General features: G+C 39.8%; 7 protein-coding genes, 4 long non-coding RNA genes and 2 pseudogenes across 30 annotated transcripts; 5 read left to right on the forward strand and 8 right to left on the reverse strand.

Moving 5' to 3' along the window:
* Positions 1-72,460: 72,460 nt before the first annotated feature.
* LOC116586888 lies at positions 72,461-76,170 on the reverse strand. Its single transcript, XR_004284186.1, has 2 exons — positions 75,361-76,170; positions 72,461-75,226 (listed from the first exon to the last, which is right to left on the reverse strand). It is a non-coding gene; the product is annotated as an uncharacterized LOC116586888 (long non-coding RNA).
* Positions 76,171-80,864: 4,694 nt separating this feature from the next.
* SNX18 (sorting nexin 18) lies at positions 80,865-110,317 on the reverse strand. 4 transcript variants are annotated; one of them, XM_032337408.1, is made up of 3 exons: positions 108,469-110,317; positions 88,422-88,470; positions 83,391-83,521 (listed from the first exon to the last, which is right to left on the reverse strand). In XM_032337408.1, the coding sequence occupies exons 1-3, from the start codon at positions 110,087-110,089 to the stop codon at positions 83,494-83,496; spliced, it is 1,698 nt and encodes a 565-aa protein (XP_032193299.1). In that variant the 5' UTR covers positions 110,090-110,317; the 3' UTR covers positions 83,391-83,493. The 4 variants fall into 4 exon arrangements, with proteins under 4 accessions (XP_032193298.1, XP_032193299.1, XP_032193301.1 ...); XM_032337407.1 differs by lacking the exon at positions 88,422-88,470 and having other exon boundaries at positions 80,865-83,521; positions 108,469-110,315; XM_032337410.1 differs by lacking the exons at positions 83,391-83,521; positions 88,422-88,470 and adding an exon at positions 89,212-91,079 and having other exon boundaries at positions 108,469-110,316.
* A 70-nt stretch (positions 110,318-110,387) lies between these two features.
* LOC116586893 lies at positions 110,388-242,014 on the forward strand. 10 transcript variants are annotated; one of them, XR_004284195.1, is made up of 10 exons: positions 110,388-110,768; positions 124,728-124,853; positions 224,568-224,702; positions 229,397-229,604; positions 230,436-230,490; positions 230,889-230,960; positions 232,040-232,292; positions 234,696-235,082; positions 237,404-237,555; positions 241,863-242,014. It is a non-coding gene; the product is annotated as an uncharacterized LOC116586893 (long non-coding RNA). The 10 variants fall into 10 exon arrangements; XR_004284188.1 differs by lacking the exon at positions 230,889-230,960 and adding an exon at positions 240,846-240,938 and having other exon boundaries at positions 110,390-110,768; XR_004284194.1 differs by lacking the exon at positions 230,889-230,960 and having other exon boundaries at positions 110,390-110,768; positions 232,023-232,292.
* Positions 148,161-150,586, reverse strand: HSPB3 (heat shock protein family B (small) member 3). The gene has a single exon (XM_032337411.1). It carries the CDS (start codon positions 150,260-150,262, stop codon positions 149,810-149,812), a length of 453 nt encoding a protein of 150 aa, XP_032193302.1. The 5' UTR covers positions 150,263-150,586; the 3' UTR covers positions 148,161-149,809.
* On the reverse strand, positions 217,470-218,069 carry LOC116586892 (CDGSH iron-sulfur domain-containing protein 1). The gene has a single exon (XM_032337413.1). The coding sequence runs from the start codon at positions 217,996-217,998 to the stop codon at positions 217,678-217,680; it is 321 nt and encodes a 106-aa protein (XP_032193304.1). The 5' UTR covers positions 217,999-218,069; the 3' UTR covers positions 217,470-217,677.
* Positions 242,015-242,093: 79 nt separating the features above from the next.
* LOC116586894 lies at positions 242,094-257,692 on the reverse strand. The gene is made up of 3 exons (XR_004284197.1): positions 257,296-257,692; positions 243,801-243,959; positions 242,094-242,136 (listed from the first exon to the last, which is right to left on the reverse strand). It is a non-coding gene; the product is annotated as an uncharacterized LOC116586894 (long non-coding RNA).
* A 1,311-nt stretch (positions 257,693-259,003) lies between these two features.
* On the forward strand, positions 259,004-654,823 carry ARL15 (ADP ribosylation factor like GTPase 15). Of its 3 annotated transcripts, XM_032337414.1 has the most exons (6): positions 259,004-259,159; positions 288,374-288,430; positions 398,255-398,399; positions 413,702-413,761; positions 456,314-456,522; positions 651,916-654,823. In XM_032337414.1, exons 1-6 carry the CDS (start codon positions 259,112-259,114, stop codon positions 652,066-652,068), a joined length of 672 nt encoding a protein of 223 aa, XP_032193305.1. In that variant the 5' UTR covers positions 259,004-259,111; the 3' UTR covers positions 652,069-654,823. The 3 variants fall into 3 exon arrangements, with proteins under 3 accessions (XP_032193305.1, XP_032193308.1, XP_032193306.1); XM_032337417.1 differs by lacking the exon at positions 288,374-288,430; XM_032337415.1 differs by lacking the exons at positions 259,004-259,159; positions 288,374-288,430 and adding an exon at positions 373,399-373,554.
* LOC116585713 (calcium uniporter regulatory subunit MCUb, mitochondrial-like) lies at positions 551,196-551,891 on the reverse strand. The gene has a single exon (XM_032334989.1). It carries the CDS (start codon positions 551,889-551,891, stop codon positions 551,226-551,228), a length of 666 nt encoding a protein of 221 aa, XP_032190880.1. The 3' UTR covers positions 551,196-551,225.
* Positions 576,785-576,988, forward strand: LOC116587299 (annotated as a pseudogene).
* Positions 654,824-668,308: 13,485 nt separating the features above from the next.
* LOC116586896 lies at positions 668,309-736,567 on the forward strand. The gene is made up of 7 exons (XR_004284198.1): positions 668,309-668,501; positions 670,393-670,450; positions 682,223-682,330; positions 683,976-684,070; positions 691,924-691,999; positions 708,787-708,857; positions 736,520-736,567. It is a non-coding gene; the product is annotated as an uncharacterized LOC116586896 (long non-coding RNA).
* A 42,703-nt stretch (positions 736,568-779,270) lies between these two features.
* Positions 779,271-891,852, reverse strand: NDUFS4 (NADH:ubiquinone oxidoreductase subunit S4). 3 transcript variants are annotated; one of them, XM_032337419.1, is made up of 6 exons: positions 891,714-891,851; positions 849,748-849,826; positions 817,323-817,495; positions 804,531-804,604; positions 783,648-783,751; positions 779,271-779,401 (listed from the first exon to the last, which is right to left on the reverse strand). In XM_032337419.1, the coding sequence occupies exons 1-5, from the start codon at positions 891,809-891,811 to the stop codon at positions 783,648-783,650; spliced, it is 528 nt and encodes a 175-aa protein (XP_032193310.1). In that variant the 5' UTR covers positions 891,812-891,851; the 3' UTR covers positions 779,271-779,401. The 3 variants fall into 3 exon arrangements, with proteins under 3 accessions (XP_032193310.1, XP_032193309.1, XP_032193311.1); XM_032337418.1 differs by lacking the exon at positions 779,271-779,401 and having other exon boundaries at positions 783,528-783,751; XM_032337420.1 differs by lacking the exons at positions 779,271-779,401; positions 783,648-783,751 and adding an exon at positions 793,470-793,576 and having other exon boundaries at positions 891,714-891,852.
* A 54,186-nt stretch (positions 891,853-946,038) lies between these two features.
* LOC116586899 lies at positions 946,039-946,407 on the forward strand (annotated as a pseudogene).
* Positions 946,408-954,173: 7,766 nt separating this feature from the next.
* FST (follistatin) lies at positions 954,174-959,740 on the reverse strand. Of its 4 annotated transcripts, none has more exons than XM_032337422.1 (6): positions 959,232-959,740; positions 957,154-957,345; positions 956,493-956,711; positions 955,937-956,161; positions 955,054-955,281; positions 954,174-954,329 (listed from the first exon to the last, which is right to left on the reverse strand). In XM_032337422.1, the coding sequence occupies exons 1-6, from the start codon at positions 959,314-959,316 to the stop codon at positions 954,247-954,249; spliced, it is 1,032 nt and encodes a 343-aa protein (XP_032193313.1). In that variant the 5' UTR covers positions 959,317-959,740; the 3' UTR covers positions 954,174-954,246. The 4 variants fall into 4 exon arrangements, with proteins under 4 accessions (XP_032193313.1, XP_032193312.1, XP_032193314.1 ...); XM_032337421.1 differs by having other exon boundaries at positions 955,054-955,284; positions 959,232-959,737; XM_032337423.1 differs by lacking the exon at positions 959,232-959,740 and adding an exon at positions 957,625-957,984 and having other exon boundaries at positions 955,054-955,284.
* Positions 959,741-1,153,433: the final 193,693 nt, after the last annotated feature.

The raw sequence follows: 1,153,433 nt of genomic DNA on the forward strand, positions 1-1,153,433 counted from the left end.
CCTGGGATCAAGTTCCCCATTGGGCTCCCTGCTCAGCAGGGAGTCTGCTTCTCCCTCTGCCTCTGCCCATCTCCCTGCTCATGTCTTCTCTCAATCTCTCTCTTTCTCTCTCTCAAATAAATTTTTAAAAATAAATAAATGTGGGAGCCTGGGTGGCTTGGTGGGTTAAAGCCTCTGCCTTCAGCATAGGTCATGATCCCAGGGTCATGGGATCAAGCCCCGCATCGGGGTCTCTGCTCAGAGGGGAGCCTGCTTCCCCCTCTCTCTCTGCCTGCCTCTCTGCCTACTTGTGATCTCTGTCAAATAAATAAATAAAATCTCAAAAATAAATAAATAAAATAAAATAATAAGTGGAAGACAGCTGCTCACATAAGTGACTGTTCTTACCAACAGGTGTGCAGGATCCAGAAAAGAGTCTTCATGAAAATGAAACTTGGTAAAAACAATATAAGTCTTGTTGAAACACTCTTCCTTCGTTGAAACTTCAAGCCATTAGAAAGAGCAAGAAATGATTAATTTCTTTACCTTTTAAATGAAAACCAGAAATAATCCAGTAACAGGCAACTGTCATCTTTCATTAACACATGGGAATGTTTGCTGACTTACAAACACAGCATAGTGCCTTCATTAATTAAAAGTCATTTTGCAGAGTTGATCGGGATGTCTGTGAAAAGTTGGAGTCATTTCAACTATTTATTATGTTTCCATTAGCTTTATTTTCAAGGAATTTACTAGCCCTGTGATAAGCTTCAAATGCCTGGCATTTTGCCTGAGAAAATATTTGCTATTTAGTGTATTAACAATGAGGACTTTTCCTGTCTGCCCATTACCACATTTTCTAAAATCTAGGAAAATAATTGCTTAGTTTTCATTCTGATCTAAACACTTCTTAATGGCTTCTAATAAATCTAGAGATGCAATCTAAAAGGTTACCAGCTTTATGCCTGAAAAGGTAAGCAAGTGAAATCTGATGTTGGAGATTGAGAGATAAATTCAGCAATTTTTATGCTATTTTGCATACTAATGGGGAATGTATTACTTTCTGTTGCTGCACAAAAGTGTATTCCAGAACTTAGTGGCTTAAAAATGGCATTAAATATTTCTCTCGCAAGGTTTCTAGGCTCAGGAATTCAAGCGTGCCTTCCAAGGTAGTTCTGGCTCCAAGTTTTCTCTGAGGTTGTAGTCAAGGTATTGGTCAGGGTCATTGTCATCCGAATATTTGACAGGAACTGGAACATTGCCTTGCAAGAGGGCTTACTCATATGGCTGGTAAATTGATCTGGCTGTGGGCAGAAGGCCCTGGTCCTTGCCACGTGGACCTCCTCATATTGCTACTTAAGGGTCTTCATTACACTATAGACTGATGCCTGCAGAATGAGTAATTCAAGGGAGAGCAAAGGTAGAAGCTGCCATTTTTTGATGGCCACCCCTTAGGTGCCATGCTCTGTCATTTCTACAATATCCTAGTGATCACAGGGGTCAGCCCTATTTGCAGTGGGAGGGTAAGAACATGCGGAGGCAAAAAATCATCCAGAGACTCTAACCACCTTGGAGGCTTCCTAATCTGAGTATCAATAGGAAAGGAAAATTCTACATAAAAGAAGACAGAAAGTACTTTCCAAAATGAACATACTTAAGAAAACTCCAGAAAAATTAATTATAGAATCACAGACTTCTAGAATCAGAAAGAAACTCAGATATCATGTGGTCTAACTTGGTCATCGAGACTGAGACCCAGAAGGCTGAGATGATAGTTTTCTAACCTAACTTAGCAAATCAGGGACTGAAATAGGATTAGATCCAAGCCTCTTTACTCCTAGTTAGGGCTTATGGTGAGTAAACCTGGCCGGGGAACCAACACCCACCCCAGCCGCTCTGCCTATTGTGTATTCCTTCTGCGGAAGCTGGAACACCTAAACATTGTGATGCCCCAACTCTCTTGCATCTGGGGTTCTGGACGTGACTCAGGTTCACGCAGTCAGAGCACTGACCTGAGATCCGGAAATCAGAAGGGAGGCAGAGAATGGGCTGCTGCAACTTAGTTTGCTCCTGCTAGCCAGAGTGCTGGCAGAGGACTGGGCTGTTCTGTGGCAGAGGCAGCCGAGGTCCCCGGTGATCTGCTCACCAGTAGGTGAGCACCAAGGGGCCCAGCTCCGAGGTGTTAGTTGGCAACTAGAAGACATGATGTTGCTTTAAGGTTAAGAGTTGCAACAGTGGCTTCCTGATCTCTAAAAAGGAAGGAAGCAAATCTATTCCCAGAGCAAACAAGGTCAGTGGTGATGACCACAATCAGGAAGGTGGGACATTGAGTGGTCAGCAGCTCCGCTGGAGGACTGCTTCCCTGGGTGGTTCTCTGGGGGATTCTTGGATTCCAAGCCCGGAGCCATTATTCCAATCCTTCCAACAATTTTCTAAGTACCTAATTCCCTGGGTTAAATCCAGTTCTCATAGAACAGAGAGGTGCCTGTTATCTGTACCTAAATTCTATTTCAGAGCATGTTCATACATAAGAATGAGAAAAGCAACCTGACCTATGGAGACTGGCCTGACGCTCACAGTGAGCTCACAGTGAGCTGGATCTCACAGTGGTTGGGAAATAGCCTGGCATGTACCTGCTGTGGGATTCTCCCGTTGAACACAGTTTCTCAGAACATCAGCTTCAGACAAGTTTACTCTGTTGATTGCGGCAGGTCAGGACATAAATACGAGCATTCTGTATCACATCTGAACACAAAACTATGAACGCTGTCCAAGTCACAAAAATAACAAAACACCCCCCTATTCTTGCTTGTCAGAGAGACGGCTGTCTCTTTACTGATGATAACCTTTACCTTCCCTCTTTCTGGATCAGATTTATTCAAATGCTCAATCATAGACTTGCCCCTTTCCGGACAGCATCCAATCCAACACAAGCTCTATTTCCTTTAGCCCCCCGCCCCCCACTCACCTAACACAAGCCCAAATCCTGTAAGTTCTTTCCCACTCCTTGCTGGTGTGTGGTTTGTTTCCCTGCGAGAAGTCATAAGCCCGACAGAGATGTTCCTGCTGATCCTTAGCTGAAAGGCATTATATAATGCCTTTAATAAGGACGTATATAATTTGGTTTGAAAGCCTCATACTGTGCCAGCGGTGTGGACTACTTATACCATTTCTTTCCTGTGAATAAGTGAACTATTTGGTCTAGCATTAATCTTCCTTTTTTGCCTTTTTCTCACCTGTGCTTCTTATAAAAGCCAAATAATGCCACAGTCGTAGTTTCATGTCACCAAAAGTACAGCAATTGTACGCATCAAATGATAAAAAGAAAATCATAAAAGGAAGGATAAGCAGGAAACAAAGAAAGGGACTGAAATTTAGACAAAGCAATTATACAGGAACTAGATAATAAGACAATTCTTGAATACCCACAATACACCAGGCACTATGCTGGTCATTTACATATGTTGCTGACATCATCACAATTCTACTGCAAAGTAGGAATTTTAATTCCCATTCTACAAATGAGAAAGACTGAGACTCAGGACCCTAATGACCTCCTTGGCAAGCAGTGATGAAGGCATCCAAACTCAATTTGCTAAAGATCATATGTTTCATAACAGAAATGGAGACAGGATGGACATTTCTGACCAAACACAAAACAACATTTTTTCCCCAAGTATTAGGTCTTTGATTTGGTGTTGTCAGAATAAAGAAGCAGCTGAAAGAAAGGAAGAAAGAAAGAATAAGAAAGTAGCTATGCAGCAAATACTTAATGGGTCCCTACTATGAGGAAATGTTTTAAGAATGTTTTAAGAAAGTTATGTGTCACAAATGCTTGTGGCAAACGTGTTGATGGCAGAGATGTTGCGGCTAAAGTACCTAGCACCATTGCCAGACCGAAAGCATTTTTCTGAGCTCCCTCGACTTCTATTAATGGCAGTGACGCCACCCTGGCCCTGGGCCAGCCACCCAGTGCACTTAGATGTGTTCGGCAGGCCGGCTGGAGGCAGGCTTTGCAGCAGAAACGTGGCACGGCGCTGATTTCAGCTAAGCACCTCCAGAGGGAAATGACTTCCTGGGATACCAGCCGAGAGCAAATGGCCTGCGTCCAGGTGGCCTCCTCGTGAGTAGGGGCGAACTCACCCAGTACCAGCCAGCACCACCTCCCAGGCTCCCACCAGGACTGCAAGCCCCAGAACCCCCCACCCCACTCCATGCTGTGATCAGCCAAAGGGAAAATAAACCCAAACAGTCTGGGAGCCTTTCATTCTGTTTCGTGGATTAATGTGCTGGATTCACAAATGTATTTTTAAACATATATGGCCTTGTTGTGAGTTCTCTGCTTCGTCATTGCTCCAGATGACATTCAGGGGGGTGTCCTAGTCTGAACTCGGCAGTAGCAATTCCATAGGAATCCAGCAAGTGCCCGAAGGGCTCCTAAGGGTAGCAAAGGAGTGCTCCTACCTCCGTGGGTGTGTGTGCTGGGACATCCCTTTCCCAAGGGAGAATAGGAGAGAGGAAGGGAGGAAGGGAAGGGAGGCTGGAAGGGCGTAAAGTAAACATTAGATCAGAGGCGGGCTTCTTAGACCTGAAAAATGCACTGATAATGGGGAAAAGGGAGCATCACATCTCTAAGTCCACAAAGATTTTTAAATGCAGAATAAAATAGACCTCAAGTAGGCTCCATGGAACAGAGAAAGGACATTAGAGAAAAATTAAGGAAATTTCAATAAAATATGGATTTTAGGTAATAATAATGTATTAATATTGATCCATTAATTGTCATACATGTAACCTACTCATGTAAAATTTTAATAACAGAGAAATTTGAATATTGGGAATACAAAAACTCTCTGTACTATCTTTCTGATCATCTTTACATTTCAGATTGTTCCAAAAGTTTATTCAAAAAATAGATTTTATACATATTATTATATTACATATATTTCATACTGTACTGTAGTATTTCGTGTGTGTGTGTATCCATATCTATATATATATATATCCAATACATTTTCTTCAAAATAAGAGACAGTGGGGCTATTAATGGGGATATAGAGGAAATAAGATTAGTTATGACTTCATAATTGATGGAATTATGTTGGTCGTAGACCCCACAGATGGATACGTTTTATTATCTCTTCTACTTTCTTACATGTTTGCATTTCTCCATAGTAAAAAGTTCAAAAACATATATCACCCTTAAACTGAGACATGAGAAGAAGAAAATATCTCTTTGTCTATCTACAGTGAAGATGGTGCTTGCAGGAGACCTATCTTTATCAGCCATCAGGAAAAAGAGCTCTAGTCTAATGCATATTTTGCAGCCCAAAAAGTAGCAGGTTTTATTGGTGCTAAAAAGGGTAGGCTTCCCACTGTGTTGGGCAAGTGGATGGTCTTGACATGTGTCAAGGCGTGTACTTCAGTGGCTTCCCTTCCAGTACTGTTAGGCTGATCCAGCACCCCCATCCGCCCTCATGATCAATGGCAGACACTGGCTTCTCCCGATGCGGTCAGAGCCTTCAGAAGCTTAGAGGGAATATTTTTCTGTGTGTGACGTGAACGTGGGCAGCTCAAGTTCTGGGGGTGATCTGACTGAAGGCTTCTAAGTCATCTGTAACACAAAGAGAAGGAATCCTCGTTGCGGCTGCTGCTGGAACCGGGCCATGAGCAGAGGGTAGCCATTAGTAAGAGAGCACGTAGCAATCCACTTCTGAGAGCAACCATGAAGTTCCTCTTCCTCCAGCATCTCTCTTAAGCAGAAAGTACCAGCATCAGTCCAGGCTCCCAAGCGAGAGGCCTGGGAGCCATGCATCTCTGTCACCTCCAACTTCACAGTCTTCTCGAATCCAATCAGCCTCCATGTTCAGCAGATTTTACCACCGTCTTTTCCCTCGGATCTCTTCTCACCTCTCCATCCCTGTTGCCCACTGCAAGTTCAGACTCTCATTCTCCATCACCTGGACTATTTCGATCTTCTCCTCCTTAGCCTCCCCCTGCTCCCCCTGTTTTCAACCCCTACAAACCACTCCGATGCTGCCACAAAGATGAGTAGTATGATTATCTCGCTCATGTTCTGGGAACCCACTCCATAGTGCCATGCCTCACAAACGTCGATGAAGAATTTGCTTCTTAGTTTGGAACACAGGGACATCTATAGTCAGGCCTCTGCCCACCTCTCCTTCTTTTTATGCCCCATCCCTCCAAGTTTAATCGTTTCTAGTTCTCAGATTGTGCCAGGCAATATCCTGTCTCTTTACCTTTGCTCCAAGGTCTCTTCCACCCAGCGGGTCTCTCAGTGAACGCCTTCATGTTTTTCAAGACCAAACTCAAGCCTCACACCTTGAAGAAAACCATCCTGCTCAGGACTTGCCACACAGGTGAGTGTTTAGGTAAGTGCTGTCCACACTCCACTCACCGAATCCCGAGCTCTGGTGAAGGAAAGACAGCAGCCCAAAGGACAAGGCTCTAATTTACAAAAGGTCACCGCACGGGTTCAGTGTCACCCTTCTGCCCAAGTGGAATCTGTCATGACCTCTTTGGTATTCCCACCACACCCCATACCCATCGGCCACTTACTGAACCTGGAGTTTAGTGGAGGCAGATGAGACCAAGAGTTGAATGCATAGGCACTGGGGACAATGCCATCTCTTTTCCACCTTGTAACTGTGGCACCTAGCACACAGCCCGGCACACAGTGGGCCCTTAGCACATGAGTGTTGAGTAAGCGAAGCCATAAATGATCCACAGTTCAGAGCACTATAAGATACTTTGAGTGTATTTATATCCAAGGCATCGTTTGCCAACAAGCCATGTGTTGAAACATCAGAATTTCACATCTGACCAAGCCCGATCTGGTTCAGCAGAGCCACGTTGGTAAATCTGCTCATAACAGATGATGTCAAGATCCTCGTTAGAGGCATCCTCAGGAAAAGGCAGAGGCCACGGCTTCAAATTGCCAGACCCCGCTCACTTGCACAAAAGCAGCATAGTGCCGGGAGGGCTCGCAACAGGAGGCCTGTTGAAAACAAGTTGTGGTTTCGTCCTGTGTTTGGATTTCTGTGCAGGGAAGGGCACTTCCTCTTGCATTCGTGAGAGCCAAATCACACATTCGGGTGGAGAGGACTGTGGCTGGAAAGCTCCTGTTGGACACATGAAGAGGTGTCAGCAGCCTAGAACTGGCTGAACACAGAGCCTGGAGCATGAACTTGTGTGGCAGGCGACCAGGGATTGGGGACCGCTCCTGCCACATCATTTTCTGCTGGGGTTGCAATATGAGGGAGGCCTTGTTGATTTCTGTATAGTTTGTTATGCTTGGCAATACCCTCTAGTTAGCAGTGTTTGGCTACTTGCTAAGTTGGGAGTTCTTCAGAAGAGAGAATATAAAAAGATTCCCAGCCTCTCCTTGACTTCCTCTCTGCAGTTAATGTAGAGCAGTGAGAAGCAGCGAGCTGTAGACCCAGGCACCGTCTAGAAAAGTAGACAGACCACGAGTTTGAGGCAAGCTGGGCCCTTGTGTGTTTCACTTCCATGATGGTATTCACCAACGGGGCTATTTTGGTCAATTTTAAGGAAGAAGAAAATGAGACCCTAGAAGACCATGTAAGAAAAGCATCTGGGGGCTGGGGGCTGGGGACGGGGGGCTGAAAGCCATAGCTCTTAAAGAGAGAAATAAAAACTTGGGTTTTGTTAGAAACAATGTTCCTATTCCCAGGACTTTCAAAGCCATAAAAATTAGGAGGGAAAAAAAAATCTTTCTGGGTTTTTTGCAGGCACAGGGCATTTATTCTCTCTCCCACTTCTTAATTTGGCATTTTCTTTCTTCAAGTACCAAATCCAGTAAACGTCCTTTAAATGGAAAGAAAAAATTATTAATGAATGCCAGAAAAACAGTTTCCCAGCCAGTCAGCCAAACCACAAATACCCAAAAATGTGATTTCATTTTTAATAATATAATGAACTGAAGAATATCAAATAGAACTATAAAGAGAAAGAGAAAAATGTATTCTAAGCATCTGTCAAAAGGATTTCCAACTTCAGATTAAAGAAGACAGATCAAGAGAAACACCTCACCAATGCCAGAATTCAAAACCCAGTGTTAATAAAATTGAGAAGGTATTAGTGATTAACGAACTCTAACCCCCCTTATAGTCCCATGAAATCCTCTCCCTATTCAGTACCTGCATTGCCCTCTTCTGTAAGTGAGCCAAGGAACACACATTATAAACCAAGAGACTGAAAATGGCATAGGGTGGAAACATTAATGCCAGAACCTATGTTTTCTAAGTACCAGCTCTTCCTCTGGGGGGGAGGGGTGACGCCATAGGTTGACTTAAGCTCAAAAAGATTAACTTTTGCATCCCTGAAGCTGGGGAAAGATGCAAGATAATTTGTAACTACACAGGTAACATCTCTTCAGAAGTTTTCTCTCACTTGCTCTATAGCCCAGGAGGGAAGGCTCAGACTCCTCTTCTGCTTTCCCCAAACACCTGGGCATACCTCTTGCTGCATTTAAACAAGTTATTGTAATGTAATGTCTATGGGCTCCCTGGTTAGACCATGAACTTGATACTTTGGTATCTTTACACCTGTTACCAAGTACAGTGGCTGCAACATGAGTTGACTAATTTACAGGAAAGCATTCTTTCTTTGTTTCTGAAGAAGTCAAGGCCTTGTTGTTCTACCCTATGGCTATGTGATTCTTATCATTCTTTTAATACCAACAAATAGGATGTATGATTCTTCAGGATATATCAGTTGACAATTTTATAAACAGAGAAACAGGTACAGATACTAACTACATCTAGACCAGTGTTCCAACTTTTTTGTACAGGAAAAGCACATGGGATCTTGTTAAAATGCAGATGCTGACTGAGTTGACTTAGGGAGGAACTGGAGATTCTGCCTTTCTAATAAGCTCCTGAGTGATGTCAACACTCTTGGTCCACAAAGTAACAGTGACTTGGAATGAGGTGGGGTTCAATGTTCTCTCCTGACAGTTAAGTTCAGAGACGAACCATTTAGGGCTGTTTTGGAGGTCCTTCCATGTCATCAGGGGCCCAGATTTCTTCTAGCCTACTGCTTTCCTATCCTAGGTACGTTTTACAACCTCAAGGTCTCCTCTTGCCCCAAAATGGCAGCTACCGATACTACAGTCAGGAGAAAGAGGAAGCACCAAGGACAAATGGGTACATGACTGGGTCAACCCCATCAGTAGAAGATTTCGGGAAGAAACCCACTCAACAACTTTCACTGTGTGGGAAAAATTCACTTCTCTTCCTTGTGTTTCTCCTTTTCTCATACACAGCTACCACACTCACAACACTTCTGACACAGGATGTGAGAGGTTTCTCAGCACAGCAAGCAACTCTTGAAGACACTGGCTGGGTGTCCTACAACTCAATTCAATTCTTCTGCTGTATACCAGGAGATAGCTTCAGATTCCACAGGTTAAGGGCTTGGTCCCACAGGACTATGCACCCCACAACTTCAGATCCCAATTCCAAGTTCAGGCTGTCACCTGTGCTTCAGACTATCTTTAAACCAGAGGTTCCCACAACCCCCTCCTCGGGTATGAATAATTTGCTAGAGTGACTCAGAGAACAAGTTTTCTTACTAGATTACTGGCTTATTACAAAGGATGTTTATCAGAAACAGCCAGATAGAAGACATGCACAGGACGAGATATGGACAATAGGGCTTGGAGCTTCCACACCTTCTCTGAGCGTGCCATTCTGCTAGACCCTCCACATGTTCACCAACCCAGAAATCCTCCAAATACCATCCTTTTGGGCTTTTATAGAGATTTCATCACATAGGCATGACTGATTAAATCATTGTCCATTTTTGGTCAGCTCAACCTCGTAGCCCTTCTCCCCTCCCCAGAAGCCAGAATGTGGGACTGAAAGTTCCAACCCTCTAATCTCCTGCAAACAGCCCCACCCGTAGATACAGTCTTAAATTCACTGGCTAGCATAATCTCAGATGTGGTTGAAAGGGGTTTATTATGAAAATAAAGACAGTTTTATTGCTCTCATTACTTAGAAAATTTTAAGGGTTTTAGGAACCAGAAATGAAGATAAAAACCAAGAATATATTTCTTATTATAAATCACAACATCACATTCATTCATATCTCATTGGCCAAAACTTAGTCACCTATCTAAAGGTGACTTGAAAGGAGGGCTTGAAAATGTGGTTTTCCAGTTGGGTACACTGCTGATAACATTGAATCCAGGTTCTCTTAGGAAGAAGGAGAAAGTGGATGTCAGGTAGTTTCCAGCTGTCTCTACTATGATACAAATGAGATTATCATGGATCCCCTGTTAGTCACCTATGTCTTAAACCTCTGAACCACGCCCAATTCCTGAAGTGATCATGTTGTTACTCTATTCAAAAACACAAAAGAGGGAGCTATCTTTGGGGTTTCTAGAGTCTTATAATCAACCTGGCTTTACTTCTTAACTGAAGTCATTATCACGCATGGTTCCAAAACTTGAAGAAAGTTGGGGGAAACCAGCTTAAAATACCCCTGCTACTTCCTCTTTGGAATAATATTACTATTTAATGCTTAGTTTGATTCAGGCTTTATCTGCAACGATGGATTCTTAGATGACAGGGAAACACTGTTATTGTGACATTAGCGGAGATTCTGGCTCAAGGATGCTGGCAGGTCCTCCATCTTATTGTCCCTGTGGTTATGGCTTATAAATAAGGGAGTGAGTCCAAATGGGATGTGCTGTTTTTGCTACTCAGTGTCAATTCTGTTTATTCCTTGAGTACCAAGGGAGTCACCCAAGGTGAAGAAACAGTCCCAGTCCATTGATTTCCGCCTGAACAATCACGTTCTTTTCCTGCCTCTTTGCCCCAAATTTCCAGGGAGCAGGCAGAGGCCAAGAAGCAATATACATTCCTGAAAGGGAGGCTTCTTGAGTGATTAAAATGATAGCACCTGCCAGAGGCTGATGCAGGTGGGGTATCTGCCCTCTGCCCCAAGTCATGACGTGAAAGAGAGTGGAAAGTTCAACTCAGAAACAGGCAAGAGAGAGGTTGTCATTTGTTTTCCTTTCCTTCTCCTATCTCAAGGAGTTTCTCTCTCCAAAATTGTAACTTGGAATAATAAAAACATTTGGAGATGGTAAATAACTATAATGTGTTCAACTATTACTACTAGGACTTCATTCCTTGAAAATAATTTATGTATATTAACCAAAAATATCTTTTTAAAAATAATCATAATATGATCTATCTGCATTAGTTCAACCACCAGATATTGTGATCAATAGTAATAACACATTATTATATATAATAATATATCAGATATAACAGTAATTCTGAGCCAAAGTAAATAGTCTGCCATCCACACCTGTACAAGGACCCACCTGCACACGCTGGTCTGATGTTGCTGAAGAGCAAGATGGTGTTGAACCCCTAGATGAAGTCTTATGACAAGAGGCAGAGTAGTGGCTCCACACTGGGCTCCTGAAGCTGCTTTTTATTCCTCCCTGATTTTTTTTTTTAATCAACCTGACTTTAATGGACAGATTTCCAGGTTTTAATTATTCATCCCACTCCACACCATCTTGGAGAACTGTGGGAGAACTTTCTTTTTGGTTGCCACTACAAGTTCTTTTCTGTCATTATGACAGTCAAGAAGAAGCCAGGAGACTCTTATGAATCCCTTTTTAAGTTCATCCAGACAACCTGCTCAGAGCTTGTTTTGTTTTGCTTTTTTTTTTTTTTTAACCCTGTCATGATTGTTCAGGGCAACCCAGGACCTCCTAGAGGGCCAGTCCCAAGAGAGGAGACCCTATTTCTGCTGACGGCATTGATCTTTCTTGGACTTCTCTGAGTTCGGGCTTCTCTGAACTTGGTTCATCTTGCCAGGGGACAACATGTTAGGTACCATATTGAACTATGCCTGAAAACTGAGGCCCTTCAATCATTCTATTCCCAGTTCCATTCATTTCTTCTTCTTCTTTTTTTTTTAAAGATTTATTTATTTATAAGAAGCAGTAGTGTGCAATAAAGTTGTTAGCATATGCAATTAAGAGGATATAAGGAGGTTGTAGTTTCTAAAGAAGTACTACCATATTTTTAAGTTAATAGCTTAAACTTTCCCAAATGGGTTTAAAGTTGGATTAACACCTTGATGTTATGATGTTAGAGTTTTAATTTAGTTTGAAGTGTTCGGTGAGTGCTCACTTTACTTTCTTTAGCTACTCTCTCCTTGCCAAACTCAACACACTAACCTTTGTTGTGTGAGGGGTTGGTAGGATGGGAAGAGTCAGGGAGATAAGCTAAAATTGTTTCTTTTATCAGATAATTGTACTCTGTATAATCTCTCAGTTTCCTGTGAAGTTTATTTTTATGCAGGGCAGCAGGGGAGACAAGGGGAATCACGAGTACAAATGCAGGAAAAATTTATTTTGCCCCCCTTGTTCTTCCACAGGTAGTAAAGACAGCCTTGCCATTTCTACTATTATACATCCAGATGGGAAATAACCTCTTCCCCTTAGAATGAAACGTTTTTTCAACAATTAGAGATGAAAGTGAGCTTTATTGCAAAAAGTAAAGTCATAAAACCTGATCATTGGAGAGTTGTACTCTCGATTTTTGACTCTATATTAATGATATTAAGTTCAGATAGGAAGCTTTGTTCCAGAATTGCCAGATAATTACTGATGGGGTATAACCACTTCCCATATTTTTTTCTTTACCTTCCCTTGGTTTCTGTGTATCTTTCTTAACCTCAAGCATTTCTTTCTTCTCTTTTTGACTTGTAATATAAGCTAATTCAACAGCAACAATAAATAATATGGAATACTTGTCCTTGTTCTGAAGCCCGAAAGGCATTTAGGTAGGAATAGGATGAAAGGGGGATGAAAGAGGACCAACTAACTGCAGTAGGTGCATAAAGGAGAGGTGAAGAGATGGTAAACTAAGGCTGAGGAAATTTCTGTGATACTTTCTGCACCTCTCTAACATCTTTTGTGTTCCTGTCCTTATGAATTGTGCTATTAGGAAGAAGACACAAGTTACTCTAGAGTGTATTAAAAGTAGTAGGTAGATAGAACCAATATATTTTTCAACTAGTATGTGTATACACTTAGTATATATAATTAAAAATTGGTATAAGGTAGTCATTAAAAATATCTGAATATTTATCTGAATAATTATGTTAGAAGTATACAATCATTGTTTCTTTAATGAGGATGGGTATTCTGCCCCTTGTTTTGCTTTGAAATTATGGAGGAAAATATTGTTTTTAAAAATGTATATTGTGGGGCACCTGGGTGGCTCAGCTGGCTAAGCGCCTGCCTTCGGCTCAAGTCATGATCCCAGGTCCTTGGTTGGAGTCAGGATTCCGGTTCCTTGCTCAGCAGGGAGCCTGCTCTTCCTCTCCCTCTACCTGCTGTTCCTCCTGCTTGTGCTCTCTCTCTCTTTATCAAATAAATAAAATAATTTTTAATAAATAAAATATTTTTTTAAATGTATATTGCCATAATTTGGGGGTAAACAGCAATCTGGGGGGAAAAAGCATCATATTATTATATCAGAGAAAGATTTATTTATTTATTTTAGGAAGACAGATAGACAGAGAATGCATGCATGGGGAGGGGCAGGCAGAGAGAGAGAGAGGGAGACAGAATACAAGAGCAGGCTCCCCACTGAGCACGCAGCCTAACATGGGGCTTGATCCTAGGACCCTGAGATTATGACCCAAACTGAAATCAAGAGTCAGATTCTCAATCAACTGAAACACCCAGGCACCCCTTCATTCACCTTTAAGAGAACCATTTGGAACACCTAAAGGACTCTGCCCAAGGAGCACTGTCTCCGTTAGCTACAGAAAGTGATGACTTCCTCAGTCCTTACTAAAAGCTTGGCCCACAACCCACCCTTACTCATTGCCCAACTCAATTTTGCCCTCACATAACCTCATTAGTCAGCCCCAGCACTCAGTTCCAAGAGGCCCCTCCAGAAAGCCTGAAGACCACTTCTCCCTAGGGGGTGACTAAGCAGAGCTTAATCAGACCCAAATGAGCTTTATTTCTTGGGGAGAATGTCCCCACAGTTTCCAGGACAGACTTGAGACCACAGGGCCCAAGTTTAAATCTTGGGTGTACAGCTTACTTGGGGTAAGTTACTAAAAATATCTCTGATCCTCATTATTCTTACCTTCAAAATAAAGATTAAAAATATTCTTTATTTCCTAGGGTTGTTAAAAGAGCTATGGTGTGTTATATATTTAGACCATATCTGCCACATAATAAGCTATCAATAAATATTAGATACTGCTATTTTTGGCAAGCGCTGGACTGACATTGTATTTGCCAAATTCATTCATTCATCTGCTTATTTAAAATGTATTTATTGGGGTACCTGGATGGTTCAGTCCATTAAGTGGTCAACTTTTGATTTTGGCTCAGGTCATGATTTTGGGGTCCTAGGTTCCTCAATCCTGGGATTGAGTCCTGCATTGGGCTCTCTGCTCAGCAGGGAACGTGCTTCTCTCTCTCCCCCTGCCCCTCCCCCCACTTGTGTGCTCGCTCTCTCTCTCTCTCAAGTAAATAAATAAATCTTTTTTTTTTTTAAAGATTTTATTTATTTATTTGATAGAGATCACAAGTAGATGGAAAGGCAGGCAGAGAGAGAGAGAGAGAGAGAGAGATGGAAGCAGGCTCCCTGCTGAGCAGAGAGCCCGATGCGGGACTCGATCCCAGGACCCTGAGATCATGACCTGAGCCGAAGGCAGCGGCTTAACCCACTGAGCCACCCAGGCGCCCCAATAAATCTTTTTTAAATGTATTTATTGATTACCTATGATATGCCAGCTACTATCATTGGCCACAAATTAAGGACAGCCATTTTACATAAATTATAAATACCTATACGTATTCTAATATATTGGTTTTTAGAAGGTATTTTAACATGATCATCTCCAAAACCCTGGAGTTTTAAAATGTTTACCTCCTCTTATTCTTGGTTTTAAACTTTTATTTTCCTGTTAAAGAAAGCTTCCAGTGGCCAACCCACAATGACCTCGCTGAGCAAATTTCCACTGTCAGTCTCAGGGTAGAAATTCATGGCAGGTCTTTTAAATTTTCATTTCTAATTAGGTTTTCCAACATGTGGACATGATGTTTCTCCACATTTCTATTCCTTTCTATTGAAATAATACTATCTAAAGTGAGACTATAAAGTAAATAAAAGGTAAAAGATATTTAAAAGAGAGACATTATGTCTGAACAGAATTACTGCTCTGCTAGCTGGTCCCCACTTGAGGCCTTCAAAGGACTCACAGCTTTAAGTCAAGCCCTTGAGGGATATGACCTTGCTTCAAATCCCAGCTTCTACCATTCCTCCTGGGTGACCTTTGGCAAGTTGTTGACTCTCTCTATGCTTCTGTTTTTCTTACCTAGAAAGGTGAGGGGAAAACGAAAACAAAACAAAAAACCCCTACTCTATAAAATTATTATGGGGCTAAATGAAGTGATCCATCTAATCAGTGAGCACATAATAAATACCAGCTGTCAATGTCAGTCACTGATCAATTGTTTTTTTCCATGAGCCAGACTTTTAGACACAGATGCTCTCCTAAAAGGAAAATTATTTGCCAAACTTTTAAGATTTTCATGTACTACTCTTCAGCTGTCCCACGTTTCATTAAATATGAGGTAAAATTACACCCATTCATCCATGAAAAAACTGAGGATTGGGGAGTGGTTCTCTAAGTTTATAAAATTCAGGCCAGAAAACGAACACCATGTGACTCCATTCCGAAGATGCTTTTTTTTTTTTTTTTAAACCTTCCTGTACCAGTGGGCCAAGGTGGGGTGGGGGTGGTGGTGGCGGGGGAAATGACCAAGTTATTGCAAAAACCATAAACTCTTCAGGAAGCATCATTGGCTCTTCCTGAAAATGCACCCTGGCAGGATATTTTTAGGTCATTGAAGTCAACATTTTATCTATCCAACAGCCATTCTTTAAGAAAGCTTCATGTCCAGTTGGAATACCAGTAGGTAATGAACTCCAAAAAATTATAAAAAGAGCCCCTGTCTAGCTGACAAATGAGCAATCCCACTAAGTGTAAGAATAATAAAGCCATTTTTGTACAAAGGTTTTGAAATAGGGATAAATGTGCTCTGTCTCTCTAATCTATCGGTTCAAAATCTGAAGTCTTGCAGACACTGGAGAGCAGTCCAAGGTTTCCAGAGAGGTGAAGCTGAAAGCAGCAGACCAGTCAGAACAGGTCTGTCTGAACTCTGACTGGGGCTGACTCTGCCAGGGAGCTGTAGAAACAAAGATGTTAGGAAGGTTGTGTGGAACACGGAGACTGTCTAGAGGGCTCTGTACTTTAGTGGGCCATAGTCAAGGGAGGGTGCTTCCAAGAAGCTGTTTTGACACAACTTCACATTTTCATTTTAAGAGAGAGCATGTGGGTGTGGGCACGAGTGGAGGGCATGAGCGGAGGGAGGAGAGGGAGAAAGAGAATCTTAAGCTCCATGCCCAATGCGGGGCTTGATCTCATGACTCTGAGATCATGACCCAAGCCAAGATCAAGAGTCCCACGCTTAGGCAATCTTTTAAAAAAAGATTACCAGGGTGCCTGGGTGGCTCACTTGGTTGAGTGACTGCCTTCAGCTCAGGTCATGATCCCAGAGTCCCAGGATCGAGTCCCACATCAGGCTCCCAACTCCATGGGGAATCTGCTTCTCTCTCTGACCCTCCCCCTTCTCATGTTCTATCTCTCATTCTTTCTCTCAAATAAATAAATAAAATCTTTTTTAAAAGAAGTTATAAAATTTTTAAAAAAGATTACCAGGTAATGTTACCTGCCTTATCCCTACCCTCATTCCACCCCATGTATTTCTTCATCTACCACTTTTGTCGAAACCTGTTGCCTAGTATGTGCTATTTGTATTATATTTTCCATCTACCCTTTCTGCACTCCCCTTCCCTAAACATAACCCACCTCACCTCACTCTGCTGCATTCCTCTTTGTTAATAGGAACCAGCAAAATCTATATTACCGGGAAATTTCTTTCAATAAAATCCACTTTTCTGACCCCAAGGACATTTGATTAAAATGAGTTCTAATATTAATACCTGTTCTAAATGGGTAAAAGATTACTAGATAATATTTCATTCATGATTCTTTCATAAGAATATTATGAGGTTCCTCACAGATATTTAAAGGTTGTTCTGTCTTTGTATTCAGTTTCCAGGTTCAAGAATCTCAAAACCCTTCTCTCAGTTCTCTCACATTCCGGAATTTCTGTGGTCTGTCTTCTCTATCCATGGCCTGCTCATACTCTTGGTCTTTTCCCGTGGACAAATGAAATTCATTTGTCAAACACCTGGAGCCAGCTGTTTCACGATAAATCCCATTTGCATCTACCAATGACTAGCTTTGATCAAGTTGTATATTTGAACACACCTTTCATTAATCTATCTTAAATTTCATATTTAAGGTAAAAATAATACATTTGGTGACAGCCTCACTATTCAATTTGAGGACAGGTATGTGGATGGCATAGCCGTTAAGAACACAGGCTGTTAGGTTCTGAACCCTAGCCCCATCCACGTGCATCGTACAGTAATACTGGGTAAATTGTTTAACCTCTCTTTGCCTTAATATGTTGTGAGGATCAAGTGAGTTAATATATGTAAATATATTATATATTATATATGTAAATACATTATCTATGCTTATTACATGTGCCAAGTATTCTTTCAAATTATATATATGCATATTATATATATGTATACATACGTATACGTGTGTGTGTGTGTGTGCGCTTTTATTTTTACCAATTTTAAATTGGGTACATTGTTTAAGTAGATGTTTCACTTTATAATAATAAGTCATTGTGTTCTTTTCTTTTCTTTCTTTTTGATGTAACCCTAGCAGTTGGGATTGTGGTGGGGAAGGGAAACCAATTTGGGACAAGAAGCAGAGTAGGACTGGGCAAAGCCCTCGGGCTTGCATATGGCTCTCAACATCACTCTCCAGGTTGGTTTCCCCTTCGGTGCTTGTCACGGGGACTGGCTACTTAATTTGTAGGGCCCAGTGCAAAATGAAAATATGGGGCCCAATACCTAAAAATTACGAATTTCAAGATGATTATAGCAGAGCATTAAACCAAGGGCAAGTCCCTTCTGAGCATGGGGCTCTGGTCTTCCTCCCAGAATCAGCCTCATCTGCCATAGATCAGTTCCCTGGGAAGCCGACCCCAAAAGCCAGAGATATGCATGTAGAGGGCTTATCTCGGAGTGCTCTTAAATACACTTCTATAAGGGGATCAGGGGAGCAGGACAGGGCAAGGGAAGAAGCTGAACTGCCCTGCAGTTGGGGCCGAGATTGGATTCCCTGGAGCTGAGATTGCCCCTAGAGAGGCAAAGGGCCTGGACCTTATGCCCCCATTCACTGAACAGCCAACACTCCTTGGACACAGACTGCCCCAGACAAGGGCCATGGCCTTGGGCAATGTGCTCTCCCAGAGAAACTCCACCAAGTGCTTCAGCCATGACCAATTCCCGAAGCAGGGGACCGGAGGGACCCTCCTGAGAGGAGATCTGGATGGAGCACCACTTCGTGTGCCGCCCCCAGTGATGGATGGAGAATATTTTCCGTTCCTGAAATAGATGTTGCAGTTGATGACCTTCTGGGACCAGTGCGACAAGGTCACTTCAATAAAATAAAAGAAGGCAAACAGCAAGATAAAAGAATGGCAGGAAAAGCTCCGGGAATGTGTGCCAGTCCTCCACGCCAGGGGCAGAAGATCGGAAGCCCTCATTGTACAGGGAGCCTTGGAAGCTGAAGCAGGTGCTTTAGAAACTTGGCTTTGACGTTGTTTTTATTATCTGTATTTATTTTCTTATATTTTCCCTTCTCACAGTGAAGAGATGCTGGCATTTTAGAAGAAAAGGGAAAACAAGGGGCCAGTTTTTGTCCTTGTCTGGCTCAGAAGATGGGGGACAGTATGTCCTACAGGCTGAGCGAGGCGACTACAGACAGACTGGAAATGGGAGAGCCCCGGGACCAGGTGGACATTCAGATAGGAGCAGCAATCCCTGGTGTTCAGGTCCCAGAAGACTCCTCTAGTCACACCGTGAAGGCTTCTGTGTCTTCTTTAAAGACCTGAAGGATCTGTTTTAAATATCAGTGCCAAGATTTCTGAGATTATATATATGAGATTTTTATACATCATGAGGGTTATATTAATTATATTAATATATTCTATTTTATATGACATATATTATATATAATGAATATACACTAATAATTAAGGCTTCTGATTATTATGCCCTTAAGAATATTCTCCACCAAATGGGCCAGATCAACACAAGTATTTTTTGAGACTCTCAAAACATAAAATATATTTATGACTCCCAATAAGGAAAAAAAAAAAGATGTTCTGGACACAATGTCAGAATTTAATGACTATGGAATTACTCTCTGGCTGCTTTAAAATTGTAAAATTTTAAGTTCAATAGCTTATGGTTCTATATGTAGCAAAAAGTTAAAGTTTTAAAGTAAATTCAATTAATAAATTTCTAGTACACTGAAACAAATATACTGATAAGCATGAATTATTGTAAAAATATTTTGTAAATATGATGTCAGTAATTTTTAACATTCTAAATGGAGTATGTTTATAAAACAGGTTAAAGTGTATTATAGATCTTTCAGATTTGTAGTGCTTTGTATTTTAATCTGGGGTTTGGTTCCTTCATTTCAATCACAATGTTTGCAGGTTTTATAATGTTTGAGGGAAGGAGGTGCTTGGAAATGGTTTTATCCTCTAGAACGATGGACTAAATTGTTTCCAGTTTCTAGTATCTTAAGCAAACCCCAAAGGGAAACAAATACCTCCATTAGGAGCAGCCCTGAGGCACTGCTTCCCCTTCCCCTTCCCCTTCTCAGTCCTACGGCAAGGCCAACCTCTCAGAAGTCCTAATTTGCAGGAATAAGTCAGATCATGGATTTCTTCTTCCACAAACCACTGTCTCCTCCCAGCAGAAACTTGATTTAATGACATCAAGAAGTTCAATGTCAAATATGTTGCAATAGAGATATCCTGATTGGAGGAGGTATATACATATGTACTTGGAGGTAGTCCTGCAAATGGACCCTTATGCCCATTTCACCTCCCACCCACCCTCCATTGGCTTCTGAGGACCTCCAAAGAACCCATCATGCCGTCGAGAATTGAAAACCATGCTTCCAAATTCTGTCTGCTTTGCACAGGACTACTGTCAGGTTCAACACAAGATTCTAGACACGAAAGTGAAGAAAAAAGGATTCCAATTACCTACAGATGCTTCTCTTATTCATACTACTTTTTACATTTCAGACAAGTAAACCAACAATAAAATGAGTATCTCCCAATAGGACAAATAGCAGCGTGAAGGCGAAGTGTAAGCCTTCTCTCTCTCTGCACCTTTTACAAGGTGGACTCTCAGTGAGTATTTGATAACTCCGAAAGAATGGAGCCTACTATCCCAGCATGCATGTAAATTTGTGTTCAAGACCTCTAGAAGCACTCAGTAATTAACCTGGAAGATCCTCCAAAGGATTATTTGTAAAATGTAAAATGCATAATGACAACCGACATTTACTGAGTGTTTCTGCCAGTGCTTTTACATGCTTATATCTCTGAGGACTGTACTATTATTGTACTCCCTTTCAGATGGGGGAACTGAGGCGTAGAGATGTTAAGCAACTTGCCTGAAGTTATGCAGCTACTAAGTGTCAGAGCTTGGTTTTGAACAAGGAGGCCTCACTCTAGTCCAAACTGTCAGTCACTAAACCTCAGAAGAATAAAAGCAGATACTGGTCACCGGTCGCTGGAACTCACTGGCCTTGCACGGGGTCCTGTGTTCAACCCAGACCAAACCAGGTGAACTCTTGGCCCCAGTTCTATTCAGCCAGCTAACTCTGCCCTGTTGAAAATACAGAAACAAAGGCTTAGATGTAGAAACTGACTTGCCCAAATCAGGTGAGTAGTTCACATCACAGATACCGAACCATTTGGTATGTGAATTATCAGGCCATGCCTTTAGGCTCTAAGTATGTTCTGGGGAGTGAGTGAACGTCTTATATTCCATTAACTCTTCTGCAAAGCCAGCATGTCTGCTTGATATACAAAACACAAGTTTCTCAGTCCTTCCATTTGCAACTGGAAGCAGGATTCTACTGATCCAGGGTAAAGGACTCATAGGGGCGTGCCTATTAAACTTCCAAATTCCCAGATTCAATCTTCAGACTCAGGTTCACCAGGCCTGAGGGTTTTGCCCTTGTAGCTAGCAAAACAAGTGACTCCAGTGTCAGAAAGACGTTGTCCTGTATTTGGAAGGAAAACGTCTTATTTGCTTGAGGCTTGGCTAGATAGAAAGAACTTATGTATTTTGTTTTTAAGGAAACCACGACACTGGGACACCTGGGTGGCTCAGTCAGTTAAGCATCTGCCTTTGACTCTGGTCGTGACCTCAGGGTCCTGGAATTGAGTCCTACATTGGGCTCCTTTTTTGGTGGGGAGACTGCTATCCCTCTGCCTACCGCTTCCCCTGCTTGTGCATGCTCTCTCTCGCAATCTCTGACAAATAAATAAGATCTTTTTTAAAAATAAAAAAATAAAGAGACCTTGACAAATTCCCTCAAACTCACCACCCCCACCCCTATCCCATGTCTGCGGGGTGCGGGGATGAAAAGCAGGTCCCTCTGGTAGTCAGAGCACACAGCTTCTCTGTGTGGCTCAGTTTCCTTCTCCCCAGTTTGGCTGGGCTCCTAGGAAAGAAAGGCCACATACAGCTTCCTGCACCCAGCCGTCATTCAACCTGTGTGTCTGCCAGGAAGGGGTGTGGTTTGACTGCATTCAGGCCACCAAGATGCACAGACAGGCGGGGACTCAGTTTGCAAGGCTCACTTTCCATCCCCCGCTGGTGCCAACAGCTCACTAGAGTCATAGCCCTCCAGGTTCCTTCAGAGGAAGCCGGTTATCTGCTAGACTTCCTTTCTTCCAGGACTCTCTTTTGGCGTCTCTGCCAAGGACATGGTTTGGCTGGATCCACTACCCTGGCCTCGGCACATCTCTGGGAAACTGAGCTAAGAGAAACATGGCCCGGGAGGCAGATGGGGAACTGGAGCTTTTGTCTGCTTGAAACCAGCGCCTTACAACAGAAATGTGCACCACCAGGGGCCAAGTGCTCATTGGATCAGTGACCAGCATCTTCCTGACACTGCTGTGAGCCCCTGCACCTTTTCTGAGACTGGACTGCTGGCCAGGGCAAAAACAAGGCGAACCTTCTTGGAACCCCCGATTAACTCTTCTCTATGCAATGGGGAGTGGAGGTGGGGTGGAGGGTGGTTCTTAACCTCTGTTAAAGATGGTCAGTGACAGGGCAATCTGCATTGACCCTGTTGGGTTTGCAGTGGGAACTCACAGATCACAGCATTCAGTGATAATGAATGGCTACGGTGAATGTGGCTATTCCTCCCAATACTTGCACAGCATAATCAACCATGTGTCCTTGGCCAATGTCCCATATACTCAGGAATGCCCAGGGCATCATTATAAGTCCAGTTCAAATTCCTCTTAACTCAGATTCCTCTCTTAGTCCTAGAAGGCCCTTCAGTTAAAGGTGATGATTTCATGGCTTGTTCAGATGTTTTATTTGTGGTGACATCTCCCCAGTCTCTTCTAGAGGGGATAAGAGGTGTCTTTTTCATCCTGACATTCACCGTGGCAGCCAGAATGGAGACTTACATCCAGTAGGCATGTAATAAAATGGAAGTTATATTAATAACAGCCTGTGGAGAAGAATAAATTCAGTCATGTGAACTATAATATTCATCATTTATTTACAGCCAGAGAGAGAAGAGAAGAAGGAATTGGCCAGATTGTTTTATTTGGAGCCCTTCTGAGCACATACTAAGGGAAACATCCAATGAACCAATAGCCTGGTTTAACGGTATGAACTTTGACTCTGTGATAACCATTCGTCCTTAAAACCATCCTGGATTTGTTTTCCTACAACAGAGCAGGATACTGAGCACAGCTCTGTGAAGCGTTCCTTCAGGGAGATTTCTTAGCACTAAATAAAAGAGTGACTTCTCAATGTTGCAAAAGAGGCCCGGCTGTTGGTTTTGGCTGTGGATAAGCGCTGAGCTGGCTCCACTCAGAGATGGCAGGATGAGATAAACATGGCTGTATGATGTCACTGAAATAGTCTTATTTTCATCAGAAGCTAAATTCAAATATCCTCAGGGAAATGGATTATTTTGTTTAGCTTTGAATTACTACAGCTTTCTAAAATTCATTTTGCCTCTGGAAGTGATGGAATTTTCCAATGGACTCCAAGTTCCATGGAGAGACACTTAGAAAACCGTGCTCCTCTGGGTACCTGGAAAAAGCACTCAGCAGTGACTGGACAGCAGTAGATTTGCAATCTGAGACCTGCTTTTTGCACCAGATGTTGACTGGCATGTCTTTAGAAAGCCTTGAGGTCCTAGGTTCAAGGATGGTGAATCAGAGCTTGTACTTGGCTCTCACTAGAGTCACTGGATCCAGACCAGAGAATCAGTACTCCTACTGACAAAGAGATGGTGGATCAGTATATAAAATGAGAAGAGGCTCCACAAAGAGCAGCGAGGGTGCAGAGCCCCCAAAGTATCTCCCTTTCCACCCACTAACCCCCAACACACACACACACACACACACACACACACACACACACACACAGAGTTCTACTATATATCTCTCCAAAACCCAAATTCATCTTGTGTAAGCAATCTGGGAACTTCCAACTTTAAAGAGAAAGTTGATCCAGACACCAGCTTGGGTCATTCCACCCATGTTCACAGAACAGGGACTGGGGTGGGAAGGGGGTTCTCCAAGCATAGCAGAATTGGGACAGATTTGTCACATCATTCATCTGCGGAGGTGAAACCTAATGCAATCACCAAACACTGCCTGGGTGTCATATAGAAAATGGGCCAACTGGCTAGGATCTGAAACCAACCCTCTGATTCAACTCCTGCTCTTGCCACTCCTCTGATTCTGCTTCCTTGTGTTTCAGTTTCTTCCTCTATAAAATATAATTATAAATCCTAACCCCCTGAGACTCTCTATAGGATTAAATGAAATGTTCCTTGTAAAGTGTTTACCATGGAAAGAGCTTAATCAATGTCAGCTAATAATTATTTGCTAATTGGCCTACCAGGAAATTCTCATTTTCCACCATAATGCAAGGATGGATTGATCTCTCAGCTGACAGCGATTCTGCCTACCTGTGCTCCTTGTTTCTAGGACTCTCTTTTAGGAATTCGAGCTAGTCATTTAGTTCTAATATCTAAAGGGGATTAGATGTTCATAAACTCATCCAAGAGAGCCAAGTCTTACATGACTCAGATCGCAGCTTTGTACAAACTGCTGTTAGTCACTGTGGAAAGTATACAATTAGCAGTTAATCAATGTTTTTTTTTTAAGATTTTATTTATTTGACACAGAGAGAGATCACAAGTTGGCAGAGAGGCAGGCAGAGAGAGAGGGGGAAGCAGGCTCCCCGCAGAGCAGAGAGCCCGATGTGGGGCTCGATCCCAGGACTCTGAGATCATGACCTGAGCCAAAGGCAGAGGCTCAACCCACTGAGCCACCCAGACGCCCCTAATCAATGTTTTAATCAAATGATTCCCTGGTTTCAGCAAGAAGGAGGTTCATCTAAGGGTAAATGTAGCACAGTGGCACAGTGGTTATAATAATCACAACATAATTGGCCTGATGAATGTGAAAGCTTCTAACACAGTGACAGGAAACCAAATGTCCTTCAGACTTATTAAACTGCATGTGATCATTTCAAATTCATTTTAAACATCTTTACACTTATACTCCACACAGACAGTCTGAGTCAGTGGAAAAGTGGAAACTGAGATTTGAATTTGATTAAAGTTGATGTAAAGCTTGCACTTTGCTGGACAGCATTTGCACTTGTTACATAAGTAAATGGTCATTTTTCTCTGTCTCTCTTAGAAAGACAACTGCACAACAGGGAGAAGAACATGGATTTCCATCCACAAATAGGTGTGGTTATACCTGATATATAGGGACACTGAGGTTCAGAGATATCAAGGGACTTTTTCAAGAGTCAGGATGCAAGTCTCTGAAAAGATCTTTAAGTGAGAGAGTAGTAATGAAAGATAGTCTAAAGAAAGGCAGGCAGGGACAAGAGGCCACTGCCCTAAAAGGAAACCACCCTTAAAAGGATCTTACATCACCCTGGAAGAAGTCCCTCACCCTTTCCCATGTGAACAGCTACCTGACTGTTTCATGAGTGAGTAGACAACCTGATCAGGTGACAGACACATGGAGGGTTAATCAGATTAAAACAGCCCAAACCAAAAAACCCACAAAATCCCCTAGATTTCAACCCCAAATTGGCAACCCTGTTGTGTCCCCTCCCTCTTCGGGAGCTTTGTACTATTATACAATAAACTTTGCTTTACTATTGCTCAATAAACCTTGCTTTGCCACTCACCACTCTTCATCTGGTCTACTTCTTCATTCTTTGAAGCTGCATGGCCAAGAACCATGGGCAACAAAGAAAAAGAAATCCTGCAACAGTGTTTTTCAAAGGTCTTTGTCAGCAGCAAAATATGAAAGCATATTTTTATGAACCATAGGCATTTACTAAGCAGCTCCCCTGACCCAGCAGCCATGTTAGGGTATTTCCTTAACATGGAAAAACCAGAGGGTTTTTCCAAGGAAGAGACACACGATCTTACTCACAAAGCTAGGTAGCTAGAGATTCATCAGAAAAAAAGGGCTTGTGGGGGGAAAGAAGGTCAGGGCAAAGGCTGGGGGACAGCATGATCAGACTTAGGTTTTCACATTCTTGGGGGCAGTTGTTGGGAGAAGGGATTGGAAGCAGGGATTTTCTCCACTCCAACAGGCCAGGCTATAGGTGGTGACCACTGGACTGAGGCAGTGAAGTCATGAAGGCAAAGAGACGAAGGTGACAGAAGAGTTGTTAAAGAGGTAGAGTTAACTGAATTTGGTCATTCTTCAAGAGTGGAGGAGAGAGAAATACAGAGGTCAAGGCTGGCTTCCAGGTTTCCAACTTGAGTACCAGGGGAACCCTGGTATCATTCTGGGAAGGGAAACCCAAAAGGGAAGATAATAATATAGTGGGTTTGATGACGTCCTCTCAGCTACTTTTTTAGGATCTGAGTCATTACAGATGACTTCACCTTTTGATTCAGGGAAGTTTTCTTTTATTCACCTTCCCGGTGTCTCAGCTAACAATTAACTACAAGAGGGGAAACAAAACATCCCAGCTCTGTTTTCCAAATGATTACCCTGCAGTAAAACATAAAGGCAATGTGGACTTCAAGTGAAAGACACCGTGCTCTAAGCACGGTGCCCATGCAATTTGTCTTTGGGTTTGTGTCAGGGCCTAATAAGCACCTGTTATATTTTTATAGCTGGGTAGTAGGACTTAATAGGACCTTGCTGAAGTGATAATTATACTGCCTGTGAGCCCAGACTGTAGCTGTAGATAATGGAAGCCTGAAGTAAGGCATGGGCTCCAGGAGCTCAAGGACATCTGCATGTAGGATGAAAGGTCTCTTTCGAACAACCTGTGGGCATTTTAGGTATGGGTTCTCATGGTGTCTCCATTCCTCTAGAAGGGATGCTCCTGCAGGAATGTATCACCACAAAGAGCATGGTCAGGCCAACAGTCAGTATCTTTGGTGAACACACCTTTTAGTCAAGCACAGAGCTTGAGAAGGAGAGCTTGGGCTGGATTCTAGGCCACACTGATCCCCTCACATGCTCTCTCCTGCTTCATATAAATACAGCCACTATGTGAATCAGCCCCAGGACCTTGGACAATAACTCTTAGCCCCCTCATAGCCGCCAACCCTCAGAAGGGCCCAGTCATGAGAACTTACTATAAGAAATCAGAAAATCTCTTATAACAAAGCACAGTGGAAAGTGTGTTGAATACTCACTATGAGCTAGGCACTTGAAGAAACAAAAAAACAACTCTCCATTAATACCAATACTAGATAGGACCCAAAACACATCCCCAGAAAGGGATGGAAGCAGGGGAGCCAAATACCACATGATCATGCAAAAACTAAATTTCTTAATAGCAGGAAGAATATGGTTAGACTTTTATTCCTGGTTTTCATTTCGATCTTAATGTCACAGATTAAAATACAAGTTGCCCTGTTTTTCAGCTATAGGAAAGAGCCATTAATATTTAAAATCAGAATGTGAATGTGTGTCAAGAAATATGCTATGGAATCAGATTTCATCACGAGATCCTAAATTGTTTATTCCCTTTGCTTAGCACCCCAGATCACCCTCGGTTGAAAGTCCTACTATGAGAACAGAACAGAGGATATGAGTATATGTCCGAGGAATCCATTTTTGAATGGGGATTGAAATACACTAAGAACCCATTCTCTGTTGGGTCACTTTACAGGACCCACTTTCACTTTTAGGAGCCAACATCGGAGACAAGATGGAGATAGACTCTCCTTTAAGACAACATTTTCTGACATATTCAAGCTTGAGCCTTCCTGTATTATTATTTATCCAGAAACAAGCAAATGCAGTCCCACACTGTGATTTGCTAAGTGACCACAGATGGCACAAAGCAGGATTTCTCAACCTCAACACTATGGAGATTTGGGCTGGATAATTCTTTCTGGAGGCCTTGGGGAGGAGGTGGTCTACACTGTAGAAAGTTTAACAGTACACCTGACCTCTACCCATTATGGGTAGTAGCATATCTCCTCTCTCTGTTATCACAACCAGAAATGTTCTCTAGGTATTGCCAAATCACCCCTGGGTGAGAAACACTGATTTGGAGTAGAACTACATTTCGAATCCAAGTTCAGCCAGATACAAGGAGTCAGCTGAGCATTGGAAGGGCAATGGGGAACTACTGCCTACTGTTGTAATGACAAGGACTTAGCACAAGTGAGGTGAAACTCTCTCATTGACTCAGACCCAATAAATTTAAGATGTTGAGTAAATAGTTTACTACAAAGGTGAGAAGTGATTTGTTCTATCATCATTGCTCAACCCTAAGATCTTGCTGATTCTTTTTTTACCACTCAGAAAACTTTTTAAATAATTAGAGTATTATTATTATTATTATTATTATACTATACCTGTACATCAGTAGTATTTCAGTAGCAAGTGACAGAAACTCAATTCAAGGTGGCTTAAACAAAGAGAAGAGAGTGAGAGAGCAGCTTTTTATTGGGTCATGAGACAGAAAATCCAGAGGTAGAATTGGCTCTAGTTACCCCAAGATCAAGGTATTCAAACAGTGACACCAGGAATACTTCACTTCTACTTTTTGGCCATATTTTCCTCTATGCTGGCCTTGTTTTCAAGATGCTTTCCTGCGATGGTAACAGAGATGGCCACTGAGATTCCAGTATGACATCTTAGAAACTCCAGTGGGAAGAAAGAAGATCTCTTTTCCAAGTATTTCAGCCAAAGTTCATTGACCTGACTTGGATTAAATGCCTACCATCTGATCATGCAAAAAGTAAGTTTTTATAGCCAATCATTGTGGCCAAAGAAATAGAACGCTCTAAATGACTTCCTAGGTTTGTCAGCACATTCTGTAATAGGGAGCCTCTAAGATGGTCTTCATCGGTTCCTGCCTCCTGGTTTTCATCCCTTTGTGTATTCTGTTTATTTTTATTTATTTATTTAAATTGAATTAATTAACATATACTATATTATTAGTTTCAGAGGTAGAGTTCACTGATTCATCAGCATATAACACCCAGTGTTCATCACATCATGAGCCCTCCTTAATGCCCATCACCCAAGTACCCCATCCCCCTATCCTCATCTCCTCCAGCAACTCTCAGTTTAGTTCCCTATGATTAAGAGTCTCTTACAGTTTGTCTCCCTCTCTCATTTCATCTTGTTTTATTTTTATGTGTTTTCTCTTCTGAAGTGTAGGGCTGGACTCATTTCTAATGAACAGAATACAACCAAAAGTGATGGAATATCACTTCTCAGATTGTGTTACAAAAACACTGTGACTTCTGTCTTGCTCACCCTTCCATATTGCAAATTGTCCTGTGAAGAGGTCTATATGACAAGAAAGTAATGGTTCTATCCAAGAGCCTGCAAGGACTAAAGGCCTGCCAGTAGCCATGTGAATAAGCTCAAAAGCAGATCTCTCTGAGTCAAGCCTTGAGGTTGATTCCAGCCCTGGCTGACACCTTGACTGCAATATTATAAGAAATCTTGGACAAAGGCACAGAAAAGCTGCACCTAGATTCCTGATGCAAAGAGGCCACGAGATAGTATTTGTTTTTTTAAGCCAGTACATTTTGGGGCTGTTTGTTATACAGCAATAGATAACTAATACAATATACCATCACCACCCCCCCCACACACACCCATACACATCCCCAGGGATATAAGACGGGACTGCTTTACCAAATACCATGGCCTGAGATTGGGGGAGGCATAGCCCAAAGGCATTCTGGTGTTCAAAAACACATATTTCTTATAACATCCAATTCAGGTTGTTTCAGACTAAACAAACATATATATTTCCAAAAACAAAAGGAATACACTCTCTGATGCTCTCCCCATAGGGAGAAAAGCTATAGACTTTCATATGACTGCATCAGGAATGGACTTATACTGACCTGACTCACAAGAGACTTTGCAAAGCCACATATCCTGAGGGTGACAGCAGAGAGCATTGTGTTGACACCAATTTTTTTTCTCCATTCACCCCTAGAGACGGAAACTGCTGGACACCAAGTCTGAGTGGAACTTTTTTGTTCCTATAGTCTGCCCACTCTGGATTTTTAGTTTCCACTATTACATAAGCCCTGACGTATTCCTCATTGACAGGGACAGTTTATTTTCTCTTCCTATTAAACAGGAAATTGAACAGCCTTAGAAGAAGCTGAAATATCAATGAATTTTGGAAATGCTATTATGAATTTGTAGTTCAATTTTGAAATAGTGGCATTGATGTCTTGACTGAAATTTTTCTTCCAAACTGTACCTGGAGCACTAAGATAAGGTAGTTGGAGGCTCTGAATTCCTTTAGATGCTCTAGAACATGAGATATGTAGGAGGGATTTCCCCCTTGTTTTCTCATTTCTATGTCCTTGCTTACCTGGTCTGGATCATGGTAAATACCTTGGGAAAAATAAAGCCTCCATCAAGCATTTGATCGCCAGAAAGAGCAGAAGGTAAGTACTAAAGAGACTGTGACTTGCTGACATTAACCCACTGGAGACCAATTCTGTCCATATTGCTCATGATGACGAGTCACAAAGTGAAGAGAATTTAAGAAATGATTCAAGTACCAGGTATTTGAGTACCAGAATTCACCAGGAGTACTCATGAGTACTATTATTTAGGGCAAATTCCCACCATATTATTTTATGTAGCTTCTTCACAGTGTGGTAATTGATACTCTAAAGCATACAGTTGATTGATTTATTTCCAGGGTAGTTAGATCCAGTAAAATGCTACACGTGACACTGATAAATTTACTCAGTGTGTATTTTTAGATTAATAGTAGTTCAGTGGGTTATCAGATATCCATGATCCTTCCATAAACACTGAGAGCTTTCCTTTACATTTCTCTATAATGAACTGAGCAGGGGAGCCTGGGTGGCTCAGTCAGTTAAGCATCTGCCTTCAGCTCAGGTCATGATCCCAGGGTCCTTGGATCAAGCCCCACATCAAGTTCCTTGCTGAGCAGAGAGCCCACTTCTCCCCTGCCTGCCATTCCCACTGATTGTGCTTGCTCCCTCCCTCTCTCTCCCTCTCTCTCTCTGTCAAATAAATAAAAATCTTAAAATATATATATATATATATATATATGGAGAGAGAGAGAATTGAGCACACTTTTAAAGATCTGCTCACTCAAAAAAAAAAAAAGTTCCTATTGTGTTTCTCTGACCTAAAGTTAGTGTAAGTTTCAGATGCTGAAGGAGTAGGAAAAAGAAGGACATGTCTTCAAATAAGATCTTTGAAAACCCAAAGATTCCACCCAAGAACCAGGTTGGAAGGACCCTTATTTGTCTTTCATTGTATAGTTCTCCAAAACAAAGGGAAAAAAATGAAGTGGCACTTTAAGAGTTTATTTGTTTTTAAAGTTTCACTTTTTAAATCTGCATTGATCCACATTTCCTGAGACCATCAGAATTTCACTGATGGCAACCAGACAGTATTTCTCCAGCTCCAACTCACTCACACATTTTTGGGGGGTCCAGCTCCTTTAAAATCCTCCTGATTGAGGAAGCTCCCAGTTGTATTCAGTGACTGTGAGAATGGAGAGGAGTTGGCTATGAACAGAGAGCTCCATTCCTTCCTACAAGTTCCTAAACTGCATGTAGAACCTGTTAGCTCCTTCCTTCCTGGTTTGGAGACTACTGCCTTTGGGAGCCGGATCTAGGGTGGTCCCACCTCTCCTGTTTCAGAGACACTCTGGCCCTGTGTCCTGTGCTCTGCCAGTGCCCTCACTGAAGTACAGCAGTGCTGGGCTACATTGCATTCTGTTTTCAAGCTCCTACACAGATAAGTAGAGGCTCCTGGATCTTCTAACTTTATTACTTCCTCTCCCTGGGACTCTGGCACGTGTTCTGGGGGATTCAGAAAAAGAGCAAATCGCAAAAGTTCTAAACTGAGCTCTATCCTGATGCCAGCCTCTCCTCCTTGAGCCAAGTTTCTATAAAGGACTGTCTCTGCCCTCAAGGGAGAGTCTTGCCATCCAGACTGCCTGAAAACCTTGGATATGTATTTTAGTCCCTCAAGCTTAGATATTCCCCAGTTCTTTTTTTTTTTTTTTTTTTTTTAGATTTTATTTATTTATTTGACACACACAGAGAGAAAGAGAGAACACAAGCAGTGGGAGCAGCAGTCAGAGGGGTAGAGGAGGAAGCAGGCTCCCTGCTGAGCAGGGGACCCCCCCCCTCCACGATGAGGGGTGGTTCCATCCCAGGATCCTGGGATCATGACCCGAGTGGGGCCAAAGGCAGATGGTTAACCAACTGAGCCACCTAGGCCCCCCTGATACTCCCCAGTTCTTCCATCAGGAGATAATCACTGTAGATGTGAGTCAAGTGAGACTCAGTGCATGTGGGAAACATAATTCAGTGTGTTTGGGGAGATCCAAGGCAATTTTCTTGTGTTTATGGGAACTATTGTTCTTAACGAGAGAAAACTCAAGGAACAATTAGCATCAACAGCGGAATATCAACAAACTAATTAAAGAATTTCATACATATTTTTCTCTGCTTCAAACATGACCTAACTTTAAAATATTGTAGTTTGCATGAAGAACCAGACTCTGAAATTAAACTACCACTTAGAAGCTATGTTAAATTCACCGTGTCACTTAATCTCTCGGAGTCTGTTTCCTCATTTGTAAATTGGGAATAACATCACCATTATCCCACTGAAATGTTTTTAGCATTAAATAAGCTAAGCTAATGAATGTAAGCAGAGCACAGTGCCCAGCACTGAGTAAGCACCCAGCCAAGTATTTTGTCCATAATATGTATCGCTGTGTGTGTGTACATCAATATTTCTTTACACTATAATACAGATGTTCAAAAGCATTTTCAAATCCCCTCTAGACCATGGTCAAAGTATTTATGAAAAGGCTAGTTGCTATTTTAGAAAACTGGCCTCAAATCTTGATTAAGAGTGACATTTCTAATTTTTTCCTGTTACTATGTAAATAGCATCGAAGTCTCACAAATAAATAGCATCATTTTGTATAAACAGTTTCCTAGCTTTCTCTGCAGTGGAGGGCAGCTTCTCACAAATTCTTTTGAGAATGCTCTGGCTTGTCCCAGAATCAACCCATGCTGAGTTTACTATTCAGACCAGATTATTACCAGGCAGTTGGAGCAGTCAAATTCCCACAGCCAATTTTCTATAAAAATCCCAAGTAATTGAAATGGGAGGAAGGTACCCAGTAAAAGTCAGGGTGAATAATTTAGCACAGTAGCTGTCTGCAGCCTCTGAAGCAACATATTCAAGGCATTTTATTAGAGAGCTGATGAAGCCACTGTTGTCTCCAGAGCATCCTGGCTGCCACCCACCCACTTCATCAAGAACAAGGAGAGTAGCAAAATGAGCAGCCAGGAAACGTAGGATTAACCCTTCTCTGATACCTGAGTGATTTTGTGAATGCCAAATATGAACAGTGACATTGCACATGACCTCTTTCTAACGGTCAGTATTAACGACTAGCCACAGGGTCACTAAACAAAGGTGCTGTGTCCCCTCTCAGCTCTATAGATCCCTTCAAAGGGGAGACCCATCTGCTAGGAAGAGGGATAAGCTGGTTGCTATTTTAGAAAACTGGCCTCAAATCTCTACCGAATGACATTTCTGATTCTTTAGTGCCCCTATGTAAGTAGAACAAAATTCTCACAAATAAAAGCTCTCTATCCATAAGCAGGACTAGTCTGGAGTTAGGGACACAAATGGCAGAAACCCAGCTCAGCTTAGATTGAGTCAAAAGGAAATTGTTGACTAATGCTGCTGATAAGAATGCAAAGTCACTCACAGGATTGAATGAAGCTCTAGATTAGAATGGAGTTCACTGGATATAACACCTGGAAATCAGTGACCCAGGTCAGAATCTCTGTGTCTCAAGGGCCTTACAGTCAGAGTGGTAGAATTGGCCACCCAATACCAGAAAAGTGTGTATGAAAGAGTAATGTGATGGGCAATCAAATCAAAATGAGAGGTTCTGGAAGTTCTGTGAGCTATTCCAATTACCTACAAGTTCATAGCAATCATTTAAAGAGTTCAATGATACAAGCCTTATGTCCAACCGTTTCAGGTTAAATTGTGCCATTTTAGGTTGAATTGTGTCTCCCAGTCCTCTACCAGATTCATATATTGAAGCTTTAATTCCCTATACTCTTCTCAATTCTTAGTTGAGACCCCTGTAATAAAAGATGGATTAACAAAAGAAAAAACAAAGAAGTTTATTAACACATATATGTCATGTATACATGCGGGATACCCCATGAAAAATTAGTAACTCTCCAAGGTGGCTTAGAACTCCAGCTTAAATTCCATCTTTAGCTAAAGACAAAAGAAAGAAAGGTGTGGGAGAAAGTCAGGTATGGGGAGGTTATCAGGAAAGGTAAGGTAAACCTTTGTTTACACCAAATTAAGGTTTGTTACACCAAATTAAGTAGGTACCTTCTCCATCAATAAGATTCTCTTGTGATGTACAGTCCTCCTACTTTTCCTGGTACAAAGAGAGAGACATATTTACAAATGGAAATTTCTTTTATAAGTACAAATATCCCTAACAAAGGGATAATTTCTACTCTGTTTTCAGGACTTCTACTATATATGCTGTTTCTCAAAACATTCAGCTCAAGGGGCACTTGGGTGGTTCAGTTGACTTGTAGTCAGGCATTTGACTTTGGCTCAGGTCATGATCTTACAGTCTTGAGATCGAGACCCATGTCAGGCTCTGTGCTCAATACAGAATCTGCTTAAAATTCTCTCCCTTTCTGTCTGCACTTCCCCCCAACACTCCTATGCTCACTCACTCTCTCCCTCTCGGGGGAAAAAAAAAGTTAAAAAAAACGACCAGCTCAAAATCATCCTTATGCCAAAGAGGCAATTTTGGGTACTCTATTACCCTTCAATATTTATTCCTCTGGCTCTTTTCCTGTGAGGTCATCTCTGGCTGACCATGTCCTTCAACCAAAGATTACATCTTTTCTTAAGATAGTCCCATCCCACATGATTCTCTCCTTCTTGCAAAGTCTCACACCTAGAGATAGTCACAGCTCTGCTGATACCAGCCCTGGGCCACTGCAATAACTCTTCTGCTTCTTCTATGCCCACACTTCTGCAAATAGTCACTCCGTAAATAAACCCTTTGCAAATCATCCCAATTTGAGTATGACATCTGCTTCCCCAACTGATAGAGCTCTTTATAAAACGAGGTGGGAAAAACTGAAGGACAAAGCCTCCTTCTCTCCTCCACCTGGAAAAAGGACAATGGATAGTGTCCAAAGTGCATCAGTCTCTAATACACAAAGTCCATGTCAGATGAGAGTTTTTTTAACATGCCATCTGTCATCAGAAATCCCTTGCCTAAATATTTATTTTCTTTGGGGACCTTCTTTTATCTTTGCTTTCTAATTATACCTTAGAATCTTTGTGGCCACAGTATTGGGATCAGCTTATTGATTAACCTCTTCGTGTCTGATAATTTTGGCTGTTCAATATTTTCACCTGTGCCATGGTCAGCAATGTGCCATGGTTTTGGTTTCTTCAGAGTTCAACATCTGAAAAGTGAAAAAAGCTCTATTTCATAGTGTGGATTTTATCTCCTGGAGAATCAATACAAAGTAGAAACCTTTGGTGTTTCCTTCCCTTTTTCTATTGACCTCAACCTCTTCCCTCATTTCACCAGTTTTGAATTTAATCATTCTCTATTCCAAAGGCAAACAGCCCATCTATATGTCTACTATTTACCAGACACTGCACACTATTTTCATTCTCAAAGTAATCTTCTGAGGCAGGTCTAAGCATCTCCTTTGTATAACCAAGAAGACAGGCTCAGGAAGGTGATCTGTCCAACAGGACACAACCAGTAAGTGAAGGATGGAAAGGCACCAGGTCTAAGGGCCCCAAAGAGTGTGATCCATGCCACCTGGGATTCTGCTGCTGCCTGCTCACTTCTCCCACTAAGTACCTTCACCTACATCTAGAACACTCAACAGGGAATGCTGTTCCCACCATGATCCTCCTGACTTAGACCTCATCTCCCACATTGCCTGACTGCCTAATGGGGTACATATGGCTATTGACACATTAATAAACAGAGATATGAATAAATGCTTTCCAGAATTTTATGCAGAGATATAATCGTCTCGTTTATGGGGTGTTTCTGTCTTCTAAGCTAGAACTTCTGTTTCTTGAGGGTTGAAACCACATTTCCTTTTTCTTTGGCATTCCCCCACTCCATCCTCCCTACAGTCTATTTCCGTTCTCTGCACATGGGACAGTCTCAACAGATGCCACTGACTAACTAGGAGAATTTTTAAAAACTAGAAATTTGGAAAACTTTTGCTTGTGAAGGGGAAGTACACCATTCCCACTCTGCTTTTTAAAGAAAAAATTATTCTAGAGAATAATACAAAGTATATTTTCCCTTCTTATGTCCTAAGGAACCAAATAGGAGATGTAAAAAGTACTAGCAAATAGGTTTATTTCCATTCAGTGCTCTGTTGCATTCTGTGGTGCCTTTACGAATTTTAAAGGGAAGGAACTCTTTAGGTCAGGAATTCATCTCATGCAATGCTCCAGCCTAGAGCCTCCAGGAAGGAGAGACATGTGGCCTCTTGGTGAAGTAACAGAGTCAGAGCCCTGCTCGTGTATTTTGCCTTAGCACTTTCTACCAATGTGGCTGCGTGGAGTTGTTTGTTTGGCGTTGTTTAAATCTCAAAATTAAGAGAGTTCTTCATATCTAGGGATGTGGGGGACAAGGCAATTGATTTAAGTCCAAGACTCAAAGATAAAACCAGCTTAACGTGACTTAAGGGACCCAGGAGAGACTTCCTAGCCCCCATACACTTCCCACTGTCTTGCTCCAGAACAGAAAAAGAAACCTCACATTTACCCCCATCTTCACTTAGGCAGTGAAAGCCTGGCTAAAATACGGATGCATTATCTAGAAAGATCCAATACTATTTTGCCTTTATTCTAAGATGCACATTTTACCCACATTCTAATGTTTCTGAATCAGGATGCATTTTTACAATCAATGTAACTTTTTAATGTACTACTGCTTCTTTATTTCCCTGAACAACTGTTAAGTTCATTTGTATTAAATAGATAGGAACCCCCAGGAAACTTTGTAAACATCTAGATGCCTAGCTCCCTAAGAGTAGGTGCCAATTCAGGAATTCTGGAACATGGTGGGGAATTTGCATTTGCAGCAAGCACCTGGGGTGATTCTGAGCAGGTAGTTCTGTTTTAAGAGGCCCCAAATCAGTATTTTCCTGGGTTCTGGTCTGGACACCTCCTGGGTTCAGGGAATAGGGTCTTTATAGATCTTACTACTAGGAGTTTGTGAGGGCTATCTTATGGAGGCTGCTCAGGTCCCCAGTCACTGGGTCTGCATTTCAGAACCAGACACTGGAGAGGGACACAATCTTGGGTCCTGCATTTTCAGAATTCAATTATGCTGTGCTATTTTTCTCTGAAATGCTGATACTTTGACATTTAAACTCCGTGTTTCAAAATCCTTTCACTTTTAGCTATTTCATAGATACTAATGTAAATGGACTAAGTTTCAACCCTCCCCAAATTCACACCCTAGTAAGTAGATCTTGCAAATTGACCTGAGCCAGATTACTCAATGCTAAAATGGGAGCCACTGAGGAATTGTTAAATCGGGAGTGTTAACTACTGTCTTCTACAAACGTGTTACCCGGTTGTGCTAAAAGCAAGCCACCAACCAAATTCTGCTACACCTACAGACAATCATTAACTAAATATTTATGAGTAAGCAGAAGGAAAAAAAAAAAAACAGTTCATACAAATTTGCACTCAAGTTTCTTGCAAGAAATTGCCAGGATTCCAGAGGCAAGATTCTGTTCCCAGTATAGTTAGCATGAGGCAACCAGAATGTTGAACCAGACCTGAGCAGCCTCCATAAGATAGCCCTCACAAACTCCTAGTAGTATATCCTCATAAATAGGATATAAATATATATATATATATAAATATTTATATATATATATAATATATAATATATATATAATATATATATTTATATCCTATTCATGAAGGAGCAGAGGGTTTCTAAATTATTTAACTAACCCACTTATTTCAATAGCTCTATATTTAACCAAGAGATCCCATTTCTAATTTTCACCATGTTGCATATCAAAGTCCTTTTGGATGCCTCCTTTTTCCTTACCTGCTCCAACTCCCAAGTATATAACCAGTCACCCCTCACAACCCTGGTGTAGCAACTCTTTCTGCGCACAGGTTTTGTTCCCGTGTTTTAATAAAATCACCTTTTTGCCCCAAGGATATCTCCACAATTTTTTCTTGGCTGTCAGCTCCAGACCCCACCAACGTTCCAAAACTACATCACAGAGATCCAACAAGGATCAGGCTTTTTTGTAAACCTTTCTAACTGGACATCCTAAACATCAATTCTACCCACACAGTTCTCCCCATAAAAACCAAACCAGAAAGATCATGGTCCCTAGAGTCATCTACTAGTTGGGTGACTTGAACAAGTTTCTTCATCTCTGATCCTCAGTGTTGTCATCTATGAAATGGGGTAATTATACCTTCTCTTTAGGACTGCTGCAAAAATCAAGACTGTCTGGAACAGAAGCGAAGTTCAACTAATTTTACTTTTAGTATTTGTGTCTTTTAAATCTATGTTGTCTATGGATTCTAAGGAAGAATAAAATCTATATTGTACAAGCAGTGCTTTATCTCACTATCCCTAGAGACTACCAGTCACTGACCTTGGCCTTAAATCTTACTCTAAACCTTTTTTTTTTTTTAATTTAAATTCAATTAATTAACATATATATACTATTGGTTTCAGAGGTAGAGGTCAGTGATTCATTGGTCTTATATAATACCCACTGTTCATTACACCACATGCCCTCCTTAATGTCAATCAGCTAGGTATCCCATAGCCTCATTCTTTTCCCATCCAGCAACCTTCCATGTGTTTCCTATGGTTAGGAATCTCTCATTGTTTCTCTCCCTCTCTGATTTCATCTTATTTTATTTTTTCCTTTCTTCCCCTATGATCCTCTGCTTTGTTTCTTAAATTCCACATATGAGAGAGATCATACGATAATTGTCTTTCTCTGATTGACTTATTTCACTTGGCATAATACCTTCCAGTTCCATCCATGTCATTGCAAATGGCAAGATTTCATTTTTTTAATGGCTGAGTAGTATTCCATTGGGTCTATATACCACATCTTCTTTATCCATTCCTCTGTCAATGGACATCTGGGCTCTAAATCTTTTAAAATCCAGAAGTTAAGCCATGAGGCTTCTGACTGTATGAAAACCCCGCAGCCTCTCTTATCTGGCTTCTGCTCATAATGATGTGGGAAACAAAGCCGGAAGGAAATATAAATTAAAATTAAATGTCCTAATAACCTGCTGCCCCTGGACAAATACTTGAGGCAGGCAGAGTATAACTTTCTTCCAGGAAGTTCCCAACTGTCTTTTTTTTTTTTCCCTTAAGATTTTATTTATTTATTTGACAGACAGAGATCACAAGTAGGCAGAGAGACAGGCAGAGAGAGAGGAGGAAGCAAGCTCCCTGCTGAGCAGAGAACCCCCTTGCGGGGCTCGATCCCAGGACCCCGGAAGCATGACCCAAGCTGAAGGCAGAGGCTATAACCCACTGAGCCACCCAGGTGCCCCAGTTCCCAACTGTCTTAATGCTAGTGGACTGCTAGAGGGAAAAACAGCCTTGGCTTGATTATAGCAAGGCCTCTGTATCCTGTAAGTCTTCTTTAGCACACGAAAATCCTTCGGAACTTCCCTTATCTTTACTCCCCTTCCCCAACCCCTCAGTATATAATCAATTGTTCCTCACAGTCCCAGGGCACTAGGCAGCAGCAGCTCTTCCTGCCTGTGGATCCTGTCCCCGTACTTGAATAAAACTACCTTTTTGTGCCAAAGATGTCTCAAAAATTCTTTCTTGGCCATCAGTTCCGGACCCCAACAATGCCACTCCAGAAAACACATCAATATCACGGTGAGGCCCTCTTTTTGTTTCCAGAAAGCCATCCTTTGCTATTTCTAGCCCCAGACTCAACAAGATAATCACAGATTCCATCTCTAAAACTCCTTCCTTTTTGTTTTGTGTCTGTCTGTGTACACATCCCAGCACTAAGTTCTGAGCATCGTGATGGCCAGTGGACTGGCAGGCCTGCTTTGCAGTACCTTAGTCACAAGGTTTAACTGAACACCCTCGGCAACTTTTCTTGTAGAAGTACCTCCTTTTTAAGGAAACTTCATTAGCCCTAATGGAATTTTCAGTGAAGACCCCTCCCAGAAAGTTCCCACCCCCACCCCCCATTCCACCCCCACCTATATTCTCCTCTCTCTTCCTGTAGGAGGAAACTTTTTTTAAGGAAACTTCATTAGTTTTTTTAAGGAAACTTCATTAGTCCTAACAGGATTTTCAGTGAAGACCCGCCCCAGAAAGGGCCCCGCCCCATATTCTCCTCTCACATAGCCCATCCCCTTAAAAAAACCAAACATGGGTTCTCAACAAGAGGGCTTTGCCCTTCTCTTACTGATCTGATTCTGGATATGGGTTTTATTTTATTTTGTTTGTTTGTTTATCTATGTAAGGGAAAGAGGATACCAGTCGGAAGGAGGGGAAAAGGAGAGAAGCAGACTCCCCACTGAGCAGGGAGCCCAAGGCCCGGCTTGATCCCAAGACCCCAGGATCATGACCTGAGCAGAAGGCAGACGCTCAACCATCACCCAGGAGCCCCGGAACATGGATTTTAAGCAAATGGTGAGACAGCAGAAGGCAAGCTGAGGTCAAAGCACGAGCTGGCATCCTGTAAAGCAAACCCTGCCCCCCACTCCCAGGTGGGATACTTGTAACATTCCCAGGCACTCTTGGCTGCCCTAAAACTAAGGCAAAGGATAACCGAATGGTCAGCTGATGGAGATCACAGTCCTGTAGGACATGAGTCTCTAAGCATACCAATCAATTCTTAATGATTTACAAGGGGAAAAAAGCATTCTTACCAATACCCTAACTTCCAGAGACCATAACTCAATTTCCTGGAGACCTAACATCACCCTCCTTTCCCTGAATGGTGTGGCAAACCAAGGCAGAAGTGGAAGTAAACAAAATTAAATTTCTTCATGATCTGCAGCCCATTGACAAGGTCCCGAAATGGAAAGAGTATAATATTCCTTCAGGAAGCTCCCATCTTAATGTAAATGCCCTACTAGAAGGAAAAACAACCTTAATTCAGCAACAGCCAGGCCTCCAGTATCCTGTAAATCTTCTTTCGCATATCAAAGTCCTTTTGGACATCTCCTTTCATCCTTACCTCCCCAACTCCCAAGTATATCATCAGCTACTTCTCACAATCCCAGAGCAGCAGCTCTTTTTGCCCAGGGGTCCTGTTGCTGTGCTTTCATAAAATCACCTTTTTGCACCAAAGACATCTCAAGAATTCTCTTAGCCAATCTTACCAAAATTTCAACACTACATCACAACCACTTTCCTGTTTTCCTTAAAGAGATTAGCATTTCATTCCAAGGCAGCAAGCTGCAATTTGAATCATTTAAATGATTTAAATTTTGAATCATTTAAATCATTTAAATTTCCTTAGGTGGAATGTTGCTGCTCCCCAGCTGGCCCAGTTGGCCCAAGCCCACCCAATTCTGGCACAGCCTCTGCATCGCACAGTTACCTGCCTGCCCTAGAAGACATCTGGGTAACCCCATCCCAGGCTCTCTCCTCGTTACAGCCATTGCCACCTAATAGGCAGTGAATCCCATTAGCCAGTTACTTGGCAAGGCCAGGAATATTCAAACCATGATGGAAATTTTGTTATGGGATTAGATAATGAGGGCAGGGGTTGGGGGGAGCAAATTTTTCTGATTACAGGCCTGGATTAGAAGCACTGGAGTAGGGGAACCAGTGGCTGCAGAGCCCACACGATGCCCCAGCAGAAAGAGTGTCGCTCATTGAACAAAAGGACTGCAGATTGCTTCCCATCACCTTCCCTAGTTGATGCTCTCACTCTGGTGAGACCTAGAACAAAGACAGCCTTTGCACATGGCTTCAGGGACGGTGGAGAAGAGGCACTGTGGTTGCAAGGCTCTGCACAGAGGCAGGCTTCACCATTTCTTGAGGCCATTGTTTTGTATCTTGGTATTCATGATAAGTGTACACCCCAGTGCATTTGCCAGTAAGGTTCATTTAAAATCCTTACTCCCAAGAGGAAAAATTGGAAAAAAATCCCTTCACCAATTACTCTTCTACCGAGATCATAACCTGAATGGTCCTTATGAGAAATGGCTCATTAGTGACTAATAATAATCTCAATACCGAGTAATGACTAACATAAATGCAAGCAGAATTCTTGTCTAAAGTGGCTTCTGGTGATAAATATCTCTCCCCATCAAAGCACAGATTCCACATTTCATGACGGGTTGCTCCAGAGACCCTGCCTCACTTATAACACTACACAGCCAGGCTACTTGAATTTGGTACTTTTGCAGGGTGGGGATAGATGCAACAGATTTGAGGCGCTTTCCATATTTCATGAAAACTAACAGCATCAAAGAAATTATGTGATATTGCCCCACACCTACCAGAACAACCAAAATAAAAAATACTGATAATATCAAATGCTGGCGAGGATGTGGAGAAACTGGTATACATGAAGTTCCTAGCAGCATTATTTGTAAGAGTTAAAACTGTAAAAAACAAAAGATGTCCCTCAGTAGATAGATAGTTAAACAAATGATGGTACGTCCATACCATGGAATATTAGTCAGTCATAGAAAGGAACTATTAAGGGTGCCTGGATGGCTCAGTGGGTTGAGCCTCTGCCGTCAGCTCAGGTCATGATCTCAGGGTCCTGGGATCGAGTCCCACATCAGGCTCTCTTCTCAGCAGGGAGCCTTCTACCTTTTCTCTCTCTCTGCCTGCCTCTCTGCCTACTTGTGATCTCTCTCTCTTTGTCAAATAAATAAATAAAATCTTTTTTTAAAAAATTTAAAAAAGAAAGGAACTATTGACAAATGCAACAACCCAGATGAATATGTAAAAATTATTCTGTGGTAGCCATCCTGTAGAAAGAGGGTGAACTCCCACCAAAAATATGTTTCAGATAGTAATACTAATGACACTGCATATATATCAGGAAGGTATGAAAATGATTTTTACTCACATAATATAGTTTTCAGAGTAGGCCCAAAAATGGCTTAAGGGAGCCAGGAAAGAGACTGGCTTGGTTTTCATTGTGATTAGGGGCTAGGGGACATAGCAAGGGTTCACGTGGTTTGAATCTCTCCAGCAGTGCCAAAGTAAGGACTCAAGCTTTCTTATCAGCTTGACCAGATGTGGGACAGGGGGGAAGAGGGAGGCTGAAAAGCTATAGCAGACATCAAAAATGGAGTCAGCAAATCTCAAAAGGATATATGCTGTCTAGTTCCATTTATATACTATTTAAAATCACATAATTTTAGAAATGTAAGGCAGATATGTTAGTGGTTGCCAAGAGGTAGGGATGGAGATGGGGATGAGGAGGCAGGATGGTTATAAATGGGCAACATAGAGGATCCTTGTAGTGTTGGAACATTCATATCCTGAACTATGCTGGTGAATCCATGGATTTACACAGGTATTAAAACTATGTAGTACTTACACACTTACACTTGAGTATATGTACAAATAAAACTGAGGAAATCTGAAAAACATACATGGATTACATCAGTGTCAATATTCTGGTTGTGAGGGGCACCTGGGTGGCTTAGTTGGTTAAGCGTCTGCCTTTGGCTCGAGTCATGATTGCAGGGTTCTGGGATAGAGCCCCATATCAGGCACCCTGCTCAGCAGGGAGCCTATTTATCCCCCTCCCTTGCTGTTCTTCCTGCTTGTGTTCTCTTGCTCATGCTCTCTCTCTCACTCTCAAATAAATAAAATCTTTAAAAAAATATCCTGGTTGTGATGCTATATTACAGTCTTGCAAAATGTTACCATTATGGGGAACTGGACCATGGGTACATACAATCTCTCTGTATTAATTCTTAAAACTTACGTAATCTACAATTATCTCCACAGAAACTTCAATTTTAAAAAACACTTAAATCAGAGATGAGGAGTCTATGTGGCTTATAGGACATTCTGGATGGGAGAAAGAACAAGACTGAGTGAATGCCTCTGGAAGGAGCCAACTGACCCATTATTCTACCAGATCCCTAGAAAGTCAATTTCTTTTCTTTTCTTTTCTTTTCTTTTTTTAAGATTTTGTTTATTTATTTGACAGACAGAGATCACAAGTAGGCAGAGAGGCAGGCAGAGAGAGAGGAAGGGAAGCAGGTTCCCCGCTGAGCAGAGAGTCCGATACGGGGCTCCATTCCAGGCTCCTGAGATCATGACCTGAGCCAAAGGCAGAGGCTTTAACCCACTGAGCCACCCAGGCACCCCTAGAAAGTCATTTTCAACAACATAATAGCCAACCATGGGTCAGACATCATAACTATCATTAGGACCCAAAGCTGGGTAAACTTCTAGGTGGACTAAGTTGGAAGGACAGAGAAAGGCAAGACGAAATTGATAGGAGTCCTTTTAATAATCTGAAGACCAATATTTGCAATATATAGACGAACAGCAGAAAAAGACTCATGTGGGAATTACCTGATAACTATCTATGTAAAGATATCAGCTATAATACAATCATTCTCAATATTTTTCAATGAAATATTCTCTACCCACAGAGGGAAAATGTGTGTGTGTGTGTGTGTGTGTGTGTGTGTGTGTGTGTGTGTATGTGAATGAAAGTGTGGTGTGCATCCCAAGGCAGGCATTCAAAATCTGAAATACCTGTAAAATTTATATAAATGTCACATTACATTCCATAATACATTTATTTTTATTGTGACCTGAGAGTACTTTCAATTTTAAATTTTTAGTTAAAATCACGTGAAAGTGGTTGGCTGGTTAGCTCAGTTGGTTAGAGCATGGTGCTAATAAAATCACGTGAAAAAATTTAGTTTGAGCAAAATTGATCTCCAGGACAATGAACTCTCTGTGGCCCATACACACATCCATCCCTGGCATATAGCACTCTACTGTGAGAAGCATAGCTCTACATTTTTCTAAGACCTTCAAATTGAATCTTTCTTTTAAAAAATGGCTAAGCTCCAACTTTGACTCTTTGCTCATACTACTCCTTCCATCTGGAACACTTTCCTGAGGCTTTCTCCCCATGAATCTCTCTCTGCCTATGGCTCAAGTCCCCATAAAATGCTCCATCCGTGAATCTCTCTCAAACTTTCTGTCAGAATGGATCTCCCACTTCTCTGTATTCCTAAACCTACCTCTGTTTTAGTCACTGTGCTCCCACTTAGCTGTGTGAGCAACTCTAAAATGGAGTGTGTGTCTGTATCTAATAACTTAGAAACATGTGGTAGATCCCCTGTTTAGGTCTGTCTATACTTCTTCCCATAGGTGATCTCAGTCATGCTCACCATTTTAAATGTAGTCCAAATGCTGAGGACTTTCTAAGTTATAGCTCCAACCCTTCCCTTCCTGGAGCTCTAGACTTGCATATCCAACTGCTCACTCAACACACCCACTTACTTGCCTACAAGACATCTCAAACTTGATTCTTCACCCTACCTCAAACTTGCTCTTCCTCAAGACTTCCTATCTCACTCAAAGTGAGTAAGGAAAGGGTTAAGGGTTAAGGTACAGGCAGGAGAGACAGGAGGCCCTGACTGGGCTCTGAGTCTACTCCTGCAGGTGGAGACAGACTGAAGAAGAGATAAAGTAACAAACCAGACCACCTCGCCTTGAATGTTAAGGAGGTTTTTTTGTTTTGGGGGGTTTGTTTGTTTGTTTGTTTGGCAGCTATGTTGCAGTCACAGATCTTCTTTGACCAGATCTCAAAGAAGTAGGCCATTAAGGATGTTATCAATAGTCCCTGCTCAAACCAAGATGGCACCCGAATTTCAAAGCCACAAGCTTCCTGGTCAGTTCTCAATAAAAGATTGCCAGTAAAAGCCCATAGTGGCAACCCATTTGGGACCCCTCTCACTCTAGAGAGCTTTTTTCTTTCCTTTCTGTTCTCATCTTCACTTAACAAACTTTTTCTTCACTTCACTCTTTTGTGTCCACAAGATTCATTCTTCAACTCCATGAGACAAGAACCCTGCAATCCTGGGGCCATGATTCACCCAATTGCCTCAGTCAGAAATACTAAGAAGCCACCCTAGATTCTCTTTCCTCTCATGATATCCCCATATTCAATTCATCAGTAAGTCTTGTCAGTTCTGCCTCCTAACCCCTCCCAACTCACTCCGGACTCAGCCACCATTACTGCACATACCCACTATGGAAATTACCTCTTATATGTGCAATATCCACACATCGGCCCTGAATCAAATAATTTGATCTTGTGAATCAAATCAATGCTATTCCCTACTTAAAACCCTCCAACAAACACCTATTACAGTAGAATAAAGCCCAGACTCTTTACCCTGACTTCAAAAAGTCCCCTCTTGACCACACCCGCTTACACTTTTCCCATCCTTCTAGCCTTCTTTCTGTTCTTCAAATGCTCTAAGCTTATTTCTACCTTCTGGTCTTTGGTCTAACAGTTTGTTTTTCTAGGTATGCTTTCCATTGCTTACTTCTTAGTCCTGGTGTTCTGATCTCAGCTGAGATGTCCCCTCCTCAGAGTCTATCTCAGGCCATGCCATCCAAAGTCAACACCTAGTCATGCTCTTGGCCTCTTTCAGTTATCTGCATGGCATTTTTTTGTTGTTGTTTCTTTGTTTGTTTGTTCATTGTGGTAAATACACATAACATAAAATTGATGATTTGCACCATTTTTTAGTATCCAATTCAGCAGAATTGAGCCATGGTGTGCAGTGTTGCACAATTGTCACCACTACCCACAACTAGGACTTTTTCATCTTCCCAAACTGAAACTCTGTCCCCATTAAATAGCAATTCCCAATTACCCAACCACCCCCCCCACATCTAGTCCCTGATAACCTCTATTATACACTCTGGTTCTAGAAATGTACCTGTTCTAGGTACCTCACGGAAGTGGAATTATAAGATCATTGGTCCTTTTGTGACTGGCTTTTTTCACTTAACATAATGCTTTCAAGGTTCATTCATGTTGCAGCAGGTGTCAGGACTTCATTATTTCTTAAGACTGAACATTGTACGTAGACACCACATTTTGTTTATCTATTCAGGCATCTTAAGACACCTGTGTTGTTTCCACTATTGGCTCTTGTGAATAACGCTGCTACGCACATGGGGGCACAGATATCTGTTCGAACTTCTGTTTTCAATTCTTAGGGGTATACACCTAGAAGTGGCATTGGGTGGGTCGTATGGTAATTCGATGTTTAACTTTTTGACAAACCACCATCCAATCAGTACGGCATATTTAAAAATGTTTGTTCACTGGTTCCACTGGAATGAAACCTTCACAAGAGCAGGGTCTGCAACCTTCTTTCCCATCCCTGCATCCCCTGCACCTAGAACAATTTCTGGCACATAATGAACACTCAAAAGTGTTTGTCAGGTGAATGAATGAAATAGGTCATCAGTAATTGTTAGTACTCTTTCCTCTTTACATTCTGTTGTCCTTGCACAGATCACAGATTCCTGGAGGCCAGGGCAAGGTCTCATACACTTGTGTAACCCCAGCACTTAGCACACTGAAGGCACTCAATAAACCCTTGTTGAGTTGAAATAAATCCTCTTTCTTTGTGTTTAGCTTGGTTTTCTCAGTTGGGCTCTCTAGATTACATCTGATGACTTTGGAGTAGTAAAAATGGAAATTTATTCTCTGGGTTTTTAGTAAGCAAAGAAAAATGCCCAATGAGGTTCACATGACATGGGCCTCCTAGGCATCTCTGATTCTTTTTCTCTTATGCTATTCCCTTTCATTTCTGGATTCTAGTATCTGCCAGAGGCAGGACTGAGGGAATCACAAACAGCTGAAAAATCATTTACATTCTATCATCTGTCTCTGGGAATTGAGACATGCTGGCAAGTTTGACCAAAACAAAACAAAACTAAAAAACAAAACAAAACAAAACAAAAAAAGCAAGCAAACAGAAAAAACAAACAAACAAATCAAACCCTAAAATCTGAATCTTAGATTCAGATAAAACACAAGTTCTGATGTCCCAAGACTTCTTTAAAATTTTAAGTAATGTTCTTTGGATTAGAAATTTGAATGATTTTCAAATAGCGCTGAGCCTGGTAATTCTGATTCTACCTGTCATATACAGGTAAATAATATATTTTACTACTCTGTAGTTTATATAATAAATGACACACATGAAATATTGCAATTTATATACATTGCATATAATAATGGGTTGCTAAAGATGGAGATAACAAAACCCAAGTAAGAAACACCCAACCGATCATTTCCGTGAATTTTCTCCCCCAAGCCTGCCCGTTAACTTTGCTGTGAAGACCACTCTTCATTTCAGCCAGCAGTGTTTGAGGCAATGTAGAATGAAAAAGAAATCTCCCAGAATTGCAACATTAGCAGGCTGCCAAGGCCCAGCAGACCCTGACCATTTTCCCAGGGTCCCCTCCTCCCATCCCAGCTCTCTCCTGCCCTCTGTTTCTGGGGCTACCGGTCTTTACACAGGCCGTGCATCCAGAGTGTCTGCTGACTACCTGGTTCCCAGAAAGGAAACCTCAGGTCTTCCACCTTGGATTATGGAGTTTCTTTTTTTTTTTTTTTTTTAAGATTTATTTATTTATTTGACAGACAGAAATCACAAGGAGGCAGAGAGGCAGGCAGAGAGAGAGGGGGAAGCAGGCTCCCCGCAGAGCAGAGAGCCTGATGCGGGGCTTGATCCCAGGACCCTGGGATCATGACCTGAGCCAAAGGCAGAGGCTTTAACCCACTGAACCACCCAGGTGCCCCAGATTATGGAGTTTCCATCATCCCTCCAATCCTGCCTCTCCCACCCCTGAAAATCCCGTAAGTCTTTACCACTGCTGGGACTCTGCCCTGGGCGTCGCCGTTCTGGTAGGGCCATCATTCTTGGAGGAACTGTGCTCACTTGAAGAGCACCATCTGACCCTTGGGGGTGAGGAGGATATGTGAGATTATTGTCTATCGAACGGAAGCCCTGGTTTCGGGAAGTTGGCAAACAGGGCAAGAGAGAGAAGAGGGACCTGTGTCAAACCCTGGATGGGCCTTCATGCCACACCCTGAAGCTGTCTCCAATTCTCTGCTTTCCAATGTGCTCTTTTTTCTTTAAAAAATAGTTTGTAATTTTGTTTTCCCCAATCATGTGTCATTCTTGTTACGTCATGGACTGGAAGAGATTAGGGAAAAGAGAAAAGTTGACCGTGTTTCAACTGAGAGATCAGTCAGAAGGAAGTGAGCAGAGTGAGAGAAAGGTCAAGAGCAGCCAAAGGCAGATGGGAAACTCCGGCTGGAGGGTAACCCCAGGTGAAACTTCATTTGCCATCTCTTATCCCCTGTCAATCCTAAGTGGCCCCTGCCCCTCGGGTTGCTACTGCCGGTTACCAAGTATCCAGGAACAAAGCTAGCTGATGCAAACTGGGACAGAACTGGGGTTCAGAGCTCTCATCAGACCAGGCTGCCCCCTGCCCCCAGGCCCCATGTAGACTTATTTTGGACTGATGGTTAGTGTGGAGGTCAAGAAAAACAAGGCTGTACCCACCTCGAGTCTAGCCCTGACAGAAGTAAAGCCATCGTGACAAAGCAAAAGCTGGCACCTTGCACCCCCTCTCCACTCACTCCCCTCCCCTTGGTAGTATGTGTGAACAAATAGTTAACTTGCAGAAATCACAATCCTGCAAGACAGGAGTCTCCCTCAGTTTACAAATGTCCCAGTGCTAAATCTCACTAACAAGGACGCTTGATAGGAGGAATGTGACATCCCACCAGGAAACTCCCAATTGTCTTCATGTTAGTGCCTCATTAGAGGGAAAAATGGCCTTGGCTTGGTCATAAACCAGGCCTCCAATAGCCTGACAGTCTTCTTTACCCTGATAGCCCTTCTGAATAAACCCTTTGTCCTCACCCACCGCTGAGTCCACCCCTACTCTGCCTTTAAAAACTCTTGACTGTAATCTGGTTCGGGTTCCAAGTCCCTACTCCACTGTGTCGGGTATACTTTGGCCCAAGCTTAAGCCTGTCAAATAAACCCTCGTGTGATTGCATCAGTGTTGGCTCCTTGGTGGTCTCTCAGATGCGAAAACTCAAGCATAACAGTTAGGACAGAAAGGCCTTCCAGGTTATCCCAAAGAAAGGGGTAAAACGAAGATTGTCCTCGTGCTTTCTCGCTGCTGGAGCCTAGCAAATATTCAGGCCCAGAGGAGAAATGCAAAGGGCCTCAGGGTGTCTGGCACACCCTGGATACTCAATTCTTATGCCTTCAAGAAATGGATGGATAGATAGATAGATAGATAGCAGGAATTTTCCATAGTTCATCCTATTTGACAGTACTCATGTAAATCTAATCTTCTAATCTAGGGCCCTTTCTGGTCACCAGTCCAAGCTACTCACTCATACCCAAGTACACGCTGCCCTGGGAGCCCTTGGGAGCCACAGGGGGAAAGGAGGGGAAAGGAGCACAGCCATTCCATTCCTGCCACAAGCTCCAACCCCTGATGGTTGCAGTCCCACAAAAATCTGTACAGAGAATAAAGAAGACGTTATCAATCCCATTGACTGATATGAAAACCGAGACATCAAAAGTAGATTGGGACTTGCTAAGGCCACAGAATAGGCAGCTGGGGGTTCTCTGGAAGGTCTTAGTTACCCAGTTGCCTGACCCCTACACCAGAACATTCTGCCACAGCCAACCTTCACTGTCATGGGACCAGGGCTAGCAGTGAACAAATATGAACTTCACTTCTTCATTTATCAGTCATCCAGGTGCCACTGTATCTCACTGGTGAGTTGGAGAAGAGCTCTCTCCTGCTAACTGCCCCAAAGTGGACAAACAACAGCCCAATTAGCCAAATAGCCCAGCCCCAAACAAAGTCCCAATATTGGAGGCTTTTCAGCCTCTCTGAGAGCCTTCTTCCTCCACCAGGAATGTTCTCTTTACTCCTAAAGTCTTTTTGGTAGAGAGAGTGGTGACATGGCATGAAGGAATCCATATGAAGCCTTTCTTTTTTACTTTTTTCCATATCATGCCCTCCCCACCCCAACTAAGGTGAGAGGATACAGACTGACATTTGACACTGAGTAGGCATTTCTGGGTGTCCAGGCTGATGCTGGAAATGGTCCACAGGGAAAGAATAAGATGATGACCTTTCCTAATCTGGACACGTAGGCCCTCAAGTGGCATATTCTGAGGGCGTGGGTGGAATTACCCTACTTACATGTCCAGTGGATGAAGCAGGACATATGGTTCTACGTAACTTACTTTATTCCTCAAAAAACTTCTAGTAGGTGGTACTATTTTTGTTACCATTTTATATATAAGGAAACTACAGTTTCATAAAGTAACTTGTCCACCACCACATAGCCAACAGGTGGGAAAATTTAGAGCCACGCCCAGTTTCACACACTGTCTCTAACCAGTTGGTCTCACTGCTACTTGTGGCTGTCAACAATGAGAGACTGACATCATCACAAGCCACCTTGTCCATATGTCCAGCCCTGGACCATGCTGAGCCTGAACTCCTCCTGCAGTAAAGGGCAGACTCGGAACCAGATCTGGCTCCTGAAATGAGCCCCACTTAGATGCCCAATGTTCCATTCCTGATTAGATACCTACAGTGTTCTCGGGAATATGCTGCATTATTAGGAGATAACAAGAAGCCTAACGGGAGCCAAACTTTCTAAAATACCTTGCCATCTGGTTGGGAAAATGAGAACAACACATATAATAGCACATATACTACAACACAGTTAACAGTGAAATGAATTGTATGGTACCGACTAATTTTTATAGCAGTTCAGAAAAGAAAAAGGAGAATTTGGGCTGTTCTGACTCAGGAAAGGCTTTAGAAAGAAGAAACTTGAACCAAACATGCCAGAATGGGTGGGATTTATTTAGGGGAAGAGACTCGGACACCCTTACCAACCCTCTCCCCCCACAACCAAATACCAAATTTGGGTTATTTTTTTATTTTTTTTTAAAGATTTTATTTATTTATTTGACAGACAGAGATCACAAGCAGGCAGAGAGAAGGAAGCAGGCTCCCCGCTGAGCAGAAAGCCCGAGGCGGGGCTTGATCCCAGGACCCTGAGATCATGAACTGAGCCGAAGGCAGCAGCTTAACCCACTGAGCCACCCAGGCGCCCCCGGTTATTTCTTTTAAAGCCGGTGATAGTGAGTTAGTATTTTGCTTTTCTTTTTTTTTTTTTTTTTCCCCAAATTCCAAGTAGATTCTACATTTAGAACAAAATGATATAAACACAAAATTTAAAAAACATGTTGCTATTAAAAGTATCTAGCTTCTGGTCAATGCTCCTGGGATGTCTTGTGATTTCCTAGGACTGACTCTTCTGACCTGGTCACAAATAATTTCAATGTAGGACAAAGGCATCTGCCACCATCTGAGAGATTTTGAGAGCTATAATCAAAGTTATAGGATGAGGAAGTCTACTTCCAAGGACCTATTCTCTTTCCTAATTGTTAGCAGGATAACCAGACCCTTTAAAGGAAAGCAGAGCTTTCCCCGTGAGCTGAGATTTACTACAGAGCTCTCCACTGTCGATTTCCCTGTGCAGGGTAGAGACAAACTCTCAAATGCAGCCTGAACATGTAGGCTTTCTTGGCTCTCAGATCCTTAACGATGCTCTGCAAAGGGCTAAAAATGCCATCTCCTTGGCAGGAGCCCTGGTGTCAGCTGTGGCAGGTGCAATGATTGTGGCCATGTCTCTGAATTTGTCCTCTCACACAGCATGCTTTGCATCTTTAGATCTGAATGGGCATAGACAATTAGATGTTTTGCTACATTACAACAGTAAAGGAAGACAGACGGAGTTAAATAAAACCACCACCACCACCCCACATGGAGAACTTTGACAGGGAAGATGGTTTGGGGGAGGGTCCATCTGGATCAGAGATCCCCAAAATGGTCAGCTGCCAATGAACCTTGCTGATTGTTGATTGATGGTAAGCAAGAAGCTCCGCCCTGCACCCCAATCCCCAGAACAAGGCAAGGAAGAGGGAGCCCTGGGAACAGGGGTAGGGGGTAAACCCACAGGACAGAGGAGAGAGCCCAGGCAGAAGCTGGATGAGACACTGTCCTCATTCCCTCCCACGTGAAGCTGGGCATGGCCCTATTCTGTACCTCTCCCTTTCAGTGTTGCGTTGTTCTGGAATTTATAACCCCAGACTGTAACCAGCAATCCCAGCTAAATTCCCATAGCACTGGTTACTTTCCTAGAGAATTGCTCCTAACTGGTCCTTGTCTCCTACCTCTAGAGTCTCCCTCATTCTGATCTTTCCCACACAGTGGAACCAGATTAGTCTTCCCAAATATATCTTGGCCTGCAACGCTGTTTATTCAGAGTTTGCTCACATTACGCCTCAACACAGAGAAGACAGAAAAGAGAACAGAGGTGGACCCTTGGCTGTGGGATTCAAAGGTCCTCCACAACCTGCTGGAACAAACTGATATCATCTCCCACAACCCTCTTTAAGTGGCCTCTGCCCCCTTGGGGCTCAGGATCAGCTCTTCCAATGGGCCTTTCTCCGGTCCCTCCACTTTTCTAGCTCCCCAATACTTGCTTGACATCTTTTAGGGTCCCGCCTCCTGCATTAAGCCTCCAGAATGGCCCTTTCCTGGGGAACCCTTGGTTCCCACCTCACACCTCTTAGACCGACAGGGCTTACTTTTGAGCAAAGTTTTCTCCAAAGCAAAGGGGAAAAGTCCTGAGCTATGTCCTACTGTGAGAATTTCCCCAAGAAACACATCCTGCTTTTACCAGGCGGAATGCCTCTTCTGTGATTTACTTATGTTCAGAGACCGCGCTTCATTCTTCTCAATGTTGCAGAGACAGATTGGTACTTAGGATGAGCTCAATCGATACTTCGAGGAAAAAAATTTAAAAGTGGCCATTTTTTTTCTTTCTGCACCTGCAGTTTGTAGACAAACCAACACTTGCAAGGGGCCTTAGAGATAAAACTTAAATTAGCTTGCAATCTTAGTACACTTTCAAATATCTATTCCCAGTCTTTAGCCAAATAGAAAGGATGTGTTTGACCTAGCTAGTGAATGAATTAAATAAGTAAGGGCTAGAAGTGCTTGGCTCTTAAGAGCTTTAAAATCGTGAAGAGGAGCCGTAAATTATAAGAGTAAGCACCTAACAAAAAAATGAGAGAGAGTGCAATCCCCCTGGGAAGCCAATTAGCCCATCTCTTTCTTAATCCATAAAATCCAAACTTTTTTTTCTTTAAGTACCATCAAAACAAACCTTTCAAGACCTGCCGAATGTGGCAACTCTTCAAAAGTGTATGTAAAACACAGATGTAAATCTAGGTCTTATGAGGGGAAATGACAGAGGCATAGTATTTGTTAAGGCTGCACTTTGCAAAGCTGGTCTGTAAATGCATTTTATTTTATTGACCAGCTTTATAATCCCCACCAGGCAAATGTCTCCCTTGGAACAACGTGTGTGTGTGTGTGTGTGTGTGTGTGTGTGTGTGTTCTGGCTAGTGTTACCTGAGCCAGGCTGTATGAACTCATTAAATGATTAAATGTCTACATGAGGAAAACAAATGCATTACTGACAGATGACTATTGGGTCCAGCTGGCAAATGCAAAAAACATCTTGTTCCTAAGGAAAATATATTTCTTTTATTCAACTCCTATATTTAGAAATGACTATCCATTTTTCAAGGGGAAAAAAAAAATCCTTGAAAGGGAGGAAAATGCATGCTGCAATATTCCTAAGTCCAGCCGCACCTTCCCCAGGACCTTGCCTTACAAGTCCTCCTGGAACCATGGTAAGATTTTCCCCCCTCTTTGATTAATTTTCCTTTCTAATCAACAGGGGAAGTAGGAGGCTATATGCAGACAACAGGAAAGTAACTGGAACCAGGTCACCTATTGTCTCCCTCACTGTCTCTGTCCCTGGAACACTGGGGCTTCTCACTGCTGCTGTACATCTGAATCATTCTGGGTTCTCCAGAGATCAAGCCAAAAATGGCGACTCACAACGGCAGCTTCAGCTCCTCGGTGGACATAGCCTTTAGCTAACTGACCATGGCTTCCTATCCCCAAGTACACAGCTGGAAAATCGGAAGGACTACGCAAGGACTGGCCAGCTGCTACATTTGGAGGTAGGGAGCAGTTCCCTGGGCCTCTGCTGCAAGTTCCAGTGGGGCAGAGAAGAAATGATTGACATCTCCAGCACAGAAGCCGGTGAACACTCAGATCCTATCTCGTCTCTGGTTATATAAAGGGAGAAGGTCTTGTTTGGAGAAGGGCTTAATTCTCCTGTCTTCTCGGCCAGTAACTCCCCTGCCATTTGGGAAGCAGAGATGTTTGTAAATGTATCACATTACAATTGACATGTTTGTTTCAACAGTAAATTAAGTCATCAGACTTGATTAATGGGCCTAGGGCGAAGACTTGCGAGTCCTCGAGCTCACCTGACATCTAGGAATAGCGCATTGATTTGCCCAGAATTTTCCACAGCTACAGAGCAATCCCCTTCCTGAAGAGCTGTGCTTATAGATGGGAGGGAGGTGCGGCCCAGCCAGCCTGGGAGAAAACGGCATTTTTGTGTAATGATGAGCAACCTAACTTGCAAGTCTATGGCGTTCTTCTTGCTTTGTGTCAGCCTGGGATCTGACCTAGTTTACTTCTTCCCACTGTGGGCTCTAGAAATCTGTGAGTTCCAACAGCCACACATGGTGTTGTAGCCACTTGCTCAGGTCCTGCTCTTGTTACAGCTCAGAACGGGATGGAAGGGTACGACTGCCAGCTCCTCCCCGGGCCTTTCCAGAGCTTCAGCCACTTTGGTTTAATTTTCCCACGACTTAAGGACATCCCAGCCTTCGGCTCTGACTGGAGCCCCCTCCATCCCTACATTTGCATTAGTCACTTGCCTCCCTTCCTCCTGAGTTACTTCGTTTGATTTGACGTCCCGGAAAGAACAGCAGAGGCTTTGGTGATGCGCACTCTGCCAGAAACCAGCTGTGTGACCGTGGACAAGTTGCTTAATCTCTCTGGGCTTCAGCTTTGTCCTCAACAAAAAATGAGTCCTACCAAAAGCAAAAGTCCTAGTCCTAGGACTCTGCTCTGTTCCCATGAGTTGGCTTCAATGTGCACTTTCCAGAACACATCACCTCTGATGTTTTCTCCTGCCAGTTGCTGGAGCAGGTGGGCAGAGGGGGAGGTGCTTGTGTGTGTGTGTGGGTGGTGGTGATATTTTGATATGCATTCAAGAAACATCTGTCTTCCTCATACTAATCCTGTGACACAGGAAATGCTTTCTGAGAGGATAAATGACTGGCCAAGATGTCATGGGTAGGAACTGATGGCGTTAGAGGGCTGGGGTTCACACCAAGCTCAGAATCCAGCCCTCACGTAGAACCACACAGCTAGGTGCTCCACACCAGATAAAGCTGCCGTGGCCCTGTTGGGAGGAAGGAGAATGATCCGCACATCGTTCAGCCACTCTAATGAAGTGGATGGGGATGGAAGGAGACAAGCATCATCAATAGGAAGATTCAGAACCAAACTATTGCCTTTTGGGCAAAAGCTATTGATCTCCCCAGATGGCTGAGGTCTGCTGTGCCCAAACCCAACCATCCAGTTCAGATCAGGATTCAGAGGCTGAAAAACTCCCCAAGGGCTTCATTCCCACTGACGACCTTGCTGACATGGCTCCAAACCACTACATCTGAAGGGAACCGAGCCTCATGGAGCCCCGCCGCCTGCAGCTCACTCACAGTCCTTAAGGGCCTCATCACTACAGTCACATAACCCATCACCCAAAACTTAGTGCCATAGAACAACCACTCATTATGGTCAAGGATTCCGTGGGTCAGGGATATACAAGAGGATGGGGACGCAGCTTATCTCTGATGCGCCTTGTCTAGAGCCTCAACTGGCAGACTCAAAGGCTGGGGGCTGGAATCATCTGAAGGCTCACCCACTGAGATGCCCAGCACCAGGACTAAAAAGACTCCAACAGCTGAGTTCTTTGAGCATCTCTCTCTCTCCCTCCAGGATGGTGGCTTTAGTGTGGCTGGACTGCCCACAGAGCACGTCAGTTCCCAGCAGAGCCAGGCCAGGTGGCAGCTCTAGCACCATCAAGAACCAGCTCCAGAAGTCACACAGCATCCTTTCTACCACATTCTATTCATTGACCAGTCACAAGGTTGAAGGGGTGCGGCGGGGGAGCAGAGGAGCCGAAAGGACTGCAACCATTTATGAAAACTGTTATCTGCTGGCCTGGCCCCACTCTCTGGAAGAGTAACCCCTGGTCATATGGGTCTTGCCTAAAGTCTAGAAGATTCATTTGAGACCAGATGGGTCTTGGGAATGAAGTGAATGCGACAGTTTTTGACTCTGCATCTGGCTGGATGTCTCTAGGCGGTCTCAGTGATTCTAGCCCTTTGTGCATGCACACTCTGACACCTTAGCCCAAATCATTTCAAATCCTACTGATTCTTCTTCCCTGACATCTCTCACATAGCTTTCCTGTCCATTTCCATTCCTCCCACCCTAATCCCAGTCTTTAAGTCACTTGTGATGTGTTGCCAGTGGCAAAGACTGATAATTATCCCTACTATCCCCTTTTTCTTCTCTCCTTTTTAACAAATCTCTCACTTTTAGCTGGACATTGGACCCCAAATAAAGATTACATTTCCGAGCCTCCCTTGCCAGCAGCAGGGGTTCTGGGACTAGGCTCTAGCTAATGACATCTATTGTGGCTTTAAATTATGATCCCAGAATTCTTTGGTGGTCCTCCCTTTAGGGGGTGGGGTCTATGTCCCATCCCTCACATATAGACTCTGTGATTACTTGGCCAAATGCGATTCTGCACCCATCGCTGCATCTAAGTCTTAAGAAATAAGCAGCTTCTACTTCTGCTCTTGGGATACTCCTGTCTGAAGCCAGCCGCCGTGCTGCGAGGAAGCCAAGCAATCTCACTGGGTGGCCACACGTCGATGTTTCCAACCACAGCCTCATGAGGATCCGGGCAACAGCCAGCATTTGCCGTCAGGCGTGCAGGTAATCAAGCCTGAGGATGGGTTCCAGATCGTACTTACTGAGTGCTCTGCCACCTTCGGGCCGCCCAAGAGGTTGCTATCAGGAGCAGAGACAAGCTGTCCCACAGCATCCTGCCTCTGTTGCAGATTCATGAGGAAAGGGAAGGATCACTCTTGTTTTGGGCCACTATGTTGGGGTGGTTTGCTATGTAGACCTTGATCACTGGAATAACATTATGTAGCTATGGGCCTCTCTTCCTGCACTGGACTCCTGGCCTCTGAGCTGCTTCTTGGCTCTTGGGGAAGGAACAAAAACCTAATTAAATAAAGCTGCTATTTTATCTGCCGTTCATAGTGGATATTGGTCCTACCTGACATGCGATGGGGTCTCCTACCTGCTACTGTGTATGTACTCAGTTCCAATCTTGCCGCCGCACTACTCTAACATTTGGCTTTGCATAACCTCCCTAGTGCTCCGTAGTGTGGCCCATTTCTAAAGGAATTTAGTCCACACTCCTTAGCCTGGCACACCAAGGCCATTGTTCTTTTAGATCCAGTGACCTCTTTATCTTTCTCTCCTGCTGCTTCTTTTATTCATATTTTTCAGGCCATGGTATTTGTACCTCTGGGGATATGGGCAGTGTGCCAGGGGCTACTCAAAGCCCCAGGATAATGTACAGCGTCCTGCCTATAGTTAATAACACTGTCCTGCGTATTTGGAAGTTGCTAAGAGAATAGATCGAAAAAGTTTGCATCACAACAAAAAATAATTTTGTAACTTAACTGTGTATGGTGACAGATCTAACTAGACTTGCTATGGTGATCATTTAAAAATATAGGCAAATATCGAATCAGTATGTTGTACAGTTGAAACTATTAGAATGTTATATAATTACACCTCGAGTTTAAAAAAAAAAAAAGCCCCTGGTTAAGAAAACAGCTTCTTCCCAGCGTAAATTTTACAATGTGGAAGAAAAAGGTCTTTCTCACTCTTTTCTTGATAACAATTTCAATATTTTTATAAATTAATACAACTATCCACATACTATTAATATAACCATCCATATTATCCATATAAATTAATGTAACTATCCATATATAAATTAATATAACTAGCCATAATTTTATAACTTAATATAACTATCCATTAATATAAATTCCATATACTGTGTGTGTGTGTGTGTGTGTGTGTGTGTGTGTGTTTCAGATAAAATCTAAAGTCTTTCTTGCTGATGGAAAGCCAGTTTGAGCTATACTCTATGCCCCACATCAGTATACCTCTACTAATAAAGGTACTTTGGTATTAAATTTGAGAAGCATGCTTTCATCACTTAGAAATTCATTCAACCATGTGGTGATTAAGACTGAAGACTAGCTTAGGCAGCAGTAACTGAGGAGTTGGCAGTTAACTGCCGTTGATTCGGGGGCTCAACCACATTGGAGCCAGAGACTATGGGACCCCTTCACCCTTTTCTTCATACTTGTCTACAGATCATTTCCTAGGCCTTTCCTCCCCACTGTCACAAAATGGTTGCTGTAGCTCCAGACATCAAATCCATGTTCAAGGCAGTTAAAAGACAGAACAGTATAGAGTGTTGCTAACCTCATATTCCTTTTTTATTACGCCAAAGAAAAGCCTTCTTCAAACCCCTATGAGTCCTCTACTTAATTCTCATTGGCTAGAACAATTACATGGTCACTTTTAGGTGAAAAGGAGGGTGGCAACATGAACCAATCAACAGCCTAGGGCTGGGTAGCTGGAATCACTCCCATCAATTACGTTCCTCCCCCAAATTAGCGTTCTAGCAGCAAAGAAGAAAGGGCACTTAGGGTGCCTGGGTAGCTTGGTTGGTTAAGCATCCGACTCTTGATTTTGGTTCGGGTCATAATCTCAGTGTCGTGAGACAGAGTCCCTCATTGGGCTCTGCACTGGGTGTAGAACCTGCTTAAGATTCTCTCTCTCCCTCTCCCTGTGCCCCTTCCCGGCCCCAACTCCCACTCCCACATGTGAGTGAGCTCTCTCATGAGCTCTTTCTCTCTCAAAAATAAGAAGAAGAAGAAGAAGGAGGAGGAGGAGGAGGAGGAGGAAGAAAGGGGACAAGATCTGGGGGCAATACTTAGTGACCACAACCATACCCTTCTCTCTAGCCAAATTAGTTTTCTGGTTGATCCTAGAGCCTGATATATCATAGGGACCAAAGAATCATCCCACTACCATTTGGGGGGAACAGCAATAGCGAGCATGCAGCACACACGTCTCCCCTCTCCCAAAGACACACTGAGTCTGCCTAGCCTGGTGGAGCCCAGCACAGTCCTGAGCCAAAGGAGAAGCGTGGCCCATGCAGATGCAGAACGGGTCCAGGTAGCAGGTACATTTCCACTCATCCCCAAGAGAAGAGGAAGCGTCCATCAGTGTGGTCTCCGAGGACACCCACTCCCAAATACTCAGAAAAAGTTAAGATTTCAAGACAACCCAATCCCTTCGTCCTCAATGAACCCCTTGCTCATGCAGCACAACTGTCTTTGGATTTCTGGGCTGAAGTAAGAACTCAGGACTCCAGCTGCGTGGCTATTGTCCAGTCTGTTGTGCCCAGAGCGGCTGAAGATCCCTTGGAAACGGCAAACGCACTGCCAGGCGTCTTAGAATGAAGACAGGCTTTATTTTATTTTATTTTATTTCCATAGGCCCTTTTTGAGACAACTCCTGGTCTGCAGAAGAAAGAAACCACGAGACTGGAAGGGCTTGCTGTCTCACCACTTCCAGAGCTGGCTGCTAGGCCTTGTTGCTCTGACTTGGCCCTATGAGGGAAAGGGAGGAGGCTCGTGGTTTCTTTCCAGGTTTACCCCATGCCTTCCCTCTGGGTCCAGGAAGTCACAAATGGGGCCAAGAAACGGATAGTTGAACTTGAGAAGGAAAACACAGGAGGCCTCATCCAATCCAGAAGTCATAAAGGAACAGCAGGAAAGGTCTGCAAGGCACAGGGTAGGTTTCCGTAGCCGTCTGCCAGGCTAACATTTCTGAATCATTTCTTAACACTTGGCAAAGAGGTTTTGATGCTTAAAACTCCTTTTTTGGCCAGGGACCTGGAAGTATCACATCTGTACACAACAGTGGGTTTTAACGTTTTTGTACTATAACCCTTTCAGTTTAAAATATTTAATGCTTTCTGGGAATGTTCTCTTAGGTTGAAGTATTTTCCTTCTTCCTCAGGTCACCTGACAAAGCAGGTTTCTAGAAGTGACAGGATTTTCCTAAAATCCTTAATATTTGGAATCCTTTAATATAATGCTTGTAGGTGATCAGACTTCCTGGTTTCTGTTACTCTCTTAGTGGTGGTAATAAGTTCATTGATATTTTTTGAATGCTAACTCTGTGCTAACTGTGCTGGCCCTAGTGGGAAAAGAAAGGAAGGCTATGAGTCATCCACTTAATTGCATAGAATATAATTTCATGCTAATTATTGAGCTAAATTCCTTAGATCTATTTAAGATTGATCAAATAAATGATGATTAAGCATTGAATGGTTACTTTGTACAACTATGAAATGACAATGCAATCTCTACGGATATGGGCAACTGTGTTCATTTCCTGAGACTGCTGTGACAAAGGACAAAGAACAAAGCACTGTGGTGGCTTAAAACAGACATTTGTTTTCACACAGTTATGGAGGATGGAAGTTCAAAATCGAGGTGTCAGAGAGAAAAATGAAATTCAAAAAGAAATATGCATCCCTATGTTTATGGCAGTATTATTTATAATAGCCAAAATATGGAAGCAATCCAAGTGTCCCTCTATGGATGAATAGATAAAGAAGATGTGGTATATGTATGCATAATGGAATATTACTCAGCCATAAAAAGGAGTGAGGTCTTGCCATTTGTGACAACATAGATGGCTATAGATGGTATTATGCTAAGGGAAATAAGTCAGACAGAGAAAAGTAAATACCATATGTCTAAACCTATGTGTGGAATATAAAAAGCAAAAATAGCAAAAGAAAGCAGAAACAGACTCATGTATACAGAGAACAAACTGATGGTTGCCAGAGGGAAGGAGGATAAGGGACATGGGCAAAATGGGGGAAGGAGAGTGGGAGGTACAAGTTTCCAGTTATGGAATGTATAAGCCATGGGGATGAAAGCCACAGCATAGAGAATATAATCAATGACATTGTAATAGCATTATCTGGTGACAGATGGGAGCTACACTTGTGGTAAGCACAGCAGAACATATAGAATTGTCAAATCATTGTGTTGTACATCTGAAACAAGTAACATGGTATGTCAACTGTACTCCAATTAAAATAAATACACAAATACAAATTCAAGGTGGCAGCAGGGTCATGTTCTTTCTGAAGGTTCTAGGGGATGTTTCTGGCTCTTCCCAGCTTCTGGTGGTTGCTGGTAATCCTTGATATTCCTTGGGTTATAGAAATCACTCCAATCTTTGCCTCTCTCTTCATATGGACTTCTCCATGTGCCTGTATCCAAACCTCTCCCTTTTTATAAGGATACCATTCTTTGGTTTGGGCCTACCCTCATCTAGTATGATCTTATCATAACTCCATTGTATCTACAAAAACTCTATTTTCAAATAAGGTTACATTCATAGGTAGTAAGAGTTAGGACTTAAACATACCTTTTGGGGGAACATAGTTCAAGCCAGTATACTACGTTATGTAAAAACAACAAAAGATTTTCAGAATGTTAAAACAGAGCTGCAAGTTCTTTGACACTCCTCCCACAGAGTGGAGTCTTTGTCCCCTCCCCTGGAATCTCCATGGACTTGTGACTTCTTTGACTGTACAGTATGGCAGAAATTACATTAAATAACTTCTGAGACTAGACCACAAAAGGCCACACAACTTCTACCCTGTTCACTCTTAGAACCTCAAGGCACCATATAAGAAGTCTGACTACCCTGAGGCCACCATGTTGTAAGGAAGCACAAGTCATGTGGAAAAGCTACATACAGTCAACAACCCCAGCTGGGCTCAGAATTCCAATTCCAGGTGCTAGCTCTATGAAAGAAGAAAGAAGTTTCCAGATGTTTCCAGACCCCAGATATTCCAGGTATCCCCAGCCATTTGAATTTTCCCAGCTGAGGTCCCAGAGTTCATGGATTAGAGACAGGCCACCCCTGCCATCTCCTGTTCAAACTCCTCACCCAGAGAATTCATGAGCCATAGCAAGGTGGTTGCTATTTTATAGCTCTGAGTTTTAGGTTGTCTTGTGTGGCAATAGGTCATGAACAAACATCATAATAGTACAGTCACATTTTTTAAAGAAAGTCTGACTGTATGTGCATGCACAGGAAAAACCTAGGAGCTTGACCCCAAACTGTTAACAGAGATTATTTTTGGGTGGGGGGGGTGGTTACACTCTCCTTTATCCTTTTCTATATTTTTAAAAATTCTTTAAAATGAGTTCATATTTCTTAATCAGGAAAAAAGAAATGATTTTCATTTATGATAAAAGATATCACTGAAATATGATGGTTGTGTTTTCAGGCATAAGCAATGAAAGACTCTTAGCAAAGGTTGAGGCGTCTCTGTGTGGTAACCATAATCAACACACTAATTTTTTTTTAAAGATTTTATTTACTTATTTGACAGAGAGAGAGAAATCACAAGTAGGCAGAGAGAGTGGGGGAAGCAGGCTCCCTGCTGAGCAGAGAGCCCAATGCGGGGCTTGATCCCAGGACCCTGAGACCATGACCTGAGCCGAAGGCAGAGGCTTAACCCACTGAGCCACTCAGGTACCCCGATATACCAATTATTTTGCAATCAAAGCTTGTTTTAGTGATGTGACTACAAATCCCAAGGCTGAGTCTAGTCTCTTCAGGGCTGGGTCATAAGTAAGTAGCCATGACTAAAAAGAAGTTTCAAGCCCTTCTCCATCACTGTCCTTCTTCAGGTGGCCAGGACTAGAGCTCATAAGACCACCCCATTCTGTGGGAATGGGGGAGGGCAGTGGTTGTGCAGCAGTGGGGGAGGAGAGCAGGTGCAAAGACAAGAGAAGTGGGAGTGAACCCTGAGGGCCTAAAAGATGGAGACAGGGTGTTGGGGCTTCCCTCCCCTGGCAATGGAAGGGGACAGTTTACCCACCTGCACTGGCTTGGCATAGGGGTGCCCCACACAACCACGGAACTGGGCCTGTGTGCTGTTGATATCATGTCTGTCCCTGCTAACAACGTTTCTACCGTAAAGTGTGTCACTGGAGCACATCATTTTCCTTCAGAGACGTAGTATTCAGAGGTTAAGAGCACATCCTGCCAAGAGCACAAACACAAATCTTGGCATGACAAATGAGATCTTGGCCCTCTTGAGTGGCCACACTTTAAAAACCAAGAGAAAGCTGGGAGATGCAAAAGGCCACAGTTGAAAAGAACAGTTCTTGTGACTTCCACCAAAAAATGTCAGAATGGAGCCAAGGGTGAGTTAAGTATTATATGCATGGTTTCTAAGGAAACTTTAAAAGCAAATAGTGCATCGGGGAGGAAAGGCACTCATTACACAGAGAAGTTCCCAATCCTGGGACCAGCCTTCCCTTCTAATTTCCACAGAATACACTGTGTCAAGGACCCCTGGCACAAAGGCACCCAGTGGCCTCCACACAGGTGGAAGGAGTTTCAAGAGACCAGACAAAAGTAGGTGCTAAGATGCTTTAAGTTCTGCTGGACCAACGTGAGATACCTTCTGTGTATCTTCCAAGGTACCATCACTCTACTAACAGCCAATAGCCTTTTCTGCTAGATTTGTGACCCTCTGTGTGCCCGCATACCCATCAGCAGGTACTCGGGTAGAGTTAGCTACTTATGTGGCTCTGGTTTCTAGAGAGGAAGACGTGCAGTGGAAAGCAGGGCAAATACTTCCAGCTTCTTCCTTTTCTTCTTCCCATTGCATTGCCCTGACAAAATGAAATATCTTCAGTAGCCAGGCAAGGCAGCTTGGGTCTGGGGAAACGCCAGACAATTTATACGATATTCTCTGCCTGTTTTAAGACCCCTGTGGCTGGTCTTCAGTGTTTATACATCTCTGATAGCGTCACACTCCGCCCTCACTAACATTTTCTGGGCCAGGAGAATCTCCCTCTAACTCGTTCCAGTGACCTTTGTCCTCACAGTTCCTGAGAACCACAGCTTACCCCATCCCACCCCATCTTAGTGTATATATGAGTGTATTCACCCTCTCTAATATTCTTGTGAAATTTCAGAGCTTATTTTATATTTACTGAATGTTTATTCCTATGTGCTCATTTCTTGCTACTAGCTCGATTGATTGTTGGTTTTTTTTTCCCTATTTTTTAATAGATTATTATTTGAATGCTTGGTTGAATTTCGTTGATAATAGATTTTTTTTTTTTTCTCCCCTAAAATTATTACCTTCCAGAATGCGGTTGGGGAATGCTACCATAGAGTGTCAGTCAGAAAGCGGTTATTATATGGGGTGACAGGATAATTCTTTATGAAAATATGGATTCATAGTAGTGAAATCTGCTTTGTTCTGCATTTTGATACATTACACTGTAAGTTTCTCTCAGCTAGAAAGAGCTCCTGTTTCCTTATTACAGGACATACCATCCGTTTTCATAGTACCAACACAACATTCAGCTCTAGTGATGGAGTTATAGAGGCCTGTCCCAACACTGAACTTGTTTCAACACACCTTTTCCCATTGCAATTTTGCATCTACAAAAAGTAGAATCCTAATGCACTCATGGTTTGGGTTTTTTTTATTGTTGTTGATTTTGTTTTGTTTTGTTTTGTTTTGTTTTGTTTTGTTTTGTTGGTAAGGGAAAGAGAATGTAAGTTGTGCATGCACAGGCTGGGGGAAGGACAGAGGGAGAAAGAGAATCCTAAGCAGGCTCCACAGGCAGTGCAGAGCCCAACGCAGGGCTCAATCTCACCACCCTGAGATCATGACCTGAGTCAAAATCAAAAGTCAAATGCTTAACCAACTGAGCCACCCAGATACTCCTGCGCGCACACTTTTAAGTAAAAGATGAGAAGGTTTCTATGTGGCTCATCGCTCACTAAGATAAGTTGTAATTAATTGTGGCTAATTTAGAACATACAGAATTTCTAGATCAGAGATAATAACGTTATTTACCCATATGAATCCTATTTCAAAAACCTATGGGAGATCAGAAGAATGGGCACAATGTATTACAATTTGTGTAAAAAGGAGCAACATATCCTTACAAATGTTTATCTATGTATAGAATATCTCTACAATGATATATAAAAGTCTGGCATCAGTGGTAGCCTGTGGGGGAGATAGGAGGATACAGGCAAGCAGGAGACTTGCTTTCCACCATGGACTCTCTTGTGCTCTCTGAATTTTCTATCACACATGGGTATTGTACTCATTAATATAAGCTTCTACACCAAGAAGATACTGAGAAACTATTATTTTATGCTAGCATGACATGGTGAGAATGAGATGGAAATTTTTTAAATTAGCAAATGGGATATAAGTTGGTATAATTACATTTGACACAACTGAAGCCTTAAAAATTTCCTTTATCTGTGTTTCTGATTCTTCTTGCAGGATAGATTCCTAGAATCAGAATTACTGCATGTGGTAGGCAGAATAATGGCTTCCACAAATGGTCCCACATGTCCTAATTCCTGGGACCTGTGAATATGTTATGTTACACACAGGGCAGGAGGGAATCAGGTTGCAGAGGGAATTGAAGTTGTGAATCAGATAATTTTGAGAGGGAGAGGTTATCCGGGATTATCCAGGTAGCCTCAGCGTAATCACTAGGATCCTTATTAAATGAAGGAGGGGGACAGTAGAGTCAGAGTTAGTGTAATGCCCTAGAAGAAGGAGTCAGTCAGCCATTGCTGGCTTTCAGGATGGGAGGGGCCATGAATCAGGGAATGTGGGCAGCTTCAGGAAGTTGGAACAGGCAAGGAAAGGAAGGAATCTTTCCCTGGAGACTCCAGCCCTGGCAACACCTTGATTTTAGCCCAGTGAGCTTATTTTGGACTTCTGGCCTCCAAAGCAGCAAGGTGAGTTTGTGTTGCTCGTGGTTTCAGCCACCAAGTCTGTACTAATCTGTTAAGAAAGCAGTATAAAACTACTACATTGTGTCAAAGAAATATTCATTTATGAGAGTAAAAAAATCTGGAGAGAATCTAAATGTCCACTAACAAAGGAATAGAAAGTCAATGATGCTACATTTATATGAAGGGATCTTACGCTATTGGCAAGCATTTGATTTTGAAAGTTCTAAAATGTTTATGAGAAAATATTAAATTGAAAAAAAGCCATTAGTAAATCTGTATCAGATTCCAGTTATAGAAATCATACGCTCCTTGGGGCACCTGGGTGGCTCAGTGGGTTAAGCCGCTGCCTTCAGCTCAGGTCATGATCTCAGGGTCCTGGGATCGAGTCCCGCATCGGGCTCTCCGCTCGGTGGGGAGCCTGCTTCCCTCCCTCTCTCTCTGCCTGCCTCTCTGCCTACTTGTGATCTTTCTCTGTCAAATAAATAAATAAAATCTTTAAAAAAAAAAAAAAAAGAAATCATACGCTCCTATATACATCACATCAGTCCAGATTCAGCCAGAGAAAAGAGAAATTACTCAAGTAACTTCAAATAGAGACATATAAAAAAATCAGACCTATACAAAATCACAGGGAAACTGTGGAAGAGGGACTCAAGAGGCCTCTTGAGAGGTCGGCCAGCCCGCCAAGATCATAGCCACCTCCACCCAGATCACAAGGGGAATGTCAGATGAAACGCTGCCAGAGGCTGTGCCTCCCAAGGCAGTGGAGAGATGATCCTTTTTCTTCCCCTCCTTTCCCCATAACCACTACATTCTACTCCTTGTAGAATGTACTGGTGTGTACATTCTAGAATATTCCGGTGTGTACACTAGTGTGTACTGGTATAAAGAATGTTTAAATCTAACCCCACATTTTCCTACCTCCATAGTTCTAAACAAGAAGCAAACACTAAAGAAGCTATTGCTGTGAAGAATGTAGGCTCTGGAGTTTGAAGACCCAGATTTAAATCCCGCTCCACTATTTCCGTCTTTTCCTACACGACCCTCCCTCTTGGTGCCTGAGCACCTTTGTGGGTAAAGGGAGTAGTTCCAGTGTCTTCCCCACAGAGCTGCTGCAGGGCCGACACACTTAGTAAAGTAAACCTGTTCAAAATATAGTAGCCATTGTTTTTCTAGTATTTTCCTATACTTCTCAGGTATTATTTATCATGTATTGATTTTATCATCAGAGAAACAAAAACCTCATTTTAGAAAAATCCAAGCTGGATGTTAAGCTTCCAAAAATAACCCCAGTTTGAAGAAAAATCTATAACTTTTAAAACTTCTTGCCTTGCATCAGGTTCTGTCCGCTGTATATCTGCTTCCTGTTGATAAAGACACAAGTTCTATTTAAAAGTCAAGAGTCAGGAGACTGAGTATTTTCATTCTCAAGGCCATTAATTCTGCACAGCAAATGTCACTCTCCATCTTTTGCATCAAACGCACCCTGTTTTGACATCTGACAATGAATGGATACATCTGGGGGGACAAAGGGGAAAAGATGAGAGAATAAAAAGGGGTAAAGGAGACAGTTGTTTTTCAGTGAAGGCTGATTTGCTAGTTTGACTGTTAATTATACAGCATCTAAATGTGGACATTTATAACTGATTAAATGTAAACTCAGACGTCTCCCCTTTGGTAGTGGCTACTCAGTTTCCAGGCTGGTCCCAGATTCGGGCACCACTGTCTCTCCTTAGGGAACAGGGACCCTGAGGACATGAGCCTGACAGTTGACATTTTCACACGCATGATTTGTCACTGGACGCCATGGCCTCCCTTTGGGTTAGTCATCTCCAGATTCTCTTGCCAAAAGGAGACTCTTAAATCTGGGGCTCTCATCACTGACCTGTGCAGCAGAGGACATCTTCTAAGGGCCACGCGGGTGACTGACTTTATAACAACATCCACCCTTTTTAATTACTTTTGAAACCTCCCTGCTAGGATGAGTCAGGTTTTACTCCTTGCAAATTCTTCAGAAGGTTTGGGAGTTGGAAAGATATTCACCAGAGCACGGATAGTAAGTAAGCCATGACCATCACTGAATTTCAGCATGGCCCATTCTATGGCTTGCTCCTTTTCTACATTAAACAACCTCACGGTCTCCAGAGACCAAAAAGCATCCAAGTACGTGAACTTTAAAGGACTTAAGGATATAAACCCTCATAGGAAGTGATTTTACTTTTATTTCCAAATTCCATTACACACAAGTAAAGGAAGTAAAGCTATTAATTTGGTCAGCATTACAGATAAAGATCAAGCAGGAAATGACTTTTCATGTGACATCATCGAGGGCCTGTGTCAGAGCGGGGACGGGCGGGGCATGTCCTTTGTCCCTTACAGATCTTTCCCAGCCGTCTCTGAATGAAAGAATGGTACAGGCAGGAGCAAATTTAATTCTGTTACCTCAACATGGACTGTGTGACCATGATGCAGACATTAATAATGAAAGAAACAAAGAATGAGAAAAGAGGGAAGTGGGGGCAGGGGGGAGGAAGTTAAAGCTCTAATTATTTAGTAAGATAAACCTTAGCTGGAGAAGCCAGTGCATGTTTCTAGGAATTTTATATCCTCATTGAGGAATTGTGTCCTTGTGTCATTTGTAATAAGAGCATTTCTACTTTAAAGAATATTTAGGATGGTACTCAGTGGAAATCACATTCATCTCACACATCGTCAGGCCTGAGGATGCAGAAGAAAGACAAACTGGGCTCAAATTCCAGTGTGTGTGACTCTGGGCAAGTTACTTAGTTTCTTCACCTGCAACATAGTATCAGTTACGGCTACCACCCAGGGTGGTTGTGAGGATTAAATGAAATGATGCTTGGAAATGCCCAGCACAGTTGGCACCCGATGAAAGTTTGCGGTAACTTCCTCTCCAATGACTGCTTCGTAGATAGCTGATTGGTTTTTGTTTTTTCGTTTTGTTTTGCTTTTAGATTTTTCTTTAAATTGTGGTAAAACATAAATGACATAAAATTTGCCATCTCATTCCTTTTTAAGTACAGTTTAGTAGTATTAACTCCATTCCCACTGTTATGCAACCAAACTCCAGACCTCTTCTCCTCTTGCAAGACTGAAATGCTCTCCCCATCCAACGGCTCCCGTCTCGCCCTCTCCACAGCCCCTAGCAGCCACCATTCAATTTTCTCTTTGTGAATCTGACCACGCCAGGCCCCTCATTGGAGTGACATTTGCCTTTTTGTAACTGGCTTACTTCAGAAAATCAGTTTTTTAGATCACTTCCTGTGACTTGACAGATTTTTACTCAGACAAGTTTTGGCAATTGTATATGGCAATATTGTACGATTCCCAACTATTTAGGAAAAAGCGTGAAGTTGTCAAAAATAAAGGGGATCCATTCTGAATTAGAGCATGTGAGTTGTATGGATGGACTTTACACAAGCAGAGTCAATTTTCAAATCACCTGCCTTCACTTGTGACTTACGCCTTTTACTGCTTGTAAATTCCTAGAGGTCAGGTGGTCACTGGCATGCATTAAGGATATGATAGATACTAATGGACTAATTAATAAATTAGTAAATCTATGAACTGCGAACAAGAAAATATTCATCATAGGGTATTTCCCTTAGTATTGATTCTGTGCCACATCTTTACTCATCGACTAACGGCACTTAGAGAAGGCGAAGAAGATCATCTTTTGAATCATGGATACTTCTGTGTCGCATCAGCTTTTTAATGTCAGCACATGTCAGATTTGTTTAGTTTTCAAATTCTGTAGTACTAATGGATTTCTAACGGCAGGATTTGCAATGATTTTAAAAAGACTAAAATATTCAGAGTTGGTCAGGGTGAGAAGAAATAGGGGCTTGAGTACAAGCGCTAGTAGAAATCGAAACCTTTAAGAGGGCAGTTAAAATTGTTTGTGCATTCTCCCCCTCCCCACAACTCTGCAAGTTTATTTCTCATTCATTTATTCCACAGAGATGATCATACTAATGTTCAAAGGTAAAGACCGTGACAAATTGAATAATGGTCCCCTAGTAATGTCTGCATCCAAATCCCCAGAACCTGAGAAGGTGTAGGTCATGTTCATGACAGGGAGTAATAAAGATTGCAGTTAGAATGAAGGCTGCTCATCAGCGGACCTGATATAAGATGCCGCTGGATTATACCAGGTAGGCCCGACATAACCCTGAGGGTCAATTAAATGTGGATGAGGAAGGCAGAAGAGGCAGCAGAAAAGTGATTCGATGTTAGTGTGAAAAGACGCAACCAACATTTGTGGTTTTTAAGGTGGAAGAGAGCCAGAAGCCAAGGGATGGAGTAGCCTTTAGAACTAAAAAGGCAAGAGAAAGGATTCTCACCAAGACCCTCCAGAGCCAAATATAACCCCGCCAACACCTTGATTTTAGCTCAATGAGATCTGTTTTGGATTTCTGACCTCCAGAACTGGAAGGTTATAAATTTGTGTTGTTATAAACCACCAGGTTCTCGATCTTTTGTTACAGCAACAGTAGGAAACTAATACAATGAGCACAGAGGTTCAGAGCAGCACCATTTGTGACAAAATCTGAAAGCAATCTAAACCCCATCAATAAAAGCCTGATAAAACATCGTGTCATTACCATGGATGCGGACAATTTTAGACTTTCACCAAAGAGAGAGCTGCTGGAGGTAACCTTGCCAATCGATTTAAAATGAAAGAGAGGGAAAATATAGCAAAGAAATTCCAGTTTCTAAATTGTCCTGCTTGTAAATGCATCGCAAATAGAACACAGCACGGAGACAGTAGTACCTTTGGGTCACCCAGTCTTCTTTCTTTCTTAAAATAAATCTATAAATATGCCAAGTCCTGTGCTAATCAGGGGAAGGTAGAGAGAAAAGAAGCTGACTGAGTAGGGAAGGAGAAGCAGGCACGAGAATTCTATCAAATGCAGGAAAGGCCAAGACAGAGGAAAGCACGGGCACATCAGGAGCACAGGGAGGGGTCCCTCACTAAGTCAGGATAGGAAGGCAAGACAGGGAGAGCTGCCAGGAGGAGGAAATGCCTGAACCCAGTCCCAAAGGAGGAGTGGGATTCAGCCAGACAAAGAAGACTTGGAAGGCCTTACTGGCAGAGGAAAAAGCTTACAAAAGGCTAGCTGGCATGACTTCCAGGGCAGAGTGTGGGTGGGGTGGCACAGGAGAAAATCAGTCAACTTAAAAATGCTACACAAAGACGTTTGCAGAATTAGCTGTTTTATATTCTCAGAACCTATTTCTACACATTCATAGTAGAATCATGAAACCTTCCTTGCAGGAGAGAATGAAGGGATCTGACTCTCCTTGGCCAGAAAAGGAAGACCTGGTTCCTCGGAGCCCCTGTCCATGCTCATTCCTCCAGGCCCTGTCTGCTCCCCAACGGGGCCCCTCTGCCCCAGGCGAGCTGGAACCACTTCTGGTTCTCTCCAACCCTAATGCATTAAAGAATGAAAAACATTTCGTGGTACATTTTAACCATTTATATTTAACAGATCACTGCTCTGAACACATACAAAATACAATGAAACAAAATTGTGTTTTTCCAATGGATTCCAGACTAAAATTATATTAATTCATCGTTCATTGCAGGCCCTGTGTTCTGGTAAAGGAACAGACATTTGAATTTATATAATGAACGTTTTCTTCTTTCAGACTCTCCATAAAACCTTACTTAGACAAGAAAGAAGCTTTGAGAGAAAACCTTTGAGCGCCTTGGAGAATGAACAGCCTGCCGGTGCTAGGCCCTGTTTATACTGCCTTTAAGAAAGAGAGCAAAGTTGTGCTTCAGAATCATTGGGTGGGGAAGGCGGGGGAGGCTTTTAGAACATACTGAAGCCTGTGCCCCGCTCTCTACATTCAGAAACAGCTGGTTTAGAGTGTGGTACAGGCATCTTCATAGTTTTGAAAGTTCCTTATGCTAATGTAAAGCCAGGGCTGAGAAATACCATACCGGCAAGTAGGAGAAACTGGAATCCTCTAAAATTTTATTAACTCATTTGCAGATATTTGTTAAAAGACAAACAATGGTAAAGACGAACAATGGTGGTTTAAAAAAAAAAAAAAGGCCAACAAATGGGAGCAAAAGGAAGATCACTAAAAAGTCTCACTGGGGACAGACTGCAGGGTACGGGACAGGTACCCTCACCCTGGCTGGCCAGCAGGCAGAACACAGGGCACAATGAGGGCCCAACCGCCAACAGCAATAGACCAGAGAGATATTTGCACATTAAGGGAGGGGGAAGGAATCCAAAAGAATTGTGAATGGTCTGTTAAAGTTTGCCCACTCAGTTGCAAATGTCATGGGGCCGCAGCCTGAACAGGCAGTTAGGAGGTCCCCTGGGTGGATGGAGAGACACCTGCTGGGCCCTCAACCCCTATGTTGGAGACCCCAGCATTGGTCAGAGGGGGCCACCATGGCAACCAGGCAGACAGAACCACACTCAGAGAAATAAAAGATTCTCAGGCCCTAACCAGGAAGGTCAATCTCCTGCTGAAATATGGATATGTGTCCCCAGAAACTTGGGAGTCGATTTTCTGTATCAGACGTCTCTAGTCAGGCTACTATACCTCGGGGGGGGGGGGGGGGCAGTGATGAGGTGGCCCCTAAGAACTTAAAAGTATTCTCTTAGAGCTGAGTTATGAAATCAATATTTAATAGATCAGAAGAGTCACTCTAAAGAGAACAAATGGCTCTTTAATCAGAGCAAGATAGATCATTTAACTAAAAAGTAAGAAATTATCCATCAAAAGGGCAATCCTCAGCCACAGAAGCAAAGGAAACAAAGAAAGACACTGTTCTTGGGCTCACTAAGCTCCACACTGGGGACACGGTGCCCTGGTCAAGGAACTCAACCCGACTATCCTCAGCCTCCACTGCTTCCACCTTAGTGTGGGCCCCCATCATACCTGGATTATCAGAAGGTCTCCTAACTGGGCTCCCTGTTTCTGCCTTTGCTACCCCTATAGATTAGCCAATGTGACCCTATCACAACAGGAGGTAAATCATGCTTTTTTTTTTTCCTGCCCCAACCCTCCAGGGATCCCCCTCTCCGAGAAAAAGCCAAAGTCCTCACAACAGCCTATATTTGGCCTTCTGTGACCTGGATCCCCCCACCTCTGGGAATCATCTCTTCCTGCTCAGCCCTGTACCACCACCACCTCTACCTTCTACCCCCTACACCCTATTCCCACTCCCATCCCATCCTACCTCCCTGATGGTCTTTTAACCAGGTAAGCCCTCCTGCCACAGGGCCTTTGCACTTGCTATTAGTGTTCTAGAATGTTCTTCCCCTGGGTATTCACATGGCTCCACGCTTGAGTCCTTCGGGTCTTTACTTCAGGTTGGAGGCCTGTCCTGGACACTTTACTTAAAATAACAAATTCTCCCACCCCTCACAACTCATACCCCCCCTTCCCCACTTTATTTTTCCCCTTATCCCTTATCACCACCTATATATTTCACTAATTTGAATATATTATATCTCCTCCCATTGGAATATAAGTTCATAAGGGCAGGGATGTGGGCTGGTTTTGCTCAATGTTGTATTCCTAGTGCCTAGACCAATGCCTGGAAATTAGGAATTTAATGACTATTTGTTGACAAATGAAAAAATCAATCGATCCAAGTGTCTAGGGCGTCTCTGCTGTGCTGGTAGCTTCACCCGGCTTTTGAAGCTAAATGACTCAAATGTGAGTTGATTTGGGGTAACTACCATTTCCATAGCAATGTTTCCACGATGACTTGGTCTCCCATTAGGTAAAGCAGGAGAAAATCCGCTGGTCAGAAGACATGTAGCCTGGTCCCACCCAAAGTTTCTGTAATGAGGAGTAACAGAAGCAGCATGGCAATTTATCACTTGTTCGTCTCACTTAGGTCTTCAGACGGCAAACAGCTCGATGGCAGTGAGTTCCTGGTCTTAACTGTGGGAGGCCTGGCCACCTGCTCAGAGCCCAGCCTTCCTCCTAACTCCCGGAGTTTGGAGCTTAGCCTGGCTTCTCTTCCAAACCCTGCAGGTTGTGTTTAGGGAGAGCAGACAGCAATCACCTGGCACACGGGAATCTGACAGTCCAAGCAGAAGCTGTTCCCCAGTGGCTGGGTAGGGCGTGAGGTGCTGTCATAGGTCGCATCACTGAGGCACAGATTTGAATCCAGCAGGCTCGCAGCGGAACTGCGGCTGTCGCTGGGCAGGGCTGCTGTCTCCTCCCGGGGCTGCCGCCTCTTCCATCCCCTGCAAGCACAACAGAGGTCCGTATGTGGAAAACTGCCCACCCCAGCGCCCCGACCTCTGGTGCTGACAGCACGGGCATGGAGGGCTAGCCATTCTGGGTTTCTTTCAGAGGAAGTTCAGGGTTATTCAATTACCTGGTGAGTCACAAAGATCTGCTTTCCAAACCACAGTTTTCCTGTCATCACCGCTGGTGCCTAGCATCCCCCGAGGAGGAGTAAGTCAGGGACAGGGCTGGTCCTCAAGGAGACTACCACCACCTCCTCACGGACTCCAGCACTTCGCCCTGCATTCTCAAGTGGGTTGTGGGATAACATGCTGTGGAGTCAGGGGACCTGGGTTCAAATCCCAGTGCTGCCTCTTTCTGGCTGAGAGACCCTTAAAGAATATTTGTTTGTAAAATGGTTTTGCAGGAGAGTTCTGTAGATCAAATCATGGAGGTGACGTCAGGTGTCTGTATCCATCCGATCTAGAGCATGAGGATCACTCAACGTCTAAGTGGTAGGAGTGAGAAGCAGACGTCAGTCCAGGATCTGTGGGTGTTTGGCTGCTAAATGCCATCCCCAAAGTCAGAGGGGTGTAGGCAAAGGCTGAGGCCCTGAGACTGGAGCACTGGGGAAGGCTTCACAGGACAGGGAAGAGGATGAGGGGTTACCACAGAGAACAACAGACTACGGTTCAGTCATCTCTCCCTTCACAGCCCACTTCACACGTTCATCTGAACAGCACATGTCCTCATGCCGAGGTGTTTCAACAAGAAGTAACACAGTGAAGACTGACTTGGTCATTCTTGTGAGTCCATGGTCCGTACAAGATCATTCCTTCTACGCGTGTCCAGTTTGCTTCCAGGTCTTAGGGGGGCTGGCACAGAGCTAGAGTCCACCTTCCTTCTTACAATCTTTTTTTTTTTTTCCCCCGGTACTTCCTTTATCAGTTTTAAAATTTGTCTTTAGTTATCTTTACTTTTTATTTTTTAAATGAAAAATACATTCAAGTTCAAAAGATACAAAAGGTATACAATAAAAATCTTCTGCCCACCCCTGTCCCCCAGCCACCCAGTTCCCAGACCCCAAAGCAAACAATGTTACCTTGCAACCAACTATTTCCATCTACTTACAGAAATAACCTACGGATATATAAGGAAATGTATTTATTTTCTTTTAAAGTATAGCATATAAAATAGTTCTGCCCTTTTCCCCCACCTTGGTAAAATTCCATATTGCTATATAAAGAGTCTTCTTGTCTTCTTCTTCTTCTTCTTCCTTTTTAAATGACTGACACCTATAGTTTTAAACCCTTCAGATAACTGCAATTTATCAGAAATTACCTGTCAGCATGAGTACCTAAAAGGTCAAATTTTCTTTCCAGGGATTCCAGAATAGGAGCCATTAAAAGCAACATTTTTCAAGAAAGCCCTTTTTCTGGGATTACAGGTCCCACCTGCCCTGTCAGTACTTCAGTTCAGATAAAGAACACAGCTCAGGGACTTGATGGTATCCCCACCTGCAGCCTTGTACCAACTCTGTGGCTGGCACCTGCTACTCCAATTGGCTCACATGGGAGTTCACAACTGGGCCAGGTGATAAAAAAAAAAAAAAATGATCAAAACTAGATCAATACCAACAGATACAATGAACACCATCAGTTTAAAGCTGACCCTAATTTGCTAAATCCTTACCTGTTTTCAATCCTTTTTTCAAGATTTTTCTCAAGGGAACCACTCTGAATCAAAACTGAAAACCACATTTTCTAAAACTGCTAGGTTAAACAAAAGCAGAATCAAGTTGTCTAACCAAATGCCAAAATTCGATTTCAGGGCACAGTTACTCTAAAAGCCACTCAGAGGCCTTACGTTTAACTTCCCAGAGTGAATGCGTTGACATGATTTAGATTAAGTATCTGCAATTGGTATGAAGTGAGGGCTAAGATACTAAATACTGAGCATACTGCCCCTCTTAGTCCTAGGCTTCAGGTACCTATGTTTAAGGTGTGAAAGCAGAGACGTCAATACAATCATCATTAATCTGGTGAACAGAAACGGAATTCTGAGCTGTCTTCTGCAGATATTTTTGGTACGAGCTGCCAGGATCACTTTCTAAATACACTGGTATTTAGGTCTTTAAGACCAAATGGGGAGCCTTATTGGAAAGGGGTTCTCTCTGAAAAGGTGAGCTCCTCCCAAGCCCACCAGGAGGAATTTGATCAGTCTGGGAAGTGATGAACAAGGCTTCCAGGGTACTGAGGACACTACGCAGGGTTCTGGGAGCAAGAACCTGGAGAGGGGTCTGGACCTGGGGGCCAGGCTGGATTGGGGGAGCACTACCCACAGTAGGTAGAAGGTGGAAGAGCCATGCCAAAGCAGGATGTCCTGCCTGACTGGACCCTAAGTGTGGGTTCTTTAATTTTCCACAGCACAGCTGATAAGAAGTTCTTATGGCTTAAATCTTTCATCTTACTGCTTGTCACATCATCACAGAGGATATTTATTGTTCTTGCTCCTGCCATGCTTTGGGCTTAGGGTTTTTGTCATTCAGTTCTCATAGGATTTCTGTGAAGGGGGTAACTAGATTCCACTGCAGACAGAAAACTGTCTCAGAGAGATTAAATGACTAGCTCAAGGTCACACAGTGTTTGGGAAAGTGGCTATCATTTATTAAATACCTATTTCTGTTCTTTTTTTTTTTTTATATCGCTTCCCATGTTATCTATAAAGGGAGTACTGCAAAATGACTGATGATTTTACTTACTGGTTAATCTAACACTCTCAAAAATTCAATAAAATCTAAGTAGGCCTGTCCTGCCATTGAGGAAATGGAGGCTCAGAGGCGGGTTGGTGAATTGTCCGAGGTCATTCAGGAGAGAAGCCAGGCTGTGACCCCTAGCTCCAGCGCACTGCCTTTCTCACTGTAATGCTGGGTCAGCTTCCCCACTGTGCTTGCAGACAAGTCCAACAACTCAGCAGTTATTAAGCCCTGAGAGCCATTTCCTGGAGCGCCTGAAAATTTAAATCACTACCAAAACAAGGTCTGGTGCATCTGGCCCCTTTCAAATTAGAAAGCACTTCCAGATAGGCTGATGCGACTCACAGCAACAGAATACCCCATGTTTCTAAGCCCCTTTGAAGGTAGCTTCGTAGGGACGTCTGGCCTTGTCTTAGGCAGACTTCTGGTACAAGTTCACCCAAGGAAGTAAAACTGTTCTTCAAATTAGACAGGCCCCTGGAGCAGTACTGGAGCTCCATCTCTGCCACAGGAATGATGGGATTGGGACATCCTGGGAACAGGGCCAAGTGGGAGGAACCAATGATCCCTAGAAAGGCTTTAGCCATGACCCAATCCAATTAACTGGGCCCTCGCCCAGAGGCCTCGGATGAATGCAGATGCTCAGGTTTCTCCAGGTTCCTGCTCCTAGCTACCTAGCACAGCATCCTTCTGTATTCTGCTCCCAAGTCTACTTCACTTCCCAGAGCTTACTACAGGAGGAATTTTGTTGCTTCTACATGCGACCAAGTGGAACTTCCCATGTCACAGGCTAACCCTGACCACCTGGAATTTAACATTCGACTTGACGTTGGTCCCTGTAGTTCTGCCAGGGCCATTCTGACAGCAACTGAAACCCGTGTATATTTGCATGGAGGCGGGAGTTGGAGAGAAGGGGAAACCACTGGGTTTTGGCTCTTTTCCTCTCTCCCTCATATCACTATGGAAATGTTACACTTTTCCTGCTTCCCCCATTGAGACAGCAGCGCAGCCCATAAATAGCCAGGCACATGGTGACAGGACAGTAGGTTCTCACCTTTCCCAACAGAAATGAATGCAGAGAGGGGACTTTCAGAGATTCCCTTTGCACCAGCTTCATGCCCAGTGCACAAAGCAGAATGGAATACCTATCGTTCTAGCAGTGGGCACCTGGGAAAAGTGGTGGGGTTTTTGAGAAGCAGGGAAACGGCATCCAATGTAGTCTGGTTTAAATTAGCACAGATCTGAGCCAAATCCCCATTTGACTCTCAGCTCTATCACTCAGTTTGTATATCTTGGGCAAAAGATACTAGATATCTCCGATCCTTTTAATTCACCTATAAAAAGGAGATAAAGTCTCCAGATTTATTGAGGACAAGCACATGAAGTCCATTTTAAGACCTTCCAACCATTTTCTTTCCTCCCTCACATACCCTTTAAAAGAACCTCTCCATCTCATGCCTACCCCATCCCCAATCCACAGCTGATCTGTCCAACTTGGGTCAGGTGTCCCCCACTGGCCTAAGGAACCCTGTGAACTAATAAAAGATGTCTGGGCCATTTTAGACATACTGGAAGGTGCTGAGAAAACTGAGCCACTGGACGTAAAAAATAAATAAATAAAAATTTTTTAAAAAGGGAAAAAAGAATGAAACAGATTCATAAAGAAAAGAAGCTGACCTAGATTAGAAAGCCTCACATAGAAGGCAAGCTTGGTTCCAGATGGGACTTTGGCCTCATGTGGGATTCACCAGGTCCCTGTACCCATCCATGATCCTTTATATGGCAAATGAGGATGGTTTGAGCTGTCTGATTTCTGGCAACCAACAGCGACAGACCCTAAGAGAGATGGTGTGAAGTACTTTACTCAAGTACCTATTATGTGTCAGGTGCTAGACTCACAGTAGCTATTATTTCAGAACATCTCACTCACAATTTACTGCTATACACCTAATAGTTATGGAAGATACTAACATAAGCAGATACTCAGTGGGACTACCTGAATGCTTAGTCAGACTAGATCGTTTCATGAACGATGTCTATGGCAACTGCAGAAGGAAGATTAGGACAGTGAACACACTCTTCTATTTTTTTTTTTTATATAAGTCTTTCACATTAAATAAATGCCTCCTTGACTACTAAAGAAAAAAATAATTATCATATCCCACTGAAGCTGAGAAATAAAGCAACCTCTGTTTATTTTTTTAAAAGATAAACATGACTGATCTGCACTAATTATAACATTTGAATAAAACAATGTTCAACATTCTTAGTCTATAAATAACTAATACCCTATTTTGCTTATTCTGCAAATGAGAAAACTGGATAATTCTTATTGATTTAAAGGTATCAGACACGGTATTTGATTCTGAGGAAATGAAGACCTAAATAGGAAAAAAAAAAAAAAAAAACCGCCTATAGCAATGAAATTGGTAAAGAATGACATTTAAAGGTCGGTACATAAATTTTACATGCTTGACTTGACAGACTGGAACATTTTTCAAGTCCTTAATTATGAGAACAGCAGCAAAACGTAAGACAATTAAAACCTGGCATTTGAGGATCTGCTGTGTTGTTACGAACACATACATGACAATGATTATCAGTGAAGCCCAGGAAACTATTTCCCACTACTACTCTATGCATGCCAACGTGCACGGACTTTGCTGCACTTCCAAATGTGTTCCCTTGTTCTGGGTTTAAACTGTACCTTTAGATACAACAGCCTGAGAATCACAGGGCTATAGAGCATGGCTGCAGACCCGGTCTCACTGCGGGACAATTACAACACATCAATAAGCCCGTTTGTAATGAAAATAGCAAAACCAGGCTCAAGTGGGCGCCCTCATGTTATAAATACATCATGTATCAAGATTATAAATTACAGAAATAAAGACAAATAATGGCATGAAGGGCATGATAGTTTATTTTTAAAAAACTGTACCACACTGATCATGATGACCAGCATACACATTATGATGGCTTTTCTCTTGGGTATTAACATCGCAGTATTTTTGTATACTGAAATGTTTCAATAGGACCAAGAACGTTAGAGAAATAAAGATCTTAGATGAAAATGAACACTAATAATTCTGGTGTCCGACCCCCAAAGAATTCATTTAAACCCCTTACGAATCAGTGGCATTATAATGTTATGTAGTTATGAAGAACAAAATTTCTCTTCTAAGTAGGCAGCATGAACTTATTCCTCCTTGTACTTTAGTTTTTATAATTTAAGCATGTCCACCCTGGCTAAAGCACAATCATAAAGACACCTCAGATAATTTCCATGCTACCAATGCACAACTTTAGTGATTTAGGAAAAAAAAAAAAAATCAAACCACCATCAAAATAAAGAGGCAAATAAAACTGATTTTCAAATCATTTGAAAAGCATAGTGCTTATCTGTCCAATACAGACTCAAACTTAAATCAAATGCTACAATTATAATCTCCAAACTTCTGCAGTAAAGTTAAAATATATATATGGGTTTTGTTTATAGAAGTGTATTTTGCAATCAACAAGAGGAAGTTACTTTTGAGAGAACGATATATTTGGTTACAATTCCATGTATCTGGAGTAAAGACGAAGCCACATGATGTTAAATCTGGCTCTAAGTTACCTAAAGTATAAAATTTTGATCAAAATTATGACACTCTGATCTTAAAAATTCAACCCATATGAGATGATTTTTTTAGAGTAAATATGCTATTGAGTAATTATTTCAGTAATCCTTTCTTTTTTGTCTGTAAATTGACCCTTTCTCTTTTAATCAATGTGACTCACCAAAATTTCAAACTGACCTCTTTACTTCTGTGTTACCATTTCAATACCCAGGGACTTCTGAGGCAGCATAAGTCTGACTTCATAAAAACAGTAGATACTTTAACCTTTCAGTGACAATTTATAAATCTGTAAACTCAAAAATCACATTATTTATAGCTCAGCAACTATAAAAACATTGAGAGATTTTTTGGCATCTGAAGCCAGAATCTCTTTGTGCTTTTTAAATTAAGCTGCTTTTGAATCTTTTTGGTATTTATCAGCCATTCATATTTCCCTTATAATAATAAAATAATATATTTAAAACAATTTTAAGGTTAAATGTCCTGGGGGCTTATCAATAGTTTAAAAAAAATTATTATTTTTTTTTCCTTCAGCATTTGGAATAGTAGAAATTATTTCTGGTCCCTCTTTAGATCAACCAACACTACTCTCAATCACGTATAACACTGAATTTTACAGACATCCCTGAAAAGTTTTTGATTAAGTAAACGAGTGAATCACAGTGGAGTCTCAATCAGTTAACAGTGTAGATCCATTAAAAAAAAAACACAACTGAATATTAAAATCTTCAAGCTAGAAGGAAAGAAAGAAAGAAAGAAAGAGAGAAGAAAACCCTCCGAAGAATTAAAACCGAGTATGTGTCATCACTGATTCTGTGCTTGTGTCCCCAACTGATCAGACTCCTCCTCCTCTGTGTTCTAAGACATGTTCGTGTCATTCTCCACGCCAAGTTTCCAGGACACTTGCGTGAAGAGGCTATGCTACCACAGCGTCTAAGGGAACAGGGTGGCACCATTTCTCCTCTAACAGACTTTGTGTCCAAAGATGAGCATCGGGCCTCCCTCCACAGTGCTCACCAGCATGTACCAGGAGACAAAACTGGCCGTGCAGGTGGAGGACAGCTGATCCGCCCACCCCGCCCAGCGCCAATATGAGGTTACCAACAGGTCTGTCGTTATGTGCACTGGCCTTTCACTCTTTCGATCAGAAAAGTTGTGGTTACTTTAAAAAAAAAGGGGGGGGGAGGGAGTGGAGAAATGAAAAACCAAGAGTTTAAAGGCACAAAGTCGCATAGCTGCTCTAGTTGGAGTTTGTAAACAGAGAATAGGTTGAATTTAGGTAATCCCAATCTATGAGAGTAAAAAGGCATCCACAGCAGGCTTCCATCCAGCCAGCTGCTTTGAGACCCTTCATGGGTTTTGAGGTCTACAAAGTATGCACTAAAATACCCATACTTCAAAAAGCAATAAGGCAAATAGTATAATCATTATTCCAAAAGTTACAATGGTAGTGTAGGCATACATAGTATAATTTAGTTACAATGTGTGGTACTGTTTCTATTATATACCCATATTAACTGCTTCTTTCCTACATAATTACATATTCAGCCGCGCTTCACCAGACACAAAACCATCCTTGTACCACCACTGACAGTTGGCAATAGCTCTTTGATGGCAGTTTTTATTCTGCTGTAGAAATATCCTTGAACTGAAAAAAGTCCACAACCCAATGTCCAGTCATTAAACACTATCATATTTGTGAAGAGCTTCTTCCAACTTCTGTGTCACTTTTTGGAAAAATATTATTTGCTGTTGTAAGAAATGCTGCATCTGTGATTTAAAGTCTCTTACTCGGATTTGATGGAAGTGGTGAATTTCAGCCAAAGTGGCAAAGGAAATAGTGTTACAGCGATCTTGAATGCCATCGGCCTTCTGCAGCTCCATCTTCCCTTCTTCCACGTGTCGCCTACTCTCCTTTACTTTGGTAAGAGCTCCTGTAGTTAAAAAAAAATTAATTAAGTACATATACGTATGTATCCCAATGGCACAGCTACACAGCAAACAGCCTCTCGAGCATTATAAATACTTGCCCACGCTATTTAAGGCCCTCTGGAACTTAAAGGGATAACCATTATTAAAAAACTAAGGAATCTGATAGGGTTTCTGAAAACCCCTCCACTGCTGTGATTTCACTACTCTAAACCAGCACTTGCCAAGTAAGTGACCAAGTATCTACAGTGTATTTCATCTGCTCCGAGTAGAGAGACTATATGGAACAGATCATAAACTGCAGCAAGGGGCTGTCTCTAAACATACAAAGCAAGAAACTGGATTTTTACTTAAGAGAAAGGGTGTGACACCATGACACACACCTGTAACAAGAAAGTTATCTATAAACACATTACCCCAGAGAAGGTAAAAATCTACTTCCTAAGAGAGTCTCCCGGAAGAATTCTTAAAGAAGATTCTAGAATTAGACTCTGATAACATGTTAGTGCCAGCTTTGTGTTTTAGTAATCAGGCCATGTCAGGGAGGGGCCTTAGAAATGACGGCAGTCTGCAATGGGAAGCCACCCTCAGTGGAGTTGGCCAATGAAGGGGCAATTCCATGTTCCACCAGGAGACCCACCCCGGAGCACTGAGGCCCTTGTGAAGGAAGAATTTACCACCTTTCCTTGAGGGGTTTAAGGATCAAGGAGCTTTGAGTTTGCTTTAGTGATAACCTGGGAATAAAGCCAGCGGGGCGATAGCCTCTTGTCAAGTAATGTCACCAGAGGGTATGTGCAAGCACGGTCACTCTGGCAGGTGCCACATGAGGGCGGATTGCCCCCAAAAGCATCATTACATGAAGACACAGAGAGCTAAAGATGTTTAGGTGTAGGAAACAAAGGATCTTCACAGGTTCTTGGAAATGAACAATGATGAAGCTCAAATCACTTGAACATGGCCAGCTCAAGAATTCCAATCTTCCAACTCCATCCAGCACTTACTCTAATAACCCATGACCAAAGGGGAGAGAGAAATGTCCCAGACACCTGGCTGGGCAGTCTTCAACATGGTGAGACCAAGGGGGGCAAAAGAGGGGAAGCTGTTTAGGAGGAGGTGCGAAAGCAGAGGAATTCTGGTTCAGAAATGTTCAGTTTTAGCCAATGGTGAAATACACAAGGGGAAAAACCCTATTCTAAATTTCTTCACATCTCCTAAATAATACAGTTAGACCTAGCATTACATAAAACCCTCAGGGGGTAAACAGTGTGCTTGTTTTTGGGAGGCGTTTTTGGCATAGCTCAAAAACCTGAGAAATTAAAGGTGTTATACATACATTTACAGGTATGTATGTACATTTTCATTTCTTTGTTCTAAATGAGGTCTTAAAGTGAGAAGCAGTAGAGACTTCCACCTTACCCCACAGCAGAGATGCGGGGTCTCCTCTGTAGAGAGAAATCATTTGCATTAACATGGCTTCAAGAAGACCCCTGAGCAATCCCGTCAGGACGCCATCCCTCTGGAAGTGGACACTTGACACCCATCTGCCACTGTCGGCAGGACTAGCGAAGTCACAAAATCTGCCTGCTTGTCATTTATACTAAAGAGAAAGAACTCTCCTCCCGAAAACAGAAAGAAATTTTTATAGCATATTTATCTTTCTTATACTTGTTTAAGCTTACAATTTATATACAAAAATTAAAGTCAAAAGGACCAGGAAAGCATATGAGACAGAAATAAAGGAAAATTTTTTCAAAAAGATGACTGAGAATATGCAATTATGAAATACATGTTTAAATTGGCAAAAAGAAAGACAGAATGAGAGGAAACGGGAAGTTAAGAGACTCAGATGATTTGACTATTTTATCGTGATTCCACTCCCAGGTGACAGAGCGCACCGGGACAACAGTGAGGACACGCAGTGTCCCACCCTGCACATCCATGATGTGTCTCTGCGGCATGCTGCATGGATTATTCGTTCCAGCTTCTACAGCCTGGAGAATAGAGTCCTACAGACAGGGCTTCTGAGGCCTGACCGGGAGCTTGGTGAACGTCAACAAAGTTGCAGCTCGTCCAACTCTAAATGAGATCACCAAATTCTTAGAAGCGACCCGCTAGTATATGGAATTACAGATATGCTGCTTTAAAAACCAACCTAACATTGATTAAGTCTCAAGTTCTCACATTTTATCACACAGGCATACATTTTTAAAACTCTTGGACACAACGGCAAGCATTAAATCTCTCTGAGGCCTAAGGACCTTTGGCATTTAATACCTGTTAAGTTTTTTAAGTGTACATCCCAAAGGAGTCAACGGGCATTTAAGACTCATTTTTCCCCCAAGTATGAATTTACAAGTAACACAAATGTTGCTACCTTCAAAGTCCCCAAAAGGCTCAGCTCTGTGGCAAGGATCTGAATTCGTTCAACAAACATTTATGGAAGACCTGATGTGTATAGAGCATAGTGCTACAAGGAGATTCAAATATTTCAGCATTCAAGACCTCACTCCCCACCCACCCCCAACCCCGTTCCTTCTTAAGGAAGCCACTTGGCAAAGCACACAGAGGACAGGCACACAATCAGGACATGAAGTGAAACAGAACCAGAAAGGACATAATTCTGCATGGAAGTTAAATGGATCTTTCTCCAAGATAGTAAGTAAAACTGTATCACAAGAGAAAATGCTCAGAGGACCTACTACATGCCAGACACTGGGCTAAGGACAAGGTTGGGAGTGGGAAGTGAGCAGGGAACAGGCATATATAAAAAGTAAATAGTAGCTTCCAAAAATAGGAATAATATATGCTAGACACTATGCTAAAATGTGTATGGAACCACAAAAGACCCTGAATAGCCAAAGCAATCTTGAAAAAGAAGAACAAAGCTAGAAGTATCACAATTCCAGATTTCAAGATATACTACTACAAAGCTGTATTAATCAAAAACAGTATGGTACTGACACAAAAATAGACACATAGGTCAGTGGAACAGAATAGAGTCTAGATATAAACTCAAATTTTTATGGTCCATTATTACAAAGGAGGCAAGAATTTATAATGGGAAGAAAACAACAAACAGTGCTGGGAAAACGGGACAGCTATATGCAAAACGATGAAATTGGACCATTTTCATATACCATGAACAAAAATAAACCCCAAATGGATTAAAGATCTAAATGTGAGAAGTGAAACCATAAAATTCCTAGAAGAGAACACAGGCAGTAATTTCTTTGACATCAGTGGTAGACACTATTTCTAGACATGTCTTCTCTGGCAAGGGAAACAAAAGCAAAATTAAACTATTGGCACTACAGCATAACAATAAGTTTTTGCACAGCAAAGGAAACTATCAACAAAAAGCCTACCTACCGAATCAGATATTTGCAAATGATACTTCTGATAAGGGGTTTTTAATACCTAAAATATATAAAGGACTTCTACAGCACCAAAAAAAAAAAAAAAAAAATCCAATTTAAAAATGAGCAGAGGACCTGGAATGACATTTTCCCAAAGACAATATACAGAAGGCCAACAGAGACATGAAAAGATGCTCAGCATCACACATCATAAGAGGAAATGTAAATTAAAACTGAACTGAAATGAAATATCATTTTATATCTGTCAGAATGACTAAAATAAAAAAACCACAAGAAATATCAAGTATTGGCGAGGATGTGGAGAAAAGGGAATTCTCACACACTGTTTGTTAGGAATGCGAACTGGTGTAGCTACTGTATAAAACAGTATGGAGATTCCTAAAAAAATTAAAAATAGAATTACCAAGGATCCGGTAATTCCACTGTTGGGTATTTGCCCAAAGAAAATGAAAACACTAATCTGAAAAGATATACGCACCCTTATGTTTATTGCAGCATTACTTACAATAGCCAAGATGTGGAAGCAACCTGAAAGTCCTTGACAGAATGGATTAAAAAGATGTGTGTACACACACACACACACTTAGCCATAAAAATTAAATCCTGCCGTTTGCAACAACATGGATGGAGCAAGAAGGTATAATGCTAAGTAAAATAAGTGAGCCAGAGAGGCACAAATACCATATGCTCTCACTCATATGTGGAATTTAAGAAACAAAGGGAGAAAAGAAACAAACAAAACAGACTCTTAAATACAGAGAACAAACTGGTGGTTGCCAATTTGTTGGGGAGGTGGATGGGGTATGGGTAAAACAGAGCAGTAAATAATGTACAGTATTGTTGAATCATTATACTGTACAGCTGACACTACTGTAACACTGTATGTTAATTATACGTGTGTGTGTGTGTGTGTGTAGGCACTTTTCATATGCTATCACTATCACTAACCCTACTGCAATTTTACAACAGATATTATTTTTACAAGAAAAGTGGGAAAGCTACTAAACCTCTTTGAGTATCAAATTGGCCAGGTAACCAGATCAGATGTGGAGATGGAATGTGAATGCATTACTGACTTCAAAGCAAACACTATTTGGAAATATTTAGAAAAGAAACTGAAGCCTGACTGGGCAAAAAAAGCCAGGCGGGCCTAGGTGAGCAGGGTGCTGAGGGATAAAAGCTGGGCAGCTGAGAATCAGCTATGTCTTCCCCACGGGCCTCCCCACGTGCCCCATACTTGTGGCTGAGGCTCCGGTAGCAGCCTTCTCACCTTCCTCATCAAGACCCTGGCTTCTATTTTGATATGCAACTCAGAAGGCCTTGGAGGAACTATATAGTTTTTGAAAATTTCCCTCTAGAATCTTATTAATCTCACTGAATTCACTAACTGTGCCTTCTGTAAAGCAATTTAATATTTATAAGATGTCTGATTTTCTTGTCTTTGTAACAACACGTAGGTGCCACAGAACAAAACACTGAACAAGCAGCACGTACTTCACAATTTTGAAAAATATGAGCCCAAACGTACATGGAAGGGAAGGGGTGTCTTTCTCTGACTTGTCCTCTCTGCTTAGATCCTATTGAAAGATTATATAAGTTAAGAACTACAACCAAAAATAGTAACACACAATCACTTTAGGGATACAGAGGCTGATAGAGTTGGACATCCCAGCAAAAAAATTACTTTATTTGCAAACAAGGAAGGACAGAACAAACCATTAAGGAGAGTAAGGACCCAAAGGCCAATTCCACTTGAAATTTTGGTTTAACACACTTATTGCAATTCAAATCCATTAGCATAATATATCAGGATTACGGCAGCAGAGATGTAAGAGATTTTTATTTTTTTTAAAGAGACAGAGTTCCTGTTTTGGGGGCTCAAATTATTTTTTAGGGTGACTTCCCTGCCGGAAACAATTAAAGACCTATACAAAACAGCATACGAATGTACCGAACAGCATGCTTCAAAGGTACAAACTCTGGTAGAATAGTGAGTGCCATGTATAAGGAGTTGTGAGATTATACCATGAATTAAGAGCAAATTTTGAAACAAATTCCTTTTTAACTGAAATGTAGCTGAACTGATTTACTCCAGATCTGCTTTCAGAAAAAAGATGATTAACAACAAAACAAGCTGATGGCGAAATACTTTTCAAAAAAAATTATCAGGAGGGGGCACCTGGGTAGCTCAGTGTGTTAAGCCTCTGCCTTCGGCTCAGGTCATGATCCCAGGGTCCTGGGTTAGAGCGCTGCATTGGGTTTTCTGCTCAGCAGGGAGCCTGCTACCCCCCCCCCCCCGCCCCCCGCCTGCCTCTCTGCCAGCCTGTGATTGCTCTCTCTCAGTCAAATAAATAAAATCTTTAAAAAAAAAATCATTAAGAGTTCCTCAATATATCCTGAATTGAAGTGACAGTGGCCCGGGTCCCTCTAGGAGCACACAGTTGCTGGTTGTTAAAGTTCAGGATGACATCAACATCCTAAGCCAATTAAAAAATACATGTTATCTTTTGTAAAATATTTTGCAAAGTTTTTTAAAAAATATATTATTTCCTTTAAGAAAAAGGCCATTCTGGTTTTAAATATTCATCTCACAACCCTCCAGCTAGTTTTTCTGTTTACCTTTTAACACCTGGGAAGAGTTTAATGTGATTTAACACATGGGAAGAGTTTAGTGTGATTTCTTTCTTTCGAGAAAGATAAAGTCCAATTATTCAGTAGGCTACTTATAGAAGGTAACTAACTGACTGGTTTACTGCCTGGGAGGAAACGGAAAAGAAGTGACAGCTTTGAACAGCTCAAGCTGTCCATCTGAACAAATCGCAAGGGTGCTTCAGCTCTTGGGGTGTGACAGACAGAACTACTTTCTGGGGTTCTCCAGAAGCTTCTCTCTACCCTCCTTCCGCCCACTGTGCTTCTAAACCCTGCATCCTGTCAAGATGAGCATGGAAACAGGTTTCTCCCATAGAAATGGTATTATCATCCCTGGTGGGATGTAAATGACATAGTATTATTAGAACTAGAATTTGGGTTTTGTCATAGGCGGCTGTGTTCCCACAACAGTTCATGTGGCAATTCTCAAAGTGGGAATTATCTGCATGTGTTTCTACATGTCACACATTTTTGTATTTAAGAAAGGCAGAGATAGACAGATTTTCAATCAGGTTTAGCCTCTAAGGAGTGAGAGACTGGAGAGAAAAAATTACCGGGACAGAGTTCGATCAGTACACACTTGCTACTTTTAGGATGGCTTTAAAAATTAATGTGTAGCTGCCTGAGAAACAAGAGCAGAGGTCTGGAACCAGCCGCAGAGCTGGAACAAGGCATTACAGCATCATCTAAGCATTCTCTCAGCTGCACTGTTTCTTACCAAACCCAACAGGAGTGTAAATAAAAGTCAAAAACGTTGCCCAAAATCTGAAGAACAAAGGGAACACACATTTTTATCATGGAATAAATACAAAAACAGGCGAAAGTTTTCTAAACCCATACTTTCTAAGTGGCTGATTTAAGAGGACTCTGCCTCCTGCCGGCCCCCTCCCCTCATAAACACCGTCCTGCCACATGGCCTTCAAAACAGAAAAAGGAAATGAAAGAACACAGCAGAGAAATGACTCCCGAAAGTCAAAGGTCCAAAGTGGTCACTGCTGGATTAAAGAGCCCCCGCAATACCCACGGGTAGGACAAGTTTTAAAACAAAAGAAAATTAGGTGTGATGAGAGAGAAAAACATTTTAGAATGGGACTAATAAGTACAACTATGAAAGTGTTTCTTGGACTAATGGGCAGACATTGGGTAGTGTGCATCTGGAATAATACATGAGCTAAGATTTCATTATGAAAAGAAAACGTTGGCAAGGATTTAACTCTGAGATTAAATAAGAAGGGGCTGACAACAGTGCAGCACAATACATTCTTCTTCATAAAATAAATAGCCAAACATTTCTGGTTTAGAGAAAGAGAAACCTGTAAGAAGGTAATAACATGAAACAGTGCAGCCTCCCCGAGTTATACAACTGAAAATACATTCTTCTATTTGAAGTACAGGAAAAAGTAGGATTGACAGGGAGGCAATATATTTCAACCATTCCCCATGACTGTGCTCCCCAATGGGCAACAGGAGCCCAGCCCGGGACCCTGGGCCCCAGGCTGAGTCCAGCACACTTCAGTCGCTTTTCTACCTCAGGGATCTGCAGAAGGAGGCAGAAAGGAACAAAAAGGCTTATGGGTTAAGAATGAACTTTCGGTTGGGCACTCAATTTATTAAATAAGCTGGGTGAATTATTAGAGTCATTGCACAAAACAAAGTTCACTGAGGAACTAATAACCCTAAGACTTTATTCCAAAAGGAGGAGCAGGAACCCAAGGACTTTCTTCTCCTCTCTCTAGCCCTGAGAAGACACCCACTGGAGAAATCAGTGGGGCTGACTCTGAGCTGACAAGGGGAGAGCTGGTCCCCAGAGTTTCCATGTGTGTTGCTATTGTCTTAAGAGCCGAAAGGGCCTTACAAGAGTTTCTCTCATTCTTACAAATAAGAGGCAAAGCGCCTCGTCCAGAGTACCACAGCTTGTGCTGCACTGGCGGTACAATGTTGAGCGTGGCTGCCATTCGAAGTACCACAGCAACTTCGAGACAAAGCCACCTGCCAGCCAGTCCTGCCACTTTCCATTTAACACTCCCTGAAGGGCCTCTGCTCCACTCTGTTGAAGAGGGTCCCTTCCTTTCCACAGTGGGAGCCATAACATGAAAACTAAACCAGTATTTTCACTTTGCGTTAGGAACTGTTATTAACAATCTCCTGGACAGCTTCGGCCTTGTTCAAGTTGACTCTGCACATGCAAAATTCCTTCCTAACAGGTTCATTTTTATACTTACTGACACTGTCCAGGTGCAACGAAAGATAACTCTGCCTAACTGCCTCATCACTACCCCAAGCTCCACAGAACTCACGTCTTAAATCCAACCCCCCCTCCATTTTCTTTGGATCTTTCCAATGGCAGGCATCTCACAGTTTTAAAGCAGGTTCAGGGTGCAAAGAGCCAAGCACGAAATAACTACGTACTGGTTCATATCCACATATGCTCAGTCTGAGGGATTAATTATGCACGCTTCCAAAGAATACAAAATAATTACAACTAAGGAATTTAATTGCATGACAGGGTTCATTCCTATTACAACTTTAAAGGACTCAAATTCATTTTATAGAATAATTATGATCCAGGAAGCCAGCACCATTTTCAAAAGCATCTTATCTTTTACATAGCATTAAATTACCTCCATCATTAAAAACTGTTTAAATTTAAATTTTAAACTGTTTGAACTGTTTAAGAAGCATTTCAGCATCATTTTAGTGTTTGTGAAAGGAGAGGAGCAAAGGTCTGGGATCATGTATCAGTTAGTATGTTTCAAGAGCCCACGCCCACTGAACTCGGCGCACGAGCAAACACAGTCAGTCACACTAAACTGTATCATCTCCTTCTGATTTGCAGACAGAATCACTTTCCTGGACACTTCTGACCCAGCAAAATGGGACAGGGTAATAAAACCGCTCAAATGCTGTGCTGCTTCAGGCATTTTAGCCAGGGAGAGCCTTCAACTCAGTTGAAGTTGTGTGGCCTCCTTTCAGCTTCCTGCTCTATGTCCCTCTCTTCAACCCCGCTCCCCGTGCACCGCCACCCCCCCCCCCCCCCCCCCCCCCCCCGCCGCGGTCCCGCGGGGCTGGGGCTTGCTGGCTGCTCCAACTGCTCCCACCTCCAGCCATGGCCAGTGTCAGCACCTGAACTTTGCCTTCCTTCCTTCCTTCAACCAAATCTCTTATGCTCAGTAGGTTTTGTCCGTCCTAGACCAATTATACAAAAGGCCTAGTCACTAAGCAACAGGGATCCAAAGGCTACATTTTCTCCCTTTTAAAAAAAAAAAAAAAAGAAGGAAAAAAAACCCAGCACTTTATTTAATTTTGAAATCATGAATGTGGCAAAAACATTAACTAGAATTTCTGTCTTCCTAGGGCCTTGTCTTTGAAAACCTGAAGCCATGGTGTAAGGGACAGAACAAGAGGTGGGCTGAAAGGCAAGAGAGCTGGGTAGAAGTTGCCCAAGAATGGACTAGGCCTGTTTTTCTTCATTTCCTCCTACACAGAAAACGTTGAAAGAAAATGCTAATTTGGTCAATGTGACCAATTTGCTCCTATCCCCTCATCACTGGTCCCCACACCCTCTGGCCCTGCTAAAGCCCCATTAACCTCTGCCCCTCCCCTTTCCTTCCTCCCTTTCGATCTCCACCCACCCACTGGTTGATTACTCTTTCCCCTCTCTGCTCCAATATTTACTTTTCTATATTTTTTGAGTAAAACATCTCAAAAAAACAAAGGCCAACATCCATTTCATAGAGACCAGCAGAATGGCTGTCCATCCAGGCAAAACAGTCATACATGAATCACACATACTGTGTAAGCCAGTGCTCTGCACTTTCGTGTCTTATTTCCTTCTCTTTAACCTCAAAAGGAAAGCAAATACCACTCCCATTTTCAGAGGCAGAAAGTAAAGTTGAGGGACGGTAAATCACTTTACTGAAGACGTCCTGTGGCATGGGAATGAGGTCTACCTAGCTTCCAACTCAGGTAGTTGGCTCCCTTGTCCTTGGCCCAGCTGAAGCTGCCCCATCCATCACGTCCACGCCCCTCAGAGGAGCCCCAAGGCTACATACCCATGACAGGCTCCTCCGAAGCCTCCGAAGCCTCATCTCAGGTATAAGCAACCCAAGATCCACCTCCCTCCAGGCTCTCAAATCTCTGTTCCTGCATCAAGTCACACCCCGAGGGCTCCAGTTTGGACCACATTAATAAACTCTGGGGGTGCCAATAGGAATACTGAACTCAAGTCAGTGAAAGCAATTTTTTGAAGGGCCTAAAGGTCACTAAAGTCAAGTATTATCAAAATTCAAAGGTAAAATTAATGTAAAATTTACTTTCAATTCATACATAAACAGGAAAGAGAACTTTTAAGTAATTTTAAAAAGGAGGGAGGAGGGTCAGATACAAGGATAATAAACTGGAAAAAGAAAAAAAAAAATACTGGTTGCTGGATGATATAAAAGTTAATCATTTAAAGAACTCGGGCCTTGGGGCGCCTGGGTGGCTCAGTGGGTTAAGCCTTTGACTTCAGCTCAGGTCATCATCTCAGGGTCCTAGAATGGAGCCCAGCACTGGGCTCTCTGCTCGGTAGGGAGCCTGCCTCCCTCCTCTCTCTGCCTGTCCTCTGCCTACTTGTGATCTCTCTCTCTCGCTCAAATAAATTTAAAAAACTTAAAAAAAAAAAAAGAATTCAGGCCTTTAAGCTTGGTTGGGTCCTGAAGACAGACTAAGTGGTAGTATGCTCCTGGTAAAAGCCTCCTTCCGTCCTGAGGAAGCTGCCCTTTCAGCTCCAGTCAGCAAACACCAGACGTCTAAGGGCAAGAATGACAGTATAAACGAAAGCCACTCACTTGAGTGTATCACATGGTGTACCGTTTGATTACTTCTACTCACCATGCACATGCATGCCCACACCACACCTTATTCCAAAAATGAAGAGGGAAACTGCATGATTCTATCTCTTGTGGCTTATTTGGTAGAACAGGCTGTTCTTTGCAAGGAAATTTTATATAAAGTTTCTTGTGCTTTGGCTTATACTGAATATTAAATATGTATTAAAGTTACTAGGGTGATACAGTCAAGAGGACTCTGTAAACACAGTATGTTTTTACTTCAGAAGAGCCTGGATACAAAGGTGAAAATGTTTATTTGCCTATGGCCATGCAAATATAAAGACTTTAAAATTTGAGAACAGGAAAAGAAAAGGATGTATCATTTCTTTTCTTAAAGATTTTATACCCATAGAATCCTAATAAAATGAGGTAGAAAGGATATCCTTGAAAATCATATACAAAAAATACTTTTTAAACTTTAAAACAACCAAATTTGTAAAATGAAGTCCACATAATGGTTTAGATTCAAAGAACACACTTGATGTGGCTCATGATCCCTAATTTCCTAATTCTTCTTAATTTCTCCATTCTTCTGTTAGCTGACAGACGTGAGTGGATACTGGTCCCAGTCGAGCAGAGTTAGGGATGTTGGCCAGCTGCCCGCACTTTGGGTTCAGATGACCTCTGACATACAACAATACCTATCTGAACCAAAGAGAAGAGTGAACTTTGGAAACTGCCTTTAAGTTTCTTTTTTTTCTAGGAAGATAAAGGAAGACCCGTGCTAAAACATCTAACAGAAGCAGCTGAACAGACAGGCCGCTCTACCCAGGGCAGGAGATGGAGGTGGCCCCAGCTCCACTGGGAAAGCAGGTAGCCATAAGCCGCCACCCCACCCCACCCCCACCCCGAGGCCAGGTCCTGGATGGTACGAGTGCTTTTGAGAGCGCCACATTCAACACTGTTCCTAGGAGAGTATTTTCAAAAACTAGATCTCTTGTTTTCAAGTATTTTTCCCAAACAAGGTCTAGTTTTTAACTTGAGAATTGTAACTGTAAAGCTGGGTATTATAAACTACCACTTAAGGTGTGGGGGGAGCCCCACAGCATTTGTCATCATCCTTGTGCCACCAGCTGTGGCCACTATGACTGTGTGAAAGGTGAAATGAGACAGGGTCACTTCTGTCAAGGGGTTTTAAGCTACAAAGGAGCTGGGCGATCTGTAAGTCCTCAAGTCCTCACTGTATGGGGCCAAGAACTTGCGAACTGGACCAGTGTCCCAAAGATTCAGCCCAAACACCTGCAGCTTGCCACAATGAGACTTTGCTGGGTGACAGTCTTAGAAACCAATTATATTCAGCCCAGCCTTTAGTTTTCTGCCACCAACACCAATTGAAATTCCTTGTATGCAACGTATATAAGCATTTCCTTTTGATTTAAAAACCCTTTATTCGGGGGCCTGGGTAGCTCAGTGGGTTAAGCCGCTGCCTTCAGCTCAGGTCATGATCTCAGGGTCCTAGGATCGAGTCCCACATTGGGCTCTCTACTCAGCAGGGGGCCTGCTTCCCTTCTCCTCTCTCTGCCTGCCCCTCTGCCTACTTGTGATCTCTGTCAAATAAATAAATGAAATCTTAAAAAAAAACCTTTATTTTGTTCCCTTGGAGGCACTATTTGGGCTTCTGCCCAAATCTGTGTTCATGGAACTGTACTCCTGAGACCCCAAATAAATGCTTTTGATTTCAGCTCAGCCTCTTTCTTCAGTTGACAACTAGTACTCCACAGCACTTTACTATCACTAAGCTCTAGGGACAATTCCGAAATCAGCTGCTTCAAAAATAAGAACACCTCTGACCCTGGGGTTTTCCTGCTTCTTCACGCAGGTAGGGACCAGGTTTCCAGGGGTGATGAGTCTTCACTCCAGCTGCATCTGGGCTTCCTTGAACTAGACCATAAATAACCATCTAATGACAAAACACTCAGAAATGTATCAGTTTTTAAAAAGACCTGAAACACATGTCATAAAACAAAAAAACTTACAAGAGGACCCATGCTGACACCCACTTTTATTTAAAGTTTTCTCACTGCGGACAGTAAGTAGCTTTCGTGATTTTCACAAATGTCAATATAACTAGATACAATAAAGGCCCCGAAAATCGGATTTCTAAGACTCTCTTCAGCCTTGTTCCTTATCTTTCCTTGTAATTCTGCTCCTCTTCTTAACCTGCCTATTTCTCTTCCTGGCATCACTACTTTCTGTCACCAAATTTAATACCTGGAAGGGAACTCTAGACTCCTCAGGAGAGCCACTCCTCACCAAGTCTGGCCACTCAACTTGGCGGGTATCTCAAGTTTACCTGCTTACTTTCCAAAGCAACCCTTCTGCCTGGATGACCTGGTCTACTCCAGCGGCCCTCTCATCTCTGCACTCAGCCAACAGGAAGAAGCTTCCAGAAGCCCTAGCCCTGAGGCCAGGCTGCACATAGGTGAGGGACACCTCCAAGAGCCCACAGTTAAGTTTCTATGGCTCACCTCCCATCTGCAAAATGGGGATAATGAGAATATTTACCTCAAACTCTCCTATGAGGCTGAAATGGATATGATTAATATAAACAGGGAACATCATGCCTGGCACATGCTAAGCTCTCAAAATACGTATTTTTATCATGATTCAGATGTCACTCTTCAGTTTCACACCTTTAATGGCTGTTGCTGTCCATAGAATAAAAAATTTCCTGGCAGGCATGCTGATTGTAACATAAAGAATACCGGGTTTAAATCAAGGCAAGAAATGAACTCAAATTCTAGCTCTTATTAGCCATGCAATCCTGAAATGCACTTAACTTCCGGGAGCCTCAGTTTTCAAGGTATCACATGGGGAGAATACCCCTTTGGGAAAGTTAATAGCTGTACTGGGCTGAATAGTATCCCCCCCATTCACATCCACCTACAGCCTGTGACTATGACCTTAGCTGGAACTAGTCTTTGCACATATAATTGGTTTAGGTGAGGTCATACACAGGCCAAGAACAGCAAGGATGGCGGGCAACCCCCAGAGGTTGGAAGAGGCACGGGAGGATGTCTCTAGAAGCTTTATATGGAGTGTGGCTGTGCTAACACCTTCATTTCGAACTTCTAGCTTCCAGAACAGTAAGAGAATAAATTTGTTTTTTAAGCCATCCAGCTTGTGGCAATTTGTTATAGCAGCCCCAGGAACCCAATACAATAGCTAATACTTCATGTTTCCAAGTATTCAGCATGCAAAATGATGACTCCATATTATACATGAGGAAACTGGTTACACAGTGAAACTGGTGGGAACTCCATGCCCCGTGGGTGTAGGGGGTACATCTTCATGCCTGCTCCTAAATGGAATCAGACACAGTGTATGCAGCTGCCCACAACACTGCTACTCACAGTAAGGACTCCAAAGTGGTTGCAGTGGCTATTGCTACTCATACTCTGGCTCCCAAAACTGCCTGACCTCCAAGTCAAGGGTAAACAAACACCTTCCTTAGGGGTAAGATAGTAAATACTTGAAGTTTTGCACATCGAGGCAAAATTGAGGTTTTTATACCCAGTGAAAATGGAATAATTCAGAAAGGTAAAAGCAGGTCTTAGTTCAAGTGCTGTCAACAGGCACACGGGTGGGTTTAGCCTGCAGACCCCGGCTCGATCTCCCAGTATCTCTGTTGGGAGCTCCAGTCTCTCGTCTGTTGGTCACCTTATTCTCCTCCCTGTCCCTTACCTCACTCCTGTAGGCAAATACCCCTTCCATCTCCCCTCCCCAACCCCATAGACACAGCCTCAGTTTAGGATTTCATGTCTTGCCTGAATCACTGCAAGAGCCTCCGATCTCACCTCACCCTGAGCCTCCCTTTACACCCGTCACCAGCACCTGTCCATCTCAAGTGCAGGCCCGAGTGTGTCAGTACCCTGTCTGATCTTCCATGCTGCTACCCCCCATCCCCTCCAGCAGCTGCTGCAAACCCAGGGCCACAACAAAATCCCATGGGATCTCATCCAAGATCACCAATGTACAGGCCACATGCCCTTAACATTCTGATTAGAGGGTGGGGCCCAATTTACAGCTGTACCCACTCGAGAGCTGAATCTGAGAGGCAGCCAGGATTTCATCCCTGATTTTTATACATGATCCATTCTGCCTGCTAGGCAAACTTCCAAATTTTTTTTTTTTTTTTTCAAAAATGCTCTCAGAGTAAGACTGGGAGAAGCCACCCCTGAACTCTCTCCTCTCCCCATAGCTGATGACCCCCACCAAGGCACACGCCCATAACTGCATGTGTCATACTGTATGGTGACAGCTACTCACCTGTCAGCCGGGCTCGGTGACCTGAGCACTGTAGGAATGTATCAGCTAATACATGCTCATTCTAAAGCATTTCCAAGATCAAGAATGCACTTTCTATTTTCCTCTGAGAAGTCAAACTATGACCATCTTTCAAAGGCAAAAAAACAAATGCTACCCACCCAAGCCCCTAACACAGTTGACAATGACTCTTTATCCTCTGGATGCCCATGCACTCTTACCACAGGCACTAAATTAACTCGACCTCTTATCTCCCAATTCTCTGTATAGACATCCTACTTCCGTTATAGAACTGACCCTTCCATGAGAGCAGGCACCCACTGCTCAACACCTAAGCTCAGGGCTTTGTGTATCCAAGTCATTCAAGAAGGTGAAACGTACTTTCTCTACATCTTGTGCTTGGAATTAAGCAAAAGGGACTCCAATAATGAAAGCTTACCAAAGAGGAAAACAGTTTATATATGTAAGTTTAAGCATCAAGAACCAATATAAAGTGAAATCATGAGGCATGTAAAATTATTTTTTCTGGCATATAAAATAAAGCATTTTTAAACTTTCTCCCTTCTCCCCAATAAGTTTTGGAAATTTACTTCAAAGATATGTAAGTTTAAGACTTTTAAATCACTTTCACATTAATTATTGACTTCACCTATAAAATATATCCAGATCCTATCTTTGTTTCCTACATTAGTTTATAAACTCCAGTATCCATCATCACATGAATAGAAAAACACATTCTCTAATAGAAGACATCTATTTCAAAATCAAAAAGTACTTATTGAGTGGCTGCTTTTCTCATTTAACAAGCATGCCTTAAGCATTGACTATGCACACACAAAATAGTGGAGCTACATACCAGAGGAACATAAAAACATGACCCCACACACTACCCACTAACCGAACGATGTATACTGTTTGGCGCACCAGTGAGCATTGTACCAGCCATGACTACTTGGAAAGGACTGGGCTCCACGGAGAAAATTCTGAGAAGGAAACTTGATCTAAGGCTTAACTGTCTGTGTATGTTTTGGGTGGGGGAGGGGGCTGTCAACAGAAGGTAGGAGCCCATCAATCTAAAAGGATGAAACTCAAGCCCTGATTCCCATCCCTACCTCTCTTCCACTCACAGCCCTCCTCATTTCAGTGGATGGAAACTCCATTCATACTGTTGGTCAAGCCAAAAACTGCAGAGTTTAAAACAACAACAACAATAACAACAAAACTGCAAAGTTCCCCTTGATGACTTGTCTTTCTCTCACATACCCCATCGTATCCCTTAGGAAAACCTGATGATTCCACCTTTAAAATATATGCAGACTGGGATCCCTCCTCGCCATCTCCCTTGTCTCCACTCTAGTCTGCTTCTACTCTCTCACCTGGATTATTAGGGTAGTTTCCTACTGGCTCTCTGCTGCTACCTTTGACACCCTACCTCCTCTCCATTCTATTATCAACACAGCAACTGTATTAAGTTTGCTAAAAGGTCCAGTGGATATCATTCCTTGGCTCAAAAGCCCGTCATGGCTCCCATCTCTCTAGTGCTCTCTGTCCTGGCAATGACCTACAAAGACCTACTAATTGGACCTTCCAAGACCTTATCTCCTACCCAGATCCTCTTAGCTCCAATCACCTGGCGTTCTACTATCTAGCAGAACACACCCACCTTAGTGCCTCTGCTCTAGCTGTATTCTCTGCCTGAAAGACTCTCCCCCGAGACATCTGCTTGGCTAACTCCCTCACCCCTTCCATGTTTCCACTTAAATCTCACCTTATTAATGAGACCTATGTTGATCATCCTTTTTCATACTTCATTCTGCCTCCCCATGCCCTCTTGCCCTGCTTCACATTCACGCTTTCCCCTACCACATACGTGATAATGTACTCACTATGTTTGTTTTTCCTTGTGTCTCCGCCCTGCTCACACGTAAGCTCCACAAGGGCGGTGATCTTTGTTTTGTCCAACGATGCAACCCATGCAACCGGAGCATCTTTAATAGTGCCCAATTTGAATAAAATCAGATTTATCTCTCAGAGGATCCTCTGAAAAAATCTAATGATCTTGGCTCTCCTCCCTAACTGCTGTCTCCCTATCTGCCAAATAATACAAAGAATTTCTTCATCAGCAAGTCCAATTACAGTGAGAGATTTAAAAAAATTGCAAGAAAAGGACAAGTGAAGTAACACTTGTTCATAGTAATGTTTAATCAAGCTACAAATACAAGATTAACAATATAAGACTGTTTCTATTTTTGGAGAGGAGATAGTATTTAGAATTCGAAGTGAAGTATATTTTGTAGAAGGGAAAGCCCATCCCAATTTCTCTCTCTGGTGGCGCTACTAATGATAGCTCTCCTTTGGGTCAGAGAGAGATGTCCAGCTGTCCACCACACCTCAGCTTCCGAACACCTGGGCTCTGACCAGCAGGAAGGTGGCCAGATAGTCACCACTTTTACACTCATAGCTCCTGGTGGAGTAAGACCTCAATGCATGTTTGTTGATCTGAAACAGAAGTTCACGAATGTTCTTTCACATCAACTTGTCAGTTGCCGATATCAACTGATAAAGGATGTTCATGCTCCCATATTACAAAAATCGCATAAATAGAATGCTATTTAAACCAGCATGAACCAACGTCTAAATGTTCATTGTATACTGTCCTAAGTATTTTATTTTCAATGTATGGATGTTGCTATTTTTTTTTTTAAGTCAATCAACAAATGATACTTAAGAGATCATGAATCTCATATTTACAGACAAGGGAACTGAAGCTCAGAAATGTCAAAGTGATTTGTGCAACGATACGGGTAATTTAGAGGAAGGGAACAGCTAGCGAACAGGAGACAATTTACACAATCCCTTAACGTGGAGAACACACAGTGACTCTAAATAACTCTGGCATTTCTACCTGTTATCATCCTTCTGGTGTGCAGTACATGCCAGCCATGTTAGAATACAATATTTAACCACTATACCAATGACTTACTGGGTTTTGATACTTTTACCTGCAGTTCTGGTGGTAACAGGCTACCAGGATGGAAGATAAAATTACTGGAATTGTCTTTTAAAGAAGAGTTCTTCCGATTTTAAAAATATCTTTCTACTTTTCAAAACCAAGCATTTAGTGAGTAACTACTGAGAACCAGGACATTTAATCCTCAGTGTGACCTTATGAGGAAGCATGCCCACTGAACCAACAAGAAAACGGAGACTTACCGAAGTTAAAGTAACTTGTCCAAAGCTCCTCTCACAACCACACAGTGGTCACCAGATTCCACAGCGACCCACAGGGAGGAGACTCTGAACATGAGGCTCTTGGCTTAACAGAATCACCTTTGTTTGTGGAGCTAAGCTTCCCTGTCAGAGTCAGGCCAGCACCATCTCCTCTGTGTAGCCTTGGAAGGGCTCTCAGCAAGCTGGCACATGGCTTCTCTGCCACCAGTCAGACTCAGTGAGGATCACAGTCCTGCCTATCCCCCCCTCCACATGTGAATCTAGCTTGTGCTCTGTAAGTGAAAGGTGACAGATGGGACAGGTCCTCTGAGTACAGTCTCTCCAAACAAGATCTAAGCACTACTGTGCCATGATTTGAGATAATCATTTAGTTTGTGGTATCACAGTCCCATAAATAGATGGTGAATTAAATCAAACTTCATATTAAACTCTGATTTTAAAATACTCTGAAACAATAAAGCAATAAATTTTTAGTCAGCCTGAAGAAAAAGAATTTAAAGGAATTGTCATGTTTATCAGGGAACTGACACCTTCTCACAGAACTTCTTCATTCTTTGGGTGCTGCCTTCCTGTTTGAAAATCTCAAGATGGGGGCGCCTGGGTGGCTCAGTGGGTTAAAGCCTCTGCCTTCAGCTCAGGTCATGATCCCAGGGTCCTGGGATGGAGCCCCGCATTGGGCTCTCTGCTCAGCAGGGAACCCCCTCGCACCCCTCTCTGCCTGTCTCTCTGCCTACTTGTGATCTCTGTCTGTCAAATAAATAAATAAAATCTTTAAAAAAAGAAAATCTTAAGATGACCAGAAAGGAACCTGTGGGACGACATTTCCCAACAAAGGGGAGCTTTAACTGAGCTGAAGAGTTACCTGATGAACATGAGTGGGAGCACAGGTACCTGCCTCTTTTCGATTCTGCTGTGATCAGCCTAAGAGGCTAAGATTCCTCAGTGTGATTTCAAGAAGAATTCATGGCTTAAAAAAGAAGTCTGAGAAACCAATTACGATGATTATGAGCAGTATCCCCACCTAGCTTCATGACCAAGACTGTCTGTGGCGGGTCACACTGTCGTTTTAACCAAAGAACTCAGTCATCTCTTTCAAAAGCCCCAAAGGTAACCTCATTTTCTTCTTTTTTTTTTTTTTTAAAGATTTTATTTATTTGACAGACAGAGATCACAAGTAGGCAGAGAGGAGGAAGCAGGCTCCCCGCAGAGCAGAGAGCTCGATGTGGGGCTCGATCCCAGGACCTAAGATCATGACCTGAGCCGAAGGCAGCGGCTTAACCCACTGAGCCACCCAGGCGCCCCACCTCATTTTCATTAAGAAAATACAGATAGGGACAAAGGTTACAGCTAGAACTGAAATCTCCTTTAAAAATAGCTGGAGGGGGTGCCTGGGTGGCTCAGTGGGTTAAGCCGCTGCCTTCGGCTCAGGTCATGATCTCAGGGTCCTGGGATCGGTCCTGCATCGGGCTCTCTGCTCAGCAAGGAGCCTGCTTCCCTCTCTCTCTCTCTGCCTGCCTCTCTGTCTACTTGTGATCTCTCTCTGTGAAATAAATCTTAAAAAAAAAAAAAAATAGCTGGAGGTTGGGATGCCTAGGTGGCTCAGTCAGTTAAGCTGCTGCATTCGGCTCAGGTCATGATCCCACAGTGCTGGGATCCAGCCCCACATCGGGCTGCTTGCTCGGCGGGGAGTCTGCTTCTCCCTCTGCCCCTCCCCCTACTTGTGCTCTCCCTCATGCGTGTGCTCACATTCTCTCTCTGACAAATGGATAAATAAAATCTTTTTTAAAAAAAACAGATGGAGCTAGAAGTACACGAGAGGAGAAATGGGTTCAATTAAGACAGAGCTAAAACAAAACAAAAAAATGAATGACCTCAATTGCTAGCCCAGAAGTTTCAAAATAAGGAGGAGTTTGTAAACAGCCCGCTTATTAGACCTTTTCTCTGTATTCCTGGCACCACCCTCTCGGGTCTATTTTTAGTCACAGAAGAATGGGGAGCAGACAGGGAAGGGCTAACTGTGGCCCAGCCTTACCTTGGGTGCCCTGCCAGGACTCTAGCTATCTTTAATTAATGTCTGAGGGACATAAGACGGACCCTACACGTGGTGAAAGAAGCACAATGGTGAAACTCTACCCCAAAGAACGGACAGGCCCACAACTGGTGTACCATGCCTGACGTCCCCGGGCTGTGTTTTGTTGAAAAGAAGGCTCCATCTGGAACATTTAGAGAGGGCAATGTGGAAACCCTGCATATTTAATTTAGGAGTACAGAAAACAGGACTGCCTGTTTGTTTACCTAGTTTTGCCAGCCTGTTTCACAGACTCACACTACATTTTATCAACAAATCACTTTCACATGACCTATACATTTTCTCAGGAATAAAGAAGTTTCCTTTTAAGGTACTCCCTTCTGCTATCTAGTCCACATTCCTAAATAAAGATAAAACTAACATTTCTCATCACCCCACATTTAAAGTCTTTCCCTTTCACGATATTCCCCAGGAGAAAAGCCTAAAGCTTTTAAACCACAATGACTCACTGCCATCCAGATTAAGCTTTATTAAATATTAGAGATTAATCTTATCTTTGGAACAGAACTGAATAGCCTAAGAAACTGATAGTGAAATCAATTCTATATACTGCCCCAAACTGGCCAACATCAGCATTCTAAAGGCATACTACAGGCAGGGATGATAAACAGGAGGAGATAAAATGCTACCATTTCAAAAAAAAAGAAAATCAGACCACAGGGTTACAAAGCTTGGCAGTGACAGACATGTGACTAGTCAGGAATCAATGAACTGTCTGTGAACAAAGAATTTAAGGGACTCCTGTTAAGACAGAGGAAAGTATGAATAAAATTCAAACAGCTTCTGAATTCCCATCTACTATACTTCAGACTATAGCAAACTGCCTTCTTCCTACACTCAATTCCATTAACCAAAATAGGTCTGTTTATCTAAGACTCCATGAGGTGATGAAAAAATAAAAATTCTAGCATTCTCTTTCAGCTAAAGAAACCATATGGCTTTCTTTGCTTCTGCAGAATGTACTTACACTAAAGCCATTATTAAGTTTAAGCAATGGTTTTAGTACTGAGTATAGTCAGAAAAAAGCCAGTCGACCACGTTTAAGGGTACATGTGTTCTGGAGCTGGTTCCTCACCAGACTCAGACGACCTTTCTGAAAGCAGCTGTATTTTCTGAATAAATGATGAAGGCAGGATGCAGAGCAGATGAACACCCTCGCACTGCAGAAATATTACTCCCTGAGTACTCACTCATTCTACATTCTGTAGAGAGGGGTCTGGCAGGGCCTGCTTCCCCTCCCAGTTTTTATTACTTGAGCCCATGTAGAAAGGAAGCGATGCCATGAGATGACCAAGTGAAAAGAAAACTCTCTGGAGAGTATGTGTAAAGATTGTCAACTGTTGGAGAAATCTGACAGGACTGACAGTTGAACTACAGCAGAACCTTCTGCAGTGATGAAATGGACTCTTCTGCATCTGTTGTCCAACGTGGTAGCCACTAGCTACAAAGCACATGAAATATAGCTAATGTGATTGAGGAACTGAATTACATTATTTTATTTTAATTAACTTACATTCAAGTGGTCAGATGTGGCTCACAGATCCAGCATCGAAGAGCACAGGTTTAGAACACTGGAAAAGCTGACCACAGCAATCTCCCAGATCAGAAAAAAGCTCAGAGGAGACTAATGTTCCTATCCTTTCCCCCAGGAATTAAAGGGAAAAAAACTTAATGAGCTCCCCTTCTTAACTGTGTTAGTCATTAAAAAGCACTATCTAATCATTTCTGTCTCATCTGAATGTGGACCTAACATATGGTAGAACACATAAAATGCAGAAGTACTGAAACTGCTTTTTCTCTTCCTGTAAACAATGAGAACTTAAGAGCTGAAATAATTATTTTGAATTTTTACATTTCTCCCTAAGTTGAAATATAAACTTTGAACCAAATACTTACACAAAAGATAGCTTAAGATTCTTATAGATTTTTTATCATTTTTTTCATTTTGCTTTCCTCTCAAAAGTCATGGTAAAAATCTTTCATATGATTACACTTTGAGACCTTAGAGGAAAAAAACAACCTGTCAACAAAATCCCCAAGTGCTCAGACAAAAAAAGATTCATTCCAATAGCAACTGTGTAGTTAAGTCGGGGTGGGAGGGGGAAGCTGCTCTTTACAACCACAAGTTCTGAATACTCAGAACATGTTCAAAAAGCTTTAGCTTAACTTATGAGATCTGTTCCATCTGTAGTCCTAAAAATCGCCAACACTAGCATCCTTGATAATAACTGGTTGCAGGCAAATCCTTTCAGTCTTATGCACTGCACACTATAGCTTTAAAATGGCAAGTACATTCTAAACACATGTCATCTAGGGACACACACTCCCTGTACATTATACACTAAGGCTACAGCAGAAAAAACCATACTTAACATCAACTGATTTTCTTTTTGAACTTCCTAAAGATTTTGTTTAGTGCCCCTGAATCTGTTTAAACAACATAAAATGATACAGGCTTTAATGAAGTTTTTCAAATCCCAAGAACTAGAAAACGATTTTAGTTCTAGGATTTAAAAAATAGTAATAATAAGCAAACTACACAGTTTATAAACTATAAAATCTACTGCTTTAACTCAAAATCGACCTTAGAACAAACACCATACCTTTTCTAATCCATAGTTCCAAAAGCAGGACACTTGACAAGACTGTGTGTGGTCTAAGTGACAGTGAAGTCAGTGAATGAACAGAAGCAGCTCAGTAGCAGCCAGTCACCTGAGTCAGCCTGCAGATGTCTGTACCTGTCTCCACCCTTTCAACTATTTACCAACTATTTGCATAAACTCACAAAATATGTAAAAAGGCAGCATGGGCCCAGGTTGATACACACAATGGTATTTAAATATAAGGTCTTATATTAAAGGCTCAAAGAGTCAGTCCCACCCACCGGCACCAGCCAAAAAAGTCAAGGAGTCACAGCAATTTACACACAAAAAGGCATGAGGGATGCAGCTGCAGGTTCAGTACCCTTGCTCAAACATCGAATTCCATCTCAGGCTGCATTTACAAAATGTAAATTGCCAAGAAAGTTACTACTTTCTACCAAAATTAGTACCTCAGATGCTTCAGGATGCTGCATTGTAGCAGGGCCAACAACACACTCAAGGCTTTGGAAGGACACCCCCCCCCGCCCTCCCCCCCACACTTGGTAATACCAGTCCAACACCTGGAAGTGGGAGGAGACCAGCAGAGAGAAAGGAAGCAAAACTGCCGTCTCCAAAAGTGGAAAGGGCTAACGTGTGGATGAGGAATAGACTTACTTTGTGTGGTTCCAGCGAAGAGAAAGACAAGGAAGAGAGGCAAATTTTAGTTCAGTGCAAGGAAGAATGTATCAAAGATCAGGGTTGTTCATAATTGGACTAGCCCACCTAGAAAGGCAGTGAGCACCTCCTTACTGAAAGCCAAACTCTGGATCACAAACCTCTCTGTGATCCAAAGAGGTTTCCACCATCACCGGAAGTTAGACTAAGTAACTCCCTCCCTCCTCCCACACCCACACTCAACAGGACATTCACAGGCAAGACCACCTCCCTAACTCCAACTCCTCCCACTTCTCTCACTCCACGCTTTACTGCTCTAATTCATTTTCTAAGAGGGGGAAAAAAAATCTCCAAATTTTAGTGCTTTAACAAAAGTTAGAGACACTAACAACTACTAATGAAACAAGCTCTGACAGTTGGGCAGCTCACTCACTGGAATACAGAAGCACCGCCCTCAGACATGATATTCACATTCTGTGCATTCTTTGTAGTTTCCCACATCATTTTCCTAAATAATATTCTTTAAATTTAGTTAACAGACTCTAAACTCAAAATGACTGAACTTAAAGGGATTAATTTTCTTCAAACTTCCTGTAGTGAGAGTGAGCCACTCACCTAATTCTACAAAGGCTGCAAGCAAGAAGCCTACACAGGACATTTTTAAACTGCCCCGGCTAGAACCTCAGACAAGAGATTCTAATTTCTTCATCAAGCCAGGGACTGAGAGGTGTGGAAGGCAGAAATAGGACTTACCCTACCTTGCAGATAACCGACCTTTATTTGCAGATATCCCGCCTTCCCCATTATTTCCGAGCTTCCTGAAGCCCTTCACTAAGTCACCCCACAGTGTTCAAATGGATGCCTAACAGGGTTTGGGTCCTCTTCTAATTCTACCCTAGGCACAAGATTACAGATCCCAGAAGCTCATTACCCAACTATTCAAACTCTAAAATGATAGCACCGTCCTAAGAAGTACTCTCAGAACTTTCTCTGAAGAGTAACCCACTCCCTGTCTGGAAATACTTTAAGGAGGCAGCTACCTGCCCACCATCCATCATACACTCCGAAAAAGAGGCCAGCTGTCCACATCCCTATTTGATTCCCAACCTGCAGGACAACAGTCTGAAACAGATTAGGGTATCTCTGTCCAAATCATCCCTTTCAGCCTCAACAACATATTCCAGACCATCTGCTCTAATGGCCAGGCTTTACCTTTCTGAACGTGAATGATGTCGGGGAAGTTGGCCAGGTGTCCCTGATACAGCGCTAACAGGTCCATGACCGGGTCCAGGTCCTGCCTGGGCTGCTCGGCAAAGAGCTCGCCGATGGCGTCGTAGGCATCTCCGGTGAAGGCGATGGCCTGGTTCAGGCCGGCGGAGAAGGCCTGCTGGTCCAGCTCGAAGGCCTGGCTGAGGCCACGGAAGGACTGGCCCACCTTCTGATACTCCTTCTTGAAGCCTGTCACCTGCTTGCGCGCAAACTCGTTGGCCGTGTGGTTGAGCTGCAGCGCGCTGTCGTCCATCTTCTTGGTGAAGCACTTGAAGCCGTCAATCTTGCTCTCCACCTCCTGCAGGTCGAGGGCGGCGGCGGGGGGCGTGCTCAGAGTCAGGAAGAAGTTGGCGCCCACCATCTCGTCTTTCTCGGCCTTCCGCTTGCCCTGTTTCCAGGCCTTCTCGTCCGTGCTGCTGGGACAGGTCAGAAAGTGTTGGAAAACGTCGCACTGCGCCAGCACGGGGTGGCTGGCCATGTGGTTCATCCACCAGATCAGGCCCTTCCTGCGCTTGGAGATGAAGTCCTCCTCAAAGCGGCCGGTGGCCTGCTTCTCGGGCAGGTGCGGCACCGAGATGACGGGGAACTTCTCGGCCAGGCGCGCGTACAGCCAGTCGAAGTGCTTGTAGCGCCGGTGTACCGGCACCTGCGTGTGCGTGGGGACCAGTTTGTAGGAAATGTAGCTCTTCATGCCCTTGAACTTGGTCTGTTTGGTGGGATCGTCGATGGTGCACTGGAAGGGGTAAGGGTTCTCCTGCCATTCGGGACCGTAGGGCCCCAGCACCACACACAGCTTGTCCCCATCCTTCACGAAGCCAGACGCTTCGCCCAGCACGAAGGCCTCGCCGCCTGACTTGACGAAGGTGGAGAAGCGGTTGAGGTTGCGGCTTACAGTGGCCGAGCTCTTGGCCCCCGATGGATGGTGCTGCGGGGGCGCCGAGCCGCCGCGGGACCCCAGCGACAGGTCGGAGCGCGTGGACAGACGGTAGCGGCTGGCCGCGCCGCCCGCGGACGATGAGCCGTCGAGGTCCGGGTACGCGCTGCTGCCCAGCGCGCCCGGCTCGTCGGCCACCGTGGAGCTGTCGTCCCACTCGTCGTCCCAGTCATCGTCGCTGCCCTGGCTGGCCTGGTAGCCACCGCCGTAGAGCTGTTGAGGCGACGGCTGCAGGGCGCCCCCGCCGTACGGATAGCCCGCGGCGGGCGGCTGGAAGGTGCTCGGCGGCGGCGCCTGCTGCGGTTGCAGCAGCGGCTGGAAGGCGTCGGGCGGCGGCTTGAAGGAGGCGGGTGGCGCGGCGGGCAGGGGATCGAAGCCGCCAGGCGGGACGTTGGCGTAGCGAGCCGGGGCTCCCGGGCCGCCGTCGCCCGCCGGGCCGGGTTCCGGGGCGCGGATCACCTGCACGTACGAGGCCGGGAAGAGGCCACGGTCGCCGCGGCTGTTGACCCCCTCGAGCCAGCCCTCGATGTCCTGTTCGCTGCACAGGCTCAGCACCTCGTGCTCCCGCAGCGAGATCTCACCCGGGTTCTCCGACCTAAAGTCGTACAGCGCCCGGGCGCGCAGCGCCATGGTCCCGGGGCCCCGGCGGGCGGCCCCCGACTCCCTACGCCGCGAGCCCGGGGCCCGCCCGAGGGGTCCGCGGTGTCGCCCACGTCCCGGCGCGCGGAACGGAGCCCAAAAGACAGCGCGCAGCCCCGCGCCCCGGCCCGCCGGTCGCGCCCTCCGCGCAGCTCAGCTCGCAGCGCCGACTGCCTCGCTGGGCCGCCGCCGCCGCCGCCGCCGGCTGGGGGCGGGGCTCGCGGCCTCCCACGTACCCAGCTGCGCTAATCCACGGCCGAGAGCCGCGCGCCAGGCGAGAGCAAGCGATGGCCGAGCCGCCGCATCCGTCCGCAGGGCCCACTCCGCGGCCGCCACTGCCCCCTCCAGGCCGGCGCCGCGCCGTCAGGCGCCCGGTGAAGGTTTCCACTCAGAAACCTTGTGTGGGAAATTGTTTGGGCTCTTAGATGAAAAAAACGTGTCCTAGAAAGTAAATTAATAGTCGCATTCCTGACAGACGTTCCTACTCTGAGCGCTCAGTGAGTGCTTCTAGAATAATTTAGCCACACATCTCACCAAGGATTTTCAGCGGCGATTAGCGACCGCACCAAGAAGAAAAACAAGATGCCTGTGCCCGGCGCTGTCCGCGCCTTTCCATCTTCCTCCCGCTGGAACCTTCTGGCAAGAAGGGGAGGAGGAGGACTCGAGCAAAGTAAGGAAGGTGTTGTGCTTGACAAATTAAGAGGCTAAGGGTGGTAGAGAGGGTGGGAGGAGGTGTCGGTGTCGGTGTCGGTGTCGGAGAGCTTACGGTAATGTAAGTGGGCACGGAGGGCTGGCATTTTGAGTGTGTCCCTTCTCCTCCCCGAGACCAGGTAGCGCAGGGGACGAGAGAGAGCTTTCAGTTCCGAGTCAGGCTGTTGGGTCCGAGTCTGCCTTCTGACACCACCTGGGTTATGACCTTGAGCAAGTCACCTGTACCTCCCTCCTGGGGTGGTTGTGGGATTCGATAATCATGTAGTGCCTAATTTACAGATGAGGAAAATGAAAGGGAGAGGTTAATACGCGACAGATACTCTACAATGGGGAGTACAGTTCAGGTGTTTGCTGCCACTCGTGCTCACGTTACTGTTATTTGGGAAGGCAAAAACCCTGTCCTCCTTCGTAAGCAGAATAGGGATCCTAATATCACAGTCCCAGAGCATATGCACCGGAAGGGACCCCCGTGTTCACACCTGACTTCTAATCTGAGATCAGTGACCATCTCTCTCCATTCATCTTTGTCTCACTCAATTTATATTATCTTTAAGATAAGTAGATTTTTAAAAATCACTTCCTGAATTATTAATCAACTCCAATTTCCAAAGTCGCCTTGTTTCACATCTTCTTTTCTTTCTCTGTGTAATTTGCCCGAAGCGTTTTCTTCTCATAATTATTAAGTCTAACCTAATTATTCCTTTGAAGACACCTCTAATTGGGATTCACAATTCATATGCCATTAATTTCAGCCTGTCCTATGACCCTTTTCAAGCACATCTGGGAAACAGGCCAGAACAGTTTACAATTATTCTAAGGAAGGGCTGTGGTATTCTAAGCGTCTTGCACAAAACCACCAACCTAGTATACCAGAATTACTCCTACAGTATTTATCCCTAATACAAAAACCTTAATTCAACTCTGTAAGCAAATTCTGAATTGCAGCATTTTTAGCTGAAAATTCTGGGTTATGATCCTTCTTAACAGTAAGCAACAGAGGTCACTGAATTTCAATGTCAACAGCTTATGTGGTCGGAAACATAAAGTCAACATTTATGAAACACTGGAAATATAATTGATTTTATTTATTGTTTTAAATATATATATATTATTTATTAATTATGAGAAGCTAATCTAGAATATTTAGGATAAATGCTTTGAATTTCACCCTTACTATTCATCTGGTAGCTACTTTTTTAGATTAAAGAGTTAATTAAGTAACAAGAAACGTGCAATGCTTCAGGTTTTGAAACAGAGAGACTGAAAATCTATTTCAGGTATGAAAATTCTAGGAATTTGAGGTGATATCTTTTACAGACAGGTTGGGCTGCTCCTTAGAAACAGTGGTTGAGGAGTTACTGGATGTCAGAGGTTGTTTGCAGTACTAATGCCCATGCAAGTGTTCAGTTTGTAGGAGTCTGATGGGAGGCCAGTCATCAGGTTTGGTGAAGGACAGGGACAGGCTGTCTATGGTGCCTGGCTGTGTGGCCCCTGAGTGGCTGGAAATGCCCCTTAGGGTCTTAAATGTTTTAAAAAATGTGCTCAAGTATTAGAAATTTGTAACTGTTCGCTCAGGGACATAGAGAGTAACACGTTTTTAAAAGATTTCTCTAGTGGGGCGCCTGGGTGGCTTAGTTGTAAAGCGGCTGCCTTCAACTCAGGTCATGATACCAGAGTCATGGGATGGAGCCCCGCGTTGGGCTCCCCGCTCAGCAGGAAGCCTGCTTCTCCCTCTCCCTATCCCACTCCCCCTACTTGTGTTTCCTCTCTCACTGTCAAATAAATAAAATCTCAAAAAAAAAAATAAAATTTCAAGATTTCTCTTGAAAACAGAGCATATTATTCATAAGTTACATAATCGTTATAACCATCAACTATTTATATTTCATTACATCTACATAAAAACACGTCATTAGGGGACACTAAATGGCTCTACACACCCATATTTTCACACTTCTTCCTTTGGCCTGAGCGGCCTTATGTGGCCTGGCCCCTGCCTCTCTTTCCATTCCTTTCTTCCACTAGAGTGAAACCACAGTGGTTTCTTTGCTATTTCTGGAACAAGCCAAGCACATTTGTGCCTTGGATTTTTTTAATAGACTTTATTTTTTTAGAGAAGTTTTAGGTTCATGGCAAAATTGAGCAGAAGGTACAAGAGATTTTCCATATACCCATTTCATGCATGTGCATAGTCTCCTCCCCACCATCAGCATTTCCAGTCAGAGTGATGCATTGGTTACTGTTACTTAACCTGCACTAGCACATAGTTATTGCTCAAAATCCGTAATTGATATAAGGATTCTTAGTGTTGTACCTTCTATAGATTTGGACAAATGAATAATGACATGTATCTGCATCTATCATTGTAATATCATACAGATTAGTTTCACTACCCTAAAAATCATCTGTTTTCTGCCTATTCATCTCTTCTTCCCTCCTAACCCCTGGAAAACACTGATCTTTTCTAATGTCTCCATAGTTTTGCCTCTTCCAGAGTGTCATACAGTTGGAATCGTACAGTATGTAGCCTTTAACCTTCCTCCATGTCTCTTTATAGCTTGATAACTCATTTCTTCTCAGCCATAACAATATTCTGTTGTCTGTATGTGTCACAATTTATTACTTACCTACCTGAATGATATCTCAGTTGCTTCTAGATTTTGGCAACTATGAATAAAGCTGCTATAAACATCTCTCTGCACGTTTTTGTCTGGATGTAAGTTTTAAACTCCTTTGGGTAAATGCCAAGGAGTAGGATTACTGGATTATATGGTGAGGGTATATTTAGTTTTGTAAGAAACTGCCAACTTCCAAAACGATTCTACCACTTTACATTACCACCAGCATGAATGAGAATTCCTGTTACTCCACATCCTTGTTAGCATTTGGTATTGTCAGTGTTCTGGGTTTTGGCCATTCTGCTAAGTGTGTAGTGGTATCTTATTGTTTTAATCTGCATTTCCCTGATGACATATGATGTAGAGCATTTTTTCATGTGCTGATTTGCTATCGATATATCTTCTGCAGAGAGGTAGTCTGTTAAGATCTTTGGCCTATAAGGATTATTACCTTATTGTTGAGTGTTTAAGAATTTTTCTGTATATTGGAAATAAATCTTTTATCACATGTATCTTTTGCAAATATTTCTCTCAGTCTGTGACTTGTCTTCTCATACTCTTGGCATTGTCTTTCACAAAGCAGAAGTTTTTAATTTTAATGAAGTCCAGCTTATCAATTATTTCTTTCATGGATCCTGCCTTTGGAGTTATGTCTAAAAAGTCATTGCCATGCCCAAAGTCATCTGGATTTTCTCTTATGTTATCTTCTATGAGTTTTATAATCTGCATTCCATATTGAGGTCTCTGATCCATTTTAATTTATTTTTGTGGGAGGTGTAAGGTCTGTGTCTAGGTTTATTTCTTTTTCCATGCAGATGTCCAGCTGCTCTGGCACCAGTTGTCAAAAAGACTATCTGTGCCTCTTTGTGTTGTCTTTGCTCCTTTGCCAAAGATCAGTTGACTATATTTATATAAAACTGTTTCTGAGCTCTCTATTCTGTCCCATTGATCTGTCTGTCTATTCTTTCACCAATACCACACTGTCTGCTTACTGCAGCCCTAGCGGAAGACTTAAAGTAGTGTCAGTCCTCTTTGTTCTTCTACTTTAGTATTGTCTTGGCGATTCAGTCTTCTGCCTCTCCATGTAGACTTTATAAAGAGTGTTGATCTAGAAGATAAAGCTGGGATTTTTTAAAGTTTTTAAAAATATTTTAGTTATTTGTCAGAGAGAGAGAGAGAGAACACAGTGAGATTGGCAGGCAGAGGGAGAAGCAGGCTTCCTGCTGAGCAAGGCGCCCATTGCAGGACTCAATCCCAGGACCCTGGGGTCACGACCTGAGCCAAAGGCAATTGCTTAACCAGCTGAGCCACCCAGGCATCTCAATGCTGAGATTTTGATTAGGATTACATGGAATCTACAGATCAAGTTGGAAAGAGCTGACATCTTGAGTATTCCTATCCAAGAACATGGAATATCCTTTTACTTAGTTACTTAATTTCTTTCAACAGAGTTTTATTTCTCCTCATAGAGATCTTGTACATATGTTGTCAGATTTATACCTAAGTATTTCATTTCCAGAGGGTGCTAAGGTACATGGAATCGTGTTTTCAATTTCAATTCCACTTGTTCATTGTTAGTATGTGTAGGAAAACAATTGGATTTTGCATAGTAACTGTGCATCCTGCTATCTTGCTATAATCACTTTTGAGCTCTAGGGGTAGGGAGAAGGGTTTAATTGATTCTCTTGGGTTTTTTACATAGACAATCATGTCATCTGCAAACAAAGACGGTTTTATTTCCTCCTAATCTGTATACCTTTTATTTCATGGTCTTCTTCATTGCATTAGCTAGGACTTCCATTATGATGTTGAAAAACATTGGTGAGGAAGACTTCTTTGCCTTATTCCTGATCTTAGTGAGAATGCTTCAGGCTTTTTACCACTAAGTGCAAAGTTAGGCATAAGGTCTTTTTGTAGATATTCTTTATCAAGTTGAGGAAGTTCCCGTCTATTCTTAGTTTACTGAAAGTTTTTATCATGAATGGGTCTTGGGTTTTATCAAATGATTTTTCTGCTTCTATTGAAATGATCATATGATTTTTCTTCTTTGACTTATTGATATGATAGGTTATATTAATTGATTTTCAAATGTTGACCCAGCCTGGCATACCTACATGATCTCACTAGGCCACAGTATATAATTTGTTTTATGTGCTGTTGGATTTGATTTGATAATATTTTGTTGTATTTATGCTCATGAGAGATATTCATCTTTAGTTTTCTTGTGACATCTGTTTGGTTTGGGTATTAGAGTGATGCTGGCCTCATAGAATGAGTTAGGAAGTATTTTCTCTGCATCTATCTTCTGAAAGAGATTGTAGGGAATTTATATAATTTCTTCCTTAAATGTTTGGTGGAATTCACCAGTGAACCTGTAAAGGCCTATTCAGCCAGAGCGGCCCCACCCTGGTCGAACTGCCATTTTGTTGTAAAACTTAAATTGATCTTGCCCCCCACCCCAGGGGAACTTACTTAAAAACAAGTCCGGGAAACCAGTCCCACGTAACAAAGTCCAAGTACAAGGGCGGGTCAGACCAGGTGGAGGTATTCAATCAGTGGGGGCGCACACTGTCTCCTAGCTACCAAGGAGTATGCGCCCTGCCCTTTGGGAGCCTTTTGGCACCAATCCTAACCAAGGTGTGATAGACTGGTTCAAATGTCTACTAGGGTAAGTAATTCAGTTGGTCACCTAGCATCACTGTGGAGTTTCCTGTGTGTGTTACAATCTCATTGACCACCTGTGTGTGGCCAGGCCCAACCACATGGCCTTTGCTCTATAAAAGTTAGTCTGTGAGGCAGGGAGGGGTCACCCTCTCTGTAGGGGTGGCCCCGACCAGTGCGTTTGACGGTCAGTCTGATTCCTGATGCGTGGCGCCAAATAAGACTTTGCTTGACCTTCACTTTGTATCAGTCTCACTCCTTTAATCACGGACCCATTATTGGGGTACCCAATTTTGGGGGACCCAGCAAACCCACCTGGGCCCAGTACTGTTTGTTTTGGAAGGTTTTTCATTATATTGGGCCTATGCAGTTGTCTATTTCTTCTTATGTGAATTTTGGCATATTGTGTCTTTTAAAGAATTCGTCCATTGCGAGTAGGTTATCACATTTGTAGGCACAGAGTCGTTCGTAGTATTCATTACTCTTTTAATGTCCTTGAGACCTGTAGTTCTATTTCCTCTTTAATTTCTGATAGTAGTAATTTGCGTTCTGTTTCTTAGCCTGGCTAGAGGCTTATTGATCTTTTCAAAGAAACAGCTTTCGATTTCATTGGTTCTGTTGATTTTCTGTTTTCAATTTCATTGATTTGTGCTCTATTTTTTTATTATTTCTTTTCTTCTGTTTACTTTTTATTTAATTTGCTCTTCTGTTTTAGTTTCTGAAGGTGGAAGCTTTGATAATTGAGTTTAGATTTTTCTGCTTTTCTAATATATGCACTCACAGCTATACATTTCCCTTTGACCGTTCTCACTGCATCCTACCTCTCACATTTTGTTACATTGTCTTTCCACTTTCATGTAGTCAAAAATATTTAATTTCTCTTGAGATTGCTTCTTTGATCCATGTGTTATTTAGAAGTATGTTGTTTAATCTCCATGTATTTGGGTATTTTCTAGCTATTTTTCTGTTACTGATTTTTAGTTTAGTTTCACTGTAGTTTGAGAGGAGACATTATATGATATCTATTCTTTTAAATCTGTTAAGGGGTGTTTTATGGCCCAAAGTATGGTCAATTTTGGTGAATGTTCTATATGAGTTTGAGAAAAATCTTTATTCTGCTGTTGTTGGATGAAGTTAGTCTATACCTTTCTATTAAATAAACCTAATTGAGGGTGTTGTTGAGTTCAGCTCTATTCTTACTGATTTTCTGCTTGCTGGATCTGTCCATTTCTTTTCTTTCTTTTTCTTTCCTTTTTTTTTTTCTTTTTTGAGATTTTATTTATTTGAGAGAGAGGGAGAGAGTGAGTGAGCACAAGTAAGAGGAGAGGCAGAGGGAGAAGCCAACTCCTCACTGAGCAGGGAGCCCCATGCGAGGCTCAATCCTGGGACTCCAGGATCATGACATAAACAGAAGGCAGACATTCAACCAAGTGAGCCACCCAGGAGCCCTTGGATTGTCCATTTCTTATAGAGAGGTGTTGAAATTTCCAACTATAATAGTAGATTCATCTATTTCTCTTTGAAGTCTTGTCAGTTTTTGCCTCATGTATTTTGCCACTGTGTTGTTTGTGCATACATGTTACAAATAATGTCTTCTTGGGGGAATTGACCTCTTTATCATTGTGTAATGTCCTTCTCTATCCCTGATAACTTTCCTTATTTTGATATCTGCTCTGTCCAAAATTATTATAGCTACTCCTGCTTTCTTCTGATTAGTGTTAACATGATATATGTTTCTTCATCCATTTACTTTTAATCTGTATGTCTTTATATTTCAAGTGGATTTTTTATAGACAACATATAATTGGATCTTGATTTTCAATCCATTCCAACAATCTTTGTCTTAAAACTGGTACATTTAGACCATTGACATTCAAAGTGATTATTGATTGAATTGGGTTAATATCTACCATATTTGTTACTGCTTTCAAGTTGTTGCCCTTGTTCTTTGTTTCCATTTTTGTCTTCTACTCTTTTCCTGCCATTTGTGGCTTTAAGTGAACATTTAATGATTCCATTTTTTTCTCTTTCCTTACATATCAATTATACTTCTTTTTTAGTAGCTCCCCTAGAGTTTGCAGTATGCATTTACAACTAATCCAAACCTGCTTTCAAATAACACTATAGGGGAGGTGAACCATGAGAGACTATGGACTCTGAAAAACAATCTGAGGGGTTTGAAGTGGCGGGGGGTGGGAGGTTGGGGGAACCAGGTGGTGGGTATTAGAGAGGGCACGGATTGCATGGAGCACTGGGGGTGGTGCAAAAACAATGAATTCTGTTATGCTGAAAATAAATTAAAAAAAAAAACACTATACTATTTCATGGGTAGTGTGAATAGCAATATAACAACAAAATAATACTAATTCCCTCCTGTTCCTTGTTTTACTGATATCATCCATTTCACATATCTATAAGCACACATAAATGTGTATGTAGTCAAAGTATTGCTATTATTTTTTTGAACAGTTATCTATTAGATCAAGTAAGAAAAAGGAGAGATTTTATTCTACCTTTCCTTCTTCCTTCTCCAATATTCTTTTTTTCTTTATGTAGATTGGAGTTTCTAATCTATACCATATTCCTTCTCCCTGAAGAACTTCTAACATTTCTTGCAAAGCAGGTCTACTACCAATAAATTCTTCCCATTTTTGTTTGTCTGAGAAGTCTTAATTTCTCAGGCTTTGGAATTCCAACATCCCTGACATATAAGAACCTGGTTGTGATACTTGCTCTCTCCCTCTCTATTTAAACTGTGGGGTGTTTTGTTTTGTTTTGTGGGTTTTTGTTTGTTTGTTTTGCCTTTTAGTATGCCTTGTAATATTTTCTTCACAGCCAGGCATGTTGTACTAGGTAAAAGGAACTTTTGTAAATAGGCCTTTTGTTATGTGTGGTAAGGTACAGTGGGGAAGAGAAGTATTTTATGATGATGATTAGGCTCCAGTCTTATAGTGAGCCTCTGCCTCAGGACTGTGAACTTCACATGTTTTTTCCCTGCCCATAAGTAGCACAGAATGGCTACAGTGAGCTAGAATTGGGTATTCCCTTTCCTCCATGTCAGTTGGGCCCCAATAAAACTCCAGCACGCTAGGCTCGGGTTAAATAGTTTCTCCTGAGGTCAGACCTTGTTAAAAGAACAGAATGTTCTAGCATATTTAAAAATGGTTTCTTTTCTCCTTCCCCTGCCAGAAGCACTAGAAGATTTTTCTCCAGTATTCACTGTGAAGACCTGGTAGAGATCCAGGGGTGAAACTCACAAAAGTGTAGGGATGCTCTAATTACTGGGTTTCCCAAAAGTTTTTAACTCTGAGTTGTCCACACTGATCCTCCAGCAACTCACCAATTGCAGTTCAGGTTTTCCTACCATAGCACTATTTCCTACAGAGATTTGTGCTCTGATAAATTGGGATTCTCTGTATTCATCTGTCATTCTCTCCATTATGGATATAGTGGTTTGCCCTGTGACTTCACATCTCTTATGGATCTAAGAAGATTTTATTTTTTCAGTTTACTTAGCTTTTTACTTCTCCTTAGAATGGAGTAGCAACTTACAAGCTCCTTACATGTCAGACCAGAAACCACAACTTGCCTCAGGTTTTGTCTTTGCTGGTTTTTTGCTTGTTTGTTTTGTTTTGTTTTGTTTCTATCTGGAATCTTCTTCCCCCTGAGATCCACCATGCTGTATCTCCACTTCATTCACAATCACCGTGACTCCTCTATCCCTCTTTTCTTCCTCTGCCTTAGAGAACCCCGAAGTAAGATGGAGAGGGCCTGGGTCCTGGGGTCACCAGCCCTCATCAGACTTTATGAAAAGAGAAACCTTTGTTGGTTAAGCCACTGAGATTGCATGATTTGTTTATTGATGCAGCTGGCCTTAATTATCGTAAGTAATACTCTCTCCCTCCTTTGCACCACCCCTCACCATCATTCCAGTGCTGCTTTTTGTAGCACTGATTACCTACCATAAACACATGTATGTATTAATTGTCTCCTTTGTATATATTAATTTGTCTCCTTTCCAGAGCAGGAAGTTTGTTCCGGACACTGAGGATACAGAAATGAACAAAACAGTCGTGGTAGGCAACTAACAAATATTTGTTCAGTGAATTTCCTCCCTGGAGTCAGCTCTTCTCAGCAGCTCTTCATGTGTCTGGGTCTTTTTGCCTCTGCCCCTCTGTTTCCAGCTATAACAAAATGCTTCTAAGGGCAATTAAATGACACATCTCTTCAAATCAACATCCTTAAAGCTAACTCAACAACCCAGAACAGTACTCCAGATTTCCTGAGATTGCTGGAAATTCACCACTGGTTGATTTATATTTGTATTTGGCTGTTTGTATAGTATTATAAATTACACTATATTTATATTTACTTGAAAGCTCTTTGTAAAATATACCAAACATTACACAAATATATACATGGGATTTCATAAGAACTTTCACTTCTTAAAATCTTCTTTCCCGCTGTGCTTTCACCACAGCTCTTCCAGGGCCAGAGCAGATATTATCTCAACTGTCGCAAGGCAGGAAACCCTACCTCAGAGGGGTCTCTCATGACATCACATGGCTGAGGAGTAGGCCAGGGGCTACTTAGCTGTCCTGAGAACTTTCATTTTCTGAATCATAGATCTGCCCTATTCTGGCTCCATAAAACTGCTGTTATTGAAGAGTAATGACCACTTGCTGGAACCTTTGTACCTTAGAATTAATAGAAGGCCTGGATTCAAAGAAAGTGCTAGGTCTGGAAGGAAAGCTACTTACTGTACCTCTTTGTCTACTTGGTTTCACCAGGAGTGTAAGCTACATGAGGACAAGGATTATATCTGCTTCGTTCACTGCTGTATGCTCTGCATATTAGGTCAAATGAATATTTTTCAAATGAATGAATAAATGAATGAACAAATGAAGCTTTTTGAACCTGTTTCTCAGTCTGAAAAATGGGAATAAAAAACTCACTTCAGGGGGGTCATAGCAGGACTTAATGATGTAATAAGTTCAAATAGTGTTCATAAGTTCACATAACACTCAGAATGTAAAATTAATTTTAGTGTAATTTAAAATATAGTTGAATTATTAATTAAAATTAATTTCTCAAATTGTATAATTTGGTCATGAGGTGAGTGGAGAGCTCATTGACTTGGATGTATTTTCATATTTGGATTTTACGATGTGCATTTCTGCAGTATTATGTATAGCTGAGAATGTACCACAAGTCTTTAAAAAATTATCCACTGCTGTTAAAGAAATCCCTCATTTTTCAAAACTGGACCTCTTTCACACATAACTCATTCCTACTCCAAAATCAAACCAAGGACCTGATCCAATATTCATTACCTGATAGCCCCTTTTATAAATTTTTCTCTTTCCTCAAATATGTGTTTCCTTAATTAACTCAGCTAGTAGCTGATGAGTGTGTTCTTATAGATACTTTTCTGTCCTCCTTTGGAATAGTGACCTGTTTTTCTTCCCATCATCAGTATATACACAATGTCATAGTTTATAAATCAGCTTTCCTTAATGTTTTATACCAGAAGTCACAAATTGCCAAGCCATGGCCTGAATCTGGCTGAGTTGTTTAGTTTGACAGGCATTTAAAATGTAGGGGACTTCTCATTCATTAAAAAATAGGGACTTTTTACTTCTTTTGGAAAAAAAAAAAAAGTCAGAAGACCTGGCTACACTGGGCCAGCACCTCTGCATAGCAATTATTAGCTTGTCCCCTTTACAGAGGGCTGTTACTGCTAATTTATCACAGTCCCCACTAATCTTTGGTGTCTTATAACCAAGACTACCTTCCATTTCAGGCCCTGTAGACCTAGACAGTTTGTCCCTCACACAGCTTTCAGGAAGAGAACAATCACCCGATCACCCTATGGCATCAGCACGGATAATTCAAATCTCTTTCTGCCACAGCTCTCTTCTGAGATCCACACTCATTTCTACATATATTCTGGACATTCTCCACAGAATATCTGTCAGTCTGTCCTTCCTTCTTTGCTTGCTTCCTTCTGTCAAGAAAATAGGCACCAGAATGTAAAGAAGATACCTGCTTTATCCCTTATGTAGCTGGTGGGTGCAATTGGCATGCATGGGAACCATATGGCATGTGCTGTGGTTAAGGTGTATGCAGGAAGCTATGGAACTTAACAGACCAGGAAGGAAGTTGGGGAGTAGTCAGGGAAGGCTTTTGGAAGCAAATCGAAGCTAATTTGATTAACTCGGGCAAAAATGGGATGGGAGAACGGTAGAGGATGACATTTTTTCCAAGAGCATTGATAGAAGCCAGAGACATTAAAGGCCCATTCTTCCTCCTTTGTTTATTGTACCAATGTTTGAGTGTCTACTCTGTGCAGGCTATTCATAGAACTAGTGGTAACCAAGACTGAAATAGTCCCATGGAAATTAGAATCGAGAGGGGTCTGGGAAACCAAGTAGATGGTCATTCCCTGAGATGAGGCATACTAATGTCTAAGACAAGGAAATGATTGGAAGAGAAATAATATGTATATAATAGAACATTTGTCACACTAAGAACTTAACATAGCTTTGTAGAAGAGTATTGCTATCTACAAATTAGAGTTTGTAAGGGTAACACTATGAGCTAATCTAGCAATCTAACCTACATGGGCTAGGTACAGAGCAGAACTATTATTTAAACATGAGAGGTGGATGCTTCAATATGAGATATAAATAACATTTTAAGTAAAAGTCATCAATTCAAATGACTGCCTGGTACAGGCAAGTCACATGACCAGGCCTGGTGGAGGGGTCCAAACAGTTAGGGAGTTGGGGCTTGCAATAAACTGAGGAAAGAGTATCTCATCTAAAGAGAACAGAGATTCATTCCCTGCCCCTTGGTGACAGGCCAGATATGGGCTGTACGTTGCCGTATGACTTGATTTTGCCCATTTCCAATCAAGGTAGTAGAACTGATTTTCTCCAGAGCAGCTATGAACAGTGCCTCCTTTAGAGAAAATCTCTGCTCCTTTTAAGATGACAAATGTCGGGCGCCTGGGTGGCTCAGTGGGTTAAGCCGCTGCTTTCGGCTCAGGTCATGATCTCAGGGTCTTGGGACCGAGTCCCGCATCGGGCTCTCTGCTCAGCAGGGAGCCTGCTTCCCTCTCTCTCTCTCTGCCTGCCTCTCCGACTACTTGTGATTTCTCTCTGTCAAATAAATAAATAAATAAATCTTTAAAAAAAAAAAAAGATGACAAATGTCATTCAAATGTCTCCTGTCACAACAGGAAAAGGCAGCTGCTTAGGATTAAACATTTTCTCTGTCCCATCTATGCATATTGGCCCAACTGATAGAACTTGTTTATAAAAATCAGAGGAGGAGTGAGGAGTAGTGGAATGGATCAGATGACTTTTCTTTTCTTTTTTTTTTTTTAAAGATTTTATTTATTTGACAGAGAGAGATATCACAAGTAGGCAGAGAGGCAGGCAGAGAGAGAGGGAGAAGCAGGCTCCCCGCTGAGCAGAGAGCCCAATGTGGGGCTAAATCCCAGTACCCTGAGATCATGACCTGAGCCGAAGGCAGAGGCTTAACCCACTGAGCCACCCAGGCGCCCCCAGATGACTTTTCAATGGCAGAAATAGCACTGACATCAACAAATTTGCTTCAAGATCTACAGCACCACTAAATGCCATCATCACAGTTTTCTTTTTCTTTTTTTTAAGATTTTATTTATTTATTTATTTGATGAGGGGAGAGAGAGAGAGCACAAGTAGCGGAGCAGCAGGCGGAGAGAGAGGTAGAATAAGGCTTCCCCCTGAGCAGGGAGCCCAATGTGGAGCTCCATCCCAGGATGCTGGGATCATGACCCAAGCCAAAGGTAGATGCTTAACTGACTGAGCAACCCTCATGACCTGTCTAGGTATATTTCTGAGTCAGTTTAGAAAACTGTGATGAGGAACACTTAGGTGGCTCCGCTGGTTATGCGTCTGCCTTCGGCTCAAGTCCTGTTCCCGGGGTCCTGGGATTGAGCCCCACATTGGGCTCCCTGCTCAGTGGGAAGCCTGCTTCTCTCTCTCCCTGTGCCCCTCTCCCTGCTTGTGCACACTCACTCTCTCTTTCTCTCACTGTCTCTCTCTCTGTGTCAAATAAATAAATAAATAAATCTTTAAAAGAAAAAAAGAAATATACCTAGAGAAGAATTTGAAAAGGAAAAAGTATATATTGGATTCATTTAATCTAGGATATTACACACATACATATGCATATATCAGAGACACTGCTTTTATATTGGATAAATTTTTTAAAATTAAGGCTCAGGTAAATAAAACATGTTCAGTGAACATGGACAATTTTCTTTTTAGCAAACCTTATGAATGAATTCCTTGGGAAAGAATCCTTTTAACATATGAAACAGACATGTAGAGGTTTCTTATAAATTTACATTCCTATATAAATTCATACAAATTCTATAAATTTATGTTTCTATATTAAATATCTGGAGATGAGTCTGATGGCTAAATCAGGCATGTAGAAAAATTATAAACCTGACATATTTTTTTTGAACAGCATTGTTTTCCTGGGAAGTACATAAGAGGCTTAAGCTTTATGCCTTGATGCAAAGAGGCAGGGTGGGTTAGGAGCTGGCAGAAGACCTCACACTGTGTCATTTCTGTGTCTATAAGGGAAGAGCGTTTGCACCACCGGGTTGATTACCAAAGCTGAACTCTCAGGAGGAAGAGATTTTGCCCCATTGAGATAATCGGGCTCTTCTCAACCCCAGCAGACTCCCAGGGGACCCAGCTTCCACAGTAAGTCAAACTACTACTAAAGGAAACGGAATGCATGTTCCTATCTAACTAAAGTGGGATTTTTTCCTTCCAGAGGAATCGTAAGAAAGCTGTTAGCATTGCCCTTTTGGGCTGCTGATTGGAATCAGGTCTTCCATAAATTGTAAGCCAACTTGATCAGCTTATTGAAGCGTGGTCTTCTGTATCTGCAGTTGTATAAGTGTGAATACTTGGAGAAACTGCTTGTGGGTTAGAGTCGTGAGAAGGGTCATGTGGGGACAACATTTGTCCTCCATTCAACTTTCAATTGTATCTAATGAGAACCTACGATAAGAAAGGAAAAGAATCTCCAACTTTGGCTCTGATTGGTCCATAAGTACTTTTCTGGTCTTCACAGAAGGGCAAAGTTATGGGGGGAGAAGGAACTTGCAATAATAGCCACCTTACAAGTTAGATGACTTGACTCAAAATTTTCAGGATATTTCTGTGGATTTTTTTCCCTCTGTTCAGAGTCATAAGAACTGGCCATGCTTAGTTCATCAACAATTTAACAAATATCTCTTAAGCACCTAAGTGTGCCAGTACTGGAAATAAAAATATTAATAAATCATAGAAGTCTGTGGGGATGGGAACAGGAAGTTAAGGCAAAGAGAAATAGACACAAATGAATCACTTGATCCTTTCAATACAGTGTGTTAATCAAGTATGTTATATAGACAAATATATATGTATGTGTTATAGGTCAGTATATATGTATATATGTATGTATATGCATATAGATACATATCTCATATGTATATATAAAATACCAGGGACTAATTTTATGTAAATTACTGTGTTAATTATACTACAAACATTATCACACTTAATATTCACTCAAAAGTGTTGTTTTGAGGATTGTCATTCCCAGATTATAAAGGAGGAGAATGTAGACTCAGAATATAAAACTTTCCTAAGGTCAAAAAGCTGATAAGTCCAGTTATCGGATTAAATCCAGGTGGGCCTGGTGCCAAGCCTCTGTTCTCAGGCACCTCACTGGACTCCCTCTCATGGGAAAGACACATAGAAGAATAGGGGTAATACCTGAGACCTTATGTTTTATTTTGTTTTAGGTATCTGTCTTTTGTGCAGATATTAAATTCACATGACTAAAAACTCAACAACACTAAAGCGTGCAGTGGGAGGTTTAGCTCCCATACTGACCACTCTCTACTTCCAATCTTTGCCATCCTTGTCCAAAAGCAAAAACTTCTGTACTTCCTTGTTGTTACTCAAGAGTTCCCTTAAACAAACATGTTTATTCCTCCCCCTCCACTACACAGAGAGGTACACAATACACACTGTTCTGCAACTTGTTTTTTAAATTTAATGGTGTATCTTAGAAATACTTCCACGTCAGAATATAGTGTCCTCTTTCTTTCTTACAGCAACACAACATTGTATTATATGGATGTAACATAATTTATTTAAATGTTCCATTCCCCATTTGATGGACATTTCTGGGTAATCTCTTGACCATGCTACCTTATAGAATTCTCTTACTGCTGGTAGTAGTTTTTCTGATGTTTTGCGGGAGGGGAGGGTTCTTGGATCACAATATCTTTTCTAAATATTATACTTCTACTTTCCTTTTCTTGTATCATGTCATTGGCTATTATAAGACCCGAGGTTTTAAAGGAAAAGGGCTTAGTCAAAAAGAAGACTGGTATTTGAGGCAGGGAAAACATCAAAAACACAAAGATGTGAAACATCATGGCGTTTACTGAGAAATACAGAAAATCTGGAATATTAAGATGTAAAATAATATGAGGTAAAGTGTAAAGGGAGAGAAGGGGAACATATGCTGTAAGGAAATGGGGCTGTATGAAGATGGGAGGTGTTTGCAGTGAGTGACATGACAGGATCAAGCAATACTAAGACAGATCCATTGAAGGTGGCAAGCCTTAGGAACTCTTGAATGATTTCAGGTGAAACGTGTTCAAGGTAAACAATGTCGGCAGGGAGAGAAAAGGATAATAACAACACTCAGCAGGTAAAACTGGGGAACCTTCATGCACAGGCATGAAGACAGAGTCTCTGGAAGGACAGACGATGTCAGTAAGCAAGATAAAGTGTGCAGGTGGAGGAATAAGTTTTAGAAGGAAGAGGAGAAATTTGGCTTTCAAAATGATAATCTTAAGATACACTTCACTAAACAAAGTGTCTTGTGGTACCCCAGCTTTACTACCTGACTGGCCAGATGGGTGTGTTGATCTCTTATTTGACAAATCATAGAGCTTTTATGTAAATTCAGCTTTCTTAATGCCAAAATCAGCAATCATTCCACTGTGCATGCTGTTTTAGAAATAAGTAGAGCATGTGAAAACATAATTGAAAGCAAGCACAGATGATTAAAATGAGAAGAAAAACTTCAAGAGAAAAGAGTAGATGTAGTGTGCTACGTAGACGGACTGGGACCACACAGCAGAATCCCAACAGCTGGGGCTTTGGCCCAGTCTAAGTGACCCAAATTTAGAGACTGCAATAGAAAATAATAGTTTTTTTAGATTATGCATATTGTAACTAATCCCCCTACATCATCTCTGTTGGAAAGGTCGTCTGCCATGAGCTCTGAACATCCCTACACATGCTTGCTTGGTCTATCAAGAAACCAAGGCCCTGGCCACACTTTACCTAGCCTCAGAGTGTGTTTGCAAAAATGAACCTTGAGGACTGAGATAATGTCTCCCTCTGGGACAAAGCAAAGGCTGTCCACTGCGGGCTATAAAACATTGTGTTCCCCAAACTCAGAGTCCTCTGCAATAGTGCAACTCACTGCATGTTCAGGTGGCCACCTGGGCCCCTCCGGGTTGTTCTTGTGAGATTCGGGAGGGGTAGGGGCAAGAGGAACCAAGCAAATGTTCTGGTGGTGATGCTGCTTGCTGTGCTATGCGTATTAAGGTCCTTTCTCTCTGAAGTATGAGTAGATAGCTTCTGCCAGCATTTACAAAACAGTAATGGGCTAATGTATTAACTTAGAAATAAGGTAAAGTCATATCCTAGACCGGGACCATCCCTGCCCCTGACAGTTTTGAGTCATGGTACTCAGTTTGCCCTTATTAGCTCCTGGGAGCCCCCTTAGCCGCCAAGAGATAGATATGTAAGAAAAAACAAGGTGAGGGCACCCACTTCGCCCAGGCCCCTTTGTGCTTGAGCAGGCCCCCTGTTAAATCTCCTCCCTTCATGCTCATTGTTTCTTCATGATATGAGCGGATGTCATAGCTTTTGGCACTGTCACTATGAATTTTGTTTCTTATAAACAGAGTGAGTGCGGGCAGAATTGTTCAGGGTCTTTCTAAAAGCTTAGCACTGAAAATCCACTCAACCACTTCTATACTTCTGTCTCCAGTTTACTGATTGTGCTCCCCACCCTGACCTTTTGCTGTGCCACTGGCATCAATCAACATGCCAGAATCATCATTGCTGATAGGATCAGAGAGAGAAGAGATCTGAGAGAGGAAATGCAGAACCAACTTAGGAATGTAAAGTAATCCATTAATTGCTTTCTCATTATTTATATGACACTTTCCCCATGGTAAATAATCCTTTGCTTTGGCCTGAGACCCAAAAGGCCTCCCACAGCCACAGAACAAAGGGTAAATCAGAAATAAACCAGCTTGTGCAAGGCTTGGCTTATCATCATCTGGTGGTTCACAAAACCTTAAAGCTTGAACTTGAGTTAAGCTGATCCCAGATTGCCAGCAACCCCTCAGAAGCAAACATTTTTGAGGATGATTTCAGAACTCTCTGCTTCAAAATACTTCTATAAACTATGTTCAAGTACAAGACCAACGTTCAATGATAGCCAGAACTATGAGGAGACAAGACCATGAATAAGATCCAACAGAAAGGATAAACAACAAATCTACAAGGAATCTAGGTATGGGAACCATTAGACACAGACTGTACAACCATGATTTCCATTTCCTCACAGACCCTTCCATGCGTGGCTGCTATAATCTTGAATGGCACACACACTCTCACCTAACCAGTTGCTTGTCCTCCTCTCTGGTCATTCCCATCTTCTCCTAAAATTCCCCTCTTCCATTTTACTCTTTCAGAACCTTCTCAGTCTCTCTTCCCTCAGACATCTCTTCTGTTTTCCAAGGTGCTCAGATTTCTCTGTAATAGTTAAATATTCTGGCTCAGCAGACACCCTGCCTGAATTCAAATCCTGGCTCTACAGTTTCCCCAGGGCAAGTTGCTTAACCTCTAAGCCTCCATTTCCACATCTGTCACATGTACCTATCTTAGAGGGTTGTTATTAGGGTGAAATTAATTAATACAGGCAAAGTGTTTATAATGGGGCATCACATTAGACAGTGCTCAGTAACTACTAGCTATGAAACCCCTAAACCACTAAGCTTTAGTGTGCTAGGGTTATAGTCAGGGCACATAGCTCCCTCTGCCTGGAGGTTCTGATCTGAGTTTCACTTTATTCTTGGGCCACTGTCATGACAATCTTCCTGTCAACACTGGCCCCAGGGACCTACTACCACTCCAGAGCTATGGCACAAGCTTGGACAAAAATCCACCACCCAACCCCATCACTCCCCTTCTTAACACCAGCGCCACACGTAGGGGCTCTGAATGCCTTTTTTAATTTACCAAAATAGTGAAAGAGAACAAAAGAGGTAGTATCTGAAACGTAAACCCTTTAGCTTATACAGTACAGATCTCTGTTCTTACCACAACTCATAAGCCTGGGTGCCATTCTGCCACCTGTCTCAGGACAGAGCAGCTCCCTCCCAGCTTCTAAAGGCAGGGGATGGGAGGTTCTCAAGGATTTTTGTCCCTTACCCTTCACTCAGCCCCAGGAGCCTCTCAGCATGCAGGAGAAACTGCGTGATCTAGCGTGAGATCCTCCATTGGACACCTTGATTCTTCTGTAACTGAGGCTGAAGAATGAGTCTAATTGGATTCTGGTAGGAGAAGGCAGGTGACAGGACTGTGGAGACTGTCCAGATGAACAGTGAATTCACCTAGGGGGTCCTTAGCTCCTCTGGACAAGGAGAAGACCATCCCCACATCAGACCAAATGTTACAAGAGCACCATGCACGTCTGGGATCTGTTTATCCTCAGGTGCCCTCTTGCCAGTTTGCCTGCTTTGCTCTGTATCCTGGGCCTGACCTCTGCTGGCTTTATTTCCCTGGCTCGTCTGTCAACTAATATCCAGCTGGGCTTGGTCACTGAAGGGCCTGGAGGGAGACTGGTGAGTGGGAAGGAGAGAAAAACCAGAGTGTCCCCCTATCCCTATTCAGCTGCTGCCCCTCACCTTGCAGCTTTCCCCCAGCAGGCCCACCATTACCAAGTTCTACAGGTAAAATCCGCCTCTGACTTCTGGCAACACTGCCTCTTCCTTTTGACTCTCTAGACTTGGAGTAGAAATGGCTTCCAAACCTCTGGGTTGCCTCACTGTCCCCTGTCCTTCTCTTTTCCATTACCTGCATTACAAATCCCCTATCTCAAGGAGTCATCATGGTTTTGCTTTCCTGGGGCAGGGGTGACTGGCCTGATACAAATATCTGCTCAATAACTTAACTATGCCCTTTGCACGGGAAAGAGCATACACATATGATAGCGTGGGCTGACATTAACCAGACATTCTTCTCTTTACCTGATACGAGTGCTGTAATGGAAAAGGCCAACTTTCATTTCCTTGTTTCCAAGCTCATTGTTAAATTTCCTGGCTTTGTACCAATTCTCATCTTCAACAACCTCTTTGAACCAGCTGACCAGAAATTCTTCAGTCATGCAGGGGATCAGTTACCATCCACAGCTCCGGGTTGCCCATATTCCTTCTTCCATTGATATGTCTCTTCTATCTCCTTTGGTATTTTTTTGTGGGGTAGCTTCACTTCTCACAGTTTCAGCTCCTAGGTATGTATAAAATCTCAGATTCATACTTCCAGCCATGCTTGTCCTCTAGGCAGGGCCTTTGGAAAGGATGAGAACATGTGTCACCTTGCCCTGTCCATCTGTGGTCCTCCCAAGGCATAGAGGATCAAGTTCTCTTTTTGTTCTCCCATCTCTTCATGTTTACACAGTGTCCATTCCCCCAAATTGAAACCCTTGAAATCTTTGGACTTCATACCTTGAGCAATACAAAACTGTCCTTGAGCAGGATCTTGATAGGATTAATCTTGCATTTTATTTTTTATTTCCACCTCCAAACTCCTGTGCTTGACTTTCCAGCCCTCCCTCAACCTCCTTCCCCCCCCACCCCCTGCCCCATTGAACCAGGCCCACTTACCTTTCAGCTCAAGTTACAGCCTTCGTAGTCCAAACCTTCACTGTAGTCAGGCTAGTCTCCTCACTGAGTTCCTTCACAAGGAAGGCCCACTGCAACCCCCTCTCTTAGACTGAGAAATCACAAAGTAGAGTGATGTGAGAGAATAAAGTCCAGGGTTCAAACTCCAGTTCTATCTCTTACAAACCTTGGACAGATTGCCCCTGTCTATGCTTTGGTATCCTCAGCTGGGGGAAATAGTGACATCTCTATCATAGGGTTATTGTAAGGAGTAAGTGTCTTAATATGTATAAAGTAGTTGAAACATTCCTTGCAGTTAGGTCACATGTGATTGGAAAACCAGGCAGCAAGGAACTGTGTCACTATTTCTTAACCATAGCTTGGCTCTGTCACCCTGTAGTCATCAGGCAGAGATATGCTTTTCTAATTTTAACCAGTATTTTATGTTTTATGCCAATTGCACAGAAGTACAAACTGCTATAAGTCTTAGAAAAAAAATTTCTCTGCTAAGGATTGCTTTTCCTCCTTCCCCCTCATCCAAATTCAATCCCTTTCTTTAAGAGCTAGCCAAAGTCCCACTTCTGTGAAACTCTTTCCTATCGCTTCAGCCTACTCCAAACTTTCATTTCTGGAAATATTTTTATGGTAGGTTCACACCATACAAATAAGCATTGAATTGTTTCTGTGAGTCTGTATGTTCCGTTGGTGTCTCCAGGGGGTTCCGTCTGTCGATGAAGAGCTCTCCACTCTCAAAATGGGTTCTTAAGAAATGAAGAACTACACACAGAATGGGTGGCAGGTAGAGCCCAAATTATCCTCTCTACTGTTGACTGGGCTGAATTGTAGGATATACTACTAAGCAAGAGTCAAATGGGCTTCTAACTGCGTGGGAAAATGTGTCTCTTCCTCATGTGGTTGCCCCCAAGTCACTCTATTCCAGGGAAATCATTCCACTTCTCCCAGGGAGAACAAGAATGTGAGTGCCAGGGCTATGTTTAAGGAAAAGTCCTCCTCCTACAAACCAAGAAGTGGGATGAAACATCCCCTACCACTTATTCCACAAGATCTTCTCATGCAAATTATAAACTCTTTGAGGGCAAGATCTGTATCTTAAGACCTTCATGCATTCTCTATGAAACTGAAAAGGACGGCACATAAAAGTTATTCACTAATAGTAAGTTCAGGCTGTGTTCTGATCACCTTCCATGTATGAGCTTAACCAGTCTTCACAACAACCTTATGAAGCAGCTGGTATTAACACTGGTGTTTCATAGATGAGCAAACTGAGGCATAGAGTCCACATGAGCAATGCATGGGAAAGCTGGATTTAGATCAACTGGACTTCAGAATTCATACTTTTATTTGTTTTTTAAAGACTTAATTTATTTATTTGAGAGAGAGAGAGGGAGAAATTGAGAGACAGAACCCCAGAAGAGGGGGAAAGGCAGAGGGAGAGGGAGAAACTGACTCCCCACTGAGGAGGGAGCCCAAAGTGGGGCTTGATCTCAGGACCCTGGGATCATGACCTGACCCCAAGGCAGATGCTTAACTGACTGAGCCACCCAGGTGCCCCAGAATTCGTGCTTTTAGTCACCATCTGATACTGCCGTGATTGAATTTCAAGAGCAACAGTGTTGGTAGAAATGGAGATTGTGAGAGACCAAAGCTGGATAGGAACAGCGCTGATCATGTCAAGTTAAGAGAAGTTCATTGACTAACATCTAATACTTAGAATCACTGGAGAAGCCTCTATAGCACATTCGCTTTTTTCTAAATTATCAGAAATCCTGTGAAATAAATTATGTACTACTATATGAACTTGGAAAGAACTCTGTTAATACATCCCACTGAACTACTTGAATAATTTCTTTGTGTAATATCTAATCATGAGCACAAAAATGAATCAAAAGTTCTCACACTCAATTGAAAAAGATAATTGTTTCTGTCTCAATAATTTTGTTGCTCAAATAATTAGAATACAATTTGTATTATAATAGACAAGAAAGTTTTTCTTTATTGTTGTACAGAAAGATGTGAAAGTTAAGGCCCTGTCCAGCTGTTAATTATGTTTCATCTTACAGCTTTACATTTTATTTCTGTGATGGATTTCAGTCTGAATCCTAAAAAGTCAAAAATAACTGTCCTTCCTGTGTTTTGCCTGTCTACCACTAGAGGACACTATCTAGTCTTGTATGCCTTAGAGTTCTGCTTTGTTTCCCATGTTGATCTGGGAGAGAGGAGGCATGAAAGGAATAGAATGAACAATGTGTTGCAGGTTTATTATCCTGAAGTCATGGAAAGTAGAAATGAATTTCAAAGCAAACCTGCTGAAACACTTCATCTGATGGTGACCAGTGTTAATTCAGTGCTGACTACTGGACACAGAATTACCTTCATTTCACAGGTGAGGGAATTGAAGCTCAGGAAAGTCATATACTACCCCGCCCCTCGCAGTCACACAATTGTACAACAGGACTTAATTCAAGCTAGGAATCCACACCAGGATTGAATAAAAAAAGAAAATTTCCATAATGCCACTCACTGATTTTCTGACGCGAGAGGAGGCCCAGGGGAGTTTATTCTTCCTAATAGAGCATCTGGCGGTTGAGTTTGATGATGGGAGGTTACAAGGAATTTAAGATAAATACCAGCAACAACTCCAGATGTCATTTATAGCTAAATAGAGTCCAACAAAACAGCCATCTAGATAGCTTTGCTTTAAATTCCACTTAATCTAATTTGCCCCCACCCTGTTGGCTTAAATGTAGTGTGATAATTTAAGGGGCCAGGTATAACAAGGCAGTTTGTTTCATAAAGGAACTGTGTTTATGCCTTGGTGAAACTGCTGGGTGACTATCAGCAACTACTCTTTTTGGGGGGATCATGATATAAGTGTATATGCCTGGGAAAGGGGCCATTTTTACATGGAACATTGATGGACCTTGATAGTGTTATTTCTGGCATGAAATTGTGCTGTAATTCATTTTTCCACATACGTAACTGTATTTGGCAGTGATGTGCATTAAATTTATCCCATATACTAAATAATGACTGTTGAAATTGATCGGGCATGCACTTTATGCCATCAGAGTTAGTAAATATCAGTCCCGTACTGGCCTGAATCTAAACACGTTCACTAAAATCATAATGAGCTTAGGTTTATTCATTATAATGCCCATACATTTCCTGGTCTCGGTGCTGTTTAATAAGCTGCTTATATTATTTTCATATGAGGAAATGGAAAATGAAATTTTGGTCCCAATTGCACCAATTATATATATATATAAAGGGCATCTAGATTCATCTGTATGAAACACATCCCCAAGATGAAACCACTTAAATCTTCATCTCCAAGGAAGGAATAAAGAGCACATAATATCCAAAAGTGAGATTCAGGACCAAGACATGTTTATTCTATAACCTTAGCCCACCAAGACATTTCTATATTCAGTCTGTGAAATGTAAAGTCATAGAGCTAAAAAAAAAAAAGAAAGAAAGAAAGAAAGAAAGACGGGTGCCTGGGTGGCTCAGTGGGTTAAGCCGCTGCCTTCGGCTCAGGTCATGATCTCGGGGTCCTGGGATCGAGTCCTGCATCGGGCTCTCTGCTCAGCAGGGAGCCTGCTTCCTCCTCTCTTTCTCTCTGCCTGCCTCTCTGCCTACTTGTGATCTCTCTCTGTCAAATAAATAAATAAAATCTTTAAAAAAAAAAAGAAAAGAAAAGAAAAAAGAAAGAAAGAAAAGAAAAGAAAAAAAATCTGGAAAAAATAACACAAGGAAATTTGGAAACTTTATATATTTCACAAATATTCCAACACTCATTTCTAACTCATGAGTTAGACATCAGGGAACTTTCAATCTAGAAATGTCTTAGACCAGTATCAGATTTTTAATTCCCCTTTTGCTCTGGAATCTTGGAGCAGCTGTCTTCCCCAAATGAGCCTACTAATGTAGATTTATTTTTTGTTTTTATGGGTTGTTGTGGGTTTTTTTTTAACATTTATTTATTTATCTGAGAGAGAGAGCCAGTACGAGCAGGAGGGGCAAAGGGAGAGAATCTCCAACAGACTCCTCATTCAGTGCTGGAGCCATATGTGGGGCTTCATCTCAGAACCCTGAGATCAGGGGTGCCTGGGTGGCTCAGTGGGTTAGGTCTCTGTCTTCAGCTCGGGTCATGATGTCAGGGTCTTGGGATTGGGCCTCACATCAGGCTCTCTGCTCAGCAGGGAGCCTGCTTCCCCCTCTCTCTCTGCCTGCCTCTCTATGCCTACTTGTGATCTCTCTCTCTTTCAAATAAATAAATAAAATCTTAAAAACAAAAACAAAACAAAACCAACCTGAGATCATGACCTGGGCAGAAATCAAGAGTCGGACACTTAACCAACTAAGCCACCCAAGTGCCCCGAAGATTTGTTTTTTAAATTACTCCTTATTCCAATGATAAATAAGCTAGTTAATTCCATTAACTGAAAGCTTCCGAAAGACAGCTACAGCATGTGAGGATATTTACATGTCTCTAAGAGCACAGCCTGTGTGTAGAGCAGATCTATCACAGTATATTGGTGGAGGAAGTCGACCCAGGCATGTGCAGGAGACAGACCCAAATACAGTCTGTTTTGTTTCCTGGCTTTCCAAGGTCTCAGGCCTCTCTCTGGGGCCTGTAATGTATTCTTCCTTATTCATGGCAACAGCAGTTGTGCTTGACAGAAGCAAGATCCAAGTCACAGCAGATCAGGTGACTCAAAGTGTCAGTATGTGTGTCAGAATTTCCCATGATGTTGCGGGCAAGCTGTCCCTGGAGCCGTGGTTATCTGAGGCCCTGGAGGATCTACTTTGTTGTTGGCAGGAGGCTTCAGTGTCTCACAACCGGGCTGTTCCATAAAGTTGCTCATGACATGGCAATAAGTTCTGTGTCAAAACACCCTTTTCCGGGGCACCTAGGTTGTTCAGTGGGTTAAGCCTCTGCCCTTGGCTCAGGTCATGATCTCAGGGTCCTGGGATCGAGCCCCACATCAGGCTCTCTGCTCAGCAGGAGCCTGCTTCCCCCTCTCTCTCTGCCTGCCTCTCTGTCTACTTGTGATCTCTCTCTCTGTCAAATAAATAATAAAATCTTAAAAAATAATACCCTTTTCCATAGAAAGTGGACTCCCTTAATGTTTTAGCCCAATGTTATAACCTTTCAGTCACAGTTATTAGAATAGTTATTGACAGTCACTAAAACACTGACTTCCTATCATTACGATTCAGTGATTCTATTTCAAACCTCCGTTTTAATATCCAGTTAATGGCTCTCTTCTCTCCCACCTCCAGTCCCAACCCCTGCAACAGCATGGGGATGTGGTAGTGTGGCCTGGTTCACCCACACCTACCCGTGTCTTTCCATCATATATGTTGCTGGTGATGGCTGGGGAGGAAGGATAAAGAAAGGAGAACTACCCTCGTGGGACACAGTGCATTGTGCTCAGTGTGGACAGATGGAGACCTACAATGTCATCTGACAAGTAATTTGTTCCCAAGCAGCAATTCAGGGTGCTAGGGGGTCCTTATGAGACAGCTTCATTCTGAATTTCAGGCCCAGCTCCAGCCTGGTGTCCTAATCCTCTGATATGTATTCCTATGTCCTATTCCTCTTCACCCAGTGCTGTGCTTTCCCAGATAAAACCAAAGTTCTAAATGTGATCCATTCACCACAACCAAACTCCTAGGTCTTCAGGTTTATGTAGGCTCCATCTTCCAAATCTCTCAGACTTTAAGTAGGCGTAGTCTTGCCCTTGCTGCACCCGGTAGTCTCCCTCTGTGCCATCTCTTCCAACGTACTTTTCCTCTACCCTGGCACTGGGGCTGGACAGCGAGCTTAGCATCTCATAACTGTCCCGATAGGGACTAGCAGACCCACAAACCTGTGGGTACCCACAAACCTGTGGGCAGTCCTCTTGATAGCTCCCTATGTTGACACTGAGGAAGAGAGGCAACCCAGCCCCACCCCTACCCTTCTTGGGGGGATAAATAGTTCTACATGAGTAGTGTACTTCTACAAAAGGCAACAGCCTTCTTCCTCTCAACCTCATCTTCTGTTAGTGAAGTGGTGAAGTGGTGGTGCTGGTTCTGCTTCCTGGTTTCTCTTAGCAGGCCCTGTTGAAGGATGGAGGCCCCAACAGCCACCATCCTAGGAATTTGGAATGTGGGGTTTTTAGCCCCTATGATCTCCAGTTCTGAGCTTTAGGTTGGTGTTAGTCACCAATACTCAGCAGCTGTCACCCATGTTTAACATTAACCATCTTTCCCCAACCGCACTCTGATCCTTCGCTGCCCATCTGGGTGGTGATGCCTCTCTGGAGTGTGATCAACTTTCCTGGGATGAGGGACCCGATTCGGTATAAAACTATGATACTCCTTGGCAAAACAGAAAGTTTGGTCACCCTACCTCCCAATTTCCATGATTCCAAGCCGAACCTGTAAGAAATTCAGTTCCTTCCCTATCTTCATTTCTTCTGCCCTGTTCGCTAATTATGTTGTTCTACATCTAACAGCCCTTGTATCTGTGCCCCCTTTTCTGATTCGGCAACTATCTCAACTTCTGCTAGTCATTCTGAACCTTGGTTTCTCATTGGAAGCACCAAGACAATTTAGAAACTTCTGATACCTGGATTCCATCTTCAGAGATGATTTAAACGGTCTGGGTTTGGCCATGAAAAATTACAAGGTGATTAGCCTGTGCATTATCCCACCTGAACTACTACTGCGGACCTCAGTGACCTTCTCAGCTCCACAGTGTCCTCCTCTCATCCGTCCTTGACACTACAGCCAGAGTTATCTTGCAAAAATACAAAGCAGTTCATGTCATGGCCCTGGTTAAAACTCCCCTGTGGGGATTGGGTCTGCACTGCCTTCTGGTAAAGCTCAAACTCCTTCGTTTCATCCACCATGATCTATGGCAACACCACCCTTTGCTCATTTAAAAACTGCTTACTGAGCACCTACTTTAAGATATCTGGGAACCACCACAGAGAGAATAGAGATAGAACTAGGACAAGCATGGTGTATGCCACGCTGGTGAGCAGTGAGGAAGGAATGAAGAATACAACTTAATAAAAACTTATCTTTCTATACATAGTTATTTCTTTTCTTTTAGAACGTCTGTCCTGGAAGGAGCAATGTACCTCTTTCCCTGGCGTTATATTTAAAACATAGCACTGGAATAACGTTTGAAGAAAATAATAGCAGGAATAGAGCAGTTAAAAATAATTATTTGCATGAAAGTAGTTCTCCCTTGTCCCTCAAAGAGGGTGTTATCATCCACTGGAAAATTACCAGGTCAGCCTATATTTAGTCTAGCTCCTTGGGATATCTATAATTTTGTTAAGTTAACAAACATTAATGAAGTGTCTAAATGATAGAGTTCCATTTAAAATTCTACACAGTGCTGTCCTGTTTTCAGTGTCTTATTTTCGTGTGCCGTTTTGGCTCAAGCACTGTGGGGTGGTCAGCATCCTGGGTTCCAGAGCACTAAAGGCTGAGAGGCACCAAGCATAGGTTGAGAACCATTTCCAAATTTGCCCCATCATAAACATGTCAGGGGACAACAACCAATTACAGATTCAAGTTTTCCCCCAGCCTCCACCTGATTCAGAATCTGTATCAGAGGAACATGGAAATCTAAATATTTAAATAAAAGTCCCAGGTGATTCTTAAAAACAGACAAATTTAAAAAATAAGGGACTAGGCTCTGGATCCCTTTTCCTTCATTATCGATGTGACCCCCGTGGCTTTTAGTCAACCAGAATTGGGGTACAGTCAGAGGTCACTGAGGAGCCCTGACCTGGGTCTCTGCAATGCCGATGAATAAGGACAAAAGAAATCTATGTCAATAGATGGGATTGACAAGTAAGAGAGATAAAGAAATATGCTCAGTCTACCATCTTACTAGAAATGTTCCAGATGGGAATATTGTGTCCAAAAGCTTGTGTGCCTTAAATGACTTTTTATTCATTGTACTAAAAAGATTATTCTACAATTCCTTTCTTATCGTGAAAAAGCTTTTTATTTTGCTATAGGTGCCCTTTTTGAACAACATAGGCTCTTGCATACTAATTCACAGAGCAATGTGAAGTTTTCTAAGACTTGGCTTCAGTGAAGAAAAAAAATACTTGTAGAATTTTAGAAATAACCAAGTAGACCTTAGAATTGGAAAGTGATATTGATTCACTGATGAAGCTTTTTATTTTTTTAATTGTACGTTTTAGTTTCTTTATAAAAGGTAATGTCAGGATGTGTTTAATTAACGTATGTAGAAAACGTGTCCATGGGAATGTTCTCAAAGACACTTGTAATACATAAAATAATGGCTCTTATTTACTGATACAAGGCATTGTGTAAGTACCTGACATTTTATAGGGTGACCAACCATCCCCGTCTGCTCAGAACATCCCAATCTTAACATTCAGAGTTCTTTATCTGAAGGACTCCTCTGCCCTGGGCAAACCAGGTGTTGGTCACCTACATTTTCATCTCACTTGCTCTTCAAAACAACCCTATGTGATAGAGACTATAATTATCCCCATTTTACAAATGGGGAAACCGAGGTATAAGGGTGTTATGCAAACTGACCCTAATCACCAGACTAGAAAGTTGCAGAGTTGGTACTCAAACCACTGTTTTGCTCCATTTGTAGCAAAGTCTCTCAAAGTTTACTTTGCTAATTACTCTGTGTTTTGCCAGGAAACTACAACCCTTAGAGGTTCAGTTATTTCTTCCTTGTCCAGGAAATAAAGTTTATTTATGGACTTAGCAACAAAGTAGCCTATTTAGAATTTCCTGGCAAATTAAAAATCAGTTTCACAAGAAATTAATTGTATCACGTTCAACAGCAGCAGAGAATTAAAGCCACATCGAGTTCTCTAACACTATGAATGTTGCCTGGAAAACTGGGTTTGGGGAGACAAAACAAGAGCACGGGGAAATTCCACCCTCTGGAAGGGCAGTGTTTCAGGAGAATGGTATGTGCCTGACAGCTGCTTTGAGGAGCACAGCAACCCCAGGGTAGCATTTCACAGAGGAAAGTGATGGTGGCTGTCATCTAGTCAAGTCCACCGGGGAGGGGAAGAAAGGTGATATGCTTTCAGGCCTGCCATTCAGCCAAGACAGCTAGCTCATTTGGTTTTCCTCACTAATAAACTCTCTGAGCTTACGTGAACTTCTGGGCTGCAACTACAGTTCAAATTGAAAAATAATTTGCATTGCACTGAAATTTAGATTTTTGGAAAGTCATTTGTGCTTATTGCATTGTATAGAATCATAACGTCTTGAGACTGTTGATCCTGAAGTTTCTGATTTCTTTGGAATAACTAGAGATGGGATATGTTCATCAAATGAGTAAAACACTTGCTTTCTGCCAGTATCATAAGATCCTTTGTAGGTGCAGCTAGGACTTTATTTCCAGACACTATGATGATCGTTTACTAAATGTTACATTTATAGAATTTTTATTCTATTTCTTTCCTAATTATGAAATAATTTGTCTTCTGTATGTCCTCAGTGAAATATAAAGACTCTAAAATTCCAATTATATAGTCACTTCTGATATTTTTGATTACCCTTTCATTCTCCCTTCTTTGCATATAATAAATTATGGCATATCCACATTATGGAGTGCAACACTGCCATTAAAATCATGTCCTAAACAATACATGTTTACACGGAAATATGCCCACTGAAATTAAAAGTGGGAAATCTGTACAACTTTTGTAACTTGCCTTCCCTCCTTAATTTTACTAAGCATTTTTCCACTCCATTTAATATTTTTCTAGAAGATGGTATTTACTGGTAGTATAGGATTTTATAATACGGATAGACTTAATTTGCTTAACAAATGTCTTATATTTTCAATACTTCAAATTAAAGAATGCCTCACAAATTTTTGTGCAAAGTTTTTATTGTCTCATTAGAGTAGATTCTTTAATTCTTGCTCTTCCTCTTCAAAAATTACATCAAGAGGCTTAAAAACTACCAACAGAAAGATTGTGCTAAATTTATGCTACAGACCAGCACCCATTAGTTTAGTTTAGTTTAGTTTTGTTTTTTCCGTACTCAACAACACAGAAAATCATGCTTTTTGGTCTCAAACACAAACCAGACAAAATCCAAAAAGTTGCAATTTTTTTTTAATTCATAAAAGTTTCCTTTTGTTTTCCTGAGTTTTTTTGTTGTTGTTGTTGTTGTCTTCTTCTTTGTTTGTTTAAAAAGGGTCTTTCTCATGCCAAAAGAAGAATACATTTGTGGATACATCATTCAGAGTCCCAGAGGGAAACAAAAGGCATGCTTAGCTTGGATTTTTTAAAGATTTTTAAAAATGTATAATAAAGTATAAATAAAACAAATAAAATGATATACAGAGATGTGGGCAGAGCTGAGGAAATAACAAAAGTGCTGAGGCATTATGGTATTATGATTATTATGATTTCTGATAAGAAATACATATTTGATCCTCATCCCAGTTTCTGGCACAGATCTCCAAAGACCCTTGGAGTTTTCAAAATGTCAGCTGCTTCAGAGGTGCCTTTGTTATGTTAATGTGACTTTTGGAAAGCCCCTAAGTAACCTAAGGATGGGGGCTTGTTGCCAGGAGAGCCAACCGTCTGATTAGAGGTTTGGAACTTTCAGTCCCACCCAGGAACCTTTAAAGAGGGGAGAGCGGCTGGAGATTGAGTTCAGTCACCCATGCCCAGTGATTTAATGAAGCATGCCTCTGTAATGAAGCCTCATAAAAACCGAAAAGGATGTGGTTCAGAGAGTGTCTGGGTTGGTGAACACCTGGAGTCTTGGGGAGAGTGGTGCACCTGGAGAGGTCAAGGAAGCCCCACACCCTTTCCCCATATCTTGCCCTATGCATCTCTTCCATCTGGCTCTTCTGAGTTCTATCCTTTCATAATAAACTGCTCATCAAGTACATAGAATAGTTTCTCCAAGTTCTATGAGCCCCTGTAGCCAATGAACTGAACCCACAGAGGGGATCTTTGGAACCTCCAACCTGTAGCCCATTGGTCAGAAGTACAGGTGACAACCTGGGTTTCTGAAGTGGGAGGAGGGCAGTCTTGTAGGACTGAACCCTTGACCTTTGGGATCTGATGTTCTCTCTGGGTAGAGGGTGTTAGAATTGAGTTGAATTGTAGGACACTCAGTTGGTATCAGAGTTGCGTGGTGGTACTAGAAAAAATACCCTACACATTAAAATTGATGCAAATTGTAGGCACCCAGAGACCAGGAACAGTGGGAAGCCATTACCTCGCTGAGCCTGAAGGAATAAGGAAAGGGGAAATAGAACTACTTTCCCAGTGCGGGAGAGCCAGGGGGAGGGTTTGCCTCACCACCGCTGTATGTCAGAGCAGCCCCTGCCAGCACCTAGAACCAAACAAAGCCGCACGAGTCAGAGAAAACTACCCCCATACCTTTTTCATTCTATAAGCTGCTCTCCTGCCGGTGCCTACCATTGGATGAATCCAACCGGAAACCAGAGAGCAGGGCTGAGGTGAAATAATCGTTCATCCACAATTTTATAGTCTCCTAAATATTATCCAAGAAGGAAGCAGTGTAAAAACTGAGAATTTTCCACTTACAGACCCTTACAAAAATAATAAGGTGCCTTAGTAAGAGACAGAAACCCAGAAGGAAAACTGTGGAAAATAAGAAAAAAGAGGAGCACACAAATGCATAAAAAAAATTTTAGTTGTGAGATTTTAGCAATCAATAATTAAAGGTAAAACTAAAATTAACAATGGCAGCAAGATGGGGAGGAGGATTCAATGGGTAGTAAAGACACAAACGTTCTCCAAATGCGCAGGAGAATAGAAATGTTAAAGAATTTTAAGTGTCCACTTTTTTATTCTTTTATTAGTTTCCTTCAAACATGTATATTAACCTACACATTTTCTAACAATGTTTAAATTTTAACACATTAAAGATCAAGAGAAAAAACCAAGGAGGTAAGCTTAGAAAACTTGATCGTCCAAAGACAGAAAAGGGAAAAAAGCAAAGGGAAACCATGATAAATAAAGACACATAGTAAGAAACATATCCAAATATTTCATGCAATAAGTAATGGGGTTAAATTTATCTATTAAAAGTCAGATTATCAGAGTGTATTTTTTAAATCAAGCTACATGCAACTGCTTCTAAGAAACAAACTTAAGACAAAGCTATACTGAATATATAAGAAAAAAATGTGTCAAAGCATAAAACAAAAAACTGATATTATCGGACAAAATAACAATGCAAGAAGCATTACATGGAGATAGAGTCTACATAATAATACATAATAATATAAGACATAATTCAACTGAAATAAATTATAAATGTATAATCACATAACAACATAACCTGGAAATCTAAAAGGAAAAATATGGAAGAGAATTTTTTTTTTTAATTTTCAATTGTCCTTTCATACTGAAATTTGTTTTGTTTTTTTTTTTAAAGATTTTATTTATTTATTTGACAGAGAGATCGCAAGTAGGCAGAGAGGCAGGCAAAGAGAAAGGGGGAAGCAGGCTCCCTTCTGAGCAGGGAGCCGGATGCAGGGCTCGATCCCAGGACCCTGGGATCGCGACCTAAGCCAAAGACAGAGACTTTAACCCACTGAGCCACCCGGATACCCCAATACTGAAAGGTTTTTAAATGCCAATTTGAATATTTTTAGTTGCCATAAACAAAAAAACGGAAAAATATTTGAACTGACAAAATAACAAAATTAATTATATATATGCATATATATATATATATACATATACTGCAAAAGAAAGTGTACATGTAAATTATTTTCACATATACATGGAATATTTTATAAAAATAACTATATAGGGGTGCCTGGGTGGCTCAGTGGGTTAAGCCGCTGCCTTCGGTTCAGGTCATGATCTCAGGGTCCTGGGATCAAGCCCCACATCGGGCTCTCTGCTCAGCGGGTAGCCTGCTTCCCTTCCTCTCTCTCTGCCCGCCTCTCTGCCTACTTGTGATCTCTCACTGTCAAATAAATAAATAAAATATTTTAAAAAAAATAACTATATAACAGGTCATGAAGAAAATCTCAACAAATTACAAAGAATGGGATCATATAGCCCATTTTATTGTACTACGATAGATTTTCATTTTATTTGTCCCTGAAGTTAGTTAAGACATTAAGATACAGTATTTTATATTACATATATACATGCATGCTCTTGTGTGTTAAACAATGCTGAGGAAATGTAGAAGAAAACATTTACTTAGAATCATTTATTTTTCAGATTAAAAATACTGTCTCATATCTTGAGGAGGACATCTAATCAACTCAATTGTTAAGACAGAGAGTCATTTTTAAAATATAATATGTAAGTTTAATTAGCATACCAAACCAACATTTTTATTCTTTCCAACTAATTATTTGAGAATCTCTGAAGAGAGCAGTGGTGGCTAGTGAAAAAGAGATTTGTTAAGCTTGAGGAAATGATATGAGGTGTTTTTTTTCCCCCTGAGGTTGTATGCCATTTGTGTTTTTTAAAATCTTTTTTATATGTGCTAAGGACCACTGACAGCAATTTTCAGACAATCACAAGTGGGTGAGAAGTAAGGCAAGACCACATTCAGGATCCCAGTGCGGTTTGGACTGAAGGAGGTCAGTGGAACTAAAGTCTTCAACTGGAAAGACATTCAAGTTTGAAGCCGATGGCCAAGTAATAATACTTGAGGCACCTTTGTTGCAGAAAGGTGGTTTTATTAAAGCACGGGGACAGTACCCATAGGCAGAAAGAGCTATACTAGAGTTGTGAGGAGTGGCCCGTTACATACTTTCAAGCTGGGGGGGGTTAGGGATAATATAAATCTCAAGGGAATTTTGGAAGCAAGGTTTCCAGGACCTTGAGGGGGCTAGCTATTTTTGGGAAAAGTTCATTTATTACTGTCTAATAAAACCTTAGTCATGAAGCCCTTCAGATGTATATCGGTAGGTCATATGCTTGGGGAATGATTGCCGATGTGTATCTTGGGGAGTAGAGATAAAGGAAGTTTCCAAAGGAATTTTTATATGTCAAAGTAGACTTTGGGATTCTGGAGGGTCAGGCTAAGATTGCCTTTTGCCCTTAGCAAAGTATTAACATTGAGGCAGCTGAGTTCCTAGAGGAATGTCACTCTGCCTGTTTCAAGGACTTGTCAATGGGCTGTAAGTAGTAAGGAAATTTAATAATTTTTCTTCTGCCTTTGTTTCCCACATCATAATGACTTCTGGGCTTCCAGGATAAAAATTAGGCAACTTAAAACAAAAACAGGGACGCCTGGGTGGCTCAGCTGGTTAAACGTCAGCCTTAGCTCAGGTCATGATCCCAGGGTCCAGGGATCGAGTCCCACATCAGACTCCCTGCTCAGCCGAGAGTCTGCTTCTCCCTCTGCCTGCTGCTCTCTTTGCTTGTGCTCTCTTTCTCTCTGACAAATGAGTAAATAAAATACTTAAACAAAAACAAAAAGAAATCTTTGATCCACAATCTACAGGAAAAGAAAAATCCTGGAGAAGTTTAAGAGAACTGACTTTGCACTTAAGCCAATAAAAAATTAGATAAAAATATAAGATGATATTAGAATCCATAAAATTTGAAGGCAGTATGGAATACATATGCAGTAGATGCTGCAGGGCTATGTGATTTGCCCGGCTCCCCCCTCCCACAGCTCTGGATTTGGGCTTGTGGTGGATACAAACCCTGTGTGCCTTTCCATCTGCCTTCTTCTTCCTGAGGGTCTCCCCTGCCTTGCAGCCCAGGCTGCTGCCACCAGAGCTGCTGCCACCAGAGCTGCTGCCAAGTCTCCTAAGGTGGCTGGAAGCCACGTTGAAACCCTGAGCCTGTGTTTCTCACTCTGAGTGACCCCTAGCCATGCTGAGTCTCCTTTTGCTGTCAGCATGGATGAAACGTCACACTGTGGGGTATGACATCTGGTTTTCTGAGCAGCCATGAAGGGTTTGGGTGATACACCCCAGAAGTGCAGGACAGTCTGTTCCCTGTGAGCTAAACCTTGACTAAGGGGAAACAGGAAATAGTAGGGACCATGCAAGCAAGTTCCCTCTTTTTTTTTTTTTTCTTCCCTGTGGATTGCTTTAAGATTTTATTTCTTCCCAAAGATCTTCTGGAGAAGTTCCAGGTGCTAAGCCAACATCCTTGCCAAGAGCCTGCTTGAGTCTCTTCATAGCTCATCGTCCCGTGGTGGTCAGCATAGTAACACATCACCTCACTTTGCTTCCTGTTTTTTTCTCGCCTCTTTCCCCCTATTTCCTCACTTTTACCGTTCTGGGCTTGCACTTCCCAAATAAAATATCAGCACTTCAATCCATGTTTCAGGCTGTATTTTAAGTTTGTCCAAAAGAGCTGTAACAACAGTACTCACTTCACAGAAGTGCTGGATATTTTCCCCTCAGTCCACAGGAGTCACTCTCCACTTTTTTTCCACCCTGCGCCCTGCTCTGGGAGGCTGTGGAACCAAATCAACAGGGTGTCCACGCCCTCCAGCTACCACTTACTTCCCACCAGTGGGGCATCCTGGTAGGAGATTAGAAGGATAAATATTTATTTTCCTGACACCAGGGAGAGGTTATCTGGGGCTGTTTGTATCATCAAAAGAAAGTCACAGCTGGTGGTCTCCTCCATCTGACAATCTTGATTCCTGAGACCCTCTTCCTCCTCTCATCTCTTTGGACCCAGGGAACAGAACAGCTGCACACTGCTACGCTCAGGTTATACACTGTCCCCTACAGCTCTTCTTCACCCCGCCCACTCCTGTGAAATCGATCTCTTTACAAATAAATTATTCAAATTTGAATTATTCTAATTTTGACATTGCTGTTTCCTATTGGGACCAGTACTGAAAAGGAATGGTTAAATTATAATATGTTTTATATGGGTTGGAATAGTGCATAGCCATTACAAATCAACTTCTGTTTGGTATAAAAGCAAGAGATGCAGTTTAAACACATACACATACACACACACACACACACTTAAGAAGATAAGCAGTCAGAGTTCTGGAGGAAAACAGAATTCCATCACCTGAAAGGGGATCTAAGGAAGGGACCATTGAGGGGAAAGCAGACCAAGTAAGAGGAATCGATAGAGGATGATGAAGACCGGGGACAAGAAAGGGCAGAAAACACAATCGTGCCAACTGCTGATGGGGCAAAAGGAAGAACCAGCATTAGGATACCCAAGCCCAGTCCAAGCGGGAGTCCTGGAGAAATAGTCACTTCTCCAGAGGTGTAGTCAAGGAGAGACACAGGCCTGCCAGTACCTCATCCCAGCAGGTTGACAGAAGGAAATGCCCTGAACTTTGTCCTCTCCTGCCCACGAATCCTCTCTCCAGTCTCTGGCCTCCGGTCAGCACTTCCATTGTCTGAAGCCAGCTGCTGGAAACTAGAGTGATGGCAGCTCGTGGGGGTCAGCCTGCTTGGGCTCAGAATGGGACTGGCAAGGACGAGGGATGGGTTTGGGTTGGCACCACGTGAGGCTGGCAACAGACAGTAACCAGAATGATTGGGGCATCAAACTCCATGCAAATATAATCCTAACTTTGTGAAAAGTGATATATGTATTTATGCATAGGGGAAGACGGAACTAGAGATTTGAAGTAGCAACCTCATAGTAATAAGAGAATTTTTAAAAATTTGTTATAGCGTTTTATATATTTTCCAAATCAAAATGGTTATGTAATACTTTTAAATATACCTTAAGAAAAAATAATGCTAATTGGATGAGGTGGTTATTTTAGTGTTCTTTTTTAAAGGAGAAGTTTCTATTGGTTGCTCCTCATGGTAAGAATTTTACTTCTTGGGGCACCTGGTTGGCTTAGTCAGTTGAGCCTGTGCAGTTGAGCATCTCCCTTCTGCTCTGGTCATGATCTCAGGGTCCTGGGATCAGCCCCATGTCAGGCTCCTGGCTCAATGGGGAGTCTGCTGTCCCTCTGCCTCCCCACCCACTTCATGCGTGCTGCACTCTCTCTCTCGTTCTCTCTCTCTCAAATAGATAAATAAAATCTTTAAAAATAATAATAATAATTTTATTTCCTGAATTTTCCCAGAAGTAGGATCTTCTCTAGAGTAGGGATAAGGCCAAATGAGAGGGATGTTTTTATTGATTGGTTTACTCTCAAAGCACTACTTTGTTTCCCTACCAACCTGCCAATCATTGAGAGAGAATAATCTAAAGTGGGACAAATGGCATCCCAGGTCTAATTGTATTAGATGGAGTCCCAATAATTATGATCATCTTTGTAATGTAGCAAAGCTGGTCTGTGATATTTACTTTGTCAAACAAAATTTCTTATGCTGCACAAACCTCAGTGCATAAGCATTAACATTCAGCTTCAAAATCTTTCCAATTTAATTATATTGTAAACATCTCTCCAATTATGTTTGCTTTCAAAACACTTTTTAGAACTGTTTGGTGACTTTTTCTCTTCCTTCGTGTCTCTTACATTGTCACTCAAACAACAAAGCGCTGTGGAGTAGGACAGGGGTGTCGTCAGTGGCCTGCGTCCATCCTGGCTCTTTGCACACCCAGCCCCTTCTATTCCCAGCACTGTGCATAGGCTCGCTGGCCGCACACATGGGGTACAGGGTAAAAGTGGCCATTTCCTCCTGAGAAATATTTAGCATGTACAGAATGAGATAGCAAATCTTTGGAATGTCACAGACCAGCTGTTGATGGCAATATTCCTAAAGCAAATCCTTAACCTCCATCAGTGTCTCAGCACTTCTCAGCCCCTGTGCAAGCTCTGGCCTGGGAAACTCTACTACCTGCCAGGCTATTTAAAGCTAAGGATTATGCAGAGACAGCAGATGCAGTATATTTTGCCGTCTTCTAAAATCTAAAATTCTAAGTAGCATCAAAGATTGTAGAGTAAAACTCTTTGAATTCAGTAATTATACTTTCTAACGTGGTTTCCTAAACTTAATACAAACTTATAAGAATATGAGTCAACATATAAGTTTGTAACATTGCATAAATATCCACAGAACATATGTTGTTGTTAAAAATACATCAATCCAGCATTCAGTTTGACTTTTTAAAAATGAGGTACATATTTAGAACTTTTTCTTTTTAAATAAAATTTACATCTGAAAATTCCAGCATTACATTTAAGGCAGTAACAGCTGTAATGAATCATAAATACATTTCAGGCCCAATTCCTAAGTGCTATATTTCAACTTTCAGACTCTATATTTACAGATTCCACTTCAATTAAAATTCATTGAAAAGCTTGTCAAAAAAAAGAAGAAAGAAAAGCTTGTCAAGTGAAGGGAATCACAACTTTTTTTTAGCAATATAAATTTCCATAAAATGGATAAGAAATTTATATGGCTCTTTTGCCATCAAGTATTACAAATGCAGTTTCTGGGACATTTCTTGGAGTAATGAAGAAATAATTCTGAATCTTCACTAGAATCCACATTGTCTCTTAAACTGTCAATGTTTCAGGTGATAGATTAGCATCCCTTTGATCTATAGAAACATTTAACAATTTTCCTCTCTGAGTAAGAATAACAAACACAACCTCAACATACCAGGAACTATGTTTCTATTTTCAATCTTATAAAAATCATTTCAAATATGGTTGATACAAACAACCCCTTGGTACCATTGGCTGAACTATAATGTTCCTCCTGCCGTATGAACAGGAACTGATAAGATTTCACTGAGTCCCAGCTGGCTCCTTTACTTCCACCACCAGAATTCCATCGTGACAGAGGACGGCCGACAAATCTTTGGTTTCGATGCCATCTGGCAGTTTATACTGTCGGGTGAAACTTCTTGAGATAAAACCATGCTCATCCATTCTGGTTCCGTGCTGAGCCTTGATCAGCAGCCAGCCTTCGAAGGTCTGAATGATGATATCTTCGGGGAGGAACTGGACCACGTCCAGCAGGATCTGGAAGCGGGATTTGCCTTCTTGGGCCGGCATCTTGGCCTCTGAGTCCACCGGAGGAAGCTGGGCCTCCCTGGCTTTTCTCAGGTCCACAGTAGTTGGCCCCGGCAGTGCATACAAAGCGTGGTCCAGCCTGCAGTCTTCCAAGCCTCGAGCTTCAAACTCCTCCTGGTAGCGCACTGGCGTCTCAATGAGGTGCCTCAGGATGATTTTTGCCATGGTTGGAGGCAAAACCGGTATTGAACAGCTTCCCTTCAGTCTGTGTTCGGTCAGAGGCGAGCCCTTCCAGTTGCCTACTGACTAGGTTACCAGTTGTAACCCTGCGCAGACGCAACTACTTCATTAGGCCTGAATCATACCACCACACACCCACTCTTGTCTTTTCACACACGCTGACAATGAACAGCTATTTATAGGGCATGGTTCGAAGTTGCATTTAGCACACAGCCCGCTCAAGCTGCCCAGGCAAGGATAGTCCTTACATTCTCAGTTATCCTTGGCAAGTGTGTCTGCTTTGCTTGCCTCAAGAGAAAAAGAGACTCAGAATCAGAAACCGCATTTAAAAAAAAAATCTCTGAGTGTGTGTCTGTCCTTGAGCTATAGTGATCTAAGGGACTGTGGCTTCTTAGAACAGTCCAAAGATGTGCACTCATCTTATAATATGAGCTAAGACTGCATTTGTCCTTGTCCCCAAGTGCAAAGCTGGGAGGGATGAATGTAGCTATAATTGACTAGGAGTTAAGACACACACACAGATACTCAAATCTCCGACATGTGACCAACTCTCACCCCTCTGTTCTATGCATTTTCTTTTCTTTCATCTTTTCATCATTTGTCCTTAAGGGACATCTGAGCCAAGTCTTCTGGGCTTATTATATCTGATTTATCAAAAATGAGATCACATGACTAAGTTAGATAATGATGTCAAACCTCAGATGGGAGTGGGCAGGGGCATAGAGTGGAGAACTTAGCAATGGAAATAGAGCCACAGGGAGAGTAAAATGTTAAAGCATTGAACTATTTGATAGTAAAGCCCAGAAAACTAAGGATTAATCTAGTTGTAGCTCTGCTATTAAAAGGCAAATAAATGACATGCAGTTTCTTAATTATCATACCCTTTATATTCAACTTACATTAAGAAACAAATGAGGCAACTCTATCCATTGTTGAAGGATTTCCAAAACATGCTTAATAAAAAGAAAAATCCAGAACAGCATATAATATGCTACTATTTATGCTTTTTAAGTAAGTAGGTATTTGCTTATATAAATAGAACCTCTCTGGAAGATACGTGGCTGAACACCCCGGAACACCGGCTGCCTCCTGTGATGATATCAGTACTTGGGAGGCAGGGGCTGGAGGGACACTGACTTTTTACCGTAAAACAGGTTTGTGCTTTTTATTCCTACAGCGTGTGTAAGGTACAAATGCACAAGAAGTTTTAAAATGTAAAAGACTTCCACTCCACGGAGATTTGTATTTTCTAGAATGGGTGGAGTCAGGAATACCTTTCTTTAAAATCATATATCCATTTTCTTAGAATGATAGAAAAATGTCTAAAAAAGTAAGTGTCAGAAAACAGAAGGGAACGACATCCCTTGGGTCCTTTTTATTACTCTAAAAACCTCTACAGACATTTTGGTATGTACTTAAAGAACATGCTTTAATAATGCTGTTTACACTCAGCTTTTTTGACCTGCACTTTACAAGTTGGTGGCCCTAGAGAGGAACATGTACTCTTTTTTTTTTTTTTTCTTAAAGACTTTTTTATTTATTTGAGGGAGAGAGAGAGAGAGAGAAAGCGAACAAGCAGGGGGAGGGGCAGAAGGGGGAGACTTGCTGCTGAACAGGGAGCCTGTGGTGCTCCCTCCCGGGACCCCTGGATCATGACCTGAGCTGAAGACAGACAGACACTCAACCAACTGAGCCACTCAGACACTGGAACATGTACTCTTTTAGATATTTTAATGTCCTCTGACTCATAAAATATTGAGAGCTGTTTTCATCAGTGCTATTCTGAGGGGTAAGTCAAGAATAGAGCACACTGCCTGTGGCAGGAAATAGGTAAGATATTAAGGATTTGGCTTTAAAATACTTGAAACAGCCAAGGCAAAACTGAGCAGGTACAGAGGTTTTTCATATAACCCCCACCCCATATAGGCATAGCATCCCCCATTGCCAGTACCCCCACCGAAGTGTTACATTTGTTGCAATTAATGACTCTACATTGACATGATGACCCACAGTGTCCATTAGGGTTTGGTGGTGTGCATTGTGTGGATTTGGAAAAATGTATAAGGGCATGTACTCACTATTGTAGTATCATACAGAGTAGCTTCACCACCATAATAATCTTCTGTGCTCTACCTGTTCATCCCTCCCTCCTCTGACCATGCTCTAAAAATTGCTATAAGAAATGAAGCCCAGGGTGCATGGGTGGCTCAGTGGAATAAGCCTCTGCTTGATCTCAGGGTCCTGGGTTCAAGTCCCACATCAGGCTCTCTGCTTATCAGGGAGCCTGCTTCCTCCTCTCTCTCTCTCTTTCTTTGCCTGTCTCTCTGCCTACTTGTGATCTCTCTCTGTCAAATAAATAAATAAAATCTTTTTAATTTTTTTTAATTAAAAAAGAAAAGAAAGCCTATTTAAAGAACTTAAACTGAAAACCTAAAAACTAAAACTGCTCTAAAAAATAAACTTAGGGGGTGCCTGGGTGCCTCAGTGGATTGAGCCGCTGCCTTCGGCTCAGGTCATGATCTCAAGGTCCTGGGATCGAGTCCCACATCGGCCTCTCTGCTCAGCAGGGAGCCTGCTTCCCTCTCTCTCTCTCTTTCTCTGCCTGCCTCTCTACCTACTTGTGATCTCTCTGTCAGATAAATAAATAAAATCTTTAAAAAAATAAATAAATAAAACTTTTAAAAAACCTGCAAAGATACTATTCGGGTGGGCAGAGAAAAATGTATCTAGTAATCTTACAGTTTATCGCCTCCAGGAACCTTGAAAATAGGCAAGGAGGACCAGGTGTGAGAGGTGTTTCCACGTGGGATTGTGTGTATGACTTGCTGTGGTTAGAATCGAACATCAGCATTTCTGATGCAACACCCAAGACCTCTCTCGTTTTCCCAAAACTGCTCTTTGATCCTGCCCACCCCTGAACTGCCCTCCATCTCATCAACTACCTCGACCCTTTCTCCCTTTGGAGAATCTGCCAGGCTTCCAAACTGGTCTTTCTGCCCCACTTCTTGCCTTACTGTCCTTCCTCCCTGGGTTGTTTATGTTTTTGTTTTCCCTATAAACCCAGTATAATACTTCAAATGCATTTTCTCTTCCTTGTGATTTTCCTAATAACATTTTCTTTTCTTTTCTCTCTAGTTTACCTTATTATAAGAATACAGTATACTACATATAACATGTAAAATGTGTGTTCATCACTGTTCATGTTATGGGTAAAACTTCCAGTCAATAGAGGGCTATTCATAGTTAAGTTTTAGGAGAGTCAAAAGTTATACTTGGATGTTTGACCATGTAGGGTGTGGGTACCCCTAAGCTGCCACGGTCAAAGGTCAACAGTACTCAGTCCCTGCTGGCCTCTTCCCCACCTCTTCTCTTGATCCTATGATCCAGCCACACTGTCTGCCCTTGAAGACAAGCGTATTTCTTCCTTGTTCCCATTGTACTAGAGACCCTCTTGTTTTGAAAGTTCCACTCTCAGAATGTCTCAAGGTTGCCCTTTTTGTACCATTCAGGCTTCAGATCAAATGTCATCTCTTCAGGCAGGCCTTTCCTGACCATCCAGCGAAGTCGCCCACCTGTCACTCCATTACAGTACTCTCTTTTCTCTTCTTCACCATGACCAGTATGGAAAGCCATCTTACTCATGACTTTACATTCCATTTGGGCAAGGCAGACAATGGCAGTCTGAGGTCAGAAACTTAGGCCTCGCTGTTGCGTCCCTGCACCCAAGACAGTACCTGGAAAGTGATAGGTAAAAAGACGTCACACTGCTATAGATTTTGTACTTCTTATTTCACTTGGTCCTTGATGCCATTTGGCCATCCTTCCGTGTACTTCGATCAGCTTCTGCAGTTTCTCCAAAGGGGATGCTATAGATGTCTTCCACTCCTCTGGCCTTCCCTTGTGGCCTGATCTCACTCTCCCAATGAACTGACTTCCCTGAGGCCTTGTACATTCACACCCAGACATTGCAGAGGAAAAGAAGCTTCCTCTACCCTTTTATCCCTGGCCTGTGATTCCCTTGTCCCCTCCCTCCTCCTCTGGACTTTCATCCAGCCACTTACCCCTTCCTGGGTATTCTCCAGTCTTTCAGTATCCACACTCCATCAGCCTAAGGTCAAGTATGTCCCATCTTCTTAGAACAAGACTTCCTAGATCTGCTGTCACCTTCAAGCTAGTGACTCTCATCCCCTTCCAGCCCCACTCCTTGGATCTGTAGCCCAGATTCGGTGGTCACTCTCCACCCTGCTGCAGAATAACTTTTGCCCTACTGCCAACTCCACCTGGGTTAGGTCGAAGTCAGCCTCATTGTTAAGTCTATACTTCATCTTCCTGCACCTTCAGCATTTGACCTAAGCTTCTCATCAGGAAAGAACGTGAACTGTTTTATTCCTAGCTCCCTTGAGAGGGCTAGCAGAGTTTTATTTTATTCCATGAATTCTCAGTGGGGACGATCACCCACAAGGGGACAAAAATTGGTCCTTATAGAGAAAAAAATGCATGTAATTTAAGATTATGTAAAATCTTAACTATCAGATAATGGTTTGTGGCCCTCCAAAGGGCCACAGTATACAAACAGACATGTATACACTCACAACACAAACAGACATGTCGTGTATCTGTGGTATTAAAATTTCACAGGGGACAGGGAGGAGCATTAGGTAAAAAAGGTCTCAAAAGACTTCTTGGAGTGAGCAGCACAGTGCAATAATAAAACAAGTGGGAAGAACTGCTCTAGTTGGCCTCATGACTTGCTCTCCTGGACCCTCATGGACAGGGGCTTATTTGGGGATTTCAGTAACAATTAGCCTTGGAGTCTGAGAAGCTTCCCTAGGAGGAGTGATCTCTCAGGGATGAGATGGGCCACAGAGTGGGGCAGATGAAGCTTTAGGCAGGGAAGGTAAGGAGGCGAGGGACTTGGAGTGTTCCCTGTCCTGGAATGGCATGTTGCAGGGCCTGGAGCCAAAACTGTGTGATTGCAGGACGCAGAGGACTTGGTGTGGCTGCTGTGTAGATTACAAAGTACGAAGTGGGGACATGAGGCTGAGAGGTGAGCAGGAGCCTGCTTGTGGAGAGCCTCGTGTGTCATTTTTGTTGGGACAACAGAACATTGTCAAAGCTGTCTCAATTTTTACCGGTTGCTCTAGGAATGAACCAGAATCCTATTTTAAAGTTAATACTATTTTTTTATCTCTTCAAAATCAAGATTTTTGCTGAAGATTTTTGTTCTATGTTTCCAAATTAAAGTGTAGGTTCTATTCTGGAATATTGGAGTTACCTTTATGAAGACCCAAGTCAGTGCCTTTTTTACTTTTTACTTTTCTGTTAAGACCCACAAAAAGAAATTTGGTTAGTCTCCCCATAGAGTGTGCAAACCTATGCACATTCTAGGCACGAAACACTTAGCTTTACTACATGTGATCCACTCTGATGGTCTCTAGTCAATTCCACTGAGCTTAACAGTGAGCCTTGCAACTCACTAAGTTTATTTCACAACCCCCAAATCAGTCACAACCCACAGTCTGGAAAACAGTTAACGTTTTACGTTATTAAGCAAGGTCATGTACCATCTTTGTGGGGTGAATTACTTTTCTGCAGAGAGATTGTAATGGTCCAAACTGGTTTCCCTTCTGTGCCGGTGGTAAGACATTGAGTAATGCAGGAAGTGAGAAGTGCAACAAGACCAAACAGCACAGCTTCGGTCAAACATGATGAGGTTAAGGTAGACAAGAATGGAGCATAGATTTAGCAGCAAGGGTGTCTTTGATTTAACTAAGGGGAGAATCAGAGGCAAGGCAGGGGCAGAAGTTAAACTGCAGCTGGTTGAGGAGTGAATATCACATACAGACTACAATTTTGAGGAGCCAGGTGGGTGGGGATGGAAAGAATTCCCTAGAGCCTGACATAAGGTCTGAAAGGTTTGTTTGGTTTTAATTAGATGCTTTTAAGAAAATTGACTGTTAGTCTGATGGAAAGGAGAGAACTGGTTAGCAAGTGTTTCTGAGGGGGGCACAGCTGATAGTGCTGAGAACTGGATGGCCCATATCCTGTTTTAAACATTTTTTTTTTTCAATCAAGAAATGGGCAGAGGGCATGAACTGACATTTCTGCAAAGAAGACATCCAGATGGCCAACAGACACATGAAAAAGTGCTCCACACCACTCAGCATCAGGGAAATACAAATCAAAACCACAATGAAATACCACCTCACCCCAGTCAGAATGGCTAAAATTAACAAGTCAGGAAATGACAGATGCTGGCGAGGATGCGGAGAAAGGGGAACCCTCCTACACTGTTGGTGGGAATGCAAGCTGGTGCAACCACTCTGGAAAACAGCATGGAGGTTCCTCAAAGTGTTGAAAATAGAGCTACACTATGACCCAGCAATTGCACTACTGGGTATTTACTCTAAAGATACAAACGTAGTGATCCAAAGGGGCACATGCACCCGAATGTTTATAACAGCAATGTCCACAATAGCCAAACTATGGGAAAAGCCTAGATATCCATCAACAGATGAATAGATAGAGAAGATGTGAGGGGGGTGTGTGTGTGTGTGTGTGTGAATAATGGAATACTATGCAGCCATCAAAAGAAATGAAATCTGGCCATTTGCTTGTAATAATGTGGATCGAACTAGAGGGTATCATGCTGAGCGAAATAAGTCAATCAGAGAAAGACAATTTTCATATGATCTCCCTGATATAAGGAATTTGAGAGGCAACATGGGGGGTGGTTAGAGGGTAGGAAAGAGAAAATGAAACAAGATGGGATTGGGAGGGAGACAAACCATAAGAGACTTTTAATCTCACAAAACAAACTGAGGGTTGCTGGGGGGAGGGGGGTTGGGAGAAGTGGGATGGGGTTATGGACATTGGGGAGGGTGTGTGCTATGGGGAGTGCTGTGAAGTGTGTAAGCCTGACGATTCACAGACCTGTACCCCTGGGGCTAATAATACATTATATGTTAATAAAAATATTAAAAAATAAATAAAACATTTTAAAATTTTATTTATTTATTTGAGAGAGAGAATGAGTGAGAGAGCACAGAAGCAGAGTCCCCATTGAGCGGGTCACTCGATGTGGGGCTTGGTCCCAGGACCCTGGGATCATGACTCAACCGAATGAGCCACCCAGGCATCCCTAAACATTTCTTTTAAAGAATTTTCCTTCTGTCATCCTGAAGACATAAATTACGTCTTGTTCCACATTACAGCCTAGAGTCTACTAGGCTTTGGGGGAATTAAGAAAGGGACTATACGCATGCTTTGCGTAAACAAGAGTCAAGGGCCTCTGCTACCCAGAGAGACATTCGTAAAATGACAACAGACTGTAGCAGCATCTAGAAGGAGGTACAGTGACAGCCAAGTTGCAATATGCATCCTTGCCCACAGGGACCCCAAGATATTTAAAGGGAGATTTGATTAAACCTTACTGCAATCCGTAGGGTAGAGTCAGCTCTGCAATGTTAGCCTTATGACTATTAAGAATTATACTAGATAGGAGCAGTAATAAGCACAAATACATTTGAACAGGGTTTGAGAGGCTGGAGAACAGTCTTCCTAAGACACTGATTGGATCACGGGGTCCTTCCTTTGATCAAGTACCCGGGTGGTTTTAGGCTCTCTCATATGAAAACTATTGCTGTTACATAAATGTAAATTTAGACAGAATTGTCTAATTCCACATTTATAGAATTTCCTCCATCAAATATTCCAAACTCTTAAGTCTGGGGTTCAAGACCTCCACCAATAGGGCAAAAATTTTAAAAAGAGAATGTTGCTCTGCAAGGTCCCTATCTTCCGACTAACTTCTCTGCTGTCCTCCAAACACTCCTTCTGCTTCATCTCTGGCCCCCACCCCATCCCATGCTATTTCTTTTAACTTAGACATTATAATAATATAATAATGGAATGCTGAATAATGACCCTCCAAAATATGCCCATGTCATACTCCCTGGAATCTGTAAATGTTCCCTTATTTGGTAAAGATGTTATAGATGTGATTAAGTTAAGGGTGTTGATATGAGGAGATTACCCTAGGGCCCAAATGCCACCACAGGTGCCTTTATAAGAGAGAGGCAGAGAGAGATTTCACACACACACACACACACGTGCGTGCGCCCATACACATGCAGGAAGGCGGAGCGCAGAGAAAATGGAGCAGAGAGACATTGCAGATGCTGGTCTTGTAGTGTTGGGGTCACTAGTCAAGGAATCCCAGCAGCCACTAGACACTGGAAGAAGTAAGGAATGGATTCTCCCCTGGAGCCTCCGGAGGGAGGCAGCTCTGCCATTGGACTACTGGCCTCCAGGACTGGGGGAAGATAAACACCTATTGGTAAACTAGGCAGTTTGTGGTAATTTGCTGCAGCAGTCACAGGAAACTATACAGATGCCCTCAACTTCATCTTACCGCTGATGCTCTGATGGTCTTTCTTTAAGGGTCAATACTCCTTCTCCCTAGAGAGTGCCCATGTATCTTCAGCTGAAAATGATTGTCCTGTACTTGCTGGGGATGAGGTTTACCTGGAACCTTAGTTCTAAACTCCTGGGTCTAATTTTACACATTATTAAGCTAGGTACTATGCTTAATAATAGGGATATAGAGCAGGTGTTCAAGAACTAGTGAAGGAGAAAAGCTTTGAAAGATTCTGCTCATTCAGTTGTGCTCTTGACCCTTCAGGTCCCCAAGCCTGAAGAGACCACCTATGTCTTCCAATGAGGATGTTGCCATCCTAGAATCAGGTTCATATGGCTCTGCTCAGGAATGGGCATGTTAGGGGCAGGAGTTCAGATCTAGAACGAACTCCCACTATGTTTACTCTGCCTTTGCCAAGTCCTTCTTGCTGGGTTCACCAAGGCGCCCACTCTCAGGTCCATCCCTGCTCCTGCTCCTGAACCCACTGTAACGAAGGCAGATGACGCATCAACAACCTCACCCCACTGCTACAGTGAAGCCAACTTCCCTAGACCCTGTGGCATAGCCACACAACTGGGTATCTCTCTGCCCTCTTGAATCTTTAGCTAGATTCCAAATCATAACCCTTCCTACTCTTAGAGTTAGCCCAATTTGTCAAGCAGAACATTGGCCAAGATGTTCTCCTCTCGTTGCTATCTTCCTGACAGCTTCCACAGTCCTTCTTAAGGCCTGCATCCTGTCCTGAATCTTAACCCATGGCTGGGGCCAAGGTACTCCTCTAGAGCCCATCTGTTCTTTCTGTGGGTCCAGATCCTAATTTCTATGTCCTCCACCTGCTAGCCAGGATCCTGCCAGACTGTCTGCCTTCTGAGTTAACACAACACCTGGGATCATGACCTGACATGGAATGAGGGTCTGTAACCATCGCTGAAGCAGCTACGCCCTTGGACTTAGTGGAACCTTCAGTGTAGCCAGTGAGAGCAGACAGATAGGCTACCCACCCCACCTCATGCTTCTTTTCCTGACATTGATTTTTTTTTGAGCACCAGTGGACCTTGATCTTGAAACAAGTATCTGTACTTGGACCCATCTCATCTCTTACAGATCTACTATTCATGGTGATTAAGAATATGGAACAAGGGTGTATCCTTTGGCATGTTACTTCTCCTGAGTATATTGCAATTTCTTCATCTTTACTATGGGTATAATAACAAAACATTCATTCCAGAGATGTTGGAAAGATTGGATTTGATTCTGGCCATAAAGCATTTTCCCCATAAGGCATTGTGCTAAGTGATCAATAAATAGAAATGATTTTAACTGCCTCTCTAGATCCGTAAGCCTGGACACTTGGAAAGTTATTTGTTGTCTATCAAAAACTTCAATCTTTTTTCTCTGCTAATCTTTAGAATCCTCATGAAATAACATACAAATCCAGTTTTCTAGAGTGATACAGCTTACTGATATCCAGATGGTATTTAAATAAAATATAAACTCTTGGATACAGAAGAATGCTTTTGAGTGTCACTGAGTGTTTGGTGCAAGATTTTACCTCCAAAATAAGACATATACCTTCAAAATGGCCCATATTAACATCCCCATTTAAAAAGATGGTTTCTAAGATACCAGAAGTTCCTTTCAGTTGCAAGGCAAAAAAAAAAGGGGGGGGGGTAGGCATGACATATTAAGTTTCATATCAAGTTTCAGACTTGAAATCAGCAGAGATCTTCTCAGGATCTGTACTGAGCTGTAAAACTAAATACAGATGTGATGTGACTTGGTGGTCTGAAACTGAAGCCAGGAGGGGTTTCATATTTTTATGTGATAACTGCCCTCTGGTGGGAGTGACTAGAATTACACTGATAAGAGATTAGTACTTGGGGCACCTGGGTGGCTCAGTGGGTTAAAGCCTCTGCCTTGGGCTCAGGTCATGATCCCAGGGTCCTGGAATCGAGCCCCACATCGGGCTCTCTGCTCAACGGGGAGCCTGCTTCCCCCTCTCTCTCTGCCTGCCTCTCCATCTACTTGTGATCTCTGTCAAATGAATAAAATCTTTATAAAAAAAAAAGAGAGAGAGAGATTAGTATCTGAAATTCTAAATGAGCAATTCTTATTCCTCTTGTTTTTTGACTTTATGTTCCAAATAAAAGTCCTCATACACTAAGCCCATTTCATAATTTGGTCAAAACTTTGCAGCTTTTAGGTCATTCTTATTGGGAGGGCAGTGCAGGATGAAGATTGGGAAATTTTTGAAGAATAAATGTTTAACCCTTGCTTTCCAGTTAAAAACTACCAAGTTCTGGGGTGCCTGGGTGGCTCAATTCGTTAAGCATTTGCTCAGGTCATGATCTGGTCCTGGGATCAAGCCCCGCCTTGGGATCTCTGCTCAGCAGGGAGCCTGCTTCCCCCTCTCTCTCTGCCTGCCTCTCTGCCTGCTTGTGATCTCTCTCTCTGTCAAATAAATAAATAAGGGGTGCCTGGGTGGCTCAGCATGTTGAGCCTCTGCCTTCCGCTCAGGTCATTATCCCAGGGTCCTGGGATCGAGCCCCACATCAGGTTCTCTGCTCTGCAGGGAGCCTGTTTCTCCCCCCCCCCCCCACCGCCTGCCTCTCTGCCTACTTGTGATCTCTGTCTGTCAAGTAAATAAATAAATAAACTTTTTAAAAAATTATTAAAAAAAAAATAAAATACATTTTTAAAAAAAAGAAAACTACCAAGTGTAAACTATGCTGGTTCTACATAAATATACCTAAAGAGGCATCATAGTAACGTGAGTAAAGGAAGGAACAGTTTTTAGAGACATAAAGACCTATATTGAATCCTCACTCTGCTCTTTATTTTCTGCTTGTTCCAGAGCAAGTCACAACCTTTCTTTTTTCTTTCTTTTTTTTTTAATTGTGTTATGTTAGTCACCATACAACACATTATTAGTTTATGATGTATTGTTCCAAGATTCATTGTGTACGTATAACACCCCATGCTCCATGCACTACGTGCCCTTCTTAATACCCTTCACCAACCTCACCCATCTTCCCACCCCCACTCCTCTAAAATCCTCAGTTGGTTCCTCAGAGTCCACAGTCTTCTATGGTTCATCTCTCCCTCTGATTCCCCCCCGCTTCACTTTGCCTTTCCTTCTCCTAATGTCCTCCATGTTATTCCTTATGTTCCACAAGTAAGTGAAACCATATGATAATTGATCTTCTCTGCTAAGTCATGACAATTTCTAAGATTTAATTTTTTCTTAGCCAGGAAAATGGGAAGAATACCTATACCTTTTAAGGTTATTTTGAGGATTAGAAGAGATACCATTTAGAATAGAACCCAGCACATAAGAAGTGTTTGCTAAATGTTAGATGTTATTACTGGTAACACACAGGAGGAATGAAGCTCTTTGAGGGGAAAGCTGACCCACTTCACTCAGTAGCAGCTATTTTGCAAAGAACAGCATGTAGCATTTCTTTAAACATTAATCAAGGTCTTGGCAAATATAAGATGTTACTGGGTAACTCTACAAGTCACTAATTCTGTACAGACAAGGTTCAAACCAAGCCAGACCCCAGGAGGAATGTACTAAAGCTTCCCTATCACACCAGGACTGTCTTTATCAACTATGATCAAATGATTTTTTCCCCTTTTCCACAATTTGCTTTTAAGCCCTTTGGTGGTATTAACATTACTTTTTAGTTGCTGAGCTACTAAGCTTGAGAAACTCGAGGCTGCTTTTTTAACCTGAGGGTAATTCCCAAGAAATATTTACTGTAGCTTGCTCACAAATGGTTCTTGGGGGTTTGTGAGTGATTTCTTCCACAACATAATTTAACTGAAAAGCCAGATAAGGATGCCAAGTTAAATAAAATGCAGGATTGGAGATAGGAAGGCGGAAAGTAGCATGAAGGACCAGCAGTCAGGGGCAGAGATAAAACCCAGGATCCTAACTAGCTTTGTAACCCCAGGCAGATCATTATAGCCTCCATGAACCTCATTTTCAGCTGGGGAAAAAAAAATGGACTGGACTGAATATATAAGGTCTCTTTTAAGTTTAAGAAAAAGGCGGGGAGAAGAAAGGAAAAAGCAAAGACTTAGGTATTGTACTGGTTATATACAGTCTGCCCGAATGCTTTCCAAAACATGATAATTTTCCTCCTTGTGCACACCCATTTCTCAACCCCAGCAACTCCTTTCCTGTCCATTTCACGGTACCATCTAGGGTTGCCTTATCTGCAGCACTGAAGGCTGGCAAAGGAGCAGGTGCCTCAAAAGCACGTGTCGTATCTGAGGCCCCTGCCATCAGATAGGAGTTGATAAATAGGTGTCTTTCCTCATAATATTGTGAAAGAGATTCCCATGTTTCTACACTATTCCCCTATACTCTTGGAAGACCTGCCTTGCATGTCCCCTTCTCTGAATGCCTAATCCAATGGCACTCATGACTGCACAACTACCATGTGGTCTTATCCCCAGTCCAGGTGACTGGACCCAGGGTGGACCATTGACCAGAGCTGAGCCAACTGTGTTCTCTTGGGGGTATGGAATTGAGATTCTGAGACATTAGGACCTTCTTGACCCTTGGACTGAAGTGTGCACAGAGTTGAAGTGGCCATTTCCTTCATGAGAGGGCCAAGGCAGAGAAGGTCCATCTGTGTGTCTGCCTCACTCTTTTTTCTCAGAAGGAAATAGCAGAAATGAGAATGTACACAGCCTCAGAGAATAGTTGCTTTGAGTTAGGAATGTTATAGAAACCAAAGCTATTTCCCAAGCTACTTTGTATACTGTGCTCTGTGAAACATTTGTATCATTTGGATAAAATTGTCTTTAGTTCTAGAGCTAGTATGAGTAGGTTTCTGTTAGCCTTTAAAAAGCAAATACTTACTGGCAAAAGAGCTTTGAGAAATTTATTCTGGGGCTCAAGACCCCAATGAGTCCATGACTTGAAGGACTAACCCTAATAGAGAGTACTTCAGACAAAATATAAGCTATTAGAGATGTATTTGGGGGCATAAGGATCTTCTTGGGGTCCCTGAAATTTGTAAGCAACTTCCTGGGCCATCTTCCTGGCCTTGGTGGGAATTCTAGAGGAACATTCTTGGCTAAGCTGTCTATGTCGTTTGCAAAGCAGAGAGTATAACGAAGATCTTAGATCTCGTAGATGGAAAAAATAATTCAAACTCAAGGTGATATGCATTAGCTTATTGATCACAGAAAGAATTAGAGAGACCACTAAGAAACTGAGTATGTGGATTGTGTCCACATGTGTGGAACCCCTGCTTAGTCCTTTAATGGTAATAACCACTGGGGATTAATAAAAATTTGTATTAGAAATTTACCACCTACAAGAACTTGTCAGTAATAATCAAAGGGCAGGACAAACCCCAGTGGTTTGTATTAGCATGCGAGAGATACATTCAGACAGGAGTCCTCACGGTGGACTCTGCTGATGATGCTTTTTTCTTAAGTCCCAAAGCAAAATGCACCATCTCATGGTAAATTCATGGGCTTCATAGACTGAAGGATACAAAATCAACAGACCTCTCTCCTTAAGAGCAGTGTCATGTCAGCACTTTAGCACAGGGTAAACTCTCAAGTGTTCATTTCTTCTACAAAACATTAACTACCGCGCTGCCACCGCGAAGCATTGCAACAATCTAGCCATCTCTTAAGCATCTCCTTGTGATAACATCTTGGTCTTGCAGCATGTGCTTTTATGAACTGCATTACATTCATTTCTCACAGCACTGTACAGTACTTCTCCAACTCCTGAAAGATGTAGACTTTTATATTCTACTACCTCAAGACTATACCCCCAAAACCTGTCTTTACACATCCATCACCTGAATCTCCTCCTTCCTACCCTTCCTGCAAACACACACATCCCACTTGACCTTTACCCACTGAACTGTTTCCCCAGATTTCAAAACACTGTTCCTAATTCAGGTCACTGCATTAGGTGTGTCAGCCAGGTTCCCAGCAGGAAATAGTTCATCTGCAAACTGAGTAATTTTAGGAGAGTTCAAAAAATGGACTACTACAGAGGTGGCAGAACTGGGGAGAAGCGCAAAGATCATGAGATGCCCCTAGGACGGGCAAGAGCAGGAAGTTATTATAAGCATTAGGTCTGGAGAAGCCAAGGAGAGGAGGTAGCTGCTGGAACCGAGAGTGAGAGCTTTTGACAGGTCCAGCAGACAGGAGGGAGGCCCTTACTACAGACACATGGGCAGACTACTGTGACCTGAGAGGGGAGGAGCTGGGAGAAGACCTACCTAACCTCACCCCCAAACCCACCACATTGCCTCGCATTGACCATGCCTCTCAGGAAGCCAGAGGCGAGGGGCCCATTGATGTAATCCATGTGGTCAGTGTCCCTGAGCACAGAGCAGGGGAGGGTGGCTCTGGAGGGCAATGAAGGAGAGCTAGCAGGTGTTCATGGTGATGAGGTTTCACCGTCTACCAAAATGCCCAGCAATAATAAGTCAACCACACACTCAAGTTGGGACCCATGTGTTCCCAGGAAGCCGACCCTGACGTGGCATCAGTGTGCAGGAGATACATTCAGGGTCAGCACCTGTGGTTCAAGACCTCTGAACATCAGCACCCACGGGAGAGAAAGGCCTGAAATCTGTCTTGTTCCTTTGTCACAGTGGCCCAAGGTCTCAAGCAGAGAAGCTTCAGCTTTGATTCCCAGTGGAGGAGTATATTTACCTTGGCCCTTTCTTATCAGTTTATGAATGTGTACATTCTCCATACTTGCCAGCGCAAGTGGACTAGAGTATGAATAGCATGTATGATATCAACCCCTGGAAGGCAAAAAATGATTCTTTTGGGGTGGGGGAGGGTGAAAAAGTCTTAGATATTACTATGGTATGTGGCCCTTCAAAGGGCCATATCACACAAACAGAGGTACAGTGTATCTGACATAGTAAAACTCCATGAAGTGGGGAATGTGAAGAACAGAATTAGGGGGAAATATAGCATAAAAGGCACACACCACCCCTGGAAAGTTCCAGTATAACTGCAAAGCCTCTGCAGTGACCCAGCAGACATAAGCAACATTTCCAACCCCAGCCTCCAGCATCATCTGCAGGACTTCTAGGGACCTAAGTAATAAAGCTTTCCTCTGTTTTACTCTCTTGAATAAGATCATATATCACCAAGCCAGAACCCACAACTCTGTGGCCAATGTGAAGAGGCTAAAACTGGCCAAACCTATCACATGATTCCATTAATTCATGAATTCTTGCTCTGTGACACAGACATCTGATACTTTCCATGACCCAAACTTGAAATAAGCCATTACTCAAAGAGCCCATCTTTTTTTTTTTTAAGATTTTATTTATTTATTTGACAGACAGAGATCACAAGTAGGCAGAGAGGCAGGCAGAGAGAGAGGAAAGGAAGCAGGCTCACTGCTGAGCAGAGAGCCCGATGGGGGACTTGATCCCAGGACACTGGTATCATGACCTGAGCCGAAGGCAGAGGCTTTAACCTCCTGAGCCACCCAGGCGCCCATCTTTAATGGAGTAACAGTATTAAGAGATCTGGGTCTGGGGCTACGGGTGCTCACCGTTTCCAGGCCATTTCTATAGTCTGTGCTGGAATGAATATACATAAACTAGTTTTAGAACATTTTCATCATCCTAAAAGAAAACCTTGTACCCATCAACAATCACTCCCCATCCCCCAACTATTACTCTAGATACATTTTTATTTCAGTTTTGCACTGTTTAGATTTGTTGAATGTGGCATGCAAGAACACAGCCTAGTTTTAGGAGGCGTTTCTTCCTGGGAAAACTCTGGAGTGCCATAAAAGAGATCACAACACTCTCATTCCTACCCAGGGTCATTTTCACTCTCTGCTCTACCCTACCTTCCAGAAGAAAGTTCTCTTTTGGAATAAGAGACAAGCAGGAGGTAAACCTAGCCCACCACCCCTGGGTTCCCTGCCACACCGGTGGGCCCTCAGGAGCCATTTAACACATGAAACCGTGCCCCTGGCCACAGCTCGTAGAACCAGAATTGGACATCCTACCCAGCTAGGCCAGAGCCCTTCCTTGATAATTCAGAGAATCTGAGGGAAGTAGATTTTCACAGAGAAGAGATAAGATAGAAGGGAAGGGGATTTTTGTCAGTTTTCTAGCACTCACACTGGATCCATTTGTGGTGGACAGAATTCTTAAATGGTTCCTAAAATTGCTGTCCCTGGTGTCTACCTGTTTAACCCCTTCCTCCTTGAGAAGGACTCATGAATATGAAATGTCTCTCCTGTGATTTTTTTGTTGCTGTTGTTGTTGTTATATAGCAAAAGGCATTGTACAGATGTAATTAAGGCCCTTAATCAGTTTATTTTGAGTTAAAATGGACATTATTTCTGGTGGGCCTGGCTTAATTGGGTGAAAAAGCCTTAAAAACAGCAGGGAAATGCTCCTGCTGGCTCACAGAAGACAGCAAACATCACACAGTGAACTTCCCATAGAGAGAGGTTGCCTCTAGGAGCTGAGACTTCAGTCCTACAACTATAAAGAACTGAATTCTGCCAATAAACAGCCACGTGGGGATGGAGGAAGGCCCTGAGCTTTGAGTGACAGCCCCAGCTGACTTATTGATTGTAGCCCATGAGCCCCAGCTCATCTGAAACCAGAATCTTGACCCACAGAAACTGTGAGAGTATTAACTTGTGTTGTTCAGGCCATCAAGGTTGTGGCAGTTCGTAACACAACAATAGATAACTAATACACCACTAGTATATTACTGGGTTTAAAAAAACAAAACAAAACATAGTTTGGCACTTTGAGAAATCATGACTTTCTACTTGAGTTAATTAACAATGGTTAATTTTATTTCAACCAGAGAGTCCTAATATCCATCCTTCTAGTTCCTTACTTAGGGTTCTCCAGAGAAACAGAACCACAGATTATCTACCTATGTACTATTTATAGTTTCTATGTTTATGATTGAAGCAATTAAGCAAAAAAGTCAAAGATAATTTTCTGTAAGATTATTATCTCAAAGTAACATATTTGAAGAGAAGTATGCTTTCTTCTAATGAGGTTACAAAAAGGAAAAAATAGGTTATTTTTCAAAAATATGCTTCATCATGCCTTTTGGCACCAACTGGATAAAGTAATGAACATGTTCCTCTATTTGGTGACCTCCAACTTTCAAATTTTAACCAGCTTTACAAGGACAATACCTTGTGGAGGAAATTCCCAGCCCCTCATCTTCTTAACCACAGCAGTGAGCCCCAGAGGCCATTTTGTAAAAGATGAGCCCGCCCTCCTAGGCCCAAACCCTCCCTTGGTAATTTGGGGGGCAGATACCTATAGGCCCTCCCACAAGTAAACTCTCTACTAAATGCTCACAACAAGGGAACTTTGATTTCTTGGTGACCATGGCAGCCATGGAAGTATACTGTTCACTTCTCAAGAAAGGCCTGGAATCAGGAAGGGCAAGAACAGTCCACTGACAGCCTCCAGTGGCTAACACCTGCAGAATCAAACTTTTGAGCCCAGGCCAGCCTGGTTCCAGGTCACCCCTACTTAATGACTGTGCACTAGAGGGCACTGACACCTGGACACTTCTGCCAACACAGAATACCTCTAACAGATAATCTTCCCTCTGGAGCTCCCCTCAGGTCTATATCGTGGTCTGAGGCTCTTCCTGCCTGATCCTGATTCCTCCCCACTCTCCTGTCAGGTCTGCATCCTGGTGTGAAAACTTCCCCAGCCCAGTCTACCTTCCTCTTCCTTTTCTCTTTCACAGGACTTAAATATCAACAAACCTCTTATGCTCCTAACTCCATCTCAAGGTCCCCATCGCAGAGGACCCAGCTAATTCAGTGGCCATAGTCTTAGGATTGAAGAGAAGAGGAAACCAATCTGTTTGTAAATAAAAAGAGAGGAAGCTGAGTACTGTTAGCTTCCCAATACCTGTTTCCACTTCCTTCCAGAGATCTGAATGCCTTTTTCATCCATGATTTCCATGGGACACTATTAATAAATTGAGTTAGGTTTTTACTTTTTTGTCATAAGGATAACTAACTGATGTGTTTTTTACATCCTTTTCAAAAAAGAAAGGAGAGGGATACCTGGGTAGCTCAGTTGGTTGGGCGTCTGCCTTCGGCTCAGGTCATGATCCCAGGGTCCTTGAGTCGAGTCCCGCATCCCACTCCTTGCTCAGGGGGGAGTCTGCTTCTCCCTCTGCCTGCCGGCTCCCTCTACTTGTGCTCCCTCTCTTTCTGACAAATAAATAAATAAAACTTTTTTTTTAAGGGGGGGAGAGTTAGGGTCACAAAACCACCACCCTAATTATACCCCTTACATAGCTTTATTAATATTCACCCCCAGCCCACCTACCATCCATATCATCAGTCTGAAACAGATGGAAAATCACCAAGAAAATTCCTCCAAAATAGAGTGGAAGAAGGGAGATGGGGAAGGAGATCATTAACACTAATTGTGATAATCATCTTATACTATGGAATAAAGGGGCATTTTCAGCTAACTTAATCAAAAAGAAAAAAACATAAATGTGTAACTGAAGCAATTAAAAATAAGCTATTTTAAGAAATGAATTTGCTGGTTCTGCAGGCAGCAGAGGGGATAAGATACAGAATGTATTTCTATGTTCAGTGACCTTTAATATTTAAATATATTTTAGCAGCATACATTAATTCAGTACCTACTATGTACCAGGTCTGGAAAAAGCATTGGTTACACAAAGATGAAAGACTGATCCCTTAAAAGCTCAGAAGCATGCAGGAGCAAATAAATGAAAAAGAAGTCTGGAGATAAACCCTCAGAAGGAAATTTCCTTTACTTAGGTTGTATTCTTATTAGTAAAGAAAGGCAGGGGCAAGAGAAGTTTTCCAAAGAAGTTACTGAAGCATTGGAGCAATAATAAAATACATCATTTTTTAAAATGGGAATTCTTTGAAAATCAGGCACATTTTGAAATGAGTAAGAGGAATAACATACCAAATGTAACTACAAAGATATACCAAGAGAAGAATGAAAGATCCCACACCAATGTCAACAGGAAATTGCCTTGAGCCTATGCTGTCTGAATTCCTCCTGAGAGGTTTACATGGGCTGCACCACTGGTGAGAAGTCCCCTAGAAACTAAGCCCTCCATGGACAATTTCATATCAGTTTTCTCCAATCTTACAGATGGAGACCACAGTCTAGCCACCATGGTCTACCTTCCTCAACTCTATTTAAATTCCATCTCAATTTCTTTGGACGGTAGTAGTCATTTACCAAGATGGCTCCCAAAAATCCTTGGTTCCACACAGTTGGTTGTATTCTGCCACATTAAATAGAGCTGACCTGTGCAACTAATAGGATATTGCAGAAATGACAATGTGTGATTTCTGAGGTTGGTTACAAGAGACATTGAGGCTTTCACCTTACTCTCTCTCTCTCTAATTATTCCCTGTGAGGGAATCAAGTCACCATCATCGCACACTGTGAGGAACTGAGGACTCTTTCCAACAACCAGCACCACGTGAAGGGACCATTTTGCAGAAGGATCCTCCCGCCCCACTGAAGTCTTTAGATGACTGAGCCCTGGCAACATTTGAACTGCAATCTCATGGGAGAACCTGAGAGAACCTGGGAGAACCTAGTCTGCTTCCTTCTGGGCGGTGTAGAGAAACCTGGAAACCTGGAAATGGGATTCTCTTAAAGCAGCGAATCTCACTTTGCTGCAGAGTGGCCTTGACTGAGGTAGTTAGGTTCTCTTCTTCCAGGTGGCTGGGATGAACTGCACTCGGCTCTGCCTGTCACTTCTCTTCAGTCATTTAAGAGTCCTTCTGTGACCCTCTTACACTGTCGATGGGCATGCAAGCTGATGAAGCCACTCTGGAAAACAGAATGGAGTTTCCTCCAAAAATTAAAAATCAAGCTCCCCTACAACCCAACAATTGCACTACTAGGTATTTATCCAAAGGATACAAATATAGTGATCCAAAGGGGCACCTGCACCCCAATGTTTATAGCAGCAATGTCTATAATAGCCAAACTATGGAAATAGCCCAGGTGTCCATCAACAGATAAATGGATAAAGAAGAGGTGGTATATGTATATACAATAGAATATTACTCAGCCATCAAAAAAGAATGAAATCTTGCCATTTGCAATGGCATTGATAGAACTAGAGGGTATTATGTTAAGCAAAATAAGTCAGTCAGGGAAAGACAAATACCATATGATTGCACTCATGTGTGGAATTTAAGAAACAAAACAGATGAACATAGGGGAGGGGCAGGAAAAATAAAATGAGAGGAAAACAGAGAGGGAGGCAAACCCTAAGAGACTCTTACCTGTAGGAAACAAATTGAGAATTGCTGGAGGGGAGGTGGGGGGATGGGGTAACTGCGTGCTGGGCATTAAGAAGGACACTAGAAGTAATGAGAACTGGGTGATATAGATAACTGATGAATCACTGAATTCTATCTCTGAAAACAATAAAGCAGCCTATGTTAATTAAATTGAATTTAAATTAAAAAAAATTTTAAAGTAAATGTACAGGAGGAGAAAAAGAGTCCCTCTGTGGACTTTCCATTTACCTACTGTGGCTTTCTAATCTTCTTGAGGCAAACATGGATAGAAAAATGCTTTGTGTGATCTCACAACTAAAAGAATAGACCTTTCCAGTATTGTATGAAGAATGACTTCTAAAAATATTTGTGTTACAATATACTCGGTGGATAGAAAGAAAGAAGGAGTAAGGATCATACAAAGCTAAACAACCCAGACTCCTGTAATTTTTAATTGCTATGAAACAAATTGTTCTAACACCTACAGGTCTAAAACCATAAACACTTACTGTCCTAGTTTCTGTGGGTCAAAAATTCAGTAGTGGCTTAGCTGAGTGTTTCCTCCCAAGGTGGCATGATGGAGGTTGCGGAGTGAATGGGATCACATTATTATTGTTCAAATAAATCCACCACCTCTCCTCTCACATCCTGTATGTCGTGAGAGGGAATTCTTTGTTCTGAGAGGGCCGGACAAAGCCTGCATCGTCTGCCCCTGACTACCTCTCCAAGACCATCTACTTAAAATGTACCAGATTTAGGCACCTGGGTGGTTCAGTGGGTTAAGCCTCTGCCTTCGGCTCAGGTCATGATCTCAGGGTCCTGGGATCGAGTCCCGCTTTGGGCTCTCTGTTCAGTGGGGAGCCTGCTTCTTCCCCTCTCTCTGCCTGCCTCTCTGCCTACTTGTGACCTCTCTCTTTCTCTCTCAAATAAATAAATAAAACCTTAGAAAAAAATTAAATTAAATTAAAAATAAAATGTACCAGATTCATATACTTTGCCTCAGCAACAATAACATCTAATGGCTTATAGCCCTCAGAATGCCCCCAGCACAGTTCTTAGGAATTGATAACATCTCATTTAATCCTCACTCAAATCCTATGAAGCTATATTACTATTATCCCAACTGGGGAGGATGAAGTTGGAGATTAGTTTTCAATATATGAGGGGTGTAAACATTCAGTCCATTGCACTAAGATCCTCATTTGAAAACTGCAGTAACCTCACGTAGTTTAATATAAGTAATATACCTCATTGGGCTTTATAGAAGCAGATGATGAGACAGATTCTGGGGTGCAAGATATTTGCTGGGGGTCAGTGCCTATGAAAAGTGATGAAGCAAGATTGGATGGAGGGAGAAGTCAAACAGCAAGGCAGAGCTGACAAAGCCTGGGCCAGTCTGCTCAGCAGCTCTCGCACAAGCATGTGTTGTCAGAGTTAGACAAGACAATGGTCCCTTATACACACTTTGCCCAGCCACCAGATGATTTGCTCACGGAAGGGCAAGGAGGCTTTTCTCAGCTGAGGTAGATTCTGAAGAAGCAGACAGGTGAAGACGGTCTGTTGTACTATTCCCCGTTCCTTGGCAGCAAGTCCTATCTTGAAGGGAGATCTGGGTGATGCTGTTCCATGTCCATCGTATATGACATTTTAAAAATTATGTTCTGGAGCACCAGCCTTCTGCAAGGTGTCCCGGCAGTATCCCAAAGTTATTTGTCCATGGTGTACCCATTCATCCTCCCCGACTGGGGAAGCCAGGCTACATTCATGAGCACATCAAAGTCCCTGAGAGGTAATCTTGCAGTAACCAAACCTGTTTGACATTGACTCATTGAGTCACTCGTTTAGCCATAGAATACTTTTGGGGAAACTAATGACAATTCTTGAAACACCAAAAGAAAAATGCTGTCGAGTACCATTTATCTCAGCTGTTTTTTTTTTTTAAAGAATTTATTTATTTATTTGACAGAGAGAGATCACAAGCAGAAAGAGAGAGAGAGGAGGAGGAAGCAGGCTCCCTGCTGAGCAGAAAGTCTGATGCGGGACTCGATCCCAGAACCCTGAGATCATGACCGGAGCCAAAGGCAGAGGCTTAACCCACTGAGCCACCCAGGTGTCCCTCAGCTGTTTTAGGTAGAAGATTCAATTCTTTTTGATAATGGAAATATGTCTCTGCTGGGGGAGAACATCAAAGGTTTGTTTATATATTCTCTCAACCTCTAAAGATAAGTATGGCTTGTATTTTTTTCCTTCCTCAATTGCTTTTAAGTAAAGTGGTAGTAAAATAAAACAAGTTGGTTAACAACCACTTTCTATAACTAATCATCATAATTACAGCTACTGCCTGAAACCTGGAGCTCATAAAAGAAAGGCCCCATGAAAATAAGTCGGATGCTCAGTAGAGCTTCTCCGCTGAGCCGCCTAAACCCACACAAATGAACCAGTTTCACACAGGATATTCATATGCACTCATGATACCCACCGATTTTGGCTTAAGGATTAGAGGGAAGCTAATCCCTAGAGACCATTTTTTCGGGCACGCTGGAAGTTGATTTCTTTTGTGCCTCTGATCTATATTTGGAGAGTAACTAAAAGCAGCAAAGAACAGAAGTCAACAGAAAGGGAAACAGATTTTGTAATTTTCATTTAGTGAAGTTGCTAAAGACATGTTAATTTTCTGATTGTCTCCCAAATGTTCCGGGCCTCCTACATTCAAACCTCATCCCTACGCTGTTGAGCTTCCCTTTCTTCCCACTTTGCTGGTTCTTTGCCTCCATCTTCTCCTACAGGATTTGAGTCTTGGGCAAACCCAGCACCCCTTGGACTCTCTCAAATACAGTCTTGGAGATACCGCATGGTGGTGGGCAGGTCTCCTGCTAGTGCTATCCTCCACTCTTCTTGTCAGTATTCATTGCTTCTGGCCACTTCAGGGAGGTTGCCCCCACTGCCAAATCATTCCTGGGTTCCCAAAGCTGCAAATTACTCCACATGCTGAAGGGGATGCATGGCTCCTGGTTCTTATTTCTCCCAAACACTGTAAAAAGCACAGCACAGAAATAGAAAAAATATTTCTCTGTCTGAGTCACACTTGGCCCTTCAGATCTGGAGATCCTGCTGCTGTGAACCCCAAGTCTCAAAATCCTTGCATCAGAATCTCCTTCTACTGTCACTTAACACCCCAAAACAGGAACCAGACCTAGTCCCCGATGGTGGGCTAGGAAAAAAGAAAGTAGGAATCTTTCCCCATTGCCCTTTTTCCCCAGAGAGAAACATCTTCCCTTTTTTCTTTCTCCATGCAAGTCACTCATAATTTGAGGCTACGGGACCAGCAGTAGCCCCAACAAACATAGTGGGGAGATTGTACCCCTGCTCAAATGGTTCAAAAAGAGTTTTTCCACCATAAGATCCAGCATCCCCTCTTTGGGTCTGTACCCAAAGGAAATGGAGTCAGTGTCTCGTCTGCATTCTCATGTTCATTGCAGCATTATTCACATTACCCAAGATCTGGAAACATCTAAGTCTCCACGGAGGGATGGATAAAGAAACTGTGGTATATACTTGTATATAAGTATTTTTCAGCCTTAGAAAAGCAGGAGATCATGCCATTTGAAACATGGATGAACCTGGAGGACATACGCTAAGTGAATTAAGCCAGACACAATAAGACAGAAACTTCATGACCTCACTTATATATAAAATCTAAAAAGATCAAGTATGTAGAAGCAGAGAGTAGAATGGTGCTTACCAGTGGCTGGGGAGTGGGGGCAATAGAACGATGTCAGTCAAAGGGCATGAAGTTGTAATGATGTAAGATGATAAGACTAGAAATCTGATGTACAGTATGATAACTGCAGCTATTAACATGGTATCGCACACTGGAAATGTGCTAGGAGAGTAGATTTCAGGTCCTCTCACCGCACACATGTAACTGAGAGGATATGTTAATCAGCTTGACTGTGTAATCATTTCACTGCATATGCATATGTTAAATCGTCATCTGTACACCTTAAATATATACAATTTTGTTTTTTGAGAAAGCAGACTTTCTTCTCAGTGGGAAGGAAAATTAAAATTTTTTTCTTTCCAAAGACTCGAGGGAGTCTTTCCATTATCAGTGGGAGAAAGGGGGATCTTCTGTGGGCTTGTCCACTCTGCAGATGCCGTTCTTCTGCATCTGTCGATGACGAACATTGGACACTTAGGGGTTGATGAGTTTACTGCGGAAGAGGTTACAAACTCATACGTGTGACAGTCATTCAGCATTTCCTGCTTATATCTTCCTTCCCATTATGTGAACCTTGAGAAGCAGCTGGTGGGGGGAAACAGGTTTAATTTCCAAAGTTTCTAAAGATTAACATGTTACATTTTTAAAACTGCACATTAGGAAAGGGTATGTGTTTATGCTTCTTAAAAAGAAGCATAGAGGGACACCTGGGTGGCTCAGTGGGTTAAAGCCTTCAGCTCAGATCATGATCCCAGGGTCCTGGGATCATGATCTGAGCTTCCTCCATCTCTCTCTGCCTGTCTCTCTGCCTACTTGTGATCGCTGTCTGTCAAATAAATAAATAAATAAAATCTTTAAAAGAAAGAAAGAAACAAACAAACATAGAACTAAAGTTGACGGTGCCCAGCCCAGAACTCAGCCAACAGCTCCCTCAAGTACTGAAGGCTCCTGCTGGTCTCCAGCGAGGGTGATCGCTGGGCAAGGGAGCTTCCATATGCAAGGCTGGCAGGAGGGGGAAAGGAATGAACCCCACCCAGGGATGCACCTTCAACCAAAGAGGGGCCAGAGCTTGTAAATACCCCAAACCCCTCACCTCCCTGTGGGGCAATTCTGAGTGGTATTCCCGGAAGTTGCTCAGAAACATTTACTCCAGCAGCCACAGTAGTAACCTTTTTAACGCAAACTTTAGTTTGTCCTTTTCTGTGTCACTTGCCCACTCCCTCATCATACTTCCTCTCACAGCAGGGAGCAAGATAGAAAGGCTTAGAAAGCACCGTCAAGAGAGGAAGGAGGTTGAATGCACTTTGGTTAGGCACGTTAGGAGCCTGGGTCTTCTGCTAGTCCTTATGATTGGCTCCAACTGGGGTAATGTCTGAGAATCATGGACAACTATTTCACATCACTGAAAGATATAGGAAAAACATGAAGTGTGCATTAAAAGGAGAGGGGAGCAAGCTTTTGCAAGCCTCTTGCAGAAGGCAGTGCAGGAGGGAGCATTAGAAAGGGGTCTGACAAACCAGTCATGAGGGAGGAAACTTGGAGGTGCCCCTTACAGGCACCCCAGGATCTCACTCTGCCTGAGAGAGCAGACTTCTCACTATGCAGTGGAACACGGAAAGGCGTCTTTGGAAGCAGAGGCCATTGTAAAGGGACCTAGGCGTCAATATTTTGCTACCAGAACTGGGAAGATGGGCCTAAGAACATCAACCCTAGCTGCTAGGTGAGTGGCTTTCAGGTTTTAAAGGCACCACAGCTGAGATGGGGCTCTTCTGGAAAGAACTCCAGCACTCCAGCCGGCAGTGTTGGAACCACACTTGCAAGGGAGTCAGAAGACACAGTAGAGAGCTTGCTCTGGGTGTGGGGGCCTAAAAATCTAGAAGGGGGCCAGAAAGTTCAGAAGAAGGGGAAAGCTCCAAGATCTGGTGCAGTCCCCCTGGCCATAGTTATATTTTAACTATCATTCATGGAGAGGAAGACTATTAAGTGGGGAAATGAGTGATCCTGCCCCCAGGATCTTCTTGGGAGTGAAGAATACCAGGTGAGGCCAATACACAGCCACCTGCTCAATGTTGAATAAGTTGTTTTTTCTTTCTCATGAACTGTGAGGGCCCTGAGTTTGCCAAATATCTTCGTCTAGCCCTTCCATTCTTTTCCTGGCCAGGGTACTGAATGGCAGGGATTACATCGACAGGCTTTCAGGATCTTTGGCTCCCACTTGGGTTTGGCCAGTGAGAGTCTCTGCCAAGATATCAGAGAGAAAGCAGAGAGGAAGGCTAGGGTATTTATTTCCCTGGCTCCCTCTCCGCAAGGTCCCCCCAAGCTGGCTCTGTACCTCATGGGAGATCACTACTTCTCTCAAGGGCACCTGCTGTACAGGTCTCCCTCCTTCCAAGTTTGACTCATCTCTCCCTTACTTGTTTTTTAAGGTAACAACTCTGGTGCCTCTCCCTGTGAACCTCTATATCCCGTCCACTCCTTTATATTTAGTCCTTTTGTAAATAAACCATGTTTAAATCATCCCAGTTGCTTCCCTTTAGAGCCCTAGCTCCTACGTAGCATGATGGTAGGGAGGGGGTGAACAGTGGTCGGAGCAGGGTAGAGAGAAGGGTCACCTTGTCAACACCAAAGCTCTTCACAGACCTTAGAAAGAGTAGATAGACAACTCCATGTCAGCCCCAAAGCAAGAACCTGGAACAAGGTCTAAAGCAGAATGTCTACACATGTCTACACAACTATGTTGAGGAGAGCCAAGAGTAACATGCAAACCTGAGGATAAACAGGTTGGGTCTGAAGATGAGAATGGAAGAATGAATCCAGCTATGTGGCCAGTGTCGGCTCCAAATATGCTGTTCATTTGAGACAGCAAACTCATCCCTTTCTTGCCAGACCTACCTCTTGCACACACATAGACACACACACACACACACACACACACACACACACACACACCAGAAGCTTCCCCAGGATCAGGAGCACCTATGAAGGTGGAAGGAAATGAAATGGAATGGAATGGAATGGGAATGGGAATGGAATGGAATGGAATGGAATGGAATGGAATTCCGTGCAGGAATGGAAGAGGCAACAGACGGGGGTCAGCTTCTCACTGGGGAAGATCTGAACTCTCCTCAGAAGCCAAACTCATTTTGTTGTTCTTAGAGTCTCTGAGAGCCTGCTAGCTGCCGACCATGTCTAGCCCAGGAGAAGCACCTTGCCCTGGTTATGGAGTATTCACCTATTTGTCCTCTGACAAGAGACCCAGGTGGAGGGCAGGAAATATCATAGGGAAAATAAGGACTGACTGGCAAGACAACATAGCAGGTGAGGAAAGGGAGGAGAGGCTGTGGAGCATCTCCCCAGGTGGATATTTTGCATGAGAGGCAGCAGGGAGGGACGTGCTGAGAGAGGAACCACGGGAGAGAGAGGTAGGATGGTGGTAGGCTCAATCCGGTAGCAGGCACCCAGCTCAGGCTCACAGAACAGCTCTGAACTCCTTAGAAGTGCTGCGGTTGGGCCCACTTCTGATGCATAAAGGACTGACAGGCATCATTTTCCACTTGGCATCTGGAAGCCCTTACAGGCCAAGACTCAGCACTCTAGGCAGGACAGAGGATCCAGGAGGTGACACATGACAAACAGGAGAAACTTGACCTACACAAGGGGCACAGCAGGCACAGGCTGACTGGAGCACAAATGAGACCCTGCCTGGGGTTCCCTAGAAAGGTATGATAGAGAAGATCTTCTGTAGGAGGATTAAAGTGTCTCCCTAAGTGAGCAGTAAGGATAAGGAGACAACAAATGTTGGGCTCAGATGCTGACAAAACCTGTTCCCATGGGATGACGCTACACAGAAGTGCCAAATGAGAAAGGTGTTCTCCCCTCCAATACATTGGCATGGAGAGAAAAGAACTAGAGAAAAGGCATAATGGAAGAGAAATACACAGTAATAACCGCAGTCTTTTCTAATGGTGTCTGACGTGAGTGGGGGCCTAGGGGAAAGCCCCTTTCATGGGCTGCCGAGAAGCCGTCAGACTTCCTCAGATTCTCATTAAGAAAAGCTCCTCAAGGGCTTCAGAGACGCCGGCTCCAGCTGCCAAGCGCCCAGCCTCCACTCACACTGAAGAGTAGAAAGTAAGTGACTCAGTTACCTGCTCTCTGGTTAATGCTATAAGCAGAAGTTCATTTTTCTAAAACTTTACAGAAGACTTCTATCAATACACAGCTAGTATAACTGACCTCCAAATCAGAAGTTTACCTGCCATTGTTTTGTTGTCTTGTCTTGTAGTTTCCTATTACGATGACACTTCTGCAGGAGCTCCGTGGGAGAATGAGGTCTTCTGAGTGGCTGAAAATAACACTGTGTTAGCTGTACATTTTGTTTATTGCTCTCTTCTTTCGTCTGTCCAACAACCCTATGGCCTAAGTACTATGACCAAGCCCATTTTCCAGATTTGAAAACTGAGGCACAGGGAATATAAATAGGTGGCTTTCGGTAGGGAGCTGGGATATAAGGAGCAGAGCCCTGAAGTCCAAGCTTTTAACCAATGGGCTGTACCCTGGAGGTGGCTGTTTGCTTCCCACACCCCATGCATCTCATATGAGGTCAGAAAGAGCTTTGATAATGAGGGGAAGGGAAGGGAGATGCCTGGCACTGGCACACACATTTCATGAAAACTGTTGGAAATAAAATAAGGGAGAATGTATTCTTAGGATGGATACACAAAGGGTGTCTTGGTGTCTCAGTCTGTTAAGTGGCTGCCTTTGGCTCAGGTCATGATCCTGGAGTCTTGGGATCAAGCCCCACATTGGGCTTCCTGCTCAGTGCGGAGTCTGCTTCTCCCTCTGCACTTCACCTCACTCATGCTCTCTCTCTCTCTCAATAAGTAAAATATTTAACAAAAAAATAATTAAAAGATGCATACACACGGGCGCCTGGGTGGCTCAGTGGGTTAAAGCCTCTGCCCTCGGCTCAGGTCATGATCCCAGGGCCTTGGGATCGAGCCCCACATCGGGCTCTCTGCTCAGCAGGAAGCCTGCTTTCCCCTCTCACTCTCTGCCTGCCTCTCTGCCTACTTGTGATCTCTGTCTGTCAAATAAATAAATAAAATCTTAAAAAAAAAAAAAGATGCACAAAACCTATTTACTCTAATAAGGGCTATTTTGAAATCTAGAAGAACCCTCATTATGACCTCTGCACTTGGAAGTCCAGAATAGCAACGGTGACTCTGGGGGAAGAAAAGCCCACTAGAGCAGATGCCATCTAGAACTTGTCATTTCTGCTCTCAATGTCATTTCATTCATTTTTTCTTGAACACAATATATTTACACCATTTAGTGCAGCACACAGTATGAACTAGTAAACAAGTCATTGAAATCAACAGTGATCAGGGTGCCTGGGTGGCTCAGTTGTTTAAGTGGCTGCCTTTGGCTCAGGTCATGATCCCAGGGCAGTGGGATAGAGTCCTGAGATGGAGCCCCACATGGAGCTCTCTGCTCAGTGGGGAGCCGCCTTCTCCCTCTCCACCACTTGTGCTCTCTTGCATTCTCTCTCTCTCTCTCAAATAATACATAAATAAAATCTTAAAAAAAAAAAAAAAGAAAAGAAATCAACAGTAATCAGTGAAATTCAGAGAAGGGGGGAAACACAAAAAAGGGTGTGAAAATAACTTACATCTGTGCTGTGGCCAGAAGAGTGCTGCGAGGTAAAGTGAGCAAAATCAAAGCTGTTTAAGCCAGGTTTTCTCCAGTTCTCCTTTTTTTTTTAATTTGAAAGAAAACAGCAAAAGGAGTAAGAAATTAATACTGGATATTTTGTGTAAATAAAAATCTAAATGTACCTCAACTCATTACTATTAGGGGTCAAACATGCCTTCAGGGCAACAATACTATTTTCTCAAAATTAGGGGCAAAATTGGAAATGTCTCTTTCTCTCGATTGTGGCAGAAGAGAAAAAGGATAGTGGCTTTCTGTCAAGAGCCCTGCATGCTTGTCCTGAAACCTAACTCGAACTTCTCTGTTTTCATTCTTTAGTCTCTTCGACTCCATCCCCTTCGCCAGCCTCTCTCTTTCCTTCTGCCTTTTGCACCCTTCCCCTACCACAAGGGAGAGGTGAATTGGTGAAAAATGAAAGATTGCATTCTTCTTTCCATCTCCTTCCTAGTCAAGAGTGAACCAAGAAATTGATTTATAAAGAATGAACCAGATCTGATTGAACGAAGCATCAGTTTATGACCTAAAAAATGAAAGAACTAGAGACCATATTAGTAGCATATTTAACCACAACACCCACTCCCCCAGGCTTCCTGGCCTGCCCAGACGTGATCTTCCTTGCTCAGTTGTAGGGCTAGACTCTGTAAGCCAGGTACCAGGACTGTTTTTCTGGGAGGCTCCCTTATCTCCTCAAAAATGTCTGGTCATATCTGATTAAATGAGCATCTTTCCCAAATATGACATTCTAGGCAAAGCTGTGCTTGCTCAATCAATTTTCCCAGTTATGACCTGGTTTAAAAAAAAAAAAAAACAAAAAACCAACAGATTCTTATTGAACTTCTGCAAATAACTATATTGTTGTGAAAAGCAGAAATACTCAATAATAGTTTCTGAATTCAGGAGACAGGAGGTGGGGAGGAAGTCAGTGAGAAAAATATATCCTTTAAAAATATTCTATTTCAGTTTGTAGAGTAAAGGCAACTAAGCTGTACTGGAGTACAGGTAAGCTGAAGAGGAAAAGACTTCCTTTTATATCCGGAAAATATAGCATTAAAACAGCATCAATAATATTCCAAATGCACAACTACAGTCATGCCTCATCAGTTCTTTCAGTTCCCTGTGATCAGTTCTTGCTCTGTCATATTTTGGGTTAGCAGCTTTATGAAGCCATCTGCTTCTCAACTACAGAATTCTGGAAATCCTGACTCAATCTTCAGGGACAGATTAAAATCTGTCCAAGCAATGCCATCAGAAGCCTGTACCCAAGAGGCCCTATTCCTTGAAGTGTCATTAGTCCAAAGCACCTGGAATAGTCCTTCTGTGGGGTTCTGAGGCAGTCCTTGTTTTTATTATTAAGCAAATATGAAATTGCAGAATATTTAATTTTATTGTTCATTCATCTCCTATAGTGAAAGAATCATGCTTTTCTTTTTTTGTTGTTAAAGATTTTATTTATTTATTTGACAGACAGATCACAAGTAGGCATAGAGGCAGGCAGAGAGACAGGAGGAAGCAGGCTCCCCGCTGAGCAGAGAGCCCCATGTGGGGCTCGATCCCAGGACCCTGAGATCATGACCTGAGCTGAAGGCAGAGGCTTTGACCCACTAGCCACCCAGGCACCCCAAGAATCATGCTTTTCTTTTTAACTGTAGGTTAAATCTGTTAAATTCGTATGGGTAAAATGTTATCAGTACAATACTTTAGAAGTTTTGTACTTTGTGGGCAGTCCCAAAAGGTAATGTCAGTATGCTAATTTTTCAATAATATGTGGAAGCACAGGGAAAGCACAGAAAAAATATGAAATCGTTCTGATGAGATTTTCTATATTTATCAGAATTTGTGGTGTTATACACCAAGAATATACCAAGGATACCAAGTAAAGTGAGTCAGTAAGTCTGGAGCAAGTCCTAAACACTACACTTTAATAAAACTTGAGACGTAAGTCTAACATACATCTCCAAGTAAAAACCACGGGCCAAGAAGTTGCTAGATTCTAATTTTAAAAAGTCAGGCCGTAGCCAAGTTTTAAATAAAAAATGAAATTATGACTGATAACCCTATCATGCTGTCGACTTACAACATCAGACAAAGAACCACTCTGAAGGTTTTTATTAACATGTTAGAAAATAATACGAAGTTAACCCACACATGCGTTAGAGAATCGCGCTGAGCCACCACTAGAGGGCACTATAAACAGATTACAGAAGAAACCCCCAGTTCCTGTGGTTCTGCGCAGAGCTGACTGCAGCATTTGTCTCACAGAATCTTAAACTGTTGGTAACAAGAGTGAGAAGGTGCATCTGAGACTTGGTGGATTGGTACCTTCATATCTCACTGCCATACGAGTTTCATGGATAGTACTTAGGGGATTCCTGTGTAGAGATGTCTAGAGTAGTCTTAGACGGTTCCTCTTGCCTACCGTCTCGTTTGAACTTTCACCTCAGGCTTTATTTACTTCAACAGTTTTTAAAATATTATACAACATCAAATTAAAGAACATACACATCTTTATACTTATCCCAAGTATAAAGTATTTTCACCTTTATCTCTTGGATCTTAGACTTTTAAAGTCTATCACACTATTTAACAGTGATCATATACCTTATCCCAAGGTTTAGTAAGGAGATAAAATACTTGCTTCAGATATTTTCAAGAAACCAAAAACAGTACAGATAGAGTTGAAGCCTTTTTGAACCCTGTCCCAGCTCCATTTGCTTCCCTCCCTGTGTTAAACAATTCCAGAAGAGACCACTATTCTGTCATCAATAGGGGCTGTTCCAACACATGCGCAATGCTTTTATCCCATATAAGGAAGCACCATTCATACTATAGCCTATTGCTGTGTTCCAGTGGGCGCTATTCCTTCCTTTCCCTAGCATTGTTTTCTTTATTCCTGCTGCTAGATTAAAAAAATATGTTTCTGGGGCGCCTGGGTGGCTCAGTGGGTTAAGGCTCTGCCTTCGGCTCGGGTCATGATCCCAGAGTCCTGGGATGGAGCCCCGAGTCGGGCTCTCTCCTCGAGTGGAGAGCCTGCTTCTCTCTCTCTCTCTTTCTCTGCCTGCTTCTCTGCCTACTTGTGATTTCTCTCTCTGTGTGTCAAATAAATAAAATCTTTTTAAAATTAAAAAAAATAATAATAATAAATATGTTTCTTCTTATTCTTTTAGAACTATATTTTCAAACCAGTGTACATATTACATTTAAGGACCTTAGAATCTTAAACCTAATCTTCCCAATTCCCATTCTTCACGTCATCTGTCGTATCGTTCTTTTTCACCATCATTGTCCATCACCCGTTAATATTTGATCTCACATTTCTGAGTGGTGGGAGGAAGCATCTGTGTGCATCAGCTCCGTTTATTATGCTGCTGGGAGTCTGCAAATAACCTTCTAATGGGTTTTCCTTCAAGTCCATCTAAACATTACTATCTGATTAATTTTCGCACAGCACAGCTTTCTTTCATTACACCTTGCTACACCCTGTGAACTCTGTATTACTTTCTAGCTCAAGTGTCTACTGATAATGTTTGAAAACATATAATATGTCACATCATATTTTTTCTGCCTTCTCTCACTTTTGCCAAACATTACATGCTTCCCTAATTTAGAGCATGACCCTTCTCCACAGACCAGCAATAACTTATGTGAGCATTTCTGTATCTATGCTTCTTATTATACGTGGAGGCAATGTTCCTCTTCTTTTTCTCTTCAAATCTTGCCCCTCCTCCTAAACCCACTTAGAGACCCATTTGTGAGAAGCCTTGTGCCAACTACTCCATTTTCACCTTTATCTCTTCCCTTTATCTCTTGGCTCTTAGACTTTTAAAGTCTATCACACTATTTAACAGTGATCATATATTCTTTTAAGCTCTCTGTATTCCTTATGGGACCATTCCCTCTCGATTAGAAAATAACATTGGTTGTGTATTGGCTCTTTCATTTAATTGACAGATGCAGTAGTATTTATTAATTTGAATTCCACTTCAAAACACTTTTAGCAATTAAATACACATTTGTCTACTGTGTGTAAGAGAATTTGCTGGACTGCTTTTATAAAAGATTTCTGACTAAATCAGTGCTTCGTCCCTTCCTTATTTCAGATCATCTTCACAGTCATTCAAATATTTAGTGAGAATGTATCGTAAGTCTCGATGCTACACATCAGGGGGAGATGCAGAGAAATACCTACTCACTAGAAATCATGCACAAAAGATGGTAGAGTCTGGACTGCCTGAGTTAAATATCTCAGTTGTACCACTTACTGACTATGTGACTTTTGAAATTACTCTTCATGCTTTAGGTTATCATGCAAATAAGAGCAAATGGCCATCTGAAGCCACATCACTAGACTAATGTAGACAGGAAAACAGTTAGGCATATGAGTCTCCAGTTACATATTCTAGGACAGCACACAACAATCTGACAGATCTGGACATTGGATTTCCGGAGAGGGGCTTTCTGCCCTTGGGTTGTGGAGCTTTCAAGCTAGATAATTAAGAAAGCACAAGCTCCTCTCTACTGTCCTTAGAGGCTGGACTGCAGGAGCAATATGGTGGGGTAGGTTTTGCCTCTAGCTCTATTTTTCTAGTCCAGCACTGGTAGTTGAAGGTAGAACCAGCCATTCTGTCTGCAAGATCACAGAACTAGGGTACATGCCAGTGGCAGGACCCATCACCTTAGCATTGATGGTTGGGAAAGCATTGGTACAGAGTGCCAGCCTTGTGTTTGGGGACGGCCCACAGTTTAAGACAGTAAGTCCTGGTCAGTTTCCAAGGAAATTTGCAGCAAGCCAGCTCCTTTCTTCCACGTCAGCCTATCAAGGATCAGTCTTAGACAAATTACTCTTATCTCTCACTTTCTTCATCTGTAACATTGGCATAATTAGCTACCCTCGTGGCCTTGGTGTGAGTTCAAATGGTTTACATATAGTATGCATAAAAGAGTAGCTTGTGCATGCTAAGAGCTCAATAAATATTAGCCCTAATTATGAGCGTATATAATTATAGCATATGTGCCTTTCAAGTGAAACCACGCTATACAAGTTTAGAGTGAGTCACTAACTAGAATTTCCAGAAACTATAATCTACATCAATCCATGGTTTGCCTCCTCTCAAATCTGCCTGTATAGAATCTCCCATCATGTTGTCAGCTTTCCTGTCTGGAGTTTATACTCTCTTTCTATCTGCTTGTTTTGATCCCTGGATCCCAAGGCCTGACCACATCTGGTGCTCACTTCTGCCTGTGAGCTAGCTGATCTGAGTGGCTTAGTACCACCTGGCTCCGTCTTACTTGTGGACATGCCAGACCTCCCAAAGACCTTCGTTCCTCCCTAGATTCCTTACTGCAATTTGTGTTACCCTTCACCCTGGACTGAGGTCTGCCATTTCTTCCTCCTCTAAAGCCTGTCCTTTTCTTTCCCTTCTCCCTCCGAAGACCATGTGTGACACTTCAGTGAGGCTTGTCTTAGTTTAGGCTGCTATAACAAAATACATAGACTTTTAAACACAAACACACATTTCTCACTGTTCTGGAGACTCGGAAGTCCAAGATCAAGATGCTGACTGATTACATGTCTGGTGAAGACCCTCTTCATGGTTTTCAGATGGCTATCTTCTTGCTGTTTCCTTATATAGCAAAGAGAGAGAGGTCATCTCTTGTGTTTCTTCCCATAAGGGCACTTGCCCCACCATGAGGCACTACCTTCATGACTTAATCACCTCCCAAAGGCCCAAACTTCATATTAGCATCACACTGGGGCCTGGGGTTTCAACATGTCACTTTGGGGAAGACACAACAAAGTCCATAGCAAGGATCTACCACTTGATATAACTTTTGTTCCTGCTTTTTCTAATGTCTCGGTCTTGCCATCTCTTGCAGCATTTCTTCGGTGAGGAATACAACTGAATTGTGACGTATTTTTAGGATATTATGAGACACACAGTAGTGCTCAAGAATGACTAAGACAAAGCCCTTACTATCAGAGGACTCACAACTTGCAAGAGAGACCAACTATAACAACATCATCAATTAATTTGTAATAGTATGTATAGGGTAGCCGGCAAATACAATTATCACTGAGAAAGGGATGTATGGGTCACAGTTGGATTTCTGTTATCCTTCGCGTGCCAGATCCTGGTTTTAAAAAAGGCGGGGAAAGGCTTTTTCTTCAGGAGTGACAAAATTGACACCTGAGTACACAAAGCAGGTAGCAATAAAGAAGAAAATCCTATAAGCTCATTTCCATATTTGCTTCAAGTATCTATTCTTCCTTTCTTTCCATCTGTCTATCTATCTATCTGTCATCTATCTACCTATCTATCCATCTGTTCATCCATCCGTCTACCTATCTAGCTGTTTAGCTGAACCATTTCATAATAAATAAGACTTCATGACATCTCATCCCTTAATACTTTAACATGCATGTCAAAAAAAGAAAAAAACCTAAGGACATTCTCTTATATAACCACAACACCATTATCAACACCACACCTAACAATTAACACAAATTCTCTAATCTACTCTACCAGCCAACTGTACTTTATTGCCCCTTTGCTCCCCACCTGCAGAGGTGTTTTCCACCTTCTCTTTTGGGCTCTGAGCCCAGAGAGAGACTGTCATAGCCAGGCTCCCAGCTGGGTTCAGCCAAGAACAAGCACCCACAAGTATTAGGGGCCAATAAGAAGCACCAAAAAGGGTTGATGGGTGAGGGCAGTGGGGACGCTTTTACTCTGCTCCTCCCTGCAAAGTTGCTGGTCTGGCCTTGGCTGCATCACATCAGGCTTCCCTATTAACCCCAGATACATCAGCATCCTTTGTAGGTTGGTTTGGTCCTGACCACATTTCTCAATAGTACCACCGTTAAATACCCATGATTAAGTTCTTTTGAGCTTGTCATCTGTTTCCTGTGAAGATCCTGCCTGTATTGAATGACCCATATTCAAATGTTCACCACTGGTCCAAAGTATTTTTAAAGCTTTTTTTTTTTTTAAAAAAAAACACAAAATCCAATCAAGGATTCCCACATTGGACTTGGTTCTTCCTCATTAGTCTCTCAATCCAGTAAGTTCTCCTTTATTTCTTGCCATTGACTTTTTTTGGAGACCAGTTGTCATAGAAGTCCCGCATTCTGAATGTGTCTAATTGTTTCCCTATGGTGTTATTTAATTTGTCTTTCTCTGCATTGTATTTCCTTTAACTTGAATCTAATCAAGACTTCAGATCCAAATTCCATCATAAACACCGTATAATTTATAAGGCATTATCATTATTAATCATGGGAAAATTGGATACTAAGTTTAATTACCAAGTGATGATAGTCATATTTCTCTATTTCAAAATGGTTTTTCCCCCCACATTTACTATTAGCAGGTAATCTGTGGGGGGTGATATTTTGGTACCGAGGGAATATGTAGGGCTCTGTCACCTGCTCTGCTAGCAGTTTTAGCATTCATTATTGATCCTTGTCTGGATTAATTACTTCATTATGTCTTGTAAACTCACTATTTTCTATTTCTATCATTACATTTACATTCATTGCTAATGTTCTTCTGTAAATAAAAGCTTTACTTTGATGACAAGGGCTATTTCTTTTTCCTGATGACAGTTGCTACAATAAAAGCAGAATATACTCGACATATCCCCCCCTTCAGTTCCTTACTCTGAAATCAAACGATCGATGTAATACCATTTCTATTATAAATTCTCCATATTGTGTTTCATTAATGAGGCCTCAGTATTCTGTATAATTAAGCTCGAACTGGCTATCAGGGACACTGAATGCTACACAACCTGCCTTCTTACCTTCAGTTACTGTTGCAGGGGTATCCTGGCTAGCCCTGATCACCCATACAGTTCTAGCCCTAAGAGGTGCAGACTTCAGGTAGCATGAACCAGAGGGAAAAAACCACTATCAGAAGCTGGCAATTACAACCCAATTAGATTGCACATCTCATAGGAGCACTCAAAATGCATTCAAAAGAATTATTATCACTTTTCTGTGTTAGCTATTAGTTTCACAAGTCTTTGATCAGAAGATCTTGAAGCTTTGCTCTATTGTTACATTGCTTTCTCTACACATATACTGAAATAAGCCATTTTGCTCCCCTAAGTGCGTCTGTCTGGAAGAAATAATGGATTTTTAAAAGCTAGGCGGTGAGACTTCTAGGTTCTGTTCAGATTTTTATAAGCAACCATTTGGGGGCTGGCCTTTTGTTATACTTAAATGCATCTCTGGTTGTCTCCTTCGCTCCCTCTGTGCTGTCACATGTATTTGCAGTGGATAATGGCAGCTGGTCACCAGGCTTCCTGTAGGGAATGCTCAGTGCTGTTCATCTGCATGCCCCTGGACTTTTCTGCACAGCCCCCACCTCTTAGTAACTGTTTCTCAATTACAGACGTGAGAGCAAATGGAGAAAAACAGCTTGGGGGGAAAAGTCTTCCATGGCCATCATCAGTTAATTGAGTCCCTCCCCATTAAGACTAAGAATAATCAAGTGAGATGTCTAGCATTCTAGCATTCCTGTTGTCATCACAAATAAAACCTCATTCAATGTTAATGAAATCTTCACAGTTATTGAGAAAACAGAATAATACATATTTGCCAAAAGCCTCTAAGCTACAGGAGGTACTAAAAAAAAAAAAAAAAAATGGCGGTATGGTTTGTCCAGTCACTGGCTTTTTTGCTCTCAGATTCCTTCTCCCTTTCCCATCTGCTCTGTGTCACACAGGTTGTTGTCCCCTGCAAACAAAAATTCCCAGTGTATTCATTTTCTATTGTTGGATAACAAAATTACCACAAATCTTATGGCTTAAAATAGCACCCAATTATTATCACATAGTTCTGTAATTCAGAAGTCTGGGTGAGTTCAGCTGGTTCTCTGCTCCGGATCTTATAAGGTCCCCCTCAAGGTGGCAGCTGGGCTCTTAATTTGCAGACCCTCAGAAGGATCCACTTCCTAACTCTTTCAGGTTGTTGGCAGACCTCCATTCTTCGCAGGTAGGTCCCTTTCCCTTGCTGGCTGCCAATGGGAGACTAAACCTTGCTCAGTCATTGACTGGGGGCTGCCCACGAATAGTACAATCTGGGCTCCGAGTTGAGGGGGACTGGGATGAAGCTAACTGCTCAAGGCCATTAGAGAATATTCCCCACAACTGGGAAGCACTTTCTTCCTTACAGGAAGAGCTAGCCAGGGGTTGGCAAACTGTGGCCCATGAGCCAGATCTGAACTGCAACCTGTTTTCGTAGAGTCCTACAAACTAAAAATGGTTTTTATAGTTTTCATGGTTACATTTCAAATGATTATATAAGTAACTTCATAACGTCTTGATTATTTTGTTGCCTAGCACACAAAGGCAAAAATATTTACTGTCTAGCCCTTTACAGACTGAATTAGTGGAATTTGAATTCTGTGCAGAGTATATTTGTTGTCTCTACAAGCCTCATAGGTCAAAAGAGAGGACTTGGGGAGGTGTCAGGGAGCAGGCAGCTCTGATACCTGGAAGAGGAGATAGAAAACACCCCTAGTAGAAAAGAACCAAATCTTGGAATCATGATAGCAGAGCCAGCTAAAAAGTGAGACTGTCATTTAAATCTCTCTGGAACAAAACATAATTTTTTAAGTCTTTGTTAATTTGTTATAACAAAAATGCTCTTGTTTTAATTTGCATATCATTTGGTTCCTAATAAAGTTGGAGTTGGATTTTTTTCATGTGCTAATTTGAAGAATTGCAAATGACTGCCACAAATAAAATGAACAGATTTTTCAACCAAGGACAAAAACAAAATATTCTTAAACTACAATAATCTATAAAATGGAAAATATATCAATGTCCCAACCAAAAACTGAGCAAATGTGTGTTAAGGTTTATTCTTTTAAATTCAAAAACAAAATAAAATTTGAAATGTAACTTCTGAGTCCAAAACTTTGTAATTGGACATTTTGAAATGGTTGGGGTAATTTCCTAATATTTACTATGAATCCACTTCTCTATTAATTTGGCTAAACCGAATTGTATTCCTAAGACTCATGTTATCAAAGAGCAGAAAAATTTTTTTCATAATGCAAATGGAGTCAAATGACCAAGTTTAAATTTGCAATAAGGCTATTTTCTCTTAAAGAAAATTTAAAAATTATAAAAAAAAAAAATTTTTTTCATAATGCAAATGGAGTCAAATGACCAAGTTTAAATTTGCAATAAGGCTATTTTCTCTTAAAGAAACTACAATACAAAGTTTTATCAATGTTAGTGCATAATTAGAAACCTTATGTCTGATTGCATTCAGGTCTTGTTCAATAGTAAAATTCTCTTTAATGACCAAATTGTGATCTTTAAGTACTATTTTCCACTAAAGGTTGTTCCTTTTGAGAAATAGTCGATTTCAGGTCCACATGAGGAAATTTACAAAATGAGTCAGACATGTTTTTGTGCCAGAAAGCAAGGAAACAATCAGACGCTAAAGAGGTCACGTCAACAGTACACAGTAACTAAGCTGAAAAGATGTCTGCTGGCAAAGTTGGGGCAATTTGAGCAAAAAAGGAATGACATCAGTGTTTAAAACATCAATATACAAAAATTCAGTAATTTATGATGACTCTCAGGGAAAAACTGTTCACCATCTGGACTCTGCTAGGGTACCGACTCGACACCGAAAACTGATACAAAAAAAGAACTAAGACTCCACCTCTCCCAAAGCATCCTATGTTTCAGCTTATCCGAGAGTTGAGGAGGCCAAGATTTTCATGAAAAGAACTCCAGCTAATTAATACAGAAGGAATAACAGACCTAGAAAATCCCCATTTTTTCAATCTCAGAGAAACCCTGGATCTAAGAAATGATCACTGGCTGATCAATCATTACATGCCAAGTTGCTGGAGACTTTACAACAGAGAGATCTAGATGATACCTCCTAATACATTGGTCTAGCTTAGCAGTACTGACTTAGGCCTCAGCATTGCACTTCAAGATACAAGGCAACGGGAGCAAAAAAGACCCATTTTTGAAATATTTTTACCAAATAAATGGAGCCCAAATCTAAAGCAGGCTTCATGATCTAACAACCAGTTTACAGGTAATAAAAATGGAGAATAGAGGAACTACCCAAATAGCATGAAAAAACAATCCACCAAATTCAAAATGTGGAATTCTCCATAATACAAAGGTGGGCACCTGGGTGGCTCAGTGGGTTAAGCCGCTGCTTTCGGCTCAGGTCATGATCTCAGGGTCCTGGGATCGAGTCCCGCATCGGGCTCTCTGCTCAGCAGGGAGCCTGCGTCCTCCTCTCTCTCTCTCTCTGCCTGCCTCTCTGCCTACTTGTGATCTCTCTCTGTCAAATAAATAAATAAAATCTTTAAAAAAAAAAAATACAAAGGACTGGTCTCTCGAACAAATGAATTGTATTTGAAGGGGGCAGGAGAGTAAGGAACAAAAGACATAGTAGATGTAACAAACAAATGCAATCAATGGGCCTTGTTTGGATGCTACTCTGAACAAACCAACTATAAAGAGCATTTGCGACCGTCAAAAACATTTAATATGGGCTGGGTATTAGGTGAAATGAAGAAATCACTGTTAATTTTGTTAAGTCTGATCATGATGTTGTGATTATGTGAAGAGAAAAAAAAACAGACCTTATCAGTTAGAAATGCTCCAACCTGTATAAACTTTCCGCAAGTCCAAAGGCCATCTCTCTAAAATAGGGGATAAATTGGCATGGGCTTTGAAATAGGATTTTCTGATCCAAAACAACACTTGTTTCCTTTGATGCAATGTCCCTTGAAGGGACCAGCAATTTGGGAGAGTGAGAAATGTGATTCAGAAGTTATGTTGCTGAATACATGATTTTTGCAGTCAGGGTAAGCTTTCTTACATTTAGGGAGAAGGTCTTAGAAATATATGAAGACTTTAGGAAAAAACCTGTGTGTCTACACATGAGGCCCTTCAATGAAGTAGTGGTTCTTGAAGCCACTAGACCAGCCATCTAAGTTTTTGCTTATAGAGAAGTCCCTGGTAGAGTCACAGGTGCAGCTGAAGAGGCCTCAGAGATGCAACCCTCTGTATTCAAACCCTGGATCGGATTTCCAGGGCTGATGCAGACATTCTCTACTGGCAGTGAATGCCCTGAGGTCAAGGCAGGAAGAAGCCTGAGCCACAGGATGAGAGGCTGTAAAAGGACCACTGTGACGCTAGTTGCAAACACCGAAGGGCATGCAGATGGGCTAGTATTTCTGTTTGTCTTGTTATTGGGGTTAGAGTTTCGGATAATTAAGTTTTCTAGCACCAACCCCATTTCTCCCATAAACCCTATTATTTTTCGTTCTCTATGTTGCAAGTGTTTTTTTAGGGATGCATATGACATGGTAGCAAAAATAACTGTATACTAGGGTTGAAACGTTGACCTCTTAGTAGAAACCTGATGTTGAACAAGCCACTGAGTTTCTCTGGACTGCTCGACGTTTTATTTCACAAATGGGAATGCCACCTGACTCTAGATTGTTGAGACTGTGCACCTAATGTCGTCTGGCACACGAGAGGCACTGAATAAACAGTGGCTACTATTGTCCAAGGGCCAGCTTCCATTGTCTACCCACCACCGTGCAGTCGGGCAGCTTCAGAAGTAACCAGGCCCATGGCAGAGATTCTGACAGGAGCTCTCAGCCGTTATCCCACAGGCTCCTCTCCAGCTGAGCCAAACCACAGAAACACAAGCAGTCTTTCATTGTTCCTTCCTCCGGTCTGCTGCTCAAACCCCAGATGGAGCCACACCCTGACCCACTGTCTTGAGGATTACCACCGAACTGAGCTAAGTTCAGGAACGTGGAATATCTGGTATGTTGAGAAGCAGTGCCGGGGCCCACCAGTGGCTTTTCCAGGCATCCCACCCCACCCCTGACATACCTCCTCAGAGGAACTCCAACTTCAGCGTCCAGGGGCCAGGGCCTCAGTATCCATCCCATCAACCCTGTGCCCTCCTCAGGGCTTTTGGTTGCAGAAGCTTGGTCGAGGGCAACCCCAAAGGGATTTGCACAGCAAATTCTTCTGGCGGAGGAAACAGGTATGCAGGGGACCTAGTCAGAAACTTTAAAAGTCCTTTCATCTCTACCCAATATGGCTTTTATATATATATGTAGTCAGACTTGAGGGGAGTTTAAAAACACAATTTATTTATTTTTTTTTTTAATTTTTATTTATTTGACAGAGAGAGAGATGGCAAGCAGGCAGAGAGGCAGGCAGAGAGAGAGGAGGAAGCAGGCTCCTCGCTGAGCAGAGAGCATGATGTGGGGGCTCGATCCCAGGACCCTGAGATCATGACCCGAGCCGAAGGCAGCGGCTTAACCCACTGAGCCACCCAGGCGCCCCTAAAAACACAATTTAAAAAAAACACAGTTGAGGGGCGCCTGGGTGGCTCAGTCGATTAAAGCCTTTGCCTTTGGCTCGGGTCATGATCTCAGGATCCTGGGATCGAGCCCCACATTGGACTCTCTGCTCATCGGGGAGCCTGCTTCCTCCTCTCTCTCTCTGCCTGCCTCTCTGCCTGCTTGTGATTTCTGTCAAATAAATAAATAAAAATCTTTTAAAAATAAAATAAAATAAAAACATAGTTGAACTGACAGTAGACCTGGATCTCCCCTCGTGGCAGCTCATGGCAGCTCTAAGACTTAAGAGCAAGCTGCTGGGAACAAGGGCCCAGGGCTTCCACTGTGGGACTTGTCAGTTTCACACCCTGTCTGTCCCCGCTGGATGCGTAAGAAATGAATTGCCCGTTTCATGATACCTCGCTTCCTGCTCAGCCCCCTCTGACCCAAGGCATCCCGCAGACTGCACCCTGTGCCCAGTCTCACCGAGGGTCCTTTTCAGGAGTGCAATCTAGTCTGGAAAAGATAGGAAAATAAGGGAAGAGTATAGGATGAAGAAAGTAGGAAAAAGAAAATAAAGGCAGGAATGAGTCTCAAATATTAAGAAATGGCAAAGGACTTATTTATGCCTGGGAGTGTCACATACTGACTTTATCATCATATATTGCCATATTTTAATTTTTTAAAAAAATCTAAAAAAACTCAGGAACAGATTGCAAGAGGATACGAGTAAGTAGGGGGAATGACTTGAAAGAGGTCAAAGGTACAAACTTCCCGTTATAAGTCCTGGAGATGTGAAGTCCAGCATGGGGACTATAGTCAACAGTGCTGTATTCTGTATTTGGAAGTTGCCAACAGGAGAGAATTTACAGGATTCTATCCTGAAAGGATTTATAGTTTTGCTGTTGAAGTCTGACCCTGAGGGGGCTCACACATGAACCCCATGTGAGGGAGAAAAGTTTTTGACCAACTAAGGAATCTTTAAAGTCATTTACATTGTTAATCAAACCTAAGTGAGGTTTTTCCTCACCTGTCCTTATTTTCCAAATACAGTTGGTCATCAGGCATTTAATGTTTATAAATGAATGACATTTAGTTCCGTGTATGTTGTCCATGTGAAAGTGGCCCGCACAGAGCTTTTCTTTCCAGACAGTGTAACACTCCCATGGAATGCGCTAACAGAACAGACAGATCTCCAATTGTTGCTCATAAAGTGCTTCCAGACTTGGATCCTCAGAGAGAGTGTCTTGTCTGCAAGGAGTCTATGAACAAGCTCTCACATGTTCCAGAAAGGAGGGCTTGAAAACATAGGAGCAGCCCGTTTTCCAAAAAGGGAGAAGAAAAGCAGATGTCCAGTTGATTGGATAAACTAGCTGTAGGTAGAAGAAGTATGCGAAATGTGTAGGAACTTGAAGGTGAACATCACTTGTGAGATGAAGGTGGATTTTGATCTCTACGTCTGGGCTCTGTGGAAGGAGAATGCAAATGTAAGAGCCGGACCATTGCATTCACCACCACTCTCTACGAGAGTAAGGACCAAAAGACGTTATCAAAATTCCCATAAGAACTTCAAAAAATAGGTAACACATAGACAAATAGAAGTTATGAGTGACACTGTCCTTTCCTGACTGTCTCTGGAGCCACTGTGTGTGTTTTAGAGATACCCCCATAAAAGCTAAGCCTTAAAAGAATAGAATTTCCACCAACTTACCACAGTCTTCTTTCAATAAACTAAAGGAAATGGAGTACGATTATTGCTTAGAGATTTGGATGAATTCCAAGTGTATTCAGATTCCTAAGATTAAAGCCAGCCCAATTTAAAAGTTCCATGAAAATTCAACTGGTATTGATCCTAAATTAAATCCAAGAAAATTCTCAGGTTGATTTCATCCATTTAGAATTGTCGGAGATAAAGGAAAAGTGTGACTATTAGGACTTCTGGCAGATTCAAGTTTTCGCTCCTATCAAAATGATTATACTGAAGGAAAAGAAGAACCTTCTTTGCTCCGTCATGCATTAAGGACTTGTTCTGAAAATATAAACTATCCACCCAAACTTAAAAACTGATCTTCTGTGAGAGCTTTATGGTATGTGATATAAGTATGATGAACGCATTGGAGGTGCATATTAGTTATCTTTTGTTGCATTTTAAATTACCCCCAAAGTTAGGAACTTAACATTTATTATCTTACACAGTTTCTAGTGTCAGGAATCCAGGAATGGCTAAGTTGGGTAGTTCTGACTCATGAGATTAGAGTCAAGCTGTCAGCTGGGGTTACAGTCTTCTGAAGGCTTGACTGGAGCTGCCTCTAAGCTTATTTGTGTGGTTGACGACAGGCTTCCATTTCTGTCCCTTGGGGTGTTAATTATATGGGGTAATGGTCACTACCCAGTGGTTGTCTTCCTCTAGAGTGAGTAATGAAAGGAGAGAGGGAGAGAGAGAGAAGCCACAGTGTCTTTTATAACCTAATCTTGGAGGTAGTGGTAGGTTGCAGGTGAATCCTGGCACAGTGTGGAAGGAGACTGCCGACGTCTAGCAGGATACCAGCAGGAGGCTGCCTTGGACACTGGCTACCACCATCTGCCCTCCAGGCCCCAGTGATTTCTCTCCCCCGCCACCACTTATAAAGTATACTCACCCCATCCCCAAACTTCTAAAGTCCTCATTCCATTACAGCATCAGCTCAAAATCCAGAATCTTGTCATCTAAGTCAGGTCTGGAGGAAGGCTCCTCTGGTAGAGTTCCTTTAGTATGGTCCCGCTTAATCTAAAAACCAGTAAATGAAAGAAAAAAGTTCGCTGGCCTCCGCGCAGCCAACATACAAGGGTAGGACAGATGTAGGGTAAACAACACAGGCATTTTATACTATTCCAAAGGGAGGAAGTGGGAGGCACACAGGCGTCATAGCTGCTCTGAAATCCAGCCAGGGAGATGTTGGAAGTTCCTTAGAAACTCAGTGCTGTGCCTACCCAGGAGTTATTCTCCAGGGTTCCTGTCTACACCTCCTTTCTCCCCCCCCCAAAAAAATTAGTACCTGTAAATGGGTGAATAATTTTCCAAACCTACAGTAAAATGTGTGTGGTGAGGGTTGTATGGGGGAGGTGGGTACAGAGGCCTCTTTTCATTTTATACTTTTTCTGTCCCTTTGAGTTCTAATTGGCAATGTTTCTGCTGGTATTATTCCTTTTAGAAATTTTGTGAATCTCTCACAAATTTTATCAGATCCATTCTATTAGACAAAAGTCACACCCACAAATCTCCTTGAGATAACCTCTTTTCCACTTAGGGATTCTGCTGAGGAGCAGTGCTATTCTGCTTCCCAGAAGCCCAGTTGTTTGCTTGAGAGGATCCACGAGCTACACCCTTAACAACATTAGAGGAACTTCATGTGACTGAACTGGTACTCCAGGGCACCACTTTTGATCTTCCTGGGATCCTAACAAAGGATTTTATAGTCACACCCTCAGCTTCATCTTTAGACCATGCTCAACCTTTGCTCTAAAGACATTTTCTTCATTTTAGCACTGTTTGTCATAGGTAGAGACTGACATTCTTACAACTACTAAGTCCTGGTTCCTTTTGCTAACATTTCTTCCTCAAGTGTATTGCTCTCTTCATGCATGTTGTTACAAAGAGCTGGAAGAAACCGGTGGCACCTTCAGCACTCTGGCCGGAAATCTCCTTGGCTAGATCATCCTCTTCTTTAGGTACATTTTCTATCTTCCACATTACTGAAGATAACAATGTTGCTAAACTCTCTGCCCCTGAGAAGGATTCTCAGACCTCCTTTAGCTTTTTCTTTTTCCTTTTTTTTTTTTTTAAGATTTATTTATTTATTTGATAGAGCAAGTTCAAGCACAGGGAAGGGCAGAGCGAGAGGGAGAGAGAATCCTAAAACTAAGCTCAGAGCCTGGAGCAGGACTCCATCCCAGGACCCTGAGATCAGGATCTGAGCTGAAACCAAGGGTTGGATGCTCAATCAACTATGCTACCCAGGCACCTCTGTCTTCCTTTTTCAATAAGAAGTTCTTCACTTTCTTTTAAACCCCAACCAGCAACCTGCTCAAAGTCCAAAATTCAACCAACAGTCTGTTGAAGAATATTTAGGCTTTCACTCAGGCACTCTAAAATCCTACCAGCTGACCTCCCCTGCCACTTTCCAGTTCCAAAGCCACTTTTTAATTTTAGGCATTTGTTTGGTAGCACCCCACTTCCAGGTACTACAATCTATCCTAGCTATCTATTGCTGTGTAACAAATTAAGCCCCAAATTTAGCAGCTTAAAGCAACAAATATGCACCATCTCATAATTTCTGAGGAGCAGGAATCCAGAAGCAGCTTAGTTGAGTTATTCTGGCTCAGAGTCTCTCATAAGGTTGTGGTCAAACTGTGGGGCAGGATGGCCATCTCCTGGAGGCTTGACTGGGGCAGATGGTCCCACTTAACAGTCTCCCTCATATGGGTGTTTATCATGTAGGTCTCTCAATCAAACTGCTAATTACATGACAGCTGGTAACACCCAGAGTAAATGATCTATGAGAGAGAGAGGAGAGAGAGAGAGAGATGGAAGTCACGGAGTCTCTTATAACCTAATCTTGGAAACGACATACCATCATATCCGATGTATGGTATTGGACACACCAGTTCTGAAACTGTGTGGGAGGGTGTGAATACTTGAAGTTTTGGATCACTGGGGGGATTTTAGAGGCTAACTATTACAGGATATAATTTGAAAAAAACATACCTTTATATACCCTTCCCAGAACCATTTGAAAAGTAGAAACTATGAAGAATTAAGCAGGATCAAAATATTAACTTTATTATTGATAGAAGCTAAATAGAGGAGGTGGCTTAACTATATGGCCATAGGAAGATTTAATATTTGACTTCAGAATTAGACCAACCCACCCAATCATGGAAAGAATAGGGCAATAGGGGACGCCTGGGTGGCTCAGTGGGTTAAGCCTCTGCCTTCGGCTCAGGTCATCATTCCAGGGTCCTTGGATCAAGCCCCACATCGGGCTCTCTGCTCAGCGGGGAGCCTGCTTCCCCCTCTCTCTCTCTGCCTCTGCCTCTCTGCCTGCTTGTGATCTCTGTCTGTCAAATAAATAAATAAAGTCTTTAAAAAAAAAAATGAATAGGACAATAGCTTACCTTCCCAGATTGGCCTACCACATAAACAGCAAAACAAAAGTACAGGGCGAAGTGCTATCAATGAAAGAGAAGAGTGGGACAGCAAGCTTCCTCTAACTGTAGTTCTTCCACACAGACAAGAGGATAAGAAACGGGGGCACCCACAATGGATTTCTCTGGGGAGCTCAGAGAGCAGTTCCCTTATGCAACACATCTACCAAAATCTGTGCTGCCTCTTCTTCGTCTGCACGAGAAGGTCTAACACAACTGTTCTCAAACTTGAGCAAGCAGATTGCTAGGCCCCACCCCTGGAGAATTTGCTTTTCTCTTGGTAAGTTCCTAGATAGTACAGAAAGCAGCTGACCTGAGAACACAGTTTGAGAACCACTGACCTAACACTGGCCCAGTACCAGTGATGCATAGGCGCTTCATACGTATCTCATTAAAAAAAAAATTTTTTTTTAAAGATTTTATTTATTTATTTGACAGACAGAGATCACAAGTAGGCAGAGAGGCAGGCATAGAGAGAGGAGGAAGCAGGCTCCCTGCTGAGCAGAGAGCCGGACGTGGGGCTCGATCCCAGGTCCCTGAGATCATGACCTGAGCCAAACGCAGAGGCCTTAACCCACTGAGCCACCCAGGCACCCCTAAAAAAATTTTTTTTAATGTAAAAAAAATTTTTTTTTTGAGTAAACTCTATCCCCAACATGGCTCATATCACAAGTCCAAAATCAAGAATCACGCGCTCTTCCAATTGAGCCAGCTAGGGGTCTCTTTGTGTCTCATTTTTCATTCACAGTTTTATTAGTCTTCTTAAGACTGTAAGCTAGATTTCATTAGTCCTTTCCCTCCGTTAGACAAAGAGACTAAGGCTCAGAAGTGAAGTTGTTTGGCCAGGTTTACATCATCCTAGTTAACCAAAGCCAACATTCAAACCCAGATTTGAGTCCAAACCCTGTGGTCTTTTCTTTACACGAGATTGCCATCACTTAATAAGGACTGAATATTGGTAAGACCCAAGGTGTAGCCTGAAACTAAATAGTAAGTTTCTGCAATTTCTTCCCACTAATTTCACCCCCATCTTCTTGACCTGTGGTCACAACCACGATTTTCTCCATTTTCACTTGTCAACATTAATTATACTCTACGTACCATACATTCAGCTTGGTCTCATGTGCACGTGTATGCATTTTAGAGTCAGGCTAATATGTTTACACTTAAGGAGAAAGAGTAAGATTATCAATTTACGATGTACTAGCATTCTAAAAATTCCATCAATGAAGTTAGATAACGTGCAGCTCACCAACTTTCCGGCTGCTTGTCCTCCAGGCCCACTCTTTACCCTCTCACTGTCCAGGAAGTAGATCTCCATGAGCTACAACAGGCTCCCTGGCCCTCAGGATTTCCATTGGGTTCATCCTCCCCAGAAGCAAGCAGAGGAGGAAGGCAATTTTCCCAGCTCCCTTCCTGTAGGGTCACCTAGGCTGACTACATTCTTTCACAAAAAGCCCTGGTCCTGCCAAGCAGCTGCCCTAAGGACATTTTTCTTAGAGCTTACAGGAGTTCTCCCCTTGCTTGTCCCTTCCGGACCTAGGGGCAGGAATAGCTCTCAGAGTCCTGCACTATCCATTTGGTTGGCTTTACCCTGTCCACATATGTGTAAACAATCCCTTAGAACCACCTCCTTGAAATTATCCTAACATGAGTGTACCACTTCCTGCTGGGACCCTGAGTACACACCTGTTTAGGCACAGTTTACAGGTTTGCTTTTCCAGAGCTGGCCCAGGTGACGTTGCTTGGGACTTGGGGCATCCTCCTAAAAGCCAGTAACCTTTTGGAATCTTTCTGCTGTCCAGATGGTCAGGCTCACCCCACTACTTTGGTTTAAAGGTGCAAAACACCTCCTTCTGGCCCTCATATGTCCTGCTCTGTAGGTATACCAAATGGCAAGAGGCAACTTGGAAGGATCTGCTGGCAAAATTCCTGTCACCAAAATTGTTGCTACACCTCAGAACTCCATTTTCGTCCCTTAGATGAGTCATTAATTCCAACAAAAGGTAAATTATCCGTGGAAGAAAGATAGAGGTAAAGTTGGCGAAGACATTTATGTTGCATTTCAGATGTTTTCTATTTTGGCAGCTAGTTGTAAAACCTGGTTTGAGAAAGGAGTAGACAAAATTCAACGAGGCCATAGATTCTAGAATAATGGTTCTCAAGGTGCGTGGGGAACAAAGTTTATATTGTCTCTTGGAAGGCATTTTGGAACATGAGGGGAGTCGTTTGTTATGGGTCATGGTCCAGAGATACTAACTTGCCTGTAGTGAAAAGGATGGTCTCACACAACAGAGAATAAACCCCAAGAACTTTAATGTGCTAAGAACATTCATGTTGCTAAAATAAACTATTTAAAAATGATCCAGGCAAAGGACTTGTGTTTTCTTTTATAAGCAGAAAGAAAGAAAGAAAGAAAGAAAGAAAGAAGAAGAAAGAGAGAGAGAAACAAATAGGAGAAAAGGAAGGAAGGAGGAAGGAAGGGATAGAAAATTTGTGTGTGGTTTTAATATTCATAAAATTTCCGAGAATGCAACTACCACATAAGTTAAGGAACTATTACATATTGTTTTGTTTGGATTTTACTAAGTTGGTCATAATATGAAAAAGTAACATAACTACCAATCTGCATTTGTACTTGTAGCATACAAGATGATTCTACAGAAATATTCTTACAGATGATTTCATTATGTCTCCTAGTGCAATTGAGCCTTACTGCACATACTGACATCAAGATAATCTCCCTACATGCGATTATAAAAATCAACATAAAATAATATACTAATGAAAATATAAAAGACAGATATAAAGAAAGTCATTATATATTTATATGTTATAAATGTTTATTTAGGAATAACCAAAGTATTTACAATAGAAATGGTTGTTGGGTCTGATAGATTTGAAACCACAGATCTAGAGTGAAGTGTTCCGATGGCTGAGATTATGGCCTTGGAGGATGTACACTGAAGGAAACCTCTCTTCAGGGTAACTTACCCTGAAAGAAGCTATGTGGAGTGAACTAGAAGGAATACTAGGCCTAATTCCTTACTGATAATACTATTAATTTTTTTTTAAAGATTTTATTTATTTGTCAGAGAGAGAGAGGGAGAGAGAGCCAGCACAGGCAGACAGAATGGCAGACAGAGGCAGAGGGAGAAGCAGGCTCCCTGCCGAGCAAGGAGCCCGATGTGGGACTCGATCCCAGGACGCTGGGATCATGACCTGAGCCGAAGGCAGCTGCTTAACCAACTGAGCCATTAATTTTTAACTACCAACTTGTTTCATCTCCCACTATCGTCATCTAGTAGATGCTCAGTGAAAATGTCAAAAAGAGGCACTCAACAAAAATCTCCTTTGATAAATTAAGGATACTACCATTTATTTCCTGAAACACTGGTCAAACAACAATTTGTAAAGTCCATGCAAAAAGATCCTGTAATACTTTTTATCGCATTTTCCAGTTTTGATGGGTATAGTTTCCTATATAAGGTCTACTCTAAATCTGTAGTGTGAGTAACCTAGTGAAGCGTTATCAGGCCAAAATGAGGGCCTCGAGGGCCCAAATAAATCAGAAGCTGTCTTATTTAATATGTACATTATATTTCACTTCTCAACAAGTTAGGCAACATCTTGGGCATTTTTTTATATACTGTGTGGGATGGTAGAGATTGATAAATCATCTGGAGACAGAACTCCCTTATTACGAAAGAAAACTCAATGAATGGTCTATCCCAATGCCCACTCCCTCCACCTGACATACTCCTATTCATGCTCTAAGTTTCAAGACCTTTCCCGACCTCCCAAGTCACGCATAGGCATCCTTCATCAGCTTCCACATTGTCACAGGTGTCACAATGAGAGCAACTGTTAGGTTACTTAATTGCTTTTCCCACTAGACTTCATGCTATGTGTGGGCAGGGATCAAAGCCTATCCATTACTGTCCCTCACGCCCCACACATAGTAGGTCATCAGTGCTTAGCCAGTCATTCAACAAGGTAATTAAGCACTTAACAAGCTGCCAAATGTCAGTGTTGGCTCTTATACCAGCCTACCAGGCAGCCAAGAGCAAGACGAACCTTCAGGTCTGGTTCCCATTGACCACCAACTGATGCAGCGTCTGTGCTTTCTACACCTGCTCCTCCAAGGCCCTAAGGCTCTTCTGTTTGGTCTCTCAACTTCACTTCCAATTAAGTTGTAACTCGGAGGTGTGGAAAGCTCCGCTCTTAGTCATTTGTTTGTTCAGTTTAGCACAGTGGTTCTCAGATTTCAGCATGTTGGGCCTGCCTTCAGAGTTTCTCATTCCGGAGGTCTAGATGGGGGTCAGTAATTTTCTTTGCTAACATGGCCACAGGTCTCACTGGTGCTGCAGATCTGAAGACCATCTTTTGAGGATCACTGGCTGAGCACGAAGTTCCAGCCACTGTTATCCCAGCAACAGAACTTAAAGATGTCTCCAATTTTGAATTTTTTAAAAAATGTGTCTATAGTTGCAAAAGAGTTATAGACATCAGGAAGTAAGTAGAGAGAATATGGAGTACAAACAGGCTCCTGAAAATATTCTAAAGTCCTTAAGATAAACCTGATTCTGACCTTTGGGGTAAGCCTGAGAAGAGGTGAAAGAGAATCAGAAGGCCACTTCCCATGGAGCAGCCAAGCTGAGACCTGGCAAGGCGGAGGATGATGATCCAGTAAAACTTTCTAGACCTGAGGCCCCCACCATCTCCCTGGACGTCTGCCCACACAACCACACCCACCTCTTAACCCTGCTTCAATTGAATGAGGAGTTCACAATTCTAACAGCCTTAGCAGAATCTGAAGATATTCCAGTGCATCTGTGCCTTAATCTGTTTGGGCTGTTATAACAAAGTACCATAGACCAGGTGGCTTATCAACAACAGAAATTTCTTTCTCACAGTTCTGGAGTCTGAGAAGTCCAAGATCAAGGTGCTGGCAGATTCGGGATCCAATGAGCCAGTGTCCTGATTCATAGATGGCCATCTTCTTTCTATAAACTCATATGATGGAAGGGACAACGATGCTCTCTGGAACTTCTTTCATAAAGACACTAATCCCATTCATGAGGGCTGAGCTCTTCTGAAGATCGCATCTCCTAATACCATCACACTGGGTGTTAGGATTTAGTACATGAAATTTGTGGGGCAGACAAACAGCATTCAGTCTATAGAAATCTATTTTTGAACACATGTGTTATTGCGCTGCCTGGGTGGCTCAGTCAGTTAAGAGCCTGCCTTCAGCTCAGGTCATGATCCCAAGGTCCTGGGATTGAACCCCACACTGGGTTCCTTGCTCAGCAGAGAGCCTGCTTCTCCCTCTCCCTCTGCCTGCTGCTCCCCCTCCTTGTGCTTGTGCTTGTACTCTCTCTCTGTCAAATAAGAGAATGAAATCTTTAAAAAAAATTTTTTAAACATATTATTTAGTTAGTAGTTAGCATTTATTACCTATTGCCTAGTAGGAAAAATGTTTCAGACAATATGTGGAGTTGAAATACAATGTTTTTTAGCTATCTTGCAATATGTGTACTTTTTCTTAAATAAGTGAACTCTTAAAAATTACTGACCAGGGGCATCTGGGTGGCTCAGTTGTTAAACATTGCCTTCAGCTCAGCTCATGATCTCCAGGTCCTGAGATCGAGCCCCATGATGAGCATCCTGCTCAGCAGTGAGCCAGCTTCTCTCTCTGTCTTTCCCTCTGCTCCTCCCTACCACTTGTTCTCTCTCTCTGTCTCAAATAAATAAATAAATAAATAAATAAATAAAATCTTTAAAAAACATTAGTGATCAGATATGTCTTCAACTCTTGCCATGTTTACCTAAGCAGTTACCTTTCCTTCCATCTCCCACATGCCATTTTCCTTTTATAGAGAAAGAAATTTTTTTTTTCCTCTAGGCTTTTAGGTTCAATCACTGAGGCCCTGCTAAGAAAATCGAGGAAAAACTGATTAACAAGAAAAAAGGCATATAAATTGTATTTTATGTCAATACTTTTATGTGGCATGGAGGGCTACACAGGAAAGAAGTGAAAAATCCCAAGTAGCAATTAGACCTGAGATTTTATATACCATTATAACAAAGAGCAATAAATCGTGGAGCTACAACAAGACCAAAAAAAAGGGGGTTGGACTTCTAGGAGCGATAAATTTAGGGAAGGTAAATATATGAGAGAAATGAGCAGAAGAGATAAGGATCATTTTAATAGGCTTGTTTATGCAGATTCAAGTTGGTGCTATCTTCAATGACAAGAATCATCTTCTTTTCGGGGTACAAGAGAAAGGAAGGGGACAGCTTTACAAAGGAAATTTATACCCTACTTTCAGACAGAAGTGAGAGGATAAAGAGCTTTTCCTATGTCTGCTGTTTTTCAGTTACTTACAGCTCAAAATAATCCTTATGGCAAAGTGGCATATTTTGTGGTAGTGTTCTAATTCCCTTCACTTTCTAGTCTGTAAGCTTACTGACAAAATGTAAGTATATAACAGGGTATTCAGCAATTAATGCTTCCACTCCACATCTGCCCATGTAGTCAAGGCCAGGTCAGGCATTTTCCCAGAAGGATTTCTGCACCCAAAGCATGTCTGGGGAAGAGCATAGAGAGCTACCCAAGTGGAGGGCACATTTTGCAACAGTCAGTGACAAAAGGCCAGTCAGGACAGTGAAGCCAGAGAAGGATCTCGAGGATAGATTACACCCCAAACCAGCTTCCTCTTTGTCACTAATGACAAGACCCAAATGGTAGCCAGAAATAGAAAAGATGTTGATCTTTATTAAAATTAAGTGTTATTACCTGTACACCTGTGTTTTAGACCCAGCTACACACGCACCACCCATCGAAGCTTAATAACCGTTAGTTATATTGTTGGCTATCTGAGAGTTCCTAAATTGGAGTCCAAGAGTTCTCAAGTTGTAACTTGGTGGTGGTTGTTGTTGTTCCTTATCACCAAAATCTTATCATTAAATATTCTTTGGGGGCGCCTGGGTGGCTTGGTAGGCTAAGCATCTGACTCTTGTTTTTGGCTCAGGGTCATGATCTCAGGTCTGGGATCAAGACCCATGTTGGGCTCCATGCTCAGTGGCAAGTCTGCTTGAGATTCTCTTTCTTCCGCTCCCTCTGCCTCTCCTGCTGCACACGTGCACGTGCACACACACACACACACACCGCTCCCCACCTCTTTCTCTGAAATAAATAAATAAATATTTTAGAAATAAATAAATAAATATTCTTTGGATGATCAGCAACCTACTGCTTTTTATTTCTTGCTGAGGCATTTGGAGATCCAAACTATATATAATGAATATCTGCAAATCCACCATTCTGCTTGATAAATACAACATTTTAGATATATTTAAAACTCTTTGTGTTTTTCTCCCAAATCTCATCCTTCTTCCATAAAGTAAATGAAACCATGAATGTTTTTACATATGTAGGACCACCAACCACATATATGTAGATACTTTTATGTAAAAACAATAAATTATTTTGTTTTAAGCTTTATATAAATAGCATATGGAGGGGCACCTGGGCGACTCAGTGGGTTAAGCCTCTGCCTTCAGCTCAGGTCATGATCTCAGGGTCCTGGGATCGAGCCCCGAATCGGGCTCTCTGCTCAGCGGGGGGCCTGCTTCCCTCTCTCTCTACCTGCCTCTCTGCCTACTTGAGATCTCTCTCTTTTTCTGTCAAATAAATAAATAAAATCTTTTAAATAGCATATGGAATATCCTTCTGCAACTAGTTTTCTCTCAGTCTTATTTGAGACTTTCCATACTGACACTCACAGTGCTAACTCACTCATTTGTAGACTTGTACACAACTTAACACTTTTCTGATTGATAGCAGTTTTGTTTAATTATTTGCTTTTATAAAGAATATTAAATGTCTATTTCTTTAATATCTCTTTTATTAATTAATTTCTTCAATATCATGTGCAAAAATTTCTCTAGAATACATGCTCCAAGTGATATTGCTGGGCTATAGGATATGCACGCCTTCTAACTTTCCTAGGTATTGTCAGGATGCTTTCCAAAATGGGTGTGCCCATTTGACTCTCATAGCGGTGTTTGATGGTTCCTGTTGTTCCACTTCCTCACCAACTCTTGACATTGTCATTCCTTATACATTTTGACAGTTTAATGGGTATATTATTTTAAAATTGGATTTACCTTGAGGCACCCAGCTGGCTCAGTTGGTAGAGCATGTGACTCTTGAACTCAGGGTCATGAGTTCAAGCCCCACATTGGGTGTGGAAACTGCTTAAAATTAAAAAAAGAAGAAAAAGAAGAAGAAGAAAGAAAGAAAGAAATGGATTTACCTAATTAGTGGACAGGCAATTTTATAGGAAAATATAATGCCTTTGTCTGTGAATAGCTTGTTTGGATTGTTTGCCCAATTTTCTTTTGGTCTTCTTGCTTTGTAAGAACCTTCAATGTATCAACTGTGTATTACAAGTTTATTTTCCTGGTCTGCATTTTCTTCTTTTAATTTTGTTTTTTGTTATCTTAATATGTAGAAGTTTTAAATTTTGTGCAGGGCTAATTTCAGTCTTTTCCATTGTCTTATCTTCGTGATTTAAGGAATGGAGAGTAATTTGCATCCTACAATTTTTCTAAAAGTTATACTTTCCACATTTAGATCTTTACTCTTCCTGGAATTGGCTATCCTATTAGAGTAAGGTAGGGATCCAGTTTTATTTTATTTTTATGTATACATAACATTTCCCTAGTGAGATTTACTAAACAGTCTTGTCCTCAATGATCTGTAGCCCTGTGTCTATCATACCAAATGTGTAGTGATATGTGAAGTCTGATGTCAGGCTCTGTTTTGTTCCATTGGTCCATGTCTATTCTCTTATTTTAAAATGATGGCAAACAAAGCAATCTGGTAAAGTCATCCTGTCTCTCTCCCTTCTCAGTGATCTCTAACATTTTGACTATATATAGTTCTTTACTCTTAAATGTAAATATAATATCAAGGTCCTCAAAAGCAAAAACAAAAACAAAACCCTAGTTATGAGTCAAACAGTCTTTTAAAACTGAGGTTTTTAAAAAACTGTATACTCATACCTATTTCACTCATCATTTGAGGCATTTATTAGCTAGAAGAATTGTGCATTTGTTTGAGGCCCTAGAAGTTCTGGGAACAACTGTCCTGACACTTTCTGGAACCATGTCTGTGGTAGCTTTGGAGAGAATGGCTTAGCCAAAAACTTTGTTTTTCTAATCTCAGGGAAGATACAAACTCAGCAGTTGCTGTATGGCGCTCCAAGTGATTTGCCCAAGGACCTCCCACTGAGATCTCCATGAACTTGCAGCTTGGATAACTTAGTGAGGTCACCCCCTGCTGTTTCACAGGCAGATGGCCAAACCCTGACACAAGGCTTCAGTCAGATCCCCAAACAAGTACATACACATAGCCTCCTGTCTATAGCCTGAACCCATGGTCTGTATCAATTAGGAAAACTCCAAAGAAAAGTGTATCAGGTCAGCCTGGCTTAACTGTTTTCAAATAATTAAGTTTTAGATAAGTTTTAGGATGAACAGCTTTTGCAAAAAGCTTATACCCATAGTTGACTTTCTACTGAGACACTAAAGTAACAAGTGCTCTATATGCCTAAAGAATTCTAAATTTAGTATAATTTGCAGCTAAATCTACAACTGGAAAAGAACTTAAAGATAACGTACTTCAGTGTGGGTTCCCAATCTTGACTATACTTTAAATTATCTGAATGACTTAAAAAAAACCTTAACGCCCAGGCCATATGCTAAATAGCACTGGGAAGAGAGACCAAACACTGGTATTTTTCAAAGCTGCTTAGGGGATTTCACTGTATAGCCAGTGTTGAGAACCAGTGGCTCAATTCAGGCCTTTAGCACATTAGTAAAATGAGACTGAGAAGCTAAATCACTTTTAATCAAGTTCTAAACTTGTACCATCCAATTGGTAGGCATGGCCACTTGTGACTTTTAAATGTTAAACTCATTAGAATTAAATAAAATTAAAAATTGAGTTCCTCAGTCACACTAGCCACTTTTCAGGAGCTCAGTATTCACATGTGGCTAGTAGCTACCATGTTGGGCAGCATGGAAAACAGACATATCTTCCGTCACAGAAAGTTCTTTTGGTCATTGCTGTAACAGAAATAATCCCACATGTATTTTTTTAAGTCTTTATTTGAAACATGGCAGAAGACCACCTGTACCTTCCTATGCACTGGGTTTGATATCTCTCTAGTAACATCAGAAGCATTGGTAACATCAGAAGCATTTTAAATTATTATCACAGGATGATCAATATAATAAAAGAATTTAAACAAGCACAACTCAACATTAGGGTGTTTATCTGTAAAGCACCAATACTACAATAAAAGCAACAGCCCCTTGGACAAGTAAAGTTGTGGCTCAAGTCCAAGAGGTACCCCCAATTCTGCTTCCACACAGCTCAATGGGTAATAATCCAGGAGGCCAGTTCTTTTCTTTGATTGGTAAAGAGGACACATGGAGGAAGTGGGAAGGGAGAACTCTACTTCCCCAGTGACTGGTCCATCAGGCTTAGAGCCAACTCATAAGTGTGTCTAGGCACAATCTTGGCCCACGGAGATCATAAAGGAAATTGATAGAGGACAATCTCCTCCTCCTTATGGATTGAAAACAAGACACAGTACAAGAACTAAGCTAAAGTAACCTTTATAATAGGATTCCTTACTACCACAGTCTTTTTGTTTTTAATTATAAGACGGATTTTATCATCTAAAACTTCTTCGCCTCTTAAAGTAAACATGCCATGGAACAGTTTTCATAAAGTGGCCTTGGTGCCTTTAAAGGGATTCAAATCAATTTGTGTTGGTTGTACTTTTGTCACTGCAAGCCTCTAGAAAAGTCTCAACATTTTATTAAGTTTGTTTTTTCAGTTGTGTTATGAAATTGAAACTTAATACCACTGTACCAGAATACATTGTTCCTTGTGTTGGGGCTTAAGTTTCGTGTTCCCAAGTGCATTATATCAAGCGGTGAGATAGCCATGCCTGGGTCTAAACAAGAGGAGGCCAGAAAATCAATAAGCCAACTTGGAGGACCGCAGCATGCGAGGTGCTGTCCTGGTGGTTTACATGGGTGACATCATTCAATTCTCACAATGAGGTGAGTGCTATTATTACCCTCATTTTACAGATGAAGAACCTGAGGGACAAGAAGTTAAGGAATTTGCCCACGGCCATCTAGCTGTAAGTGATAGAACAGAACTTCAACCCCTGCTGGTCCAGAGCCCAGCCTCTTAATTGCTCTTCTCTTTTCAACATGTACATACTTTCATACCAATGTCATATTTTTGGCCTGTCAAGGTCAAAATCACAGACATTGGATTGGACTGGTCCACTTGGGTGGGAAAAGGTTCCCCAGAGTGGCAAGGTGCGGGTGTGAACATGTACTCCCTTGATCCCAGGTTTGGGATTAGTCCCAAAGATTGTTTTCTTGGGGTGAGGGAAACCCATTATCTTCACTTTGACACCCATCTCCTCCACTCCCTGGCACTACACACCCCACTTTCTTTGCAAGGGTGACCGTAATAGCTGCAACAAAAACTACTACGAGGGACTGGGAAAGAGAAGGAAGGGGCCCACAGCAAACAGCAGAAATACAGATGCACCTCGAGAGGTTACACAATAGTCCCTAGTGTCTGGGCCCTGGATAGACATGGGGGAGTAAGGGAGTAAGGTTTCCTGGCTCAAGGCAGGGGGCCGAGATGGAGAGATATCAGCATTAATTAGGCCATTATATAAAACATCACCTTTCTTAAGGCCATATTCTCTCCTTTGGAACCTTTACAAATCTCAGCATGTTTCTACATTGCAGCCATGAGTATAAACAAGAAACACAGTCTAATCCCAGGGTGACTTGTTTCCCAGCCCACGTGACCCAAATTATTTTCCCACCCAGAGAGCAGCGAGATGTTCTTATAGGCAGCAGAGTGTTCTTTGGGTCTTTCATACCCATTGGGCTTCTGTGCTGAAGCACAGACTGATTCTGCAGTCCCACTTTGAGCCTTTCAGATTTGCCCCTCCCACCCACCCCCAGTGATTCCACTTATGTATTTGTTTGTTTATTCATATATAATGTTATTATTTGAAGCAGTTTTAGGTTCACAGCAAAATTGAGCAGAAAGTACAAAGAGTTCCCGTTTACCCTTGCTCTCCCGCCACAACATACAGCCATTATCAGTGTCCTCACCAGAGAGGTACACACGCTACGACTAACGAGCATTCACTGTCACCTCCTAACAACCCGAGCCCCATAGATTACATTAGGGTTGTCGTACATTAATTTATGAATTTTGACAAATGTATAATGGCATGTACCTGCCACTATCATATCATTCAGTTACTAACTTTTGAAGAATATGATGTATATAATTTGTTCCTGGGAGACTCAGAGATGGTCTCATTGTTTCTGGAAAGCCTATAGAGTAATTCTCTATTCTCACTGTGAATTCACTACCAAGGCTTTTGCATTTGGTCTGACAGTGAGTGACAGCCCAGGAGGCTGGGGCTCTGAGATACTCCTCAGGCAGCTAGTCCAGGAGCCAGAATCCTACAGTTGTCTTGGCAACAGCTGAAGTTTCCTGTCCTGGGCTGAAAAGCGTGTTGTCTCTTCATTTGTGAAAAGTCTATTTTACACCCTCAATCTGCCTGGGGCATAAATATGCCAGGAATGGAACCCTCAGGATTGGATTTCCTTTTTCTGATTTCAAAACAGAGGGGAAAATATCCACAGTAGGAAGTGAACAGGAGTACTGCAGCCATCTCTTACGGGGTATTGGGTTCAAATATTCCAACATAGCCAGAATCTAAGCTGGGCAAAGTGTTAAGCTTGCACATAATTTTATTTAGATGCAGAACTTTTACAGTCCATTACAGAGAGAAAGGAATGGCAATCCTTTTGCAAGGACCCTGCCATCACTTGTATTTTAAAAACCTAACACAGAGAATTTTGAGAGAGAAAAAAAGGTTTTAACATCCTTAAGTGACTACATATTTGATTATATCTAATATATCTGAACTACTATTTAAAGAGCTCAGAGCACTTTCCAAATGTGGGCTTGTTCTAGTCTAAAACACTTAGGAAGTCCATCAGCCTTGAATTAGACAATAGACATTCTCTCCATTTCTGGTTTCTTCTCTAATTGATGCTTCCGTTTGAGCTGAAAGAGTTGCAATTTCCTTGATTATCTCTCCTTCAAAATTCCCCAGACCGTTGCTTATCCCAAAGCCCAAATGTCTGCCTATCCCAGTTGTAGGTATGTAAATAACATTTAATCTTTCTTCCTTCCTTTGAAGAACGAATTATGGAGTCTCTAACAAACATCCGCTAGATTTTATTTTAGAACTAGAAGGATAACTGGATTTCCTGGAGCAACAAGATTCACGTATTTCTACTCTCCTATAACTTAAAATCACCAGGGGTGGCCACCCACCCAAGTGGTTATGTGCACCTGGGCAAGAACAGCTTGGGCAACAGCCAGATAAAAGAGAGTGTTTGGTACTAAGTAGATGCAGGAGGCTCCCCCAAGTCTAACATCGGAAGGTCAGACCTGCTCCTGCCAATTCTTCGGTATCAAAGAAAACAAAGCATAAAGACTAAAGAGCAGATTTTCTGCTTTGTCTGCCCTCCCCTAGCAGAGGATGTCAGGGCCCCAGCGCAGTGAGGAGTATCATCAGAAGTGCCCCATCAGCAGTGACAAAGGGCTGTGTTGGAACAGGCTGAGAACCCAGAGAGATTCTGCTCACTGGCCTTGCACCCGGGCCTGGTCCGAGATAAGGAAACTCATCACCTGTTATCTTTGGAGACTCCATACATAGCAGATGCTGGAGAAAGGATTCAGTGCCACAAAGGATCCTACAAAAACCAGAGACCACCTGGTTTTTGCCTTTAAGGAACTTCTGAAATGGTTGTGGCATATTTGTTTTCCAATAAACACACTGTGCTTGGAGGAGAGACAAGCTCTTCCGAGGGAGGTTTGACTAATTCTAGGGAGGGGGCAGGGCAGACTCAGGGAGGAAAGCCTCACAGAGACCCGAGGGAGCAGTAGAGATCGGGTCAGGTTGAAAACAAAGGCAGGAGAAGCATTCTACCGGGACAGGCCCGACAAAGTCACAGAGACCTTGGGACATTCCTTAGGGAATATCATCTATCAAGTGTTACTAGGGTAGGAATTTTGTTACTGATGGGGATACCTAGAGAGGTAGGATTCAGCTAAACTCTAAAGGCTTTGCTTACTCTAAAGCTAGGATGAAAACCTCAAATGCTTTTAGGAGATCGGGCAGAAAATTAAGTGGTGATACCGTATAACACATAGCGAACATGAGCACCGCTTAAGAGCAGTGAATTTAGATCTAAGAACACCAAATCCCTCAACCAAAATACCTTGGCGGACAGTATGGTCTGCCTCCTTGGCCATTCATATTGGGGTACAGGCCTCAGGACAAACGGAAATCCCATTCCTAGGATACAGATCAGTCAGCAAGAGATACCATCTCTAAGCTAACCAGAACCCATGTGAATCGTAGAAGTCGTTCAGGGAGCAGCAAGGCTGATGCTGAGACTGGGAGGCAGCTAGCTAACTGAGCGCGTGCACAGCTACTTTGAGATTTCATCAAGTGGCACTCCTGGCTAGCTCTGCTGGGGGAGTATGCAACTCTGGATCTCAGGGTCATGGGTTCAAGCCCCGCACTGGGTGTAAAGATTACTGAAATAAATAAATACTTTTTAAAAAGATTCCATAAAGCAAAAAACCCCTTGTTTATAATCATTACACACCCCTTATAATTCGTATGCTGAGGGCCAGTGTTCCCACCCCAGATACCCCTCAAAAGAAGAGATCACCTCCATCATTTTTATCAATAAACTTCCTATCCCCCCATGGTAGCTTTTCTCATTCATCTGTTTTCTTTACTTTTTCTTTTCTGTTTTCTTTATTAAGGCCAAAAGTACAAATGGAGAAGCTTCTATTTGAATTTTACTCTTTTTTCCTTAAACTATATGCTATAAAGTTTTCCTTAAAACTTTATATATGAATAAATAAGGCCTTAATATATATATGCATATGTGCATATATATATATGCATATAATGTATATATAAGAGATTTTTTCTGTCTACCTACAATGCCTGCCAGTGGTCGGGGAAAGTGCAGTCACTTCCCGACAGGCTGTCAGAGGCCCAGGACTCACACTCTGGTAAGACTTTAATCTTGATGAACAAGGGTTCTGTGGGCGTGTGTGTGTGTGTGTGTGTGTGTGTGAGCGAGCACGTGTCTTCGGAGGGCAGGCACTGTGCCGAGTCGTGTGTGTCCTCCTCTGTACTTACCACAGTACAGGCCCACACATCTGCCCAACTGTCCAGGCGACAGCGAGCCGGCTTGTTGAGTGGGTGCCCTGGGGGTTCATGACTTGATTATAAATTCCTTCCTGCCACCTAGGAGGAGGAAAAAGGGATGAGGAGCTTACTGCGAACACGACTAGTAACTGTGCTAGGTGTTTTATGTACTGCTTTATACCTATTCCTCACAGTCTTACAATATAGTTACTTGTTTTCCACTTGATGGAGGAAATTGAGGTTCACGTAGCTTCCCCAACATCACGAACTATTGTACCTTTGGTGGTCTGACACCAAAACCCAAAATCTGAACTCAGGAGGGGGCAAAAGTTCCCTATTGAGAAAGGAAAATATTGACTTGGCCCACCTGCTAGGTACTGTTCGGTGGAAATTCTCAGGTTGACTTTTTATTATCCTTTCCTTTCTTTTTTCCCTCTTCCGTCCTCACTCCTTCCCTCTCTCTCTCTCTCTCTCTTTCTGTCAAACCAGGCTTCTACAAGTTCAGAAGGTGAACAAGTCATGTTACACACCTCTGATAAAATCAGATTTCTGAACCTGCAAAATGAGGTGTGTTGGAAAGAAATATTCCCTTGGCCTGTGATGACCCAGCCAGGATACCTCCCTCCCGGGAGGCGCAGCCCCAAACATGTGGTCACCTTACCCGTAGAGCACATTCACAAACCCAAAACGAAGTTTCAGAAAAATCTCTTTGAAAGCTCTTCTCTGCGGATAGGAGCAGCTTTCAAAGTGCAGTCGCGAACCTGTTCCCCTCCAGCTGCTCAGCAAAGTTCGCAGCCGGTCGTCCTGCCAGGGTGCCTCTGTCGTCCAGGTCTCCCGGGAGTCCATTAGCGTGTCTTCCTTCTAACCCATAATCACATGTCAATACAGAAAGATTGTGCTCCGAATGAGCCTTACAAGTGTGGTAAGATTCTGAACAGCAGCAGGGCGCACTTTATTGGCAAGAAAATCCCAAGCTAATTAAGGAGAAATAAATGAAAGCGTCTCAATTAGCCAGAGAAGGGGATAAAATTATCAATAAGAGAAATTTGCTAACACGGATAAAGTTGAGCAACCGTCCTATAATAAAAAGAAGACTAAAGAAACAACTGGATAACAAATAGATTTATTTAATGCCTTCTCATGGTTTATGGGCTTCTGTTTCACAATACGTTTTAGATGAGGGATGCAGGAAGCAAGCAAGAAAGAACAAATCTGTGAGAAAGAGGATTTTAAATGAGTCCTCCCATCCCCCACTTTATTTATTTGGTTATTTATTTATTGAGCAATGCCTGACCTTTTATTTTTTTTATTTGTATTTTTTTTTTAAGAATTTATTTATTTGACAGAGAAAGATCACAAGTAGGCAGAGAGGCAGGCATAGAGAGAGGCGGAAGCAGCCTCTGCCGAGCAGAGAGCACGATGTGGGACTCGATCCCAGGACCCTGAGATCATGACCTGAGCCGAAGGCAGCGGCTTAACCCACTGAGCCACCCAGGCACCCAATGCCTGACCTTTTAGAGAGAGAAACTCAAAGTCTGCAGTAAAAAACCTGAGAGACAGAGATAGGGACAGAGACAGGGACAAGCTGTTGGGTCCATGGTCAAGGGAGCGAGACTGATACAAAGCGAAGGTCAAGCAAAGCTTTATTTCGCGACAAGCACGGAGAATCAAACTGACCGGCCAGGGCCGTCTCTTGCAAAGAGGCGACCCCTCCCAGCCTCACAGACTAACTTTTATAGAGTAAAAGCCATGTGGTTGAGTCTGGCCATACACAGGTGGCCAATTGAATTACAATTCACCCTATAGTAGTTATTTGAACTAGCCTATCAGTCTGGTCAGAATTGGAGCCTAAAAGGCAGGGCCCACATTCTTGGGTGGTTAGGGAGGTGCTTTCCTGATTGGATGTCTCCACCTGGCTTGGGTCATCCTTGTATTCTGGGCTCTGTACCTCCTCCTGACCTGACACTTCCTGATATATGGGCTCTGTTATCAGGGGCTGGTCAGTCATATTTTTCTGGTTTCCCAGACTTGTTTCTAAGTAAGTTTCTTGGGGGGGGGGAGGTCAATCTAAGTTTACTGCATAAACAACAAAATGGCTCACTCTGGCTAAGCAGGCCCTTATACAAGCAACCACACTAAAAGACATAATTGGAGAAGTCAGTGGGTCTGTAACTCAAAGTTCTATGACTTCCTCAAAACCAAGTGAGAATATGTCCATCAAGTGCATTCCTATCCAGGCATTAAGAATAATGTATGCTAGGGACAGTTGGGTGGCTCAGTTGGTTAGGCCGCTACCTTTGGCTCACGTCATGATCCCAGGGTCCTGGGATCAAGTCCCATATCCGGCTCCTTGCTCGGCGAGGAGCCTGCTTCTCTTTCCATCTCTGCCTGCCACTCTGCCTGCTTGTACGTGCGCTCTCTCTCTCTCTCTCTGACAAATAAATAAATAAATAAATAAATAAATAAATAAATAAAATCTTTAAAAAAAAAAGAAGAAGAAGAAGAATGTAGTCTACTTGACATGGAACGATTGCCATGATATTGAGTAGAAAGGTTGATGATGATTTTCTAAAGTTTTTATAAGTTTCAGTTTCTATTTAATTTCAGTTGGGTAATATACAGTGCTATATTAGTTTCAGGTGTACAATACAGTGATTTATCACTTTCATACATCACCCGGTGTTCATCACAAGTGCGCTCCCTAATCCCCATCGGCTCTTTCACCCATCCTCCATCCACCATCCCTCTGGTAACAGTTAGGAGTCTGTTTCTTCGTTTGCCTCTCTCTTTCTTTCCCTTTGCTCATTTGTTTTGTTTCTTAAATTCCACATATGAGTTAAATCATTTGGTATTTAACTTTCTCTGCTGCCTTTCACTTAGCCTAATATCCTCTAGGTCCACCCATGCTATTGCAAATGCAAGATTTGATTATTTTTTATTGCTTATATTCCATTGTAATATCTATCTATCTATTTATTTATCTATCTCACATCTTCTTTATCTTTTTTTTTTGACAATAATTTAATGGTAACTTTAATACAGAACTATATTCTAATATAATTACTTTAAACATAAAGAAACGGATCCTTACAAGACCAAAATAACCCACAAGCCATGAAGTTGGTTTTTACTTTTTCCTTTTTACGTTTTAACAAATGTGCACCACAATGGTTCAACAAGTAAGGCAAATGCCATGAATATGAAAGCTGCAGTTTCCAAGAGACCACATCTAGGACCCAGGGGAGGCGAATTAGACAGAAGTTGTAGTCATTCTAATTAAACAATCAGAAAACATCCTAAGTTTGTTTGCAGTGTCAAAACTGTCTATTTAAGTTTCCTTTCTCTTAATGATCAGAGGTCCCACGTTGTCGCCAGTCTCTTCATTGTGTTTTGTGTGAGATCCATCGCAGAATGGGAACTTTTTGGACCTCCAACAACGGCAATACACAGCTTTATCTCCCAAATCCTCCATATCATAAGCATGTACTATCTTGGGGTTGTCTTTCTGGATGTGAAGGTTTACCATAGATTTGTTGCGATGATCTTTAACATAAAATCTTTTGTAAGCTAGATAACCAACTGCAGCTGTCCCAGCAGCAATAGTAACTGCTGCGATCCATTCAACTCGTACGCTGGAAGTCAGACTCATGGCGCCGTCGCTTGCAAGGAGTGTGCACAGGACACTAGGCACAAAGAGGTTCTTGCGGAGGCCCGGAGTCAAGGTTCACATCTTCTTTATCTTATCAGGTGATGGGCACTAAGGCTCTTTGTATAGTTTGGCTATTGTAGCTATTGTAGATAATGTTGCTATAAACATTGAGGTGCCTGTATTCCTTTGAATTAGTATTTTTGTACGCTTTAGGTAAATACCCAATAGCATGATTGCTGGATTGTTGAGTAGTTCTATTTTCTGCTTTTTGAGGAAACTCCATAAAGGTATGTTATAAATTGATATCATTTTATATTAATATACTTTCATTGTGGTAAAATATTCATGGCATAAAATCTACCATTTTAGCCATTTTTTAAGTGTACAATCAATGACATTAAATAAATTCACATTTTTGTGCAACCATCACCAATATTCACCTCCAGAAATTTTACCTCATCCCAAACTCTGTACCCACTTAAACAATGACTCCCCTTCACCTCCTCCCTCAGTTTCTGGTAACCATTATTCCACTTCTGTCCCTAGGAAGTTGACTATTTTAGATACCTTGTAGAGGTAGAATCATACAGTATTTGTTTTTTTGCATTTGGATTATTTCATTTAGCATAATGTCTTCAAGTTTCATTTGTGTTATAGTGCAGATGGAGATCAGAATCTCTTTCTTTAAGTCTGAGTAATTCTCCATTGTATATGTAGTCCACATTTTGTTGATCCATTCTTCCATCATTGAACACTTGGGCTGTTTCCGCTTTTAGCTATTGTGAATAAGGCTGCTATGAACATGGATCTACAGATAACCATTTGAATCCCTGATTTTAATTCCTTTGGGTATATACCTAGAAGAGGAATTGTCGAATCATTTGGTAATTCTATTTAATTTTTTGAAGAAATGCCATAATGTTTTCCACACAAGCTTCTATTCACATTTTATAACTATTAATAAAATACAGAAAAAGAGAGACAAAGATTACATACCAAGATGTTAGCAGTAATTTCTGGGGTGTGAAATGCTGGGCTGATTTCCCCTAGGTATTAGTTACACATTGATAAATAACAAATTTCCCCTAAACTTAGCTCTAGAAACTATAAGCATTAATAATCTTTGGCAGTTTCTGAGGGCCGGGAATCTGGAGGCACTGAGCTGGTTGGAACTAACTCAGGATCTCCACAGAGGTTGTGGTAAACATGGCAGCAAGGGCCGCAGTCTCTGAAAACTGGATTGGGACTCGGGGGATCTCTTCCAAGTCTCAGTCCTATGACTGTTGGCAAGAGTCTTTAGTTTTTCACCACACAAGCTTCTCCATAGAGCTGACTATGACATGGCTTCTTTCAGAACCAGTGATGAGAGAGGGGGTATAAGGGAGATGCTAAGGCAGAAGCAGCAAAGTCTCTGCTAGTCTCTGCAGTTACGTGTCACTTTTGCACATTTTGTTGTACACACAAGACCCATTCTGGTATAAAGTGGTGAGGGACGATTCAAGGTATGAATATCTGGAAGCGGGGGCCATCTTGGAAGCTGGCTGCCATATCCTAATAATCTGTATTTTCTTCCTCTGCCCCAATGTTTTTGAGATTATAATTGACATATAGGGAATTTAAGGTATATGACGTGTTTATTTGATACATTAATATACCACAAAATGATTACCACCATTGCATTAGCTAACATTTTCATCATGTCCCATAATTACCATTTTTTATTGTGGTTAGAACTTTTAAGATCCTCTCTTAGCAACATTCAAGTGTACAATACAGTTATTAGCTAAAATCACCATGTTGGACATTAGATCCCCAGAATTTATTAATCTCATAACTGGAATTTTGTACCCTTTGACCACTATCTTCCCATGTCTGTCATCTTCCCAGCCCCTGGTAACCACAACTTTACTTTCTGTTCCTCTGAGTTGGCCTAAAATGTGTTTCCACATATAAGTGATATCATACAGTTTTTCTCTTTCTTACTTCACTTAACCTGATGGTCTCAAAGTTTATCCAAGTTGTCACAAATGGCAGAATTTCCTTCTTTCTCATGGCTAAATACTATCCCACTGTGGGCTTATATGTAACTAAAACATCCTTACCCATTTATCTGTTGTGGGCACTTACATTGTTTCCATTATCTTAGCTATCGTGAATAATGCTGCAATGAACATGGGAGCACACATACCTCTTCAAGATGATGATCTTCATCACCCAGAAATGGGATTGCTGGATTATAGGGTAGTTCTATTTTTAATACATTGAGGACCTTCTGTACTGTTTCCCATAGTGGCTGCACCAATTTCCATTCCTACCACCAGTGTGCCAGGGTTCCCTTTTCTCCACATCTTTGCCAACACTTTTATTTCTTGTCTTTTTTGATGACAGCCATTCTGACAGGTGTGAGGTGATACCTAGTTATGGTTTTGGTTTGCATTTCCCAGCTGATGAATGATGTCAAGAACCTTTTCATGTATTTTCAAATTTAATTAAAATGTGTATCTTTGGGACATAAAAGGCATACAGGTAGCCTGTAAAACATGTTGAAGCATTAAAAGACAAAAGGGCCTGTAAAAATATCAGGATTTATTCAACTACTGTCTGACTTCAGAAAGAACCAATTGGTTAGAAAATATTTTCATTGAGGGACATTTTACTACTGTCGCTCAGCTGGGTTATGGCCCCATCATCAGTAGTCAGCTTGAAACAGCAACTCCAGTGGTGGTGAGCACGTGGAATCCAGGAAGCTTCCGTGGGGGCTGGAGATGAACTTCCAAAGCATTTCTGGGTAGCCTGCTGCCATGGTTCCGTCTTTGGTTGACCCTTTGTTGAGGACTGAAATTGGACAGTTTTACTGAAGGAATAAAGCTAACGTCTTGTCTCTAAATTACACTTGCTTCCTGAAGAGACAGCATGTCGCCGTTTCATTGCTCACAGTTTAAAGGTATTTAAAGACTTCTTTCAAAGTTTTAAGTGACAAAACATGAGTTATAGAACACAGAGAAACAAAAATGTAAAGGGAAAGCATCAATCACCTGATTGAAAAATGTGAGATAGGATACAATCACCTGATTGTCTAGCAATCAACTGAGTGGTTGGGCTCTGGAGTTGGGTAAGCTTGGAGGCAAACCTTGGCTCTGACATTGAGTAGCTGTGCAATCTTAGGGGGAGTTACTGAGTCTGTAGGAGTCAGTTTCTTCATCTGAAAAATGGGTATATTCAGGGGCGCCTGGGTGGCTCAGTGGGTTAAACCTCTGCTTTTGGTGCAGGTCATGATCTCAGGGTCCTGGGATTGAGCCCCGCATCGGGCTCTCCACTCAGCAGGGAGCCTGCTTCCCCCTCTCTCTCTGCCTGCCTCTCTGCCTGCTTGTGATCTCTCTCTATCAAATAAATAAGTAAAAATCTTTAAAAAAAAATGGGTATATTCATAACATCCCCAAGTTGGGAAGCAAAATAAATGTCCTCAATCTGGTGCATGAATAGACAAAAGGGGCTGTATCTGTACAATGGAAAATTTATTTAGCAATAAACTGCCAACATAGGCTATGGCATGGATGAAACTCCAAAACATTTTGCTAAGTGAAAGAAGTCAGATACAAAAGGCCAAAGGACTACATGTTATATGACTCCATTCATATGAAATGTCCAAAAAAGGCAAATTTATAGAGATAGAAAGTAGATTAATAGTTGCCTGGGGCTGGAAGTGGGACTGAAGATTAAATATAAATGAGCAAGAGGACTCTTATTGTGGGAATAAAACTGTTCTAAAACTGGGTTATGGTGATGATTGCGCCACTCAGTAAGGTTCCTAGAAATCACTGAATTGTATACTCAAAATGGATAAATTCTATGATACGTAAAATATACTTCCATAAACTTCTGTTTTAAGGATGGGAATATCCCACTTGGAGTGGTCTGTGCTAAAAAATAAAAGCTTTAGTGGTAAAGGTTAGGAAAAAAGATAAAATCTCCTCTATATTTACTGTTTAAAAGAGGATATCCGTAGAACGCTCTATAAAAAGTTCAGGGTCTGGCACATGGGGATGCTTGAGCAATTGCCTGGAATTATACCTGCTAAATATCAGCGACTGTAAATAGTAACAGGAAATATGATGAAATACATTTTTCTATGGATGCATTTTTCATATAAGTCAGACAATCTTGTGTAAGTCCTATTTCTTATCTTTACTTATCATCTTTTCTACATTATTTAAGTCTTCTTAGTCATCCCATGATCACATGGAGTATACCGTGTGGCTAAACATAATTTAAACATTTGTTGATGGATATTAGTTTTTTTTTAACTTTGCTTTATAAACTAAATGAAGATCTTTTTCCTTAAGTCTTAAGGTATTCATAGAAAGAGTAAAAAAAGTTCAGTAAAATTTCAGGATACAAAATCAATGTACAGAAATCCGTTGCATTCCTATACACCAAGAATGAAGCAGCAGAAAGAGAAATTAAGACATCAGTCTCATTTACAATTGCACCAAAAACAGGATACCTGGGAAATAACCTAACCAAAGAAATGAAAGACCTGTACCCTGAAAACTATAGAACACTCATGAAAGAAATTGAAGATGACACAAAGAAATGTAAAGACATTCCATGCTCATGGATTGGAAGAACAAATATTGTTAAAATATCTATACCACCCAAAGCAATTTACATATTTAATGCAATCCCCATCAAAATACCAACAGTATTTCTCACAGAGTTAGAACAAACAATCCTAAAATTTGTATGGAACTGCAAAGACCCCCAGTAACCAATTCTATTATACTTCCATTCTTTTCTTTTGAAAAGAAAAAGCTAGAGGCATCACAATTCTGAACTTCAAGTTATATTATAAAGCTGTGGTTATCAGAATAGTATAGTATTGGCACAAAAATAGACACATAGATCATTGGAACAGACTAGAAAACCTGGAAATGAACCTCCAACCATATGCTCAATTAATTTATAACAAAGCAGGAAAAAATATCCAATGAAGAAAAGACAGTCTCTTCAACAAATGGTGTTGTAAAAACTGGACAGCAAAATTGCAGAAGAATGAAATTGGACCATGTTCTTACACCATATACAAACATAAATTAAAAATGGATGAAAGACCTAAATGTGAGATAGGATACCATCAAAATCCTAGAGGAGACCACAGGCAGTACCTCTTTGATGTCAGCCATAGTAACTTCTTTCTAGGTAATGTCTTTTGAGTCAAGGGAAACAAATGCAAAAACAGACTATTGCGACTTCATCCAAAGAAAAAGCTTCTGCAAAGGAAACAATAAACGAAATTCATGGAATAGTACTGAGCTATCAAAAAGGATAAATCTTGCCATTTTCAGTGACATGGTTGGAGCTAAAGGGTATTATGCTAAGTGAAATAAGTATAAGAATAAAACTAAGAGGAAGATAAATACTGTTTGATTTTAGTCAAATGTGGAATTTAAGAAACAAAACAAATTGAGCAAAGGGGAAAAAAAGGGTGAGAGAGCAAGGCAACCCAAGAAAGAGACTCTTAACCGTAGAGAACAAAGATGGTTACCAGAGGGAAGGTGGGTGGGGGATGGGTGAAATACATGATGGGGACTAAGGAGGGCACTTGCTGCCATGAGCACTGGGTGATGTATGAAAGTGAATCTTTATATCGTACACCTGAAACTAATATTATACTGTATGTTAACTAATTGGAATTTGAATAAAAGCTTTAAAAAAAAAAACACAAAAAGAACGATAGGATCTCAGCACACACCCATGGTTAGTGCTGCTGTTGCATGTCACCAAATCATTTCCTGGAAAGTTTTTGCCATTTATACAGCCACCAGCACCGTATGGAATCCCAGTTTCATCCTACAGGGACACTGAATACCACTTTCAAACCTGCTAATTTGATAGGTGAAAAATGATGTTTCTTTCAGTTGAAGTCTCTGTGGTTGGTTACTAGTGAGTCTTCACACATTCCGTGAGCTTATGAGGCATGTTTTATTTCCGTGAATTGTTGGCTCATGTTCTCTGTGCCTGTTCATCATTAAGGATTTCGTTCTTTCTGGTCGACTTATATGAATAGTCCATGGAGGACTTCAACTGTCCTTTGTTGTATTTTTTTTCCCAGATTGCTTAGTTCTGTTTAATTTTACTAATAATGAGTTGGAGTTTTAGACACTCATAAAGTAAAGTTTGTAAAGCAGATTTGTGGAAGATTCAGAGATAGACACATGGACAGCGTGGAGGGAAAGAGAGAACACCATGTTCTTACCTGCTTCATAATTCAGCCCAGGTGAATAAGTCCATATATGAACCCAAACACAACTGTCACCTTCTTAGTCACAACTTAGCTGTCATGCATGGTTCAACAACCACTTCCTATTCTAGCTATTAGTTCCAAGAGCCCTCTGGATCTCGGGACTGACTCAGGATTAAACTGAAGTCCAAGCATTGTGGTAACATTGTTCTCACATTAAATTTGTCCTTGAGCTGGGCTCCTAATACCAAAAGATTAAATCACGGTTCAGTAATATCTCTCTGATTAACAGCAGCTTGCTAAAAAAACTTTAATACTGTCACTCTAGATCAACTGAAGACTGGAAATGTCAGATGATCACTCAGGAATTTGTCACATGGCTATATTCCATCGGCGGAAACCCAGGCGGCTACCATCATTCATTATGACACATCCCTACTTGCTGCGCTGGTTGCTAGCAGAGGTAAGAATTCCCCCTCTAGACCTGTGTTCTCTAAAAACATCTTGAGAACCTTTTCCCAAAAATGATATGTTAACGTGGAAGGGAAATGGTCACTTTTTGGAACTGGTGTTAGTAAATAGTAAAGACAGTTGAGGGTACCTGTGTGGCTCAGTTGGTGAGATATGTAAAATCTGCCTTTATTCCTCTTTTCCCACATTCCTTTCTAGGAATTCCTTCCTACAATCCTAGGAACCCTAGGTCTTTGTATATCCTACTATGTGTCAGGCATCCTTTTTTTTTTTTTTTAAAGATTTTATTTATTCACTTGACAGAAAGAGAGAGTCAGTGAGAGAGGGAACATAAGCAGGAGGGAGTGTGAGAAGAAGAAAAAGGCTTCCCGCCTTGAGCAGGGAGCCTGATGCAGGGCTAGATCTTAGAACCCTGGGACATGACCTGAGCCAAAGGCAGACATTTAACAACTGAGCCACTCATGCACCCCTGTCAGGCACTCTTTAAAATTTTTTTTACAAAATAGGGGCACCTGGGTAGGTCAGTGGCCCAGGTCATCATCCCAGGGTCCTGGGATCAAGCCCCATATTAGGCTCCTTGCTCAGCGAGGAGCCTGCTTTTCCTTCTCCCTCTGCTGCTGCTGCTGCTGCTCAATCTCAAATAAATAAATGAAACCTTAAAAAAGGAGTAAAGATAGTTAAGAATTCCTTAAAAATGTAATTGTTAGGTTGGAAATAATGGAAAAATTGATCTTGAAGGTGGCACTAGTGGTGTAACTTTGGGAACGTTACTTTATTTTTGAATCTGTTTCCTCCTCTATAAAATAGAAATTAGATCTTTACCCCAGGACCATGCGATGGCTCTAAGGAATTGTAAGTCACCAAGCCCATCATAAATATTCAGGTATTCTTTGATTCTTAGACCAAGGAAATTAACTAGTAGGTCATGTGACTTAATTTCTTGAAGATTACGGTTAGGCAGGAGAATGAAAAAATACTACTCACTTTTTGTTGCTTAAAACACGGTGCTAGGTACTTTTATCTTATTAAACCTACACAACCTTGGCTGTTACTCCCATTTCAGTATGAGGAAACAGGCTTGAAGAAATCACCCTCCTTTTGACACAGTGTAAAAGTTAGATGCTTCCCTGTGACTCATTTCTGGTGTTCCTTCCATTTGATTAATGCCTAATTTATTGAACTTGTTATCCAACTGTATAGGTGACATATCCATTTTGATGACTAATTTTCAGCATCTCAGACAAGATGAAAAGCAAGTTTCTGACGTTGCTCCCAAAGCATACCTTTCCCAGTCTTCCCCCCTCAGTAAATGACAATTCCACTATCCCAGGTGCTAAAACCCAAAACCTCAGTTGTCCTCAACTCCCTCAAACCCCACTCTGACCTTTAACAAGTCCTGACAATTCCATCTTCAAAATCTATTCAGAATCTGGACAACCTTTTATATTATTTCCACTAACACTCTGGCCAAGACAACCAGTGACTCTCACTTGTATTATCAAATATCCTCCTCCTAAGTGGTTCGTTTCTGCCTTGTCCCTCTTCAGTCTATTTGCACAAAGCTGCCAGAATGATCCTGCTAAAATGGAGGTCTGATCAAGTCATCTCTGTTCAAAACCTTCCAAAGGGGATTCCACTGTGACTCAGAGTAAGAAACAAAGACCCGCGGTGGCTTAAAGGCTCCGTCCATACTACTGATCACACTTTCTGTCCCTCCCCATGTTGCTCACTCCACCGCAGCCACACCAGCCACCTCACGGTGCCCTCTGAGTGATTCTAACTGCAGACTCCACCCAGGCTCGCTCCCTCACTTCCTTCAGGCTTTTATCCAAAAGCTACTTTCTCCCTGAGGGCATCCGTCACCATCCTGTCTAAAACTTTCAGTCCCTAATCATTTGTGTTCTCATTTCTGCTTTCCTGTTTCTTTTACACTTCTCCCCTGTATACTACATACTGTGCTCATTTATCTTGTCTCCCCTCACTAGAATGTAACCTTCATGGGACAAGAATTTAGATCTGCTTTTTCTCTGCTGTATTCTCGGTGCCTAACACATGGTGAGCCCACCATGAATATTTGCTGAGAAAATGAGCTTCTAAATGTTACTTATCTTTGCTCCACCCATTATGTCCTCCCTGTAATACCAGAGCATCCTTTGCAAACACTTAAACTTTTCAAGTTACCACTTGTGCCTGTTATCAGGTAGAAAAGAACTTCCTTAAAGTTTTCCACACCCTTCTCCAGGCTTTCCAGTCTATCATCTGGACGAGTTCTGGGTCACATGACAATCTCTAGCACAATCACTGGCAAAGGGGATGGGACCACCATTGGCTGCCATGGTTTAAGCGTTACTTACTCTCTGTGACTGGGTGTACGGCTGCTGGAGTAAAGTGAGGCTCACCAGGGAGAAGGGAATGGATTTTATAGAGAGAAATAAGCATCTGCCCTATCCACTGAATCGCAATGTCACATCTTTGATCACAGTTGAGTTTCATCATCCTCATGAGGAAGGATAGTTGGGCATTCTGACCATTTTACAGAGGAGAAAACAAAGCCACAGAGAGATCCTCCAACATCATTCAGTAGATCAGAGGCTTGACCAGTGTCATCTACCCAAGTTCTGGGTTCTGGAGAAGCAGCCTGCTTTAGACAAAAAAAAAAAAAAAAATAGAGTAGAGCAGAAATCAGAAACTCAGGGACTCATTTTCACCCTGCACAAAAGAACTATACGACCTCAAATAGGTATTTTGATCCCTCAGGGCCTCAGTTTCTTCATCTGTAAAATGAAAATAAATTCCCTTTCTTGCTCAGAGCAGTGTTTGGGCTGATTAATCATTAAGACTCTCTTCTTATCTGTTGAATTCCAGCTCAGGCAGAGAAATAGGAGTGAATTGTTGGACTTTAAACCCTGTGCTGCCAGAAGAGAAGAATTAGCTTTCTTTATAATGATCTTTAAAAAAAAAAATCCCCTATTGTTCTGAAAATAAGAACAGAAGGATGATCCTTTTAAACCTCAGTCTGTTCCTGAGGATTTCCTTGCACGGCATCTCTAAACCCCTTTTGCTCCAACTTTGACCTTTAACAGGTATTCCTGGCAGGTCGTCTGTTCCTCATTCAGAACTCAAGTCCGCTGTAAATGCATAGCTGGAAGGTTCCATTGCAGAGCCTCTTCATGGAGCCAACTGCAGAAGCTTTTGTAGATTGAGAGCTATGAAACCCCAGTATCCTCCTGGCCAGAGTCCTAGTGCACACAGTTGCTAGGAGGCCTTCATTCCAAATTCTTCTGTTGGACTTCTCACTCCCCTGCATTGTTCCCAGTATGTCACCTGCCTATGAGATTCAAGGTTGTTGTTGTTGTGTTTGTTTTTTTTTTTCCTGAGGAGTGGCTTTATGAGGGCAATGGGAGGAAGATGGTTATTCAGTAATTTACTGAACCTTGCATGTTAAGCTTTATGACCATATGATGAATTTTCCAACCTTCTAACTTCAAAGACCTAGACTTTTCTCTTCTGCAGTGTCAAAATTAATATTTAATAACTCCTTACTTTCGGGTGGAAGTTTAAGGTGTTCCATGTATTCTCTCATGTGATTTTACAATTAAGAAAAATTAGGTAACTCTCACAAGATTAAGCTGGTCAAGAATGGAACTGAGCTCAGATCCTCGGATTACCAGACTGTCTTTTAAGCGTCATACATACCAAGTGTTATAATTTTGCTGCTTTCACTAATTGTGCTGCAGAGGTGAGCACTTAATTCTGGTACTTTCAAAATGTGATCTTTATTTATACCTTTAATCACCCACTATCAGGATCTGGGGTATGTCAGCTGCTTACACATCTTTTTTTTTTTTTTTTAAGATTTTATTTATTTATTTGACAGACAGATCACAAGTAGGCAGAGAGGCAGGCAGGAGGGCCCGATGTGGGGCTCGATCCCAGAACCCTGGGATCGTGACTGGAGCCGAAGGCAGAGGCTTTAACCCACTCAGTCACCCAGGGCCCCAGCTGCTTATACATCTTAAGCCAGGGGTTGGCAGACTTTTTCTGTAAAGGGCTAGATGGTAAACATTTTAGGTTTTGTGGACTGATATAAATTCTGTTGCAACAATTCAACTCTGCTATGGTAGTGAGAAAGCAGACATAGACAATAGATCAACAAATCAGCATGGCTTGTGTTTCAGGAAAACTTCACAAAACAGGCAGCAGGTTGCATTTGGTCCATGGGCCATTGTTCATTGACCTCTGACCCAGCTTGGTGCTATTAGGGACCATGTACTCTTACAAGGTGCTTTCAAGGGCATAGCGAAAATAGTTATGTCTGATTTCTTAGGTGGGAAGGTGAAGTTTGTTTTGCAAAATATTCATCCCGTTACTTCAGAGAAGTCCACACATTTACTTCACTATGTTATTCCATGATTTTTTTTTTAAGTTATCAAATGATCCCTTATTGAAATATTTTCCTTTGTAGTTTGTAACTAGCTGGGCATTGTACCACACCACTACTGATATCATCTATGATTTCACATTGCAGCTCACGGACTGGGCAGTCCCCGGAATGTCTTTAAGGGTTTCAGAGAGTTCTCTGGCTAAAGATCAGAGCCACATCTGTCAGACAATGTTGACAATCTCATCGACAGTGACATTTCCACTGCGCTTAATGTGTTTTTGCTCCTTTCTGTCTCTTGGCAGTTCCTTGAGGGCTTTGGTAATCAGGGCAGAGGCAGAAGGTTCCACTTCAGTCTGCGCCTGTGTGTTCTGAATGGTCAGTTTCACTGCAGTCCTCAGGCCCTTCAAATCACCAGCTGCCTTGTCGCTGTCATCACCAACCTTTTTTGGAGACAGATCCAGGGGGCCGATCTTCTGGACCAGGACAGACTTCCCTACCGGTGCACCTTAGGTACACAACTTGGATCTCACTGGGGTCGAGCTTAGGGGGCGTGGTGGAGGGGCCGGTGTCGGATAAACCCAGATTCAGGACAACCGAAGGCAGCTGCACTTTCACCTCCACCAAGCTGAAGGCCCCAAAGCCATATTTCACAAATTTGACTGAAACACCACAGACTTACAGAATGTTAGGGCACAGGGATATGTAAGATAATCCTGTCTAAACTCTTCATTGTACCAGTGGGGAAACAAAGGAAGTTTTTGAAGTTCCCATCTAAAAGAAGTGCGAGTATCTTCTTAGAAGACCAACAGTTGTGGAGTATAGAGCTTAATGTGTAGTTCCATTATTGACATTTCTTTTCCAGAGAGAAAACTACAGCATATAAAATGCATCCTGATACCTTTCTTTCTTATCTTAGTCATATTACAGAGTTTGTTGTCCTAAGACATTGTAAGAGCTTTTCAAAATATCAGGCAGAAATATATGTCTTATGTTCCTAGACTTAAGCAAATATCTTCAAACTGCGGCTCCTCTGTCCTTCATTTTTGGCCAGGACACTCAACAACCCCTGTTTTGAGGTAGCCCTCCCACCAGATGCCAGCGGGCGCGGTGTCCGGGTCACAGTCGAATGCAGATGGCACACTTACTTCAGGAGCACTCGAGGGAGTATTAGGGAATCACGAGGGCTAGGGCAGCCATCTGAGGGTAGGAGCAGCAAAGTTGTCACCACTCCTAGACCCACAAGGATGAGCAGAGTGAGCCAATGCTGGAACTTGCCATCATGACAAAAAGCAGTGGTACTCAGTCAGTACTCTAATTTCCGTATTGAACTCTTTTATTTAGAATGATGCCCTTTTCTGACTCAACCCTAAACAGACAGCCCCAGGCTACCTTGCAAGTAAGTAAATACTCTGATCCTGATCTACTCCCCCCTTCTAGTCTCTACCAGAAATCTCCATTCCAGACCTCTTAGTACAGAGCTGCAGGTCAGCCTCTAAGGCAAAGAGCTGGGTCTGTGGGAAGGGAGGGGACTGAAGGGCCAAAGGGGGCATCTCTGGCACAGGCCATCAAATAGCTACTGTTAGGGGCACCTGGGTGGCTCAGTGGGTTAGGCCTCTGCCTTCAGCTCAGGTCATGATCTCAGGGTCCTGGGATCGAGCCCCACATGGGGCTCTCTGCTCAGCGGGGAGCCTGCTTCCATTCCTCTCTCTCTGCCTGCCTCTCTGCCTACTTGTGATATCTCTCTCTCTCTCTCTGTCTGTCAAATAAATAAATAAAATATTTTTTAAAAAATAGCTGCTGTTAGACCATATTTCCAAGAAATCTCAAGAACTTCCTACAACTTTAGCTCTCAATATGCAGGAAAAGGTAAAGTTAATGACTTTCTGTGTACCCTTTCCTAATAAGAAAACAGTCAAAGTCTTTGAAATGAGTTTCTACAAGAAGGTAAAAAACTAAAATGCAACACATTTGCTGAATGGCTCCTTTGTTTTAATGGAACTGAGTGACATTTAAACACGTTTTATAAAAAAGACTCTCCATGGAATAATGGTCTCTACAAGCCACCTGTGCTTTGCCTTTATGGAGGAGAGTTAAAAAAAAGACTGATCCCGAATTTTAATAAAGAATTTTAAATTAGACACTAAAATAAAAGAAGAAAACCTTCACGCTTGTGTAGCTGCTTGCCTACAGGAGCAATTAAAGTAATGATTCATCCTGTGGAGAATTCTAAGAGAAATTGGTAATTCTTTATCTTTTTCTTTCTTTTTTTTTTTTTTTTTAGGATTTTATTCATTTATTTGACAGAGATCACAAGTAGGCAGAGAGGCAGGCAGAGAGAGAGGAGGAAGCAGGCTCCCTGCGTAGCAGAGAGCCCGATGCAGGGCTGGATCCCAGAAACCTGAGGTCATGACCTGAGCCGAAGGCAGAGGCTTCACCCACTGAGCCACCCACGTGCCCTATCTTTTCCTATTAGAAACTCTCTTAGGAACCAAGAGAACTCTCTAGAACAGCACTGTTCAATAGCAATATAGTGCGAGCCACAACACAAGACACCCACAACGTTTTCTAGAAAGCACATTTAAAAAATAAAAATAGATAAAATTAATAAATAATGATGTATTTTTATTTGACTCGGTATTTCAAAAACATTACCATTCCACATATAATCAATAATGAAAACCATTAATAGGCTATCTTGCATTCTACTTTTTATACTAAGTCTTTGAAAACTCTGAGGTTTATGTTACCTGCACAGCACACCTCAAGTCACATTCAGGTGCTCAGTGTGGTTAGTGGCAACTGTGACACGGCACAGCATAGAGTATGTCCCAAGGTTGGGTGAGAATTTGTCTCTCATACAAAGGAATGCAGCGTAATACAAAAGAACAGGGGTTACTCTCTGTCCGTGTTTTTCACCAGTGTTTCTAGTTCTCTTTTCCTTTCAGGTGCATATGAGGATTCTTCCCCAGCCCCTTGTGGTTGGGCAAGACCACATGACTTGCTTCAGCCAATGACTCGTGCACAGAAATGACCCATCACCTCCAGTGAGCTGCACTGAAGAGCTGGTGTGGGGGCTTCTCTTTTCTCTGCCCCTGCTGTGAGGATCGTGGACACTTGTGTTGGTGTGGAGGTGCCCGGACATGGAAGGTGCCTGAAGTGCTGAGCCAGCGCTTGGAGGACAGGAGCCGGATGTGATTGGTATGGTGACCTGTGTTCTACCGAGTCCCTGCATCTCTCAGTTGGCTTCTCAAAGTTCAGACAACAGCTCCTCCTTCTCATTCCTTCAGCCTCTCTGATATTGCTAGCGAGCCCTGATGTCATGCCTTTTCTGAGCCCTGCCCACAGCATTGTAAGCTATCCCTTTGTTCTCTCTTCACTTACCCCTTTGTGCCATCTGTTTTCTGTTGTAATTCTGATTGATACAGTTTGCTATCTTGCCCAAATAGTCAATGAGCCTAAAGACAGAATAAAATGAGTATACTGAAGAAATGATTCCTCGAATGAGTGTGAATCAAGTTTCAAAGCAACAACCTAAGGTAGTTCTCTTACCAGTCGCTCTTACAGGAAAGATTTTCTTTTTCTTCCTTAGGTAAAAAGATGTGCACTCATTGTTCTTAGTGATTTGTGTCTGTGTGTTGAAGAGATCTGTTCGCTTGAAACTGATCTTCATTCTATCTTTAAATATGTTCCAAGCATTTGCTTACAAATTTAGGTTTAGCAGAAGTAGCAGGAAATCAAAAAGAACTAAACTGTGGCTGAAGGCCACCCTCACATTTTGTACCTACCGGCTTGAGTTCCTGAGAAGTCCGAAGCTTATGAGTTACTGTCGTGTCACTTCTTCACTGCAGAAAGATCAGAAAGCTACAAATAAGCACAAAGAAGATAAAAATAATTCATCTCACAAAGATAATCACCACTAGTGTATGTTACCTCCAAATGTTTTTAGAAATTGTGTCTTATTATCAGAATACAATTTTTAAAAAGATTTTATTTATTTATCTGAGAGAGAGAGAGTGAGAAAGCATGGGAGGGAAGAAGGTCAAAGGGAGAAGCAGACTCCCCATGGAGCTGGGAGCCCGATGTGGGACTCGATCCCGGGACTCAAGGATCATGACCTGAGCCGAAGGCAGTTGTTTAACCAACTGAGCCACCCAGGCTCCCCAGGATACAATTTTGTTTTTTTTTTTAAAGATTTTATTTATTTATTTGACAGACAGAGATCACAATTAGGCAGAGAGGCAGGCAGAGAGAAAGAGAGAGAGAGAGGGAAGCAGGCTTCCTGCGGAGCAGGGAGCCCGATGCGGGGCTCGATCCCAGGACCCTGAGATCATGACCCGAGCCGAAGGCAGCAGCCCAAACCACTGAGCCACCCAGGTGCCCCAGGATACAATTTTTTAATTTGTGTTTTTGACTCAAATTTGGACTTAATTTCTTATCAGTAAGTATATTTTTATACCATTTCTCTTCATAGTAACTGCATTGTCATTATTATCCCTTCTTAATTATCAGCTCGTGCCAATTTTCCAATATTTAAATAACACTACGTATGCACTTCTTTGTATTTTTTTTTTTTTTTTTTACTTTTTTTTTTTTTTTTTTTTTTTTTGACAGAGAGAGATATCACAAGTAGGCGGAGAGTCAGGCAGAGAGAGAGAGAGAGAAGCAGGCTCCCGCTGAGCAAAGAGCCCGACGTGGGGCTCGATCCCAGGACACTGAGATCATGACCTGAGCCGAAGGCAGCGGCTTAATCCACTGAGCCACCCAGGCGCCCCTTCTTTGTATTTTTAAGTATTTACCAATTTCTATGCCAAATTCTCTGCAAATAAATTCTTGGAAATGGGAATGCACATTTAAGAAGGTATACATGATTTAAAAACTTCAGACAGATTTTCAATATGCCCTCCAGAAAATAATCGATCATTTTATACTTTTTTTTTTAAGATTTTATTTATTTATTTGACAGACAGAGATCACAAATAAGCAGAGAGGTAGGCAGAGAGAGGGGGGAAACAGGGTCCTTGCTGAGCAGGGAGCCCGATGGGGGGCTGGACCCCAAGACACCAAGACACCAGGTTCATGACCTGAGCCGAAGACAGAGGTTTTAACCCACTGAGCCACCCAGGCACCCCGATCATTTTATACTCTTGCTAGGAATGTAAGAGATTGCTCTATTCCCACACAGACACCTTGCTAATACTGAGTATTATCTTTGATTTTGTCTCTTAAATAAGAAATAAATAGTTATTTTCTTTAAGTTTGCATTTCTATAGTTACAGTGAAAGAAAATATTCTGGTATTTTGGACAATTCTGTTTCTTCACTTATGCTTTGCCAGTCTTTGCAGTTTTCCCATTTTACTATTAGTGAACATTTAGACTTGTAAAACTCTATAATGCTAACTTTTGAGTGTTTTTGTTACTCTTTTGTATTTTTGTTACTCTTTCCTTACCATAACTCCTACAACCCAATGGCATTGATATGTTTTCATTGTAAATGAGGAAATGAAAGCTTCAAAGAGTTAAGAAACTCAATCAGGATGACTGATTTTAGTTATTTTAGAAGATGCTGCTAGTGCTATCTCCCAATCCCCTTGTCCATCTAGTGCATCCAGCCATCATCTAGCCACCATGATGGTTGGTGGCTAACAACTCAGAGTTGCACCCTTCTCAGGAAAATAGTCCTCAGTTTGTCCCAAGTATTTGGATGGCCAACAAACAATGACTGACGGATGCAGTGAGGATACAGAGGCCCAGCCTGCTTGCTTCAAGGCCAGAAGACTTCGTAGTACCATGTTTGCTCTACATCTTCCAGTGAGGTCAGGCTGAGGTAAAGCTTCATTTGAACCCTTGTCTTTACTAGGTTATCCTGCTGTCTTAGCCTGTTTCCTGCCTTCTTTAGATTTCACTGAAGAGAACATCTTTGATAAGTCAATTGTATAGAAATCTTCATCTCAGTCATGGCTTCTAGGGAACCTGACCTAAGACAGCTGGTAAGTGGGCCGTTTCACATTCAAATCCAAGCAATCTGACTCCAGGATCTGTACATAAACTCACTAGAATAAAGCACACCTTGATCTCATCAGACACTGCCTGGGACCTAATGAAGATAGCAAACACTGTCTCCTAATTTGTCATTTGCTTTTCAATGTTAGGATGTTCACCACAGAGAAGTATTAAATGTATGCAGACAAGTCTATCAATCTTCTTTATTATGATGTCAATTTTTAATGGCATGCTTACAAATAATAAATTTTAAGCTATATATTATTCTAGATCTTTTCTGATTTTATTTATATTTCTTTTTTAAATCCAATGTTCAGTTAAATACTGATATCACAATCATCCTAGCACCATTAAAGATTCTATAATTAACTCACAGTCTGAAATGCTACATTAACCATATTTATTTATACATGTTCTCATGAGCTTTTTTGGGGGGAGGGGGCTTTTTATCCTTTTCTGTCAATTTCTATGTGAGAGTACCAGCTCCAAAATTTTTTTTTTAACTTTTTAAAAAATTTTATTTGTTTATTTGACAGAGAGGGGTCACAAGTAGGCAGAGAAGCAGGCGGGGGGCTGGGGAAGCAGGTTCCCTGCTGAGCAGATATCCTGATGCAGGACTCTATGACCTGAGCTGAAGGCAGAGGCTTAACCCACTGAGCCACCCATGCGCCCCCAAAATTTTAGTTTTTTAAATTGAAATTTTATGGGCTATTTTGCTCCATTTTACTTCAGAGAGCCTTTGAACTTAACCCCATTTAAAAATAATTACACATGTGTTGAGATGTACTATACATGTACTTTTTTTTGTATGTTATCTTTCAACAAGAACTTTACCAAAAAACTTTGGTGTTTTATTTGAAATTTCAGTGTTTGTAAAACGATTTGGGGAGAATTATCATCTTTTAATATCGAAGAATCTTTAAAAGCACATGCTCTTTCCCCTTTTATTCAAGTATTTTTATGATCCTTAGTAAAGCTTTATAGTTTTAAATCATGCTTGGTATACCTTAAATTTATTCTTAGATTTTATTATGCTTTATATGCTTGGATATTTTTTTTTAAATTTTATTTATTTATTTAACAGAGATCACAAGTAGGCAGAGAGGCAGGCAGAGAGAGAGAGGAGGAAGCAGGCTCCCTGCTAAGCAGAGAGCCCGATGTGGGGCTCGATCCCAGGACCCTGGGATCATGACCTGAGCTGAAGGCAGAGGCTTTAACCCACTGAGCCACCCAGGTGCTCCGGAAATACTGTTTTTTAATGACTATCACTAATGTATAAAAGAGATACTGATTATTTTATAAGTAAGTTCTTATCAGTACAAATAGTGTCAATGTAACTACTTGGATTGTCTTTCAAAGTATCACTGGTAAATAACTTTCCATCAATTTAACTTTAATTCTTCTTAGATATAGTCACCATATGTTCAGTTTATTAATAAGTGAATTTATGTTCTGTTGTTGGGGCAAGGCCAGTCATCTCTTCTAAGTAGAAGGCCAGGCTCTTCTGTTCTAATTATTGGGCATCTGCTATGACAGTTGGCCAAACAGTTAAGTTTTCGCATCACCCCTGGTTTCATCTGCATAGCTGTTCCCACTGTAGGGCAATATTCAGTATGCCTTACTGTTCTCAGGTTCTAGGGTTTTTTTATGAATCATAAAAGAAAACAAGAAAAAAGTATTGATTGTTTATGTGCCAAATACTTTGCATATATTATTTTAGTATTCATTATAATTTTCAATTCATTCATGCAACACTCTTTATTAAAACCGTACTGTGTGCCCAGCTTTCAACTTATAGTTCAGTGGTGCAGAAAGACAAGAAAGCAGTTGTAAAACGAGATGATAGTAGGAACACAGTGTTATAAGAGTTCCTAGCAAGAGTACCTAATCCAGATCTGAATTCTCAGGAAGTTTCAGGATGCAAGCTCAAATAGAGAGGTGGGGGAGAACTGGAGTCATGGTAAAGTTAGTAGAGGAAAGGGAACTTTTCTGCCTAGTAGAAAAGAATGTACCAAGCCCTGGTACTAATTTGCAAAAGTTAAAGATGGGTTGGAGCAAGGGAAGGAGAGTAATAAGATTTCAGGTTCTCTCAAATTTCCAAATTAATGCACAGATCTTAGAGTGCTGTTAAGAATTTGGCCGGTACAGGGGCACCTGGGTGGCTCCGACAGTGAAGTGTCTGCCTTTGGCTCAGGTCATGATCCTGGAGTCCCGGGATAGAGTCCGATTTCGGCTCCCTGCTCAGCGGGAAGTCTGCTTCTCCCTCTGCCCCCTCACCTCGCTCATGCTCTCTCTCTCTCTCTCTCAGATAAAAAACGAAATCTTTAAAAAAGAAAAAAGAATTTGGCTGGTACTATTTAGCAAGACAATTATCGAAGCAAGAGTGGTCACAGATCACTGGTTATGAGCAAAAAAATTGTTTTCTTAAAGCATACTCTGTTGTTCTCTATATACTTAGAGGTAAGCCAGCTTTAACTAGAAATTAGTTTTCCTAAAGATAGAACAAAATAAATAAATACATGGTGGATATATCGACTTCTACTGAAATCTTTTTTTTTTTTTTTTAAAGATTTTATTTTTAAGTAGTCTCTACACCCAACATGGGGCTCAGATTCACAACCCCAAGATCAAGAGTTTCATGCTCCACTGACTGAGCCAGCCAGGTGCTCCACTACTGAAATCTTTATAGGCTCATGGTCCTCAAGAGACAATAGTAATCAACTGCTTTGCTATTACATAACTAGGAATATAGGCATTCAGCTCAGGACCTCTGAATCATTACTGCTCCCCACCTCAGTTTTACTCAGCTAATTCTATATTTTAAGATTTGTTATTTTAACATTTCACCCTTGATTCCAATTATTGACATCTCCCCTTTCCCCTAAAAAGTCCCTGAAATAAACCATGGTATAAAAATGGAATCACCAAACCCAAAAAGGGAAAAGTGGGGCTGGGCTTTGGGAACCTACAGGAACCAGGGACTTGAATTCCATTAGGGCTGTCCTTCCCTTACTCCTCCTCTCAGGATAGACAACCAATTGATTTTTCATATGATCACGATATGACTACATTTTTCAAGCTTTATATCTTACATCTTTAGCCATGTGCAAGGCATTAACTTGATCCCTTGCCCCCAATTCCAAAACCCCTAGGGGAAAAGCCTTTTTAGATTAGATACCCATCTCTGGTCCAGTAAACTATAGTCAGGTCCTTTGATAAAATAGAGCTGCTCCTGTGGCAACCATATGTGAGAGGAGTACAGTTCTCTGAAAAGGAGCTTAGGAGCTGGACGACGCTACTTATGAAGGAGATGGGCAGATAGTGCTACCACATTGAATATGCACACTAAGCAGCTGCTTACAAAATGAGATTTTGCCACTTGATATCCTTAAAATGTCCCCGCCACCCAGTTTTCCAGAATATACCATTGTGCCAAGGCATTCTGAGAAAAAAAAAGCAAAATGACCTATAACTTGTCTGACTTCACACTCTACTCCCTCCCCTTATTCGCTGTACTGCAATCAAGGGACTTCTTTCTGTTCTTCAAATTCACTCTAGTAATTGCCACTTAGGACTTTTAGAGTTACCGTTTGCTCGGTCTAAAGCACCTTGCCTCCAGATCTCTGGCTGGCTGGCTCCATCAGGCTCAAATATCACTTTAGAGAGCCTTTCTATAATCCTCCAGTTTGAAGCAGTCCTGCATCATATTTATTGTTCTAATAGCATGTATCAATATCTGAAAATCTGGGGTTCATTTCCTTGTTTTCTCATTATCTGTAGGAAGCTGCAAGTAATAGAATATCCAGCTAAAAATTTGTTATCTTACTTAATGAAAGTGTTCAGAGGTACGAGTTTCGGGGCTGGTTGGGTAATTCAACAATGTCATCAAGAACCCGAAACTGGGGGGCGCCTGGGTGGCTCAGTGGGTTAAGCCGCTGCCTTCAGCTCAGGTCATGATCTCAGGGTCCTGGGATCAAGTCCCGCATCGGGCTCTCTGCTCAGCAGGGAGCCTGCTTCCCTCTCTCTCTCTCTCTGCCTGCCTCTCTGTCTACTTGTGATCTCTGTCTGTCAAATAAACAAATAAAATCTTTTAAAAAAAAAAAAAAAAAAAAAAAAGAACCCGAAACTGGGTCTTTGTGCTCTGCCACCTTCAAAGTGTGGTCCACATGGCCTCTCATGAAATCAAGACTGTTGCAGAAGCCTGTGCATATCCCAAAGCAGGACAGAAGGAATGGGAACTTCCTGCACAGCTAAGGGGGAGGAAACCTGGAAGCATACTTTCACTGAAGTTGCAATGGCCAGAATGTGGCTATGTGTCTAAAGCGTAGCCCCCCGAGAGACTGAGAAAGCATGCCTGGCTTTTTCAGCTCCTTTCATCATGGAGGTGAGCTCTGATAAGAAGGTAGGCAGGGAGAGCAGTGGCCAATGGGCAGGTCAAAAGTGAGGTCTGTGACTGGTCTGTCTCTGTCTTTACCTGAAGAATGGAAGTTTCACAAGGGAAGGTACCTGACTCTAAGCCATAGCAGTCTCTGAACTTGACCAGCTCTGTGAGCCTATAAATTCCCCTTGTTGTTTAAGCCCATTTGAGTTTTGTTCCATTATTTACAACCAAAAGCATCGTAGTGATAACTCAACACAGTCTGATACGCTAATGTAACCCGCCAGTCTTCGGGAAGCACTAACAGGCACAGACAGCACGCTGGAGGCTCGGTAGGTACAATGCTTAGGGCCTACAATATTTTTTCGTTTTTACTTTTTGAAAGATTATAGGGGAAAATAATAATGAATCCAGTCTGGATTGTATTTATTTTTCTTCCAAAGCAGTTGTACAATGTGATTTTTCATATTTTTTTAATGGAGTAAGGGGCCCATTAAAAGTAAAAGTGCCTATGGCTTTCCAAAGTCATGATTTGGGGTGTGCCTGGGTGGCTCACTCAAGTGTCTGGCTTGGTTTTGGCTCAGCTCATGATCTCGAGTTCCTGGGATGAAGCCCCGAGGCAGACTCCACACACAGCAGGGCGTCCGCTTCTTTCCCTTTCCCTTGGCTCTCGTGCTTGCTCTCTAAAATAAATAAGTAAATACATAAATAAATAAATAAACGCATGTATGTTAGTCAGTCATAATTTGGTCCTTCCTCCATAAACCCTGATTAAATTATAAGATTATCTTGGGAAGTCAGCATAGGACACTTAGGGTGTTTTGGTTGTTTTTTTGTTTTTTTTTAAGATTTCATTTATTTATTAGTCAGACAGAGAGAGAGAACAAGCAGGGGGAGTAGCAGGCAGAGAGAGAAGCAGGCTTCCTGCTAAGCAAGGAGCCAGATACCGGCCTCTATCCCAGGACTTTCAGATCATGACCTGAGCCAAAGGCAGACGCTTAACTGATTGAACCACCCAGGCTCCCCTTAGCACACTTTGGAATTGAGAATGATAGTAAGGGATTTTGATAATGGAGGAAAATTCAGGAAAATAGTCTTATGAGTCATAAACTTTTTTAGAAACGCAGTCCTAGCCAGGATGTTCTAACGGGAGGTCCCGAAAACCCAAGGGCAAGCAAGATGCTCCTGGGAACTGAGAGAGGAGGAAATAATAGGAATGTGGGAACGTGGGCTCACAGAAGGAAAGAAAGAGGAGGGAAGAAGCTGAGAATGGACAAAGGGCATAAATATAAAACATTTCTGTGTATCAGGAATGGCCTTGGTTACAAGCTCTACAGGGACATTTAGCTGAGGGTTATGACTGCTATTCTAGAATCCCAGTGTTTCCCCACTTCTGAAACAAGCTCTCAGCCTGTGCTTCAGACATCAGCCTGCCGTCAACATCTGGGTTAGATTGCATTATATGGTGAGTTACTATGTTCGGTCCTGTTCCTTATTACAATTTCAGGGTCCACATGTGGTAAAATTAAAGGGAAAGAAACCCCACCAGATTAGAGATTTCTAGCGTGCTTTTATTATTCCTGGGAGGGTCTGGCTATTCAAAATAAAGCAAAAGAAAAAGGTTTTAAGAATTCAGTCCCTTTAATTTTAAAATGAGTGCAGCAGCTGCAGGATTTTGCAGCGCCTAGCTCCCTCGGCGGTATCACCCTCCTCGGGCTTCTTATCATCCTTGATTCTGCAACTGGACAGTGAGAGGGTTTGAATAAATCATCTCTAGGGTCCCTTCCACCTCCAAAATTACACTAATTTTGCATATCATGCAGCAAGAGAATACTTTTGTAGAATCAAACCAAAACACAAAGAACTGCAGCTCTGGGGAAGGTTAGACCCACCTTCAGGCATGTCAGTTCTTCCCATGGTCCCACTGCAGGCAGCCTCTCTTTGGGACCAGCACAGCAAGTCCCGGTGCTCAGGGTCCAACAGCACCACTGCAGAAAGGCTGCATGTGGTGATCACGTGGTGTCCTTGCTTGGCTACTCTGCGTGCAAGCCAATGTGCAGCAAGGGACACTTACTGTCACTGCCCCCTTATGAAAACACCCCCCCCGCAAGACTACGGTCTCCCTCCCCATGCGTACAGACAAAACTTCCCTCCTTCCGTCATCTGTCCAAAAAGGATATGAGACTTGAGATCCTGTGCCCATTTTTTACTGTTTAAAAATCAATGACTCTTCTGCAAATGGATAGTGGTGATAGTTGCACAACATTGGGAATGTACTTAATGCCATTGAATAGAACACCGATAAATGAGACAGTGAGCAAAAAAAAAAAGAAAAAAAAATCAATGATTCAGAAATCAATGATTCATTCTACTCTTTTTACTTTCTCAGCACATTTACTATCAAGATCTGTATTGTATGTTTTTCCTAGAAGTCTGGCTGGCCATATCTCCTGAAAGTGTTCGAACTAGACGCTGTTAATCAAGAATGCTTACGACAACCAGCGCTCCCTGTGGGAGTGAGAGGATGGGAAGGGCTCTCCTCCGTGCAGGGATGGTGAGATGTTGATAGCTCATCTCCACATTCTAATTGTGATGCCATTTTTAGCATCTTTGTTCCCAGGCTCCTTTGTTTCGTCTTCAAGCAACTGCTCCTTGAACCTGATCTCAGCCTTCAAAAAAGAAACCAAACTTCAGTCTGCTATAATGATCATTTTTTGTTGTTAAATATAACATATGGAAAAGTGCATAAAACAGATGTGTAGGGTAATGACTAGTTACAAAATGAATACCAGTATTGAAAAAATAGAAAATTGCCATGCCCCAGAAGACCTTGTGAGTTGCTACACCTTCCTAACTTCCTTGTCCCCAGAGTAAAGACTTAATACCATAAAACCAAATTAAACCAAACCAAACAAAACCCAAAAACAAACCTGCTTTGTCCTTTTTAATTTTACACCTGTGAGTACTTCACCTAACTTAAATTTTCAACTTTATAAATGGAATCATGACGTTGGATTCAGCTTGTTCTTTAGCCCTGTCCTTTACCTTGTTCTTAACACATAGAACTGTTTTGTACATTCATACTCCGTCAGTGAGATCTTCGGAGAAAGGTGTGCCATATCAAGCATTGTGCAGCACTAAGAGATTAATTGCTTCCTAGTACTTCATTATTAAAAACTCTCTCTCCTTCTGTTACACTGATTTAGCAGAGCAGGAAATGAGATGTGCCTTTCCCCGGGGGGTGACATTCAGAATAGTTAATGAGTTAGCAGGGGCACCCATCAATCAGAACAGACAATATAGGGTGAGGCAAGGTGCAAGTGAAACTGACTGGTGTCTACTGCCTGAGTATCAACCTTGCCTGAGCCCTTACTGTTCCCTCAACTGGAATGTGCCTATCCTTCAGGGTCTATACCAGGATCCGAATCCCAGCTCAGTTTCAAACTTAACAGTATAAGGTAGACAAGTGACAAGTTCAATTTCCTTATCTATAAAAGGAGGAGACTGGGTTGGAATATTTCTTCCAGGTATGGAGTTCTATGACTGAAAGTGTCTCATTATCATGTTTGTTCCTATCACACTCGTCACTCTCTACATTCCTGCTGTGTTCAACGAGACACCACGCAAAGGTAAGCATCAGGATGCTGGAATCAGGCCCTATTTTAAGTCCTTTATATCTTATAGAGTCCTTGGAAGGTATAATTCATGGAATCTGAACGTTAAATGAACGTTTGATGGATTAAGTGCCACTTCTATGATGCCATCCCCAACTACTCTGATCTGCTCTATTTTTTCCTGAAATTTTCTATCAGTTACTTGACTTTTAATCTTAGGTTTCCTCTTAATTTTTCATTCTATGAAGTTAAACTTTCAAATGCATAATCCTCTTTCTATAAAGCAAGACACAGGAAACCCGCATCCTGTTCACAACAATATCAGAAACTAGACTTCAGAAGTGTCCTATGTTTATTGAATAAATGGTTGGCCCTCTGCCGTAGAACGACGACTCCTTCACCTACAAGGGCATTGAACACTGGCTTTGTCTTTCTGGGCTGCTGGAACAAAGTACCATGAGATCGGAGGTGGGGGGTGGGGGCTGTAAACAGCAAACATTTATTTCTCACCATTCTGAAGGCTGTGCCCTCATATGGCAGAAGGGACAAGGGACCCCTTTTATAAGGGCTCTAATCCCATTCATGAGGGTTCCATCCTCATGACCTAATCACCTCTCAAAGGCCTCACCTCCTAACACCATCATACCAGGGTTAGGATTTCAACATATAAATTCAGGAGGGACACAACCATCCAATCTTTAGCAAGCTCTTACGATGTGACTTACCATAAGGTAAAACCAACTGCTTTGGTTTTTCCATTTCAGGGCTTAGCGATGTGTCAGTCTGGGCAATGGAAGTATCATTGCATGATGTTTGATGTTCTTGAGGTGGGGCTGGGAGTTTCTTCTTCATTAGCAGAACTCAAAAAAATGCTAGTTCAAAGTTGAGAAAACATTGTCAGAGGTTCTGGGTTTAAAAAAAAAAAGAAGTTCTGGGTTTTCCTTGCTGTGGGAGTGGAGAAGGACTCTCACGGTACAGCCTCACACGGATTCTTAGTACTGCCCTGACCCGTGTCTCAGCACCTTCTGGGTGTCTGGGGGGTGACTAACAAAATCAATGAGCCGGGTGAGGCAGCTGCGTGCCTGCTCTGGCCAAGCACTGGGCTATTTATGCAAATTAAAAACAGAAGTCTATAAACTGACCCCAGCTGTACTACCTCTAATGACTGCAAGCTGGACTTGTAAGGATGTTGTTATTTTTAAAGTCATTTGTTTTTCCATGCCTGCATTTTGCTTTACCATAACACATATTCAACAAGAATTTTTCCATAAACTTTAAAGAGAGATATAATATACCCTTAGGCTAGTCTTTTCTGTAAAATTGTTGAGATAACTTCAATGTATGGGATTTTCCTCTAGCTCCTCGTCATGTCTGAAGTATTTTCATTCTTTGTGCTAAAAATGCTGGGGGTGATTGTGGTCTAGATATTTAATCACAGTGAATGGAATAAAGGATTCGCCCATCCCTGTTTCCTGGATTGAATTATTTAGGCTTAGTTTGGTTTGCTTTTAAAGTCACCTTTGGGGCTAAAACATGCAGAATGAGAGGGACAGGACTTAATATGGAAGCATCTGTTCCATGGCAGAACAAACTAAAAAGAATGCACCAGCCAAGGATCCTGGGGAGAATTCAGAACTTAGAGGGTGTAGGAGCCATGAATATGGAGAACTCTTTCCTCTCTCTCATTCTCTCTCTCTCTCTCTCTTTTTTTTTTTTTTTTAAGATTTTATTTATTTATTTGACAGAGAGAGAGAGATCACAAGTAGGCAGAGAGGCAGGCAGAGAGAGAGAGAGAAGCAGGCCCCCTGCTGAGCAGAGAGCCCGATGCGGGGCTCGATCCCAGGACACTGAGATCATGACCTGAGCTGAAGGCAGTGGCTTAATCCACTGAGCCACCCAGGCGCCCCTCTTTTTTTTTTTTTTTTTAAGATAAATAAGCCACCAGTTTGATACTGAGCAGCTGATTGTGGCCTAAACTATAGCCCTGACTGAAATTAGATCTCCCTGGAGAAGTTACAAAAGTAATATATATTCATTGCAGAAATTTGGAAGATAGCAAGAAGCTATTTTAAAAATTTATTTTAATTAGAAATCACACCCAGAGACAGCCATCATGTCTATGCCCTCTGTTTAGATTACTAGTCCTTTTTAATAACTTTTCTCAGAAAATTGTGCAGTGCAGACAGAGATTGACTTAGCAGGTCCAAAGAGAATAGAGATTGGATGGGAAGACTCTGCATCCAGGAAATGTGTACGGTGGCTCTGCCACTGTCCGTGGCCTCTCTGGGGCCAGCCCAGATAGCGATCTAAGAGCAGAGGCGTCCACATGCTCACCTGCCTCACTGCCTCCCACTCCAATCCTACCCCTCGCAAACCCAAGATCCTGCATTTTTGACCCCCTATGGCAGACAGATGATCAGCTGAGAAGCTCTGAAAAAACCCCAGCTCTGCTCCACACCCAGAGATCCTTCAACAGTGAGTCTAACCAAACTCAGTGTGAGTTTTTATGATGCTAGTAGTAGTTAACAATACTGTCTTGTATACTTGAAAGCTATGGGAGTAGAGCTTCCAAGCAGTCACCATTTGAAGCTCTTGCCCTGCCTTGTGTGAGCATCCATGAGCTGTGAGGCCTTCAGGTGGTTCTAAGGACTTATAGCTCTGTTGAATAGCACTCCATTGCACAGGAGATGCTCTTGCAACACTCAGAAGTCTTGACCCTCTTTGCCCATCCTCAGTGGCATTCAGAAACCATCGGAGAGAGCAGCTGGGTGGCTCAGTCCGTTAAGCAATTGCCTTCTGCTCAGAATTCCAGGATTGAGTTCCTCATCCCTGCTGAGCCAGGAGTCTGCTTTTCCCTCTGCCTCTCCTCCCTATGTGTTCTTTCTTACTCTCTCTCTCAAATAAGTAATAATAATATAAATAATAAAAACCTTTAGAAACCTTTAGATACATAGGGCAAGGTCAGCTCCTAAACTCCCTTTGTATTTTATAAGAATATGTCCTACTAAAAAAAAAAAAAAATATGTCCTACCATCATTTACCTAATACTGCCTTATGTTACCAATACAATAGTAGCCCATGGAGGCATCCTCAGAATTCTAGAGCCATTTTTGCCTTCCTTGTCCATTGCCTGAACATCTAATTACTTATCCACTTCTTGGTTTTGCCTTGGTAGTTGCCTTCCTCCTCTACTCATGCCTATCCCTAGTCCAGAACCTCACCTACTTATTCCTAGGTAGGCCTCGATACCTTTAAACCGAGCTATCTGATTCTAGACTTTCCCCCTACATTCTGTCCTGTTTCCTAAAAACCAATACTATTTCAACAACAATTCCTGAGGAAACTATAATAGGCCCTTCTCAGAGTTTGATTTCCTCGGCAATGGAATTTAAGCCTTATCAACCTGCCATATCTTATCTGGTCAGGATGTTCTCACAACCTTATTTTTGGGGTCAGGCTTATTCTTCCTTAAAGGCCATGCTCAGTCCTATCTTTCTCAGGCACTTAGGATGTCCCATACCCTCCTTTAAACCAAGTCCTCTATCTCAAAGCCTTCTTCCTATCACCCCACCTCTCCCCCGAAGTTTGGATTTTAGGACTTAATAGTGTTTCATTTTTATTGTGCAGTCTAGACCTTAACTGCCCTCCTGATGGGACCCAAGTAATCCTTAACAGTTCTAGGTATAAAAATTGCCTGAAGGGCTAACCGTGTGCCAGCTGCCATTCTCAGTGCTGTACAGCTTTGCATGTATTAGCTATTAATCCAAGCAATTTTACTGAGGTGGGTGCTATTATCAACATTCTACAGATAAGAAAATTAAGACATGGAGAAATTCAATAACTTGTCCAAAATCTGCCAGTTAAAGGTGGAATGTGAGTTTGAACTCACATGATATTTGTCTCCAGAATCTAAGACATTCTGCATCCCTTTAGAAACAGAGGACTTTTTGTGCGCCCACAGCAAGCCAGAGCATGAATCACATAGCACATCTTAATATTTAATTACTGTTTTCTCCTAATTAGTTGATGCTATGAATCAGATGCAAATTTATGCATCCAGTATTAAGCCACCCTATTTTAGGAGGTATGGGATTGAAACTGTTCACAGTTTCATAGAAAATATTATATCTGTGGGTCTTCCAAGTGAAATCTTTTCTGAGTAAAAAGTACATTCAAGTAGTATAAGCTCTTGCCTCCTGAAGAGATTACTCTAGATTTTGGTCATCTGATGGATTGTCTACATAGCATTTTTCTTTCCTTGGGACTGATTTAACTTGCTTAATTTTGGCTTGTCAAACACAATGAGCATGATGAATCCTTCTGAGTTACAGATTTATCAGAAACATCTGTTAATTTACTAAAAATGTACCATGGCCTGAATTGTCCCTTACCAAAGCAGGATCTAGTTCATCTGTAAACAGATTTCAGTTTCTTTCTCAAAGGTTACATCCGTGATCTCTGAAGGCTGGGACATCACTCAGTACCAATTTGCATGTTTAAACAAGTGGTTCTTGTCCTTCTTTGTTTTCTCAGTGCAAGGGATGTTTTAGTCCTTTGTAAAATTTAGCTTATCGCTTTTGATGTGATACAAAACAGTATTTCCTCCATCTGGGTCCCCATTCTGTTTTAGAATTTCAGACAATGACACAAAGTTTTGTTTACTGGCAGCCTATGGTGCATTCTACACAAAATAACAGGAAATTTTAGTAACTCAAGCAGAACTACCAAAGGAAAAGTAAGACTTCAGGAGATGACTACCACTCTCTCATTCCTATAAAATATAAATAAACATACCTTCAAATGACCAACTATCTCATCCTAGATTCAAAACAAAGGCCTTTGTCTGTAATAAGAATATTCCTCAATAGAAGCTTTCCTGTATAAAACTAGGCTGTTTTATACAACACATTGTTGTCCAGTGTATTTCATTGCTTCATTTACTTCTTAAATATTTTGAGAGTAGTTTATCAAATTTAGGATTGTGTTATGTCAAATCATTTTCACAAAATGACCTTTCATAACCTGAGAATTAAATACTTTGTTATTGCTTTGTGCTGTAAAATACCCTACAAACAATATCACTGATACCTGGGATTGACATTCCTCTATATGCTCAGTAACTGCAGTCTTTTCTTGAGAGATTTGAGGAAAGAAACAGAGACCCACTTTTTCTCCCACCAGTCAAAATAACCAATCATTCAATAACTTAATTATTTCTCAGAAGAATTTTGAGACTGAGAGAAACAATGCAATACTTAAATTCTTAATTTTGAATAAGAGTTTCATATGGTTTCACTATTATTATAATTTCCTTCTTTATCATAAATAGATGGTTGATTTGTTGAAGTCTTCCTCTGTGGGAAAATAAAATTGTTAATCATGCTATGACATGACTGAGTTATCTGAGCCTTCAGCCTTTTTTTTTTTTTAAGATTTTATTTATTTATTTGACAGACAGAGATCACAAGTAGGCAGAAAGAAGCAAGCTCGCTGTTGAGCAGAGATCCCAGGACCCTGGGATCATGACCTGAGCCGAATGCAGAGGCTTTAACCCACTGAGCCATCCAGGCACCCCATGCCTTCAGCCTTCTTGTCAAAGAGTTATCACATCTAGGATCTAATACTTTTTAAACGGGTATACAAACTGAATTCTCACTTAAAATTAGTGAATAAGATTCTGCACTATTATGGAGCAGGCAACATTTACTACTTTTCTTCCTTTCTTCCTAAATTTGTTGTAAAAATTTGGGACCAGTGAGCTTACTGATAGGAAACAAAGGGATATTTTTCCTTGATAAATCAAGTCAATCGTCTTGATACTTTGTATGTGTTGGGGAACATTTAATCTAGAGGTCTAGACATTATTAAAGTAATAATATGTTATATGGAGAACATTTATCCAAACAAGTGACCATGAGTTTAAAATCGAGAGTAGTTCTTCTAACACAGCTCTTTTCTATAATAACTTACCAGTTATTTGGACAGAATGTGAGCTGTACCTCACAACAGCTGTGTGCTCAGTAGCAACTGTTTCTGCTGCAAAGCGTAGTGACCCTGTCCTTCTGTGCGTGGTCATCTGTCACATAGAGACACAGTCTGTGTTCACTCCGTATCACTCAGGCTTTTGTTCACCGGAAGGGGTTGCAGATGTGGTTTTCACCAGCAGAAGTGGGCCAATGAGTCACACAGCCAAATGAAATGTGTCGGAGAAATTTAATGGTTAATCATTCAATTTAGTTGCAGCAGCGGAGTTTCCTGATACTCTTGACTGCTTTCACGTAGATGGCACAAATGTAGAGCTTAGTGGCTCACAAAGCCAGCCTACTTTTGCTGGACTTCCCAGCTTACGAATTCTTTTGATTCTATTTCTGAGCCACACTGGTGAAAGCCAAAGAACAATCGACATCTCATCTTTTCACTGCTCTTTGACTTAGCCTTTTGCTTAATTTCATTTCATCAACATTTAAAAAATGACACTGTAATTCCAAAGCTGGGTAATTTTCCTGAAATCTTAGGTAGGGTTGGTGGTGGAAGCAGAATTCTTCCACTTCTCCAAACTAAGTTCAAGGCATGGTCTTTGAAATACACAGCAACTCCCTAACAAAGCTTTCAGCACCCGAGAGCCCCCTGTATTGGCATTTCATCCTCATAACTTGTAGAGAGTTACCGATATTTTAGCTCCATTTTAAAAGTGGGGAAACTGAGTTCTAGAGGTTAAGTATCCTTCTCAAGGTTACGTAGCGAATAAAGCACCTGGGATTGAGACTTAGGTCTGTATGTTGCCAAAACTTGATCTTAAGTGTTCAGTTGACTGGATCAGAATTCTATAAAATACTGTCTCCCGGCATGCGATTGTGGTGTTATAAGTTAGCCATTGTCCTTTGGACCCCTTGACTTTAAAGCAAAAGGTTTAAAAAAATGGAATTACAACTGACATACACTATTATATTAGTGTCGGGTGTATAAAATGGTGATTCAGTTTTCTTACACATTGTGAAGTGATCACTAGGATAGGTCTAGCTACCATCTATGACCATAGAAAATAAGGATATTATTGATGTATTCCTTATGCCATACTTGTGACTTATTTATTCTATAACTGAAGTTTGTACCTCTTACTCTCCTATTCCTCCCACCCCTTCACCTCCCCTCCCTTCTGGCAACCATCAGTTTATTCTCTGACCAAAGGTTTTTTTTTTTTTTTTTTTTTAAGATTTTATTTATTTATTTGACAGAGAGAGATCACAAGTAGGCAGAGAGGCAGGCAGAGAGAGAGAGAGAGAGAGGAGGAAGCAGGCTCCCTGCTGAGCAGAGAGCCTGATGCGGGACTCGATCCCAGGACCCTGAGATCATGACCTGAGCCGAAGGCAGCGGCTTAACCCACTGAGCCACCCAGGCGCCCCTTTTTTTTTTTTTTAATGTTTATTGCAACTTTACTCAAAATAGTCAAAACCTGGAATGGAAACAAATGGCCACCAATAAATGCTGGGTATAATAATTGTGACGCATCTATACAATGGAATAGTACTTAGCAGTAAGAGAAACATTATGTATCTGTGCAATAACATTGGTATATCTCAAAAGTGATAAGATCTTAAAAGTAAAATGAGACAGACACAAAATAAGTCCCTATAGTGTGATTGATTCCATTTGTGGGGGAAGAATTTGTTTTAAAGGGATTATGACCAAAAGTTTTTAAATGTTTTGTCACTGTATAGGTTTGCTGTTTTTTTGTTGATATCCTTCATCAATCTAAATAAAGTTCTTTTTTATTCTTAGATTGCCCCCCTCTCCCATGAGTGTTGTTATGGGGTGCAAAGTTTATTCAAGCCCTAACTCCCGGTACTTCTGAAAGTGTATATGGAGGTGGGTCCTTTAAAGAGGTAATTATGTGAAAATGAGGCTGTTAGGGCAGGCCCCAGGCTAATCTGACTGGAGCCTTTTTAAGGAGAGGAGATGTGAAGAGATAGCAAGGTTGGGGGGTGCCCAGAGGAGAGACCACCTGAGGACAGAGAGAGAGGAAGCCATCTGCAAGCTAACAACACAGGTCTCAGAAGAAACAAACTCTGGAGTACTTTTAAGGTTGTATTTTTTTTTTTTTTTAAGATTTTATTTATTTATTTGAGAGAGAGACAGTGAGAGACAGCATGAGTGAGGAGAAGGTCAGAGAGAGAAGCAGACTCCCCATGGAGCTGGGAGCCTGATACGGGACTCCATCCCGCATCGACTCCAGGATCATGACCTGAGCCAAAGGCAGTCGTCCAACCAACTGAGCCACCCAGGTCCCTAAGGTTGTATTTTTTGTTGTTCCTTTAGGGGTCAATAAAATTTGATAGTGAATCTGTCCAGAGTGGTGCTTGTGTAGAAGGTTTTTATTTTTTTATTTTATTTATTTACTTGCCAGAGATCACAAGTAGAGAGAGGCAGGCAGAGAGAGGGTGAAGCCAGCTCCCCACTGAACAGAGAGCCCAATGTGGGGCTCCATCCGAGGACCCTGAGATCATAACCCAAGCTGAAGGCAGAGGCCCAACCCCCTGAGCTACTCAGGCGCCCCTGTAGGAAGGTTTTTAAATGGTTGTTTCTTTAATGCTAATGTGTCATTGTTCTGGACATTTGTGGTCTTTTTTTGGCCTGGAAATGCATAGTTTTGGTTTGTGGAATGTTTGCTAAAATTACTTGGTAACTTCTTCTCACCATGGCTGTCATTTCTCTTTGTCTTGAAACATCTAATTGGGTATTAGACTTCTGGACTGATACTCTAATGGTCTTTGCTCAACTGCTTCTTTATCTTTTGGGGTGTTTCCCTCAGCTTTAGTCCAGCTCTATTGAATTTACTCTTTGCCTTTATCTGGTGTCCCTGAGGTCAAGTCTTCTTTAGTTTAATCTCACGGTTGAATTTTCACTTTGGTCTTCTCTCGGGTAGTCCCTTCATGGAATGAGACATATCAGCAGGCTCAGGTGTGCATTTTTTTTTTTAAAGATTTTTATTTATTTATTTATTTATTTGACAGACAGAGATTACAAGCAGGCTCCCCACGGAGCAAAGAGCCCGATGTGGGGCTCGATCCCAGGACCCTGGGATCATGACCGGAGCGGAAGGCAGAGGCTTTAACCCACTGAGCCACCCAGGCGCCCCTCAGGTGTGCATTTTAAAGATTCCCAGCTATTTCGTGTTTTCAGTCTCCCCTAGCTCTGAGGACCAGGTGTGTCTTATTCCTGAGCTGATGGGAGCTCTGCGGTCGGAATTGGCTCACTTCTTGAAGGCTTTCCCAATTCCAGGACTTAGGCTTCAGCTTTCTTCCACTATGTTCACTGTCAATCCTTTACTCATTTTGTTTTCCAAGATGGGGAAACCATCTTAGAAAACAAAATGAGTAAAGGATTGACAGTGAACGTAGTGGCTAATGGTACCATATAGGACAGTGTAGATAGAGAACACTTTCATCTTACAGAAAACTTTATTGGACAGCACTGCTTAACACAATCCAGAGATGTCATCTATGACTACCTAGTCTATGGTATCATTCTTGTTACTGGATGGTACATCTCTTTAATTCTGTCTGGCATATATCACTAGTTGATACTTGTCCCTATCCCTAGAGATTAAGTTCCCTCTGAGTAGGGACCTTGTTTTCCTAGCATTCTTAACATACAGCAGGTGCTACATAGGTTAGTTAGAATAAATAACTGTCCAAAGTGCCTGTCCAAGGTGCCTACATGCTGGTCTTACTTAGTTTAAACTACATAGACTTAGATTCTCAGGTTGGGACAAGATCATTCTTGGTGGCACTATTGCCATGCTTTTCACTGACTTTATATTGTAGTTTCATATTCTTTCAGTTTCCCAACCCCTTGCAAGCTGTTTTGAGTCAAGTGCTAATTTTTTTTTTTAAGTGCTAATTTTTTTTAAAGATTTTATTTATTTGACAGAGAGAAAGAGACAGTGAGAGAGGGAACCTAAGCAGGGGGAGTGGGAGAGGGAGAAAGCCTGCTTCTCCCTGAGCAGGGAGCCCAATGTGGGGTTTGATACCAGGACCCTAGGATCATGACCTGAGCCAAAGGCAGACACTTAATGACTGAGCCACCCAGATGCCCCAAATGTTAATTTCTTTTTTTGTGTGTGCTAACTTTGAATTACGATATTTACATGTAAGCCTTCAAAGAGACCAAGTTGTAAATAAGCAAAGTGTCCAATTTTTAGTTAAATACCTACAAGAAAGCAACGTGTAAAAATTGCTCTAGTATATGGTGATCTCATAAAAACATGACAAGAAAGCAAACGTCTACTTCTTAAGACATGCTCAGATATGCAGGTGCCATAGTTATGTTAGTTTTCGGTACCAGAACAATTGAGCAGGTTACAGATACACAGAATGCAGCTGCAAGCTGACATGTCACTAACACACATGGTGGGTTAAGAGGCAATAATCCGCAGAGAAGATCCTGGGTGAATCTTAACTCTCAAATTATACTCCCCCCCCGCCCAACACACATTTTAAACATCTTGCTCACATACTACACTTTGGGCTCAAACACCCCTCTTCTCTCAAGTAGAGAATATCTTCTACCCAGCCATCAGTCAAAACTGATTTTTAATATGAATAAGCGACTGACCATATATAGTTCCTCTCAGTCTTCAAAGCACCTGTATTTTCAACATGGCCTTTCCCCTCCACTTCTTGAAATAAATCCCTGTAAAGTGCTTCTTGTTCCTGACAATTAAAAGTATATGGCTGATTCTGGTTTACCATCCTGATCTTTTTTTACAATCTGGTTATCAAGTAGGGCTTAGGTTCTTGGTTATTCAAAGACTTTGAAGGAACTTAATGTACTATTTCCTGTTGCATAGGATAAAGCAGTTCAGACCTTTCATCTCCAAGAAGGTTCAAAACCACCATGGATATAATACAGTTAAAATAAGTTCAGAAATTTATCCTTCTAGGTCCTAGAGTAGAAATGAGAATATAATAGAAAAAGCTTATGTTCAAGAATTTGGAGAGTGAAGGACTAATCAGACTGTGAAAAACAAATTTTTAAAAGAACTAGGTTAAATATTGAAAGAAATACCACCATATTTAAACAAACTGCTCTAGAACAATATTAATACTAAGAAAGTTTAGCTATGGACAATAAAGAGAAATGAGGAAGAGATTTGAAGAAAATCTTGTCATGAGCAAAAGAAAAGGAGAGAAAAAGTAGAGGGACAACAGGATTCAAAATTAAAGGTAGAAACCATCCAAAGGTACATCAATGGATGATGGATGAACAAAATGCAGTATGTCCGTACAATGGAACATTATCTGGCCATAGGAAAGAACGTACATCCTATGACATGGATGAAACTTAAATACTATGCAGAGTGGAAGTGTCAGTCCCCCAAAACCACATATCATAGGATTCCATTCATATGAAAGTCCAGAAAATAAATCTGTAGAGACAGAAAGTGGACTAGTGGTTTCCAAGCGCTGAGGGTATAGGTAAGGGGTGGAGGGTGATAGCTCAAAGGTTCAGGGTTTCTTTTAGAAGTGATTAAAAATATCCTAGGGGTGGCTGGGTGGTACAGTTAGTTAGGTGTCCAACTCTTGGTTTTTGGCTGAGATCACAATCTCAGGGTCCTGAGATCCCGCCTGGCATCAGTCTCCTTGCTGAGCACGGAGTCTGCTCCACGCTCTTCCAGCTTTCCAGCAGTTTTTCTTCCTTGGCTTTTGAGCTTGTTACTCCAGTCTCTGCATCTGTGGTCACATTGTTTTCTCTCCTATAGTCTAACCTCTGCATGCCTCCCCCTAATAAGGGCAGTTGTGATTGTATTTAGGGCCAGATAATCCAGGATAATCTCCCCATCTCAAAATTCTCAATTTATCACACTTACAAAGTCACTTTTGCCTTCCAAGGTACCATTCACAGGTTCTACAAATTAAGATTGGATATCTTTGGAGCCATTATCTAATCTAACACCTTGATCTTATGATATACAGGGAAAGCAAATACTTCCATGGAAATCCAAAGTGACAAGCTTGTAATTTACCCATGCCTAAGGAAGGAGATAAACTCCCAGTTCTAGAAAGAATTAAGATTTGGTGATGCAGCCCCAGGGTACTCTAATTGTATTCAAACAGTTTATAATTCTGTTTACTTCTCATCTGGCATTTGAGTTTTTCTTCCCCTATTCATACTTTTTAAAAAGTAACCTTGAGAATTCACATACAATTCACCCATTTAAAGTATACAGTTTTTGTGTATTTACAGATTTGTACAACTATCACCATTTTTAGGATTTTTAAAGATTTTATTTTATTTTTTATTTATTTATTTTTTTAAAGATTTTATTTATTTATTTGACAGAGAGAGAGATCACAAGTAGACAGAGAGGCAGGCAGAGAGAGAGAGGGAAGCAGGCTCCCCGCTGAGCAGAGAGCCCGATGCGGGACTCTATCCCAGGACCCCGAGATCACGACCTGAGCCGAAGGCAGTGGCTTAACCCACTGAGCCACCCAGGCGCCCCGATTTTTAAAAAGATTTTAAAAGAGAATGAACATGAGTGGGAGCACAGCTAAAGAACTCTCCCCTTGGGATCTCTAGAAGAAACCAGTCCTGCCAACTACTTGATCTGTTCTTTTTTTTTTTTTTTTTTTTTTTTTTTAAAGCCCCATAAGTCTCAGGACTTCTAGCCTACAGAAGTGTAAGAGAATAAGTTTATATCTTACATCACCAAGTGTGTGGTAATTTGTCATAGCGCCAATAGGAAACTAATCAGCAATGCACTACTAAGATTAAATGATCCTGGGGAGGTATCAAGGGGGATTGACAGCTTCTTAAAACGTGGTGCTGGGGTGGTGTTTGCTTGCCAGGTCTAGTTCTGTCTTCTATATTTACCCCTTGAAGTGGTGAGTCTTCATTTGAAATGTCTTGTCTTGTTTACATACTTCAAGACCCAGCAAATTCTTTTGGAAGAGGGAAGTTATCTGTTTAGAACAAGTCCATGTTCCCCAACTAGGAGTATGGATTTTTAGATATCAAACGGTCCTTAATAATCTAGTGATTAGTTCAACTCTATCTTATAGTTGAGTCAACAGAAGCCTGGAAGAAACAAGTAACCCAAACAAGCTCATCTAGCTAAGTAGTGGCAAATGTTCGTGATTGCCAGGCCACTAATCCTTAAAAATTAGACATGTGGGACTTTGATATCATCTTACTGGAGACAAAACAAGTTTAAGCTGACATGGAGATGTTTTAGACTTAAAAGTTTCTAGTTGCAAGAGTCCCATCTTTGAGCCCATTTACTCATTCCTAGAAACTGGATGAACCATGTTTAGAGTAATGACCTTCTGTTGAGGAGCATTTTAAGGTTATCTTTTAAAGGAAGGCAGAAGGCAGTTGCTCCTGAGCTGTTATCTTCCCCTGCATAGAAACCGATAGGTTTTTCAAAAGTCTGACTTGGCAGTAGTCAAGACCTCAATTTTCACTAAGACAATGGAACAGACTGTCTCTTTTGCTAACTCAGCCCTTTATCCTATTTGTAGTATGCTTATTCATGGAAAGAAAAAAAAAAAAAACAACAAACAAACAAATCCAAAAGGTTTCTGGTCTATTTGAATTATTTTTGCCAGCAAATGTGAGAGGATTGTGACTTCTGTCAATTTCAACCAATTGTGCTGTAGGTTTAGTGAAGCTCATCACTTTAGAATCCAGGTCAAAATCTCTTCTAGGGCACCTGGGTGGCTCAGTGGGTTAAAGCCTCTGCCTTCAGCTCAGGTCATGATCAGGTCCTGGGATCGAGCCCTACATCAGGCTCTCTGCTAGGCCGGGAGCCTGCTTCCCTGCCTCTCCCTGCCTTTCTCTCCCTACTTGTGATCTCTCTGTCAAATAAATAAATAAAATCTTAAAAAAAAAAAAAATCTCTTCTAAAACTATGTGTTTTTGGCATTCTGATAAATCAATCAAAATTGGATCTACTGGTTTAGTGCAATTGAGGCAAGCTAGCCCCTGAATAGGCAAAAGTCGTTGAAATTTCTGCAGAAGTTTAATTTATACAACTTTGTGTGTAAATCTAATCAACAAAGTCAAGTTCTATACTAAGTGTATATTTGTCCTTCAGTTCCTTTAAAAAAAAAAAAACCTCTGGCCACAGGAATTCTCAATATTTAGTTGAGGAAACAGGTTGGTTCAGAGAGAAGAGACCGAAAATGCCAAATCACATGGTCCACTCACCTGAAGGTCCCTGTAAGGGACTGCATTCCCCTTCCTGCACATTGATGGTGAATTCCATTGTTTGGCAGCTGCAGGTAAACTTACAGTAAGGAAATGCATTCTGGAGGACGCAAAAAGGGAAGGTGTCAAGTTAGGTGGAAAATAAAAATCCAACCCTTCAAACATTTATACAGTCGGGCAGGAAAATTCCAGCTGAAGTTTTACTATTAAAACGTTTTTGTAGGGAAGCCCTAATAATACAGGTAAGAACGATGTTTTCCGGTCTCAAACAGCGTGGGGGGCGGGGGTGGCAGTGGCTGCAGTACTTCAATCATGGGAGCCCAAGTTGGTATGTCCGGCATTGTGTGTTCTTCAGCCTGAATCTTTTTTTTTTTTTTTTTAAGATTTTTTATTTATTTATTTGACAGAGAGAGATGACAAGCAGGCAGAGAGGCAGGCAGAGAGAGAGGAGGAAGCAGGCTCCCTGCTGAGCAGAGAGCCCCATGTGGGGCTTGATCCCAGGACCCTGGGATCATGACCTGAGCCAAAGACAGCGGCTTAACCCACTGAGCCACCCAGGCGCCCCCTTACTTAGCTTCTTGACTGATTCAGACCCTCCCCCAGTTATTTACCAGGAAATGCACAAACCTCAAATGCACCTGCTTATACTCTTACCTCTTAACCAGGATAGCGGGTCACGATAGTACATGACATTGCCAGACAGCTGCTTGTTCTATCGCTCATTTTCTTTAAAGATTTTTTTTTTTTTTTTTTTTTGACAGAGATCACAAGTAGGCAGAGAGGTAGGCAGAGAGAGAGAGAGAGGGGGAAGCAGGTTCCCTGCTGAGCAGAGAACCCGATGTGGGGCTCGATCCCAGAACCTTGGGATCATGACCCGAGCCGAAGGCAGAGGCTTTAACCCACTGAGCCACCCAGACGCCCCAATCGCTCATTTTCTTTAGCGATGATGGACTTGTGCTCAGTGCAATTGGACGCCAAGCCTGTGAAGACCTGACCGCTACTTTTCCAGTGTTTGAGGTCTACCTTGTCCCTCGACTTTCTTTTTTTTCTCTCCTTTCACGTGGTGGACAGTGAAATCTGAGGGTAACCTGGTGTTCTAAGGGAGCCCCGTGGGTTACCCCTGGCTGTGTCCTAAGCTTCTGTGTACCCTGAGGGACCTCAGGCTGGAGCTGTCCTCTTCGAAGATTCACATCCTCAAGGTGGGAGGTTGGGGTTACCGCGTCACAGGCCCGCCTGTGGAGAGTACATTCCTTAGGCGCCCCCTCAGTGCTGCGTCGAGGCCGCGGAGCCCGCAGGAAATCACTCGGGAGAGCGGCGTTAGGTGTCGGTGGCCACCACGCCTCCCGCTTCAGGGCTCGCTTCCTACTGAGGGCGGGAGGGGACACTACGGCTCTCCGGCACTGGAGAACGGTTCTGCTCCGCTCCGCCCGAAGAGGCGGCTACGGGAGCACGCAGAACTCGGTCAGTTGCAGCACCGGCAGATTGTTCGCTCTTCCCCGCTCGCTCTTCCGCCTGCGCCGCCCCAGCCCCCGCCCTCCGCCCGGCTCACAGGAACCAGCGCCCTTGCCGCTCCCGCGCTTCTCGCCTGCCACCCGCAGTGGCCTGCCTTTTATAGGCACCGCAGCCAATGAGCGCTCTCCTTTCCTTCTGCCCGCCCGCCCGGCCAATCGCCGCGCCCCTTGTGTAATCTTCGGCTGTTCGGCTGCTCTCGGCTATTTTCGTTGTTGCTGGCTTTTTCAGGGGCTGCTCGCTCGCAGCCAGAGAAGCAGCTTTTTTTTCCGGGTTCGGAGCCGTTCCGGATGCTTTAGGCTGCCGGATGTCTGATCTCCGGATAACTGAGGCGTTTCTGTACATGGATTATCTGGTAGGTGAGGGACAGGGGTGGAGTGTCGTCTCTCGGAACCCGACGTGCCCGATGTCCCTCCGCCTGGAGGAACAGCCTTTTTGCTAGCTTTCTTTGGGATGGGATGCCTTTGGGGTTCTTTCTCCTGCAGCCTGCTCTGGAGCTGTGCTGGGACTCCGAGGGGCGGCCGGCGGGGCGGAGGGGGTGGTGGAGCTGACAGGTAAAGGTGCGGCCCCGGTCACCGCGCTGCGGGGAGGGGGCGTGCTGGGGGTGCCGGAGAGATGGGGCCGCGGCGGCGGGGCGTCCTCTGCCCGCGATCAGGTTCTTTGCTTCCCTCTGCGCTCACCGAAAAGGACTTTCTTTCCGGGGAGGCAGGAGTTTTGTGCTGTCTCTTTAGCAGAACTCCAGGTACTATTAAAGAGCCATAACCAGAATGGCTTACTAAGTGCCCGGCAGCCCCGGTCATTTGGTTGTTATTAGATCTCTAAAGCTATGACCTCGGTCGTGGCGAGGGTTTAAAAGCACATTACCGTAAAGTAGACGGGACTAAACTACATCGCAGCCTGCTCGGGACTGGGTAGGGCAGGCATTGTCCCACTGTACCTCTTGTGGGTGCATGTGGCTTTTACCCTGGATCCCAGCTGCTTTTTAGGCCGGGCTTGTGCTGAGAAGTTTAGGTGGGAAGTGTCAGCACAATGCTGGGGCTGAGCAGTATTTTAATAATGCACTCGTGTTTTTGTGGAATTATGCAAGCATCCTGTATTGTTCCAGAAATTCTCTTTCTCCGGAGCTGCATGTGTGTGTTCAAGGGGAACCTCACTGACATTGGCTGTGTTCGATCCTATACAATTACCAGGTTTACCTTGTTAGCTCAGACCGCAGTTACGTAGAGTTGCAGTAGCTGGCTAAAAACATTGACCCTTCTGTGATCTTGTTGGACACATGCAGTGGATTTTACTATGGATTGTCCTGGCAGAGATTTGCCGTTGCCTTCTAGGAATTAAACTTAATGCTCTTCTAAGAAAGACTGTGTGAAGCTTTCATGATCAAGAAATGCTGGATAAGGACGGGTTTTGTACTGTTTTCTTGTCTTTGGACTTAACTCTAGTTTATGTGAAGTAAATGTTTCCCCTAAAGCTTAATGGCTTGTTTTTGTCTTCTGGGGAAGGGTGGTGATTGAAGTTAACGCACGACCTTGTGAATGGAGCAGAGAGAAAAAAATTGAGTTCAAATTCTGTTTTGTTCATTTGTTGATGTCAGTTATCTTTGTGATAAAGGGACATTATCCACCTACACCTGGAGCCAGTTATAGAGGTTATCTGATTGTCCGTGTCCTTTAAAATTCAGAGTGCCCTGTAGGTTAAAAGTTGCCAAGTGTTTTAGATTTTCTAAATCAAGTAACTGATTATTTTGTAGCTTGCCAGGTAAAATACAATACTATGGTTTTGTTTTGTAGTCCACTCAAAGCCAAAGTTTGTTGAGAATAATTCCAAATAGGAAAGGGTGACATTACCTGTACTACTAAAAGCTAATTTTATATACTTAAGTAATTCCTATAAAGGAAGTCTGGTGGTTCTGATCATTGTATTTCTTTAGTGGATGAGTTTTAAGTTTACAAATAGCATCACAAAACCAAGGTGTCAAAACCACCAAACCACTTGGGGTTCGGGGATTGAAAATTGGTGATTACTCAGGTTAATTTCTAGGTGGATTATCTAAAGGTGGTGAATGATTTGTTAGTGGGGCTTCAGGGTACCTAAAAAGCAGATTAATTTGTTTGGCAGTTTATTAACAGGCTTGTGTTAAAATCAGTGGGCCCCAAATTTGACACAGCCTTTTGGTTTCACCTGCCACGCCCCCACACACCTTACTGCACTGGTACTAAAAAATATAATTTTGTGACTTCAAGCTTAAAAAATTACAACTGCAGTGAAGCTGTTAAATAAAAACTTAAAGGAAATAAGTCATTTTGTATGAGTGTGCCAAGCATCCCCTGTGAAAACATTTAAGACAGTCCTTAAACATGAAGTCCAATTTTTCAGTCCAGTTTCAGTTAAAAGATACAACTCTTCAGAGTCATGCTTTTGTATTTACTTCTCACCAACACAGAAAATGACGTGCCACACATTCCATTCTTCTTGCCTTTCAAATTGATTCATTTGCTTATATGTAATCTTTATATGGTGTCTATTAAAAAACAATTTCTAGAAAAAAATCAGTTCTGTTGACTGCATCTGGCATTTTATTTTTAAAATCAATTCTCAAGTTCTTTGACTTCCAGAAAAAAATGCTCCTTTCTTGACAAGATTGGCTCTTCAGGTTTTGCTGGGCTTGTGGAGTAGAGCTCCCTGTCCACTTGACAAGAATACTGGTGTATGCTAGCTTTTCTTTTTTAATCGGTGCTTGACTTTTCTTGTTGCTGCTGTTGGAAGCTGGAAGAGGGAGCTCTGTGTGTGTATTGTCCATTGTTCTTTGGATGGAATGTCATCACTTAACCTTTTTTACTTCGAGATTAGAAAGGAAGAGAAATGGGAGAAAGGTAGGTGCTATTTTAATAGCTTATAATAATAGTACTGTGGGTATTGAAGCAAGTGATGTAGCTGTCTGATCTTTGAGGTTGTTGATTTTCTTAAAAATAAATATTCTCAATTAGAGGTGACCAGTAAGGTAAGGGACAGGGATCATGCTGTAATATTCAAGATGGAGTTTTTTAATTCAGTTCAGGGATATAGTGGTAATTTGCTAATTCTAAATAAATATCACCCAGTGCCAGTATTTGTTGAATTGAATCACTGAGATGGAGGGACAGCCCTACTTTTCTCACCAGTTTCTAAACTGAGACAAGATAAAATCTGTTTGGATTAGGTGTTTTGTTCTGGGGAATGCAGAATGTATCCTTTACACTTCAAGATTATCAAGATACTTTGTTTGGCCTGGGTGACCATTTAAATATAAAAACCTCATGTTTTTGGTTAAGGAAATTGGCTTAGAAGGCCACACACCTTTTCTCCACCTTCACCTTGGACTTGAAAGGCCATGGTCATACCTGTCGGGTCTGTGGATAAAGATTTGGTATTGTTCCAACAGGCAGTACTGGCATCTTACTCTCTCTTGACAGGTAGAACCAGCCAGGGAGTAAGGTAGGAGAAAATCTAGTTGTAACGAAAGAGAAACATACCTACCAGGTTTTCCCGGTGGGTTGGACAAGATCAACTTCTAGATTCAGTTTCATATTTTCTTTCTGTCCTAGCTCTTGTTGACTGGTTAGAATTTTACCTTTTCCCCCCTTCTGCCATCAAAATAGTAAAATGCATTCTGCTTATGATAATTAAATGAGATCATGGAGGGAAAGAAAGGGATTTATAAGCAACACCTTTCTCCCCCCACCCCCCCATATAGAATGTTATTGTATTGTGATTACATCGCTTATTTTTAAGACCTTAATGATTTCTTACTGGTAAATGCTGGTTTTTTTTTTTATTTTTAATTTTTTTTTTTTAATAAACATATAATGTATTTTTATCCCCAGGGTACAGGTCTGTGAATCACCAGGTTTACGCATTTCACAGCATTCACCATATAGCACATACCCTCCCCACTGTCCATATTGGGCTAACTTTTAAACTAGTGCTAGTATATGGAAAGATTTGGAGTAGTAATCAGCAAGTAGGATGTCATAAGACCCTTGTTATTTTAATATTATTTCATCCATTCAGCAAATATTCATGGAACTCCCTGCTTTGTGCATGGCCCTGAAAGTCCTGGGAGAATGAGCTCCTAGCTGAGGTCCCCTTGGCGGTAGGATGGCCAGGCCTGTGGCTCTAGGAGAGTCCATGGCAGGACAGGATGTCAAAGGTGCATCAGAGAGAAGGTAGCTTCTGATGTGCTCCCTGGCTTACTGGTAGGTTTCTTGTTTTACATGTTTTTGTTTTATTGTGAACTAAAATGCAGAGTTAGAGTTGAAAATGTGGCAACTGAAAATGGTTGATGAGTCTTGGATGCTAATTGTCAACTTAGGATCATTGCATTTGTATACTGTGTTTAGAATTTAAGGCCAGCGTTTTAGATTTCCCATATAGATTGGTGAACCTGGCCTAGTTTCTTGGTCCAAGGCTGTACCTGCCATTATAAAGACTAGGGTGTCAGGGGAGAAGATTGGGTGAGAAAGTCAGCACAAGTACATCACCATCTACAGAATAAAAACCAACTGATCAAGATCAGAAACTCATGATCTGCTTGGAACAACAGAGCCTATAGGTCCTAGTAAGTTGTAAATGTGCCTATTTGAAAAGAGGAGTAAAGGCACATTTGGATTTTATTTGGTGCTTGGTTAAATTTGAAGTGTGTGTTTAACCCTGAACGAACATTATAAATTGTATGTTCTGACTGTGGTCAAATTGACTATAATATAGAGGCCAAACAAGTTTTATTCTTAACTGTATGTAAATATTCTTTGAATCATAAGATTAATGCAAGGATAGATCTACCATCTGGACTTGGAATGGCAAAAAAAATTGAAGAACATCTGTACCATTAAGCAGGACCTTCGACTTGGAGGCATTTGCTCTGTTTCTCCAGCTTCTGTTGCTGCAATTTCAGAAGTCTGGAAGTGGGAGTCCTAAGGAAAGTCCCACAGGAGGAATGATTCACGGTCTCTGGGAGCCTAAGCCATGTGCTTGCTGGCATGCTTGGGGTGGAGGGAGTTCACTTATAGAGCGCTTACTGTGTGCCAGATAACTTGTAAATGAATGCTTTCCCACGTAATGGCATTAAAACAGGGCTCAGAAAGGTGGTGTCCTTTCCCCAAGTTCACACAGCTAAGGAATAGAGCTGGGTTTGTAGACTTCTTTCAGCCTGGTGTTGAAGCTGTTGGGAGACCATTGAAATTTTTACAGTGTATTTCATGTAATTACTGTGCGGCTGCTTAAGTAAAGGGTAAAAGGAAAAAAACCAAACCAAACCAGGGGTCTAGAGGAGGCTGACCAGGGTTCCCTTGTTCTCAAGAACTTGGCTTTGCTAAGAGACTGTTAAGGAGAAGGCTGAATATGAACAACTGCGTTGTGTCCTGAGCTTCTTGTCTCACAATATACTGACTCTGGTCACTGAGGTGACTGACTGTCACCATCTAATGATTCATCAAGTGACCACAAATGGATTTCTCAGCCACTCTGTTAGCCCTCTTCTGTCACTGCAGGGGCACCCTCTTGCCTGTCACAAGTTACAGTTCTTTTCTGAAGAGGTCACTGAGACTGAGGACCTAGTTGTCCGACCTAGTTGTCCGTTTGTCTGAGGCTTGCTGTGCTCCCGCCACGTGCTGCCTGGGAAGTGAGACTGTCCCAGCAGACACGAGGCCCCTAGCAGTGTTGCTTATGGATTTCAGTTGGGCACACTCCCCTGATACTCACTATAAATAATTCGTTTTTGAGGTAGACTGGGAAGAAGGAAAGACTTTTAGGGAAGTTCTGGTAAGTGCATGGCAGAGAGCAAGGAAACAGCAGCTTCCTCTTGATAACTTCTCACAAATGGAATTACTTATTTTCAGGTCTACAGCCCCCTTTAGTTATGCTGTAGTTCCCCGCCCCCACCCCGTACCCCCGCCCCCGCATCTATCTGCCCTAATGCTTCCAGTGTTTGGGTGAGTCTAGAAAGCTGAGCTCTTGTTGACCTTCATTTCCAGTGTCTACAGAGTGAGTGAGTGAGCACATTTATTTCCAGCAGGGCTGCCTTCAGGGGCACGTGGCTGTGGGAGACCAGGCTTCGAAGGACCCTACATTTGGTTTAATTCTCTGGGCTCGACCATCCTCTGAATCTTTGATGCTTTGCAAAACATTTTCATTTTGCCCTGGGCCTCACAAATTATGTAGCCAGTTCTGACTTCTAGTGCTGACATCAAGACGTGTGGATAGCCCTTGAATGGCCCCAGGGTGATGGCTGTCCTTGGAGTCTGTTTCCTTCATCAGATCAGGGCAGGGTCCCTGACCACCTTGATCACCACCACCAGGATCAGAGGGGACTGTGCACCAAGTATGGTGCAAAGTGTCTTACTCCTGTCCTCCCATCGGTCCTGTTAACCAGAGACTACCGACTTACAATACGCGCGGCCTTAGAAAAGAGGGAACTTGAGGGTCAGTGAGATTGGAGTGTGGGGGCTAGAGGGTGAGCCCAGCTTGGTGAATTCCAAGCCCATTCCCGGAAAAGTGTGGTCCCGGCTACCTGGTGATAGCTGAGAGGACATGAGAGCGGCAGCAGGAATCACAGACCTGATACTGGGAACTGACAGGTCTCTTGTCCTGTGGCTTTTTGGGAGAAGCCCTGGCAGGAGTGTAGGGACACCCCAGTTCCTGCTGGGGGCAGTGGCGTGGCTTTGTGCCTTCAGGTGAGCCGCTGACTCAGGAATTCTGCTTTCATTTGTATAACTACCTTTCTCCACTCTTTTTTTGCATAAACATTGGTGCTCTGCTTTTTGGCTCACAGCCAAACACACCTACATGGTTTGGGGAGGACCCATTTGGAAAGTCAGATTTGCCGGCCAGTCTCATTTATCAGGTTCCTTTGTACCTAGATTTGCTGGGCATTGGTCTGACCTCTGGACTGCTGCTCAGGGTTGAGGTATTATCTCACGGAATTATGTCCCTGTCTCCTTGAGAGGGATTCTTGGGTGTTTCTGAGCTGGTAGCTGCTTCCCTGGCCTTACTCTTGGAGAAGTGGATGACCACCTAGAGTCCTCCCAGGGCCACTGATTGAGGCACCAAAGGACTGTACTGGTTCCTAATCATGGAGTCAGGAGCTACAACAAAATATAGCTCTTTCAAAGTTTTATTTTATTTATTTTATTTTATTTTTTTTAAGATTTTATTTATTTATTTATCAGAGAGAGAGAGAGAGGGAGAGCAAGCACAGGCAGACAGAGTGGCAGGCAGAGTCAGAGAGAGAAGCAGGCTCCCCGCCGAGCAAGGAGCCCGATGTGGGACTCGATCCCAGGACGCTGGGATCATGACCTGAGCCGAAGGCAGCTGCTTAACCAACTGAGCCACCCAGGCGTCCCACAAAGTTTTATTTTTAATATTCAGAAAAGTACAGAAAATAATAAAACCTACTTCTGTGTACCTGCCTACCTCTCTGATGAACAGTTGTTAACATCTTACCATTTTAGCTCAAAACTGCTTTAAAAAAAAAAAAACAAAAAAACCTTTAAGGCTAGAGCTAAAGCCTGCTGCTCCCCCTTTTCTGTACTGAAGTTAGTGGGTGTCATTCTCATGCATTGTTTTTGCATTTTTACATTTGCATGAATGTATAAAGAATATACTAACAATAGATTAAATATAATTTTACAGAAATTGTAACCTGCCACCCTTCTTGAAAATTTTTTGTTTTGAGATCAATAAATGTTACTCATATATATCCATAGATACTTGTTTTTTGTTTTTGGTTTGGATAATACCATTTATGCTTTTGTATGTAGATCTTATTTGCATTTTGTGAGCAGCTCAGAAGAGCATAGGTGTTGGTTTTGAGGCATGCTTTGTAGATGTTTACTTGTTAGTACTACACAGTGAGTCCTATAAATGAAATTTCATTTGCATTTCAGTATTAGGCTTCCTGTCTTACAGTTGATAACAATCATTTTGTAATCCTATTAACATCTCTGCATGTGTACACCTGTTCTTGCCAGTGAAAGACCAGATTATTTTGGTAACATATTATTAAAGTAAAAGAAATTTGGAAAGCACAGTGGGGGGAAATTGTAATCCAGTAACCCAGAAAGAACCAGTTAACATTTTCATCATAATGAAGATAGTTTCATAACCTGCTTTTTTACTTGTATGAATACTTAAAATTTAAGTTTCTCTTCATTAGTTTCCTGCATTATATACTGACAAACCATAATTTTTTTTTTTAACTAATCACCTTTCCATTGAATATTTTCTATTCCAATTTTGGCTGTTATAAATAACACTGAAATGAATATTCTGCATAAATTCTGGATATTTTATGCTAGTGTATTATAAGGAGTGGTAATTTTTTTTTTTAAAGATTTTATTTATTTATTTGATAGAGACACCGTGAGAGAGGGAACACAAGCAGGGGGAGTGGGAGAGGGAGAAGTAGGCTCCCCGTGGAGTAGAGAGCAGGATGCAGGGTTTGATCCCAGGACCCTGGGATCATGACCTCAGCTGAAGGCAGACACTTAAGAGACTCATTCACCCAGCCGCCGCAAGAGTGGTACTTAAATAAGTCTTGTGCCAAAAAGCAATTCCAGTGCCAAGTAACTTTAAAAATTGGATCAAAGTAAAACAAGTTTCTATATTGTACAGCCTTTAATATGCAGATTACATGGTGAATCTCTAAAAGAGGGATTATTGCATACAGTGTTTCTAATCATTTGGGGTGTTTCTGCTTATGATCAAATTCTAGAAGTAGAGTTGTAGGGTCCAAAGGTACCTGCATTTTAAAGCTTTTGATATTAAATTAAATAAATTAATATTAGTAATGCACTTAAACAGTGCTCCATAGAATCAACCAGTGTTTAAGTCAAAGTCACATAATAAAGTTTGTGCTGCTGCTGATTAACCCTTGAGAATTTGTTCTTTGATTCTGCAGGAGTGTTTAATATGGGATTCTGCTGTTCCGTTAGCCCTTTCACCAACCCTGAGTGGGGTTGGAGTATTTATTCCTGTCTTGTTGAGGAAACCGAGGGTTAGGCAGAGCGGAGTCCTCACAGCGGCCTTGGTTGTCATAAGGGTTGGTGACATGTCCATGATCTTAATCTGTACCTACTATTGCAGCAGAGAAGAAAAAGATCTTTGACATTCTATATTTGATTCCTGGGTATTCTGCCTATTACCTGTGTGATCTAAGGTGTTGTCCAAATATCTGTCCATAGCAAAATGGAAAAATCAGGAAAGTCTTGCAAAGTAATCATACATTTAGAGACTTAAAATATTGCAACTTTTTGTAGATGTTAGATTATATGGTCTACTCTGAAATGAGAGTGAATGATAGTGTCTCTGTCTCAGTGTTTTTATCTAGCAGAATAAAAACATGACATACCTGTATTAGTCCTCAAGTTCATTTGGATGAAGATATATATATATTTAGAATGCACTTACTTTTAAAATGTCAAATCCTGGGAACCTGGTCTAAGACAAATCACTCTGAATCACAATTTTCTCTTGTGCTAAACTGAGACAGCATCAGAGGTTGCTGTGATGATTAGCACTGATATAAACATAATAAACTGTACTTAAAAAATCACATTAGATTTTTCTGTACTGATTGGTATAAGTCCATATGACTCAATGTAATGGTATCAGTAGAAGTGTAGACAAAGTGAGTCTCTTATGTCCTTGATTTCCCCTGTCTCCTGCCCTGCGTCAGTGACATCCTAGGGATTTTTTTCCTCTTCAGAACTTAGCAGTGTACAATCTTTGTGGAGTTAACTAAACATCATGTAGGAACACATCCTTTCATGTACCTTTTAAGAGCTGGACATTAAAGTTGCCCTTGACCTTGGTTAAAACACGCTTTTTGGTCTGTTCTACAAAAAGAAAAGTCCCAAAAAGAATGTTAAAGTTGATTTTTTTAAACTATCATTTTTTATTCCCTCTTTCTTTCTCTTGTGATTCAGAGATTTTTTTGAACTCAACCATGACTAGTAAATAATATTTACAAAGCTTAAGGGCTCTTTTGAGGGTTAAATGAGATTATATTGTATTACATTAAATAAAGCTGATGTGCACCTATCTTTTTTAATTTTTCATTCACTCAATTTTAATTGTGCACTTGAAGTTGTACTTCAAATCTTAAAAGTAAAGCTAAGTTTATATGTACCTGTATCGTGTTATCACCCCCAAAATGGAGATATAAAACCTTTCCAACACTCCAGAAGGCTCTCTCTGTCCCTTCCCGGGTAGTACTGAACTAGATTAGGTTTGCCTGATTTTGAATGTCCCATAAATGGAATCACAGATAGGCTTAGGATTTCTTTCACTCAGCATGCTTGTGTAATTCATCCACACTGGATGAATCAATAATTTGTTCTTTTTTGTTGCATTGTAATTATGAATATATCATTACTAGTCCATCCATTCTGTTGTTGGGCATTTAGACTGTTTTCACTTTGAGGATATTTGGAATCTGCTACAAACTTTCTAGTGCATATTTTTTACTAACTAACTTCCGTTGGTTAGTAATTCCGTTGGAATTTCAGGCTCATTGGGTACATGTATGTTCAGGTTTACTAAATACTGGCAAACATTTTTCCCAAAGCAGCTGTACCAACCAATTGGACCTCTCCCAGTGTAAGAGTTACACTTATTTCATATCCTCACCAGTACTGCTTGTATTATCAGTCCTTCTCACTACCCATTCTGATGGGTGTGTACTCCAAAGAAATTGGAGTTGCCCAAAAGTTGCCCAAAGCTACTCTGTATGTTCAGGCATGAGAATAATATAATACCAGAGGATTATAAAACAGATTCTTAATCTTGAGAATTTACTGGCCATATTCTGAAATTCCTGTGCTATTCAGCTGTGTGGTTTACTCAGATTCGGACATGTCACAATGATACCATGGGAGTTAATTGACCTGATTTTTGTTCCTGTCTTTGCCACCAACCAGGTGTGGAGGTTGGGCAAGCCCGTCAGTCTCATTAACTTGTTTCTTCATCTGTAAAAAGATGGGATTAATTAGGTAATCTCAAGTGTTCATTTCATTTCAAAAAAATTTTAGTCCTTTTTGTATACTTTCGGGAAGAGTTAGCTGTCTTGCATTCTTCCAGTTTTATTTATTAAGTGATGGAGTTGCCTTGATATAATTTATCAGTCATTCACTGAAACAACTCTAATTTTTTGATCCTTTTAGGTTCTGATGTGGTCCTGGCTCTCCGGAGATACAAGTGCGTGAGCCATTGGCCTATTGTCAGGGAACTTACACTCTGAGAGATGAAAAATAGGCAGTTACATTTTGGAGTGGCTCATTCCATTTAGAGTGAAGTAAAAGTTACTGAGGGAGTGTCTGAGAGGAAACTTAACTTAGACTTGAGGGCCCAAGAGAGCTTCCAAGAGGAGTCCTTTTTAATCTGTAATGTTGGACTTGAGTTGGCCCAGTGACCGGCAGAGCCAGGCAGAAGGAACAGCTTGTGCAGAGCCTCAGGGGTAAGTGACCCCACACTTCAAGGACCTCCCAGGACTCGGTGTGCCTGGAGCAGAGTCAAGACAGTGGATGTGCCTGGAGCTGCACAGCCCAGCGAGGGTCACGTCATTGGAACCTCCAAGGTTTGCCTGGACTGCCTTGGGCTGATCCGGCTGCACTGTGAGGGATGGGGAAGGGAGGCCAGATGGGACCAAGAAGACAGGGAGTGGTTTTCCTGGTTCAGGAATGGAGTGATGGTATTCACCACCAGTCAGGAGTAGGACCGATCTGCAGAAGTAGATGCTTTAAAGAATTGCTTCAATTCCGCAATTGGATGTAGGAGGTGAGAACGATTTTAGGGAATCCTTAGATTTTTGGCTTGAGCGTTATTCTGGTTCTCTGTCGTGTTAATGAATCACCTTCAAAGAGTGGCCGTGCACAAGAACTCGTTGACTCATGAATCTGGAGGTAGATTAGGGCCAGCAAGGCTGGTCTTGCTCAGGATCCCTCAGGAACCTACAGTCAAATGGTGACTGGGCTCATCTCAAGTCTTCTTCATGCACTTGTCTTGCATTTGGAGTTGGGAACAGCCAAACAGCTGGGGGCTTGAAGAGTGTGGACTCCTGGGGGCATCTCTCTTCATGGTCTGTCTCCATGCTGAATCAGAGGGATTGTACTTCTCACGTCCAGGCGGAAGTCTCACTGTGAATGTGCCAAAGGAGACTGGTGGAAGCTGCCAGTCTTTTCTGACTGAGCCTCAGCAGCCTCGTCGTACCAAGTGGACTGTTATCTTGTTCATCAAGGCAGTCCCACGGGTGAGCTCAGGGTCCAGGGCAGGAGATGGACACCACCTCTTGGTAGGAGGAAGTCGAAGAATTTGTGGGCATCTTTTAAAACCACCGTAATTTTGGGGTGGCTAGTGGGGTCATGTACTGGGGTAGGTCACCCTTGAAGGAATGGCATGATAGAGAAAAATGAGGAATTTAATCTTGGTGTTGTTGAGTTTTTGCTGCTTGTGCAAAATCCGAGTTGAGGTTTCATGTAGGTTGGTGGAGCTCAGAGAGGATTCCTGGAGATGAAGTAAGAAACAGTAGGTGCCTTTGTTGTTCCTTGCCATAGACTATTATATTATCATGTGGGAGCCACAGTGTTAAGTGTTTCTCATGTATTGTTCATTACTGTTATCTTCGAGATTAGAAAACTATCGTCTAGAGAAATGGAGTGTCCTGGCTGTGGTGTGGGGGAGTTAGAACTTGAACTCCGGTTGGGCTAATGTCTCCACTCCCAGTCTTCACCACTTAGATGATACCTGAAGCCATGAATGAGCCTGCCATCTGGGAGGGTCATGCAGAATAGGAAGAGAAGAATCCCCAGGAAGCCCAGTCCCTCAGTTCATGCAGGCATATAGGAGGTTCATGCAGGCCTATAGTAGACAAGCAGTTTTTGTGGGATTGGAAAAAAGGAAAAGAGCCAAAACGGAGGCTGAGAGAGAAGTGAAAGATTGGGAAGAAAACCCCAGGGAGTGTGGAGTCAAGCAGGCTGAGAAGGGAGATCTTTCCAGAACGAGGAAGTGGCCGGTTGCCCAGAGATCATGAAAATAAAGACGGAAAAGTGGCCACTGGATTTGAGTCTGCATTGACCTGGGTGGGCCAGGGTGCGCTCAGGCCTGGTGGGAGGTGAGGTGTTGACGCTGCTGCAGTGACGTCTGTCAGGAAGTTGCTCCATGTCAGGGAATTGCTCCATGAAGGGGAAGAGGAAGGAGCCAGAGCTGGAGGGGCCGGGAACAGTGAGGGGCACCTTTCCTCTTTACATGGGGCCAAACTGAAGATGGATAAATGCTGATGAAGTAGACCGAGAGGTCCCTTGGCTGATGGTGACTGAAATGTGGTGGAGTATGGGCTTGGCTGAGTGGGCTTGAAGCTAAAGAGCGACGGCGAGTAATGACTGGGGAACCGGCAGCGTCGGTTGCTGTTTGGTGGGAAGTTCAGAAGCCATGACTGAACAATGGCCTGAATCTGGTGGGGTTGTGAATTATTTTTTTCTTCCAGACATTTAGGACAATGGCAAGACCATGGTTGAAGAGACAGACAGTGAGCTGACTTACTGGAAGGGCAAACAAGGTAAAGGATGCACAAGGGACTGGTGGTCTTGATGAGGCTGAGTGATAGGCATCCTCGGGAGTATTAAGAAAACTGGAGGGAAGGAGAGTTCAATGTGGTTAGACCAAAGGGTATTTGAACTTAAGATCGTAGAGGTAGAGCTGTTCTCTGAGGGGAAGCTCTAGTGTGGCCACGGTTGGCAATGGAAAAGATAGGAGGTTAGGAGAAGAAGAAATACAGCCAAGGCATTGGATGGAGCATGTTTATGGATGGCAAAGCTGCTGGGACCATGGCAGGACTCCACGAGAGAGGCTGAGCCAGGTTCAGATATATTCTCAGTGAATGAGGTGAAGGTCAGTCAGTGTCCTTGAGAAGGAGAGGTTGAGAGTGCTGGGTATTAGAACTCCTTGTCCTTTGTCCCCCCCCCCCCGCCCCCCGCTTAAGATTTATCATAGAGAAAAGGACCATGAGTGTGGGGGGTGCGGAGGGGCGGAGGGAGAGGGAAAGAAGCAGTCCCTCTGCTGAGTGTGGAGCCTCACACTGGGCCAGATCTCCAGACCCTGAGATCATGATCTGAGCCCAAACCAAGAGTCAGATGCTTGAGCTACCCAGGTGCCCCTCCTTTTCCTGAGTCTTGAGAGGAGTAGGAGTGGTCTGGAGAGCCTCAAAGATCTCAAGGGAATTGAGGCTGGCCACCACCCGTGGATGGGATACTTCGCAAAGCGCTTCTGGGTGTGGAGGAGTTTCATGGTTCACCTACCCTCCACCTGCCGGGGTAAGATGCCCTGCTTCACCTTCACTGTGTCTTTGGCAAGTGACTGCTCAGTGCTTTATTCCTCTGCTCAGTGGGGGAGAATTACTCTTAATCCCCCCTTGGGTTTGGTGAGGAGTCACTGACATAATACATGTACTCCAGAACAGTGCCAGATCCCCTCTCTGATGCTTCCTCTTGCTCATCGTTAGAGCAGAAAATACCTGCCAATATCAACAATGAAGGTATTTAAGTGAGGTATAACTGAGGTGTACAACACAATGATTCGATGTTTGTATAGATTGCAGAATGAACACCGCAATGAATTAATAACCTTCACCATTCATAGTTAGTTTTTTTTTCCTTGTAACTTTGTAGATCTACCATCAAATATGCAATACAGTATCTTTCACTAAAGTTACCATGCTGTACATTCCTCCCTAGGACTTTTTAAATTTTGTAACTAAAAGTTTATAGTTTTTGACTCATTTCACCCATTTTTGCCACTCTCCAAACTCTGCCTCAGGCAACTACCTTTCTGTTCTATCTGTGCACCGGTTTGTGCCTCGAGGTCCTGTCAGAGTTGTTTTTCTCTGACTTGCTTCACTTAGCAGAATGCTCTCAAGGTTGGCAGGCACTTTCTGAGGGCCCTGTGAAGTAGATAACTAGTATCAGCTCCATTTTTCAGATGTAAAAACTGAGATTTTGAAAAGTAATCAACTGGGCGCCTGGGTGGCTCAGTGGATTAAGCCGCTGCCTTCGGCTCAGGTCACGGCAGGGAGCCTGCTTTCCTCTCTCTCTCTCTGCCTGCCTCTCCATCTACTTGTGATTTCTCTCTGTCAAATAAATAAATAAAATCTTTAAAAAAAAAAAAAGAAAAGTAATCAACTTACTTGGGGACATACACCCTGCCAGAGGGCTCTCTGGAAAGGCTGGGGAGGGGGACTCTTGTGAGGTGGGCTTGTTGGAGAGGAAGCATCAAGGAGTGTGAGGTCAGGGTAACTGTAACGTGTAAGATGGAGTCAGGTGGGTGCTTCCAAAAGAATTTGATCTGGCAGGTCTTTGGTTAAGTGTTTGGGAGAAGGTTAAGTCCAAGTTAGTAGTGCTATGGGGCGGGGAGGGTCCTAGTTCAGATAAATAAACCCACAGCTCAGATCTTCACACCTTCTGCCTATACTTTTCTGCTAAGAGGAGTCAAGGGTGTCCTGGTCCCTAGAGAGGGAGGAGACTGGACTCTTGGGGGACTTGGTTGCCCTGGCACAAGCCACAGAGGGGCTCCCAGGGTTGGGGTCCCGGCTGGCACCAGACTCCAGGGCAGAGAACTGGTGGTTTGAAGTGCTGAGTCCAGAAACTGTTGAAGCTGGTGAAAGCTGGTCTTAGGCAGCTTGTGGGGCCAATTTTTCTGAAGGCAGAACTGCTTGGGGCCATTCTCCTAGGGCAGCCTGGGAGGTAGTCTGGCACGCCGTGTTCTGGAACCATTGTGTGATAATCTGGATGTGTTCGTAAAGCCCAAATAGCCTGTATGATCTGTCCCACCCCGACCCCCGACTTCTACCTATTTCAAATGATCAGAGCTAGAACTTGGTAAGTCCCCCTTTTCCCTCCTAGTCTCATTTAAGTCATCTTCGCCCAGGCTTTGACTACCAAAACTGAATTGAGGCTCCTTCCAGGGCTGCCCTTGGAGCTGCCTTAGAGCGCTGCAGGGATGCCTGGCCTAGGGGATCAGTGTGGCAGAAATCCAGCTCCTGCTTGCCTGGCTAAGGTATCCATTGTGCTTTGGCTCAGAGGTGCTAATGGGCCTGCCCCGCCCCACCTCAGGCCTTAGTTCCTGGATCTTTTGCCTGACCAAGCATGGTATGTCGCCTGGCAGGGCTGGGTTGTGGGCCTCATTGTTGCCAGAGCCTGGCATAGGAACACAGGATGGCTGCAAAGTCGGTAATTGGGCCAAGAGGCTGCACAAGAATGGTAAAGGACCTAGACCTTGGGGTCCATTCTACCTGCTTTGGCATTCTCTGGTTTTTACCTGCTGTGCCCCACATTCCTTGTATGCAAAATGGTCATGATAATAGTACTTTCATCAGAGTTAAAATGCAGAAAGCATTTAAAGGAGTTTAGTATCCTAAGCACATTTATTTATTTATTTATTTATTTATTTATTTATTTATTTTAAGACCAGAGAACTCTGTGTGTGTGGTTTTTTTTTTTTTTTTAAAGATTTTATTTATTTATTTGACAGACAGAGATCACAAGCAGGCAGAGGGGCAGGCAGAGAGAGAAAGAGGGAGAGCAGGCTCCCCGCTGAGCAGAGAGACAGATGTGGGGCTCGATCCCAGGACTCTGCGATCACCACCAGAGCCCAAGGCAGAGGCTTTGACCCACTGAGCTACCCAGGCACCCCTAGTATCCTAAGCACTTTTAAAGTGCTATTATTGAACTACTCTCCTGCGGTTATTGGACTGGGACTTTCTTTTATTGTGTTTTTGTTTTTTGTATGATTTTTTTTTTTTTAATTAAAGATTCTATTTAAAATTTGACAGTGCAAGCGGGGGAGAGGGAGAAGCAGACTCCCTGCTGATCAGGGAGCCCAAGGATCATGACCCAACGCTTAACTGACTGAGCCACCCAGGCACCCCTGGACTGGGACTTTCTGTATGAAATAAGGACTTAGGGTATGCTGGTCACTGAAAAAATTCTAGTCCAATTCCATTCATTTTCCCAGTGCCAGCTTTTCAAAAACCTTCCTACCTCCATCTGATAAATGCAGTGCAGAGTAATTGGCTTAGAGATACTGCAGCTGCTGAGTTAGTGCTCCAAGTGGCCGCTATTTCTGATTTCTGGGGGTGAAAGGTCCTGGCATGGCCCACGGTGGCCTGCACCTGTCTGTAGGCCAGCTCTGCTTGGAGCTGCAACCTGAGTTGTTTGGCCAAACCAGACTACTCCCTCTATCTATCTATCTATCTATCTATCTACCTATCTACTTATTTAAAAGATTTTATTTATTTATTTGACAGAGATCACAGGTAGGCGGGGACTCAGGCAGAGAGAGAGGAAGGGAAGCAGGCCCCCTGCTGAACAGAGAGCCAGATGCGGGGCTCGATCCCAGGACACTGGGATCATGACCTGAGCCGAAGGCAGAGGCTTTAACCCACTGAGCCACCCAGGCACCCCAAGACTACTCTCTTTAAACTCAGCAAGCCCCTTTTCTGAGGTCGTTCCCCAGACTTACTGTTCCAACAAAAGTCGTTTCTTCTTTTGAGACCTTGTCCCCCTCGTATGTGCTTGGTTGGCCAGCTCTCTTAGCCTCCTTCTTTAGAGATGTTTTCAGAGAGGCCCCAAGTTGGAGAAGACGGAGTACTGGGCTCATTTATTGGATACTGTTGCAGGTTTTTGTCATTTGTAATTTTTCTTGCCTGCAGCTAGTTCTTCGTTCAAGTCCCTGTGCGAGGTGTAGGAAGCCTCTTGGAACTGTTGAATTTCTGTTCTATTTTGTATAGATATTGTACATCCTACAGTTCACCAGTAAAATTTCTTAGTGTAACCTAAATCTCCCCATGACTTGTTGGGGTTTTCAGGTTGCATTTTTAAAAGACTGGGTCCTTTAGATAGGATTATTTGATCCTTCCTGGGTTTCCTTTGCATTGCCTGACTTTTTCAGGGCTCCTACAGCCCTGACCTTGGGCTGTGGGCAGGATTACTTCTTGAGCCTGAAGTGGAACCATTCTCTATTTCTGTGGACTCAGACTGCCATTTTTCTGTATCCTGAGTGTGTAGGCAATAGTGTCCTGTGTGAGTGATGCTTTAGTGTTCCCCAAATATATCTTGATTTGAGAACATCTAACTGCATTGGTTATCCTTGGAAGTACCCATAGATGAATATTTCATTATTCAAGAATATTTTCAATGAAATAGTAGTTCATATTAATTAATTAAATTAATTAAATTGCATTAATTAAATATTAATATTTCAGTGAAATCATCAATATTTCATTATCCAGTATTTCAATATTCCATTCCTTGTCTTCTCAGTCCTCATCGTTTTATCAGGAATTACATGTGCTCGGGAATTTAAATAGTTGCAGAAAACAGACTGAGTAACGTTTTTCTCTTTTGATTCCATGACAAGAATAGATCTTCAGTTGCTAATTTTAAAACTCTTGAAATCAGATTCTTTGTTACATAGGAGAACACAAGTATAATGAAGTGAGTTGCTTAAAAAGTCAAAATTATAGAGAGCTGTGTAGGAAGTGATGCATATTTTAATTCTTCATACAGAAATCTTGAAAACCAACATAAAAATGTATGATTAGGAAGAAATGATGGAGATGAAAAAAGATCTAACAAGCTCATTGAGGGCTTGATTCACTCCTCTTTTTTAAAGCAATTCTCTTCCATTTCCCGAATCCAGAGTGCTGAGTTCATATTGGAGGCAAAGATAATTTAGCCCAATTGCTTTATATTATTGCGGTGAGTGATATTAAAACCACAGCAACAAATGAATATTCTAAGAGTTGGTATGGGTAGCCTTTTCCTGGGTGTTCAAAATTAACGACTTCCATAAAACAGTGTTTTAATCTGTGTTTATTTGCTTGGAATGGAATACTGACTTCACATCCTGGATTTTAATTCAGATGTACAACCCTGTGCTCAAATAACAAGAAAAGGGATCTATTAGTTTTTAAAATATTCCATGAAGGATAAATGTCAAATTAGTTTGGGAGAAAAAAAGCCCTATACATCTTTCTTCCCTGCCTCTCCCTTCTTATCTAACATTCCTTACTCCAATACTTATTGAGAGCTTAATGTTTGGTAGGCCCTTGGGCACCATAGATAAGACAAGGGTAACCCTGTATCTACTGAACTAGCACCTGAAACAATGACTATAATACAGTTCTTTGCTTGGAGACTCCAGCTGGTGGGCTAGAACAGGTAGGCAAACTTTTTTTGTAAAGGGCCAGCTAGTAAAAATTTTAGGCTTTGTAGGCTATACAGTCTGTCTCTTAACTACACAGCCACAATGGCACTAAAGCAGCCCGACACAATACATAAATAGATGGATGTGGCTGTGGTCCAGTAAAATGCTATTTACGAAATCAGGCAGCGGGCCACATTTGGGCCATGGATGATGGTTTGCCTACCATTGGCTGTGAACAGGAAATGATAGCAGGGGCTGCTTCCAACCTGTTAAGGACATTTTAGAAGGGGTTCATGGATTGAGTGAGAAGGTAAAGTAGATGGCAAGATTTCTTTCAGTTTCTCCCCCTGCTTCTCAGTTGGCCCTAATGTGAGACCATCTCTCCGCTTACCATGAGTTTTTTAAAAATCACTGCGGTGTAGGGGCGGATTTCAAATGTTTCTTTTAATTTAAATAGTGAAATTCTTTCCAACCCATCTTATGCAGAACTCAGATATCTAAACAAATTCTATTTTAGTGTAGATGATTTTTACAAACTTACAATTCCTCTTTTGTTGTGATGTGTTCTAGATCAGTGAGGACAATGCAGCTGTTTTGATAAACACAAAACTGAATATAGATTTAGAGGATTTTTTTAAAAAGATTTTTATTTATTTATTTATTTATTTGACAGATAGAGATCACAAGTAGGCAGAGACGCAGGCAGAGAGAGAGAGAGAGAGAGAGAGAGAGAGGAGGAAGCAGGCTCCCTGCGGAGCAGAGAGCCCGATGTGGGGCTCGATTCCAGACCCTGGGACCATGACCTGAGCCGAAAGCAGAGGCTTTAACCCACTGAGCTGCCTAGGTGCCCCTAGATTTAGAGGATTTTAAACTTTAACCATTTAGATGAATGAGAACTGAGGGATTATCTTCCCGGTTCATTGGGTCGTGTCTTTTTTGTAACAGTAAGGGGAAAATAAGATCATAATGGAATCACAGTTGCAAAGTTTGCAGATTTTAAAGTAGCTTCATTTTAAACCATCCACCAGAAGGCAGAATACAGGTTTTATTCTGAGGCTTGACCCTCCCCCCCAACAAAAACTCCTTACTTTGGCTGCACACAGGGATGGGGGGGTGGGGGGTGCGTGGGCGGTCTCGGGTGTGTTAGAAGTTCACGTACAGTGCTTTGGAGTATGCTTTTCTTCATTTCTGTCTCTAATAAAAATTCAGTTCTCTTTATAAAAAACATTTCTTAAATATCCAGCTGTCTCTTTGGAACCCTGCCTGGGATGTAGTTAGAAAACCACTCGTTGAGAATCAGACCTAGGTGGAAATCGAAGTTCTGTCCCTTTGCTGCCATGTGCTGGTAACACCTTCTCAGCGTTTCATCTGACAGGCCAAGAAATGTCCCTGTGGCTCTAGTTGTGAGGACAGAGATGACCTTGCAAAACATCCAGCGCATAGTAGTCTCTTAATTTTAAGGAAGTCTCACTTTAAGATAATCAGGGTCATGGTTTTAAATTGTATATGGCTCCGTACCGTTTCAGTAATAGTGTTTCATTAGCTTTTATTAACCGTCTTTTTTTTTTCTTTATTAATCATCTTGAAGGAATCCTTGATTAAGAGCTCTGTCTGCCCTCAGGGACGCCTGTGTGGCTCAGTTGGTTAAGCGGCTGCCTTCGGCTCAGGTCATGATCCCAGCGTCCTGGGATCGAGTCCCACATCGGGCTCCTTGCTCAGCAGGGAGCCTGCTTCTCCCTCTGCCTCTGCCTGCCATTCTGTCTGCCTGTGCTCGCTCTCTCCCCCTCTCTCTCTGATAAATAAACAAAAAATCTTTAAAAAAAAAAAAAGAGCTCGGCCCTCAGAAATGATAATGACTCACCTAAAGGGAGTGGCTTGCAAGGGGCTGTAGGCCACCCTATTTGTGGGTTGTGAATCCGTTGTCTGGCCAGAGAGTGAGGAACGGGGTTTGGGGGAGACCCACCCTCCCAGAGGCAGAGGATAGGAGTTTAAGAGGCTTGCTTATTCACACAATCAGCAACAAGGACAAGGAGTATGCAGACCTCACTTACAAGGAATTTTTTTTTTTGTCCACTGCCCTGTATCTGCCTGATTCTTATTAGCAGTAGAAGCCATGCAGTAAGAAGGGCCGGATTGCACACCTTGGGGAAAAGGCGGGCGACAAGGATGTGAACTGCAAGGAGAGAGAGAGCCTGTGCTGCCCAGCAGTCAGACTTTAGGGACGGGGATAAAACCTACAAGACAAAAAGTAGTGTCCCTTGGGGAAAAAAGGGAACTATGTGGAGTTCCTGGGGACCACAGGTAGGTAGATTCTAGCCACCTGAGCGGGGCACAGGCAGCCCTGGGACTTCACAGAAGATCCCAAGTAGTTCCCCCAAGTGCCTTGATATTGGGGTCATTTGTCTTCAGCGAATGTGGAAAAGCGGTATTTCTGTTCATAGATGTCATGAATTTGGTGGGTATCTGTTACTGAAGAGTGGCCAAAGAAACTGGTCTTGAAGCCAGATTCCAGAGGGAAGCTGGACAGGATCCTCTGGGGCCAGGAGGTTATCCTAGGGATTTGAGTTTAAGATTATGCTTAAACTAATAAGTGGTTTTAAGCAGGAAGCAATGGGACATGATTTGCATGTTAAAATCTTGCTCTCTCCACAGCAGCATGGACACTGGATTATTCAGAGGTGAGGGGTGGTGGTGGCTGGGGGACCTGTCAGGGACACTGTCCAGCGGCAGATGGGGACTGCTTGGCCTGGGCTTCAGTGAGTTTGAGAGAATGCCTCTTCTTTGCCAAGCACCTGATGCTTTTGTACTTGGTCCAGTAAGGTTAGTAGTCATCTTTTCTAATGCTTGAGGACTGGTTTCTAAGGCTCAGAACATGTAAGTTTTCTGGGGTCATGCCCTGAATTATTTGAACACAGGTCGCTCTCAACTCAAAGGTCATACTTAGCTTTCTTCCCTTTCCACAATCAGAAAAACGAAGTCCAGACAGTCTAATTCATAAACCAATAAGCTTTTTGACTCTTCTTTTTTTTTTTTTTTTTTTGAAAGATTTTATTCATTTGTCAGAGAGTAAGAGCACACAAGCAGGGGCAGCAGAGGGAGAGGGAAAAGCAGACTCCTCGCTGAGCAGAGAGCCTGATGTGGGGGCTTAACCAGATGCTTAACCAACTGAGCCACCCTGGCGCCCTGATTTTTGACTCTTTAAAGGGCTTGATCCCACAACCCTAGGATCACAACCTGAGCTGAAACCAAGAGTCGGATGCTCAACCGACTGCACCACTCAGGCGCCCCCTAACTTACTTGGTTTTGCTGGCACAGCCACTAGAGTGTAGACTTCATGAGAGCAGGGGCTCTGTGCACTGCTTTAGTCTACTGCACAGAGGACACTGCTGGGCACAAAGTAGGTGCTTGGTACTAATGTGTATTTATTTAATGAGGAGGATTAATGCCATGAACACGGCCCTCAACCTGGTCATCTAAACTCCCAAGCCTTTCAAAAGGATGACCTTGTTACCACGCTGTAGCAGTGAAGCATCCCAGGGCCATCCCATGCCTGGGGATTGAAATATTAATACTGAGCTCTTCCTTTGTCATTGTGTCTGGGCCATTCTTTTCCTTACAGTTAATGAGAAAGACTTCTTTGCCACCTTAAACAAAATATGCACTGCAGGTCTCTTCAGTAATCCTCCGTGCTCTTAGAAGTCCATTCCACTCCTTAAAATCAGAATTTGGCAGAGTTCTGCCATGGACAAGGGGCTGGTGCCTATATTCAGTTTCTGGTGGCCATGCGCCTTTTCCCTAGGTACTGAGAGTAGAATACTTGTGTTGGGAGAAGTCTTTATGTCTAGATAGTCTAGAAAGTCATGGAGATTTGTCAGAAGTGTTGACTGTGGTTGGTAAGTGCTACTGCATTCAGGTTTTTAAAATAGGCTTTGGTAGTCCAAGTATCGGAACCATCAAATACTTGTGAACTTGCTATTCTCTTTGATTTCATTTGCATTCATTTGTTTTCAATGATTAATGACTTTGGACTCCCAAGTCGGAAAGATTTGGGTTCCCAAATCCTAATTCTGTCTTGTGCTGACTGTGGTTTCCCCACCTCTATATTGAAGAAGATAATAGTGTAAAGTGGAATGCATCACACTTCCATTTAACTGTCTTAAGGGACTATCCTTCTTGTTGAGATTACATGGTCTCTACAACTTAATCTGTTAGGGTTGGAATTGTTTGGGAAATAATGGCTTCAACAAGGTAGATACTTGTCTTTCTTCTCAGGTAATTCTGGAAGTTGTTAGGGCCGGGCCCTATGATGCTACTGCTCAGCATATGGACTTTAAACTCCTTGTTCAGAGTGCTGCCAGAGCACCTGCCATCACTTCTGCCTTCCAGGCTGCGGGGTGGAGACAGTGTGGAAGAGCGTACCTCCCTCTGTAAGACTTCAGACTTTCTGATAATCTCATTGACCAGAACTTGGTCACATTGCCATATATAGTTACAGAAGAAGCTGGAGGACATATAACTTTTTTACTTAGAAACCGACTTCTCTGTAGCTCTATTCAGTTATTCTTCACCTAGCTGTATCTCTCTGTATCTACTTTTTTTTTTATTAAGATTTTATTTATCTATTTAACAGAGAGAAAGATCACAAGTAGGCAGAGAGGCAGGTAGAGAGAAGTGGGAAAGCAGGCTCCCCGCTGAGCAGAGAGCCCGATGTGGGGCTCGACCCAGGACCCTCGGATCATGACCTGAGCCGAAGGCATAGGCTTAATCCACTGAGCCACCCAGGTGCCCCTATATCTACTTCTTGAGATAACTGAGTTGTTGTTCTCTGCTTTGTAGATCTCTTTTTTGTGTAGTTTCTTTTTAGTCCTACTTTTGGCTTCCTCCTAAATGTAGGCTGCTGTGATTCTTCATGGTCATGAAGTTACTTAATAGCTTAGCTTTTTGTATTCTCTCAGCTTCACTTCCCTCTGCTAACTGCTTCATCTTCTTGGTGTTTTTCCATTCATATTTTGGAGAGCAAGAATGATTGGTCTAGCCCAGCTCTCCCTGCTGGGCCACACCGTGGTTGTTGGCCAGCTTGAAGATGGACGGCCTTCTAGTTTAATCAGCTGTAGCAAGCTTGGGGGTGAGCCTTTTCTGTCTGCAGCAGTCTAGAGGCAGAGCGGGCTTTGTAGCTTAACAGGCTGCTTAATCCTTGATAAAATCCTGGACAAATGGAGCTTCCTTTAGTGCAGGCAGTTAGAGGTTAAGTCTTAAACGAACCATGTTTCGTCTATTAATATGCATCATAGATAGAATGTAGACAGTAAGGACCAATAACAGATTGAGAAGTGATTATTTAAAAATAGGATTTTTAAGGCCTGTACCAGTAGCCCTCTGATGCTTGCCCGTCCTGTGATGGTTCATGATTCTACTTGGGTCATGCTCAGCTGGAACTATCTTCTGTACTTCTTTTCACCTAGCTAACTCCTAATCTTTTAGAACTCTGTTAAGGAGGTTTCCCCCTCTAGAAAGTCTTCAGTGGGTTCAGCACTCCCACCATGTCTCCCTAAACCTCTTTGTACATACCTCTCATTATGTTGAACACATTTCTTTCTATTGTCGTTGTCTGTCACAAGTCTGTTAAATCACTCTCCTGCATTAGAAGACCACTGATGCCAGGGTTTGGTCTCCTTTATCTTTGTATATGTAATATTTGCCAAGCAATGCCTGTCACGTTAATGATGCTTAGCAAGGTTTTGTTTTGTTTTTTTAAACATAGAATGTATTATTTGTTTCAGAGGTACAGGTCTGTGAATCATCACTCTTATAATTCACAGTGCTCACCATAGCACATACCTCCCCAATGTCCATCACCCAGGCACCCCATCTCTCCCACTGCCCAACCCCCCAGCAACCCTCAGTTTGTTTCCTGAGATTAAGAGTCTGATGGTTTGTCTCCCTCCCTGGTCCCATCTTGTTTCATTTTTTTCCCTCCCTACCCCCCAGGACCCTCGCCAATTTCTCATATCAGAGAGATTGTATGATAATTGTCTTTCTCTGATGGACTTACTTCACTCAGCATAATAAGGGGTTTTTGTTTGTTTGTTTGGATTGAATTTATCTTCACTGCCTCATAAAAAGTGAAGGCATAAACTCCCCAAGGCAAATGGTATTAATTTTTAATCTGGTAAATAAGAGCGTTTCATTCCTTCTTGTACTATTTAAGTTAGAATTTTCAAAAAGAGAATTGTTCTTCAACATTGAGCCAAAATCATCTGTGTGGGTCTTACCTGTGACTTTCAGTGCTGTTTGCAGAAGATTGGCCAAAACGTTGCTGTGATGAAACCAATAAACTTTGGTAGGATGATTTATGCGTGTGTTGGATTATTTCTGCTACATGACTTCACCAGTCTCTGAGGTTATTTCTGCTAGATGGCTTTTCAGATCTTTGTGACTAAATTTCACAGAAAGCTCATGCATAGGGTGTGTGTGTGTGTGTCTGTGTCTCTGTTAACAGGTGAGGGCAAGGATTTCTTTTTAAATTACTAGGTGAACTCCTGTGTCCCATAGCCAGACAGCTAGTGATCCCTTGGGAGGTATAGGTGCTCTTGGGATGATGGCGGCACTTTGACGCCGGAAAACGTTGTAGAAAATGTCGAGAGGCCAATTTTGTTAGCTTTGCTTTAGGTGTAAATGTTTCTTTCTAGGTTTATGATCACCCTCTGATGAAGCTATAAAATAGATGCTGAGGAACAAAATCCTCTACGTTTTGTAAACAAATTGTATTTTATAAATAAACACTTAGGACTTTAAAAAAAAAGTTATTTCTTATTTGGGGAAAGTAACCTTTAGAGCATACTGAGGGAGTTGTTAAATAATTCACTGTTAATGTTTTCAGTGCCAACACTCACAGAAGAGAAATACTGGGTTCCGAAGTAAGTGGCATTCCCAGGGCTTTGTTTCTGTCAGTCTGGAGGAATGACTAAAGCATGGTGACTGGTGGCATGACCTTTACTGAGGGAGGATTCCACCCACCCAGCACTTTGAGGCTCACATGCACTGTGGAATGCACTAGAACGGGTCTTCTCTGTCCACAGTTCCCCAAATCTTGCATCTTTGCCTCTAGCGCATTTGTTTTGGGATGCTGTCAAGAGAACCTGCTAGAGCGTTGCTTTCTTTGGCAAGAGATGAGCCAGGTGTGGGCCTCCTTCGAAGGGCTTCTAACTGCTCTCCCTCCTCTCCTGTGGCCCCAGTTCGGATGTTACTCGTCGTACTCTACAGAATTGGCCTTGGCTAGATAAACCTCTTAATCTTCCCACACGCAGAATTACAGAGGAGAAAATAAGGAAACATGACCATCTTTACATCAGGATGGGTTGCATAACACATCAGGTTATTAAAATAGCTTTTAGAAGAAGAGAAATGGAGTGTTTTTACACCCTCTGGAACTGAAAATTTGTTATACCTTGAAATTCATTTTGGACTGTTGTAGTAAATAACATTTGCTGCCATTTGTTGAAGATTTTTTTTTTTTTCTCCTTTATTTTCATGCTCACCTTTGAATTTTCTTAGGGAAAACAACAGTAAACTGTAAGTAATCCTATTTCAACTTGAATATTTTTCTTCTGGATTACACATGTTGTTCTAGAGACATATCTTAACAGATCTTAATTTTGACAGCATCTGTCTTGCACTTTTGTCAGACCGCAAAGAGGAGATTGTTCTGAAGGCTATTGTGAAGAACATTCTTTAGTTCTTAGGCACGTCTGCATGTAGATTTATAGATGCTGATTTAGAGGCTACTGGGTCAGAGTTTATCTGGGGTAGAGCTTCATTCTTTAATTGGAAATAATTACTCATTTTTCATTCTCAGCTGTGTATTATGTCCCATGGGTTTACCATTAAAATGAGTTCTTGCAAATACAGCATCTGTACAGGGAGAGAATATGAGCTAATCCATTTTAAGTATCTACTGGTTCTTCTACCATGACCAGAGGAAGTTTATTATGCTTTCAGCCCTCTTTATCTGACTCCCTCTAATTAGAGGAGAGACGCCGCGTAGTGCAGAAGGCTGCTAGAGCTGGATGGTGGTCCTGCTGCTGGGCCAGCGGTGGGATGCCACGTGAAGGCACTGTGTATTGGTAAGGGGAGGAAGGAATGAATAATAAGGCTAGTTAGAAGAAAATGCAGTTAAGTTCAGGATTTTCAGGCTAATGGCTTTGGCAATCCCAAAACAGTACTTTTACGTTTTGGGAGTGTAAAAAAGAAGGATTGGAAAGTGGGTTTTTAAATAACTAAGCAGTGAACATCTCCCTTTTGAAAGGTAAAGCTCTCACAGAGTCCTTCTCTAATGACAAAGTTTAGGACTCCTTTATGGCCCCCGGGACATCTACTTACAAATAGTGCTCAGTAGCAGTTAGGATTAGGAGGCTGAGAGACACAAAACCGTTTTTAAACAAGTTCAGAGTTGGTCTCTGTTCCATGTACTGAGTGTGGAGGGGTTGGTGTGGCAGCTCCACTGTCACACGTGTCCCCAGGCTCACTCATGCTTGGGCTCCTCTTCATGGGCCTGTCTTTCTCAGGGTGCACTCCCGCTGAGGAAGCCTCTGGAGCTACAGCCAGTCTCACAGACTACAACAAGCTGTTTCTACAGAGTGGAGAAAGCTCGGAAAGACAGAAGAGCGAGAAGGGTCCCTCTTAGAGGCTGTACCCTATGTTCACCCTTCACTTAAATCTTGTTATGGAGAATTGAGTTACAGGACCATTCCTAGCTCAAGGGATGGATGGAAAATAGAATTTTTTATTCCAAGTGACCGAAAATAAGTTAGTCACTTGTCGCTTGGGGGCGGGGGGGAATAACCTTTTCAGCTTACTGAGGGTTGTTAAATCAATTTGTATAAAGAACAAATTGGTGTGACTTTCAAAGGTGGAAGGGAAGAATGAATGTGGGACCTAGGGGTAGTGAGTATTCTGTCTCCCAGCTGATGGGGGGAGCCTCTAGCCTTGCCCCAGGGTATTTTCAGTAAGGCTTTTCATTCAAAATAAAGAAACCTAGTAGTGTTGATGATAGCTTAATGAAACATTCCCCAGAGATTAAGTCATCAGTCACTTGTTCTGAACCAGTAGCACCAGTGAATGGAACCTTCTGAAAGTTTAGATTAAAAACTGCACCCAACAAATTATCTTCTGAGTTTGATTTTTTCCCCCCAGTGTTATTTTTTATTTGGATGTTCATGTATACAGCGCCTTTGGCTTTCAATCTTTTCCTTACCAGTATTCCAGAGTTCAGTTTCTTAGAGTCAGACTTTTTTGAAGAATCAATCTGGTAGGACTTCTTGACCTTCAGAAGGAATATATCTTTAAAAGCATTTTGGCTACCATGGGAATCAGGAATCCTGTAGCTCTGCTTCCTTGGCACAACGGATGACAACCGTGACTGAGATTTGTGGTATTGTAAATGTTTATGTAGAAGTTCTTTACTTTACAATAACCATGAAAACAGTGTCAAATTGTACAGAGTTATTTTGACTATCTACCAACTTAATGTGCAGACGTTTCTCCAGTTAAAATCATATTTGTGTTTGGTATGCATGGTTTTGCAAGTGGGCATGAGTTTTAGGAATCTGAACTTGATTTGGGAGAAGTGGTAAATTCTAAAGGGAATACTGCAGTGATACTCAGAGACTGAGAACCTCAGTCATCTCTAAATGCAGCCCTTTCAAAATGTTCAATATTTAACTAGGAGGTTTTCATTTCTACAAAGTTACTTTTCTTTTTTTAGGGAGGGGCAGAGGGAGGAGGGGGGAGACAATCTCAAGGATGCTCCACACCCAGTCCAGAGCCCATGTGGGGCCCAGTCTCACAGCCCTGAGAGCACGACCTGAGCCAAAATCAAGAGTTGGTTGCTGAAGTGTCTGAGCCATCCCGGTGCCCCTACGAAGTTAACTTTTCCATAAGGACTGTAGACATTTATGGCCAAAGAATTGAACTACATAAGTGCTTATAAAACTACTGCTAACAGAGAATTAAAAATTGGATATTGGAGCAGAATTGAAATGAAATCAAGCCATTACAACAAATCCCATTTCTTATATGATACTGAATTGAGTTGTTACTGCGATTGAAGGGCCTGCTTTCTAGTCCGTGATTAAAGCCCTGTGCCACACACTCTGTTATTGACAAGGTCTTACGTGAACTGGCCTAGAACAAAAAGGAGGGAAAAAATTCTGCCACTTGTTCACAAAGCAGATGTCGGAATACAGCAGATTTTCTTTAAAGAGGGAAGCAAGTCAAGGGGGGAGAAGTCCGTTCCGTGGGACAAACATTTAGTTGTAATTTCTTATTCTTAATCTCGTAGAGAATGTCTGAATGTATCCAGATCTCATTTGCCGTTTGTAGAATTGGCATTCACACGGTAAGCGCTGTGTATTTCTGCAGTACCAAATGTTGTGAAAGTATATATGAAGAACTGAGTGTTGGAGAGCACATGGAACCATGGGATTTGCCCTCCACTGCTGGTGGGCGTGTAGATTTCTACACCCACTTTGGAAAACAATAAAGTTGAATGCCAGCATATTCTGTGATACAAGCAAATCTACTCCTAGGTATATGCCTCAGAGGAAATTGTTCTGTAATTCTAAGACGACTTATGCAGTGACTGGCCCTAGAAATATTCATAAAAACACAGTGTTAGGAATGTCTATTAGTAATGGATTGGATTAATTGTGGAGTTTTAATTTCCTAGTATGCTGTACAGCCACAGAAATAGATGACTTAAGAAATGTACATGAACTCCAGCTGTACAATTGACAATACATTTTACTGTCATAATTTTGAATGAAAAAAAGACAAGTCACAGGAAAATACATGCAGTTTGATTTCATTTCTACAAAGTTCAGAAATAGCAAAACTGAGCAATACATTGTTGTAGGACTGCATATATAAAGACGCATTATAAAGACACGCAGAATTTTAGAGTTTACCTTTCAAGGCAGTGGTGGTTGTCAGCAGTGAGTGAATTTTGCTCCCAGAAGATACGTGGCAATGGCCTTTTGGTTGCCACAGCTGAGCTGGGGGTGGGTGGGTGGGTAAGGGGTTAGTGGTACTATTGGCAGCTAGCAGATGGAGGCCGGGGCTGTTGCTAAGCGTCCAACCACACACTGGTTAAGCAGGTAAGGATTATCTGGCTCAACATGCTGATAGTGTTGAGGTTGAGAAACTCTGCCCTAAGAGATTGGAAGGAAGGGGGAAAAAAAGTCTTAAATGCTTCACTAATAGTCTTCTTAACTTGAACGGCATATTTGTGGTGTTTGCTTTATAGTCATTCTTTGAACTACATAATTCCTTTATATACTTTATTGTACATAGGATGTATTTTGCAGCAGAAAAAGAAAATCCCAACCCACTGTAGCATTTTTTTTTCTCTCTCCCCACATCCGTCTGCTATCAGTTGACTCAAATGCCCTGAGCCAGTTTCTTAATTCAGAAACCTGGAGTGTTATCTCTGTGGAAGAGCATGAAAGAGGACTTTTCCAGTCTTAAGACTCAGCAACAAAAGTGTTGTCTTCTCCCTTTGAAGGCTTAGGTGGAGGGGTTTCTGCGACCGTGGACAGGAAATACAATGATACTTACTTCTGAAGACCAAATTATTTCCCAAGGAAGAATTTAAAAACTTGATGATTTTGTTTCCCATCGTGTACAAAAGAATCCTTCACAGGTGTGCACACAAGTTTAAGGAACTTATCAAATGGTTAAAGCAAGAATTCGAGGTAAATGATATGACCACAGGTTGTAGGGTTGAGGGCAGCGAGCCTAGCTTGCAATTGTCCTTTGATCCTCCCCTGTAACTCCTACACTGGCTGGGATGTGGGACGTGCTGAGTAGCTCTAGGTCCCCTTACTTCCATTAAAGGGAGCAGTTGTCAGCCATAAGTTGAATTTAAGAAGAATCAGATTTTTATTCTTTTTTTTTTTTTTTAAGATTTTATTTATTTATTTGACAGACAGAGATCACAGGCAGGCAGAGAGAGAGGAGGAAGCAGGCTCCCCGCTGAGCAGAGAGCCCTGATGCTGGGCTTGATCCCAGGGCCGAAGGCAGAGGCTTTAACCCACTGAGCCACCCAGGTGCCCCAGATTTTTATTATATTACTTGTTTTAGCTGCTTGTCTTGCTGAATATCTCTTCATGTGTTTCATGTGTTCATTCACGATGCTGGATTTCATACATAACCTTTACAGGCTCAAAACAAAATTGGGTGGCATTTGTTGGCAATTAGATACATAGGTTATTTGGGAATTAGACATGTTTATTTTATGTAAAGTTACTTTGTGAGCATGACTTTTTTTTTTTTTTTTTTTTTTTTTTTAATCTTTGGAGGAGCAGATGCTAAATTGGGTTTAGCTATGCAAGAGTAGACTCAGGGCAATGTCTGTGAAGGATAAGGGGGAGGGAACAGAAGAGAGAGAGCCTTAAGGCCATGCTGCTGGGTTGACTCCCTTGCATGGAGAATGGGAAGAAGGAAGGACGTTTAGACAGCAGGGAGCTCCGGAGGAAGTTTTGGGGCAGGTGGCGGCCTCCCTGAGTGAAACTGCTTGTTGGAGGAGCCCTGGGATGGGCAGGAAAGGTCTGACTCTGGGACCTCTGCATACCTAGGCATTGGCTGGCAGCGGCCTAGGAGAAGCAGAGCCTCCCATGGTGGACGTAGAGTTGTGGCAGCTGGAGACTCGGTCATCTGTGCCTCTCTGGACAAAATCTCTGAGCATGGCCACCCCAGGGAGTCCACACAATATGATATGGACAACTGGTACCTGTGAATCCTGGCACTGTTGATGGCAGGCATTGTTTAGTTCTTCTGGAATACCTAGTGCTTAGCCTGGGCCACAGACCTGGGCCTCTGCTTGTTAATGAAGAATCTGTGGCTGTGGACGAATTCTAAGGCTGATAAAAATTGTCCCTCGAAGGAGGGGGCTATGGACTGAGGTATTCCCCTCCCCCATTTCATATGTTAAAGCTCTCTAATCCTCAACTTGAGGGTATTTGGAGATGTGGCTTTTGGGAGATTATTAGGTTTAGATCAAGTCGTGAGGGTGAGGTCTTCATGATGGGATTAGCCCTTCCGAAAGACTGGAGAGTTTGCTCTTTTGGGGCTGTAAGGTGGCTTTCTAAGAGGCAGGAAGAGAGCTCTTGCTAGAACTGGACCATGCTGGCACCCTGATCTCAGACTTCTAGATGAATGAAGGCATAAAATTTAAGCCACCCAATCTATGGTATTTTGTTATGGCAGCCCAAGCAGACTGCAACAAAGAGGAGGAAAAATCTTGTGGATTGTAAATAATATAAACCTGAAATCTTGGCACCTGCTGGAAATAAAAAGTTCTAAAAAAAAAAAAAAAAGTATGGTTGAGTTTATGGGGTGAGAAATGGTCTTAGGTGACTTTTTATTTCTATGTGTTTCTAACATGGACAAATAGCAGCTGATTAAGCCCCTAAAAGAAAAAAAAAAAAAAAAAAGGGAAATAAAGGCCAGTTTTTTACATATTAAGAATCCGTAATGTGAAATGAGCAAGACCAAAATGGAATATATACAGGACTTACACACCGAACACTTCCAAGGTACAAATGTGTTGTATACAGTGAATGCATACTGAACCTTAAACATTAAAAACTTGAATAAAAATCATTCCTGAGACGACAAAGGCTATCCTGTGCATGCTATCCATTCTTCTCCAACATTTGGCATAGACAGAGCTTTCTATAGGAATTGAAAGGAAATGCTTTGAGTGCCCTAAGTCGGGAGACTGAAGAAAATAAATCTTGCAGGCAGGAGACTTAAGCCACAGGTGGAGAAACTGACACTTCCGCAGTGGTTCTAATGGCTACCGCGGCCTAGAACAAACTGCAATAGTGAAGCAGGAGAGCCTTTAAAACCAGAAGTTAAGCTCCTCGTCCTGTGCTGAGTAGCGCAGGAGATAATGTGTGTTCTCCGGAATGTGATGTCCTGATGTATTACAAAGAAGTAATTTAGTTTTTGAAACAAAAGGAGTCCTGTTACATGGATCTAAACTATTTTGGATATTAAACAACATTCACTGGGCTCTGGTCAGGAGGAAGGAGCGGAAGTAAGTTCAGTCCAGGAGTTTACATTACAATTGTGGGTCTATGATTTTATGAAATCCTGGCAAGGGAAACCCACCATACATGAGAATATGATTTTGAAATGAATCTTCTGTGGTCACTTGCAGATTAACTCTGGGTTAAAGGGCATGTTGGGGGCATAGTTTAGGACTTTCCTTTGGAATGTCAGTGTGCGTGCCCTCCCAGGAAACTGGATCCAGCTCTAGGGACTTCTGAGCTGGGAACAAGAACCATCACACCCACAGCACAGCAGCTGGTGGTGGCCAGAAGCAGTGTGGAGCTGTAGTCTGAGCATGGAGCCACCTTTCTGATGGATGGTGAACCCCTTGGATCAAAACTAAATGACGAGGCCTGAAGGGAATGAAGTCAGGGCAGTTATCAGTCCCCCAGGATAGTATTGATTAAAGCACATGACCCCACTGGCCTGTTGTTGCCTCTCTGGATCCAACACTTGCAGGAACTAATTCAGTCTAGTGATGAATGATATTTGATCTAAATACCAGTAACATAACATGCATGGTTAGAGCCTTTGCTTAGTAATAGAGCTGTGAAAACTCTAGATTTGTCTGACTTCACAGGAAGTGTAAAATGCTATTATTTTACCAGCAAGCATTCATCGTTTAGAACAATCAGTTTGTTTAAAAAAAAAAAAAAAAAAAGGGATCCACATTCATCCTGAGATCAGTTCATTCAGCAGTGGGTAATGGTTATCCTTACTGAGCTAGGACATTTGCTTGACCCTGCCAAACTGCTCCTATGCAACTTCTGTGACTTTTCCCCCCAGGAGGGGACAGGGAGAGCTACCTATGCTAGTACAATAAAATGGGAAAACACTTTTTAAAATCTTATTTAAATTCAAGTTAACATATAGTGTGTTACTAGTTTCAGGGGTAGAATTTAATGATCCATCAGTTGCATAGAACACCCAGTGCACATTCCATCAAGTGCCTTCTTTAATGCCCGTCACCCAATTAGCTCCTCCCCCCAACTCTCATTTATAAAACTGCTAATTTCCATCTGGCTTTTTAGGCCTGCATAAAGATTCCCCTAAACTTCGATTGAGTTCTTATAATGTACAGTGCCACATGTAAGGGCCCTGCATTTATATTCTATTGCTGCTGAGGCAGATGACTACAAATTTGGTGGCTTGAAAGAACATAAATTTTATTATTCTGGAGGTCGGAAGTCTGAAGTAGGTTTCACTGGGCTCAGAACACGATGTTGGCAGGGCCGGGTTCTTTCCTGAGAAGAGCACCTCATCCTTGGCTTTTTGGGCTCCTGGTGGCTGCCTGTATTCGGTAGCTCAGGGCCCCCTTCCAGTAATGACAGCACTCCCAACTCTGCTTCAGTTGTCACATACGCTTCTCCGTCACTCCTGACCCTCTAGTCTCCCTCTTTGTAAGGATCCTTAGGGATTCAGTTGGGTTCTTGTGGGTCATAATCCAGGCTAACCTTTGACTGAATCAGGAGTCACATCTGCAGAGGGCCCTTTTGCCACGGAACAGAACATGTGTGCAGGTTTTGGGGACTGTGATGTGCCTCTCCTGTGGGGGAGGGCAAGGAGTGTTCTGCCTCCCACAGGCACCAAAGGGAGAAGTACAGAGCATTCTGTACAACTGTTGCTCGTTCTTGGAGGGAAAGCAAGTCAACAACGGTAGGCAAGTCCTGATGCTGGCATTAGGAGGTCCCCATCATGTGTTAACACCAAGGTTAAATACTTGTGGGACGGACTGAAAGTCCTGTTTGTGGGCTCTTCAAATATTGGGGACAATATTTGCCCCCAAATATTTGTTCCTGAGCAACAAACTCAGGAACAGGTTGAATACGTGACCAGATGGAGAAGACTGGTGTTGGCACAACAGGTATGGTCTCCTGAAGACTGCAGCCTAAATACGCGTTGTAAACTGTGTGGGCTGCAGTGATACGTGCGATAATGATAAAGAAATGAAAAGCTCCACGACCAAATGAGGCACTCCTTCCCTGAAGACACTCTGTGTAATTGAACAGAAATGAATGAAGATACTGGCTTGGCTCTTTTAATAAAATAGTAACCGTGACTTAAACAGCAAATTTTTATTTCATGGAAAAATCTAGAGACTTGGACTCCTTCTGGCTTGTTCTTTCATTGCCCAGGTTCTGCTCAGGTGCTGGCTGTAGACAGCTCACTGCTCCTGCGTCTTTGTTAGACTGTGGGAAAGAGAAGCAGAGGACAAGCAGTTCCTTTTATGGGCATGACCTGGGAGCTGCACACATCACTTCCCCTCACCTCCTGAGTATTGGAACTTGAGTCACAGGTCTACATCACTACAAAGGAGGCTTGGCGATGGGGACTCAAGGATGGAAGACTCTGGGGATTCTGTTCTTGAAATGTAGAAAAGAATGGGCATTGGGGGACAATTTGCAGGCTCTTCGTGAGGAAATGAGATAAGGCAGACTGTTCGATGGCTGGAGTGTAGACCAGTGCGGTATACCTTCAGGAAAGTGTGTAGTACAGTCACTATTGCCTGTAACCATTATCTCTACATACATTGAATGAGCACATGGTGTGGCAGCGAGAGTGATCTTGTGTTTGTGATGAGTGTAGCTTCCGGTTGGATTGATCATTGATACTTTTTGGGCCAAGATTGAATCTCATGTTTTATTTATAAATATCAACATAGGTGTTTTTGTCCAGGCACATGCACACATATGGTTGGTGTTGTTCCCAGCAATTTTATTTCGAAGGGTGTAAGTGGGGGTTTATATGCTTTAAAACCTAGGAAATGAGGGTTTAGGATTGTTTTCTTCAATAGAGTAATATTCTCAAGTAAAGTAAGAATCTCTGGCTAATGTTGCTAACTTCCCAGGCAGGAGAATTTAAAGTGTTACTTAAAATGAACTTGTTGAGAGCCACAAATATCCATCTTAAAATCTGTTTATATAGAAAGAGTTACACCATGGAATGTGTGAGATGGACAGGACTGCCTTTAAAAAAAATTTTTTTTAAACATCTTTTGCAGTTGGAGCCCAGATAAGAGCAAGATAAAATCTGGTTTAGGTGTTCTAATTTGGGGAATGAAGAATGCATTTCCACCCCCCCTCAAGATAGAGACTGGTCTGCCGCAGACCTGAAAGACTGACCTGCCCCAGCCTGACTCGGTTGAAATAAGTGATCCTTCCCATTGAGTCCCACCTAGACTGAACGCATCTTTCCTCCCCTAAAACCACCGTAGATCTGTGCTTCCTTCCTCAGTGACCAGCACAACTGCCCATGCCGTTGCCTTTCCAGGGACTGTTCTGCATCAGGCCCACACCTCTGCGCTTCCTCCCGTCGTCTCAGATTCCGACCTCGTCTCTCTGCTGCTTGCTGTTCCCTGGCTTCTAGCCCCGCTGCTGGAAAACCCTAGCAGCCGCCCCCAAGCTGGGCTTCCCTTTCCAGTCTTGCCCCCTCTCAATCCATTTCTCCACTCTGCAGCAGCATAGTCTGTGAAATGCAGGTGTGCTTATGCTAGAAACTTCTCGGTAGTCTCCTGTTGTTCCTGAAGTGAAAGCCCAGAATCTTTTTTTTTTTTTTTTTTTTTTAAAGATTTTATTTATTTATTTGACAGACAGAGATCACAAGTAGACAGAGAGAGAGGAAGGGAAGCAGGCTTCCCGCTGAGCAGAGAGCCCGATGTGGGGCTTGATCCCAGGACCCTGGGATCATGACCTGAGCCGAAGGCAGAGGCATTAACCCACTGAGCCACCCAGGCGCCCCGAAAGCCCAGAATCTTTAACCTAGTTTCGAAGGGGCCTTGCAGGAGCTGGCTCTGCTGTCCCCGTGGGCTTCTCTCTGCCTCTCTTCTGCCTCCAGCATTCTGGATCCGGGGCATAGTCCTCTCCGCTCAGCTGCTGGTCTGTTCTTTTTAACTTCCAGCACTCTTCACACGCTCTCCTCTCATCCTAGAATGACCTGCTGTCTGTAAATTTGAGTCCCTATAGGACCTCAGCACCTGGATTCATAGCTCTTTCTAGGTCTTCCCTTTCTTTGTACTCCAGAGGCTTTCGCCAGCGAAGGTGCTTGTATCACACTGTCTTTGAATTGCTGCTACTTTTTCTCTAGCTGTAAGCTCAGCGAGGGCAGTGCCCATGTCCCAGTTTCTCTGTTCCCTGCCCCCCCGCGTCTGATGGCACTTTACCGTCCTTAGCACCACTGACTGACATTTACCGAACACTAAGTGTGTCAAGGCCCTAACTCCTTTGACTTCACAATCTGGTGAAGAAGGTACAGTTATCCGTATAGTTGCAGAAATTGGGGCACAGTGTGGTTAAAAGTTTTTTTCCATGTGGTGGAGACGGGATGTGGAGCTGGAGTTCAGTTGATTTATGTATGCTGAGTCCTAAACCCTGAGTCCTCACACTTTCCTATCTTCCAGATAGCAGATACTCTATGAGTTTGTTGAATTTAATCTAAGAAAGTCTGTCAGCATTTAAAAAAAAATTCAGTGACATTTTTTAAAAGACCAGTCTAGTTATTTTGCATAATGTCTTTTAGATCTGTAATTGTTTCTTCATGATTAGATTCACGTTAAACATTTCTGGTAGGACCTGAGGTGTGTGCTCTGTGTAGCTCATCAGGATACCTGATGCCCATTTTCTCCTTCTTGATGACTGATATTAAGTTCATGATTACCCCAAATTCAGACTGCATCCTGTTTAGAGCCTATAGTATCTTTTATACGCATAATGCATGATCTGTATCTTTGGATGATAATTTTGTAGCATATTTTGAGGTCAAGTAAAGGACTAAGTTCATAATGGCTTGCTCAAATTTTGGAAAAAATATCTAGATGGATCTTAGTATTTCCCCTTGCTTGGGTTTAATAATGCCTCATTATTACGGTGTTAATATACAATGCATTGTATCCCGGGTGGTTTTTTCCAGCTGAAGGAGTTAAGAGTTCAGCTTTCCTGTTTGTTCCATTTCACTGTCTATGGTCCTCTTCAGCTAGCTGCCTTTCAAGACTTGGTGTGAAGTAGTGGTTGTAACTGCAAGTATATTATCAGTGGCAGAGAGGCAATTCTAATTATATATTCTGTATTAACTAAATTTACATGTGAATTAGAACCATTCTCATCTCCTGTAGGTATCTTAACTTTTAAAAACAAAGAGGGGATGAGAAGTGGGCTAGTTACAGTATGAGGGTCATGTATTACAAAGGGCCTTTGTGACATTTCTTTCGGTAATTATCAACTCTAGCTGTATGGTTGGGTGGAGAGGCTCTTTTCTTGATAAGAGACTTTTAGAGTCACTGAACTTGGGAACTGAAAATGTTTTTCATTTTCCAAATTAAATGACATGGTGACCCTTAACAAAACTGTATCTACTTGATGGAAATTTCCACCCTCGGAGAGTGCATTTTTATGTTGTCTCTTTTCATGGGTGGTTGACTTCATTATCTTGAGCAAGGTTTAGTGGTTAGTCCTCAGGACGAGTACTTTTCTCTTGATAAGGGGAGTAACTCATTTTTGTCAATGATTAAAAATTACTTGAGAACGCGGTCACTATCCAGGATGTGCTTTACCCACATTCATAACTTGGGGACAAAATGGTGCTTTAGACTTCTTAAGCAGTGCCAATAGATGAATATCGTGCCTATAAAGGAGAACATAACTGGCAGCCCAGTGACTGGTCTTTGCTTTGTAGAACTCAAATTTACTTAAACACAGACTTAAATAATACAGAAAGTGAATCTGAACAAAAGGCTTTTCTCTACGGGTAGCATTCTGGAGAGTCCATCTGTGTCCTCTGTTGTTCCTTGGGGTTTAGCTAGGCTCTGGCATGCAGTAGGTGCTCAGTCACTGTTCCTGACCGGGTGGGTATGCAGTTGTTTGGGCTGGGGAAACGGAGTGCCTTGCCCAGACTCTAGCAGCCTCGGGCGGTTCTGCCAGGGGTGCCGGGCTCAGGTCTCACAGATCGTGCACTTGCACTTGGAAGGTCCGTGAAGGCAGGGAGTGCTGCTTGTTTTGCTCACTGCCGCGTCTGCAGGACCTGGATAAGTGTTTGGCACGCTGTAGGTGCTCCCTAAATATTTGTGGAATGAAGGAATAGAGCTCCAGTCGGTGTGTTGAAACTGGTATATATCTGTCCTTGGGATACAGAAGACTCTCCAAGAGTTCTTTGGGCCTGATATGACTAAGGAGATCAGTGTCCCATCTGTGGAGACTCATTTCACAGTTACCCAGCTTTTCCAGTTAGGAGGGAAAGTCACTGCTTTCACTTTTCAAGTTTATCACAGTGCATTAGCCTTGGGTAAAAAAAAAACCTCCAGGGCACAAAACGAAGGAAAAACTGAAAACTGTGTCAGTGTTGAGGAAGCGAACGACTCTAATGTGGCCAGATCAATTATTTTCAGTTCTTTGCTTTCAACAGAATGGAAGGCAAACTCAGATTGTCAACTTTATCATTAAAAATAGCATTGATAAGTCATGATGTGATTTGTCATATAATTAAAAGGAAGTTGAAAGAACTGAGCGATCCCACTATAGCAAAGATTCCTATTCCCACCTATTTATAAGAACAAGTTTCTCGGGGCTTATGTCTAAATAAGAAAGTATGAAAGTGCAGAAATAGAATTGATATTGAACCATATCTCATTCTAGTGATAAGAATCATCCATGCTGGGCGCCTGGGTGGCTCAGTGGGTTAAGCCGCTCCCTTTGGCTCAGGTCATGATCTCAGGGTCCTGGGATCGAGTCCCGCATCGGGCTCTCTGCTCAGCAGGGAGCCTGCTTCCTCCTCTCTCTCTGCCTGCCTCTCTGCCTACTTGTGTTCTCTGTCAAATAAATAAATAAAATCTTTAAAAAAAAAAAAAAAGAATCATCCATGCTCTGTAAAAAAATGAAATAAAATATAGCTTATCTATCTCGTTAAGAGATATATTTCCAGAAAGCTGTTTTCTATTACAGTGGGCTTACCAGCCTTTATTACATATTTGTTTTGACCAATTGTAGACTGGTTATAATTTTATGACTCAATTCATAAGAAAATTTTTCTAAAAAACATTTAAAACCTGTGGTAACAGGAAATTAACATATGAATTTATACACAATTCATTTGCAGAGAGGCAGAGTAGAGTAGAGGGTTTTTTTTTTTTTTAAAGATTTTATTTATTTAACAAAGAGATCACAAGTAGGCAGAGAGGCAGGCAGAGAGAGAAGAGGAAGCAGGCTCCCCACCAAGCAGAGAGCCCGATGTGGGGCTCGATCCCAGGACCCTGAGACTATGACCTAAGCCGAAGGCAGAGGTTCAACCCACTGAGCCACCCAGGCACCCCTAGAGTAGAGGTTTTCAAGCATAAAAACATATTAAGATTAAAATTCTGTTGAGAACATGGAAAAGATAGTAATTCAAGAAAACAATAAAAATGGTGTAAAGGTTAAAAAGGAGGTTGTTCTTTTGTTTTTGTTTTTTCCCCCAACTGATGCTTTTCATTCACATAAGGCATCAACCATTTTATTCATAAATGTGGATATTTACAAGTTAGAGTTTGAACATGACTTGCCAGTTAGTGGCCAGGAGAAATGCATGGATGGTGTGCCTTCACCTGTGATAGGAAACACCTGGAAGGAATAGTTGGGGAGCAAAGACGATCATGGCTTTAGGTGTGAGGTGGAGGTCCATGTGGAAATACACTCTTAGAGTCTAAAGACAATGTTAGTATTGCAGGTTTGTAAGGAAAGGGGCTCTGTTTGGTTCATTGCACTACCCCTGGTGCTCAGAACATTGCCTGACCCGGAGTAAGCATTCATTAATTTGTCGGATGGATGGATATAATTTTGGAAGTCTTCCAAATAGAAAGAATTGCTGTTTTACTCTTTGGCCCCATTGGTTCATTAGGCGCGTTCCTTCAGTTTCCTGTTTCCTTTCTCCATGGGGCCATAGGGTTATGGACCATGGGCTAGGAAGCATATGTCCATGCATTTGCTTTATATATATTCCATGACCAAAATGCTGCCTTTTCCCTTTTAATTCTATCTCTTACCGTTGTGATTCTTTTTTGCTGTTTATGTGGTGGAGGTAGAAAAATCTTCAAACAAAATCGCTTCATTGTATTTTAAATGTCTGTGTTGTTGTTGTTGTTGTTGTTTTAAATTTCACAGTGACCGTGATGGGTTAGCCAGGACATTTGACCTGCCATTCTTCAGCTTTATTTGGTACAGGTTCAAAATGCAAATGATGATAGTATGATGATGCAAATAACAACAGAAGTGCTCATTTTTTTTTGCAATTTTTTTTAAAATGCAAAATTCATTTCAGCCTATGATTAATGTTAAAAAACAAAGCAAAACAAAACAAAAAAAGGGCTTTGCTATTGACCCTGTAATCTCTGCTTTACTGTTTCCCCAACCATCAAGAGCAGTGACTGGAAAACTTGCTATATTGTTATCCTGCTTTCCCATTCCATCCACATGATTTCAACCTGGATGAGAAGATAAGCCAGAAGTTTTATTGCCCATTGGCCCCATTAATGCCCATTATGTTACCGAATGTTCTTTGTTGCCAGGACCTGGCAAAAGGAATTGAAGTGCCTGCCTGTTCATTTCACTGAATTTCATCATGTCATTTTCTGTCTAAACTTCTAATTTGAAGAGAACACAAACTGAATTTTTGTGTATGGGGGTTGGGGGGAGAATAAGCTAATGTAGGAATTTAGATAAAACTTTTAACAGATTTAGAAGTGAAAAAATGTTCATTTTCATGATCACATGAAGAGCTCACGAAGGGGCTGTCAGCTCTGCTTGGCAGAAAGAAAGGTCAGTATACCTTACCATTTGTTAGAGACAGGAAAAAAAGTTGTCTGCTGGGTTTAGTTTGTTCTTCCCATGACTGCCAACTAAAGATATAGGATATGACATAGGAATATAGTTATGAAGGGGGGAAAACAGATAATTGGAGTTTGGTCTTTTTTTTAGGGAAGAGGAATTTCTCAGCACGAGGTCCTCAGTTGTCTAAAAATTCCATGAAGGCAGGCAGATTTGTGGAATGCCAAGGAAGGTTCTGATTCAGGTCCTGCCATTTAGTCAAATGATTTGGGCAAGATATTTTATAATTTGGGCCTTTTTCTTGTCTGAAAATGAGTTTGAATGAAATTCTCACTGGATTCACCCCCAGTTCTGCTTCTGGTGAGTCTAGCTTTGGCTATAAAGCAGCATTTAAACTAGAGGCTTTAGGTGGTGGCTTGAATCTTAGGAAAAAAGTTGTTGAAGAGAAGCAGGAATATCCATTAGAATTTAGGACTTGGTGTGGGAGACGTTTTATGTATGTTGTATATTTATTTCATTACTTATTCTACTGACTTAAGTGATTTTGGGGGAGGCCTTGTATTGAAAACATGTATTACCCCAGATTAACATGAAACATTAAGAATTTATTAAACTATCTTCTGAGACACATGAATGTGAAACTCCATTTTGATAGGAACCTGATTTACTGGAGTCTGTTGGAGGTTTTGCTTGTTCATTCCTAGGTGGTAAGAGCAAAAGACATCCTCCAACCCCAGCTCCCTCCAGAAGAGATTGTGTGTGTGTGTGTGTGTGTGTGTGTGTGAGAGAGAGAGAGAGAGAGAGAGAGAGAGACAGAGATTCAGTTCTGTAGTCTGTATAACAGGTAGGTATAGAATAATTCACCTACCTGTCCTGAACCTCAGGTTTCTGCTCTATGCAAGAGAACTAGACTAGACTAGATAGCTTCTAAGGATATTTTCAGTGCATGTGCTGTATGATTAAGAAGGTAATAAAATTCAGGCTTCTGAAGCTCTCTGGCTTTATGGCCAATTTCAGTCCCAACATTTCTATAGTCAGCAAATGCCCAGTTCAGTTTGAAAAATACCTATTGAGTATCTGTGTCAAAGTGCTATGCTCTAGAGGTAAGAGAACATCCTGACCATGGAAGAATCTATTGATGATTCTAGAAGGCCTTTCTGAGTTGGTTTAATAAACTGGAGCATGGTAAGACGTTTTATCAAAGATCTACCTCGTTAAGTCATACGGTCCAAAATTGTGAAGCATAAATTCCAAGCATTAAAAACAAAATGAAGTCTGTTAATGGGTGTGGTTGGCAAGGAAGAAAGTGTTCCCTCCTGTAGGGTATCGTGGTCCAGGCAGTTTCCCACAAGGTGGATATGGCTGGCAGGGCTGTGCTGTTAATGACCCAGTTAGACTGGCTTGCTCCTGTCAAGTCTGTAAGGAAGTCATGTTGGAGTTACCTTCTGACTTGGGAGACACTGTTCCTCTGTAGACTCTTGCTCCTTGCAAATGAGAATAGGAATTGCTTCTTGTGGGCTGTCTCCCTCCAGGAGATGAGATCAGAAGCAGAGGAAGCTTGTTTCTGTGGCTCAACACTGCTAAGGCCTATCCAGAGTAACATGGGGCTTACTTGTTGACCAGGCTACATTCTAAATTCTGAGCTTGAGTAGCTTGGGGGCGGGGGTGGATGTGTCATGAGTTGATGACATAGATTGGGACTACAGTAAAAAGTCTTGATTCTATGACTTTGGGCACATTTCCTTCTCCCTCCTGATCCTGGGCATCATCTGTAGCAAAGGGTTTGGACTATGGTCTCAGAAAGTTTCTTCTAGCTCTGTGATTCAATGACCCCAAGTCTTCTAGCTCTGTGATTCAGTGACCCCAGTTTGACACCAACCTGAGTTTCATCCTGTTTAGATAATCCTTCCCTGTAAGACAGGAAAAGATAAGCTGTGCATTTTGTAAAGAATGTTCTCAAATAAGGGTTTGAAATCGGGAGGCTTTTTATTTCTAAAGTAGTATATCAGCTTAACCAGAGCCCTATGTTCTCTTGGTGTTAGTGTCTACTTCAGGCGGGCATTGCGGTCTTTGAGTTGGGTTAGTATGAGTGGGATCTCTAGGACTAGGACTTGTTGAGTTTTACTTAGTTTCTGGGGTACCAAAGGTCAGAGACCAGACTCAGAAGCAGCAGACAGCAGATCAGTGTCTCAAAAGATGTGTTTGCCCTGCAGAGTCCATGATGACCTCTGGAATCGTGACTTTCTCGTTCTGTAGCGCCTCCTTCTCCCACCTCCTCTTGGGTCAGGGGGCTCCAGGGGCTTCTGTGGGCCTGCTGTCCTGATGTTATTTAGCAGATCTGGCTTCACCAGACTCTTAGGGAGAACCTGGGCTTTCCCTCCCAAACCCCTCTCCTGATCTGGGCGGCTTCCATTGTCCCTGATCATCTTGAGCTGCCTTGGGAACTTTGGCTCAAGACAGAGTTTGGGTACCCTGGGAAGTATGTACGTTCTGGAGCTATTCTAGGGACAGTGTGGGAATTATTTCTGGATTTAGGTTCGGCTTATGATCCAGAACTGGCAAGAAGAGAAGATAGATGCTCTTAGTGTATAGCTCATCAAGGATTGGTAATTGTTTCTTTCTCAACACTGCAGTTTTCTTTTTAATTATAAACTGCTTCAGATCTTTTTTTTTCTTCTTCTTTTTAAATGGGGCTAATTGGAAATAGTACACGAATAAGTAAAGACCCACTATCCTTCTGTGAACCTCCATCTGTAGTAAGAGGGTGGGTTGATTTCTGATGTGCTTTAAGTACCAGCAGCCTGTGGTTCTGAAGGTCTAGCTGACTTAGCTGGTATCTACAAACAGTTCCCCTACCTCCACTTAAGTATGTTTTGCAAATACAAGGTGTTATTGTTATGGCAGCAAATAATGTAAGTCAGTACTCCTGTGTTTATATATATGGCTCTGAAAGGAAACCAACAAGAGAGAAGAAACCAGTAATTGTGGTTAGAAAACAAGTACCTATCCCGGTTTTCCTGGAGGTGCTTTCTTTGTGTGGGCTTACAAAGGAGTCAGGTTTTTCCCAACAGGAAACCAGTAGCCTTTTCTCTGACAAGCAACCAGAAACTTGGGTTATTTCTTACCAAAAAATATTTAATTTCAGAAATAATGCATGATGATAAAAATGCATCAGACAACTTAGGTGCTTCTTTATGTTGAAGTTGGTTCCATGTGTTTACAGGCCCTGACTCATAGCCCCTTAGACCCAAAACCTGCAAGCATGGTTTATTTTCCAGAAAGGAATCTCCAGCAGAGAGGGATTTGGCCCAGTTGATCTTTCCAGCAGCACAGGCCACAAGTGAGGTGTTCACCAGCCAATGGCAGAGTCCCTCTTGGGTGAAGTGTTGCTTCTGGATCAGTCTGCTGGGGTGGCATTGTCCTAGTGGAGGGTGTAGGCAGGATAGGTGGTAATTCATTTCTAATATAAACATATATGATTATTTCCTTAAAATAAGTTCCCAGGTGTGACATTGAGTATAAAGTATATCATTTTAAGTTGTGTGTTTTTTTTTTTTTCTCCCCAATATGTATTATTTGTCTCCTTCCTACTTTCTACTTCTGCTAGCTAGGTGTGAGAGTGACTACCCTCTTGTATACCTCATCTCAGCTCTGGATATAAAGCGAAACAAAACCTTTACCACTTAAGGTAGTATCAGTATCATGTTGATTTTATATAGTTTTCGAGTTAGTAGTGATTTTTATTTTGCCTCTTTTTACTAGTGATTTTTTTTTCATGTTTATAGAGTGATTTGTGTGTTTTAAATTCTTCCCCTCTGTTTCTGTTGCATTCTTTTTTAATGTCTGTGGAAAGATAAACTGAAGCATATTAAGATTTGAGTTTATTTGAGCAAAAATCAATTTGAATCAGGAAGCACCAAAGATGTTTAGGGAGAAGAAGAGGTAGCGAAGCAAGAAATTATTTGATAGGCTACAGCTTAAATAGTTGCATTATTTGGGAAAGCCTAGTTGGCGGTTTGGGATAGGTTGACCTTAGGTTTTTGATTTCTTAACCTAGAAGCATTTCAGGTTCAGGTTTTGGGCTGCTAAGGCATTAAAGCCACCTTTATCTAATGGCCTTGTTTAATAAGTTGAACACTTCCCTTCCCAGCCATTCTAAGATAGAGTAAGTACAAGAATAAGAAATGATTTGTATTAGTTTGGGAAATCATGTAAAGTAATTCTGTATGTGTCCATATCCATAACCAGCCTTTCCTGGGAACATAAATTCCTAGAAGTGAAGAATTCAGGTAGTGGAATCAAGGTTACAAGGTCATGGCCATTAACTGGCTCAAGGTCATATTTGCTTTTCTCTCCAGACAATGACTCTAAACTGACAGGATAGAAATATAGGTGGATCACAATAGGGCAGGGTGGGGGTGGGGGTGAGGATTTTTGAAAGGCCCACAAGGAGCTGGGAAGACTGGGAAGCAACTGAGCGTTGTCGGTGTCCAAAATAGAAGAGCACAGTGTGCTCTAATGCAAAGCAATCTGTACTGTTGTGATTTGCAAATGGTAACTTCCTATTACATTTTGTATCAACAGTTTCAAGCTGCCCCCTACCTCCGCGCCCCCCCCCCCCCCCCCGATCTTTTCCAGATAAGGAAAGCAAGGCCAGGAAGGCCAGTAACTGAAGGGCATAGAGGTTCCTATGTCTCGATCTTCAGGAAAAAACATTTTACTAAGTGCCTACTATAAGGGAGGGAGAAATTTCCTTGTTTCCTCCACCTGGAGTTCTTCTAGCTGGTTTAGGAATTAAAATGACATGAGACACATCAATAGGAGAAAAACAGAAACGCTTTATTTGTGTACTAAGGGCCATTAATGAAACAGATCCAAAGAAATGACCAAGGCAGGCAGTTTTATAAATTTTAGACAGAGACTAATTTGTGAGGAATTGACAGGATAAAGAGAACAAGTGTCGGGACCTTAACATCAGTAAAGCCTTCTGAGCAGGGTTTAGGCTGAGGTAATAGATTAGGAGAACAGTGTGTGTACACACAAGGTTTGTTTCTTTAGCTTTTTTCTTTGTTTTGTTTTTGTTTTTATAGCTTTCTTTACTAAAGTCCCTATCTCTGGTGATAAGGATGTCTTTTTTCTTTTCTGCACGGGGAGGGTGTTTTTCATCAGGGAGATTGGTTTCCTGCTCTCAGAGGGACAGAAGGAGGGTCTGACTGTCCTTGTATTGGTTTCCCAAGGAACTATGATTCAAAATAAAGATGCCATTGTAGTACATCTTGGGGTGGCTTGCCCTGGGCTCCTACACTATGTGCCAAACACCAGGCTGGGAACTGGAGGTCAGTAATATTTTGCAGGGATCTTTTATGTAAAAGTTATCATGAGGGCCTTTGTGATCTGGAACCATTGAACCCAAAGAAGCTATTTCTTTACTCCTGTTAAGTCCTTTTATGACTTAAGTATTTAGATTACCTAAAAAAAGTAAATACAGACCCCCAACTATTGTTCTAATTGGGCTTCAAATTCTAGTGGTAGTGGGTCTCCAGAAGTTACCACATTCTTTCTGGGACACCCCAAAATGTTGAAAGCCTAAGCTTCAGATAATTGTTAAATCAGATTCATTATATAATAGTGGCTTGCGTAGGCAAGCTATATTGCAAGTACCCAAGGTTAAATGTGAGCACATCTTGAAATTGAGAACTGTCTTGTTAACTACCCTGCCTTCCTTTGGCAAAGGCTCTTCGTTTTCTGGTTTTGGGTAGTAGAACAGCTTCTATTGAAGAAACAGCATATCAGTGCTCCATGAGAAAAGTTTGACAATCCCTAGTTTAATCCACAGGAGCCCTTTTTTTAAAAAAAAAAATAGAAACTTCATTTGTGATCATCCCAGTTTTTCTGACTGTATTTGTCACCCCAGCCTCCATCTCCCAACTTGTTGATCTTGAAAAATGGCTGAGATTTGGGAAATTCTTTTACCTTGGAAGACTGCGATAATTTCTGTGAGGGTTTAACCTTACACAGTTACTTATGTCATTTTAAATTAACCAAACCTCTCCCTCAGTTATACAGTTAACCATACATTTAAAAATTAACCTACTTCACTTTTCTCTATGGCTTGACAAGGCAGCCTTATTGAGTTGTATGATCTTATATTTTCATTCTGTGAAGCTTTAATCAGGTCTTCAACCTTCTAGCCACCCCCCCACCCCCGGCCCGTTGATGACATGTTGATTACTTAGGCATCGCTCTTAGTGGCCAGTAGGAGTGATGTGGTCCAGCTTCATGATCTGTCACGTCATCCTGATCCATTCTGATTGATCCTTCTCCCATGACACAGAGCCTCTCGGTGGCTAAGCTGCTGAAGGCTTGTCCTTAGTTACATGGATTTGTCTTTACTGAAGACTTAACTGAAACTGAAGTAGGTTCATGTATTAAAAATATAGGTGGGGCTTCTAGGCAGCAAACATATTTCCTCTAAGGAACAGCACAAGCATCTAGGAACCTGGACTTTAGAACTTCCTTGATACTCTTTTGCAACTGAAAGGATTTGAAGAAATGAAGTGTCTCTTTCGATTTTTGAGGGGGGAGGGTGATGGGGGGTTGTTTCTGTTTTTTGCCCAAACCGACCTACTGAGACAGTCTCTTCTGTAAAGATGCCTTTAACTGCTACATCACTACATCTTCTGCTTCGTGTATTGAAACCCTTTCACTGGCGTTTCAGAGCATCCTAGAGTTTCCAAACGCATTGTCACCTGCTTGGTTTTGTTTCTGAGCTCTTTTGACAGTTCAGAGAGTGGCTCTGGTTATTCCAAGGGCTATAGCTTCAGCACTGTGTCCTGCGTCTTGATACTAGTGTGGAATAACAGTTGCTTTGTTCAAATACAGAGAAATTCAGAGAATTAGAAGTTAATGGTTTTCGTTTATTCATTCAATAGTTGCATGGGCCGACTCCTTGCGTACATGAAATTATCAGGCTTTAGCATGCACTTAAATAAAACCATAAACAAGTTACCCTCTGCCTTGGCAGTTGTTGACATTGACTGGATATTGGAATTGGATGGGTAGTAGTTTCAAAAAAGGCTGGTGGGGAAAAAAAAAAAGCTGGTGGCTAGATTTATCCTCAGAGAATTCTGTTGTAATAGGTCTGCCGTGTGGGTTAGGCATTGGGGGTTTTAAAAATCTTCTCCCCTGTGATTCCAGTGTGCAGACAAGGTAGAGAACCATTGCTTTAAAATTGATTGCATTAATAACTGGGAAGAGTCTGGGTTTACTTTACGCTACAGGTGTTCTTAAATAGAAAAGCATGGTAAACTTGGAGGAACTTAAGATAAAAGATCTACTTGTTGGAGTCCTGTCCCTGCAGACTCTGAATCAGTAGGTCTAAGGTAGGAAAAGGAAAAGCTCCTAAGTAAGGGTGCAGATAGGATTCCATAGGAATTCTGACAGTAAAGTTGATCAGAGGTCTCGGTTCTGGTTTGCCACCCCTGAGAGCTATAGGGAAAATATCACATCAGACTTTTCAGTGCTAGCATTAGTATTCGTTTGTTTTTAAAAAGTCTGGCTTTCCTTAGTTTACATATATATATGGAAAAGCATCCTTAAGGAAGAATGAGATAATTAAATCAAAATACATGTCTTTCAGAAACCTATAGATGTTTATCTTCTTTGCTTCAGTTCAGAACATGCTTGAGTATTTTTGGCTACCTTAGAACTTTTGGTGTATGTGTTTTATCATAAAAAGTATGAGACACTAATTAAATCCTACATCATTGTTTGCTTTTCTCTTCTTGCCTAAATTGGGAGGGGGTTTTAAGTGAATCACTTCCTTAGGCCTCTGTACAAATTGGCAGTGTTAGTTTTTTTTTTAACTTTTGCAAACTGTGCTTAATTTGGGGGGAAAAAAGTGGTTTAATACAGCATTTGATTGAATATGTTTGAAGTTAGATTACTAAGTAGAGTAAAACTAATTTCGTCACTGTTGAGAGGTAGACCTTGTGTTGTATAATTTCAGAGTGAACGGTTTTAGTTGGACTAAAATAGTGGCCCTAGTGACCTTTTGTGGGCCCATTTGTAATTCTAGAGCTCTCCATAGCCAGTTTGTTCTGGGAGCAGATGCCAAAAAGGGAGGAACTTTAGGTCCACTCCATAGCCAACATGGTGCTCTCCCCAGTACCTCTGAACTCTACTTTATCTCCCGTGGTCCCTCTGTCACCCTAGCAAGCAATTCATCTGCAATCTCTTAGGGCTCTTCTCTACTACTTGTGTCCCTACATTTGCCCCCTTGACACTGTGTTTCTCTCCTCAAGACCCCCAGGGTTGCAGGCCCTTTTCTGGTTTAGTGACCCTCATGCCTCCTGCTCAGAAGTCACTAGACTTTGATCTTTCCCTTGAAAGCTGACAAAATCGGGATTTATTTCTCTTAATGTAATCCAACTTGCTCCTCTTCCTTTTGATGATTTCAAATATCTGGTCTCTTATGCAATTTTATGACTCCTGTCCACACACCTTTTCTACCCTGATGAGTTTGGATCCTTATGGCCATCATTGAATGTATTCCCTAGAGATCCAGTCCCCAGTCCTGTACTCCAGATCAGTTCCTCATGGCAGCGTGCCGGACTCCAGTCCAGCCCCTGGGACTGGCTTTGGTACACATTGATTTACAAGCCCTTCAGAGCCCTCTGTGGCTCCTTAGCAATCCTCTTTACCCCTTAGACAGCGAGGGCTCTTCTACTTGACCCCAACAACTGATAAAGATCTTTTCTTATCTGTGAACTTCAACCACAGGCCTTCCTCCTTTATAGGCTCCTGAAGTGGCCTTACTAACTCTTTCACTGAGAACCTAGAGCCAGAAACTCGTCCTTGCTTCCTTTCCTCAAAAGTGTCTGTGTATTGCTTATCTCTCCTCTTTGCTATTCCCTTCCAAGGTTGATTGGCCAACTGTGCTCCTCTGGTTCTCTCTTGAATTTTTTTTCTGTTATCTTTACTTCTTCGTACATGTTCTTGAGTCTTTGCTTTTCTATTGACTCTAGTCTCCTAGTGTAACATATACCCTACTTGGTTTCTCTGCAGTTGCCTTAGTCTCTCTCCCTTTTATTGACAAGACTTCCTAAATGAGTAGTCTATTGAGAGTTCTACTCCTGTTTCTCTTTCAGCCAAGTGCAACTGGACCATAGCTTTACCATTCCAGTTCAACTCTTACATACATTCACTTGTTTTCAGTACCCCCCCTTTTGCCAAATTTTGACACTTTTTCCTCTGGGTTTCATAATACAACTTTCTGTTTTCTTAATTCTTGTACTGCTTTTTTGGAGATGGCTTCTTTGCTATTACTCATTCTTTAAGTATAACCAGTTCCTCAGTGTTCCGTGCTTGGCCCTTTTTCCTTATTTTTAGCTTGGGATAGGAATTCATCCATTCCCATGACTTGCTTCCTTTGAACACTCATTAAGTTGAACGTGTACCCAACGAGTACCAGGAACTATGTAGTCAGAGATGAACAAGGCAAATTCATTTCCTTTGAGGAGGTCAGCATTTATAAAGAATTTTTTTTTTTTAAGATTTTATTTATTTATCAGAGAGAGAGAGGGGAAGAGAGCGAGCACAGGCAGACAGAATGACAGGCAGAGGCAGAGGGAGACGCAGGCTCCCCGCCGAGCAAGGAGCCCGATGTGGGACTCGATCCCAGCACGCTGGGATCATGACCTGAGCCGAAGGCAGCTGCCCAACCAACTGAGCCACCCAGGCGTCCCGAGGTCAGCATTTATAAAGCACGCAGTACATGCCAGACTTTTTTTTTTTTTTTTTTTTTTTTGCTTTAAGATTTATTTTTCAGAGTGTAAGTGTAAGAGGAATAGGTGCAGAGAGAGAGAGAGAGAGAGAGAATATGAATCTCAAACAAGCTCCCCTCTGAGCATGAAGCCTGATGTGGGGCTTAGTCCCACGACCCTGAGATCGTGACCTGAGCCATAACCAAGAGTCAGATGCATAAAGGATTGAGTCACCAGGTGCCCCACCAGACACTGTTGTAATGAATCACACAAAGTCCCTGGCTTCATGCGGCTTACATTCTAGTTGGGGGAAACCCACAGTTAGCAATGAGTAAATGCAAAGAATATAATTTGGCGATAAAAGCTATGATAATTATAAGGCAGTGAGAAAAAGAGTACATAAGGCATGGGAGTCATGAAAGAAATTCTCTGTTAATAAGAAATGTGAAGATGCAGGAGTCAGCCATGTAGCCATCAAGGAAGCATGTTATTTAATCTGTGTCTGTTTCCTCATCCATAAAATGGAAAGAATAGCACACCTACCTCCACAGGAGTGTTTTGGGGATTAGGAGATTCTATCCACGCAAAATACTTCATATGACATCCTCCCTGTGGTAGCTTCTGTCTCCCCTCTGCCTCACCCCTACTTCTGTCAGTATGTCTTCCACTTCTCAAACTCAGCAGGGCCAGTGAGTACTTGGTGAAAATTAATAGAAAAGATGTATCAGGAGTTTGACTTTAAGAAGGTGTAAGAAATGAAAGTAATTATAGGAGTTGATTGAAAGGCAGAATTGGTAGCCTTCGATGCTTTCTAAATGTTTTAGTGTTTTTTTTATTTAAAAGATTTTATTTATTTATTTGACAGACAGAGATCACAAGTAGGCAGAGAGGCAGGCAGAGAAAGAGAGAGAGGAGGAAGCAGGCTCTCCGCGGAGCAGACAGCCTGATGCAGGGCTCGATCCCAGGACCCTGGGATCATGACCTGAGCTGAAGGCAGAGGCTTTAACCCGCTGAGCCACCCAGGTGCCCCTGTTTTAGTGTTTTTGATATGAAACATTTAACTATCTTTCTTGAAGCAGTATCAGTAATCTTAATGTCTTATACATCCAAAAAAATTTCACATGAGCGTGAGATTGTTCAGAACATAAACATTCATGTGTGTGTGGGTACGTGCGTGTGCACACGTGTGTTTCCCCTTTAAAAGGGGAGATTGGAAGTGTTCTGGCCATTAGACTCCGTTCTCAAGGTTTCTTGAGTACTTCTACTTCCTCTTACTCTGTGTTCCCACCATCTCTTCCCTGTAATTAGGGTTCATATTTTGTCTCAGGATGGAAACACTTCAAAATGAAAAATATTAAATCATTTTGAAAACTATGCATTGTTTCTCACATTGCCTATGTGCTCTAAGAAAAAGGAGTTATAGCTTGGCTGGTTTTTCTTGATTGGGAGAGAAACTGTTAAGAAATTCTTAACAGTTTTAATAAGTCAGAATGTCCTGAGAATTAAATAATTACACAGTTAGAATCTGGACTGAGTATGAAGGAGGGAAGATTTTTACCTGGACTTGGGGACTAGCAAACTATGTGGAACCAGGACCATTTCTTTGGACTGCGGTTTCTTGCTGGGCTGTGAAGAGACAAACAAAGATCTAGATGATCTCTGGGTTCCATCAGTGCGACGATGGAGGCTTATAACCAGATCCCATTTGTTTTCATGACTCCTGCAGCCCTGGCAAGCAGGTCAGCGGTGCAGAGGGTCCCAGGGCAGCTGGGCATGTGCTCTGGGTGTTACCAATGGGTGTTGCTTGGACCCTGGTAGTGGGAAGCTGTTGATGACCAGGGGTAGGAGGTCATCTGTAGGATTTTCAAATGAGCAAGTTAACCTTCTGAGAGAGGAGGTATCCATGTTTATTAGGAAATGTTGAAATGAGTTGAAATGTTGAAATGACTGGCAAACTGCGAAGTGCTGAAAAGCAGAGGTACCGGGGGTTTTCTTTCAAGACCAGTCTTAATCCGTAAACTCTCTAGTTTCATTTCACTGCGGTTGTTAGAGTTTGAACAGGTTTTTTAGTACACCTGCATATTGGACCTGTGGAGATTCTGGGTTGGAGGAGGTGGTTTCTGGGAGCGAAGACACATAGTATCAAGAGAATGTAGGAAATGGTGAGCTAGAGGTATGGGGTCGGGGTGGGGTGCGGGGAGAGAGGGAACTGGGCACTGAGGCCTGAGGCTAAAGACTGGCTTCTGGGGGAGGCTGCTGATGGAACAGGTATGTGTTCTGGCAGCCTGGTGAAAGCCACTGGAAAGCTCACTCCTGAGAGCAACATCCTAAGCAAAGGCACACAGCAGGGGGGATTTTGTAGGACATTGCTAGTAGAGATCAAGGGAACATGGAGTCAAGAAATATTTAAGAGGTGAAAATGATGTAAAGTGTGTGAAAATGAGAATGTTAAGCAGGATTTCCTGATTCTGGCTTGATGACAGACGGTGGTTGTGAGGTGCTACGAACTTAAATGCAGAAAACACAAGGAGGGATGTGTTTGGGGAAGGTTGGTCCTGGGCATGTCAAGTTTTTGAAGTATCTAGGGGAAGTCATTGTAGATGTGTGTAGTGAATGTGTGCAATGAGAACCTGAGGTTTGGAGGAGAGGTCAAGGCTAGAGTAAGAGACTGGGGGAACTTACAAGGTCATGGTTAAATGTAGGAAGTGGGTGAGTTTGCTGGAGGGAGTGTTTAGATGAGCAGAGACTCAGAAGAGACTTTTGGACCAGTAATAATCGGGGATCATGAAAAAGATGGGAAAGGAGTGGCCAGGGAATTAAGAGATTGTACATAATGGCTTGGAAGAAATGGAGATCTGTTTTAAGAAACAGGGAGTCGCTTCAGCGTGGAAATGCAGAAGAGCGTCCAGTAAGATAAGGAGTGAAAATGTTCAGGCTGTTGGAGTTGGCAGTACGGAGGTGGATCAGAAATGATCTTTTCCTCTAGAGTTCCCCGAGACCCTCCATGTTTGATGGCATAGCCATAGAGTAACACTTGCTCCTCACCATCAGCTCTCCATCCCCATCCTTTTGACAAGTGTGCCCCAGTGTTTCCTGGGCTCACTTCCAAAGCCAGGAACCTTGCCTCCAACCTGTAAGCCCCGTCATCTTTTCTTTTCTCTGTCACATTATTAACTGTCATTGCTCCACTCACAGCAACCCCTGCTGCTGTTAGGTTTTTCTTTTGTTTCATTTGACTTGATGTACGTTTGCCTCTGATTTGAGCTCTTTGTTTTCATAGTTGCCTAACCTGACAACATGAGCCCCTTGAGTCATGTATTGATACTAGCAATATAAAGGCGTTCTCTCCACACCAAAATTGTTACAGATGGGTTATTTCTCTCATCATCTCACTTAGTCCATTTTTCTGATAGTTCAAAGGAACTTACGGTTTAGTTTAAAAAAAAAAAAAAGGAAAAGACTAATGCTGTCTGTTTCTAAACACATTCAGTGTTGGGTTTTCTTGACTTTTTTTTGCTTTTTTTCTCTTTTTTTTTTCTTTCTTTCCTCCTCTTTGTGTTTGGGAGTTTCAAAATAGGGTTGGGCAGAGGAAATGGGACAGTGACGTTTTGTTTTCTGGTTTGCAGTTGTTGAGTTTAGCAGACGGTGTTCACAGGGTGTGAATTGCAGGATGTAGTTCTGGGGTCCTCCCTACCAGCAGACCCCACATCAGGGTTATTCTGGGAAATCTTATCCAAAGCTGACTATAAAATACAGGACTGAACTTTGTCAAAAGGCTAAACAGGAAACAGATATAAATAACTATTCAATCTTAATTCACTCCTAGCTACTTTCTCACACATCTTTTATAATATATTTTAAAAAACCATTTCCTCTTTTAAAACAAAACCTTTTTAATTTTTAAATATCTAAGTCTTTTTTGATGGGAAATGCTTTACTTTAATGTTTGTCCAATGATACCCTCCCTTTAGCGGGGGGGGGGGGATATAAACATTTAATCACTTAACAACCACAATATAAAAATTTTTGAGAACACAAAAACACAAAAATAACTTTCATTTGAATTATCTTCTAGGTTTTGTTGATGTGCATTTATATGATCTTGGAATGCTAATAAGGAGCTATAGAGCTTTAACAGATTTAGCAGACAGTCTATTAGGTTTAAAACTGCATTTCTCGGGCGCCTGGGTGGCTCAATGGGTTAAGCCGCTGCCTTTGGCTCAGGTCATGATCTCAGGGTCCTGGGATCGAGTCCCGCATCGGGCTCTCTGCTCAGCAGGGAGCGTGCTTCCTCCTCTCTCTCTCTCTCTGCCTGCCTCTCTGCCTACTTGTGATGTCTCTCTGTCAAATAAATAAATAAAATCTTTAAAAAAAAAAAAAAACCTGCATTTCTCAACTTTCGTTATGCACCGTCCCTCCCCAAGAGCCTCTTGAGACATCTTTTCACCTCCCTCCCCTCCCAGTGGCATCTTAATTCCACACAAGGTCGTGTATATGGATTGTATGTATATCTGCTCTACACATAAGATTTTTTTTTTTCTTCCCAAGAACCTGTTTTACCCCCCATGTGGGCATTATTACTCTGTTGAAAATGTGTGACTTAAACCACAGAGAAAACATGTTTCAGTGCTGAGGCCTTTTGGTTATATCTAAACCGCATGTAAGTTGCTTGAATCCATTTATAAGACCAATATTACTGAAAGGTTTTCTTTCACGACTGTCCTCTCCTTTCTCAGACACAGATTTCCTCTCGCTTCCAGAATGGCAAGAATTTGACTAATCGATGATAGGACGACCTCGATTTTTAACCCAGAGAGCCTTTGTAGGGTGATTGTTCTAGCTTTTATCTAGCTTTTATCAATGGTTTTCAACATTGACTGGCTTATATCAGATATATTCTATATACAAGGTACATGCTAGGCTTGACCGTAAAGATGTTAAAAGGTATTTAATACCTGCCTGATTCCAGAACCCTGTGACCTTATTGAACAAAATGAACACAGCCAAGGGAAATGATCAGAGTTTGAATAGTAGTGAAGGAGCCCTGGGAATAGGTGGTTGCCAAATGAGAATTAGTAGAAAGGTAAGGGGTGTGGTTCTTCAGAGAAGGATGAGATGTTCTAGGCAGAGTGGTCCATGAGCTCTTAACTGAAGAAGAGAGCTGGGCTGGAGGGGCTGTTGGGTGGAATCATGATTAGGAGGCAGCACAGGGGAATCCAGAAGAGCATATTACCAAAATATGTCCACAGACTTGTCTGTCTGAGTATCTCCAGTATCTGTATGAGTATCTCTAGTATCTGCAAAACTTATTTTTCCACATCAGCCAAGTATTTTCCATGAAGTTGGTTGTAAGTCATTCAAGTGGTGCCACATCTCTCTCTCTGGGTCCGCTGGTTGTGTAGTACCCAGAGGACTCTGGTAGCCACTCTGAACTCAGGGATTCAGGCAAAAGAATTTGAACATTAGGCTGTATTCCTTGGGGGAGCCTGATGCTTTAAGAGGATTCTTAAGGCCATGGTGTGTAGAACAACTGGAGTGGGAAGGGACCGGGAGCCAGGAGGCCAGTGAGAAAACAATTGCCAAGCAAGAGGTGGCAAGCACCTGAAGTGGATGGTAACTGGATGAAAGAAAACTGACCTGAATTTGGCAGTGGGGGCAGGGCTGGAGACAAAGGGATTCTATTTTAAAAACCCTAATGAGGTTCAGATGGCCAGCCTTGTTCATTGTGTGTGAGTAAGGGAGGTGAAGAAGTGGAAAGGGAGATTTCCGCATTGTGGCTTGGTGACACCAGTGGTGATTGGGTGCTGTAGATGGAGATGAATACAGGAGGGGGAACATGGTTGAGGGGGGCGAGTTTTGCACATACTGAGCTGTGTGTGGGTGTGTGCAGTAGACAGTGTATGGTGAGAGTCAGGCTTGTGGGTAGAGGTTGTGGCTAGAGCCAGAGATCAGGGAGTGACAGTGTCAAGGCCATGGTTAAATATCAGAAGTGGATGAGCTCCCTGGAGAGCAGGTGATTCTGGGACCAGTAATCTAGGAAAGGGGAGGCAGGGTTGAAAGGACAGGCTGGATCCTAGATCAGCAATGGCTGAAGTTCTAGAAATAGGTAACTGGATGAATGATACGGTTATTAGCTATTACTTACAACTCTTCAATCAGAAATGTGCTGAGGTTACTTGATTCAACATCTGTTCAACACCCAGGATCAATATCTGATTGGCCAGCCGGCCCGGTGACTTACAAAATTTCAAGGAGGGAATGGTCTGTTCATCTCTCCAAGGTGTTCTGGATAATTACCTGTTTATATCTGTCTCAGGGTTTTTAGTTCCAGAGACTGGTTTCCTGTCCTACTGCACATGTAGAAGCAGTGTCTACCTAGCATGCTGTCTGTCCTGCTGGCACTTGAGAATTTGTTAGACGTGTGAATGCGTGATTGGATGAATGGTCAGGGTCCTATGGATCACGCAAATCCAGAAAATGGAGACTGAGGAAGACAACTTTGGGATTTGAGGATTTGTAGATCATTAATGACCTTTAAGGAGGCCGGTTTCAGATTAAAGAACAGAACTCACAATAAGGGGAAGTACGGTTTGTGAAGTTTATCTGGAGAAAGTATTCTAATTTGGCAGTGAAAAAGAGCAGGATTAAGAGAAGATAGTTTTGTTAGTTTCAAAACAGGGAGTGAAGATCTTTGTAGATCTTATATACCTGTTAAATTTGAGTGTAAAAGGACACTTGGTTCAGGAAATGTTCCCTCAAAGAATCCAGCAACTTTCTAGGATACACCTAATGTCTCTGTGACATTGTTATGATTTAAGAGATTAAGACTTTGCGGTCTATCAATTCTACTTCCCCTGGGTAGAGATAGAAAAGTAAACTGACAAAGGTGTGTGATATTGATAATCCATTTGATCTGTTTTAAATACCACATGAATTAGATACAGGGTTATCAAAAAAGGTCTTGCTGTAGAATTAACAGAATCGTTATAAATGGACTGTAGAAATCCAGACCCTCTCCTCTTTCTTGGTCAGGACCCAGGAGGCTTTGAGAACTTGCCTGGGCTGCAGGATAGCCATACGGCAACATCAGTATCTAAAGTCCAGATTGCCATGCTCTGTTCTGTTGTCAAGAGACAAAGGTGTTAGAAGATCCCTTGTGTCTTTGAACTGATTTTAAAATCCAGGATTTTGTCTATTTGATGTTTCTTTGCTCATTCAGTCTCAAGAAGTTTAAAGATTCTTTTTCATTTAGTCTAACTTCTGCCTGATTCCAAAAGGCAAGAAAGTTATGTCTGTCTGTTTGACCACAATCTGTTCTGGAGGTTGATTGGCTGCTCGTTACGTGTCCTGAATGACTCTTTTCCTTTGAATATCATCAAACATGCTTAAAGATTTTTTTGAAACCTTATTTGAGAGAGACTGAGTAAAGGGATGGAACACTATCTTCAAGTGTATTTATAGAAGGATAGCAGGCGGGAAGATAGAAGTTGATGGAAGGCAGCCTCAAACATAATTACAGCTAGGCAAAAGGCAATTTCTCTACCCTTGAGTTCAATCTGGCATCATACAGAAAATTTATTTGGAATCATTATTATTATATTGGAGTATATTATTTGTTCATTTTAGAAATGTAGTGCTTCGTAAATTAATACTGAGATTGGTAGCATTTACTGAAATCTCATTTTTTGTTTCAAAATTGGAAAATTTCTAAAATACTGAAACTGCCATAATGCTGTAACCATTGGTTAACCTGATATTTTTATGGTTACCTTTTTCTTTGTTTAATTGTGTGGGATTAAGGAAATCATTAATGGGGGGAAATGATGGGGAGGGACAGTGCTGAACGGAGGCAGATAGTGCCCACCCTGAACTCAGTTCGCAAAGACTGGCAGGAGGGTGTTCGGATCAAATCACATTTCTGATTTAAAAGCCCTTTATTCTATACAACAGGAAGTGATGGTATTGCTGCCAGTGTAGATTATTTCTTATCTTGACCTTTATTGTGTTTGATTTTTGTGATCCCAACTTTTTTTTTTTTTTTTTTTAAACGTTTGGGTGTCGACTGGAGAGAATTCCTTTCCCTGTTGCAGGGAGTGGTATTAAAACACACTGATTTTGTTCAGTAGTTCTGTTTCATGCTTCCGTACAGATAAAGACCCTTTCTTTCTGTTTGGTTGTGATAGTGTTGAGTTTGGGTATGTCTTGCTCTGATGATATTTGACATAAAAAACTTCATAAAAATTCATGAAACTACTCATGACACAGGTCCACAAAGTACATAGGTGTCTGTTTCTATGCAGGCCAGTCTTGTTTCCCATATGAACAGCGTGCAGGTAGGTGGGTAAGTATTTTCCTTTTGTCCAGTTTTTTTGTGAATTATTTTATTTTATTTTATTTATTTATTTTTTAAAAGATTTTATTTATTTATTTGACAGAGATCACAAGTAGGCAGAGAGGCAGGCAGAGAGAGAGAGAGAGGAGGAAGCAGGCTCCCTGCAGAGCAGAGAGCCCAATGTGGGGCTCAATCCCAGGACCCTGGGATCATGACCTGAGCTGAAGGCAGAGGCTTTAAACCCACTGAGCCACCCAGGTGCCCCAGTTTTTTGTGAATTAGATATGAGTGGCATCTAGAGTTCTTTCCCTTCTAAGGATAATATTTAGGGAATTGTTATGGAGAGATGAATTTGTATTGCTTGAAGGGAACTTTCAAACCATTTATCCCCCCCCCTTAAAGATTTTATTTATTTGTCAGAGAGAAAGCACACAAGCAGGGGGAACAGCAGGCAGAGGGAGAAGCAGGCTCCCTGCTGAGTAAGGAGCCCCATGTGGGACTTGATTCCAAGACCCTGGGATCATGACCTGAGCCGAAGGCAGGTGCTTAACCAACTGAGCCATCCAGGCATCTCCCAGACCGTTTATTCCTGTTGTCATTTGGTGGAGACTAAGGCCTGGAGAGGGAAGATGACTTGTCCAAGCTCTGAAAGTGAGAGCATTGTACCGAACTTCCCGGAGATCTGCTTTTTGACCATTACTTGAGCTCCAACCCACACTTGTCAGTCCTCACTTCCTGTCTCTTCAAAAACATGGGGCCCAAAGGCCTGTAACATAGTTTGCTTCACCCTTGATCCACATATTTTTTACTGTTTCTCAGAATTTGCCACCAGCATTTGAGAGGATTTCACACAAAACTTCAGCTCTCTGGCTTCTTGGAAAAATGAGTATTGGGAGGTTGGGCAAGGTTGGGTCTCCATTCATGAGTGAGTGCTGCCCCCTTTGGATGGGACTGGTACCTTCTGCTTCCTCATTTGGTCCTCAGTGATCACTTTGTTGCCCCTCTTTGTTTGGGTGACTCTGCAGGTATTTGAATTTGAAACCTCCCCTAGTTCTAACGGGATCTGGTTTCTGATTATTTCCTGCCTGGCCTGGGTTCCAGTGTGTATTATATCCCCTTTGAAATTTTGTGTCTGTGCATAGAGGCATTCTTTTTCCTCTCTCTGTTGCCACAGTGGCCCACCCACTGTACTTCCAGAGCCTAGAGCATAGTCAGTGATCGACAAATGCTTAGAACCATAGACCATAGAACAAAGGACCTTAGATTTTTCTGTAAATGAGCCAGATACTAAATATTTTAGTTTTTGCAGGCTACCTGGTCTCTTGCAATCCTTCAACGCTTATGTTGGGGTGTGGAAGCAACCAGACAAAACAAAACAAAGGGAAAAAAAAAGGATATTTTTTTATTGGGCTTGGGGTCCAATAAAACTTTATTTATAAAAATAGCAAGCCAGATCTGGCCTAGGGACTAGAGTTGAGTGACCACTGCCATGGAATTTTAGTATTATAAGAAAACGTTAACACTTTCAGTTACCACGTATTTTTCTATTTATACTGCATACTGTTGTCAAGCCTTTACAGTATCCCCCATTTTTATGAATCTCAATTGCTGCCTACGCTAGCAAGAATTTGTGGACAACCGTCTCTCTGCCGGTGAGGAGAATAAGGAAGGATGGATAATTTCAGCTTCTTAGCTGCAATACATATTAGTATTAAATGTAATATTAATATTAACTTGATGTTAATATTAAGTCTAGATTAAACTGCATATTTTCAGAAATTCTGTGACACCCATTTTCTCAAGACACTACCAGGACAATTTAATGGTACTAATGGTTTTAAAGATGTGAGTTGTCCTGTTGTCTCCTTGGCCTGCCCCCTGCTTTTTTTTGAAATCTTTCTGAACCTTTCCCTGAGCAGGTAATAGCCTACCATTGTTAATACTTGGCCTGTTCTTAAAAGGATTAGAAGTACTAAAAATATCTCTGCAGCCATGTTTGAAGGAGGATGTTTTTCACAGTATTTTCATACTGTGAGGGGTACTCAGATTTCTGAGTTCATAAAACTATATATCTAGACGTGTGGATCTAGAGCTTCATTTATGTAGTCATTGTATTGAAGAGGTATAGGCAGCTTGTTCCCCCTCTGGGAGGATCACAGTCTTAACATTATTGGAAAGTCCTGAGGAGAATGTATTAGAATTCTTGATTACAAATTGATCTGAGAAACAGGTAACCGTAGCTTCAGGCATTTCTGGGTTCAGAGGCACAGTCATGAGAGGTGACTTGCTTTACCTCCCTTTTCAGCTCTGCTTTTACTTGGTGTTGACTCCCATCTTCCAGCAGGGCCTCCTCTCCTGGTGACAAGATGGCTACCAGAAGCTCTGCATTTGCGCTCTGGACTCCACACAATCTCTTCCAAGAAAACACTTGTTCCTAATAGGTCCAGCAAAAATCCTGTGCTAGATTCTCATTTCCTTTGATTGTTCTGGCTTAGGTTGTGTTCAACCATGAGCCAGCTAATGTGACACAAGGTATGGGAATGTGATTGGCCAGGCCTGCTTCTGTGCCCATCTCTGGAGCTGAAGATGGGCTCATCTTTACCCAAACCATAGGGACGTGGTGGGGGAAGTGGTGTTGTGCATAACAAATCAAGGTATAGAAGGCCTTTCTTAATGTAGGATTGCAAAAATTTCCCCTATATATTCCCCAAATACTTGTTACTGTTATTAAAATTATTTTATCATTTAGCCCTTTAATTTATCTGGATTTAACAAGTCATTTAGAACTCAATTTTCTGTGGTATTTCCCCAGTTAGATTGTGTGTTCCTTAAGAGCAGATCTTTTAAATCTTCTTCCATCTGCCTTTCTAACATACAATAGGGATTCAGGTAGTTCAGTAATTCCTGAATTCAGGTAATTCAGTAAATGTTTCAACTCAATAGAATTTTAGAATTGAAAGATATCTGTTACTTCCCTGATAAGTACCATTTCAAGCCCAACAGCTTTAATATGCAGATAAGGAAGCCAAATCTTTGAAAGGACTCTTGACTTGCTCAAGGACTAGGTCTCATTAATGCAAGTGTTGGGACTTACACTCAGTTCTAGTTTTTGTGACAACACGACTGAAGCCTGTTCATGAATTGATTGATTAAAGAACCAAATAATACATTCTTTTCTAAGGTCCAAGATGCCTTTGGTAAGAAGCCAAAAATAATAAAAAGTCCTCTGTTTCCTAAGTTTGGATTTCTAGAGACCTATTTTATCATTGGCTGAAACTCAGCAGATCAGTTGGTCAAAGTATGGGTGGGAAGTCTAAGACCCAAATGACAGATGAGTTGGATACAGTTGTCTAAGCATGCCCCGAGGAGGATCTGTGCAGATGGAGAAGCGAGGAAGGAAAGGGAGAAGGGGGTAGGAATCAGAAGCTGCCTTCTCATTGAGATTTGGAAGGTGTTGGCACTCTGTGCTACACGGCTGATGGTAGAGGACTCTGTCCTCGTGTGGTGGTGGAGTCCTGAGGAGGACGCCATACTCCTTTCTTTGGCCACCTTCTGTACTGTAAAACCTGGAGGCTTGAAGTGGGGGCATGGTGACACGGCACACCCCTCCACCCTCCTGCAGGGACCGCCTGGCTGGGTGTTCTGAACCTGTCACAGCCATCAGGGTTTGCAGTGTCCTTGAGAATGCAGCACATGCCACAGTATGCAGAACGGACAGAGGTTAAGGAGCCCCAGCTACCACAAAAGGAAGTCCTCCTGTTGTGGACCCTGAGCCCGAACATTTTCTTGAGAGATTTATCCCCACCCCCACAACCTTTGGGGCTTGGTAGAGGACTGATAGAAAGATGAGAGGTGGGGGACTGGAAATTCATATTTGAGGAACGTATCTTTGGCTGTTAGCCTGTTTGGTTTTAGGAAATGGTGTACATCCAATAACAGAACGCAGTTCAAGATAATAGTTGAGGTAATTCAGTTTCACCTTTCAGAATACATGTTATAGAAAAGGGTTACAGGAAAGAATATAAGGTCCAGGCAAAAGACAGTTCTGTTTGTAAGTGCTGGGTTGCAAAAGTTGTGTGTGTGTGCTTGCGTGAGTGCGTGCACTCGTGTATATCGGAATGAGGCCAAGTTGGTAATGTACTAAAGAAGGCAGCAGATTATATAATACGATTATCCTGCCATTTGGGAGATAATTCTTTGAGAAGCATACTTAAAAAATCATGTAATTCTGGGTATCTTTTCATGTGTCTGTTGGTAGTTTGTATGCCATCTTTTTTTTTTTTTAAGATATTTTTTATTTATTTGACAGAGAGGTCACAAGTAGGCAGAGAGACAGGCAGAGAGAGAGGGGGAAGCAGGCTCCCTGCTGAGCAGAGAGCCCGAAGCGGGGCTCAATCCCAGGACCCTGGGATCATTACCCGAGCCGAAGGCAGAGGCTTTAACCCACTGAGTCACCCAGGTGCCCCTGTATGCCATCTTTAGAAAAATGTCTGTTAGGTCCTCTGCCCATTTTCAATTTTTTTTTTCTTTGTTTGGTGTTGAGTTGAAGTTCTTTATATATTTTGGATTTTAACCCTTACTGGGTATATCATTTGCAAATATATTCTCCCATTCAGTAGGTTACCTTTTTGTTGGTTTCCTGCACTGTGCAAAAGCTTTTTATTTTGGTATAGTCCCAAAAGCTTTGGTTTTGTTTCCCTTGCCAGAGGAGACATTTGTAGAAAAATGTTTCTACAACTAATGTCAAGTAAATGACTGCCTATATCTCCTTCTAGGGGTTTTGTGGTTTCAGTTCTCACATTTAGGTCTTTAGTCCATTTTGAGTCTATGTTTATGGTGAAAGGCAATGGTCCCATTTCATTCTTTTGCGTGTAACTGGTCTAGCTTTCCCAGCACCAGTTTGGTAGAGACTCTCTTTTCCCCATTGGATATTCTTGCCTCCTTTGTTGTAGATTAATTGACCATATAAGCATGGGTTTACTTCGGACTCTACTCTGTTCATTGATCTGTGTGTCTGCCATACTGCCTTTATGATGAAAGCTTTGTGGTACATCTTGAAATTTGGGATTGAGATACCTCCAGCTTTGTTCTGTTTTCTCAAGACAGCTTTGACTAGTCCTTACCTTTTGTGATTTTTTAAAAATTTAGTGTTTTAGTTCTGTGAAAAATACTGGTATTTTGATGGGGGATTGCATTAAATCTGCAGATTGCTTTGGGGAGTGTGGACATTTTTAGTGATGTTCAACATTACTGATGAACAGGGGAATGCAAATCAAAACCACAGTGGGCTATCACTTCATACTAGTAAGAATGGCTAAAATTAAAACCACAAGAAATAACAAGTGTTGTCAAGGCTATGGAGAAAAAGGAACCCTTGTGCACTGTTGGTGGGAATGTAAATTGGAGCAGCCACTGTGGGAAACTAATACAGAGGCTCCTCAGAAAATTAAAAGAACTATCATATGACCCATTAATTCCACTATTGGGTACTTACCCAAAGAAAATGAACATAGTAATTCAAAAAGACCTATGTACCCCATGTTTATCACAGCATTATTTAGAAGAACCAAGATCTGGAAGCAACCCAAATAACCATCAGTAGATAAAGATGTGCTGTGTATATACATAAAGGAATATTACTCAGCAATAAAAAATGCAGTCTTGCCATTTGTAACATAAGTGGACCCTAGAAGGTATAATGCTAAGTGAAATAAGTCAGAGAAAGACAAATACGTATAATTTCATTTACATGTAGAATTTGAGAAACGAAGCAAAGACAAAACAGTCTCTTGAATAGAGAAGAAACTGGTTGTTGGGAGGGGATAAGTGGGGGGAAGAATGAAGTCGATAAAGGAAACCAAGAGTACACTTTATCACTGAGTAATGTATAGAATTGTTGAATCATTATACACTTAAAATTAACATAACACTGTGATAATTATATCTCAATTAAAAAATGAGTCTGGAGAGGGCTGGTTGGAGGGTCAGGAATTTAAAAAAAAAAAAAAAGACCTTGGAAAAAACCAACCTGTGATGTAAGTGTAATTATCTTCATTCTATACATGAAGAAATAAAGCCAAGTAAAATACATTTAGAAAGAGTGTCTAAATATCTAGAGTGGTTCATTTTTTGGATTCTGAATAATTAGGTTTTTTTTAAATTAATAAAACCATTGAATGAATTATATATATTATCATATATATAAATAAAAGATTTTATATATTTGACAGAGATCACAAGTAGGCAGAGAGGCAGGCAGAGAGAGAGGAGGAAGCAGGCGCCCTGCTGAGCAGAGGGCCCGATGTGGGGCTCCATCCCAGGACCTTGGGATCATGGCCTGAGCTGAAGGCAGAGGCTTTAACCCACTGAGCCACCCAGATGCCCCTGAATGAATTATATTTAGATTGCCAGATATTGTTGCAGTTTTGCAGGCTTATTGTTAAAAAATTTTTTATTGAAGTATAATTAACATGAAATGTTATATTAGTTTCACGTGTACAACTTAGTGATTCAACAATTCTGTACATTACTCAGTGTTCACCATGATAAGTGTAGTCACCATACAGTGTTACTACAATATTACTGACTGTACTCCTATGCTATAGTCTTTATCTGCATGACTTATTTTATGACTGGAATTTTGTACCTCTTAATCCCCTTTATTTCTCCCATCCCCCCCACCTGCGTCTCCTCTGACAACCACCAGTTTGTTCTCTGAATTTAAGAGACTGTTTTGGTTTGCTCTTTTTTTAGACTCAACATATAAGTGAAATCATGGCATTTGTCTTTCTCTTACTTACTTCACTTAGCATAATGCCCTCTAGTACATCCATGTTTGTTGCAAATGGCAAGATTACTTTTTTCTTATGGAACAGTAATACTGTACTGTATGTATTAACCAAATTTTCGTCTATGAATAGACGCTTGGGTTCCTTCCGTATCTTGGCTATTATCCATGCTGTGATAAACATGGGGGAACATGTATCTTTCCAAACTAGTGTGTTTGTGTTCTTTGAGTAAATACCCAGCAGTGGCATTACTGGATAATATGGTAGTTCTATTTTTAATTTTTTGAGGAATCTCCATACTGTTTTTCAATGGCTGCACCATTTACATTAACCGCAACAGTGCATGAGAGTTCCCCATTCTCCACATTCACACTAACACTTGTTATTTTTTGTCATTTTGATACTAGCCATTCCAACTGGTATGAGGTAATCTCATTGTGGTTTTGATTTGCATTTTTTAAAATATTTTATTTATTTATTTGAGAGAGAGACAGAGAGAGAGAGCATGAGCGAGGAGAAGGTCAGAGAGAGAAGCAGACTCTGCATGGAGCTGGGAGCCCGATGCGGGACTCGATCCCGGGAATCCAGGATCATGACCTGAGCCGAAGGCAGTCGTCCAACCAACTGAGCCACCCAGGCGTCCCTGATTTGCATTTCTTACAGCCTTATTCTGAATAGAATAATTAAGGATTGGGAGGCTTTTGAGTATCATTGATAGTATTAAGTATGACCAATAATTCAAAGTTTGAAGGCTCTGTTACTACTGATGGAACTGGGTAGTTTCTAACTAGTTCCGAAAGACCAGTGTCTACCTGTTTAGCCTGATAATTCTTAATTGTGTTATTATAATCTTTGTTAAGTTTTCCGAGAGAAACACTGTAACTTCCTATAAGGTCTACCTTAAAGTGCTACCCCAGATAGCCTGCAGTAGAGAAAAGACCATAACAGCTTTCTGAACCTGTAAGAAGTCCAGTAAAATGTTAAATGACTATAGACAACATTGACGAAACTGATTACAGTTAACATGGATAAAATAAAATATGCCTTTACAAAACACTTCAAAACTGGCATTTATTATAAGTGTAGGGTTTTAAGAGTGGTAACTAATAATTGATGAAATTTTGAATATTAAGAAAAAATGAACTTTAGTAATATTGCTTTGAATTGTAGGGTGAAGTCTTAATGTGAAAAATCTTAAAATTTTAACAATTCCAGGGGAACTAAATGTTCCTTATTAGCATTTTTATTTTAGGAATACAAGTTGTATTTTTTTTTTTTAACATTTTATTTGACAGAGATCACAAGTAGGCAGAGAGGCTGGCAGAGAGAGAGAGAGAGGGGGAAGCAGGGATGTGGGGCTCGATCCCAGGACCCTGGGATCACGACCCGAGCTGAAGGCAGAGGCTTTAACCCACTGAGCCACCCAGGTGCCCCGTGGAATACAAGTTGTAAACAAAGGATATAAGGAGGGATTTAAGAACACTTTGACAAAACAGAGTGGTTGGGTAATGTAAAAAAAAAAGAAAAGAAAGAAAAGATAATCAAAGGGAGAGACTGGGAAAGGTAGAAGTTGGGCTGTATTTAGACAAATACACAGAAGGGTCACAGTATTTTATAGGAGCAGGACGACTCCCATTGATAAAAGACAATAGGCAGTTTTTCCACTCTGATTCCAGAGAACAGCATTTTTCTCTATCCCCTTTGCGAAATCAAAACCCATAGGATTTTAAAGTTACTATTCTGTTCTCCTTCTCCTCCTTCCTTGAAAATGTTAGTTGTTACAAAAACTATGAAGGTCTTATTTGTGTACACTACATGTGTCTAGAATCCATCCCAGGTGGATCTCATTCAGTGATATTTGGGGGCAGATGTGATCCAGAGATCTGTCATTCCTAAACACTGTCTGTGGGTGGGAGCCACTAGAGTGAACTCAAAACTCCGTATTCTATCTAACTAGTACTTGGAGTGGACTTCGAATCATGACTGGGATCCCCTTTGTGAAGGGCAGTCTTTGACATGTTCTTTTATCACACAGATGTTGTCTGAGTGTCTGTTCCGTGCCTGGCGTGATGCTAGGCATTAGGGCTTTGACCAAACTAGAGAGTTTCTAGTCTAGTTGGCAGAGAGAGAGGGGTGTGGTGGTCTTGGCAAACTCCCAAACAAATAGTTAAAGTACAGTGTTCCACATGTTGTGAAAAGGATATGGATAAGGTTTTTGGAGCATGGATGAGGTGGGGATTTTTGATGCAGTATAATTTTTCAACAGAGCCGCCCACCCCCATTCTTGATACATGTGCTTTTGGAAAACACTTATTTTTGGATTTAAAGGAAATGAAAAATTTGATAATTTGATGCCATCTTTTGAGAGAAAAGAGATGCTTGAATGTTGCAAGGTAGTAAGAATCGTGGGTGCTATATCTGTTACAGTTACATTCTCTCCAATGTATAGGGGCTTAACCAAGTTAGGTTATTTCTGTAAACAGAATTGGAGGTGAATAGTCTAGGGAGGGGTGCTCATCTGGTGGCCACCATCATCATCATCATCATCATCTTCTTCTTTTTTTTTTTTAAGATTTTATTTATTTATTTGACAGACAGAGATCACAAGTAGGCAGAGAGGCAGGCAGAGAGAGGAGGAAGCAGGCTCCCTGCTGAGCAGAGAGCCCAATGTGGGGCTCGATCCTAGGACCCTGGGATCATGACCTGAGCCGAAGGCAGAGGCTTTAACCCACTGAGCCACCCAGGCACCCCTGGCCACCATCTTCCAAGAGCCAGCCTCCTATCTTGTTGCTTCATCTACAGAGCGTGGTGTAAACCTCTGTGTACAAAATGGCTACTTGAGCACAGTCCATTTTGCCCATGTTTTCAGACAGTGGGTAGGAAGAAGGGCAAAGAATAGTGTGTCCCCTTCCTTTAAGGAAGCAAACTAGAGTTTCATCTCAGCTTTGCTTCTCATGTTTCAGAAGTTTGTCACATGATCATACTTAACTACAGGGGAGATTGGGAAATACAGAGTTTTCCCCACAGGGCCGAGCACTCCGATCTCTCACTCAGGAAGGAGAGGGAGCCCTTGACAATCTCTGCCAGAGGGACAGATGCCCTATGCCCCACGGAAATCAAGGACTTCAAGAAACTATTTTTCTCGGGTAATTGTTTACTCACATAAGTCATCTTAACATGTGGCTCACCGTAGCGGCATACACATTTAGGGTAGAAAAGAGAAGTTTTCAGCTGATACTTACCAATATTTTACTGTAGGAGGGATATTTGAACTGTACTTTATACGTGCCATTTATTTTAATCATAAAGTTTTATGTCTGGTGATGGAGCAAGTTGCTTCTAGGTAGGATATGAAAGAAATTCTCAGAAAAAGATGCCATTAATAAAAGTCTTTTCCCTTGCTACTGTCTCAGGATAATGGTTTCTTACCTAGTAACAGTTGTGTATCTAGTGCTCAGTCTTCATATGTTATAAAGTGACCACTGAGGGTGCTGTAGGATGGAATGGAGGGCCTCTGTTCTCGGGAGTCAAAAGACCAGGAATTGAGTTATGATTCAACTGCTTACTAACCTCATCTTAGAAGACTCACCTATGGCCTACTTTCCCATCTATAAAAGCACCACAGTATTTTACTTCAGGATTGTTGCATAGATTAGATTAACATTTGCATTTTAAAATTTTGTCTGTCCTTTGTCAGACACACACATCAAGACCAAAACCTTTGCCACTTATATTCAGTCGATCTTGGGTCCAGTGTACTTATCTCTAAGAATACCTTTTTGGCTCACGAAATGTGTTGATTGCAGTATTCCTTATTATAGTAACATGATTTGTTTTATTTGAGGGCGATTTGGAAAACACTTGCCATTTAACCTTTACTCAGGGTTTTTCTTGTTTTTTTTTTTGTTTTGTTTTTTTGAAGTGACAGTTGATCTATGAAGTTGGCTTAATGTCAAGGTCAATTTCTTGAGTCAGAACTGGTGAAGAAAATAACCTTAAGATTACTGTTAAGATAACCACTTATTCTAGTGGCCCGTGTTCCTGAAAAATATTCTTTGGTGGCGTAACATGGGAAGAATGGGGCATCCTTTGTGTCTTGAATTCATGTGTTACAGGCTGCTTTTAGAAGTCAGGAAGGGGACACTCACAGTCAGCTTCCTTAATGTTCTAACAGCTTCTGGATTCTTTGTTACTGTTTTTGTTGTTTGTTTGAAGGCCAGGTTTGGGGTAATATCTGAGGCTCAGTATTTGGGGCTGGCCGTGCTGGGCACTGGGGAAGTAGACACGTAAGTTGTTCATGGGCATAAAGGGTTGCCCATCCCCAAACTGGGGCTTACTCTTGGCTGAAAGATGAGTGACCACATTGCTCCATATTTTTTGATTCCTATTTTGGTTTTCCACTTTGTTAAACTTAAGAGTGAGGTAACCATATCCACAGGAGGGATGTCGGAGAGTCAAGTGGAGAGAATGGCTAGTTGCTTGCCTTTCATTCTTCAAATGTTCTTCCACACCTCTAAAGATACTGTTATTAATGTCCTCTGGTGTTCCTGTGTTTATCTGGTTTTTTGTTTGTTTGTTTGTTTGTTTTACCCTGAAAATTTAGACCAATTTGGACTTTATTTTGGAGTAATATGAAAGCAGGCCTGCAACTTGACCTGCTTTCCCCATTTGGTTAGTCATTGCTCAGTCCCATTTGCTGAATAATCCACGTGTTCCCACTGTTTCAGATGCGAAGTTAACCACAGGTGGAACAGGGGCTATTCCTGCTTAAAAAAAAAAAAAAAAAATGTGTTTTTGAAGCCTCAGTGTATTTCAGGTATCTTACAGAAGATCCCCTCCAATTACTATTATTTTTTTGCTTATTTATTGATCTAATGTGCCATCAGTATACTGCTTTAATTTTGATAATTATATGTTTTAATATTGTAGGGTACTTCTAGGCTGCTAGAGAAAGTAGACCATGGAAAAGGAGGCAAACAACAAATTTCTTTACGAGCAAGTGACACAGAAGTTGCACACATCACTTCCACTCACACAACTAGCGTTGTGTGGCCGCATTGGACAGAAAAAGAGGCTGGAAACTGCTCCATAGTTGAGGAGCCATGAACCCAGCTAAATCCTATTAGTAAGGAGAATGCTAGGGTTCAGCATGCTCTGGTGGGCACTTTTCAGTTCGAGGACTTCCTGAAAGTCTGGTGAAGTCAAGTTACACTTGCAGCAAACACAAACACTTGTGACTTGTGACAAACAAGTTACACTTGTTTGTTGCAGCTCTCCCAACATGCTAGCCACGACTGGTGTGATTCAGGATCTCACTTCTCCAGGATGGGTTTGGTGGTGGTGATGTGTGTGTGTATATGTGTATCAGAGTGGTCTGTGTAGTAAGTCAGGGAAAACTAGTTAGGTGTGTGGTAAGCCTTCAGGGAAAACTAGTTAGCAATGGCCCTGCTTTTTTGACCCCAGTCTTAGTATTTCCGCCTCCGAGTGCTTTTCGTCTGTGCTTAGGAAAGTGCTTCAAACGGAGGAGACCTTCCATAATTTTTGCTGCCTTTGTACTGGGGGGGTGACAGAATTTTCTGTACTTCTCACAAATACCACTCTTGACCAAGGTAATCTGTGTCAACCACCAGGGTCCTTTCATTGGTCCCCCAGCCTTAGCTTTAGTTTTGATGAATTCTTTGTTTCCTGACCCTTCTCCTTTTTTGCTATTTTTGGAGGCTTTTTGGTTATTTTCACATAGAGCACATTTGTAAGCCTGTCTTACTTGACTGTCCTACTTTGTGAGTCTTTATTCTTATTTTGGCATAGTTTCATGTAATTTCCATGTTTTAAATTTTTCCATCTTTGAGATATAATTGACATATAACATTGGTTATAAGTTTAAGTTCTTGATACACCTATGGATATAGGAAGTGATTAATGTGGTTAACATATCTGTGCCCTCACATGATTCCTTTAACACTTTGCAGTATATAATACTGCATTGTTAGACCCTGTTTTTTTTTTTTTTTTTTAAGATTTATTTACTTATTTTAGAGCTCGTGAGATGGGAGGGGCAGAGGGAGAGGCAGATTCTCAAGCAGACTCTGAACTGAGCTCAAAACCTGATGTAGGGCTCCATTCCACAACCCTTGAGAACATGACCTGAGCTGAAACCAAAAGTCACAGGCTTAACTGACTGAGCCACCCAGGTATTCCTAGGCCATGTTTTTAAAAAGTAATGCTGGCATGCCAAAACTTGTAAGAGACATTCTTAGATCTCAGATTCAGAGGTTAAGAAGTAATTTCAAAAGTAATAAGAATGTGTCTTACCGTGATAATTGGTGACAACTGAGAAATGTTTAGTGAAGATTATTTTCCTTTATCTCTTATTCCTTTTTCCACCTGACATATTGGGAGCACCAGTGTTTATATCCTAGTGAACTCCAGACCAATGATAAGGAAGCGTTATAAACAAGCAATTTCTCATATAACTTGAACAAAGTTGGGGAAGGATTGAAAATTGAATCGTGGTTCATCTGTTGACCACTCAACCTTTTTATTGAAGTAAAACTGACATATACTAGTTTCAGATACACAACACAATGATTTGATACTTGTATATATTTAATTATTTTAAAAGATTTTCTTATTTGGGGGCACCTGCGTGGCTTAGTGGGTTAAGCCTCTGCCTTTGGCCCTGGTCATGATCTCGGGGTCCTAGAATGGAGCCCCACATCGGGCTCTCTGCTCGGGGTGGGGAGCCTGCTTCCTCTTCTCTCTCTGCCTGCTGCTCTGCCTCCTTGTGATCTCTCTCTCTCTGTCAAATAAATAAATAAATCTAAGGAAAAAAAAAGACTTTTTATTTGTTTATTTGTCAGAGAGAGCAGGAGCACAGAGAACTGCAGGCAGAACAGGTAGAGCGAGAAGCAGGCTCCCTGCTGAGCAAGGAGCCCCACGTGGGACTCGATCCCAGAACCTCAGGACCTGAGTTGAAGGCAGATGCTTAACCAACTGAGGCACCCAGGCGTCCCTATATTTAATTTTTTTAGACTTGCCCTGCCTGTGCTCAAAAGAGACAACATTTAAATGTGAGGCAATTTTAGTTGACTAATGGAGAAGGTTGTAATTCTTTGAGCACAGATAAGATTTTAGAGAAACAAGACAAATGGCTAAAAAGTTGTTGGAGTAGGTTTTTAAAGAATGGTATAGGGGATGAGAGTTTAATTACTTGAAGAAAAGGGGTTTTTCCCATGGCCAGTATCCTACTCAATGGTGAAAAAATGCAAGCTTTCCCTCTAAGTCAGGAATAAGACCAGGGTGTCCACTCTTAACTGCTTTTATTTAATATTGTACTGAAAGTCCTAGCCACAGCAGTCAGACAACATAAAAATAAGGCATCCATATTGGTAAGGAAGAAGAAAAACTCTTATTTGCAGATGACATGATACCACATACAGAAAACCTTAAAAACTCTACCAAAAAACTACTAGAACTGGTCAATGAGTTCAGTATAGTCACAGGACACAACGAATTTACGGAGATCTGTTGCATTCCTATACACTAGTAATTAAGCAGCAGAAAGTGAAATTATAGCTGTACCAAGAACAATAAAATACTTAGGAATAAACTTAACCAGAGGTGAAAGACCTGTACTCTTTTTTTTTTTTTTTTTTTTAAGATTTTTATTTATTTACCTGACAGAAAGGGAGAGATCACAAGTAGGCAGAGAAGCAGTCAGAGAGAGGAGGAAGCAGGCTCCCCGCCGAGCAGAGAGCCCGATGCAGGGCCCGATCCCAGGACCCTGGGATCACGACCCGAGCCAAAGGCAGAGGCCCAACCCACTGAGCCACCCAGGTGCCCCAAAAGACCTGTATTCTTAAAATAATAAGACACTGATGAAAGAAATACAAGAAGTCACAAAGAAATGGAAAGACATTCTATGCTCATGAGTTGGAAGAACAAATACTGTTAAAATGTATGAGTTACCCAAGTAATCTACTTGGGTAGATTTTTGGGTAGAGATTTAATTCAATCTCTGTCAAAATACCAACAGCATTTTTCACATAACTGGAACATTCCTAAAATTAGTATGGAATGACAAAAGACCTGGAGTAGACAAAGCAATCTTGAAAAAGAAAAACCAGACAGGAGGTATCACAGTTTCATATTTCAAGTTATATTACGAGTGGTAATATTTAAAACAATATGATACTGACATAAAAATAGACGTATAGATAAACAGAACAGAAAACCCAGAAACCTACAATTATATGTTCAATTAATCTTTGACCAAGGAGGAATGAATATACAATGGGAAAAAGATTGTATCTTTAACAAACGGTATTGGGAAAACTGGACTGAAACATGGGGGAAAAAAATGAAACTAGACCACTTTCCCCCACCATACACAAAAATAAATTCAAAATGGGTGAAAGACCTAAACATAAGACCTGAAATCATAAAACTCCTTAAAGATAGCAGAGGCAATGTCGTCTCTGACATTGGCCATAGCAACATTTTTCCTGATAGGTTTCCTGAGGCAAAGGAAATAATAGCAAAAATTAACAATTGGGACTGTATCAAAATAAATATTCTGCACAGCAAAGGAAACAGTCAAAAACTAAGAGGCAATGAATGGGAGAGGATATTTGCAAAGAATATATTTGATAAGGTTATAATATCTAAAAAATATAAAGAACTGACATGATACCCAAAAAACATAATACAACTAAAAAATGGACGGAAGAAATGAACAAACATTTCTCCATAGAAGACCTACAGCTGGCCAACAGACGCACGAAAAGATGTTCAACATCACTGATCATCAGGGAAATGCAAATCAAAGCTACAATGAGAGATCACATGACATCTGTTAGAATGGCTAAAATCAACAATTGCAAGTAGTAACAGGTGTCCGTGAGGATATGGAGAGAAAGGAGCCCTCTTGCGCTATTGGTGGGAATGCAGACGGGTACAGCCATTGTGAAAAACTGAGTGGAGTTTCCTCAAAAAAAAAAAAAAAAAAAAAAAGAACTATCCTGTGATCCAGGAATCACAGTACTGGGTAGTTACCTAAAGAATACCAAAGCATGAATTCAGAGGGACACATGCACCCCTATGTTGATTGTAGCATTATTTACAATAGCCACAATATGGAAGCAGCCCATCGATAGAAGAATGGATAAAGATAGGGTGTATATGTACAATGGATTATTTCAGCTATAAAAAAACGAAATCTTGCCATGTGCAGCAACATGGATAGAGCTATAGGGTATAATGCTAAGAGAAATAAGACAAAGACAAAAATATGATCTCACTCATACATGGAATTTAAGAAACCAAACACATGAGCAAAAGGAGGAAAAACCCCCAAGAAACAGACCCTTAAGAGAACAAACTGATGGTTACCAGAGGAGAGGTGGGTGCGGGTGGGGGAAATAGTGGATGAGAATTAAAGGGTGTGCTTCCCCCCACCCCCGGGGCGGGGTAGGGGAGAAGAGAAGAGTGGTTTTGTTAGATGGATCTATCCAGTGGCAGTATATGAGAGAGAGAAATACTGGCACCTCACGGGGATCGGAATTTCACATGAGTGTTGGCAACAGATTTCTTCTTGGCTGGTATGTTCCATCTGTGTAAGTTACTGACTTGGAAGTGTTGTGTGTTCAGGTAAGAATGACTGTGGAGCAAACATATCTTTTATTTTGTACCTGTTGTTCAAATTATAATTGGAGATGTGTGTTCCTTAATGACTGTCATCTGATAACACCACTGAATTTCCAGTTTTCAGTCAGCTCTCCCACTTCGAGTTGAGGTGAATGATGCCATTTTTTTGCCTAAGCATGATCTGTACCAGGCTGCTGTGTCCCAAGCCAGCTCTACAAAAACTCACAGCTGGAAAATGGTGCCATGCCCAGGATGGCCTTTCAGCGCTTCATAGGTCCTAGAATTCGAGAGTTAAAAAAGGATCATCATCATCATTTAGTTAGGTATCAATTGGAAAGGACTTACTGCCCCTGCCAGAATTGGGAAAATAACCAAGAGGATCGTAGATGCCCTTAACAGCATTGTGTTTTCACTGAAGGAATCAGGCCTTATGCGTTCTGTTGATGAATGCATTAAAAAATTCCTTTTGCAAATAAGCCTCATCATTTAAAATCCAAACAGATCAAGTGCGATATTACATAAACTTTCTAATAATGCCCTAGTTGATGAAATAACTTTTTTACGGTTCATGAGATGCTTTGAATCAGCTATTATCCCTGTAATTTCATAAAAAAGCCCATCTGATTATTCTGCATTAAGAATGCTCATAACAGGGGCGCCTGGGTGGCTCAGTGGGTTAAAGCCTCTTCCTTCGGCTCAGGTCATGATCCCAGGGTTCTGGGATCGAGCCCCACATCGGGCTCTCTGCTCAGCGGGGAGCCTGCTTCCTCCTCTCCCTCTGCCTGCCTTTCTGCCTACTTGTGATCTCTGCCTATCAAATAAATAAAATCTTTAAAAAAAAAAGAATGCTCATAACATTTAAACAGTATAGAAGTATAGTAGAAAGCTCTCCCCTTACTTTTGCCATTAATGCATATTCTTAAAAATCACATGTCAGTTTATCACATATTAACATACATCTGTGTTCATAAACATAGGTGCACATGTATACATTCTTAAGAACATAAATTCGACCAAACCACCCGTTATTCTGTACCTTCATTTTAAAAACAACTATTTCAGACATCTTTCCATGTCTTTATGTTATTAACCGAAGAATAAAGTTGTACATATTTTTACTTCTGTTCTCTTAGGTCATTCTAAAGGAGGACATAGAGAATTCTTTTAACATGAACATACAAAGGTACACTCCAAGTATTGGTTCTTCTCCTTCACCAAGCCCTTTTCAGATTTTTGGCAGATCATTAGAATACTGGGTTTGTGAATTGAGGGGAGGTTTTTTAGTATCTGGAGATGGAACAAATTTTAAAAATGCCAATTTTATCCAGCAGTGTTAATGTCTCTAAATATTTTAAGTTACTATTAATTAAAAAAACATATTTAAACATAGCATTTTGTATATCTGATGTATGGTCAGCTCATAAGAACTTAGTGTTCACTAAGTGTGTAGCATGTGACTTAAGGTCCATGTTTGCATTTAGTTATTGACCAGATGAGATTTGTTTTCACATTGTATTTTTAAAAAATATGCTACCAAAAATTGAAAGCTTAGAATTTTCCTGTGCTCATAGATTACTTATTTTATTACCTGAATTGTTGGGGATAAGGCAGACAGAATTCTGGCAGTTTGAATTTCTCTTGTGTCCTGAGCTTACATTACATGTCCACTAGAGGGTGCATTTTACTCTTTTTTAACACAAGATAAGAAGTTTAAATCTATAATTTTGTTTTCGATTTCATGGAGCTGCCTCTGTCAACCATCAGAAAGCAAATTCCCCAAAATTATTAAATATAGGCATTAGGAGTCTGTTTTATAAAAATAAAACTCATTAATATAAAAACATATCACTATTAAAGTAATGGCTTGGCCACGAATGCTTTAGGGGAGCGCCAGGAGGGGTCAGCAAGGGATGGTTAGGGGAACCTCATGGGCAAGCTAGAACTTGATGTAGCATGGAAAGACCAGCTAAGGTCGGAGAGGGTAGTACAGTGGTTCTCAAAGTTTGTAGTGTCAGGACCTCTTGACTAAAAATTATAGCCCCGAGGAGTTTCTGTTTGTGTGGGTTATAGCTCTCTATATTTAAAGCTAAGCAAATAAAAGATACCTTGAAAATACTTGCCAGTACATTGAAAACTAAGCTATTGCCTATTCATATGATTAACATTTTTTCAATGAAAAATGTATTTTCCAAAACAAAAATTAGTTTGAAGAATGGCATTGTTTTACATTTGCATAAATGTCTCTTTAATGTTTGACTTAGTAGAAGACAGCTAGATTCTCCTATCTGCTTCTGCATCTATGGTCTGCAGTGGGTTGCTTTAGGTGAAGTATGTTAAGAAGATTCAGCCCCATGCAGAAATGAAGTTGGAAAAGGGATGGGTATTTATTTTATTTTTTTTAAGATTTTATTTATTTATTTGACAGAGAGAGATCACAAATAGGCAGAGAGGCAGGCAGAGAGAGAGGGGGAAGCAGGCTCCTCGCAGAGCAGAGAGCCCTATGTGGAGCTCGATCCCAGGACCCGGAGATCATGACCTGAGCCGAAGGCAGAGACTTAACCCACTGAGCCACCCAGGCGCCCCAGGGGTGGGTATTTTAATAGCCTTTTCTAATAACTGAGGATCATTTTATGGCTCTACACTAACTTTCACGTGGCCAGTTTGTAAAGGTTAACTACCGTGTGGAGTCTGAGACCGTCTCAGGAAACTGAGTCTGTTTTGTTAAAAATCCATAAGTCTATCTTGGGTTTTAAAAGGATCTTTACCCATGTATGGTTTTGTAACAAGTATTGACCTTGTAAAATACTGGTTCATTTAGTTACATATATCTTCCAAATGTTGACATAGTATAAGAAAAATCACATTTGTTAATATCACTATTAATCTCTTCAGGAAGGGCTTTAAATATTGGGACTTCATCAAGTTCATGATGGTAGATACAGGTTTTCCAAAAACTTATTTTCATTTGAAAGTTTAAATTTTATCACTGGTAAAAAATGCTAAGTTTTTCTTGAATTGACTGGCTTGTGTCATTTATTTATTTTTTAAAAAGATTTTATTTATTTATTTGACAGATGGAGATCACAAGTAGGCAGAGGGGGGGTGGGAAGCAGGCTCCCTGCTGAGCAGAGCTGGATGCGGGGCTGGATCCCAGGTCCCTGAGATCAGGACCTGAGCGGAAGGCAGAGGCTTAATCCACTGAGCCACCCAGGTGCCCCGTGTCATTTATTTTTGAGAAAATGTTTATAAAATACCCAATTTTGAATAATTGTAGTTTGTCTGTTAGGCATTCTTTCAAGTCAAAATAGCATTCTGTGAAAAACGGTGCTAGGTCATTTGACTACATTCTTTTCCTTGAGACAGTCCTCATGCTTTGGTATATGGCAAAAATGCTGTATGTGTTGTTTGCACTTTATCACACAGAATAATAAAGTAATAAAAATAACATTTAATAAAAATATACTATGATAATAATAAAAAATAATAAGAAATCATGTGTGGGTAAAAGATCCTTTCAAAATCTAAGATAGAATAATGAATTCAATAAAATCCGTTATGTTTACTGCTTCATCAAGGCCATTCTTAAGTGAAACTGACCTCCTTTTGCCAGTGCATGGCAGTGACAATCACAGTGGCTGTTAGAATTTGATGCCGTTGCCGTGACTTGTGCCAAGGAGCCAGTAGTTTTATTCACTAATGCTTTGGAGTCATCAGTGCAAATGTCAACATAGTGTGAGAGGTTAAGTACTGATCCGGTACTAACGCGAAAATAGTTTTGACCTTGCAGGTCCTTTGCAAGGGTCTTGGGAGGCCCTCAGGAGTCAGTGGTCTGCACATTGACAATGACTGGGCTGGTTTAAAAGAGTAGAACTGGGTGTTGTGGAAGCCACTGCAAACAAGGACCGTGTCTGACGAAAGTGGGAGAGCAGGAGTGAGCTGAGCAGGGACGGGAGAGTGAGCTACATGTGTGGGGTCTTGTGGGGGATAGAGGGAAATCAGTACAAGACAATGTGTCCTGAAGGTGGAGCAGACAGAGGTATCGAGGCTGTCTTGAGGTTTTCCTGGTAGGAGGGCATACATCTTTAACACTTTCCTGTCTTCCCACTTCACCCTGTTTCTCTTCTGCCCCTCTGTTCTTCTGGTTTTTCTTTTTTTTTTTAACCCTGAAGGAACACAGGGCTCTGTTTTCCTCTTTGTAGGCCTTAAAATATGAACATTAAGGTCTTGGGTTCCAGTACCACGCGAGGGTACTGCACTGTGGCCAGTAAGGAGCCCTTGCTTACTCTCGTCCTTCCTCTCTCTGTCCCTTCTTGAGAGTGAGCTTGACACTGACACTAAATCATGTAAATGTTAAGGATACAGCACTGAGCAAGATGCCCTCAGTACTTGCCTTCATGGAATCTAGTAAGGAATATCATCACATGTCATCTGAATTCTGGGAACCTACGATGGGGACCTCTAATCCCAGCGTGGGGAACAGGGTTGTAGGTCAGGGCAGACTTCCTGGGGGAACTAAGGTCGTGTAGGTTGAAGCTTAAAGAATGAGAAGGAGTTAGGCAAGCAAAGGAAGAGGTTAAGGAACAGGGGGAGCAGGAGAGGGTTTCCAGTGTGGGAGGAAACTATGCAAAGGCACGGTGGTAAGAGGCAGCACAGGGGTAGTTGGTGTGGCTGGAGTGCAGAGTGCTGAGGGTCCGCGGTATTCTGTTCGAGCAGCCTGTGCTGGCTAAGATGGGGAGTCACTGGCCAGAGAACTGGAAGCGGCCCTGTCTGCCTTGTTCAGGAGCTTGGTTTTGACTGAGGGTTCCTAAGAGACCTGGAAACATTGGAAGAGGAGTAATGAAGTGGGCTTGGGGGAGCAGGTGAGTGTGAGAGAGAGAATGGGTCCTTAGTGAGCTAGACAAGGCTAGCAGCCTTGGGCGGTGGGGTTGAGAAAAACTGGTTTCCAGAAGTAGTGTAATAGTCATATAGACAGAAACTGCCAACTGTGCGGGTGAAGGAAATTACGGAGTCAAGGACTTGAGGTTGCTGGCACAGGCAGCAGGTGGATGGTGGGTGACATTTGTTCACTGAACTGGAGAACCCAGGGGAGTGGCATATTCAGATGGGAGAAGGATACATGTGGTTTGGGAGACCCTGAGTTTAATGTGTCTGTGGCATATCCAGGTAGACATGTTGCCCAAGCAGGTGCTTTCCACAGCTCTGGAGATGAGGAGGCAGGGAGGTTGAAGGGCGGGCGAGAGAGGGCCAGGTTGCTGATGGTAGGTAAAAGCGTTGGCAGGGTTATTCTAGTGCGTCTGGCCAAATCACTTAGACCTGAATCTTTCATCTCTTGTCTAGTAGAAACCGTATTTTCCTAGCCTACCTCACCAAGCTGTGGTGTCACTCAGAACTAAATTAAGCAAATGTTAGCAAAAGCACACACCTGCAGAGGACAGTCTGGACTTGAGTAATTATTACACAGGCATCAGTAAGGACAGTTTCCACACGGCGATGAATAAGGACAATGCTGGACCCTGGAGAGCGCAGAAGAGGGGCTGGTGAGTGAGGGGACTGAGGGCCTGGACCATGGTAGGACCGAGGAAGGGGGTGGGGGCAAAGGGAGGACTTGGGGCTACCACACAGGGAAGGGAGGGGTCCTGGCCCCTTTTCCCAGCTCATCTGGCAGGGGAGGTGATCATTTCCTCAGGAGAAGTACGAACATCAGCAGAAGGAGCCGGTTTGTTGGGAAGGTAACCTCTTTTTTTTTTTTTTTTAAAGATTTTATTTATTTATTTGACAGACAGAGATCACAGGTAGGCAGAGAGGCAGGCAGAGAGAGAGGAGGAAGCAGGCTTCCTGCTGAGCAGAGAGCCCGATGTGGGGCTCGATCCCAGGACCCTGGGATCATGACCTGAGCCAAAGGCAGAGGCCTTAACCCACTGAGCCACCAGGCGCCCCGGGAAGGTAACCTTTTAAGGAAAATGTTGCATTTGAGGTGGTTCGGAGACCTCTGGGTGCAGGTGTCCACGGGGTGGTCGGGACATGCCGTTCACCTTTCATTTTCTGTAGCATTTATACACAGCTGCCTCAGGCTTTCTCATCACCATAGGCCTCTCGGTTGCCCCTTATAGTGCTGCTTCACAGAGGGCTTTTGGGGCCCGCCCTGCAGGCCTGTGCATTTATGGACCCACATGTACAAGTGTGTGACACTGCTTGGCCGGAGAGGGGAGAATGGTGAGGTGGGCGTGAGGATTCGGGTCAGAATCCAAGCCAGTTCAGGGAATGAGAGGGAGCCCCCCTGGTGTGAGGGAATGATCCCTGAGGTCCGCTGAGAATGGATTTAAGCTTCTCTCTCCCCTTGAGAGCTGCAGGATGTGGGGCAAGCCGCCTATCGTACGTGGGATTTAGTTCCTCACCAGTGAAATGCACATCCTTTGGGGTTGCTGTGGGAACCCAAGGACGGAGGGAAAGGCCAGCACTCTGTATGGCCGGTATGCCACCAGCAAATGCTGGCACGTCTCTGGGCGATTTTGATTGGAATGTGAGGTTGAGATTTTGAAATAATCTAGTAATTCATGTGGGATTGTCAGGAGTTAGCAAGGCTCCTTGGTTTTTATGTTTTGTCTCTAAGGCAGACTGTTTATATTTATACAGTCATTTACAAGTTGTGTGGCATGCGCTTACTAAATAGTACTTATCCAGCACTTGGCTTTTGTAAGTCTTGACCAAATACCATGAAGATATTTCCAAAGGGCAAAGCTAGGACAATGTTCTAGAACTCTTATTGGTGCGAGTGATCGATTGATTGATAAGCACTGTCCAGCGCCCCTGGGTCTTTTGTTAAAGCCACTCAACTCATATGGCCTTAGAAGTTCTACACTCCAGGGGCTCCTGGGTGCTCAGTCAGTTAAGCATCTGCCTTCAGCTCAGGTCATGATCCCAGGGTCCTGGGATCAAGTCCTGCATCGGACTCCTTGCTTGGCAGGAAGCCTGCTTCTCCTGCTGCCTGCTGCTCCCCCTGCTTGTGCGTGCGCTGTCTCTCTTAGACAAGTAAATAAATAAATCTTAAAAAGAAAAACAAAGTCCTACACTCCATCCCAACCTCTGCTCTAGCCCAGGGGTTCTTTTCCAAGACTATTCTACCAAAAGAGAGGGCCTGGATGTCTGTTTTACTTTTGTGTATGTGTGCGTTGGAGGGGAAGGGGAACCAGACCATTTTAGTATTTTATGAAAATGCTCCAAGAAGGGTATTTTCCAAATAATTATTTGGAACAATAAGGATAAGTGAGTGAAAATGAAACTGTCAGATGCTGCTTTATAGCTCCTGGTTTTGAGGGGGTAGGGTATGTAAGGCTGAAGAGGGTAGACTAGAGAGGGCTTCTCACTAAGAAAATCTCTTCTAAATAGCAACATAGGTGGGGGTGGGCAGGGATGCTTTCCTGTCACTTCTGTTGAGTCTATCTGGCTTGTTCTGAAGCCTTCTCCTTTAGGTCTTTGTTCCATTAGACCTTTGTTAATGTGATCCTGGACCCCGCTGAGAAGAAGCATTAGTTTCCAAGGTCACTTTGTCTTGAGGCAACTTGTACCTTCTTCACTAGGAGTTACCTAGCCCCAACCCCTTTCCGTGTAATAGTCATTACCGCAGTGTAGTTGCTTAAGGATTCCTTGGGAAGATTGGGAAAAGGCAGGGTATAGGGCCCATGTCCAGAGATTTTAATTTCATAGGCCTAGTTCAGAGTCTGATTCTGATCCACATGGTTTCTGAACACATTCTTAGAAACTTTGCCCTAGAGCAGTGGTTCTTACCCCAGGCTGCACATATGGCGATCACCGGGGAGCTTTAAGAAAGTACCAGTGCCTGGGTTCTATCCTTAAAATTGTGATTTAATTACTGAAGGTAACAGTAGGCGCACGAATAATTTAGCATGAGGGACCCAGGTCAGTACATCTCAAGACGAGATCTCAGTGCTTTGTCTCTGAAATTGTCCTAGCACATTTTTTTTCTTATTATGTTTCCTTCCATTTTGTAATAGGTCTTCATATTTCGTCATTAGGATTTTTGGTTTATGAGCTTTCTTCCATCACTTCTTAATTCATTGTCGCAGAGTGTTGGGTATACCTAGAGGATCTCCTACAGAGTGTCCTTTACCCTGACACCCACCAGGGGGCAGGCACACTCAAATGCTTGGGATGTTACTGTTGTGAAGGTTGTAGCTGGCAAGGAAAAAAAAATACTAAAGAATGGAAAAGCCAACCTATTTAAAGAGATCCTATTATGACTTGAGCTCTTAGCTGGTGACAGATTTTTGCTGCTGCCCAAGGATTTTCTTTCTAGGAAGGCAGTAGTTGGGTATGTGAGGCTAAAGGTTGTGTCCCTGTGGTTGAAGTCTTGCCCGTAGGTCAAGGACTGTTTAATGAATCGAGATGATTCCTTGGAGCAGTGAAGAGTAGTAAAATGTGTGTGTGATCACTGACGGCCAAGGTGACAAGAGGGATCCTTGCTTTCCAAGAGTGTCACGCGCATGCCTGCTTTATCTCCACCTTCCCTTCACCCCCTCCCAAACTGGGGAGAAAAAGCTCCTCACAAATACCTTGAAATGCTTTTCCCAACAGTAAAGTTATTTTAGGGATGGTACATTTGGTGCTTCAGAGTAATACCGTAGCATCCTTTTTCTAAGATACAGTTAGTTTCAAGGAGATGAGGGGATAAGGAAGACAGACCTCTAATTGAAGAGCTCTTAGAATCCTTAAAAATGGAATCTGTGACATCAGTTTTCTTCCTGATTCCAGAAATTTATTAAATGGAAATAGTTGTCTTACCACTAACATGAAGGTTGCATTGGTATTTACATGGGCTGGAGGAAGAGAATGAACAAACGAACAGTTTCTGGAAGAGAACGTTTTCTTTTTTTTAAAAGATTTTTATTTATTTATTTGACAGACAGAGATCACAAGTAGGCAGAGAGGCAGGCAGAGAGAGAGGAAGGGAAGCAGGCTTCCCGCTGAGCAGAGAGTCAGATGCAGGGCTCGATCCCAGGAATCTGGGGTCATGACCTGAGCTGAAGGCAGAGGCTTTAACCCACTGAGCCACCCAGGTGCCCCACGATTTCTGATACCTACATGCTTTTTATTGTAAAATCTGTTAGAGACATCAAGATACAGTAATAGAGGAGGTGAGAAGGACAGTTGCTCTTCCTTCATTGACTTTGGTTGTTATCTTGGGGTGGAGTTCCTGTGGTGGTCGGGGTCTTTGAACTGGAGGAGCTTCCCTTGGGTATCAGGAATGCATTTTTTGTTCCTGTTTCTGAGCTGTTGGTTAACCAAGCTCTTTCCCCTGCATCTACCCTTCTGAATGGAGCAAGCGTCTCACTGCCTGGGGCTTCCTGGTAGATTCTGCCCTTCAGCTTGCCTCGCTTCAGGGAGACTGACTGCAAGGCCGGAGGAGAGAGGAAAGAGGCAGAAGGAGGGACTTGTTCTTCTTCCTGTTTTCTTACTGTTCGACTCCGTCACCCCAGCAGTGGCCCTTTCCCTTAGCAGTGCTAGTTGGTTGAAGTCCAGCTTTTCTTACACACTTCCAGAACTAGTTGTAGTATGTGCCCCATCAGAGGTCTTGTCCCCAGCTAGCAGGGCAGGGCCCCTTCCTCAGACATCAAACACCCCCCCCCCCCACCGCCAGCTCCACGGGACGCTCTCCAGGCCGCTGAGGGACCAGCACCAGCCCAGCAGTGCCGCTCCTGAGTGCTCCCCAGATCCCCGTGGCTAAGTCATCTGCAGCCCAAATGTCCTGCGTTTTCAGTTCTCCGGTCCCTGTGGAACTCCCTCTTCACGTGACATTCTTCGTCAAAATGAGTGTGGTGTCTGGTATTCGGACAACCCTCTCAACAAGGTTAGCGCTTGAACTGGTCCTGATTCTGTGTCTCTTTGTTATGGGTTCTTCTTAAAATAGCTGTGTGCTAACTTTCTAATCACACATATTCTCGCGCTTGTCCCTTTCACTGATGGAGGCAAAGCTGGAATTGTCCCCAGGAAGTAGAAAGGATCTACCTGTTAGGAGGACAAATTGCAGTTGAGTAAGAGTTCCCTGAACAGAAGCTGGGCGTTCAGTTTCTAATAACTCACAATCTGAATATTGGAAGAGGAAATTTAAATGGGTGACTTTCCTCACACTGTGTTTATAAATAAAGTAACACTCATAACGGTGGGTACATAAAGGAGAGAAGTTTTCCAGATGTGTATGAGAGCAGGCAGAATGGAGAGACAGCACCAGCATAGGAGACCCACGTGTTCCAAACCGTCAACCAAAACAGATGAATTTGAAGGTGGGACAGAGGGAGGAATGGGAGGGTCGCATTTTTGTAGAAAATTAAAATGAAACCAAAAAATTCTGCTAAAAAAGATTGTCTTTGAGAGATCAACTGCAGTCTCTGGGGGGTATGCGCTTTTTTTTTTTTTTTTTAAATGCATCTACCGTCCAGTTTATTCATAAGTCTTTAGTATGCTCAGAGTTGTGTGGTCCTCCTCTGATGAGACACTGCTGCATTACACAATGCCTTAACTCGGCTATCTGCCACCTTTTTACTAGTCACAAAAGATGAGATTTGCCTGCCCACTTGTCTGAGTAAATTAACCTGTTAGAGCTCACTCTGAATGTGAAACATACTCTGTCCTGTGCCTTGTGCAGAATTCATTTGTGGTTTGGGATCAGCACTTCTGCAGATCAGCAGTGTGTCTCAGAACACCTTGCCAGATAGTGTGTTCTGTGCTAGAATTTGTCCTGTCACAATATGGTTTGCCAACACTGGAGTGGTTTCTGTGGATATTTTTTCCTCTTTTTTGGGGGGGAGGTGGTTCAAAGATTGTATGAAGCAAAGACTGGAAGCAGAATGTATTTGGAACCAGATGCCCTTTAGAAATGAGCTCTCTGATAATTTTTTCTTGGTGCTAATTCTCATGTGAGGGAATTACGTGAGTTGGCGCTGGAATCCCAAATTCACCTCTCTACCTCTGTCTTGTCTCTCTTGGCTAGAAAAGATGTCATTTGCTTTTCATAGCCCACCCTCTATCTCTTTTTCCTATGTTCCTTCTCAGGGAAGTGTTACTCTGAGGAAAAGTTTTATCTCCTAACACACCCAGGGACTATGTTCCCTGTTTTGTGCCTACAGCTTTGAAGTGGTAATGCTGTTACTCTAGATTTCTGTGTTGACTCTGGGTTTTCTTGTCCTGTCACTGATATGACCACATGACAGTTGTTGGTGCACTCTGTGTAGGTGTCTGAAGTGATGTATCCCTGAGGAGGACTTCATGGCCCTTCTGGTGCCTGTAGCTGCTTCGTGTGACCTTGAGAGTGACCCCAGAGCATTCAGACCTCTCTGTTGTCCCACTTCTGGAGCAGAGGGTGACACTTGACACCCAAGATTTATAGGGCATAGCAGACCTCTGCCCAGCCCCTATATACATAAGCAGGGAAGGTGGAGGCCATCATGCCTAAGGGACTCCTCTTCTGTTGTTCCCCTGAGCTCTCCCTCATCCATCTGGGCCCTTGAAGTGACAGCATGATTTATTGGAAAGTGCTGGACTCTGGAAGACTCCAAATCTTTGAGTAAGTGTTCTTGCCCCAGAAGCCTCCCTTAGAAACCTGCTCATAGTAATACTGGCCTTGCAGAGTGCCTGTGAGGATTAAGAGAGGTAGTAGATGTGGAAGAGCTGTGTCAGCCCAATGGAGAGAGAAGGTCTATGTTAGTGACGCTGCCTTCCTGGGGGTGAAATGACGTGTGAAGACATTTTGGGTTTAGGAGGCCCTGAGGATCCTGTTATCCTCTCTCTTACCCCGTGCATGAAGGATGAGCTCCAGTAACTTGGCCTCAGTGCTGACAGAGTCCGTGTTCTTTCACTCAGTTATTATGAGCACTTTTGCCACGTCACTTGAGATGGGTTGTGGCGTAGAAGAAAAAGTTTAGATCCTTCAATGTCCCGCCTCCGTTGAGGGTGTATAAATGGTGGAATGGCTTTCCCAAATGTGGCTTTGATTTGAATTAGATTTCATTCACGTTAACTTCTTAAAAAACCTTTGAAACAAAGTATTATCTAGAAGAACAATTTTAAATAGCTTTTAAATTCAGAAGATTTCATGTCTTTGTCCCTTATTGTCTCCTCGGGATTTGTTCCTGTTGGCCCCATCTGGTCTTCCGGCATTATTGTGGGTAACTTCCCTCCTCTTTTCATGACTGGCTAACTGCCTGGCCTCTCAATCCTCAGTGTCTCCATTCCTCTGAAATCAGCCAGCCTCTGCGCGTGTGTGGCCTAGACTTGCCTTACTCCCAGCGGTCCAAATCCCGAGCTCTCCTGCTCACAGCCTCCTGTCCTTTACTGCCTGTAAACCCACCTGTTCTTCGTAGTCAGTCTAGGAAATGGCCATTTGACTGTCTCTTTCTTCCATCTGTCCCATCCTTCTCTTGCTAGTCTCTGAGGCCTGAACTCGGGAGCCCACCATCTCAGCTGTTTGCTCATTGGCATGCCTGGAATCCCTTGTCTGCCCCCACCCCCCCTTTTATGGCTGTACTTCCCCCACCTCCCGAGGTATAATGTATATATCTCCTCGCCCTTCTAACTTCTTCTCTACCACTGTTCGGTCCTTTCCCATCCTCCTCCCCACCCCTGTTGTTACCTACTAGGCCCTTGAGAGTCCCTGGAGGAAATCCCATTTATGGGCCGAAAGCTTCTAGTGTGGATGTTGATCAAATGGAATTTCCTTGTCCTTTACAAGTCACGATTTATCCACATTTTCCACACATTTCTCACCTTTTCCCGACAGTGTGCCTTAATCCTGAGGTCAGCCTCCCTACTTGGGCACCCTTTCATCTCCTTCAGGAACTCACAGTTAACTCTGTCCTCTCTTCCCTCTCCATACTTTCTCTCTTCATAAACTCTCCTTTCTTCATCCGTGAACCACTTAACTTTGCTGAAGCCTTATTTTTTACCTCTCACCCAGTCAGTCACACATTTCTCAGGAGACTGCCTCGGCTCCCTTCTCGGCTTTTCACCACCTTAGCCCTCTGGCCAAGTGGCATCCTTACCTGTTCCACTGATCTGTTCTGTCAGCAGGGACCACTTTCCTAGTTGTTGAAGAATCCTCGTCAGCCCTTCTCCCGCCTTTCACATAGTGGTCCACTCCAGTCCCTCTCAGGTGGTTGGTTTCTCCTGGGTTGATGAATGAAGGAACTTTTCTCCTTAGTTTGTTTCTTCTCTTGGTACCTTCCTCTTTCACTTGCAGGCTCTGACCATGTCTTTTTTGGTCTTTTTTTTTTTGGTCTGCTTGACTCTTATATTTTGGGTTTCCCCAGCTTGGCAGAACGATTGACATTAAGGGAATCTTAACTGAGTAAGTACTATGTGCCAAATGCTGGCCTTCAGATACTTTTTTTTTTTTTTTTTAAGATTTTATTTATTTATTTGAGAGAGCGACAGTGAGAGAGAGCATGAGCGAGGAGAAGGTCAGAGAGCGAAGCAGACTCCCCATGGAGCTGGGCGCCTGATGCGGGAGTCGATCCCGGGACTCCGGGATCATGACCTGAGTCGAAGGCAGTCGTCCAACCAGCTGAGCCACCCAGGCGTCCCCTTCAGATACTTTTTAACTACACTGACTTTCTAATCTTCTCAGCAGTCCTATAAGCTTTTTTTTTTTTCAGTCCCATTTTTATAAGAGTAGCTAAACTTGAGAGAATTTAAGAAATCCCATGTTGTTACTAGTCTGTGGAAGAGCAGAGGTTTGAATACTGTTTGATTCCAGTGCCTGTGCTTTTCCCGTGAAGCTCTCACAGGGCTCGGTGGGGGTCATCTTCCTGCTTGACACATTGCCTGGCCTAGTCCTCATATCTATGAAATGTCCATTAAACATTTGAGGAGTAAATCTATGATATTGTTTGTCACAAAGTAGTATGTGCTTGATAAAAATACAAATAAAAGCATGTTATAAAGTTAAAAGAAAAAGAGGGAAAAAAAAATTCATTCTCTCCCCTCCTCACCCCTCCTAGTCTCAAGGGGCGGTGACAACTATCCTTTTTACATCGAAGTCCAAGTTTTCAATTTCAGTCTCTGGATTCCTCTTGAGTTTCACAATCTAATCTCTAACTGCTGAGCCCAGATGCCGATTTATGGCTATTTATATTGTTTCCATATAATTGTCTGTACTCCTATGTTCAAACCATTTGAAATTGTTCGGATAGCGACAGATGTGAAACCATTCCATCAACCGGTTAATCTCTTCTCATACTCTTCAAAATTAAACTCCTTTTCATCCTCGAATCCTTCAGTTCCATTTCCTGTGCCTCAGTCAGTTGCAATGCCACTTTCCTGTCATTCATTTCTCAACCCTCTTCATACGGTCCTTCAGTGCAATGGCAGGTCCTTCCATGGTATGTGTGGGGGGGGGGCCGGGGCCGGGGAGGGATCACCACAGTGCATTCCCACTCCCACCGTTGGAGTTCAGCCACACCTTTTCCAACTTGGACACTTAGACTTTCGTGGCCCCCTCACAATCCCCTTGCTCTCCAAACGCCACTCTGCTGAGATGAAGCTTCTTCCTAAAACATAATGGTCATCGCGTCTCCTCATTGCATTGCCACAAGCACACTTTATCCTGGTATAATTTAAACTCCAGCCACATTTGTTTCTGGACTCTGCCCTGAATTTGTATTCATCTACTTGTACTTAAGCTTTCATCTTTGCTCAAAACGCACCCAGCATTCAAGGTACTGCTCAAATGCAATAGTGTTGTGCCAGTCTCCTCCTGAAATGGCTCCAGTTCTCCAGTCCAGAGAAGCTCTTGCCGTCCCTCATGCTGTCGGAATTGATATTTCTTCTCAGTCTTAGCTTGATCTGTTTTGCCTGGTGGGAAGTTTGTAATCTAGATCTATTGCCTCATTAAACAGTAAATTTTTTTGAAAGGACTCTGTTGCAGTTAAATGGATGTTTTGTTTGTACTTAATTTCTCAGCTGTTTTTTTTTTTTTTTTTAAGATTTTATTTATTTATTTGACAGACAGAGATCACAAGTAGGCAGAGAGGCAGGCAGAGAGAGGGAGGGAGAAGCCGGCTCCCTGCCGAGCAGAGAACCCGATGTGGGGCTCGATCCCAGGACCCTGGGATCACTCCCCTAGCTGAAAGCAGAGGCTTTAACCCACTGAGCCATCCAGGCGCCCCTCTCAGCTCAGTTTTATTTGGACTTGTTTTCTTGAAACTTTGAGACCTTACTTAAAATGGATCAAATCTGTTATTTTCACATTTAGATAATGCAGTTCAGCAAGCTTATCTCTGAAAGTCTCAATCTAAAAAATGGAAGTCTGTGTCAGGTGGTCTAAATAAGTTCCTGTTAATTATCAGTCAACCTATAGACCGTTTTCTGTCTCTGGAATTACTTAGGTAAAATATTTTAGAATGGTAATAGGATTCAGCCTACCATGTCTACTGTGTGAACTCCCAAATGCCAGAAGAAAGGTACCATTAAGGTGTTAAGAATATTCAGAATTTCAACTTTTAATCCTAACATAAACATTTCCTACATCTCTTTTTAACCAAGCCATTTGAATATAAAATTTTCAAATGGGGGTGCTTGGGTGGTGCAGTAGATTAAGCATCTGACTCTTTTGATTTTGGCTCAGGTCCTGATCTCAGGGTGGTGGGTTGGAGCCCTGAGTCGGGCTCTGAGCCCAGTGAGGAGTCTGAGATTTTGTCTCCTTCTTCCCTTCCCACTTGTGCTCTCTCTCTCTCTCTCAGATAAATAAATCTTAAATTTTTTACAATGATTTAAGTTCTAACTTAAAAAATGTAGTTTTTAAAAATGCTAGGAGGATGGTTTCCTGTTCTCGTGAAAAAAGGATGAAGGCCATTCATCTCTCACCCAAATGTCTTTAGATAATGATGCATGGTAATTTCAAGGCCCAACCTCTCTCCCAGAGGACATGTCTCCTTTCATGAATTATACTTAGTCCAGGCCTTGAAGTAAAAGAATAGGAAGGGTTTTCCCATATTTCACTAGTACCCTCCAGTTTTAGCTCAACAGGTAGATGAAAAGTTTCTTCCCAGTACCCTTCTTCGGGAAGGTACCAGAGCATTCGGTGGAAGGTGAAAGAAGGAGTATCTGTCCCTGCTCGCCCCCACCTCCCATTCCCTACCTTCAGACAGTACCGGTACATTAATACCTTTAAAGGTGATGATTTTACGTGCTTGTAAGACAAACATAGTTCTGATTTATTGCTGACTGGCTGTGTCGGTGTTAACTTAGATGAGAAGCTCCTAGAACACCTTTTTATAGAAAAAGCACCATAGTGTCCAGATTGGTGGCTTAAATATTGTTTTGGTTTTGTTTCATTTACGGGGTGAGCCCTAGCCAAATCATTTGTAAGCTGGACATCAGATTTCAGGGTTTGGGTTTTTGTTTTGTTTTGGTTCGGTTTTTTTTTGAAACGTAGTGCCACTTCATTGCCATACTCTTCTACTCCTAAAATTTTTATGTGGAAATAATCAGTCTTCTGTTTTTGTTTTTGTTTCCAATAAAATACCAAGGAACTGACTTAATTGTGCTGTCTCTTTAAGTTTTTGTCTACAGGACACCTTAAGGGCTGAGTGGTGCCTCTTACAAGTGTGAGAGTCATTTGGGTTCAAGAGAAACTTACTTATTTTTCCTTTCAGAATTGAGCTTTCAGTTTTGCTGGGTTCATATTTACTTCCCATCCACTAGTATATAAAATCTGCTTTTAGAATTTATTTTATTTATGCTTATTTGGTGCGAAGGAGTATTTTCCAAATCACTTGAATTTCTCCTGCCTTTTCATTGTTCAGAATTGTTCCAAACTTCTAAACAAAAACCATTACCGGGGAGGCACATGTACGTGCACGCACGCACACACATGCACGCGCGTGTGTGTGCATGTCTCTGGCCAGATAACCTGAAAATTACTTATTTGGGCCTTCATGACTTTTGGGGGCATCCTGTTATAAGCCTGACTGAGGCTTACTATGAAATGTGGTTTGTTTATATCTAGTTCTTTGTGTGAAATTCATGCTTAAGAAGAAGGAGATTGTTTGGGATATATTTTCTCTTAAACCAGCTGGACTCTTATTAACTCTTGTTTGAAGATGTGTGTGTGTGTGTGTGTGTATTTTTATGTGTGTGGGGCAGGGGGAGAATGTGTATACACATGCCAGCTTCTTGAGTGGTTTTTCAATTGTAAGATTCAAAAGAAAGAAAAAGATTGCTGAAGCAGGAGGACAAAGGAATGCTCTCCTCCCTGAGCTGGAATTGAAGTTTGTGTTTCATTTAAAATGACAAATCAGCAAATCCCTCTTCAACTATGTTGCATCAAGGTGAATTTTCCCTTCATTCTGGGCTTTGGACACCATTTGCCTGGCCATCTTCCCAGGAAACCCCCTGTGTAAAACCCCTATTAAAGCAAAGTCATTATAAAATCATTTCATTTTTGTAATGCTTGTCTTCTGACCCACGTGAAGTGTACCACAACTCTTGAGGTGTGTATTTTGGGTCTTAATCTTATAAAACAAGAAAATGAAAAGGGAACACAAATTTTCATAGATGCCCAGACTGATACAAAATGCAGATAGAAGGTAGTGATTCTTTCCTTCCATATGGTGAAGCAATTTGGGGAGAGAAATTAGACTTTCAGCAGCAAGATAATGTCAGATTTGTGGTGGGGGTGGGGGCTGCTTTTTACTGCTCTCAATTCTGGAATTTTATTCAGAATTAAAGAGGGGGGGGAAAAAGGACAAGTGCCTATGATTTTACTCCTAGGACTTATCAATCTTAGCGCTGAGGCTGGAGTGGGGGCCGTGGGTCTCACCAAAGCAGGGCGGGTGACCCAGCCAGACCGCACAGCCTAGTGGCCACCATTAGTTTCCCAAACTAAACAAAGAGTAATAAATGACATGGAGTGCATTGTTTCTTATCTCTTGCTGGAGTCCGTTGATAATTTCAGAGGGAAAATAAATGGGGTTTACTCTTGTGTGTAATTCCAGAATAAGCCCCATTTAATCACACTAGTAAACGTGGCAAAGTGGAAGGAAGTAGCACAGTTCCCAAATCGCTGCTTTTTAAGGTCTCCTAGTTCCTAGAGTGCCTTGAAACATGGGACGGGGGTTAAGGTGCTGGTTATTGTATTATTAACATTAAGAAATAAGAACATTTCCAACCTAAGGCCACTGGTATCTGAATTCCACGCCAGAATATTTCCAGGTAATGAAACTTGTGAGCAGACACTTACGTGAGGACACGCTGGGGCGAGGGGTGGTGGGGGGCACGGGGGGAAGGAGGGGGCAGGAACCAGCTGAATAAAGTTTGGTAGCAGATTCCACTTAGATAAACCGTGGACTCTGAAAAGCTATCTATCTCCTGTAGAAGCATCTGTGTTTCCTCCTTTCATCTAGAGCAAAAACAAACAAAATGGAGGAGAGGGGAAGAGCATCATTTTGATGTCTTAGATCAGTTTTGAAGCCAATTTTGACCTTTATAGCAAACCGTTTTCCACACCTGCCGACCACAGATGTCTACATATGGTAACAGGTAACTTGCTTTTGTACCATGTAATCTGCAAGATCTAAATAACTAGGCATTGTAATTATATGGCAGTTACCATACAGTTGGAGTAGTTACATGGTTATTAGTACCCCATAAAATAACGTGATAGAGTCTTGTTTTTATAATCTGTTATAGGAATTTCTTTCCCTATTTTTAAAGATCATAAATAATTTTGGTATGCTCGGCCCATTCGGGGAGAGCGCTGCAAAGAAAGATGGTTATTCCTCCAAGAGACCTGTTAAGGTAGTCTCTTCCTGAAGACATTCGTATGGAATATAGAAGGACTAATTTTGTGTGAAGTTTTTGATTTTTGCTAGCTAGTCACCCATAGCTTTGAAAGAACAGTCAGTTCTTTAGAAAGTGAGTTTAGTAATTGTTTAGAAATTCCTAAAAATCACATTATGACAATATTAGTAGTTACTGTTATCATTCTGTTCTCCCCGCTTCTTTTCTCTTCCTGTGCTTCCTTTCTCTATTGCTCGATTGCCTTTTTTTTCTTTTTTCTTTCTTTCTTTCTTTCTTTTTTTTTTTGCAGAGCAACCAGTACAGTCTGTATCATATTGGTTAAAAACAAAAAGGGTTTCCCCCAATAACTTGTTTTCAATTAATATGTAATTTAAAAATGAGCTCCCCACCTCTCTCTTTTGCAGACTCTCTTGGTTCCTGGTTCCTGTTTTTTAAACAGGGAAAGTTTTAGACCTTCTTGGTTCAACTCTGTTGTCTGCTGCATACCTCACTCTCCCTACCAAAGAGGAGCATTGAATTTGAGATTTGATGCTTTTACTCTTTTTTTGTTTTCCTTCCACGCTGATCCTCTATATGTGGCTTCTTTGCAAAACAGTTTTGTGCAAGCAGACATGACTTAACTCTATTCCCTACATAGAGAACTATTCAACTTTACTTTTATGTGTTTTGAATACTGCCTCATCTGAGACCGTGGCAGCAATGAAGTATGCATGGCCAACCTTATTTTAATAGCGCAAGAGAGCTGCTTTTAATTAATAAGTGGATCTCTTTATGTCTGGGGTTTTCAGTTTATTTCGTGGTTCTTTAGAGTTCTGCAATTATGTGGCCTGAAACGGCTATGCTAGTGGAAACTAAATCCTTTTAAAAATCTGTCATTTACATGTTTTGTGTCTGTATCCTGTGTTTTCGGATTACTATCTTTAAGAAAAGAAGAAAAAAACCCAGCAGTGGCATTTTCTCTCTAAAATGTTAAAATCCGTAGCCCATTCTTGTAGATATTTTAGCATCTAATGCAACTAATGGAATGCAGCATCCTTGTCCACAGATCGAAGACCTAGCCTCTCTTGAGTTGTTACAATATGCAGATCCAAGTTACTTTAAAGAACCCTCATATTGTGTGTTTCCCCACTTGACATATACTTGTAAACTACTAAAAAACTGGTAGCACTCGTCCTGTGGGCCATCCGACTGTAGAACTTGTATCATGCCTCCACTGTGTATGTTTGAGCATTAAAAGAGTGTGCAAATGTTCTTCCACGCTGGCGACGTCTCTAGGCCTGTCTGATATATGGATTTTTATTTGCGTCCATCAAATCTAGGATTTCACTGTGCACCGTTGTTCCCTCTTAGGGGGACTTGAATGGTGCAACAGGAATCCAGAGCCAGACTTGGATCCACAGTGGCCCCAAGTAAAGTGATTTCCTTCGTGGTAATACGGAAGGAACACTTTTGTGATTGGCCTGTGAATGCCAGTATCCCGGCCTGCTTATGCGGTGTGTGTTCTGCATTCTTCAGAAGAGGTGTCCCTTTTGCAGAAGGAGATAGAATATTTTGTGGCGTTGAAAAGAATTATCTGTAGGAGCCATGAGCATTCCGTAGGTACAGGTGTGACTCTTGGCTGGATATTCATTACTAGGTTAGTTTAATCTGTGCGTCACTATATTTTAAATTTTCCAAAAGTAGTGACCACTGCTGTGTACATGTTGAAAGGAAAAAGAGGCTGTCTTTTTGTTTAAAGTCAGGTAAAACTGTAAGCCATCCGACTGCTGTTTTCTTTTTGGTTCCCTGTGCAAAGTGAAGTGAAGGCTCCCCCTGGTCAGCTGCTGTATGGGAGGCTGCTGGCGCAGACACTTCCTAGGCACTGTTCAACAGCTACCAGTAGATGGCAGTACTGTTCCACTACAGCGTTTCTTAGGGCCTTCAAATGCTGCCTGACATGAAATCCCCAGCCTAATTTTGAAAAAGCCTGATTAGCTACATTAAGCAATGTTTGGGTGATCCCCCCACACACACCTTTAAACTTACAGAATTATAGCCACTGCCTGAAAGAACGCCATTCCTACTAGACAGCACGATTATCAGTTGTAATGTAGTCAGTCCAACGTGGGAATGTCATAAAAGTTTTCAACTATATTTGTAAAAAGTCTATATAAATGTTTAAAATGGTTAACAAGCATGATTATGATTTCTCACTTATTTTGTCTCAACTGTTTTCCCTTAATTCTATTTAGAGTAACATCTGATCATTATGGTGGATTATCTGAGATACGCATTTGTGTGTAAATGTTACTACTTTTTATGCCTGTGGGTCTGCACATATGCTTTACAAATGAAATATTTTTAATCCTGTTAAGATGTCTTGGTGTATATTAACTAACTTGTATACCAAAATAGCAAATATCTTCACAGTTTGTTTATTTGGAAGTTCAGGGTATAAGGCTATCTTTGGGGAAGGCTAAAACCTTCTTGAAGTTTTCTTGCAGTTCCTTTATGGAAGCCTGCAGTACAGAAAAAAAGGCTGTTCTATTTTTCTTTGTGATCCAGATTATGTTGTAATACGTAATAATAATGAGCTCTATTTTAGGTTGAATATAAAATAACAATCTATGATCATCATTTAAATGGAAACTTGCATGGTCGATTGGTAGAATACATTTCCTGAATTTTTAAAATTTTAAGATCTTTCTAGGGAAGATTTCATACTATGGGACGGTGAAATTGGTGGGTTTTCCTTTTTAAGAAACAAAAGCATCACTACTAATACTCCATGTGAGAAGAAGATAAAATGGATTTTGTGAAACACTTGGTGAGAAGTCTTTCAAATTGAACTGAATTTTAGGAAAACTGTGGCTTAACTGTTTACCTTTCGTTTTCTGTTGACTGCATTTCTATCTGGAATGGTAAAATGACTAATTGTATAGTTGAGCTTTTCCTTTTCTAGTTCAAGACATTTTAAAAACTGGAATGTAATGTTGTCTTCTTTCTTACCTTTAAAGGGTTTAGCAGGTAGCATAGAAATGGCTCAGACATCTGTGTGCTGCCAAGTGATATTAAAGTCCTCATCCTTCGCTTCATTTGTATGGATATTCCAGGAGTCGTAACCACCATATAACCTTGAAATTTGCAACATAAGCCACAATTTGTGATAAAGCCTGTCATTCCCGACCAGTTCTGTCATTGTCTTTTTAAACCCCATGACATGATTAATACATGTAAAAAATTTTACTTACGTGTGTGTGTATGTGTGTGCATCTACATAGACATGCGATGGGGAAACCACTGTTAACTGCTGTCATAAAATATGTTGAGAAGGACTTTGTGTAGCTTATGCTTAGGATATATAAAAACTGGAGACATACCCTATTTAGTGTCTCCCAGCAAACGGACAAATGTACTAATAACAAATTCATGAGATCCGTTTTCATTATGTCCTTCCATCAGATAGGAGCCAGCCAAGAAGCAAGTAAATCAAAGTTTCTTAGAGTTGTTCACAGTGGAGCAAAATATTGGGTGTGGGAAGAACTTCCTTTCTCCCTGGGAAGTTTGGTTCACAGGCTGGTGAGGATTAAACAGTGCTTGTATGGTTTGCAGTTGAAGTGGTGCTGTTGAGTGATACACATTTTGAAAGAGTAGCTTAAAGTTTTGAAGGAGTAACATATTGACTGAAAATTTCCTGTCAGAGTGAGTTCATAAAGACCCGTATTCATTTCTGCCTTGTTAAGTACCTTGGGACAAGTCAGGATTCTTCCCATTTGACTAGCAAGAGAGATTTCTGCAGCAGTGTTTCTCTCCAGCCAGCTATAGGATGAGAGTGGACCCAAAAAAAAAAAAAAAAAAGAATTGGCTTTGTTTCTATTTTATGCACAGCCAGACTTGCTCTTATGTTTGTAATATTTAAAGGAGTTCAATAGGAGGCCCTTGATTCTTTGATCTAATGCCACGGTGCTGTTTAATGAGAAAGGTTTTTAATATTGTGTGCAATATTGAAAATTTCTGCCAGCTCAGACCAATATAATATAATGTTAGATTTACACCTTGGATCCCTTCTTTTATTTCTTGTCATGAATCCGCCATGCCCCCCCACTCCACCCCTCCCTGGCTGAAACAGGTAATTACAAAGGTCCTCAGATCAATTTTTGTAAAGGGGCACCCTGACGGGTACCATGACTGAAGTGTGACATGAGCCTTTTCCAATACAATGGGTGGCCTAACATTCCTCTGGAAGCCCAAGCTCATTAAATATTCGGTTCCTTTTTTCCCCCCTCTCCCCCCTTCATGCACTTAGCTTGAGTCACACTAAGTCTGGGGTTTCTTCACTGAAGACTTAGGAAAATTGCTTCGAGTTCTCAGATTGAATTTTTTATGTGTATGACTTCATGATAGCATTAGCATGTGCTTTGATCCATGTGTGAATGGCGCTGGGTCGGCGCTTATTGCCATATCCAGATGGTGTTACAGGGAACAAACAGTTGTGTTTTAGGATTTCTCAATAGGCTGTCTAGACTGGCCGCGCAGCAGACAGATACAGCCACCCATCAAATTAGCGTTTGTCAGATTTATGGTAATGGTTCACCAAAGCCTTCCTGTCATTGACATTAAGATTTACGCCTCCGAAGTTATTTTGTCTTCCACAGAATATAGCTTGTGATTGCTTAGATTTAAAAAAAAAAAAAAAAAAAAAGTTTAAGACAGAAAAGTCTTGCTGAATGTGAGCTGTTTCTGAATGAAAAGAAAAATATAAAAGGAATTAGGCAGTGGCTGTGGCTCAGGGGCTGTATTGATCAGGGAAAGGCGCCCTGCCCACCCCCACCCACCCTCAAGTGATAAGAAGATGTTCTGTTCAGGTCAGTGTCTCCCATTTGCCCTTGTTGGAAAGAAAAACATGTATGTGGGTGACTGTGGCCAGATTCTGCCCTTTCATGTTGTTACTCTGGGGTAACGTGATCTGCTGCCCCAACGCGGTGGGAATAACCTTTTGACAGGCAGTATGTCCATTTTCAGTGGAAATGTTTTCCCAAGTCTGGCCAGGCTGCCTTTGATCATGCCTCCTTCCAGCGTGGGGTCACAGCTACTATGCTATGCGAGAGTCACCGGTTCCTGCGTGGAAAGTGAGAGACGTGAGGGTTTAGAATAAATAAATAAATATGACCCAAACCCTCTTGAATTCTCAGTCATTGGCGGGATAAAGCTGGAAGTGTGGAAAATGCCCACATGGAGCATTCGGGACATTTCAGGTTAAACCTGTGTGTGTCTTTTTGCATACACGTGTATGTATTTTGCATGTATTTTGCACATTTTGTCTGAAGCGGTTTGAGTGGTGAGGGTCCCTCCCATCCCTGGCATGCTGAGGCATGTCTGAAAATGTTGTTTGCCTCTTGTATGTTGGTGTGCATGACAAATGGTGAAGAGGCTGGGGCTTGATTAAAACTCCCAGACGGCCATGGCAGACAATATATAGGGAAACCGGCCTTGCAGAGGTGAAAAGCTCCAGCATTTTTCAAAGGAAGCTCTTTCATCTGACTGAGAATGGGCATTTGGGGAAACCCCTGTTAACTCCTTTGGTATGTCAGGATTGAGAACTGCTGCCTGTTCTCTTACAGGGCAGAATCCTCACAGAATTCTCACTCTTGGGGTATCTCTTATCTCGCCCAGTGTCTGGTGCAAAGTGATCTCCGTTCCTGGAGAAAGTGCTCTCTGTTCAACCTGCCCGGGACCGAAGGCTCCCTGCTAACCTCCAGTAGCCCCCTAGTCCGAGTGCTTTTACCTCCCATCCGCCTGTCTGTCTGTCCTTTTGCTCCTGTGCCTTACAGTAATCATTTGATAGAACTCTTTTGGGATCTTGGTAAAAGCTTCGCACTGGCGTGTGCTCAAATTTAGTGATAAGTGTATTTTTACCACCGTAACGACGACAAAAAACAATTGGTGTTTTGTTTGGAGCATCACTTACAAATCACGTTCTCTCCAATATGAGGCGATGGATGGGTTTTCAGTTCTTCCCATTCTTCAGGTCTTTAAGTAGTGAACCAAGTGCACTAGGTAAGAATAGTTTTCTGTAATTAAAAAAAAAAAAAGTGGGGTGGGAGGTCGAGGTACCAGGTGGTGGGTATTATAGAGGGCACGGATTGCATGGAGCACTGGGTGTGGTGAAAAAATAATGATACTGTTATGCTGAAAATAAATAAATGAAAAAAAAAGTGTTACGGCATTCACTTAGTTTGGGGTGTATTTTTAATGAAGTTATGACCAACTTATTGAAGAGAATTTATCTCTGTCACATAAATATAAACCTAGATGTCTCAGAAAAACATGGGAACATGTTTGCTAAACAGAATTTTTCTCCAGAACTTCCTCTCTCCATCCATTCTTGTCTCCTCTTCTTTTCTTTCCTGTTTTGCTCAAATTGCTGAAAGTTAACTCATTTGGATTCCACTTTGCAAAGCACATTTCTTAAGGACTCTTGGTGGTTTTTACTGTTTTGATTAATTTCCAATTTATTGGTAAAAGGACGAGCATTTGAGTGGTGCATCCAAAATAAATTTGATTACTGCCTTCTCTTCCACAATGCTTCCCTGGAGTTAGGGCAACAGGTGAGGGGTTTCCTGGGGGCCATCCTATGTTAGTTGTGTATCTAGAACAGTTACCATCCTGGACTTGAACCATTTTAAGGTTGTTGTAAGAAACAGTATAACTTTTACAAGACACATTTATAGTGTTTTTAAAAAGTTAACTACTCTTCTTACACGTGTGTTTTCTTGGAAATTGGGAGGGCTGAAGGGAATGCCAATCTTTTAGCAATGTGTGAAACATTAGTTGAATAAAAGTGTTTTTCTTTTGTAAGACTTTACTCTCTCTGGGAATCCTTCATATTTGTGATTTGGGCTTTGCTATTTTCAAATGAGATTTTTGACTCTGTACTTCATGCTGTATTTGCTTGATCAAATAACATAAAGACTTCATAGGATGTTAAGGAATTAGAGAGCATTCATTGAGCAGTCTCTTTTTTCTATCTGGCGATGGTGGCGTGCCTAGGGGAAGGGTTTTTGCTCAGGTTGGAAAGCCAGCCCACAGGACTATCAATCAGGTGACTCAGTCCCTGCTTCCCCATTAACTCACTACTTTTAGGGAGCCACAGATAGATTTACTTTTTTTTTTCCTTCCCCCATCAGACATGCTGAATCATTAATTTCCATTCAACTAATTAGTTCAGAGCTAAGCAAGCACATTTAATTTTCTTGAAGTGGATTACACCAATAGAGAAAATACAAAAAATAAAGTCCAATAGGACAGATACTGTTAATTGTATACCCAGTAACAGTTCATCCATTTCTGGTATAAGAAACTTAGTTTTCTTTGAGGGAGCCATGTGTCTAGACCTGGGCAATGGATCACGATTTGTCTGAGATGCTTACGACTCTTGGGTTGTATTCATCTCCATTGCTTTGTTCTGACCAGTGATGGGGGCTGGGGGGGAGGTTTACTCTCTGCTTGAGGTGCTTTTGGGAAAACTTTTGCTTTTTTGTGAAAGGACAGATGTGGTTGCCTCAGCCCCCCCTTTTCCTTACCCCCATTGTTCTTCCTCTGATATTGAACATGGATATGACATCTGGAGCTGCTGTGCAGGTTTCTTGCTACCTTAGAGTGGTTTTTGGGTTTGTTTGTTTTAGTTCTGTCTCTTTAAACCAGGGTTTGACGTGCTGATTAAACTGGTGGTTGGCAAATTAGGACCTGTGGACCGATGGCCTTTTTTAAACTGAGGTGTTATTGGAACACAACCACACCCATTGATTAGGTATTGTTAGTGGCTGCTCTCAGGCTACAAGGCAGAGTTGATTAGCTACCACAGAGACTCTTTGGCCCAAAGCCTAAAAGGCTACTCTCTGGCCCTTTTAAGTTGTTGACCCTTGGTTTAAAGCATCATAAAGTGAGATTTCGGTTACTTGCAGCCCAACACATTCCTGGTGGAATCAACCAGTAACCAGAGAGCCTTGAACACATTTGTGACTCAGCATTTCCACCTGTTGACATGAATCTTGTCTGGTTAAGCAGTTCTGCTCCAGATGAGCATGGGTTTTGTCCACTAATCTCTCCTTCCTTCCTTAACTTTGATTGTCTTTATATTTTATTTTTTTAAAAGTAAGGTGAGAATGTAAACACATTTCACTTAAGTGCAACCTAAAATTCACATCAGCTCCCTGGTGTTCCAGTAGTGTAATTGTCCAAAAATTGCTTTCTGGAGCACAGTTAAGGAAGATTGCCCCGGTTTTTCACACAGCGAATAGGGCCTGTTAATGGATCTTAAAGTTTTAACTGCTATGATGGCTCCCTGCCAGCCACCCTGCTTCCCCACTCCCAACACACACAACTTGTTGCCTTCTGTAACCTAGTAGGACCAGAGAAAACTGGTAGTGACACCCAGCCTGAGACCATGTGTCGTACTTCCATGCACATCAAGCAAGTCACTAACCTGATACAGGAAGATAACCTGGAAATACAGGTCTGGTTTCAATAACAGCTGTGTCTTTTGAACAATAAACAGAATCCTACCTTGATTTTGCATGAAGGTAGAACATCCTGTATGTGTGAATACAAAGATAAAAGTTACCTAATAAAAAATATTTTCCTGGGCGCCTGGGTGGTCATTTGGTTAAGTAACTGCCTTCAGCTCAGGTCATGATCCTGGAGTTCCAGGATCGAGTCCCACATCATGCTCCCTGCTGAGCAGGGAGCCTCTTTCTCCCAGTGACCTCTCTCCTCTCATGCCCTCATGCCGTCTCTCTTTCTCTCTCTAATAAATAAATAAAATCTTTTAAAAAAAAGTATTTTCCTGCTGGTTGCTAAAAATTATCAGGTAGTAACTGTATTCGTTTTGCTGGTTGTATCATGTTGTGTTGTAGAAAAAGTACTAGATCGGGTTTTAGGAGAGTGAATTAACCAAGAGTCTTGTCAACTGAGTTAACTTTTCTGTGCCACAGTTTTATATCGATAAGGAAGAGATGGGACTGTAAGGTATTTAAGGTCTCTTCCAATTCTAAGATGGTTATACTTTTGAAAATTCTTCAGAGTGGTTGGAACCTACTTGAGTCAATTCAAACAACAAAACAATAATAAAAAAAAGTCTTGGGAAGATCAAGGTACTTTATTCAGAATGACCTTCTAATTTTGAGGCCCAGGTGCCTCAGATTTTGCCATTGCTCAGGTATCCATCAGCATCAGAGGAATTTTCTGGAAATGGAAATTTCTGGGTGAATTTGGGTTCCCTAAAGGCGATTTGCAGTGCTGTATTTTGACAATCAAATATATATTTCACAATAAATTTATTTTTTGAAATAACACATTGAGTTCCTTCAAACCCCACTGGCTTGAAAGTATATATTTTCAAGAAAATAATGGAATCAGTCAGTTGGAAAGTCCAGGGAATCCAGTAACAATGGGTAACAGCAATACATGATTACTTCAGTCAAAATTCTCTTGCCTTGCTTAAGAAATGACAGTTCATGAATGACAATTATAATTTGGGTACTTTTATGATTACAATACTTGTGTCACAGAATGTTACTACAGGGTGCCTGGGTGGCTCAGTCCTTGGGAGTCTGCTTTCAGCTTAGGTAGGTCATGATCCCAGGGTCCTAGGATGGAGCCCTGCATCTGGCTCCCTGCTCAGTGGGAAGCCTGCTTCTCCCTCACCCACTCCCCCTGCTTGGGTTCCCTCTCTCGCTGTATCTCTATCAAATAAATAAAATCTTAAAAAAAAAAAAAAAGAATCTTAATACTATTTTGAAGTAGGTATGTTGAGACATTTCTTGCTTTTTTAAATAAGAATTGTTTGATACAAAGAAAAAGCTTTTTTTGTGAATTAATGCTTGTTTTTCTTTGACTTTTCAATTTGCATGGAAAACCTAAAGGGACAAGCATTTTGGTGTAGGGTTCAATCTAAACATTAAGAAAGAAAAAAATTATTTCTGCTTCCTTTTTTTCCTTTTTCAGAGAATTGTCTCTTAGTTGTTCTGGAAAGTATGTTCTAATTAACACTCTGTAATGCCCTAATTCACTGTGTATCTTTATACTTTTAAGAGAAATTTATGATGTTAGAAAAAGTTAACTGTTTGACTCCTTTGAGGAAAAGGTGGGTTATGAATACCTAAAAGTTAAAAAATAAGAAAGGCTGCTAGTTTGAAAGACTCTGAAAGAATGTGACTTTGCAAATAACTGTTCACAAATTAGCCATTATTTATGCAGTGTGTCTGGTCAGTGTCTGTGTACTAACAAATGATCCTTTGGAGGTGATTTTTTTTTCCCCCTCGCAGAATATGCTTTGAGAGAAGGCCTCAGAATTGACACTTAAAAAGAATGGCATTATCTGTGCTATAAAATAGAGGCACATGTATTTTTCTAGTATGATAAGGGATGTAGAAGTGAATATTGAGTTCTGTTCTATATCTCTTGCTTTTTTATTTAGTTTTTGTTCCTATAGGGCCCTGATAAAAAATAATCTTAAAAGGGCCAAATAATTTTTTGAAAGTATATTATGAAAACAAGTGGTGACTCTTTTCTCCCCTTCCTGGTTCCCTCTAACTTTTCTCTAGTTTTCTGTACTTTCAACCGTTTAGCTTTTTATGTTGTCTGTGTGTGTGTTTACCTCTGTCATTCTAAACGGTGTGCTTACATGGCTGCTTCTGGATTTTTAAGTTTCTGGTAAGCTCTCTTGTAAATGCTATTCATGGCTCTTGTGACATATATTAGGATTACTCTTTCTTCTTGTTCAGGTCTTTTCCCTGGAGTTACTGATTAGCCTGTCTTGTCACTTTTAAGCTGTGTCCTCATCAATTCATTCCCCTTTTCTCTCATTAATAATTTCAAACAGGTATGCTGTGCAAGTCTGTCTGGTCATCTTGATGGCCTTTCTCCCAGAGCTCCCAGTCTGCTCCCATCTGGACTGGTTGCTGTCCAGGCTGCTGCATGGCTGGCCCTCCCCAGCCCCCTGGATTATCCTGCTGGGGAGCCCCCCTGTCTTCTCGTGTAGGATCCCTGCTGGCCTCCAAGTCTTTGCCTTTCTTGGCTTCCTCCTGGGTGCACTGGAGGTCAAGGTTTTTTTTTTTGACATTTTGCTTATCAAACTCATGATTGATGGTTTAGTTGGTGTAGAATTCTAGGTTGGGAATAATTTTTCCCTTATGGTTTTGAAAGTATTGCTCCATTTGTTTTAAGCTTCCAGTTTTGCTCTCTAGAGGACCAGTGTCATTTTGATCCTGAACTCTTTGTATCTGATCTGTTTTTTTTTTTTTGTTTTGTTTTTTTTTTTTGGTAGCGATGATGGTGATTTTTGTTGTTGTTGTTTTTTGTTTGTTTCAGAATCTGGTTTGGAAACTCCAGTCTTCTGAAATTTCATGGTGTCTGAAATCAGTGTGACTGTTTTCATAGCCAGATGTGTTAGGTCCTTTCCACTCAAAAACTCAAATCCTTTAGTTCTGTGAAACTTTCTTGATATTTTTTTTTCTTGATTTGCTCTCCTGGAATGATCCTCTAATCTTTGTGACTTGCATTTTTCATCTCTTTGTTGTTCTTTTGCTCTGTTTCCTGGGAGAGTTTCCTTAAATTTATCTGAAGTCTTTTATTGAGTTCCAAATTTTTGCTCACCCGTTCCCCCCCCCCATTTCCACCATTTTTGTTGTTGTTGTTGTTTTGTTTTCTTTTGTTTTGTACTATCCTGTTGCTCTTCTTTCACAAACACATTATCTTCCTACTTGAGGCTTTTTTGACATTAATAACATAGATATGTTTTCATCTCCCTGCACAGCTCAAGTTGCCTTTTCTGTTAGTTAGGCTTCTTTTATTAATGACTTTTTTCTTAGAGCTCAGCAATTTTTCCCTGTTTGTATCTTTAAAAGTAGAGCATATAAAGCTAATTCAGTTCTCTGTGCCCAGGTAGACTGGTCTGCTCTGAGTTTGACCCCAGGAGTACTTGGTGGTTTTACCCAGGAGGCTCCAGTAATCATTCCTTTAGGTTTTCTCTCCTGGGCTGCTTAGATATTCTGAACAGGAGCCTTTCAAGGGCCCACCTGGAGAATATAAACTTAGTTCTCAGTGCTCAGGGAAGCCTGTAGGCCAGAGGGTCCAGTGATCTGAGAATTCACCATTTTATTAAAGTTTTCCTTGGTTCTGTAGGGCACTTGGGTGGCTCAGGCAGTTAAGCATCCTACTCTTTTTTTTTTTTTTTTTTAAGAGTTTATTTATTTATTTGACAGGCGGAGATCACAGAGAAGCAGGCAGAGAGAGAGAAGGTAGCAGGCTTTCTGCTGAGCAGAGAGCCCGATGCAGGGCTCGATCCCAGGACCCTGGGATCATGACCTGAGCTGAAGGCAGAGGCTTTAACCCCTGAGCCACCCAGGCGCCCCTAAGCATCCTACTCTTGATCTCAGTTCAGGTCTTGATCTCAGGATTGTGCATTGGGCTCCACACTGGGTGTAGAATCTACTTTAAAAAGAAAGAAAGAAAGAAAGAAAGAAAGAAACCGTTTTGCCTGATTCCCCTTTTCTGTACATACCCCTGCAGTAAGCTGTGCCCGGCTCTCCTCAGTTCAGATACTGTGTTCATCCCTTCCAGGGAAGAAGTATCTAGTCTTTTACTGGGGTAGGCAGGGGCAGGGCAGTTGCCCAACTGGTGAAATGGGGAAATGGATCTAGAATTGCCAAGTCCTTAAAGGACTTGAAACCAGCCCTTTTCTTTTCAGCCGCACCTTCACTCTCTCTTACAAGGGATCTCAGATTCCACCAAATCCTGGGGTGCTCTGGAGTCACTGAAGCTAAGCGTGTTGTCTGACCTGTCCCTCCCTGCTTGTTCAGGTGGAATTCTTCTGTTCTGCTGGGTCACAGTTACCACTCCTGCCGTCTGCTTTCCTGAATGTTGTAGTTCTTTTCTTTGTCCAGGTGTGGTTGATGTTTGAAAAAGATCTTTTGATCATTTCAGTACAGTTGCAGGTAGAGCTTAGTGATCACGTTTTATCTGCCACTTGAATCAGAAGTTTCTCCTCATTTTTCTTACCATGCGGGTTGCCTTCTCAACAGACCCCTTGGTCAGGATGTCTCTGCAGTCGCAGCCGTTGGCAGAAGTAAGACCAAGTGCAGGCATACTCTGCCCGCATTTAGATAACTTTGCCTTTCACCTTTTTTTTTTTTTTTTAGAGATTTATTAGAGCGAGAGTGCACGTGAGCGGGGGGAGGGGGGGTGCAGAGGGAGAGAGAATCCCAAGCGAACTCAGCCCACGCAGAGCCCAACCTGGGGCTGGATCCCAGGATCCTGACTGAGATCATGACCTGAGCAGAAGCCAAGAGTCGGATGCTTAACCGGCTGCGCCACCCAGGCACCCCTGTGCCTTTCACTTTTTTAAAGAGTGGTGACATGGGGCTACAGTGTACTGCCTCTTTGAGAAGGGTGTTCAGTGCATGGGGGCTGTTCCTTCCCCTCCCTGCGCATAGGACATCCCCACCCGACATCCAGGAGTATGCTGCGTCCTCTGCACCCACACAGCGGCGGCTTAGAGTCCATTTGTGCGCTGCGTGTTCTGATCACGTGGTACAGGGCACCGAAGAGCCCAGGAGAGGGGCATGGTTTCTCAAAAAAAAAAAAGGGTAAGAAAACGTAACAGCATCTGATGCATGGACCCTCCTCTCTTCACTCATTCAGAGGGTTTGTTGGATTAGATGAGCCTTTCCAGTTCCAAATTGGCCATTAATTAAGAATTTTGAAAGTCAGTTTATATTATTTACTGTTGCTCATTTTCTCAGATGTGGGATTTGGATATTCATTGTTTGTCATTATCTGAGATGTTGGATATAGACACTTGTAGCCTATCTTCAGGAGTAATTGGAAGACTTTTGGTCAGGTTTGTTCATAGTTTGGCTGCCCCTTACCTTCTCTTGGGCCTCTTTCTTGCTTTCTCCAATGGCTACTTCACTACCACATGGGCCTGTTCAGTTAACATAACAAGTTAAACTATTTTCTTCCTCAAGACTTATACAACCACAGCTCCTCCATTCTTTTCCTCATTTTTGGTCTGGCTAACTTCTCTCTGTCAGCTAAGATGGTCTCCCTCCACCCCCTTCCCTGGCACCCCAGGTATGTCTTCCTAACTCCATTTAAGTTAACTTTTTTTTTTTTTTTTAAGACTATATGTTTTCATTTGACAAAGAGACAGGGAGAGCGGGAACACAGGCACAAGAAGTGGGAGAGGGAGAAGCAGGCTTCTGGCTGAGCGGGAAGCCCAGCGTGGGGCTTGATCCCATCATCACGTAAGACGAAGGCAGATGCTTAATGACTGAGCCACCCAGGCGCCCCTCTGGTAAACTTTTAAAAAGCGCCCTATTGGGGCACTTGGGTAGCTCAGTTGGTTAAGCAGCCAACTGTTTGTTTGGGGTCTGGTCATGATCGCGGGGTCCTGAGAGCGAGCCCCTCGTTGGGCTCCAGGCTCAGTGCAGAATCTGCTTGAAATTGTTTCCCCTTCTCTTCCCTCTCCCTTCCCTCTCTGTTCCCTACCCCACCCACTGCCTGCATGTGCACTCTTTCTTTCTTTCTCAAATAAACAAACAAAATCTTTAAAAAGCACCCTGTTCTTTCCTTCATAGTATTTCTCACAGTCAGTATTAAAATGCTTATGTTTCTCTTTGTTTAGTATTTAAGTTTCTCTCTGGACTAGAACGTCATTGAAGGCAGGGAACATGACTTCTTGTTCACCTTTTGGCACCCATGACCTTCTGAAAGCTGCATACTTTGGGGAGTCCTAATTACTGTGTTTGAGGTGCTGGGGTTTGTTTTTTCTGCCAGGGTAAGTCTTACAGCTGTACATAAGTGGTATGTGCTGGGATTAAGTGGGTTTAGACTTTTAGCCAGTTCATTGTAAAACTCATTGTCTGTTACTCCCTCTGTTCTGTTTCTTTTCTTTTTCCTAGTGAGGTCTCTTATTTGGTGCTATTAAAGGGCACCTGGGTGGTTCAGTCAGTTAAGCATCTGCCGTCAGCTCAGGTCATAATACCAGGGTCCTGGGATCGAGCCCCACATCAGGCTCTCTGCTCAGTGGGGAGCCCACTTCTCCCTCTTCCTGCTGCTTCCCTTGCTTGTGTTCTCTGTCAAATAAATAAATGAAATCTTTTTTTTTTAAAGATTTTATTTATTTATTAGACAGAAGAGAGAGAGAGATCACAAGTAGACAGGCAGGCGGAGAGAGCGGGGAAGCAGGCTCCCTGCTGAGCAGAGAGCCTGATGAGGGGGCTTGAACCCAGGACCCTGAGATCATGACCTGAGCTGAAGGCAGAAGCTTAACCCACTGAGCCACCCAGGTGCCCCAAGAAATAAAATCTTAAAAAAAAATTATTAAAAAGTCGTGATCATCAGGTATCTCTAGTGGCTGTTGCTGGAGATGGTTTTCTTCACGCCTTTGTCTGGATGTTGCTAGAGGACAGGAATGTATCTTTCACATACTTGTTTCTCTGTGGCAAAATTTCATTTACTTTAACAGTTACCTCAGTATGGCGGTGCTCACATAAGGTTTGTTGAACAGTTAATCATAGGTAAGATACCAGTTTGAGTTCCTCACTGCGTCCTGGGTCTAATAATAGGTTAAGTGGCATGTCCCTCAGCTCCTAGAAGATTACACCTGTAGTCAAAGAACAGATCTTCAGTATGTTAGATGGATCAACCAGTGAAGATGGACAGTAATTCTGGGATGTCTGATATTTGGGGATCCAGGGCCAGTCCCTAACCTTCTGCTGAGAAGAAACAACGTAGAATAACTTTGTTACCTTCTGTCTTTTCCCGGAGAGGCAATATAGTGCAGTGGTTAGTTTTTTTTTTTGAAAGCAGATTAGACTTGTGTTCAAATTCCAAATTGTGTTATCTGTGTAATCTTGGGCCAGTGTTTTCTCTAAACTGCAGTTTCCTTCAGGGTCACAGGGGCTGATTCAAGTGCATACCTCCCAGTGGAGTTGTGAGGATTAAGTGTGATAATCCTCCTAGAGTGCCTGGGAAGCACTTCACCCAGAGGGAGGGCTCTCCACACCATAGCAGCTACTAGAATTTTCAGGGGGTGTGCAGTCAGGGGAGCTGGAAATGTGCAAGGGAATCAGTAGCAAAGATAATCATTAGTAAATGAACTCAACATTTCTCTGGGTGTTTCATGAAAAATATTTCACCAACAACATATAAATACATGGATTTGGAGTGCTAACTACTAAATGAGTTTTGCTGGTTCTGAATTTAGGCAGAAATGTTCAGAATCACTGCTTTAATTTTGACTTTGGGTCCCCAATGCTGAGAAATTTTAAGTGTTAAACTGTAACTTTACAAATCTTACTGTGTCTGCACTACCATATAAATAAAGGCAGGAAAAAAGTACAAACTTGTCTTGAAACTTCTTTACCGTTATCAAAATTTTAGGGTGTGTGTGTTGTCATTGGTTTCTCGGAGGAAGATCGGGTAATGGGTAATTTGTCGGGGACTTTAAGAAGGCCACAGTCTGGGGCACCTGGGTGGCTCAGTTGGTTAAGTGGCTGCCGTCAGCTCAGGTCATGATCCCAGGGTCCTGGGATCTCGCCCCGCATTGGGCTCCCTGCTCAGCATCAAGCCTGCTTCTCCCTCTTCCTCTGCCTGCTGCTCTACTTGTGCTCTCTCTGTCAAATAAAAATAAGTTAAAAAAAAAAAAAGAAAACCATAGTCTGAAATCAGTTTAAAAGGGCAGAAGAGAAATTCATATTCAGGTATCGTAGGTACTGGTGGGCAATTGAAAGTAATGTACATCTGTCAAAAATCTGAGCTCATTTATGACAGTTTTTAAGACAAGTTCTTAGAAGTGGTGTTGGGAGAGAAAGAAATGTGAAAGTCTTAATTCTTGCAGATATGGGCAGTGTGGAATTTCTGCACGTCTCCTGTAGGAAATACAATGGAGTCTGGCATAGATGATGGTCACATGTGATTTTTTTGTTTTTTTTAATTGGTGCTCACAACTGTGGTTGAAAAGTTGTCTTTAATGATCACAAAGGACAGTTTTTGGTTTGATTAACGTATAACAAATACACCGATTTCCTTCTCAAAATGAAAACTGTATATAACTTAATATATCCTTTATTACTCAGCTTTCCAAAGATTTTTACATAGTAGCTTCCAGATTTAGGGATTTTTATGGAACATAACAAAGACAAAAGCCTGGATATATGGCTTTACTTTGCCATAAAGATATTAGAAAAACAATACTTACGTACTGTCACCAAGTTCATTTCATGACAGAGAAAACTTTCACCCCCTCTACCCTATGGCTTCACTAGCAAGTTTATAAAGGTAACTTATAGAAAGAAAAGCCCTATATTAACTTTATCAGTTCACTGTGGATCATGGAACTTCTTACTTAACACAGAAGTTCTGGGGATCATTCATTTGGGTATGGAATGGTCCCAGTTGATGGCTCCATGCATACCAATGAATTGCCATGATTAAAGTTGTTTGCACGAGTCTTAAAATTAATGTTACTGAGTCAGATGTAGAAGCTTGTGTATATGACCTGTAGATCATCAAAAAATACTGTAGAATTAACTATGAAAATCACTGGATGTTGACTTATACTTTCACAGACTTTTATGATGCAAATAAGAACAAGATATTGGACTTGTGCTTTAAGAAGAGAAATCAAATGTGTTGAATAGTTTGTTGTTCAGATCTATTCTAGTAAAGAAGGGTAGTTATGATAACTAGGAAACACTTGGGAAGGTCATCCTTGAGGACCACCCCCCCCCGCCTTCTAGTCAGTTATCAAGTACTTTTCCAGTAATTTACACAGCAATAAAAAATTTATCCAGCATCATTGGTGTTGGCAGAGCTACATAGGTTATCAGTTAGATGGAAAATTTTTCAAGTATTTATCACATATTTAGTCTTTGCAAGAATATACTGAAGATAGTGTAGTTATCAGTTACTGTGCTATGGTGCAATGTTGATAGAAGAAAAACAGAGTACTTTAAAATGGGCAAAAAAGACTTCAATGCCAGGATGAACTTCCAGCCCTGTCTAGGGGGATTTCTCTACATAAGGGCTTGAGTTTTTGTCTTTGACTAGACTGTCTTATAACTCTGTAGAACTAGAAGTTGTAAAAATTGAAACCAGTACAGATAATTCTTGTCCATAGAGATGCAAATTAATTATATCCTGGGGAATGCATTTGACCAGTGTTTGCACGTGCGATTCAGCATTCCTCTGCTACATTAAGTCTGTGGTCCTTTGGCTGCTCTTTTGAACTGGCTGTGGTATCTCTTTATGTTCCCTCAATTAATTAATTAATGACTTGAATGGAACTTTTCATACATATTTTATTTATACTGTAGGAGTCGTGATTTTACCTTTTTTGAAAAATCTGTTTATCTAGGGATGCCGTTAAGAGATTTTTAGTAATGCCTGAGTGTTTTTTCAGCGTTTACCTGACCCTCCACAGTGGCGCTCTTGCTAAGATCTTGAGTTTGTGTTTTGACCCATTTTTCAGACCCTTACTGTCAGGAAGCAGTGTTGTTGATGTTGAGGTGATACAGTTTAGTGAGAAAAAAGTTCATTTATGAATCAGATGGAGAAAAGATTGAATTCTCTTCATATATATATATATATATATATATATATATATATTTTTCCCCTTTTTTCTAATTCTGGGCCATTCATTCAGCTCCAGGGAGAGCAAAGCTTTTTCTTCTGTGTCAGACCAGGTGTTCGAAGTGCTCTCCATACAGGGCTAGCATTTGTAAGTACTCAGTAAATGAATGTTGCCTGCCCCACTTTTCTTTGTTTTTAAGGTGTCTGTCCCTAATCTCTTACTGTTTTTCACCCTTTGGTTTTAAAATATACTAACCTTTTATATCTACTTGGGAATAATTATGTTTTCTCTTGGTTGATATTAAATCTGTTTCCCCTGAGGTTTATACCAACAAGTGAGAGGTGTGTAGGTAGAGTTGGTTATGTGTGAAAGGTTGAGGATTCAGGAGAGTAAGATGAGGCAAGTGACAGGGAGGAAACAACCTACAGTGTTTGTTTTCTTTGTTTCTTTCTTTCTTTCTTTCTTCCTTCCTTTCTTTCTTTCTTTCTTTCTTTTTCCTTTAAAGATGTTTGGACAGAGTGTTCCCATGTCAGGTGAATGTCCCTGGATGATAGGGAGCCTCATGAAATGGTGACAGAGAATGGGGAGTCATAGTAACTTTTCCGGCTCTCAGGATGGACAGCCAGTGCTGCTCGAGGACTTCAGTACATTGCTTTTTAATTCAGAGGTTTGTCACAACTTCTTTTCTCTTCATTTCATTCATGGAAATTGATATGCCAGATATTACTCTGACCTCAGAAAAACCCTCATAAGGAAAATGAAAACAAAAATATAACATCCTTTTTTGCAAATACTTCAAGAATGATCTGTATAATTTAGAAGATCTGGGCCATTCTTCAAGCAGCTCACTCTAGTTTTCTGTGGCTGCTGTAATTAAAACAACATACATTAGGGGTTCCTGGGTGGCTCAGTTGGTTAAGCGTCTGCCTTCAGCTCAGGTCATGATCCCAGGGTCCTGGGATCCAGCCCCGCATAGGGCTCCCTGCTCAGTGGGGAGCCTGCTTCTCTCTCTGCCTGATGCTACCCCTGCTTCTGCACTCATGTTCTCTCTCTCTCAAATACATTTAAAAATAACACATTAATTACTCAATGGTTCCAGAGGTGAGAAGTCTGAAATGAGTCTCACCAAGATAAAATCAATGTGTTGGTGGGATTGCATGCTTTTCTGGAAGCTGTAGGGGAGAAGCTGTTGTCCAACCTTTTCTAGTGTCTGGAGGCTGATTGCCTTGGTTTCTGGCCTTTTTCCATCCTCACAGCCAGCAATGACTACCCCTTCTTTCTCACAGTGCTCTGACTCTCCTTCCCTGTTTAAGGACCACTGTAATGGCACCGGGTCCGCCTGGATCAATCCAGTGTATTCTCTTAGAGGTCAGCTGATTAGCAACCTCAATTCACCCTCTTACCATGTAATATAACACATTTATGGGTCCCGGGATTAGGATGTGGGCATCCTGGGGGCAAGCTGTCCTTCTGCCCTGTACGCCTCTCTGTCACACAAACATCTTTTTTCTGCCTTGATGGTTCTACAGTGTAGGAGAATGTCCCTTTATTGCACCTGCTTAAAAAAAATAAGTTAAACATTAAACCTTTAAGGGGGTGGTAGTGGTTAAGCTGGGGCAAAGGAGAACTCATTCATGGGACTTTAAAAATTATAATCCACTTGTATCTCCTCTGGCTGGTACCAGTGGATTGGGCTGTGAGGGAATCCCTTCTTGCTTTGAATTTTTCACCAGTCACATATCTTGCTTGCCTGTTTATAATCCAAGTGACTTTATATTTATGTCTTGAAAATTTCTAAGGAGCCCCCATTAGTGGTCCCTAATTGAGAAGGTCAGGGACTTTGGGTGACCTGACTCTCTTGTTTCTGGAAAGCCATAGATGCAAATGGAAGAGGAAACCAAGGAAAGCTGTGGGGGTGATGAGAACCCCCAGCACTGTTTGCCTCCTCTGCCGACTTGGAGACCTTGAAGTGGAGACCCGGGCGCAGGACAGGCACCTGAGCTGTGTGACAAGGTGTGAAAGTAAATCCAGTTTGGAAGGGCAGGATTTTTGACATTCTAATAAGTAACATTTATTTATTTATTTATTTATTTTTAAAGATTTTATTTATTTATTTGACAGACAAACATCACAAGTAGGCAGAGGCAAGCAGAGAGGAGGAAGCAGGCTTCCCACAGAGCAGAGAGCCCAATGCAAGGCTCGATCCCAGGACCCTGGGATCATGACCTGAGCCAAAGGTGCCCCTGAGAAGTTATGTTTAAATAAAAGAACCCTGTGACAGTAATCACCGTAGAGGGATAATTGTGGCTCGGGTTATTTAGCTGTTGTTGGGCCCCTCTCTCTGTCAGAGTGCAGAGAGGAAGAGAACTGCATAGAAAGTTTGTCTTGAGCGGTCAAAGTGTGTGTCGCAAGAGTGAAATATCTTTCCCACAGCCCCTCCGTCAAGGTAGTCCCTGTGTTTTCCCTGCGGTTCTACCGGGGGTTGTGGGGGGACCCGAGGACAGAGCAGGACTGACCTCTCCCTCACCTCACCCTAGCACAAGATCACCCTTCTAGAGAGTTGGTTTATAATTGTATCAACTGTTCCGTGAAAGGGGACTTTTCCCCCCATCCTCCCTGTAACTTCCGGCACCCAAAACTGGTTTGTAAACATCTGTTGATTCTATGGGCTGTTTCTTAATGCAAGTCATGGCATAAGTTTTTCCTTCTCCAGGGTTTTCATGTCTTGGCTGTGCCTCAAAGCTTGAGGTAAGCGAATTTTGGATGCAGGGCCTCTGATGAGGGCTTGTCATTTTGCTACACTATTATGTTCTGCATGTTCTAAGCCTTTTAAAATAGCTGAATGTTTTCAATAAGTGAATGAGCCACCGCTGTTGGGACTTGCATTTTTCTCCCCCAAACGTCGAAGTACTGATTGAATCTTGTCCATGCAAAGCATCCAGACCTTTTTAATGTACTGCGCTAGACAGATTGCTTGTAAGAAATGTAGTCAGGTAAAAGGATTAGTTTTAATTATGTGGAGAGCTAGTGTGATCATGAAGCAGCCGCACCCCTCCCCCTCCCAATTAGGTGCTTTTCTGTGACACCAGCCTTAAGACTTGCCCTGAAAGGTGGGTTAAAAGAGCAGTCACTTAAAAGTTCTTTCCTTGGCTTTTGTGAGATGTTTCTCGTTACCTGGAAGATAACGCAGGCAAGTTCATGCTGCCTTTTCACGATGACACTCCCCTTTTCCTTCTCTCTTACCCTTCCAATTCTTGATTCTTCTGTCAGCCTGTTTTCAGAGTGGTCTTCTCACGGGAGGCACAGATGGGATCTGTGCAGTAACAGACAGAGAGAGGAGGAGGACTTCGTCCCCTAAAGCAGGAATCCGCTCAGGACCTGGGAGTGGCCCCTTCCACTCTTGGTTTCTGGTCTGCGTGCTGGTCTCTGGGGGTCACGGACCACATTCAGGTCTTTGAAAGTGGGATGGGGTTAGACCCAGACTTGATCTTTTCCAATTTCATGCTTGCTTTCTTTCCATTTTCTATCATTAAAAAGACTGTACATGAACATTTTAAAGAGCTTGTATGTTGCAGAGCTGGGCCAGCAAGTGTGTGCTAATCGACTACTTTATTATTTCTTTTAGCTGTTGATCTATATTCAAAGTAGAATTTCCCATGATGTCACGAGAATGTTTAATTGCTTTTTCTTTAGGGTCCAAGCTATATAATTTTAACAGTTGAGGCTCGTTTACCTGATTAGGGGGTGCAGGCCTGAGAAAGAAATCTGGTCTGAGAGATTTTAACCTTTGATCTGAGTCCTGCTTGACTTTTTATTGCCAAAGAGTCCTTTTGAAAAAGTGATGAAAATGTCCCCGTATTCTTAATTATTCAAATTTAAATTTTAAATGGCTAAAGTGACTTTAAGTAGAATAGTGATGAGTTCAGTCAAAATAAGGTTCCTTTAGATACCTACTTGACCTAAAGTTTCATCTTGGACCAGCCAAAATGATCTATAAATTTTAACTTCAGCAAGTAATTTGTGTTCCACATGCTGACTCTCTTGGGCCATTCTAGAGAGCTGCATAGTCAATCTGTTAAATTTTGAAATGAACTCTGCTTTTTTTTTTTCAAGTAAAAGCTATTAGATCACATAAAAGTGAAAAGTATTCTGTGACCTAAAATTTCATGGTTATGACCCATAAAGAAAAATGTAACATGTAGCTGGTGGGGATATGGAAGAGAGGAGCATTACAATGAGAACACTGTGGTCCCAGTGGGTTTATTGGGCTTTGCCTCACAGGTATACAGAGTTTTGTTCTTGCTGTTGAAAGGTGTTCAAACAATTTGGACTATGCTAATAAACTTCAGTCTAATGTGTTTGAGGTAAAAAATAAAGAATAAAACAGAAAGCCAATAATACCGCCAATATTAAAGGAAGTACAAAATTTACCAGTCACAAAGAGGTAAAACCAACACATCTGTTTCCTGCAAATGTTAGCCTACCACTGGAGCCAGGTGTCTCTACTACTCAAGAATCAATACAGTATATTTACTGGTGTCTTCTTTGGAGCTTAAAATTTTTGCCCTTTGCTGTAAAATTCACATGAATGAAAGTATATTAGGACTGTTGGTTTTGATTTTCTTTTTTCCTCCAATCCTCATTCCAAGGGGGCTTATTTGGGTAACTGGTAACTCTAACATAAATAAATGTTTGTTCACATTTATAAGAGTTCTATTTCAGTTGGATATACTTAAATCTCATAATTCAGTATATCTCACAACAGCTGTTGCATAATTCCATTTTTTAAAAAAGAATTTTATTTATTTATTTGACAGAGATCACAAGCAGGCAGAGGCAGGCAGAGAGAGAGGGGGAAGCAGGTTCCCTACTGAGTAGAGAGCCCGATGTGGGGTTTGATCCCAGGACCCTGAGATCATGACCCCAGCCGAAGGCAGAGGTCTTAACCCACTGAGACACCCAGGTGCCCCTACTTTCATGTTTAAATAAGGAATGATGGAGAGAACATGAACTTATAATACCAAAGTGAACGTATACCAGTAATACCATATACCAATTATTATGGTATACCAATACCATAATACCAATGAACGTAAAATACCAAAATTTTGAGTAACAACCAGAATCTTGTGCTTTCTAGTCTATCCATACCAAGAAAAGAAATTTTAGTAATTGTGTAAAATAAGCTTGAGGTAGTACAACAGTAATTGTCTTAGTACAGGCTACTATACCAACGTACCATAGAATGAGTGCCTTACACAACAGACTTTTTTTTTTTTTTAAAATAGTTCAAGAGCCTCCAGAGTCCAGGTGAAAGAGCTGGCAGAGCCAGTGTCTGATAAGGACCTGCTTCCTGAGGTTCATAGACAGCCCACACTTTTTGCTGCATTTTCACATGATGGGAGGGATAGAACTGTTCTCTGGCATCTCTTAAGGGCACTAATCCCCCTCATGAAGGCTCCACCCTTAAGACCTGATGACCTCCCAAAGGCCCTACTTCCTAATACTGTCCTATGGAGGGAGAGGTTATCATTTCAAATAATGAATTTGAATGGGGAGATATAAACATTTAGCCCACAACGTAGTAATTAGCACTTACTGCTTCATTGCCCATGTAATATTCTGAGCACTTTGTATTAGAACAAACTTGACAAAAACTATATAATTATCCCCATTATTGAGATAAGAAAACAGTCCTGGAGAGGTTAAAGGATTAGCAAAGGTGGCTCAGCTAGTAAACAGTGTAGCTGGCTGAGTCAGACCCAGAAGTCGGATGCTCCAGTTTGAGCTCTCAACTTCTAAGTAATAGAAGAAGCTGCAGTCCTATTCCCCGTTTCCCTCCAAGCATGTCTGCAATCTTCTTGATTAATATGCTTTCGTATTTTGAGGGTTCAGTAATTTCATCTATGAAATGACAACCTTGTACTCTATAAGGTCTTTTCTAGCTCTAAAATCTAAATTCTGTGTTGTTGAAAATCAACCATGTATTAGCCAGTTGGGGACTGGTTAAATCCATTTTGGGATGATCATACAGTGAAACTGTGTGCTGACATTAACAGGAATCAACAGAGGATTGTCTATGAGAAGTCAGAGAAACAATGAATTATTGATACAACTATAAATACAGTGATCCTGTTTTTGCGTTAAAAGAAAAAATGGTGTACAGACAGTAGTAAATATGCATAAAAAAGTTGAAGAACCAAACACCCATAATCTTTGAGGGGGTTAGAGTACAGAGGGACTTTTACTTTTCTCCCTTATACATTTGATTGATCCAATTATTTTTTACAAGTACTTTAAATGTCAGAAAAAATAGAAAAAAGTCAAATATACATCTGTGTGTGCCTATAACTGGTCTAGACATAACAGAAGTTTTCCTGAAACATGAGGGGTTGGGCCAACCTTTAGATTAATGGAGACAGCAAATTATTTCCTTCTCTAGCCTGTGGAAGAATTTTATGGCCTCCCATTTGTTTTTGTAGCTATTTAAATCATCCTCTTTTGTATCGTGGTAAAATCCTCTTTGCAGGATTCCTTATGAATAAAAATTTCAAGGTAAGGGTTGGATTCATTTTATTCCACATTTTTATTGATTGTCTGAACACAAAATTTTACTTTCTCTTTGTTGAAAGTAACCCCCTCGAGTCTTGTTGCCTCGGTGTATATTGACCACAGGTTGCTTGATTTTGAGAGGGACACCCCAATTACAGGGATGGGGTGGTTCTGACTCAAAACTCCTGGTTCCAGAAGCTTTCAATCATCTTTATCCTTTTCCTTATATAAATCAAATGATTCAGACAATTGTTTTCATTCTTACCCAAAGAGCAGTTAGTATGTAAGTGTTCATATCTCATTTAAATTATTGTTCTTAAAATATACTTTAAAGTGAACTCCCCTGCATCTGTTATTCTTACAAGATAATTTTCAAAGTCTGAGACAAGGAATACCTTTTTTGGATCTTTCTGAGCTTGCAAGTAAATTACCAATTAGAATATGGGTAGTGAATAGAGAATCTACCTCAAAAAGTGAGACTAAAACCTTGATATTTTCTGTTAATCCAATGTAATCTTGATTCTAGGCTATTTTAGTGGAGCTATTCAATTTGCTTGAGTTTAATCATGATTAATAGAATATCCATTGATACATTTCACAAACACCCTGTCAGACATAATGATGCAAAGTTGAATAAATGATTGCGTTAAACCATACATCTGATGGGAGAGATAGACATTCAGTCATATGTTGACTCTAATGCAATGGAGTAAGTAGATGATGAGCAACATGAAATCATGAGTATAGAGAGTGTAGTGTGAGCCTAGAGCAGGGAGGAGGAGTTAGGAGGGGTTAGTGGGCCATGAGAAATGAGAACAGTAATGTCTCTTGGACAAAAGGGATGTGGATTTACTTTCTGACTAATAATCATCCCTAGTGTCTGGGAAGTCTGCATATCGTTTCCATCTCCTATAGAAATGGGACACCCTCCTGTGTGGGACAGCCCACTCCAGGCCAGCCCTTTCTTTGGGAATCCAAATAGCATGCCTAGAGGTCCCCTTGGTAAGTGTGTACGGCTGAAAGTAAAACTCTTCCATAGTAGGAGTTAGATAACAGAGGATTCATTTTTTGTGTATGATGTATCAGGTATGTTGAAGTAGATTCCTTGCAGGCTTTGACCTTCGAGACTGTGTTTAACCTATAAATAACAGTACTTAATACTATGTAAAGTCATTGTATCTTCAATCACCCAATCCTTCTCTTCACTGAAGTAGCGCATATCGCTAGATATGAAAAGGTAGATAATGCTTTTTTTCTTCCCCCTCCCATTGCCAGGTCAAAGATTTTTGTTAGAGTGAGACTAGAGAGAGATATTTCATTTTAGGTGGCTGGAAAGTACATCCAGCTGAAAACCATCAACCATTTAGACTACATGCTTCATTTGAGTTGTGTTTCTGGATTCAAGTCAAGTATGACAACTGAGAGTTTCATAACTTTTCTAACTTGCTTCAAAAATGTTTTGGGGCCAAAATAATTATGAGGTCTTTTCTGTCCTCTCCTGGTGAGGCCTTCTGAAGGTTATCAAGGTCACGACTATATTGCTGGGTCTCAGTGAGCCATCAGGAGTCTTAGGCTTACATCATCTCCTATCCTTGCTTATGTTCTCCTAGTCTTGACCTGTCATTTCTTGTTCAAGACAAACATCTCGTTGGGTCCACGTCTCAACAAAGAGAAACTAATAATGTGTTACCTATTTTGTCTGCCTTAGCAATGCTCAGGTTCTTTCATTGGAGTTACAATTTATAGACAATGGAGAGTAAGTTAGGATGGGGAAATACACTGTGGAAGGTTGAGTGGACAAGGAACAACAATGGAAAGTAATAGTGGGAATAATTCCAGTGAGGGACATTCACAGTCAGGATTCTACAGTGTTCACGGCCATTATCTCCCAGTGAACACTCAAATCCAGATGGTACTTTCTGTTTGGTGCTTTATTTGTGGTAGTATCATCAATTAGATCTCACCAACCATATCTCAAGCTGATTTTATAACCATAAATCTGAGCAACTATTAATAGAGCGATATGCGCTACTTCAGTGAATCAACAAGTTGATTCAGCAGCTGTGATGTGCTAGACACAGTACATATTTTGAAGTAGTTACAGTTCTTTCAATAAACAATGAAGGCGCTATTATAAAACAGTAGGGATAGAACATACGTATATTGAAGAAATATTTAAGAGGTAGAATCAACACAAGTGGGAGCCTTCATGAATTGTGAACAGTGTGAAAGAGAAAGGAGTAAGGATGTTTAAGTGGTTTCTAGCTTTAGATGGTGGGTTGGATGGTGCCCTACTAAAGTAGGACATACAGGAAGGAGGAACAAATGGGTGGGAGGATTAATGATGAATTTGAGTTTTTGAGTACCTAAGGGATAACTAGATACAGATGTCTAACAGGAAACAAAAACACTGGCTTGACTCTGCAGAAAAAGATTGAAGTCTATAGATAGAGTCTAGAAGTCCTCAATATAGTCGAAGCAATAATAATTGAGGGGAATGGCCCAGGTAAAACACCTCAAGTGAAAAAGAGCATATTTGGACTTAAATATACACCATGGATTTCCATTTCTACTATTGCCCTAAGATTATCAAGATCACCAACATCCTGCATATTCCCAAATATAATGGTCGTGTGATCTGATCTTAAGTTACTATTTAGAAACATTTATCTTAGTTGATCACCTTCTCCTTCCTCTTGTTAAAGCACTTACTTTCCTTGACTTTTATGACCCTGTTTTCTAGTTGCTTCGCACTCCCTCCACATACCAGACTGCTTGGTTTCCCCTCTTGTGGCCAACTTACGGAGGTTGGACAGCTCCAGGAGTCTGCCTAAGCCTTCCCCATCTTTGACATTTTCATGATATTAGTGTTGTAGTTCTAGAGTAGGACAAAACTTCCTAAGATAAAGGTGTAAGATATAACAAAACCAAGAAGATGTGATTGTAAGAGGATATATGTTTTATGTTCAAGGAAAAGATGTATAGAGTACAAAACTCCATTGACCTCAATCTAATGAGAGGTTAGGAAATAATCCAGTATGCTTGTAAGGGATCTTTGGAAACCATTCAACAAATCAGTTTAAAAATATTTATTGTTTGGGGAGGAACACCTGGGTGGCTTCGTTGGTTGAGACTCCCACTCTTGGTTTCGGCTCAGGTATGATGTTAGGGTCATGAGATTGAGCCCTGTGTTGAGCTCTGCGTTCAGCTCAGAGTATGTTTGGGTTTCTCTTTCCCTCTCCCTCTGTTTCTTCCCACCACTCAGGCATGCACTCTCTCTCAATATAGCACCCTGCAATATTGGCCTTAATGTGTCCTTAGAGCTAGATAGGAAGACATTAAAATGCAAAGAAATGCAACTCTAGTGAACTAATGAAATAATTTAGGTACAGGAGGAATGTTGCTGATGCAGATCTCAGGGAAGAATTGTGTGATATCAGCTTGACTCTGGGGTTCTTGCTCCTTAACAAAACCATTTTTAGGGCCTGGCATTTGCATTATAGGGACTTGGAAAAGAATTCTATACATGACTGATATTTCGTGGAAGAATCCAAATCATGACGTGCTGTCAGAACTTTAGAATTAGGTAAAGTAAAGTGAAGTAAATCAAATCAAACTTTAATTACTGGTATTTTCGTGGTAGGTTTGAAATAACATTTTAATTTTTGTAATTAAAAGATTTTTCCTATAATCATGATTTAATTGTGATTCTGATTAAAGGTATCAAATTGAGTAATTTAGACTTGTGATTTTGGCATGTTTTTGTATTCAGAATTGAAATGTTTGAGGACTTAAGGTCTACCAAGCTTTATGTTTGATTTATTGGTGTTACAAAGAATTTAGTACTTGGAAACAATTGTGTTAAGCAATTGAAGGGCTTTAAAAAGAAAAGTAACTATATTAAATTTACAAATACAAGTTAAAATTAAAGGGAATTTAATGAATTAAGTTTGTTAATGAGACCAAGTGTTAAAGTACAGTAATGGGATTTATAAGACAAAAGCATAAGGAACAGTGAAGTTTTTACATTTTGGCTTTAGTAATTTCAACATCACTTTGCAAAAGGAGTCATTTCCTACAAGAATACCATGAAAACTCACACTCCCCTCAGTATATACAGACTCTGTAGGTGACCTTATCCATGGCTTAAAAACTACCCAGATTTTTATTAACACTGACCCCTCTTCAGAACCTCAAACTAGTAGGCATCTCAAAGGTAACTAAAGCCAAATTCTTCCATTTCTTTCCCATCCAGTACCCCCAAACCTTAATTCCTTAGTTGTTAAAGCCAAAAAATCTTGGTGTCATTCTTGATTTCATTTGCTAAAAAGTTGCTGTCAGGGTCCTGGAATGGAAAAAAAATGGTTTATTCAAATTGGGTTATTTGAGGAGCTCTAACTAACGAGAATATACAAAGGTGTGGACAGTGTATGAAGAAACCCATCCGTAGTCCCACAGGAGCAAAGTAAGGGAAGCTTATGGGAATCCGGAGGCAGAGAGGGCTGAGTGGAGGGACTGGCTGACTGAAGCTGTGGGTCTCACCCTCAGGATGCAACCAGCCCCCACTGGCCTGGCGTGGAGGGAGCTGAGGGAATGAACATCCAATTTCATTCTTTCTCCCTTCTCTTACTGATGCCTCCACTCTGTGCAGTCTGACTGGAAGCCAGGGCTGGGGTGCTCAGCTGTGCAGTCCGTTTGGTCAGCCTGCGGGCCCAGGGAGCGTGACGGAGAGGGTGGAGGCAGGCCAGGGATGCACACACAGAAGGCACCAAGCACAGAGGCTAGTAAGGACTGAACTCTACTTTTCTTCGTGATTTATGACCCTCTATTTTTTTTTTTAAATAAGATTTTTTATGTATTTATTTGATAGAGATCACAAGCAGGCAGAGAGGCAGGAAGAGAGAGAGAGAGGAGGAAGCAGGCTCCCCGCTAAGCCTGGAGCCTGATGCGGGACTTGATCCCAGGACCCTGAGATTATGACCTGAGCCGAAGGCAGAGGCTTTAACCCACTGAGCCACCCAGGCATCCCATTTTTTTAACTACCCCCCACCAAGTATCATTACCCCCACCACACCTTAGGGTACCACTGTTTCCTGAAATACTCATCTAGTCCAGCAGAGGTCTAGAAGGGTAGCCAGACATTTTGTTCACTAATATGCTTTTTATAGCAAGGTAACTTGAATGTTAAGTTGTTAGAAATCATCTTAAACCCAAATGAACATATGTAAAGTGTAATTATTAGCCATTGACATTTTAGTATTGTGTGCTTTGTTTTCTGAATCTTCAGCCTTTTTGAAATCTTGTTAATTGTTGTAGTAAAATAAATATTGAGTCTTTTAATGAAAGTGTAGGCAATTCTCAAGCAGAGATCGAGGAGAGTATGAGAAGTGGAGGTTCCAACTGCCACAGAAGCATGTCCTGTATGAAGTCAAGTTACTTACCCTTTTGGCTCCTCTTGTCTTCCCATCCTTGGTCTGTGAACATTTGAAATCCCTACTTTAACCTGAATTGAAGGGGATTTAGAGTGTATCTTTTGCTACTATTTGATTCGATTTTATTGGATCTCTTTTTATTACCTCATTCACTTCTCATTTCTTTCAAAGAAGGGCTAGATATGGCTTACAATAAAAAAAACTAAGAAAACATATAAAATACATGATTTACCATTCTGTTATGTAGCATTTCAAAAATCCCATGGCTTAAGATTTCTTATCTTCTGTACTTTTTGGAGGGTGAATAGAAAGGTACAGATTTTAGGAAATTATAAATTACAGCAAATTAATAGGATTGCAGAGAGCTGTGGTGTTGTGTATACTTGATTTGGGAGTCTTCCTAGTTAAGAAAATCTCAGGGCAATTTTGTATTCCCTACCATATCTGCCTGTCACCAGATTACGCGACAGTGAGGTCTTACTTTAGTATATACAGACTTAGATAAGACTGAAATTCTTAGTTTCAGAGTTTGACGTAGCAGCGAACACTTGCATTTTTCTGGTGATGTCTTCCTCCCCTTGTGATTCCCAGATGAGCCCTGATCCTCTCAGATACATTCTAATGTACTCTTTCGCTGATGAATATTTTATCTCTGCCAACACTGTCTCTAATTTGTCCATGAACAATTCCCTTGAGGACCTTTGTATCCACTATTATTGTAATTATGAAATCGATTCTAACACTCGATCTGAAGAGCCGTGAATATAGCCTCTCCTGCTTATGGAGAGCCAGGGGAACTACAGAGTCCATTCAGGTGGAGTCATAATTCCTCACACAGATGCCATAAATTACTTCCACAGATTGACCAAATGAGACAAAATGTGTTAAAAACAAAAAACAAAACCAAAAACACATTTTATCAAATGCTTTTCCTTCCAACCTCCTTCTCCATATTGTTGGTTGTTCTTTAACATGCCTGTTTACTGCAGGCATTCAGATTTTATCCTTTTGGGAAAGCTGAATTTGTCAGCCAAAGACCATGGTTTTTAAGATTTTTAATTTTTTTTTTTTTTTTGCAAACCATAAATATGATTGCTCATTTTGTGTGTGTGTGTGTTCCAGATGAGTAGTTTTTTGTTGTAACAGTTGCTTCACGATTATGCTATGATTTGCAAGCCAGAAAAGGGAGACTGGAAGGATTATACATTAGACAAATATGTTGAACACCAGAATGATCTATTAAAGAACAAAAACAAAAAACGGCCCAGTCACACATCCTTAGGGGATTTGTGTTTCTAGTGACAAGCTATAGCACGGACAACTCCCTGATTAAATTTTTGTTTTTAACTAACAAAAGTTACGTGCAGCACACATCTCCAAGTCTGCCCTGTCCTATTTTCCACCAAGAGACTAAAGTGAAAGGGAAGTGAGAATATGCGAGTGTGGACATCAGAGGTGCCAGGCGTTAGCCTTCTGTACGTACCCAGCCAGCCCCCACCGTTGTATATGTAAGAACAGAGCGGTAAGACGATGGAGAGAGAGCAGAGAATGTGTGTAGGCTTAGGAGAGCTGTGAGTGCATACACGGGACATTAAGAGGGCAGATGTGTTCACGCAGGAAAATCCCAGCCAGATTTTCTCTTAGCTTCCATCCTGCCCTCTGCCTTGAGTCAGCTGGACTCTTCTTGGCCATTCCTAAGAGTCTGGCATATTCTTTCAGATTAAATCCGTGGAATTGGAAGATCAACAAATGCTGTTGTATTTTATGTTCTTTAAATGGTAATAATAGAAAAAGTCTGCTGTCTGTTGGGCCAAAGGACAAAATGTGTAGTTGGTATTGTTTTTGGCTGCCCTACAAATGAGTGCTCTATTTGTAGTCCCGCAGGAGCTTGGCGTCAGGGCTCCCTCCTTTTGTTGCTGGAGGTAGGGGACAGCCATTTTTGTTCTCTGCTCCCTGGCAGCCAGGACCCCAGCATGAAGCCAGGGTTCATCCATTTGGATGGTCCATCCCGATGCCCACTGGCACCTGGCTGGTGCAGTCAGAGGTCATCCTTACACCGCGGTGGACTTGGGTGCAGAGTGCCAACTAGTTAGTACAAATGGCGACTCCTAAACTAGTGCCATGTCACCATGGGCTGCCGTGGTTCTGGCTGTTCTTGAGCTTCTCATCCGTTCTGGGGATTATCCCTGTACGCTGACATTTACAACCAAACTCCTGTCTGGTATAAAAGAAAAAGGACACTCCTTTGAAAAAACCACTTAGGATGTTCAATTATCATATTTTCTTGGTAGCTTGAGAACTCCTTTGATGGGAGTTGGTGCTTATTTAACTCTCCCCCCCGCCACAAAAAAAAGAAAAGAAAAGTTGATCAGGTTGGATTATAGTAAGACCCCAGAAAAATAGGTCAGGACCACAGATCCCTCTGATAGCTTTGCCAGCCCGTTAAATGGAACCTGTATTGTTTATATAATTTATAGGGGGACATAATTTAAGGCATTTGTGCTGTATTCCAGGGAATTAAATAGAGCAAATAATGAAAATGTTTTTAATATAAAGTCCACGTGCTACTTTGAATATTCTGAGGGAACAGAAGATTGTTTTTGTTGGTATTTCATTTTTGATCAGTGAGGTGTGTGGTTGCTGACAGAAGCCTCGTGATACCTCCGATGACCTCAGGTGGTGAGCCTCTGTGAAGTTCGACAGTGGCCGGAAAGTGCCTCTTTAATGAGACACACCTTTAAATAACTCTCTCCGATTAATTCCAGCTTCAAAAGTGAGAAGATGGCTTGAACTACCACTGCTGCCAGCTCAGCTGCGGCTCTGAACTATCCAGCTGTGCCCTCCCCTCCTCCCTCCTCACCAGTGCAGACTCCGCAGTCAGAATCTGTCTGACACGTGGGATGATGTGTGAGGCGAGATCACGTCTCGTTCACTGTATTGGTTCTTCAGCGCTAGACTGTAGTGAACATTCATCTTTGTCAGCAGTTAACAGCAACGAGATTGGGGGATACACACGGGTTACAGAACCTTTACTCCCTATTACGCCTTTGTCTAGGTCCACATCCACATAGGAGATTCACATGCAGAGAGTTGGGTTAGCTGTTAAGATATACCAGTGAAGTTTAAAAGCTGTTTCATAGGAGTTTTCTCCTCTCAGGTGAAAAAAAAAATCCAGTGATGGTCCCACTATACATCATGTCGTGCTCCCTTTTAATGGCTGTTATAGCAAACCAAAGGACTGTCTACATGTCCTTAGTGACCACTGGCATTTGGTATATCATATATATATATATATATACACACACACACACACACACACACACACATAGAAAAATCATAACTTTGACCAAATGGATAATAAATCCAAACCCTGAATTAATTCCTTAATTATCTACCCTGAGAAGAATGCCGATTGGTCAGAAAAATCTGTTCCCTTTAGGAAAACAGCCCTAGGTGAGAAATCTCGTAAGTCATCATGGTAATAACACTAATGGAGCACTATTGAGAGCATTTGTACCTTGTACCACGTTGGCTGTGTGCACCAATCTGTGAGATGATCCTGTTTCTGAATTAGGAAACAGGTATCGGTGAAATAACTTCTCCAGATCCCAGTGCGACTCTGTTTTGGGCTTGTCTGACCATGCACTTAATAAAGCCGTGTACTTAATTAACCCTTGGGGAGCTTATCAGCCAAGTGGTGGATGCTGTGTCAGCCACTGAAGTTCCAAAGTTGAATTAGAAGTGGTGCCTACATTCAGGGCTCCAAATCTGGTCGGGTGGTGGGGGGGAGTATGGACTGGAAATGAACTTCACAAAATGAGAAGTGGTGGGACGGTGGAATAGAAAAGGTGCTAAGGGAGTTAAAGAAGATCATCTAAATCAGACCGTGGGCACAGAAGTCTTTCTGGGGGAAAAAAAGATCATGGAACTGAGTTTCGAAGGGTGACTAGGAGCCAGCTAGAGGAAGACCATGAGCATGATGTATGGGCAGAGGGCCAGGTCCTTGCACTTGGAGCATGAAAGAGACTGGAACAGGACCTGTGCACATATGGCTGCCATGGGGGTCATGAATATGGTGGAAAGTCATCTCCTATATATCATAAACTGAAAATACAATTTTAAATTTCGTGTCTTGAGCCCTGGTTTGAGTGCTTTACAGACATTACAACCATTATCTCATAGGATCCCTCGAGCAGCTGTTGGAGACCACAAATAAAGGTGAAGTCCAGATCATAAGGAGCCTCTCTGCTTAGATAAGGAGCTTGGACTTTATTCTGACAGTTCTAGATGGTCATGGAAAGATTTGAAATCTTGGGAATGACTTGATGTGTTTAAGAGGTCATGGTTAGCATTTTGGAGACTGTATCAGAGTCTGGTAAACCTGAGGTAAGGAGACCAGTTGTGAGAACAGACTGTTGTTATCTAGAAGATAGTGGAGATGTTTTGGACAAAGGCTTTAGGGCTGAGAAGAGCCCGGGGGATCTGAGAGACCGAGTGGGACAGAATTGGTGACTGATGGAATATGTAGGCCTCAGGTCCATCTTCGTGGAGCCCAAGATTGTTAAGTGAAAGAATGCTCTGTTTTTTCCTGAAATCTGGGGGTAGGATTTCCACTGTTAGGGGCTACCAGAAAGCCAACATGAGTTTGGTTTGTTTTGCTGTCTTCCGTTACAGTGCTCCCCAGCTCCAAAGCACCAAGAGCAGAGAGCATTTGCTTTGTTAGGATCTCTTCTAGGATTTTTTAGAGGATACTTAAATCCACCTGAAGGTCTACTTAGGGAGCCTAGCTCTTTTTAAATGTCTCCACTCCCTCACTCTTCCTAAGTATACAAAGTATAAGAAGATGCCTTTGGTAATGAATATTAAAACTGTTTATATATTTTTATCCCCCACTTCCCATTGTGAAATGTTGTGTTCAGATAGTGACCAAAAATGAGGTTTGATACTAAATGCATTAATCATTCATCTTTAGCTAAATTTGTATTTCTTGGCTCTTTAGGGGAAAAAAAAATACATGGTCTGAAATTGACTCAGGTGAAGCCCTACTTTGAGTACGTGTGTGAATATGCACATGAAGCTTGAATCTTATTATCCACAGTCATGCTGGGAATTTTCTGCTGATTTTATTGGATAATTCTGTTATTTTAAATATCGATAGAAATATTTCATCTAGCCATTATAAGAGAAGCATTACATAGTAAAAATAAGAGCTTTATCTTCCACTTAGCTGCCTTTTTGAGTTTTAGTTTAAAAAAAAAAAAATTTCAACCCCCTTGATCGGTTTTCAGTGTGAGAAGTCCTGAAATTGTGGAGAGCTAGGAATATAGGAATGTCTTGAATTAGAGTCTCTTTGAATCTGATTATCAGATGAAGGCCCTAACTTTTAAAACCGCACTTTTGGTTCATCGTGAGATGCTCGTACCAGGGCTGGTGAATGCCGCCCATCAGGGATGACCGATGCACAGGCTGGGAGCCACGTGGGTCCCTGGTCTAGCTCAGCGCAGCGGCACTCTCTTCCATTCAGGGTCTCAGATTGTCTGCTCCTCTGCAAAGCCGGGAGGCCAGTGTCTATAGCTGCTAAGCATGAAATCCCCTGCTTCTGTTTGTTTCTTTTGTTGCCACGAGTTAATAGGGACAGAGACAGGAGACAGCCCAGAACAAAGCAGAAATAATGGAGTATTTCACCCCAAAAAGGAATGTGGATTGAGAAATACAAAGGGTAAGGCAAAGACAGACTTAGTGTCCCAAGGCAGTGTGATGTATTGGCCAGAAGCCTCAGCCCTGGGACAATTCCGGGCCAAAGCCTTCATCAGTGAGCTTGGAGCAGCCCACATGGCCGAAAGGTTTGACCCATCTTCTGTAAAAACAATTTATTGTTTTTCCCAGTAGGGTCTTAAAGGGCCGCAGGATTTTTCACCTTGAAAAGTGGATTGCTCTGGTGACATGAGGAAGAGTCTTCTGTTGGGATCTGCCTGGTGGCCAGGGGCCTCGTCATGGTCTGCGCTGACTCCTTGCTCCTTCCTTCTGTTGCTATAGGTGCCACTTGAATGTCCCTTCTCTTCGCTTCTTTGCAAGATCCACTGGTTTATTCCAAGACATTGGGGCAGATTTGAAATTCATTTTCTTGAAGGTGGAAGGAAAGAATTAGCTGAGAGATGGCATGTTTATCATACATTGTCTCCTTCCTGTGTATTTCCGCACATCTCGGTTTATTCATGTATTTTCTCCATATGCTCCCCCAGTACAGTTTATTTGGGTTAGTATTTGCTGATGTATTTACTTTACTGGGGGTTAATTTACATATACCTGTATTTTAAGGGAAAAAATTGAGGACTGTTTAGAGCTTTTTCTCCCCCTTGCTACCGTGCTTAGAATCAGAAATCTCTGCAGCCTGCGTGGGCTTCTCTTAATAGACAAGCTTTGTCCTTGCCAGAGGACAAAAAATGGTTAAGTGAAAGCAGCAGACAGCAGGGCAGAGAAGCCAGCAGCTCTTCAGCCGCCCCCACCCCTTTTTCTCAGCCTATCCCCTCGCCTCCTTCCCTGCTCCCTAACTCAGCCCGGCAGGAAGCAGTTCCTCCAGCTCTACTGGGAGGAAGATGTGGGTCCTTGAGCCATAAACTTAACAGTGCAGGGAAGGAAGCAGTGTCAACGCTTCCTTCTCCTGCCAAGTGTCTGTTCTCTCATGTAGGCAGACTTCCTTAACGTGCTCTCATTGCCTCAAAACCATGGAAACACCCGTGTTCTGGGGCTCTGACCCTGGAGTCTGGCCTCGGTGGCACCAAGGCCGAGAGGACGTGAGTAGGTAGGTGCTCTAGAGCCAAGCAGCCCTGGTTGGAGCTCCACTCTGTCACTTCTGAGTCTGTCACATTGTTGTGTGTCTGTGTTCCCTCTATACTAGGTGCTGGTCATGTCTCCTCTGCATGGCACCCCCTCAGACTTTAGTGGCTTCCGGTCCTGGTTCCACTGAGGGCAAGTCATTTGCCACCTCTGGGCCTCGGTTTCCTTATCTGAAAATGGGAAGCACATAGTGCCCTTCTCAATGGGTTGTTCAAGGAGTAAGTGAATTAGTACATGCGTCACTTCTATTGGGTGCTGAGTAGTATTAGCGACATTTGGCCTTGTTTTTAAGTTTTGGGGGTACCTGTCCTTCCTCGTGTCTTTTCCAGAAGTTTAAGTAGCTTTATAAACCTTATGACCCATTTTGGTTGTAGCTTCCAAAGACAGACCCACATTTGACTATTATGGACTTAGAAAATATTTTATTTTAAATCCTACAATTTTAGATATTTAGATACTAAGTATTTTATTAATTGGACTTTTATTTTTATTTATTAAATGGTTACTGTTAGAAAATACTTCTAGAAGTTGACTTCCTTTTAAAAGCTGCTTCCATCGTGAGAGTGAGCATCAGAATGTACAGGTGACTTTTTGGTTTTAAAACCAGTCTAAGAAATAAATTTACTTTAGGTTACAGGCAAATTGTCTCTTGGTTTTAGATTCCAGCTAATTGGTGTTGCGTGCATCTGGCAAGTATTTATGGAGTACCGTGGCAGGCCCCGTCCTGGGACTCTACCGAAAGGCTTGGTTATTTGCTATTGGAAATCTCTGGTTTTGAGTTAGTGAGACCCGTATTTAAATACGGAGGAGATAGTGTGGAGTTCAGGCAGTGACTGTGTGGCCCTGGGGAACTCCCAGAGCTGCTGAAGAACATTTTCCAGCAACTATACAGAGCTTCAATCAAATTGAAATCACGCTTAGAATAAAATCATGTATTCATGATGAAAAACAGAACATCGATTGAAACAAATGCCATGTTCCCAAAGGCTAGGGATTCAGGGACATGGGATGGTAGGAAATCCCGGCAATGCAGGGCCATGGCGGGAGGGGGAGGATTTTGAGGCAGACCTGATCCAGAGTCGAGAAGTGGTAAGACGGGTCTGCTTCTCCGCTTTGCTGCCTGGCCAACCTTGGTAACTGTAAAATCAGACTTTATGAATCCAGGATGAATAGGTCTTTGGGTTGATGCATGTAATTCTGTCATCTACTAATTCTTACAATTAGGAAAAAACAAAACAAAGTACATGTGGCCTGATATTTACTGCAGCACCAGAAGTGTGTATAACAAACCAGGGAGTGAAAGAAGGGATTAATTCTCTATGGGAACTAGAGAAGACTTTCCAGAGGAGGTGTCCTGGGAATAGAACTTTGACTAGGAATTTGCCAAGTAGAAAGAGTGGGAAGAGCCTTCCCTTCCTCGGGCACATGGTCTGAGCCTGAAGTGCCCAGGCTGCTGGAGGAACTAGTGAGTGAGCGGGAGGGTAGGCGGGGCCATTAAGTGGGAGATGGAGAGGGAAACGAGATCTTGGGGAAGTGCTTACTGAGTGCTTGATAGTGCCAGTTTGTGAAGCCCTTATTCTCTGTGTACCTATCATGTCTGGTGCTCTCCCAGACCTAGCAAGACATCTGCCACTGTCCCCAATGGAAATGGGGACATTTAAAGGTCATCTTGCTGCCTTAGTGCTAGGTCACCCATCTGAGATGCAAGTTCTCATTTGAACTTCACAATTTAATCTTTGGCTTCCCCTTAACCCCAGTACACACGATCGTTCTCCTTTAAGCAAATATTGCTGAGGCTTTTGTTTGTCTTTTTAGTTAGTCCACCTTTCAGCTAAAGATTATATGATTTGTCCGAAGTCTGTGACACAGATTTCTGGTGATTCCGGTCTCTGCCCTCTCTCAAGACCTTGGCACACTGTGGTTTCCTCGTGTACAACATCAGTAGAACCTTATAGACCCACGCTAAGGGAAATATCCTGCAGCCCAGATACACTAGGTAGTTTTGAAAAGGAACAAGTCATAACAGACCCTGTGTGAAAAGACCTGTGAACTGAAGCAGTCTAGACAAGAGACCATGACCTTGGTTGCACACGCGTGCGCAACGCCCCCCACCACCCCCACCACCCCCACCACCCCCACCGCCATCCCGTAGTTATAACACAGACTCACCGTGTTCTCTAGTCCATGCTGCAAGTGAGGGCCTAGGATTGTGTGTCTTTAGTGTCTTGGGTTGGAGTGGAAGGGGACGGAGCCTGTGGAAGCCGCTGGTTTGGTGAAGGAAAGCACCAGCATGTGGGCTGCCAGACCCTTGCCCAAGGAAACTATCACCTAGGATACATTAGGATAAATAAGCATCCCGACGAATGGTTATTTATTTGTATGGTGCCTTTCTTGTAGCAAAATGCATTGAACTGATGCCTCAGAACATCCTCCTAAAGAAAGGAAGTGGCAGATAGTGTTAAAACGTTACTGGTTAATCATGGGGAAACTGAAGCATGGATAGGTTTATGGAGCCTGAACAGAGTCACACAATGCCTTAGTGTCTGGCCTGGGAATGAAGCCTGAGTTTGCCGCTCGCTGTCAGGACTGCCGACGGCATTGTGTTTAGCATTGTACAACAGTGAAAGGGGCTTACTTTTAACAATGCGAGAGCTGCTGTAGGAGACAGACACAATGAACTTTGGTACAGTATAGTCTAGAGGCCAAAATGAGTAATTTTAAGTAAATTGACTATGAGATCCAAAGCTTCATTAAGTTTTAAAATGAAAAACAAGTGAAGACTGTACAGTTTTTAGGAACTGACTCAAAAAAACATGAACATTCTTTTCCCATTTTGAAATAGAATATTTTTAAAAGCCTTATTTTGTTGGCTCAAAATCTGACACAATTCCTGCCAAGCATAGGATTTATTTATTTCAAATAAATATTCAAAGGTTCTGTGATTTATTTCAAAGATTCTGTCTTGTAATGATTGTCAATCTAACCTTTATGCCTTTTATCCTCCAAAATACCTGATTTCCATAGACTGTGTTTTTGGAGGTGGGGGGTGGGGGAAGGCTTTTGTTTTATTCAGATTTAAGTTTGGGTTCTTCCAGAACAGTTGAAAATACATAGCCTGGAATTCAGGAAAGAGACTGAGGGGGAGAGGAGAGATGTCCTATAAGGTGTCTTAAACATCACTGTGGAGAATCTAGAGAAAGATGAAACACATGTGTGGATTACAGCATCACTGCTAAATGGCTTTTCATGTCCAAAATGCCTTAGCAACCTAGAGAAAATTAACAGGTGATCTTAGATATTAATGAGTTTGGCCATAAATACTTTTATATTTGGATTTTTTAAAAAGATTTTATTTATTTATTTGATAGAGAGAGATCACAAGTAGACGGAGAGGCAGGCAGAGAGAGAGAGAGGGAAGCAGGCTCCCTGCTGAACAGAGAGCCCGATGCGGGACTCGATCCCAGGACCTGAGATCATGACCTGAGCCGAAGGCAGTGGCTTAACCCACTGAGCCACCCAGGCGCCCCCTATATTCGGGTTTTAAAAAGAGCATGAAGGTGAAATTTGGAATTTCAAAGTATATTGAGTAATACCGGTATGTGAACAACATAAACAGGGCAATACAGCAGTCACCTACAATTTTGTTTTCTATTTAAGATTTGATTGTTTGGACCAGGTTAGTTGTGTCAGTCTCCCTCCAGGAGATGGACTGAGGGAATTCTGGGGGAGGAGCTGAACAAGAAAGGGACAGTCGGGAGCAGGAATAGGGTCTCTCCCTTTTTCCCTAGTGAAGATCAAAGTAGCCCAATGAAAGAAACCACAGTGTGATTAGTGGTGTTGCCTGACGTAGTTGAACGTGGCAGAACTCTCCCAAGAGAATAGCTGCTAGCCGGTGGTCCTATTTGGGGGAGCACATGTATCTGTGCGTGTACATGCACATGCATATATACATCTGCTTCTTCGAAAAACTCATCACTAATCCAGGAGACTCAGGGATAGAGTTTGCAGAAAGTCCCACTATCAACCAACCTTCATGGGAATCCAGGATATGATGCGTTGGCATCTAGGGTGCTCTTCAGAGTTGTGGTCATTAATCTTGTAGGAGAAGGGATAATTGAACTCAAGTTTAATGCCAAAGAACAGCAACTAAAATGAGAGAGCAGGAGGGGTTGCTGTATACACGCAGACTGAAGTAATTAGGGCTCCTCAGTCTTGAAAAGACGGAGCGGAAATAGGATTAGAGTTTAATAAATTTGTGAAGAATATGGATTAGATGATCACAGAATTGTTTACCAGAAGTAGGCAGAGCCTCTTAAAAGCTGAGAAGTGAACTGAGGACAAAAAAAGGTCTATTATACCGGGAAAGTAGACCCTGTACGGCGAAATTACTCTTGAGAACTGAACTAACTTCTGGCATTGAAGGGAAGTGAAAGGGTCAAGGTTTACTCTTATTTTGATACTATTTTCTTGAAATATGAGGCGTTCAGGAGAGACCAGATGAAGCTTCCTAGTAGTTTTTACATTTTCTTTTTTCTTCAGTGAAATGTCAGTGTCGTGGGTTCTTCATTCAACATTTATTCATTGAAGGTAGATTCTATGCTGTCTTCTGCTAAGCCCTGGGGACACTGGGATGAATATGGAAAGAGATGGTTTAGTGGTAAATAGGAAACTGTAGTGTCAAATGATGACTTGACAGATGTGTTGGGAGACCTTGACACAAATTGCTAACATTCTCCAAGGATCTGACCATGTGCCCCTGGAGAACGGTGCTGAAGCTGGGATCTGAAAGCTGGCGAGTTCACTCAGCCAAGAGCTAGGGGAAGAGGGAATGGCATCTGGGAGTGCCTGGAGTTACGTGTAGAGTACCTGTGTGACTGGGGGCAGAGTAGAGGGAGGAGTGAGTGGAAAGGGATGGCAGAAGGGGCTGGGCAAAGACGGGAGGGTGGGGGTTGGTGGAGCAGATTATTCAGATTTTGGAAGACCCTGTAGATCATAAGGGTTTGGACCCTAGAACAGTGGGAGCTCCCTGCAGGGGGTTAAACAGACAAGATCAGATTTTGTTTTTACAAACCTTCATGATGGCCACCATGGAGAACAGAGAGGGCAAGAGTGAGTATATGGGGACCAGCAGGAGAGTGTTGATGTTGTCCAGATGATGGTGGCTTGGACTGCAGAGAAGCGGACAAGTTCTAGAGCTATTTCAGAGGAGGTATGGACTTGCTGACCAACTAGGTAGGAAAAAGAGAAGAGAAAACTAGTCAAGCTTGACTTATGAAACAGCCAGTTAGGCCTCAGATTTTATCTGAATGAGAATTAGCACAGACTTTTTATAGGTCTCTTCTCTCAGGATCTCCAGATGATCTACCAGTCTGTAGGTCTCCCTCCCTCTCCTTCTGTTTCTCTCCTGAACGATTGAGGACCTGAATATTTCAGGCTCTGTAAGTCGGCAGAGAATTGGCCCCTAATAAATGAATGTAAAGTAGGCAGAAAGATCGCAAACTACCTAATTTCTGGTCTCCTAAATCTCCCTCCCTTTAATAACTCTTGGAGAGCAAACAGGTTCTTGCCATGCCCAGACTGCACAACGGTTCATAGCCCCCTGAGGTCAGCTGACCTGAAAGAGAATTTGGCATGGCTCAAGATAGCAGTAATATATACAGGGACTCCAGTGACTGTTGTGTGAAGGCTTTTTATTTTCAGATACCAGAGTTGAAAAGCGAATACAAAGAATTTTGCTGTGACTCTCCGTTTCACTGGTCATTATTAACATTGTATCGTGTTGGCCTTATCCACTCCTCACCATATAGAACTGAGGATAGACACAGATTTAGAAGTTTTCTTAAAAAAGAAAAGAAAAGAAAAGAAAAGAAATTTTCTTAACCTATTAGTCATGGGCATCAAGACCCTTCATCTCTAAATACTTGATTAGTGTGTGTTTTCTCAGAACAAGGATTTTCCTTTTATAAAGCCCAGTACAGTGATTAAATTCAGGAAACATGACCGCAGGGCGCAGTGTTGTCTAGTATGTGTCTCCAGTCGGCCCTCACCTGTTGTCCGAGTGTGACTTCTGCCATTTTCCTCCGCCTGTTGCTCTGGTCCGATTCAGAAGGCATTGCATTTGGTTATCCTGTTTCTAGTCTTCTCTAACCTAGAACAGTTCCTCAGCATTTCTTTGATTTTTAAGACACTGAGATATTAGAGAATGGGCCAGCTATCTTGTGGAATGCTCCTCAGAGTGTCTCGTGCTTAGATTGCGGCTGTGCATTTTTGGTGGGGAAGCTGAGCAAGGATGTCATGCCCCTCGCAGGGTCCCTGTTGGCAGCAGCAGGGGAGCCGTGAGGTCCACATAGGTCTTGTTCCTGGGGATGGTAACTTTGATCACCTGGTTAGGTGGTGTCTTCTGGGTTTCTCCATCCTGAAGTTACCTTTCCAACTTACAGTGAATAGGTTATTTAATTACTTCTTCATACTTAGTCATTGTAAATGTTACTAAGCTTTGTGTCCAGTCTTATTTAAAAGAGCCCCATTTCCCCCCTCTCTTGGCAGTGTTTTAGAGCACTCTGCTGCAAGGGACCACCGCCTGCACGACCTGAATATGACCTGGTTTGCATAGGCCTCACGGGCTCTGGCAAGACCAGTCTGTTGTCAAAGCTCTGCAGTGAAAGCGCCGAGAACGTCGTGTCGACCACAGGTGGGTACTGTGCAGGGTTCTACCACTTTCTATTTCTTACCCCCAAAATGTTCTAGGCTCCTATGCTGTTTGCGGGACCCCTCCCTTCTGTTTGTGGTTAATGTTTCAGTCAGTTTATTTATGTTTGGGTGTTCTCTTTTTCAAAATAGAGTGTGGAGGGTTTAGTGGCATTAAATATCTGTACCCTGTATCTCTCTAGTTGGATATTTCAGTGCCACTGGACAAGTCAGGCTCAGGAGAATATTAGTACAAACTAATGGTGAAACTTGGAGTTCTAGTACTGTAACAAAATAGCTTCATCTCAGGCTCACTGAGCACTAGTCTCCCTGGAGGAGCCACTCTGGCCTGCTCGTGTCGGTCATACACTCCCTCAACAGTTCAGCTCAGGGGTTAAATCTTGCTTCCTCAGAGCTCCCATCTGGAGGAGAGTCAGTGCAGGAACCATTGACCAGGTTATGTTGTTTCTAGATAAGGCCAAGAAGTCAGTCTAGGCAGTGGTTCTCAATCAGGAGAGACTTCGCGTTGTCACAGCTAAGGGAGGCGGCTACTGGCTTCTGTTGGGTGGGTGCCAGGGACGCTGCCAGACGTCCCACAGTGAGCAAGAGAGGCCGTCGCCACAAGGAAGAGGGAGTGAGAGCGCACTTAGTGGCTCTTTGGATTTGGAAGGTGAGCAGGAACGAAGCCAAAGATGGCTCCAGTCCTGCTTTAGGAGATAGGTGAGTGGTGGAATCATTAACTAGGATTTCCTATCAAGTAGAAAAAGTACTGATGACCAAGAAGAGCCTTACCGCTGTTAGGATAAGGATTTGCCATCAAGTAAGTTAGGTTTTTAGAGCTCTTCAGATTTTAGAATTGTAGATGAGAAACTGTGGACTTGCAAATCAATAGAGACATAGCGTCATTGAAGGATGAAGAAAAGAATAAGGGGTTCATGCTAATTGGTGAACCAACAGAGGGTGAGCAGAGCTCAAGATGGACCATGTAAAGCCATTTCCAGTTTCCTTTTCCCTAAGACAGAACTGAGCACTCCTCCTCCACTCTATATCGTCCGTATTTCTGTCACTGAGTGCCTGCTACACTGCTGTCTGCATTTCTGTCCCTCAGCCTGAGGTGTGAGCTTCTAAGGGCAGAGATAGCACAGACGTAGCATAGAGTTTGGGCATAGCTCCAGATTTTTTTGAGAGCATAAGAGGCAATAGTAACTTGAATTCTGTTTTTGCATAAAGTATCATACTTCTGTGAGCCTTAAAATGGCCTTGCATGGCAGGTAAGTTCTCCCTCCCCACCCCCTCGCCCCAGATTCTGTCTTTAAGTCATCTCAGGCTCAAAGGTATGGTGACGTGGCTATCGTTACACAGCTTGTGATAGAGGTAGGGGGCGAGTTCAAGTCCAGGTGAAGTTTAGTGGTACCTAAGGCTTAGGATTTGCGATGAGAATAGTACTTGCTGATTGTTGGTAAAGTTATGGATATTTTTGGAGAAATGGGTTATGAAATGATGCAAGCCTTACTAATTTGGTAATTCTTTTCAAACAAAATACCTTTCCTTACAATGTGTGAAAGTAATAAAAAATGTACTCTTTTTCACTTACTAGAGGCATAAATCAGAAACACTATTGCTAGAAAAAGCAGTTTTGAATTGTAATGTAAAAAAAATTATCTGTAAATAATACTGTAATTTTTTGTAAATTGTAAGTTTTATATCTTTATTAAATTTTTAATGTGTTCCTTTACTGGAACTAATAGTATCATTGTGTGCTAGTTGATTTTTCTGTTGCGTTAGAAGTGAAGTTGCCTGACATTTTGGATATCAAGTGTCTATGAGTTGTCATTCTTCTGAACCAGGTACAGTGACTTTTTGGAGGCCTTTTTGAAGGTCTCTGACCACAAGAAGTTTACAGTCAGGTTAGAAAGATAAGTTTCCTTTTCTTTTCTTTTCTTTTAAGATTTTATTTATTATTTGACAGAGAAAGAGAGAGAGAGAGAAAGAAAGATCACAAGTAGGCAGAGAGGCAGGCAGAGAAAGAGGGGGAAGCAGGCTCCCTGCTGAGCAGAGAGCCCAATGCAGGGCTTGATCCCAGGACCCTGGGACCATGACCTGAGCTGAAGGCAGAGGCTTAACCCACTGAGCCATCTGGGCGCCCTGAAAGATAAGTTTTCTAGTGACAAACAGTTGATACTTGGTGCATGTTTAATATTAATATAGGACAGGTGCTAGGACAGCATGATATGTGCTGTACTTGATGATAAACACGAGAAAGCTAAAAAGGACCATCCATTTCTGATGTGAGAAGTTGAAGAAGGCATAGAGGATGTTACATTTGGGAAGGGCCTCGTGATGACGAGTACCTGAGCAGAGGGGAATGGAGTGAGGAGAGGAGGGAGTAGGAAGCATTCAGAGAACAGAGATCTTATAGGGTTGAGGCCGGGGATACAGAGGTTAGGGTGTGTTGTGACCTGACCCTGAAGGAGCTTCCGAGAGAGGCCTGCAGCATGGAGAGCAGATCCAGTAGGGACTGTAATTGTGGGGATAGAAGGTTAGGGGCAGGTATGATGGATTCCGTAACAGTGACAGTCGCATTGCATCATATAGAGGAAGAGACGAGATCAGAGTCAAGTGGGCCTTCAGTTTCTAGCCTAGTGACTGAGTGAATTATAAAAAGTAGGAAGAACATGACAGGCAATTTGAAGATAAATGATGAATTTGGCTTTGGACATGCTAATTTTGAGGTATTGGCAGTGATCCAAATGCCAACAGATGAGCTGACTAGAGAAAGTTTGGATCTGGATTTGAGAGACAACTGAATTGTGGGTTTTGGAGATGGTTGAGGGATGATGGGTGGTAGAAGAAAGAAGGGTGCTAAGTAAGCCACAACTGTGTTTCATTCCTTCTTCCCGTATTAGTTGAATACCTATTACATGACTGCCACTGATTAGGCACTGAGCATGCATTAACAGACAGACATTGGAGCTTACATTCTAGCGTCTGCATTAGGCAGGGAATCTAAGCCAGGCTGTTCTCTATGGTATCATACAGTCAAATACGAGTAAGAGGCCAAAAGAACCAGAGTTAAATAATCATCAGTCTTAAGTCTGAGAAAGGGCTATAGGGTGTGGTGACATTACAGTCATTAGTGAACAATTTCAGCGCAGCGTATTAGAGTCCAAACCGGCCCGAGCGATGAGGGAGTGGTGTACAAGTGGAGGAAATTATAGTGTATAAACTGTCCTTTTCACTCTTTGGCCCTTTTAGCTAAGACTGAACATAGACTATTCTTTCAAGAAGTCAGACAGCAGTAGAGGAAGCAGTATTCTGGAAATCTGTTTTTACAACGATAGGTGCTATGGGGACATGCTAGTTGGGGAGGGGCTTGAGGGACAGACAAAATAGGAAACCAATTTCATGAAAACAAATACAAAACAACAAAGCATGGTCATCCCTGAGAGATGAGAAATAAATGAGCTGAGCCCTGGATTTGCCCCAGCTTGCTGCCTTGAGTTTCTTGGCCATGGCATACTTCCAGGGGGAACTGAGGTGGGATTCAGTGGACTCCCTGCATTGAGATGGAGCAAGAGTTGGGGAGACCAGGGCAGCTAGGGTTCATGGGAGACAGTAATGGAGAGGAAAGAGTTATACAGAGAGAGAACCCTGGAGATCTACAGAGGGTCTCCCTTGAGTATCCAAGGTACCCTGTGGTTAGCCATGTTCACACAAGGCTAAAAGTTGTGGCTATTCCCACTAGCCAGGTTAGTTAAGTCATACTTCACAAGGTACTGGGCAGAGCTCTCAAGAGGGTCTTGCCTTAGTAATCAGCCCAAAGCTGAGCAGTGCTCTAGACTCACCTAGGAAATCGTATGAACAAAACAAAAATCTCAAACAGTTTCCTACTAACTTTAATGCATCCTAGAACATAGCTATAGGAGATTTACAGAAAACAAAATTACCCAGCACTTAGGGCAGAATTCAAGTGTTGGACATTAAAATATTACCAGCCATGAAAAAGACAGGAAAACATGATTTATAATGAAAAGAAGAATCAATTGAATCTGACTCAGAACTGACCCAAAGGAATTCTCAAAGAAAGACTTAGAACTGTTACTATAACTGAATTCTTTCTGTTCATACAGTTAAGTAGAGACATGGAAAATTTTTTAAAGACCCATATAAAATTTCTGTGCTGAATACTACAATTCTGAGGTGGAAATACGCACCAGATAAGATTCAGGGCAGATTACACCTTGCAGAAGTGAAGAGTAATAACCTTGAAGGCCATTAGTATTAGAGACTATCCAAAGTGTTGAGGGAGGGAGAAGAAAGTGGAAAGTGCAAAGAGCAGCATGAACTGTGGGACAATTTCAAGTCCCCAGACATGGGTCACTGGAGTCCGTGAAGGTAAAGGATGGAGAAAGGGACAGGAAAAAATATTCGAAGAAATAAGGTCTAAAATGTATTTAAACTTAAAACTTGTCAACAAATCCAAGAAGCTCATTAAACCGTAAGAATGAAATAAGAACAAAAAACTACAACAAAGACATATTAAAAAGTTATATAATAAAGTTTCTCAAAACCAGTGATAAAGTGTGATGATTAATTTTATACTGTCAACCTGGCTGGGCCAAGGTGCTCAGGGATGTGGTCAAAAATTATCCTGGGTGTTTGTGTTTTGGGATGAGAATATTTAAATCAATGGACTTTGAGTGAAGCAGACAGCCCTCTATAATGTGGGTGGGTCCCCTCCAATCAGTTGAAGTCCTGAATAGAATGAAAGATGACCACCACTCCACCTGCCAGTAAGGAGGAAATCTGTGTCAGGGTGGCCTTTGGACTTGACATGCAGCATCAACTGTTTCCTGCTTCCTTAGCCTGCCAGGCCTACCCTGTAGATTTTAGACTTTGCCAGCTTCCGTAACTGAGTCAACTCCTTAAAATAAATCTATCTATCTATCTATCTATCTATCTATCTATCTATCTTCTCTATATATAGGCTGTGAACAATTTCATACATATATATGAAAAAAATATATATATATATATATATTTTTTATTGGTCTGTTTCTCTAAAGAACTTTGGATAAAACAAAGAAAATCTTAGAAAGCAGATAATGAATGTTACAAAGGAACCATAGTAAGAATGACATCAGATTCCGGTTTTTTCCCTGGAAACAGTACAAACAAGACTGTGGAGCAACATCATTAAAATTCTAAGGGGAAAAAAATTATCAACCTATACCCAGCAAAAATATCTTGGAAAAAGATAATTAAAGACTTTTCATTATACCTTTTTATTATACTTTTGTTGTACTGGTTCCAGCATTAAAAGAAGTGTTAAAAGAAGTCCTTCAGGCAGAAGAAAATTGATTCCAGATGGGAATCTGGATTTACACAAAGAAATGGAAAGTACAGAAATGGTGACTAGAGGGGTAATTATATAAGATTTAGTTCTTATTTAAATCTCTTTATAATTGTTTTAAAAAATAGGGGTTTATACCATACATAAAGTAAAATGCAAGAAAATAATGGCATAAAAGTCATATTGGAAAAAGAAGTATACTATTGTAGGGTTCTTATATGTGGAGTGGTTATAATAACGCTTGAAGATACAATAGACTGTGATAAGAGATGTGCTATAATCCTAAAGCAACTACTAAAATAATAGAGTGATAGCCAGTAAGGCAACAAATGAGGTAAGATGGAATTACCAAAAATTATCCAAAAATGGCAGAAAGAGAAAGAACAAGAATAGATGGACTACATAGAAAACAGGTACTAGGGTGATACACTCAAACCTAACCATCAAAAAGCAAATTAAATGTAAATGGTCTAGACTCAATTAAGGGACTGAGAGTAAAAACAGATTAAATAAACAAAACTAAATAACAAATAGGACCCAATTCTATGCTGACTTGAAACAAATCTATAAAGACACAAATAGGTTGGGAAAAGAAGTATCAGGCTACAAAGGAAAGTTGGCATGGCTATGTTCTCAGAAGAGGTAGATATTAGAGCAAAGGATAATGCTGGGAATAAAGAAGTTCATTTTATAATGGGATCATTTAATCAAGAGAACATAGAAGTACTAAACATTTACATAACTGTTAACAGCTTTAAATACACAAAGTAAAAACTGATGGAACTTTAAAGGGAAATAGACAAACCCACATGTCAGATTTTAATACTCTCAAATACTGACAACATGTAAGAAGAAAATTAGCCAAGATAGAGTAGACTTGAAAAGTGTTATCAGCCAACTTGACTTGATTAACATTTATAAAACACTCTGACAGTAGAAGGCATTCTTCTCAAGTGCAAGTGGAAAATTAGACCGTATTTGAGAATATACAACAAGTCTCAATAAATTTAAAGAGATTCAAGTCATACTAAATATGTTCTCAGATCACAGCGGAATTGAATTAGAAATCAATATAACAGGAGAATTTCTCAGGAAATCCCCAAATATTCTAAATAACCCATGGATCAAAGAAGAACCCAAAGGGAAATTATAAAACATTTTTCAGTGAGTGAACATAGAACACAGCAGAATTTGGGGGATGCCTCTGAAGCAGGACTTTAGAGGAAACTTACAGCACTAAACACCTGTGTTAGAAAAGAAGAGCCTCAAATCAGTGATCTCAGTTACTACCTTAATGAACTAAAAGAGAAGAATGTATTAAAAACAAAGTAAAGCAGAAGAAAAGAAATACTAAAGACCAAAGTAAAGTGGAACTCAGTGAAAAAGAAGAACAGAGAAAATAATTGAAACCAAACCCTGGTTCTTTGAGAATATGAATGAAATTTTCAATTCTACTCAAATAGATCAGGAAAAAATATTGAGACACTTGTATCAGGAATGAAGAGGAGTTATATAAATAGAGATTTTATAAAAACTAAAAGGGTATGGGACACCTGAGTGGCTCAGTGGGTTAAAGGCTCTGCCTTCGGCTCAGGTCATGATCTCAGGGTCCTGGGATAGAGCCCCGCATTGGGCTTTCTGCTCAGCGGGGAACCTGCTTCTCTCTCTCTCTCTTCCTCTCCTGCCTGCTTCTCTGCCTACTTGTGATCTCTGTCAAATAAATGAAATCTTTTTAAAAAAATTAAAAGGGTAATAGAGTATTATAAACCATGTTATACCAATAAATTTGGCAATTTAAATGGAAAAATTCCTTGAAAGACAAACCATCAAAGCTCATTTAGGAAGATATAGAAAACTCAGATCTGTGTTTAATGGAAATGAAGTCATAGTTAAAAAGAAAACTTGAAATCTAGTCAGCTGCACTGGTAAATTCTATCAAATTTTAATGAAAAAATAATGCCAATGCTACATAATACCTCCCAGAAAATTGAAGAGGTGGGAAAACTTGTAAGACCAGTAAGGTTTTTTTTTTTTAATTTTTTTTAAATATGTTCTCAGAATTCTCTAATTCTCAGATGTGAATTAGAGCTGGTAATCTTGGAGATCTGAAGATTTGGAGGATACCTTGATCATTAATGTGGAGAATATTTGTAAGAATAGAAGCAGGAAGAGTGTGATAGACAAACGTCAGCCAAGAATTGAATTCATTAAGCTTGATTACCGGACTGTCTGAAAATTGATAAATGGAAATGCAGAGGTCCGTGTGTAAGCAGATGCCACAACCTCAGGTGGGAAATTATTAAGGCTATGGTAACATGGTCCAAAAGCATTATAAGGAACACATGCGCGTCCTGGTTGGTGCTGTTAGGGAAAGGAAAAGTTCTGTTGGCTAGCTTAAGGAGAATGGAAAAGTACAAGAAAATGTTGGCGCCTAGAGAAGACTTTCTTAACAAAGCTGAGGTTCCACATGACTAAGTGAAGGGGCTCCATCATGATAGAGGAAGGAGTGGCTTGGGAAAGAGAGGCCGGAGGAAGGGTAGAGGAGGGAAGGGGTAGATGCTTATGGGTTGAGTCTGGTGTGTTCACTGTAGCTAATGAAGGTGGGTGAGAGGTTGGAGAAAATAATTTTGATGACAAAGGAAGGGGGGGAAGAAAGGCAGCAGAGAAGAGCCAAACAGGCTGATTGTAAGTTCAGTGGACCCGAAAAAACCAGTCCCCCCTGGAGTTCCAGATAAGCATAACTGGTGTGTTCAGACCTACTTCCTGGGTCTCTGTGTGTTTGTTTAGATCAGGGTGGGGGTGTGGGTGTGTGTGATTGAAGAACAGAGGAGGTGGAAGGAAGGTCCTAAGAGAAATGACAGAGCCTAACAGTAGGAGAAGATAACCAGAGGAAAAAATGAAGTGAGAAAGCCCCCGTGCATGTGAACCTTTAATGCGGAGGATGGAAGAACAGCTGCAGGAGGCTGAGGGGGATGACGCACGAAGAAGAGACCAAGGGCACCAACTCCGTTTTCCAGCAACTCTAAATGTTTATAAACAAGACAATGTTTATAAGGAAAAAAAAAAAAAAAAAAGGAAACAATGCTGTTGTGAAATATTTGTAACAAGTATTAGAGTTTATGGCTGGCCCACTTGGGGAATTAAATTGTATTTACAAATAGTACCTAGAAGGCAGTCGATAAATGAATTAAAAGATAATTTCATAAAAAGAATTAATGGCAAAGAAGTAAGTGGGAAAGGTTCCACTTGGCCAGAAATTCAATTTGACTAGAGAATAAACCAGAAACATGTTAATTTTAAACTCGAATCTACCAGTATTGGTTTTGCTTTCTGATGAGACCCAGCGCTTGGTAAGATGGTGGTAGTATGCATGAGTGGTGGGATTGGGATTGGGATTGTCCTTTTTCTTGAAAAGCAATTATTCATATAAATCAAAGGTTGCCAAAAGATTAACATCTTTCCACCTAGCAATTATGCCACTGAGAATTTAAGTATGTAATATCAAAGAAACCATACTCACAAAGTGATTCTTTATAACACTTGTAGAACTAAAACTCTAAACTTCCTATAGCAAGGGAGTTTATTAATTAAATTGTAGTACCTCCACTGAAAAGATTATAGATTAGAGAAAAAGTCTTCTGTTGAAAAAAAAAATTATGTTTGTTTTAAAATTGAACTGTGCCTTTGAATGAAAAGCAAGAAAAGAACATGTAAAAATAGCTGTGCTCTGATATGGCTGGATTATATGTGAAATTTTGTTATTTTAAATTGTTTCTTTATAATGCTTTGATAGCAAGCCAATTAAAAGTAAAATATTTGTTGGAAGAGTGGGGAACGGCTGAAAAGAGAATCTACCTTTGAGAATTTGTTTCTTAAAATAAAAGCATAACAAGAAAGATTATGTCCATCCAATTTTAGCAAGACAGGAATGTCTTCTCTTTCTTCAGAAGCAAAGGGAGTCCAAACTTTATTGGATGGTTAACTTCAACATCTTTTACCTTTGACATAATTTTTAGAAGGTACTTAAGTTGTCAAAACTTAAAGGGCCAAGAAACCCTCCAGAGAGCGATTGGAAAGCTTGCACCTTGGTCGAGAAACAAAAGTGATCTCTGTCCTGAGTGAATTCCTTGACTGGAGATGCATGAGGAATTTGTTGATAAAAGGGTTGTTAACCTGTTGATTACACAGAGACTCTGAACTGGAGGAATGGAGTTTAAAGGCTTGAGATAATACAGCGGTGTAACCTGGAGAAAGCTTAGCACCTTGAATTGAAAAAGGTTGAAGATCTCTTCTACTGATACTTACTACTTCACTTGGAAACAGTCGAGTGGTAGTTAAAATAGAAAAAGATCACGAAAATTTGACAGAAATGTGGAAAACGTCCATGAAAAATTGAATGAAGTATTTTTAGAAACTTAAGTATTTGCTGCATATGTGTTAAGTCACCAAGAGAAACAAGTTAGAAAATCCAATTTTGTTATCTGCTAAAGGATTGTTTAATCAATGCCAGTGGATTAAATTTGTTTTTAAGAGACTGAAATCACATTTAGAAGAATCTCACTATACTGGAAGAATTGTCCAAATGTCACAAAATTACCATGGCGTAAATCATGCCCTGGTCTAGGTCAAAGCCACCAGATCTGTGGAATGCCTTTGCCTTTAGCAGTTGTTAAAGTGATCCAAGAATTTCAGAAGTACACACTAAGTGTCCATGTGCAAGTGTGCAGACCTGTGTGTTGGCGGGTTGGGGGGGTAGTTGGGCTGTAGATCCAAATAAGATACTCATGTGTTCCACACAATGAGTAAAAATAGACCAGCCTCACTCCCCAAACTAATTTTGTTACAATTCCGGGAATGCTTTCCCTGCATAAAAAAAATGTCCCATCCATCTCCCTCGTATCACAGGTTTTTCTGCATTTAAGGACTAAAAGACAAAAACTGAAAGTCTATGCAAACAATTATTTCCCCAAAGAATTACTAAGTCATATATTTATTAAAATTTGTGGGGTTAAATCTTAGGGGAGGTTTCAGTCTTACTAATGTAGCTTAGAGAGGCCAGGAAAAAATGACTGCGTAACTTAGGCTTCAGCCATCAACTTGTTTGAGTGGGGTCTGGGGAGACCTGCCCACAAGGCTTTCAGCCAAATACTAGAGGCCATTGATTATTGACTCCGTTGTAACTGTTATTTCCTCTTTCTTGTTTAATATAAATAATGGAATACTAATGCTAGAGGAAACCTCAAGGAGCTTATCTAGTCCACTCATTTTGCAGATGGAAGGGATTCAAGGTCAAGGAAAAATGTGGCTGGTGAGTCTGAGAGCTGTGGCTAGGACTTCAAGGACATCAGCACAGTGACCACCTTTGCAGAGTATCAGAGCTTGCCTGCTTTGCGGACAAGGAAGAGTGATCAAGCATAGTGTCACGGCCAAGTTGGACCTTTTCTCTCCCCTCCTAAGTTCCTGGTTTTGTTAATGCTGATGAAAAAGTACTTTCTGAACTCAAGCTATTTTTATTATTTTCCATTAATAAGGCATTGTAGTGTGGCCCCAAGAACACTTAACTTTGGTTCTTCCTATTGCTTTATTTATAACAAGGCAGAATAGAGGGTTGTATTTTGACCATCAGTTTCACCAGTATTTAGTTCAAAATTGGACAGAGACCTGTGAGTCAGTCAGGTTGTTGGTATCCAGAGGAGGTGTAGAGCTTTGGTGACAAGGCCTGGGGTGAAGTTTTGAAGATAGTATTTAATAGTCTTGGCAGGGCACCTAGGCCTTCTGGCTCACTTTCCTCCTCAATAGTAGTACTGGTGTTAGGATTGTTCTGACAGTTAAATCAGGAAATAAATAAAAACCCTTAGCAAAGATCTTTAAAGAAATACTGAGATCATGTTAATGTGCCTCTAACTGAGGAACAGGCCTAAAACAAAGAAACTGATAGATAATTACATAGAAAATTACATAGAAGTACTGAATACTGAAAGAGCATGGATCCTGCCAAATCAGCCTATTTCAAGAACACCGTGGAAGGCTGGCCTGATGAAGTGAAGTTAAAACCACAGCTGAAGGATGAAGAGTTTGCCAGAGGGGCAAAGGGTACTAATGGAGCAGAACACGCAGAGGCCCTGAGCTAGAAAGGACGTAGCTTGTTTTAGGAATCAAAGATGAAAATGAGGGGAAATGATACAAAATAAACCTGGAAAAGGAAAGAAGAACGAGACAGGTCGAGCCTCAGTAGGTGTTTTGAACTATAGCCTGAGTAGTGAGATGCTACCTGAAGGTTTTCGCTGGGGGGAGTGATATGAACAGATGTGAATTTCAAGGTGATCACTTCTGCTGATGTGTCGAGGTGATTGAGCAGGCCAATGGTAGATGCAAAGCGTTGAGTTAGGAGGCTCTTAAAGGTGTCCAGATGGTGGTGGCAGCTTGGTCAAGGTTATGGAGAGAAGTGGACCTATTTGAGAACTGTTTTGTAGATGGAATCAACAAGCTTTGTTGACTGGAATTAGGAGAGAGGAAAGAGGGAAAGGAAATGCTCTGGAAGGCACCAGATGTGTAGTTTATAATAGTCCTCAGATGTTTCCAGTTCTGTATGTTTAATTTTTACCACTGCTTTTGTGATGTAACAGACCTTGAGACCACCTGTGATCTTGACTGGGAGAAATTTAAAGCCTCTAGTAGTCAATTGGTGACTGTTCATATTTTGAAATCGTAGTTTTATTTACTAAACGCTTGATAGCACTGGGTACCATCTGTTCTCATTTACAGATGAGGAAACTGAGGCATAGAGGGGTTAAGTAACTTGCTTAGTTGATAATGGTAGAGCCAGAATTGGAACCCAGGTTTTCTTTCTTTGGAGCTCATGCTCTCCTGGTGGTTTTTATTCCTCAAAGTATTTTGATGGTTTGACCTTTATATCTCTACTAAATATTAATATTCCCCCTACCCTTTGACTTCATCCAACCCAATGTAAAAGAGTAAATAGGGTTGATCTGATAGTCACTCTTCTTGGTTACCCTTTTGGTGAACTGAAAGTGTGGCTTTAAATTTTAAATCTTCTTAATCCTTGCAAACATTTAGAATAACTAAAAAAAAAATTTTTTTTTAAATTGTTTCTCTTCCATGTGTAGTACATCTTTTCTTATTTTCTGGACTGATTATGTAGGCTTTGTCCTCTGAACATTCATTACCACAGCTATACTGTAAAAATACGAAGACAGCAAAATGGAAGACTGTATATACGTTTGCAGTATAAATCTAGCCACACATGTTCTATTTGGAGAGAAAACATGCGTATTCTGCAGAAACATTTATATGCCCATAAATAACATTGCTAGGTTACTTTGCTTAGCGTGAACATTTGAGGACATTTTTGCAGTCAATTTATTATATCTCTGAGGATTAAAGAGGGTAACGATGATATAATCTGCTTGTTGGATTATAAATTTCGAAAGACGTGTTTTGCATATGGGTGCAGCAATTTCTGAAAGGCTGTTCTTTCCTTGGGCACCTGCATATTGTCACCTTTTAAGATTCACAGCAAATTAAATATTGCTGGTGTGCTCCATAACTGTGTCTTTTTCAAAATTGGGACCTGTCTCATCTCTCTGATAGACTACTGAGCATTTGCGTAGAGCTTTTCGTTTTCAGAATTTCACAATCATTGCCTTTTAATTCATATGACACCCCTGTGAGGTAGGTAGATACATTCTAGACATCCACGTCTCCTGCAGGCAGATTTCGGTGCCAGCAGGAATATTGTGATTGGCACTGACTTTCCTTAATTTCCCAGAGGCCAGACACCTGGAGAGGCTTTTCTGCAGGCCCACGTACATGCCAGTGCTTCAACCACACGGGACTGCCTCCTCATTCCTTCTGCTGTTTTACTAAGATTCAGTGACTGCACACACCATTAACTGTAACGCTGTGGCAACTGTGTCAGTCTGCATACAACCCACATGGGAGGGCTGTGTTTGGGATGAGCCATAGAGGGCCCAGTGAACATTCACATCCTAGACCAGAAATTTCGACTCTTCACACTTTCGTCACTCTAATAATGGTACTTTTCATTCAGTGGTAATATCTGTAGCTCTAGTTAAGTAGATTAGTAAATAAGCCCCCAGGATTTCTCTTAAGAGAAATATATACTATATACCCTATATATATAGTATATAGATACATATATGTATCTATATGTGTATCTATGTACTATATACTATTGAGGCAGGCAAGAGACATGCATAGCTAATGATGAAATCATCAATACACAACCAGTGGATAGAGAATGCTAACAATCACATATTGTATGCTTATTTGTGTCAGGCACTATGATAAACATAATATATATATTTTTTATCATTTTTATAACTACATGAGGTAGAAGCTCTCAGATTCTTATCATTCCCATTTTATAGATGATGAAAGCCAAGGCTAGTAGGTTGCCTACAGTCACAGAGCTGATTTGAACCTGGTTCTGACTCCAAAGTCCCTTTTTAACCATTAGGTGATATTCACGGCCTTAAGTGGAAGATACTATATAGAATTTTAAAGTGCTAGGACAACATATAGCAAAAGAGTGGTAGTAATGGGGCAGAATAGAAAAAGATACATATTGACTTCTGTTTTTATACAGTAACGCAGAACCATGCAAAAGAATTGCTCTTATCCACAGCAAACCGTGTATCATTTTTACCTTACCAGGCACCTATCATAGTTTTATGACTTCTTTCAAATTAAAGTATTTCTGTATCTGATACTGTTAAGTCATTATCTCTTTTCTAAGAAATTATCTTCAAATTGCACATACTGATGTGTAAGACCTTAGAACGAGTGGTTAGAAATTACCGAATAAATTAACTTTTAAAAATTATGGCTTTTAGTTGGGCGCCTGGGTGGCTCAGTGGGTTAAGCCGCTGCCTTCAGCTCAGGTCATGATCTCAGGGTCCTGGGATCGAGTCCCGCATCGGGTTCTCTGCTCCGCGGGGAGCCTGCTTCCTCCTCTCTCTCTCTCTGCCTGCCTCTCTGCCTACTGGTGATCTCTCTGTGTCAAACGAATAAATAAAATCTTAAAAAAAAAAATAAAAATAAAATAAAAATAAAAATTATGGCTTTTAGTTTAAAAAGTCCTTGTAGATAGCAAAAACATTCAAATGAAATAAAAGGAAACTTAAAGACCTCCACATCCCCATCTGTCCCAGGGATCCTCACAAGTTTGTTTCTTGTGGATTCTTCCAGAAATAGTGTATTTGTTGGTGTATGTGTGTAGGTATATAAGTATGTATGTTCCACCTGCTAAGCTTTTATACTAAAACCTGTGAACCAGATATGTTGAAGTCAATCATGACTTGAATGATAATAGTTAAGTCCTAAATATGTAATTAAAAAAAACTATACTCTGAGTATATTTTAATAGAAATCATTTACTGTGCATATTATAAAATGATTATGCATAAGTAGACAATTACGATTAACTTTTAAGAAAAATATATGTGTGATATTAACCATGTTCTTAAAATTCTGACATAAATCATATGTAATTCTAATATAATGTGGTTATAATTTAGGTACCTTAATCTCTAGAGTTGCTGAGTTCTATGTGAGAGACAATTAACTTTAGGAATTAGATGCAAAGGTCCTCACAGATCTAATATTTTCTTTGAAGTTTCTCTGTACTTCCAGATGTCTTTCTCACAACTGATAAAATTTACAGGTGACATAACATATTAAAGAATAGGGCAGTATTTTGAAAAAGAGTTAGATTTTGCTGTAACAAACAACAGTGTTTTGAGAATTTGAAGAGGATAATGTGTTATCAATGTATCTTGAATTATTTCTGGCATAAATACAGGCTATAAAAAGTGGCTCTTAATCAGCCTTAAAAAGGCTTTGAGCATTTTATGTATTTTTAAAAGAAAAGATGCTAATTCCTTTTTTATGTTTTTGTTTTTTAATTTTAGGTTTTAGTATAAAAGCAGTGCCATTCCAGAATGCCATCTTGAATGTAAAGGAACTTGGAGGTATAACATTTAAAATCCTTTCTGTGTCTGGCTTAAATTTGCGCTAATTTGGTATTAATGTTACATGTAATTTAAAATTTGTTCTTCTAGCAGGTGATTCGTTTTTACCTTTTCCTTTGGTAATAGAGATATGTCTTTCTCCTTATATGTTTTAAAGTTTGTTGAAGACTTCTAAGTGATAAGCCTTTTCTTTTCTTTTCTTTTTAATTAGAGAACCATGCTGTTGGTTCTGTTTCATATGCTACATATTCTTTGGTTTTATCTGTTCAAAAAATTTATTCCTGATTGAGAAGTTGGGAAGAGAGTTTTCATATAACAGAAAGATAAGCCATGCATTATGGAGGGCAAAAAACTGTATTTTAGAGTAGTTTGTATTCATACCGTTGTATTAGATCTTTTTAGAATGTATTTGTTCCGATAATAAATCTTTGCCAATGGGTTCTTTGCTGGTCAAGCACATTTATTGGATAGGCTGTACCCCAAACTATACATCACTCAGTCTTTCATTACACTCTCTGTCTGGGATTTTTTGGTTGTGTTTTATGTCAGTCAGGGTCTTAACCCATGTAAATAGGTTAACAAAGAAATCAGTCAATTCAGTGAACCTACTAAATTCTCTAATGGCACAGGAAAATGGTAAGTGCTGTGAAGTTCAGGATCATATTGGTGAGTTTAATGACTTAGAAGAAAGTTCTCTTCCATCTCTTTAATCACTTTGTGATATTGACCTCTCCCCTCCCCCACTTTTTTCTAAGTTCATTCTAAGTGACCTATTTTTAACTTGATGCAATTGAAACACAAACTTTATGCCATTTTAATAGTGTTTGATGCCACCTTATTTTTATCTCCCCTTATGTATTAGCTCATCTTCTTAGGTGTTTTAGAGAGCTGTATCTAGGACAAGTTTACTCCTATCAGTCTTTTTTTATAGCTACCTTTGACTTTCGTAGCATTAATATTTAAATCAACCATGGTTGAAAAATTCTGGTTTATCCATTAAGGCATTTGATTTTGTCAAATGACTATAAAAATTCTAAAGCATGAGTGTTCTTGTCATGGAATAATTTTTTGCATTAAAATTTTCAAAAGACTGCTCTTTTAGGTTGAATATTTTAATACGACTTTGTGGTTTCCAGTGACTCTGCTTCTCAGTGACCATAGAATTACAGAGAATATATTGTAAAAGTCCATGGAATTGAAATGTATGGTTTGAGAATTTTACTGGTTTTCAATGTGGTTGATACTTCATAAGGATTTTACTACTAGGCTAGATACTTTTGTTGAACCCCCTCCAGGTGTAAGAAACTGTTGATTAGTTGATAAGGCATTTATTATAGATGGTAGATGATACAGGTAGTGAATGTGTCTGGACAACTGAAGTGAAGGCTTCAGGGAATTTTTGTAGCCTGGACTGTGTGCCACTGTTACACTGAAATTCAATACAATAAAAGAAAAATTACAGGACGGAGGCGTTCTGTCTAATCCCAGACAAGGTTTAATTCTGCTGAAAAACCTCTGCCCTAACAATTGCAGTAATGGCCTTTATAATAAAGAGGGTACCATAAAGTTTGGTGGTAATATTTTGGTTCCTGTGATGGTTATTCTGTGATAGTTTGAGATACAGGTAAAAGCTAAAACTTCCAGGGTTGGGACAGGTACACGAGTTCCAGGCTAATGAGAATGAGTTTGGCATGTGGTATTCTACCCCTTCGCTTTTCGTCGTTCTGTTTTCCGTCAAGAGACTGGACGCCTGGGTGGCTCAGTGGGTTAAGCCACTGCCTTCGGCTCGGGTCGTGATCTCAGGGTCCTGGGATCGAGTCCCGCATCGGGCTCTCTGCTCAGCAGGGAGCCTGCTTCCCTCTCTCTCTCTCTCTCTGCCTGCCTCTCTGTCTACTTGTGATTTCTCTCTGTCAAATAAATAAATAAAATCTTTAAAAAAGAAAAAAAGAGAGACTGTTTCAAGGAGAAAGTCATTTGTCCGAGCAGAATCTCATTGTGTGTCCTGTGTTGAATGCTCAAAGGCAAGCTGTGGAGGGAGTTGATTCCTTGATTGTGCCTTCACGAAGTCCTTTATTTAATAAATACTTTTTGAGGGCTTTCTCTGCCTGGAAGAGGATTGCACACTAGGCTCTGTCTCACCTAAGAAGGCAGGGAAAGTAGGCTAATCCATGGGAAGAGTGTAGCTTTCCTAGGATTCAGGGTATCTCTTATGTGGTAAGAAACTCTTCCGAACATAATACACACGTATGTGGCATTTAGGGAGATTTGTAACCAACTGAAGTCCTGTTGCTTGAGAGGAGGTAGGTTGAGTGAAAATTTCAAGAGGAAAAAGTGGAGTGTTTTAGGATCAGTGTGTGAAGATACGAACCCTTTGTGTAACAATAGAGGGTTTCTCAGAAGTCCAGTCAGGTTGTGTGATCCAGGGAAAAATCTTGAAATCAAGGGAGCAATTTAAGATGATAGATGGTAGTTAGCAGTACTGAGTGCCATGATGTCGCTGGCTTAGGGGTTGCCCAGATGGGTCTGTTTATGGTAGGGTTAATTCAGGAGATTGGTATGACCCCTGCACCTCCCTGCCAGGAGGAGGAACCCTTCCAGCTGGTTCCAAGGTTCCCCATCATCCTGCTTCTAAACCTTAAGTTAAACATCTCACTCGTTCAAAATACAAGGCATGAACTTGTATTCCTTATCTAGTAAGAAACGGAATGAAATGAATTAACATTGACCAGTGGAGTTAAATAAAAATCACTATTGGGAGATCTTAAGAAAGTTTGTTTACATACACAGCTGATAGATGTTTGTGTCTGTGCATATATAAAACTTGTGTGCATAGCATATACATACATAGTTCTGTGTTCTCAACTTTATCTTAGGAGAGTGTTTCCAAAACTCAAAAACTCTTAAGATTTTCACTCAGATTTTCTCATGTGGTCTTTTCCTACCATTCATGCAGTTGTTCTAGCACAATTGTATATCAAGCAAGATTCTAGGAGCTGAGAATGAAAGATACCTAAAATATATCCCTTGCCTTGAAGAAACTCGTGATTTTTTTTTATTATTTATTATGGAGACATTCATGAAAACAAACATTTGAAATCAATGAAATTTTGGAAAATGAAATTGTGAGGGTGGATGGGTAAAGGTCAAGGTAAGACATGACGCAAACATAGACCTAATCAGCCTAGCCTGATGGTATATGTTCAGGGTCCATTTTCACTATTTTGAGAATGACTTGCTGTCCTCGACTGAGCTCTCACACCCACCAGGGTGCACTGATGACGCCTATATTTACATGAAATTGAAACTCTAAATGTTTTTCTCTTTTTGCTTATTCCCATTTCTCTCCCTCCAGTGAAGTTCTCATTTCACTTTCGCAGCTTCGTGCCTAATGAGTAGGTGCTATGACTGTCTCACAGGTGATGAGACACAGGACAGCCAGGCACTGAGTGACTTGATCAAGGCTGTTGGGAGGAGGTCGGTGTGCATCTGAGCACTTAACCAGTTACTCTCTACGTGGAACACTTTATTCCATGCCTGGCGCAAGAGAAGTGCTTCCACGTGCTACCTGCCTCTGCCTCTGTCATTCATTTTCTCTCTTTGACTTTCAAGTCAGACTCTTGTTCTCTTTGGCCTCTGACTCCCCTCCCTGCTAGAGTCCTGTTTCCCTTCTGATCTCTTCCAGCCTGGCTTCTGAATCACTTGGAACCTCAACTTTTCAGTCTATCTCAAGGCTTGCACGAACACATCATTTTCATATTTTTATTCTTTTTATTTCATTTATTCAACAGATATTTATTAAGTACGTATCACATCCTGAGGCTGAGTTCTAGGACGTGGTTATAGTGGCAGGTAGATGCCTAGTCCTTGCATAGGCGAGCTGTTGGACACAAGGGGAGACTCTTGTGTGCCTCTCTCCTTGAGGAAAGCCAAATACTACTATTTACAGGCCTAGAACGAATTCCTAGGTTAATCCCCTCAATACTTGAAGGGATTTTTAATACCATCCAGCACGGCTTTTCTGATCTCTTCAAAGGACATTCTGTAGTATTGCTCAGTGGATTTGTTTTTCTTGTAAATTCTTTCATTTGGGAGGTTTTTGTTGAAACTAATCTAAATCCTTTTTTAGTTTTAATTAATTACTCTGTTTGTCTTGTGCTGTCTATTATTCTGGATGTCGTACAAGACACCTAGCAGGATCCTGACCAGACAGAAGGATGAATCTTTCAGCAAATTTCCCTTCTTCCTATTAGAGGAAGCCCAACCATTCCGTAGGATTCTAGGCAAGTCCATTTTCCTGTATCTCTGCTTCCTTATCTGTGAAATGTAGCAATAATAATTCCTGCATTATATAACCATCGTGAGGACTAAATTAACCTAAGGCAGCTACTGAGCGATCACGTGACCCGTAGCTAACATTTTTGGAAGATTTCTGTTGTAATCACACCCTTCCCCTTCTCCATCCTCCACCCCATCAAAAAACACCTTTCAATAAAGCCTTTTCCCCAAGGTGTCTCGAAATAACCCAAGTCACATATTGATTGCTTTTTCTCTTTGCGGTCATGCCTTGCTTCCTTATGGACAAGGTGATCTCCCCCTGCCCCAAACCTGTTTAAACTGAGAAGTCTCAGGGAAGGGACCTCCTTGGAGTCTTCTGGTTAGCAGCCTTGCATAGTTTTTGGCAGTACACACGTGTTAATGTTAAGTGTTTTTGTCTCATGTACCTTATCACCTTTTCCCTCTGGTTTCAGTTTCCACCTGAAAAATCTCTTCTATCATAAGGCCTCCTAATTGCTGTCATTCTGTTTGGCTTTATGTATTGTAACCACAGCACTAAGGTGAATGAAGCATCTGCCATGTAGCTGAGTTGAAAGCACCCGTCCCGCTGCAGTGACCTTCCAGCTCTAGTCATTTTTCATTTTAGAAATTTCCAGTTCTTTTTTTTTTTTTTTAAGATTTATTTATTTATTTGGCAGACAGAAATCACAAGGAGGCAAAGAGGCAGGGAGAGAGAGAGGAGGAAGCAGGCTCCCCGCTGAGCAGAGAGCCTGACGCGGGACTCGATCCCAGGACCCTGGAATCAGGACCTGAGCCGAAGGCAGAGGCTTTAACCCACTGAGCCACCCAGGCATCCCGAAATTTCCAGTTCTTAAATCTACAGATGCACTCGGAGATAGTTTTCTCTTGCTTTTGAAATGGCCTTTGCACACCGATAGAGCCCAGAGAGGAAATTTTCATTTCTTAACACATTTGGTTTGTTACCATGAATCGATGAGGATCCAGACGTCATAATATTCCGTTTTCTTTCCTTGACTGGATTCTGGAACCACAATTGGTTTTGTCAAATGACTTGTTTTCTCCCTCTGATATTCTAATGAGTTATGTCTGAGTCGTTTCCCCACCCAGTCAACTCTTTGGCAGTCTTGTCTTCCCCGTTGACACTCAGAAAGGCAAAAGCTAAAAAGCAGTAAGCTGTCTTCTATGCTTCAGTATTTGCTGCTAGTTGTCAATCAGAAAGAAAGTTCATGAAGATTTTTGTTTGCACTTTTTTTTCTCTCTAAAGACAAGACAACTTTTCTTCTTCAGAAGGTGGTGAGGGTCGTGTGGAAAAGTGCAAGTTGTGTTCCCTTACCCATTTACTTCAGCCCCTGCAATAGTGATTGAATGATTTCTGAGGATTGTCAGCTAAGCCATTTTTTTTAAAGGTTGCTTCTTTCAGCAGCCAAGCTGTTATATGAAACAGATGTTGACTCTGTCCTGTTTCTTTGTTTGCCTGAAGGAGTACACCGCCTCCTCATAGTGAAAGGTGCTGTTTCTTTGTATCCTGCTAGTTATCTTCGGGTGCTGTTAATCTGTCCAGGTTATTTGCATTTCTTAATTTCTCCGGAAACTGTACAGGGCAAATTTCTTGACAGGCAACCCAGGGGGCACTGCTGCCTTCATCATTTTAATTTCTGCTTTCTATACCCAGGCCATTTGATGTCTTTCACCAAAATAAAGCTTTCTTCCTTTAGAATCTTACATTAAAACTTAATTCAGAAGGAAAAGTAGCTCTTTCACTTGATGTGTTCTCCCTCTCCTACATATACTATGATTATTGCCTCCATAGCCCCACTACCACCTCCTGTTTAAGAAAAAAAAATCCAGCTAAATACCTTGAAATTTACTGTCACTGCCTCTGAGAGTCATACCGTCCAACAGACAGAGGAAGGAATGAAGACTGTACCAACAAATTGGTTGAATATTAGAAACAGTATAGGTAGGCTGGAAGACATTATTGCCACATTGCTTTAAGGGACAAGTGGAGTTAAAATGTTGCTTGGTGGTGTAGGAGAGAACAGCTTGCCATTCAGAAACTCGTTTAGATGTCTCCAAACATGGAATTCTCTGGATTGAGGTGGCAAGAAACCATGACACTGGCAAGGGAACATGACATTACAGAGTGGGGGCCTGAAGAAGGCCAGGTCCACCATATCCCTTACAATCATGCTGTCTGCTAAATCATAGTCAGCCACACACAAGTTAAGTGTACATATTCCATATTTGATGTATAGAATTATAACGGAGAAATGAGGTTCAGCAAGTAGAGTGTGGCCTCAAGGCGCTCTGTCCCTCTGTGCATTTGAACTTCTTGTTGTTGTTTTCTTATCTGCAAAATGTAAGTTTTAATAAATCATCACTACTTATTTCCCAAGGGATTGGGCTGGAAAAGAAAACTGCAGTTGCCTAAAGCTCCTCGAGAGATGCTTTAAGATAGACAGTGGTATTTCCACTAATTCTGTTTTTATAGTGTGGTTCCAGTGTGATACGTTGAATATCGAAACTTCTTGATATAGTATTGTTTCCTTATCTAGGAGAAGAACCAGACCTTTCTGGAATGGGAACAGCCAGTTAACTCCTGGCTCTCTGAGCTGTGTACTTTCTCACTTAGGCTTAGGCTCTACTAGGGGAAATGATATTGGGATAAAGCCAAGTCACTTGGATGGGAGTTGAAAGGCCACAGCTATCTGAATTGGTTGAACAGAATCCCAGGGTGGTGGTGTTCAAGCGTTTTTTACACTTGCTAAGGGAAAACTGAGCCAAATAGTCAGCCGAGCCAAATAAATGAATCTGGGGGCCCAGAAGTCTGTTACTGGCTGATGTAGACCTGACCTTAATTTTTGTTTTCTTCTGGAAAAATGCCCTAGGAAATTTTTTAAAAATTTGCCTTCCCAGTCATAGTTTTGTATAATACTTAACAATTCATTCTTCTAAGACAATATACAAATACACACACACACACACACACACACACACCCACACACACAGTTGTAATACATATACCACACATACACACACACAATGTTCAAGAAACTAGTGTCCTGGCCTTTTGACCACCCCCACCTTGAAAAGAGGGGTTTCATGTGCCTTGAAAAGAGGGGTTTCATGTGCCTCTAGTGTAGCTCCCTCACCCATTGATTCCTGTTTGGGGTAGTCAGGTCATATCATATCTTCCAACTCTACTGAACTTCCTCACAGAACGTTCACGCTGGGTTCTGAGCTTCTTAACCTTTAGAAGAGAATAGATAGTTCTGTTTCTCCCAGGGGTTTGTCATAATAGCAACGAATTTTCATTGTGTATTTGGTTTCAGCGTGGTATTGCAGCAACAATACTGCAAGTGAAGAAACCAGTATTTTTCTCTATCAAAATAAGCCATGGCACACTGGGCAAGCCTCTTAACTTTTCCAAGGCTGCTTGCTTTTCTAGCAGCTGAGGATGCTGATAACCATTCTCCTGTTTGATACTATAGAACTAGTTTATTTTTATTTTGAAACCCATAGTATCTACTTCACTGTGGCCCCAAAGAACCATAGAGCCCATCTTTAACAACTGTGCTTGATTATAATGCTTTATTTTTCTATTTTCATTTAACCTGGACTTCGGTTTTTTTTTTTTTTTGTTTTTTTTTTGGTAGAGTAGACATTTCAGTAAATCTGTTTTCTTTTTGTGTTTGTGTGAAACAGCTATACATACATGAAATACCAACTAGTATTAAATTGCTGGTATTTACTAATATGAACTAATAGTCACTTGTCACTGTGCTGGCATTACAGTCTGGTGTGGGAAATACTATAATAGGATTGAGTGCGAGATGCTGTTAGGATCATCTAGAAAGGACAAAGGAGACCTCGCAGAGGATAAGACAGTTTAGGAACAATCTGGGACAAAAATCATGGAAGTGGCAGTGGGTTTGGTCTAATTTTGTTTCATCCATAAACCATATCCACTGTCAACTCCTTGACTTGTCTCATCTGTTTTTTTTTTCTAGATTCTTTTCCTCTGTAATATCTCTTTCTCCTTTCAGTATGATCTTAATTGCATCCTGTACTCAATCCTATTAACAGTGTTTAACATACCAGTCCATAAAGTTAGAAATAATTGAAAAAACACACTGTAATCTTAAGAGTTTATCATGTTGTGATATAAAACATTCCTGCAGTTCCAGGCTGGAGAGAGATTTGCCAAGTTATGCTATAAGATACTAGAGTAAGGCTAAACCCTTCAGAAGCACAATGGTGTTTTGTATTAAATTCATTTCAGTGAATACTTAATAAATACTGGGTGCCGTCCCCTAAACATATAATTCCCACATGTGCATGCATACAGTCATGAGCCCATTTCTTTGGTTATTTTGATGGATGAGTAATATTGGCCATAAAGATTATAAAAGTTCATAGAAAAGATTAAACAGCTTTACTAGATTTCTGTAGTTAGAATGACAGCTTGACAATTGTTCAAGAGGTAATATATTTGTAGCTGCTCTGACCTATCCTAGAACTGAACGAAATAGAACTGGTTAAATTTGTTTTGAGGCATTGTAAATGTGTTAGTTTTAATTTCTTAAGGTCCAAAGTATTACCAAAAGCTCTGTACTGAAAATGCTTGAAAATTTTAAACTTGAAATTCACTGATATTTTATGGCATCATTGTGAGAAGTAATGTAAAGAATTTATCATATAAAGTTCACTTCTTAATACATACACTAATACATAATACTTATGACTGAAGATTGAAGGTTGTTTTTTTAAATGTGTATTCCCCTTCTTTGCCAAAATCTCACAAAATGACAAAAATCAGACAACGCTTTTAAATTAAATCTATAACACAGATTTAATCTACAATGAAGAAAGGAAATATGACAAAGACTGAGATATAGGTCATGGAAACATGAAGTAGAAGGAAAATATATCAGGATTATTAATCAGAGAGTTTATCAGAGTTATTAATTGGGGCTTTACATCTGGAGCCATGCCTTTCTTTTATTTTTCTTCTCCCCTTGTGTTAAGTAGTGGATAACAGCTGTGTTTACCCACAAACTAAATCTTGGAAGTGTGTGCTAGACTCAGGCCAAGGCAGTGTCCTAGTAATATACTGACTGCCAGGTGGGTTAGGAAGCCCACACATACGGGAGAGAAGCCACTTGTCTGTCCCTATTAATCACTGGAAGTAGGCAATGGTAAACAGAAGAGCTGGCAGACATAGATTCTCAAGCAAAAGATAAGTATATAATCACAGCATACCACAATATGAGGGAAATCAGCAGCATCAAACAAAGCTTACCCCATCAAAAGAAAAAGTATCTAAGGACCTAGAGGTAATAGAGTGATCAGAAGAAGACATTCAGAGACATGGGTTTTGTATTCATGAAAAGTAATCTAATGGAACTAGGGAAATGAAAATTTAAAGTGACATATCTGTTGACACATCTCAGATGTAAATTAATAAAACTAAGGACTGAACTAGGGAATTTCCTCAGAATACCCTGCTAAAGGACAGCTCTGAAAGTATGAGAGAAATTTGAGAAGACCAAAGGAATAGTTAATAGAACTTCTAACATTCCTCTAAGAGGTGGAAAGGGAGAGTAAAGAGAAACTGTAGAGATTAAAGTAACCAAAGAAAATAGAAAAACCTCAAATGTGAAAAAAGACTATTTAAATTTAATGGGTCTTCTGAGGCCAAGAAAAGACGTAAATCTAGGCATATTGTGAAGAAAAAGAAATTACTAATTCTAACCACAGGAACACACAAGTGAGTTATTTCTGATTTTAGCATGAGAGATGTCAGGTAGAGAGAATCAAAGTATATTTTCCTTAGATTGTAGATTATAATGAAAAGAAAGTCTTTAAAAATTAAGGGTAGGGGCACCTGGTGGCTCAGTGGGTTAAAGCCTCTGCCTTCAGCTCAGGTTATGGTTTCAGGGTCCTGGGTTGGAGCCCCGCATCAGGCTCTCCACCAGACAGGGAGCCTCCTTCCCGCTCTCTCTCTGCCTGCCTCTCTGCCTACTTGTGATCTCTGTCAAATAAATAAATAAAATCCTAAAAAAGAATTTTAAAAAAATAAAAATTAAGGGCACATACTAAAACAGTGAAAGTAGGATGATATCTCCGTGAATGAATTTTTTAAAAATCTGAAAACTTACACATTGAGCTAATAGAAAAAATAATTATCTTAGGGAATGGAATGAGTTCATTGGGATCAAGTAGAATTTTTTTTTCTCGTGTGAACTTTGTTCATAAGAATTTTTTTTAAAGATTTTATTTGAAAGTGAGAGAGAGTGAGTGCAGGGAGGGTTATAGGGAAAGGGAAAAGCAGATTTCCTGCTGAGCAGGGAGCCCAACATGGAGCTAGATCCCAGGACCCTGAGATCATGACCTAAGCTTAAGTCAGACACTTAACTGACTGAGCCACTAGGTGCCCCATGAGATTTTTTTTTTTTTTTTTAAACTTGAGAGAGAGACAGTAAGAGAGAGCATGAGAGGCGAGAAGGTCAGAGGGAGAAGCAGACTCCCCATGGAGCTGGGAGCCTGATGTGGGACTCTATCCCGGGACTCTATCCCGGGACTCTAGGACCATGACCTGAGCCGAAGGCAGTTGCTTAACAAACTGAGACACCAAGGTGTCCAAAGAGAATTTTTCCTTAAGAAATAAAATTTAAGAAAATACACTATAAAGATAGAAAGCTAAGGATATTTGATACATTCAACAAAATGCAAAAATGGAAAAATAGCAAAATTAATAGTCATGAGACCTAGAAAACATCTATACATCAGTAATCAAAATAAATGTAAGTAGATTAAATTCCCCTTTTAAATGAGTGATATAAAAACTGATTATAAACCTATTCAACTATATCGGTTCTAAGAGATACTTCTGCAACAATAAAACGCAGCAAGGTAGAAATAAAGGGATAGAAATGAAATCCTTGAAAACCACTGAAAAGAACGTACTGGGAGACAAAATTCAAAACGAAGAACATTAAGAATAGAGAGTTTTCCATGTTGATCTATTAGGATAACTTGAGTAATCAGGGAACTTTATATATTATACAAAATTAAAACAGAGAAAAATGTAAGAAAAAGCCAACAAAGATCCACAATCAGAAGAATTTATCCATACATTCTTTATAAGACAGTAGATCAAATAGATAAAATTATATAAAGGATTTAAATAGCCAATTAACAAACTTGATCTAGTTGATCATTACAGAATTTTACACTCAAATAGAAAAGTTATGTTCTTTTAAAATACCCCTAAAATTTATATATGACCATGTATGTTTTCTGACTAAAATCCAACAAAATTAGGAATCAGTAGCAGAGAGACAAAACAAAACAAAAAAACAAAACAAAACAAAACAAAACCCACACATGAAACGAGATTTAAAATTACCCTAATACTGGGTGCTTTGATGGCTCAGTCAGTTAAATGTCTGCTTCAGCTCAGGACATGATCAAGCCCTGCTTTGGGTTCCCTGTTCAGTGGGGAGTCTGGGTCTCCTTCTTCCCTCTGCCCCCACATCCCACTTGTGCTTGCTTATGCTCTCTCTCTCTCAAACCTTTAAATTAAAAAAAAAAAATTTTTACCCTGACCTTTATACCATGTTTAAAAAAAAGATTCTAGACCTAAATATAAAGCCTAAAACTGTAAAACTTGTAGAAGAGAACTTAAGGTGATCTGTGACCTGGGGTTAGGCAAAGATTTCTTAGATAAGACACCAAAAGTATGACCCGTGAATAAATTGGTTAATTGGATTTCATAATACTTCTGCTTTTGGAAAGACACTACTGGAGAATGAAAAGGCCATTTATTGGCTCAGTAAATGTTGTTTGGAAATCATGTATCTGATAAAGAACTTGTATCCAAAATATATAAAGAACATTCAATAATAAGAAAAACATTTCAAAAATGGGCAAAAGCTTTGAACATATCCTTTATCAAAGAAGATAAATAAAGCACATGCAAAAAATGCTCTCCATCATTAGTTATTAGGGAAATAGAAATTAACTCCCCCCCACACACACAATGTCTAAATTTTAAAAGCCTCAATATACCAAGTATTCTGCAAAGAGTACGGAAGAACTAGAATCTCATTCACTGCCAGTAGAAATGTAAAATGGGTACAACACTTGGAAAAACAGTTTGGCAGCCTTTTAAGATAAATGCAAACCAATCTTAGGATCAAGCCATTCCACTCTTGGAGAAACAAAAACCTATGTTTACACAAAATACTGTACTTAAGTGTTCATGGCAACTTTATAATAAGAAAAATGGAAACAATGCAAATGTCTTAATGGTGAATGGATAAACGTATGTGACATCCATATAAGGAAATAGTATTCAGCAATAAAAAAAGAAAGAACTATAGGAACATGCCATAATATGGATGAATCTCAAAGTAATTATGCTAATTGAAAGAAGCGGGACAAAATAGAACCCATAAGGTAGTAAGTATTCCCATATTGCGGTAAACTTCTCTCCCATTTATAGGAAGTACTAGAAAATGCAAACTAATAATTAGTGACAAAGTGTTTCAGGGATTGCCTGAGGAATAGGGACAGGAGGCTTGGAGGGCGTGGAGTGGAGGGATTTGAAGGGTTACGAGAAAATTTTGGAGTTAATTGATACACTTACTATAATGATTATGGTCATGGTTACGCAGATGCATATGTATCAAAGCTTATCGCATTGTGTATTTTAATAGGTGCAATTTATTATATGTCAGTTATACCACAGTAAAACTATTAAAATATTCTGTACTGTTAGAAATATCTCTGGTCGAAAGAATTGAAAATAATGTTTTGTGAAGAACTTCCAAGAAGTCCTTTTCTTGGATTGTTTTCCAGTAAAGAGTTATTTTAAATAGGCTATTAATATCCATGGTTTAAAAAATAAATAAATGTGACTGGGGAAAGACTTCACAAAGAAAAATATCAATTTCTGGATGATCATATGTAGCTTAATTGTTAAAATTAAATATGTAAGCAGTTAAAACTAATATTAAGATGTTATCAAATCTATCAATTTAATGTGTAGATTTTAAAAATCTCATTGCTAATAAAAGAAGACAGATTGATCTGTCTGTGCACAGCAGCGTCAATTAATCAAAGAAATTCATATGACAGACTCATTATACAAAGAGTGAGAGATTTCTCAGAATAAACCATGGTGGCTCATTCCAGAGGGATACTCAAAACCATAGTGATACAATATTCTCTTTCCAACCTTTGCAGTTATATTTATGAAAAATATTCCTGTTGGTGATCATGCTGTGGCGTAAGACCCAGGTCTTACATGAAGTTGGAGGTTGGAGGAGGGGACAACAGTAACACTAAAGCAAACCAGTATATTAGAAAGCCTCTGATTCCAACCCACATTTGAATAGGTCATATTTTAAGAACACATTTTGTGTGTGTGTGGGGGGGTGAAATACCCTTTTTCATTCAGGAATCCTTACAGCTTTAAATTATCTGCTTGATCTGATCCTAGACTATCCAGATTGTACCTCAGGTTAAAGTTTTCCAAGCAGACCTTATTTTGGCATTAAAAAGTAATGTATTTTTCATTTGCATTTCTCTGTTTCATTTTTGTAAGCCTCCAAAATGCCTGGTCAAGATTGTTATAGATAAAGTTGTTGGTAATATTCTATATGTAATAAGCTAAGAGGGTAGAACATAACATATTTTCTCTCTCTGTACTTTGCCATTAGCAATCCCAACAAGTTCTTTTGGGGTCTGCCATGTTCTTTAATGTGATGGTATTTTTTAAATTGGGGGTATAAATATAAAGCCTCTTTCTCTTATTTTGGTTTTCTTTTTCTTCCAAAATCCTCCTAAATAGTTTTAGGTGTCAGTGAATTTTTCCTCTTACTAATTAGATTGTATCTCAGTAAGTAAGGATGGACCTAATATAAACTGCTAAGTTAAAAATGCAGAGGCTTGATTTAATTGTCAGTTGTGTATGGGGTGTTACAATAGATAAGCCCGGTGGTATTCTTTTCAGTATGGGTAGTCTTTGATGCTGGTACTCTTTTATATATGATCATCTATTTTTACAATTATTTATCAAGGTGTAGGACATTAGATCTCCTTGGGCAGGTGAAAAATCTGCTTAATCTTGCTGCTCCCCATCCTCCAAAATTGGTGAATATAAATTCATTTTCTCAAGGTTCCATCAAAAGCTTGTTTTCCCTTTTTGAGTTTATTATGTGGGTTACCACTGTGAATTTTAAACTCTTGCTATGGATTTGGATGAGGACTTAAAGAAAAATCATTTATGCTGGGGAATTTTGACAGAGGTGTATCAGGAATTGTACTATGAATAATAGGATCGTTTTATTAGCAGTTACTTTTTTAAATTTCTTGGAGGTTACTTTGTTTTTTCAAATCCTCGAAATAGTCTATGTTTGCAGGAGAGCTAAGAGGAAAGATGCCAGATCCAATCCCATGTTTCTGCCTAAAATGAAAGAGTAACAATTCAGGGCAAAATAAATGAGAAGAACAAATACAGATGAAGTCCAGTTACCCAGATGGAAGATCCTTTTTTCTAAATATTTGTTATCAGCCTTTGCCATGGCTCATGTGTTTTGGTTTTTCAAGCAACTTCGTCTTTCCTCTTTTTAAGGTCAAATGCCATTTCCTAGCCCTGTTCTAGGTAGGCTTGCTATTTTGGTTTTCTGAGCCTTGGAACGTCTTCATAGTGGTCCTTTGTGTTTTAGGTACTAAATATTTTCTTGACTTGTACGTAGGACCCAAACTGTTCCTTTGTCCTGTTACTTCCCAGATCTAAAACAACATATAGCTTTCTGCTTGGAGGAACCTTTCCACCATGTCTTCCTTTCTTTCAGATTTCTAAACTGTGGTTCCCCTCTGATCAGCGGAGGGAAAAAGGAAAAAGGAAAAAATATCAAGGGACCATATACGTGTTAGTTTTCCCTGATCTTTTTTTTCCCCATTGTAATTTGAAAGAGGTTGTAATATAATTACTTTGGGGTTTTCTGTTCCATCTAATTCTTCCTTTCTCTAAACTGGTCACAATTTGAGTGTAAAGGTATTTTTTTATTTGCACTGGGGAATAAGGGTATGAATTTAATGAGTCTTGTAAGGTTTTATCTACCAAGTCTTTTGTCTGAGACTAATGGGCAACATCCTTCCCTAATACTTCACATCAGGGTTTAACAAAATGAGACAATTTGAGAACAAAGTGATGTATTATATATATATTATATAATATGTGTTATTATATTTAGTTTTATACTTTGCTTTATGCAAAAAAGCATTGAGTGCTGCCCAGATGTAAATAATCTAACTAGTTCATTATGCATGGAGTACACTGTGGAAAAGAATCCTTTTTTAACATGGTGCTGGGATTTAAGGTTAATGTGATTTTTTTATACCACCATGACACCTCACCACCATTATCATCCCCAGATGCTGAGATTTTGTCAAAATCAATAGAATGCTAGTTGTCCTTTTCATTTACAACATGACTGAGATTTTTCTGTTTTGTGTACAGGTGTACTTTGCTTTAAGAAAACCTCATATACAAAAATATAAACATACACGTTAGGAGGTTTTATTAAATAATATGTAGTATTGTAAAAAAATTATTTTTTTAAGAGTATTATTTATTTGAGAGCGAGAGAACATAAGAGGGGAGAGGTCAGAAGGAGAAGCAGACTCCCCGCCCAGCAGGGAGCCTAATGCGGGATTTGATCCCAGGTCACTCCAGGATCATGACCTGAGCTGAAGGCAGTTATCCAACCAACTGAGCCACCCAGGCACCCTAAATTATTGGTTTTGTAAAAGATTTCACTCCAAGTTTTCTTGAAGGTATTGAAGTCCAAGTACATCTTAAATTATTTGGTTAAATATTATCAAAATCATTTCTAAGGCATAAATTAACTCTGAAATTCTCTTTTATAAATCTTAGTTACTGCAGTGTTTTACTCATTTCCTCGTGCTATTTTTCTTTTACTTTTTTTTAAAAAAAATCTTATTTATTTATTTGACAGAGAGAGAGAGAGAGAGAGAGAGAGAGAGAGAAATCACAAGTAGGCAGAGAGGCAGGCAGAGAGAGAGGGGGAAGCAGGCTCCCCGATGAGCAGAGAGCCTGATGCGGGGCTCGATCCTAGGACCCTGGGATCATGACCTGAGCCCAAAGCAGATGCTTTAACCCACTGAGCCACCCAGGCGTCCCTCTTGTTATTTTTCTTTAAAAAGCAACCTCTCTTGGGGCACCTGGGTGGCTCAGTGGGTTAAGCCTCTGCCTTCGGCTCATGTCATGATCTCAGGGTCCTGGAATCGAGCCCTGCATTGGGCTCTCTGCTCAGCAGGGAGCCTGCTTCCCCCTCTGTCTCTGCCTGCCTCTCTGCCTACTTGTGATCTCTGTCTGTCAAATAAATAAATAAAATCTTAATTTAAAAAAAAAAAAAAGCAACCTCTCGTGAAGCGCCTGGGTGGCTCAGTCAGGTAAGTGCCTGCCTTTGGCTCAGGTCATAATCCCAGGGTTCTGGGATCGAGCCCACATCAGGCTCCCTGCTCAGGGGGAGCCCGTTTCTCCCTTTCCCACTGCCTGCTGCTTCTCTGCTTGTGCTTGCTCTCTCTCTCAAATAAATAAATAGTATCTTAAAAAAAAAAAAAAAGGCATCCTGTCTTGAGAGGATGCTGGTCTGTTTGACTGAGTTTGAAAATCACTGCGATCTGCCGTGTGCAACCATCACATACAACTTTACCTTCAGGTTAAATTGTTTTGAGAAAATTCTCCATGAGCTGTTATGATATTAAAACTTTACATATTCCTTCCTTCATCATCTGGGACAGAGTGTCTCTGTGAAAACAGACAAGAGGAGCAAAAAAAGAATGAGTACAAGATAAGGAAATCTAGTTAGAGCATACAGCCTTTTGAGGTGAAGCCCTGATTCTTTATTTTTATATCTCCTATCTTAACTACCCTAGTCTCACCTGATTTGTTAGTTGGAAAAGCTGAACTGTTAACCTTGTCGGGCAGTATGGCTATTAAAATTTTTATTTGTACTGTTGGTTTTCAAAGTTTTGTCTGGCCCTTAGGCAGTCTAGGGCCGGGGTACCATTTTAAAAAAGAGGAGTCACCTAAGAACAGAGAAAAATCTGCAGTTTGCCAGATTCTACCCCGAAGTGTCAAGCCCCACAGCACACATGTCGAGCCCCACAGCTGAACATGTGAGCCCTGAGGCAGGAAGAAAAGACTGTCCGAGGAACTTGTCCTCCTTGCATAGTGTCCCTTACTGGGAAACGTGTGCAGGGAGTTCAGTGGGGCAGATCACCAGAGGAGGACACAACGGGGGCAAGTACAGGACAGCCATGTGCATCCTTTGGCCCATGTGCTGACCATATGAAACCTCTGGGATTGGAAAATGCCTAATGTGGCTCACCTAGAATATATCATATCACTTGGCTGGTTCCCGGCACCGTCCTTGTTTAGAATGCGCGGCGGATGCCTGGGCGCTGTTGGTGCGCCGCGGCGGCTTGCTGACCTGGGGGAGCTGGAACAACAAACGGGCTGTCCGTGGCAGTTCTAAATCGAGTCTTAAAGCACAGCCTTGTAAGATCTGTAGCTGGAAGGGAAACGTTTGGAACTTTGTAACTGGCAGGCAGGAGTGTAGCGTCTGAAGAAGAGAGGATTCTGGGGCCAGTTTTGGACACAAACGGAATCAACAAAAAGGAACCCCGGGCAGGACAGTCTCCTGTCTTGCTTCCCAGTAAAGTCAGAGGGGACAGTCCTGGCAGTACTGTGGATGTGTATGCTGGGACAGATAGAAACGGCAAAACGCTTGGCCCTGTGGCTATAAAAAGAAGTCTTTTTTATGATATATTCGTGGTTTAAGAGCAGGCAGTGAATTTTGTTGAACAGTTATTCCTTCGCAGTTCAAAAACCAGAGTTCTATTTGCTTGTGCACTTAAACTCTTTCAGATGTTTTTATTGTGTAACATGGTCTCCAGATTCTTCTTTCGATGTATGTCCCCCCCACCACCACCAATCTGTTAAAAGATTAGTTTGTGTGAATCTTGACACTGGGATATTATTTCATGGTTTTAATTTGAATGTGAGTTGTTGCAGCTGGAAGCATATGATTAATGGCACAGACTTGTTTGTCGCAAAAACAGATGATATTTTACATTTAGTCAAGATGCATTGAAAAATTGCTTATATTACACTGGACGTAAATCAATTTGAATTCACTTTTGAATTCGTGTGATTTGAATTCTTCTGAAACAAGTAGATATGTATCTCTGGTGATACAACTGGCTACTGAATGTATTTGTTTATTTGACAGACAGAGATCAGAAGTAGGCAGAGAGGCAGACAGAGAGAGAGGAGGAAGCAGGCTCCCTGCCCAGCAGAGAGCCCAATGCGGGGATCCATTCCAGGACCCTGGGATCAGGGCCCCAGCCGAAGGCAGAGGCCTTAACCCAGTGAGCCACCCAGGTGCCCCCTTATTGAAGGTATTTGAAAGGTGGCTTGAAAAATTGCATATTTTATATACTTACAGATGAACTCTTTTGTTTGCTCATGTCTTCTTTATATAACATATAGTTCATCAAATAGCCAAAGCTTTTTTGCTGGGAAAATTGTTTCAAAATAGTCAACAAGTCTGGGAGTCCATGGGAGTGTGGGGGGAAGATGGAGGGTATGGTTATAGAATAGACAAATTTGTTTTTCTTGATTGTCTATGTATTTTTATATATTTTGGTAGTGTATCTACATCATAGAGGGCAGCTCCTGGTTTCCCATGCCTGCTGGCATGTGCAGATTTCCGGCCACACAAGACATGGCAGCATCTTACTGCCCCTCCGCCATCACTCTGGGTTTGAGTGTATTTGCTGCTGTGACCCAAGCCATCCTTCTCAAAAGCAATGTCAGAAAAGTTGTGGGTGCAATTTCCTTCAAGAAATGAGTCCCACAAGTCATTTGAGGCCAGTTACACAATCTACTCTCCAGTTCTTTCATCATGTAAGATGACATGAAACCATGCTTGTTAAATCAGATGTTCCTCAGTCAAACTGGTTCTACTAGGTAGGACTGAGCTCTTTTCCGAGGCCCCAGGTGTGGCCGTATAGTCTCAGATTGAAAGCTTCCATGGTGAGGAAGTCCACATTTCGGAAAGTATGTGTTTACATGCCATATTGGAAGAGTTTGAATTGTTACAATTCATTATCATTTGCCAAAATGGAACTTTCTGCTTCTTTGCTAAAATGAATCCAGTTCTGCTTTGCGGAGCATGCTCAACACATAAAATGTCTTCCCTAGACAGTAATTCAGAAACATGAAACTTGTTATCATATGTTCTGGGAGATCGTTTTTCAAGCTAAATATCTTTCATTTCTTCAACCATTTTTTCATATTACATGGTGTCCAGGTTCATTACCATCCTTGTTGCCACCTTTTGTGGTGGTCCCTTGTAAAACGTGTATCCAGAAGCATGATGTTCTAGATGTGTTCTCATCAGTGATACTCTCCTCTTTTCTTTCGAATACTTAAATTTCTCTTAAAGCCAGCAGTCTGAGCCACAACACCCACCCCGTTGGTTCACGTTGGATGTGCTGTCAAAACACCCAGCTGTTTTAAGTCAGAGCTCTTCGGTTCTTGCACAGTTGATTTTTTTTTTTAATTCCAAGTTCCAGACATTACTTATATCTCTATTAAATTTCATTATGTAAGCACTGGCTCATTGTTCCAGCTTGTCAAGAACTTTTTGACTTTTTTTATTCTGTCATCCAACATATTAGCAATTTCTTTCAGCCTTGTGCCATCTGTAAATCTTGAAATGATACCTTTAAAGTTTTTACTCAATTAAAATGTATAAACATGTATCAAATTGCCTACTTTGTGCCAGTCTCATGCACTCTGCTAGGGATAACAAGAAGTCTAGCATGTAATCATTCCTTTAGGGAGCTCACAGGCTGTGGGGAATAATAGACCTGTAATTATATAACTATAGTGCCCTGTGATAATTCTGTAATAATAATTATGTGTAAAATGCTAGAAGAACCAAGGTTGGTTACAAATCATAGAAGGCCCAACACCTTCCATGGCACAGTTCCATGAATTTCTGGATATGACTGTTAAATCGCTTTTAATGCTGCCGAACTATTGTCATCTGATTTACTTTTTCCTTCTTGCCCAAGGACACAGCAAGAGACTTGTTAAATGTTTTGCTGAAATGATCTCATACTAGACTATTCCCAAAATGTACCAGCCTGGTGAGCCAGTACAAAAGGAACTGAGAATAATTTTGAAAGACTTCTTAGTGACTCCATGAAGGCTCATGATGATCCCATTTCAAAAATCTGAGTTGGTATTTGCCTATCCTCAGTCTCCTGGTAACCTTCCCATTCTTCACGGTTATATCACAGTGCTTGGAGGAGTTTTGTGAGGATGTCTGAGTTTTTCTGCTATCTTGGTATGTAATCTGTCTGGATCTGGAGACTTGCATTAATTTAAAGAAGCTTGATATGCGTTTTCTCCTCACTTCAAATTTACCTCTCTTCACTCTTTCCAGATAGGAGTCATTCTTTTTATGCCTACTCTGTTTTTCTTCTTATATGTTCTTCATAATATTTTTGTAAGTTTGAATTCATTTTGGCCTCTATTCTCTCCCTTTCTTACAGTTTCTTCTTCCTTTAAGGTCGTGCACTAGTTTTCCTCCTCCTCATCATCTAATTACTATGTTGAAACCCTGAAGTCTAGCATAAATGGCCATCACTGCGATTATGGTCTCTAGATAGCATATCCGCCATTTCTTCTTTGATGATCACAATCCAGACATTTGAATTCTGTTGCTTGCGCACCCGTCTTTGCCATGAGATTGTTGAGTGAGTAAGATAGATGTTTATCAGAACTGAGGACTTTTTAGCAGCCACGCTGAATGGCATCTGGCTCTGATAGTGGGGCTGCAACGGAGACGGGACATGTCATGTGAACAGTGTTCTTACGGTACTGCCAACATTTACTGCTCCGTTTCCTTGAGGTTCTGTTACTAACCACCCCCCTTCTCATTTTCCTCAATACAATTGTCAGTATTCCTGATTGAGTCTGATCTGTAATTTTGATTCCTTAACGTGGCTTGAGTATTTCTAGTGATTAATGATAATTTAACTCTGTTTCTGTGTCCTTGGTAGAACTTCCCAAATCCCTTATACATCTATTATCACATGTATTTTGCTAAAGATCTGACTTATATCTATTCTGATTACTTTGTAAAAGCATGTATTTTTGAGTTACTGAATATTTTTTAGATATTGAAAACAGAACTCAGTATCAAAATATTTTAAGGCTCTTGATATATAGTACAAAATGGCTCTATAGAAAACTTGCCTGGATTTACATTCTGTATAAGAATCGATTCTGTTATCGTACTGCATCTTAACAATTGTTGCAGACCATCATTTAGATTTTTTAGGCACTTTGATACTTGAAAAATGATGCCGTATAATTTCAGCTTGAATTCTTTTGATAACCAAGGTTAAGTTTGTCACCTTTGTTACTGTCTCCTACCATTTTGTTATTTAAAAGTATGGCTAGTTTTATATACTAGTTATTCCAGGTGAATTTTTGGGTTGGAAGATTTCTGTGAGATTTTGATCAGCAATGCTTGAAACTCACTAGTAAATTGGGAAAGAATTGAAATACTTACTATATTTGGTCTTTCATCTAAAAACATTACAGTGCTTTATTCATGTGGGCATTGTTGGTGTCATTCATTACAAATGTTGGGATTTTTCCATATTAGCATGTTACTGTTACTGCATGTTTTTAAATTTTAAGTAGTAGTAAAAAGATTTTAAAACCTTTTAATTTCATTTCTAATCACCTTATGGTACTATATTATTACTCTGAAGTTTTCTAATTAATTCTCTTGGGTTTGTAGGTATATAGTCATCATGTATCATTTTGTCTCCTTTCCAACAGTTATTCCTCTTACATTGGTTTCTTGCCTTATTGTATTGGCTAGAACTTTCAGAACAATGCTAAATAATTCTGATTATAGTAGGGCCACATTCATTTTTATTCCTCTGCACATAGTTTATAAAAGATGTTCAGCATATAAAAGGTACTCAGAAAATGTTTGGAGTGAGTTGAGTTCAGCTGTCAGAGCTATGATTCTTGTTGGCAGACTAGAAACTGTGCATAAACAAAAATAGTACGAGATAGAAAGGTACCCATGACCTTAAAGAAACTACAGAAAACTACTCTTTAGTGGAGAAAAAAAGGTGATGTACAAGTGTAGGAAAAGGAATGGTTGTGGCGCAGGTGGCATTTAATGCAGGACTTGGGAATAGATTGTGCTTGAATATAGAAAGGTTAGGGAGAGAGGAGATGCCCAGCCAAGGGAAAAGTCATTAGCAGAGGTGGTGGCATTTGGGGAACTTGACGGATATCAGATGAAAATGTGAGCAGTTCGTTTTGGACACTGCAAAGGTTTCATATGGGATGTGGAAGGATTTGAGGATAGAAGGGTCACTTGGGTCAGACCATCAGGAGCCTCGAATGGTCTCTAAGCTATTTTGACCAATGCTTCCCAAGATTTTTCACATCAGACTCATGCAAAGTGGTATTTTTAGGACATACTGGAATAAACAAACTGCTTATTGTGAGAGGTGATGATGAGAAATGGGAGGGTTGTGCCCTGGGCCCTGCTGGACACCCTCACTGCTGCAGGAGTTGTGGTACATCTGTAATCCTTCCAAGGTACATATATGTTCGGAAGGTGAGATTTTTATCAAAGGATACTTTCTGATTTCAATTTGAAGCTGTTTTGAACTTTCTGCTGAGCAAAGTATCTCTTCACCTATACACACACACACACACATACACACACTCTTCCTCACATGTACCACATGTTTCCACTTCCCAGTTCAAGGACGGACAATCCTATTTATATACTTTCCCTTCACAACCATGGCTTCTGATTGTAAGAAGAGAATACCAATTTCCCTTTGTTCCATGTTCTTTTAGCTTCCTATCCAGACTGTGGTTAACAGAGATACATTTTAGATTTCTTAGGTGTGTATCATTATGATTGTTTCATCCTACTCACTTTTTAAGAAAAGGTTTTAGAGAATTGGGGGAAGGAGTAGGGGCAGAGGGAGAGGGAGAGAGAGTCTTGAGCAGACCGCTCTCAGCGGGGAGAACAAGGCAGGGCTCAGTCTCATGACTCTGAGATCATCACCTGAGCCAGTATTTAAGACCCGGACACTCAACTGACTCTGCCACCCAGGTGCCCCCATCCTATTTACTTTCAAAGGATAATTACAACTCAGTATTTGGGCAGCTGGAATGTGACATGAAATTTTCTCAAGGTTACCTGTTTTCCCCAATTAGTGAACAGACCACCCCTGATGATTTCAGGGAACTAGTATATAGCTTTGAAATAATAATGAATCAAACTGTTATACTTCAAATCTGTAAGAACTATTGTGGATTACAAACAAAATTATTTTAATAAATGGCTTTTCTATAAAAGGTCTTACCTTAATTAAACAAGTTTAAAATACTACAGTGCCATAATTTGACAATGTTACATTTCCTTTAGCTGTTGGCATTAGCGAAGAAGGTGTTTCTTAGAACACTTAATCTATCTCACTTGACATTTAACCAGTTAAACTAATTAAGAGTATAAAAATAGATTTTGATAAAATATTAAACATTTTAATACCAAGAATGGATTGAAAACCCTACTGTTTGATTTTAAGACTTTGAAATTCTTACATGTTTTACTTTCCACAGTAACATCTCAATTGGACATTTTGGAAACAGCTAGGATATACTTTTAGTACCAAAATGTTATTTGAACGACTGGATATTTGAGGATTTTAAGGGTTTGTTAATTTCTTTTAGATGTAATGATATTTTGGTTATGTCTTTAAAAATCTTTTTTTTTTTTTAAGAAACCTAGACCGAAGTATTTATAGATGAAACTATATGATATCTGAGATTTGCTTCAAAATAATATGACAGAGGAATAGGTTAAGGAGGGATTGGCCGTAATTGATGGTTGTTAAGGCTGAGTGGTGGTGTTCATCATATGCTTTCGTTACTTATATATGTTTAAGATTCTCCATAATAATGAAAGTAGCAGGAGTACAATATATCGTGTATTTGATGAACATTAAAAACCCTATAATACTGTCAAGAGGGCAGTGGATGACTTTTCCCTGCTGCATTAAATCTGAACGGTTGGGCTTTTTATTTCTGGTCTTTGTCTTTTTTTTTTTTCTCTCTCTCTCATGGTTGTTGATCTTGCCTCTTTTTGTTTTAAGATGTTCTAATTTTTTTATTTGGTTTCTTTTGTGGCTGTCTCTTCTTGCTACTGTCCACATGCCTGTCTCTGGTGGTTTCTGTTTCTTCTCTGTCTCCCACATAATGATTTACTACTTCTAATATGCTCTGAGCAAAGAGCCAAGAAACTAAGTGTGATCACATTTTTTTTTTCTAGGCAAGATTTTTGTGTGGGCCTGAGGGACTTTTTAGAGTGGTTAAGCATGTGAGCTTTAGAATGTTAATTTGGAGCCCTTTCTGTTGGCTGCCCAATGGCTCCTAGTTTTTGGCTGTGTTCTGGATAGTTGAGGTATCCCATAGATGTTTAGATATACTGTACAGTCCTGTGCCTTGAGACTGCAAGGAGGGGTTTTATTTTTTTTTTAATGCAATGATGATGACATTGGAAGTGAAATTATTTTATTTACAACTCATCCAAAAGAAACTTAACTTTCCAGTTGTTACTACTTTAAGGATCAGAAGAATAAATACGCTGTTATGGGAACTACTTTGCAGCACGTGTAAATTGAAGCCTAAATGACATAGTGTCATAAAGATATTATCAGTTCAGTGACCTGCTAGATCATGAGGCCATGAGTCAGGCAGGGGCCACATGTACTTACTTGGCCACTATTTTCCAGGTGCTCAGAGCTTGGTCTAATACATAGAAGCCACTCAAGAAATACTTGTTAGTTGATTCACTGAATGAGTAATATAAATCAGAGACTATTTTTAATTCAGCAGTCTAAATTAATTGAGGACTCGGTGCCTGTCCCTATGCTAGGTCCTTGAAATATGCAAAAGAATTGGTCTCAAAGCACAAGTAGAGGTTGTCAGGTCAGGGCAGTCATAAGGAACTGGACATACTAAAAACACTTCAGTTTGCTCAAGAATAACAAAGGATGAAGACAGTAGTTTTGTAAAAATTAAAGAAGCCTTACTAGAGTTTGGATGTAAGACTTGAAATGTGTACAGGGTTTTTTTTGGTAAGACATGAGTGGAGCAGGGGAAAAACAGACAGTGGAAAAATGTATGGTGGAGTTTCAAAGTGTCCAAGGGCTTGGCAGTTACACAGACGGTAACGTTGGGTGATTGATGATTAACTACTGGGAAAAAGGGATAAGGGGTTAAGAATGACTCTTAAGATTCGTAGTTTGGGTGGCTGTCAGTCCCCAGGCAGGGAATCCAGGAGACTGGTTTAGAAAAGACGTCATGGCAAGATGAGTTCATATGGGGACAAGTTGAGTTTAAAATACCTGGGAGACCTCTTGAAGGGAATATATGATAGATGGTAAGGAATAAGAATATTGGGGCTTTGGAGAAAATTAGGTAAGAGCATTTGAACTGTCTTCAGGGTATTAGAAGTAGCTGAAACAATAGGAGTAAAGACATTCCCAAGGAGGACATGTAAAGTGAGGAGAGAGAATTCTGGGGAAAATCAGAGTCTGGAGATCTGTGCATTCTACGTCTCTTTCATGTACAGTAGAGTGTAGTACATGACACTCAATTTGTTTTTTAAATATTGCCTTTGAAAGAAAAATTTGAAAAGTCAGTAGATGCTATTTCCTTAGAGCAATAACGAGTTGCCACTTTGACTTAAGGTAAGTTTTTTCCCCCCACGTTTAGTTCATTAGCTCACATTTTCAAGTTGCTACCTAGCTGCAGGTTCCTTAACTTTGTTTCCTATTCTTCGTTTCCTATTCTTCTGTAACAATGTACTACAAGCTTAGAGACTTAGCAAGGAAAAATGTATAGTGTTTTTTTTTTTAAGTTAAATATAGAATGTGAGTTAAGATGTGAGCCAGCAATTCTTGTATTCTTAGTTATATACTCAAGAATTGAAAATAGGTGTTCAAACAAAAACTTATATACCAATATCTATAGCAGCTCTATTCATAGTAGACAAAAGATAGAAACAACCGGCACGTCCATCAGCAGTTGGACAGACAGAATGTAGTGTATCTGTACAGAAATATTTAGTCATAAAAGGGTTCCTTTCCACAGTCACTTTTTTTTTGGGTTGGGAGTGGATTTCAGTTCCTCAGGGATGGTTAGACTTAGGGCCTCCATTCCTGGCTACCTGTCAGAGGTGTCCTCCATTCCTGGCCTTATGTACTGTTGTAATATGGCAGTTGGCTTTATAAAAGTATCCTGACTGAGAAGACAACAGAGCTAATTTATGGTTAAAATGGAAATTACAATCTTTTGTAACCTAATCATGGAAGTGACATCCCATCTCTTTTGCCACATTTTTTTTTCTTTTTAAGATTTTATTTATTTGAGAGCATGAGTAGGGGGGAGAGGGAATGGGGGAAGCAGAGACACAAGCTCCCCACCAATCAGGGATTACAACATGGGGTTCCATCCCAGTACCCTGGGATCATGACCTGAGCCGAAGGCAGATACTTAACTGACTGAGCCACCCAGGCATCCCACCTTTGCCCATTCTGTTGGTTAGAAGTAAGTCACTAGACCTACCCACACTCAGGGCGAAGAGATTACACGAAGGACTTAATACTGAGAAGTGGGGATCACTGAGGACCATCTTGGAGGCTGCCTCCCAAAATGGATAGCTTTTACTGTTAATGTCTCTGTGAGGCTTTTGATTATTTCCATTAGGATGATCGTATGCTTTTCTTGACAGAACCTTCCTCATGTAAACTCAAAGATCATTTGAGTACCTGCGATTCCATTATGGCAGGTATGAAGAACAAGGAGATGTGGTTCCTGGCTTTATGAAAATATAAAATGTGGATCATTCTTTCAATATTTTCTACTTTTTTTTGCAGAAGTTATTTCTTAGCCATTGGTTATTTACAAGGGCATAGATCCTTAGATTGATTTGTATACTAAGACTGTTTTCATATGCGAATGCAGTTAAGTGTGTGTACTGAATGAAATGATCTGATTCTTGAGGACACAGCAAGACCATGTTTTTCTAACTAAAGGGCTAGATTTGAAGGATACAAACCAAAGAAAGGGGGTGCAGTGGAAAGTGTTTTCCTCTCCCAATGGCTGCATGGTTTAGCCATGTGTATATAAGAGATACTATTCAAAATAGCAACGAGTATAGATAAGTTTGTTGAAAATAAGTTTTTTTAAAAAGGACCCCAGGGGCACCTGGCTGGCTCAGTTGTTAAGCGTCTGCCTTTGGCTCAGGTCATGATCCCAGGGTTCTGGGACTGAGTCCCACATCAGGCTCCCTGCTCATTGGGAGGCCTGCTTCTCCCTCTCCCACTCTCCCTACTTGTAGTTGCTCTCTTGCTGTCTCTCTCTTTCTCTCTATGTCAAATAAATAAATAAAATCTTTGAAAAAATGCTTGTTTAAATTAAAACAAAAAAAAGGACTCCAATCTTAGATTGGCATACGTATACATGTCTACCGTTTAGTTGTTTCACTTACCTAAAATAAGGAGGACATGAATGGTATGACATGTCCTCATTAGTCAGCTCTGAAAGCAAGTCCTAATATCAGAGTTTTAAGAAAACTTAGCATTGTGGGACCCTATGGGATACCTAATAAATGTCTCTTTTCATATAATCTCTGCTTTATCCTCGAGCAAATATATTCTTTAACTCAGTCTAAATAAAACTTAGACAGTAGGCTTAGCATCATTTAAATTGCACTGTCTCTTTTCTTTTGAGTGTGTTCTTCATGGGAAACTGTATTTGGAATTGAAGTGCTTAACCTCAGGCAGTGTTTCAAATTCATTTGTCTTCTCTTTGGCCAGTGCACTGATTCCTAATCTTTTTATGCTGTGACACTCTGTTTTGTGTAGCCCTGTGTCCCCAAGTGCTGGGTAATGCATACATACTTATACTTTAAAGTTAATTAAAATTAATTTCATTTTGAGAGTTCATTTGCCTCTTGGGATAATCAGAGACCTCGCAGAGGCGATTATTGATTTAGTGATGTAGTTCCACATGAAGAAATCTGTTTAATGGTATGTGTGCTGTAGTGGGCTAATCTCATTTAAATATATAGTAAGTGTGTAAACAGGGAAGGCCGATTACCTTAAGGACATTTTAGTGGGTTGTTCAGCCAGCCAGAGTGTGGAGTTTACTCATTCAGAATTGTCTGAAGTGGAGTGAGCTTATCGCTAGTATTCGTTTTATAATGGCAGTTTTGAAGGACAGAGGGAAAACTTCTGAGGACTGGCCTCAGAAGCAGGAACTGGCCTGCTTCAGAAAGAAGCTCAGAAGAGCATTTCAGATAAGAATTCTAAAAGGAAGTGAGAGACGGATGCCTGGGTGGCTCAGTCGTTTAAGCAGCCAGACTCTTGATTTCTGGTCAAGTCATGATCTCAGGGTCATGAGACCCTCCACACTCAATGGGGAGCCTGCTTGAGATTCTCTGTTCCCTTTCCCCTACACATGGTCTCTCTCTAAAATAATAAAAACTTTTTTTTTTTTTTAAAGAGAGCAATAGAGGGCATTTTAGACTATATAAAAATGAGACTGCTTATACTATAGTTCATGGACCAATAATGCGTGTATTCATCCTTTCATTCCCTCCTTAACTCCATCAGCAAATAGCTGCTCCATCAGCACAGAGGCTGCCCTGTGCCCGAGACGGCAGAGACACCTGGAGACAGGGGAATGAACCCACTGAGCATGGAAGATCTTGAGTATACTTAGCAGAGTTGCTTGATAGAGACCTGATGAAAACGGCTTGTTTACATAAAAGCTACGAAAAAGAGTGTGGTGTGAGTGTGAGGAATTGGGTTATAAACAGATGCGGAAATTCCTGAGAAAAGGAGCTCATTTTGTACCTTTGCTTTTTCCTACTCATAATGCATGTATGTTTTATTTAAAAGTAGTCTCTTAGAATCAAAACAAAAACAAAAACACTTGCCCCAAGATGGCAACCCTGCCTTAATCCATGCTTCTTGAGCTCTTGCTAGTGGGGTCGTAGGAGTTGCTCAATAAATGCCCCAATTTTGATGATCCACGACTTCATAACAAAATGGAGGGGAATGTAAACTGTAGAAGTAGCTGTGTGACTTCCCCCTGATATTCCCCCCATCGAATATCAGCCTTCTGGGTAACAGCCATTCCTAAAGGTACACAGACACACGTGAGATCAGTTTGTAGTAGTGACCATTTGCGATTTTCTCATCCTTCAAAACGAGAGTGCCATCTTTTTTCTTTTCTTTTTTTAAAGATTTTTAAAATTTATTTGACAGAGATCACAAGTAGGCAGAGAGGCAGGCAGAGAGAGAGAGAGGAGGAAGCAGTCTCCCTGCTGAGCAGAGAGCCCGATGCGGGGCTCCATCCCAGGACCCTGAGATCATGACCTGAGTCGAAGGCAGAGGCTTCAACCCACTGAGCCACCCAGGCGCCTGAGAGTGTCATCTTAATGTAAATTGATAAATCGCACTGCTTCCTTAGAAATCTAGCTGATGACCGCTGGTAATAAAGGAACGTTCGTACTCATCTAAAGGAAGGGGGGAAGTCTTTCTGACATTTGGATTCCTCCTCCTCCTCAAACAGCAACAATGGGGGAGGAAGAAATTGGGGAATATAAGGTACTAAAGGCTATGGGAGATACAGGCTGAAGAAGAAAAGGTCCACCTCAAATGAAAACGTGTTTTATTTTTTACAAGCATTGGCTGTCCTGGAAATTGCAGAGGAATGTCCTCTCCTTTGCGTGGTTTCTGGGCTTTTCCTTCCAGGCCTTAGAACCCAGGTTGGAACCAGGTGTGGTTCAGTAAGTTCTAGGCTAAATGGTGGCCCAGAGATAATAGAAACAGTAACAAAATAACTACACTTAATGAATAGATAGAATATGTCAAACACTGTGCTAAATGAGTTATCTCATTTAATCCCAACAATGTTATTGGGTACATTGTTATTTTTCCCTTTTATCAAAAGGAATCCCCAAGGCTTAGAACAACTAAGCCAATTATCTGAGGTTTACTAAGATGACATAGTGGAACTAGATTTTGAACCCCGTGAGTCTGACTTCAGGGTCCATGCTAATCATTCCACTGTCCTACCCTCTATCCCAGCAAACCTTCCTCTCATGACTGAACCCAACTCCAGTGCTTGCCTTATTTTCAAAGAAAATTGTGTGTGCCAAATTCTGAAAAAAATTGGAGCCTTCCAGAAGTTTTGGAGCATGTGATTCCTAGACTGACAACTACCCCTATTTATGATTTGTAAAGTACATTGACTTATCTAATTATACAATTCAGATTATAATGTATATTAGCATTTTTCCCCCACTTATTCTTTTATGTTTAAACCTAAACATGGGGGTGCCTGGGTGGCTCAATGGGTTAAAGCCTCTGCCTTCTGCTCAGGTCATGATCCCAGGGTCCTGGGATTGAGCCCGTATCAGGCTCTCTGCTCAGCAGGGAGCCTGCTTCCTCCTCTCTCTCTGCCTGCCTCTCTGCCTATTTGTGATCTCTGTCTGTCAAATAAATAAATAAAATATTAAAACAAAAACAAAAAACCTAAACATGGACCCTTGCTGAACTTGTATAATCCATAGGGTGGCAACAAATAGAACAGAAGGGAGGAGTCCATGATAGAAAACTTAAATCTCCCTTTATGAGTTATGATAAGCATTTCCATCAAAAATGACAGAGTATTGGGGCACCTGGGTGGCTCAATTGGTTAAGTGTCTGCCTTCTGCTCAGGTCATGATCTCAGGGTCCTCAGGTCGAGCCACCCATTGGGCTCCCTGCTTAGCCCTCTGCCTCTCCCTTCCCCTGCTCATGTGCACACACTCTCTCCCCACCTCTCTCAAATAGACAAATCTATTAAAAAAAAAAAAAGACTGTATTAAAAGACAAAAAAGTAAATATGAGTGGGATCAAATAAATGTGGACCAAGCAGAATTCCCTTAGGGTTTTATTACATGAGTAGGTTATTAGTAATGTTTTGAGGTCAAATTAATCACAGAATAGAAATTACAGTTAGAGTAAGAGCCTACCTTTGAAGGTCAAAGCTTGTAATCTATTGTCCTAATTATTCTTTATTGCTATGTAGGATGAGACATTAGATGGTTGTAAACTTTTTCTGTGGGCTGTGAATTTATGTTCATCTAGAGCTTTATATTATTTGTCAGTTTTGTCACATGGTTGTTGTCAAACTTTACAATAAAAAGTACTGGGGGGATAAGGCACCTGGGTGGCTCAGTGAGTTAAGCCTCTGCCTTCAGCTTAGGTCATGATCTCAGGATCCTGGGATTGAGCCCCGCATTGGGCTCTCTGCTCAGCAGGGAGCCTGCTTCCCCCTCTCTGCCCACTTGTGATCTCTCTCTCTCTCTCTGTCAAATAAATAAATAAAATCTTAAAAAAAAAAAAAAAGGTACTGGGGGCAGGGGGGAGTGGTGGTTGGTAAGCTATGCTAGAATGGCATAGCCTTTCCACAGTATTAAAAGATTGTATTTCACCCCAAGTATGGAATGAACGCTTTTCATTTCAGCCAGAAAATTCTCATTGTGGCTCTTCCCAATTTGTTGCTTTAGTCAATGGCAATTGCAGCAAAATTGTTCCCAGACTAGCTTTCCTACTCTGGGCACCAGATTTTCCAGAATACTACAAAATGTGCCTTTTGCTCTTTGTGTTAGTCCAATAGCCCAGGAATTTGCTGCTTAGTAAACATTTGGAGCCATGCACATAGTGATCACCTTGGTTTTGTGGGTCTTCTAGGCAGTAGGCCCTTGGCTTTTATGGGAGTACAGAAGGGAACATTTTCCCACAACTCTTCCCACAGCTTTTTTCCCCCTACGATTGCAGTTTCTCAGAGCTGCTTGTTCTGAGGGGCATCAGGACAGGCTGACCGATCCCAAAGAGTGTGGGGTTATGCTGTCTGTTGTGTTTTAGTGCAATGCTCAACACACACTAGGGCTGCACATTTCCCAGTACTTAAACAGAGCTCTGAGAAGGGCAAAAAGCTGTGAATAGAGTGTAATTTTCTTGAGTATGAGGAGTTAAAGATTTTTTACACCGAAAATGTCAGGTGAGCAATTCCTTGCAGAACTATGTGCCAGAAATGTAACAACCACGTGCTAATAAACAGTAAGCCAATGAGCAACCACTGTCCACCAAGAAGACCCTTTATTTCTGTACCATAAAATGCTTTGTGGGGCGAATAGTACATTCTGCATGTGAGAAAACTAAGTAAACATTGTACAAAAGATTAACTCGTGGAAAAAGTAGTGATTGTGTAAGACTGTTAAAGGCATCAAAAGTGTGAAAATGAATGAGGCAGGCACCCAAAGGCACCAAACTCCCAGGTGGCTCTTTGGGTCTAACCGGAAAGACGAAATGTGTATTCAGATAACTCCACTGCAGGGAAGAATGTCTTATGAAGAGCACCGAGAGAAAGAGATTAAAAGTTTCTGAGACCTCTTTATGGCTCCCAGACTGTTGGAAGGCTTGGTAGAATCAGTGACCTGGCCCGTGCAGGGTGGGTGGTGATTTGCCTATACAGGAGCCAAGGGGAGAACGAACAGGGCAGGAACTCCAGGCGGGGGCAGGGGGTGGCGGATAACCCAACCAAAGGTGCGGCAGCGGAAACCTGGTCTGGTCTGGGAGGGAGCGAGTCGCATTCCCAGAGAGTACAAGGAGAGGAACAGAGAGACAGGGTAGGAATGGCCCCTGGAGCCAGATCACAGAGAACTGTAAATGCTAAGTTGTGTCTTTGGGAAGTCCAAGTTTTATAGGCATTTGATGTTTTTGGCCAGAGTGGTGATAGAGCCTGAGCTGGTGTCCTGGTTCAGTTAGTAATGTCATCAGAGCACTGCAAGGACAGAAGCACGGAGACCAGGTAGAAGGCCGTTCTGGTGTTCCACATGGAAAGTGGTTGAGGGTGTGGAGCAGAGTGAGAACGTGGAGGAGAACAAGGGATCAGGTGGCGGCGGAGTCCTCATCTACAGGACTTAGAACTTGCCGGTGAATGTAAGGATGTACCGTTGTGCTTTCCGGACATCCAGAGTCCTTGTTGAGAAGACGGCAGGTGGTGTATGGGCTTTGGTATAGTGTGGGGCATTTTGTTTTATAAAAGATAGACTGAGGAGCGCCTGCTTCCGAATTTCCTGGGGATGTGCTATTTGAAGTTCGGATTCCAAGGCTGCACGTGTTGTAATAACCTTTCTAGGTTCTAAAGCACGTGACCACTGGGTTAGCGTTCCAACATAATGAGACTAAGGAGATTAGTCCAATTCCTATATAGAGCTCTCAATTTTGCGATTGTGCTCCCAACTCTGGCTGACCTATCTTTGGACAGGAGATAGGATGAGCATAAAGATAGTTCAATGTAACACGTTTATTTCTGCTGGAAAACAGCTCCAAATATGCCTCAGTTTTAGTGGATCCCAGTGGTCCCTTTAGCATATTAAAGATAACAAGCATGTACAGCTCTAAAATCCCTGTGGGGTCTTAGGCCCTTCGCTCTCAAGAATTATTGAGACCTTGGTGTCTTGGCAAAGCTAGAGGTGCTAGGAAAATAATGTGCAGTCCTCCTCAAGCAACCACTAATGGGAGGTAGGTACAAGTCCCCAAATGCTTTTCCACCGGTGCCTGGCTCCCAATTCTAGCCTGAGTCAGTTCAGGCTACCCACAGTCCTGCTGTCTGGATAGCTCCTTTTTGTGGGCTGTCTCTCTCCCTCTCCCACTTCCTCACTCTGCCACTAGTATTTTCTGTAGTCACCACTTGAATAAACCCTTTGCACTGGGGGAACCCAAAATAGGGCAGAAACTATTTGTTGACCTGTTTCCTTTACGGACTCTCTTAGATCCTTTGGGAGAAGGAAGAACTCTTTTTCTTTCTAGCCCACATTATTTTTACCTCTCCCTAAGACATTGTATTGCTGATAAATACAGGAATACCTTCATAAGCGAATCTTTTTCAAGCAATTCAGTTAGCTATATGCCCAGGAGTGTGAAGAGTATTCATTTAAAAACAATTTTTTTTTTTTTTTTTAAACGGTGAGTGCTATGAAGTGTGTCAACCTGGCAATTCACAGACCTGTACCTCTGGGGCTAATAATACATTATATGTTAATAAAAAATTTTTAAAAAGTTTTTTTGGACTTTAAAAAAATAATTAATTAATTAATTTGACATGGGTCGGGAAGCAGCAGGCAGAGGGAGAAGCAGGCTCTCCATCATGCAGGGACCCCAGCGCAGCACTCAGTCCCAGAATTCTGAGATCATGACCTGAGCCGAAGGCAGCCGCTTAATGATTGAGCCACTCAGGCGTGCCCCCCCTTTTTTTTTGTTAATTTGAGTGTATTCATTTTTAAGGTTTATGAAATCTAGAGGCTTGGCACTTTAAGACTGGAAGAAGCCCAGCTATTGGTAGGTACGGAGTACTGTCTGCCCTAAGTATTAACAGCTAATGGGCAATCAACAAGGCCCATAAGCAAGACAAGACTACCCCAGTAGTGTCTCCCGGGCCCTGTAGTAATTCTCCATTTACTGCTGCCCCATGCCCAGACACTGCCTGGCTTGCAAAGCCATCCATATTGTCTTCACACTGGCCATTACTTGTCATAGCTGAGTCTGTCTCCTGCTCCTTCTCTGCACTGTGCCCCACCCACCCACTCCTAGTTTTCCTCTTAGCTAGTGCTCCCAGCCATGCCCTCCTCACGGGAATACCTTTGCTCCTCTTCTCTCCCTTTCCCTGGAGCCTCTTACACTCTCTGGGAAACAGCTCCGTGTAGTAGAGAACAATACATGGTCTTTGGAGTGAGTCCAGAATTTGAGTCCTGGATCTGCCGTTTATTAGCTGGGTATGGAGGAAAATGCTTCAACTTTCTGTCCCAGTTTCTTCATCCATTAAATAAGGATAATAACTCCTAAAAAGTTAAGTGAGGTGATGGATATAAACACCTTTACAAGGTTAGATGTGATGTAATACATCGGTGAGGCGGGGGTGGGTGACGACTGTGTGTTGATGGTCTTTCATATTCTACGTGGGTGTTCTCAGCGCATCTGCCTGTGAGCCCGAGGACTGTGGTCTCCCTCAGCTCAACGGTTCATCCTGTTTGGTAGTGGTTCTCCTCCCATCAGGCAGACCACATTTTTGGTTTTCATACATTTTTCTAAAATTTTTTTTTTATTATCTAGAGGACAATACATCTCCCTTAGGAGAACTTGACTTCGAATCTTCACATTTTTATACTTTGTATTGACCATTTAAAGAGGGCTTAATTTAAAATATTTTGGCTTTTTGGTGTGTGTGTGTTGGGGGGGAGGTCGATAACAAAAGTTTGAATTTAGATATATATGTCTTAGTTCTCCCAAACTCTTAGTATTTCAGTTTTTAAAAGCAGATTGAGTGAGTTTGATGTAGAGAAAATGAAAAGATTGAAAGGAATCACCCTTCAGAAAGACCTGAGACTCCGCAGAGGGGACGGGTCAGAAAAGAATTTGGAAGTATTACTTTTCTGTCACATCTCCTGTCCTCCTCTTTGCACATTTTCTCCCCATGCTGGAAACCATTCTTCTTTTTTTTTTTTTTTTAAGACTTGAATAGCCAAAGCAGGCCTTTTTTTTTTTTTTTTTTAAGATTTTATTTATTTATTTAAGAGAGAGACAGTGAGCGAGGAGAAAGTCAGAGGGAGAAGCAGACTCCCCATGGAGCTGGGAGCCTGATATGGGACTCGATCCTGGGACTCCAGGATCATGACCTGAGCCGAAGGCAGTCGTCCAACCAACTGAGCCACCCAGGTGACCCTGGAAACCATTCTTCTTAAAATAATACTGCTGAGGTGACTTTCCTTCTGAGGAAATGTCCTCCTTCACTAAGATTTGAAGCATTAATTTGCAATTAAAATTCTCCAAAATTGGCATCCTTTATGGGTTCTCCAATCTCATTAAGTTTTCCAGAGGGAAAATAATCTTATTCTCCTTCATTTTCTTAAGACTGTGGTAAGAGGATGGAAAGACAAGACAGTCTTGAGTCCTCAGCCTCACTCTGTGTGTCACAACAGGGTGACTGAGCACCGTGGATGCCCTCGTTGAGCCTGGTTAGCTGCACAGAGCCCCTCAGCAAACCATCTCTGGATTGGCCTGACCACACCGGCTCCTCCAGCAGCAGAGCTACCTGATTTTCTTCTCAGAGATAGGATTAGATCTCTAACTGGCTTGCCTTAGGGGTTTCTAGCAGTCAGAAAGAAGTGAGAGAATTATCTAGAACGTACTGTCCAGTACAGTAGCCATCAGCCATGTGTGGCATCTGAACTTCAGATTTAAGAAAATTTAGATAAAATTCAGTTCTTCGGTTGCACTGGCCGCCATTTTATGTACTCAGAAGCCACTGTGGCTGGTGACTACTGTACAGAAAAGCATAGATAAGAAATTACTTTATCACAAAAAGTTTAGTTAGATATCACTGGCCTGGAGATGAGATTTTCCATAAGAACAGCCTTCCTCCTGCCCACTTCCCCATAGGGACAACTTTGAATGACTGTGTTTATTGTTGACTTCTGTATATCCCTGTTTTGTTTTTTGTTCATTGGTTGGTTTTTGGTTTTTTAAAACTCAAGGAAACTAAGCCTTTTTTTGGGCTGAAAAATAACAATAGTCTTCTAAAATTGCCTTAAATAATAGGCATTTACTGTACTCCAGACTAAGGGGTTCTTACACTGTTGGTAGTTGGTACTGCTGCTTAGCAGTGTTCTGAAAGATCCAAGCTCTTTCTGTCGTTAATGCATTCTGACGTCCTCAGTGTTTTGGAGTGTCTCCTTCAGGACTGCTAGAAGTTTAACACAGTATAGAGCATCATCTTATCACCTAATGAAATCAAAAAGGAGAGAGAGGTGGCTGTCTTTGGGCATCTCTCTTTTTGTTGAGGGACACATTTTTTTTCCAGAAGCTCCCAGCAGACCTTAGTTGAGTCCCAATTTACTAGAACCAAATAATCTGTCCATGCTGTAAGAGAGAACTGGGGAAACAAATACTTGGCATTTTTAACCTCTATAATGCTAGGCCAGCCCTGCTGCTGAAGAATGTAAACACTATGAAGACGGAAAGTTTTTGTCTCTTGTTTGCTACTATGTCCCCAGCACCTGGGATGGTACCAGGTGCTCAATAATTGTCTGTTAGATGAGTTAATGAATACTAAGAGAATGTTCCATAGTTGTCCATAATGTACCACAGAAAAATTGTCCCTAGTTGCTGTAGTGTGCCTTTTAAAAGAACCTTGCATAATGAAGACACATTGTGCTCCTGTCTTCTGTCCTTCCTCTTGTAGTGGCTTAAACCAGGTTCTCCTGGTTGATTGGCTCTCAGAATGACCTCTTAGATTACCGGCTCCTTACAACGTTTAGTAAGGCAGCATCAAACCCTCTCTACTCTTAAGATACCGTTTATTTTTTAATCAGTGTACAAAATATAGGCCAGGTTTGAGTTGAGTGTTTAACCTCTTTATATAACAATTTAAGTGACAGAACACATGCACTCTTCAGTCATTAAAATGAGTGGCCCCAGACCACTGTTAGATGTGATATACTGCATTATGTTATTCCCTTTGGACTTGGTTTATAGATGAGGAATATTGGGATGTGGACATCAAATGGGAGTTCCAAATTTTCCCAGTTAGGCTCACTTCTCAAAGCATTTGGCAGCTAAGTTAATGACCTGTTCATCTCTCATTTTAATCTGGTGGCTTAACTAAGATCCGCTTGGCCAGACAGACCAACTTTATGTAACCCTTTACTCGACTGCTGGTTTCCTGGGTCCTAATCTGGGTTCAGGCTGCTGCTGACCAAAGCCACTGGGCAAAAGGCTGGAATGCTGCATTCCAAGCCCAATTGTTTGTGATGAACATCAGACATGCTAAGATTGGGCAGATAGCTGTGTGGTAGCAGACTAAAGAAAAGGGTCTTTGCGCTATTAATAATTTATTATTCACATACTATGTCAAAGATGGGACATTTTAAGAAATTATGAGATTTACGGGTGCCTGGGTGACTCAACTGGTTGTGCTTCTATCTTCAGCTCAAGTCATGATCCCAGGTCAGTTCCTGGGATCGAGCCCGGCATCTGGTTCCTTGCTTAGCTGGGAGCCTGCCTCTCCCTCTCCCTCTTCCTCTGTCTGCCACTGCCCCTGACTGAGCTCTCTCTCTGTCAGATAAATAAAGTCTTTAAAAAAAATTGTGACACTTCTCTTTGGGTGTGTTTCCACCCACAGAGTCATTGGACTCACCATCATTTTGTCTCTTTGAGACACCTATTTTCAGGTGTCTTATGTGCTCCTAAATGTGGCAGATGGAAATAGTTTCTTGGTGAAAGAGATGGACCTCATGAGTTGGATTTTGAGTATGTCCCACCTATTTATGGAAAACTTCCATTGAAACCTGCAACCAGTGTTCTTCTCTTTATACTTGATTCTCTGCACACCGTCTTAATGCTATGGCCGCGTTGATGCCCTCTACTGTATTTACAGGCCTTGTTGTAGTTCTTACTACTTGACAGAATTTGAGGATTTGATCTAAAGGGAATAAGGGATTTTTAAATATTTCTTACAGGTTCCTGCTCAGTGATTTGTATAGAATAGTAATTCATAATACTATTCACTGAATTTAATTGGCTGGAAATGTTCTTGGACATGTTCCTACTCTGAGAATTAATATACATATGCACTTAGTACCTTTTATTCTAATAGGTTGCTTCCCACCCTCCTCCCCCCTGCCCTTGGCTTATGTGTAATAGTTCTTTGTTCAGTTCTGTCACCTTCCCAGTCAATGATCCTTCTATTTCAGTCCCGTTAGACCTAAATATATATTTTAGGTGTGTAACCTTGGTCGCATTATGTAATTGTTTCATGTCTTAGTTTTATTATTGATAAAATGAGAGCCATAAGATTATTTGCCTCTTAAGATTGTCAAGGGTAAATGAGTTGATACATGTAAAACACTTAGCACAATCAACATTTATTTTAGAACTGTACTTGGTCAATTACAACTGTTGGTTGACTGTGGATACAAGAGGAGCAAAATCACGGAACCATTTTGTGAGCATTAATGAGCTCTATGGAATTTACAGTAAAGCATGTTGCATATATTAGATAGAAATTGTGTGCTACACATCCTTTAGTAAAATTTTTAATAAATTATGTACAGATATGTTCACGCACTGTGTTTTTGTTTTAAACATTTACCATCAGGTAACACTGCTGCTCCTTTTGCTCCTCAAGCTTATGGATGGTTCTCTAGCATATGGATAATGTCTGGATGTAGCTTGTAGCAGATGCTGTTGGTATCCTACCCAGATCTCCTTTACTGGGCCAGTGCATCCATCTCCCAGCTGCTGCGAGTATTGGCTGCTAATGACTCACACCTGTACCCTTCTCCAGAGGCCTGCCCTTGGCTGACCGTAATTGCCTCAACCAGATATGTCTGGGAGAGTATGAGATCACACCCCTACCCCCTCCTGTTCCCTAGGGGTGGCTCATAGCCAATGACTATACAGGGGTATAGCAGCCCAGTACCACTGCCTTTGGACTGGACAACTTCTGTGGTTCAGTCCCTACTCTAGAGCTCCTCATTGGATCAAGCTGAGTTTAGACTTTTTTGAAACCATATCTTTGCCTAGCTTCTTCCCAATTCTAGCTTGCTTTTTTCACTTCTGGTTTCTCCTGATAGTACTGTCTGTAATTAGGCATTCAAGAAATGCCATCTCAGACTCTGTTCCTAGGGAACCTGGACTAAGGTGTTGCTAATTTCGGTGCCTCTGTTTTCTTAGTTCAGCCATCACTTATGCAACTACCTACCTATCTTAAATAATCTCTGGCTTAATTTTTTTCTTCCTTGGGATTTGTTGTTTGTTCTGCTTTCTTGGTTGGATGTTACCTGATCTGCATCACCCCTATTCACATCCCATATCTTTACATACTGAAGGTTACTCAGCATTAAGTGTCCTTGGTCTTATGACATAGCTGGTTGTTTCAACAAGGTATTATAACAAATACCTTGGATTTAAAAACCTGAAAATTAGTTTTAAACCCTGAGTCATTTACACCTCCCTCTTAGGGTAGTTGTAAGAATTATATGCGCTCTTCTTTTGGAAACACCTAGCACTGTGCCTGAATGTAGAAAGTGCTTAGTAAATGGTAGGTGTTTGGTAAGTGCTGTTTTTGAAGAGAATCACCCAGTCCGGTTGAGGTGCTCTCATCCCGCTTAAGGACTACCTCTATCACAGTGCTTTATTCCTTTATTATTATATTTTTTCCTATTCTTTCAGAAAAATGTGGGCTTCTTAATGTGTCAGCCAGTGGTGTGTTGGCCTTCAGGGGACGAAAAGACATGATGATAGCTGTTGTTGATTTTGATGGTGAAAATACTCCCAGCTTGTCCAGTTTCGAGCTTCCAGTATGATATCCTTGGACACAGAGTTGGAAAGAGATGCACACATTTGGCCCTTGCCAGTTAGTACATGCCGGCTCCAGTCCTTAATCTCTGTACCCCTAGCACTTAGCACAGTATATTCAACCTAGGAGCTAAATATTCAATGGATGGCCAGTATGTAGTTACTGACTGGCTAAGACTTGATCGTATGCACTAAAATGATAAAATATCTTCATCTGATTTTCTTTGTATAACCAATAAGCCTAAACTCCCCATTTCCCACCCCATCCATACACATTGCCGATGCTATTCATGAATCAAAAGTAAAGGAAGCAGTCATCATGATGTAGTGGGGAATGCTAGAGAGGTTGTCTACTCAGATGCAAATCTCAGTTTCGTGATTGACTAGACACATGAATGGGGATTACTCACTTCACCTCTCTTGGCCCCAATTTCCTCAAGACAGTTGGACTGGACTGTCTCTCCAGGTCTTTTAGTCTCAAAATCCATAAAGCCTAATTAGTGTATAATTTCACTTCCTCCTTCCCTCATTTCCCTCATTCCTGTACTGAGCTTCAAGTTATGTATTATGCTGGATATTGGGAATCCAGAGAAGAATAAGATGTGGCCCTGGCTGATGAGAATCTCAGTTTTTAATTTTTTGTAAACACCCCCATGATACCAGGGCCATGAGGATGCTCATTGCCAAATCGGTTTATGCAAATGTATCGAGATTTTAATTCATCACAAACTGCAACACTTTGGTACATGAAGGTATTGTGCTAGTAGTTTTCACTTTCTAGATGGAATTAAACAAGGCTGCTCTGATCAGCAGGTAGTTCTTTTAGAAAATATCAAGCTAATTTTCGTTGTCGGGGGGAAAGAAAAGCCTCTCTGAACAGCTAGGTTACACTGCCCTCTGAGTTAGGCTCAAACTCAATTTATAAAGAGTGGAGTTTATTTAGGGCTAGTAAGCAAAAGCTGAAAACATTTTGAGTTTTGATCTAGAAAGTATCCTGGCTTTTCTCCCATATTTTGATAAGAAAAGTATGAAGGATGACTCCTCAACTTTGGTGGTATTCTTCAAGGCCATATCCACCTGTTGGCTCTCATGCCTTTTTCTCATCAGCTATGTTTTCTGCACTTAATTTTTTAAAAGCTACACTGGTGTCCAGTAGGAATCACTGTTGGGTGTGCCCAACAGTACTGTTCAGTGTTCTCTCAGTTTCCGAAACCTATTTTTAAATTTTTTTTTTATTTTTTATAAACATATAATATATTTTTATCCCCAGGGGTACAGGTCTGTGAATCGCCAGGTTTACACACTTCACAGCACTCACCATAGCACATACCCTCCCCAATGTCCATAACCCCATCCCACTTCTCCCAACCCCCCTCCCCCCAGGAACCCTCAGTTTGTTTTGTGAGATTAAGAGTCACTTACGGTTTGTCTCCCTCCCAATCCCATCTTGTTTCATTGATTCTTCTCCTACCTCCTTAAGCCCCCGTGTTGCATCTTCACTTCCTCATATCAGAGAGATCATATGATAGTTGTCTTTCTCCAATTGACTTATTTCGCTAAGCATGACTGAAACCCATTTTTTAAAAACAGAATTTGTTTTGTTTTTGACAGGGGCTGATAATATCCGAAAATATTGGAGTCGCTACTACCAAGGATCTCAAGGGGTAATATTTGTATTAGACAGTGCGTCTTCAGAAGATGATTTAGAAACTGCTAGAAATGAACTACACTCAGCTCTTCAGCACCCACAGTTATGCACTTTACCCTTTTTAATATTGGCCAATCATCAAGACAAGCCAGCTGCTCGATCAGTCCAAGAGGTATGTCTCATTAACTTGACAACTCTTTGTCTTGTTTGCTGCACTTTCGCCGCCGCCTTGGAATCTGAAAACTTGCCTGTAATTCGGATATGCTGGTTATATTGTTTTTCCACATGAAACCATGATTTTCTGAGAAAGTAGAAAGACTGTATCAATCTATAGAAATTATTGTTTATATATCTTTCTCCACCTGGAAAGCATAGTTTTTGTTTTTTGTTTTCTCGTGTTTTTTTTTTTTTTTTTTAATTGCTTAGCGAAAGTTAGAGGACTTATCTGAATATTTTTCTCATCTATTTTCTCATCTGAAGGCCTGGTTATTGAACACTTTTTTACTCTGCCCGCTTCCTTAGTTCATTCTTTTCTCCAGCTTTTCAAGGAATGCATCATGCGTATTACCATGCATCACTTGCCCTTAGATGTCATGTTCTTGTCCCTTGAAATGCTCACTGTTGACTAGAAGCAATGAGTCCTATTCTGTAACCAGCCAGGCTGAAAATTGATGTCTTATCTTGCAAGTTCTGTGCCACCAAATACGCTTTAATATGGACCCATTGTTTATCTTTCCCCATTTAATTTTATTTTTTAAACTTGTATCTCACCTATAAAAGCATGAGTCTAGTACTGGGGGATGGGGGAGGAATTCAGTGTCTCACCCAGCAGAGTTTCTGATTCGTGGATACTAAACGGATAAGATAGGTGAATAATTTTTAAAATTTGAATTGGGGGGAATTTTAACCTAAGTGCAGTGAAATCAAAACTTTTCATGTATCCTTTACACCTGTAACTTTCAGAATAGGTTTCTCTCCCCTCCTTCAGAAAATTGTGTGCTTCCTTTAGTGACTCCTAATAAGATGAGTAAGAGGAACAATGTTGCCCTGTAGTTTGAAAAATTGGACAAGGAGTTCAGGACGTAAGATGTTCTAACTCCAGACTTCTCTCACACTTAATGTGGGACCCTTGCAAAGAGCTTTGTTCCTTCGCTTGTCTTCTCATCAGTAAGATGGCAATAAGGCAGTTTTCTGTTTTGTTTTGTTTTTTACTAAGTGAGTGGGATGATTTTTGGATAATTCACTTCAGAGTTGACAGTACTAAGCAGTAGAGGGGTATATGTAGAGAATTTTCATTTAAGTTTTAGGAAAATAGTAAAGAAGGCAAGGGTTTCTTCTTAAATAGAACTCATGTCTATCCTCTGTTGCTTCTTTCAGTATTAAGTGGTCAGCAAGCACCTTTTTCCTTTTAGATTTTGTGAAATCTAGATAATATTAAGTGATTAAGATAAAAACAAAGCAATGCAAATCTCTTCAGAGTCATTAACGCACAGATCTTCGGCCTTGGGGTTGTGGTGCCTTCCCGATCTGTACTTAAGGCTTTGGGTAAATCTTTTAACTTCTCAGCACCAGTTTTTCTGTCTCTAGAATGGAGGTAATAGTATCTAATGATGGGTAGTTATGAGTGTTACATTAGTTTGTAATTACAAGGTACTTGCTGAAAATCCATTGTTCTGAGATTCATTGTGGGAAATACTGGTATGTATTAGGAATACAAATAGACTATAACGTTTTATATGTAAGTAATATGGAATATCTCTGTAATAAAACATATGAGATACATATACAAGTGACCTTGTAACTTAAAATTCCTTTATTCAAGTTATGTAGAAGAGCTGAATAATAATTATTATTATTATTTGCTTTTAAATTTAAGAAACTGTTTTTTCTTAGACATCATAAAATTGAAACTGATGTTTTCTTAAAATCAAATTCGCAGTTCAGGGTAATCCTCCATAAAAATTGAATGTCATGGCAAAGAAAGGAAGCTTTTAACAGTTAATTGCTCTGGAATATGCTTTGTGTGTGTTTGCTAGCTACCTTTCATAGGAAACAGGGAGATATCTTTTTATGATTCATCTTTTACTGAGACAGAGGCTGTAAATGTAGAAAATGATTTGAAAATTATTGAAAACTGTATATACTGGTACATGGATGACTTTGACTTTCTATTTATATCAACTTTAAGTGAATTTTCCTCAAAATTTTTGCTGGTAATGGATTGCAAATGCCATTTTGAGAACTGTTTAAGGCATTTTCCCTATGGTTATTTATATAAACACATACTATACAGGTGCATGTTAACATTTTAGGCTTTAACTGAAGACACCGGCAAATTTGATTATAGATCTTGACATTTGTCGAAACAGGTTATACTTGGGATTTGGCAGAAAAAGAAATGGAAGCTTCCTCTTTTTACTCATTGCTTGAAAGACCAAGAGATTTCCTCAGTACAGTACTGTTACGGTGCCTTGTTGAAGTACCCCCAGAAATGTTTTAGGGATTAAATCAATACCTTATTAATAAGTTAGCATAAAAGTGGAATTGTAAAAACTGAATCTTAAACTTTTAATGAATGGTAATCTCATAATTGTTGGGAGGAGGCATGGGTAGAAGAGGGGGTAGGAGATTAAAAAATGAACAAACTTACATGTTATTAGAAATAAGTTTAGAGTTCGTCATCTATTTACTGCTCCTCCTTTCCTTATTATAATGGTATTACATGCCCTATGCTTATTGCTTATAAACATTTTTATTCATTTGTACCTAATTTGTGTGCATGCCGTGTAATTTCCAAGTGCTAAAAGAGATGGGGTTTTACTTTGCAAAATTCCTGTGATTCTGAGGCAAAATTTTGTTCTCTCGGAATCAAGGAAAATGTATTCACTTTACCAAAAGCACTGAACCAGTCTTTGATGCAGTGAAGAAAAGACAAGGAGTCATAAGGGCTTATTGATTCTTCCCCCCTCCCATGGAAATTACTACATTTTGTGCTTAATACATTATGCAAAAAATTTGCAATTATTTATCCTGTCACTTGAGTAAAACTTTAAGAATTCATTTATCGCTTCATGAGGATAACAGGATATTGTTGAGTTTAGAAGCTGGTGAGATTCCCAAGGAGAAACCTGAGTTATCACTAGAATTGCAACGGAGGATAAAAATCTCAGGAGACTGTGTATTTAGTCCCCTCCCCTGCCCTAAGTGTTGCCATGTTTGTGTAGAGAAGGAGTTAAGAAAGGAAGACAATGGTTAAAATTACTTTGTAACCCACAGACAGAGGGCAACATGCCCAATTATTTTGTTACTCTTTTAGAATGCAAGTGGAGTCTTGTACATTGCATAGTTTGCCTTCTGTAATAAACCTGGTAATGACCTGTGTTTCACTTAGAATTTTAAGATTTTACGTTTTGAGAATTGATAGTAGAAACATGTTTCTTAACAAATCATCTTTTTTAAAACATAGCAAAACACTGGGAAAAAGAACACCCTTTACGTACTGTCTGAAAGCCAAGCAGTTCTTGCAACAGATGTTTGTTGTATTCACTTTGGGGAGGTGTAGTTACCACAGTTTTCCAGAATTTACTCCTATCAACAATGTTTCTCTATAGAAAGTATAATATAAAAATCTATAATTAAGTCAAGGGGCCCACGTGTTTCCTTAGGGAAAATTCTAGTCCAATTTAAATAATAAAGCCCTAAACCAAGAATCATCTTAAGGGTAAATAGGTTGGCTTTTTATTTGTATTGAATTGTAATTGTATCTAATTTGTTTTACAACTCCCATAGGAGAGCATACTTCAGTTCTGAAGTTATTTAATAGATCAGGAGGATTTCATGAGAAGTTAAGTTGATATAGTAGCCAATAAATGTAATCCTGTTTTCCCTCTACACGTTGTCGATTGGGACTCTTTTACTTCCTAGCTTTTTGAAATCTTATTTTTGTTTCATTGGGCATTACCGTGTCTTATAAAATGACACATTTTGTTAATGTGAAAGAAATTGTTTAACCTTCCAGCATCTGGTCTGATTGGATATTCATCCTTGTCCTTATTTCGAAAGTATTTCATTATTTTATAAATAGTACATCAAATAATGAGTCAACTGTCGAATATTTTTGAACTCTGTCAAATATTAAAGAATGTGGAAACTGTGAAATAAAGATTTTTGAGGTGCAATTATAGGGTCAAATGACTCTTGGTTCCATGGCTCATTAATTATAGCACAGGAAAATCCAGCTTTTTGATTAGGATGTCAACATTAAGGTTAAAATTTGTGATCAGGCATTTCTCTGTTTTCTTAAAATTGTCATTCAGTTCATTACTGTGATGTACATAGAAAGCGGTGGAAAAGTTCATTTCTATGATGTACATAGAAAGTGGAAAAGAACAAAATGTAAATGTGAGAAGAGCATTTGCGAGTATTTTTACGATGATACAAACATTGCTTTTTTAGCCCATGTTTTGTTTTGATTATACATATTCATAGTTTTTTGAAAAATACTTTTCAATATTCAGTGTATCAGGAATACTTTATCTAGTTCTCCCTTCTTAGTCTATAGACCTCTTCTGGAAGAGACTGCTAGTATGTATTTCATATTATTTGACCTCTACATTTACGTATAATTTGTATTTAAAGGTAATTATTTCTAAATTGTATGCTTGTTTTCCTTCCTACAAAGGGTCAGAGAATTTTGAAGGATTGAAATGTTTGGACACTGTCTGTAAATAGTAAGACTCTAATTTAAAATTTTCATTCTATATTCATACTGCTTAACAGTGGAGCGGTGTTTTTGGTTTTGTTTTGTTTTGGTATTTCTATGAAGTAGCGAATATCATCTCTGCTTTTACATGACAAATTTTTTACTGGAAAATACGAAGCAGCATTTAAGTCACATAACATACTTAGCTTGGTTTATTATTACTGTGTATACAGAGAGGAACGTGTGTGTGTGTGTTTTCGTACAATAATGATTGTAAAGTGTCATATACTTTAAATCTTAGGAGTCTTCCAAGTATCTTGACCTGTGTCTTGGCAGCATTTTAGAATACTGATTTGATTTCACATAGAGCAGTGTACATACCTATTGTGTGAGCAGTCTGAAAATTCCCTTGTGGGACGTATACTTATTCTAAAATGATATGAGATACAAATTGTTTTTTGTGCATTCCTTACAGATGTACTTTTCTCTGTTACAGTTTAGTCTTGGGGAAACAATGAGAGGGTTTGGAAGTCTGTTTTCCAGGGAATGACTCTGTGGTCTCCTGAAAATGTTGACTAACGTGCAAGAGAAGCTGAAAATAATCATCATTTCGGTAGTTAGATACATTTATAAAAATGATGCTTTTATATTTTAAAGAGCAACTTTTAGCAGAATACCAAAACAATATTCCATTGTACATTCGTGTATTTACTAAATATGCACTCCTTGAAAAAATGATTTTGTATATTTGACTTCATGGATTCTAAACCTGGCTGCTTTGATCTTACCATTCAAGGGATCTTGTGGACCTGTATTTCTTGCACCCACCAAGCAGTAATCGTGAGAATGTGCCCTGCTTACTGAAAACTAATAAAATTCCCTTTAATGAGAGTTACATCAGGAAGGTCCATCCTGTTGAGAAAATTATTTAGGTTGGATAGCAAAGTATAATACGTTTAAAAAATAAAACAAGAATTAATTCATTATGTTCTCTTTTAAAACCTCCATTCCTCTTTAGTTGGCCACATGCGTATCTTTGTTTCATGTAGGGCTGGCAAATTTTGGTACCTCTTTCCATTCTTACTCATATTTACTGTCCACCTCCAGATGTTTCGCTGCACAGTTCTCCCACCTCTGCCGTGCCTCTCCGTTTCCTGACTCTTTCCCCCTGTTCCTCAAAACAGACAATTAAGAACCAGATTTCCTATCTTCCATGAAATTCATGTTAAAAACCAGTACTATCTTCTAATTCCTTCTAGGAGCAGATGAAATACCACTTATCTCTTATGTTCTGTGCTTGATAATTAAATTCCCTTCTCTTTTCTCACTCACATTTAGCTGCTGCCTGCTATTTCTCTTTCCCTGGGAAAACCACCTAACAATTATAGGTGACATCAAGAAGTTGCCGTGGGGGGTGCCTGGGTGGCTTAGTGGATTAAGCCTTCAGCTCAGGTCATGATCTCAGGGTCCTGGGATCGAGCCCCGGATCGGGCTCTCTGCTTAGCATGGAGCCTGCTTCCCCTTCTCTCTCTGCCTGCCTCTCTGCCTACTTGTGATCTCTGTCTGTCAAATAAATAAATAAAATCTTTAAAAAAAAAAAAAGTTTCCCTGATCTTCCTTTTTTTTTTTTTAAAGATTTTATTTATTTATTTGACAGAGATCACAAGTAGGCAGAGAGGCAGGCAGAGAGAGAGAGGAGGAAGCAGGCTCCCCGCTGAGCAGAGAGCCCGATGTGGGGCTCGATCCCAGGACCGTGGGATCATGACCTGAGCTGAAGGCAGAGGCTTTAACCCACTGAGCCACCCAGGCGCCCCTGCATGTCTTCCTTTTGACTCCCAAAGGTATCCTGGGCATAACCAAATCATAATACCAGCATTAATTGCCTGTAACTGTTCTGTCTATCCCTCAAGATTGGAAGCTCTTTGAAGGACAGGAATTCTGGCTTGTATAAGTCTCTGTGCTTAATTATATGTTGTTGGAATGAGTACAACGTTGGAGTCTTCACGTACATGCCTGTGCTTCCCTCCTGGCTTGAACGTCATCACCTTCATCCAGATTCCTTAACTACCCAGTCTGCCTCCTGTTCCTCCACACCAAACCTGACCTTTAACTATTACTCCTAAATCGCATCTTCTGTGAAATTTCACCACTCTGCCCATGGTAATAGTTCTCAAAGGTTCAATCTTCTGGCTACCAGATTTACACATCTTTGCTTTCTTGTATTTTTATGTACTTGTGTTTGTCCACTTGAGGACCTGGCTTATACAAGGTTGCTGTCTCCTTCCCCAAATCCCTCCTAGAAAGTGGCAGGACAGCTCGACTGAATAGTATTCCTTTAATATGTTTTTATTAATTACCTGTATTTTAAGTATATAGAGCTTATTTTCAGTTGCTAGCAAAGCAAACTTTACTTTTGCTCTTTCTTTCTGGTATATGATGAAGCTCGGTGGGCACCTAATTGAAATGGTTTTAAAGCAGTACATTCAATTTATTAAGAACAAATCTAGTTTTATCATAAAAGTGCTTTACATTAATGAAACTTAAGGGATTTTTTCATTTCTTACACTTAACATTTTTCTTCCTGTACATATGCAGGTATTTTACAGTAATGCATCATAACTACACAATTAGACTTTGACTTTTTCCTTTCTGGGTCTTTTTTTGAAGCACTAGGTATTTGAGTGGTCGTAGTGGTGAACTTCACCCTTTTTTCAATTTTGTATTTTGTAAAGATTAATTTTCACAAACTCTTATTCAAAAAAGCCAACAAATGACTCTGAGGCAAAAGTTTACAGAATCATTTCCTTGGCCCTAGTTCCACTTATTTATTTACTTATTTCATTTGCAAAAGAAAACTCAGTTTACTACACATTGCATAGTGTACAGAGTTAATAAAACATTTGTCGAGTTAAATGAATTTGAAAATAGACACATGGTTAATGTCAGTCAGGTGCTTTGAAGATAAAAAGCACAATAAGCGTTAGTTATTATCATTATGATAATTATTTTCATTATTATTATTACATAGTGTCTGCTTAAAAATACCTTTGGTTACTCCGGGATGGCTGAGGCTAATGAAAGGGGTTACCCTGCTGGGTTTTATCCAGAAGTAAGGAGTTGAGACATAAGGCACTGAGTTTTTGTTTTTTCTTACTAAATCAAGAGATGGTTGTTCTTTTTCCTAAAAATAAAACAAAATCCTTTAATGCAAAAGCATTGGAACTCATTTTGAATAGTTGGAATGTTCTATAATCTCGAAAAACAATATTTGAGGAATAACTCGGGGTCCTCCAAAGGGCTCTGAAATCATAGACATTGGTTTCTAACTAGTTGGAACCCTTTATTTCTTAGTTAACTAATTAAAGAAGTTGTATAGAGCTCAAATTTATAAACTAAGAAGAGGGCATAATTATGGGAAGAAAATGTGAAAATTTAATTATCAGAAAAATGAAAAATTATATTTTGGGGAAGTTATCAAAATGTAGCTAATTACATGAATTAACTCCAGTGAGAATATTTCCAGGAGGATTATTCTTTAGAAAGAAGACTCTAAGGTTAAGCCAAATTCCTTATAGGACACTACAGCAATTGTCATCCCAAGTCAGAGATAAAGGAAATATCGAAACATTTTAACAGGCATTTATATGAAAGTCAACTGTACATCCAGCCTCATAATCAGGAAGACATTAGTGACATGTCTGAAGAAGACATTCCCTAATATTATTGCAAATTAAATAAGAAAAGACCTCAAGAGAATGAAAAGAGAAAAGGTTCCTGGAGCCAATGAATTACAATTGACAACCTAAAGGCAGTTGAAGAACCAATTGCTGGAGTGATTGCAAAGCTATTCATAGTGTGCAGCAGACAGAGCACACCAGAAAGCTGGAACAATGCCTTCAGTTCAGCAATATTGCTTCAAAAGAATGGAAAGAGGGGAACGGGAAGAGCCACTGACCCCGAGACCAATTTCCAGGCAGCTGCACAAACTATATACTGTAATTAAAGGTTTTGACCACTAATCACAGCAAAGCCAGACTACAGAAAGTCTAGGGAGCCAGCAAGGTTTATAATGAGGCAGACATCCTTAACTTAAAGCATGGAAAAAGCAGGTAAGAAAACCAGTCCAGTTTTGGCAGTGGCTTTGAAAAACTTTGCTGTATTAACACAAATATGAAAATCACATATTTTTGGCCTTCTTTCCTCTAAGACCAAAAATGTGCAATGCAAGATACCTGCTTTCATCTTTTGAGATGAACAGAATACTCTGCTACTTAGAAACTGAAATTTTCTCCTTGCTGCTTTCTTTTCCCCTTTACCTGTAAATCAGATGTGCCTTTGCTGCAAACAGTGAGTAGCCGTGTGTCGTGGCACAGACGACAGACTGCCGCTCAGAAGTAGATGCTCTTCCTGTGTTCTCGGGCGACACTGGTAGACATGCACTAACCCACGCCGGAGTACTTAAGCTATAGAACCTCTTTCCTCTTTTGTTGATGGATAATCCAGAATCTCTTTTTCTTTCTTTAGTAATATCTCTTGATGTAGACATCCATGTTCAGCCACAACTCTGTTTAAGTATTTATGTAAGACCTTGGAGAAATGGGCTATCTAGTAGTTTTGAATGAAGGTACAGTACAGACTTCCAGTACAAACGAGAAGGTGTCAACGCAAGTTTACTGCACAGAAGTGGCATCTCACTTTGAAGATACCACGTAGTTCTCCCCTGACTGGCCTGTTAAGATCTTTGCTGTGTTTTATGTCACTGTATCCAATAGTGAAATGGAAATTACCTTTGTGGCTAGAAATTCTGAAATCGAAATTTGCACCCTTAAATCCCTGACAAAATAAAATGACAAGTATTCTGTGTTATAAAGGAGGAGTCCAGTAGGGTTTTATTTTGTTTTATTTAGGCTTAGAATGTGCCACATTACAGGGTCTGGATTCATTGTGTCAAACGTGCTATGCATAGATTGAGCTTACTGAAATAAGAATGTTCTGTAAAGAATGCTTAGGTAGTAAACAGTCCCATAAAATAACTGGAATTGTTTTCATCAATGATAAGTGAGATCCACTAAACTCTACGGGAAGAAGGTTCTGCATATGACCCGTGAAATAATTTGGAGGTTCCATAGAACATCATAATTTTAACATGTAGAATTTGTAAAATACGATTTATTTTTAGACTGTGGTGATGACTAATAATTTGTTGAGCCAAAACGAGTCTTTATTGAAAGGGGCCAGAGTGGAAAATCTGGGTAACTCGTGTATAGTTTAGACAAGGAGAACAAAGAAATAATGAAATGAAAATAAGAGCTTGGCAGAGGAATCCTTAGAGAAGAGCTAGTTGAAGAGTTACAGTTCTTAATGGTGCTATGCAAGAGATTCTCTCATGATGCTTTCATATATTGCATTGAAGAAAAGACTGAATAATCATTAGAGAGATCCTAAAAAATAGACCAAAGATGGTCTTGAGATAGAGGCATAATTTATATGCACTAAGTAGTATCGCTATTACGGTTATTGTCATTATAGAGAAGCAAATCATTGTGCCCAGGCAGATGCCCTAATTTTCCAAAACATAAATTCTTAAGAAAGAATTTTTCTTATTATATGTAAGAATATTTACATTTTACTCTCTTCTAGAATAGTTTCCTTTAAAATGTTATTTGCAATACTTACTGAAAAGATAATCCCAAATATCTGAATTATTTAAATGAGTGGGAAGAGATTCATTAAGTGTTAAAATGCATGTGTCTACATGTTTGAGCAATGAAGAGAGATGTCAATTTCCCACATTTGTATATGGACTTTGATGTTTTTCTTTAATTAAAGCTCAAGTTTGGACATCTTTCTGTTTTTCCTTAATTAATAATGGCTTTTTAATGACTTTTATATTAACAAGCAAATTAAGCTCATTTTTTAGCTGAAAATGGGAAAACAGACTTTAAGGTAAAACGTAAGATCACCAGATTGCTTGAGCCTGTTATAGGTAATAACAATTCTTTGTTAATATAGTTCTCTGTTTTATACTTTACCAGAAGCTTTTCTTTTTCTCTCTTATGAGCCTTTTAAACTACATCAGCACAGTTTTCTGCTCTAGGGAAATACAGTCTTTAATGATTCTAGTGCACAGTGCCCCTTTAATTATTCAGAACATTTGGTTCTAGCAGTGTAGATGTAGAAAGTATGGGATATTTTGTTGAATTTGTACTAACTTCATAGAAGGCCCTAGACATTGCTTTTTTTGGTAAAACACTTGAGATGAATCTGTGTTTTTGTAGTTTTAGCTGTTAAAGATGGAATACAAAAATTGTAATTCCTTTAGTACTTGTTCTTATTTGGATTCTAGTTAGTCAAGATTTTGCCATCTGGTTCTTTAGCCATAGTAAAGCTGAATTGAAAAATATGTGCTATTAAAAATGTCATATTTCTAAGATGTTAAAGCAAGAGATGGCTATAATTGCTGGGTTTACTTTCACTGAAATTATTTTTGGAATAACATCTCTTCTCCAACTCTGCTCACAAATATGTATGAGTTTGTAATGAATTGTGGTTGACATTATTTGATCCATTCTCTGTCAGTTAAGATTATATGACTGCCGTCCTACACATAAAGCGTGTGCCTGTCATTTTCATTTGGCTCTCCATGGAATATTACATAATCTTTAAAAATCCATTCATTTCAATTTTAAAAATCCATCTCATTAAAATTACTCTAAATGACTAATAAAACCACATGGTACAATTTTTTTTAAAAAGATTTACTTATTTATTTTAATGAGGTACGTGGGCGGGGCAGAAGGAGAGAGAGAATCCCAAGCAGACTCCTTGTTGAGCAGGAAGTCTGGACACGGGGCTCGATCTCTTGACCATGAGTTGTTGACCTGAGCTGAAATCAAGAGTCGGACTTTTAACCGACCGAGTCGCCTACATGCCCCCACATGGTACAATTTTAAGCACTGTATACTTTATAACAAAAAAGTATACAGTGAAAACTATTCCCTGTTCTCCCCATGTGCCCTGGTCTGCTGTATCTTAAAACTCTCCACCTTCAGCCAGACTACTTGATAACCAGACTTTGTCAAAAGGTTAGAAACACCAATTTAACGAATTTTGCTTAAGAACATAATGAAATATGGACTGTATATTAATGAACGTAATTATCTTTGAGATGGTACTTCTAAGACAGGTGCAGTAAGATACTGTAATAATTTCGGGAAAGTTAATTTTAATACTTTATTTTCTAGATTGTTACCTTGAGTTTTACGCCTTTTATGGGGTGGGGGGGAAGAATTTATAGGGAACTCCCAACTCTGATTTTAGGAGGATGTATTTGGAAGTATATGAGGATATGTATCTGAGGAATCATACTTGAATGACTTTAAGTATGAAAAATTTCAAAGATACAGATAAGTACAAAAAAAAATGATATAACAGTGAAATCCATCCACCCATTATCCAGATTCAGCAAATTTTAACGCTTTACCATTTTTATTCACAGTTTTTCCTTAAAGAAACAAGTCTATAAAAATGCATTTTCAAAGTCCCTTCCCCTTGCTTCTTCAGAAGTGAGTGTATCTTGAAGTTAGTATCTTTCCCAACATACATTTTTATACTTCTAATACATATGCATGTATTTCTAAGTAATATACAGTAATGTTTTGTGTGGTCAAAATTTGCATAAGTGGTGTCTTAGAGTGTATACTTTGTCATGCTTTTTTATTACATTTTTTGAGATTATATAATACATGTAAATCTAACTTAGTTATTTTCACTGATATATTATGTTCCAAGGCATGACTATGCCATAATTTTATTTATTTATTCCTACCGATAAACTTGTAGGTTGTTTCTGGGTTTTTGTGATTACGAACAAAGCTGTTGACGAATATCTCCATACGCATTTCCTTGTGTATATATGCAAGCATTTCTCAAGTGTCTAGATGTCAGATTGGAATTGCTGGCGCTTAGGATATACAGACATTTAATTTGATGGGTATTTAACTTCGCACTCTGGGCATAGAGGTGACAGGCAGTAAGACTCTGAGGTCAGACCATCTGGGTTTAAATCCCTCTTACTTTGACAAGCTGCAATAATATTGAGCAAAAACGTAAATCCGTTTCCTCATCTGTAAAATGGGGATAATCCTAGAACCTACCTCAAATAGTGAGGGTTAAGTAAGGATCAAGCACATAGAGTGCTTAGGATTAACTGTGTGCTCCCCAGGGCCTGACGCCTGCCTCTGGCCAGAGGTGTTAAGAGGATTAAATGGCCCTTCTATCTGTGCCTGGCATAGTGTCGTGAGTGTTTTAAGTACAGAGAAATAGGACAGAAAATGCAGTTTTAGTGACTGTATGCTTTTATACTTTGGAGAGTGCTTGAAGACTAAATTCTAAATACCAAAAAATATTTTTCAAAAGCAATGAAGACCTTAACTCTTACTTTGGTTAGATTAAAAAAGAAGCAATCAGTTTATTTTAACTACCATTCATATGGACTGAGTTCTTATCAAACTGGTTTTTTATCACTATGCTGACAAAATGTACTTTCTTCTGCTATTGTGAGGAAACCAGGAAAATCACATCTTCTGGAGATTTTGCCCAGTGAAACTGATTCTAAAGTTTGTTCTTTACGGTGTTCCAGATCATTCTGCCTTAATTTTTAAATTTGTCAGTTTTGCAATAGTGTTAGTAGCTCTACCTCAGGGAAAAAATACAAAAGCAAATGTAGAAGCCTGTGCTTTGCTGGTGCATGGAAATGAGGGAGATGCTTGACAAGCCGAGAACCTACCTGCAGATTTCTAGGTTTCTGTGAGGCCCCACAGATGCCCAGAAATCTCCTTTTTAGAGCGTGTCACTTGGTGTGTTCTCATGATGTGATTGACAGGCTCGTTGTTCCCTCTTTTTGAAGGCCCAAGAGGTTACTCGGATTATTTGAGAGTGTCGTCGCACTGATTCTTACGTTGAGATTGGAATAGAATCTCAGGCCTTAAAGGTGGATTACTCTGCATTACTTTTATTGCTCTTCAAGTGTTTTTGGAAATATTTAAGGGTCCTCCTAAAAACTGGATTTCCTGGAGTGTGTTTTCTTTTGGGGGAAATTTTAAGGATTAGTCCTAGACTTTCTGAAAGCTCAAAAGTTAACCAAAAGGACCTGATTCAAAGAAATTACTTAATTAGAAGAAGGAAAAAAAAGAAAGAAAGAAAAAGAAAACCAGGCATAAGAGAAAACCCCCATCGCATCTCTGTATTCCTTATAATAAATCAGACCTGTGTGTGTTTTTAACAAAAACGAGGGTGTGCTTTTTTTCCCCCTTCATTCTCTGTTTCTTTTGATCATTGATCTGGGTGACCCCACGCTCAGGGTTTTTTTTCTTCATTTGACATGGACAGATTTTTGAAGTATAGCTCTCCTTTGGGAACCCCGGGCAGTTCCACTTGACTAACCTGTGATCTAATGAGCAGTAATGCGGGGTTACAGTGGCCATTTTGTGTGCTTTGAGGAGGATGGCTAGACAGAGTGGGAGGAAGGCGATGTCTGCGGAGAAAAAGAGAGGCAGGGTGATCGAACAGTGTGAAAAAGACTTGTTAGCCCACATTAGTTTGCCTGATTTACTTCACAACAGGTCAGGAAAGGCCAGCAGCAGGGTTGTCGTTAAATTGCAAAGTTGAAAATCCTGGTATTAGAAAGCTTTGAGATCTCAGAGTTAGTAATTCCAGAGTTGGTTTTAACTCACCTTTGAGTTGCAACACACAGGGTGGTGTCAGACTTCTCTTCGGTCTCTCCATAGATTTATGAAATAATTTTGGAACCCTTGATTCTTGTTGAATGCTGCACACTTTAAACATCTGTCATGGTTGGGCCGTTCTCCCATGAGCTTGGATGTGAAAGAGAAGGCAAACACTGAGCGAGTCATCGCACCTTTTTTTTTTTTTTTTTAATGCCTGATGTGTGTTCAACCCTTAATGAGGGACCCACGCTTTCCATTTAGAAATGTTGCAGGAGTGCTTTTGTGAATTTCTATCCTGATCATTGAAGGAGGCTCTTAAATTTGTCCTGTGCGTCTATGCTGGCGGACTCTGATAGAGGTCTGTGTAAGTGTGCACGTGTTCGTAGCTTGGCCCCACAGGGTACATTCAGAGTCATTGAGAAAACCAAGTTAGGTTTCAGGATCCTCCCTTCTCCACCTTAAGCTTAAACTGGTATATTTCACATCTCACTGTTGTTTAGGCCTTTTACATGGAAACAAATAGATAACTTACCAATAAGTCCCCCAGGTTCCTGGAACGTGTTGCCCAGCTTTTAAATGTTATTACAGGAACCTAAACATGATTTTCTTAAATTTATGATGGTTTTTTCTTCACATTCAAAAGTCTGCATATTACCTCAAAAAAGTATAGTTATTGATCATAATACAGCTTTTGTTTGACAGCTGTTTCCGCGAGGCTTGTCACTAAAAGACATCTCCCTGTGGGATTAAAGAGCAGTTGCTATTGCCACCTTTTTTATTTGATATGTAGAGAGAGAATATTTAAAACCTGTGTCTGAGAGCCAAACGGAAGCCCCTGCAAGTGATGGACAGTGGGACACGTGATTGCTTCTTGCCTTGGGGCAGAGAATGGATGTGGACTCAAGTGTATTCTTTGTGTCCTAAGAGTCCACAGAAGGCGGATTGGCCTGCTCTTTCAGTCCTGGTTCAGGTGCTGTGACTGTGCTAAGGAGAATTGCTCAGTAGAGTAAAGGTACATCAGGCCGACGGAATTTAAGCTTTGTGTAGTGACTTTATATGAAGACTCATCTGTAGAAACTCCTCCTTACAGATAGGCCTTCGCATCTGTCTATTGGCAAAGGGAAGTTTCACAAAGAACAATGACCTTGCTTCAGAAATTTAAGCATACTTTAGTCGTTTCTAAAATTATTATCTAATAAAACAACTGTTTATTATTTCAACCAGTATTTTTTCTGTACACTTGCCATGTGTAAAGAGACACAGAGATGGATAAAATGTGGCCTTCCCTCCAGTCATGTACATGTAACCGATGATCACAGTATATTATGGTATGAGCCAATAAAAGTAGGTTCAGAGTACTGTGGAAACACAGGAGAGACTGAAAGGAATAAAAAGCAATGTGTGTAGGGCACTGTGTGTTTCACCTATGGTGTATCTGGTAATTCTCGATTGTCCTGGGAAAAGGGTATTATTTCCTTATGAAATAATAAATCACCCAGGATTCAACTAGTGACCTGAATCCATGTCTTTGGACTTAAAGGCATTTCCTCCTTTGACTATACCACAACGATCTCTTGTCGTTGAATTAAAATAAATAAAATAAATTTTTAAAAAAATATGTAACTTAATTTTCTTTTTTTTTCTCTTTTTCTTCCTTCCTTCCTTCCTTCCTTCCTTTTTTATTCTTGAAGTCTTAAATTCTTCTTTAGAATGTTTCTTGCTATTTGGACAGGCCCTAGCTACCAATTTGCAAATGAGCCTTTTTTTTTTTTTTTTAATGAGCTCCATCAAAATGAAAGTAATATATTGAAGAAACTAAGCCAGATATGTTTTTATATATTTGTGAAACAGAATGACTATTGTATTCCAGTACTTGGGGGAGATTCTGCTGATTTGGGCTTAACTTACATCCAGTTCATCTTGGCTTTTAGAAAGAACACAAGACTGAATTAGAGAGTTGAGGACACCAGAAGCAATTTCTGTAAACAGCAGACCTCCTCCCTAAGTTTTCCTGGCTGTAACCCACTTCCAGCAGCTTTTAGGCTCCATTTATATGTTTCTGTTCTTCGATTTTTACAAATGAGACTCAAGAAGGGAAGGTGGAAAAGAGTCTTTGGAGACAGATGGAACAAGTTAAGAAAAAGAGTGGAGATCTAAAACAATAGGTCATATTTGGGGAATTAACCATTCTAAAGAGAACAACAAATTTTCTGAATGTAACCCTTGATGTTCTTGATCGGGAAGCACCCTTCAGAGAGTTGTTTTTTTTTTTTTTAAAGATTTTATTTATTTATTTGACAGAGAGATCACAAGTAGGCAGAGAGGCAAGGGGGGTGGCTGGGGGAGAAGCAGGCTCCCCGCTGAGCAGAGAGCCCAATGCGGGGCTCTATCCCAGGACCCTGAGATCATGACCTAGGCCGAAGGCAGAGGCTTAACCCACTGAGCCATCCAGGCACCCCCTTCACAGAGTTTAAAATGTACTTTTGCATCAGATAATAGTTCCCTTTTTTAGTACCTGTTATGAAATACTCCCCCCCCGCCCCCCCGTAGTGTGATGGAGAGGACAAGGCAGACTGGCATTTTAGGTCAACTCCTCTCACCTCAAAGTGCCAGTGGATTCCTTAAATTCTCCCTCCCTATAAAACGCTGCAGGCCCACTGAGGGATAGAACACATTAGAGAGTATCTCTTCACTCGCAAAAGAATTCCGAGTCTTAACTATATCACTGTTTTCTCTGCATACTAGAATGGCACCGTATCTCTACTCCAGACGTAGCTGATGTTCTTGTTAAGAGGCTGCCGATCTGCCTTTTATTGCGTTGGCAGATAATTCCCTGGGGAAAGGGATCTGTCTCGATGACTGGTGTATGCATCGATACCTGGTATAGCTCCTCAAACATAGTAGGTGCTCCGTAAATACTGCCAGATAAATGACTCCATGCCTGCGGTCGGCCTGGCTCTAGTGATCACGGCGGACCAGCTCCCTTCCTTGGTGCACTGTTCCAAGGGGGCGGTTTTCAGAACTGTTGTCTTCATAGTAAGCTAACAGTGGCTTATAAAGATGGATGAAATAAAAGATACAGATTAAGGTAGCATTTCTAAAAACACTTTAAAAATCTTTAGGAGCATATTCAGAGAAAACGGCAGGTCACTTAAAATACCTATCTGAAGTATGTACCCTGTTACCTTTTTTGTTACGGTTGTTTTTATTTGTTTCGACTTTCCGTGTGTGACTCTTGAGTTAAAATTCTTTCATGATGTCCTATGAAGACAAAATCCAGACATTTCTGACAAGATTTTGTAGAATTCTTTTTTTCTGTACACTTTAAGAAATGGAAGCGCATTTACTGTATTGGAGACATGTGGCCATTTCTAAGAAGCTCTAAATCAAAAGCCTTAGGAAACAAGTCGCGGTAGACCTCAGAAGTTTGGTGAACATCAAGATTAACTGGTATGACATTTGCTAAGGCAGGTGGTAAATGTCAAAAATGTATCTACCGGCCCTGTATGGCGTATATGCGTCCAGCCTTGAGAACCGTTGTGTCTCTGGGGTAATCATCTGAAATGCCTTTCATCTGTTTCACTAATTGTTACACAGACTAAACCCTGTTGAGAAACCTCCACATGGAGACCACACTGAAAATACATCTATGTTTAAAGGTACAGATTAAAAAAAAAAATGTGTATATGTATTCACATAAACTAGTACTTAAATCAGTCTGTTTCTATAGCAGACCCTTGATACCTATCAGAGTATATTCTAAACTTCCCTCCTAGAGGAGTCACTTAAATAATGTATAACATTGATCCTTAAGAGAGGAAAGAGTAAGTTAAAGTTCTTTCTGCACATTTTTCAGAAATCACTTCCATAATTAATATTTCAGAAGAGGTTTGACAACCCATCCGTCTTTTAATGGATAGAATATGTATAGGAAGCACAATTGCACTGGAGACCTTTTACAGTACCTTCTGCCTTTTGGATTATGAGAATCTGAAGAGCCACTAACGGAAATGCTAGCTCTTTATTGAGGAAAGACGGCGATCAGAGTTGCTAAACATGTGCGAAGTGTGTGGGGAGAGTCAGGAGGCCCTTGGAGCATCCTCACCCTCGGCCCAAAGGCTGCCCAAGTCTTTTCAGTTCTTGTTAGGCCAGGTTTGGGGTGCTGCTTTGGTCTCAGAGGGAGCCCATCGGGATCCAGAGAACACCCTGGCTTAAGCTTTTGGCCCAGTGCCAGGATGTCTTTCATGTTTGAGTCGAGCCATGGAGCGCGCACCTTAGAACGGAGCAAACTCCCTAGATGAGACTTCTGTGAGCGTTCAACAATAGACACTATTCTAAGCGATTACCAAGAATTCAATTACATGTCCTTTTCCACACTAAAGGGCTGCATCTTTAACATCAAAGCATGGCTTTGTGTTTGTCCATCACTCATCCTTTATGAATACTTCCTTTATGTCTGCATTGAAATGTGCCTATAAAGTGTATGTATGTGTATGGGATATAATTATGAAGCAGTTAGACTTAAAAAAAAAATACCTCAGTGTGTATGAATGCTGTCTGCTAAGCACAGACTTTTAAAATTTATGACCTACTGTGTTGCAGGAAAAAATGATAAGTGGTATAATTTGGATCTATTTTTCTAATTAAAATATATCTAGATTTCAAGATTTGTGCCATTTATAAGATTTAACAGAGCAAAGAACAGCCTGAGGATCTTCTTTGTCGGGGTTATGACTGAGACCTGGTCAGAGATCCTTCTGGAAGCCAGCCCAGTAAGGGAGAGGAAAGCTTGCTGAAGTCTGGTGCTTTAATGACATTAGGACTAGAGGACAGGGGAGGACTTAGGGGAAATAGAGATGAACACTTTCAGGAATAACACAAAGCCAAAGAGGTTGGTATTCCCCATGTTTAAGATTACCATGAAAGGCTCTGTTACTAGGTCTCATTTCAAGCCATGCCTCTTTTCCCATTGAATTGGGCCTCTGGTATATGAGCCAGACACAAAAACCTTTATATGTGTTTTTGTGTTTGTTGTTGTTGTTGTTTGTTTGTTTTATTATTTTTTTGCTTTCCTGTCACCTATCACTATTTAATTATGAATTTGTGCAAGTGTCATATGTGTGTGTTTCATTCATCCATTTGCTCGTTTATTCACTAACATGTATTTACTGAGCACCTGCTTACGTAATTGAGGCAAATGAATTTTATTCTTTTCAACCAAACGTCTTCTTCACCCAGGGTACTGACAAGAATATCCCAAGGATTCTAGGGCCAAATACCAAAAGAATTCCAAGTAGGTTTTGGGCATCACTTGGAATAAATCTACAGCATCGAGCTTTGAAAGGAGATTACTTTTGTATGTGTATTCTAGCCCTAAAAATTCTGGGGTCAGTAGGTATAGATTCCATATCCTAGAGTTGTTTGTTTTAAAGCTTCGGCAGTCTGTCCATCAGCCACACACGTAAGTAGCTGGAGGCAGGGGAGGGAGAGGAATGTACGGAAATGTGTCTGACTCGGGATGTCTCGTTTTCCAGAATTCCTGCCAAGGGCTGGCAAGCCCAGAAAGGCAGAGGCTGGCACCGTTCCCTGTCGCTCCCCGCCCTCCATGGCATCCCCCATCAGACGCCTGTTCTAGGCGTGACCTAGATTCCCTAGCTGATGCCTGGGTCCAGCAGGGCCCATGGCTTTTTTTTTTTTTTTCCTTCCCCCTCCTGTTTCCTCATCTCTTCATCTCAAGTCTTGTTCAGCCATTAAGTTAGAGAAATGCTCCAAAGACCTGTGCCAAAATGTGTCTGCCCTTCTTCTCCATGGCACATGCCCAACTGTCAGTTGACAGGTGGGCCTACCACCTGGGGAACAGTTAACTTCCCACAGCAGATGGAGGTTTGCTGGTCCCGGAGAAGGCCCACAACTGGGTTGTTGGAACAGATGCTCTGCAGACAGTCTCTGGATCTCCGTTTTCCTCATCCTCCTCCGGCTCCGCCTTCCCTCACTGTGTTTGTGGACACGAGCCGAGCTCCGTAGCATGACCAGTTTCCAAACTTAAAATTTCTCTACTGTCCCTCATGTTTGAGTAACCATCTCCAGCCCCTTCCAAACTTGAGAAAGTCAGCTCTAAAAACAGAGATGAGTAGAACTATAGAATTAGTGACCTTAAAAAACATAGGTTATGGAAACATTTATGTCCACATTTGCCAAGAGGTGGTTTGGCTGATGTTGGGAGTGTTGACACTTTAATTGGCTTTTTCACTTCTCGATAGCACAATTTGGATTTCAATGTATTTACGGTAGATGGTCATACATAAAAGTAGTACCTTCCAGATTTTCAAAGTGTGGAAGAAGAAGTTCCTCTGTGGTTTGATACATTTCCTTGTTTTATTGCAAATAATTGAAGAAATGTGAAAGTGGATTCCTCTGCTTTCCAACCTAGTACTTAAAAATTTTAGAGGAAATTTAATCTTGTGAAACTCTTGTTTTTCAAATAAGAAAATACTAGTGTTTTCAGTCCTGCCTTTCAGCCATAAACCATCTGCATTGTGACCAATGACTCATCAGTTTTAGCAACAGGAGTCTCTACGTATGCCGTCCTGTTACAGACTCTTACAGATGTACTGCAGATGTCACCTGCGGAGTTAACGTCCTCCTCCTAGGGAGGGTACCATGGTAGACTTTTTATCTCAGCATTTGAAGGAGTTTATCGTTTCTGTCCATCATTCTTCTTTCCTTCCCTATTGTGCAATCCATGAAAAATGAAAAACTGTATAGGACATACACATGTAGTTTTAAAGAACAGCAAATTCTGGTGTCCTCGCTGGCCACATCAAAGAGCAGACCACCACCAGGGCCTTTGTGTTCCTCTGCTTTTCATTTGTACTTGTCCCCCTGTCTCTCTACCCACAGGTTGTCACTGTCTTAAATGTTCTGCTGCCTGTTTCCTTTTTATGCTTCTGTCATATATGGATCACTCTATATAATCCACAGTGGTACCTGTTAAATATGAGAAATTTACATTTGTGTATTGATTTTTGTATCTGGCAAACTTGCTAGACTGTTAGTCGTGATGACTTACCTGTATATTCTGGAGTTTTTCTGCATGCACTAATTTCATCAGCAAATAAGTTTTTGTTTCTTATTTTCTGTATCTCTCTTTTATTCCTTTTTCTTATTTTCCTGCACTGGCTTGGGTCTCCAGGACAATTTTGAAGAGGATTTGGTGACAACAGATTTTCTTATCTCCTTCTGGCTTATAAAGATGTGGCTTAAAGCATTTTTCATTTAGGTATGGTGTTTGCCTCGGGCTGCTGATTTATTTGTGCATTTATTTAGATAAATGCCTTAAATTCAGTGAAGGATGAAGGGCATTCTTGTAAAAGATGTCCTTTTCTATTGTGAAGTGGGTTTTAGTATGAATGGAGGTGGAAATTTGTCAAATGCTTTTTCATAATTACTGGCAGGATTATGTGCTTTTTCTCCCCCCTATTAATAGTAACCTATTAGTGTGGTAAATTACCTAAATTTATTATCGACTATTTAATCACCTTTGCATGGTATTAGATATGATGGCTACAGAAGAAATGTCAGAAGTTCTCTATTCTTAATTAACTTACAGTCTAATTGAAGAGACAAAACATGATTAAAGAAAAGTTAATAGATGCCACAAGGGTATATTGTAATTTGCCACATTAATGGGGCTTTGAGTTCAGTTGGCAAAAACCGTTGTGGGCTATAGTGGGCCGAGCCAGCTTCCTGGAGGGGGTTCTGGAGCTGACACTGGAAGAATGGTTGTTGATCTTTTTACAACACTTTGAATAGCCTTACTTTGGTTTACCAAATTACCTGCTTTTGGGGGTTTTAACACTGATTTCCTTATTGTTTTTTCTTTTGAAGATTTTATTCATTTATTTGACACAGAGAGAGAGAGGGGGAGAGCAAGCACAAGCAGGGGAGTGCTGAAGGGAGAAGACTCCGTGCTAAATAGGAGCCCACTGTGGAGCTCCATCCCAGGACCCTGGGTTCATAACCTGAGCTGAGGGCAGACACTTAACTGACTGAGCCACCCAGGCCCCCCCATAACATTGATTTCAAGTAATTGTTCATATGGGGTCGTATTGCATTACTGAATTTTGCCTGAAAAACCACCCTTAGGATCTCCTCCATTCCTAGCAGATGTTTTGCTGCTGCCCACTCTTTAGGTCATTCGTCCCAACCTAAATTTGCTGCCACAAAATAAGCTTCATAAATATTTGGACTTCTTTTTTTCTTAATAAACTATTTGATTCTTGGGACCGATTGGGAAAGAAGACTAATTAAGAACAATTTAATTCATCAAATATTCATAAGGCACCTACAATTTGAAAAGGAGTCTGCTAGGCCCCTGTGTAAATTACTAATCACCCTTGCCCTCTAGAAGCTTCCTGCCTATTACAAGAGAGCTTAGAGTTCAGGGAGATTGTCCTGTGCACAGTGAACATAACCTAACTAACGCTCTGATTGTTTTTCTCACCGGGAATGACTTTTGTGTCGGTGGTTTCAAGAGGATTACTCTGCCGCCAAGCAGGCTGAGAACATCATTTTCAAGGCAAGAACAGCATTTTCAAGGCAAGGACTGGAGGATGCTTACTTTTCAATGGCCAAAATAGATTATTTTTCATTATTTTGTCTTCAAGTTCTGTGTGTACACGAATCTTCTGTTTTATTTAGCTTAGTCCTGCAGGTGTTTTTGTTAAGTTGATTCTGTTATTTGGTGTTTTGTTTGTTTTTTACAATTATTTACTCCACATTTTCTGCCATTTTAGTCGTGTGTGTATATATATATATATATATCTCCCAGTTTTGACAGTCCTATAAGAATCTCTTCAGTCAGTCCCACTTTCTTCACATTCTTTTGCCTTATTTACATCCCTGTCCTGTCAACTCCTTAGTTGTTGTTGTTGTTTTTAAAGATTTTATTTATTTATTTATTTATTTGACAGAGAGAGAGAGAGATCACAAGTAGGTGGGATTTGGGGGTGGGGGTACAGGCTCCTGCTGAGCAGAGTGCCTGATGCGGGGCTCGATCCTAGGCACCTGAGACCATGACCTGAGCCAAAGGCAGAGGCTTAACCCACTGAGCCACCCTGGAGCCCCACAACTCTGCAGTTTTAAAGTGAATTGTGTTCTTCATTTGTTTGTTCTTCCTGTGTATTGCTCCATTTTCTCATTGTTTGTCACTTTTCCATAGGTTTTCTGGAAATGGCCATATTGGTTGGCAGTGAATCTTGCCATATTAACGTGAGAATTTTAGTGGATGGTGCCCAGGATGCATCATATTTCTGTGGCTGTACAGTCAGCAGATATCCAAAACACAGTGCCATGATTATGCTTATTAATATTTGAAGCCACTTAATTTCATTTCTGGTGGGTGTAGATGCGGTAACAGTGTTCTGGCTCCTTCCATTGTTGGCACTGTACATGTGAGCAATGCTAACAGCAGCCAGTCCCATGTTGATGTTTTAGCAGACTGGAATAGTTGTGGCCCAGTGTCTCTGCCATTCCTTGTAGCTGTCCAAACCAGAGGTGCTACTTCCTGCGAGTAGAGAATTCAGAGAATCCAACCATAACGTGCTTTTGGTTTTCGCTATTAAGGAGATCTGGGACTATGGATTGCTAAAGTAGCATAACATTCCTGGTTTAGTTTAGAAATGGAGATTGAACCTCCAGTTGTCAGCAGTACCATCAAAGGCTCTATGAGTCAGAGTTCAACACCTTTCTTGTGCCTACCCAGTTTTAAAATAAAAATAATCTCTTCATCCAGCCTTGAATGAAGTTGATTAGAATAGTTTTAAAACTATAAAAAGTTCATAAAACAGTATTCAAACTACAAAAATAGTCGGCCATAAAATGAACTGAGTTTGCCTATATAAATTTCTCATCCCTCCCTTATATCTTTGTTTTGTCTACTGTTTTCAAATCATTGTCTTCTACTTATAGGAACCTGAGTCTAATTTTTGCAGAAAGTAAACCTAAAGCCCAGAAAATGAAGGCCCAATTCATTGTACTTATCATTAGGCCATTTTTACTTATTTTACTTATTTTTACTTAAGCCATTCTGACTTTTGTTCCTAGTTCAGTGGAGTAGTGTGTATTTTTATGGCCAGTTAGCTTACATATTTAATAGAGTGTTAGGATTAACTAATTTTAAGTAATATGTGTGTGTGGGGGTAATATTCTTTGCTTCTCCATTCTGTCCGGGGAGGTTGTAAGATGCACTATAGTCCGAGTCAATAGTCATCACTTCAAGAAATCTCTTCAACTAAAAGCTTGATGAAATTTACATTTAATGAGAGTGTACATAAGTTCCTACAAAATACATACATGTATGAATTTCATTTCTGTAGTAGCTTCTTCATTGCCTAATTGTCCTTAACACTCCTCTTAGGTCATGAAACCTCTCCCTAAAGCTCCTGTGAGCAGGGTGAGCTATTTGCATTTATGGAATTTTAGAACTAAAGAGCCACAGGGGGGATTTTTTTTTTTAAAGTGTGTAACTTCTGAAGTGATCATGTGTCCAAGTATTAATTAGACCTGACTCATATTACTATGAAGTGTCCAGATGATAAGGTGTATGTGTGATATCCTGAGCCTCAGGCCACTCAGGGATGAGTACCATTATTTGTAAGCCTGTCTGCCCCAAGATCCATTGGCTGCTTCTCTTTTCTTCATAGCCATGGTGACCACTACCAGCACTGACCATTCTCCTACTGAAAACCTTCCACAGAAAATAGAGGCAACAGGAACATTCCAAATGCCAAGGACATCTTTATATCTAAGAGTACAAGTTATAAAGTGTTGATCTAATGAATTCTGAAGCAATTTGCGTGAGAGTAGCTGGAAAGAATTTTAAAATATTTTACATGCAATTGCCAAATGTTTTAAACCAATACTATTCAAAATGTTTGTGGTGAAGGACTAATTCCCACCTCCACGCCCAATCTAATATGGACCAGTACTTTTCATCTATACGTTCAGTGACATAAGACCGAAGTCATAGCCATATTAAATTCCTTCAAATATTTCTCAGTATCCTCAGTTTCTCTGCTTACTTCATATGTGGACTGGTCTTGTTCTCAGATCACACTTAGAGTAGCATTGCTCCAAGCTACAGCAAAGGATAAGGAAATGAAATCAACAGGAATAAAATGGAAGGATAAGAGATATGGTGAATACACCTGTGAGACTGGTAAAATGTTAAGTAAAACCAAAGATTATTCTGGACCTGTTCTGATCCCTGATAGTTTGCCAAGCAATGTGAAGATGACCGGGTTAAAACAATCCATTCTTTTTTGCTGTTCTCACATTCTGTATTGAATAGACAAGATAGGAGTGTCCCCTCCTTTCACCCAAAGTGAATGCATTCAGCCTTGCCCAGAGTTTCCAAGATACATTTGTTCTATAATTTCAATGAAGTGGTTTCTCAAATTTCATGGTGGTTTTTATTAAAATCTGTGTATACATACACTCAGACATTAGCCAAATCAATAATATCTGAACCATAAAACAGCCTCACTAAGGGTTCATAAATATGACCTCTCCCACCCAATCATTTTCGGATCATGTTTGTCCCTGTAGCAGCATTGCAGATGATGTTTTTCAACTCCCATTACACCCTAAAAATTTGCTTGGATGAGTGAAATCAGTTGCAGTCCTCCTTGCCAGAACATGGTGCCACACCCTTGGCAGGTAGGCGATGTTGTCTTCATGTGTTTGCAGAATTACTGAGCATTAGCACTTCGTTCTCCAGAGAGCACCCAGCCCTGCCCCCTCAGCTTACAGTGCAGTAATGCCACAGACAGAGCTGGCTCTGGAGGGGGAATGGCAGTGTCGGGGCTCCCCCCAGGTTCGTGCAAGCAGGGTTCCAAAACAATGGTGGTCTTACAGTCTCTCCCAGGGAGATGGCGATGCGAGTGGTATTGAGATAGAAGGAGGGATGTGGTGGTGGTTCTTTCTGTTGGACCTTTTCTCAAAAAAAAAAAAAAAAGACCACTTTAAGTTACAGCCCCTGGATCTTTTCCAAAGAAAGTCAACACCACTGTGGTGGCCCTGAAACTATCTTACTCCTCCACCCCTCTGGGAGTCTCCAGATCTCTAAGATTAGATGAGCCCAAGAATAGTCTTACCCCACCCAGTCAGTCTATCAGCAGCCATCTGTGGGCTGAGACTCAGCTCCCATTTACAAGTATTACGGTGTCCTGAAAGGCCTCATAGACCTCTTGTGGGTTTGGTCACACAAGCTGAGTGCCAGGTCTACTCACTGAGGCTCATGGTACAAGAGTGTTCCAAGGCCCTGCAGTGCCCTTCCGTCCTGGGTTGGTTAATTTCCAGAGGTCCTCCCGGAAGACTCCCTGATTCCTTCTGATATAGGACTCCTCCCAAAGACTAGGGGACTCAGCACCTAGGGTTGAGTCCTTCCTGTGGCCTTCCCATGGCCCGTGGCCTTCCCATGGCCCCCGGCCTATGGAATAAAAATGGACAGTGTGGGGATTACTGCCCCACATAGATCACTTGATCATCTTGTTGTCTATATAATTGATTTCCACAACCCCCACTCTACTGCATTAAACTGTTGCACATGCTTAATAAATCTGTTGAATAATGAACAACTGATCAGGGTAGTTAACCTTTTCTGAAGTGGTGGTGTTGCCCCTTTGAAATGGGAGGAAAAAAACCCTCCCCTACTAAATAGAGCCAAAAATTGTGCAGAACTCTTAGTTCTATGTGATGATAGTCCTGTATTACAACTGTAACCAATGATTAGGAAATTTTGAGCTGAAAGTATAGCAACTCGGGGATCCACTGTTCACCATATACCTGTTAATATTTATAAAAGATTTTATAAAAGCTGCTAAATACAGAGATAAGATATCTTCGCCTTGCTTTTAGTTGTAATTTGAGATATTTTTTCATGGAAAAACTTTTGACCTAAAGCAGCAATATGTGTTGCATTTTTTATTTCATTGTCAGTGTCCTTCCAGAGTGCATTTAATTCTTGTACAACCACTGCTACAATAAGTTAATCAAATGAGTACTCAATCCCCGTAACATAGAATATTCAAGAAAATTATTTAAAGATTAATGTGTACCGTTGGATCCATTCCAGTTGCATTAGGAGTTCTCCCTTGTTCCATGAGTCCCAGTTGTTTAAGTCACCACAGTGGCACTATGTACTTGCTTACACGAACACCCGGCAGAAAACATGAGCTTTTCTCTTTCCTCCTTCTTGCTGAATTGGAAGGCATTGCTTGTGAATTGCAATTCTTTGATTTGTTCTCTTGATGGGCAAAACAGCATGGTCATTTCTTCCTCAATAAATGAAGTCTTAATGTCAAACAACTACTGAGAAAACAAAAGGTACTGTGCGAAATCCTGACTTTTAGGCCTGCCGCACAGGCTTACACAATGTCCTGTGCTTCCTTCAGAGTTTCACATGCCGTTATGAAGGTATATAGGCCTTCATCCGTCTCTTTGCTTTTCCCATATTCTCAAGAAAGGTGACCACTCATCCAGAGTGAGAAGTGAAATGGCAAGATTACTTTGAATCCAGGTCTTTTAACATGCCCCATTGTTCAGCAACTCCTATTTTCTCAAGATACTATTTAATGAAAGGGTTTGCCTAGATTTGAATAGATTTGAAAGGTGGTATTTGCTCATAGCATGTTTTCCCCCTCTATATATTGGCCCTAAGAAGGAGGAGCTTCTCAGAGTATTAGGTGTGTAAGAGTCACATGCGATCAGAGTCAGAGAAACAGAAGCTGAGAGCTAACAGGAGGAGAGAGGTGGGGGCTCAGAGAGGAGTAGACGGTATTTCTTTAGTGTATCAGTGGAAGGCCATAGACTCAGCCTCGAACAGCAGTTGCAATTAGAAGAGATGCTTCATAATATAATTTTTATCCTTCTTCAGAAGAATTTGTTTTCCTTTCAAATGAATATATACATACCAGTCTTTTCAAAAGAATGTAGCTTAGCAGTATAGTGAATATTGCTCCTCTCCTCATTCTAAGTTAAGTTTTGAAGTCCACCTGTAGGGGCGCCTGGATGGCTCAGTTGGTTAGGCGGCTTCCTTCAGCTTGGGTTGTGATTCCGGGGTCCTGGGATTGAGCCACACATTGGGCTCCCTGCTCGGCGGAGAGCCTGCTTCTCTCTCTCTCCCTCTGCTTGCTGCTCTACTTACTTGTGCTGTTTATCTCTCTGTCAAATAAATAAATAAAATCTTTAAAAAAAATGAAGTCCATCTATAAAGGAGAAAATCCTCAAGGATCGAACTTATTTCTGAACATCTTTTAGGATTTTCGTAACCGTCGATTTGTATCTGACATCGAAGTGTTTCCCTGTTTCTTCCATGGTGCACAAGATGTAGTAGTTGGTTTGCTTTCAAGGGTCAGGTTGGGTAAGAAGCATTCAACTTTCATATTAGAATCACACACAGGAGTAGATACACTCACACGCAGAAGTCCTGGAGAACTGAGACCTGTTGACGGGATCATGTCTTCCTTCTCTGGAACCATAAATGCATCACATAGAATCACAGTTAGTTACTATTCTGGTTGATTATATATGATACAAATATGATACAAATTCATTGCTCCCTGGTTAATTAGTGGGGCACCCGTAGGTGTACTTATTTCAAACAAATAAAACTAAATACTTTTAACAATTTTTTTGTTTAAAAACCTTGTATCAAGACTAAGTGGAAGTCACAAAGGAACCACTGACTAAAAATAAAACTTTATATGATACATATCTTTTCATAAATGACATCAGGTTTATATTTTTTGACTAAAGCTAGGGGCTGAATTGTGTCCCCTCAAAATTCCTGTGTTGAAGTCCTCATGCTTAATGTGACTATATTTGGAGATAGGGATTTTATGAGGTAATTAAGGTTGAAGTATGGGGGGTAAGGGTGGGGTACTAATGCAGTAGAGTTGGTGGCCTTTTAGGAGGAAGAGAGGCCATCTCCCTCCTGTCTTCCCTCCTCATAGCCTTGTGTGACACCTCAGGAAGGTAGCCATCTGCAAGCCAGGAAGAAAGCCTTCACCAGTAACTGACCATGGTGGCGCCCTGATTTTGAACTTTTCCTCCCCCAGAACTCTGAGAGAGAAATTTGTGTTTAAGCCATCTAGTCTGTGGTAATTTGTGATGGCAGCCCAAGCAGACTAGAGCAGCTTATAAACCTGAAATTTCAAAAGCTTCTTATCACCACCTTCTTCCAGTAAATGAAAAGAGAATTGTTCATCTTCGCTGCTACAGTGTGATATCTGAGGGACCTGGTGCTTCTCCAGCACTCAGCTGAATTGCTCCAGTGAGTAAACTTCTCAGGATTTTTTTTCAACTCTCTGTTTGATATTTATATTTTATGAATTTTGAACTATTTTGAACATGAATATTTATTTGAAATTAATATTTCAATACTTGGTTTTAACATATTTTCGTAATTATTTCAAGTGAAGTTGAGGGGAAAAAATACAAAACTTCAGACCTCTGGTTTTTTTCTTGGAGGTGGTAAGGACATGATCCAAACAAAAATAACTTTATAGCCATATCTAAATGCCTACTTAAAAAAAAAAATCACTGGTAGACTGAAATTATCCAACTCCCCAAGACATCTTCGAAGAATTGTGCAGAAAAATGAAAAGCTTGGGGCGCCTGAGTGGCTCAGTGGGTTAAAGCCTCTTCCTTTGGCTTGGGTCATGATCTCAGGGTCCTGGAATTGAGTCCTGCATCAGGCCTTCTGCTCAGCGGGGAGCCTGCTTCCACCTCTCTCTCTGCCTGCCTCTCTGCCGTCTTGTGATCTCTGCCTGTCAAATTAATAGATAAATAAAATCTTAAAAAAAAAAAAAGAAAGAAAAGCTTGACTTAAGTACCCCACACAGACTGCCCCTTATAACCAGCAGCCCTGAATGCATGATGTGTTTGGTTCCACGACCTGTGTTTCCTTCACTATCCCTCTCAGCTTTCCACCTGGCTTTTCCAAAACATTTAAAAATATTGAATCTTCAGGAGTATTACTCTTTTAAACTTGTCCCAACTGTAGAATTTCTGCATCCTGTACTTTATTTCTGTGTCATGTATTTTACTTGAAAGTGAGCATACCTCCTGGCTTGTATGTTGTGATTCTAGTGTACCTAGTTCAGGGCCCTGTTCGTTGCTCCGAGGAAGGTTATCTTTCAAAGGTTTAAATTAATCAATGTTTTAAAAATCGAGTTCACTTACATTTTTTGGTGTTCTAACAGCTTACAATACTGCCTATACCCTGTGCTCAATTTTCCACAGATTATCTACTTGATTTAGAATGAAGATCTAGAAGAGGAGATGTAAATTTTTTTTCCTTCCCTCATCAACATTTTATGATTTTCCTACACTTAAAAATAAAAGGAAGGAGATATTCAACTTGAGTTTCAGAAAGTGCTATTATGGAGGTTTGCAAGTGAAAAGAATACTTGTCAGGCAGTAGAATTTTGCATTAGCACTTAATGTTGGCACCTATTTGCTTGTTGCTTGGTTCCCTTTTAAGATCCATGGTTATATTCGATTTTCTTTCAGTTCTTTATTCTATGGTTATTGGGTTGGATGGTTTTGGTTCTGTTCAACAATGGATGCTTTGAGTAACAAACTTCAATGCATAATTATCCAGTGAAATCATAGCGAAGTGATGAGATGACAAAAAGTCAACTTATCTCCAGGAACTAAAAATAATGCTATAATATAGGCATTAATTCATACATGAATATTCTATCATCTGACTTTATCCTGATCATTTTACATGTTTATATAAATTAAAATGTAGTTACTAATTGTTGAAATATTGCTTGCTGTTCATCTTTTCACTTGCTTTTTTCAAAGCACTAAGTTTGATATTTTAATGAAATTTATGAACTGCTGAGTCTTTTGTATTAAATAAGGTATTGTAGCAATTCATTTAAAAATCACTTGTTCCTTTGTCAGTTTTGTTAATTTACAGTAACATTTAATTACAGTAACAATTTAAAGTTATGTTACACTGATTTTCATACTAGCAGGTTATAGTCATGCTTCTTATGATTTAATAGTTTACATTAGCAAAGAATTTTTGGTGGTTGAAAATGATGCTCATTCTAATTGTTTAGGAATTGTGCCCTACGTTTTATTTTAGTGAGTAGTCATTTTAACAGTCTTAGGGAGATAGTAATTTTGGAGGAAGCTTCTGTTTCACATACTTGTGTGAGGAAGTTGGATATTTACAGCGGGCTAGTGCTCTTAAAATTAGTATATGGGGCACTAGTAATGCCTTCTTCTGGACAGTTGACCCTTGAACTACCCATGGGATAGGAGCCCCTACTCCCATGCCAACAAGAATCTGCTTAGAACTTTTGATTTTCCAAAACCCTTATAGCCTACTGTTGACTAGAAGCCTTGCCAATAACATCAACAGTTGATTAATGCACATATTTTTACATACTGCTTTTTATAATAAAGTAACCTAGGGAAAAGAAAATGTTACTAAGAAAATTATAAGGGGAAATACATTTAGTACTTCACTGTGTTTATCAAAAATAATCCACGTAGGGGGACCTGGGTGGCTCAGTGGGTTAAGGTTAAGCCTCTGCCTTCAGCTCAGGTCATGATCTCAGGGTCCTGGGATCGAGCCCTGCATCAGGCTCTCTCCTCACCAGGGGGCCTGCTTCCCCCTTTCTCTCTGCCTTCCTCTCTGCCTACTTATGATCTCTCTCTCTGTCAAATAAATAAATAAAATCTTTTAAAAAAATAATCCATGTATAAGCAGGCCTACACACTTCAAATCTTTGTTGTACAACGGTCAACTGTATATCTAAATAGAAGTTTAAAATAAAACTCATTCCTGAAGGAGAATGCTTGAGCTCTTAGCATATGTCGTTTGGTGATTTGAAGGATGAGTGTATAGTCATGTTTTTCTTACTGTGTTGACAGTGAGTTACATAGAGGGCGTGCAGCCGCTTCTGCTGCCTGGTTCCTCCTGTGTTGTAAACGTTACTGTTACTCAAATCAGCCTATGGAGTAAGCACTATATATATTCTAAGCAAAAGGTGTTTTGAGGATTTTGAGTTGAATGTGACACATTCATGCTTAGGAGCAAATGGGGTTCAGCATCAAAAGAAAACAAATCGACAGTTTGGGAATGAGGAATAACTCACTGTGTTTGCTTTTGTTTTTTGGGTTTTTTTCCCCTTATAATATTAACCTTAAAAGGGCATATAAATAATGGACAAATAAAATTAAATTCGAAAGAATATAATGTGGGCAGGCCCTTTAAATACTGTAAATTCTATTGTTTGAAAGAAATAATTAGTTTAGAATTTAGATTCATTGTAATCAAATTAACGTAATTCAAGAAAGACACATAATTCAAGAAAGTCATGTGTTCTTCCCATAATCCTTTATTAATTACATCTTTTGAAAGGAATGGTTTCTCAGATTCCAGAATCCACGAAAATGTTCACAAATGCATTGTAAAGTATTCTTTGAAATGTAGTTAAAAATCTGAGGTCATGATAGGCCCCTCTACACAACCTCTCCCCCGCACCCCCCTGCCACCACCGTGGAGTAAAAACCTCACAACTTTGCCGAGTAACAGAGGACAGCTTACATGGATTGAGGTTGACAATTTAAAAGAGAATGCTGGATAAGTCTGAAGGTACTTACACAGTGGTAAGTCTAACAGTTTTATCAGTTGTGTTTTATAGATCCAAGGCTCTATTTATGCATGTAAATTAAGTAATGAGAACCCCACAGGAACACTTAGCATAAAGGCTTGAACATTTTTTCCCTTAAAACAGTGCATTTTCCCTACAGAATGTCTAACATGGGGATACTAAATTCCTTCAGACCCTTTTAATCCTTTATGCCTTATTGTTTGAAAGGTGGGTTGCTCTGCGCTGAGTCTTTACATGGACTCATTTTTTCTGAGGAATTCTTCCATGGAGTCCACCGCCACCACTCTGGTCTCTGATTAGTGACAAACCTTTGAAAACGTTGATGAACTGTCTATCAGGGTGAATTTCTCTTTGGGCAACTTTTTAAGTTGCTGTTTTGCAGCCACGTGTTCTGTTACTTGAAGGCATTCCTACCACATTCTTTGTTCCGCAGCAGACCTCCTCCTCCCAGTTTCTCAAACTGGGCCTTGCATTCCACTCAAAACAAGTCCAACGTTTGAAGACTTCAACCCGCATAAACGAGTTGACGGTAAAGAGAAGTTTATCAGTAGTTTTAATTTCTCTCTACTGAGTCTGTATTTTCGATGATGAAGCATAACCAAATTATCTTTGAGGTTACTTTGAAACATCCTTAAGAGCAGGGGGAGTTTCTGCTGAGCAGAAGAGTCTTGCCAACCCACGTATCACGTGGCACCAAAATGGTCCAATGGTTAGCCTTTTCATAAGTGGAGTCGTAAATGATGTCTGCCTCCATGGATGTTTTTGTTCATAGTCTGGAGAATTTACAAAAGACCACTCCTACATGGGAACCAATTAACATTAAGAATTTATTAGTTCATTCAATTTCATCTCATATGTGTTGCAGTTACATACCTCCAAGTTATATTAGAACTTACTACCTTGTAACAAAGGTGTCAACTAAAAATGTAATGTTTTGGCTTCAGGAAGATGATTTTTACAAGATTCTTTTTTTTTAGTATGGTTTAATTCTCTGGTGAGCATCACCTTCTCAGAGATAGTTTATGTGTATTTTTGGTCATTATTTGAAGGAACTTATCACAAAACCTTTAATATATTTTACAAACTGCATCAGTAACTTTCTATCCCATTACCGTATATACTGCCCTGATTTCTTCCTTTGCCTGAGGATCTGCCAGGGACTATGTGAGGTGCTTATTTACTCCTCATACCAATGAAGTGGTCTGTATGGAAGTGCTACATACACTTACCCAGATATTTATTATGGATAGATATCAGAAAGCTAGTATATTGAAAGACAGACTGCAAAGTCAGTATGGAAATCCATGTCTGTCTGATTCCAGATCTCATACTCTTACCTAGGGCCATAGGCTTCATTTTACCACATTGTGTATGGTAATGAAGGTTTTACCTGACCTTAAGCTTATACTTTAAATATAAGGCTAAATATTTTTGGCTTTAAAGCCCCATATAAAATATATTATAGTTCCTTTGAAACTAAATACATATATATTTAACCAAGGCATTATTTTGTTCTAACTTCTGTTTTTTTTTTTTCATCTTAGCTGTCTTGTGAATAAGATGTTAAATGACCATTATAGAAGATTCAAGAAAAATAGTATTAAATTAGAAAAAGATAATATGCACCTCTCTGTTTATTGTAGTATTATTTGCAATAGCCAAGTTATGGAAGCAATCCAAGTGTCCATTGATAGATTAAGGGATAAAGAAGATGAGGTGTTGTGTGTACACATACATACATACACACACACAGTGGAATAGTAGTCATGAAAAAGAATGAGATCCTGCCATTTGTGAACATGGATGGACCTAGAGGTTATCCTGATAAGTGAAATAAGTCAAAGAGACAAATAGTGTGATTTCACTTATATGTTCAATCTATAAAAATAAAAAGCAGAAGCAAATCCATAATACAGAGGACAAACCGAGGGTTGCCAGAAAGAGAGGTGGGGGGGTGGTCAAAAAGGTGTGAAGGGGAGTGGGAGATATAGGCTTTAGTTATGGAATGAATAAGTCACAGCGATCAAAGATACAGCATAGGGACTATATAGTCATTGGTGTTAGAATAGCATTATATGGTGATACATGGTGGCTATAATTCTGATGAGCATAGCATAATGTATAGATTTGTGGGATCACTTTGTTGTACACCTTAAACTGATGTAACATTTATGCCAACTATATTTTTTAAGAAAAGCAGTGTTAGTTAAAACCTCATAGAAGTTCATATGAAGAAGCTTCATGTCTGCTTGGGGAAGAACCCATCAGTTTTCTCAAGTTCCTTGTTTGGCTGGTGACGGTAACAGACTCTTAGGGTTGGAAGAATTTTCTGTATTTATTCTCTCTAACTTGGCAAAGATCATGAGCGTTGATCTTGGTCATCTAAATTAAGAGCTTCTCTGGGCCAGAAGACTTGAATTCATTTAAAGCAAAAGGGTGGTAGGGCAACCCATGGCTTTTCTTGTCCTCCTGTTTACAGCGCTGAGAACCATTCTGTCAGGTCCATGTTGGGTTTTTGTCCGTGTTTCTCTTCAGCTTGGTAGGTCTTAGAATCTTCTGGTACTTAAAGTTCTACTTCTCTGATGTGCTGAATTTGTATTTCTAGACCTTTTGTGTTCCACGAGGACATAAAACCCTGGGGATGTAAGGAATAAGAAACTAAAAACATGGAGACGTTGTGAGGATTGCTATCATTGAGACATTGGATGGTGATTATGGGCAAATGGACTCTGTTAATTTAAAATTCTTTTTACCTTTTATCTACTTATACATATCTTTTATTTGAGAGTTATTGTACCAGGTCTAATTTTAAAATAAAGCTATACAGTCAAATAGGGAAGATCACAATGAAGAAGAACATAGATTTTACTCCATACCCCTAATACCATCAAATTAAAATCCCCTTGAATTGGCGAATGGTCAAAACTGACAGCTCTGAAAACTTGTGCCTTAACACCATAGCAATTTGTCTTATCTTTCCGATTGCAGAAGGACATTGAAGCTCATACAGATTTCAGTGCTTTCAGGCATCAAACTTTACAAAAGTAGATGCAAATTAAAAGTTGACAGAATGTCATTTCAATCCTTACCTTCTGCATTATTCTCCCCTTCTTCTTGGTTGTTTTTAAACTTTCTGTTGAATCCCCAGCATTTTGGGGGGGCAATCTGTGATTTATGAACTGTGTTATTCCTCCTCCACCATGTTGAGGAGGAGAAAAAGGATGATAATGATCTTATCAGCAAAACACCACACAGTGAGTTAAGTGTCATCACCGTTCTCATTCCATAGATGAGGCTCAGGTGGCAAGCAGTTGATGTGTTTGAATACCAGTATTTGTTCAATTACAGACATGGTTTTTTTTGTTTTTTTTTTTACATGGAGATCGGGCATATAGTAAAGGTCCTAATGAACAGTCAAATTTCCAGATTTGTGAAGTGGAAGAGAGGCTAACACAGAGTGTGACTATTCATACTAGCACCTGATGAATCAAAGAGTTCCACTCTGGTTTCTCTCTGTGGCCAGCACGTAGGAGACTGGCAGGCAAAACCCAGAATGGCGGGGCCCCACCCAGTCTCCATGATACATCTTGGCATTCCTACTGAAGAAGCTGGAATGTTAGAGAAACTCAGGAGAGGCTTGGTCGTCGACATGCGTGCTGTGCTTGCCGTGCTTGCCGGCAGTGCTACATTCCCACCTGGCTGATGCAACGGTTACTTGTTCCTGCTAGCTGGAGCCACCTTCATGTCTCTTGGCTTTTCTTTTAATCAAGGGAGATGAGAAGGTGGAAAACATTTCTTTAGGGTTTAAATGATGTCAGTAATTGGCAATAGGGAAAAGGAAATTTAATCTGGGAGGATCACAGAGTCATTGGCCTTTTCCTTTCATCTACTTACATATACTTATACTGACACCATCAGACTGTTCCCATTTGCTTTACCCAGGACGTGACTTTGTTGACTGCATGTAGGGCTTGCCCATGTTTCTGTATGAAGGCATCTTCCAGTCCTCTCCTGAAGGAAAATGTTAGCGCTTTTACTTGCTGTGGATTTAATGCATTGCACAACACGGGAGTTTGCTCCAGAGTTGGAGTCTTCTCGTATATGTGGTGAGAAGTTCAAAATTACCCTTTATTTATACAGCCTTTGGCAGTTTGGGCAATGCATTTTGTCACCTGTTTGCTGTCTTACGAAGAGCTGGAAAGTTTATGAAGAAATAGAAAATATGACTTTGAGCCCTTGACATTTTAAAATAAATGTACATATTGTTAGTGACAGATTGCTAAACTTGGCTTTAGACACTTAGCTATGTTTCTTGCCAAAAGTAATCCAGATGTGCATAATTTACCCGGCTGCCATATGTGCACTGACATGTCTTTCTATAATCAACTGTCTGTTCAGTATGGTTACAGTTAAATGTTCTTTTTTATCAACAATCTTTTGAAATAGCACTGGCTTAATAACTTATTTTAAATTTAACAACTTCTCAAAAAGTAATGCACATCCCGTTTGGCTTTAAACCTGAGTGACCAGACGTGTTGAGTATCCAGAAAAGACATTGACAACCCCAGTTCTCTGCGGCCCTGTGGAAAATCTAGGATACCAGGTTCAGTGTGATTCTGTTTTGCTGAGCTTCTTATGAGCAGGGAACGGAAAGTATATATAGCCAGTAAATGTCCTCAAAGCCACCATGAGTAACATCTCTAATGAAGTAATTCATTTTAGTGAGTAAACAAGTGCAAAAAAGAAATCCTGATACAGGATGAAATAAATATAAGAAAAGAGGATGCTTTTATTTCATTCACTAACTCAGTATCTTTTGTGCTAAGTGCTGGTGACATCTGTGACTTTACTAAACATGAGTTACGGAGCTGTAGTGATTGCCAAGCCCTATCTTTTTGTTGAAGAAAGGCATTCATTTCCAGAGAAATCAATAGAGAAATTTTCTGGAGAAAATGTATGTATCATAGGAAATACTGCTTCTCTACTACCACTTGTTACTGATACTTAAAAATTACTGTGGAGAAATTTAGACCACATGACAAAGCACTTGATTGTAAACTATCCCTGAGAGATAGTTACCTTGAAACCATGTCCTTGTTTTGTGTACTCGGTGACACTGAGCCACTATCATGTCTAGACAGGGGTGTTGTCGACCATGTGTGTCCTTGTTTGTATTTGTTCACAGCTGCAATTAAGTTTTTCACACTGTCCCCATCTGTGGAGGCTGGCTGCGCAGTGACCTTGGCCAGTTCAAAGTCTGTTTAAGCCCATGTGTGGAGAGAACTCAGAGCACAGATGGTAGGACAGATGATGGGGAACCGCAGTGCTAGTGACCAGACTGCTGCTAGCCAGCCTATCCCGTCTGCAGTATGATTTTAAAAGATGTATCCTTTAAAAAAAAAAAAGAGAGAGAGAGAGAGAGACAGATAATAAAATAAAAATAAATAAAAAGATATATCCTGCAACCTACAATATTAGGACGAAAACTGGCTCATAGTTAAGTTCGGATGTCCTGACCAAGATGATAGGGATCAGTGGCATTCTTGCAGGGGGATCTCTTCTTTATTATCATCGCAGGCAGTGTGGAGCTCTTGTCCTCTAATCAGCTGCCACTTTCCCCTGCGCGGTTCAACAGGAGGTTCTGAACGCGAGTGCACCAAAAAAGCACAGAGGCCCATAAGAATTGCAGGTTTCTCTCTTGAGTGCTGCAGCTTGGGTCCGGTTTTGAAAACAATATGCATTTGAAAAAAAAAAAATCTGACTTAGACTAAACTGTAACTGTTATTTACCCTGCCTGAGCTCACTTGTCAACTTGGAATCTTCTATGAATGATTTGCAGTTCTTCTCTACAAATTGGAATGTTAAGCTCTGTCTTCTGCAAGCTGCCAATAATTTTTTATGATTAAAACATTTATTGGTATATCCACAGATTTTTTTAACACACATAAATGTATATAATCATACAATTAAATTTTTAGAAGATTTATTATGACTATCATTATTACTATCACCATCTATTTTTGGCTTTTCCTATCAATTCTGAATTAATAAAAATTTCCCAAATCACTAGATTCATCCACATTTAGAGAACTTTTTTTTTTTACTTTCAGTAATTTTGTGAATGCCATGCTATTTCACAGAAGCCCATGATTCTTTAAAATAAATTATATATTAATACAACATTTTGGAAATAACAATGAGAACAGCAATTATAACAAATACGTATTAAGCCTGTGTATTGTGCTTGATAGTGTCCTGACTGCTTTACTTGGTTTGCATTACTTTGATACTTTAACAAAAAGATGAGGTGAGCGTCATTACTGGCCTAACTTTACGGATGAGGGTGGTAAGTTACCTAAAGTCACACAACTAGGAAGTGGCAGAGCGGAGCTAGACACCGGAGGGGTATAGCTCCAGGATCCCATTTCCCCATTACCGTCTCTAACAATACCAATATTAACATATCAGTCTTAAAAAGAGCCTGTGCAAGATGTCATAGCAATGAGATGACATGATCCTGATAAAATTTCCACCTTTTATCCTTGGGAAGTTGCAATTAAGATAAATATACCTCGGGGGGTGCCTGGGTGGCTCAGTGGGTTAAGCCGCTGCCTTCAGCTCAGGTCATGATCTCGGGGTCCTGGGATCAAGTCCCACATCGGGCTCTCTGCTCAGCGGGGAGCCTGCTTCCCTCTCTCTCTCTCTCTGCCAGCCTCTCTACCTACCTGTGATCTCTCTCTGTCAAATAAATAAATAAAATCCTTAAAAATAAATAAATAAACAAAAAAACCTCGGGATATCGTCTGTTTTGTTGAGGCTAATGCCCCTGTCTGATAGTTTGCTGCCTGTTAAGGGTGTATCTTGCTTGGCCCACCTGTTGAAGTCACTCTGTAGACCTGGGACCAATGTTGTATAATCGTTCATTCTTCCAACAAGTTAGAAATTAGAGATACAGACAGAATACCTAATCTGTTCACATAGAGTGGCCCATATGAGAGTGGCTGATTTTCTAGAAATGTGGGGAAGAATTGACTTTCTAGAGAGTATTTTGAAAGTATGTGGAATTGTCCCTATCAATTTTTTGAATTATATTTTTCTTTTTCTCAGTGTCAGTGCTAGTTGCATCTTATCTCCGGATGCTGAACATCTAAGCCTCCTTGTTTTACTTCATAAATTTCATAAATTTCTCTTCCCATACTCTACATGCACTCTTGTTTTCACTAGAGTTTGATAAATGGAAAGAAGATACTATGGAGTGAGACGTCTTGGCTCAGATCTTAAGTCTACTGCCCTTTCAGAGAGGGGTGGTGGGCAAGTTCTCGGAGCCATCATTTCCTTATCCTCCTGGCCTATATTGAAGATACCATCAGAGAACAATGTCAAGACACGGCCATTGCCCTTGAAATGCTGACACTTTAGAGGAAGAGCTAGATATAAAAGTTACCAGCAAGCGATAGGTACTATGGCAGTGGTATGAGCTACCTGCTCCAAGGGCGTAGAGGTGAGTCCTGAGTTTTGGTGAGTGACTGATTGAGTGACACTTAAGAAAGGGAACTCAATGGGCACCTGGGTGGCTCAGCAGTTTAAAGCCTCTGTCTTCGGCTCAGGTCATGATCCCGGGGTTTGGGGATCAAGCCCCGCATCGGGCTCTCTGCTCCGCGGAGAGCCTGCTTCCTCCTCTCTCTCTGCCTGCTTCTCTGCCTACTTGTGATCTTTGTCTGTCAAATAAATAAATAAATAATCTTAAATTTAAAAAAAAAAAAAAAAGGAACTCAAGTGTAGAAGACCTCTTTGTGAGATGTGCCCTGGTCAGCACAGGGGGTGATTTTCTAAATGTTCATTTATTAATTGACTTCTGTTGCCGGGCCGACCTTGTGCAATATGCTGGAAATGACAGAGGCCACGGTTACTGCTCCAGGAAAGCACTGAATTGTCCATTGCTCTGAACATTAATTAGAAGCAGTTCAGTTTTTTGTGGGCAGATGCTGTAGCATAAACATTGGATGCACCGTGATTAGACCTTCCTAGCCTCAATAAATGTATTTAAATAGGTATTAACTTGGTAGCTTTTTATTTTAAAATCTCCATTTTGATGCACATGAACTAAGAAAAAGGTGAGTGTATAAACAGCTTGCAGATGCACTCTCTCATGCCTGCGAGCAAGACGTATATCCCTGCTTTTGTGAAATCTTTAATCAGATCATCTGTTAGTACAAGTAGTTCAGTTCACAAATAATGCGTTGTTTTTAAACAGCTGTTACACAAGTGTAAGTTTCATGCTTCTATTTTTCACTGCAATGAGGCAAATACTAGAGAAAATTATCAGGAAAAATCTCTCTCCTCATCTCTTCCTAAAATGCAGTGTCAATAGCATATATTGTCAAATCTTAGTAATAATAACACCCATGAAATACTACTTCCTCAGAGGAGTGAGAAAAATATTTTGATGTTTAGCAAATGCTATCCCAACACTGGAGGGACTGCCAATTTCCTGTTAGATGTTGCATCAGTTTTTCCCACTGCATGTAGCGATTGAGCAAACATCAAATTTTAATCTATAAGTAATTTACGTATATTCTTTTTGGTTGTAGTTTTTAATACATCTAAAATATTTAAAAGGAATCTCTCTCTCTCTTTTTTTTTTAAAGATTTTATTTATTTATTTGACAGAGAGAGATCACAAATAGGCAGAGAGGCAGACAGAGAGAGGGGGAAGTAGGCTCCCTCCTGAGCAGAGAGCCGGATGCAGGGCTCAATCCCAGGACCCTGAGATCATGACCTGAGCCAAAGGCAGAGGCTTAACCCACTGAGCCACCCAGGCAACCCTACTTCAGTATCCCGTAACCATCCCCCATGTTCATCAAAGCCATCTGTGTTGGTGGTTATGGGGTCATTTCTTTGTTGCTCTTTTTCAGTAATCTTTTTCATTTATGTTGTAAAACAACATAGCATAAAAATGCAGAAAGTAGAATAGAAACAAATTTACAATCCCGTTATCCTAATAAGAGGTTTTGCAGTTTCTACACTGTTGACATTTGTGCTTGGAGAAGTCTTTCTTTTGAGGGTCATCTTGGATATTGTGGCATGTTTGGAGGTAGACCTGTAGTCTTGGCAAACTGAAAATACCTCCCAATTTGCCAGCCGTCCCCTGGGGATAAAACTGCCTCTCCACCTTTTGAGAATTGTGCTAATATGAAGCTATTATCAATTAAAGTGTTCCTGTCAGTTTTTCACTTACATACAGGTCCTTCGATGTAAAGGATACGCAGGATGCCATATTCTAATTTTTATGTCCTAGAACCTCTAAGCATTCTGTCCTGTTAACTAGGTATCCAAATTATCACTTTTTAATTAGCCCCCTATTGAATTTGTTATGAATAACATGGCTAATAACATCTTTGTGCATATTTTCCACTTGAAAATTTCCTTTTAAAGTGTGTGCTGTATTGACGGTGAATTCTTTTCCTGATTTTTCTGTTACTATATGGAGCTTCAGCTTGGGTAAAGTGGAACCAAGAGTGGCTCTGTTCCTGGGAGATAAAGCTCTACTCAGTTATCTCTAAACTCTGTGAAAGTCTGTGTCCTTGTAAGACTAGAGAGTTTGCACATCCTGCAAGGTGACCTGCTAGGGAAGGGCTGGGCTCCCCTTTGCTCCTGGAAAGGCCCCCTTTCCGCGCCTGTGCCTCCAGTTCCATGTGTCCCCTGGTACAGGAAAGAGCAGGCTTTGGAATCAGAGATGTGTATTCTTTCATGCTCTGAACACTACTAGCTTTGTGATTTGAAGCAGGATACACTCTGCAACCCTCTCCTCATCTATAAGAAGAGAGGAAACAGGTTATTACACAGAGGTATTGTGATTCTTAAGAATAATGTTTTAAAACATCTAGCATAATAAGTCCTCAATAACTGATGGTTCAAAATTGTAATAGTAAGAACAGCGTGGCTTCCTTTTCTTGATCTAAAACAGCATGGTCCCAAAATAGATGCAGACCACAAATGTGAGTCATAGAAGTAGTTTAAATTTTCTAGTAGCCACATTTAAATAAACAAAGAATAGGTAACATTTTAATAATCCATTTTAGTTAGCTCAGTATTTCCAAACATTGTAATTTCTGCATGTAATCAGTATTAAAACTTCTTTTTTTTTTTTGGAAGATTTTATTTATTTATTTGACAGACAGAGATCACAAGTAGGCAGAGAGGCAGACGAGAGAGGGGGAAGCAGGCTCCCTGCCGAACAGAGAGCCTGATGTGGGACTCGATCTCAGGACCCTAGGATCATGACCTGAGCGGAAAGCAGAGGCTTGAACCCACTGAGCCACCCAGGCGCCCCCAGTATTAAAAATTCTTAATGAGATGTTTTATTTTTGAAGTCTTTGAAGTGTGACATGCATTGTGATAGGAAATGTGATTTTGTACTTAACAGCACAACCTGGCTTGGACCAGCCACATTTTAGGAGCAGGATATAACTATTGGCTACCTTATTGCCCTTAGCAATATTTGCAAGATGCCAGGTTAACATGTGTATTATTGGCAAATCAGTTATTAAACACAATAGCCACGTCTCCCTTAGAGATCAAGTAGTTTTAGTTACCTTTGAATTTGCCTTTTTTTTTTTTTTTAAGATTTTAATTATTTGAGAGAGAGAGTGAGCACACAAGCAGGAGAAGGCCAGAGGAAGAGAGAGAGCATCTGCCCTGGACTCCCCGCTGAATGTGGAGCCCACTACAGGACTCGATCCCACTAGCCCAATCAAGATCATGATCCCAGCTAAAATCGCAGGTCAGATGCTTAACTGACTGAGCCACCCAGGTATTCTACCCCACTGCCTTTTTTCTTTTTCTTTCTTTTTTTTTTTTTTAAGATTTTATTTATTTATTTGACAAAGAGATATCACAAGTAGGCAGAGAGGCAGGCAGAGAGAGAGGAAGGGAAGCAGGCCCCCTGCTGAGCAGAGAGCCCGATGCGGGACTCCATCCCAGGACCCTGAGATCATGACCTGAGCCGAAGGCAGCGGCTTAACCCACTGAGCCACCCAGGTGCCCACTGCCTTTTTTCTTAAAGCAGGAGAGAAAATTTAAAACTCCTATGTTTCAAACTGCACTTCTCCATTTTGTTTAGTTCTGTAGTTGTCTATAGAGAGAGCTTACAGGTACTACCATCTTAATGCCGATTGTATCTGATTTGCTGTTCAGTTTAATGTTTGACTTCGTGCAGACATTCCCATTCAGCAAATCTGTGGCGCCCCAAGTGGGCACTGGCATATTCTCTTCTGTTGACTCTTCGGTATTCGGGCAACTTCCACGGGCAGGGGTCATATTATCCCCACTTTCCAAACAAGGAAATTAAGGCAGAGTGCCCGGATCCCAGGCCTGAGATGACACATATGGGAAGTGGCAGAGTTGGGATAAGAATTCAAGAAAGCCACTGTAGAGCTTCGTGCCCTTACAAAGGTGCAGCCGTACCAGCTTGTTCTCCCAGCTTGTTTGTCTCAACACGATCCAATTCTGTTTATTTGTCTCATCGTAATACGTGGCCAGGACTTGTTACTCCCCGTAGATGGTCACATCTCCTGCTGAGATTTATACAGCTGCGCTAAAATGCTAAGAGCATTGGTTTTGTTTGTTTGTTTGTTTGTTGTGGATGTCGGGGAACTGGCAGAAGAGTGTATGGGGGTCACAGGCCACATTTGGAAGGAATCGTGCCCTTTGTATCTTTCTGTAGAGGAATGATCCCTTGGTCAGTACTGCGGTATCAGACTGGAATACTGTGGCATTTCTTCTCTCACTTGCCCAGTGTGAGTTCAGCCTGGAGGAAGGCGACACAGACGGTGAAGAACAGTGCTTGGTTGTTACTCAGCACCCCTGCACTTCTGCAGGGGGGAAGAGCTGCCTCTGAATTTCTGAAGAAAGTCAGAGAAAGAAATGTATTGTGTGAGTCTGACTCACTCAGCAGAATGGGCAAGATAAATGGTGGGAAAACCAAAACCAACTTTCCTATGACCTTCAATGAAATTCTGCTTTGTGCCCTAAGAAAAATGTTAAAAATGATGTGGTCAGAGTTGGGAGAGCTGCAGCCAAGAGACCGTCTTGGAAGGAGAATTTCTAATTTTAAAAAAGAAGCTTGCTAACCTCCTAGCCACTGTTAATGGCCGTATAAATATTAATAAAGCTTTAAACACCTCCCAAATTAGCTTTATTTTTAAATCAAAAGTGCAAGACATGGAAGTGGTAATTCGTGTTAGTCCGGCAGACACAAAATTAATTGAGATAAAAACAAGAAGTAGCAGGCAAACCCTTTGGGTGACAAAATAATGAGTTCTACTAACTCGCTTAGACAGTTCTGAGTGAAACATGGGAACATGAAATGAGTTCCCGTGGTAGCACTGGGAGGGTGCCCCGTGTGTCTGCACGCCTCGGCCGCCATCAGGGTCCTGAAGGAAGCCGAAGGCAGGTTCTGCGACCTCCTTGCTTGTCATCGTCCTGTGTGAGAACGTTGCATCTCGAGTTAGAGCTTTGCTCTCACACTCGGATTCCAGCTTCAGGTGTGCTGCCTTAGGGCTGCCTGTCAGCCGACCAGTCAGGACAGCAGAATGAGCATGGCCCATGGTGGACACGGGCAAGCACGGGCCAAGGAAGTTTGCTGGCACCTCCACGCCTGCTTGATGTTTCCCAGCACAGTTGAACCACACAATAAAAACGGATGCACATTCTTCGTCGTTTCTAGGAACTATGAGCCTGTCACCCCACAGGCTCGTGGACTGGTGGCCAGCCCCAGCCCCTCCAGGCATTAGTCAGCTGGATGTGCCGAAAGCTGCGTCCTCATGATGCCTTGCCTGATACAGAACTATCGTTTCTTTATCTCTCTGTCCTTACATCCTCTGCCTCGTGTAGGACGAATTTCCTTCAGAAGTGATAAAATGATTCTACCGTGAAGAGCGAAGGATGGAAGATGGAATAGCTGGGAATTTAAACAACCTTCTAGAAACTGTAGATTCCTAGAAACCATGAGTATGTAAGGCCTAGATTTCTCTACCCTGAATCATAACCTGAGTCGAAGGCAGAGGCTCTAACCCGCTGAGCCACCCAGGCGCCCCTCACTCCGCCACTTCTTGAGGAATTTTCTCAGCTATCTCCTTATTAAAGAGGCCTACCCCCATGTCCCTGCCCTCAACCACTCTTTACTCCTTTACCATTTTATTTTTTCTCCATTGCACCTTCTCACACGTTACTCATTGATTTATTCCTTATCCCATCTCGTGAGAATCTACGTTCTCAAGAAAAATGCATCCTTTTTTTTTTTTTTTTTTTTTGGTCTGCATCAGCCATAAGACTGCCCAGTGTAAAATAGAGTTCGATAAATACTTGTTTAATTAACAAAGAGTCCATGTAAACCAGCCAGGCTAAAAACTGAATGGAAAAAATGAGGTATAAGGAATCTTTTTGAAAATCCATCTTGGATAGAACTAAGGGAGCCAGTAAATAAGAGGAGAGGGAGGTAAAATGCCAGTGTGTTATCTTTAGAGTTTCTGTCATCTTCATGCATTATCCAGTTATAGGGACCGAGAGACTGCCTGTGCTTTAGATGGTAACCTACAACTGCTGTCGGGCCCATTACAATTTGAAAATGCTACTATTTCATTAATGATAAGGCTTGAGCCCCTGTTTAGTAAATAGCCAAACACACCATCAGGAGGACATGATGGAACAGAATGTTCTTTTTAAACAATGGCATGGTTCTGTGTTAACACCTGCTTCCTCACCTTGAAGTTTGTTGCCAACCTTAAGGTGTTCATTTTTGAAGGAAAACCATGTTGATAGTCTTTCAGAGGCTTCAGATGGAACATTTGTTTCCTTAGAATCTGCTCCAGGAATATCAGAAAGAAAACACTGGGAAGTTTAAAGACCAGCCAGTTTGAAGAGACGGCAAGATGAACAGTAATTTTTAGTTTCATAAACATCTATTCCTAAAGATCCCACATTATTTTACCCACAAGGTACTCTTCCAACTTCGGCCTGACTGACTGTAGAGCACTTTTCCTGAAATGTAGAGCTCTTTTCCTAAAATCTCCCCTTTAAAATTTCTAGCTTCTTTTTTGTGGGACTTAACTAAATTCCTTCATTCCAGAACTTTGTCTGCCAGGTCGTTAATTTGTCATTGTGTCAATCACTTGTGTGCTCCTCACCACCACCATTCTCAAAAGCGTCCAGAAGCCCTTTCTCATTTAATTCTCAAAAGTCTGTAAGCAAGGTATTTAATGTCCTCTTATGCTCACAGGAAACTGGAGTTCAGATCATTTAGTAATTTGCCCAAGGACATTTTACTAAGAGGCGGATCCAGGAGTCTGCAACCTGGAGCATGCTGTCCTGCCGCACTGGGGGGTCCTTCCATCCCATCACACCTCAAGAGGCCAGGTGGCCTCTAGAAACTCCCCTAATCTCTCCATTTGTCTATTTCTTCATTTGGAAAATGAGGTATTAGGACCAGATGTTCTTCAAGGTCCCTCTTCCCTCCTCCACCCCTCTGATCATAGGCTTTATTATTGGTAATGGCTATTGCCATTGTTTTAAATTCTTTACAAAAGTAACTTTATAGGGACGCCTGGGTGGCTCAGTTGGTTAAGCAGCTGCCTTCGGCTCAGGTCATGATCCCAGCGTCCTGGGATCGAGTCCCGCATCGGGCTCCTTGCTCACCAGGGAGCCTGCTTCTCCCTCTGTTTCTGTCTGCCCTGTGCCTGTGCTCGCTCTCTCTCCCTCTCTCTCTCTCTCACAAATAAAAGTAACTTTATAGAGTCAGTAACTGAATGAGTGTGATAGTGTCACCCTCAAGTCTCAGATGGGATTTGGAGTGGTTAAGCAACTTGTCCTAAGCCATCAAGTTTTGAAATACAGAAATCCTTTGTCAACCCATGTTTGGGGTCATAATAACACTGGATTAGTATATACTCTTTCCACACTATTACCTGCTCCTTTTGTGTAATAAGTGTAAACTGGATGGATGTAGGACAAATCTACTCATCCACTGATTCAAAAATATTTGTTCAGTTGTTACAGTTGATCAAACTTTGCAGGTCCTACAAACCCGAAGATGAATAAAGTTCTCTCCCTGTGCCTAGGGAACCCAGAGTTCACTAGTGCATGGGGGAGGAGAGATACACATGGATTATGATACAGTGTGAAAAGTACAATAATAATGCTTAAATGGAGAGCCATGGGAATTGGGGAAGTGGTCTCCAACATGGGCTTTCAGGAGTGCGTAAGTAGGAACTTGGCAGGTGGCGAGCAGGACGAAGACACTAATGGCAGAAGAAACTGGGTATACAAAAGCAAGTGTGTGTATCCATACAACAGAATCATATTTGGCAATGAAAAGGAATGAGTACTGATACATCCTACAATGTAGACAAACCATGAAAACGTAATACTGAGTGCAGGAACCCTGTTACCAAAGGCCACATGTTCTAGGATACCATTTAAATGAAATGTCCAGAATCTAGAGAGACAGAAAGTAAATTATTGGTTGCTTAGGGCTGGAGATAGGGTCGAAGGATATGGGACATGACTACTAAAGGCTGAGGGATTTTTTGTGGTGTGATGAAAAGTACTCTAAAACTGAGTATGCTAGTGGTTGCACATCTCTATTGAATAAACAAGCTGTTGAACTGTATACCTTATGTGGGTGAATCCTATCTCAAAACAGCTTTTATAAAAAGAAGGCAAGTGAGTATAGAGAGTGTATGTTTAGATAACTGGGAAGTTTGGTGTGACTGGAATATGGGTTTCAAGGAAATGAGGTTAGTGTAGATTATAGCCCTTTGGCAAGGGCCTTCTGCATCAGATGAAAGCTTGTACGTGTTTCCACCCAACATTGTCATAAAGTTACCCACATGGTCATCTATAGTTCATATATTTCACTTTTGTGTAGTATCTCTGTGTCATTGTATAAATTATACCATGATTTACTTACTCATGCATCTGCTCTGAGATGGTTGTTCTGTTTCTAGATTTTGCTCTTATAAACAGTACTGTAATAAACTTTCTCATAATCTACTTATGTAAGTCTCAGAAGACAGTGTAAAAGTACAGTGCTATTTTTATAAAGCTCAAAAATGAGCAAAAGTTTTAAAGGCATGCCAGTATGCTTGTATGGTAAGACCATAACAAAACAAAGAAAGAAGTAATAATCACAAAATTCAGCATCATGACTTTGTTAAAGGCCATGGAGAAGCAGGTAGGCAGGGAGAGGGAAGGAGCAGAGGCTGGAGGCAAGGTTATAGATAATGTTCTAGTTCTTGATCGGGTGGTACATTTATAGGTGCTTTCGTAAATACATAGGTATTTATTTAAATTTTATAATTTAGAATGATTTAAAAGGGCAAAATTATCATAGACATATTACAGAAAGTTCTGTGTCTCCCATATCCTGTTTCCCCTATAATCTTAGTGTGGTACATTTGTCACAATGAATGAACTAATACTGATACATCGTATTAACTAAAGTTCATAGTTTATTCAGACAGGCTTCCTTTCTTTTTTTACCTAATATTTGTTATTGGGGATCACTCAAGATCCCATATTACGTTTATTTATCATTTCTCCTTAGACTTCTTTCCTCTGTAAAAGCTTCTCAGTCTTGTTTTCTTCTTGTGTGTTCTTTTTTTCAAAGATTTTATTTATTTATTTGACAGAGATCACAAGTAGACAGAGAGGTAGGCAGAGAGAGAGAGACAGAGGAGGAAGCAGGCTCCCCGCTGAGCAGAAAGCCCGATGTGGGGCTTGATCCTCCTGGGATCCTGACCTAAGCTGAAGGCAGAGGCTTTAACCCCCTGGGCCACCCAGGTGCCTCTTCTTTTTGTTTTATGTTGTTTTTTTTTTTCCTTGTTTTTGATGACCTTGACAGTCTTTATATGGCCAGGTATTTTATAGAATGTCCTTTAGTAGGAACTCATCTGATGTTTTTATCTCATGATTAGACTTAGGAGGACCAACCATCACAGTGGCAGAAGGGCCACATCTCATCCTATCAAGGCCATATCCTATCAACATGTCTTATCCCTGTTGGTACTGACTTTGATCGACCGCCGGAGGTAGTGTTTGTCAGGTTTTTCCATGGTAGTTACTCTCTTTCCCCTTTTCATACTGTCCTCTTTGGAAGGACATCACTGTGCAGAGCCATGCTGTAAGAGTGAAGAGTCACGCTCTACCTCCTTAAGGAGAAGCATCTTAAGAAGGGAGTATCTGCATAATTTATTTGGAATTCTTTTGCATGGAACATCTCTCCCCCCCCCTTTTATTTTATCTATTCAGTTATGAATATGGACTTGGATATTTATTTCATACTTTGGATTATAATATAACCCTATTTTGTTGCTTGATTTGTTATAGTTTTTAGTTGGTAGGATGTTCTTTCAACATACCCTTGTCATTGTCAAGTTTTGGGGGTTGCAGGACTTTTTATAATTTAGGGCTTTTTTAGAGGGGCACTTCCTAAATGTCTGGCACTCCAAGGTGCTCCAGACTCCTCTGGTATAATTCCTACCCAGCCCTAGAATGAACCATTTCTCGAAGGAGCCCTGGTTCCTTTTATTGGAGAGTAGATGTGAGGACACTGGATTCTGGGGTTGTTGTGCTCCTTGCTATCGAAACATAGTTGCTGCTAGGTCCTCTCACTTGACAGAGTGAGGAAATACTTGTATATATACTAACCAACATGTATACATATATCTGTAAATATTTTTATATATAACCTTTGATATCTCTGTTAAGCTAGATATGAGTTCACACTAATTCAGCTCTAATTCATTTCTCTATGAATCATTTTAGCCTTTTACCCTTGCTTGTATTGTAACTTCGTTTTCCAGCAGTGAGACCTGACTCTCCCCACCCATTGATATAATTGTTCAGTTTCAGTATACATGTATTACAGTGTTTTCACAGTTGTTCCTCTATACCCTGTGAGAAACAATGTAATTAACTGGAATGTAATTCTTACATATAGCTCCCTTTGGTTTTGGTCTTCCAAACTGCTTATTTCCAAAGTCACTTAGGTCAACATCTTACGCCTTTACACCCTTTGGTGAGGTTGTTTCATATACTTTTAGTACAGTTTGACAGATGAATCAAAAGTGAGTCACAGACTCACTTTCTGTATTCCATCCTGGGACCCTCAGTCTTCTGGTTGTTTTATTTATTTGCATATATCAGAATTTTACTCTGTGCTGTAAAGCTCTATGGATTTTGACAAATGCCTAATATCTTATATCTACCTTTATAATATCCTCCAGAATAATTTCACCTCCTTAAAAAATCCCCATGTTTTCCTTAATTATCCCACTCTGAAGGAGACAACCACTGATCTTTGCTGCCTATGTATTTTTACCTTCTCCAGAATATTACCTAATTGGAATCCTACAATATGTAGCTTTTTCAGACTGGCTTATTTTACTAAGCACTATGCATTTAAGATGGGTCCATGTTTTTTCATGGTTTGATAGCTCTCATTTCTTCTTATCGCTCAGTAATAGTCCACTGTATGGCCATATCTGTTTATCAGTTCACCTATTGAAGGGCATCTTGGTTGCTTCCAGTTTTTACAATAATACATAAAGTTGCTGTAAACATTCGCATGTAGGTGTAGGCTCTACTAAGAACATAAGTTGTCACATCACTTGAGTAATTACCTAGAAGCATGACTGCTGGGTCCTATGTTAAGACTGTATTTAGTTCTGTAACAAATTGCTAAACTGTCTTCCAAAGTGGTTGTACCACTTTTACATTCTCACCAGCAATGAATGAGAGTTCCTGTTGTTTCGCATCCTTACCAGGAATTGGTGGTGGTGGTGTTTTGGACTTTAGCCATTTTAATAAATGCGTAGTGATACCTTCTTGTTGTTTTAATTTGCAATTCTCTAATGTCAAATGATGTTGAACATTTTTACTATGTTTATTTTCCTATTTCCTATTTGTGAGGTGTCCATACGGGACCTCCCCCTACTTTTAAGACCGTGTAGCTTGCTTGTTGGTTCATTTCTTTCCTTCCTCCCTCTCCCACCTTTGCTTCCCTTTCCTCCCTTCCCTGCTCACTCCCTTTCTTCCTACCTTCCTTCCATCCTTCCAACTCTGTGATTTAGATGTTGCTTGTATTCTTTTGTTTATATCAAATAATATTGTAAAACACTAAAACAATTCAAGGGGACAAGAAAAAAACTTTAAACTTCATGCTGTAGGTTTCAGGGTAGATTAGATTTAGAGTTCAGGCTAAAAAAAAAAATTCAGGCTTCAGACTTCAGCCTTGCTATTTACTAGTCTTGTGACTTTGGGAAAGTTATGATCATTGCTCAGAGCCTCAATTTCTTCATACTTAAAATGAGAATGTTAATATCTAACTTTTTTTTATGAGAATTAAACAACAGGGGTAGGTAGAGATCAAGCAGGTGCTGAAGACTTCACATGTGTACCTCATTAGAGATACTCAGTAAATAGTGGCTTCTCATACCCCCAACAATGGAGAGTGTACTCATTCATTAAACAAACATTAGGTACCTATTCTGTGCCAGGAGCTGTTCTCTGTGTGGGGAATATATCCGTGAGCCTCTGTGTGGTGGGATTTATAGAAGTCTTTAAAACCGGATTGTGATATTTACTCATAATTTAGAAAATGAAGTTGGGTGGGGGGGAACGGAAGTTGAGAATTAAATTAGTAGACTCTTCTAAAGATTTGGGCAAGAGATTATAAGAAACTAAAAGTTAGAACTGGGCATGGAGAGGACGGGACAGCTGAGAGAAGGTCTCAGAGGCAGAATCCAGTAGACACAGAGATTACTAGCTGATTATGGGTAAGACGGAAAGTGGTGTTAAAGATGACTGGCTTCTTCTGAATGGGAGATTATAGAACACTGGTTTATAAAGGAGCAGAGTCACTTAGAATGTTTTGATAATCAACACAGCTTTACACATACATACTGTCCCTAGCCAACTTTTCTTTGGTAAAACTCTTTAATTCAGAAGTGCTGATTCCCTAGCAGAAACATCTGAAGAGAGAACTAAACACCCAAGTCAAATGGGAAACCTGCAAGACTCATTTCCTGGACTCACTGCCACCAAAAATGTTCTGCGCTGGTTCTCATAATTGGGTTGCTGAGCATTTTAAGAGACAGCACAGTATTCTTGCTTGTCTAATGAAGTAGGAAGGTAAGTTTTTTTCAATGGCATGTCTGGCTCAGCAGCAGAAGGAACTGCACAATTTCATCTCCAGTTCTAAGCTAAACAGAGCCGAGAGATAATTCCCCTGTGTGTTTATAAGGAAGAGTTAAATCCCTCCCAGTGTAATGTAGCACCAGATCGAAGTAAACAGACTCTGATTTCAGTGCTAGACACAGCCTTAAGGCAGAAGAAATTACACTGTCATGCAGAGGATATGTAGCTGCTGCTATTTCAGTGCTGGAGTTCTTTGTTGTCACATAGTTGAAGGCAATCCAGATGAGGAAGAGTGTTAACCGACACAAGGAGAAAATTGCCCGCACATGGCTGGAGGGGCAGAGGGGAAGAGAAAAGGTAGTACAGTGCTGTCTGAACACACCAGTGAGGGGTCCGTTTCGGTAATCGCTGGCTTCAACTTGTCTCCTCATTCTTATTGGGATCAAGTTGTTCACAAGGGCAGTATTCAAGCCACAGTTTAAAAACTGTATTTTAAATTAAAAAAAATAAATAAAAATAAAAATAGGAACTGTATTTTATCGAACAGTTTATCTGCCATTATAGAATCTCAAAATGCTTGCTGCTGCTTTAATCAAATTAGCCTCCATTTGCTTATGAAATAAGCTTAGGAAAACATGGAACACCTGGTTTCTTGGTATCTCCAGTACTACAACAATATTATTTAAGATCCTTTTTTTTTTTTTTTTAAAGATTTAATTTATTTATTTATTTAACAGAGATCACAAGTAGGCAGAGAGGCAGGCAGAGAGAAGGAGAGAGAGGAGGAGGCAGGCCCCCTGCCAAGCAGAGAGCCTGATGCGGGACTTGATACCATGACTCTGGGATCATGACCCGAGCCGAAGTCAGAGGCTTTAACCCACTGAGCCACCCAGGCGCCTCTAAGATCCTTATTGTTGAAGCAGCACAGCATTTGCTTCTCTATGTCTGTATCTCTAGATGTTCATGTAGAAATAGGCACTTACCTATAAAATCAAAGACTCTTCTGAATATACAGATACAGAACGTCTGTCACTCAAAATGGAAGGCAAGAAAAGGTAAGAACACCAAATAGATTTTATATCCCAACCAATATGGGCATTCTGCCATTTACTAAATATGTTTATTCTAGATATGTGTTCTAGAAATGGGAAAATAACTTCAGATTGGGTTTGGAGACCCATTATACCATGTGTAAAACAGCTTGAGGTAAAATTCCATTGATTGCCTGACCCCCCCCCCGCCACAAAGTCTCCAGTGGGCTACAGAGATGGTTTCGATGTCTTACAACTAGTGTTAGCTCAGAGCCACAGTCCAGTAATCTCTGAAAGGCCTCGTATTTCCTTTTCCCCATTACACAGTCACCCTAATAAAAGGCCAGTTGTCCCTTTTGGGAAGATGGCAGGGGGGAGGGCAGAATATAAATAGGCAGTATAGAACTTTAATTGAAAGGTGATGGAGTATGGAGGTAGTATATTATAAAAACATGGGAAACAAACCAGATCATCTTTTCCAAAGCAGTTACTAAAAGCAGGACGTAAGCTAGTAGAGAAAGATACAGGATAAAGTTGGAAATCATCTTAGCATTAGAATGGTAAGCAATGCTTATATAACTGTAACCGATCTGCAAATAAAAATGCATAATCAATGCCATTTCTATAGTCTTCAGTCTTGGAAGACTTGATCCCAGTGATTTAGTTTGCCTTGAGTGTTTACCAGTTGTAGTAAATGTTGCCTTTCCAGCGACCCGTCTTCATTATTTTCTGAGAACAGCATCCCATATCCTTTTGGGGCACTTCCTCCCCACCCCTCCCCCAACACAGTATTTTAAGACTCTGCTTTCCTTGTCAGTTTCAGCACTTCCCTCCTGGCCACAGAGATAGCCAATCAGAACCCTTTCCTGAGGTTTTCTTCAAAGATGCTGGGATAGGGGTCTTGTCTGTCTCTGTGGTGGCTAAGCTGCTGGCTCCCTTCTCCATGCTCAGACACCCACCCCACCCCACCCCACCCCGGGATGGAGCGAATGCCCAGTAGGAGAGAATGAGGTCAGCACACAGAGAGAAACATGACTGAGATACTGATTAATTTTGCCAAACTGGGATTAGTCTAATGACATTGATCTCTTTCGTGGTTGCATGAACGAATCAGTCTCCCTCTTATGACTGAACCTTTCAGTGGCACTGCCGACCGGTTCTGTTTAATACAGTATCTCAACACCAGCTGGCTCCACGACATGATACTAAATCATTTACATCACTCCCTTCTTTAAAAAATCCCCGTTCGAACCCCCAACTGGCAAGAGCAGTGACTTTACTCGGTAAGAGCCAGCGGTTGTGGTGCCTCCACTAATAAGCAGGTCTCCTCACCTCTGAGTGTCCCGATCCGAATACCTAGTTCTCTGGGTTGAGTTCATAGAAACGTGAAGCCCTGGAGCCAAGCTGCAGCCCTGACCGGGTTCAGCCTCCTGCGCCGCGTGGCTGTCCAGGCCCTCCCGCAGGTAGGCTTCCAGCCATGCGGCCTCCCTGTCCACTCCTCACCTCACTCAGCTGTCCTATCAGCCTGGCTTACTTGTCGTTCTCCAGTAAACTGCACGTTTCGCTCCTGTTTGCTTCCTGCTGTTTATCCGTCTATGCAAATTTAGCCTGTTCTTCAAAAATCACTAAAACCCATCCCGTCTCTCATCTGTTCTTTGACTTTTCTTTTGTTTTATTTTTGACTAACTGGTCTAAAGTGATCACTTCCTTCTCCAAATCGCTAAAACATCCTACTGCCTGTGTCTTTTATCTAGCAATTAGTCCTGTGTCGGGGTCTTTCCTGTTTTTCATTCAAACTGCTATATATTTCACGTTGCCTTTTGTGATCAAACTTTTTTATGCTATTTTTAATGTAATTGTATGTTCCATGTGGGCGAGCGCTACTTTTATTTTTTTTGGTCTCGGAGTGCTTACTACCGAATGGTTACACAATAAGAATACTGGAGTTAGTCCTTCTTTATAGGCCTGTTTATTCTCAGTCCCCATGGAAACCATGAACTATGTGAAAATGTAGATATTTTGAACTGTTGTTTTTATGACACATGTAATCGTGGTCTCATAAGCGCCTCTGTGTGAGTCCGTCCTACGTTATGCAGGAAATATCAATCACATAGGACGGAAAGAACTGTAGAAATTGTTTGGACTTGGAGAGATGACTCTTCTTTTATTCTGATTTGAACATTTCCTTCAGGTGAGCTGGTCCTCTGTATCCCAGTGAGGAATTACAGAGAAACAATGACTCAGTCTCTCTCTCCCTGTCCAAGAGGCAGATGGAGAACACTTTCTGAACATACAACCTTGGCAGGTTCTGCTCAGCTCCCATATTATTACTTCTGCAATATGAAGACTACCCAGAACAGAAATAATGACCTAGTTATGGAGGTTTTTTCCTCCTTGGCTCCTAACCTACTTACTCTAAAGTTAAATAGCCTGTATTTGATGATGTAGAATAAAGTTGCCATGATATATTGCCCTAATCTGTATCTGATAGAATGTGCAAATCGCAGTTGAACACCTGGAGTAAATGAAGAGGACACAGAATTGCAAACTTCGGGAGAATGTTGGAGTTTGGTTTGACAAATTTAGATAAATGTTGTGAAGAGAGGTGGGGATGGTTTCTAGCCACAACATTCTTCCTAGCAAACCTTTCAAGCAATTTGTTTTGTTAGGCAATTGTAATTAATAACGATCTACTTCCCGTTCTGTGTCCAAGGAACTACTTTATAGAACCAGTGTTGGGGGTAGCAACACCATCATCGGTGCAGGCAAAGCTGTAGTGACCCAGGTTTGACTGTTTCCCAGCAATTACGTTTCCAGGAACATGATGTAACTTGCGGTATAGCCAAATCCTTGAGCTAACAAGTAGTGATATTACTGGGGTTACTGCAGTCATTCTGAATTATTGAGGAAACTTCTAAAATGTGTTCTTAGTCTGAAATTTGGCTTACCAAAATCTTGGCTAGAGAGGTACATTTTAAAACAAACAAAACCAAAAAGGAAATTTGAAATCCAAAATTGCCTTAAATGTGTTAGAAGTAGTTTGAAATAAAATTATATCAAACTAAAAAGAATAGAAATTTGAAATTGTCACATTTTATTATGTGATATCGGTTAATGTTTTTGGAGATTTTTCAGAACTTAAAGATTTTGCAACCAAAATATAAACCAATATTTTAAAATATATTACAATAATGTTATTTAAAATAGCCCAAGAAAATGATTTGAGTACGCCTCCTGTTGTGGGCACATTGTATTTTACACAATCAGGAGGGATAGGATGTTTTTTCCAAATGCAATTCTATCTTCTTTTGAAGTCAAAATGTGGCTTGATCTAAGGTGACTTGTTTCTAAATTCAAAATCCAAACATCTTGGAATTAGAAATTGCATATCCGCAGTCTGTCCAAGTTAGGAACATGCAGGAAACTTTTGTATGTTAAAGGCACATACTGTATGCTGATACAAACAAATCAGTAAATAGAAGTAAAGAAAAAAAGAATGAATGGACCAGTCAAGATGCAAAAGGGGTGACTATCAGATTTACTGGTCCTGAGAGACTCAGTGATTTTAATATTTCCACTTTTCAGTCATTGTTTGTGAAGTGGAAATAATAGATCAACCTTAATTTGCAGTGTCATATTAAATGCAGCAGTGCACACAGTATACAGTGCATTGCCCATGGTACCTTTTCTTTATGATGAAAATGTCGTCTTTTTTTAGAAGTTGATTTATGTAATCTTTACACCCAACATGAGGCTCAAACTCGTACCGCAAAGATCAAGAATTGCATGGTCTTCAACTGAGCCAGCCAGGTGCCCCCAAAATGTAGTCTTAATTAAAAAAAATAATAATAAGAGTCTCTTTGCTGTCAGACATTTGGAGCGGCCCGTCTAATTGGCAATTCCTTATTCCATGACTTTTATCATCATGTCTGTAGAGATCACTTCCTAAAGAAAATTTCCCTCCTTTTAATTCTCTCCTTGATCACAAAAACTGATATTTCTAATTGAAGAGTCATGAAAAAATGTGCTCAGAAACATAGGGACAATATCAGACATGGTTACTATTACAGAATTCTCCTGAGTCTTGAATACAAAACTAGAAGGTATAGATTACAAATCGAAAACCAGTGGCTGTCATTCCCTCCAACTTTTGAGTTGAGACTGCGCTCAGTGCAGGAGTTAGAAAGATAAAGCAGGCTACACCTGGCCCCGGGGAGCTCAGCCTATATGGGGCGGCTTGTTGAGTGTTAACTATTTTAGAGGTATAAGTGCTAGAAGAGAGGCATTGATAGAATGGGAGCACGTGAGAGCAAATGATGCAGCCTTAGGAATTGAAGACGCCCTCATGGAAGAAGGATGCAGCTGTTGGAGAGCCATGAAGGTGAACTGGCAATTGCCAGGAGCGGGTATGGGGAAGATGGGGGTGGGCGGCATGTAAAGGCAGTCAGGCCTGGAAGCACTAGAAATAGTGATGTTAAATCACATGGTCAGGCTCATGTGTATCTAGAGGGGTGGTGTTTTAAAGCGACACCTTTTTAAAATGAAACTCTTACATGGAATGCCACATGGAAAAAAAGATGAAAACAAAGATGGCTTTTCGAAACAGGGAGGAAGACTTGGTGTCACAGCTGCTAGCTCTGGCGTCCAGAGCCTTTGTAACAAGGGGGTTCACTCAGGGAGGGAAGATTCTTCAAACAGAATGATTAGGAGACCGCGTAGACCAAGATTGGGGGCCAGAATATGTCACTTGAGATAGATTGGACTTCTTAAGTGCTCTGAGGCTTAGGACTTACCAAACCTTTTTAAGGAAGCAAATAGCATCAGCTCTATCAGAAAGAGAGCTCTAGGCCTTCTGGAAAGTAGATCAGAGGAAAGTCCTTTTAATCAGGTATGCCAAAAATTCCGATGTTAAAGGATGTACAGGAGCTAATTTGCCTAGATCTGAGTTCTGATATTGGCTGCTCCTCTGCCAAACTGCATGACCCTGATGACAGAGTCTTGGATTTAAAAGGGACCTTCCATTCAGCTACCTTCCTACTTCGGATGTCCCTTTAACAATGCAACTGGTAAATGATGAGGCCACTGTGTAGCCTAGAACACTGACATGGTATGAATCACACTACATTAGAAAGAATCCCATTCTTTCTTGGTAACCCCGATGATATTTAAAAACCTAAAAAACCAAAACCAAAAAACTTTTCCCTTTTACCTAGAGCAAGTCTTCTGTTGGGGATTTTACTAGATGACCTTTGAATATTTATACACAGACTGTAAGCCTTTCTATGGCATTTCTTCTCCAAGGAAGTCATTCCAGAATTCATGGGACATAAATTTCAGATGGGTTGCTTGCTTTCTTGTGTGCCCTCTGTACATAGTCTGTATTCTGTGTGCTGTGAAAGATGGAATCTGGAGATGAAGTAAGTTCTTCAGAGGAATGGGCTATTCCTCCTCTTGATTTGGAAGTACTACTTCTTAAAGAAGCGTGTGATTGCAATAATATTTTAATAGCCAGGTTATTCTTACAGCCTCTTGTCAACTCAGACTCTGTAGCCTTCAGCGAGTCTTAGCCCATCCAGTCCTCAAGCCCTCCAGCATGACAGTAGGGTCACACCTGCCTCCTGTTTATGGTAATTATGGGTAATATGATGTAAAATTAAATTTACAGGCAATGTTGTACTTGAAATTCAAGGTGACCTAGTTGTTGTACAGATGTAGTTTTAAGAAAGACAAAAGAACCATTGACAAGAAAGTAATCTATGTCAAGAGCATACTAAATGGCCCCCAGGAAAAAAAAAAAAAAAGACGTGTTTCCTAGGATTTTGCATTCTGTGACCCTTACTACTTCTGTTTTAGCAATAAAACATTTAGCTGGACTACTCTATAAATAGATTTTCAATTTATATTGCCAGATGATACACAATCTGATGAGAGTGAAGATGCTTTTCCTGAGAGGCCAAGTTAATTGGTTTATATATTATTGTCTTGTATGTGTCTCAGTTTTTCCCTTGGCTTCCAAGCCTTTGAGGCAAATGTTGCTTTCTGCAACAGAATATTCTCTTGGCTGACTTGAGCAGAGGAGTGACCAAGTCAGCTCTACATTCATTGGCAGTGATGTTGCAGTTATCGGAATAAAGTAAGGTCTCTGGGAGAATCTGGCTCAGACAATAGGAGTTACAAGGTAAAAACAAACACAGATCCTTACTGTTAGCCCTTACATGCTTGGAGCTGATCGCTCTCACAATCACATGCTGGTGCATTTTCTAAAACGGAACAGTCTCCCTCCCTGCTTCAGATAAGACCCTCCCCACTTTGTATTATATCAGTGACATCCCAAAGCTTTTAGAAGCTACATTGTATCCTTCACAGGTAGTCTAAAGCAGTTCCTGAGCTAATCATAACATCTAAGCTCAATCCGTTGGATGTTGGTAAACTGTGTGGCTCTGGGACTTCAAAACCATGGCATCTACAGTCATCAGCTCTTCTGTGATCAACCTCAGCCAAACCCTGTTTCTTGTGTCCTCCTCATACATTAGGAGGACAATGGACATAGAATCCAAGTTGTTAGCTCTAATTTCTTATCATAAAATAAGAAACATGTGATTCTCTGACAAAAGTTATAGGTACTTTCTGAAAATTATAGCAATGTTTTTAAGATCCTGTTATTTCTTCTCTGTTGACGGACCTGATTTTCTCGATTTCCTCCTCTCACTGGGATTTTCGGTGTTTCATTTGGTCAAGTATGAACTTTGCTTAAGAGAACAAAGTGTATTACTAATCTACCATGCTTGGCCACTTCTAAAACATGATTAGTATCTGCATAATGCCATTAGCCATGAAAAATGTGCCATTATTGCCTGATAAGCCTAAATAAGATTTTGATTTAAGATGAAATTTACAGATAAGAAATATAAAAAACAATTAAAATTTTGTCAAAACTTTTCTGTGAATCACAGGAGAATAAATACAAAGAGGGCTAAAGCTGATGTTTTACCAATGAGTTAAGCCTCTACTTTAATAACTTGTATTTCTTGTTTGAAGTTGGAATAAATGGGTTACAGTCTCAACCATATTATCCTATAATATGGTTGCATGGTTTATACCCTATTGTGGTATAAACCTATACCCTATTGTGTTTATACCCTATTGCGTTTTATACCCTATTGTGGTTTATACCCTGTTGTGGTTTCCTATCCAGTGGAGAATAGCCTTGTGAATGGTAAAATGCAAAAGTTAGAAAATAGACTTTCAAAATAAGTTTCTATCCATTCCTAATTATATTTACTAATTTATTTACCTCTCAAACAATTTTACAATTCTCCTAAAGTAATGCTATCCTTTAAAAAAAAAACCCACATCATTTCATATTTTGTCTAGTAGGTTCCTCATGTACAAGACTTGAATGAAAAATGGAAATATAATATGTATAAGAATGAACAACAAATCTGCCAGGTATTTCTCCCAGACTCAAAAGTGTGAACTTTAGAGACTAGGTCTATCTTACTATCCCCATCACATATCACAGGATACAGTTGAATGTGTTTGATTAGGTAGGTAGGTGGGTAATAGACCCCATGGATAAGTAAGTGGGTAGGTAAATGAATGGATTGGAGAGTAGACAGGTGGCATCTCTTCCCTACTACCATAATTGCTGGAATCCTAGAGACCTAATGGTTGGTCTATAATCTGTGACAATCTTGGATCTTCAGGGGGGTTCTCAAAGAAGTTTATTGCCACTTGGAGTATGTTTTGAAACTACAGGGCATGGAGGAAGAATCTGGAATATTTTAACATCATAAAAGAAATACTAATGAAACTTAGACTAGTTCTGTTAATTTGCGTCAATAGAAAGTCTTTGATTTTTCCCAAATGAAGTTATAATTTAGAAATGGGGTGTGACTTTATGGCAGTAGTAATGATTTCTGCAGAGACAACAAATGTCCCTTTGGCTATGATTTACATTTTTTTTTCATAAACCAATCTATTTTGTTTAACAAAGGTGATAATTATAAATATTAGTTTAGCACTAATCTTGTGTATAAATTCATGGAGCGAGACAAAAAAAAATAGAAGTCTTGTTTATGTGATTTTCATTTTGGTTTACTCAATAGTTTAATAATTCAATTGCCTGTAAGTATTTTGTTGGTTTTCTTCAGTGACTATATTGGTTTTTACTTGAATTTGATGGGCTCTTGATGGATTTGGTAGTACTTCTGTCAGGGATTTTATGTATGTTTTAATGGTTTGTTATTATAATCAAGTAAACTTGAGTTCAGCTTGGGACATTTCAGTTGTCAATTTGTAAATCCTTTGCCAAGCCATCACAGGAGCATTGGCAAAGATAGACTTTAAATAAATCTCCTTGTATTTTGTCTAGACTACTAAGTACGAACTACATCTGCTCTGCTGAGAATCACATTAAGCCAGGAGAGTCCCATATCTTGATTATGCCATTATTTGCAGTACATAGTGTTTGGATAAAATAAAATATTCCTGATATCGCTAAGCAAGTTATAAATAAACATAACTTCAGGAATGGTATCAATTTCATTACTTTCACATGAGAGCCTCATACATGGTCTCATCAAAATATCCATTGCTATAATCAGCCACAAATTGCTTGGTATTAATTACATAGATATTACATGTTGAGTTGGCTACTAAAGTCTGATTATTTGCATTTTGAGACATTGATTAAATAAAATAGATTGTTTTAAAAAATGTATTTCTAAGATACATAAGTTGAAGGATTATGGTAGATAATTTAATCCCTTGATGAAAGGTATATAATATTTATGATGTATGAAAAACCTCTAATAAAAATGTTTGCATTGCTACCAAAAAGCCATGGGGAGAAATGATAGGTTTATTTTAGTTTGTTGCCATACTATGATGTCCCCTTGAACTGCAAAGACTGTAACAGCTGTGATGATTTGGAGTTAAGTATAAATGTAGTGTTTTAAGTATCTGTCATCCATATTAAAGTCTACTTTAGCTTCTCAATATTAAATACCATTATTGTCCTTAAGTTCACAATGGCTGCCAAGATTCCTGGTTCAGATACGCTAAAATCTTTTAAGTATCTCCTGGAGTGTATACTATTTTTACTTGACAGGTGAAACCTAATGACAATTAGAGTGGAGGCATTAGACATCATATAGGTTATTTCCAGGTAGTCTCTTTTTTCGTTCAGAAGTTAGTTTTTAGTGTCCAGAGAGATAAAGTGACTTAATCTGTGTAGATGTTAAAAATGGATTGTTATATTCTACATTTCATTCACAGAAGTATTAACTAAATTTCTCTAATTGATCATCATTCTTCATAAAATATTGTGTAAACTTTTTCTTTATTTTGGGAGATACTTCCAAGTTCAGTGTATTTTAAATAGAAAAATAAAAAGTAGAAAGGATAAGTTTCAACTTCCTTGAAACTTAATAAATGTATACTTTTATGTGAAATTTTATTACTTTAAGGTGATTGAGAAATACACATTTAGTACTTTATTTGCAATTGCAAAACTAATGTGTTTTATGTCAAGAATAAAAACTTGGATAATACTGTGTTTTCACATCTTTTTTTATTATGTTGTAGGCTCAGTGTCGTTTTAGATTTAGAAATTCAGTAACTTAAGAGTGGACCATTTCATTTTCTGCCAAATGAAATTAGTTATGTACAAGGCATTTACATTCCTTATGGTTTTACTTCCAGTTTTAATTATAAGAGGCATAATAAGAAAATATATATATGATGAATCTTTTGTATAAATTTCCATTTAAATATAAAATTGTCACTTTGAACTTTGTGTCTTTTAATCTATTAGGATGTGCTGTAATTATCTATAAAATCCCATCTAAAATCCTTTTTTATAAGTATTCTGCTCATAAAGTCAAACATTAAATTCATTTTTAATTTTGAGACTAAAATTTGTAATGGCATAGTGCCATTACATTTTTTGGACTACTTTAAAAAATAGTAAAAAATTTCTGATTCTGAAATAATTAGGTTTTTATTAGCCTGAAAATAGAGCTCATCCCAATCTTTTACCCATCTGTCACATAAATCATATGAGAACTTTAACAGGTGCTTCTTACTCAGCTTCCACAAAGTATAGATTTGAAAACAGAATTCTACACTAGGGTATACCTTCAGAGCTCTCATATCTGGGTAAACAGTGGGAGAAAATCAGGAAAAAAATGTCTGTCTTCAGTCAGTATTGGAGTATGTGAAAAAGTGGCAGTAGAAATTTTCTAATGCCAGATATAAGACTATAAAGTAATTTATTGGTTGAATTTTATTTAAAAATGTTGCATGTAATGTGTCATCACTTCAAAATGTGTAATTTATACAGGGCATATTTCATTTTGAATAATTTGATGTTCTTCTTTGACTCTTAGAATCTTTTACTTGATCAGTATTATTTTTATTTCTCTATAGGTAATGGGTGGGAGGGACTCCATCCAGTTAATTTTTTTTAAGTAATTTTTCTTAATTCAACATTTAATGGACTTATGATGCCTTTCTTAAATAAGCAAATTTATTGGGACTAGACATCATCTCACAAATATTTAAAAATGGGCTTTATTATTCCATTGTCTTAACATATTTCTTAAAGATATACAAGTTTATTAATGATGTGGTAGATTCTGGATATTCCTTTATTTACAAAATGAATGCAAATTTCATTAGACTCATCTTGTTGACGAGAAAATCAGGTATATACCCTTCAAAAGAGTCATGTTTTCATGTTTTCCCTTCTGTTACATTTCTGATGACCAAGTATATCATAGTTATATTTTAATTAATTTTGCTATTGCCTAAGGAGACACACTATAAGGATATGTAATTCATTCTAAAATAATCAAGGGCTTTTGTAATTAATTTTAAGATAAAATGAATCATCTTTTGGCTTACATGTCATCCATTAATCCTATATGGGAATTTGATTACTATGTCTGTACAGTTTTTCCTCCAGACAGTTCCTTTATTGGATATGTAACTACTCATCTGGGATTGAATTCTTAATGTTTTGCCATTGTGAATTTAACAAAACTGTGAACTGATTTTATAAAGCTATCAAAAGCACTTGCTCATAACCGAGGAACATATGGTTCAGTAGGTCTCAGAATTTAAAATACATGTTTTAAAATTGATATGGCATTTTTTCTTTTTAATTCATCTGTTTCATTTGGTATATAAATTTGTTTTCTTTTAAGGAATCATATGTTTTGACTTATTAGAATTTTAGTATTTAGGTTAAATCATTCAAAAAGTACATTACTCCACAAGTTGCTTTTTATAAAGTAGTATATTTTAAGACCCACCAAATTATGTTTCACTTAAGAAATTTGTTATACCTGCCTAGAGAATAGAATAATTTTCAAGATTATTTTAGGTAGCAGTTTCTTAGACCACTTTTTACTTGAACAAATAACTTTGGTTTGAATAATAGATCTTTTTCATGGTGCTAGAAGGGAGTGACTCTAAATAGTTTAATATTTGCTCTCTTGGTCTGTAGTCAGTTTGAAGATTAGTAGAGGTTAAGAGATTAAACGAAAGACCTTAACAGGTCTTTAGTTTGGGTATTATTTTTGTAACCCATTAATTTGTTATAGCAGGAGTTATACATGATATAGACATTTCTTATAATACTGACTTATTCTTTGTCATACTCATCCTGGGAGCAAATGAAATGTATCAGTCCTCCAGCTTTAATGAATATCAGGATATCTTCACTATTAATAAAGCACTGACTCCATTTTCCTTCCTTTTATCGCAATATTCTGGGAGAATAATGCCAAAACAAGCAAAAATAGACGTCAAACCTATTTGTCTATAAAAATAGAATACCGTAATTAGCATAACTGCTCCAAGATACTGCTCTAAACTATTATCTCTAAGATATTTTAATAAATTATTCAACAAGCCCAATACAAGTTTAAAGTACTTATTTTCAATTGTTAGGTGTTTTCTGAGCACTGTTAGTACAGACTCTCTTACCTGTAATGATGTAGATTTCAACTTCCACATACATAAAAAACACACACCAATGTAGGCATGTAACAAACCTACATATCCGAATCAAAATAAGGTGGTCAAGTAAAATGTTAACCAAAATAATTCATTCAATTTACCCAGTCAATCCAGAAAGAGAGTACAATAAAAAAAAAAAAAGAAGAAAGAATTGAAAATATTGACCATCCAAAAAAAGTAAAGAGCTACAAGAGTTATTCTATTTTTTTTTTTTAAGGATTTTATTTATTTATTTGTCATACAGAGTCACAAGTAGGCAGGGAGGTGGGCAGTAGGACTAGGGAAGCAGGCTCCCCGCTGAGCAGAGAGCCTGATGCGGGGCTTGATCCCAGACCCTGGGATCATGACCTGAACCAAAGGCAGAGGCTTAACCCACTGAGCCACCCAGGTGCCCCAGTTTTACTTTAATTTTAACTTAAGGGTCAAGAATAATTTGAATAGCTCATTATGTCTGGTTAAAGTAATAATAATACACTTCTACATCCCTGAAGTTGAATTTTAGTGAAACATTAATTATTACCCAATTTAAGCGATTTTTTTCTTTTATCCTGTGGTCTTATATGAATTGTTAGAAATTTTTCTGTTGTGTATCAGTTCGTCCTTTTTTTTTTTTTTTTTTTTAAATTTTTGTCCCTAATCCTCGTATTTCTTGTTCAACATAGATAATACCAAAAGAAATAAGGAATAGGGATCCCTGGGCGGCTCAGTCAGTTAAGCACCTGCCTTGGGCTTGGGTCATGATCCTGGGTCATGAGGTCGAGTCCCACATTGGGTTCTTTGCTCAGCAGGGAGCCTGCTTCTCCCTCTGCCTGCTCTTTGTCCTGCTTGTGCGCGCTCGCGCTCTCTCTCTCTCTCTCTGACAAATAAATAAATAAATACTTCCCCAAAAATTAAAAAAAGGAATAAAGAAGTAAGGAATAAACAGTGCTTAATAATCCCTAAGAAAAATTAAAAGCCAGGATATTGCCTTTTAAATTTCTTCCATTTTCACATGATCAGTCCCCAGACTTATGAAGGAAAGAGTAGTAAATTCTAGCACTTGTCTATTCATATATAATCAGTGTAATGTGGACAGTGTCTTTGCTCTTAGCAAGCAGAAAGACCTCTCTACCTTAGTAATGCCAGTCATATATTCTATAACTCAAATGATAAGTGATGGAATTTTGATTTATAAATTTCTTTAGAAATTACATTTCACAACTTTGAAATTCTCCAAACTTCTTCTTCCCTCTAATATGACTAGCCCAAGAAAAGCTCTGTCATTGGTGTTGTAAATCTGTTATGTGTGTTGCAGACAGTGGTGGGGGAAGTAAATGCATAATAGGGAAAATTCCTTTTACTTTTGCATTCTTCAAAGTCTGGAGGGGAAAACTGTTACTTCTTAAACATCTATGACCTCAAGAGCATGTCAATCAATGTTTCCATGAATGGTGGCATATTTTGGAGTTTGTTTTGTGGAGAAATGGGGAATTCACATGGGCTTTGAAATGTTATAGCTCTTAAATAAGCTTTCCATAAAATAATTTTTTCTTGAATGAGTAATATCACCAAAGCAACAAGTTACGTGGTATATTCTCCCTGGAACATAGCCTGTAGAGCTTGGCGAATGTTATCAAGGATGGAAGGACAGTCCTCTTTTCTCACAAATGCCATGTATTCTACCTACAATGTTCCTGCACAAGATAAAACTTCAGTGTTTTCTTTAAGACCTCTTCCCAGATCTTCCCATCATGAAATAGAATGTCGTCTATTCATCTCCTTTGAATGAGTGGCCAAGAGGACATTTGAGCTGGCAGTTCCAGGAACTAGATGGTATTACCTTAATGGTCTCAGCGTGAGGTTATCTTTCCCACGTGGTGCATAAAAGAGCTTCACAGACATTAATTTTAGGCTAGATAGTCTTAAATGTCTGTTTCAGTGACTCATGATTATTGAAAAATTCTTTGTGTGGCACAAAAGCTTTATTATTATTATTATTATTATTATTATTATTAGTGCCTTTATAATAAAGCTTAAACCCTTGTTATCATAAGATGGGTCATTTCTTCTTACCACGGTCCCAGACTGATTCTGTACCCTTGTTCCAGGGACTTCATCTCATCACATCAGGTGACACGGTAGCTTCCCTAGCTATAGACTGATGCTGTTTCTCTGTAGCCCCCATTTGCAGTTCACGTAATTTCTGGATGGCTGCCCTTTTGTGTCACACTCTCGTCTTAAATTTAAAATGTCTCAAATCATTCTAATTTTCAACACTTCCTACTTTTCTCATTACCTTGAATCGCACTTTCAACCACTTACTGTGGTTCAGATATCTGAATTGATTTTACTTCTGTCTTAGTGTTCTTTCCCTTTTCCCAGGCAGATTATCCTGGTAATTCTAATTCTTGTCCTGATAGCCTATTGTATCCCTGCTTAAGCCTATCTCAAGACTTCATATTGTCCTTGGAGTCCATTCCAAAGTTCTTACCAGTTTTATATAACTTATTCCCACTCATGTGTTATCCCCACCCCACCCCCGTTCCCCATCGCACTGGCTCCCCCTCCGTTCCTCACAGAAGTCAAGCTCATTGTTGCATCAGGATTTTGAGTTTGCTGACAATTCTTCTTGGACTTGTCTTTCCTCAGATATGTAGTATGTCTGCTTCATCTCTCAGCTCAGGTCGCTTCTCCCATGTTACGGTCAGTTCCTATCACACCACTCTTTTTGTATGTTTTCAAGATGAAAAAAACCAAAGACGGGCAACTTGAGACGCTGTTTTTATTTGAAGTTTCTGCCCTCCCAAAGTTTTTGTTGAAGTCCTTTCTCTGAAATAGTAGTTATATGTGGTAATCCATTGTGTCTCTGAGTCAGTCCCCAACTTTTAAATTTTCTTCTGACTTCAAAAAGTGATATTCCCCTCAGAAAAAGAAGTGCTGAAGCCCTTATGTGTCTGATGTATACCTACCTTTTCAGCCTTCCTTTCTGCATTGATGTGCTTTTCCAGTTATATTCTTTACCATTTTCCAAAATCTTTTTTAATAGGAGTACTCCATTGGGGTGCCCATGTGGCCAGTCGGTTAAGTTTCTGCCTTTGGCTCATGTCATGTTCCCAGGGTCCTGGGATTGAGCCCCACATCAGGATCCCTGCACAGTGGGGAGCCTGCTTCTCCCTCTCCCTCTGCCCTTCCTCTCTGCTTGTGTTCTCTCTCTTCCTCTTTCTGTCTCTGTCAAATAAATAAAATCTTTAAAAAAAAAAAAAAAAAGGAGTACTCTATTGCTCATGTTACTGAATGTGTGATTTAAAAATCCTGTGTATGTATGTTCGTCCCATATGCTGTATGTGCTTCTGTGTCACCCCATGTTTCTGATGGCTGGGGGCTTTCAGTGCAGCCAGAGTGACATTGTTAGCTCCTTGAGAACTGGACTATGACTCCTCTGCAGTGTGTTTCGGGGAGGGGGGGAGAGTTTGGTAGTAACTATTTTTATAAATTAACTTTTTTCCAGGCATTGTGCCAGTTGCTTAACAAACATGATCTCATTTAATCCTGACAACACAATGAACTAGTTACTTTTATTACCTCCATTTTGCATCCAAGAAAATTCCTTAAGGAAATTGTCCAAGGTTATACAGCAAGTAAGAGACAGAGCTGAGACTTGAATCCATGCAGTTGGCTTGGAAGCTTACATTATAAAACAACTATTTGATACAGCCGACTCCATGCCCTATAAATTCTTAGTAATTTTCACTGGCTCTATCAGTGTATCTATAGAGAGGCATCCAGTCCTGCTCTTTGCTTCCAATGGACTGAGGGCCAACTAAGTATTGAGTAGTACCAAATATTTAAAAATCAACTTGGCACATTTCTGAAAATCTAAAGAAGCAAACTGATAATTTATTAGGAACCTGGAAAACATTAATGCATTTAATGTTTATTTATATATTTAAACTACTAAGAAAGAAGAGGCCCCTCAATCCAGTCTGTTCTCATGAGAGTGAATTGAAGAGGCAAATTTCTAATTGGAAAAGAGAAAACATACCCAATTGAGTGAAAGAGACTTTAAGACACTGGGCTTGTCTTGGGGCTTAGTATTAGAAAAGGACTGAAATTAGAATACACATGTCTAAGAGATAAATTACAAATAATTTAATTTTTGGCTGAGGACAGTTGTGAAATTTGGAATGATTCATCATCATTTATATAAATTACTATTGTGCCCCTAAAATAGACACACTGGTTATTACTAATGGGTTAATATTGGAATGAATGTATTTTAATATGGATATGAAAAATGGCTCGTTCTTTTCTCAAAATGTTCAGTCCACAATGCAGAGGATGTTTGTTCTTGTTTAACCTAAGGGGCTAGTATTTGGTGCTCTGATTAAGAAATAGGTCATGTAGAACATTGGGATGGGCAGAGGATAGGAATTGCCCCTTTTGCTACAGATAGTCGAATTAGATATGGCAGCTGGCACAAGCTTAGATCAAACCGGTAAAAGCAAAAACGAAGCAAACTAAAAAATGTCATGCTCTCCAGTGATGAGCCATGCTTTGGTAGTTGACAGTATCCTGCAATTCTACTTAAGCATTTAACTTTTCTGACCAGGAGACAGTGAATTTAGACTTCCTGGTATTCATGGTCGACCTCTCTCAACATAATTGATTTCCCTTTGGCAAATACTGTATTCTGCAGGTTAGTTAACTGAGCTGCAGAGCCTCAGGGATTACACCTGAATTTCATTAAGGAAGTTTAATTAATATACAGAGGAATCTCACCATTCACAATTGCCTTCAACTGGTTGAGACAAGATGAGATACGGTTTTTTCCCAAACTTTCTAGAACCACAGCTTTATTGCTTATTTTTTAATGGCAAAATATGTGGTCGTATTGACTTTCAACAATGATCCTGCTGTCTCTAAATATGGGATGACCCGTTTTCTTTTTCCATCCCTCCTGTTCCCAGTTTAGAGTGCCACAAGCCAAAGGTACTCAAGAGAATTTTTTAAAATACCACAAACCAACTTGTATGAACTGAATAGGAAGCAAAGAATAATAATAAAATGCGCTTTAGTCACAAGTGAGGTCATCTAATATATCCAGAAGAAAAACGTCCAATTTGATTTCTATGCCTTCCATAGCTATGGTTTATATGGCCTGTTGCATCCAGTGGTAAGATAAATCTGTCAGTAGGAACTTCAGAAGATTCTTTTGGGTAATCTTGTGGTAACACAGGCCATATGTGGTCACAACCCTCAAATGCCCAGTTTTTTCCTCCAAGATGGCATAGACATTTGTGTCTGTCTCCTAGTTCTTGAAGAACAGGTGTATATTCCAAAGGGAATGACATTACAACTTAAGGTAATATTTATTAGATAGACTGCGATGTGTAGTATTTGCTGAATATGACCCTTTTATTTACTCTGTAATTACTTGCTGAGCACCTTCTATGTATCAAGCCAACTTGGAACCAGTTAGTGAATCCAAAAATTCAGCATGGCTCTGTAACCAATAAAAAGTGTAAGTAAATTATTTAAGCTAGAAAACTAATGGCTTGTCTGATAAATGGCTGTAACCCAGGTATTAATTTTGTTTACCTGGGGTTTTCTTATGTTTTTGGGAAATTATCCTATCAGGCTCCCCGCTTCTTGGTAGATGCTGAGATATCATCAGAAGATGGCATTTCTAATATTCTTGCCCAAAAAAAAGGATGTTAAGAAACAAACAGACCTATAGTTTGAAAACTTCTAAAAATATTTCTAAGAAAAAGTGCCAAGAAGATTCACACTATTCTAGTTTTTAGGGCAAGTAAAATATTCCTAGAAATGAATTACTCTTAGAAGATGGCACCAGTTAGCTTAAAATATTCAAAACTCTCATCCTTGTCAGTTTATCCTTGGGAAATGGCTTTCTTACTGATGTGATCTGAGTTTGTAATTACCCAAACAAAAAACCTGCCTGGAGTGTAGGATCTTTTTCACACTAACATGAGGAAAGAAAAAGAGTGATTATCACTTTGCATTGCTTTTATCCAAAAAGAACCCCATGTGATATGGTACATAGCACTTTCCAATTTCTCAGTCCTTGTTCATGAAAACGTGATCATGCTATATTAGAAATTTGCCTCAGGTTCTATATCAACTTAACATCTTATGTTCAAGGTTCCAATTAATTTTAAGAAATTGAATTAAATTCTCTTTCCTTACAGAATCTCCTTCTTCATAAGCCGTGGTATTAGGTTTGCTGTTCTTGGCAGGGGGAATGCTTTCAATACATGACTGTTGTTTGTTCTTTTTGCCCCATTTGTCTCTCTATAATCATATCATATGTGTGTATTCAGCTAGCAGATATGAGAAAACTCAGGTGAAGGTGAACTTAAGTTTTCAGTTGCTAGCCTTAATTTCCATTTACTTCACAAAGAAAGGATTCTTTCATCCAAGGATCATTTCCATTTAGTGGCAGGAAAGTGCTATCATGTTTTTCTGCAGATATTAAATCAGCCTGGGACTTAGCCTTTCTTTTCCCTTTATCTTTATTGGTTCTAAGTTTAAAAAAGGGGGGGGAGGTGAGTTGGGGGAGCAGGGAGGAAAACAAAAATTTGCTTTCAAGAACATGTATATGTAACCTACATGCTTGCTACAAATTTGCGTGTATAATCTACCTTTTTCAATTTCTCTATAACTTCGTGTTGAGCCCTTCAGGAAATGTTAGTTCGTCTGTTTATTTAATAAATACATATAAAAATAGTTTTTCCCTCTTAAATGGACTTCTCAGAAGGCTCTGGAATTAATGTTATACTTTATGGAGTATAACTGACCATTGAACAATATGGGTTTGAACCCCACCAGTCTACTAATACATGGAGGGTTGTGTTTTTTTGTTTTGTTTTGTTTTGTTTTTGCTACAGTACAGTATATGTATTTTCCTTGTGATTTTTCTTAATAACATTTTCTTTTCTCTAGGTTACTTTATTTTTAGAATACAGTATGTAATATAATGTATAAAATATGTATTAATTAACTTTTCGGTAAGGCTTCTGGTCAATGCTAGGCTGTTATGTTTTGGGGGAGTCAAAAGGTACAGATTTTCAACTATGCAGGAGTTTGGTGCCCCTGAACCCTGCATTGTTTAAGGATCAACCGTGTTTATATTTGCTATAGATGTAAATATGTATGTGTTTATATATTTTTTTTCTTGAGATTGCAAACTCTATCCAGATTGAGTAATGGAGTGTTATTGTTGGCTGTTCTAGTTAAATATGAGTAACGATATATTGTTCAGATATGGCAAAATGTTTAGTGAACATAAATACATTTTTGAATATTTACAAAGTAACTCATAGAACTGGCTTAAGAATTCCTATTATATTTTATACATGGAGACATAATAATTATAGCAGACTTTTTTAAAAAAAGATTTTATTTCTTTTTTAAATAATGTCTGCACTCACCATGGGGCTCAAACTCACAACCCCGAGTTCAAGAGTGGCATGCTCTACCGACAGAGCCAGCCAGCCTTCCTCCATATCAAATATTTTAAAAATTTATCATTTTAATGTCTTACAGAATTCGAAGTCATAAATTCTGGGTACATCCAACTTTACATGTTAGTCATGTGTGGCTTTTTCTTCATGTATCTACAAGGGTACCGTGACCTTCTTAAAGCATGATATTGTGTATTTCCCATTGATTTTTTTTTTTTTAAGATTTTATTTATTTATTTGTCAGAGACAGAAAGAGAGCACAAGCAGGCAGAGTGGCAGGCAGAGTGGCAGGCAGAAGTGGAGAGAGAAGCAGGCTTCCTGCTGAGCACGGAGCTTGATGCAGGACTCAATCCCAGGACCCTGGGATCATGACCTTAGCCCAACACAGCTGCTTAACTGACTGAGCCACCCAGGCGTCCCTTCCTATTGAATTTTATTTCAAAATAATTGAATTCAAAATAATTGAATACAGATTATGGGACCGAGAGGTCCTGTGTACCCTTCACCCAGTTACCCCTGATGGTTATGTTTTATAAAATTTAGTTTAGCAGCTAAATTAAGAAGTTGACATTAGCATTACATGTGTATATACTTCTGTCACCCCCCCACACATGTGTAGATTTATGTAACCACCACCTCAGTCAAGATTGTGAACTATTCCATCATGACTAAGATCACCCTGATCCTGCCCCTTTAGGGTCACCCCCAATTTCCCACCTTTGATGTGGTAGGGGTTTAAGTCTGCCATTTAAAACTCACTGTTTTGTTTTTCCTGTCTTCTTGTTGGTTATTTGAGCATTGTTTACAATTCCATTTTGATTTTTCTGTAGTGTTTTTAAGTGTGCACTTCTTAGTGGTTGCTGTAAGTGTTACATCCTGTATCCATAGACCATTGCCCTGGCGTCAGCATTTTATTAGTCAACTGGAGATACTGTCCCCCTGTGTCCCTTTACTCTCCCCATTGATAACATAATTACCTACTTTGTTTAATTTCTTTGTTGTTCAAACTTAGTAATTTCTATTGTTGAGTCTTCAGATTCTCTTAGTTTTCCTTTATTTGAGACTATCTTGATTTCCTTTTCATTTCTAAGGGATCTTTTTGCTAGGTAGAAGATTCTGGCTTCACAGATCTTAACCTTTCAAGCACTTTGAAAATGTTGCGCCACTTTCTTCTGGCCTCCCTGGTTTCCCATGATAAATCTGCTGCCTTTGGCCATTTACTTTGCTCCTTTAGTTAAGGTCTCATTTCTCTCACTGCTTTCAACTTCATCTTTATTTTTCAGAAGTTCGATTATGTTGTGTCTTGGCATGAATTTCTTTGTGTTTATCAATTGTTTGGGGTTCTCTCAGCTTCTTGAATCTGTAAGTTTGTCTTTTGCCTGATTTGGGAAATTTCAGCCATTATGTCTTAGGAAAAAACCATTCTTAGAAAAAAAGACCATCCAGCCCCGTCCTCATTTTTCCCTATGAAATGGTAGTGACACAAATGAGATTTTTCTGTTACTGTCTTCTGCTTCCCTGAGGTTTCTATTCATTGCTTTCAGCCCATGTTCTTTGTTTTCCTGGTTGGCAAATTTCTGTTGTTCTCTTTGAGTTTACAGTTTCTTTTCTCTGTTCTCTTTATTCTGTTGAATCTACTGAGGTCTTTAACTTCAGTTATTATAATTTTCAGATCTAAAATCTCTGATTGGTTCTTCTAGCTTATATTCAATGATAATTTCTATTTTTTCATTTGTTTCAAGCATCTTTATAATTGCTTATTAATGCATTTTCACAGTAGCTGATTTAACATACTTGTCAGGTGGGACACCTAGGTGGCTCAATCGAGGAAGCATCCGACTCTTGATTTCTGCTCAGGTCATGATCTCAGGGTCCTGAGATCCAGCCCCATGTCAGGCTCCGTCCTGTGTGACGACTGCTTAAGATTCTCTCTTTTCCTCTCCCCCCACTCACGCTTACATGTGCTCTCTCTCTCAAATAAATAATATAAATAAATAAAATACAGGTAATTCAGGTAATTCTAACTAACATCTGTATCATCTTGGTGTTAGAGATTCTTGGTTTTTTTCTCATTCCAGTTGATACTTTCCTGGTTCTTGGTAGGACAAGTGGTTTTCCATGGATGTTTGACATTTTATCTATTATCATGTGAGACTCTGGGTTTTATTAAATTTCCGTTTAGTAGACATCCTCTGATACTATTCTGCCTCTTCACTGCTAGATGTTAGAAATCCAGATTCACTACTAGGTTTCCATTGTCACCTGGAGGTAGGAATGCCTCATTATTGCTTGGCAAGGGTGGGAGTTCAGGCTTCCTAGGAGACCTCTGCTAATACCACCCTGGCTGAGAGGTGGGGATTGCTTCTTACTGCTCAGCGTGTGGTCTCCATTGCAGGGGGTTGACCCTGTCAGTGCTGGGTGGGGATGAAAGTTCTGACTCCAGTGATGGGGGGAGGGGCTCCTCATTACATCTGGTGGAAGTCCAGATACCCCATGCATTTCTCTACTGACCTGGGTGGAAGAGGAGGCACCACGGATCTTTTTAAAGACCTATTTTAGTATTTTAGATGCATGATTCTAAGTAACTAGAATAATTCCTATATTTGCTTAAGATTTTTTTTCTTTCATGTTTCTTTTAGATCTAAAGATCAGTATATATTTAGTTTTTGTCAGACTGGTTTTAACAAAGCTTAAAGCTTACATTTTTAACTGGTGTTGTAGCATCACATTTGAGAACTGCTAATTTGCTTTTCAGATGTGAGAAGAAGAGAATAATTGCAAAGTGTGCTGTAGATGAGAGAGTTTAATGCTTTTCTAGGTATTTTGTGGAAAACCGGGAAGTATTAAGTATTTTTTTTAAAGGAGGCGGATAGTGCTTAAATTCTTTATTCTTCAGTTTATGACAGTCTAACTAGAAGTATTAGTTTTTGTTCTGGATTTATGACAGAATTAAGTGTATATATTTATTTAAGACTGTGCTGGCAAGAGATGTGGAATGTCCTAATATTCACATCTTTTTCACATTTTAGATAAAGATTATTGTATTTCCAGAATTCTGTGTATATGGAATATCTGAATTTGAAGTTTAAGAATTTGTAAATACTCTCATGGATTTAGATAATTTAGTGGTTTTCTGGCCCCAATGTACTCAACAGTCGTTCAATATGATATTAATTGAGGGTGTATGAAGAAATCCTTCCCCCAAAATAGTAGATAATAGGTATAGTCTTTGGCAGATTAACTCAACAGTACTTCTTGTTGCTTTAAAGATTCTCAAATAAATTGCTGAGATAAAGCTTCTAGAAATAACTACAGAGCCTCTGAAAAACAAGGAAAACCTGGGAATTACTTTCACCCTGCCTCTAAGCCAATGCAAGTATGCTTACACAGTACTTAATTTACCCATGTTTCACAAAAATGGATGCAGTCATAAATAAAATCACTTGCTCAATGTAAAATCGTTGTTAGATGACAAATTTACGTATTTCTCCGTTGGGTTATAGCTTCAAAAACTAAAAATGTTTATCCTTTCAAGGGAGTTTCAGAATGCGTTTTATCGTTTATACTCATAAATTAATTTATTAATAATATTAATTATTTTATTAAGTTAAGGTGATATACACATTTACAATTAACTTTCATAGCGAAGATGCCAGAAGCATTTCATTGGCCAAAAACTGTTAAAGATGAAAGGATGCAGTAGTGCCAAAATAGTAAAGAATCTGATCTCATTTCTTAATTCAGCATACGTACATGAGCTGAGAAGTGGGTTAATCATAGAAAAAAAAATAATAATAACATCGGGCACTGGAATGGGTTAATCACACTGGGTGTTTAGTTGTGTTTTGTTAGAGAAAAGAGAGAAACTTTCTTAGCATGTTTGTTGTTTCTCTTTGCCAACTTAGGGCTAGACTTTACGGTTTGTTTAGCTGTGAAGGGATGACAGACTTGGGGGAGGGGGAGGGGGCTTAGTTTTGGAATGTAAATACATGTAGAGCTTGCCTCCTTTTGTTTAGCATCTCTTTAAACTAAGACAAAAAAAATCAGTGAATGAATGAATAGCAGCATGGTGAAATACCTAAATGTTTGAGTTAAAATTTTTGGATGTTTGAAATCCTATTTGGATCCTTTTCCCAGATCACGGTGCATTCACACGCACTCAGCAGGAAACTTCATGGAGACGCACATTTGGGCAGAAGGTCTTTGACGGTGCCTTTTTCTTAACTTGTGCCTTTTCTTCTTTAGAAAAAAGTAATGGCTTAAGTCTGACTGAAGAACAATCTTTTTTGTATGTTCCTTATAAGAATTTACTTATGGTTCACAGATCTTACCCACCATCTATGTCTGCAATCCTTGGATTTAAAATAACACATATCCTACTGCAGACCACAGGAAACACCAAATTAAAGACTTAATGACACACTGCTGAAAAAGACAAAAGATGACAATTAGAAATCAGTCCACTAAACCTCTAAAGTGAAATTCACAGGGAAAAATTTGTGATAGATAGATAGATAGATACCCATCTATCGCGTGTGTGTGTGTGTGTGTGTGTGTGTGTGTGTGTGTGTGTAGTTGAGCATTTTGGCAATTGGGCAAGAGGTAAACTTAGTGTTACAGTTGGGTTCGAATCTAGATTTTAAAAACACAGTGATAAACACGGGAAATGTGCTTCTTCAGTAGGTAACGGGCCTAGTTATTCTGTGGTATTTGAGCATTGCTAAATTCTGCCCAGTTGATAAATATCTGTGTCCTTTTCTCATTTAGGAATTACTCTGAACATCATATGCTCATTGACGGTATCAGTCTGCCTGGCTGATGTGGTGATTTATTAATTTCCTTCCTCAGGTTTGCCTCACCGTACTCAAGCCCATTCCAATTTTCTTGACTTGTAAGGAAGTAAGAGAGTGTCTTTTGTCTCTTGCTTAAGTTCGGGGGAAGGGAGCAAGAACAAGAGGCTCCGGGGGTTAATGGAAGGGTGAGAGAACAGATGGAATGGGAAGGAAAAGGAAGCCTTTTAAAAAACTAGTTTTCTAAAGACCCCAGTTACTGCTTCTGGCTTGTTTTTCCAGCCTCCCCTTCGGGAGGGTTTCTTTCACAGAGGCACTGAGTCCCCCTTAAACTCTGAGAGGACTTGTTCCTTCTGGGTAGTAGTGTGAGAATGTCACCCTGGGCTGGTGACAGTGCAGCAGGTAGTGAAGCTATCATCTTAATAGCGGAGGGAGTCCCCGCGCCACTGCCCCCCATGATTCTGAGGAGCAGTGCCTGCTGTCCGGGAGGTTATCCCGCTCCTTCCCCGGTGCTTCTCACCAGAAGGAGAGCTCTGCGGGCGTGTACCAGACTGAAAACATTGAGGCACACCCAGATCTCACTTAATTTCGGTTCACTTTAAGTTAATTGGGAAAAAAAAAACCCACAAAACAAAACTGGTTGGGGGTGCGCAAGCTTGCGTGTGAGTGAGCGCCCACACACTGTTTGGGGAAAATATATCAAACCTAAGCTCTCCCTTGTCCTCAAGGGTGTGATTCTAAGGTCAAATGCGTGGTTGAAAATTCCCTGTAGTTACTACCTTCACTGTTGTGATGTTGTTTTAGTCCTAGCAGAGAGGTAGAGGCAAGATGGGGCAGTGGGACAGAGACTCATCAGATCAAATGCTAGACTTCAGGGCAAAAGTAGGGGGGACATAGCGGGACTGAGGTGCTGGCAAGTTCACCCTTCTTTGCTGTCATCTTTGTTTTTCTTTGGTCTATAGTCATTGAAAGGGTTGGCTCTTTCAACCATAAAACAGAGCTCTTCCTTCTAAATAACTTGTTTTAAACAGAATAGGGAGAGGTTGGTGGCAAAAAATGCAAAACATTGTGGAATATATTTTGATAAGCTACTTTAAGAGATAATAAAAGGCATTTGACTCATCAGAAAAGCAGGGAGAAGATAATCTACCTGAAAAGTGTAGGTCACACGAAAAATAATGACATGAGGAAATCAGAGTGCCGTTGAGCGGGGTCTGGAGTGGGCTGTGATAAGCTTCCCAGCAAGCAGCAGTCAGTGAAAAGAGGCCTGAGGAAGGACCTAGGGCCCTGATTTTATTGTGTTTGCAGCGCTTCTAGGGATTAATTGACGTGGAAACGGTGGGAGCGCGTATGGATAGGTGGTGCAATGGCTGGGTCATTTGCTGGCCAGGGCAACATGAAAGTGGGGGCCCTCTTATTCAGAAATTTAAAAATTTCAAGACCGCAGCAGCCAGTCATTAAACCAAGCTTGCAACCCTTTCGCTTGCCAGCCCTGTATAGCTGCACACGTGGCACACCCGTGAAGCCAAACAGCTCTGTGCTTGGCTCCTGACTTGAGCACCTCACCTCCTCATCCACTGACGGCTTATCGTATCCTTGGAAGAAGCTTGATGAAAGCAAGATTTCTATGCATATACACACCAAGCTTTCTTTTTGTTTTTTTTTCAAATACACGTAATTCTCTAAATTAGTAAAGTGAAGATCTGGGTCCAAGTGGAGGGAAAACGAAATACATCACAACTGTCTGGAAACTTGTCCATGTCAACTGTGAAAGGACTCATGCGACATTAATAAAAATTCTCCCAACTCTAATGTTCTCTGATTCTAACAACATGCATAGTCATGTATATGAAGACATAATTTAAAATCCTAGCTAATGTTTCATTTTAATAAAATAATATATAACAGAAAATAATGTTTTAATAAAAGTAACCCACATGGATGTGACGGGGATGCTTAAACCAATTAGTATTAGATAAGACTTTTGAATTTTGTGGCTTGCGTATGTGTATTTGAGAAAATGAAGATGGAATGAGTTGGCTTTCTAGAGTCAGTTTTCAGAACTAACAGAAATGTTTTAAAATTGAATAAAAGAAAGTAAGAAAAAGAAAAATCTTAGCTTTTATTATTATTGCTTTGTTGGTTTTTTTTTTTAGAACTTACAGCCTGGGGTCAGTACCACCAGTGAGTATTAATGTAAGTCCTCAGCCATTCAAAAGAAAGATGTTAGCTTTTATTTTTATTTTATTTTTTTACTTATATCCTGGGGGTCAGTGCCACCAAGTGAGTATTAATACATGTCCGCAACCATTTAAGGCAAGACTTAATGACAATCCCAGTGCTCTGATGTGTTCTGACAGAGAGTGGCCAAATGAGTCGATGAACTGAAACAAAGCAAGAGAGACTTCTGCTGGGTCTTTAGAATTAGGGAGCCTACAAAACAAAATACTATGACAAGGTATAGGGACAAGTTATAGAATCTTTATTTCTGGATGTTTTCAATATTTACTCTTTTAAAAAAATTGTATTTACTGGGTAGAGACAGAGCACAAGCAGGGAGGGGGCAGAGGGAGAGGGAGAAGCAGGTTCCCCGCTGAGCAAGGAGCCTGATGCAGGACTCGATCCCAGGACTCTGGGGTCATGACCTGAGCCAAAGGCAGAGGCTTAACCTATTGAACGACCCAGGTGCCTCTTTGGTATTTACTTATATAAAGGAATGGACAACATCTTCCCTTGTATGTTTTCCAGAGCTCTAAGTCGCACTGAAATATTACAGGTAAGGATCTTGTCATATATGCATGTTCTTTCAGGCACACACATAGATCATGTATGTATAATTACAGGAAGGGGAGAGGTTGGTCTGGTCTGTAGCTGCTCCTTCCAGGGCACAGCAGAGGCAGCACCATTACCCTCCCTGCCTTTGGTGGAGTGACCGCTCAAGCTTCGCTTCCCTGGTGCTCTAACTGGGCAGGTCAGTTACCATCTGCACCTTAGGTTGTTAAGACAATGGTTAAATGGTTGGTTTCTTAGAAGTGAAGTTGAAAATAGAGCTCCTGGAATTTCTTCCTCATTCTAATCACCAGATCCATTTTCTTCCACTCAAGAAGAAGAATGTTTCTCAAAACTACACTTTTGTTGTTGTTGTTGTTCTTTATTTAAAAAGACACACACACACACACACACACACACACACACACACACCTCTTTTCTGACAACAAAAGAAATGTGCTTATTTTTTAAATGTACTCGTTACAGAGATAGGGAACATAGGAAATGGAAGTTCTCTGTGATCTGACTTCCCAGAGGTAATGATGGTGGAGTTTGGGGAAACATTTTATAATCTATAAAGCAACAGTACTCTGGGGGTACCAAATTCACAGTCTTTATTTCTAGAGATTGAATATTTTATATGGCAACTTCTGACAGGACCACATTTCTTTAAGAGCCAGAGACCTGATCTTGTACCATTTGCTGTGTCCACAGAGGGCTTTTTCAACTCTTTATATAGATATTTGTCTTGTGAGCTGGCCTGTCTCTGAGATTTTTTTTTTTATATTAACTACAGTTTTTGTTAAAGGTAATTTTAAAAATTATTTTACCGATTCCATGGAGTCATTTTAGAGATCAATGAAATAGTGACTGAGAGAACTCTTACAGAAGCCAGTGTCATCTTTCAGTTTCCTTAGTATTGGACAGTCGTGGGCCTTACATAGCAGGTATTAGTTTTTATTAGCCTGAGGTTATTCAGCTCTAACTTGGGTGAAGACATTGAATTATGTGGGATCCCTTCCAGAATGAGTTAGAAATGAGACCAAATCTATCAGGTATTGAGGCTGATATCCTTTCTTTTCTTTTTTTTTTTTTTTTTTGTAAGATTTTATTTATTGATTTGACAGAGAGATCAAAAGTAGGCAGGAGGGAGGGAGCAGGCTCCCTGCTGAGCGATGTGGGGCTTGATCCCAGGACCCTGAGATCATGACCTGAGCCAAAGGAGGTGCGCCTGAGGCTGATTTTCTTGTGTGTCTTACAGACTGACCCTGTAGGTATTTACAGTGAAGAATATTTTTTAATAGAAAATAAAAATGTTCAGCCATGACAGTATCAATTGAAATAGGCTTTTCTTGAAACTTTTTGACAGTTTTTAAGGCCGTATTTTTGATGTCTTAAATTTGCAGCTCGTTTTTTGAAAAATCCATCTTGTATTTTAGAAGTATATGCTTTGACACTCAGGGTAATTGTTAAATTCGAGGTGATGATTATTATGATTCTGCATGGATTGTTTAACGAGAAGTCTCCTTTTCAGGCTAGTTTTCCGTCATGGTTAGTTAGTCGATCCTTCAGGAAGAAATGAGGTGGGACAGTGTTCTGTGCTTTTCTGGAGGGCTTTCCGTTTACTCCAGGTCCTCAACAAGGATGCAGATCATTTCAAAACAGTCATCACTCTCCCTCCCCTTTGTGGTTCTGTGTTTTTGTCCTAACCTCCCGCTCCCTTTTTGTTTTTGTTTTTACCCCCTCTGTTAAGGGAGAATAAAGAGAAGAGCAGTCCGCCCTCCCTTTCTCTCCCTATGGTGGAGGGTGGGCTGAGAACTAAGGAGGAAACCTTCAGCCCTGCCCTTTGTTAGGAGTTCTGATGACGAAAACTGTTGGAACATTGCTAAAATGAGTTTTGGATAGCTTCCCCATGCTCCTTGCCTGCCATCTCCACGGATTACTGAGCATTGGCTCTTCTGCCAAACAAGGCTGATATTGAGCCTCAAATTTTGACCCATTTTTCATCAAGTTTTACTTAATATAAAAGTTGCAAGATTTAGTAGTAATGCAATTATTGTTCTTATAGCCAAAGTCAACTTCGTGCATGCTGAATTCCATCTCTTGGGCTGCATACAGAGCCGTCTGTGCTGAAGGTCCACAGCCCCATTGAGTTGTAAGCAGTAGTGCCGAGAAAGCTGAAGGCTATCTTTTTTGAACTGAAACCGTTATCCAGCAAATATAATACAGAGCTTTAACTGTTACTGGCTTTCGAATGTGGGACATCGCATAACTAAACAGATCAGTAGTGGGGGAATAGTATAATTTTTTTTTTTTAACCTGCAAATCTATGTTTGAAGTGACTATTAAATTTACAGTTTCTATGGAAAGCTGATGACTGGTACTTTTAGGTTGATCAGTGGAGGAAAATGAGATCAATTTATAAGTCACTTGGTCTGAACTTCACACTGGTACTGCTGTCTTCTGCCAAGTGTCTGAGACTTGTGATCAAGTAATTTAACAGTGATGGTGAACAGAGAAGTGTAAAGAGAACTTGAATTTCAGCTAAGGTTTGTGGGAATTAAGATGTGTACATGTATGAAGTACCTTCTGTTGATACTTCACAATTTCTGATACAAGTTTTATTTATAATGAAAGAGGAGTGCTATTGTAAGGCTACACTAATGAGAATGACCAGGTCATTTTCAGAACCTTAAAATACCTTCGGTAGAAATCATGTCTTCTGTTTCGTCCTCTTATGTTAGAAGAGTCCCTCAGACCTCCGACCAGCCACAATACTGAAAGGACAGTGTTAGAATAAGTTGTGGCAAAATGACTCCTAATTCATGATGGCATCACTTTATTAACATAAGCTTTAAGGTTTTCAGCTAGGGGGAGGGAAGACTTAAAATATTAAAAGAAGAACTCTTGGGAGCAGGTTACAAACATTGGGCAAAACAGAAAAAAAAGATGGAGCACAGGGACTGGTAAAAGGTTTCAGTGTTACTCTTGTTCACATGACAGAGCTAAAGTCAAAATACACCCCTGTGATTTGTTGCATCTGGTAGAAATGCTGCAGTAGCTGAAGAGATGATCTCTGGCTTCGGTGAAGAAAGGAGTAAACAAGACAGTATAAAGAGAAAACCCTGGTGAGTGATCAGAGGCCACATTCCCCAAACCCCTAAAACAAGTTCTAGGGGTTTGCACGAAGCCAGAAGCAGAGGTCAAAAAGTCCGAGAGAACTTTCGTTACGAAGGGGGTTTGTTTTCTTTTTTTAAAATTTAGGATGAGCTAGCCCCATGCTTGTACAGGGGTACAGAAGTTTGAACCAGCAGCACAGTTTTAAGAAGGCACATACTAGCAGCAGTACATTAGCTTCTAACTGAGCGGATTTAAAAATGCAGTCTGCTTACTTACACATTTCGCTGCGTACTGGATGCTTACTAGGACACACCTTCCTTTCCTTAGATACCTTTTCTCACTGTTTCTATTTTAGGTTACTCATTCCTCCTCACTCTTAAAAGAAGTGCTTTTAAAATTTCGCATCTTTGTCCAGAGGTCGTTTGACATTTAAACTAGCTTTTCAACATTTAAAAAAAAAAAAAGCCCATTTCTGAGTTACGGAAGTTCTTTAGTTCCTCTGACACATAAGGGCTACATCAGTGGCAGGACAACCAAATATAGCTGGTTTGGGAGACAGCAGAAGGAAAGCAGGAGCCAGGGTCAGCTTTTCTGTGACTCACTGGGGTACTGAAAGCTAGGTCTCCTACAGAATTTAACCCTCAGTCTCCCGAGCAGGACAATGTATTTCCATGTAACCTACATTTTCCCTTTCAAATGTTGAGGGCAGATAAGATCCCCAGCACTGTGAGCTAGCTGCTTTTGCTTTTGCTTTAAAGAAATGTGAAGTAATAGAGGCCCCTGGCTCTTCTATGTTCTTTTAGTTCATAGACGTTTCTCAGAAGGGTTATCTATAAAGCGCGGTATCTTGTTTCTACGCTAAAACATGTTCCTGATTTCTTTTTTTCATATTTCTAAAGACTAAACATTAAAAGGAAGAAACTGAGTGTAACACATCTAAGGAGGAACCTAGTTGCATTATCCCTGTTTTTAAAAGTAAAATTGATAACAAACCAAAAAAAGATGAGCTTTACCTTTTTTTTTCTTTTAAGATATAAAGGTGAAAAATTCTTCCTCTGAGGCCAAGATCAAATGTCATTTTAGAGGGTATGGAAATCTACAATGAAGTAGGGGAAAAGTTGATTGAAAACTGTATGAATAAGATTAATCTATTCCAATCTAGAAGGTCCTGTTACTTACATTCCAGGGTAGTAAAGAAGTTGGCCAAGTTTCTTGAAACACCTTGGTTATCTAGTTTGAAAACTACGGGAAGGTGACAGAAGTATGAAAGATTAGACCAGAGCCCAAAGTGGACCAATATATTAAGAGGGAGAATTATGACCTAGAAAGATACCTGAGAAGTTGATCTTCTCTACCGAGGGTGGGGAGGGGGGAGAACCAGAAAAAAACCTATTTTTAAGAAATCAGCCTTACAACACTCAGAACAAAAGAAATCATGCAGAGCAAAAAACAGCCCTAATTAGAAATCTGATTTTCAGAAGGGGTAAAATTTCATTTCATTTAACTTTCAAATGGGTGATGTACTCAGCTGGTACACAATTTAAAAAGCACAAAAGGGCAGACTTGGGAACCTGTCTGCTCCCCACCTCATAGACAGCAATGACAGTCTCCTTTTAGGGAAGTTTAGGCGACATAAATGATTTCATTTTATGAAATCAATAAATGCTATTCATTTTGCCTGAACAAACCTTTTTGATTCAGTTATGCACAAAATATTAATTAAAATTGGAACAGTGTGTTCTCAGGCTCTGTTTTTCAAGCTGTTGGTTGCAATGTGATTAGGGAGACGTGTAAAGACTTTTATGGTTTTGTGTTTTTAAAAAAAATGAATTGATAAAAACTATCACAATGTGTTGTGGTAAGAGAACACGTTCTGTAAAATTTTTTTTCTGGTGCAGATGTATTCACTCACATGTGTACATGTGTATTGAGTCTCAGTATCAAAAGTACTTAGAGTGAGTCATGATCAAAGTTTGAAATTCATGACTTTACTTTTATTTCAGTCTCTCTGAAATAGCTCTTCAGTTTGAGTGTAAAACTATTTAGAGATTCATATCTGGGGCCTGATGTGTGACTTGTCCCTTCAGTTCTAGCCCAGAAACAGCTGTGGCCGCAGTTATGAAAGAGCATGGACATGAAGCCCATTGATGGCACCAGGCTTCTGGATTCATTAGCCTCTAAATTTAGAGGGGTTGTCTGTACTTGGGAGATACGGTCTAAAACAACCAATGAAGTTCTTAAAAGTGATAAAACAAAACACAAGGAAAGTCTGTTACATGCTCTACCGTGGGAAGTCTTGGGCAGAAAACAATCTGGGATCATTGTGGACCATGAGGATAGTTGAGTTCTCTGAGTCTTTGGAAACTAAAGAAGATGACAAAAGGACAACTAGTGTTAGGTAGCCAAATGAATGACCAGAGCAGCGGAATTTTGTCTTCTGCCTGTGGTCATTTAGCCTTGCTGAGCCTCAGTTCCCATAGCTATTCTTAAAACAATCCTACTTTAGAAATAAAAACTAGAACAAGAACACCTGTGTCTCAGGGGCATTGTGAAGGTTAGGTTACAGATGACCTTGCAGTCTGACAAGCACATTGTAGGCCTTCATTAGGTGGGAATTTCTTCCCCCCATGCATAAACTCATTGAAAGAAGCTTCTGGTAGAACCTGTACTACACACACACTCAGAGGCACACATACCCACCCATTAACAGAATTATCTTAATCACCCAGCAACATTGATTGAATGTCCTCTAAATAAAGAACCATGAAACTTTCAAAATAGTTTATCAGTAAGGGCTCCTGGCTGGCTCATTGAGGTCCATGTTGGGGGTAGAGATTACTTACATAAAACTTTATTTTTAAAAAACAGTTTATTGGAGCACCTGGGTGACTCAGTCAGTGAAGCCTCCAACTCTCAGGTTGCAGCTCACGTCATGAAGGTCATGATCTCAGGGTTGCGAGCTGAGCCCCTCATCAGACTCTGAGCTCAGCAGGGAATCTGCTTGAGATATTCCCCCTGTTCCTCTCCTGGTACCCCTTGCCCCACTTGCTCTCTCTCAATTAAATAAAAAATTTTTTAAAAGTTGAAAAAAGTGTATCAGTAAATGCAAGTGACTGCAAAGGAGAGACCATGATACATGAGTAGTTAACAGCTTGGGCCTTGGAGGTCTTTCATCCTGACCACTGGGCAAGTCACTCAGCCTCACTGGTCCTCAGTTTCTTTGTCTCTAAGGCAGTGATAGTGAAAGAACTACCTTCACAGGTTTTTCTGTCGGTGAGTTTAAAATGAGTGAATACATACGAAGTTAATGTATGTAAATATATAATATACAGAGTTCTTTTGGATCACTTAAGAATGCCAAAGGGACGACAGGGAGGAGTGGTCAGTTGGTTACCGGAGAAAGATTTCTGCACAGGTACAAAAGTAAAGCTTTTTTGATAAGATTCGCAGTGGGGCTAAAAAGAGACTGGCAGAAAAGGAGAGATTTTTTAATTCAGATTCATGCTATATTGTTTATGGATTCATTTTGATAGCTCCTTTTCATTTTTAGGTTCAGAACCCTGTATGTTTCTTGTGTTTAAAGTTCCTGACTGACACCCTTCAGTTTGGCAGTGTTTTTATATTTGCTTTTGGTTATGGCTTTTCCTGCAACAGTCTCACTAGCTCTTCTTCTTCTTCTTCTTCTTCTTCTTCTTTTTTTTTCCTGTCGTTTTCTTTTTTAAGGGGAGGGGAACAACAAAAATGTCTTTGAATTTTACAGTTCAGGCCAAGGGCAGGATATATGTCCTGACTGACATCCCAATCTCCTTAGAACAGGATACAAACCTCTCCAGTGATTTCTGTTACACCTGTTACCTTACACAGGTAAGGTAGGGTCAGGTAAGGTAAGGTGTGATTACCTTACACCTGTTTCCACAGCTCAGGTATGGTTGCGGGAAAACAGTTTGATTTGGAAGGGGATTTTCAAAATTCTTAGACAAGACTTTCAGCGTGATTGTGGACCTTCATTATATGCATACTCTTTTTATGACTCCCGTGTAGAAGTGTACACTCCTGAGAAAGGTCTGGCTGAGGAATGTAACCAGTTTGAGAATGTGGCCGGCTGTGCCTGGAGGTCTCTGGAAGGCTCCCATCTGATGGATGGTTCTGAGTTAGTCTGGAAGCCCATTCACACGTTCAGGGTATGTTTTAAAACTCATGCCGGCTGTCCAGTGCTTCCTGTGCAAGCCCAGAGTGTTGACAGATCAAGGGCATTTCAAAAGCAGGGCAACTACTATCCATTGACTACTTGGAGGCCATCCATTATTCCTCAGTTTACCCTGAATCTGGAAAATGACTATCAAAGCCAGTCTTGGGGCTTTTGTACAGACCAGTACCTGGTCAGTAGAAACTGACAAAGAAACCCAGAATCATACGTAATGAGCATAGTTAGAAATTCAGAAACCTGTATTCCAGGCCAGGAAGAAGAGACCTGTGATGCACAGCTTGTCAACTTTGTTGAAGAAATTTGCAAATATATGCATCTGTTAGCGATCAATGTCCTGACTTAATAGGCAAGTTTAAAATTACTGATTACGCTGATGTGCTTCTGATTTCTTTTTGCAAAACAGATGAGTAGTTTTTATTCCAAAATTTGTTCCAAATCTATTTTTTGGCAGTATGCTAGGTTTAGTCACAGTGTGAATAAAGTATGCGCCCCTTGTCTTGATTACTCTGCCTAAAATATCTCAACACAGTATACGTTTAGTCCTTTTTTGATTATCACAACTAACATTAAACATCAACAACTTCTTTTTGCTAATGAAACGTTGTAACGGAGCCTCTCAGTACACTTATGACACCCCCTAAACTCCAGCTCATCTGTTGCTTCTCCCCTGTTCTTCTGAATGCCCCAGTACCCATGCTGTTCTTCCTGGCTCACTTCTTTTGTCCCTCAATATTGACATTCAGCTTTGTGTCCCTCCATTAATATTTGGAGGACTACTGATGTCGCCCCTACATTTTTGGATAAAGGACATCATTATTAAGTTGGCTTTTGCTTTATTCCATGTGTGTCCTGGATCTCCCTCCCCTCTTAGTAGCCAAGGACACATTTCTGAGCTCTTTATCTCTATGCTTGCCAAGATGGGAAAGAGAAAATTGTTGAACCTGGAGTCTTGTGAGATATTTAACCAGTTTAATCCATAGTTTTCATGTAAATGACTTTTTATCATCTAGCGACTCTCAACCATGGGCACTGTGGAGTGTGTGAAGAGTAGTTTGCTCCTTGTGACATTTATGTTGAGCATAGTTATCTGTAATGAACTCGAAATGTTGGATAGAAATCATATTCTCATAAAGTGCCTTAACTGGGCCAGCATGAGAATCTAGCAGTAGTACAAGGTGTAACGATGCTGGGAATCTGAGATGGAAACTTGACCTCAGTTATTTGCCTCTGGACCGCCAGAGGCTGGTGGTTACATTTACTCTCTCCAAGAGATAAGCACTGGGGATGTTCCCTCAGCCATTTGTTGATTCAAATTAAGCATTGCATGAAGCAGCACTCAACCCTTAGGAAAAGTCAGTTGCCATGTTTTGGAATCTTAGATGCTGGAACAGTAAACTTTCAAAAATGCTTTGATGCTCAGATTTAACAAAAAGTTAAAAGGAAATAAAGCCCTTAAAAAACAAACCTAATACCCAGCCACTTATCATTGTTTTATTAATATGAAGTGTTTTTTCTTGCAAACAAATAGGGAAGAAGTCATTCTTTTCGCAGCCCTCTCTGGAAAGTGGGGCTTGCTCACTTTATCATGTTCTGGGAACCAGAGTCTATAATTTAGAAAAGATGCAGTTGTGCTCATCATGGAAAATTGAAGAATTATCTCACTGGAGTGGTGTGTTGACTGTGCAAATACTTGCCAACTACCTCTGTGCCCTTAGAACTTCATTAGGCCCGTGGACATGCGCAGCTTGTGAGAGAGAGAGGGAGAAGATAGTGACTCTCCCTTCAGACGTGCATATAATCTATTAAGGTCCAAATACAAGGAAATGAATAATGGGGATGGTGCACAAGTGAGTAAAGGACCCAAACACACAAACTGCATGGGGGCAGGGGAGGGGAAAGTGACAGGGAAGGCTGCCCACATGGGCTGTGGGGCCCAGTGGAAACGAAAATCTCTTCTCGTTCAAAAAGCAAGCAAAATGGTACCCTCGAAGCACTAAAATACAGAGCTATTTCCTCTCATCCATGTGTCCCCTCTGCTCCTGCACGTGTGTCATAGTTCTGTTAGACTTCACTTACATAACACAAGTTCAGAGATAAAATTGTTGAATATGTCAACATGGTGGCCACAGGGCGTTAAGCTTGAAGCACAGAGCCCTTCTGAGCCTGGGCTCCTGTCACAAGCCAGGCCCTGGGCCACGGCCCGGGTCACACGTCTGTGAAGTGGACCTGGTTGCAGTGTGAGTACTGTGAAATCTAGCATATCGGGACTAAACCTGTTTTCAAGGAAGGGTTTATGTGGAGAAGTCTAAGTTTGGACAAATCAAGGAAGGGTTTATGTGTTTTCAAGGAAGGGTTAATGTGGAGAAGTCTGAGTAAGTTTGGACAAATCAAGATGGATGTGTGTTGGGGGTTTTGTTGTTAGGATGGGGCAGAGGAGGTTTTGTTTCCCTTATGGGAGGAGAGAGAACAGGCTGTAAGAGACACAGAGGAAGTAGCCTTGGTAATACAGTGATCAGAGTGTGTACCCTGCAGGGAGACCCAGCTCATTGGCTAGACTTGAGCCGCAGGGCTTGCCATCTGGAATCTTCAAACATAGGAACATGGACAGCCATTTTTAGGAGGACTTCTTCCCCCCACCCCCTCCACTAATGGCTTGATTTATTTTAAAAATATGTTAAACATGTTATAGAAAGTGTGCTCTCTCTCTGCTTTTGCTTGAGAGAAGAACTAAGGAGAGGGACGAAATGGCCAGTCAGCTCCCATCTGGGTCTCTCCCAAGTGGGGTATAGATCAGAGCCGTGTCCACGTCCTGGCACAGCATCTTGCCGGCAGTTTGGTGTGGACCTGGGAGGGGGCAGAACTGGTTTTACGTCCCTGTTGTCCCATTCACTGTCTGGATGATCTGGTGGGTGTTACTCCACCTCTCTCTGGGTCTGTCTCCCTTTCTGTGTAAAATAGAAATAATTGCTGGCCTTGCCTCCTAGAGTTGGGATTAAATGAATTAGTACATGGAAAAGGAACTAAGACATGGAAAATGAGTGACTACATCACTCTAGATATATACATACATAGAAATACACATATTTGTGTCTTAACCTTTACTGCAGGTTTTGGAAACAATGCTGTTTATTCCCTTCTGCTTACGACTACCGCCACTGTTAGCTTGCTTTCCCACCAGTACTTAGCAATATTTATCTCTGCACAAATTCCTGCCTCAGAGTAACTTGTAGCCTATGACCCTGAGTTGTTCATTCGAGAAGCAGCTTAGTCTCTATCACCACTCATCTGCGCTTAAGACTTGGATTCAAGGCACACATTTGAAAACGATCTGCTGTTTGTTTTTGTTTGTTTGTTTTTTTTAACCTGAGGTGTGTTCCTATTATTGTACATTTTTCTCCATTGACAGTCCCATTGCCTCTCCCTGGGGTTTAGCTGTCCTAGAAGACAGCTATTTTCCTCTTTCAGCCACAGCCTGACTAATCATCCCAGATGTGTCCCAGTTGTGGGGACGGTCCATCCAGGAGGCCCTATCGGGTTGATCTAGATCACTGTTGCCGTCACCACCACCACCACCACCACCACCACCACCACAGGTAGCTCAGTGACCAGGGGCAAGTTATGCAAAAGATCAGAAACCCTTACCTTACAGTTGACCTCATCATTTTTTGTTGGGGGGATAGACACAATGAGGAGACCTTCTAGAAGGCTCCTTTCTTTCCCTTGGCCCATGAGCCTGCTCTGGCCCCCTCCAGACTCCAAAGGAAAGAAAAAAGAATGGCATTTTTGAGTCTGTACTTCAGTCTACTGTGCAGTTCTTCATTCCGTCAAGTGCCGATTTGCTGGAAGGAGAATCTCAACAACTCTGTGAAGATAGGAAACGATGCTCTTCTCTCAAAGGTCTTGATTAACTGATGCCCAGATCCCACGGCAACTTTCCTCTTCCTACCCTACTTGACTGCCCTGCTCCCAGTCGTGTTTGAGTACCTCCTCCTGAGCTCTCTCCGTCCTTACGTTGGCCCTCACGTTTCTTTTCCTGATTCCGTTCACTGTCCTCTTCACTGAGTTTTCTTGGCCTCTCGACCCCTTGAATGTAGACCCATGTCAGGTGTTGTCCCTTCCATCAGCGTTTCGCTCCCTGTGTTTCCCCAGGAACATGCTTCCCCTTCGTGACTCCACCCGTGAAGATGTCCACCTCTCCGTGTCGCTGACTCTCTCCCTACCCCGGATCCAGGTGCTTACAGGAACTGCCCAGGAACCCTTTGCTCCCAACATCCCCTTAACATCATCCTCTTAAATATTCATGATTCCAGCTGGAGTTCAATCATTCTATCCCACCCCCACCCCATGCCGGGTGTTTCTAACAAAAACCCCCTCTCCTTGTGTCCTCTTAGGCACCAGACCCACTCCCCAAGTCTGTCTCTCCTTTCGGAGCACATGCAGGCATGAAGTCTTTCCATTTCCTAGCCATGGTGTCTAGTACAGTGCCTGGACCACCGGTGACTCAGTGTGTGCTTGTGGGCTTAGTTACTTAATAATGAAAGGGCAGCTGCTCTCTCACTTGCCAGTCAGGTCTCCAGCTTAACTGACTTGAAGTCAGAGAATTTCATGCCTCATCTCTTAGGTCAGTGTGCCAGTCTGATCTTTGCATCTGTAATCTGTCCTTTGTGCTGCACCAGAGCTGCTCTCCTAGGACAGAAGGCGTTGCCACACGGGGCTGTGGGTCCCACGTCTTCACGTAAGCTGAGTGCTGACCCACAGTGCCTTGTACACAGTAGCCACTTAAAGGTATGTTCAACTTAACTGGAGCAGAGCTAAGAAGGAAGGAAAGAGATGTGAGGGGGTGACAGATTGAAAGGAGGATTAGAAAGATGAAAGGGGAGAAACTGAAGGGCTGAGGCCAGCCAGTCTGTCTGTAAACATTCCATTAGTCTTGGTGTTAGACTGAATGAAAGCTGGTGTTTTGTTGCCCACGTCCCGGGACACTTCCCCCAACCCTTTGGAAAAGAAAGCTACATTATTCAAGACATGGGGAACGAAGGGAAAAAGTGGCTCAGTCCCCCACTTGCAAATACTTACAAAGTCTTCTTTATAGAACAGAACTTTGAAGCCAGAAAATGCCTTCATAGACGAAAGTTGTCATTCTACAGACAAGGAAACTGAGGCACAGGAAAGCGAAGTGGCTTAGCAGCTAGCTAATGGGAAAAACAGCCGTAAAATGCCAGTCCCTTTATTCTTCAAGCACATCCATCAATAAATCACATTTCCTCTTTTCTGGGTAGTTCAGGCCAGTTTTTAAAGTGAAGGATTAGACTTAGTAAGGGGCTAGGCATTTAGAGACCCTTGTTAATCACAGATATTTGCAAGGTTCACATCATGCATACTCTCTGTAAAAGTGATTCAGCATGTTTGGAAATAGACTGGTGGTTTTACATTGCCTTTTTTAAGCGGAGATTTATTTGCACACCATTTGTGTTTTTTTCCCCCCTCCCATTTTTTTAATTGTACTGTACATAACTAGGAAACGAGATGGACATGGATTGTAATGGTTAAGCTGGAGGTGAGGAGGATGAGTGGTAGGTCCTGCCTGTTGCCCCTTCTCCAGCAGCCTCCTTCCACCTACAAACGATGGCGGAAGAATCTGAAGAGCTGTTGGCTTAGATGATCCACTGTCCCTTCAGCTTCTCACAGGCTGCCGTGCTATGATTGTATGTAGTCTGGTGCCATTTGGATCTTCACCGAAAATCCTAAGGCAAAGAAGGTTGAGAGAGAGAAACAGAAGTGGTGTGGGAAGGCGTGCTAGTTGTCTGGAAGGAAATAGCACCTTCTGTTTGGTTCTGAAGAGATCGTCAGGGGACGGGACTTTGAAGAGGCAAAGGCTGATGCGGCAGCATCTGGAGATCTTTGAATGCTGTGGCCAGAGTGGTAAGATGACCGTTGGCAATGGGGACATAGCAAGAGTTGAGGAATGAGGTGCCAGACTTGGGGAGCCCAAATTAAGGAGATCTTCTGAGCTCGGCGGTGGGGGTAGGGGGGACAGATTATTTGCAGGAAGGAGTTTGTAGGTTGTTTGTGAAAGGGCTTTCCAGTGTAAAAGGCAGAATTTTCCACTGGAAAAATTCAATGACATTTAAAAATCTAAGATTAATTCTTTTCATTGACTTCCTCTCCTTGCATTCGCAAACAGAGGGAGTGGCGCACCTGTTTCAGGGATTCCGTAGCCTTAGCAAGATCTTCTTTGAACTTGTTGTACTGCACCACATCAAAATGTTCTTTCTTTGATTTCTTATGGAAGAAGTGCAGAAACTGCCTCTTTTTAACAGCTGAGTAAGTATAATCCTGGCGAGTGACGATAAAGTATGCAAAAAAGACCATGGAATTTGCAAATGTGATGAAGTATGTCACCGGTTCCATGATATCCCAGGAGTACACCCACCAAGTGAGCCAGGCCAACGCCCCGCCCTGAACAGACAGCAAGGCTAACCCGGTCCATAAAAGTCCACTGGTTTTGGCTTCTGAGCGAGGTTTGATACTCAGTTTCTCTTTCTTGGGGCACTGTACATCATACGTTATTTTATTAATGACAAGCTTAAAATCATTCATTAGCAAAATATCCATCAAGGTCGAAGCTGAAATTTCACTGCCATCTGCTGTGAAGATGGCTGCCATTTTGACAAAGTGAAAGTTTGTACAAAGTTCCGAGTGTACAAAAATAATTGTATTATAACAGAAATTGACTAAATAGTAGAAGAGAGGTTTATTGTTCACCACATCAAGGTGGTTATATTGGAAAGAGAGCTTGTTGTACATTCAGGAGAATGAAAATCTCGGTTGGTTTAAAAGTTTGGTTTATTTGAGGGCTTTTTGAATAGCCAAAATTTCTTCCTAAATCATTGTAGTAAGTGTAAGGTCTTTTAGTAAATGTTAAGTTATTGGTATAAATTTTGTATTACAACTAAATAAAATGTATAGCGAAGTTAATCTGACACATATATTCAACCTCAACTCTTTTCAAGTGCCTTCCCTCACGGGGGGCCTTTCTTAGACCCTGAGATTGGGCTTCCCTGTACCCCAGAGATCTCTGGACACTCTGTGGTCTATAGCATTTGCAGCACAGTTGTAAAATGATCTGTTTGCTTGCCTTTTCCCCCAGCACCTAGGACGGTGTCTGACACGTAGCCGGTGCTTAATAAATGTTGGTTGAACTGCACAGAATATGTGCAAATCACTCAACATTTCCACCTGCAAAAATGAGAAGATTAAAAGCTGTCTGCCTGTCTCACCAGGTTATAGTTATCCCAAGGGCTGGAATATCCTTGTTAAGGATAGGAACCTTGGGTTGCGCACCTGTAGATGCCCTTAGCCCCCAGAATAGTGTCTGGAATAATTTTTTTTTTTTCATCTGAAGGCGATTCTTAGGTGGGAAAGCTGTGCATTCACATAAGACACCTTTTGGGCACAAATGGCAAGCAGTTCATTAACATCCCTCTTATACAATAAAAGCATACACTTCTGGAATCAGCCAGGTAGGTAAGGAAAGAGGAATGAGGCAGATCAGGAAAGTTTCTGAAGAAGTTATTTACAAATTCCCAAGCAAGGTAATGATCGAGAGACCTCACTAAATGAAGAGTTGAGTTGAGACTCCAATAGAAGTCAGTGACACTAATGTGGCCACGTGCGATCCCCACCCTCCTTGGGCAAGTGTCCATTACTGTCTGCTTTGCCTCCCCACCATCAGCAACCATTAAAGGGACGACTCTGCATTAAGTCAGGTGACCCATCCTGCCACCTGCTTTTTCCTGGGCAGTGGGGAAAGATGAGAGTCTGATTCCAGAAGTCCTTGATAAAATAAGCTCTTCTGTTTCATTGAAGTTTGCCAGCTGTTTACTACTAGTTCAGGCTTTTTGAGTTTTGTTTTCCTCCACTGTGCTCAAGGGATAGTAATGTTTGTTGCTTCACTGCGGTAAGGACTACATGAGATAGGAGTGTGCAGAAAACTTGTAAGAGCCAAAGCATCATTTGCATATCCTTTAATACATATCCTTCACCGGGATTATCTCTAGGACACGGAAATCGGTAGTTTAGCTATTTTGGTGTCCTTGGCTTATATAGCAATTTTTGGAAAGGCTGCAGAAATTTTTTTCCTTCCAGTCCAATCTATTAGTTGATCCTTGACTTTCTTTTGTTGAAGGTAAATACTGGGTACTACAAATGGTTCTTTATCTTTCTTTTCCCCAAGGTACATTTACCTATACCTAACATAGAAAATTCTAAGTGTTTTCCTTTCCTCTCTTCTTTGCTTCCACCCTGCCTTGAAAGTACATGCAGTAGAAATTGTTTAGGGTCAATGAAAAATACCAAAGGGAGGATGGAGGCAAGGGAAATAACCAAGTTTTCAGACTATATGATTTGACTTAATCGGATTGCTTTTCTAACATTTAACCTGCAACAGAAACATTAGTGGGACAAGATTAGAAACGAGGGGTACCTTTAGAGATGGAGTCTCTCTTGTGACTCCACCCACCCAGGGTGACCTGGGTGGGATACCACTACAAGGGACTTTGGGTAGCCAGTTGGCTACACGAGGTGTCTGAGTCCTGGGAGAGGGTTCAGTGTGAAGAACAGTAGTGCAGAAAGGTCAAGAGTTGAGTATGAAATTAGTTGTGTTCGAGAAGTTGGGCTTGTGCTTCCCCAGCCTCTTTCCCGGAAGGCCAAACTGCCATTTCAAGTCTCGGCAGGACAGACCTAGATCTAGCTGCCAGTCACAAGCAGATGGGGTGCTGCCGTGTTGGATCAGCTCTGCTCACACATGCGTCAGCTCTGTGAGGGTACTTGGGTTTCTTCACCCCGAGGCTCCCTCTCGTAGATGGCAAAATCAGTCTCAAGAGAGTCTTCTCTAATCCCATCTCCCCGGCCCACTCCCTCAGCTAGCAGGCAGGGCTGAGGTCAACCAAGAGTATAAGTGAAGTGGGTTCTTGGCACATTCCTGTAGGTGTATTCTCACAACAGCCCACTGACCTGAAGGTTCTCCTCTGAGGAAGTTTATGAGAATCATTCATAATGTGTGAGCCCCTGAGAGATACACTGAAGGACGAGGAAGTGAAGTTACACACAGTTAATAGGGAACCACCCTGTCTCCCTGTTAACTGCATGAAGGAGGTTTAGTAGACTTCACGGTGACTCTGTTTCTGTGGTGAGTGGGGACTCTGGATCAGTGGTTTCCAACGGGAGGTCCTACTTGTGCTGCCTAGGGGACCTGGAAATGTCTGGGGATGTTTTGGTGATCACTGTGACCTGGCAGCCCTACTGGTGTTTCATGGGGAGGGGCTGGGGTACCAGCCAGAAAACACAGGAGTCCTTCCATACAGGGAAGAATATTCTATCTGAAATACCAGTAGCACTTTTGAGAACCACTGAGCTTTTTGATGAAAACATCCTATTCCTTTGCCATCTTTGTTAGTAAGCTATGACAAACTACTCTCGAAGATGTGGACCGTAGCTATTTTGCTAACATAGACATCACCAACAGAGCCCTTGCTCTGCCATTAGACACTCAGCTGGTGTGCCTGCCAAAATACTAAAAATATGAATAATGAAGCATTAAATATTTAAAGCAAATATTTTTGTTTTATACATAAAGAATATCATCATTTTAAAAACCATTTATTGGACACCCCCATTGTACACAGGTGTTGATGAATACCATTTGAATTAAATGCAAATGAATACTCATTTTAAAAATACTTCTGCTTATTTTTAAAGAATGATACCTTTTCAGTAGGTAATTCTAAAAATTTCTACAACAAGGGAACTGGTGTATGGTCTGTGTTTAAATTTGAGTTGGAGTTTTTAAATGCATCTTCACTGTTGGTGGTCTCCAGAAAGTCACTTCAGACATGACAGGAGTGGGGGATGGAGGGAAGAAAAGACATTTCTTTTTCCTCGTGTTAAATGTACATTATCAAGGTTCCAGTTTAAATGTGTCTAAGATAATTGGAGCTCCTAGGAGGCACTTTGCTAAGCAGCTAATTCAGCCCATCTTCCCTAGAGAGGATAATTGTTGTTAAAAAACAAAAAAGGAAAATGTGTTGTTTTCTCATGTAATTATGTAACTGACATCTTTATATAATAATACATTTGGGTGGTCTGTCCCTGAAACCCTTGGTTTGTTAGGAAACATTACAGTTTCCACAAGTAATCACTTACTCCTAAATATTATGAAAGAATTTGGTATTGTTACATTGCATCATTGCCTTAGTCAGAAGCTAAACTTTCTAAATGAGGCTGGCACTGGAAAAGGCTTCTAGGTTTTTTGCTATTTTTTTTTTCTTAAATGTCATTATATGAGCTAAGTATTTCTGAGATAGAATGCTGTATGACCAAACATTAAGAAGGAACAAAATACAATTTTTCTTAAAGATTTATTTATTTATGTGACAGAGAGATCACAAGTAGGTAGTGAGGAAGGCAGGGGTGGGGGGGAAGCAGGCTCCCTGCCGAGCAGGGAGCCCGATGTGGGCCTCCATCCCAGGACCCTGAGATCATGACCCGAGCTGAAGGTAGAGGCTTAACCCACTGAGCCACTGCCCCAACAAAACACAAATCTTGCTGAAGAAAGGAGTAAGGGCCTCTAAGCCACAGTCTTCTCGGTGACATACTGGGGTGTCCTTAGCTGTGTGATTATTCCTGCCTTCTTCAGCACACTTTAGTCCCCCCACCCCACGCCCCCGCCCCACACCGGGTTAAGACCTGTGAAATTCCTTGCCTCAGAGAAGCATAGGTATCTCCACGGTGGACACACAGCCATTAGAATCCAGTTAGTTTCAATCCACTTTGGTTACTAAGGTCCTATGCCTTGCCGATCAAAAAAAATGCCACACTTAACAAAACTGAATGGAGTTTTCCTTCATATTGGCTCTTCAGAGGCTGCAGACTGCCTGGGTCCTGAGTCAGCCATCACTAAAGTTCAGATTCAGCCAGGACCTAACTAACTAATCACGGGGGCTGATTATTCCACCCAAGGGCATTCTTTTAAACTGCTTTTACCCAGGATTGTGTGGGAGGCTTTTGCAAAGTAGCAGAGAGAGGAAAGGAAGGGCACAGACAGATAAAATTCACAGGAGAGAGGGCAATCTCAGGGCAGAAGCAGTCTGAAGTGGCAGGGCTGAGGGCTGAACCAGGCAGGGTGGCCGTCGAATGTAAGGCCGGAGTTTGATTGCAAAGGCATCATTGTGTGATGACAGAAGCAGTAGCAGGACATGATTGAATCAGTGGTTTATCCTCAGCAGCAAATGGAAGTCAGTGGGCTGTATGCAAAGGATGGAAGAGGGTCAACATTTTGGTTCCAGGAGTAGACCAGAAATGACATCATTTTGTCATTAACTTGTACTTGGGTTTACTGGAGAAAAATGTGTCTCAGCTGACATGGAAGATTTCGACTTATCATCCTGAATTCGTGCTTTTAACACCATCTTCACAAAGCAGTTGACCCCTTTTGCAACCTTTTCATATGATGTAGCCACGCCTTTCAGCCATTATACCTGAATATGTAATATCTTCCATCTTAGAGAAGGATGGGCACCCGTAGCAGTAGGTTCAGAAACATTTTTGACACTCAATATTAGGTTATACTACAACACAAAACTTTAGTTATATGAGGAAAATCGCCCTTTTTTTTTCCTCCCCTAGTATAAGCTAAATTAAATCACTAGCCAGATACAAATTCATGGAAGTAAAGCTGAAATTTAATAGTATATTTTCTTTAAATGAATTGGGGTAGGTATTGCCATGAAGGTATTAAATGTGACCTGCCTGGGATGGCAGTATCTTTAACTGGGGATAAGATGTACATAGAAACAACTACAGATTTCAGGTCTCAGGTATGTATGTGTGTTGAAAAAGGTAGTGAAACCTTGAGATGCGATTCAGTCATTTCAAAAAAAAAGGAAATAGCTTCCATCTTGGTGGTGAATTTGTGGTTCCCAAACTGTGTGCCAAGGCACCCCAGGGTGCCACACAGTCAACTTATAGAAGATATTTTGGGGGGTATTCCTTATTTTTGAGGAAAACAGTAATATTTGATCTGTCAGACACCCAATGAGCCACTAGCTGAAGTAGTTCAGTTTTAACATTAGATGGCGCTACATTCCTTTTGATGATGTCATATCTTTCTAAAGCTGGGTTTTTGGAGACAGGTGAGGAAAGTAAATGCTGTGTGGCAGTTAAAGTGGATGAATGTAGCAGTATACAGTTAATTCCAGGACTTGAGAAAGTATATAGTTCCCAACAGGTGTATATGCCCTTAAGTAAGAAAGTTTGGTTATTAAAGGATGAAATAAAAATAGACCTTGCTTCTTCCAGTTGATGAGTACCATTTTTTTTTTTCAAGCTGCTACTACGTTGTTAAGACATACATACTTAATAGGTTATTTGAGTCTAACTACTTAATAAATGAACTGTCAGGTATTTCTTTTGGCTGAGTGGCAGTATTAAAAAAAAAATACTAAAAAACAAAAGGATTCCTTCATCAAAGTTTGGGAACCTCTGCTCAACTGAATCATTACTGCATTTCTTGGCGTTGATCAAGGGTGAGCTACAAAGCCAGGCTGTTTCTATCCCTTCACTTCAGTTCCTTTTAAATCCGCTGTCAAACAGCAAGTAGGAACGCCATGCCCCAGAAACAGATTGAGTTCCTAAAACTTGACATTAAAATAAGTTTCAGTAAATTCAGTTATATTACTCCACTGGCTTCCATTTCAAAAATGGAGTTATGTTCATAGGATGGGAGTGGGGTTCAGGGGTGGAGGTGAGGGGCATTAATCCCAGAATTTGTTAAAAGTTACACTTAGAAAGAAAAGAAAATATCTCAAGGTTAAATATTCAAAGAGGAAAAAATGGTTTTGTTTTTCAAAAAGTTGTTCAAAATAAGCCACAAAAAGCAAGCACGTAATTATAAAACAAAACCAAGAAATCAATGCGACATATAAATTAGAGGTGCTTTTTCAATTCATAAACTAATTCTTCACTTGCAAAAACATTCATGACAGAGTTCCCTGTGATATGAGCCTCCCCCGGGCATTTGAAATATGATTCAATTTTTAAAAATTCTATTTGTACCCAATTTTTTCAGAAACAAAACATTGGTTTTAAACAAGGTGCATCTGTTTCCAGAAAATGCTTTCCCATGGAGCTGTGTGTGAAAGGCTTGTACTGCATCTGGAGATCACACTCGGCTCAAATCAAGAATCTCTTTGAACACACCAAGCTTAGGAGCTAAACTGTCTTGGCTGCTTGCTTATGTTTGATCCTGTTGGGAATGAGGCTAATTGTTTAAGAATTTACGTCCTGGTAAGGCTGTTAGCACTTTAAATTGATTTGGTATTTTTAAAAGCTTATTTAAAACTTACTTATACTGAAAAACTTGGTTTTCCTTGAGCTAAAAAATTTATTTCCAGATTTCACCTGGCTTATCTGTCCAGAAAATGTCCCCTAAAAGCATCCTTTTACATAGTGATTGCAATGGGTCATCTATTGGCTTTTTAGGAGAGTATGTCTCTGTTTTTGCTTTCTTTAACATTCTTCCTTGCCTCCCAGCATACTAATCACGCCCTGTTCCTGATGTAGTCTTATACAACCAAGAGCCTTTAAAAACATTTACATGCACAGTGTCCTTTGTACGAGTATATGAAAGTTCCTTATAAACATTAATTAATTTATATACTTCTGTGAAACGAGTTGATCTCATTTTCCTTCTCAAAAATAACACTTTTGATCTTTGGCCATTGTGTGCCTCTCTTCCTACAGAGACACGTTATTACTGGTTTTTCGGAAATGGAGAATCTAGCCACGTACAACTTTGTAAACCCCACATTACTCACCGTCCAGCTTTGTAAACAATAGGGAACACACACACACACACACACACACACACACACACACACACATTTCTTCAGTGAGATTTTGTGGAAGATGAAGATGTCCCACTTCATTTTCAGTAGTTGGTAGATAGGTCTAAGTGTTCTAGAAGACTAGGATGAACTTTGACTCACATTCTGAGGGGCGCCTGGAGGAATCTTTTTTGTAAAACAAAATCGTTTTTGAAATCAGAAGAATTGCCTTTCAGCGAGTTGTGGGATAGTGATACCTTAAGTTTGGCAACGTTTGGCAATAGATATATTTAACACACTGAGTCGGATCGAAGTATTTTATTAATTATTATGTGCCAGGTCATTTAGAAACATTTTCTTTCCTCCTTCAGTAGTTCTGCAATGTATGTTTTATATTCCCCATTTTACAGGGGAGAGTGAGAACCAAGAGTGTTAAGTGCCTTGCCTGGCGGGCAGTAGAACCAGAATTCCAGTCCAGGTCTGACTCCTTGTACAGCCTGGGCTCTCTTTCAGCCATCCCTTCCCCTTCGCAGATCTTGTTAGAGCTGCAAGGGCCATTTGAAGGTTATCTAGCCCATCAACTTTGGGGACAAGCAAACTAAAATTTAGAGAGACAAGTAACTTGTACAAGGTCACCTTGTATTCAGTTCTTGTTGATACTTCTAAATAACCTTGAACCGTGTTCAGTAAACATTCCATATTTATCTCAGCTGATTGGAGCCTTTCAAAAATCAACTACTCCTCCCAAAGGCTGAGATGCCAACCATTATATTTGGCAGTATTTCTGGAATTCTAGGAAATTGATCTATCAAGTAGCACCTCAGGGTTGACATTGGGATTCTCTCTCAACCTCTTTATCCTTACTCACTTCTCTTCAATTTTGACTTCATGTCCCTGCTACAGTCTACCATTAAAACCCAAATCCACAGAGACAGGGTATTAGCACTATAAAACTGTCTTTGGGAAGATTATCCTGTTTGAGGCGTGCAGAATGCATCTGTTAATAAACTTAGAATCTTGGTTCAGTACTAAGTGTAAGTTACCACCAAGTAAAAATTTAATTATTTCTTCATTCTTTTCCTCCTATTTCTTTAAAGATTTTATTTATTTATTGGACAGAGAGATCACAAGCAGGCAGAGAGGCAGGCAAAGAGAGAGGAGGAAGCAGGCTCCCCGCTGAGCAGAGAGCCCGATGTGGGGCTCCATCCCAGCACCCTGGGATCACGACCCGAGCCGAAGGCAGAGGCTCAACCACTGAGCCACCCAGGTGCCCCTTTTCTTCCTATTTCTGATGTGTGTATTCCTAATCCTTTAGGAGCTAACGTTAACTGAGCAACTATCATGCATCAGGCACTACAGCAAAGCAAACTAATACTCATGTAGATATTCTGAGAACATGAAGTGATAGCTCTTAGGTCTTCAGTTTTATATTTGAAAAAAACTTGGGCTCAGAGAAGTTAAATAATTTGTGAAACGGTACAAAGCTGTCTTCTAAATGGAAGTAAACTTGACTTCGACCAGCTGTGAGCAAACTTTCTTCTTAAAAGATTCATTAACCACAAAATCTTTCTTTTTCTTATTCTCTTTAAAGACGGTAAGATGCTCAAAAAGATCCAGAGGTTAGGAGTGGGTTCTCAGAAGATAAGTGAAAAAAGTGTTGAGTTAGGAGCCCAATTAAAAGCCTAGAAGCACTGGGTCTGAAAGGAATATGGTGTGTGTGTGTGTGTGTGTGTGTGTGTGTGTGTGTGTGTGTACACACCTTTTCCTCAGACTGGATGTCAGGAAGAGGCTAGATCTAAATGAAGGGAAGACAGGGATACAAGTAGCTCACACCAGATGGACTTAATTAAAAAATTGCCAGTCTGACCACATAGTTCTGGAAACTTTCAGTGTCCATTTCTACATTTACAGTTTTACACGTAATCTCTAGTAGAGTTCGCTTTCAACCTACCTTTTGAGAAAAAGACCCTGTAATCTGTATTTTGGATCATATCTTGGAATTGTGTCCTGTTCCTGCTTAAACACCGTAGAAGGCCTCCCTGGGGATAACTGCTGACTTTTTTCTGGTCCTCTCCAGTGTTCATTCTTAGTTCCCCTCTTCGGTGTGTCTGTCACTGAAGACTTGGCCATTCCGCCTTTCACTAATTTCTGTTATAGTCTCTATCCCTTCTGATCTCTTTTTTGTGTGTGATCTGGTTCTTTCTCCTCCTCAGTACTGGGTGTGCACTGCTGTTACTATGAGAGATGCCCAGGCTGTAGGCCCTGGTTTCGTACGATTTCTTTTTTCTTTATGCTCCATAAGGTCTTCCATTTTTGTGGTAAAGGTTATTGTCTCTGTGGGCTTACCTCACAGCCATATTACCAGCTCTAGTCTCTCCACTGTACCCCTCCAACTCTGTTCTTTACTATGTGTAGCCCATCTCATTTCAGGTCTGTTACAGCACAGTGCTTGCCACATATTACCGTACATGGGAATTATCTGGTGATTCCGTTGAAATAGAGATTCTCATTCTGGACATTGAGGCCTGAGATCCTGCATTTTTCCCACAGTGGTATTGCCACATGCTGCCACTGATGTTGATCCACGGACCACATCTGGGGTAGCAAGGTAGCAGTTATGTGTCTGAAAATGACCACAGGACAGGTTCCTTTCTCAGCTTCTCTGTTAGCATCCCAGAATGCCAAGGTCTACCTTTTTCAAGAAGCCCTTTTAAGTTACACGAACCTCAAGATAAAATTCACTTGCATGGGCCTTGTAGTCTGGAGTCTGCAATTAAGATTTTATACACTCAGTAATTCATTATTGGTTCTCATGTGTTGTCTTCCTATTCATGTGAGAGTTCAGGCAGTGACACAAGTCTATCTAAAGGAAATCTGCAGGTAATCACGGAAGTAGGTTTTTGGACAAGACTCTGTAAACTTATTTTGTATTCTACATAGTGCCCAGCATTGAAATGGACATTGAACTGGATTCCTTATTATCATCTCTCCAGAGTATGATGGCCCCTCCTTTTGCTTTTGAAATCCTGCTCATGTAGACTTTCCACCCCAGTGACGCAGGCCTTTGTCAGACTTGGTCACCACTATAGCTCTAGGACCCAAAGCAGAACTTGGTACATAGCAAATGCCTAATCATTGTTTTATAGTAATCAAACAGTTAGATGAAAATTACAAAAGGAAGGTCAAATTCCAGCTCTATGAAGCTGTTTCCTCCTTACCCTCAAGTACAAACAGCACACTCTCGTCAGAACTCCCGTAAGAACTTTGTGTTCCTCATGTAAGCCTTCAGTGTTTCTCGAAACGCAGTTAGAGACCACCTGCATCAGAGACCTCTGGTGCGCTTGACAAAATGCAGGTTCCTAGGCTCCACTCCAGACCTGCGGAATCAAAATCTCCGGAGTGGGGCCTGGCAGTCCACAGTTTTAGCACTCATTGTAGTGGACATGAAAATTTGAAGACCTCTGAACTGTGCTCTTAGCTCTCTTAGAAGTGCTGATGAAGAAGTAAAATAGCAAATGATTGTCAAAATAGAAAAATGTTCTCTCCCCAAATAATTATCAGTTACCTTTTTTGTTTATTTTTGCTGGTTTTCATTTTCTCCCTAGCAGTATCTTGTTTGTTTGTTTGTTCCAAATCTTGCCTCAAACCATTTGGAAGTTGAAGTCATGACCACTTGTAAGAATTCCAGAACATGGGCCAAGATAAAAAAAAAAATCATTCAAGGTAAAAATAACTGTTTTAGAGTTGTGCTTGAAAGAAGGTAGGTATTCTAATCTTTTTATTTGGAACTCTGGCGGAATTTTAAATGAGGGGAGAGGAAAAAGAAAACACAGGCAAATTGGATGAGGACATGTGTTCTCTTAGTTCTGCGGTTACAGGGGATTAGTGGTGATGAGATCCAAAGACTCGTCACGCTGGGGGTCATCCCCAAGGCACACTGGAAAATTCCTATGACAGACACCAGGGACTGCCTTTGAATCTCTGAAGAAGAGAAATTGAAATCTGGGGTTCTTTGGATCAGGGGATGACATGTAAAAGATTGATCTTGTGGAGTATATGGGGGGTCAATTGTACCAATTACTCTACTTTTGTATATGTTTGAAAATACCATAAAAAAGAATGATCTGAGCCCGGCCTAATTAGAGATTGGGGCTGAGGGGTGGATGTAGGGGTGAGGATGTGGGGAAGACCTGCTGTTCTCAGAGGAGGGGAGGGGTGGAGAGGGTTGATTCATGCAGCATTGGGAGCACCCTTGCTTATTGTGAGGGTGATATTTGCGTGTCACACACACCCTGTGTAAACAGATGGGCTAAAATCTGGCCACATAGTTGTTCCAGTCTTGCCAGTAACTTAGGGAGTTTTTAACGTAAATAAGTAAAAAGTCTTATATTTAAAAGGAGGTTTCCTTACCCGGGTCCCACTATAAAGGAAGCTGGATTTCTACGTGTGCAGGAAAACTGGCAGGACGAGTAGCCATAATTAAAGGTCAAAGGAAGTGGCCTAGCTTTGAATTCAGTCCTTTCCAGTGCTGGATCTTACGGAGAGTGCAAGAATCACTTTGACAATGAAGAAATAACTGTTTAGGGAGGTTAGACTAAAGATCTAAATAAGCTTTCTCAGTAAACTGAAGGAAGAATAATACAACTTTAGCAAAGGGAAGGAAATCTAAGTTAATACATAGGCAATTAGTCATAATTGAAAGGTAGGTAAAATAATGCATTTGGCTGGAAATGGGAAAAGGCCAGTTAACCCATGGGAGCTATGTGGACTAATTGGAAAGAATATAATCTATTGGCCTTAAGGGAAAAAAAAAAAAAAAGGTGGAGATGGTGTTAGAGGATGATAATGTTAGTTGTAGAGAACTGGGAAACAGAAATCCTAAAAGGCATTGCTAAGTGAACTAAAATAGGCTTTGGGCCCTCACAAGAGCTTTTTGTCATTGCCATTATTCCTGAGGCCACTAACCTGAATGACCGCTCTGCAGAACATCATGTCCAAAGATGAGTTTACAGAATGAGAGAAAAAGAGAAGGAAAAGGAAAATGCAGGGTAAAGAGAACGTAGGAAAATAAGACCCAGAGTTGATCTTCCTGAAGTAAGACCACACCAAAGATAGTTTGTTCAGTATGAGCAGCTCGATTCCAGATGTGGAACAGCTGGAGACAGTTCAGAGGAAAGCAGCGAGAAAAGACTTAGACGGAACAAAGAACTGGAAAGCATATAAAAGGCAGCCTTTGCGAATGAGGTCCTTGGTAGGAATCCTTTTTCTAATTTTTATGGCAAGGGTTAAGAAGTATCAGAAGTTCTTTACTGTATAGTTTCAGTTTCCCCTTGATAGGCAAGGTAGTCATTCTCCAAGTATGTGAGTGCTTGCAAACAGACAGGAAGGAAAGTTTGTGCACATAAGGGGTGGACCCAGAGTCTTCTAGTGAGGTGAAGAGAAGTAAGGATGAGGGGTTGGTTTTAAGTAGAACAGCAGGGGGACCACTGTCGGAGTGTGGGCTGTCTGAATTCTAGAACAGCCGATAGTGCAATTGTTAGCAGTTCCATCCTTGGGGGCAAATAAAAAGTGTGCTGAACTGGTCCTAGAAGTTAATTGTTGGGAATCATCCTAAGTCTGGCAGAGAGCTGTGTGAGGTTAACTAATGGGTCTCTTCCGTCTGTTTTCTGTGAATCACCCCCCTTAGCCTGCAGCAGTACATGGTTGAGTCATTCCTGAACTCAGATATCTCATTAAAAGGAGGAATTAAAGGCTATTAAAAATGATTTGCTGCTAGTCCCAGATTAAAGAAGGACCAATTTACAGTTACAGTTGCCCTGGCCCAAAATAAAATGCAAATTGTCGAAATTGGGCCATTGTAGGAAAACAGGAGTGTACCAGAGCACATCCTGGCATTCTTTCGAGAGAAAGACATGTCCCCAAAAGGGAAATTTCTGGAACGCTGATTTAAGCAGTTTTCCTTTGTCTGCTGTAGAGACCAGAGTCATCAGACTGAAAATTCAGAAGTAAATTTGTAAATCTGAGACATAAATTTGGAGTGTGAATCTAAACAATGAGTTATTGTATTCCTTGAAGGTGAAAAGGTTGAGTTGATAAATGATATTTTTAAAAGGATTTATTTTTGAAATATACTTAAATACAGTAAGACACCCCAAAAACTCAAGGCCAGTTTAGAAGTTTCTCTTCTAAGAACATTAAAAATTGCATAATCAACACTGAATTAACAAATGTTTACGGAAGTCTCTATCTTAAGAAATACTGTCCACCACATGCCGTACCATCCCGAAAAGAGTAAGAGCCAACCGATTTTAAAACTGGCAGTTTATAGAAGAAGAAACTGAGAACTAAGGGAGATGCATTATTATCTGCAGAGACCAATTAGGAATTATTAAGTCCTTCGTTTGTAATAGCTTGGCCATATTTGCCAGCAATCCTACAAAATGAGGTCCTCTTTTCAGAGGATCCTACTCTTACTCCTGCCCCACTCATATATCTCAGATATCCCTCAAACATAGCTCTTATGCACTCCATGTGAAATAGCCCCGGCTCCCACTGACCATCTGGTCCCATAAAAATAAAAAAAAAAAGGAGTGTTTGAAAACCTGGGGACATAAAGCAGTGGGTAAGACCCTTACCCTAGGAGCATCCAGTGTTCACGTAACTCTTGTTCCAGTTCTGCTGCCTTTGGCATATCCTCACCTCCTCTTGGCTTCCCTGGTTCCAAGATTCCCCTTCAAAACTCCATCCATGTACCTCAAGTTGTTTCTTCTTTCCTACAGGGTAAGTTCAAGCTTCTAGCCTAGCTTTGAAAATTCTATTTTTCTTCCAAGAGTTCTTATACATAGGACAAATTAATGTTGTTTGAGTTTTTAAACTAGGAAGGAGTCCTGAGTACAGAGTGATGGTTTTCATCAGGGTTGTACTGAAATAGATGGACCACTTCTCACAGAGCATCTGTTGCTTGGAGACGGTGTTATCAGAGTGCCCCAGAAAGATTCAGGCAGTAGAATTTCCACTTGTTCTCAGCCTCATGCAAGGACCAGCCATAGGGGTACTTTTTTTTTTTTTTTCCTCTGTGGATACAGCCATTACATCTCCAGGTTCTTGGTCTATGAGATTCTCCTCTGTCACTGTCACCCAGCAAGGGTCATCTTTGGGCTGTGAGCAGAGGTCCACTGGAGTCTAGACCACTCCTCCAAGCAGCTCATTCCCTTCATTCATTCCTTCTGGCCAAGGATGCAGGGTGCTTTGAGGGAAGCCTTTCAGTGTGTTAGCAGGGGAAGTGATTTTGATGCCAAATCAGCGCCTTGATTTGGAGCTTTCTTTTCCTTAAACATTGGAAGCAAACATACCTTTGTTTTAGGAAAGGAGATCCACTGCTCTTGTCTTAGTTCATTGTTATTGCTTCTTCCTTAAGTCTGAAGGCTTTATGAGTAACTCCCAATTCTTAAATTCTTTATACCGTGGAATTGAAAGTGAATTCAAGTGAAGACACCTGGAGTTGAGCAGCTGTAGAGCAGCAAATTCTGATAAATTCTTATATTTCTGCATCCAGCTCCTTTATCTTAACCATTAATTTCTTCTGACAAGAAAAAAATTGTGTTCCAGGGAAGCATGGCATGGTACTTAAAATTGGAGCTTAAAACCAGGGTTTAAGCATCCAACAAACCTCCATTTGAACCCCACCTTAGAACTTTCTCCTCATCCAGGAAATGCAGACCCAGCAATGACTTAATAGCTTTGTCATAAGGAATAAAAAAAGTAATATGGCTGGCAGTGCTTAGATGCCAGTTGAAAAAGTGACTGCAACAGAACATAGTCCAAGAAGGCTGAGGAGTTGGAGACTTTAGTTTTTGTCTGGTCCTGGGAATTCAGCTAGATAGCTATTCAAATCTTTGTCAACACCTGTGAACTCAGCTAGAGATCTAAGAAAAGAATAGCTGCAACTCTACAAATAGAAAAGACACCGCTTTCTGCAAGAATGACAAGACAGAAAATCTCACTTCAAAAAAGAGAAAAGCGGTGGTACTGACTGCCAGGAACCTAATCAGTATGGACATAATTAAGATATTAGAACTAGAGTTCAGAAAAACTATTATGAAGATACTAGCAGGGGCTTGAAAAAAGCGTACAAGACACTAGAGAATATCTTTCTGGAGAAATAAAAACTAAAATCTAACCAAGTTGAAATCAGAAAGACTGTTAATGAGATGCAATTAAAAAAGGAGGTTCTGACTGCTAGGATAAATGTGATGGGAGAGCATTAGTGATACAGCAGACAAAATGATGGAGAATAAAGAAACTGAGAAAAAGAGAGAAATAACTACTGGACCATGAGAGGAGAATTTGAGAGATTAAGTGATACCATAAAGTGAAACAGTATTAGAATTATTGGGATCCCAGAGGAAGAGGAAGTTGGGGGGGGTACAGAAAGTGTATTGGAGCAAATTATAGTGGAGAACGTCCCTAAACTGGGGCAGGAAACAGGCATCCAAGTCTAGGAGGGAGAGAGTCCCCCCTCAAAATCAATAAAAATAGGTCAACACCCCAGCATATAACAGTGAAACTTGCAAATCTCAGAGACAATGAGAAAATCCTGAAAGCAGCTCCGGACAAGAGGTCTGTAACCTACAATGGTAGAAAAATTAGATTGGCAGCAGACCTATCCACAGAGACCTAGCAGATTAGAAAGGACAGGCATGATACACATTCAGGGAGCTAAATGAGAAATATATGCAGCCAAGAAGACTAGCTAGGATGTCATTCAGAATAAGAGTGATAAAAAGCTTCCAGGACAAAAGGAAACTGAAAGAATTTGTGATCACCAAACCAGCCCTACGAGAAATATTAAAAGGGATCCTTTAAGCAAAGAGCCCAAAAGTAACATAGATGAGAAGGGAAGAGAGACAATCTACAGAAACAGGTACTTTACAGGTAATACAATGGCACTAAATTCATATCTTTCAGTAGTTATTCTGAATGTAAATGGACTAAATGCCCCAATCAAAAGACACAGGATATCAGATTGGATTAAAAAAAAAAAAAAACAAGACCCTTCAATATGCTGTTTGCAATGGACTCATTTTAGACCCAAAGACACCTTCAGGTTGAAAATGAGGGGGTGGAAATCCATTTATCATGCTAATGGACATCAGAAGAAAGCTGGGGTGGCAATGCTTACATCAGACAAATTAGATTTGAAACCGAAGACTGTAATAAGAGATGCGGAAGGACACTATCATAATTAAAGGGTCTATCCAACAAGAAGATCTAACAGTTGTAAATATTTATGTCCCTAAAGTGAGAGCAACCAATTACATAAACCAATTAATAACAATATTAAAGAAACACATTGATAGAAATACAGTAATAGTAGGGGACTTTAACATCCCCCTCACTACAATGGACAGATCATCTAAGCAGAAGATCAACAAGGAAACAAGGGCTTTGAATGACACACTGGACCAGATGGACTTCACAGATATATTCAGAGCATTCCATCCTAAAGCAACAGAAAACACATTCTTCTCAAGTGCACATGGAACATTCTCCAGAATAGATCACCTACTTGGTCACAAATCAGGTCTTAATCAGTACCAAAAGATTGGGATCATTCCCTGCATATTTTTGGACCACAATGCCTTGAAACTGGAACTCAATCAGGAAAGGAAATTTGGAAAGAACTCGAATACATGCAGGCTAAAGAGCATCCTACTAAAGAAGGAATGGTTCAAGCAGGAAATTAAAGAATTAAAATTCACGGAAACGAGTGAAGATGAAAACAACTTTTCAAAACCTTTGGGGCACAGCAAAGGCAGTCCTAAGAGGAAAGTATATAGCAATACAAGTCTTTCTCAAGAAACAAGAAAGGTCTCAAATACATGACCTAACCTTAGACCTAAAGGAACTGGAGAAAGGACAAATAAAACCTAAACCCAGCAGAAGAAGAGGAGTAAGAAAGATTAGAGCAGAAATCAATGAGATAGAAACCAAAAGAACAGTAGAGCAAATCAATGAAACCAAGAGCTCATTTTTGAAAGAATTAATAAGATTGATAAACCCCTGGCCAGACTTACCAAAAAGAAAACAAAAAGGCTCCAAATAAATAAAATCATGAATGAAAGAGGAGAGATCCCAACCAACACTGAAAAGATGCAGACAAGTATAAGAACATATTATGAGCAACTGTATGCCAACGAACTAAGCAATCTGGAAGAAATGGATGCATTCCTAGAGCTGTATAAACTACCAAAACTGAAATAGGAAGAAAGAGAAAACCTGAGCAGACCCATAACCAGAAAGGAAATTGAAGAAATAAACAAAAATCTCCCAAAAAACAAGAGCCCAGGGCTGGATCATTTCCTGGGGGAATTCTATTAATACCTAGTCTTCTGAATCTGTTTCAAGAAAATAGAAATGCAAGGAACACTTCCAAATCCTTTCTATGAAGCCAGCATTACCTTGATCCCCAAACCAGACTAACACCTTACCAAAAAGAATAACAGATCATTATCCCTGATGAACACAAATGCCAAAATTCTCACCAAGATACTAGCCAACAGGATCCAACAGTACATTAAAAGGATTATTCACCATGACCAAGTGGGATTTATTCCTGGGCCGCAAGGGTGGTTCAACATCCGCAAGCCAATTGACATGATACACTACATTAGTAAAAGAAAGGAAGAGAACCATCTGATCCTCTCAATAGATGCAGAAAAAGTCTTTACAAAAGTACACCATGCTTTCTTTATTTCTTTTTTTTTAAAGATTTTATTTATTTATTTGACAGAGAGATCACAAGTAGACTGAGAGGCAGGCAGAGAGAGAGAGAGAGGGAAGCAGGCCCCCTGCTGAGCAGAGAGCCCAATGCGGGACTCTATCCCCGGACCCTGAGATCATGACCCAAGCCGAAGGCAGCGGCTTAATCCACTGACCCACCCAGGCGCCCAGTACACCATGCTTTCTTGATTAAAACTCTTAACAGCGTGGGGCACCTGGGTGGCTCAGTGAGTTAAGCCTCTGCCTTCGGCTCAGGTCATGACCCCAGGGTCCTGGGATGAGCCCCACATTGGGCTCTCTGCTCAGCAGGGAGCCTGCTTACCCCCACTCTCTCTGCCTGCCTCTCTGCCCACTTTCAATCTCTGCCTGTCAAATAAATAAATAAATAAAATCTTAAAAAAAAAAAAAAAAACTACTCTTAACAGTGTAGCAATAGAGGGTACATATCTCAATATCATAAAAGCCATCTATGAAAAACGCACAGTGAATGTCATTCTCAATGAGGAAAAACTGAGAGCTTTTCTCCTAAAGTCAGGAACAGAGCAGGGATGTCCATTCTCACCACTGCTATGATTAACATAGCACTAGACGTCCTGGCCTCAGTTGTCAGACAACAAAAAGAAATAAAAGCATCTGAATGAGCAAAGAAGTCAAACTCACTATTTGCAGATGACATGATATTCTATGTGGAAAACCCAAAACTCCACCGCAAAATTGCTTGAACTCATACAGGAATTCAGCAATGTGGCGGGATATAAAAATCAGTGCACAGAAATCAATTGCATTTCTGTACACTAACAATGAGACAGAAGAAAAAAATTAAGGAGTCAATCCCATTTACAATTGCAGCCAAGGTAAGACAACTAGGAATAAACCTAACCAAAGAGGCAAGGGATCTGTACTCAGAAAAGTTTAGAACACTCATGAAAGTAATTGAGGAAGACACAAAGAAATGGAAAAACATTCCATGCACATGGATGGGAAGAACAAATATTGTGAAAATCCACTACCTAGAACAATCTACACATTCAATGTAATCCCTATCAAAATACCAGCAACTTTTTTTCACAGAATTGGAACAAGTATATGAATTTACAATTTATATGAAACCAGAAAGACCCTGAATAGCCAAAGAAATGGTGAAAAAGAAAACCAAAGCTGTTGGCATCACTAATCCCGACTTTGGGCTCTATTACAAAGCTGTCATCATCAAGACGGTATGGTATGGGCACAAAAAAACAGACTCATAGATCAATGGAACAGAGTAGAGAACCCAGAAATGGACCCTCGACTATATGATCAACTAATCTTCAAAAAAGCAGGAGAGAAAATCCAGTGGAGAAAAGACAGTCTCTTTAAGAAATGGTTTTGGGAAAATTGGACAGACACATGAAGAAGAATGAACTGAACCATTTCCTTATGCCATACACAAAAATAGATTCAAAATGGATGAAAGACATAAATATGAGTCAGGAATTCATCAAAATCCCAGAGGAGAACACAGGCAGTAACTTCTTTGATCTCAGCCGCAGCAACTTCTTGCTAGATATGTCTTCAAAGGCAAGGGAAACAAAGGCAAAAATGAGATGTTGGGACTTCACCAAGATAAAAAGCTTTTGCAAAGGAAACAAGTCGACAAAATCAAAAGACAGCCAACAGAATGGAAGAAGATATTTGCAAATGTCTTATCAGATAAAGGGCTAGTATCCAAAATCTTCAAACTCAACACCCAAAGAAGAAATAATCCAGTCAAAAAATGGGCAGAAGATATGAACAGACATTTCTCCAAAGAACACATCAAAACGGCCAACAAACACATGAAAAAGTGCTCAACCTCACTGGTCACCAGGGAGATACAAATCAAGACCACAGTGAGATACCACCTCACACTAGTCAAAATGTCTAAAATTAACAATTCAGGAAATAACAAGTGTTGGCGAGGTTGCGGAGAAACGGGAACCCTCCTACACCATTGGTGAGAATGCAAGCTGGTGCAGCCACTCTGGAAAATAGTATGAAGGTTCCTCAGAAAGTTGAAAATAGAGCTACCCTGCAACCCAGCAATTGTACTACTTTGTATTTACCCCAAAGAAACAAATGTAGTGATCTGAAGGGGCACCTGCACACCAGTGCTCATAGCAGCAATGTCCACAATAGGCAGACTGTGGAACGAACCCAGATGTCCATTGACAGATGGATTAAGAAGATGTGGTATATGTATATGATGGACTACTACTCAGCCATCAAAAAATGAAATAGTACCATTTGCAGTGACATGGATGGAACTGGAGGGTGTTATGCCAAGTGAAATAAGTCAGTCAGAGAAAGACAAGTATCATACTATCTCACTCAAATATGGAACTTAAGAAACGAAATAGAGGATCATAGGAGAAGAGAGGAACAAATAAGACAAGACGAAGCCAGAGAGGGAGACAAACCATAAGAAACTCTTAATCACAGGAGATAAACTGAGGCTTGCTGGAGGGGAGTGTTGTGGGGGGATGAGGTAGCTGGGTGATGGACATTATTGAGGGCACGTGATGTAATGAGCACTGGGTATTATAAAAGACGGATGAATCAGTGACCTCCGACTCTGAAACTAATAATACATTATATGTCCATTAATTGAATTTAAATAAAAAATAAAATGGCTGCAGATTGCTTTCAAACTACTAGAAAATGGAGAGAAGTGGACGATGTCATAGCTTGTATATAAGTTGCTTATGTAGTATTTTTGTTGTTTCTTGTTTTTAAAGATTTTTTTTTATTATTTATTTGTCAGAGATCACAAGTAGGCAGAAAGGCAGGCAGAGAGAGGGGGAGAAGCAGGCTTCCCGCTGAGCAGAGAGCCCGATTCAGGGCTCCATTCCAAGACCCTGAGATCATAACCTGAGCCGAAGGCAGAGGCTTAACCCACTGAGCCACCCAGGCACCTCTTGTTTTTTTTATTTTTGCAAAATGGGTGTTAGAGAAGTTAAACAAGGAAAGGCAGTATGTAGGATAATTTAGGAATTCTGTATTTATTAACTAGTGAAATCAGTAGTGCCCAAAGGGTGGCTTGTAGGTTCTAAACAGCAGTTAAACTAGAATCAAGCCGTAAAACTATGGTGCAGAGGTGGACTTGCCAGGTGGATACTGAACAGATAATTTTAGCATTTCTCGCTGGGCATACTTCTCCACCTTTATGTGCATATAACTTCCTCAGAGGCAGTGTTGGTATAGTAAGGGAGCGGGCTTTGGAATCAGGCCAACCAGAATTCTCCCTTGTTCTCTGTGCTCTCAGAGGCTCCCCTGCTAAAAATAGACATGAAAAGAGGTAGGTTGCACTGTGAGGCTTGGCCGTCATGTATACTAAGTTCTGGAACAATGCCTGGCTCCCCGGAAGTGATCAGTGAGTCGTAACAGTTGTTACGTGAAATCACCTGTGTTCTCTTCCTCTGTTGACAGGGCAGGTCTGCCCACCTCTAGATGTTATAGATTTTCTGAAAGTCTGGACTCAGAATGACAGTGTTAAGGGCTGACATGACCCCACAGGAAAGTGAGATTCCTGATTCCCTTAATAGGGAGGCGAAAACTCTTAACACAACCATGCCTCTGTAATCCTGGAAGTTAACATTCTCCCCCTACAAAGATTAACAACTTACTACTTCTATAGGAATTTAAGAGAAAAATTGATATGAAAACACTTGTTTATTCCTTTTGAGGGAAGTATAGAAACTTCACTGCAATTCATTGTGCTTCTGCCTCAGTCCGCTTTCTACATGATTTGTATCTTGGGGTACTTTGTTCCTTTCTTTCTGTGGGATCTATTTTCTTGCATGGAAATTCGTGTTTGAATACTGGACTTTAACACTCCTCATGCCTGAGATTTTTCTTTTAATTGCTGCATTGCATGGATAAAATAGAAAATAGCAAAACCCAAGTTTTTTTGAAGCTTTGGACATATTTCCAGTCTTCAGTCTATAGAACACCAGGTAGGGTGGGTGTTAAGATTCAGTGTCAGGAGGGGTGCCTGGGTGGCTCCGTGTTAAGCCTCTGACTTTGGTTCAGGTCAGGATCTCAGGGTCCTGGGATTGAGCCGTGCATCAGGCTCTCTGCTCAGCAGGGAGCCTGCTTCCCCCCTCCCCCAGCCTGCCTCTGCCTACTTGTGATCTCTGTCTGTCAAATAAGATCTTAAAAAAAAAAAAAAGATTTAATGTCAGGAGTTTCTTATTCTTATTGCAAACCAAGTGGTTGCCTGTCACTGAGAAAAATTAGGTCTCACACGTTATACCACTATTTTTCAAATATATGTAAATACCATGTGATTATTAATTCTCATGGGAGAAAATATTTGCAAAAGACACATTTGGTACAATACTGTCACCCAGATTGTACAAAGGGCTCTTGAAACTCAACAACGAGAAAACAATCCAATAAAAAATAGGCCAAATATCTTAGTAGACACCTCACCAAGAAAGATATACAAATGGCAAATAGCATATGAGAAGATGGTCCACATCCTGTGTCATCAGGGAAATGCAAATTGAAACAGCCACAAAATACCGCTAAATACCTATTAGAATGGCCAAAATCCAGAACACTAACAATACCTCATGAGGGCAAGGCATGGAACAATAGAAATTTTCATTCATTGCTGATGGGAATGTAAAGTGGTATGGCCATTTAAGAGGACAGTTTGATGATTTCTTACAAAACTAAACGTACTTGTAACATATGATCCAACAGTTGTAGAGTGGAGTACATAATTCTTTGATATTTACTTATGTGCACACAGAAACCTGCATAGGGATGTTTATAGCCACTTAATTCATAATTTCCAAAATTTGAGAGCAACCGAGATGCCCTTCCGTAGATGAATGGATAAAGTGTAGTACATCAGTTAACGGAATATTATTCAGGGCTAAAAAGAAATGAGCTGTAAACTGTGAAAAGATAGGAGGAATCTTAAATGCCTATTACTCAGTGAAAGAAGCCGATCTGAAAGGGCTACTTACTATTTGTTTATAACTATATGACATTCTGGAAAGGTAAAATTATGAAGACAGTAAAAAGGTCAGGAGTTGAGAGTAGAGAGGTAGGATGAATCGGATTTTTAGGGTAGTGCAAATATTCTGAATGATACCATTGTGATGAATACACATTACTATACATTTATCTAAATAGAATATACAAGACCAAGAGTAAGTCTACTGTGAACTCTGGACTTTGGTTATGATGTGTTGGTGTAGGTTCACCAGCTGTAACCAGTGTTCCACTCTGGTGGGGGATATTGATCGTGGAAGAGACTGTATGTGTGTGGGGACAGTGGGTATATGGGAAATCTCTGTACCTTACCCTCAGTTTTGTTGTGAAAAAAACTGCTCTAAAAAAGTAACATTCTAATTTTTTTCCTAAGTGAATAGCATGCACAAAAAATAGAAATTTATTTGCAAGCATTCCTGAATTGGAATGGCAGTAACTTTTGAGCATTCTGTAGAATGCCCAGGTCATAGATACTTAGCGGCTTATCATAAGATGTGATAGTTCACTAGGTTTCTTTATCCCCCCCTTCACATTAAAATGTTTGGGAACTCATGACCTAGGCTTTGTTGATTTAAGGGTTAGCTGGGTAGTAAAACCACTAAGTGAAGTTTTTGTCTGTGGGATGGTTATATGCTAGTGAGTCTTTACACCTAGTCTGAGTAAAAAGCCCCAGACTTTCCACTTAAGTGGTACCTTGTATCTTTCATCTAAAGAGCATAGAATACTTTTTAAAATTCCACATGGTGATAGGGGAAATAAATGAGAGGGAGGGGTGTGGGAGAGCCCTGCCCAAGGTCACACAGGGCACCGGTGGAAGCACTGGGTAGAGAGAACTAGATTCTCCTGACTTAGATTCATTGTTCTCAGACCCTGTTTCCAGAGACTTGATAAGACTTCTCTGCTCTAATTTCGTCAACAAAGTTGAGTTTGAAATACTTATATTTTGTGCTGGTATCTTTCAAAATATGATATCTTCTATCAGTGGGGTCAATCATTTGGGTTAGTTTATTTTGGCAAAATTGTGTGCACTGAAGGTCTGAGGTTATATCGATCTATATTCTATAAACTCACACCAGGTATTCATGACACAGATTTAATGGAGAAACTTTCAGGTTAAATAGGAATTAACCTTAAAAGTGAAGTTATTACTGACAGCTTTTTAGTTTCTCAAGTGGGAAAAAATCACTATGCAAAAGAATCCTATTCCAAATTAACAACAGCTACTATGAGGTATTTCCTTGCCTATATCTCAAAATTTCCCAATATTCACGTTGGGAAAACTTGGGGCGCCTGAGTGGCCCAGTGGGTTAAAGCCTCTGCCTTTGGCTTAAGTAATGATCCCAGGGTCCTGGGATCAAGCCCCGCATCGGACTCTCTGCTCTGCAGGGAGCCTGCTTCTCCCTCTGCCCCTCTTCCCACTCATTCTCTCAATCTCTCTCTCTCTCAAATAAAAAAAAAACTTTTTTTTTTTTTTAAATGACATCACATAAGTCAGAAGGAGATGGTTCAAGAAAGCAAAGATGATAGGACAGGAATCTCAGTGATGGAGGGCTGAGGGGACGCTTGTCAAGAAACATGAGAGTCAATTGGCAAACCGTGAGGTGCTAGTGTGCCTGGAGTGTTTGAAGAAGGACAAGGCCACCATGGCTGGGAAGAGTGCACAGGGGAGGGTAGGAGAGCATGTGTGGGAGGTAAGGGGAGGGGGAACGGGGCTTCACAGGACATATGAGGGCACTTTGGCTTCTGTTCTCATTGCTATCAGAATACTTGAATGTGTATTTGGACAAAGCTGAGTTAGAGTATGTAAATAATTATGACTCAGTTTTATGTTAAGATATTAGATGACTTTACTGACTGAAAAATGCCTTATAACAATCTCATCACGAATGGAGTAAGTGACCGGATGTTTTAGAGCCCAAATTCTTCTTTCTGTTAGTGTCACGTCTGTCAGGAAGACGGCTAAAATAACTTGTGTTGGATTGCGAATTGTTAACTTCAGTACGTACACTAATCGCTTCTCGGCCTTTTGGCTAAGATCAAGTGCAGTACGTACACTAAATAGTTCCGTGTTACCTGATGAGTCTGGCTTCTGAACTAATTTTATTAATTCTGGAAAATAATGAACTTTCTAAGGAGTGAAGATATATTTCATTCCTTATACACAGTGTATTTTCTCTAAATATTTGCATTTTATATTGAAAATGGGGCTCTCAAGTTCAGCCCCAGCTCATAGCATAAAGAGGAATGCATGGTTTTAATTAAAAAATCGAGCGGTTTAGGAAATTTACAAAGAGAAAGAGTTAGACTCAAAAATTGAGTCTTTTGTACAGTTTTATCTGTGTCAAGGCTGTGATTGTTTTTAAGAATTGTCTCAGTAGCTTTGGAATTATCAGAATATTTCTTTTGCTGTTAAAATTTGGACAGTGAGGGGCATTTTGAACTTCTATTTCCAGCCATATCTTTTAAACTATGCTTCTTTTCCATTAATAATCCCCTAGAGGATGCTTTTTGGAGGAATGGAACTGTGTTCTGTTTAACCTTAGAATTATATAGCTTGTTTCAAAGTAAAGCAGTTTGACTGTGGCATTGGGGAAGTAACTCTGGCTTATTCAGAAAATTGAAGCTTAACTTAAAATTTCAAAATCATCATAAAATGTCAAGAATTTGTTATTTGTTCATAAATACAGAAAGGAGAAATCATTCCTTAGTTGTTTATTCATATTATAAATGACTATGTTCTTTCAATTTTTAATGCCTTTTTAAAATATGCCCCCTTAAAAAAAAATTAAAAATGCCCCCTCATAGAAACTAAAACATTATCAAACATCAGTTAACTTAAGTCCATGAGTATTTTTTGATACTAACATTTTTAAAAGCAAGTTTATATTCACTATAAATTTTCATATTCTATTTATCTCTTGGATCTTTATGCTTTGTTTTTTGCACTCGGCTGTGCTTGTAAATTTCAGTTCCTTAGCCATCACTGTCATTTTCATCACTAGTAAATAATATTTATTGAGTGCACACTTGCTTTTTCTATAGCTGTTCTCCCAGTAACATCACAATTGCCCAAGCAAGCTGAATGTGATCAAGTAAAAAGCAATTAATATTTCTAAATATTTTACTTCAACTATTTTCAGGCCGTCACAAAGTAAAAATAACAAGAAAAAGTGGTAATGTGGAACGGTCATTGAAATTAGTTCTGGTAGGTCCCAGCTAAGAAGGGGACACACACCTTCATATAGCTTTCATTCCTACATACCCTTTTGCCTTTGAAATACCAGTATAATCCTGATATTAGAGAACATGACCAATTCTCATTTATAATGAGTTATCTAGCATTGATCCTTGGTTCTAACATCTCTAGAAGAAATAAATTATAACTAGGATGGCTGACAGCAGATTGAACCCATAGGAGATTGCCACAGTTCAACTGTTTTTGACATTATAAAAGATCAAACATGTTCTGGTTCAACCTAGTATTTGCATAACACTTTGTGAAACAAGCAAAGGAGGTACTGGTGCTAAGTTCCGAAAGATGAAATGACTTGTTCTGGGTAGTGAATGACTTGTTCTGGGTAATGTGACTGGAAAAAAGTACAACAGGGATTTGAGAACTTGAGTTTCCTGACTCCCAGTTCAGTATACTTTCTACTATTCTATGCTGTGCATCTGGGGAATGAGTTAAAATGACCAGAACAATAGCGGTATTGAAAGTGTGATCCAAAATAAGTGAGTTGCGTTTCTTCAGGGCGGGGGTGGGGGGCATAAAAAGTAAAAAAAACAAGAACAAGACTGTCAATATACTCAGGCAATTAATCACTGGGAAATTAGTAAGGGAGAAGAGTGCTTCATCTGATTATTTACATTTGCAAGCCAAGTGGTCATTTTTTTTTTTATGTTTCCACTTTTTTCTTTTAACAAAATAATACATATAGAAGACTTCAGGTATTGACAAAAGTTGAGGGAACAATATAATGAAGCCCACGTACCCATCCCGCAGGCTCGACAGTCAACCACTCCCAGCCTCCTTTCCTCTGTCCTCGCACATACTTTCCTCCCCTACACTGGATTATTTTTGAAGCCAGTTCCAAACTTCATGCTATTTCTTCTATAAATATTTCAGTATTATATAATAAATAATTCACAGTCCATCTTGGAGGCTGATTTGGGGAAATGAATATCATAATTGTTGATAAGCAAACAATTAAAAACCTTTAAGGAATTGAGCAGAGCCCATGCAAGGGTTGTTTGGAACTAAAAATTGCATCACATCAGCAAGAATTCAGTTACCAAATCTTCCCTTTCTGGCCTCTCTGCCTCAGATACTAGTTGTAGGTATGCCAAGGCATGCATAAGGAGACTTGTCATTGAACACGTTGTTTAGAAAGTGTGTGCGTACCGAACATGAGATCTGACCTATCCTCCAACTCAAGAATGAAAGGCTTTTGGTTTTTTTTTTGTTGTTGTTGTTGTTGTTTTATCATTTCATGTTTTATTTGTGTGTGAATGCATTTTAAAGAAAAAAAATGCATAAATGAATTAGTTTCCTTGGTGGCTTCTGGGTGTATAACCTAACAGTCATGCTATGGAGATAGCGTTCATCAATTATGAATATTTGTTATAGTTCTTTAAATTCTTTTGTTGTCTAATTGGAAAACTGGTAAAATACTATCATTGTCCAGATAAAGTTCTTGGCAAGTTTTCTCTCTTTCAAACCCCGTAGGACAGTCCACAGCTCCATGAAAACATGAGTCAAATACATTACAAATTTCCCAAGGAGAATCAACATCTTTTCCAGCTGTTTGGATAGTCTGTCTAACATCTGACCAAAATCCTCATCTCCCAGCATTGTTCTGGGCTTTTACACTTTGATTTGTTCAATGTTATAATTTTAAAACTGAGCCAATAGTGTGAGTCTTCACTTTTTTCTTTAAGACTTTTAACTCTTATCACTTAAAAAAAATAACAATAAAATGTTTAAAAAAAAAAAAAAAGCAGCAAGAGATCTTGTCTCCCTAGGTATTTCTCTTTGACAATGCAAAATTCCTTCTTACTACTGCTATCAAACTTCTCTCCTTTTTTTTCTCCCTGGGTAATTTTTCTATTATTTATAGCATAAAATATCTCCCAACTATAACATCAAAAAGAACTAAACTTGGTTTGATTGATTAGTTTCGGGTTTTCTATTTTAAATGTCTTTTGGCACTGACCAGTGTGTTTCAATTTATTCAGAAGGAATGCATTTGTGATCATTCCAATTAATCCCTTGTCTGTTTTGCCTGGCCTTTGTGTGAAACTAGTTATAATAACTTTAAAGTTTGGCAAGCTGTGCAATAAACTGCCCAGGGTGGGATGGAAAACTTTCAGGGCCCAATTAACAAAAGTCAACTTGTCCTCCAGCCTATCTACACGAAATCATCTGTTGCTTTGAGTTGTCTTTATAACCGTTAATAACATTTGATGAGTAGGTCAGGGCAAGAAGGTAGAAACAAAGCAACTGTGTCAATAAGAATGGATTCCAGAGTCGCAGACCAAATTTCAGCAAATGTGCACACGTGCGCACACACACACACACACACACACACCCTGTTGTCAAGTTTAAAACATATAGAAAATTTCAAGCATTTGCAAAAGGAGAGAGAACAGTATAATGAACCCCATGTACCAAACACCCAAGGCTCAGTGGTCAACAACCCACAGACTCCTTTCATCTGTCCTCCCACATAATTCCCTACCCCTCCCTGGATTATTCTGAACCCAGTCCCAGACATCATGCTATTTCATCCATAAGGAGTGGGGGCACAGAAGTCAGCTATAGAAAACCTGGAACTTTGTTCAAGCTGCCATTCAAAAGGAAAGTGATTTCCATTTTAAATGTGTCCTGGAAGCTGAGTTATGTGGACATTTACACCCACCTGTGTACCCACCTGAAACTGGCACAAAGATCATGGTGCCAGAAAACCATTCAAAATACAATGAAACATTTCAGTGGTTGTTAAAGTCAAAACTCCATGACTTGCGTTTAACCGTTCCTTTATTTTGTTTTCATTCTCTTTTGTCTTTTTCCTTTTGAACTTAAAAATGGAAATGTATTTCAGAATTTTTGACACATTTCAGAGCGTTTGGAGGGCGTTTCCCCTCAAGCTGCCTCTGTTGCCTGTGACATGGCACAGTAGATGCACCGTTGGTCATGTACCACACTTGGACCTCCCTCTTCCCAGGTTCTCCGTCGTCTCTAGCGTGCAGCCACCTGTAATTATGCCAGGAGATGCACCACGAGTTTGGGACAGCAAACCACATTTTCATTTCCACATGCTTGTGTAATACATGCAAAGTTTATCTTAACTTACGGTGTTTTAAATGTCTCAGCCTGCGTTACCATCACAACTTGGTGAACAAATATGAATCATTTCTAACAATAACGTTTAAACTTTCATATTTTTTATTACCGGAACAAAAGGAAGTTCTTCTGTTTTTTTATTCTAGAATATTTTCGGCACTTGAGGAAACGTGTCAACTCAAAATTCAAAGATCATCCTCCCATTTTGTGTTTCATTGTGAGTTTTCAGATGATTACTGTCAAAGCAAAAGTCATTATTTAAAAATCAGATCAAGTATAAAGGAGATGACTGGAAATAGGAACGGGCCTGCTCTTATCTGCTTGATAAGTCTACCTGATCCGTGTACCTAAATTAATTAATCTTTCTCTTTGTTCACGTTGTATTTGCTCCTGGCAAAATGTGCTGGAATCACTGTTGTCACATGGTTTTAATTTTTGAAAATCCATCTTTCTAAGATAGACGTGGAAAGAAAAGCTAACTGCACAGAACACCACATTAAGAGGAAAGTAGTTGAAGTTCTGCCATGAATAGTTACCAAAAAAAAAAAAAAAAAAGAAGAAGAAGACGAAGAAGAAGAAGAAAAGTATGATACTATTTGGCCTCATCTCCCTAGCTAGGGAATTCAAATTGTTGAATACCTAATAGTGCTTTTGTAAGGATTTCAGTTTTCAAAAAATATGCTGTGGTGGACAAAGCATGACTGTTATGTAAACATATAGTTACTACAGACACTGGGACATATGTGAGTATTTTAAAAGATATAACATGTACTTGGATAACAAAATTGAAGCATGTTTAAATGTTCCATATCAAGAGGTTAGGCCCTTTGAAAACTGCAGACTCCTTCAGGTCGGTGGGATGCTGGAAGTGGAGTAAGACACAGCAGCCTGCCTTAGTGACTGACTTCTGGCTACTTTCTTACTACAGTTAAATTCTGTCTAATTTGTCAAGATAATAAGTGTATGTTTGATTTGGCTATGAAATTATATCATTGCATTTTAAGGTGTATAACTAGTCTCAGCGAAGATATTTTTGTAATTTGGATTTGTTTTTTGCCCCTGTCTTCCCTAAAATGTTCAAAATTGGCTTGGTATTTTAAACTTCTGTGTTTTGGGATGCCTGGGTGGCTTGGTTGGTTAAGCCACTGCCTTCGGCTCAGGTATTGATCCCAGGATCCTGGGATCGAGTCCCACATGGGACTCCTTGCTCGGCAGGGAGCCTGCTTCTCTCGATGCTTCTGCCTGCCTCTCTGCCTGCTTGTGTGTTCTCTCTCTCTCTCTCTCTGGCAAATAAAATCTTTAAAAAAAAAAAAAAGTCACTTTCTCTCTTTAAATAAATAAATAAATAAACTTCTGTGTTTTAATATGTGAGATTTTAGATCATCATAAGATAGAAATAAGAGCAGAAGATCAGATATGGCAGGTTTTGCTGCTGTTTTGTTGAGATGTTAAGTAATAACTTGAGAGTTGCATGTATTTCTTCGGACAACTAGATTTCTTTTTGGAAAGTCAGCGTTCATCTCCTATGACCTGTCATCCTACCGCCGTGTGCTTGATTCTTTCCCTTCTCAAAGAGACAAAACTGGAATGCTGACCTCGGTCCCCAACTAGGTACTCATATCTCTCATTTCTCTAGTCATAGCCAAACTTCTGGAAAACACAGTCTATGCTGGCTGCCTCTAACCCAGCTTCTTAACTCCTTTATCACATCCTCACTTCACCTCCATCCCAACCACTGCCCAGTAAGTGCTTTTTACAGGCTCACTTCTTTGTTACCAGATTCAGTGGCACTTGCTAGTGCTTATCTTTTTGTTTCGTGTTTTTTTTTTTTTAAATCTTTTGTTCCTTTTTTGTCATTGTTAAATCCCTACTTCCCTATTCTCCTTTTTTGGCTTCTGTGAGACACCATGTTCCACAGCCTCCCTGGTAACTTGCTTTGGGTCTCCTCCAAGGCTCGTTCTTCTTCAGTGTTTCTTACATGTTGACGTTCCCCAGGTTTGCATCCCTTGGCTTCTTATCACTAGGCCAGTCTCACCACCTGACCACATGGTCTATCCTGGCATCAGTTGTCCCTCATGCAGAGGATCCTCAGATAAGTTTTCTGCTTGGTGGGTATGTATATCCAGTGCCTGTGGATCTCACCGGTTTCTCAAAGGTAGATATACAAGGCTGAATATTTTTTCTACTGTTGTTCTACCTAATTCTCTTTCCAGATTCTGTGAACACCTTCAGGAACGCACCAACCCAAACTCTCTTTGATTCTGGATACCTTTGTCTCCCTCTATATCCAGCTACTAAATCTTACCAAGTCACCTATAGCCTTAATATCCTCAAACTAACCACTTTTCTCTCCATTTTCATTTCTGAACTCCCTGATTTTGTTTGATAAGGTCACTTGGTTTGACCTTATCGTTCTATATCTCCCATCTTTTTTTTTTTTTTAATGTGCAGGATTTATTGTATACACAATGTTACCTGACAATCATTCAGAAAGGGGAGTATTTTAAATTTCTTTCTTAAGTATTCTAATTCCAGTAGAGTTAACATACAGTTTTATGTTAGTTTCAGGTGTACAGTATAGTGGTTCAAGACTTCTATACTCAGTGCTCATCATAACAAGTGCATTCCTTAATCCTCATGACCGATTTCACCCATCCCCCCCACCTCTCTTCTCTCTGACAACACCAGTTTATTTTCTGTAGTTAAGAATCTGCTTCTTGGTTGGCCCTCTGTTATTTTCTTTTCCTCTGCTCACTTGTTTTGTTTCTTAAATTCCACATATGAATGAAGTATTTGTTTTTCTCTGACTTGTTTCGTTTATCATCTACTCTCTACCTCCAACCATGTTGTTGCAAATGGCAAGATTTCATTCTTTTTTATGCCTGAATAATATTCCTCTGTGTGTGTGTGTGTGTGTGTGTGTGTGTGTGTGTGTGTGTGTGTGTTTACCACATCTTCTTCTCCTATTGGTGGATACTTGGGCTGCTTCCATAATTTGGTTATGATAAATAATGCTGCAGTGAACTTAGGGGTATATGTATCATTTTGGATTAGTATTTTAGTATTTTTTGGATAAATACTCAGTAATATGATTATTGGATCATACAGTAGTTCTATTTTTAGTTTTTTGAGGAGCCTCCATACTGTCTTCCACAGTGGCTGCACCAGTTTGCTTGCCCACGAGCAGTGCACAGTGGCTCCTTTTTCTCCACATCGTCACCTGCACTTGTTACTTCTTGTGTTTTTAGCACGTGTGAGGTGATATCCCATTGTAGTTTTGATTTGCATTTCCCTAATGACAAGTGATGTTGAGCATCTTTTCATGTGTGTGTTGGCCATCTGGGTGTCTTTCTTCTTTGGAGAAGCATCTGTTCATGTCTTCTGCCCATGTTTTAATTGGATTATTTGGGTTTTTTGGTGATGAGTTATAGAAGTTCTTTATATATTTTGGATACTAACCCTTTCTGCTGCTTCATTATTAATGTATAGAAATCCAACAGATTTCTTTATGTTTATTTTGTGTCCTATGCATTTGCCGAATTCCTTTATCAGTTCTAGCAATTTTTTGGTGGTCTTTAGGGATTTCTGTATATAGTATCATATCATCTAGAGGTAGTGAAAGTTTTACTTCTTCCTTATCAACTTGGATGCCTTTTATTTCTTTTGTTATCTAATTACTGTGGCTAAGACTTCCAATACTATGTTGAATAAAAGTGGTGAGAGTGGTCATCACTGTCTTATTTCTTATTAGGGGAAAAGCTCTGGTTTTTTTCCCCTTGAGTATGTTATTTTTTCCCCTTGAGTATATTAGCTGTGGGCTTTTCATATGAGGACTTTGTTGTGCTAAGGTATATTCCCTCTAAATATACTTTCTTGAGGGTTTTTATCATGAATAGATGTTAATGCTTTCTCAAATGCTTTTTCTGCATCTATTGAAATGATCATATGGTTTTATCCTTTCTCTTACTAATGTGATATATCATGTTGATTGATTTGCCAACACTGAAGCATGTCATTATAGCCCTTTTAAGTGTAATATCTAGCATAAAGCTTGTGTAGTGAATCATATTTAAGCAACAATCCAAACCAACTTTTTAAATTATTAATCTTTTGAAAAATAAATAAGCAAAATTTTAAAACCAAATAAATTGAAATTATGTACTGAAGACAGCTTGTTAATAATTTGTCTATAACGTTGCAGACCCTTCCATTTGAATATATATAATAATCTTTTTTTAAACGAGATGATATTATACAAATTGATTTATATTATTCCAACACAGCATCGCATACTTCTCTCTAGGTGATTACAGATCTATAATATCATTTTTTCATGGCATTATTCTATGACAGCAGCATGGGTTCTTGAGCCAGTGCTCTACCGGTAGATGTATAGCGCATTTCTAACTTTATTATAAATAAAGCTTTACTCATACATCCTTCTCTTATTGTCTTGCCTATTTTCTGAGGACAGATTCCTGCTAGTGAGATTTGTGAGATTCAGGAAATGCACTGTTTTAGATCTTTTAAAACAGTTCATTAGATAGCTGTACAGTGGGCTTATACTAATGTATATACTGTCCTTAGAGCATGAGTTTGTCTATATTCCCCACACCCACTATAGTTCTTCTTTTATATTTTTAACTGATTTGATAAATGAAAAATGATACTCCAGGCCATTTACTCTAATTTTAGACAAATATCTACAATGTTTGGTTATCTGGTTGCCAAACCCACAATAGATCAGAAGCAGGAAATTGGAAGAAGAATGATGAGTTGCTATAGTCAGATGCATTGGCAGCAGTGTGAAGTAATAGCAGACAGACGAACAGTGAGGACGGATACAAGAAGACTGGGAGGAAAAAAAAAAAAAAAAAACAGAACTAGAATCCCAAACTGCACAGTGCATGGCCCATTTACTTCAAGGCCCAACAGCCCAACGCCCCTCTGTGGTCTCTAAGGCTTTCACCATATTTCAACACAATGTCCCCCATCTCAGCATTTTGAAATCCTACAAAGACAGTAAAGCCTTGGCTCATAGCAATAGTAATTAATTAAATGTCAACTGTTGTCAATCAGTTGCAGATTGCTAAAATAATATTCTGTGTTTAGCCTCCTACAAAAATAAAGCTTTTTTAAAATGCTTGCACTATCAGTTGCAAAATTGCAACTCTCCACTTAAACTCTTCCACTGAAATACACTAGCTAAGTTTTGTCTTTTTAACCATTAGGTCATTTGCTAAAACACTGAAAGATATGCTAATAATATGTAAACAAGAAATATATTCTAAGGGATCTTCCCAGCGTGAAGAGGAGAATGCTTCTGGCAGACCTGATACTCTGCTTTCAGTTTTAAGGAACTGCCATGGGAAAATATACTTACTTGTATCTAGAGAGTGGATGACATTGGCAGAAGTTAAAGGAAGGCAGACTTCTAACAATTAGGACTTTTTAATTCCGTCAGAGTTTTTCTTAGGTTTGACAGACTGTTAGACCTCAAAGGAATCGCAGTGATTTATAAATAACAATCCCCCATGTTTTATAGATTAAAAAAAAAACCCAAAACTCACAATATGGGGTTACGGGCTCACTGCAGTGAGTGGAGTGCATCCCTGACTCCCAGCTTTGCATGCAGTGTTTGTTTTCTTACGAGAACAAGGTGCCCCTCACAGCAAGTTGTACATTGCTGGAGTGTTCAGTCTACTTGTCAAAGGTGTTGTAGAAAGGATTTCTGCATTAGGAAGAAGTAAGATTAGAGGACCATGGAAATCCCTACTAATTCAAAGATCCCATTAGTTTTGTTTTAAGTGACTGTTTAAAACCAGTATAGGGGGGCACCTAGGTGGCTCAGTGGGTTAAGTGGCTGACTTCGGCTCAGGTCATGACCTCAGCGTCCTGGAATTGAGCCCTGCATCAGGCTTTCTGCTGAGCGGGGAGCCTGCTTCCCCCTCTCTCTCTGCCTGGCGCTCTGCCTACCTGTGATCTTTCTCTCTCTGCCAAATAAATAAAATTAAAAAAAAAAAAAGTTTAGAAATACCTTTAGGCAGCTATCTCAAGGAGAAAAATATAACATATATATATACAATTATATATATATATATATATATACACACACACACACATATACAAATTGTGTGTGTGTGTATGTGTGTGTATTTTTTTAAGGAAAACAGAAAATGACTTTACAATGGAATACTAATTGATTTTGGTAGGGGCCTTGTGAAATGAACAACTATAGAAGACACAAGTAAGTTTCAACTCTTGTCCAAGTGGTGGGATTCTAAGGGCACAGCCAGGCTTGTTGGGGAAGAAGGCCTCTGCAGACTTGGCTCCGGCTGTCATAACATGCAGCTCCTGTGCTCTTCCACCCTCATCTGCAATCTTCAGATAATAAGAGAAATTGCATGATCAAATCTGGAGGAGGCTAGTTGTTAGAAACTTTAAAAATAAAACAACTGTCTGGTTACGAAGAAATAACCATCTATGTCTAGAATTTACCTGGCAATCAGTTATCAAAGATGTGAAAAATTCCGGTTACAGTTTAGAGTCAATTTTATGTCCTTGAATTTTCCTTTTTTTTTTTTTTTTAAGTTTCTTTCTGTGAAATTTACAGAATTGGGGGAAGAAATAAAGCTGAATCTTGCCTCTCATGTCTAGAAACCCCTATGAGTTTCTGTTCTGGCTCCTATGGGAAAATTCAATTTTTCACCCAAAGCAAAAAGGTTAACTTCAATACTTCAGTTCTAGAATAAGGGTTTCAAGATGTATTTTTACCATGCCAAAGTCTGCAAAAGTCTTGGAAAACCAAAACCATAATGTGGAAATCTGACAAGCTTGCACTGTGATCTGCTTCTTTGGAGATAACATGTTCATTTTTCATTCGAGGGAGGGGATAAATGTGCTAATTAGGTCACGAATTTCCACTGTTAGATTCTTACCATCATTTTATTACCTTTTTTCCCTCTAAACCCCAAGAGAAGTAGTGCTCCTTCCTATATTTAAGATCTAATTTTTTAATTTTTTAAAAAGATTTTATTTATTTTATTGGAGAGATGGAGAAAGAGCACAAGTAGGCAGAGAGGCAGGCAGAGAGAGAGGGGGAAGCAGGCTCTCAGCTGAGCATAGAGTCTGATGTGGGGCTCAATCCCAGGACCCTGGGATCATGACCTGAGCAGAAGTCAGCCACTTAACCATCTGAGCCACCCCAGTGCCCCCACTATTACTTGGTAATACCCCAATATGCCCCCACTATTACTTGGGTAATAGTGGCTATAGGTTAGTAACCGCCCACATGTGTGGAACACTCTCTAAGCACCGGACATTGGCTGAAGCTTTCTTTATATTACTGCCTTTAAAATGGAGAGTTAAGTAATTTGTCTAAAGTCACACGACTTCCAAAAAAAAGAAACTGAAATGTAGCCTCACGGGCCTCTCTGGTCCTCTATCTGTTTTTTAACTTCACTTTGATAACTTTCTCTCAACCACTCATCACCTTCTGTTGTATCCTCTCCTGTGATAACCCTAGGGCAGTTATTTAATTCATAACTTATAATTTATCCTAAAACTTTCATACATCATTTTGAGCTTTGATCTGGTTTAAATGAACCAAAGGTAAATGATGGAATCTCTTCACTTTGCTTAACTTGAACACTTCCGTGAACTCTCTCTCATTACTTTTGAGGAAAACAAAATATACGTTTAAGATCCATTTCTTTCTGATCAGCCCTTGCATGGAGACAATAAATGGATGTTTTGGTTTTGAGATTTCTATAAGCTGATTCAGATGGATTCCAAAATGAAACTTACTGTTTAAAAACTGACATATGCAACACACTCTTGTATGGTTCCAATTATGGATACTGGGCTGGTCTCCAACCGCCAGGATCATTCTTATGGAGGGTTCTATAGTGAAGAGTATGACTTGCTTTCTCAGTGAATTAATGTTTCATAACATGGAATTCCAAATTTATTGTGTTGTAGTTAATGGTGGTTATGTAGATCGTAGAGGTCTCTCCAAAGACTAGGTACATGGACTAGAATACATAGTCTATACAAACCTATAAAAAGTATAGGTTGTCTACATCATGGCTTTTCTTGTATCTTTTGATGAAAAATATTATGGATGTCTTAGTCCCCAGATTATTTGCCACAATACAAATTACACAAGCATAATTAGGAGACAATGTGGTAATACCTATCAAAATTATACATGCATATTCCCTTTGACTTCATACCCTCACCAGCAAAGTACACTGAGCTATGTATACAAAGATGTTTGTTGAAGTGTTGTTGATAATATTAATAAACTGCGTACGACCTCAATATCCATCAGGAGGGAACTGCTTAAATGAATCCCATTTCTTCTCTGCAATAGAACACCCTATGAGTCCTGAAAAAAATGTGGTCACTATCTATATGCTGTTGTTGAAAGACCTTCAGAACAAATTAAATGAGAAAAAGCAAGTTTGAGAAGACTGAACAGTATATGCTGGTCTGTGGATAGTTTTCTGAAAATGTACACACATTAAATTAACACACACACACACACACACACACACAGACTCATAAAAATTTTTTTTTTTCCAGAAGGATACACAGAAATAAATTAAGAGTCACTGATTTGGCAGAGTGGGATGGGGATGGTAAATGATCATGAGGATTTTACTTTCTGTTTCCTGCCTTTCGTACCGTTGGAGTTTTCTCAACTTGTGCGTATGTTTTCTTTCAGCTATTTGGATAATGGATCTGGGCACAATATTTTTCTCTTCTAATCTTTTGTGCTTTACATAGTATTAGTAAATGTTATTTAATATGTGATAAAATCAATGAAAGGATTTTTTTTGTTGTTTTGAAGATCATACTTGATCCTTGAAGATACAATGATTGCTGAAGTCTGACTCGACTCATTGCTATTTTTCCCTAGTCCAAACATTAATTGAAAAAATTTCAAGCCTGTCCAAAATGTTATTTTATATAAAGGCAATTATCTTATTGCCTGTCTTTGATAGTCCCCAGTCCTTGACTCGATGTAGATGGAGAATGAGCATAGGGCAGATGCCTAAAGCCCTAACATTTAGGCCATATGGTACATGACAAAATACAAGGGACCCTAACAAGAGCAAGCCTCCTCTAATTCCTGCAATCATGTGTGTTTTCAGGAAGATTCAAAAGACCTCTAGGATCCTATATACACATTTCTTAAAATGTAACCTGACATCTTTTATTATGTGCATAAAAGGCAAAGAGGATTGGAAACAGTGGAATACTCTCTGAGCTGGGTGTTTGGAGGCTTGTGGTTAAGTCCCAACTCTACCACTAGCCTTTTGACCTTGAACAAGTCACTTCAGTCTCACCCCTATGAAGAGGTAGGGTGGTATCTTGTATCGTGGTATCACGTATCTTGGTGATAAAATAAATCAAACATAGTGATACTTATGAAACAGTTCAGGCCTTGCAATTTATCGCCTCGTGTACAAAGCATCTTGCTCTCCCTTCATTCAGCAATATAAAATTGCTACAAGAGAGGTCAACCTTGCACTAATGCTCTGGTCCAAACAGAAGAGAGAACAAGCTATTTCTTTTTCATTAGGTATTCCAGATTCTATCCTTCGATTGAGTTAGATCATGAGAAATCTTTGTGTCCCAGCCTCATTGTCTTGGACTAAAAAATGCTTTTGTTGAAGTACATTGACTTTTGTATTGACCTTGAGCTGTCAGCAAGGACCACAATAAGAAAATCATTGTTAAGGGTATATCATTTCAACATTTTTCAGTGTGCTTTCTAAGAAGTGTCCAGATAGTAAATTCCCTTTAGAATTTGCACCAGGAAAATGTTTATCTTTCCTGCCAGCTAGGTTCACTTAAGCTTATGAGATAATGAGAAGATGGTGTGTACTTTACATATTCTCATTTTATCCTGTCTGAACCAATTTCCACACATTGTAATCTACTTTTACTTCAGACTTATGTCTCCACTTCAGGCCCTTTTCCTTAAATTCTAAATTCATCTCACCACTCGTGTATTTCATATCTACCTACCTACGTTCCTTCTTTCCTCCCTCCTTTCCTTCCTTCCTCTCTTCTTCCCTCCCTTCCTCCCCCGCCCCCCTGCAGAAATTTACCAAGCATGTAATGTGTCAGGCACTACTCCAGGCATGAGGGATGCAGTGAGGAACAAGACAAGTTGAATTCCTTACCTCTTGGAACTTTCAGTGTCTTAACAGAGACAGATAGTAAACAAGATGAAGTAAAATATATTATGCTTCCTTTTATGTGTAGTTTTTAGGTATTTTCTTCATGGCTACTATGGGAATTATAATTGGGATCCTACATTTTTAATAATCTTTGAATTGATACCAACTTAGTCTCAATAACACATAAAAAATCTGCTCCTATGTAGCTCTGTCCTCTCCCCAGTTATGATGTTGTTCTCACAATACATTTATACATTTATACAATGTGACCATTGACGGATATTTTAAATTATTCTTTTACGCAGTTGTCTTTTAAATCACATAGGAGATAAAAAGAAGGAGTTACAATCCAAAAGTACAACACTCACTTTTATAGTCATGTATGTAGTTACTTTTACCAAAATTCTTTATTTTTCTGTAAAGGCTTCGAGTTACTATCTAGTAACCTTTCATTACAGCCTGAAGGACTTCCTTTAGCATTTCTTATAGGGCAAGTCTTACTGACAACACACCTCCTCAGGGTTTATCTGAGGAACATCATACTTCACCTTCATTTTTGAATGATCATTTTATCAGGTATAAAATTTTTGGTTGTAGTTTTCTTTTCAGCACTTTAAAAATGGCATCTCACTCCTTTGTGGTCTTTATAGTTTCTAATGAGAAATTTTCTGTTAATCTTATTGAAGATCTTGTATGTGACAAGTGCTTTTTCTCTTGCTTCTTTGAGGATTTTCTCTTTGTTCTTGGCTTCCCATAATTTGATTATTGTGTGCATATTGATCTTTCCTGGAGTTTGTTTCACTTCTTGACTGTATAGATTCATATCTTTTCTCATATTCTGGAGTTTTCAAACATTATTTCAAGTATTTTTTCTTCAAATTTTCTTCTCTTCACTCCCCTCTTCTTTTTCCCATTGTATATGTTGATACACTACTATGGTGTATGGACCTGTATGATACACAGGTCTCTTAGCTTCTGCTCATTTTTTCATCATTCTGTTTTCTTTCTGTTCCTCAGACTAGATTTCATATTGACCTGTCTTCAAGTTCACTGGTTCCTTTTCTTAGCCTGTTCAGATGTGATATTGAAACCCTCTAGTAAGGTTTTCATTTCTGTTGCTTTACTTCTCAGCTACCAAATTCTGTGTGATTTCTTTCTATAATTTGTTTCTTTATTGATATTATTTGTTCATACATCATTCTCCTGGTTTCCCCTAGCAATTTGTCCATGGTTTCCTTTAGCTCTGTATGTTTAGGACAGGTAACTTAAAGTCTTTGCTTAGTAAGTTCAGTGTCTGTTTCTCAGAGTGAGTTTTTTAACTCAACTGTGAAAGGGTCATACTTTCCTGTTTCATTACATGCTTTGTAATCATTAGTTGAAATCTGGATATTTTGAATATTATATGTGGTAACTCTGGAAACCAGAGTCTCCCTCCTTCTCATGTTTGTTTTTGTGTTTTTTTTGTAGGCTATAGATGTTTGTTAGATAACTTTTCTAAACTATTCTTGTAAGGTCTGTGTTCTTAGTCATATGTGGTCTCTGAATTTTCTGTTCCTTTAGTTTGTGGTCAGCTACTCTTTTGACAGAGATTTCTTTGAATGCCAGGAGCCAAATGAGAGAGAAAAAAGATAGGAAAGTGATGGCGGGGGTGCAGGAGGGACCCCTCTCCTGTCTTTGCTTAGCTTATATTCTGCCCTGAGCACAAGTATGACTCTCTGAATTCCCCTGTATATACAAGTGCTTTTGAATTCCCTGATTTCTTAAAGAAACTCTCTTTATCTTTTCCTGTACACTTTTGGCACTCTGTCATATGCTTCAACATCAACTTCTGCCCCAGATGACTGCAGGGTTTTTGTTTGGTTTTTCAGGAGTTCCAGCCAGAGTCAGTTCTGAATTAGGTGAAAAAAGACAGGCATCTTCTGTCAATCCTTCAGGTGGACACCAGATAGATTAGAACAGACCAACGTAATTCTTTACAAATAAGGTCCACTCTGCTCCATCCAAAACTGAAACCAGGGTCCCCTGCTGATAACATGGACTGTCATTCTCAAGACCACTGCTGAGCCAGGGAGAAACATTGGCCCAGGACATGCAAAACCACAATGCGTACCTCACTTACCAACTGCCTTTCTGCTCATTCATTGTTCGCTTGGTTGATGTAAAGCTTTGTTTTCCGAAGTGCTGACAAAGTTAATTCTGACATTTTTACTTGATTTGTCAATGTTTCCTTGGGAGACAGGGACCTTGGAGCTGTCTACTCTACCATTTTTGCTGATGCCATTTTCCTGCCCCACTTTAAAATGTAAGTTTTAGATATGTGTTTTATTAGAACAGTCTTTCTTGGGGCACCTGGTGGTTCAGTGGGTTAAAGTCTCTGCCTTCAGCTAAGGTCATGATCCTGGGGTCCTGGGATGGAGCCCCACATCAGGCTCTCTGCTCCGTGGGGAGCCTGCTTTCTCCTCTCTCTCTGCCTGCCTCTCTGCCTACTTGTGATCTCTGTCAAATAAATAAATAAAATCTTAAAAAAAAAAAAAAAAGAACAGTCTTTCTTAAACTGTAAAATACTTTCCAGTATTAGAAATTTTAATTGCAGCTTTAATCCTAATATCATAGAATATTGCTGTAGGCTCACAAAGGAGGCCTTGCAAAGCATTTACATATTTTATAAAGCTCTTTAAAGGGGAAATGGTGAATCACAGTGTATTAGCTTGGCACTGAAATGATTAGACAAAAAATTTGTTGAATAAAGGAAATCATTGGGATATTAGGACAGAATACAGGGCTATAGACTCTTCTCCAGCTTTGCTGATATCTCCCTTTGTATTATAATCCTCAGTTGAAGACAGGTTCTTCGGGGTCTGTGTTCAGACCCTGGCCCATTGTATCAAATGAGATGCGCTCAATAAATATTTATTAGATACACTTCAGGTTACCTCAGACATTGCCACTGTGTTGAACACAGGCAAGAGATAAGCATTTCCTTGCTGAAAGGGAATATAGAGACGTTCACCCAAAGAACTATTTCATAGGTATGCTCCATTTGGAGTGTTACCCAAGAATAGGTACAGTATGGAAATGATGGAGTGGGGTGCCTGGGTGGCTCAGTGGGTTAAGCCGCTGCCTTCAGCTCAGGTCATGATCTCAGGGTCCTGGGATCGAGTCCCGCATCAGGCTCTCTGCTCAGCAGGGAGCCTGCTTCCCTCTCTCTCTCTCTGCCTGCCTCTCTGCCTACTTGTGATCTCTGTCAAATAAATAAATAAAATCTTTAAAAAAAAAAACAAAAGAAATGATGGAGCGTAGTCAGAAATTAGACTGATAGTCTTTCTATAAAATAGTTACCACTTCACAAACAATCCTTTTAAAAAGACATACATTTTATCCTATCCAAGGAACGATGAGTGGGGCAACAGTATGTGGGAGGCAGACTTCAAATAACAATGCCTACATTGCCTGACCTTCTTGAGTATTAAACAAGGCCATGTATGTGAAAATCTTGACCTGAAAGTCTAGCACAGTGTAGATTATCAATCACACAACCTCTTTAACTGGGTCCTTAAAGGGGATGATGAGTTTATCCTCACTTTCAAGGATACCAGTGTTTGGTATGATTGGAAAGCTATTCTGGGAAAAAAGTGGAATAGTTGGGAAGTAGGGGAAGCAGGACATGATATGTAAGGAGTGGTCAGTGATCTGGTGTGGAGTTTGGCTTATGGTTTTTATTCTTTTGGGAGGTTCTTTGGTTTTTATTTTTTTGGTTTTTTAAATATTTTATTTATTTATTTGAGAGAGAGAGAGAGAGAGAGTATGAAAGGAGAGAGGTCTCCAGGATCATGACCTGAGCTGAAGGCAGTTGCTTAACCAACTGAGCCACCTAGGCGCCCTGGAATTGGGCTTATGGACCAATTTATTAGAAAATAATTACCTTATTCTTTTCCTATCATTGTAGAATCAACTTACTCACTTTGTAATAATGAAATATAGTGTACAATAAATGGAATATAGTGTATAAATAATGAAATTAGTGTACAGTTCTATGCCTGTAGCAGACAGCTTGGGTCCCAAGAGAGAAGAATTTACTTAATGTATTACAAGATGACAGGTATAAAGAATAAATATACGGACATTTCTGAAGTAACTGAGTCTTCCTCAACTCTTTTCATACCATCATCCTTTAACTCCCTTAAATCCAAACTCTAAAAAATCCCAGCACTGGTTTCCTTAACATCAGGATAATTCTACCACTTGGAAATCTTAACTACAGCTCTCCTGTCTTTTGGCATTTTGGAAAAAATGGAGGATGAGAAATACCTCACATAGAGCAGAGAAGTCTCTGAGCTAGTACTAAAGATCTGAAAGTAAATTATCTTACATTTTGAAAGTAGAATGCTATTTTCATATGTTTAACGTGCATATACAATAAGGTACAAAAAGTCCAATACCATCTCATGACTTAACTTCAGCCCTAGAAAAAAAACATAGTGTTTCCAAGGGTTCATAGATAACACATTAAAGCATAAGACACATGCATAGTAATAAGTGTTGCTCATGGCTTTTGAATCCATAAATAGGCATATTATGATGGACCGAGACTTTGGACATGTCCATATTAACTGATTATATAAGCTGGCTATCTCTTTAAATAGGAAAATATAATAATATGTGGGGTATTAACTTTGCTCTCACCTTCCCTTGGCCGGTGTCTCCCCTTCCTTCAGGTTGTCAGTGTGAAGGGAAAAAAAATTTCCCCCGTCCATGCCCACTTCTCCCACCTCACCCTCTCTCATACTATAAAGGTTTCACGCTCTCGAAGCTCCTTGATACCAAAAGCACTGACCGTGACTAATACCTAATTAAAGTTCGTGTAGTAATTTGTCTAATAAGGGTATCCCTCACTATATTCTGCTTCAGGAAGTAGTGAAATCATGAGAAAAGGGCATTATAGTATACAAGCAACCCAGAGTCCTTCTTATATGAAAATCTCATTTTATTTAAGCAAATTTTATTTTTTTTTTAAAGATTTTATTTATTTATTTGACAGAGAGAAATCACAAGTAGATGGAGAGGCAGGCAGAGAGAGAGAGAGGGAAGCAGGCTCTCTGCCGAGCAGAGAGCCTGATGTGGGACCCGATCCCAGGACCCTGAGATCATGACCTGAGCCGAAGGCAGCGGCTTAAACCACTGAGCCACCCAGGCGCCCCTATTTAAGCAAATTTTAAGTACATATATAAAGTTCTTTTAGCTCTCTAGTCAATAATAATAACCACTTTCATTTTATAGTGCCTCGTCATTTGCAAGATGATGTTAGCTTCCTTCATTCCTCTGAAATGGGTAATATCTCTTTTATTGTACAGATAAGAAACCAAGGCTTGGGGAAGTTGAGCAACTTGCACAGGATCTTGGAGCCCAGTAATGGACAGAATGGGGGCTCTAGTGGAGCCCCAATTTTCTTTCCCTATCACAGCTGCATCTCCTAGGAAGGTTCTAGTTCAGTGTACACATAAATATTTATAAACATTATGTCATTGTTCTGAACTAGTACATCTTACTGTTTTGACTGTTTTATGACTGGAGCTGTTGTAACAAAGTGGATGGACATTTGCAGAAGTTCAGTCTACAGCAGTTTTATATCCCCTCTGCTTTGAAATTTTCATCTTTTGCTAGCAACAACATACTTCTGTGACAATGAAGAAAACATTTTCCTGTTGTCATCTAAATGCTCTTCTCACGTGGTTAACACACCTGGAGTTAATTTTTGTAGACTTTCTTTTCTCCTTACACCATGAAATCACCGTGAAGATACTGCTGCTTATTTGAATACTTGATCATCTGACACCTAATAATAAAAAATTCATTGGTCCTATAATGGAGCTTCATCTTTCTTCATGTTTAAAAACATTTAGAAGTTATTTCCTTTCTTAAACAAAAATCACAGTAGAATTAAATAAGCATTTCCCTCAGGAGATAAAGATTGAAATTTAAAAGTAAATTACTGCTAACTTTGGGCCAATAAAAAAAGTTTCATGGAGATGATTTTTCGTGTTCTTTTTTTTTTTTTTTTTTAAGTGCAATACTAAAACCAGGGAGTGTCATATAAAACAAGCCCAAAGCACTTTTTGTACCTAAACTAAAAATTACTTTTGTGGCCTTTGACATATCAAGGGACTGCTATTATAAAGCAAGCATAAGAAAAAATATCTCTTCAACCTTCTAAAAATTTAAACATAAGAAACTGTTTTTATCTGTGCAAGGACTCTGGTTCTTTCACACAGTTTCCAAAATCACAGCACAGATTGTTCAAAAAACATTTGTACTAATTGTTTTGTTTATGAAATGTGAGTTATCGTTCCCAAAAGCATGAAATGCAAATGAATTTTTTTTTCTTTTAGAATAGTAAAATTTTATATCGTGGGGCAATGGGTAGGGGAGAAACAGTTGTTAGAATTTTAAAGCCTAACACTCACAGGGAAAAGATCCATGGAAACACTGATTTTATCCAGGTGCATGTATATTTATGTACTGATCTTTCTAGTGTTCAAAAGTATGTAAGTAAGGCGTGAGGTTTTCCAAAAGTTGTATTAAGATATCTTTTCATTTTCTAGACCAGTGCTGCTCAGAATACAGACCATAGACTGGTACTAGTCCCCAAAATGTTTGCACCAGTCTGCAGCAAGATGATTACAGAAAAGTGAGAAAAACCATTTAAGAAACTGATAGCAATTTGACATTGCTGCAACATCCAAGTGCATAGTTTCATGTTCTACAAAAGCATAGCTCGATCCATGATGGATTAAAAATCAAATACAAAACCAGATCCTTCGTGACTTGGGGTTTTAGAAGCTCTGAGATAGCCTGGAGCCACAGACTTTTTACGTCAAGAGTCAGATAGTGAATATTTCAGACTTTCGGGACCATCCGCAAAGTTTCAGCTCTGCAACTGTGCAGCACACCAGGGCCACAGAGCACATTAAACAAGTAAGTGTGGCTCTGTGCCAATTAAATGTAACTTAGAGACATTGAAACTTGAAGTTCATCGAATTTTTACACACCACAAAATACGATTTGGGTTTTTTCCCCTCAACCATTGAAAAGCATAAAAACCGTTCTTAGCTCATGCAGGCTTCACTAAAACAAGCTGTGGGCTGGATTTGGGCCGCAGGTCCAGCTTGCTGACCCCAGAGCTAGATGGCCAGAGCAGCAATCTTCAGTAACAGAGGCTATTTCCTTGTATCTACGCTCCCCTTGGTCTCTGCAATTTTAATTGCCACTTACTTTCACTCTGCAGTTTGGGTTATTATTCAGGAATACCTTAGAGCACTCATAATGCTTAGAACATTATGTTTAATAAAGTCCAGAAGGAAAATGTTCCAAGTATCACTGTGGGAATAAATTTTAGGATTCTGTATGACCTACTGGCTTCCATGAACTTTGCTTAAAAAAATAATAATAAATCTGACAAGAGTGGGATGGAAGATCCCTTTATCGGGTGCATTTAGCATAGTAGTGGTTTTTTTTTTAATTTGTTGCTTGGAATAGGTGATGATAGAGCATAGGTTGAAATCCTGCACAGTTCTTATCCTGAAATGGAGAAGTAATCTGTTTGGATGGTAATCAAATTACAAAAAGCTGTAAGTAGATTGTGAGCTTAACATCCAGAATGGGGAATTGCTCAGAGTCACCGGGTCTCCCTGAGGCCCTTTGCCTCTCACACTGTTAAGAGAACCCCAGCCCCTAGCTGCTCCCACAGCTCACCAACCATCCTGAGGCCATCAGATTTCTCCATATTCAGCTTATTAGAAGTGGTTTGTTTCTCACTATCTTGAGTGCTACATACTTTTGTATGTTTGAGTACTACATCATTTTGTTACTTGGTTGACCTTTCACACAACTATCCAACTATAATATTAATGTTTGCGATGGGTTATGCTTTTACTTAATTTTTCAAAATGTAGCACCTTTTCTCCATCTTGAATAGAGTTCACCATCGCATTCTGCCCATGAACTCTGCACTCCATGAGCATGTCAGCGTTGAGCCAATGCACTAACCTTCTTTATTATTTGTTTTTTTAGTCTTAAGCCCTAACTTAGGATTTGGGGTCTTTTTTTTTTCCCCCCTCTTCCCATATGCAGCGGTCTTTTGGAAAGAGAGTTCTTTATAGTTTTTCAGACTTGGGGAAACCTTTCATCAAGTTGATAAAGTTCAGTGTTCTGAGCTAATATGGTAGAATCTCCTGTCAGAAACTATGTACTTTTTTGTTGTTGTTCTATTTCACAATATAAGAGGTTAACTTTTGTATGTGTGCTACGGCATTTCTGGACTAAGTCGAGTCCTCCAAAAAAGTGCGAACTGTGAAACAAACCAGCGCTCAAGGAGACATATCCTTGGAATACAAGCAAGCCCATTAAAGCTGGATTTTGAGTAAAGTATGTTTGATCAAATGCATGCTGTCTTGCATGCTGTCTTCCATGTCAGCATTTTAAGAGAGGAAGAGACTCTACCTCCTGCTCTTTGAGAACAGGCTGCAAAAGTTGGTTCCCTGATTGTATTATAAATCCATAAAAAGTTCTATTTCCAAACACAGCAGCTTTTTAAATAGGCAACTTCCTATTTCTCCCGAAAATCAGACTTGTTATAAGTACTTTCATCATTAATCACATTGAATCACATAATGCCTTTTTTCCTTATTATTTTAATGTGTTCATGGATAAAATGCCTTGTTCTTTAGAAATCTCTATATTGAATAGAGGTAAGTCTGTAACCACCATGAGGTGGACTTTATTCCAGTGGGACTCAGATTATTGTTGCTTTGCCTGCGTGGAGGGTTATCCTTCCAACCGATGTTTACTGAGCGTCTTCTGTGTGGCAGGCGTTCTGTAGCTTTTATTTCATTTAGCAAGGTTTTTGCAGATGAAAAAATGTTTTTTCATTTGAGTATTATTTGTAGTCAGAGACAGTTCTTAATTTAAAGGAGAACTTTAAAAGAGCCTGTCATCTTCTGAGTGGTGGTAAAAGGTAACTGTGTGTGTGTATGTGTTATTTTTGTTGTTGTTGTTGTTAAAGTCCTTGAATTCCAGGCTCTGTGCATTTATATTCTGGTAACACAGCTCAGTCAAGCCTTTATTCCATGCTTCTCAATGAATTGAGTTCTGATCAATGTGAGAGAATAATGAATGGGCATAATTGTGGCTCATTTGATCTGATTATTACCTACTCTGTGCTCGTAGGAAAGTATTTTAACAAGCGTGTGACCCTTAGGTAATTTTTTAAAAAGTGAAAATGTATACAAACAAATGAGCTATCTTAAGTATTGTCTTAGTAAAATATGTCCACTTGGAAGTAAGAACTACTCTGTCTTGATCACTACAGCTGCTTTGGAAATCTATTAGATGAAGGCTCCTACAGATAAACTAATAGTTTTATGTTACCAGATTGCTTCCAGATTTCTCTTTTTTATTCACTGAATGGGAATAGTGTATAGGACTGCATTTCCAGTCTTCTTCCAGGAGAGCCGCTACTAGGCAAATACCAGATCTTATTTGCGTACGAAATAGATATCAGAGCAAATTTTACAAAACCTACGGTTTATTTGTTTTTACTGTAAGACCAAAAGAACCATAAAACATTGTTTTTACATAAATAGTGTTAGGAATTAGGTGGGGAAAAGCTCACTAATATTTGCTAAGGGATCTCCTATTAAATTCTGCTTGTATATAGGACACTGTCACTGGTTTGTCAAAATCTGTCCTCCATTCCTGAACTGTCTTAATCTCTCCATCATTATCTTGTGCATTCTCCGTCCTTATCTTGGCTTTCCAGGATTTTGTGGTACATCAATAATTCTTTCACTTGCACTTTTTCTGTTGCTTTTCTAGTTTTTTTAATTTTGTGATGGTTTTGTGTTCATTTATCATTTCCTTCTGCAGTCTTGCTTTTTATCTCATTTTTAACATATCTTATTTTTAACACTGATGTCTCATTTAATGCATATTTTCTTTAGCCTGCAGTGTAAGGCACTCACAGAGATGGGGGTGGAGTGTGGGGCTTATAGTTTCTTCCAAAATGGCTTCCTGTTTCCTTCCCACTCTTACCGTCTTTCAGTATGCCTTTGTTCTGGCCATCCTGCTTCATTGTCTTACTCTTCTCTTTTTTTGACTAAATTGAATTTGAACAACCCAATTAAGAATGTCTTTGCTCTATAGAGTTGGTGGATTGGTCTTGTTTTCCTTTTGCCTTCTCTGATGAGATCTTCATGCCTTGTCCTTGGCACTTGATTCTTTGGGATTTGAGGACCTGAGGCCACATGCTAGGGGAGGGGTGCACTGAGTTGAGCTGGGGCTTGTATGGTTGGGTGCGGGATTTGGCCTTCGCTCTCCCTCAGTCGTTGTTGAAATGCTCTGCAGCAGGGTTTTTTTTTTGTTTTGTTTTAAAGATTTTATTTATTTATTTGACAGACAGAGATCACAAGTAGGCAGAGAGATAGAAGGAAGCAGGCTTCCTGCCGAGCAAAGAACCCAAAGAGTTCTGAGTTCTGCCTTCGCTGAGCCGAAGGCAGTGGCTTTAACCCACTGAGCCACCCAGGTGCCCCTCTGCAGCAGGTTTTGATCTAGGTGTTCTCTCTCTTTGAGGAAACGAGGATATTGGGGGGGAGGGGTCTTCTTTCTGACTTTTGATTATCCCTCCAACTCAAGGAGATGATAGCAAGGGGCACCTGGGTGGTTCACTGGGTTAAGCCTCTGCCTTCGGCTCAGCGTCCTGGGATCGAGCCCCACAATGGGCTCTCTCCTCAGCAGGGAGCCTGCTTCCCACCACCCCCACCCCGCCTGCCTCTCTGCCTACTTGTGATCTCTCTCTCTCCCTCTGTTAAATAAATAAATAAAATCTTTAAAATAAATAAATAAAATCTTTAAAAAAAAAAAGGAGGTGATAGCAAGTATTTTTTTATTGTTATTTTTTAGTTTTTTATTTTATTTTTTTTTAATATTTTTATTTATTTGTTAGAGAGAGAGAGAGAGAGATACAGAGCACAAGCACAGGCAGACAGAGTGGCAGGCTAGAGGCAGAGGGAGAAGCAGGCTCCCTGCCGAGCAAGGAGCCCGATGTGGGACTCCATCCCAGGACGCTGGGATCATGACCTGAGCCGAAGGCAGCCGCTTAACCAACTGAGCCACCCAGGCGTCCCTATTTTTTAGTTTTTTATTACCAAGAAGATCAGCCCCTGGTGTTTCCTTCCCTTACAAAATTCTGCTTCTTTCCAGAAGGTGTTTCTGTCCTTTCTCAACTAACAGAGAAAACAGGAAACCGGTGTGCTTTAGCAATGGTCTCCTTAATCCATGAAAAAGAGGGAGTTTTACCTGTGCTCCTTTACACCTCATTCCCATTCCCTCCCCATTATCAATTCAGACACTCACACACACACACACACACACACACACACACACACACACACACACACATATTCCTATTTTTTTCTTCTTTTCTTTGGCTAAGCCCTGGCTTACTGCTTAAGATACAGTAAACTCTGATACAGACTAGTGCACCTATGTTAACCCAAAGTCAGGTTTAACACTGCGTGTCCTCTTTCCTTCATCCCAACCTTTGTCCTTATTTCATTAACCTCACAGTAATGAGATCCCACATACATGATTGAATTTGTTAGACTTCTGTATGTAGTGTTGTAATGAAGTTGGGCGGTAGTTAATTAGCTTTGCTTGATTATGACTCATAGCCCTCTTCTCCTTTTCTCCCAGGCATGGAAAACCAAAATGGTGAACCCTGATTTGCTTTTCTATGTCTGAGGAGATCCTGTGGTAACTGGGAGGGGCTCAGGGGCTTATACTGTGGATGGGTCTTTCCATCTTTTCCCTAGGTTGCCTAAACACTACCTCAGATCCAGTTTTCCAAAATTGGGCACTGCCAATGATAGTTTTAAGGATTTTGTCCACAAATTTTCCCATCTTTGACACAGTACAGTCTCCCAATGTCATGCAGTTAAAAGAGTGCAAGGTCAGGGTCAAATGCAGACTTGTGTGTGCCCAAAGCCTCCAGTGTGCCTGCTTCCCGGTGCCTCCTCACGTGGCTGTCTGATGCCGAGTACATGGGTAACCTCTCCCAGGGCTTTTGTTACTTCACCTACAAAATGAGGGGGTTGGCCTGCAAGGGCCTTCCCAGATCTGAAGTTTTTCTGTGTTTATGGTTAGTGGAATGAGGAGACTACATTTTACTTTAACATAAATTTATTTGACTTTACATTTAATAGGAATGGCCATATATTTCAAGTTTAAATATATATTTACATATTTCTGCAGTCAGGAATTTTAGATTATGTAAACCTTTTTGTTTTCTCAACTCATTTTTCAGGTGCTTTGGAATTTCACTGCTGTTCTTTTTAACTTATGGTGTTTGCCATAGTAAAGTGGGAAATTTGTATTCAAATGTTAATTTTTTTCCCCTATATTATTTTCTCTCTGTTTAACACTTCTCAGTGTGCTGGCAGTGCCTGAATTGGGGGTAGTCTGAGGCAGAGAAGCAAAGCAAAATTAAATAATCCATTTGGAGGTTAAATCCTTAACCTTGACCTAAACAAACTGAGTTAGCTAACCAAAGATTACACTAAGGAGACTGCAAATCCCCGGTTCTAAGAGTTTATCATCTAAAAGATAAACTGACTGATGTCGGTGTACGACTGACTTACGTGTGCATACTCAGTAAACAGTGCATATGTCCGTGGTCGCAGCTGCAAAGTAATAGCAGCGCTGAAGCGAGGATTAGAGCGGACACAGTAGTGGTCTATTGGAATAAGGAAGTGGAGAACATGGGGGCAACACAAGGGACAAAATGGAGTCCCTTAGAGAGAAGGTCCCAGGTCGTCTGGGCTTGAGGAAAGAATTCAAAGCTGGCTGAGTAGAGAAGAGAGAGCTGCCCCCACATCTCCCGGCCTCACCCACAGTCAAGTGCTGCTTAGCCCTGGGGCCACGGGCCTGCCGCCTCCCTCACTGGGGCCCAGCCGTCAACACTCAGCAGTCCTTCCTCACCACTCCTTTCCTGAGTATCAGGTCCGTCCCAAAGAAAGGATCCATGGGTATTGAACACACCTCAGCCTTCCTCTGGGGAATGCAGCATCATTGGGCTCCTTCTAACCACGCTTTTCTCCTCTCTGTTTTCATTCTCTGTTGTTTGAGTAGCTTCTCTATGCCAGATGCTTCGCTAGGCCTTAGGTATGCAATGATGAACAAAAGCAGTGGTACTGGAGCAGATGAATTTCTAGTGAGTGGATGAGAGAATTTGAAAGTCTAGAAAGCAATACAAGTATTACACACGAAAATCAAGGCTCTGGTGCCGGCACATCTACTGGCTGAGGGTATGGTGGGGAGCCGGCCACGAGGGGATCAAGCAGGTCATTCCTCTGCTTCGGCCCTTTCCTCCTATGTTCCAAGTCTCTTGCTCAAATTCTTTGACTACTCCCTTCTGGACTTTTCCTAAAGCCTCATATCTAGGCTGTCTGTCTGTCTGTGGAATTGATAATATTTTCAAACTCCTTTTAGTTAAAACCCAAGTATTCGTTGAAACCCTGTTGTGTGTTTGGCTCTGTGCCAGGCACGGTGGTGGTTTCCCCGTAGATCAGAGACTCCATAAGGTCATCGCAGAGACCCAAGTTCATTGTCCTTCACTTACTGCGCTTCTGTCTTCATGGCTCTTCCCTCCAGTAGCCCACATACCCAGGACCAGGAGCCAGGGTAGTTGTGCTACCCTCTTGCTCTGCTGCCACGTGCAGACCATTTCTTTTCCAATTAAAAAATCCCAGTTCCTTTGTGTCATAAGCCCACATACCATTGTACCTGCCACCTTCCTGGCCACGTACATTCTCTATAACCTCCTCTTGAGTCCTCCCGTCATTCACTGATACTTGTGAGCGCTGGGTTTCCCTCTTCTTCCCGTGGCTTAGTCAGTCCTTCTGGGAGACTGCAGCCTCCAGGTAGAAAATTCATCCAGCTCCCCGGCCTCTCAGTTCCATGTGCTCTTTACTGCCTTCTGCCTCAGCCATTCTCTCTGAGGCCACTGTCCACTAGCCCCTGTCAGTAAGAGTAGCCGCTCCACCTGTAACACCTCATTTTCAATCCCTGTAACTTTGACAACCACATCCCATTTTCCAACTCCCTCCACACCTGCATCTGAATAGCTGAACATGACTGGAGGAAGAATGGACCGCATTCCTGACTGACAACCATAAGGCCCCAGGAGCCCAGAATTTCCCGGCAATCCTACTGCATTTCCCTGGTGGGTGCTCAGAGGAGAACCAGGTCATACCTTCCCTCCTACCACAGACCTCCCACAACCCTCCCCTTTCTCAGTGGATGACCTTGCTGCCTATCTCCCTGAGAAAATAGACACCATCAGAAAAGAGCCTTCATCTTCCCGTGACCAAACCTAATCGCTTCATTTACCTGCCCCGTCAGTTCTTGCTTCTCGCTAGTGGATTGTTCCAGTCAGGATACAAGATGCTATTATGTGACCTATTTCAAAAAAAAACTTTTTTTTTAAAGTCTTTCTTTTCCACCCCTCTGTCCTTACTCCAGCCAGCTCCTTTCTTGACTCTGCAAGCAGCCTCTACAGTAAGACTCATGGAGAGAGAACTTACTGTTGATATGTTGCCTTCATTTTCTCTTCAAGCCACAGCAGGCAGGCATCCTGTGAGTGGACTCCTGAGCAGTCCATAGCAGACCCATCCTTTCCTGAAGCACTTTCTCTACCTCTAAATGTTGGGCGGCCTCATTTCTTGGACCTCTTCTCCATCCACATGCATATCCTAGGGTGATGCCTTTCCAGTGGTTTGAAATGCGCTGATGACTCATACATTTATATCTCTAGCCACACCCTCCACACTATTCCCATCTTTCCTCAACTTCCCAGCGTATGTCTGGTGGCATCTTACATTTAAGGCCAAAAGATTTCTGGTCTTCCCTCTCCACCGTCTCCCCTAATCCAGCCCAACTCCTCTTCCAGGGTTTTCTATTTCAGTAAAAGTAGCGTACTTTCCACGCCCCACCCCTGTTACCCAACTCCTGGACACTAGTTTTCCTCATCCCTCCACAGGAGCAAGACCACTTGGCTTTATCTCAGATGTATCTTAAACCTGTCTACAGTATTGCCACCATTCCCACCTGGACCCTTGTGACTACTTCCTACCCGTTCTTTGTCCCCGCTCCTGCTGGCCTGTATTCTAAACACAGAAGCCCGTGATCTTACAATATGAAATTAGATCTTGCCACTTCCTTTCTGGGAACCTTCAGAAGAAGAAGAATAAAAAGCTCCCTTGATTCAGCCTTCAATGATGTAGCCCTTCCTTAACTCCTTGACTTCCTTTTCTGCTGCTTTCTGCATCGTTTGCTAGCTTCTGGTTGCATTGACTCTAACATATTTTGGCCGGAATGTTTTGATAGATAAAATTTCATTGTAATAAAGAAGAAAAACTGACTTAAAAGGAACGCTCTTAACCAAATCTTCCTGTGAGACTCTTGCTCACTCCTACTCAGAGAAGGCTTCCTTGATACCCTATCAAAAATAGCTGTCCCCACCCTTCCTGCCTCCAAAAATGCTCTGCTTTCTCACGGTGCTTTAATTTTCTTCGGGGCACTTTCCATCATCTGAAATGATATTTTATATATATTCCTTTTCAAGGTTGATCTGTTCGCATACATTCATTCGGTCAGGCCATTAGAATGTTACCTCCAGGCCCGCCGCGCATCTTCTATTCTGGCCACACAGTTGGGTCTCAAGAAATCTTTGCTTAGAGAATTAGTAATTCTGTCTTCTCCCACTTGAAAGGTTTAAAAAAAAAAAATACACACACACACACATTTAGGCAGTAATATACTGCAGTCACAAACCCCCAAAACTCACGTCTTAAAGCAACAAAGGTTTCTTTCTCATTCATGCTACCTTCCCATTACAGGCCAAATGGGAGAGGCCCTTTGTTGGTCTGTAATCACAGACTCAGGCCCAGAGGATGATCACCATCTTGAATATGGCCATTTGCAGTGGCAGAGGGAAAAGAGAGCTAGGGTGGGGATGGGGTTTTGCCCTGGTGATTAAACCCTCCACTTTTCACCTCCATTCACAATTTCTTCAGTACTCGACACGTGGTCCCAGCTAACTGCAGGGCACAGGCAGCACACTTCCACGGAAATGACAACTACGATCGTACTGTGAAAAATTTTGAAATCTAAAGGGGGGGGGGAATTCATTACCATCTAATCTGGATATAAACTCAATGATTATTTTTATATATTTCTTTTCCTTTTCCTTTTTTTTTTTTTTTTTAAAGATTTTATTTATTTTAGAGAGTGAGAAAGACCTTGAGTGGGGGGGGGGCGGGGGGAGAGAGGGCAGTACGGAGTGAGGGGCCCAACGCAGGTCTCTACCCCACAACCCTGAGACCCATGACCCAAGATGAACCCAAGAGTCTGATACTTAAGGGACTGAGACAGCCAGGTGCCCTTAGTTCACACTTCTGAAATGTTACATAAGTGATTTCTTTGTGTGAAGTTACCACAACTTCCACTTCTTATTCCTAAGCTCATCTCTGGGCAACCAAGAATATTCTAACTTCTTTGACCATTTACTGTATCCCAGCACCCCTGCATGTATTATTTATATGCCTGTTCAAGCTATGGACGGTATCTGTACAATTCTCTCTTCAGCATCAGCCACAGTTAGGCACTAAGAGGCTATTGCTGGGTGCAGGGGAGCTAAGAAAGGGAGGGACGAAAGACAGGAAGAAACCACCAAATACATAACCTGTGCCTCATCGGGAACATGCATCTGGCCTGCTGTTACCTAATAGTTTACATCAAGTGGACTTGGACTGGCAAATATTCTCTGGTTGCCTGTTACGGAGAATTGACCCAGTTCAAGATTCATCCTTCTAGAGCCATTCAAGTTTGTAGGTTCTGGTGTTCTTTGGCAAAACCAGAAGGCATCACTTACCTTCATGTACTTGGCCAAAACCTTGAAAAACTTTAACTCGGGCGCCTGGGTGGCTCAGTGGGTTAAGCCGCTGCCTTCGGCTCAGGTCATGATCTCAGGTCCTGGGATCGAGTCCCGCATCGGGCTCTCTGCTCGGCAGGGAGCCTGCTTCCTCCTCTCTCTCTGCCTGCCTCTCTGCCTACTTGTGATCTCTCTCTGTCAAATAAATAAATAAAATCTTTAAAAAAAAAAGAAAAAAAAAAAAGAAAAACTTTAACTCATAGGAAAGCAACTTAAACCCAATAATCCTTGCTTCATTTATTTTTAATGACAAGCCACTTTGGTAGGGTTTTTCTGCATGAAGTTACCCAACCTCCTTAAAAAAGAAAATTCTTCCTCAGATGTGGAAATTTATTTATCTGTTCCATTCCGTTCTTTTCTAAGAACAGCAAGTTTTCATGTATTTCTGTATACATAATCCTTTATTTAAGGATTGCAGGCACATTTTATTGTGTAACGATGTGTAATGTTAGATTTCTTCATACTTTTAAAAAATCATACAGAAGTAAAGAGAAAGGAGAATGAGGAGGAGAGGAAAAGAATGACTAATACTTTGGTCAAACAAAAAAATAACATTGTGAAATAAGCCATTGAGGTTTAGTAAGGTGAAAATCTGTCAAATCTACTCATTATTATGAAAATAAGTAATAAAATATTCATCTCACAGGCAGTTCAAAGGAACCTCATTGACTAAACTTGGTAATTAATCAGTAAGCTTTAATGAGCAATATAATAAACTTCTCTTGTAAAAACCCAACCTAGTACAATTTTCGATGAAACAGTTTGCTTTTACAGGACAATAAAACTACAAAGACATTTCGAGAATTAAGTCAGCTGCGTGATGTGATTATTAAACTATTTGCTGTTAAATGTACATTCAAATTATTGGAAGTTCAAAAGAATTGACATCACACTAGAAATGGTTTTTCTATTTTTCATATTAAACATAAAAGTTCCAGAAGTTATGGGCATAGGTGAAGTGGGCATGTCTCTTTCTTTCCATTTTGTTTTATTTTGTTTTGTTTTGTTTTGTTTTAATCCTTAAATTGTTCTCTGTTAAATGTAAAAGCATGACGTCTAACTTCTGTGTCTGTAAAAGTTGAGAAATAACCTATAGGCCTTTAATATTATACTAGACCATGCATAATGAGTGAATTCCTGTTAATTTCATTTGGTGTTGAGGAAAAATTCTTCAGATATGTATAAGTAACTCCCACCAGAGTAGCTGGCTTCTTAACCATCTTTGGCACTTTGATTTCTACTCTTGATCTCTTTCAAAGTTTGATTTTGTTAAATTGCTCAAAGGTAGAGAGAAAAGTTTATGGATTTTGTTTTTCTTTAAACAAGTTAAGAAAATGCAAATCTGCTGTGTCCCTGTGGAATTAAGCACTACTATAGCATTGGATGGTCTGGTTTTAAAAAATTCAGGCCTTTGTTTTACTTTCAAGCAAAGTGCAAATGTTTCTTGGTTTTTTTCTGGTAAAATCTCTGGGTAACACATTTAAATTACAGATTTTTGTGCATATTCATTAGAATCCTATAGTGCTTAATTTTAGTCTTTTATGATTATTAACCCACAGACTTCAAATGGAAGGAACACTAGGATTCAAACTTTTTATTTGCAAAACTGAAGTATTATAAATGAATATTTTTCTTAGTCCAAATGCCATGCTGGCTCCCTTTCCATCATTTATGTTGTAGAAAACCCTTATTACCCCTTATTACCTGCAGTATAGCCAACACATATTCTAGAAAGAAAATTAAGTGATACAGAAGATAGACATCCTAAGAAACCCTCAGTTCACATTTAAAATATCTCAAAATGCAGTTGGTATTTTTCTTATCTTTGAGAGAACTAGAATCTTAAAGGGCTGAGATGTCTGTAGTTGGGATGAGCTCTATCCAGCCAATATTAATTTCCCAAAGGCATTTTGTCTTTGCATAAATGACTGTGACAGACAGGATATTGGTAGGAAGTAAATATATTTAAGTAGTCCATTCTCATAACTTTTAAGCAGAATATTGTCCGTAATACAAAAAGAAAAAATTGCAAAGAGCAAGTAATGCATTGTAGATTTTCTAAGGTAAATATATGCACTATTTCATCCAATATAACTTATAACACAAGAAAACACAGGAAGGAAGGCAACTTTACACAAGAGAAGAACCTTGATGACATTACTAACTGTAATGTCAGTAAGATGGAATCTGAAATACAAGCACTAACATGAAATATGAGATTATGGGAAGATACAGAAGATAGGAAATACCTTCATAAAGAAATTACTGGAAAACAGTAGTTCTCTAAGTGAAAGGAAGGGTCAAGGTACTTGAAGAAAAATAACAATTGCCTTTTTATTCACCATGACAATGAATGCATTTGGAGCTCTTCCTAAACCTAATCCAATTAATGATGCTTGAAATACACTTGATTTAGGTAGTTGAGGGAAGTATATTCTAGAAGAAATGCAACGAAGATAGCATTTGGGTGGGAGTCTAAGAGTCTTCACAGTGAGTGGCCTAGAGGAAATCTCTAATACCTTAACGAATTTTTGTGTAGTTTTATGATGCTGAGAAACCTGTGTGGATAAACAGGAAAGAGTCTTGTAACCGTAAAAAAAAAAATTCTAATTCATTCTGATTAAATACAAATGGTAACCTGAGGCTTATGTGGTCAGACCAGATAGTGATGAATACTACAAACACCAATAAGAACTTTTTTTAAATGTTTAAACAACCTGGTTAAGAAAATGTTCAGAATGGTTGGGACATCTTAGACAAAAGATTAATGTATACAAAATAATGTGATGATTAGCCAGAAGAAAATACATGCAGGCTATTTTGGAATAGGATTTGATTTTGTAATCCTTTTTACAAGAAAGTAAGAGTATTTACCCATGAGTGTAGTGGGGACGTCTCCAAAAGTCAGGACGTGGTATTGTAGTTCTGTTGCTCACCACATGTTCTCAGTGTCCTAGGCATCATACACCGGCCTAAAATTTTTATTTATTTTTTTGCAGACTGTTAACCAAGAGGAAATATGAATAAACTGCCTTTTGTAACTAAAAGAAAAAGAAAAAGGAAAAAAGTTAGAAGATATGTACAAATGCCAGCAAAATAAGACATTTTGCGTGTTTCTAGGCTCCTAAATTCCGAATGCCATATGATTAGAGGGTGTTTAACAGTCCTCTGGATCAAGAGAAAATTATTTCAGCACTTTTTAGTATGACGTGTATCTCTGATCATGAGCACTGACATTACCTCTACGTTCATGAACTCAAACACAGGCACAGGACTGACCTTGAAATGAACAGCTCTGGGATGTTTACCCTCTGTAGTGGTGATACTCCTCTTGTCCCTGTTGTGCACTGGTGGTGCTGGGAAGGTCCTTCCAGCTCCTCTGCTCTCTTTGCCCTTACAGACTTGAGCCAGCCCTGACTGAGCAGACTGGGTCCATCGTTGTTGGGGTCCTGGATATTTTGATACTTACTTTGCACTTCCATGAGGGACTTTTCTCTTAAGTATTAAAAGTTGTTTAAATTCTTGACCCAGGAGTTATCCTAGAGAAGAAAAAAAAAAAAACAAAAAACAAAAAACAAAACAGTGTAAATGTGCTAAAAACCAAATGAGACTTTTTTTCAAGCCTGTGTCAAGCTGTGTGTGTGTACACACTCTCGAGCAGTACTTATTCCATGATAACCTTTTATCTCCTAGACACTTAATTTGTCATTTAGGACATCTGTGGTTAGGCATAGAAGGCCCATTTTGTAACTGGTCACCATGCCAGAGGTGAAAGCCATTGACACTGGGCCTCTGGGGAAGGAGAACTCTTGGCAGGGTGTTTTCAGTGGGTGTTTTTTTCAGTTCTGTCAGGTCTGTGTTCCCTTGGGGGAATTTGTACCCAAAGAGTATTGAGTTTATTCTGTTGATTTTTTTCCAAAAGCCTGTGTTTTCTGCATTCCTATTTTATGGTTCCCCCGCTAAGGAGGAACAGTTTCTTTCCTTATTTGGTTTGGATTTGATTAGCAATGTTTGGGATTCGTTTAGTCTTTTTAAAGTAAAACAAGTGAGAGGTAGCAGAGGGTGGTGGAAATAGCACTGGGCAAGGAAGCAGAGCTCTGGGCCCAGCTTTTCCACTAACTACCCCTGGCAGAGGAACTCTGATGGCTGAACTGAGTTCCAGTGTCAGGTTCTAGGCAGATAAAACGCACCCACCATTGAGAGCACTGGGTGTTCAGCCTCGCGTGAATTTCAGAATGCTATGATGGTAGTAACAGCAGCAGTAGCAGCTATCCGGTATTTTATAGACATTGTAACTCCAGCAGCAATCCTGAAAGATAGGTCTGTATTCAGGTAAGGATACACAGTTTGGTATCCTACAGGCAGCAAATAGCACAACCAAGATTGCAACTCAGGTTGGTCCAACCCCCTGCAGTAGCCCTGATGCCCTGGCTTGCCAGGCTAGACACTAGTGTAGTAGTCACGCAGAGGAGTTCTGCAATCAGTTCTGGGATCAGAGCTAGGTTTTCCGGCTTTCTGACTGTGTGACCTTGGGCCAACTGTTTACCCTTTCTGTGAGCATTGCTACACCTTAACACAAGCAGAATCAGATTGAAATCCTCAAAGTTGCCATGGGCAAATACACACAACCAAGTAAAGCACTAAACAGGGCTGGGAAGCAAATCATAGCTTTTGCCCCCGATGCTTATGATCATTATTTCTAAGAGGCCTAACATGAAGACAGTTACACCAAGAAATGTGGGGTGTGATCATTTGTATTTTATATAAATATCAAGAAAGATTCTTTTGTTGGGTCTCTAAATGCATCCCTTTCTATATGCTAATTCTTTCATAGAAGATTTCTTATATATTCCTTTTCTTTCTCTTTGAGATGCCATGTGAATGTCTGCGATTATCTAGAATCTGTGGTGGTGTTGGTATTTGCTTTGGAGGAATGTGGCTATCAAAGTGCAAATCAGACATGAATAAATTCCCTGCACTGTTGTTGAGCGTTTCTATGTGCTGGGCACTATCCCAGGAGCTGACATTTTGGCTATTTCCAATATAAAAATCCACCAACTGTGCTAACCCAAAGGAATAGTGTGTGCTTAGAAGCCTCTAAACAGGCAGGCTTGCTTTGTACTCTCAAGGTGGCTAGTAGCTGAAAAGGATTCCGCCAGTATTTATCTTCTTTATCAATACCTTGAAACTGTTTAAATCGACAACTTATCACCACTTTCTCTTCCGCACAAACGTGGATCGGCTTTTTAGCAGACACCATTCCTGGATGGGAGTAGGTGTAAAGAAAACAACTCCTTTAGTTAAGTGGGAAAGTAATCCAAGAAAAAGTGTTAGAACGTGAGTATGTTTACCAAGAAACAAACAACACCCAAGGGGCTAACTAGTATTCAATAGCTTTTTCTTTCTTTCTTTTCTTTTTTTTACATTCATGTAGTAAATAGTTTCTTTCTCTACCCAGACACTGCTCTGTACCCACTAAGTGGTAATTCGAGTCCTAACTGTGAGCCACTCTCTCCATTTATCCCCGTTCATTCTTTAATTTCTTGTCTTTATTCAAGACACTTCTGGAAAATGCCACCTCTGGGAAAGGGCTCTGGATTCCCCCATGTGAGAACTCTTTTCTGCATAATTAGTCTAATTTTTTTTTCTATCAGATCATAGCAGTCATTGTCCCAGTATGTTTTAACTCTGCAATGTTACCAGTTTGAATATTGAATTTGAGGCACTAAACCTTCCTAAAGAAAGATGTATACTGTGCTTCATGCATCATTGCTGAAAGAATTTTGCTTTGAAGCCCAGTGCGAACACTTAATTTTTATTTGCTATTATAAAAGAGTCTCTTTGAGCTGACAAATATGAAAATATGACTGTGATTTCGGCAGGAGGCCAGCAACTTTAGAGAGAATGATGCTTTTATCTTTTGAAAGTCTTTTGACTACCGCATTATTCTATTAATAGATGGGGAATGGGAAATGACATCCTTCAAGGCCTTCTTCTGTTGGAACTGGGCTTCCTACAAACGAGAGGGAAAAGATGTATGTGTCGAGTAGTGAGAGTTTACTATACATGTATTTAAGTCTCCTGTCTTTGGGCAGCTGTTAAATTTATTTAAGAGCTCTGTGCAGCCAGGTTTCCTTTTTTTTTTTTTTTCTCCATTTATATATGCTGTCCTCCCTGGAATTTCAGTCAAACAATAAATAATTATACTTTTAAGTCGATGTGCGGTTGCATACTTGAGATGTCTCATGGAATGACAGTAAGAAAGCCTTGAGCTAAATGGCAGCTTCCCCAGCTTCCAGGAATTCTGCATTTGTCTTTATAGAGTCTGCAGACATGTCCACTGCCAGGTGCGGTGGCGTCTAAAAGCGGCTCGTCTCCGTCTCTCCTGTTGTAACAAATAACTAAAGATCTAACAGAGGAGGGTCCAGCGACACTCCAGAGGAAATATTTTCATAGATCAACTGAGTGCGCATACAGATTGGAGGAACCATACGTGTGAGTGTCTATCAAAGAGGCTTTAATTAAATACCTATAATAATTTCAGTGTTTATTTAGAACCCCAGGTGAAATCTTGAATGATTTTCTTTCATGAAAATTGTCAGAGTAAAAGAAAGTGAAATCATTTTACCAAACCTGATGGATTTTGAGTTAGAGTTTTAGAGATTCTGCCCACACAACACTCATTTTCATAACTTCGGGAATCTTCAAGATCTCAAGTCTGCCTTTGGCTTTGCTTTTTAAGGCAGATACTGGAAGTATCCTGCAAATGTTATTGTGAAAACATGCTAGGTGAACCATCATCTTTAAGACTGAACTAAGCAACTTAGAAAACAGAATGGATTCTAATTGGGAGAAATTCCTAAATTTGATGTCTGTTGAGACAACCTTTTCAAGGGTTTATCCTAATATGTTTGAATGCCTTTTCTTAATCTTTACTGATAAAAGGAAAGCTTTCTTCTGATGTTCAAGACCTGTGAGGAGGAATACAATCTATAGCCTACCTATACCCTATGTCTTTTCCTTTTAGAGTCAATTAGCCCCTTTTCTCAGGGTAACTCTACTCAGGGCAAGATTCTTGGAGAGCATGAAGCAAAGGTAGGTTATTGTTTTTGGAAAAGGCTCTGAAGTTTGTACCAAGAAGTAATGTCATAGAAGTTTTTCAGTTGCTTTTTTGTTACAGCCTACAGCATTGACCCTGTGATGACTATGACCTTAGTTTTCTGTGCTTTACAGAAATCCTTTCAAATAAATCCAACCGTATCCAAACTTGGAGACATTTGGGAGGTGAGCGACATTCTTAGAGAATGGGCTCTCTCTGCTAGAAATGGATCTTCCAGTAGGGCTTTATTGGTCCTTTGCCCCAGCAAGGTGACATTTGAAATGCCATTCCTTGAGCTCCTTCATCTTTGAAAATCTCACATTTAGACAGTAAATCTTGCAGAGTCTTCATTAACTTCACGTTGACACTGTGTCCAGCATTATCTATAACCAATATAACAGTGAATGATAAAGACCACAAACATTGGCTGCATCCCGCTTTCAGCTTCCAGATTTGGCTCTCACCCAGTACTTTTGATCAAGGCACAGAGTCTTCCAGAATGTTTATAATTTTGCAGCACCACTTCATTGGCGTAAATTCGTTCCTCAACCCAGATGGTGATCTGCTTATGAAGGTTTTTCTTCCTTGCTTATTTGTTATTTAGGAAGCCTGGGAGTAGGAATAGTGGGTCCATTCTGTAACTGCTCTCTGTGCCAGAGATAAAAGCCACTGGCAAAGCTCTTCAAAGAAGGAGGAGCTGTTTGCAGGGCCAGGGGCAGTTCCGTTTGGTTTATACTCGCTTAGAGGAACTTGTACCCAAAGCATTTTAAGTTTACTTTTGTGCTGCCTCCTTTCTCCCTCCCTCAAAGCATGTGTTTTCTGCCTTTTTTATCCTGATACTCTCTTAATAAGTGGACGTTCCCTTCCTTATAAGGTTTAGATTTGTTTGAAAATGTTCATGGTTATAAATTTTTTTTTGGTAACATAGCAATATCCGGGCCCCAATGATAGTTTATCAAGTGAATATAAACACCAATTTACAGAACTAAATTTTGAGATCCAGCAAAGTGTAGACTGATCTCCAAAAACCATGTGTTATATGTAAAATAATCATAACACTGAGTGGCGACCTAAAGCCAGTTGGTGCTTTAGGTAAGCCTCACCCATCAAATAGTATTTTTTCAGCTCGGTAGCTACTGCACCAAGTGTGCAGTGTACAGACAGTGTCGGGATCCCAGTCTTCCAGCCTGCAGGTTGATTAAGGAAGAAAGAAGCAAAGCGCGCCTAGTGTAGTTGAGAAAAAAGAACAGGTTGTGGGCTACAGTTAGAAGAAATGAAGAGCCAGTTTGAGCATGCCTGCCTAATGCTGAAACTGCTCTCAGAGCTAAAATATAATATAAAAGCAAAAGTGGGACACCTGGGTGGTTCAGTCGGTTAAGTGTCTGCCTTCAGCACAGGTCATGATCCAGGGTCCTGGGATTGAGTCCCGAATCAGGCTCCCTACTCAGTGGCAAGCCTGCTGCTTCCTCTGCCTGCTGTTTGTGTGCTTTCTGTCTGTCTGTCTGTCTCTCTCTCTATCTCTCTCTCTCCTCTAGCTGATTGATAGATAGATAGATAAATATCTTACCAAAAAAAAAAAAAAGTAAACCCCCTAAAGACTAGTAAGGGATTACATCAAGCGTATCATCTACCTGGATGAAATTATTCAGTTTTTTCATTAAATCTTAAATCATTTATTTCAACAGAACAAAGCATATACAGTGTGTACTTTGTTGCCATGGGGGGAGCAGCGTTGACGTGCTGACTGGTATGAGCGACATCCTGGCTTCACCCAGTGCAAGGCCTGCTGGGCTGGAAGCAGCAACTCTAGTTGGAGAAAGGATTGATTTGGGAGAAATATCCCCCCAAGTTTTTCATTTTAATGTATGCCTGTTTGTCTGTAGCGCAGATTAATAGCATATAGCGAGCATAAATTTTTCTTCCTCTACGTAAACCAAATAAACCTGGGACTCTATATACTTACACTTCATAAGGACTTCATTTTGAGACATTCATAGTCACAATTTATGATTTATGGCATCATTAATTTACAAAAGGTGTAAAGTAGTCCACATTTCTAGTTTTAGGCAGTCATCATTTTTTCTCATGGAATCCTGTTTAGGTGGAAATAAATAAACACATGGAGGGCAAAACTCGTGCCCAGAATTCCTGAAGGAATCTGTGACACAGTCTTTCCACATCCTTAAATTGCTGGTATTTCAAACGGCTTTCATTGAATTAAACTGGCATAAATACGGCTTAATTTCCCAGACCAATTTGTGTCTTTTCTATGGGGAAACCGCTTGAATGTTAGAAGTTTGCATGATACTGCATGATTCTGCGTAATTTAAAGGAGACCGTGGTTTCTTCCATAGTTGCTGTATTCACAGAAATGTCTTTTGTGGTCAGCATGTGCATTCATTGACCTACAAAAATATTTCCTCTGAAAGGTTCAGCAACTTAGAATGTGTGTTTTCCTTAGTTTTGAAATGAATTCTTTAATTCCAAAAGCAGCATCTTTTGCCTCTTTTCTACTACATGTATCTCTGGCATTTAGAAGAAATAATGTCCATTTTTATGGAATATTAATTAGGCTCATTGAAAAGATTTGCCAAAGGATGATGGATTCCATCTCAAGTGACCCTTTCCTTCTCAGGCTCTTTGGGGAGGCCAAATCCAAGCAGCCCTGAAGATATCTCTCAGTTGACCAGGCAACATCAACAGGCTTTTTTAGTAACAGGAAGAGATACCGTGGCTGCTTGATTAAGATGGCGGTCTCTAGATAATGTTCAAGTTTTAAGAGCTGTACCAATCAAAGATGTCTCTCTGTCTCTCTCTTTCTCCCCCACCCCTTGCCTTGTTTTTTTTTCTTTTTTCTTTTTCCCTAGCAGCCGACATAGTATACCTTGGGTGGTGAGAGGCAGCCTGTATGGCTCTGAGATGTTTAGATTCATTATGAAAACATTTTGTTGTTTATTTTATTATTAAAAATTTAATTTGAGCAGTGCTGGTACTCCCATCTTTTCCTTGGGCCAGGTTCTCAAGGTTTTGAATACCCTTGGGCTTTCATCTGAAATTCCCTGTGAAACTATTAGGCGCCCCATTAATGTTTAATGTAAGAAGAATTCAAAGTGCATGCATCAGCCTGTCCTAAGATTGGGGTGTAAAGAAAAAGAACGTTTTAGGTTAGCAGCAACTGTGCCCATGCCCAACTCTTCTGTGCTTTTTTCCTTTTCTGCAGTGGGAGAGTGAGTCTGCTGTGCCTTTCTCTTCCATTTGCCGCTGTCACTTGCGTGCATCGTAGGCGCACTTTGATCCAGAAGCCAAACCAGCATGTGTATCAGCTCCTGATGGTGGGGTCTGTCCGCCTACACCCCACCCGCTTACGGTAGCCTGCTGTGTCTTCCACCCCACCTTCCATAATCAGGTTCCTCAACTCTGCTCTCCATAAAATGTGCTATGTAGTGCTCTCAAGAAGAGAATTATCCTTAAGATTTTCTTCTTTAAGAAGGTAATCTCCACACCCAATGTGGGGCTCGAACTCATGACCCTGAGATTAAGAATCACATGCTCGACCCTCTGAGCCAGCCAGGTGTCTCCATATTACAGTTTTATACTTTTCAGCGTGTTCCTTTTTTATAACAAACTTTTGAGTAATGTAAAGGGCACTCACAATTATCTTGACTTCTGTTTGACCCAAAAAAGAAGTCTGCGTTTTGGTTCTGCTTTTCCTAATTGATTACAGCCACCAATATTTTACATGATTCCTGACTTTCCAAGGCAAGGAATTTTTAAAGTACCTTTAAAAAAAAAAAAAAAAAAAAACTCCCAACGGTGGAATGGGGGAATACTGCCATCAAAGGAATAATGATATCTACCACTACTTCCTCCTTCCGTCCCTCTTCCCTTCTGTCTGACTAATCTGCATGCTGTTTTAGGGTTTTTTTTTAACTTCTTCCCCTATCTGTAATCCTTGGTTAAGTAAAGAATTAGATAACCCAGCTAAGTAAGACGAAGAGAATTGCTTCCCTTTAACTGAATAAAAACTTCAAAGATGATCTTCCATGGGTACTCAGTATTTCTGTTTAGGGGGGAACAAAATTTCAGAACTAAAACTATAGTGCTTTTGCTAAAGTATAAGTATGTGGCGCTATCCAAACTGGAGAATTCGTTAGTCTTAAAGCAGACATCCAAGCTCTTGTGGGTGTTTCAAGTACACTATCCTTTCATTCTGCATGTGCGCTGGGCTTTGGTTCGGCAGTGAGTTCTATGTGATGTAGACACTTCGAGCAAGGGGAGAAGCAGTGCAGAGCTTTGCGTGAAAACTGCACTGAGCATTCTATGATGTTCTTCTTTAACCAGTCATGCTGGCAGTCGTTTCCTGGAATAACAAGGCCCTTGGGATAGTTGTTTCACATTTGGCGCATAATTACAGCCATACATTTACAAAGAGCGAGAATATACAGATGAATACCAGTGAAATTTTATAGAATTGGGGTACCTGGCTGTATTTGTTTAGAAAGTCCTCCAAGCTGAGCGTCAATTTATGTCTCACATTTATAAAGGGAATTTAGCAAAGCCTCTTCCTTCCCTTAATCCGAAATGATTTGCTGGATATTAATCCTTTATCTATACTTCTTAATGAGCTTGGAGCATTCGAAGTGAAGAAAAAAGATCTGAGGAGCCAAGGGATCCTTTACAGAAAGAAAGATCATGGTCAGAAGAGAAACATTGCTTTTCTACCTAAATGTTTACGTTTACTTTGCTACTTAAAAAAAAAAAAAAAAAAAAATTAGAGGCATCCGGCTGGCTCAGGCAGTGGAACGTGCAACTCTTGATCTTGGGTTTGTAAGTTTAAGCCCCATGTTGGTACATAGAGATAAGTTAAAAATGAAGAATCTTCAGGGCACCTGGGTGGTTCGGTCAGTTAAATGTCTGTCTTCAGCTCAGGTCATGATCCCAGGGTCCTGGGATGGAGTCCTGCAGCAGGTTCCTTGCTCAGCAGGAAGCCTGCTTCTCCCTCTCCCACTTCCCCTGCTTGTGCGTGCTCTTTCTGGGTCAAATAAATAAGTAAAATCTTTTAGGAAAAAATTTTAAATCTTCTAAACAAAACAAAACAAAAACCCAGTGCTGATCCTAAACTACTGCTCTCATTTATATCTCATTATCTGATGTATATACTCAAGGAACCATAGATTGCTCTCTGTCTCCTGAAAACTTTCCGGGCAGTCAGGGTCCTCTATTCATATCTCAGCTGTAATCGGAGCGCCTCTCAAACCCTGCCTCCTCCATTAAGACACCGGGAGTGTGAACCACATCAGCCTGTGTCGGTGTGGACGGTGAGCGGGGCGCACGCTGTTACCAGCTGACGTTTATGCGGCGCCGGGCACTGAGCTGAGTGCTTTCACCCAGTCCGCAGGAGAGCCTGAAGGCGTGCTCTTCTCACTACCTTACAAATGAGGGCACTGCAGCTCAGGGAGTTGAAGAGATGTATCCCAGGTCAGGTGGTTAGTAAAGGGCAAAGACCCAGGCTGTCAGGTTCCAGAGGCCATCTTGAGTTGCGACAGCCTCATCCAAATCACAAATTGGGGGTAGGGGTGGGGGGTTCGCCCCTGCTCAGCTTTCACCTCCTCTGCTTGGTCCTACGTGCTCTCTCTGTTACATGCTTTTGATTTTGAGCTTCCAAATGCACCTACACCTGGGCACCTACACCGTGTGTGGTCATTGCTTACTGATGTTCAGAAGAACCCATGCCGTCACTTCCCCCCAGAGCAGCTGGTTCAGTGACTTGCCTGAAGTCCCAACATCAGTAAGCTCAAGAACCAAACAAAAGGTTCCAGAAAAAAGTGGAAGCATCTGTCATGTCTGGCAGATAAGTCGTTGAGAGACTAAGACCAGAAAAATCTTCAAAACCAGTGCCTGAGAGAAGAAACGGATTAAAGGCTGCAGAAGACTTGTGTGCAAATACTAAAAGACATTTAGAAGCACTTTTTGAGTGATTCGAATTCTTTATCATGTCTATCAGTTTCCTGACTTGAATAGATCGACTGTCTTCTCCACAGATTTCATGAACATTCGTTTGGGTGCTCACAAGGTATATCGGATTTGGTAAGAATTGGAAGAAAGAAAAGCAGCAGACAAAGGGGAAGGAGAGGCAAGTAAGGCGCCCGGGTGGCTCAGTCTGTTAAGTGTCTGCCTTCGGCCCAGGTCACCATCTCAGGGTCCTGGGATCAAGGCCTGCATCTTCTCTCTCTGCCCCTCCCTCTGCCTCTCTCCACTGCTCGTTCTCTCTCTCAGATAAAGTTCCTTGCTGCCTGCCACATGTGGCCATCAGCCAGACAGTTTGGTTGCTGTCCTCTGTCAGGGAGGACGAGTGGGCCAGTTACATGAGCAGCCTTGAGTGGGAATGAGAAGAGGACAAGCCGTGTGGACTTGGCCGTTAGTAGGAAGAAAGCCTGGTCCAGGCCCAGAATCACCTCAGCTGACTCTGGTTTTAGCCATTTCCCCCAACTGGGTCTTGGTCTCCTTATCTGTAAAATGAGAGGACTGAATTAGAAGATTTGTAGGTCCCCTTCTGGCTCTAAAATTCTGACTCTAAGAATATCTTTTCCAAATCACTTCTTTGGAATGAATCTTATTTTCAATTCATCTAAACAGTTTCAAAATGCTGTTTAGAATAATTAAAGTAACACTAAGAACGGCTTGAAAAGTAATCAACAAAATTGTGAATATCTCCCATAATGTCATTTGTGTGACAATCTGCTAAAATTTTTTAAGCTAATAAAAGTAAGAGACAAATACCAAATGAATGCTTTTTAAGAAAGCTAAGGAGACATAATGGCAACTTTCCAAATCCTGCTAAAGCTCTCAGTCTGCTCCTTCCAGCTGTACTTCTCAAGGTGCTCCTGGGCCTTACGAAATCTGACACAATGTCAGACAAATACCTTTCTCCCGACACTTTTATTACCGCCTTTTCCTGAAAGTCATAATCTAACACCAGGAAGAGAACTCATCGTTGTGTCTCATTTATCTCCAACACCCTGCTTTCTAATTGAAAATTTTCATTCATGCATGTTTTTTCCCCCAAGTAAGATCTTAAGCTTTAGTTGCAAGTGTTTATGTCATTTTAATTCTGTGTTTACCTGGTCTCTGATAATCCAATTTTTAAAATATTGTTTAAACAATAAAACTCAATCAACTTTTGGATAGTACAAGACCTTTTTTTTTTTTTACTTGCTCAAGCAAATATGAAAAATGAAGGAATGTCATGGCCTAAGTTACTAGTAAATGAGTTGCTTTTAGGTCAGTCTTCCCTACTGAAGGCAGCTTTGTGCATTTAACAACTTTTAGGGTGTATAATTCATCCCTAGCACTCAAAGATCATTTTACCAAGTACCCTTTGGGGGAAGCATCTCAGCCCTGAAAAGCAGCTGCATCTTATTTTATGCAAATGTGAAGTTCAGTGATTGTCAAAATCAGATCAGGAATGCAAACTTGAGTTTTAAGCTGGGGACATGTGAGGGATTTTTGTTTGTTTGTTTGTTTAGGTGTGGGGATGGTTATTTGTTTGTTTTGAGTTACAGGAGTTTCATTCTGCCTGACCCTTACCAGTGGCAGCTGACGAAGACCAGAACTTGAATAATGAAGGAGGGAAGCACTCTGTAAAACACACTTGATCCTAAGTTTGGGTTACCTATCTCTTCACAAGACTTCATTAGGGTATAGTTATGATTATATACACTTTTCCAAAAGGCTGCTCTTTCCATCAATCATTAGAATAACAGCAGGTTTAATTTAGGTCATTTGTATTTTCTTCCTATAAATTTCCCAGGACATGCTCTGTATACACTGGGCATTCAATAAATGTCAGTCAGTCAGTAACATTTATTGGGTGCTGCCCGACTTCAGATGCTTATAAAGGAAAATGAACTACTCAAGGGAGTAGTTTTCAGGTTGTCTTTCTCTGGTATGTCTGGCTCAGAACCTGTGCAGCTCCATTGTCAACAAAATTGGAAAAGTAACTGTCCTACGGAGTTGGTGTTTACAAGTGTGAGTTTCCATCACCTTTTCTGGGTCAAGGCCATATTCTGTCAGTATGCATCACTACCCAGGAGCCAGTTAAAATAGTTAAGTACTGGCCCATCCCTATAAGTAAGTGCATTGGTCCTTCCCTCATGACCTCTGGAGCTGTCCCCCAATTCCATAACCAAGGGGAGAAAGCCTGGTTCAGCTGGGAGTCTCTAGCTCTGCCATATAGCACTACCACCAGCTCCTTGGTGAGTGTCCATGCCATACCCCTTCCTGACTATTTCAGATATTCCCCTTGTACAGAAAGGGAACGTTCAAGAATGATTGCTCGAAGTTATTATAGTTGTTGTCACTAAAAAAAAAAAAAAGAAAAAAAGACATCTGGATGGCTCAGTTGGTTAAGTGTGTGACTCTTGGTTTCGGCTCAGGTCATGGTCTCAATCAGGGTTATGGGATCGAGGTGGCACTGCGCTCTGTGCTCAGCATGGAGCGTGCTTGAGAGTCTGTCTCTCCCTCAGCCTCTGCTTCTCTCCCTCCGCCCTGCCCCTCACCTGCTCAGACTCGCCACCTTCTCTCTCTTTCTCCCTGTCCTCCGTCTCTCTCTCTCTGTAAAATAAAGTCTTAAGAAAACAAAACAAAACAACAACAACAATCCATGAACTAGTACAGAACAATGATCCCTTTATAGTACCATACCAGATTCTTCTCCTGATTCTAGGGCAGGGACGAGGTGTGAACCATGTTCCATCCTTGTTACAAAATACAGGCAAGATACCAGAAAACATTAATGGTACTAAACAGAGCTGTTGTAGACTTCAGACTTAAAGAAGGAAAAGACTAAAATTTGGAGAAAGCCATACGGAAACTCAAGCTATGACAACACATTGGAAGAATTAGTCTTCTTCGTTAGAGAAGTGGCTAGCTGTGACACCAAATGGTTCTCCTCTACAGTTAAGTAAAACAGAAAGTGGTTCGGGGCACCTGGATGGCTCAACCTGTTAAGCATCTAACTCTTGGTTTCAGCTCAGATCCTTGGTTTCAGTTTAAGGTGTAATCTCAGGGACATGAGATCGAGCCCCCGTCATGCTCAGTGCTCAGCCCGGAGGGAGCCTGCTTGAAATTCTCTCCCTCCTCCTCTCCTTCCCCCTTTGTCCCTCCCCACACTTGTACGCATGAGCGTGCTAGTTCTCTCTCTAAAATAAATCAGTAAAATCTTTAAAAAAAAAAAAAAAAAGTAGGATGCCTCGGTGGTTCAGTCAGTGAAACCTTTGTCTTTGGCTCAGGTCATGATCCAGGGTCTTGGGATTAAGCCCACATCAGGCTCTCCGCTCCACGAGGAGTCTGCCTCTCCCTCTCCCTCTGCCTCTACCTGCTGGTGTGCTCATGTGCACTCTCTCTCTCTCTGGTCAAATAAACAAAATATTTAAAAAAAAAAAAAAGAAAGAAAGAAACCTAATAGGACAGTATTGAGAAGCAGTATGACATGATGTAGTAGTTTTCAAAGGACTGCCCTACCCTTGCTTCATTAAAGAAGTCCTGCTTTTAATGTTTTATATACATTAATCAGACACTCCCTGAGTGAGATCACCTACAAAATTTAGTCCATGTTAACGTTTACTAGTCTCTGTTGTAATTAATGAGAAAATAAAATGCTTCTGTTATGGAACATAAGATCAAGGTTAAAACTGGAAATGTGATAACGTGGGTCTCTACTTTCATATTTATGATAGCTATGAGGAAGGTAGTAGACTTCCATGGGTAAGAATTTGGAAGAAATTAATCTGACCCAGGGGTGAATGTCAGCTTTATCACTTGCTGTTTGCTCTTAGACCAGTTACTTAACCTCTCTGAGCCACTGTTCCATTGGAATTTCATGTAGGTGATACTACTACCTGACAGAGTTATAAGGAGAGTAAATGAGATCATCTCTGTATTGGGTGGGGAAAGTACTGTGAACTGCTTTATTAGGTCTCAGCGGCTTGTTTATTTCTCTGTCACTTCACAGTCCTGAACGGGTCAAAGGGGACACACTGCTCCTTGTAATTAATCAAGATCTTGATACCTTCCATCTCTGCCCTCTAGGTCCTCAGGACCACTTTGTTCAACGTCTCACAGAGAAAGACAGCAAGGATGGTCCACAATAGAAGGGAGGATCACAAAGGTCTTGTTTCTTCCGGGCAGGGGCAGGGATGTGCTCCACTCATCACCCAGCCACGGGAGAGGCCTTGCTGTGTTGTCTGGCCCTTGGCACTGGGACAAGCGCTTGGAAACTTGTGCACGAACAGTTGCCACCACATCTAAAGCACTTACCACAGTGCCTGGTGTGTAGTAAGTCGTCTGGTAGTATTTTTTTTTTTTTTAAGATTTTATTTATTTATTTGACAGACAGAGATCACAAGTAGGCAGAGAGGCAGGCAGAGAGAGAGAGGTGGGAGCAGGCTCCCTGCTGAGCAGAGAGCCTGATGTGGGACTCGATCCCGGGACCCTGAGATCATGACCTGAGCCGAAGGTAGAGGCTTAACCCACTGAGCCACCCAGGTGCCCCAGTATTTTTTTTAATTCCAGGAGCACCCAGGGTACGCCACAATGCTGCCCACCATTTTGTCAGTTGCTCAGAGACGTATGCAAATGAGCACAAGCCCCTAGAAACACCTGCTTTGTTTCAGAGAGCCATTTCTGCGTACAATGACAAAAACCTAAATTCAGGAAGCCAACCAGGCAGAGGTACACACGGAGTTGAAGCTAAGAACACAAAACAAGATGTGAGACATTTCATCATGTTCACAGCTGCATTCCAGCTTTGAATATAGAAGGAGGGAAAGGTTTATCAAGGTGGGCTATTTTGGTAAAATAGCCCAAAAAAATCTTAATGATAAGAACTTACAGGAAAGTCAAGATGTTGTGGGGCTTTGGCATGAGATTTATTTATTTATTTTTAAATTCTGCTTGGGGGTTGGGGGGAGGCTGAAAATCTAAGTGGAAGGGGGAAAGGGGTTTTAGAGTTAGACAACCTTGATTTGAATCCCAGCTTTCTAGTTAAGTGAATATAAATTTTGTTGATAGAAGTATCCCTTTTGAGGACCATCTCTTGGCAGTCACTGTGCTAAGGACCTTACCTGTTTTTGTGCCCTGTCTGTACCAGAGCCCTTCAAGGACAGGTTTCCTTTATCTGTTTTAAAAATTAGGAAACTAAAATCGAAAGAAGTGAAATAACTTGTCCAAGAGTACATGGTTAGAAAGCAGCAGGTCAGCCATCTGTCTGGTTCAAGGAGCAGAGCACTGGTATGGGGAACAAAGGTAGTAACTTACATGCCTGTTGCAGGTGGGGTGGTTCAGACAGGTGGCTTCCAGGGCCAGTGTCAGCCCATTTGCCTCTCCTGCTCACCTCCCTGATGCTTTTCCATAGAAGTAGTCTGCCTGGGGGTGCCTGGGTGGCTCAGAGGGTTAAGCCTCTGCCTTTGGCTCAGGTCATGATCTGAGGGTCCTGGAATCGAGCCCCATGTCGGGTTCTCTGCTCAGCAGGGAGCCTGCTTCCTCCTCTCTCTCTGCCTGCCTCTCTGTGTACTTGTGATCTCTCTCTCTCTCTCTCTGTGTCAAATAAACAAATAAAATCTTCAAAAAAAAGTGAAGTAGTCTGCCTGCCACAGATCTTTCATCTGGAAATCTTAGCTTGTTTATAAAACGACGCACAGAGGTATGCTGCTCAGACCTTCTATTCTTTCCCAGCCTCTCGTGTCCCTCGACCACTGCTTTCTTCTCCCTCATGTTACCATTTGTACAAGTGCTAGCTTTTTCTTTTTTCTTTTCTTCCTTCTAAGAAAAATAAATACGTTCCTGCTGTTCTGCACTCCACTGGAGTGAGTCCCAGGGGCAGGAGGGGTGCACTTCTTTTTACAAGGGGGAGCTAGCCTTACATTTGTAGAATGTGCTATGGACACTCAAAGGTTCTGCAAACCATTCCCCGTTCATTTCAGCGGCTTCCCTGATTCCTTTCAAGTTGAGGGAGTGTGGGGGAAGGACTTATGCTATTTACTACTCAGTACATTGTATAACACCTTTGCACACAATGTTGCAGACTTACAATTTAGTCCTTGAAGTTGTTAAAGAGAACTACAGGACTGCTGATCTTGGCAATGTGGTTCCTGTTTTCACAGAGATTGGTGGTGCTCCATTACAAAAAGCCCAGACGGGAAGGTGCTTTAGGGTGCATATTATGTCCTCTACAGTTGCCCAGTGAACGTTCACCCACACCTGGTACTTTTAAGATAAACCACTGAAGTGTTCCTTCCAACTGAGGACAAAACCAAAGAAAGAAAGAAAACACCCAATAGAAATCCAAAAGTTATAAAATTGATTGCACGGGTGCTTGGACTAATTTAACTGTGCAATTATAGATTTGTGTTGACACTTTCAAAGTGTATCAGACCTTCGAAAGAAATACAAAAAAAAATGTTTTTTCCTGTGAGGCTCACAACGTTATACCTCTCACCCTTGAAAGTATGAGTTCTGTCAGTTCCTCAAATGAAAATTGCATTTCAAAATCTCATCTGCCTGGTATACTCAACAGTCTTTTAGATACTCACTCTTTGATTTCATTTGCTAAACCTTTGCCAGGGGCTGCTGTTGCTTGCTGTTACTTTAGAACCAGATTTTAAGAGCTTCGTGTATTTATTAATATGCAACCCCCTATTTGCATTTTTTTTTTTTAGATTTTATTTATTTATTTGACAGAGATCACAAGTAGGCAGAAAGGCAGGCAGAGAGAGGAAGGGAAGCAGGCTCCCCACTGAGCAGAGAGCCCAACGTGGGGCTCGATCCCAGGACCCTGGGATCATGACCTGAGCTGAAGGCAGAGGCTTTGAACCCACTGAGCCACCCAGGCGCCCCCCTCATTTGCATTTAAAAAAAACCTTACGCTCATCTTTGATACTTGTTGAAATTTCGCTGAGTTTGAGAAACCTCTCTTCTACGGGATCCACTCCCCCAATCTAAATCACTCTCATTATCACATTTATGTAAATATTTTTGATATAGCCCCATTGCCAGATACCTTTAAAATGTCTGCTTTTTTCCAACTCTGTCTATATTTCCCTTCTCTCGGCAAATTCTCCGCATTATTCCCTAATTCATTAGTAGTGATACACTTGGGCGTCTAGCTTTCTTGGCTGTGGGACAGATCGAAGCCTCAGCTATCTCGTGGCCATATGTTCTTATTGCATATGCCATGTGATTTCTAAGAATGAGAAATGCAGAGCCTCTTCCCAGTCTCGGTTTAAGATTGATAGCTTAGAATAGGCAATATGTGTAAGCACAGTTCTGTCTTATGTCTATTTACCAAAAGTGTTTTGAGGAATTTAGCTTCAGTTTTGATTGCCAATTCACTCCTGGCAGACTCGTAAAATAAGAAGCAAAAGGGCCCCCCTTCACTCCTCTGGTGAAGGAGTGTGATAAATGAGGGATTAGAGCAATGTTAAATCCTTCTAGAGGCAATGCAGAGAAGCCATCCAGCAACTCCTCTCTGTATCAGAAGATGTTCATTGTAGCTGCTCTTCTCAAGCCAGAAATTGGAAGAGCGCTATTTTCTGGATCAGTAAGGCTTTAAGGATATAAACTACTTGCTTTTTTTTTTTTTTTTTTTTTTTTTAATGGAGACCTGTCTCCTGAAGAGTGATCTCAGGAATGGGAAAGGGGATGGGGGTGCCACCTTCTTTTGTACGCTCTGTGAAGGCAAAGACTTTATTCAGACTTTTTTTTTGATCGCTTAGTGCCCACAGGGAATGTGTAGACCCCTAATAAACACAGGGGATGCTGTTGATGCAGAGTCCTTGGTTTGAGCTTCCGTTTCTGAAGAATGAAGCCCTGGTCTGAAAGGGGTCTGTATCTTATCTCTACCAGGATCCCATCCAGGCTTGGGCCTTTGGAGTAATTCTGTATCAAATCAGTTATGTTGAAATTCCTAAGAGAATTGTTCGATGATTCAATCTCTTGGTATGTTCCACTAATCTTCATACGTGAAGTGATATCAGAGACACATTTAATGACTTACAGCTCTCACAGAAGTTGCTGCGGTTGGACCTGAAAGGCTTTTCTCAGACAAGTCCAGATATCCGCTTTCCCTTATCTGCCTGCTTTCCTTCTAGACAACAAATGGCTAGTCCTTTTCCAAAGGGACAGGTTTTCCTATCTGATGCTTTTGTTTCCCAGAAAGAAAAGAAAACGAAACTGTTGTCTCTTCCCTTAGATGTTGAATCCAGAGCAAACTGAAGCCTTATGGATATCTTTTGTAGTGGTCTCCTTCATATAAATATAAATGGGCGATTACTGAATATCAGAAGCTTGGGTTAGGGATCCACATCCCTTTGATGTGCAGAGCAAAACGAAATGGTAGGACATCATTGTCCAACCATGTTGGGCTGTGTGAGTTTCCTTAATGACCAGTTAGGACTTAATTTGCTCAGTGTAATGCTTTGTCACTCTTTGTGATGTTAACAGCCTTAGGAGGAGATTATGTTGGGTCTTTACCAAAACCATATAGCCCTTTCCTATATAAATATACCTTTATATTTTTATCGGAACATTCTCCTTTAGCTGTGTATTTGCTGGGCAGTCTTAGTACAGATACCTTAAAAAATGTATCATCCCACTTCTGTCATAGTAAAAATTTCTGAGAAAATAGTACGCTGTGTTCTGGAACCTAATTTTGTTTTTCTTTCTGTATTGCGTTTTGACTCTGTGCATACAATACACCCCAGTTGAGTTTAAGGTATTTTCTCAATTAAATCTGTTTTTTTTTTCTTTTATTGAGCAAGTTTTAGAATTCCTCCTTTAGAATAGGAGAAGCCAAATTGGGAAGCAGTAGGTGAACCACATAAAGTCACCTGACAAGTCAGAAGCCAACTTGAGAATAAAGTAGTTTATCTTTCTTACTCAGTGCGTAAATACAAAATATATGATGCCATGGTTGAACCTATTGTTTTTGGATCGTCATTCTTTAAAAAAAAAAAAAAAAAGACAGTGAATGTGATGGGGATGCATATTTAAAGTGTCTTCCTTTCACTCCCTCAAATTTAACAACTAAAATAAATGAGTAGTATGGCAGCTGAAATAGGGATCTCTTATTGATTGCATTATAAAAGTAGGAGCTATCAAAAACCCCATCAAGCATATTCTCTGCAAAATAAAATATGTCGATGTTGTTTAATGCTGGACGTGAGGACTCTAGTTTTAATGGTCCTTTATGTTATTTTCTCATAATTTATAAATACGATAAAGTCTCATAGGTTAGCAACTGTCAAGACAAGTGAACTTCACACCCTCCTCTCTGCACACTGCCATTTTTACACACGGAAACACCTCCTAATTGTTGTCTTTCTCTCCCTGGAGCCCGCCTGGCTTGTCTCTCTGTCCCACAGTAGAGCCCCCTACCAAATGAATACATATGAGCTACGGGTAATCCTGGCCGCCATGTCCGCGAAGTGTTGGTGGTTCTTCCCTCTCTCCAGCCGTGCCCTGCCGCAGCATCTCTGCCCAGAAGGCAAGGGTGAGAAAGGAATGTTTCCCGAGCATCTGTCCCCAACAGACACTGCTCTGGATGTGGGATTCACCAAGATGAGCCATAGGGCCTGCTTTGGGCCAAGTGCCCTGAGTCATGTCTTCTTCCTGGAGAATTTGTTCTCTAGCAGGAGAGATGAAGCCCTTAAATATTCAGTCGATGAATGAATGAATATATTGCTGAGGGAGCAGTCAATTCTTGGGGGAGGGGGCATCCCAAAACAAATAAACAAACAAACAACAACAACAAAAAACAGAGAGGTAACCAGATAAGGGGATGGAGGTTCCAAAATGGATGAGTTGATATGTAGCAGCCCTGAGAAGTGACGATTGGTATCTGATGTCTTTAGAGCAGGAGCCAGCACTACGAGACATGGGTTTAAGTAGTATTAGGATTCAGGTTGTATAGTTAGAGGCATGTTTTCTCACCTGAGCTAGACTGTGAGTCCTAAGAGGACAGGGACTGTATTCCACCTTCCCTGCAGCCCAGGAAAGCTTTGCTCAGAGAAGGAGATCAGGAATGTTGGTAGATTGAAATTAAATGATCTAATAGGGAACTATAAATAGTGTGTGTTCTCATTTCTCTCCCATTTCCTTGTTCGACCCACTCTCTGGGGTATATGAATAATGAACTGATTAAAACACTCAGCAGAAGGGAAGAGAAGGAGATAAGGAGAAAGAAGAAAAGTTTGTTTAGTCTAAACCTCTGGGGTTATGATTTCATCAGGGGAGGGCTTGTTTATAAACATACATATAAATAATCGCACTTCAAGACCATGTGAATACTTGCAGTGATACAGGGTAAATACCACTGAAATGATAAAACCAAGGGACTACAGGATCTCAGAGGAGGAGAATCTCAAAAGAAAGGCATTGGAATTGGGTACTGAGCACAAGGGAAAGCAGAATCTGAGGGGTGTTGGAAATGGTCATGAAATAGCACTGGACACTCCTCTTTGTGTTTCCTGTCGCCTAGTTCAGTGGGGCCTTCCTGTGACGGAGGTATTATTAAAATTATTACACTCATTTCCCAAAACACTAAGTAAGTGGTAAAGCAGAGAATTAAACCTCTGTAGTTCTGAGTCCAGTCGAGTGAACTCTGACAGGAAGTTACACCCACGTGGAGACAGAGCCTTCTAGGAGAAAGTCATGCCTTGAGCAAAGGGCTTATCGATGGGAAGGGCTACATAGATTTAGGGAGTGACTGTAAGCCCAGTTTGGCTAGTTAACTTGGGGACTCAAGAGCCAGTTTATATGGAAGAGTGGCTATCTACGTGGACTGATTTTTAAGGAGCGTCAGGAGGCACCATAACCAGGTCTTATCCCAGCCTTACTTGGGGTGCCAGAAGCTACATTCTGTTGGATTGCATTTCCTTTCATGGTCACTGGTCTTTCACGCAGTCCCCCCTCGTCAGCGGAGGTGCTGTCTTCCAGGCGGCAGAGTTCTGCTGCATTGTGCTTACAGACCACCACCCTCACATCCTGCCCCCAAGGCCCAGACACACTGCTTAACCTCTCCGGGTCTCAGTGTCCTCAGAGTACCTCCTTCAGTGGGTTGACACAAGGGTTAATGAGGTAGTATATTTAAAAAAAATTTTTTTTAATTTATTTATTTCTTGACAGAGAGAGTGCAAGCAGGCAGAGTGGCAGGCAGGAGAGGAAGAAGCAGATTCCCTGCTGAGCAGAAAGCCCAATGAAGGGCTCCATCCTAGGACCCCGGGATCGTGACCGGAGTCAAAGGCAGAGGCTTAAATGACTGAGCCACCCAGACGCCCCTATTTTTAAAAAATTATTTAAAGAGTGCCTGACACATAGTAAGAGACACAGAGGCCTGGGGTCCCTAGGATTGCAGAAAGGATTTGCTAGAAAGGAAGGTGGAAAAAGAAGAATAAAGGCAGATTTTATGGGGCGCCTGGGTGGCTCAGTGGGTTAAGCCGCTGCCTTCGGCTCAGGTCATGATCTCAGGGTCCTGGGATCGAGTCCCACATTGGGCTCTCTGCTCAGCAGGGTGCCTGCTTCCTCCTCTCTCTCTGCCTGCCTCTCTGCCTACTTGTGATCTCTCTCTGTCAAATAAATAAAATCTTTAAAAAAAAAAAAAAAAAAGGCAGATTTTATTTATCTCACAGAGTTTGGCCAAAGTCCTGTAGCTAAAGGTAATTTTTGCTGATTTTAGATGCCGCTGCCACTCCACCCCCACCTGGTCCCTGGAAGATTATTTTGGAGGATGTTGTGAGGTTTGATCACTTGGCATTTAAAAATGCCATATGACATCTGATACCTGCCCTAGAAGATAATAAGTGGTGGACAGTGGTAAAGCAGAGAATTAAACCAAAGAATTAACCCAGAAACACCACGGGGGGGGGGGGGGAGGGGGGAAATTCTAGGTAAACACTACTAGCACTATCTAAAAAAGGAGAGGAAAAAAATTGGAAAAATTACATTTTAAGCATCATGTGTTCTGTACAGTAAAACAGTCCCTTGGATTTCTCTGTCAGGGATCTGATGAACTAAAGAATTTCTTCCTCCCGTGGTACCAGAAATCCATTCTTAAAATGAATTAACTTCAGCTGAAGCTTCTTCTCCTGAGACGATTCTGAAAGATCGGAGCCCATACTCCTTGGTAATAGTGTTGACAAGCACTTTTAAGAACCCCTAAAATAGTAAGAATGACTCAAGACCCAGTGACTTTCAATGAAGCTTGGTGTGTTCTGTTAAGTAATAATGCCGAGCAAAGAGACGGAGTGTCATTATTCACTCCAGATGGAGATATTTCTGTATTTTCATTTGTCAATTTAAAGTGACTCACATGAAAATAATAATAAAAAATTAAAGCGGGAGATCAGGGCAAAGAGGAGGAGAGCGGAAGAACACCGATCCTGTGGGTGAAATCAGTGCTGGGATTTGGTTTCATATTTAGCATTCTGAGTTTCTGAAAGAAAGTGGCAGGATCGTGATCTGTGATGTATTTCTTGTTATTGGAAAAGAGGAGGGTATGTCTTCCAAAGGAATGAACTGTCTTCCACAGTTCTGAAAGACTTGATAAGATAGATACCAAATGAATTAATGAATAACCCCTGACAGCACTTTTAAGGTAAATGTGGTTTGCAGTTTTCTGTGGCTTTTTCTTGTGCCGGCATCAAATTAAGACCCTAGTATTAAAATTGAGGAAGAGGGGCACCTGGGTGGCTCAGTCATTAAACGTCTGCCTTCAGCTCAGGTCATGATCCCAGGTCCTGGGATCAAGCCCAGAATCGGGCTCCCTGCTCAGCGGGACCCCTGCTTCTCCCTCTCCCACTCCCCCTGCTTGTGTTCCCTCTGTTGCTGTCTCTCTCTCTCTGTCAAATAAATAAAATCTTAAAAGAAAATTGAGGAGGAGATTTGATAGCCTTCCTCAGGCTATAGTTCATTCAAAAATAGCATCAGACATCCAGTGGAGGAAGGCTTCGATCTGCTCTCTGAAGGGGGTCTGATGAAGAAGCAGACTGGTTTCCCACCCGGAACCTGAAGTTCTGGTCCTGCTGACTACAAGACCCACACAGGAACTTCACAGGCTGGTGAGAGGGGGTCAGATTTTCAGTTGTGAAAGTTAGTCCTGAGTGGTGGTCTCGTCCCCCCGCCTGCCTGAAGTGAGCACGCTTATAGGCTTGAAGTCGATAGTACCATATGAGGATAATTTTTAGTGTTGTTTCACAGTCATATAGCAACTGTTTATTGAGCTCTCCTGTGAGCCACTTACCTTCTTTTATGTGTCTCTACATATAGGCATCTTTTTAATTTCTTTCTAAAGTTGCCCTTTCTGCTCTTTGATTTGTACATATGTATGGTTTTGTCCATGTTCTGAAGTATAAAGACTACAGGAGCTTATCATTTCCAGTCCAGTAATTCAGAGGCACATTAAGGACAATTTAAAATCTGCCCTTCTTCCCACCCCCCAGCCCCTGTGTTACCATTCGTGGTTACCAGTGTGATGCGGCTCCCTCGGTGCTTTCCTCCGTTCTCAGATGACTTTCTTAACTGTCAGATAATATGTCTAAAACTTAAATGTGCAAGATTGGTAGGTGTTTCGGGGTTTGTTTTGTTTTTAGTGGAGGTGTATTTATTATGCTGTCAGGGAGGAGAAATTTTCCCTTAACTCTAATCCATGTTCTGTAGTGTTCTTGTTTATTTTGTCTTGAAGGAAGGGAGCAAGGCACTGTTACCTCTCTCAAATAACTTAGAGACTAAAGCCCCCATCTTGAGCGCAGCCTTTCCTGGTCTGAACAGGACCTGATGTGCTTTTCTGATGATGTCGACCTCCCCTCTGACATCAACTTTTATGTGTATGTGTAATACAAGTGTGGATATGCTCATTCATTTTGAGGCTGGCTTCAGTATCACAGTATCAGATCTAAATACGTTCTGCACAGCCTTCTCGAAATTCAGCGCTTACATACCCTTTCATTGATCATCTGTTAAACAGAGAAGTCATCTCTTTTATAGTGTTACTTACTATGCATTGAGTGTACGGAGTCCTAGGAACAGCATGATCCTCAAGTTGCAAAAAGAAAGATTTAGAAAGTCTGAATATATAGTTACACTTTCATGCCTAGGACAATACTTGAGGATGGTAAGTGTGAAACAAGATGGAACACCATTGAAAAAACAGAACTACTTTTGGAAAAGCTTAAATAGCGATGGTATTTGAAACATTTCTAGATGGCCAGGACTTGCCAACAATCTCTGAAATACTAAAAACATGGAGAGAGTCTTCCCCATGTGTAATTTCTTGGGCATTGCGAGCCCTTACCTAAAAAAAGCAGATACAGATACACACACGTACTTTTCCAATATTTGACTCTTGTTCCTGAAGACCCGTGATTATAAATATGTGTTAAGTGTGAGTAAACAGAACACTGTTGCAAGGAATATCTAAGAAAGCCAGCTTTAGTGTTCGCATTTTACATGTGGGGAAATGGACGGAATTTGGGAACACGGGGTGGGGGAGGAGGGTGTGGGTAGGGGAGTGGAATTCCAAGGTAGAGCAGCCATCGACTAGCAAAGTGAGAAACAAGTGCCCTGCTAAGGAGACAACTTCTTGCCAGCCTCCGGGAAGCAGTGTGAGGGTGACCATCCTTTCCTGGAAACTTAAAGCAACCTGAAGGAAGAGGCAACGGCTTCATCGCATCCAGTTGGTTAATCCCCTCTCTGTCAATCATTGGCGTACGATCTGAATAGACTATAAATTCACATTTCTGGAGCCACATGGCCAAAATAGCACTTTATATTCAGTGTGAAATTCTTAAAATGAAACCCAGCTGGCAGATGGGAAGGATTCTGGGGGTTGGAGGGAGTGGGGAGGGGAATATTGGGTGTGCAAGGGGTACATCATTTTCCAGAGAGCTTTTTTTTTTTTTTTTTTTAATGCTTTGTGCAGATACAGGAATATTTTTAAACATCTATGATACAGCGCAAATGAATTTCTTAAACCTGAACCGTAAGAGTCTTAATTTACAATATTTCATAAGAATCTAAAAACCATTAAGAGAGTGATCCAAGCCATTCCAGATTCTTGCCTGCAAGAGTACGATGGTCTGCTCATTGAGAGAACTCTCTTAGTTCCTCCATGAGTGTTAGGTAAGAAATTACATCGCTCAGTGCTTTAAATAAGTCTTTGGCTTAAGAACCTAGAACAGCTAGTCCATTCACTTCTGTCTCCAGTCTCCTGTTCAGAACTTCTGCCCATTATACTGTTCACACTTGTTCCATTTCCTTCTCTTTCCTCAGGTTGTACAGGAAATATCCTGTGTCTTTGTGCCTCACAGGGTCAGTGATCACATCAAAACCAGGCGAATTCCACTCCAGAACACAACGCTCCTGGTTACCGATCCAAGCCTTGCAGCCCCGTAGGTCATTCCAGACATCCCCACAGTTGATCACACCAGCTTGCCCCTTCTGATAGCACCAAAAAGCAGTTCAACCTGTGACCAGGTTACTACAGACTGGGTGTCTGTGACTTCCTATAAGAAGTCAGGATTCGAATATTTCAGTAGCTGTAAGAGATTTGAGCTCCCCCGAATGTTTTATGAAAACCGTGTGCTGTATTTAACCTGCTAAGAAGTGCACAGGTTATGCATGTTGTATGTCTGAATGAGAAGCTGGAGTCAAATAAGCAAGAATTTATTTCTCCTATCCTTTTTTTTTTTTTTCTTCTCTAGGGCCACATCTTTCTGTGTGAAAGAGTAGATGTCATGAATTCACACCTAAATTTACAAACCCTGTTCAAGGGCTTTGAAGTCTAGATCCTCTTATGTTAAACGGTAAAGACAAGGGTATCAGGTACTTCATTCACTAATATAAATCTGTGGCACACAGAGGTAAACACCATTTACAGACATCATTTTATTTTATTATTGACACTGTAGTTAAAAATAGACAGCCCAAGCAATCATTTGTCAGGTCTTGGCATTATATAATTTTTATTTTTAAGTACTATGATAGAATTGCCATCTTACTCATGGATATGTGATAAAGGTATAAAGAAACAGATAATAACTTCAAGGTAAAATCAGAGTGTTCTCTGAGAGCTATAAGTGCAGGGAAGTAGAACTCGAGGGCATCCACTAAGACAAGTATTGTATGATTCTGCTTGTGTTCCTGAGTCTAGAAAATAGGAATAAATTCCACTTAGAAAATATTTCACAAATACATTCAAAATAATGTAATGTTTATTTTGTTAAAGGATATGGTATTTAACAAAAAAGTATCCAGCTTTTACCATGATGTGAACAGTGCATATTCTCTACCTGAGACTGCAGGGTTGTGGGTATCAATATGGATTTGAGTGTTTTCTTTATTTATACTCTGCTTTCTTTCACAGCAGGATTTGAGGTGATAGACACTAGTATTGATTCTGACAGTGGACATGATTTTATGTAACACTCTCAACTTCCGACTGAAGTAGGTGTTAATGACGTCCCCCTGAGAAGGCTTTCGATTCAGGCAGAATAAAAAGTGGGATTGGAGACTGTTAGAAGCCCACTTATCTGACCTGATCTGAACTGGTAGTTGAACAGTTCATGAAGAAAGAGCTGGCTAGTGTCTTGTCATTAAAAACATAAAATAAATGTATACCCTAAGTCATTTAACTTAAAACATAAAAATGGTGCTAATCTTTTGATACTGGGCCAGTGCCTTTTCTCTGAGTACATGGCCACTAATCAGAGTTCTATGTCATATTTTTACAGGCATCATCCATGATTTTCAGTTCCCATTTCTTTAAAATAGCACTATAAGATAAAATAAGGTGGTAAGTTAAAGACGTGTGTAAAGATGTTAAAGCAGTTCACACGATAGTTCTTGATAGTTGTCTCCCCTAAATCTGATTCGACAGCAGTTGTTTTAATGACTTACCTTTATTGAGTTCTTTGAACACATTCCACTCAGTTTTTCATAGTAGTAGAAATTGTCTCCTCAAATTCCTGTTTCATCCGTTGATGCCATATTTAATTGAATGACTTGCTGTAGTAACAAGTGTGGTTGCCTGAGTGAGAATTGTGAAAGAGCCTGTGGCAGAGTGAGCAGACGTGCCAGAGATTGGTGCCATGGTGTGAGCATCAGGTGAGCGGCCAGCTTCATCCGGGGCTTGTCCCCACAGGTCGTGGGCATTCATAGGGCAGGCAATGTGCATCATTATCTTGAACCGGGTCATGAAGAGTCGATTAGGCCTAGGTGATTAAGTGGAGGTGAATTGAAGGAGACTTTGTCGTCACTGTATGAAATTTTGTTTTGAAACCAGCTAAAGAGTTGTCCTTACCTGCCACTCCTTGATACTTAATTCCCATCATGCCCTCAGTCCATCTTTCGGATCACCTCAATGGCAAATGTTATTAGTGCCATGGTACCTTCTAATTTTTCACTGTGCTTACTCCATCTGACTTCATTTAGTCACTGACACACCTACTTGGATACCTTTCAGTCTTTTCCAAGTAAGCTCGTGAGGACTGGGACTTAGGTTCACCTGCGTATCCCCAGAGTCTGAGACAATGAATACAGAGTTAACAGTAGAAAGAGGAAAAGGTGGCTATTTATCAGGTGCACTTGTTTCAGCCCAGTTGAATGTTTTGACTCATCCCCACCAAGAATAAATGATTTCTGCTTTGAGCAAGAAGAGAGGACAGAGAGTTGTACCCTGACAAAGCTCCTGGTCTACTTTGTTAATCCGGTTTCTAAATCTCCTGATTTCAGCGAGGGAGCCTGATGGTTCACGCTGATAAACCATAAACTGAAGCATTAATGGGGACCTTTGTTCTTTGGTTTTGCCTTAAAAGATCAGTTCAGAACAGTTTCTCAACCTCAGCATTATTCACCTTTCAGGCTAGACGGTTCTTTGTTGGGGGTGGGGCGCGCGGGGGAGCTATCCTGTGCCTTGTAGGATGTTTGGCAGCATCCCTGACCATTACCCACAAGATACCTGTGGCAGACACTGTGCCCCCTGCCCCCCAACTCTGACAACCGGAAATATCTCCAGACATTGCCAAATATCCCCTGAGGGGTATGGTCACCTTTGCCCTCCGCCAAGAACTAATGCTGCGGACTAGTCCCCGTTGGACAGCTAGGACGCAAGGCCACGCTAACAGTGCTGTGCTAAATCCAGTCAGTGGCTTTTGGAACCTTCATTTCTGGTGTTCTCTTTATGTCTGATTGTAATGTTCTCCAGACTTGTCTTTCACGGGCTTTATTCTGAGTTCAACTAGTCCTGTGTGGGGTTTTTTGGCTAAAATTCCACAGGACGGATTACCACTCAGCTTTTCTTTTCTCAGACTGCCTGCAAGCCTCTTCCAAGCTCATTATTTCTCAGTTGCCAGGATATTAGGCTCCTGGCCGTATTGCCAGTAGGAAAAGAAATTCTCTCCCTGTGACTAACAGCATGGCAGTTTGTCCGAAGGCCATTTGTTACCTGTTCCCCTTGCTCAGATGTGTTACTGAGGTGGCTGTCAGTTTTTTCTGCCTTTCCCCCCCTACCCCCTTCCCTCCACGCCTTGCTGTTTTTCCTTTTCCTCTCCGTGTTTCCATGGTGGTGGCTCCTTGCTGGAGCCAGAGGACAAACTGCTGACAGGAACATCCCTTGAATATCTCTGCATCTGGACAGGGCCATTGGCACCCTCCATTGGCGGCTCAGCAACGCGTGGCTTGCCATATTTGTCTCCTGTTCAAGGCCCAAGAATTTGAATCCGCCCCAACATCTAAATGTTGTCGTTGTTAGGACAGAGTGCTGCCATAGTACCACTAGCGAGTATTAAACATGTTTATTTGGGTTCCATATATTCATATTTTGATTTGTTACGGCCCCTGCTGCCTTCCCCACACCTTCCAGCTGCAAGACTGAGAGAGGGGACATATAGTGCATTACAAAAGCCAAATAAGCTGGAATATATAAACTATTTTTAACGGATTTTTTTTGTTTGTTTTTAACCAGCTTTAACACATTGTTGCAAGTTATTTTTTTCCTGGTATTTTGTTAAGTCAAAGACTCCCTTGAGTTGACCAGCTCATAGTGGTTCCATGAAGGGTACCAACATTGAATGAGCACGCAAGAAGAGTTAGTCACGTCAAAATCAAAGCTCGCTCTTCTGATTATCTGATCAGGTTGCAGCTTACTAAAGTGTATCTGTGGCAGGGAGCCTTGTGTAACAGAAAAAGGCTAATATGAGACACAGCCAAAAAAAAAAAATTTTCCAAAATATACAGTAGTGTTTTAAGATAACTCAGAATAGGGGGCACCTGGGTGGCTCATTTGGTTAAGTGGCTGCCTTCGGCTCAGGTCATGATCCCGGAATCCTGGGATCGAGCCCCACATCGGGCTCCCTGCTCAGCGGAGAGCCTGCTTCTCCCTCTTCTTCTGCCTGCTGCTATGCCTACTTGTGGTCTCTCTCTATCTCTAAAAGAACAACAACAACAACAAAAGATAACTCAGAATAGGAAATAGTATCATGATTGTTGTTCATGTGTTAGCTAACATCAAGTTACCTCAAATGTTTTAGTAAAGTAAGTCTTTGGGGGATGAAAGCCAATCACTGTTGAGACAAATGTTGGATTTGAAAACTACCAGGCTCTGGGTCTTCTTGCTGTCATGCCATTTTGCAGAATCACAGGCTGTGGTGAAAACCGGTGCAGTTCTGTAACACAAAAGCATGTGTTCTCAACACTGGAAGGTCCTTGGAGCCCATCTACCAACCCCAAGCTAAGCATTTCGCAAGGCAGGGGAGGAATGATCTAAGTGTGTTGATCTTTTTCAGTGACTGAGGCAGATACAACTGTTGGTAATTGATGGGATTTCTTCTCCAATACCTGCTAACCTCAAAAAGTATGGAATTCATATCTTCAGCCTGAACTTGACAGTACCAAGATAATCTACCCACGCTTCCACCCAGCCAGCCATTTCCATATGCACAGTTAATGAGTATTAAGTTTAAAAAGATAACCTTAAAAGAATCAATTTCATGGTGAATGCATCTAGTTAAGCAAGCCATTTAAACAACATTTTACTCGTGTGTAGCAGACCATTTTATAAGTTACTGATAGCTTTACAAGCCTGTGTTTCAGACAAGCTAATTGGTTGTCTCTGATGTGTTTGGGGCTTTCACTCATTAACTCTCCTTCCTGTCTAGTACATACTTGACTGGCTCTCGTACATATAGGTAGAACTGTTTAAACAGCCATATTCTATTGCCAGGAAAAAGTTTTTCATAGATAAGCCTCTTCCTGCTTACAACGTTTGCTTTTTTGAAATAAAGGTAAATCATAACCTAGTATTACCGCAGACGTGGAAGGTGCAGAATCAAGTGTAACACCCAAAACATATTGGTACCATAAATGAAAGCCCTTTTGAAGGCGTGGAATAGAATTGATTACTGAAGGGAAAGAGAGGAGGGCAAAAGAAAATGATAGGCTGTTGAAACCTGGCTGCCTGTGTAATTAATGACTATGTTATAGATGTTATTGAAAAGTCTGAGGCCTGCACCTGCATGCAAAGACAAGTGTACCGATGCTTCTCTTTTTTGCATATGTCAATGCTTTCCATTCTCTGAGATAAGAATTAGATGCTTTGTTTGGACACAGATTAAAGGAATAGCTCAAAACATATGTGTCCTTTGGGTCTTGAGATTTCTGGAGTGGGTCTATTTTCCATGAGGGGTTGCTTACTTTTCTGTTTGCAAAACAATCCATTGCAGCTGCCTGTAGGCATATGTATAATAGAGTTTAAGCCAATTAGACCTATGGTTTTGAAACTGTTCATGAAATCCCACCTCCTGCATGAAACCTTGGCCTGCTTAATTAAAAGGAGTGGCAACTACTCTCCAATGTTCAATTTCCTTCCTTTCCTAACATTTTAATCTGAGATGAAATACGGTACATACTTTGTTGCCCTTTTCATTATAGTTTCAGCTCTTTACATTTGTTTAAAAATAATGAGTATCCTCTTTGTGTCTGGAATTGGGTACATCAGGGAATACAAAAGAATTTTTTTCATCGTCTATGCCTTCCAGGAACTGAGGTCTCTTACACATGAAAAAATTAAGGCTAATTATCCAAATCTCTGAATTTCCTCAAGTGAAACGAGGATATCCTCATAAATCTGAATGAAAAGAGTTCACCCCAGGCTTGTGAAGATGCCTCATTCCCATTGAGTCTTGATATCCTCTAACTCATTAACTTATACAATGATTATTTATAAAGCCTGTTTGAAGGAGACAGTCATGGCTTGTACAACCGAATTCATAATAGCCGAAAAGTGGAAACAGCCCAAACATCCAGCAACTGATGAACATGAGTGGACAAATTGTGTTAAGTCCGTACAGCAGAATATCACTCGGCCATAAAAAGAAGTACTTACACAGAACTTTATGCTAAGTGAGAGAAACCAGGTACTAAAGGCTATGTATTATATAATTCCATTTATATGAAATGTCCAGAATAGGCAAATCCTTAGAGACAGAAAGTAAATTAGTGAGTGCCGAGGGCTGGAGGAAAGGGCAGATGGGGTGTGACTGCTAATGGGTGGGGAGTTTCTTTCTGGAGTGGTGCAAATGTCCTGAAGTTCGATAGCCGTGATAATTGCAGGTGTCCCTGAATATACTAAATATCACTAATGTGTACATTTTTAGAAGGGGGAATTTTACAGTCTGCAAATTATAGCTCAAATAAATAAAAAGTAATGTCTATAGAGCCAAATGAAAAGATGTTAAAGTGTATGCTAGAGAAATGCGAAATCCAGGCAAACAGTAAAGAAAATTCTTTAGAATCTTAGGAGGGAGTGTCTGCTTCTGAGAGTAGACCCATGGAATAGGTAGTGATAACTTAAATCCAGGAGCAAACAATCCCCTTTAAAGGCCAGGAGGTTCTTTTTGTTGTGGCAACTATTCTTATAAAGACCCTAACCTGACAATGAGTGACCCCAAAAATTTTGCCCTGCACATCTGTGGCTCCAATTCTGTTTCAGTCTAAAAACTCTTTTTGAAAAGCAACTCAAGTTCAGTGAGGTGAGAACCACGTATGGAATGATAACTCTTTTTGTTTGGGATGAAAAGTTGTTTCCTTAGTGGGAAAGTCTTTTTAAACCTGGAAAATCTAACATTAATAGTATAAAAATGATAAAATAACAAATCTACAATGTTAATACTTTCAAGTATATATTACATTTAGGTCAAACTGGTAGAGCCACTTTGTAATTATAATTTAAGATGTATAAATTATTTCAGAAATGATTCCCTATATAGAAATGCAGGAGGGGGCGCCCGGGTGGCTCAGTCAGTAAGCAACTGACTCAGCCTCAGCTCAGGTCCTCATCTCGTGGGTCATGAGATCAAGCCCTGTGTGGGACTCCACGCCCAGCAGGGAGGCTGATTGAAGATTCTCTCCCTCTGCCCCTCCCACTCCTGTGCACGTGCACTCATGCTCGCTCGTGCTCTCTCTCTCTCTCTCTCCTCCTCCTCTCAGATAAATAAATCTTTTTTAAAAAATAAGAAGAAGAAAGAAGAAAATACCAGAGCTTGAGAGTCATTGAATTTATAAATTTAATTGAAGAAATGCTTACAAATTCTTGCTGGGGAAGAAAAGACTTCTTAACTACTTGAGGATATTTTGATTATTACAGTCTAAATGCTAAAAAAGAAGATTGAATATGTTAAATTTATAAATGGAGTTTTGAAATGTTTAAAAGTGGTTAATTAAACTAAGTTTATAAAAGGACCTAAACTGTATCCAACTTCCTGAATGTGTTGTTAAAACTTACCAGATATATAGACAGAATGGTAAGATTTTTAAATTGAATATAATAGCTTCAGGAAAAACTGGGTTTTGGACACAGTATATTTAGTAAATTGTATGTTCCTTTTTAAAACTGCAAAGTAACAATAACTAGTATTGCTCTGCACTAAGAACCATCCTTAAGGACAACATAAGCTTTAAACAGACAGGACATGGACCCTGTGCCTTGGCTAGTTCTCGCTGCTGTTAGGTAGTCTCCACATAAAAGAAACCCAGGCTGAACATAGAGGGGTCAAAATATGGCTTTATGACCCTTCTGCCTGCTAGACCACAATCCAGAGCCTCTGAAATTATAAGTGGAGCCTGGAGAGGTTGGAAAAGCCAACTTCTCTGGCCCCCAACAGTATGAGTGGGGACGAGCTGGTCTAGCAAGAGAGGCTAGCTCCCCAGACACCTCCAGGGCACTGCTTGTGTCCCTGCTGGACAAAGTGGGAAGCTGCAAACAGCGTTAGCCGGGGATTGGCAATTTTGTTTGTTTGTTTGTTTGTTTGTTTGTTTTTAAAGGTCTAAACAGTAATTCTAGATTTTGTCTCATTGATTGAAGCATGAAAGTAGCCATAGACAAGTGAGTAAGTGTGGCTGTGTTCCAATAAAACTTTATTTGCCTGGGTGCTGGGAGGTAACCAACAGTGGCTACTGTGATTAATGTCCCTTCTACTTGTAACATTTCTTCTACATTAAGGCTTCCCCTTGAGATGATAGGAGGACGTCAGCTGGGTCTAAAAATATGAATATTTTTAAGCCGATTCTTTCTACTTGTGGAGGGAGACACCTTAGTTTGGATGCAGAAGTTGGAGCAAAGACCTACCTGTGGGAATCACTCCAGGCTCGGGAGGGTCAGGTGGAATCCCCAGAGTAGAGGAGATATTCTGCAGGAGTCCTGGGTATCTTTCATTGTTCCTTGAAGACAGGAAGCATCCATACCTCATTTCTGCCTCTCACAGTGGTTGTCCGATTCACAGGCTTTTTGGATAGGTGAATAAAACAAACCTTCTAGGTATATCAAAAAGAGAAAATAGATGTAATCTGTTCTGTAATTCTAGGTTAGCAGATTAAGCAAAAAAACAGGAATGCTTTTCAGATTCTAGCTCCTACCACCAAAGCAGTGGGATCATTTTATTTAGCTCTTCTGGAACACACTGACTTCTCCTGTGCAGTGGAAGATGGGGTTTCTATATAATTATTGTCACAATATATAACATTTGCCACACTTCAGAGATTACTGATCGGGCAGGAAGACTTCTAATAAAGGTGGGGCTCAGTCACCGGTCATAACCTGCTGGCATTCGTCTAGCTTTTTAATTATCCCAAAGTCAGGTGGGCTGCACTTTGCTTAAGAAAGAAGCGATCTTACCGAAACTACACTTTTATGTTACACCTAACATTCTTGAAACCAATCATCCATTATAGATCTGCGCTCCCAAAGTAATATTGTGGTCTTGGTTAATATCAAGGGGTTGTTTTCTGGTCCCTTTTAATACAGTAAAAAGTAAACAATATCTGTTCTGTGTTGTAGTATCTTTGGGACTACGGTAAGTTGGTTTTGCTTATATTCTTTATTTCTGCCTTTAATGACATCTTTAGTACCTTTCTAAGGATTTCAAAATCCTGCAAGCAGCACAATGAAAAGGGGAACAGCTGGTGCTGCTCTCTCTGGACTAACCTTCTTTGAACAAGCTGCCAAGAATGCACTCTGAAGAATCTTAATGATGCCCTGCCACTTTATCTCCAGACCCCATCCTGGAGCCACGGTGTGGGCAAAGTTCTTTCTGACTTTGGTGAAGGTTACCAAGCGAAGCCTGCTCCATGAGCTTCTACAGTTAAGACCACAAGGCTGGACGGCCCCTTGGCATACTCCCAGGCGAGATGTACATACTGTGCGTGCCGGTGAGTGCTTGGCACCCGACTCTCTAGAAAGAAGAAAGTCTTGGTTTGTAGCACTTGCAGATTTCCATGGCATAAATAATTCAGACCCTGACCAGTTTTGTGGCTCCTAGAATTTGATGTCCTTGCCTGGGGGCGGAAAGAGAAGGCTCACGACCAGCATTTCAGTACGAATGTTTCCGCCACTGTGATATGGGACTACAACGGAGCATTTCCTCTAATGATGAAAGTAAGGAGTAGGTGAGGATGAGGCAAGTTCTGCTCCCTTTCGGACAGTCACGGTCAATATCCTACAAGTTTCACTCATCGCTGAGGCTCTCTGAACAGCCTATTAATTGGAGCCCTGGAGTACATGTATCATGTAGACCATAGTTCTACCAAAGAGTTCAAGACCCATATGAACCTATGTCAGAAAACATTATTCATCTAGTTGTTGGAAAAATACAGGCATGCCATGGACACGCTGTGGACTTAAAATGACAAGAAACCCATAACTGGCTCAAGGTGGTTACTGAGTCGTGGGTTCTTACAAGATGCATCGCGCATCTGACCTGAGCTCTGCCTACCAGACCCCCAGCCGCAGCTGACTTTCTGTGTTTTGCTTGTGTTCCTCACCCAGAATCCCTGTTGTCTTGTCTTACCTGCTGACTGATCACTGTTGCCTTGAAGGAGCTGACATTGTCAGCCTGATTCCTGTGCCAGAGATGAAGAAGGAATGTGCCTTTATTTCGAAAGTTTCTCTGGGCAATCTTCTACCAAGATATTTCTTTTTCACTTTGACTTGAATTATTTTAATATTCCTCCCTCTCTCGATTTGAATCCATTGCTTTTCTTCCAGTTGTATAATCAGGGTCCCATAAATGAGTGAAAAAGCCTTTAGTAAACTGTGCGGTATTAAACCGTCTTTTATGGTCACTGAAAAGCCAGGGGCAATGGGGCTTGTAATCTTTTAATACAGATGATGAGGACAGCCTCCTCTTCCGGCTGTTGTCTCTGTTTTTTGTTTTCTAGCGTTCCGCTCTCAGCATTGGAATCCCACACATTAGCCGGTGGAGCGCTGGCACAGGGCACACTTACACCGCCTTCACACACTCGCCAGTCTTGTTCAGAAAGTGGTGGTCGAATGAATGAAGTTACAGGGAGCGAACTTTCAGGACCCACGTGTTCAAAGCTTCTCGTACTAATCTTCACCCTATGTCAATGCACCACAACCACCCTCAAGTTAAGAAAGGTCCATTATAACTGGCTAGTTTTTTTCCTCAGAGGGAATAGGTGTGTCGTGGGTAGGTGGGGATCTAGAGAAGTAACGTGCAGAAAAGATATCCAGCTTCTATCTCCACTGAGAAAGCAAGCTAAATTGCCCCAGACAGGGGGAGAAATACCTACAGTACCACCCCAGGTGGCATTCTGCACATGAGACGGGGGAGGGATTTTTAGTTACTGCTGTGACTGGTACAGGGTAATGGCATTGAGTTCACTAGGACTAGGGGTGACCTCCTGAAAGATGCACAGCACAGTCCCATGGAGTAAAGAACTAACCCCCTTTTCAGTGTCTTACAACACATTCATGTGGGTCAAAGCACTGTTTATAAGTATCTGAGCTTAGAACTTAATTCGATGTCACATAAAAACACTAAGTCATCCCTTTTGGACTGTTTTCTCCTCCTGCTCCCCAGAGTGTTTAAAGGAAAATGAGGCCAACTCTGGGCACACAGTCCTTACATGCTCTAATAACAAAAATAGGAGAAACAAGCAGTTATTGTTATAAATAAAATGAGATTTGCAGGCTTTTAAAACGGAAGACCTATTATTGCAGTTCAGAAACTATTTACATGACTTCCAGAAATGTAGTCACAGCGGGTTTGCAAGAATTAAAAAGAAATTTTTGCTCGTGAAGTGAGGGCAAGATAGGGAAGTTGGTATTATTACATATCCTTGTTAGAGGTCCTGCAAGTTGGAAAGGGTTATTATTCCTCTTCTCAAAGAAACATAGAGGACATCTCCTACCCGATTTCGCAGCTGTTACAAACGTGAGCAGCAAAGCGATGGTGCCGAGTTGTCTGTTAGGACTCTACAGTAAGTGCGTGGTGGGAATCAACAGAATGCAGTCATGTGCGTCACCCCACAGTGGCGTGAATGAGGAGGGCTCTGACAGCATAGCTAAAATAAGTTGGCTGCTTACGACAGCTTTGTTTTCCCATCTCTAGGGTGGACACATGGCCACTAACAAATGCCCACTCTCTGCGGCTAACCCAAAAATAGCCAGCTGACTACAGGTTGCCAGGCAGCTGGATTCTGACGTCACTGCCCCAAGTGCCGCCTCCCGAAGCCAGTGAGAAGCAGTCCCCTCCTCCTCGTCCCTGCAGCTTCCATTGAGGCGTAGTATTTAAGTGGCTGATTAAGTATTCAAAACATGGGATTTATGTTGGTCAAACTTAAACGCCTTGTTCTTTAATATTATACAGCAGCATTATGAAAGGACACACAAAAAAAAAGATAAAGTGAACAAGTCAAATGTGACTGTAATTTGTATCTTAATAATACAGAGGAGGTGAAATTTGAAGTTCAAGTTGACAGAAAACTAAACGATGGAACGCCTGGGTGGCACAGTCGGTTAGGCATCTGACTCTTGGTTTTGTCTCAGGTCTGGTCTCAGGGTCGTGGGATCGAGCCCCACGTGGGGCTCCACACTAGGTGCAGAGTCTACCTGAGATTTCACTCTCTCCTCCCTTGACCCCACACTTTCTCGTGTGTTCTCACACTCAGGCTGTCTCTCTCGAATAAGTAAATAAAAATATATTAAAGAAAACCAAATGAAAATGTTAACCCAATGGGAGAAGTTCAGGTCAGAGCATGAGGTCTCCATCGTCCCCTCTCTTGTATTACCTGCTTTGTTTTTAGAAACATGAAACTCTGGGTAATGAAAAGCTGTGTTCTGGCAACAACCGGTCACTCACTGTGCTTGAAACTCACTGAAACGCCAGACTAGTTTTACGGTTGATGTTATAAACGAAGGATGGTGTGGAATCATTTGGATACCAGTTGGGGGAGTATAGCAGGGTGAGGGAGATACCTGCTTAGGTTACAGATCGGAAAATCTCGGGTTACGCAGCCATAGTTGTCAGCTTAACACCATTAGGCTCCTTTATCTGGTGACCACCCTGTAATGGAACCTTCCATTTCCTCCTCAGGTTTCATATTCAGCAGGAACAACTTCAGAAACTACCTTCAGACATCTTTATTATCTTCCAAGTGTGCCCACGCGATAGTCTGTATTTTCAGTTGCCTAGAGACCAACCTAATGGGTACTTAAAACCTGACTTTCTGTGTCTGGTCCATATTGTAAAATATCACAAGTTCTATTCTGTGATTGCTTAAATCTAACTTCGTTTTCAAATTAGCTGTCAGTATGCCACCAGGATCAATTCTGTGAATTTTTAAGCCAACCGTTTGAAGGTATTGTTGGTAACGTGCACTTACTGTGCACGTTAGTCTTTCTCTTTATCCTAATATTCCTGAATTTCTTGCCACCAGTCCTCTTCTGTTATCGGCAAGACTTAAAATGATGTGAGGTTATGAAACGGGGCAAGGGTAAAACTTCCTTCATGTACCAGATTTTGGACGTTCCGTGCCATCCCCTCTTGGTGGGAGGCATTATTGATCAAATACCAGATTCTGTTTGTGCATTCTGAAGCCCCACTTTGTGGGAGAAGCAAGGAGCCTGACATCTCTGATTTTATACTCTCCAGAGCAGCCAGCTCCTCCGCCAAGCTGTGGCCTTAAACACGGTCCCCACCTGTCCCCCCTGCCAGCTCTGCTCTCCCCCTGCTGGCTGCTGGCTTCCCTTGGTGGGACAGAGCCCGTCTAGTGCCGGTTGTTGCACAAGCAGATTTCAGTTTCTCTTGGAAGTGGGTTGCTTTCAGTGCTCTAAAGAAAAGAAACTAAAAGAAGGGAGTTTACATTTTCCATAAGGGAGAATTCTCTTAACAACGTGATTTATAAAATACCTTGGGCAAACACTGTTCTGAAGTTGTATACCCGCTTTCTGATCGGAAAGGAGATTTTCATTACTTTCCAGAATCAGCTGATGAGAGTCCTTCCATTTTCACAGGCTTTTTTTTTTTTTAAAGTAGTAGTATTTATTGCTAATTTGCAGACATTTACAGAAGGACTTTGGAGACACACTTGAACTCTAGAATGTTAGCGTAATTGTGGTTCCTACACTAGCATAAAGCCTTAGTATTTCTTATGTCTATCTTCTTGCTAACATGAAAATAATGTACACATATTTTAATGCCACTTTTGGATGATGTACCTCTGCTGTACTCTGGTCCTTGCCGTGATAGAGGCAAAATGAAACCACATTGGGAATGGCATGTGGTTGAGACCCTTTTTTTTTCTAGGTCTCGAGTATTGACTAAGGTAAGACCTTGGAATTTGCCCTGGCACATGGGATTTAATGAAATCTGTTGACCAAGAATGTCTTCAAACAGTGGTTCTTCTGGTGTTGCTACTCACTGTATTTTATGTTAATAAAACCTCACTAGGCTGTACATACGGTGTTCAGTTCTTATGTGACGGAGTGTGGGCAGGACCACAGCTTTGCAAGCTTTGTGTTTTATCATACCCTTTGAGAGGTCATCAGTACTTCCAGAAGATGTCACAATTTGATGTTTCCTCTCGGTCTTGAGTTGGTAATCTTGGACACTATTAGTCAGTAACCTATTAGCCTCTGTGCTAAGAATGACTTGTGACTGAATATTTACCAAACAGGTTCTTAAGATAGCAAATTCTCCACTCACATACCAGTTAAAAGGTCATGATTTTTGCCTCCCTGAAAATTCAGGACTAGGAGAAAAAAACAGGATGCTTTGTATATATATGTATCTGTATAACAGTTTAAATATGCATATACACACGCATACTCAGTTTCTAGCCTCTTTCCTAAAAAGTGCTTTCCCAGGTCTCAAAAATGGATACCTGAAGTTTAAGGGGGAGAGAGAAAAAAGATTATTTAAACTACCAGTTTTTGTCGTATATGCATTTGGTAGTCAAAATATGCACTTGGTAGTCAAAATAATTCTGAGTAATTGATCCAGTACGTACTGTAGTTTGCCACCAATTAAGTAAGTTAGCAAGGGGGTGTAGCAAAAGCTGCTCTGCTGGTGGTTTTGATGGAATTGAATCTTCCTGGTGCCTGCAGTGTACTCTGCCCTGTGTGCTGGTGCATGTAATTCTTTTTTTTTTTTTTTTTAAAGATTTTATTTGTTTATTTGACAGACAGAGATCACAAGTAGACAGAGAGGCAGGCAGAGAGAGAGAGAAAGGGAAGCAGGGCCCCCGCTGAGCAGAGAGCCCCATGTGGGGCTCCATCCCAGGACCCTGGGATCATGACCTGAGCTGAAGGCAATGGCGTAACCCACTGAGCCACCCAGGTGCCCCTGGTGCACGTAATTCTTTCTTAGACTCCATCACCTCCCATGCAGATAAGTGTGTGGGTTTGTAAGCAGGTCACTCACCCCTAAAGAAAACAGTCCTGGGTCACAACGTAGGACCCACATTATAACAGCAGCAGTGGATGGAATTCTAGAAAGTCCTAGGCATCACAGTTTATAAGCGTTCTCCTTGAAATCCCCCCTATTTTGTCACTCACAAACTTCTGGAATTAGAGAGGTCCTGATATAACTAATAACATATTTATCTTCTCCCCCACTTAAGGTCAAAAAATATTTTGAACTTGAACCCCTTGCACGTGGGAAACGCTGGATTCTGCAACCCTGCTCACTGGACGACATGGAGGCACTGAAAGACAGCTTCTCTCAACTGATAAATTTGTTAGAAGAGAAAGACCATGAAGCTGTAAGAATGTGAAATCTGGCAAAGAACACGGGTTCCCAAAGGCCTTGAACCTATCGTGTTAGTTTCTCATTTTAATTTTATTTTGGTATCAAGACTTTCGTGGCTTCAGTGTCTCTTTTCCTCTAGTTATCTCCGACTCTCATCTCTCTATTAAAGTGAATATTCTGTAAATCAGGTGAATCATCATCGGCATTAACGTCAAGTACACACTACTGAGAGAGAATTTATTCTCTGTTTACCACTAATTATCTTCGCCGCATGTCTCTTCCTTCTGTTGTTCTAAGCAGCTCTTCTGTACTCTGTGTTAAAATGGATGGAATTCGTGGCTCACAGAAATCAAATCCCTTACGAAGGACTCAGGGAGACTCAGAACCTTGACTCCTTTTCCCTGGGTTTGGGGGTGGAATGTTATACGACTGGGGCTCCTCATTTTATGTCTATTGTTTTCAAGATCTCTTGGGGTGTTTATTTTATTTTATCCTTGAGTTTTTTTGTATGTGGGCCTCATAGATTATGAGAGAAAAATGAGCACCAAAAACTTCAATAAATCACCTTATCAGAGAGGAATATCCTACCAAGATAAAAAACGTGGAAGAACTTTAAAGACAAGATCCAGAATTTCCTTGATTCCATCTGAAGTCTCACTCCCCTGTCTTAAGAGCAGAAACTTTCCGTTTTTGAGACGAGCGAGAATGTAGGCACAATGCGGGTGTGCCTCACTGATGACTATTTCATCGAGTCCTCCAATATTTTTTTAATGGAAAGAGTCCCCTGCATAAAGTCAAGCTGCAACATGACAGAGGTATCTTTCTCTAAAAATCTTAAAAGTGTCTGATTGAAAGAGAGAAGATAATTTTTTAAATAATAGATAAAAATTTTAAAAAGAGCCAAATGAAGTATAGTTTATACTGGCTAGGGTTTAAGCTGGCATGGATTTGACAAAGAAAACAAAGACAGAATCATCTGGATATTCATTCATTAAGTGCTAATGGAGTTTAACGGAGTCGCTGATTGTCTCCGATGAGTAATTAAAGGTCTGTCAGTATTCCTATTATAAACCTCTATTTTCAGGGGTTTCAGTGTGCCCTTAAAAAAAAAATGTGCTGGGGCTGCAGCAAATCATTTTAGGGCCTAGATTCAGTCTTTGGAACTCTTTTTTTTTTTTTCCATTTGATTTAAATGATAAAATTATGTAGAGATAAATGTGCAGTTTTACTAAGGTTTGGCACCTTTGACCTTTTTTAAATCAAGAATAATCTATAGATATTGAAGTTTATGGATGTAATCCTCTTTGGCACATTTTGTAGATTTTTGACCGCTTCAAACACAAAATGGCCAAATGTTAGAAAACTGCTCCTTTCACCTGAGCAATAAAAACATGTTTGTAATTTTTAGGTAGCACAGACTGGTTCTCAGATACCACAGACTCGCACTGTATTACACGGTGATGTAATACCTTGTAATTCTCCAGAAGATATACATCATTCAGCTATAGCTTTTGTGGTTTCATCTTGTAGGTGGATTTTAATGAAATCATTACCTTTGAAACATCGACCACTTCTTTAAGCTTCCCCCGCCCCCGATGGAATGGATCCAAAAAGATTCGTATTCAATCTTGTCCCCAGTGTCCTTGAATATTTTTCACTGCGTAATCCGTGAGCAGCACAAAACTTTTATTCCGATGACCAATTACACAGTCCCTGCTTGCATTTTTGTTTTGTTGTGCTCATCTTCTGTGAAAAATAAATGATTCTTAGGCATTGCTTTCTCTGCAAGTTCATTAAATGGAGAATGTTGTCTTTTTAAGATACTGTGGCTGAGTGCTCCTAGGCCATCTGTTAAATGACTTCCCGTTGTCTGTGTGTGTGTGTGTTCATGTGTGCGCCAGTGATGGGCTTCTTCTCAGACCCACGACTGTCTGCAGTGTCTCAGCCGTCAGAATGAAAACATTATCAATCAGTACCCAACAACAGCTGTTTTTGACAAGTTTCTGTCTGACGCCTAATGCTTTACAACTGTCAATAAGGCTCCTTCTTTGTCTGGCAGTTCGGAGCTCACAGTCTTGCTGCTTCTGAGCGAGCGGCATCCTGTCCTTGTAACCCTAGTTTTGGAAATCCACTTGGGGGGGGCGGGGAGGGGGCTTGGATGGGCCAGTGTGGGTGGGTGGCGGGTGGGTGGTGTGTGTGTACCGCTCTTCCTACTTCCATGTAAAGTGCCACAGGTGTCTTAGTTTGCATATTCAAATATTATGTAGGAAAAACAGTCTGTTATGTATTTCTCCACTTAGTTTCTTGTTATATTTATGGAAGTTACCCATTTTTGTATCTTCTTAGCTAAAGCAGTTGCCTTTTTGTAATGGCAATTAATTTATATGACAAAACTTTGTACCTACTGTAGTTTATAGTTATTGGTTGCTAATTAACTGCCATCTTGCCCTGTCTTTCTATTAAAAAAAAAAATCTGTATCTATACTTAAAGGGTAACAGATTTATGTGGACAATTGCCAGACAAGAAGAACTTGTATTGTCCGTGATTTATATATGATTTCCCCTATCTTCAAATGAAAATAAACGCTGAGTAGAATTGATGTTTTTGGACTTACTCCTTTCAAGCTTTTTAGCATTTGGGAGTCCCAGATTTCTGTTACATTTGTGTTGCCTGTTTAAGTCTTCAAAATAAGTTCTGCTGCTCTTGGGTCAAAACAAATGATTAATTCACATTTCCTTTAAGGCCATTGTGAAAACTTAAAAGACCAAAAAAAAAAAAAGAGCTGGTATCTTTTCCAGTTGGTTTGTCTTCACCAGCGATTTACTTTCACTGGAGCTGTTCCTTCAGAATGAGTGAGCAGAGTCGAGATGTTAATGTAAAGTGTCACCTTTCAGTCAAAGCAGCATCTTTTAATATCTGCTGTAAAAGCAATGTTCTGAGAGTAACTGGTGCAATGAGCTGTCTCCTTCAGTGGTGATCAACGCCAAGGAACTAAAGATATTTAAGTGACTCAAGGAAATGCTGTGTATTTACAGGTCCGACTCTAAAGAAGGAGAGTATTCTGTAAAAGAGAAAAAGTGAGAAAAAAAAAACTAAAGGGATAGATGGATGGAAGAAGAAAAAGAAACAGAAAAAGATGCAAAATTCAAATCCCAGCTCTTGTTTGGTCCCAGATGCAGCATTATCCTGATACATCGTTTGATCACACCGAAAGCTCACAACCCTTCCCTTCTAAGCTGGGATCCAAGCTGCATTCCTAGTTTTATTTCCAAGGTAGGCAGTTAGTAGGTATCAAGTTCCTCAGCATCTCAGACCCATCCAGGCAAACGTGGACAGAACTGTATGACTTTTGAAGCAAGTGGGTTTGCCTAACGTCCAGATGGAATATTCAAACTCAAGTGGAAATCTCATATTCATGCCTGGCTTCATCTTCTTTATAATTTTTGAGTGCATTTTCATTAACCTTCTGACCTAATGGTGCAAACAGAAAAGCAAAAGTATGTGGAGGGGGATGGGGGGAATGGGAACTACCCTTTGGGAGCCCTCATTTTCATTGAATTTGGGAAGGAGGATCTGTCTTTGTTATGCAGAAACTTTAGGAGAATATAGATGCACTCCCTGCCTTGCTTTTACCCTACCCTGGATTCTGGAGATCTGAAGTCCGTGCTGTGAAATGCATTATCACATCGTGTTAGGAATTCCTGACTCCCAAGAGTTCACAACTTGTGGTCACCACTGACTCAGCATGATTAAATGATTTGCATCTCAGGGTTAAATGTTTTCCAATTTGGATGCATGAGGTGACTGATGGGCTAGTGTTTTGGCACCCTACCCCACCCCCCTCACACTGATACAGGAACATGAAAAGGATCCCCTGTGAGACCCAGAAGCCTCAGATGGGGTATCAGTTTCTGCTCCCCTTCCCCATTCTCTTTAAATTAAAACCTAAACGAAAAACTGGCCTTCCACCTACTATTTCATCGAAGCTAGAAATTCTGACCTCTCATCCTGGGGGTTCATCTGTTTGTGACAGACTCTTCATGAAGTGACTTTCTGTGAAACCAAAGAGTTTTAAAGGCACCAAGAAGAATCTCTCCAACATAGGCCTTGCCTTGCGTCCTTCTTTCCTTACAGAATGAAGTGAAGGAAAAAGTGCATGACTTTTCAATCGGATTTTCACTGTCTTCCCATATTGCCATCCATCTCTGCTCTCCGCGTGCTCTAGTCACTGGATGCAGGTTTAGGAAGGCCACCTGTGGTATTCTGGGGCTTGGCTTGCCCCACCCTTTCACGTTCCCCTCTGGTCCTCCGATCTAATGGGAGTTGTCATGGGATACTCTGTATGAATGATGACTTTTTACAAGGAAATAGTTCAGGCTTGGTGGTTTAAAGTAACCTCGTTTACCATGTACAGTGTTGTGAGGTCACTGGTATCCTGTTTGGAGAATAAGGAAAGGGACTCATTGATTTTGTGCCTTGCTAAGATCAACCTGGCTTAGGACCCAGCGTGACCCCCAGTCACCCGCTGCTGAGGCAGACATTCCCACATCCGTGCACCGACTTGAGAACAGCTATGGACAGGGTCTTCTGTAAACTGCAAAGAATGATTAATTCCTTTTTTCCCTTTTCTCGTTCAGAAGTCACTCCCTCTTATTCTGATGCTCTTAGAATATTCTACCCAGATATTTCAGCACGGGTCTTTCCAGGCGTGACATTCCAACCATGGAGGTCAGTTGGCAGGCTTGTCCCCAGAGAGGAAAGCCTGGCTTAAGGGCATGGGGACAGGGCACACACTGACAATGAAAATAAGCCTTTAATAAGCATCATGCTCCCCAGCTCCCTGATGTCGCTGTGTCCTCATGGGATCTTCCTCGTGGGAGGTGGGCAAGATGGTTGTCTCAAAAAAGCCTCAGATCACTTACATCCCAGGCAACCCTTCCTTGTAGGTGTGAAATTCAGCCTAAAATGCCACAACCTTCTCTGACAAGTGATTCATTGAGACAAAGGCTGGAGCTCCAGCATCAAACAGATGTCAAGACAAAACACCAAATGCCTATAAATGATTGCTTTGCAAGCAATGGAATGACTGGAAGGCCTGGCCTGATGATGTACTCCATGTCTGGACAAGCTTATAGAAGACATAGGTGGTGGGGAGGGGGCAGGGGAGCTGTTTCTAAATGGAGTCTGTGAAAAAGCTGTTTCTGGAGACAAGTGAAGCCACGATTCTCACCTGTGAGGCTCACGTCAAGAAGAAAGATTTCTGGCCGGTCTGTGCATAATATATGTGAAGATCAGTTAGAAAAATGCATGTCAAGGGCACCTTGAAGCCCAGACTGGTACGATATAATGTTAAATCAGTAGACATATAAATATCAGAGTAAATTAAAAATAAGAAGATTTGGTTGGAACGGAAACTACTCAGCAAAAGGCAGAGACAGGAATGCAAACAGTAAGTCTGGCTGTCATTCTCTCTAATCTGGAGCAAGTCAGGCTCGGCTCTGGACCTTCTCCAGTTGTTTTACAACTTTCTAGACATGGCGTGTATCAACCCAACGCTTTTCTTAAGCAATCTTGACAGGATTTTCAGATGACTGCTTGTCAAGAGTCAACTTAACCGTTGTCCTTTTTACAGGTTTAACATCACATTTGGAACTTTCGGTTTCAATAGTTTTAAGGGGTTTCATCTCCTCATTAATTTGGCATGTTTTTGTGGACACCTATTCTGTACCAGGCACTGTGTTAGACGCTTGGGACACAGAGTAAATAGGACAGACTCGGCCCCTGTCTCTGTAGGACTTTAATCCCTGGAACATTGGTTACATTGGATTCTTTCTATGATCGTAGACAATTTTTGTACTGCGGTGTGGGGTGAGGGTGGATTTGGGTATGTTAAAATTCCAGTGTGAGTCTCTAGATTTTAAAATATTTTTTCTTGGTCCTAAGTCTTGGTTTTCAGCCCTCCTAATTTCAGATTGTCTTTGAGTGCAGTTTAGTTTCTTTTGAGACCATTAATAAAACTAGAAATCTAAACAAATGAGACAGACATGGCTAATCACTCTTTTTAGCATCTTTCTAAATAGAACTCTCTGGAGATAGCACCTTTTATTTGGTCGTGTTTTGGGGTTTTTTGGGTTTTGTTTTTCTTTTCTTTTTTTTTTTTTAACTGTGGCAACAATGAAGCATGTGTCTAGCACACAAAAGTGCTTCCAAAGTGCAAAATCAAACTCTGTCAGTCACCTGCTGTTCTTTCCATCTTCTCTGGATTCACGGGGATTTACCTCCTTCTTCTCTGGAATTAGTTTGGTCTCATCTTTCTGTCTGTGGATCCAACAAATGATCTATATTTGAAATGTTGAATTTTGAATCTCTAAGAGCAACATTCTAATTCTGTGGCTGTCTCTTGATTTATTCCACCAAACAGTGAAGGCTGCTATGTAAAAAGGCATGCCACAGTTCACATGCCCAGACAGAGGCAGTAACCTGTAAGCTATATAACCCCCTGGGTTGATTGATTGATTGATTGATTTTGTTTTTTTAATCAAGTCAGAGCTGTGAGTTTCAACGGGGTTGCAGGAGGCTGCTTTATTTTACCCTCACTGAAGGTTGGAAACTTAGACCCTCTTAAGCCCATTATCTATTCCAAGAGAGTACTTGGGTGGAGTTGTTCTTCTAGCAGGAGTTAATGCATTTTAGGTTTTAGAACACTTCTGCAGAATTTATACCAGTGCCATTCTCATTTCCTGAACAACTCAAGTCTGTACTCTTCTCCTCACCAGCCCCAAACCCCACAATGGATGTGTCTCTCAGAACCACAACATAGCCCTCTACAGTTTACTGGCCTGGGCTCCAGTAGGATCATAAAATATCACAAAATAAACTGAAGTAAACTTCGCTACGTCTGCTCAGTTTGTTAATTTCAAGTCATTCCTAATTTTTAGGTAAAATAGCAGGATCCAATGAAAAGTCACATAATACCAGAGGCTGGTTGTGTGGTTTATACTTTGAAGTTCTGCCCCTAATGAAATAATGGATCTGAGCAATGATCATCAGCATCTGCTAATGTCACAAAGAGAGAAACAACCAGGCATCAAATGCTTCCTGACAAGTGTGAAATACCACCTATGAAGTATTCTTCTTGCCAAAAAAAAAAAAAAAAAAAAAAAGACTCTGAGTCTGATCAAGCCTCTGGCTCTAAGTACCGATTTGCAGGAAGTACAAGAATAGAGGTGTATATAAATGATACGGGATGATGCAGAATATAAAATCCAGATTATGGGAGACTCGACTGGACAAATGAGTTGGGGTTTTTGTTTTTTTTCAAGATTTTTCCATTTTGGATAGAGAGCACGAGCAGGAGGGACAGAGAGAGAGAGAAGAATCTCCAGCAAACTCCATGCCTAGCACAGAGTCCCACGCAGGGCTTGATCTCACGACCCTGAGATCACTACCTGAGCCAACAACCAAGAGTCAGACACTTAACTGCAGCACTCAGGAGCCCCTAGAGCTGGTTTCTTAGATGGCAGGAAGGAAAGAAGAAATAGAGCAAGGAAGCCTATACATTGTAAAGTCTTAAAGAGCTCTACAGAACTCCTGGGCTGGTTCGGTCAGTGGAGCATGTGACTTGATCTTAGGGTTGTGAGAGCAAGCCCAGAGATGGGCATAGAGCCCACTTAGCAAAAAAGTCTTAAAAGCTCTATCAAACAAATGCAAAGTGTGGACCTTATTTGTATTCTGATTCAAACTACCAATGAAAAGAAAAAAAATTTGAGATAACTGAAGAAATCTAAGCACTTAATGAATGTTTTATGAATTAAGTAGTCATTGCTAGCCAGGCAACTTTATCCTAGGTGTGACTGTAGAATTGTCGTTGTGTATTTTTTAAAGGAGCCCTTACCTGTTGCTGACACAGAGGTATTTATGGATGAAATATTATGATGCTTGAGATTTAGTTCAAATTAATGAGGTAGAGAAAGGAACTTGGGGATAAGTACTTGGGGATGTTATTGAAACGAGATTGGCCACAGGTGACAACTGCCAAGGCCAATGATGGTGACGTGTAGGTTCACAATATCTTGTGGTCTGCCTCTGTATGTATAACTGACATTTTCCCCCCAGGAAGAAGGTTTTGAAAGAGAGAATGAAGTAAAAGTGAGGGGAACTTGGTGGAAAGCCATGGAATAGGAGATAACTGCAAGAAAAACCAAGTCCGTTGCCAGAATAGATTTAGAGTTGCTCGAATCTGTAAAAAGAGAAAAGCAATCAACTGAATGGAAGAATTAGCAAGAACCTTGAACAGGCACTGCACCAAGGAAGATCATCTCCAAGTGGCCAATAACTTCAATTTAAATAACTTTTTAACAGGTGCACGTAACTGGTGAGGCGCTACTATGAGACAAGCACTCTACACTCACTGGAAGAACTAAAATTCAAGACAATACCAAGAAGAAGAAATAAGAGAAAAGCAGTATCAGTCTGGCATATTCATCACCACTAAAAACTGGTGACCTAATTCTAAGGAGAAAGTGTGTCGCACCTTGGCTGGTCCCACAGTTTCAGAGGCAAACCAGAACTGGTTTAGAGTTTGGCTCCATGCTTTACTAGTCACGTCACGCTGGACAAATCATTTAATTGTGTTTTAGTTTCCTGTCCACGGTGGAGACAATACATCCACTTCAAAAATTTACCAAGAGGGTTTGAAAAAAATCATGCATGTAAACTGCTTCTCACACTCAGCACACAGGAAACATACAATTAAGGGTGACAACGATGATTCCAGTAATGTTTGAAGCAACTCTCCTTTTGCATTTCTTAGGTAGAAAGCTCTACCAGAGGTAGGCAGGTCGAAGGGCACAAATGGTGAGGTTTTATGACCAATGAAGTTACATAATGACTAGGACATCAGTCTGGGAAGCCTGTTCTCACCTGGTCATGGAGCTTTTCTAGATCTGATAACACAGTTCCTGTGACCTCCATAGTGTCTGTCTTTTGTCATTCAACCATCCATCCATTTATGTATTCATTCAACATTGAATATGTATTAGGTGCAAGGCATCAGGCCATATATATATCTCAGAGAAAGTGAAAAACCAATTAAAAATATAAACTGATAAAGTGCTCAAGACTAAATATTTGCTATTTAACTAATTTTATGTTTATTTCTAAAGTCGATCATTCTTTCTAGTACTTTCCATATCATCATTAGTTTATAAATCACAGAAAGGCAGCACTTATGACCTCTGTTGCCTTTTTAAATCTTTATAGCCCTTAATACAGGATATTTCCTGAATATTGCTGATTGGCTAACAACTTCAAGTTGGGGACATGGGTTTCAAGCCTAACATCTTTTTCATAGGGCTGGGAGGGCATAAAGATGAGCTTTGTCACCAAAGATCATAAAAGTGATTCACATTCATTGCAGAAATTGTAAAGATTATATAAAGGAGAAAACAGAAAATAACTGTATCCTAAAAAGAATCACATTAACTGATGTCTGTCCTTTTAATGTCTTTTCATATATAATTTTACAGAAATGGCATCATGCTGTGCACAATTTTTTTTTTTTTAAGATTTTATTTATTTATTTGAGAGAGAAAGCAAGAGAGAATGAGCATGCGGGAGCAGGCTAAAGGGCAGAGAAAAAGGGAGAAGCAGACTCCCCGCTGAGCAGGGATTTCCCCATGTGGGGCTCCATCCAAGGATCCTGGGATCATGACCTGAGCTTAAGGCAGACGCTGAACCAACTGAGCCACCCAGGTGCCCCATGCACACTGTTTTAGAACATGCGTTTATATTACTAATATATTAGCATTTTTCTATGTTGTTGGATTTCTTCCTAAAACTTGATTGTTAATGGCTGCCCAGGGCTGATCTAACTTGTTCCCTGTTGTTTATTTGGATTTCTGTTTTAAAAGTCTTTGTAGAAGAATATTTGTGCACATTTCTTGATGATTTCCATAAAATAAATACTAACATAGAATTACAGGGTTCGAAGTGGAATTACAGGGTCAAAAGACATAAACACTTTTAAGGTTTTTAAAACATATTCTCCACTTGCCCTCCCAAGCTGTACCGATTCACAGCTCCCACCAGTGACTAGAGGCCGGTTCCTACTTGCCCATTATCTTGTGAACCCAGGCTATTGAATGATTTTAATCTACCCTGGCTTAATAGTTAGAAGATGAAATCCTGTTTCAATTTGCTTGTGTGATAATTTACATTGTAGCTAGACTTTAAACAAAGAGAACAGCTTTGGTCAATCATCTTCTGCAGAAGTAGAAGTGGTGACCATATTTAATTCTATGTGCTAAATTGCAGAACTCAAACACTTCCCATTTGTTTCTTACATGGTATTGACCACAGCATAGATGCACAATATATTTGCACAGTTGACCCTTGAACAATGTGGAGTTTAGTGGTACCAACCCCTTCACAGTCAAAAATTCATGACTCCCCAGGTTTTGTATCCCCCAAAACTTAACTACTCATAACCTAGTGTTGGCTGGAAGTCTTACCCATAACATAAGCTTGTATATGTAGTATGTATTACATTCTGTACGTTAAATGTATTATAAACTATTCTTTCAATAAAAAAGGCTAGAAATTTTTGAATATTATATGTGTTATAAACTATATCCTTAACAATAAAATAAGCTAAAAAATGTTATAAAAATCATGAAGAAAAGAAAATATATTTACAGTACTGTATTTAAAAAAAAATCCACGTCTAGGTGGACCCTCACCATTCAAACCCATGTCATTCAAGGGTCAACCATATATGTTTCTCTGGGGAGGAAAGATTTATAAATAAACACCATGCACTTGTGATGAGTACACTGTGTAGATGGTAAGTGTGAAAGGATGGGAAGTTGGAAAGACATAGTTAAGGCACAAAGAAGGCAAGGATCACATGTGCTCCTGCTCTTTTGCCCAGAAGGAAAGAATGAGAACACAAATGGGAAGGTAAGTTGAGGTCAGATTGGGGAGGGCCTTGAATGACAAGACAAAGAACTTGGATGAAATCCAGTGGTCAGTGGGGAGCCAATGAATATTTTTAAGAAGAGTAGTATAATCAAAACAGTTATTTAGGACAAGGAACCTGGGAAGGGGATGGGTTGGAAGAGGGGAGCTCTAGGGTGGTTGGAGGTAACAAAAGAAAATAAATGTGGTGACTTAGCAGGAAAACATTTTAGTGGAAACAGCAGTTAGGGCCAACTGAGGGACTTGAGGTAATGAGAAGTTTGAAACCAGCCTCCTTACCTTTATTACCTGCCTGTCACTCCAGAGCCCCATTGTCCAGAACAATGAAGACGGGATTGGACTGCCTCCAAAGATGGACTGGGTGAACTCCCATGATCCAGGTGGGTGAGTGGAGGTTCTGTAGGCTGCTGCTCCTCTCCCACCTGCTGCCTGTGGAAGAATTCCAAAGGTCCAAGAAGTCCCACAGGCCCCCCAGAAAGGGCTTCATTGAACACAAGCAGTTTTAACAAATCTCACCCAACACAAGCAGTTTTAACAAATCTCCAAGGCAGGAATCCACTTCTGAGGCTGCATGGCTGGAACTATTTTCCAGATGCTGTAGCGCTCTACATCATCCAACAACCGCTTAAAGACAAAAACTACAGATTGTTCCTCCATTCAGGCCCACCTTCACAGACAATGCAACCAGTGCATTCACACGGCAGGCCACACTCAAAAGGGCCCTGTTCTTGATTTAATGCTCTGCTGGCACCGTCTTGAAATTCTTAATAATTCTACCCTTCCACTTATGTTTTGTAAGTGAAGTCCGATGGGATGATGGAGGCTGCATATGACTAGAGGGACTGCCACAGTATGTGTGTCTCTGCCCACCTGTCATACATAGCACCTCAGATGCCCCCTCAGCACACATCCCTGGTGAACCCACGGTGCAGGTGGTTTCAAACTAACCGGAAGGTAATCGTTTTTGGTTGATGACTAGGTAAGAGGGAGCCCTGGTATCTGCCTGAGGCCATGCATTGCGTCCAAAACTGACTTTGCATCAAATGCAAGGAAAAGGCAAATGGTATTCTAAGAAACACCAACAAGCAAGGAACTGTATCATATTCTTTCTTACGTGTGTTCCTTCTCTGTTTTAGCCAACCACTCACATCTAAAACAAGGAAAAAGAGGGGAAAGGAAGAGGAACCCATAGTTCCAGATCTTTTCTGTCCATCCTTACACTTCAGTAGCCAAAGGTAGTGAGTTGGTGAATGTGAACGCATCAAGAAGTGAAATAAAAACAGATGAGTTCATTGTACATTGTACAAAGTACAAAATATGAATTGTAGAACTTCAGTGATTCTGCATATGAAGTAAACTGGCATTGCACAATACAAAGATGAACAGCGATTTTTTTTTTAAGATTTTATTTATTTATTTGACAGAGATCACAAGCAGGCAGAGAGGCAGGCAGAGAGAGAGGAGGAAGCAGGCTCCCTGCTGAGCAGAGAGCCCGATGTGGGGCTCGATCCCAGGACCCTGAGATCATGACCCGAGCCAAAGGCAGTGGCTTAACCCACTGAGCCACCCAGGCGCCCCTGAACGACGATTTTTAAAAAAAATTTTTTTACTTAAACTGTCATTAAAAAAATAAATCCAAATCACCAAGACCAGTTAACAAGAAGATCGTGCAATAAAAGAAAAAGCTTTATATTAATGGCATTTTTTTTTCTTTTTCATGGACAAGGGGCTCCATATTTTTGTCTTGCACTGGGCCCCTGCAAATTATGGAGCTAGCCCTACCCACAAGACACATATGCGCTCCGAGACAAATTAACTGGGTTTGATTTCCAGCATTAGCACTTGCTGATCTTGGGCAAATTGTCCTTTCCAAAGCTCAATTTACTCAAATGTAAAATCAGGATATTAACAGCTCATATCATTTAACCATAAAGTCTTTTGTAAGGATTACATGAGCTATTACATGTAAGTAGTACCTTGTCTGCTGCAGAGCACATGCTTCATAAATATTAGCTCTTACAGTCAGTGTAACTTAGTTCTTTCAGGGGGTAAATTGTTAGTTACTGCAATCACGGGCACTCGTGTCCCACTCGAGTGGTGATGCTACCACAGCATTGCTGTGGGTGCTTTACTCTATCCGCCTGCCTTCCCCTTAGTCCCTCTCTCAGTGGCATAAGCAAGCTCATCTGGGGAGCTATGCCTGTCTTTCAGTGTGGGGGCACTTCCGTGATGTTGTCACTCATAAGTCACTGCCGTCATATGGATGGCTGACTCCAAATGGGGCCCCCATCCTTAGTCTCATTACCTATGGCCAGGATAACAGGGTCACATGTTAAAAAGCATAAGAGACTCCCAATAGGAGGCCATGGGGTATGGTAACCCCTTTGATGCTTCGCAGGTTGTGGCAATGTAATGAGTAGGCACCTTGTGTTTCCCCTTGGGAACAAAGTCTGGCTGCCCTATAAGGTATTCTCTGAAACTAAGGGGGTGGGGGGGAAATAAGTCTTTTTAATGATTTGGTTGTCCAGGAGGGATCAGAAAGATGCATAAGTACATTTCCTTTGGCAGAATGCAATGCTGAAATCATCATCCTATCTTTTGAATGTAGAGGAAAGAATTATACATTGATATTGACATGAACTCTTGCCATTGAAAGCATTACTCCCACAGATATCCGGCAGGGCTCCCGAGGGTATGGGCTGTAGATGGCATAAAAGGAACCCAGAGTACAGCTGTGAATGTAGATTCCCAGGCCTTGCTCCTAGAGCTACTGAATCAGATTATCTATAAGTGGAAGGCCCAGAAATCTGTATTTTAGTAGGCTGCCCCGGTGATTCTAACCATATCCATCTAGGCATTTGTGGGTGAACAATGATGAAGATAAATTAGGAATAAGGAAGTTCATTTTTCCAGGAGCTGTTAAACTTAACCTACATCAGCCGTGTTCTTCCTGAAGTTGTGGTTGGGCAAAGACGTGCGAGCCTACAGGTCCTCTGTGGTGTTGGGGCTCTGAGTACCAAGTGGTATGTCATCCCTGTTGAGATATAAAGGGACCCATGGGAAGCAGAACGAAGACTGGGATCTGAGAAAGAGAAACAGGGTCATATTGAGGACTCTGAAGAAAAAGCATTTGAAGATTTGCCTGAGGTTTTTGTGTGCTCCAAGTCCGCAGGTGTCAAACAGCAAGATGTTCCAGTGGGCACAGGTTGGATGGTTTTATGGAAACCAACATCTAGATCTTCAGCTGACATATACATTCATCACTACAACTCATCTGCCCAAGATTAGGTCAGCATTCTGCTTCTCCAAATTTTTCTCTGTTCCACAACTGCTCCTCCCACTTCAGGATAGGAAGGCAGACCTCTCGTGGTCCAGTAGAGTTGGTTAGGCATGCACTGACCCATGAGCTGAGAGAAGGGCAGTGTTAGAGAAGCAAAAGCATCTGGGACACCACCCCCTCCCCCGGAAAGACATCAGTGCTTTAAACAAATGCCTCTAGACCCTGCAACACCCTCCCAAACTTGTCAGAAGACCCCTGATGACTTGCCTTTTGCACTTACTGTGGTCAAATGATATGAGCTGAGTGTCAAACAAAGGCAAGTAACCCGAGACCAGAACTTTGAAATGCGCCCCCTTTCTAATGTGTCCAGGAGCCCCTTTCCCTGCAGTATGCAGCGGCTTGTCCTTAGAAGGAACACGGGCTGCTACCCCCCTTCAATACAGTACCTACAGTATGGGGCTGGAAAAGTCATCAAAGCGTTAAAGGTATTAGGAGTGTTTACTCCACATTCCTATGTATTTGCTGCCCAATTAACATGATTTGCAGCTGAGAAAATAATACTCTCCTCCATCAGAGATAAATTGGGTCCCCAAACTGTGAAACAAAGGAGAGGGAACTGGTGATGTTTATAGAAGTTATTGCAAACAAATGCACTTCAAAAGGAGCTGTGGTGACAGATTCTGTTTCACAGGGTCGTCCCAATTCTTCGTCTGCCGTCTCCGGAGAACCTTCCTCAGACTCTGCTGGGTGTTTTCACCACCAGCCTGCTGCTTTAGGATACAGCGCAGTGTGTGGAATTCGTCTAGACCTGTGCTGTCCAATGCTGTAGCAATTTAGCCTTTGGAAGGTGGCGGGTCCAATCAAGGTGTGTTTTAAGTATAAAATACACACCCGATTTCAACGAAGACCTGGTACCAGAAAAAATGTCAAATATCTCCTTGACAACTTTTATAGGGATTACGTGTTGAAATGATACAATTTGGGATATACTGGGTTAGACGAAATATATTATTAGAATTCATCTCCCTGGTTTATGGTTTTTTTTGTTTGTTTTTTGTTTTGGGGTTTTTTTTTTTTAGCGTGGCTACTAGAAAATTTTAAAATGACATGCGCGCTCTGTATTTGTGGCCTGCACTGTATTTCTGTTGGTCTGTCGGTGCAGACCGAGGGCCGAGCAGCCTTGGGCAGAGGCTGAGGGGAAGGCGGAAGTCCAGTTCCGAACAATAAACCGAGCTGGGCGGGTTCGGGGCTGACGTGACCCCTCTTGCCGAAAGGAGGTACGTGTGTGACAGTGGCAGCATGTGGAGCCCAGGCTAAGAGACTGTAAACTGCCTTCCTTCTGGTTCTAATCCTTACTTCACCTCAAAGGAACTTGAATATTTAAACCGAATGGCACAGGAGGTTTCGGTAGGCTGATGCATGGCTCTCTGTTCGGCCATTTGAGAAACGCTCCTGCGGTCTCGGCGCCGCGGAGCCCCGGTCGCCGCCATTTCCCCGCGCGAGTCTGGCACCGCGCTAATGAGAGGATGAGATTTTTTTTTTTTCCCCTCCCTCACTTGTTTGATATTAAATAGGAAAGACTTTAGAATTCAACGTTTACAGATAGTGTGAAAATTTGAAGTGTGGGTTTGGGCTGAGCCAACAGATCCAAAGACTGCGGTTTCCTGGTGGTTGGAGAAGAGAGCGCCTGGCGGCCATGATGCGCCCCACCCCCAGCCCGGGGCGCGGGAGCTCCGGGACCCCTTCCTCCTCTCCAGAGGTGAAGACCCCCCTGAATTCCACTGCGGGGCCTGCTCTGCCCAAACAGCCTTTTTTAAGGTAACAGCTTATTCATCTCTGCCAAGAATTTAAAGCGTTTCCTTTAGGAGGCTGAGGGCGTTTGTGGTGTCCGGAAGCTGGTGCCAGGCTTACCGTGGGTCCCTCACGTCACAACAACAACAACAACAGTAATAATAGTAATAATAATAGCCAATATTTACTGAGTACTTACTATGGGCTCCAAATACGTCATCTTACTCGTCGACCCCGTGTGCCATAAAGGGTTTTTGGTTTTGTTCTGTTTTTGTTTTCTGTTTTTTCAAGTTGTCCAAGGTTACATAATAAGGCCGCCTGACGAGAGCTCGCGCTTAGAACCCCTCCGCTGTTCTTGTGGAGAAGCAGTACTAACACCTCGGCGGTGTTCATCAGAAGTAGCAAAATGGTGAGTTGGAACGTCTTCCGAAATTCAGGGTGCCGGGGCTGGGGGGGGGGAGGGGGGCGGGGAGAGAGAGAGTGTGTGTGAGTGTGTGTGTGTGTGTGTGTGTTCGACCCAAAAGTTAAGGTTCAGTAATACGGTATTACCGTAATACATTTTAGATAAGAATGTCTCTATGAGGGGCGCCTGGGTGGCTCAGTGTGTTAAGCCTCTGCCTTCGGCTCAGGACATGATCTCAGGGTCCTGGCATGGAGCCCTGCATCAGGCTCTGTGCTCAGCAGGGAGCCTGCTCCCCCACCCCCCCGCCTGCCTCTCTGCCTACTTGTGATCTTTCTCTTTCTCTCTCTCTCTCTCTCAAGTAAATAAATAAATAAATTCTTTAAAATATATATAATAAATATACAAAGGTGAACTGCTCTGACCTCCACGAGCTCATCCATCTCTGGGGTGTCTGTAGCCCTAAGACACCACACACAGCCCATTGGGCACTCAGAGTATTGTGGAGCTCCTGGTGAGCTGTGTTAGGAGATCCAAATTTGAATTCTCCTTCTGCCCCTTGCACTCAACGTGAGCTCCACCAAACCTTCATGTAGTCACTGCTCCTGTCAGGTAGCTGTGCTTCCCCCCAAGTTCTCTAGAAAATTAAAGTGGATTCTATTGAGCTTTCCTAAAAGGAATATTCTCGCAGTCCATTTGTACAAAGCAGAAGGCCTTGCCTTACCGGACTTCTCACCACACATCCCTGTCTTGAGTTGGTGTAAACAGCCAATCCTCAAGATGAGTTTTCATCTCTGAAAATGGCCTCTCTGAATCTCAATGGCAATGAGGGAGGCCATGGCAAAGATTCTCCAAATGACTCTTTCTAATGGAGATATGGAGCAGCAGTGAGAAACTGGGGAAATCAGGAACTTAAGGGGAGCCAGTACAAGATCCAGATCCACCGTGGAACCACCCTTACAGTCCAAAGCATCTGTCACAAGGCTAAGGAATTTCTTCGCCCACTTTCCCCAGCCACACACCTCCTCTTCTTTTCCTCAAATTCTCCAAGAAGCTATATCAGGAAGGAGATGCCATGGACTTTGGAGAAAAGATAAAAATCAGTATTTCAATAGAAAGCCTATATGGATGTATGGTGAGTGAGAACACCATTTTAAAATGTTTAGAAATAAGGAGAATTTTCTCCTTAGCTGAGGAGCTTGTAGAAGAGAATGATTAAAAGAGCCATAAGATTATCCTACTACTTCCGGTGTCCCTGTACTGGGCTGCCATATCTCGTGCCAAATTAGGACAAGAGGGATTTGCTATGAAGTGTCTTCCATGTGGCTGAGCTCAAGGCTGTCAAGCCTCAAAATAAATAAATAAAAACTTAAGACATAGCTCTTGATTTGAGGGGCTTGTTGGGAATTTACACATAGAAAACCGAAACCATCCAAGGCAGTCCACAAAGCTGCTGAGCCATCTTTAGGGGAGCTGTGAGGTCCTTCAGACAGAGCGCGTGCTCCATTCTTTAGAGGGTTCTCAGACTCTGTGGAAAAGAGACAGTTGTGTAGTGTGTGTAAGGGGTACCAAAACACACCTGTCCTCTGAGGGTGCAACTCCTGGTTCTGTCATGGGTCCCGCTAGCTTCCCCTGGACAGGTCACCCTTTTTATAGATCTCATTAGCCCTTCTGGGTCCATCGCATCTTACTTTCCAAAGACTTGCCATTGGTTGTAGTACATATCAGACTATACATGTTTTCACTGACTTACCTGAAACCTTGAAGCTTTAACTTTCACGTAACATACTACGTTTGATGTAAACAGGGGGAGGAAAAGTGTGTTAGCCTCTTGTCAGTATGCTGTGCTGAAAGCATTCCCCAACACATGTCAACTCTGTAATTCACTTAACTTTTCCAGATGTGGCTGGAAGGGCTGCCGAGTCAGTGACATTGCAGATGGATGGCCACAGTCCATGGTAGGCGGATGAACATGGGTACCTTTGAAGTGATGGGGTGACTCTTCTCATCTATTAGCCAGAAGGAAAAGCTATCTTCTTCTGTTGAGTCCTTAGTTCATTCCCACTTCAAGAAGACCATATAATTAGCATATATCAGCACTTGAAACTGGGGTCTGGGGCTCTCATTCCTATCCATTGAGCATGTAGCCAGGAGCCCCAGTGGAGTCAAAATAAAGCTAATGCCAAGGAGAGCTAGAGGCTGTTCTTGTACAGTGCATGCTGTTCATGTATAGAAGACTATATTGCAATTAACCTGTTTAATCAAACTTTCCTCCCAAGCACACAGAGCAAGGCACCCATGTTCCTTACAGTGAACTATATAGTTCATCCTGTCACATCCTGCATACGGCAATCTTAGAGCATAATAGCTCTCGAACTCCAGGGAGGAAAAGGACAATTGGAAATAAAAACATGAGAAAGAGCTCTTTAGCCTTCCATCTTCTTGCAGATAAGGTAGTAAAAGAGTTTTCTGGTCTTCGTCTTCAGCAGGATGGACTGAACTTTGGCATCACAGTAGCATTGGTTGACAATAGGCTTTGTTAAGTATTTAGGCAAGTTATTGAACCTCTAGAAAATTTGGTTTCATCTTCCGCAAAACTGGAGTAATACTCAACCTTGCAGAGATACAATGAGAGCAAAGATCACAAACGAAAAGCCACAGCGTAATACTTGGCATGTAAATAGGTCCTCCAAGTTGATAGCCATTTGTAAGAGCTTAATGGAAATCATTTTTTCCTTCTAGTTCAGTACACAATACACGAAGCTAGTCATTAATGAGCCTGTAGGAATCTGAACATCTAGAAGCTATATTTTTCAGGCTGACACAGGATCCGTAACACAGAATTTGATTGGCCTAATGGCCAGTGTATTTGAGGAGGGTTATCTCATTCCAGCCCTTTTTTCAGATCGACAGTAAATTAAAATCTACATTTGCAAACAACCGATTATGGAAACTCAATTGTTAAAAACAATTCTGTACCTCCTTAAAAGATTCACTACAGAAGGTTTTTGAAGTAGCAAGCCCCTCCTCTAGTGCCTTACAATTTTAATATTAGTTTATTGAGACAAAGTCAGGGCCCAGTTCTTAGCATACACCTGTTGTCTCAAACTCAAAACTAACACCAAGGAGTATAGTGAAGTTCACAAAGACCTCAGGGATCAAAATGAAAAACAGTTTCAACAGCATATTTAGTAAAATTACTTTTATCCTTTTGTTTCCCTGCACAAGATGAACTGGGATTCTCAGATAGTGTAGGTTCCTGTCCAGAACATTCTGTGTTTCATGTGGCAGTATGGCAGTGTGGCTCTCTTGGTTTCAATTACATAACAGTAATTAGCAATTCTACTTCTCTCCTCTCTTGCATCATAGAATTACTAAATATAGAATTGAAGGAATAGAGAGCTCTAGCCTGGTATCTTCAATCCAGAAGTAAGAAAACTGGTAGTGGTAGATTGTGTTCTTTGCTTCTGATTATTTTTTCCTTCCCACCATCATCATGCCCCATGGACTTGGCCAGGTGACCTGCCCTGGCCAATGGGATATGGGTGGATGCGGCATTTGCTTCAGAGCAGAAACATTAAATGCAGTGCTTAGTTTGGCTGGGGTCTTCTTGTTTCAGCCCTTCCCCATAACAGCACATCCAGGCTGCAACTTGACTCTGACTTTTGGAGCAAAGCAGAACAGTAGCCAATTTATATTCCTCTCTAAGAAGAGCAAGAAATGGTTTTCTAAATTCCTTAAGTATTAGAGTTGCTTGTGAGAGCAGACTAATACAGTGACTCGAGAAGTGGAAGTGATTCACCCAAAGTCACATGGACCCTTTGTTATAAACCCTGGGCTCCATTCCAAATATCCCCATTGGAAGTTTTCTTCTACGCTTTAGCTTACTGGTTGTCTCCCTGGAACCCGGTAGTGTCTGGCACAAACTTAGTTCTCAATCTGTATTTGTTCATATGAATAAAGCAATGAAGGAAGGAGGCACAGACTGACAGTTCCCTTGAGCTACTTAGCTCTATGGCATAGTATCTAGTTTAGTACTTCCATTACTGTGAACACAGGTATCTTGTGGCATCAACTGTGGGTCTGGCATGTGTTAGGTGCCTAAGGAGCATTCTATCTACTTATCATGCATTCCTACAAGGCACGTATTTTTAGTCTTATTTTTAGTCTTAGTATCTCGCCCAGTCACAGAATTAGTAAGTAATGGAAACAGAAAGAGCTACGCTTGTACTAACTCCCAAGCCCAGGTGCTCTCCTCTGCTTCACAGATTTTTTTTGCTGGAGGAGTTACAGCTTGGGTCATTTACAGACAATTGAAACATGCAGCTTGTGTCAGAGCAGGGCCCCTACAAGGCAGTAAGCTGGCAGTGCAGCTCTTGCAGGGTGTGGACAGCGCCTGACCCACCAGGAGTAGATCCCACTTGGGCCCAAGATTCTGATTCCTTCCGTCCTTGGGGTTGGAGTGTGGGCTGGGGGCAGCCCCCTTTGGTAGAGAGCAACTTCATCAGTTTACCCCTGAATGACATACAAATATTATTGTGTCCTACATGTTACATGGCCTGAAAAAGAGAAGCCCTGGGTGAGAAGCAGTGGTTCCAGATCAATCTAGAAACTTTATGGGAGCATAGTTTTTAGAAAACATTGTAAGCCATTTTCTAATGGACCCTGATTTACTATTTTCTCCCCTGCATTTCCCCTTTTCCTGAATATCTCTTCTTTTCTTGTCTTGTCTTTCTCTCTTTCTTTTTCCCTTTCTTTCTTTCTCTCTCTCTTTCTCTTTCTTTCTTGGAGTTGTCTCTGAATGACCTCCACTTTGTGGAGTGAGTCAAAGATGAATAGGTGGAAGATAAACTACCGAAGTCAAAAGGAATTGAGGCAGATTTTGATTGCAATTAAAATAAGTGTGGTTAGGAGGAATCAACTCAAATATCCATTAATGGATAAATGGACAAACAAAATCTTAATATATATGCACAAGGAAATGTTACTGAGCCTTAAAAAAGAAGGAAATCCTGTCTCATGCTACAATATGGATGGACCTTGAAGACCTTGTGTTAAGTGAAATAAGCTAGGCAGGAAAAGATAAATACTGTCTGGTTCTACTTATATCAAGTATCTCAAGTCACAGAGACAGAGTAGAATGGTGGTTGCCAGGGGTTGGTAGGAAAGAGAAAGTGGGAAGTTATACTTTTCCAAGATGAAAAAGTTCTGGAAATTGGCTGTGCACAATGTGAATATACTTAATGCTACTGAACTATATATTAAAAACTAGTTAAGATGGTAAATATTATGTTTTATGTATTTACCACAATTTTTTAATAGAACCCTTTTTACTGAAAGTGAGATTATTTACTCTGAACAGAGGCTTTGTTTATGCTGTTGGCTGACATGCTGATGCTGTGGTCAGGTGTGGAGGATAGATTGCTTGAACTGCTTAAACTGCTTTTTGCATTGGTTCGTCCTGCATGGTGCCTTCTGACCGTGACTGGCTATGTAGTCAGTGCAATCTAGTGCAACCCCAATGTTTATAACAGCAATGGCCACGGTCACCAAACTATGGAAAGAACCAAGATGCCCTTCAACGGACGAATGGATAAGGAAGATGTGGTCCATATACACTATGGAGTATTATGCCTCCATCAGAAAGGACGAATACCCAACTTTTGTAGCAACATGGATGGGACTGGAAGAGATTATGCTGAGTGAAATAAGTCAAGCAGAGAGAGTCAGTTATCATATGGTTTCACTTTTTGTGGAGCATAACAAATATCATGGAGGACAAGGGGTGTAAGAGAGGAGAAGGGAGTTGGGGTAAATTGGAAGGGGAGGTGAATCATGAGAGACTATGGACTCTGAAAAACAATCTGAGGGGTTTGAAGTGGCGGGGGGGTGGGAGGTTGGGGTACCAGGTGGTGGGTATTATAGAGGGCACGGATTGCATGGAGCACTGGGTGTGGTGAAAAAATAATGAATACTGTTTTTCTGAAAATAAATAAATTAATTAAAAAAAATACTGATGAAGGGCCGCCTATTCAAAGAGGAGTGCTGTTGATGAAGCTTTTCCTTTCTTCTGTGGACTCTCTTAATTTGTCATGATGGTTTTTTATTTGCTATTTATGATCATTCTAAAGAAAAGTTAAAATTCAAAATGTATCCATTCATTTTTATATTGTGCCATATCAGGGGTTTTTTTGTTTTGTTTTGTTTTCAGATTTCTTTTATTTATTTGAGAGGTAGAGGGAGAGCGCAACAGAAGGAGAGGGAGAAGCAGGCTCCCCACTGAGTAGGGAGCCAGACACAGGGCTCGATCCTAGGACCTGACATCAGGACCTGAGCTGAATACAGTCGCTAAACCGACTGAGACACCCAGGCATCCCTGCCATACCAGCTTTAAATGCAAATATTGGAGCATTTACCTTGTATGCTGAATTGCCAAGATGAGAGTTCATGTTTCATAGCTCACATGTGCACTTCCATGTCATTGTCACTAGAACAGCGAACACTCTGCACAAACAGGGGAGTAACAGGCAAAAAGTATGTAACAGGATTTCTTGGTTGCTTGTGTTTCTTAGAATGTGATTGCCCTCTTTCTGTGTTCTAACTAAATTTAAACAAAGAAGCATGGCCTCTTGGGGTCGTTAAGGCCTCTAGTTGCCCAGTTACCGAGGTAATCCACTTGCCTTATACTCAGTTTGCATCTCACTGAACTCATATGCATTTTGTGTCTACTGGAAGTCTGTGCTCATAGCTCGTCTCGAATGTTCTATGCACATGAGGACACAAGAGTGGTAAGAATGGTGGATATTGTGCCTGTGTGCTATGTTCCTGCATATGGTCCATTGTCCCACATCAGGCTCCCTGCTCAGCAGGGAGCCTACTTCCCTCTCTCTCTCTCTCTGCCTGCCTCTCTGCCTACTTGTAATCTCTCTCTGTCAAATAAATAAATAAAATCTTTTTAAAAAATTATTAAAATTTTCAAGACAGAGATAGAAGAGCATAAACCAAATGTAGGACTCTTCGGATTGTCAGGCCCCATGTGACCATGGAGTTCACACACCCATGAAGCCAGCCCTGTTGCTGACTCTATCCCTTGCTTTCCACTCCCTCAGCCACTACTCTAATTCCGACTCTCCTTACCTCACAATTCAGAGATTGATGGGTTTCAAAACTGGTTTCCTGACTCTAGCTTTCTTCTCTTCTAACCCATCCTATAAATTGTTGCCAGTTTCATTTCCCTAAAGCAATACTTCCACACAGCCCACTGCTTTAGTTCTTCTGTGGTGCCTCACTGCTTATAGGCTCAAATTCTTTATCACAAAACTCAGTGCCTTCCACATTCCGACCTTAAGCTAACTTGTTAACTTTCTTTCCTCCCGTACCCTTGACCTCCATCCCGATTCATCCAGTCAAGCCAAGCCAAGGTATTGCCAAAAAGCTTGCTAATACCAACAGTTTTCCAAAACTACTCCCTGTGTCAAGAATCCAGCCTCTGTTGAACTCCAGTCCAATCCTCAGAGCCAGAGTTTACCTCTCCCATGAAACACTCTTGACCACCCCAACCCACAGTAATGTCATTGTAACTGTTTGTAGATGGCTGGATAATGGCCACCCCGTGAAACCAAGTTCTGTTCCCAGGAGCCTGTAAATATTGCCTAATATGGAAAGAGGATCTTTGCAGATGTAACTAGGTGAAGGATTCTGACAAGGGATTAGCCAGGTGGACCCTTAGTCCAGAAAGTATCTCCATGGGAGAGAGGCAGAGAGAGATTCCACACGTAGGAGACGGCGTGATAAACACAGGGGCAGACTGGATGGATGCAGCCACCGGCAGTTGAGGAGCAAGGAGGGGAGTCTAACCAGAGCCTTTGGAGGGGTCATGGCCTTGCCAGCATGGGTGGGGGGGTTGGCCCAGTGAATCTGGTGTTGAACTTCTGGCTTCTGGAACTGTGAGAGAATACATTTCTGTTGTTTGTGGTCATTTGTTACAGCAGCCACACAAAACAAATATACCACCCCAGCATTTACTGCTCATTCTCCTGAGCTTGGCAGTGCTCAGTATTTTTTAAACATTATTTGTATACTCCTACCAAAACCACTGATCCCTCAGTTCACAAGGTCACTTCTCTAATTGATTGACTTTTCTCTTGTACCTTACATAGTACACTGCATTTGATGTTTAACAAGTGCTTTTCTTTGGTGATGTTTATGGAGGAATAATTTACATATTTTAATATTCACTCTTTTGATTGTACCATTCAAAGTGGTATTTGCAAATGCATCTAGTTGTGTAATTGCCACCACAATCAAGATCTGGAACATGACCTTCACCTCAGAAGGTTCCCTTGTGCCCTTCTACAGTCAATTTCTTCCTCTACCCCTACATAGAGGAACCTACCACTGGCAACAGCTGATCTGATTTCTGCCCTTATAGTTTTGGCTTTTCCAGAATGTCATCTAAATGCAGTCAAACCATATACAGTCTTTTGTGTCTGGCTTCTTTCACATAGCATGATGGTTGCAGGATTCGTCTATATTGTTGTATGAATCAGTAATCTGTTCCTATGTGTGTTATCCCATGGTCTGTTTATCCATTCACTAGTGGGTGGGCATTTCTAACTTGGAACTGTTATAAATAAGGCTAACATGAACATTCATGACCAGGTCTTTACTGTAAATGTCCACATACAGGTCTTCATGTGGACACATGTTTCACTTCTCTTGGGTAAATACCTAGGAGTAGGACTGTTGGGTTGTATGGTAAGTATATGTTTAACTTTATAAGAAACTAGCAAATTGTTTCCCAGAGTAGCTGTATCATTTTGGCATTCCCACCAACAAAGTAAGAGATTTCTGGGTGCTTAGCATCCTTGCCAGAACTTGATATTATCAATCATTTAAATTTAATTCCAGTAGATATATGGTGGTATCTCATTTTAATTTAAATTTGCATTTCTCTTCCTACAAACATTCAGCATGTCTTACTATGCTAATTTGCCATGAGTATGTCCTTGGTGAAGTGTCCAGTTCTTTTACACATTTTTAAACATTGGGTTTTTCTTATAATTATATTTTATTTTCTTATTATTATTTGTGGGGGGCTCTCTCCCCCCGTCTCTCTCTTTCTCTTTTATATCCATAGTAAATATAAAATACGTTTACATATTATATAATATGTTAATAAGTATATAATATAATGAATATAATATACAATATAATATATACTTATGCATATTTTTTATACATTCTAGATACATCCTTTACCAACTGTGGTTTATAAATATTTTCTCCCAGTCTGTGGCTTCTCTTTTCATTTATTCCATAATATGTTTTAAAGAGCAGAAATTTTAAATTTTGTTGAAGTCCAGTTTATCAACATTTTCTTTTCTACCCTCTGCCTTCTTTTCCTTATTTATTTATTTATTTTTTTGCCTAACCCAAGGTCATAAGGATTTTTCTCCTTTATTTTCTTCTAGAAAGTTTATACTTTTAGCTATAACATTTAGATCTGTGATCCATTTTTAGTTAATTTTTGGAGGAAATGTTTATTATTTTGATATGCAGCCCAGAACACTGCCATAGAAAATCTAACTCGGAATAAAAAGACACAGTTCATTGAAAAACAGTGTCCTGCAGGAAAGTTTGGAAATTTTCTGCAGGCTCTGACAGCAACATTTCCTTTCCCACTAATTTTTTGGATTAGCACAGCTTTGCTATTTAAAGGTTTGTATTTTAATAAATTTTGAAATTCCGGATCACAGATGCTATTGAGAGCAAAGTCCTTACATGGGCTGGCGAAGGACACCCCTCTGGACATTTTTGATTAACCTGCTAGATGTCGAGAAACTTACTGACCCCTTTCATTATCTGTGAAATGGGTATAATCCTACTTGACATCAAGTTTCTTTACAGGTTTGTGCAGACTGAGACAGAAGTCTTAGAGAGGGGCCGTAGAGATTTCACATGTAATTGTGATTATTGCTAATTATACTAATTCTCAATTACAACTGCTGCCAGAAAGCCTCCAGATGACGTCAGTAATAAGGGGTCCATTGACTCGCATGTGTTGTGAGCGTATTAATTGTAATTATTACCTTGGCAGCTACAATGTCTAACTCCACAGGTGTTTATTTCATTAGTGATTCATTATTTACCAAGCACTCTGGCAGTGATGAGTCTCTATTACAAACCAAGGCCCTCCTGTGATGAAACGTCATTATGTTGTGGGATTTGTGACTTTGCTCCCATGGGAGGCATCTTCAACTCGTTAATGCCCTCAACACGCCGTGTGGTGGATTAAAACTAGACTGCGAGAAAATGATTTCAGTCCACCGCTGGGTTTTTTTTTTCACCCTGGGAGCAGGTGCCTTCCCATAAATATTTTCCTGAAATGGAAGTTGCCATGGGAAGTGGGTGGGTGGTCTGGATATCAGACGAAGGGCCTGGCAGTCAGGGGTCTGGATCTATCTTTGTGTCTAAGGGCCCAGGGCAATGGCAATAAATACACAAGTCCAAAGGAGCGTTGTGGCCCTGAGCCTGAACTCAGCAAAAAGATAAAGAGAACTGCCTTGCAACGACTATTGTGAAACACTTAGTGCTTTGTATTTGTAACATGCTTTCAACCTTTCCGTACTCTTCACTGTGGCCCCGTGAGTTAGGGCAGTACTCTCCCTGTGGCTGGCGCTTGTGGGGAGAAAACAACTGCCTCAAGGAGGTAACTGGGCTCCTTTCTCTGCACGGCCTTTTTGATTGGTCCCTGCTAACATTTTGAATTATGAGTTTTTTGGGGTCAGAGGCCCTCGCTCCTTCGGTTAAGTTTTTTGCCCTTAACTTTTTTAGTGTTAAAAATAGTCACAAGTAGAAAGAAAAGTCTGATAAACTCCCATGACCTCATCTTCAACAATTATAAAGTCATGACCAATCTAAATTTCTCCCTACTCCTCCCACGTTCCCCCATCCATCTCCTCCAAAATCAGCTGAATTTTTTCATTTTACTTTTTTTTGCTGAATTATTTTAGATAAAAATCCCAGACCTAACTTTAGATCTATAAACACTATGATGATTATCTCTAGAAGATAAGGATATTCTTCTAAAACATAAATTGTCACACCTAAAAAAATTACCGGTAATTTTTATCCAGCCACTCTCGCCGATTACCTCATAAATATTTTTTTGCCTTCAGTTTTTTTTTTAATAAGAATCAAGATTTAAATTAAATTTCACTAGTTATAATTGGTTGATGTTTCTCAAGTCTCCTCTAATCCAGGACTTTCCTGACTATCTTGTTTTTGTTTTTCCTTGCAATCTGTTGGTTTAAAAGACCAAATCTGTTTTCTTGTAGGATTTTGCCCTGCATTTTGCTGATTGCATGTCCATAATATTTTTTCAATAACTTCATCTGTCCTTCATATTTTTTGCAAACTGGGGACTGGATCCAAAGATTTGATCAGGTTAGGTTTGAAGTTTTTTTTTTTTTTTTTTTTTCCAAGAGTACATCATAGAACCAGATACTTGTGTCAAAAGACACATGACTTGTCTCCCTTTTCATTTCTAGTCATGGGTGATTGTTGTCAGCACCCATGCATTCATTAGAAACTACAAAATGGTGATATTCTATCACAAATTACCTGGAATACTACTTCTTTTTTTTTTTTTTAAGGTTTTATTTATTTACTTATTTATTTTAGAGAGAGAGAGAGAACACATGGGTTGGGGGGAGGAGCAGATAAAGAGGGACAGAGAGAATCCGATGCAGAGTCTGTGTGGGGCCTGCTGTGGGGCTCGATCCCACAACCCTGAGACCATGACCAAAATCAAGAGTTGGATGCCAAGGCAGAATTAATGCTCGATTCTCTTCTTTATGTATTAATTATCACATTATTGAGTTCTCAAGTTGTTTCCCAAGTTATCTAATTAAGTTTTTTTTTTAATTTTTTAGGCATTAGTATGATTTTATAGATTTAAACATGTTAGTTTGTTTTAGTTTTAGTTTATTAGAACTACTATCCTTTTGGGTGCTCAGATTGTGCCTTGTTAAGCCAGTGGTAGGTCCTTCCAAATGGTTCCTGAGTGTGTCTGACATAACCTGGGTTCAGGTTCATTTCCTAGGGCTGCTGTAACAAAGTATCACTAACTGAGTGGCTTTGAACAACAGACAGTTATTGTCTCACAGTTCTGAGGGCTAGAAGACTAAAATCAAGTTGTTGGCAGGCTTGGCTTCTCCGGGAGACACTGAGAGAGAATCTGTCCCATGCCCCTCTCCGGCTGCTGGCAAGTCCCAGCAATCCTTGGTATTACTTGATTTGTAGACCTATCACTTCCATCTCTGCCTCCAACACAACATGGTATTCTCTCCCTCTCTGTCGATGTCTAAATTTCCCTCTCCTGATACAGATACCAGTCATTGTGATGGGGTCACTCAAACCCAGTATCATCACCTCATTTTACTTGATTTCATCTGCAAAGATCCTATTTCCTAGTAAGGTCATATTCATGAGTACCAGGGGTTAGGCTGTGAAAATATCTTTTTGGAGACAAAATCTGACCCCTCAACATCTGTGATAGTCTTTGAGAGCTCTTCCTTGCTTTCTGGTAAGACAAAATGTTATAGACCCAGAATCAGGTCTCATTCTTTAAAGTTGGGAACGATGTTTAGGGATCACAATCTGAGCACTAGAAATGTTCATCTTTACCATGTTAGTCATTACCTCTAGGTCTTTTCAAAGGACAGAAATGGGAAATGCTTTTTATATTTTTAAAGATAAAGTACATTATAAATTTGTAACTTTCACTTCCAATTAAATTCAAAACTCTCAGACTTAACCCCATCAAACCATTACCTATGTCTCCTTTCTTCCATGGTGAAGTCCTGGTTCTCAATGGCACACGGAATATTACTCTTTTACTTTATCCTGTGATACACACACACGATAGACTCAAAATAACAAAACTAACAGTACTACCAATGACGTGGTTACTGAAAACAGGTTAAGGCTTTTAAAATTATTCTTGTGGGGCCCCTGGGTGGCTAAGTCTTTAAGTGTCTGCCTTCAGCTCAGATCCTGGGATCAAGCCCCACATTGGGCTCCCTCCTTAGCAGGAAACCTGCTTCTCCCCCTCCCATTCCCACTGCTTGTATTCTCCCTCTCTCTTTCTCTCTCTCTCTCTGTCAAATAATAAATAAAATGAAAAAAAAAAAGAACTTAAAAAAATAATAAAATTATTCTTGCAATTCTTTTTGTCCTTGGAGTACATTCCACTCAGGATGGACAGTGGAATTACTGCATATTATTGTCATGTGAACTAATTTTTCTATATGTAATTATGCCACCAAACACAATTAATTTCATTTTATCTATTTATTTTCAATTTTCAGAGTTTTCTAAAATTAAATTTAGAAAGGGAGAAGTCCCTTTTTTACAAGTGATCATTTAAACTTTTCTGTCCCTCCATTTTTGCATATTGATCTTGTATTTTGCAACCTTGTTGCACTCATTTATTAGTTACAGACTAATAAATGACCATTAGTCATTGACCATTAGTCATTTATGATAGTAGATTCCTTAGGGTTTTCTGTGTATATGATCATGCCATCTATGAATAGATGGTGTTCCTTATTCCTTTGCAATCTGAATGCCCTTTGTTTCTGTTCCTTGCCTAATTGCCCTGGCTAGAATCTCCAGTACAATGTTGAACAGAAATGGCAAGAGTGAACATCGTTGTCTTATTCCAGATCTCAGCAGGAGCTCTCCACTCATTCACTATTAAGGATGATGTTAGCTGCAGGTTTTTCATAGATGCCTTTAACTGACCAAGGAAGTTCCCTCCCATTTCTAGTTTGGTGAGTGCTTTTATTATGAAAGTGTCTGATTTTGTCAAATGCTTTGCTGTATCTATTGAGATGATAATGTGTTTTTAATTTTATTGATACAATGAGCTACATTAATTAATTGTCAAGTGTTAAAACAGCCTTGCATTTCTGGGACAAATTCCACTTGACCATGGTGTGTAATTCTTTTTATATATTGTTGTATTGATTTGCTGGTATTTGTTGAGGATTTTTGTGTCTATATTCATAAGAGATGTTGGCCTACAGTTTTTCTATGATGTTTTTGTCTGGTTTTCATATCAAAGCAATACTGACCTCATAGAATGAGCTGGGAAGTGTTTCCTCCTTCTGGAATAGTACGTCCATTTTTTACTATACAAAACTATGTGGATATGTATTCTTTGTGTGTTCTCATTACTTTTTTTAATAGGTTTATAGTACTCCACTGAGCAGATGTACCAATGCTTTTTCAACCAGCTCCTTAATGATAGATATTTGAATTGTTTCCAGTCCTTTCCTATTATAACTCATACTGCACTGAATTACCCTGACAATATACTTTTTCATATGCTCATGCATGTGTGGTATAGATTCTCAGAAGTAAGATTCATGAGCCAAAGAGTAGACACATGTGGAACTCTGCTAGATATGCCAAATTCCTTTCCTTGGGAGTTGAACCATTTTGCATTTTTTAAAAATTGACTGTTTGTGCACAGCTTGACTGAAAAAGTATTTTGCCTAAGTTCTTTTTCTTTTTGCCATTTTGGTAGATAGGATATAGTAACTCCATAAAGTTTTAATTTGCATTTATATCATTATGAGTGAGTTTAAACACCTTTAAGGGCCATTTGCCTATCTTTATGAACTATCTGTTCATATCTCTAGCCTATTTATTTATAAAGTAGTTGAACTTTTTCTTCTGTTTTCAGAAGCTTTTAGACATGAAGAATATCAAAAAAATCTTTGTGTACAGTTTAAATGGCAAACATTTTTTCCCAGCTTAACATTTGTCTTTTTACTGTGCTTATGGTATTTTCAAATGCAAAGTTTGCATTTTTCACTTTTATAATCTATCCTCTAGGTTTCATTTCTGTACCCAGCACAGGCATAGGATAGGAATAATTTAGAAAGAAAGAACCCTGATTTGAGCAGTCCAAGTCCAAGGAAATCACTGGCTGAATGCCCAGAGACCTCAACCCTAATGATTCCCCTTGGAGTCCCTGATGTCCACCGATCTGCCTTACCATTATTAGTGCAATTATTGCTAGATAAACCCGAGGTTTCCGAGTAACACTCCTTCCCCAAACTTAGAATCCGTTTTCCTCACGGAGCTTTTGTTAACTTGGGTGGATGAAAGTGATAATGTAGGGATGAGTGCAGGGAGGAGGTCCTGCTAGCAAAAGCTTTGGATAAAGCTGAAGGGCCCCAAAAATTTTGACTGTGCAAAATGTGGCCAACAAATGTTCTTCCCTCTAAAGCCATTGCCACCAAAGCAGGGAGATGTTTTCTTAAATTCCTATTCCTCTTCTTAGAAACTAACTGTGGCTTTCATCAGCACTCCTCCTGCAGAATAAAACAAACATTCAGACCTTGAAAAGCATCTGGGAGAGACTTTCACAGTTTTGAGGCTAATGCTGTATTTCTTTTTTGTTTACAGACTTCAAGAGGACGGGCGTGCTAACTGTTCGCTGCCTAAAAGTAATAGCATGACGATCTGTGTTTCTTTCTCTTCATGTGCCTTTCTCTTGGCAGGTGAGTTCTGTCTTCCTAAAGGACGCTACTCATTTCACATGTTTGGGTTGGTAGGTTTACTTTTGGTTGCTTTAAAAAAAATGTATTCTATTTTTTAAAAAAGATTTTATTTATGTATTTTTTTTAAAGACTTTATTTTATTTATTTGACAGACAAAGACCACAAGTGGGCAGAGAGGCAGGCAGAGAGAGAGGAGGAAGCAGGCTCCCTGGCTGAGCAGAGAGCCCGACGCGGGGCTCGATCCCAGGACCCCGGGATCATGACCCGAGCCGAAGGCAGAGGCCCCAACCCACTGAGCCACCCAGGTGCCCCTTTATTTATGTATTTATTTGAGAGAGAGAGATAGTGACAGAGAGCACAAGTGGGGAGGAGAGGGAGCCGCAGGCTCCCCTGAGCAAGGAGCCTGGCGTTGGCTGGAACCCTGAACCCTGGGATCACGACCTGAGCTGAAGGCAGGCGCCTGACTGACTGAGCCACCCAAGTGCCCCTGTTTTAAAAAATTTGAATTAGGAAATACTCTAAAAAGCATACTTGTTTAAAACTCAGAAAGTAACATAACAGTCCCCAAGTACACCACATGCCACATCCACCTTTTAGTCTGAGTTCCTACATGAAGTGTTTTTTTTTTTTTTTACAAAGAATTTTTTTAAAAGAGCAACTTCAAATATTGCATTCAAACAACTCTCTGCATTACAGAAAGTTTTAAATTTATGTAGAACGTGACTGGCCACATTTTGTGTAATTATACACCTTTTTTCCCCACATAGGTTTGAATAAGGTTGCTGTAGCCTGTCATTGCTACTTTGCTTCTGATAATTGGTTCCTGTCCTCTAACTCGGCAGCGCCTGTCCTTTGTCCTTCATTTCATGACTTGCAAAAAGGATGCATTGGATCTAATTTCTTTCTCTAATTGTCCCCAAACATGCAGTTGATTTAGGAACAACGTCGGACAGTACTCAACATGGAACACAAAGAAAGGGTCCTGTATCTGGTTATAATTTAGAAGCGGACCCATTCACTTTAAATATCCCCTTGGCTACTGGGTTGGGTTGAACTTCCACAGAGCTGAGCTTTATCTCCATAGTGGAATTTAGACAGATAGTGTTCAAAAGTTGCGAGCAGGTTATGATTCTGACAAATTAGTTCCTAATTATTTGGCCGTGGGCTCTGCCCATATTGCATGCAGAGCAGGCCTTTACCAGGACACTTGGAGACTTTTGTAGCTTAAACGGATTTAATTTAAAACAAATGGAACCATGTGATTATCTCAACCACAAATACGTAACACAATGTGTAATATATTTAAAAGGCAAGAGGAAATTTAGTAATGGTATTTCAAAACTGTTTGAAAGAAAGAAACTTTGAGGGAAAAGAAAGGAAGAAGTGAATTGGTGACGCCAGTTTGATTATTTTCAAATACCACAGCTGGACTTGGATTTGTACAATAGGACTCATGGTATTGTAAAGGACACCAGCGGGAATCCGAGTGCTGGGATACCACATGGAGGACTAAATGACAAGGCTTTAGGCACTCAGAAAACTGCAAAATTCGTGCACTCTTAAGATACTTCGGTTCCTATAATTAAAATTTTCCGATTTACATACTCCATCAGGGAGCTATCTAGGTAAAGATAGAGTCCATGTTGTTTGGGATCCCTTTACTCATTTACTTAATTTTTCTTCATGGCTACTCATGCACTCTGTTGCTATTCCAACATGCATGTCTTCCACACACACCAAATTCCGTAATAATAATAATAATAATAATAATAATAACAGCAAACACTCAGTGAGCTCTGAGTGTGTCCCAAACATTGTTCTAAGCAGTGTGTATTACCTCATGTAATTCCTACAACAACCTCGTGAGACAGACACCCTGGAGATCCTGCTCTTGCAGATGGGGAAAGAGTAGAGACTTTTTGCTAAAGATGACACCTAGAAATTTGTTCTTGAGCATTACATGACACTGCCTTTCCAAGCATCCCAAATGTCTTGTGACAAACACATTGAGTAGTGAAAGGACTTCCGAAGACCAGCTGATCTGGGGTAAAAATGCAAGACTGAATGTTTCAGAACTACAAAAATAAAGGACATTCTCAATAAAATGTGACAGCAGATTCATAAAGGATTCACTTAGATGTGTGACTTTTAATACATCAAATTTGAAAACCAGCCACATTTCTGAGTAGCCACATCCACTGTAATAGATTTATTAGATTGAAATGTACAGAAGTACCTGCAGTTGACTCTTTTTGACCTAGAAAAATTGCAGTTCCAAATGGTTTGATCTAATACTTTTGGCACAATTGAGTACATGGTACACTTCTTAGGGATCCATGGCCCCTTGGTCCACCTATCAGCAGTAGTTACAGAGCTGAACACTATGTCAGTCCTAGATCAAAAGCTATGGAGACATGGATCTTGCACTAAGAAATTCTTAGTTTTCAATAGGAGGCAGACAAATATACAAATAATTATTCAAATAAGATCATTGCACCCCTGAAGTTCTGCATAAAATGTCTTGAGGGTGTTGAGAAAAGAACATTTACACGAGCCTAGAAAAGGCAGAGATGTCTTTACACAGAACATGAGCTCTGACTGGGATGCAACAGAGGAGTAGAAGTTTGCCACTGCTGCTGAAAAGGACATTAAACAATCATGCAACAGATTGAGTTTTCAAAGAGGAGAAATGACATTTCTCTAGCATCATTCAATTTCCCGTGAGGGCAGCACTGTGAACCTGCCAAACCTACCTGATTAGAAACTTGGGCTATACTGCTTAAAGCTCTGTACCTTGGGACAAGTTACTTCCTGTCTGTAAGGTGGCGAAACTAATGGCTTCCTCATAGAATTATTATGACAAATTGCATAGTGTATGCTACAAGTTCAGCAAAATCATACCTCCCGGGTCCTTAAGAAATGGTGGCTATTTCTACCATTGTTGCACCATTGGCTTCTTTGCTACCCAGCACATCACTAGAGCAATAGCAGAGAGGTGTCCATTCTATCTCCCATGAAAGCCAGTGACCTTGTGGTTGGGGGATTGGGGCAGGGATTGCATCAGCGGGGGACATATGACCTTAGAGAGTGTATGGCTTCTCTTCAGGGAAGAGCGTGGTGCAGAATTTCCCCAGAAGTCTCTGGTATCTGTTTGTCATCTTGCAAGTGTGGTGTGTGAGCTTCAAGAGCAAACTTGTCAGCGCACAAAAGTTCCCAGATGGCTTTTTCAAGGACTTTTGATCTCTGCTGTCTTTGATTTGAGAGTTCCCTAGAGATCTGCAAGCAGATTTCTTGTTGCCTCCTTAAACATGGCTGTGCAAAATTGAGCAAATTATTGGCACAGTCAGACTATCTTGTTTAACTACAGATGGATTCGTGGCAGAAAGAGCGACTTCACATCTGATATCATTGACTAAGCCGTGATCCACCGGCCATGGGAGCTCTACAGACTTCTCAGAAGCCCCTTGGAAGATGGCAGCCAAGGGTCTGTCTGTGGTCAGCTGGAATAAAAATTCTAATTGCAAAATCTTGCCTGTCAAATAGCCACTAGATTTTGTTCTGCTGCAGTCAACTGTTTTAATTTCCAAGACGTTTTATGAGCTTCCCCCACAAGCTGTCATGGATTTGATATGGCAGCATAGGAGCTGCAAATATTGAGGTCCTGAAACCCAAGTACACAGTAAAGTCAGTCACGGTCAAACAAGGCTTGTGCAACATACCCCTCGGGGCTGGCTTCCTGCAGAGAGCAGAGGACAGAAGGAAGACCATCCATCCCTCTGCATGCTGGGCCCTTAGCTCTTGGAGGGCAGAAATGTCTGAGTCTTAAGACTTGAAGTCCACCGAAGGGTAGGGCTATTAGAGACCCTGTTGTCTACACAACAGGACCACATCCTCAATTCAGAGCATAAAACACCTTACATTTGTTAACCTTGTCTTGGTATTTTGCAAACAAACACTGTGCAAGAGTCACATGGCTTACACTGTACAAAGGGTTAATGACAGACTTACTTTTTGGGAGAAATGTGGTTTAGTTGTTCCAAAGCCTCTTCCCCTTATGACTGTGTTCTGATATAACCTCAGTGCCATTCAAGGCAATAAATAGCAGAGGAGTTGGGGTAAATCCAATTATTTTTCCACAGCATCTTTCGTGGTAAGTGTGTCCGATTTTTAAAAATGAGACTCCATAAACCACATCATCACAGAGTCCTGTTTTTGTCTCCGGGGGTTTCAGAGTTCCAAATGCTTGCCTTTTTGGACGTTGCATTGATGTGGCCTTGGGGACGGGTTAGAGTCACTAAAAACACTCCTGGCACTGGATCACCTTGTGGCCGAGGTGAAATGGGGATCTTGTTTTCAAGAGGTTGAAGGAGAACTCACAGAAAAGGCCCGAGAGGAGATGACGCTCTCTTTGGGGTTTAGGAGGGATTGACCCTCGACCTTCCCAATCTTCAGACCTTAGAAGCTCCTTGCTGGTCACACATATCCACATCCGTCCTGGCAGCCCAAACCCCCACGTCCTCGGAAATTCCTAGAAGTGTAAAGACAAAATCAGCCTCAGGATGTTGGCAGGATTCAATGTGTTACTAAAAATGGGCCTTTGTGGATAGAAACTTAAGAGTTTTAAGTGAAAAGAGAAAATTTATGTAATTATCAGTGACTCCAATGACTTCATTTGTTCTGAAATGGTTCATTACCAAAGATTGAAATAGGGTCACAGGAACACAGCTTCCCAGTAAGGGAGAAGCATCTCTCTCTCTGCAGCCCCTCCCCCGCCCTCCCATCTCAGCCAAGAGTGTCACCGGGGAGTTCATCAGGAAACTCTTCGTGGGGGTTTGGATTTATAAGGTTCACGACTGTTCCGTGGTTGCCTACCTTCACGGTGGTTCCCAGTCCTCTGCCTCCTAGCTGACTTTTGGTCCTTTCCCAAACACTAAATAACAGGATAGGGAGCGAAGATGGTTTCTTTTCCAAAGTGCGAAAGCAGAAGGCTGGGCGACTGTGTTCCCCGAGCCAGGGTCTCACTCCAGCCCCCTGGCTGATACCTACTCCAGGGCTAGCGTGTGAAGGCAAAGGTCTGGGAGGAGGGGAGCGGTTGTCCCGGACAGCCTCCCTTATTCATGGCCCTCCCGGTCTCAGCCAACTCTGTATTTCCTGGTACCTCTCTCGGGGTTGCAAAGGAGGAGCAGTTGGATCATTTGATTAGCTTTTTCCCAGAACAGGGACCCTCCCATCTCTGTTTACTTCCCAGTGACTGAAGGAGGAGGCCCAAGAATGGGGCGCCTTCTGGGGCTGCTCCTGAAAGAGAAACAGCACCAGGGTCAGCCTTGGTTTTGCTCAATGTATTAATGTTCCCACCTCAGGTAGACACCTGCTGACACCTGCTGACCGCTTCCCTCCGCCCTCCCTACCCCTGGGGAAAACCACTTTAGGTGGTCTCACTCCAGCTATCCGCACAGACAACAGAAACACCCCTTGTTCCACGTAGACACCTGTCAAATCATTTTTTTATTTTCAATTGTGGCAAAAAAAAAAAAAAAAAGAAAGAAAGGAAAAGAAAAAGGAAAAAACACATAGCATACAATTCACTGTCTTAACCATTTCTAATCATACAGTTCAAAAGGGCCAGCTATATTCAAATTACTATCTGCCAGATCTCTAGGACATTTTCCTCTTACAAAACTGAACCTCTAGAGAGGTAGACCCCATTCTACTGAACAATACCTGCTTCCCCTCCCTCCAGCTTTGGCAGCCACCATTCTACTTTCTGCTTTCTATGAGTTTGACTACTTTAGAGAACTCATATAAGTGCAAATATACAATATTTGTCTTTTTGTCACTGATTTATTTAACTTACTGTCATGTCCTAAAGGTTCATTCATGACATAGCATGTGGTGGGATTTCTTTCTTTTTTGAGGCTGAATAATATTCCATTTATTCATGCATTCATTTTCAATGGACTTTTGGGTTCCTTCCATCTTTTGGCTATTGTGAATAATGCTGCAATGAATATGGGTGTGCAAATATCTCTTTGAGATCCTGCTTTTAATTTTTTTGGATATATACCCGAAAGTGGTATTGTTGGCTTAGGCTCCTACCCTTGGATGCATTTTGATATTCCTATATCCTTTCCACATCAACTACCTAAAGCCTTCAATTGGGTAGAATGCTTCCTTCCTCTAAAATCATTCCCTCGGGAACATGGAACAAATAACAGGCTGGCCTTTGCCCCAGTCTTAAGTCAAAGCACAACATGGACTTTTCATTTTCAACCTCTGGTGCCCTGCCAGGCAGTGCCATCAACAGATGAATGCAGAACTCAGTTCAATCACCCTCCATCCCCCAGCAGACCTCTCCAGCATCTTCAGCAAGTCCTGCCACGGGGGTGAGGTTCTACTGCTTTCTAGACAGTCACTGGCGTTCTCCTGGGACTGATCACGGGCTCCTATTCTGTGAGGTCCTTGGCTCCAATTCTCTTCCCCATGGGGGTGACGGCTAGTTGAGCATAGTTTGGTCACTTTTGCTAGACAACAGCCCAGCAGTGGAAGAAGGACAGTGGTTTGGCCACCCACCCGAGCTGAAGAGCTTTGATCTTCTGTGAGAGGCGCCCATCTCCTTTATGCTGCAGAAGAGGGAAAGACCTGCAGGGAAATCGTGGGAATGGTTCTTTGGTCAAACCTAACACACAGACGTGCACACACACATACTTGTGCACACACAGGGGCATCGAGGGTCTTGCCTACTCCACCCTTCTAATCATTCCTTTTCCATTTCTAGCTTTTGACTTGGAATTTTTGGCTCCAAAAAAAGGTAAGAGGTAAAATTTTTTGAGACTACTAAAAAAGTGCTCTGAATTTTGTCATTAATGACAAAATGAATGATGACAATGAATTTTGTCATTCTCTTTCACCTTATTTATCAAGGTTACTACTGGCTTTATATATAAGTAGAGAAGTGTTCACAAAAAGTAGATATCCTCAAAATAGCAAAAGAATCATTTCTTTGATTTTGTATCACCCTCTCTAGACTTTTTAAAAATGCAATACACCTAATAGGAGCAACTGACACTTTACTGTAATTTATTTTGTCAGATGGCTCTCCTTTGGGGGATGTAGGGGAGGCAGGAAGGGGAGAAAAACACAGAAAGCAGAGTTGGGGAAACATTAACAAATTTCATCTATTTCCCAGTTTTTCCTAGGATCAGCTCTGTGTGTATTTCAGCTAGAATTTCACGAATCTTTGTGTTTCAGCACTTGTCTACTTAGGAAAAATTGAGTGAACAAGTTACCAAAATCATTTTTGACATCTCAATTTTACAGGCTGGTCCCATGTTATGAAATATTGTATGGGAAGGAGGTGTCCCCAAATGTTTATCTGTTTGTCTCTCATCCTAATTAAGTCCATGTGGATCCCATGTGACTTCAGAGTATGAGGACCATGTTTCCATTTTTTTTGTTTTGTTTTGTTTTGTTTTGTATTTTCCTTTAATGTGTTGCTTGAGTTAGAGAAGGAACACATCAATATTTGGTTTGAGAAGTATGGTACAGAGAGGGAATTGTTTGGCTCATAAGCTATCGAGGGAATATATGAGCTCTTAAATCATCAAAAATAAATATCCTGGTATTAGTTAAGACAGTTTGGGATAAAAGAAGTAGAAATCAATTTAAGCTAGCTGAAGCAAGATGTGGAGGGTGGTCTGAGGATAAGCGGTGTCTCCTAGAGCCTGTGGCTAGAAAGTACAGCCCAACCTGAGGAACTAAGGTCTGGGAAGCTTGTCAGCAACCCAGGAAAAAACACTGCCTCTCATTCTTGCTGCCCTCGGAACATCTGCTTCTTCTTTTCTCTTTCACTGCAGCCTGACTTTCTCTGGTCACATCACAAAATGGCTGTCCCAAGTCTCCCAGATTGACGTGTTATCAACCACCTAAAGGGTAACTAGCTAATAATTAGCCCCGGTTCTTGGGAGAGAGAACCTAATTGGTCCAACTTGGATCAGCCTCCACAGTGGCCTAATGAATTACTAACAAAGGGACAGAGTCACACACTAGGGGCTCACCTAGGACACTGGGGATATGTTCTCAGAAAAAGGAGCTTTGTATGCATTTGGAATAGTCAGTCCCTGTTCCAGATGAAAGCTATCCAGAGTTTCCTGTATTTCCTATTTGTAACCTGAATGTCCCCAGCTCCCATCAGCTATGGGCACAAATGGAGCCCTGATCACAGTACCAAGATTATATTGGACCTCAAACTTGCACAAGTGCCCCCAAGGGTTCTCTTGAGTGTTTATCTGAGCTCATAAAAGACCAACTCCAGCTGGGTCCTCCCTCACTTCCAAGGTATGCCGACTATCCACCAGGCATTACGACCACACGTGATCACAACACATGCACCAGACTAGGTCCTTCACCAGGGTGCCCCTCAATTTTAGTGTATGGCTGTTGTCTTGGTGTCATTTTTAATAGTGCTCCCTTTTATTCTCAAAAGTGTCCTCGTTTGTATGATAAATTATATGTTCTACCTCTGTTGAATGCACAGGATTTAGAATGGTCCAAGGCAAGGAGACCTTTGTGAATCCTGTTAAAGAAGCTTCCAAGAAGTGCAATTTGTGCCCCCAGGAGTTTATAGAGTGCCAGAGAAACCCCCTTTGACTTAAATTAACCAAAGAGGGAGGTGTTTATTGAGTGACATAACCAAACCAGGAAAAGGACAAGGGGTAGAGTTTGCCTCAGCAGCCACAAGATTCAGGACTCCAAACACCAGGGAACTCATTCCTTTAATGTCTGCTTTTTGTCTCTGCTTAATTTAGTGTATTAACTTTATTCCTCAGACTTGTCCCCATGTGGGGAAAATTTGGACACTATCCTCAGCTCTGGCCTTGTGTCCTCAAAGCGTCATGACCACAAAACTCAGAGAGCTCTCATTAGGAATCCCGGGAAAGAGACTTTTGTCTATGGTTGGGTCATATGACCATCACTGGACCCATCACTATGACCAAGGATGAGACACTGTGATTGACAACCACCCCCAGAATCCTACTAACAGGAGGGGAGTGCTGTCCCAGGCAGATAAGACAAACAGTGCCCAGCCATAGAACTCTTCCAGTGTTTAATATCACCAGAACTGAGACCTGAGTCTGATGGGGGCAAGCCGTGAAATAAATGTAAGTAGCCCCAAATCTCTCCCTTCCAACAACTATGATTTTCTGAAGCAAGCTCCTCCTGATTCTTATTCCCTTTACTCACCCAGGAGGGTCCATAGTCCTTATGCACATGGGTTTGGTTAGGTTGCCCTTGCTGTTCATCAGAACCCTGGCAAGTGGACATAGCTAAGGCATGACCCTAACTAAGGACCTCATTGTATATATTAGCAGAAACAAATAGGATAGGGAAACATGTACAGTGCATACCAGCCCAACTCTAGTAAGTTCTTGAAATTAAATCATACAACTTATAGATCTATGGCTTAGAAGATAGGTTCCTGAAGAGCAACCCCCATGGGACTCATGGGAAGGAAGTTTCTCACTGTCCCTCAGCCTCTCTTTCCTCTCTTTATTGTGTGCGTGTTTCAGATATAACAAGGTGTTTGTAAACCAAGACTTGTATGTCACACTCACTGGCTTCAGTAAATGGGCTTGAAGCCCATATGTTATTCACAAAGAGAAAAGCAGATTTCTGCTCTGCTAAGAACTTGAATAGGTTATTTTCTCTGTTCATAGGAATTTCCACTTTTTTTAGTCTTGCTAATTAACCAAGACATTGCCTCCCCACCCCAATTTGCAACAGTGCTTTGAACAGTCCTCAGCAAAACTGGGTAATTTTAATCTTTTTAAAGAATGGGTCGCATGCCTATGTGGGTTTCCATATCTGCAATTGTTTGCAACCCGGGCTTTGTACTGGTTGACCTTTAGGGACCTTTCAACCCTCTGGTGCGAAGATTTGTGAGTACACAGATGAAGCCCATTCACTTTGCATGTGAGATCCACCTCATGTAAAAGTCCTTTCATCTCCTCTTGAACACATTTGGGAGAATCATCACAAATTAAGAGAACATTGTGAAGCTCAGTGGCATACCTTAAGAGAAAGGAAATTAAGCTCTGGACAACTCCCCGTGAAGTCAACTGCTGAGTGTGCACAAGTTTTAGAGGGGGCCACATTGTAGGTGCACTATGCTTGGAAAACAGCCGTCAAGACAAGTGTGTGGACAGTTGGGGCACCACCTCGATGGGGAGCCATGAGCTCCCACCAGTAAGACCACTTGCATACTCTTGTACCCTTCTGAACCCTAGTTCATACACCAGTAGTGCCAAGTCCAAAATGAGTCAGCAGGGTGATTGGATGCACCATATGGGAAATCTCTCTGAAAACCATCCCTCCTAAAGGACACACACCAAGGCATGGCTTGTCTAAGGCTATACAACTTCTGCCAAAAGATGATTTTGCCACAGCTTTTAAACATATGACGCAAGATTTGTGCTGTGAGAAGTCCCCACTTACAATTTAAGTATTTCTGTTCAGAGGGATAAAAGAAAAGAAAACAAACACATGAGCTCTAACACAGGGTCTGTTTATGGCAATGGATCAGGCAGGTCTCCCTCACTTTACTACATCCCCTGACTGCTTGTAACTGGTACATTAGTTTAAAGGGACTCCAGGTCGACTTGATAATGAAAACAGTGTTACCTTCTGTAATTAATTATACAGACAAGTTATCCTGCCTCCATTTTTCTGCATCACTCATGGTACTGACTTTCCTTTTTTTTTTTTTTTTTAAGATTTTATTTATTTTATTTGACAGATAGAGATCACAAGTAGGCAGAGAAGCAGGCAGAGAGAGAGGGAGGAGGAAGCAGGCTCCCTGCTGAGCAGAGAGCGATGCGGGGCTCGATCCCAGGACCCCGGGATCATGACCTGAGCCGAAGGCAGGGGCTTTAACCCACTGAGCCACCCAGGCGCCCCCTGACTTTCCATTTTTTAGTTTTCAGTTTTTAGAAAGCAAGTTCTTGTTAAACCTGCAGCTATTGACTTTAAGGATGCTTCTAGGAAATCATTAAGTATTTTTAGAACCAAAGATCACTACAGTCTTGTTAATTTCCCAAAGAGGAGTCCACATCTGAGAGAGACAGAAACCCAACTTGAATTATATCTGTGGTGCCTGGGAGACACCCCCAGTGTAGAGGAGTAAATGTGAAGAGAAAACAGTCATGGACAATTGGCTGGGTCTTGGCTAAATGTGATTCCACTGTGAACCCTAAGCCCCTCCTTCCTTATTCTCCTCTTGTCCACAATTCCAGTCAGTGAAGCAAAGAGGGCTTCTGGTTCATCTTGTTTCTCTGGAATTAGGCTCAGCACCCTTCTCCAGTGACTTATTCAAAACCTGTCCCTTCTTCTGGTCATCACTGTCTTTTCCTTTATTATTTTTAAAACCATTTTACTGGAAAACTGCTTGGCACCAAGCACCTCTTCTTTCAGTTAGAGCAGCTTCAAGTTCCCATTGGCCCACGCCTAATGCTGCCAGCTACTTGCACGTGAATGAGTGTGAGGGGAAGATTTTTTTTTTTAAAGGCTCCCCATCTCTATTGCCAGTGGGAACCAGCAGCTCTCTCCAAGCCCATCAGATCCGGTGGAACCCTGTCGAACGGACTGTCTGGGCGTTGAAGGCTCTGCTGGGCTATAGACCCGAGTAGAAAACAGATAGACTCAGTAGGGGAGATTGGTCAGTTTTCTGATTACTGGCTTTTCCAAGGGCCCGTGAGAGGTTACAGCCTTGACACTTCCCTCTGAGGTGCCTAGCAAGATGTCACTGCCTGAAGGAGTCTCTCCTTGAGTTCCCATCTTGGCCCAAAGGAGGCCATTTTGCATGTTGGCAGGATGACCTCCTCTCCTCTCATCCCCCTTCTCTGATTCCTGAGTTAGATTGGAGAACTAGACACGTGCAGTACCATCCCTTCCTGTCTCATTCCTGAGAAGCTTCTTCTAGACTCAAGCTTTTTTTCTTTTTTTTTTTTTAAAGATTTTATTTATTTATCAGAGAGAGAGGGGGGAGAGAGCGAGCACAGGCAGTCAGAATGGCAGGCAGAGGCAGAGGGAGAAGCAGGCTCCCTGCTGAGCAAGGAGCCCGATGTGGGACTCGATCCCAGAATTCTGGGATCATGACCTGAGCCGAAGGCAGCTGCCTAACCAACTGAGCCACCCAGGCGTCCCTAGACTCAAGCTTTTTATATTCTCCAGAAGCTTCCCAGGACTGAACTTTGGTTTGCAGAGGTAAGGCCTGCAGTTCCAGGCAGGCATGTCACGCAGGGCAATAGGAGAAATCTTGAAAGCCCCCCGGGACCTCCTCCTCGCCATGCTCTCCAGTCTAACTTTATCAGCAATTGAGCAGACATTCTTATTTCCAGCCCTGGGCCTCCTATGTCTATGTCTCCCTAGCTTTGAGGTTTAGAGTGGAAAAGAAGGGAAGTAATTCATTGTCACCCTCAAACTCCAACGCTGCGCTCAGCAGTGAAGAGGAGAGGAGCCAGGGGACTGCTGAAGAATTCCCTGAGAAGACCATAAGCACCTAAACATGACAAACTGATGTAGGAAAGGAATCGCTGACCAACATGAAGACGGAGGAAGAGATGCGCAAGAATACAGGAAACCTGACTTGTGTTTTTCTCCTGGGAATTCCACTTAAAAAGTTGATGCTGGGGTGTGGGGTCGGGTGGAAAAATTACGCTGGGTGGCGGGGGAATGAAGCAGAAAGACCTTGACAGCAGGACCAGTAGCCATCCTGGAATCTTTTAAAGAATGGTGCCTTTCAAAAAAAAAAAAAGTGCCTTTCAGGAATTGTTTCGTGGCAAAGATTATGAAGAAGAATCATCTGTCATTATTAGAGGGTTGCTTAGAATATCTACCCAGTAGCTGCTGGAATTTGATTTCCACAAATGTTCTTGTGATCTTTGGGAGGTACTTCAAATGGAATTGAGAATTTAACTAAAGTCTTCCCAATGTAAGAGGTTAGACCTGCAAGAGGAGTAAGAATTTGGTAGGAGAGGGAGGCAGGGAGTACTCTTACTAACAACAGGAGCTCAACTCAGGCCAGTTGTTCTCCATCCATTAGAACTGCCAAAGAAATTCCAAACCATCCCAGTGCTAGAGTCCCTTCCCACACCATTCAAATCACGAACTCTGGGAATAGGCCAGGGTGTCAGTATTGTCAAAAACCTCCCAGATGATTCTGGTGTGCAGCTGGGATGGAGAAACTGTGTTCTAGGCTAAGGGAACATCAGCCATCTGTGCCCTGCCTGCTTTGATGTTGGGCGGGGGAAGGGGACATCAATTTTCCCTAATGAACTAAAGCTTTGCTACTCAAAGAGTGGCCCCTGGACCAGCTGCATTACCATTACTTTGGACCTTATTCAAAACTGCAAAATCTTGGGCCCCACCCTTGACCTAGACTTATTGAATCTGAACTGTATTGGGGAAATGTTTCTGAAACTTTAATGTGCATAGGAAACACCTGGAATCTTGTGAAAACACAGATTCTGTTTTAGTAGGTCTGGGGTGCAATCCAAGATACTGCCTTTCTAACAAGCTCCCAAGTGATTTCAACGCTGCTGATCCATGGACCACACTTTGAGTAGCAAGGCAGTAGAGGACTTGGAGCAGCAAATAGAAGTTGCTCAAAGAAGAGTGCTCCAACTTTGGACTGCTCTGTAAGAATGGTGTTGAAAAAAATTGCATGGAACATCTTCAGGGACATTAAAGATACTGGAGATTTTATAGGACCAGCTATCATTCCCAAGGCAGCAAATTAGTAATTACCACCATCAAGAGATGCCATTGCTGGGAACTTCCAGAAACTGCCAGTTGGGGCGGGCACCAAGGGAAACTACAAGAGAAAGAATCAAATTAACAAGACTGCTTAGCAAGTTGGAACTCTCTTCGCATACCAGCCCAAGTCACACTTGAGAACAAATAAATTGGCTATTGCTATTCCTTGCGATCTGGAGGAGAGAATGAGTCTTTCCACATGTTTCACACTGAAATTAGAAAATAGTTATTTCTCATCAGGATCCCTGTTGGGGTGAGGTCTGCCTTTACCCTACAAACGTTTGTTGATTCCCTCCTTTATACCAGGCAGTGTGCTAAGACTTAGACTTGGAAGGCTAGAAACTGAGGTGAGGATTGGGGGGGAGGTGCTCCAGCCAGCTGTAGGGAACTAGAATTGCAACCCAGCCCTCATCACAGAGTACACTGTGGCCTGAGAGAAGAAGGTTAAGCTGGGATGGTGCTTATAAACATCTTAGCTGTTATGTAAATCCCAGGCCTAACATCAATTGATGTCAATTTCAGAAATAAGATCATATATGATTCATTTGGAATCAGGCAATGGAAAAGCCAATGCTGTTACTGGAAGCAATTTGACGCCGCTGAGCTGCTCTAGGATAAAGGCTAAGTACATGATATTTGGGAATGAAATGACAGCCATGGAAGATATTGTATGACTACACTGGGGCCGCAATCCTGGAACCAGTTTTTGAGTTTGGTAAAGGTTTGGTTCTAGGCAGGAGATATAAGTAGGAGCTTGAACCTTGGCTGTAGCTATCTTCCCCATACAGAAAGCCTTGCCTATGTCATCTGGAAGGTCTCTTCTAGTCACATGCTTTAAACAGGTTGCTCAGAGGTATGATTGGCCTTTCCTTATACCTCATGTCAGACCCGAGGGCTTCCTCTTTATAGAGCCATGTCTACCTATTGTCCATGTAGGAAAACATCTTGGTCACTAGGTACTCTGATGGCCAGGGGCAGGGGAAATGTGGAAGAAAATCACTGAGGAGCTCTGACACCTCAGCAGAACATGGAGCACAATATGAACTTAGTGTTAGCAGCAGGAATCAGGAGCCGTGTGGGGAAGCCATTATAACCCCCCCCCCCCACTTACAAAGACACATTAGAGTCTGATGCTCACTAATGTGAAACAACTTGTATAAAGTTACAGGTAATATCACTGGAGAAGAACAGAGGTTTTCTGATTTCAAGTACCAGAAATCTATCCACAGCCTCATAGAACTAAAGTTAATGAGGAGGGAAATGAGAAGTGAGTAAGAAACAGAAACTACAGAGGGAAGAGTCTGCTCTTACAGTTGGGCATGTACATGCAAAAGGAAATATGTAATCATCTTCATTTGAGAGGCCCCCATGTTGAGGGCACACATGACAGACTGAGCAACTACTAAGGCAATGGAAGACTGGGTCCCTCTGGTCGAAGGAGTGTACAGTATCACTGCGGAATAGAACAAATATAATGCATATACACAAGAACACAAGTAACACAGGCCCAGAATATCCATTTAAGTGATGACAGCTGTATGAGGAGCCAGGCGGCAGGGAGGAGAGAAGAAGGCTTGGAGGTCATTGAAAAAGCCTGTGGGAAGAAAGACATAGAAAGCCACAATGTTAGCATCAACCCCAGGAAGGCACTCCTGTGAAGGCAGGTTTAGGTAAGCCTATGGGGCCGGAACAGAGCCGTCCAAAGGACTCTGAGGCCATAGGACTAGAAGAAGTGGAGAATGAAATTCTCCCAGCCGAGTGTGGTTGGAAAGAGAAGAGGAATAAAGAAAGCTCCTCTGTTACCGACAGAAAGGAAAGAAGGACAGGCAGATCAGGAGCCATGTGCATATTGGAGCACACTTACGAGAACAATTTGGTAAAATGAGTTAAACTCCTTACCTCCACAGTTTCTCCCCCTTTCCAAATTATTCTACCTTCCATCTCAGATTGTTCATGCTAAAATTTTCTATTCCTGCTGAACATGCTATCTAGCTAGTAGCGACCGCTTCTCTTAGCCTCTCCAACTTGACAAATTTGTGAAGTCTCGAGTAAGGATGAATATGCACAGATTAAGATTCTTCGTATTGAACCAACAAAGAAAACAAACCCCACTGCTGGAAACTGAGAGAGATTTTTAATATGTTTGATGGATCCAAAATCGAAGGGCCAAATAATCTAGCATATCCGTGAGCTAGCTATACTCCCTCCATATAACATAAGGGGGCTCTGCACCAGAGACTGAGGAAGAAGATCCCATGAACTGTCCTCTTTATTCAGAGACACAGGCGTGTGCCCCCTGTTGAGAACAGAGCCCCTGTTCCTACAATAGATGTGGACTCTCCTTTCCACTGTGATCTGTGCCCGTTGATATGGGGCCCGTTGGGACTGACAGTGGAGCATTGCTGATTGAAGTCCCACCCAAAGAACACTGTAGATAGTGAACAACAGAGAGCAAGGCCTTGGAAGTAGTGGGAAAAATTTCTACCTCTTTCCAGGAAAGCCAACATGACTCAAGCCTGTGAGTGACCAGGAAGTGGACTGTGTGCTGTGCACTTCTGTCTCATTTCTGGTGACAGGCCTAAGCTAATAGAACCTGCACTCCAGTGGACCCTCTTGAGCCTGGACAACACCTATACTAGGTGGCCTGCTGAATCCCTCAGGATGGAGCCAGAAATCAACCCTACAAGTTCTCCCAGATAATTCTGATTCCTTAAGAACTAAAGACTTCAAGGGGCTGCCTTAGAATAGAAATGACTTAAAAATAAAATTTTAGAAAATTAACATCCTCAGTAACACATGACCTTAATGAAATAGGAACAAAAAGTGATGGCTGCACCCATTCTAAAGTGAAGGGCTAACAAGATACAATAGCTACCTCACATGCCCCAACATAAAATGAAAACGTTGAGGAGGAAAGGTGGGTTGGCATGGAAACAATATTTGCAATAACACAACCAAACAATAACACAATATTTACAATAACACAACCAAAATCTGCCTCGAAGGCATAAGGAGCCAAGCTGACATGGTAGCATTTCAATCAGTAATGTGGAGATAAACCTAGAAACTCCTCCAGAAGAGAGAAAAGGAAAAAATACGTATTTTTTAAATGAGAAAAAAGATGGCAGATAAGAAGTGATTATCATTCAGAGAACAGCGGGCTAACCCAAGAACCATAGATTTCTACTTCTAGAAACTAGAGTACCTAGAACAGAAACAACACTTCAAATGATGATAAAAATGAAAACTTACCAGTGAAGAAAAAGTCCTGAATCTGCAGATGTAAAGGAACAACTGACTCATCCAGAAAAATATTCTGGGGCACCTGAGTGGCTCGGTCGGTTAAGACTCTGACTTTTTTTTTTTTTTAAGTTTTTTTTTTTCACTTTTTTTTGTTTTAGTTTTTGTTTTTGTTTTTGTTTTTTTGAGAGCAAGAGAGAGAGAGCAAGCACAGCGGGAGTAGGAGCAGAGGGAGAGGGAGAAGCAGACTCCTCGCTGAGCAGGGAGCCCACCACACTTATGATCTCAGGACCCTGGGATCATGACCTGAGCCAAAGACAGATACAAAACTGACTGAGCCACCCAGGTGTCAGAAGAGTCTGGCTCTTGATCTCAGCTCAGGTCTTGATCTTGGGTTTATGAATTCAAGCCCCATGTTAGGTTCCATGCTAGTCATGGAGCCTACTTAAAAAAATTTTTTTAAAGGAAGTATTCTAAAATATATTCTAGCAAAACCTGGAATTACATGTCTAAGTGGGTAAATGGGAATGCATCTAACCAGAAATAATACCCACAAATGAAAAAGACTGGACAAGGTCTCAACTTGCCTCTGCAAATGGAAATTCCAGAGAAACAATGATGCTGTATTTATAAGATTTTGAAGTGAAATCCAAGAATAATAATGAAATCCAAGAATAATAAACGAAGAATATTATACCTGTGTAGATTTTCATCTGTGAAGCCAAAAGAAATGCATTTCTAGATATAGAGTCCAAATACATACTCCCCATGTATCACATTTTGAGAGAGTTATTTGAAGATGTACTCTGGCCAACTAAATGATGAATCAAAATTAAGATCCCAAGAACAGGAAGTAAATCATAGTATAAAACACTGTTGAGAAGGATTTAAACAGCAAAGAGTTAAACAAAAATAACTGTTGTAAATGTTTATCTGGATATAAATGTCAACAATAATTGTTAACATCTCTGAAACCCTTATAATGAAACATAAATATTACAGCAGAGAGGAATGGAAAATGAAAAGGAAGGAACTCAGAGGAAACAAAACCAGGGAGCAAAAGAAAACTAAAATATAAGTTTTTTAGTGCTGTGATTCATATTCACAGAGAGGTAAAAGAAAATATTGTGTAACAGGGTTTTATATATATATTTTTAAAAAAAACAACAAAGGAGAGAGCTTCTGGAAATTAAAACTAGAAAAAAGGTTAACTGAAATTTAAAAGTCAGTAAAAGGGCTAAAGAAAGTTAGTAAAAGCTTCCAGAAAGTATATTCAAAGAGAATAGAAAATAGGAGGAAAAAATACAAATAATAAATTTAGGAAATTTGATGTATAACAAATAGGAGTTCCAGATATAGAGAATATAAAAAATACAAGAATGAAATATCCAAAGACATAAAGCAAGGAATGTACCCAGAACTGAAAGACACAAGTCTCCAGGTTAAGGGACCCATACATTACATGGAAAAGGGTCTGCACAAAGGCATCCTGATGAAATTTCAGAACAGCAGGGATAAAAAAGACATCAAACACAGGCCACATGCAATATGAAAATGGTAGTAAAAATAGTATCAGAATGTGTCAGAAGTAACACTGGACAATGAGCAAAAATGAAGCATTCCTTATAACATAGAGAGGATACAATTTTACCCTATAATTCTCTCAGGTTTTCCCTCTGAATTCCCTTCCTCCCTGTTGTACTATCTGTGTTGCATTTTAAGGCTTTAAGGATCGTTAATAATTCTTGCTGACATTAATGTCTATCTATATATTTACAACAGTCATTTATATTTAACACTTTGCTTCACCATTTTCAATTCTCCCTGCCAGTCCTTAATACACTGACTTATTTCTTTGATCTTGGGATGAAGATAGATAATGCTATTTTCAAAGTTGCTGGGACCCAAAAAATTTACCTCCATGAACCCTTTCTCAGGAAGCTTCTGTAAGAGGATGTACTCTACTAAAGTGAGGAAGGAAATCTACATTAAATAGTCCAAAAAACCAAAAAATCTTGATTGCCCAAGGACAGGTAAGTAGGAATTGGTGAAGCCAGGTTCCGAGCATAGATCTTACAATTCTTAGTTTGATGTTGTTTCAGCCATAATGGGATGACAGAAACTGGTACCACCACCAGCCTCTGTCTCTACCATCTACCCATACAGTATCGCTCTGGACCCAGGAACCTAGAGATGGTCTTAGAATTGTCAGCCTGGTGCTCTCCCTTGACTGGCCCTGACTTGTGAGTTGAAGCCTATTTGGTCAGCTCCACTCCAGCCAGTTCTGCTTTCAGGTGCACAGAGATACTAAAAAGTATCTGAGATACTAAGAAGTACCAGCTCAGAAAGAGCAAGGACAATATGGACGTATTCACCACTATATGGCCAGTGTCTAGTCCTACTTGCAGTGATGCTCAATAAATGTGTATTGGACTTTCTGCAAGGTTATGTATTGACTTTGTGATTATCCTTTTGACCATATGTACTTATTTATTCATTCATTTCAGCCTTTCTCAATATATAGGCTTATGAATTTGAGCATTCTGGATGGGAGAGGAAAGATTTGGGACCAAAAAGTGAGGGGAGAGAGATATCATAAAACTTTTAGTGTTTGGGAGCAAGCTCCCCAACTGAGCCAGATAATCTGGTTTGTCTTTGCCCCATCCAGGAAAGAAGCAGCAGTTCTGGGTCAGTGGCAAAGGCCACTTTGCTAAAGGAAATGGTTAACAAAAGCAGAGGAGGGGACAGCCAGGACAGGCTTAAAGTAGGTTCGGGTTCTCTCACTTAAATGCAGCTTGTTGCCTACCACACCTAATTGCATGTGGTCCGAACAAGCAGGGATATGGGCAGGAATAAACTTGAGATGGACCTCAAGAGGCCTTGGAGACAGACATGGAGGGAATGCAGGAAGCAGTTAGAAGTTGTTCACTACAGAGCTGAGACCCCTGGGCAGGCCAGGGATGTAACCAGGTTTGGTTTCTGAAGATTCAGAGTCAGCATGACAGATAAGATCACATAGAGAACTGACTCCAGAATCTGAGCACTGGCATCTTGAAGGCGATCGGGAGAATGGGAACATGGAGCTCAGCTGATATACCGAGGAGCCCCCTGCACACAGTCCACGCCTTGCAGTGACCACTGCTATCTATCCTTGGAAAGTAACACAAATCTCATGTCATTACAGCGAAGCTTCAGCCTAGAAATTGAGCTTTGATATTGAGGGTTAATGCTATCTAATACTGTAGTTTTCAACTGGAGGTATACTAGAATAATCTGGAACATTAAAGAAACGAAACAAAACACAATCCCTAGGCCCACCCCAGACCAATTAAACCAGGATTTCTGGGTATGCAGATCGGGCGTTGGTATAAATTTAAAACTACTCCCCGGCTGATTCTAACAGGTGGGGATTTAGAAGCCAACGGGGCCTTTCTACAGAAGTGTGTGAGAGAGGGTACGATCTTGCAAGTTCTCAGCCACAACTTGTTGAGCCAGCCAAAGGATCAGAGCGCTAGAAGGGATTTTAACCACTTAGAGATCCCCATTTCCCTTCAGGTGCCAGGCAGAAAGGTGGAAGAGGCAGGGAGGCACGCCTCAGCAGACCACATGGGCCTTCAAGACTCAAAACAAGGTAGGAGACAGTAGGGAGCAGTGAGGACAGAGGGAAAGAGCACACAGTCCCAACAGGAGGGAAATGAAAAGGGCTTCAGTTGCCCTTCTGCCCCCATAGTGATTCGGCCCCAGCTGCAGCCACTCTGTGAAAATGCAGGCACCACATTGCTAGAACTTCTAATTTCTCAAGAGAAGGTGGGAATGTAGATTTTAACATTAAATCTCCTGATTTTTAAGTGTTGGCAACTAATGCCTGTTAGAAGAAGAAAAAAAAAAACCATTTTTTTCTATAGGCAAAGCACACAGTGTAGGCGAGTTGCACCCAGTGCACACCCCTAATGCATCACAGCCTTCCACATGAGAGATAAAGGACTTGAGTCTGGTTTTCTCCTCAAGTTCGGGACACAGTGACTCCCTTTAGCATCATCTTCATTTTCCACTTCTGTTTTGTTTGAGGTGCCAGGGAGCTGCTGTCTGACACAGTTCTAGAGTCATCGCAGGTGGGGATGGCTATGAGCGGGGGCGGGCGAGGTCTCTCTGGAAAGGCAATTGAAGAAGCTCAAATTTGATATCCAGACGTGTTAAGTGTTTTGTAAGCCCTGTGTAATCTGCCAAAGAGGCAGACCAAAACCTTTCCGTTGACATTTTCTTCAACACCAGGCTTGTTTTGAGAGTCTGGGCCAGGTGACAATGATGGCACCAAGAGCTTGTTTTCCCAATTGGAGTCAAAACATTTGCCGAGCAACCCCATAAATTGGCTAGACAAAAGTAAATAGGAAGGAGAGACATGGGAAAGGTGAGGTGAGCACACCTCCCTGGGTGAAAGGAACGCGGGAGGAAAGCACGCTGCAAGGGAGGGCAAACAGGAAGCAGGCACGAGCGACGCAGTTAGCTTGCACTGTTCATGCTTTCAGTCTTCCACAGATACTTATTTGGCACCAACTGCATTCTAGGCACAGCTTTCGGTGCTACAAACACAGCGGTGAATCAGGCCAACCGAGTTCCTGCACTCACGGAACTGCCACCACTTTCCCGTCACACGTCTTCCGTCCCTGCATCCTGGTGTCATCGCTCCCATCTCTCCATCACCACCAGCAGCCCGTTCGTAAACCGCAGGGGTGTAGCGTGCTCACATCCCCCACACAGCAACCACCCAGAGCTTAGGAGTCCTGACAGATCTTGTCCTTTGAGAAGCTTGGGGAATGCAGAGGCCCTGTGCTACCGTCTTTGTCGCCACGAGATCACACATGGGTTGCGAGGAGCCTTACTACCCCTTAAAACTGGCATTTGTTTCAGACGCCACACCCCGGAAAGTTGGACTATATCACGGAATTTACTGTCTTGTCTCTCTTACCTTAAATGGGTTGCTGTTAGGTGTTTGATTCCAATTTCTCACCCTCTACGGTTTTTAAATTTAACTGTGAAATTTTCTTGGAGTTGAAGGGGTGACCTTTAGTCTTTGAACCTTCTCTTAGTTGGAAGTCTCATTTCATAGAATCCCAGTTAAGACACATTCATGTGGTAGATAATAAATTCAAGCCAATCGCATAAGTACAGTAGTCCGTTAGAAAGGACAGTAGTCCCCACAAGAATGGGTGTAATGATTGGTTCATGTGATAGAATCTTTGTTCCATTCATTTTCTATATCAAGGAAGTGTATGAAGAGAGGGGCACCTGGCTGGCTCAGCAATTAGAGCACATGATTCTTTTTTTTTTTTTTTAAAGATTTTATTTATTTATTTGACAGAGATAGATCACAAGTAGGCAGAGAGGCAGGCAGAGAGAGAGAGAGGAGGAAGCAGGCTCCCCGCTGAGCAGAGAGCCTGATGCGGGACTCGATCCCAGGACCCCGAGATCACGACCTGAGCGGAAGGCAGCGGCTTAACCCACTGAGCCACCCAGGTGCCCCGAGCACATGACTCTTGATCTTGGGGTCGTGAGATCCCCACATTGGATGCAGAGATTACTTAAAAATAAAATCTAAAATATATATATATATATATATATGAAGAGAAATGGTGGTTTGTGACCATCTGGAAGCCTCATTAAATTCCACTTGTTTGCATCTGTAGAGGTAAATTTCTCTGGGCACTGCTATTAATTACCACTGCATGGATGAGTATGTGCATCTATATAGGCATCAGTAAATTACTAAAATAATTCACCCAACAGGCTTTAGTAATAGATAAGTGTTTTGGTGGGGAAATTTGCTTTCTTTTCCCCCCTAGTATTCCTGAATTATGCAAATTACTTTTAATCATAGTAATAACAAAATTCTACGGTGTCTGCTAAATCTAATACACCCACAAGTCCCAAAATGTTTATTAAATAGGGGCTCATGGTGTCAGCACATTGCTTCTTATAGGGTTTGAGGTCTTGGAATCCATTCTTTATGTGTTTCCATTGCCTTACAAGGGAAATTGGTGCAAGTGCTTTTCATTGCGTGCCCCACTCCTGATCCTGGGCTTTCTCAAATACAGTATCTCTCACTCCTTCCTGGAACTCTGCCTGAGCCCCTTCAACCCTTCACCAACTTGTTCTTTGCCCTCTTATAAGGCTTTCCTATATAAAGATTATTCCAAAGATTGCTACCAGTGCTTTGCTGGAGAGCAGACATGTAACCACCTTATAGTTACAAAACAGGGCAGGCAGAGGCGCCTGAGTAGCTTAGTTGGGTAAGCATCTAAGCATTCTGCTCAGGTCGTGATACCGGCTTTGTGGGATAGAGCCCTGTGTCTGGCTCCCTGCTTGGTGGGGAGTCTGCTTCTCCCTCTCCTGCTCCCCCTGTTTGTGCGCGTGCTCTCTCTGACAAATAAATGAACTCTTAAAAGGCAAAAACAGGGCAGGCACTGCTGGCCTTGTCTGCTGACAAGAACCACCGACACAGGGACTGAAACAAGGTACATGCATCACCTTCCAGTGGGCTTTGGTCAGTTAAGGGGAACAAATAAGAGACTGCCTTCTGTCTCTATTGTTCCACTGGTGGCAGACTGGTCATGCTCACTGACGGTGCAGCCAGAAGCCCGAGACATCTGGATGGATGTGGAGTCCCTGACTAGTTGGGTCTAGCTCTCACAAAAGTGTCTCCAGGCAAAGCGGTGAGGTGGACTGTGGTTCCTAGGAGCAGAAACTGCTTCCTTGGTGTCCTGCTTGGTGCCATGCCTGTCATACCCAGAGCCTTCAATGGGCATTTGCCAAATCTTTTACTAAGGTTTTTTGGTGCTCTTAACATTTTTTTCTTGTCCACCCACGGAGCCCTTGAAATTGTCAGGCATCTGTCCTCTGTGCTACGGAAGCATATCTGATAAGCGTCAACACTTTTTGAAGTTTAATAGGTCACTTCTTCCTTCTAGGAGCATTTTTGTTTGTTTCTGAAGAAGAATAAAAAATTTTAAGTAAGCAAGATTATAACTTTTAAAATAACAAGACAAGTCGCCCCCACAGGGACCAGGCAGTTGAGTTCAGAGCACTTTATCAAGGCATCTTTCCTGGCAAGAAACACTCCAGCCGTGGCAGATCCTTCAGATTGCACGAGATACACAAGGGCCATTTCCTCAGGTTTTTCTTGTAAACAAAGTTCTAATATATCTAATAATATCACGTGTGACCTCCTGCTTTAAGAAAGTAGTGTCCACCCTCAGTCTTGATTAATTTAAGGTGATCGCGGTGATTCTCTTCCCCTTGCTAACAATTGGCTTAGAAAAAGTCATGGTAACAATTATAGCCAATAAGATATAAGGAAAGATTTTTGAGTGGCATAGGGGTGGGGCTTGGGAAAGCGTCCCATTTTATAAAGAAATGAGTCTGCTATGGCCTCCACGTGTTGTGTTGGCTGTTGCCACCATCTTTTAACTATGGGGAGATGAGTTAAAGGACCAAAGCCCACACCCTGAGGACTGCAGGGCAGAATTATGGAAAGAATCGAGTTTTTGATGATGTTGTTGAGCCACTAAGTTAACCAGCCCTGGACCTGCCATCTCTCAGACTGTTCCTCTGTTGAGAAATATTACCCTTTGTTGTTTAAGCCAGTTTCAGTTAAGTGTTTTTTCCTTAAGGCCAAAAAACTAAACACTAGGGAGCCAACCACGATCAGAAGATTGCCAAGCATGCAAGGACTCCAAGCGAGGTGAGTCAATTAAATTCTTTAAATGGTGAATAGTCCCATGTCTGATTGTCTGTTTTCCCATAGAAACCAGACAGTCGAGTCCTCTAGCAAACTGTCCCTTTCCCTGAACTCTGTGAGGTGAACGTTGCCAAATTTAAGCTCCACTTTGGAGAGCTCGGGAATCTTTTGAGGTGGATTTGAGCCCTGAGAGCTAAAGAATTTCTTCTAGGCATCCAAAGTCACAATCTGCTGGGGACTCTGTCCTCTTCCTGGCGGCTGCCATGGTCTGGGTTCCGACATACCTGTCCTCCCAGGTCTCCACTGTGGGGTGGGAAGGCACCTGGAGGGCTGAGGGGGAAGCCCCAGCTCCCACCCCGGGTCCACTGTGGTACTCTGCCCTATCAGCCAGTGACTTGACTTGTGTGAGGATGCTTTATTTGGGAAGAATATTTATTCTCTTTCCAATAAATTTCCTTTAAATCAGTCTCCCTGTGTTTAAAATGTTATCAATACAGTAAAAGGAATGTGGTGGTTTCAGACGCTCTATTTGCAGTTCTAACTCTATATGCCTGCCTCCATACAAACTTGTCAGGATCATTCAGTAGTCAAAATAGGATAAAAGTAAACCGTCCTTCCTAGGAAAAGCTTAGTTGATGAATAATTGTTAATGTAAGACCAGGTAGTAAAGGAGCTTTGGATGGTAGGATCTGAACACGAGGGCAGCCCCAGTTCCCAGCCCCAGTCCGTTGTAAGCCTCCAGCTAGAGACAGCTCTCCTAGACCTGGAGAATGAGATCAGCATGTCCTGAACCAAGCAAAGACCCATGAAGTCTTTTAAAGAGAGGAAAGAGTCCCCAAGTCCATTATCCCATGTAGGCATTTCAAGGCAAAATAAAGACCGGTGCCTCAGAGGATGTGCTGGTCATTTGTGGCAGTGGCTACAGTAGGAGCTACGCCACAACACGGAGAGTTCACTGTCTCCTGGGCAGCATTTGCAGCTTTTTATCTGTCCATGAGGAGGGCAGAGGTAGTTCAAGACAAAGTGGTCATTGCTCTAGTTCTGAGTTTCAAAATCTAGTTCTTAAATCTACAAGAGAGACAAGTCTAAAACCCAAAGCATATTGATTTTTTTACTTTGCCGAAGCAGGCTTTGGTGGGAAAGAATTTCTGCTGGCATTCCAAAACTCTTTTCTATCAAGAGCAGACATGGAGAACTGATCACCTAGAGCTTACGCATTAAACTTAGAGTGGGGAAGAACACATGCCGACCCAAGTACAGGTTTCTGGTTCATGCAAAAGGAAGATAAAATCCTCTCAGGGCAGGTGAAGGAATAGGGAGAGGCCGGAAAGAAGAGGACAGGGTTAGTCGCTCGTGCTAACCCCGAGTCCCTGACAACCACCTGATTCAAAACGTGCTGGTAGGTTCTAGACGTGCCAATTCGGCATTTACTGCGTGCCTGACCCTGTTCCAGGTGCTTGAGATATATTCTTCAACAAAACAGACAGAGGTGCCTGTCCCCTTAAGGTAGCTTAAGAGCCTAACTAGAGAAGACAGATGTAACCAGTACACATAATAAATTATTCAGTGTACTCTGGGAATAAAAGAAAAAATAGCGGAAGATAAGGATGTAAAGCCTGATTGGAATTCAAAGCCTGGGGGCACCTGGCTGGCTCAGTTGCTGAAACGTGTGACTCTTGGTCTTGGGGTGGCGAGTTCAAGCCCCACATTGTTTTGAGGGTTTTGGGTTTGTTTTTTTTTTTTTACTTAAAAATAAAATCTTCAAAAAAAAAAAAAAAGATTGAGAGAGAAAAAAAGAAGCACTTTGCCACAGTTTTCTATTAGTTTCTATTAGTTTTTTGACCATGGGAAACCTACAAAGAATGGTTATAAGCAACTGGGGCCAGGCCCTTCCTGAGGCAAGGGAGGCACATGTGTAATAGGTCTTGAACTTAATGAGAATCACCCATGAAAATATTTAAAGATGAGAAACAGGCCCCAGGGAAGGCCACAGCTCTGCAGAGCATCCTGGAGCCTTAAATTTCTTCTGTGTTCTAAACTCGCCTTTGGAAGAGGGAAAGACACCCACAAATTAAATCCAAACATCTCCCAAAATGGCCCGAAGGATGAGTATGCCTGTGGCCCCCCAGGAACGGACCCTCAGAGCACAGCTTCACTCTGCAGGGTTTGGTCATTTACAATCGCAAACCCGCTACTGGTGTCTTCCCATCAGTCACTGCCTAGCACTGCGGGGCTTCCCAAAACATTCGTTTGTGTTTTCTTGTTAGCTTTTCTAAACTCACAACCAAGAAAATATTCAATAAGTAAAATTACCCACAACATATAATTTTCTCCACATTTCTTACAAAGGTTGTCTTTTCTAGACTTCAACAACTAGTTAAAGCCATCAGGAAGGGATTACTGTTGTTATGAAATGTATAAACAGTTGATTATACAAGATTCTCATTTTAGCCTTGGCATCTGGCAGTCTCCCCACGTGTCCGAGGGTTCACGTGCGTGCATTTGTGGACACACACAGGCACAGAATGTAGAAAGAGGGCCCTGTAGATAAACTCACAAGTGCCCTTTACAGAGTAGGTGATCGTTTAAGGTACAAATGCAGAATTGAAATAGAAACTTTCTTGGCCTCACCACTCAGCCTAAAAGGGGGTCTTGCTGTGGGAGAGAATAAATGTCTATAGACATGGCAGAGGTCTTATTTTGGGGAAGATTGAGCCATCCTCCACCCACAGACAGGGGACATGGTTTGGGCCTGATCAGCCTTTGAAATTCCATTTCCCGTGCCGTAGAGATTCAGAAAGGGATCAACCCCGGCCAATGAGAGTCTTTCCCAGGACTTGGGCTGGCACCATCTGGAAAGAGATCTGTTCTTCTACCAGGGCTGCTAACCTGGTGAAATGTGAACCTGGAGTTTCTTTGGCATCTTTGCCTCCACATGGGGAGTCAGCCTGAGCATGAAGCCAAGAGAAAAGGGACACAGTGTCCTGAGAGGTCACCTGAGTCCTAGGACGTAACTGCTCTGAGGACTTCACGTGATATGAATTAATACATTTCCTTCTTTGCTTCAACAAAGTTAAACTGGGTTTTTCTCCTGCAACCCCATCAATGCTAATATGCACAGGTTCATAAAACATAATGATCACTGCCCCTGCCACGTACCAGGCACGGTCCCAGGTGCCTTACATACTGTGTCTCAGGAACTCCTTCCAGTAGTGCTCTAAGTTGGTTGATGTTATTCAATCTCAGGAGAGAAAAATAAGGACCTAAATGTAAGATTAAGTTGCCCATCCAAAGACCTATGGTTAGCAGATCATCTACTGGCAGTTTGAACACAGAACACTAAGGGTCTTGAGTTCACTATCCTCCCACCCTAGGCACCAGCAGTAGCATGCTACTGGTCAGAAAAAGAGCTGGCATCGCAAGATCCTGAAAGTCACTTATTAGCAATTCTTAGATATTCATTTACTTACCTGTGAGTGGGGATTAATATCTTGTGAAATAATATGAACAAAATTGGCAAATTATGTCTTTACCATTGGCTCTTTTTTTCAATAGCTTTATGGAGATAGAATTCTCATACCATACAATTTATCCATTGAAAGTGTATAATTCAGTGTTTTTTTGTACATTCATAGATTTGTACAATCATCACTACATTCAGTGCTAGAACATGTTTATCGCCTTGAGAAGAAAATGATACCCTTTAGCTATCATCCCTCTCTCTCCTTGATACCTCTCCAAAGATGCTCCCTCCCTCCCAACCCTCCTAGCCCTAAGCAACCACAAATCTACTTTCCACCTCTTTAGATTTCTTTATTATGGACTTAGATATGAATAAAAGCATAATATGTGGTCTTCTGTGACTGCCTTATTTTTTAAATTGAGGTATAACTGACATACTAGTTTCAAGTATACAGTATAATGATTTGATATTTGTATATTTTGTGAAGTGATCACTACAATGTCTAGTTAATATCCATCACCATATATAGTTACTAAATTTGTTTTCTCATTATAAGAACTTTTAAGATTTATTCTCTTTACTACTTTCAAATAAGCAGTATGGTATTATTAACTATAGTCACAACGTTGTACATTATATCCCTAGCTTATTTATTTTATAGCTGGAAGTTTCTACCTGTTGGCTCTAATCACCAGTTTCTCCCACTCCCCATCCCTGCCTCTGCCAGTCACCAATGATCTTGGTTTTCGTTTTTGTTACTGTTTTGGGTTTTTTTAAGATTCCACATGTAAGTGAAAACATACAGGTTCTATCTCTCTCTGACTTATTATACTTAGCATAATGCCCTCAGGGTTCATCCTTGTTGTAAATGGCAAGATTTCCTTCATTTTTATGGGTGACTAATATTCCACAATATACCTACACATCTTTATCTGTTCATCCATGAATGAATACTTAGGTTGTTTTCATATCTTGTATATTATAAATACTACAATGAACATGGGGGTGCTTATATTTTTTCTTGTTGGTATTTTCATTTTCTTTGGATAAATACCCAGAAGTGGAATTGCTGGATCATATGATAGTTCTGTTTTTTAATTTTTGGAGGAATTTCCATACTACTTCACATAGTACAATTTTCTACCAACAGTACACAAGGCTTCTCTTGCCAACACTTGTTATTTCTTGTCTCTTTTATAATAACCATTATAACACATATGAGGTGATGTCTCATTGTGGTTTTGATTTGCATTTCCCTCACGATTAGTGATGTATCTTTTCACATACCTGTTGGCCATCTGTATGCCTTCTTTGGAAAAATGTCTATTCAGATCTTCTGCCAATTTTTAAATAAGATTGGAAGTTTGGCTATTGTGTTGTAGGAGTTCTTTATATTTTTGTTATTAGCCCCTTCTCAGATAAGTGATTTGCAAATATTTTTTCCCATTTGTTAGGTAGCCTTTTCATTTTATCGTTTCCTTTCTTGTCCAGAAGCATTTTAGTTTGATGTTGCACCACATATTTTTGTTTTTGTTGCATTTTCTTTGGGTGTCAAGTCCAAAAAATGTTCACCAAGACTGATATCAAGGGGCTTACTGCTTATATTTTCTTATGGAAGTTTTATGGTTTCAGGTTTTACATTCAAGTCTTTAATCCATTTTGATTAATTTTTGTTTATGGTATAAGATAGTGGTTTGGTTTCATTCTTTTGCATGTGGCTCTCCATTTTTCCCAACACTGTTTGTTGGAGAGACTGTTCTGTCCCCATTGTTTATTCTTGGCTCCTTTGTTATAAATTAATTAATCATATATGTTTGGGTATGTTTCTGGTCTCTATTCTGTTCCATTGATCTATGTGTCTGTTATATCAGTACCATAGTCTTTTGATTGTTATAGCTTTGTAATATGGTTTAAAATCAGGGTGTGTGGTGCCCTAGCTTTGTTCTTTCTCAAGAGTGCTTTGGTTGTTTGGGGTCTTTCGTGATTCTGTGAAAATTTTAAGATTGTTCTATTTCTGTAAAAAATGCCATTGGAATATTGATAGGGATTACATTGAATCCGTAGTTTGCTTTGGATATTATAGACATTTTAATAACATTCTTCTAATTCACGAGCAAAGAATGTCTATTTTGTGTCTTTGATTTCTTTTTGGCATCTTATAGTGTTCAGTGTACAGGTCTTTCACCTCCTTAGTTAAATTTATTCCTAGCTATTTTATTCTTTTGATGTAATTGTAAATGGGAACTACTTTTGCTCCATCCCATACCTTTTGGGATATTGTGTTGCCATTCCCTTTTGTTTCAAGTGTTATTTCTTTTTTAAATTTTTTTCTTTGATGCATTGGTTTTTCAGTAGTATATTGTTTGTTCTCCACATATTTGTGAATTTTCTATTTTTCTTCTTGTAATTGATTTCTAGTTTCATACAACTGTTGTCAGAAGAAACTTGTGATATTTCAGTCTTCTTAAAGTTATTAAGACTTGTTTTGTAACCCAACATATCCTGGAGAATGTTTCATATGTACTTGGGAAGAAAGTTTATTTTGCTGCTTTTGGATGGAATGTTCTTATGTTCTTAACTCCATCTGATTTAATGTGTCATTTAAGGCCAAGGTTTTCTTACTGATTTTCTATCAGGAGAATCTATCCATTGATGAAAGTGGGCTTAAACTCCTATTATTGTATTGTTATTTTTTCCTTTATGTCTGTTAATATTTGCTTTATATATTTAGTTGTTACTATGATGGGTGCATAAATATTTCCAAATGTTATATCTTCTTCTTGGATTGACTACTTTATGTAATGCCCTTCTTTGCCCTTATTACAGTCTTTGTCTTAATGTCTATTTTGTCTGATAGAAGTGTAGCTACCACTGCTTTCTTTTGGTTTCCATTTGTATGGAATATCTTTTTTCATGCCTTCACTTTCAGTCTCTATGTGTCCTTACATATCAAGTGAGTCTCTATAGATAACATATAGATGGGTCTTGGTTTGTGTTTTTCTTAAATCCATTCACCCAACCTATGCCTTTGATTGGAGAACTTAGACCATTTATATTTAAAGTAATCATTGATAGGTATGTACATGCTGCCATTAAAAAAAAATTTTTTTCTAGCTGTTTTATAGTTCCTTGTTCCTTCCTTTTCTTGCTCTCTTCCTTTGAGATATGGTTTTCTGTAGTGCTGTACTTAGATTCCTTTCTCTTTATCTTCTGTGTAATTAAAAAGCCTAAAAGTTACCATGAGTCTTGTATATAACAATTCATATTTATTACAGGTTACTTTAAGTTGATAACTTAGGTTTGAATGCATTAGAAGGCACTACATTTTTCTTATTTATTTATTTATTTATTAAATTGATTTATTTATTGTCAGAAAAACAGTATTTATTATTTTTTTCACCACACCCAGTGCTCCATGCAATCCGTGCCCTCTATAATACCCACCTCCTGGTACCCCAACCTCCCACCACCCCCCCGCCACTTCAAACCCCTCGGATTGTTTTTCAGAGTCCATAGTCTCTCATGATTCACCTCCCCTTCCAATTTAGCCCAACTCCCTTCTCCTCTCTAGTCACTACATTTTTCATTTTTATTCTCCCCTTCCCATGTTTTATATTTTTTGTGTCACATTTTACATTTTTAAATCCTGCATATCTCTGATCTAATTATTGTAGTTTGAGCTAGTTTTTACTTCTTTTGTCTTTAAACTCCCATACTAGCTTTGTAAATGATTAACTACGTTTATAACATTAGATTGTTCTTGAAGTTTTACTATGTGTTTATCAGTGATATTTATACTGTCCTATATTTTTCTGTTAGTAATTAGCACTTTCATTTTAGCTTAAAGAAGTACTCTTTTTTTTTTTTTTTTTTAAAGATTTTACTTATTTATTTGACAGACAGAGGTCACAAGTAGGCAGAGACACAGGCAGAGAGAGAGGAGGAAGCAGGCTCCCTGCTGAACAGAGAGCTCGATATGGGGCTCATTACAAAGCTCGATCCCAGGACCCTGAGATCACGAAGGCAGAGTTGAAGGCAGAGGCTCAACCCACTGAGCCACCCAGGCACCCCTTAAAGGTACTCTTAAGATTTCTTGTAGGGCTGAATTAGTGTGATAAATTCCCTTAGCTTTTGTTTGTCTGAAAAATGCTTTATCTCTCTTTCAATTCTGAATGACAGCTTTGGCCAGGCAGAGTATTTTTGGCTGGCAGAATGTTTCTTTCAGCAGTTTGAATATATCCTGCCATTCCTCTGGCCTGCAGAGTTTCTGCTGAAAATCTGGATTGTCTTATGGGGGATTTCCTTATACATAATAAGTTGTTTTTCTCTTGCTACCTTTAAGATTCTCTTCTTATCTTTAACTTGACATTATTATTATGTGACTTGTTGTGGGTCTCTTCAATGTGGGTCTATATGTAACTCTTTGGGCTTTCTGGATCCGGAAGGCTATTTCCCTCCCTAGGATAGGGAAGTTTTCAGTAATTATTCTTCAAATAAATTTCCTACCTTTATTTCTCTCTCTCTCTTGCCCTTGTAAGAGCCCTTTCATGTGGAATTTGGTCTGCTTGATGTTGTCCTAGAAGCCCCATGAGCTATTTTCATTTTTTTTTCTTTTTTTTTTTACTTTATGCAGCCCTGATTGTGTGAATGCCAGTGCCTGTCTTTGAGTTTACTGATTCTCTCTTCCATTTCATCTAGTCTGCATTTAAACCTCTCCAGTTGTATTTTTCAGTTCAGTAAACTTTAGTATTTTAAGCTCTGTAACTTCTATTTTGTAATTACCTATATTTCCCATTTGTTGAAATTCTCACTGGGTTCATCCATCATTCTCCCCAGTACAGTGAGCATCATTATGACCATTATTTCTAACTCTTTATGAGGTAAGTCACAGATCTCCATTTCTTCAGGGACTTTTTCTGAGGTTTTGTTTTGTTCTTTTGTTTGTAACATAGTCCTCTGTTTCTTCATTTTTCTTGACTCTGTTCATTTCTATGCATTACATAAAACAGCCACCTCTCCCAGTCTTAAGAGCGGCCTTACGTAGGAGATGAATCTTATTGTTCAAACTTGCTCTAACTCTTGGTTGTCCCTCAAACCTCTGTGACTGTCAAACTAGCATAATTTATTTTTAGTGGCTTCCAGTAGTTGAGAGGGTGCCATGACCTGTCAGTGTCCCAAAAAGGAGGCTCTCAGTCAACACCTAGATTCAGACTGACTGAAGCCAGATCCTCAGGCAGCAACTTTTAAAGTATGAAAATATGCACAATTCTGTGGGACTGCAAGCGTAAGTCCCACTGGCCACCATAGCTAGGCCATCTAGAGGTGTCCCCTGGGTGGCTACTGCAAAAAATCAGGGCGCCAAAGGAGTGTACAAGCAGTTCAGATAAGCTCATAGAGGGCTTTCACAGAACAATGGCATCAGCCACAGAGGTCAGGGAGCCAGACTTCAGTCGGCACAGGAACTTATCTGGAAGATACTGTGAGCTGAGGTAAGGCTGAGGGAGAGCACGAAGATGGTGATCACTGGCCTCCACCCCTGAGAACCCCTTAGTAGGCTGCTAGATGTATGCCAGACTGGATGCCAGCTCCTCAGGCCAAAACTATAGGATAAGCAACTAGGTCTCTTTCAGAGGAAGACTGGGGATATGTTTTAGTATATTTGTACAGTGCCCTGGGGGTAGTAGCTGACCAAAACTGATCTCTCCAGTTGCTGCAATCTCTGTGGAACCCAGAAAGGCAAGCTCTGCTGGCCACCACAGCCAGGTAATCGAGGAGGCACCCCAAGGCATCAGCCATAAAATCTGGGGCACTAGACAATGTAAGTGTTCCTCTTTGGAAGATACTGGTGCTCTGGAGCATGCCATAGGGTGAGCACAAAGATAGTACCCACCCTCCAATGTTTCTGGAAAGGATTATAGTCAACCCTTAGATATGATTTAATTGGAAGCCTATCCCTCAAGCCACAGCTATGAAGATAAACTAATACGCCTCTTTCACAGAAAGACAGGGCCCCTTGGACTGTTGCCTCTTGTTGTATCCTGGGGATAGTAACTGGTTATCAGTTATAATCCTGTTGGATCCACAAGTAAAGCCCTACAGGCTCCCAGAGTCTGTGATCTAGAGCTGCCCATTAGGCAGCAGCCAGAAAATTCAGGGTGCCCCCACAGAGCTACAGGCTCTTTTTTGGGAGACACCACTGAGCTAATACAAGGCAGAGTGAGGGTACAGAAGTGATGTCCACTGGCCTCTGTCCTAAGAATATTTCAGTGACCCCTACATGTAAGTTAACTTAGATGCTTACTCCTCAGGATGATGCTTGAAGATAAGCAAATAAACCTCTTCTGCAGAAATTCTGGTGCTTTTCAACTAGCTGCCTCTGCCCTGGGCCCTGGCATGGTTGGATCTTAGTGTGCACGCCCTTCAAGGGCCTTTTCTCATTCACTATAGCTTTGTGGGTCTCCTAGATGTGGGCCCCATTGGCTTTCAAAGCTAGATGTTTTGGGGATCATCTCTTAGGGGCAGGATATTGGTTGGGATGTCCAATGTGGACTTCAAAGCCTTCACTCCTTGGGGAGATGCTCCAGGTTTTGAGTTCCCTCCTCATTGTAGGTCACCATGCCAGGGACTGGGTTTATAGTGAAATTGTGTCTCAGCCTCACCTACCTGCTTTGATAGAGGTTTTTGTTTGTTTGCCTGGTGTATGAGTCACTCAGCTAGTTTTGGGTGTTTTAATTTATTTTTTCAGAGGAAACTGTCCCTATGTAGCTGTAGATGCAGTGTATCTGTAGAAGGAGGTGAATCTGGAATCTTCCTCCATCGCCATCTTGCATCAGGATCTGTGACTGCCTTCTTTGTTTTAGCATAATGCTTCTAAGGTTTATCCATGTTGTAATTTTTATTTATTTAATTTTTATGGAACCCAGTGTAAGTTATATAAATATTCATTACTAAAAGCCAGACATGACTTTAAATGACACTTCTTTGCAATGGGCTGTCTTTCCTGTGTACATGTAACTCTGAGCAACATAGGCCCCACTGAGCAGTGTTGTGTAAGGAGACTGCCTTCCTGGGAAGGTACTCAGAGCAGAATAGAACCACAGATTCCGGTAGGCTCCCTGGGCTCATGCCACCTCACGAACAACAGCTGCAGAGATTCTTTCAGGACTTTATGAAGATACAAGAGGATTAGATGAGAATGACTAAACAGCATGAAATAAGAACTATGTGCAGTTTACTATATAGTAAACTTTATAGTAAACATGTACCGTATGTTTATATAATAGGCTATAAATGATATACAGAGGGCTCTGGTAAGAGTTTCCTATTCCTCCTTGCTAGTTACTGGTGAAATCTTATCAAGTGTGGCTGAGAATATAGTCTCTTCTCTGGACAAGTCAGGGTTGTGATGATCCTCTTAGTTTCCCACACTGTTCCCTTAAGCTAGGAATCTGCACGTGGGAGTGTGGCTTTCTCCTAGCAGGGCCCTGGATTCCATGGAGGAAGCCTTTACCCAGTAGTTTGGATGGGGAGGAATCAGATCACTTGGGAAAAAAAAAAGTAGGTTTAAGATAAGATATCCTTTCAACATTATTATCTTTCGCTGACACAAGGAAAAGATACATATATATGTAAACTTAACATTTTATTTGTACTTAAAGCATATACTGGGTTCAGATAAGCATGTGAAATTACTGATATTCAACTATTTGACATTCAAAACAGAGCTTTTTACAGGTTATTCGTTTGAATCTAGGTCTTCTGATGAACATTCCAAACTACTTTTCTTGTATCAGCTACACTCAAATGTATCCTCTACAGTTTGTGTTTTACCAGAGTTGATCTAAACTTAAATGCGTTTGTTCTGGAATCTGAATATGGAATATATTTCTAGTTTTGTTTTGTTTTTTTTTTTCTCTTTTCTCCAATCCCTTATAGCCTGTCTTCAGCTGTTGCCCATAATTTGCTAACAGCCTTTTCTCTACAGACTGACTTGTTAAATCCTTGCAAGCCCCCAGGTATTTTTTGAAGCAAATACCTAAGACCAGTTTCAGGCAAAATCTTGAAGTTGATCAAAGTAATTTTCAGTACATTTCCTCCCAGTTACCCTCCTCACCTTTCATTGCCTCCACTGGTCAGACCCACCTCAGATGGATTGGCTAAGACCCACCTTCTAAGGGTAGGTTATGATCCTCATACAGGTCTATTGCCTTCCTCTGCTCTGTCCCACAGCCCTGAGGTATCTTTACCGTAAATTTGTCTGCAATCTCACTACTGCCACCTTGGTCCGATTCACCATTGAGTCCCACTCGGACTTCTGCAACAGCTTTCTACCTATTTCCAGGAATCCTCTGTGACTCAATCCCATGTTTTCTTCACAAAGTAGTCACAGTGGGTGTTTCTGAGGTACAAATCTGATCATGTCCCTCTCCTTTTGAAGTTTTTCATTGGCTTCCCATTCTCTTAGAATAGAGACCAAACTTGTCAACAGTACCCTTGAGGTCCTCTGGGGCCTGGCCTTGCCTACCCTTCCATGTCTTTGTGCCTCACCCTGTTCTCTGTGTTCTAAGAATTTTGTCCTCTTTCAGCAATTTATGGACTCTGTGATCTTCTCTGCTTCCAAATCTTCTGTTCCTTCTTCCTGGGATATCACCAACTTTGTCACTCAGCGGTACCTAGGGAGCCCTTCTCTGACCCCGTGGCCTAAAATCCCAGAGCACTCAGTAGGACCTCTTTTTAAATGTTCTTCAGATTTATAGTTCCTGGTCCAACATCTGAGACCCCCAATAGACTATAAGCTCCATTGGGGGAGGAACTGTGTTTCTTGTGATCCTTGCTGTATCCCCAACACAGTCTCTGGCAGTCACGGATGTTAACAAATATTTGTTGGATCAATGAATATATGTGGCACCCTTCTCAGGGTATTTACCTCTAAATGAAAACACTGAGTAAAACAAAACCTTAACTTCAAAGCATCCCAGTAGGTCAGTTGCTAAGGTACATAAGGGCGGAGGAGCCTTTTCGAGTGCTTACTAGCTTACATCATGTTGGGGAACTAAGAGCCTATAAGCTACCAAGAATATATTTTGAACTCCTCTCTTCCCAGTCCATATTCCATTATATTTATTAGAGTTGTCTCAAGGGTCCTGGGTTCATTCTCGTGAGAAAGTTATGGGGATCCCACAGTTTAATCTACCTTTGTTTTTGCCACCTATAAGGCAAATCGACAATAAAATAACGAGGCAAAAACATTGCTGCGGGGGAAGCTCTGCCACTGATTATAGCTGCAGAGAGAATCCAATAGGTTTGGTTTTTTGTTTGTTTGTTTTGGGGTTTTTTGTTTGTTTGTTTGTTTTTTGTTTTTGTTTTGGCATCTCTTGACTTTTCGAGAGTGTGGGAACCTCCATCTTTTTGTTCAAAGGGGGCCTTAGGACCAGAGCTGCAGAGACTCTGGCGACAACATTAGGTCTGGACCTTGGGTTTCTTGTTCTGCAGGCTCACCTGCTTCTTGCCCGCACATAGAAATGTAGCTGCACACCTGTACCACCGCCCTCCCGTCCTCACACCCCCAGGAAAGGTCAGGCAAAGTTTCGGGTGTCTCAAACAAGATTGAAAAATATTCATAGCCAGTCTCCAGAAAAGTGGCCGTTTCTTTCGAATAGTCTCTCCCGTTTCAGTTCCTCTCCCGTTTCAGTTCCTTCCCGTTTCAGAAGATGAATCACCCATCTTCCCTTTTAAATCCTGGTATTACTGACAGTAATACCCTTATACCTTTCTGTCTTCTCACCCAGTACCTTCTGTCCTCTCCGGCCAACTACTTCCCAGGCCCCTGACGGCACAACATACCGGGAAGAATAACAAAGCGTTTGTCACCCTTCAGTGTCCTCAACATTCCTTCTGCCACACTAGCCTTGTGCTTTGACACTAGGTGAGGCTGTGCCTTTAAATGAGAAACACACGCGAAGTATAGCCTGCTGTTTGAGATGATGGCTGAAACAAGGTTGCTTTGGTACACTGAAGACATTTTCCACTTCATTTTCCATTTTAGGTCTCATCAGTAACTTCCTGTATCTTCTTTTAAACAGACGTCTTTGGCCAGAGAGGAGAAGCTGGTAATTTAAAACTAGCCAGATATCTGGTGATATTTCAAAGGCATAATGGAGAGCTGTGACACGTTGCTGTGGTGTTGGGCTCAGTTTATGTCTTCCATCTTCCTCAGGCAGACAGAAGAATTAGTCTGGTTTATGATGAGTTTTGTGTATGTTTATTGGAAAATGTTCTGCTTCAGAGAGACCTTTCACCCCAGCCAAATGTACACTTCAGGGAAGATACTCCACATAGACCTGCGTATGCTTGTGATGTGGCAGATTTCAGACACGGCGGTTTCGTTTGTTCCCAGATGCCAGGCTGCAGACAACATCGAGTATGTTGGCTTCGGTCAACCCTGGGCTATTCATCACTTCCTCTTGATGATATGCCCAGCCCTCTCGTGGGTTTAGAAAAATCAAAGTGACGAAAGCATCAGGGCAAATGATCTGAAATACACCCACAGAAGCCCAGCTCTGATTGGAGCAGTGGTTTAGGTTTAGGACAGGTTCCTCCCAAGCCATGATGTTCAGAGTTTTGTGCGTGGAAGACACATCCGAGGCTGCTTGCTGCAGACTGAACGAGACCAGACAGTTATTTCATGCAGGAACCACAAAAACATTCCCACCTTTTAAATATAAGAAGCCAACCTATTGTAACCTCCTCGGCAAACGCTCGTTGTATTTATCCATTCCCTTTTATACTTGATCTTAGCCAAAAGACTGAGAAGCAATTATCCATTCCCTTTTGATGCTTGACATTTAACCTGAATGGTCACCCCCCACCCCCAGCCCCCCGTGTTAGGTTTGACAAAATAGGAAGTAGAAAGCATCATTTGGTTTTAAATCTTTTCCCTAGTAGATATTTTAGATGGAAAAAACAGTTAAACCCTACTTTTTTAGGACATATAAGCAGGTCATGTGGTGCATTTAGGGAACCCCCCTCTCTTCTTTACCCTGTCAGCATCCGTGCTGTAGAACAATGCCTCTGGAGATCCATTAACCTAGCCATTAGATGGCTAAACCCCATGGTTTATGAATGGTAAGCGGGACCAAGGAGGAGAAAAACAAAACACGATGGTGAGCAAGAATGTGTGCATGGTTGGGGGACGCGCCAAATGGGAGAGAACGGGGCAGCCTGGCCAGGGGAGTCCTGGCCGCCCTATAGGTGTGGCCAGAGTATCCACCCCAGGACGGTTGTGTCTGCTGGGGCCCCTAATTATTTGGCAGTCAGAAAGTGCCTGGTGAAAGGCTTAAAGGGGAGATTCAATGCAGTTTCCTTTTATCTGCTTCTCCAATTGATGTCTGCACAGAGCAAGCAGGGCTCCTCAAACACGCCAGCCTGTTTCAGATACACAAGATTAAGTAGCTAGTGACATTCAAGACCAATCGGCCCACCCAGGAGGACTGAAGCCAGCGGAAAAGCTGTCAGATTTCTCCTTTTCTCCATTAATCTTGAAGCTTTTCAGTGGTGCCAGGTCGCATCTCCATCAGACAAGCTGGGAAGAGTGTCCAGCAACTTTCCACACTCCCCACCCCCGCACCCTGAAGAGTAACCCCTTCACTGCTGAATCGGTCTCTTAGGACTTAGGGCTTTCTCTTCTGGTCAGAAAGAGATCCTCACCAGCCCTGTGGCCCTACATCACGGGGGAAGCTGAAAGCGAAGCTGGACTGCTCCTTCCGGGGGCACAGTGGCTCCCCTCCCTAGAGAAGGGGCACACAGGTGTCAGAAAGCAGCTGCCTTGGAGGAGACAGCTTGAGGGGTAACTGTGGGAGGGCCTAGGAAAGGGGTGTCCCCTCAGTAGTCCACGCTTGAAGGTGGACAGGGGCAGCCACGAGGAAAAGAGCACAGAGAAGAACAGGAGGAAAGAAGAAAGATGGTGCAAATAAGGGAAATGGGGTCTGGATTTGTAACGTTACCCCCCACCCCAACACCTCACTGTCTGCCAATCCCTTTGGACACAGGTGACAATCTGGTTAAGAAGTCACCAGTAGCAAGCAAAGGGATCTGTCTCCTATCTGCCAGCTGGGCCAGAAGCTCCTGCTAAGTCAGAGTTTCCACAAACTGCTGGCTGGTGAGGGCTGGGAGCTTATGCAGTGGCCCCAGGAGGGGCTCTGTATGCACAGTGGGGTGTGTGATGCCTCTGGCCTCCAGGGACCCAGCATGGCCTTGGAGGACAGGCTGCAGAGAACCGCTGGCTGGAGGGGGTCCGGATCTCTTCCTCCTTTCTGTTGACCTCCGAGAGCTCTTTCTGTGACCTTCTCACCATCAGCCCCAGTCCGCCCCAACAGTAGGTGTCTGAGAAAGCTGTGGGCCCGGTCCCTTCAGCTGGGGGTGATTTATGCCAGCAGGTAGAGCCCCAAAAAACCAAACTCTGCCCTCCACTAAAATCTCTCACAGCTCATATAGTTTTAACACACACACAATCTTGGTCACAGAAACCCCATTCTTGAGCAGCATAGATCACTCTCTGGACGGCTTATCCTGTTCCCATTAGTAGGTGTGTGCTTCCCACAGCTCCTACCCCACCCCAGATGGCTGCTGGCAACAAGGGCTCAGCCTCCTTCCCATGTGCAGGGATTATAAAATAGACCTCTGGATGACTTGCTTCAGGGCAACTTTCCGCACAGTCCCTGGACACATTTAAATAACTTTTATGACATCAAAGAAGTCACTCTCCGCATAGGGCCTGGCGAACCAGGCCATCACCCAAAGTTAATAGCATCTCTTAATTAGATTAAAATGTTAATGAGCATAAAGCTGTGCTAACTTAGACTTGTCTTATCAGTCTCACCTAAACCGGGGAGAACAGATGTGCCATTGTTGTGTATATTAATATCTCTTCTCAAAGCAATATTAACCTCCAAGGAAACAAGTGATAGGTGTAATTACATCTAGGCCTAATAGCGTATATATTGAACATTACGTCTGTCAGTATCCCGCAAATACATTCACCCTAACGGACCACAAGTAAATACTTTGATAAAGAAACACCCACCGATAAAAGCAGTGCCCAGCACAGGACCATGCGTGATACTAAATAATTTTTAAATTTATTATGTGCATGTTGTAGCTGATGGATTTGTTATACAAAGCACTTAGGTATTTGTATGGAATGTAAATTTCTAGCATCAGCATGATCCAACCTCTACTATTACACTTGAGGAAAAGATAAGGACTCCCACGAAGGGAACTTAAGCCGCCAAAGGCAGGTGTTTTGTCTAGGAATGTAACAAACAGAGGCTTTGTGTGATCAGTCTCTCCAAGAAGGGCCAGCACTCAAGATCGTAATCATCCTGCACGGCCCAGGCGCGGCCTGGGTGGCTGGGCCAGCAGCTCCTGCTTCTCACCGTTCCTCCTTAGCACCTGCTGAACTCAGAGGAAGCAGGAGGTGCTGAATAGGGCACTGGTGAATGAACTGAGAGCCCAGGAAGGTAGCCAGCTTTCAGCCACAAATGGCCTGTGCAATAGAGCGTTTGAGCAATCCCCAGAGCTTTCTGCCTCCTTTAAATGTGTCAGCACATTTTGCACTCCTGCAGAAGTTCAGAATCGGGTGAGCACCATGGGGAGACGAAGGACCTGAAATCCGCCCTGTGTCGAGCTCCTGGCACAGGGCCCCCCCGTGCCTTGTGCTGAGAATTGCTTCCTCACTGTGGAGAGAAAAGAACTCACTTGGCTGTTCTCATCCACAGTCTCCTTCTTTGTCTGGGCCCACCTGGAGAGGCTGAGGGCTTGAGGAGGGAGATGGAGCACTCCTTTGAGAAGTTTTTGGTGTGTGAGCCTCCAAGGCACGGTACCACTCACACGCCACCACCACTGGCTCTGTGGACATGACCAGGCCCTTCAGAAACTGGAAACGCAAAACTCTTGGCCTTGGAATTTTGCTATCATAGACTAGGTTTAAAAAAAAAAAAAAAAAAATTCTACTGAGGCTAACGATGTCTAGGTAAAAATAAACTGTATTTTCATTTCATCAAAGGAAGACTTTCTTAACTTTTTTTTTAATTGTAATCTTTTTTTTTTTTTTTTTTTTAAGTAAACTCTACACTGCATGTGGGGCTTGAACTCACAACCCCAAGACCAACAGCAACATGCTCCACCAGTTAAGCCAGCCAGGCACCCTAGCCAGATTTTCTTCTGACAGATGGAAGCAATCCTCAGTGCTGGACTCCAGCACTGACTCCTTTTCTTTTCTGTCTCCTCTTCTAGAGCAAAACCATAAGTAAGCACGAGCCGTGCAGTCAGACTACCGAAGACGTTCTTGATCTTTGATAGGTCAGTACAGAATTTGTATGTTGTCTGGATCCCTGTGGATTTAAGATCAGTGAATCAGTGTTTTAGATTTCTCAGTGAATTCCCAATAAATTTATAATTTAACTATATAACGGAAGACAAAAAAGTGATTGAGGTTTGGAAATGAAGTGGTGGGGAAAACCCAGCAGCACTTGCTTAACACTTTCTGTGACTGAGAGGAGCCTGGACCTTTCTGGGAATTTTCTCTATTCTCCATCCCCACTTTGTTCCATTTTTCTTTTCTTTTAATTGAGATATAATTGACATGTCACGTTAGTTGCAGGTATACAGCATAACAACTATATATATATATATATATATATATATATATATATATACATGTCCATTACATGTGTCCATATTAGGTAGTTTCTGTGTCTCGGCTATTGTAAATCATGCCTCAATAAACATGGAGGGTGCTTATATCTTTTCACGTTAGTGTTTTCCTTTTCTTCAGATAAATATCCAGAAGTGGAATTGCTGGATCATATGGTAGATCTATTTTTAATTTTTTTAGGAACCTCCACACTGTTTTCCAGAGTGGCAGTGCCAACTTGCTTTCCTGCCAACAGTCACAAAGGCTCCCTCTTCTCTACATTCTTGCCAACACTTGTTATTTCTTGTCTCTTTCTTTAAAACAGCCGTTCTAACAGGTATGAGGTGATAGCTCATTGTGGTTTTTGATTTGCATTTCCTTCATGATTAGTGATGTTGAGCATCTTTTCGTGTACCTGTTGTTCACGTGTAGGTCTTCAGAAAAACATCTATTCAGATCCTCTGATCATTTTTAAATCAGATTGGGGTTGGTTTTGTTGTTGTTTGTTTGCTTGTTTGTTTTGCTATTGAGTTGTAGGAGTTCTTTATTGATATCGACCTTTATCAGATCTGTGATTGGCAAATAGTCTCTCCCATTTGGTAGGTAGCCTTTTCATTGTGTTGATGGCTTTCTCCGCTGTGCAGAAGCTTTTTAGTTTGATGTTCCAGTTGTTTATTTTTGCTTTTGTTGCTTTTGCTTTTGGCAAAATTTTGGCAAAATTTTTCTCCAAGACTGATGCCAAGGAGCTTACTGCCCATGTTTTCTTCTGGAAGTTATATGGCATCATTTATTACATCCATTTGATCATTTTTGCAAAACATATAAGATAGCCGTCCAATTTCATTCTTTTGCATGCATCTTTCCAGTTTTACCAGCAACATTTATTGAAAAGACTGTCCTGTCTGGACTGTATTATCTTGGCTCCTTTGTTATAAACAAACATTTATACACAGGTCTGTTTCTGGGATCTCTATTCTGTTTTATTGGTCGTATGTGTCTGTTTTTATGCCAGTACTATAGTGTTTTGGTTACTACAGCTTTGTAATATAGTTTTAAATCAGGTAACGTGATGCTACTAACTTTTCCTTTCTCAAGATTGCCTTGGCTATTCAGGATCTTTTGTGGTTCCATAAATATTTTAGGATTGTTCTATTTCTACAAAAAAAAAAAAAGGGCATTGGAATTTTGATAGAGATTACATTGAATCTATAGATTGCTTTGGGTTGTAAGGAAATTTTAACAATACTGATTTGTCCAATCCCTGAATATGGAATATCTTTTTAATTATTTCTGTCTTCAACTTCTTTCATCAGGGTCTTACGGTTTTCAGTGTACAAGTCTTTTACCTCTTGGATTAAATTAATTCCTAGGTATTTTATTCTTTTTGAAGCAATGTAAATGGGATTGTTTTCTTTTTTTCCTGATCACTCTTCTATACTCCTTGTGTTTTATCTTACATGGGCAGAGACCCATGTGTTTCTGGCCAGAACCAGAATCACTTGGTTCCTTTACTGGCCCTTCTCAGTTTGTATGTTGTTCCAAGTGTCTGTTGCTACCCAGATTGCTTTCCACCTCCTCTGAGTCCTAGTCACAGAACAATCATTGTCAGAAAGAGCATCTAAGTTTTAATTACATTGAAATAATACTCAATAAATCTCCACTATGAGTTTAGTTTTTTGGCACTCAACTTCCCTGGGGGGTTTGTTGGAGTAGTATCATTTAAAATAAAATGTGTTGCCATTTAAAAACCATCCCTGCCTATAGCATCTTCCAGACCAGGCCTTGACCTCTATGATTTATCATAGACAAGCTGGGAGTTTCAACTGATAACTTATTGTGACAGGAACAGATTCGACAGGAAAAAAAACCAAAAACAAAAACCTAGAACCAGACTTGAGGCAAGGGCTCCCATGTCCGCTGCAAGAGCACTCAGCAAGTTAGAATTTTTTCTGTTCACGTGAAATATCACCTTCATAGCCCACACACCTATGTCCACGATAGTGGATCCTCAAATTAATGAAAGTGTGTCCAGGTATTGGTGAAGTACCTCAAATTTACCTTTCTGCCAAAAGTCAGGATGAGACAAGGGACATTTTGAGGGATAGTTTATTGCAATAGGAGGCTATTGTCAACATTTCAAAAATATGTTGGAAATTAAACACTTGCTCATGATAAGGCTGCCTGGGCTGTGACTCAATAAGAGTATATTTGTTTAGTTTACGAAAAGCTTTCAAAATAATTGACTTGATTGAGATCTGGAGAAGTTAATAGAAGGTGTTTTGAATGGCAACCAGGTTGAGAGTCCCAATCTGAAACCCAGGCTGACTTTGTGTCTGCAGACCCCTTCCTTATATTAAGCACTTAGATCACCAGGAACCTAGGTTCTTTGGATCACATCTCTCCCAGAGATCTGCCTTTACAGAATGAGGCTTTGAAAGAGCTTCAGATAAGCTGCTTGTGTGGGCAGGAGACAAACCAGAAAGGCCCCTCGTGGTCTCCTCACACACGTTTCTGTGTACTCCAAACTGCTCTGATACCTCGGCTTACCACCTCTGTCGCACACAGAATGACAACACCTGCCAGCTTCTGCGTAGCGGCCAAAAAAAAAGAGTTTATCTAGTTTCATGAGCTGATGGCTACGCTGCTTACTTGTAGATAGCAAGAATTCTCTAACCTGCTAGATTTTCCCTTAGATTTGAGCCTGCTGGCATCCGACACTAGGATTTGGGCTTAGATAACTACTGTTCTCTTTTGTCAGAGACTCCTGGTAGGATTTTTTTTTTTCCCATTTAAACTTGCTATTTGCCTTTTTTCTCCCCACTCCCCCCCCCCACACCCCGTGTTTAGAGTTTATAGTTACAGTTTTGGGTTTTATTTCACCTAAGCTCTTATCCTAAGCAGTCTTAAATCCTTTCAAGAAGTAGGTGAAATAGCTTGATATCATTTTGACCTCAGGCTCCAAAGTCACACCAAGATACTGATCTGTCTGTTCCAGTGCCGGAAGTGACCCTACCTTTGAGACTTCATGCTGCCTGTCACATTTATAGAATTAGTGTGTAGAAGGTACTCAGATAGAAATGGAGACCACTTCTCTTGCTTTAAAGCAGAAACATCTAACACAATGTGACCTTCTCTTGTGTGCACTGGCGGGCCTGCAGGACCTTCCACGGGGGGCCCATGCACAGGAGAGCATTGGGCTTGGTCACCGGAACTGCCACCAGAATGTAACAGACCTCACCTCCTTTGGCCATTCTGCTTCTTTGACTCACTTCCTGACCCAGACTTCTGTTCAGAAAGGAATCCCTTATTTCTGGTTGCTTCCCAACAGGCTGCTCTGCCTGCTTGACTGTTTTAAGGACGTGGTGCTTTGTGATTTGTTGCATCTCGGGGCATCTCTGAGGCCCTCCTTGTGACCACCCTGCTTGCAGCTGCCTGCTTCCTCTCCCCTCCAGCAGCTGTCTGGTGTCCTGCTGGCATCCTCGCTGTACACAGCCAGACAGGCAGTCTCCTTGCAGAGAGCAGCCATCCTTTCAGTGTGGTAGGCTGGCTGCATTCCAGGACATGGGACAGATACAAGAGAACAAGCTTGGGAACCAAATGTTGGCAGAGGGATGGAATCAACACAAAGCCCTTTGCTAGCAATCATTGAGGAAGGATGATAAGAGCATCTTCTCCCTCAGCTGATGAACTTTTACTTCTCAGTTGCTTTAAGTGCTCTGACCTCAGGGACCCTTTGCGTGGCCATGTCCTCGAAAGGCATGGCTTAGAAATTGCAGACTTAAAAATATTTCTACTAGCCCTATAAGCCTGGATATTCCAAAAATAGTGATTGTGTACCTAAGCAAAGGTGCTAAGGATACTGCACAGTTTGAGGCATGTGCTAAGCTCCAGAGTAAGGCATGGGGAAAGCAGAGAAGAACAGTGATGATGGTGTCTGGGTGGCTCAATCAGTTGGATGTCTGCCTTCGGCTCAGGTCATGGTCCCAGGGTCCTGGGATCGGGCCCCGTGTTGGGCTTCATGCTCAGTGGGGAGCCTGCTTCTGCCTGCCACTCCCCCTGCTTGTGCTTTCTCTCTCTCTCTCTCTCTCTACCAAATAAATAATAAATTCTTAAAAAATGGTGATGATGACAACCTCAACCTTCCTGGCCCATCTGTCAGGAGAAACTGGGAACCATGACATATCTTTCCTTTCAAAACTGGCACAAGGAAAGTTTTGGAGAGCATATTAGAAGCTATATCCCAGATCTGGGCTGGGACCCATGTGCCATGGCCAAAGCAGGAGCTCAAATCCTGTGATCCCAGAACATTCAGCAGATGGGAGATGGAGAGTGCCTTTCCATAGTGCTTGTTTGTAGAAGTCAGGAATGAGGAACGGAACAAGCAATGGTGAGACACATATCATTGACTATTTTGTGGGGGAGGGGGGCTATCTAGTATATGAATGCCCTCTCTGTGTTTGAGAAACTTCCTTCTTAAAGGCTGGAAAAGACCCTTTACTGGTCCTGCTTACAACTCGGGTTTGGGCATGTGACCGAGGGGGGTTCTGTTGGATGCTTCATCCCAGACTTTGAACAGAAAGCCAGAGGCACGAAGAAGCAGGAGAGGCTCCATTTGGTGGTGGTGGTAACAGTAGCACCAACATGCAACTTTCTGTGTACCGTGGGGGAGGAGGTCCTCACTGAACAGGGTCTAAGCTCCTATGGGCTCTCTGAGTCCAGTGTTCTTGAAGGGTTCGTGGGCTACTTTGTATGCCTTGAAAACCGTTCCTTTTCTGCTGAAGTCAGCCATTGTTTCTGTTGCTTACAAAGTGAGGCTTCCAGTGACGTGACACCAGAGCCCTCCCCCGCCCCTCCCCACCACGCCAGGTATCCAGTAGTTTGATCAAGTTCAGATTTACAGAATCAGCCCTGAGGGCTAGTGGCTGCAACCTGGTCTGTTTATAGAGGTCTCCTTCTATAGGTGAAGCGAAAGAGTGGCAGAAGAGCAGGACACATGGTCTAGGCAGGGAAAAGAGGAAGCAAGGGGCAGCTCTTTTCAGCGTTCAGCCCGGGGAGAGCTTGAGAAGCTTTGGGGGAGTGGACAACGGAGTGGGTGCAGGGGAGCAGTCAGGTTCATGACTATCAGATTCAGGAGGTTGGGTGTGAGGAACTTCCCCTCAGGAGGCCTGGACTGGTTGAGTGGGTCAACCCTGGGTTAATAAAGAAAAGGAGACCACTTTTCTAGATGAGGAAAGCAATGTGTTGAAATCGCTCACACTGGGCATCCTAGTGGAGAAAAGCAACATTCTATAAAAGGACATATTCTTCTTCCCCACACTTTGGGGGCTCAAATAGGTAACTGGAGTCCAGGACATTAAAACAGAAGTCTTGCAACCCCTCCCACCCACCCCCACCCACCTTGAGAGAATCCGCCCAATTTCCCTTCATTCCATAGCTGCTGTGCACACACACCTCGGAACCTAAATGATCTAGTAGCACCAGATGGTTCTGGAGGAGGCAAATTCTTCAGACATTTCTCCAAAGGTGTATACCAGTTGGGGTTAAAAGTCAGAAAAACGCTCTGGAACAGCAGGGGGCAAAGGAGGCAGTGTTTTATTTGAACGGGAACCTGGCTCAAATTATGCCAAAACCTGCAGGCTGGGCTATGTTTCGAAGTTTGGTTTCAGAGTGGGGGTAGACATTTGGTTATCCAATAGTTCGAATCAATACTGGAGCAAATTATTCAGCCTTCCAGTATTTAGAACAGTGGCCCAGGCATTAGGGAGAACATGGCGGGGCCTCACACGGCTTTTCATTCATGACTTCATCCATTCATCTAATCATTAAACAAATTTAAGTATTTTATGTGGTAGGCACTGGGTCTGGGTCTTCGCCACTCTGCTAACTGTTGTAACTAACACAATAACCCTGAGATAGGTACAGTAGCTATCCCCATTTTACAGATAGGGAAACTGGAGCAACTTATCCAAATGGGTGTCAGGAGGCTGGTGTTGGTGTTATCTATGCCTGTTGATGAGGAATCTTTCCCTCACCCGGGGGAGTATGACTGATGGAAAAGACAGACCGTCCTACACACTTCCTTGGCAGTCAGTCAGTTTTAGGTTGGTTTTTTGTGTTCTAAAAAAGTCACAGAAAGTTTGCAGGCACTCCTGAACAAGCAGCCTGGCAAGTGAAAGTGATGGGGAGCTATTGGAGTTCATTGATGGATTAATCTTTGCCAAACAGTCGCAATATACCAGCTCATAAGGTTTTGTCCACCTAACTTCCAGTCTGAACACCTTGCCCCTTCTCTAAATGGATGAAAACATGTAAATGGAGTCCTCCTGGCGTTCTTCTTACTGCAATTAATGATTTTATGAAACAGCACATGTATATGAGCGTTTTCTTATCAGATGAAGACGTCCAAAAATACTTTGCCTTCATATAAGAGTTATATAAATATGTGCTGGCAGGATTTTTTTTTTTTTTCTAAACCATTATCCTGAAGGATTTGAGTTGTCCGTCTCTAGCCTGCTTGCTCGTGGACAATGCTGACCTCTGGGCTCCTTTGGCTGTTTATATTTATGAAATTATTTTGTGCAGTAGCTTTCATTATAGTTTGGCTGTATCGCCCCCAGAGATAGGAAGTGGTGCTGTTACAGGAACTGGTCTAAGTTTTGGCCCTAAGAGCAGCAGAATCCACTCCTGTTTTTTCCCTATACTTCTCCCTGTAAGAGAGAAGGGAATGGAGAACCCCCACATGGAACTCACAGCCTTGGAGATATTAGGATTTCCTCCCAGAGAAGTAGCTTCAGTGATTAAGTACTTTCGTCCTTTTCTTTTTTGTCTTTTTAAACTTCCTGTCATATTCCCTGCCACTTAACAGTCCCGGTCCATAGATTTGGGATGAGAAGCACATTAATAGTTTGAGATTATTGTCTGCTTTTCTTTTTTTGCTGCTCATTGGATTCATGAAGTTTTTCTTATTCTGCCTTTCCTCTCTCTGCTAGTTTGGAGTTTATCTATCTCTTTCCATTCTTACAATATTGTTTAGTTTGGTTTTTTTTTTTAAGTTTTTATTTGAATTCCAGTGTAGTTAACATGCAGGGTAATAGTAGTTTCAGGTGTACAATATAGTGATTGAACACTTTCAACACCTGGTGCTCATCGCAAGTACACTTCTTCATCCGCATCACCTGTTTCACCCATTCCCTCCCAACCTCCCCTCTGGTAACCATCAGTTTGTTTTCTATAGTTAAGAGTCTGTTTCTTGGTTTGCCTCCCTCTTTTCTTCCCTGTGCATATTTATTTTGTTAAATTCCACTTATGAGTGAAATCCTTTCTCTGACTTATTTTGCTTAGCATAATACTCTCTAGCTCCATCCATCTTGTTGCAAATTGCAAGATTTCATCTTTTTATGGCTGAGTAATATTCCAGTATGTGTGTATGTGTGTGTGTACACATACCATATCTTCTTTATTCATTCATCAGTTGATGGACATTTGGGTTATTTCCATAATTTGGCTATTGTAGATAATGCTGCTATAAACATTGGAGGGCATGTATCCCTTCAAGTTAATATTTTTGTATCTTTCAGGTAAATACCCAGAAGTGTAATTGCTGGGTCATAGGCTAGTTCTATTTTTAACTTTTTGAGGAAACTCCATACTGTTTTCCAGAGTGGCTGCTGCACCATATTGTTTAGTTTTTAAAATAAATACTTACCAAAGTCTAAAGTTAATATCATTACCCTCCTCCTGAAAATTAAATTAAACTCTGTTTACCAGACTTCATGTTGTTGTCCAACAGTCATGGCATCTTATTTTCAACCCACTAAAATTAGTTCCTATTATTGTTGCTTCTGTTTAACAGCCAGAACTTTTTCAGCTATACTTATGTTTATAAATTTATTTATTCATTATTACTATCTGCTTCTTTCTTCTTTGTTCAGTTTCCTTCTTAGAGAAAGACCTTCATTAATGGTTCTTTCAGAAAACTGTTCTTAAACTTTGCTTGCAAGTGTATTCATTTCTCTTCAGTCTTGATTGCTAAGTATAGAATTTCAGGATAGTTCTATTTCATCACCACTTTTAAGATATTACATTATCTCTTGGCCTCTGATGTTGCTGATAGGAAATCTGCCTTTATTTTAAGGAAAGTTTTTTGTGGCAGTCCACCTTTTCTCTTGTATTTTAAAGAGTCTTTGCTGTTGCATATATGTAGATGTGAACTTATTTATCCCACTCAAAATTGATGCTTCTTCAAACTGAGAATTATAGTTCTTGAATCATTCTGGAAAAATTTCAGACATATTCTTTTCCAGTATTCTATGTTCTCTGTCCTTTGGAAATTCTTAATACATGTATGTTGGGTCTTTCTAGTCTTCCTTATGTTTCTTTTAGCATCCTTTCATATTTTTACAATCTTTCTCTCTCAACTAGCTCACCAGTTTTCCAATTTGGCTAATCTGTTTAATCTTTTTCTGAAGTTTTTTGTTTGTTTGTTTGTTTGTTTGTTTGTCTGTTTCAAAGACCTTATTTTTCATTTGTAGAGGTTATATTTCTTTCTTTTTTATATCTTCCTATTCTTTGTGCATGTATCCCTCTCTGGGATTGTTCTTCCTTTTTTTTAGTCACCTTAATAACTTTAAACTCAGGTATTTTAGATTTTCTTCCAAATCTTCCATCATCTCAAGAAATTTTATACTAGTACTTTTGTTTGTTGTGTTAGCTTCTGCTGCCTGCCTCATGGTGAACTGTATCTTCGTATACTTTAATTTTTTTCATTGTGAGCACATCTTTAGCATTGATCTATGGGGTATGTGTAGAAATTCAACATATCTTCGTGGTATAAGTACTGTTCCAACAGGGGTATCACTTGCCTACGATTCCTTTTAACAATAATTTCTCAAGGAAGCTCTCCCCTACAGCCTTAGGCAAGTCTCTTGTTCCTTAGTAGTTAGTGGGTAGACCCCCTGCTCATTCTTTCATGGAGAAAGCAGTCTTTTCCAGGGTTGAAGGGTATCAGTTCTAGAATTCTGTCATTTGCAAGCCTCTGACCTCATGTATTTTCACTTGGGCATTAATACCTCCTTCCTTCCCGCACCTGTGTTTTAGGATCCCAGCCTTGGCCAACAACTCTGGCTCTAAGCTTCTTCTTCATTTCTGGCTGGGACTTTATTTTTCCCCTCTTGGTTCAACTATGTAGTTGATATCTTTTGTTATGTTTTCTGGCCTATTTATATGTTTATAGCTGGAGAAGGTCTATATTATCTCAATCCATATATTGTGGAAACTGGAAATTCTGTAATTGCATTTTTATGAGTCTTACTTCTTCCTCATACCTATTATTTAAACTGTCCCTGAAATCCCTAAATTTTCTGTGAAACATTTTTAGGTTGTTCAGAGGAGAGATTGATAAATCACTAGTATTTAGTGAGCGCTGTGTACTAGGCCCCAATCCAAACATTCTACAGTCGATGTAAAACAATTCTGCCAACTAATTAATACAATTATTATCCTGTTTTTCAGATAAAAACAGACATTGGGAGGACAAGCAACTTTTCTGAGGTCACACAGCTATTGAGTGATGGTAGCTGGGATTCAAACCCAGGTATGTCTGATGCCAGAACTTATTACTTAACCATGGGGCTCTGTTGCCTAATGACCTATTCCTGCCCTGTTACATGGGCCATGGCTTCTCTCCCTTCTCCCTCTCTGCCAACTCATCCTTATTTTTCCCCATGGTCCCCTGTGGTCATAACTTCATGATCTCCACAGCGGAGATTCTTCTCTGCTTGTTCCCTTTCCCTCATTGATAAAATTAGAGATGATCTTTAGCATTCTTTTCAACCCTGATACCCTGTTGTAGCTTATTACTCATCTAGTTGCTCACTTGAAACTTTTTCCGACTTATCTTTAGTGCAACTGGTCTTTTTTCTCTTTTTCTTCTTCTTGGATTATAAACTTATAAAGCACTGAGACAATAATGGGAAATATACTGGGGGCACTCCACATTCATGAGGATGTAATAATGGGCTCAGCAATACTGCAAGCCCGTTGGTGAGATGAATATGGACTGTACCTTCAGTCCTCTGCAGTGCATCTGCATCAGCCTCCAAAGCTCTAGGCAAAGTTGGGCTGAAGATGAAGATGAGAGTAGAAGAAACTTCAAAGAGCATGTGACATTTTCTTTTTTCCTTTTTACAGATTTTATTTATTTATTTGACAGAGATAACAAGTAGGCAGAGAGGCTGGCAGAGAGAGAGGAGGAAGCAGGCTCCCCAATGAGCAGAGAGCCCCATGCGGGGCTCGATCCCAGGACCTGGAGATCATGACCTGAGCAGAAGGCAGAGGCTTTAACCCACTTTAACCCCAGGCGCCCCAGCATGTGACATTTTCTAAGCACTTATACCCAGTAAGTTTTCAGGCTCAAGAGAAAACGTAGCTTAGAAAGTCTTGGGAAACTATTAATTTATGGGAAACATAATTTGGAAGTTATACTTTTATGTATTAATAATCATGCCACCTTTCAACTAGACACTAAACTTTTTTCCAACTGCATTCTAATTTAGCCATTCATATGGATGTTTGGGGGAAATAAATGGAGCATATATAAATTCAATTTGAAATTAGTGTGTGTAGAAAATAAAAATCTCTGTGTGTAGCAGCCTAAAATGATAAAAACATGTAACAAATAAAATACTACAAAAATATTACTATGGCACTGGAAAAACAAACACTACTCATTGTTTTCAATGCCGTAAGTATTGTCCTCTTCCAAGAAACCTCTTCTTTTCTCTGGGTAATGGACATTATTCTTTCTTCTTTGCTTTAAACTTATTTTAAACCATTAGATTTAAAATCAAGGTTCTGTTTTATGGACTTACAGCAGGTTGTGCATTAAGCATTTAGATTGAATTCCGTGTGTGTTCTAAACCCCAAATACTCTGGTTATTACAGCTCTGTTTTGAACTGAATTGTGACCCCCACAATTTTCATGTGTTGAATTCCTCCCTCCCAATGTGACCCTGTTTAAAGATAGTACCTTCAAGGAGGTAGTGAAGGTTCTATAAAGTCATAAGTGTGTGGCCCTAATCAACAACAGGATTTATGTCCTTATAAAAAAGAGAAAGAGACCCCAAGAGTGCATGCATAGAGAAAAGGCTATATGAGAACGCAGTGAGAAGGCAGTATCTACAATCCAAGAAGAGATAGCTCACCAGACATCAGCCCTTCAGGCACCTTGAGCTTGGACTTCCAGCCTCCAAAGTGTTCTAAAATAAACGTCTGTTATGTCACACAGTCTGTGCTTTTCACCAGTTAATATATCATACCTGAATAAGCAAAATGCAATCCAAGTAAACACTGAAAACCATTCAGTCTGAATCTACATACTGTGAAAACATTTACTCTGTGACAAAGAATATGTCAACAACATAGGCAAGTGTGTTCAAGCACTTCAATTATTTCTCTATTTTTAAAATTACATGGAAAGCCTTCTTCACAGAGCAAGTACGCTACAGGGGTGAGAATTAGAAAATTGAACAATTTTTTTAACATGCATAGAAATTAAGACAATTATTGTTTCATAAGCGACTAAGAATCCTTTAACAAATTAAAAATCTTAAAAAAACAAGTGTATGTTCTATTTTTTTTTTTTAAAGATTTTATTTATTAATTTGACAGAGAGAAATCACAAGTAGACGGAGAGGCAGCCAGAGAGAGAGAGAGAGAGAGGGAAGCAGGCTCTCCGCTGAGCAGAGAGCCCAATGCGGGACTCGATCCCAGGACTCTGAGATCATGACCTAAGCCGAAGGCAGCGGCTTAACCCACTGAGCCACCCAGGCGCCCATATGTTCTATTCTTAAGGACTGGCTATACCAATGGAGATAGCTACTTTTAAATACATATATTCTGAATAGTAATTATTTGAGCAAGATCCCTCCTTCTGGGGAGCCTGGGTGACTCAGTCAGTCGAGCCTTCCGTACCTGCAAGATGTTCCTGGGGCAAGAATTTACAAGACCAAGTGACATAATTCTTGACTCCAAGGGCTAACGGTTTAGGCCTAATGGCCTCCAAAGCCTGAGCCACCTGGAGAAAGAATGACCCTTCTAACTGTGGAGTGTTTACGCTTTCTAGGATACTGACCAATCTAGTGACATGTTCTACCTCTTTCCCCTCCAGTTAGTTCACAGTGCAGTTGTGCTAATTCCAGCTTGGAGGTGGCCATCTTTTCCTCTCAGAAAAACCTTTTATTTGGCTTTGTGGCACACTCCTCCTGTGTGGAGGGCAGGGAATGGGGTTCCAGCACAAGTCCTAAACAGACAACCAGTCTTGTAAAAGTAGCAGCTATATTCTGGGGCACCTGGGTGGCCCAGTAGGTTAAGTGACTGCCTTTGGCTCAGGTCATGTTCCCAGGATCCTGGGATCGAGCTCCAAGTTAGGTTCCCTCCTCAGCAGGGAGCCTGCTCCTCCCTGTCCCACTCCCCCTGCTTGTTCTGTCTCTCTCTCTGTATCAAGTAAATAAACTATGAAAGAGAAAGGAAGAAACTAGGTTCTCATCCGTGTTCATGAATGGTGAGGCAGATATGTGGTATAATTTGAAAAGTGTTGAAAAATCTACCTAAACAAATAATTTAAACATGCCAATCCACTTAGTCCAGTGCCCGAAATGCCACCATAAGTTATTAGCTTAAGAAACAACTGGTGATCAGGAACCAGGTCAAGACAATCAAGGACTGTCAGGACTGATCTGAAAGTGGCTAAGCAGATGGGTTTCTGGGGGTGCTTGGAGGGGGCCATTGGTGGAAGAGTTTGGGGTAAGGTTAGTTTGGGAGGAAGTAGGTAAGTGGTAAAGAATGAGGTTGACAGAGAACAAGATGAAAAGATGCAAACAGGGCTGGATTATGATCTTTTAGAGGCTTAAGCAATGGGAAAAAAATTAAAACTATATATATTGTTATTACATTACATAACTATATATATTATATAAAATATTATAAAAATAACATTTATATATAAAATGATATAATTTAAAGAACAACATGTTTAGATTTAATTTCATGAGACTGCTACATTGGACACACAATGTTACATTAGTTTCAGGTGTACTACTCAGTGATTTGACAAGTTTATACACTATGCTACTTTCACCAGAAGTGTAGCCACCATCTCTCCCATTAGATCACTATTAAGTATCACTGACTATATTCCTTATGCTCTGCTTTTTATTCCTATGACTTACTCAGTCATAGGAATAAAACTGGAGGCCTGTATCTCTACAGGCCTGTACCTCTACAACTGGAGGCCTGTATCTCCCCACTCCTTCACTCATTTTGCCCGACCCGCCCCGCCCCCACCCACCGCAACAACCCCTGCCAGCAACCATCAGTTTGTTTTCTGTATTTATAGTTCTGATTTTGTTTTTGGTTTATTTATTCATTTTTTTTTAAAGATTCTATTTGTCTTTCTCTGACCGACTTCCTACACTTAGCATAATATTCTCTAGGTCCTTTCATGCTTTCTCAAAAGGCATGATCTCATTGCTTTATACAACTGTTTAAAATTCCATCATATAGGGGCGCCTGGGTGGCTCAGTGGGTTAAAGCCTCTGCCTTCGGCTCAGGTCATGATCCTAGGGTCCTGGGATCGAGCCCCGCATCGGGCTCTCTGCTCGGCAGGGAGCCTGCTTCCTCCTCTCTCTCTCTGCCTGCCTCTCTGCCTACTTGTGATCTCTGTCTGTCAAATAAATAAATAAAATATTTAAAAAAAAAAAAATTCCATCATATATATATCTATCAGTCACATCTTCCTTACCCATTCCTCTATTGATGGATACTTCTAATGTTTCCATAATTTAACTATTATAAGTAATGCTGCCATAAACATAGTGGTGCATATCTCTTTTCAAGTTAGTGTTTTTGGAGGCACCTGGGTGGCTCAGTCAGTTGGTTAAGTGTTTGCCTTTGGCTCAGGTCATGATCTCAGGGTCCTGGGATTGAACCCCCTGCTAAGCAGGGAGTCTGCTTCTCCCTCTGCCTCTGCCCCTTCCCCCTACTCACACACTCTCTCTATCTCTCAAATAATTAATTAAATCTTTTTTTTTTTTAAGTTAGTGTTTTTGTTTTCCCTGGTTAAATACCCAGTAGTGGAATTACTAAATTGTATGGTATGTCTATTAATATTTTGAGGAACCTCCATACTGTTTTCCATACTGGTTATACCAATTTACATTCCCACCAATAGTGCATGAGTGTTCCTTTTTCTCCATATCCTTGCTGATACTTGCTGTTTCTTGTCTTCTTGATGATAGCCATTCTAACAGGTTTGAGGTAATATCTCATTGTGGTTTTGGTTTGCACTTCTCTGATGATGAATGATGTTGAGCATCTTTTCATGTATCTGTTGGCTATCTAGTTGTATTCTTTGGAAAAACATCTATTCAGATCCTCTGCCCATTTTTTAATCAGATTGTTTGGGTTTTCTTGGTGTTGACTTGCATAGCTTCTTTATATATTTTGGATATTAACCCCTTATTGGATATATAATTTGTAAATATCTTCTCTTATTCATTAGGTTGATTTTTTGTTTTCTTGGTTTCCTTTGATATGTAAATACTTTTTATTTTGGGGTAGTCTTAACAATTTATTTTTGCTTTTGTTTCTCTTGCCTTAGGAAACATATTTAGAAAAATGTTGATAAGGCTGATGTCGGGGAAATTATGCCTTTCTTTTCCTCTAGGATTTTTATGGTTTCAGGTCTTGCATTTAGGTCTAAATCCATTTTGAGTTTATTTTTGTTTGTATTGTAAGAAAGCAGTCCAGTTTCATTCTTCTTCATGTAGCTGTCCAGTTTTCCCAATATCATGTATTGAAAAGATTATCTTTTCTCTATTGCATATTCTTGCCACCTCTGTCATGTATTAATTGATCATATAAATGTGGATTTATTTCTAAGGTCTCTGTTTTGTTTCACTGATCTATTTTTGTGCCAGTATCATACTGTTTTGATTACTACAGTTTTGTAGTAGATCTTAAAATTTGGAATTATGATACCTCCAGCTTTGTTGTTCTTTCTCAGGATTGCTTTGGCTGTTCAGGATCCTCTGAGGTTTCATTCAAATTTTAGGATTATTCTAATATTTTGAAAAATGCTTTTGGTATTTTGATAGGATTTCACAGAATCTGTTGATAGCTTTAGATAATATGGACATCTTGACAATATTAATTCTTCCAATTCATTAGCATGGAACATCTTTCCATTTGTTTATGTCATCTTCAATTTCTTTCTTTAGTGTTTTATAGTTTTCAGAGTGTAGGTCTTTCACCTCTTTGGTTAAGTTTATTCATATGTATTTTATTATTTTTAATACACTTGTAAATGGTGTTTCTTTGTTTTTTTAAATTTCTCTTTCTGTGACTTTGTTGTTACTGTATAGAAATGCTACAAATTTCTAGGTATTTATTTTGCATCCTGTTACTTTACTGAATTTGTTTATTACTTTTAGTAGTTTTTGGTGGAGTCAAGACAATTTTCTACATATAGTATTAAGTTATCTGCAAATAGCAACAGTTTAACTTCTTTACCAATATGGATGCCTCTTCTTGTTCTTGTCTGATTGCTATGGCTAGGACTTCTAGTACCATGTTGCATAAAAGTGGTGAAAGTTGATATCCTTGTCTTGTTCCTGACCTTAGAGGGAAAACTCTCAGTTTAAGTTAATTGAGTATATGGTTAGTTGAAGGATTTTCATATATGCCTTATTATGTTTAAGTATCTTTTCTCTAATGCCATTTTGCTGAATATTTTTAGCATAAATGGGTGTTGCACATTGTCAAATGCTTTTTCTGAATCTATTTAGGTGATCATACGATTTTTATCCTTCATTTTTGTTAGTATGGTGTATGATGTTGATTGATTTGCAAATATTGAACCATCCTTGCATCCCAGGAATAAATCCTACATGATGGTGGTGAATGATTTTTTAATGTATTTTTATATGCAGTTTGATAATATTTTGAGGATTTATGTTTATATGTTCTTCAGGGATATTGGCCTATAGTTTTCTTTTTTGTGGTGCCTTTGATTTTATTATCAGGGTAATGCTGGCCTCAAAGAATATATTTGGTAGCTTTCCTTCCTCTTCTATTATTTGGAATCATTTGAGGAGAATATGTATTCTTCTTTAAATGTGGTAGAGGGGCACCTGGGTGGCTCAGTCAGTTAAGTGTCTGCCTTCAGCTCAAGTCATGATATCAGGGTCCTAGGATTAAGCCCCACATTGGGCTCCCTGCCTAGCAGGGAGTCTGTTTCTCCCTCTCCCTCCCCCTGCTTGTGCTCATGGGCTCTCTCTTAAATAAATAAAATCTTTAAAAATTGTAAAAATATAAATGTCTGGTAGAATTCACTTGTGAATCCATCTGGTTCTGAATTTTTTTTATAGTTTTTTGATTTTTTTTTATTAATTTATTTATTTTCAGTATGACAGTATTCATTATTTTTTCACCACACCCAGTGCTCCATGCAATCCGTGCCCTCTATAATACCCACCACCTGGTACCCCAACCTCCCACCCCCCCGCCACTTCAAACCCCTCAGATTGATTATTGATTCAATTTTGTTATTTATTATTGCCTGTTCAGACTTTCTATTTCTTCCTGCTTCAGTTTTGGAGGACTGTATGTTTCTAGGAATTTATCCATTTCTTCTAGATTGTCCAGTTTGTTGGCATGTAAATTTTCATAGTGTTCTCTTATAATCATTTGTATTTCTTTGATGTCAGTTGTTACTTCCCCTCTCTCATTTCTGATTTTATTTGTGTCCTTTCTCTTTTTTTCCTTGGTTAGTCTTGCTAAAGGTTTGCCAATTTTATCTTTTCAAAGAACAAGCTTTTGGTTTCATTTACTTTTTTTTAAAATGGTTTTTTAGTCTTTGCATCACTGATTTCTGTTGTGATCTTCATTATTTCCTTTCTTTTAATAAAGATAAGATTTAACTTTAAAACAGATGTATGTGGAAATTAAAATTTCTATGTATTTCTATAAATCTGTTTCCTATAAAATTAATATGTCTACATATCCTAATTGCAACATTCTGGATGATCAGAACTGACCTCTTCTCACTTTTGTTGGCCTTCCCTTGCTGATGTCCTATGCAGGACTGCATCTGTCTAGTTGACATTTATGAAGGGACATGTGTCTGCTGATACACAGGTCCATGGTGAAGGGCTACACAGGTTGTACACTGCATAACAGTGGGCTCCTTCACAAAGAGATTCTGCTGTGAGTGGCTGCCCCTGGAGCTATACAACTGGGAAGACCTGAGATGCAGTGACAGCTTAACAAGGCATGGCCAGAGGACCAGAGGACTCTGCCCTGGAATCACTAGAGTGCTTGCTGAAATGCATTTTCCTACAAGCTTAGGGTGGAAGGATAGGAGAACTGGAATGTTTATTTTAAAATAAGCATCAGAGGGACTCCTGAGTGGCTCAGCAGCTTAAGCCTCTGCCTTAGGCTCAGGTCATGATCTCAGGGTCCTGGGATGGAGCCCGCCTCAGGCTCCCTGCCCCCACCCTCCCATTCACACACACCCATGCAAGTGCTCTCTCTCAAAATCTTTAAAAATAAAATAAGCATTACAGTTAATTCTTGAGTGTATTGCTGAAACATACTATTTTTTGGTGAAAGTTACTATCTGCTGTTTCTCCTCTGCCCCTAAGGAAACCCCCAAATGAGAGAGGTCTGACCTTGTGCTCTGGAGAGCAGTTCTGGCATGGCCCACCCCAACATCTGATCAACCTGCTGCAGTTAGAGGGCCATTGCTGGTCTTTGCTAAACCAGGGAAATATAAAGCCCTTGTCACAGAGGTGTATTAGGAGCTCCACAGAACGGAATTTCAAGACCTCGGCCTCAGTTTCACTTCTGCCATTAACTAGCCATGTGCACCTAGTTACACTCATAAAAATTTTCTGCACAAATTTTCTTGTGTGTTTTCTTGCATTAAGTCAGAATGTATCTTCTAGACCTTGAACTAAAACCATGTCTTTTTTCCTAAGTTACGAAGGTGAAAAAAAGCACCTGCTGTGGAGCCACGATTCAGAAGGTATCTCTAAAACTCCCAAAACCTTAAATTTCAGAGCTTTCTGTATTTTGGGATTTTAGGCCGAGATATTGTAGAGTGGTACTAATGCCAGTTTTTATGTCTTAGCTAAAGCTTGTACTTTGGGTCCAAAATACATCTTCGATGTTAGAGAAGAGAATATGGACGAGGAATGTAGGGGCCAAAATGGCCACAGCACTATGGCAAGAAGATAAAATGCTGAGACAGAAATACACGATCCTGTCCCTTCATTAATTAGCTCTGATATGGGACAAATTAATTAACCTCTTTGCACCTTACTTCTCCCACCTGTAAGTTATCAAAGGGTTGCGAGTTTAAAATAACTTGTGACATTGTCATTTAGAATACTACTTAGCCCATGGTACTGGATAGATACCAGTTTGCATTATTCTAGGAATTGTGTTAACTTACCTGTTTCAGTTGCTTGCTTCTGTGTGGAGATGGAGCAGGTAAGATGAGGTAGAGACCATGAGATGGTATCAGTTGGCAGAGGGCACTGTCAGTTCTCACTATAGTGGATGCTCCCAGTTGTGCGCCAGGACTAGTGTTCAGTAGCTTCCATCTCCCCCGCCCAACCCCTAGCCCCCACCATCCTTGTGCATGCACCTTTCTACCCAGGAGTGTCATTCATTCTACCCACTGACAGAGATGATGTAAACAGAGGCAGACTGAATTCTTCAGGAAAAGGGTTCTATTATTTAACTAAAATATAAGCTTATTTTTGCGACTGATTTTAGTCTATATGGGTTGCTATGAAAAGTTAAGAAAGCAGGAGCCCTAGGGGACCTCCCTTTGTATTTGGACTATGTGTCTGTTGTTGCCAGTGAATCCAGATTAAACAATTCCAAAATGAAATAGAAACACTTAGTTTCCATGAATTGACTCATCTTCTCCACAGCTCAGGAAATTCTGCTTATGATTTTGGAAGATTGCGGGCCAGAGGATTGCCCCTCCTCCTGATGCCAGAGTTCTATCTGAACTGTGGCTTGCTGTGGCCACTAAAGTAAATCACTGGTTCTAAAATCCCCACTGCTGAAGCAAAGTAACTCCACTCGAGGCTGAGTCCTTGATGGAACCTACAAGCTAAACCAAATGGCCCATCGACCACTGGACACCTGCTCAGTCCGAGAGGGCGTTTCTCTCCGATGTGATCCTGTGTGATGAAAATGTTTTCTCTTTCCATTACAAGTATGCAGTTGTTAGGTTAGATTCTTTGTAACCACCCTAGTGTCAGATGTCCAGGTTTTCATGGACACCACAATCTACAGCTTTGTTTCTGCCATCTTTGTTTCTGCCCCAGTCAACCTTAGATAGAATCTTTCCTAATTCTTGTGGAAAGTATTATTTTAGGAATGCTTATTTTTCTGCCAGAGGACTAAGGATTGCTAGAGGAAGGGGAGATTGAAATGGAGGTTTCTTTTAATTTACTTACCTTCTCACGACTGCCAGAGACTTCTAAAAGGGAAAACAATCTTTCTGTGGTTTCAGATCAGCTGTTTTTAAGCCCCATTCACGGACTAACTTAATCAGATATTCCTTAAAAAGAATTGTTCTGGGCTCAAAATTTGTATTCCTTGAGCATACAAGTTTCAGCATTGAGCATTTTTTTTCCCCTTGAAATGAATAACCTCTAAGAAAACTAATAGTGTTTTAATTATACTGATGCTACCAGGAAATGCCAGAACAGTCTTTGATCCCCTTTTCCCTTTGTCACTTTCTTGGTTTTTATTTACATTTATTTTGACCAAGGACATTAATTCAGAACCTTGGGAACTCCCCACCTACACAAAGGCACATTCACAACACAGGTAAAGAATCTTTCATTCAATGATTCTAAAATACTCTATGAGTAAACGATAAACTTTTAAGTAACTCCATGTATCCATCATAGAAAGATACTTCCTAATGAAGTGGAAAATCACCAACCTACCGTGTTTTAGGATACTTGGGTGAGGTAGGATGGAAAAAAAAAAATTATGGATTTTGAAAATAAATATTTGATTTTGTTTTTTTAATTTTAATGGCCACAGCTACACAAATCTGGTAATGAAATTGCTGTAAGCAATTGCATGCCAGTGGGTAAGCCAATTAGCTTAGATCTCTATCTCGAAGGTAACTTCCAGTTCTGACAGGTGACCACAGAGTTGTGGTATTCTTTTATATCTTTCCAACTCTAAGACTGTGTTGTATAAATCCTGAAGAAGAAAAAGCAAATCTATGTAATCCTACTGCTGCCACTAAACCCTTCAAGAAAGATAAGGCTTTGCCTTGTTTTGTGAGTCTTTAGGGCAGTATTGCCATAATGCATTCTCGCCAGAAACGTTGAACCTGAATCTTACCAAACCTTAAAATTGAATCTCAGTTTAATAGGAAATGTGGGAAGGAGATAAACATGACCATTTGGGGGCAGGGTGGGGGTACCTGGGTGGCTTAGTTGGTTAAGTGTCTGACTCTTGATTTCAACTAGGGTCATGATCTCAGGGTCGGGACCTTGAGCCCCAAGTCCCGCTTGTTCTGGTCATGGAGCCTGTTTAAGATTATCTCTCCGGGGACGTCTGGGTGGCTCAGTAGGTTAAGCAGCTGCCTTCAGCTCAGGTCATGATCCCAGTGTCCTGGGATCGAGTCCCAAATCGGGCTCCTTGCTCTGCAGGAACCCTGCTTCTCCCTCTGCCTCTGCCTACCACTCTGTCTGCCTGTGCTCACTCTCGCTCCTCTCTCTCTGACAAATGAATAAATAAAATCTTAAAAAAAAAAAAAGATTCTCTCTCCGCCTCACCTTCTGCTCCTCCCCACCTCCCCAGTGAATGTGCATGTGTGTTTGCACATGTGTGCACATGCATATACTCTCCCTCCAAAAAAAACACACAACCATTTGGAAGCAAGTGGACAAATCCAGAATGTGGACAGTTTATTTGAAAATTGCCCTGGTCTCTTCAATAATTCATAATAGCTCAGTCAATCTGCAAAGTTCGGGGTGGGGGGATTAAAACTCAAACAAATTGACTGTAGAATGATGTTTGATGCAATTGGAGAAATTTGAACATGAACTAACTATTAAAGTATAATAAGGGTAAAATGCCATGAGGTCTGAAGTTTGCTTTAAACTACTTCAATATGCAAGCAAATATGGCAAGATAATACCAGTTTAAATACAACATATAGAATTCGCACTTTTACAGTCAAAAAAAATTATAAAAAATAAATCACATGAAAGAAAGTTGTACAACCTTCACAGACCTGCTTTAATTCCTCTACACTACTTCTAGTCATGATGTACTTGTACACATAATCTACATTTCAAGCTCATTCCTTTTTACTTTGCTCTGCATGTAAGTACAGAACAAATGGCATAACTTGTGGTTCTTGAAACAAGTGGTCCATGAGCTAATCCTTGAGACCCTCTCAGGAAATACAAAAGGCCAAAACTCTTCATAATAAAAAGGTTATTTGCCTTTTTTAACTGTTACAGTTAAGATACAAAAAAAAAAATTGTTGGGGCGCCTGGGTGGCTCAGTGAGTTAAGCCGCTGCCTTCGGCTCAGGTCATGATCTCAGGGTCCTGGGATCGAGCCCCGCATCGGGCTCTCTGCTCAGCAGGGAGCCTGCTTCCTCCTCTCTCTCTCTCTCTGCCTGCCTCTCTGCCTGCTTGTGGTCTCTCTCTGTCAAATAAATAAATAAAATCTTTAAAAAAAAAATTGTTGTTTGGCAGTGTTGAAATAGATTTCGCAAATAGTGAAGCATATTCGTGTTGTCACAATCAGCACTCTTTAAACATGGGAAAACACTCTTTGTACCATTTATAGATAGAATAAAATAAATCATACTTTTTCCTGTCTTTTAAAAGAAACACGTATTTTTCTAAAAATTACAAAGAATAAGAAAAAAATCATAATCAGAATAAATCTAAAAAAACTAGCTCACAGACAATGGTAAATAAAGGAATACTGTGTAATCAATTGGTCTTGCAACTTTTTTTTCTAAAAGTTTGAACGACTTGCAAAGGAAATCATGTTCAAAGAACATCAAACTATCGTTTTTCATTTTTAAAAAATTTTTATTCAATTTGTTTAAACTTAAAAAATCCGTTTATTTCTCCCAACCCCAGCCAGTCTATTCTCTGTGTCTATGGACTTGGTTTTAATCTTTTTTTTTTAGATCCAACATATAAAAGAGATCATACAGTGTTTGTCTTTTTTTATCTGACATATTTCACTTAGCAAAATGCCCTCAAGGATAATCTATTTTGTCACAAAGGGTGGAATTTCACTCTTTTTAATGGATAAATACTTTTCTATTGTTATATACTATGTTTTCTTTATCCATTCATTCACTAATGGACACTCAGGTTGTTTCTAGATCTTGGCCATTGTAAACAATGCTGCAGTAAAAATAGAGGTGTAAGTATCTCTGAGTTACTATTGTGATTGGTTTTTGTTTTTAAAGATTTTATTTATTTATTTGACAGAGAGACAGATCACAAGTAGGCAGAGAGGCAGGCAGAGAGAGAGGGGGAAGCAGGCTCCCTGCTGAGCAGAGAGCATGATGTGGGGGCTCGATCCCAGGACCCTGGGATCATGACCTGAGCCAAAGGCAGAGGCTTTAATCCACTGAGCCACCCACCCAGGTTTTTGTTTTTTGTTTTGGGTAAATACCCAGAGTAGAATTTGCTGGATCCTATGATGGTTCTATTTTTAATATTTTGAGGAAACCCATGTTATTTTTCATGGTGGCTGCACCAATTTACAACCCCAGTAACAGTGTACAAGGGCTCCTTTTTCTCCACTTCCTTGCTAGCACTTGTTGTTTTCTGACTTTTAGATAACAGCCTTTCTAACGGGTCTGAGGATACCTATCGTAGTTTTTATTTGCATTTCACTGATGATTAATGATGAGATTCTTTTCATGTACCTCTTGAGCATCTGTAATAAATTATATTTTTTAAAGATTTTTTTTATTTATATGACAGAGCTCACAAGTAGGCAGAGAGGCAGGCGAGGTGGGGGGGTTGGAGAAGCAAGCTCCCTGCTGAGCAGAGAGCCCGATGCGGGGCTCAATCCCAGGACCCTGAGATCATGACCTGAGCTGAAGGCAGAGGCTTAACTCACTGAGCCACCCCCGTGCCCCATAAATTATATTTTTTAATGGAGAGGAAAATTGTTAGTGTCTTAACATGCATTAAGATGGTAGCACCAGGGGCGCCTGGGTGGCCAGTGGGTTAAGCCTCTGCCTTTAGCTCAGGTCATGATCTCAGGGTCCTGGGATAGAGCCCCGCATGGGGCGCTCTGCTCATTGAGGAGCCTGCTTCCTCCTCTCTCTCTGCCTGCCTCTCTGCCTACTTGTGATCTCTGTCTGTCAAATAAATAAAATCTTAAAAAAAAAAAAAAGAAAAGACAGTAGCACCAAATATACCATTAGTTATTAGAGTCTTCATGTACAGTAATCAAACAAACACAAAACCTAGTAATTTTACTCAAAGATGTCTTTGACAAAGCAATAAAAGAGACTTTATGTATCTGCTTTTTAGTACATATCTTTTATTGTGCATGTTGAAATGGGAAGCAAATTTGTTGCACTGAAGTATGTTTGTCTCAAGGAAAAGCACTTGTGTGTTTGTTCTGAATTATTTGCTGAACTGGCCACTTTTTCCAGGGAAACCGTATTTATTTGAAAGAATAACTGACAAATACACCAGTTACTTAGACTTGGATATTTGACAAACATTTTCTCAAAAATGAAGTGAGTTTGTCATTTCCAGGAAGCAATTGATATTTTAGCCAGTAACAAGTTTTGAGCTTTCAAGTGAAAATATGAATTTTGTAAAACTTGCCCTAATACTGTAAGTTTGACAGTTGTCCAATACTTAAAAAGTTTTCTAATGAATTGGTACTGATATTAATGAATGCAGCTTTTAAAATATTTTATAGTATAGCATGTCAAAATTTTGAAAATTGGCATAATTCAAGGATCTAATATTTTACAAGTGATCAATGTAAGATGTTACAAAATCATGCATGGGTAAAATATTCAAAGTGCAAGATAAGCCATTAGATTTTTTTTAAGATTTTATTTATTTCTTTGATAACGAGAGAGGGAACACAAGCAGGGGGAGTGGGAGAGGGAGAAGCAGGCTTCCCGCCAAGCAGGGAGCCCGATGCGGGACTCAATCCCAGGACCCTGGATCATGACCTGAGCCAAAGGTAGATTCATAATGACTGAGCCATCCAGGAGCCCCAAGCCAATGGATTTTAATGCAACAGAAAAGTTCCTTGATACGGTTTCTAACTCCACATTGCAATTAACCTTTAAGAAAATACCACATGAAATATACCTACAATTAGCTGAAAATGCTATTAAAAATATCTTTTCCTGGGGTGCCTGGGTAGCTCAGTTGGTTGAGCAACTGCCTTCAGCTCAGGTCGTGATCCTGGAGTCCCAGGATTGAGTCCCAGGATCGAATCACACATTGAGCTCCTTGCTGAGCAGGGAGTCTACTTCTCCCTCTGACCCTCTCCCCTCTCATGCTCCCTCTCTCACTCTCTCTCAAGTAAATAAATAAAATCTTTTAAAAAATCTTTTCCTTTTCCAACTACATATCTTTATCTAGCTATATTTTCTTCATATACTTCAATCAAAACAACATATTATGACAAATTGAATGTAGAAACAGACATGTGTATTCCAGCATCATCTATTAAATTAGTGAAAGAAATTGGCAAAAATGTGTAGAAATACCACTTTTCTCACTATTTTGTTTTGGGAAATACAGTTGTTTCATAAAAATGTTCTTTATGTTAAGATGGGATAATTCATTATTTTAAACTTCTAGAATTATTCACTTATTGGTATATTGATATGATTAATTATATATGAATAAATATAATGTAATTCAAACTTATGAGTAATTTTAAACTTTTCTATAAGTTCACAAGTTTTCTATAACTTCACAATAATGTGAAGAATATCCATATACTCATTATGTAAATTCGATTTATTAACATTTATGCCATTTGGTTTATCATGTGCTCTCTCTCCCTCCCCCCTCCTCCTTTGCCCTATACACACATACATTCATGCACCTGCTCATATATGTGTATGAAGGGAGGGGGGGAGGGAGGAAGAGAAAGAGAAGCTGATTTTTTTCTGAAACCTTTTCCCTAAATACTTCAAAGTGTATTCTCCACAAATAGATTCTCTTTCACAGCCATTGTACATTTATTTGACATTAGTAAATTTTACCTTGATTATGTTTTCACCTCATCCATCTGTATTTCAATTTCACATTTTTCTAGTTTCTTATGGTAAGAAGTTCTGTTATCTATTTGAAATCTTTCCTCTTTTGTAATGTAGGCATTTATAGCTATAAATTCACCTTTGAACACTGTGTTGGTTATGCTTTTATTGTTATTTTTTCACTTTAAAATTGATTATTGAACTGAATTTTTTTTAGCTATTGAGTTGTATGAGTTCTTTACATATTTTGAATATTTGCCCTATATCAGATATATGGTTTACAAATATTTTTTCCCATCCTTTAAATTCTTTCATTTTGTTGATCATTTCTTTTGAGCAGAAGCTTTTTAGCTTGATATAGCCCAGCTTATTTCAGACTTTGTTGCTTGTACTTTAGGCATCCTATCCCCCAAATCATTGCCAAGAACTTTACCAAGGAGCTTTTTTCCTGGGTTTTCTTCTAGGAGTTCTATGGCTTCAGGTCTCATATTTAAGCCTTTAGTCCAATTCAAGGTAATTTGTATGTGTGTGTGTTGTGGGCAGGGGGATAAGATAAGGATATAGTTTCATTCTTTTACATGTGAATATCCCATTTTACCAGCATCATTTATTGAAGAGACTGTCTTGTCTCCATTAATATTCTTGGCTCCCTTTCCAACTTTCATCACTGAATATGGTATTAGCTGAAATTGCCTTTATTATGTGAGGTATGTTTCTTCTATACCTAATTTGTTAAGATTTTTATCATGGGGGCACCTGGGTGGCTCAGTTGAAGCTGAGACTTTAGCTCAGGTCATGATCTCAGGGTCCTAGGATAGAGTGCCATGACTGGCTCCCTGCTCAGTGGGAAATCTGTTTTTCCCTCTCCCTCTGCCCTTTCCCCAACTCACTTTCTTTCTCTCTTTCTCTTTCTCAAATAAATACATAAAATCATTTTTTAAAAGTTTTTATCATGAACAGCTGGTGAATTTTGTCAAATGCTTTTCTGAGTCTATTGAGATGGTCATATGGAATTGTTCTTTCATTCTACTAATATGGTATATCACATTGATTTAAGTATGTTGAATCATATTTGCATCCCAAGAGTAAATCACACTCAGTTATGGTAAATGATCTTTTTAAAGTGCTTCTGAATTTGGTTTACTAGAATTTTACTGAGAATTTTTGCATTTATATTCATCAGGGATATTGGCCTATAGTTTTTTGTTTCTTTTTTTTTTTTTTTTTTAAAGATTTTATTTATTTATTTGACAGACAGAGATCACAAGTAGGCAGAGAGGCAGGTAGAGAGAGAGGGGGAAGCAGGCTCGCTGCTGAGCAGAGAGCCCGATATGGGGCTCGATCCCAGGAACCTGGGATCATGACCTGAGCTGAAGGCAGAGGCTTAACCCATTGAACCACCCAGGCACCCCATGATTTTTTATATATCTGTGGTATTGATTGTATGTCTATTTTTATATTTATAATTTTGTTGATTTGGGTCCTCCTTCTTTTCTCCTTGCTTAGTGAAGCTAAAGGTTTATCCACTTTCTTTGTTTCAAAGAATCAACTTTTAATCTATTTTGTTCATGTTCTCTGTTTCATTCATTTTTGTTCTTAAATTTGTTATTTTTTTCCTTCTGCTCATTTTGGGCTCCTTTCTTTTTCTTTCTTTCCTTTTTTTTTTTTTTTTTTTTTTTTTTTTTTTTTTTTTTTTTTTTCCAGTAAGTAACCTCTATCCCAAACACGGGACTAAAACTCATGACCCCGAGATCAAGAGTCACATGCTCTACTGACTGAGCCAGCCCCTTCTAGTTTCTTAAATCATAGAGTTAAGTTGTTTATTTGAAATCTTTCTTGTTTCTTAATGTAGGTATTTACTGCTATGAACTTGCCTCATGGAATTGCTTTTGCTGCACCCCAAAAGTTTTGGTATGTTGTGTTTCCACCTTCATTTGTTGCAAGATATTTTTTTTCATTTCTCTTTGAATTTCTTCTCTGATCCATTGGTTGTTTGGGAGAGTGTTGTTTAATTTCCATGTATTCTTAAATTTCCCCATTTTGCTCCTGTTACTGATTTCTAGTTTCATATTATTGTTGTCTAAGAAGATACTTGATATGATTTCAATTTCTTGAACTTGCTAAGACTAATTTTATGATCTAACCTATGATCCATCCTAGAAAATATTCCATGTGCCCTTGAGGAGAATGTGTGTTCTTCTGGTGTTGGATACAGTATCTGTGTATGTCCTTTAAGTCCATCTGGTTTATAGTGTTGTTCAAATCCACTGTTTCTTTGTTGATTCTTTACCTAGATAAACTCAGTAATTGTTGAGAATGGGGCATTAGATCTTCAACTATTATCATATTGTTGTTTATATCTTTTTTTAGTTCTTGTTAGTTTTTGCTTCATATATTCAGGTGCTCTGATGTTAGGCACATAAATATTTACAATTGTTATATGTATTTATATTACATATAATATATATTTTTAAGATTTATTCATTTTTATAAGTCAATTGGAGAAAGACAACTATCATATGCTCTCCCTGATATGAAGAAGTGGAGATGCAATGTTGGAGGGTTGGGGGGTAGGAAAAATAAAAATGAAAGAAGGTGGGATTGGGAGGGAGACAAACCATAAAAGACTCAATCTCAAAAAACAGACTGACGGTTGCTGGGGGGAGGGGGGACGGGAGAGGGAGGTGAGGATATGGACATTGGAGAGGGTATGTGCTATGATGAATGCTGTGAAATGTGTAAACCTGGCAATTCTCAGACCTGTACCCCTGGGGATAAAAATACATTATATGTTTATTAAAAATAAATAAATTTAATTTTTAAAAAAGATTTATTCATTTTTAGAGAAAGAGCATGAAAGGGGAAGGGGCAGAGGGAGAGGGTGAGAGAGAATCCTCAGGCAGACTCTGCACTGAGCACAGATCCTGATACAGGGCTCCATCCCAGGACCCCAAGATCATGACCTGAGATAAAATCAATAATTGACAGCTCAACTGACTGAGCCACCCAGGTGCCCCCAAATATTATATGTTTTTGATGGATTAATCTTTTTAACATTGTATAATGACCTTCTTTGTCCCTTTTTACCATTTTTCACTTACATAGTTTAGATAGTTGGGTAAAACAGCTGGCTTAGTTTCTTGCCAAAGTGAGGCTATAGGATGGGCTTTATGGTTGCCTGTATTCTTGGTCAGTCTTACCAGATGGTCAAGACTGGATACTAAAATTAGCAGTAGGTGGGGCTATGAATAATCAGCTCCTAGTGGGAAAGGCTCTTTGTTTCTGCTCATGACTCAAGCTGATTTGTGCTCTCAATTCCCCTAGTCAAACAGGGCCACTGGCTTTGCTCTGCAAAAGAGCATCAGTTCTACCTGCCAAACTCGCTGCTTGACTGTTGCTGAGCTATAGCTTTCTAGTCATTCTGACCAAGCTTTTTGGATGGGCATGGCTGGGAGCTTCGTTCATCTATGGGTAGTGCTGTGAATTAGCTCAACTGCCTATGTGGATGAGGGGAACACCTTAAGTCCAGACTTTGCTCTACAGACTAGTAGCTCTGCTTATCAGACTCTACTCAGGTGTTGCTGGACTATGCAACTTCCAGGTGTTCTTGCCAACATTTTTGGTTAGATGGAGCCTGGAGCTACACTGAGGGGCAGACCTATGACTCAGCTCTTATGTCTGGGTGCAAGGAGACCAGGCTACAGAGCAAGCAAATCTCTTCATTTAAGAACCTGAATCAGGGGGCGCCTGGGTGGCTCAGTGGGTTAAGCCGCTGCCTTCGGCTCAGGTCATGATCTCAGGGTCCTGGGATCGAGTCCCGCATCGGGCTCTATGCTCAGCAGGGAGCCTGCTTCCCTCTCTCTCTCTGCCTGCCTCTCCGTCTACTTGTGATTTCTCTCTGTCAAATAAATAAAATCTTTAAAAAAAAAAAAAAGAACCTGAATCAGGCAGACCAGCACCTTACCAAGTTCCCTAATCAAACTCTGCCAGTGAATTAGTTCTACAGATAAGCAAAACTATTGGTTGGAACCACTACCTGGGTGCTGCCCGTAGGAATTCAGTCAGCCTATATGTGAGTTGTCAAGCTCTTTTCCCACTGGAGGAAACATAAGTTCGAGGGGCCTCTCAGCATAGTTCTGTGCCAGGAGCAATGCAGTCAGCATATGTAACAATTCCTGATACCCTTATAATGTTGTATGTTTTGGTCTTCCCAGTGCAGGGAATTCTTCAGTATCACCTCTTTGTTCTCGGATTTCTCAGCAATGTCTTGTCCAGAAATAGTTATTAGTAATTTTTCTTACAAGAGGGAGCTCAGTTAGGAATGACCTATGTGCCCATCTTTCTGCTGTTATGCCCTCTAATATTTCTTTCAAAGATTTTATTTACTTATTGAGAGGAGGGGCAGAGGGAGAGAGAATCTCTAGTACACTCTGCACTAAGTGCAGAGCCCAGTGTGGGACTCTTTCCCATGACCCTGAGATCACGACCTGAGCAGAAATCAAGAGTGGGACGCTTAGCAGATAAAGTCAAGATCAAAGACCTTGAGTTGGGGAGATAATTTTAGATTATCTGGATGGGTCCAATCAAAGTCTTTAAAAGAAGTTTTCCTGACTGAGGTCAATGTCGAAATGAGATGTGACTACAAAAAAATGATCAGAGAGATGCGGATTTTAAAGATGGAAAGGAGGGTATGAGTGAAGAAAGGTGGGAATCCTATAGAATCTGGAAAATGAAACAAAAAAACTGACATGATTTTTCTCTAGAGCCTTGAGAAAGGAATGTAGCCTTGCCAACGCTTTGATTTTGCCCAGTGAGACACATGTTAGACTTCTAATCTATAGTACTATCAAATAGTGAGTGAATGAATAAATGAATGTTGTTTTGAGCAGCTGAGTTTTTGGTAATTTGTTAAGACACCAATACTAAACCGATACAATTCCTTTTTCCTCTCCTTCTGTTACTCCATTATACATACATTGCTATGCTTAACAATATTCACAAATATCTCGGGCTCTGTTCATTCTTCTCCCCTTCTTTTTTCTTTTCTTCAGATTGGATGATCTCTATTGATCTATCTCCAGCTTCACTGACCTTTTCTCTGTCTGCTAAAATCATTATATGAGCCCCTCTGGTTTTTATTCTGGTCATTATACTTCTCAACTCAAGTATTTTTGCTTGGTTCTTTTTCTTTTCTTTCTTTCTTTTTTTAAAAATTCCATCTCTTTATTAATATTCTCTATTTGGTGAGTGATTATACTTTTGTTTAATGTATTAAATTGGATTCCTTTTGTTGTGGAATATATTTATAGTAGTTGCTTTGAAGTCTGTTAACTCTAACATCTTGGTGTCCCCAAAGGCAGTTTCTACTGATTGATACCCCCCCACCCCCATGTATGGGGTACAATTTTCTGTTTTCCTTGCTCATCTCATAATTTTTTGCTGACATCTGGACAATTAGATAATATAGTATAGCAATTCTCAGTTTTTATTCTGTGTTCCCACTCCAGGTTTTTTGTTGCTGTTTTTTGTTTCTTTCTTAGTGACTTGATTGGACAAAGTTTGTGAAGTCTCTTTCCTCTGCAAGTGTGTAGTCTCTAATGTATGTCACTGCTCATTTGTTTTCCTTTTTCCTTTTTAAGCTTCCCTAGACACCACCCTGGGTCAGCTTAACATAGTGGTCAATGATTTGTCAGAGGTTATGTTTAAGCCCACTGAGCCAGTAATGCTTCCACTCTGCTGTTGGATCTTTTTATAGTGTGTGGACTGCTATCAAAGTTCAGGAGTCAAAATTACAAGCCTGCCCCATGTTCAGCCAGGGACCAGTAACTTCTGTTAATTGTGTGCAGTCTTGCTCATGTGTACGGCTTTTCAAATGACCAGGGATGAATATGGTCTTAGCAAGGCTTTCTTTGGCTGTCTCTTTCCCTAAATCTCCTGCTTAAATTTCTGATAATGCAGTTTTGTTTGCCTTTACTAGTAGCACAGAAATGTTAGCTTTCCTTGATTATCTTTTGCTGATCTCTACTGTTCTTAGCAGTGTTCCTGGGCATGACTTTTCCCATGTTCTGCTTCAAATACAGTTAGCCCCATTAGGCAAGGCCAGGCAGCTCCCAGTCCTCATAATACTCCATGCCCACCTTGAACAGAACCTCCACAACACAAGACTAGAGCCATGGGTGTGGAGATGGGCATCACTGGTCCTCCCAACCTGCCCAGCCTTTCCGGGAGTGGAACCTGTGAGGAAGGATGGGAGCTGTCATTTCTCAGAAGCTGCCCTACCCATACATAAAATTTCTGTAACATAGAGGTAGGGATGAAGGGAGCAGCCGCTGGCTTCAATGACACAGACTCCTTTTCTTAGTGAGATACATAGATTTTCCTGAGCAATTGCTTCTCAATTATTATATGCCCTTAAATCAGTTTCCAGAGACTTTTTAAAAAATATTAATTCATTTATGCATTTATCTTGTTTCACCACTTTTTCTTGGAGGAGGAGACCTGTTAAGCTTCTCATGTAAATATTTCAGAAATTCCACTGCCTAATCAAATCTTGACTATGATGGTTGCAAACTACTGATTTTCCAACTTAAGCATTCTCTCCAAACTGACAGATTACACTTGGCATTCTACTATAAACAAGAACCCTTTCTTTGTTCTTCTCCCTTATTTGCCTGTATTATCACTATGGGTTCATGAGTTGCCATTCTTTTCCCTAATGCTTTGTACTTCATCAAAATGTACTTCATAATTTTTCAGCTCAATTTGTCAAGATTTGACCAGTGGGGTTCTTTTAAGCTGAATTCGTCATTGTTGTATATCATTTTGTTGGAATGTTTTCTTACTTTCTGATATACCAAGATATTTTAGACTCATTTTGTATTTATTCTGGCCCAGTGCTGGGCTTATTATTATTTATTTTTTGCCCTAGTAGATTTTATTAAGAAAAGTTATTACAGATCAAATTCTCGATAATAAGTATGCTCTCTGATTCTGGAGTATATTGATTCTTGCCCTTCAATGGGCAAAACTAGGAAATTTCTGTACATATAAATATACACATATATATACACACAGATATATATTTAGAAATCATGAGTTTACATTAATATCGCCAATTCTAATTCATCCCCACAAAGTTGATTCTTCCCTTTCCTTATTCTATATTTGTATGTCCCCTCTTCCTCAATGAAAGCAATATATTTATTCATGTATTTAATCTTATAATATATCCAATTTTTTTTTCAGAATTTGATTTCCCATACCACTACATAAGACAATCCAACAACAACAAAAAAGGTTTAAGGATATGCTTTGAATTCAACCCAACCATTCCATCCCATCCAAGACTGTGGGTATATGATCAAATACTATGTTCAGCATAACTTGTTTAAATTTGTTCTTTTTTTCTCCCTTCAGTGTGATTATGGTTTTCATTTACCCATGTAAAGAGATTCATTGTTTTCTGGTTTTCTCTTCTTTTTACACTAAAGGATATATTTATCCTTTACACTTGTTGCTTCAGTAAACAATGTCTGCTAAAAACCACTCCATGTCAGTTCATACAAATTTTCCTCACTCTTTTTAACAGCTGTATAATACACAGTTCTGTGAATGTCCCATACATCATTCATTCAATTTCCAATACCTAGATATTTATTTAATTTCTAGTATTTTATTACAATTAAAGCTGTGATTAAGAAAGTTGGGCATATGTATTTTTGTATTTATTGGAGCGTATCATCTACATAAATTCTTGTAAGTATGATTACTGAGTCAAAGAACACATATACTTGGGTAGTTTGTTCGTTGTTGCTGAATTCCTCCTCATAGGGGTTATACCATTTATCATTCTCAGCAATGCAAATGTGTCTATTATTACAAAGCCTTATCAACAAGGTATATTGGCTTTTGACTTTTTGCCTATTCAGTGTGTGAAAAATGGTATCTCAAGATACTTTTTAAAAAAGACTGGGGCACCTGGGTGGCTCACTGGGTTAAAGCCTCTGCCTTCGGCTTAGGTCATGATCTCAGGGACCTGGGATCGAGCCCCGCATTGGGCTCTCCGCTCGGCAGAGAGCCTGCTCCCCTTCCTCTCTCTCTGCCTGCCTCTCTGACTACTTGTGAACTCTGTCTGTCAAATTAAAACAAAAACAAACAAAAAAACCTACTATGTTAAAAAAAAGATTTTATTTCATTGACAGAGAAAGAGAGAGGGGGAACAAGCAAGGGGAGTGGCAGGCAGAGGGAGAGGGAGAAGCAGTCTCCCCACCAGGCAGGGACCCCCATGCAGGACTTAATTCCAGGACCTTGAGATCATAACCTGAGCCAAAGGCAGACACTAATCTGACTGAGCCACCCAGGCACCACTCACAATATAACTTTTAATTAGCATTTTCCCTTTTCTTGGATTAAAGTTACATTTTTACATATGTTTCAGAGCCATTTTTGTATGTCTGAATTCACTGTTCATGACATTTGTCCATTTTTCTACAGGAGTTTTGTCTCCCCCCACTGCACCCCTGCCCAGTTCTTAAAAAAACCTTAGTATATTAGGGATTCTTCCTTTAACTGATAGATGTTGCAAATATTTTTTCAGTTTATTTGCCTTTCAACTTTGCTTATGGCGTCTTATCATTTCAAAGATTTATATTTTTATATAGTCAAATTTGTCAATTTCTTGTGTTGCATCTGGGATTTGAGTTATAGTTTAAAAGCCTTGAATCATAGCTAAAAAGACAAATAATAACCAGTTATAAGTTAATAGATAAGAGAACTCTGTAATAGCAATAAAGAAGATAAAAGATAAAATACTTAGGAGTAAACTTGGTAAGAACTGTCTAAGATTTTCATAAAGAAAATTATAAAACTTATATTCATGAATGATAAAAATAGACTTATCTATTATAACTAATAACTTATTATTTGTATATATAAATGTTACTGATTTTTTTATTGTGATAAGAAACACAACATGAAAATTTTCATCTTAACCATTTTTAAGTGTACAATTCAGTAGTGTTACGTATATTCACTTTATTGTGAAACAGATCTCTGGAACTTTTTCATCTTGCAGAACTAAAATTCTATACCCATTAAATAATTCCCCACCCCATAGCAACTGCTATTATAGTTTTTCTCTGAGTTTGCCTACTCTAGATAATTCATATATGTGCATTCACATAGTATTTGTCTTTTTATGGCAAATACTTAGCATAAAGTCCTCAAGGTTCATCTTTGCTGTAGCATGTGTTAGAACTTCTTTCCTTTTTAAAGGTGAATAATCCACTCTATGTATACACCATGATTTGTGAATTCATATGTGGATGTACATTTGGGTTGCTTCAACCTCACGGATATTAGGAATACTGTGGCTATAAACACGGATATATAAATATGTCTTCAAGACGCTATTTTCAGTTCTTCTGAATAGATACCTAGAAGTGAGATTGCTGGGGCACCTGACTGGCTTAGTTGGTGTAGCATGCAACTCTTGATCTCAGCGTTGTGACTTCAAGCCCCACATGAGGTATAGAGATTACTTAAAAAAAAAAAATAAAAAATAATTTTTTAAAAAAGATTTTATTAATTTGTTAGCACAAGCAGAGGGAGCGGCAGGCAGAGGCAGAGGGAGAGGAAGAGGAAGAAGCTGGCTCCCACTGATCAGGGAGCCCGAGGCAGGGCTCTATCGCAGGGCTGTGAGATGATGACCTGAGCAGAAGTCAGACACTGAACCAAAGGTGCCCCTAAAAAAATATTTTTAAAAGTGAGTGGTGCCTGGGTGGCTCAGTCGGTTAAGCATCTGCCTTTAGCTCAGGTCATGATTCCTAGGTGCTGGGATGGAGTCCTATGTAAGACTACCTACTCAGGGAGGAGCCTGCTTCTCCCTCACCTCTGCCCTCCCCTCCCCATGCCCACTCCCATCCCCAGCCTCGGTTTGTGTGTGTGCACACACTCAATTTCTCAAATAAATTAAAAAAATTTTTAAGTGACATTGCTGAATGATATGGTAGCTCTATTTTTTTTAATTTTTGAGGAAAATTTTTCATTTTCACCAGTGATGCACAAGGGTCTCAATTTCTCCATAGCCTAACCAACATTTGTTATTAATCTGCATTTTTTTGTTTGCATGTTTTTAACAGCCTGAAATCATAATAGGTTTAAGGTGATGCCTAACTATGGTTTTGCTTTTGTATTTTTCTAATAATTAGTGATGTTGAGCACATTTTTATACGTTTCTTGGAATTTTATATATCATCTTTAAGTAAATGTCTATTCAAGTCATTTGCTCAGTTTTAATCAGGTTATTTGATTTTGTGTCACTGAGTTGTTTTTCTTTTAACTTTCTAGTTGTTTCCCTAGAGTTTTCAATATGCATTTTTGCTCACTAAGTCCACTTTCAAATAAAACTATACAGTTTCACATGAAGGGTAGAGAGTGTGTAACAGAGTATTACAATTTCTCCCTCCTGTCCCTTATGACGCTGCTGTCATTCGTTTCATTCATTTATGTGTCATAATCAATTACCCAGTACATCATTACTACTTATTATTACTTTAAACAGTTATCTTTTAGATCAATTAAGAAAAGAGAAATAAAGATTTTATTGTACTTTAATCCTCCTAGGATACTTGTCTGCTTCTCTTTTTCTCTAATATTTGCACATATGGCCAAATGGTCTCCATAAGTCTAGTTAGCTTTTGTTACCATGCATACTTACAATTTTTTTCTGGTGGTGAGAACTTTTAAGATCTCTCTTAGCAACGTCCAAATATTATTGTTACTGCAATATACATTGCATCTTTATGACTTACTTATTTGTACCTTTATTATTTTTTTATTTTATTTTTAAATTATTTTTATTATTTGTACCTTTTAAACCTATTCACCCATTTCACCCATTTCTCCCCGCCTTGCCATTGGAAACCACCAATTTGTTTTCTGTATCTATGAGCTTGTTTTTTTGTTTTTTTTTTTTCAGAATCTACATATAAATAAGATCGTGTAGTACTTCTTTAACTTAGCATAATGGCCTCAAGGTCCATCCACATTGTTGGAAATGGCAAGATGCTATTCTTCATGTCTAAGATCTGTTTCTGCTTTTCCTGTCTATTTGGGTGGGGTTTTTGTTTTGTTTTGTTTTTTTGTTTTGAAGAGTCCACATATAAATGAAATAACATGGTACTTGTCTTTCTCTGACTGACTTATTTCACTTAATATAATAGCCTCTAGGTCCATGCTTGTCATTGCAAATGGCAAGGTTTCTTCTTTTTTACAGCTAAATAATATTCCCTTTTATATTTATACCATGTCTTTATTTCCTTTATCCATTCATCTATCAGTGGTCACATAGGTTGCTTCTGTATCCTGGCTATTATAAATAATGCTGCAGTAAACATGGAGATACACATATCATTTCAAATTGTTTTCATTTTCTTAGGGTAAATATCTATTAGTTGTTACTAAATCATACAGTACTTCTATTTTTAATTTTTTCAATAACCTCCATACTACTTGCATAGTGGCTACATTTACATTCCTACCACTAGTACACGAGGGTTCTGTTTCTTCACATCCATGTCAACACCTGTTATTTCTTGGGCACCTGGGGGTGGCTTAATCATTAAACGGCTGCTTTCAGCTCAGCTCATGATCCCAGGGTCCTGGGATGGAGGCCCACACTGGGCTCCCTGCTTGGCAGGAAGCCTGCTTCCCCCCTCCTGTTCCCCTCCTTGTGTTCTCTCTCTCTGTGTCTCTCTCTGTCAAATAAATAAATAAAATTGAAAAAACAAAGCAAACCAAAAAACCACTTATTTCTTGTCTTTTTGATGTCAGCCATTCTGACAGGTGTATATGATATCTTGTGGTTTCGATTTGCATTTTCCTGACAGTGATGTTGGGCACCTTTTTATGTGTCTCTTAGCTGTGTGTATATCTTCTTTGGAAAAAATGTCTATTCAGGTCCTCTTCCCATTTTTAACTGGAATATTATTATTATAAATTATAGAGATTTTATTTATTTGATAGTGAGAACAAGCAGGGGGAGCGGGCGAGGGAGAAGTAGGCTCCCCGCTGATCAGAGAGCCTAATGCATGCAGGGCTTGATTCCAGGACCCTGGGATCATGACCTGAGCCAAAGGCAGATGCTTAACCAGGTGCCCCTTAATTGGATTATTATTATTGTTATTATTGGTGTTGAGTTGTATCAGTTTTTATATATTTTGGATATTAAACCCTTATTAAATATATCATTTGCAAATTACTTCTCCCATACAGTAAGTTGATTTTTTGTTTCATAGATTGTTTCCATTGCTATGGAGCAACTTTTTATTTTGGTATAGTCCCAATTGTTTATTTTTAGTTTTGTTGCCCTTGTTTGAGGGGACATATCATATATTCCAGGACCCCAGGACCATGACCTGAGCCGAAGGCAGAGGCTTTAACCCATGGAGCCATGCAGGTGCCCCACTTTGCAGTACATCTTGAAATCTGGGACTGTATCTAATTCTGTTCTTTCTCAAGATTGCTCTGGCTATTCAGATTCTTTGGTGGTTCCATACAAATTTTAGGATTATGTGTTCTAGATATGTGAAAAATGCATTGATATTTTGGTAGGGATTTCACTGAATTTATAAATGGTTTATGATAGTATGGTCATTTTAACAATATTCTTCCAATCCTGGACCATGGTATATTTTTCCATTTTCTTTGTGTTGTCTTCCATTTCTTTCATCAATGTCTTACAATTTTCTGAATACAGATATTTCAGTTCCGTGGCTAATTTTACTCCTAGGTACTTTATTCTTTTTGAGTGAAACTGTAAATGGAATTATTTTCTTATTTTCTCTTTCAGCTATTTTGTTATTAGTGTATAGAGATGCAACAGATTTCTGTGTATTTGTACTGAAACTAATGAATTCACTTATTCATTACTTCTCATGGTTTTTGGTTGAGTCTTTAGGATTTTCTCTCATATTAAAGCATCTGCAAATAATGACAGTTTCACTTTTTCCTTACCGATTTGGATGCCTTCTATTTCTTCTCTGATTGCTGTTGTTAGGACTTCCAGTAGTATATTGAACAAAAGCAGGGAGAGTGGACATCTTTGTCTTGTTCCTATCTTAGAGGGAATGCTCTCCATCTTTGCCCATTAAGAAAATATTAGTTGTGGGTTTTTATCAAAATTGTTGTTGAATTTTGTCAAGGGCTTTTCCTGCATCTATTGAGATGACTTCATGGTTTTTACCTTGATTTGATTTATGTGGATACTTCATTGATTGGGGAAGGTTGAAATATCCCTGCATCCTTAAAATCCAACTTGATAATGGTATATGATCCTATTAACGCATTATTGAATTCAGTTTGCTAATGTTTTGTTAAGAATTTTTGCATCTATGTTCACCAGAGATACTGACCTGTAATATTTTTTTCTTTTTTTAAGTAAGTTCCACGTCCATTATGGAGCCCAAAGTGGGACCCAAACTCATGACCCTGAGATTAAGAACCTAGCTAAAATCGAGTCAGGTGCTTAACCAACTGAGCCACCCAAGGACCCTAGCCTATAATATTCTTTTCTTCTGGTGTCTTGTCTAGTTTTGGAATCAGGGTAATATTGGCCTTGTAAAATGACTTTGGAAATATTCCCTCTTCTATTTTTTTGAGAATTTGGAGAATGATCAGTATTAATTCTTCTGAATGTTTGGTAGAATTCACCAGTGAAGCCATCTGGTCCTGAGCTTTAATTTGTTGGGAGGTATTTGATTCCTGACTCAATCTCCTTACTAGTAATCAATGTGGTCAATATTTTTCTTTTCTTTTCTTTTTTTAATGAATCACTCTTGGTAGGTTTCTAAAAATGTATTCATTTCTTCTAGGTTGTTAAATTTATTGGCATAAAGTAGTTCTAGTAGTCTCCTACAATCCTTTGTATTTCTCTGAAGCAGCTGTAATGCCTCTTTCATTTTGATTTTATGTTCCTTGGTGAATGTAGCTAAAGGTTTGTCAACTTTTGTATCCTTTCAAAGAACCAGGTTTTAGTTTCACTGATCTTTTCTGTTGTTTTTTTCAGTCTCTATTTAATTCATTTTATTTTGATTTTTGTTACTTTCTTTTATTCTACTAACTTTTAAATTTGCTCTTTTTTTTAAGTTTTTTGAGGTATAAAGTTGGGGGTGGGGTTTATTTGGGTTGCTTTTGGATGGAAAGTTCCTTGTGTATCTGCTTAAGATGTATCTAGTCTAGCCAAGATGGTGGAGGAGTAGGAGACCTTAGTTTCATCTGGTCCCAGGAATGCAGCTAGATAGCTATCAAAGCACTCTGAACACCTGTGAACTCAACCAGAGATCTAAGAAAAGAATAGCTGCAACTCTACAAATAGAAAAGCAATCACTTTCTGCAAGAATGACAAGATGGAAAAACTCAGCTTAAAGAGAACAAGAGGAAGTACTGACTGTCAGGGACCTAATCTGATATAAGGAAGATGTCAGAAGTAGAGTTCAGAATAATGATTATAAATAGCCGGGCTTGAAAAGAGCATGGAAAACACTACAGAATTCTTTTCTGGAGAAATAAAAGAACTAAAATCTAACCAAGTCAAAATAAAAAAGGCTATTAATGAGACACAATCAAAAACAGAGGCTCTAACTGCTAGGATAAATGAGGCAGAAGAGACAATGTGATACAGAAGACAAAATGATGGATAATAAGGAAACGAAGAAAAAGAGAAACAGCTACTAGATCATGAGGGGAGAATTCAAGAGATAAGTGATAGCATAAAGTGAAACAATATTAGAATAATTGGGATCCTGGAAGAAGAGGAAAGAGAGGGGCAGAAGGTATACTGGAGCAAACTATGTCCCTAACCTGGGTAAAGAAACAGACATCCAAGTCCAGACATAGGGACCCCCCCCACCCAAATCAGTAAAAATAGATCAACACTTCAACATATAACAGTGGCACTTGCAAATCTCAGAGGCAATGAAAAAATCTTTAAAGAAGCTTGGGACAGAAGTCTATAACCTACAAGGGTAGAAACATTAGATTGGCGGCAGACATCCACAGACCTGGCAGGCCAGAAAGGACTGGCATGATATACCCATGGTGCTAAATGAGAAAAATATGTAGGCAAGAATATTTTATCCAGCTAGAATGTCATTCAAAATAAAAAGTGAGATTAAAAGCTTCCAGAAAAGGCATAAACCGTAAGAATTTGGGATCTCCAAGCCAGCCCTACGAGAAATATAAAAAGGGATCTTTTAAGCAAAGAGTGAGCCCAAAAGTAACAGAGGGTTCAGAAAGGAAGAGAGACCATGTACAGAAACAGTGACAGTTCAGGTAATACCATGGCACTAAGTTCATATCTTTCAATAGTTACTCTGAATGTAATGAGGTAAATGCCCCAATCAAAAGACACAGTGTATCAGATTGGATAAAAAAGCAAGAACCATCAATATGCTGTCAGCAAAAGACTAAATTTAGACATGAAAGACACCTCCAAATTAAAAGTGAGGGGATGGAAAACCATTTATCATGCTAATGGATGTCAAAAAAAAGCTGGGGTGGCAATCTGATATAATTTATATCAGACAAATTATATTTGAAACCAAAGACTGTAAAAAGAGATGAGGAAGGACACTATGTCATACTTAAAGGATCTATTCAACAAGAAGATCTAACAAGTGTAAATATTTATGCCCCTAACATGGGAGCAGGCAAATAAATGAGCCAGTTAGTAACAAAATTAAAGAAACACAGTGAAAATAAAACAATAATTGTAGGGGACTTAAAAGCCCTGTCACTACAATGGACAAATCATCTAAGAAGATCAACAAGGAAACAAAGGCTTTGAATGACACACTGGACCAGAGGAAATTCACAGATATATTTGGAACATTCCATCCTAAAGCAACAGAATGCACATTCTTCGTGAGTGTACATGGAACATTCTCCAGAATAGATCACACAGTGGGTCACAAATCATGTCTCAATCAGTACCAAAAGTTTGGGATTATTCCCTGCATATTCTCAGACCACAGTGCTTTGAAACTGGAACTCAATCACAAGAGGAAATTTGGAAAGAGCTTAAATACATGGAAGCTAAAGAGCATCCTACTAAAGAATGAATGGTTCAACCAGGAAATTAAAGAATTAAAATTCATGGAAACACGTGAAAATGAAAACATAACTATTCAAAACCATTGGGGTGCAGCAAAGGCAGTCCTAAAGAGGAAAATGTATAACAATACAAATATTTCTCAAGAAACAAGAAAGGTCTTGGAGTGCCTGGGTGGCTCATTCAGTTAAGTGTCTGCCTTTGGCTCAGGTCAGGATCTCAGGGTCCTGGGATCAAGCCCCATGTTGGGCTCCCTGCTCAGTATGGAGTCTGCTTCTCCCTTTACCCTCTACATGCTGCTCCTCCTGCTTGTGCTCTTTCTCTCTGTCAAATAAATAAATTCTTGAAAGAAAGAAAGATGTAAAATACACAACCTAACATTACAGCTAAAACAGCTAGAGAAAAAACAGCAAATGAAGCCTAAGCCCAGCAGAAGAGAAGTAATACAGATTAGAGCAGAAATCAATGAAATAGAAAGCAAAAGAACAGTAGAATAGATCAACAAACCAGGAGTTGGTTCTTTGAAAGAATGAGATTGATAAACCCTTGGCCAGACTTATCAAAAAGAGAAAGGACCTAAATAAAATAAACCATGAATGAGAGAGTAGAGATCATGACCAACACCAAAGAAATACAATTATAAGAACATATATGCCAACAAATTAGGCAATATGGTAGAAATGGATGCATTCCTAGAGACTTAAAGCTACCAAAACAAACAGGAAGAAAGAGAAAAACTGAACAGACCCATAACCAGCAAGGAAATTGAAGCAGTAATCAAAAATCTCCCAACAAACAAGAGCCCAGGGCTGGAAGGCTTCCCAGGGGAGTTCTACCAAACGTTTAAAGAAGAATTAATACCTATTCTTCTGAAGCTGTTTAAAAAAACAAAAGAAATGGGAGGAATACTTCCAAGCTCTTTCTATGAGTCCAGTATTACCTTGATCCCAAAACTAAAGACCCCACCAGAAAGAACTACAGACCAATATCCCTGATGAACATGGTTGCCAAAATTCTCACCAAGATACTAGCCAGTAAGATCCAACAGTATATTAAAAGTATTATTTACCACGACCAAATGGGATTTATTATTCTGAGCTGAAGGGTGGTTCAATGTCCAAAATCAGTCAGTGTGATTTTAATTAAAGAAATTAATAAAAAAGGACAAGAACCATCTGATCCTCTCAATAGATGCAGAAAAAGCATTTGACAAAGTACAGCATCCTTTCTTGATTAAAACTCTTCACAGTGTAGAGATAGAGGGTATATACCTCAATATCATAAAAGCCATCTATTAAAAAACCCACAGCAAGTATCTTTCTCAATGGGGAAAAACTGAGAGCTTTTCTCCTAAGGTTAGAAACATGGCAGGGATGTCCACTATCACCACTGCTGTTTAACATAGTACTAGAAGTCCCAGCCTCAGCTGTCAGATTACAAAAAGAAATAAAACATATCCAATTTGGCAAAGAAGAAATCAAATTCTCACTTTGCAGATGACATGTTACTCTATGTGGAAAACCCAAAAGATTCCACCCCCAAATTGCTTGAACTCAAACAGGAATTCAGCAAAGGCACAGGATATAAAATTAATGCACAGAAATCAGTTGCATTTCTATGAACTAACAATGAGAAGAAAGAGAAATTAAGGAGTTGATCTCATTCTCAATTATACCCAAAACCATAAGATACCTAGGAATTAACCTAATTAAAGAGGCAAATGATCTGTACTCAGAAAACTATAGAACACCCTTGAAAGAAATTGAGGAAGACACAAATGGAAAGACATTCCATGCTCATGGACTGAAAGAACAAATACTGTTAAAATGTCTGTGCTACCTAGAGCAGTCTACATGTTCAATGCAATCTCTATCAAAATACCAGCAACTTTTTTCACAGAGCTGGAATAAAAAACCCTAAAATTTGTATGGAAACAGAAAAGACCCCAAATAGCCAGAAGAATGTTGAGAAAGAAAACCAGAACTGATGGTATCCCAGTTCTGGACCTCAAAGCTGTGATCATCAACACAGTATGGTACTAGCACAAAAACAGACCCATAGATCAGTGGAACAGAGTAGAGCCCAGAAATGGACCCTCAACATCATGGTCAACTAATCTTTGACAAAGCAGGAAAGAATATCCAATGGAGAAAAGACAGTCTCTTCAACAAATAGTGTTGGAAAAATTGGACAGCCACATGCAGAAGAATGAAACTGGACCATTTCCTTATCCCATATACAAAAATAGACTCAAAATGTATGAAAGATGTAAGTGTGAGACAGGAATCCATCAAAATCCTAGAAGAGTACACAGGAAGTAATCTCTGACCTTGGCTGCAGCAACTTTGTGCTAGACATGTCTCCAAAGTAAAGGGAAACAAAGACAAAAATAAACTATTGAGACTTCATCAGGATAAAAAGCTTTTGCACAGCAAAAGGAAACAGTCAACTGTTTCCTTGGTGGTTACTATAATGCTTACATATAACAATTTATAACAGTGCATTTTAATCTGATAGCAACTTAAGTTGAATGAATTCTAAAGTTCTATGTTTTTACTCTCCCCTCCCATGTTTTATTTTTTGGTGTCACATTTTACATCTCTTTATCTTGTGTATCCCTTAAATAATTATTGTAGTTACAGAGATTTTTACAACTTTTGTCTTTAGCTTTTGACATTCTAATTATAATGTATCTTGGTGTGGGACCCTGGGTTCATCTTACGTTTGACTCTCTGGACTTCCTGGATCTAGATGTCCATTTTCTGCTTTAGATCAGATAAATTTTCAATCATTATTTCTTCAAATAAGTTTTCTACCTCTCTCTCTCTCTCTCTCTCCTGCTGGGAGCCCTATGATATGAATATGAATCTGTTTGGTTTTGTCCTACAAAATCTTAAGCTACATTCACTTTTTTATTTAAAAAAAAATTTTTTTCTTCCTGCTCTGGTTTTCTTCTGCTTTATCTTTGAGGGGATTGATCCTCTCTTCTGCTTCATCTAGTTTGTTCCTGAGCTCCTGTAGACTATTTTTCAATTTAGTCATTATATTTTCATCTTCAGGACTTCTACTTGGTAGTTTCTTGAATTTTCTCTGTTGAAATTCTTACTGTGTTCATTCTTCTCCTGAGTTCATTGAGCATTATGACCATAATTTTGGACACTTTGTGTGATAAATCCCTTACCTCTGTTTCATTAAGGACTTTTTCCAAGGTTTTATCCTGTTCTTTCATTTGTAACTTATTTCTCTGTGTTGGTTTCTGTGCATCCGATAAAATAACCAGCTCTCCCAGTCTTAATAAAGTGGCCTCATGTAGAAAAGGAACCTCATCATTCAACTGTACCCCAGCATTTTGTTGTCTCTCAAACCTTTGTGATGGACTGAGCAGACTACTTAAAAATACACACACACACATATATGAAATTATTTAAAGATTTTTTCAGAGAGAGCACAAAGAGGGAGAGTGGCAGGCCAAGCAGACAGACAGAGAAGCAGACTCCCTGCTGAGCACGGAGCCCAATGTGGAACTCATCCCAGGATCCTGGAATCATGACCTGAGCTGAAGGCAGATGTTTAACTGGCTGAACCACCCCAGGCATTCCCAGACTATTTTATTTTTAATGGCTCCAAACAGATGAGGTTGTTCCAGGACTTTTATTTTTTATATATGATCTACCTTTTGGCATTTGGCTTTTGTTGTCGTCTTCGTTGGAATTCTCTCCATATACTTCTTTGAATTGTGTAACCTAAAGCAGAATACAGTGTGTACTTTCTTCTTTGAAATTTTAACTGAAGCAGTTCTTCACTTCAATTTATCCTTTGTTTAATACACAATGAAGCTGCATTATGTACTCCCCAGGGTCCTTCCCTATTGTTATATATTTACCTAATTCATATTTAGCTATGGTCCTTTCTGAAATTCTCCTTTTCACCACTAGCAATTTTCTTTCTTTTCTAATGTTCAATCACTCTGTCTTGCATTTGTATGATTTATAATACCCAACTGTACTCCACTGCCATTTGTAAGAAAGCATCCTTTAACTATGGCATATATTATTTTAGATTCACATGGAAATCCCTAAGACTCATTTGATTATTTTACATCTCCAAGATGTTTCCCTCCATTTAATGATTGTAAACTGGTATCAAGACTAATTTTGTTTGGTTTTCATATCTGTAGGCTTTACTTTAAATAGTATTAACACTTTCAAATTGGCTGGCTCATGTTTTTGCCAATTGTTCCCATAACTACATGAAAATACTGTAGGACATCACTCTCACCACAGGCCCAGAGTGCATGAGCCCAGGAGGCAGGACTGCCTCCTCCTTGATTTCAAAGTGCAATACCAGCATACCAATGAGTGAAACTATGGGATCAGGCACCTGGAAGAGCCCTGGGGGAATAACCTTCACACCTTGGAGAAGTGTAGTATGGGCATCACCACTGCAAAGAGCCACGCATGGGCCATGCTCTCTGAACTGTGGCTTGGGGGAAAGGGGGAATGTCATACCACTAGATCTGGAATGTAAGACCTCCACCCCAGTGGGTCTGGTGGGTAAAACATCCAGCCAAAGAGAATTATCCTTAAACCTTATGGTTTAATATTTCCCTTGGGACCCACAAGGCCTTTATCTTTTCTCTCTCTCCTTTTTGGAATTAAATGCCTGTGTCTGTTCTGGAAGCCCATTATTTGGTTTCATAGGTTTACAGATAGAGAATAATTTGCCTCAGGATGAATTATATCTTGACTCTCACCCCTATTTGATTCAGAGGTAGATGAGACTTTAGAGGTGAAAATGGTTTAAGACTTTTAGGGCTGTGGGATGTAATGAATGTATTTTGTATACAAGACCATAATTTTGGAGGTGTGATAGTGGAATGTTATGTAATGAATGTCTGTGTCCTTCCCACCCAAATTTATATGTTGAAACTCTAAGTCCCAACATGATGGTATTAGGAAGTCAGGTTCTTGGAAGGCAATTAGGTCATGAGTTGTGAATGGGATTTCTAGCCTTATTAAGAGCCCAGAGAACTGTCTCATTCCTTCTGACATGAGGACACAATAAAAAGACAGCTGTCTATGAATTAAGAAGTAGGCCCTCACCAGGACTTGACCACGCTGGCACCTTGATCTCAGACTTCCAGCCTCCAGAACTATAAGAAATCAATGTTTATTGTTTATAAGCCATCTATTTTGTGGTAATTCATTACACCCATCTGAATTGACAAAGACAGCAATGTATGATACAGACTCCTAACATCAAATACAGAGTCTACAATGCAACTATTCATGAAATCTGTCACTGTTTCAAAAAAAAAAAAAAAGTTCACCCCAAAGAACTGTTTAAAATTATAAAGATAGACAAGTTTCATCTTGTGTCTATCTTCTTTGGCTTTAGACAAAACATAATTTCCTCCATTTATACATACTTTATTATTCTAAGGATTATAAATTCTTCATATTCAAACTCTTAAAGTTTTAGAAGCTGATAATTATGTACTGATAATGAAAAATGTCAGCAGATAACTACATTGTAACCTATTATTGTTAGCATTTTTCTCTGGAGATTTAGGAGTAACTTCGAGTTAGATATTAACAAACCTAACATGTATCACTCTGTACCAGTGTTATTTTATTGATTTCCCATAAAACCATTAATTCATATATTTACAACAGATCAGTTAAGTCTTATTCTTAATTATAAACACATTTAAAAGTTAAACTGTGTATTATTTTACCTACGTCCTACTCCTGTCTATAGGCATCCTGCTTTATCTATCTTATCTGACCTGGCTGGCTCAGTCGGTCAAGCTTGTGTATGTCAGGATTGTGTTTGAGCCCCACATTGGGTATAGAGATTACTTAAATAATAAAATCTTGGGATGCCTGGGTGTCTCAGTCGGTTAAGAGTCTGGCTCCAGCTCAGGTCACGATCTCAGGGTCCTGGGACTGAGTACCATATCGGGCTCCCTGCTCAGTGGGGTGTCTCCTTCTCTCTCTGCCTGCTGCTCCTCCTGCTTGTGCACACTCTTTCTGACAAATAAAATCTTAAAAAGAGCAACTTATATTTAAAAAATCAAATCAAATCTTTAAAAAAAACAGTGGATTTCTGTATATTAAATTAGTTTTAATATGTATATTTTTTGGTGGAGTCTTTAGACTTTTCTATATATAGTATCATGTCATCTGCAAAGGTACAGTAGCAGTTTTACCTCTTCCTTACAAATTTGGATGACTTTTCTTGGCTTTAAGCAGGCCAAACTTTATCATAGTCTTATCAAAATGGTCATGTGACTATTCTAGGGAGCTTTTCAAAAGGAGAGACAGTGTGAAGCCTCATTGTGATAGGAAGACTGGTTTTACAAAATTGTGTAAGTTACTCCTTATTTCCACAAGTTTCAAGTAGATCCATTACTATCTTTGAAGGTCCTTCTAAAATGTAATCATTCACATACCACTGATAACTATGTACGGCCAAAAAGACTTGTCAGAGAATTTGGCAACTTGAGTGAGGTAGTTCTGGGACACTTTTCATGGCTTTATTTCCCCATGTTTTGGGTTCTCTGGGTGGGTCCTAAATGTAATCACAACATCCTTACAAAGGGCAGAGAAGGTCACTGGACCTGAGTGAAAGATGGTAATGAGACAACTAAAGCAAAATGTTCCTGGCTTTGAAAATGGGAGGATGCGGCTACAAGTCAAGGAAGTCCGCTCTAGAACTAAAAAGGAGCAGGAAATGGATCCTCCTCTAGATCCTGCGGAAGGAGTACACTTGCCAACACCTTATTTTTGGTGCAGTGAAACTGATTTTGGAGTTCTGATCTCTACAACCATGGAATAAATGTGTGTCCTTTTCAGCCACCAAGTTTGTGGCAACTGTTACACCAGTCGTAAGAAACTAATATGAAGACTAAATAGCCTTGTACTTACTAGCAGAGCCACCTTTTTAAAGAAATTGCATCCAGTTTTCTTCAATTTCCTGTTGATATTGATCCTAAGCACCTAGCAACCTATAAGGATGTATGTAGTCTGTTAGCTTTATTAGACAAAACTTTTAATTAAGAAAGAAGAGAAAAATCCTACATTGGTACATTGGCCTCCTCTATTCTTTGTTTGCCACCTCTTCCTCTTTACCAGAAATATTTTTCCTAAGGGGTTATCCTTGACTTCTCTTTTCTTCATAATCCTGTACTTGTCAGTCTACTCATTGATGAAGCTTGATTACTATATAGCCAATTCTCTTGGCCCATCTGCTAATTTCCAGACCTCTGTTTCCAATGGTGTGCTCTAAATATTCAGCTGGGTAACTCACCGGCATCTTGCATTTAGTATAACTAGAAATGAATTCATTTTCCCAAGATAGATTTATAAACAGAAAACCAAATCACACCAGGAAATGGATGCTTCATCAAATAAGGCATGTTAAGAATTTTGTTTTGTTTTGTTTTACACAATAATGGAAACTAGAGGAGTATCTGATTTTGGAAGTTTTGCAGATGTCAATTTTGAGTAATATTTTTCAGCATTTCTTCACTTTACTTTGTTCCACATGGACCATCCTTACGGTACAAGTGACTACAGGAGTGGAAAATCTGTATTTGCGCTATTCTGTATTTGGATTCTGACAAGACAATTTTCTCAAGTATCAAAAACCTTGAATATATGGTTGATTATATCAAATGCTCACAGATCATGAACCTCACAAAGTGCTGCTTTGACATGACACTGAGGTTTGTTTTCATGTCTAAATCAACTTTATTGAGGTAAATTTACATATATTAAAATGTACTTATTTTAAGTACAGAACTTAATGGAGTACTTTCTAAGGTATAGTATATATAGTATGTACTATAATACAAAAGAGTACATATAGTATGCTTCCTTTTGTGTAAGAAAGTAAAATATGAATACAAATATATTTGTTCACTTTTGCAAAATGAAACGTGGGAAAGATAAATCAGAAAATAATAAAATTGGTTAAACTGCATGGAGTAGTAAGAATGGGACTCCTCAGACTAAGTACAACTTCTTAATACAATTTGCCTTTTTTTTGTTCTTTTTTAAAGATTTATTTATTTGACGTGGGATGGGGGTGGGCGGGAGGCAGGCGGAGAGGGAGGGAGACAGAGTCAGGCAGACTCTGCACTAAGCATGGAGCTGTTGCTGGACTCAATCTAACAACCCTGAGATCAGGACCTAAGCAGAAACCAAGAATCACATGCTTAACAAACTGCACCACCCAGGTGCTCCTACAATTTTGACTTCTGAGCCAGAAATTTTACATATTCAAAAAACAAATCAACAGGAGAGCCTGGGTGGCTCAGTCACTTATGCATCTGCCTTCAGCTCAGGTCATAATCTGAGGATCTTGGGATGGAGCCCAGCATCGGGGTTCCTGCTTAGCAGGGAGACTCTTTTCCCTCTACTTCCTTCCCCCTGCTCATGCTCTCTCTGAAATAAATAAAGTCTTAAAAAAAAAAAAAGCAACAAAAAAAAATCACAGATGAATACTAAGCAACAAAGGAACCTCATCTACATGAAAATCGACAATGTAAAGAATGAATTCAAGTAACATGGACCACAATACTCTATCTTCTCTGTAATTTCTTTCCGAAGACAAGAATTGTGAAGAAAACTTGAACTTTATCTTGCAGTTTGCTAATGATACATTAGCGATTTTAAGCCAGTTTTGTGTGTATTGTAGGACAGAATGAATAATGCACTGATGTTAGGTACAAGGATTCTCATTGTGAGAGAAGGCTGATAAAACATGAAGCGGGGTGCAGGGTGCAGAGGAAGAACTCTGAGCTACAAGAACGAAATAGGAAATTATCATCATGATGACGATGGTGGTGTGTGTTTGTGTGTATGTGTTGGACAGTGATCTTATGTGCTTCCAGAAGTGATTGAGAATATAAAATCACTAATTACTGGTTAGTGTTTGGTTACTGATCACTTGGTTCAAGTGGCACATCAGAATTCTCCATCATAAGATTCCTTTTATTTCTTTTGGTTAGTATGTAATTTATGGGTTGATACTTGAAATTGCATCAATTCTGTTTTCCAACAGTTTCACCAAGTTGTTTTAGTATTCTTTGGATTCTTACCAAAATGTTTAACCTGAATCTCACCATGAGGAAAAAATGAGAGAAATCCAAATTGTGAAACACTTTATGAAATGACTAGCCTGGATTCTTCAAAATTGCCCAATGTCATGAAAGAAACAAAACAGCAGGTGAACCGTTCAAAATTAAAGGAGATTAAATTCAATGCAGGATTACTGAGTGGGCCCTGGATTTTAAGAAAATCAGGGCAAAGAACAATATCGTAGCAACTTCACAAACACCTGAATATTAACCTGTACCAGTGATCAATTTTTTTTTATTGTGATAATGTTATTGTGGTAAATAGAAGAATGATGTCTTTTTTTTTTTTTTTAAGATTTTATTTATTTGACACAGAGAGCACAAGCAGGGAGAGCAGCAAGCAGAGGGAGAGGGAGGAGCAGGCCCCCCATAGAGCAGGGAGCCTGATGTGGGGCTCCACCCCAGGACCCTGGGGTCATGACCTGAGCCAAAGGCAGATGCTTAACTGATGGAGCCACCCAGGTACCCCATGAATGATGTCTTTTTTCAAGAGAGACATACCCCAAAGTATTCAGAGATGACATCATGATGTACGCACCTTACTCCTATATGAAAGTTATGTGCAAGAAGGAAAGGAAAACACATGTGACAAAATGTTCACTAGTATATTTAAGAGAAGGGTATATGAATGTTTATTTTCAACTTTTATTGTTTTAATAATAAAAATTTAGGGAAAATTCTAGTGAGAAGGACTTTAAAAATATGACCGGTGACCTTTAGATAAGGAGAAAACCTATTAAGTTATTATACATTAGTATCACATATCTTTGCTGGCAAACTTTATTCTCAAAATCAGCATGATATGCTTCCTACCATAATGAAACCTGGATTCTTTTTGTTAAATTGGTAACTGGAGACAGTGAAGCTTTTCATCAGGTTCCCAGAATTGTCAAATCCCAGCATTCTGTTTTCTTTGCCTAAAATCTAGCCCAACCAGGACCAAAGCACAGATGTTATTATTTCTATATTTCTGGGTGATCATTAGATCACAATTTAGAATCTAAACTTTTTTTTCTATTTTGGGATTTAATTTTCATTATCCATATAGATTTCCTATTTATCTTTCAGAGAAATCCAATGTAATGTATAATTAACTTTTTCCCAATTTTTGAAATTTATGGGATATTATTTAGGATGAAACACAAGACTGTTTAAAAAAAAAAAAAAAACCCGACTCCTAAAATTCAAAGAAAAATAACATTTAAAAATAACTCTCCAGGGGCGCCTGGGTGGTTCAGTGGGTTAGGCCCCTGCCTTCGGCTCAGGTCATGATCTCAGGGTCCTGGGATAGAGCTCCACATTGGGCTCTCTGCTCAGTGGGGAGCCTGCTTCCCCCCTCCCCTCTCTCTGCCTGCCTCTCTGCCTGCTTGTGATCTCTCTGTCAAATAAGTAAACAAAGTTAAAAAAAATAATAAAATAAAAATAACTCTCCAGAGGCATTTGCCTGGCTTAGCTGGTGAAGCATGCAGCTCTTGATCTCAGGGTTGTGGGTGTGAGCCCCATGTTGGGTATAGAGATTACCTAAAATCTTTAAAAGTGGTAACTCTTTAGTGCCTGGTCTAATTTTTAGTTGAGTGTAAACATCATTGACTCAAGCAGCTAGACCAGTAAATAACCACTAACAATTTCAAAGACATAGTAACTGAAAACCAAAAGAGAACGGGACGTATCAGCTTTGGTTTGTATAATCATCAAACTAAGCATTGTTTATTGAGTTTTCCCATGAATGAGCCTTTGCGCAAGACACTGAGAAAGAAGCTATAGTTCTTACTCTTCTCATTTACAGTATGGCTGAAGAGAGAAGTTCTACCTGTAAAAATATAAAAGCAAAAAATTAGAAAAATCTGAATGTTCAAAAAAAAAAAAAGTTAAATTGACCATTAAATATCCTGTTCTAGAAAAATGTCATGGGAAAACATACACTCAGTTAAAAAGTGATACCAATTCAATTTCTTTTTAAAAAATGTATGTACAATATTATTACAATTTGTTTTATAAAAGCAACATATATATATAATAGGGAATAGAAAAACAATACTAGGAACATATACACTAACTGTCTAATAATGTTTGTCTTGAGATAGGAGGAATTTGTGATTATATTCATCTTTAAGACTTCTATGTAGATCAAGTATTTCTGCAACACTTCTGTAATCAGAGTACAAATATCTTATTCGATTTTGAGAGTGAGCGAGCGAGCTGGGAGAGGAGCAGGGGTGGCGGAAGAATCTCAAGCAGACTCCATACAGAGCAGGGTGCCTCACTTGGGGCTTAATCTCATAACCCCGTGATCATGATCTGAGCTGAAATCAAGAGTTGGACACTCAACTAACTGAGCCATCCAGACACCCCCAGAGTACAAATATTTTAAAGAAAGAATTCTAAAACATAGTTTAAAATACAAAGCGATATATGCTTAGCACCAAATTGTCCTGTCGGTGAGTTCTGAGACCAGTCTCGTAGGACAGGAGTCCTCAAAGATGTCTTTCTACAAGAGACAGAATTCCTACACAATGTGTTGCAGTTTCCCCTACATGACATAGTAAGTGCTCAGCAAGCAGTTACTCTGATTATACCATTTGATGTGCACCTATCCCATTAGGTAAATACCTCCATTTTGGAGATGAAGAAATGGAGACTTAGAGAAATTTAATTAACTTTATAAGGATCACTAAGTTAGTAAGTGGTTGAACCAGAATTCAAGTCCAAGTAGCCTAAATCAATCTTCTTTACTCATACAAAATGACTAGCAATTGCTGGTAGAATATAAGCTCCCACTTTAGGTCTACAAGAAACATGAGAGCAGAGACTTTCCAGTCTTGTTCCACTGTAACCCCAGGGTGTAATGTAGTATATAACATAATATATAGCACAGAGTAGTCTTCAAGTAAAAACTTCTATTAATGAACAGATCACCTTTTTGTCACTACAGTTTACAACCAAAAACTAAGTAACTTGGGTTCAGGTTCAGTCAATAAAGGCAATAACTTGATATCCACAATCAAAAAGACAGTACCAAAATTTTTTAAAATAGTGGAAAAAAGTAAAGCAAATCTGTGTTGACAGTACACTTTAGTCTACTTGTAGACTGTGTTTTATTAATTGTCTTTTACATAACAGGATCCTTTAGCATTAAAACATAGGTTATAAAAATAAAGAGACATCTAGGTTATTCTTTCTTTTCAGATTTGTCATACTTACCCCAGAAGGGAAAAAAATCTCAAAAACAACAAATGATGCTAGTCTTATCGAAATTAATTAGAAATGATACTAAATATGAACATAAAAGTCACTCTATTGGCAGCACCTATGGAGTAATGAGAAAGATGGAAACCCAGAAACAGAGGTGCACTGATTTATTATGCAAATTAGGACCAGATAGTATAAAAGAACAATACTGACTTTTTCAACTAATGCAGGAGGTTGCCTAGGAAGCTAGTTCTACCAGAGTAACACAAAGAGTGCTATGCTGTATTACAAACCAAAGTGAAGGTGAAACACTAAGTCTCTTTTGGAAGAAAACTTTTGGAAGTCTCTTTTGGAAGGCAACTCGTGTTGCCTTACTGTATGTGATACAAACAGGTCTCTCTTTTTTTTTCTTTTTTTTTTTAAAAATATTTTATTTATTTGACAGAGAGAGAGATCACACGTAGGCAGAGAGGCAGGCAGAGAGAGGGCAGGGAGCAGGCTCCCTGCTGAGCAGAGAGCCCCGATGCGGAGCTCGATCCCAGGACTCTGAGATCATGACCTGAGCTGTAGGCAGAGACTTAACCCTCTGAGCCACCCCCAAACAGGTTTCTTTTTAAACTTACACCACTGAAGTATCTGTGGAATTTCTTAATAGCGGTATTTTAACATTTTGCAGTTTATTTGAAATAAAATTCTAATAAAGTAGTAATTTAAAATGTAGTATGTATAATTTTCAAGTAAGATATAAATTGTGTATAGATTTTGTAGTTATATATATTCGATTACACAGATAATATACCCTTATAGTAATATATTCAAACACTGTATTAAAAGTTGAAAGACCCAGGGTGCCTGGGTGGCTTAGTTGGTGAAGTGCCTGCTTCCCATTCAGGTCCTGATCTTAGGGTCCTGCCATCAAGACCTGGGTCAGACTCCCTGCTCAGTGGAGAGTCCACTTCTTCCTCTCCCTCTGCCCCTCCCCTTTTCCAGCCCCCTTCCCCACCTCGGTCCCCTCACGCTCTCAAATAAATAAAATCTTAAAAAAAAAAGTTGAAAGGTGTGCCTGGGTAGCTAAGGTGGTTGAGCATCCCAGGAGGTCCTGGGATCAAGCCCTGCATCAGGCTCCCTGTGACTCCCCTGCTTGGGCTCTCTATCAAATAAATAAATACAATTTTTAAAAATAAAAATTAAAAAATCCAAGACTCTCCTCCCCCCACAATAAGTGGTAAAATCATCTTACTAGTTTCTTACGTATCTTGCCCAAAATATTCTAGGTGCACATATGTATTAAGCACCTGTTGCCATACCTCACCCCCAGATGTTATCTACTATTCCTGTATTTTTCTACTTAGCAGTATATATTGAACACTGTTCCAAACCGCTCATAGATACTTCCTGTTCTCTTTAATGGCTATGTAACATTTAACTCCATTCCTCCTTTAATAAACATTTAAGTAGTTTCAACTTATCAGCTATTAGAAACCCTTCTGTAATATCTTTTTACATTCAACTCTGTGTATATCTATGGTCTATTTGTCAGGATGAGGATTTTTAGAATTAAATGGAATACATAGTTAATACTTTTGAGAAGAGCTTGCTCTTCAAAACTGTATTATACAAATTTATACTCTGATGTGTTTTCTTTGTTGCACTACGTCAATGTGCTTTTAGTATTTTTATGAAATATAATTGAGAAAGTACATAATTAGTATATAACTTTTGTAACAAAGAATTTATTAGCAATTCAGAGAAATCATCTGCCATTAATCCTATCTTTCTATAACTAAAGTAATTAAAAGTATGGGATGTGAAGACAGATATGGGTTCAAGTACCAGCTTTGACACTTGGGATTTGTGTGATTTTGAGGTTATTTAGCCCTATTAAGCCTTGATTTATGCCTCTGCAAAATGGGGGGATAATAGTGCCTACCTAACAGAATTATGATGAAGATTAGCATACAGAATGATTACTGAAGAGGCTGACAGGAATATATGCTTGATAACTCACACTGGATGACCTAAGTGATTAAGACCTAACAAGAACATGTACCTATGTCTATTTTACAAAAACAACAGTGACTGTAAAAAAATCTCTAATAACGAACCGATTATTTTCTTGGAGTCTTTCAATTCATAAGAATATAAAATCTTCATCTGAACCATACATAATCATAAATGTGAATTCCTGGGCAGTTTAGTACGGAACACAACTGATTCAGATTCAGACTCAAACTCAGAGAATATAAGGTTCTAATTAGAGAACCTCAGAGGCGCTGGGTGACTCAATCAGTTAAGTGTCTGACTCTTGATTTCAGCGCAGGTCATGATCTCCGGGTTGTGAGATCGAGCCCCAAGTTGGGCTGCTTGTAAAGCTTGCATAAGATTCTCTCTCTCCCTCTTCCTCTGCAACCCCCGTAAAATTAAGAAAACCTCAATAATAAAGAGATTTGGGTTTATTAGATTGCATTGTTATCTTGAATTTCTCTAACCTCAGATAAAACAGAAATTCTAAGACAGCATTATAATAATGATGGCTGGTAATTCATAAAAACTATTAACTTGAGAATGGCTATAAAGAACCAAGTATAAAACTTCAATGTTGCAGCTGATTTCAAGCATTCCTTTTAATAAATTTTAAGTACTGATATTTCCTAGAGGTATGATCACCTCAAATCTCTGTAAACAGGAAATTGAAATATGTTCACTTTGAGACATCAAAAAACATTTAAAACAGGCATCACAAAGTGTAGATTTGTGGTTAAAGGTCAAATTTATTAGGAGATTAAAAGATGTATTATACATAGACTATAAATACTGCACAGCTGACTTTATTCACAGTCAAGCACAGAGATATAGTCAGTGCCAACCTATTTTGTGGATACTCTTGTTCTTTTGTTCCAAGAAAAATTTGCACCATAAGACTTGGACTTGGGTTTTGGAACCTTCCTCTCGTCAATGTCATACCTCCACCCTAGAAAACAAAAACAAACCCACAGAAACAGAATTAAAGAGGATACCTCAAGAGCAGAGCAAGCAGAAGCTGTCATAAATTTAATGTTCATTTATCATGAGGAGTACATGTCAGCACATCTGAAATATAAATACTTAGTAATATTTTCCCTTATAATCCTTTGTGACAAGGCAGCCCAAAATATTGCCTGAAGATTATAAGTGTAACCCGTGATGTGACTTCTTGCTCAATATTCCTTATTCAATTACTGATGGTTACATATTCATGTAAATTTTTCTATTTCTCTATGTGGTTTAATATGTGTTGTCTTTAATAACTGCAGTAGGAACACTGAGCAGTATAACCTATTTCCTAAAAGCTCATGCCTTCACATCAATTTGGATCTCACTCAAAGCAATACAGAAAAGCATACATGTTCATGTGAACGTATCTATGTACACAGTTACCTGTATAAATGACAGAGTGGGAGTAGACCTAAAGATTATTTGGTTCAGCTCTCTGGGCTTTGACAGGCCACTGATTAAATTAAAAAACCTTTTCAGCATTTGCTTAAAGGGCTATCTATTTAGAATCCCATGAAAGTAGTAGATATCAATGCAGATTCTTTGGTCTGACGGAAGTTTAATTGCTAATTTCTGGCAGGAGCTTGGGAATCTGTACTTCAACTAACTGATCTAGGAGATTTTTATGCATAGAGGGATGAGAACTAGTGGCGGCGGGAACTGTCTGCTTCTGAGAGTCTTTGTATCTTATCTCCAAAGCCCTTCTCAGTGTTTTGTAATTTTGAAAACTGGATTTATTCATGGCCATCTCTTCTGCTTTAAGTCCAGTTCCTCAGTTCAAGGTATGGAGAACAACCCTTGAACATCCTCCTTCTTGAAGATCTAATTAAGTCATTGCTCTGTTCCTAGTCCAAGCAACCTCTATAACTTTCACTTTTCTTCATAGGATTCATTTTCTATCCCTGTAATTTATCATTCTGAGGACTTTCTTCAAATAATTAATCTTGAAACATTTGATCCATGGCTGCTGAATCATGCAGTCATGTATAAAATGTCTGAACTATTATATGTCTCATTAAGTAAACTTTTTGATCTTGTGAGTTGTTATGAGTTCTAGTGCCTCTTGGTGGGTATAATATTTGCTGCCACAAAAGCTTATGTTTCAGTAGCCCCTCAGAATGTAATTTTGCCACAAAAGTGAAGCCCGTAGAAATCAAGTCATCAAAGTATACTGCTACTACTGCTTATTTTAGTGCCCAAAAGAGGAAATAATTAATAATTCCATTGCTAGAACTCCCATCTTCAAAGAAAGTTCATGTGCTATAAGGAAACTGAGAAGCAGGAAAGCAAATGAAACAAATCGTTTAAAAATACAAACAAAACATCAGAATCCAGGAGCAAAAATATTGATTCAATTTACTTGCTTAAACATAACCTTACTTTCACAGAGTAAAGTTTTGAGTACTTTCTAATCCATTAAAACAGAAAAAAACCCCGAAAGCTATGTCTTACTTTAAGAGGACTTGAACTTGTAAGTACATTAACAAGTGGCTATTTGCATTTCAAAAACGTTACTAACTGGCCTAAGAATGGTACCTACTTCATAAGTTGTCAGGAGGGTTAAACAAACTTGTTCATGTGAATTGCTTAGAAAACACCTGACACTTAACAATCATTTATTGAGTTCCATGAAAAACGTACTTTTCTAAAATTTGTATATGAATTAATATTTCCTTTATGTAACTGAGAAAACTGAGGCACACAGTGATTAGGTGACTAGCACAAGCTCACTCACCTAGGAAAGGACCAGACTCAGGATTTAAACAAAGAATCTGATTCTGGAGCCTTTGCCTTAATTAATACTGTGTCTCTTGTGGTTTACAGCATAAGTAAGATATTCTTTCTGTCTCAAATCTGATTTGTAACTGTCTAGTAACACATCTTCTCTATGAAGTGAAGCATTAATGTAAATAAAACTGCCATCACACTGAAACACAGTAGTTTTGAATTAACCACAGAAAGGAATTTTGGTAAGCAAATTAATACCGTGAACTGAACATGGTATTTTTAACATTATAAACTTCTCAAGCACTTCCTACATTAACCAGCAAATGATGCTGTTAATTATAAAAAATAATTCAATAAAGGAGGTATAGCAATATTTACTAAGCATTTACTATTCATTTAATAAATATTATTGATTACATATTCTGTGTGAAGGACTGTTGAGAAACCAGAGATATAGCAGTGAATAAATCCCAAATTTCTTCAGGTTAGCAGAAGAGAAACTGGTAAGTAAATGCATGGTATATTAGGTGCTAATACAGTAATACCTATGATTAAATACATATTTTATGCTAATGAGAACTAAAGAAAAACATTTTAGACAGGGCACACAGGGAAGACCTTGCTTCTTGAGAAGGTCACATTTGCCTGAAGATCTGAAGGAGATCAGAGTGAGCTATGTGGATGTTCTAAGTCCTCTGCTAAGTGCTTTACATGTATTTTTATAGAATTTTAAAACTGAGATCATAGGTTGCTTGGCTTATGAAGTAGGCATTATATATACCACAATTTTATATTTAATTATTTAGGAAAAATAAAGCACAGAGAAGATAAATAAGCAGCCTAAAGCCACATGGTGGAATGGCAAAGTCAGGGTTTTTAACCGAGGTTGACTTTAAAGCTATGTACCTAACCACCTCATAAATAAAACTACATTTCTTTAAAAGCATTTTGTAACTGCAGTTTTTATCTATTTCACCCAACTTCTTTCAATCTTTGTGATTTTGTAACTCCCCTCAACCTTTGTTTTTATAAATGTATTGAAAAGACTGTTCCAAGAAAGCCTGGAAAGTAAGTCTATGTCTGCCATATGTCCATCCACCCCCACCCCACTTGTGGAGAAAGGAAAGGTTTCTAGTGTAGTAGGTTCTTTGTCTAGTTATAATGATTGCTGGCAAGTTACCCCACGCCTCCAGGAACTCTTCTTGCCAAGTGATGGGTCAGAGAAGCTAAGTTCCCTCTCTACTCCTGCTTCCTTCCCAACACACACTCTCCAGTCCAATGAAAGACAGTATCAGAGGAACTGAAGAAGAAATGAGAAAGTACTTGGACATATTTAGGAACTGGTATTATACACGAACACATACTGATAATCACTGTCTCATTTATGTCGTTAATCAGTTTTTCAGTGACCAGGGAGAAAAAAAAATTTATGTCAGAATGTAGACATAGCTCTATTATGTTTTGTTGATGGAGTCTCAAAATGCTGTCAGGGTCACTGCAATGTGAGAAGACTGGGATTTTGTACACATAAAAGAACAACTGGTTTGGGTTTTCTCCTGGTAACAAAGGAGTGACCTGGCTCTTGGGAATCATGAGCCAGATTATAGTTCTATTGATGGTGATAACAACAATAAATAGAAGTATCATTATAAGGACTGGAATGTGGATGGGCAAGGCACCTTGGGAAAACAAAAACACAAGGAAGAAACCAGCACTTGCTAAGAGTATCCATTTCTATATTACTGCTCTACCACAGCCACCCATAATTGTAAGGATGTATAGGGGGGAAAAAATCTCTTTTCCTCACATTTTTCTGTGGGAAACAACTTTGTTCCCAAAGCCGCACAAGTAACAATATGCTAATTCTAAGTAAAAGGAAAAGGATATGAGGAAGTCTAATGAGAAATCACAAGAGACTGAAACTCAACTCAGAGTCTACATAAATCTCCTTTTGGATTTTCTCTCCATAGCTGAGAAAACTTTTCTACTATGTGAGACTGATGCTAGGATGAACATTTGCTCTTTTGACTGGGAACTCGATTAAGAATCTGACCACGTTTCTAAGCATCTTTCTCTAAAGTGTTTACCTTACAATGCATGGATTAACGATTCTTCATACCACAATCTTTCCCAAGTTATTTTTCTGTAGTACTGTGGCAATATAAAGGCTACTGGAGCAAGCAATGAGCGTTAGCTAAAAAGAGAAAATAACCATAAGAAGAACAACACTTAAAAGGACATTAAACATGCGTACTTAATGGATAAGTTACATGAATTGTGCTTAGGGAAAGTTGTTCTTAAAAAGAACCTAATGTAACTTGCAAGAAATAGAATGTAAAAATTTAAGAATGGAATTTTATTTGTGAAATGTTAAGTTTGTGTACGAATTTTCTTTTCAACACTAACTTTTTTTAAAAAACCCTCAAACTTAAGTTTCTGAAAGAGATCATGGAGTGAAAACACTTGCATTCTCTGAAGAATGCTTTACAAAATCAAGGTGTAGTCTATGACAGTGGTCCTGATACGCTGTTCTATTAGGACACTGAAAACCAGCCTTCACTCTTCCCAGCTGTGTAACAGAAGAAGATCAAAGCAACTGAGTCCACAGCAGCTGCCCCAGGGATGGAGTAAGCTCCTAGGGCTGCTGTCACTTCCCACTGAGGAGAGCAGCCATATGGCACGGATTAACCACAAATCCAACCACCAGCACCTAAATGATGAGAAGCTGACTCCCTTTGCTGTTACACACACTGGAATGCTTTCACAAAGATATTTTGATCTTTAAGCCCTAGTATCAGAGAAGTACCTCTGGCAAATACTGTGGTAAACTTAAAATGTGACCTGTAATATCTCTTGCTCAATTTCTTTTTTGGAAAGATGCCCATTTATTTTGTTGATCTCCAGACTGTGGTTGAGATAGTCTACTTCCTAAGATACGAATGTTTGGTGTAATCTTTCAAATGTGCCCCAAAAAGCCCAAAGCTCAAAACCCAAAAATCAAAGACCAAAAAACATCCACAAAAGGCTTGTGAACAAAACCAGATCATGACAATTAACTTGTGAATTCTATGTATGAGACAGAAAATTAATTCCATTCACTTTTATTTACAGAACCACTTTATTTATGGTTCAGTAATGCAAAAAGAGAGAAATGGTCATCAGTGGTTTTATTGCTTGTGAAATGTTACCTCTAGTAACCCTGGTTCAAGTCCTATAAAATGTCTTTCTCCTGTAATAATCTAATCTCAAACCCTGACATTAGTTCAGAAGTGAATAGTTTAATGGTTTTTCCTACTGTCCATCTGTATATAAAGCGAGAAGTACTGCAAATCTGGCACAAACTGACATAACTGGCAGTCACTGCTAACAGAGGCACAGGATCAGAATAGAAAAGACTTTGGGAAGCCAAAGCGAGGTATGTGGATACTTGGAGGGTTTCAAGGGTTTTCACCAGGCCATGTACCTATATTATGCCTAGGTAAAAGCAAAGCGTAAACTTTTGAAGTATAATTTAAAGGGGGCTGGGGAGCTATGACAGTCTTTGAGGAATTTCATTTTAGAAGTCCCTCTACTTTAAAATTCCCAAGTACCTAATATTTGGCATGGGAGGAGTTCAGATTAATTTGAAAGTATCTTAGATCTTCTTTTAGAAAATATTATGGAGAAATAATGGGCTGGGATACATTGGCAAAGCAGTTCTTTCCACGAAAATTATATAAAATTATTTAAACAAGCAAATAAGGTGAAAATGTGAGGCACCTGAAATATTTATTAGATTAGTAACACCCCACACCTGCCACAGCTGCAACACCTCAAAAAAATCCAACCTTTGATGTAATAGTCAATGGCCCCCTTAAATTTTATCTCTTCAAATAATATAGTTGCTATACAATATTTTTTTATTTCCAAAGCAGTAATTGGAACCACATTATTCAGAATTTGCCACAAAATAAACTGGTTTGTGTTCCAAAAGTACATGTGAAAATCAGTCATTAGAAATTGAGAACACATTTTTTTTTCTAGAGAAAGAGACTATACAACAGTGGTAAATGTCCAAAAATCATTCTCAGAGATTTTGATGTAATTGGTTTGGGTGTGGTCCGTGCATAGGGATTTCTAAACCCCACTTAACCCACAATACACTAGGAATACACTAAACCACCATGTATAACATGATCTCCATGAGATAAATTATTTCAAACCTCCAACTGGGAATCTAAATACCTCTCCCCACCCAACATGTCTATCTCTGTCTCTCAGGAGTCTCAGCTCAGCAGCTCAGGAGTCAAACTAAACATTTCCCTGGCCACAAAGACAACTAGTACCTTGGACTGGGGACTAAGAAGAGGGAATGATGAAGAAAAAAGCTGGGGCTTCATCAGAAAACTATGCAGTGTCTACAGCACACCAGATCTCAGCTCTCTGATCATGGTCTTTATTTTGAAACCCTGTAAAATATAGGTTCAAACAGTCCTCGTAATTTGTGAATTTGTTCACTAAAATTTACTTGTAACCCTCAAATCAGTATTCACAATGCTTCCATGGTCATTAGCGACACACACAGAGCAATGAAAATTTGAGTCACTCAGTGTACATACGTGGTCCCAGAAGAGGTCAAGCAAGGTAATGCTCTGTGCCTTGTTTCAGATCTCATACTGTAAACAAGAGTACTTTTCGTGGTCTATTTACAGTGGCATTTTTGTGCTTCTTGATGATGAATTTTCCATTTAAAATGGCCCCACAGATGTAGTGTTCTAGCACTTACTAGTGTTCCTAAGGGCAAGAAGGCTTGGATGTGTGTGTGTGTGTGTGTGTGTGTGTGAATATATATATATATATATATATGTTAGATAAGCTTCATTCAGGCTTAAGTTATGGTGCTTCTGGCTATGAGTTCAATGTTCATGAATCAATAATACATATTAAATAAGGTGTTTTTAAACATTTGAACACAATCACATTTTTAATTTTTATTTATTTATTTGACAGAGATCACAAGTAGGCAGGGAGGCAGGCAGAGAGAGACGGGGGAAGCAGGCTCCCTGCTGAGCAGAGAGCCCGATGCGGGGCTTGAGATCATGACTTGAGCTGAAGGCAGAGGCTTAACCCACTGAGCCACCCAGATGCCCCTAGAATCACATTTTAAAACGGTTATGTATGTATTGATAAAATTTTGTGATCAGAGTCTCAAAAGAATCTAACTTTGTGTATTTCTTAGGAGGAATATTTCGGTACTCTCTAGTGTTTTTGGTGACCTTAGAGATCATAAATACTATGAATAATAAAAACCAACTGTAACAGATGCATAAACTCTGTCCTGCCTGGTGACTCTTCCCCACCTCCTCTGGAAAAACCAGTTTTATCTCCATTTGTAATTCATCTCAACCCTCTTTTACTCTATATAAATTTGTGCCTTACTGACTTTTCCTTTGAACTGGTTATAACATCTGCTTGGTTTCCTCATTTCATTAGTAAACTAAATTTTTTTTTTTTTAAGATTTTATTTATTTATTTGACAGAGATCACAAGTAGGAAAAGAGGCAGGCAGAGAGAGAGGGGGAAGCAGGCTGAGCAGAGAGCCCGATGCGGGGCTTGATCCCAGGACCCCGGGATCATGACCTGAGTCGAAGGCAGAGGCTAACCCACTGAGCCACCACAGGTGCCCCAGTAAACTAAATTCTTAAAAATGTATTAATCTATATGTATTAATCTATATCTATATATATGATTTTATGTTTTCCAGAAAATACTCTTTTCACAATTTTGGAAGTCCCACTGACACATCTAACAGATTCACCAACCAAAGCCTGGCAAACTTCTTCACCAAAAGTGGTGCACCTTATTTTAAGCTCAGGTATGTCTTTTCTTGGCCCCAAGAGGCAAATACAAGAGAATTTTGCTGACTCCCTGTTTTTCTATTTTTAACTTTGCTCTCTATTAAGTTTGGGAATTGGTTTTAGAGATCTATTCTCTAAATAGGATGAAAAGACAGAAAAATCTAGTCTTTTGGTCTTTGCAGTCTATTTGACCTTAAACAAATGAAAAATTTGTACTCAATGAGAGGAGGACAGCTCTTTAGTATACACCAGTGAACTTCATAATTCTGTGTTAACTGTTAACCCATGACTGAAATTTTAGAACTGAAGTTATAAACTGTGTGATGCTGGTCTGTCTACATGTCTGTTAATTCAGAAGTGTCTTTACTTCTCATTATATATGTATGAGTTATGTTTTCCTACCTGTACATGTCATTAATGAATTAGATAGTAAAATCTCTTAAAGAGGCTCTGTTTTGATTGGCTTCTAGAAAAAATAAGTGCTTATATAAGAATTCCTAAAATTCTTAGAAAACAAGGAAATTCAACTTCTAAATAGTCTTAATGTGCTAGATTTAAAAAAGGTATTCTTGGGGTGCCTGGGTGGCTCAGTCAGTTAGGTATCCAACTCTTAATTCCAGCTCAGGTCATGATCTCAGCTCAGGGTCCTAAGACTGAGCTCCAGTGGGTTCCAGGCTCAGTGGGGAGTCTGCTGGAGATTCTCTAGCTCTCCTTCTACCCACCCCCACTCCCTCACCTGCTGGGACTCATGTACAAAAAAAAAAAAAAAAAAAAAAAAAAAAGCATTATTAAGGAATTAAAGACCTAAGGAACATTTAAGAATTCAAATTCAAATAAGAAAAAACAGAGGTAAATCTTGGGCACGTGGCCGACTTAGAAGAGCTTGCAACTTTCAGTCTCAGGGTTGTGAGTTCAAGCCCCACATGGCGTACACAGGTTATGTAAATGAATAAACAAAAACTTTAAAAATATATATAGATATAGATACAGGTAACATATGGGGTGCTTGGGTGGATCAGTCGGTTGAGCACCCTACTCTTGGTTTCACGTCAGGCGGCAATCTCAGGGTTGTGTGACTGAGCCCTGCGTCAGGATCTGCGCTCAGCACCACCCCTCTGCTCCTCCGCCATTGCACATGTGCACACACTCTATTTCACTCAAATAAAAAATACATAAATCTTTTAAAAATATAGGTGATCTCTGGCAAACAAGACAAATTTAATCATTTTGATTTAATAAAAGCAGCTATATTTTCTCTAGTTTATTATTAAATATACCAAGCACAGATCTTTCTTTCTAAACTTAGTAAGTTTACTGATCAAATAAGCTAGCATTATTTTTGTTTAATGTTTATACTCCTAAAAAATATAAATTTGTATTTATCCAAAATGATTCTTCATTCTGGCAATTTTAATAGTAACTAAGTTTTGTAGTATGTCACTTTGAAAATTAATTTCCAAGACTTTGGGTTAATTTACAACCTTAGATGATATTAATCGATATTTATTAGATACTTAGAGTATTTCTAAGAATACTAAACTACTGATTACTAAGCAAAATTTAAGTTTATATATTTTTGCTTCTTTTTTTTATTTTGTATAGAGAGGTTGTATCTTTGGGTTTAATGGATGTATTCATTTTTGCCACTTGGAGAAGTTTATAAAGAATGCACGTGGTTGTAGAAGTTTTGCTAGTTTACTTAAATATTAGTATGTAACAGTTTGCAATGATCAGTTTTCTCTATGAAATCAGAATTAACTTTGGTTAAAAGATTTAATAAATGTGAAATTCTCCTAAGAGTAATAGTGGTAGTGAGGTAGAACTTTGTACGCAAGGTAATGAGATGTGTTTCTGTTTACCAACAGAAAAAGAGAATAGTTAGCATAGAGGTCTCTTTCAGGCAACCAACTTGAACAACGGAAACTTGATCAAGGCAAAGGGGCCGGCAGTGAACCACCAAGCTGAATGCAAATAGGCTCACGAACCGACCACACCTGGAAACAGCCATAAGCCCTAACTGACCAATTACAACCCAGCACAGTTCCAAATATTACCGAAAAAGGGAAAATTCCACACTCCCTCACCCTGTTCAGTAGCTGTGGTCCCTCACCACCCCTTTGTCCCAGTCTTTGCTATCTTGCCCACCATTTGCTCTGCCTTGGGTGAATTCTTACACCTCCCACACTGCAGCTGCCACCCTATTGGGTTGGGTCACCCCACAGTTAGGTCCTAAAGTAAATATTCAAAATGAGAAAGAGAATGGTGAAGGACAAAAACCTGAATGGATACTGAAAGTTATATATTTTATTTCCCTTACAGTATGTCTAAAAAGTATGAATAGCTATGAAAGGTATTAAAATCTTAGCAAAGCTTGCTCAGTATGGGTGGGCTTATTTCATTAGTTCACTATTTACTGCCTCTACCTACAACATGAAGGGTTATTCTTTTTGTCTAATCTGCCTAGATTTCCAAGTTTCTGTGGCTTACCAGAATAACCTTATATGAAGACTTCCTTATGACTTCCTAACCTTATGATGATGAAGTCTTTAATGACTTCCATAAGAGCTCAGGATCTTTACAGTCATGTTACCTTTTATGTTTGTAAGTTTTATCATCCCTTTGAAATGAGCAGTCAAGTACTGTTTGTCTCACACCCACGATCCTATTCCTATCCTAAGTGTGCAAATCTACTGACATTTTTAAAATTTATGCCTCCCCAGAATAGCCTAAATGGAAAATGAACAATTCAGATTACCTTTGTACCTAAAACTATTTTCAAGGTTCCTCAGAAGGCCTCTGGACTATCACAAGGATGTATTCTTTTAACCTCGTGGAAAGAGAGATATCAAAAATAATTAGTTTGACACAGTACTAATGAGTTATAACTGTAAGAGTTAACAAGTCAGAAGAGATACTTAGCCCTCTTGAGGTTAAATCTGTATGAGTAAAATGTTATTAATATAAATATTCCAGAAATTTATGCTATGTGCTAAGTATAGATTCTCACTGCCCTCACTGTCCATGTTTTATTTATCAGAGCCCTGGTATGCTCTGTATTACAGGTTATCAGACATAATTTCAGTTATCTTTAAAAACATCAACTTGGTTGCATCTTCTGTAGTTTGGATCTTGTATATTCTAGGCCAGTATATGTAAATTGGAGTCCATATCACTTATCAATGGAGTTTTATTAATATACAAATGTTTAGGACCTTCCCCAGACTTACTGAATCTCTTTACTTGATCTTCTTGACCTATTTCTCGTATATGCTTACTATGTGTTTGTCACATTCAGGGTATATTACATATCAGGACTATTATTATTTCTCTGTAAATATTCATCCATTTTTATAAGTTAGATGGACATTTATGGTCTTCTTTGAAACCAGGCTTTAATACTGATTACAGATATACTGTATATAACATTTTTGGAATGACTTTAAGTTGCATCATTCTTTTTATGAATGTTTACATTTCATTTCTGAAATTTACCAGTAATGTTCATTACAGCCAACTTAAACCTTTAATCACTTAGGGATAGATTTTTTTTTGTTTTACTCTGATGCTACCCTGAAAACTCCCGAAATCAGTTGCAGGCCACAGTACTTTGTCTTCAACAAAGGAAGACACCTTCAGAGCTCCATGGAGAGGACTGTTAGGTATTCCTGGGTACAGGCTTTTGATGGCATAAATAATTATAGGACATACCAATGAACTGAGTCAGGATTTCCAGAACTCTACCTGAGCTGCAAATAAATTTATGATCCAGGGAAACAAGAATTAATTATATAAGACTAAATGCACTGATGAAGGCTGAATGTAGTTTCTGTTCGGAGTACTTCTGATATTGTTTCAATATTCAATTTTTTTGGCATTTAAGGAAGTCCTTTCCCTTGTCTACAATTTAGTAGACAACTGTTTTGTAAACTAAACTGTGTATCATTTGTAAATGGTATAAGTCTCCCTGCATGACCACTACAGAATTCAGGAACTCTTGTTGAATATTCTTATATCCATGGCAATATAGGTATTTGTACATGTTCAATATGTCCTTCTTCTGTGGTTATGCAACAAAGGCCATACCTAGATTGACATATTTGACAATGTACTTATTTAATCAGAGACGACCAGACACTTTTAAGGAAAAAAGTAGACAAAATCCTTCCAGGAAAGTGACATGGCTCCAGGATAACAAATTACAAAAGTTCCCTAAGGTGGTAAGGAACCTTTTTAGAGGATCTTAGGATATTTTAGGGACCTTGAAAAGGGAGGAAAAATTTGCCCAAACTAATAGGCATCACAGAACAAGTCTGGTGGCAAGTAATTGGTCATGAAGACATACATGAAGAAATCTGAGAGTCCTTATGAAAAATTTCAGCAAAGCAAACTTAAGAGAGCTTATGTGGTAAAGAACAGCAGGACTTCTGCCCCCAAAAATGCCTTTTTGGCATAAGGATTTTGAGCTGGTTAGTTAAAGAAAAACAAAAACAAAAAACAACAACAGTAAACATAGGGAAATCTCCGAAAATGAAGAAATTGCCCTTTTTTGAGGGACATTTACATTTATAAGGGAAATCTCCATTTGTAAAGGTATCTCCCACTCAGTACTAGGAAGTGGAGGATGACTAAAATTCTGAAAATTCACCAATGGAGAAGCCTTGGAATTAAAATCTGCATAACATTTATACCCTTGTTTATGGTACTTTGCCCTATAACCTCCCAAGGTTCTCCCCAGTGCCCACTCCCCAAATCTTCCGTCTTCAGCTAGAGATGGTACTTAATGTGGTGGCAAGGGCCATTTCGGAGTTACCAGTTTCCCCGGGTATATAGGAGATATACACGTTATTAAACTTCGGTTTGTTTTTCTTTGTTAATCTTTTAGTTATAAGAGTCAGAGGTGTCTCAGCCAAGACCTATAAAGTTAAAGGGAAAATTATTTATCTTCTCCTACAGTTGCAAATTATTCATTCTTGCTATACCTAAATACATACTCAGGCCAAATATTAGCCCACAATTTTGTGATCATAAATAGTGTTTGAGATTTTTTAAATCACAAAAAGGAGAAGAGAGAAATCAGTAGAAAATCGCATTATCTATATAGTATGCCTTTTCTCTTCCAGGTTATCGGATTTCAGCTTAATTCCTTGTCTTTCAGCTATTTTATTTCTTTTTAAGTTGTATGACTGATAGATATGCAAATTATGTCCTGTGTCCTACTGGTATTGATTTAATTAGCTGCCCCTCCCCCACAAAACCTCCATCTGCTCCATTTGCATTCCTTTTTTCCACGTGTATTTGTGCTGTTTTGACTTTTACTTTGAACTGGTTTTAACATCTACCTAGTTCCTTTTTATCACATGAATAAAATAAATCCTTTAACACAGATTTTTTATCTGTAGGAATCCTGATTCTTAGCTTTTGAAACAAAGGTGTCTTCTAACAGATGAGTGAATGTGAGGTTGAGACCCTCATTAGAAGGTTTAAGTTAGGTGGAAATCCAGACTTTGCTGATGGGTCTACTTCTGGAATAATTCTAAATCCTGCAGCTCCAATTACCTCCTTATTTTCCTGAATCCAGGGCTCGACCTGTCTGCTTCCTCCACTGCTTCTACCTTCTAGGACTTCAGAGGCAGGTTTTCCTCCCCAAGAGACCCACTATGGACGGAATGCAGTTTCACAGTTTATCCTCTATCCCCCTACTCCTGAAAGAAACCTCCTCTATTTTGAGAATTTCAAAGAGTTTTTACAGCTAACAACAATGAGAAAAACACAGGGGGTAAAATGACCTACCAAAGGAAAGTCACAAAGTTTCAAATCAGATCAAACGGGGAAAAGGCCATTTCTGGTTTTCATTAGCATGTAAATGGTAGTAGATCCTAGCCTTCAACCATCGACATTTTTCCACAACTACCTTACTCCTCCTTTCTCCGTTGATGCAGCTTCTCCTCCCCGCCCTCAACCCTATCATGAAACACTAGGAAAGACAAAAGCCACAATGGGTGAGAAAGGTGGGTCTTTTCAGTACACAAAGAACTAAAGTGAGGTTCATCTACATTTCAGAGGAAACCCCAGATACTCTTTTCTCTTTTTACAAAGAAAGGTTATCTTTGAAGAGTTCCTCTGGAATATTTGCCGAGCTCAAAGAGAGACCTTCAGGATGAGGCCCTGGGGTTAAAGCCAAAAGACACAGGGTATTTATATCTTCTTTACTTAGTGTGTATGGTTGGGGAAGGTTGAGAAGTAAGATTTGGGGGAGTGGAAGGTAGGGAGAAGGGGGAAAAGCCACAGGGAGGCCATTCAATCTTTTCTTCTTTCCCACTCCCTAGTTTCACAGAATCAGTTCTCTGTAGTGACATCCTGTGAGAAGAGAGACCTAACCAAAACAGAAGCAGGGAGGGTAGTTACAGGAGTTATTAATAGCAGGAGGAAGAGAACTTCTTTTAGTCTCAGAAATTATATATTCTTACATAAAATTCTTATATAAAAAGATGAACCTGCACAATACCTTTTATGGTTAAGAAATGAAAAATGGGTGATTAATGGGATCTTGTGGTATAATTTAGGTCTCTTTTAGCTATTTTATTTCATTATTATATTACATGTAACATAAGAGTTTCCACTTATCCTGGATTCATACGGGGTATGAATAAAGAACAGAACTTTATTTCTTAAAAATATAAAATGTAGAGGCGCCTGGGTGGCTCAGTGGGTTAAGCCCCTGCCTTCGGCTTGGCTGGGGTCATGGTCTCAGGGGTCCTGGAATTGAGCCCCATGGACCCTCTGCTCAGCAGGGAGCCTGCCCCCTCACCCCCTGGCTCTGCATGCCTCTCTGCTTGCTTGTGATCTCTGTCAAATAAACAAAATCTTAATATATATATATATATATATATATATATATACACACACACACACACACACACACATATATATAAAATGTGAGGTTTTCAAAGTTGGATAAAGTTTTCCTATTTCTTACATTCATTATAGAATATTAGTGAAATCTTTAGAATATGTGTAGAATGTATATTCTGTGCATTGCTAAGAACTATACAGATCAGAACTATATAGATAGAAAAATAATGTGAATTACATACAACTTCCAAATAACTTTAAATTTATTTTAAAGTTTATCTATTATTTATTTATATAAGTAATCTCTACACCCAACTTGGTGCTCAAACTCACGATACCAAGATCAACAGCTGTACACACTTCTAACTGAACGAGCCAGGTGCCCCAATATAATTTTAAATTTCCTAGGAGGCACTTTAAAAAATGACTAGGAAATATTTTAATCGTATTTTCCTAGCCCAATATATATCCAAAATATTATCACTTAGATATGTAATCAATACAGAAACTTTAGATAATTTTTATACCTAGTCTTTGAAATAGTGTATATTTACACTATAGCACATTTCAACTTGAACCAGACACATTTCAAGTGCTATATAGTCATATGTGGGTACCATACTGGATAGTGCTGACCTAAATCATGTGGGAAACAAAGGCAAAAGAAAAAACTTAGAATTTCCTTACTGCCTACAGCCCACTGACAAGTCCTTGAAACAGGCAGGAGTGACCTTCCTTAAGGAGCTTAGCTGCCTCAATGTTGACACTTCCCTAAAGGCAAATGGCAATCTTATCCCAACCCCCAATCCTGTAAGTCTTAACATTAAAAAAAAAAACTCCTTTGAAAACTTTATCTCTAACCTCCAAGATACTCAGCAATCACCTTTCAAGCGTATGGCCCATGGAAATACATCGGAAGTATCTCAGGACTGAGTTATTACCGAACAGTAATAAATGACCTTTTCCTAACAATAGCAGCCCCCTCAGGATCCTGGAAACCTTGTTTCCAAAATTCCTTAGGGGCCTATGCTGTCCCTAACCCCCTCCCAACTTGAAACTATATAATCAGTCACCCATCACAACCAAAGTGCAGCTTTTTCTGCCCAAGAGTCCTGTCCCCATGCTTTAATAAAACCACTTTTTTATACCAAAGACATTTCAAGAGTTCTTTTCTCGGCTATAGCTCCAAACCCCAACCATTTCCTACATCATAACGATCGATTTTTAAGATCTACTAGCAGCATAGTATCATATAAAAAATACTGAATTTAGAATCTAGGAACTTGGGTCTTATCAGTTAAGAACTACATGATTGAGCTTAGTCTTGTTTTATTAATTTCCAGGCCTCTGTATCCTTAAAAAAAAGTTTATAACAAGTAACTTACATCTTGGGAAACAGCTCTAACATTATGGAATAATCTTCTTAAGTTTCTCTGTTAATAAACTCAAGATAAGCTCCATATTATATATGGTTATATTTTACTAACACTAAAATAGAAGAAATTGCTAATCATTCTATAAATTTTCTTTCTCCAGATTTCGAGTTACAGGGAAGTAACAGTTCTTCTGAAAGAACAATTAGCCAAATTAATTTAAAGTGATTTTTAAAAAGTTTAAAACATGATTTGGAAAATAATTTATAACATCACTACAGGTACAGTTCAAACTCACCAAATATTTATTAAGTACATTAAAAGATGAGTGGGACTGGGTGTTTTTTTTTCCCATGTAGGTGCTTATAATCTAGTAGGAGGAATAAAATATTAGTTTGAGTACAAGGACATGCCTTATTTAACTACTGATCCCCACAGCCTAGCCCCCAGTGCCAGCAACAATAGTGTCTGACAGAATGCAATACAAAAAGTACAAAACTGTACTGTTAAAGCTATAAGAAAGGAAAAAATTACTGTGTAAATTAAAAGAGAAAGCACATCCAGTAAAGGCTGGGAGATGGAGGTCGAAAGGGGAATAAGAAAAGGGAGCAGGAAAGAGTTAATGTTTAAACTGTATTATTGTAAGGGGTAGGTTGTAGTTCTTGGCAGGACTAAGGATGAAAAGGAACAACAGCATGAGTAAAATTGTAGATGGAAGAAAATATGCAACAAGCCTGGGGATAAGGCAGGACAAAGAGTTGGGACACATAAAGCTAGGTCCGTGCTTTTCACTGACCTAGTGATGTGTTTATATTGTGACGAACTTTGCTTTTTGTTGTTGTTTAGCTTTTTAAAAAATATTTTATTTATTTATTTATTTATTTGAGAAAGAGAGAGAGAGAGAGAAACAGCACGAGAGGGTAGAGGGTCGGAGCGGGGAGCCTAATCCAAGACTCATCCCAGGACTCCGGGATAGGATCATGACCTGAGCTGAAGGCAGTGGCTTAACCAACTGAGCCACCCAGGCACCCCTCTTTAGATTTGAAGTAATCTCCACATTCAGCGTGGGGCCTGAATTCACAACCCCAAGATCAAGAGTTGCATGCTCTACCAAATGAGCCAGCCAGGTGCCCTTGTGAAGAACTCTGAATTTTGAGACATCTATCCTTAAGCACAGGCCTTCAAGATGTTTAAAAAAAAATACTATTTTGCATTTAGAAAAATGTCACAAAGGGTCTTGATTTTTAAGACTGTGTATATGTGTATTTCTATATAATGGTTTAGACCATAAATTAGTAAATAAATTCTGTAAATGGCCAAATAGAAAATATTTTTAGATTTTGGGGGCTTTTATGGTCTCTATTACAATTATTTAATTTTACTATTGCAGCTAAAGAACAGTTATAGACAATACATAAATGAAAGAATACAACTGTGTTCAAATAAAACTTGTTCATTCAGCTACAAGTATAATGACCTTGTTAACTAATGTTAATTAATGTCTCTAAAACCTCAGTTTCTTTGCTCTACAAAATGGGTTGATAATTGTTCCTGTTTCACAGAGTTGCAGTGAGGATTAAATGGGACAAATGAAAAGCACTTAGCAGAGTGGAAAACTCAAGCCTTAGTCTTAGGAATGTTGGAACTTTGTGATGATGATACTCATTACCTGAGACCAAAATATAATCAGAAGGCATTAAAAATTTCTAGGAAGCAAATGAATCTGAAGCAAATGAATCTGAAAATCTTGTACTGATTCTCAAAACTGTTTAGAAGTAAGGAAAACAGGAAACCAAAGAAAGGAGATGAAAGGTGTAGGTTGCTCATTTTCAGAACAGTCCCTGAGTATACAAACTATCTTTTTTTTTTAAGGCAGATTTTCCCTAACCTGTTTCTTGACACTACTGAAAGGCAAATATTTAATATTCCTAAATGGAAAACTTTTGCCAGATTTTTTTGTTTATTATCAACACAGAATCAACGATATCACAAAAACAAATTTTCCCTCTAGAGCATATAATGAGTAAGTTACTGGGCTAGAAAGTAAAGAAATAAAACTGTATGAGTTGGCCCATGAGCTTAATATCCTTAAGTCTATAGTTTTTGAGTATTATCCAATCCAATTTCTCATTTCAAAGAGGAAGGACATGTTTATCAAAGATTGTTTAGTGAAACATGACTTGCTCAAGATCTCTGGTAAACCAGACAGTTATGGAATGAGAGTCCTAGTTACTAGTCTCTGAATCCAAGTTGTTATATGTTAGTAACAAGTTCTAAACCATTTCTTTCTAATGCTTTCACTAATCAGAACATTGGTTCACCCAACCTTCAACAGCATTAGCTCACAAAATGTTATTAGGTATGAGGGGAGAGGGAATCTTGAATATTCCTTCCACTATCCACCTACCCAAGAGATGTGGGTAGTTGGAAAAGATCCCTCACCCCAATGATTCTGTATCATTTCAATGATCTGCTTAGACCTGCTGCCTCAATACTAGAGAAACTGGACTTTATATATAAAGTCTTTTTACATATAATATACAATGCTGAATGTTTAGATAAATGAGGCAGATCACAAGTATTATAGTGAACTTAAGGATGGAATAATCAGGGAGAACTCTCCCAGGAGATGAGACTGGCTTCAAATTTCCAAGTAGAGAATGTATTTGGGAAAGTCAGTAATTTTACCAGATAACCCATGTCCATTATGTAGGTATTATGCTAGGTGCTGGGGACAAGGCAGTGACTAACATGGATATGGTTCCTACTACCTTGTAGGTTAAAATTCCTGATCCACTATAGTATTATAAGATACTATCTACAAAGCTTTTGCAAGTTACACTACTGACTTTGATAATGTTCTTCAATTTTCTTTCCCAGGGAGGCAGAAATTGGAGTGAAAGCATGTGATTTCAACAGCAGCAGTGGCTAGTTCACACCTGCAATTCACATGGCAACTGTAGTCATGCAGTCCTGGTGACCACTTAGACATTAACCAGAGATTTAACAATTTAATTAGATTTCCTGTTATTAAACTCACATTGCAAGCCTCAAATGAATAATTTTCAAGGTGTCAGACACAAAATATGGTAGGCTGCAAAGATGGAAAACATTTATAGAACTGTTTTTGATAAGCTATATTACAGTTTGATTAAATAGTAATTTAAATCAAAATAATATTTTAAAGACTATGACCACTCTGAGAATAATTCTGTAATTAAGAAATTTTGAAACTGCCAAGAACATGTTTTAATAAGCTTTACTTATAAATTTTTTTTCAGATTTTAAAAAGTCTAAAAAGAATAGGATAAACTTATATACAATTAAACTTAACTATGTTCTTACTTATGTTCTAAACACTTCTATTAACTAATTCAATCCTCATAACAATGCCCACTGTACACAGGAGAAAACAGAAATACGAAGACATACAAATAGTAAGAGACCAACAAGGATCCAAGCCCAGGCACTTGGGCCTCACACTCTTCATCATAAGGTATATAATACTAAGGGTAAAATATTTAAAAAGCAAATACCTGGGGTGCCTGGGTGGCTCAGTGGTTTAAGCCTCTGCCTTGGGCTCAGGTCATGATCCCAGCGTCCTGGGATCGAGCCCAGCATCAGGCTAGGCAGGGAGCCTGCTCTCCTCCCCCCACACCCACCTGCCTCTCTGCCTACTTGTGATCTCTATCTGATAAATAAAATCTTAAAAAAAAAATGGAGATAATGGTAGTCTATAAGAAAACAAAAAGCAAGTATCTTAGATAATAAGCTTTATAGTGCTTTCACATTTATAAGTCAAATATGTTAGATAACAGTAATAATCTTTTACATTTATTGTCTTAAAGTAAAAATATATTTAAGCAGACATTATCTCATTCAAATAGATAACTCAGATTCAAATTCAACTGACCATTTAGAAAAGAAGAATGCATTAGGTACAAATACACAGTAGTGCTAGCAAATCCAAGAGAGAGAAACAGCAGAAATAGCAGATGTAGAGAGTTAAGGGTCAGAACCAATAGTTTAAAGTATCTTTTGTGTATCAGGTACTAGATTAGATAGACTATGAGTAAAGTATCATGATTTCAACAATGAGAAAACATTAAGTTCATTATGAAATTAATCCAAAATCATATACAGTCTAAGTGGCATAAGGATCAGAATTCAAACTGGACTGACTCCAAAACCTCTCTTCACTACCATGTTGCATGGCTTAATAGATAATGGAGAAAAAAATCTGCATTTTTTTGTTGATAGTAGTATCAATATAAATAATAGTTTTAGGTGGCTATCTCAAAAACTAATACCCTCTTAGGCTGCATTAATTTAATTGTAAAGTGAGATTATGCTTGGTGTTATACTCACCATATATAGAAAAGTGACCCACAGACATTTAGGCTTACATGAAATTTTAAGGTACTTTAAGGAATTTTAAGGAAAATTAAAGAATAAGGTAATGATAACTATTTTCCAAATAATTAAAGAGCTACGAGATAGAATTATAGATTTGAGATTTTGGATCAAAGTAAGAATAAACAGAGTTCTCAAAACTGGAATAGGCAGTTCACTTAGAGTTTAAAAACCAAGTATCTGAGACATTCACTTAGAGTTTAAAAACTAAGTATCAGTGATTTTGCAGAGCAAGCCATGATCAAGGTAGGAGATGAATTAGTTTTACTCCCTGCCTCTCTTCCTAATTAGAGCATTGGCTTTTACATGTTATGTGGTTATTCCATTTTAGTTTTTGGAGGGGGGAGGTGTTTTGATGTGTATAAAAAAATCTAAAAACCACTAGATTAAACATACTACAAGATGTCTTTCAACTCAAATTCTATATTCCTGCCTGGTTCTGATTAAGGTCAAGAACATAAAATCATATCTTGATTGCACTTGTCAAAGCAAAACAAAAACAGACCAAACATACCATTTTTTTCTGCAAAGGCAGCTGCGTCTTCTTTAGTACTGAAGGTTAGAACCATGTTGGACAAGGGATCAGCCCTGTAAGAAATAATTTTTTTTCCAGGATTTAACATTAAGCTTTAGCAGGGAAAAAAGGCTTATTTAAGTAAAGTAAAATGTTAGAAAATAAATACTTGCTATAATATCAGAGAAGTATAATACTAATGAATTACCTTATTTTAAAATGTTAACTTTTAAAATATATTTCCCTGTGTTAAACTGAGATTTTCTAACCTGTACTGTCAAATTAAAAAATTTGTAACTATAAAGACATTCAGCAATTTTTAGTCCTTAATAAAATCATTTATTGAACTCTTCAAAAAAAAAAAAAAAAGATTTAATTGAATTAAAAAATCCCAAAGGAATTCTCAAATTGACCTTATAAATTCAATATCAAGAAATCTACTGGTGAGTGCAACTGGAATCATCATTATCTCAAAAAACAGATGGCAATAACCTCTAAATGAACCTTCCATCATTACAGACAATAATTAAGCATATGGCCCCATGAAAAAATAAGGCTCCAAGAATCAACATCTGAGTTTTTCAACCTAGTATTAGTGATAATGTTTACAAGTCTATACAGAACCTTAAAAAAATATATAAAATATCACATAATTTCAGAAATATCACTTTTATTAGTACATTTATAAAAAGGTACAACACTGGGGCTCCTGGGTGGCTCAGTCGTTAAGTGTCTGCCTTCGGCTCAGGTCATGATCCCAGGGTCCTGGGATGGAGCCCCACCTCAGGCTCCCTGCTCAGCTGGAAGTCTGCTTCCCCCTCTCCCACTCCCCCTGCTTGTGTTCCCTCTCTTGCTGTGTCTTTCTCTGTCAAATAAATAAAAATCTTTAAAAAAAAAAAAAAAAGGTAGAACACTGCTACAAATGTTTATTATTAGTCTCTCAAAGGTGAATACAACATTCTATGAAACATCATTTAGAAATGTGGAAGTAGGGGATGCCTGGGTGGCTCAGTGGGTTAAGGCCTCTGCCTTTTGCTCAGGTCATGATCCCGGGGTCCTGGGATCGAGCCCCACATTGGGCTCTCTGCTCAGCGCGGAGCCTGCTTCCCTCTCTCTCTGCCTGCCTCTTTGCCTACTTGTGATCTCTGTTTGTCAAATAAATAAATAAAATCTTTAAAAAAAAAAAAAAGAAACGTGGAAGTAAGAAAGTAAACATTTAGGATGTAATATGGATAATGAAAAGACACAAGATACACAGGGAGAGAATATACAAGAAGTAACCCTCACTGAAATGAAGATCCACAAATTATTGCTGCTTAAGTTCTAGTCCTCTACAACGGTTACTGTTCTGGGGCTCCTATGAGATCCCTATAATGATATGTATTCTTACCATACTCCCTCCCCCACCCTGAAAGAAAAAGAGCTTCTCATCAGTTAGCTGTATTAGTACCAATAACACAATTTTATACTGATCCCTCCTTTTTGAAGCATATATGATTTCCCAGTTGATAGTTTAGATAAACTATACTGAGAACAGAAATGTCAACATAAATATCCAGTAATTTTTAGAAAAGATTTTATTTATTTATTTGACAGAGAGAGAGATCACAAGTAGGCAGAGGGGGCAAGGGGAAGCAGGCTCCCCGCTGAGCAGAGAGCCCGATGTGGGGCTCAATCTCAGGACTCTGAGATCATGACCTGAGCTGAAGGCAGCAGCTTAATCCACTGAGCCACCCAGGTGCCCCTATTTTTAACGTTTTTAGAAGATTATTTATTTGACAGAGAGCACAAGCAGGGAGAGCAGCAGAGAGAGGGAGAAGCAAGCGCCCTGCTGAGCAAGGAGCCTGAAGTAGGGCTGGATCCCAGGATACTGGGATCATGACCTGAGCTGAAGGCAGACACTTAACCAACTGAGCCACTCAGGTACCCCCAGTTAATTTTTTTATATATATATATATTTATTTTAGAGAGAGGGAATGAGCAGAAGGGTCAGAGGGAGAGGGAGAATTTCCAGCAGACTCCCTCCCCACTGAGCACTGAGCCGGACGGTGGGCTGGATCCCACAACCCTGAGATCAGGACCTGAGCTGAAACCAAGTCAGATGCTTAACTGTGCCACCTAGGAGCCCCTGATCCTATAATATGATTAGTGCTGACATTTATGTTAGCTTAGTTGAGAACAGGAAGCAAAACAGAAAATTGTAGGAAAAACTCAGGAGCCAAGAGCTCTATAATCTGCAAAGGTGGTATAGCTTTTATTTTTCTCACTTTATTTAGGAAAAATTACATAGGTTGAACAGTAACAACCTGCATCAATAAGCCAACATTTTTCCAGCCATTCCATTTCTATTCCTATTCTCCATCTCCTATATTTTGAAGTTCTTTTCTAAGTATATTGCCTCAAGTAGCTTTCACCCTTTCTTATCCTTACCCAAAGTGCTATACATTCCTAACTAATCTTTCCTCCTCCTCAACTCCAATCTACCCTTCAACATGTTGTCGGATTAACTTTCCTAAAGTTCGACTCTCAAACCCATTGTCCAACTTTAAAACTTAAAAGGAGGCGGCACCTGGGTGGCTCTGTCGGTTAAAGCCTCTGCCTTTGGTTCAGGTCATGATCTCAGGGTCCCGGGATGGAGCCCCGCATTGGGCTCTCTGCTCAGCGGGGAACCTGCTTTCCCCTCTCACTCTGCCTGCCTTTCTGCCTACTTGTGAACTCTGTTTGTCAAATAAATAAATAAAATAAAATCTTAAAAAAAAAAAAAAGAGGGGTGTCTGGGTGGCTCAGTCATGAGGCAGCTGCCTTCTTCGGCTTGGGTCCTGATCCAAGGGTCCTGGGATTAAGCCCCCATCGGGCTCCCTGCTCAGCAGGAAGATTGCTTCTCCTTTTCCTACTCCCCCTATTTGTATTCCCTCTCTTGCTGTCTATCTGTCAAATAAATAAAACCTTTAAAAAAATAAGTAAAACTTAAAATAGTTCCCAGTGTCTACCAAAAGAATTTCTAAATCTCTTACACTTTAGCATTCAAGCACTTCTACAATATGATCAGAACACAGTTTCCAGTTTTTTAAATTATTCCCCTTGGAGGTAACCAACTAGTCAAACAGATAGCTAAGTGATTCTCTAAATGTAGCCTGTAAGTTCCCACCAGCTCAGTCTGTTCCTTCCACTAGGAATACAGAGAGAGGCCACTACCTCAGCATACAGAAGTCCATCCCAAATATCTCTCATGGTTTACTATGAATCTTTTCCATGAATCATTTATATCCTACCCTCCTCTAAGTATAAATCAACTCTTTTCAATCTTTACTTATATTTCTAAACTTCATTTGCTCAGTTCCTAATTACTGGGGTTCCAATTTGGGTAACGGCAGATTTACCTACCATTAAATCAGACTTATTTGCCCAACAATTACATAATAAACTACAGACAATAAAAAAGCCCAACTGTATGAAGGGAACAGAGTGGCCAAAAGCAGGAATGAAAATGGAGAAGATTCAACTTTTGAAAGGAGGGAGCCACAGAGGATTAGATCCAGTTGATAGTTTTTCCTCTAAAGGTATGCTCTGGTCCAGACATTAGGACCATCAAGAACTCAAGCAGAAAGTCTTACCAGCACAAGCAATCTGGAGACAGGAGTTTAGGATTGCCAGAGCAGCTAGAAAGTTAGGGGAGGAAACAGTGAAAAGGAGGAATCTGCAGAGGAGGGAACTTCTGAACTGCACACAAATGTCTAAGGTGCTAAAACAATAGCTGAGAAGGCTGAAAAAACTAAGCAGAGATTTCAGCAGCTGTTTCCTTGCTATAGGGGAGACTGAGTTTGAAGTTCCACGGAGACAGAAGGACTTGGTAAGGGCCTTGTGCTTTCCACTGAAACCTTAAAAGGGCCATGCCTTTTTATTATTTTTATTTTAAGTAGGCTCCACGCCCAGCATAGAGCCTAACCTGGAGCTTGAACTCATGACCCTGAGATCAAGACCTGAGATGATACCAAGAGTGAGACACTCAACCAACTGAGCCACCCAGGTGCCCCCATGCCTTGTTATTTTTTTTAACACTATGTTTTAGGACTAAGACCAGAGTAAAACTGAAAGAGACCCAACCTAACAAAGCATAAAGTAAATCCTCCACAAACTCAAGGTAATCTATTCAAAATTAACTATCTTCTAGAGCAAAACTCACTCACATTACCAGTGTCATTAAGTGGATAGGCATAAGGATAGAAAAGTAACGGAATAACTTTTTTCTTTTCCTTTTTTTCAGAATTAAACTTCTTAATAGAAATTAGCTGGATCAGGATTAATTAGCATATTAATATGAAGCCATATGTTCACCAGAAGATATGTACAAGAATCTTCATTTTAGTATTATGCATAACCCCAACTGAAAACTGTTACAAAAAGACAACAGAGCCAAAATGGAGTCACTTGTACTTGGCCCCACATCAGCAAATCAAGACTTCACTTTAACATAACTGCAATTTCAATTTCTCTCAGGAACGTAATCTTAAAAGAATTAATCTGGAATACCAGAGAGGTGAGATAATCAGCTCTTTCCTTGTCCTTGCCCCCTTCTTCCTTTAAGTCTTTCATTTCACACACCATTTAGAAGCTTTTCTATTTGCTAGATGGAATGCTGCCGGATTCATGAATCATTGAATAAAACCAATTCGTTCTTTAAATTTACTCAGCTGAATTTTGTTTTTAACCAATTTAATGGCAGCAGTGGGATCTGAAGCAACTTTCTGATGGCATTCAGAGACAATGAGTGACAGGTATATGGGACCCACAAACCCTTGAGTTCTTGGTCTTTTTCACCATTTCCAAGAGCCATGGGTAAGTTCTTCTTGATTCTCAGCTCCACTCTCTATCAATCTCAAGCTAACTGACTTACTAGTCAGTCCCATGCTGGGAGCTGCTGATAGATAACATCACAATTCTGGAATTCCGGTTTAACTGGTGAAAAACCCTAGTCCTTGATTCTGTCCCAAGAGCCATATGGGAACTGTTAGTGGCAGCTGCAGTTTACCACTGATATGGAGCCTCCAGACCCCGTTTGTTGGTATTTGCTAGTTCAATCCTTTCCCCAGTCCAAGGTTCCATGATGGAAAATACTGGTGGTACAGCATTCCGGGGCTCCATATAATAAACGAGATCACCCAATTTGCTCTAGCTGCCCTATTTGTAAATGGATTATTTCCTGAGATTAGTGGATCGATAAATAAGCAGAAAACATGATGGGAGACAACTGACTGAACTTGTGGTTAACAGATGAGCATTTTCAAAGAACTGGGGAACACCACCACAAACAAAGGTCTGCCAAACTACTGGCCTTACAGCTATAATAGCTCCAAGGCCAGGCATCTGGATCCCCCACACCACACCTTCCTAGGGGCTCACAATCAAAACAATGGCCCAAGGGTTGGTGTTTCATTTGTAATCAACTGGGACACCAGAAAAAAGTATCCTCAAAGGTCCTAAGCAAATCTGTCAACATCAGCTCAAGTGAAGTAGATATTTCCTCCAGAAATATTAGTAAAAAATATTTAGCCAACTGAGCAGGTAAACTTAACTTATTCTAGCTACTAGAAAAAGAACTTAGATCCAACTTATTTTATACTTAATGAGTTGTGTATTTACTGTACCTGATTCATGGCAGTAATTTTAACATAGAAGTTGTAAGTTCTGGGGCACCTGGGTGGCTCAGTTGGTTAAGCAGCTGCCTTCGGCTTGGGTCATGATCCCAGCGTCCTGGGATCGAGTCCCACATCGGGCTCCTTGCTCGGCGGGAAGCCTGCTTCTCCCTCTGTCTCTGCCTACCACTCTGTCTGCCTATGCTCGCTCTCTCTCCGTCTCTCTCTCTGACAAATAAAAATAAAATCTTTAAAAAAAAAAAAAAAAAAAAAAAAAGAAGTTGTAAGTTCTCCATTACATCTGTCTGTATGTCTACTGAATCAAAGTAATCGGAATACAAACTCTAAGTATTTGGATCTATTAACAAACATGTTTTGTCCAAGAAATTTACTACAGGACAACATGCATTTCCAGAAATAATAAAAAGTATTTATGAGTCTGCCAATTCACAGAGTGCTAAAGAAAAAAAAATTCATAACCATTTACTTCTTTATTTTCATTAATAATTAAGATTTTTAGGGCATCTGGGTAGCTCAGTTGGTTAAGAAACTGCCTTCAGCTCAGGTCACAATCCCAGAATCCAAGGATCGAGTTCCACATCAGGCTCCCTGCAAGTCTGCTTCTCCCTCTGACCCTCCCCGTTCTTGTGCTTTCTTACTCTCAAATAAATATATAAAATCTTCAAAAAAAAATTAAGTATTTTAGGGGCACTTGTCAATTGGTAGAGCATGCAGCTTTTGATCTCAGGGTCATGAGTTTAAGCCCCACTTTGGGCACAGAGCCTACTTTATTTTAAGGTTTCTAGGGTTAAAAATTCTAATATATGTAATTAGAGCCACTAAAGTTTGAGGAAAAGGAATCTTTGGACAGGTACATTAGGCATGGTCAAGATTGTCTAAGATTAGAATGAATATAGGTGAAGGTGTTTTATGGTAAGCTAGCATAGGGGCACCTAGGTGCCTCAGTCCCTTAAGCATCTGATTCTTGATTTCGGCACAGGTCATGATCTCAGAATCATGCGATGTTGCCCTGCATCAGGCTCCACGCTGAGTGTGAAGCCTACTTAAGATTTTCTCTCCAGGATACCTGGGTGGCTCAGTCTGTTAAGCGGCTGCCTTTGGCTCAGGTCATGAAGCCAGGGTCCTAGGATTGAGTCCCACATCTGGTTCCTTGCTGGGCAGGGAGCCTGCTTCCCCCTCTCCCTCTGCCTGCTACTCTGCCTGCTTGTGCGCACGTGCTCTTTTTCTCTGTCAAATATATAAATAAAATCTTAAAAAAAAAAAAAGATATTCTCTCTGCCTCTGCCCCTCCCCTACTCACATGCACTCTCTGAATAAATTAAATAAACAAACTAGTGCTAAATTAGAATGTGGGTTTTTTTCTCTGTGAAAAGGACAATGTTTTCTTGGACTACTGGTTTGCTTTTGATAAGAGACTAAAAAATCTTCTTCCTTTACCTTTTAAAGTAATCTGCCTAGAAAACAAAGATTTTATAATCTCAAAATAATTTCATATGTTTCATGTTGTTTTTATCAGGTCTTTTATTACTTAAGAACACTGAATTCTCCCTATTAGAACAACTAAGGTTATTATTTTATAATGATTTAACTTTTTGTATTTGCCCCCCAAGTCTTTAATTTATGGTTAATGGGGTAACTATTGTTTCAAACACAGTAATCTATGATCCTACTTGATGGAGTGTTTTTGTTTATTTTTTTAAAGACTTTATTTATTTGACATATGGAGATCGCAAGTAGGCAGACAGGCAGGCAGAGAGAGGAGGAAGCAGGCTCCCTGCCGAGCAGAGAGCCTGATGTGGGGCTTGATCCCAGGACCCTGGGTTCATGACCTGAGCTGAAGGCAGAGGCTTTAACCTACTGAGCCACCCAGGCGCCCCTGATGGAGTGTTTTTTAATCTATGATATTTTTAATCAACTTCCCACAAATTAAACTCCAAATGAAGTATTTTTTACCTTGAGCTAAACTGAGGATTTTCTAGGGGTCCCTGGAAAACTGGAAAAGATCTGTATTCTCTCCTTATAAAAAGAGAGATGTTAAACTGATTAGGCTTATTTGGTATGTTAAATGACAGGAGAAGCATAGTCAAAATATTAAGCCTTCTTTATGTTGTATTTACACAGGTACGGATTTTAAGTGTTCTAAAAATTATATGAAATTCTTAGAAATCTGACATCCTGGTATAATGTTATCACTCATAATTCTACTTTTTATCTTAAAATATTGTGTAACACAAAAATAACCAAATTTCCTTGTCAATTCCATTATAAGGGACTCTTGTCAGATCCTTAACCACAGACATTTTTAAGTCTTGTCATTGAGAGAGATGTTGTTTTACTCTGATGCTTAAACGTTCCTGCAAAAGTGCTACATTTTCAAGGAGATTCATGGAAAGGATTTTGAGAAGTATAGGTTTCCTTTTTTAAGATTCTTTTTTTAAAGTAATCTCTATACCCATTGTGGGCTCAAACTTACAACCCCAAGATCAAGAGTTATATGCTCTACTGAGTCAGCCAGATGCCCTGACAAGTATAAGTTTCTGATAACTAAAATCATAAAACTGAACTGGGCAGGAATTTCCAGAACTATTAGAAAAAAACCATATTCAAAAATTAATAACATGGGGCGCCTGGGTGGCTCAGTGGGTTAAGCCGCTGCCTTCGGCTCGGGTCATGATCTCAGGGTCCTGGGATTGAGTCCCGCATTGGGCTCTCTGCTCAGCAGGGAGCCTGCTTCCTCCTCTCTCTCTCTGCCTGTCTCTCTGCCTACTTGTGATCTCTCTCTATCAAATAAATAAATAAAATCTTTAAAAAAAAAATTAATAACATGGTGGGTAGGGCATATGTGGCTCTCACAGCAGTGAGTCAAGCTCCGTGTTGGGCAAAGGGCCTACTTAAAAAACCAAAGAATTAATAACGGGAATGAATGAGGACAACTTATTTTTTATCATTTCTTATTTGAAATATTGCTGGTTCTTTAATATTTTTTATTTCCAGATTTTATAAAACTTTTTACCTTAAACTATTTATGACTTACCACAGTTTGGTAAAGTATATCTTTGTAAATAAAGATGAAATTCTTGAGTATTTTTGTTTTTAAGTAGGCTCCATGACCAATGTGCAGCCCAAAGCAGGACTTGAACAAACGACCCTGACATCAAGACCTGAGCTGAGATCATGAGACGGCTGCTTTACCAACTGAGCAACCCAGGCACCCCATGTGTATTATCTTCATAGTAATATAGTTAATTAATTACACAGCTTAAATAAAAATATATTCTCCTTATAACAAGATGGAAATATAACAATATTCTCCTTGTAACAATTGGAAATATTGGCTATGTCACCAAGGCTTTGACTGGAATGGTTCTGGAAATAAAATCTGATGGCAAATCCATTAGAAGCTTTTGAGAGTTCAAAGATTCCTTATGAAAAGTTCCCGGAAAGCAGTCTTCAAAAATAATTAAATGGTCAATCACTATTCTCATTGTACTTATACAAACAATCAGGCCAAGTTTACTGTTAATATATTAGTTTTATTGTGATTATCTTTGGTTAAAAAAAAAAAGTTGAGTTCATTGTAGAGAGTAAGATAATGTGTGCATCTTTTAAATGTTAGATCTTGTCCTATTAACTATTTTTGAGGTTTTGTTATATGCCTGTAAACTGGACTAGATCCTGAATTTTTCTAGTTTCCTCAAATACCTGGCTACAACTTTCCAAAGTAATATTTTTAATTTTCTCCCACCCTTGGAATCACTAAGTCCAAAGATAACCCTTGACTCTCCTTGGAAGGGGTTCTCCCATTTTCTCCTCACCACCAAATGGCAGACAAACTCCAAGGACTAGAACCTCAGCCATGTATTTCACAGCTTAAAAAGGCTTTGCTTAACATCTACTCCCATAAAAACATTGGAAACCTTCAAAACAAATTGAAGTAGAGAAGAAGGTGACACTGATGTATGCTATTTCCTCCCAAGACACCAAATCAAGATGTTATACTTGAGCCAAAACCCTTTCTCTTTTTTTCTTTTAATTAACATATAAGGTATTATTTGCCCCAGGGGTACAGGTCTGTGAATCATCAGGCTTACACACTTCACAGCACTCACCATAGCACATACCCTCCCCAATGTCCATAAACCAACCACCTTCTCCCTACCCCCTCCCCGCCGGCAACCCTCAGTTTGTTTTGTGAGACTAAGAGTCTCTTATGTGAAACCCTCTCTTTTTGTCATCAAAAACTCTGATCTATATACTAGAGACCCCTTGGTTCATTTCCATGTCTTTTGTTGAAAACCTCAAAACTTGAAGAACTCTGCATCCAGGCTCTATATAAAGAAAGGGACACAGGCAAGGGTAAGCAGAATAGAAGTGCCGGTGTGCTCTACAATTAAAATATTACTGGCTTCCATGGCTGTCACCTTTCTAGTCTGGAGCCACAGATTAAGATGGGAATTACTGGGAGGCATTCAGGATTCACTTCCTTTGGCAGGACTCTACTTCCCTGGTCAACACCACCTGTTATGGATTACCACTTCTGAGGAAGCTGAAACTTAGTTACATAAGATCACTGAGAAAGCCACTTGGTGTAAAAAGGTGATTCCTTCCATGGAGTCTTGAACTTAATCAATTTTGATTGGTTTGGGTCTTGGAGACCATGGTCTGAAAATCCAATCGAAATGCTGGGAATTATCTAGCTTATTATAATCATAGTAGCCTCCCTGGCATGCCATATTCTTCAAGGCTTTAAATAAATGCATGTTTGTAGCCTCTACCCACTGAAGCAAATGTTCTCCCTAAGACTGAAACATCAAAAAGGAACAAAAAGAATGATCAACTTAAAAATTACAAACCTGAAGTCGGGGTCTGTCAAAGGGATCAAGACCTATATATACACCACACAAAGGATCAATAAAAGCTGTGAGTATTTCAAAGTGGTAGCTGGGAGTAATGCTAATGCCTTAAATTTTAATCGTATCTCTCAGTTAAGCTAGGAGTCTAATTCTAACTGGGGTGGGGCAGGGGGTGGGGTGGGGGAGAGGAGGGATTGTTTAAAAAAAAAAAAAAGGTCCCAAATGGAGTCACTTGTGCTAACCTCACATCAACAATGCAAGACTTCATAAGTAACCTAACTGTAGTGTCAAGCTCTTCCAGAAATGTAATCTTAAACTAGTCAATCCTAGAATTTCCTAGTCAGCAACAATGAGGCAATCCACCTAACAGACCCCTTCTGTCCCCAAGAAAGATGAGGTGATCTGTGCTTTCCTTGTCTCTATCCCTTCTGCCAATAAAAGTCTTCTATTTTGGGGGTGCCTGGCTGGCTCTGTTAGTAGAGAATGTGACTGACTTTTGATCCCAGGATTGTGAGTTCAAGTGCCATGGTGGGTGTAGAGACGACTTAAAAATAAAATTAAAAACAAACAAAAAATCCAAGTCTTCATTTTGCATAGTTCTTTAGAGCTCCTTTCTATTAGCTAGATGTGATCCTACTTGATTCATAAATCACTAAATAAAGCCAATTTGATTGTTAGATTTATTAACAAAACTATGCAAATGCCATCAATAAATAGTACAATTGTTGAGTCTTGCATATATAGAAGAAAACATTAAAATCTCATGTGACTGAAAAAGTAATTATGACATTTCAGGGGTGCCTGGGTGGCTCAGTCTGTTAGGGGGTTTGCTTTCAGTTCAGATCATGATCCTAGATCCTGGAATTGAGCCCTTCCCTGCATTGGGCTCCCTGCTCAGCAAGGAGTATGCTTCTCCCTCTCCCTCTGCTGTGCTCTCTCACTCTCTCAAATAAATAAAACTTAAAAAAGAGAGAGACAGAGAGTAATCATGACACTTCAAACACTGAGTATGGACACCTAAAAATTCTGCCTGTGTATTATTTTGCCAAATAAAATATAATTCTACTAAATTATCATTCTACTAAAATAGAGTTCTACTAAAATAATTCTATTTTGGGGGCACCTGGGTGGCTCAATGGGTTAAAGCCTCTGCCTTCAGCTCAGGTCATGGTCCCAGGATCCTGGGATCGAGCCCCACGTCGGGCTCTCTGCTCTGTGGAGAGCCTGCTTCCTCCTCTCTCTGCCTGCCTACCTGCCTACTTGTGATCTCTATCTCTGTCAAATAAATAAATAAAATCTAAAAAAAAAAAAATCTATTTTTTAAAAGATTTTCATTTATTTGAGAGAGAGAGCACAAGCAAGCAAGCACATGTTGGGGGAGAGGGAAAGGGAGAAGCAGACTCTCTGCTGAGCAGGAAGCCTAACACAGGGCTCAATCCCAGTACCCTGGGACCATGACCTGAGCCGAAGGCTGGGCCTGAACCAACTAAGCCACCCAGGAGCCCCCACAGTTCTATTTAAATTGCAGCATGGCAGACATTTTTAACAAAAACTCTCCCAGGTACTTAGATAAGATGTTAAATATCATGCTTTTCTACCATTAGACATAATTTAAACAGATAACCACTTTCAACTACAGACTGGATATAAAGTGTTCCAGGAGTCTCAACAAGACTGATCATTTTCTAGCTTATCTGGCTATTTTCTCTAGTAAGAACAACTTTAATTCAGCTAGAGGTAGTTCTGCTATTTAACATTTGAGTTTTATTCCACCACAGAGATTTAGGTCACTGACTTATTTCATTGGTGCCACAGAATTTATAACCACTTTATTCCAATGCACTGTAAATTTGTTAATCACAAGATCACAGGAACTTACAAGTTTCCCTCAAAATAGCTAATTTCTAAACTCTTCTCCTTACAAACAAAGATGAAAAAATAAATAAAAGTGTCATTAAATTATTAACACTATTCACACATTGTATCTAAAACTAATATACATCATCTGGGGCCATGCTAACAGTGCTCACACTGTCAGCCATTTCATTCAATAAACAGTACTCTGAAAAGACTGTTTCTAGGATTTATTGTGCTGGGCCCCACTTAACATGAATACTAAATATATATATATGTAAATGTAATACATTGTCTATCATTGAACAGGATACCTACACATATGGCCTCAAAAAGTATACCATATAAGAAAAAATTTACACTTCAATGTATTTACAAGGAAAATCTAGAAAGAGCAGAAAACAATATTCAAATTAAACCAAAGTACTCACGTTGATGCCCAACCCATCAAAGGATTTTCCCATCGCTCCCTGGTATCAAACTCCATCTTCCATTTCTTTGTGTTATTTACTCCAGACTGCATGTTATTGCGAGCAGGAACAAAGATCCTGACTTTTCTAGTTTTGATGTGTTCTTCTGGAACACCAGTTAAAGTGGTAATATCCTAGAGAAAAACAAGCAAACACATTTCCAACAGCCCATATGCACTCTGATGTACTTTTACTGCTTTGTATACCCATGCAATTCTGTTCAGATTTATAAACTAGGGTTTTTGGCTTTCTGACTTCACTACTCTACTGTTTTACCCTATAATTTGCTATTTTGATATATGGAAAAGGTATATTGGGAGGAGTGTTAGGGTACAGGGGGAAAGGGTTCATGAAAAAAATTTAGGTCCCTTCTGTCCAACAAAGCATTGGTAATTTCTAAAGAGTCTGCTGGTAGAAGAGCCTGTCATCAGTAGACTCTTATTACATGAGCTGGTGTAACTAGTAAGGAGAGAAAAAAATGTGAATGGATATTAAAAGTAAGGACATTTTAAAAATTAGTAATTTTTAAATAGAAAAAAAATCTATTACCAGTGATTTCAGTGTCAAACTGCTTACAACAAGGCATTTTCTTTAAGGAAGGCCTTAGCCTTTTGGTAAACAAAATCAATTAACAACTTTAATTAGCATGTTATCTCCCTTTGGTGAAATCTAAGAAAAAGAAAATTTCATTTCAATTTCATTTTCAAACTCAATTCCAATGAATTTCTTTTTCAAATCTATTTTGAAAAAGTAAACCAAAAAGTTACAACATTTTTGCAGAAATGTGAAATGAAAACAATGGTAACTTTCTTGACTTTTTTAAAAATAATTTTTACCCAGTAACAAATGCTCAACTGATAAATGCACATAATTTTGATGCCTCAGATTAGACCTATTTATCAAATATAGTAAAAATTAGGAAACAAAAGAGTGAAGTTAATTCAGAGTTTAAGTCTCCATTCAGTAATGGTAGTAATACCATTATTTGATTATTTGATTACGATTTTGATACCAATGGTAATCAAAGTAAGATCATTATAACATCATGATTCATTTACTAAAGTAAATTTTAAATAACTGGTTAAAAATAAGAGTTAACATGAAAATGATACCAAATTTGTGAAAACCAGGAAATTTTGTGAATTTCAATTTCATTGTAATATATCTGCTAAAGAAGACGAATGTTTATTTATAGTTCCATTCTAAATGATGCTATGGACCAAATAATTAGTGTTAACACTTGGTGCTGCGGTATGTATTGGGAAAATACTAAATGTATTTCTGACTGCACTAGTCTTTCTACTCACAGATTTTACAAAATTGTTTAAGTTATTTTAACTGGCTTCCAATCAATCTTCTGCTTAACACAATACCTTTCTACTTGTACCAATAATTAATTAGGTGTGGTTACTTTGTCACAGCTTGTCTGTTTGGCGAAACAAGCAAAACAATCCATACAAGTATTTATACAAATATGCATTTCCAGTATGCACCTACATTTTTAAAGTTTCTTTACATACAGGATAAAATAAAAGCAAAAAGTACAACTGGTTCATAATTTTTAAATGTATGAATATAAGTTTTAACTGATAAGTTTTAATTGTCAAGTTCAATTTCAAAGAAATTTCAGGTATGATGATATTTGGTGACTTTCTGAAGCATATTTCTCTACTCAAGAGCTGAAAGAGACTCCTGGGAAGTCCTCAAAAACCCATCATATAAACTTATTTTTTAGTATTATATATCTTTATATTAAAGTCATATTTTCTCTGCTAGAGCTGAAGTGGCTTATAAACAAACAATGTAAGTGTGTTACAAAATTACAGGGTAAGGCATCTTTTCCAAATTCCACAGCAAACCCTCCATGCTCAGTTCATAAAAACTACAGCTATAAATTAGCTCCTCTTTAAGACTTACAGGAAAGGAAATGTATTAAAACTCAACACTAGTTCAGGAAGATGAGATTATAGGAAACATTTACTTTTTCTTTATAACCTCCTATATTTTGATAAATAAATGCCAAAATGATTTTAAAAAAACATTTTAAAAAGGAAATAGCATTTCTTGATTTGTACTATTAACCTAGTTTCTTTCTTTCTTTCTTTCTTTCTTTCTTTCTTTCTTTTTTTTTTTTTTAAAAAGGACGGAAAACCTCTCTTAGTGGCTATAAAATGTTGCTAAGCTCTTTTTATTTTGAACTATCAGGGCTTCCATGGCTTCTCAAAGTATGGCATTTTTTTTTAATTGATATCATTCCCCAATTTAAAGTTGGCACTGGCACAAATAAGTTCCTGAATTTTGAAGCCTAAGTTGTCCTGACACAGAATCCCTGTTTTTGCCTGCAGAAGACATGTAAGGTACTGCAGCGGAGTTGAGCTGCTGCCAAAGACTGAGGATGAAAAGGCTTGGCATCTCTCACATACTTGACACCTAAAGGGCACAGAAGCTCTAAAATTCCTAGTCCCTGTAGGCACACTCTTAGTCTAGACAAACTGATTTCTCACACTTTTAAAATGCATTACGACACTATTGTTATCATTTCATCCACACAGCTTCAGCTAGTGACAGAAGAACCTGTCCTTTAAGCCACATTTCAATGGGCTAAAAGCTCCCACTCCAAGATTCCATTAAAACAATGTAATACTTGAAAAGAACTATGAAGCACTATGTTGAAATCTTTACTTGTGTTTTGAATTCTTTGTTCTCCCTCAAAATCAATAAATAAAACATCTGCAAACTAAACAATATTGAACCAAAGACATTATCTCTAGATTCTATGTTGGTATTGCAATACAGATCACCTGTGGTTTTTTAAAAAACCCACTTATAAAAGATACAAATGCTCTGAAGATGTCAATGCTGCCTTTTATAGATTTCTCATTTTATTGGTAAAATATTTATAAATAACAATTCATAATTTTCTATGACTACAAAAAAGCTAAATCACATTGGATGAGTAACAAGTCTTGAAGTTTGTACCTGAAGAAACTCAAGACTCACTAGCTAATAATTACCTATAAATTCTAATAAATCAAGTTACCCTTCAGATAATACACACTAATTTCTGAATTTTAAAACTTTTACTTTTAAATAGATGAGTCAAACATAAAACCTATATTCCAAATATTAAAGAATACCACTATCTTAAGTTTCACAAACACAATCTTAGGTACAATAATGCAATTTTAAGAAACAATAATTAATGATTTGCAGACTGAAGGGCATTCAGGTATTTGCTACTGAAAGGATGAATATCATAATTCTGAGGTTCCACTCTTTCAGCACCCATCTCTTCCACAATTTTAAATTCTGGAAGAGCTTACATCTGACTTTCTAGTACAGAAGTCTAGTTAAATGGAGGAGGAATTTTAAAAATCATTAATAAAGTATATGCCAGCACATGAAAATCAACTTTATTCTTTCAAATACCAATTTCCATTATAAAATATTAGTTTTCCATATAAAAACTGTATGATTCGGTTATCAACTGTCCCCATTTATGTTGTGTGAATTCAACTTTTTTTTTTTTTTTTTTAAACAAAGGAAGCAGGGAACAAGCAATGGGAAGTTGGTGTCAAAATGCAGAAAAACCTCCCAGCAAGCTTCTTGCAACCACCCAGGATTTAGAGTCTTGCTGGTCGCTCTCTTTTCAATACCAGAATTTCACACATTTCAATGACTATTATGACTTCAAAGAATCAAATTTTCATCATTGTCCGTCATCTGCCGGTTGATTTGTATAAAGGAGTTCTTCTGCATGCACTCCAAACAAAAGCCTCCTTACTTTTGTGGCTATATATCAAGTTTAAAAGTTTTGTTTGTGACAGTTGTGTCTTTGGTAAATTAGGGTAACACTGAAGGAGTGCAGCTGCTCTGCAGGAACCTCCTTTTTGGCACCATTTCACTTAAATAAAAACTGAATAATTAGCTTCTGCCTTTATTAAACCACAAAAATGCCACTGGCCTTAGTAATTACTTCCAGTTGCCCCACCCACTTAACCTTAATAGTTTACACTTGTCATAAAGAGAAATAAACGAAAAAGGTTTTCACCACTTTGGGGGAATTTTTGATAGATCTCCCAGTACATCCAGAAGAGCCAAAATTTTAACCAGGCTTTTTGGTAATAAGTTCACTAAATTGCATGTATGGATCAATGTTGAAAAGTTTTAAGGCAGAACATACTGGAATATTAAGTACAAATACTGTTACAGGAACTTCTACTGCAAGCTTTTAGTTACCAATTATGTATTTAAATTTATTCCAGGGCTAAAACGGGTCTAAATTTGAAGATTGCGTTTATATTCTACTTCAACCACGAAAGATTTTAAAAAGAAAATAATTTTAGATCTGTAATAAAAACTTCTTTTCAAGTACCCTACAGATACTTAGTACAAGAAAACTCATTAAATGGTCTCATAAATAATGAAGGACATTTTACAAAATAAATTTTACAATTTGAAAAATAGAGTGGACAGAATAACCAAATGTATTTAAGCACTTCTAAAAAGTCAGGGGCCGTAAAAATTCAGATACAAATAAAAACTGCAAAAATACATTGATGTGGGAATCCAACCAGGTGATGAAACCAGTGTTGGAATGTAACATTACACTTTGCATAGTAGGCAAGGCTATCAGGAAACCAAAAGTTAAGTTTTAAATAAAATGTTTAGATACAAATAGCAACATGCAAATGACTGCAAACATAAAACAAGTAAAAAACTAAGAATTAGAGAAGTTTCTCAATCTCAAACTATTTTTTTTAAAAGATTTTTATTTATTTATTTGACAGAGAGAGATCACAAGTAGGCATAGAGGCAGGCAGAGAGAGAGAGAGGAGGAAGCAGGCTCCCTGCTGAGCAGAGAGCCCGATGCGGGACTCGATCCCAGGACCCTGAGATCATGACCCGAGCCGAAGGCAGCGGCTCAACCCACTATTTTCATTACTCCTAGATTCTTCTGAGCAGGAGCAATGGTTAAAAGAAAAGGGCTAAGTAAGTCAAATTAGGTTAGGAGAATCCCAACCCACTGTGGACAAATTAATGAACTTTTCTTAATTCACCATTTATTTTTCTTAATTCACCATCTATATAATCAACTAAATGAGGTAAAATGATGACTAACGTATGTAAAATGTTTATCTTACACAATAAAAAGAATGTATCTCATTTATTCAACACCATTTTTCAGCACCTACTATGTATTACTTACTGGACACAATGCTCAAAACAGTACAAACATCATCTCTATTTTCATGAAAATTAATATTGAACTTTTTAAAAAGGACAGGGTGAATAATATAAAACTGGTGTTAAGACACAGAAAATCTCCTATCTTCCTTGAAAACTGAGTTACTAATCAAAATACAACAAAGGGTTTTATAATTAGAGTCAGTAAGTTGCTTCAAGTCTGGAGAGAAAAATATACGTTTTATAGAGCTGAATGTCCCATTTATTTTATACATCAAAAACACTGAGTAAAATATATGTTAAATTGGCTTTATTAAGTATGAAAACACACAGGGAAACCTATGACATTCATGAAACTGAAAGAATAAGATATAATTTACGCTTATTTGTTTCAACTCCAAATCAAAGATCCTACTATGCCAAGTTAATTACGCCAGGGGATGCAGAGCATATAAAGACAAAATTTTTATTCCTGCTAAGTTTACAATTTGTGAACCCATGATGCAGGTGATGTGTGGGAGAAATAACTAAATAATCATACTGTGAAATACAATACCGGTTAAGAGCAAGGAAGTATAATTCAGATAAATCTGGACGAGATTTATCTGAATCTGGAGGAATCTCAGGCACTGTCTGCGACCTGTGCAGTACTAACAAGCTGTTTAAGCTCTCTGTATGTCAATTTCCTACTTTAAAAACTGTATCACAGAGCCTAGTCACAGCACTGTTTGGAAGGATTAAATCAGGTTTTAAAGGTAAAAAGGTATCAGAAAATACCTGACCAAAGAGGGACACAGAAGATGACTCCTTCAGGATACCTATGATTTCACTGATACTGGTGAACAATGTAACAATATTAAAGAGAAAGTTATTAAAATATATCCACATACTTATTAGCAACTGTTTTCTTAACTGTTTTACCTACCAACAATTATCTATATACATATCCATTTTACATAGTTATAATATTTTGCGCTGGTTATCATATCACTACCTTTTTAAACATGTAGTTACCCAGAGTTCATATTTGTTTTCATGACCTCATTAAAAATCTATTAAGTTGATACGTCACAATGTCGTAGCCAATTTTGTCAGTCAGCCCTCTTGCTGAACTACAGACATCAACAGTTAACCAGAAATAGACAAGACCACTTAACTCATTTTCTAACTAAAACTTACTGTGCTTATTTCTTACTGCATTTTCTTCAGGTGTTGACAAAGATATTTTGTAATGACTGGAACATTCCAACCACCGGACGAGAAAACCCCAGATTAGCAATGGGAATACCTAGAAGAGCACACCCCACACATCCCATCCCCAACCCATATAGGATCATGGGCTAAACACATACTGACTGCTACCCATGACCAGACACTCTCTGCTTACTTTTTGTCTGGAACCCCACCACCAAACTCCTCCTATGAAACTCTAGATATCCATTTTGCCAGCTGAGAGGTAGGCTGTTAAGGCTTGAGCCTGCCACTTCCAAAGGCTACAGGCACCTGAATTAAATTTCTCCCTTTCTCTTTTCCAAAACCTTGTCTCTTAAGTTATGGGCTTCTCTTGCAAATGATTTTTTTCAGTAATAGTGTTGGCAAACACAGCCAGAAGCTAGGCTTCTGATTTGTCCAGCCCCCTCAGGAATCCCTGGGACAGAGCAGGGACTCGCCCATTTATTTCCTAAGTTCATGGCTATGATAAATCAATCTGCAACAATTCCTTATTACTGAAAAATCAAATTGTTTCATTATTTCTGCCTTTCAAGTATACTGCAATGAAAACCCCAGTAAATTAATTCCTTTAATTGTCACTGAGGAAAGAACTGATGAAGTGAAGGTTGTAAGAATTTTCATGCTCCCTGAAATGTTATCAAATTGCTTTCCAAAACTGTGGCCAAATTTTATATTGCCACCAACAAGGTAGGCCAACTTCCACTTATTCTCTTAAGGCACAGAAACTGTATTTCTGTGTATATATTAATATATAATATATATTTATTACTGTATATATTATATATATGTATATATATAATTATTTATATATTAAATATTATACAATCATATATAAACCTGTGTATATATTAATCAGCTTAAATTTATTTAGTGTCTTTTCACAGAAAACTATAAAGGAGAGGATGTGTTTGGTGTCTGACTCATAAAAACATACCAAAAAATTAACAAAATTTCCTCAAAATTAACCCAAATGATATTATGTTACTTTGTAAGAGCAGCTACCAGAAGAAACCAGAATAAGAAGGTAACACTTGCCCAAAATCTAATTAACTGCCCCAAATATAACTCATACAAACATACAATCTCTTTCTAATTGTAGGGACCAACAGCAAGCGACCTCAAGATGGGCCAATTTGGCATGAACATTATTTTGAATTAAAAGCCATCAAAACTCAGCAGATTTAGGAAAAGCTCTTTACCTCCCCCTTAACTGCCTACTTATACCAGAAAGAGAGCTATTAACAGATTCCTCTTCACCTAAGAAACTTACCTATAAAATGAGGGAACTTTTGGGGTTTTTATAAAACATCTCTTCTTAGTTTACTGCTAATGGTCTTTCTCCCCTTTGTATCCTCAGACTTCCTACCCTCTCCTTAGCTCATAAAAGCATCATATTGCTCAACTGTCTTTGGAACTCCATGTCATGTGAATTGCCATGTGTACCCTATTAAATTTGGTTTTCTCCTGTTAATCTGTCTTACATCAACTTGATTCTTAGTTCATCTAGAAGGACCCTGAAGGGCAGAATAAATTCTTCCTCAACATGATAGTATAAGGATTGCAAATATTTTCAGATTTGTATTGTACATAGTTCTATTCTGTAGTACATAATTTGACATATGGCATAGGCAAATCAAGTCTACTAAGCTGCTATTTTATGGCAGAATACTAAAATTTTTTTCAAAATGCTACAATTTTAGAGGTGCCTGGGTGGCTCAGTAATTAAGCATCTGCCTCGGCTCAAGTCATGATCTCAGGGTCCTGGGATAGAGCCCCCCCCTCCGCCCCCAATGGGGCTCCCTGCTCAGCAGGAGGCCTGCTTCTCCCTCTCCTAATCTCCCTGCTTGTGTTCCCTCTCTCACTGTGTCTCTCTGTCAAATAAATAAATAAAAATCTCTTTTAAAAAAATGCTACAATTTTTAAAAAATTGATGTGGAAATAAACTTCTCTCCCTCAAATCAGGAAAATCCATTGGAACATATCAATCACTTTTATAAGGAAACACCTGAAGCAATCTTTGTTCTCTACTAACTTTGAAACAACTGAAAGTTACTAAAAATATCATGCTTTACAAATAAATGATCAATACTGCCTCAGTGAAGACCAATATGCTTCACTGAAGCTTTCTGAAGGTTAGTAAGCTAATATATTTTTAATTGACAAGAAGAAACTTATAATAAAATGATCTTTTTTATTATTAAAAAGACTTTATTTTTTAATCCAATGCTCCAGAAGATTTTGAATTTTTAAATCACTAAGACATGCAGCTATATCAGGCATGTAGAAACTTTTTAAGAAACTGAAATAAAAGGACAAGAAAGTGAAGCCACTATACACTTGGAACTCACATAATGCATTACAGTTTGTAAAGATCTGATTTGTTAATCAAATAGTGCTTCTCATACCCTGGTAACAAATTAAAAGGCTGATATACACACAATATACATTAAGAATTACTACAAAAGCCACAGCACAAAATATCAAGGAAAAGGAAAAGAAGATAGATGAACTTCTTAAAATCAAGAGATGGTTTAAGCAATAAGTGAAACTAATTAAATCTGGAAAGGAAGCTGGAAGTAATAGAAAATAATGGATTCAAAGCTAAATGCTTCTGGTTTAATAAAGCAATATTCAAGAGGCAACAATATGAAAGTCAAACTAGATTGTGAGGAGGCACATAAACTGTATAAGACAATTCCTTGTTAATTTAGTGGAAGATAAAAGTTAAAGGACCCAACAGAAGTCTTTTTGACTTAGGAAATGATACTCAACTGACAATATTAGTGACGATAAGAGACTTCTACATAGGGGTGCCTGGGTGGCTCAGAGGGTTAAGCCTCTGCCTTCGGCTCAGATCATGATCTCAGGGTCTTGGGATTGAGCCCCACATTGGGCTCTCTGCTCAGCAGGGAACCTGCTTCCTCCTCCTCTCTCTCTGCCTGCCTCTCTGCCTACTTGTGATCTCTATCAAATAAATAAATAAAATCTTTAAAAAAAGGGGGGGCTCCTACATAAGTAAATACATGCATGCACATTCACCCTTAAACATTGTATTGTAACTCAAAAAGCATACATGTACACTCTTTTGATAACAGGGCCAGTACTTTTTCTTTGAGCACAGGTCTTGTGATTAAATTTGAAGTGTCATTTCTTCCACAAGCCACCAAGAAAATGTCACCTACAATTTATAGTTTTGGTTTCTTAAATGTAAAGTTAGAATTTAAAGATATTTGTGAAACACTTTGGGTCCAAAATCTGTTTAGAATTTTGTGATTTTCTTTCACATGGCAATCTTTTATAATTGTTTCACCTCCACCTAATTTGACAGAAATTGTTTATTAGAAATTCACCATTCTTTCCAAAGTATTCTTTGTTCCCTATATAGCAATCAGATCATAGTATTCAATTAAATTATATAATTACAATTTCAAGTAAGACTGGCATAGAAACTTGTGGAAACAAACACAACTCAGGTCTTGGTAAGCATATGACTCAATTACTGAGAGAGTCTTGTGGTATACTAAAATGAAACCTAAACTAAGCCACTGTGTGTTGGGGTGTCAGTAATTATGTTTTATAGAAAGAACTGAGAGAATCAGTAGCTGAACAAATTTTTAAAGGTAGGTTAAAACAAAGGAAAAGATTCATTAACAAAGCCATTATTGTAAAAGAATTGTCACAATGTGTAAGTATGTGGACTTTCCCCACCATCCATGATGGAGTAATTGTTATCAGACTTGCTCTTCCCATACAAAACTGGGAAAGTTATTTTAAGCAACTATTTTCAGATACTGGACAACTGGATAGTAGGCAGAATCATACTGTAATCCCTAAAAGAAGAATTCATGATGTCGTCCTTAACTGTCTCAGTTCTATGCCTGGAAGCACACTGTAGACCACTGTGAAGCCCAAGCAGAACACAGTAGTCTCTAAGCAGAGAAGGTAATCAGAGTTTAGGGCTGGTGAGGAAACAAATATTTATGAAGCAGAGTTCTGAAGAGGAGCAATCAGGCAAGATAAAAGGTATCCAGGGGCGCCTGGGTGGCTCAGTGGGTTAAGCCTCTGTCTTCAACTCAGGTCATGATCTCAGGGTCCTTTGATGGAGCCCCGCATCAGGCTCTCTCTGCTCAGCAGGGAACCAGCTTCCCCCCCACCCACCCCCGCTGCTCTGTCTCTGCCTGCCTCTCTGCCTACTTGTGATCTCTCTCTCTGTCAAATAAATAAATAAAATCTTCAAAAAAAAAAAAAAAAGATAAAAGGTATCCAAATTAGAAATGAAGCAAAATTATTTGTTCACAGATTCTATTCCATATACACCCACAAAACCTGTTACAGCTAACATATAAGTTCAGCAAAGTGGCAGAATTAAGAAAATATACACAAAGCCTAGTTGCGTTTCTAAATGCTACCAATAAACAATATGAAAAGAAAATTAAGAAAACAATTGCATTTACAATAGTATCAAAAAGAATAAAATACCTGGGAATAAACTTAACCAAGAAGGTGAAAGACATGTACATAGAAAACTACAAAAAACTGCTTAAAGAAATTAAAGAAGACAAAAATAAATGGGAAGACATGTCATATTCATGGATTGGAAGTCTTATTAAGATGACAGCATTACCCAAATCAATCTACAGATCCAATGCAAACTCTTATCAAAATCTCAGTGATGTTTTCTGCAGAAACAGAAAAATTCATCACCAAATTCATATGGAATTTCTGCTTCAAAACAACTTTGAAATAAAAGAACAAGTTGGAGGATGAAAACATTTTGATTTCAAAACTTATTACAGGTGTACCTGGGTGGCTCAGCCGTTAAGCATCTGCCTTCGGCATGGGTCATGATTCTAGGGTCGTAGGATCCAGCCCCATAATGGGCTCCCTGCTCCTCGGGAGGCCTACTTTTCCCTCTCTCACTCACTGTCTCTGTCAAATAAAATCTTTAAAAAAAAAAAAATCCTATTACAAAGCTATAGTATTTGAAATAGTGTGGTACTGGTATAAGAGCAGATACAAGGCAATGAAAGAGAACAACTTCAAAATAAAAAGTTGCATATACGGTCAACTGATTTCAACGAGAGTACCAAGACCAGTTTACTTCGAAGTTTACTAACAGTGAAGGGAGAACACCAAAGCACAAAGGGGACTTCGGGTACCTTCCAGATTATGAGACCCAGCATCCCTCTCCCGCTCCCCACAGATCTTTCTCCCCTTTATCTTTGAAAAGATAAAAGATACCTTTTATCTTTTTTTTAATTGAAGATTTTATTTATTTGTAATTGTGATTCTATTTGTAAAAGGAGCCAATGATATAGACAGAGAGTACAATAAAGGTTACCAGAGACATGGGGAAGTGTGTCAAGGAGAGTTATTATTTAATGGGTTCAGAGTTTCTGTTTGGGATCATGAAAAAGTTCTGGTAATAGATACTGGTGATGGCTGTACAACTTTTTTTTTTTTTTTTGACAGAGAGAGAGGGAGATCACAAATAGAAATAGAGGCAGGCAGAGAGGGGGAAGCAGGCTTCCTGCTGCGCAGAGAGCCCGATGCAGGGCTCAATCCCAGGACCCTGAGATCATGACATGAATTGAAGGCAGAGGCCTAACCCACTGAGCCACCCAGGCACCCTGACTGCATAACATTTTAAATGACCTTAAGGCCACTGAATTGTATACTTAAAAATGGCTAAAATGTTATATATATTTACCACAATTTAAAAAAAAAAAGAAAGAAAATAGAATGGCATCTTTAAAGTGTTAAAATAAAAACCTTCAACCAAGAAGAATAAAAACCTTCAACCTATATCCAATGAGAAGGTTGTTATGGACAGAATGTCTCTTATAATCAGTGTCCCCTTGCCCCATAAATTTTGTATTAAAGGCTTAAGCCCAAATATGATGGTATTTGGAGACATGATGAGCCTTTGGGAAGTAATCTGGGTTAGATGAGTTATGATGTCAGTCCTTATAATGAGATTAGTACCTATATAAGAAGAGAAACCTGAGCACTTGTTTGCTCACGCCCACCCACATGCTCACATTCACTCTTATTCTCTTTTTCTCTCTCTCCCCCCAACCATCTCTGCCATGTTGTGAGGACAAGGTGAAAAGGCAGCCATCTACAAGCTTTGGAAATTGACCTAATCAGAAACCAACCATCCTGGCATTTGGATCTTAAACCTCTAGCCTATGAGAAAATAAATTTGTTACTATCAGAAAATAAATTTCTGTTAAATACACCACTGAGTCTATGGTATTTTGTTATGGCAGCTTGAGCAAGGTCTTTCAAAAGCAGAGGCAAAATAAGTCATTTCTACATACAGAGCTGAGAGATTCTGTCCCAACAGAGCTGCACTATAGGAAGTGTTAAAATGAAGTTCTTCAGACTGAAAGAGACACCAGAAGAAATATGGAGGAACAAAGAATACCAAAAATGGTAAATTAGTGGGCTAATATAGAAGATTTTTCTCCTTTTTGCTTAGTTTCTTTAAAGATAACTGATTATTTAAAGCAATATTAATAATTTACAATGAGGCCTGTAACATATTGGAAATAAGATGTATGTTAACATCAATACAATGGACTAAACACAAAGCAGTGTTTCAAGGTTATGTTACATGTAAGTGATATACTACTAGTTCATGTAGAATGTAAAAACTTAATAATGCACACTGTAATCCCTAAAGGAACCACCAGAAAAAAACACTGATAAAAAAGATAAAATAGGTTTCTAAAAATAATTTCAATCTAAAATATGAAGGCAAAAAGGAAGGGGAGGGGATAGCAGATAGGAATTAAAAGGCAGAGATTACACATTGACAGAAATACACTACATTAACAAAATGAAGCATAAAGTTACATGGTCAACTCAAAAGATGCAAAAACAGCTAACATCATACTCAATGGTAGAAAGCTGAAAGCTTTTCCTTTAAGATCAGAAACAAGACAAGTATGCCCACTCTTTTCACTTCTGTTCAACATAGTACTGGAAGTCCTAGCCAGAGCAATTAGGCAAGAAAAAGATGAAAAAGACATCGCAATAGGAAAAAATGAAATAAATTTGTCACTGGTGATTGTCAGAGATGGGGACTGGAGTGAAAAAAATGGGTGAAGTTGTCCCTTCCCCCAAAAAAGAGAAAGAAAAGAGAAATCACATGAGAATCAAAAGCCAAATATTTCAAGCTAGATAAAATAAAAGCAAGAGCCAAATGTATACATACTTTATTTACTTTTAAAGATTTTATTTTATTTACTTTTATTTACTTTTAAAGATTTTATTTATTTATTTGAGAGAGAGCACCCACGGTGGGGAGGAGTAGAGGAAGAAGCAGACTCCCGCTGAGCAGGGAGCCCCATGAAGGGTTCAGTCCCAGGACTCCCAAGATCATGACCTAAGTCCAAGGCAGACGCTTAACCAACTGAGCCACCCAGGCATCCCAACATGTGCAAGAGACAAACTTTAAATATAAGCTCACAAATATTAGGTTAAAAGTAAAGGAGTAAAATATGATGCATATTTTATACCATGCAAAACTAAGAAAACAGGAGTGGTGTTATTAATATCATCAAAGCAGGCTCCAGAATAAGGATTAGCACCAAGAAAAGAGGGACATTACATAACAGATAAAAACATCAATTCATCAAACACACGTAACACTCTTCCATGTTTACGGATCTAATAGTGGACCTTTAAGATAAGAGAAGCAAAAAAGTGACCAACATAAACATAAATTATAGACTGAAATGTTAACACTATTCTCAGTAACTGACAGAAGATTTGGTCAAATTAGGAAGGATGAAGAAAATGTGAACACTATTAGCCCAATTTTAAACTCAAATGAAGGGGTGCCTGGGTGGTTCAGTCAGTTAAGTGGCTGCCTTTAGCTTGGGTCATGATCCCACAGGCCTGGGACTGAGCCCTACATTGGGCTCCCTTGCTCAGCAGTCTGGAAGAGTCTGACTCTTCCTCTCCCTCTGCTTGCCACTCTGCCTGCTTATGCTCTCTGTCAAATAAATAAATAAAACCTTAAAAAAAAAAAAAAAAGAAAGAAACCCAACTCAACTGAAATTTATAAAATACCAAACCCCAAAACTAGAAAATGCACATTCTTTCCAAGCATACATGGAACATTCATCAAGGTAAGCCACATTATGAGGCATAAAAATAAAGTCTTGAGAAATTTCAAAACTGAATTCAGAGTGTGTTTTTGACTACAACAAAGTTAAATTAGAAATCAGTAATAATGTAGTTCACCAAATAAATGACAAAGAGAAGCAGTATAGACATTTTTAAGGATGATCACCCTGCATTGTTCTGGAAAGGTGCTGGAACAAGAATGAGAAAGAATACAGACTTAAATATAAGACAAGGAGAATGTTTCATATATAACAAACTCTGCTAAAATGTATTATAACAGCAATAGCAGTAGCACTAACTGCTATCCATTTTATATATATTTATGATAGAAATCTCATCAACCTGCATATCCAGAAACTGAGATACAATGATAGCTAACTTCATAATGTTGATCCTCAGGATAAGTATTACGTCCTTTTACTATTTTCTAATTCTTAGACATATTAGGTAGAATCTGTTATATCAATGTGCCAGAATCTGAAAGGCATCCATAGAACCGGACCACATATGCTAGGAAAAAGGAACAGGCTATGAGGAAGCATAATCCTAAAATTAGATAAGAATTAATTAGTAAAAACCTTTGGAGTATTCTGTATCAATTACAGGTACCAAAAAATATTTGTAATATTAATACTAATCCCTCCGATTTAGTAATCCCACTCAAAGAATCAACCCTAAAATAAAGATGTTATCGAAGATTAGACTTAGGTATAATTGTTCATTCTAGCATTACATATAATTATGAAAATTTTGAAATAATGGGAAGTGTAGCAATAATTGTTAGTATGGTATAGCCATAAAATGGGAGGCTATATATCCATTTACAATTATGCCTTTGAATAATTTTAAAGATATTCACAATATAAAGCAAATAAAAAGAAAAAAAGATAGGCTATCAAACTATAAAGCATTATTTTTGTTATATATAAATATGTTGGATGTCGGTGTGATTAAATATTCATATAAAAATGGAATAATATCACCAAGACTGTAATTAAAGAGGATTTTAATTTCCTTTTACATTTCCAGATTAATATTTCTATAATATGCATATTTTACTGTTAAAATCAGTAAAGTTTTTAAGTTACATGCAGCTTAATGACTGAATATAATGTATAATAAAATGAGTAAGGCCTCAGAAACCTCATTGGAGCAATACAGTTTAAAATTCCCATCAAAAATAGGTTATATACAGTCAGAATGGCTAAAATTAACAAGTCAGGAAATGACAGATGCTGGCGAGGATGTGGAGAAAGGGGAGCCCTCCTACACTGTTGGTGGGAATGCAAGCTGGTGCAACCACTCTGAAAAACAGCATGGAGGTTCTTCAAAAAGCTGAAAATAGAGCTACCCTATGACCCAGCAATCGCACTACTGGGTATTTACCCTAAAGATACAAACATAGTGATCCTAAGGGGCACGTGCACCTGAATGTTTAATAGGAGCAATGTCCACAATAGCCAAACTATAGAAAGAACCTAGATGTTCATCAACAGATGAATGGATAAAGAAGATGTGGTATATATATACAGTGGAATACTATGCAGTCATCAAAAGAAATGAAATCTTGCCATTTGCGACAATGTGGATGGAACTAGAAGGTATTATGCTTAGCGAAATAAGTCAATCGGAGAAAGACAACTATCATATGATCTCCCTGATATGAGGAAGTGGAGATGCAACATGGGGGGTTTGGGGGGGGTAGGAAAAGAATAAATGATGAAACAAGATGGGATCGGGAGGGAGACAAACCATAAGAGACTCTTAATCTCACAAAACAAACTGAGGGTTGCTGGCAGGGGAGGGGGGTAGGGAGAGGGTGGTAGGGTTATAGACATTGGGGAGGGTATGTGCTATGGTGAGTGCTGTGAAGTCTGTAAACTTGGTGCTAAAATACATTATATGTTCATAAAAAAATTAAAAATTATAAAAACAAAAACAAAAACAACTTACAGCACTTACAACATTTTGGTGACTATCTTTCCAGGCTTTGTTCTATGCATGCCTTTCTTTATATATATATATTTTTTTTTTAATATAAAAACAAGATCCAACTATAGATACTACATGATAACCTGCTCTTTCACTTAATATAATGTGCATATTTTCTGAAGCATTAAATATTTTCCCCAATGGCATTTAAACAACTGCAGGAATTTCCATCATAAAATTAAGCTGACCCACACTGTACTTGTTTCATACATCACTGTCCAGAATGTGTGCCCAAGCAGGTAAAAAACATTCAATAAAAGTATGATAATTAAATAAAAAAAATAGGTTATAAATGACTAAAGAAATTTCTCATTGAAATGATAATTATGTAATAACATATCTACACAACTAATTGTTAGAAACTATGTAATAAGACAGTAATATCAAAGATGATTTAGTAAAATGCCATAGGCTGTTAGAAAAAGGCAGGTTATATAACAAAAATTATTAAATACACAAACATACATATACAAATGAACACAACTGATATATTAACCCAAGGCCATTATAACCAAGGTCAATATTTTGCTCCAAGATCCCCTAGCACTAGATGTCTGAGTAGAAATGTGACTCAGAGTATCTCAATTACTTCAGATTCAGTTACAGATAACAATCGTAATTCTAGTTTGCTTCTCTCTTCACAAAAACAACTCCACATGGTGGGGGAAAAGGGAGAAAAAGAGCTTTTACTGAATGATTAAATAAATAGGATATTATATCTCCTCTGGTTTAATGCAGATACTCTCAATTAACTTCCAAAACAAATCTGAAAAGGTGTTTTAATTTTATAAGATGAGGACAAAGAAGTTAGATAATCTGTTCAATGTCTTACAGTTAAAAGAAGGGATTTAAAGATCTAATGTTACATCTGTAAATCAGTCCACAGTCTTTCCAGTGGACTGGAAAGTCTCTCACTAGGGTTAAAATTCCAAATAATATAATGTACAAATCATGCTGTTTCTTTTTCCAGTTAGTAAATATCTTCAAAAGTTCTATACGTTCTCAAAGGGGGAAATAAGGTAACAAGAGAAAAAAAGCTAGTAGAGGGTAGGGTCACCTCTGTCTCTCCTCTCTAGGTCTGATTTAAAGAAGAAAGAAGAAGTAAGAAGAAAAAGGACAAAAGTAACAAATGTGGAAGAAAGAAGAGGAAGGGAGGAAAAATAAGAATAGAAGAGAGTGGAAAAAGGAAAAGAATGATAATGTCCAAAGCCATATTTCTTTATATCCAGCTGCTGAAAGGGGAAATTGTCAGGGGTGAAGAGGAAACACAAGCAGTCAGAAAGAGAGATGACTGCCAACTTCAGAGTCAGCAAAAATGAACAGAGAGTCACAAAGACAGAGGGAAATGGCTATACAAACACAGGAAAGAGAGACAAATCTCAAAAAGCAGAAAGAAAGAGGGAGAAAGGAATGGCATAGACAGAGAGAAGTAGAGTCAAAGTTAAGATGAAGACAAACAACCATCATCACCGGCCCACACCACCAGCTGAAGCAAGGTACGGAAACTTAAATGTATTTGGGGCCTTGTCAGCACCTACTTGGTGGACAGCAGCTCAGTTAATTTATCTTCCTTCACAGTGATGACAGACCTCCAGTTTTTTCCCCCATTTATGGGGAGGGAGATGTGAGAGGGCCAGAGAAAGTGGAGACTTAGAGGAGATAAATTTATTATTTCAGGTCCCAATATGATCTTTAACAAAAAACATTTCAAATTGAGAAGATTCTCTAACAGGAAGAATCACTGAATTGTTATACCATATGTAAAAAAATCTAAAATGCCAAGACAAAAACCAGGATCCTTTTTTAAATGTCTGTTAATAATTCAATCACTTGTAGAAAACTTTATGTAGGAAACTTTATGAAAACTATAAAAATTATTTCATGAAGGTCAAAAAGAGGCATAGCAATGAGTAAAAATGGCAACAAACGAACCAATTCCTTTGAGCTTCTTTGAAGTGATCTTTAACCATTAATAGCTAAGTAATTCTCAAGTTTTGATTAGTAAATCAAATCAAATCAAATCACTTTCCTACTTAAAACCCTAAATGGCTTCCCTTTATAATTAAGACAAAAATTCAAACATTTTACCACCAACCAAAAAATTGTACTTGATCCAATCCCTGCCTACCTATTTGACCTCATTTTGTTTAATCTCCCCCTTCTCATTATGTCACAGCTTTCCTTCTCTTGACTACGACCAGCTGGTTTACACTTTGGAGCATGGACTTCTTCCTCTGCCTGGTATGTTCTATTGGATTCTCACATAGCTAACTCTTTCTCATCACTCAGATCTCGATTCAAATATTACACCTTCTCAAAGTGACTTGCTTTGACTACCCTATAAAAAATTCCTATTCTACCCAACACCCCCAGTTACTTTCTATCCCAACACCTTGTTTTTTTCTTTCTTTCTTTTTTTTTTTTTAAAGATTTTATTTATTTATTTGACAGACAGAGATCACAAGTAGGCAGAGAGGCGGACAGAGAGAGAGGAGGAAGCAAGCTCCCTGCTGAGCAGAGAGCCCGATGCGGGGCTCGATTCCAGGACCCTGGGATCATGACCTGAGCGGAAGGCAGAGGCTTTAACCCACTGAGCCACACAGGCGCCCCACCTTGTTTTTTTCTATAACATTCATTAATCTATGGAAGTATTTATTATTTAGAAAGTTGGCATATGCTTACACATGAGAATATAAGTTTTAAGGGCAACAATGTTATTCCATATTTATAGCCAAATGCTCAAATAATATATATAGGTGCTCAATAATGGTGCCATACACACACACACACACATACACACGCAAATATATACACACAAACATACATATATGTTTAAAAAATGGAATAAACATATGAAAAAGTACAGTAAGATTTTATGCTATAAATAAGAGACAAGTAAAAAAAAAATCCCTTGCAGGATCTTGACAAACTACTACCAATTGTCATAGTTGAAAATTCCAATCCCTAGAGGTGCCTGCGTGGCTCAGCTGGTTAAGTGCTCGACTCCTGATTTTGGCTCAAGTCATGATCTCAGGGTTGTGAGATTGAGCGCCACCTGGGGCTCTGTGCTTGAGGTGTAGCCTACTTAAGATTCTCTTTTTCCCCTCTCCCTTTGTCCCTCCCCCTGCTTCCCTCTCTTAAAAACAAAACAAAACAAAACAAAAAACCCATAAATAAATAAATAAATAAAAAGAAAACAGGCCCCATTGGCCATATTTGAAAGTTTAATACATCATGACGCTTATTAAACAAGGAACCTCATTTTAATTTCTTGGATGTTAAATCTCAAACTACTCAATTAAGTCTAAAAATCTTTTTAATTGACAGATTTTAATTATAACGATATATGCTTAGCAATCACTGTAATAGATGCAAATCTGTACACTAATCAGATCCTCAGTTCTTGAAATTAGATTAGCGTTCTCAACCGAACATATGTCCTATGTGTTGCTTAGAGAAAGCCAAGATCATTTTTTTAAACCTATTTTAGTGGAAGCATTAAAATTTAAAAAACCCACACAATTACTAATATGGAATATACTCAAAGCTGAAAGAAGTATTAAACATGAAACAGGAATGGAACAAAAAGCCTATTCATACACTCTTGAAAAGTAAGCCTTATGAAGAAGCGGAGTTTTGTGAAGACAGTACACTGCATACAGTAAGGGTTCCATATCACTACCCTTTTTTAAACTTTCTCATCTTGTATAACATGAATGATATCTGCAAACTTGCAAGTGGTATTTCAAGGAGTTAGAATCAGCACAGACTAAGTCATATAAAATTAAAAAGCCTAAACACAGAAACAGAATCGTTTGCTAGTCTCAAAGTCTAACGTCTGCACTCTTCTTTCCTTTGCTCTAATACTATTCCCCAAGATACATGCAATAAAGAGAAAAAAGTAACTACCACCAAAATATATTACTCCCATTTTCTTCACTTCCTTTCACCTCTGCATTCTTTAAGAACTTACTATAATATGATGAACATCAGGCTTTAACAAGTCTGAAGCAGATATCTGGATGAATTTTTGAATTTTTAAATTATCTGGGTAAGCCAGACAATTAAAAAAGCAGCAACTCTAAAAACAAAATACTCTTTCTACTAATAAAAAGCAACCATAAAAAAAGCCACCTATATTCAAACACAGTACAAAATATCATCTACATCTACATATTCTGATAAAACACTGATGATTCCTCTCAATTATATTCAAATGAATAAAATTAGACAAGCAATTTCCAAGGAGGTAACATATAGCTTATGTACCTTGAATTCATTGAAGAAAAACAGATAATGTATTTTCATATATAAATTGTATAATGTCTAAAATACGACCAAAGAATCTTAATCAAAATCCAAACAAGTAAAATATTATCAATTCTATTTTATTGGGAACCAAAGCTCCTACATAATACATGCAAGAATTTTAAATTTGTGAAAGCAAGTGTCAAGTACTACACACAATTTCCATACACAGCAGGTAGTAAAGCAAGAAAAGAACTGACACAGTTACCCTCCTTAAAAGAGACATACAATGGAGAACTGTTATACAGCCCTAGCATACTACAGATCTATGCATTAAAGATGTTGTGGCTATTAACAGTTTAAACCTTTACTGTATTTTGCTAATTGGTACATAGAACTTTAAATCTTTTGAAAGATAAAACAGTCCAGTCAGTTCAATTCTCCAGCATTGTTCAAGTATTCCAAGTAGGAACAAAGAGGAAAATAAATCTGCTTTAATTGCTGAAGAATCACAGATAATAGAGATGGCTGAATACTGTAGAGGAAAGATCTTTTGTTCCTTAAACAATTTTAATATAGAAAGACCATTCTCTATTTTAAATTAAATGGTTCCTGACCGCATATAAAAAATACTATTAACATCTATTTCATCTGTAAGTACTTAATAAATACAAGTTTTATATAACTTGAAAATATGTGAAAGTAACTTTATTGGGAGTGTGTTTCAGACAATGAAGTTATGTACTTAACATAATTTTATTTAAAATAACTATACAAAATATTATCTGACTTGTTCTAATCAATATTAAATGTAAGAGTTAATTGAAGTTGTTTTAAATTTAATATGCTATTAATGAGAGTAGAAATACTTCTATTTCAAAAGATTAATTTACTCTATTTAGAAAAATTAAGAGCATGTTTCATCTATAAACACAAAAATAAGCTATTTTAGTATTAGTCCATATGCTTAGGTATATGTGTCATGCAATATAAACATTAATTTAATAACCTAAACATATAAGCAATCACTTATGTGATTAATATTATTGGTAAAAATACATTTACTGATTAGTCTAGCCCAAATATGTAGGAAGAACATTTACTTCTAAGCCATACCAAATCTTTACATTTTTCATTACTTCCTAGTTTTTGATATTTTCCAAAATCTGAATCTCTTCCGTCTCCCTCCTCTGTCTCTCTCCATCTCTCCCTCTCTCTTTCTCACACATACACACACACACACAGACAAACAAACACACACATACAATAGTGCCTGAAAAAAAGGCTAATTAAAGAATGGCCATTTCACTATAAAATTTACACTTCCAAAATCATCAGTCATTACTTCTTTAGAATTTTAATCAATAGTATTGCTACAATTTTAAAGGCTATTCAACAATTTTTTCAGTAACTAATGGGTAGTATAAAACCACAGAGAGAAGTACATTGTAAAAAAAAACAAAAACTATAGTTGTTTTTAAAACATAAAACTATCTTGCAAACTAACATTTACATTTAGTCAATGCTTTTTCTCTCTTTATTTTAATAGTCTCATCTAAATACAAGATTATAAAAAAGCATCTGTAGACTGAAAAACACGAAGAAACATTATTCCATATTTAACGAAAGTCTTAAAGAAAAAAACCACAAATGCTAAACTGCCACCATGGAAGGTTCTCAAAGACTGCTATTCTTTGATGTAAAATGAAATACTACTTAGTGAATAAAACATAAAAACTCCTGTCTACCCTTCAAAGAGACATATCCTTTGACCCAGTGCTCCAGACTAAAGCCTTGAAATTTTTGCACAAGAATGCTGCGTGAGGAAAGTCCAGACAAAACAGACACTTGAGATGCTGGAAGGCTGTATAACCCCAATTGCAGACACTAGTCCTTCCAATAATCTAGCAGAGATAGCGCTGCCATGCACCAGAAGTAATCTCACCAAAAGAAAACTGACCCCCCACCCCCACCAAAAAAGCAAGCAGTCAAAGCAAATCTAAGCCTTTAACTGAGGTTTATCTTTTCGTGCTGGTCACTTCTTAATGACTGCTTTTTATTTCAAGTTTGCAGACTTATGAAAGTTTTCACCTATAAACTTTTAATATGTTAGGAAGCAAAAACAACATAAAACAAATACTTGTGTAGCAAACATGATTGTTTCATTTTCTGAAGGCTTGCAAACATTATTCATTTTCACAATTCTTAGAGCAAGTTCAAGTATTGAAAAAATTTTTAAACCTGTTCAAGTGACAAAAAAATTCTATTAAATAACTTTTGCTGCTCACAGACATTCTAAAACAGACATTCTAAACAGACATTCTAAAACAGCAATACTGCCATCCAACTGGATGGACTGACTGAGCTACTAATACCATGTATTTAATCCAACAGCAATTATATACAGCAAATTATCAGCAAGAAACAAAGCTTTAACTGCTGTGTTACTACACTCTTTGGAAGAAACCGGCAAGTGGTAAAATAACAAATTGGTAACATTCAGAACACTGACTCTATTTTACATGCACACCTTATTTTTAAAGATATAAATACAGACTACTTAAAATGTCCAAAATATGTATTAGGATCTTACATTAACAGTGTATACTGCAATTTCTCAAGAAAAAGCTTAGAAACAATACTCATACCTCCCACTCAATCAACCTGAGTTGTATTATAAACTGCTCAATAAAGTTTCCTTTTTCATATGCATTTGTGTTGAGGATGCATGGATAACCATAATACTTTTTTGTAAGATTTAAAGCAGGTGTTACATAATAGGTTTTAAATAAAGTAACTAAGCACCTACACGAAAACAAGCCGTTCAAATTTACATATATGCCTAGCACACACAAGTGCCCAATAAATGTTTACTGAATAAATAAATGAAAAATGAAGAAAATATGGCAGTCAACATAATTTTACAGGATATACTAATGTTCAAGTTATTAAAGCTCATTTTACATTTTTTATTAATAAACTGAAATAATTCTTATATATTATAAGGGTATTTTTCTACTTTTTGTATAGTTAATATATAACTGTGACAAACAGGAGTGTTATTTTAAAGAGGTAATAAAAATCATTAAAAACAAACAAAACAAATCGAAAATGTACCTATGGTCATTTAATGTATGTTTTGGTTGTTCTATGGGGGAACATCTACAAAAAATCTTTAAAGAGTACTGAAAATTTAATCTCTTTTTGTAGTCCAAGTGAATACAGAAAGACAACATTTCATGGAACTTGGGTTTTCAACAAATACACTGAAAGGAGATGAAGGAAGGTGGCATAAAAGAAGAAAAGTTACTCTCTTAATAAAGCACAGATGCAAAAACATTTTTCACCCAACCTCCATGGCACAGCAACTCCTACAACAAAAACTAAGGGCCAAAAAACCATTTGTAAGCTTTACTTATTATTTTTAGGGAGTATCTGATACTTGGAAATAATAATGGTGCAACCCACAAAAAGCTTTTTTTTTTTAACACTGTGCTTCTACATAAATGGACAAGATTATTTTAAAATGCTGTCATCTACTCCTTTTGGTATTTAAAATTTTACTAGTTCATTTATTAGTAAGTGAAAAAGAGAGCTTATGCACAAGAGAACACATTCTTAAAACTGACCAATTAGAGGGGCACCTGGGTGGCTCAGTGGGTTAAGTCATGGTCTGCCTTCAGTCATGGTCTCAGGGTCCTGGGATCAAGCCCTGCATGGACCTCTCTGCTCAGCAGGTAGCCTGCTTCCCCTTCTCCCTCTGCCTGCCTCTTTGCCTACTTGTGATCTCTCTCCTTCTGTCAAATAAATAAGATCTTAAAAAAAAAAAAAGACTGACCATTTAGAAATTTACCATGTGCGCTGACAAAAAAAAAAGTATTATTAACAGTAATCCAGGAAATACAATTTTAATCTCTGAAGATTTGTTTTCTAGTATGTCAACACTGAATACAGTTCTAAAATTAGGGAACTTACTCTTTACATTAGAAAATGCAAGGCAGGGGCACCTGGGTGGCTCAGTGGGTTAAAGCCTCTGTCTTTGGTTCGGGTTATGATCCCAGGTGATAGAGCCCCACATCGGGCTCTCTGCTCAGCAGGGAGCCTGCTTCCTCCCTCCCTCTCTGCCTGCCTCTCTGCCTATTTGTGATCTCTGTCAAATAGATAGATAAAATCTTAAAAAAAAAAAAAAGAAAGAAAATGCCAGGTAGATTTACCCCTTCTACATTCTATGTCTTAAGAAGAAACCAGAAAATATGTTGTCAATATACAACTGATGCCCAGAATAAAACGTTTTTATTAAATTTGGCCTGTCAGATGTGAGAGAGAAAAAAAAAAAAAAAGGAAAAAGAAAAAAAATTAAGCTTCTTTTGATTAACATGCTGTTTGAGCTAATCTAAGAATAACAGTTAAAAATAAAAACAGCATATATTTAAGATGAAAGAACTGAAACAGGACTTGGTAACAGTACAAATAAGAAAGGATCCGAGGTTTTAGCTCTCCCTGAAATCCACACTAAGAAAGCAGTATGAGAACCTAAATTTTAAGCTGTTTTACTAGAACTGCTGAGATTAAAAGGAATAGAGGCAATAATCCCTGCCATACCCTGCACCATACGTCTGGAGTATCATAAGAAATCCTGGCAACAACATTTAAAAGGGATTCAGTCAAACTGGAAAATAATCAAGATGATGAATTAATTAGAACTCAAGTGTAATGAATCAAAGCCCTGAGGATGTTTAACCCAGAAAAGAGAAGACTTAGGATAATGATTATCAAACACTTTGGCCTCAGGACTTCTTTATATAGCTTAAAAATTACTGAGACCCCCAATGAGGTTTTATTTATATGAAATATTCTATAGATATTTACCATAAGAAATTAAAATGGAGAAAAATGTAAATATATACTTAAACTGATTATATATCTACATAAATAACATTATAATAAAAAATAACTATATTTTCAAAAACTAAGAGTAGCAATGATTTGCATTTTTGAAAATCTCTAATATCTAGCTTAATAAAAGATGAATTCTAACATGTTTCTGAATTCAAACTGTTGGGCTAAGTTGTCTTGGTTTCAATAAATGAAGCAAATCCATCCTCAGATATGTAATTAGAAAAGGGAGCAATATTTTATTTTTATTTTACTTTTTAAAAAGATTTTATTTATTTATTTGATAGAGATCAAAAGTAGGCAGAGAGAGAGGAAGGGAAGCAGGGTCCCTGCTGAGCAGAGAGCCTGATGCGGGGCTCAATCCCAAAACCCTGGGATCATGACCTGAGTTGAAGGCAGAGGCTTCATTTTTTTTTTGACAGATCACAAGTAGGCAGAGAGGCAGATAGAGACAGAGCGAGGAGGAAGCAGGCTACCCACTGAGCAGAGAGCCTGATGCGGGGCTTGATCCCAGGACCCCAGGATCATGACCTGAGCTGAACGCAGAGTCTTTAACCCACTGAGCCACCCAGGCGCCCCAAGGGAGCAGTATTTTAGTAGCCTTAATATTTTCATACCCAGTTACATTAAATTCATTGTTCTTTCTTGCACTTTAAATGAAACTTTTACCCATGCATGATTTTATAATATCACACACTGGTCGTATGGAAAAGACTATTTCATAGAGGTATGCACATTTTCCAATTGTCAGCATATTTCATTACACAATATTTTAAAAAATCAGTCATTAATACCACCACCAACCCTATTAAAACAGTCTTTAGGTATTAAGAAAGATATCAAGCTCAATCAGATTAAGTGCTAGAATAAAGACCTACAAAAATTTTTTCACTTGAAAGCTTGCAGTTTACTACTGGCAATACTTCTTGAAGTTAGTTTTTGAGAAAATGTCTGCCATGTGCTGAAAATTGAATAACCATCATTTGTCTGTCATCTGTTACTGTTTTTTCACTTAAAAGGTGTTCCATGAAAAATGTGACTAAGTTCAGTTTCCAACAGCAACTCAATCACACAGGTGCTTTCCTTGAGACAACTGTGGTACTTTAGTATGCAGCAAAAGTGTTTTATGTATATGACTTCTCTTTTGTTACACGGGACATAAAAAGATGGTGACGCAGCACTAAAATTTTTTAAATTAGTAATTTTTGCTGATTCATCAAGGACATTAAGTGAAATTGGGTTTTTAAAAATCACGAATGCAAGAAAGTGAAGAGTAAAATGACTAGCAGCACAGATGTGCCAAAATTGTTTTTGTACCTTAAATGTCAATGGCAACACATCTTTGTATAATTTTAAAAATAGTTTGATTTATGGACTCTTATGAGGGTCTTGGGCCACCCTCCACCTCCACCCTGCCCAGACCATTCTTTTTTTTTTTTTTTTTTTTTAAGATTTTATTTATTCGACAGAGAGAGAGAGATCACAAGTAGGCAGGAGCAGGCAGAGAGAGAAGGGGAAGCAGACTCCCTGGCAAGCAGAGAGCCCGATGCTGGCCTTGATCCAGACTCTGAGATCATGACCTGAGCCGAAAGCAGAAGCTTAACCCACTGAGCCACCCAGGCACCCCTGCCCAGACTAATCTTTGAGAACCCCTGAGTTAGAATGACCAAAGAGCTGTTTTCAAATATACAGAAGGCTGTCATGTAGGGAAAAAATGGCATGCCCTACATAAAAGGGCAAACCTTGAGTCAATGGTATTAGTTATAAAGGAAGCAGATTAGCAGGGCACCTGGGTGGCTCAGTTGGTTAAGGGTCTGCCTTAGGCTCAGGTCATGCTCCCAGGGTCCTAGGGTCAAGACTCATATTGGGCTCCCTGCTCAGCAGGGAACTGCTTCTCCTCCTCCTGTGCTCTCTCTCCTCTCTCAAATAAATAAAGAAAAAGAATTTTTTAAGGATTTTATTTATCTATTTGACAGAGAGAGACACAGTGAGAGAGGGAAAAAAAGCAAGGGGAGTAAGAGAAGAGTAGCAGGCTCCCTGCGGAACAGAGAGCCCAACACGGGGCTAGATCCCAGAACCCTGGGATCATAACCTGAGTTGAAGGCAGGCACCTAATGACTGAGCCACCCAGGAGCACTCAAGTAAATAAATAAAATAAAATAAAACAAACAAACAAAAACCAAATAAGGCTCTGAAAAAAGAACACATAATCAAGATACAGAAGAGTTACATCACCCCCACCAAATTACCTAATGCCCTTTTTTGAATATTCTGCTTCGTACATCTGACCTTAACAACAGGGATCAATTTTCTGTTCCTAGAGTTTTGCCAGCTCTAGAATGCCAAATAAATGGAATCACACAGTAGGCAGCCTGTGAGTCTGGTTTCGTTTACTTAATATATGCACTGGAGATTCATCCAGATTTGTTATTAACTGCTGAGTAAAAGTTTATTGTATGGGGTACTGAAGTATAATTGGGGTGTTTCCACTTATTGGAATTATGAATAAAGCTGTTAAAAACATGCACATGCAGGATTTTGTGTGAACATAAGATTTCATTTCACTTCCTTTCACTTGAGTAAATACTGAGAAGTGAAGACTGCTAGGTCATATGGCAAGGATACATTTAACTCTATAATAAACTACACACTCCATTCCAAAATGGCTGTCATTTTGCATTCCCACCAGCACTGTATGAGAGTTTCAGTGGGTCTGCATCCTTGCTAGCACTTGGTAGGGTCAGTTTTTTTTTAAGCTATTCAGATATATGTGTAGTGGTATCTCAATGTAATTTTAATATTCATTTCCATAATCACTAATGATGTTGAGCATCTTTTCATATGCTCATTTGCCATCTGAATATTTCCTGAGTAAAGTGCTCATTTTTATTTGAGTTAAAATCATATTATTTAGTTTTAAATGTTGCTGACTTTCTGGATACAACTCCTTTATCAGGTAAGTGTTTTGTAAATATTTTCTCCTAATCTGTGCCTTGTCTTTTCATATTCTTAACAATCTCAAAGAGTAGAAATTTCTGACTATAAGGAAAACCTACTTTATAATTTTTTTTTTAAAGTAGGCTCCACACCAAGCATGGAGCCCAATGTGGGTCTTGAACTCATGACCCTGATATCAAGACCTGAGCTGAGATCAAGAGTCAGACGGTTAACCAGCTGAGCCACCCAGGCACCCCCCAACTTTATAGTTTTTTAAAAAATGGATTGTACTTTGGTTTGTATCTATAAAATATATGTCTAGGGGGCACCTGGATGGCTCAGTTAATTAAGCAGCCTTCATCTCAGGACATGATCCCAGGTTTCTGGAATCGAGCCCCACGTTGGGCTCCCTGCTTAGTGGGGAGTCTGCTATTTCCTCTCTCTCTGTCCCTCCCCCAGCTTGTACTCTCACTCACTCACTCCACTCTCTCTCTCTCTCAAATAAATAAATAAAATCTTGGGGAAAAAATAGTAAAATAAATGTCTAACCCAAAATTACAAAGAGTCTATCCTACATTCTCTTCTACCAGTTTTATACTTCTTAGTTTTACATTTACAACTATGAGTTTACATTTAGAACTTTGAGTTAATTTTTGCATATGGCACAAAGTATGGATGAAGGGTTTTTGTTTTGTCTTGCATTTGGATATACAATTGTTCCATCTTCTTTTGTTGAAAAGACTTTTTTTTCTCAGTAAGAAATAGCTTTCTAGTAATTATGGCTGGTAAGTAATATAAAGAGTAGCCTCAAAAGAAATGAGAACGAGTTAACTGGAAATTTTTAAACAGAAGTTTGAGAGCCAGGTGTTCAGTCTAATAAAAAAGGACAGAAGATTAAATTATCTTTCCAAATCTCGGTCCCCATCCACGGTTTCACTTTCTGCAGTTTCAATTACCCACGGTCAACCACGGTCTGGAAGCTAATGATTCTCCTTCTAACATAGCTATCTGAAGGTCAATAATAGCCTAACACTATGTCACAATGCCTACATCATCCACCTGACTTCATCTTATCATGGAGGCATTCTATTATCTCACAGCATCACGAGAAGGGTGAGTACAGTCCAGTAAGAAATTCTGAGAGAACACATTCACATAACTTTTATTAGAGTATACTGTTATAATTATTCTATTATTGTTGTTGTTAATCTCTTACTGTGCCTAATTTATAAATTAAACTTTATCATAGGTATGTACGTATAGATAAAACATAGCATATACAGAGTTTGGTACTATCTGTGCCTTCAGACATCCACTGGAGGTCTTAGAATGCATACCCTGTGGATAAGGATGAGGGGGGCTACTACATATTTTTGGAATAATTCTTGTTCAAAATGCAAATATAATCAACTCCAATTACTTAATATTTCTGCAAATATCTTCAGCCAATTGTCTTGTCTTTATGCTATCAACTCAACCTTTCATTCAGTAGGTAGTGTGTGGGAACAAGAAGACCTGAAACCCCTATCAACATTATGTCACCTATTTGACTATTTAATATTTGCATTTTAATATAAACCTAAATGAATGGCTAAAACTCATGTTTGAAAATTACCTATGGGTTTCAGTTATCTGTTTAAATATTACTTCAGTAACTATGAATAATTTATAAGTAAGACTTGAACTGATTTCAGCTGGAATAGACATTTTGACTAATACACTTCAAGAAAGACATAACAGGGGTGCCTGGGTGGCTCAGTGAATTAAGCCACTGCCTTCGGCTCAGGTCATGATCTCAGGGTCCTGGGATCGAGCCCCCGCATCAGGCCCTCTGCTCAGCAGGGAGCCTGCTTCCCCCTGTCTCTGCCTGCTTCTCTGCTTACTTGTGATCTCTCTCTCTGTCAAATAAAATAAATAAAATCTTTAAAAAAAAAAAAAAAAAGTAAGACGTAACAAAGCTGGGAAAAATCTATACAGGGCAACAAAATTCATTGAAAGTATGCAACTGATTTAATAAGAGAAAAACAAAACTCAAAGCAGTCTGTTTACCTCTCTGGTAAGACTCAGCATCTTGTTTAGAGCAACAGACTGCTACCTCACTTATTCTTCAAACTAGAAAGAAGAGAACTTAGAACCATTACTAATAAACTCTATAGAACTTGAAAATCTTATGAAGTGAACCCCACAATATTAAAACAAGAAGCCAACCTCTTTTTAAAAATGGTCACTGGAAAAATTAGAATAGTACCCTCATTAATTAATGAACATATGGCATGTGTAAATCATCCTCCTTTTACACACATACCATCTCACTTCTTTTATACTTGACTAAGCAAGTGGTGTTTGATTAATACTTGAAGAGCAGGTAGAAGGTCCCTGGATAAGAACTAGGGGATTGGTGAAAAGCACCTCGGCAGAATAAATTGGAATGTGAATGCCCTGAAGCAGGGAAAGGAACTGCAAGTTCCAGGTTTGGTGTGGCTGGAGCACAGTATATAAAACACAGCGGTACAAGATAAACCTAGGAAAGAAGGCAGGACTTTAATCATGTAAGATCTTGAAAACCATGCAGGGATTTTAAAGTTTACTTTTAGGTCAGTAAGAAAACCTATAGTTCTTACACAAGAAGTGATAAGACCAGCATTTAAATGACTATCCTGTCTATCCTTTGGAAAATGAATTAAAGGAAGATTAAAGTATCTATAAAGATCAATTTAAAAACTACTGCAGCAATCCAGGTGAAAGATGATGGTAGCAGCCTAAACTAGGATGACAGCAATGTCAGCAAGCAGAACTAAGAGGCAGTTTAAAGATAAAACTAACCAGCCTTAAGCATAAGATCAGAGTTTTCCAAACTACCTATTCATTGTCTGTCTGTTTACTTATCTATTTATATATCTGTTTATATCTTTAGTGGTATAAACAGTGTTTTTATCTTTAAGTGTGACCTATTATTTAAACTATGCTTACAGTCAAAATTGAGAGATAAAAGAATGTATAAATGAATGAAGAGTATTTAAGAAACACACCCATACATTTGATGATAAACCAGATAAAAAATGGAAGCACACTTACACTATTACATATTTTTACAAGTCTTAGATATTACAAAATTTATGCTATTTTACAATGTAAGCATAAATAGTAAGTTGCATCTAAAGTAACATCACACATAGAAAAAATTTTTAAGTTATGGTATCATAATTCTATCTGCTAATTAACAGAAAACTATTTATTTGTTGCTAGTTGTAATCTCTCATACATAATGCAGAAATGTAATGTGTGTGTACATACACATATACACATACAGTAACAACAACAATAACTAGTTTCATAAAAACCGAATATACTTAAGTTTAGGTACTACCTGGTAAGTGTCTTACAATTTAATTAAACAGCAGTATAGTGAGAAAATAAAGAACACACATATTCATTTATATTTATATTCATATTCATGTTCAATTCATATACATTAATTTAAAATGTTCTGATTGCTACTTATAAACACCACAAAAATGAAGGTTTTTGCAATTTTAATCTGTTAATATCTGCATATGACTTAATATTTGTGTATATTGCTTAGCACAAATTATCTTTTTGTGATGACTATTTTCTGTTAAAATTTATATACAATCTAGAAATTTAAATTCAAATCACTCTCTTGGAAGAACGCAAAACACCATTCTGAAAAGATACTGTACAAAAAGAACCCTGAAGGCAGAATCATAGCAAAGTAATAATAGAAAATTCTTACCAATTTTTCATCAACTGTTATGAGTTGCCTGTCTCGAGCTTGGTCTTGTGCCAGCCTCCATGTGGAAGTGCTTAATGACCTGCAGTGCAAGACTGTAAGTTAAAAAATGATCCGTGCAATGAGAAAAGAGAGGCAGACAAATCTTACACAAATGAGCTACTTTAACAATATCTGTCTTATAAAACAAAAAAGAATAGAAAGAAAGAGAAGAGGGCACAGAAATCCTTTTTCTCCCCAATTAGTTCTGTCTGCTGAGTTTTTGGCAGACTCACTTAAGAGTTCACAACAGGCTGCACTTTATGTCAGTCTATAGGCTCTCTGTCACAGAAAAGCCGTCAGTGACAAGTACCAAACTCTGTCAGTGTACAGTAGCTGGTTTGTCACCATTATGATGAAAAATGCAAAGCTATATCAATCCTTCTAGAATGCTGATTCCTAAATGACCACATCAGAAAGAAAAAGTAAAATCTCAATCATATACTTCATGGCTGAAAGTAAATATCATAGAACTAAATTATATAATGTTAACAAAGTTTCTAATTTTGAAACACTAATTTCACTTAACACTCTTAATTTCACACAATGCACAAAATTCACTCTAATTTCAAAACAAAAGTAGTTTAAATAGAAATTATTTCTATCATCATTTTATTTTTTTTTAAGATTTTTATTTATTTATTTGATAGAGAAAGAGAGGGAACATAAGCAGGGGGAGTAGGAGTGGGAGCAGGAGTAGGAGTGCTCTGCAGGGAGCCTGAGGCAGAATTCGATTCCAGCACCCTGGGATCATGACCTGAGCCCAATGCAGACACTTAACGACTGAGCCACCCAGGTACCCTCTATGATCATCTTAACTAATGTTATTAGTTTAGTCCTGTATCTCATTCACAGAACTGAAGAAAGCCTAAACAGTTAAAACAGAAATATTAAGTCAGAAATAAAATGGGCACCAAAGCTAGCTCCTTTATATTAGCATCGTCTGACCCTCATCCCAAAGAAATCACTTAAAGAGAACAGGTTTTTGTTTTTTTTTACTTCATATATACATTGCAGTCTATACTAACCAATACTGTACTGTCGCTGATCATTAAATTTAACATTTTACATTTTCCAAAATATTAAGCCATCTTATGTAGATTTCTCTTTTGAAAGTTAGCTTATCATGACTCAATCATGAGTCATGTCATGTCATGTCATGAGTCCTTACAATCATAACTCAAATTTCAAAACCAACAGAATATACAGTATTAAGTTCTTTCTTCTTTATTTCTTTTAAAGATTTTATTTATTTATATTAGAGAAAGAGAAAGCGAGCACAAGCTAGGGGAAAGGGCAGAAGGAGACCAATCCCAGGACCCTAGGATCAGGACCTGAGCCAAAGGCAGACACTTAACCAAGTGAGTCACCCAGGTGCCCCAAGTTCTAATGCAAAAATTTCATGTAAAAGTTCAACTTTCAACAGCTATGGTGTACAGAGCTTTATAGAAAATCTACCTACCAATAGTGTAATTTAAAGATAACGATAACACAAAGACTTTTTTGTTTTATGAATATGTATTTTTAAAAAAATCTGTAAGTTATTTCCCAAAATTAATGTAATGCCTTATTACTTGTAAGATTTTATTTATTTGACACAGAGAAAGAGAGTGACAAAGAGAGAGAGGGAACACAAGCAAGGGGAGTGGGAGAGGGAGAAGAAGGCTTCCCCCTGAGTAGGGGCCAGACACAGGGCTCAGTCCCAGGATCCTGGGATCAAGACCTGAGCCAAAGGCAGACACTTAACAACTGAGCCACCCAGGCGCCCCTAAATCCTTATTACTTTGAATACCCTTCTAAGAAATACATATACACAAAATACATCTACATGGAAATTATTTTAAATTATTTACACAAATAGTTAAAATACATGTGTTGGTTGTTGTATTAAAGGAGTATCATTAACTCTTTTAAAAATCTATTTACTACGGAAATCATTAAGACCAATAACATGACAATAAAAACATTCTGAATACTCTTAACCAAATCCATGTAAGAAAAAAATTAGGCAATGATAAGAGAACTCAGGAAAATTTGAAATACTGGAAATATTTAAAAACATAGCTACATTTCAAGAAAATGAAGCTGCAGAGTTCCTCTAATGAAGAGAAGTGCTAGATCAAAACTGCAAATTATTCTATACAGATTAAAACTCTATAATCCATGAACTGTGTAACTTCAGATTACACAGTGATTTTTATTTAAACAAATTTCTCTTAAACTGTGTAATAAAATCTTACTGTATACTAGTCATAACAAAACAAATTTTTTAAAGCATATATAAGGATGTATTTTTAAAATTTTTAGATTTATCTCCAACTAACCATAAGAATGATGCTATACATCACTTTCTGGAAACATAACTTTTATAAACAAATACACAGACAAAAAAATCTCATATTTTTATCAGACTGTATATAAAAGAATAATAAAAAAGTGGCAAAAGATGTTAAGTAAAACAATCCTACCAGAAAGAATTAAAAATTACAATTAAAACATTTTGTAAGAAAAAACTTTAAAGGGGCACCTGGGTGGCTCAGTCATTGGGCGTCTGCCTTCTTCGGCTCAGGTCATGATACCATGGTCCTGGGATAGAGCCCAACATTGGGCTTGCTGCTAGGCAAGGAGCCAGAGGCAGGACCCAATCGCAGGACCCTGGGATCATGACCCAAGCCCTGACTAAGCCACCCAAGCATCCCAAAACAGCAATTATTTTTTTTTAAAAAATCAAAAATCAGATGTAGGGAAAAACTTTCCTCCAATTATAAATAGTTAAGGTGGCAACAGAGATCTAGAGTCAATTACAAACATAGTAAATTTAATTAATTAGACCTATAAAATATAAGCTACAGTTAATTTTAGATTAAATGTAAATTATATAGCAAATATCTATTTGCTGATTAGCCTTTAAACAATGTTACATCAGTAAACTGGCAGCAGTAAATAAAGCGTTTTTTAGTAAGAGTATAAAATGTATAAACATTAAACAAGAAATAAAACCTAGAGGGCACCTGGGTGGCTCAGTGGGTTAAAGCCTCTGCCTCCAGCTCATGTCATGATCCCAGGGTCCTGGGATGGAGCCCCGCATCGGGCTCTCTGCTCTGCGGGGAGCCTGCTTCCCCCTCTCTCCCTGCCTGCCTCTCTGCCTACTTGTGATCTCTGTCTGTAAATAAATAAATAAAATCTTTGGGGGGGAAAAAAAAAACCTGGGAAAAGGATGGAAAAGGACTTGAATGACATTTGTCCAAAGATCTATATATAATTAGCCAGTAGAAAGAGATGCTCAATATTACTAATCATTAGGGAAATATAAATCAAAACCACAATAAGATACCACTTCATACCTATTTGGATGGTTTTCAAAAAAAAATAAGTGTTGGTGGGATATAAAGAAACAGAACACAGTACATTGCTGATGGGAATGAAAATCATGCCGTCGCTATGGAAAGCAGTATGGCAGTTCCTAAGAAAATTAAACACAGAATTACCACGATTCAGCAATTTCACTTCTCAATATATACCCCAAAGAATTGAAAACAGGGACTCAGGGTGCCTGGGTGGTTCAGACAGATAAGCAGCTGCCTTCCGCCTGGGTCATGATCCCAGGGTCCTGGGATCGGGCCCCACATCGGGTCCTTGGGTCAACAGAGAGCACAAGGACTCAAATAGGTATTTTTAAACCCATGGTCCTAATAGCACAAATTCCAAAGAGCCAAAGGCAAAAACTGCCAAAATATAAATAATCTTATGTTATTGGGCAATGTATCACAACACTTAAAAAGTATACGTGTAGGAATGATCAATATATAATCACTAGTAAATAGGTTGTAATTTTAACTTTGCTATTTGGTACCTATTTTTGAGAAATTAGAAATTTTATTTGCCTCATGAACTTGCCTTTCTGTCTGCCTACCTGTTGTCTTAATTGGCCTTTTCACATTTCCAGGTTTCTTAAGAGTCAACTTAAATTCTGAGCCCAAAGAATAAACTATGAGGGCTGTAATTATTACTGAGCAAGCTGTTTATTATATTTAGTTTTCTGGTACAAGTTTCCCATAAGAAAATGAGATATCCTGGAAATAGAAAATAAGAGATCTTTTTTTATTTTATTTTTTTAAAGATTTTATTTGTTATTTGACAGAGACACAGCAGGGGGAGTGGGAGAGGGAGAAGCAGGCCTCCTGCCCAGCAGGGAGCTGGACATGGGGGCTCGATCCCAGGACTCTGGGATCATGACCCAAGCCAAAGACAGACGCTTAACAACTGAGCCACCCAGGCACCTCAAGAGGTCTTATTTCTAACTCTGGTTTTAGTACCTACTATTTCTACGAGCAAATCACTTAACCTTTCTGCACCTCAATTTCCTTCTTTGTAAATTTGCAAAATGAGGACTTGTTGCTCTCAAGTTTCTTTTAGTGATGAGACTCTGTGATTCTAATAACTGGAATAAAGTATAGTTCCACTTTAACAATTCCTTTTGGAAATGCTATGTAATAGTAACTCATAATCTATTTTTCTTTAAAACCCTAAGGCAATAAAACTTTGAAAAATATATATACCACATTTGTTTATCCATTCATCTGTTGATCAACATTAAGGTTTTTTCTGGTAATGACATTCATGTGCACGTTTCTGTGGAGACGTAAGTTTGCAACTCATTTTGATAACTACCTAATAGCACAATTACTGGATTGTATGTTAATACTATGTTTAGATTTAAGAAACCGCCAAACTGTGTTCCAAACTGGCTGTACCATTTGTGTTCCCATGAAAGCATGAGTCAGACTCCTTGCAGCTCCACATGCTTCTATTTGGTGTTGTTGGTTTTTTGGATTTTAGCCATTCCACTAAGTGTGTAGTGGCATCTCATTGTTTGAGTTTTTAATTTCCTGATGAAATATGCTGTGAAACACCTTTTCATATGCTTATTTGCCACCTGCATATCATCTTTGGTGAGATGTCTGTTCAGATCTTTTGCCCATTTTTTAACTGGATTGTGTTCTTGTTGAGTAGGAAGAGTTCTTTATATGTTGTAGATACAAGTTCTTCATCAGATAATGCGTTTTGCAAATATCTTCTTCCAGTCTGTGCTTGTCTTTCGACGGTCTTTAAGTACCATCCACAGAGCAGAAGCTTTTAATTTTCATGAAGTCCAACTAATACATTTTTTCCTTTATGGATTTTGCTTTTGGTGTTGTATCTCAAAACTCAGAAGCAAACCGAGGTACCTGGAGTTTTATGCTTTTTTCTAGAAGCTTGATAGTTTTGCTGCTTACATTTAGGTTTATGATCCATTTTGAGTAAATTTTTGTGAAAGGTGTAAGGGTGGTGTATAAATTCATTTTTTTGCATGTGGATATATTCCAGTTCCACTTAATGAAAAGATTATCTTTTCTCTATTAGACTGCCGTTGCTTCTATCTCAAAGACAGATCAGTTGACTTTATCTGAGTAGTCTATTTCTGGGCTCTTGGTTATGTTCTGTTGATCTATTTATCTGTTCTTCACCAATTCTACACTGTCTTGATTACTTTAGCTGCGAAGTAAAGTCAGTACCATTGCTCTGACTTTGTTATTCTTCTCCACTATTACACTGAGTATTTGGAGTCTTTTGCCTTTCTATATAAGCTTAGAATCAGTTTCTTGATACCACAAAGGGAGCTTGCTGAGGTTCTGATTGAGACTGTGTTGAATCTACTAATTAAGTTGGGGAGAACTGGCATCTTAACAATACCGAGTCTTCCAGTCTATATATATTAGGATCTTTGACTTCTTTGATTGGCATTTTATAATTTTCCTCATTTACATTTGCAAATACTGTTTTTATTACTTCAAAATACACTCTTCAAAAAGTCTTAATGGTGAAAAGATAAAAAGAAACCATTTTCAATGGAAAACAGTGTCTGAATAAGAATAAATAGTACTGATTCAAAGTACTAACACTATTCTCCCTTTGAAGCAAACTAACTTTATCAACTAAGGAGAATAAAATTCCCATATCACTTGTAGCAGCTTGAAACACGGCTCCAAATTTTTCTGACACTCATCCCTCCTATCAAGAGTTGCAGGTCCCCTATTCCTAGAATCTGAGCGCTCTGACTGCCTGGTCAATATAATACAGAACTGAGGCTATTTGTATTTCCAGGCTCAGGCCTTAAAACACTAGCAATTTCCATTTCCTGTCACTTAGAACATTGCTTCTTTGGATATTCACTCTTGGAATCCAACTACCAAGTTGTGAGGAAATTCAAGGTGCCCCACAGAGAGACCCAAATGAGGAGAAATCAGTAACTAACATTGCTTTGCCAGGCATGTGAATGATCCTCCAGCCCAAGTCCAGCCATCCCAGCAGACATTACATGAAGCAGAGACAAACTTCCCTGCTAAACACTGCCCAAAATGCAGATCTGTGAGCAAAACAAATGACTACTATGGTTTTAAGGAACTGAATATTGGGGTAGCCTGTGTCCAACTATAAATAATAAAAACATCCCTACAAATAACTGAAGATGATTTTATAAACATTCAAATTGAACCACTAACTTCAAAAACCAGAAATGAATGGATCAACTTACAAAGTAAAATTCCTAATCCTATAGAAATTATTAAGGAATCAATTAATCCTCAACCATTTGATTAAAACCAATTATATCTGTTGTCAATTTATTGGACATTGAATTATAATCCAAATTCCCCTTAAATCAGAAAGTGTTTAGTTCCACAGAGAAGTGTTAAACCACAAGAAAATATTACTAAGAGTTCTAACTGAAATATTAAAATAAAAACATATGCACATTTTCCATATCATAATAATTATCTCAGCCTTAAAATATGCTGGCATTTAGGTCAATCACTTTCAAGTTAATGATCTTGAAGCTTTTCAAGATCTTAAATCAACAGAGAAAACTTAAACTGTCATAATACTGTACTCACTAGAGAGACACAAGAAAGAAGTAATTGTTAATGGAAAAAATAAAGATAAGGGGGTCAAGGGACCATTTTATTTACTTATTTTTAAAGATTTTATTTATTTATTTGACACACACAGAGAGAGAGAGAGAGAGAGAGAGAGCACAAGCAGGGAAAGTAGCAGGCAGAGGGAAAGGGAGAAGCAGTCTCCCCGCTGAGCAAGGAGCCCAATGTGGGAGCTCAATCCCAGGGTACTGCGATCAAGACCCAAGCTAAAGGCAGACGCTTAACTGACTGAGCCACCCAGTGCCTCCAAGGAACCATTTTAATATTCTGTGAAAATATAGGAAGTGAAAGGAAAGGATGTTACAAAATACTCTGGTTAAGTTCAGTAGAAATAACAATAACTTATAATCTATTCACAAACAAGTTCCCTGATTCTAATTCAGATTTATCACAAAATTTCTAATCTTTACCTATAGGACTCCTGTTCGTAGATATCCTTTTCCCCATTCTTCTGAGCCAGGAGGAACTTGTAGCATGGACTAATAGCAGTTGTGTCTCTGCACACAACTCAAGCCAAAAACTTAAAACTAATCCTTTGAGTGTCATCCAACAGATGAAGGAAAGATTTGTGCAAGAGGCATAAGAGGGATAATTATGCTTACATAACAAACTTTGGAATGAAACTGAGGAGTAAAAGGAGAATGTGGGCAATGTTTTGGAGGGTGATAATGAAGAAATTGGAGGGCATGACGGAAAATATAAAGGAAAGGAGAAACTAATCTACCCATGTTTGTAATAACAGGTTATCAAAATAAACAGAACTGAGGTGAAAAAAAATGGAATAAGAAAACAGATGTCATACTGATGATAGCAATTATATTACAAAACACAATGACTATATGAAAAGTTCACATTTACAAAGGTCAAATCATTGAGTATACTGGCCAAGAAAAAACAACTACTGGTTTGGAATGCCTTAAGGGCAGGAACTGAGTTGCTGTACTTTAGAATGTCTTATAAATAACTGGAAGCAAATTTACTGTAAAAATGTCAATTACTAATGTAAATTAGTTAATTATCATTGGGAAGAAAAAAATTCACAAAAATAACCAAGAATATTTTGAAAAAGAACTAGAAAGCAGGATCTACCTTTCCAACTAATATGCTACAATAATTAAAAAATGTATTAATACAGACACCGACACACAGATAAGAAACAGTACAGATCATAGTGCCAAAACAGATAATGTAGATTTGTAAATCTATTATATAATAAAAGTACAATTTCACATTAGTGGTGAAAGGATGGACTATTTAATAAGTAATACAGAAACAGCTGGCTAGCCTTTCGTGGAAGAAAAATGTTTAAATCCGGTTATAAAATAGTTATACCATCTACCAAAGAGCTCCAGATGGATACACACACACACACACACACACACACGCTGTGTTGTGTATAAATTACTAAAATAAAAGGGTTTTTTAAAATAACATTTGTATGGAAAAGTTTTCTCAACCAAGACACAAAGCACAATACCCACAAACTGTGAAAGCAAAATAACTTCTGAACAACAAAGGGTACTACAAACTAAAGGAAATATCAGATATGATAAGTACAATCCACATAGTGGTTAAAACACTAATATCTAGAATATATAAAGGACTCTCAGAAAACAAGGCAAAAAGCACCTAAAAAAGGGAGAAAGAGAGCAGAGGATATATATATACACGGTACATAATAATACCAACTATACACCAACTGAAAGAGAATGTATGTCAGAATGGATTAAAAAAGCAAAAACTGAACTGTATGTTGCCTAAGAGAAACCCATTTTAAATACAGAGATACAGATAGAATTAAGGTGAAGAGATGGAGAAAGATAAAACATGAAAACAGTAATCAAATCTTACTGTAATAATAATATTAATCTCAGAAAAACTAAATTTCACAAGGAAAATTATTAAGATTAGAGGCACCTGGCTGGTTAACTCGATAGAGAAAATGACTCTTGATCTTGGTCAGGGTCATGAATTTGAACCCCACGGTGGGTGTAGAGATCACTTTAAAAAAATTATCAGGAATAAAAAGGGGTATTTACATCCTGAGAAAGGGGTCAATTCTCGAAGAAGACATTAACAACCCTTAAGGTATAAATGCCCAACAAAAGAAGGTCAAAATATGTGGGGCAAAAATCAAAAGAGCTACAAGAAGAAAGGCAAATTCATTATTATAGTTGGGAGACTTTAACACTCTTCTTTAAAAAAAAAAATTATTTTCAAGTGATCTGTACGTAGCCAGCCAAAGGAACATCAGTAAAGATACAGTTGAAATAAAAAGAGGTCACATTCTGAGCCATAAAACACACCTTAACAAATTTTAAAGAACAGAAATCAGGGAGCCTGGGTGGCTCAGATGGTTAAGTGTCTGCCTTTGGTTTAGGTCATGATCCCAGGGATTCTGGGATCTAGTACCGCACTTCAGGTTCCTTGCTCAGCAAGGAGCCTGTTTCTCCCTCTGCTTGTGCACGCACTCTCTCTCTCTCTCTCTCTCTGACAAATAAATAATATTTTTAAAAGTACATAAATAGGGGCAACTGGGTGGCTCAGATAGTTATGCGTCTGCCTTGGGCTCAGGTCATGATCCCACATCTGGCTCCTGGCTCAGTGGGGTGTCTGCTTCTCCCTCTCCATCTGCCTCTCCCCCTGTTCATGCTCTTTCTCTCTCTCTGTATCTCTCTGTCTCAAATAAATAAATAAATTCCTTTTAAAACTTGTTAAATAAATAAATAAATAAAAGAACAGAAATCATAGAATGTATGCTTTTAGTCAATAGTGGAATTAAACTAGAAACCAGTAACGGAAAACTGGAAAATTCCCAACTCTTTGGAGATTAAACAACATACTTCTAAAGAAACTGAGTCAAATGAAGCCTCAAAGCAATTTTAAAATATTCTGAACTAAATGAAAATGAAAATACAGCTTTTCAAAATCTGCTGGATGCAGCAATTGCAGTTTAGAAACTTAGCATTAATACATAGATTAGAAAAGAAAAAGTCTAAATTCAATAATCCAAGGTTCTACCAAAGGGAACTATAGAAAAGTACAATATAAACCTAAGGCAAGCAGAAGAAAAAAATAACAAAAGTTACAGCAGAAATCAATGAAACTGTAAACAGGAAATTGGTAAAGAAAAATCAACAAAACTATAACCTGCTCTTTGAAAAGATCAGAGGAAGTGATAAATCTCTGGCCAGACTAACCAAGAAAAAAAACACAAGACAGAAATTACCAATTTCAAAAACAAAAGGAGTGTCGGGACGCCTGGGTGGCTCAGTTGGTTAAGCAGCTGCCTTCGGCTCAGGTCATGATCCCAGCGTCCTGGGATTGAGTCCCACATCGGGCTCCTTGCTCTGTCTCTGCCTACCACTCTGTCTGCCTGTGCTCGCTCTCTCCCCCTCTCTCTCTCTGATAAATAAATAAAATCTTTACAAATAAAACAAAAAAACAAAAGGAGTGTCATCACTATTCATACCATAGTCATTAAAAGGATAATAAAAAATATTATAAATACCTCTGTGCTCACAAATGTGGTAACTTTGAGGAATTAAACTAATTGTTTGAAAAACACAAACAACCAAAACTCATACAAGAAGAAATAATCTGGGGCGCCTGGGTGGCTCAGTGGGTTAAGCCTCTGCCTTCGGCTCAGGTCATGATCCCAGGGTCCTGGGATGCTCCACATCGGGCTCTCTGCTCAGCGGGGAACCTGCTTCCCTCTCTCTCTCTATCTCTCTGCCTACTTGTGATCTCTGTCTGTCAAATAACTAAATAAAACCTTAAAAAGAAGAAGAAGAAATAATCCGAATAGGCCCACAGCTATTAAAGATATTGAATAAGTAATTCATGACCTTACAAAAAAAAAAAAAAAAGAAGCAGCAGCAAACAAGCATCAGGCCCAGACAGTCTGGTTCTGCCAAACATTTAAGAAATGATACTAATTCTCTACAATCTCTTCCAGAAGGGAAATGTCTTTTTTTTTTTTTTTAAGATTTTATTTATTTATTTGACAGAGAGATACAGAGAGCGCACAAGTAGACAGAGCAGCAAGCAGAGGGAGAAGGAGAAGCAGGCTCTCTGCTGAGCTGGGAGCCCGATGCCGGCCGGGCTCAGTCCCAGGACCCTGGGATCATAACGTCAGCCAAAGGCAGCAACTTAACCGACTGAGCCACCCAGACATCCCCCCAGAAGGAAATGTGTCTTAACCTATTTGATGAAACCAGCATTATCTTAACCACCAACACCAAAAAAACCCACAAAAAACAAAAACAAACAAAAACCCAAAAGAACTACAGACCATTATCTCTTACAAACATAAATGAAAAATCCTTAACAAAATAAAAAGATTTATACAATATGACCAAATGGGATCTATTCCAGGTATGCAAGGCTGGATCAATATTTAAAAATCAATTAATATAATCCAATACATCAACAAGCTAAAAACAAAAAACAAACAAAAACATGTTCACACTGTCACATAAAAGGCATTTGACAAGATCCAAAACCATTCATACTAAAACCTCTTCAGCAAACTAGGAATAGAGGGAAACTTCCAAAACTGATAAAGAATATATGCATGAAATCTTCAACTAACATACTTAATGATGAGTAACTACTCCTAAGACTGGATAAAGGCAGGATATCCCAAATGATATGGAAGTATGTTACAAAAGAAGAAACACTGTCCTAGTTTACAGAGGACAACAACATCTATAAAGAAAAATCCCAAGTAATTAACAAAAAACAACCTAGAACTATAAAGTAATTATAAGAGCAATTTCTGAGATATATTAACATAAAAAACCAATTGCTTTCTTATATCACCAGCATGACTAACTGGAATGTGATATTAAAAATATAATACCAACTGCATTACCATCAAAAAATAAATACATGGATGTAAATGTAGCAAAATACATATAAGATCTATATGAAACAAGACTAGAAAACTGATGAAAGCACAAAATCTCTAAATAAATCAAGGTACATTCTGTGTTCGTTGGTAGGAAGACTCAATCTTAGGATGTCAATTCTTCCGAACTTGATCTACAGATCCAACACGTAACAAAATCAGAGGATTAAACACTGATTTCAGTCTCACTACATATATCAGTAACCAAATAGTGTGGCATTGGCAGAAGAATAAACAAGTAGATCAACAGAACATATCCAAGAGCCCAGAAATAGACTACTCAGATAAAGTCAACCGATCTGTCTTTGAGATAGAAGCAACGGCAGGCCAATGGAGAAAAGATAATCTTTTCATTAAGTGGAACTGGAATATATCCACATGCAAAAAAATGAATTTATACACCACCCTTACACCTTTCACAAAAATTTACTCAAAATGGATCATAAACCTAAATGTAAGAAGCAAAACTATCAAGCTTCTAGAAAAAAGCATAAAACTCCAGGTACCTCGGTTTGCTTCTGAGTTTTGAGATACAACACCAAAAGCAAAATCCACAAAGGAAAAAATGTATTAGTTGGACTTCATGAAAATTAAAAGCTTCTGCTCTGTGGATGGTACTTAAAGACCGTCGAAAGACAAGCACAGACTGGAAGAAGATATTTGCAAAACGCATTATCTGATGAAGAACTTGTATCTACAACATGTAAAGAACTCTTCCTACTCAACAAGAACACAACCCAGTTAAAAAATGGGCAAAAGATCTGAACAGACACCTCACCAAAGATGATAAGCAGATGGCAAATACACATATGAAAAGGTGTCTCACAGCATATTTCATCAGGAAATTAAAAACTCAAACAATGAGATGCCACTACACACTTAGTAGAATGGCTAAAATAAAATAAAGTAAAATTTAAAAAAAACCACCAAATACTGACAAGCATGTGGAGCTACAAGGAGTCTGACTCATGCTCATGGAAGCACAAATGGTACAGCCAGTTTGGAACACAGTTTGGCGGTTTCTTAAAACTAAACAAGGTCTTAACATACGATCCAGCAATTGTGCTACTAGTTATTTACTCAACTGAATTAAAAGCTTTATATCCACACAAAAATCTGTACAAGAATATTTATCACAGCATTATTCATAACTGCCAAAAACTGGAAACAACCAAAATGTCCTTTTATAGGTGAACTGATAAACTGTGGTAGAGCCATGCAATGGAATATAATTCAGTGAGAAAAAGAAATTGGCTAAAGAATGTATCTAAAGGGGTGCCTGGGTGGCTCCGTGGGTTAAAGCCTCTGACTTTGTCTCAGGTCATAATCCCGGGGTCCTGGAATAGAGCCCCGCACTGGGTGCTCTGCTCAGCAGGGAGCCTGCTTCCCCCATCCCCCTACCTGCCTCTCTGCCTACTTGTGATCTCTGCCTGTCAAATAAATAAATAAAATCTTTAAAAAAAAAAAAAAGAATGTATTTGAAAACTACATAGTCTGAAGAGGGATATCCAGAATATATAGAGAACCACCAAAATTCAGTAACAAAATAACAACCCAATTCAAAAATGAGCAGAGTACTTGAACAGACATTTCTCAAAGGGAGATATATGAATGGACAATAAACCCATGAACAGTTGTTCAACACAACACTAGTTATCAGGGTGATGCAAATCAAAAACAAAAGGCACAACTCATTAGATACTCATTAGAATGAGGAAGGAAGGGAGGGAGCAAAGGGAAGGGAACAAGTGCTAGCACAGTGTGAAGAAAATGGAACTGCTGGTGGTAAATGTAAAATGGTACAGATACTATGGAAAATAGTATGGCAATTCATTAAAAAATTAATAATTACCATATTATCCAGCAAGTCTACTTCCATATACATATCCTGAAGAAATGAGAGCAGGGACCTGACTAGATTATTTGTTCACTAATTTTTATAATTTATTCACAGTAACCAAAAGGGGGAAGAAACCCACAGATGGATGGATTAAAAATAACTTAGTGTGCATATATATATGTATACATATATATATACATACACTATATATATACATATATATATATACACATACATATACATACATACACAACAAAGTATTATTCAGTCTTAAAAAGGAAGGAAAATTCTGACACACACTAGAACACAGATGAACCTTGAAGAAGTAATAGGTGATATAAGTCAGTCACAAAAAGACAGTGTATGATTCCACTCATATGAAGTACCTAGAGTAGTGAAATTCATAAAAACAAAAGTACAACGGTGGTTGCCAGGGACTACGGAGAGAGGAGAATAGAGAGTTTTTGTTTAATGAGTAGATAGTTTCAGTTTTAGAAGATAAAAAAACAAATCTGGAGATGTATGATGGTGATGATTGCACAACAATATGAATGTACTTAATGTCCCTGAAGTACACTTAAAAATGTTTAAAAATGGTAAATTTTGCATTATGTGTATTTTACAATCTTTAAAAAAGAGTATGCCTTGTAAAGAAACTGTTGATCCTGTTTACAACCTCTAATAAGGAGGAATACACATACAAGTCTGTCAAAGCCAAAGATGTACAACTTTGCCTAGAAAAAGCTTCTTCATGGATGTATGCAGAAGTCTATCTATAACTCATCTCTTCACAAATTTCTAGAAGGTCAAATTGAAGCTACTGAACTTTAATATATCACTCTCTCTACTGCCTCAGGTAGCATATTTTTCAAAAAAAATCTCTAGTCCATGTCTGTAACACAAAATAAGTGAAACTTTACTAACACACTTAATACAAATTACCACTTTAGTGATTTTTCAGACCGTTGCTTTAGCACCATTTTTCAACATGTTTTACACAGTAGTTACACTTTGTATGTCATTAATAGTTAGTGGTTAAAAGCAAAACTTCTTAATATACTTATGAAGTTATAAAGAATAGAACACAAGGTAAAGCAAGCCCAGATAAACAAACGGACTGGTCAAATAAATAACTACTAGACATTTTCAGTTATCTACCTTGTTTACCTTTTAGCATCAAGATCCTTAATTCATCACATTAGTATTACTTCATAGGTACTATCTTTAAAAAGTGGGGGGGGGGGTCTTAATTTATTGATCAAACACACAAAATAATCTATGTTCAGGATGCTTGGGTGGCTCAGATGGTTAAGTGTCTGGCTTCAGCTTAGGTTATGATCCCAAGGTCCTGGGATCAAGCCCTGCATCAGGCTTGTTGCTCAGACCTTTGCCTGCTGTTCCCCGAGCTATTGCACTCACACGTGGGTACTGTCTCTCTGACAATTAAATAAAAACTTAAAAAAAAAAATTCTCTATAATCCTCATAAGGCTTATGTGTTAATCATTATAGTTGTGCCCAGTAATTTAGCTCTCATTCCAAGTATATGGTAAGATTACACTTCACTGCTATCTCTGAAGTTTGGTGTGGGCATATGACTTATTTCAGCCAATGAAAAAAAAAGAAGTGACACTATATAGTAGCCTTAAAAGTCAGTGCATCAATGCCTCTTTTCCCCTGTCAGAGAAACCAACAGGGGTTAGTCTCACTTCCCAAGTGAGGACAAATGGTGGAGGAACAGCTTCTGGCTATCCAATTAGGGACATGAAACAAGAACAAGAAATGAATCTTTGTTAGTTTAAGCCACAGATATTTTGGGGTTTAGTATCTTGAATGATACAATTCTCTACTCATGTACTTCTCTAGGGAATGCCATATGAGAATTTAAATTGTATGATGTCTGTTTCACATTGACTGAGATCGGGAGTATTACATATTAAGAGTGTACCATTTTCAAGTGAATCAAGATGTCACTTTTTTTTTTTTTTTTTTTGTCTTTAAGGGCAACATGATTTAGTTTCTTATAGCTCCAAAGCTTACAGGTATGAACTATGAGATGATTTGCTTCATACCAGCTTTAATACTACTGTTTCGTCTTGGGACAGCTTAACTAACTGGGGGGAGAGGGGAAGCTATGTATTTTATCCTCATTTATCTTCACTTTGAAGTATTCTAAATTGTTGCTTATTTCCTTCAGTTTAGGAATCTTTTAGTTTAAAACTTCTAACTGCCATAAAACCACTGGAATTATGATTTATCATAAATATATATTTATATGATAATATACAATAAATCTAACCTGAAATTACAAGACCTGAAAACTGAACAGATTCATATTCATCATCTAGCAATACTCCATCACAGAGAAAGCTAGTTGGTAAGTACTGCTTACTCTTCAATTCAAAGATGAAGTATCTGTCCCTTAGCAAACTTGGCACTCTTGGGCACACAATTTCTTAAAGGCTGATGATTACATGATTAGGAATAATTACAAATACATTCAGAAGGAAAAAAACTCTAACTTTTTTTTAAACTTCATGAAACAATTTGAGAAACGGTCACGTAGTGACTTCAGAATCAGTCAGACCCATGTTAAAATTCCAGATCTACCACTTAAGAGCAATATGATCTTGAACAAATTACTTCACAACTCTGCACTTCAATTTCCTCATCTGCAAAAATAAGGATAATAATACCTCACAGAATGACTGGCAGAATTAAATAGCATGTTAAGTAATTGGCATGGAGTGCCTGCTGTACAAAGAAATGTTCACTTCTCTCCCTCTAGTAACAACACTACCAGCTCATTTAGGGGCAAGATAGGAAAAGGAACCCTACAAAAGACGAACAAACACATCTTTTCCAGAGTTTCTCTAAAAAATGTAAACAGCTTTTTCTGTCCAATTAACTACAAAGCAATACCAAATCCACTGATTCTATCCTTATTCCCTCCTACCTCAACTAACACAACAATCACTTAATTGGTCTCCCTGACTCTAGTCTTATTATTCTTAAAGGCATCTTCCACTTCACCAAGTAATTACGCCCAATCATTCCACTCCTTTGCTTAAAATCCATCATTGACTAGTGGTAATTTACTTAAAATATGAAGTATTCAGGGATGGAATATAAATATACATACATACATTAAATACATTTAATAATAATTCCACAATAATTCCATTTCATTAAATATAATCATTAAATATATTTTATAATATATCTCATTAAATATATAAATTTATATATATTATATATTTTCATTAATATAATATAAATATAATAAATGATAAATAATATATCATTAAAATATATAAATGTTTATATATATATTTACACACACACACACTTTGCTTACCCATATACACGTTACACAAAAGCAAAATGAGCAAAAAACACCAAAATCTTAACAATGGTAAATGTAGGTGGTGGGCTTATAGATTCACTGTAGTCTACCTTTTTTTTATACATGTCAAGATTTTAATAAAAAGTTGAAAAATTGAGGCACCTGGCTGACTCAGTAGAGCATTCAACTTTTGATCTCAGAGTTGTAGGCTCAAGTCCCATGTTGGGTACAGATTACTTAAAAAAAAAAAAAGTTGAAAAACTGAAAGAATGAAAAATATTATTAGTATGCTTTATTTACAGAAAAATGGAAAGGAGTAAAAATGTATTTGCTTGAATATGCACAAACTCCAAGCATAAGAAACTAGTAACAATGATTTCTTGGGGAGTGGGAAAGCAGTGATAAAGGAGCAAAAGAAATCAGAAACAGGTATGAAAAAGACTCTTACAATTTACTTTATACAGAAGTCTATAACCACATTATCTCTTCAAAATATTACATTAAAAAGTAATGTAGACCATATTTTTACTCACTGCATGTGGTTACTGTGAGATTAAATGAGACAATGTATATAAAGCTTTTAGTAAGTACTTGGCACTTGGTCAAGACTCAATAAATGTTAGCTAGTCCAGCTGCTGAGGTAAGGAAAAATAAATCTTCAGTATTAATAGCACCATCTAATACCTACAAGTTCACTTTAATCTATATCCATGGATGGTTAATTGTGCTCTCCAGAAATGGCTACTTATGTATGTTGTCTGAAGCGGCGGGATGTGGAGCTGACGGCCCACAAAGAATTCTTCAGACATCTCTAGTGCAAAAAGGTTTTTTGTTTTAAGATTTTATATATTTGAGAGAGAGAAAGAGAGAGAGTACAGGTAGGGGAAGGGGCAGAGGGACAAGAAGACTTTCTGCTGAGCCCAGAGCAGATGCAGGCCTTGACTCCAGGACCCCGACATGACATTATGACCTGAGCCCAAGTGAGGCACCTCAAAAGGTGTTTTTTAATATTCTCAGTAGGATGAGGACAGGATCTCTGGGCAGAAAGAACTGTACTGGGATCATAGAGATTGGCCAATTATATACTTTGAAGTTGGGAGGGGGTCAGGGATAGCTTAAGTCTAAGGAATTTTAGAAGCAAGGTTTCTAGTACCTTGAGTGGGCTAGCTATTGTTAGGTAAGGGTCATTTATTACTGATCAGAAAAACTCAGTCATGAGACCCTTCAGAAGACTCAGTGGGCCATACGCTTAGAGGATGGTTACCAAACTAAAACTTGCAGAATAAAGATAAAAAACAGTTCCAAAGGAATGTTTATATGTTAAAGAAGACTTAAAGGATTCTGGGGAGTCAGGGTAAGATTGCCTCTTACCCTTAGCAAAGTATTAATATCAAGACAGCTGAGTTTCTAGAGAAAGGTTACTCTGTTTCAAGGACTCATCAGTGTGCTGTAAGTAGTAAAGAAATTTTCTTTTGCTTTGTTTCCACATCACTTATAGACATGAATTCCAAATATCACTATCAAAATGTATATCAAAAGATTTTCTTGGGTGCCTGGGTAGCTCAGTTGTTGGGCATCTGCCTTCATCTCAGGTCATGATCCCTGGGGGTCCTGGGATTGAGCCCCACATCGGGTTCCCTGCTCTACAGGGGGCCTGCTTCTCTCTCTCCCACTCCCCCTACTTCTGTTCTCTCTCTAGCTGTGTCTCTGTCCCTACTTCTGTTCTCTCTCTAGCTGTGTCTCTGTCAAAATAAATAAAATCTTTAAAAAAATATATTTTCTTGAATGGTGTAAAGCAGGACTGAAATTATTTTTCTTTGGATGCCTGGGTGGCTCAGTCCAGTTAAGTGTTTGCCTTCGGCCCAGGTCATGATCCCAGGGTTCTGGTATCAAGACTCGAATCAGGCTTCTCCCTCTGCCTGCTGCTCCCCCCTCTCCCTGCTGCTCCTTCTGCTTGTGCTCTCTTTGACAAATAAATAAAATCTTAATATATATATATATATATATATATATATATATATATAGCCTTGATAAAATGAATGATATTTGAAATCTATGATTGCAAGGAAAACCATATGGGCACCACTGAAGAAAGCTTAACAATTTAGCAAGCTCAGCAGCCTACACTTTTAAAACACTCAAGGTCATATGGACCTAGGATCTCCCACTTCAAAGACTGCACTGTTTGGACACATACATGGCTCAGTTGGTTAAGGATCTGACTTCTGCTCAGGTCGTGATCTAAGGGTCCTGCCATGGAGCCCACAGCCCTGCTTGTCCCTCTGCCCCTCCCCCTGCTCATGCTTGCTCACCCTCTCCCTCTCTGTCTCTCCCTCCCTCTCTAATAAAATCTTTTTAAAAAGAGAATACACTGTTGTCTGACATAACCATTCTTGCTATCAGACTAATGCTACTGTTCGTATCTAGTAAACCAAGTCTCTCATCATAGGGCCTGTGACAAACCTCTTCATGCAGGACCCTGCTACCTGACAACACACCATTCTGCTATAGCGTGCGCGCACACACACACACACCCAGAGGCCCAAAATATAGTCACTTATGCTGAGCCAAGTCACCAAACTGGGGCTTAATATCCAACTAACTGTAGCTTCAACTTCCCCGAGAAATGTGGTTTTAAACAGTCAGTTTGGAATTTACTGGTCAGCACCAATGAGGTAATACGGGCCTTTCTCCATCCCCCAAAGAAAGATGAGATAATCAACCTAATAAGACACCCCCTTCCCTGCCCAAAAGGTGACCTTACCAAAAGAACCCTTTTTCTGTTCATAACCTCCTTATCCTGCTCTTAAAAACCTTTCCCACTCTGTAACCTCTGGAGCATCTTTCTACTTGCTAAATAGCATGTTGTCTAATTCATGAATCAATTAATAAAGCCAATTAGATCTTTAAAATTTACTTCACTGACTTTCTGTCCTTTAACAATTCTTATCATCAGAAGTTGTTACCATCTACCCTTAGTGAGCTAAGGGATCACCTCCCAGAGCTACTGAGAATATTAAAATCAGGTATAAATGATAATAAGCACTTAGCACAGTTCCTGATCTATTCCAAGTAACATTATTAACAATCTATTATTTTTGAGAAACTAAATTTGTTAAATTAACAATTCCATTTAGAAGTTTTAAGTTTTGAGGGCACCTGGATGGCTGAGTCAGTTGAGTGTCTTGATTCTTGATTTTGGTTCAGGTCGTGATCTCTGGATAGTTAGATCCAGCCTCACACTGGGCTGGCTACCCACTCAGTACAGAATCTGCTTGTCCCTTGTCCTCTGCTCCTCCCTCTCCCCCTCACTTGCACGTCTGCTATCAAATAAATAAAGTTTTAAGTTTTTATTAGATTAACTCTAAAAAGATTCACACCAACTCTAAGACACGGGTGAACTACAAAAAATTTTCAGATTAAAAGCTATAGATATTTGTTACCTGTATCCTGTTTTAGAGCAGTCATTTTTTGAACTCAGACACAAATCAAGTAAAGATTTAGTAATAAATTACTGTAACTAAAGATGAGTTATTAATAAAGGAAAAACTGGAAATATTCTGTACAGGTTTAACAAGGCAGTACCACTTTGAATACAGTGTTATTTTTTAAGTAATGCATGTTTGTGTAAAGTTAACAGACCTATTAATTTGTTTAAATTCAAATAAGGACAGCTGGGTGGCTCAGTCTGTAAAGCATCTGCCTTAGGCTCGAGTCATGATCCCAGGATCCTAGGATGGAGCCCTGCATAGAAAGCCTGCTTCTCCCTCTCCCTCAGCCACTACCCCTGCTTATGCTCTCTCCTGCTCTGTCCAATAAATAAAATCTTTTTAAAAAATTTTTTTAAATAAATAAAATTTAAAAAAGAATCTAAAACAACCAAAAGTATAAAATATGATCTGGACTTTCATCATTTCATAACCACAACAAAATACATATGCACAAGAGCACAAAAGGCTACATAATACAAAGACACACACATACATACACACATAAAACTGCATAGTAGTTTAATAAAGAAAACAGGCTGCTTATTATTCAACTAATCATTTTATAGGCCTTCATGCCTTTAAAAATAAAACAGCAAGCACTATAAAATTTATACAAATCTAGTCAGTCAAACTGTAGACTGATAATCTCTTTTTTTAAGATTTTATTTATTTATTCGACAGACAGAGATCACAAGTAGGCAGAGAAGCAGGCAGAGAGAGAGGGAGGAAGCATGCTCCCTGATGAGCAGAGAGCCCGATGCGGGGCTCCATCCCAGGACCCTGGGATCATGACCTGAACCGAAGGCAGAGGCTTAACCCACTGAGCCACCCTGGTGCCCCTAGACTGGTAATCTTGAACAAAGTAATTAAAAATCCCACTGACTTCCTTAAGAAAATTGTTTAGCTAAACCTGAGACCACAGACCTAAGTCTATGATGTTTAAATAAATATTGTCATGTGCATATATAATTTTGATTTCAATCACAAAACTAATATAATCAGTAAGAAAATGAAGCATGAAACCAGTACTTTCTCCATTGACTTTTCATAATTACATTTCATCTTTTAAAAATATACACATTGCGGCACCTGGATGGCTCAATTGCTTAAGCTTCTGACTTCAGCTCAGGTCAAGATCTTGGGGTCCTAGGGACGCTTGGGTAGCTCAGTGGCTTAAGCATCTGCCTTTGGCTCAGGTCATGATCCCAGAGTCCTGGGACAGAGCTCCAGGGCAGGCTCTCTGCTCAGTAGGGAGCCTGCGTCTCCTCACCCTCTGCCTTCCTCTCCCTCTACTCACATTCTCTCTCTCTTTCTGTGTCAAATAAATAAATAAAATCTTAAAAAAAAAAACGTACAAAAAATAAAAATTATCTTTGGAAATCCTTTAGGAAGCCCCCACCAGTAAAGATATACTTTTTTAAATTTCGAGTTTTTATTTAAATTCTAGTTAATTAACATATATGATAAAATTGTTTTCAGATACAGAATTGAGTGATTCATCACTTACATATAACACCCAACGCTCATCACAAAGGATATATCATCTCTTCGTAAGCCAGTCCTCTAGCACTGGAACAACTGCTCTTTCTTGATTGGGTACTAAATAATAACTAAGTAGAATAATGAGAGAATTAAGTTGCATTTTTAAATGTTTTTACAACATTTTCATAGCTCAGTGGCTTAAGCATCTGCATTTTCAGGATGCCTGGGTGGCTCAGTTGGTTAGGCATCTGCCTTCAGTTCAGGTCATGATCCCAGGGCCCTGGAACAGACTCCTGTATTTGGACTCCCTGCTCAGCTGGGAGTCTGCTTCTCCCCCTCCTTCTGCTGCTCCCCCTCCTTCTGCTCGCTCTCTCTGTCAAATAAATATATATATATATATATATATATATATATATATAATTTTTTTTTTAAGATTTTATTTATTTATTTGACAGACAGAGATCACAAGTAGGCAGAGAGGCAGACAGAGAGAAAGGGGGAAGCAGGCTCCCCGCCGAGCAGAGAGCCCGATGCGGGGCTTGATCCCAGTATCCTGGCATCATGACCTGAGCCAAAGGCAGAGGCTCTAACCCACTGAGCCACCCAGGCGGCCCCTAAATATATTTTTTTTAAGTTGTGGGGAACACCTGGGTGGCTCAGTGGGTTAAGCCTCTGCCTTTGGCTCGGGTCATGATTTCAGGGACCTGGGATTGAGCCCCTCATCGGGGTCTCTGCTCATCAGGGAGTCTGCTTCCCCCTCTCTCTCTGCCTGCCTCTCTTGTGATCTCTGTCAAATAAACAGTCTTTTAAAAAAAAAAAGGAACTTCTAAGAAAAGTATATATGATGCAAATGAACTATATTTACACTTTAGTGCAAATAGATGGTAAGTGAAGTCATGGTAGATAATGAGATACAAGACCATATTAGTTTTCTATGGCCACTCTAACAAATTACCACAAAGTCGCTGGATTAAAACATGAATTTATTCTCTTACAGTTCTGGAGGTCAGAAGTCCAAAATGTGTCTCACAGATTTAATAATGTGTCATTCAAGACTGGTTCCTTCAAGAGACTCCAAGAGAGAAGCTGTTTCTTGTCTTTTTTAACTTTTAGAAGCTGCTGGCATTCCCTGGCATATAGTCACATCACTCCAGTTTCTGCTTCCATGGTCACATTTCCTCCTCCTCAGACTCATTCTGAGTCCTTTTTAAGAGAACCACTGTGATTACATTGGGCTTACCAGAATTACCTCCCATCTCAAGATCTCAACTTAATCCTATCTACAAAGTCCCTTTTGCCATCTAATGTAACATTTCACAGGTTCTGAGAGTTAGGAGATAGATATATTTGGGAAGAAGGAACAACTGTTCAGCCTACCACAGAGTGTACAAAGAATTAAGGTATTAGTAATTCTCTAGTTCTTAAAACTGGATGATGGGACCACATGAATTCATTGTGTCATTATATTTCCTAACGTATATACGTTAGATATAGTCAAGTGCAGATAAAATATTATATAATATAAATTATTTTTAAAAGTATAAAGATCTATTAAATCAAATGAGAAATGCTAAAGGCTCAAGGAATGGGCAAAAGATGATGGGACATTCAAAGGTAACTGAGAAGGAGGAAAGCCAAAGTATAAGACAAAGGAAGAATCTTTCAATAATCAGAAAGTCATCTTTTTGGATTGCAACAGTCACATAAGATAAGGACTGAGATGAGCTTATTAATTTAGCAACAGGGTCATTGTCGACCTTGATGAAAGCTATTTCAGTGGAATGGTGAATGCCAAAAATAGACTGCATTGAGCTGAAGAGTGCATGGGAGGTCACAATCTGGAAAAAGCCAGGTGCAGATAATTCTTTTATATACTCATGAATAAAATACTGTAAATAAACAAAATCCAGTTTGCTCTCATAATCCAGGAAGAAGAACTAAAATCCAGGAAAGACTTGTGAAAGGAAAAAAGGAATGGTGAGGAAGGAAGGAACAGAAAGGGAAGAAAAAAGCCACAGAAGAAAAGAATAATGATAACGTTATTGTTACAATTTAGCAGGCACTTAGCATACACCAGGCACTGCCCTAAGGACTTCATATACTTTATAAAAGTGATTATGATGTCCATTTTATAAAACGGAAAACAGGCACAAGGTAGGTAGGCAAAGAGCTAGAAAGTGGCATAGGCAGAACATGTACTCCTAACTGCCATGTTGGACTGAAATGTTTGGCTGGACTGGTAAATGAAGTAAAGTAGAATAGTTCAAGTATGAGGCTAAGAATATAGCCTGGCAGCATGGCTAATATCAGTAGTTAATACATCTGTATTTGGAAAGCAGTTTTTCCTGTAGTTTGGGTCAAGGACACTAGCAAGAGTTTATTAAGCAGACTGGCCAAATTAACAGTCTGAACTTGAAAGTTGAAAGGTAAATTTGAGACCAAAATAAAAACCTGAGCCCTAATGAGAGGTCACCTACAAGCAGTAACTAAGATGTACTTAAACCATGAACTTCATCAGCATCAGAATAACTATACTTTAAGTCTCAAGGGAAGAGGAAACTGAATTTGTAAAATAACTTCAGATGCAAGTTATATCCATTCCAGAACCAACTATGCATTAAAGTGGTAACTGAAACACATTAGTAAGATAGAAGACAAAGCAACCACCATATTAACAGTCAAAGATGACAATGGGACAGGAGCAAGAGCTTAAATGCAGCTATAGGAAAAAATAATTTTAACTATCTTTGAATCATTAAGGCAGTATCAGTGAAAATGTATGCTCAACCCAGAGTATGAGATCATGTAAGTCACCAGTCACTAGCCTTATCTGTTGATATTCTCAAATTCAAAAGGAAATCTGTAAATTGATCTTTGATTGTCAGTCTTGGATGTCAACTACCTAGCACATAGTTCAGCAGTATTCTGCCATCATGAATTCCTTAAACATGGTATTTTACAGAAGAAACCATCTCTTTCCTAAAGAACTTCTATTATTATTTAGTTGAGTTGTAAGACCTCAGTTTCCCAATTCTTTGTCATGTCCTTCAGAGTACTGGTGAATAAAGAAAATTCTAATAAATGTGAATTATTTGCAAGTCTAGGAATAAACTACAATTGTCAACAGATCACCTAAAATGGGATCATTCATTTTCACAATATGAAATAACACATAAAGCAATTACCTCAGTGCTTAAGTGCTCAATAAATAATAGGTACTAGAATTCTTACTATTAGCACCCTCTGCCCAAAAATCGGTTATAAAGACCCTTGAGTTATAAGGAAACCTATAACAAACACCTTTGGTGCTCATGTCACAAACGCTTGGCCCTATCAGTCATTTGCCACAGCTACAGAAACGCAGACTCAGGTTATCTACCAACATTTCATGTCGAGTGAACCCATAAACCTCAGGTCTTCAGGAGCAGAAGTATAGCTCAAAGTACGGAAGAGTTAATACCTTCCGATCACAGGTAAATGAAAACCAGTGAATAAATGTTCGAGATTTCCATCTTTCAAATGGACAATACCGAGAAGCATTTCTGTATGTTTCTCAGGAGGTTCCAGGGGGAACTGAGCCTCTTTTGCTTACCGCAACAATTTCAGTATCACGCTTTTTTCTTCCTTGCCTATCTCCCAAACTCCAAACTCCTCACACTAGTTCCTATCAACTCAAATAAATCACCTACACACATATCCCCGACTCAGGCTCTACTATAAGAAATGCCAATCTAAGACAAAGCCCATCTACAAGACCCAAGAAATGATCATCTAGCCTTTGCTTGAATACTTCTATCCTACACATTTATCCTCAAAGCAAATGTTCCAAGAAAATATCAAGGCAGATGTTCTAAGTAAAAGCCTATAGAAATGCAGTCTTTTGCAAGTAGAAAAAATATAGAAATATTTGCTGAATGAGTGAATAAACTTTAGCAGACAAAATCCCAAGGTTCATTAAGAAAAAAGGTAAAAAGGGGCACCTAGGTAGGTCAATCGGTTAAGTGTCTGACTTCAGCTCAGATCGCAGGATCCAGGGATTGAGCCCTGTGTCATGCTCTACATTTAGCAGGGAGTCTGCTTCTCCTTCTACACCTTCCCCTGCTCCTGTGGTCACTTGCTCTCTCTCACATAAATAAAATCATTTTTTAAAAAAAGAAAAAAGGTAAGAAGTCAGCCTACACAATATATACACAAATTATTTGTTCCTGAAAGATTCCTAAAGATATCTCAATATAAAATACTCCCATTCTTGGGGTGCCTGGGTGACTCAGTGTGTTAAAGCCTCTGCCTTCGGCTCAGGTCATTATCCCAGAGTCCTGAGCAGAGAGCCTGCTTACCCCTCTCTCTGCCTGCTGCTCTTCCTACTTGTGATCTCTCTCTCTCTCTCTGTTAAATAAGTAAATAAAATCTTTAAAAAAAAAATACTCCTATTCTTAATTTTTGTTCAGGAGACCTAGCTTTCATTACAACAAATTGCCAGAGTTCTTATATATGTATATACAATAGTTCTTATATATATATATAAGTAGAATTACAAACAATAACATCATTATTATAGTAAACCCTTGGTCTACTTAATTCCCCAAGATTTTTATTTTTTTATTTTTAAAAATTTTATCGATTTATTTAAGAGAGAAGGCATGAGCGGGAGGGGCAGAGGGAGACAGAGAAGCAGATTTTCCACTGAGCAGGAAGCCAGACACAACCTGGGGCTCTGATCCCAGGGTTCTGGGATCATGACGTGAGCTGACGTGAGCTGAAGGTAGACCATTAACCAAATGAGTCGGTCAGGTGCCTCTCTCCAAGATTTTTAAAACTTGGTACCAAAGGAAAGGCTTTTTAGTCTCTCCCTGGTGATAAAGATATGAGCTATAAGCCCAAAAAAACTTTCATCAGCTATGATAACTGCCACATAGGAAAAAAACAATCTGAAGTAGTAGCTGTCACTCAAAGAATGACAGAGATAAATTAGAAAGAGCCTGGTAGCTGTCTAGCTCTGGTCCCTGAGACGAGTTAGCTGTACCCTTGCCCTTTCCATTGCTTGGTAATATAAACCAATTCCCTCATCTTGCATAAGCTGGTCATTTGAGTTTCTAGGTTTCTGTCACCTGTAACTGAGAAAGGTCTAACACAAGAGCTGGTATAAACAAAACATCTTGTAAGATCTAACACTCTCTACAGAAGGGCTACAAAACATGGGATCCATGAATCCCTTAAAAACAGAACTCTGATTTTATATATGAGTACATATTAAAGTTACTAAAATTTTCATCAGCTACTCAAAATAAATCTGACTACCGTATCCTCTAAACAAGTTAAGATTTATTGGTTGGTGATCTAAGTCAGTGACTTAATGTATATCTTTGTATATTTATATGGTCAACAAACTTCCATCTTTTATTAAATATCATGGTTTTCAACCAAGGGCACTCGTACTTTGAAACCCTTTCTCTGTCTCATTTCTAAGATTCTGGTATGTTAATTCATCCCTTCCTTCTACAAAAGTTGAGAATCGGTGGTTTAGAATCTATATGAAGAAATTTTTTGAATCATTTTTACATCTTTTAAATCTATTCAGATGTGCTAAAATACAAGAAATATTAGAATTTAGCTTTTTAAAAAATTATCCTAAAATGGTCCTGGTAAGGTGTAGTAAGCACACTCTACTCTGTCTCTCTCACTGACTAGCAGAATACATAGAACTCAGGACAGAATACATAGAACAGCTTTCTGAAGACTAAAAAGCAAACAGCAGGCAGATCAGGGAATATCACCAGAATGTGAAGTATCAACCAAAATAAGTTTATCATATTTTCCCTCCAGTATCCCTTAATGCAGCAAGAAATTAATGAACTTAATGCAGGTGGAAATCCAGGAGTGAACACTTCTCCAAAAGAATCATTCTGACCCAAGGAGCTAGAAAGACAACTAATGGAAATGAACAAGTGTGGAAATTGCCCATGTTTTTCTTCTTTTTCCCATTCTCTCATGCACTACATGCACAAGCCAAAGGCAATCTCATGGCCACATGGAAACCTGCAAGAGCCAACATCTGAGGGAAGGAAACCTTCTTCCCCATTTCTCTAAGAAGGCAGGACCAACATACACTGGTTTTTTTGTTGGTTTGGTTTGGTTTGGTTTGGTTTTTTCTGTCTCTCTTTAGCCCCTGACTACAGAACAGAGTAACAAGATCCACATTTTCTGAATGGAAACTGAAAAGGGAAACCCAGGGAACTGGGTTTTCAGAATCTAATGCAAATAAACTAGAAATTAGTTAACAGAAAAATGAGACAAAGATCTCCAAATACTCGGAAATCAAACAAAACTTCTTGAAATAATTCACGCATCAGAGGAAGTCTCAAGGGAAATAAGAAAATACTTTAAACTAAATAAAATAAAATACAACGTATCAAAATCATGGCATGAAACCAAAGCAATTCAAAAGAAACCAGAAGATGGGGAAATACTTCCTAGTTCATTTTAGGAGTCCAGCATTACCCTGATACCAAATCTAAACAGTTCAAGAAAGCAAGTAAGCAAGCAAACAAACTAACTACAGGCCAATATCCTCCATTAACATAAGGCAAAAATCCTCAACAAAGTATCAACAACAGGACCCACAGGAGTTTTATCCTAAGAATGCAAGGCTAGTTCAGTATTTGAAAATCAAGCAATATAATGCACAATATTAACTATCTAAAGAAGAAAACCACAGAAATATGTCAACTGATGCAAAAAAGCCATTAGGTAAACAGAACATCCATTCATGATAAAAACTATTAGCAAACTAGGAATTCCTTAATCTGATAAAAGGCATTTTAAAAAAATGAAGCTAACATTATACTTAATGGTGAAAAACTGAATGTTTTCCCCTAAGATTGATAAATGGCAAGAACATCTACTTTCACTACTCTTAGTTAACATCTTCTGGGAAGATAAAAAGAAACAGCACAGAGACTGCAACAGAAGAAATAAATCGTTCTTATTCACAGACCACATGATTACCTACTTTAAAAAATTCCATAGACTCTACGAAATACTTATAGGACAAATAAATTTAGCAGGGTTATGGGATACAAGGTCATTACACAAAATCAGTCCTTTTTTTTTTTTTTTTAAAGTAAGCTCTATGCTCAATGTGGGGCTTGAAATCATAACCTCAAGATCCATAGTTGCATACTCTACCCACTGAGCCAGCAAGGTGCCCTAGAATCTCCTATTTCTGCATACAGCAATGTAGTATTAAAAACTGAAAATGTAAAAACAATGTAATAAATAAATAAATATTATGATATCTACCATAGCTCCCCAAAACTGAGATGCTTAGACATAGATCTAACAAAACATCTGTAGTATCTGAACATTCAAAACTAAAATTAAAAAAATTTTTTTTGATGAAGACAATCAATAAATGAAACACACAATGTTTACAGACTGGGAGACTCAACATAGTAAGAAGGACAATTCTCATCAAATTAATCTATAAATATAAAGCAATACCAATCAAAATCTCAACTGGATTTCTATAGATATTAATAAGTTGATTCTAAAATTTAGAAGGAAAAGGCAAAGAAACTAGAATACCTAAAAATTTTTGAAAAAAAAATGAAATTGGAAAAATCATAATCACTCAATTATAACACACATTTACTACAAAGCTATAGTAATCAAGACTTTGTGGTACTGCCAAAGGGATTTAGATCAATGGAACAGAATGGAGAATACAGAAACAGACACAAATATAACCAAATAATTATTGATAGAGGTGCAAAAGCAATTCAAAGTAAAAAGGATGATCTTTAAGGGTGCCTGCCTGGCTCAGTCAGTAAAGCATTCAACTCTTGATCTTGGGGCTGTAAATTCAAGCTCCATGTTGGATTAGAGATTATTTAAAACCTTAACAAAAAAAAAAAAAAAAAAAAAAAGGCAGTCTTTACAATAAATGGTGTTGAACAAGTACACATTCATATGCAAAAAAATTAACCTCAAATTAAACCTCACACTTTATATAAAAATTCACTCAAAATGGATCATAGATCTGAACATAAAACATTACTTCAAAACTTTGAGAATACAAAAAAATCTTCATGACCAGGGGTTGTTACCCAACATATAGCTAACTAAGGAAACGCAAGGGTAAACCCTGACACTGCCACAGTCATCTGCTCCTCCAAGGGAATCCCAAGGGGGTTGCCAACATTATTTCCAAACAAACTCAGATAAACTCATCTCAAGAAAAGCCAGTAACTCAATAGACAAGGGTTTGGTAAAGAGAAAGGGAGAAATATACTTTGGGTGCCAACAGACAGGGTAGGTGGCAAGCTTGGGCCTTAACAACCAATCTCTCCAACAGCAAGATAAACACCCCGAGAGTTTTATACAAAGAGTTCAGGGGGGATATGGGTGAGAGAGCAGGCAGAGAGTGTGTGATAATTATGAGGGAGGGTCAGCTCAGGGCCTAGAGACGGAATGGGTAGGGCGTAGTTTTTTAGCCATTCTGTTGCTATCCAGTCTTTTTGGTCTGATGGTTGAAATGCTTAGGTCTTTGCAAAATTTCTCCGTCAGTGCCTCAAGAAAGTGCAGTGAGAAATTCAGCTGTTGGGAGTCTACAGCTGAGCAAGAGAGTTCATTGACAGGGTTAGGCAGAGTTCTTAGGATAACCAAAGTACAGGTCATAAAAGAAAAAAAAACTAGTAAAGTATACTTTATCAAAATTAATACTTTTACTCTATAAGATACCATTAAAAGAATGAAAAGAGGGGCGCTGGGTGGCTCAGTGGATTAAAGCCTCTGCCTTCCGCTCAGGTCATAGGATCAAGCCCCATATCCGGCTCTCTGCTCAGCAGGGAACCTGCTTTCCTCTATCTGCCTGCCTCTCTGCCTACTTGTGATCTCTGTCTGTCAAATAAATAAATAAAATCTTTAAAAAAAAAAAAAAAAAAGAATGAAAAGAAAAGCTACCGAATGGGGGAAAATATTTACAAATCACATACCTGTCAAAAGGCTTATATTCATAATATTTTAGGAACTCTCAAAGCTCAACAATAAGAAAACAAACAGTCTGGGGCACATCAGTGGTGCAGTCAATTGGGCATTTGACTCTTGGTTTCCACTCGGGTTATGATCTAGGGCCAGGGGTCTTGGGATCTAGCCCCACGCAGGGCTCAGCACAGAGTTTCCCTCTCCCTCTATCCCTTTCTGTAGCATGCATGAATTCTCTAAAATAAAGAAATCTTTAATAATAAAAAGGAAAACAGCCCAATTAAAAATGAGCAGAAGATATAAACAAACATTCCCCAATATTCAACATCATTAGCCATCAGGGAAATAGATATAAACCACAATAAGTTACCTATCACAGAAATACAAATCAAAACCACTGGATACCATTTCACACTCAACTAGGATGGTTATAATAAAACAGCAACAAGTGTTAGCAAGGTTGTGAAGACACTGGAACCCTCATTCACTGCTAGTAGGAATATAAAATGATACAACCACTTTGGAAAGAGTCTGGCAGTTACTCAAAAGACCAGAGCTATAACATTATCCAGCACATTTAATTCTTCTGTATATCCCCAAGAGAATAAAAACATGTCTACACAAAAACTTGTATATGTTTCATAGGTCATTATTCGTAATAGTCAAAAGTGAAAGCAACCCCAATGTCCATCAAGAATGAATAAATAAAATGTGGTATGTCCATACAACAGAATATTATTATATCAATAAAAAGGAATAAAGTACTGATACATGCTACAACTTGGACAAACCTTGAAAACATTATGCTAAGTAAACAAAGCCCATCACAAAAGATCACATGTGATTCCATTTGTATGAAATGTCCAGAGCTGACAAATCTACAGAGACAGAAAGTATATTAGTGGCTACCTAAGGCTGGGGAAAGGGAGAAACAGGAATTAATAGTGCGTGGGCACAGACTTTCTTTTTGGGGCCATAAAAATGTTCTAAACTGACAATGAATCGTTGTACAACTCTGTAAATATACTAAAACCCATCAAATTTTGAGTGATTTTATGACCTACATTATTTTTCAATAAAGTTATTATTTAAAAACCACAATGAAAGGACAGCTCAGTGGCTCAGTCAATTAAGCATCTGACTTTGGCTCAGTTCATGATCTAAGGGTCCTGGGATCAAGCCCATGGAGGGTTCCACATTCAGTGGGAAGTCTGCTTGTCCCTCTGCTGCCCCCTCCCAGCTTATGCTTTCTCTCTTTTTTGTTTTCCTCTCTCAAATAAAATCTTTTTAAAAAACGAAATAAAAAAGTAAAAACCAGAATGAAGTTATCATGATACATCTAATGTATAAATGTATAAATTATATGTATAAATATATAAATGTATGTATATGTATAAATTAAATATATAAATGGCTAAATTAGGGGCGCCTGGGTGGCTCAGTGGGGTAAGTCTCTGCTTCCACTCAGGTAATGATCTCAGTAAGGGTCCTGGGATCAATCCCTGCATCAGGCTCTCTGCTCAGCGGGGAGCCTACTTCCCCCTTTCTCTCTGCCTGCCTCTGTGCCTACTTGTGATCTTTCTCTCTGTCAAATAAGTAAGTAAAAATCTTAAGAAGAAATAAAATGGCTAAATTAAAAATACTGACAATATAATGCCAATGAGGATGCAGAGCAACGAAACTTTCATACATCCCTGGTGGAAAAGCAAAATGGTACAACGACTCTAAAAAATGTTTTAGCAGTACATTATAAAGTTAAACATGTTACCAATGACCCAGGAATCTCCCTCCTGAGTAGCTACTCTAGAGAAATGAAATCATGTTCACATAAACTTCAGTACACAAATGTTTATAGTGGCTCTATCTGTAACTGTCAAAACCCAGAAATGATCCAAATGCCCTTCAAGGGGTCAATGGATAAACTGTGGGGTACATCCACACAATAAAATATGTACTACTTAGCAATAAAAATAATAGACTACTGATAAACACAACAACTTCCATGAATCTCATTATGCTGAGTGAATGAAACCAATCTTCTCAAGACTGTATTATGGTTCCATTTATATTACAGTCTCAAAATTACAAAACTATGGAGATAACTATGGGGCGCCTGGGTGGCTCAGTCTGTTAAGCATCTGCCTTCAGCTCAGGTCATGATCCCAAAGTCCTGGGATGGAGTCCTGCATCAAGCTCCTTGATCAGCTGTGAGTCTGCTTCTCCCTCCCACCCACCCCGCCCACCCTGCTCCTGCCCACCCTGCTCCTGCTCTTTCTACTTTCAAATAAGTAAATAAATAAATAAATAATCTTTTTTAAAAAAAGAAGAGATAACTTACTGCCAGAGATTATAAGAGCTGAGAGGCATAACAGGAGGGAGTTTTTTGGGGTGATGAAGTCTTTTGGTATTCTGTACCCTGATTATTGTGGTAACTTCACACAAATCTATACATGTACTAAATTCTAAGAGCTAAAAAATTTCAAAAGGAAAAAGTGAATTTTTCTTTATAATTTTATTTTTTTTAAAGATTTTATTAATTTATTTGATAGAGATAGAGAGCACAAGCAGCGACAGCAGCAGAAAGAGAAGGAGAAGCAGGTTCCCCGCTAAGCAGGGAGCCCAATATGGGGCTTGGTTCCAGGATCCTGAACCCATAATTCATATTAAAAGCAGACACTCAACTGACTGAGCCTCATAGGTGCCCCTTTTCTTTAAAATTTTAAAGATAAAATTTTAATTCTTTTTTAAAAGATTTTATTTATTTGTCAGAAAGAGCCTGGAGCATAGACTTACAGGCAAGAATGAGTAATGACAAAGGTTTTCAATTATCCAAAAGGCTGACATATGCATGGGGTTAGAATTTTTCTGTGTAGTATTAGAGGGAAATATCATTTACCAACGAATCCAAAAGTACAAAGGGTTTTTTAGGGCTTCCCGAAATTCGGCATTTATTCTTCAATTCTTAGACAATCAAGAAGCAGGAAATTCTAGAAATTCTTGCATTAAACAAAAGGTCAGGCAGGATGATCCTACAGTTTTCTCCCAACTCAAACACTGTATGAATCTATGGACTGTAACTTCTACAGTTAACCTATTAAAGCAGAAGGCACTGAACATCTAAAAAGACAACTTATCCTGTCAAAATATCACCTTTCACTGCATAAAGGTAAACACTATATAGCACTTTGAGTTACAAATTTTGAAAAAGACTAAATAAATACAAAATCTTAACAAAAGCCATATTGAGGCCTACTTTATTTCCCCAAATCTGATTTATTCTAAGGATATTAAAATTAAACTCAAATTACTAATGCCTAATTAAATATAATTTCATTAGGCTTAAAAGACAGAAGTTATAAATATCAATTTCATGCAAATTTCTATAAGTATAGTGAAGAAATCTCCTGAAAAAGAAGTGTTCTTTCCACACAAAAAGTGGTAGTCCTCAAAAGAGCCAAAACATCTGCATTCACTTTAAAGCTCATCAAGACAGACTGACATTTTTAGGAGAAGCATATGGCTTGCTGAACAGTCATCTAGAACAGGATCTTTTGTCTAGTAAACCCTATTCAAGGACCATTTCCTTATGTATGGAGTGGCTGAATAAAGGAAAGAACATATTTTCAAGTCCTAGAAAACACAAAGAAATAAACTCTTCATCTAGCTTTGTTAAGGATATAGCAAAACATATTACAAAAGCAGCCAGATCTTTACTCTCAGAGACTGTGCTCTCAATATCTGAAACAATTCTAAGAAAACACTGAAACAAAAGAACTCTAGAAAAGCATGCAACTTTCTTAGAGAACTGTATCTAGCCAAAGACCACCTCCCTAAAAAAGGCATTTCCATTTTAAAGGATAAAACACTTTCTTCTTAAAACTTAGAAGGGCAGAGTTCAACAGCTGTGCTGTATTAAACCTGAGACCTTCCAAAAGGAAGAACAAGAGTCTCTAGAGAGCCAGTAACATGGCCTGCTTTCTCCAAAATTATCAAAATGCCTGCTCTGCCTCAAAGAAATATTTCTCCAAGAAAAAACCTCCATACAGTGCATGGGTAAAAAGCAGAAAACTTTAGATTAGGGAATATGCAAAAATGGGAGAATTTTTGTTTGTTTCTGGAAATCTCCAACCTTTCCCCCAAGGAAAAATGCATTTCGAAAGTCTTTCAAGATATATAGCATGGAAACTATTTTAAAACACAAACAATAATTTTCAGCCCTAGCTTCCCATCAGAATCACCACGGAGCTAAACCTCAACCTAAATTTATTGAACTACTATATACTGGAGCCAAGGCATCTCAATTTTTTATGCACACAACAGGTGATTCTGAGGCACAGCAAGGGTTTGAAAAGCACTAAACTAGAGCAAGATCCCATAAAAGAAAAAATTAAGTCTAATGAGTAAAGGCAAAAAAAAAAAAAAAAAAAGTCACATTTGACAACTAGCTAGTTCTAAAGAACCTAAGGTTGTATTCACCTTATCAAAATAAGACAACAGAAAGGAAATCTAAAACAGGAATTCTAAATTGCTCTCCTGCCACTATTTAAAAGACAAGACTTAAATAGTTTGCTAAGTATCCAAATATTTAGATGAAAGTCATTGTGAAGGATCTAGTCACTCCATAATTCAGGCACAGTAAGGTTCCATGAGGGTCTTTGGATACTGTAAACTAAAAAAAAAAAGTTATAATAAGAGCGCATGTATTATATGTAATTATCTGTCAACCTTAAGAAAGCTCAAGGTTTGTTTGTTTGTTTAAGATTTTTTTCAAAATTATTTATTTATTTATTTATTTGACAGATAGAGATCATAAGCAGGCAGAGAGAGGGAGAGAGGACAAAGCAGGCTCCCCGCTGAGCAGAGAGCCTGATGTGGGGGCTCAATCCCAGAACCCTGGGATCAGGTCGGACCCTGGGATCATGACCTGAGCGGAAGGCAGAGGCTTTAAACCACTGAGCCACCCAGGCGCCCCAAAGCTCAAGGTTTTAATCACAGCAAAATAAATTTCAGCCATCATCAGAGCTTCATTAAGCCTACTTTGTTTTATACAAAATCCTAACAGTTTTACTTGCTTGGTATTCAAACTTATGATAAATGAAAAAGGATAGTGAAACTGATAAAGAGAAGTGAATCAGTCAAAGGAGGACATAAAAACACTATTAGAAAGCAGACAAAAGAACTGAGAAAGTATAGCAAACACTTGATAGTTTTTAAAGGAATAAGAATACAATAACTTTTTTTCTCATGATCACTGTAATAAGAAAAAAAGAGAAACAGGTTCAGTTTACCTTTTTTAATACATGTATCTCATGAGTTTTTTATAAGAGGATAAGAAAGTATAATAAGTCACATATAAAAAGTTTCTCACCAAAAATCATTACCAAACTTAAGAGGACAAAATCCTTACTACAAAAAAATAAAACAAAAAAACCTAATTTCTCAACTGGAGACTCTCACTGTACAAAAGGAACAGTAGAGTCAAAGTAAAGAGCATCAGATAGTTTCTCAAAGATATTTTGCTAAAATAAAAACAGAAGACACCAAGGTTTTAATTTTCTATTATCACACCTGTATTTCTCACTACTAAAGTCAAGACATTCCTTTAGACTGCTAAACCGGACTATTTCCTAGCAATGTAAATTTTAAAATCTGTTTTCTCATCTGTATGTCTGAAAAATGAGAAAAACAAGAACACCTAAGTTCACAGGATTACTGTGAAAAATACAGAATATAATGCAGGTGAAGTAGTGGCACAGTGGCTAATACAGAGTGAGGAATAAATGTCAGCTATTAGTAATTTGTGCTCAGAACAAATACCATAAAAATGATTCTCAACTTTCACCAAGGGATTTATTTTAGAAGCATCTCCATTTGAAATTGCCTTATTCTTTATTCATCCCATACCAAGAAAACATGTATTAGAAAGGAATCAAATTGCTCCTTCTTTCTCCATTAAGCCCAACATAAAATTAATTAACTTTTAAAAAACTTCATGTAAAGTGGTTTGCAGAACACAAATCTAACAATCACATTTAGTTACTATTATTCCAAAAAAATTATCATGTTCCATGAATACCCTTTCCCAAGTAAATTCATTTCCACCTCTTTTTAAAAATTTGAATATAAGAATCAGGACATTTGTCAAGGAAATTTACGAGTTCAAAAAAATCTGTAAGACAACTTCAATCCAGAAGCATAGCACAGTTTTAGGTTAATATCCTAAACTAAGACCACCTCAAGTAATTAAAAAAAAGTATGTCCTGTAGATATTTTATATTCACATTTATGTAGGTTAGTTATAGGTTATAGGTTAGTTATAGGTTATGTAGGTTAGTTATATATTAGGTAGTTATATTCACATTTATGTAGCTTCCTTGGCTTTCATTGACGAGGCTACTAATAGAAATAGTACCCATGGCTTCCTGTTTTTCCTCACAATCACACATCTCTAAATATGTATTTACTCATCTATGTGATAAACATTTACCTATTATGTGTGTGCTATTACATGGGTGTCATGAAGTATACAAAAATACAAAAAACTTTTTGCAGTCAAAAAAATTTTCCAGCACTACAAAAGCCAGTGGCCTCACTACTGATTATCAGTCCATGTGCTAAAAATTACTCATTTACAAGTGTGTGTACATGTACATGTGTAACGAAAGGATCAGTATAGGTTGTTATGCTGAGGCAACTACCAATCTAAATATCTTTGTAACATACAACAAAGATTTATTTCTTAGTGACTTTATATTTTACACAATCTGCTAAGAACCAGCTTCTATCTTTGCTCCATGTGCTCTTCATTCCAGAATCTAAGCTAAAAGAAAAATATCCCACCTAATGTCTACCTCATAGGCAGAGGGAAAAGAGACATGGTAAAACATAGGACAAGTCCTATAGCTTTTGCCTAACATGGTGTATTATTGCCAGTAACGTTACATTGGCCCAAACAAATCACTTGGCTAAGGAGGCAGTGATGTATAATCCTGCACAGGGAACAGAGGCAAGTATTTTAAACAATAACAGCAATAACAGCAATTACCACAATATCACAAGATTAAAGAAAAGAAACATGGTCAGATATTCAAACCAAAAATAAAAGTAGAGTTTATTTAGGTAAGATTTACTGTGTACCAGACACTGTGATGAATGTATTAAAATATTTAATTCTAAGAAGAATTCAACAAAGATGTCCACTACTGAAGAAAATAGACCAATTAAGGGTATTTCTTAATGAGGAAAATAAGCAAAACAATGAAATCTATTAGAAGACATTTTAGTGGAGCCTTTGTGGCTCAGTCAGTTAAGCTTCCGACTCAAACTCAGCTCAGGTCTTGAGCTCACGGTCATGAGTTCAAGCCCCACCTTGGACTCAGCACTGGACATGGAGCCTTCTTAAAAAAAAAAAAAAGAAAAAAAAAAGACACTTTAGAGATACTTCAAGCTCACTGAACTTGGCTTTGACATGTTTCAAAGAAAGCGAAAGTAGCTGCACTTCAGAGAGGAATTTATCCAGCTTATCTGAAATGAAGCCATCAACTGGTTTATATGTCCTAGATGTTTCTCAAAATGGGCTAAGACAATTTCACAGCAAGGTGTAACATACACAGAACTCTTGTCAACCTTGGGACTGTCATCTTTAGCACATCTTACTCAACGGAGGTTCCTGGAGAACCTCATAATTTCATACCGGCTTCTCCAATGCTGAAAAAGGAAATAGGGCAGCACAAGAGCCAGAGATAGGAGCACAAAAGAAGCCTCCCAAAGGGGCGCCTGGGTGGCTCAGTGGGTTAAGGCCTCTGCCTTCGGCTCATGTCATGATGCCAGGGTCCTGGGGTGGAGCCCCAGGGCAGGCTCTCTGCTCAGTGAGGAGCCTATTGCTCCCTCCCCCTCTGCCTGCAGCTCCCACTCTGACAAATAAATAAATAAATAAATTTTTTTTAATGAGAAATAATGAAACAAGGCTAGGTAAGTATACATGAACAGGTTAAAGAAAACAAAAACCACTGTATCAAGCACAGAGTCCAAAGTATTGCTATTTTGAAACAGTGTACCGTTTTACCTAGCTTTTAACCCACTGAGCCATCTAGGTACCCCTTTCTTTACCTGGCTTTTAAATTAAAATCCTAAGTAGTTAAATTTACCCTGGACAATTCCATAGGTAAGTCCAGGAAAGTAAGAATAAATGTATGCCCCTGACTCAGGTTTCCCCTCCTCACTCAATCCAGGGAAATGTGAAGCATGTGGAAACTACGACATCCTAGAGAATGAGCTCATTAACTAGATCAACTGAATCATCTATACTGTTTTAAATCATTTTTCACCCTTATGTATGTTATTGGGTTTTTTGGTTTGCTTTTGTTTCTTACGGATGTACTATAGTTAATTTGATACAGGCTAACGTAACTTCGTCTTTCCTTCTACTCATCTTTCTTCAGTATTTGTTCATTACTCCCCTTCTTACCAACTGCCTGATTCTACTTTCCCTCAAGTGATCTGAAATGTTACATTATTTGTAAATGTTTTAGAAGCATTACAATAAAAAGAATTTTAGATTTAAATTATCCAGTTTATTAGTTGTCTTTCCACCCACAAACTTTTCAGATCCTCATTATCTCCGAATCATATCGGAAAGAGAAAACTTAACAATGAAAAGCCAATAATATGTAAGAGTGAAGGGCTATAAATTTGCCTCAAGGTGAGATGACCATAAACTCTCTGGGTTAAAAAAAAAAGTGTTACAGGGGCGCCTGAGTGGCTCAGTGGGTTAAGGCCTCTCTGCCTTCGGCTCAGTCATGATCTCGGGGTCCTGGGATTGAGCCCCACATCGGGCTCTCTGCTCAGCAGGGAGCCTGCTTCTCCCTCTCTCTCTGCCTGCCTCTCTGCCTACTTGTGATCTCTGTCAAATAAATAAATAAAATCTTTAAAAAAAAAAAAAAGTGTTACAGAAAGCAAATAAATAAGGACATCTGGCTGGCTTAGTCAGTAGGGCATGCGACTCTTGATCTCAGGATTTTGAGTTCAAGCACCTTACTGGGCATAGAGGTTACTTAAAAATAAAATCTTTAGGAGTGCCCAGGTGGCACACTTGTTTAAAAATCTGACTCTCGGTTTCAGCTCAGGTCATGATCCCAGTCATGATCGCAGGGTCGTGGAACTGAGTCCTGAAACAGGCTCCAAGCTGAGACTCTTCCTCCTTCTCATTCTGCCCCTCCCCTCTCTGAAATAAATTAATGTTTTTAAAAATTAAAAAATAAAATCTTTTTTAAAAAGACAAATGTGTCATTTGGCTTGTATTAAAAATTTGTTTTCCTTAGCAAAGTTTTTTAAAGTGTGAAACAGAGGTTACCATATATGATGTAGTATTTTATTTTCAAATCTCTTCTAACACATTTGCAAGCAGAAACTCTTCAAATCTTTATAAGTAGTACTAATTATCATCAGTTTCCAAAATCCAGTATCTTACTTCAACTACAACAATAGCTGACAAAATGGCTGTGACTTAAGCTTAAATATACAGTCATGTCTTAATTAGTCATGCACCAGTGGATCCTTCAAATTTGAGTTCTAAGGCTACTATGAATACATTACTTGGGAATGCAAAATTAATCTCCATAATGTCTAGGAGAACAAGAACTAAACTAGATCACCTCTCTTACAGTGGAAGGCAATCAGTGGGGCATTTTAGAGAAGCACTTTCCATTCTTCAAGTTCCCCATACATAAAATAGTTAACCACAAACTTATTTACCATTCCCTAATCTTAGCATCCTTATTTTCCAAGGACCAAATATCATGTATATATCCACTACCGCCTTCAAAGCTTTTCATAAGCCATTGAACCTACCCACAACATCCTCCTCTTCTCCCCACGCCCCCAACACCCACTATTTAAAACTTAATAAAATCTACCTCTAAAAATCCTTTCCAATTAACTCTAGATCTAACTCTCTGCATTCCCTTTATATTTTAATATAACACTAAATTAAGTAGCATTTGACTAAGCCAATTTTTTAACCATCCCCATCTGTCCATACAGTCTTTCCATGTTATTCTAAGCTCTTAGTGTAATCTCCAGAGCATGCATAAAAATATTCAATATATGCCCTGATTTCTAATAAGCAGCGAAAATAGCGATAAAACCTAATTCTTCGCAAATAAATATACTAGTGTGTGTGTTGTTGTGTTAGCAACATAAAGTCAGGAAAATTCGAAAAAACAGGGAAATCGACAATTAATGCAGCCGGAAAAAAAAAATCACTATCACAAAAACGCTCCAAAGCAGAACAATAATAGCAAAAATCTCTGAAATATTATGAAGCTTTAATAAAATTCTGGACAGGAAACTTGCCGACATTACCACCAGCCTTTAAAAAATTACCTTCCAGTATTACTAACAGTGATATGCTAACAATGAATTTCAACCAAGCTGTCTGATGAACAATCTTTCTGTACAGAAACCCACTAACACCACTTAAAACCGTGTTCAGGGAGAGAGGGATCTAACCTTCCAACAGGGAGGCGTGATGGGCAAACAGGTGAAAAAATGGAGAAGTGCGGAAAGTGGAGAGAAAAATCAGACTCCTCCCCTTCTCTGGCGGCTAAAGCTCGGCTCGCAGACCCCGAGACAACCCCACCCCCACGGACCCTCTCTCACAGGAACAGTCCAAAACCTTCCAAGAAATCATGCGTCCTCCTCCCCCATCCCCGCATTCACGCCCCCACTCGCCTGGCCAGCGCCCCTGAATCGCAGCTAGTCCCAAATCCTCCTGCCCTTTCCAGAGGAAGGGGTCAGCAGAGAACGCTTTCCCCGAGGCCTTCTCCGGGACCCAGCCAGCAGAGACCCCCCGCAAAAGTGGAGAGACCCCAGAAGCTTGAAAAAGAAGCCTGACAATCCTGTTACCTGCTAGGAACCCTGGAAACGGAAATGGCAGCTACAGCCACTGCCCTTTTCCCCCACAACATTTGCCTCAGCGCCTCTGACATTGAGACCGCCGCCATCTTGCTGCAGGCAAACGCCTGGACGGATCTCCGGAAGGGACAAACTTCCTTCGTTCTCAAGGCTCTGTAACCACAATGTAATAGAGTGGGTTTTTGTTTACTTGTGTTTGTCGTTTTGTTAAATACTGGAATTTAGAAAAGAGGTGAAAGGTTTCACTGACAGATAAGAAGGAAAATGAATGCAGCAATGCAGCAGTGCATTAAGTGTAAACATCACCTCCACAAATTGTAATCCTTGTTTGTTGTTAGGACTAGTTATTTAATGAAGACACGTCCCCCCCCCCCCCCGCCCCAAATAACCTGGAAAATTTAAACACCTGCAACTCATAATTTTTTCAAAGGACTGAGCATTTTTAGGGCTGAGCCCACTGAAAGAGCCAGAGGGCTCTCTGGATTCTTGAGAACCTAAAGTAGTACTTTTCCAAAGTGTTGCCAGATTCAGTATGTAAGCCCTCAGGAAGGACTGTATTCAGTTTGATGTTCTCTAGTTGTAAGGATCATATTTTCCAGTTCGGACACATGGCCTGGAAAAGGTTATTTTTTTGACATGTGGATTTCAATGAAAAACTAATGGAACACAATATTTGATATCCTTATCTTCCCAGTAAATCCTGAACCTGCAATCGTGTTCTAAACACCAAAAATATTATTATTGCCTCATAAATATAAAACAAAAATTATCTTCTGAGACCAGTGTTGGAAACTTCTTTGTATTGTGGGCTACTGACCTTAAAAACAATGATTAACTGTGATTTATCTAAAATAAAAAGGTAGTTGAGGTGCCTGGGTGGTTCAGTCTGTTAAGCACCTGCCTTAAACTCAGGTCTGGATCTTAGAGTCCAGGGATTAAGCCCCACTTTGGGCTTCCTGCTCAGCGGGGAGTCTACTCCCTCTGCCTCTGCCTCTGGCCCCACCCACTGGCACTCACACCTGTGTGCTCTCTCTTTCAAATAAATAAAATTTTAAAACAAAACAGAACAAAAAACTTGTGGGTTCTAGGCCTACCTCTGGTGTAGAATTTCCTTAAAAAAAAAAAAAAAAAGTTTGTTGAAGAAAAAAAAAGTGGCTCCATCATTGGACGTCTGCCTTTGGCTTGGCTTAGGACTTGATCTTGGGGTCCTAGGATGGAGTCCCCCTCTCCCACCGTCCAGACTTGGGGCTCCCTTCTCAGCGGGAAGCCTGCTTCTCCCTCTCACACTCCTCCTGCTTGTGTTCCCTCTCTGGCTGTCTGTCACTTAAATAAATACAATCTTAAAAAAAAAAATACATGTACTATATTTATTGAAAAATAAATAAAGTATGCCAGTACATGTGGACTCACATAGTTCAAACCCATTTTGTTCAAGGTTTAACAGTACTGTTTCCATTCTTATAATTTTGACATTTCAAGAATGTTACATAAAAGACTCATGCAGTGTATGACTTCTTGAGGTTGGCTTCTTAAACTCAGTATAATGCCCTTGAGAACCACTCGAGTTAATGCGTGTATCAACAGTGCATTCCTTTTTATTGCTGAATAGCATTCCTGGTGTATTAGGATCCTCCAGAAGAGCAAAGCCAGTAAGATACACAAACGGACATACCTATTTGTTTAACCATTCACCCATTGCAAAACATTTTGGTGGTTTTCCATTTGGGGCTATTACAAACAAAACTGCTATGAATGCTGGTGTTTTTTGTGTGTGTGTGTGTGTAAACATAAAATTTCATTTCTCTGGGACTGTGTTCGAAAACCCAATGCTAGGTCATGTGATACATGTATGTTTGGTTTTTTTTTAAAGAAAATGCTTACTATTTTTCAAAGTAGCTGTACCTTTTTACATTCCTACCAGCAATATATGAGATACAGTTTCTCCTTATCCTCACCAGCAGTGGCTATTTCACTATTTTTTATTTTAGCTCAATCAACATTAATAATAGGTGTGTCGTAATATCTCATCATGGCCTTAATTTAATTCCCCTAATGGCTAATAATATTAAATATCTTTTCATGTGTTTATTTGCCCTCTGTATAGTCTTTGGAGTAAATATCTCATGTCTTTTGCTTATTTTCAAATTGCATTAGTTTTTAGTGTTATATTTTGGGTCTTTATATATTCCAGATATGAGTCCTTTATCAGATACGCGGTTTGCAAATATTTTCTCCTGTCTGTAGCTTGTCGTTTTATCCTCTTAATAGGGTCTGTTACTTAGAAAATGTATTAAATTTTGATGAATTCTAGATTTTTTAAGCTCATCGATTATACTTTTCACCAATATGTTTTCACCAATATATTATATATATTCACCAATCCTATGTCTTAAACATTTTCACCAATTTTTCTTCTTTTTTTTAAATTGTTTTAAAAGATTTTATTTATTTATTTGACAGAGAGACATAACAAGAGAGGAAATACAAGCAGGGGGAGTGGTTGAAGGAGAAGTAGGCTTCTCAGCCAAGCAGGGAGCCCAATGTGGGTGGGGCTCAATCCCAGGACCCAGAGGATCATGACCCCAGCTGAATACAGATACACAACAACTGAGCCACCCAGGCGCCCCTCTATATTTTCTTCTAAAGGTTTTTTAGTTTTCCCTTTCACAGTTAAATCTCGGGTCTTTTTTGAGTCACTTATTTGGTTAATAAGGTGAGAGGTTTAGGTCAAGATTCAATTTTTTACCTGTGGATGTCCAGTTGCTCTAGCACTCTATTTAAAAAGACTTTCTTCCATAGAATTGCTTTTGTACCTTTATCAAAAAATCAATTTGGCCGTACTATTTCTGGGTTCTCTATTTCAGAGAGAATTTAAGCCCTAGGGTGGTATTTCTGTTGGGTTAAATTTTAATAAAGGTGTTTTCTTTCTTTTTTTTAAGATTTTATTTATTTCAGAGAGAATGAGAGAGAGCACAAGCAGGATGGACAGAGAGAGGCAGGCTCCCCACCAGTGGAGCACCCGATGCAGGACCCCAAGATTATGACCTGAGCCAAAAGCAGATGCTTAACCAACTGAGCCACCCTGGGGCCCTTGGTGTTTTCTTTTTTAAGGACTAACTTGTGATCTGTCCCAGTGTTCATCAGGTCAGCTTACTGGAGCCTTGTTCCTGGTCCCATTGACCAAAACCCAACCTCTCTACCTACCACCTTTTCCAGTCCCTTCCTTTTGTGAATTTGGAATCCAGAGGAAAGACTTCACTGGTCTGTTTGCCTTTCTACACAGCCTTTGATCCCAAATCAGATTGCTAACAATAAACACCTGTAGAATCTCTGGGTCTCTTGGCCTTCTGCTGGGTTCCCTCAGCTGTCCATAGCCGAAGTCCTTGCTGACTTCAGATAGAGGATATAGGCCTAAGAGTGGAATAGAAATAACTTGTCATGTGCATTTATTTACTTAATTTTTTACAATGTCACCTAACTGTAGACTCCACCACTAAATTTAATAAAATGTCTAGGTCTAAATACCAGTTCGATATTTCAGTAGGAGTATTAAAACTGACTTTACTTTTTGCTTGCATATCATGTATGGTGACCAAAATCTTACTCAGCAGCTCATCACCCCTAAACAAAACAGCATTTTTAAAGAAATATTTTACTGTTTATTTGAGAAAGAGAGAGCACTCGCACAAGCAGGGAGAGGGACAGAGGGAAAGGGAGAAGCAGACCCCCCACTGAGTAGGGAGCCCAACCTGGGGCTTGATCCTAGGATCCCAGGATCACTACCTGGCTGAAAAGCAGATGCTTAACCAACTGAGTCACCCAGCTGCCCCAAAAAACGGCAATTTAAGGCCCTTGTTTTACTACTAATTAATATTCACTATCTAAATTTATCGGACTCCTCATGATTTTAATTCATTGAGTATTTTTTTTTTAATTCACTGAGTATCTATAATTTCATTTCCTAAATGATATTCTGGGGAACACTGCTTGTGAGAGTCATTACAGGTGCTCCTAAAAATTGCTTCCATACTACTAATATTCTAGACTTGGATATTCTTAATATTCTTGGAGTACTTTCTTTTTTCTCCAGCTCTCTTGAGATATAACTGACATATAACATTTTGTAATTTCAAGGTATAAAACATGATGATTTGATAGATGCATATACTGCAAAATGAGTACCACAATAAGGTTAGTTAACACGTCTATCACCTCACATGGTTACCTTTCTGAGTATGTGTGTGCGGTGAGCATTTTTTTCTTACATTCCCTGACTGGGAAATGAGCGAGAATTTTTAAGATGTACTCTCAGTAACTTTCAAGTATATGATGAAGCAGTTAACGGGAGTTACCATGCTTAGCAATTAGTTCCCCAGAACTTACTTATACTATAATTGGAAGTTTGTATCCTTTGACTACCTTTACCCATCCCTCCCCCAACATCTACCCACCTCCAATACCCCACCTCGCCCCTGGAAACCATATATCTATTCTGTTTCTATGAATTCAGTTTTTTAGATTCCACATATAAATTAAGAAGGCATTTGTCCTTCTCTGACTCATTTCATTTAGCAAAATGCCCTCCATTTTTATCTGTTTTGTCACAAGTGGCACAATTTCCAACTTTTTAGTGTCTGAATAATATTCATGTATATATGTATATGTATATGTATATACATATATATCACATTTTCTTGATCTATTCATTTGTCAATGAACATTTAGGTTGTTCTCCTGTCTTGGCTATAAGGAAATTATCCTGCAATGAATGTGAGAGTACAGATATCTTTCAAAGATAATGATTTCATTTACTTCAGATACATACGCAGAGGTGGAATTGCTGAATTATATGGTAACCTTGGAGGAGACCCTTTTTTTTTTAAGTCATGATTCCCCTTATTTATTTGTTTGTTTGTTTATTCATTTTTAAATAAGCTCTAGATATCCACTGATCCATTTAACAAAATTGGTAATTGGGAATCCTATCTAAGGGATGTGATCATACTTTTGGACCTAACACTTGTTTTATGTTCATTCTTTCGGATATGCCGATGGATGTGCTATTTGCTGCCCATCATGACCCCCCTGGAGCCATACCACAAGCCTCTGGACCGACTCCTGGATAGATTCTAGCGCACAGCCCTCCGCCCCATTTTAACAGGAAGCAGGCAGAGGGCTCATCGTCCCATTCCCTAACATCAGTTAGGGTTTACTATTCCAGGAGGAAGAATGAGGAAGGGACAGGTCGGGGGAGATAGATAGAGGGGTATGGGATCAGGCTCATAGAAATCCCAAAAATGTGGAGGTGTGGGGAAACTAGAGATAAGGGAATAATCTGGACCACCCTGTCCTAGGCATGGGGGGTCGGTGTCTTTTATGATCATCACCTGTGACCAACGAAGAAGAATAACCAGACTTTAAAAAGGAAATAAGATATTGAAGGTGTTTTCACCAGTCCTTGCTCAATGGTGGTATCAATAGAAACGTTAAAAGGATTGATAAGGGATATCCCTGGATAGCTTTCTATAGAAGACTAACTCTGAAGGCCCCCACTGGCAACCCTGTCTGAACCACTCTCACTCTGGAGAGCTTTTTCTGTATCTTCATGAACTTCTATGGCTTGAAAAATAAATAAATAAATAAACAAAAATTTTTTTAAAAGAAAAAGTAATCTCTAGGGGCACCTGGGTGGCTCAGATGGTTAGGCATCTGCCTTCAGCTCAGGTTGTGATCCTGGGGTCCTGGGATGGAGCCCCATATTAGGTTCCCAGCATAGTGGGGAGTCTGCTTCTCTCTATATCTCTGCCTCTCTCCCCTGCTCATGTTCTCTTTCTCTCTCTCTCTCTCTCTCTCTGTCTCTTACTTGATCTTAGCCAAAAGGCTGAGAAACGATCTCTCTGTCTCTCAAATGAATAAATGAAATCCTTAAAAAAAAAAAAGTGTAAGGTCTAGGGAAGCCTGGGTGGCTGAGTCGGTTAAGCAGGTCATAATCCAGTGTTTTGGAATGGAGTTCAGCATCAGACTCCCTGCTCAGCGAGGATCCTGCTTCTCCCTCTGCTGCTCCCCCTGCTTGTTTTGCTCTCTGTCTGTCTGTCTCTGTCAAATAAGTAAATAAGATATAAACAAAGAAACAAACAAATGTAAGCTCTATGCCAACTCAGGGCTTGGATTCACAATCCCGAGATCAAGAGTCTGTGATCTCACTTCCTACGACTGTGGCTTTACTCACTGCATTCTAGACTCACTGGACACTTTGATATTCCCAGAACACGCCAGGCCCACTCATATCTCAAAGTTTGTTCTTGCTTTTCCCTGTTGCTGGAATACTCCTCTATCTCTGTCTCTGTTTCTCCCTCTGTCTGTCTGTGTCTCTCTTACCTCCATTAGGTCTTTGCTCACATGTTACCTTCTCAGTCAAGTCCTTCCTGACAACTTTACCTAAAAATTTGACCCTAGCCCCTACACATCTTCCTTGCTTTATTTTTCATCCTTAGCACTTTTGTAAGTTTTAGTACTTTATGACCTTTCTTCGATAAATATAAATTATAAGGGGAAAAAAATCCTCCAGTAAATAAGGCCAAATCTCCCTTCAGCTATTGATATAAACTTTTGTTTTCACAGAAATGCTTCCAGGAACAATCATTCTAGTTCTGCAATCAATATTGACCAAATGAAGTAATTTTTATTTAACTTACAAAAATTCGTAAACTGTACAATTTTTTTTTTTAATCTTATTTCTACCTGGAGATTTGCACTGGGTTCCTACCAGGTTACCACATTTATTCTGGTCTCCAATTCACACTGCCCCCTGGAAATGAACACATGATCATGTCACCTATGTGAATCCCTCCAATGGCTTACCATTGCCCTCAGAATAAAATTTCTTCTCCCGACCTGACAGGCTCCACATGGTTTGTCCCCCACCTTCCTCTCTAGACCACTGACTGTCTTTCTGTCCCTCTTCAGAGCCTTTTGTAAACAGTCGCCTGTTGAAGTGCTCTTCCTCACCTCTTCTCTAGACATCCTCCTTGTTCAGATCATAGCTAGCAAGTCACTCTCTGTGGCAGAATCTGTAAGTATCCTGTAGCCATCCCACCTTCCTCATTCTTTTTTTTTTTTTTTTTTTAAGATTTTATTTATTTATTTGTCAGAGAGATAGAGAGAGTAAAGGCAGGCAGTGGGAAAAGCAGGCTCCCTGCGGAGCAAGGAGCGTGATGTGGGACTCAATCCCAGGACCCTGAGATCATGACCTGAGCCGAAGGCAGCCGCTTAACCGACAGAGGCACCCAGGCATCCCCCACCTTCCTCATTCTTGCTGACAGAGCCTGACTTCTACTACTGACTTCTACTACAGAGACTAAAGAATGTAGGGTAGTTGATTTCCCGTGAACTCTTTCCACACCAAGGCCAAGGGGATCTGAAATATCTTCTGGGGAAAAAAAGCTTCTGAAAAAAGGAGATACACAAAGAGAAATGCCTTCTTTCCTGCCTTTGGATGCAACTGTATAAAGATATAAAGCATAGAACTGTGGCATCCTCTCAGCATGAGGGAACAATCATCAGAACCTACCCGAGAAAGGACGGAATAGCAGAGAGACAGAAAGAGCCTAGGGTTTTAATGGCATTATTGAGCTTCTGAATCAACCCTGATCAAAATACCTCCTCCTAAGGGAGCTGGGGTAAATTGGAAGGGGAGGTGAATCATGAGAGACTGTGGACTCTGAAAAACAATCTGAGGGGTTTGAAGTGGTGGGAGGGGGTGGGAGGTTGGGCTACCAGGTGGTGGGTTTTATAGAGGGCACGGATTGCATGGAGCACTGGGTGTGGTGAAAAAAATAATGAATACTGTTATGCTGAAAATAAATAAATTAATTTTTAAAAAATAACTCCTCCTTCTTGTTATAAGAAATTAGTGCCTTGAACTGTTTAAGCCTCCATCTGTTAGATATCCTGCAGCCAAAAATTTCTTTATTGATCCTCTTACAAAAGGACTATTTCTCTGAATTCCCTGACCACATCAACTCCTCTTTTTGGAGGTCCACTGAGCACGACATCTTTTTCCTTTGGAGCACCTCCCATGCTACAGCTTTAATGCAATGTAATCGTCACTTTCTCCAGAATGTGATTTCTCTGTGCACAGGGATCATATCCATTTCTGCTGATCATTTCCTCTGTACCTAGCTGAGGCCCTGACACATAATAGGCCACAACAAAGGTACAGAATGAATGAATTAGTGAGTACATGAATGAGTGAATAAATGAAACTAACTGGAACTGTAAAAATGTGGAAAATGGGTCAATGCCTTTTCTTTTTGTTATTTTGGCTTAGATAAAGCTTATACAAATTATTTTTAATGTGGTTGCTCTCTCACAAATCTTATTGGCATCTAATATTTCATCTTTGACCAAATGTCATTCCTGAAGACCAGGTTGGGATGTTGGGGGGGTAGAGGCCCAGTGTTGCTGGCAGGAGACCTGAAACCATAAATCTACCTTTCACTAGAGTTGCATTTAAAAAAAAAAAAGTTTAATAACCACTTTCATTTCCTTATTTCTCACATTTCAAATACAGGATATAGGCCTGAAATGAAACAGAAATAATTTTCTCTGTGCATTTATTTATTTATTTTACAATGTCATGGAAACTATAGATTCAACCACTAGGATAGGATAGATGCCTAGGTCTAAATACCATTTTATTATTTCAAATAGGAGTATTAAAATGTGAATCAATTTTACTTTTTGCTTGCATTTCAAGCACGGTGGCCAAAAGAAACAATTAGTTTTGACTTTCTGATGGCATGCGAAATTTACAGTGGATCTGAAGTTGTCTGGTTTTAATTTTTTCCCCTTGCACATGGGTCTTCAATAAAGCATCCAGAATAAAATAAATTAAAACCAGACATTTCTATCAGAAGTTTCACATGCAATCACTACAGAGATGAAAAAATTCCACCATCACTTATTGGCTACAAACTAATATTTTAAATCATATCTAATTTTTCAGTGCTAATTTAATTGAAAGCCTTGAATTAATACCTTTTCATCTTAGAAAATTATCATGATGTCTGGCAGGGCTGCTGAGGCTTTGGCAACAAATAAAATAATTTCTACCTAGAGTGAAGAACTGCCACTTGAAATTACTTTTGGAAAAAAACAAAGGGTACAGACAATCAAAATTCCTAAGAACTCAAGGAATTTTCCCACTCAATCACATGCCTCATCACAATCTAGAGTTCCAAACCTTAATTTTCAACTGCTTATAGGTCATTCTGAAACTTAACATGTAGAAAACCAAACTATTTATACTCTTTCCCTTTCTCTTACCCAAAGCATATCTGTTCCTCCCATCCAGTATTGTCTATCTGAACCAAATACCACCATCTTTCTTCCAATATATGATGTTATAAACTTTAAAGTGCATCATTATTTTCTGTACTATTAACTACAGAAAAATGCAGCAAGTAAGCCATGACACACCACTAACTATATTATATATACTGATTTCAGAGAGGCAAAGGGTGGGGAATGCACATTTTAGAAGCAAAGAAATATAGTATTTGCCTAATCCAATATATTTTCTCTCCTTTGTTCTTCATACTAGAATAAAGACTTTAATTTTCATCCTCTGTATTACTCGGAATAGCCATGTAACAAGTTTTGGCCAATGAAATGTAAGAGAAAAGTATCATGTGACAACTTTTAGGAAACCTCCTTTAAACATACACAGCGGTTGCAATTTCTTTCCTTTCCATTTCTCTTTTTCTATCATCCTGCTACCTAGCTATAAATATGAAGATTCAGATCCTAAAGTCAAGATCTCTATGATGAGCAAAGAATGAAGTAGAAAGAGCCTGGATACTCCAATCATCCTTTAATTCCATAAGAACTGCCAGTCCATTGATTCTACCACCATTTATTGAAGACTCTTTACTCCCTTAATGAAGACTCTCCCCTCTTTTCCAGATTAAATTCCCTGGCCAATTATCATGATCATTTTCCTAGTTACACTCACAACTTCCTTGCCCCTCTCTTGGTTTTTTGGACTCAGCAAAACTGACACCTAAGTTAAGTCCAACTCTCTGTCTGTCCTGGATCTGCACCATGCAGCTGACCATGACTGGGGAAAAGATCCAAACCTTACTAATACTCACTTGACCACAAACCTCAGATTGGCCTGTAAGACTATTTGACAATCATATTAAACTTTCCTATATTCTACATTCATACATTCTTAACCTCATTCATTTTCTTTTTTTTTTTTTTTTTAACGATTTTATTTATTTATTTGACAAACAGAGATTACAAGTAGGCAAGAGAGGCAGGCAGGGAGATACAGAAGGAAACAGGCTCCCCCGGAGCAGAGACCCCGATGCGGGGCTCCATCCCAGAACCCTGGGATCATGACCTGAGCCGAAAGCAGAGGCTTTAACCCACTGAGCCACCCAGGCACCCCAACATCATTCATTTTCTCATTTTATTAAATTATTCTTTCACACCTTCTCTCTCCTCAAATGTCTATTACCTCTTCTCCTATCCTCACTTTTTAAATTTGCTTTTTCTTTTTTGATTAAAAAAATTTTATTTATTTGACAGAGAGAGAGAGCACAAACGGAGAGAGTCAGAGGGAGAAACAGACTTCCGAATGAGCAGGGAACTTGATGTGGGGTTTGATCCCAGGACCCTGGGATCATAACCCGAGCCAAAGGCAGATGCTTAACTGACTGAGCAACCCACATGCCCCTATTTCTTTCTTTTTTTTTTTTTTAACTTATTTATTCATTGGGGAGGGGAAAAGCAGAGGGAGAGGGAGAAGGAGAGGGAGAATTCCAAGCAGACTCTGCCCTGAGCACAGAACCCCATGTGGGGCTCAATCTCATGACCCTGAGCTCATGACCTGAGCCGAAATCAAGAGTTGGTTGTTCAAGACATTTCTGCAAAGAAGACATCCAGATGGCCAACAGACACATGAAAAAGTGCTCCATATCACTCGGCATCAGGGAAATACAAATCAAAACCACAATGAGATATCACCTCACACCAGTCAGAATGGCTAAAATCAACAGGTCAGGAAATGACAGATGCTGGCGAGGATGCAGAGAAAGGGGAACCCTCCTAAACTGTTGGTAGGAATGCAAGCTGGTGCAACCACTCTGGAAAACAGCATGGAGGTTCCTCAAAATGTTGAAAATAGAACTGCCCTATGACCCAGCAATTGCACTACTGGGTATTTACCCTAAAGATACAAATGTAGTGATCCGAAGGGGCACGTGCACCCGAATGTTTATAGCAGCAATGTCCACAATAGCCAAACTATGGAAAGAACCTAGATGTCCATCAACAGATGAATGGATAAAGAAGATGTGGTATATATACATAAAGGAATACTATGCAGCCATCAAAAGAAATGAAATCTTGCCATTTGCGACAACATGGATGGAACTAGAGCGTATCATGCTTAGCGAAATAAGTCAAGTGGAGAAAGACAACTATCATATGATCTCCCTGATATGAGGAAGTGGTGATGCAACATCGGGGCTTAAGTGGGTAGGAGAAGAATCAATGAAACAAGATGGGATTGGGAGGGAGACAAACCATAAGTGACTCTTAATCTCACAAAACAAACTGAGGGTTGCTGGGGGCAGGGGGGTTGGGAGAAGGGGGGTGGGGTTATGGACATTGGGGAGGGTATGTGCTTTGGTGAGTGCTGTGAAGTGTGTAAACCTGGCAATTCACAGACCTGTACCCCTGGGGATAAAAATATATGTTTATAAAAAATAAAAAATTAAAAAAAAAAAAGAGTTGGTTGTTCAACAGACTGAACTACCAGGTGCCGCAATTTTTTTTTTCATAATCACTATGCCCAACATGATTTTTGAACTCATGACCCCAAGATCAAGAGTCGCATGCTCTGCCAACTGAGCTAGCTAGGTGTCTCTAGCCTCATTTCTTTCTGATGACCTTCTTACTTCACTGAGAAAATTGAGTTAATTAGAAGAACACTTCTTTGGACACCTACCACCATATCACTTACCAGCAGCTGCACTTACATACTCTGTCTTTTCCCAGCTACCACACGTGAACTATTCATGCCCTTATGTAAAGCAAATCCTTCCTTGTATGCACCACGTTCCATCCCATCCAGAACCATCTACCCTCTCACCAGTAATTCTGCCCCTTCTTTTTTATACCATAAACATTTCGTCATTTCTTAAAACATTCTCCTCAGTTTATAAGTATGCTGTCGCTTCTCCCATTTTATTTTATTTTATTCTTTTTGAAAGTTTATTTACTTATTTATTTATTTATTTGATAATCCTTACACCTAACGTGGGCCTCTTCTGACTGTGCCAGCCAGGCACGTCCATTTCTCCTTTTTTTTTTTTTTTTTTTTTTAAAGATTTTATTTATTTGTTTGACAGAACGAAACGCAGGGAGCCCAATACTGGGCTCAATCTGAGGACCCTGGGATCATGACCTGAGCTAAAGGCAGACATTTCACAATCGAGCCACCCCAGTGCCTTCATTTCTCCCATTTCAAAAAATAAAATGTTTCTTAATTCAACTTATCTCACCAACTACTGCCCTATTTCTTTGCATCAATAATCTTCTAAAGAGAAGTCTAGGATATACTGTCTCTAATTTTCCCATTCTCTCTTCAACCCACACAGGCATGCTTTCTCTCCACGGCTCCACCAAAACTACTCTTCCAAGGTCATTAATGTTCTCCGTGTTGCTAAAGCCAATGGTCAAATCTCAGACTTTATGTTATTTGACTTATCATTTGACGCAATTGATTACTCAGTCCTTAATACACTTGTTTCTTTTGGTTTTCAGGACACCATACTGTCCTCCTCCTTCTCAAATTCCAGTGCTGGTTCCTCCTTCTTTCCTAAGCTTATTAACGGTGGAGTATCCCAGGACTCAACCTTTGGTCTTCTTTTCATCAACAGTAACAACCTCATTCAGTTTCATGGCTTTAAAATGTCATCTATTTACAATCAGCTCCTAGACCTTTATCTCTAGCTCAGTGTTTTCTCATGAATTAAAGGTTTGTATTTCCACATATTTACTTAATTTCCTCACTTGGATATTTAACAGATATCACAAACTTAACATTCCAAAACCAAATTCTTGGTCTCCTAAAAATCGGTTCAGCCCATAGCCTTCTCTGTCTTAATTTTTTCATTTCAGCTGTTCAAGCTAAAAACTTTAGACTCCCTCCTCTCTCTTAGGAATGCTAGTTCTGAAACATGTTGGGATGTTTTTGAAAAAATGATTCCATACTACACAGTGGTCACAAAGTCCCTGAACGTAAGGCTTAAAACAGTCAATTAAAGATTTAAAAACAACTACCAGAAACTGCTTTAATGACTTTCAGCCATTAGCACTGAAAGATATCCAGATGAACATAAAGGAGAAAAATTGTGCAAATATTAGAGGAATTCACGCAAGTAACTCCTTGGTACCATGCTTAAAGACTTTTGGCCCTTTTGTATTTCCCTAGTTAGATATTCTCAACATCACTGGAGTCTTCCTTAACTCCTCTCTTTTTCTCTCACTCCAATAAATTCCTTTGGCTCTATGTTCAAAGTGTAACTATAGTATGACCATTTCTCATAACCTCTATTGTTAGCGCACAGGTCCAAGCTACCATCACCTCTTGCCTAGAATGCTGCTAGCATTGTTTAATGTGTCTCGCCTCTTTTATCTTTGTCCCCCATGCTATATTCTCCACACAGCTGCCACAATGACCCTTTTAAAATGTAAAGCAATTACGTCACCCCTTTGCTCAGAGCCCTCCATTGAGTCCTCACAGTAGAGATGATCTGGCTCTATTACCTCTTTACCTTATCTGCTCTTCTTTCCTTCCTCACTCTGTTTTCTTCAGCATGCCAGGCATTTTCTCACCTTAGGGCCTTTGCATTGATTGTTCCCTCTGCCTGGAATACACTTCCCCCCAGATTTCACCATAGCTAACTCTGTCCTCTCATAGGTCTTTGATCAAATGTCCCCTTTTCAATGAAGGTTTCTCCTGACATACATATCCGTCAATGTCCTGCCAGGAAAACAGAAACAACTATTCCAAACAGAAGAAATGTAATTCAGGGAATTGTTTACACAGGTGATGGAACTAACGAAGAGCCAAACAAGGGAGAGAACATGAGGCAACTCAGACATCTGAGTCAGCAGGAGTTGCCATCACCCCTGGGGCTAAGCCGTGCAGGAAGTAAGTGGTGTTACCAGAGCTCCAAAACTGGGGCAACCCAGTGGGATCTGAAACCACTGAGTTGAGCAAGGGACATGGAGCAGGAGCTGGGACCAGGAAAGGAAAAGCAGTCAGATCAGAATGGAAGTAGAATCAAATAGTGCCAGAGATCACGCCCCAAGCTGGAGAGGGGGCAGATAAATACCACAACTCCAGTCCGCCACTGTCTTCCATTAACTGAAACTATCTAAAGACCGGAAGTCAAGACAATCTAGAAGATGTTGTTTTTTATGAAATGGCAGGGCAGGGAAGCCAGGGAAGGGATCTAAGAGAAGCTGGCAAAAGTTCAGCCTACCACCCTATCTAAAATTTTAAGATCCCAAGCCCCATATCTATCATATACTATCAGTACCCCTTACCCTGATCCATTTTCTTATCTGTCAGAATTCCTAGTTGTAAGCAACAAAAATCTATTGTGAGTGTAGAAGCAAAGTTTGAAATGAAAACATATTGAGTAGCAAATAGAATCGTAGGAAGTCTTAAGAACTGAGCTCAGTTAAAAAGTGGCAATAAGTGGAAAGCTAGAGGGGCACCTGCGTCGCTCAGTGGGTTAAAGCCTCTGCCTTCGGCTCAGGTCATGATCCCAAGGTCCTGGGATGGAGTCCCGCACAGGGCTCTCTGCTCAGCGGGGAGCTTGCTTCTTCCTCTCTCTCTCTGCCTGCCTCTCTGCCTATTTGTGATTTCTCTCTGTCAAATAAATAAACAAAATCTTAAAAAAAAAATAAGTGGGAAGCTAGAAAGAAAGCAGGACCAAAGCTAAAGCATGCCGCACAAACTTGCTGTGTTAAATACAGATCCATAGCTGCTTTATGTGTCATGGACACAAGACTCCACTGCTGGAACCATGACCACTCTGTCCATGAAAACTGGGTATCACTGCTGCCACTACTGCCACCTGTGTCCAAAAATAGGTTCTCTGCTGCCATGGCCCTCAAGATCAGTGGCTCCCTACCCAAAATCCAAGGCAAATGCATCCAAACACCTGAGTCCGGGTATGCACATGTGGACTAGGAAAAGGTACATGTTATTTTCAGGTTGCCTGATAAGAGGGGATCTACACCTCTCATCAATATTCATTAAGTGGTAATTTCCAAACATACAAAAGAGATTCACATGCCAGGCTGCCAAAAAATTACAAATGTTCACGATATATTTGCATATATCCAAAATTCTAGGACTTTTTTCTCTTGGCTACCTTTTACACTATCGTATCCTTTTAAAAAAGTCCAACTGAAACTTCAAGACTCAGCTTGACAGTTACTTCTTTCTTTTAATGTCCTCCCTGCCCCCACCCCACCAGGGGTATTCCTCCATCAGATTTTCCTTTGCAGCACTGCTGCATATTACACAAGTTTCTACTACACCACTATTAAAAATAAAGAAGTAAATCATATATACCTACTATGTGGTGGATAATGTGCTAAGTGCTTTACAGTTTTCACTGAATCTTTAATCACCCCTACAGTGTAAGTGCTAACATTTTCTTTGTGTTGCATATGAGAGTATTGTACTTTACAGAGGATACTATAACTTTTTCATGATGTAAACCACTAGAAATTGACAAGAATAAAATATGAAGCCCAGTCCATTATACCCCACAATCTAAATTTTTAACTGTATAAGAGAGCTATAGCTTTTTAAAAAGTTTCTGTGTGTGCATGTGTGTGTGTGTACACACACATAGAACATAGAGTAGAAAAATGTTGGTAATTACTGAAACTGGTTAAAGGTATTCAAGGATTTGTTATGCCATTCTCATAATTTATTTTTTATAAAAATTTCATTTATTTATTTGAGAGAGAGCACAACACGTGTAGGGGCAGAGGGCGAGGGAGAAACAGGCTCCTCACTGAGCACGGGGCCCAACACAGGGCTCGATCTCAGGACCCTGAGATCATGACATGAACCAAAGGCAAATGCGTAGTGGACTGAGCCACCCAGGCGCCCCTATAATTCTATGTTTTTAAAGATTTATTTATTTATTTATTTATTTTTATTTTTTAAAAGAGTGTATTTATTTATTTGACAGAGAGAGACACAGCGAGAGAGGGAACACAAGCAGGAGAAGTGGGAGAGGGAGAGGCAGGCTCCTTGCTGAACAGGGAGCCCAGTGCGGGACTCGATCCCAACCCGATGCAGGACTTGATCCCAGGACCCTGAGATCATGACCTGAGCCAAAGGCAGACACTTAACCAACTGAGCCACCTAAGGGCCCCTTTATTTGTTTTAGAGAGAGAAAGCACGCAAGCAGCTGGGGTGGGAGAGCCCCGGGAGAAACAAGAAGAGAGAGAATCTCAGACAAACTCCCTGCTGAGTGTGGAGACCACACAGGGCTCAATCGCACTACACTGAGATCAGGACCTTAAGTGTCTAACTTAACTGACTGAACCACCCAGGTGCCCCTTATTCTCATAAAAAAAATTAAAACCCATATGTGCATATGTCCTTCTGAACTTTTTTTTTTTTCTGGAATATTTTTAAATAAATCTTGGATATCATGTATTTTACTCATTAATGAGCAGAAATTTATAGAATTCATTCTAGGATCTCACTATTAAAATAACTCAGTTATGCTCAGTTTCTACTTAGTTTCCCAGTACTAACTTAATGTGGAAGAGAAATCAGATTGGCCCATCTTCAGTTAGAGCTCCACTAGTCAAACAACTGTACTAGGTGGCAGGAGTACATGTGACTGCCTATACCCATCTTCAGAAAACTAATTTTTTTTTTTAAGATTTTATTTATTTTTTTGACAGACAGAGATCACAAGTAGGCAGAGAGGTGGGCAGAGTGGGAGGGGGGAAGCAGGCTCCCTGTGGAGCAGAGAGCCCGATGCTGTCCTCGATCCCAGGACACTGGGATCATGACCTGAGCAGAAGGCAGAGGCTTTAACCCACTGAGCCACCCAGGCAGCCCCAGAAAACCAAATTCTAAAGGAAATCATGACCCAGGTAGATATCCCAACTTTTGCCCAAGAGATACGGGTTTTATTTTTCTCCTAAACTCATAAATGTTTCTTGGTGATGAACACAATTGGGTTTGTTGATCATAAACAAGACTGCCCCTATTACTTGTTATAGTTACTTGTCATCTGATAACATTTCCCTGGTACATTTAATTTCCTTGTATTAATTGAAATGATGCAAATGGCTTTAACAAATAAACTCTAAATTCTCAGTGGCTTAGCAAAATAAGAATATATTTCTCACATGTCACTAAAATAAGGTATTCCCAGTCAGGCCCAGTAAGGGACCCAGGCTATACCCTACTTGGAGAACTTTGTGCTCAGTAAACATATGAGAAAAGATACCAGGCAGATGATGTGGAAAGTTCTTAATTGATCAGACTTGGAAGTGGCATACATTGCTTCTATCCACATGCCACTGGCCATAATTTAGTCATATCATGATACTTAACTGCAAGAGGAATTCTTGGAAAAATAGTGTATCTATGTGCTCTGAAGGAAAAGGAAATACATTTTGGTTAACACATAATAGTCTCCAATGTGGTCTATTCAGAAGATTACTAGGTACCTCTTTTCTCTTTTCTTCTTGCATATAGAGGACACCCATTCAGGGCGCCTGGTTGGCTCAGTGGGTTAAGCCTCTGCCTTCAACTCAGGTCATGATCTCAGGTCAGGGTCCTGAGATCAAGCCCAGTATCAGGCTCTTTGCTCAGCAGGGAGCCTGCTTCTTCCCCGCCCCCCACCTGCCTCTCTCCCTACTTGTGATCTCTCTCTGTCCAGTAAATAAATCATTAAAAAAAAAAATTAAAAAAAAAAAAAAAAGAAGAAGAAGAAGACACCCATTCCCCTTCCAAGGAAACAAAATGAAACAAAACAAAATTTCATGCAGAGACTGAATCCGGAGGAAGTTGATATTGACATACTAACTTGTAGCCTACCAACATGATCCAAAAAGACAAGCTTTATGTCCCCCACTGCAATCAATGTATACATGCAAACCATAATCGTCCGAATAGGGGCAGGGAAAAGGATTCGAGATGCACAGCTAGCAATACTCTTGGCAATTTTGAAGTTTTGTTGAGCAGATATCATGAAGGTCTTTACCTTGATTAGACCCTGATTCTTCTCTCTAGTAGAAAGTCCCTTGTCCATTGTTCTCTGGTTTCTAGACCCTGCCCTCTGGGTGGTACTTCATTGTCCAGTATGTTCCATACATGTAACTGCCCTGTGCCCTTCTTGGGAGCTGCGCCCTTCTTGGGAGCTGCTCCCTTCTTGGGAGCTGCTCGGTTTTTACTGCTTTCTCCTGATGTGCAAGTTTGGGCTTATAATTGTGTTAATATAATTGTGTTCCTTCAAAATCACGGTACCTTTCTGTTTCATGTGCTTTTCAGTATGTTTCATGTGTGGGTCACCACACCTAAAGGTCCTTCCTAGGCATAACTCTCAAGCCTCATTTATTTTTTGCTTCCTTGCCTCTTCTAGTAAATGGTCTTCCAATTAAATGCAGCTACTGAGTGACCCTCACTGATTTCTTGTGGAGCAGGGATGAGCTGTCCCCCCTGAGCTATTTCCTAGTCACACAAATTGTTAGCAGATAAATGGTTGTGTTTTATCTACTACATTGGAGGTTGTTTGTGACACAGCAATAGATAATATATTATGTTATGTCATTATATTTTCTTTTAACTAATCAATTACCTTCAGGGCAACCTGGACTTTGAGTCGGAAGGCCATACCAATAATCTGATTTTTGCCTCAGAAGTAACACTATAGTAACCCTGCTAATATTTAGGCAGAAACAACATGTATAAACCATGACTATCCTGAACAAACTTAGAACATAACAGTTGTTTTGTTGCTCAGAACCTTTTCTTTTTTTCCTTCAGTTTTTTTTTTTCCTTTTCCATAGAGTTTAGAAGCAGCTGACTTTTACAGATGGTGATTTCTGACTTTTTGCAGATGGTGATTCTTTCTTGAACACATTGGTTTCTTGGGACAGCGTGCTGAAGGTAGTCACTATTACTTTACCAGTCACTTCTACCAGTGCTACAATTTCAGAGTTTAAATGGTCTTCTTTCAAGCTATTGGTGGAGCCAGTTTTGCCCTGTGTTTTACTTGTAAATAACATGATTCTCTGTTTCTAGCCTCTGATACCAGTTTCCTCATTGCTTGATGCTCAACTGCTAAGCCAATGTCACATATTCTCAATTGTTATTTTTGACAGTACCCCACTTCCAATAAGAAATATTCAATAGCTCAAAAATAAGCAAAATTTATCTCTCACTCACAAAAAGCCTAAAATAAGTGTTCTTGGTTGGGCATGGGGGTGGGCAGTTCTCCTCTAAGCTAGTTCTGTCTTGTGCCTCTACTCTTTTTATGGTAAGTTTTCAAAGTCACCATGTTCTCAGTCAGGCGAAATAGCATAAAAGATCATATGCAGGAGACTTTTAGGGGCCAGCCCTGGCAATTAAGCACATCCTATTAGCTGAATACATTCTATTAGCTGAAACTCAGTCACATAATTATACCTAACTGCAAGGAAGGCAGGAAAGGTTGTATGATCTAGTTTTGTGCCCGGGGGGAAAAAAATGAAGAAGAAAAAACAAATTTTCTGAGAAGCCAGCCAATCTGTGCTACACTAAGGTCACAGAAGTAACAAGTTATACTCAGTTTTCAGTTATTCCCTCACTAAGAATAAAGGCAAATTTGTGGATAATATAAATGTCAGTGATCTAAAAAGCATTATGCATGAACTTTAATAGGTATTTTCTCTCTACATTTGCATATGTATGTGACTGGTAGTCCTAGAGGAGCCCTCTCCCCAAATCCCTGTAAGGCTGAGCAACTGATCTGTTTCATAATTTTGTCACCCCTCAGCAGTTCTTCCTTTGGTAACATTGGCAGACTAATCTAAAGTACATCACCTTTCGAGTCTTCTTTGAATCTAAATATTCTATTCCAATAGACTTCCCTATTGGTTTGCAGGCTAAATGAAAAATAAAAATAAGATGCAAAAAAAAAAAAAAAACTAATCATTGTAGGATCAGAAATCATCTAGCCCACTTCCTTTAACTTTAAAGGATCGTTTTATGCTTATTCTACCATACTGTGGGTGCTGGCAGTTAGTATGCACAAAAAGAATATATTCAAGATATGCAAAAGAAATCAGTTCTGGATAATGAAGAGTTCACCATACAAAAAAAAAAAAATTACTATAAACATTTTTATAGCTAATTCAGTTTTGAAAACTTGTTTTCAAAGTGTGATTGTCACTGTTCTATGTAGAATTTTTAAAAAATGAATAACATGATAAAAGCTGTCCAGAGTTTTTTCCTAACAGATTAGGCTTGTCCTTTTAAATTCTTAAAACCTAATCATGAGAGAAGCTAGCAACTTTGTTTGCTGAGCCTTCTTTTTTCTCATTGCTCGGGAGTTTCACTAAGACTGTACCTCTTTTCAGCATTAAAGAATTGAGCAAGAGTCAATAGATTATATTACCAGAAGGAATATTAATTTCTGGAAGACATCAAGATTCCAAAGCTTGCCTTGAAATCATCAGTTAGTCACGTGGCTCAATTGCAACAATTGAGGAAAGCAGGATGGAGCTATCCCTTGCCACTAAAAGGCTTAGCATACTAATGGCCCTTTGACACTACCAGCCATTCAGAAATCAGACTTTGTCATGCTGAAGAATAGACCACTCACCCCCAACAGGAAGCATTGGAGAGGCAAACGTGACAGTAATTCCCTGTCAGATGAAACTGAGGTATTGTTTTGGATTCCATCATATGTGAAAAGAATTACCCAGTCATAAATTTAAAATATTTTTTCTTTACCTGCTAGCCACTCCTTGTTAGAGTTAAGTATCTGTAATGGGTTAAGGTTAACAATTTTGAGAATCTAGGTGTTTTTGAGCAGGTTGTGAAAATTGGGGTATGTCTACCTGCTACAGTTTGATAATTTAAATATTGCTAAAGATTACAACTGTCTAAGGAAAAGTGATCAAGATTCAAGTGTTTTCTACCTTTCCATAGCTAAGAGAAAACAGAAAATTGGTGTGAAAAAATAAAGCAAAGTGGGAAATAATCTGCTTTAGAGTTATTTTTCTCTGTATTTATGCAACTTTAAATGACCTTCTGTTAACATGCAACAAAACACTAGAAACAATTCAGTGGAAAGCCAGCATAAAAACTCAGTATTGGTCCATGGAAACTTGGGGAGGTGGGGAACTCACACATTAACACATCAAAACTAATTTGAAGAGGATTTAATTGATCCGTGGGTTGTCAAAAGAAGACTTCAGCTCCTAAATTACAAGTGGTGTCTGCTCATTACCTTTTTTCTTTTAAAAATAGAGCGCAGAGATATAATCTAGTGTTTCATCTGTTTATATTTATTTATCATTTTCCACTTTCTGTATTCAGTACCTTATTTTGTCCAATTATCTTGTGTCTGAATCATTTTTCAAAGGGGGAAATATTTATTTCAGGGAGATTATCTCTTGTTCCTTGAAAGAGGAAAAAACAGGTTCAAATCAGGGAGACTTCATCAAAGAGAGTTGTAATCCCTATTGTGTCTGTGTATTCTTCCCATCGGTTTAGAGAATGTGATAAATATCTCTTTGAATCAAGCACTGGCATTTACTTTTTCAGGCTCCAACAATTTAAATGTGATGCAAAAATAGGATATTCAGATACAGTAATTTACTACATTGAGTTGCTTTTCAGTGTGAAACACTACTTGTAGTTCTTTTTAAAACGTCCCTTTTAAAAAAAAAGTCCCTTTTTGCTGGAAGTAGATTAATTTTTTTCTATAATTTCGATTTTATAACTATGTTTTTTGGGGAAAAGAAAAATAAAACAAGATCATTCTTTGTGATCCAACACATTTCACTGAACCCAAGAAATGAATAGTTGAAAAAGAAAACGAAGTCTTTTAAAGTGTCGTTTAGCACGGAAAACCTTCCCCAAGATCCTCAGCTCCAGCTACATCCTCTCACAAAAAGATATTTTAGAGTTTTTTAACAGTAACTGGTTTATGGCAATATAGAATTTATTTTTCTACATTGCTCAGTTCCCACAAGTTTTTAAAAGATTAATTTTAAAATTGCAATTTGGTTGTTCTGATCCTCTTGCCAAGTTCCACATGGTTTTAATTTAATGTTCCCCAATTGGTATCTTTATTACTCCATGCTCCCCTCATGTTGAGGTATACTGGGTCATTATAGTTTTCTTTTCTAAACAAAAAGAGTGGTAAAAGTCATGAATAGATCTGAAACGATCAAAATGTTTTATTTAAAGTTTTTCTTTTCTTAATTTCAAAGACTGTAAGAGCAGTGTTCTTAAGGGAGGGGAAAAATGTATATTTTAAGGGATAACATTATCCAGGAAGATAGATACATGTCGTAAATTTTATTTTGTTGTCCTGTAAGAGAAGGAAAAAAACACCTTATTTTAAAATTAAAGTTGATATTGTGATATTTATGAAAACTGGGGCTTACACATTTTCTAGTAAGCATCTGTAAACATTTAAAATTTTACAAAATATTTGTAATAAAGGAAAAATATTGTCAAAATATCCATTAGATTACGAGATACACAGTCTTTGGGGATAAAAAATTTATTTCAGCTTTATCCTTGATATTTTTGATATGCTGAAATGAGTTCTTAGTAACTATGTTTTGCTGACCTTACCAGTCTATAATTGACGTTTTAAAATACTTTCTTTTTAGAACTTGGATGTACAAGAGAATTGGTAAAATGAACATTTAAAAAATTCTGATCGAATGCATTCTGTGACATTTTATCCTGTGTTTGCCTTTCTTGTTCTGTGATTTCCGTCAGGTGCCCAGGCACCCTGGGCAAAGTTAAGAGCTTCATTTCACAAGAGAAACTGTTCTCAGTGACACCCATTCTGAGTACTGTGCTTTCAGTACTGACTTTCTTTTCTGCTGGGATGATTTACCTCACCCCTCCACCCACGCGGCACTTGACCCAAAAGGAAAATGTGGCCAGTCTCTTCTTGGAGTACCAATTTTACTCTAGGATAAATACATTGACACCTCATTTGACATTAAAATTATAGATATATGATGGATTACAATTCAAAACTCATGTTTTATTTCAAACATAAGACGTCAAAGAAACTTTAAGACTGTGAGAGAACCTGCCAGGTTCTTCATTCTGCAGTTAGGGTGCTTAAGCAGAAAAGTGTGAGAAACACTGAATTAACACTCAGAAAGGTGCCATCCTTTTTTTTTTTTTTTTTTTTTTTCCTATCCCTGGCTAAATAGTAGTTTTCTGTATATACCATTATCCTCAATGAGTTTCCCTTATCCAAATTCTTCTATGTCTGAAAAAAACCCAGGGCTCTGAAGCCGGGACTTTTGAACAAGAGAAGACCTGGAATAGCAGAATGAATTCTACTGAAATCCAAACTGAGGGATGAATGGTGTTTCAAGGGTATTGCACTACTGAGTGACACGGAGGGAAGTAATATTGTTTTTATTGTTTTTCCTTTTAAAAAATGAAAATGTTTTCATACTTCTAAGTGTATTTGTTTATTTAGGAAAAAAACCCAACAACATCCAGAAAGAAAAAGAAGGAACTAAAATTCACCCCAGATTTTATCAACCTGGGATTAATGTTGTCCATTGAACAAAATGTTTATTCAAAGCTCACTCATTGTATGACAGAGATATCTTTCTACACACACACACACACACACACACACAAGTTTACATAAATAGAGATGTACCATACATGCTGTTCTAGTACTTGATTTTTTTGTTATAAAAAGTATGTCACAGACAACAACTATGTCCGTATCCTCATCTAATCATTTTTAATCATCAGATGATTTTAATCATTTTTAATAGTTGTCTAGTATTTCTTTATGCAGTGCTAGACTATTTACTTAACTCTTGTTGTTATGGCCTTTCTTAATTTCTAATCCCTACACCAATCTTTTGAGACTGAAGCTTTCTCGAGTTTATTCCAAAAATAAATAGTTCTGTCATTTCATGATTTTTTTTTTCATTTCATGATTTTTTGACTGAAGAATGCAAGAGACAGTCCTTGTACATATTTATGAGTTTATATATTCGTATATGAATGTATGTTTGCAATATGTATGTAGGCTTGACATATGTATGTACTTATTTTTGCCATATTTATTTTTAAGTATTTAAAATTACCCTCTCCACGGGTTATGAAAAGAAAACAAATATCTTTACCAATCCATCAAATAATAGGTTATTTGCAAATCAAGCCTACGTAAGCTCTCTACTTACAACACAGTTATTTCCTTTGATGGATGTGTTTCCGAACCGTAACCACTGTCTTGAGGGTGAGTCCACCTAACTGGATCTTAATTCTCAGAAAAAAATGCACAACTTCAGCATTGTCTTCCTTGGTTATTCTTGTCCCTTTCTTTGTGCTTCATCTTCTCATGGAGTTAGTCACCCAAACTGAATTTCCTCTGGGGAAACTGTATGCACATTTTCTGCATAATCTCTTGAGGTTAAAGGCTTTGAGGATCTTTGTACATAATGGAAGAGGGAGTCCTTTGACTACAATTGTCTTAATCCTTAAGATGTTTTGTGTGTAGTGAATGGGGAAGCCATCATTTCTTCTAAGGCTTCCTGAGACAGAATCTGCAAGATATTTGCTTCTTGGTGATTTTATTGAGTGATGCATTGAAAGGATGAAGTTAATAATTACTAAATAAGCACATGCTAAACAAGTTCTCTGTAACTGTATTTTAAGGTTAATTGGTGCCCTCAGGTTATATCTAATTATATGTGACAACATTTCATAATGAAAAAGACATTTGTCTTATTGAACGAAGTAATTTCTTTAGTTGATGATACGGGTTGAACACATTACTCGTGGCTGGATTTGGCACATTAAAAAAATTTATTGTAAATTTTTTTTTTCACCCTATTTTACATAGAGATAGCCCTTTGCTTAATAATTATTTTGTTCCTGATATCTTGATCTTACATCAGAGTTCATACAGGAGTCTGTTATAAATGGAATCATAAAGTAATTTCATGCTGTATGTAGCTAGATTTAACATAGAGTCAAAGGAACAGTCTCTCCTTTGTTTCTTTAATTGTTCCCAAAAGAAAATTCATAGACTCACATCTCTCCTCCAGTTACTTAACCTGCAGAACATTGTCAAATATAATTGATATATTTAAGAACTTGGAAGCCCAATGGAGATATTGGATTTCTCTTTCTAGAATACCTTTCTCTTTTTTTAAGAGACTTTTATATTTCTCTAGAGTGCAACTGCTTGCCTTTAGGTAATAAAATGAACAAGGTGACTCCTAGAGTCTGCTTTAGACTCATAATATGGTGTCCTAGCAGAGCATACCAGCTTTACTTATTTCTCTCCTATTTTTAATTTTCTCCAGAGATAGATTAACCCCAGCACATTAAACAGGGGATTACTCAAAAATCCCAAGTTTGATTTCCAGAGTCTATGTTTTTATTCTGTCTTGCTTTAGTTGTGGAAATATAGACAAATAGGATTTGAAATATTTTAGAAAGTAATTCACAAATCTTCTATGGCTGGTCATGTATTTCTTCATTGTGACTCAAACTCCAATCTACATTTCCTAGGATTAAACTCGAAAATAAACTTAAATGACTATTAAACTAATGCATGCTTACATAAAATATTTTAAGGACATAGATAAGTAGGAATAACTATGTCCATAATACTATCATCCAGAGATAACCATGAGAGGCATTTTGATGCATTTTTTCCTTTTCTCCATATGCATATACATTTTTATGCATATATGTGACTCTTCTGTTTATCCATATTTAAATATATTTTCTAAGACGGAGTCCTAGATGTGAGATTACTAGATAAGAGAAGAATTTTTTTTTAAGATTTTATTATTTTTTAAAGATTTTATTTATTTATCTGACAGAGAGAGATCACAAGTAGGCAGAGAAGCAGGCAGAGAGTGGAGGAAGCAGGCTCCCTGCTGAGCAGAGAGCCCGATGTGGGACTCGATCCCAGGACCCTGAGATCATGATCTGAGCCGAAGGCAGTGGCTGAACCCACTGAGCCACCCAGGCGTCCTAAAGATTTTATTTTTTAATAACCTTTTCACTCAATGTGGGGATCAAACTAACAACCCCAAGATCAAAAGCCACATGCTTCACTGACTGAGCCAGCCAGGCACCCACAGAATGAATATTTTTAGTGGTCTTAAGTCCTATCACATTGTTCTGAACAGATTTGTAACAATTGATAGTTTCACCAGATGTGTGAGTGTGCCTCCTGTTCTCTTGGGTCACCTGCCTACATTAAATATTCATTCTCACTAAAGCTAATTTTGTAAGTATTGTGGGTTGAATGGTGGTCCCCCCAAAACATAAATCTATACTCTAATACCTGGAGTCTGTGAATATTGACTTATGTGGCAAAAGACAGGATTAAATTAAAGATTTTGAGAAGAGGATTTATCCTGGATTCTCCAGGTAGGCCTTAGGTGCAAGCATGTGTATTTTTTTTATTATTTGTTTGTTTGTTTGTGTTTTAAAGATTTTATTTATTTATTTGAGAGATAGAGAATTTGAGAGTGAGTGTATATATGGTGTTCGGAGGAGGGACAGAGGGAGAGGGACAAGCAGACTCCCCACTGAGCGGGGAGCCTAACCCATCCCAGGATCCTGAGAACATGACCTGAGCCAAAGGCAGATGCTTAACAACTGAGTCACCTAGGCGCCCCATGTGTATTTTTATAAGGGACAGGCGGAGGAAGTTTTGAGGCAGACACACAGAGGAGAAGACAATGCAAAGAAGGAAACAGAGATTGGAATGATGGGGTCACAAACCCACGGATGCTGCGCCAGCAGTCTCCAAGGATGGAAGATAGAAGGAACAGATTTTCCCTGAAGCTCTCAGGAAATGTGGCTTTGCCAACACCTTGATTTTGAACTTCTGGACTACAGAATTGTAAGAGAATATATTTCTATTGTTTTCAGCCACAAGGTTTTGGTGATTCTTTATAGTAGTCACAGGAAATGAATACAACAAATAAAAATCATATTTCGGGGTCACCTGGGTGGCTTAGTCTGTTAAGTGTCTGCCTTGGGCTCAGGTCATGATCCCAGAGTCCTGGGATTGAGCCCTGGGTTGGGCTCCCTGCCTTCTTCTCCCTTTCCGTTTGCCTTCCGATTGTGTTCTCTCCCCCACAAGCCCCCGATTGTGTTCTTTCTTTCTCTCTCAAATAAATAAATAAAGTCTTTTTAAAAAATCATATTAGGGGTGCCTGGGGGGCTCAGTCATTAAGCATCTGCCTTCAGCTCAGGTCATGATCCCAGGGTTCTAGGATCGAGCCCCGCATTGGGTTCTCTGCTGGGCGGGAAGCATACTTCTCCCTCTCCCACTTGCCCTGCTTGTATTCCCTCTTTCACTGTGTTTCTTTCTGTCAAATAAATAAATAAAATCTTTTAAAAAAATTTTTTTAAATAAAACAAATTTGAAAAGACATATTTCAGTGTTGCTTTCATCTTCATTTCCCTCACCAAAGACATGGTTATTTTATTTTTAAATTTTTTGTTTTATTATTACAATTATTTAAACATTTTTTTTTTATTAAAAAAATGTTTAAGTAATCTCTACACACAGCATGGGGCTCAAACTCATGACCGGAAGACCAATAGTCTCATGCTCTACCCAACTGAACTATTCAGGTACCCCACACATGGCTATTTTAAATTCTATTTATTTGATGAATAATAAGGCTGGATGAAGCTGAACATAAAACAGAAAAGAGAGGAACCAGTTTGGAGGCTGCTCCAGTAATTTAGGAGAGAAAAACACCATGGTTTAAAAAAGACAGTGTAGTGAGGATAAAGAGAACAGACTGGGGAAACGGCTGATATTTAAAAAGGCAAGCCCTAGTGATTGATTATATAAGACTGTGAAGCGGGAGGAGATGAGGATAATGAACAACTGGGTGAATGACTGTGCCATTTACTGTGATAGAAAATGTGGATGGGGAGAAGCAGGTTTGGAGGGAAAGTAATGAGTTCAGTTAGAATGGCTTAAGGTGCATGTGAGACATACATGTAAACATGTCTAGGGGGCTGCTGGCTCTGGGGCTAGGGCTCAGGACAGAGATCTTGGCTAAAGCCATACATCTGTAGGTCATCAACATTTTGAAGCTATCCACAGGTATGAGACTTTTTTAGAGTGTTCAGGGTATGCAACAAACTAAGCCTGGGACAGAGCCCTGAGGAACAACATAAAAGGGATATTCAGAGAAAGAGAATCTTAAGAAGCTGAAAGAGTAACAGAAGCATATCGGAGAAGGGTGGTTTTTGTTTGTTTGTTTGTTTTTTTAAGATTTTATTTATTTATTTGACAGAGAGAGAGAGATCACAGGTAGGCAGGGGACGGGGGAGGGAAGCAGGCTCCCTGCTGAGCAGAGAGCCCGATATGGGGCTCGATTCCAGAACCCTGAGATCATGACCTGATTCCAAGACAGAGGCTTAACACACTGAGCTATGAAGGCTCCCTGAAGAGTGGTTTTTGAGGCCAGAGTGATCAACAGCATTAAGCTGGCAAGAGGCCAGCTTAGAGCACCTTCAGAATCTGCCCCAGCTTTTAGGCTGAGACCAAGCCCTTCCTGGACAGCCTATAGGCAATGATGGAGCGTGACAAGACCATCAAGTAAGTGAGGGCCTTTCTGCCTAGCACAGGGCTTTTTTTTTTTTTTTTTAATTAATATATAATGTATTATTTGTTTCAGGGGTACAGGTCTGTGATTCATCAGTCTTACACAATTCACAGCACTCACCATAACACATACCCTTCCCAATGTCCATCACCAGCCACCCCAACCATCCCATCCCCATCCCCTCCAGCAACCCTCTGTTTCCTGAAATTAAGAGTCTCATATGGTTTATCTCTCTCTCTGGTTTAGTCTTGTTTCATTTTCCCCTCCCATCCCCTATGATCCTGTTTTGTTTTTCAGTTTCCTCAGTGAGATCATATGATTAATTGTCTTTCTCTGACTGACTTATTTCACTTAGCATAATACCCTCTAGTTCCATCCATGTTTTTGCAAATGGCAAAATTTTATTTTTTGATGGCTGCATAGTATACCATTGTGTATATATAACACATCGTCTTTAACCATTCATTTGTTGATGGACATCTAGGCTCTTTCCATAGTTTGGCTATTGTGGACATTGCTGCTATAAACATTTGGGTGCATAGGCCCTTTTGGATCACTACGTTTGTATCTTTAGGGTAAATACCCAGTAGTGCAATTGCTGAGTCATAGGGTAGCTCTATTTTCAACTTTTTGAGGAAGCTCCATGCTGTTTTCCAGAGTGGCTGTACCAGCTTGCCTTCCCACTAATGGGTGTAGGAGGGTTCTACTTTCTTGGCATCCTTGCAAACACCTGTCATTTCCTGACTAGTTAATTTTAGCCTTTCTGACTGGTGTGAAGTGGTATTTCCCTGTGGTTTTGATTTATATTTCCCTGATGGTGAGTGATGTTGAACACTTTATCATGTGACCGTTGGCCATTTAGATGTCTTCTTTGCAGAAATATTTGTTCATTTCTTCTGCCCATTTCTTGATTGGATTCTTTGTTCTTTGGATGTTGAGTTTGATAAGTTCTTTATAGATTTTGGATACTAGTCCTTTATCTTATATGTCATTTGCAAATATCTTCTCCCATTCTGTCGGTTGTCTCTTGGTTTTGTTGATTATTTCATTTGCTAGCACAGGGCTTTTTTTTTTTTTTTAAAGATTTTATTTATTTATTTGACAGACAGAGATCACAAGTAGGCAGAGAGGCAGGCAGAGAGAGAGGGAGAAGCAGACTCCCTGCTGAGCAGAGAGCCCAATGCGGGGCTTGATCCCAGGACCCTAAGATCATGACCTGAGCCGAAGGTAGAGGCTTTAACCTACTGAGCCACCCAGGTGCCCCGAGCACAGGGCTTTTTTAAGGAGCAATTTTTGCCCTAAAGCTTCCTGTTGAATTGACTGAGAACCTTTCAGATCCGCATCATAGTCTGAATGCTTTCCATACTCATAACTGGCTTCCTCCCCCTTTCACAGTACATAGGCACTGGTTCCTAAATAAACCTCTTGCACCCTTTCCTCTGTCCACCTTTGACATGTGATCTCACAAAAATTTCCATGAAATTAAAGGAAATAGAGGTAGCTGAAGAGTAAATGCGCAGTAGAGTTCAAGACCTTTAATAGTGAAGGGGGGGGTATAGAAACTGGAAGGGGACACAAGCCAATAAGGACTTCTTATTAAGATGGGACAGGCATGACCCATTTCAATCTGATAACTTGGAGTGAGTGGAAAGGAAAGGGAGATTAGCCAAGATTCCTGAGAAAAGTGAAAGGTTGGAATCCTGAGCATAGTGGGATGGATTCAGCTGAGGCAGAAGGAGAAACCACTCTTCCATCATGAGAGAAGGGAAGAAAGGAAGGATGTGCAGGAATGTTTGCAGATGCTGGAGTGGGTGAGACCATCTGCTGAGAAGGAAGGCAGAGGTGATAGACTGCAAGTTCAAGAAAAACTTAGAGGGTACATTGTAGCTGTGTTATATGATGGTTAACTGTGAAGCACTAGATGCGTTCCAATTTCCACAAGGACTAGATAGATGGGAGTATTCACAACCACCACTTCTATCAATGGTGGAAAGATAACCCACTGGAGTTGGAATATTGAGAGGACAAGGTAATGAAGGGACTATTTATAAAGATTTGGGCAACGTATAAGGGAAACAGGAAGATGAAGTGCAACGCCCCAAGACTAGCCATCCCACAACTAAGGTGAGGAAAAGAAGAAAAAATTACTAGAACTCAGAGACTGAGAAAGCTGTGTGGAGAGGCTGGGTTTTGGGACAGGAACTTTTGATAGGATAGGCAATGTAGACATTCATAAGGACCCACAAGTAGGGAGCCAGGAGAATAAACACTTAGACCTACTGCTCCTTAATCCTTTCCATCTGTTTCTGGGCCACTCCCAACCAGAAGCCAGAGAGCAAAGGAATCTGTGTTGTGGTTCCCAACAGATCAGTCTCCTTGGAACAGATCAGGGTGGGGAAGGGTGAATCTGGAGGATTATAATGTGCACTATATTAAAATGTACCATAAAGCTACCAATAAAAAAAGTGTGTTATTGGCTCACAAACACGTTTATAGAAGAAGCTGGTGAGTCTAGAAATAGGACAAAGTATATATACATGTATTTATTATACAGTAAAAATGTATTCAAATCAGTAAAACAAAAGATGGATTATTTACCAAATGATACTTTACCAATTGGCTAGTGATTTGGAAAAGATAACTCAGGGCCACCTGGGTGGCTCAGTTGGTTAAGCATCTGACCCTTGATCTCAGCTTGGGTCTTGATCTCAGGGTCGTGAGTTCCGACCCCACGTTGGGCTCCACATTGGGTGTGGAGTCTATTTAAAAAAAAAAAATGATCAGTTAAATCCTTACTTTTAGTTCCCTATAAACCTAAAGATAGATCAATGATTTAAATGGAAAAGAAATTGAAGAAGATGAGAGATGAAAGGAAAAAAAAAAAGAAAAAGAAGAAAATATAAGTGTCCATTTTTTTTTTAAAGATTTTATTTATTTATTTGACACAGAGAGAGAGAGAAGGATCACAAGTAGGCAGAGAGGCAGGCAGAGAAAAGAGAGGGAGAAGCAGGCTCCCCATCGAGCAGAGAGCCCGATACGAGGCTCGATCCCAGGACCCTGAGACCATGACCTGAGCCGAAGGCAGAGGCTTAACCCACTGAGCCACCCAGGTGCCCCAATAAATAAAATCTTTAAAAAAGAGAGAAAAAACACTAAACTTTCTTAACAAAGACAATGTAATTAAAAACAATTGTAAATATAATTCCCACATCTATAAAATTTTAAAACATTGAAATGACTGACCTGTTATTATTGTAGGAAGGGAAGGACAACATACCCTCTAATTCCCTGTGAATATATATATCAATACATTTCTCCTTTAAGGCAAATTGACGCAATTTATCAAAACATAAAAAATGTACATCACCTTTGACCCACCAATCTTGCTTCTAGAGTCTAGTCCAGGGGGTAATTGTACAAGTGCAAAGTGATGTAACTATTAGAATGCCCATTTCTGATTGTGCGTGTGTGTGTGTTTAGCCTCTTCCCGATCCATTAATATGGAATTGGACAAGAAAATTAGGGTACAATTCTATAGTGGAATATTCTGTGACCATTAAAATTAATATGTTTCTATATCAATTATGTGAAAATATACCCACAAGATTCTATGAAAAAGACACATATAGAATAATTCCATTTATTTAGAATTGATTACTAAACATACTAATCTGGACTCATAATGTCTGGAAAGATAGTCACAAAATTGTTAGTAGCCGTTATCATTAGGCATTGGTATCTTGGGTAGTTTTCTTACTTGTTTTTTTCTGTCCTCTGGATTTTTAAAATGGATAGGTATAATTTTACCATGTATATCTATATAGACACAGCTACGGTTATTTTTTTTTCCTTTAAGATTTTATTTATTTATTTAAGAGAGTGAGAGGACAAGCATGGGGAAAAGGAGGGGCAGAGGGAGAGGGAGAAGCAGACTCCCCACAGAGCAGGGAGCCAGCGTTGGGGCTGGATCCCAGGATCCTGGGATCATGACCTGAACCAAAGACAGATGCTTAACTGACTGAGCCATCCAGGTGTTCTGCTACAGTTATTTTTATGTATAATAAAGGAAGGAATGAAATAGCTTATGTGAAGACTAGAAGCAGTTATTATGCAGAGAATACAGAATTTCAGGAAATACTGACAGTCCAGGCAAAATGGAAATCATACATTTATGTCACCAATATTAGTGATGATGTGGGATTCTCCAGTAGAGCTCAGTGTCTCTATAGCCTAACTTCTAAAAATTCTTCTTTGAGGGGTGTCTGTCTGATTCAGTCAAAAGAGCATGTGACTCTTGATTTGGGGACATGAGTTTGAGCTCCATGTTGTGTGTAGAGATTACTTAAAAAAAAAAAAAAACTTAAAAAAAATTCTCCTTTGAACACTAAGAGCTGATCTCATGAACTCAGATTACAGAGTGTTACTATAATTCATAGTATAAAAAACATGGAGAACAAGACGGATGGAAATTAACTATAAGACAGGAAGAGGAAGGAGAAAGTTTTATATGATGGGAGGAAAGGAGACAGATTTGAAAGGAACGCAACCAGAGAGACAAGCAGAATTCGATCCTTAAAGATGGATTTGGTGAGTCATCATTCTGGGCTTTAGGCAAAGGAGGGTGTGGCAAGATGATAGAAACACAGAGAGCTTGAGGAGGAATCTAAGCACCTCCGGGTGTGTTGTCTGACTCATTGCTTTATCTATCATAGCTCTGGAATGGTAATTCAGCAAAGTCCTGGGATATCATCCATAGCCTGTGACCTTCATATGCTACTTAGTGGTACGATGGAGAGATGCTCAAGGATTTTAAGAGTTCTACACCCAATTCCAAAGTGGATGTGTTGGGGGGGGGGATTCCCCACATCACCAAGCAAACAATTCTCAGACATAGCTGTGTGTCCTACAATTCAACTCAATTCTCAGATTATCTCCCCAGAGATTAGTATCAGATTCTCCAGATTAAGCGTTTAGTCCTACAAGGCTCCTGTCCCAATTGTCTTACTCCCCACCTTCTGCCGAATTCAGATGCCAACTGAAGGTCTAGGTTGTTACCTGAGCTTTCTGACCAAATGACTATTCATTGGGTATTCCCATGACCCCCTCCTTGGATTTAATTAATTTGCTAGAATGGCTCACAAAATTCAGAAAAATATTTTACTTACTAGATTACCCTTTAATTGTAAGGGATATAGCCCAGCCAGATGGAAGAGAAGCATAGGGCAAAATATGCAAGATATGAGGAAGGACTCAGAGCTTCCACACCCTCTCCAAGCAGGCCACTCTCATCCTGGAAACACTCCAAATCCTTTCCTTTTGGCCTTTTATGGAGGTTTTGCTACGTAAGCACAATTTATTTAATTACTGGCCATTGATAACTGATTCAACCTCCAACCCCATTTTCTCTCATTGGGATGTTAGGGGGTGGGACCTAAAGTTCTAACCCTCTAATCACAGGGTTGGTTCTCCTGGCAACCAGCCCCTATCCTTGGGTGAAGTTCCAAAGTTACCTAATTAACATAACAAGAGACACCTGTATCTGTTCTCCGCACAGGATATTCCAAAGGTTTTAGAACCTCTGTGTCAGAAATGGGGATGAAGATCAAATACATACGTCTTATTGTAGATCCCAATATTGATCAAAGTGATCTGGTTGAGAAAAGAAAGCTGGAGTTGGTGGAGACATTATATAAGCAGAGGGCATAATGGGGATGATGGTAGTCATCAGTAGTGGTAGCCGTGCAAGACCAGAGGCAATCAACCACTGCACTGGAGAAAGAAGACTCAGAACAGTGCTGTCCAATGAAATATAACGCAAGCTATATGTGTAACTTAAAGTTTTCTAGTAGCCACATTGAAAAGGTAAAGAAAGAAAAAAAAAAGGTGAAATTAATTTTAATAGTTAACATACTGAGTCTACTGATCCAGTCAGTAGAGCATGCAACTCTTGATCCCAGGGTCGTGAGTTCAGGCCCCACGGTGTGCCTAGAGCTTACTTTAAAAACAAAACAAAACAAAACAAAAAACCCAATCTAGTTAACATACAGTTGACCTTTGCACAACATGGGTTTGAACTGTGTAGATCAAGTTATATTAGAAATTTTTTTTAAAGATTTTATTTATTTATTTGATAGAGAGAGAGAGAGAGAGAGAGAGATTAAGAGAAAGGGCTGAGGGAGAAGCAGACTTTCTGCAGAGCAGGGAGCCCAAGGCAGGACTCAATCCCAGGACCCTGGGATCATGGCCTGAGCTGAAGGCAGCCGCTTAACCAACTGAGCTACCCAGTCGCCCCTGTATCAGATTTTTAAAAAAATATAGTATAGTGTTGTAAATGTATTTTCTCTTCTTTTTCTTAACATTTTCTTTTCTCTAGCTTACTTCATGGTAACAATACAGTATATGATACATATAATCTACAAAATATGTGCTAATCTACTATTTATTTTATTAGTAAGGCTTCCAGTCAGCTGTATTAGTAGTTCAGTTTTGGGGAATCCAAAGTTATACTCAGATTTTCAACTGTGCTTGGGGTCAGTACCCCTTGCCCCTGCATATTCAAGGGTCAATTGCATCTTATTCAGTCTAAAATATCCAAAATAGTTTTTAGAAAAAAATTTTTTTTAAAATATTTTATTTATTTATTTGACAGACAGAAATCACAAGTAGGCAGAGAGACAGGCAGGGGGGTGAGGGAAACAGGCTCCCCGCTGAGCAGAGAGCCCGATGTGGGGTTCCATCCCAGGACCCTGGGATCATGACTTGAGCCAAAGACAGAGGCTTTAACCCACTGAGCCACCCAGGCGCCCCTAGAAAAATATTTTTAATTTTTAAGTAATCTTTACACCCAGCGTGGAGCTCAAACACCGAGATCAAGAGTGGCATGGTCTATCCACTGAGCCCGCCAGGCGCCCCCAAATTATTTCATTTCAGCTTGTAATCAAACATTAAAAAATGAGAATTTAGGGCGCCTGGATGGCTAAGTGGGTTAAGCCGCTGCCTTCGGCTCAGGTCGATGATCTCAGGATCCTGGGATCAGAGTCCTGCATACGGACTCTCTGCTCAGCAGGGAGCCTGCTTCCTTCTCTGTCTCTCTCTGCCTGCCTCTCTGCCTACTTGTGATCTCTCTCTGTCAAATAAATAAAAATCTTTAAAAATAAAATGAGAATTTATATGTGTGTGTGTGTGTGTGTATATATATGTATGTATATATATATATATATATATATATATTTTTTTTTTTTTTTTTAAACATACTAAGCCTTCGAAAGTACATGTGTGTGGGGCGCCTGGGTGGCTCAGTGGGTTAAAGCCTCTGCCTTCGGCTCAGGTCGTGGTCCCAAGGTCCTGGGATCGAACCCCACATCAGGCTCTCTGCTCCGTGGGGAGCCTGCTTCCTCCTCTCTCTGCTTGCCTCTCTGCTTACTTGTGATCTCTCTCTGTCAAATAAATAAATAAAATCTTTAAAAAAAAAAAAAAAAAGAAAGTCCATGTGTGGTTCACATTTACAGCATATAATGCAGCCTCACCACATTTCAAGTCCTCAGTGGCCATATGCGGCTGGTGACTACTCTGTTGGACAACACAGATAAAGAGACACTGAAGGCCCTTTTCTCTCCCACCATCATAAACACATACTCTACTCAGAAGCAATCCAGGCAAGGAATAAGGGTGAGGGGACCCTTCCAACAAGAAGAAATATCTGATAGGGAGTTAAAACTAGGGATTAAGGGACTTTTAGCAAGAGGGACACTTAATTTTGAGTCTGGACACCAAGTTTTTCTTCAATTATCAGTGGCAGTGAGGACTCAAGGACAAGATGAGATCATTCAAAATAAAGAAATGTATGCCTTTTTATACATCTAACTAATAATACTGGGTACATTTCAGTCCGTATTACAAAAGTTAGAGAACTGTTCTTACTGTGAAAGAACCTAGGCATTATTCAGTGTATTGATGAAATGAATCACCATTTATCACAGTGTATTTAGGCTAGTTCTTCAGAAGTTAAGGCAATATTGCTTGACTCCTCCAGATGCTTGTAATCTAAAGCCAAGACTACCTGTAACAAGTCATGGGCGTTGGGAAGGGGGTTTCTTGTGATTTCTTCCTTCCTCTCTCTCTCTCTCTCTTTCCTTCTTCCTCCAAGATTTTATTTATTTATTGTCAGAGAGACAGAGAATCACAGGCAGGGAGAGCAGCAGACGGAGGGAGAAGCAGACTCCCCACGAAGCAGGGAGCTGGATGCCTGGCTCCATCCCAGGGTCCAGAGATGATCACCACCTGCCCTGAAAGCAAAGGCTTAACTGACTGAGCCACCCAGGCGTCCATAAACTGCCTTCTTTACTGTGTTGCACTCAACAGGTCCGCTCTTTTCTATCTTTACTTTTTTTTTTTTTTTTGACTGGCTGCTTAGAGTTTATTTTCCACTTGGTACAAACACATGGTTACAGGGTGTCAGGAAGCCTTACATGCGGCTTCGATATTAAAGAGTGGGGTTCTCTCAGCTTCCTTTTTTGGTGTTTTTCTCTTTTGATATAAAAGAACCCAAATGTGTCTGCTTGCCACAGTCTGCGTAGTCTATGGGAAAGGGAGGGGCTCTAATGAGCCCAGTGGCTCCCAGAGCCTGGTGGCTGGTGGTGGCCACCCAGAATTGGAGCTTGGTGTTGGCTTTGTCCAGCTGACCCCGGCTACACAGGTCATCGTGCCACGCCTGGAGAGATTTTGAGCATGATGGTGACTCCAACACTGTAGCTGTGAATGGGAAAGTGGACTTTCCAAAGAAGCTCGCCCACTAGTGCTAGAGAGTGAGGGTTGAGGAGGCTCTGGGGAGGCCAGGGTGGTGAGGGATGGCTTCCCTACGATGCGATGCACTTCTTACAAGCTGTTACTCGGAGTGGAAGGAACCCAGACGGAGCCGATGATAGTTGTGGGTGGGGAGCCACTGGAGGGGATGGTTGCCAAGCTGTACCTTGTGGGCTGGTGGAAGCAAGGTGACGATCATGGGTGGCGGGGTTGATCATGGATGGCAGGGATGGGGACGCTAGGCATCGAGCCCATTTGGAGAGGAGACACCGCGAGCGAGGTGTGCATGAGCGCTGCCTTTACTCTTGTTTACTTTTTTTTTTTTAAGATTTTATTTATTTGACAGACAGAGATCACAAGTAGGCAGAAAGACAGGCAGAAAGAAAGGGAGGGAAGCAGACTCCCTGCTGAGCAGAGAGCCCAGTGCGGGGCTCAATTCCAGGACTCTGGGATCACAACCGGAGCCCAGGGCAGAGGCTTTAACCCACTGAGCCACCCAGGCGCCCCACTCTTGTTTACTTTTGACATTCCCCTCTCTAGGATAACGTTATCCTCCCTTCTGAACCTGATTCTATCCAAACTTCATGAAATGATGTAAGTTCTGTCCTCATCGTGAAGTGTGCCTGGACTTGTTCAATTTAAATAGAACTTACTGTGTGGTTTACATTACATGGCTTCTCTCTTAATTACATGTCCTTTAGCATTATTTTCTCGTTATTTCCTTCGCGAATTTCTTATCTCACCAGTGAGCTCCCACTCTTCTCATGGGAAGAAACTTTTATTTCTTTTATAGACCTGATGCATTCAGCGAAGTGCTGGGCTTGCTCCAAATCCTCAAAAAATATTTGTGGCTTGAATTGAATCAACTAAGTAGTCTGTGATGTTCCATTTGAAAAGCCAAATGAAGTCATTTTAATGTAGTCACACTCCTTTAGCTCAGGGATGCATTTATAGAAAGGAGAGTGCTAACTGCAAACAGATAATTATGTGGAATGACATTCTGGGCATTGAATTGGCAATTTTGATTCTTTGAATACCCTGAGTTGAAGAATGCACCTGACCTTGTATTCTCTCAACCGCTCTTCAGGAAGCTGTTGGTCATTTCTTCTTAGTGGAAGTGAAGACAAAAGATGGTCACCATCACTAAATGGCTCTGCCCTTTTTTTTGTTGTTGTTAAATTTTTATTTATTTATTTGACAGACAGAGATCACAAGTAGGCATAGAGGCAGGCGGGGGGCTGGGGAGGGGAAGCAGAGAGCTAGATGCGGGGCTCGATCCCAGGACCCTGGGATCGTGACCTGAGCCAAAGGCAAAGGCTTAACCCACTGAGCTACCCAGGTGTCCCAATGGCTCTGCTTTTTGCCACGGATTTCTTCCACTAGTTTCTAGAAGATATTCATCCTCCTCAGGCATTTTAACGTCCAAAATGACTCTTTTGCCTGGCACTTTTGGAGCATCCTAAATTCTACCATTTGCACATCTTTCATCAATGACCACGAGCTGAAACTATTCACTAAAACATGAAATAACAGCTAACTCCCACTTTTTTGCCTTCACTTTTACTATGCTAAAAAGACTTATTGCCATGCCCATTCAAATGAAAGCAAAGTCAGTAAACTTTATGATGATGTAGGACATTTTGACCCATCAGGAGAAAAATGCCTACCAGAGACGTATTCCATGTGTTTTTTGCACATGCATATACACACACACAGGTTTTTAATATGAAATTCTTCAGAAACAACAGCCTTGTGATACACCAGTGCTATTCAAAGCAGTGCTCAAGGAAGTATGTTTCTAGTACTCTGGGGAGTCATGTGGTCCTTCAGGCATATTGTGAGATAATAAAGATATCTAAATAAGGTTATAGCTTCAGTTCTGATTTTGGATGATTTTACATAAACTCAAGCTTATCATTTGTTTTTCATCATGGCCTTTTACCTTTTGTTAGGCACGTGGCTTGTTCACCTGTTTCTCTATCTTGAAAACTTTGATATTCATATTCCGTCATTTAAATCATTTTTATGCTGTTCATTTTTTGTGTGCGTTGAAACAAAAATTCTTTGACCATGAAGGCATTTTTCCCCCTCCCAGAAAGGTTTTTATACCTTTAAAGATTTTATTTATTTATTTGCCAGAGAAAGAGAGAGAACACAAACAGGGAGAACAGGAGGCAGAGGGAGAAGCAAACTCCCCACTGAGCAAGGAGCCCGATGCAGGACTTGATTCCAGACCCCTGAGATCATGACCCTAGGCTAAGGCAGACACATAACCAATGTAGCCATCCAGGTGTCTCTTGAAGTTTTGTTTTGAATTTCTCTTCAGTCTAAATAATGTTTTATAACAGTCACTTCTTTTTTTAAGCTGTCAAAATTAGTCTGGGGGAAAGTGCATACTCTCTCTCTTTTTTTTTAATAGCTCATCCTTCACACATTTCTCAAAACATCAGAAAAACCTGTAAGTATTAAGAAAATATGAGGGTATTTTTTTGTTTTGTTTTTGTTTTTTAAGTCTTGATTCTTTGACTGATAGTCTTGGAGAACTTAAGTATTAAGACTAGGGTTAACCATGAGGTTGAGAAAAGATGTTGCGTATGTACAACGAATAGATAAAATGTATTTCATGAAAGCATTGCTAGTTTTAAAATCTTTTTTTTATAGTCCATAGTTCAGATAAAACTCTGTAGCTATGACCTTCATTTGAATCTGAAGCATGTTGCAAATCAGCACAGAGAGGAGAAGCTCAAGTAAATGTAAACATATGGAATTTTAAAAATAAAAATTCCCCTCTTTGCAAAAAAATCAAGCCATTGCTTTGAAGTTTTTTTTTAAAATAATGCTCTGTGTAGAATCATATCTTGAAAAAATGAAGAAACCAAATGGAATGAACATTAGTCAGCGTATAATAAAAAAATAAACATCAAATGTCTTTGCCAATGGGGATCTGAGTCTAATAAGCAGTGTTCTCTAGTCAATGGAAATGAAGTGGTACAGGTCACCATCAAGGTATGGAAAGAAAACACAAATGACAACAAGGAGAATTGATAAGAAAGATGTTTTTCGTTAATATATTTAACTTGTTTCCATTTACTCTAAAGAGAACACCAGAGAAAATCCTAGAGCATGGTTGGCATGGGAAGCAAAAATCCCTGCACAAGGAGAATGCAAGAAGGATGCAAAGTTTCCTCAAATAACCGTGATTACAGCCAACAATGATTGCATGTGCATTGAGCCAACTCCCCAAATTGACCTCCCCCAGGCTAGGTCACTCTCATCTTTACCTGGGATGGTTCTCTAACTGGCCTCCTCCACCCCTTTCCTGTTCTTCCTCCCCAGTCCTTCTTCCTCAATTCTGCAGACAGTAGAATTTTTTAAAAATTAAAATTTAATGATATCTTTGCTCTGCTAAAATTCTTCAGTAACTTCCAATTGCTCTTTGGGTAGAATTTTAAGAGCTACACGTTTTTGAATGATCTGGCTCCGGCTGACCTCTTCAGCTTTATTTTTCGCCTTTCTTTGCCTCCCTCACTGAATTTCAAACTCAAAGTCCTATTTGCTGTTTCTCGGATAAACCAAACTCTGTGTCCCTCTCAGAGTTTTAGCATAAGCGTGTCTTTCTGTCTGAGAGAATATTCATCACCAGCCCTATCCCAATGGGCCACCACTGCTTGATATTTCCTCTCCAAGCTTCAAGTCTCAGTCTAGGTTAGGATCTATATTACAGTATCTTATACTTTGCCTTTACACATATTCCTCGTGTAAGTAAACTTACTGAAACCACTAGTAATTTTAGTAGGAATGTGAAGAATTGTTTATTGTCTATCCTTTTCACTAGATTTTAAACTCACAGTCCCTGAGGGCAGGGACTGTGTGTCTACTTTGTTTATTACTGCATTCTACATGCCTGGCATCGTGCCTAACTCGTAGCTGGTGCTTAATAAGCATCTCTGGAATGAATAAGATTGTAATGTAGACATGACAGGACTCAATGGGAAATCTTGTCATTGCCTCCATTTTCACCTTGAACTAGGACTCTCAGCTTTTCATTTCATCTAAAAGCTTGAAATCACCAAAGAGGAGTGTCTGACTAACTCAGTCAGTGAAGCATGTGACTCTTGATTTCAGGATGGTGAGCTCAAGGCCCACGTTGGGTATAGATCTTACTTAAAATAAAATAAAAAATCGCTGAAGAAAGTGCATGACGTAGATTTTACTGGAGACTTTTTTGAGAGCTGAAGAGAAATATCATGTACCACACAATAACACTTAATTGAAAAATTCCTATTAGATATTTCTGTTCTTCCTCTCAAAGTTCCTTTTAAACTTGCTGTCTTACTTTTGACCTTCCTTTTTTTTTTTTTTTTTTAAGATTTTATTTATTTATTTGACAGAGAGAGACTCAGCGAGAGAGGGAACACAAGTAGGGGGAGTGGGAGAGGGAGAAGCAGGCTTCCCACTGAGCAGGGAGCTTGATGCAGGGCTCAAACTCAGGACCCTGACATCATGACCTGAGCCTAAGGCAGATGCTGAATGACTGAGTCACCCAGGTGCCCCTTACCTGTGACCCTCCAAACAGCCTGTGCAACTTCCTGGACTCCTAGCCAGACTCCTTTCAGACTCCTGTTCTGATTTCACAATGCCAGTGAGGGTCTTTCTCTATTTCTTTTTTAATGTGGAATATTTTAGTTTCCATCCTTGTATTAGTTTGCTAGAACTGTCATAATAAAGTACCATAAACAGGGTGCTTTATTTCATTTTATTTTAAAAAATATTTTATTTAGGGGTGCCTGGGTGGCTCAGTTGGTTAAGTGACTGCCTTCAGCTCAGGTCATGATCCTGGAGTCCCGGGATAGAGTCCCACATTGGGCTCCCTGCTCGACAGGGAGTCTGCTTCTCCCTCTGACCCTCCCACTTCTCATGCTCATTCTCTCTCTCACACTCTCTCAAATAAATAAATAAAATCTTTTAAAAAATATTTTATTTATTTATTTGTCAGAGAGAGAGAGGGAGAGAGAGAGAACACAAGCAGGGGGAGAGTGAGAGGCAAAGGGAGAAGCAGACTCCCCGCTGAGCATGGAGCCTGATATGGGACCTGATCCCAGGATCATGACCTGAGCTGAAGGCAGACGGTTAACAGACTGAGCCACCCAGGCATCCCAGAAGGGTGCTTTAAAGAAGAGAAATGTACTGTCTCATAGTTCAAGAGTCTGAAACTCCAAGATCAAGATATCGGCAGGATTGGTTTCTTCTCAGAACTGTTCCAGTCATCTTGTCTAACTTCTGGTAGTTTTGCTGGCAATCTTCAGCATTCCATGGCTTATAGAAGAATCACCCTGATCTCAGCTTTCATCTTCACATGGCCTTCTCCCTATGTGCGTCTGCACCCAAATTTTTCTTTTTATAAGGACACCAGTCACATTGGGTTAGGGTCCACCCTCAAAGGCCTCCTCTTAGCTAAATATGTTTGCAATGGTCATATTTCCAAGGAAGTTCACATTCTGAGGTATTGGGAGACAGACTTCAACACATTAGTTTTTAGAGGCACAATTCAACCCATAACACTCCTTCTACTCCTCATCCTCCTCCATAAAGGAAAAAGTCTTAGACTTCATCTTCCTTATGAGAAGGGTTAGAGGGAATTATAGATAACAGAAATTGTTAGTAGCAAATACATTTTACCTATTCAAAATAATTTCCTCTTACAAGTGACTGAAAAACTAAGAAGTCACTCAATCTTTTCTACAGATTTGTCTTCTGAAACTATAGATCAGGTGACACCATTCTCTTCCTCATAGACTGAGGGCAGGTGACATCGTGTCTCTCTTGGTGACCATTGCATCTCCAGCACCTGGCTTCCTGCCGGTCACATAGTAGGCCCTCATAGATATTTGTTGCAATTGAAGAACTTTAATGACTGCTTTTCACTTTCAAAACAAAGACCAAACTCATCAGCCTAACCCCCAGCAATCTGCCTGCAACTTATCTTTGTAGCTTATCTACTATTCTACTCCTTTCAACCATATACCTTTAGCCATAAAAACTATTCTGCTGTGGTTCTTTGAGTACACTCTCCATCACCCACAATCTTTTTTTTTTTTTTTCCCCTTCACCCGCATTCTTTAATTCAAACTTTCCCCTTTGCCTGGAATGTGTTTCTCCCTCCTGGCTAGCCAGACTTTAAGGCCTGGCTCAGACTGTCCCCCCTCTTCTGATGATAAACCTTTTTCCTCTAGGCAGAATTAATCTCTTTTTTCAGAGGACTTCATAGCACTTTGGGTACTTTTGACAATAGATCTCCTGGTAGAATTATTTAGAATTGTGTCTATCTCCCAAGTAGATTAGAATTCTTGTAGGACTGAGTACATGTCCTATCATGTTGTTATCTTTCACAAGGCCAGGAACACTCCTTTGTACTACAGGTATCAACCAACACAATTTTTTTTTTTTTTTAAGTCAGGTGTGTTTTTTTTTTTTTAAAGATTTTATTTATCTATTTGAGAGAGAGAGAGAGAGACAGTGAGCGAGACCATGAGAGGGGAGAAGGTCAGAGGAAGAAGCAGACTCCCCGTGGAGCTGGGAGCCTGATGCGGGACTCGATCCCGAGACTCCAGGATCATGACCTAAGCCAAAGGCAGTTGCTTAACCAACTGAGCCACCCAGGCACCCCTCAACCAACACAATTTTAATTAATGAAGTTTTTTTTTTTTTTTTTAAAGTAAGCCCTATGCCCAACATGGGACTCAAACTCATGACCCCAAGATCAAGAGCTCTAAGCTCTACTGACTGAGCCAGCCAGGCATGCTATAATTAGTGAGTTTTAAATGATTAGACTTGTTCCTCTAGGCTATATTTTTCATTGTAAGAATTCTTGTTTTTTTTTTTTTTTAATTTTATTCATTTATTTGATGGAGAGAGAGACAGTGAGAGGGGAGTCCAAGAGGGAGAAACAGGCTTTCCGCTGAACAGGGGGCCTGATCTGGGGTTCGATCCCAGGACCATGACCTGGGCTGAAGGCAGACGCTTAACAATTGAGCTACCCAGGCACCCCTGGAACTCTTTTGTAATCATATTTCTGGAATTTCCTGAAAGACTGTATAATGACAAAGAAATTACTTTGAATTCAATAATATTTTATTTATTTTTTAAAAGATTTTATTTATTAATTTGAGAGGCAGAGATCACAAGTAGGTAGAGAGGCAGGCAGAGAGAGAGGGGGAAGCAGGCTCCCCGCTGAGCAGACAGCCTGATGCAGGGTTCGATCCCAGGACACTGAGATCATGACCTGAGCCAAAAGCAGAGGCTTTAGCCCATTGAGCCACCCAGGCGCCCCTCAATAATGTTTTAAAATAAATTTGTTTTCTATTTATCACAAAAGCATCTACAGACATGGGAAAAATGAGTGTTCATATTTTTCCAACCGTATTTCAATGTTTGGTGTGTACTTGGATTTGTGGACCCTTTGTAAGCTCAGTAGCTTACAAGTTGCAAATATTTTTCAAAGAAACAAAGGCCCATTGAAAGTTTTTGGTTGGCTAATGACAAAGAAAAGCTAAACCACAGAAAAATGAGATAGATATTTTTTCAAAATATTCTGTCTAGTGTTCATATCTTTGTTCATCCAATGAATATTTTTTCTGTATCTAGTATGTGCTAGGCAGCATTCCTAGTGTTGGGCATACAGGAGTTGCCAGGTTGGTATCAATGGAGGTGATGAGAAGTGGTTGGATTCTGGGTATATTTCGAAAGTAGATGGGGCACCTGGGTGACTTAGTTGGTTAAGCATCTGTCTTTGGCTTAGATCATGATCCCAGGTTTCCAGACCTGGCGAGCCTACTTCTCCCTCTCTCACTCTTCCTGTTTGTACTCTCTCTCTCTGTCAGATAAATAAATAAATAAATAAATAATCAATCTAAAAAAAAGAAAGTAGAGTCAACAGGATTATGGAGGGATTAGATGGAGTGTATGAAGGAAAAGAGTCAGTAATGACTCCAAGTCTTTTGACTAGAGCAACTGTAAGAATACAGTCAGTTTGCCAGAATACAGAAGACTGTTGGAGGAGAGGTTCGCGGATGGCACTAGTCAGGAATTTGGTTTTGAATATATTCAATTTGAAATGACTATGAGTCAAGGGAAGATGTATGTAGGTATATGCTAATGTGGTGTCTCTTCAGTGAATATAAACAAAATTAGAGGTGTGTTAGAGCTGGCTCACACCAGCTCATAAGAGCTGACCATTACATTTTTAGGAATTTTTGAGCCAGTTGTTAAGAATTAACAAGCTGTTGGGGCACCTGGCTGCCTCAATTGGAAGTGCATGTGAATCTTGATCTTGGGATTGTAAGTTCAAGCCCCACTTTGGGTGTAAAAATAAAATCTTCTAAAATAATTAACACGCTGTTATTTAAAAACAAGCTATACAAATGTATTAAGTGTATTAAATAAATTATACAAAGACAAAAGTAGTACATATATGTGTGTGTACACACACACACACACACACACACACACATATCTTTAAATGTAGGCTCTATTCCCAGCATGGAGGCTAATGTGAGGCTTGAACTCATGACCCTGAGATTAAGACGTAAGCTGAGATCAAGAGTCAGACGCTTAACCAACTAACCAAAAGTAATACATATTTTAAAACTCATCACTTCCTAATTATTTTAATAATGTCTGTGATGATGAGGTTAAATCTTTTGTATCTGTTCAATGCAAGTAATATAGAATGGTGCACATCTCTTTTCAATTCTGGATTCACTGACATCTCATTGGTAGCTTGAAATTAACTATGGGTAGGCTAATTACCAAATGCCGCAAACCAGGAGAACTGATTGTTAAATCATACTTACCAGCATACTACTGAAAAATCCTCAGTGGAAACAAATTGTCTCTTAACTCTCATATGTCCTTCTAACAACATCATCACCATCATCATCATCATCATCATCATCATCACATTTGTTTTTATTTTCTTGGCTGTATACATGAAAACAAAGCAACAAATCAAGAAGGTGGACAGAAAACAAAGGGTTGGTGAGTAGCTAGTATAACAAGCAGGATATTATAAAATAGACCAATTTTGGTATATCTATGCCCCTTAACACTTCACCTTAAGAAAAAAAAAGGCGGGCGCCTGGGTGGCCTTCGGCTCAGGTCATGATCTCAGGGTCCTGGGATTGAGCCCCACATTGGGCTCTCTGCTCACCGGAGAGCCTGCTTCCTCCTCTCTCTCTGCCTGTCTCTCTGCCTACTTGTGATTTCTGTCTGTCAAATAAATAAATAAAATCTTAAAAAAAAAGAAAAAGAAAAAAAGGCCAGCTCTGTATGGATGGGAACAGATATAAAAAGTGAACAAAATAAAGTACACAATGGACTTTATAGTGTGATAGTATTTATGTAAAACAAAACAACAAAATGCAGGTATATGCTTGTTTATGCAGTGACTATTTTGAAAAATATGCATGAAACTGATAACATTAGTTGCTTAAAAGAAGAGAAACTTGGTAACCAGGGTATGGGGGTGGGAAAGAAACATACTTTTCCTAAGTATCTTTTTGTTTCCTTCAAATTTCATGGCAGGAGGATGCATTTCCTATTTAAATCAAATAAACATATCCTTTTTTAAAAAGTGCTTAAATGGTTTTAAGAACATAGGTGGGAGGAGGAAGAAAGTTTTTACAGTTTAAATTTGTACAAATTTTATCTCTTTAAACTCAAGTATGATTCCTCATAAATGTCTGTTAACGTGCTATGCATCTTCTAGGGATGCCTGGTTGGCTCAGTTGGTTAAGCGTCTGTGTTTGGCTCAGGTCATGATCCCAGAGTCCTGGGATCAAGTCCTGCATCAGGTTACTTGCTTAGCGGGGAGCCTGCTTCTTAGAGGGGAGCCTGCTTGTCCCTCTGCCTGCCTCTACCCCTGCTTCTGCTCTTGCTCTCTCTGACAAATAAATAAATAAAATCTTAAAAACAAAACAAAACCCATGATATGCATCTTCTCTAAATATAAATGCTAATATCTTGGCTAACAATTATAACCTATAAAACTAAGGCTATGTTAACTTTAAACATGTTTAGTTTTGCTTACTAAAAGAAACTGTAGGGGGGTGCCTGGGTGCCTCGGTCTTTAAGCATCTGCCTTTGGCTCAGGTCATGATCCCAGAGTCCCAGAGTTCAAGCCCAGTGTTGGGCTTCCTCTTCCGCGGAAAGCCTGCTTCTCCCTCTCCCACTCCCCCTGCTTGTGCTCCCTCTCTCGTTGTGTCTCTCTCTGTCAAATAAATAAATAAAATCTTTAAAAAAAAAAAAAAAAGGAACTGTAGGGGTGCCTGGGTGGCTCAGTCGTTAGGCATCTGCCTTTGGTTCTAGTCATGATCCCAGGGTCCTGGGATGGAGCCCCCATCAGCAGGAGGCCTGCTTCTCCTTCTCTGACTCCCCCTGCTTGTACCCTTTCTCCCTGTCTCTTTCTCTGTCAAATAAATACATAAAATCTTAAAAAAAAAAAAGATACTGTATATGTTAGATTATATTTGTTATGTAAAATTATGTTCACTCACTTAAAAGTGATAAATATGTTTATCTTAAGAATTTGAATATATTTACCTTCTTATGATAATGAACACATTGACTATGATCTTACTGGTCTTATAATTATCCTCTCCGTTACATAAATAGGATACATGTCCTTCTTGATTGCAAAATCTAGCAGAGTCTAGACTTTTCTCTATTTGCAAAGAAATAACAGTGCTTATAGCAGACTCATTTTCAAAAACACAATAGAAAAACTCGTGCTTTCAAGCAAATCGGTACTGTAGTCCTAGAGACTAGTCTGAACAGGGGGTGGTGGAATAGATTGCTTTCGCCCCCAAACTGGAGTGTACTAATATAACAAGTGAAGAGGCCACGTGAGACCTCTGTTTTGTTTTTCAGTGGAAGCTGCCTGTCTTTACTTCTTGGTCCCAGTTGGAGAGCGTGAAACTGTTGGGTTCACTAAATTAAGTATGAAAAGATAAATGCACGCATGCAGGTATGTTGGTTAAAGAACCAAAATTTAGAAGCAGGGTCAGCAAAAGCAGTGGTTTTTTTTTTTTTAATTGTGTGAAATGAGGTAGATGGAACTGAAACAGGCTGTGGTAGAGAAATTGTTCTTTTCCTCAGTGTTTTTTCTTCCTCCTCTTCCTGTTTGAATTAAGGATCAATCGACCAAAAATCAGGTCTGAATGGGAAGTCTTAGCTGGCTCCTGTGTCAGTCAGGGTTCTGGCAGGAAGAGAGAATTCACCCCATATGGTTTCAGAACCTACGTTCAGGACAGGACTGCTTACTGTGGTTGGGGAGAGGTAAGAGTCAGCAAGCTATGTGAGGCCCCTAGACCAGTAACAACAGAAAGCCCTTCTTATAGAAGAAGGGACAAGGGGAGGAGGTAGAGTTTCTGGAGCTCTAAGACAGGGGGAATGCGTAGATAATAAGGCTGCCCTGTTTCTCCTGGATGGTCACGGAGGAAAGCGATTATAGCTGGAGAGTGATCCCGAACCAGAAAAGGACCAAGGAATAAATATCCCACACCTTTCTCCTCCCATCCTCTGTTCTCTTCTTATTGGCCTGGCTAACCTCAGGGGAAAACCAGCCCCAACAAGGTGAATGGGAGATGCAGCCAGTAGGGTTCAGCCTTCCAGGGAACAGAGCAGGAGAGAGGAGGGTGAGAGTTGATGGGAAGTGGAACCATAATAGTATAAAAAGTAATCTCTGTGCCCAATGTGGAGCTTGAACTTCCAACCCCAAGGTCAAAAGTCACATGCTCTACTGACCTGAGCCAGCCAGGCACCTCATATGGGATCCCTATGTGAACTGAGGTAGGGTTTTGAGGAAAGAATCTCTCTGGATATCTGTTCATTATATATACATAAGCATCATTGCCATAAGATGGTGCATATCATATGTAGAGATATATAATTAATATTCTAGATAAACAACCAAGTGCTTGCATAAATTTTCAAGTTTTTTTTTTTCCTCAGAGGAATTGAATGATCAAATTAAATGCTGAAAAAAAAAAGCACATCCAACTTTAACTAAAGAATAAGAATCTGAGTAATATTGGAGGTTTTGTGAAGATCACGCAAAGGAGAAAAGATATAGTTAACTCTTTCCTTCTTCCACATTCTGAAAGGGAAAGCTGCAACACAAAACTATAATTTGTGAAAATAAATTTAAATGAAGGGACATTAACATTTAGTATTTTCTACTTAATTTCCTTCTTTCTCTTTCTTTCTACTTAGTTTCTAAGTGGAGAGTTAAAGCATATTTCTTTTGGCTGTGAAAATTTTTCTTAAAGAAGAAATAATTTGCTCTTATCAGAAAGAATGGGTATAACAAGTAAAACTAAAATATTACAATAGACTAATCTGTGCTGTACTAATAATTCTTTTTTCCAGCATCACTTTACATCCAAAAGGGAAAAAAAATTAACTTCTGTCCTGATAGAAATTGGCAGCACACCAATAAAAACATGCGATAACATAATTAATTGCTTTAAGGCTGTTTGACTGTGTTAGTAGCCAGGTGGAGTCAAAATTATTCTGTTTTGGTAGTTTTTTAAAAAGATTTTAATTATTTATATGAGAGGGAGATAGAGGACAAGCAGTGGGGAAAGGCAGAGGGAGAAGCAGACTCCTTGCTGAGCAGGAAGCCCGATGCAGGACTCCATGCCAGGACCCCAGGACCATAACCTGAGCCAAAGGCTGATGCTTAACCAACTGAGCCACTCAGACACCCCCTTTGGTAAAGTTTTATTATTTTATTTTATTTTTTTTAAGATTTTATTTGTTTATTTGACAGACAGAGATCACAAGTAGACAGAGAGGCAGGCAGAGAGAGGGAAGCAGGCTCCCTGCCGAGCAGAGAGCCCAATGCAGAACTCGATCCTAGGACCCTGAGATCATGACCTGAGCCTAAGGCAGTGGCTTAATCCACTGAGCCACTCAGGCACCCTTTGGTAAAGTTTTTTTTTTTTTTTTAAAGATTTTATTGATTTATTTGACAGAGAGAGATCACAAGTAGGCAGAGAGGCAGGCAGAGAGAGAGAGAGAGAGGAGGAAGCAGGCTCCCTGCTGAGCAGAGAGCCCGATGCGGGACTTGATCCCAGGACCCTGAGATCATGACCTGAGCCGAAGGCAGCAGCTTAACCCACTGAGCCACCCAGGCGCCCGACCCTTTGGTAAAGTTTTAACGTGAATTTGGTTGTTATTGTTCTTTAAATTTCCTGCTAAATGCTTTTAGTACAAAGTAGTGTATGATACGTATGAGATTTTTATCATTTCCTAGTCTGAGAATTTTCTTAGTAATGTTAAAAGAAACATAAATTGGTAAATTAAATCTTTTTTCCCATAGAATTCTGACTTCTTTCCCCACCTTCTCTGTGTTAACATGGTTACAATAGTCATAAAACTGGGTATAAAAAGTATGGCATAGGGGCACCTGGGTGGCTCAGTGGGTTAAGTCTCTGCCTTCAGCTTAGGTCATGATCTCAGGGTCCTGGGATGGAGCCCCACATTGGGCTCTCTGCTCAGCAGGGAGCCTGCTTCCCCCAGCCTCTCTCTCTCTCTCTGCCTCCTTCTCTGCCTGTTATGTGATCTCTCTCACATAAATAAATAAACAAAATCTTTTTTAAAAAAAAGTATGGCATATTTTTAATCAGTTGAAAAGATTTCGTTTTTTTCCTACTGAAGCTAAAAGGACTAAATTCTCTACAGCTCTAATTTCAATGCTTGGTTTATATTTACCACCTTTGAAACCCCTATTTTAGTGTACAGAAATGTAGAGAAAATATGGGTGCACAACTAGAATGTGTGAAATGTAGTGATGTCTCTTATAAATTGTTGCAAAACTGAAACAATTTTCAAGGTAAGTTGGACTATGAAATTATTCCACTTAAATTATCTGGGTAATTTAAAAATTACATCTTTATTATGGATAAAATTCACATACCATTCATTGTATCCATTTAAAGTGTACAATTCGATGGTATATTTGTATATTTGCAGAGCTATGCAACCAGCACCACAATCAATTTTAGAACATACTTCTCCTCTGAAAAAGAAATCCCATACCCATCAGCAGTCACCCCCAGTCATTTCTATCCCACTCCCTCCCTCCAACCCTGGCAACCACTAATCTTTCTCTCTACAGATTTGTCCTTTCTGGACATCTTGGCAAAATATTTTTATTTTGGCAAATTCTTAAAGGTGTATTATTTCTCTGACAAATTCTAAATTTTATATTGATTTATTATATATGTTTTTTGATTCATTATATATTGATATTCATTTGTTTATATTTTCCTCCTCATTAACTATTGAAGCTTTGCATTAATTTAATAGCCAGGTCATACAAAAGATTTTTTTTTTAAGATTTTATTTAAAATCTTAAATAAGATTTAAGCATGGGCTGGTGGGGCAGGGGCAAAAGGTGGGAGAGAGGGAGAAGCAGACTCCCCACTGAGCAGGGAGCCTGATGCAGGGCTAGATCCCAGGACCCCGAGATCATGACCTGAGTGTAGGTCAGATGCCCACCCAATATGAGCTACTGCATAGATAAGTCCCATAGGTAAGATTTTTGAAAATCTTACAATTGATCCCTGAACTGCTGTCATAAAACGTAAATAAATGACATTAGTGGGTTTTTGTTGAGTTGTAATATTGGTCCATAGAATCTAGACTCCATCAGGAGAATTTTTAACAGATAAATCAATAAATCAAACAAAACAACTTTTATAATGTTACATTATAACATTCATCCCTTCTGCTCCTGGCTATTGGTGAAGAGAAATATTTATCTTGATCTGGTTCATCACCTGGATTTTTGGCCCATGTCCTCAGAACTGGAGATAGGACTTTCCCATATAAGGGTCTTTGGTAATGTCAGAGAATTCTTCGTTTTTCGCCAGCCCTTGCTTGAGGTTGAGTTCAGTCTCCGTGGTGACGTATTTGTAAGCACTAGCCCCTGCGCTGTCCTACTGAGGCTAAAGTTAGGAAACTTCCACTTGCAAAGCATTCTGCCATATGTTAACTACTGTTTGTTATTTGGGAAATTGCTTCTGTCTGTGTTTGCCTCCTGTTGCTGTTGTCTGTTTGTTTCTCTGCCCTTCCTGTGTTCCTCTGACTTGTGCTGGGACAATGTATAGTGTTTGGGGGCTGGGGTCTTATTGGTTGGAGCATTTGACTGGCAGTAGATTGGGAATGACTTCCTAGTTGAGTGCTTCTGCGAAAATAGCCTTGAGCTGATATTGATGAATTCTATACTCTGCTTCTGGCTTGCAGTTCTACTTTTAACTACTATCTCTTGTTTAGATTAGCTGATAGTATCTACCTGCCATTGTGGTTGCCGGGATCTTTCGGACACCCTCTCTAGCTTATACTTCTGTATGCTGAATTCTACCTTCCCAATTTAGAACCTAACTCTGCATTTCCCAACTTCTTTTGCCAGGGACTTAGTTTCGCCAGTCAGATATACTCCTAAAAATTTTGATTTGGAAGAATCTATGTGGGGAAGGAAGTGGGGTGAGGGGCATCTAGCATAGGAATTGCAGTGAAAACTATGATGATATTGAAATACTGTGGAAGGGACAGAAGACTGTAGATGGAAAAGCAAGGGAATGGAGAATGGAACTCTTGGCCTGCAAAGGACAGTCAGAGCATATCAATGTGTGAAACAAACCAGGTGAAGTTGTCGACAATAGGGACATGGTAAATAAATACAGTGAACTAGGGAAAGCGGACCCTACCTGGAAGAGAGAGTTGCTGCTCTCAGCTCTGTTCCTGGTAATTGTGCCTGTGTGGTGTCAGATTTTTCAAGAAAAAGTAGAAATCCAGGTTTTTGGGTGGAATTTCCTAAATTTTGAATATTCCCAATTAATTCAGAATTATTTTACAGGTTTGCGTGATCCATAAAATAGAAGTCAGACGCAGTCCACAGGTTGCCATGTTTTGATCTCTGTTATTGGTGAGAACACACACTCATCAAGAAGCCCTGGAAGAATGGCAAGATAGGAGGGTATGGAAATACAAAAGCCAGGGAATTGATAAGGGTAGAGTCTGGTTAACATTGCACAGATCCAAGAGACATCTGTTAGATAAGGATAGAATAAGGTCCATTGTATCCATTGTATTGGGAGCTTGGAAGTCATTGATAACATTTGTCAAACCTCTTCTGCTAACAGAAGAGACCAAATTGTGGAGGGCTGAGGAATGAGGGAGAGGTGGGGCAGTGGAGACCCAGCGAAGATTACTCCACAGGTTGAGGGAGACACAAGAAGGCTTTTATTTTTTTTTTGGAAGCCGAGCCAAGGCTGAAGTCTTTTTAGATATATGTTTGTACATATATATGTATATTTGAATTAGGCAAGCTTTACTAATTATATCATTTCAATTTTCCATAACCTTAATTAAGTTTAAGGAAGCTCTATACCCAGTGTGGGGCTTGAACTCACAACCCTGAGGTCCAAAGTCACATGCTCTACCGACTGAGCCAGCCAGGTGCCCCTCTATAACCTTATTTATAAAAAGTTTATGAAGCGAAGGGCGGCATCCGTAGGCATTCAGAATGGTCCAGCGTTTGACCTACCGTCGTAGGCTGTCCTGCAATACAGCCTCTAATAAAACTAGGCTGTCCTGAACCCTGGGTAATAGAATCGTTCACCAAGAAGGTTGGGAAGGCACCAAAATCTGCATGTGGCATGCCTAGGTCGACTTCGAGGAGTTCGTGCTGTGAGAACTAAAGTGCTTATGAGGTTGTCTAAAACGAAAAAACGTCAGCAGGGCCTACGGTGGTTCCATGTGTGCCAAGTGTGTTCATGACAGGATCAAGCACGATTTCCCTGTCGAGGAGCAGAAAATCGTTGTGAAAGTGTTGAAGGCACAAGCACAGAGTCAGAAAGCTAAATTAAAAAAAAAAAAAATGAAGCTGTTTTGAGTAATAAAAAAATCAAAAGGCAAAAAAAAAAAAAAGAACGTTTATGAAGCATATTTATAGGCTCAGGTTAATAAAACCTCTGTAGAGGGAGAAATAAAAAACAATGGAAGGAGGGGAAACTGGGTTTCTCAGTCAGTTAAGCCGCTGCCTTAGGTTCAGGTCATGATCTCCGGATCCTGGGATGAAGACCCCAGTCGAGTCCTTAGGCTCCTGAGGAGTCCACTTCTCCTCCTCCTTCATATTCATGTGCTCATGCTCTCTCTCTCTCTCTCTGTGTGTGTGTGTCAAATAAATAAAATCTTAAAAAAAAATGGAGAGAAAGCTGTTAACGGAATTTTCGGAGGTGATTGGGAGGGGTTGTGGTGGGAAGACAGATAGGAAAATGAGATTCTCTGAGATTAGAGGAAAGACAATTAGAAATTTTATGGAATCAGGGAAACTCATGACTTATGCTGGCAGGAGAAGCTGAGGTAATTCTTTCCTTATGACAGCAATTTTCTAGTTGTGCAGATGAGATAAAATTCACTGAGAGAGAGGAGAGTGGGAGTGGACATGTTGTTTGAGCACGGTGGTGAGGCTTTGGAAATGCCATGGAAGGGAATGGGAAAGAAAGGTGTATTTTAAATATTGCTAGGGAATCTAAAGAACCCAGTTTCTGGTTAGTTCCCATACTTGTATAGGGGCATCAGTTTATACTCTTTCAGGATTTCATTCTTTGCTCAGCAGCATAGGTATAGGTGTGGAGAGGGTAGATTTCACTGAGCTGTAGTTAGGATTTTGGCCATAGGGTGTAGGTAAATGGACAGGAATTCACAGAACCGTGGTTTTGGTGAGAGAATCCTTGAGGTGTTTGAGGTAGGAAATAATATGAGACTAGGAGGGAGTCAAATAGCAGGAAGTTGAAAGAAGGCCCTTTTAGTCTTGGTTCAGAACATTGGGGCATTGTTGTTCCATTGGAGGCATCCCTGGGAGCGTGTCACTTACAACTGTTTCAAGCCTGTGTGTCTGTTGAATGTGGTTGTTTAGATCTCCCTCTTCTTAGAAGAGGTGGGCCAGATGAGTAGCCACTTTTGCCTTCTAACCCATGGATGAAACTGAAGCACTACTTGAAGATGATGCAGAAGTCCTAGAAGTTGCCAGCAAGTGTCCTGGAAGGTGAATTGACCCAACGTCAATTTAAGGGAGAAACAGGATTGGAAAGCCACTACTTTTCATTCAAAATTCAAGTCTTGGGTGCCTGGGTTGCTCAGTGGGTTAAGCCTCTGCCTTTGGCTTAGGTCACGATCCTGGGGTCCTGGGATCGAGTTCCACACCAGGCTCTCTGCTCAGCAGGGAGCCTGCTTCCCTTCTACCTCTCTGCCTGCCTTTCTGCCTACTTGTGATTTCTGTCAAATAAATAAATAAAATCTTTTAATAAGAAATTCAAGTCTGGCTGGCTCAGTTGGTAGAGCATGCAATTTTTGGTCTCGGGGTTGTGAGTTCACCCCCCATGTTGGGCAAGAAGATTACTTTAAAAAAAAAAGAAAAAAAATCAAGTCTCTTCTTGATAAACTTACCTCTCAATGCATCTGGCTGAAAGGGATGATGGAGGCAAGCCCACAACTCCTAGCCAGCCCAGCTTAAGCTTCCCTAGGAAGAGCTCCCTTAATATAGTGGAAGATGAGACCGTTAGGGAAATTGTGCCTTGTGCTGTTTCTAGCTCAGTGTCTTTATCACGGGTAGGCATACCCACAACATGAGGCCACATTTTGTATGAGAATCCTGGCTAGAACAGGATGGGGAACAAGGCTGAACATGGCTTCCTTGGAGCTCTACTAGAGACCCTCTAGACAAGAATTTTCTGACAGCCTTTAGAACATCAACTAGCCAGGGCTTACTTGGAACTTGAAATAATTCTAAGGCAGTAGTTCTCAAACCCTAGCATGATTACAAATTACCTGAAGAGCTTGTTAAAATGTAGATTCTTTTTTTTTTCTTTTTAAGATTTTATTTATTTATTCATGAGGGACAGAGAAAGAGAGAGAGAGATAGAAGCAGAGGCAGGAGGAGCAGAAGGAGAAGCAGGCTCCTCGCAGAGCAGGGAGCCAGATGCAGGACTCGATCTCAGGACCCTGGGATCATGAACTGAGCTGAAGGCAGATGCTCAACAGACTGACCCACCCAGGCGCCCTAAAATGCAGATTCTTGGACTCTATCCCCCATGAATTTGGTTCAGTGATTCTGGGATAGTGCTTGAGAGCTTGCATTTGTAACAAGTTCCCAAGTACTGTTGCTGCTGCTGGTCCAGGCACTATACCATTTATGTAGAACAAGCTATGTTTGGGAATTTTATCGACTGGGTTCTGGTTCCACATATCCAATGAATAAATTGTCTTAAGTCCATTTCGATGACTTCTCTTGGGTTTCTGATCCTGCAGAAGACTCTACCTTAGGAATTCTAGGTATTGTGGGCCTTTCGAGTAATAATACAATCCTTCTATTACCTGTTGTCATTAGGCCGTAAACCCACAGCAGTCTAAATAAACGATAGAGACTGGCCTTTATGGGATGTATCATGATCATGAAATTGTCCCATCAATTCTTTTTGGTGCTGAAAAAGACAGCGATCTATCAAGATTTCTTCTTTCAACTAGAACAATATAAGCCCCCCTCTTCCTCACTAGGACTGTAGCTTTTCCTTTAACTTCTTATTTGCCTCAAATTCTTGAGAAAAGTTTATACTCATTCTCTAGCCAGAGACCTGAGTCCTTAGGAAATTAATACAAGAGGCTTTTGGTGGGAGTGTATTTGGCTTCCAACAGTACCAGTTGGTTCCTGGGCTGTATTCTTAAAATAGAAAAATGACCAATTACAGCTCTGCCAGGACTACATTTGGTGTAATCCAGAGAATATGTTTTTAAGTGTCTGAAGGACTCAGCCACAGGAATCTTGATGGTACCAGCCAAGATATCTGAGGTCCAAGGATGGCAAGACCCAGGGACCATTCAGTACTCATGGGGGGATTCCAGCTAAATAGAAGCTGGGATTTGGACATGTCTGGGCAGGTCTGCTGAATATGCAGGACAGGCATGCCTAGTGTCTATTTACATGGCAACTTTTGGCTGAAGAATGACTGTATGCTGATCTGAATGGAAAGTAGAGGGAGAAGAACAGAAATGTGTCTGTCTTGGGACCCAGGTTTTGATAAATGTTCTTTAATAAATAAAGTTATTAATTAAGTAATATATCACCCTTTTTTTCCCCAGAATTACACAATTTACATTAAGATTCTTGACAGTTTGAAAATAGTTCACTGTTATCTTAAGGAATCTGTAGTCCTTGTGTGGGAAATCATATAAAAATGAAAGAAGATTGATTTAATTAAGTTGACCATGTGGGATTATATTGGGTGTGTGAGAAAAGGACAAAAGACATATTTTGTGGCTTTGGAAATATTGGTGGATTAGTGAATTTTAAAAAATTTTCATGGGAGGGGCACCTGGGTGGCTCAGTAGTTAAGCATCTGCCTTTGGCTATGGTAGTGATCCCTGGGTCCTGGGATTGAGTGTCTCTCTTTGTCAAATAAATACATAAATAAATAATCTAAATTTTTTTTCACAGGAAATAATATATTTAAACTTGTTATTTTGAATTGTGTGCTCTTGGTATAGCACCTACAATGTTGTGAATTTTGTTAAATATTAACATGGCTGAAATACTTTAAAATTATATTTACCTTCATTTAGAAACTGTTCACAGTTGTGCGTCTGGTCTTGATTGATGCCATTCCTTATTCACTGGCATTTTGTTTTGTTGATGAGCCACAATTCCACCCTTGTTTTTCCTTAATTAATAACAATTATTATAATCTTAGAGGACACTCATTTACAGACTTTTTCTTTTATGTTCCAGGCACCCATCTAAGTATTTTACACATCTTATCTCTTTTAAGCCTCACAGAATTGTTATGAGGGAGACAATTTCATGATCCTGACCATATACATGGGGAAACTGAGGCACAGAGAAATTAAATTACTAGTATCTAACAACCAGTGGAGAAAATCAGGGCTTTGGGTGCATTTACAGTTTTAGTAATGTTACTAACCACTCCAAATTTTAAGATGATTATAGAAAAGAAAAGGCTGTGTCTCAGTTTGGATGTGGTTTAGGTGTCATGAACTCGTTCAGTGCCAACTTTGATTCTTTAAGTAGCCTTGGTAAAGTCATTGGAATTATTTTCCAGAGACTTATGGTTATACAAATGATTTTTTAAACGACTCTGTTATTTCAGTTGCTTTCCTAGAGAATGGGAGAAGCAGTCTACTGTGTACCTCTCCTTGATAAGGACGTTTCAGATTTTTAAACTTACTTGGATATAATTTCAAACTTACAGACAAGTTGCAAAAATAAAGGCAGCATTAAAAATACCCATGCAGGGGCGCCTGGGTGGCTCAGTGGGTTAAAGCTTCTGCTTTTGGCTCAGGTCATGGTCTCAGGGTTTCGGGATTGAGCCCCGCATTGGGCTCTCTGCTCAGTGGGGAGCCTGCTTCCTCTTCTCTCCCTGCCTGCTTCTCTGACTACTTGTAATTTCTATCAAATAAATAAATAAAATCTTAAAAAAAACCCCATATATCCTTTTACTCAAATTCACTTATTGTTAACATTTTACTCTAATCCTTCATCATTTGTGTGCTTTCTCAGAATACGTTTGGGGAAAAAAGTGGTAATGTTATATATTTTTCCTAAATCCTTTAAGGGTGAGTTACATATTTTGGGGGCTTCTCCCTGTAATACCTTAGTGTGTATTTCCTAAGTACAAGGGTAATCTCTTTTGTGACCACCTTACAGTAATAAATTTCGGTAAATTCAACATTGATTCAATACTTTAATCTATGGACAGTATTCTAATTTGTCAATTGGTTCATTAATGTTATTTATAACATTTTCCTTCTTGGGTACAGGATGCAGTCTAAGGCCACTTACTGCCTTTAGCTGTCACATTTGAGAATAATTCCAATTATGCTAGATTTATTTTTCCTATAGTCTAGAAGCCATACCCATACAGTATGTAAAAATCTTAATTTAGATGGACTACTCATGAAAATTAGACTTCTGATAGATTTTATTCATTACTACTTGATATCTTATAATTTCTGATGATTAGGATGTAGTATTCTAGCTCCTAGCAATTGTTTCTATTACATTGTTTCTATTAAATTGTATGCCTAAGTGAATTAGACTTTTTTTTAAAGACTTTTTGAATCGTAGTTGAACTTCTAACAATAGCCTAATGATGATCTAATTTTAATTTTAGGAGAGACTACTATTTTTTGGTTCTAATTAATTGAACACAGAATTATTGGAAAAGTAGCGAACTCCAAGAAGGAAAATGAGGTACTGTCTAGTATGTAAGAGGAATGATTGAGGTTGACAAATATTAAATAAAAATTTTTAAATAAATAATCAGGATGTTGTTTAAAAGGCAAGCTGTTGATTTTATCACTCCCTCTTGCTAAGACACCCATGGGTCCCTGTTAAATCTGACGTTTTTACTCTGGTCGTCAATGGCAGCTTTAAAATGTCTGTAGCATCCCAGGACAAAGTCACAAATCAACTCCAGGAAGGGCTGTGAAACTCTATCTGCCGGCTCTTTCATTTCCCAAGAGCCCGTCCCTAGTGGCACACCAGTAGCTTCTGGGCACTGGAGAAGTTATGACCCTTGTCTTCCCCAGGGTTCGTGGCAGTCTGTTGGTCTTCTGCAACTCCCTTTCACCTTTCTCGGGGAAGCTTGGGCTGAAGGCTAACAAATTCTACGGATACCCAGTCATTATTTAAACTCCCTTCCCAAGAGACCCCTCTGCCTCCACCAAATTTATTGACCACAGTTGAGAGCCAAGAGTCCCCTACAGTCATTTTTAATAGTTGTATTAGAGAGGGTTTTCAGAAAAGGGACAAAATTTTAAAAAGATCTTGGGTCATGATTTTTGAAAGATTGTATCTAATGGCTGAGCAACGTTGGCAATATTGACTGTTCTTTTCTCTTTTCTCCCACATACCCAGTCCTCACTTCTTTGCATATTGACATTCCCTTGATATTTTTAATATACTTAGGCTATGAATTAGCAGTCAATGAATTGAACATTTGCATTCTCTAGTTCTGCATTACTATGTATTACAGAGACTAGGCTCTAATAGTGTGACTTGGCTCTAATATAACCTGCAAAATATTGACACACATTCTCTAGTGTCATTACATAATCCCTATGAACCATGGAAGTCATTGTGGAAATCCAGTCTGCCCCTAGAATTCCAACCCTGTAATGCTTATTTCTGTAGTTGATATTCTGATTTCTAGAATGTGTTTGCTTGTCAAGTATTGGTCTGTATTCACTTTTCCTTTGGTGTGCTTTGTTTTTTGAAGATCAAAGATCCATTTTATTTTCATGGAGGAAGATAAGGGTTCCCCTGGCTGTGGAGAGGTGCTTACAAAAGAACTAAGATGATGGTGTTTTTAGGTATGCAAAGGTCCTGCAAAGGGGTGGCTGGACCTCAGATCCTTTTATTTTCAGACTCCACTGAAGTGATTTGTAATTTACCTGACTTTGGAGCTTCTATTGTCCTGGCTCACTGAATTTTTCAGCAAATGTATCATAAACACTTTAACTCAAAAGCCCAAACAACTTCCACATCATCAAGTGAGACCATTGGCTTTTTAAAATTTTTTTATTTTTTCACTCATCATTTATTTACAAATACACATTATAACTTTTATATACATTGCACATTTACATGGTAGAAAAGTACAAAACTATATATTTAAATGAATTTATATTTAACTTGCCATGTTTGAAAATATAAAATTGCATCAGAAAAAAGTATTATGAAAAGCAAGAAACTTGAACTGATAAAGCTTTGATATAACTTTTAGTGACACATTGTTTGAAAAAGAACTTACTGAAGAGGTACAGCAGACTAGCTTAAAGGAAACACCTACCAAAAGGTTGAATGTATAGCATTCCCTTCCTTCGATCTCCAGATACCCATATCACTCAATTTCTTTGGATTTGTAACATCTTAAAAGTATATTATGAAAATTCTAACATTACTATCACCCTTTCTCTCACAAATTCTGACAAGAGAACTGAACTAGGAGTTTCCTCAAAGATGTATCCTCTGTACCTTCTATTTGAGTCAGTTATAACGCCTTTTGGTCAGTCAAGATTCCTTGTAAACAAAACCCGAGGGATCATGTATGTACAGAACAGGCAGCAGAAAATCCAATAAATAAACATGACAGAAACTGACATGCAAGTTTGTTAAAGTGGAAAAGATTCTAACAACGGTGAGATGAGGGGAGACAGATGAGTGAGTGAATAGTAAGGAATGGACTTAAATGGTTTACAAGGAAAAAAAAAAAGCTTTTACTTTACAAGCAAGAGACCTCACAATAAATAACAACTGCTCTTCCTTTCACGAATAAATTTCTTCAAAAACAAGGTGTACAGTCAACCAGACATTTTATGTATAAATTATAAAACATGACACAGTATAAATAAATGTCTACAAGTCTCAACTATGGGCCTCATCCAGTAGACCTCACAATGACTGCCTCTCCATGTCCAATGAGTAACAAGGTGGCCTGGGAGAGAGCTCTAGGACAAAGTCCTTTATGTATAGTTTTCCCCCCAAATAAATAAGCATACACTTATTTACAGTATGGACAATATATTTTTTTTTCTTTTTTCTTTCCCCCCCATTTTTTTTCTTTCTTTTTTTTTCTTTCTTTCTTTTTTTTTTTTTTTTTGCCTAAGGCTATGTCAACACTGAACATTGGTGGAGGGTTTACCACTCTAGAATGGAAGATATAGGAAAGCTGTAGTCCTGGTCTTCATCTTCCTCTTCTTCCTCGGTATCTTCCGAAATGGCTAGATGGGGGAATACAGGGGAGCTGTTGTTTAAATACGGACAACAACAGCGCAGAAGCAGCTCAGTGTATGTTTTCAAAGCCCTCTGATACAGCCATATTACAGCGTTGCATTTTTATGTGACTTGAAGTGAGATGCTTTGGTTTTGGCATCTGCTGTTATGCAATAAGTTTAAAAAAATTTTTGTTTTAAACATAATCTATGAAGTCAAAAACTGCAGAAAGTTCTGAAGAATCAATGGCTCAGGTTTTACGGGCAGATTCCTGAAATTAGATAAAAAGCGCTCTTGTGTTCTAGGTATAACTGCTTTGGGTCCTTAATTCAGAGTTAGTAGAGGCAACTGCAAAAAGCAGCAGCCCATGTGTGATCATATAAAGCTGTCTTTGAAAAAGAAAAAAAAAAAACTTTGAAGCAGTTAGTTTAGATTCAAGTGTTAATAAAGCAAACGGCAAAGCACATTACTAAAGCAAAAGAATTAGGGGCAAATGACTAGAAGTAAGTTTTTAGAGGCAAGCCCATTGATGATCATTGGACAAGTTCTAAAGCCAGGGAACATTCCAGGGAATTTTTCTGTGGACCACTGAATTCCTAGTGAAATTTAGCAGTTACCTAATTTAAACAGAAATGGGCTTCTATTGGAAGGTTTTCGTGCTTTTTATGTCTCCGTTCCCTAGGGCTTGCCTGGGAAAGCCTCAAATTGCAGCAAGGTTAAAATTGCACTTACAGTTGCAAGATCCGGAGTGTTTTACTTCCAGCAGCACACCTGAGGAGCAGGCAGCTTCCTTCATGGCACACTCGCTGGCATAAGTAGCATTGTCGCTGGCACACACAGGCTCCTCAGACTTACTCTCAGGGCACAGCTCATCGCAGAGGGAACACCGGCCTCTGCCAACCTTGAAATCCCATAAACACTTTTTTCCACCGGTGCACTGGATATCTTCACAGGACTTTGCTTCTAGGATATATATAATACGCCTGTGATGAGTAAATGGATTTCCCCTTTTCCCCATTTTTTCCTTTCTTTAGCCCTCTGTCAATAAATATAAACTCACTAATAGGATCATGGAGATATTATGCAAAAATGCTTGACCATAAAATTGAAACTTGAATGCACACGTTTCCTATGTACCACATTAGTACATGAAAATGGTTTTTTTGGGGAACAGGTTATCACAGTATTCTGAAATTAAATATATATTTTATTATTTCCCACAAGTGGAATCTTTTGAAAAATAAAGAATTCCATCAGTTATTAGAATCTGGTAACAGATTTTAGGAACTGTTAAGCAATTATTTCTTGCTTCCAGCAAGTCTAGCACCTAAAATATGTGTAAAATTAAGTGAGTTCTAAGTTTTCTAAGACAGAAAATTGTTTCCTATTTCTTGCTGGTCTTTCAACATATATGCCAGTGCTTCTGGAAGATAACTGCTTCCCTGAGGAATGCCATGATTACAACAGTTTACCCAAACTGGACAGTATTTCTCTCTCTGGTGAAACTATGCATTATGGAGAGGCTTTGGGCTTATTTATTAACTCCATAGTTTTAACACTACAACTACGTTTCTGATCCTATTTCCATTTTTCTTCCTTAATCCAGGATACCTACTGATACACTTTCCCTCATAGGCTAATCCAATCGATCTGCCCAGGAGGCAGGTAGCCTTCCTCAGATGACAGGCACTGGAGTAGGTCACTCCATCGTTCCCACAGAGATATTGTTCAGAGGAGGTGGGCTCTGGGCAAATCCGGTTACATGTCACACAGTAGGCATTATTAGTCTGGTCTACCACGCACGTGGAGCTGCCTGGACAGAAAACATCCCGACATGTCTCTGAAATAAAGAGGGAAACATACATCAATGACAGGTACTTCCTGGCCCTTAGGCAGTGAGCATTTGGTAACGTCAAGGAAATCATAAAAGGGAAGCACCCAGCTTTTCAAAAAGCACTTTGGGAACCTTGTGGTTTTCAAGAGAAAATCTATGACTCTAGGTCGATCCTCTCAGTGTTCTTAAGAAGTCTTTGGAATATAAAAAAGGGTTACTTTATTTTGCATCATCATTACTGTTCGGCTCTTAGTGGGGACTATACCGTCCCCCAGGAGTCTTCCAGCGGGTCAGCCTCAGGCGGAAAGTTGGAGGAGGGGAGCCAGAGAGGACCTACTTTTACATTTGCCCTGGTACTGGACTTCCAGTTCCGGCTGCTCTTTACATCTGGCCTTGAGGAGCGCACACTCGTTGCGGTAGGTTTTCCCGTCCAGCCCACACACCGGGCCCTTCCAGGTGATGTTGGAACAATCTGGGGCACAGACGCAACGGGGTTTGTTCTTTTTGTTCATTCGGCATTTTTTCCCCGGGCCGCAGTCCACGTTCTCGCAGGTCTCTACGAGGTGGAAAGAGGCATGGATCAAAACCAGGGCCAGGCAGTATGCAGGTCAGCAAGGAGGGGTGCGAAGGCCTTGTACCATCCTGTGGCCGAGAGTTCGAACAGGAGGGGTCCAGCTCTCTCCTAGAAGTTGAGGAGGGGGTGGAGGCCTGGGGGACAGTGGTTTGCATCCTATTCCCAAGTCTTTCTCAAATAGGGAGAGGGTGCTGGCGTCACTACCACACTTGGCTAGTACGTCCAGGAATGTCTGGGCAACGGTGTTTTGCCTGTAGTGTGTAACAGGCGAGATTCACCCAGAAAGGCTTCCAGGGGCTGGGGGAAGATAAAGGCAACCCAGGAACAAAACTCTCCTAGTCCCTAACCCCAGCTGGGCAGTGGAGAAGATGAGGATAAGACGCCCTCTACTGAGGGCCTGCACACTGGGGAGGAAGAGTCCTACCTTTACAGGGGATGCAGTTGGGGGCGCCCCCATTGAAAATCATCCACTTGAAGAGCGTGTTGTCATTTACATCCTCCTCCGTCCAGGAGGTGCTGAGGCGGCCCGTGCTGCAGCACTCCTCCTTGCTCAGTTCTGTCTTGTATAGGACCTGGCAGCGGCCGTTCTTGGCTTGGCGGAGCCAGCAATTCCCAGCTGCGAGGAGACAGGGGTGGGAGGTGGGTGAGAGAGAGGCAGAGTAAGGGGGAGGGAGGCGGCGAGCTAGGGAGGGAAGGAGACCCAGCGGGGATGGGGAGGGAGTGAGTGTGGAGGAGTAGAGGGAGACGGGAGAGAAAAGAGAAAATAAATCGAAGGGAGTGAAGATGTGGGGGAAGTGAGGGGGGGAAAGCCGGCTGAAGAGGTGGGAGGTGGGTGAGGGGGAAGCCAGGCGAGAACGTGAAGCCAGAGCGCCCCAGCCATATCAATGTCAGTTACCAGTGACCCAGACACAACACGTGCAGCTTGCATTGACTTTTACTAGACTGTTTACTTTTATTCGTCCCATTTCATAACCTGCAGCGACTCGAAGAGCAGATTAAAGAACCTGACAAAAACAGGATGCGACGGATGTTTTTACATGTCGGTTTCACGTAGGCGGTACGGGTATTATTTGTGACAGGGGTTAAGAAAGTGGGAGAACTTGAGAGCGAGGGAGAAAGGAAGAGAAAGAGAGACCGACACAGACACACACACAACAGGAACAGATCAAGCAAAAGGCACTTGAGAAAAATGAAAGCAAAAAAAAGCAACTGGGCCCTGCCCGGAGCTGCCCCGTGCGGCCTCGAGGCGCAGCCCGCCCGCCCGCCAGCCCGCCCGGCCCGTTTTGCAATCCGCCAGACCCAGAGGACGCCCGCGGCCACCGCGATCTTTCGAAATCTCCGAGGGCTGCTTTCCCCGGCGCCCACGTCCGCGGCACCCAGGCAGCGCCTCGCCCCGAAAGGCGGGTAACTCCAGAGTAGTGCGGTGCCGACGGCGAGGGGGCAGTGCCCAGGGGGACAGTTTACAACACACTCAAAACGTTAACGCTAAAGCAAGCAAAGTTACAGGTCTGTCTCCAGGAAAGTGTAGGGAAAAAAGAAAAGGGGTTGGCTTCCTACTATTTCACAGTAACATACATACACCTATCTCCTACCTACTGAGAAATCTTTGCAAGTAATTTTCCCTCCTTCCTTTCCCTTTTCATGTTAAGATTTTAGTCAGGAAGACTCCTTATGAATCATCTATATAATCTGAACAATAATTGGACCGCAAGCTGCTATTATCATTATTTTAAAAAATTGTGCCCAAAGACTAATTGAAATAAATTTAATTAAAAAACCCCCAAACTTTAGAAATTTGCTCTTAATGCATCCCAGAATTTAAATAAGTTGTGAGCTCCTCGCTGTTCTACATAAAGTTAGTCGGAGGAATGAGACACAGAAAAAAAATTGTAAACTACTCAAAACACTCCGGGGTAAATTTTTTTTTTTTTTTTTTGCGGGGTTGGGGGGAGGGGGTTGGAAGAAGCATCCACTAGGCAGAAAGCTACCCTTCCCTCTAAAATTTTCAGCACCCACATCTCCAAGTTTGGGCAAAGTTGCTGAAACCACGTCCCCCAGCCACCAAAGAAATTTCAGTATCTCCCCCCCACCCCCCAGTCATTTTTTAAAGTATCCAAAAGATGTAGGAGGGAAAGAGGTTAGATTGTAAATGGATCGACTTAAATCTCCTGGCTACTGATGCTTGTCCCCTTCTTCAGAGCCAAAACAGGGGAGATAACATCTAAACTCATTATGTCCAGAACTTGGAGCATCTAACCTAACTACTGAGAGAGATTCGAGCTTACTCCCTTTCCTTTTAAAGGATAACCGCGCTTCTAACTCGGCTGGCAGTCCTGAAGTGTCACTGCCTTCAGTGTTCCCACTCCGCTCCATCCTGGAGTCGCTAAGTTGGTCCAACATCTTCCGAGAGCGGCGTTGCTTAGACCAGACTCCGTGCAGACGACAGAAAAGTACAAACCCCTGCCCGCAGCCGAGCCTCCCCGCGCATCCCCCCTCGCTTACCCTGGGCGCTGCGGTCCTCCATGAACTGGCAGAGCAGCAGCAGCAGGAGGCAAAGCCCGCCGGGCTGGTGCCTGGGACCGGCCATCCTGGGGGCAGACGCGGGGCGAGGAGCGCGGCGGCGCGGGGAGCGGGCGCGGCGGCGGGTGGCTCGGACGAGCGGCGCGCGTCGCAAAGGCGAGCGGCGGAGGGCGCAGCGATCCCGGCGCAGCCCCGCGCTCGCCGCCGGCCGCCCGCGCGATTCAATGGACGTCAGAAGCCGGGCGCAGCCGCGCTTTAAATCTAGACGGGGGTCTCCGCGGTTTGCGGTGGGCGGTCTCCCAGTGTGTGGGGCAGTGGGAGGGCGGCCGCGAGCAAGGGTGTGCGCGGCTCCTTGGGGGTGGGGAGCTTTTAAAAGTTCAGTGTGAATCAGGTGACATTTCCCACCTTCTGGAAACCCTTCCCAATTATCTGTTGGAGGTGCCCGAAATCAAAGCGACAGGAGGGGAATCGCCGAGTTCTTATTTGCGTAGGAGGGAGAGGGAGGGGGAAGGCGGAGGGGCGGGGGGTGGGGGCGACGCTTCGGGGGTGGGGAGTGGGGAAGAACACCCACTTCAAGTCCTGCACGCCGCCGCTCGCAGGCAACGCCGGCGCGCCCGGGGTGGCGGGTGTGTGTGTGTGTGTGTGTGTGTGTGTGTCTGAGTGTGAGAGGGGGGCGCGCTGGGGGCGCTGGAGGAGGCGGCGGCGGGCGGAGCGGGTGGGAAGGGGGGAAACCCGGTAGTTTGTCTCTGCTCCGCGGCTCCTGGGCTCCAGAAAGACTTTGCAAACGCCCCGAGAGCCCGGAGCTGCTGAAATAGCCCGCTCGCGGTCTGCTCGGAGCGCGCCGGCCCCGCCGCTTCGCCGGGGCGCGCGGCAGATTTAGGCCCCCGCCGCCCCGGCGCGGGACCGGCGAGGTTTTGTGTCTGGGTCTCTGCTCGCCTGACTTCGCGGCCGCCCCCAACCCAGAGCTGGGGCTGGGAACCGCAGCCCCGGCGCCTTCCACCTAGGCTGGGAGGGGCTGAGACGCGGCCCTCGGTCTCGACGAGTCGCAAGAAAAAAAAAAAAAAATGTTTAACACCTCAGGCCCAGCCCTCCCCCCCACCCCCCGTCGCAGTCTCGCCCTCTCCCTTTCTTTTCTCCCCTTTCACTTCGCGGCGTCTGGAGTCGGAGCCCGGAGCGGGGGCGCCGACGTAGGCGGTCTGCCCCCCCTCGCCCCGGCTCGGAGACTCCCCAGTTTCTGTCCTGTGTGTCTCTGTCTCTCCCAGTCTCCTCGGCTCTCTCTCTCTCTCTCTCTCTCTCTCTCTCCCTCTCTCTCGGTTCGCGGAATAAAAAAGATTGCAACATCGATAATGAACTTCTGTAGCCTCAGTTTATTAAGCACAGTGCCTGGCATTCTTCGCTGAAAGTTGGCGGGTCTCTCATTTATAACATTTTTGGCACCGCTGAATGAAACTGAGGAGGCGATATTTCCTTTTATATAAAACGATTACTTCACGGAAAATGCTATATTGTTTATTCCAAAGCTGCCTTTTAAATTTCCATTCTTTTTGCTTCTGGAGCCCGAAGGACAACAGACAGCGAAGTATGCAGACAAAATTCTTGGACATTCGCAGGTCACTGGGATTTGTTCTACGGATTTCAAATCCGCTCCTCTTCGCCCTCCCTCAAGCTTCCCCCCGCCAGACCGCCCCCCCATTCCTCCTCTCGTCCTCCGACCCCCCCATCTTCCATCACCCCCCCCCCTCCACAACTGCAAATAACTCAGTGATAACAGATTTTTTTCCACCAACTGCAGGAGATAGTGCTAATCTTTTAATAAAAGATCCCATTACAATGGGATCTGTCTGGACAGACTATAATAGATCCCGAAATACAGCCGTGCTAATATTAGAAGACAGTTGTTTGGGTGCCTCTCAGACGGGCCCAAGCCCCCCTTTGAAAGTGGGCATGAATCACAAAGCCCCGCGGCCGCCGCACCTGCACCGCGCGCATTCGGTGCAGCAGGCTGGTAAAAACGGGTGACCTCGCCGCTGCTTTTCGCTTTATAATTACCGTCCTGAGGACGGGAGAGGAGGGGTGCGGGCGGCCCGTGGGTGGGGGGCTGGCTTTTTGGTGACTTCAGACGGCTCTGGGGGCTCCACATCCTTCTTAATTTTTCCAGATTTATTCTTTCTCTCTCTCGCTCTCTCTTCCCTCTTCTCTCTTGCCTCCCGTCCGCCTACCACTTCTCTTTTCTCCTTCCCTCCCTTACCCCCAATCTGCTCAAACTCTCCCCCTTCCCCCTCCCCTCTTTCTTTTCCCGTCTTCCTTTCTCTCTTCCCTCCAACGCAGCATTAATGTAGAGTTGTTTAGTGCCCTCTAATGGCAGACGACATTAACAATTAATAGCAAACTGTCCCCTTTGCAGGAGCCGCCACTCAATGGCAGAATTCCAAAGTTGAATTTATTTCTTCTTTATTCAGGGAGGTGGATATAGTGCTTGTATAGTAAAGTGCTGGAGGGAAAGTTTGTTTCCTCCCCTTCAGGTCTTTTTCCCCAAGGAAAATGTCGAAAGAAATGGGAAAGCTAACAGTTATTGTTATTTGACTTTTTTATATGTGTAAAAATTTGTCTTTTAATAACAGCAACAGGCGCAGCTTTTGTTTTAGCTAGGTTTACCAAACCATGTATCTAGGACTGGAAAATAAATTAGATATTCTAAATACATAAAAGATCTTAGGTGGTAGATGACCGGATCTTATGGCAGTGCTACCAATAGCCATTAAAAATTTTAAAGATCCAAACATAATTATATGAATTTATATTTGCCCCTGTTTAAATACATTTATTGGTCCTGAATCCACTGTAGCCCCTTAAGGCTTGGGAAATCTAATTGTAATTAGATTTTTCACCCTAGGACCGTACAAAACATTTAAATTTTACCCACGTTTGGTTATATATGAAATCATCTTGCTTAGAGGAATGCAGGGTCACGATTTAATCCATGGCTTATTTTCCCTGTACTTCTGGGAAGATAGTTTTAAAGGTCATAATTTCTTCATATTTTATCACATATACCAATGAAAATAGTGATGTAACTTGCATGTTCTTATTAGATTTAACTTGTTCAATTACATGTGCATATACAGCTTGTAGTAGATATTGACGTAAAAATAGCATACAGATAGATACAATGTGGCTTTTTTGGGAAGATCTGTGTGACTAAAGAAAAATTGGAATAGAGTCAGTTTTAGGGGGGTTAATAAAAATATCTGGAACTTTTATCAAAGGTATTTGGTTTATCTAAGTAGTTATTTTAATTTATATATAGAGTGACAACTGGTGTCATAAGCACTTTCTAAATTAATTTAATCCAAGGTGTGTCTACACAATTCCGTATGTTGGGTAAAAAGTAAAAATTCTGTTTCTATTTTAATTTTTGTCTACATAATGTCAAATACTCAGACTGGTCATTTGACTAGATCAACTGCATTGACTAATTGCTTTGGCATCATGTATTGTCTAGGTTGGCCAAAGCAGACACAGTGGATCTCCTTGTAAAAAATGCCACCTCTCATAGGAGTGCTCCAGTACCAGAGGCAGACCCAATACAGGATTACTTCTCGCCCCAGAGAGGATGGCCCTACAGGTCAGGGTTGAGGTCACTGGCAAACACACTGTGGAAAACACAAATGCTGTGTTGCTTTTGCCCTTGTGAATAAGCAGCTTGGTGTTTGTTTAATGATACAAGCTCATCCTGTTTTTCAGCTGCACCTTGGATAGTATTGATCTGTTTGGGAGATTGTCTGCTCTGAATCGGTGCAGATCAGTCATTAGGACTCTTGTTGGCCTGGGTTATCTTCTGGCCAATTCAAGGAAATGAGACATAGGTCAATATTGGTTCCATATGGGCCTCCTGTGGGCATCAGCAAGAGATCCATCTAATTTCGGTGGTATGAAATGGTATCACACCTGTTCAATGCCATCACAGAAAAACAGCTGCTATTTTTTTTTTTTTTTTTTTTTTACTGTTTTATCTCCTGTAAATGTTAAATATTGGGTTTGTGGCGTCTAAATGTCATGGGGACATTTTAAAATAAAAATGCCTTCTTTCATTTTTGTTGTATGACTCTAAGTTTGACTTCTTATTTTTTTCCTTTCTGCTCTGCCAAAAAAGTAAATGTAAATTATGAGAAACACAATAGGACCACTTTGTAACTGACTTTCTGGGCAGCACACAAAAAGACTGCTGTTCTCTGATTATTTTTTTGTCAGCTTCAAAAGCTGTCTTCCTTCTGAAGTTTATAAATTTAAAATATTAGAGTTTAGCAAATGATTCAATCTAGCTCCAAAGATAGCTATCTGAAATCATATAAAATTGTTATTGGAGATCAGAACAGACCTGGTTAAATTTCAGTCTTTAAAAAGAGAATATGGAGGGGGTGGGATGAAGTTATGTATGGAAAATTTTGAAGTCATGAACTGAGTAGCTTTTACTTTTTCCCTTAAAATTAGATGTTCAAGTTTTTTGAAGTTAGGTGTTTTGCAAAATGAATATTAAGATTTCAAATGCAAATAAAGAGCTTAAGCACTTGATAAATAGGCTGAAATGATTTTAAAATCAGATTTTGTTCTTCTAGGTACAAAAACAGCTACTTAATGCGTCATGGCCTCTGGATTGTGCAACTTCATAGGCTAGAATGAGGATTTGAGGTGGCGTGGGGGGTAATGGTTCTGTATTGGCTGAATTGTTGCAGAACTAAAAAGTTAAGAAATGTGAGTACATAAAAGCAATGTTTATCCAAGGTGTCCAAACCAATTGAGTTTTTTAAAAAGTCATTAGAATGTATGTTTTTTATATAAGACTGAGAAAACAATTGATTACCTGAACTTTTCTCTTTTCAGTGTTGTTTTGATGTTATGTAGAGCCAGTCAATCATGGACAACCCTTTCTCTCTGGTACTACTTGTTTTTGTATATATAACATTTTTAAAAAAGAATTTTTTTTTTTCTTAAGTAATCTCTACACCCAACATGGGGCTTGAACTCACAAATCTGAGATCCAGAGTTGCAAGTTCCACTGACTGAGCCTCAGGCATGCGTGGCTCTGTATAACATTTTCATTGTCTTATTTTCCTCTCCAATTTTAGAAATATTTTGGGTTTCCAGCAGTCGTCTAAGATATGTGGCCACATAGTCACTTAAACTAGCTGTATCAGCATATTCAAGTTTAATGTAATTAAGTCACTAAAATAAACCTTAAAGAAAAGTAAAGAATTAAAATTATACCTCAGGATAGGAATCATATATTGGATTGATAGAAATTTCTAAATAGCTAACTGTATTTTAGGTCACTTTGACAATACAAATGATTCATATATTTAGATATGACTGAAAATATCAGTGTGTGATGTTTAGCACTTTTAAGTCTGATTCCATTTACACCTACTGAATGGAAAATGTGAGGAGAGCAAATCAGTATTTGCTGTTTTGTTTTCCTACTTGATGACTGAAACATCAAAGTCAGAACCACTTCCATGGATTATTCATTGGCTGAAGGTGAGTTGGCATGCTGTAGTTACCTTTGTATGTTTTGGTTTCTGTTACCTCATTTTAGAGAGGCAGTGGTTTGCACATTTAATAATTAGTTCTTTTCTAAGTGCTTGCTTATTCAATATTGCAGTCAGTAGTTGATATGATTGCTCTCTAATCATTCATGTTGTCATCTGTACTTGTTTTTTATTTGACATGAATTCTGTCTCATTTCTGATGTCTAATTAGCACAAAAAGTAAAATATTATGTTTATGATAGGTCCAGAGTTCACAATGCAGTTATACATGACTTTAGACATCCTGCTGCATCTTTATATAAAGTTTTAGTTAGTCACCTTTCCTCAAAGGGGAATTAATTCCAAATCCATTTTGCATTTTGCTTTGCACCTTTGTCAAAAATCAAATGACCTCCTATGTGTGGATCTATTTCTGGGTTCTTTATTATGTTCCATTGATCTATTTTCTGATCTCATGTCACTATCACATTATTTTGATTATTGTGACTTCATAGTAAGTAATGAAATCAGGTACTGTAATTCCTCCACTTTGTTAATTTTCAAGATTGCTTTGGATATTCTAGTTACATTTTCAGATGTATATACATATATTTTTAAAAAAATATTTTATTTATTTATTTGACAAAGAGAAGGAGAGATCACAAGTAGAGAGGCAGACAGAGAGGGAGGGGGAAGAGTGGGGTTCAATCCCTGAGATCATGACCTGAGCCAAAGGCAGAGGCTTAACCCACTGACCCATCCAGGTGCCCCCATTTTCATATATATTTTAGAATCCACTTGTTGAATTCTACAAAAAAAGCTTCATGGGATTATGGCCATGTTATGTTCATTTGGGGAGAATTGAAATTTTAACAATACTGAGTCTTCAACACCATGAACATGGTATATCTTTTCATTTACTTTTTCTTTCCTTTTCTTTTCTTTTCTTTTCTTTCTTTTCTTTCTCTCAACTATGCTTTGTAGATCCATTGTCATTGAAAAACATGCTAAAGGGTAATAAATGCAGTTTTCAGCTCTTTATCTCAAAATAACTCAATGGGCTGTAAAGATTTTCTGGTGCAGGGTTATGCTTGTCTTCATACTTCCTAAGGCTGATTGTCTATAGTCAGTCAGAATGTATTGAGTGCGGTTTCCAGGAGTGATGAGCTAACTCATTAAAATCTGTTGCATGCATTCTTCTGTTGTTTCTCCTAGATTATAGTCACTTCTTTAAATGAGTAATTTCTGTCATGATGAGATTTACACTCAGTGAGTGTCAAAAATGATCCTCTAATGGTTAGTGTTTTGTTGAATATTATTTCCTCATTTTTATGTGAATATATTCCTATTAAAAACCCAAAACATCATTATGCTTAAATTTTAAGCAGTGGAAACATGCAGTTCCCATTGTGCCAACATTTGGGTGGCAGTTACTTTCTACCTTTATTCTGTATTAGAGAATTATGGCATCTTTTCATTTGTCATTACTCTTCTGATTCATTCATCCTTCCCATAGTTTCCTTTCCTTTTATATCTATTTTCTATTTACCAGGAGGAGTAGTACTATAACCTAAAATTGTCCTTTTGCAGCATGTATTGGCTTATTTTTTTCATGTAAATGTTACATTCAAAAGTAAACTATACTTTGTATTGTTTATCCAGCCGTACTATTAAATATTTAACAATGGGTTGAGGTCAAATGGTGATGACACAACATGTGGAAATACGGGACAGATGATGCATTAAGTGTTGAAATAAATTATTTCAACACATGGCGAGACTTGCTATTTTTTAGATTAGAATAGGAATATATATATTATAAAGATTAGTAGAGAAATGACTTAGAAACAGTATTGGTCCATGTATGTATAATCTCCCACAAATATCCACTCTTTAGCAGTATAAAATTGTTAGTGTTTAAAGGAGACTCATTTATTTGGTTCTCTGATACATTAGATAAATGATTCTTCTGAACTGGTCTCAGTGCATTTTCCTTGCAAATAAGGATATAAAAATCATCAACAGGAACCATGTGTTAATGGCTCACATGCTGGGCAGATGGAAACACAGTGTAGAAGAACCATTTAGTTGAGATCATTTTGGCCTCAAGACTTCTAATCTTTGCTTTAGCAGAAAACATTGCTTTGGCCAGCCAGATGACACAACCATCACACTGTCAACATTTTCATTTTTGCCAGAGCACCAGATTTCCTGAAGAAATGTTTAGGCAGTGATTCCGAAACTTTTTCTTATTTACAGTCCCTCTGAGAAGCTATTGAAAGATATGAACCATTTCCCCGGAACAGTGTACAGACACAAACATATATACACCTACACAAAATTTTGCATTCATTTTTAAGGAGGCCATAAACATTGAGAAATCTAAGCATAGATCCTCTAGGTTTCCATGAACTTCAGATCACAACCCCTGATTTTGAAAGATCCCACTGCTAGATGGGCTGATTATTCTGCCAGTACACCCTTATCAGTCTACTTGCTTTTCAAGAACTCTTCAGACCTCAGTGAGTGTGTCCTCCCTGGAATAATTCCATATAGTGGAGTGTCTTGCAAAATTAACCAATTCACCATTAGAGTAACTATCTTGAGAGAGTTTAAAACAGACACACATACCCCAAGATGTATCCATCTGTTATTTTGTTCTTTAATAATAATGTATTAAATACCTATTCAATATATACCAGTTTTGACTATTATGATAATGTCGAGATAAATAGTCTTGTATTATATTTTGGAGACTGTATAAACACTGAGGAATGTACTGCTAAGCCTATGCCTAGGAGTGGATTGCTGAGTTAGAGGTCCATCCTTGTTATTGTCAGCCAGTAGTTTATTCCTTTTTATTGATGAACAGTATTCATTTTTTATGAATATACTGAAATTTGTTTATTTTTCAACTGTTGATAGGTTTTTTTAAAGATTTTATTTATTTATTTGACAGACAGATCACAAGTAGGCAGAGAGGCAGGCAGAGAGAGAGGGGGAAGCAGACTCCCTGCTGAGCAGAGAGCCTGATGCAGGGCTCCATCCCAGGACCCTGAGACCATGACCTGAGCCGAAGGCAGAGGCTTTAACTCACTGAGCCACCCAGGCACCCCCTGTTGACAGATTTTTTTTTTTTAAGATTTTATTTATTTATTTGACAGACAGAGATTACAAGTTAGCAGAGAGGGAGGCAGAGAGAGAGAGAGAGAGAGAGGAAGAAGCAGTCTCCCTGCTGGGCAGAGAGCCCGATGCAGGGCTTGATCCCAGAACCCTGGGATCATGACCTGAGCCAAAGGCAGAGGCTTTAACCCACTGAGCCACCCAGGCGCCCCTGTTGATAGATGTTTAAGTCATTCCCAGTTTGGCACTATTGCAAATAAAACTGTGTGAATATTCATCTTTTTGTGAAAATATATTTTCTTTTCTTTTGGATGTCTATGGTATATCTAGGAGTAGAATTGCTGGATCATACTATTAATAAGCATGTATTTAACTTTATATGAAACTGTCAAATGTTTTCCAAAGTAGTTATACCATTCTATACTTACCAGCAAACCGGTAGCAGGAAGCAGGAAGATTTTAGTAGCTGCTTATCCTCACCAATACTTGTTAACTTCCCCAGTTTTAAACATTGGAGTGTAATGAAATTTCATTGTATGAAATGATACATCATTGTGGTTTTAATTTGAATTTCCCTAAATGACTAGTTAGGTTGAATACATTTTTATGTTTTTATCAGCCACTTATATAGGTTCTTTCGTGAAATGTCTGCTCAAGTGTTTTGCCCACATATCTTATATCAGATAGATATTATTAACACCATTTCCTAGATCCCTCCACAAAACATAAAACAAGGCTGAATCAGGAAAACTTTATAGCCCAGCATTTAGAAAGGGATTGTACTTTAGGATTTCTAAAGAGTAATGAGCAAAAGAAACAGCACTGTAATCACTATTATATTCTAAACAACGTATTATTATACTTTTACAGATAATTTTTTTCTACTTAGGTTACTCATAAAATTTGTATTTGAAGCACACAAAATATGCTAGCAAAAATAGCCCATAGTTTTTCTTTGGCTTTGTTTCCAACATAATTTCAACATATAGGATGCTTGGGTGGCTCAGTTGGTTAAGTGTCTGCCTTTGGCTCAGGTCATGGTCTCAGGGTCCTGGGATTGAACCCCACGTTGGGCTTTCTGCTTAGTGGGGAGTCTGCTGCCCTCTCTGCCTCTGTGCTCTCTCTCTCAAATAAATAAAATCTTCTAAGAAATATTATCAACTCATATTTATTTATTAAAAAAGATTTTATTTATTTATTTGAGAGAGAGAGTACAGGAGTGGGAGTAAGAGTATGAGCAGTATGAGTGGTAAAGGGAGAGGGAGAGGCAGACTCCAGGCGGAGCAGGGAGCCTACTGTGGGGCCTGATCCCAGGACCCTGAGCTCATGACTTAAGCCAAAGGCATGTGCCTAACAGACTGAGCCACCCAAGGTGCCCCTCAACACATATTTATTAAATATCTATTATATTCTCCAGACCCTGTGATGGGAATAGAAGAGCAAACAAGACAAATCTAGTTGTAGCTTTTTGGGAATTTTTGGGATAACAGAGAAGGCAGGTACTAAATCAGTATGTTCAATAAATTGTGATGAACATGGCCAGGGATAGTCTTCCTGATGAAAGGACATTTAGCTGAGACCTTACATTTGAAGAAGGGTTGGTCAGGAGAAGGTGGTGCTTGAGGGAGATGGTGGAATAGTGTTCGTGAAGTTCAGAAGGCAAGAGTGGAATCATTTGAGGAACCAAAGAAGTTTGGTAATTACCAAAGCACATACTTTGGGAGGAAGAGTGGAAAATAAGGAGATGGAAGAAGTCGATGGTGCAGATTATATAAGTTTTTATGAAAACCCTGGGCTTATTGGGTTTCCAGAGGAAATCCACGGGAATATATATATATTTTAAGAGTTTATTTATTTATTTGACAGAGAGAGAGAGGTCACAAGTAGGCAGAGAGGGAGGCAGAGAGACGTGGGGAAGCAGGCTCCCCATTGAGCAGAGAGCCCAATGTGGGCCTCCATCCCAGGACCCCGAGATCATGACCTGAGCCAAAGGCAAAGGCTTAACCCACTGAGCCACCCAGGTGCCCCCATGGGGATATTTTAAGTAGGGAATGACATGAGCCATTTTTTCACTGAGAAATGTTCTCTCTGCTTGAACTGTAGAGATGGATTTGGAAGGTACTAGCCCTGGCAAAAGGCCATGTTTTAGAATGCCATTCCAGTAGCAAAACTCTATCGGGGGGTGAAACAAGGATGGATTCATGAGATGTTTAAAGGTAGAATTAATAGGTTCTATTGACTGACTAAATGTGGGCAACAAAAGAAAAGGAGATAAGGATTACTCTTGGGTTTCCGGTATGAACAAATGAGTGGGTGGTGTTATCATTTCTTGGGATAGACAATAATGAAGGAAGGGCAGATTTCTGTTTGTGACTGTTTAGGGAGCCTATGGTCTTCTTTGAATGCTCCAAATTGCCAGTTTTATCTTTATGAATAAATATGTTATGGGTAACACAGGTTAGTTTTCCTTTCTCACCCTGAAAACAGCCAGATCCACCTAGTTTTGAATAATTACAACCAAGAATGCAAAGACTTTGGGATGATCTAGCGAAAAAAATGAATGAGAATGAGTAGTTGTTTCATTAACAAATACCCAAAAAGATACATGTTCCCCTTTTCACTTCTTAAACACTAACTTTAAAGGGTAGCAACAGTTCAAGATATAAAACTTATACAAGGATAGGATGAAAAGGGACCAAGCCCTCTCTCAAGGTATACAACGGTGTGGGAATCATTGTCCTGTGTAAAGTGATCTTGATCTCCAGTAGGCATTGCCATTCCTAAATGCCATTCCAGTGCCTGGAATGGAGATGGAGAGAGTGGAAGATGAGAAATCTAACTCCAGCTATCTCTGACATTTATTCATATATTAAACAATATTTGTCTTATGTACAGAATTAGTTGGATATAACTGGGTACCAATTGTTAGCAAAAACCACTAGATGGATGATTGATGGGGAACTGACATTTATATGATGCCAAAGAAACCAGATGACTTCCTAATTTGAGAGGGGAAACCACAACAAAATGGAGGGATCAGGCCATCTTCACCCAAATTCACTGGTCAATCTTTATATCACTAGAGTAGGGCAACCAGCTATAGGTGTGTCCTGATGTAATGGAATTCAAAGAAATAACATCACCCATGATGAATTATAGCTAAAAATATGATGTGTAAATTGGACATAATCAAGATGTTGGTTCTAATTTCTTATTTGTGGGAAATTCAGGAGATAGAAGAACTATACTTCAGGGAAATGATCAAATTCAGAAAGTGGGTCATTCTACAGAACAGCTGACCTGATCTCATCAATAATGAGAGCCTATGGATAAATACTTCCCCTTTTCCCCCCCAGATGGGGGTTGAGGGAATTTCAGGTTATTCTGTGGGGTTAAGCAATTAGTCACTGTAAAGGTGACAATGTCAGCTTGATAATACATACAATTTAGTGGCTTGTAGTATATTCACAAAATTGTGCAAACATCACCATCATCTAATTCCCAAATGTTTTTTTACTCTAAAAAGAAACCCTGTACCCATTTTCAGTCACTCTTGTTCCTCTTTCCCCCTAGCTCTTGGCAATAAGTATTCTGCTTACTGTCTCTATGGATTTGCCTATTCTAAACATTTCATGTAAATGGAATCATGTAATATATAGTCTTTTGTATCTGGATTCTTTTACTTAGCATAATGTTTTCAATGTTCATCTGTATTCTAGCCTGTACCAGTACTCCACTCCTTTTTTATGGCTGAATAATATATCGTTGTATGGATATGCTATATTTTGTTTATCTATCAGTTGATAGATATTTGGGTTGTTTTTCCTTTTTAGCTGTTATGAGTAATACTGCTATGAACATACTCATACAACTTTTTGTGTGACATATGTTTTCATTTATCTTGAGTTTATATATCTCGGAGTGGAATTACCAGATCCTATGATAACATTATGCTTAACTTTTTCAGATGCTACCAAATTGTTTTCCAAGCAATATTTTGGAAAATGTTCATACCATTTTCTATTCTACCAGCAATGTGTGAATGTTCCATTTTCTCCACATTTTCCCCAATACTTGTTATTAACTGTCTTTTGGTTTATAGCCATCTTAATAGGTATGAAGTGATATCTAAGTTTTCCCCCCAAATGTCAAATTCTATTTGAAACTTAAGTCATATAATGAGACTTTGTAATGAGGAAACAAATGTCAGTAACTTATAAATTTCAGAGTAAAACAGTTTAAATGAACAACAGTGAACTTTGGTACTGGTGGGTATAGTTGAGGAAAGTAGCTTATAGAACATGCAGAACAGCATAAATAATCCATTTCAGGAAGAAATACATTTTTTAAGGTAGAGTGAAAGTCTTTGAGATTACAAGAAGGCAGCTCCCTATCAATATAGAAAGGTCCAAGTCTTGCAACTAAAATACTGGGGGAATGAGTGGGTGGAGTAGGAGGGGGACACTTCCGAAGTTGAAGGTCATTTGGTTTTATGTCTTGTGCATAATTTCGTGTGTCCTGCTGGAAAGCCTCTTTGTGGCTTTGATTTACATTTTCTAACTCCGTTTTAACATTACACTAGTTTAATTTATTATTTTGTAATTTTAACTTAAATATTTTATAATTTTCATGATGCCATCATAATCTTGATTCCTTATATGATTAGTAAATCACTTCCTTTTCCTATGTTTCAAATCTTTTTTTTTTTAAGATTTTTATTTATTTATTTGACAGAGAGAGAGATCACAAGTAGGCAGAAAGGCAGGCAGAGAGGGAGGGGGAAGCAGTCTCCCTACTGAGAGAGAGTCCGATGGAGTGGTGGGAGTTGCTCGATCCCAGGACCCTGAGATCGTGACCTGAGTTGAAGTCAGAGGCTTAAAACACTGAGCCGCCCAGGAGCCCTTCAAATCTTTTTTATGTTACAAAAGATGTTAAAGCCTTTTTAAAAAAATGTTTTCTTTTAGAATTTGTTCTTAGATTTTGGCCTTCTTTGTGGAGAGAAAGTTCTTTTTACCAGGGTAGATTTAGAAAGAGAAGGCAGAATTTACTGAAGCAGAAACATAGGAGATGGGTAATGGTATATCTTGGTAGTATTAAGCAAAACACAAAACCTTTTCTTCCCTGAGTACAAAGAAATATGTTTTACTGCAGAACATGTGGAAATATAATAAAGGAGAAAATTGAAATCATGTGTTTCCTTACCACCCAGAGATAGTGATTATTAATGCTTTGGTATATGTTTATCCAGAGTTTTTCCAAGTATAAGAGCAATAATTCAGAGGATCACCAATACCAGTCCAATTAGTCAAGCAGAAACTCTCCAACAAAGACCTAGGTATTGGGGCGCCTGGGTGGCTCAGTGGGTTAAAGCCTCTGCCATCGGCTCAGGTCATGATCCCAGGGTCCTGGGATCGAGCCCCACATTGGGCTCTCTGCTCAGCAGGGAGCCTGCTTCCTCCTCTCTCTCTGCCTGCCTCTCTGTCTACTTGTGATCTGTCTGTCAAATAAATAAATAAAATCTTTTAAAAAAAAAAAAGACCTAGGTATTATGGAAATACTTCCGACTTCTCAAGATTCCTGCCAGCGTGGAAGGAGGGTCTAGCTCTGGGAAGGAAGCCTGATAGAAAGTAAATGGGGATCAGAGAAGGTTTTCAGTTTGCAGATTGAGTTTTGAGCAGGGTTCCAGATCCGTTTAGCAACTAAGAAGATGCAGAGGACAGGATGGAGGGCTCCTGGGTCCAGGTAAAGTGGTCTATTGTCAAGCTCTATAAGAATAGTAGGGTTATGGCTTCTTTGTGCATCTTTTTCCTGATAGGGCTATCTCAGGAAAGCAGGTAGACTTGACCTCTACAGATGGAGTTCCTCAGGGGTTCCAAACCTGGGTTCTGAGGAAGAGAAAGACAACCAAAGCAAGGACTAACATTGTGCAGGTTGAAAATGAGTCTTATTTCTAATTATATTACATATTTTCTGGAAAAAAACTTAAAAAATATATTTTAACATGGTGACTTTTTTTCCCTCTCAAGCTGCTAGTGGGCTTAGTTGAATGTTTAAAGGAGTACTGTAGAGATGTGCTCAGAGTATTTTAATGACTATTTTTATTTTTATTTTTTAAAAATATTTTATTTATTTATTTGACAGAGAGAGACACACAATGAGAGAGGGAACACAAGCAGGGGGAGTGGGAGAGAGAGAAGCAGGCTTCCTGCCAAGCAGGTAGCCCAATGCTGGGCTCAATCCCAGGACACTGGGATCGTGACCTGAGCCGAAGGCAGGCACACAACGACTGAGCCACCCAGGTGCCCCTAATGACTATTTTAAATGCTAGAAGCAGAAAATTGCACTGTGTTGTGGGAAGCAATTAAAGATATTTGAGGAATGTGTGTTCTTGTTGTCCTTACAACAGCTAAACTGCTTTTAGGTTTCAGCCAAAGTGTTTCTCCTCCAAGAAAGTTCTAACAAAATGCAAACTATACATCAGCGGAGAGCCTGGTCCGGTCGTGGGTGTTCAATAAATATTAAACACCAACAACAATTGTTGAAGTTTCCTATGTTATGTCTGCTTCAGAAAGGACTTCTTTAGCAGAGCTATGGATTAAGGGTAGCTTGGGGCTGCAAGAAAGAGACACATAGAAACTTTGCCCACAGCTCAATCCCACACACCAATGTGTCAGAACAAAAGATCAGTATATGGCAGTAACCTCTTACTGCAGTCCTCCGGGCACACTGAGCTGCCTTTTCTTGCTTTGGCCTTTTATGAATAAGGAGTTGAATCAGCTTGTGATAAGGCAACTGAGAAGTGCTGGCATTTTGAAAGGAATAACCTGTGAATATTAGTCTTGGGTTTTACTTACATATTTACATCTCCCCAGGTCTAGCTGCAACTTGAGAAGAAGCTGGAAATAAGGAGATAAGTATTCTTTGGCCCAGATGAAGGGCAGAAGTCAGTCTCTCCTCTGATCTGCAGTCTGGATCTCATATCTGCAAGTTGAATCTCTATTGCATGTGGGACAAGTGCAGATTGTGCAACAGAGGGCCCCTGTGTGCATCTGACGGGAGAAGTTTGTTCCGAGTGTCATAGTGTTGCTTTCATCTTGATAGACTAGCACAGTCTGGGCAAAATGGTTGGGGGAGGGTGCTGGGGAAAGGAGAAATGCTCAGGTAGCTGAACAATGAAAGCTTACATGCTACATGGACAGAGATTAAAGGGAGCACACAGATGGCTCAGTGAAACCACTGGTTAGCTGAGGCAACTGAGAGAGTGGACTGGGGGATTTAGGAAAAATAACATTTGTGAAGGCTGAAAAATAATCAAGGGGATCAGAACTGTATACTGGAAAAGTGATGGGAAATACAGTTAAATGTCCATTAACCACAGCACCATCACCATCAGTCATCTTCAGTCTATGATGAAAATTCAAAACTCAAGAGAGACCTGTCTTGGCTTCTGTCTATACTTTATGTTGAAATATTTATTTTTGTCCTCAATATTAGAAGATGCTGCTGCTGATGGCATTACTATTTATGTGTGTGAATGGGGCTCAAAACTGCTCCATTAATGACACACAGTCCCATCTTGCTTAAGTATACATATAGATGGTCTATCACTGTTGGTGACTTTCCCTCTTCACCTCTGGGGCTGTGTGAAATCTCAGTTAACAAAAGCTCCTCTGCGTTTCAGGTATGTGGCATCATCGAGCTGTTGTCTGCTGTGCTTCCCAGGAGTCAGAGGATATTCTGCATCACTCACTCTTGAGCTTCTACACATTCTTCCCACTTCTCTTCTGTTGACCCTGCTTCGAATTGAGCTTCTTTGGCTCAGGGTAGGCGCAGCTGCTGTGGTTTAATGCATATGTCCAGGGGCAGTGATTCAATGAGCACAGATTAGAGCCTGATGGAGTGAATACATTCTGGATCTTTGTTTTTGGCACTCATGTGTTTCCACTGATGTTAATTATGGTCTGTGGGTGAGGGCTGTGGGGGTTGCTGGGGGAAACAAGTGAGAGTCCAAGTTACTGTCTTCCTCCTTTTGAGAGATGCTTACAGTGCACAGGGTTACTTTGGTTGAGTGCTTGGTGCCATGCCTTGGTCCTTTTGAGGTGATGTCCACAGAAAGCAGCAGATTTTTTGAAGGGTACCTTTTTTTTTTTTTTTTTTTAAGACTACTCATGCATCTCTGAATAAGTTGCCTAGGCGGTGATATTTGCATTAGTTCTCCCTGTGGATTTCTGGAAGTTTCCTCTGAGGATGGCAACATCACCTCAGGCTTTGGATTACGATTTTACATCATCTAGGACAAAATTCCATGGAATTGAATGTATTTTCTTGCATGTTGGGTTTAGAAGTACAGTCACTGAATATATAGAAGTTCCTGAATGCACCAATGTTGTATGATACTGCCTTCTGTGCTGGCTTGATATTTAAGAGGATGCTGGGCACAGTCTGATTCTGGCTTTTAGAAGCATGGTTTTGTCTAGCACACTGCACAAATAGATGTACCCAAATTCAACTGGTGGTGGAGAGCAGATTTCATAGCTGGTGTAAAGTCTGCCACCGAATCTAACATGCTGGCTTCATTATTATTTTAGGAGTTTAGGGAAATTTTCTTGTCAAGATACATACTTGTTAAGAATCTGGTGGAAGAATCTGAGTTAGGCTAACAAAATACATTGAACCAATAGTATAAAAGATGTGGAAATAAAGGAGATCAGGATTAAGTTTAAGAATTAAGTTCTGTGCTTTTTAATGGTAATGTCTGATACTACAAAACTTGGTCCTCTTGCTTCACTGAGGAAAACAGCATGTCTGTAAGACACGAGTGACATTTGGATACTTCTTTTCTTTTCTTTTAAGATTTTATTTATTTATTTGAGAGAGAGAGAGTGAGAGTGTACAACTAGGCGGAGGGGTGGAGGGGCAGAGGGGGAGGAAGAAGCAGACTCACTGCTGAGCAGGGAGCCTGACACGGGGCTTGATCCTAGGACCCCGAGATCATGACCAGAGCCAAAGGCAGATGCTTAATCAACTGAGCTACCTAGCACCCTTGGAAAATTGTTTTCTTTACCACTTTCCATATTCTGCTTTTACTGAAACTGTTCTCTTCCACAGAGGTTTATATGGGTTAGTCAAAATAAAAATAAAAGAGGTGAAGTACAGATATAGGAAGAATTCTATTATTTATTAAGTAGAGTGGTATGATATGGGTATAAAACTAGAAAAGTGTGTATTGAATAAATATTAAAAATTTAGTGCATATTTAAATGAGATGTTTTATACATTATGCAATAAATTGCAATATTAGGGGATTAAAGAAGGATTTGCCTTCCTACTTTTACGTATTATTTGAATTTTGTAATCAATATGTTAATTTTGTGAAGAAAAAAATACATATGTTTACCAATTATCTTTAGGTATCTTTCAGGAGACCCCCAGCCCTCTATAAAGTGAAGTAACATTACTTATGAATGCTTAGGTGCCTAAGGATGAAAGATATTTGGAGCACCTGGGTGGCTTAGTTATTAGGCATCTGTCTTTGGCTCAGGTCATGATCTAGGGTCCTGGGATCACGCCCTGCTCTGGGCTCCGTGCTCAACGGGAAGCCTGCTTCTCCTTCTCCCACTCTCCCTGCTTGTGTTCCTACTCTTGCTGTCTCTCTCTCTCTGTTAAATAAGTAAGTAAAATCTTAAAAAAAAAAAAAAAAAAAAAAAGAAAAGAATTAAAAGATATTTTCAGTCAGGCTCTTGGTCAGACCAGAGAACCCTGAGTATTGGGGTTTACCAGTTCTCAGAGATACAATTGAAGAGAATAAACACTAAGAGTTAAAGTATTTATTTATTTATAAAAGATTTTATTTATTTGACAGAGAGAGAGCGCACAAGCAGGGGGAATGGCAGGCAGAAGGAGAGGGAGAAGCAGGCTCCCTGCTGAGCAGAGAGCCTAACAGGGGGCTTGATCCCAGGGCCCTGGGATCCTGACCTGAGCTGAAGACAGACCCTTAACCACCGACTGAGCCACTCAGGCACAGTATTTTAATAAAGTTTAAGTATTTAAATAAAAAAATGCAGATTGCCCATGGTCATAAATATGTAGCTATTCATTTTATTATATACAGCTAGCATGACTGATGCCTTTCACCCACAAGGAGACATCTTAAGGATTATCTAATTAGGGTAGAGAGTACAGACCTGAACAGCAATCCACTAATCCCAAAGCAACCTAAAGCCAAGTGCATAACAATGTGGTGAACATGGTATATACATAACTTAAAGGAATTCAAGATGGGAAAACACTCAGCTTAGCTACTCATGGCTATTGTTTCCAAGAAAGCATCATTTGAAATCAACAAATTTAATTCAAAAAATGAATATTAAGATGCACAAGTCATACTTAGTGTTCCCCAGAAGATTGTAATTTTTATAACCTTTAGAGATAAAAAGCTATGGGATGGAGGCATCATAATTAATTTTTCTGAAAACATTGACATGTTATAACATGGAAAAGACCTCAAAAGATGGGAATTATTTTATAACAAGAAAAATGGCTAGATGAATATGCCAGGCAAAAGCACAATAAGTAGTATGACGAGTATAGGATTTGGGGGCAGGTTGTTGATTGGCGTTTGGGAAGATTAAATGGTGCATGTTCTAGAATGATATACTAAGACGTTTAGACTCCATAAAGTCAAGCCATTGAAGGCCGTAAAACACGACTAGATCTGTAACGGTTATTATTAAATACACACAAAAAACTGTAATTCAAAGAATTAAAACTATAGTTCTGGCCCGCGCAGGCGCAGACCCGCACCGGGGTACAGGATGCGTGCGCAGCTTTTCTGCCCCAGCGGAAGTTCCCACAGGGCTGGCTGCTTGAGAGCGAGTTCCGAGCCTAAATCCTAGGGCCGAACTGTGACCCGGTCCTGCGCGATCACCATCTGTCTAGAATGACAAAAATGTCGAAGCAGCATTCAAATTCCGCCCTCACTGCGGGAAACATCTGCCTTCAGAGGATCGTGAGGGGTCCCAGGCCTTTGTCACACAACTCAAAGAGACAGCTTAATGCCATTTCTGAATTATCTTCCAAGTAAGTGAAATGGGCCACTTTGTCACTGCTCTTCTTCCATCATCTTAGACAGTTCCGAGTCTGAAGATACCTCGAGTCCCTGTGAGACACCCAGAGGTCTCTGGGAGCAGACTTTTAAGCCCAAAACAAGTCCGCAGATGAGCAGGCGAAGCCCTCAGAGTTAGACACAGAAGAGGAGCCTGGCGACCACCGGGCTTGAGCCCACCGGGGTGGTGCTGACGGAGAAGCACTGGAAGCTGGGATCCCTCCAGACCAGGTGACTAAGGCATTGTCTATGAGGGTACACTCCGTCTGCAGGTGGGCAGGTGCTTGGGCTGAGTGGGTCCCACCTAGAGCAAGGGGAGGGGAATTCTCTTTCGAGAGTGGAAATGGAAGCCACATCCCCGCGGCCGACCTGCTTCTGGACAGACTTAGACCCTGACAGCCAATCTATCCAACCGCAGGGGTAATGAAGATACAATTTGTATGACATAAAATTCACCATTTTAAAGTGTACAATCCAGTGGGTTTTTAGTATATTCATGATATTGTGTAACCATCACCACTGTCTAATTCCAGAACATTTTTACTACCCTACAAGGAAACCCTGTAACTTTCAGCAGTCACGTCCTAGTCTTCCTTTTCTCCAGTCCCTGGCAACCACTAATCTAATTTCTGTTTCTATGGATTTGCCTATTCTGGACATTTGATATAAATGGAATCATACAATTAAAAAAAGCAAAGTAAAACAAAAAACAGGAAAAAAGGGGGGAGGCGCCTGGGTGGCTCAGTGGGTTAAGCCTCTACCTTTGGCTCAGGTCATGATCTCAACATCTTGGGATGGAGCTCTGTGCTCAGCAGGGAGCCTGCTTCCCCCTCTCTCTCTGCCTGCCTCTCTGCCTACTTGTGATCTCTCTCTCTCTGTCAAATAAACAAATAAAATCTTAAAAAAAAAAAAAAGGAAAAAACCTCACTTCAGAAAGAAAGCCTGTGAGATAAGCTCATAACTTCTCAAACAGGTGCTGTTGACATTTAATCACACCTATTTAATCACACCAAAGATGATTCTGACTGCAAGATATTAAAATGTATATAGTTTTTGGCACCCTAAACCCTTTCCTATATAATGCTGAAACAATAAATCTGAAAAATAATAGTTTAATTAATAGTTTTATTTATAGTCACAACTTTTGGCCAAAGGTTGTACAAAAAAGAAAACCTCCAAAGCAATATCAAAAACAAGGCATCAAAAAAAGTCATAAGGCACAAGAAGATCACCATGCTACGTCGAAGCTCTTGTTGGCTTCTAACTACTATTCCTATTATTGCCAATTGCTGCTTACCTTTTATTGAGTTCTTGCTATAGACTATATATATATATATATATATCTTCTCAAAGTATTTTATTCTACAGAGAACACTCAACATGTTAAGATCTACCTTCTTAACAGATGTTTAAGTATAATATATTATAGTTGTCTAAAGGTACATTGTTGTAGAACAGACCTCTAGAGTTTATTTTGCTTGATGAAACTTTATTATGACTGTTGACTAGTAACTCCCTATATACCCCCCTCAACAGCTCTTAAACACCATTATGCTCTTTGATTCTATGAATTTGAATACTTTAGATACCTTGTATAAATGGATTTATATAGTACGTGTCTTATTACACTTAGTATAACGTCAAAGTTCAGTTGTTGCATATTGCAAAATTTCCTTTTTTAAAGGCTGAATAGTATTCCACTGTATGTATATACTATAGTTTCTTTATCCATTCATCTGTCTGATGGATGTTTAGGTTGTTTCTACATCTTGGCTATTGTGAATAGTGCTGCAATGAACATAAGAGTGCTGATATCTCTTTGAGATTCTGATTTTAATTTTTGGGGGATAAATACGGGGAAGTGGGATTACTGGATCATATGGTAGTTCCATTTTAAATTTTTTGAGGAACTTCTATACTGTTTTCCATAGTGGCTGCTGTTTTTGCATTTCTACCAATAATGTAAAGGGTTCCAATTTCTCCACATTCTCACCAATACTTATCTTTTTTTTTTTTTAATAATAACTATCCTGACAGGAGTGATGTGACATCTCATTATGGTTTTGAATTTCAATTTCCTGTTTAGTGACATTGAGTGTTTTGTCATATACCTGTTGTCTATTTGTATATCTTCTCCTTCTTTTCCTTTTTTTTTTTTTTTTTTTAAGATTTTATTTTCAAATAATCTTAGCACTCAGTATGGGGCTCAGACTCACAACCTGGAGATCAAGCATCCCATGCTCCACCAATTGAGTCAGCCAGGTGCCCTAATTTGTATGTATTGTTTGGAGAAATAATGATGCACCCCTTAGACCATTTTTAAATTGTGCTATTACTTTTAAAAATTGAGTTGTAGAAGTTCTTTATATATTTTGGATATTAACCCTTTCTCAGATTGATGGTTTGCAAATATTTTCTCCCATCTTATACATTGCCTTTTTACTCTATTGATTGTTTTCTTTGCTTTGTAGAAATCTTTTTAGTTTGATATAGTACCCCTTGTTTATGTATTTATCTATTTTTGTTGCCTCTGCTTTTAGTGTCAAATCATTGCCAAACCCAATGTCATAAAGCTGTTCCCTTATGTTATTTTCTGGGAGTTCTACAGTTTCAGGTCTTACATTTAAGTCTTTAGTTCATTTTGAGTTAATTTTTGTGTGTGGTATAAGATAAGTATCCAATTTCATTATTTTACATGTGGATATCTAATTTTCCCTATATCATTTGTTGAAAGACTCTCTTTCCCCATTGTATATTCTTGGCAGTCTTGAATATCAGTTGACAGTATATGCATGGATTTACTCCTGGGTTCCCTTTTCTGTTCTATTGGTATATATGTCTGTCTTTATGACTGTACCATTGCTGTGCTTTATAATATGTTTTGAAATCAGGAAGTATAATACCTCCACCTTTGTTCCTTTTTCTCAAGATTGATGATTACCTTCAGTCATTACATTTCCTTAGACTGCTCTTGGCGTTGACAATTTATGGTACTGTTCTTTTTTTTTTTTTTTTTTTTTTTTAAGATTTTTATTTATTTATTTGAAAGAGAGAGATCACAAGCAGGCAGAGAGGCAGGCAGAGAGAGAGGAAAGGAAGCAGGCTCCCCGCCAAGCAGAGAGCCCGATGTGGGGCTTGATCCCAGGACCTTGAGATCATGACCTGAGCCGAAGGCAGAGGCTTTAACCCACTGAGCCACCCAGGTGCCCCTCTGGTAGTGTTCTTAATCATCACAATAATTCCATGTGGTAGGACTGTTACTTATTTATTTTTTTTTTACAGATGAGAAAACTGAGGCTAGGGTCTTATGGAAGAGGGAGTCAGCTCTGGAGATCTGGGCCAGAGCCTCCACTCTCAACCACTGCACTACTACTTCTAATGTTGGCTACTGGATACAAGGTAAATAAATACAAGGACACACCTGGACTAAGATATAATGCAGTATGTGATAAATGCTTTAGAGCCCCCAAAGGTAAAGGATATTTCTGATTTGTAGGAGCTTAGTGAAATTTGAGAAAGATTTTAACAATGAGATGAAGTTTGAGCTAGGCCCTGAGAATTGGAGGAATAATTGTGTAATACTTTATAGTTCTTTTTAAATATGTTAGAATGCATGTCCCAATTCATTTTTATAACATCTCCAAGGATAGGTGAATGGTTTTGTCCTGGAGTAAATGGCTTGAGGATAAGTTGTTTTAGGTCATGGTTTGATAAACTTTCAATATCTAAACAAAGTCATAGAATTTCATTTTACTTGCAAAAGGATAAAACATTTTAAAGATATGTTTTTTAACCTATGAACATTTCGTCTTAGAATTGGTTTGATCACATTCCCAAAATCCCAACCAATTAAAGATGAGGATGAGGTCAATTTTGTTTGATTAATGAATTGTTGATTCTTTTACACCATTCTGGCACCTAGAAAGTATTGAATAAATATTTGTTGAATGAGTGAATGAACCCTGATTCAATTCAGAGAAATGTTAAAGATTTCTTGATAATACAGTTGGCAGGTGGAGGCTAGTCAGGGTTTCTCTTCCCAGATAAAAACACTGTTAGAGAGTTCCCAACATCTCTCAGGACTTACACATGTTCACATTCTCTGGAATCTCTATGAAGGGGGAACAGAGAAGTTCTAAAGAGTCTTTGCTCTTCTGCTCTTCCTACTAAATTTCCCAACCAGAACCCTAACTCTCTGAATTTGTAAAAATTCATTCTCGAATGTTCTAGGAATATGTTCTATTAATGTTTATAACTTTTATAAAATGTAAGAGGTAAGCCTTAGACTATGAAGGTTATGTATTTGAAATGTACTCTACTGAGCAATTATTTTTAAATGACAACTAGTAGCCTTACTTTGTATTAATTAACTGTATTCACATGGGGCGACAATTAAGTGATTTGTGATTGGTTTTAGAAAATAAACTTTTAAAAAATATTTATTTATTTGAGAGGGAGAGAGGGAGAGAGAGAGCAGGGGCAGGACGAGGGATAGAGGAAGAAGCAGGCTCCCCACTGAGCAAGGAGCCTGACATGGGGCTCGATCCCGAGACTCCAGGATCATGACTTGAGCTGAAGGCAGACGCTCAAGTGACTGAACCACCCAGGTGTCCCTAAAGTAAACTTTTTTAAAAATTGCATTCTGCTTCAGAGGAGAATGTGATATGTATGTCATATATTTGAGCTTTAGAGGTTTGGGGAAAATAAAACAAAATTTCCAGATTTGGTATCAATGACAGGTAGGGTTGAAAATAAGTCCTTTGGAATTATGATCTCCTCCCTTCTGCCATCTCTCCCCCAACTAATGAGATATGTTTAAAAAAGAAAAACTAACCAATTAGAGGTAGTCCTGGCAGAGGAAATCTATCCTTGCCTGAACCTTGGAAAACTGCCCTCTGGTGGAACTTATTGAAATCTGGTCCTAGAAGGTTCTAATAGCGATTTGTCATTGGGTCAAAGGTTGGATAAAATTCTGTATCTTTTCTCAGATTTTTCTAAAGCAGTGATGGAAATGGCAGTTTAAAGTAGAGAGAGTAAAGGTCAAATGTGACCCATAGGATATGTATTGAAACATTTTTTTATTCTTTTTGGTTATTGACTCAGTAAGACCTGTATTTTCCAAGGGGTTATAAATGGGTAAAAAGGATGTTATAGTTCAAAATAAAATTAATAAAATATAAAAAGATACATGTAGACTAATTTTATGAGGAACAGAGGCAAATTTTATGAAGAACAGAGGCATGGTCATTTACTATGTGGTGATTGTTTTTGATGTTTGACTTTTGACTGTGACTTTGAGAAAAATGACAACACCTTAAAGTTTAAACTTCAATTCTGTTTTCTGTATAATTATGTTCCTATGTGGATACCTTGGAAATATTCAGACTATTCTGTGGATGTGTCCTGACAACTAAGGCAGAAATATGTATTGGCACCATGAAAGAGAAGCTCTGAGGGTCAACCTTATGGGCAGGAGAGTAGTTTTCTCTTATAGGGTTTGATTTGAGCCTTGTTTGTTTATAAGATGAAGGATGTTGGATGAAAGAGCACAAGAGATGATCTTCTGCCTTTCAAATATTCAAATGAATATTCATTCATTATCAATGAATACTTTAATATCGACAAACACCCTAATGCAGTGTTTTTTCATTGGTGGACCATCTGCATCAGAATCACCTGGAAGATCTGTTAAAAACACTGACTTAGGGACCTGGCCCTAGACTAATTTGGGCAGAATCTCAGGGTGGGGAGATGAGTAAGTCATAATGATTCTTACACCCCGTGAAGTTCTGGTATCCCTGAAAGGATATATTGAGAGCCTCCTGAGAGCAAATTTCTTTAGAATACAGGATAGGCACCTGAGGAGGAGGAAAGACTATGCTAAGATGAAGGTGAGACTGGGTGAATGGGAGATACCAAAGGTGAACTTCAGCCCTTTCATGATTCTGCCCAGGGTCAGTCCCTAGAAGAGTTAGTGTTATTCTGCTTAGTGACTCTGACTAATTTCCCTCATCAAGAAAATGAGAGACATGAAAAACGTTTGGAAATGGCAGTGGTAGCCCATTAGATGCATTGAAAAACAAAGAGTTCTCAGAGATAAACTTCTGGAACTTAAGTGAGCTCCGACGGGTAGAGGCTCTTCATTTGTGCTAGCTCTAGTGACATGTGGTGTAGATCCAGATATGTCCCATGTCTTGTGATTATAGTCTTTCTTTTGAAACAGTTGCTGACAATCTGTCACTCCTTTGTTAAGGCTCAACCCGTTTGAAAATGCGGGGTATCAGCTGCTGTTGCTGTAGGTCCATTTCTGTTTTCCAGCAGGTGGGTGTGTCTGTTTCTTTCCTTTCATCTCCATCCAGGCTTTCTTCTTTCAGGCACTTTCCGGTTTGTCAAGCCAAGTATGCCTGTCATGTTGGAACCCAGCCCTGGGACACTCACCAACTTCTCTTTGTGTTAGTATCTCCCTTGACTATGTTTCCACTCATCCTTATCTTCCTAAAACGTACCAATCCACTCGTATATTCACTTACATGTCCCATTCTCCTTATTGTGGGTGCTTGAAAACTACCAGTTACCCTCGTAACCTCACCTCCTCTGTGTTTTCACTTCATTTAGACTTGTCTTGTGCTTTTCCATAGGGTCACCTCGGCGGTTCTCTTTTTCTTCTTTCTATAATTTTCTGTATCAAGTCATACTAATTGCTGTAACAGCTTTTCTGAACTGAAACTTAAGAGTATCATGGAAAGAGTGGGTTTCAAACTCAGGTTAGGTTTGGAATTTTCTCTTTGCTACTTATTGGTAGCTCTGAAAATATTGATTCTATCATGGGGTTGTAAAAATTGGATTAGGTAATATAGAAATATGCCAAGCACAGCCCCTATAACCATAGATGTTCAATACACTATTACTGAATTCACAATACACTATTCAATACATCTATAGTTATTCATATTATTTTGGTATGAAAATGTTCCATATTACTATAGCCCACAGTGCTTTTCTTCCTTTTTACTTGTGTGGATTTTCTTGGGTTTGGAGTTCCAAGAGAGGTGGGAGACTAGGATATACAGCCCTTACTCATGTGACCCAAGAATAAGGGGACTGTGAGCAGCAAGAAGAGCTGTGATCTATAAATGTGCTATCCACTGCCTACTCAGGCAGGGGTTTCTCTCAGGATCAGGCACCTGGTAACCTTTACCTTCTTGTTGAGGGGGTTCCCTCTTTAAGCACAAGCCATCCCCAGAGGAATTTACTTGCAGGAAGACACGTGGTACCTTCAGTTCCACTTTGTTGAGTTAAAGCTTTGAAGTCCTAACTGGACCAGCTCAGAATGTCCTCAGTAAGTCCTACCTGGTGGGGCCACAGACCCTCTACCACATATATCATGGATTTTTGCTGTGTCCTGGCTCTGGTGCCAACACATTCTCCAGCTTTCTGATATGCTATTCTTAGCTGCCAATTTCTGCTATTCTGTATAAGAATTTTGTAGATTGAGGAGCCTACAGATAAGGATGCCCTTGGCTTATTAATCTGAGATCCCCAGGAATGAGCTTCTGGTGTAGTCTACCCTTCCTTCCCTTTTTAACTTCTAAACTACAACACGAATGTAAATACTTACAACTAGGACTCTATGATTGGTGTCACCCTACAAGCCACAACCTCTCACATATGTTCTAAACTAGGGGTTCTCAAAGTGTTACCACACAGAAGAGATTTTTCCATGGAATTCTGCTATGTCCTACTCTTTTACACTTTGTCTACTAAAGGTTACTGATGAGAATAGCCTTTAAGAATGTTGGGAAGCAACATTAACTTGAATGGGGTAAAGACTTAAAGCATCAGATCTGAAGCCATTAAAGTCCTAGAAAAAAATAAAGGGAAAATGCTCCTTGACATTGGTCTTGGCAGTGATATTTTAGATGTGACATTAAAAATACAGGCAAAAGGGATGCCTGGGTGGCTCAGTTGGTTAAGCAGCTACCTTCGGCTCAGGTCATGATCCCAGCCTCCTGGGATTGAGTCCCGCATCCGGCTCCTTGCTCAGCGGGGAGCCTGCTTCTCCCTCTGTCTCTGCCTGCCATTCTGTCTGCCTGTGCTCACTCTATCTCCCTCTCTCTCTGACAAATAAATAAAATCTTAAAAAAAAATACAGGCAAAAAAGCAAAAATAATTAAGAAAAATACTTCTTAAATTCTAAGTTATCTGTCAGAGTAGACAATATAGGCCTTTTATTTCTGCTTCTTACTCCTCCCCCAACGTTATGGTTAAACAGATAAAAATATATCTGAAAGTCAACCAACCAACCACCCCCATCACACCACCACCACCACCACCAACAACAACAACAACGACAACAAACAACAACAATAAAATCTAACCTCTCCCTGCAAATCTCTGTAACTCTTCCAAAACTGGTCTCTCCCCCACCCCTTTCCTGCTCTTCCAGATTCTATTCATCCATTTTGGACTATGTTTCTCTTAAACTTCCTTTTTACATCACCTTGCCCATCACTGACAGCTCTGTCCCTGTTTCTGCCCACCTCCCCCACCCCCCAAACTTCACTCTCCTGAGGACCCTTAAGCAATTATTTTATGTGCTTCATTGATCTACTGGTTAGGAGGTGTGTGTGTGTGTATTGTGTGTGTTTAATTTGTAAGATTATTTGCTTCTTGAGGGTACTGCAGTTTGTTCCTTCTAGAGAAGCTGGGATGCTGACTTCCAAAAAAGCAACTGCTCAATAAAAATGTATTGACTGGTTACTGATTTTTGCCCTGTTATACTTTACAATTTTCCTGCTTGTCCAGTCCTGCTTCAAGCCAACATGGGATTTTGTGAGGCACCTGGAGACAAAAATGGCTTGGAGAACTAAAACCTAGAGATAATCCCATAAGCTCATTTAGAACAAAGGTTTAATTATCTCCCTATCAGCTGAGCCTTTTATCTGAGCTGAGTTGCAGTAAGCAACAAATTGGTGAGTTTCGTTTGCTTACTTTGGCTACTGTGAATAGCATAAGGAACACAGGTCAGAGTGAAGAAGCGAAGAAGATTCTTCGTACACAGGTACCTTTTGTTTAGTCATGTTGGCCAAAGAGCAACACACACTTCGTACACAGGTACCTTTTGTTTAGTCATGTTGGCCAAAGAGCAGCACACGTTAAGTGTATCATTGAAAATGTGTTTGACCTTTCTGTGTGGAGAAATAAGCATTGGACAGTTTGTTTCATGATAGACTGGAACTAGTCTGGGAATGTTACTTTCCAACACCTTATTTTCCTCATATATGAACCGAAGGCTAAGTAGTACTGTTCCTGGCAATGGAGATGGTCAAATGCCAGTGTGGGAATAGAAATAAGAAAGGGGAGGTGGTTTTTTATTGCTGTCAAACGGGTGGGTGCTTTCTCCTTCCTCTTGTGTTCTCACTACCTTCTACTCCATGAGGGTCAACAGCCAGAGGAAGCTTGTGTCCAGTGGAAAGCCTGTTGGCATGTTAAAGGGGTATCTGTTCTACCTCCTAGAAACTTCTTCAGTCCATCTACCTCTTTCCACCTCCACCACAACCTCCCTAGCAGTGGATTTACATTCAAAATATTTAATAGCTAGTGCAGCACAAGGCACTGACCTATCAGAATAGAAGTTGATTATAAACAACCAAAAGAATCATACTGGTCATTTCTTTTATTTGGAATCTAAGGTCCATTTGCCTCTGGCCTGGACCCTGTAAGGGCCTCCCCAGTGGAACGCTGCGGTGCACTCTAATCCACTGCAAAATAACCAGAATGATCTTTTTCAAGTGCAAGTCTTACCCCGTCATCTGTCTCCTCTCACTTCCTTTTAAAACCCTGCTGTGACCCTCCACAGCTCTTAAGATAAAGATAGCCTCCATAACCTGGTCTTTAAAGCCTCACGTAATTTGTCTATAATATAATCTGCCTATAATATAATTGATAGCCTGTTGTCCACACAAATCTGTAAGCTCCACGAGAGTAGGGACCATATTTGTTTTTTCTCCACAAGCGTTCCCCCAGTGACTACATAATATAGTGCCTGACACAAAGCAGGAGCTCATTAAATATTCTTTGAATGAATAAATAAATCATGAAATAACCCAACTTTTCCAACATGTATCTTTATATCTAGTCCTTTATCTTTTCTCAGATATTTCTCAGAATTTTTATTGTATATACTTGCGAATGTGTTTTTAATAAATAGTTTCATAGAGGATTCTTGTTCATATTTCTTATATTGTTGAACTGCAGCAGTGTTTTCCTAGTGGTGGGTGTCAGACATCTGGGAGCTAGTCTGTGCTGCCTCTTCTGCCCCATCCCCAACTAAATAGTCATGTGCTACTATAGTTCTATTTCCCAAAGATTCTCCCAATTTTCCCCTTCAGCCCTTGGCTATGCTCTGGTGCCCCATTTGTATTTCTTTATTTTTCTGCACACTAATCTGTAGATGCCATATCACATGATATTTTTTCTTAGTTATCATCTTCGTCTCTCCAGAGAATAAAAGGGTCTGTTTTCCCAGTTGCAGAGCTAAGGAGGAAAATATGAATCTTATAAACAGTATTGTATTCTTAGTTCTGTACTTAAGCTGATGCTATTGACTGATCTTAGTTCTTCCAAAGTCCCCTGTCCCCAGTTATTATGGAAATTGGGGGCATCCCCTATGTAATCATGAAAATCATCTTGCTTTTGACACTGCCCTTCCATTTGCCGCGTTGTGCCTACCATTTTCTTCCCTTCTCCGATCTGTTGTGGATATTTCCACCTGTGGTTGTCTCCAGGGGTTGGATTGTGCAATGCTGTAAGGCACTGAGGCTGTTCACTCTCATATCATGACATATTTTGTCCACAGATGCGATAGTGTCATTGATCTTTGAGATAAACAGCTGTGTGTCCAGATTATATCTCTTCAGCAGAGGGTAAAGCATCTGGAGGGAAGGGCTGATGTGGAGCAAGGCACTCATCTGATGTGCTCTCACATGTGATGTGGAGGTCAGGGGCATAGCAATTACTGCTGTGCTGCTTGTGGAGGGAATGTAGCTGGAGCTTCAGGACAGAGTCCACTGTCTGACTCAGTCCACCTGAAAATAAGGTTACTTATTAAAATAAGTGTTCTAGCCTCTTGGGAGTAGGAGAGGTAAGAGAGATTTGGAATCTGATGGAAAATGTCCTTGGGGGATCAAGTAGTATGTCCTTATTTGTAGATAACCACAAAAGTTTAACTAGATGGAACGTATGACAAAAAGAAAAAAATTAACTTGGCAGATACTGTTAGCCTTTTCCTCTCTTTCTCTGTCTATGAAGGAACAAGAAGTTTTAAATTTTTATTATTATTTTTTTTCTTCAACAGTCCCAGGAACTGGGATTTTTGTTCTGATCAGTGTCTGGGGTATACTATTTGAAGGAGCCCCCAACATCTAAATTGATATTCAAGACACAGTCCAGAGAACTATTGAGGAAGAAAAATAGATTTAGATATAAGGGATGTGAGAGAAGTAAAGCAGGAGTATAGACTAGAGTTTTTTTTTTTTTTTTTTTTTTTTTAACCTTAGAAATTTATTATCTCACGTTTCCAGAGGCTGGAAAGTCCAAGATCAAGGTTTTGGCTGATTAGGTTTCTTTTCTTTTTTTTTTTTTTTAATTAGTTTTTTATTTTTTATAAACATATATTTTTATCCCCAGGGGTACAGGTCTGTGAATCACCAGGTTTACACACTTCACAGCACTCACCAAAGCACATACCCTCCCCAATGTCCATAATCCCACACCCCCTTCTCCCAAACCCCCTCCCCCCAGCAACCCTCAGTTTGTTTTGTGAGCTGATATGAGGAAGTGGTGATGGACTAGAGTTTTAAGGGTAGAGAAGATAAATGAGAGGGAGAGAGAAGAGTGATTAATGAGCAACTGTTACGAAGACGTAAGAGATAACAATGGAAAAGAGGATCTTAAGAATATTTACTGTCTCTTTGAAAAATCTCAGTAAAAATTTAAGGTGTTTTTAAGTGTATGTTTGAGTTTTGGATTTCTGTTTCTGTTGGATACAGCACTGATCTAAGTAAGACTGGCCATGAGAATGATTCAATTTTGTTTCACCATCTAATGGGGAACCATGATGAAGCCATGAAACCACTGGCAAATAGAGTGTTGGAATGTGAGGTGGAAATATGGTGTTTCCAGAGACCAGGCAAAGCAGGAATTAATATGAACTGTGGTTACTGGTGAAGGTTTCAAAGAGTTTAATGGAATGTAGCTGGGAGTCAGATCTCAAAAAATATATAGGATTTACATAGATAAGGAGAAGGAAGGACATTTTGGCAAGTGGAAATTTGCCAAAGTAAAGGCATGAGGTGTGAAATGATCATTGTATCTAAGAGGGGCTAGTCAGAAGTTTAGCTTAAGAGGAAGAGAAACAAGAGTGATGAGTAGTGACTGGGAATTAGAATGTATCAGTAAAGTGGGGTCAGGTTATGGAGGGTTTTAGCAGCTACACCAGGGAGGCTGTATGAAATTTACAAAGGATAACATATATTCTGTAGAGTGATGAAAACTAGAGTTTTAAAATGATTCATCTGGAGGAAGTGATTGAAATGGAAGGAGCCTGGAAACTTTTTGTTTTAAATCTATGTGTGTGGGGCGCCTGGGTGGCTTAGTGGGTTAAACCTCTGCCTTCGGCTCAGGTCATGATCCCAGGGTCCTGGGATCGAGCCCCATATCCGGCTCTCTGCTCAGCAGGGAGCCTGCTTCCTTCTCTCTCTCTCTCTCTGCCTGCCTGTGATCTCTGTCTGTCGAATAAATAAATAAAAAGTCTTAAAAAAAAAATCCATGTGTGTGTGAGGCATTTAGGGTTTGGACTTGGTGGAGAGAGAATGTTGAAAGGACAAATCATAGGACTTTCAATGAATTAGGTGTTCAGGACAGATGTGAGATCAGATTCAAATATTCTAATTTAGAGGTTTTGGATAATTATGACTTCATTCTTTCATTTATCAACTTATTTTTTTTGCTTATTCTGTGATTATTTATTGATAGGTAATATATTCTTCATACTGGAATCCAGTGAAAAAAAACACTGAAAAAAACATTGAAAACTTATTGACTTTATGGAGCTTACATTCAAGGGAGGAAGATACAGAATAAAAAATGTAGGGGCGCCTGGATGGCTCAGTGGGTTAAAGCCTCTGCCTTCGGCTCAGGTCATGGTCTCAGGGTCCTGGGATGGAGCCCCGCATTGGGCTCTCTGCTCAGCAGGGAGCCTGCTTCATCCTGCCACTCTGCCTACTTGTGATCTCTCTCTCTGTGTCAAATAAATAAGTAAAAGCTTTAAAAAATTGTAAAAAGTAAAATATATTGCATATGAGCTGGTGGTAAGTTATTTAAAGTAGAATGAAGCAGGGAAGGGGGACTCAGTTTTGGGTAGTAAAAAGGTTACAGTGATAGATAATTGAAGTGGGGATATTGGAAAAAGAACTAGTTGTCAGGGAAATATGGGTTTTGGACATATCAGTGGCATTATTTTCTGAGAAATGAAGGCAAATAATTCTGTGGGATGTTAGGATTGGGAATGTATATTGGGGGGAATGTTTTTATTGTTCTTATATAGGTGATAACTAAAAAGTATAAGCTTGTCAATAATGTCATCCTATACTCACAATCTTTTTTTTTTTTTTAAGATTTTATTTGTTTTTTTGACAGAGAGAGAGAGAGAGACAGTGAGAGAGGGAAGACAAGCACAGGAAGTGGGAGAGGGAGAAGCAGGCTTCCTGCTGAGCAGGGAGCCTGCTGCGGGGCTTGATCCCAGGACCCCAAGATCATGACCTGAGCCGAAGGCAGACGGCTAATGACTGAGCCACCCAGGTGCTCTGTACTCACCTTAATCATCCTCTGGTAAAGTCTTATGACCATTTCTACAAGTATCTGGAAGCTTGATTTTTGAAAGAAGAACCAGTCTTTTTGCTCAGAAATGAGAAACCAAAGTAAATTTTTACTTTTGAAATTTTACTTTGGTTTCTCATTTCTGGGCAAAAAGAGTGGTTCTTCTTTCAATTTATTTTTCTCTTAACACCAAATGAACCATTAAAATGACAGTTCCCCAAATAATGAGTGCCTTATGAGTATTAAAGACTTTGTAGAAGTGTTTATTTCGGGGTGCCTGGGTGGTTAAGTTGTTAAGCATCTGCCTTTGGCTTGGGTCATAATCTCAGGGTCCTGGGATCGAGTCCTGCATCAGGCTCTTTGCTCAGTGGGGAGCCTGCTTCTCCCTCTCCCGCTCCCCCTGCTTGTGTTCCCTCTCTTGCTGTGTCTCCTCTCTCTGTCAAAAAAAAAAAAAAAAAAAAAAAGAAGTGTTTATTTCACTACTAATGTATCTACTCACCCTGTATAAAGGTGTTGTATCCTTCTATGCCACAGCCCCTGATCTTGACATTTTATAGTCTAGAACGAACAACACCAGTGTGGCAGGGCATGAAGGCCCTTCAGACAGGGAAAACCCAGGAAGCAAATATAATACATGAAACAAAAAGTAAACAAATAAGTGACTAATACTGTGGTCTGAAGGGAATGGCTTACCAATTAGGCAATGGCTCCTCATCGTTTTACAAGGTAAAGTTACTAATCCCTTCCTATAAAGTCAAGGCTGTTAATGTAACTAATATTTGTTTCTTTCATATTAGAATCTTTTTCTTTTGAATTTAAAAGGTTGCTAAGGTAGACAATGAAGCAAAGAATGCTCTGAGACTCTGAGGGATTGAATTATGAGTCTTAGTCTGTGAATTGTAAAGGCATCCTTTGCTGACACTCTTGTGTGAACTTGCAGGCTGGTATGATAAACAGTGGTGAAGCAACAACAAAATAATTCAGGAGACTTTAAATGACTGTGACCTACATTTCACATTGCCAAAACTTAAATATCAGTGATCCTTTATAAATTAGTATGTATTTGACTGCCTGGAAATTTAAGAAGAAAGAAATGCGAATACCGTTTAATGTTGGCAAAAGGTCCCTGAGACACTAATTTAAGAAGTTAGTTTACTACTTCTTTGTTGTTTGTTAACTTGTAGGGAAATGATAGCTGTGACTACAACAAAACTTTCTTCTCTTATAATAATGCCCCATGAAATCCTTAGAGCTAAGCATATTTGTTTCCATCCTGAAGTTACACAGACCGTCTTTCAGTAATGGAAAGAAGCAAGCGATCATCTTTAGTTTTGATGCTCATGAATTATGACTCACCCCCACTTTGGAAACCTGGAATAGTTGAATAATATTATCCTTGACTTGCAAGCTCAGGTTTTGCTATTGAAAGCAAAGGCTTCCGTTCCCACCTTCCTCTCTGCTCTTTTGTTTGTAAAGTTCAGGACTAAAAAGAGTAAACATTTTTAACCTGAACATTTTTTATTTTTGCTTTTTCTGTAAATAGTAAGCATAACATCACTGCTTATGATCTGATAATGACAGAAGTTTGAAGACAATGTAATGTCATTGATTTTAGTTGCGTGGTTTTTGTCAGACTATGTATTGCTGTTACTAAAGTTAATTCACTTTTGTTTTTCTTTGTTGCTTCCTTTGTTGTGAAAAGGGAATAGTTTATAAAATATTAAAAATATTAAATGTATATTAAAAATATTGACATGTATCAACTCAATACCATTCTTGGTATAATATTGAAAAAAGCTTAAATATTGTCTTAGATCTAGAGTTCTATAAAGTCAAGGAAACAGTAGTTAAATTGATTTTAATAATCCTTCCATAGGATCATCTGGAATATATTAAATACATCTTCCCTTTACCTTACCATAAAATCTAAGGGGAAATAAATATTTTTACAGGAGTGAATCATTCTTATTTGAAGTTAGTGAAATTGAGGGCACATTCAGATTTCTTTCTTTGTTAAAGTAACTCCAAATATACTTTACTGCATGGTTACTCTGGCCAAATAAAAAGAGAAATTGGGACCAAGATTCAAGAAAAGTATGTGTAGTGTGCAATATCTGTGTTGGGATATGATTTGAAAGACTGAAAAAAACCCTTTACATATATTTTAACATATCACATATCTTTACATATTATTAACATCTTAAAAAGCTGGACATAAAATGAAATGTGTAAAAGCCAACATTATGTCATGAGGAGCAGAAAAGAGAAGAAGCAGACATTACAAACTTTCTTACATGCTTTATACAAAAATTCTTAAACAACAACAACAACAACAACAACAACTAAGAATGTGGCTTGCAGCCATAGGTGTACAACAGATATAAATTAATTTGGAAGCAGGTGTTTCCATGGTTGTGGGAAAAACAATGCCAACTGAACATTTCCATAGCATTAACAGAGCAGACTGTGGTTATGCTTACAACAGGCAAGAAAGAGAAATAAGATCATAATGCTGGAACATATTCCTCACTTTCTGAAACAAAACCTGGAGCAATAAATGCTGCAGCTGGAAGAGTTTTGTAGGAGTTTTGATCTTGGTGGGCGAATTCGGCATTAACGTCTTTAACTCAGATGCAGAGCTTGCAGTAAAATCCATATCCACAAGGTATTTTCTATTCCCAACTGTGAAGTTTCTGTTCTTTCTTTTTCTTTTAAAAGGAAGTAAACAAAGAGCAAAAATTATTGTATTTGTTAAACTTCAATTTATCATTTCTTAGAGCAAGTAAAGTTGCAAAACAGAAATTCTCAAGCTAGCCATATACATAGTTATGGTATTATTATACTTTATACTCACTGGCACAGAATCCCATTCCATTAGTGAGCTATGTTGAAGAATAACAATGTCTATGCTTTCATGGGTGATATTTTCCTCTGATAAGAGTTGTGTTTCTACTTGATTACAGGTTTCAGATACTAGTTTTCCTACACCCAATTCTAGCAATTCTCCACCCCCATATTATTTCCTTTTAGGGTGAGGGAAAAAAATCTAACATTGGACTCATTTGTCATTTTATTCCCTGGCCTTTGCTGAATGACAACTGTGACTTTTTTCTGTTCTATTGCATAGAACTTGGATACTCTGTAGAATACATATAAACAAATTAAAATGAAAAAGTTACCTGGCCATCCTAATAGCCACTTGCTTCATTATTAATAAAATTGTAATATAGTATAGTTGACTTCATAATCAAAATTTATAAATATATATACACATTTAATATAAAATGTATATTTGAATATATGAATATAAATACTAAAGATATAAAGAAATAAATACAAACAATTGATCTTATTGTGTTTTAGTGGTAACTTCAATCTGTGGTTGTATTTATATTAACATAAAACTACTAGGCAAGAAATAAATAAATGAATCATGTATCAAACAATTATTTACCACCATCCTTCTCAAGTTGAGTAATCATCTACTGAATTGCCTGATTATTTAGGTTTGGTTGAATCATATGGCATTGTTATTTCCACAGGAGAAAAACAATGGAATATTAGTAGTATCATATGGTTTAGCCTAATGGATTAGGTTCAGCCACCAATCATGTATTTCCCTTTGTTGGTTCTAGCTAAAAATATTTGTACCAGAAGTCTTTCTCCCATGCACTTCCATTGGAGGGATTTGGCTTTTCCCCACTAATTTACCATGAGCCCTTGTTTTCTCTTCAAGGGGCCCCTTTTCTCTGCCTTCATATTCTTTTCCTTTTCTTCTACAGTTTCTGGGGGGAGAGAGAGATGGACAGACAGAGGGACAGAGGCTGAGAGACAAAGAGAAGGAATTAGAGGAAGATAGAGTGTGGTCTTTCCCCATAAAACTGTTCCTAAATCCTCCTAAAGGTTGTAAACTCAAAAAATGTTTGGTTGTGAGTAGATTTTTATAGAAATCAGTAAACAGACAGGGCTTTCTGCCTAGACCGCTGTGTGGGATTATAGAGGCAGAGCCCACAGAAGCCAGTCTGGAGCACTCAAAAGAATGACGAGGAGGACTGTGCCTTTCACAATCCTGTAGAATTTGTTTTTTCCAAGTTTTAATAGATCTCCAAGTTTCCTACTTTATATCTGTTTCATTTTGGAGTCCTGTCCAATATCATTTGAATTAAGGGGCAGACCTGAATCAAGAGTACAGCCTTAAAATTACTTCTCAACTTTAGGGTGCATTGTATAGGGTAAGGGTTTGTTGGGTTGGTTAAAAATCTTAATGGTTTTAGGACGCCTGGGTGGCTCAGTTGGTTAAGCAGCTGCCTTCGGCTCAGGTCATGATCCCAGCGTCCTGGGATCGAGTCCCACATTGGGCTCCTTGCTCAGCAGGGAGCCTGCTTCTCCCTCATCCTCTGCCTGCCATTCTGTCTGCCTATGCTCTCTGTCTTCCCCTCTCTCTCTCTGATAAATAAATAAAATTAGAAAAAAAATCTCAATGGTTTTTAAGTTCCTTTAAATTTAGAGCAAACCATTCTGAGATAAGCCATATAGCCTTTGGGGGAAGCTTCACTATTCAATATTGGCTGTTTCAGAAAGAAGCCAGATGTATGGTGAAGTACAAACAAGTTGGGTGGTAATGTTGTCAGTATAAGACACATAAGAACATACTTAGGACTTCCTGGTATGCAGTGTGGTTTTGTGAATGGAGAGAAGAGACATTTTGTGGCAAACTCCAACCACCGGGAAAAACCATTGCTCTTCCAGAAATCAAGTTCAGGAAATATGAAAGAAGCCAGAGGTGGACTAGTCCAGCAAAGATGCCCGTATGAACACTTAACATTTGTTGCGTGTGGATGAGGCCCTAGAGGAAAGAGCTGCAGAAGGCGGGATGCCCATGTAACGAGGTCTCTGACTCTGAGGGTGAAGAAAATGTGGCACAGGATTTAGATTGGGAGTTTCACCCCCTTCATGAGGTTCCTTTAAGCCTGTGTTGTTGACTGTATTAACGATAGTGCTGCACAGACTTCACTCTGGTGTTTTGGCGACCTTTGCTGCCAGAATGGGCCTTGTGTGTTGGGCTGAGTGGGAGAGACGCTTCAAGTAAATGAAGAAGCAAAGCCAGAAGAGGATTCCAATAGGATCTTTAGAGACTGGATTTCTTTAAGGCCATAGCTGAAGAATGGGGATTACTAAGGCTGTGGGCGAAGAAGACCTGTGGTATGGAGAGGAACTGTGAGCTAGTTAATCCACGTGCCGTATCTTCTCCTTTTTCTGTTGGGAGAAGTTGGCAAAAGCTGTAAAGACTGCTAATAGTCCCCTTCTTTCCTTCACTTAGGGGAAATTTTAATAAGATAGAGAAACTTACATTCGCTGGTGTTCACTTAGTTGGGTAAACATCCTGTTTAGGAAAGTGCTTGGGGGTATAGAATGAGATTCCAAGGATATGGATGGAACTCTTTTGAGCTAGACAAGCTCTCACTTCTTGGAGGGGAGGAAAGAAGAGACTGGTATTGGTGGACCCACTAGAATAATGGAAGGTCTCATGCTCTTTAACGCAATCTCTCTTCCTGACTTTAAATTTGTAATCAAGGGAATAAATTCAAGAAATGCTTGAGTGAGTGGATTTTTGGTGGAAGGCAATAAAAAGGCTCCATGTGGAATCAAGGAAGTGTACGGATGGGAGAGCATGGGGCCAGAGAGAAGGATGCAGAACTTGGACATCACCCAGAGTTCTGCACTCTCATAGGCTGTATATTTGGCAGCCAAGTTTAACCAGATCTGTGATGTGTGAGTGTGTGTATTTTCACCTAGTTGAGTAAAAGGAGTCATATCTTCCTAGAATTTTCCTGCTGGAGGACTGTATGTTTCCATGACAGCACTTTATGCACTGTATTGTAATTAAAATCCTTCTGACTTTTTATTTCCTCCAGGCACGGAGACTTCTAATCCACCAAGCTATCAATGTTCTCCCATTCAAAGGCTCCCTTGTCTCTGTTTCAATAGGAAGTGCTTGTAGATGAGGCAAAATTCTCTCAAATGATTTTACCCTTGTTCCCATCAGGTGGATCTAATAAGACCAGGGGGGAAAAAAAGGGAATCCCCCTGTAAATCGCATGTGATTGCCATACTTATTTCTGCCTTCACATTTTTATCTTAACCTGCCTAAATGCCTTTCTTTATTTTATTTTAAAGATTTTTATTTATTTATTTGAGAGAGAGAGAGAGAGAGAGAGAATATGAGTGGGGAGGAGAGGGAGAAGCAGACTCCCTGCTGAGCAGAGAGCCCTACATGGGGGGAAAGGGGGACGGTGCTGGATCCTAGGGCCCTGGGATCATGACCTGAGCCCAAGGCAGATGCTTAACTGACTGAGCCGCCCAGGCATCTCCCTAAATGCCTTTCCTCTCTTCAAATCTTAGTTATCCTTGAAGGCTCCTGAATACCTCCTGAACTTTTCTCTAACCCTTCCAATCCTTGTTGATCTCCTTTCTAGCATTAATCTTGTCTCTAACTCCATTGCTCTCCTCTTTGAGGATGAGGCATGTTTTATACTTCTGAAACCTTCATAGTGCCTAGCACAGTTAATGAGTGCATAGTAAGCATTTCATTTAAACATGTATTGTTAGCTATGTGCAAGTATCATCTACTGATTAAAAATGTAAGCCCTTAGAGGGCAGGGCCTGGGGCTTGCAGGTGTCATTTGTTTGTTTGTTTGTTTTTGTTGTTCTTTTTCACAGAGTTTCACATATTTTCATTTATTTAACTATATTGAACAATGAGGACCATGAAAGCACTAGAAATCTTTAAAATTCTCAGTGGGATCCATGCTTGCTCTGATTACTTATGATGGGTATGAAATAGCAATGAGCTGTTCTCTAGTGGCCAGGAGAATAGTTATTATAGTTATTACCTACAGAGATTTTAACTGATTTTCCTTTGTGCAAATATTTCTATAAGGCTTCTTAAAGGACCCAGTATTTTGACTTTGAATTAATCTGTATTAAATAATGAATTATTATTACTAGAGTAGAGATAAGAGCAAAGTTTAAGTAGAAAATTAGCAATCATTCGTTCATAGTAAGACTGGAAAGTGGAATTAGGCCACAGTCTCTTTACTCATACCTTCCTTAAAGCCTTGTGTTATTACTAATAATAATAAAAAACTTTGTCAGCTACTTGGATCCAGAGAACATTCCAAGCCCAACAGAAATGGTTTCAGGGAGCCAAGTGTTCAGGGTTTGCATAATTGCTAAACACTGTACTTCTCAACTTTCATAAGACAAACCCATCTTCAAAATTTATTTATGAGATGAATAATTGAGCCTGAAAATTTGATTCTGACATTTCCTGTCCCTATTGTGGACCTCTGAAGAGTTGTCTTAATCATGTTTTCAGTGGTGTCCAAGAATGACATTCTTCTGATGACTTTTTAAAGCCGAAACCACATACATTTTTTTAACATTAAGCGACAGACTCAGTTTTGGTAATCATTTCCTTTGAAGCATGCAATTGTGCCTCTTTCACTTGTGGAGTAGGTCCTACAGAAAGGGAGGAATCACACCCTTCCCTCAGTCTTCCTCTATGCCATCAATACTGTAGAAGATCTGACTTCATGAAAAGCCTTTCTGTATCATAGGCAAAGGATATTCTTTTTCATCCCTGTGAAAGTTATCTTTCCCAGAGAGTTACATAGAGAAGGGTTGGGGGAAGCAGGAATGAACTGACTCATTGATATATCTCCCATGAACTCTCTGGATTGCTTTAGAGGGATGAAATTGAGCATTTGAACCTCCGTCTAAATTCCAAGGCAGGGAACTGGCTTAAGAACAACAAACACAGTTCAGGCCTGCATAAAATAGAGGGCTTTCTAGGGGATCAGAAAAAACCTGTTTTGCACAGGTGTTACTCCAATTGTGATCCAGAGCTATGGAGAATTTCACAGTGTGCTGCAGTTCCTGCATTGTGACCACAGCTGCTATAATTTAAGCCCCTCCCCACCCTGTGTGGTGGTCTTGCATTGTTACATAGGTCCATAACAGGATGCACATAGAAACATAAAACAAGATATTAAGGCTTGTGCGTGGTTCCAGTGAGTGGGGGTGGCTTCGCTTCCACAGTTAGGTTTTGTTTAATAGGGCTTTGGAGAGGCAAAGGTACACATTGAAAATTTCTTCCAATATACAAAACCACTTGTTTTAGTGGTTATCAAGTAAAGAGCGCACATACTTTTATTTTAAGGTCAAGTGGAAGGCCAAATGGAGGAATAAGACCTCTGGTATTCCAGAAACTGACACCTAGGCCAACAGGATATGTTTCTGTTAATAGTGTTTTTTTTGGATTATCACCCTTAAAAGGTGGTTAGGTCCTGGTAGTAATTCCTTTGTATACAAAATGTTATATACTATGATTGATTCTGGGGGTAAGAAGAGAAAGTGTCCATTTATTTTCATTAATGGATTCACTTGATTGAACATGGGTCATTTAGTGGTCTGCATTTAAACTTGTGGCTGTGGGGGCATCTGGGTGGCTCAGTCAGTTAAGCGTCTGACTTCAGCCCTGGTCATGATCTCATGGTCCTGCAATCAGGCCCCATGTTGAGCCCCATGTAAAGCCCCACATCAAGCCCTACACTGGGCTCTGTGCTTAGTGGGGAGTCTGCTTGTCCCTCTGTCCCTCCACCAACTCATGCACAAGCTCTCTCTCAAATAAATAAATAAAATCTTCAAAGAAAGAAAAACTTGTGGTTGTGGATGTCCTTAGGGGTTGTCATCCTGTGCAGTGTTGGCACAATATTATGAAACATGGGGCTTAGTAGAATAGACCAGTTTTTTTTTTTAAGATTTTATTTATCTATTTATTTATTTGAGAGAGAGAATGAATGTTGGGGGGAGGGGTCAGAGGGAGAGGGAGAAGCTGAGTCCCCGCTGAGCAGGGAGCCCTGCATGGGGCTCGATCCCAGCACCCTGAGATCACTACCTGAGCCTAAGGCATGCTCAACTGGTTGAGCCACCAAGTTGTCCCTGTTTTGTTTAGTTTTTAAAGACTTATTTATCTAATAGAGAGAAAGAAAGTGAGGTGGGGAGGGGCAAGGGGAGAGGGCGGAGAGAAATATTAGCAGACTCTACACGCAGGACAGAGCCCAACTCCGGGCTCAATTTGATGACCCTGGGATCAGGACTTGAGCCAAAATCAAGAGTTGGGTGCTTAACCAACTGTGCTAGCCAGGTGCCTGGTAGAGTGGCCAGTGTTTAAGATTATGTGTTTGGTTTGCTATACTTTCTGGGATGAGGAAATAAAGGACTTCATCTCTGTGAAATGAATCCTTAAAGAATATCAACAAATAACTTTGCCTTAGTTATTCAGAACTCTTTTTTGAATTATCAGTGTGATTGTTTTTTTCATTTTGAAAAATTTTATCCTAGGTGTCAGATCTCTACTCTTAAACTATTTTGGGCATTCCTACCTCCCCAATATTCTACAAGACTTTTATTTTGTCACTCAACTCTATATAAATTGCTTTATTGTCACTTACTCACATAGCTATATTTAAGTGCTTTTTCCTTTCTGTACCTGTAACACCATATATATTTTATTGGTAAAGGGATTGTAAATTATTCAAAGGTTAGGGACTGTGGTATACTTATCTATCTTTGTTAATCTGAATGCATTTATTAATTTAAAGATTATTCCCCACCTCTTACCTTTCATAAACCTTTTTTTTTCTTTTATCTTTTAAAAGATTTTATTTATTTATTTGACAGAGAGACAGCGAGAGAAGGAATACAAGTAGTGGGGGTGGAAAAGGGAGAAGCAGGCTTCCCCTTGATCAGGGAGCCCGATGTGGGGCTTGATCCCAGGACCCTGGGACTATGACCTGAACTGAAGGCAGATACTTAATGGCTAAGCCACCCAGGTGCCCCTCCTTTTTTTTTTTTTTTTAAAATTTTAATTTTTAAATACACTCTTCTTTTGTCATCCTACTGAGACATATACTTTGTTATTAACTTTATTGCAGTGGTTCTTAATCTTAGGATTACATGGAGAGTTTAAAAATGTACTGATACCTGGATTCCCTCCCCAGGAATTCTTGTTCTGTTGGTCTGTAGTGTGGCCTCGGCTTTAAGGTTTTTAAAAGCTTCCTACATGTTTCTAATATGCAGTCAACGTTAAGGACCACTCCTCTGTGCCATATCAATTTCAGACACGAGTTTAATTGGCTTTGTCAGATGTGTAGCAGTTTAATTTTGCAGTGATGTTTACTTATGATGATGATTATGATGATGACATGACTATAACAACTATAAGTTATTGAGAACTTCTTATATGCCAGGTACTAAACACTTTATAATTTATTTTACTTTAACAGAAGTATTAACAGGTAAGAAATGCTAATAATCCCATTTTATAGGAGATGAAATTTAGGCATAGGGAGGTTAAGTAAATCATATTAAGTCACATAGCTAGTAAATGACAGAGCTGAAATTCATACTCAGGCAGGCTAACTTCAGAGCCCACATTCCCAACTGCAACATTAGGCTATTGTCTGTTACACTTTCTTGGAAGAGTGACTCTTGATTAATGGGGTTTTCCAATTACCAGAAAAATATTGCTAGTCAGTCACATAGTGTTTCCCCTGTTGCCTTCATCTATGTAGCTCTGCACTGAGTGGTATGATGAAGAAATTTCTTCTAAAGAAAGTACAGACAAATCAAAATATATTAAAAAATGTGCCACAGGGGTGCCTGGGTGGCTCAGTGGGTTAAGCCTCTGCCTTCGGCTCAGGTCATGATCCCGGGGTCCTGGGATCGAGCCCCTCATCGGGCTCTCTGCTCAGTAGGGTGCCTGCTTCCCTTCCTCTCTCTCTGCCTGCCTCTCTGCCTACTTGTGATCTCTCTCTGTCAAATAAATAAATAAAAATCTTAAAAAACAATGTGCCACAGAACCAGGGAATCATCTAATCCAGTGTTCTCAGTCATGGCACTTTTGACCAGTATCAACTCCTTTCTGATGTGACAATCAGAAATGTTTCCATTGCCAGATGTCCCTCACTGAGAATCTCCACTCTAATCAAATAGCTTTCAAGCCAGTAATAGTAATTAAAGTAGTAAGATGTTTTGATTGATAGTGACACTTTTTTTTAAAAAAAACATATCATAGTTTATTTATTCAAATGAGTGTTTTCTATCCAAGTAAACAACTTGAAAGTCTTACTTATTCCAACAAGATATTTAGAGCCAAGTCTGGTGAGTAAGGTGTGTTGATGAAGAGGAACTGTAGTTTTTGTAACTCAAACAACACGATCTTTCTTGCATGACTCATAAATTGTCTTTGACAGTCATTGAACAAGAAGAGTTCAAACTAATATTCTGATTAGTGATGTTCTTTACAGGTGCCCTTCCAGAATTTCTCCTCTGAAGTACAATACTATATGACAATACTTTATAATGTTTATTTTTGTTTGAACATAAACTTCATTTTCTAAGAACCACATATCATTCACGTACTAAGAATTTTCCTTGTTGAGCAAGTCCTGCTGCCAGAGAAAAATGGGAAGCCTTCCTAAGGAAGTTAGGTTTTTTTTTAAAAATTTTATTTATTTATTTTTAAAGTAGTCTCTGCACCCATGTGGAGCTCGAACTCATGACCCTGAGATCAAGAGTTGGATGGTCTTCTGTTCTTCTGATAGAGCCAGCCAGGCATCCTCTGAGGGAGTTTGTTTTGAAAAGGGAAAAGCCAAGGACTGGCTGAGAAAAATTGGGAAAGCACTGTAGGTTTGGGGGCAATAATTTATGCAAAGCTTGGAGGTGGGAGGGAGTTCCTCATGAATTAGGGATGGTAAGCAGGTGCACTTAACTAGATTGGAGAATCTGAGTCTAGGACTATAGGTTTCAATCCTTGCCATGTGGCAGCCTGACCTGAGAAGTTAAAAAAAAAAAAAAAAAACAGCTGCTTTAGTCCTATGTAAGGCTCTCTGGGGGTGATGCCTTAAGCCTCTGTGTTTTGAAAATCTTCTCAGACATTTTAATGCATAGACATGTTTGTGAATCAGTTTAATAAGATATAAACTTGGTTGAGTAAAGGTAGCTTGCAATCCATGCTTTCCATTGACTCATGAAGCAGTAGTGGGGCCAGGTCAGGCTCCTGAGCAGGGGAGTAATAACCTCATGCAGTTTTGTAGATACCAAGATGGTAATACTGATTGAATATTAGAGAATCCAAAAGAGGTTAAATAATTGTCTTAGTTCATCTAGCCAGTAATTGTAAAGCTAAGGAATAATTCCTTAGTCTTTTGATTTCACTTCACTGTTTGTGCACAGGGGCAGACCAGGGAAAGAATTAAAGAATTTGTTGGACAGCTGGAATGGGAGAGAAGTTAGAATAATATGGGAAGGTGTCTAAGTTGAGAGGACCTTAGAGAGCAGGAGGGAAGAAAACTGAAAACTGAACACCTGCCATGTGCCAGACTTTATCTCATTTAATCTTACCAATATCCCAACAGAGTAGTAGTGGCACATATAAGGGAACTGAGGCCCAGAGCGGTCAATAATGTGCCCAGTGTCACATAGAAAGGAAGTGAGTTGTGGACCTAGACCTATGTCTGCTGGTTCCAGAGCTCATGCTCTTTTTACTACCTCATTTGGTCTTTTATCTGAGAGCAGTGGTTCTTTACTGAGCACGTTTTCCCCTGTGGGAACATTTGGCAATGTCTGGAGATGTTTTGGGTTGTCATAATTTCAGGGTAGGTTGGGACTGCTACTGGTATCTAGTGGGTCAGATACACCGGTCAGATACACTGGTCAACAATGCACAGAACAGCTGCAAAGAAATATGTAGCTCAGAATGGCGCTAGTGTTGAGGTCAAGAAACCTTGACCTAGAAGCATGGTTGTAGCTCAGGAAGTTATAAATGAAGGACAACTTAATGGGTGAGATGATGAAATGGCTCCAAACATTCATGTATTTGTTAGGTGTACAGTTAAACCTAGCTACGTTGATCTCCTTCCACCTGAGAGTTATTTGAGGCTGACATGTTGCTGTCTACATTGTAAATGTGGCAAATGACCTTCTTAGACCTAAACTGTGCTTCTTTACACAAACCTCCTGCAAGACCCCAGATGGACTTACCGCAAGAATAGCCTCTGTGCCAGTTCCTAAGCATCTGTTAAGATGCACTGCCCCACTGCCCTGCAAACCAGACAGCGAGGCAGACATCAGAGATAAAGGCCTAGAGCAATAGCAGAGGTGCGCACAGGAGGAAGTCACAGAGTCAGCCAGAACACACACATTTGAGCCCCCAAATGACAGGAACAACACAAAGGCCTCAAAGAAGCCAAAGAGGAGCACCTTAAATAGGGGGCTTTTGACCCCCTATTTTTCTTTCCTTTTTCTCTTGATTTATTATTACTGTTATTATTTTTCTGTTTTATAGCCCATTGAGTTCTTGACAGATCTGTTAGACGTTTGCTCCAAGTTTCTCATTTTAGGCCTTTTGTTTGAGGGAAGCAGATCCTTGTTTACCAGGACCCAAGTGGAAACATCTAAGCCTAGAGGCCCCAGTAAGGCAGCCATTTTTAGTTACTTTCCACCTGGGCTAAATATGAGCCAGAAGATAAGAGGCAAAACATATCCCATTATCGGGCCCCTAAGCCATTGACTGCCCTGATTTCTCTCACGGATATTTTTGTTTCAGTGCCAGTAAGCCCGCATACTCTGTTTGTGGTGGCTTGGAGCCAAAATCCAGGTGTGATATTCCAAAGCATTCTTGTAGAGGAGTTTTCAGCTGGTATTTTGTTTACCTGCATTTTTGGCCAGTCTCAATCCTTTGGGAGCCAAAAGCTTACAGAACTGTAACATTCCTAACTCTTACCCTACCTGTCTATAAAATATGCATGAATACAGACTTTATACAATGTGTCTGTAGCCTCTGGTGACCTCTTCCTTGCCTTTATCTTTTTTTCAGGAAATTCCAGGAGGCTGTGGAAGCACCTCCTATCTAGATACTGCTTATTGGAAATCTGGTACCCTCATAAAGTACTCTGAGCACCCTGGAAAAAAGGCACTTTTTAAAATCAAGGTATATTGTTCTTGGGATTACTTCCTATTTTTTCGTAGAAGACCCTTCTCAAATGTTCATCTTAAGATAGCACTGGAGGAAAATCATAATAAATATACCAGTCATAAATGAATTTTACCACTCTATTCATTCTAAGAAGAGACCTAAAATAATCTAGATTTGGATTTTGGTATGTTTGGCTTTGGGATCATAGTCATTCCCTAAACCCTCCTCTTTGGCTTCTTTGAGGCCTTTGTGTTGTTCCTGTCATTTGGGGGCTCAAATGTGTGTGTTCTGGCTGACTCTGTGACTTCCTCCTGTGCTCACCTCTGCTATTGCTCTAGGCCTTTATCTCTGATGTCTGCCTCGCTGTCTGGTTTGCAGGGCAGTGGGGCAGTGGAGGGGTACAAGTCGGCAGACAGATTTTTTGGCAAAGAGTCTACAGAAAGTTCTGTTCCTATTACTTTCGTTGTTAATGTGTAGACTCTTTCAATCTTATTTCTGTCATCTGTAAAATGGGCATAATGGTCTCCCGCTTCTTCATCCTACACATGAATTAAGAGGACTGCCTTGTTTACTAAATTGAAGACAATGCCTAGTGCCTGGTAGCCACATAATAAAAATGTGCTGAATGAGTAGATAAACATCATGTAAAAGTCTCCAATTCTAAATGAATTAAAGGGACTGCTTCTTGGGAGAGGATGTTGTACTTTAATCTGTTAGTACACAGAAGATAAAATAAAAAATTTTGACATTATTTCTGCCCTGACTTGCTCCTGGCCCTGGGCCATGCAAATATCGGAAGAGCGCAAGAAATGAGATTATCATAGATCTTTTGATATCAGTAGTGAGGGGCCTTTCAGAGCCTTACTGTGATTATAGTGGAAAATGCTTATTACTATTTATTATGTACTTTTTAAAGGAAAATAATTGTATAGAATCTTCATTTAGTTTTTTTGCACCTCAGTTTTTAAGATTTATATGAAGAAGAGAATTAGATATAGGATATAGGGTCTAACTAAGTCCACTACATTGTATATTTCTTGGAGAATTTGAAGCAGGGAGAAACCTGGCCTTGCCTTGCAGTTCAAGTGAAGTAAAGCCATCTATATTCTATGCCTTTCTCTTGATTCATAAGCATGATGTACACACTTCTGGGCTTGCACATGCATACACACACACACACACACACACATAATCGGGACAGTGGCTGCTCATTTGATGGCTAACTTTGATGCTGTAAAGTGCAACTTAAGTACTTCCTTGTGCCTTTAGTTAAGATTCTTTGTTGCACTACTGAATTTTAGATAACTAGAACTTGCATATGTTTTTATTAAAAATTCAGTGGTAATTTTTCTGTTTTGAACATCCTTGTGATTAAAAATTGAAATATTAGGATATCTTCTGCCATCAGTAATCTGCCTGATCCTTTAACTAAAAACTTCAGGACCACTTGAAACTTGGAATTTTTAGATTTGGTTTTTTAGAAATTTTATTTTTTAAAAAATATTTAATTTATTTATTTGACAGAGAGAGAAGGCACAAGCAGGGGTTAGTGGCAAAGGGAAAGGGAGAAGCAGGGATCCTGACATGGGGCTCAATCTCAGGACTCTGGGATCGTGACCTGAGTTGAAGGGAGACACTTAACCGACTGAGCTACGTAGGTGCCCCTAGTTTTTTAGAAATTTTAGATTTTTATACTGTAGATTTTTAGAAAGGCCTTAAGGTAAGTCTATGTTATGTGACACCCTCATCAGAGTCTGGACTGTCGTCCATAGCCAATCAAGTTTGTGTAATGAAGGGGACAAATGAAGACTAGAAATAGACTCATGGAAATTCACGTTAGATTTTACAATGAATGAGTTCGCATGAAGTCAGGTTTTGCACCTGAGTTTACGAAAAAAAGCCTTTTGGTTTTTAGAAACCTTTAGATATTTGGGTGATGGAAAAAGTACTGTAGACTGGTGTTTTCAAATACACAATTAGCTTAATTTTTGAAATTCCATTAAGAGAGAAACTTTGTTTTATCCAGAGTTTTGTGGAGGGAAATAGGTGGCTTTCCTTGAGGTCCTTTTTCCTTCATAGGTCTGTAGTATTTCTGCTCACAGTTATTTGAAAATAAGCTCAATGTATTTCCTGGTATGGGCTGTTAAAAGGGCTTGGATTCCACTAGAGGGCAGTTGGTCCTTATCTCAGTGGACTTTACTGTTACCAGATCTGGTTGTCACCTGATTGGGTAAGTTTTGCCATTGACCACGACTCATTTCTGTTTCTGTTCAGCACTTCTCTGTCCCATCTGACATTACCCACACATCTGTACGTCAGTGATGTCCATGCTTCCATTTCCAGCCTACACTACTTTTCTGAGTTCCTACTTAATATCTCTAGTTGGTTGTTTTAAAGCTCATGCATTCAGTCTGGACATATTGAAGATTGACCTCAAGAACTCCACTACCTGTTCGCCATGCCCAGTTCTCTTCTTGTTGTGCTCCTTGGCTCAGGGAAAACCACGACTATTTGCTTATGCAAGCCTTGGAACTTGGGCTTGCTTCATCCTTGATACTCCCTTTTCCTATATAATTCCTTACTGAATCATTTCTGTCTTACTTTCCAAATATTTCTCATAGTCTGTCTACTTTTCTATGTCTCCTAGTTACTACCATCTTTTACTTGGCTACTAGCCGCCTAACTAGTCTCCTAGCCCTATGCATGCCTCTCTCACTTCTTCCAATTTTCTCTTTTACCTCTGCTTCTTCTGCTACCAACTCTAATCTTGCAATCACTTTCATTTTCTGTCTGCACACCTGTAAATTTCTGTCCACTATGAAATACTGTCTTAAAGTATTTGAAAATCCAGTGTACTGAGGGAGATAGCAAGGCCCATGGCCTTCTTGATGTGGATGGACTGTCATTTATTTACCATTCCTCTATTAGTGGATATTATGGTCATACAATGATTTCTACAATTTTTTAAAAAAATGCAAACCTGCTTTATTGGACCTCCTATTTTTGTGCACATATTGAGTTTTTCTCCTGTATGGAGTCCTGAAAGTGGAATTGCTAGATCAAAGAATTTTCACATTTTACATTTTAGTAGGTGTGGTCAAGTTGAGTCAATATATACTATTTGAGAATGCTTGTTTTCACTTGTCAAGACCTCATATTAATTAATTAATCAATATTTTATTTATTAAAGTATCAACTATTTTAATAACAATTAATAATTAATAATATCATACATTAATAATTAATAATTTAATAATTATTAAAATATTAAATATAAATATTAAAATATTCATTATTTTATTTATTAATATTTTATTTATTTGACAGAGAGATCCTGAGAGAGGGATCACAAGCAGGGAGAAGCAGGCTTCCTGCTGAGCAGGGACCCCGATGCAGGGCTTGATCCCAGGACCCTGGGATCATGACCTGAGCTAAAGACAGATGCTTAACAATAGAGCCACCCAGATGCCCCAGGACCTAGTATTTAAATAATTATTTAAGTTAAGTATGATCTGATAGATGAAAAAAATTTCATTATTGTTTTGGTTTGTATTTCCCTGAATAAAATATGGAGGAGCATCTATTTATGTGTTTTGTGGAGATCTATCTCTCTCCTATCTTTTGCCCATTTTTAAAAACTTTTTTAAAAATTTAGAATAGCTCTTCATTTGTTTAGTCATTTGTTTAGTCAATAAGCATTAAAAACCACTGATATAAGCATCATTCAGCTAGGTATTGGGATTTCAGAGAATATAATACAATATATAATATAAATGCCTACCCTCTTAAGGGTGGTATGGTTAGTGGGAATGAAGACTTGTGGAGAAAATAAAGGCCATAAGATGCTACAACTGTCATGTTAGATGAATTGCCTACTTAAGAATATTGGGTTGTGTGGCACTTGCTTATTAGTCATCTCAGAGGGAGAAAAATTGAAAATGACATAACATTTCATCTCTCTGTAGCACATTGCTCCATCCTTAAGTGTAATTTTTTACATATTTAAGTCAGTAATTATTGCTTATGCTACTATTTTTGAAGGCCATAGAACTAAGAATAAAGACTCTTTGAGGTAATTTAGTGTTTCAATATAGAATAGCTTTTTAACTATCTTTAATTACAGTGATGTTCTCACTCAGCTAGATCAGAGGCCTTTGGCAGGTTCCATGACCTTGCACCACACACATATAAGTGGGCATATTCAGACACACACAGATAGAATTACACAGACACAGCTGAGCTAACTGGCATTATGAGAAAAAGACTAGACAGGATGCTGGTGATTGGGATGTTATTTAGGTGAAAGGACCCTCCAGCGGGGGAGAACCAACATTCATGAGATCTGTATTTGCCAGTTAATTTTGCAGAGCTGATTTAATGTATCAGTGCTATAGTTTATTAAGCATTATAGAAATATGAGTGAATTAGTAGGAGAGTAGGTACCTTACTTATGTTTAGGAAGAGGGTTGATTATAAAATAGAAAATTATAGAACTCATTTTGTTTGTCTATATACTAATAATGAAGCAGCAGAAAGAGATATAAATAAATAAATAATCTGGTTAAAATGGGCAGGAGTTATGAACAGACATTTCTTCAAAGAAAACATACAGCTGGCCAACAAACCAACATGAAAAGATGCACAACATCACTCTTCATCAGGGAAATGCACGTCAAAACCACAATGAGATATCACCTCATACCTGTCAGAATGGCTAAAATCAGAAGCTCAAGAAGCAAGTGTTGGCAAACATGTGGTCAAAAAGGAACCATCTTGCATTGTTGGTAGGAATGCAAACTGGTACAGCCACTGTGGAAGATAATAAGGAGGTTCTGCAAAAAAATTAAAAATAGAACTAGCTATGACCCAGTAATCACACTACTGGGTATTTGCTCAAAGAATTTGAAGGCACTAATTTGAAAGGATGCATGCATCCCTATGTTTATTGCAATATTATTTACAATAGCCAAATTATGGAAGCTGCCCAAGTGTCCATTGTTAGACGAATGGATAAAGAAGGTATGGTATATATATACACATAATGGAATATTATTCAGCCATAAAAAAGAATGAAATCCAGGGTGCCTGAGTGGCTCAGTTGGTTAAACCTCTGACTCTTGATTTTGGCTTAGGTTGCCATTTCAGGTTTGTGAGATTGAACTCCATGTTGAACTATGTACTAAGCAATGGAACCTGCTTAAGAGTCTCTCTCCTTCTCCCATTGCCTCTCCCCCTAACTCACATTTGCACTCTCTCTCTCTAAAGACAAAAAAAAAAAAAAAAAAAAAAGAAATCTTGCCTCTTGCAATGACATGGATAGAGCTAGAGTGATAATGCTAAGCAAAATAAGTCAGTCAGAGAAGGACAAATACCATATGATTTCCTATGTCAAATTTAAGGGAAAAAACCAAACAAGCAAAGGAAAAAAGAGAGAGAGACAAATCAAGAAACAGACTCTTAACTGTAGAGAACAAACAGATGATTACCAGAGAGGTGCTGGGGGTGGATATGGGTGAAATAGATGAAGGAGATTAAGAATACACTTATCTGGATGAACACAGTAATGTATGGAGCTGTTAAATCACTGTATTGTACACGTGAAACAAAACTAGTATAATACTACATGTTAACTACAGTGGAATTAAAACAACAACAACAACAACAACAAAACTCCTTATTTGTGCAAAAGACAGTGGCAATTGATTGTTTTCTTAAAGCAGGAAGGAGAAGAGGTAGTTGAGATTTGCTGAGAGTGAGCTCCCTGAGGTTTTAGGCTGGCAGAAAAATAGGTCATCTTATTTCTTTTTAAGCATAATCCTAGTTTAACAGACCAGTAAGCAGGTATGGAGTGGACAGGATTATTAGGTCAGTTCAGAGAAGAGCATGATGCCCTCCTCTAGGCTCTATAACTGTGTTAAGAAACTTCAATGTGGCCACGGGTGGGGAGGGATATAAAACTGTGGGATGTGATAGTATATGCAGTAGCGTATAAATTGTGAGATGTGAGACATAGATATAATTTTTGGTAAAAATATAAATCCCAACCATGGACATAGAATTTCAGTTCTAGAATGGGTTTATAAGCAGCAATGTGGTTGGAAAAGAATATGGTTCAAAGTTGTGTTTGCACAGCAAACACCTTGTTTTTGTTTAGATCCTGTGTGAGTTGGTAGGAAATGTAGCAATGTAGATTATGGGTTACTACAATACCACATGTATCCCCAAAGAGATTCCTTGGAACCACTGCTGAACCTCACAAATATTTTGTCAAGGTAGGCACTAAAGGGTGCCTGAGTGGTTCAGTGGGATAAACCTCCAACTCTTAATCTCAGCTCAGGTCTTGATTTCAGGGTGGTGAGTTCAAGTCCCACGTTGGGCTCCATGCTGGGTGTGGAGCCAACTTAAAAAAAAGATAGACACTGAAAACAGAGATAAACACTGACCTCCATTCTGTGGAGGGATCTACCATTACCAAGTCAGACTGAGTGTGGTGGTGGTGGGGAGGGGCTAATAGGGAGATAAAAGCCCCAGGTGTATGTTTTTTCTCACTTGTGGATTCTGGTAGGGACTACAGGTGAGATAAAACCCCTCAGATACAAAGTTTGCTACCTGGCAGGAGAGCTATATTACCGGATCCTGTAGAGGAGGTCTTCCTTTAAATTGATGTAAGCTTTCTATAGCATGGAGGATCTGGAGTAGCTTTGAGGGAGTATTTCTCATTTCTTATCTCCCTAGCTAGATCCCCTAGCTTGGGAAGGTATTTTTCTCACATTCTTCAGAGTTCAAAGAGCTTACTGAACAACAGACACTCAATATTTATTCTTCAATATTATTCTATTATATGCCACACCAGAGCACATTTGTTTTCACAACATTTAATTAGATTTCCCGGAAATGGAAAAGCCTTTTGCTTTTTTATGGATTTACTATCAGTCTGAAACCCAACAACCTTTCCAATATTTTAATACAAACCAGTCATACTGACTTAAATTAAAGGAATGTGTTCAAAGTAGGAATAACATTGATAAAAGAGGCTTTTGATATGTCCCGGATAGCACTCAGCCTGATAGGATGACATTTTGGTGAAAGCGAATAAGACATGGTATCAAAGGGAGATTTTTCTTTCTTGAAATATTTAAAGCATAGTTTGCTTTTCACTTGGCAGAACAACAATAACAACAACAAAAGAAACCACGTGGCCATTTTTCACTTTGCAAAGCATTCTTTACAGATGCCTGTCTAGTTGTTCTTGGATGGCTTCAGGGCACTGACACCGCATTCATCTTTTGAAAGTTCTTCACCAGGTCCAAGTGGCTGTTGTTGATCCCAGGAATGGGTGAGGCACATCATGCCTTCCAAAGGTTCAGCATTCTATCTGTCTTTAATGTAGCCACGCTCATGAACCTATCTGGCTGAAGATTCTGTCTTTCACTGTATCCAGAACCTTGTAAGACAACAGCCTTCTATGTTTCTAATGTAAATTTGGCAGCAGTATCTAGTGCAGTGCCTACCAATAATAGGTGCTGAATGAATGCTCCAAGACAGAAGAGTCTTGCTCTTCTGCAAGACCTAGAAATGCAAACCTAGAAATGTGCTGAAATTCTTGTATAGATGTTTACAACAGCCCCCTCTCCTAAGATATGGCCCTAAAATCTGCTCTATTGCCGTTTAGGACTAGATAATTTTTTGTTGTGGGGGGCTATCTTGTGCATTGTTGGAGGTTCAGCAACATCCCTGGCCTCTACCCACTAGATGCCAGTAGCATTCCTCAGTTTCAAAAACCAAGAATGTTTTCAGACATTGACAGATGTCCCTCGGGGGGCAAAAATCACTTCCAGTTGCGAATCACTGCCCTAAACTAGTAAGCGTGATTGCATGGAACAGATCTAGCTCTAGGCATGAGTTGAGTCAGCAGTTGTAAATAATGAAATATGATATGAGTACCCTGGAAATGCTCTTTTGACCAATAATACCTCCCCTGCCCACAGCATCCTCTAGGAAAGCTAGGTGGTCATAAAGATTGTAGCTGGGATAGTTCCAGAAAGTTAAGAGCAAATGACTGAGCAAATAGCTAGGAAAATGGTTCATTGTTGATTTAAAGGAAAGGACAATCACTCAGGAGTCATGCAGTCACCTGTAGAAAGCTGGTGTGTAAGAGGTAGTGTGGTATAAGGTGGAACACAAAAGGAAAGGAAATCAGGAGACTTGAATTTTAATCCTGGCTCAGCTACTGACCAGCTGTGGCTTGTAGGGAACCTCGCTTCACTTGTCCGATAACAAGGGGGCTGAACTAAGTGACCCTTAAGGGTCTTCTTAACCCTCATGTATGAAGAAATTATGGATTTGCTTATCTGATAAATAGCCTGTTCTTACCTATAGAGGAGGAGCAGGGCTTTGAAGGAGTGTAATGCAGGAACGCAGGAGGTAGAGATTAAAAGAATGGGAAGATTAGTAACAGGGTTTGGGAATGACAAATTCTAAGATAAGGGTAATGGAATTTGTGCTAAAAGGAAATCAGAATATAGAAGGGAAACACAAAAGCAATACAGTTTTGCTGTTCTTTGTGTGAGTGCTTGTGTGCATACGTATGTGTGCATGTAGGTTCATGGTGAGGGTGCTGAGTAAACCACAACTAGCAAGCTAGTTAGCTTCCCTTAAGGCTCCTTAGGGAAGAGGGTTTACTCAGAACAGTCTCTCTTGCCAAGTATGAAAACCACCAACCTTGGTTACTGAAATCAGTGGGCACTATTATAAGTGTATGGAAGCTTTCAGCTGGAGCGTTCGTGGATTCAAATGCATTACCTTATTTTGCAGATGTACATGTCAAAACAGTCCATAAATATTATGTCTTATGGAAACCAGTGTCATGATTCATTGACTAAAAAAGGTAAAATGTCCTGAAAGATTCTGATATTCAATAACACAGAATGTTTGAAGAGTTTTTCCAGCCATTTTGGGTTTGATAAAAGAGCAAGCTCATTTTATGAAGCAGTCTTAACCTTACTTTCTAAATATGATGTGTATTTGAAAGGAAATGCTTTCCATATGTTTTTGATTAATTTTACTTAAATCATCAAAATATTATTTCTTAAGGACTGTTTGATGTCTAAGAAGTATTTAAGCCCTTTGAATAATTTTTTAAAATATATATATATATTTTCTCTTTAAAACAGGAAATCACTTTTTAAAGAATTTAGATGGGTTTGGACACAAATGAGATTCAGACTTGAAATCCTGACCCTGTAAGATTAGGGAAAGTTTGAAACTTGCCAAAATAGACTCTCCCATTCCTCCCTAAAAATCAGTACCTTCTGATATTATATTGTCAGCAGAAATATTTGGGCATTGTCCAACAAAGTAAAATATTTTGTTACAGTTTTCTCCCAGTCATAGGGTTCGTAACCTCAGTAAACTTTGATTCCCCTCTCCCTCCTTTGCGTTGGTCTTCATATCAGGTAAGTCACTAAGTTCTCTAGCTCTTTCAATCTGTCTCTTCTCTTGATTTTCATTGCCTTCACCCCTACGGGCTTTTATCACATCAGGCCTAGATCACAGCATTTACCAGCTGGCTCGTGTCTCTCCCTTTCTAGTCTCTTCCAGCCCCACTCATGTGTAAGTTGTTGCTTTTTAATCCTCACTCAAATCTTCACAGTCCTTACTAAAGTCATCAGTCTCCCACTAAAGAACCTTCAGTCTTCCCTAAAGCCCAGGAATCCATTAATTTGCATTTGCTGGCCCTTGCATACCTTTTCACAGGTATCAGCCTTTGCTGACCAGTGGAAAATCTCTTTTCAGAGTAGTTTGGTTGCTTTCTCAAAGATGACACGTGCACCTTGGTCTAAGATTCCCTTCTCCCTACTCATTCAGTGAGAGCTAACTGTGGTCATGCCTCCTTTATGATGACTAGTGTCGATGCTATCACTCTTTCCTTAGAGTTCTTACATTATTCTCTCTTACACCCCTTGTCTCTCTGAGTTTGTGCCTGATCTTATGCTGCTGTAGAGAATCCCCTCACTTCATCGATGTCTATGTCTTGCCTCCTTATCTGAACTGGAGACTTAGTTCTATAACATTGGATCTTCAGGTGTAGTCCCTGGTCCATAGCCATCAGCATCTTCTGAGAATTTGTCAGAACTACTATTTTTTAGGTTTCACCCCAGAGTTGCTGAATCAGAAATTCCAGGTGTGGGGCCCAGCACTCTGTATGTGAACAGGCCTTCCAGATGATTTGGATGCATGCTTACATTTGAGTACCACTGTTGTAAAGAAAAAGGCAAATCTTAATTTCTTTGTATCTCCCACAATGCCAGGGCAAAGCTGAAATGTAGAAGTTATTAAAATTCTATGTAATTTGGATTTTAAGACAAGTTCTCAATGATATGCAAAGAAGAGAATGAAAAACACTTTCAAAACTTTGTTATGAAATTTTAAGAAATAAACTACCATTTCTTACTGATTGCCATGGAGGATTAGATAGATTGCAAGTTTATTAATACTTCTCTTAAGTAATTCATTTTTTCCCTTTCTTTTCTTTCTTTCTTTTTTTTTTTTTTTTTTTTAGAGATTTTATTCATTTTATTTGACAGATAGAGATCACAAGTAGGCAGAGAGGCAGGTAGAGAGACAGAGAGGAGGAAGCAGGCTCCCTGCTGAGCAGAGAGCCCAGTGCGGGGCTTGATCCCAGGACCCTGAGATCATGACCTGAGCCGAAGGCTTTAACTGAGCCACCCAGGCACCCCATTTTTTCCCTTTCTTAAGGACTTTAGTGGTGTTCGACTGAGTAATCGAATGATAGAATTCAGCACATTATGTTTCTAACATTCTTAAAACTCTAAATTTGTAATTTGTAGATAATTTTTTCTTTGGAGATTGTGTGCTTGGTGGCCATATATGAGCATGGAGAATAATTTCCTTCTATTTCTTATTAAAATCCTTTATGATAGCTTAAAACTACCGTGCAGCAGAGTTTTGCTACAGAATAAAAAAATAATGATCATATGGAGAAATCAACCCTTTGCATATATCTGTATACCAATAGGGGAAAAGTGAATTTAATTTACTGGTTTTTTTTAAAGAAAATTTTAATTAAGAAATAGAAATATTGCATTCTTCTCTACCCTCCTCCAATCAAATTGTATACAGCACCGCAGTTTACAAGCTTGAGTGCTGAGGTCAGCGTTAATCCTGTCATATCTTTTATTTACTCCCCAGGAGAGCTGCATAGTCAGTGATGAACCCTATGAAGTCCCTGTGTCTGGCAGGTCTGCCTATTGGGCAAGCTTATAGTTGCCCTTGGGCTAACTGACAATACCTGTACATATGATCCCAGAAAGATGACAGAGGAGTCTTGGGTCTACCTTAAATTCCATTGGTAACACCCCGTGAGCCTGGTTTTTGATTAGGGGCAACAAGTTAGTCAGCATAGCAATGGAGAAATAGTTTGTGCTTTGGAGTCAGACAAACCTGGGTTTGAAGTCCAGCTCTTTATCTCTAACTATTCATGCTTCTTACTTGTTTTTTCTTTTGAAATGAGGTTTCTACTATCTATCCTGCAGGATTGTTGAAAGAGGACGGCTAATGTATGCAAAGTGCATGGTCCAAGTTAGATGTTCAGTAAATGTTAGTCTCTGATAATTACTGTTTGTAATTCTTTTATGTTTAATCTCAAAGACATAACCTGAATGAAGTCATCCCCTGTCCAGCTTTTTTTTTAATTTCAGAAAGCTCTGTTTCTAATTCTTCTCTTTTAATGGTAACTGTGTTGCATTGATTTAAAGTGTGTTGAACAATTTTTCTTTTGCTTTCTCTCTGCTCTTTTTTGAAGCTGTACCTCTTGAGTTTCTGGAAGGCAGGTGGGTAACTACATCAGTACTATCATTTATTGAGAAATCAATTCTGTCTGGATCTTTCGTTGAACTAGTATTTATTAGATGCTTACTCTGCCAGACTCTGAGGATACACAAGTGTGCACAGGGATCAGAGCATGGTCTGCTTAATTTCAGCCAATAGTCAGAGAGCTGAAGTACAAACTTGTAACTAATTATCCTGTCGTCCATACTATCCCTACAAATTCAGATTTAGGAGTTGTGGAAGCAGGTAGGTATAGGCCTACATGGTGAGATTTTCCAGGACTTAATACAGGGACATTTTCCCCATCTGTTGTAGTATATCTGATGTTTCCTCCACTAGAGTTTCCTCCACTAGATGTTTCCTTGCTTAGTCAAGGCCTTGGGTCTTTTATTTGCTAATGAAGGAGATTGCGAGCTAGAATTTTCCCCTGCAACATTCTCTGAACACATTAACAAAATCATCTTATCTGATCAGCAAAGCTATGCTTAGTAAAGAATAGGGAACTAAGAGGATAAATGTACTAAAATTTGCTTTGGAGGCCATCTGGAATAGACTGTCAGGACAAGTTCAGGCAAGTCTGGGCGGAAGGCCTTAGCAGTTAGGGTCTGTGGTAACTTACAAGATGGCTGTCAGTGATTCTCGCTTCCTGTTAGTTTCCCTCTTATGTTGTTTCTACAACTTTGAATGAGGATTGGCTTTGTAACCAATAGGACAGAGTGGAAATGACTCCCAAAGTTAGGTCACAAGACATTGAGTCTTCCGGATTACTCACTAAATCAATGATTTTGGGGAAATTCAGCTGCCATGTTGTGAGGTCACTCAAGCAGCGCTATAGAGGGTTTCTTATGGTGAGACACTGAGGCCTTCTACCAACAATCAGCACTAATTTGCCAGGTATCTGAATGAGCCACACCAGAAGTGGATTTACCAGCCCTACTGGAGCCTTCAAAAGACTGAAACCCCAGCTGACATCTTGACTTCAGCATCATGAGAGACCTGAAGGTAGAACTATTCAGCCAAATCACGTCCAAATTCTTGGGTTCCAGAAATTGTGTGAGATAATAAATATATACTATTTTAAGACACTAACTTTTGGGGTAATATGTTCAATAGCAGGAGATGACTAATAAAGGGCCAAGCATATGGTGCTAGATTCCTGGAGAAGAGAGCAAAGTTAAGGAAGCAGATATTCAAAGGGAAGATTAGAGATGTCAGAGACAGATACTTTTCTTATATTTTATAAAGAGGATATAGAGATGTGGCTGGGAGTGGTGGTAGGGGAGAGGGAGAAAATTTAATATGCAGTTCCCAGAGGATATGGAAGAAAGAAAAAAGGCAAAAGGATGGATGTTAGTTTAGGAAGGAAAATGAATGAATGAAATGAATGAATGAATGAATGAAAAACTTAGAAAACTTAGAAATGGATCTATGTTTCAACACTAGGAAAGTTTAAAAATTGATTTTTGCTTGAGTATCTTCTGGATGTCATCAAGCAGTAGGGTCATAGTAATATAGGTAAAAGAAGTCTCCAGAGATTCTTTAGGCCTCCCCTGCCCCACACTCTGCACTCTCTCCCTCCCCATGCACCCCCCCCTCCATGCCCCGGCTCCAGCACCTGCCCTGAGACTCTAGTTAAAGTACCAAAGACCATCTAACCTTTTAAAAGTCAACATGGTAATGAAAGCAGCAGTTGCCAAGACTTGGCAAAAGGTTTCGTATTCATTTAAACAAGAGGCTCTTTCTAAAATTATCTCCAACTATATGAAACTATGAATCACTTTTGTATCTCTAGAAAGGACTTAAGTGACATGAGCATTTAGGTAAGAAGTCTTTGTAATAGAGAAATTAAAATTTTTTTTTAACAAATTTCTTTCTTTCTGCATGGTTTTGTAACTGTCAATGTTTTATATGTTTTTAGTTGGGGAAAAGGATGAGTTTCTTTGGAAAGGGGCAAGGCAGGAAATCAGTAATGATTCATACTGCTTTTTCACATGCTTCTCTGACGAGTTTTAATCACAAATCTGGGTCCACTTGTATAACAAAAACATTAAAAGAGGGTATTTTTAAACTGCTTCTTTTTATTAATCACGTATTTGGTCTTGTAAATAATACACGCAAGGACATCGTTGTTACGTCAGTTGGAAAACAGTGATTAACTAATTAGCTGTTTAACTAGGAGACAGGAGTATCTTGCAGTTTTATAAGTACTTCTTAAATAGCTATGTGTTTTCTCTTGTGCTATTTAATTGGATTTAGGTACTATAAATTTTAGAATTTCTTTAATTGATTTTTAATGTTAGTGATCCTTTCTATCTTACTCTACATTTAATGGCAATTTTTAGGACTCTAAATAGAAGGACATGTTTATTTGAAAGAAATACACTGTTATTTTTAAGCCCCCTTGATATGGTTTTACTTTAGCTTTCTCTTAATTCTAACTCCTTTTCCCCTTTGTTTCTGTTGGAATGAGGTAATTCTGGATTTGTAGTGTCTTTTGTGTTAGAAATGACTATGACTACACACACACAGCATAGTATTTAGTAGGAAGGAGAGAAGGAGAAATATCAGTAGTACTGTTCACCAAGCATTTGAAAATACTTGTCCTCCATTTTTAGAGAGAAAAATGCCACTTAACATGTTTATTATTAATTTGGGTACTATAAATTTGGGTACATACTGAAACATAGTATGTGTATAAAGTTATGAACCTAAGTTGATTGGGAGGAAAAGTAATGGAATTTAAAAATTATAACAAGCAGGAGAAATGGTTAAGGAGGCCAGATGCATTAACAATGCAGTAATATAAAATGGGGCATTTATGAGTAAGAATATTACTTGGAGCTGGACAGCTCGACAGATGAATATGGTAGCATGTGAATATAGTGCATACTTCAGTAGTAGCCTAGGAACTCAAGCAGGGGTTAGAGACCTTGTTCTGTAAATATTTTAAGCCTGGGGTCCATAAGGTCTCCGTCATAACTGCTCAACTCTGAAGTTGTAGTTGAAAGCTGCTATGGATAATATATAAATGAATGGATATTCATTTATATATTATCCATAGCAGCTTTCAACTAAAATTGAAATATAAAATTAAAATTTTATATTCAATAAAACTTTATTTACAAAAACAAGCTGCAGACCAGTTTTCTCCGGAGGGCTGTAGTTTACCAATTCCTATTCTATAGAATATAATTTTTCTTAATTACTTGTTTGTGGAACAACACATTGCATAATGTTTGCAGCAACCTGTGGGAATCTAAATGACACTAAATGCTTAAAAATGTGTGACCCTGCCATTGCACTCCTGGGTATTTACCCCAAAGATACAGATGGAGTGAAAAGAAGGGTCATCTGTACCCCAATGTTTATAGCAGCAATGGCCACGGTCGCCAAACTATGGAAAGAACCAAGATGCCCTTCAACGGACGAATGGATAAGGAAGATGTGGTCCATATGCACTATTGGAGTATTATGCCTCCATCAGAAAGGACGAATACCCAACTTTTGTAGCAACATGGGCGGGACTGGAAGAGATTATGCTGAGTGAAATAAGACAAGCAGAGAGAGTCAGTTATCATATGGTTTCACTTATTTGTGGAGCATAGCAAATATCATGGAGGACAAGGGGTGTTAGAGAGGAGAAGGGAGTTGGGGTAAATTGGAAGGGGAGGTGAATCATGAGAGACTATGGACTCTGAAAAACAATCTGAGGGGTTTGAAGTGGCGGGGGGTGGGAGGTTGGGGTACCAGGTGGTGGGTATTATAGAGGGCACGGATTGCAGGGAGCACTGGGTGTGGTGCAAAAATAATGAATACTGTTTTTCTGAAAATAAATAAATAAATTTAAAAAAAACCTTTAAAAATAAAATTAGAATAGAAGGTGGGCAATGAATAGCAGAGATGGTAGTAATTAAGATACTGATTCTGAAGAAGAGTTTAACACAATTTTGATGGCTTTCCCTGTACTTAATACTTTTTATTAATGTATGGATATAATAACTTCCTAAAATTTAAGTAATAAAACATAGATTTTTAATCTGGAAAAAAAAAATGTATGTGGCAGAGGTAAGCGACACTGGGGACCCGCAGAGATTTTGTGGGTAGGAATGGAGTTGACTCCAGTTGGCACTACATTGAGTACATCCACTGTGAGCACCAGAGAATCACTTGGGAGCAAAACCAGTGTCTGTGGACCATTCTGTTTTCATTTTAGTGAATATTATACATGTCCTGGGCTGAAGACCTACATAGATGCCCTTTATATTGGTGTTGGTGGGAGCCTTCCAGGTCTGATAGCCAGTATATCTCCCAGTGATCAGGAGGGATTATGTTTATTTCTCATTTTACTTTATGCAGATAAACAAACAAAAACACCTTCTTTCGATGGTTTATAATACTCTTAGAGTTCCTGAGATAAAAGATGGGAGCCTTGACACCTGGTGGGGTGATGGTGGAGAAGAAAAATCTGCATCTATACTGGGATGTGACTAAAACAGGGCTAACTCAACTCTCCCACCCCTCACCAAGTGGAACAGGAATAAAACACACCCTCTATATATGTTCTTTGACCCTGTAATTCCGTTGTAGGACTCAACCCTAAGAAAAATTTTAGAGAGGCTGCTGAAGATTTATATATAATATTTCAATTTCAGTTTCATTTATTAAACCCAAAATATAAAGAAATTAAATATCCAGTAGCAGGAGAACAGGTAAATATGTTATGCCACATATGTTATGTGCATATGATCATATGCTATGAGACAAAATAATATGTTCTTTTTAAAAATGGACTTATTTATTCATTTTGAGAGAAAGAAAGAGAGAGTGTGAGTGGGGGGAAAGGCAGAAGGAGAGAGAATCTTTCAAGCAGACTCCCTGCTGAGTGAGGAGCTTGATTGCATGACCCGTGAGATTATGACCTGAGCTGAAACCAAGAGTCGAATGCTCAACTGACTGAGCCACCCAGGTGTCCCTAATATATTGTCTTAAAAAAAATTTTTTTTAAATTTAAGATTGTTTTTTTGAAGACGATCTTATGATACACAAATTCTTAGTATGATTTTAAGTGAATATAGAAGAATACAGTATGATCCTCATTTTAAAAATTTTAATTCCAGTACAATTAACATACAGTGTTATATAAGTTTCAGGTGTACAATATAGTGATTCAGTAGTTCCATACATCACCCAGTGCTCATACCAGTGTATTCCTTAATTCCCATCACCTATTTCACCCACTTCCTCACCCACCTCCCCTCTGGTAACCATCAGTTTGTTCTCTTTAGTTGAGTCTGTTTGTTGGTTTATCTTTCTCTCTTTCTCCTTTTTTTCCTTTGCTTGTTTGTTTTATTTATTAAATGCCACAAATGAGTGAAATCTCATGGTATTTACTTTTCCTGACTTATTTTGCTTTGCATTATCTCTCTAGTTCCATCCATGTTATTGTAAATGGCAGAATTTCATTTTTTATAGCTGAATAATTATGTGTATGTACCAAATCTTATCCATTCATCTAGTGATGGACATTTGGGCTGCTTCCATAATTTGACCACTGTAAATAATGCTGCAATAAACATTGGGGTGAATATATCCCTTTGCATTAGTGTATTCATATTCTTTGGATAAATAGTAGTGTGATAACTGGATCATAGCATAGTTCTATTTTCAGTTTTATTAGAATCTTCATACTATCTTCCACAGTGATTGTACCAGTCTGCATTCCCACCAGCAATGCAAAAGTGTTTGAAGAAGTGTAGGAGTGTAGAAGAAAATATATTGAGGAGGAGCTTACTAACTATTTGCCAAAATCCCTTTCTCTCTTCTTTTGAAGAGAGCTACACTACATTTCCCCTTCATTGTAGTTGTGTGTGATCATGTAAGTAAGTTCAGTGGAATGTGAACATAAATGATGTATTCAGCTTTCAGGCTTGACTCATAAAAATCTTCCATACATTTCCCAGTCTTCCCCCCACCCCTTGTTTTTTTCTTTTTCTTTCTTTTTTTTTTTTTTAAACAGCCTTCAGTTGACTAGCATGTTAATATTCAGGGCAACCTTGGAAGTCACATGATGAAAAAGGCAGAGTAGTCATCAACTTAGATTCATGAGTGACTATGAAGAGGTAAGTTGCCCTGCTCACCTGAGTACTTATCTAGAATTGTTACTTAAGGGAGGAAAATACATGTCTGTGGTATTCAGCTATCATGGTGAAACACCCATTGGGGATTGCCAGAAATGTTTGGTTGGGAGCAGATATGATGTATTTTATAGGAACCAAAGACTTTCATAAATAAGTAGAAATATAAACTAAAATTTATAAAATTAAAATTTTGGTTACTATTTATGTTACCCCATTTGTATCCACGTGTTGAGGTCTGAGGAAGCTTGGACTACATGTATTTAAAAAATTTTGTACTTTAGCATATTATATTTCTTAATTGGGAGAGGTAGTGAAAAATACAAACATATACATGAAAAATTGGAAAATATAATTAAAAAATAAGGACCAAAGAAAGCATGGAAATATAGTATAATATAGAAGGTGAGGTATAGAAGGTATAGAAAGTAAAGACCTAGTGAAGATACAATGTACATAAGCCAACTATGTCCCACACAGTTGGGACATAGATAGTGTAGATAACTCTGATTTTACTGTCAACGAAGTGATTTGTTAAATGATTAAACACACCAATTTCTTATATGTGCAAATGTTTCCTTTGGCAGTTAGTTCTGAAAGAAATTTCTCAATGGATTTTCATGTAGGAAACAATGTCCTCAGCAACATCCCTAAGAAAATACCAGAGTAGGTTTCACAGTGATGCCTTGAGAATAACAAAAGGACACTGAATCAAACAAACTTTAGGCAAAGAAAATCAAGAAAGAGAGTTGGAGGTGCAGCTTAACAATAGAATATGAGAGATGATGGCCCTACTTGATCCTGGAGTTAAACCCATGTCTAGAGAAATGGTTGTAATCTATGTCCTTTAAATAACCTTATTTAATATCCTTGCTCTACAGGAGGTTTTTTTTTTTTTTTTTTCACACTTTGCAGCAGGTGATTTTCAGGAACTTTCCTAGAAACTGCTGTAAAGTCTCATATTTTTTCATTTGCCCGCACATCTGCCTGCAATAACTGCTAGAAAATATTAGCTCTCCTTCTCTCTTTTAAAAATTATGTTCAGTTAGCCACTGTATAGTACATCACTAGTTTTTGATTTAGTGTTCAACAATTCATTAGTACAAGGGGGGCACATGTTGTGATGAGCACTGGGTGTTATGACTCTCCTCTGTTACCTTTTTAGTCTTTCAGGAGTACCTCTTATTGGCAGAATTTAACCCAGAACCATAGTTAAAAGGGATTCTGAAAAATTTACTTCTGGGCATCTCCCTTGTAATAGTAAAAACATAGAGTATAAAGCTGTAATGTGGAATGGATAGCAGATCATCTAGAACACTGCAAAATATTATGTGGCAGATCTCTAATGATAGTTCAACAAATGGGAAAATAAACCAAATTGCTAATAATTATGTAGTTATATTATTTGTTTTAAAATCACCTTGAAAACAAAATTATATGTAGAAATATTTGTATGTAAATGCAAAGAAAAAAGATACATACCAGTCTGAGAATGAAAGTATGTCAGGGAATGAAAGGATTTTGTAGGACTAAGAGAGACTTGGACATTACCTTTTCTAAAACCCACACATATATGGTCAGTTAATTTATAGCAAAGGAGCCAAGAATATATAATAAGGAAAGGACAGTCTGTTCAGTAAATGGCGTTGGAAAAATTGGACAGCCACAAGCAAAAGAGTGAAACTAGACCACTATGTTATACCAGACACAAAAATTAACTCAAAATGTATAAAGACTTGAACGTAAGATGTGAAAACATAAAACCCCTAGAAGAAAATGTAGGCAGTAAGTTTCTTGACGCAGATTTTGGTGATGACTTCTGAATCAGATACCAAAAGCAAAAGCAACAGAAGCAAAAATAAACAAGTGAGACTATATCAAACTAAAAAGCTTCTGCACAGCAAAGGAAACCATAAACAAAACAAAAAGGCAACCTACGGAATGGGAGAAAATATTTGTAAATCGTGTATCTGATAAAGGGCTGATACCAAAATATATAAAGAATTCATGCAACTCAGTAGCAAAAACTCAACCAATCTTATTTAAAAATGGGTAAAATATTTGGATAGTCTAAATAAGACATACAGATGGCCAACAGGTACATAAAAAATACTCTACATTGTGAATCCCCTGGAAGTGCAAATCAAAACTACAATGAGATATCACCTCACACCTGTTAGAATGGCTATTAGCAATAGAAATAATGTGGATGTAGAGAAAAGGGAACTCTTGTGCACTGTTGATGAGAATGTAAATCGGTGCAACCACTATGAAAACAGTATGGAAGTTCTTCAAAAAATTAAAAATAGAACCTACCGTATGATTTAAAATTCCACTTCAGAGTATTTATCTGAAGAAAACAGCTCAAAAAGACATATACATCCCATGTTCACTGTAATATTATTTACAATAGCAAGGGTATGGAAAAATAGCCTGTGTATGTTGATGGATGCATGACTTAAAGGTGTGCTATATATTTATTCATACATACATAAATGCATACATAAAAACAATGGAATATTATTCAGCCATGAGAAATAATGAAATTTGGTCATTGGTGACAACATGAATGGACCTTGAGGGCATTAGGCTAAGTGAAATAAGAAAAAAGACAAATACCATATATTTGCTCTTCTATGTGGAATCTAAAACAACAACAACAATAACATCAAACTCATGGAGAACAGTTTGGAGGTTACCAGGGGTAGGGAGCTGGGAGAAATGGGTGAAGTTTTTGTTTTGTTTTTTAGTTTGTTTTAAAATTTAATATTTTTTTTTTTTTTTTTTTTTAGCAATCTCTGTAGACAGTATGGGACTTGAAATCACAACCCCAAGATTAAGAGTTGTATGTTGTTCTGATTGAGTCAGCCAAGTGCCCCTGTTTTTCAGTTTAAATAAATTGAATAATTATAAGAAAGCAGATGAATTCTTATTCTATGTATCTCACCATACAACAGGCATTGAACTCAAGGCTCACTCCCATCTTTTTTAAAATGTCAGATGCCAAACAGGACATCTATGATTAAGAATTTGGGTCTGAAGTTGTCTACTTGAGATTAGAGCTGGAACCAATAACAGTTTATGTCTGAAAGAAAAATTGAATCAACACAAAAATCACAAAATTGAATCAACAACAAAAAGAATAACTAATAACAACAACTAAAAAGAATAACTGACCCCAAGACCTTGAGACAGGTAATACATCTGACTCCAGAATAATTCATATAGAGGAATTTTCTAACAGTGATATGCCATTCTTATAATTTCATATACTATCCCATGCCATTGGAAGATAGGTAACATTCAGTCAGTTGATTTAAATTTATTTAGTGCTCATTATGCTGCTTGTGATTTTCCTGTTACAGTTATTGAATCTTGAGTGAGGATCATATACATTTGTGCATGTTAAAAGGAAGGTCCCTTTAGCTATATGTGGGGCCCCAGATATATTGGAGCAGTCAGGTAATTTATCCCTTTCAGTATATTGCATTCATTCATTCATTCATTCATTCATTCATTCATTCAAGATTTTATTCATTTACCTGTCAGAGAAAGAGAGCACAAGCAGGGGAACAGCAGGCAGAGAGAGGGAGAAGCAGACTCCCCGCCCAGCAGGGACCCCGATGCAGAGCTTGATCCCAGGACCCTGGGATCATGACCCAGGCCAAAGGCGGACCCTTAACTGACTTAGCTACCCAGGCACCCCAGTATATTTCGTTTTAAAATGTAATGCCTGGAATATTTAGTTGAAATATTTTTTAAATATGAATTTTTGTGTATTCTATAATTAAAAAGAAACAATGAATAGGACTATCCATTTTATCCATATAATTAGTACCTTAACATAATAATAAATTTGTAGCTTAAACTACGAATTTCTGTGATAGGATATTCTAGACCACTCTGAAGGCAGTGAATGGCAGAAAACTTGAGTTCTAGCTCAGTTTCTCCATTAGCACTCTATGGTATGACTTTGGATAACTAATTTTCTTTTCATTTTTTTAAAGTTTTATTTATTTATTTTATTTTAGACGGGGAGCTCCAGCAGGGGGAAGGCCAGAGGGAGGGAGAGAGAATTTCAGACTCCATGTTTAGTGTGGAGCCTGACACAGGGCTTGATCCCATGACCCCGAGAGTATGTCCTGAGCTGAAATAAAGAGTTGGATGCTTGGGCACCTGGGTGGCTCAGTGGGTTAAAGCTTCTGCCTGCAGCTCAGGTCATGATCTCAGGGTCCTGGGATCGAGTCCCGCATCGGGCTCTCTGCTCTGCAGAGAAGAGAGCCTGCTTCCTCCACCTCTCTCTCTCTCTGCCTGCCTCTCTGCCTACTTGTGATCTCTGTCTGTCAAATAAATAAATAAAATCTTTAAAAAAAAAAAAAAAAAAAAAAAAAAGAGTTGGATGCTTAACCATCTGAACCACCCAGGCACCCATAGTAATTTGATTTTCCTAGATCTCTGGTTTTATAGTTGTGAAGTAAGGGATCAGATTAGATGATATCTAAGATCCCTCTCAGCATGGACATTCTATAATTCTAGGATTTGTTATAGAGAAATATTAGAAACATGGAATAGTTCTATATGTGGTAGGGAGGAAATGGTACTATGTTGCTGATCTTTGGGAGGCAGGAAGAACTGCCTCAAATTAGTAAGGATTCAGAAAATCAAAGTGGTGGCAGTTGAAGGCAACTTTTGCATACATTTAAGTTTCACTGAAGTTCAGCTTTCTTCCTAAAGACACTTGAAGTTACACAGATATCCTTTTGTCTGTGAGCAGGGATTATATTCAGTTAGTTTATAACAAAATTGCTCTGTGGGTTATTTTTGGAGGGCATCCCTTCTGATTGTTTGGGTCAGTTCTGTATGGATCGTTCAGTATTAATTCTAGCCATACATCATACTCATACATCTAAAGAGGCATAGGAAGAACGTAGGAAGAAAGTAGATGTGAAGTTCCAAGGTTTTCCATTTTCTACTATTCAGGGACCAGATTTTGCAAACAGTTTATATCAGAGCAGCAGACCCACCCTCTCAAGGATGGAAAGACTGAAAGTGAAGGTGAATATCCTTCCAGTAAAAGTGAAACTAGACTTCTTATTTATACAGTCCAAGGAGAGTAAAATATGTAAGGACCAAACATCCGAGTTGAAAGAAGTCTATTAGTTAAAAAGCATATTAGCAAAATTAGATACAATGATCTAAGTTTTCTGTTATTTGTTGTAATAATAATATGCTTTCATACCTTGGGGAATATTATTAACTTTTGACATTTATTCAGTAGGATTTATGTCCTCAGTACTGGATGATATATAACAGAGTCTTTTAGAGATAATATTCTAAATAATTCCAAGAAACATACATACAAAGACTGACAACCCATGCATGGGGACCAAAAAGGAATTTTATGTGTTCATGATAGGAATAGTCAATATCATTAAGATGTTAATCTTTTCCAAATTGATTTAGAAAGTTAACGCAAACCCCCATTCAAATATATCAACAGGCCTAGCGCAGCGCTGCCCTTCCCTTCCCTTCCCTTCCCTTCCCTCCCCTCCCCCCTCCCCTCCCCTCCCCTCCCCTCTCATCCCCTCCTGTCTCCTCTTCATCTCTCCTCTCCTCTCCTCTCTTCTCTTTTTGACAAACTGATTCTAAACTTTATGTGGAAATGCAAAGGAATTAGAGAAACAAAAAAAAAAAAAGAAAAAGAAAAAGAAAGAAATGAAAAAGAAGAAAATTGGAAGACTTAACACCATCTAATTTCAAAATTTATGACGTTCTAGTAACCAAGATAGTGTGGTATTGGTGTAAGACAGACAGATAAATCATTGGAACAGAATAGAAAGTTCACAAATATACCCATACATATATGGCTAACTGATTTTCAGAAAAGGTATTAAAACAACCCAATGAGGAAAAAATGATCTTTTCAACAAATTTTCAACTAGATTAGGTAGCTGTATACAGAGAAATGAACCTTTACCCTTACTTCACATCATATTAAAAAATTAACTCAAGATGGATCATAGACCTAAAGAGCTAAAGTTATGAAATTGCTAAACAAAAACATGTGAGAAAAATCTTATAAAACAATTCAAATGGGGAGCTTTAGGAGGCTAGTGACCCATTCCATCATTTATCATTTATCTCTTTTCCTCAGTTCCTAGCAGTGTCCAGCCATAGAAAATATCCAAGGCACACTGGAACTCAGAACTAGATTTATTCTCATATTTCACATCCCTGGTATATTCCCTCAGGGTTGGGTTTCACTCTTTTTATACTGCACCAGTGGAGAATGGGGGAGCTCCTTAAGCCTCTACCCCCAAGGGGATTTGCCCATAGCACTCCTGAAATGAAAGCATGAGGCTCCCAGTCTTAGCCATAATTTGGTATCTCCTCAGTTCCTAATTGATCCTACTCTAGATTGGATCTAGTAATGCAAGCTCCTTGGCCACCCAGGTTGAGACTCTGAGAAAATATGGTAAGCCACAGTGCTGAGGCTTATCAGTGAGAAGGTGGTTCAGTGCAGGGTAATAGTTGTTTCAAAGGATTATAGAGAAGGGCACTTAAATCACCCTAAACAAGTAAAATATTTATTTTTAAAGCGTGCACAGGAAGGATGTGATGCTATTTTTTAAGAAGGGCAGACTGTTCATTTCCTGTTCTCTGAATCAGAGATCTCCAATTGATTTTGCTCATAACCTAGACAGGTCCTAGAAAGAAGGACTGTAAGAGATCTTCTTTGTCTTTTCTCCTTTTTGTTCTTGCTGTTGTACTATTTTCTAAACACTAGTGACATCTTCATTTAAAACATTAGCTGATCTAGTCTATATTGGAGTTAACACTAGATCTGAGGCCTCCTGGGGAACTGTTAACATTTAGGAATGGAAGTCCTATTCTCAACAGGAATATATGGTTTTAGTGTGTTAGAAATGAGAGGTTGGAGATTGAGGAGGGTCACCTTGGTCAGAAAAGCACAAAGAACTCACTTTGGACATCTATGAACTTCAGATCCATATGCCCTATTAGTAGTATTCAAAGCTTCATATTTTTCTTCTTGATAGAGTTTCATTCCCTTCCCTTGTGGTTTATATATTATTTTGTCTTATGGAAGTGGAGGCTTTACTTGTAAGCATACCTTTCTTTCCTTCATGCAGCACCAAATGAGTACTGCTAGATAAATTACTTTTAATTAAGGTCAGGATTACTCTTAAAACGACAGCACTTCAGATTGTTTTTCTGAAAAACAATCTGAGGGTTTTGAAGGGGGGGGAGGCGGGTGGGAGGTTGGGGGAACCAGGTGGTGGGTATTAGGGAGGGCATGGATTGCATGGAGCACTGGGTGTGGTGCAAAAACAATGAATACTGTTACGCTGAAAATAAATAAAAAATTAAAAAAAAAAACACAAACAACAACAAAAAACTACAGCATTTCAGGGGCACCTGGGTGGCTCAGTGGGTTAAAGCCTCTGCCTTCAATTCAGGTCATGATCCCAGGGTCCTGGGATCGAGCCCTACATCAAGCCCCGCATCAGGCTCTCTGCTCAGCAGGGAGCCTGCTTCTCCTTCCCTCTCTGCCTGCCTCCCTGCCTACTTGTGATCTCTGTCTGGTGAATAAATAAGTGAAAAATCTTAAAAAACAAACACCCCCCCCCCCCAAAACTACAGGACTTCATCCAGATAAGGGACTGCTCCAGGATCTAGAGTTACTCTCTTACCATACCTTGGCTCTTGGCTGATCCCACTCCATATGCCCTAATGGTTGTATATGACAATCATTTGAGCAAGATCTGTGATAATGATTAGATTGTTATATTTGAAGAATCCCTTATAACCAAGTTATCCAAAATGAGTTCTCCAAATGACTGCATTTATCTACTTGGATGTTGTATAAACATTCATTTTATTTTGGGTGTTAAGTTAGCAAAAAATTTTCTTCAGACAAGCTAGAGCTGTGGTGGGGTTATGTATGTATATATATGGACTTCGTAGAAGTCCAACTGTTTTTGCCTCCCCTTGCTACCTGATACTGTAGATAATAGCTAACCCATGACTAAAGGAATGGTCATTGAGACAACTCATCGAACAACCTCTGGTACACACTGTGGGAGTTGATGGTTTTCTATAAATTCCAGAGTAGCTACAAGAAGAGGTGGCTTTTTATTTCAGGTACAGTAATGTCAACATATTTTTAACATCTCATTTTTCAAAGAGATAGATAGATATTATTTATTTATTTATGTATTTGTGTATGTATGTATGTGTGTATGTATTTATTTAAAAGATCTTTATTTATTTGACAGAGAGAGGGAGAGAGAGCAAGATAGCACAAGCAGGGGAAACAGCAGGCAGAGAAGCAGGCTCCCTGACACCAGGCTAGATCCCAGGACCCCGAGATCATGACCTAAGCTAAAGACAGATGCTCAACCTACTGAGCCACCCATGCATCTCCAAGAGTTTTATTATTTTTTAAAAAAATTTTTAAAGGTTTGATTTATTTTTTTGAGAACACACACACACACACACACAGGGAGATCGATCATAAGCCGGGGGGAGAGGAAGAGGGAGAGGGAGAAGCAGACTCTCTGTAAAGTAGGGAGCCCAACATAGGGCTTAATCCAAGGACCCCAGGACCCCAGGACCCTAGGACCCCAGGACTCCAGGACTCCAGGATCATGATCTGAGCTAAATAAAGGTAGACACTTAATGGTCTCAGCCACCCAGGCATCCCTTACCAAGAGTTTTAAACTGCTTTTCACCAAACCAGACTTCCTAACAGGGAGGTCGATATTTATTTCCCTTTGTCTTCTGTGTGACATATATAAAGTAGGAAAATGAACAAGACAAGCAGAAGGGCCTAGAACATTTCCTTCAATGACCAAAAGTTGATGGACATTTCTTCTGTAGATTTCAAAGAACTAAGATTTTATACTGCCACCATGTTCTCTGCTACTCCTATAACACTGAGGCTTTCATGTATGTTATTGTTCAAAAATGACTGTTTAGAAATCAATGTGTGCTGATAAGGTCTATAGGCAAAGGTCAGTTAAACCTGAAGCTGGTGATGGTTTCTGTGAAGAAGCCATCACCAGCTTCAGGTTTAACTGATTTGTCCTGATTTGCCCTCAAGTTTCACCTTGGCTTAGTCTGTTTAGGTTGCTATAACAAAATGCCATACACTTGGCAACTTTATATGTTATTTAACAGACATATATTTCTCACCGTCTGGAGAAGCGAGAAGTTCAAGATCAAGATCTGTGCTGGCAGATTTGGTTTCTGATGAGTCCTCTTTATAGCCTGCAGATGGCATCTTCTTGCTGATCATCATATGGTGGTGGTGGGGTGTGTTCTGGTCTCTTCTACTTCTTATAAGGGTACTAATTGCACCATGGGAGATCCATCCTCATGACCTCATCTAAACCTAATAACATCCCCAATGCTTAACCTTCAAATACCATCATATTGAAGATTAGGACTTCAACGTATGAATTTTGGGATGATACAAACATTCAGTCCATTACACACCTCTTGCCTTTAGTTTTGTTTAGGGTCTTTCTATGACCTCATTGGGCATAAAGCATAAGAACCTGAGTAAGATTTCATTTGTACTTTTTATTTTTGGTCCCCAGGAATAGAGGGTCTTATGAATTTTATTTTTTTATTTTAATTTTTTTAAAGATGTTATTTATTTATTTGACAGACAGAGATCACAAGTAGGCAGAGAGGCAGTTATCACAAGTAGGCAGAGAGGCAGGCAAAGGAGAGGGGAGGAAGCAGGCTCATTTGCTGAGCAGAGAGCGGATTCAGGGCTCGATCCCAGGACCCTGGGATCATGACTCAAGCTGAAGGCAGAGGCTTTAACCCACTGAGCCACCCAGGCACCCCTGAATTTTAGTTCTTATGAATCTGTCCTCAAGAGAAAACTACACAATTATGATTAAAATGTAGCATTCAGAGAGGTCTGTGTTAAGAATTTCTCAGATTTATCGTGGTTACCCTGAATAGCACAGTGTCAGGAGTAATTTTTTTAGACTATCTCAGGCTTGAAGGATTTTACCATTTACTTTTTGATGTAAATACAGTCTATCTAGCAGTCACCAACAACTTGACCTATATTTTTTAGTACAACAAAAAATTTCAGTGAAAAATAGAAACCAAGAGTTCTGGATTAAAGCTAGAAATATTTAAGAGAGGTGGTGTTTATAGGTACTTCTTTCTGTTTATCATCTTAAAATAGACACAGTACCAATGAAGGTTCTAGGATTTTATTTCAGCCCACATTTAAAATGTTCTGAGTAATGCATGTGGTTTACTTTTGCAGTGTTTACAGAACACAGTCAAATAACATTTAATGTCTAGGGTTAACCTCAAAATATTATTTGTCTTACTGAAGTAGAGTGTCGTATCCTGAGCAGGGCTGGATAGTAGGTGCATTTATTCTGTGAAGTTTCTTTCAAAACCAGTTCCATTAACTCTACTGAAACTCCAGCCCTTAGTTCAGTGATAATTATTAATGGTAAATGGTATTTATTATTCTCTTATGTTTGTACTTTGGGTAGAGGACAGATACTGTTGAATACTTTGAACAGCTTTCAGGAAAATAAGAAAGATTTCTTTTCCTTTTAATAATGCAGTATTTGGAGAAAGGGGAACCCTCCTACATTGATGGTGGGAATGCAAGCTGGTGCAGCCATTCTGGAAAACAACATGGAGATTCTTCCAAAAGTTGAAAATAGAGCTACCCTATGACCCAGCAATCACACTACTGGGTATTTGCCCTAAAGATACAAATGTAGTGATCTGAAGGGGCATGTGCACCCGAATGTTTAGGGCAGTGATGTCCACAATAGCTAAACTAGGGAAAGAACCAAGGTGTCCATCAACAGATGAATGGATAAAGTAGATGTGGTATACACACACACACACACACACACAGGAATACTATGCAGCCATCAAAAACTGAAATCTTGCCATTTGCAATCATGTGGATGGAACTAGAAGGTATTATGTTTAGTGAAATAAGTCAATCAGAGAAAGACAATTATCACATGATCTCTCTGATATGAGGAATTTTAGAGGCAGGGCAGAGGGTTGTGGGGGGAAGGGAGGGAAAAATGAAACAAGATGGGACTGGGGAGGGAGACAAACCATAAGAGATTCTTAATCTCAGGAAACAAACTGAGGGTTGATAGGGTGGCTGGGTTATGGACATTGGAGATGGTGTGTGCTATGGTGAGTGCTAATTGTGTAAACCTGATGATTCACAGACCTGTACCCCTGAAACAAATAATAACTTATATGTTAATAAAAGAAAAAGAAATGGAAAATGGTAAAAAAAATTCAGCATTTATACGAATATAGGCTATTTCCTTAGGCCAATAACCAGATATGCCTAGTTGTAGACAGTGATGACTTTATTGGGTCAATTGTCTGTTGCTTATCTCAAGGTCTAGGGAAATATGGCCAGGGTGGAGGGTTGGAGGTTGTGTTTCCTGGTACTAGCTCGAAGCTGAGGAGATGCTGCTTTTTCATAGAGATATGGAACCTTCCTTTATAGGACTGAAATTCTGTTGTAATATTCTATAGTCAAAAATTACAGAAAACTTCAGAGTTGGTAAAGCATGCAACTCCTGATCTTGGGTTTGTGAGTTCAAGCCTCGTGTTGGGTACAGAGATTACTTAAAAATAAAGTCTTGAAAAAAATTAATAGGAAACCTCATTTTATTTAAGCCCTTTCTTGTTGATTAGCGACAGCTTCTCATCTTCTGTTTCTTTCTTTATTTTTTTTAAAGATTTTATTTATTTGACAGAGAGAGACACAGTGAGGGAGAGAACACAAGCAGGAGGAGTGGGAGAGGGAGAAGTAGGCTTCCTACCGAGCAGGGAACTCACTGTGGGGCTCGATCCTAGGACCCTGGGATCATGACCTGAGCCAAGAGCAGATGCCTAAAGACTGAGCCACCCAGGCACCCACATCTTCTGTTTCTTTTAACATTGAGCTTCCTTTGAAATATATAGGGACTCTGTTTTGACTTTAAACTAGAAGGAAGTGGAGATAGAGTAACAGAAGAACAAATTTCTAAATAACAGAGAAGAAGCTTCTTTTATAAGACTCATTTAAAACACTCTCCTGAGTTTTTGGCTAGGGTATTTTTGGGCTGCCTAAACACATTTACCAGTCCACTTGCTATGAACAAAGTTACCAGTATGTGTTTGTGGATGGATCCATTTCCTCTTTAGCTGTATCATCAGGCAATGAGAGCTCTTTTTGCTTAATCAATGCACAAAAACAAATTCTCATAAAATCTACTAGAAAAAAAAATTAGAGAACCCATAGCTGATTAAACATCTTATTAATCTATAAGAATTTAGATACATGTAATTATATATGTTAATCTTTAAGCAGATTAGTGTTTTTGGCATTAAATGAATATTTACCCACTCATGTACAAAGCAAATTAGTCTGAGAGCAAACTAAATCTTTCTTGGAGTTGTTTTCAGACATCCTTCAGAATCCTCTGCCTGGTAATTTTTTTTAAATGCATGTGTGATGATTATTTTATGTCAGCTTGATTGGGCAAAAGGATGCCCAGATAACTGGTAAAACAGTATGTTTGGTGTGTCTGTGAGGGTGTTTTTTTTCAGAAGAGATTAGCATTTTGACTGGTAGATTGAGTAAAAAGATTATCTGCACCAAGGTGGGTGTGCATCCTCTAATCCATTGAAGGTCTGAACAGAACAAACCAACAGTGGAAGGATGAATGTCCTCTTTGCTTAAGCTGGGGTATCCATCTTCTCCTGACCGTGGGGATCAGCACTTCTAGTTATCAGGCTCTCAGACAGGGAATGAATTATACCACTGGCTTTCTTGGTTCAGTTTGCACATAGCAGATTGTGGGTCTCCTCAGGTTCCATTATTGTATTTCTATAATAAATCTCTCTTTCTAAATATATCTACCTAATTGGTTCTGTTTTTTTTTTTTTTTTGAGAACCCTAATATAACATATGAGTTATAAACAAAATTACTGAATCTTAAACCCTCATTTTAGGGATGTCCACTAGATTATTCTCTTCTTTGGAAAAGATGAAGTATCTTACAGTGAATTAGGACACACTGATTGTGATTATAGAAATTCTTTATGTTTATTGGAAATATATCCAATTGAAACAACCTGAAAGTTCAACACTAGGCATTGGCTAAATAACTAAGATGGTTAATATAATACTAAGTTGTTTAATAAATATTACTAAAAACAGTGTTACCAATAAATGTTTACTAATATAGAAATATCTTTGTAATATATTGTTAAAGTTAAAAAGTCCACTTAAAACAAAAAAGCATACATATCGTAACACATAGGATAAATGTATATACATAAGAAAAGTTCTAGGATAACATTATTCTGTAGGAATATATTACAAGTCACAAATGTAAGCCACAAATGTCTTTCAAAATTTTCTAGTAGCCACATTAAGTAGAAATAAATAATTGAAATTAATTTTAATAATGTATATTTAATTCAACATAGCCAAGATATTAAATATTAATATAATGAACAAAATATTAACTAACAAAATTATTAATGAGATATTTTATATCTTTTTGTATATGAGAATATTTTACATGTTTTTGAAATCCAGTGAGTTTTTTACCATTAGAGCACATTTCAGTTTGTGCTAGATATATTTCACCCACTCAGTATTGTCATGTGGCTACCATTTTGAACAATGAAAAGCTAGAAGGACATGCATCAAAATATTAATAATGGCTGTCTATAGATGGTAGAAATATGAATTTATCTGTTGCTTACTCATATTTTTTTAGTTTTTACAATATTATTTTTATAATAAAAAATCTATGTTTAATTAAAAGTGTTTCATAAAGGGTGGTGAAACTCCTATTTGCTTATACCTCCAAGGAGTCCTCTAATGGAGGAAGATGTTTTTTATGTTTTTAAGATAGCTGGAGTTTGTGAATGGAGACTCAAATCAGTACTACAGGTAGTCAGGGAACTGTATATGTATGTGTGTGTATGTGCCTAGGTATGCCTATGTGTGCATGTTTATGAATGGAATGTGTAAAGAGTTTTCTGTGGACACTGGCAATCCCCACATTCATGGATGCATGGTGGCCCCTGAGCAGCATAGCCTTTCACTGAGAATCATTAACCTGAAGCGACAGTCCTTAGCATTAGTCAATTCCATTTTTCTTCACTGGAGTATCCTATTTGTTAGCCCAGGATGACCTACTGTACTAAACACTAAATCTGGGGTAGATAGTTCTTGGGTTGAATTGTAGAGGTTAAACATGAACATTTCAGAGCAGTTAGGGCCAGATTCCCATCAAAAGTAACCCCTTGGGAATTTGGAGTACTCAAGTATTAGCCAAGTTAAGGTCTAGTTCAGTATTCTTCTGAAATGACACACTGGAATTATTCTGTCAGAGGGAGCTATGGAATGTACCCCCCACGTGATCGGAAAGCCCCGAATTGTAAACAGTGAAACTGTTAGAATGCCAAATGGAGTCATATGGACATCAGTGATACTTTATATGCTGTCATCTTAGTGGCCTCATAACAAACACTGCATTCATTAAAATTGCACTTGGGGTACCTTGATGTATGTCAGTGATGGGCTAAAATACTGGACTAAATAATTTCTAATTCATTTGGTTTTTATTATATTAAGTTAATCATGAAAAACTCATATGGTATTAATACCAATGTCATAAGTCCTTTATCAGATTTCTACCCACAATTCATTATTAAATTTTCAGGAGATTCCCAGATGTTCCTGGGATGGAGTTGTGGCAAACATGAACTGGTTCCCCAAGGTTACGATTAGAGCAGTTTGAGCCAATCTGACAACCTCATGTGCCTTTACGTATAAGACACCTGCCAAGCCACATATGAACGAGACTACTGGAATGCCTTGGCATTGTTTTTCTGAGCAGGAGGCTTGGGTAGTGGGACACTCACCAAAGCGCTCAGTATTTCTTTCTTTTTGTTTTAAAAATAGTACATTTGTAAAAATAAGCCTCATCTCTGGTTTCCAAACCATAAAATTCTGAAGCTGGTATTTTTCAGGAAACCACTGTATTTTTGAATGAAACTTAACTGAGTCGCATCATTCTTTTCAAATGTGGTACTTTCTGCAGAGCACTCTGATGGTCTATTAGTAAAACCATTCCACTTAGTGAAGATACTGATGTAGAATTAAGGAGAAAAGATACACCTTTATTTGGGCTACAGGAATTAATTGGCATTTTCCAGCTCCCTTCCCTCCCACTTTTTTTTGACTTAATGGCACAGTAGCCTGACACACAACTGCTCTGTTCCCTGTTTTAGAGAGCAGACCAGGTGAGGAAGATCACAATAACATTACATGGAATGGAAAAATTAGTCTCTCCTCCATACCAGTATAGTCACAGAAAACTTCTCAAGTGTAGGGCTTGGAAAAGATAATTCAGTGATCCTTATTTATGAAAGATTCTGAAATTATTCATATCAATTAGGATAGGCCAATTGCTTTAATAAATAGACCCCAAAGTATATATACAAATTCATTTCTTGCCCACACAAATGTTGGGTGGGGAATATGTGGGCAGTTTCCCTCCTCTACACAGTCATTCAGAAATTCAGGATAATGGAGGCTTTGCCAATTTCAGTATGTGGATGCTCCAGGATCCCCCTTAGGGGAAAAGGGCAGAGAGCAAAATGCATTGGAGAATTTTATGGACCCAAACTGGACATGGCATGTAAAATTTCCATTCATTTTTCATAAGTGAAGACTCATTTATATAGTCTCACGTAATTGCATGGGAGACTGGGAAATGTAGTCCGTAGCTGGGAATCAATCTTGAAATAATCTTTGTACTATGGATGAGGGGCCATGAATTTTTGGTGGACAGTTAGGTAGTTATCACTGTTATGTGCTCTGTCCTTTTCCTTTTGAGAAAATTTAGGCAGATGAAAAATTAAAGCTAACAGATTAAAGAGAACAGATTGTTTCACCCAGGAATAACTTCAATGATAGTACCTTCACCTCTCTGTACACTGTCTTAATGAAACTTGTGAAGAGGTGATTGAAGAAGAAAGGAAATGGGGGGAAAGAAGGAGAGAAACACTGAGGAGGAAAAAGAGTAGAAGAAAAGGAGGGGAAAAGGTAGAGAAGATAGTAAAAAATATGATGAGGTGATAAGAAAAATAAAATATTACATTGGATATGCTTAGGGACTAGAATGAGTTTCCAGTGTTTTACATCTCTCTCATTTCCCTTTCATGCCATAAGATAACTTTATATAAGCTGGGATCTGTGTCTCCCTTACTATAGACATGTTCCAATAGTGGTTTAGTTGTTTTTATCATTACACTAATGAAAAGATAATGCATCTGCAGAAGCTTTGTAAACTACACAGAATTATCTGATTGTAATTATGATGGGGTTTAGCATTAGACTTAATACATATTTTTAAAAGGTTATATTTCTGGGCTAAATGAGAAAAATCACAATTTACTGATTGCAATTCAATTTTCCTAAATAATATTATATATTGTATAAAAATTCATATAGGTAAAGACATAAATCCTCAGTGTTACCTTGATGGATCTTCACAAAATGAATGTCACGAAACCTAACATTTTCAGAAAAATCCTCTTGTGCCTATTTCTAATCATTATACCCTCCTTCTTCCCCAGAGATAACTTAGACTTTATATAAGTTGAATTATATAGTATGGGTTTTTTTGTGACACTAATTTATATTGTTGCATGTGGTAGTAATTTGTTCATCTTTATTACAGTATGAAATTTCATTTTGTGAATATATTACTATATATATGTTACATATATATGTCTGTTTTACTCTTCAAGAGCATTTTGTTTATTTCAGTTTTAGTTATTAAGAATAACACTGCTATGAACATTTTTGGACATGTCCTGTTGTCTGCACATGTACACATTTTTATTCATATTTACCTAATAATGAAATTTGTATGTCATTGAGTAGGCATATATTCTCAGTAGATATAATTAAGCAGTTTTTCAAAGTGGCTATAACAACTCACCTTCTGAGTAGCAGTGTATTTAAGTTCCTTTTCCCACATCCTATCCAGCACTTATTATTAGCCTTCTTACTTCTAGTCACTCTGATGGATATATAGTGGTTTCAGATTTTTCTGGTGATTAAGGAACTCGAGAGCTCTTTCCAATGTTTATTAGTCATTTTGGTATCCTCTTTTGTGAAGTGCCAGCTTATGTCTTTTGTCAGTTAAAAAAAAAAGGTTGCTGGTGTTTTCCTTATTGCTTTTAGGAATATGTCATCTGTTCTGTATATGAGACCTTGGTCAGATGTCTTCATGCACATACTTTTTTTCATTAAGTGGCTTGTCTTTTCATTCTCTTAAATAGGTCTTTAAATATACAAAAGTTACTAATTTCACCATCATTTTCTTTAAGAATAATGCTTTTTTGGGGCACCTGAGTGACTCAGTGGGTTAAACCTCTGCCTTCGACTCAGGTCACGATCTCAGGGTCCAGGGATTGAGCCCCGCATCGAGCTCTCTGCTCAGTGGGGAGCCTGCTTCCCCTTCTTTTTCTGTTTACTTGTGATCTCTCTCTCTCTGTGTCAAATAAATAAATAAAATCCTTAAAAAAAATAATGCTTTTTTGTTAATGTTTAAGAAATCTTAGGGCGCCTGGGTGTTTCAGTTGATTAAGCATTGGACTCTGGCTCAGGTCATATTCTCAGTGTCATTTGATCGAGCCCCATATTGGGCTCTGTACTTGGTTTAGAGCCTGTTTAAGATTTTCTGTCTTTCTGTCTCCTCTCCATCTCCTGCTCGTGTTCTCTCTCTCACAAAACAAACAAACAAAAAACAACAAAAACCAAAAACCCCCCCAAAACTTATATTACTCTAATAATGTCTAGACAGTATGGTTTTTTCTAGGACTTTTATTCTGCCACTTTTCATATGTAAATATGTAATCCAATTGGAACTGACATTTTAATATGGTATGAAGAACGTTCAAGATTAATATATTTTCAGTCAACTAGATATCCAGTTGCCCTAACATTATATACTGAAAAGACCCTTCCTTCAACACTTGTAGTAGTTTAGTGGTATCTTGCTCAGATTCCTGTTTACCAAGCCAGTGAGTATACCCATACCTACAGATACTGTGTCAACAGTTCATAGCTGCTCCCCAGACCACTGCTCCTCTTTTAATGGGAACCATCTACCTCTGGCAGTTACATCTCCACTAAGGATGTTACTCAACCAGTGAATGACTAATGTAGGAGCACACAAGTCTGGCTTTTTTCCTCAGGAAGGGTTAACCTGTGGTGGGTTTATGCTTCTGAACCTCCTTCTGTAGATTAAGCCATGGCTAGCTTTCACCAAAGACTGCATTCCTGCTTGACTTCTTTTCCTTTTTTATTCTGCCTTATTCTCTCTCTGTAGAATTTTTTCCTGAAGGGCATTCTCTCAATAAATTATGTATACTACAGCCCTATTTCAGGCTCTGTTTTTAGGGAACTCAATCTAATATTTTTATTTTTAGAAATACTCCTAGGCAGTAGACTCTAAGAATGGGATCCCAGGTTGGATCACTTTCTGTCAGCATAATAGAATATCTCCTCATCAGTTATGATAATCTGTTATGATATATGGTAGAAGTACAGTTGTTGAGCCTTTTATCTATGGTGGATGGGGATGTGTACGTGGAAGAATTTTCACTGATTTGTTTATTATTTCTGGTGTTTGGAAGGTAGCAGAGAAAGAATACAAGAACTGTGAAACTGGGTGGCTATTGTTGATTTCTAATGAAAAGAGAATATCATAGGCTCAGTACAGTCAACCACCAATTTCAAGCAAGGTATGAGAGTTAGAGGACTTAGATTAGTTTCAAAATGACTTCATTTCCTACTAGTGAAGAAGAGATGGAGATGAAGATCAGCATAGGACCTTATTTTCAAGAATGGCAGAACTTTGAAAAAGGCTGAATTCTCAGCCTAGCCAAATCTATGCTAAAGATTAAGTCCCTGATAGGGAAATAGTGAGACCCTAAGACCTCATATGAGTTTATCTTGGTACATAAATTTGAGCATGTAGATTCTCTTGTGCTCTCTGTGTTTGCAAATGTGGCACCAACTCTCCACTGTAGGAAAAAGGAGTCTCTCTTTCTTGAAGATTGTCAGGCAAGCAGCAATATTATGTTGGTTCATCTCAGGATCTGCCCCTAATTCACCTTCTGATTATTAGACCAAGATGAGGATTAAATTTTTATCATGAACTAGCTAGGTATGTGCTGGGGAAACTATGGAGGAAATGATTATTATATCATTCAGTATTTACTGGAAGTCCTAGTTAATGTAGTAGGATAATTAATAAATGATAAATACATAAACAAACGAATGAACTCTGGGAACAAATAAGTCATTAAGTCAAGGTCATAGGAAGCAAGATGAATATATAAGAATCAGCTGCTTTCCTGTATATCTGTAACAAACATTTTCAACTTGAAGTTAAAATAATACTATTTATAACAAAAATTTAATATTTAGTTATAAATCTAAGAAAATATCTTCAAGGTCTATAAGAAGAAAGCTACGAAACCCTGATGAAATAAATCAAAGAAGATCTAAATAAATGTGGAGATATGCCATGTTCATTGATAGGAAGACACAAGATTATTAAGTCAGTACTTTCAAACTTGATCTATAGATTTGATACAATTTTGATCAAGATCCTAGCAAATTATTTTGTAGATATTGAAAAACTATAAAATTTATATGGAAAGGCAAAATACCCAGAATAAACAATACAATATTGAAGAAGAACAGAGTTCAAAGACTGATAATACCTGACTTAAAACTTACAATAAACCTGCAGTAATGAAGATAGTGGGGTATCAGCTAAAGAATGGACAAATAGATCAATGGAGCAGAATAGAGAGGCCAGAAAAAGACTCCTACAAATATAGTCAACTGGTTTTTGATGAAGGATCAAAGACAATTCAAAGGAAAAAACGTTTTTTTAAACAAGTGGTTCTGAAACAATCGGACATCCACATACAAAACAAGTCTAGGTGTAGATCTTATACCTTTTATAAAAATTAACTCAAAATGAATCATAGACCTAAAAGTAAAATGCAAACTATTAAACTTCTAGAGGATAACAGAGAATCTAGATGACCCTGGATTTGGTGATGACTTTTTAGATATATATCCCAAAAAATAACACATCAAAGAAAAACTTGGTAAATTGGACTACACTAAAGCTAAAAATTTCTCCATGAAAGACACTGTTAAGAGAATGAAAAGAAAAGTCACAAAGAAAATCTTTTCAGAACACATATTTGTAAAAAGACTTGAATCTAGTATATACAAAGAACTCTTCAAACTGTACAAGAAAACAACTACATTTAAAAATGGGTCCAATATCCAAAAGACTCCTCACCAAGGGAAATAATACAGATAGCAAATAAGTATATGAAAAGATACTCAACATAACATCATTAGGGAATTGCAAATTAAAATGATAGTAAGATACCACCTTACTACTAGATATCTATTAAAATGGTGAGCTAAATATGGTCTTGCCATATGATCCAGCTATTACACTCCTAGATGTTTAACCAAGTGAACTGAAAACTTATGTCAACACATAAAACTGTGCATGAATGTTTATAGTAATTTTATTCATAATTTCCAAATGCTGAAACCCACCAAGATGCCCTTCAGTAGGAAAATAGATGAACAAACCATAGTACAACATTTCCTATTCAGTGATATAGAGAAATGAGCTACTAAGCTATGAAAAGACATGGGTACATCTTAAATGTGTAGTGCTAAGTGAAAGAAGCCAGTCTGAAAAGACTGTACACTGTATGGTTTAATTATACAACTTGTGGAAAAGGCAAAACTATAGAGATGATAAGCAGTTCAGTAGTTTTTTTTTTTTTTAAAGATTTTATTTATTTATTTGACAGAGAGAAATCACAAGTAGATGGAGAGGCAGGCAGAGAGAGAGAGAGGGAAGCAGGGACCCGATGTGGGACCCGATCCCAGGACCCTGAGATCATGACCTGAGCCGAAGGCAGCGGCTTAAACCACTGAGCCACCCAGGCGCCCCAGCAGTTCAGTAGTTTCCAGGAGTTTAGGGGTGAGGTTGAATAGGGGAAGTATAAGGATGTTTTTGGGATCATGAAACTGTGTTTCATGTTGTTCTGGTGATGGATATGTGACATGTATTTGTCAAAACCCATAGAACTTTATAGCACAAAGAGTGAAACTTAATGTATACAATTAAAAAAGAATCATTTAGAAAGTGGAAGATGCCAGATGTAATAAGAATGTAACAAACCAATATAATTGCTCTATAAATGTATGAAGTAGTTTCACTGTAGGGGTGGTGGTGGTGGTGGAGAAACAGTGCTGACCTGTGTAACTTTGGAAATAAGTGGAGTCTGCAAAAGGAACTGTACTAAGGCACTTTAGTTGATAAAATTGTTTTTCACAGGGGTATAGATTAACAATTCTGAAACTACTATATATGCACACTGGAATTGAACAAATAAACAAATAAATGGCAGATGGTGGGAGCAAGGTGTGTCCCCATTGGAGGTTACAGATAAGCAAGGAGAGGAGGCTACAATGATCTAGAATGGGGTAATGATCTAGAGTAGGATCTAGTGTGACCTCATGTTTACCCTAATATAGACACAGATGGTAACATACAGAAATATTTATAATATATTTATAGATATGTGTATCTAAATATAGGTTAGTATAGACATATATTTTCTGGCTTTGTCAGTTGAGAAGTCCTAGAAGCTTTGATGTCTCAGTAGCAATGAGTGCATCTATCACCCAGATGTTTGTTTCTAGTATCATTCTCCAGTAAAAGGAACCAGGGTGCCATGCAGAAATGGCTGGCTCTAGGGCTGGGCAAATAATGTACAAGGTAAATCTGAAGTATCTCTTAGTGCTAGAAAGTAAGGAAGATTTCAAATTTAAAATCTCCCCCACAATGATAGGGGTATGTGATGTCAAAGGGACATAAAAACAAACTGAAAGACCTCCCACTGACCAAAACTGGAACAATTTGGGTAGTAAAATAAAGAAAATAGTAAAATATAAAAGAAATAATCATGAGTCCATATTGATATAGGTAAATTATTATTATTTTTAAAAGATTTTATTTATTTGTTTGACAGAGAGTTAGAGAGCACAAGCAGAGGGAGTGGCAGGCAGAAGAAGAGGGAGAAGCAGGCTCCTGCTGAGCAGGAAGCCTGTGTGGGACTCATCCCAGGATCCTAGGATCATGACCTGAGCTAAAGGCAGGCACTTAACTGACTGAGCCACCCAGGTGCCCATATATAGATAAATGATTGAATAAATAAATAAATTGGAGAAGAGACAAATCTCTCATGTAGAAAAATTCAAACAAGTTATGCATATACTTTACTATCAAGGAGGTGGAAGATAACTCCTCACTCCCTGTGTGTGGGCTGCACATAATGACTTCCTTCCAAAAGTATTGTATACAAAGGGGGAAAATAGCATCTTTAGTTGAGAATCCTGACAGCACTACCTCAAGCAAGTGATCAGGGTTAACATCAACAGTCAAAGTCATGTAGATAGTATGTGCCATCAGTATGATGTGGTGAGATTGGCACTTTGCCTCTGTGGTTTTCCTCTACCACACCCATAATGTCCATCTGATCATAAGAGAAACATCAGACAAATCTCTGTTGGCAGACGTTCTACAAAATACTGTACCAATACTCAAAGCTGTCAAGGTAGCCAAGACCAAAAGTCTCAAACTGTTAGAGGCTGAGAGGAACTTTGGGAGACCTGATGACTAAATGTAATGTGGTGTCCTAGAAGAGAAAAAGGACACTAAGTATAAACTAAGGAAATCTGAGTAGTATTGAATTTAGCTAATACAGTGTTTTGTGTTGGTCTCAGCTTATTATTAAATAGAAAACTATAGGCCCAAGGTGAACTCCCTTGCCCTTAGGGCAGCAAACCAAGATTTAATTGCAGTTTCTACCTCTCCAGAAGTGGAATTTTAAGTGAATCAACCTGGCATATTCTGGTCAGCACGAATGAGGTAATCTGTCACGTGGTCCCCCTCTGTCCTGGGCCCAAAGGAAGATGAGGTAATCTTCTTAATAGGACACCCTGGCCTTCTGGTTAAGAGAAGACGACCTGGCCTGAAACAGTATTTCTTTTCTTTTGCTAATAATGTCTTGCTCCACCCTCCTTCCTGTAAGAACCTTTCACTATGTACAACTCCCTTCTACTTGCTAGATGGGACGCTGCCTGATTCATGATTTGTTTAATAAAGCCAATTAGATCATCAAATTTAGTCCTTTGAATTATTGTTATGTAACAAATAACTGATGTTGTGGTTGAACCACACTTTATGGTTCTTACTATGTTTGCAAGATGCCCTTCAGCAACAATCATAAGGAAACTTTGAAAAAAAATAGAGATTTTATTACTTATTAAACCTGGAAATTACATAAAATACACTGGGCTACACAGTAAGGTTGAAGGTACAGAGAGAGAGAGCATATGGGCTAGGGGTTCTATTGTAACTGGGATTGAGGGTGGGGGCCTAGGGTTTCCACAGGGGTCGCTCTTACTTAGCAAATTTAAAATAAAACAGTGAGAATTTACAGTGGCAGGTAGGGGGGCAGGTGGAGAGGAAAGGCAAGTGGTCCAGTTGGTCAGTTATTGAAATCAAGCAGGATCTCTAAAACAAAGGAGCCTGGGATGGTGGGGGGAGGGAGACAGGTAGCCTGCCTTTTTATGCAATCCTGTGGCTGGCAATGTGTTTATTAAAGATAGCCCCTTTTATTTATTTATTTATTTATTTTAGATAAAACGAAATTTATTTATTTGACAGACAGAGATCACAAGTAGGCAGAGAGGCAGGCAGAGAGAGAGGAGGATGCAGTCTCCCTGCTGAGCAGAGAGCCCAATGCAGGGCTCGATCCCAGGACCCTGGAATCGTGACCTGAGCCGAAAGCAGAGGCTTTAACCCACTTGAGCCACCCAGGGGCCCTAAGATAGCCCCTTTTAAATGGGTGCCTCAGCAATCAAAGCTTAAATCAGGCACAGGCATTACAAAAAAGAAAAACAATGGTCTGGCTTACACTATATAATAATGTACCAATATAGTTCAATGATTATTATAACTGTAGCATAAAGTTATAGGATCTTAATAATAGGTAAAACTGAATATGGAATATATGAGAACTTGCTAAACCATCTTCATAATTTTAAGTATAATGTTAGCTTTTTTTTGTTTGGTAGATGTTCTTTATCAAGTTGAGGAAGTCCCTCCTCTATTTGTAGTTTTCTGAGGGTTATTATTAAGAATTTTGTAAAATGCTTTTTTGTGTGACAATTGGTATGAACACTTATTTTTCCAATTTCACCTATTGATGTGGCAGTACATTGATTTTTTTAAAAGTTAAATTGGTCTTGCATAATTGAAATAAATCACACTTGGTTGTGTTGTATAATTCTTTTTATGAATTGTAAGATTTAATTTGCTAGTATTTTGTTAAGGATTTTTATATCTATGTTCATTAGAGATACTGATCTGTAGCCTTCCTTTCTTGTAGTGTATTTAGTTTTGGTATTAGGATAATACTGGCATTAAAGAATGAATTAGAAAGTGTTCCTTCTGCTCCAACTCTTTGAAAGTAACTGAAGAAGTGGTATTATTCCTCTTTAAATGTTTGATATAATTCACCAGTAAAACAATATTAGTCTAGGGTGTTTTCTTTTTTGGAAGTTTTTAAATTATTGATTTTGATTTAGCTGATATAGCGATATTCAGGTTATCTGGTTATCCTTGTGTAAATTTTGGTGGTTTGCATCTTCAAGGAATTGGCCAGTTTCATCTATGTTACCAAATTCATGGGCATAGAGTTATTAGTGGTATTCCTTTACTACCCTTTGATTATCCATGGGATTAGTAATGTGACCTTTACTTCATTTTTTTAATTTCTAGGTTTTTTTTTTTAAAGATTTTATTTATTTATTTGACAGAGAGAGATCACAAGTAGGCAGAGAGGCAGGCAGAGAGAGAGGAAGGGAAGCAGGCTCCCTGCTGAGCAAAAAGCCCGATGCAGGACTTGATCCTAGAACCCTGGGATCATGGCCTGAGCTGAAGGCAGAGGCTTTAACCTACTGAGCCACCCAGGTGCCCCTTAATTTCAAGTTTTTAAGTTAAATTCTAGTTAGTTAACATATATGGTAAAATTGGTTTCAGATGTAGAATTTAGTGATTCATCACTTATATATAAAACCCAGTGCTCATCACAAGTGCTTTCCTTAATACTCATCAGCCATTTAGCCCACCCCCCACCGACCTCTCCTCCATCAACCCTCAGTTTTTTCTCTATAGTTAAGAGTCTCTTATTTTTTGCTTCCCTCTCTCTCTCTCTTCTTCCCCCTCCCCTATGTTTATCTATTCTGTTTCCTAAATTCCACATATGAGTGAAATCATATGGTATTTGTCTTTCTCTGACTGACTGAATTTGTTTAGCATAATACAGTCTAGCTTCATTCATGTCATTGCAAATGGCAAGATTTCATTCTTTTTGATGGCTGGGTAATGTTTCATTGTATGTGTATACCACATCTTCCTTACCTATTAATCAGTCCATGGACATTTAGGCTGTTTTCATAGTTTGGCTGTTGTTGATAATGCTATAAATATGGGGGTGCATGTGTCCCTTTGAATCAGTACTTTTGTATCCTTTGGGTAAATACCAGGTAGTGCAATTGCTGAGCCAGAGGGTAGTTCTATTTTTAACTCTCTGAGGAACTTCCATACTGTTTTCCTGAGTGGCTATACCAGGTTACATTCCTTCAAACAGTGTAAGAGGGTTTCCCTTTCTTTGCATCCTCACCAACATCTTGTTTCCTGTGTTGTCAATTTCAGCCATTCTGACAGAGGTGTGTAGTGGTATCTCATTGTGGTTTTGATTTGTATTGGCCCAATGATAAGTGATGTTGAGCATCTTTTCATGTGTCTATTAGCCATCTGGTTGTCTTTGGAAAATTTGTTTGTTCATGTCTTCTACCCATTTCTTAACTGGATTATTTGTTTTTTGGGGAGTTGAGTTTGGTAAGTTCTTTATAGATTTTTGGATACTGACCCTTTATCAGATATTTCCTTTGCAAATATCTTCTCCCATTCTGTAGGCTTTTAGTTTTTTTGATTGTTTCTTTTGGTGTGCAAAAGCTTTCCATCTTGTTGAAATTCTAATAGTTTATTTTTGCTTTTGTTTCCCTTGCCTCTGGATACTTGTCTAATAAGAAGTTGCTGTGGTCAAGGTCAGAGAGGTTGCTGCTTCTTTTCTCCTCTAGATTTTGATGGTGTCTTGTCTCACATTTATGCCTTTCATCCATTTTGATTTTGTGTGTGTTTGTGTGTGTGTATGTATGGTGTAAGGAAGTGGTTCAGTTTCATTTTTCTGCATGTTGCTGTCCAGTTTTCCCCACACCATTTGTTGAAGATACTTTTTTCCACCGGATATTCTTTCCTGCTTTGTCAAAGATTAGTTGACCATATAGTTGTGGGTCCATTTCTGGGTTTCTCTGTTCTGTTCCATAGATCTATGTTTCTGTTTTTGTGTCAGTTGTTTTTGTGTCGATGACTACAGCTTTTTTAAAAAAATTTTTTTTATTTCTTTTCAGCGTAACAGTATTCATTGTTTTTGCACCACACCCAGTGCTCCATGCAATCCGTGCCCTCTCTAATACCCATCACCTGGTTCCCCCAACCTCCCACCCTCAGGTTGTTTTTCAGAGTCCATAGTCTCTCATGGTTCACCTCCCCTTCCAATTTCCCTCAACTCACTTCTCCTCTCCATCACCCCTTGTCCTCCATGCTATTTGTTATGCTTCACAAATAAGTGAAACCATATGATAATTGACTCTCTCTGCTTGTCTTATTTCACTCAGCATAATCTCTTCCAGTCCTGTCCATGTTGCTACAAAAGTTGGGTATTCATCCTTTCTGATGGAGGCATAATACTCCATAGTATATATGGACCACATCTTCCTTATCCATTCATCCGTTGAAGGGCATCTTGGTTCTTTCCAGACTTTGGTGACTGTGGCCATTGCTGCTATAAATATTGGGGTAGAGATGGCCCTTCTTTTCACTCCATCTGTATCTTTGGGGTAAATACCCAGTAGTGCAATTGCAGGGTCATAGGGAAGCTCTATTTTTAATTTCTTAAGGAATCTCCATACTGTTTTCCAAAGTGGCTGCACCAACTTGCATTCCCACCAACAATGTAAGAGGGTTCCCCTTTCTCCACATCCTCTCCAACACATGTTGTTTCCTGTCTTGCTAATTTTGACTGCAGCTTTAAATCTAGAATCGTGATGCTTCCAGCTTTGCTTTTCTTTTGAGATTGCTTTGAATATTTGTTTTTTTTGTGGTTCCATACAAATTTTAGGATTGTTTATTCTAGTTCTGCAAGAAATGATGGTGGTGTTTTGATAGGGATTCTGTTAAATACGTGATTGCATTGGGTAGCAAAGACATTTTTTAAAAAAGATTTTGTTTATTCGTTTGACAGAAAGATAGAGAGTACAAGCAGGCAGAGCAGCAGGGATAGGGAAAAGCAAGCTGTCTGCTGAGCAGGGAGCCTGATGTGAGTCTCGATCCCTGGACCCCAGGATCATGACCTGACCTGAAGGCAGCCACTTAATCAACTGAGCCACCCAGGTGCCACAGCAAAGACATTTTAATATTTGTTTTTCCAATCCATGAGCATGGCATTCTTTTACATTTGTTTGTGTCCTCTTCAATTTCTTTTGTAAGTGCTCTATAGTTTTCAGAGTATAGATCTTTAACCTCTTTGGTTAGGTTTATTCCTAGGTATCTTATTGTTTTTTGGTGTAGTTGCAAATGGGATTGATTCATAGGTATCTTTTTCTTCTGGTTTGTTATTGGTGTATAGACATGCAACAGAGTTCTGCTCATTGATTTTATATCCTGCAACTTTGCTGAATTCATGTGTGAGTTCTAGCTATTTTCTGATAGAGTCTTTCAGGTTTTCTACATAGAGTATCATGTCTTCTGCGAATAGCAAAAGTCTGACTTCTTCCTTGCCAATTGGATGCCTTTTATTTCTTTTTGTTTTGTGATTGCTGAGGCTAAAACTTTCAGTATTATGTTAAATAGTAATGGTGCGAGTGGACATTCTTGTCTTGTTCCTGACCATAGAGGAAAGGCTCTCAATTTCTCCCCATTGAGGATATATTAGCTGTGTGTCTTTTGTATATACCTTTATGATATTGAGATATGTTCCATCTATTCTTACTTTGTTGAGGGTTTTTATCAAGAAAGGATGCTGTATTTTGTCAGATAGTTTTTCTGCATCTAGTGAGAGGATCATATGGTTCTTATCCTTTCTTTTTTTTTCTTATCATTTCTTTTATTAATGTGATGTATCATGTTGATTTGATTTGTGACACCCCTGCAGCTCAGGGATAAATCCCACTTGATCATGGTGAATAATCCTTTTAATGTACTGTTGAATTTGACTTGCTGGTATTTTATTGAGAATTTTTGCATCCATGTTTCTCAGGGAAATTGGCCTGTAATTCTACTTTGTAGTGTAGTCTTTGGTTTTGGAATGAAGGTAATGCAGGTCTTGTAGAAGGTGTTTGGAAGTTTTCCTTCCATTTCTATTTTTTGGAACTGTTTCAGAAGAATAGGTATTAACTCTTCTTTAATGTCTGGTAGAATTTCCCCTGGGAATCTTACCTGCCCTGGATTTTGTTTGTTGAGAGATTTTTGATTACAGATTCAATTTGTTTGCTGGTTATGGGTCTGTTCAAATTTTCTATTTCTTCAGTTTTGATATCTCGTAGGTTTCTAGGAATTTGTCCATATCTTCCAGGTTGCCCAGTTTGTTGGCATATAATTTTTCATAGTATTATCTTATAATTGTTTGTATTTCTGTGGCGTTGGTTGTGATCTCACCTCTTTCATTCATGATTTTATCTATCTGAGTCCTTTCTCTTTTTGAAAAGTCTGGCTATGTGCTTATCAATGTTATTAATTCTTTCAAAGAACCAGCTCTTAGTTTCATACTGTTTTTGTTGTTGTTGTTTGTTTGTTTCTATATCATTTTTTCTGCTCTGACCTTTATTTCTCTTCATCTGCTGGTTTTAGGCTTTGTTTGCTGGTTCTTCTGTAGCCCTTTTTGGTATAAGGTTAGGTTGTATATTTGAGACTTTTCTTGCTTTTTGAGGAGCTGCCTGTATTGCAAAATACTTCCCTCTTATGACTGCTTTTGCTGCATTCCAGTTGTTTTGAACTGTTATATTTTCATTTGCATTTGCTTCCATGTATTTTTAAAAATTACTTCTTTAATATCCTGATTAACCCATTCATTCTTTAATAGGATTTTAAAAAAAATATCCATGTATTTGTGGTCTTTTAAAATTTTTTCTTGAGGTTGACTTCAAGCTTCATAGCATTGTGGTCTAAAAATATGCAAGGTATCATCTTAATTTTTTGTAATGGTTGAGGCCTGATTTGTGACCCAGTATGTGATCTTTTCTGGGGAATATTTCATGTGCACTTGAGAAGAAAGTGTATTCTGCTGCTTCAGGATGAAATGCTCTAAATATATCTGTTAAGTCCATCTGGTCCATTGTGTCATTCAAAGCCTTTGTTTCCTTGTTGATTTTTCTGCTTAGATAGTCTGTCTATTGCTGTAGGTGGGATGTAAAAGTCCCCTACTATTATTGTATTATTATAAATGTTTATGTTTATTATTTATAGTATATTTATATTGTTTATGCATATTATTAATTGATTTAGATATTTACATGCTCCCATGTTGGGGGCATAAATATTTATAATTGTTAGATCTTCCTCATGGGAAGATCTCTTAATTATGATATAATGTCCTTCTTTATCTCTTGTTACAGTCTTTGCTTTAAAATTTAGTTTTTCTGATACAAGGGTGGCTACTCTGGCTTTATTTTGATGTCCATTAGCATGATAGATGGTTCTCTTTCCCTTCACTTTTCAATTTACAGTGTCTTTAGGTCCAAAATGAGTCTTTTATAGGAAGCATATAGGTGGATCTTGTTTTTTAATTCATTCTGATACCCAATGTCTTTTGATTGGAGCATTTAGTCCTTTTATATTTAGAATGACTTTTAAAAAAGATTTTATTTATTTATTTGAGATCACAAGTAGGCAGAGAGGCAGGCAGAGAGAGAGAGGAGGAAGCAGGCTCCTGACGGAGCAGAGAGCCCCATGTGGGGCTTGATCCCAGGACCCTGGAATCACGACCTGACCTGAAGGCAGAGGCTTAATCCACTGAGCCACCCAGGCACCCCTAGAGTGATTATTGAAAGATATGAATTTAGTGTCATTATATTACATGTAGAGTTGGTATTTCTGGTGATGTTCTCTAGTCCTTTCTAGTCTTTGTTTCTTCTCCCGACCCCGCCTTCACTCGAAGAGTCCCCCTTAAAATTTCTTACAGGGTTGGTTTAGTGGTCATGGACATCTTTAGTTTTTGTTTGTCTGGGAAACTCTTTATCTCTTCTTCTATTGTGAATGACAGCTTAACTGGATAAAGAATTCTTGACTGCATATTTTTCCCATTCAACATGTTTAATATTTTCTTCCACTCCTTTCTGGTCTGCCAGATTTTGGTGGCAGATCTGCTGTAAACCTGATCTGTCTTCCTTTGTAAGTGAAGGACTTTTTTTCCCCTTTCTCCTTTCAGGATTCTTTCCTTGTCTGTGTATTTGACTATGACATGCCTTAGGAATTTAATGAGTATTCTCTGTGCTTCTTGGATTCTGATTTCTGTGTCCTTTCCTGGATTAGGAAAGTTTTCAGCTATAATTTTATTTATTTATTTGAGAGAGAGAGAGAGGGAACATGAGCCGGTGGGGAGGAGCAGAGGGAGAACCACACCCCCTGCTGAGCAGGGAGGCAGATGTGTGGCTCAATCCTGGGACTCCAGGATCATGACCTGAACTGAAGGCAGACATTTGACTGACTGAGCTAACCAGGCACCCTTCAGTTATGATTTTTTTGAGTAAACTTTCTGCCCCTTTTTCTCTGTCTTCATCTTCTGGGACTCTTATGATACAAATGATATTATGGTTTAATAAGTCATTGAGTTCCCTAAGTCTGACTTCATGGTCCATTACCTTTTTTCCCCCTCTTCATTTCAGCTTTATTATTTTCTATAATTTTATGTTCTGTATCAGTGATTCACTCCTTTGCTTCGTCCATTCTCATTTTTATGTCCTCCACTTGGGATTGCATCTCAGTGGTAGCATTTTTAATTTCAGCCTGACTAGATTTACCTCTTTTATCTCTGAGGTAAGGGATTCTCTAGTGTCCTCTATGCTTTTTTCAAGCCCTGCTAGTATCCTTATAACCATTGTTTTAAATTCTAGTTCAGACATCTTACTTGTATCTGTATTGATTAAATTCCTGGCTGTGAGTACTATCTCCTGTTCTTTCTTTCTTTCTTTTATTTCCCCTAAGGTTGTGATCTCGCTGTGGTGAGATAGAGCCCTGCCTTAGGGTCTGTGCTCAGCATGGAGTGTGCCTGAGACTATCTTTCTTTCTCCCTCTGTCCCTCCACTGCATGTGCTCTCTCTCTCCCTAAAATAAATAATTAATTGTTAAATAAGGAAATAGAAATTTTAAAAAATGATAAAAAAGGGTGCCTGGGTGGCTCAGTGGGTTAAGCTGCTGCCTTCGGCTCAGGTCATGATCTCAGGGTCCTGGGATCGAGTCCCACATCGGGCTCTCTGCTCAGCAGGGAGCCTGCTTCCTCCTCTCTCTCTCTGCTCGCCTCTCTGCCTACTTGTGATCTCTCTCTGTCAAATAAATAAAATCTTTATAAAAAATGATAAAAAAGAGTTGAGAATGAGAAAATAAATGAAAAAAAAAAAAAGAATAAAAGTACAAAGGAAGCTAATGCTTTCCCCTAGAGATGAAGCTTTGTAGTACCCTATGAACAATAGACTTTGTGTGAGTGAGTTGTTTGTGTTGGTCTCCCAGGGGAGGGGCCTGTTGTGCTGATTCTCAGGTGGACTTGCCCTAGTCCAAATGTGCCTCCATGTTGCACAGGTGGGACTTGGTGTAGAGTTCTGGACTCCAGTAGGAGGTGCTTTTTTGCTCCTGAAGATTTTCACATCTAATGGGTAGGATGAATATGGTGGCACCCCTCTCTCTAGCCCTGGAGCTGAAAGGTTGTATGCTCCCCTCTTTGGTGAGCCCTTGCAGGAGAGCAGTCAATGACGTTTGTTTGCCTGGTTCCCATTAGAACCCTGCATTCACCCTGCCTGTGTCTGAGCTTTATTATCTCAGCTGTGTGGCTGAGTTTCAAAACTCCAAATTTTAGGGACTCCCACTGTGCAGACCTACACTGGTCCTCTCAGGAAGGGTCTCACCACACTTCTGCCATTTGCCAGACCATCCCAGGAAAGCAGTTCCACAGCCATGCAGTGGTGCGTAGGTTATGGCAACACAGAGCAGAAAGAGCAAAAATTAGTCTATTTTTGCTTCCATTTTTCACACCACATTTCTCATCCCTAACTCTGTATTTGGGGGTTTTCTCATTCTTGGTTAGGGGAGCTACTGCCTTTGCTGGAAAGTGCTCTTGTCATTGTTTTCTAGTAATATTGTATGTATTTAGTAATTCTGCTTTCTTCTAGTTCATTTATTCTTGCATTGATAGTTTATTCTGTTCAGTCCTACTTCTGTTCTGTTCTGTTCTATTATACTTGCTGTTCTCTGCCAGCTTCCACACTCCTATGCCTGGGAATAGTGCAGTACTTAAGCACAATCTGTTCTTCTTGTGACCCAGGGGATGCTCAGACCACAGTGTTACACCTGGGATTCTGCCCTGCTTTGCCACTTGAGCACCTTTAAGTCAGGCACTTACACCACTGTAGAAGATCCTAAAAGTTCTGATTTTGTGCTCTGCTGCTTATAGTACTTTGCAGTAGCCTCTATAAGCTGGCTCCCTCCACTTGCAGTATCCACAACTTCCCCAAATTCAAGTATCTCCACCTCCTACCTTCCAAACAGTGGTCACCTTTTTACCTGTAGACTTGGAATTTTTGTTCTCTCAGACCTCTGATTTATTTCTTGGGTGTTCAGAATGATTTGATAACTATTTAGCTGTATTTAAGAGACAAGATAAGCTTAGGGTCCCTCTAATCCTCTGCCATCTTAATTCCTCTCTGTATCCACTTTAAATATTTCAAATTTGATGATGACCTCAGCTTCTCCACTGGGGCATTGGCAGTCCTAAGTATTGCTTTCATATTTTTTCTTTTGATAGCATTTAATACTCTAGATTTCCTTAGAAGTTTTGAAAAGTCGTATTTTTGGTTCCATTTAGTGTGATATTTTAAATATTTCTTGAGATTTCTTCTTTAAGCCATCTGTTATTTAGAAGCATGTTGCCCAGTTTTCAAATATTTGGGTATTTTCCAGCCATCTTTCCGTTGTCGATATCTACTGCATCCATTGTAGTTTGAGAACATACTTTGTATGATTTTTATTCTTTTTTAACATGTTAAGATTATTTAATGGTTCAGAATTGTGGTCTATCTTGGTGAACATTGCATGAAAGCTCAAAAATAATGTTTTGTTTGATGGAGTATTCTATAAATGTCAATTAGATCCAGCTGATTGATGATGCTGTTGAGTTCAACTCTGTCCTTTATGATTTTCTGCCTCCTTGCAGTCAATTACTGACAGAGGGGTATTAAAGTCTCCAGTTATAATAATGGATTTGTTGGCTTTTCATTGCCACTTTATCAGTTTCTGCTGCATGTATTTGACACTGTTGTTAGGTATATACATGTTTGGGATTGTTATATCTTCGTGTGTGTGTGTTTTGGGGGAATTGCTGGGTCATCTGATAATTTGGTTTAACTTTTTGAAGAGTCATCAAACTGTTTTCCATAGTGGCTGTTATGTCTTCTTGGAGAATTGACCCCTTTTTTATTAGTAATACCCATCCCTAATAATTAGTAATACCCGTCCCTAATAATTTTCCTTGTTCTGCAATCAACTTTATTTGAAGCTATTGTAGCTATTCTAGCTTGCTTTGATTGGTGTTAGTATGGATAGTTTTCTCCATCCCTTTACTTTTCACTTATCTGAGTCCTTAAATTTTTCATGGGTTTTGTGAGACAACATAAAGTTGGATCTTGTTTTTTTTTTGCTTTAAATCTATTTTGACAATTGTAATCTTTTAACTCGTGTATCAGTATTATTTGCATTAAAAGTGAATACTGAGACCTCGCTCAGTGTCCATGGGTGGCATGAAGATGGGACTGCTGGAGGCTCTCTACTGACTGGACTCCCAGTGCTGAAGCGGAGGCCATGGACACTCCCAGCATTCAGCTCTTAACTCAAGCATGTGTGCTGTCTTGGTAGCAGAAGTTTTCTTGTTTCAGAAATCTGAGTCTTAACTGTAACTTGTCCCTGATGATTTAAAATGGCACAACTGGGAGGAGACAAGATGGCCGGGAAGTAGGAGGAGGCACCGTTTCAACCTGTACCCTAAAGTGAGCAGATTACCTACCAAAGAACTCCAATCGCCTATGAAATCAGCCTGAGATCAGAATTATACACGTCTGGATCTCTATAGGGCAGAAAACACCAGTGGGCAGTGTTTCTGTGTATTTGTGTTTGTCCTGATTTTATTTATTTATTTGAGAGAGAGGCAGTGAGAGAGAGCGTGAGCGAGGAGAACGTTACAGGGAGAAGCAGACTCCCCATGGAGCTGGGAGCCCGATGCGGGACTCAGTTCCGGGACTCTGGGATCATGACCTGAGCCAAAAGCAGTCGTCCAACCAACTGAGCCACCCAGGCATCCCTAGTATATAAATCTTATACTTGGGGTTCTTTTTGATGAGGTTCTTCCTTTTTTTTGCTTATATATATATAGTTTTTTTCTCTTGTCATATACTTTTATCAGTCTTTTTTTTTTTTTTTTTTTGTCTGTTTTTGTTTGTATACTTCATAAATCTTACCTTGGGGCCCATTTGGGCTGAGTGTTCTCTTTTATCTTCCCTTTCTTTCCTGTCTCTCTCTCTCTTTTTTTTCTTTTTCTTTTCGTTTTTCTCTCATTTGGGTGGGCAATCCTGAGTGCTCAGAAGCATTCCAGGGTGCACTTTGACTGCACCACGGTCGATACATCCAGCTACATCTGTTCAGTCATCTCTAACCAAAATGACAAGGAGGAGGAATGCCCAACAGAAGAAAGGCCTTTTCTTCAGAGGATGGGCCTTTTACAACAGAGCTAATGGCTATCGACATAGACAATATGTCAGAAAAGGAATTCAGGCTAACAGTTATCTAGGCAATAGCTAGGTTGGAGAAAGCCATGGATGACCAAATGGAATTGTTTAGGGCAGAACTGAAAGCCACCAGGGATGATCAAAATGCTGTCAATGAGTTCCAATCTAATCTAAATTCTCTAAAAGCTAGGGTAACTGAGACAGAAGATAGAATTAGTGATCTGGAGGACAAACAGATAGAGAGAAAAGATCAGGAGGAAGCCTGGAACAAACAGCTTAGAAGCCATGAAAACAGAATCAGGGAAATAAATGATGCCATGAAACGTTCCAACATCAGAATTATTGGAATCCCTGAAGGGGAGGAGAAAGAAAGAAGTCTAGAAGATATAGTGGAACAAGTTGTCCATGAAAATTTTCCCAATCTCATGAATGGAACCAGCGTTCATGTACTAGAGGCCGAAGGGTTTCCCCCCAAGATTACAGATTCTTGAAAGTCCTCGAGACACCTAATAGTAAGAATGAAGAAATACTTGTAGGCAGACCCTCTTGAAAGCAGCTAGGACAAAGAAGCTCCTTACGTACAGAGGAAAGCCCATCAGAGTAACATCAGACCTGTCCACAGAAAGGGCTGGCAAGATATATTCAGGGCACTAAATGAGAAGAACATGCAGCCAAGAATACTTTATCCAGCAAGACTGACATTCAAAATGGATAGAGAGATAAAGAGTTTCCAAGACCAGCAAGGCTTAAAAGAGTATGCAACCACCAAGCCAACACTGCAGGAAATATTAAGGGGGGGTTCTATAAAAGAGGAAAAATCCTAAGAATAGCATTGAGCAGAAATATAGAGACAATCTACAGAAAGAAAGACTTCAAAGGTAACACAATGTCAATAAAAACGTATCTATCAATAATCACTCTCAATGTGAATGGCCTAAATGTGCCCATCAAACGACACAGGGTTGCAGATTGGATAAAATGACAGGACCCATCCATATGTTGTCTACAAGAGACCCATTTTGAACCTAAAGATACACCCAGACTGAAAGTGAAGGGATGGAGAAGCATCTTTCATGCCAGTGGACCTCAAAAGAAGGCCGGGGTAGCGATTCTCATATCAGATAAATTAGATTTTAAACTAAAGACTGTAGTCAGAGATACAGAAGGACACTACATAATTCTTTTTTTTTTTTTTAAGATTTTATTTATTTATTTGACAGACAGATCACAGGTAGGCAGAGACACAGGCAGAGAGGAGGCAGAGAGGAGGAAGCAGGCCCCCTGCCGAGCAGAGAGCCTGATGCGGGGCTCGATCCCAGGACCCTGAGATTATGACCTGAGCTGAAGGCAGAGGATTAACCCACTGAGCCACCCAGGCGCCCCGACACTACATAATTCTTAAAGGGACTATTCACCAAGGTGATCTAACAATTATAAATATCTACGCCCCCAATATGGGAGCAGCCAATTACATAAGAAAACTATTAATCAAGATAAAGAGTCATATTGATAGGAATACATTAATAGTAGGAGATCTTAACACACCTCTCTCAGAAATAGATCATTGAAGCAGAAAATCAATAAAGAAACAAGAGCATTGAATGATACTTTGGACCAGATGGACCTCATAGATATATACAGAACTTTCCACCCTAAAACAACAGAATACTCATTCTTTTCAAGTGCACATGGAACCTTCTCAAGAATAGACCACATACTGGGTCACAAATCAGGACTCAACTGATACTAAAAGACTGAGATTATTCCCTGCACATTCTCGGATCACAATGCTTTGAAACTGGAGCTCAATCACAAGGAAAAGTTCGGAAGGAACTCAGACACCTGGAAACTAAAGACCACCTTGCTTAAGAATGCTTGGATCAACAAGGAGATCAAAGAACTTAAACAATTCATGGAAACCAATGAGAATGAAGACACCTTGGTCCAAAACCTATGGGATACAGCAAAGGCGGTCCTAAGGGGAAAATACATATCCATCTAAGCCTCCCTCAAAAAAATTGAAAAATCCAGAATACACCAGCTGTCTCTACACCTTAAAGAGCTGGAGAATCAATAACAAATCAAACCAGCTCCACACGTAAGAAGGGAAATAATCAAGATTAGAGCAGAGATCAATGAGGTAGAAACCAGAGATACAGTAGAACGTATCAATGAAACTAGAAGCTGGTTTTTTGAAAGAATCAATAAGATCAACAAACCATTGGCCACACTAATCCAAAAGAAAAAAGAGAAAGCCCAAAATTCATAAAATTATGAATGAAAAGGGAGAGATCACAACTAACACCAAGGAAGTAGAAACAATCATCAGAAGTTATTATCAACAGTTATATGCCAATAAGCAAAGCAACCTAGATGAAATGGATGTATTCCTAGAAAACTATAAGCTCCCAAAATTGAACCAGGAAGAAATTGACAACCTGAATAGACCGATATCTAGTAACGAGATTGAAGCAGTGATCAAAAACCTCCCAAAAAACAAGAGCCCAGGACCTGATGGATTCCCTGGGGAATTCTACCAAACTTTCAAAGAAGAAATAACACCTATTCTCCTGAAGCTGTTTCAAAAAATTGAAGCAGAAGGAAAATTTCCAGACTCTTTTTATGAAGCCAGCATTACCCTGATCCCCAAACCACGCAAAGACCCTACCAAAAAGGAGAATTTCAGACCAATATCACTGATGAATATGGATGCTAAGATTCTCAACAAGATCCTAGCAAACAGGATCCAACAGCATATTAAAAAGATTATCCACCATGACCAGGTGGGATTCATCCCTGGGTTACAAGGATGGTTCAACATTCACAAAACAATCAATGTGATAGAACAAATCAATAAGAGAAGAGAGAAGAACCACATGGTCCTCTCAGTTGATGCAGAAAAAGCATTTGACAAAATCCAACATCCATTCCTGATTAAAACACTTCAAAGTATAGGGATAGAGGGGACATTCCTGAACTTTATAAAATCTATCTATGAAAGACCCACAGCAAATATCATCCTCAATGGGTAAAAGCTTGCATCCTTCCCATTGAGATCAGGAACACGACAAGGATGCCCACTCTCACCACTCTTGTTCAACATAGTATTAGAAGTCCTAGCAACAGCAATCAGACAACAAAGAGAAATAAAATGTATCCAAATTGGCAGTGAAGAAGTCAAAGTCTCTCTCTTCGCAGATGACATGATTCTTTATGTGGAAAACCCAAAAGACTCTACCCCCAAACTACTAGAACTCATAAAACAATTCAGTAACGTGGCAGGATGCAAAGTTAATGTACAGAAATCAGTGGCTTTCTTATACACTAACAATGAAAATACAGAAAGGGAAATTAGAGAGTCAATTCCATTTACTATAGCACCAAGAACCATAAGATACTTGGGAATAAACCTAACCAAAGAGGTAAAGGATCTGTACTCGAGGAACTACAGAACACTCATGAAAGAAATTGAAGAAGACACAAAAAGATGGAAGACCATTCCATGCTCTTGGATCAGAAGAATAAACATTGTTAAAATGTCTATACTGCCTACAGCAATCTATACTTTTAATGTCATTCTGATAAAAATTCCACTGGTATATTTCAAAGAGCTGGAACAAATAATCCTAAAATTTGTATGGAATCAGAAGAGACCCCGAATCGCTAAGGAAATGTTGAAAAACAAAAATAAAACTGGCGGCATCACGTTACCTGATTTCAAGCTTTACTACAAAGCTGTGATCACCAAGACAGCATGGTACTGGCATAAAAACAGACACATAGACCAGTGGAACAGAGTAGAGAGCTCAGATATGGACCCTCAACTCTATGGTCAAATAATCTTCGACAAAACAGAAAAAATATACAGTGGAAAAAAGACAGTCTCTTCAATAAATGCTGCTGGGAAAACTGGACAGCTATATGTAGAAGAATGAAACTCAACCATTCTCTGACACCATACACAAAGATAAACTTGAAATGGATAAAAGACCTCAACGTGAGACAGGAATCCATCAGAATCCTAGAGGAGAACATAGGCAGTAATCTCTTCGATATCAGCCACAGCAACTTCTTTCAAGATATGTCTCCAAAGGCAAAGGAAACAAAAGTGAAGATGAACTTTTGGGACTTTATCAAGATCAAAAGCTTCTGCACACCTGTACCCCTGGGGATAAAAATATATGTTTATAAAAAATAAAAAATTAAAAAAAAAAAAAAAAAAGCTTCTGCACAGCCAAGGAAACAGTCAAGAAAACAAAGAGTCAACCCACGGAATGGGAGAAGGTATTTGCAAATGACAGTACAGACAAAAGGGTGATATCCAGGATCTATAAAGAACTCCTCAAACTCAACACACACAAAACAGATAATCATATCAAAAAATGGGCAGAAGACATGAACAGACACTTCTCCAATGAAGACATACAAATGGCTATCAGAGACTCGAAAAAATGTTCATCATCACTAGCCATCAGAGAGATTCAAATAAACCACATTGAGATACCACCTTACACCAGTTAGAATGGCCAAAATTAGCAAGACAGGAAACAACATGTGTTGGAGAGGATGTGGAGAAAGGGGAACCCTCTTACACTGTTGGTACAAATGCAAGTTGGTGCAGCCACTTTGGAGAACAGTGTGGAGATTCCTTAAGAAATTAAAAATAGAGCTTCCCTATGACCCTGCAATTGCACTACTGGGTATTTACCCCAAAGATACAGATGTAGTGAAAAGAAGGGCATCTGTACCCCAATGTTTATAGCAGCAATGGCCATGGTCACCAAACTGTGGAAAGAACCAAGATGCCCTTCAACGGATGAATGGATAAGGAAGATGTGGTCCATATACATTATGGAGTCTTATGCCTCCATCAGAAAGGATGAATACCCAACTTTTGTAGCAACATGGACAGGACTGGAAGAGATTATGCTGAGTGAAAAAAGTCAAGCAGAGAGAGTCAATTATCATATGGTTTCACTTATTTGTGGAGCATAACAAATAACATGGAGGACAAGGGGAGATGGAGAGGAGAAGGGAGTTGAGGGAAATTGGAAGGGGAAGTGAACCATGAGAGACTATGGACTCTGAAAAACAACCTGAGGGTTTTGAAGGGGTGGGGGGTGGGAGGTTGGGGGAACCAGGAGATGGGTATTAGGGAGGGCACAGATTTCATGGAGCACTGGATGTGATGCAAAAAGAATGAATACTGTTACACTGAAAAGAAATAAATAATTAAAAAAAGTGACTACTGATATAGGTGAATTAATATCTGCTATGTTGACAACTGTTTTCTATTTCTTGCATTTGTTCTTTGTTTCTCTCTTCCCCTGATTTAAACTGGTCACATTATATGATTCTCTTTTATCTCCTCTTTTAGCAAATCTGTTATGTTTCTTTAAAAAATTTAGTTATTTCCTTGTAGTTTGTAATATACATATTTAATCTAAGTCTACCTTCAAAGAATATGTGCAGTGATGATAACTCATAACTGTGTTCCCAGTTTCCCTCTCTAGTTTCCTGTGACAGAGTGACCATCCGTTTTACTTACCAGTATGCTCTAATTACCCAATAGATTGTTACTATTGTTAATTTAGACAGTTGCATTTTAGGTTAATTAAGAATAAAAATAACATTATTTTGCTTTAACTTATTCCTTCACTGATGCTCTTCTTTTTCTTATGTATCCAACTTTCTGACCTCTATAATTTTCCTTTTGCCTGAAGAACTGCTTTTAACATTTCTTTTAGGGAGATGTGTTGTCAATGAATTCCCTATTTTTGTTTTTTTGAGAAAATATTTCACTTTAAACAATTAAAATTTGGTTTTTACTTTTTATATTCTAAAGCTTTTATTTTAATTCCAGCTAGGTAGCATACAGCGTTATATTAGTTTCAGGTACCTCCTTCCCATAAAGAATTCTACCTTGGTCATTATATTTTTCAACACTTAAAAGATTTTATTCCACTCTCTTTATTTAGCATAATTTATAATGGAAGCCTATTGTAATTATTTCACTTGTTCCTCTATAGATAATGTGTTCCCCCCCACTTTGGCTTCTTTAAACATTTTTCTTTGTCTTTAGTTTTTTGCAGTTTCAATGTGATAGCCTAGGAGTGTGTGTGTGTGTGTGTGTGTGTGTGTGTATGAGTATGTGAGTGCACATGTGTGTGTGTAGTTATCCTGCTTGATGTTTTCTGAGCTTTCTAGATCTATGGTTTGATGTGTGTCATAATTTGGGGAAATTCTCAGTCATTTTTACTTCAGTATTCTTCTGTTCTTTCTTTCTTCTTCTTCTGGTATTCTAATTATACATATATGACATCTTTTGCAATTTTCCCACAAGTTCTTGGGCTTTCAGTTCTGTTTTCTTTCTTTCTTTTTTTTTAAATTAACATATAATGTATTATTTGCCCCAGGGGTACAGGTCTGTGAATCATCAGGCTTACACATTTCACAGCACTCACCATAGCACATACCCTCCCCAATTTCCATAACCCAGCCACCCTATCCCTACCCCTCCCACCCCCCAGCAACCCTCAATTCGTTTCCTGAGATTCAGAGTCTCTTAGGCTTTGTCTCCCTCCCAATCCCATTTTGTTTCATTTTTTCCTTCCCTACCCCTACGACTCCCTGCCCTGCCTCTCAAATTCCTCATATCAGAGAGATCATATGATGTTGTCTTTCTCTAAGTGACTTATTTCGCTCAGCATAATACCCTCTAGTTCCATCCATGTCGTTGCAAATGGCAAGGTTTTGTTTGTTTTGATAGCTGCATAGTATTCATTATATATAGATATAGATAGAGATAGAGATAGAGATAGATAAGGATATAGATATAGATATAGATACATCACATCTTCTTTATCCATTCATCTATTAATGGACATCTAGGTTCTTTCCATAGTTTGGCTATTGTGGATGTTGCTGCTCTCAACATTCAGGTGCACATGCCCCTTTGGATCACTATATTTTTATCGTTAGGGTAAATACCCAGTAGTGTGATTGCGGGGTCATAGCCTAGCTTTATTTTCAACTTTCTGAGTCAGTTCTATTTTCTTATTCTCTTTTCTGTTTGTGTTTCAGTTTGTGAAATTTCTAATGATAGATCTCACTGGTTCCTTCCTTAACTATGTTGATTCTATTAATAAATCCATCAAAGGCATTCTTTAATTCTGTTTGAATGTTTTATCTTATTTTATTTAAATTCAAATAACTGACTTACAGTGTATCATTTTTTTTTTTAATTTCTAGCACTGTTGTGATTCTTTTTCAGAGTTTCCTTCTTTCTGCTTACATTGACCATTTCTTCTTGTATATTGTCTGATTTTCCACTTAGAACCCTTAACATATGACTCATAGTTATTTTAAATTCCTTGTCTGATAATTCCAAAATCTGTGTCATATCTAAATGTAACTCTGATGCTTGGTTGGTCTTTATAGACTATGGTTTTTCTTGCCTTTTAACATGACTTGTAGTTTTATTCTTGAAATGTAGACATAATGCATTGGGTAATAGGAATTGAGGCCTTTAGTGTGAGGTTTTATGTTAACCAGGCTAGGAGTTGGGGGTATGTTTGCTGTACTTATAGGTGCCAGAGGCTTCAAATTCCCTTCTTGTCTCTGATTTTGTCTCTCTTGTTATCTTTAGTGTTCCCCAAGAACTTCTCTTAGACTTCTTAGATAGAGTTCTGAATCTTGCAGCTATTTAAGCTGAATCCATTGTTATTCTGGAGCCTGTTGTGTGGTGATAAGGTGTGAGGGAGAATTAGCATTTTATAATCTTAGAATTAAATCTTGTTCCTTTAGTGCATCTGTGTCTCTGAGCTATATAACCTTTACGTGTTTTTTCCCACTGGTATAGCTCCACCCGAATTCCTTACCTGGTTATAGCATCTATTTCCTGGAAGCCATGACCTGGGTTGACTGTGTTTATTTTTCCGTCTTAGGGGAGACAGGAAGGCTAGAAGGGACTATATTAGGAGGAATTCCATTCCCCAGGTTGGATAGTCTTTCCCATGAGAGTAGATCTGTGTTATGGAGAAGGCTCTGAGCATATTTCACAATGATTAGTCCTTCCCTCATTCCACCTACCAGAGATCTATTTGGAATCTCCACTGTGACACCTCTAAGATTGAGGCTTTTGGGAGACTTTTATGGTAATCCACACTTATCCTCTAGCAATGTATTAAAATTTCCATATAAGTATTCCTACTAATTTATGGCTCCCTTGGTCATATTTCAGCTATGACTCTCATGATTCTTCTGTTTGGACAGATTTTGGGTTTCTGGTGTTTTGTCCTGCAACTTTAGCTCTCTGATACGTTCAAGAAAAGTCACTGATTTTCAAGTTGTCCAGATTTTTCTTATTGTAATGGCAGAAGTGTTGCTTTTCAAAGTCTTTGCATGTTAGAGCTGAAGCTTTAAGTTTTCTAATGACATTTAATATAATTGTTGATGTGACTATATTTAAGCCTACCAGTTAATTAATTGTTCTATGTTTGCCCCGCTGTTTCTTTTTATTTATTTATTTTAAAAAGATTTTATTTATTTGAGAGAGAGAGAGAGCTTGAGCAGGGGGAAGAAGAGAGGGAGAGAATCACAAGCAGACTCCACGCTGAGCATAGAGCCCTATGTGGGGTCACTCTCACGACCTTGTGTTCATGACCAGAGCCGAAATCAGGAGTTGGAGGCTTAATTGACAGAGCCACCCAGGTACCCCTGTTTCTTTTTAATAAACTTTATTTTTTAGAGAAGTTTTAAATTCACAGCAAAATTGACCAGAAGGAATAAAGATTCCTCATATATCCCTGGTCCTCATACAAAGATTGCCTCTCCCAGTCTCAACATACTCCACTGGAATGATACATTATTTAGAATTGATTAGCCTACATGGACACCTTATCACCCAAAATTCATGTTTACATTAGGGTTTACTCTTGGTGTTTTGACACGTGTATAATGACTCATATCTATAATTATAGTAGTCACATCATTATGTATTCATACAGAATGGTTTGATTGCCCTAAAAATCCTCCATGCTTTGCTTCCCTGTTTTTTTTCAATACCCCCTTTTTGAACCTTCAATTTGATTACTTAAATATTTTTAGAATTATATTTTCAATTTATTGTATTGACTTTTAGCTATACTTTGCATTTTTTGGTGAATTATAATATACATTCTTAAATTTTTATAATCTTTGATTTCGTGTTATCAATTTTAGATAATAATATGTGTTCATTGCAGTTGTATAGGTCCATTTTCTGTCTCTTGAGGTCTAATGGCAATTGATTCCTTAGTTGTCTTTCTTCTGAAAATGTCTTTATGTTACATAAAAATATTTTATGTTACATAAACTGTCTTTATGTTACATAAAAAGATTTTATGTGTTTGTGTGAGAGAGAGAGAGCACGAGCAGGGGGAGGGAGGGACAGAGAGAGAAGCAGGCCCCTTGCTGAGCAGGGAGCTGGATGTGGGGCTCAATGCCAGGACCTTGGGATCATGACCTGAACTGAAGGCAGACGCTCAACTGATTGAGCCACCCAGGTGCCTCATGTTACCTTTATTTTTGAAGGATACTTGGCTAGATATAGAGTTTTTGGCTGAGAGTTCTTTTGCTTTCAGTGTTTCAAAGATCTTGTTCTGTTATCTTTTGTCTTCTGTAGTTTTGGATGAGAAGTAGGAATAATCTATGGGTTTTCTAAGGCTGCTTTCAATATTTTCTCTTTACATTTGATTTTTAACTCTTTGATGTGCTGACTCTTGGATTCTTTGCATTTGTTCTATTAGAATTAACTGTTTTCTTAAATATGTACACTGTGCCTTTCACCAGATTTGAGACGTTCTCAACTATTATTTTTTCTAGTATCTTTTTACCCTAGTCCTTCTCCCCTTTTTTGTGCGCTTACTGATATGATCCTGTGATTTTATTTTTCTTCCTTAGTTTGCTGATGTGATGGATTATATTAATTGATTTTCTAATGTTGAGCCAGCCTTGCATACTTGGAATAAATCTCACTTGCTTGCAGTATATAGTTCTTCAGATTCATCATCTTCAATTGTACTAACACTGTTTTCTATATCTTTATTCTTTTGTTGAGCCAATTCTGTGTATTTCTATTTTAAGTATTTTATTTTTCAGTTCTAGAATTTCTGTTTTGTACCTTTTTATAGTTTCTATTTCCTGAGATTAAAAAATTCTTTTATTTGGGGTATATTTTTGTTCACCCTATTGAGCAGTGTTTAAACTGTGGCTTTATATTAGTTGTTTGATAATTCCATCATCTCCTTAAACTCTGGGTTGGCTTCTGTTTATGATCTTCTCTCTTAAGAACAGTTTAAGAAGTTTCCCTGCTTCTTCATGTATGAAGTAATTTTGGAGTATATTCTGGATACTGTGAACATTATGTTGTGTGTACTCTGAATTGTTAAATTTCACCAAAGATTATTTATGTTTCTGTGTTAGCAGGCAATTTACCTGGTTAGATGTAAACTGCAAAGTTAGTCTTTCCTATGGGATGTATCAGGTTAAATATGAGTTCTACTCTTTTAGCTTCAGCTGTAAGTTGCTTTAGTCTGCTCTGCATGTGCATAGTTCAGGGATCAGCTAAAGACTTAGGTAGAGTTTATACACAGAATTTTCTCAGTCTCTTCTTCTCAGGATCCCCCCTTCATTTTCCAGTGGCTTTGTTTGCTTTGGCTTTATTGCCTGGTTTTTCAGACAAGAAAGATCGAAGATTTTCTTTTTCTTTTTTTTTTAATTAAAAAATTATTTATTAGAGAAGGGGAGAGAGCGAGCGAGCAAGGAGGAGCAGAAGGAGAGACAATCTTAAGCAGGCTCCACATGCAGCACAGAGCTTGATGTGGGGATCGATCTTATAATCCTAAGAACATGACCTGAACCAAAACCAAGAGATGAATGCTTAACTGACTTAGCCACCCAGGGGCCCCAAGATAAAGGATTTTCTAAAAAAAGTTTTAGCCGCCCTGTAATATGTCATGACGACAACCTGCTCTTAGAATAAAACTACAAAAATAGAAGACTCACCCTGTTATGCTCTCCTTTTCTGAATTCCAACACCCCTTCAGTATCTTCCTGGTCTTATTAACTCTGTAGAGCCTTGAGGTAGTTCTTTGTATTTGTCCAGAATTTATATTTGTTAGTTTCAGGTAGTTTTTTCTGTTAGGAATACATTCCACCGAAGTGGAAAGAGAACACTCTTGACTCTGCCTTCCCCTGCCAGAATCTTTAGTTTGTACCCCAGCCCAATGATTTTTAATGAAAACAGTGCTTAATTGCTGAAATTCCATTGCCTTATAAATAAAATGGAGTCTTAAATGAATTGAGACCTGTAAAATTAGGCATTAAATATTGATTTTATTTTTCCCATATCTTATGTTCTTTCACAGAGAGGTGGTTTCAAATCCTGGATTATCCATGTTCAAAGGCCAGCTTGAAACTATGATTTCTGGCAGCATTTCTATAGAGTAGAGGCTTTACCTTTTTTGATTCTGCTCTATTTAGAAGAGACCTGTCCCAATACCCTCAGGTAGTGAGAGTAGGAGAGGAGGAAGTTATCTTAATCTTAATGAAGCTAATAGCTGAAAATTGAAGAGTAAACATTTTTTTTCTTATAAATCCTTTGGCTAACCCCATCACTCTCCCCAAATCAGGCATTTTTGTGAGTCATCCTTAGTACTAGGACTCTTCCATGTTGTTGTGCTCCCTTTCCCTTGATTTTTCTCTAGCTAATTCACAAACCTTCCAAAAGTATTACCCATTTCATATGCAGAGGAGTTTAATTATAATCTTGTCTCATTCTCAAATACTCCAAATGCTCTTTTTGCCCCCCCACAAATAAAATGGCCATCAAGAATTGAATTAACTGAACCCAGCTCTTCCTAAATTAAGAACATTGTGACCAACTCTTAAGTGAGGATTTTTTTTCCTGCTGCTGCTGTTGTTGTTTTTAATTCTCATCATATTCACTTAACTAGGGAAGGAACATGATATATGTATCTTATTTGCAATTCTGATATCCAAAAAGCTCTGAACACTGGAAGTTTTTCTGCAAATTTGTTGTAGATTTATTTGGCTGCAAAACCTAACTGCAACCAATGTGAGGCTTTTCATAGTCTTTCATTATCAATTTACTGTAAGCATTCATACATGTCATTGCAGAAATATTGATGTCCTTGATTATGGAGAGCTGCTCCAGATTCCACCATTGGTGTTTCATAATATATGGAATTATACACTGTATTACCTATTTAAAATTTGAAAAAAATGTGAATTCTAAAACACATCTTGTCCTAAAAGTTTTGGTTGAGGGATTGCAGACCTATATTCTGAAAAAATGCCTCAGAACACATTTGTGTCCTATACTTTATATTGGAAAATTATATTCCATAGAAGCAATTATTTAGAGATATATTTACTGTTGATTCAGCTGAATAACTCATGACAAATTAGTCAACATGAGGAAACAAAATTAACATTAATTCATATTTAAATGGAAAGAAAGGCAGCAATTGAAAAACTACAACCTACTTATCAACAACATATGCTGATAGCCCCAACTGCAGGAATTCTAACTTTCTGCATATCTACGTGCACACTACAGAACTTTTAATTTCCAAAAATTGAATGATAACCAGACTTGAAAGGAAAAAAGATCCTCAGAAAGCCATAGCATGAGCTAATGTTAACTATGAACATGAAATCTTAGTGCCCTTTAATTAGTCATATTACTAGTTACAAGGTAATGCCCCTTAGTCATAAAAGTGGAAGTCAAAAGAATTTGTCTTCTCACTTTTAATACAGGATTTTTATTTTTATGGTTAATTCTTAACTCATTAGGTTTATTTGAAAGGCCAGGAAGCATACTTTAAAAATCATTATAAAAAAAGCTTGAATCAGAATTATCATGTTGAAGGGGTTGGCATTCATTGGGGGGGATTGAGGAAGGATGGTAAGATAAATTTCTCAACATAATGCAGTCATTATAAACTCAGAGCAGATATGAATAGTGAAATGATTACTTTGTGGACATTCAGGAGGTTAAACTTAACCTAAGGGAAATGTTCACTGTATTGTAGTTGGTATGGTTCACAAAACCACGCCAGTTTCCCACTATTGGGACATTTTAAAATGGTGTAGGAAGGTAAGGTACATTGTAGCAACAAAGATAGGTCAGAACTCTTTGGTTGTTTTGGGTAAATGCACTTATGGTTGGAACTTTGTAATCTTACACTATAAAATAAGCCTAATAGGTTTTTAAATTTTGAGGATTAGGAAAGAGAGAATTTTAACTAAATAAAAATTTCAATGAAATTTTACAATTACCATTTAAATCTCTGCATTGAAATTGTATTGACACATCTTTGGGACTCTGTCTTAAACCATCATTTCTCTGGGTAGATGTATATATTTTCATTATTCTTTTTTTTTTTTTTTTTTTAATTTTTTCTTCAGTAGGCTCCATTCCCAGCGTGGATCCTGATGCAGGGCTTGAATTCACCACCCTGAGATCAAGATCTGATCTGAGATCCAGAGTCAGACTCATAACCAACTAACAACACTAGGGGCCCCTTCTTTTCCTTTCTCTTTCTCTCCCCTTCCCTTTTCCTTTCCTTTTTTCTCTCTTCTTTCCTCCCTCCTCCCTTTTCTCTCTCTTTCAGTTTAAATAGCTGTGCAAGCCTTCATCTTTCATTATTTTCCTTGTTACTCTATAGAATTTCTTTCCGCAGATATTTATATGGCTGTCTCCTTTTTTTTTAGGCCTTAATTTAAATACCGTCATTACTTTCCTTCTCCTGATTCTGCCTGTTTCTTTTCATCCCAACCCATTTCTACACAATGCTTAGAACTATGTTAAATGTTTATTTCCAGTCTCTCCTTGTACCTTGCCCCCTGCAGACTCTAAAAGAGTTTAACAACCTTGTGTTACTCTCTGCTGAACTCTACTACAGAACCGTGCCTAATGGAACAGGTACTTAATAAGTATTTGTTGATAAATGAATTAATATGTGAATCAACAAATCAGAATTGAAGTGCAGGAAAACTACAAGTAGTTGCAATGGGGGAAAATACCAGATCTACTGTTAGTTAACTATACCTTGGATATTTCAAATACCTAATAATATATTTGTAATATGAAATGTTTAGATTTTAGCTTAAAGACTTTAAAACTAGGGGGTGAATAATGAAAGTACTGTTCTCCAGCAGTATCTTAAAAATTGCTGTGATTCTTTAAAATGCTGACCTCTAATAAGACACACCTAAAAATGGCAGTCAGTGAAATAGCATTCAGAGATATGAAGCCTCATTATTCCCAAGGTTGTGAAAGTCTTTATTCCTTCCCTCCTTTTTCTGATTCTTTACCACAGAATGCATGACAGAGTTGAACTGTGTCCCTGGTGCATCCTGCCAAGGTAAAGGTGATATCTTGTGGGTCAGGTCAGGCCATACTAAAATCAAGAAGTGAAATATTTTTGAGTTTAAAAGATAAATGTAAATTTCAAACAATAAAAATGGTAGTACATAGAATTGAATAGGAATTAAATTCTTATAATAGGAATTTGAGTAGGAAATAGAATAGAATTGAGTAGGAAATAGAATTGAGTAGAAACTAGAACTGAGTAGGAAATACAACCAATGCCAGGAACAGAGTAAGGTGGTCCAAGAAAATTGTTGTAACAGTCTGTAACTTGTTACTTTTGCCTTTAAACTGCATGGTGCGTGGGACATTTGACCTGGTATGAAGGAACAGATTTGAATAAGGCATATGGATAGATATATTGGAAAGAACACTAAACTTGTCTTCTAGCCCTTAAGATATACAATCTGAGAAAATGACCTAACTTCTTTGAATTTTAGTTATCACATCTATAATATGTAAATATATGCTTTAAAGTATGTGTGTATTTGTGAGAGAAAATTAAGCAAAATTAAGTAAGATAACAAACTACACTGCCTGGTATGTAGAGGACTTGTTAAATTTGCTGAAATGTCTTATGAATGCTAGAGCAGTATTTGAAGTATACTTATCTATTGAAGAGCCGTAAATTTGGAATCTAACTGAGGTTATTGAGGTAACAATCTTCTTAAGGTTCATTATTATTCAAATTTGTATTGAGCACCAGTTTTCATGAAGTATCAGACTAAGTGCTCATGACTCAAAATAAAAGAAATATAATCTAATAGAGAAATTAACATATATAATATTGTTATTAAAAAAAAGTCTTCCAGCTTTAATATTGTAAATAACTACAATTTAAAGTAGAAAGTAATTAGTACAAGAAGAGGAGATAAAAGTGCCATATGCATTAGAAAACAAAGAACATTCATCTGAGACTATGTGGATATACAGGGAAGGCCAAAGAGAGAAAGGGACATAGATGCCATTTCCTTTCCAAATCAGTGTGATATAGGTATATTCTAAATGATAGTTTGATCTGCATATTTTTTCTGATGCTTCATTTAAAAATTTCAAAATTTCCATTTTCCTATAGTTATTAATGAATATTTTAAAAAATATTTTTTGCCATTTATATAGTCTATAATGTACCTACCTATTAAACCTGCGATGATTAGTAAGGATATCTGGGTGAACCCAGCGTTGTTCTAACAGTAGATTGAATTGTGAGTGGCTTTAGTTCTTCTGATAGAAATTGTGACTGTCACACTTGAAAACTAGTTTCTCAGCAACATAAACAGTTGGCTTTGGGAACATTTTGTTCTAAAGCAAATGTTCAAAGTATCTTGATTTAAGTGAATTTATTTAGAAAGTGAGTGGGGTTGAATCTTATGCAACTGTTTGATTAAGTTTGACATTCTTGTGAGAGGGATACTTACTAAAAGGTAGGGCTACAAATGACAAAGATATTCCAGAGGAGGGATTTAAAAATTAAAGAGTATGGAAACCATTTGAAAGTAAAAGTTTTGAAATCATGGAAACTGTTAACCTTTGGAAGGCAATTCTGAGCTCTGTTCAGGAAAAAGTCATGTACAGCTCAACTACCTCTCTGGGATTTGAATCTCAGCTTCTATTAGTCAGTTCCTTTAAGCTCCCCACAAATATTGTTTACTATCCAAAAATTTTCTTGGATTGAAAAAATATCAGAGTCCTAGATATGACTCCATATAATTATAACATGTAGCATCATTTACATGAAAAAATTATATTGTACAAAAATTGAATTACTTAGAGCAGAGGAGGTGTGACTTGTTGAAAAGTTCAAATGTTAGATTTAAAGAAAGGTATCATTATTTTCAAAGACACAGAAGACTTTGAATCACCTGCAAACAAAGCTTTGGCAAGGTGAGAGAAGGCCTTCTGTGTTTTGGTGAATAAATAAGATGGCACTTGAGATAACATATTAGTTGTTTGTATACAAATGGATGCTGTTACATAGCACCGGGAAAACAGTTTGTCCTCTTAAGGAGGTCAAGCATTTCCCCCTTAAATCTTGTTTACATCTCTTGTTAAGAGAGACTTAACTAATATAGATTGCTTTATATACAAATACCATAAAGGAAACCCAAGTTAGATATTACAAAGTATAAATTAATGGAATTCAAATTAATGAGAGGATGTTGACTTTTACTTCTGTATTAAAGCTTATAATATTTTATTGCTCTTAGTCAGTTGATTAGCTGAATGTATCTACTGGTTGGAAACAATGTTATTGAATATTTGAAATGATTTACTGAAAAAACTTCAGATGATGTAATGTGGTTGCAAGATTCTGGATCACCCCTTACCCCCACATCAACATTTAGCTTAATTCTCCCATATTATAAAGGCATCAACACTCATCTGTGAAATGTAATGGACAGAGGTGTTATAATAATCAAGTCACCACCATTATGTCTTTTTGGACATCCCTGAACACCCTATATGCCTGAGCGTACACAAATGGCCAAAAGTGGGAGAAACAAACCAACATTGAAATTCCCTTATAAATTCCCTTATAAAACAGTATTTTATCCTCACTTCACCTCTGTGAATGACCTTAAAAATTCCTGTAGGTGATGCCATGCTCTTTGCAATCTCTTTCCCTGTGGGTACTTGTCACAAAACTATTGTCTCCTTCGGAAAATTTCTCTTGAATTTTTTTGACTTTCCTTTTCTCATCCCTCCCTGAATCCTGATGGGACAAATCCTTACTGCCAGGTTTAGTAGAAGCCAAACTGTAATCTCCCTTCTAGTACAACAAATACAATAACATATTGTAGCTTTGAGCCAGAACTTGAACCTTCTTGATTCATTAAAAAAAAATGTTGACTTAAAGATGAACTAGGACTTTATTTACAGACCAAAGAATAAAATGAAATCAATCTTTCTTACTTCTTTTTTTTGAGTGGGGGGAGGCTTCATTATTAAATAAAACCACTTGATAAGTGAAACAAAACCCATATGCAAAAGACTGAAATAAATGGACCAAGATTTATCCTCTTTCTTTCCATTTTCACCCAATGAATTGTTTTTGAGAGATCTGAAGACTTAAACATGATTCCCTAAAATAACCAACTAGCAATTCTACAAAAAAGGAAACCAAAATAAATATATCTTCTTAGAAGTCAGTTATAATTTCTTTTCTGACTTTTCCCCCCTCCTTTGTTTACATGTTCCTTACCCTTATTCTTATACCACCTCCTTTGGGAAAGAGCCAAGGATTCAGAAAAAGAGAGTTCCGTGGTAAGGCATTTGGTCTCCTCCTTCTGTGGCAGCGGACATTGGCCCTTGATGTCTGTCTTATGTAGATAACTTAAGGAGACTGGTGAATTAATGTTTTCAGATAACATTGATCCATAAAGGTCCCTAAGTAATTGCTACTAATAGGCACAGTTTTGTGGTGAATTAGGTATATTCTTAGAAATAAATTTTACCTGAATTTGAAGAGAACAGCAGGGCTGACCTGATTTCCTTTGGTTTCATTTAGAAGCAATGAGTAGTTTATTTCCAAGATAGTTTACCTTTCCTTACATTACTGTACTTTTAAGTTATACTTGATACTTAGCCGTGACGCTGTCCCTTGTGGTATGAACTTCGTGGCCACATGGACAAATTAATTATCCTCTAATTGTAAATTTAGAGCAACTGATATCTTGTTAATAAAACGATTTAACTTTCTGATTTCAGATCACAATGGATTTGGGTCTAGCAAGGCCTTTGTTTGAGACTTGTACTCTTGATGAGTTTTTCTGTTACTCTGCTTATCTGTATTTTTCTTTGTTTTGAGACCAGTGATGTCTGATCAGGTTTTAATTCTTGCATCTAACTCCAACTTCTGATTTGTAGTTAATTCTTTACATAAACTGAGTAACACAGTGTACCTTACTCAAGGTGGAAAAAATTGAGAGGAACTTTGCTTCTTGTCAAACCCTTCATACTTCTCTCTCGAAGGATCTTTACAAGTAGGTTTATTTATGAGTGCAGATTTTAGATAATTAGCTTCACTAAGAGATCAACTTTTTGTTTGTTTTTGGATGAAAAAACAAAATTTCAGAATTAAACACTATACTTTCTCCTGAATATCTCTAGTTTTCCATGGTAGAAGTCCTAGTCATAGGAGGGCATTTTAAAGATAAACTTCTAATTTTAAAATAACTTCATCTTTATAGAAGGGTTACAAAAATATTACAGACAGTTCCCCTGTACCTAGCACCTACTTCCCCCTACTGTTATCATTACTATGGTATAATAATCATAACTAATGAGCCAATACTGAGACATTATTACTATCTGAAGTTTATACTTTATTTGGGTTTTGTAATGTTTTCCCTAATGTCCTTTCTCTGTTCTAGGATCCCATCCAGGATATTAGATTATATTTATCCCTCACATCTCCTGTCTCTTTCAGCTCCTCTAGACTTTTACAGTTCCTCATACTTTTTTTGCTTTTGATGATCTTGGCAGTTCTGAAGAATATTGGTCAGATATTTTGTAGAGTGCCCCTCAATTTGGGTTTTTCTGATATTTTCCTCTTGGCTAAATTGGAGTAATGGGTTTTAAAACATTTTATTAAGTTTTCAATTTTAATTCCAGTATCATTAACCTATAACATTATATTAATTTCAGGTACACAATGTGGTGATTCAGCAATTCTGTACATTACTTAGTGCTTATCATAAGTGTACTCTTTAATCCCCATCACCTATTTCACTCATCCCCACCCCTTCCCACTGGGTACCTATCAGTTTGTTCTCTATAGCTAAGAGTCTGTTTCTTGGTTCTCTCTCTCTCTCTTTCCCCCCTTTGTTCATTTGTTTTATTTCTTAAATTCCACATTGGAGTGAAATCATGTGTTATTTGTCTCCTGACTGACTTGCTTCATTTAACGTTATACTCTCTGGTGCAGTTCATGTCACTGCAAATGGCAAGATTTCATTTTTTTTTTTTAAGATTTTATTTATTTATCAGAGAGAGAGAGAGCGAGCACAGGCAGACAGAATGGCAGGCAGAGGCAGAGGGAGAAGCAGGCTCCCTGACGAGCAAGGAGCCCGATGTGGGACTCGATCCCAGGATGCTGGGATCATGACCTGAGCCGAAGGCAGCTGCTTAACCAACTGAGCCACCCAGGCGTCCGAAGATTTCATTTTTTTTAATGGCTGAATAGTATTCAATTGTATATATACACTATATCTTCTTAACTGACTGAGCCACCCAGGCGCAACTACACTACATCTTCTTATCCATTCATCTATCAATGGACAGTTAGGCCGATCCCATAATTTGGCTACTGTAAATAATGCTTCTGTAAACATAGGAGTGCATATATCCTTTCAAATTATAAAAAGCATTATATTCTTTGGGTAAATACCCAGTAGTGCAATTCCTGGAATATAAGATAGTTATATTTTTAATTTTTCATGAACTTGAGTTACAGGTTTTGAGGAGGAAAACCAGAGAGATAAGGTACTATTTTCAATGTATCAATCAAGGTTACATTCTATTAAAATCACTGATCACTCATGATGTGAACTCTTATCCCCTGACTGAGGTAGTGTTTGTCAAGTTTCTTCACTATAAAATTACTCTTTGAAAATTCCCTCTTTCAATACTGTCCTCTTTTGGAAACTACTACATACATCCTATATTTAATGGTGGGGAGTATACTCTACTTCCTTGAGAATGGAGTATTTACTTTAATAAACTTGGAATTCTTCTGCATGCAAGATTTGTTCATTCTCTTTTTCTTATTCATTTAGGTCATATGGACTCATGAATATATATCTTTTATTTTCAATTTTAATCCAACACTGCTTTATTTTCTTACTCAAATTGTTCTAGTTTTGGCCATTGGTGCTCTTTCACTTGGCTCCTGTATCTCTTTGACATAGCCCCATCATTGTGGGGTTTTATTTTTTTGAGTACTCATTACTTTCTGATGCTACAAGATCTTCATGCTTATTTTGTGTATTTCAACACTATAATCATCCTTTCCCCCCAAAAGCTGATTCTTTTTATGGAGAATGTTATTAGAAACTATCATCTGGGTGCTAAATTCAGAGTGCACTTTTGACATTTTATTTTAAAAGCTGACCCAGAAGGACTCTGGTGAGGTGGTATTGAACCACACCAGTTAGTGTAATTTTTTTCCTGAATAGTTTGAATCCAATGTCTATTTTGAATCTTTTGGAAATAAATTAAAAAATCAATATCTGAGGAGGAAAGTTTCCCTGTTCAAAATCCACAGCATGTATATGCCACATGCCCTTCTTGATTGATGGCAATGTGTACTTCTTTGATTAATGCAACATATCTACCTTGATAAGTTCCCTCTTAGAAGTAAACACCCAAACTAAGTTATACTAATGTCATTAATGAGTTGTTATTTTTTCTGTGATGAGGAGGTGGTATAATTTTTTGCATGTATATAAAAATAGATGCTTTAAAATATTTTAATAAGACATTTCAGGCTTAAAAATAAGCACAGAAAAAAAGATAAGCACAGAAATTAATGAAATAGCCTTCAAACTGTCCCAAACGAACTGAAGAAGTAAGACTTTTTAGATAGTATTACCTTCTTCCCTTGACAAAGATAACCATGATCTTGAATTTTTACGCATGTTTTTATATTTTACTAACTTTGAATGCATACTTAAATAATATATAGTATTGTTTGGCATATTTTTTACTTTATATAAATGGTCATGAACCATATATATAGTTTCACCCTGTTTTTCTAGTTAACTGTATATTTTTGATATTTTTTCCATATTGCATTAGCTTATTCATTTTCATTGCTGTGATTCAGTTGTGTAAGAATAGTATCATTTTTTTCATTCATTCTCTTGATAATGATCATTAAGGTTATTTGTAATTTCTAAAATTAATGCAATTACTGGTGTAGTGAAGAAAAATAAGTTGTTTTGATGGGTTTGATGGAAGATTTTTGATTTGTAGACATAGCTCTGCTTACTTGCCCCATCTCCCCAGATCTGTTGTTGATACAGCTCTGACCCTCATCTGTGCAGGATTGTTGTAGTCCCTAGAATAACCTTGGGGGAAAAAATTCTTGTTTTAAATTAGTTAGCATACCAAAATATTTCTTTATTTTTGTTAACCATATGTGCAGTGTTGATGCATTGCTGATTTCATGACCTCTACATTATTGTGGTGTTAGGTAGTCTTGTTTAATGAGAACTTCAGTATTGATAATTTTCTTCTCAGTCATTCAAATATAGAGATAAAGCTGTGGTCAAGTCACAATGCTGACATTCAAACTGGTTACCTTATTGTAGGGTTTTTCAAGCTTCCAGTCAAAAACCATTACTTTGTAATAAAGTCATATTAGTAGGTTATTAGTAGTATATATATGTCTATGTATACATATACACGTATATATGTATATATACATATGATGGTGTTTATACCCTCAGAAGAATGAATGGGCAGGAACAGGCAGAAGCAAATAAAGTCAGAAGGCAGAGTAGTCTGTATAAGTATTCTTTTCTACATATATGTACATATATATGTGTATACATATATATATGCACAAGTATTTACAGTTGGTATTCATTTTTTGTGGATTGCATATTTGCAAATTTGCCTAGGCATTGCCTAAAATTTATTTGTAACCCTAAAATCAACAGTAATGGTGCTTTTGCAATTATTTACAGACATGCTGAGAGCATCAAAAATTTTGAATCTGCCAATGCACATATTCCCAGCTAGGATGAAAGTAGGTTATCAGCTAAATTTCTTTAGGATCTTCAGCAACTCAGGCCTAGTACATCTTAAAATTTATAAATTTCTTTTTTTAAAATTTATTTTATTTATTTATTTGACAGAGATCACAAGTAGGGAGAGGGGCAGGCAGAGAGAGAGAGAGAGAGAGAGAGAGGAGGAAGCAGGCTCCTTGCAGAGCAAAGAGCCCAATGCGGGGCTCGATCCCAGAACCTTGGGATCATAACCTGAGCCAAAGGCAGAGGGTTTAACCCACTGAGACACCCAGGCGCCCCAAAATTTCTAAATTTCTAAGGTGTCAGGGTCCCCTCAGGATTTTACTGCAGGTCTGTTCTGCTTTAAGCCAAAGGAACATGTAATTTTCCTGGGAGTGGGTGCTGGGAGGATTCTTTCCACTTGATTTCTTGTGCATGAGAACAACTCTGGAGAAAACATAATCAAGGAAAAGAAAATGGTAAGAGCTCTCTGTGAGCTCCATAGAGAACAGTCTACTTGATGTTGATAATTGGTAATACACTGGTGAGGTTGTTAGTGAGTGTTTGGAGCATATCAAATATTATTCATTTCAACAGTTGGAGTGAATAAAACTGAAATTATGCAAACATTCTTTGGATCCCTTCATTGAATCTCATGTTTCTTTTTTATCTCCTCTTTAATATCCAAATACTAATATCCATTAAAAGAGGTTTTGTTGTAAACCACTGCAATAGAAAGTCTGATGTCTTTAGATTGTCTTAACAAAGACTGAAAAATAAGCTCTAAAACTGGCACTGTGGAGGTCATGGAAACAAACATGATTTGAAATTTGTATTTGATCAGTTGCATCCTCTTGCATCATCTAGACTTGCTTTATTCATAATGTGTTTCAGCCCATTGGTAAAGCAATGCCAAAATATTAACAATACAAGCTTTGAACGCTTGTTTCATTGCATTATATTGTATCATCTTTGGCTTCATCTTTAAAGTTCAGTTTTTATGTTTCTCCTTAGGTAAAAAATTCTTTCCCTGAAGGGATGTCATTCACACTGTCAGTGAGTAGGTGCTAAGAGATGCAATAGACTCTCTCTAAATTATATTAGCCAGTTTTATTGCCTTTTCTGATGGAATTCCTGCACCTAGTGTTGTAGTGTTGATTGGCTTTCATGGGCTTTTGTTCTTGTCTTCACTGTGATGGGATAGTCCCTTTTCATGCTGTTTTAACATTAGATTGTAGTCCACACAATCCTTGCAGCCTAGTAAAAATCAACTGAGCTTCCCTTAAAACCAATTTCCTCACTGGAAGATTCCAAGTGATTTTCACAGACTTACACTTGGGTTCCCCAAGTTCTTTGGGGAGGTAAAACTTTCTCTATCAGTGGCCCTTTTTAAAGGTTGTACATTTCAAGCAGGTGTCTCACATTCTAGAGTGAGTAAAGTGGCTAAAGTAAAGAATGATTTTGAAATTCCCATTATTAACTTTTCCTCTCTGGCTGCCTTGCTTACCAGATGGCTTAAATGTGTTGCTGTGTCACTCTTGTACATTGACTCAGCTAGACTGTGACCTGAGATTTACCTCAAAGCACTGAAGCCAAAGGAAATAGTTAAGTAGTAGAGCAAACAAATAGGCCCACATGCCTTTATGTTTACTATAATCACCTGCTCCAATGGAGGCACTATTAGTGCAACTAAGAATTCTTTCTGCATTAATAAAAAAGATATTTCTGGTGATGTATAATAGCTAAAGTAATTTTGATGAGGAACAGTGGTTGCCTTAGGCAGATAAACTAGGTGGCTAGAGTAGAAGGGAGACTTGTATTTCACTGAACACACTTTTGGACTTTGTACAATGTGCAGGTATTATCTATTCCAGATTCGAAAATATAAGAAAAGTAAATATAAACAAAGATAGAGAAGGAAAAGGACGTAAGTAATTTTGCCCGATTACTTTGGTTAAAAAAGAAGCATAGGCATACTGGGTTTCGGAGAAATTTTTTTTGTTGTTGTTGTGGTTTGGCTTTTGACATGTCTGCAGCTTTTCACAACCTAAGGTAAAACTTCAGGGGATTACTTGGATGAACTTTTCTACAGATGCAATTTAAGGCAAGAACTCTGCTTTTGTTCACATGCAGTATCAAGGCATGTGTCATTTTGGATCTTGGGTTTCATTTGGATAGGATCAGAGTCAGAAGAGATGCTAAAGACCATCATTTGGAACTAATATATGTGTTTCTTCCACTTTTTATAAATGAGAAAGCCGATGTTGAGGGGGCACTCTAAGAAATATTTAAGGTAACACAGACCTACAAGAATTGGATGTGATGCCGGTTGGGGGCTCCTTCCCCAACATCTGGTGACTTACTTGGATAGAGGATTGTCTGCATGATTTAACTGGTGAAGACAACCATACTTAAAGGCAGAATTTGGTGTTAGTGTCAGGAAAGCCCAAGATTCTTCGTAATAAGATATTTGAAATAAATGTTAAAGTCATCATGAAGATAACTGCACCAAGGGAGGAACAATATAAAATACAGTCCAAGTTCATTTTACCTCTGGAGTGAAAATTTGCATGGGAAAGTACCGATTTTATGCAGTGATGAACATCCTCAAAAGTCTCGCACCCAGCGTGAGAGGTACTAGTTTTGCTTTCCTTGTTCATGCTTGTTTGCTTTTGTGCAGCCAGAAAGTGGGAATAAAAAAGCAGGAACTTTCTAGGAGTGCGAGCTCGATGGCCTGCTTTTTCAAGACCTCCAAATAGCAGGCTTTCAGGGAAATCTTATATTAGAAAGGGATTTTAGGTGATTAAAATCCAAACAATCTTGTGAGGATAGCTCAAGAAACCTGTGAGAGAAGGAAATTGTGTTGTGATGTAGATGCCAATTAAGAAAGAATACTGGGGCACCTGGCTGGCTCATTCAGGTAAGCATCTGACTCTTGATTTTGGTTTGGGTCATGATCCCAGGGTCATGAGGTCGAGCCTCACATTGGGCTCCACACTCAGCAGAGGGTGTGCTTGAGATTCTCTCCTTTTCCTTCTACCCTTGCTCCCACTTGTCCCCCCCTTTCTGTCTCTTCCTCTTTCTTTAAAATAAATAAATATATTTTTTAAAAATTGAACCCTATATCTTTGGGGTAAAAAAAAGAAATAGGAATCGTAATAGCAAGGGGAGTATACCACTCTTAGGTGAGGGTTTTCACCATTGGAGCTGTATTAGATAGGGCCCAAGCATGGGGGTTGTGGTCTGGACCAAAAGTGAGTAATTTGACTGCTTGTTTTTACTTGTATTTTGCAAGAGCCTCTGAAGTCACTTTCCTGACATTGTGTTCATGTCACTGCAACCCATCTACCTGTGGCAGACAGAATAGACTTTTGAAAATGCTCTTCTGCTCTGGTCAATAATAAAGTCCTTTAACAGCTCCTCATTGCCTTTGGTGTAAAGTTGAAATTCCTTAATAAGACGTAAAAAGCCCTTCACAAGTTGATCCCTGTCTACATCTCAGCCCCCTTGTCCTCCATTCGCCATCAAGCCTGTTAAGTCCCAGCTTCTCTGAACTGCTTGCAATGTCTTAAGCATTCTGTGGTCTCTCATGTCTCTGAAACTTGGTTGCCTGAAATTGTAATATGCTTCTCCCTCATTTTAAAAAATCCATTTCCTGCTTATGTTTGATGTTTCAGTTCAAGCACCACTTCTTATATAATTTATTCATCAAACATTATTTTCACTGGGGATTTGAAGAGGAGTAAAACATGGTCCCTGCTCTGGTGGAGCTTTCAGCCTGTAAGAGATAGATATATAAACAGTTAAATGAGCTATTCACAGATGCAGGTTACAGTAGGCACAGGTTACAGTAAAGAAGGGGAACAAATATTCTTTGATGTTTCCAGGCTGTCCAAGGCTCCAACTCAGTGCTCTCATGGTCATTAAGCCACTAAACCTGCCACACACACATACCACTTGAATCTTAGTCTTTGGCTTATTTTCTTCTGGAGTGAGAACTATTTCAATAATTTTTAAGTCTCCAACTCTTAACTGCATTATTGGTCTGTGGTAGGTCCCCCAAGAGTGTTTTCTTTTTAAGTGAATAAATGTAGGAGTCATTACACCCAAGATTAGAACCCTGAGTACAACCAATGGTAGGGAGTTAACCCAAAAAGTCATAAAGAATCAGACCCAGATTCTATAGCATAGCAGACCAAACCTATCCATAATCTCAAATCATGAAGTACAAAAATTCAAGAGTCTTGCAGAGGAAACCATTCTGCAGGATAATGGAACAGGTGCCAGAAATAAGTAGAAACAAGAAATCATAGGGGCAGGAAAGAAGGGGGAAAGAGAGGTGCCGGTTCAGTCTCTGGCTCAGGAGAGCCAGTCCCATCTAATTTAGCTGAAATGCATTTCGGAGAAAGCTCTGTGTACCTAACAAGATGTTCCTTTTCCCCTCCCTCATGCCTTCTCCACTCTCTTATTCATTTAATTTTTAGTGGTCTTAGTTAAAGGTTTTTGTTTTATGCAAGCCCAAGACATTTGACTACATGTTATTAATGTGCTGAGGCTTTTAGAATAGCACAGGGGAAAAATAATCAGCATGTAACTCATGAACTCATGAGAACACTTTTCCCTGCTGACTGTATTTTAATCAGCTATCACATGGTTACATTTAAAAACTATTTCTGGGTAAATTAAATAATTGTAAAGAGTTAGTCTTGTTATCTGAAAATGAAAATGACCAAGACTTCTATAACCCAGAGAAGGGATTAAAAGAATCAGTTATTTGCATTATTTAACTAGTTGTCATTGTTGATATATTTTGGTTTAAATGACCTAAAAGAGTGTTCCAAAGTATCTCCCAGGAAACCTAAGCAGTTCTGAACCTACAGGAATAGGAACATGCAGATCTCTATAATTATCTAGCCATAGCAGTAAATGGCAATATGACCCAAGAAGAGTTGGAAGAACTTTGAGTACAAGCTATTCAGAGAAAGTGTTCTATTATAATAACAAAGTCAGATGTATAGGAATATTAATAAGATCAAGAAATTCCCAGTATTCTTGAAAAGGAAAAAGTTTTGACTGATTACCTTGGAATTTAGATGTAAAATAGAAAAGCATAAATTCATCAATTATTCCAAAGACTCATAAATTTTTATGTATATGTAAAAAAGAAATATTTCTTTTTTATAATAAATTTTATTTATTTACTTGACAGAAAGAGAGCACAGCAGGCAGAGTAGCAGGGAAAGGGAGAGGGAGAAGCAGGCTCCCCGCTGAGCAAGAAGCTGGATATGGGGCTTGATCCCAGGACCCTGGGATCATGACCTGAGCCGAAGGCAGCCACCCAACCAACTGAAGCACCCAGGTGCCTCAATAAATTTTTCTTGATTTTAGGGAAACATACACCTGCATGGTATGCTTCACCGCAGGAACTTCTTATCTTATGTTCTAGTACATCTATCTCATCCTGAATTGTGTTCTTTTGTTCACATGTTAATGGTTTATTATAGATGTGTCATCTCTTTTAAGCCACCCTTAATTCCTTTTAAGAAGGAATCAGAGACTTAATGAATAGTGGACATTTTCCACTCTTATGGCTGCATTGACAAACCTCTCACCTACCTCTCTCTCTCAAATAAATAAATAAAATCTTAAAAAACAAAACCAAAAGGGGGAGCCTGTGTGGTTCAGTTGGTTAAGTATCTGCCTTTGGCTCAGGTCATGATCCCGGGTTCCTGAGATTGAGTCCTAAATCAGGCTCCTTGCTCAGTGGGGAGCTTGCTCCTCTCTCTCCCTCTGCCTGCCAGTCCCTGCTTGTGTGCTCCCTATCTCTTTGAAATAAATAAATACAATCTTAAAAAAAAAAAACCCTCACAATTTGTATTTTACTGAATCAGAATTCAACTCCTTACTGTACAAGGCAAACAGAAAGGCCCCGTATATGTTCAGACATATATGTGACTAGGCTGGCTCCAGAAGGCAGCAGTCTTTTGTTGCTCCTTCTAGGTCCAGGACCTGACTTGTAATCTCCAAATAATGCATGACCTAAATTTTTGGGCAACAAAAAAGACTGTGACTGATTTTATTATATGTAAGATATTAATGATTACAAACATTTGTTAATAATACATGCTTTCATGTTAGTAACTAATACCTCAAGGAAGCAGTTTATATGTCCCTACTTACAGAGGAGGAAAACCAGGCCAAAAAGAATCTTAGAGCTGGGTATGTGTATAAGTATTTATTTATTTATTAAATAATACTAAAACAATAGGTGTTCACTATAAAAATCCAAATAATATGGAGTAAGGAAGGAGAATTTCTTCATGTTCTAGAAGCCTCAGTCTTTGTGCTTAAGGCCTTCAACTGATTGAATGATTTCCACCCACATTCTGAAGGGTTATCTGCTTTATTTAAAGTCAGCTGATTTCAGTGTTAGTCACATCTACAAAACGTCTTCACAGCAGCATTTAGGTTGATGCCAGACCAAATACCTGGGCACCATAATGTGGCTAATGAGGAACATACAGGTAGCCATCACATTGTAGATACAAATATCCAAAAGAAAACATTAAGCACGGAACCTGTTTATCAATCAGAAAAAACCCCATTTGACCAAATTAGGTTTATGGCAGGAAATGCCAGCATGACTTCACATCAGAGCTGGTCTTTTAAATCTTATTCTTTGGATTTCAGTTAGCCTATTGATGATCTACTCAGTGCTTCCAAACTGATGTGCTTAAAATCAATTTCAAATTCTAACACTTTGGTTGAAATTCTCTTTGGAAACTGTGGTATGTTACTGGATGGGATCTGAAGAAGAAAGATGGCAATGATGTGGGGGATCTGGGAAGAGAGGTGCCACTGACAAACACCTCTTCCGTCTTTAGTCTGCCATACACCTTTGGTGACAGATGGCCTCAGTGGAGGTCTGCATTCTTAAACATCTATTGGTTTTGTCTTGAAGATTCTGTTTTCTGCAAAGCTTGTTGGATTTTTCTTGCCTGGTTTTAGAAAGAGATGGCATTACTTGTATGTCCCCCCCTCCCCCAAGATACTAATATATATAGTTGTATAAGCTTTCAACCAGGAATTACATCATCTAAAGTGGAAGGATACCACATATTCATATTTAGCTTCCTTCTGTGATCCAAGTCATGTTCTAATATGTCATGCTGATTGACATATGACTGCTCAAGTTAAGGAAAGAAAAAAGACTAAAAATGTCATAGGACCTTTGCAAAATTGACTCAAACTAACTGTTAAAAAGGAAACAATTAGAAATTTTGAACATGGGTAGTTATTTGATATTATAGAATGGTTGTTAATTGTTTTAGTTGGTATAACGATTTTTTGGAGCAACTTTTAAAGCACAATTATTATAAAGATGAGTATAAATATATGTAAGATATGCTGAAATATTTGTGGATGAAATAATACAATGTCTGAGATTTGCTTTGAAATAATACAGAAGGGGGAAGTAGATTGGCATATGGGTCAGCTGAGTTTAATTATGAGTTGCTGATTGTTGAAGCTGTGTCCGAGGTATACAGGCATTCATTATTAATTCTGTCTACTTCTGTTGGCATTTAAAACTTTGTGAAATAAAATCTGAAAAATAAAGTCTGAGTTTTAAAATGCTCTACAAACAGATAATTCATGATCTTCTCCCTGCTGTCAAGTCAGGTCTTGGATCTAGAAGCTATATGGTTGAATAGAGAGAAGAACAAGACCAGGCACAGAGCTGGTTCAGGGTGTGATTGTGTATATTTGTGTGGTTTTTTTTTTTTTTTTTTTTTAGTATATGTGCTGCCGAAGCGAGCACTTTGCGTGGGTTTTTTAATGTAACTATTTCTTTTGTCATATGTGTATATAGGTCATTGATTAAGTGAAAATTTTAGAATACATATCAAAGATTAATAGTGTATATACTGTTTTTATTTTTATTTTTTAAGGTTTTATTTATTTATTTGAGAGAGATAGAGCATGAGTGGGGTAGGGAGGGGCTGAGGGAGAGGGAGAAATGGACTTCCACTGAGCAGGGAGCCTGACATAGGGCTTAACATAGGGTTCTATCCCAGTTCCACCCCAAGATCATGACCCAAGCCGAAGGCAGATGCTTAACCACCTGAGCCCCTCAGGTGTCCCAGTATAAACTGTTTTTAGATTGATATATTGAATCATGCTTATCCCTTTTATTAGTTACGTGCAACTATATAGTAGCAGTTGAGATATGGAAATATCTTTAGTTGTCATGCTTATTAACTGTTTCATCACCAGATTTGTAAGTAAACATTATTACCTTTTTTTTTTAAGATTTTATTTATTTATTTGACAGAGAGATCACAAGTAGGCAGAGAGGCAGGCAGAGAGAGAGGGGGAAGCGGACTCCCTGCTGAGCAGAGAGCCTGATGCAGGGCTTGATCCCAGGACCCTGAGATTATGACCTGAGCCGAAAGCAGAGGCTTAATCCACTGAGCCACCCAGGTGCCCGAAAACATTATTACTTATGCTTAATCACTAAAAAGGGTTTTAAAGATTGAATAACTTTCTTAACATTCATTGAGTTACTGTAGACAGAAAGTAAGACCCTGTTAGTGATATTTTTAGCTCTCAGTTTATGAGTCTTCATGGTATCCTAACATTTCTATGAGTTTTAGTCACAATTTTTGTTTTTTACTATAACAAAGTCAAATACTTTAAAACTTAGGTATCATGGAACAAGTTCAGATATTGAAGTGCCAACTGGATTTTGGCACCATTCCTTACATATTTGTCATCAAGAGTCAAAAGTAACAGGGAAGAAATTAGGCAGATAAAAGCAGTTTGGTTTCGTAGGGACGGAACTGATGTTGTACAGTCAGTGCTGTGGAATTCTGAATTCTGTCCCTACAGCTACCACTACCATCCTCTCTAATCAGTGTCAGCAGATGTGTTGCATTGAATTAACATCCGGAAATCCTCTACTACAATGAAACTAAACATTTATGCCTAAGTCTACGATATTTAGTCATAGCTCATATTTGTTCCTTTTATGTTCTGAAACTATTATACATGACCTGTCATTGAATTACTTTCAGTCAGTGTTCCCTTGTTTAGTTTTCCCAGGAAGGCTGCCTTGTCTTTTCACCAACTAATATGGTATTAGGAGGCATTTTGGAGAGAGTATTATACTTCTTTTTTATAATAATGTTCCCAAAGTCAAAGCTTTAGCTAAATTCTCTTTGTTTGCCTCTCTGATTTCACTGACTTGAGTAAAAGTTGATTCTTTTTAAAGGTAATCTCTCTGTTATGTTTAACCACCAAATATACCTTTTTTAAAAGTTTTACTTACCCTAATTTCTTAGACATGGTTAAGCAGAGTACATTTTGTAACTATTTATGTGGTCTTAGAGGGAGTTCACCATTTCTGTTTTGAAGGAGTTGGAGTTACTACTTTTCTAGAAAAGATATGAAGTGTGTATACTACACTATCTCTATAGGCTAGAATGAAGAGATGCCAAATGGGTGGAAGAGCCCAAAAGTCATTATCTTTCCAGGAATAGCTTATTCCTTCTCTTTCTTCCCAATTCTCCCTTTCAATGCCAAGTTAATAGAAGAGTCCATAGGAATATATACCACATATATTAATATATATTATTGCACAATTTATAATGATATAATATGATATAATTATATAATACATATATTTGTCAGCAGGTAAATTGTGGGCAGGAAACAAACAAAATCCAAAGATTATTTTTGCTTGTTGGTAACTTTAAGGTAATCTTGAAGATGTTATATTAGTTTCTATACCATGGTAACCAAATGCAGTTGCTTTGGAAGCCAGTTTGCTGGTGACAGAATTGCAGAAGTCATGAACAAATAGCACTTTGCCTTTATGTAAATCCATGTAATTGGTTTTAAAATTGGGAAGCTTCTACCATCTTCAATGAAAGAGCCTAAGGATAAAGGAAAGTATTATATTAATGACACACTATGGTCACACTGTTCCTCTCTAGCCACTGAAGAGCACATTATAATAATGGGGTATTAATTCTTGGTTGTCACACCATGGAACAAAGATATAAAAATGATCAGGGTTCTGACTGGAAGATTTCATTTGTGTAAGTGAATTACTCAGCAAGCACTAACCCTTGAAGAAGCACAGAAGGGGTTAAAACAAGAATAGAGAAAATTTCAAAATGTTTTTATGGTCACGTAGACGGCTGCTTCAGAGTTTAATCATTCGTTTGCTTTTTAACAGACTGGGCCCCTCATTTAGGTGCACTTGGAGCAGCCAAGTAACAATTCTCTTGTGCCATGGATTCAGGTGTCAGAGTGTCCCAAATCCTTCAGTGGTGATGTTGCTATTAGAGGTCAGATACAACCACAAAAATATACCCCAGTCAGGTATCAATAGAAAATTAAACTTAAGAATTATCCTTTCCTTTCCACAGTCGTTTTCTTAGAGTTAGTTGGGTTTTTTTGGAAAATTCCTAACTTCCTATTGAATAATTAATTTGCTGAATGATAAAATTGGCTCAGAAAAATCTGGGGTTGCCGTTTATACAGTTTTCACCCAAATGATGAGGAATGAACCAGAATAATCTTTGCCTTAGGTGCCCAAAGATGGAAAATAAAGAAAAAACCTAAAGACCACTGTTCACCTAATTCATGATCAAGCATTGCAAAATAGGATATGAAATGCTTATTAAACACCTTATAGATACATATAAACATTCTTATTAAAATTAACCTCGTCTTGGTTCAATAAACTTATGCCACCAAGAAATATGACATCTGTGGAATGTTTAAGCTCAGTAATTGGGTCGCAAAAATACTAAATGGAGACCTAAACTCACTTGGAAATGTTTACTTATTTAAAAACAGAATTCTCAAGTGCCTCTCTGCTTTGTGATTTCATCCAGGACAAGAATGAAAATACTGAAATATGGCAAGATTTCTAACAGAATGAAAGCCAAGAAACACTGAAAACACAGTTTTGAGATTTCCGGTTTAATTTCCAGGACAAAGAGATTCATTGTCGGTTTATATCATCTTTGCTACATGGCTACCTGGATCAACAAAAGCTGTTGACCTCTGTGGGGTCACCCGGTATCCCATTCTGGTTCTGATTTTGCACTACTCCTCACAGTAGTGAAGCGCTGGGATTTTGAGGCCAGGATTTCTTTACCAAATTGGCTCTTAATCATTCCCAAAGGAAGAACTGGAAAATAGTTGGGATTTTTCTTCTATACTTGCACATTAGTTTATTCTCAGAGCACTTATCATGTGTGTTTTGAGCCACATGTTGGGTAAAGATGGAAGAAGCATTTAACTACTTTTTTCCCCTAAAGAGCAATATTATATTTTCGTTAGTGTAGTGCTTTGTTTTGTTTTGTTTTACTCTGACACATGGCTTCTGTAAAAATTTCAGTATTTCTCTTTGGACTTAAGTACCTGATTCAAGGGAATAAAAACAAAGACCAGTGCATGCATGACTTTTTCATGTTACAAATTTAGTTGCTTTTTTGATCAATATTTCTATGGTATCATTCAACTCATTGTCATCTTACGCCTCTTACATGTAACAAAAAATCAATTTTGTGGACTTTGTGACAAAATTCATTAGTATTCTGGGTTTCACTTAGCATTATTTTTCACAAATGCCATTTCCTTTCCTTCTAATCTTCATTTTTAGACACAAATGTGGGAATATGACAAAAAAGGCAAGTTTTTGTTAGCAGCCAATTCTTTAATAGCACCTTGGCATATACAATTTCATCAAACAAGACAAGAAGGCAACTGTAAAGGGAAACAGGTTATTAAATTTGATTAAGGGATGAAATTTGGTTCTTTACTGGTCCTGATTTATTTTGGGTCAGAAGACATTGAGCAGATGTTATTATTTGTTTCTTGCTGAAATCTATGTGTGGCTATGCTCTGGCATCTCAGTGTATCTTATGATATTTGACTGTATCTTTCATATTTATTTCCTTTTTTACATTCCCATAGCCACCATTCTGTGTCAACTTTTAACACCTTACGCTTTAGAAATCAGCCATGGCTTCCTAGCTGGAAATGACAAACCCAGGTGACTGTCTGCAAGAACAGTAGAGTTAACTTGGGAGCAAGTTGACCTGAGAGAGGCTGGGCTCAGCAGATAAAACTTCTGAAGTCAACTTATTGTTCATTAGAACAACTTATTGTTCATTAGACTTCCATGTTGAACCACCACTGCTGAGCCACTCTATACCAATTATCTTTTTACTACCTGAACCACTGCTTCCCATTAGATTCCTCCAGTGACTCAGCCTCTAAACTGAAAGCTCATGGTTTTACTCCAGTTTGGCATAGAGGAATGACTGTTTTTTCATGTTCTACCCTGATCTCTATCCCTGGTTTTTGTTTTCCATTTATCCTTCCCAGTCTCCTTCTGCTCTGCATCTACTTCAGACAACCAGCACTTTACAACATGGGACTTCACTTTCTATGACAATTAACAGTGAAAATTATGGCTCATCTTGATACTCAGGTATCAGTCACCAAGGGAATTATTCTCGTGATTTGTCTTCTATGTACAATGTTTGTTCTTTTTGGAGACATTCACCAATCATGTTTTTATAAATGCAAATTGTTCTTTCTATTGGAAGGAAGATGAATGGTATTAAAGATTTTTTTTTATAGGAAACTTCGTATTTTTTTTTAAAAGATTTTATTTATTTATTTGACAGACAGAGATCACAAGTAGGCAGAGAGAGGAGGAAGCAGACTCCTTGCTGAGCAGAGAGCCTGATGTGGGGCTTGATCCTAGGACTCTGGGATCATGACCTGAGCCGTAAGCAGAGGCTTTAACCCCCTGAGACACCCAGGTGCCCCTAAAGATTTTTTTTTTTTTTTAAATCTGGCACATTATCAGAATGGATGAGAGGGTTTCTAGATAGATTAGAAGAATCTGCCAGGTTACATGATATCTTTTAGTGCAGTGGCTTTTTATGTTCTGGTACAATTCGTTTTAAAGAAACCACGTCAGTTCACAACACATCAGTATTGCCATCCATTCCATGACCTTGCCTCCTTTATTTTTGTGTCTTCTGATTGATCATTGAAGGAAGCATGCTATATGGTTTATAGCATCTTGATCTTTGGGTTTTTGTCTAACTCCTCCATGTTCTGTCCTGGGTGTTCTGCTCTGCTCTTGGTTTTATACCATCTTTGCTTTTTTCTTCTCATGTCTTTTGATACCAAATAAACCACAGACATGTCAGCCCTTTAAGTAGAAACTACCAGTCACCTTCCTTTCACTTTGCCCTTATTTAGCCTGGCCTTTATAGTCCTCAACTTATCTCCCAATTTTGACCCATCTGCTATTTTTAGACGTGTCTGCTAATCTGCTTTCCCCAGCTCGGACATTCTTTATGGTTGAAACTAATTCCTCTGGCTCTTTTCAATCTCAGTCCCATGGGATGGGATTTCCTTTTGCCCTGTCCCCAGTTCTTGAGACCTTAAAACTTGATAAGGTTTATTTTTCTGGTCCAGAGAATCTTGATCCTCCATTAAGGGCCTTCTGACATGAAATGCTGATTAATCTTCATTTCACTCCCCAAATTCATTCTTTACCCTTCTCTGCCCAGCTTTGTTTCTTGAAAGCCTAACCCCTTTATGGATTATGCCACCTAAGCTCTTTTGTCTTCTGGTTTCCGTGTGGGTTCAGCAATGATAGAAATTAGCAGACAAGAAATAAAGAAAAGTGGAGTTTTATTCCCTCTGCTTCTCCTCACCTTTTTTGGGCAATGGCCATCTTCTTCACCTATATATAGTTCCAGGTATTTTAATTAGGTGACACTGTTATGGCTCTGGTCCTCCCTGGACTGTTTCCTTTGCTGTGCAGAAGCTTTTGATTTTGATGAAGTCCCAAAAGTTTATTTTCGCTTTTATTTCCTTTGCCTTTGGAGACATATCTTGAAAGAAGTCGCTGTGGCTGATATCGAAGAGATTACTGCCCATGTTCTCCTCTAGGATTCTGATGGATTCCTGTCTCACGTTGAGGTCTTTTATCCATTTTGAGTTTATCTCAAAAATGGTGTCAGAGAATGGTCGAGTTTCATTCTTCTACATATAGCCGTCCAATTTTCCCAGCAGCATTTATTGAAGAGACTGTCTTTTTTCCACTGTATATTTTTTCCTGTTTTGTCGAAGATTATTTGCCCATAGAGTTGAGGGTCCATATCTGGGCTCTCTACTCTGTTCCACTGGTCTATGTGTCTGTTTTTATGCCAGTACCACGCTATCTTGGTGATCACAGCTTTGTAGTAAAGCTTGAAATCAGGTAACGTGATGCCTCCAGTTTTATTTTTGTTCTTCAACATTTCCTTAGTGATTCAGGGTCTCTTCTGATTCTGGATTATTTCCTCCAGCTCTTTGAAGAATACCGGTGGAATTTTGATCGGAATGGCATTAAAAGTATAGATTGCTCTAGGCAGTATAGACTCACTGGATAACATGATCCTCTTTTTATCTCATCTAGTATGGAGATGGTAAAACTTTCCACTATAGCTGGTCCTTGAATGTTTCACCATTTTCACTGGTAGTCTTAATATGGTCCACACTTTTGTAAATAGTGGCATCATTATAGTTTCTTCAGTTAGTCCTTTGTACCATCTATTTCTTGCAGGATTTCTAACTGGTATGTGGTTTTGAGAATAAGACACAAAGCATATATAACTGCTGCTAAAAGGTCTTTATAAATGTGACTGCCCTTTGGAGACCGGATGATGTGAAGGTCACAATATATGCCTCAGAGTTATATATACAAACATTTTAGGCAGGTGGATAAACAGATAATGTGAAGAGAGGATTGCTTGAGGAATATGGAGAGTTAGGATTTTCTCTCTGAGGGGATGAATTATTAAGATGGGTACACTTGGATAGACTTCTGCTCTTCTGCTAAGTTAGTACTTTATGGAATAGGCACAGTAACAAGCAAGAGAATAGGCATAGGAAAGGTTAGAGCAGAAGTTGAAGCTTATGTGCATGAATCAGCTAATCCACCAGAGTGGACTTGGACTGCTTTTCTCCTTTGGGGATAATGAATGTCTGCCATGCTAGAGTCAACTCATGAATTAAGTATAAAACTGCATAACTTGGGGATTGGCTTTCCCCTCTGAGTCAGAAAACATCAGTGGGCCATGCTCCATCAATACCTCAAATGAGGAATTGGTAAGAGGATTTTAGCTGAATCATACTTTGAGGGTAAAACAGAATCATTTCTGGTGGTGCTTAGACTTTAGTGGCTCTGTGCTTCGTAAGCTGGGCAGGATGAAGTACCATGAGCATGCATTTTGTGAAAAGTAATGACAAAGGATGCTGAGACTTTCTGCAAGAGTGGTGAGGCTATTAGAGCAACAGGAAAAGTGGGACCAGTAAGAAGCTAGAGCATCCTGATGTGCATTCACTTTCTGGGGAGGCCTCTCTAGAAACATGGCAGTGGTGCTACAGTCAAGGTTCAGTTGTGGGTTACCAAATTGTTGCCTTAATCCAACTGGTCTACAGCCCAAACATGTCTCTGTACCTTTAAGCCCCATCAAATTGCAGAAAATTTGGTGTCTTCAGTCACTGTGTGCAGACTCCAATATTTTTGTTCAAAACATTGAACTACACAGCCAGGTTTAGGTGGGGAGTTTAGGAATTATCTGGTAAACTACTTTGTTCCAAGAGTTAAATGAATTCAATCTGGACCCAAGTTGATTTAAAAAAATTAAAATAATTTTTTTTTTTTTTTTTTTTTTTTTTTGCTTATTCAGCCAATTTAAACTGGCTCTCTATGGCAGACCAAAGTTAACAGATCATGGGCTTTTAGACAAGGGACTATGACCAGCAGAATGAAGTGGAGTCATGTGCAGGGAAATCATAAAGTCCTTGTGTTTTAGCTGAGATTAAAAAAGAAGAGTGAAGAACTATATTTTTGTAAGTTTTTTGTTGTTGTTGTTTGTTTGTTTGTTTTGGCACTGAGTAGTGAAATACTGATTGAAAGTTAGTGTTAAAAACAGAAGTTCCATGTTCTAAAATTTTTGGTCATAGAAATTAATAGCAATAAATATCAATCTTTTGACCTGTGTCAATTGAAATGGCTGATGACATGGACCCAGTTCACCAGATTTTTTGTTCTGTGTTTATTGGGCAAGGGAGATTTCAGACAAGTCCCTCAGTCTTTGCCCTGAATTAAATCTCTACCCTTTATGTTTCTCCAGTTCTGTCCTACTCAATAAAGAACCACACAACCCACACTCATAGTGAACAAAGCTGTTATTTAATGGAATCTTTCCACTGTGAAACCAAATTATTTTAATTGGCTTAAAATATTACTAAATGCTGGAAGCCAAGTACATGACCTCTGGACCTACTAGTGTTTAAGATATCATACTCTTCATACTTTCTAGTGAAAGTCTCAGGCCCATTTCTGAAGAAGGGCCAAATATAAATAAATTCGTAGTGTTTAGATCAGGGTTTTGCCAATGTATATTATGTCTCATATAAGCCTTTATTATATAACTTCCTTCTTTGGGTTTTATAGAGTTCTTGTTTGTTGACTTTCAGGGTGTGTCTAGAAAGTATATTTTTGATTTATCCTACTCACCTAGGCAGAGTGCCCTGGACATTAGAGGATCTGATTTATACCTCATGGTTTATTTTTTGGGCTGGTTTATTTCCTACATTTTGTTCATGTGCCCTTGGACTTCTTAGGAAAAGCTTGACAGCTCATTTTTATATATCAATAAATAAGTAAGTAATACATCATGGATCAAAGGCCATGGCAGCAGCACCGTAGAGAGAATTATATTGTCCTAGGCACTTATGTACTTATAATGATGATATCCTTGGACCCAAGGCCTAACACATTTTTCATTAGGACTATTAGATTCCATACAAGATCAACAATTACAAACACTCTAGTGAGGATGATTAAAATTCAACAGGCTTCTTTCACAGGCTTCAGAGTTTAATATTCTCATATCTTCCTCTTTGGCTTGACTTCTTTCTGTATTTCAGAATTCCCTTGTTTGATTTCCAAAAACTACTCTTTTAATACCTCTTAAACCCAGGGGCATAATTGAAGAAGAATGAAGCTTGGAATTCTTGAATCTTTAATGAGCCTCCTAGGAGCCAGGTCCAGTTTAAGAAGTCCATCCAAGAGCAAGCATGCCTATCACTCTCCATGCTCCAGGTCAAACTTTAGAGCCTGTAGTCCAAGAGGGGATTTATCTTTTGTAAAATCCACCAGGTTTCCTTTGGGAAGAAAAGAGCAGGCTTGAGAGGAGTACTTCTCAGAAGCTGTAATCTAGAACATACCTCTGCATATTTGGATATTCATCTCTTTATTTGGCACTGTCTTCTGGTGCCCAGTAGTGCCTGGCATAGAGGAGGACTCACACATTATTTGTTGAATGCATGATTCAATAAATTTAATTTTTAAAGGCAGGTAGAAATCTTAAATCTTTAACTTACAAATATATCACCTACATTTCTAAGCAAAATAAAGGACACCTTATGAATAAAGGAAAATAAAATATAAGGAGATGGGAAAAAAAGGAGAGACAAAGTGGAAGGCAAAGAAGAAACAAGATTATAGAGCTTTGTTCTGATAACATGATTGAATATTTTGGTATGATAGTATGCTTAGTTATCTGTTAAATTGTCTTGTTTTGGATTTTTCTTTCTGTTTTGTGGTCAATAGTATGAGGCAGACAAGCAAATTATGGTCATCGAAGTTTGTCTTAAAAGCATCTTCATCCCTTTCATCATTTTATTCCCAAGTAATTAGAATAATAATGTCAACATCAATAAAGATAGCTCATATGTTTAGAAGTACTGAGTCCTCCTGACTACCCTATAAAGTAAATTCCATGATTTCTTAAATTCTGTAGATGAGTAGATTGAGATAGGGTGGTTTAAAGGTTAAGTTCCTTTGCCCAAGGTCACACAGTATGCATGTAGCAGTTTGGAACCTAGGCAGCCTTTCCTCATACCTTCTTTCTGGGTGTCCAGGATCCTTAATGCATTTTCCTGGTATGTACAGCCCCATGACGTTGCTCACTCCTGCTGTGAAGCCTCAGGGGGCCTACAGTGTATCTGGGCTTTCCTAATCTTATACCCTTCAAACCTTGTTTGCTTCAGAGCCCTGTACTGAAAAATATATCCTTGCTAATGGATTAAGATCTGATAATGAGTTAATTTGTTGTCATTCCAAGATTTATTTATATACTTATTAGAGGCGCCCTGAAGATTGTGCTTTGCTCAAAGGAGTTACTACAATATTGAGAAGTTTAGACAGTTGGTAGATCTTTGGGCGACAGACACTAATTTGGTCTAGGCTGACTTTTCAGTGCCCTTCACATCACCCTAAAAAAGCAGACTATTTTTTTAGCATATGCTCTGGGAAGATGTGATGAGAGAGTAAGTGTTGCATGTTCCTTCATTATTTGTAAGCAATTCTAGTCAGGCTCATTCATATGTATGTAGTCATTTCCCCTTTTGGCTATGAGGGCACCCAGGGAAGTTTTTTCCTGTGCCCTTTGGGGATTCTTGGGAGAGAGGGCAGTTTGACACTGGAAAAGAGAGACTGCATTGCTCTTTTTGATTGACATTTGTGCTGATGCAGCAAGCAAACAAGCTGTGGGTGTGTGTGTTCTGAATCAATTCAGGATTCCTGTTTTAGTAGTGTTGTTTGTTGTGGTATACGTGTATGGATGGCGAAAAGGAGAGAGATGGTGAGAGAGTGGGGAGAGAGAGAAGAGAGAGAAGGAGAGAGAATAAAACTCTGGATTTAATGAGAATTTAGTTACATGTGTGCCTTTCTTTGAGAACCCTCCTCTATCCTAGCTGTGAGACCTTGGGCAAGATAACTTGGCTCTCTGATACTCAAGTAGGAAACCTTCTCAGTTTGGACATGCTGTAATTCTATGATTCAATTATTTATACCTTTGCCATTTGTAAACATTTACTTCAAGGGTCTCACCAACTTAGGTTGAGTTCTCAAGAAGAAGACCCTGAGACAAAGATTCCTATGCCAGTGATTTTTTTTTAAAAAGGAAGTGTTAAGAGCAGGAAATAATGGGAAGGAGGACAGGAAAAGAAGGAAGCCAAGCAAAGATCTGTCTTGGGCAGAGTCCTACAGAATGTCTACCAGCCTTATCTGCAAGAGAGATCTGGAGTGTTAGCTGTGCTTTGGAGTTGTAATGACATAAGGCAAGGGAGCTGAGTTTTCTACCTCTGTTACTTGTTAAAGGCCAACTTGTCTCCCCATTCATCTTTCCCCTAGTTCCCTGAAATTCTCATTTCTCCCAGGCATGGATGTATATATACATGCAAAAGGACTCTAGCAGACTGAGGACAGTTCTTTTGAAAAGTAGTGGGTGCTAGCTTTTAGAAAGTAAAAGCATATTCAAAGGGGAATGGTGCACAGAAATGCTAGAAGGAGATTTGAGAAGAGCTGGATGGAGCACCATTCTGCTTCATTCTACTCTACACTGTGAAAATGGTGAAGTTTGTGACATCGCTGTTATTGTCAACGGTCAGTTTACATAGAGAGAGATAGTAAATAAGACTCAGAAAGCAGCCACTCTCTTTCCAGGACTCACCAGTGAGGCCAAATGCCATTGTCAAACTGAGTCAGTTCTTATCCTCAAATCTGATTGCTAGCAAAATTTCAGGAGACATGGGAAAGGCAGCAACCATATCTGTTGCAGGGTAGAACTTTGATTCTCTCCTAGATCAGTATAGCCTTTTCCACATAAGGCAGAGATAGCCTTAGGACAAAAGTTGTCTGGTCTTGGGTTGTCTGGGTGGGTCAGCTGGTTAAGCGTCTGACTCTTGATTTTGGCTCAGGTTATGGTTGGGGTCATAGGATTGAGCTCTGTGTCAGGCTCTGTGCTTGGCATAGAGCCTGCTTGTGATTCTCTTTCTCCCTCTGTATCTGCCCCTCCTTGCCACTTGCTCTCTGTCTCTCAAAATAAAATAAAATCTTAAAAAAGAAAGTTGTCTGCTCTTTGTGTATGATGACCTGAATCTTTTTTTTTTACTGTGTTATTTTAATCACCATAAAATACATCATTAATTTTGATGCAGTGTTCCAAGATTCACTGTTTATGTACAACACCCAGTGCTCCATGCAATATGTGCCCTCCTTAATAGCCACCAACAGGCTCATCACCCACCCCCTCAAGCCCTGTTTGTTTCTCAGAGTCCACAGCCTGACATGGTTTGTCTCCCCCTCCAATTTCCCCCAATTCACTTTCTCTTTCCTTCTCCTAATGTGATGACCTGAATCTTATAAATGAGAATATTCTAAAAAGTAATCACATGAAGGCTAAAAACTAAAAGGTAACAGGGGGAACCTATGCATATTCAAATATTCTTTAAAGCCAAGATATTTATGTTCAGTTTTCAGGCAATAGTTTTATTCTCTTCTCAGACATACTTATTTTTTTTAATGAGTTGCTCATTTTCTTTCAAAACATCTACATACTTAAAATGTTTTCCTTATGAATCAATTTTTTATTTGACAGAAGTGAAGATACTTGTGCCCATAAAAAATGCCATGTGTTTTTGAAGTGTTAGAAAAAACAGCTCTTTGGCACTAAACAAAGCTGAGGCAGGAACGTAGGAGAGCAGCTGCAGAATGACAGAAAAAATGTAAGATAATGAGACATGTGAGAGAATGTATAATTTAATGTGGGGCTTGAAGCAAATGGCGGGAGGAGGAACATAAATGAGAAAACAGTTAAAAATAGTGACTAAAATGACTTTAAATCCAATAAAACATAAAATGAATCAATTAGTGCTTAAACGTTGGAGGAGGCATGATGTTATGAAAGAATCTGGAAAAGGCTGACAGATTTTTAGTCTATGAATTTAAATTCATAGGACCAACAATTTCTCTGCCTAGATAGATTTATCTGCTGTTTTTTTCTTCTTATACTAGTTGACAAAATGACTTCCTTTCTTTTCCACTTTCTGAGATGTGAATCAATCTGTTATAGAAGCCTCGGTTTTTAGTTTTCTGAAAACATTCCACAAGATGTATGGAAAAATGTGTTCAAGTTTTAGAAAATTCTTGGAACTCTTGCAAAACTGTGGATCTCCCTGCATATGGATAATAGAGGTGCTTCTTAGTTGTTGACCAGAGTTGGCTCGTTGTTGCTAGGTTAATGGAATTTTGAGGAATGATGGCAAGTACCATGTGGCTCCCTATGATATCTATTTACTTCTTTCTGGTTTTTAATGATATTGTCCATGAGTGTGTGTATTAGATCCTGAAACAAGAATGTCCAGAGTCTTTGCAGTGAGTGTGTATTCCACAGGAAATTAAGGAAATTATCTTAAAGCTTTTAAGAACCTGAAAACTTTTAAGAACTGGCTGGCTATCTGTTTTCCTGGAATGGTTTACCTGAAACTTGCATTCATGGAAGTAAAGGCCTGGATGATTTCTGGAAACCCTTCCTATTTTGAGGAAAATAGTGTGTTCTTCATAACAAGTACTCACTCAGGGATGGTTGGATACATGAAGGGATAAAATGATAGGAAATTGAGGTTATAGGTTATACCAACAAAATGACAAATTTTCACCTTAGAATTGGGGACAACAAGAAATCTTTTATTTTTATCTAAAGTCCAGTCTAACAAATATCTTTCTCATACTTAGGTTTTTACATTTTCAAAAATATAACTACTGATTCATCTTATAATAGACGAGTGCTTCTAATGGGTTAGTTTTCTAGTTTTTCTCCAATTTTACTCCATATTGATGGTATGTGTAACAATCAACTTAGCACTGAGGAAGCATGGTAGGTAACATGTTTCTTTCTAAGAGCTTTGAAAATTTCCCCCTATTAACTTATTCATTGCAAGAGTATATTTTGTGGAGAAATCTGTATCAGAATGTTGTGACCAATTATGGTTTTCTACTCCTACCCATTTGCATTAAGGTAATATTTTAAAAAAGATGACCTATGAACCCACTGCCTCAGAATCACCTTGAATATTGTAAAAATCTAGATTTCCTGGACTCTTAACAAACCAGTGAAATAGAATTCTAGGGCTTGCAAGGGCTATGAAATTTGCATTTTTCCAAGATCCCAAGGCAATTCTTGTGAAAAGTTGAGAACCACTGGCCGAAAATGTAGAGGGTATCCCAGGCAAAATTGTGCAGTAGGTTTTGTCTTCAGGGATGTTTGGCTACTCTTCCATGTTCCTTCCCTGCCTTCAGCATCTCTGGTTGTAATGTCAGTTCCCCCAAACATATCTTATAATGAATTATACTGTTATGTGAATGACATGATTTTTTGCTCATTCTAGATTGTATATTTTAAAAATAAGACTGCTAAAGATAGTAAGCTAGAACTAAAAATGACTGGTTCTCTAATGGTGGATTTTTAGCCACTGTAACAGAAGAGTTATCTGGAGGGAGATGGGAAACTTCCCCAGCAACTATCTCATCACTAAGGCAACCTTCTGCCATACACCTACTCACCAGATGGCCCTTCTAAAGTCACTTAGTGCAAGGTCCTTGGAAGCAGGAAGTCTGAATAGGATTGAGGCAAAGCCAAAAGCAATCTTTTGTTTCCCACTGTCCCTTTAAGATCATTTAATTTGGGAAAATCCTTGCCCTATCCCAGAGGAAAACTTTGCAGTTTCATGACATTCTGATCCTTTAAAATAAAAAAATGCAGTCTCAATGGAGTCATTCACAGCATCTAGTTTCATGTAATAACCAAAACTTTGAACTTGATTTAAAACTTAATCTTCCCTTTTGCCTAGCTAGGTTTTGCCTTGGGCAGTCTGCTCACAATGGCCTTTCTTCTTTTTCACCATCTGGTATTTCTTCTTCTCTCTCAGCTTGATAACTACTATTTCTTATCTTGGCAGGATTGTACTAAGGGGACACTCTGGAGGAATAAGAGGGCAAGGGATGCTCTTAGTGGATTGGTACTATCTCAGGATGGTTGGATGCTCTGAACTATAGAACACTTCAGTCAGTTCTTTAGAAACTGCCATTGGGCACATTTGATTGTGTGTCTTGTGATCTGGGTGATACATTTTTCTCAGGTTGGCTGTTCCCTCCTCAGCTCATGGTATTTTCCTCCTACTTCATTCCTTCCTTTCTGCTTTTCTTTTCTTCCTCCATCTTTTCTTTTACCTTTTTTTTGTTGTTGTTGTTGTTTGATCACTCCATACAGATGTGCTTACCCCAGAGTGATCCTCTTAAGCAGTATTTTAAATGCTTCAAATAAAATCAAATGCTCCCTTCCTTTTGTGTTAATATACATGGCTCTTTTTCCTTAGTAAATCCTGGGAACACAGGCAGATTACAGTACAGCTACAGGTTTTCCTTTGCATTGTACTTGTTAGCTAGCTATTTCAGATATCCATTGCTGCATAACAAAAAACCCACACAGTATCTTAAAATAACAATGATTTATTATTTCTAATGGTTCATTGAGTTGACTGGGTGGTTTCTTTGCCTGTTTTGGCTGAGTTTGCTCATGAGCTGCATTCGGCAATGGGTTGGGTGGACTGGAATACCCCAAATGGCCTCATTCATATGCCTAACAGTGATGCTGGTTGTTGCCTGGGATGACTCTCTTCTCTTCCCAACCAGTGTCTTTCAGTAGGTGAGATTGACTTTCTAAGTGACAGTCTTGGTATAATGTCCTAGGAGGGAACAGTAGAAGTTGCAAAGTCTTTTAAGGCTTATACTTCTAAGTCACTTAATGTCACTGTTGTCACATTTTGTTGGTCCAAGAAGTCCAAAGCCCAGTTCAGATTCAAGGAGTAAGGAAGTAGATGCCATGTCTTGATGGAGGAAGTGACAAAATCACAATGCAGAAGAGGTTAAATATCAGGATAAGAGGAATCTGAGGTCATATTTTGTAATTACTAAACTGACATTTTAGAGTTTTTCAGATTTCTGTCAAATACAAGTTCACTGATCTCTGTGACTTGCAGAAGATATATATTGAGTTCTCTAAGTGGTTCCATCGAAGAAACTCCCTTATCCTGGGCTTGAGGGCAAGCAAAATGAGGGAAAACAGGACACATAAAACAGTTCATTTCAAAGAAATCCTCTTTATAAACATCTCTCTAATTCCTGATACCCTAGTCTTTTTATTTCATCTGTGTGGCTAAGAATCAAGTAACCTGTTTATAAAAGACTTCTTTGTAAATTCTTTATGTGGTTTCATACCTCCTTTCATATTCAATATTTATTGCCTTTCAGTGTCTTTACCCCAACTTTATCTTAACATTATCTTATACCTATTTGAAAAAGATTTCCAAAGCATGCCTCTCTAACTTCTGAGCAAATGATAACTAAGAGTGTAGCTTTGGAGTCATGAGGGTTATGGTTTGACTCCCATATTTTCCACTCACTTCTGTCTGAATCTTAGATAATTATTTCTGTAGTGTGACAAATAAGACATATCTCCTCATGTGAAGCTTAAGTGCATTTTGACAATCACATTCTTTTTTCTCAGTGTTTTGTCTACTGTGTTGTGTGACCCAGTTCTTTCTAATCACATGTGAGATGAAGTTTGCTTGGGATTTCCAAGAGAGCTCTAAAAGACGAAGGCTCTTCCCTCCTTTTGAAAGTTAGGATGCTATTATACAAGGCAATGATGTCTGGAGCTGGGATAGTCATATCATGACCGTTTATCTCATGAGGTTAATGGAGATGTGATACTGGAAGAAGATCCTGGATGGGACACTGAACTAACCAAGAATGTCACTTCTAGAGTCTTACTATGTGAGAGAATTAAGTTTCTTTATTATTTTGTTACTGATTGCTGAGTATTTTACTTCCAGCCTAAAGCATCCTATTGATGTAGTGCTTATTATTATATGTAGAGAAGGGGTTAGTACCCAACTTTTTCACGTAGATTAAAAAAAAGATAAGTAAAACAAGGCTGAGAGAGTTAAATAATAGGACTAAATCATGCTGTTCATCACTAGCAGTTAGGAGACTAGGGACTCTGACCTTTAACTTCCAGGATACATTTCCAGTCAGCAAATATTTTACTGAGCACTTACTAAATGCAGATCCTTAGAAGGTATCCTTTCCATCCCTGGGCTTGCATATCAGGAAGCAGCATGATGTGGGGACAACAGGGTAGCAAAGTGAAAAGAACATAGGCATTAGATCCATAGACAGTCCATTTCTGCCACTTAATCAGCATGTGATTTGGGGCAAGTCCTCTTCCTCTGAGCCAAGTTTCCACAGTTGTCATGTGTGGTTGTGCTCACCTAGCAAGGTTGTGACAAGAATTATATGCAAAATTAGGTGAAGTAATATCTGTGAATCCTATCTCAAGATTGTGTCTAAATTAGCTTTAAGATTTCAGCAAAGTGGTTGGGTTGGGATTTATTCCTCAAAGGATGGTAAAACAGGGCAGAATTCTTCTGATAAGGCAATTTGGGGTCTTTGGAGCAGGAAGCAAGCCAAACCAAACCTGTCTGGGAAATCTTTAATTTAAGGGCAAACTCAGGGGCCAGAGGCCGGCTGCAGTTGATGATAAGAGTGGTAGGTGGTTGGAAAGAACCCAGATGTCCATCAACAGATGAATGGATAAAGAAGATGTGGTATATATACACAATGGAATACTATGCAGCCATCAAAAGAAATGAAATCTTGCCATTTGTGACGACGTAGATGGAACTAGAGGGTATCATGCTTAGCGAAATAAGTCAATCGGAGAAAGACAACTGTCATATGATCTCCCTGATATGAGGAAGTGGTGATGCAACATGGGGGGTTAAGGGGGGTAGGAGAAGAATAAATGAAACAAGATGGGATTGGGAGGGAGATAAACCATAAGTGACTCTTAATCTCACAAAACAAACTGAGGGTTGCTGGGGGGAGGGGGTTAGGAGAGGGGGGTGGGGTTTTGGACATTGGGGAGGGTATGTGATATGGTGAGTGCTGTGAAGTGTGTAAACCTGGTGATTCACAGACCTGTACCCCTGGGATAAAAGTACATTATATGTTTATAAAAAAATAATAATAAATAAATTAAAAAAAAAAAGAGTGGTAGGTGGAACCGGGGCTAGAAGGGGCTGTTTGGGAACTATTGTGAATGAAGTTCCAAGAAGGTGGCTGCAAATATCCTCAGGTTGTCACTGGTTTGTCTCTTGCTGCCCCTAGGTCCTGGATGTGTTCACCTGATATAGAAAGCTGGCAAGGCCAATAGAGTTTTCAAGTGTGCACAAACTACTTTGGACAGAGAAGCTCAGGAAGCTTTCTTTTGGAACTGATCCAAATGTTAGAAAATCCTTCTTCCTCCTTCTTCCCATTGTTGGGGTGGGGAAGAAGCTACACATATTGCTGGAAGAATCTGTACTATGAAGTAGGAGTATGTTTTGGGAATCTAGAAGTTTGAAATAGGCTTTATCCCCAGGTAGAGCAGAGTTGTACTTCAGGTGAAGAGGAACTGTGTCAGCCTACTAAGAACTGACCCAGGAGCCTTGGGTAGGGGCTTAGATGGCAAGGATTAGGAAGAATGTGTATAAAATTGGGATCCTTGAAAACAGATTCTGAGCTAGAGATATTCGTGTAGGAAATTTCTTGGGAGTGCTCTTGGGAACACTATCTGGAAAGGAATGAAGGAAGCAAGATTAGTAAGAAGGAGCAGATAAACTTCTGGCAACAAAGGCCTCAGCCAATCCTAGCAGAGCTTTGGAGCCAGAAGCACCGTTGTAGAAAGAGGGTCTTGCTTTAACCAAGTATTAGATGCAAGCTTTCCAAGGGGTTATAACTTTGCAAAAGGCAGCTTCTTTTGGGTGAGCACAATTCTCAGAGAGGAGCATAGGTCTGATGCATTGGCAGCCAGTATTCTCTGTAGCTGAAAGAATGATTGAGTTGCTCTTGGGTGGGAAATCTGAATGTCTCATCATAACATCCACTATAAACCCAATTCTTGCCTCCTGCTAACCGTTGTGATGCAAAACAAGGGCCTCATTACTCTTGGCTCAGTCTGCCTTAAACTATAAATTCATATGTAGTTGTTTTTGTGTATAAGTTCTTGAGTACTTGGCCTGTCTGTCAATAACTAGATCTCTTACTGTTTCAGGAAAGGATTCTGCCCTAGCCCTGGTTCTGAGGCACCCTACCCAACCCCAGCCAGCTCCAGCCAAAGGGAAGAACTCTAGGCATATGTGCCATGTGTCACACCAAGAGTTGTTTCTATACCCAGAGTTCTAATTTAGAGACACATGTCCATGGATGTCAATTAATTATGGAGGGGATATTAAACTTCACACTATCTATAATTAGGGAAAATTTATCACTGCTTTTTGGAAGACCCGCAGTCCTTATTAAACAATCTTAGGGGCGCCTGGGTGGCTCAGTGGGTTAAAGCCTCTGCCTTCGGCTCAGGTCATGATCCCAGGGTCCTGGGATGGAGCCCCGCATTGGGCTCTCTGCTCAGCAGGGAGCCTGCTTCCTCCTCTCTCTCGGCCTGCCTTTCTGCCTACTTGTGATCTCTGTCTGTCAAATAAATAAATAAAATCTTAAAAAAAAAAAGAATCTTAGTCTTTCTGCAATCTATTGCATTATCTTTAAAAGGTATATATTAATAGCCTTAGATCCATTCTTTTCTTCTCTTCCAACTGTCATAATAACAATCAATGTATAATACAATTGGTTTCTAAGATTTGTATTACCTATTATTTTGACATTAGCCCTTGAGATAGAAAAACATTTAATGAGTTACTACTATGTTTCCTTTACTAAATACTTTCTATGTACTTTTTGTTTTAATCTACCAAATAAATACAGCTATACCCCCATTTCACCTATGATGATACTGAAATTTAGAGGTGAGGTGATTTGCCCAAATTCATGCAGCTGTTGGCAGAGCTGCAGTTGGAACCCAGGTTGTTGAATGACAAAGACTGAGTGCTTTTCTTCTATAGCACATTGCTGATCATCCAACACTGTCCCACAAAAGACTGAAAGCAGGACATGAGTAAACACCTTGATCTCTAGAAAATAGAAAGCTATTACACTTAAGCAAATAAAAATTAAGAAATAAATTTAATATATTTTTTTAAAAGTGCATGGGAGTACTATTTGAAGATCATTCATACCTCAACTGCTTTGCATTTCTAGCAGAATTTGATATCATGGATGACTGGTGCAGACCCTCCATCTGAAGCAGACCAGACAGAGTCCTAACAGCAATAACCTTTAAATCAAGAAAGTTTACTCCAAATGTTCCCAACATAGCCCAAAGCCAGAAAAGTTCACAGCTCTACATTAAAATGTTAGAAAAAGATCACATTGCAGCAGCTGCTTATGTGGATTACCTAGTCTAGCCATTCTGCTAAGACTTAAAAAAACCTGTCTGAGTTGTAGGAAGAAAAAAAGTAAGCCTCTAAAATATCAAGTTGATGCTTGTTGGTAGAGCTGTGATTTCCCATTTGTTGCCCCAGAAGACTCAGGTATATCTGAAAGAGTGTCAAGATGTTCTTCCAGACTCTAAGGCGATGGAAGGTTTCATTTCTGTACTTACCCCACTGTGTCCTATGCTTTTTCCAGAACCATAGCTTCCCTTGAAAAAATATTTAATCCTTAAAATGTTTCCCAGTGATCCAAAGCACATTAGGAAATCATAGTCCCTTCCTATAGCCATTTTATGTAACTTCCCTCTAATACTTTACACAGAAATAAGATGAAATGGACTCTGCCCTCTAATGATGTCTTCTGAATAAAGGCCAGTGATTCCATTATAGTATGTGTGCACACACCTGGCCCTTTTGAGATTTAATGTACCTTAACATTAAGATTTTTATCTTTAAAACATCAAAACATGGTCTGTAAGACATGGTATGATCTCCATTTTACAGAAGGGGAAACTGAAGTATAGCTCTTACAGCTCTTACAATGAAATTAGAAACTGTGATGGGGGTTTTCAGCTATCAAGTTTTATTTCTCTTAATTGAACTCCTTGCATTCCCATTTCTGTCCATAGAGTTCTTTTCAACAACGGTTTCTTGTCTTTCCTTGTTGCTGTGTTTGTTGTTGGGATTAATTGCAGAAAGAGAAATGATGGAAATAGATCCTACAATAGAATATTTCCTTGTATGGTGATGTTAAAGAACTGAGTTCTTACGTCATAAATTTAATTCCTGTATATTACCATCTAGACTCAGAGGTGGAAATGATATTCTTTTCAGAGCTAAGAGATTTGTTGAGAGGGAAGAGAGTATTAGAGTATAAAGTTTCTGGCCCCATACTATGACATTTTTATCACAAGGAACAAAGTGAAAGTTATATTGTCAATCTAGTTTGAGGATGTTTATGGAAAGTTATGAATTACCTACAAATTATCTGTGAACCTGAAACAGAGAGATCATGTTTCTCATTTTGCTGCTTTTAATTTCAGGGTATTTAGGCTTCCGTTGTGAAATGTTCTCTCAACTTAAAATCCCAGGGTTCCTCATGCATGGAGAGAAGTGGCATAAAAATATACACAACTGATGTCACTTCAAGAAAGGCCAATGAAATTCATGGTGTTGCTCCTGGAAGATAAACACACTAAAAAGAATCCTCAATGTAGATCTCTTGGTTTATCCTTTGCATAGATTATTGGTTAAGATTTTGTTTGGCTACATGTAACCTATAGTTAAACTACAGCGGCTAACCATACACAGGTTGAATTTTCAGAGTGATCAGGGCTATGGAGGTAATCATTCTACTGTCAGTGTTTGAGGATGTCAGTAAGGAATCAGGATCTTTCTCTTCTTCATTGTTGTTCTCCCATCCTTATTATATAGCTTTCATCCTCATAGACTTAATTTTTATTTCTAGATATCATATTAAAATTTCAGGGTAAGGACAAAAAGCAAAAACCAACCAACCAACCAAACAAACAAAAAACAAAAGACACATAAGAGCTTGCTCTACCCCTTTTAAATAATAATTTTAAAAAGGTTTTTCAGAATCCCATCTCATAGATATATCTATGAGATATATCTCCTTGGCCAGCTGCAAAGGAGCTGGAGGAGGTATTTTAAAGTGGTAATATAGCCACCCTGAATTTTGATTTTTGTTATTCAGGAAAAAGTAGAGAATAATTTTTGGGTGGGAAGACAGAATTAGGAATAGGATTAATGCCTGTGGGAAGGAAAGGACAGTCCTTTTCTTTCTTTTTAAATGTTATACTTGATGCATTATATGAGTTTCTATGTTCCATCCTTCATAATGTTTTTCTTCACTTTTCTGCTTTTTCTGGATTCCTGTGGCACTTTTTCTTTTCCTTTAAATAGAGTATCATCCATCCCATTCTTTTCAGGTTAGTAGTTTACAGTGAGGAAATTCGAGGATTAGAGGATTAGAGGCCTCATCTAATTCACTTTGGTAATCTCAACATTTACTACCATGGTTGGCACAGTAGGAGGAACTAAAAAGTTTACTTGAATAAATATAAGAATAAGACAAAGCGTGGTAGGTCATGATCCCTATCTATATGCTTCGTCCTCATCTTTCATTCTTTCTCCTGCTAAGTGATTTGCCATTTATAACCTCCTTCCCTCACCTGCACTTCTCACCCCAAGATTATGCATACATTGTTAACTTCGACCAGTTTCCTTCTATACAAAATGGATGCACAGCGTGACCTAAAGTCCTGTCCTTTGGAAGGATTACCTCTCACCTTGAGTAAGATAATAGCACAGCAGTAGCCCAGTGTTGGTTTTCCCTGTGCACCAAGTTGATTCATCAGCCAATGAAGGTCATCTGTCTTTCTTCAAAGGAGGTTCCCCCCTCCATTGCACCACAAGGTGTAAACTGAGTGAGAGGCTTCGATGCATCAGTTGTAGGTGACATGGGGGTTGGCTTTTTGCTCTGACTGCTTTCTTGTACTTCCTGGCCCTGCTTGTGCTTGATCTTTACTGTTCCACTTTTTTCTTTTTTAAAGATTTTATTTATTTATTTGACAGAGATCACAAGTAGGCAAAGAGGCAGGCAGAGTGAGAGGAGGAAGCAGACTGCCTGCTGAGCAGAGAGCCTGATGCGGGGCTCAATCCCAGGACCCTGGGATCATGACCCGAGCCAAGGGCAGAGGCTTTAATCCACTGAGTCACCCAGGCGCCCCTACGTTCCACTTCTATTTAATGATTTAGATTTGATTGGTCTGAAAAAGCTTTGGCCTTCAGGCCGAATCTGGCCCATTTTTGTGAATAAATATTTGTTGTATCAGAGACACATTTATTCACTTCTCTATTGTCTCTGTCTGTAGCTGGTTTTATGCCACAACAGAAGAGGTGAGTGATGCGATAGCAACTCCATGGCTCACAAAGTCTAAAATAGTTACTATCTGCCTTTTTACGGAAAAAGTTGGCTGATCTCTGGTTCGGAGAATGTAGGAATTCAAGATTTTTGACTAAATCAACTCATATGTTCTCATTACAGTTTCCAGGGTTCCGTTCTACCCAATCAGGGCCTTGACCTTGGTAGAACAAAACTGCTGAGACTGAGAATTCAACTCCCTTTAGAGCTATGCTACTACAGAGATTAAGTACTGTCTTTTCTGCTCTTTGGAATGAGATCCTCATTCACCAAAATTGCCCTCTGTCTTTCGCATTTCACTTTATATTGGTGATTAATCACCCTCAGCCTTCCATTGTCTTTCTCCAGTGGATCAGTGGCTCCCAGTAACAGCCATGCAATTTTGTAGTCTTTATGAACCTAGGAAATCCCGAGATGTTTCTGCCAGTGCATTTCCTTCTCACAATATCCTGACCCAGTTCACACTCGGGGCTGGCATCATAGATTTGCAACTAGCCGAATTACACGGGACCCTGTGTTTAGAGGAGTCCCGGGCTTGGTTTAGTGCTGTGCTATCACCACGTATTTCTTTTCTTTCTAGTTTTACTTTACTCATCAATTAGCCAAAGGTAGTGTTGGTAGGATATGCATATATAAAAAAGTGAAATGAAAATGGTCAAGTTATTTTTGGTTTCACTACTCTGGGATGGAGATTTGCTTATAGGTACACCTGGGAATGATTTCAGGACTGTCTGTGAGAGGTGATGGAAGCAGGAAGTCAGAGGAAGAAGCTGCGTTGTAATGCAATTGCAGAAGAAGCTTCAGAAGATCTGGGGGAGTTCTGAAGCAGGGATGGCCCTTTAGAGTCGTTCCCATTGAGGTAAGGGGCCTGGACCTTTCTATCTTCACAATGATCAAGCACTGGATGCAGGCCATACCTGGGGGAGAGGAGATATCCTAATTTTTGGTCAGGCATTCTCCTTCAGATGAGGCAAATTCTAGAGAACCACTTGGTTGAAAATCCCTTTGTTGAAAGCAGTTAATAGCAGCTGGGGAAAGAACACCTCAGTCCTGAAAGGGATCTGTGTCTCACAGAGTTGCATCCACTGAACAAGGCCCATGGATAAGACAAAAACAGGAAGGTATCAACAGATTCCAAAAGAAGCATAAGGTTTTCTCTCCATCTTCCAGTTTTTAAACATTTAGGCAATGTATAGCAGATAAGAAAAACAATTCTGCTAGATATACCATAAGATTTTTTTAGTGGATTAAATATGATTATTAAAATAGAGTCAGGTAATACCAGTTTTAGTACACGAAGACTAGCGCTGGTTTTTCTTTTGGGTTTTTGTTTGTTTGTTTGTTTTGTTTTGTTTTCTTTTTTAAATAATTCCCTTCTACCCTTTTTTGTTGTTATTGTTCCAGTGTTTCAGGCTCAAAGCCTATCCTCTCTAGGCTTACAGAGACATGTGGAAGCTAGCGTACTCTTTTTAAAAAGTGTTAACAAGTTAATAGTAAACAAGTTAAATATATCAGTTGCATAAGACAACTGTTGGGGCCCACAATCCAAAGGTTACAAAACCATCTGCAGTATATAATGCAGGTTTAGAATTAAAAATAAAATACTTCCCTTATGATTGATGAGATTACATATGGGATGGGCTGAGATGGCATGTGAATGTATGCATGTGTGGGTATGTTGGTTGGGGGTAGAGTGGAGGGGACACACCTTACAAGTTTGAACTGGGCAGGCCCAAAGGAATCATGCTTGGCCCAAGTCCCATGGTACAAGTTTGTACTGGGCCATGAAAGATGATGCTTGGTCCCGTGTGTGACACCTGGTGTAGAGGCTGAAAGGAAGGTATGCCTTGTCAGGGATTTTCCCAGATGCTTTCTGTCTTTCTCCACCATTGTTGGTGGCTCCTTTTAGACATACAAATTATGTGTACCATGCACTGTCTGGGCACTGTTCCCTCTGGGAGGAATCTGGCAATTACTCTTTCTTATTGGTGTAATCTGGGTAAAGGGGGAAGATCAGCAAGAAAGCAACCTTTTCCTTTCACATAATCAAGAACTCTGTATTTTCTAATTTGAAGGACAAAATCATATTGGGCATTGGACAGAGTATCTGGGGTTATAGTGAGAACCAGGCTGTGTCCGTCTGTTGGCCTGACTATTCTGCCCAGGATGGTAGGGGTAGAAGAAGATGTCAGACTTTCAGGGTAGTGGAGGAAAACTCAAAGACCTGGCTTTGAATGAGAAAGACGGGCTGACTTCTCAGATTTTTTTTTTTAATCTTACTTATCATCCTCAAGCTATGGGCAGGGAGTAGGAGGAAGGGTCCAGAATTATATCTAGCCATTAGTTACAATTTTGATAAAGGAGCAGAGTATTACTCATTTTAGACCTTGAGACTGGCTGGTTTCATTTGGTTTAGTAGAGTGTGCATTGCTATTAAATGAACTTAATATAGGGGAAATATGTTTCACGAGGTAGGCAGAGATATTGGTACATTACTGGTACATTTTGAAAGACCAAATTAGACAAAGACCCTGCTCACCATGAGCAGAGCAGATTGTCCATCCTGGTATCCAATGGAAGACAGGACAACAGAAACATCCCCCAGTGTTTACATGCATCTTCATTGCCACAGAAACAAAATTCTGACTCGAGATTAAAAAAATTCTCATGAAAGTGGTAAAGATCTTGTAAATGCCTCCTTGATAAGGCATTTGGCCACTGTACTTCTTCCTCATTGATTACTGTGCCCCCCTCTCTTTATTTCCCTAAGAAATAAAATTGTTGTAGCATTCAAGATAACTTCTCTTCTCATAAAACAATAATCACATTGTAAACCCCCAAGAATGCTGCAATAGGTGTCTCTTTGGTCCTTTATTAATGCCGCTGGTATTTGTCTAGCCTTAGAAAAGCTTTTGGCTTGATATCTTACTCATATTTTTGGGCTATAGCTTGCTAGAGTTGTCAGGACAAGTAAAACATTTCCCTTTCAACATTCATTACAAGAAAAAAAATCCTATTGTACTTTTCAAAAGTGGCTTGTGACTCATCTCCTTTTTTGGGATGGAGTTATAGCTTAAGATTTATTTGGTCAATGGTGTACTCTTTGGTTGTGAAAGTAATGCAAATGTTTAGAGGTGGAAGTTGCTGAAATTTGTATGAGTTTTACTTATTCATTTGCCACACCTACAGGATGCTGGAGAACCATATAGGAATGTTTTAATGAATACATTTTATGAATTCTGAGTATAACTTCCCAACTTAAGACTGAATTCTACATTCCAGGTGAAATTCATATGAAGGGAAAATAACTAATTGACACTTTAGTGCAGACTTATTTTGACTAATATTTTTTTCATTTTTTTAAATAAAAATTTTTATTTTTTATAACATTAGGTAAATGTTTATATGCTTAAATTTAAAAAATACTGTATTTACAAGCAGAAAAAGCTATCATGCATGCTGTTTTAAACATTTCAGAAAAGACACTGACATATAAGGAAGAAAATCGCAATATTCAAAACCTCACCTTTCAGAGATAATCAACATTAAGGTAGTGGTTTATAGCTTTATAGTCTATTTTTTGTTTTGTTTTGTGGTTTCTTTCCCTTTTTTCCTTTTTTTTTTTTTAGATTTTAAAATTTTCTTTATTTGAGAGAGAGAGTGAGAGAGCACAAGCAGAACAGCAGAGGGAGATTTTTTTATGTATATACACACAGGTATATTTTTCAACCTGAAATTGTAGGGTACATGTTGGTTTGTGATGTGCTTTTTAAAAAATTCATCAATAAATGAGCCATGTCACTTCTCATCTTTTTAAATGAATAGACTTATGAAATGTATCCCTCTTTAGACTGTTTGCTATAACAAAAGTGGGAACATATTTGTAGCAAATGAATTATTCATTATTTGTTAGCAATTTAATGGAAAGACTAGAATGGCAGGAGGAAACAACTTAAAACATATTTTTTTTGCTTTGAACATCTTAATCATATTGAAAGAAAATTCCTGGGGACAATGGGTTTTTGACTGTCATAGAGCCAAACAAAGTGACCAAGAATTGTCAAAGGCTCTCAAGATATTATAGTGTTGTGGGTTTCCTGGGATCTGCCGGGCTTTGTTAGGAAATAAAAGGATGTATTTCTTCACAGACGTTAGTCTGGGCCTTTTTTATTTTTTATTTTTTTGAGATTTTATTTGTTTATTTGACAGACCGAAATCACAAGTAGGTGGGGGTGGGGGGAGAAAGCTCCCCCCAGAGCAGAGAGCCTGGTGTGGGACTCGATCCCAGGACCCTGGGATCATGACCTGAGCTGAAGGCAGAGGCTTTAGCCCACTGAACTACCCAGGCAACCCTAGTCTGGGCCTTCTATCTGACAGAAAGCACATGAAATATATTTCTGAGTCATTTTTTTGACTGTCAAGAGTCCAAATCTAACTCTATAGTATTATTTGTTCCCCAGTTTTTTCCTTTCATTTTTATTTCTGGCTGTGTATAGAACCAAGACTGAATTAAGGCCAGGGATGTGGGTGTGGAGGTTATAAGTGTGTTATGTTTGAAAGTGCTTGCCATATATAGACAAGGTTAAAGTTCTTTTTAGTCAAAACGTAATTTACTTTTTTTCCTTGGATCACATGTTGTTTATGTAAACAAAAAGAGGTAACACACTGAAACTAGAATCTAGTAAAAATTTACCTGATTGGGTTTTGTAGAAAACCACAGTTGACCAAACTTGTCAAATATTGCCAAATGCGAGAAATGTAAATTGGTTGAAATTTGCCTATGTCTCCTGAGTGTGAACTCACTGAGTCATGATGGGAATTCTCAAGAACATATAGGTGTATTCATCCTTTTGATGGAGGCATAATATTCCATTGTATATATGGACCACATCTTCTTTATCCATCCATCTGTTGAAGGGCATCTTGGCTCTTTCCACAGTTTGATGACTGTGGCCATTGCTGCTATGAATATTGGGGTACAGATGGCCCTTCTTTTCACTACATCTGTATCTTTGGGGTAAATACCCAGTAGTGCCATTGCAGGGTCATAGGGAAGCTCTATTTTTAATTTTTTAAGGAATCTCTACACTGTTTTCCAAAGTGGCTGCACCAACTTGCATTCCCACCAACAGTGTAAGAGGGTTCCCCTTTCCCCACATCCTCTCCAACACTTGTTGTTTACTGTCTTGTTAATTTTGGCCATTCTCACTGGTGTAAGGTGGTATCTCAATGTGGTTTTGATTTGAATCTCCCTGATGGCTAATGATGATGAACATTTTTTCATGTGTCTGTTAGCCATTTGTATGTATTCTTTGGAGAAGTGTCTGTTCATGTCTTCTGCCCATTTTTTGATATGATTATCTGTTTTGTGTGTGTTGAGTTTGAGGAGTTCCTTATAGATCTTGATATCAGCCTTTTGTTTGCAGTGTCATTTGCGAGTATCTTCTCCCATTCCATGGGTTGCCTCTTTGTTTTGTTGACTGTTTCCTTTGCTCTGAAGAAGCTTATGATCTTGATGAAGTCCCAAAAGTTCATTTTCACTTTTGTTTCCTTTGCCTTTGGAGACATATCTTGAAAGAAGTTCTGTGGCTGATGTCAAAGAGGTTACTTCCTGTGTTCTCCTCTAGGATTTTGATATATTCCTGCCTCACATTGAGGTCTTTTATCCATTTTGGGTTTATTTTTGTGTATGGTATAAGAGAATGGTCAAGCTTCATTCTTCTATACATAGCTGTTCAATTTTCCCAGCACCATTTATTGAAGAGACTGTCTTTTTTCCACTGTATATTTTTTCCTCCTTTTTCGAAGATTGTATCAACATGGATGGGACTGAAGGAGATTAGGCTGAGTGAAATAAGTCAAGCAGAGAGAGTCAATTATCATATGGTCTCACTTTCTTATGGTGCATAAGGAATAACACGGAGGACATTGGGAAAAGGAGAGGAGAAGGGAGTTGGGGGAAATTGAAGGGGGAAATGAACCATGAGAGACTGTGGACTCTGAGAAACAAATTGAGGATTTTGGAGGGAAGGAAGGGGGGCTTTGGTGAGTCTGGTGGTGGGTATTAAGGAGGGCACGTATTACATGGAGCATTGGATGTGATGCATAAACAATGAATCTTGGAACACTGAAAAAATAAAATAAAGTTTAAATTAAAAAAAAAAAAGAACATATAGGTATGACTGCTGAGGTGTAACTGCACATGCCAATGTGGCCTTCCAAGTTGATCCACAGGGAATGCCTCTTTGCTTTATTATACTCATCTCCCATATTTCTGAAATGAAGCTTATAGCCCAAAGAGGATAGAACTCCTGGGAAAATAGTTGGAAGACTTTGACATTACCAGCAGTCTTTGCTTATGCTGTCACATGATTCTGAAAGCCTTTTGCTGATAGAATCATAGGGCTGGAAATGATGGAAGCAGATCATTTAATTTGTTTTCCTGCCCAAGGCAGAACCATAAGTGTACACTAGTGGCCTTGCTCCTTATGAAAATGGTGTTTCTTTAGCAAGAAAATACATTTTTTTCCCCAGTAACTATTGTGTTTACTTTGGTTTTAGTCATAGTAACTCTGTCTCACTGTTGCACAACAAAAAAGAGATACTGGATACTGAGTGATTGGGGTTCTCATAGAATTGGTTTGTGACAGCAATGAAATTAAATAGTCAAAATGATCTAATAGGATAATAACAAGTTAAGATAGTTAAAAATACTACATACATCATATTGTCAGCAAATAGCATATTGTCACAGACACATTTTCAAAAACCAGTTTCCTAGTAATTAAGTTGAAGTTTGGAAAAAGTATATGAAAATCTCCTGGAACATTTTACCACATTCAGAGTATCTCCCCTACATTCAACTACATTTTGCTCATTCATAAAAACAACCAATTCTTGAAGAAACAAATGGAATTAATAAAATTTTTTGAGGCTTTCCTAAGTTGAATTCATACTATTAAAAAAAACTTCCATGTTTTGCTGCTTCCATTTCTGCCTCCAAAATATATTTTGAAAAAGTTTTGTGCAAATCAGTGCCAGATTTTCTGGTCACTTGGAATGAACATTAGACCAAAATAAACTTCCATGTAAGCGCTACCTACAAAAAGATTATAGTTGGATTTGGGAATTAAGACATAGGTACATAAAAACTTAAATTGCAAATTAAAATATAGTGCAATACTGTTGTAGATAGTGCATAATGAATTACCAGTGGTAAAGATAATTGCTTGAGGTCAAAGGTGGAAGTAGATCAATCATATCATCTATTATAAAAGAGATTCATAATAGATAATCTTTAAGGACCCTGTAGGTAATAATTGAATATCTATTTAGTCAGTGTGCACTCTTGAGGTTTTATCTCTTTCATTGGAACTGTGGAAAAAGAATAAAGAAAATGCTCCTTCTTATGGAGCTTATTGCCTTTACTGTTTATTTATTATCACTTGGGGGAAGTTAGACATTTAAAGATATAAATAATGTAGAGAATTTATCTTGATGCTATGCCTTTATGTAAGGAAGTCTTGAAGCCCATACTCAGTAAAAATAAGCACAGAGTTTTCAACCCCTTTTGGTAATAGACATCTTGCCTCACTTATTTGCTTCTACTTTTGCTCTTCATGCCCTGTTTCATCACTGTTTACTGTATCTCCCTTACTCAGATCTTTTTGGATTTCTCCTGTATTTCTTGCCATGTGCTTGCCCTTGAACTTGGTTGCAACTTGGGCTTCCTTACTTTTAACTCTAGGCAGCCTCTGGGCCCTATCTGCTATGGGCTTCTGGCTCCTTTGGCTGTTGAACCTTCTGTCTTGCCATTGAATTCTTCCTCAGTCTCAGTACCTGGGGGTTGTATTTCAATTGTATCTTGAAGGATGAACTGAATCCACATGTTCATCCTTCAATATAGGAGAGCATTCCAAATGAAGGCAATAACATATGCAAAGATAAAAAGCAATGAAAGAAGTTGGCACATTCACTATGCTGTGATAATATATTTAGATATTCAGTCATCTTCAGAGGGACTTGTATGATTCCATATGCAATTTGATGGCTTGAATCTTGGCAGTACCTACAAAATAGGCTGCTACAGTTGCTCTAATGCCTAGATATCCATAGGCTGAGCTTTAGAGATGTTATCTTAGTACCACAAGTCTATCTTTGTCACCTTTGGCACTTTGAACGAGATTACTCACTTTGAAGCTTTCTGTAGGTCACCTATGATCTTTTGAGATGTTTTCTAGTCTATCTGCCACCTTTTCCACATCTCAGAGCAAGGCCTTCAATTTTCCTCCCACTTCTAAAAGGCCATCTTGAAAGGAGTTCAGGTTTGCATGTGATGCTTTACCTCTACCCTTCCATGAAAATTAATCCCAGAGGTTTATCTATCTTATTAATTCTTTCAGAGAACCAGCTTCTTGATTGGTTGATCTGTTCTACTATTTTTCTGGCTTCTGTTTCATTGATTTCTGCTCTAATCTTTATCATTTCTCTTCTCTTCTGCTTGCTTTAGACTTTATTTGCTATTCTTTCTCCAGGTCCTTTAGGTCTAAGGGCCAGATTTTCTGGTCACTTGAATGACCTGAAAACCCAACTAAACTCACATGCAGACATTGCCCACAAGAATATTACAGTTTTATATGGGTGATATTCCTTTAGTACAAAATATCTCCCAATATATGATGCCTACCTCTAGAACCACTGACTCACCTAACTTCTCAGAACAAAATTATAGCAAGTTAATACATGCCAGTTCTTTAAACAATACTTTTTCTTGTAGTAATAGTACACTTCATCCCCTACTTCTCAACCCAATTGCTGAATGATCTCCAAAAAGCTAATATAGAGAAATCTTAATATAAAGTGGTTTGAAAAATTTGTTCTTTTATGAGGTAAAATGTACTGCATGCCAGTAGTAGTTAGGTGTCCACATCATAGGAGAAGCTTAAAACCCTAGAGCAAGAAATGATTGAAAGCACTACAGATATTATGGCTGGAGATTGAAGGAATATGATTGTTTTCAAATATTTGAAAGTTATAATCTGAATGAAGGACAAGACTCATTTAATATGTTCTTCAGGGATGGAAATAGAACTAGGAATGGAATTAAAGACATAAGGAAACAGATTTCAAGCTCAGTATGAGCAAGAAATCTATTAGTATTGTAGAAACATTAAATAAGCTAAGTTGGGATCTCCCTGTCACTGAAATTATAGTTAAGTGCTGGACTGAAATGTATGGGGAAGTAAAAAGAGTTGAGGGTGCATATTTTCTGTGAGAACACATGATTGCTCTATAATAATCTGCTGCAGATTTTGAGTTACTTTACTCACTTACTTAAAGCAAATATTTTGAGTATTTATTATACTCCTGGAATAGTATAAAATTTTAGGAATATGGAAGTGCATACGTCATTGTTCCTGACTTCAAGAATCTATCTAGTGGGAGAAATGAACAATAATTTAGATAGACAAATAAGCAAAGGCAAGATAGTGCCATAAGATTGTAACTGATGTTTGATTATCTGTCTCCCCCACTGAGTTCTAAGCTTCTGAAAGGCAGATAGATATACTGTTTATTTTGTTCACTATTGTATCTCTCACACTTAGAATAATACCTGGCACCTAGTAGGAACTGAATAAATTTTTTTAAAAGATTTTATTTATTTATTTGACAGACAGAGATCACAAGTAGGCAGAAAGGCAGGCATAGAGAGAGGGAAAAGCAGGCTCCCTGCTGAGCAGAGAGCCTGATACGAAGCTTGATCCCAGGACCTGGGGATCATGACCTGAGCTGAAGGCAGAGGCTTTAACCCACTGAGCCACCAGGCGCCCGGAACTGAATAGATTTTTGTTGGTTGAATTTATTGAATAACACAAGTGTCTCTTCTGACTTTGATTAATCTAGTAGAGTACTAAGGAGGGAATATTTAATAATGTTATCTGACAAGTCAGGAAATGTTTGGAGAGGAGGTGATTCTCTTCTATCTCTAACCTCAGAGCAGGACTATGATCTGGTATGAGGATAAGTTCACAAACAAGAAGACAGGCCATCATAGCTTGTTCAAGGGCGAGCATATGAAACTGTGCTGTACATGCCAAGATTATAAGCAATTTCATATTATTGGAGCATATAATTTAGAGCAGTGAGTAGTAGGAGACAAGTCTGAAAAGACTGTAAGAGATTGAATCACGAGGTACATTTTCATCTATTTTTTTGATTAAAAACATCTCTGTTGTGCTAAATGAAGATTAACTGATATATAAAAATTTTATGAGTTAAAATGTAATTTCTGGGGGTGCCTGGCTGGCTCAGTCATTAAGCACCTGCCTTTGGCTCAAGTCGTGATTCCTGGGTTCTGGGATCGAGGCCCACGTTGGCTCCCTGCTTGGCGGGAAGCAGGAAGTCTGCTTCTCCCTCTCCATCTCCACCTGCTTGTGTTCCCTTTCTTGCCATCTCTCTCTCTGTTAAATAAATAAAAATCTTTTAAAAAAGTGTAATTTCTATCATATGTTATATAAAAATATATGTTACTTTTTTTTGTGGTTCCTTCTGCCTGTTTTTGTTTGTTTGTTTGTTTTTTAAAGTTCCAGTATAGTTAATATTATTATATTAGTGTCAGGTGTACAACATAGTGATTCAACAGTTCAGTACATCACCCAGTGCTCATCACCACAAGTGCCTTTTTAAAAAAAAAAATTATGTTCAGTTAGCCACTATATAGTATATAATTAGTCCTGGATACAGTGTTTAACAATGCATTAGTTAAGTATAACATCCAGTGCTCATCAAAGCATGTGCCTTCCTCAATACCCATCACCCTTTTACACACTCTGCCACCCTTCTCTCCTCTAAAACCCCCAGATTGTTTCTCAGGGTCCATAATTTCTCATGGTTCATCTCCCCCTCCGATATCTCCCCCTTTGGATTTCCCTCTCTTTCCCTGTGGTCCCCTGTGCTATTGTTTATGTTCCACATATGAGTGAAACTATATGATAATTGTCTTTCTCTGTTTGACTTCCTTCACAACTAAGAGGCAGTCCACAAAATGGGAGAATATATTTGCAAGTGATATTACAGGTAAAGGGCTGATATGCAAGATCTATAAAGAAGTTCTCAAACTCAACACTCAAAAAACTAATAACCTAGTCAAAAAATGTGCAGAAGACATGAACAGACACTTCCCCAAAAATGACATAAAAATGGCTAACAGACACATGAAAAAATTCTCAGCATCACTAGCCATCAGGAAAATACAAATCAAATTCACAATGAGATACCACCTTATACCAGTTAAGAATGGCAAAAATTAACAAAACAGGAAGCAATAAATGTTGGCAAAGATGTGGAGAAAGGGGAAGCCTCTTACACTGTTGGTGGGAATGCAGGTTGGTACAGCCACTCTGGTAAACTGTATGGAGGTTCCTCAAGACGTTAAGAATAGAGCTACCCTACAACCCAGCAATTGCACTACTAGATATTTATCCCAAAGATACAGATGTAGTGAAAAGAAGGGCCATCTGTACCCCAATGTTCATAGCAGCAATATACCCACAATAGCCAAAGTGTGGAAGGAGTCAAGATGTCCTTCAATAGATGAATGGATAAAGAAAATGTAGTGTATATACACAATGGAGTATTATTCAGCCATCAGAAATGGTGAATACCCAGCATTTTCATTGACATGGATGGAACCAGAGGGAATTTATGCTAAGTGAAATAAGTCAAACATTTTCATTTATTAAAGACATTTAATGACTAGAAGAGCATGGTCAGATTTTCCTTTCAGGAAGAAAACTCTGCAGCAATGCGGGGGTGGGGAGGATGAAATGGGAAATTGAGACCAAGGTGGAGATACAGGAGGCTGTTGAAATAATCCAGGAAAGAGACACACTGTGTCTGCCAGAGAATAGTGTCAGTGAGGAAAAAGGGATGGAGGTAAATTTGAGATATAGTTATAGGACATAATTTATGGGACTGTGTGACTGATGGGTGGATCTGGTAGGGTGTAATGATATGAAGTAAGAGAATAACAACTATGGTAGTGAGTCATGGCAGCATAACAAGTATATATGGAAATATAGGAGGTGAAAGATTTGGGAGTCCATGGCTATGAAGCAGAGAGAGCCTAGTATTGATTTTATGGAATAATGATCTATGCAGAGAGCATATGTTACAAATCATCTCATATTACCAAGGTGCAGTAAGTGTGGATAAAGTCACCAAATGAGAGTGCCCAAAGCAAAGTAAGGAGAGAAATGAAAACATTTGAGGAACATAAATGTTGAGGCAGTTGAAACTTAATCAACCAGGATATCATCAACTAGGATCTGACACCAGTGTTCTAGCCTCAGTGGTTAGCAGTGGAATCACTAGAATTTGGCATTGAAACATGAACTAGATAGGGTGCATTCACAAACAGATAGTTATGATTGACAATATTTATCATTAATAATACCATCAATAAAGGTGAGGCATAATTATAGAGTGATGTCAAGTGGACAGGTGGTAACATTTTTTAAAGATCTTTAATGGGAAACTTCAAATTTAAAAAAGTGACATTCCTAAATGTACAAAATGGCAGTAAGATCCAAGGTAGGAGTAATGAGATATTCAGGGAAAAGTTCAGAAGATGAATGTGCTAAATCATGTTTTGCTACTTTTTTCAAATTCTCACATTCTGACTTCAGTACATATGTTGACATATTTTCTTTTCTTAGGCCATCCTTTCTCCAGAAAGTTACATGTCCATAAAATTTATATCCTTACTCTAGGTTGGAGATAATGGCAGTCAGAAACTTTATTAGGAAAGGTCAATTTATTTAATCAGTTTGCACAGGCAAGGAGTGGGGTTAAACTTGGGTGTGCCACTAAAATGGACATCATCTGATAATAAGATGCCTCATTGCCAAGTTTCATGAGTCTTCAAAGCCCTCTCTAGTCTACAGGACATTCCTTGGTTATCTCTAATTCTTGCACAAAAACAAACACAAATAATATGGAAATATACTTATTTCTTTTTTTCCAATATGCATAAGGTTTTTGATTTTTCATTGGCAGCTAGCTGGTCTCTTGAGACTTCGTTCTGGACAATATCCAGAAACAAGTTTAGTATCTGAGGAAAAACATTGTGAAATCAGTAAGAAAGATCCTTGCTGATCCCAGTGAGCAAAAAAGTTTTTTTGGTTGGTGGGTGCTCCAGGCAAAAACCTTAAAGGAACCTGAAAATTCTACTTCTCAGTTGACTCAGGGTCAGCTAAATTTAATTTCTTGGATCATGATTGGATAGAACTGTTGCTTGCTATAGGATGGCTCAATCATTTCCTTTGACACATGTTCTTGTTTTGCCACGAACACTAAATGACCCCAAACACATTTTTTTCTAAAATTGTAGCAACAAGGGACTTGAAAAAAAAAAAATGAAACTCATGAGACAGCTATCTCTCTTGGCTTCTTAACTGCCCCAAGAAAGATGAAATGATGTTACTGTCCCTATTTCTCAGGAATGATAAATGAATGCTTCAGCAATAAATGCAAGAATAGATATGGCTAAGAAAGATTTTAGAGTTTAATTTTTTGCCTTATATGTTTATCATGGACTCAACCAATTAACATCTGAACAAAACTAGAGCTTAAGATACCATTTCTTTTAATATTGCAAGGATTTCAAATATAAAATCACTAAAGACCTCATATGCACTTTGAATATCTCTTCTCCTTCCCCAAGTTCCATGTAAGCAAAGTATGTTTCTTGCATTATACCATTAACTGTGCCAGATTATAAATTTTTCTATAGAACAAAGTTTGGATGCTTTTCTTACAATTTCATTGTAATATAATTATGATATTTTGAAGGAAATAAAAAGTCATCAGGAAATATTTTCTAAAGATTACTGGCAAAGATATCTGCTTAATTCTGGAAGGAATCAGGTTTATAGCTTAAGGGACAAAAATGATAGAACTGTATCTCTTATTTGGACATCTAGAGAGAGAAGACATCTTTATTTCCTGCAAAAGAAAAACAAAATCTTTCATTTCTAAAAGAGTAATTAAATAAAATTCTTTAATGTGGATTGGTGATAGTAGAAGGGTCCAGAAATTTTTGTTTATTTGTTTATATGTTGGTGATTGAAGGCCACTAAAAGTATATGCTTGAAAGACTAAAAAGGTTTGTTACAGAAAAGATCAAAGCATGTTACTTAGCAGTTGTGTTTAGAACTATATATGATCAGAGGACATGAACAGACACTTCTCCAGAGAAGACATACAAATGGCTAAGAGACACAAGAACAAATGTTCATCATCAGGGAGATTCAAATGAAAACCACATTGAGATACCACCTTACACCAGTTAGAATGGCCAGAATTACCAAGACAGTAAACAACAAGTGTTAGAGAGGATGTGGGGAAGGGGAACCCTCTTACACTGTTGGTGGGAATGCAAGTTGGTGCAGCCACTTTGGAAAACAGTGTAGAGATTCCTTAAAAAATTAAAAATAGAGCTTCCCTATGACCCTGCAATGGCACTACTGGGTATTTACCGCAAAGATACAGATGTAGTGAAAAGAAGGGCCATCTGTACCCCAGTGTTCATAGCAGCAATGGTCACAGTCATCAAACTGTGGAAAGAGCCAAGATGCCCTTCAACAGACAGATGGATAAAGAAGATGTGGTCCATATATACTATGGAGTATTATGCCTCCATCAGAAAGGATGAATACCCAACTTTTGTATCAACATGGACGGGACTGGAAGAGATTATGCTGAGTGAAATAAGTCAAGCAGAGAGGGTCAATTATCATATGGTTTCGCTTATTTGTGGACATAAGGAATAACACGGAGGACATGGGGAGATGGAGAGGATAAGGGAGTTGGGGGAAATTGGAGGGGGAGATGAACAATGAAAGAATGTGGACTCTGAGGAACTAACTGAGGGTTCTGAAGGGGAGGGGAGCAATGAATTCTGGAACACTGAAAAATTTAAAAAAATTTTTAAAAAGTAGAACTATATATGAACTTCTTTAATGGAATAATTTGAAGGATATTTTCTTCTATCTAGGTATCTATGTCTTTATGTTTTTTTTTTTTTTAAAGATGCTGGTTTTTAAAAAAGATTTTATTTATTTGAGAGAGCGTGAGAGAGAAAGCACGAGAGTGGGGAGGGTCACAGAAAGAAGCAGACTCCACCCTGCACAGGGAGCCCGATGAGGGACTCAATCTAAGGACCCTGGATCATGTCCTGAGCTGAAGACAGATGCCTAACCAACTGTGCCACCCAGGCGCCCTGTATCTATGTTTCTATGTATCTTATCTTTTTCTTTCTTCCTTTTCTTCTTCCTTTCCTTGCGTTTTTTTCTTTCTTTTCTTTCTTTCATCTCTATATATCTCTTTCTATCTATCTACTTTGGTGTTTATTTAACAAATGTTTATTGGGGAATATTACTCAGCCATCAGAAAGGATGAATACCCACCATTTGCACTGATATGGGTGGAACTGGAAGGGACTGTGCTACATGAAATAAGTCAGGTAGAGAAAGACAGTTATCATATGGTTTCACTCATATGTAGAACATAAGGAATAACTTGGAGGACCTTAGGGGAAGGGAGGGAAAACTGAAAGGGGAGATATCAGAGAGGGAGATGACCATGGACTCTGACCATGGACCGTGAGAGACCATGGACTGGGAAACAAACTGAGGGTTACAGAAGGGGTGGGTAGCCAGGTGATGGGTATTCAGGAGAGAAAGTGTTGTTTTGAGCACTGGGTGTTTTATGCAACTAATGAATCATTGAACACTACATCAAAAACTAATTATGTACTATACAGTGGCTAACTGAACATACTTTAAAAAGCCCCCAAAATAAAAAAACCACAAATGTTTATTGATCTGTGCACAGTTTTACATACTGGGTATCAAAGAAAGTGTAAGATTGGGACAGGCCTTCAGCCATCATATGTGGGAGATGAGTGGTCTTCACTCTGCTGAGAAATTGCATAAATTAGTATTTATGATTGAAGAGAAAATTGTTCTTGTATCATCAGATGTTTAATTGTTTCACTAGACCAGTGTTTCCCTTTCTTCAAATTTGACTAATCATCAAATCTCCAAAGACATCTGTAAAATGTTAAGATTTCCTCTTTAGACATTTAATCTAGTGGGCTTGTGGGTGGGGATGGTAATCCCTAGTTTTAACAAAGAGCCATATGATTTGGATGCTTAGCACGAGGTAAAGAACATGGTACAAAAGTATGAACTCTACTTGGTTAGGGACCACATCTCGTTTACCTTGGTATTCAGTGCTTAGCATAGTGCTGGGTACATAAGAGGTGCTCAGTAAATCTTTGTTAAACAGAATAGTACACGTCTGTACAAAAAGCCTTTCTGGAAAGACTCATTTCTTGTTATAGTTCTAACTTCATTGCTGTCTGGGCTCTTCATCTCTTGATGCTTTTCCCACATGGTATAAGCACTCCTCTCTGCTCACCATGTCTTAGTAGCCTCACGTTATCTGGATCAATAACATCAGTTTGAATAGAAAATTAATGACCTAACAGGATATTACTCAGTGTCTTTTGGCCTTAAGCTGGAGAATCTTAATGTAGCAAATCAGTGTCTACAGAGCTGGGTGTAGACCAGTGTTAATAATATAACCTGTGTTTATGTAACATTTTTTCTCTGAGGACTGAAATACTTCTTCAAACATTATTTAGCAAGTACAATCTATTCATCCCTCTGTAGGTGTGTATGTTGTCTTAAGGATGCCTTACACATGAGTCTAGTTGATTGGACCACCAAGAATTTAGTGGCAATGATTCTTCCACCTGGCTGCTGGGCCCCCAGGTGCCTGAAAAAGGTGTGTCCCAACAAGCAAAGGCATCTCCCTTTCAGACGGGCAATAGTTTGACACTTAGTTTATAACTAGGTGTTACCTTAGCTGGAGGGGTGAAACAGGGCTGGGGCAGGCCAAGGGAGGGGTGTCTTGGCAAAGAGGATGTAGTTGATGGTAGAGGCTTGTGACAGACTGACCTGAATCTCAGATGGGAGGACAGGAAGAATCTGACACAACAGGTCAAAAATGACAAAAATGAAAGTGAAATTGAAGATTGGCATGCTGAAGAAATTTCCCTGAGGTCACTGACTGGTTGACATACCATGGATAAAACTGAACTCTGACCTAAAATCTAGTCACCAGACCACATCCTGTAGAGGGAATACTCAACATCCGCAAAGGTCTAATCAGTGAACTTGGCTGGAATAAAATATGACATATCTCTGTGTTGTCTGGGCAAGGTTAATTGAAAGTTTGTCCTCCGAGTTTTGTTTTTCTTTTCTCCCTATTGAGCCTAGGTTTTAGGAGAAAAATTCCTGGGGTTATTCATTCTGTTGCTTCTGGGAACACATATGGGCAGGAACATGTTTTAATTAAGATAAATTTCCATAGAAAATTATCAAGCACTGAGACTTTTCCTGACAAGACAAGTATTTCTATTCTGTTGGTTAGTAATCGATACCAGCTAGCGTCAGATATTACATCAAATTTCTCTTAATAAAGAGAAGTAGTTGGACTTTTGCATATTCTGAGAAGACAAGTATGAATCATAGGTATTTAGCTATCTAACAAGTTCCCAGTATTTGCCAATCTCTGTAGTAACTTGAAATTTTCCCAGTTGGCTTATAGCCAATGGGCCCTGCAGGCAATATAAGATACTTATGGAAATCCAGTGTGCAGATTACTTCCAGGATATTTTAACCCCAGGGTTTTACATAGTGAAGAATACTAAGGAGATGTCTAGTCCACTCCCCTAAAACTTCAGCCTTCTCCTAGGTATAAATCTTACTCAGTATTCTCTTTTAACTCATTCACTCATTAAGGCTGTGGCTAATGGAGTGAGAATTAGCTTTCTCTGAGAGTTTATACATAGTTACCCCTTCAGAAACGAATCTAATGACACAATCATTAAGGAGGATTGGTCTTCGAATAGAAAATGGAAAGTCTCATTGTCAGGACAAGGGAAGAGTTAATCATTGTATGTAGCAGAGTGACAATCCCATGTATCATTTTTGACTTGTTATGTGATATTGTGTAAGCTCTTTTACTCTTCTTCCTGGTCTCTGATAAACCTTAGGAAAAGCCTACTTTAGAGTACAGTGAACCTACATTTTTTAACTATCTTCTAAGAGCAGAGAATTAATTCCTTATCATAGCCCTGTAGGATAGGAACCTTCACTTCCATTTTACTACAAAAACTAAGCTTGAGTGAGGTTAGATAATTTTCTAAGATCACACAGTTATCAAGAGGCAGCAGTAGCATTTGAATCCAAGTCTGCCTACCCTCAGAACCCACGTAGCACAATTGGTAATGGGAGTTTAGGAAAATAGATGAGTTGAAGACTGTAGTTTTTGACTTGGTTTCGTAACTAAGTGTGTGGACTTAATGGAATTTTAGTCTTTCCAGTATCTATCCCCATCTATACAGCTCTCATTTTATCCCACAGATAAATGTGATAGTCCTATTGACAGCTCTGGTACTAAAGTTTTAACCATAACGAGAGACCCAAGGACATCAAGGAAAACTCAAAGCAGCAATATTCAGTTAGAGAAGTCAAAGACTAATGGGTTTGACACAGAGGACACTCTCCAAAAATGAATGTTTATGTAAATGCCCAGCTGTACCTTACATTTTGTCTCCTAAACTCCTATGTCTAGTGGCTGGGTGTAGCTCAGAGGGTTGTTCTGTCTCTCTAAAGCCTTTAGGGAATTTCTAGGCCTGTCTTGATGGAGTAAAACAGTGGTTTCATGCAGTAGTTAATTTAAAGACAGCCAGCATTCCCTTTTGAGGTTTTCTAAACTATTAAGTGTTCTGGGACCTAGTGTAAATGCTCTAAAATTTCAGGTTTCATCTTTGAAGAAAGTAAAGGAATATATGACCAGAAAATATAAACTTTATTTAAAAAATTTAAAGAAATCACTATGTTAGCTTCTGTGAACAAAATAATTTTTTTTTGTTTTTCATTTTATTTAGGATGTTTAAAAATAGGATTTAATTTTCAATAATTTATTTTCACACAGCTTTAATGGGCCATACCTGCATTATACAGTGTTTTGCAGTGGCAGTGTTCTCTGTAGTATGCCAGAAGATTTATGTCTTTGTTTTGACTTTCCCATTAGTTACTGTGTGTCCTTGAGTAAGTCATCTAACCTTTCTGGATTTCATGGTCATTATTTGTGAATGAGGAGACTGGGGGGTTTTGAGATCTTATAGTCTCTACCAGTTCTTGAATTTTGTGATCTTATTTCATTTGGTTTCTGGTTAAAAAAAAAAATCCCCAAACTAATGGTTTTCCTATAGAATTATGTCATATATACTATTACTACTACTAATTCCTTGTTAATTAATTTCTAGAATGCTATGGTATAAATTCATTAGTCATTGGAAGAGCTCAGGAAAGAATAGCCTATATATACATTTTTATTAAGGGGAAAAGAGTATGATTCCAAGTATTTTATGAAGAATCAAGTGTTTTACTTTTCTGTTAGGCTCTTTTATTCATAGAGAGAGGAGAAGTACACAGGCTGTGGGAAGCTGGGAGTAACTTCAATTTTATTCAGGAATGAACATTTTATTTCCCAGTATTTTAGTGTTAGAATTGTAATCATGTCTTTGTTCTCTTCTTTTTTACTTTCTGGCCAAATAAGCATACACGCTGTTTTACATAGCAAGGGTGTTGATGGTGTCTGAAAGGAAAACAATCTGATTTTTGAGCAGATTGTTTTCTATGGGTCAGCACTTTTGTGACTATAACAGAGCGTGACTGATTAAGACAAATGGTTGTTGGATGACTTGAAGGAAGGAGAGGTTCATTCAGTGAGTGACTAGAGAGGATAATAATTCTGGGTTTTGAGAGCTGCCAGGAGTCTCTAGCCATGGAGCACAAATCCTAGCTATAGACACTGAAGCTTGGCAAAAGCAGGTCTCATTTGGAAAACTTATACTGTAAGATTCTGATTCTCAGTTGCAAAGAAGTAATACTGGTGATATCCTAATTAAAGACAACTCTGGTAAGACTAAACAGAAGTGATAACTAAATGCAGGGCATGATCTTGGGATGCATTCTGGACTGAAAAAGATGTTTAAAGAATATCACTGGGACAAATGGCAAAATTGGATTTTTTATTGTGTATTAAAAATAAAATTATGAATTTCCAGATTTTAGTTATTATACTGTGATTATTGTCAGAGAATATTTTTGTTCTTAGAAGGTACACACTTAGGAAGTATTTAGGAGGAAATTTGGTCATCATGTATTCTTAAAGAGTTTATAAAAAGTAATACACATATATAGAAATAGTAAATCATGAAGCAACTTTGCAACTTTTTGTAAGTTTAAAAATAAAAAGTTACAAAAAAAAAAAAAAGAATTGGGGAGGGGAGGGTTGTATATGAACTGTTCACCACATTCCCTTTGGCCAGGACGGATAAGCCTGTGAACTTCTAACTAGAAATTTGAGGATTTAGCCAAAAATAAAAGACTTAAGCTTATTGGTACCATGAAACCATAAGCCTCATTCTGTCTCCTTACTCAGCATCACAACCTGTTCTTCTGTATCATTATCCTTTGTCCTGAATCAGTCTGGTTAAGAGCTTGAGTTAATGAGTTCCACTCCTTAAGAAAGTCTTTCTAATACCTTGACCTAAGTCAGAAGAAATATGTGTAAAATCTCCACAGGAATTGGGGGACAGCTTTTTCAAGCTAGTGGGCCTTTTTCGTTGTAAGCCAAGGCTTGTAGATTATATTTCACTTCTCTTCCATTCCAGCTTAATCTTTTCCCTTTTCTCACTGTAAAAGAAAAGAAAAAAAAAAAAAAAAGAAACAACCAAACCAAACCCTGGCTTTTATAGATTTTTTTTTTTTTTTGGTCAAGTTCAGCCACTCCAAACACAAGGAAAATATTGCACAACTAATATTACACAAAAATCTGTTGCCCTACTAAGGGTAAAATTAAAATTGACACATCTAATTCTATTTTCCCTAAGACTCATTCAAGTTATAGGGAAAGAAGGCACTGATGGACTAATAAAAGGCAGGCAACATGCTGGGGTCTTTTATTTTAATGAGACTATTTTTACATGTGGATTTTCATTACTTCTGAAATATTAACAACATAATGGTGAAGATGCCAGTCTTGTATTTGTAATTCCCACTCAAAGAGCTCCTTTGATCTCATTAGAGTTCATATTCTTAATCTTGCAGAATAAAAGTTTTTTCTTGCTACTTCATGGCTATAAAAGCAGGTCTAGTTTGGGGGCTTCATATAAAGCTGCCTATGAAGTAGAGGCTGCTTTGAAGGTCAGCTGTAATATTCCTGGAGGAGCAGGATGTTCAGAGGGTGCAATTTTTTTTTTTTTTTAAAGCAAAAATCCACTTCAGAGTTGTGAGGCTGAAGGAGGTTAGAAGGATACTTTTGCCTTCAGGGTGTTCCATCTCAGCCTCTGGGTACTAGTCTGGGCAGGTAACTAGTCTGAGCAGGCTATGCTTTAGTTGACACCTTCAGGATGAACAGACAGGGAGAAACTTGTAGTCATTTTTCTTGGCAGAAGCCACAACCCAGCCCAAGTTAATTATGTCTGAGAAGAAGAATAGTGTCTGGGCACCTGCAATTTTCAATTTGGTACCTCATTTTCCAGTGCCAAGTATTATATCAAAATATTCAGATGTATCTTCACAAGGTTTCTTCCTGGTTTCACATCAGACAATGGGAACACCGAGTTTAGAAACTCCTATATAATTGTCACTGTTTACTGAGTACTTCATATGTGCCAGAGCTGGCTAAATGCTGTGCATGCTTCCTGTCATTTAATCTTCATAACAACCTGTGAAGGAGGTATGATTACTGCTCCCACTTAATAGTTGAGAAAACTGGGGCTTAGGTAATATCTTGCCCCAAATCACATGACTAATGCAAAACTGGTGCTTGAAATCAAGCCTACCAGACTGAGATACTCAAAGATTTGTATAAAGTTCTATCTACGAATAAATACTTTTTTTTCTTAACAGTCTTATGTATTAGAGTGTGGGCACTATTGTTTTTGATTTCATAGCCAACTCATACTTATGGATATTTGTCCTGTACTGAACTTTATAAATTTGTTAGAGTTTAACCCAGAACTGTTATTCTCTATGTATTTAAATCTATTTCTTTTCAGAATAATAAACATTGCTGACAATTTATTGTTTTTGGAAAGGCTCTGAATTAAGGATTAGGAAAGGGTGAGAAAATTACATTCAAGAGTATTTAACTTGCCTCTCTACTGACTTCTTCCCCACAAACCATAAATATGCAAGTTTCTCATCTAAAACAAAACAAGAAAGCAAACAATAGCTACCTCTCTTAATCCTGCATCCTCCTCTATTCATAGTCCTCTTTGTCTTTTTCTCTTAGCAGTCGAGTTTCTTGGAAAAAGTATCTATAATTGTAGTTCCCATTTTTTTGACATCTGGTTCATTATTAAACCTATTACAATCTGTTTCTTACACTTATCTCCTGATTACACTAAAACTTCTCTGGAAAGTTCATCAGTTCATCAGTTAACCCAATGTCCTCCCCACCAACATTGTATTATAAAATCTTCAATTATTTGGAAAAGTTAAAACAACTATACAGTTGTTTCAATACCCCTATGTTTCAATACAATACCCCTATACTTAATACCCAAGTTCTATAATAATTTACTGTATTTTCTTTATCTACATATTGCTCTATCCATCCATCAATCCACTCAATTCAAAGTAAATTACATACATCAGTTTACTTCTTTCCTAAGCACTTCAGAAGCATATCATTGACTGTAGTTTAACTTTCCTTCCTTCCTTCCTTCCTTCCTTCCTTCCTTCCTTCCTTCCTTCCTTTCTTTCTTTCGGAGAGTAAGCAAGGGGAGGAGCAGAGGGAGAGGGACCAGCAGACTGCATGCCAAGCATGGAGCTCAATGTGGGGCTCAGTTGTGACTCTGAGATCATAATCTGAGCCAACATCAAGTCAGATGCTTAACTGACTGAGCCACTCAGGTGCTACTAATGCATTTTTAACATTATTCTTTTTTGACCTTAATTTGGTGTGGTATCTTATCACATGTTTATGGTAAAGCTCCCAAATCCAGTCTTAAACCTCTCCTGTTTCTGTTATCCAATTGTCTAATGAATAGTCAGATATGAGAGTCTTTCTATAATTCAGTTTTCCTTATCACTGTTTCTTCTTTACCTCTATGTCCTTTTCCCTTTCAATATATTTTCTTTCCCTTTCTCTTTTGCCCACTCCTTAAACATTGGTGTGTTCAATCTCTCTGATTTTGATTATAAACTCTGGTATCTCTGTGATTTTCTTATATCTTAGATCTGATTTCCCAAGAAACAGATTATAAGATGGAGGTTTACATGTAAGAAGTCTATTGGGTTGCTCTTAGGAACAGCATAAAGTGAAGGAAGCAGGATTCCATTATTATAGAGGTCACAACTGATTCCACGAAGAGCCCCAGAATTTGGATAGCTCTTCAGAGCTAGCTGTCCCTAATCAAGGCATGATGGCTAGGCCTTTTACTCATATGTCAAACAGTGATTGGAAATCCCATGTCCACCATGGGCCTTTTTGCTGAAGCCTCCATGGTATTATGATAGACTAAAACCCAGATGTTGGGAAATTACTTCTTTGAATCATTATGTACTATGGCTTTCTCTAGTTAGAGACTGCACTATCTCTGAGAATTATTGTTTGCTCAAGAAAACCTGTTTGTTAGTGCATGTGTGTACGTGTGGGCACATGTATATTTATCAATTCAAAGTTACCAGTGAGAAACTAAAGAATTCAAGAAGAATCTTGAGAGAAGGACACATCTTTATCACACATTAGCAGAGATACCCTGAAGTGTACCAAGACTGGGAAATGGGTATGTCACAAATGCAGTGTAGGCTGTGCACTGCAGAACTCCAGGGATTACCTTTTGTCTTATAACCAAAACAATTACTATCCCATTCAGGTGATCTGTCTTCCCTCATTATTTTATAAGAAAAGCTCATAGTCTTGAATTTTATATTTCACTTCCCCTCATTTTGATCCTTACTGATTTTTTGTCTGATTGTTTTATCAATTATTGAATAGGAAGAGTATGTTAAAATTTTTGAATGTATAATTATGGATTTTCTATTTCTTGTTTTAAGTTCTATTTATTTTTGCTTCATGTATTTTGCTTTCATGTTTTTAAGGTGGTTATATATTCATGATTATTATGTCCTCATGACTCCTCTATCATTATTAAATGTCCCCTTTTATTCCTGATAATATTTGTTTTTTCTGAAGTTTACTTTCTCTGATATTGGCATAACCACTGTAGATTTCTTCAACTTAATGTTTTCATAGCATATATTTTTCCATCCTTTTACTTTTAACCTATCTGAGCCTTTTATTTAAAGTGAGTTTCTTGGAAAAAACATCCTTGGGTTTTGCCTTATTATCCAATCTGATGATCTCTGCCCCTTTTTAAATTTTTTTTTTTAATTTTTAAAGATTTTATTTTATTTATTTGACAGAGATCACAAGTAGGCAGAAAGGCAGGCAGAAGACAGAGAGAGAGGGGGAAGCAGGCTCCCCACTGAGCAGAGAGCCTGATGCGGGGCTCAATCCCAGGACCCTGAGACCATGACCTGAGCCGAAGGTAGAGGCCTTAACCCACTGAGCCACCCTGGTGCCCCAATCTCTGCCCCTTTTAATTGGAATGTTTAGGCCATTTACACTTAATGTGATTGTTGTATAGTTCTATTTAAATCTATCATCTTGCTATTTGTTTTCTGTTTATCCAGTGTCTCCTTGATTCCCTTTTTAAATTGCCTTCTTTTAGATGAATTGAATATTTTGTATGATTGCTTTTTTTTTTTTACTACTAGTTTATGGTAATAACTCTTTGTTTCATTTGGATTTATAGTACACATCTTTAATTTATCACTGTTTACCTTCAAGTAATATTATATTACTTCATATTTAATACAAGACTCTTAGAGCAATATTTCATTTTACTACCTATCCTTTATAGTATTTTGTATATAAGCCTACAATACAATGTTATTAGTATTGCTTTAAACAGTCATTTAATTTTTAAAGGAGATTTTAAAAAAGTCTTTGTATTTACTTACACATTTACTATTCCTAGTGCTCTTTATTCCTTTGTGTAAATCCAAATTTCCATCTGGTATCATTTTCCTTCTGCCTGAAGAACTTCCTGTAGTGCAGCTCTGTTGGTGATAAATTCTCTCAGCTTTTGTTTGTCCCAACAATCTTTATTTTGCCTTATTTTTGAAAAATATTTTCACTGGATGTAGAATTCTAGGTTGACAGTTGTTTTCTTTCATCACTTTAAAGATGTCATATCATGAAAAGCAAGCCCTGGAGTTTTGTGTTACACAGCCTGCATCACCATATGTGGCAATCCCATGTCCCAATTCAGGCACACTTTTAGGCCTCTCTGCTAGTGTGATAACGATATGTCTTCCTCCCCCAATTCTTCTTGAATCCTAGTTTTCTACTGGCACCTTTGGATAGAACACACACACACACACACACACACACACACACACACACGTTTCCTTTATCAAATCATAATTCTCAGAGAAAAAACAGTTTAATTCCCTATTAAAGCAAAGAGATTTTTTTCAAGTCAATGCTCTCTGCCTGCAACACTTTATGTCAACATACAGAGAACTTTCAATTCCCCCTTCTAATACTTGGATTTCATATTGTGTGTTGCCTTGCATAAGGTATTAGATTAATAGTATAAATAGATAACAGGTTTACCATCTAATATCTTTTCCTTATACAAAGAATTGGCAAGAGTTTTAAAATAATAGTTTTTTTTTTATACTGGTTCACTAAAAAAAAATTTTTTTTGTCACTAAAATTTTTAATCTGCTCCCAACTGGAGGAGATTGGCTGTGTGTGTGTGTGTGTGTATGTGTGTGTGTGTGTGTGTTTTACTTTCAGTTACAGTTGTATAATATTGTTCCTCTTCCCTTAAAGACAGAACTGATTATTCTATCCTTAGGGATCTCATTTTATCCTGAAGATCAATCATAACACCTGTAACACTTCACTGCATTTGTTTATTTACAGATCACTTTTTATTCTGTGTATCTTTTGAAGATATAGAAGAAAACATGTAATTTATTTTTGTTTCTAGAACATTTTATAATGCATAAGACATAATCCTTCAAGAAATATTTGTTGGTTAAATTAATGAATGAATGAAGTCCTCTGTAATTATTTTGGTACTATTGCTTGAATCCTGATATTAATCAAGGATGTATGACGATCAATTTTGTTCAAAGAGTTTTGATTTTAGCACTATCAGCATGATTGTGTAATATGTATACTCAGTATATTTTGTGAAGTGAATATGAGGATTTCAGTAAGGAGTATGATTGGTGAATCTCTGGGAAAATCTTTTTTTTTAAATCCTTAAAAAATGTTTTTATTAACATATAATGTATTATTTGCTTCAGGGGTACAAGGCTGTGAATCATCAGTCTTACACAACTCACATCACTCACTGTAGCACAAACCCTCCCCAAGGTCCATAACCCAGCCACCATATCCCTCCCCCCCACACACCCCCCAGCAACCCTCAGTTTCCTTCCTGAGATTAAGTCTCTTATGGTTTGTCTCCCTCCCTGGTCCCATCTTGTTTCATTTTTTTCTGGGAAAATCTTTCAATGTATTCAAAACACTTGAAGAAATCAGTTAGTAGCTTTTTGAGGATGTTTGCTGTTAAAAAAAATATGAAGGAATTAGATGGAAAGGTGGTTTGAAGTGGTTAAATTCTTTAATACATGAGATCAAGACATGACATAAAAATGTACAAAAAGGGATTGGAAACATGGCAATGGTGTAGATCCTTTGAGAATTCAGCCTGTTCATTTAGACCTCTCCAGATTGCTGCCAGAGGGGTCAGGAAATTAGGGCAAAGGAATCTTTACTATCTCTTCTTTTTTATTGCCTGGAGTCCAAGTGGAATGCTTTGGCAGAACCTTAGAGACAGTAGTTTATCCAATCTAAATATGTTGTATTGAAAGTTACCCTTAAGAATGAACAGTAGCCCACTGGTTCTTGATCCAGTCCAGAGGCAATTTGTTTATTTTATAAGCTGGTCAAATATCCATCCACAATTTCTAGAGTTAACATCACAGAAGCAGCACAATAAGACTCATGTATATGAAACTATTTGAGGAAAAAAAAACATTACTGTAAGCATATTATCAATGGACTTTTGGGAAGACATTTATTGGAGGAAGCAGGGATGTTCAAAATTTTATGTAACTTAGTTTGGATCTGTTTGTATTGAGAGAAGCTTGGTAAGGATTACAAGCTACAGAATCAGACTTAACTTTATTTTTTGAAAAAGGAAGAGTCTTGGGGCACCTGGGTAGCTGAGTCAGTTGAGTCTCTGCCTTTGGCTCAGGTTGTGATCTCAGGGTCCTGGGATCTAAAGGAGCATCAGGCTCCCTGCTCGGTGGGGAGCCTGCTTCTCCCTCTGCCTCTCCCCCTGCTTATATTTTTTCTCTCTCTCTCTCCAAAATATATAAATAAAATTTAAAAAAAAAAAAAAAAAGGAAGAGTCTTGCATGCTTAAAGGACAAGAAAATTAAGACTGTTCTGCCCACTTTGGGTCACATTTGTGCTACAGATTTGGCTGCCAGTTGAGTGGTTGCATTTTATGGATATAGATCGGGGAAAACATAATCATGACTTATTATGATTATAAATACAGTCTATGTAAATGCACATATGTGGGTTCAAACACAAGTATAGATGTCCTTACATGTTCTTCCTGATAAATGGTGCTGCAGTTCTAACCTGTGGTAGGTTGATATTTATGTGTTTGTTTTTTCCTCCAAGTCACTGAATTTCAGAATTTATTTGTCAATTAGTTATACTTAGAACCATAAACTTAGAAACTTCCACAGCATGTGTTTTAATATGATGGCCTTAACTTTTGATGCATGCCTGTGTGTTTGTTATATTTTACTCCTGCGTGTAAACAAGTCAAACTGTACTTAGGGTAGCAATTATGGATCTCCAAGATGGAGCACAGCTAAGGCCCAAATAGGAATTCTTTTCAATTATATTTTAAAACATTTTAAGTCCAGAAATTCATTTCCCCTAATACCTGCTCCTAAGAGACTAAATAACATGCCTTTGAGTTTCTTGAAAATTTTGCATAGTGATTAAAAATGTGTTCTCTGGCGTTTGAGAGCTTGACTTTATGGGCTGGGACTACTACTTATAAGGTCTCTATTTTCTTATTACTGATACATGGCTATTAATGACCTCAAAACTAGAAGGTTATTTTGAGAAACATGTGAAGGGCCTCTCACAGTGCTTGGTACCTGGTAAGTATTCAGTAAACATAAGCTATCATAATTATGATTAAAACAATTCTTATTATAGTTCTAAGACAAGAAGGGCTTAAGTAATATCTATTACCTATTTACTCTCTGAAAAAGTAGTTCTGTTGAAGTATTGGTAAACATCTAGCTTCATGGAAAATCAGGTAGATGTAAATTTTAGTGTTATGTGCATCACAGATACAGAGTAAGAAGTCAGTTATGGCCATAAATTTCACTAGAGTTTTTTTTTTTTTTTTAAAGCATAATATTATGAGAAAGTTAAGTCAAATTAAGAACACTATGAAATCAGCACTGTTTGAATATCACATTAGCAATTACATGGGATTATCCTGGAGTGATTTCCAAGTGACTTATTCTATAACACAAACCAGTGCATTTTGTACACACATATACAAGCATACACTTGCACGTGAGCATTGATTTAGGAACAAAGACTCCCTGAGGGAGTTTCAAAAACTCTGCTATGTTCCAGCGTGCTAGTCTCTATTTTACAACCATTTCTGAGTCAGCAGAAATGTGTATGGAGTCATATTAAGTCTGATAACTCCCCTGTTAGCCCACGAAGCCATAACCCAAGTATGGGGGAGGTGTGAATTACTTATCCTGTGTCTGGCACATGTCATTATCACAGAATTCATTCCCTATGCAATAATCAGGACTGATGGCAATATAAGAACAGTTGGGGCATGAAACCATAGTAGATTGTCAGGATTGTCTATCATATGGTAGATCAGAAACAGAGGTATTGCCTTCTGCTCTTTGTGGAAGCAATATTGTCCTATAGGCTGGGCAACAGATATTAACTTGGAGGCATAATTCTAATAGTTTCTTTTTTCACTAACCTGTGGTATGATCGGCAGCTAGTCACTTGGTTTCTTTGTATGTAGATGAACATACACTCAGAGGCCCATCTATATGGTTGCAAATAGTCTTCAGAACAAGTATTAAAGCAAACCAGGGAGACCCATTCCAAAGTCCTCAGACTGTAAAAGCCAAATCAACGAACCATTCCAGTGAGGAGCAAAGGCTATCCAGTCCCACTTTGCTTGGTAAATGTTGTGGGAGGATGACATCATTGTCATCCTTTGATTCAGCTCTCTTTATACCATGGAGTGGCATTACTGCAGATTTATCCAATTGGTATGGATCCTATTGTCTTTTTCAGTGGCTCTCGGTTTGGTCAGGGCATTGAGGAATAATGGGAATCATTATGAATACAATGGTAGAGAACTTGGGCTTTGAAGACAGAAGGTCAATTGTTTGAATCTCAGTTCTGCCATATACCATTACCTGACCTTGCTGAAGTCACTTAACCTTTTTAAAACTGCTCATTATAAAATGGGGAAAAAATAGAACGTTCTTCATGGTGTAGTTTTACGGATCAGAGATAATACTTGGTATATTGGTTAGCTTATAGTTAGATGCTAATAAATGTAAGGTGATGCTATTGTTATGCATTCAGATAGATGAGGTAGTTACCATTTTGGACTGTGAAACTACAGTTCAGATTTTATAGGTATTAATAATAAGGGGATTCTTAGGATTATCTTCCAGGAGGATTCCCTGAGCCTGGGAAAACTGGGTGAGATTTTCGGAACAATGATGATCAGTTAATGCCAGCATTATGAAGTTGTCGTGGGAAATCTCCAATCCTGAAACTGTTTAATAATATTTATTCCCAAAGGTTGCTATGAAGTATAAATGAGATAAGGGAAATAAATTGCTAAGCACAGTGTTGGTATGTAGTAAGAACTCAAAGACAGTAATTTTCCTTCTTTTATTTCTTGGATACAGTTGCCTTGGACCTGCAGCTTGGGTTTGTCTCAGGGTTGCCTGGGGCCACTGTAGGATCTGGGGTTCCCTCTAGGTGCTTGGGTCCAAGGTGGAGTCCACCTGGAGAATTCTTGGGATATTGGCTTGGTTATGAGATGGCTTCAGAGAGAGGGATCCTGTAAGAGGGAAGCAGTATAATATACAAGAAAAAGCCCAAGGAAAAGTACTCAGAAATAATTGCTTTTTAATCTTGGTTCCATCACTTATTGGCATTGTGAGCTCAGTGTTTTACTGATAATCTCCTAAATTTTGTTTTTTCCTCTTTAGAATGGAGGAAACAGTCTATGCCATTGTATCCATGGTGATAGTCTAAATGCCAAATGTGAAAGGTGACTTGATGAGAGTGCTCTGAAGATAGGAAAGCATATAAATAAGTGGCAGCTGGGAAGTAAATATGTTGAAATCAATCTGGAGCCCTTCAAGTAAGACAAAGCTAGATCTTGGTCAGGTTGCTGCAGTGGTCTGGGTGATGTCAAATTCAAGTTCATTCCTCCTGACACCTCTGCCTATATTTCTCAAATGGGTCTAAGCTTGAGAAAGTAGCTCAGCTCAAACACTAGACTCCTCCAAAGTCTCCTTTCATCTTCTGCCCCCATACTCTCAATGCTTCAAGTAATTGCTAAGAATTCTAAACATCTATAATCCCTTATCCATATTAGCACTGTCCAATAGAAATAAAATGTGAATCACATGTGTAATTTTACATTTTTTTTGGTTGCAACATTAAGATGTTAAAAGAAATGAGATTGAGTAATTTTAATATTTTACTCGATTAAATACATTAAATGTCTTTTAATATTTTATTTAAGTACATTAAATGTTTTATTTAGTTGTTATATTTTATTTAAACATTTTATTTATGTCAAATATTATAGTTTTAACATATAATCAATATAAAACATTTTAATGAAACATTTTACACTGCTTTTTTCATATTGTCCTCAAAATTAAGTGTGTACTTTACACTTACTGTACAAGCCACATTTTAAGTGCTCAGTGGCCACATATGTGTAGTTGCTACCATATAGTCAGTATAGGTGTCTACCTTTCATGTGATATTGAGGTGTATCTTGTATTCGAAGTATGTATATAAATGCTATGGATGTGTTATTGGACTTTGGACTTCTTGAGGACAAGATTCCATATGATTGGTCTTTGTTTCTTCACATTGCACAACACTTCATTTTGCATATAGTAGGTACTCAGTGGATTTAAATTAAATTAAATAAATATTATAATAAATAAATAATTATAATATTATAATAAATAAATAAATTAAAATATTAACAAAGGAACAGATGAATGAATAAAATAAATGGAAACCCTGAAGAACTAGTTTTTGTTTTTTTTTTTAAATCTGGGAAATACAACTTTAATCAGTACAATCACGTGATCTCTTAGTATTGGGCTTAAACCACTCAATGCAACCAATATCTACCAAGTACCTACTATACTAAGACATGTGCTAAGTGCTGCAGGGTCTATCATGTTGACTAAAGATAACAGTTCTTGCTCTACATAGCCTTACCTGCCATGGTCACCTAAGTTAGGGATAAATTAGTGTTCTGTGTACCAGCTTTGCAAAAGGAGACATAATTCATCATGCTTTTCAGCAATCTGCTATTTTATAGCACACGTAATAAGGTATGCTAAAATTCTAGGCAAATATACATGTATTTGCCTAGAATTTTGCCATTTTAACAATGCCAAACAGCATTCATAAGAGATGTGTCTCCCTGCCCTGCCATATCTTGCCATTTTCGAGGCGAACAAGGTGAGGGAGTATTTTAAATTCACATTACTAACTTGCAATAAGTTATCCCTGAGAAACTTAAGAACTTAATATTATTTTGTGCTGCAGGGGAAAAATTGACACTGAGTGCTATAAATATGTCAAAATCTAATCCAGTTTAATGGAATGGGCACAAAAATTTCCCTAAGGGAGTTCTCAAATTCCATGTTCTGGCCCTGAATACTTGGTTTTGACTTTGGATTTTTAGTCAGTAAGAAATGTTTACCGTTTGATGACTTTCCTGAAGCGTGAGTTCTTGGGCTCAAGAGTGTCTGTCTGTTTGTCTAACTATCTCCTTACCTACCTTTCATCTATCCATTTATTTATTCAATTATGTATGCACCTAGGACAATTCCTGGATCATATTGGGAGTTCCACAAATATCTTTTGAGTGAATAATGCACATTAAAACCCATGATGATTTTTATTTGTGATTCATTATGTGTATCTTCTGAGATTAGTAATCTGCATTTGCCAGATGAGGAGAAAATGTGAATGACCAGGGTTGTGCACTATATACTCTCTTGCTCATGACTAATCATGTTCACAAATTTGTGATGTACTTTCCTATAACATTTTTATTTCCTCACACCTTTTCCCCTTTATATGACTCATATTGTTACTACTCTTACGTATTAATCATTTTGAAACCACAGTACTCTGAATCATTGATGGATCCTGGGTTATAATGAAATACATCCACTTGGAAATGAGAGCCCTTCTAGGAAACATCTTGATGCCACGTGGCTCTTCTAATAAGGTTCCAGGCTACCAACTTGAGTCTATCTAGAGGAAAACATTGAATTGATCTTCAGTATTCTGGAAGCACAAGAGTGGTTATGAACACTGGTAGTTTCTCAGGACTGTTGTTTGAGTGTGAATGTACTGCTTTTTAAACTTATTTCAGCCATGTTATGCTTTTTATAATGGAAGGGTATAGTATATGAGCGGGGAATGAGTTCTTACAGAGCAGCTTTCTAGGGGACATCAGATGAGTTTCCTTTTCCTGCTTTTGCATGTCATTAGACACTAACTTCCACAGTTTGTTTCTAGAAATAAAACTTGATTATCAGAGCCTCTTAGGCTAGAAGTCTTTAACCTTCTATCTAACCATTTTAACATAGGTTATGTTTGTTTTCATAAACATACTAGTAAGATCTGGGCTTCATGAGAGAAATAAGCTGACTGAATAACTGGATTATTGGAAGGTTGTGCACTGTGTGCTTTATTGGTTGTGAAATCAAAGGCTATATAATCTCCATTTATGGTCAGGTGTCATACTGTGCTGCCTATAGACTGGGGAGGTTACACATTGAATTGACTTTAAATTTTAAGACATCTTTATATGTTCTGACTCACCATTAGTATCTCAGCACTTTTATTTTTTGCAGTTGAAAATTTGCTTTTTTAAAATTATTTATTTATTTATTTTTTAATAAACATATAATTTTATCCCCAGGGGTACAGGTCTGTGAGAAAATTTGCTTTTAATAAAAAAATATGTAATATATGAACCAATTCTTTGGAAATATTTTCAATTTGTTCTGGGACTATAAAGCTCTACAGGATCTCAACTTTCTCTTCATATGTTGCCAGAATGCTCAAAATTAGGACTTATAGCTTATAATCAAAACCAGCATTATCATTCCACACTTTTCAATCCAAACCCATTCTGTGGGTCAAGTTCTTTATTGTCCCTGGTCCCATATTTTTCCTACTCACTCTTAGAAATCTTTTCCCTTTCAGTTATAAGAGCAGTTTCATTTCAGAATGTATATATCATGACTGTTGTAATAATTAGGGCCTCAGTCCAACTTAAAGCTTGGTTTCTCCCTAACTTAGGCCTGCTTCAGTCAGCCTTCAGAACCAAGGAGGGGCTGGTGGCTTCTCTGGTTCCCCTGCCTTCTTCCTCTTTTCCTCTGCTCCCATTTCTCTGTGTAGTGTTGGCTCCTGCAAAGTGCAGGAAGGATAGGGGCATGAAAGTCATACTTTCAGGACATAGTGGTAATCTGGCACTGAGTTCCTCTGCTAGAGGAACTTTGTCCCCGGGTGCTTTGTAGGAATTTTAGAGATGACACTGCAGGGCCCCCTAGTGCATCTCTCTTGACTCAGGAAGGCTCTTGTTCTCAGCTGGGTTATATCATCTGTTAAATGTGTTTTTTCCCCCAGGTATAGGCCAAATTGTGTCCTCCCCAAAATGTATGTTGAAGTTCCAAATCTTGACTCTTGTGAATATGACCTTATTTGTAAATAAGATCTTTGCAAATGTTATTCACTTAAGTTCATTGTAGCAGATCCTAATCCAGTATGATTGGTGTCCATAAGAGGAGAAGATAGAAACACACAGGGAGAGCAAAAACAGGATGTGATGGCAGAAACAGGAATTATAATGAACAACTGCAGGTTTAGAAACACCAAGGATTGATGACCACCACCAGGAGCTGGGACTGGCCAGGAAAGACTCTCCCCCAGGCTCAGGAGAAGCATGGTCCTGCTGACACCTTGATTTCAAACTTCTAGCCTCTAGAACAGGGAGAGAATACGTTTCTATTTTTTAAGCACCCTGTTTATTATACTTTGTTAGGACAGCTTTAGGAAACTCATAGAGATGGGAACCTTTTTGAGAGGACTCACTCCACCATGACATTTCTATTTCAGGTTTCTCATTTGGTTTCCAGGAATTACACATCTTTAATCTGCCATTGGCAAGAAAGCAGAAACTTCTCAGTTTTGCAACTCAAATCTATTTTCAAGTGTGAGTCAGGTAGCACTCCACTTCTCCTCATGGAGTAGGAGGAGGAACTGCCAGTGAGCCAACACCCTTTCATTTCTAACAGTTTCAACCCTTTCAAAGCCTCTCTTTGGTAGCGGGCTGCAGACATGTATTGCAGGCTCTGCACAAGTCATTTAGCACCTCACTTTGGCAATTAGGAGTATTTGCATCTGTTTCAGTTTTTGCCTTCTGGAACCTCCACCAAAACTGAAACAAAAGTGTCCCATTTTAACATTCTGATTTAAATCTAAATTAATTTCTGCTAGATTGTCAAGTTTATTGATACCTAGTTGGATGGAGCTTTTTTTTGTTTTAAAAATTTCTATATTTGTAGTTATGTTCCTTTTTCAGTTTGTAGGTTGCTTATATATTTTTCTCTCTCCTTTTTTCCTTGTTCAAACTTAGTAACCTTTATTTTGTATACTGTATTAATCTTTTTAAAGTATCAGCTTTTGATTTTATTGATAATTCTGCTAATATATTTGTTATTGTGCACTTCATCTATTTTTTGTTTAAATTTTGTTAACTTCTATATTTTTTCTTTGGCTTATTTGATTGTTGCTTACCTTCCAGAGATGGAGGCTTAGTCACTTGCTTTGAGCAATTTTTTTTTTCTTCAATAGTGCATTTTTTTCCCGAGTATCAATGTGGCTATGTAGCAGACATGTTTGTTAAGAGTTCATCTGTTCTGCCTTTTCCTCTTCCCCAGTTCCTTAGACCTTGCATTTGCTTTCCTGCACTTAGGGTATATAGGTCTGTTATATTAATTTTTTTCTAAATATTTTAAAACTTCCATTTGAGAGGCATTTGAGGATGGCTTAGTCAGTTAAGCATTCAACTCTTGATTTCTTGATTTTGGCTCAGGTCATGATGTCAGGGTTGTGAGTTCGAGCCCCACATCGGGCTCTGTAGTGGACATGGAGCATGCTTAAGATTCTCTTTCTCTCTCTCCTCTGCTCCTCTCCCCTGTGTACCTTCCCTGCTTGCAACCTCTCTCTCTCCAAAATAAATAAATAAATAAATAAATAAATAAATAAACTTCCATTTAATTTCTTCTTTAACCCAAAAGCTATTTAAAAGACTTCGGTTTTTCTGGTTGGTGCTTTGGAACAGCTACTGACCTTTTGTTGTTACCTCTTGGGTTGCTATCTTTTCATATTAACTTTTAAATTTTTTAAATCTATTCTTTATTATTATGTTCAATTAACCAACATATCATTAGTTTTACATTTTAAGTTAGTTTTTATTTTATTTATAAAATATTAAATTAGTTTTAAATTTTAATTGGATTTTATGTTACTGGATTTCAATAGCATTTTATTGGATTGCAATAAATTAATATGCTTGCATGACTCTGCCCTGGAGATTTATCAACATTTCCTTTATTTTTTAATACTTGCTAAATTTTTGTGCCTGCTTCACGTATTTGAAAAGAACACATGTTCTGTTTGTTGGGTACAACGTTCTGTAGCAATTTACAGATTAAGCAATTTAATTGTGTATCACTAATTCTCTATATCCTCATTTGTGAATTAATTGTTTTAAATGATTTTATTTATCTATTTGAGAGAGAGAGAGGAAAAGAAAGAGAGAAATGATACAAACAGGGTGAAGGGCAGAGGGAGAAGCAGACTCCCTGCTAAGCACAGAGCTCGACCTGGGGTTTGAACCCAGGACCCTGAGATCATGACCTGGGCTGAAATCAAGAGTTGGATGCTTAACTGACCGAGACACACAGGTGCCCCTTGTGAAGTAATTTTTAAACATACATGTATTAAAACTTTCTTACTGTGGTTATCAGTCAGTTTTTATTTGTATTTTTCTAAGATTTTGATTTCAAAGGCTGTCAGGAATACAAATATCCATGACCTTAAAGTTTTAGTAGATTTAATATTTCATTAATATAAAATCTTTACTGATTTTTATCCTGAATTTATTTTATCTCATATTAATGTTTTACTATACCTGCTATTCTTTTTTTTAAAAAATTTATATTATTGTGGTAAGAATAGATCTACTTAATATGAGATCTACTTAACATGAAATACACACACTCTCTCTCTTTTTAAAGATTTTATTTATTTATTTGAAAGAGAGAGACAGAGATAGCAATAGGGAGCACAAGTAGGAAGGAGAAGCAGCAGGCTAGGAGCCCAATGTGGACTCGATCCCAGGATCCTGCGATCGTGACCCAAGCTGAAGGCAGATGCTTAACTGATCGAGCCACCCAGGCACTGCTGAAACATACTTTCTTAATAAATTTTTTAGCAAAGGAAACAATCAGCAGAGTGAAAAAAATAACCTTTGGAATGGGAGAAAATACTTGTAAACCATATTTGATAAGGGATTAATCTCCAGAATATACGAGGAACTCTTACAACTGAAGAGCAGAAAACTAATAACCTGACTTAAAAATGGGCTAAGGACCTGAACAGACATTTCTTCAAGGATGACATACAAATGGCCCACAATTGTATGAAAAAATGTTCAATGTCATTAATCATCAGAGGAATGAAAAAACCACAGCGAGATCACTTCACACCTGTCTGGATGGCTATTGTCAAGGAGCAAAAAGCAAGTGTTGGTGAGGATGTGAAGAAAATGGAACCCTTGTAAGTTGCTTGTGAGAATGCAAAATGGTGCCGCCATTATGGAAAACTATATTTGCCATCTTTTGTTAGTATTTGTTTTAAATACCCTTTTGCCTTTCTTTATTTTTAAACTCGCTGAGTTACTTCTTTATACTTGGATCTCTGAAAAAGATCATATATGGCTATAATGTTTCCCCAGTATGGAAATCTTTGTCTTTTAATCCATGGATTTAACCCATGGCAATTTATAATGGTTACTAATATACTTGGAATATGTTCTTGCAATTATATTTTATGGTTTTCTTTTTTTATGCTTTCTTGGTATTTCTTTTCTTTACTGCTTTTTATGTGATTTGGTTCTCTTTGTTCCTTTTTTCCTCCAAATGGTTTGGTAATAATAATATGTCATAACTCTTAATGGTTAGCCACAAGTTTTTTTTTAACAAGCACACTAAGTTTGTAAGGAAAATCAACAGCTAGAGTTGATCAGCATCTATATGTCTCCTTGTAGGACATTAAGAACACCACCCCTCTTTCTGCTATACCTTCCTGGGTTTTTTTTTTTTTTTTGTCACGTACCTCTCACTTCTTTCACTTTCTTTTTACCTTCTGCAACCCTCCAGCACCCAGTCAATCAGTTTCACTTGCATTTTTTCCTCCATGGAATAGGGTAGGTGGGTTAAGAGCAAGGTAATTTCAGGTTCAGTTCTGCTTTGCTGGTGGAGGTCTTAAGTGCTCCAACTTCTGAAAACAGCTAAGATAAAACTTTCCCTTGACAATATTGATAATCTTGTATATATAGTTTTGATGAATTATTTACTCCTACACAATCATTGTCTGTATTCTCCATCTTTTTTTTTTAAGATTTTATTTATTTATTTGACAGAGAGAGATCACAAGTAGGCAGAGAGGCAGGCAGAGAGAGAGAAGAGGAAGCAGGCCCCCTACTGAGCAGAGAGCCTGATGCGGGACTCGATCCCAGCACCCTGAGATCATGACCTGAGCGGAAGGCAGCGGCTTAACCCACTGAGCCACCCAGGCGCCCCTGTATTCTCCATCTAATCAAAGATTCAGTCCTATAAATCCAAGAGAAGGGAATGTAGAGAGAAAGGAAAGGGGAGAAGAGAAGTACCATTCACCCTGTAGCACTTGAAATGTATATATCACAAAATAAATTGTAAACAAAATAAGACTAAAAATATAGGCAGAAAAAGATTTGTAGCAACTAAATATATAAAAGCTCAATAATAATACTGATTTTGAAAACATTAAAAATTGAACATGACATGAAAGATAATTTGCTGATAAATACAAATAGCTAATATATATAAAGATAATGACTACCATGATTAAGTAATAACAAACAAATTTAAGCCACCATGAGATGCTTTTTTTTTTTTTTTTGCTTATTGGGTTGGCAACAAAATTTTTAAATTAGTGAAATACCAAGTGTTGATGAGGATGTGAGAAAACTATAATTCATTGCTGAAAGGACTATAGATTGATACAGCCTTATAGATAGGTTGGTACTTATTTAACTTATTTAAAAATATGGCTATTTCTATTAATCTAAAGTGTAAATAAATTATAACCCTGGAGAACCAGGATCTCACTGCTAAAAATTAATCCCAGAGAAATAACAAATTGACTGTTTAAAGACATCCTTTCTCCTTACAGCAAAATTTTTTTAAAAAGATTTTATTTATTTATTTGACAGAGATCACAAGTAGGCAGAGAGGCAGGCAGAGAGAGAGAGAGGGAAGCAGACTCTCTGCTGAGCAGAGAGCCCGATGCGGGGCTCTATCCCAGGACCCTGAGATCATGACCTGAGCCGAAGGCAGAGGCTTAACCCACTGAGCCACCCAGGTGCCCCTCCTTACAACAAATTTTTAAGAAGTTTTAATTTAAATTCCAGTTAACTTACATTGTAATGTTAGTTTTAGGTGTTCAATTTAGTGGTTCAACACTTCCATGCACCCAGTGCTCATCACAAGTACAGTCCTTTTGACTTGCTAACAAATGTCAGGCATATTCTATGCACTAGAGATATATCAGGAAGCAGAACAAAGACCCCTACTTTTGTGGAACATATTTCCCATGAGGGATCTTGGAATCTAAGCAATTATTTTTGAACTATTCTTCAGTTTTCATGTGTAGGATGTGACATTACTAGACAGGAAGGCATCTTTAAATAGCCAAAACTAGAGATGTTAATGATGCAGATTTTTTTTTTTTAATTTATTTATTTAACAGACAG

Source organism: Mustela erminea, chromosome 3 (genome assembly GCF_009829155.1).
Source record: "Mustela erminea isolate mMusErm1 chromosome 3, mMusErm1.Pri, whole genome shotgun sequence".
NCBI lineage: Eukaryota > Metazoa > Chordata > Mammalia > Carnivora > Mustelidae > Mustela > Mustela erminea.

Excerpts from the sequence above, each read along its gene's own strand:
- SNX18 (XM_032337407.1), bottom strand. The coding sequence starts at position 110,089 with ATGGCGCTGCGCGCCCGGGCGCTGTACGACTTTAGGTCGGAGAACCCG. Across the intron at positions 83,522-108,468 it reads CATCATTCACGTTCAGAAAG|GAGCTCTTACCAAAGTAAAG; the intron begins GTAAAGCCTGGC and ends TTTTAACTACAG.
- HSPB3 (XM_032337411.1), bottom strand. The coding sequence starts at position 150,262 with ATGGCAAAAATCATCCTGAGGCACCTCATTGAGACGCCAGTGCGCTAC.
- LOC116586892 (XM_032337413.1), bottom strand. The coding sequence starts at position 217,998 with ATGAGTCTGACTTCCAGCGTACGAGTTGAATGGATCGCAGCAGTTACT.
- ARL15 (XM_032337414.1), top strand. The coding sequence starts at position 259,112 with ATGTCTGATCTCCGGATAACTGAGGCGTTTCTGTACATGGATTATCTG. Across the intron at positions 398,400-413,701 it reads GAACGTCGTGTCGACCACAG|GTTTTAGTATAAAAGCAGTG; the intron begins GTGGGTACTGTG and ends TTTTAATTTTAG. Across the intron at positions 456,523-651,915 it reads CTGCTCGATCAGTCCAAGAG|GTCAAAAAATATTTTGAACT; the intron begins GTATGTCTCATT and ends CCCCCACTTAAG.
- LOC116585713 (XM_032334989.1), bottom strand. The coding sequence starts at position 551,891 with ATGTACAACAAGCTCTCTTTCCAATATAACCACCTTGATGTGGTGAAC.
- NDUFS4 (XM_032337419.1), bottom strand. The coding sequence starts at position 891,811 with ATGGCGGCGGTCTCAATGTCAGAGGCGCTGAGGCAAATGTTGTGGGGG. Across the intron at positions 849,827-891,713 it reads GTTTCCAGGGTTCCTAGCAG|GTCATTAAGCACTTCCACAT; the intron begins GTAACAGGATTG and ends CTTGCACTGCAG. Across the intron at positions 804,605-817,322 it reads TTGATGGGTTGGGCATCAAC|GGCTGATCCCTTGTCCAACA; the intron begins GTGAGTACTTTG and ends TATTTCTTACAG.
- FST (XM_032337421.1), bottom strand. The coding sequence starts at position 959,316 with ATGGCCGGTCCCAGGCACCAGCCCGGCGGGCTTTGCCTCCTGCTGCTG. Across the intron at positions 956,712-957,153 it reads CAACTGCATCCCCTGTAAAG|AGACCTGCGAGAACGTGGAC; the intron begins GTAGGACTCTTC and ends TCCACCTCGTAG. Across the intron at positions 955,285-955,936 it reads CTATGAGGGAAAGTGTATCA|AAGCAAAGTCCTGTGAAGAT; the intron begins GTAGGTATCCTG and ends TATATATCCTAG.